The 1,153,433-nt window shown below is 42.8% G+C and overlaps 4 protein-coding genes, 1 long non-coding RNA gene and 1 pseudogene across 6 annotated transcripts in view; all 6 read right to left on the bottom strand.

The window, feature by feature from the left end:
• Positions 1 to 149,135: 149,135 nt before the first annotated feature.
• On the bottom strand, positions 149,136 to 150,073 carry LOC149871616 (uncharacterized; annotated as a pseudogene).
• A 179,419-nt stretch (positions 150,074 to 329,492) lies between these two features.
• NELL1 (neural EGFL like 1) lies at positions 329,493 to 854,327 on the bottom strand. Of its 2 annotated transcripts, XM_090032859.1 has the most exons (20): positions 854,173 to 854,327; positions 848,046 to 848,174; positions 808,582 to 808,732; positions 782,802 to 782,972; positions 754,607 to 754,703; positions 743,703 to 743,775; positions 743,376 to 743,458; positions 733,898 to 734,032; positions 732,974 to 733,076; positions 725,255 to 725,328; positions 712,858 to 712,957; positions 703,019 to 703,147; positions 593,303 to 593,428; positions 532,860 to 532,982; positions 437,572 to 437,667; positions 364,795 to 364,935; positions 348,346 to 348,539; positions 337,701 to 337,877; positions 334,685 to 334,909; positions 329,493 to 329,924 (listed from the first exon to the last, which is right to left on the bottom strand). In XM_090032859.1, exons 1-20 carry the CDS (start codon positions 854,222 to 854,224, stop codon positions 329,874 to 329,876), a joined length of 2,430 nt encoding a protein of 809 aa, XP_089888985.1. In that variant the 5' UTR covers positions 854,225 to 854,327; the 3' UTR covers positions 329,493 to 329,873. The 2 variants fall into 2 exon arrangements, with proteins under 2 accessions (XP_089888985.1, XP_089888986.1); XM_090032860.1 differs by lacking the exon at positions 364,795 to 364,935.
• Positions 854,328 to 866,358: 12,031 nt separating this feature from the next.
• SLC6A5 (solute carrier family 6 member 5) lies at positions 866,359 to 921,234 on the bottom strand. The gene is made up of 16 exons (XM_090034629.1): positions 921,229 to 921,234; positions 918,863 to 919,381; positions 917,636 to 917,774; positions 914,831 to 914,962; positions 914,152 to 914,325; positions 907,682 to 907,823; positions 907,137 to 907,269; positions 902,479 to 902,613; positions 899,209 to 899,312; positions 895,197 to 895,321; positions 886,321 to 886,433; positions 885,904 to 886,035; positions 883,255 to 883,354; positions 873,447 to 873,547; positions 869,128 to 869,295; positions 866,359 to 866,514 (listed from the first exon to the last, which is right to left on the bottom strand). The coding sequence occupies exons 1-16, from the start codon at positions 921,232 to 921,234 to the stop codon at positions 866,359 to 866,361; spliced, it is 2,379 nt and encodes a 792-aa protein (XP_089890755.1).
• A 33,675-nt stretch (positions 921,235 to 954,909) lies between these two features.
• Positions 954,910 to 1,074,670, bottom strand: PRMT3 (protein arginine methyltransferase 3). Its single transcript, XM_090032862.1, has 15 exons — positions 1,074,466 to 1,074,670; positions 1,073,164 to 1,073,246; positions 1,068,694 to 1,068,743; positions 1,065,346 to 1,065,448; positions 1,063,024 to 1,063,177; positions 1,053,585 to 1,053,726; positions 1,050,032 to 1,050,097; positions 1,039,030 to 1,039,151; positions 1,033,693 to 1,033,792; positions 1,006,877 to 1,006,955; positions 997,859 to 998,046; positions 994,647 to 994,733; positions 973,654 to 973,704; positions 973,372 to 973,459; positions 954,910 to 955,572 (listed from the first exon to the last, which is right to left on the bottom strand). The coding sequence occupies exons 1-15, from the start codon at positions 1,074,594 to 1,074,596 to the stop codon at positions 955,463 to 955,465; spliced, it is 1,554 nt and encodes a 517-aa protein (XP_089888988.1). The 5' UTR covers positions 1,074,597 to 1,074,670; the 3' UTR covers positions 954,910 to 955,462.
• A 13,704-nt stretch (positions 1,074,671 to 1,088,374) lies between these two features.
• Positions 1,088,375 to 1,153,433, bottom strand: part of LOC149871620 (uncharacterized) — a 173,650-nt gene continuing 108,591 nt past the window's right edge. The window contains exon 3 of the long non-coding RNA XR_016440544.1: positions 1,088,375 to 1,088,748. This is a non-coding gene — a long non-coding RNA (uncharacterized LOC149871620). The remainder of the gene's footprint in view (positions 1,088,749 to 1,153,433) is intronic.
• On the bottom strand, positions 1,107,712 to 1,112,247 carry LOC149871621 (uncharacterized). The gene is given in 6 exon segments (XM_090034466.1): positions 1,107,712 to 1,107,796; positions 1,109,234 to 1,109,304; positions 1,109,910 to 1,109,957; positions 1,109,959 to 1,110,242; positions 1,110,245 to 1,111,386; positions 1,111,862 to 1,112,247. Coding segments are annotated over 6 exon segments (2,016 nt in total).

Genomic DNA, 1,153,433 nt, shown 5'->3' on the forward strand with positions numbered 1-1,153,433 from the left:
TATGAGTGGCCCTCCTCCAGACCCTCTTGAGTCTATCACCCTCTTTCTTGAAGTACAACGCCCAAAACTGGACACAGTACTCCAATCGCATCTGACCAATACCACATAGAGAGGAAGTATCACCTCCTTGGTTCAATTTGTCATGCATCCGCTGATGCATGATAAAATGCGGTTAGCTTTGTTGATGATCTTGTCACACTGAGGACTCATGTTCATCTTGAAGTCCACTATGACTCCAAGATCCCTTTCTGCTCCTGTGCTGCTGAGAGGGTCACTTCCCAGCCGGTAGGTGTGCTGGATATTTTTGCATCCTAGGTGCAGCACTCTGCACTTGTCCTTGTTGTACTGCAGCCTATTGTGTACTGCCCACTTTTCTAACCTGTCCAGGTCTGCCTGCAATCTTTCCCTACCCTCTGTAGTGTGCACTTCACCCCACAATTTAGTATCATCCACAAACTTGGACAGAGTACACTTCACAACCACATCCAAGTCACTGTATTGAAGAGTACAGGTCCAAGGACCAAACCCTGCGGGACCCTACTACACACATACCTTCAAGTCGATACCGACCCACCAACTCTGGGTGCAACTGCTAAGCCAATTTGCCACCTACTGGACCATGTAAACATCTATGTCACAGCCTCTTAATTTATTTATGAGAATAGGATGAGATACCATATCGAAGACCTTGTAAAGTCCGAGAAAATGACATCAACTTCTACTCCTGCATCCAAGCATTTTGTTACCCTGTCATAAAATGAAACTAGATTGGTCAGGCATGATCTACCTGCTACAAATCTATGCCTGTTTCCCTGCTGCATTATTCTTCCCCCTGTACTCCCACAAATATCATCCTTTGTCATCTTTTCAAAGACCTTTCCCTTTGTTATAGAAAGGGAACATTCATTTATGTTTATTATCTTCTATTGCTTCTCTGTTAATGGTTCTGTTACAATTTAGCTTCTTGGAAGTAATTTTGAGTGGCTTCTGGAGATCTTACTGTCAGGACTGTCCTCACACTAACACCTGAAACTGGTTTTAAGTACTCATTAGATGGCTCAAAGTTATGCTATTCCAGGACAGGATTGTTTCTGATCCAAGTTACACAGGTCATGTTGCACTAAGGTGTAGCCCAGGGCTGGGCAATTATTTTATCTGGAGGACAAATTAATAAGTTTTGGTGAGCTGCTGAGGGCCACAAGGGTAGTGCTGCCCCTTGGCTGGTGCCCTGCCTCCTGCTTGCCATCTTGGGACCGGAGGTCCTACCCCTAACCCCTGACCTTTGCCACCAAAAGTCCCTCCCTTTGCCCCAGAAGTTTCTGAAGGGAGGGGCTTACCATCTTGGAACTAGAAAAGAAACCAAATTATATACTGAAAACCAAACATCTACTATAACATATTTTAATTTTATTTAAAAAATATTTTTGTCTTGATTTATACGTGTTTGCATAGTGTATACAGAAGCAACTGCATTATAGTTCAAAATTAAGTCTTACTCTTGTATATTGTGTGTGGAAGATAGGGGGGTTGTATGTGGTGTGTGTGTAGGTTGTGTGTGTTTGGGGGTGTATGTGGTTGGGGTGTGTGTGTGTGTGTGTGGGATGTATGGTTGGGGTTGGGGGTGCAAGTGAAGGGGTGTATGGCAGGGTGTATGTGTGGATGTGTGTGGGATGTGGGTGGGGGGGTGGGTACAGCAGGCAGCAAGGGAAGCCCCAAGGAGAGGGGAGGGTGGAGGAACCAAGCATGGCACTGTCTTGGCCTCTTGGGGACAAGCGAGGGAGGGAGGATTCAGTTCTCTAGCTCCTGTTGGTCTCAAGTGTGACCACTCCAAACTCAAGCCAGCAGTAATACCCATCAACATCAGTGCTGCTCACAGTGTAAGGTATAACAAGGCTCTGGAAAGAAAATTTTTTCTATCAGCTTCAGCCTTTCACATTTGACAACCAGAGATTCCTCTCAGTTCCTGCCCCACATTTGTAGTAAGGTTACTTATAAAAAAAACCTTTTTTTCCTTCCTTTTTTTTTGTATTCTAGCATCATGTCAGCCTCAGCTCAAGGAATAGTATTTATTAGTTAACTGCTGCTGTTGAGTCAGCAGGGAAAGCACTCACAGATTTTAGAGGTTCTGCAGGATTTGTGACTCTTTGTATTTCTTTGATGACAGAATTAAAAAGAAATAAAAAAAGACACTGTCTGTTTAAAACACACAGGTTAGCAACCCACTTTGAAGACTAAGCTACTTGGATGTTGATTTGAGTGCCATAATTAATAATAACTTACATTTGGACACTTCACATCCTGAAGCACTTTACCATGTATATACATACAGGAATTGTGTGCCCCATCTAAAATGGAAAGATGACAGAGAGCCTTGCTGCAGTATGGTGAGGAGAAGATTTTTTAATGATAGGGGAAGATGTCAGCTCTTTTGAAAAGGGTTGTGAGACCTTGTGGGTCAAGATGAGTGTTTTCAAAGATCCCTCACTTAATGCCTGCTCAAACACCTATTCTGGAAGGGTGGGGAGAAATCTTATTCAAATGACTTCACACACAGTACCCTTTATTTGAAGTAATTTTAGCAACCTCAGTAGGACAAAGAGATGTGTAAATACTGCAGGAATCTGAACTTCTATTTCCATGAGAACTAAACAAGTATTTATACAACAAGGCCAGAGTAAATTGTGTGCGCACTTCTGCATTGTTCTGTGTATAGATGGCTTACTTTCTCATGACAGAGGAAGCAGCCACCTCATTGGAAAAACTGGAAGGAATACAGTGTATTGTGGTAACATTTATGTAGGGTCATTCTTTAAGTCATATCACGTACAAAGTGACTAGATTTGCTGAGCTGCTAGAAGACTTTGGAAGGATTTATGATCCAGTGATTAGTTTGTGGGCTCCAGGGTCTTAAAGACAGGAGTCCCTAAATTCTGTGCCTGCCTGTGCCACTCACTGTTTGAGTTCAGCCAAAGTCTCTAGATCTCCTCTGTACAATGGCTATAATTTTCCAAGGTTACTAGAGTGCTGAGGCACTATATTAATCAGTGGGACATTCTCAACTAAATAGCGTTACAGAAGCAGTAACTGATCTTATAGAAGCAGTAAGTTAGCTTCTGATGTTCTTTTCTGAAGGTTTTTCTTGTAATCCTAGGACTAGAGACTTGCTTTCCATTTGAAATACAAACTGATAGTCTCCTAAACATACTTGCGTACAAACTCCAAATATAAAAAGATTCACAATAAAATCACTGGAATAGGCAACAATTAATAAATACTATGTGTAGATGTTAGAAGATGGCAGCTTTGACTTGCATACCATATGCCCTTCAGCTCTCGTGGAAATTCTTCCTTGCCCTTCTCTCTCTGCCATGCTTTATCTACTGCTTCAGTGGCAATAGATACTGGTTGATTAACCCCTGGTTCTTTCTGTGCTTTTGGCAGATAATTTATCTTGATATATTTTCATACCGTTTGCCTATTTTGTCTGCCTTTTGCTTATAAATTCTCTATTGACTTTTGTAACACTGTTTCTAGCCTAATGATTTTGGCAATCTTGTCTCAAAATAACAATAAAAATAAAACAAAAAAACAAAAAAACTAAACAAATGAGTTTGCTCTTCAGGCAGTTTTCCCTAGTCCCTCCTGGGCCTTGTTTAATTACATTGCTCATCTCAGTACAAGTTATAACATATGATCTCTGATCTTTTAGGAGTAAACAATAACCAAAAGGCAAGAGTAGCTATGCATATGTAGATCAATGCACATGCTAATCTGGTACTAGTTATATTATCATTCATGAAAGCAGAATCACAGGCAAGTTAAGGCCTCTAATATCACTGTGTTTGAGTAAGAGAAGTTTTCCTTGCCACAGAAACCGTAACATATATACTGTATACCAGGATAGGTCCTTTAAATTGCCATAAATCCTATTACATTTCAGGGAAGATAATGACATCATGAAATTGGGTTAGATATAGTACGGAAGAGATGGCAATCTTATCACTGTAGCTTGAATGGGTTTATTTGAACCCATTTATCATCCTCATTACAATCACGGTAATGAGAAAGGAGCTCTGTTCTATTTATATCCTTTCTTGCCAGCATGCAATATACAGCATGGTTGAAAAGAAAGCAGCAAAGCCTAATACTGCATTTGTTTTCACAGTTACTTACCTACAGTTATACCCCCATTACAAGAATAGAAAAAGATACACAAAGGGAAGGAGAATGATTGGCTATTACAGTATTGGAAATTATGTTTCCAGTCTGAATATGCAATCTGTTTGCTAAATCTGAAGGGGATAACTGTGTCAAAGAGAAGGACACTACGTGTTTGTAAGAATGTGAACAAATAAGGGGATAAATATGATAATGTTGAAAGTCATGAGCCTTTTTCCCCCTAATTACTTTTCCTGTAAATGCTGTGCTGAAGGAAAGTGCCAGACAGATAGGATAGAGTCCATTTTTTATCCATGGAATATAAGCTATAGATTCCCACTGCAGAGGAAATGTAAGCCTTTAGATACTGTCCAACCAAGGACAAATCAGTTATACAGCATAATCTGGATCCCTTGGTGAGATGGGCCGCATGAATTTTAATATAGCCAAATGAAAGGTTACACAGTGAGGAACAAAAAATATAGGTCACATTTTCAGGATACAGCATTGCATTGCCTTTGGAAAGGACTTTAGGGTCATGGATAACCTGTTAAACATGGGTTCTCCATGCAAAGCTCTAGCTAAGAGAGCAAATAGAATTCTTGGATATATAAACAGGAGAACATTGGTAGGAGCAGGAATGTGATATTACCACTGTGTATGATACTAGTGACACTATTACTTGAATACTCTGTTTAGTTTTGCTGTTCACACCTCAGAAAAGATGCTGAAAAAAGTGGGAAGTGTTCAGAAAAGAGCTACAGGGATGATTCAAATGAAGTGCCTGATGCAATACTTTGCTTTCTCCTCCTTGCCATGTCTGCCACTAGGCTACCTGTTTCTTCCTCAAGCTGCCATGTGCCATATACAGGGCATGTCTGCATGTGCATTTACTCTGGCTTAAATTTACTGCTCAGTAAGTTACTAAATTTAGTCCCAGGTCAGAGAAGCCTACCATGTGACCCTGTGGCCACTTGGGGGAGCTTCAGCCTCCAGCTACATGGCTCCCAGCACTTCAGACTAACTTTAGTCGAAGCTGGGAGAGGCAGCCCTAGTGTCTGGACAGCCCCATTAGGGAGACCCCCTGGGTTACTGCACAGTAATGTGCTTACATGTGCATTACTGAGCAATAACTAATCTGGCATAAATTTGATACCTGCATGATGGAGGTATCAAATTTACACTGAAGTTGGCATAAGTTGCCATACTTACTGTGCTGTATGGGCATGAACGTGTAGACGCATGCCTGTACTGTGCAGTATTTTCAGTTCCTGCACAGTAAATGCACACATGTAGATGTGCCCACAAAGTCTGTCTACTTGCGGCATTTGTGCTGCAGTTTGGCCACCCCTGTTCTAGCACAGCACATACAGATAGCATGGGGTAAAATGCTATGGCCAGTATTATGCAGGAACTTAAAACACATGATGGCAATGTTCCTTTGTGGCCTTAAAATCTGTGCCTGTGAATTTACTGCAGGCCTGCCCTGGGCCACCAGCAGCTGTGGGAAGGTGTATTATCACCATGCTTTGTAAGTCATTGAATTGAAGACAATAGGTTGATACATATTAGCAATGGGGACATCTCCTTGTATGGAATTAGACTGAAACACACCAAACTAATTTCACACTGAAGCCCCTGAACAGCCACATGGAGGTAGCAACTTTTAATCAGTGCCTGCCTGGCTCAGAAGCACCATATAACATTCACATCTGTCAGGCAGTAATAATAGTTTTCCTGCTAAGAGCTTTCCAAATAACAATTAATCAAGTCTGAGCACACCCTTGTGAAATAAGCAAGTATTATTATATCCATTATAAAGATGAATAAAGTAGAACACAAGCAGGTTTAACAAGTTGCTCAAGGCAACAAAGTGAATTAGTAGCGAAATCAAGAACAAAGAACTCAGGGATTCTGATTTCCAGTCACTCTCTCATCACTAGGAAAAAATTTCAATCACTCGAATTTTTCCTCCTAATTAAGGAGCAATTTGACCAGGTGAAAAGTTTTTTTTGCATTCACTCTTCCAGAGAATAGCCCAAAAAGTACAAATGTCCCTCTCTGTCTCATTCTTAGTTGCACGAGCCATCTATTACCCTCTGAGGTTGTATGTTTCTATACTGTCCGTACAGTATTTTTGTTTTACATTAGCCCTTGCAAAAGCTTCCTGTCATGAAGGAGATGAAAAGGAAGATCTGTTGGGGTTATCTGTGTGTTAAATCTAAATGCTCATACAAACATTTCTAAAACATTTGAAAAGACTATGAAAAGTTTAAGTACAAATAATTTGCACTGAATGTTTATGAGGTGACTATTTTGTCAGTAAAGGTTCATGTGTGCATGTATCAGTGATGAAGAAATTCTGCTGATACCATGGTAACAATCTCTCCTTATTGTATGGAGTGAAATCTTGTAATATTCCCCACCCCCCACCTCCCCTCACCACTGTAACAAAATTAATCCATCTCTTTCATAGAAGCAAGTATTTTAGTTTGATTCCACTAACCCCATTTTCTCCTCCACCAATGGACAGCTCAGTTTTCTCTGTCTGTGTCATAGAGGCCCACGTAGCTTAAAAGGCTTGAGGAAAAAAAACAAAAAACTGAAATGATATGAAAACTCCTGTAAGCTGGAAGTGTGGTATTTCAGTTGCTCCATACACTACCCTTTCTATTTCAAATCATTCCTGAAGTATTGAGATGACCAGGTATATAGAATTTAGGTAGAGACTATATGAATGTCAAGCCTCATTTGCAAATCCTGGAAAGTGAGTGGTCAAGTGCTACAGGAGAGCACATTTCTATTGTCTGATATACCTGTCACATTTAAAATATGCTGTTTGTTAATGAAACCCTCTCCAGAAATACAGAGTAAGTGCTTACAAAGAGAGTCCTGGCGCCAGCCCGAAATAGGCTGGGATGTGCTAGAAATTTGGCAATAACATCAGTAGCTACCTAAATCCTTTGGCACAGAGACACTGGTAAGAGGATAGAGAGGAAGCATTGACTGCTGTTCCAGCATATGAAGTGTTGTCCTGAATCCTGATGGCCCATACACACAACTACAAAAATGTATGAATTTCCTCATAAAGGAAACTGTAAATTAGGACTCTATATTGGGGTTTCATAGCAAGAACAAATCTATTTTATCAGATGTAGCTACTCTTTTGCACAGAAGCAACTAGTGTGGCATTAATCACTCCTCAGCTTGAGAAACTTGGCTCTGTTAATTTAAAAATTATTTCCTGTTTTTGCTCCCCTCTGCACTTTTAGGTTCCAGAAATCTGGTGAGCATTCCTTTTCACACGAAGCTGCTAATTCAGCTTTGCAGACTGTCAAGACTCAGATCAAATTTGCCTATTTTGATGCTTCCTTGGCTTCCAAACCCATCTCTAATTTAAAATGTCTTTTGTTGTGTGCATCTTTGCAACACCCTGAGTGTTGAAGGTAGGTGGAGGGAAGGAAGGCTGTTGCAACTACCTCGAGAGAAGCTTCTACAAGAGTTTGAGAATGTGAGTGAAGATTACTCAGGTTTGGCCGGGGAACTGGTCACCAAGCCAACCAATGAATGTCAGATAGCCTCCAGAGCTTCTGTTGTTGTCCATGAAGTGCCAAGTAAAGCTTAGAATTTCTTAAAGTATCCCTTAGTTCCTGTGAGTTCTTTTGAAGAGAAAGAGAACGAACACAATGTAGAGATTAGCCTGAGAAGTGGACATAGAGACAAAAACACTGAGGACCAATATGATACAGAAACCAGATGTGGGAAGCTCAAGGCTTATATGGTTAATGGTGAAGCCCTCGCAAAGACTGGTCTAATAATGGCCTTTTTAAAATAAGACCATTTAAAATTAATATTTGCCCAGAACACAATAAATTACACTGATTTACTTTCTGAGTGAACTTTGAAAATGTACTGTGCTCTGTACTCCATTTCCATTCCAGGTGACATGCATATGTAGAACCGCTTCAGTTTTTCTGGGGAGGAAGAGGACATGTCACTAAGATGTCAGTGGGCTTTTCACTACAACTGGAATAGAACTGTGGTTTGCAAAAGAGAAATATAACCTTAGTTTTGAGCACCTTGTTCAGAAAAGGGATTGTTATTTAAGGTGAAATTCGCACATATACAAGGGCCCTTTATGTCCTGAAGTCCCACTGTGAGAGCTTAACTCTACATTAAATGTAGCATAGGTAGGGACTTATTTAAATCATGGTTTCAAGATCTTTGTGGAAACAGTGAAAAATGGCAGTCTCTGCAATCACCGCAAAAAATTGCATTGGCCACATTATCCCAGGAAATCAACCAGAAAAACCTGAAGTAAACTCAGATGCTGGCTTTCCAGTGAGAGCCAGCTGTCCTCACTGCCACTGTGGCCTGGCCTCACAGCCCGCCTAGAAGGAGAAGGCGCTGGCTCATGGGGCGGCACAAAGGGCAGCAGCCAAGATGGTGGCTGCTCCCTCATACCTCTCTGTCAATCAGGACAGAGAGGTGGGGCCATACAAAGGGAAGCCATCAGTTAAGATGGTGGCTGCCCCACAGGGCCTCTCCACCAATCATCACAATGGGGGGTGGGGGGCAGGGCCGCTGTGAAATGACTGAAAAATTGGCTCTTTGGGCTATGACCAAGATGCAAAAATTACTTTTTCTTGCAACAAGTTATATAGGTCCTGAAGCATAGGTCTTGGGAGGCAGAGGGTTTGGGCTTCACCGTCAGTGTTTTAAGAATACCACAGCCAAATGAAACACTGGAGACAGAAGCACAATGACAATACTCAATAAACGAACACATTCAGTGTCATTGTTTCTGATTTTCAAGTACATCCTTGTACAAATAAGATAACAGCAAAATATTGGCTTGAGGCCATTACCAATAATGTCTCTGTCAGAGGAAATATCTGGATCACATTATAATGAAAGACATTCATTTCAGTTTTGAAATATTAGTTTGTTCCAATACATCATTACATTTTGGAAATTATGCTGCAAGTCAGCATCAAAACGTGACTGGGCAAGTGATAATCCTGAATTTCCCCATTCGTAAATTAGTAAACTTAGATTAAGACCTTCACTTTCCAACTACCTGTGACAATAGTTTAATTAATAGATTGAAAACCTACTGCTTATTAAGGTATTTTAAAATGCAATGTTTACATGTATTTACTCACTCCTTCATCTGTGCCATGGCTTAGCTTCATTAAAATTAATTTGAGGGACAAAACTGAATGGGTTTTAATTATTTTGAATTGTGATTATCATCTAGGATAGCCTTTGGCACAACAATTCCTCAACAATGTCTCTATAAAGTCTGGAAAGAGAGGGCTATCGTGACTATTTTTTTTCTTACCAGTGGATCAGTTGTATGACTTGTGTACACAAATAGTGACCTTATGTTAATAAATAAAAGATATTTTGACTGAGTCTTCATGTATAGATGTAATCCTTCCTTTTCAATGGTGCTTTTGGAATATACAGTCTCTCTTTTTTTTTGTATCTGAAATCTACACTAAAATTCAATTTTTTACTACCTATGTATATGAAAGAAATGACTGTTCCAGGACTGAAATTAAGATATCTCTGGTACCCAGCTCTGACAGAGGTATTTAAGTCAAGTCATTGAGGCCCATATTTTCAGATGGCCATTAGTCACAGGTGCCATCTTTGAGAGATATAGAGCCAAATTCTATCCTACCTTCAGGTCCATTAGTGGACTTTGGTACCTAAGCACGGTTCTGTTCCCCCAAAAGAGTGTCTAAAAAACTGGAAGTACAAAAAGGTGGATGGATCCTCCTGCCCCTTGCAGCTGTATGTCAATTAAATCAAAACGGCAGGAAGCTAAGCTTTCCCAGTTTAGCTCTCACTTGTCACTGGGTCAGTAAGTATATGAAACTTTTTTTTTTGTTCATATTGTAATTATAATCCTCTGCTTCAGTATGTATAGGCCTTGCAGAATTTGATTTTTATTGTTGATGCCTAAAACTGATGTTCATTTTAAAGCATTTATTTCAATTTTATTGCTTTAAATTGTCAGGATTCTGCAAAATTAGGTGTGTGGGTATACTCTTGCATACACCACACACACATGCTGCATGCTTCATCCTCAAGCCCAGCAGGTGCAGGGGAAGTTGCTGTGCTGCTGGCACAGTCCTGCTGAGTTCAGTACACGCTTTCCTTTGCCCCAGTGTTTGCTGCCTCCTGCCCTCCAACCCACCTTTTGGCAAGGAAACCCCCAGCTGCTGCAGCAACAGCATGTGCCCCCCCGCAGCCTGCAGCTCACCTTTCCTGCCAGCTCCTACCCAGTTTGCAAAGGAGGGCCCAGCTGGCTGGCATCCTGCAGGCACCAAGCTCCGGAAATGGAGGCAGGGACACACACACACACATAGACACACACACACACCATGCCCAGCCCACCCCCTGCCTCCAACTGCCTGCTTATCAGGAGCCCACCTGGGCACTGAGGTAGCAGCCTATTCTTACATCCCCTTTCTATAAATTTCAGTTATTAGCAATGGAAATATTTTTTCATTGATCTGTGCATGTGACGTGAAATCACCATTTATTGACACTTACTGACAAAAATTGAATCCTACCAAACCTAAGTATGTAATACACATTTCTTTCTGCTGCTTGGTCTAGCTGCTACCAGTGCTAGCTAAATTAGGTTTCTGCTTAGCTAAGGTAGCATAGTGTCATATTTTAGTGCTGAAGGTTCAGAGGTCATTCCTTACTACAACCCATGGTGGTTGTCATAACACTTAGCGCTGAAGCAGACCTCAGTTAGATTTGTGAGTAATCAATATCTCTGAAAAGCTAACCATAAAGACTGGTTTTGATAGGTGTTTAGCACTCACAGTTCTTCTTGACTTTAATTAGAGGTGCAGCTATTTATATTTTTCCAAAATCCAACACTAGGCATTTCTAATTATACCCAAATAGTAATGAGGAACTCATATTTAGCATGCTGTTTTGAAAAGGTGGGCCTTAAACTATTCAGTGCTTCTGTTTTCCCAGTTGAAAAATGGAGACAAAATTGTTGCTGTGCCAAAGATGTTGGTGTTTTTAAAGCCCTTTTCTATCTTCAGATGGGATGTGCAGGAATGCTGCAAAATAGTATGTATTATTTATTAAGAAAGGATAATTGTATCATCTATTTAATGAATCACCACCTAGCCTGATAGATTCTTCACATTACATAAAACCTAAAATCCTTTTAATCAGTGAAATACTGTGTTTACTCTGGTATTCTAAATTGATGTTTACAGTAGGTCAACACACTGCACTAACTGATCAAACAAATGCAGTGTTGTATGTCAGAAGATTATTAGAAAGAGTACAACCCGTATTTCAAGTCACCCCATTCAAGAGAACATGTGGTAATTAATAAATATATGACAGATCTATGAATCAGAATTATGGCACCAAGTTCGTAGAAGACCAGGCAAAAAGTGGAGGGGAAATAGAAAATTCAGCAGTTATGAAAATGAGGCAAACTAAAGGAAGGTATTCTGATTTGCCAATTGTGTGTGCATAGTGTAGGGTACTTCTGCAGAAAATAAGTCAATAATTCAGCTAGATGGAAAGTTACAGAGAAATCCAAATTACTCTTTCAACCAGGCATTTAAATAAACCCAAATTAAAAAACTGGGTAATGCTTTAACTGCTGTAGTCTTACTTCAGACAAAGCAAAAAAGATCCTTTATTAATTAAATAAGCTGCCAGGAAAGGTGAGCAAAGCAAAAAGAGTATACTAAAGCACCAGGGTTAACTTCTAAATCAGAAGGTTATGGAGGGATGTAACAAAAAATGTGAGGTTAAGATAAGTTGGATGAATAGCCCTCTAAATCTTGTATGTGCTTTGTTGATAATATGTACTGCACTATCAGTGCTTTTATTTGAGATATCATCTCATGATAACATTCAAGATCACTGTGAAAGCTTCCACAAAGTTGAACAAATCCCTGTGATGTTCAAAAAAAGGAATCTGGATGAAATTTATGACCAAAAAAACTGGTCAGATGAAACCAATTTACATAAACTGAGACTCTAGCCCACTGCTCCTAATTTCTACAAATAAAAGAAGTGAATATGGTGTGACTAAGTGGTTGACCTCTAGGCTGCAGTTCTGGGGGGGAACACTTTAGGACAGCAGTGCTCAACTTGCATCCAGAAGGCCAAGTATGGCATCTTCCCAGGGGTCAGAAAAGTTGATGATGGGGGAGCCACCCTCCCCCCTGCCAAATTCCCAAACCCCAGCCCTGTGTGCCTCGTCAGAGCTTACCATGGGGCTGGGTTGGGGTAAGGTCATGCACCCTTCCTTCTGCAGGGCTGGGTAATGCCTCCTTTCCCCTCATGGGGTTGGTTTGGGGCCAAGCTATGCCCCGTTTTCCATGTGTGGCTGGGTTGGGATTGGGTTTGGGCCACATCCCCTTCCCCCCTATAGGGCCACGTCTCCTTTTCCCCCATGGGACTGGGTTGGAGCTGAGCCACGCCCCCGCCCCCTCCTGGCTGAGTCATGTCCCTCCCATCTTCCCCCCCACCCACAGGACTGGGTGTAAACCCCTTCCCTCCCTGTGGGTCTGTGTCCTGCCCACCTCTGTGTGTCCGGATGGTACCTGCCATCTGGTCCCAGACACTAGATCAGAATCACCATCTGGGCTGCAGTCGGATGAGGCACTGCCCATCTTGCCTACTGGGAAAACAGGTTGAGTGAGCATCACTGTTTTAGGGAGTTCAGTGTGATCGTATGATAATGTACATAGTTCCTGTAAATAGGTCCATAATCAGGACACCTTTAGGACTCCCAGAGGAAGATAGCAGTCTGGGCATGGCAGGAGGCCACAGAGACTCCTCCCTGAGGAGTTCCCCATGACATTATGTTTAATTATATTGGGTGATTGTGTCGAATACTATACTTTGAAATAAGTCTTGTTGAAAGGGTGGCTGACTGCCTGAGGAGAAAGAACAAGACTGAGAGAGCTGGAAAGGGAAAAGGTACCCCCAGGGAGGACCGGGCTGGCTTCAGGGTATCCTGAAGGAGGGAGATGAAATAAAGCTTCTTTTGGTGGGAGCAGAGCTTCCCCCCCAAAATGATACAATCTGTGGTACTTGGGCTCTGTATATTTCAGGTTTTGACAGTTTTTGTCTACTTTTGATAGAAAACTGGTAAGAACATTACCAATGCAGAGTTCAAGGTTTCCATATTTTTTAAGATTAGTGTATTATTAAAAAGAAAACTACCTCTGGCTTGATTTAAAATGAAGGCACTAGGTGGATGTGTGCCCTCCTTAGTAATTTCAATGGCCATTCAAATCATCAAATCATCTCAGCCTGCACCTAGTTTTAGATGTCACACCCAACTTTTGGGCTCCTGTCTCAGGAGGTTGATTCAAAATGACCAAGTCAGGTGCCTAGGATTCCTAGTAGTCAGTAGAGAAACTTTAGAGTTGACTAAGAGCAATTAATATTCAGGCTCCTATGTGTTGTATCCAGAGACTGGTGAGCAGTAGGTGTCTCCATATGGCAGCTCAGATAGCTGTGCACACAGGACCTAGCCTGGTGTGACATGCAGTCCCCACAAGTGGCGCTGGCCCCCAGGAGACAGCACAAGTGGCTCTGCATGGCTCAGTGCCAAACTGGGCTGCACCCACAAGGACTGGCACAGGCGGCATCAGCTCTGAGGCAATCGGGGCTGCACCACACGACAGGGGGGCTTCGACAGCAGAGGGCCCTGGGCGCCTCATGGTGACTGCTGCAGCGGGGGGAGGCTGCAGGGATCCCACATCCCCTTGACCAGCTCCCCCACCCACACACAACCCCCCACAGTGCCCCCACACTAGCACAGACCTCCCCCACACCCACAATCCCCGTCCCTGCAGTCCCTACTTACCCCGACAGCTCCCAGGTCCCGATCTTTGCCATGCTTCCGCTTGTCCCAGCATACCAAGGGTGCGTGCCCCACATGCTGGGGCAGCGGAAGCACATAGAGATCCTCTGGCCAGAAACCTCTGGAGAACCGGCTTCCCATGCCCTGACCCACTTTTTTCCCTCAGGGTATTTTTTGATACCTGGATATCCAGGTATCAAATTTTGAACATGTTTTCATTCACAGCGTGCCTCTTGCAGCATCTCGAACTGGTTTGGGATGCTGCAAGAGGCACATGTGCACTCATCTGGATGAGCCCTAAGGGAGCATTTTGAATTTGGTCCTGAAACTCACAAAATGACCAACTGACATCCACAGGATTATTTTAGCGTACAGTGTTTCTAATTGAAATTGTCATACTGTGTCTTGATGTGAGTATGTGTTAGAATTTACTGTGCATACCCTAGAATATTACTCTTAATATGGAAAATATGAAGAATACAGACATTTCTACAGACATCAGCTTTTCATCAGTTTTCATTTGGAGCTATTATTATCTCCCCTGGAAAAAATATCTGGCTTCACTGAAAATATCTGGAATTTGCTGCTTGTTTGGGCTCAGTATGCTTTTAGTAAGAATATCTCAATTCGTATTATTTACTATATGGATACACCTTTAAAAGGCATTATTTGGCCTGAAAGCTTGTGGATTATGATTTATATTTATGTTCAATAAATGCTATTACATTATCAACCTTGAACATGCAATACCTTTTATTGCCATGAGATATTTAAAGTGCTCCAAAGCATGATGTATTGTGCCAATTTGTAGTGTTTTATTACAAAATGCAGGAAACATTACAATATCTATGCAAAATCTTAACTGTTTCTTTGACATTGCTTTACTATATTTACTTGAATGCAAAAGGAGGTTTTTTCCCCCAATCAGCATGGGGAAAAATCCTCTTGACTTATATTCACAAACCAGAAATCCCTCCCTTTCCATTAGTTATATTGGCTATCATTAAAAACTGCTACTAGAGGAAGTGTGCTCAGTCATGGAAACCAGTTATGAAGTTCATAGAGTCATAGATGTCTGGGCTGGAAGGGACTTTGGTAGATCATTGAGTTAGACCCCCTGTCCTGGGCAGAAAAGAGTGCTGAGGTTAGATGACCCAAGCCAGGTGCTTGTCCAGTCTCCTCTTAAAGACCCCCAAGGTAAGGGAGAGCACCACTTCCCTTGGAAGCCCATTCCAGGTTCTGGCAACCCTTACCATAAAGAAGTTATTCCTGATGTCCAACCTAAATCTGCTATCCATTAGTTTGTGGCCATTGTTTCTAATTACTCCAAGGGGTGCCCTGGTAAACAGAGCATCTCCTATTCCATGCTGTCACCTTGTCCCCACAATGAATTTTTAGGTAGCCACAAGATCACCTCTCACTCTTCTTTTGCAGAGGTTGAAGAGATCCAGGTCCCTCAGTCTCTCCTTGTAGGGCCTTGCCTGCAGGCCCCTAACCATACAAGTGGCCCTCCTCTGAACTCTATGAACCATATCCCCCTTGAAGTACAGTGCCCAAAACTGGATGCACTGGATTCCAACTGCCACCTGACCAGTGCTGCATAGAGGGGAAGTATCACCTCCCTGGACCCGTTTGTCATGCACCTGCTAATGCATGATAAAGTGTGGTTAGCTTTACTGATCATTTCATCACATTGACAACTCATGTTCATCTTGGTGTTAACAGTGACTTTGAGATCCCTTTCTGGTGCTGTACTGCTGAGAAGGTCCTCCCCCAGCCGCTAAGTGCATTGTGATTCCTTCTCCCTAGGTGCATCACTTTGCACTTGTCCTTGCTGAAATGCATCCTATTCTGTTTTCCCACTTTACCAACCTTTCCAGCATTATTTTTCCCACTGAACTCCCACAGATGTGATCCTTAATAATTTTTTCAAAGGTTTTCCCAAGGACAGAGGTAAGGCTAACTGCTCTAAAGTTACCCAGATCCTCCTTCCTCCTCCTCTTGACAATAGGGACCACATTGGCCCTTTTCCAGTCCCCTGGGACCTGACCTGAGCACCATGAGTGCTTAAACATCCATCCCTGTGGCTTTGTGAATTCCTTACGCATCCTTAGATGAAGATCATTTGGTCCTGCTGACTTAAACACATCCAGTCCTTCCAAGAGCCTCTTCACCAAATTGATGCTAACAGCTGGTGGGCTGGTGTCCCTTTTGTACCTGTCTGTGATCCAACTGGGAGATTTGTGTTGATCTATGTTCAGGAATACAGAAGCAAAAAACTCATTGAAGAGCTCAGCCTTGTTCCTCCTACCTGTCACTAATTGCCCTAGGTTGTCCTGTAGCGGTCCTATGCTATCCTGCACCTTCTTTTTACTCCCTATATACCTGGGCAGATACTATACACATATAAAACACATACAGAAAAATGTACATGAAAGTCAAGAATCTTCCAGATACAGTAATATATTAATGGTAATATACTCCAATACTGAGAGTAGGAATATAGTGCTAAGTACCGGAAAAGAGAAGTAGAGAAAATAGCATCGGGATGTAAGCTGGTGGGAGCTGATAGCATTTCCTATATTTAGATAACCTAACATGCTTTATCATAATGAATTTTTTGACCCTTTCTTAAGAAAGACCAATATGTCTATTTTTTGCAATGGGACTTCAAAAGTTATCAGGGATAAAGTTGTATGGCTAGAGTTCTTCTTTACACTCTTGCGCCCTGAAATTCTGCCAGGTCATGATGGCAGAAGGTCATGCTGAATTATTAGTTGTTATCTTTTTTCCCTTTTGCCTGTCTGTGTAGCAGTTGACCCAAATAATAACAGAACATTTAAAAAATTTGGGCACATGCACCTACCAGCAGCTCACATCGCACTGACAATTCCTAGGAGATGACAGAGCTGCTAGAGTGGGGTTTGAAGAAGGGAATCAAGGTTTAAACCAGGAAAAGTGAGAGAGAACCTAGGCTGGGCTGCCCTCAATCACCCCTCAGGTGATCAAGTATTGTAGAAGTTATAAAAGATATAAAAAAGACCCTGAGGGGAAGGTGAAAAGACCATGGCTTAACTTTCCATAAATACTCTGATGAATGAGCCCAGTTCTATGAATTATTATGGGAATGATTACATTCCTGTTAAAGTAAAGATTAATCATAGAAAAATACCAAAATTCACTCCAAGTATTCATATTGGGAACCTGAATTATATTTATCTAATTAGAGAATGGCAACCTACCACTTAGGTGAGTGGTGACACTGCTTAATGAAGTGTGTGTGTGTGTGTGTGTGTGTGTGTGTGTAGAATCCAGGCCAAGAATTAGTCACTGATATGCTCATGAATTGTGTCAAATACATAAAACAGAATAACAATCTTCATGATTCATTCAATCTTACAGCCACAAGTGGATAATTTATCAGCATATGACATTTTCCATTTTATGTACCACAACATTTTTCCCAAACCCTCTTGGTTTACATTCTGAGGGCCAAATCCAGCCTTGGTATACTCAAGTGCAAATCCCACTGATTTCAGTGGAAGATGTGCCATTTTATCCTAGATTCAATATATTCTGTTTGCATTTTCTTTTACTGGTATTCATTGCTGTGCCAAGCATATTTAATGTTTTATCCATCACTATCCCTGGATCCTACTCCTGCTCGATGTTCAGGAGCATATGGCCATTAAGGATATATTTTGTATCCTTCTTTTTATCCTGAGGCTCATTACCTTACATTTCTCCATACAGAATTGCTTAGTCTGCCTGTGCTTCAAGTTGATTCAAGTCATTCCAAATTTTATTGCCCTCCTGCTTTGTATTGACTACTCCTCCCTACATTAGACTCATTAGCAAATTTAATCACCTTCCCTGTCTGTGCCTTCCTTCAGGCTGCTGATGTTTAAAATTTAAAGTATTTATACAAATACTAATGCAAAGGCCATTTCACTGGTCCCCATCTCTTCACCTCATACTACTTTGATACCTTCTCTTTTCTATTTGAAAACAAATATTCTATTTAATTAACTTAACTCTAGTAATGTATTTACTAACCTTTTGTGTAATTCTTTGTGGGCAACATTTACATTATTGGCTTCCCCCGTTTTATTTTTGTTAATTAATATTATATGTGTTTCTAGTCAACCATATTGTAATAGCTTTAAGTGTAACCTCATTTTTATGGCTTCATGCTGCTTCTCCCTAATTAAATCATAATTTCATAATCATTCAACTAATATACTCATGCTTAATGTCTTTAAAAGTCTGATTTCAGATACAAAGTTACACATCTAATGTCTCTGTTTGGATATCCACTTACTGTAGATACTGAAGGGACAATGTAAATGTAGATTATCTGAGGAAAATACTCCTTTACGATCTGCTGCTTGTCTTCTTGCCATGTACGATGCATTTGTGCCACACACAATCTTCACTGACACCCATAGCCCTGAATTACTGAGAGAAGCTTGTTCTACAAAATTGAGAGAAGACATTTTTCCTACATTTTCAGTCAATTAAGTGCATATGTGTATTTTTCTCCTTTCAGAATTGTTAGATCTGTTGCATTGAAAATATTCCTGCCTGTGCCTAATAAATTCAACTGAGAATTCAGGGAAATACTATTTAGTGCATACTGTAGGGGCATGTGTAGACAAAACGGGGGCCCTTAATTGAAGCAGTGGGTTTTTAAAAACACCACTTCACTTTAGGGCGAAGTAAACTCCTGTGTCTTGTACACCCATGTCTTACCTGCCTCTCCAGTGGCAGGGAGGAGAGGATGAGCTGCTGGCAGATGGAGCAGTCCCTGGGCTGGCGGTGGGGGAGTGGCTGCTGCTTCCACAGCAGCAGCAGCCCACACCCTGCCCAGGCAGCACCCGACTGGAGGCACCCGGCTTGGGTGGTCTGGGGGCACACTGCAGCTGCGGAGGGAAGGACTGGGTTCCCACACAGCTCATGCAGGCATGTAGGCTCCAGGAGGAGGAAAAAAAAAAGGTCAGGCTCGCTGCTCTTTTTTTTTTCCCCCGTAGGTGAAGCCTGCCTTGCCAGGCTGCTGCCAGGCTGCCTGCACAGTCTGTGAGCTGCACGAATCCCACTTCTTTGCTCTGCAGCTGTAGGGCAGCAAACTAAAATTCCTTGGAGGTGTTTTGGTTTGCTGCACCCCAAAGTCATTTAAGGCGCATTATGCCGCCGAATGTGCTACAGCGGCTGGAATTGACACACAATACATCGCCAATACACGCAAACACCAACACCATTAAAGCAGTGCAAAAGCATTTAACCCACTTTAAAGTGTTGTGCACACCTGCCCATTGTTTCATCTATACACACCGTAGGACACAGATTCTACATAACTCTGGGAGCTAGACTTTTAGAGAGAACAAAAGGATCTGTCTGTATCCCAAAATCTCAACACAAATAAAAACTTTCATAGACATGGCCATTGAGTCTACTATGCACAATATTCCAGCCCTTTAAAAATCCAAGTGTGCAGTCTCTCTACTGCTGTTTCTCTGTCGTGACCATCTGTTCTTCATTGACGCTGAGTTCCTATGACATTTCACATTCTTACTTAGTAAATGTGGACTTGGGTGAATTGCAGGTGATACTTTGAATACAGTTCAGTATTGAAAATCTACCAGAGTTGGGGGCGTACCCCTTATTTGGGGTTGTTGATTGTAGCCATGTTGGTCTAAAGACATAGCAGCTAGGGACAGACATTACATGTAAACCAGTTTAAGCAATCTGAAACTCGTTTAAACCTGTAACAGAACAGATGTTCAGTGCACATAAACCAGCTTGAAAATGGCTGAAACTGGTCTGAAATATGTCGGGGAAAACCGAAGGATCGGGCCCCAAGGTCACGGTGGGCCGGGGTGGCAATTAGATACGGACAGGTGGGATTAGCGGCGTAGAGTCTGGAGTTAGGGACTCGGAGCGGGTTGAGGAAAACAGGTGAATTTATTTGACTTACGCTTCAGGCGTAGGCAGAAAGGTCTTCAGTTACAGTTGGAACACAAACAAACAATTAACAACAAAGGGGTCTGTTGGCCCACGAGGTTCAGTCCGAAGACCTAGTCCCAGGGCTGGTCAACAGCTCATAAATGGGGATCACAAACAACAAAAACGAACTGTAACACGGTGATAATGAACCGCGTGACGCCAGTCCACAGCAATGGACAAATCGGGTGGTCGAATGAGAAAGCCGAGGTCAGGAGCCAGAAAGTGAAGCAGCGGAGACGTCAGTTGGAGGGGTGAGCAGAGTCGTAGTTGGTGAAGGAAGCCGAGGTCAGTGGTCCGGAACCGGGTTAAACAAAGTCCATAGGGTGATCCGAAATCGTAAGCCAAAAGTCAATACCGAGGTAAATCAGAAGCCGAGAATACAAAATCGCAATACAATCGCCGTAAGCAGCACGAAAGCCGAGTGAGGGAAGAGATCAATAGGCCTAAGAGCCTGACTCAGAAAACAGTCCCTGCAGCAGCCTCTGTCTCTGGTCCACGCGATCTCCCCCCCGAGGGAGGGGCTCACAGAACTTTTATATCAATTTAGTAGCCAATCAGCGTGCTCTCCGCAGAGAAATTTCTAGTCCGATTACCTCATGTCAGGTTCTGACTGAGCATGCTCTCAGTCAGGAGCTGACACAGTCTGAGCATGCGTCTGTGGGGAAAGTAGGTCAGCAATGATTGACAGCTCTGCAGGTCACCCAGGGGGCAAGGACTGGGTGAGCCTTGGAAATTTCCACTCACAGCTTCAAACCGCACATGTCAGTTTAACCTCTTCTGTACTGGCAGCACATACTCAAAAATTTCCATGACAAAATAAACCTGGTTGAATGTAGGATCAGAATTAACTGATTTGGCTCAAACCAGTTTATACAGTGTCTGTCCCAGACTCCTTGCTGCAGACTCCCCCAGCATGCCATCATGCTCTCTGGGCTGGGTGGGGCTCTCTGCCTCACAGCAGGGCTAGCCCCTCCTCTCTGCTCTCTGGTTGCAGCTCCAGCAGTCTCTGCAGGTATCTGCCTGGCTTCTGCTCCCCTCCTCACTTGCTGCTAAGCATGCACTCTCTGTCCCTTATGGACACCTCTCAGCATTAGCTAGCAGACCGCAGGCTGGCTACCTCCAAGCTGTGACACATGGGACAAATGCAGAATCAACAAATAGCTGGTAATGTTCTGTTGTTTTCTTAATGGGGTGATAAACACTGAGTTAGGGGCGATAAACATTCCCTACTGGGAGGGGAGAACCCCTCCCTAATCATAGCATCCTGATAGGGCCTGGCCACACCCCTCCTCAGCTCAGATCTGTGCAAGGGAAGGGAGGGCTTCTCTAGCCCTCCACCCCCACCCCCCTAGCTTCTAGCCTGAGCCACTGCAGGCATGTGCCTGAATTTCCTCAGTCCAGAGAGAATGTCTGTCCACTTACAAACCAGTTCAGCCTAGAGAGGTTAGACTAACCTGCAAAGATTGAATCAATTCAGACTCAGGCTTTTTGAATGTCTGTCCCCAGCCAGGTAGACAAGGTTCTTTGGGTTGATGTGATATTCTTTACTAGACCAGCTAAATAGTTGTAAAAAATGTTCCTTATATGTGCCTTTGAATTTTTTTCTCAGAATGCAATTAGCTATCTTTACCTATTCAGACTCCTTTTAAATTTCTTATTACTTCTAAATTTTTAATAAGCATATTTCCATGATCTGTTGTAGACAGAACACTTGCGTTAAGTGCATATTGCTTAACTACTTAATCCATATCTCCACATAAGAAGCATTTAATTTTGCTTTAGCCTCATTAGATTCCAATGGCTGGCATCCCAGTTGATTGGATAATTTGGCAAACTGAGATCCCCAGGCTGCTCTTTACACTGCGATAATTCTAGATGAGAGAATAGACAAAAAAAACTCATGAGGGTTTGTCTTTTCATCAGACTTTTATTTTCCAGCTATTAATAAATACCACAAAGCATAATATAGAAGCTAAAACAGAGATTTACTAAAAATTGATTAGGCCAGGTATTCTGAGAAAAACAAAAGGCATCATGTTTATACCAGAAAGCCCATGAGGATTTCTAAAGGAAACTCTATTTCTATTTTTGTCCATATTTATGGGTTCATACCACTGCTGTACACGTATGTGGGGCACAGTGTAACATATTATATATATCATGCCATTCAAGTGTCCCACATTTAAAAGCATTGTGTCAGGTAATGTATGTTAGATTATGAAAACCATTTGCTTGAAATATCTTATTCATGTTAATCCACATCATTAAAATATTACATGGTATATTTAATTTGTATATAAAGACTTATAAAATGTAATGCTTATTACAAGGAGGAATGGAAATAAAGGGACACCCTGTAAAATAATGTGGTATAAGTCCTTCTGAAACAGCACTAGCTTGTGCTGGTAAATACCTCCAAAAGCAAGCACCATTATGTGAAATATGGACTTTTTTCAAGCTCACTAGAAACATTTAATGCCATTAGGTCTTATTTTCCAATCACTTACACTTGTGTAACTCCAGTGATTTGAATTGACATCAAGGGATAAGAGAGATGAATCAGACATATATTCTGCCTTTTCACCAAAAGAATGTGTTGTCAAAGCAAGTGTGGGTCTTCCTTGACACATTTATAGTCTCAAGATGCATCTCCAGGCCATGTATTCATGCCAATAATATTTCACTCAATGCAAGCTAAGTGTAGCTGTGTTACTCTGAAATATGATTAAAGACTTTGAGTGTTTTCTCCAACTCTTCAATTTTCACTGAAACACTGGGAAAGGACCAAGAGCAAGGATTGATACGGAGCTGACTGAAACTAATGAACTATCATCTCTGCCTCTATCCAGTTCCAAGAATGTTCATTTGATATCACAGTTACAGAGAAAATACAATTTGAGAATGACTCTGAGGCAGAATCAAATGCAAGAGAAGAGGCTTTTGTTTGAGTAAATCTGTTACGTAGGAGTGGACATGAGGACATGCAAAACTTTCCTTCTGTGTAACAGCCTGAAAAATGTCAGAATGCATGCTGGCAGAAACCAGCTGACAGAGCTGTATGAGCCCATGTAATTCTTATAGTACAGCCAGTAACTGCATATGTACTAATATGTCTGCAGAATATGTCAAATGCCATTGACTTGATTTAAGATGACTGGTTGTAAATAGCAAGAGTTTGAGGTTATATTATGATCAGTTGCAAACACAGAAGTACTGTACATTCAATTCAAGCCCCAGATGCACTTGACCTTCACCTGGGTTCACATTTACCTAGCAAGCAGCAAGTAGTTTGTAGTAGTTAGACAATGTAGTAATGTTTTCATTAAAACTACATAAACATTTTTGCTTTGGCTAATTATCCATGAACATTTTAAAGTTGTTCTTTACTGGTGCCTCCAAGTTCAGACACTGTTATGCAGTGTGTCCTTCGTAGGAGCAAAACCCAAAGACATCAAAAATGGCTATACACTTACCTAGAGTATGCACTTACAGGAAATCAATGTTCATGCTCTTCAGGAGCAGGCTGAGATGAGGTTTTTGCACCTCATTAAGGCTTGCTACCTTGTTTTTGAGAGAACCTTGCTTTTCAGAGAGCTTCTAATAGCAGATTTGAAAGGAATTAGTCAATTCTGAGCTGTTTTGGAAGCCTCAGAATTGATGGTGCCTACTAATTTTCAGCAGTTCTCCAGTTGAATGGAGTACAATTAGGTCATGAAATAGATAGTGAATCTGGAAAATGCTATGCAATTAATTGACTTATGCACTTAAGTAATAGGCAGGTAACCAAAGCTCTTCACAATGTAAGCAGCAAATAACACTTTGGGACAGGCAGTGTGTTACTCAGATGAATTAGACCCATATTTAGTGTACATGCAAGTGGAGTACCCTGTACCAATATTAGTCTCTAAGATTCCTTATATTCATTTACCTGTAAACCAATCAACCTGAGCCACAATATACCTCTTTTCCTCAAGAGCATACCCGCCAAGATTTTTGGTCTTATATTGCATACTTACACTGAGGGCCTGGTTTAAATTGTGATTTTGTATTTTTTGTGATTAAGTGATTTTTCACAAAAAAATGCAATTTACAATGTAATGCCATGTTGTAGTTGATTGCTGGGGAGTTCCAGTGTTTCCCCAGCAAGCACAGTGTTTCATTGCAACAAGATGACTGCGGCAGGCTGGGGAAAGCATGACCCAGCCAGCAGCAAAAGCCTAGCAGTGCAGGGGAGAGGGGAATGGATTGAAAAAGGGACAGGGGGAGGAGACAGCTTGGGGATGGGTAGGCGAGGAGCTGTTTGCTCCCCTGGGTGGGAAAATGCAGGTACAGGGGTGGAGGGCACCTGAGGGCTGCCTTGGCAGGTGGCCCTGGCACCAGGTAGGGGAGGAGCTCTTTGGTCCTCCACAGCACCTTAACTAGACTTCTGGTGGCCCCAGGTGAACTTTTAGTATCAGGTCCCTCTGCCAGACAGAATGATAATAATAATTATTATTTTCATTGTTTTTGGGCCCCCTTTCTGTCCGGGCCGTGGGGGCTCACCCATGCCTGTGTCCAGCCCTGCTCCTCCAGGGTGGAAAACTGGGGTGCCAGGGATTGGGGAGAGAACACATACACAGAAGAGCAAGCAGCCTGCCAGTGTATGTGTGCATGTGTGGCAGGACAGGGTGGGGGTGGCTGTCAGCATGCACTGGGGATCACAGTGCCTTTGGAGCCAGGGCTAGGGCTGGAGCTATGGGCTAGGGACAGGGCAGGGCAGGCCACAGCCTGGCTCCCCACTTGAAGCTGCAATGGGGCTGGCTTGGCTTGGGAGCACACAGCCAAGGGCCAGGTTTAATTACAGGCAGAGACCTTGCTCCCAAGGCATCTGAATGCTGATGAAAAGCACCCCGCTCCTGCCTCACTGGAAGAGCTAGGAACAGCAGTAGTGGCCATCTGCCCCACATTGTTTCTGGCAGGCAGGCAGGGAATTCCCTTTTCAAAAATGCCGCTCTGCTCTGCCAGGCCCGCAGCCAATTAGCAGTGATGACAATGAGTTCAGCACTGAAAATTAAAAGTGCAGAAAAATGAGTCAGCCCCATCCTCTGAATTCCCTTAATTTCAGTGGAAATATTTAAACAGATTATTTACTTTATACATGCAGAACTAAGATTATTTTATAATTCCTTGTTCCTTCTATGTTCTTTTGTCTAACCACATCCCACGTTTAATATAAAAAGCTCTGCTAACATTGCCCACCCAGAACTAACCACTTATGAAAACTTAGAAGTTTTATTATAATAATTATAAGCTTTTGACAAGTAGAGGTCCCTGAGAAGAGATTTGTACAGATTTGTAGAAATTAATTTCCAACTCCTCGCCCAGGGCCTGAGATCAGTTCTAGGTTTTAAGCTGTATACCTGACAGAAATATTTTAGGCATCTTGTTAGGGTTCTGTGGATGCTCAAGCAGTACAGACATGATATGACCCATGGCTGGGTACAGAATGTTAGAGCTTTGAATAAGATTGTCATCTTTCTGGTAAACAGAGAAATCTTGCACACTGCAATATATGCCTTTGTCTTAACTGACACATGTAAATAATTAAATGGGATCATACAGCCATTAAAAGCAACATTCACAGTCTGAAAAAAATGTATAGAAAGACTACTTTCTTTAAATCTATTCTGGTGTAAATCAGGAATGACTCCATTGAAGTCTATGATGAAAATCCAGTCTAGAAGTGATCAAAATATGGTTGCAATGGGCCTTTCCTTAAATATTTTTATTAATAAGAATCAGAATCTTCATCATATCTGATGGATCAAAATAACCAAGGACAGAATCTGTCCACTAGCCTGTTTAACATTCAACAGGCTGCATATGGTTGTATGTAGAACTGAAACAATGCCAGAAACTGGGTAGGCATGTGTGACTGGTCCCTCCTGAGTCTGGGGGGGCACCTACAGAAGCTGGCGGTGGTGTTGGTGGCAGGGATGGAGCTGGCGAGCACCTGCAGATGCTGCCAGCGGTGTCAGCAGTGGGAATGGCCCTGTCATAAGGGACATGTCCCCCCCACCCGCCTGTTTCCTCCTACCAGTCACCTATGTGGGTAGGCCAACCATACTGACATCCGTGATGGAGTCTACCTGGACATATTTGGGGATTTCTCAGGGTAGGATCACATCACACCATATAGGTACTATAAACTGCTCTGTTTTATGCTAGGGTTATACTGGTCTTCAGAGCAGCACAAATCCTGAGAGTCCAAAAATGACCTGAAGCTACTTTCGTCTCACTCCCTGACTTGTTAGAAGTTTCCATGCTGCACCTTCACTTTTCCTAAACTTTTCCTTGTTCAGGTTCTGTGTTCATACAAAATTCCATTATCTTATTTTTAATGGGAAGCGGATGCTTGGAAAGCATCTGTAAAATCAGGCTTCCCACTAGGTGGCAGGGAGACAATGATTTGCAATGTCTTTCTATGGGGAAAAATGAGGATGAAAGCTGCCAGCAGTAGAACCTAGCTTACAAAAGTATATTGTGTTCTACAGATTTAGCCTTTGGGAGTGAAACTGACTTTTAATAACCACAATTTTGAAAGCCTGGAAAGAACAGATTGATTGAGGCAACCTAGATTAGGAAATAACAAAAAAATATTACATTTCAAAGCAATCCGCATAAAGGAAAAAATGAGATAATTCCAACTTGTCCATCTTAGTGCACTCTTTGACAGATATTTGTTTCTCCAGATCACTTCCTACTTCCTGTATTATCAGTGTGGAGCGCTATATAGTTCTATGCAGCACAGCTGAAGTGCTGAAGTAATATGCTTTCAATAAAATGAACAGCATTTATGAGAAAATGCCATAGAACAGGCTATTATAAATGTAGTTTAACTCTAGTTCCATTATTGGAGTAACCATAGTTATGCATTGCTGTAGTTAAAATCAGATAAAAACATGTGCATTTAAAGTTCAAGTTTATGAAATATCTCCTGAGAAGAAACTTCCTTATGGGAGCAAATTCCAAAAATTTTGAACAGAACTCTCATAACAAGCTACAAGTCAGGTTTTTTTTGTCTGGTTTTGGCTTTCAGTGCCAACCCAAAACTTAGCTCAGATTCTGTTTTGAATGTAAACTAAATTGCTATATATTGACATTTTTATAAAAAAAAGAATAAATTCAGTTATATTAGGAATATCAAATTTGCTGTCAGCATCTTCTTTTGTGCTATATAAATACCTTCCCATTCTGTTCAGGTTTGTAAAGAATTATAACTTTCCTGGGCACCTGTATATAAAAGCTTTGCTTGTGGAATGTAAATACAAAAAGCTATTGTAGGAACTGTTAAAAACATTCTTGTAACATTCATTGCTGCTGTTGTTGTTGTTATTATTTACCCAGAGCCACTGATGTACATGACACTTTATTATAGGGTGTACTAGCAACCATTATATTTAGTTTCCTCAAACTTTTCATTATAATTCTTCCAGCTTATTTTGAAGAGTCCTTGCACCTTGATGTCAGTGACACAACAACTTGAAATTTGGCTGGGTGATAATGCTGGAGACAAAAAACAGCTTTTTGTTTGCTCATGAAAATCTATTTATATTTGGATAGGTCAGGGGTGGACAAAAATATGGCCTATCTGGCCTCCAATGGGTCTCTCAGCCCTGCCCAGCCAAGGTGTGGGGAGGGGGCCGCTTGGGCCATGGAATATGCAACTGGTTCTGCTGCCCTCAGGCACCTCAGGCACACTGGGAGCTGCAGTGTGTGGGGCCAGGTGGCACAATGGTGGGGTACAGGTGTCACTGTGGCTGGTCAGCTTCCCGGCAGTCCTACAGCAGTGGCTTACTCTCACCCTCACACTCTAGCTGTTGCTGCCAGTGTCTCTGCCATCCCACTGGACCAAGCCCTGCTGGCCGGGCACTCTGGCCAGTCCACTCCTTACCCACCGCTGGGAGTGCTGCATGGAGTGGGTGGGCAGGTAGGGTCTTCATGGAAATCATCCTGGGACTCCTGCAGGCTGGGTGCATTTGACTGGGTGGATGGGATAGGGCCATGGGTGAGCAGGAAGGAGCATCTGGGAGTGGAATTGTCAGGTGGGACCAGGGCTGTGATCACAGGGTGGTGTCAGCATGGGATGATCTACTCCACACACATCTCTGTGACAGTTCAATGGGCAGGAGTCACTCACCTGTGGCCCCACTCTCTCTGCCTGGATGAGTGGACCCTGCCTGTGGGGGTCCTGGGCTCATCTCCATGGAGACCCTGCCTGCCCATGCACCCACTCTGTCTGGTGCCCATGGCAGTGGGTGTTGGGGTGGAAGGGTCCAGGGGAAGATAGGATCAATTTGCATCTCCCGCCCTTCCCCCTCCCCCATTCCAGGTGGCATAAACAGCTGTGATGGAGGGCCAAAGCCAGGTCAACACCTCCGCCTCTCTGGCCCTCAATAGCTCACCAAAATTCCTTAAGTGGCCTCTAGTCCAAATAATTGTCCACCCCAGCATAGATTATGAAGCATTGAACATTTCTGTATCATGTGTCTGTGTATATATGTGTGTGTTGTTGCTCCATGTGGACAAAAAAAAGACAAGGTTCATAGTTGTGACTTAAATTGGTCAGAGAATGAATAGGGCAATAGACTGTGGTGCTGGGAGGAAATGAGGCAAGACAACAGATTTCAAAGAAAAAGGAAAAATAACTTATAGAAGAAAAGAGACAAAACAAATTACTTTAAGTTTCTTTTATTATTATCAAACAAGAAGAAGTAGTGTACTCTTCAGTGGATTTTTGAAGTTGGGAGAGAGAAATTCTATTCAAGGATGGATTCAATAGAAAGAGTGAAAGATACTTTCTTCAAGACAAATGTTTCTTTAAGCATAGGGAGAGATAGTCACAAGGGACATTGTACATGCCACTTTTTTTGTCCTTTCTTGCACTGATGTGGAATGACTGTTTGCATGAGTGGGTTTTCCAGATACTTTAAAAGTGTTTTTGGTGCATTAAACTAAAATCCCTCAGACATATTTTAGTTCGGCTCATCACAAATTAAAGTGTCGCATCCATGGATCCATTGTGTACAAACACAAAGACACTCAAAGATGTGTAACGAGCCTCCTTGTTCACCAGACTGTGCTGCAACTTTTTTGTAATTTACCCCTTTGAATTGCTGCCGCTTTCAAATTGCTTCCATTTTTTTTTCTTCTGCCATGTGCCAGCTCCCTGCTCCTACAGCTGTATGGCAGGGCACCAGCTGGGGGGCCCCAAGCCAGAGGGCCAGCATGGGACCATTCCATTCTCTTGCAGCACAAGCTGAGGGCTGGGTTTAATTTGTTCAAAAACCTAGTGTGTGCAAACACTGATGTGATGCTCCAAAATAAACAAGTTTAAATTTTATAAACCTATTTAATTTAATGAGGATTAAACCCTGTGATGTATACAGGTGCTCAAGTATGGGAGAGAAGGTGATAAAAAATAATTTAAAAAAGGAATGACCAGAGGTGTAACTGACTATTACTGTACCCTGGATGGTGGTGCACATGGAAGGATGGAGGCCAGAAGTTTACAGAGGGGATATCACCTTTTTTCTTTTGCCATCAACATATGCATTGAGCAGCCATTTAAGGACTGATTTTGGGCAGTAAAAAAAGGAGGAGATATCTTTCTGCCTGCAGCAGCAAACTTCTGGCCTTCCCACTGCCAGACTTGGAGTCAGGGTAGGAAAGGTCCAGAGTGTGGGAAGGATAGGGGCATGGCAGTATGATGCATGCTCCTGCCCTTCCTTTGAACTTAGGCTCATTTCCTGCTCATCCACCCATCTTTACACTACTGGGTGACCTTAAGGACTGTAGTAAGAAATGAGAGAAGAAGAGAGGTAAAGTGGGTAGAGCTATGTAGAACGTTCAAGGTATTATATGAGGTGACACTAATGTGAGAAAAATCTCAAAGTCACCGAAGGCCCTGATGACAAGAATGGGTAACATGGAGCGTTTATACCAGTGCTATGGGGGGGGGGGGGTTGGGGAGAGGTAGGGGGAGGCACACTTTAATTAGAGCAGCTCTGAGATCCTCTCTAATTAAAGCATCCAGAGCATCTCATGTATCAGTGTGCCCACACAGAAAAATGGTGGTGGGAGGCACTTTCAGTAAAGCATATTGAACAAGCTTCAGTTAAAATACGCCCGCCGCCATTTTTAAATATGGGAACACTGATACATGAGACACTGGAGTCTTTTGGAGCATAGTAATTACGACGCTCCAGCAGTCTCAGCTGATTATCTGCTCTGACATGTTGCAGAGTAAAGGTCTAGTAATTGATTGAGTCTGCTTCGACACATTGTAATTTCAGTGCTTTGGAGCAGCCTCACTGCATGTGTATAGACACCCATGGTAACCTGATATGAACTGAATAAACTGTCTCTTGAATAGAATGAAGGAATGAATAGTAGCGACCAAAAAGGGATTTCAGCAGTTAATCCATGAGATAACCAAAGCATGATTTAAAAATAGAAAAAGAAGTGAAGACATAGCCTTTAGAAATGTAGAAGCAGCAGCAAATGAATTTGGTGTGAAGCAGCATAAAACTAGAAGCCTGGGGACACATGTTCCATTGGATGTAGAAGTAATCAGCTGATTAGAATCACCTTGAAAAACTGGATATTATGTAATAATTTAGTCTCATGATGACAGAGAAGGTATGGTTTATTGTAGCTAGACCTGTTTCAGCAAGAAACATTCACACTTCTCTTACCTAGTACACAGGAATAAATATGCTCTTTGGGTACTTGTATAGGTGACAGGGGCTTAGTCCCCTAAATTGAAATGATGCGATTTTAATTGTGACAATTAAAAACCCACTGTTTCAATTTAGGGGCTTCCATCACTGCTATGGCAAGGGGCCTAATCCCTTTTTTTTTTCTTGTGGAGCCTGTCCTCATCACCCTCAGCCAGGGAGTGAGCTACTGGTGGACTGAGTGGCCCCTTAGCTGGGAGGGGGCAGTCATTCCCTCCACTATGGTAGTGCCCCCCAGAGCTACTCAGGCAGGCTGCTAGCAGGCTGAATGCTTCCCCAGCCCAGGCTTGGGAAAGAATTAGATTGGGCTGGGTGCTGCCCCAGAGCTGGACAGCACCTGCCTGCTAGCTGGCCACCCTGGTGACCCTGGGGGGTGCCACTTCTGCAAAGGGAAGAACCAGAACCAACAGCTCAGAGCTTGCTGGCAGCTTGCCCCCCAGCTGCAGGAGAGGTGGGCAGGCTCTGCCAAAAAAAAAAAAAGAAAAGAAAAAAAGGATTGGGCTCATCGCTGCTTTTTTTTTTCTGGCAGAGCCTGCCCACACAAGCTGCCATGGGCTGTGCAGCCCCTGAGCTGTGGGAGGGAGGGTCTTTCCCCCCATGGTGGCAACACCCTTTGAGGCCACCCAGGCAGATTGCTAATGAGCTGGAGGCTGCCCCAGCTTTGAGATAGCACCCCACTGGATCCAACTCTTTTCCAAGGCCACTTGCTGGAAGCCTGCTGGGCACTACTCCCCAGGCATCCTCAGGAAAGAGTTGGATCTAGCAGGGCACTGTCTCTGAGCTGGGACAGCCTCCAGCCCACTAGCATCCTACCCGGGGAGCCCTGGGGGGGCACCGCCACCATGGAGGGAAAGGTCAGGCACACTCACAGGTCTGGGGTTATGTGGCCCAGTGGCAGCTCATGTGGGCAGGCTCTGCTGGGGGTAAAAAAAAGTGGTAAGGGGCCTGATCCTTTTTTTTTTTTTTTTTTTTTGGAGCCTGCCTTCCTCTCCCACACCTGGGGGGAGAGGGGAGAACTGCCAGTGGGCTCTGAGCCTTGGGGGACCCTGGTCCTTCCCTCCATGGTGATGGTGTCTCCCAGGGCCACCCAGGTGGTGGCTAGCAGATGGGTGCTGCCCCACCTTGGAGGCAGCACCCAGTCCAATCCAACTCTTCCCCAAACCTGAGCTGGGGTAGCATCCAGCCTGCTAGCAGCCCACCTGGGTGGCCCCAGGGAGCACTCCTGCCATGGAGGGAAGGACCAAGGCCCCTCCACAGCTCAGAGGCCACTTGGCTTGCCAACAGCTTTCCCCCCACCTGTGGGAGATGCAGGCAGGCTCCACAAAAAACCCCAAACAATTGGGCCCCTCATCACTTGTTCATTCATCCCACCTCTCCTGTGGCAGTGGCGGGGAGGGCGCGCTGTCAAAAGGCTGCAACTTTACAAATAGCTACATGCAGTTGTGGTTTACTTTGCAACTTAACAAACTCATTTAAATTGTAAAAACAAACCCTCACGTGTAGAGGGTGAGGCAATTAAGCTGCAAAAACAGGCAATTTGTATCATGTGTACAAGCACCCTGGGTTTACAGCTGCCATCTAAGCATCCCAAGGAAGCCTAGAGCTAACTAAATTTATTAATTACATATCTATAATAGTCACATAATAGATGTATGTGTAACTATTTGTCTCTGCATGTGTGCATGTATATTGTGTATAGATGTATGCAGATACATATACACTTATAGAGAGAGATGGAAAGATTATATTAAAATGTTCCATTTATACAACATTCATATAGAATTTAATAGAAAATTATGTATGAACTATAGGATTTTAGAGGTTTCTTTAAAAAAATATTAAAATATGTATTTAAATGTATAGAGTCCTATTAATTTACTCATGATTAAATTCTATAGACAATTTCATAAGGGCAACTTAAAATGTGTTACCTTTTAGTTTTTACTTATTGTGGGGTAAGAGCACGCAGAAGGGCAGTTACTGATTATCAGTTGCTCCACAGTAAGTCCTATCCTCCTTTTAACTTGTTGTGATTTGATTACTTACATGAATGAATAAATCAGTTTTTTATGTTCAGTTTTCTTCCTTGTCTTTGTCCCTTCATTGCTGGCCTTGTTTAATGTATGCTTGATCAAAGCTCTTGAATATATACTTGATCCAAGTTAGGTATTTACTCAGAAAAATAATTTTGATTTGTTGCTTGTGAGAAAAAGTTGCCATATATTTAACCTATGGAAAAAACCCCCCTCAAATTGTGTGCTGCAGGTATAGAAGAGAAACTATTTCTTGTACAAAAATGGTGCCCAAACTTCCTAAAATTAGGCATTTTTTTTCAATCAATAGGTCCAACTAGCTTGCATAAATGAGTTTTAAAGGACCTGGCAAACACAAACTACCATCAGCCCACAGAGAACCATACAAACTTCTAACTGAAAATATTAGAAGATACATTAAGCCTGGGGCAAACTGATGACTTCTCACCATGTCCTCATGGATTACAAGCAGTTTGTGGATAACAGTTTGAGAACCACTGTTTTAAAATGTGATTTTTTTTTTCAAACAAAGAAATGTCAGTCATATGGCCCATTGTCTCAGTTTTGGCTAAAGGGGCATAATCTGGGGAAGTCCTGAAGGATAGAAAGCTAAACTCCACTATTTTAGAATCCTGGCTGTGAGACTGTACATTGCATTCTGCTGTTAATAACAGTCTTCTCTCAGTACCAGTATGCTGGGGAATTAAAAAATATAGCTTGATATTGATCAATACAAAAAATTCTAGTGGTAAGTTACATGCTAGTTGAGAGGACACTAGTTGCTAGTAATTGAAGCCCAAGTTCTGTGATGATATACACCTTGTATAAGCTCAGTGAAGTCCCACAGTGAAAATCAAAAAAGAATTTGGTCTCCAAATAAGTTAACTGACCAGTGATTAAAAGTCAGTAGGAGAGGGCTGCTTCCAAAAACTAAATATATTACCAGTAGGTATTAAGAAAGTCTAAGTGTGCCAACATTTGCTGAAGTTAATTACCTGTAGACATCTGAGACCTTCCTCAGATTTCATTGTGGCAGGTAATCTGCTGTCTAGACCATTTTAGAAGCTATTGAATTGTTTTAAAACTTTTCTTCTGAAATAGTCAGCTAATAGAATCCACTGACTTAGCTCAAAGTGACATACCACAGCATTACACATACGCTGATAAATGCCCACAAATATTGAATATGACATTCTGGAAAACCCAAATAAAATAATTTAGCAGAGTTCCAAGAAAAGCATTGTTTCCAGATAGGTGTTTTGTTTTTCTTTGATTGCTTACTACCTCAGGACAAGATTCTTATGCAAGAGGAATAGAACTTATGCTACAAGAATCCTATTAACATCAATGGTGCAAACTGCAGAGTAAAGGTCTAGTAATATGATGTATTCCCCATACAATGATGAATTACTTTCCACTCCAGTAACTAAAGATGCTTTTCAACAGCAGCTGCTAATGGTAGACATTTTTTAAATCAGTAGGTCCAGCTAACTTGCAGAAATGAGTTTTAAAGGACCTGGCAAACATTTATTGAACATACAGCTCATACAAACTAATTTGATATCTCTATCTGATGAAATGACAAGTCGGGTTGATAAAGGTAATAGTGTTGATGTAATATGTGACATTTGACTTGGCACCTCATGACATCTTGATTAATAAACTAGAATGATACAAAATCAACATGGCACACATTAAATGAATTAAACATCGGCATTTAGATAGGTCTCTAAATGTAATTATAAATGGGGAATCTGGTGTTTCAAAAGGGGTCCTGCAAAGATTAGTTCCTGGCCTTTATGCTATTTGATATTTTTGTATCAGTGACTTGGAGAAAAAAAATCAAAGTAATTACTGACAAAGTATACAGCGGTAAATAAATGAACACAGCAGGTTATTGATACAAGGCAATCTCGTCTCTTGCCAAGCTGGGAGCAAGCAAACACTCAGCATTTCAATGTGGTCAAGTGTAAAGGCATCCAGAGGAAAAAAATGTAAGTCATAGATTTCCCTGTGTTAATTCCCTTTTTACAGGAAGTAGATTGTATCTTGGGACGAATAACTCTGAGGCCCTTAGGACATGTCATTTAAAAGGGCCATGGGATCTGATACCTGATCCCAAGAATCACACCTCTTGCAATGCCACACATGATTTTGGGATCAGATGTTGTTGGCACTGGATTTACAACCCAGATATCTTGTTCTGGACAGACCCAAACTTTCAGACCAAACCATGACTTCTTCTTTTCAATAATAGGCAGATTTTACTGATACACAGTGATAGACAAAGCAACCAAAATACCACTCCACCCCACCGCAATTTTACTTATGAACCAGTCCTAGGGGTGTCACAGAAAAACAGTATGCTTGGCCAGTACATGAAAGATATCCTGTGGTCCTTGCTTGAATGTCAGATGTCAGCAGCCTGGAGGTTGAGGGCCAAGGCCCTCCTCCCCCACCCCAGTGGGGTGAGTGAAGCAGGCTGGTGGTGTGAAGCAGGCTGTCCATAGTGGCCTCAGGATCCCCCTCTTGGGGACCAACTGTTGCTCTGAAATACCTTCTTTTGTATTCTTTTTCCTCCTGATGACTCTTTATTTCTGGGCTTCATTGATTGGTCTCCCTGTGGTCATCATACTGTCCACGTTCTGTTCTGTCAGTGTAATCCTTTGTTCCAACAAACCCATCACCTGCATACATCTTAATTTGGTCATTTACTGGTGTCTTAATTTGAGCATTCCTGGGCTCTTAATTTGGTTCATCCAACAAGACTAGAAATCCCAGGGGTCTTGCAGATGGGCACTGTGACCTGGCTCCAGCACAACAAGCCTATCTTTGTTATAGGTTTGTAGGGAACACTGTACAAATTTCCCACCCTGTTTGACCGTTGGCCTCAGACACAGCATCGGCCTTGAAGGCTGTAAAACTTCCATAGAATCATAGAATTAGGGTGGGAAGGGACCTTGTAGATCTTCAAGTCCAATCTCCTGCCTGGGCAGGAGAAAAACTGGGCTCAAATGACTCCAGCCAGGTAGGCATCAAGCCTCTTTTTAAAGACCCCCAGGGTAGGAGCCAGCACAACTTCCCTTGGAAGTTGGTTCCAGATCCTAGCTGCCCTGATGGTGAAGTAGTCTTATGGATGTCTAATCTAAACCTACTCTCCAATAACTTATGGCCATTATTCCTTGTTATGCCAGGGGGTGCTAGGGGAAACAAGGTCTCTCCCAAACTCTTCTGGTCCCCCCTAGTGAGTTTATAGACAGTCACCAGGTCTCCCCTCAGCCTTCTCTTGTAAAGCATGAACAGGTTCAGGTTCCGCAGTTTCTGTGGCTTCTTAAAGCCCGTGGTTTGAAATTTCCGTGTTGACCCCTCCACCAATCAAGCCTTCTGGGTAGGCCGGAAGTGCATGCCAGCAGCCCCGCCCCCTACTGACTCTCCCACTGGGATCCTGGGATGGCAGGGACTACCACCCCAAGGGACTAGCCCGAGCTGCCCCCCCACTTGGGGGAAAGGCCCCCGGAGCTGCTCCCCCACTTGGGGGAAAGGACCCCACTAGATCCCCTCCCCCTCTGTGGTCTGCCTGCCCACGCGCGGCGCAGGAGCACGGCTCCCTGTCGGGCGAGCTAAAAGGGTTCTGAAGGGTTTCCCCTTCAGATCCGCCTCAGCTACTCTGTATCCTCTGCCCCACTTACCTTAGGGGGGAAACAGGTGTTGCTGCCCCCACCGCTGTCTCCTCCTCAGCTGCTGCCTTCACCACCAAGGTAAGGGGGTACACGTGTGGCACACGTGCGCCCTGCTCCCTCTGCTCCTGCTTCCCAACTTTGTGTTTTAGAAACCAATTAATCCTTGCTGTTCCTCTGGACCATTGTTCTAATGCAATATCTATTTTACCTACAAGCCAGTTCCTAAAAGCAAATCTCTAAATATAATTTTCTATCCATCAGGTGTAAGATCCCAAATTTTCCCACCCTTCCTCCTTGCCAGTACAAGGGGATCCTGGAATCATGATTGTATACTGGCAAATTGAAAGCCAGGTGCCCATGGATCCAGGACCAGGAACAACAATCAACTAGCTTCAGCTATGAGACTGCACTAGGGTCTTGAACTGGCACTGGTTTGGTCCATGCCTGCAGCAGATAGTCGGCTGGTTAGTAGCTCTAGCCCCCAGGCCTGCCATGCATACAGACCAGGCATAAAAATGTTCTATAATATATTTCAAACATTTTTATGGCTAAGGTTTGCTATTTTATAGTACCTTAAATGGATTGCTTGTGTAGCACCCATGCCTTTTATGCCATGATTAACACATTAATCATAGTATAAATGTAATACGTAGAAGAAGCCTGAAAAAGATTCATGAATTCTGATGGACAATTAGCTGAACTTGAGCTTCTAGTCTGATGGGTTGGCCAAACAAGTTACTGTGATCCTTGGATTTGTAATTTGGAGGCCATCAAATAGAACTAACAAGTAGCAGGGAAATGTTATTACCTCTGTTTCACAGTTTCATAGTTGTTAGGGTTGAAAGATACCTCAATAGATCACCGAGTCTGACCCCCTGCCCTAGACAGGAAAGAGCACTAGGGTTAAATGGCCCAAGCCAGATGCTTGTCCAGTCTTCTCTTAAAGACCTCCAAGGTAGGGGAGAGCACCACTCCAGATTCTAGCAACCCTTACCATAAAGAAGTTTTTCCTGATGTCCAACCTAAATCTGCTGTCCGTCAATCTGTGGCTGTTGTTTCTGGTTATTCCAAGGGGTGCCCTGGTAAACAGAGCATCTCCTATTTCTTGCTGCTTTCCCTTCCCTCCCCCCCCCCCCCAATGAATTTGTGAACAGCCACAAGATCCCCACTCAGCCTTCTCTTGTGGGGACTGAAGAGATCCAGGTCCCTCAATCTCTCCTCATAGGACCTTACCTGCAGGCCCCTAACCATAAGAGTGGCTCTCCTCTGGACCCTCTCAAAGTTATCCACATCTCTCTTGAAGTGTGGCACCCAGAACCAGACACAGTACTCCAACTTGGGCCTGACCAATGCCACATAGAGGGGAGGTATCACCTCCCTGGACCTATTTGTCATGCATCTGCTAATGCATGATAGAGTGCAGTTAGCTTTACTGATTACTAGGGCTGTGCAAAACAGCAACATTTCAATTCAACTTCTGTTTGATGTTTCAACAGGACAGTTTTTTGATCTGAGTTTCATTTCCTTTTGAAACTACTGTTCCCTTTCATTTCATCGAAACTTTCTCTTTTTTGATGTTTTGCCCATAGGCTATAATAGGGAAGCATGAAACTGCCTATAACATTGCCATTTGTTGCCTGATTAAGATGAAGCTTGCAGGGATGGTAGCCCCTTCTGAAGCCAAGACACCTGCCAAGTATCAAGGAGATAGGTGCAGGGTTTTCTGGAAAACTGCACCTCAGGCTGCTGACAAGCAAAACTCATGACCTGGGTGATGGAAAGAAGTTCAAACAATGCTGCCTTTTATGCTGTTTTTTCATTCCTCCCCCAGAGCACTGGGATTGGAAGGGACCTCAGGGATAGATGACAGTCACTGGCCAGCTACACACAGTCAATATGACAGCAGACCTTCCCCCTTCTTCCCACTTTCCGTTTCCATGCAGGCAAGCACAGCCTTAAAGTGAAACGTTCTTAAACTTGAAAGATTTGTCACATCAAGTAAAATGAATTGCAATATGCAATACTACACCAGCGTGGCAGATATATAGATGGTTATGATTCTGCCTCTCTTGTTGATCTAAAGGTCCATATGAAATCAATGCGAGTTTAGATTAAGAAAGAATGCAGTATTTGAGCCCACACTGTAACCTGGTTTAAAAAAAGTAACCTTTTGTTTTCTAGTCATTTACTCTGAATTTACTCATGGAAATGATTGTTTCTCTACCATTAAAAATGTAAAGCTAATATAGTTATGTAGACTTCAGCTAAATTCTGGTCTGTCAGATTTGACTACAATTATTGGTGACAATGTTAGAGGGAGAAAGAACAATACTTTAGTTACAGATCCAACAGATCAAGTATTTCAGAACTGGTATTAGAAAAATAATCTTTTGTTTTGAAGCCCAACAAAAGCTGATTTTGTCTGTAGTCACAGAGAAAGCATCAATAGGGAACCTCAGAAAGCCATTTCTACAAGCATTACTTTTTCTGACTACAAATAGATTTTTCTGACTAAATCTTTGTTTCACTGTGGTATTGAAATACTGCTGCTGCAGACATGATACCAAGTTGTTTTAAGAACACAAGCATCAGCTGCTGTCAAGGCAACAATGGGAAGGAATCTCAGGGTATTGTTACATGCCCTGAAGCACCAGTCTTGAAAGTGCTGAGCAGCTCGTTGCCCAAATCATTCCTAAGCTTTAAGATTCTTAAACTAGGTATTTTCATCTTAGAGAGTCCATTAAAGAACCATTCTCAGACCATGTCTCTATAAAACACACCTGGCAAAGAAGGTGTGTAGAGTGCTCACAGAGATTGTGTTAGACCTGAGTTCAGTTTACTGTCTTCCCCAAAAGATTTGAACCCATATCTTCTACCTCCAAGTTCATGACATTATATGGCATTATAGGGTGGGAATGAACTCTTTTGTTGAAGCTATTCCATTTTCATTAAATAACTGAATACTCGTTGGGCCACAGAAAGAGTTCTCTATGTTACTGGATATGGGATAAAGAGGAGCAGCAGCATCAGACATTAAAAAATAATACTAACCCATTTCCAGGTTTTGAAAGAAGAGGCTTCAGTGTCCAGCCCCAAGATAGTGTTCAGGGCTATGAATACTACATTCATGAAGGTAGATGCCTGTCTGCAAGCCAGAGTTAGGATCAAAGCCTTTTAGAAGTGAGATGCTTAATACACAATTTGTTCTCATCGTTCTCTATTAACTAGCTTTTGTGACTCTCAGCATGCTGGCTATTGGGACACTCCTGGTGCTTAACTGTTCCCATGGGTTGCATGGGGAGTCTTGGCACTTAACTCTGAGCTGCAGATTAGTCAGCATGATGCCTAGAAATCAGTTTCTGCAACTTACAGCATTGCAGAACATAAGTCCTTTTGTTGAGCTAGCCTTTTATCCCATGTGTATTATTCACCTGATTGCCTGTAACAGTTACAAACTGTCACAGAAACAAAATAGACCAATTTGGTATAAGCATCAGAGGGACTTCTCAAAATGCACATTATAACCTGATGGACCATGACAACTGCATATAAAACATTATGGTATATCATGAAAACGTTTATAATTAATTAGTATTATGGCAGTGAGTAACATAATTATTGCCTAGTAAATAATTACTATTAATTACTTAGAAGATTAATTAGTTTGTGAAACACTTTGAAGTTGCAAAGCAATGAATAAATGCCAGGTATTATTATTTATGGTCTTTTAAAGAAGTTTATTATTTATCCCTTAGAACACAGTTCCTCATACATATCTATATTCCCCTGGTATTACGCTAGTGTATTTTTTTGCAATATTAATAAATGGATCTTAATATGATTCACTGTAATGAAGTCCACTTAAAGGGGAACTCCTCTTCCCTATCTGCATAGATGATCAGGGCTCCAATAGAATATTCCTATGGGTAGACACAGATTTAAAGGAGTGTGAAATTAAGATTCACCATGCATAGAAAGTAAAAGTTATCCCAGTGCTCTGTTCCATAATACCTTTTCATATGCATACTAGTATGAACAAGATAATCACTGGCTACCAAAGGCAAATATCAACTCTTTTTTCCATGTTAAATATGTCCCAGTTTACAGGTTCTACTCAAGGCCTTCCATAACATTTATGCATACTATTACAGCACCCTGTTCAAATTTGCTGATGATACTAAGATGTGGGGGGATGTGGGCATGTTAGAAGGGAGGAATAGGCTGCAATCAGACCTAGACAGGTTACAGGGGTGGGCGGACGATAACAGGATGGGATTCAACACTGACAAATGCAAGGTGCTGCACCTCAGGAGGAACAACCGGCACCATACCTACAGGTTAGGTAACTCCCCTGTTGTCAGCACGGAGGCGGAAAAGGATCTTGGAGTCATTATTGATGCCAAGACGAACATGGGCTGACAGTGTGGGGAAGCAGTGAGGAAGGCTAACCGCACCTTGTCATGCATCCACAGATGCATCTCAAGCAGGTCCAAAGAGGTGATCCTCCCCCTCTATGCGACACTGGTCAGGCTGCAGCTGGAGTACTGCATCCAGTTCTGGGAGCTGCACTTCAGGAGGGATGTGGACAACATGGAGAGGGTCCAGAGGAGGGCCACTCGCATGATCAGGGGGCAACAGGGCAGGCCCTACGAGGAAAGGCTATGCGACCTGAACCTGTTGAGCCCCCAAAAGAGAAGGCTGAGGGGGGATCTAGTGGCCTGTTACAAACTAGTCAGAGGGGACCAGCAGGCACTGGGGGAGTCCCTGTTCCCCCGAGCAGTAGTTCTAGTTCCAGGAGTGACTAGAAATAACAGTCACAAGCTGTCAGAGGGTAAATTCAGATTAGACATCAGGAAGCGTTACTTCATGGCCAGGGCAGCTAGGATCTGGAACCAACTTCCAAGAGAAGTAGTGCTGGCTCCTACCCTGGGGGTCTTTAAGACAAGGCTTGACAATCATCTTGCTAGGGTTGTTTGACCCCAGTACTCTTTCCTGCCATGACAGGGTGTTGGACTTGATGATCTGCTCAGGTCCCTTCCAAACCTACCAACTATGAAACTATAAGTTTTGATGGATCCTTAGTGATAGCAGCACTGGCAGGAATCACTGTATTATTCTGGAACTGTTACAGATCTGATCAGTCTGCTGTCAAAAGGTAGATGCCATCCTCAATATATTCATAGACATGAAGGGTCAGCAAGCAGCTCCATCAGCTCTTTTAAATATTTTTAGAGCAATTATGCTAATATTCTTTCTTAAGCACTAGAAATCTTGATGACAGTTTCATTTACCCTTTCTAAAACAGTGTCAGAGTGCACCTTTTGTATATTAATGGTAGACAAATGATGAACCATTCAGCAGGAACTTAAAACTCAGTGAGCAAGAGGTTTATTAATTTTGAAATGATGTCAGCATTCTAATGGCTTCCATCCTTCAACTTTCTCATTTCCTCCCATTTTTGGCTAGTGATCTTAAAAGCATCATGTGTGATACATTGAACATGGCAGGATATATTATTACCAAATCATCCATAGTGTAAATCTTCAGATTTTAGTGGAGTTATACTTGAGTTGAAAACATCTTTGCAAATCAGATCACTGCGTTTGTTCCCCATGCCTTACATAACTTTTGAGAATTCTTAAAAATGTTTGTGACTTGAAAGTTGCAAACATTTTAGCATGAATGATTATTTATCTGAAAGACTGCTTGCTCATTCACCACTCTTCTCTTTAAAGATGAATGGTTATCTGAACAGGGAGCAGAAAAAAAGCCATGTGATTTTGGCCATATCAATATGGTAAATTTACCTTGGCTGTCAGTGGTGCCCTCAAGCATGCTTCACTCCTCCCCATGTGGGTTGCTTCCTAAGCCAAAAACGGTTGCTGTGTCCACATTAATCAACTTTGTCCACCAAAAGTACCTCACAGATGTATCATCATGCTTGATGGTACTGCTGCTGAGCCCAGTAAGTTTACAGTGATACATATTTAATATTCAATGTAAAGAGTCTTCAGGCAACCACAAATGTAAAATATATTTGGTTAATCTGTTGCTCAGATGATGACTGATGAATAATAACTGTATCATGAGAAACCAAGTTGGTTTAAAAATAGTTCATTCATTAATAAACATGCTAAATCCAAAAGAAAGAAAAGCACAGTCATCTTGCTGATAGTGCCACACACTTAAGCTACTAATTTCAGAATACTTTGTACACTGTTTGGTTCTTGCACAGTTGTTCTCATAGTGCTTCCACCATTTTTGTTTCACATTCTAGATCTGAACTGCAAATTAGATCTTTGTCAAGGTTTAATGAAAATTTGATTCTTCTCTTCCAACTCGATGTACTTCATCAAAAGGAACCAAGGCCTATGTGGGTCTAGAGACACCATTTACAAAGTGGATGTTTCTGGACAAGGTTGATTCATGCTAACGGGGTGGTATGGGGAAACTGGTATGCATACTTCTTTGTTGTACCTGTACTCTCAGTAAATAAATAAATGTTCTCTATCTTTGGATCCATCAGTTTTACGTTATTCAAAAGCACTTAATTTGCTTCTTAAGAAGAAATATTGAAGAGTGAATTTATTGTTAACAAATTCCTCAGGATCATAAACAGTGCAGGTTTCTAAGTGAGAGTGATAACTAGGAAACCTGGCAGACAATGGCTTTCAAATAGAGCTTGCTGCTTCTGCTGAGGAGGAAGAGATATTGTACATCATCTCTCTGAATCACATAACCACTAAATGTAAATCAGTATCACTGCCCCATTCATCAGCATGATGCCTTTAATTGTGGAGCTGGAAGTTTAATTTGCAATGCCTGGATAATGGCCCAATTTTCAGGAAAAGCATTTATACTCAATGATAAATGCAGCAATGAAACAATAATTGTAAGTAATCCTTGAATCTTATTTTCATCTGATCATAAAGCAGAGCTCTGAGCCTATACAGCTATGATTATATTTGAGCTATATTTTATTCCTCCAGATTCCTATGCATCTAGCAAGATTATCCTGGATTCAACTTTTAAATTATGTCTTATTCACTGTGCTTGATGTCTAGCTATTCATATTACTAGGCTTTCATTGACTAAATAAACAAAAGATGCAGCATGCATTGTTTGAGTGATAGATTAAATATTAGAGCAGATAGAATATTAGAGCTATATGCAGTTGTATGCTGCTTTGTCCAGAGTCTGACAAACTTGGATACCAGAGTAAATTACCATTTACCATTATTTCCTTAGATTGTGATCAGAACAAAGGAGAACATTTAAGGAAGGGAAAAGCAATGAAAAACATTAATGTTTGATTCTCTGGCTGCATAATGTATTCCCATCATAAATCTGACATAATCTGCAGTTGGATCAACACTCATAGAAGTATGATTTGCATATATAAATTAGAGCTGTATGATTTAATTCTACCAAACAGTTGCTCCTCTAGAGTGGGCACAGGGAAAAGTTACTAGTTTTGTTAACTTTTCCTTTTAAAAAGACAGAAATAGAACTGTTCACCACTGCAATGTGCCTCATTTGAAATCCTGTGTGATTGGTGTATTTCCTATATGCTACTATTCCTCCTACAGGTTGTTCTACTTTGAAACCCTGGAAGTGGGGAGTAAGCCCATCCTATCAAACTGGGACACAAAGCCGGGGAACATACTTTCCTATTAGATGAACAACACTGTTCTTTGTGCACCTCCTTTATCAGATATTCCATGCTATCTGCAGTAGGCAGTGTGAGTCTATTTGCTACCCAAGCACCTGTGACTGTAAAGATACAGGCACAATGTTTACAGGATAGTTTAGATAGTTTCTGATACATATGTTGTTCCCTATGTCAGCTTTTCTTATTCCCCAGCATTGAAGAATGTGGATCCAAGCTTTGAGTGAATTCACACAGGCTGGGACTCTCTACGCAGTTGTCAACTTGTTGCTTTTGTGGCTATATGGATAAAAGGAGTGTGCAAGACTACTACTAGCAACAATGCTAACTTCCACAAGCAGGATAGGAATATGAGTGCAGGCATCTGAATTTTTCACTGGGGAATAGGTGCACTTGTGGGGCTCCAGTATATCCTGATGGACTTTGTGCCTTATGTTCCACCCCCAGGTTGGTTCTGTTCCTCAGAAGTAATACAGAGCCCTTTTTGTTATGGAAATGTTTTCTTGTACTGTTTGGTTTTGCCCAGTATATCCTGGCTGTACTTGAGTTAATGAGAAAATTCTCAAACTATCCATATATTTTCTTGCTTTGGTGCAGTGGGTGTAGGTGCAGTGGTTTGGCTTTTGTTCAGCCAGGCCTCCTGAGAAAATATTTTATCATGATGACTTCATGTCAGATGATGATGGCTCTGCATCAAAAATAAAACGAGCTCTTTCCAACTTTGAGATAATTTAATACTGTGAGAATGTTGCTGAATCCCTGTGCATTTAAGTGAAACCTTCTCTATGCATCCATTGAGGACCACTAATAAAGAAGGAAACTTGCAAAGCAAGCAAAGAGAGAAGCCCTTTTGACTAGGAGCTCATTGCCAGAACTCTGAGTATTCCTTAATTTATCTCTGCAGACTTATGCAATATATTACATTACTGCCACCTTCCTTTATGCTAAGGCAATCTGGATATGACTGTCTTCCAAACTCAAGAATACTGTTGTTCAGCATTTGTCATAAACATCTCCCCCTAATCAATGTGGGGTTTTGTAGCATTGCAGCCAAGCTAACAAGCCGCTATCTGGGATCAACAACTACGACCTGAATCTTCAACATTTTAATAAAGACAAGTGTCAACTACTACCCAGGATTTTTAACTTCATTAAGAGCTGGAGTCAGTCTTTTCTTTGACCTCAATGGGAAAGTCCAGAAGAAGACTCTTCATTATGTTACATGCTCAAAGCAGAACAAGATGATGGTACCTCCTACATAGAAAATATAAATGAATAAAAGCTTTGGAATAGGCATTGCATTTAATTCTCTACTCGTCCAACATAAATATCTTTGCAGGCAGCAGCAACAGCTTTTATTTATTGAATTTGGAGTTTGTTACACTGAAAATTAATACATTGTTTGCACTTGGTCCTTAGCACATCAAAGTGGCTGTTAATGTATCATTAGGATACTAGGTATATTGTTGCAAAATGTATGTGCCTTACTGAAGCAGCAGGAAAAGAGCAGTATCTATTTTATGAGTCCACCTTTTCTATGATCTGTTGGTGTAAGCATCAAATGGTAACATGGTGTGAAATCTTCCCCTTGATGCAGTGACAAAGCAATATTGAATTATGCATACCTTACTCTCCAGCCTTTCACTGATTGTGAGGCTCTTGAGGACAGCTAGAAGTTTATTTCCTTGCATTGACACAATATTGCTTTTGGTAGTTTCACCACCTAGTGAACACATGGCAGCAGAAAGAACATAGCTGTATTAAGACTGTCACTTTCAAACTGCCGTTTCAAATGGATGGAGGATGTTAACTATACTGACAACATGATTCTAGTGGGTGGCGAAGAGGACAACATCTGTCTTTTGATCTGTTGCTTGCCAGCATGCTATAAGCACATATGGGGTGGTTTGATTTTTTTGTTTTGTTTGTCATAAAGCCTCTGTAAGCTCATAGGACATGACGTTCCAGCAGATTTAACATCCTACTTATATTTTAGCTTCTTGATTTTTCTTTCAAACTGTGTGAGACTTTTTCTAGTTTCTATGGGGGGCAAAAAGTGTTCCATTAACACTGGCAGACAAGGTTCTTTGGGTAAATGTGATATATTTTGTTAGAAATAGTTGGAAAGATTGTTCTTTCCATGAACATTTGCATTTAACACATCAGTTCTCAATAATTATTATGATCAGCATGTATGATGTGGATGTTGTTTATATACAGCTATAAATGCATGTTGCTTACAAGATATTGCACTGTTGCCTGATGAATTCAAAGTTCATGTTGGAAGAGACACTTTCCAAACTAGTACAGATTAAGGTCTTAACACTACATTTTTAAATAAAATTTGGAATGATGAAACCAAGGAACAGAAAAGTGGAAGTCAGGAGCATTGCCTAATATTGTCTGGTTGATTTGTTACATACTGGCTGACTGCTATTTGCCTTCTATTGTTCCATACATTGCTTTGTGCCATACAGGCTTTGCGAACCCTGTCTTCTTTTATTTCTTCTCTCTTTGACTCCTGGTTCTGGTATTTCCTCTAGGTCTCCCTGATTCTGCTCTGCTCTGTCGGGGAAAACCGAAGGATCGGGCCCCAAGGTCACGGTGGGCCGGGGTGGCAATCAGATACGGACAGGTGGGATTAGCGGCGTAGAGTCTGGAGATAGGGACTCGGAGCGGATTGAGGAAAACAGGTGAATTTATTTGACTTACGCTTCAGGCGTAGGCAGAAAGGTCTTCAGTTACAGTTGGAACACAAACAAACAATTAACAACAAAGGGGTCTGTTGGCCCACGAGGTTCAGTCCGAAGACCTAGTCCCAGGGCTGGTCAACAGCTCATAAATGGGGATTACAAACAACGAAACAAACAATAAAACGAACTGTAACACGGTGATGTCGAACCGCGTGACGCCAGTCCACAGCAATGGACGAATCGGGTGGTCGTATGAGAAAAGCCGAGGTCAGTAGCCAGAAGGTGATGCAGCGGAGACGTCAGTTGGAGGGATGAGCAGAGTCGTAGTTGGTGAAGAAAAGCCGAGGTCGATGGTCCGGAACCGGGTTAAACAAAGTCCATAGGGTGATCCGAAATCGTAAGCCGTTAATCAGTTCGAAAGGTAAGTCAGGAAGCCAGATGAACGTAGTCAAAACCGTAGTACAATAAGCAATAAGCCACCGAAGGAGGAGATCAATAGGCCCTGAAGCCTGACTCAGAGAGCAGTCCCTGCAGCAGCAGCCTCTGTCTCTGGTCCCTGCGATCTCCCCCCACACACCACCACACACCACCCCGAGGGAGGGGCTCACAGAACTTTTATATCAATTTAGTAGCCAATCAACGTGCTCTCCGCAGAGAAATTTCTAGTCCGATTACCTCATGTCAGGTTCTGACTGAGCATGCTCTCAGTCAGGAGCTGACACAATCTGAGCATGCGTCTGTGGGGAAAGTAGGTCAACAATGATTGACAGCTCCGCAGGTCACCCAGGGGGCAAGGACTGGGTGAGCCTTGGAAATTTCCACTCACAGCTTCAAACTGCGCATGTCAGTTTAACCTCTTCTGTGCTGGCAGCACATACTCAAAAATTTCCATGACATGCTCCACTAATGTCAAATAAATTACAGACTCATAGGGCCCTCTTCTATTTTCTTTTATATGGAGGAGAATTTAGAAGAGATTACGATGTACAAAGCCCCCCAAACCATAGATGGCTAGGCTATTTGCTGTGTCTGAAACCTAGACGAATCTGTTCTTTGGTGTGTTTCAAAGCTGAACTGGGGCAGAGGCAAGCAAGAGTGAGAAAAAGAGATGGCCAGTTTTTGAAACTGTGGGAAACATGCAGGTTATGCAATGCTGAAATATTCAGCATCATCTGAACAGTTTATATCACCCTGTGTTACATTTCTTCTGCCTCTTATTCTGGAGAGGGGATTTCTGGGACAGATGTTAGCCGGGATTGGAGAGAAATGGATTCTGAGTGAGCTATGGTGCCCTAGAAGGTTTTGGGGTGTGGCTTTTATCCAAAGCTCATGGGCCATTTGGGAATGTCTGCGCTCCTGTGGATATTTTGGCATTATCTGAGAGCATCAGCAGCTTAAGAAGCTTAAACATACTTAAAGAGATGGAACCCCTTCATGCTCCCTGGGATAACCCCGCCATTGGAGAAAAAGCTATAGATCTATAGATATATAGAAAATCTATAGAAAACATGGTGTAGGCATTCAGCAGTCTCCCAGTCCTGCAGTGTAGAGCAAAGTGTTAGGATAGGGGCAGGAATATCCTCTGAAACCCACAGTGCATTCTCAAGTGCTTTCTCCAATCTATGTTTAATTGGCTCAAGTTTATCCAGACTAATAGATCTCACAGGTGTGACACTTTTATTTTTCACCCTCAAACTACTTTTTGTTCTATTCCACTGCCTGAATTTATACTTCCTCAAATTGCCTTAATCAACTCATACTCATCAAATTATTTTACACCCCTTTGTCATCATTTAGCCAACCTTTTATACATTCTTCTTAATTCTTCTTTATAAATCAATCTCCCTAGCTCCTAAGTATTTTTATTATTGTACTGTGAATGTCTCCAACCCCACCTTAATTCACCAGTGTTTTTACTGTAGCAAAGGCCACTTAACTACTATTTTTCCTCCTTGAGCTCATTTCTGATGTCTCTCTGATCACTCTCCACAAGGTTCACTCTACTGTCTGGTTCAATGGAGCCTTTTCATCCACAGTCATCTCCTGCATTTCCCAAGTGCTTTTCTGAATTACTACACAACGTTTTCAGGCAAGGCCTGTTGATTGGATTCCCCAAGCTCCTATATTACACATCTTACCAGCTTGGACTTTATTTCTGGTTACTTTACTTCTTAACATTTAGATTCAGCACATCTTCAGGAATAATTCACTGAGAAATTAAACTGCATACATCTTCTGGGTCACATTCGATTTTGCACAGTACACATTTTCCCAGTAATATTGCCTAATAATTGTGCCACAGATGTGGGTACATTCATTAGTGAATGTCATAAGATACTTGCCTGGAATACATTTATAAACATTGGACATTGACCTTTGTTCTAGTCCTCTGCCATATATAATAGTCACACTTTGACTATGAATTTATATTTACAATTTAGTTCACCTAGGGCCCAGAAGTATTCAGGTACAAGTAATATAGTTGGCAGTATGATCCTGGATTGTACATAAGGACTAACTAGAATATGAATCCATGCCTATTTTGCTTCATATCATGGACATATCGTGCTCTGCAAATATTTCTGGTTGTTTTTTTTTAACATAAAGTAAATATATGCCTATGGTAACACTCAGGAACAATACAAGCTTTACTGTAAGCAGCATGTACTAATCTTTTACCTGTGTCTTTAGCAGTTAAGAAGTTGTTTTAGGGGAAGTATTTCAAAAGAAACTAATTTGCATTAACAACTATTGGAACTTGTGGTCCTAAGTCCACTGGCACTTTTAAAAATCCACTTCTCTCTCCCTGCTGTATGACTGTTAAACCTTGCTAAGGTAGAATTCATGTGTACCTACAGGAAGACTTCCCCATGCTGCTGAGCAATGCATACTTTATACCTACATTTCAAAACAGCAACTGGTCCATCCCACAAAACGTGTATATAGGTAAGCAGTAGCTCACAGGCAGGAGAATACCACTAAAAGTTTAAAAAAATCCAGGAAGCAGCATGTTATTGTGGGCACAGCACTAAACTGGGAGTTAATAGACCTAGTTTCTATTCCCCACTCTAGTACTAATATACTATGTGACCCTGGGGGAGTCACTTCAAAGTATGGGCCTATTTCCCTGTTTACATTTTGTAGCTCATTTATTCCAATGATAAGTTTTGCTGGACAAGGGCTCCTTCACACTATGTGTTTGTATAGGGGCCCTGATCTATAGTACAAATAAGGAGATAAAACTAGCTTTTACAGGTACATACAGACATCTGGTGAGGTTAGATCAAATTAGAAATGGCCACCCAATCTAAGGTAAATTGGAATGGGAAGGGTTGAGGCGGGGCTACAGGGTATCAGGGGGACAAGTAGGGTTTGCAAGTCAGGTCGGGGTGGGGGGGCAAGCAGGATCTGTGAGTGGGTTTCGGGAGACTAGGAGTTAGTGGAGTCCACAGGGCTGTTTAGAGGGATCAGGAGCAAGGGGGATCTGTGAAAGTCTTTAGGGGATCAGAGGGTCTGTGGGGGAGATTGGTGGGGCAAGCAGGGTCTGTAGAGGGACTGAGGGTATCAGGTGGGCAACTGGGATTTGTAGGGAGACTTGGGAGGATTGGCAGGGACTACACCTGGGTGAACTAAGTTAAATTGGGTGGCCGTTTTTAATGTGAGCTAACTTCCCCCATACCTCCTGGAGTGTCTGTATGTACCCTAGACGTCCATAAAAACATAAAGTGCCGTTATTTCTGATTTATAGCTGTTTGCTGTACACACTGTCATTGTCATTAAAAAGCCAACACCTAGATACTACTCAGCAGTCTGATATAACAGTTATTTTCTTTCCAAAGGGCGGATACACTAATCAATGTCTCTATGTTCCTTCTCTGAAACTTGGCTCCTTTATCAAAGTTAGGCAGTAGACAGGTGATGAGACAGAGATTCTTTTCTCCATCACCAAAACTCTAATCATAAAATAATTTTAAAATAATAGCTATATAAAAATAAAGGTTTTCTCTGACTCTTTAAAATGATTCTAAATGTTCTGAGATTTTCTCCCACCTGAGAACATAAGCAAGGTTTTTATGAGTCATAATCTGTATCACAGGGAGAGAAACTGAAGTGGATGCTGACAGTGTAGCCAGAATACCATATGAAGTAATGAGGTTTCCTTCTCACCCTCATTAATTTTCCAGGAGTGATTCAGACACACTGTCCAGATTCTCCCCTCCTCCCAGAGAGCAAGATAATATACAGGATGCAAAATATCCAATTACTCACCAGATAGTCACATCTTTATATGTTGGTCGGCAACTTTCATTAAAAAGCTATCTAATCATATATTTTTTTATCATGGCCTGCTGATAATACATATATTCTTTCAACTGAATAGGTATTACTATTTAAAGTGTTCTGAATATGAATAGAACTAGCAGCTTCTGAACAGCAGAAGCATCAGGGAAAATATGGCAGCAATTTACAACAGGAAGCCTAACCTTTTTTAATTCCTTTGCTGTTCACTGTAATAAAATGAATCATGATGGACTCTGACAGTCAAGAGAATGTAATAAGTTATTAAGGATTCTACCGTTGTTCTGCAATTATGGGACCCACTTCTCCCATTGCAGGATATGAATAAAACTCCCAGGCTTTCATTGGGAGCTACTTATATGCTGCAGTGAGAGAATAAGACATATAATGTCCACTTTTGAAGCAATATTGTGCCTAAACTATAATGGAGGTATAAAATCTTGCATAGTGGTATAAAATCTGATATACAAAGACTCCTCTGGACTCTTGAAAAAATAGATATCCAGGCTCTAGACAGTAAGGAGAAGCTATGAAATCCACCTGATGCCCAAAGTACATTTTGTCTAAAGCCAAACTAACTTTTCATTTCCCTATCACAGTCAATCATTTTGTGACCTTTTTACAGACTCACAATACACTGAGACTACAGGAATCAAGAGTCTACAATTTACTTCAAATGGTGATTAACTGTTAGTGAGAAGGGGAGCTGGGAGAGTAGTAAGTAAACCTCATAGATTTGTCTATTGCATACTTTTGTGATTTAACCCCACTGTGTCCCTATCTACATGTACGCACTGAATCTCCATATTTTACTTTGACAAAATTCCTCCTTAATAATGGCACCACCTGCTCTACCATACATGATCCATATCCTACATTGACATATTCCCTGTACATGTCATTTAAGTCTCTGGGATTGTACAAGTGTACAAATCAGAGCAGAATGTGGTGATACCTTTACTTTCCCTACCTAATTATGAACTCCATTGTAGTTCTTATCCTCCAGAGTTCCTCTGATATTACCCTTTATTAGGCTTATATAAAAATGTACTTGACCACTGCCTCCTGAACAGTACTTTAGTTGTGTGATTTCTTTCATCAAGCCACCAGGAGGGAGCACTGGTTTCTCTTTAATCTGAGTCTCTCCACATGGTATTCCATTATGCTGATAGGGGAAAATGCTGAGAATTAACTGCTTATTTAATCATTTCTAATAATTGTACTGAAGATGAGGCAATATAGTGGAGCTGATTTTCATTAATTCCATAATGCAAACTTTTTATATTTAATTATAGTTGATATATTCAGTTCAGAATTCTTTTAATGTGTTGTTGTTGCAGTAGTGTGACTAGGTTGAGGTAACGGGTCAGGAGTCCTGGGCAGGGGTGGATCTAGAGAGGATGCAGTGGCATGAATGCACCTCCCATTTGAGTTGACAGAACTGCAGGAGCAGCAGCTAGGGACTTTTTTGAGTTCTTGAATTGTGTAAGGATTCCCTCCTCCCCCCATGCTCAGCCACACCTCCCTTCTCCTCCCCTTGCCTCCCTCACTTCTCCATCCACTGCTGCCGCTGTCTCTGGCTGCCTCGGGGGCGAGGGCCGGGGGAGACTCCAGAGCTACTCCTGTCTGTTTCAGCCACAGGGAGCCAGGCTCAGCCAGGGAAAACCACATTTCCTCTTCCCTGCCCAGTGCCTCCTGGGTGCTCCTTGTCAGGCCAAAAGTATGCTCAGGGAAGGGAACCTGCCCACTGCCACTGCTGTCTCTGCCCAGCCTGGCTCCATGTGACACATGGCAGGAGTGGCTCTGAAGCCTTTCCCCACCCCCAGGTTAGATAGGGGCACCAGTGGGAAGGGAAGCAGGGGAAGGTGGAGGGAAGGGACATGCTGCTGAGCATGGAGGAAAGGGAGTGGAAAGGAAGGTTATTAATGTTATTAAAGGACTTACAAAAAGACCCTGGGCTCCTGCTCCCGCAGCATGGTCTGCCTGCCCTGGGGTGGGTCGGGGAGGCTGGGAATAGGGAGTGCAGCCACCCCTGCAGTGCTGATCATTGCTCCCCCCTCCCACCCACCCCCTTTAAAAAATCCAGGATCTACCCCTGATGCCAGGTGCTGAGTTGGGGGCAGAAGCAGAAAAATAGCAGTCAGCACCACAGCTGCCCGAATGTGCTGTCAGAACAGTATCTGTCTTGTTACACTTCTGTGTTGTTCCACAATTTTCGTTTAGTTCAGTTTTGTCACTTGCAGCCTTTGTGATATGGGCTGTGAAGTTCTCAGCTACCCCGAGTCAAGCCAGACTGGCATGTGGGTGGACAAAGATAACTTGGATAGTGACAAAGATGGTTCAAAAGGTAGCACCCTGCGGTCTCAATCAATAGCAAATGATTACTAAACTCCTGAAGTTGTGGAAGCACTGGATTATTGGGGATACCATCTTTTGGATGAAGAATAAAACAGAAGTCTAAGGATATTTTTTTTTACATGATTAGAAATGTTAGTCCAAGAATACCAGACAAATTCTGTTCTGAGTAAGCGCACACACAAAAAAAAACAAACCCAAAAATGCCATTTTGTGTGGATATGATTTCTTGTCTGGAAACATTCAGCATCCTGTGTGCTGCTTCATAGAATATTCACTGGAGTAATTACACTTTACTTGCAAGGGAAGTGATTCTTGTGCAAAGCTCGTAGAATACCTTGGTATTTGTGGGAAAAAAGATATTCTGTATTTTAATGAAATGCATACATTTGCATGTTTACCACCCTTTGTAATAGGGCCTCTTATAATATCCCTAAATGGAGATTTTCCTTTAACTTGAATGGGAGACTTCTGTGCTCTTAAAGTACGCAGGCCTGATTTTTATTTCTGCTACAGCTGTGAAGATCTAAGGGTGGTACAGCTCTATGAAAACTACATGAACATGGATTTCTTAAGATAGTCTCTCAAGTGCTGCAGAGAGGTAACATAAACACACTACTCTGCAGTTAAGTTTTCTTATGTGGTAACTGTCATAAGCAACAATAATAAAATTGTTAACATTGTCTACCATTGAATAGTGATATATAATGTTCTATAAGGCTTCCTAGAGGAACTGCTTGGGATGCATGAACAATTCTTTTTAGCTTGACAGTTATGGATTTGGAACAAGAATAGTACATTTTTACAGGTATGCAAGTAGCTGTTCTAAATTCATGCTGAAAAGTGCAAGGGACAGGATATATTCTATGGACAAACTATACTGCAGCTCAGGGCTGTTACCCTGATGAAATATTTTCAGTAAATCACAATCTTTATCCTGTCCTTGGGTCTGCTGTAACCTCAGCTGCCACTGTTGTATAATGTACATTGATTTCTACTAGGTATTCAAAGATCAAGAAAACTGTTTAATCATTTGGCTTCTGACTTGTTAATAAAGAATCTGTCTCATTTAATAAGTTTATTTTTTATAAAACTACAAAGTCTGCCACAATTTGACATATTTTTTCACTTTTTTAAAGGAAACAATGCTGAGGAAGGGACAAAGCAAGTGTAATTTCTTCCTATTACTACCCACAGAATGCCTTCATGATTTGTAGTACCATTCAACAGCCAGAGAATGAAAGCTATTTAATCAGTCACCATATGAATTGTAAATAAAGTCTTAACAGTGGTCCTACATGGTAGGTAAAGAGAGAAAGAGGGAAAGACCACTACTCATTACAAGGAAACCTTTAACAACTGTGCAAAGCGAGTTGCCTTTTCTAAAACACAAACATCTTTTATATTGCTAACAATTTTCCACTCCATCACATCTCATTAATATTCTGCTTCACTAAAGGCTCATGACAGAAAAGTCACTAATACAGAGGGGGGGTCTTTATATTGTATTGAGAAAAAAATGAAATCTGGTAAGACAGTTCTAATGTTATATGATGGGAAATCACTAATATAATTATATGAACCTGAAAGGACATGGAAAGCCATCTGAAAAAGTCAACCTGGATTTTTGGTAGAATTAACTGATGTAAGCCAGCTTATGTGGGGAGCTGGAAGGAGGCAAAATGGAAAATCAAATTTTATTTGGATTCCCTAATTCATTGATGTTAATAGGACTGCTGTAGCTCTTCAGCTCTGTATATGGATCCTTGCCTATTTTCAAGGTATAGTTTCAGTTCAGCAGGTGATTTAGTTTCACTGTTGCTGACCCATAAATAGGTTAGAACAAAAAATTATATAGAGTTAATTAGGTTTAACCACCGTTCCTTCGTTGGAGGCTTTCCCGAGTTACAAAAAATGCACAGGTAAGATCTGTGCAATGCTGGGGAGACCCCAGTAGAGTGAATGGTGGAATGCCAGTGTAAAATTAATTCAAATGTCAGGCAGTTAAGCCTATAGTATTCAATAGATACAGTCTAAGATATACATTGCTTCACATATTCACTGTGGTCCAACACAGCTATGCTTAATTCCTTAAGCTCTTATAAAATATATAATTTAAGGACAAAGCAGCTCAGAAGATATGGTCTAATAGCTCCCCAAAGGTACCTTATGTTCAGCTGCTTCTTTGTGTCTTGCATGGCATATGATGGCTTGATTGAAAACTCAACTTTGAAGATTTTGTGTTGTCTCATGGGAAGCACATTTCTGTTGCCAATTTCCTGTAGGAAACAAAATGTTTGCTTAGGAATGTCCTAACACTTTCTATATTTATAGCTTAGGTAAGATGCTATCTGACATCCTATAAACTTGTTTTGTGTTTCTCATCTGGAAATTTATAACACAATATGCTTGGTACTCTGGAAAATTTGTCAGATATATGTAAAGAAGTTATGAAAGAGACCAATTAAAGAAGAACTGGCTTACATTGTATTCCTGAATAGTAAATCAGAGAGATACAAATTTACAGGAGAAAAAAAAAAAGAGACAAAATTGAAGGTCAGAATAACAGAGTGAGAGAAAAAAATATGAAATTATTTTCTAAAGGACTGGAGAGGCAAAACTGAATTCTCTGAAATCTTGGTTCTCGTTCTCTTACCATCAAGTAACTCCAGAGCAGCTCTGTTGCAATTAATATAGTAAGATGACTATGAATGATTTCTGCATAAGACTTTGGAATCTGTGTACTATGGAAATTAGCAGTTTTACTTGAAAATAGTTATCAGCCATTGTATAATAAGGCATACCAAATAATTAATATAATAACAAAACCTATCCATGGACATATGGGACATATATTTAAGACCGTTTTCAGTAAAACTCCTCTTATTGACTCGTTAAGACCCACTGAAATAGAGCTGTACACAGAACACAGTCAGGGAGATCGGCGGTTCTGGTGGGACGTGTCTTACTTGCGCCCCTCTGCTCCTGCTGCAAGTGGTCCCTGAGTTGGTGGATTGTTTTGAGTGGAGGGAGTTTCCTTCTTTGGTTTGGTGAGGAGCATGGTAAGGCCCAGCCTAGGCCATGTTGGGGCCCAGCCTGTCCTCTCTTGGAGCCGTGCAGAGCAGTGACTTGACTTCACTTTTACTGTTTGATAAGATGGTGGGTACGCTAAAAAAAAACCACATTTGTTTTGAGATATGAATAAAACCCTCCCAGCCTAGTGATGTGTTATGCCATTGTAGCATCACTGCTTCAGTTTCTTAGGATAAAACAGCTTCTTTCATCTAAAGGGTTGTAAAAATTGAACGGCACATGTATTGCTGTTTGCTTAAATCTGATTGAGCTCTGTTGCCCAGAAATACTGCAGAAATTCAGTAAATATCACTAAAACTATTTGCAGTTTATATCCTTCTCTGTCTTTGACCCTCCTTCTGCTGGCTAACACATAAGAAGATTATTAATTTGTTAAAGTCCCCAAATCTGTAAACATTCTGTGTTTTCCTTCTGCCTTTTGTGACCCCACTGTCCTGATCTCAGTTAAGAGATTTTTCAGATGTAGATAGCACAATTCAGATGTAACAGGTAAACAAACTGAAACCCACATTTTTCTTACCAACATTTAAGACCAAGTACAGACAGTCAAAAAGCTTGAGGTTGAATTGATTCCCTCTTTGTAGATTAGTCTAATCTGCATAGATTGAACTGATAAGAAAGTGAACAGACATTCACTTTTGATTCCATAAATGCAGCCACATGCTTGCAGTGGCCCAAGCCAAAAGCCAGGGAGCACTAGATCACACCTCACTGCTTGACTAGAGCAGACAGCTTGGGCCAGGGCTAGCCCACCTATCCTGCAAGGGGTGGTTTGTGGGAGAGGCGCAAAGTATCTTGGGATACTGGGGGACTGTGAGTTGAGTCTGGAGGGGATCTGGGACAGAAGTTCAATAAACTGATTTTACCTAAATCAGTTAAATCTGCTATATCCATCCAGGTTTATCCTACACCCAGTTTCAACCATTTTGAAAGATGTTTATGTGCATTGAACTTCTGTTGTGTTACTTATTTGAACTGGTTTCTGACCACTTATACCAGTATGTATAATCTATGACATGAGGGTCCAAACTTTTAGAGAACAGCTTGCTACACCTCTATTAGAGTCCCCTCTGCATTAAAAGAATTGCACCTTTTTTTTCTAAAAGGTTACACCTCACTCCCTTTGTCAACCTCATCTTTTAAAATAATTTCAGAGAAAGAGAAAGTAGTGATTTTTTAAAACAGGAAATAACTAAATAAATATAAATTAGAAATAATATTTTTCATCTTCATCTGAGACCTCAGAGGGCCACTGATGAAAGGCGCTATTGGGTTTTCATGAGAGATTTAGAAAGCAAACTAAATAACTCCCTACTGAGGAATTTTGTTGCGGGGAGGAGACAGGAGCCAAAAGGTACAGCTACCAACAATATTTATTTTGACTTTTTAAATCTTTAAAAACAAATGGTGAAAGTGCAGAGATGTTTAGCCCCTCCAGGGATGGAGCATGAAACACTTGTCAGTGACCAAAAAAACCACCGTGTCACAAAGTTACACATGTAGCACCAGCTATCTCTCTTCTACCTTTCATAGTGACCTAGGACAACACCAATTAGTCCACATTTTGTTGCAGAATGAAGTGTCTAAATTCAAATGTTATGTGCCTGAACCAGAAAGTGGAAAAGTTGGGGGGTATCATTGGAACTAGCCCCTATGAGCCGGTTTCTTCAGGTTTGCAGAGCCACCATCTTGGCCTGGGTCAAATTGGCCAGCCAGATCACACTATCATGTATCCACTTAGCATGATATAGAGAAAATGTACACAGTCTGAGTCTTCAAAAAACACTCACCTTGCTCGGGACATGTGACCCAAGCAGTCTTTCCTGCCCAAACACAGAGGGTCTGGACCTGATGATCTCAAGAGGTCTTTCTGGCTCCTAACATCTATGAATCAGAGAAGTCCAAGTCTAGCATGCCAAATAGGGTCTTCATAGCAGCAAAGAGCAGCTACAACTGGAGGCAGTTCAGGAAAGCATGGAAGAGTCTTCTCCACCTTTTCCTCACACAAAGGGCATGCTGCCAACACCACCAGGGCTAAGTGGTGGACAAAAGTGCTCACAACCAGGGCATCTTGCAGAGCTGTCACTAGAAGTTTCCAGGTCTCTTGGTGATGGGTAGGCCTTCACCAAGAGAGTAGCCTGAGTAGCCTTCCTCTGGTATTGTTGTCACTAAATGATAGCTCCAAGTTGTGTCAGGAAGGGCAGCATGGTTACTGGCTTCATGTACTTTGCCTACTCATATGTACAGTGCCTTCCCAGATGGGATCCAGCTACTGTTCCCTTTGGGAACAGGGAGGAACAACAGAATTCCAGGCCCACCACTCATCATTGTCCACAGCTAGAGAAACAGGGAGTGATAGAAGGGAGTCTGTCTAAAGAGCTGCCAATGCAGAGGTCTTGTGGTCTTCTAGGGTGCCAAGTGCATCCAAGAGGAGGGCAACTTTCACTTCAGCCAAGAGGTATGAAGCAAAGTCCACAGAGTGCAGGCTTAGGCTAGGGCTTTGGCCAAGAGCCAGGTGGGTCAAGCTGAGTTGAAGAGGTGGGTCAGCTTGATGGTGAGCAACCAGACAATGAGGTTTCTGGAGGTGAGGCTTGGTGCCCCTTGCTGCAAGGCCAACTTATGGACCAGGACCTGCAGCAACTTTGGGAATCACAGGCACCTGTCCTGAAGTCTCAGTCACCAGGTCTGGGCAGGCTGTGGTAGATGGGTGGCAATATGTCCTAACTGAGGTAATTGGGATCCACCAGGAAAAGTTCCTGATCAAGGCTGAGGTATCCCACATGATGCAGGAAAGCAAAAGACAGCTTTGTCAAGGAAGGTGTTCACCAGCAGAGAGGTGAGGCTTCCAGATGGAAGGCAGCCAGCCTGCTCACCAGGTCAATTAAGCCCTGATCTTCCTTTCTGGTGGGCAAGTAAAGAATAGCTGACTGGAGCCAGTGGTGCCATTCCAGAAGTCCATGAAGAGCTTCTAGAGTCTTTTGAGCAGTGTTCTCTCAGTGTGTGGAGTATGTGGCCTCTCAGATGTGATCATACCATACTACCAGGCATGTCTGCACAGCTACACACACTGTACAGAGAATGCTGTTTTTGAGTAAGGTCATTGGTGAGCCCAGGATAGCATACATGTGCCACCAAGGAACAGCTGCCAGGTTCTTGATGACTAGAACCCAGCCAAGGTAGGAGAAGTCAGGTAGGTGCCAGCACCACTTCTGTAGTTATGACTGAGACTCCTAACTGAGGCCTTCCCAGTTCTTGAATAGATCGGTTGGCAGGCCTAGAAAAATGCCCAAAGCTTTGAAAGTATTGTGGCACCAGGATTTGCCTTCAGGAGCTAAGCATTGGCCCAGGTGCCCAGCAGAAATGTGTCACTTTTAGCCCAGTTGAAATAAGCTAAGGAAGTAGCTTAGTCCTGCTAACATTCAATTCAGGACTGGACATCACCTTTGCTGCACACAGAAAATGTTATGGAATCAGCATACGCCATCACCTCAACCAGGAGGCCAGTGGTTGGGTCTGTGGCTGATGGGAGGAGTAGGCCCATCAGGTGATACCACAAAGTATGAAGCAATGGTTAGGGTATGAAGCATTTAAGAGAGGGGGCAGCCCTGCCAGATGCCCCTGCATGCTGGGAATGGGGCACATAGCTCTCAGTTCACCTTCAGGAGGCTATAGATATCTGCTATAGGAGCGGGATGGTTGAAGACAAGGGAGGCTCAAACCCAAAGGCTTCCAGAGTCCAGAATAAGAAGCCATGATTGATCTGATCAAAGGCTTTTTTCTTGATTGATGACAATCAAGTCAAAGAGTTCCACTGCTGCCAGCAGGTCATGCAGTAGAAACAGGTTGTCCTGGATGGTTCTGTCAGGTACAAAGTAGCTCTGCTTGGGACCTACAGAGGAGGCCATGACCATTTTGAGCCTGCTAAGATTGTGTAACTGATACACTGGAGTGACACCAATTGCCAGTTCCTATTCTTTCCAAGATCCCCTTTCTTGGGCAGCAGCAAAGGACTGCTCTCCAGCAGCTAACTGGTTGGATCCCACTTTAAGGTTCTCCTGAAAACTGTGCAGGAAGTCTGAACTGAGGAGAGGCCAATAGGTTTTGTAGAATATGATGAATAATCTATCAAGGCCTGGTGCCTCCCTCATAGTGAGACCCTTAGTGGCAGTAATCATTTCTGCCAAAGATGGACACAGATAGTTGTGGGAGGCCATCATGTACATGTTGAATGGCTTCTGGGCAGGCAGGCTGAGCTGCACATGGCTCCATGTAAAAGCTAATGGCATGCTCTTGGATCCTGGTAGGTCCATAAGCACCTGACACAATGAACTTGTAAGGTGGCCAATGATCTTTTGTTCTTCACACTTTTTCTCTAGGCTGAAAAAGATACAGGTCAGGGCATCAACTTCTGTGAGTTCTTGGAAGCAGATTAGATTTCTTGCATCCCAGGTCACACCCTCTACCAGCTCTCTTAATTTCTTTTTCTGAAGCTTGAGGCTCTCAGACAGCCCATGGTCATTACCAGCATCCATCAGGGCATATAATGTCTTACTTGAGTTCTTGAACACTGCAGTGGCAGTCCTGGGTTTCCTATTGTTGACCAAGCTAGGTTGCTTACTGTCTGTATTGTTGACAGAAAATATTCAGTTGTGCTTTCCCTGTTTCTCATCACTGTTTCCAGAAGGGGAAGTCACTTCTTGATGCTACACAGGTCTGCCACATGTAGGTAAAGCAATCTCAAAAGTGGGCATACTGAAGGAGGCTAACATTGAGACACCCATAGGGTGCTTAGCTGTGAGTTAAGTCAGGAAAACCCAGTTGATGCCAGACCAGGCTGTGGTCTGATAGTCCTGATGGTACAATATGGCTGGACTGCCACAGAGGCATGTAGTGTTTAATGATGTAGAATTGATCCAGGTGAGCCATGGAGAGCTCATAGGTGTTTGCCTTCACCCAAGTATACCACCACATGCTAGCATGGAAGTTCCATCACATACTAGGTAGGTTTTCTGTCTGTAGGGTGATCTGCAGCTGTCAAGCAGGGGGTGGATAAGGCTCTGGGCCATTCCTTTCAAGCCTTTCTGGGAAAGTTCAGTTAATATTACCCCCCAGGATTAGGAGATCTGTCTCATTGTCTACAGTCTGTAAGGGGTCACCTAGTGTTCTGAAAAAGCATGTCCTCTCTTATCCTTTGTTTGGGTGCATAGATGTTAATTAGGATGAGGCTACACTGCTCCAAAGTGGCTAGGACCCTTAGCAAGCACCTGGGGATGACTGGTGAACAGTTACATGTCATGTTACTGAAAGACAATTTTTTATGCTGTTACAGAGCATTCAATCCAATCTGAAATGTAAACCCAATGGATCAGATATCCACTTACAATCAAAATCAGTATGGTCCATTAGGGGAAGTGAGAGAAAAGCTGTCTCTAAATCACCTTGTGGCTGGGGCCCTGCCAAATTGGTACCTGGGGACACTACCCCTTGTGCCAGCTAGACTGCTGAAACAGCCCTAAGAGTCCCCTGCACCCTCTACCCACTGCAGCAGTCTGGCAGTGGGGGCTGCTACCTGGCTGTGACCCACTGCACACCAGCCAGACCTGGATGCAGATGGCACAGCTACTAGAGGCATCTGGCCCTCTGGGCCAGCTGCCAGTGGGCTGTGGCTGCAGAGTTTGCCTTTGTGCAGCACTACTGCCATGTGTGCCCCCTGCCCGGCCATTTGGGCAGCTATTGCCCAGAAGATTTTCTGGGTGTGGTGGCCTGCTTTGAACAGTCAAAGCATATCCTCTTGGCCCCAACTGGCTAGGAGGTCAGCCACAGCCAGCCGGGTCCAAGGTGCCAGCTCTGAACAGGCAGGGTCCTTTCACTGGCCTCCCCAGCAGGAATTCTGGTGTTCCCTATTTGAAAACTGAAAAATCCCTGATAAAAAAATCCCAAAGTCAGTCTGTAAAATACCCTGAAATCCATGTTCCTCCACAAGTAAAAAAAAAGAGATTAGAGAGTGAGAGACAGAGACAGTGATCAGTTGGGCAAAGTTTTATTGATATATCTACAGTGTTAAAGCAATTTGGAAGCCTACCAGTGTCTCTATCATCATCATAAAATGAATTCTAAATACCTATAGGTTTTTCTGCCCTCCACAGGGGCCACAGTCCCCCCATTGATTACTACCCTTTGAGCCTGACAATCCAATCAGTTTTCTGTCCACCTTACAGTCCAGTCATCTAATCCATACTTCCTTCACTTGCTTGTGAGAATGTTATGGGAGACTGTATCAGAAGCCTCGCTAAAGTCAAGGTATATCACATCCGCTGCTCTCCCTACATCCACAGAGCCAGTCATCTCATCATAGAAGGCAGTCAGGTTGGTCAGGCATGACTGGCTCTTGGTGAACTCATGCTGACTGTTCCTAAATCTACCTCTTTTCCAAGGGTACAGAAGGAAGAGCAACTCTGCTGTAATTCATGATACTTTGCAGGAAGCTTTCTGAGCTACAGCAGTCCCCCCAGACAAAACAGAATTTCACTGTTGGGTCCATGGAGGAGGAGGTTGGGGAATCCAGCTGCTAGCTGTGAGGCTGCAGCCCATTTCCCATAGCAGTGGTCTGTCCTCTCTCCCAACCCAGGCACTGTTTTCAGAATAGGAGGGAGGAAGGAGGAGGTAACTCATTCTAGGAGTTTCCCAGCCAGCGCTGGAGGATGGGGTGGGTGGATTGGATCCAGCTGAAAAAAACCCAGACTGAACTTCCTCTGATCCCTTTCTCCTCTCCCATTCTGAAAACAGCTCCAAGGCTGGGAGGCAGGCAGAAACAAGTTACAGAAAATACTGTGTTTTGAAACTTCTTCATCTGAACCCTTATGCAATGAGTGTTCAGATTTTCATGCCTTTTTCATGCCCTTTTAAAGTGCTCTGAAGCCATGCCCTTCTGTTTGTTCACAGCTGTAGACCACTTTCAGGGATCAGATGGGGTGAAAATCATAATTTATGTCTGAACTTCAAGTACAGAAATGAATTCCTTGAGGACCTTCTCCACGATTTTTTCCAGGGGCTGAGGTGAGGCTGTCTGGTCTGTAGTTTCCCAGATCCTCCTTCCTTTTCTTACCTATGGGTACTATATTTGTCTTTTTCCAATCATCCAGGACCTCTCCCGACTGCCCAAGTTTTCAAAGAGAATGGCCAACAGCTCTGTAAGCACATCAGCCAACTCCCTCAGCACCCTTGGGTGCATTGTATCTGGCACCATGGACTTGTACATGTCCAGCTTCTCTACATAGTTCCTAATGTGTTCTTTTGCCACTGTTGGCTGCTCATCTTCTCCATAAACTGTGCTGCCTGGTGCAGTAGTCTAGCAGCTGACCTTGCCTGTGAAGACTGAAGTGAAAAAGGCATTGAGTACTTCAACCTTTTCCTCATCATGTCACTATGTTGCATCCCCCCATCAGTAAGGGACCTACACTTTCCTTGATGCTGATATACTTGTAGAAACCTTTCTTGTTATCTTTCATGTCCCTTGTTAACTGTAACTCCAGTTGTGCTTTGGCCTTCCTTATTTCATCCCTGCATCCCCAAACAATACTCTTATACTCCTCCCTAGTAGGTTGTCCAAGGTGCCACATCTTGTAAGCTTCCTTTTTATATTTTATCTCACTGAAGAGTTCCCTGTTAAGCCAAACTGGTTTTCTGCCATACTTGCTAGTTTTCCTTAGCATTGGGATGGTTTGTTCCTGGACCTTCAGTATGGTTTCCTTAAAATACAACCATCTCTCCTGGACTTCTTTCCCCTCAGACAGATCTGTCTGTGACAATGCTCTTTCCTCTATTCATTAGGCAGATCCCATCTCCTTCTAGCAATCCTTCTTCTTGGAACAACATCCTGTGATCTTAGAAGCCAATGCCCTGCTGGTGACCTCATCTGCACAGCCATGCATTGATCTGCAGGATATGTCCATTCCTGCCTGGACTTTTCCTCTTGACTGAAAGCACCAAGCTCCATGGCTGCAGCCAAGACTGGGCTCCAGGCAGCCACCCCTCATCCTAAGCAACCTCAGTTCAAATCCAAGTCATGGCACCAGTTGTAAACTGCTGCACCACCTCAGCCCCTGTCCTCTTCACCCTTGCACCCATAACCCTGTAGTCACTTCTAATGTGCTCAGGGTCACCCCTGGCAGTATCACTGGTGCTTATATGGCTGTCACAGGAAGAAACCTGCAAACTGCAGTTACCACAGACCCAAACCAGGACTTGGGTGGAAGCCTCAACAGTGAGCAGCCCTGCCTGGACAGAGTCCTCAAAGGTGCAAGCAAAGGTAGAGCTGGCAGTGGTAGTGGGCCTGACATTGCAACATCCTCCAGGCAATTCTCCGATCTCTTAAGTCCCCTGCCTACCCTCCCTACTCCTCTCTCCAAGCAGACGTTCCCTAGCAAACTCCCCTGTAAGCTGCAGTGCAAGATTTAGGCTTAAGCTACTTAAGTTACAAATTAGGGCCTCACAATATGAGGGATCCCTAACTAAGAAAAAAAACCCTGGATATTGTCATTCTAATATGACAAGAATATCCTGGCTCCACAGTTATTATTCATATTAAATTCATACATTTGTGCAGAAATTACTATAATTCATCTTAAAATGTAATTAAATCCTTTTTCATATATTTCAAGGATTATTTTTATCATATGGGGCCTCTTAAATTGGACATAGTTTAGGGCCTCAGCATGTCATAATCCGGCAGTGGTAAACTGGCCTGTTCACTTCTTGGTCCTGGAAGTTTCCCTTTTCCCTGCTAATATGCTTCCCCTCACCAAGCTTACAGTGAAGGAAGGTGAGAGAAAGCGTGTGATTCCTCACAATGCAAGGGTTGATCTTGATGCTGAAACCATTATTTATTAGTAAATAGTAGACAAAGATAGGCTCAGAGAGGAGTTTCTGAGCAGGTCTGTTGAAGCACAGAACCACTGGAATCTGCAGCTTCAGGAAGTGGAACAGGAGGTTTGTGAGTCTTCTTTCCCAAGCCCCCTAGAGACTGTAGGCCACAGAGGAAACATGTAAAGAGGTGGACAGCAGATGTTTCCTTCTTGTACCAGCCTTTCTGACTGTCTTGCTGAGTGACATGTAACATGTGGAGGGAGGCATACATGTCATTGCCCATTCCATTAAGGTGAGGACAGCAGCTGCCAGTAGGGAAAGAAGGAGACTCAGGGGTCACCAAGGCAGAAAGAAAGTCTTGCTCACGGAAGAAAATATATAAAGCAAAATAGTCTTCCACACTTTCTGTACCTATAGGGCTTAGCTGGCAACTTTCTCTTATGGAAGAAAGGAAGTTGATTCCACCCTAACTGACTGCAAGAAACTAATTCTTGGGGATTTTTTTGTTTTGTTTTGCTTTTTCTTTTCTTTTCTTTTCTTCCCTGAAAACTACAGTTAATTCTCTAAGGAGAATTAGGTTTTTTCCCAGGGGAAAAAAATGAGCCGCATAACACTCCCTGCATTTATTTGGCTCCTTTTCTCCATTTCCATACTCTTAAACTACATCACCAACTTGGATTTTTTCTCATAACATCTCTGTATCCTTTTGTTTTTATACAATGGAAAACTAAGGCACAAAGAAATTATGAATCCAACTCATGCCTTCTGTACAAGATCCAGTCCTATGCTTCCACCACAAGTTCATCTTTACTCCATCATAAACACTAGTGGAATTGCTCTCCTGAAATTTGGGACCATATTTGATTCAATAAGAAGTATAATGGCTCAGTGCAATAATAGCTGCCCAAACTGCTTATTGTTTCTTAAATACTCTAATAAAAATGTCTTTTTTCACAGTACCAATCTCCAGTACTGCAACTTGTTACTAGGGTATTTGGGGCTTTGCTGTATCACAATGCTGTATAGTATAGTATTTTTCTAGGTGAGAGTAAAGTCAGTATGTGGCAGAAGGAAGATAACTTATCCAAAGGCAACCGACAGAAGATAATGAAAAGGGAGAATTGTGACATAGCACTCTAATAAATTAATAAAGAGGTTGGTTTCTTGTCAACTGCACATATCCTTAAACAGAATTCTGGATTCCCTAAATGCATGTCTAATAGCTGATAGATCAGATTTGATTCTCAGCTACAACTTTGACTCTTGGCTGTTTTTAGACTTTAGTGGAATTATTCCAAATTTAAATGGGTGCACCTGACAGGAAAATTTGGCTTGCTTATTCTGTATATTCACATCTCACAAGACTACTTCTAGCTAATAAAAGCACATTATCATGACATCGTTTAAACTAGAAATGCAACTATACTACTATTAGTTAAAAACCATCTTAATAGCAAGTAGCGTTAGCAATGGAAGACAGAGCTTTTCACTCTAGCTCACTTTTTGCCACTGATTCTGAATCTACTCTAACATGGTAGAGAATGAACACTTGCACCATCTCACGATTGCAGCCTGGTAAAATGAGGGTTTTGTAGTTTTGTTTTCACTGCTAGAAATAGGGGTGCTTCTATCCTAATCTAACTAATGTGCATAATAATGAGTAAATAAGCCAGCTATATTTTTACAATGAGAGCAACAATAAGGTGGGCAGTATAGCAGTGACTTTACATAGCACTATTTGTATGGAGGTTTTTTTTCACAAGGTTTTTATGTCAAGATCGCTATTACCTTTTGGCAAGGAAGCCCAATCAATTTACCTGTACTTGGGAGGTTATATAAACCAATACCAACACTGTCATTGACATGTATTGTCACTATTGTCAGGTTCTCTTGTTTTTTATTCAAGATGTATCTGAATTGATGACTTTAGAAAGGTGTGGGTTGTATGGTGGTGTAGTCATATGGGTGGGCTTTTACTTTTAGAAATGTCCAGGTGTTGAGGGATCAGTGTGGTGTTGCAGCTATGATGAATGAGGGACTATACCAGAAGCATTTTTCTTTGTTTGTTTTTGACAATATCTTTTATTGGATCCAACTTGTAGTTTGGAGATACGTTAGACAATCTTTCAGGCACAAAACGTCATTCTTCAGGACTGGGAGAGAAGCAGATACAGCTTAAGTTAAATACCAGGCAAAACAATTCCTTTTGTTAAACTCCATTATGAAAAAGTCACTTGAAGAAGAAGAGGCAGAAAACCTGTGGACTAAAGAGAAGGTGTCAGAAGTAGCTATCAGTAGCTATCAGCAGCAGTAGCTATCAGTAGCAGTATCAGAACTAAGGAAAGGGCTGTTGAAATAAATAAGCTTAGTTATGTAGAAGAATAAGACCATTCAAAAAGGATAAAGGTTGTTATTCCCTGTAGAGTAGAGAGAGGCAAGCAGAGGGAACAGGTCAATTGTAATCAGCCATAAAACTATTTTCTGTATTCAGTCCATGATTTTTACTGTCCAGACACTATAAAATTTTGATTCCAGATCTGGCTTCTGAAAACATTGTATAAGTTTCCCTGGAGTACAATGACTGAGAGGTCAGAGATGCAGTGCTTGTTCTGAAAAAAGTGTTCTCCCACTGGTGATGGCATGTTTCTATCCTTTAGCATTTTTGTGAGAGTTCATTCTGGAGCACAGTGGTTGCTTTTCTATGAGGGCATTTGGTGAACTGGATGAGATGTATCTTATTCTGTGATATATGTGTAGGATCCATGGATTGTGATGGTTTCATTGTGGACTGTGTTGACTGTGCTATTAAGACCATTTCATGCCTAAAAGCTTATCTAACATCTATCTCAGCTGTATAGTTGGTCCAATAAAAGACAAACCATGCTTCAGATGCTGAAGGGCAGAGAGTATTCTTTTATTTGATGTATTCCAACTGTTCCATCCCTTCAGTGGCTCCGCTAAGACACCTGAGAATATGCACACATGCCACATGCTGAGAACATGCACACATGGAGCAGGAAGCATTTGGTTAGATTGCCTTGCATCTTCATTGTCCCTAGCAGTTCACAGGAGGAAAGAGTGGAAGGGAATGTATTTTTTTTTCACAGAAACCCCAAAGAGCCATTTAACCATTCAATGCAGCGAGTGCTGGATAGATGTCTCCAGAGTATGCAAGATTTTTTTTCCTGCCTACATCCCTATCTCACGGGAGTCATTTGTGTTTTACAATCTTGTAACTTGTGAAGCTCCTCTCCATGGTTAATGACTCACGTTAATGCTCACATACTGTAAATCAAACACATCCTTCACTCCAGTTCACACCACAGGTTGAGCACTTCCTCTTACTATTGCATAGTTTCATAGTAGGCTGGGTCGGAAGGGACCCGAGCAGATCATCAGGTCCAACCTCCTGCTGTAAAGGCATATAAAATTGTTTAGAAAGTGTGAGTTTATTAGTAAGGGGAAATTCACTGTAGTTGTAGTTATGAAAAAGGAGATCAGGAAATAGCATTGGAAAGAATAAGTTTAATTGCATATGATTACTTGATGTATATTTCAATCAGAAAAATGGGAAGGAGCATACTAAATAGCGCTGGCATGGCAAGATGATTTTCCTAAACAAAAGTTTGAACTTTGTCTGTTGTGCTTGAATAAAAAAAAATTATGGATTTATTCTAGCTATCTGTATGGCAGTTATGATCAACCTAAGATTTCTCCCCTCTATTTCTGTCCTAAGCAAACCTGAATTTTCATGCCATGAGTCTCCAAATATGCACAGAATGGACTTTCTTATCTGGTAGCAACTGCTAATCATTTTGCCCAGATTGAATGCCTACAAGGAATGTAAGGCTGAGGAGAATCACAGCCATTACTATTCAGCAAATAATGACACTCTCCACAATTATTAGCTGCTGCATACTTGCTATGCCTGCAAGTAGATTCATTGTGTAAATGGAACTGTTCATTTGACTAAAGGTTTGCAGGATTGTGTTCATTACCAGTTAACAAATAAAAATGTATTGATAAAATAAGTATGTTGTTGGCAGGGGGAAAGCAGGAGAGTTTTGAAACTTAGGTTGCCTGGCCATGATTCAAACATATGTCTGCAGATAAGTGATCAGACCCTGGTACCCCATTTTAAAAAAAAGTTCTGATCTTCTTGGTTTTTTAAGTATGTCATAAGGATTGTGATAACAGAACAATTCACATGGTTTCTTCCCATTCCTGACTGAATGTTGGTAATTTTCAATCCAAGGGAGAATATTATATAGAAGTGGTTGGACATTCTGGGATGTGCATATTCAGAGTGATAAAGCAAATGTGTAACACTGCTGCATAGGGCAGAAGGAAGCCAGGCATAGCTGGCTAAGTGACTATCTCTATACCACTTTCAACATGTGTGCAACTGAGACACTTGATTGGGGCTGTAGTTAGCCATATTGATTTTTAGCACATTTGTAATTTACAAGTTTTCTTTTTCCTGGTGTTTTCTAATTGCTCTTAATACAGAGGAAAACGTCTCTGGGGGCTCAATTTTCAAGCCTAAACACTGAACTAAGGGTATGTCTATGTGGTAGTCAAAGGTGTGCCTGCAGCTCATGTAGACATAGTAGTGCTAGCATGGATACTAGTAGAAATGCAGCCCCAGCTGTACAGGCAGCAAAAAGCAGTGCAAGCTGCTGAGTTAGTTTGTATGTGAGTACTTGCTCCAGGAGCTAGCTCCCCTGCTACCTGTATGCAGGCTCAGGCATATTTAGACAGTCTGCAATAACATCTTAGTCTAACATACAGACCCACCCTAACCTCCCTATTTGGTTCTTTAAACAGGTATTTTAAATTTCAAGTGCCTGACACTACATTTAAGCATCTTACTGCAAAATCAAGTGTCCACATGCCAGATTTTGATGCATAATTTGTTGCATCTACATGTGCTATTAGCATGCAGCAATAAACTCTGGCACATATCACCAACAATATTGTTTATTGTTCCTGGGCCTGCCATTTGAACGTGTACCTGGGACTGCTGCATGTTGAGCTGGGTCAGCGCAGCCTCATCTGGCAGAGGACCCAGCTCAATGTGCTGCAGAGGGGCTGGCTGGGGCACAAGGGTGCTCCAGTGAGGGGCTAGCTGGCAGCCAGCTGTGTCAGCATCTACATATGCACTTCTGTGAACTAAAATACTCTGCAGGTGGGTAGTATTCGTACTTAAAAATGCTACCCTGCTGAAGAGTTTATTAATTTCCTGTGAAGTAATAGAACGGCATGTGTAGACACAAAACATTTACTGCTGAGCTAATTAGTCTACTCCACAGTAAACATCTCATGTAGAAATGCCCAGTGAGTCAGATTCTGCACTAACCTACCTAAAACTTAAAGGTGTCTCCACCACAACAGAAAGGGTTGCTATGAGAAGCCTTTACCCAAAGACAAGTAACAACTGAACAGTGTTGGATAAACACTCCTCAGATTCTTCAAAGGGGGTTCAGAGAGGACTAGAGCACTGGTTTTCAACCTTTTTTCATTTGTGAACCCCTAAAACATTTTGAATGGAGGTGCAGACCCCTTTGAATTGTAAGTGCGAGTATTCACATACTTTTGATTAATCATAGATTCATAGTCATCTTTTGTGGATCCTTTAGATACAGTCTGCAGACCCCCAGGGATCTGCAGATCACAGATTGAAACCACTGGATTAGAGCCTTCCCCCCTGCAGCAACAGATACATGGTACTTTTCAAAGAGTCAAGAAGAGCTCCCATACAACGCTGTTTCTCAAGGAGTCCTAGAGGAATTTCCAAAAACATCCTGGGACTTCAACTGCAACATAGCTCTCTTCACCCACCACTGACTCTAGGGCTCTGTGTCTAAAGCCCAAGATGATAGCAGAGATGCAAGCACGTTACATTTGTAAAAAAGGCAGAATTTGGCCCACTTTTAAAAATTGTATGTACATCTCTTTGTTATCATTTATTTAAGAAAGGATGCCCTCTAAATATTAAAGTGTTAATGTTTCTGGGACAGTAAATGAAACTTTATTACATTATTTACTAAAATATTGACCAAGTCAGCAAAATCAAATATTTAAAAACCAGCAAATAGCTGTTCAGTTCAGGGGCTGATATATGTGATTGATTCCTTTGCATTTACCATCTCATTTTCCAGGGAAACTGTATTTCATCTGAATATGGCACTCCAAAAAAATGCCTAATCGTAGACATGATAGTCAAATCTGTACCTGTGAAGTACCTGCTGTTCAGGTAAGTGCTCAAAAAAATAACTCTCTCATCTTCTAAGAGGTACATCTGAAGGAATACAGAAAATAGCAAACTGTTCTCTTTCTCAGAAAGAATCTTAACCTCTTTAAAGCTGAAACACCTCAAAACGATATGATTACAGTGCAACTTAACTGATGAATAGGCCTCATGCTGGACCTTTTTACAGCTCTTTAATAGGATACTGTAAACTCTCATTGTGACATTCAGCTGTCGCTCTTCAGCAGTGTTACTCATAGCATGTTATTCTCAGACCTTTGGTCTGGGCAAGATTTCCCTTAATGTCCATAGTCCCACTGAAGCCATGGATGCATTGTGAAGGAGAAAGGTTTGACTGCAGAAACAGAACCATGTTTCTGTCTTACCTCAGCTAAATTACATTTGCTCTCAGGGTAATCTTGTAAGTTATGGAAACAAACCATTCTGGATGCTTTTTTATGGATTTGAGTAAAAGAATTATACAAGCATTTCATAGAGACTAATTCCACTGGACTAATTGGGAACAGAATAACATAATGATTAAATAAAGGTCACAATTAATATTGAATCTGTAGTATAGTTGTTTCAAATAAATACTGCAAGTTTCTTCAAAAAAATAATTTCTCTTTATTAATCCAACACCTATGACTCCATCTGGAACAGGACAGGCCATCAGCCTGGGAGGTCACCTAAGACTGACAGTGAAATTGTGTTAGCTGGTCTTAGCAATTTATTTAAAGCTTTCAACTTTCTTACTAACTTACATAGTCTCGCTGCCCTTAAAGTATCTATTGTTTAATTCTCATGCTTCTTTCCCTTCACACAATAGCAGACAAAATTACAACGATTTAATACGAGTGGGTTGACTGAACCATACAATAGCAGCTTTTAAATAACACTTTTTTTAACCCCAGAGGCATTCACTACTATAGACAGACTTGGAGAACTAGGCTTTCCTTTCAAAAAACATTGAACAGTGCTGTTTTGCTACAAACATTCTCCTTATACACTTATGGACCAAGGAATTATTTTCCAATAAGACAAAAATAAAAGAAGAAATAGCTTGTTTTTCTTTCTTGACTCTAGGGGTGCATCCAAATTAGCTTGCACAGGCAGTTTGAGGCCCTGCAAACTGCATGCGGCACACCTGCAATCGTGCACTATCAGAGCAGCACTAGAATTTAATACCAGGAACTCCTGGTTTCAAAAAAATGCAGCAAAAAAGGGTGGTACGGTGCACACTCCAGAAGCATGCACCAAAGCAATTGGAGGCTGGGTCCTATGGGGAGACACTCTAGCTGCTGGCCAGAACGTCTCTCCTCCTCTAAGTCTGCTCCAACTCTTCCAGCATGTCAGAAACTGGAAGAAGTGGGGAACAGGCATTTTGCCCAAAGCAGGGCATTTTGCTGCACACCAGAGTGCACATGGTGGGGCATGTGGTGTAGCAAAAAGTAGTGGCACAAATTTGTGCCAGTACTTCTTGTGCCATTGCAAGTTCAAGCCCCTGCATGTGGGGACGCAGCCTTACTGGAACCAACCAATGAAAATTTGGTTAGATCTTGATCCCAGCAAGAGTCTCTTGGTCACCCAATGGTTAGAGTCCTCCATTTCTTTTTTGGGCTATTCAGGTAGAAGATAAGCATTTTTTTTGCTTAAGATGTTATTGGTAGCCTGTACAAGAATGCTATTTCTCTGCATGGCCTTAACCTTAACAGAGGACATTTTCTTCTTTTTCATCAAGCCTCAAAGTCACTTGAGTTGTTCATGTATTCTGGACCCAGTAAGTGTGGCCTGATTTTCATAGTATCTTCAGCTCTTTGGTTATTATGGAAAGTCTCCTCATAAATGATTGTTCTTCTTCAAAATTTGCTATTAACATTGCGTGGCAGATGCTCTCCAAAAATACTAGGACAAATTCTGGAAAAACTGAAACCAGCCTTCTTTCTGAATTATAAAACAGTGGTTACATTTCTGGTATGTTTAAAAATAACAAATGGCTTATCAGGATGTCCATTTTCACTTATATGGTATCTACTTCTTTGCATCAGGCAATAAAATTAGGAAAGAAGTCATAGGTAGTTATTCGAGAAAAAAGTTTATTACCAACTACAGTAATTTTTATCTTAAAGGCACACATTGCTTTTCAGTTCTCTCTTTCTCTTTTACACACACATTTTTATCAGAATATATTTCATTTGCTATAAAATGATTATGCTGTCCCAGTTCCAGTTCAGTAATGAGCCAGTGTTTCTCACACTATGACTTAGTCCATCAGGCATAGCTCTCCTTAGGTCTCCATAGGTCAGTTATGCTTCCTGCTACATCAGTGTTAATTAAGAATAAGACCATTGATTGGGTGTGGCTTTGTGGATCTGATTTTAAAAAAGCTCTTCTGAAAGCCAGATTCTCCCCTCAGTTTTACCTACGTAGCCAACTGAGTTTGGCTTTACCAGGGTGACAGTTGGTGTAACTAGAAACACTGGACACAAGTTAAAAGAGAGCAAATTCAGGCTGGATATCAGGAAAAGGTTCTTTACAGTGACGGTCGCCAAAATATGGAATCGGCTTCCAAGGGAGGTGGTGTCATCCCCTTCCTTGAAAATATTCAAAAGGAGATTGGACAGACACCTGGCTGGGGTCATCTGACCCCAACACTCTTTCCTGCCCTGGGCAGGGGGGCAGACTCAATGATATAATAGGTCCCTTCCGACTAACTACTAACTATGAAACTATGAATTATTGGTTGCAAATGTGTTTCTATTTACCAGGCCATGTTGGTCTAAGGACATAGGCAAGGTTCTTTGGGTGAATCTGATAACTTTTATTAAACCAACTTAAACAGTGGAAAAAATTTTCTTAGCAAGCTTTTGGGTTTAAAAACCCTTTGTCAGACTGAGGAAGCCTCTGCAGTTAGTGTGTGCTCTTCCTGGATGGAATGAATAGTAAAGAGGCCAGAAGCTGGTTTGCATGCAAGAAAGGCAGTCAGTGAAGATGTAAATTGATGAGTCAGTGGGTGAGAGACAGGTTGGGGGTGGGAGGGAGAAGGGGGATGTAGCAGGTAAATAGTGAAGAGATACCTGGGGAGTTAGATGTCAGGCAGGTTATAATGTATCATAAATCCAATGTCTATGTTTAGTCCATGATTTTTTGTATCCAGGAGGTTGCTGAAATGAAGTTCATAGGCTTGTCTGTGAAAAGTGTTTTGTAAAATCCCTTTGAGGATTAGAACTGAGAGATTGGAGAGAGAGTGGTTTTCTTTTGAGAAATGTGCCCCCACAGGTAATTGGGTATTCTCCTATGTATTTTCCATCAGGGCATTTGGTGCCTTGGATGAGATATATTACATTACATTACATTTCTGGAGGTGCAGCTGTAAGATCCAGGAATGCTGATGGTTCTGTTGTAGGGTATAGTAATTGTGGGGGTGGTGGAGATGTGTTGCCAGGTTTTGCATTTCTTGTCATGGCATGATCTGGATCCATTTGATGTGTTCTGGGCCTGAGGCAGTTTGCTTCTGGTGATGAGGTTAGTGAGGTTCGGTGCTTTTTTGAAGGATAGAATGGGTGGTTCTGGGAAGATTTCTTTAAGAATTCTTTAATTTCTTTAAGAACCTTCTAGTATGGTTTGCAATTGTTTGAGGATTTCCTCTTTGGGTTTGAGGGAAGGGTTTCTATTTACCATGACTTTACACCAATAGAATTCTTTGTGGCTCAGTGGCATATCTTAGATTGATACTGAGTACATCTACATGAGACCCTAACAGAGCAGTTATTACTGTGCAGTCATTTAGTACTTTCATAACCAAGTAATAAATGGCTGCAGTAACCAGCATTACGGCGCAGTAGCATCCCCGTGCAGTTGCCTGGTGGCACTTATTACACACTAGTAATGAGCTACTGTGCAATAAGTGTCTCATGTAGACATGGCCACTGAGACCAGAATTTGGTCCCCTTGGTTTGCATACATAGAAAAGTATACATGAAGGAATTCCATGAATCAATAGGTGTTATTATTCCACAAGAGAACAAAACCTGTGTTCAGGTATTGAAGTGTCGGTGCTGCAAAATCTATTTTTGTGACATTTCCAGCCCGATTTTGCATACTCAAGTTTAGGTATTCTGGCTACGATTCAGATCAGCAGAGCCTCCCTAACACAAGGTTTGCTCCTCTTGTGGCATTTAGTTTTATGATGATGTTTTACAGCACAAAACAGATTACCATCTATCAGAAACTTTAACAACTTTGTTTTACCAGTCATTTTCCAAAGGGAGGAACATCATGTCATTTTATGTTTTCATGGGTCACTGAGTACAGCAAAATAGTTCAGTGCCCACACACAAAATGAAGTTCTATCATCAAACAAATTGTAAGCTGTCAGCATGAAAACTAAACCAATTTAGGAAAAACTAACATTCCATGCCACAACCTTTTTTTTCATTTCCTTTTTTAAGTACCTTAAGGGTTCAGCATTTGAAATAGATGGGCACTGAGGACAGCACTACTAGTGGTGAAAGTTCAGTGGCTACCTTTATTATGAGACCTAAAGATGATCTTTTGTGGTGGTGATCTAGGGAAGCGTTATGTTCCTACTCACAGACTTCTGAGGGGGGTATCTAACAATGCCAAAAAATTTGCAGCTTAATGTCACGTGACTAGATTTTAAAGCAGATAACTCTCTAGAGTTGCATTTCCTTTTGGCTATAATCGGCAGAATGAATTGCTCATAGCATTTATTTCCCACTATTTAAGGTCAGAAGACAGTCCTGCAAAGATATTGTTTTTTCTTCTTTACTTTGCTAGAGATCCAGGACTCATGCATCAGAGAGTAGTTAATGAGGGAGCAGCCTGAAAAACATTTCACCCAAAATTAACCTTGTTATGAGTATCAGCCAAGTCAGCATTTTAACCAGTTCATGTTCCAGTGAGTCGTGTCCTTCAGTCTGGAATCAAAGGTCACAATGATGTGATTACTTCAAGAATAAGTGTGCAAGGGGTGCCCACTCAATTGTTAGTAAAAGAAACAGAGCAGCACCTAGCATCCCACAGCTAGTTGCTAAGTCAGAGAACAGGAGCAAGAACCAAGTCTTGTATGTGCTTTGGCATAGAATTTGAAAATGTTTTCAATAATGAGCCAGGTATCCAGGTTGTAGCCCTATTGGTCCTGAGGCAAAAACAATCAGGACTCATGGTAGAGGTGATATCTTTTATTAGACCAACTAGATTTTTGCCAAAAAAATTCTATATGATTTCTGCCATTGTAGTTAGCAAGGGAGGTAGGATTGATTCCTGAACATCATTCCTGAAAGGGAAAGAAAAAAAATGCATGTAATAGGATTGACTTCCAACTGAGAGAATTTTGTAAACCTACTACTATGTCTGTGGCAGGATGTGTGGGGGAAACTGGAAGAGTTCACACCTCATCACTGGACTGAAAGGAAGTTAACCTTTAATGGCTGCTAAATGCAAAGAAAAGATCTAGTGGCTGTGGCTCATTAGGCTGCTGAGTGGTGGAATTGATAGCTGTGACTCCAAAATGGGGCAAAGTCTACAAAAAAAAAAAAAGGTGCAGAGCCTCTTGGGGGAGGTGAATAAAGTCGCTAGTGGTTCTTTCTAGCGGGCTATTGATTCCAGAGATGACTGGTATATAGATTCAAGTTTGGAAAGGCGTATCTTGTGGCCAGGGGCAGATGGAGGGCTGTTAACTGCTTTCTCTGAATTAAGGATGGCTATGTTACTCCCAGGAATATTTCCTGTTTCATGATCTAAGGAGCTTCCCTGAAACATGTTATTTTCCCAAAGCTGAGACTGGAATCTGGCTGGCTGATTTGTGCTTAATTTTTTTCTGTCTTCCCTTTTAGGATCTGCCTTAAAATACTCCAGTTCTGTTCTCTCCCCCTTAGGGTGACTTGTGGTCCTATTACACAGACAAAATCAATCTCTCAGCATGATGTTCCCTTACACAAATGTCTCCTGATGTGATCAGCTCTATTTGGCATTTTGTTTGATCCTCAGTTGGCATAGCTTTGTTGAAGTAAATGGATCTGTGATGATTTGCACAATGTGAGGAACCTTAACCTGATTTTTTGTGCTAAACTCAATTTAATCTTATTCATCTTTTAGTGATCTCTTTACAATTATAGGGACTAATTTTATAACACTCCTCCCCTCTCCAGAGACCTACATCAAATGGGAATTATAGTAAAGCAGTGAGGCAAAAATGAGTATGGGGCTTAGAGCATTAGAAAGCAAAAATTACCAAGAACAAGGAATTATGCTGTAAGTTTCCATGAACTCTAATAACAGAATAGAGAGTTCATATAAGAATGGCAAAATCTAATGGTGATCACAAACTTGCAACAAACTTGGTATCATTTGGATGCATTTCTGTGGTAAAGACTGGAAATTCCAAGAAACTTATCACTCATCTTCATGATACGCTTCTGCTTCTGAATACTCCAATTAATACTACACAAGAGAAAAAATACTACAGGAACAACCTGTAGATAATACCACTTGGGAATAAATCACATCTCTTCCACACAAAAGTGAGGCTCGATGAACTCCAAACAAAGGCCAATCTACTTACCTTGGTTCTTGGAATTATGCATGCAGACATAAAAGCAAGGGTAATGGGATGACTTGGGGAACTATTGGTACCAGAAGACTGCACAGTGTTTCTTTCCTCCTATCCATGAGGCCAACAACAAAGACATTAGGTAACTTTAGGGAATATGCAAGGAGTATTTGCAAACTTTTGATAGTATAATCAGGGAAAATGTGTTTGTTTACCTAAAGTGCCCCAGACCAATTTTTTCTGCAAAAAAGAGACAATCAGCGTGTAAGCTAAGAGCAATGTTAGGTGAATGCTCCGAAGTGGGTTGCACAAAAATTAATTCCCAGCCAAGTGGCCATACCCTCATTGTTTTCCCAAACTTTAACTTTGTCCTTATATACACATATACCCACATACATACATGGATAAGGATAAATGACAAGTTTAAATGACTCCTTCTCAATCAATTTTCTATTTCTTTCCTGTAAGATTAAATATAAATATTACCCATAGCACTGTTTAGGTCTCAAAGGTTGTTCTCAGAACAACAAAGGCCAATCAACTGAAAAAGATGACAGGATACAAATGCCTATTCCATAAGGACTGAAAAAAATAGTATGGTAGGAAAAGAGTTTAATAATTATATGTTTCTTTTACCAGATGATGCGCTGGGGATTAATCTGAAGTCATTCTATAGAATATTCTGTATGCCATGTAGCTAAATAACCTACAAATCCGGTGTGTTGTTCCTTAGGTTATTTATCTAGTGAGCTTAACAAAAGTTCTTACACAAGCTTATAAAGTCAGTTTCAAATACTCATAACTCAGTCAGATCAAAAACAATTTCTGTCTTAAAAGGGACCTGATCTGTCCTTCAGTACTATTTATCACTGTGCAAATTACCGCTTTCAAATCTTTGACTAAAGTATCATCCAAAAAAGTAATTTTTTCATCCTCCTCACATGAAAAAAATCGGTCAATTTTCCAAATAAACACATATAAATTAATAAATAAAAATTATCCTTGGGTAGTGATTATGCTGTTTCAGCTCTGATACTGACTGTTTCACAAAGGCATGTCCTTTTGAAAACAGGGCTTTATAGTGGAAACAGTTTTGCAAATTTACCTACTGGAGTCAAAGCCATTCTTACTGTAAGAAAATGAAGGGAACATATATCTATTGATGCACAAACATAACTCTATACATAATAGTAGTGCCATTGGCTGAAATGAGCCTACTCACACAAGTAAATCTCCACAGCTGTGCTTGCAAAATCAGCTCTGCTTTTCAGAATTTATTAAATTCCCAATATATATTTTTATATCCCCAAATTGTTTTGTTAAAAAAATGACATTACAACATGATTACCAGTGGCACGTCCTTATCATTTTTGCTCACATTGAACAGAGTTACACATAAATATTCATGGGAAAATCTTTCTCCTGCTCATTCTGAATACTTGCTTGATGGTCTGGAGTTTGATTTCCAGCACTGTTCAATGTCAAGGGCAATGCAGTTGTCTCTGAACAAACCTTCCTGTCTATCTGCAGAAATGCAGCTGTTGTCTTGTTCTTAGTTTTTATTCAAAGATACATAGTCCTATATATATTTATATATAGAAAGAGCAAATGCATATCATCTAGGTATAGTAATATATATAAACACATATTTATAAACATAAATATTTACAAAATACTCATAAAAAGAAATTTTAAAATTGAGCTAAATATGTAGATATATAGATGCAGCATATTAACACACAAATACTTATATTAGCATATGTAATGTGTATACATATATGTAGATAACTCCATTTTAAAAGCAGGTGAAATAATTTCAGAAGCAAAAAAGTACCAAGTCACACTTCTATTATACTGATTGACATTTCATTATCTAAATGTCTAACATGCGTTTTGCTTTGGATAATTAGTTGTCACTTTCCAAAACCAATTACGTTTTAAATGTTACCACAGTTGCTCAGAGGGTGTCTTAGGCTTTTTATCTTGTGGCTGAATTGGTATTCCAGTCTAAGAAAAGACTTGAAGGAAATGCATGCACTGGCAAACAAAGACAATGCATGGGCAGCGTTCATGTCGCTTGGACAAAGGAAAGATAAATAAGGTTTTAGAATCAAGTTAGCACATGCTACCATGCTGAGTACAAAGTGATTCTTCAAATGAGATTTCTTTGCCTAACCTTGTGCTACAGCAACATACTGTTGGTTTATTATATATGCTGGTGACTTCAATACTTCATAGATGGATGCAGCTGTTTTTGCTCCAGTTCCACAGTAAAGTAGTACTTAATACCTGTCCTGAATATTAAGGGGAATAAATCACTTTTATTTAGGTCATTTTGTTTCATCTTTGTCTCTGGGATTATAATTCTAAATCTCTTCCCATTTCATCACCATTTACTCCTTTTTCAGTGAATATTTTTCACTTTTTAACTGAGAATCATATAAGTCCCCACAAGATAAGACCTGGCATACACCAGGAAGAAAGTTAAAATCTATTATATTAATATTTCTTTAAAAACCCAAACATGTTATTACAAATAATGTTTTATAGGAATATTTAGCACATAGTATGTGGACCCGAATCAAAACACAGTTTAGGAATAGTTCAATTTGCAAATGGCAGGAATGTCCCTGAGAAATTACTCATAACAGCTTTTGGAAAGACATGAAGATGAATCAGCACAACACATTGCCTATTCATGTACATTCCTTCTACATGGAAGGCTATACCTACAGGATAAACTTCCTACTTCTGGCAGCAGAGTTAGTCCATGCAGGCTGCCTTTTAAACCTAGGGAAGAGCATTTTGAGCTCAAAAGCTTGTCTGACATCTTCAATAAAAATATTATGTCAGCTCTCAAATATTGCTTCTCCCAAACAGGAAGCATCTACCTAATGCTGTGGGTAGTAATTAGCACTGTTGAATGACAGTGCCAGTTAACACCCCTGCCTCATGCTGATGCGCCCACCTATGGAACTATAAAGGAGTGGCCATACTGTTTCCAGTTTAGGAGGCAGCATATGCAGAGCAGTATGGTATGCCTGAGGGTGGCACTGATGAGTATGGTAAGTTCACTGTGTAGATGGACCAAATCACTATTCTCCCTAAGGACCATTCTGTCTACCAGCAGTCTGCTAGTAAAGAAAGGTTTCTTAGGGCAATATCTTTTATTGGACCAACTATGTAGTTGGATTAAAGTTAGACAAGCTTTTGAATGCAAGACATTTTTCAGCTACAACATCACACTTACATTACTAGTAAAGTAAAGAAGGATTGATTCATCAAAGAAGCAGCACTGGTTGGAACAGGAAAACACTGAGCAGTCAAAGCTGTTTGATATGACTTTCAATGTAATCTCTTTCCTACAGCTTGCAGGAAAGGTTTTTCATATTGAACAAAACTTTCAAGATCTCAAATATTCTCCTCTTCCACAAATTTCCAAGATTTTTCATAAGAAAAATAAATTAATTCCAAAATATGCAATAGCCTGGAGCTTGGGGCACTTACCTGGGATGTCAGAGATTCAAGGTCAAGTTCCTCCTTTGTCTCAATCAATCAGTTGCTTGAAGTCATCTATTATGGTTTAGGTCTTTCTCCATCTCTCTGTTGGAGCTGTTCCAATTCCTATAAGCAATTAAATATCCATTGGGCCAGAGAGAACTGAGAGCACTGACCATAGGTCAGTGGTCAGAGTGCTTACGCTGGATGTATAAATGGACATACTTCTAAGTCCTGTATCCCTGACAAGGTAAAGTGAATTTCAAGGTAATCCTAAGAAGCATGTGAGTTTTAGACTACTTAAAGGAAACACTGTTCAAACAGGAAGAACAACTCAGTCTTAGCTATAGCAGAACTAGTCCTCTGTTAAAGTACAGGGCTCATAGCAATAATTACTGGATTGCAGCCACCACTGGGACTAAAGACATCAGCTTTGAAATAACATATAGCACCACTACAGGTCAGAATAAAGGTGGTATTGAACTGAAACGATTTCCTTTTAGGTGAAAGGATTACTCAATAGATTTGCAGGCAGGTTATGCAGTCTAACTTTCATATTTCTAGGAAAAATGCTGTGAAATTTTTAATGACCAGAGTTTTCAGAACCTTGCATTTATTCTAAAGACAGCAACTCCAGCATCACTGTACTTCCTAATCCTACTGAGTGACCATGCATGTCCTTTCACTTCATTTAATGAAGTGAGCTTCAACCCACAAAAGCTTCTGATATGTAGATGTATATGTACATACATTAGGGCTGTGCAAAATTTCACCAGCTGTTTCATTTTGATACTGCTTCGACTTGTTTCGAGCTCAAAACAGTGAAATCAAAGTGAAATAAAACAAAGTGCTTTGAAACAGCCTCGAAACGAAATTAGGGCAGTTGAAAAGTTTTGAAAGTTTTAAAACATTTTGAGTTTCGAAGCTATAGCTGGGTTTGCCTGCAGGGAAACAGAAAGTAAGGAGAGGGAGGGAAAAGACAAGGGAAAGGACTGCTCTGATATTGATTGACTGCTTTGCTGCCTGGGATGCTGCTGGTGCTACTGTGCTGCTTACTAAGTTATTACCTGCTGTTATGTAAAGTGGTAGATTGCGATGAGACTGTAGGGGAAGAGGAGGCCTGATTGGGGCACACTACCATGTTGTGTAGATGCCCCAGTGCCAGTGAGGGCACACCTTAACACACACACAGTCACATCATGAGTTTTGTGTGTAGTTTCCCAGAAACCCCTGCACCTATCTCCTTGAAAGCTGGCAGACTTCATAGCCTCAGCAGGGGCTACCATCTCTGCAAATTTCATCCACATCAGGCAAGAAATGACCAAGTTATAGGCAGTTTCATGATTCCCCACTATAGCCTATGGGTGAAACCTCAAAAAAGCATTGAAACAGCGAAACAGTTTGGATGAAACAAAATAGAACAGTGGTTTCCAAATGAAACAAAACTCAGAATGAAATGCTGCCCTGTCAACACAGCAAAACAGACGTTGAAACAAAATGATGCTGTTTCACACAGCCCTATGCATACACTTTGGTTAGCCTATAAGGCGCAAACCTACATTGCCTTCTACAGGAATAACAAGAACCATTTTCTGTTAAACATATACTTTCCAATAAGTTCTTTTCTCTAAGTCTGGCTAGGTACAGACGTTAAACCTATCACATTTTAAGTGCTCAAAAAACACTTTAAACCCATAACTGAACAGACATTCACAGCTCTTAGAGTGCTTAAAATATGGGGGATCATGGTGGATGAGGTATTAGATTAAAATGCTTTCTGTTAGAGCACTTTACTGAATATCTGTGCCAGATCTGACCCCAAGTCAATGAGAGCCTCTGATCCCAGCCTCACCTCCTCCCTCCACCCAGCTGTAAGCCACAGCCAGCTGGTGGGAGGAAGTGGGGTCTCTCTCTCCACAGCCACCCTGGCCCCAGCCCTACAGTATCATTGACTGGCCAGTGCTCCTGCAGGGATACAGAGACTTCCCCTGCAGCTCCCCACTGCCCCAACCTCGCACCAGCCGGTGGTGCACTGTGGGGCCAGGGCTGATGCAGACTCTTAAGCTCACTCAGAACTTCATTGTCTTCATTAAAACAGCATGCATTAATCTGAGTGAGATATGCGCTTTCTTATGAATATCAGACAAAAAAGGAGAAGGTATGGAAGCAGGCACATATTTTAATCATTCTTAATTCATAGTTCCTCACAGCAAATGATGTCTGTAGCCATATTCCTACTTTATAAATGACTTATGTAATTGGGTTAAACAGAGTTACATGCGACATTTGTTGGTCAATTACCTCTTAAATTATGTGTGCTTTCTTGATTAGAAAACATTATTTCTCTTCCTATACATAAAGCCCTATTCCTAAATATGTACTTAATATATTTGAAATGACTGATAGTATTTGTAAACAGAAGCTAAGTAGAATGAAGTTTTCCTTATTAAGCATGTATGTTTCTATATCCAAAAGCACTTTTATTTCTTCATTTGGGGCTTCCTTAAATTATGGATAGATGAATCAGTGAGTGCATAATTCTCAGACAAGAAGAGTCTGAGAGGCGAATGTGCTCATGCCATTAACACAAAAATCTGCATATTTATTAAAAGAGCAACAACAACATTGAATGGATGTTATAAGCTTAATGTTTTCCTCAGGCTCAATTATTGGTGATTTTACTAGAGTTAACTATTAAACTTTCCAAGAAAAATGTGTAATTGCCTAAACAATCTTATTCTTACATGAACCCAGTGGTTATATATCCCAAATAAAAACTTATATTTAAAAGAAAGAAAATAGAAGCATAGAAACATAAAAAAAAATTGCCAATTTTAAAAAATTGATTCCACACCCAAAACAGAACTGAGGACAGAAACATAGCAAGCCCCTTTGGTGCCCAGGAAAGAGGGAAAAGGAGGACTGTGCTACCCACTGCAGTGCAGGGGATGGGGGAGGGGGGCAGAGTCTTAGCTGCCCTGGTTCTCTGCACCCCAGTCAGCCTCATGGCACAGGCTCCCCAGGGGCCACCTCGGTGGTCTGTTCTCTCCTCCTGCCTTTAATATGGTACTGAACATCAGGATGCATTTGCCTGGCTCCTATGGCCAGGCAGCACAGAGCAGAACCTCTCATGGCAAGGACTCCTGGGCTAGGATGGGGAGAAGGGGCACGATTCCACTTTGCTCACTCACCACACATTGCACTACTGGGTATCACGTTGTGCCTGCCCAGCTCCTATGACAGGGTGAAGCAGGGCTATACCTCCCTTGACAAAGACTCCACGGGGGCATTCTGGCACTCGTTTGAAGTCACCAACCAGGGCTAATGCCCAGCTTGCCCCTCCTAACTAGGGTCAATATTTAAGCACATGGTAAACCTTAAGCACATGTTTAAATTTTGTCCTGAATGGGGACATTTCTCTGGAACAAGGAGGAAAATCATCCAAAGGGAAGCTGCCCATCCTTTTAGAGTTTTCATCATTTTCCTTTGTACTTATACTTTTGAATTGGGTAAGCAAGCCATTTCCAAGCCACTAGAAGAAAAAAATCATTTATATTACTTTTGTTTTTCACCTTTTCACCAAAACATTTCAGTTGTCCAGAATCATAACTATTATATGCTGCTAAGTAGCAGCAACAATAGGGAAGCTTGAAAACTGTGTTGTACAAGTAAGGTTCTTGAAATGAAATAAAATGTCACTTATGATTACATGTTGACTGTGTCTTAGTTGCAAAGAATGGCTTTATGCCATAAAAATGATTATAATCAAAACTCTAATGGTCTCATATAAAATGGTGAAAAAGACATAAGCTAGAACTAGTGACAGATTATATTGCCTTTATTTTTCCAGGAAAGAGAGAACATATTAAGGAAGCATGCAATAATATCTAATTGTCTACCCTACTCCCCTAATCTTATCGTAAACACTTTTAAAAACTGTTCTTAGCCTTTCAATCATACCTTAGGCTCACATAGACTTTACACTACCCAGTTTACGTTTGAATCTATCAACATGCTATTTAACGCATGCTGTTGTTCAGGGTCACCCAAAATTATCTCTTCTTCACTCTATCAACCATCACTTGCATCAGCATACATACCTGGACAAACCTTTACTCACAAGAAGCTTTCTTAGAAACACTTGCATTATATCTTATTTATCCTTTACTTCCCATTCTTTCTCTCTCTGAGAACTGAGGCCCCTCAATGTGGGGAGTCCAGATTAAGAGAGCACTTTTTCATAAGCATTCTAATGATAATATCCAAATAAATGCTGTAATTCTGTAGGACTTAATACATTATACGGTGATTTTCACTTAGCCCTCATCTGGGTTATGTTGCATTGTAAGGTTTTATGTAATGCAAACAAGCAAATATCAGCTGTTCTTACTATGTTAGTACATACATTGCCATGTAATCCTACGATGAAATGAAGCCCGTTGCAGTCAGTGAGAGTTTTGCCACTGTTTTCAATTGGACAAGGATTTCATGGTAAACATCCCAACTCTCTTGTTAGTTTTACTATGGGATAAATTAAATGAAGTCCATTGATGTCAAAGAAGATGCTCTTTAATATCAATACTTTCTGATATAAAAAAGATACTAAATTCATAACATATGGATTACTTTCTTTACTCTCCTCTTTTACACTGACTTGCAGCTACATCACTGTTTCCTATTTCACACTTGTTGAGTTGGTGATTAGCTCATTCTAGTGAGGCTACACTTCCCCCTAGGGACTAAGCTATGTTCTCAGCTCTACTGACCTGTGGCTGCAATGTTAAATCCATGCTTGAGTTTACTCATTCCCTGATGGCTGTTATATCTTCAGATTAGATCTCTATCTTTTTCCTTTCTTTCTAGATATAAAATCACAAAGACAGCTTTCAAGTTACTATATCAGCCAGTAAGCTTAGTAAACTATGACAGAATACATATATTTACTAGGTGGTACACTGTTAAAAGTGCAGGCAGATGCCTGACCTAGACACCCCTGTTCTTGATAGAGAAAAGAATGAGGATGAACTTTTGTTGGTTCTTTAAAATTTTAGTGAAGCTGTAACAAAAATGATCATACACTTGAACTCCACAGAATCTGGAAAGTACTGGCTATCACATGGTAGCCTTAGGTAACTACATAAGTATAATCTGCTGTTAGATTGATCTCTTTTCATGCTAAACAGATCACAATTTTTCAGACAAGAGCATTTTTAACCATAATCCCCTTTTGTTCAAAAGTGTTTATGGGGAAGGCATCAATAGGAGGGTAAATATGAATGGAATGTTACTTAAAATCTATTGTTTTTCCACATATTTTTAACTGTGGGTCTAAGAATAAACATTTGGCAGAAACCTTTTTTGGTAGTGACTTCATAGTGACTTTTTAAACAAACACTCTTACCTCTTCTAACCACTGTATCTCATTCTGTCACCTTCCCCTGTTCCTCAAATTCTACAGACCTCTACTGGGACTGGAGCATAGGCCTGGCCTAATGGTTAGACCACCAGGAGGAAGCAGGGCCTGGAGCTGGGTCACAGGTCAGGAACCATATGCCAAAGCCAGAGAGAAACCCAGAAGCCAGAGTCCATAACAGTCCAGGGTCAGGATCCAGAGCTCAGATACCAAGTACCAATGCAGAGGGCAATCCACAGGGTGAAGTCCAAACACAGAGTTGAACCAGGGTCAGGAGCCAGGAAACAGAACTGAAGGGAAATCCAAAGCCAAAGTCCAGAAGTAAGCCAAAAATAAGAATGCAGGGACCAGGAGGCCTGCCACAGTAGAACTGCTGTCCGGCTTACAGTAGGGATGTGCGAAGCTTCAGTAGCTGATTCGATTCAGAGGAGATTCAGCCCAATTCGGGGACCGAATCTCTGAATCTGAAGACCAAGTAAAAACTTTGGATTGATTCGAAGCAACTGAATTGATTCAGAAAAGTTTCACAAAAGATTCATCCATAGACTAAACAGGCAGCTGACAGCTGCCTCCAGGTGATAAGTCTGTTGGGGTTGGAAGAGTGGGAAGGGAAGGGCCATGGGGGAGGGAAGGATTGAGGTTGGGGCTGGAACAAGCTGCCCAGCCGAGGCAAGAGGCTGCATTACTTGGGGAGGGGGGCAGGGGGGTGTGGGATGCAGGTACAATAGCACTGGGAGCGGATCACATCCTGCCCCTCCCCCCCGCTTGGCACCCATGCAACAGCTCCCCCATGACGCAGGTGCAGCACAGCTCAGCAGGACACCACACACTGTCTGGGAGCTGGGGTGGCTCCACGTGGCAGACAGAGCCCAGCAGCACTCAGCCCCAGTTGCCCCAGCTCCCAGGGAGTGCATGACACCCTGCAGAGCCATACTGAACTCACCCCATGGGGCAGCTGCCATGTGGGCATCAAGTGGGAGGGCAATCCCCTTAGTCTATAAATAAACTCTATGCCCTCAAAGTTCTTGCACAGATTCTCAGATTATTTTCTATCTCCACCTATACAAAAACTGCCAAATGGTAAGTCTGTACATTGCAAATGTCATGAATGTTTTTGTTAGAGAATAAGTCATATGATATGTTAGGTTTAGTATACAGGATAGTTGCACACAGCATCAGTCATTAGAGTGCAGTGAATAGTACACACACATTTTTGGGGATGCTCATTCAAAGGCAAAATTTGATTGAACTATGCTTAACCATTCTTAGCCCTTCAAATATTAAATAATATGATTTACATACAAGCAAATGTAAAAAGCAGAATGAATTTTAAATGATGCAGTTAAATGTGATATTTACTAATAGCAATTTGGTTTCTGCTGAATGGTAATATCAGGGAAGAGAAAAAAATACCAACTGATGTATGTGACTACCTAATGGAACATTTGTTGAGAAGGGCTGAAAATCACAAATGGTTTGAGAACCAGTCATTCATTATTGAACAAACTTCCAATCTGTTCTCAAAAAATCACATGCAGAAGAAGTGGAAAATATGTTTACAGAACACTGAATAATGGGTAGACTTGTGCCAACCTAAGATTTCTGATACCAATCTATCTGTTTGTTTCCATTAATAAATAATAAAATATTCTAACTATATATTGTGAACACAACTTACAAACAACTCAAGCATAACATTGCTATCCCATTTGCTCTCTCTCTCTGGCTTGCTCTCTCTTAAATCTACTTGATTTGTTTTTTTCACCCATTTACTGGGCATATCTACATGTACATTAATGTGCTTTTCCTAATTAGTACCTTCAATGTGAGGTACTAAATAAATGTTCAGTAGGCTGTCCTAATGCATAGTAGTAAAAACACATGTTTTTTTAAATGGTATTGGTTGTAGCCATGTTGGCACAGAACAACTGCAGATGCTTCCTCAGTCTATAGAAGGGTGTTTAGACCCAAAAGCTTGCAAATAAGAATTCCAACTGTTTTAGTCATTCTAATAAAAGATATTGGATTTACCCAAAGATCCACGTCTGGTTTTTTTAGTGACAGTTGCCTATTTTACTGCACATTAATGAATTTGCACGGTTTTCTACCCAGTGTTTTAATGCACAGTAAAATAGGCTACTGTGCATTAAAGTGCATGTGTAGATGCACCCACTGTGTCTTTTCCTGAAGTAAGAGTCTCAAAAGTTATCTTTTGTCTGAAAGGGTATCTAAGCACCTCACTCCCAGTTATACACCTAAACTTCCATTTTGAACTTGACCTCAGCAGGAGTTTAGCAACTTAAATGAGGTTATGGCACCTACTCTGGATCTGTCTCAATGTTTCTTAGGACAGGGGAGGTCTCTTTTTATGGCCCAAATCCTCATGATGTCAGCACACCAAATGGTGGGCAGTAATTGAAAATATGACTCAAGTATAGCTGATACAATGGTCCCTTGAAGATTTAGAGAGCCTAAAACAACAGATCTGAGATGTGTGATCTTCTTTGTGTCTATTAATAAACTGTTAATCTGTTATGGGAGCTATTATCACCACCCAATAAAGGAAATTTGTGAGAGACTTGTTATAATGTGACTAAGCCCTGGACTGCCCTCATTCACACTCTGCTATATCACCAGTATAAAGGGCCTCTTTGCAATATTGTATGCAAGAATGCTATTGATCAATCCAAGAAATAATTTATGTATTATGCAGCCTTCTATATCCATAATAGAAAAATTCTACTGGATAATGAATTTAGGGAATGTTATTTTTTCCTTATTGCTTTAATTTCTTATTCTCCTTTTATTCTGGATTTATATCCTTCATTCCTAAACGGAGAGGCAATCCTTGCATAATCTAACTCCCTAACCAACCTCCACTTTACTCACCCCATTTTAAATAAATTTAATTATATTCCTTTAAGTATAATTACCCTTGTCTTAAGTTCACTGCTTACCAAAATTAAAATATAAAAGACAGCTTTCTCAGAATGTTAGTTTCCTCCAAGCTTTCATTTGGCTTTACAAATAAAACAGTGGGAAAAATGACATTAAATTACATATATCAAACTTTGCAGATTTACCAGGTGTTCCACACCCTGTTGCCAGTTGCTATTTAGATGGTTTCCGTTATGTATTTCTAATGATGAAAACCTGGATATCACTCTACAGATCACTCCACATTTTCCTACCTGACAAATCCAAGATGCACGTTGGTATTCATAATTCCATGTGTTGGCATTAAAGCACAAAATTCCCGTGGAGCTATTGCAAGAGTACAGAATACCTCCCAGCTAACAAATAAAGTTAAGTCATTTATAACAGAAAATAGAAGAAAAGCAAAGAAAATCACAGCCCCTTCCCTTGATTTTATAGAGTAAATTAAATGCCATGCAATGTTAAATGAAGCACTAGACAGTTCCACCTTCTTTCCATTTCTCTATTATACCATCTGCAGATGTAGCAATAAATACAAATAGCTTTAGGGTATGGTTTATCAAGAAAAATCAGATATAACAAAGGTTAGTGTTTCCCTAACAATTTTACCGAAGTTTGTGAAACTGTTAAAGATGTTCACGAAAATAAAACCAGCCCTCTAGAAGCAGTTGGGAGCTGATTATTTTTGTTTTATGTTTTATCATATTGCCATGTCCCACATCAACCAGGGATGAGGGCTAACACAACCCAAGTTTAACCTTCAACTGGTCCATGTTGTGCTTTTTACAATACTAGGAATAGACTCCTACCAGCTCAAAATGTTTTCCTGTTAAGTCACTTCCCCACCACCAAGTTTTGGAGAATAGCTTTCCATGAAATGCCAAGTGCTCCACACCTTAGAAAGCTATTGTAGTTCCTTTATTGACAATTCAGAGCTTCATTCATGAAGGTAGTATTGCTCCAATGTAATGAAAGCAGATAAGTCAAAGGCTGTTAAGTGTAACATGACAGACAGATAGACAGACAAGCTTCTATGTGCGATTTGCTTTTGGGATTTTGACTTAATCGACTCCGAGAAAAAAATGAGAGATTACTACAGGATTTGGCCCCATAGAGGCACTACTCTCTTTCTCAGGTACTCATTCATTAAGCCCTTGAAGCCTTGTTCATTTTTCTGCTCTTAGGCAGAATGACATAAATGCGTCCTGCTTTGTTCAAAATTGACACCTATATACCTAACTGTACATTACTGCTTAGAGTGACCTTTGCTGCCCATTTCAGAAAGTCCCCCATCCAAGGATTTCCCATTTAAATTGTAAGAGTTCTATACAAAGAGGAGTTGCTGGATCTTTTAACTCTGACGGCTCACTTGCGATTGCAGTCTCTTGAACCACATGAGGCATTAGTGGCTGAAGAGCTTTTGAAAAGGAAAAAGGTGGCAGAAAGCTTTTACCGCATTTTTCTCTTACAGACTAAAACAGAAAATGTCTCATTTACACAGGCTGAGTCCATTGCACAACATAGATAATAATGTTTGCTCTTTCTTGGATTACCAGAGTAATGAGACCATCATTTAAAATAGTATAATACATTGACAGTCACATAAATAACTGCTAAAAGAACCTACCTGTTACAAGAATTTTTCTTTTCAATTTGAATCAGTCTTATGTGTGTGGATGTATACACACACATGCATAAGACAGATATAATTTTCATATACGGTATTAATATTAATTACTAACCTCTGGGCTTTCAAGCTGAACATATAAATAAGCATACATAGGTAATATGTTAATCTGCTACATATTTATCCATGACAATCTTCTATTGTTAAACATATACTGATATTCTCCATACATATAAATTGTATCCAATTTAAGAGCCTCCCCTACACACCTTGCCCTTCCAAAGATTTATTATATTTTTCATTCCTATGTAATGAATTACATTAAAAGAGAGAAGCAAGTTATGTGCCTGTGTTGTAAAAATTTAGCAGTGTTTCCAAAATACATTTTTAGAAGAATGTAGTTGCCTCCCTGAAAAGATACTGAGATTGACCAGTGGAGCACTCAAAGGCTTTGTCTATGTTAATAATTACAGTGTAAATGAGTCATACTATCAAGATAATGTCTTGGACAATGGTCATGTAAATTAGTTACTATATGGCCTTTTTCTCCACAACCATGTTCTAGTCACAGAACAGAAATGTTGTAACTGCCCATTAACAAACTAGTTGTTCTGACCTATGCATATTCCCTTCAAGAATAATTATATATTCCCCCAAATAACTATATGTCCCAATCGTAAAAGATTCTGAGCATGAGGGAAAGGGATACAAGTGCTTTAAATTGCTATTGAAATCATCATATAGTATACTGTTATTCAACACCAGTTGGACTCCACTGAAATGTTCATCCAACCTCAACTCATTTAATTCCATAAATTATCCAGTATTCTCTAACCTATTCTGAGGAAGTATCTTTATTCACAGCCTCTTATCTTCCATAAGACAGATCGTGGGGTGATTCTTCAGGCTTGTCTCTTATTGTGTTTCATTATACCTGCTTCGTTGGATGTTGGCTAGTAATAACATAAACTCAATAAGCAAGTTTCAGATAATCCTTAGCAGGCCAATCTAGTATTTTGGCAGCGTATAAAATATATGTATCATATGACAGTATCCCTCTTTGTGCATAGTGGATTTTTGCTGGCTAAGCAGACATGAAAACTGCAAACAGAAATAAAAAGCACAAAATTACTGCCAGGCTGATATAACAATATAAGCTCAGAACTTCGAATTTATTTCTGAAATCATTGTCTAAGGGTTACAGCCATTCCTTATGAGTTATGAAGTGCTGGATAATGCAGGAACCATCTGCCTGCAGATGAAAAATATTAATTTTGAGTTATAAAAAGTTGTAAGATCCCCTGCAGGGAATATATATACAAATTTTGCATTAGAATTTGAAAAAAAGATCTACTCTGTTGTCATGTGCTAAAATTCCCTAGGAAAACTAGGTTAAGTAAAGAAAACAAGATTCTCTAAATTTCTTTAGCAAAGTAGTAATAAAGCTAAAGTCTAGCTGGCTTTGTCTGTATTAATAGGCACTGCCCTCTCTGTGCTATACTGATGAAAAAGTCACTGAATATAAAACAGCATCAATTTAATTTGAATGGCCAAGATTTAAGCTTGGATTGGAAAAAATTATTGTGCATCGGTTTTTTTTATCCTTTTCTAAAAGGAAATTAATTACATTGTGTATTGTTATAGAAGAAACATTGAAAATTACAGCTAGCAAGAATAAGTAGTGCATTTTCAGAGCTTTGAGTGTAAAGGTGTTTAGCTTCTAGTTTACACATAAAGGCTTAACATTAGGAAAATAAATTGCTTTTCTCACTTTTTTTTGCAAGGTGCCAGTATTGTAACAATTCAGTCAAAACAAGGCACTTAATTACTGTACATATGCAATGATATGTTATTAATACTCTTGATTTTTTGACAGATCAGAAAAGAAATTCAATAGAATGAAGAGTTTAATCATCACTGAAATGTGAATGAAATGAATTCCAAATCTGTTGGACTTGTCACAAGCAAAGGTTATTAACTTGATTTTATAGCTTATGCTTGTCCTTATGTTCTTACTCCATTAATGACAAATGGATCCACGAGAAAAACTACCATTCTATAAAAATACAAAGACTACATACACTAGTTTAAAACCTGGTTTAATTTATAACAGTACGAATCCAGAATAACTTCATTGACCTGCAAGTAGATGAAAGTTGCTTATTAAATATTACTGTTATTATTCCAGTTGACATATAAGTGACTTCTATGACATTTTGCTATGTTGTGCCCTGCACCTTTAGGATGAATAACATGAGGTCAAATGCAAAATGAAAACTTCCTTAGATGAATTGTGCTCCTTGTTCATTTAATAAAAAATTGTCATCCCATTAACTTCATGGTACAAACCTATTATATTTTCATCATATGGAATCATTAAATCTATAAACAATTCTTAAGCTTTATTTGCAGAGTCTTTTGTGAGTTCTCAATATTGAAGCTGTTTTCTTTATTCATGTATGTCATATGACATTTTTTTCCATGACTGGATGAGCATTGGATTTCACTGTGAATACCAATGTTTACACTTCTTAATTCATTACCTGTGAATATACTGCTATGAAGAACTTCATTCCCACTCATCCTATTGTCATGTTATACAAGGAGAAACACGAAGGAGAAACAAATATGGATTAAGCAGTCATTTACAAATTTTGAAGAATTTTTTAAATATTTCTTTTCTAGCAGCATTCACTCAGATCTCATGCTAAGCCAGGAATCACTTTGGTTGCCTACTTACTATAAGGCAGGATTCAACCCTTGTAGATTGCTGAAGTCAGTGGAAATCTTCCTGTTGACTTCAGTAGGCTTTGAATCTTATATACTGAAAAAAATAAAGTTACATTTAGAAGCTTAGAAATGAATTGGAGTTATGTCCCTAAGTCACTTCGGATGTGCTTATATTAAAGCCTACAATATAAATACATCTAAAGTGGGATGGTTTTACCCATGCCAAATCAAATGAAGAAAGTCTGCTTTTTTCACTACCATTCTTGCACTCATGAATGCTGTGTGCCCGTGGAGGTCGGGGGGTGGGGGGGCCCAGCAACCACCCACAGGTGGGGGCAGGGGCAGCTGTGGTGGAGGCATGGTAGCCATGACCAGGGAGCTCCCACAGGCAGCCACGGCAGTGTTGGCAGTGGAGGCAGGGACACTAGGAAATAGCAGGTTTCCTAGTGCTATATAAAATGGAGCTTTATAAGAACTGATGTGTGGCACAATATGGGACAACTTATCTTTCCTTCATGGCCTCAAGCACAAGAGTGATTTTACCTCTTTCAGTTCTGCATACTTCTTACTGCTTTCCATTTGTATTCACTGGAGCAAGTCATACATCCTTCACATGAGATCCTCTAGTTCTGGCCCACCAGTTTATGATGTGCAATAGGTCTTTTATGCTACCAGGGGTGCTAACCCTTCAGGACAAAGACAGTTCATTCACAGCAGACTGTATTGGCAAGGTAGCTATTGGGTTGGTGATTGTGGAAGTTTGTGACATAATTCTTGAAATGTTTTGCTTATGGCTGACTTCCTTGAGGACTGAGGAAATATTAAATAACCAAGTTTCAGTGTAGCACTTAATTGTGTGCAGAACAATAAAAATGTATTAAATAAACAAGTATCTCAAGGGGTATCAAAACAACAGTAAGGACAGACCAGCTGCCTGGTACCATTTTCAAAATGGTAACACAATGTTAAAACAAGCAATCCTAAACTAATTAAAAGAAACAAAGAATATAAAAATAAACCTAGAAAACCTGTAAGCAGCCTCAATGACAGTGCTATTTGTTGCACACTGAAACTTTCTTGTTTTCCTTCCCTTGGTACCACATCTAACATGAATTGGACATGGCTTCTGCAAACATTGTTTCCAGTCCTGCACAGTCTATAGAGTGGGAAAGTTTACTGAAAGGTTGAAAGAAATGGGCCAGGTAAAGACATTATACTTTTACTGGTATAAGTGATTGGAAACCAGTTTATACCCATAACAGAACAGAAGTTTGGCACACACAGACTGGGTTAAAAATGGTGGAACTCAGTCTAAGATTTGCCCCCTCCACCCAAAGACCAATGATTGTTCTTTACACTACCAATCTAAACAACGCTGCTCACAGAAAACCAAGTAAATTAGATCAATTCCACCTTGGGCTTTTTGAATGTCCATACCTAACCAAGGTGTCTGCACTGGCACTTTTTAATGCTGTGTCCTATTCAGAACAATGGTAAAGAATTGTTCCATGAGTACACAGTCCTGCTTCCATTAATTCTTCTCCTGTTCAAGGAATCTCTCTATGAGTCTCTATTGCTAACCCTAATGTATTTGATGGATAATCTTTTCCCCCCATCATACCTCTTTGCATTTTTGAAAGCATATCATCTATATTGTTTATTTGTTTATCTTGCAGCTGTATTATCCACTTACTCAGCTTCCTCAGTAGGTGGCTAGTAGGGCTGTGCCAAGCTTCAGGTGCTGATTTGTTTAGGAAGAGATTCTAGCTGATTCGGTAGCCTCAAATTGAACCAGGGGATCAATTAAAAGGCCCAAATTGATTCAAAGCTCTCTGAATCAATTCAGAAAAGATTCATGGTGTGGAGTAGCAGGGGGCTGTGGGGATCACCTCCCCCCCAGCTGGCAGCAGCCAGTGAACGCAGGCTTTTGTTTTTCAAGGAAATGAGGAGGGTGGGGAAATGATTGAGAGCAGGCTGGGGATGGAGCCTGTGTTATTTGGAGATTTTACTGATTTGGCAGCAGGCGAATCTCTTAATCAGATTTGGCCTAATCGATTCAGAACAGTGATTCAAATCACTGAATTGAATCACCGTCTCCTGAATCGGCCAAATCTGAATCCAAAGTGAATACTAGCCGCTGCACAAAGGCCTAGTGGCTAGTTATTCTGATGAGAAAATGCCTGCTAAGGCAATGGAACAGACAGCTTTCTTTAATTGTTTTTGCAGCATGGAGAAATATCAAAATCCCTCACATCTAGAGATGCCCAGATACATCGGATCAACACCAATATAAAGAAAATTTACTGTATCAGAAATTGGCCACATCAGGCTGATAATCTGGCCAATAAATGGGTCATGCATGCAGTCAGCCACAGTGCAGCACAGGTGGTGAGATGCACAGCTCGGCAGCATGGAGAGTTGCCTCCAACTGGAAAGTCTGTTGTGGGGGAAGAGAGAGTGGGGAGGGAAATGATGTGGCAGGGGGCAGGTCAAGACCCCATGGTGAGGGAGGGTATGGGGCTGGGGCAAGCACTGCCCAGCCGAGGTGAGGCGGGCATAGCACAGAGCAGCGGCTTATCCAGGGGGGTGGCTCCCATTGCTGCATGCCACTTGACTGGGAGCTGCTCACCTGGTAGCTCACTTGGCACTTGCCTGCTGGTCCAGGGTTCCCACCACTGCTGCTGCCACTCATCTGGGAGGGTGGGGAAGGTTGTGCATGGGGCAGGGTGAGGTGGCCTGGGGCTGGGGCCAGGGCTGCACGAAGCTCTTCCCAGCAGGGAAACAGGTATGGGGGAGGGGCTGCAGCCTCAAATTTGCCATAGCCCCTTCCCAGCCCAGCCCACTCCATCAGGAAGAGCTTGGTACAGCCCCAGCCCCAGCTTCAGCCCATATCACCCCACCTTCCCCTGGTCCATGCAGATCCAGAGGCAAACACCCCCCCCCACCCTCCCAGATGAGTGGCAAGAACTGCCAGACAAACAGGCAAATGCCGGACAAGCTGCTGGACCCGCAGCTCCCAGCTGAACATCATGCAGCAGTGGGAACCTCCCCCCATTCCTGCCCCCCCGGACAAGCCATGGCTCTGTGCTGCACCAGCCCCACCCTAGCTGGGAAGCATTTGCCCCAGCCCCAGCCCCAAATCCAGCCCCACACCCTCCCTCACCGCAGGGGCCTTGATCTGCCCCACCATGCCCCTTTCCTTTCCCCTCCCTTTCCACCAAACCAGACTTACCAGCTAGAGGCATCTCTCCACACTGCCAGGCTGGATATAAGAAATTGGATCAATATTGGCCGATATGCCTCCTTAAAAATTGGCTATTGATATCAGCCACAAAAATCTCTGTCGGTGCACCCCTACTCACATTATTTTCTGCACCAGCACAAAGCCATAATTTTTATCTTTCGTCATTTTAGTATGCCTCTGTTTCTCAACAATTTAACATTTCATGATAAGAGCACTTTACTGTCCTTTATAAAATAATATATTTTTGAAAATGCTCGCTTATGTCACATTTTGAGGAGTATGAATCACACACAGGCCCTCTCTTTGGGCTCTGTCTCTTATTTAAGCTGTTTTCTAGCAGGCTAACTGATCAAAAGCATATCATCATTGGAAGTTTTCAAATGGAAAACAGTTGGAATTTCAATCTGGTATGACGTTCCACCAGTACATGTGAGGGAGACTTTTAGGAACCAGTTAAAAGCCAGGATTATCAGTGACTAAAAGGATCTGGTATGTTACAGAGTTGAACTAACAAAGTCTGCCCTATGCACTGACTTGATTGATTGACTGGAATTCTTGCTGCATGAAAAATTCACAAGCAGCACATTCCAGGAGTGGAGAAAAATCAGGAGGAACATTGATAAAATGCTGAACTAAGCAGTGGATGATTGACAGGTGCAAACCACCCACCCCGTAACCTCTCTTCCTTCACTCACCGAACACCACAATTTTCACTTACAAGGATAGAAAGGGGACCAGAACTAATTCAGGGGCCTTTACCCACAAGGGCTTCATCAGTTTATGTCCTCAGGAACTTTTGACCTTGAATATCTAGGACACATAGGGTTTCTTTGCAATCTCCCTCTCTCTGTAACACTGAATTGAACAGATGGAGCAAAGAGAACACTAATATTTGGTGTCTGTGGCACCAAGAATTGTATTGCATTGAACAGACCCACAGAACCCGCTATTTTTCTTTGACAAAGATACAAATGAACCACAAGTACATCAGTGCAAACTATTTACCAAAAGCAGTTTTTTTTCCAAATAAACCATGCAACTCTGTAATTGTATTTAGAATTAAGAGAATTATTAATAGAGTTACCACTGCTTGTGTATTTAATTATTTTCCCCCGCTTGTCAGCCATCTTTGAACATGTAAACAGTATGAGGGAAGTTGGCAGGGAGATGTGAGAGAAGGAAATTTCATTTTCAAAGCTATGAAAATTCATAATATATTTTTCCATCCTAATCTGAAGCTGAACACATCCTCAGAAACACAAAAATTCTCCATAACACTGACTGCACTGGCCATATATCAGAAGTTCCCAAATACAGGAATAACAAACATGGCAGGTAGAGGTCACCAAGCTAAATTGCAGTTGCTTGATTTCTGCTTATTATTGACACAATCAAACTGATGTGTAATGAGAGAAAGTGAAATAGGGATGAAATCGAGGCCCTACACAAATCATTCAATGATTCTTATAAAGCACTAACAAGTACAGGCCAAATTCAGCTCATTTTATTCACATGGCTAATCCCACTGGTTTGAGTAGGCCTATTCATATGAGCAGGACTTAATCTTTATCTCCTCTTCTCAGCAGGGATATTGTTCAGGTATTGTCTGAGTAAAAATCACTGGATTACTTGCTGATATTTTGGTGGTTCCCACAGGTATACCTATCTCAGATGTTACAAAGCATTCCAGATTTTATGCTTCTTCCTGGCCTCTTCAATCGTATTTTTTCCCCTTTTTTCTCCATTTCTATGTTGCTACTTATGTTTGTCTCTAGCTTGTGACTTTTTATCTAAAGTTCATCCAACAAAAATATTACAGCATTTTAAGGTGTTGGCTCTGAAAATAGTTATTGACCAGCAAAAGTAGTAAGATTTCTAAAGATAATTTTACTGCAAATTTCCAGGCCGTCCAGCAAAGTTTAATAAGTATCTCAGCATATAAAATGTCAAAGGTGTTTATATTTATGTTTCAAGTACCGAATCCTTGGGCTATCTCATTAAAACTGTTGTGCTTACCTCATTAACGATCATATTCCATTTTTAAGTGCTATATTCTCCTTTTAAATTATTGGCTAACTTTAATTAATATAGTCACAGCATAGAGCATTATAATGGTATTTCAATAATCAACAGAAAGCCTTAGTGCAGTGGGTAAATAAACAATAGTTGGTGAATTTAAACTAGAACTCAGTGGGCACATCTACATATACAATTAATACAACTGACTATACTCCTGCTCAATCTGAGCTGGTGTAAACTAATCCCAATTCACTGTCTATACATGCATTTAAGGGCAGTAGTTTACTGAGCTGCCAAATACCATTTGTATCTGATAGGACTATCTGACAGTGCAGTAAATTAGTCTACTGTACCCTAATTGCTATGCATGGGCAGACAGTGGTGCTGTACTGCACAGAAAACTAGTTTAATACACAAAGTGTCTCATGTAGATGAATTCAATGTGGCTTAGTTCCCAATTCTGAGCTCTTACAGCTAGATCACATTTTTTTTTCTCTTTCCCAGGTCTATTATCTGTATAGGAAATGTTTATTTAATCTAGAACTGATTTCAATCTATATAGATTCGCAGTTGTTGTTGCTCCATTCTAATGCTACAAACATTACTATTCTGATGCTACATTACTGCCCAAGGGCCTTGCTAAATGGTAATTTTGGGCAGGTCCTGAAGCTCTTAACACCTGGATTGTCTACAGTTTAACATCTGAAACTAGATTTAAGCACTCATTAAGCATCTCAAAATTCTGCCACTCCAGGACAGGATTATTATCTCTCATTCATGTTACCCATCTTATGTAGCCACTCTAAATTGCACCTTAATGTAAACATCCTACCAGCCCCCTCTCTGCCACTGGCCTGGATCAGGCCCCCTAGCCTCCCCAGCACCCCAGATCCTCACTCACTGTTCCTCCCTTCTCCTCCCCGCACTTACTTGTGGCTGCCCACACTGCCTGTTCTGGAGGAGCATGCAGAGAAGGGTTAACTTGCCTGCCTGGCCACCACCACTCCTTTCAGAGTTGGGCTCAACTCATAGAAAAGCAGCATCCTGGCAATGGTGGGACCTGGGCAGGCAAGTTAATCTTTCTCTGCCTGCTCCCCTGAGACAGACAGCACAGGCAGCCAGAAGTAAAAGGGAAGATGGGAGCCCCAAGGGGCAGAGGCAGAAAGCCCTGGGTTTGGGGAGAGGGGGTGGAAACTGGAGAAATCCTGGGTACAGAGACAGGGAGGAAGCCCAGAAGTGTGTGTGGGGGGGTGGGGAATTATTACCTTTCAGTCTTCTAGGATCCTGCTGGCCCGAAGTGCGACCGCTCCAAACTTGAGCAAGTACTAACACCCATCAATATTACCCATCAATAGTGTAACATGTAACAGGGCCCTGAGTGTGAAGTGCAAGCTTGAGATTAGTATTTCATATACCTGTTTCTTCAAAGAATATGGGAACATGAATCATTTTCCATTCATTAGAAATAGACAACTTCCACAATTCATTTCACATTGGCCAGGTGAGGAAATTGAGAGGAAAATGTACAAAAGGATCTGGTAAATCAGTACTTCCTCATAAATCATTTTTCTCTAATGTTTGAGTTCCCATACATGGGCAGGGAGGCTACTCCAACATGCTACAATTACAGAGTATCGGAGCGGACTTGATTAGTCAAATCTGCTGGTGTATGGTAATTACCGTGTTTCAGCAGACTCCAGTGTCACGTGTATCACCATCCCCACACTGAAAAATGGCATTGGGGGAGCTTTAACTAAAGCTCATTTGATAAGTTTGATACATGACTCTCCAGATACTTTAATGACAGTGGTTCTGGAGCTATTCTAATGAATGCGCCTCCCCCCACTCCTGCCCCACACTCCCAGAGCCTGTTTATAGTTCCTAATGAACAAGCTCTTGGGTTTTCTGGCTCTTTTCCATTGATTGAAGTCACAACTTCTACCAGAAGAATCTAAACGTTTATTTCTTCTTTTTCCTTTTTTCCCCCCTCAAAGATATCACTAAAATTAAGTAGACTCAGCTCAGTTGAAACTAGTGGAATTATTATCACAACTCTTCTTAATGGGTTGTGTCTGTTCCATGTACCTCATTCCACAGATTCACCTTTTCTGAGCAATTCCATGCTCTGCAATACATCACTGCTGTTTCAAACTAGCAGTTTCTTATTAGCATCCAATTTAAGAAAGATCCACCCTTGGAGAACTTATCTTTTCCTTTATGACATAATTATACATAAACTGCTCAGGGCAGTAAAAGAACACATTTTCCTCATCTGGTACTGAGAAGATGACACTACTCTGGTATTTTTCATGATAAAATGGTAAATTCCAAAAAAGTTGGGGCAATCTACAAATTTGTTCCACCTCAGATTGAAATAAGTAGTACCTTAAGTAGGACAGTTGCTTTAGTATTTTATTTTTGATTCAATTAATTGCAGAGTTCTATCTATATCTTACATATGCAGATCTTTGGTATGCCCAGATTTTCTAGTGGATGGACTTCATTGTCTTCAGTGAAGTTACACTTCCAGAAATTTTGGATAGTTGTATTTTAAGGCAAGAATATTAAAAGAAGCCTAAGGAAAATAAGCACTCGTCCTACATTTGGGTGCCTAGTTTGTGTCAATTCCTTTGAAAATCCCATTATAAGCAACTGATTGTACCCTTAATGTACAGACTCTATTGCTTTAAATTATTATACACAAAATTAAAAATAAAATGTATATATTCAATTGGTTCATTTATCAACAGTTTCACTATGCAGGCCACAAGTGTTAATTTTCCAGAACATTGTTATCAAACGTCTGGCATCAGTGCACCACATATTATTAACTGTTATAATAATGACCTTGTAGTGGAAAAACAGAGGTTCCAGTGGCCTTCGGCTGTGATTTGGATTGATTTGGGAACTTTCATTCAGGAATGTAGGGTGGAAAGAGACTTTCTGGGTCCCCTGCTAACACAGGCACCCATGCCATATCCATTTTACAAACTGATCAAGCTCAATCTGAAAAAAATACAGACAGTCCTGTTGGAAGCTGTTTTGGAAGTTTACTGCTGTTCTACTGTGATGGTTAGAAACTTTTGTCTAATTTCCAAGCTAAGTATATTCATGGCTAGTTTATACCCACTTGTACTTGTGCCAACATTGTCTGTTAGCATAATTAGATCTTTTTTTCTCTGTGGTGTTTATTCTCCCACCTCAGTGTATTTAGTGAGAACAATCTCATTTCCTCTCAGCCTTCGTTTTTCTAGGCTAAACAAGCCAAACTCATTTAGCCTTCTGTCGTAAGATGGGCTGCTGCTCCTTTGATCATCCTAGTAGCCTTTTCTTGACCTTGTTCCAATTTAAATTGACCTTTCTTGAACTTGAATGACCAGGATTGTACACAATATTCCACAAGTGCTTTGTACAACATTGCACCTTCCTTAGCATTAAGATTTCCTTAGCTCTGAAAATACTTCTGATGATGATACACCCCAGGATTTCATTTGTCTTTTTCCTGACTGCATCATGCCATCTTTGCCTCAGAGTCTTCCTTTGATCTGTTCCCCCAGGGCCTTTGAGTTGTTTCCAGTTTATAGGAACTTTACTTATTTCTGTTAATATTATTTCTTCTTACTTTTGTCCCTAAATGTATGAACTTGTATATTGTCCTGTTGAATTTCATCCCATTTCTATTACTTCATTCCTCAAGGTCATCCAATTCTTTCCATATGATCAACCAATATTTCTCTCTGTCCCCCAACTTCGAGTCATTGGCACTTTCTATTGGCACTCTTATAATGTAGCAGAGTCATTAATAAAAATATTGTTTGATGTCAATCCCAAATGAATACTTATAACCAATACAAATAACTTCCATCTGTTCCCCTTTCAGCAAATCAATTATAATTTCTCCCTATTAGGCACTTCTTTACCCATCTGAATGTTTTTCCATCCATCCCCACTTTCTATAGATGAATTAATACTTTCTCATGTTACATCATATTAAATGCTTTACTGAAATCCATAGAAGAATCTACATTTTCTACATCTAGAACAGGGTCTGGCAAACTTGTAGCAACAACGGGCTGAACTAATGCCAGTCAGTCTAAAGGAGGGCCATGGCCTATGACCCAGCTGCCTCCGCTTCTCCAGTTGCTGAATGCTACTGACTGCCATTGATTATTCCCATCACCAGTTACTGCCAACTTCCTGGTTTGGCAAGCCAGATAAAAACTGTTTGTGGGCTGGATGGAGGCCACAAGCCATAGAAAATCTGTTACTCTTGTGATCTCCCTTCGTTAAGCCATGCTGCATTTTATCCCATTGTCTTTTTACCTCCCAGTCTTTACTTATGGTTTCCTTTAATTTGTTGTAATTTGCATGCTATTGAAGTTGGCCTAACAGACCTATCCCTCAATCACAACGATTACTTTTCCCTTCTTAAGAAAAAAAAAGGGAGAAAGAAGAGGTTCTTTAGCTGTCTTACCCTTTAGGAATCCCTACTGGTTACGTTTAGGCATATCTAGATTTTCAAATCTCTGTCTGAGAAGCCTGTCACTCTTCAGTCTCTGCAGAAATATGGATAAACCTAATCATTCTCCCAGGGTATCTTCAAAATTTCAACTTGAAGGCCTAACTGGGTCATTTTGAGTTGCCTCAAAAGTTAGGTGGGGCAACGGTTATACCTGCACTGCAGGTAGATTTGAGGTGGTTGAGGCAGCAACAATAAGTGGGAGCTCAGACCCTTCCAGTCATATAGGATACTTTGATTTATTGACAGATTAAACAAAGCAAAATTAAATGATCAGATACATTACATATAGGATGTGTAGTCTTCCTGGCTGGCCAGGCTAAGCTGTCAGGCAAAGGGGCTTCTGTGCACATGCATGGTGGTGTTTTTGGTGTTACATATCTAAGTTGCTTTCCACGTAACCTCTTCTTTTATACCTCACAGTTCCTTTGTTTGCTGTTGTCCAATCAAATTCTACCACTTCTTCAGTGGTTGATCCTTGCTCATGTCCAATTGTCATGTGTCTTGCAGTTGTCACCTTTTATTTCCTCTTTTTCTCTCTTGCCCACATCTTATGCACAGTCAACAAATTAGCAAGCTTGTAACAGTTGTATGCAGGTTATTTCCAGATCAAGGAGGGCCCACTGTAGTCAGTATATTTTTGTTCAATTTCAAATATAGATATTTCTTTCTTTGGTATCCAGCTTTGACCTCCACATAATGCCTATCATGACCTTAACTTATGCTATTTCAAACATCATGTTAGTCTATGATAAATCTTAATTGTGGTATCATAATTTGTTCTGTATAGGCATCTTTACATGTGCTCCAGGGTAGGGGAGGGGGGCTTTAATTAGAGTGGCTCTCAGGAGCTGCTGTAATTAAAGCACCTGCAGTGTCTCTTGTGTTCAGTGTCCTGTACTTAAAAATGGTGGGGGGAGGGCACTTTAACTAAAGCTCATCCAACAAGCTTTAATTAAAGCACCCCCACCAACATTTTGAAGCATGGGGGTGCTGAATGCATGTAATGCTGAAGCTGCTGGAACGTGCTAATTAGCTCAACTAATTGATTCTGCTCCAACAGATGTTTTCGTGTTCCTCCCTTAGACCCAGATACGTCCTGTCTGTGTTGGTACTCAGTGCTGACTTAAATCCCATTGGTATCATATAGCTGTTTTTAATATACTAGGATCTAAATGTCCGGTACCCCATAGTTAACAATAGTTTTTGTGATACATGGTTATTCTTATATTGTATCACAATCTTAAAGGGTTTTTTGACAGTTATTGGTTTTGCAGAAACAACAGCAAAGAGAAAAACAGGCTCTTTTAAATACCCTCTAGAGTCCTTTACATATCCTTCAGGAGCTTAGAGTTACTTTGCAAAATGAGGGGCATAGGTTACACAACTTCCAAACCAACAGGCCTACTGAGGCACTTTGAATCCTGGCCTACATTTTTTATGTTGTGCTTATAGTTTGGATGTGGTAATTTCCAGTTACATATCCATATTCATAGCCATCCTGTATCTGCCCCCTGCCCCTGCCCTCACCCCTCATTCAGAATTTTGAAATGTGAGGCAATGTATTTTTTTAATTTTTGCCATACACATATGTTATTTTATATCTCTTCCCCAGATCATTGCATAATGGCCACACTTCCTCTTTCCAGATTCTCTTTTAATTCATATAGCTGAACAGACTTTTGCTATCAATTTTAATTTCCTTTGCAAGCTCTGAGTTTGACTTCTGGCAAATCTCACTTTATCCCTAGACATCGTGGTCTCTAAGATATAACTTTATTTTCTGATCATCTTCCAATTCTTTGTAAGCCCTGATTATTCGTAATATCATTTCTGAGATGACTGCGATGTTCACTCAGTTAGTTCAGGAAGATTTCCACACAAGTTTTTGTCCTTGCTTGGGATACAAGTTCCAGATAGATTTTATATGTTTTACTTGAAAAAATTCCAAACTTTCCTATGGCACTTCATTCCACTGACTAGTTCCCAAAGTTTATCCAAATTTGCCCTTTGAAAATCAAGAATTATAAAGACTTGTCAACTTGTGACCACTAAGTCAAGGTCATTTTTTACAACCTGCATTTCTATAATACTGTCATTGCTTATCCAAGTGTAATACTATATCCCCTTTTGATGGTTCCATGACTATTTGGTAAATAAATCTGTCAGCTTTCAAGTCCAGGAATAAGTGGCCCCTACAGTTATTAGTAGCATTTATTGTCCAAGTCTTCCACAATCATACAATTCCCAAAAGATTTTTTTTCTCTATCAGTACCTTTATCCAACTTGAAATCTGACCTAGGCAGTCTATAGCAGACTAGAAACTGCAAGAGGTAGAGCCTCTTTGTTCTTCTCCTCCGAAGCGATTGTTACCTAGATTACTTCCATGGTCTCCCTTCTTATTCCTTCACATCAGTAACATAGCATGGCAATTTTCCACATCTACTTTAGTGCATTCTCTTCAATACCTGTACTCAGTCATCACTGAAATTCAATTGTGTTTCTGTTATCTGTAATATTCTGTTTTATATCCTGAGCAAGTAGCTCAAGTTGCTTCATTTTTTTGTTCAGGTTCTTCGTCAGCTTACAAATATTTCAGTTGCTTCATGCTGACCACACAAGTTTTCTTGCACAGTCACTTTATCAACTGTATCTATCATCTAACTACTATCCTTATCAATATTAACACTTTCTTTCTCCTTGCTATCCATTCTCCCACCCTCTGATATTTTTTTATCCATTGTCATATCCTTGTGCCACAAACCCATCTGTTGGGGGCCTCTGGAGTCCCAAGTTTCTCCCCACTGTGCTGCCACTTGCCCCAAGGAACAAATTGAGATTGCCGCAAGATAGCTCCCTATCTCAGCACCTTCGATTCTCTTTACTGGACTCTTCAGCTTCAGTGAGGGATCTCTCACTGAAGAGGCCCCCACTTTTGAATTATGAAAGAAGTTTATAGGTTTCCCTCTCTGTGTAGAGGGTCAGCCTGGCTATCACCTTCCCAGAAGTCACTCTTTTCACTGATCACCAGTAAGGAGACAAAGAAGAAAAGGATTTATTATAAAAGCAAAACAAACATAAGAAATCAGTAACCATATGTTGATACAGAGATAGAAGAGTAAACCTTTCTTCCTTTCCTGTGTTCTGACTCTGAGAGGCTGCACCCTGAGAGCTTCTGCTATAACCTCAAATTGCAGCCTCTGGGGTGTCAACCATGCACCTTTCCCTGCACCACCCCTACCTCCAAAACACTGATCTCTTCTTACACTGCACCTTAAAACCAAAGATGCAATCCTTAGCTATCTTCATGGGTCTAAATGCAGCTTCTGGCTCTGACCCTGCCTATCAGGGCCTCTTGTATTCCCCTCTCAGCTTGGCTTTACCCAGCTTTCCTGGCTGGGAGAATCAGCTACTTGTAGAAGACTGAAGACAAAAGCCATGCCCTCTATGCAGGCATAAGTACCTTTCACAGTCTGGATATTACCATATATCACCCCTTCATTTCTAGGGTACTCATACTATGCCAGCAACTTCCTGACCGCTCCCCAAAAGGAGCATATTTACCAGACTACGTTCTTGCATCCTTTCTAGACATGCAGATTTTTAAGTCTAATATGTTGTCTCTCTGTTGTGATGGTTTGATCAGCTAGGTGTTAGGCTTTTTTTAAAAAGGTAAATATATCATTTTCTGGCCAGGCCCAAGCCAGCACATCTACATGGAGGACCTAAACACAAACTCTCCCTCCCTGCCACCCTCCCAACCAAGAAAACTCTCCTCCCTCTCCAAGAATCACTCCAATGAAGTTCCCAATGTGGGAAATATAAATGAAAGATTTTTCTGTCATGATTCACCTGAATAGATAAAAAAATATCAGAACATCCAGGAATATAAGAGGCAACTTCATGTTTCCCACCCCAACCCCTGCCAAGCACATGCTCTTCTGGTGATCTTGAGCCTCATCTTGCCTATCTAATCAACTACAGTAGGAATCAAGCACAATCAGCACCCCAAAGGAGGCATTCAGTAGCTTGTAAGGGTGAAAGACATACTTATGTCATGAGAAATTTTAAAAAAAAAGCTTGCTGGAGAGGAAATTGCCCATGTAGCTGAATGATCACCACAAAATAGTAACCACTAAGCTGAATTCTTCTGCCATTATATAAGTGTTTCTGGAAGCATCGTTTCAGTGGATTACTACTCTAGTTGCCCTTCTGCAATGTAAGCATCTTAGATAACAGACTTCCCCTCTGTCAGACTCTCTTTGTCTGTGTTACTTTTCTCCTGCAGGCCTAGACTAATACTATGCGGCACTTAACTGTGTTAATTAAAGATGCCAGCCAAGCAAGATGCTTAAGAATGATGCTGCCAATGGCATTCTCTATTTTAAAGAGACAGATTGATTTAAGGCTTTTAACCAACTGCTCTGTAAATTACATGGCCGATTGCTAGATACAGCAGACTAGAAGATGCAGGCTTCATTTGGCGTGCCTGGACTATAGCCATGCAGAGGAGATATACAGAAAGAGTGAGATTACTTGGGCGCTCTTGCTTCACTGGTTAGCAAAGAAAATACTTACCTATGTTTCAGTCTTCTCCTGCCCCAATTATTGCCTCTATATCAGGGGTGGGCAGTTATTTGGACTAGAGGGCCACTGAGGGAATTTTGGTGAGCTCTTGTGGGCAGGGTCAGCAGAACCGAAAACAGCTCACCAAACATGCCTAAGTGGCCCTGCTCCAGGCCCAAGCCTCATGCTGCCATTGGCCGGCAATCCCAGCCCTGGTCCTCCATGGAGACTGGCTCAGGACCCCTGCAGGCAGGGTGTGTTCAGCCAGGTGGAAGGGATGGGGCTGCAGGAAGGCAGAAAATGGTGTCTGGGAGACCCTTCCCACCCACTCTGTTCAGCACCCTGGCTGTGGGAGAGAAGGGCTGGGTGCCTGGCCACCAGGACTGGGTCTACTGGTGGTGATAACACTAGCAGTGGTAGCTGGAAGGAGCCACGAGGGCTCCTGGGAAGTGGAGCCCGGCTGATGTGCCTCCCCAGCCCTGCTACGCACCCTGGGAATGGTGAGACTGCTCACACGTGCCATGGCCTAGCCTGTCCTCAGACCTGGTCCAAGTGGGATCAAGGGACCTGCTGCAGACCAGATAAAATCCCTTGGCAGGCCAAATTTGGCCTGCAGGCTGTGGTGCAGTCCAAAGGTATTGCAGTCACCTACCTGGTGGTTGTCAAGAGGGGACTAGACAGTCACCTTGCTGGGGTCGCTTGACTCCAGTTGTCTTCCTGCCTAGAGTGGGCGGGTTGGATCCAATGATCTGCAAGGTCCCTTCCAGCCCCTAACATCTATGAATCTATGAATTTTGCCACCCCTGCTCTATATGGTCCTCTTGATATCCATGTCACTCCAAATATTGAAAATCCAGTTGCTATAATGGATCTTTAACATAGTATCACTTTTCTCTTTGAATGCTCTCATTATTTTCTTCTTACTATATAACATTTCAATTCTTCATGCACCTTCAAGCCCTTGAACAAGTTGTAACCTTATCTTCTGCTCCACCCTTAAGTCTGTCCTTGAAACTTCCTTCACCTATTTCTCTTACCTACCTCACAGTCTGCCTTCAAGATGTCCATATAACTACATGGAACAACCTCCCACTTTGATTGCACCAGACCCTGACACCCTCCAAGGGTCAATTTTTCCAGGATACACAGAAACTATCCCACCTTTATGTGCAGATATGTCAGTTCTTTATGACTCTAAAGTCAATATCTTCCAGGGGTCAAAGTCTTCCAGGGTCAGAAGCAAGTGCTAGACTGTTCACACTTTTCTTAGGGCAAGGCCTATCTTACATTATATGTTTCTATAACTCCAAGCAAAATGGGGGTCTGTCCCTCATTTTCATCTCTGGACACAATAGGAATAAAAATAATAAATAATGATTAGTGGGGAAATTTGGGCATTTTCTCTTCCTTGTAGTATACATTTCAGACATCTAACTCAGCACTCTCACAAGATATGAGTAATAAGTAGATAAATTCCAAAACTGATTTTTTTCAGCCAAAAAGGGACACATTTTTCACAAAAGCTTTAAAATGACCCTTAAAAACTTAACACTGTTAACTGTATTGAATAGCTGTCATTAGCTCAGGGCTGAATCTCTCTCTTTATATACACAAAATATAGGTATGATGAAAGAGCTCATTCTGTATAGCTAAGAATGGGCATTTTATTACAAACTGTTCCTTGATGCTTTGAGGATGAACTGAAAGGACTATGATTCTGTTTTAAAGTATAGCTTGCTCCTAAGAATCTTTTCTGTGCAAAAGTAAGCTAATGTTGCTGCAAGATATATAATATATTCTTTTGCAAAAATGATCAGCTCTAGCGATCTCTAATTATGTAACCACAGAATCTGATAGCCCAAAAAATGTAGGAGCCCTTTTTATAAAAAGGTCTTTAAAAAATATCATGTTCACCTATTTTTATTCTTCTCTTACCTTTATACAACAACCAACACTCCAGTGTTTCCATATACTGACACTGGCTAGCTACTGTCTATAAATGACACGACAGAGGAGGATGCTGAGTCATCGTGGGAGTAGCAGGTGAGTTGTGATGAAAAGCCATGTGATGAAATGAAGAGAGAAGCATTTAGCTGTATTAGTCTGGAATCAACAGAAGGCAGAGTAGATAAAATGAAAGCCATGTGATAAATGAATTTATTACACCTCTTTCACTGCCTCTCATGCTCTCTGATCACTAATGCATCTCTGCTGAGAGCTACTGATGTGCTCAAAAACTCTGAGACACTGAACAGTTGGAATTTATGGAATCAAGTTCCTAGAGTAATATTTCCTCCTTCTCCCTACAGATTCCATGAATTTTTATTTTGGGGAAGATAAGAGGTTTTAAACCCTTTGGAAAAAATATCCTTTAAAGAGGAGGAGACTTCTGCACTGAACATATGTCCATACATGCACCTGCACAAACAGCCACACACACATACACAAACGCAGAAAGAACTAGCACCACCAATGCAATCAGTCAGTATTCATGAATGTAGTGAATGACACACTCAGCAAGAGAGCCTAGATTTCCCTTTCAAATCTTCTGATACATCCCAGGTTTGAGAAAAAGGGCCTCCTGAGAGCATCTCTTGAGAGCAAGTTCTCAAACATGCTGCAGGAAGTGATCTCAATTCAGAAGGATCACAACATATCTGAAAGTTGGGTTAGAGCTAAAAGCATGAAGTTCAATGCAGACAAATGCAAGATGCTGCACCTTGGGAAAAATAATCAAAAACATAAATATAAAGTGGGTAACACCTGGATGAATGATGTCACTATAGAAAGGGAAGTAGGTTGTAGCCATGTTGGTGTAAAGGCAAAAGCAGTCAGAACTCTTGTGATAGAGGTGATATTTTTTATTAGACCAACTAGATAGTTGCAAAAAGATTGTATCTGCAAGCTTTTCGGCTCCATTCCATCAACCAATTCTCCTATGCAATATGAAACAAGAAAGAAGCAAAATTCAACATCCTGCTTGCCATCGGACACCTTTGAGGTAAATAGACTGTTCTGTTTTTATATTAGTCTAATTTACATAAAATAAACTTTCCCAGCCCTACCATCCTCCATTTCTCTTGTGTAAGATGAAGCTTTATTTCTGCCTGCGATAAATTTTACAATCTTTGCATTCTCCTTTGCCTGAGAAAGAGCACTTGAGCCTGAAAGCTGGCAAATAAAAAAAATTTTTGCAACTGTCTAGTTGATCTAATAAAAAATATCACCTCTACCACAAGAGCTCTGAGTACTATAGAAAAGGATTTTGGAGTCTTGGTAGATCACAGACTCAATATGAGTCTGCAGTGTGATGCAGCTGCACAAAAGGCAAATGCAGTTTTGAACTGTATCAATAGAAGCCATTAGGTGCAAGCCATGGGAGGTGATAGTGCCTCTCTATTCAGTACTACTAGAGCCTCATTTGGAGTATTCTGTGTAGTTCTGGGCTCCACATTTTTAAACCGATGTGGAGAAGTTACAGAGATCCAGAGGTAGGCAACAAAAATTATAAAGGGCTAAGCAAGCAAGTCATATAAGGAGAGGCCACAGCAGCTAGGCATATTCAGCTTGAGGAAAAGGTGCTTAAGAGGGGAAATTATAGCAATCTTCAGATACTTGAAGGACTGCCATAAAGAAAAGAGAAAGCGCCTTTCCTTTCTTGCTGCAGACAGGAGAATGTGTGACAAGGGCTTACAGTTGAAGCAAAGCAAGTTTAGGTGGATGTGACAGAGCAGCTGGTGCACCTGTCCCTTTAAGGGGGAAGCACCCTGAGAGGCAGCTTGCCAGCGGTGAAGGGGATTGGTTAGGGCCCAGGGGTAGGCAACGTTTTTTGGCCAGAGTGCCGAAAAACACCACAATGTCTACCTCAGAAGGCGCCGGAGTGCCGGCATGGCAGAAAAACAAAATGAGGGCAAGGGGTACATGGCAGGATGCCCTGCTTGTGCCACTTGCCCTTACCCAAAGCCCCTGCCCCCCAACCCTACTGCCCCTTGCCCCCACCCAAAGCCCCTGCCCCACAACCCTACTGCCCCTTGCCCCCACCCAAAGCCCCTGCCCCCCAACCCTACTGCCCCTTGCCCCCACCCAAAGCCCCTGCCCCACAACCCTACTGCCCCTTGCCCCCACCCAAAGCCCCTGCCCCCAAGCCCAGGCTCTGGGTAGCTGCCGGAGCCCAAGCTGCTCCCAGAAGGGCTTACAGCATTCCAGCTGCCTGCTGGGAGCAGCCCAGGATCCCAGCTGGCAGCAGCTCCCCAGAGCTGGGGCCGGCTGCAGCCGGGAGGCTCCAAACAGCTGTGCTGGGCTCCAGCATCAGCTCTACTGTTTGCACCCTGCCCGCTGCTTCCTGCAGCTGCCCAGAGCCTGGGCTGGCTACAGAAAGCTGCACCAGACTCATCACCTGTGTGCCGTGAACGAAGGAGAGACCAGGGCTGCGCTGCCTCAGGCCCCTTCCCACCCCACCCGCTCTGAGGCACGCCTGCATGCGCTGGTGCGGAGCTGATGCCAGAGCCCAGCACAGCTGTTTGGAGCCTTCCAACTGCAGCCGGCCCTGGCTCTGGGGAGCTGCTGCCAGCTGGGATCCCGGGCTGCTCCCAGCAGTTAGCTGGGATGCTGCAAGCTCTGCTGGGAGCAACCTGGGCTCTGTTGCTGGCAGCAGCTACCTAGAGCCAGGGCTGGCCACAGCATGCCAAGCAAAATGGCTTTGCATGCCACACTTGGCATGTGTGCCAGGGGTTGCCAACCCCTGGGTTAGGGACTCACCTGACTAGCAGAAGGCTGGGCTTCAGCCATAAAGCCCTGGGCCTGAACCCAGCCAGGCAGTCTAGCCCCAAGAGTCATGAAGTAAGGAGTTCTTAGCTGCAGGGCTCCTGAATAGTCTGGAAGGAAGCAACTCTAAAGGCCTGAGAACAAGGGAAAGGTACCTAGGGTAGAGGGACTTGTTGATACAGGCAGGTGGCTTTGGTTTTATGTTAAAACCAGAGGAGAGATTTGGGTGCCTGCCGGAAAGCACAGGACGAAAATAGTGCCTGGGAACAGGATCAGAGGATCCAGGAGCCCAGAACAGGGCTAAGAGAGACCAAGGGTCAAGTGAGTCTGAGCATGTCTGAGGAGGTCCAAGAGCTAGAGAGGGGCTAAGAGTTGGACTAGAGGATCTGTGGATGCAGAGAGGGGCTGAGAACCCAGCTAGAGGGTCCAGCATGTGATGAGAGTTGGACTGGAGGCCCATGAGTCCGTGGGGGGCTGTGAATGAGGCCACGAGTTACGAGAATCCAGATTGGATGTGGGACCAAGAGGTCTGAGAGCCCAGGGAGTAGACTGAGTGTGGGACCAGAGAGTCCAAAACCCCAGAGCGGGGGCTGAACAGGGGACCAGGGTTCAAGAGGCCAGACAGAGGGGCTGAGAGAGCTCCTGAGGATCCAGGAGCCCAGAGAGGGGCTGTGTAGGTGACCACAGGGCCTGAGAGCCCAGAGAAATGGGCTGATAATATTGAGGAGCCCAGAAAGGAGGTGAGTGGGATGAATCTCAGGTAACATCAATGAGTGATAACACCTCTCTGATGTGGAGCATGGTGTAAAGCCATGCAATAAACCCTTAAGACTACAGGTATCCTGCAGAGGCATGGGCAGGCTGATGGGGGTCTACTAAGTCTGAGGGCTGAATTGAGACTAGTGGAGTCCTAAAGAGACCCAGTGGGGATCTGCATGGACTAAGGTTCACTCTAAGGCCTGTGGGCAGCCTCCCTTACTCAGCCTTTAATAAGAACAAGGCATGGTGAGCAAGCGATCAAGATAGGACTACATTAGAGTCAGAGCCAGGCAGAAGCTGCACAGCTACCAGGGGGGCATCATGGCAGCCCATAGGGCTCAGACCTGCTAGAGTTGGATATCTGGAAACATTTCTTCACTGTTCTTCACTGGAGGTCTTCAAGAAGAAGCTGGACAGCCACTGGTCAGGTATGATCTAGGCAGAGCTATGCCTATGGACTACTATTGGTATTTCCCATGTTTCTGGACTTTGCTGGTTACCCCCACCCTACCTTTCTGGTATGTGTTTGGATGTTGTTAAGCCTTCCTCAGAAGCATTGAATGTTGGCTACAGGGAAGATGAGGATTTTGACTGGTGTGTGCCAGTGCTCATCCTCAGACCATAGCTAGGTTTCTGGCTAAAGGGTCTTGTCCCTCAGGGTCACACCAACTATCATATTTTGAGTTGGGAAGGAATTTTACCCTATGGTCAGACTAGTATGGACTGTGGGGGATCTTGTCTTCCTCTGTAGCAGGGGGTGTGGCCCTCTACCCCAGATCTCTTGAGCATATATTGATAATGATTCATAGAAGCAGGACATTGGCTTCTGTGGTTCCCCTGCTTTACCTGTGGCATGTAAGGTTGTTAGGTCTGTGTTGTATCAATGCTGATGGTAGTACTTTATGTGGAGTTTACGTTACACATTGTATAGGAGGACTTGGATAGAGATGATCCTGCCTCAGGCAGAGGATTGGACTAGATGACTTCTGCAGATTCTTTCCAGCCTTACTTCTCTATGATTCTGTGATCTTGACTACAAAAAATAAGCATCCCAGGTACAGCTTTTCACCAAAAGTTTTGGGAATCTTCCTGTAAGATTTCCTTTAATGTATGTCATATTGCTAACTTCTAATCCTTCCTGAGTCTGTAAACCCAGTCCCCAAATTTACTAATGCTTTTCAATTGATACCAGAAATTACTCCCTTATTACAGCTAATGTTCATGCTACTTTAACAAGTTGACTATACCATGTCAAGAGATGGAAGGTGTTGGAAGCAGCTGTGCAGCTCTGAGATAAGAAGAGAAAAAACACTTCTTTGGTCCAGAAAATATCAGTGACAGGAAGGAATTGGCCTACAATGCCCTTCTTTTCCCCACAAAAGACTTCTAATGTATGTGAATTAGAGGAGGGTTATTGGGGCCTGCGAGATAACTAAAGAGGGAACTATTTCCTGGGGACATGAGGAGGACTGATAAAGTTATGCCATTGATCAAGGTCCACAATGAACTTAGGTTAACCTGAATCCTTCCTAAATTCCTTACAATACCAGAAAACCCTGAAAGGTAGCAGGATATTTTCCCATTTAGATGAAACTTTAGCATATGCCTTGCATCAACAGGTAATTTAAACATCAGCAATACGATTGCACATACTAGTAAACCCTGATAAAGCAATCAGTGATGCGAATGATGATGATGTTTCCCTCAGTGCAGCCTAGGTGGTTGTTTGTTTTTTCATTCAGTACTTCCCAAAGTTCCTTTTATTTACCAATATCTAATTGGAATAAGTATAGGCAGTACCAATTAAACATGTTGGGATGGGGCGGGGTGATCAAAGAAGAATGAATTATCATATTTTTGCACCATTGTATGATTTGTGTATACTACCCGACGTCAGCCATGTATTCTTTCACAGTTACCATAGGACTAAAGCTATATTCGATGTGTCACACAGGCATAGTCCCACTAACGTTTGCCGGCAGCACATTTAATGAAAAATAATACCTTTTAAACAAAGAACTCACAACAGTTTGTTTCCTAAAAGAATCCAGTTGCAGAAGAGAGAGTACAGCTCATGCCATTGCCAACTTCCTCTGCAATACCTTGAATAACTATTACACCTCCCTTTGCAAGAATGCATGAAACAAAAATTTGTATGAATACCCCTTTTTCCCAATCCTAAAATCTCTAAGGATCTAAGCAATGCATTTGATATGGTTGATTATAATGTTCTATTGGATAAATTAGCCTCCTAAGGTTTGATGGTTCAACTCTGGAATGGATTATTACAGATGCAGATCTAATAGGCTGGAGAAAGAATAGTATTTTTGGAGAATTTCCCATTACTTTTTCTACGTTATCACAACTGGCAAGGTTATCATATGTTCTACCCCAATTTTTTTTGTATTAAAATAACTTCAGATATCTCATCTGGATTCTATACTATGATGTGTCTGGGCATGTTAACCATGTAAAATCTTTTCCTCCTGGTGATTCTGTGATACTGAAGATGGAGAAGATGCAAAGACATTTGAACACCTCATACTGGAATTTAATTTTCTTCAGTTCTAAGATATCTATTTATTTTCAGCATGAAACAATTTGCTGTGCTGGAAAATGCTGGGACCTAAGGTTTGGTGACTGAAATCCTCTCTTCACAGAATAAATATAGTTAAATCAGAAGTGGTGCAAACTTTCTTTTATAATGTCTGCAAATGTACTTCAGTCTTGAACTGAGGAAACTAAAGCCAGCAGCTGAATTACATTCTCTCCCTGTAGCAGCAGCAGCCAGAAGGGTTTCAACAACTATAACTGGTGTATTGCTGTTGTCCTAATGAGGATACTTGCCCCACAAACAATATAATATGCTTACAAGTCAATGTTTTTAAACATAGCCACAAACATCTATTATTGTGGAATCTCTATCCTTACAAGTATTTAACAAAGAAACACTTGGCTGAGATTTGGTTTAGACAGGGATGATCCTGCCTTGAGTAGGAGGTTGGACTAAGGCCCCTGGCAGACATGACACTTCAGACGTGATCAGTCAGTTAATTGCATCTTAAATAGCAACCCAGCAACACGTTATAACAATTAATGGCACCACTAAATGAGAAACTAGAACACAAAAATATTACACAAAAATGTGAAACACTTTTCTGTCTGGTTTCCAGTGTGCCTTAAATTGAATAAGTGGCAGGGCTAGGACTACATTGGGGTCTCGATCCAGCCCTGGTGTAGCCCCACCAGACAACACTCAGCTGATTGCCAGCTGGATCTGGGATTGCACCAGGGCTTGACCTGGCCCTGATGTGGTCCCTACTGGCCAAATATCTGCAGATTGTCAGACAGATCCTGGTCTATACTGGGGCTTAAACTGGGCCTAGCATTGTCCCCAGAGCTGGTTGCTGAATACCCAGCTTTCAGCTTCCCAGGGTAGAGGGAGCCTGGAATCATGATCACAAACCCAGGCAAGTGGGGCTTAATTGAGATCCGATCCCCAATCCCAAAACCATAGGTCCTGCCATGCACATGTGGCATATCAGAGGTTCAGTTAGTGGAATTAGGAATTGGATCCCACTGCGCCTTTCAGTGAATACTCGTCAGCAGCCCTATCCACCTATCAAAAAAAAAATCCTTCTTGAGCCCAAGTCATTATGAGCAGAAAAGTAACATCTTCTAGCCAGGAACTCATGAGTTTTCTCAGAGACAAGAGCACCAGTACATGCCTGTAAAAAAAAGAAGAAGAAAGCAAGCAACTTTAGTTATGTCCAGTGATCAGTTCAGAAAGGTCCAGTGCTTTAGCTAATTTCAACTGCATAGACCACACTGAGCTATGTCGATTTGTACTAGCTGAAGATCTGGCTTATATATTCCAGTTTTAGAAATTATCAGCCAAAACAAAACATAGTAAATTTTCCCCCTAGAAAGAAAAGACAAAACACCAAGAGAATCATGGTGTTCCTTGAATCATGGTCATGTTCCTTTCCCTTGTGAAATGGGTCCTTGAATGATATAGAGCCACTGTGTCAACCCCTTTCATGATCAATACTTTAATGGGTAGGGTGCCATTAGCCTCCAGTAAGTCCAGTCTGCTCGAGTGGCCCTTGGAAGTTGTGGGCAGCAGATACAACTTTGAGCATCCTTGAGGCAACTCATTTTAAGACTGACACCACGTAGCTATAGATTAAAGCAACTTTTGTATAACGCAGGCACATAACTCAAGCTGTGCAATGTACCGTCATATGAATTTTAATATTCTTAGTATGAAAGGTTTTATATATAACTTTAGATAAGCTCAATGAAAAAAAAATTGGAACCAGATCTTACAGAATCTGCAATGGTATTTTATTATAAGGATGAATTTATTTGTTCTTTCTGTAGATATTTATTTGTTCTGTAGTATTAAGAATGTGCTAGGCAGTTTACATGGGGGGCGGGAAGTCAGACAAGATTCTTTGCTTTGAAAATTTACAGTCTAAATAAAGGACTAATCAGGAGACAGGATATGAACCGAAGTCATACAACTGACGAAAGGCATTTTTTGAACTCATCTGAAAATGATTTGCTTCTGGGTTTTGGGCAGGTAGGGAAGGGGGTTCCTCATGAAGAAAAAGTAAGAATTTGTAGCTCTTCTGGGAGAAGTTAATTTTCCGAAAGAACTTTAAGAAGGAAAAGGTAACCCATGGCAAAATGAGTTCCAGGAAATAAAGACCCATGGTAGAAACTGAAACTTGGAAGCAAAAGGAAGTTTCTGAGTGGGAAAGTTCATTGTAAGTTTTGGTGATGGGCAGCAAAGCAGAGAATCTGTTTGGATTGATTGGTGTGAAATAATTTACAGACCCTGTTCCCCTACTGTGGCATAATTAATACAATTTTTTTGCAAATTGCTGCTTTTTAGTATGCATATCATTTTAACAGATATGAAATTACTTGGCAAGTTTGGGTCTCTAATAGTTTCTAAGATTCACAGCAATTAGAATTAATTTGCCTTTCAAGATATCTCTCTATCTCCCTAACCACACTATATAAAGCAATTGACATATGGCTTGTGCAACAGATGGACGAACTGTAGCACATAGACAGCTGTATATATTTGGCACACGGGTGCCAATTGATTTTTGGGTCTGATAGCTAGGCAACAAAAACTAATTGATACATTTTTTGGGTGCAGGGACTTGGGTCATGTCTTTTGAACATGCAAGTGAATTGCTTTCTGATTCTCCTTCATGGGGGTCAATGCGTGAGCCTCAAGTCATTGTGTCTTTGTTTTCATGACTGTGAGTAAGTCCAGCTTCTGTCTGTTTCTGATGCTTTTATCTGGAGTACAAGGACATGTATACATGAAATGAAATTTCACATTTATGCCAATGCAACTGCGTTTGTGTTTGCACAACCCAGGATTTCCTGCTGCTTTAAAGTCCATTTTAGCACCAAACGCTAACACTGCTCAGAGAGGCTTTAGCGTGTGTCACTTTCATGCTATGGTGCTCCATGTGTTGATTTTGTTCATACAAATAGGCAGTAAAATGTCATGCCTGGAAAAGATGGTTTGTGGAGGTTAAGTAACGCTTTGTTCTGAAGCATTGCTTCACAGGGATTGGTTCTTCATTTTCAGTAAGAGGTTTGATTTTTCTCTGAAACCTCTCAGAGAAGGGGATGCTAAATGGACCCATTTTGGTTCCTCCTAGATCTTTGTATGCTGACTTGTAGCCTTGTAATTTCATTTCACTACCGGGAGTTGGGAACTGATGAGTTTTATTACCAGCTCTGACAGTGATCCTGAATCATAGGGTAAATCACTTTGCCTCTTCACACGTGTGCACTGTGACGAGGTAGGCCATGAGTAAGTGTGTATGAGAAAGATCTAGGTGTTAGCCGGTGACTTGCTAGCCACAGCTCATCATGAGTACTCACTGGTTGCCTAGCAACTTGTGTCTGCCCCGAGGTCCAGAGCTGTTGCTGGGCAGTTGCACTAAGTTGGAGGAAAAGAAAGGGGATGCTTGCTAGAGCTTTTTTCCTTTTGTGTGTGTACTGTATTGCCAGTCTGCGATTCTCTTTTTCATATCCTGTGGGAGTAGCCTGTACAGCAAGTCTTTCTTTAAACACTGCTGGATTTCTGAGCAGACCTATCAGCATTTTCAGACCTTTCCTTTTTCCCAGATTCCCTCCCAACACTTATCCACTTTAGGATGTGCAGGCTCCTCAAATCTTTCTCACCACTGAGTGTCTGGGGCTATAGGCTACAAAGTGTCTCTGTGCTGTATTGCCCATGACTGGTCCTGTGAGTGCTTTGCGTTGCAGCCTGTCTATACGTGTGCAGACCCTGGCATGTGGAGCTAGGAAGTGGTTTGTAAGCTAGAAAGAGTGGAGAAGACGAGAATATGGGCAGGCAGGGTTCTGTGGAGGAAATGGTTGCTAACTTTGTATCTCTGCCTCTGTGCCAAGCAGATGTCTATGTCATAGTATAAAACTCTTGTTATGGTTGATATAACTCACCTCCAGTGGTGTTTGGGCACTAATCAGCTTATGTTTGTTCAGAGTATCTTGAATGGCCTCTGATAACACAACTGGCTGAGCTGCTCAGTGTCATCTTCTATGAGACTTTTCCCTTCCATGCTCAGAGGTGCTATGGGGAGACAAGTTGCTTAAATAGCTCTAAGGATTCATCTCAGCATTGTCACCTTATCTTCAGGTGAAAGGCATTTTATGCTCTCTAGCATAGTGTCCCGCACACACATGTGCCCCCTTACCTGACCCAAAGTGGAGGTGGACACAGCAGCAGCGGAGTCAGCAGCAGAGGCAGCAGCAGCTGATCCCCCTAAGATAAGTGGGCAGAGGGACCAGACACAGCTGAGCCGGATCTAGAGGGGAAGCCCCCTGGATCCCTCTCAGCTGAGCCGGTAGGGAGCCGCGCTGTGTGAACAGAGCATGCTGGCGTTTGTGTCAGCGTTCACACTGCTGGGCAAGCAGGAAGGGCCAGGAGGGAGACTCCTGCTAGGGCATGGCGAAGGCACTACACTAAGCCATAAACAAGCAGCAACTCCTACAATGATGTTGACACGGAGTGCTGCCAGGGCCCCTGCCCGGGACCAGCAGCCTACCCAGGGCTTGTCTGAGGCCTCCACCCAGACAGAGCCCATGGAGGGGCTGGTGTCCCCCTACCCCCTGGCCTGTGGGAATTGCCCAGCAAGGCCTGGGGGGGCAGGGATTGGGGACCCCCACACCTGTCCTGCAGGCACCCACCTTAGGGCCCTGGAGGCACAGGTGAAGGAGCTCCAAGAAGACATTATCAGGCTGAGGGGAATCAGGGAGGTGGAGGATGAAATTGATGGCTATTTCCTTTCCCTGTGAGGCCATACACCTGAGGAAGAAGCACCTTGGGAAGTGCCCTCCACTGCAGTTGCCCTGGCAACTCTGGAGGAGAAGGAAGAAGAGGAGGCAACCAGAGAGGAGGCAACTCCACACTCTCCATGATCTGAGCAGGCTGAAGCTAAGCAGTCCCAGAGGGAAAATCGTTGAGTGATGGTCATAGGTGACTCCATCCTGAGAGGTACAGAGGGCCCCATCTGTTGCCAGAATCCCTTGACACGCAAGGTCTACTGCCTACCCAGAGCAAAGATTTAGGACATGAAGGGGATGATCCAGGCCGTGATCCAGCCCACCAATTACTACCCCATGCTCCTAATCCATGTGGGTACTAAAGATGCAGCCAGGTGAAACCCTGATCACTTGATGGCGGACTACCATGCTCTGGGGGGCATGTTGAAGGAGGTAGATGCACAGGTGGTTTTCTCTTCTGTCCTACCAGTGAGCAGACGTGGAGACAGCATGCGACGTGCATTGCAGAGACCAACTGGTGGCTTCGGGAATGGTGTCTCAAGGCAGGCTTTGGCTTCCTCGACAACGACCCGCACATCACGAGAGACATGCTTGGATGGGATGGGCTCCACCTTTCCCCTAAAGGTAAGTGTATGTTTTCTTCTAGGTTGGCAGATCTCCTCCAGCAAGCTTTAAACTAGGCTCGTTGGGGGAAAGGGAAGACGAGGGCAGAGGAAGCCTTGAACTGCCAAACCAAGCAACACCCACAAGTAAAGCCCAGCCTAGACCAATGAGCGGAACATATACACAGGTAAGCAACAGGGGCCAGGGCAATGCGGAAAGTAGGGGGCCAGTGCACACATCCACAGGAGGCCTCAAATGCCTCTACACAAACACTTATAGTATGGGAAACAAGCAAGAGGTACTTACCCTCCTGATAGCTGACACTAACCCAGACATAGTGGGGCTCACTGAAACATGGTGGGGTCCAACGCATGACTGGGCGGTGAATATCAAGAGCTATAGGCTGTACAGGAGGGATCTGACAGGGAGGAAAGGTGTGGCGCTCTACATTAGAGGAATACACAGCCTCATCAATTAGCAAAGAGTCAGAGGAGGGGCACTCTGAAGTGCTCTGGGTTAGAATACAAGGCAGTTGAGGGGAAACAGACTTAATGGTGGGGGTCCACTACAGACCACCCAACCAAGGGGAAGAGCTAGACCAGGAATTCTTAAGTCAGCTCACGGAGGTAGTTAGGTCAAAGGATGTGGTCATCATGGGTGACCTGAGCTTTCCAGACATCTGCTGGGAAGAGCAGTCAGCGAGGTCTGACCACTCACGTAGGTTCCTAGCCAAAATGCAGGACCTCCATCTAACCCAGGAGGTGCACAGCCCCACCAGGGGAGACGCCTAGTTGGACCCGGTGCTGGCCACCAGCGATGACCTGGTGAGGGGGCTGCAGGTGCTCGACCACCTGGGTGACAGCGATCATCGCCTGCTGGAATTCACCATCCAGCGCAAGGTGACAAAGGCCTACATCAAGGCAGCAGCCCTAGATTTCAGGAGGATGGACTTCAATGAGCTAAGGAGAATAATCGGGGAAGCACTGAGGTCCCAGAGGGGAGGGGAGCCAGGTGTCCAAGAAGAGTGGTCGCTCCTTAAGGAGACGATCCTCCAAGCCCAAAGGGAAGTAATCCCAACTTGGATCAAAGGGAGCAGGAGGGCGCAAAAGCCCCCATGGCTCACCAAAAGCATCCAGGAATGTCTTCTAGCTAAAAGTGAGGTGCACACCCAATGGAAGGGAGGGGCCATCACCAGGGAGGATTATATTGCGGTTACTCAGGGATGCAGGGGGGCAGTCAGGAAGGCCAAGGCAGAGATGAAACTGGGACTAGCTTCCTGGATCAAGAACAACAAGAAGTCCTTTTTTAAATACATAGGGGGCAAAAAGAAGGTTCCAGGTAATGTGTGGCCCCTGCAAGACATGCTAGGAAATTTGGTCATCACACCAGATGACAAAGATAACCTATTTAATGACTTCTTTGCCTCCATTTTCCTGAGCAGGAACTGGAACAGCCACACCCCCCACCGGGCCCCCCTCAGACCCCAGGGGAGGTGCACTTAGGCCAAGGGTTAGTGAGGAACTAGTTAGGGAACTTCTGGAGGGACTCAGCTGGTATTCAAATCAGCTGGTCTGGACAATCTCCACCCCAGAATACTGAAGGAATTATCTGAGGTCATTGTGGGGACCCCTGGCATGGCTATACGAGCACTCGTGGTGCTCTGGTGTGGTACCAGAGGACTGGAAGAGAGCCAATGTGGTTCCCATCTTCAAAAAGGGGAGGAAGGAGGACCCAGGAAACTATAGGCCAGTTAGTCTTACCTCAATCTGGGTAAGCTTTTTGAGAGAATTATCCTGGCTTATGTCCATGAGGGGCCAGCGGGGGAGATTATGCTTAGGGGCAACCAACACGGGTTCGTGAGAGGCAGGTCCTGTCAGACAAACCTGGTGGCCTTCTACGACCAGGTTACCAAATCCTTAGATGCAGGGGTAGCAGTGGACATAGTCTTTCTGGACTTTCTGAAGGACTTCGACACTGTCTCTCACCCCTTTCTCATTAAGAAACTGGGGGACTGTGGTGTTGACACCTGCACAGTCAAATGGGTCACCAACTGGCTGGAGGGCCGCACCCAGAGAGTGGTGGTGGATGGGTCATTTTCAACCTGGAGGGATGTGGGCAATGGAGTTCTGCAGGGCTCGGTCCTCAGGCCCGCACTGTTCAACATATTCATCACTGACTTGGATGAGGGAATAAAAAGCACCCTGTTCAAATTTGCTGATGACACTAAGATCTGGGGGGATGTGGGCATGCTAGAAGGAAAGAATCGGCTACAATCAGACCTAGACGGGTTACAGGGGTGGGCGGATGAGAATAGGATGGGATTCAACACTGACAAGTGCAAGGTGATGCACCTGGGGAGGAAGAACCAGCACCATACTTACAGGCTGGGGAACTCCCTTCTCATCAGTGCAGAGGCAGAAAAGGATCTTGGAGTCATCACTGATGCCAAGATGAACATGGGCTGGCAGTGTAGGGATGCAGTCAGGAAGGCCAACCACACCTTGTCATGCATCCACAGATGCATCTCAAGAAGAACCAAGCAGGTGATCCTCCCCCTCTCTGCGGCACTGGTCAGGCCGCAGCTGGAGTAATGCATCCAGTTCTGGGTGCCGCACTTCAAGAGGGATGTGGACAACATGGAGCGGGTCCAGAGGAGGCCACTCGTATGATCAGGGGACAGCAGGGCAGGCCCTATGGGGAGAGGCTACGGGACCTGAACCTATTCAGCCTCCATAAGAGAAGGCTGAGGGGGGATCTAGTGGCCTGTTACAGACTAGTCAGAGGGGACCAGCAGGCATTGGGGGAGTCCCTGTTCCCCCAAGCACCGCCAGGAGTGACTAGAAATAATGGTCACAAGCTAGCAGAGGGTAGATTCAGACTAGACATCAGAAGGCGCTACTTCACCGTCAAGGCGGCTAGGATCTGGAACCAACTTCCAGGAGAAGTGGTACTGGCTCCTACCCTGGGGGTCTTTAAGAGGAGGCTAGATGTACACCTTGCTGGGGTCGTTTGACCCCGGTACTCATTCCTGCCATGGCAGGGGGTCTGATTCGATGATCTGCTCAGGTCCCTTCTGACTCTACTAAGTATGAAACTATGTGTTTGAAAACGATAACTGGAAGAATGTCCAATGGTCAGGGCCTGGGTGCTCACTGAACCCAAAGAAAGGTAAAAGAACCATGCAAGAGTGTTGTGTGCATTGCTGCAGTTCCTTCTGTTCCTGTCTGATATCACATGTCTCTATGGTAAGTCTGATGGTATTTCAACTTACCACCTGAAGTGTGCACTCCCCATGTGAAGAGCCATCTTCAGGGCCTTCAAAATCCTTGGGTTTTCCCTGCATTTAATCCCCTGGAAGATACTGCAATGCCTGTGCTCAAGCAAGCATGCAGACGCTTTCTGCATAACTTGAATGTGAATCATACCATGGGTCACTTCATTTTATGTCCCTAATGCTTAGATGGGCCAGGGCCTGGGTTCCATAGGTCTATACCTTAAGACAGCACTGCCTGTGTGCCTGGAATCTGGCACATCTGTAATGCAAATGCCCTGTCTGTAGAGACTGTGCAACAAGACTGATATGATGTCTCCCAGAGAGGGAAGAGTGTTCCTCTTTGTCCATGTTTGGCATTTCAGTAAACAGAGCAAGCGTCTTCACACTTTCTTCAGAGGCTCCCTTCAGCTTCTCAGGGCTGCTTCCATATTTCAGTTCTGAATTATTGTAAGTTGCCATTCTGCATTACTGCTTCCCTATATATAGTGCATTTCCCATTACACAAATAGATTTCTGCTTTCTCCTAGGCCCTGTAAACAATGTATTAGCATGCTAGGGAAACCTTTCCATGTGTGTGTCAGCAAAGACTATCCGCGTACTGGTCTGACAGTACTACGATACCCCTCGGTTTCTTAATACAATTCCTGTTGAAGCAAACAAAACAGTGAAAGTCAAGGTGGGAAAACATAGGAAATACTGATGCAAATAAACAATCATAAAGTCAGATCAAGCTAAAAGGAGAGGTGAGGGAAGAAAAGCAAAGACAGAGGTAATACAGATCAGATGGAAAGAAAAGGCAGAGATGTGTACATCTGTCACTTTAGTAGCTGGAAGTTCCCATAAACTTCCCTTGAGATCCGATTAGCTCTGCAGAAAGCAATCCAAGTGGGAATGCTTTACAAGTAACTGAACCTGTGATAAATCCTTTTGCAGTCAAGTGATAGTCAGTTTATTCAAGATCCTTTGACGTATGTTAAGAAATATACTGAACTAATAAAAAGTCATGATTATGATTTAATCCTGACTGGTACATTCAGAATTACAGATAAAATGGATCATTTACTGTTGATTTTTACAGTTCCCCATGTGACAGTGTGGGGTTCTAATTAACTAACAGAATTATTCAATTTGGGACTGAAGTCATATATAAACTGTGTGCCTTTTACAGGACCAGGATTATTAGTATTATAGTAGAGGACACTGTGAAATATAGCAAACCAAGTACTAGTGACAGCTAGTCTTAGTACTGCAGTGCTTACACTCTTTCTTTAAAACACAGACACCAATTACTTTACCTGGATTTTATATACTATAGTATTAAGTTGAAAACTTCAAACAGGTCAGGCCCAGTGCTAAGAACATTTTAATCCCAGTAGACTCCTTTCTGTAGCAAAGTTAAACATTTCCAAAGTGCTTGACATTATTCAGTGGCTCCATTTCCTTGGATTCTGAAAATAAAGAAATGTCACCAAAGTAGTTTTTGGGTCAAAATCAAGTAGCATAAGTACTTCCAATTTACTTGAATCTAAGATGACCCTGAATTTAAGATGACCCCCCAATAATTAGATTCTATACAGGGAAAATGTATTTTTAAAATAATTGTACATTTATAGAATCTAATTTATTGGAGAGTCATCTTTAATTCATGCCCCCATTGCTTCAGGGGTAGGCAATGGGGGGAGCAGGTGGTATGGGGAGGCCAAGTAGCTTTTCCCCCTACTTGTGCCTGCACCCTGCCACCTCCGATCTGTGCTTGCTCCCCACCCTGCAGACTTGGGTCCCCTCTCCCTCTCCACCTCTGTTCCCCCTCCTGCTCCTCCACTCCCCAGTCTCTGCTTGCCCCTCTGCTCACTGCTTTACCTCCGCTTACCTTTGCTCTGTGCCAGCAGGCTAAGTCCATGCTTCAGCCTGGAACACAGAGCACAGCCCCAGCCCAGATCCGTAACAGCTGTGCAGGATGTATGATGATGCTATAGGGCTGCACTAGGGCCATGCTTAGGCCCCAGGCTACAGCAGGGATGGAGCTTGCCAGTGTGGAGCAAGGTTAAGTTGGGGGAGGGAGAAAGGCAGGTTGGGGAGTAGAGGCTGTGTGGAGGGGGAGGAGATGGGGGAAGGGAGTGCAGTAGAGAAATGGTGGCATGCAGAGGTGGCAGGTAGGAGGGAAGGCAGCAGCTGCGGCTACTGTCCTGACCCTGGGTAGGGGCTAGAACTCAAGCCACAGCAGGTGCCTGCCACCCCAATACCCTCATTCAATTCTAAGACAAGCTCCCCCCATCTTAAAATCAAATAAATATGATAATAAGTGCTCTGGGGAACTCTGGTTTGCTGTAATTGATAAGCTGACAGTGAGCTGAAAAAAAGTTACAACTCATTTGAACACTCTGCTGAATTCTACCCTTAAACTGCCGCCCCCCCACCAAAAAAAAAGTGCACGCTTAAAATAAGAATACTGCATATTTAAAAAAGAAAAAAACCCAAAGAACATTCATTGAAATGAGCCAGATCCTTTACTTTGATAGATTGGCATGGTTTCTTGGTATAGAGCTATGCTGCATGTTTACCTCATGACAATCTTCAACACAAAATCCTGAAGAAAAAATGTTTGGGTTGATTAAACATTTAGTCTGACTTTAACCTTCTTTATATATATATATATATATATATATATATATATATATATAATTTTGAAATCATATGCTCAATTCCAAAAATGTTGCAATTGTGTGTTTTGAAAATGTTAAAACATACTTTTTATTTTCCTCCTAAATGAAATTGAATTGAAATAGACACCATTTTTTTCAATATTTTTCACCTTTGATGATATGAAAATGGCACTTTTTGTTGCTTAAATGAAAAATTTACCAGAAGCTCTGGTGCACTCAATAGTTTTTTCCCCCACTTTTTCTCAAGAAGTGTACTTGTTTTTTAAACATAGTTTGCTAAATGAAGACTAATCAAAGGATTAAATTGCAGCTGTTTTACTCACAAAATAAGATCTTCACTCACTCTCGGAGCACACTGCTACAGCTAAGATTATTATAAACCATTTTTTTTCACAAAGTCAATAATGTTGTCTTGTACCACCGCAATAATGACTGATAAATTCTTAATGAGTTTTTAATCAGCTACAACTCTCACTGAAAATCAGTGGAAATTTTGCCCATGCATATTTTGAGTAGAAAATAACTGGGAGTTTTTGGACCTGGCCTACAGTTAAAGTTGATACAAGACAAAAACATATTTAAAAGCTAAACACTACATTCTTTTAATGGAGAAAACCTTTTATTAATAACTTCTGATAGGGTTTTTTTTCTCCTTAGGGCAAAAATGCCACCTCCTTTTGCTCAAATGCATCTAAGATTTTAAGTGGATATGGACACCTCACATGAGATGATATTTCATAGATTTCATAGACATCAGGGCTGGAAGGGACCTCGAGAGATCATGGAGTCCAGCTCCCTGCCCAAAGGGCAGGAGGTCAGCTGGGGTCATAGGATCCCAGCAAGATAAGCATCCAATTTACTCGTGAAGGTGTTCAATGTAGGTGCTTGAACCACCTCCGATGGCAGACTGTTCCAGACCTTGGGGGCTCGGACAGTAAAGAAATTCTTCCTTATGTCCAGCCTGAAACGGTCTTGCAGGAGATTGTGACCGTTCGACCTCGTCATCCCTTGGGGCGCTCTGGTGAACAAGCGTTCCCCCAGATCCTGGTGGTCACCCCGATAAACTTATAGGTGGCCATCAGATCACTCCTGAGCCTGCGCTTTTCCAGGCTAAAGAGTCCCATGGCTCTCAGCCTGTCATCGTAAGATCTGTTTTCCTGACCTCTGATCATGTGCGTGGCTCTCCTCTGGACTCTCTCAAGCTTCTCCACATCCTTTTTGAATTGTGGAGCCCAAAACTGGACGCAGTACTCCAGCTGCAGCCTCACCAAGGCCGAGTACAATGGGAGAATGACGTCCCGGGATTTGCTCGAGAAGCATCTATGGATGCAAGCCAGCAATTTGGTCGCTTTATTAGCCGCAGCATCGCATTGGAGGCTCATGTTCATCTTGTGGTCAATGATGACCCCCAAGTCTCTTTCTTCTGTAGTGCTATCCAACGTAGCACTGCCGAGCCTATAAGGATGCTGCAGGTTTTTCCTCCCAAGGTGGAGAACCTTGCATTTTTCGGTGTTAAACACCATGAGGTTCTCGTCTGCCCATTTGCTGAGCTTGTCCAGGTCAGCCTGGATCACCCGCCTATCTTCTGGCGTGGATGCTTAGCCCCAAAGTTTGGTGTCATCTGCTAACTTGGCCAGTCCACTCCTGACTCCAATGTCCACATCATTAATGAAGATGTTGAACAGTATGGGTCCCAGGACAGAGCCTTGAGGGACCCCACTGGTCACAGGGCACCCCGATGAGTGACTGCCATCAATTACAACCCTCTGGGTCCGACCACAAAGCCAATTTCCTAGCCAGCGGATCGTGGTGGAGCCAAGGCCACAACTGGCCAGTTTTGCCAAGAAGTGATCATGGGATACCAGATCAAAAGCTTTTTTGAAGTCAAGATATATGACATCAATCTCATCTCCCTTGTCCAGGTGATAGGTCACCTGGTCATAGAAGGAAATGAGATTGGTCAAACAAGACCACAACAAACCTGTGCTAGCCATCCCTTAGGATGTTAGCCTGGGCCAGTCCATCAAGGATGGCCTCCTTAATAAACTTTTCTAAGATCTTCGCCAGGATAGAAGTCAGGCTAATGGGCCTGTAGTTAGCCAGATCCACTCTCCACCCTTTCTTGAAGATCGGCACCACATTGGCCTTCTTCCAGTCTTCGGGCACTACACCAGAGCGCCAGGAGTTTTCAAAGATCCGTGCCAGGGGCTGGGCTATGACGCTCGCCAGCTCCTTGAGTACCCTGGGGTGCAGATTGTCATGGCCGGCTGACTTGAAGGTATCCAGCTTCTCAAGATGTTCCTTCACGAGGTCAGCATTTATGGAGGGTAGGGGATCCCCATCACCTGGATCTCCCTGTCCCATAGCAGGCATGGGCATCCCATGTGACTGATGAAAGACTGACGCAAAGTACCTATTTAATAGGTTGGCTTTTTCCTGGCGTCAGTTGTCAGTTGCCCCATCTGGTTTAGCAGGGGTCCAATGTTGCCCTTGCTTTTCCTCCAGCTCCCCACATATCTGAAAAAGGACTTTTTGTTGTCCTTGATGCTTGAAGCTAGTTGGAGTTGAGTTGCAGCCTTGGCTTTCCTGGTTTGCTCCCTGCAGGACCAGACCAGCACAGAATAATCCTTCTTGGAGATGAATCCCATCCTCTATCCTTTGTAGGCTTTCCTTTTTAGCCGCAGGAGGTCCACTAGGTCCCTGGAGAGCCAGGAGCGCTGCTGTGCCTTCTTGCTGCCTTTCCTCCATGTTGGAATAGATTTGGCTTGTGCATTGAGGATCGCTTCCTTGAGAAGCAACCACTCTTCTTGAACTCCCATCTCCCTGGGGTCATGGTCCCTGAGGGCCTGACTGACAAGCCTCTTGAGCTTGTCAAAGTCGGCTTTTCTGAAGTCAAGGACTTCTGTGTTGCTGACTGACTTGCCAGCTTTACGGTGGATGGTGAAGGTGATCAGCTCGTGGTCGCTGTCACCTAGCTTCCCATCGATCACTAGGTCGCCGATTAGGTCGTCCCCCGTAGCCAGTACCAGGTCGAGCAGCGCTTTGCCTCTCGTTGGCCCATAGACTTCTTGAGTCAGGTAGAGGTCATCCACGCATGAGAGAAAGCTTTGCGACCTCTCAGATTTAGCTGAGTGATCTTCCCACGAGATGTCCAGGTAATTGAAATCACCCATGACAACCAAGGTCCTGGAGCAAGCGGCCTCAGTCAGTTCCTGGGCGAACTCCTGGTCAAGCTCAGGACTCTGAGTGACTGACTGTTGTGTCCCCTGTGCTGTATTCCCCACAAATTTTTACCCAGAGGGTCTCTAGCTGTCCATGCCGGTCGCCAACATCAGCTTGCAGGGACATGTAGCTTTCCTCCACAAAGAGAGCTACACCCCCGCCCCTTTTGTCAACATGATCCCTCCTGTACAGGGTATAGCCCTCTATACCCGTGGTCCAGTCAGGGGTGGAGTCCCACCAGGTCTCCATTATCCCAATGACGTCATAATTCTTTGCACTGAGCAGGAGGATGAGCTCCTCCTGCTTGTTGCCCAGGCTCCTGGCATTAGTGTACAGGCACGCAAGTGTCCCCTTGGGGGCTCTTGCCTTGCCCACAGAGTGTGCCAGGGCTGGGGCAGGGGTGGGATCCCTTAAGTGCCTTGGTCTGCTGGCTTTGCAAGGGTTGCTCAGCGGGCCAGCAGTGGCAGTAGTCCCCCCCAGCGGGCTTAGTTTAAAGCCCGGTGGAGCAGGTCAGCCAGCCTGGCTGAGAAGAGCCTCCTCCCCAGGGGGGAGAGGTGGAGGCCATCTCTTCCCAGCAGCTCGCTGCCTCTCTCACCAAAGAGCGGGCTGTGGTTTCATAGATTTCATAGACATTAGGGCTGGAAGGGACCTCGGGAGATCATCGAGTCCAGCCCCCTGGCCAAAGGGCAGGAAGTCAGCTGGGGTCATAGGATCCCAGCAAGATAAGCATCCAATTTACTCTTGAAAGCCAAAGCCTTCGTGATGACACCAGCTCCGCAGTCTTTGGTTCACTGCGTGGATCCTCTTCAGCCCATAGCCCGAGACTGGGAGGATTGACGAAAACACCACCTGAGCTCCCAGACCCCTAAGCCCCGCTCCCAGTTCCCTGTAGTGCCTCATGACCTGGCTGGGGGTGCTCCGAGCCGTGTCATTGGTGCCCACGTGAATAAGGAGCATGGGGTAGTGGTCTGTGGGCCGGAGGAGCTGTGGGATCCTCTCCGCAATGTCTCAGATGCGGGCCCCCGGGAAGCAGCAGACTTCCCGGGCTAAGGGGTCAGGGCGGCAGATTGCCCCCTCAGTACCCCGCAGGATGGAGTCTCCCACAACCAACACCTTTTGTTTTGTCTTGGGGAGAGTGGGGGCAGTAGCTGTGGTTGAGCCTGGGTTGCCTGCGGGAGCTGGCAACTGAGCAGGCTCTGCTGGGGCTGCAAGAGGTGCAAACCTGTTGCTAAGCTCCGGCGAGGGAGGGGCCTTGGTGCGGCGGGCCTTAGGGCCCTTGACCACCTTGGTCCATGCCCCTGACTGGGCAGAGCAGGAGGTCCCAGAGTCCTCCTTAGTCCTGGTGGGAGACGGTGCTCTACCCTGTGGCTCCCGGGGGAGAAGGGCCTGGCAGTAGGAGTCTAATTATCGTAATTAATGCTTATGACTTCAGAGATTCCCAAAGGAATAAATAATCTTCATAATGGGTTTCTAATATACTTCAGGGATCTTCAATAAACTGACAATCAGTTGTCTGCAAAAGAATTTATCATGAGGCCAGTTACTTCTAGTGCGTTCCCACTTGGATATCTTTCTTCTGAGCTAATCGGATTGCAATGGAAGTTTATGGGAAATCCCAGCCACTAAATATAGTAATCCAGCAATCAGCTGAAATAGTACTAGGAGATCATGCAGGAGGTCAGACAGGAGAAGCTGAAGTTAAAGGAATGTGTCCAGGAGAAGAGACCAATAAACCTGATTTGATTTATGGGTGGTATGGAAAGCAGAGAAAAAGGAGACCTCCCTAGATAACCTGAACAATTAGGACTTAATTCAATATTTGATTAAACATTTTTTTCTATAAAAAATACTAATATATGCACTTTCATAGCTCTGACAACCGAGTCATTCAATAACGGTTGTCACTATAGGCAAACACTCATGTTTTTTAGTTACTATCCTATAAAAAATGTGTAGATGGGGAAAACTTTCCGGCAAGGCTACTGTGAATCATGTATTTATAAAATAATTCTACCTGAGGTGTCCCACATAACTAGCCATGCACAGAGGAAAAATGCCTGAGACTGAGATTTCTTGACAATTTTTGCAAATGGTAGAATTATACCTGTTTAATTTAATTAGCCCAAATTTTATCCTTCATCAAATCTCCTTTCCAAACTTTGACTTATAATCACTGGAAAAATTAAAGGAATAATATTATTACTCAATTCTAGCAAGAATAAAAGTCTACAACAAAAAGCAATATAGAGATTGTTTTCTCTCTCTCTTTCTCTCTCTCTCCATAAACATATGTGGGTGAATACACATTATTGTTAGTCTAAAAACTAATTGTATATGTATGTTTTATATGTATATTTTATATATATGTATATTTTATACATATAATATACATATAAAAATGTCAGAAAATGAAAACAAATTGTGGGGAGGGTAATAATAATAATCTTAGGCAGAAACAAACTCAACTATTCCTTGATCAAATGAACATTTTCTTTTATGCCAACTAAATAGTACAAGTAGCCTGGGCTAAATGCTGCTAAAGCAAGTTACATATTGCGATTTAGTTAAAAATTTCCATTGTCTCAGTATTGCTTTCTTAATTACTATACCAAACCTACTTTAAGATCATCCATTAAACATACTCATACTTCTAAAAAAAATGAGTATTTCATTGTGGATCTGATCTGAAGACCTCAGTCTAACTCCTATTGCCCTTCAGTAGGTTCAATGGGTTCCATTAGGCATACATCAGTCTAAGGATGCTTATACATATGCTCTTGGAGTGTGTGTGGGGGGGGCGGGGGGGAGGGAGCTGTAATTTACTCTAAAGCTTCCAGAGCGTCCTGTGTATCAGCACCTTCATGTTTCAAAGTTGAGGTGGGGGCACTTTATCTAAAGCTCATGTGATAAGCTTTAGATAAAGTGCCCCCATTGCCATTTTGAAGTACAGGGATGCTGATACATGAGACATGGGAGGCTACTGGAGTGTGGTAGCTGCCATGTTCCAGCAGACTCAATTAATTGAGTTTGCTCTGATATGCTGGAATTGCAGCATGTTAATGCATCCTCCCCTCCTTGCTCATGTATAGGCACCCTGACTGATTGGATATAGATCTAAACCCACAAGTGTACAGAAGTTTGGTACACACAGACCATCTAAAAACAGCAGGCCCAAGTCTAAGTAGACCTGGTTCAATGTGCACTCAATCCTAATTGATTTAAGTTAGACAAATGAATTGTACTTCTGTACCAGATTCCCTATTAATTCAAGTTAGATTGCTGTCCTCCAGCATCCCAGACTCCTTTGTGGCCACCTGTAACCCCCTCCCCCACCTTGTATGGAGGTGCACTAGCACTCATTCCACGCTCAGCTGCTTTGGTCAAGCACACACAGGGCCCTGCCCTTGAGCTCTCCCAGAGCTAAGTCAGCACTGTCCATCTTCCCAGCCCTGCCTCTTGCTCCCAGGCAGGCAGCAGATGGGAAAGGAGGCTTATGTGTCCCTTGCACAAACCTCAGGACCTGGGCACCCATGTCCTCAGGCTGTGCTCCCACACCCTATCATGAAGCATCACATGATGTACACACACACCTTACACTGAGCCCAGGAGAACCCGTGCGCTCAGACACAACCCCAAGGATCCTGGCCCTGGCTCCCACGTACCTAGCAAGAAACCCCCATGCTCTGGCACAGCACCATGGAGCCTGACCCTGGTCTCTGGCCTCTGAGATGTGGCCTGGAAGATCAAGTGCCATGGACCCCCTTCCACTCAAGCAGAAGTCAGTGCAGGCAAATTGCTTCTGGTGGGTTAGGATGGCAGAACATTGGAAGTGGGCCTGCACAGAGGCACCTCTGTGACCTCCGCAGCACAACTACTGTCAGCAGGTACCCTGTGCAGTGCTGCAACTCAGTTTTGGACCACAGCTACAGGGTCCAGAGTACTAGGGCAGGGGAGGGGGGAGTTGAGCTTCCCCGTGCCTGGTGGCCAGTTAGGTGGCATAGGTGTTCAGCTGCCCATGGTGGTCTCTAGCATCCCAGGGAGTCCATGGGGCATGCTGGGAGGCATGCAGAAGCACCCTGAAACTGCGGGCCTCAGCCAGGGCAGGCAGCCCCCACCAAAGATCATATATGTATACTCTTTACTACCATTCTAACCTGAGCCATGCCACTTACAGAAAACAGCATAATTTAGATTGATTCTGCCTCAGGCTTTTTTAATATCTGTAATTAGCCTATGTTAAATATTTAAGGCAACTGAAAATGAATTTACAGCAATCTTACCCATCCCTTTATTATTTGTATCTGCTTATCCTTCCCTATCTTGCTTTTTGCTTCAGTGCATGTTGCATTCATCCATGAAAAGTAGCAGTGTAACTATCTGACTCTGCGATTCTTGTACTCTAATCAATCCTTCCACTGGGAGATTTGTACCACATTCCTCACCATGGTCCTCAAGTGCCCAAGCATTCAAAATCAAAATGCCAGAAGCTTTCCTTTCACTTTACAATAGTTTTATATCAGGATAGAAATACACTGACTTTAATAGAGTTAGTAGTCTTAGTTTATACTGGCTTAGGTGAGAAGAGAAACATGCCACTGATCCTGATCAGGTGAATGAGAACTTTTACTACAAATCTGTTAGATTAAATGCGTTACTTAAAATGTAATCTTTCATTTGTTTGACCAAGTGATAATAGGATTCCTTCTGTATCTAAAGCTAGTGTGCTTACAAAAAAGCTAGTATTTTAAAAATGCATATTTAAAATGAGAGCAGGCGAAGGTCAACATTATGTATTTATGCTTTTTGGCCTTGACTAATGCTAACAATGAATCATTGCTTAATATATACGTGGCTAAGATTCAACTTGTTGTATAGTAGATGAATAAGTAGAAAACAAAAATACTGATTTTGGGGATAAAATAGGAATAAAACAATAAGAAAATGGTAGAAGGAAATAGGAATGAAACAGCAGGAAAATCTGAGCCTTCTGTGTATTATTCACGTATTTACATTAGGACACATTTTGTAACTTTCAGGTGACATTACCCAGCTCTATTTTAAGAATGATTTCCTATCTTTTTCTTTTAAAGCTGCAGCAGCTTACAAAGAAGAAAAACAATCATAATGAATGCTGGGAATCATAATGTCTCAGCCTTAAAGAGATTTCCTGGTGCTGAGCACAATTAAATCTCTCTCTCTCATTTGCTCTTTCTCTCTCTTTAGAATAGAATATCTTGGAGACCTATCTTTGTATGGTGGTGGTTTTAGATTTTGTAATGATGGGATAAATTGCAAGACAACTGCAGTAAAGGAAACAAATAGTTGCAATGACAAATCTATAAAAAGATTTGATTTAAAAGAAAGGCCAAAAGCAAGCAAAGAAACAAATCTTGTTTTTCCTGTGTATAGGGAGACTCAGTGCAACATACCAAATATGAAGATACAAGCATCTAGATAAACTACAGCTGAATATTCCACCCTGTGTTCCAAGAAGTTCAGGCACTCAATTAAACAGCAAAAGATTATACCATATCTCAAGAAAGCCAGTAGCATTACTCCAAGAAACCCATTTAAGTGTGAAGGAATCACAGACATTACCCTGAGACTTGCCTTCTAATGATATAATCTCTTCTTATAGCTCTAGTAACCAAAGGGTGATCTTTCTCATAAGGAAAAAAAATTGATGTCAGTCATCTCCTTTAGCAATCAAAGTAAATGTTAATGATTAATTTCTATAAGAATTTCACCCCCCTCCCATACCCAATCTTCCCATTCCCACCAGCTCACTCTCTATCTTTTACTTATATACCGTCAACACTATGGAAAAGAATATTTCAATAAGAGGCAATTTTGGTAGAAACAGAATTATTGTTGGATAATAAAAATAAGGCTCATCACCTTCAAGGCAGAGAAGAAACTAGCAGTAAAATTATTGATCTATAAATATATATACTTAAATTAATTTCCTAGTCAATCCGTATTTTAAAATGCTAATAATTATTTCTGAGAACCCCTGATTATCAGTGTTTTCCCATAATTAAAAGCAGAGAGAAGTCAACTTGTCCTTATGTCACTTATTGCAGAAGCTGTAGAAGCTGAAGATCTGTCAATATTTATTTTATAAGCCTTTTTCACTACTGACTTTCCACTCTGCTCACAAAAACAATTACTTTGTTTAAAAAAAAAATCTTTAAAGCCTTTCCATGCTATTATAATGATTTTAACAGGGCTAGGCATGAGCCCGAAGTGAGCAAAGATATGAGTCAAGGTTTGAATTTGTCAGCCAAAGGAATTCATTGTTTTTCAGCCTGCCAGTGTTTCATGTGCTGCATAATAAAATGATTGGTCCCCAGGTTTCTAAATCTCTACTAGTTCTTTATTCAGGGAACTATTTACATGGATGCAGCCACCATAACTAGCATTCTAGCCATGTGCACAGTGGTGTCTTCCTTGTGTCTCTACAAATGTGTTTTTCCCAACAAATTCCAAGAAGATTGTTAGATTTTTACCTTTAATTTCAGTTGTGTAAGAATTTTCTGACTCGCTGGGCCAAGGCCTTCCTAGTATGTAGCCTGCAATGGGAACATGGCCATTTTCTGCTACCCATTGTGGCCTGTTAAATCTCATAGCCCAGGGGCTCTCAAACTTCGTGATGCCACGACCCTGAATGCTAGATGGCTGCAGCGGGGGGACGGGGATCTTGTGCGTGGCAGCCACCGCCACCAACCACCACTCCATGCTGCTGCTGCGCGCTGCTCCCCTGCGCTGCCGCACATACCCCCTGGGAAGTTTATGGCCTCCTTTTAAGTTGCTCACAACCCCCGGGGGGGGGGGGGTGTCGCAACCCACATTTTGAGAACCCTTGTCATAGCCTACTTTATCTTCAAACTGATTTCCCACTTCTTGTTTTTATTATTGTTGTGGCTGGGAAATCTTACTTACATCCACCACGTTGCTGCTTTCATTCTATTGGGTATGACTGTACTGATCTTATGGGATATTTTTACATGTGCTCTGGGACCCTGGGAGGGGTGCTTAAATTAGAGTGGTGTTGAGAGCTGCTCTAAGTAAAGTTTCTGGAGCATCTCATATATCAGCATCCCTGCACTTCACAATGGCAGCAGGGGTGCTTTATCTAAAGCTTGTTGAACAAGCTTTAGTTAAAGCACCCCCACCTCCATTTTGATATGTGGGGATGCTGATGCATGAGACATGGAGGCTGGCTGGAGTGTGGTAATTACCATGCTCCAGTAGACTCCATTAATTGAGTCGGCTCTGACGCGCTGTAAATACAGTGTGGCAAAACAGCCTCCTGGCTCATGTACAGGCGCCCTACAGTGGTTACCTCATTTGTTCACTCTCCTATGTTAAGCCAGCTGATGACTGAAGCTGGCTTGCTCCTTGGTCTTTGTGATGGTTTGTTTCTGTCCAGCTTCCTGGGGTCCTTTAGCTTGGCCTGGATACTTATTCAGCACCTAGCGACTGTAATAATTTTGATCCATTTTAAAACAATGGAACTGTCTTTGGTTCTCTATAACCTTTCTTGTAATCTGGACTCATGTCCTGCATACTCTCCTGTCTCTAATGAAGGAATCTTTTGTCTCCAGTGTTACAGAAGGATGGCAGAATTCCCAGCTCTATAGTGTGTCTGTTCGTCTTTCTGTTTCTGGGGTTCAAACAGAAGACAATATCCTTGTACAGTCTCATTCTGCCTGGCATCATCATATTTTTCAAATGCTTTCTTAAGTTGTTTCAGTGTTTTGGACATTAATCCTGGCAACTCTAGCTTCTCATCCTTTTCCCCAAATGATTTAAAACAAAGGCTTTCCTTTCATTTTCTCATCTTTATCCCCAAGGGTCAGTTATGTATAGAGACTCATTTCTTGCTGCCGCTGTTTTTATTCTTGTTGAAAGTACACTGTACAGAATCTATGATTTCTGGTGGTCTGAATTCCTCTATGATGCCTGTTTGCTCTCTTTCCAAGGGTTGCTTTATTTATTTGTTAATTTAATTCTCTTTCTTGCTGAGGCTCCCACTAGAGAGACTGCTGCCACCATACTTCTAATATTTCACAGAAGATAACAACATGAGAAGAATCCATGTTTCTAAAGCTAAACTGGCCCTTTAGTAATAGAACAGACATGCAGTAATTGTATTTGGCATATCAGCCATATGCACGTAAAGTCAATTCCTGGTGTCTCTTGGAATTTATATTCATGTCTCCCAAGTTTTATACAGGGCACTACTCTCAGCATGCCAGTCTCTATTTAGCCCTGTGTAAAGTTCATCTTTCCATTAACTCTATTTTTCATCTGCTAAGTTAGTGCAGGTTGAGATTGCTCTAATTTCTACCAGACACAAAATACTCCAGGGACCAAAGACAGACTTTCCGGAGACACTGCTAGTCACCTAATGAAACAGAGTTGATGACACTTGGTATATACACTCACAAACACTCTCACAGGCTTTTTGTTTTGGTTCTTTCTTTATGCTTTTTTAATCTAAAATCAAAGTCTTTCAAGCATAAAAGAACAAAATATACTTCCCCCCCCTTTATTTATGGAAACAACAGCCTATCTTAATGCAGATTATTTTAATAATTCCTTTTATAACTTTATAGAAGAAATCCCGTTAAGAGACATATAAAGGCAATGTTTCAAAATCCATCCTTACTTTTTATGCCTACAGCATAAACAAATGGAAGATTATTTCAACCATACGCTCATCTTTGTGTCTATGTGAGCAAACTGGCTGAACTGTATTGGGTTCCTAACTCCCTCAGGCTCCATCAGAAATCCTAGCACTAATACATAGATGACTGCATCTGTGAAACAGAGGGCTTTAGTAACCTAGACTGAAAATTATTTCTACAAACATAGCATTTCACTGGCACACAAAAATATTCTAAAAATAACAACAAAAACGTGTGAATATTTTAACCATAGGTGACTGGTGCCTCCTGAGTCTGGAGGTGGGGGACAGGCACCCCCAGAAGCCACCGATGGTGTTGGTGGCAGGGGACAGCCTGTCGTGGTGGTTATGTGCCCCCTGTACACCCCTACCAGTCGCCTATGTTTTTAACGGAGCTTGGTGCTCACTTAAATCTTCTGATTCTTAGTTGTTCTTCCTCACCAAGTACAGAAGCTCCATTCAGTAGTTCCCAAAGCACAAACAATAAAGTCAGGTGTCTTAGGTCATCTTATTAAGTCATACTAGGTGCATCTACACTTGCATTAATGTGCCTTTGCTACTGGACATTTAGTACCTCTAAAATGAGGTACTACATAAATATATAGTAGCCAGCACTACTGTGCAGTAGCAAAGGTGCACAGTCTTTTTGTGACACTTAATGAACAGTAGACTACTTCTACTGTAGTCTAATACTGTTTTTAGACTACTTCTACTGTTCATTAAGCATCTTGTATAGACCTGCCCACATAAGTTAACTGGGTGCCTGTCATAGAAGCTGGCAAAAGTGAATAAGCTTAGGAAGCCAGAAAGGGAATATGAGAGCATAACTTTCAAAGTGCCTATGTCACTGCATGTGAAGCTATTCATATGATGAACTCCAAAATGATAGAGACACTGCAGGGAAAATGTGAAAGTTCATGTATTCTGCAGATTATTTAAAATGGGAATGAATCTAAAATGTTCATTGGAATATTTCTGGAATATCCAATATTCTACATGTCTAATGAACCACTAAAAGAAAATAGTTCCTCTTTCTAACATATCCATCCATCAGGTGTTATTATCTAAGTTATTCTTAGATGCATTCATTAAAATTCTTTTAAAATGAACGCCTTGGACCAGATTCTTTTTTACCTATCAGACACATAAGGGCCTTAAGTGACTATGTGTGACTATTTTACTCTGTTCAGTCCCTGAAAAACAGTTACTGCAAAAGGTGGGTGGGTCCTTCTCTTCCTCACTGTCTTTTTTGTAACCCATCTTTAAGGGAAAGATGACAGAATCCCATACCACCTTCTGTTGGTGGCTGATACAGTTGTGGCCTGGATTATTATTGCCTGCAGTGGTTGTGTAGGCTCCCTGTGGCTGTCATTCTGCAATCCCTGATGAATCAGTGTGTAAAGTTGGTGCTCTGCTTGCCACCGTCCCTAACCCCACCACCTTTCACTACTGGATGACAGTGTGTTGCAAAAATAAGTACATTAATGAATTTTTAAGGACCTGAGCTGGGTGAAAAAGAACTGCTCTTAGGTGCTTAAGTTCGCTTAGACATCCCATAGATGGGACAGAATCCGGTACCTATTCTTTAACACAGGCAGATGTAAAACATGTTGCTGCTTTTGAGCAGATTGATACTCTTTTCTTAATACCTTGCATACAACAGCATATATAATATTTATTAGGCTTGTGTGAAGCAGCTAGTATTCACTTTGGATTTGGCAGATTCAGGAACCAGTGATTGGATTAGGTGACTTGAATCACTGTTCCAAGTCGATTTGGCAGAATCTGATTTGGAGATCCAGCTGCTGCCGAATCTCTGAATTGCACAGATTCTCCCAGCCCAGTCTCCCAGCCTTGCCCGGCCACAGGTCCTGGCTTTTTGAAAAAAAAAAAGCCCTGACTCACTGGATACTGCCAAGCAGGGGGCGCCAATCCCTGCTGCCCCCTGTTGCCCCACGCTATGTGGTGCGTTCTGTCACGAGCCCTCTAATTCCTGCCTGCTCTCCCACCCACCCCAGCTCCCAGCCCTTAAAAAAAAAAAAAAAAGCCCTGACTCACCAACTGCTGCCAGGTGAGGGATGATCCCCGCTGCCCCCCACTACCCCGTGCTGCTTGGGGGCCTCTGTCATGAGCCACAGAAGCCCCAAGACTGGTGCAGCAGCCAGTGAGCATGGGTTTGTTTGGGGTTTTTTTTAAAGGGCCGGGAGCTGGGGCAGGTGGGGCAGCCATGAGGGGGGCTAGGAGAATGGGCAGAGGTCAGGGTCTCATGGCAGAACCCCCATGAAGCATGGGGAAGTGGGAAGCAGTGGGGATCAGTCCTCCCCACCTGGCAGCAGCCAGTGAGTGGGGGCTTTTTTAAAAAAACCAGGAGCTAGGTTCGGGCAGGGCAGCCATGGGGACTGCTGGGAGAGTGGGTGGGTGTCGGGGGCACAAAGAGGGGCTGGGGGAGCAGGCAGGGGATGGGGCCTGGCAGGGCTCTCCCCATGGTCCCCACACCCCTCCTCCAGCCTCCCCTCCCCCGCCCCCTGCTTACCACCATGGAGTCCAGGTGCAGCTGGTGGGCAGGGACTGCCCGAATCATCAAAGCTCTCTGATTTGGGGAGATTCAAATTGATTCAGACCTTTTAATTGGTCCCCTGATTTGATTTGGATTTGGAGATTTGGCCACCAAATCTCCTCCAAATCAAATCAACACCCAAAGCTTCGCACAGTCCTAATATTTATGTCTGTGTACTTGTACACTAATTGCTCGCAAGTGACTTAACCCAGCATTTATATTCCTGACCTTAAGATCACAGTATTCTTCAGATAGCATTGGTTTACAAAAGGAAAAATTATTAGCAGGTAGATGTCATTGATTTACAAAAGGAAAATACCTCAGCAACTGTAAAGCGTGCTTTTTCAGTCTTAAATATTCAGAATAATAGAATTGCTGCTCTAACTTAAGCCATGATCTGTATGTGGAATAACTACTCACTTCTAGGGTTACCAGAATGTAAAAGAATACAACATTTGGATCAAAATTACTGCATGAATATCAACTAAACTTCCTCTTAGAGCTCAGCTACTTTACAGTTTCCCTCTAACTCTTCTGCTGTCCTCATTAGGATTTTGATAAGGGGGTGCAGATGGTTTGGCACATTGTCACATATAATAGAACCCTTTATTTTCCTCCAGCTAAAGAGAAACTACAGCCTTTTTCATTATGGTAGGGGGCTAGCACTATATTATTCAGTTTAAGATCAAAGCAAAAACAAATATAATTATTGGAACACGTACTGCTTTGCTAGATTATATATATAAAGTTAAACACAACAAACTAGGAAAAAATAGTCGAAAGTTATTGTGTCATTAGTCCTGTAGGCTTTATAATTAAATGTTTGTCCACTATTCAGATTAATAAAACAAAAATCTAGCCTTCTTGAGCATGTCTCAAGTGCATCCAATAATTTAATCAGTCATTTCTACACCTGAGTTAGTATTACCACACCTAAGTTAAGGTTTTTAGCTAAGAACAGTCTTCAGACCTGTGAAATAAAAGAGAGGCATTACTAGGAATCGCTAACAGACAAAATTGCAGAAGAAAGGATAGTTTGAATAGCAGTACATCATAGCCATTAAAAAATATAGTGTTATTAACATCCGAGGAGTAGAGAGAGATTAGCAAGAATAAGGGAAATGATAATGAGCCATGAAGTCAATTGATTTTTTCAGTGCTATCTGAATGGGCACTAAGGGCATTTATACATGAGTCGGGGAGGGGGGTGGGGGAGGGGATGCTTTAATTACAGCATCTCTGAGAGCTGCTCTAATTAAAGTGCCCAGAACATCTTGTGTATCAGCATCCCCATGCTTCAAATGGTGGCAGGGGTGCTATATCTAAAGTTTGTCAAATGAGCTTTCGATAAAGTGCCCCACTGCCATTTTTAAGCATTAAGATGTTGATGCATGAAGTGTGGGAGGCTGCTGGAGCGAGGTAATCGCTATGCGGAAGCAGGATTGATTAAGCTTCCCCACAAGCCCCTCCCCCATGCCCCCCTCTCTGGTAGTGCACACAGCAGCGGGGAGCCACCCCCCTGCTCCCACCCCCTGGATGAGCTGCCCATGGCTCTGTCCCACTCCCCACTCCAGCCCCAGACCCCATGTACCACCTTGGCTGGGCAGTGCCCTCAGATCCAACCCCTGCCCCATTTGTTCCCTCACCATGGAGGCCTTGATCTGCCCTGCCCCTCCCCACACTAGAATTCTGCCAACCTGCAAAGGGAAACCTGTCATTTCCCACATTTTTCCAGGGTGAATGAAAAATGCAGATCCTTGCATGATACTGGGAATCTGGGACAAATGCGGTCACCCTATCCTCTTCCTGAGGGTACTCAGTGCCCATGCTCACTGGTTGATGTCAGATACACCTCTATCTTCATATGATAAGCACATATCCATCTCATGATGTCTATGCTAGCTAAAAGTTAGATAATAGGAGCTCCAGTATTAGTTGATAAGGCCAATGCTAGAATACAAATATTTTTACTGAGCAACATACCCCATTGCATTGGTGAAGCATCAGGGGAGCATGGTGGGTCATGTGCTCCCCCATATTTCTGCACTGACAGTGGGGCATGGGGTATGTGGCTTCGGCTTGGCTGAAGCCAGGGCTCAGTAGCAGTGGGGATGGCAGTGGCAATGCAATTTCTGTGCCAAAGGTAGGGCAAGGGGCTGCAGCTCAGCTGGACCCAGTACCCAGCAGCAACAAAGGTGGCAGTGACAGCGTGGAGTTGTACACCGCCCCCCCCCCCCAACTGGCAGCACTTATGTGTTCCCTATGCCCCGTTGTATTCCATGTTTTGTTGACTTGTCTGGGGTCTTTCTTCAGAGACATAAAGATGCTGGTTAAAACTTGTCTCTTGTTCCATGGAGCCACTCATGTTGCACACTTGAAAGGTATGCTAGACTCTAGGTGTACCGCAAATTAGCCCCACACTCTCCTAAAAATGTCACTGTGATCCTCTTCCCCTGCCCAGATTGCTGCTCTACTTTCTATTCTCTGCCTGATCTTCTGCTTTGCATTCTGCTTCCTGTCCTATCTGCCACTGTACTGCCTGTTCTTCCTCCTCTACTCTTCTGCATGCTACACAGAGATGCTGTCTGTGCCACTTGTGAAACCCATGGCACAGGTTGGCCATTCCTATTCAATGAATTGGTCTCCATCTGAGACTTTCCTGAAAAGTACACTTTCCTCACCAAATAGTTTTGGAACCCTTTAATACATGTTACCATTAGGGGCTATAGGCTTTACAGGCGGGATAGAGAAGGAAGGAAAGGTCGGGGTGTGGCGCTCTATGTCAAGATTGACAATGTCAAAGGCCTTGCTGAAGTCCAGAAAGACTACATCCACAGCAACACCTGCATCCAATGCTTTTGTGACCTGATCCTAAAAGGCAATCAGGTTGGTCTGACATGATCTGCCCCTAATGAACCTGTTCTCTGGGGAGAGGGATCTAACGGTGGGGGTCTACTACAGACCCCCCAACCAAGGGGAGGAGCTAGACTGGGAATTTTCGGGCCAGCTTGCATAGGCACTTAAGGTAAGGGATGTAGTTGTCATGGGTGACTTAAATTACCCAGACATCTGCTGGGAGGAACAGTCAGCCAGGTCGAACTGTTCCAGGAGGTTCCTGGATGAGATACAGGACCTCCACTTAATTCAGGAGGTGCACAGTCCCACCAGAGGAAATGCCCTGTTGGACCTGGTCCTGGCCACAGGATGACCTGGTAAGGGGCCTCCAGGTCCTTGACCACCTGGGTGATAGCGATCATCGCTGGCTGGAATTCACCATCCAGTGCAGGGTGTCAAGGGCCTGCAGCAAGGCAGTAGCCCTAGACTTCAGGAGGGCAAGCTTCAATGAGTTGAGATTAGTGGGAGAGGCGCTGGCATTCTCAAGAGCAGGGGAGCTCAGTGCCCAAGATGAGTGGTCGTTCCTTAAGGAGACGATACTCAGGGCCCAAGGGGTGACCATCCTAACAAGAAGCAAGAGGGGCAGGAGTGCCCAAAAGCCCCCCTGGCTCACCAAGGGTGTACGGGAATGCCTGATTGCCAAAAAGATGGCATACAACTGGTGGAAGGGGGGTTGCTATCTCCAAAGAGGAGTATACCCCCTCTGCTCGGGCCTATAGGGGGGCTGTCAGGAGAGCTAAGGCAGACATAGAGCTAGGACTTGCCTCCAAAATCAAAGATAATAAAAAGTCCTTTTTCAAATATATAGGGAGGATGAAGAAAGCACCAGGAAGTGGGGCCCCTGCAAAATTCTCTGGGCAATCTGGTGGTTGCGCCAGAGGAGAAAGCAGACCTCTTTAACCAATTCTTCACCTCTGTTTCCTTGGGCAGGGTCTGGGACTTCCCTACTGTGCTGCAAGACGGACTCGCGCAGAATGCCTCCAGACCTCATATTGGGGAGGACCGGGTTACAGAGCTTCTGGAGGGGCTGGACGTGTTCAAATCAGCGGGTCCAGATGCTCTCCACCCCAGGGTGTTGTGGGAGCTAGCAGGGGTTATTGCAGGGCCCTTGACATGGCTTTACGAGTGCTAGTGGTGCTTGGGCCAGGTGCCAGATGATTGGAGGATAGCCAATGTGGGAGGGAGGGCCCGGGCAACTATAGGCCCGTCAATCTTACCTCTATCCTAGGGAAACTCTTTGAGAAGATCATCATGGAGCACATCTGCGATGGGCCGGCCTCAGAGATGATGTTCATGGGCAACGAGAACAGGTTCATTAGGGGCAGATCATGTCAGACCAACCTGATTGCCTTTTAGGATCAGGTCACAAAAGCATTGGATGCAGGTGTTGCTGTGGATGTAGTCTTTCTGGACTTCAGCAAGGCCTTTGACATTGTCTCCCACCCCATCCTCATTAAAAAATTGGGCGACTGTGGCATTGATGCTTACACAGTCAGATGGATTGCAGATTGGCTGAAGGGTCGCACTCAGAGGGTGGTGGTGGACGGGTCATAGTCAAGTGGGTAGTGGACCCGCACTGTTCAATTTCTTTATCAGCTATTTGGACGACGGAGTGAAAAGCAACCTGTTTAAATTCGCTGATGATACCAAACTTTGGGGTGAGGTGAACACACTAGTAGGGAGGGAAAGACTGCAGCAAGACCTGGATAGGTTACAGGAGTGGGCTAGCGAAAACAGGATGCGCTTCAATACTGACAAGTGCAGGGTGCTGCACTTGGGCAGTAGTAACCAGCAGCACACTTATAAGATGGGAAACTGCCTTCGTGAGAGTACGGAGGCAGAAAGGGATCTTGGAGTCATTAGTGGATTTGGGAGAGACCTTGTTTCCCCTAGCGTCCCCTGGCGTAACAGGGAATAACGGCCACAAGTTGTTGGAGAGTAGGTTTAGATTAGACATCCGTAAGAACTACTTCACAGTCAGGGCGGCTAGGATCTGGAACCCACTTCCAAGGGAAGTGGTGCTGGCTCCTACCCTGGGGGTCTTTAAGAGGAGGCTTGATGCCTACCTAGCTGGGATCATTTGGGCCCCGTTTTTTCTCCTGCCCAGGCAGGGGGTCAGACTTAAAGATTTACAAGGTCCCTTCCGACCCTCCTTCTATGATTCTATGATTCTGTGTTTAACAAAGATGTTTAGGGGCACACAGTAGTAACTTCTCCGTGATCCATTCCAGTGATTTGTGATGAGACCGAATGTCCATCTTATGCCCAAAGGTGAAATAATAGAATACTTGCATTCCAAAGAATATAGTCTATAGCGCCTTTGCTTTCTGCAAATATTCCTTCTCTACCCCTCTCAAGTCTAGACCCACAAAGAAAAGGGCTTCTGGCTTATTCTAGGCTTCCTTCCAGTTCCTATCAAAATAGTTCTGCTGCTCCACAGGGCTCTAGTAGATGAAAACTGGTGCCCCACTTACGATTTCTTTACTCTTTTTTTTTTTTAACTTTCTTATGTATCTGACCATTCTTCTGCTGCATCGTGTTAAATGTCTCAGGGGTTTACAGACAAGGTTCTTTGGGTGAATCTGATATCTTTTATTAGGCCAACTCAATAGTTGGAAAACAATTATTAAGCAAGCTTTCCAGTTCAAAAATCCTTCGTCAAGCTAAGGAAGTTTCAGCAGCTGGCGTGTGCTCTTCCTGGATGGAATGAAAAGTAAGGAAGCCAGAGGCTGGGCTGGTATGCATACAAGACAGACAGTCAGTGAAAATTTAGATTGAGGAGTCAGTGGGTGAGAGACAGGCTGGGGGTGGGGGATTGGAGAGAAGGGGGATGAATAGTGGAGAGATACCTGGGGAGTCAGCTGTCAGGCAGGTTATAATGTGTCATAAATCCAATGTCTATATTTAGTCCATGATTTTCAGTATCCAGGAGGTTGATGAAGTGGAGTTCATAGGCTCGTCTCTGGGAAGTGTTTTGTAAGTTTCCTTTGAGGATCAGGACTGGGAGATTAGAGAGAGAGTGGTTTTCTTGTGAGAAATGTGCCCCCACAGGTAATTGGGTATTCCTATCTTTGAAAGATTCTGGTGTGCGTTCATTCTGGTGTGCAGTTGTTGTATGGTCTCTCCTACGTATTTTCCATCAGGACATTTGGTGCATTGGATGAGATATATTACATTTCTGGAGGTGCAGCTGTAAGATCCAGGAATGCTGATGGCTCTGTTGTGGGCTGTAGTAATTGTGGGGGTAGTGGAGATGTGTTGGCAGGTTTTGCATTTCTTGTCATGGCATGGTCTGGATCCATTTGGTGTGTTCTGGGTCTGAGGAAGTTTGCTTCTGGTGATGAGGTTAGCAAGGTTTGGTGCTTGTTTGAAGGCTAGGATGGGTGGCTCTGGGAAGATCTCTTTAAAAATAGGGTCTCTTTCTAGTATGAGTTGCAATTGTTTGACGATTTTCCACACAAGTTCAGGAGAGGGGTGATATGTCACAACCAGTGGTGTTCGATTTGTGGGAGTTTTCTTCTGTACTGCAGGAGTTCTTCACATGGTATCCAGATCACACTTTCAAACGTGTGATCTATCTCTCTGGAGGAGTGTCCTTGTTGGATGAAAGCCTTTTTAAGATTGGTGAGGTGGCAATCACGGGTGTTCTCTTCAGTGCAAATTCAGTGGTATCTGAGGGCTTGGCTGTATATCACAGTTTTTTTGGTGTGTTTTGGGTGATTGCTGGTTCTGTGCAGATATGTATGTTGGTTTGTGGGTTTCTTGTATAATGTGGTCTGTAATTTATCATTCTGGATACTGATCATCATGTCTAAAAAGGAGATATTGGTGCTGGAGTAGTCTAGAGAAAGTTGGATGGAGGGATGGTGATTGTTGAATTTCTGGTGGAACTCAATTACAGATTGTAGGTTTTCAGTCCAAATGATGAAGATGTCATCGATATATCTTAAGGATAGCAAGGGTTTGATGGTGCAGTTCTTGAGGAAGTCTTTTTCCAGGTGGCTCATAAAAAGGTTGGCATACTGTGGGGCCATTTTGGTGCCCATCGTCTGGAGGAAGTGTGGGTCATTAAAAGTGAAATTGTTGTGTGTGAGGATGAAGTGTAAAAGGTCAATGATATCTTTGGGGCTGTACTCTGAGTTGTAATCTTGCTCCTGTAGAAATGTAAGGCAGGCTTGGATGCCATCCTAGTGTGGGATGTTGGTATATAGGCTGGTAACATCCATGGTGGCTAGGAGGATGTTGCTGGGAAGGTGGTCTGTGTTTTTAAGTTTCTGTAGAAAGTCTTGGACAACACTTGCTCTGTGGCTGATGAGTGGTTTTAGGATTGATTCAATGAAACCTGATATTTCCTCAGGGTCCCATGGTTGGATATGATAGGTCTGCCAGGTTTCCCTTGTTTGTGGATTTTAGGGAGCATGTAAAAAGTCCCCAGGTTAGGTAGTGGGGGGATCAAGGTCTGCAGTTTTTCTTGTAGTCCTGATGGAAATAATTTGATGGTATTGTTGAGTTTCTTGTTGAAATGGGGAGTAGGATCTTCTTGTAGTTCTTTGTAGTAGGTGATGTCAGAGAGTTGTCTGTTGGCTTCCTTTATGTAGTCTTCACAGTTTAGGATGACTATGGCTCTTCCTTTATCTGCTAGTTTTATTACTATTTGGTGGTTAGATCTTAGAGATTCTATGGCCTTTTTCTCTGGTAGAGAGAGGTTTTATGGTGACATGTGTTGCTGATTATTTCATTGTTCATTCTTTCCCTGAAGCAGTCAATGTAGCAGTCAAGGTTAGGGTTTCATCCACTGTGAGGTGTCCAATCTGTTGGGTTTTGGGGGGTTTGGGGGTTAATCTTTTCCTGAATATTGTCAGAGGATGAGTAGTTGTTGGGACTGGATTCAGTTTTGTCATGGAAATATTTCTTGAGGTGGAGGCATCAGAAGAATTCCTCTAGTTCTCCACATTGAAGTATTTTAGTAGGGTATTTTTCTGCACAGAAATTTAGGCCTTTAGAAAGAACAGATTTTTCAGTTTTGGTAAGCATGTGTGTGGAGAGATTGATAATTTGTGGGTTGGTTGTTGCTTTCAGTTTTATCAAGTCTGAGGTTAGAATGTTATAAGGTGTTGGTGTTGTTCCTCTGATGGCTGTTTTGTGGCTGGGGAACTTGTTCAGGGGTTTATAGGATTTTCATAGTTGTGCACAGTTTCTGGAACAGTACATGGACACTTCTACTACTCTTCCTCATGCCTCTCCTCTCCCTTCCCCTTCCCCTTCCCCTTCTCCTCCTGCTCCTGCTCCTCCTCCTTCTCATGTCCTATTACCAGATTCAAATTTGAGTAAAAAAATGGCCACATACTATTACCTTGATGAGGTCCTCTTTGGTGCATGGCTCTCATACACATGGGCAGGCCAGTAGGTGTTCTATAGCCTAAAAGTTTTCTCCACATTTGCACATGGTATTTACATCATTGCAGTAGCCATGTACCCTTAAAAATAAGGAATCTTTAAAGTCTCTGAAGTCATATATGGGTACCATGTTCCTCAGGTCTGTAATGTAGGAATTTATTCCCACTTCTTACGTGTGTTGAATAGAAACCCTAAATATCTCTACAGTCTCATTCAGAGTGCAGTCACAACACTGTTCAATGCTTTTGTGAGTGTCTGCATTTTTACAGGCATTAAAATTGGCAAGAGCCCCTTATTCATGTAGCAACCTTTTTCCCAGTAAGATAATGGAAAAGAAAAGAAGCTTTATTTTCTCATTTTTATCCCCAGGGTCAATTCTATATACAAATGAAATTCTTGCTTCTGCTGCTACTATGCTTGTTCAAGGGTTTGGGTCCAAAAATTTAGCATTTGTTACAAATGGCCTCTAAGCTAGAAGACTAGTGGCTTGCCAACATTATATCCATTTTCAAAAAGGATTCCAGAGGTGGACTTGGGAGCTATAGACCAATGGGTCTCATTTCTATCCATGGAAAATTAGTAGAATAAAATTATATAATGAAGAATAACGGGATGTTGTGGATCTTGTAAAAGATATAGAGAAGAGCAACAAAGATGATGGAGCAGATGCCAGAGCTACAGGAAGTGAGAAGGCTAGGACTCCTCAGTTAGAAAAGAAGACAGTTGTGGGAGAATAGAATAGAGGTCTATAAAATCATGAAGGTTATGAATAAATTGAATAGAGAACTGTTATTCACCAAGTCCTAGCTCTGATTCACCAATACAAGGCCTAGTGGGGCACCTACTAAAATTATGAGGAGGCAGATTTGAAACAAACAAGAAATACTTTTTACACAGCTCATAGTTAACTTGTAGAACTCATTGCCACAGACGAGTGCAGAGACAGATAGTAAAGCCAGGTTAAAAAGAAAGATTACACCAATTCATGAACAGGTCAATTGAGAGCTATTAAACAGAACAGTCATCCTAAACCAATGACAGTTAATGCCAAGGAGGGTATGACAGGTAATGAGTAACTACTTGCCATTGTCAGACAGAATAATGGGCTAGATGAACCACTGGTCTGTCCCATTATGGCATTTCTTACGTTTATTCCTGGGAGTCTGAGTCCCTTCGTGCTGCCTATTTGCTCTTTTTAAGTGTTGCTTTATTTTCTCCTTCACTGTATTTCCTTTTACTTTGGCACTGTTTCATGTACCCTGTGTTGCGTAATAAGAACACCATGTTTTAAAAACTAAAATAGCTCTTTATTAACATAACTATATACATAGATGCTGCAGTTGTAGTTAACATACTAATAGTTATGCACATAGAGACTGACTTCCTGGTTCTTTCGCCAAACTCTTTCCCTCCTAAAATCTATACTTCTTCTAAGTCACGTGTGGGCAAGTGCCTTAAGGAACAGATGAATTCTTCCAGAATATCATTTGAAGACATTTGTGGAGTGTTGTAGTTTTCTCTAGTACTATGAACCTGGAGGCATGTACCCTTAAGTGCTATGCATGAACATGACAACCTCTTTCCAGCACTTGATTGTTATTCCATTAACCTGTGACTGGTTTGAGGCTGGTCTAACTTGTGGCAGACTAATGAGGGAAGTAACTTGAGAATCGTGCATATATACCCAAAGTGGACAGAGACTGGACAGAGAGAAGGAGTACTATTCATTTAGTACAGCAATACATTTTGGAAAGCATTGAAGTGATTGAAGAATAGTAAAATTGGTTTTATAACACCAAAAATCACACACAGTATTATCACATAATTGATTTTGCTAAAATAAATCAAAGTGGAAGAGAATTTAGATAGGATTAAACATGAAAAAGAACTATGCAATTTTAAAATGCTTTGCTGCAACAGAGAAGAAATGAACATTGAAGATATGTGCATGGTTCTCTTAAAAAAAAAGCAAAAAAAAAAAAAAAAGCAGATTTACTTCTATGAACACCAGGCTTGAAACATTCCAACATTATCTGATGCAATCAAAGTGGTGGGAATGAATTACTGGGGTCTGTGAAGAGATACTGAGCTCTCATTTACAAAATCTCTTTAGATGTAATACTTCAAAACCCTCTCTGGAAATTTGCTTCTTTGGATTGCTGCTAAATATTCTGATTGGATCCCGCTACTCTGCCTTCACTTAAAGGAATGCAGTCAGAATGGGTTAGTGCACAAGATGGGGGTTTAATTCTTCCTAAAATAAAGCAGTGTTTTTTTAAAAACACCCCTTCAATTTAGGGTGACGTAAACTCCCGTGTCATGTACACCTGTGTTGGAGCCCAATCCTTACCTGCCTCTCCAGCAGTGGGGAGGGGAGAGAGAGCTGCTGGTGGGCAGAGCAGGGAGGAGGGGAAGGGCTGGTGCTTCCCTCCATGGCAGCGTCAGCCCCCCCACCCAGGTGGCACCTGCCCACAGGCATCCAGCTCAGGCCATCCTGGGGAGCTCCTCAGCCATGGAGGGAAGCACCAGCAAGGAGCCAGGGGAGGGGCACTCTGAAGTGCTTTGGGTTAGAGTACAAGGCAGTCGAGGGGAAAGGGACTTAACGGTGGGAGTCTACTACAGACCTCCCAACCAGGGAGAAGAGCTTGACCAGCAATTCTTGGGTCAGCTCACAGAGGTAGTGAAGGCTAAGGATGTGGTTGTCATGGGGGACGTGAATTTCCCGGACATCTGCTGGGAAGAACAGTCAGCCAGGTCTGAACGCTCACGTAGGTTCTTGGCCAGAGTGCAGGACCTTCATCTAACCCAGGAGGTGCACAGCCCCACCAGGGGGGACACCTTGTTGGACCTAGTGCTGGCCACGGGTGATGACCTGGTGAGGGGGCTGCGGGTGCTTGACCACCTGGGCGACAGCGATCATCGCCTGCTGGAATTCACCATCCAGCGCAAGGTGGCAAAGGCATGCAGTAAGGCAGAAGCCCTAGACTTTAGGAGGGCAGACTTCAATGAGCTAAGGAGGATAGTTGGAGAAGCGCTGAGGTCCCGGGGGGGTGGGGAGCCAGGTGTCCAAGGACAGTGGTCGCTCTTTAAGGAGACGATCCTCCAAGCCCAAAGGAAGGTAATCCCAACGAGGATCAAAGGGAGCAGGAGAGCACACAAGTCTCCGTGGCTCAGCAAAAGCATCTGAGAATGTCTCCTTGCTAAAAAGGAGGCTTATACCCAGTGGAAAGAAGGGGTCATCACCAGGGAGGGCTATTCTGTAGTTGCTTAGGGATGTAGGGGGGCAGTTAGAAAGGCCAAGGCAGAGATGGAACTGGGGCTAGCTTCCCAGATTAAGGACAATAAGAAGTCTTTTTTTAAATATGTAGGGGGTAAAAAGAAGTTCCCGGGTAATGTGGGGCCCCTGCAGGACGACATGGGTAACTTGGTCGTCACACCAGATGGCAAAGCTAACATGTTTAATGATTTCTTTGCCTCCATCTTCCTAAGTAGGGATCAGAACAGCCACCTCCCTGCTGGGCCCCCCTCAGGCCCAGGGGGAGGCACACCTGGGCCACGGGTTAGCGAGGATTTAGTTAGGGAGCTTCTGGAGGGCTTGGTCGTATTCAAGTCAGCCGGTCCGGATGATCTCCACCCTAGAGTTCTAAAGGAACTGGCCGAGGTCATTGCAAGTCCCTTGGCACAACTTTATGAGCACTCGTGGTGCTCTGGTGAGGTACCGGAGGACTGGAAGAGGGCCAACGTGGTCCCCATCTTCAAAAAAGGCAGGAAGGAGGACCCGGGAAACTATAGGTCGGTTAGTCTCACCTCGATCCTAGGCAAGCTGTTCGAGAAAATTATGCTGGCACACATCCAGGAGGGGCCAGCAGGGGACTGCATGCTTAGGGGCAACCAACACGGGTTCATCAGTGGCAGGTCCTGTCAGACCAACCTGGTGGCCTTTTACGATCAGATCACCAGATCATTAGACGCAGGGGTAGCAGTGGATATAGTCTTCCTGGACTTCCAGAAGGCTTTTGACACTGTCTCTCACTCTGTTCTCATTAAGAAACTCGGGGGCTGTGGTGTAGACACCCACACAGTCAAATGGGTCGCCAACTGGCTGGAGGGCCGCACCCAGAGGGTGGTAGTAAATGGGTCCTTCTCAGCCTGGAAGGATGTGGGCAGGGGGGTTCTGCAGGGCTCAGTCCTCGGGCCCGCACTGTTCAACATCTTCATCAGTGATTTGGATGAGAGGGTAAAAAGCACCCTGTTCAAATTTGCTGATGACACTAAGATGTGGGGGGACGTGGGTACATTGGAAGGAAGCAACAGGCTACAATCAGACCTAGACAGGTTACAAGGGTGGGTGGACGAGAATAGGATGGGTTTCAACACAGACAAGTGCAAGGTGATGCACCTCGGGAGGAACAACCGGCACCATACCTACAGGTTGGGGAACTCCCCTCTTATCAGCACGGAGACGGAAAGGGATCTGGGGGTCATCACTGACTCTAAGATGAACATGGGCCGGCAGTGTGGAGAGGCAGTAAGGAAGGCCAACCACACCTTGTCATGCATCCACAGATGCATCTCGAGCCGGTCCAAGGAGGTGATCCTCCCCCTCTATGCGGCACTGGTCAGGCCGCAGTTGGAGTACTGTGTCCAGTTCTGGGCGCCACACTTCAAGAGGGATGTTGACAGCATGGAGAAGGTCCAGAGGAGGGCCACTCGTATTATCAGGGGACAGCAGGGCAGGCCCTATGAGGAGAGGCTGCAGGACCTGAACCTGTTCAGCCTCCACAAGAGAAGGCTGAGGGGGGATCTTGTGGCCTGTTATAAACTAGTCAGGGGGGATCAGCAGGCATTGGGGAAGTCACTGTTTCCCCGAGCACCACGAGGAGTGACCAGGAATAACGGTCACAAGCTGGCAGAGGGTAGGTTTAGGTTAGATATCAGGAGCCGCTACTTCACTGTCAGGGCGGCTAGGGTCTGGAACCAAATTCCAAGAGAAGTGGTGCTGGCCCCTACCCTGGGGGTGTTTAAGAGGAGGTTAGATGAACATTTCGCTGGGGTCATTTGACCCCAGTATTCTTTCCTGCCATGGCAGGGGGTCGGACTAGATGATCTGCTCAGGTCCCTTCCGACCCTTGAAACTATGAAACTATGAAACCAGGCCCCCACACAAGTCAAGTAGGCAAGCAGACTTCAGCAGAGAGGGGAAAGATCAGGCTTGCTGCTATTTTCCCTTTTTTTCATTCTGTGGAGCCTGCCTTCCCAGGCTGCTGCAGAGCTGCCTGCAGGGGCTGCCTGCACAGCCTGTGAGCTGCACAGGGCCTGGTGCTTCCCTCTGCAGCTGTAGGGTTTAGAAACTAAAGTTCCTGAGAGGTGGTTTACTTTGCAATGCCCCAATGTCATTTGCTGCATCTCAAAGTCATTTAAGGTGCATTACACCACTGAACGTGCTACAGCAGCTGGAATTAACACGCCTTATGCCACCAAATATAGAAACGGCAATGCCATTAAAGCTGTGCAAGAGGCATTTAACCCACTTTAAACCTGCTTTAAGGTGTCATCTACAAATACCCAGAGTCTCTGTGAATTTGAGCTGTATTGAATTGGAAGAAGGTGATAGATCTTCTGAGCAGCAGTGGTTTGGAGGCCAAATCAAGGATAATGCTTCTTGCGTATGATGTAGGAAGTGCCCTCAACTCCAGCAACCTCTGTATTTGTCAAACAAGTACAGAGTGCCTGGGGTGTCTTCAGCATAGTCTCATATCCAGCCTCTTAAGGTTAATAAACACTTCTTCCTTCTTGCACTCAAACTGCACATGAGCCACTTTACTTAGCTATTCATGCCATTCGGTGGCCTTTAGCTAGGAAGAAGGCAGGGTGGATTTGTACCTTATAGACTAAACTAAATCAGAGATGCATAAGCTTCTGTAGGCAGACGCTGGCTTCATTAGACACTGTAATAATATACTTTTTCAGATGAAGTCAGCCTATGGTTACAAAAGCTAATGCATTTCTGATTTTTTTGGTCTTTACAGTGCAAACTTACCTTGACTTGTCCCTGACTTCAGACTAACATTACTAATTACCTGTTTTTAGCTAGGAAGTCATTCCCGATAAGTACTCTTTTTCTACTGCCTTCACATCAATACCTTATTTTCTTTAACTAATTAGTGGTTCTAGTAGAAGAATGAGAGAGTTTTTTTAGTCGTTCATTTTTCCTATGTTTTAAAAGCAATGATGTACTTTGTAGCCCATGCTTTGTGAAACTCAAGAGTTGAGCATGTATACCAAAGAGCATTATCTGGCCCAGACGGCTGGCTTGGAAGAAGTGTTAATGCAGAGTGAGCTTGAAGTCAGTGAAAGATCCAGTGACTTTAGTAAGCCTTTAAGTAGGCCTTATATCAGACTTCTAAATGGCAGTTTACTTGCCTAGAAATAAATCTGCATATGCATTTAACTATAATATGGTAACAATAAGAAAACCATCACAGTAATACTTAATTTCCCTTCTTTTCTTTATAAAATTATTTGGTCCCGGTGAAAAGGTAACTAGAATTTTGCAATATTACTTGTATAGAAGACCTTATTTCAAATGTAACAGAAGGAAGGATTTTTCAATGATATCTTTTATTGGACTAAAGGTGTAGCTGGAAGAGATGTATAGATGGTAGACACGTCCCACAAATATACAGTTGGGGTAATAAAGGATATTGCCAAAAAACCATTGCTTCTTGCTTATTTCCTCAACTACCAGAGCTATACCAATTTTACAGCCATGGTCAGTTGTCCAATCACTGATCAATGGCATAGGATCATAGAAATCATGGGAAAGTAGGGCTGGAAAGACCTCACAAGGTTATCTAGTCCAGCCCCCTACCCAAGGCAGGATCATTCTTGATTAAACTGTCCCAGCCCAGGATCTGTCAGCATTTTCCGAATTCTACGGGAACCCTAATTCAACCAAACCGCTTGATGCTGCAGTAGAATCAATTGGAATCATTTGTATAGAGCTGATATGCACAAAAAGATCTTTGTAAAGGCAGCTGTTTGATTCAGGGCCTTCTTACATTAATTTTAGGTGGCTCTTGGATTTAACCCCTGGATTAAAAACTCATTAACATCTGAAAGTAGTGTTAAGCACACTTTAAGTGGTTTAAAGTTGCATCGCTCCAGGGCAGGTTTATTTCTGATCCATGTTACCCAGCTCATGTTCCATTAAGGTGGGGCCACACCCCACAAATGAGCTGCCCAAGTTTAAGTCCTCAAGACACAGAACAGGAGAGTGGGGGAGGGGACACTGCATCCTGTGATGCAGGAGATGAGACACCCAAGTTGCACTCCTCCAGCATCCCAGTATGTATGTTCACTCTCCCACCCTTCTGTTCTGCATGGACAAACATTACATCCCCTGAACTCTACTACACGGGTGGTATTTCTGTCCCTAAGCCAACTCCTCTTCCCACCCCTGAGGGTGGGACCTTCCCACCCCCAGGTGTGCAACCCCATGCTGATAGTCTGCAGGGCACATGCCAACTAGCCAGGTCACAGGGCAGAGATGGGTCCAGGTGTGGGGTCTAGTGGGGCAGGGGGGAACAAGGTAGGGGATGAGATTGGGTCCTCATTAGCTAAGGGTTCCTTCCCAAGGCATTGGCAGTAGCTCGCCAAAAAGACCTTGCCTCATCATTCCCACCTTCCAGCCACCCCAGGAAGCAGGACCACCACCCTCACACCCCATTCCAAAGCCACAATTTATAGGCAGCCACAAGACCTTCTTTAATTTAATTCCTCTTTATTTCTTTTTCAATTCTTTTTTTTGACTTATTTTTAGTTTACCCTTCAGTAGCTGACTGCCTTCATTTCCCCACCCTTCACCAACCTCCATTTCCTTTCTACCTCCCATTTCATTACCCTCCTATCCCATTAACTCTCTGTCCCATCCCCCCCCACACACACCTAGAGCAGTGATAGAAGCTATCCTGGTTCACCATACTCATAGTAGCAACTTGCAACTGTAGCTCCTAATGGGGCCCCTGCTTGCCAGCCCTCTAGTGGCAAGTCACAGCTACACAAATGATGGTAGGGAGCAGTCAAAATGGTTTATAGCCTCGTGGCAGGGGCAGGCAATTGTTTTGGGCGGAGGGTCACTTACTGAGTTTTGGCAAGCCATTGAAGGCCACATGACAGGCAGCCAGGGGCAGATAAATATTAATTTTCTAAATTTCTGAGGGGCCCCGCGGGCTGGACAGAATGGCCTGGTGGGCTGCATCTAGCCCACAGGCCACATTTTGCCCACCCCTGCCTTATGGTGTGACTGCTCCAAAGTCAAGCTAGCACTAACACCAATCAACATTTGTGCAGCTCAAAGTGCAACATGTAACAAGGCCCTCAGAGAGCTAGCTGTTGCTCTCAAAATGTTATGGTAATAGCTAATTGGTAGGACTGTGCAAAGCTTTGGATCATGATTCAGATTCAGAGAAGATCTGAATGATTCAGGGGCCAAATCTAGAAATCCAAATAAAATTGCTAGAGGCTTTTAGGCTTTCTGAATCAATTCAGAGCTTCCAAATCAATTCAGAAAAGATTTGGCAGTTCAGAGATTCAGCCATAGGGTATAAGGGGGAATCAATGAAATATCTATAACTTTGGGTTTTTTTGGCTGATTCAGATGAAACTTCCATGGGTGGTAGCTACTGCTGAGAGCAGGATGTCTGCCAAGTTTAAAGGTGATAGCTGTAGGTGTTTCTGGGAAACTACACCTCAAAATCCTGAAAGCAAAACTCATGTCGTGTGTGTTAAGCCACAGTGTGATCAAAAGTTCAGGCATGCTAGCATCTGCTGAGGTCACAAAGTCCACCAACTTTCAAGGAGATAGGTGCAGGGGTTTTGGGGAAATTGCACCTGAAACTCATGACATAGGTGACACTGTGTGTGTATTAAGAGACAGGGGGGTGAAAACTGCAGGCCTGCTAGGCTCTTCTGTGGCCACAAAGCCTGCCAGCTGTCAAGGAGATAGGTGCAGGGGGAGTCTGGGTTCTGGGGCCCTGCACCTCTGGCTGCAGGCAGGCAAAACTTGTGACATGGGAGCTTGTGGGACAGTGCGTGTGTTCAGGTGCATCCTTTTTGGCGCTGCAGCCTCTGCACAACACGGCACTGGGCCCCCATGAGGCCTCCTCCCCCCTACAGCTCCGGTCCAGTCCACCACTCTAAATGACAGCATGTCAAAATAACTTAGCTGGCTCAACACCAAAGCACCAGCAGCATCAAAGGTACGCAGATGGAACTGTCACAGAGCCTTTCTTTTATAAAGGAATTGACAGCAAGAAGTAAAGATGTTGTGTTGGATACATGTTACTCATGGTGTGTGATGGCTTATCTTGTTCTTTTATGTTTATATGTATATTATTAAAAAAAACCCAAAATAGTTAGAAAAATATATCTTAGGAAGCTTTTGGGTTGAAAAACCCTTTGTCAGTCTGAGGAAGTACCTGCAGTTTGTATGTCTCCTGGTCCTGGATGGAAGGAACAGTAATGAAGCCAAAGGACAGTCTGGCAGAAAGCCAGGCAGTGAAAATGGAAATGGAGTCATCAGGGAGTGAGGGACAGGCTAGGGGCAGGGGGGAAGGGGAATGTAGCAGCGCAGGTAAAGGTACCTAAATGTCCCTTTACTTAATCAAAAACATTTCTAATCATAGCAGAAATGTTTATGTTTAAGTTTACATGTTGGCAACATTTTCAGAAACAAGTTATAAATTCATCAATTCATAGATGTTAGGGTCAGAAGGGACCTCACTAGATCATCTAGTCTGACCCCCTGCATAGGCAGGAAAGTGTGCTGGGTTCAGATGACCCCAGCCAGATACCTACCGAACCTCCTCTTGTAGACCCCAGGGTAGGGGAGAGCACCACCTCCCTTGGGAGCCCATTCCAGACCTTGGCCACTCTAACTGTGAAGAAGTTCTTCCTAATGTCCAGTCTAAATCTGGTCTTTGGTAGCTTATGGCCATTATTTCTTGTAACCCCCAGGGGTACCTTGGTGAGAAGAGCCTCACCAATTCCCTTCTGCGCCCCCATGAATTTATAGGTAGCCACAAGGTCACCTCTCAACCTTCTCTTGTGGAGGCTGAAGAGATCCAGGTGCCCTAGTCTCACCTTGTAGGGCTTGGCCTGCAAGCCCTTAACCATACGAGTGATCCTTCTTTGGACCCTCTCCAGGTTATCCGCATCCCTCTTAAAGTGTGGCGCCCAAAACTGGATGCAGTACTCCAACTGCGCTCTGACCAGCACCCAATAGAGGGAAAGTATCACCTCCTTGGTTCTGTTTGTCCTGCATCTGCTGATGCATGATAAAGTGGCATTAGCTTTGCTGATGACTTTGTCACACTGACGACTCATGTTCATCTTGGAGTCCATTAGGACTCTGAGATCCCTTTCCAATTCCATGCTGCTGAGCAGGTCATTTCCTAGGCAGTAGGTGTGTTGGATATTTTTCCGCTCTAGGTGCAGCACTTTGCATTTCTCCTTATTTAATCACATTCTATTGTTTTCTACCCATTTGTCCGACTGGTCCAGGTCTGCCTGTAGTTGTTCCCTGCCCACCACTTCTCCCCACAGTTTTGTATCATCCGCAAACTTGGACAGAGTACACTTCACTCCCTCGTACAAGTCACCGATGAATACATTGAAGAGTATCGGTCCAAATAATCTTTTGAAAACAGTACTTACAATGGAAATGATGAGAGATTCTAAACTCCTTGATCCTCAGGGCATCTGCGTGTGCACTTTACTGTGGACTTGCCTAATTAGCTCCACAGTAAAGTGTCACTGTCTACACATGTGGTGCTATTAGCGCAGAGTAAACTAATTAACTTTGCCATAGACAAGAACTGCCTGACACACTGCCTCCTATGGTGGAATTATTTAGTCCAGCATATATAGATGGTATAGACACAGTGACCAGGGCTGGCTGGGACATGAGGGTGCTACAATGTAGGGGCTGCCTGCCAGCTAGCCCTATACAGTAGTACTGTCATGCCCCAGCCAGCCCCTCCATAGCACATTGAGTCAGGTCAGAGCAACTCCAAGCTGGCAGACTGACTGCCTGGGTGCCCTGCCAGCTGGAGCTGCATCACTGCAGCCCAGCATGGTGTGGTTCTGGGTGCACGTGTAAACTCTGAACTGCACCAGAGTTTATTGCATCACATTAATAGCACATGTAGATGCACCCACTGTCAACAGTCACAAAACTGCAACAGTAATTATACAATGGTCATAATACTTAAAACCAGCTTTTATTATCAACCCATTCTGTACCTTTTTCCATGACCCATTACCTGAGAGACTTGCTAATCTCTTAATTAGCCGAAATATTTGCTAAGTAGATACTCATTTGCAGATTAATTTTACATTGTTAAAAGTATAATTAATATTTAAATCAATAAAATGAAACCATGGCTGCTTATTTTATTGCTTTTAAAAGCAGACTAATCACAACTGAGTAGAAGCAGTAATTTTTAAATGCATTTTGTATTAGTGCAAAGGTTGTCTCTTTTTCAGGGAGGGCATATTAATTTCCACATTAAAGATGGGCTGTTGGATAAAATATTTATGTTATAATTTAATGTTTTTTATCAAAATGTGTGCAAGGCATTTAAAAGATAATACTTCTACAATTATTGCTGAGTTCTCAATATAACTTCTCATCAGGTTTCCACATGGGGTAACTGTAGGTGGAAATCTTCTATTGGTTGCTATTACAACTGACTGAAAAAGGTGAAATTAGCTTCATGAAAACATTGTTGACTCTTTTCCCCATTTTTTTGGTTGTAATTTGAAATTCTTGTTCAAAAATTGAAAAAAATATACCTGGCTTAGTTACCAAGCTGAATTTATGGGCAGATTATTGAAATTAATGCAGTTCTATAAATGTGCAGCATTTCGCTGATGTGTGTTAACTGACAGGATTAGGACACTTGCCTTTAATTATGATGGTAGAAAAAAATACTACTATAAACAGCACTGCTGGGGCCAATTAAAGTGACTATGTAAAATGTCACCCTCATTTGGCCTCAATAAATTCTCCGTTAAAGCTACTCAACGTACAACTCAGCCCAGATATACTACAGCATTATTTTGCTGGACTTAGAAGCCTAAAGCTACAATTTTTAAAGGCATTCAATATTAACCTGCCTATGGGGACCTCATATCCATAGCAACATGTAGTTCAGCTTTTTTCATTTTATTGCCTTAGGCTATTTACTTCATGAATAATCTCTATTTCAGACATATCCTTCTGCTTAATGACCAGTTGGGTTATGGTCCCATGCTTTTACTATGAGTCCTTTACTTGGTCATTTATTGCCAGAAAAGGCATGAAATAGAGACCATTGTTGTTGTTTACCTTTCAGTATGCATGTTTTATCTTTAACTATCTTCTTCTGCATAATGGTTGTTGCTAGATACAATCTAAAAGTTTCTTTTTAAGTGGATTTTTTTTAAATTGTTAAAAGGTTGTCGCTCATGATGTGCTCATCTTTGTTACCCATAAATACCTCTCTGAAAAAATTAAAATAAAGGTGCAACGCTGACCAATGTACTCACAAGGCAGCTACTGAATATCTTCTCTGCAGTCTGACCATCTTCACTGAAAAGTTATTTTAGGTCTTACTACTTGTGCCTCATATTCTAATAGCACCAACAGGTCTCAAGAAATGGTCTAATTGTGCTAGGTAACATACAAACAAAAGCCAAGACAATCTATGGCCCCAAATCTTAAGTCTAAACAGGCAAGACAATTAAAGAGTGTGAGACAGGAAATGTTAGTATAACATTTTATAAAATAGAAGGAAATAGAGATACAAGGAAACTAATGGTCAAATACAGTTTGGCATCAGAGATGCCCACATTTACATGTTCCAGTGCCTAAAAACTAGGGGTGCCTGTGTGGGATGCCTGCTCTGAGAGGCTGTAATTACAGCATGTTGGAGTGGACTCAATTAATTAGCATGCTTCAGCATGCCATTTTGAAGCTCAGGATGTTAAATACACAAGATGCTGTAGGCACTTCAATTAAAGCATCCCCCACCCCCTGGAGCACATGTAAAGATGCCCTAGGTGCCTTGATGCAAGAAAACATTCCAACTGGACCAAATTTCGGCATGTAGTTGTTCTATACAGCAAATGGGGAGATGGATTGCTTCCAAAGGGCAATCCATAAATCCTAAACATAGCCAACAGGAAGTACTAAGCTCAAGGGTGTATCTGAAACTGTCTCCCATCTCAGTGTCATAGGTACCTGACTCAGGCTAAGGATCCTTTGTCCACTTGCAATAAAAAAAACCCTAATTCTACTTCTGAGGGTAGGCCTGGTCACACTTACCTTTTACCAAGTAGCATAGAGCACTGCCAGATTCCTCAGAGGTGATCTTGCTTGGAACCCCCTCACCAGCCTTGACACCATCCCTTTGAGTACCCCTTAAAAACAGCTACAGGTATAATAGCTTCTAGACTAAGCATGTCCCTGCCTCCTCAGACTCTTGAGTCCAGGCCTTCTGACCCCTGAACCGTCTGCATATCTCTGTCTCTAGTAAGCACCTTCTTCCACAGCTACTAAAGAGGGCACCTAAACTCACATGCAGCAAAGTAGGCAGCTGTTCTGATACAAGACATTATTTATTAGATGGAGAACACCAGGTGGAAGCCTGATATTAGATTGCCTTTCCAAACCTCAGGTAGACTGCCAATCAGTTGTAGGCCTGTCTTTTCCTGAGATTTTAAGTCTCTCTCTGCCATGTTTTATATCTCTGAGAGTCTCTTTTTAAAGCTAATCTCTCAGACTGAGGCTTCATTAACAACCCTCTTGAGCATTAGAAACAGCAGGAAATCTCCAGGAGCTGGAGCCTGAATTCAGTGGTGTTCCAGCGTGTCTTCGCATGGAAATTAGCCCACTGCATGCTTGATGGTCCATGTCTTAATAGCTGAGATTTACGTTCAGAGATCCACCATCACTCTCAGGTCTATTTCAGAGCACCATTAACCCATTCTTTCCCAAGGCATAACAGTGAACAAGAAAGGGAAACTGAGGTATGCAACATAATTATAGAGAGTAAAAAAAACCCCCACACCTTTGCACCACAAACATTTACAAAACACAGCATACTATGTCATGTCACAAGATTTCATGCACAAAACAGGAGACCTAGTTTCAAGGTCTTCCTCATCCTGTAAGAATTTGAAATCACATGTCCCTTTTCAGAGAGGCCTATCTTAGCCACCAGTCTTTAAAGTAAGCTGGGCAGGAGTACTCGTCTCAACACTTCCTGAAGCTGGACCACCAGGTAGCCAGGAATACAAGAGTTGTGAGATCAGAAGGAAAACAAGTCTGGTGGGCTTACTGATAGCTGCCCAGTATATCTGGGCTTGAAGAATCTTCATTGTGATTTGTGGAGCCCTTCCACCAATTGGGCGATTGCTGGGAAGGAGCTTACCCTGCCCCTACCAAGGGTGAGGCAGAGAACCTGGACCTGGTTGAAGCCTGCACCTTCCTCCAACCTGATCAGTCTGTTTGCTCTCTGGGGACAGAGCCCTCAGAGGCTATAAAAGAGCAGCATGCCTGGCACACAGGTGGCTGCGTTGAAGGACAGAGAAGAGGACGGACAAGAAATAAGTTAATGTGAGCTGTCCAGCAGGGCAGAGTCATTGCCCTGAAGAGCCCCAAAGCCCTCCTCACCAAACGGGAGAGGCGAGCAGTTGCATCCCCAGCCCCACTGTGAAGGAGTGCAGTGAACAGTGCATGGCTCGGTGCATGGAGCCAGACCCTGGGAGCTGCATGAGGCAGCTCAGGTCTGCAACCCCTGGCAGGCAGCCAGGAACATGGTGCACAGGCCAGTGCACGGAGCAGGACGCTGGGAACCACTCAAGGTGGCTCAAGTCTGCAACCCTTGGCTCAGTGCCATGCAGCTGGTGCTGACGGCACAGTACAGAGTGGTTTGGGAAGGATCAGGACCCTGGGAGCTGCTTGCAGTAGCTTGGGTCTGGGTCCCCTAGCTCAGAGCCAGCAAGCCAGTATAGACAGTGCTGCATGGAGAGTGTGGGAGTAGACCAAGCCCCCATGTTGCACGAGGTGACCCGGGCCTCCAACCCTAAGCAGAAGGCAAAGCCTCCAGGAGCACGTGACAGTGCTCAGGGCTCCAAGTGGGCAAGCGGCTCACAAGGAATCAAAGGCCCAGAAAGCTCCTGCAAGCAGGGAGCAACACACCTGAGGGGCCAAGGACCACTCACTCTGGACACCAGAGTCATGATTTCCTGGGGAAAAGGATTTCCACAGGGGCGGGAAAATTCCTCTTGGCTAGCAAGAGGCTCCTGGAGGGGAGGTCTCACTGGAAGAGGGGCCCTCTGAGTTTATAGGCTTCATTGAGGTTTGTGGAAGGCCCAAGAGCATCCGGGTTTTCCCCTCCCACTAGTCACTGGAATGCAGCCAAGGCCTTAGGAACAGCCTGGGCTTTGGGGACTTACGAAGAGTCAAGTTTATTTTTGGTATTCATGTGCCTTATATTTTGTGAGAGAGCACCTCATATTTTTGCAATACTGCATCTTATATTTTGTGTATTTTTATAATTGCATATTGGTAGTTTAATAGAATGTAGAGTATACTTAGCTCGAGCTCTACTGGGACCCCTTCCTTGATATTTACCTATGCTTACCTGTTGCTTACCTGTTTCAGATCAACTGCTTACCCATGCTTTGTTTGCTGCTTCTTGAGGTGGTGTAATCTTTCAGCCTTCATTTGTGGGATATACCGTTAAATGACAATTTTTTATATCTGTTTCTCAATATCAATTTCTTTAGATTTTGTATATATTAATAGATCTGTACATAGTTAACCATTCCTTGTCCTGGCCTGACTCTATAGGGAATAGAGGGAACTGGATTGCATTTGCAGATCCCTCTCACAGCACTCCTGCCTAGCCACCCATCCCTTCTATTTGGAGAGGGGAGCACATACGTGGGTGCATCCAGATTACACAAGGAAGATAATATCTAACTGTGTGGATATAGCATTTTCCAAAGAGGGAGCCTTCTGGGCACTCGTTTTATGCATTTTACATTATGTTAGTGTATAAATGATTTTCTTTGGGGAGCCAGATGACATGGATTCAGCTCACGGGTTGAGTATCCCTGTACTATACCAACAACAAGCTCCTTGTAAATATAATTTATATTGACAAAGCCATACTTTTGCTTCTGTGACTTATTCCAGATCTTGCTTCCTATCCCTCTCAAAGAATGCACACATTTTTGCAGTTTTTGCTGTGTCTCACTCTGTCACTCCTAGCTTCAATATTCAGAACTTTGGAAAACTAGGGTGTGACTATACATTCTATTAGCATGCAGAAACATACTCTGGCACATGCCACACTGGAGTGTATAGCCCCTGGGTATGCCATCTGAATGTGCACCCAGGACCACAGCACATTGAGCTGGGTTGGAGCAGCCCGAGCTGGCAGAAGGCCAGGGGCATCTGCCTGCCAGCTTGGGACTGCTTTGACACAGCCCAATGCGCTGTGAAGGGGCTGGCTGAGGCACAAGGATGCTTCAATGTAGGGCTAGCTAGTAGACAGCCCCCTCACTGAAGTACCTTCATGCTCCAGGCAGCCCCGTCAGTGTGTACACATGTGCTGTTGCGGAGTAAAAAACTGCAACAGGATAGTACTTGTATTTACAAGTACTACCCTGCTGCAGAGTTAACTAGTTTTGTGTTGCCTAATAAGGCTGCACATGTAGACAGAAGACATTTACTGAAGAGCTAATTAGTCTACTCCTCAGTAAACATCTCACGTAGATGTGCCCTAGAATATATCCTACATCGTTTCAGTGTGGGCCCAGTTTTAGCATGATCCCAAATATTTATATTGGACAATATATCCACCACTCTATTTAATAACATCAAGACATTTCCTGAGACCCTGAGAAACCTAAAACCCTGTTCATTTTCACTGATATAATTGTTCTTTCCAGTGAAGTCTTTGGAATTCCAAATAATATTGATATATTGGCTCACTTAGAAAAGCACTGTTAGCAGTGGATTACTTATATAATCTCCCTAGCAAATTGTTACATTTAGGTTGTCCTGATTTTATTATAAGAAAGGAATATAGAGTTTTTTTCTTTAATTTGGGCCATTAGTTTCCATAGCTCTTTTGGACAGTGAGGTACTTACCCAGCCTCCTAAGCAGCTTGAATGAGACAGTATTTCTCAAGAACTTGAATTGAGCATTTCTTATTTTAAGGTTTAAGGCTTTCATTAGAAAGGAACTACAGTGCCCATAAAAGATTTATTCCAATATGAACAGTAAGGGGGTAATGTAAGCAGAAATATAGCCAGGCTTATAGTAGCATAAAGGAAGGGGCCAACCAAAAATTATGGTTGAAAACATGAAACTTTCACACTAACCATAATTGCTATTAACAACAAAAATTAAAACTAATTCCTTCCTAATCACAGAAGAGTAAGGTTTGATGTTCCATTCTATAACAGTTATAAGGGGATATAGGGCACAGAGAATGTTTTTCTAATGTGCACAAGAGATATAAATGACTGGTGATAGTTCACAATGTTGTGTTGTTTACATTTCCTTTTGGTTTTCCAGTCTGTAAGCAAAGGGGAGAAATTAAACTAATTTCTCCATCTTTATTAAAAGGAACTCTGCTCAGAGAAGTGCATATGGGAGATTTATGGAAACAACAGAATTTCAGCTGAGCTGTTTAAAGAAGTTATCAAGCAAGGCATATTTCCTTGAAATGCTAGCAACTATAATAATACAGGAAGAAAGCAGTGACTCCAAAAATGTCTTGAGTCCAGACAGATTAATTTCTTGTCACAGTTGCTAATGATATATATATATAAAAAAAAAGATGCATTTGAAATAACACAAAAGCAAAACCCAAATCAAAACCTTGATTACTGTTTGTTGCAATATCTCTTCCCAATCAATGTGGTTTTCATTCTCTGTTACACAGTGTATAATATTTTGCAGTGAATTTTCAATCAATTTTACTTCTCAGTATAAAGTATTTCCTCTGTCACATTTGTTTCTTGGAACCTAATTCTCACTCATGTAAGCAATCACACTGGATTCAGTTTTATTTAGGTTTTCTTCCCGCAACACTATTTGGGCAAGTAAGGGTTTGCCAGTTTTGGCATATACGGCCAGGTGCTTAGGTGAGACATAGGTAGAATTTAGGCAAGGTCACAGAAAGTGATCCAGACTATCCCCTTTCCAAATGGCCACAAAACTCATTATCACTCAGTTCCATCCAACACCTACATTTTGGACCTGAGAGGTACTTCAGTGCCTGTACATACCAAGAAGCACTTTGAGTCTGAGCACTTAAGCATCTACCTCCCGTCAAAGTTCTATTAAGATCCAGATACAAGGACGAATGCAATGTAAACTCCTTCTAAGTCTCTGCAGTGCCAGATCGAAAACAGCATGCTATACCTTATGCACACCAACACTGAGTCCAGAATAAAGCATAGCTGCCACAGCCACTTCTATATAGAAACACACCCATCTTTTTACATAGTTAATGGTAAGAAGACTCCTCCACAAAATGGATTATTGGTGCCTGAAGGGATTAAGACCCATATTCCCCAATACCCAGGAGAGTGCCTAAACCTGTGATTTGCAGTCCTGGAGTGCCATGTCCTTTTAAGGGTGATGCAGAATATTAACTCAAGAATTCATGCATACACACTATGCCATCCATCCTTAGCTTGTGGTAAAAAAAGAAGAGAGGGAGAGAGAGTTCTCCAGGAAGATATGCTACAGACAGAATCCTCTCTCTCAGGTGTGATTTCCTCAACAGACCAGTGAACTCTCAGCTGCTTCTGCTGTTTGCTCTTCCTAACTGAGAACAAGCCAAAACCTCCCAGGATCACAAACTTAAATGGGATACTTTAAGTATCCCATATTCTTGTTTCAATCTATGCCTTTAGAATCTTAGAGTTATTTTCGAATCCTCAACAAATGCCATGTAACACAAATGCCAATATAGCTTTTTTTAAAACAAACAATTACGCCTGGCTGTTCATTTTGTAAGTGTCTGGTACAGATAAAAAGGAAACACAATCATGATTGGGATTAGTTATCAAGCAATTATGTATTTAAGTAATTAAAACTATTATCCATTACACTGAGTGCTCTAAAAATTCACACAATTGATGTTACACTTGTCCAGAGAGTGGGCTTTTGTGTTCAGTGCGAAACAAGATTGTTTCCAAATTTGAAAATTAAGTGCCTGCCTTTAACCACAACCCCCCATTCCCCAGCCTTAAAAAAGCAGATATGTAAATCCTAAGTGGTCAGAAAATGGACTATTTTAAACAAATACAGCCTGCAATATAGTAATTTAGTAAAGCATTGTCAGAATGCATTTCCCCAAACCCATTCCAATGTGGCACTAAAAGGCTATAGCTGAAACAGCCAGATAGCATTCTTTGGGGAGGGGGAAGCAATAAGGAAGAAGAATCTGCATGAACAAATGAAGGATGATAGTTGGCATGTCAGAATATAAAAACAACTTTTTAAGGAGAAATCCATTTTCTCCTTGGTTGGTTTTCACTTGGAACATATCACAAACTTGAAGGTGCTTGGTACTAGCCACAAACATGAAGAGACTGATTATAAAAACAAGGTTTGTGAATACAATGCAGTTGATAAATAAGAAGGATATGCATTTTGATATGGTCCACTGATGATTTACAAGTTGCCATTTCTGGACTGGAATCCTGAATGTCTCTTCTGTGTTGCAGGGAAACAACCTGGAAAAGAGTTTGTTAATAGAAATATAGGGTACGTACAGGAGTTTACCAAGCCTGGTCTACAATCACACAGCTTGCTCTAAGCTGCCTGAATGTAAATGGGGACATGCAAGGAAACCAGTGTAAGTAACAGGGTGGGGAGAGGAGTAAGTGGGATCAAGATGAGAGGTGTGGATGCAGGTTTGAGGGGTAGTAGGCAGGTACAGGACTAGTTTGGTGCAAGTGGGGTGGGATGGAGGGACTGGTAGGTGTGAGTAAGGGGTTGGTGAGTCTGTGGGAAAGAGGAAGAAATAGCCTGGTCAAATATGGAGGGAGTGGGAATAGCACAGCCCCAGGTCTGTGGCAAGCAGCAGGGCTTTCCCAGCCCTCGGGCTGCTTTGCAGTCTCGATCTAAATTAGTACACCTCTTTAGATGTACTCTAAAAGCCTACACAATTGGGCTTTTAGATCCACCTAACCTCATATGTACCCAAAATGTCTGCTCTGCTGTGTCAATATGTCTTCTAACACTTTCCTGGAAAAGTTCACTACTCTTTGACTGTCCTCATATGAATTAGCAGTGCTGTCATACCATCCTAGTTGTAACTTACATGATGTAATTCCCAAACAAATGTAAAAAAGCAAACTAATCCTCAGCATTTTCTTCAAATAGTGTGTATGACCAAACACTGAGGTCTCTAATTTGTGTTTAGTGCTACTTTATTCTGACAAGCTCCAAATGACTGAAGGCCTTGGCATTCAAGTTTACAATGGTATAACTCCCCATTGGAAACAAGGGGTTTGGTACATGATGTATAGCCAATGAGTAATCTATAACTAACTAAAATCCAGTGTAAACCTACCTCAGGAAAAATCAGGGGTAATGTTGCACTTCCATAAGATATGAGGGTAGCTGCTTGCTTAATGCTCACTTTATTATCTGTAAGGGCAAATACTATAAGAGTGCCTGCTGTCACAGCTAATCCAGGGAAGTGGCCATCTGTCCATTCTGGACATCAGTGTAATTTACGTCTGTGTACAAACCAATAAAAATTACATGGTGTTAACATGTCTTTTGTCAAGTCCCTGAGAAAGCATGGAAGGAAAGATATCTATCTACAGCCTGCAGAAGAACAAAAAAAGTCAGAGACATCCTTCACCCCATTCCACCCAACAGATGTCAATGACTTAATACTACCATGTTTCCCTTCCCCATCTAAAGATCTGTAGCTATTTTTAAAAAGGGTAGTGAAGCCAGTAGCAAACCATGGCTCCCTTTAGCCAAATGTCAGTCCTCCAGGACATTATCATGGTACCTCTTTAGGTATGGCAATAGTATAGATTTATGATAGGCAATGTAAGTGGGGCTCTTGAAACAGACTTTTCCTTGTGTGGTTCATGTGGCACTAGGGAGAAGTCTACTGTGCCTAGTGATTATCCCAGTCTGCCTTGAAGCCAAAGGCCTTATGTGCTTAATTTTAAGTAGATGTTAATACATTTACCATCCACTATCAGTTTTTGTTTGCTCTATGTTATTTCTTTGTTTTAAAAATGTACAAATGAAACATTTTCAAAAGTCCAGGAGCTATTGACTAATGACAAAATGGATGTAAAAAATAAAAATGTAATTATGAAAGATTCCTGCAGCTTTTGATTCTGTAAAAAACAAGAAAGCATTAATATTTTTGGAATTTCACATACTAGTACATATTACAAGATGGAGGGATTTTGTTTCCACATGGCTTCATTTAATAGTTTGAGAGATACATCCATCTAAAAATTAGGACTTTATATTAAAAGAGAAGGAAAGTGTATTGCTGCCTTACCACTAGGCACTGGCCATCATTAAAGTTTAATCAATTTTCAATTAATTTTCCATGAGCTAGTTTAACTTTGCTATTCACAACTTTGTTGAAATAAACATTAAGTGTCTGTCCTTCTTTCTAAATTCTTCAGCATTCAGTTAGCTGGCTTTTCAATCTCTCCTTTTAAATAAACATTAGGGGTAAAATAAGCTTGTCATGGTGAGCTAAACATATAGTCTATTAATAACCATATATGTGTGCTTGTATTTTGTATATATGTATGTATGCATACACGTATACATCTATGTTTGCATTCTAATAGCTATCATTGTTATCATTATGGCTAATGTGCTTGAACATTTTCCTTCTTATTTCTCATCGTAATTTATAAAAGTTCCAGTGATCACCCTATCAAATGGCTGCATTGCACCCATAGAAAAAAAGTATGTAAGTTAACATTTAATCTTATGCTTTCCAGTACTTTATCTTCAAGGTGCTGGCTGAAATTACCCACCCTGAATTCGTTAGAAACCACAAGCAAACCTTCTACCTCAGTAGTGTGAATGCTTGAACAAGCTAAATGGACAGTTATTGATTACCTCTCTAAACTGATTGATGTTAATTTTAATCAGCTTGGACCTTTTCCTCCTCCTTGTTTCGTTGAATACTTAGGAGGATCATCTCTTTACTCTTCCATTAGAAATAATACTTCACACCTACAGACCCACAATGAGTAGGACTCTAGATTTATGATGGAATCATAAACATATAAAAGGTTATTTCATAGAAGTATTTTATTTTTAGCATACCATAACAAACCAGTAATCCATTAGTTATTTTAATAATGAATCAAAGTGTTAGCCAGACTTCTTAAGATAAATTTATCAGTCACTGACAAACGCAGCTTGGTATAAAGAACAAATTGTGAAATGTCTGGCATTGAAGCTAATGTTACTGAAATGGACTGCATGACAAAGAAGTAAATCATTCTGCAGAATCTGAACTACAGGGCATGCCTACACATGATGCTATGTCACCATAGTGATGTACGGTGATGTAGTGTCAGTGGGCACAAACCATAACACCAATGCTATGTCACTTTAGTGATGAGCTACCTCACTATAGTGCATCACTTAAGTAGCTGCTAAAAATAACCATGCGTGGCCAGGACAGTGCAATAACAGCTGTTACTATGCCATCGTTTAGTACTTCCTAAAGCAAATCCTAAATGATGATGTAGTAACAACTGCACTGTGGGGGGCACATGTAGATGTGCCCACAGTCTCTCTTTTAAGAATCTCCTTTGTGGCATCCATACATCTATATTCATCTGTTTAAAAAAGGAACAATGCTTCTCTATTGCCTATATAACTCAAAAGTTGAATACATCTGGTAGCATAAATTAAGTATCAAATTGCTGTTCCTAAAGATAATTAATATGGAGTTCAGTTCTTTAGGTACCAGAAAAAGGCCAAACAAGAATCCTTCATCTAAATATCCCTAAACTCTGGGGAAGTTTGATTCCAAATCCAAGCATTGTAGCTGAAGTTTACCTCTATTTAACACTAACAGATGCCTGCTAAGACCTGTTTTTCAAACAATACGGGTGCTGAGTATACATGCAATTGCTCACTTAAACTTGCAAGCAGTTATTATGATTATCTGTTTAATTACAGAATACTGTTCATGACAATTTAATGTGCAAATTAAGTGCAGAAATATTTATGCATATTTTATGGAAGTTAATTTCATGTGTATCTTGCCCTAAAATGCAACCATGATTAAAAAAGAGGACATGCAGAAAGGATATCTTGTTAACAAAATATGTTCTCAGAGTCATGAGCTCACTCCTGACTCATTCAGAATCATACTTGACTAGTTTACAGGAAAACAAATTGATACAATTTTCCCCATCCTGTTAGTGCAGTGGAGCCAATTCATTCTTCTATTGTTATTCCATCAGGCACCCACCTTTCAACTAGTTGAGCAATGCACATTCACTTTGGCCCCAAACCTTCAATATGATTCATGCAAATAAACTCCCCACATCTACAAAGAAGTCACAGCCAAACCTCTTCTGAGGGATTCCACATCCTGTCAAAGGAGCAGGAGGCGTTGATAGTGCAGACAGACTTATGGCACTACAAACAAAATTCTTGCCAATTAGCTAAATCCTAATCTCAGCATTATGGCTAAGTGCAGAAATTTGCAGGGGGGGCGTTATGGGGAGATTATATCAAGTTTAAAATGGCCACTTGATCTAAGGCAAAACAGGGAACCTAGTGGTGGGGGTTGGAAGGATGGGAGGGCAAACAGACTCAAGGGAGATCAGGAGTCCTTGGAGGAATCAAAGGGGCAGGCAGGGGACACAAGAGTGATCAGGGATGGAGAGTGTGAGAGCGATCAGTGGGATTGGGGATTCAGGAGGCAGCTGTGGGAAAATGAGGGGAGCAGTTGAGATCTGTGGGAGGGATTGAGGGGATCAGGAGTGCAGGCAGCATTTGCAGGAGGAATGGAGGGAGCAGGCAGCTGAGTATTCCCAGCCCTGGGGCTGGCAGGTAACTGTACAGAAGTTTCATGCCATGGTTTAACCTAGATCAAATAAGTCTGACTGACTTTTATTAGTAGATGTTTCGGATTGTGAATCCAAAAAAAGATGACAAAGCCAGTAGGGAAATACATATCGCCTGAGCGAGGGGCTAACATTAGAGGGATGGGGGTGAGGAGGGGAATGCAACTAGGTTACAGGAGATACAATGTTAGCCAACTAAGCCCGGGGGGTGAGGGGAGGGGGGAAGGGGATGGGGGAGGGGGGAAGGAAAGTGAGGGGGTTCGCAACACAGAGAGAAAGAAGATAGATATACACAAACCCAGTACAATGGTCCACAATGGTGGAGGAAGTAGTTCCAAGAAAGTGTCTCAGTCCATATAGAGTCTCATCATGGGGGGCCTCTTCAGGTGGAGCAAGGTCATCCATTGCTGAAGAATCTTCTCAGAAGTGAAGGTCCATCTGGTGCCGGGGGGGGGGCGGTGTTCAGGCAGTCCCCTCTGGGTCCAGCCTGGTGGCGGTCTGTCTGGTGGGGTCAGAGTACTGGCGGTGGCCGAACATTAATCCAGGTCTATCTTAGACCAGGTTCCACAATTTTAGTCCAGTATGTGTGTGGAGAACTTCTGTACTGTTGCAGGTTTATATTGATTTCTGACCACTGAGATGGGGTCTGAGTGCAAGGTCCACACCCAGGGTGACCTAAATTAGATTGGGTGATGATTTTGAACCCAATCTAACATCTGCCAACCCCTTCCCCCTGTCCCCCAGCCCCACAAACGTCTGCACTTAGCCTAAGAGATTAGAAAGAAGAATAGGCATCACATTGTTTCAGCTTCATAACTCTTTCAGACCCATCACTGAAATAAGACAATTTCATATCAATTTGTTCTACTACAAATGGAACTAATTTGATTGTATTTTTATTTACTTTATTTTGAAAGGAGATTATGGTCTCTAATCACATAAGGTAAAAAAAAACAAAACTCATTAGCTATGAAACAATCTGTTTTCATTTCATCACTGGGAAGGAACATGCTCTTGGTACCCTCTCACACTTGTAATCACTGGGAAGGAACATGCTCTTGGTACCTCTCACACCTGTAAGTGTATTTTCTAACTCCTCATTTCTTCCCTAATTACTTCTTGATTGTGGGGTAAATTCTCTAAGCTGTAGTAGAAAGAAAATCATTGTCTTTTTATCCTCTCTGTGGGGAATTCATTCCACTTGTTTACTGATGTGTGTGGCAGACTGAATAAAATGATTCCTAATTAGCATATATGAAATAATCATTGGTCTATCTGGAGTCATAATTAATGCATTAGGAAGAATTTACTGAGTGTCAAGGAGAAATACATTAGCATAAATGAGCTTATTTTAGATAGGCTGCAATTGAGAGAATACTTTTCAGTAAGAATGTTTACCAAAATTAAACAATAATAACTATCAATTTACTAAGAACAATTAGCACGCATGATTTGAACTGTTAACTTCCTCAAGTAAGCTCCATCTCTTCCCTTTAAACACCTTGCTAGCCAAAGTATGTTGCTGACATCTTCCTATAGTTAGGTAAATGGCAAAAAAAAGGGAAAAGTTTTTCAGTTCTACAGTTGTTAACACCCTTGTTTAACATATTAATGGACATTGACAGAAGCAGATAGTACAGGAGTCTTCTCATTGTATGAGATTTATTGTTTAAAACATGTTTCTGGTGAGAATAAAACCTTTACACAAAGCAAAAAGAAAGATTATTTTAATCCAGATTAATGTATTTAAATAATTTGAGTTCCATACTGTAGCTATCAGAGAGAAAAAAGCAACAAACAATGATATGAGCTTTAAGTATTATTTTTCCCTTTTCCTTAGTCGATTTCCAATAAATCAGGGCTCTAACCTGATGAGAACTGGTATTTCGAAACTAGATTTTAATTTCTAGATAAAATTGGATACGAGTGCTATACTCCAAGGAGTCTAAAATACTAAATGCTGGAAGGTGCTGTTAATATCTAACACATGCAACAAACAGGACAGCATTTCAGGTTTAGTTGTTAAAGAGGTAAGCTACACAAAAAAGCATACACACGCATACACGCACATCATGCATATATCTGGCTACCCTTTTGGGTGATTTTTTAAAACACAGCAATTGGCTCAAATTCAGATATGATAAAGTAATTGCAAATGGCAGGCCTAATTCTGAACTCGGTTACTCTACCATATGTCATGTCAAATTATTTTAAGAGGATCAGAATCGGATCCAGTCTGTGGTATTTCCTTGCAATGTCACAAACCTGATTCTTGTTTATGTACTTGTAAGCAGCATTTTAAATTCATAGTAATGCCACTGATGTCCTATAAAACCGTGCAAGAGGGATCATGACCAATGCAGCAGACTTGCATCTGACATTCCCATCACTGTTCCCTTTAACTGTCCTCATACTGTTACAATTTATATGATCTGCATAGCATAGAGTTGCCTTATGTATCGTGTTTGCTGAGCTTGGGGTTCTTTGCTAGTAATAGAATATTAGGACAGAAAAAAATATTAATCTTTCTGAGCTGTACATGAGTGATGTGAGTAGTGATGACAAACCAAAAGGATCACATTTGAAGGTATGTGTGGGAAATATAGTTTTTCTCAAGCTAAATTTAGAAGTGATCATTGTTTAGCTTGTTGTTATAATATTCATGTTTTGTTAAGTGCTATGCAAGATTTGTGATTTTGTGGGAAGGTATATATATTGAAGAACAAAACCTTTGTTATTATAACTAAAAAATCCCATGTATTGCTTTTAAAAAATAACCACTCTCAGATGATGTAGCATTTGGTGGGGGCGGGGAAAGTAAGGTCATCATGTCGAGCACTGTAATATGTAGTTGCACAAATGAACATAGTGATTCAACTTATTGTATGGGTGGGTGTATTGGTTAAAGATGAGCAAAAGGCAAAGAAAAACTGATAGCTACTTAGATTCATTTTTCCAGCAATATGATTGTATTTTAGTCTTTCCTGCTGTTGCTTTTACTGCATTGATAGACATAATATATTTAGCAATAAAATTCTTTTCTGACCTTTTCTAATCAAGTGGGGACTCTTTACACTGGGGAAAATGTTTCTAATATCCCATAACCACCTATTTTATTTGTCTATCTCCTGGAGGAACACAGTATGGTTACAAATGCATAACTGGAAGCTATATACCCAGAATTACATGCAAACCATTGTAAGTGCTGTTAAAAAATACCATTTACACTACTGACATTTTGGCCTAGTGATAAATGTTATAGCGAAATAAGGCTATTTCCTCCAGAAAGGTCAATGCCCAGAGAACCGATTAGTATAGCAGCTACTTATGGAGGCATGTTAGTATGATGGAATAAAGAATTTGCTTCATTTTTCTTTTGTCCTTCCATGCAGTAAAATAACAAGAATCAGAAACAGGAAGAAATCCACTGGTCTAATCCAGTGTAAAAAGTCACCTCTGTAGCTGCTGAACCTTGGCAATTCCATGGAATATATTCTCCCATGTCAGTGGGAGTTTTCATTTACCTTGCACATACTGCAACTTCTGAAGTCCAGGAGCCACATAAGGTGCTCTCTAGTCTGGAGAGTTTCTGGTTTCAGGAGAAGGTTAACACCAGAAGTCAGAGGCCTTGCCAAAAATATGACAATGAGGCTTGAGGAATGAATCTGGGTTATAGAATACGCTAATGTGCCCCTCTAATGTGCAGGATAAGGCTGTTTCCTGGCAGTATGAATGTCACAAGGGAAGAAACTTAGTGAAGCAATGCACTCTGTTGCATTCTTTGGATGAACACAGGAACAGAGCTGTCAGCCTGTGAAAAAAAGTTTCCAGAGTTTGTGACATTAATAGTCACTCTTCCTATAATACTGGTAGTTAGAGTGAACATCCTGAAGGAAAGGGAATTCTCACTGGCTACCTGAGTTAGTAAAACTCAGGTAGAATTTGGGATTCATTCTCTCACCACTACAGCTGCAACAGGAGGGTTCTTAGTTAAGCAAAGAGATTCTTTCATGAATCTTTAGGCAAGAAACAGAGAGATACCTGCCTCCTCACCAGAACTGAGTCCAATTCAGCCCTAAATCTACAGATTTACTGTAGAATTACTACAGGTCACATGGCTCACAGCACCAAGAAAGGGTCAAGGAGCTGCAAAGTGCTAGAGGCACAAAAAATGATTTCTTTGCAATAGAACCAGCACCCCTTGTCTCCCACACTGAAAACTGTCTTGCAAGACCTTTAGGAAGAAGTAGGTCCACATGTTTCCTACATTCTCCTGCTCTCCCACCCATCTGAAAAGGAAGCATACTTCCTATTCTATTGGCTAGCGAGGAAGGATGAGGTCAGAATCCTGCTTCTTTCTGCATGCCTGCAGAGCAAAGAAATATCTTTTCCAAACCCTCTGACATTAAGAAGACACCCTGGAATTATACCTACTTGCTGTTTTAGGCCTACTGATGGGCAGTGATATCCCAAGTAGAAATGTATGTATCTATTTCTGCTAATCTGTCTTTGAACCTCAACATTCTTGTTTGATTTCACATTCACTATATAATTGCAATATAAGAATGAGAATGCTTTTTATAATGTAATTCATAAAGCAGCTTATGGCCTTACATAATTAAAATGGCTAAATGGAAACAGCTCACTGCACTTTGAAATGCATACTAAGCTCAGCAGACATTCATCAGCAAATGAGCTTTATGAGAGGCAGTGGAAGCTTCAGACATGTTTGATATTGGTGCAACCTCAATTATTCTAAGAGGTGCATAAATTAACAGTCATTTTTAAATGAGAGTTATATCCCTGCGTCATCATAAATGGCATTTTTTGATTTGGCAACAGAGCCTTTTAGTGGCAGATTGGACTGAAACAGCACTTTACTCTTTGGCTCACAGCTGTCTTTCAGATATGTGTTTTTGTATCCTGCAAAATCATTTATTTTACAAGGTACGTGGTACATTTCTCTCCTGTATCAATTGGATCCAGCCATCTGACTTCAGAAAGCACAGCACACTTTATTTTTTACATTAAATCTTATTGATTTTCAACTGCATGCCTGCACTTTATATAAATGATTAATAAAATAGTTTTCACATGACCTGCCAGAGCTTTCCTTAACCCAACAATTTTTGCCTCCAAGGAAGGGAAACAAAAAGGAACATAAATATATGCATAAGAACATATGTGCCTTACAAAGCATGATACAGCAATGATTAAAGGGTTAATTATCTCAGCATGTGAATGCCTACCCAGGGGTCACCCTAAGAATTATATTTATTACTGTGTTCTGAACAGCTAAAAATACACAGAAGGTGTAAAAGCTTTGATGTTACAGCTTATGTTCTGGTGTGTTCATGTGTTTAATTAATTAGTCAGAAGACAAGGTTGCATGAGAGCTGACACTATTCTCTGCACTGGGCTCAAATAAAGGAGTTCCATAGATTTCTCAATCTTTGGAAGTTTTTCCCCCCTGTTATATTTAATAGAACATTGATTCATCCTATCAACTGTCATTTCAGGTCATCAGCTATATTATCCCAATTTTTCAGGTGGGGATATTGAGGCACAGACATGATTACGTTATCTAAGGAATATGTTGGGCTATAAATAAGGAGTTCCTGGCTCCCAGCCCTGTGTCCTGATCATACTACTATTGATTTCTCCCTTTCCCACTGCCTAATGGCATACTGCTTCATTTATAATGAGGTAATCTTACAAAATACATGGTGACATTTAGTCTTCCATGGTCTAAAACCTCCAAAGGACTCCCCTTTCAGATCAGCCATCCCATTCAGGAGAGATAAACAACATATTTCACACAGAGAGTCAGGTTCATCTGTGCATTGCCATTCCAGTTTTTACAGGCAACTGCGTTAGCCTTTCCAGAATATGAAGATTCACTGAGCAGCTGTACTATTGAATCTCTGGTAATAGTGTGATTCTGAACTCAAAGATAAAAACGGTGAAGTCCATTTTCATGCAAATTCTAAGTTTTATTCTTGAAAACAAATAAATTGTGTGTCTTCTCCTCCCTTGCCCCCTCCCCTCATAATGTGCTGTCAGAATGCATAAAACCCATTTTTCTTGTCCCCTGCTTGTTAATAGAATCTAATTATCATGCACATGGAATTATGAACTTGCATCAAAAAGAGTGGGTACTGCCAATAAAAAGCCTACACTGCTTTCAATGAATGCAATTCGTGTTTCACCGCCCTCCACCATTAATTTTCAAGCCCTGGGATTGTAGTAATTTATGCATATAAGTGGCATTTTGATACGTTTATTGCTTCACAGTTGAGAGTTGAATTCATCCCTGTATCTCACATTCCAACTCTATCTCAATAGCTATGGATTAGTGAAACTAGGGGGCCTCATCCAACACCCAATAAAGTCCATGCCTAGAGCACTGCTTGCCTCATTTTGCTTTTAAGGCAACTTTTTTTTTGTCCCTAGTTTTTCCAGAAAGCCGTAAGAGTTTCATATTAAGACCAATATAATGACATTCAAACATCTTATTAAATGTCAGGAAAGATAATTTTGTTTCATATTGTGATCCTAGGTGATGTGTTAGATCATAAACTCTTTGGGATTGTTATTTATTATATTTTGTACAGCTCTTAGCACAACAGGACTGAATCCAGCTGGAAGCCTAGAGGTTCTCCAATAAATGTTACATAAGGTTCTGCTACATGCTCAAAGTAAAGCTGGATAGAAACCAGCTATAGAGTTAGTACACATTTAAAGTACTAACTTTATAGCTGGTTGGTTCTTTTTTTAGTTAGTAATTTTTTTCAAGTGATAATTATTTTGAACATCTTGCTGGTCTCAATTTATTGCACAATTAACCAATTATGTGATAATTTCTTTGCACTTGTGGCCAGTCTTACTCTGTGGGCACTTGTACATTGTGATGACCATCAGATGCACATGTGACAAAACTGTAGTTTGTGTGGCTTAATAGTGTCACACATTACACGTGCGGAAGTTTTGGGGGTTTTAAATGACTTTGCATAATTGAAAAATAAACTACATCTGGATGTAGTTTAGTTTGCAATGTTGCAGCTGTCAGCTCATCCCCCAGTGGCAGGAGAGTTGGGCAATCTCCACAGGAAAAAAGGATTGGGCCTCTTGCTGCTTCTGCCTTCAGCAGGTGCCTGACTGTCACAGGCACCCAAAGAAGGCAGCAGGCACAGTGCACAAGATGCTGGAAGCCCACCAAGCCAATGGTCTCTGAGTCTACCTGGGCTACCTGTCCCTGCTGCCAGCACACCCAGCACCAGCACACCCAGCCACCCTCCTGCTGCCCCCCTCTGCTGCCCTAGGGGCAAGCCAGCCCATTCCTGGGCAGTCCCAGGTAGCAGGAAAGGTACACAAGATGCTGGAAGCCCCAGTGGGCTTGGGGAACTGTTAGATTGGGGCAGCACACAGCCCACAAGCAGCATGCCTGGGTGGCCCTGGGTGGCACTGCCACCATGGATGGATTGGGGACCATGGGGTCCCCCATAGCTCAAGTGCCTCTTGACTCACCAGCAGCTCACCCCTCTTCCCTCCCCCCCCCCACCCCCCAGCCACAGAAGAAACAGAGAGGCTCCATGGGAGAGGGGAGTGGGCCCCTCACAGCTTCGGCCTTCACCACAGAATTGTAGATAGAATCACAGAACCGGAAAGGACCTGTACGATCATCAAGTCCAGTCCCCTGCCATGGGCAGGAAGTACTGGGCTTAGACGAGCTTGACAGAGTGCCTGTCCAGCCTCATCTTGAACACTTCCAGAGGGCAACTGCACCACCTCTGCTGGGAGTGTGTTCCAAATTCTGGTGACCCTTACAGAAAATAAGTTTTTCCTTATATCCAACCTGAGTTTACCCTCTATTAGTTTATGCCCATTTGTTCTCACCCTCCTTTGAGGTGCCCTCCTGAATAGATGCTCTCTTAGTTCTTGATGCTACCCCCCAATGTACTTGTAGACAGCTATCAAGTTACCTCTCAGCCTTCTCTTCCTCAGGCTGAACAGACTCAGTTCCCAGAGTCTCTTCTCATAGGACCTACCCTCCATGCCCTTGATCAAATGGGTGGCCCTTCTTTGTACCCTCTCAAGCTTATCCATGTCCTTCTTGAAATGTGGTGCCCAGAACTGGGCACAGTACTCCAGCTGAGACCTCACCAATGCTGAATAGAAGGGGAGGAGTACCTCCCTGGATGTATTGGCCACACAGCAGCTGATGCACACCAGAGTTTTATCGGCCCTTTTGGCAGCTGTGTCACACTGTTGGGTCATATTCATCTTCCAGCCGATTGTGACCCCCCAGGTCTTATTCAGATGTTGTGCCAGCCAGTAGGCCACCACCCATTGTGCCTCCAAGCTGGGGCAACTCCCAGCCCCCTAACAGCCTTCCCAGGCAGCCCTGAGGGGGCACTGCTGCCATGGAAGGAAGGACCAGGCACCCCCGCAGCTAAGGGGCCACTCAGCCCCCTCCCCACCCCCAGGCCCTAGCTATGACCAAAAAAAAAAAGAATCAGGCCCTTCACTGTACTGTGACGTAAAAATTGAAATGGTGAGTTTCAGTTAAAAAAAATGTAGGGGGCATAAAATAAAACCTTGAGGATTCAACCCCAACCATGCATACAAAGACCCTGTGTGTCTGGCCAGTTTAAATTTATTGCATGATTAACCCATTAATTGCATACTATATGTAATGTGTAGCAGGGACCATAGTAATAGAAATGATAAATAATTCACTGCATTGTTAAGAAGAGGATTTATAAATTCTACTTCTACTGTCATTTCATTGATGTTAGTGCTCCAACTTTATCCCCTCTTTTGCTAGTTTTGAGACAGTACTGCTAGTGTGATGGGTTCAAATGGATATGAATTTGTAAAGACACCAAATTGCCATAGTGTCTCTCTAAAAAGGCCATCACAATATAGTCTCTCTTCTGGTATTAGCAGAACCTGGCTTGTCTCCCTGTTGTCTCTTTGCCACACAAGGGCTGTGGTCTTATGTTGACCAACAAGCTTAGCAAATGTTGGAAACCTGTATAAAAATGCTCCCTTACTCTGTCTAACCTGTTTCTGGAAGGTCAGTGAATTGAATAAAGAGAGCTCCTCAGAGATGCCTAAGAGAAAAAATGGAAGAGTACTTTGGGAGGGAAAGCTTAGGTTGTGACTGACATTCTTCCTATATGATTTTTTCAACTCATAATAAAAGAAGAACCACAGGAAGCTAGGGGAGCTTGAGCACTATCCTAGAATGTGTGTTTTTTGCTGGATAGTCTTTACAAATTAATTTTAGCATACAACATTCAGGTAGGTCTTTCACTCACATGAAATGTATTAGAGGATCTTTGCCATTCAAAGATTGCTGACAACATCTTAGTTTTATGAACTAACTGAAAACAAATGACCTAAGTTTAAATTCCATTTATCAACTCTGGAAGGATGACACCTGAAACAATTCTACTAAAAGATCGACCTGAATTTTCGATTGCTTGTTCAAGCCTTAGGTTTGATCCAATAAACCAGACCAACCAATAAAAGGTTTGTATACCTTGTGCGAATGCTGCTGATTTGGTGCTTTTAGAGTGACAACTCTGTTTCAGTGCTAAAGAATAAGCTGGGTGCTTACTGGCTTATTTTGCTCATACCTTTTTGCAGCTTAATGATGATTACATTTCAGAATGTTATGAAATCACAAAGTGATATTTCAGTACAATATCACAATGCCTCCAGTGAACTGAAGAGTCCTGAAGGCTGTCTTAGTGGTGCTCCAGTGAATGTGAAAATTAATATCAACAGTTAACACTGGATGCATAATGTCTGATTTCCATAGGTGCCAAGCACCAATACTATGGGAGTTCAGCATCTGACCAGTCCAATATGTACAATCCATTTTGAAAACTAGCATATAATACAGTTAGCATGAATAAATACAGAAATGTCTCCAGAATTAGAATTACCAGGCCAGAGAGCAGATAATGCCTTGAGGGTAAAGGCTAAATATCTTTTATCTCTCAGGCTCATCTACATATATGCAAAATTTATGTCATATAATGTCTGAATTAACATTTTATAGCATACATTTTGTGTGTCATTATTTCTTGGCATGTTAAAGTGACTTATGGTTCCCAAAGTGGCTTTTGCTTGTAAAAGTGAACTGGTAGGAGTTTGAAAGTAGAAATAACAGGGTTCTAATAGAACAGCTGTCTCCGTCCACATTTTTGTGTATCCACCATGTCGAAGACACTTCTAAAAATTACTTTCAGGATTTGGTAAGTTGCAAATGTCAGAGCTCCTTTACCCTTGCCTTTCTGTGCAGAACACTTCATCCAAACCAAATCCTTGATTGATGAGCTTTTGAAAAGTTGATGTAAATGTTTCTAGCTTTTAGCTTGTAAGAACCAAGAATGATAAAATACAAAATTATTTCCTCTTCTCTAAAACACTGCTTCTCACAGTCCCATAAATCTTTGGGAGAGCATGAATTTTAGAACCTCATGCCATACCATCAAGTACCTTATATCCAAGGTGCATTAGCTATCAATTGCATTAAAGAAGGAGAAATAAGAGACCACAAGAGAAATAAGCTTGTCTCTGTCCCAGTGACGCTGGGAAAAAGGACTGTTTGGGAGGGAAGTGTACCTACTTCCCACACACTCGCTCTTCCCAAATAATCCAGAAGAGTTGACTACTTGACTAATGAAGATGCAGAATGAGGGAGAAAGGAAATGATTATTAAACCTCCATTTCATAAGAAACAATGAGGAAAGGAGGGAGCCTGATTCTGCTTGAGAGGGAGACATCTTGCATTGTTCTGAACAAGGACATTATTTTAGGGAAAGAGTGACAATATACGACAAGCTTTGGGAGGTAAGCCCCCTAAAAAAAAGTGCTGATATGCTCTCTGTAGGTGTGAATATTTATCTGAAGCCAAGCTAAATTTGGAAAATATCTGAAGTCTACCCATCCTTAGTATTAATGACTTCTGTATTTCAATCCAAAGTGTTCACCCCCAGTCCTTCTAAATTCAGTGATCTGAATCAAATGAAACCCAGAGCCAAACTGCTCTTCATTTTAACTTTGCAAAGGGTGGCTATAGCACAGGACTGAGAATCAGGAAACCTGAATGTTATTTGAAGGGCCTTGTCAGGGCTTTGTTACAGCTTACGCAGTACATTGCACAAATGTTGTTCAGATTAGTGGAGCAGTCACACCTTAAAATGAAAAACCATCTCTGACTGTCCTTTACCAGACCAGCTGTGACTTGCCACTAGAGGCTTAGTGAGCTGGGGCAGGACTAGGAGCCTATGTAAAATCTTTTTTAGGTGGCTTTCACCCTGGGTCTCCTTAACTGTGGTCCTGTTCTCTAAATATTAAGAACACCCTGCCTACTCCAGATTTGTTTTGGGATAAATACAAAAGTCCAGAGGATCTTTTCTATTTCAAATTTTTACAACCTTCAAAATCCTAACTATAATTGGTTGTTTGGGGAAGGGGTTTTGGGGGGGTGTTATTTCTTTTTTGTTTCTATCAGAACATTTGTTTAAGAAAGAACAATCAAATGCACAAATCCAAAATGGGAATAACAGCAACTAAGGGTGTGTAAGGTTAAGTAAGCCACACATTGAATTAGGAGTCAAAGAATTGGGTTCCCTGAGCTTAGGCAGTCCCCAGTCAACTGGTAAAAACAATCAGGCCCCTTGGAGCTCTGGCCTGATCCTTTTTTTTCCTCCAGAGCCATCCCTGTGCACTGCCACTGTCCAAGCTACCAGCTGTCTGGGTGCTGTCTGGGCACCGAGGGGACAAATCCTTTGTTTTCTAGAGCTCACTGCTGGCAGCGACAGTGGTGAGCCAGTTCAGGCAGCAGTGGGAGGCACTGCAGCTGCCAGACGTGCCCCGGGAGCAAGATGCCTTGCTCACCCTGCTGTGCCCCAGTGTCCCCACTTGCTCGGACTCAGGAGGGACCACTGCATCCTGACGGAGGACTTCAAGTTGTGCAGAATAGTTAGAGAGAGTGGTCAGACCTCAATGGAACAGAAGCAAAATAGACAGATTAGAGATAATACTGGCCTGGAGTGGTGTAACTTTAAAATGAATAACAAGTGTTTTAAGCCATTTAAAGGTGTCAACATACAGCCATTTAAGGACTAAGAGCTCCAGAACAAGGCCTTTACATAGTACCTTTAGGTGACTTCTGGAGCTCCCAACCCCTGGACTGGTGCAATTAATGTATTTTAAGTGGATTAAAGCACTCTGTATTTGCCTTAACGTTACCCCACTCCAGGGCAGGATTATCTCCCATCTGCCTAATTTTGCTCTTGTTTAATTAATTTGTGGCCACTCTCTTCAGCTTTTCCACCCAAGTTGAAGTCTTCCAGACTCCCAGGAGTTAGTGGGCCTGTTGTGCCTCCAGCACTATCTGCTCCAAGTGGCTCCATTCCCACCAGGACTGGAGCCAGTCGGGTCTGAGCAAGAAAGGGAACTGTGTCACGTAGGCTTAGTTTTAGCTCCCCACTGGGAGCAGAGCCATCTGGGTCCAAGTAGGCCCCCTGCATGGGCCAGGATGACTCTGCTACCAGAGTGCAGCAAAGTTGGCTCCAAGCAATGCAGTTCCTTCTCCTGCTCAGAACCCCCTGGCTCTGCTCCCACTGGGAGCAGAGCTGGATTCAGGTGACATCGACTGCTCAGACCCACCTGGCTTTGCTCCCGGTAAGAAAGTAGAGCTGGGTCCGAGCAGCAGCTGGCTTCTAGGAGCTTGCAGCACTTGCTCTGGCCTCAAGGAGGGCAACACTTGCTCTGCCTGCAAGGAGCAGGGAGTCTGTCCTTCACCTATCTCCTTGTCCTGGCCCTGCTCACCAGGCCTCTTGTGCCAAGTCACAGCTGTGCAGGGAAGGCAGGGTTGACGTGTAGGGGGTGCACGCGGGTGCACGTGAACCCCCTGCAAAAAGATGCTGCTGACAGTGTCAGCATGCCAGCAGTGTCTGCAGTAGCTCCCCGCTGCCACCACCATGCTGCCACTGCTGCTGGCGCAGCTATGCCCCCTTAGCCACCGGGGGCACGCGCTGGTCATGAGGGGAGAGGTATCAGAGCAGGTTTTCTGTCTCAATGTGTGACTGCTCCACTAAGCTGAACTGCACTAAGCCAATTAGTATTTGTTCAGTTTATAGCATAAGGCACGGCAAGACCCTAAATTGTGCCACAGGCTTATTTTACTTCCCTGGGAAAGCTGCTGCTTACCTCTTGTTATGTCTCCATTTCCCCATTGATAAAGGGGGGATAACAATACTTCTCTTTTTTACACTGTGTGTGTTGAGAATTAGCTGATCAATGCTTAAGAACACTTTTGATTCCCAGCTGGAAAAACCCCATTAAAATGCAAATCTGACTATTATATCATTATTATTTTGCAAAACAAAACCCCTACTAGGAAGGTTCACTAAACCAGAACAGCATCCCTGGCCCATTTTCAGCTAATGCTGCCTGTCCTTGTGAAGTAAAATTACATTTCTTTTTCTTCTTCCTACAGAACCTCTGATAAACATTTCAAATGGCAATGATGTAATTATCTTTAATTAGTGACTGTGCTAACTTAAAAAAAAGCAAAGTAGATGTTGATTACCAAGTACTAATGTAATACTTTCATGCATTGCTATAATTCCACTCATGAATATACATTAATCTTATGCATCAGTTGTTATTCTTATCTGCGATAAAAAACACTAACCAAGGCCACTTCATTTCAAATTAGCAAACATAAGGAAGCATAGAGATGGCCAGCATGGAGGAAATTCGGGATTGTAGCAAATTCATCCAGATTTCATTCACCTCCCTGTATGAAGCAATCCCTTTTTATTTTACCTACTCGTAATGTAGGGGAATAGGCAAGCAGAGAGAAGAGAGACAGTAACAGCCAGAGGTAATGCAGAAAGATGGTATCAGGTGCAAGTGAATGGGAACAGGAGCTAAGTGCAGTCTTTTGGAGGGATAGGAATGCAGCAACTGTACTGCTATAGTTTTGTGTGAGGACTTAGGGAACAAAGAGTGAAAAAGAACTACATGAATGAGATTGACCTGCCCCCAGGGGGATTGGGTGAGAGGCAGATGTCTTTCAAAGCCCTGTTTTGATACTGAAGCTAAACAGTATCAAAGCCCACTAATGCCAGTGAAAATTCAGTGAGGTGTGAACTCAGCCCTCACTACAAACAGTGATTCTAATGCAAATGTGCTATTTCAAGGAGTCTGTTACGAATTCCCAGCGCTTCACCTCTCAGGGCCAAATTCTGATTTTGGAACCATGTGGGTAGTTCTTGTTGATTTCCAAAGCAGGTGTAATTATCACGGCGTTGGGTGCTGGAACTCCCAAGAGACACGAGTGCTTTTAGTGCTGAAAAACAAGTCTCAGTTCTGGTTGCTATAGCAGCCTCCCATGGAACATTTGTTCCCTTGGTTGACTTTATGGTATGTCTCAGTCTTGTGCTGTTTCAAACTTAGTTTATATTTTTTAGTAGGCTGTTGTATATCGGATTGAATGCATCAGATATCCATAATCAACTTCTCACATTTCAATTTTCTCCTGTGATGTATAAGTGCAACCTTAAGATTTGTGCTTCATTGGACGGGTGCTTCTATTATTTTTTGTATTCATTTGTTTCCTTTTCAAATCAAAAGAGAAGCTAAAAACAAATGCTTAGAGAAAAGCAATTTGAGAGAAAGCGACTGTCAGCAAAGCTGGGGCCCAATTCTGAATCTTTCTTCTACGTTATCCAACTGAACGTCAGCAAAGAGAACAGGTATATTCCCTGCCCTTCCAAATGAAACTTCTGTCCACAGTCATGCGGCAGAAGCTTGGATGGGAGTACTGCTATGAGACTATTGCATACAACATGTGGAGAACAAAAAATAGCTACACACTTGTCCCATGCAGTTTTATAGAATGCATCGAGAAATCTCTGTGTCCTGGAATGGAGTTAAACAGGACAAACACCATGTTTTTTATGATACCTGTGCCATTAATGCACATCACTGTGGTTCAGGTAAAGACTGGGATTCTCCTTTTTTAATTGGGCAAGAAAGAGTGCAAAAACAAGTATGCCCTTTTCAGTCTATTGCGCTATTCACTGTCATCAGCATATAGTGCTCAAGAAGTGACTGGTTTTACAGTGCTGACTGGGAAACACCAGCTGTACAGTCCTTTCCTATGCTCCCAACGCCTTACGTTCTGATGTGAAAAGATTCCTTCACAAAAGATAAGGGAGTGCAAAATTTAAGGTCATGAGTAGGGTGCAGAAGTAAGCCTTATTACTAGCTTCATAGTACTACTTGAATATGTATTTAAAAGGAAACAGGTGGTATGTATATACAACAAGACTTCCTATTGCTGTCATGCTAGGGTGTCACAAATGTAAGGACAGATCCTCGGATTCTCAGCTGGTGTAATCCAGTGTAGTTCCTCAGCTTTTATAGCTCTGCTCCTGAGGAGAAACTGACTTTCTATGTATTCATCTGAAAAACAAAAGTTGCGCTAGAAAACTCACTGATTGACTATTACAGATTTTTACCTTGTGAAAGTGGAAGTGTGCAGGGTGGGGAGTCATGGCTTGAAAATGATATTTAAAAGGTTTCCTTTTTGGAAATTGCCCTTCTCCCCACCAACCCAGAACAAGGCATCTGGGTCCAAAATCCAGTGCCAACAGGGAGGACAGTATGTCTTTGTGCTGGTTTCTGATCTTTCTCCAGCTGTTTTCATATATATTCAGTTATTCTGACTGAAGCAAAACTCCCGTTTGAGCAGATGAGGCCGCAGCTACACAAGATGTTAACTGTGCAGTTGTTACTATGCAGTCATTTAGTACTTGCATACCCACGTACTAGATGACTGCAGTAACCAGCGTTACTGCACAGCAGCATCCCCACACAGCTTTGTGGTGAAGCTGACTGCATAGTAGCTTCTTACTACTGCGCAGTATTGTTGCATCTAGGGTGGCCATTTGTCCAGGTTTATAGAGGTCAGTCCATTTTTCTGGTCTTCTTCCCTCTACCAGATGCCTTTATGTCCTCTATTTTTCAGCGCTTGGCACCCCCCTCCCCTGCCACCAATACCATCGTGGCTGCCTGTGGGAGCTCCCCGCTTGGCACACCCCCACTGCTGATACTGCCATGGCTGCCTGTGGGAGATCCCTACTTGCCGCTACGATGCCTCCACCACCACCTGTGGGAGCTTTCTGTGCCCCTCCAGACTCAGGAGGCTGGAGAGGGGCACTGTCCTCTATTCTTCTGGTACCTCGATGGCCACCCTGGTTGCAGCACAGTTCATACACTGTGACACTACTGTGTAGTAGTAATAAGCTACTGCTCAGTAAGCAGGTGGGGGGTCTGAACTCGATGTTCTTCCGAGGTCCCGTCCAGCCTTAATGTCTATGAAATCTATAAAGTGTTTCATGTAGACACAGCTAGGGAGATGAAATCTGGCTTTGAATAACTCATATCCAACTCTCTGAAAAGCAGAAGAAATATATATAAATGATTTGTCTCTAAAAAGGATGCCTAGTAATGAAACCATCCACTTTTTGTTCTGAATATAATTATCAATTTTTTATCTTGAGAATACCCATCTGCTTATTTGGGTGCAGACTTCATTTCATTTTACTGTAGATTTACACCTGTGCAACTCTATTAGGAGTTCAGCCTTATTTCCACTTCTGTCCACATCCCTCTTGGACTTCTGCATTCTTCCCAGGTTTTCAGTTTTTGCCAAGCAGTCAAATGCCAGCTTTGCAGAAATGCCAGCGTTCTCCCTTTTCATTATCCCTACATTCCAAATTAAATTTACATTATATTTACAGTCCAAATGAAACCTTTGACTGGTTTAGACTTTCTAGAATTTCCTTGGCCCAGAAAGGAAAGATACTTTGTAATTCAGTATATCATATATGTAAAAGGAATATGATACAGGTGCTTTATGGGTACTACTGTTCCTGAGAACATACTGTTAAACAACTTTAATTTAATATTTGGAAAGTTAGAAGACACATTTCGCTAGTCTGCAAAGGAAAAAAAAATCCATTTATTTCTGTGGAACTAATTTAATTTTTGTATATATCTAGAAAACCAAACAGCATTTTTCTTTTTAATTCTCACTAACTGATTTTTTTTAACTTTAATTGTCTACATTTTCTAATTGTGGCAACATGTTTGTGATGATGAGGTTATGACAGTAGCTCAAATGGACTACATGCAGTGTATTGAAGTACGCAATTTTGAAATCAGAAACACTACTCAGCACATAGATAATAAATAAGGCAGCTATCGCAAGAACTCTTTTTTTTTCTTTGTGATTAGCACAATAAAGACTAACACAATAAAACCATGAATTTATAATCACTAACCAAGGCTCAATATTCAGTGTGGCAAAAAACTTGAACTTTGCCCATCCCTATGGCCACAGCAGAATGGATCTAATTCCATGGTGCAAGTGGCAATGAATCCCAAAGTCCTATGTATAGATGACTCTACATCCCTTGCATACAGCAGAATGTAGTACTGAAGGTACTCAAGAAAAACGGTCTTCCTGAGCATAAAAGCCCACAGACATGGTTAAGCTATTAGTGGGTACCCGGGCAGTCAGCCACCAGGTCCCCCCTGAGCCTGAAAAAAACGCAGGCTCAGGGGAGACCTGGTGGCTGCTTATAAGTATATAAGGGGCATACATCAGGATGTGGGAGAAAATCTGTTCACCAGAGCGCCCCAAGGAAAAACAAGGACCAATGAATGGTCATAAATTCCTCCAAGACCGTTCTAGGCTGGGCATCAGGAAAAATTTCTTTACTGTCCGAGCCCCCAAGACCTGGAATAGGCTCCCTCCAGAAGTGGTGCAGGCACCTACTCTGGACTCATTGAAGAAACATTTGGATGCTTATCTTGCTGGGATCCTTTGACCCCAGCTGACTTCCTGTCCCAGGCAGGGGGCTGGACTTGATGATCTTTGAAGTCCCGTCCAGCCCTAACATCTAACATCTAATGTCTATGAAGCATGGTTAAGTTTTTTCAGTCAACAGCACACAAGAAAGACTGAGGGTGGGGATACAGGAGTGCTCAGAGCCCTTTCAAAAGGAGAAAGGACAGCAGCTGTTTTCTCTAATTGTTACGTATGAATGATTCAAAGGCAGCACACTGCTCCAACATTAATCTGGGATAAAGTGTGTTAAAATTGGAGTGCATTTGCTGCATTTGAATCTTTCTCAGCTTGTTCACACATAATAATTTTAGTGTACCAGATGCTACCCTTTTGAAATGTTCCCCCTTTGAAAGGGCAATGTCTACATTCCTCTGTCCACACCCTAATAAATTTAACATCACATCTAGCAGACTCTGATTTCTCACTCTGACTTCCCAGGTGCCCACTAATAGCTGCGTCAATTGGGAGTAGCCTTTGGCACAACATGGAATTGGGCTCTCTCTCACACCTCTGGACACACCTTAACCACTCTGCCAGCATGACGCCAATGAAGATGTATTTTCTGCCCTACTCAAAAGGAGTTCTAGCAAAGGGACCAGTCAGATTCTATCATGCAACCATCTATACAAACAGAGAGCTATACATATAAAAATGGAAGTGTGCCAGTTCACTATATCATACAGCATTTTCTTAACCATTACACATAATGACGTATTTACCCAGACTACTAAAGCAGTAATGTGTATGCGTGATATTTGACTTGCAACATTTAATGTAACAATATGTGTGTTTATGATTCAGATTGGCAAAATCTTTAGTTACACAACTGCACATGCAAAATAACTGTGCAGTTCCTGATATACAATTACTTACAATTTCTTCTTGCACAAGAAAACTGGATAATTATGTATGCAAATGTCCACATCTGATTATTTGTGTGCAATTAGCCCAATTTTTACATGCATCTGCAATAATTACTTAAGCATATTAGGCCTGCAAATCCATGTCTTCCTCAAAAACATTACATTATATATTTCTAAATTAATTACCTTGTGCTTTAGTAGACCAATCCTTCTGTCCATATTTAGGCAAAATTATGCCAGGTTTGTTCTAAATGATGTGGCAGAATCAAAGCCTTCACAAGTGATAGATGTGTCATGGGTGGCAGTCCCTTGATACGAGGATGACAGTCTTCCGGTAGATAGGGAAGTCATTGGTGAGTCCAGAAATGAGTGAGAAGGTCAATCCTTATAACATATCCCTTCCAATGCAGTTCATGCCATATAAATATGGCTTTGATGTTTGTGGGGTTTGCATGTATTTCTTTAAAAACAGAATGGTCAGGGACCTCTTCCTATAGTATAACATGAGAAAATTTATCAGAGGGAAGTAAGTTTGGAAGGGGCTTTGTTAAGAAAAGATTTTCAAAGAATCATGGCAAAGGGGCATAATTTAGAGGTACAAATTCTACCTACTAGTTTTGGTTTTTCTTTTATTTGAAGCTAATCATCTGGAATTTATCTTGTGTCCTTTGAGATTTTACAATACTTAAGCTCTGAACTGCAGATGATCCTGTGCCACAAGACACAGATGTATGAGCAGACCTTTTGTGACAATGTTTTTTTTCTACGTAACATTTATGTATTCTCTTTTTCTAACCAACATGGGGCTGTAGCTAGTACATAACGAATCTGCAAGGCAATGATATTATCTTCTATTCCTCAGTGAATGAAGAGTTAGCCTCTGATTTAAACATGTTATTTTAAAGTTATAGTCCAATAACTGTCAAGAAATAGAAACACAAAAACTGAAATGTTACCTGATAAGATAGGGAGCTCATTTAAAAAAGTAAAATGCTTTCAGTCGAGTTAAGTTACTTTTCATTGTTAAGAATATAGTTTAATTCTAGTGGTTTAAAATGTAATCAAATCTGTAATTTAGAAATACAGCTGTAGATAACCGATTTGTAATCTGAAAACACTGCAAAGTTGTTGGCAACAGAAAGAGGACATAGTAATTCTAAACTAAAAACGAGCTATTAAAATTTGGAATGCTCAGGCAATGAGCAGGCCAAGAGAATAAATGAAAACTCTTTGTGCCAAGTAAGAATGGAAGAGAAAAGATGCACCCTAACAATCTTCAGATATTTTTTCTTTTGTATTTTTCTTGTTCATACTCCTCCCCACCTCCACACGCGCGCACACACACACACACACATATTAAATTATATATATAATATCATAGAATCAGAGACATATAGGACTGGAAGGCATCTCACCTGGTCATCTAATCCAGTCCTGTGCTCACGGCAGGATCATCCCTAACTAAACCATATGTAACAGGCAGCTAGGGGCTCCCTCTTACTTTGAGGGGAAAGCAGCAACAAAGAGGTCCCCTGGTGGGGAAAACATTTCACATGATGAGCTGGCTATAGGCAAACAGGCAGCCCGAAGTCAGAGGCTATGAGGGCCTATTGCAGATCTAGTACAATAGGGCACAGCCCTGCGTGGGCAGCAAGGGCATAGATAAAGCAACCAGGGCAGCAGAAGTAAACTTCTCTGTGAGCTAGCCATTAGGGCCTGATTAGAAACTGCTGTGGATGGATGGGGAGCCACCTGCCTGGAAGAGGCAGGGCTTGGGAGGCATATAAGCTCAGGGCTTGAGCCAGGGCAGACAGTCTGACACTGCAGGAGGAACAAGGTGGCTGTTGCTGCTTGACTGGCTGTGATCCTGCTATGCAAGGATCTGAAGGCTGGCAAGGGACTAGGACCCAGGATGGGCAGAGATTTTGGTATACAGCCAGTGAGCTAAGTGGTATTTTTTTAGCCAGAGTGCTTATGTTTTTTGTCTGATTCACACTGGTGATTTGGATTGTGCCTATCAGGGGTGGAGGAGGCCCCAGCAGTGCTCAGAGCAGAGGAGATAGGGCCAATGGGCCCATGCCCATTACAGAGCAGAGATGCAGTCAAGGGGCCTAGCAGGGTGGAGACAGGGCCAGGAAGCCCAGTGCCAAAGACGGGTGAAAAGCCAAGGGCCCAAAACCCAAGAGGGTGAGAAGCCCCAGGGGGTGAAACCAGAGCTTGAGGGGAAGGAACCAGGGCCAGGTCCCGGTTGCCGGTACAAGGTGCCCGAGGGAGGCAACAATTGGGTTCGTTGCCCGGTGTGCGTCGTGCCAATAAACACACTGGGGGGAGAAGTAGACAGAGTTTATTTGAGCTCAAGTAAAAGGCGGAGGGAGACTGTATGGTCTCAAATCCTGCACCCCTAGCCCTGCCCTGTATTTTTATACCCTGGTCACTTCCAGCAGTAGTTTTCCACTAGTTGGCTTCCACTCCCCCCACCCCTTCCACCGCCTCACCCCCTACCCGCCTCCCTTCTCTCTCTGAGCGGTATCCTTGCATTCCACAGATAACAGTTTTAGGGAGTTTCAGCTTGCCTGCTACTCATCCTGTTTTTCCAGTATTACAGGAGGTTACAAAAAGTTCAAGGAAAGGGTTACAAAGGCTCAGGAGCGGGGAGGCCCTGGCTCGCCCGGGCCTAGAGCAGAGGGGCTTCATCGACACTCTTGGTCTTCCATCCCTCTGAGTTACCTAGGGTTATGCCCAGTGACACCAACAACTCCCCGCTTTGAGAATACTCAACAAAGTTTTGGCTGAGTTTTCTCATATTCTGAAGATAAAAGGCGATTAAGTGTTTGGGAACTGGGATCTTTAATGCAGGGGTACAGTGAAGCACTCGGGGAGGGGGATACACAGACTTTGCGCAGGAGGGCATTACAACACACAAATAAGAGGAGGGTAATTAAACACAACACAACACCTGTGACCAGGAGGTGAAGGATGCCCGTTCCTAGGCCTCTGAGGTTGGGCAACCAGCTCCAGAGAGAATCAAAAACAGTGGGTTCACATTCCTGACTTTTCCACTGCTCAAAAGCCTGTTCGGCCAACAAAATGTGTTTGTTAATATCTTGGGAATTTTCTGGAATATAAGTACAACATTCGTTACCGATTAAGGCACATACTCCACCTTGAGAAGCTAAGACATAGTCTAGCGCTTGTCTATTCTGAAGGGATAACAACCGAAGTTGGTAAATCTCAGAATTAAGGCTCTTTTCAGTAGCTAAGCTGTCATTAGCAAATTTTGTAAGAAACACAGAAAGTTGACGGTACAGCTTGGCTAACCGGCCCACCCCATATGACGGGAGAAGGATCATGCCAAATCTGTCTCCCTCACTAATAGGTGGCAGAGTTGCATAGAGGGATCTTTGTCATCTTGGGCAGCCAGGTGGGAGGTGGGTTAGAACTCGAAGGGGAGGGGCAAGAAACCCTATGTAGCAACTTCCGTACCAGCCATCAGGTAGCCATTTGTAGGCCGAGGTACCACAAATCCAAAAAGTTTCTCCATTTCCTGCCATCCCATTGCCTCTTTTTTGCATATCTTTTGATTGGTTTTTGTACAAGAAGAAAAATCCTTCTCCAGTATCATGCCCAGAGCTATTATAAAGTGGAATAGACACATTTTGCATGGTAGTTAAATAATATTGACAAGAGCTATTTCCAGCACACCACGTATGATTGGCCATCCGGTTTTGGGCAATACATAATAGTCCAGATGGAAATGAATGTAACCGGATAGGTGGTGGGGTATGGGAACTATTCCAAATAGGATACCAGGAAGAGTTTGAAAGACTAAAAGGGGCTTCTTTTGTACAATTATCGGCTAAATGAGGCCAACCAGGATTGCCAGTGATATTATCAGCGGGAGAATAAGGAGAAAAATTGGAACCATTGAATTGGGTGTAATTTAAGGCTATCTCTTCTTGACAAATATCTGACCAGTTACTAGGAATGGCTCGCCATGGGAGCCCTGCAGCGTGATAAGGGATTTGAGAACATATCCAACAGTTAGATAGGTTAAACTCACGGGCAAAGGTAACCTTCAATGCTTCATAGGTGTTTGTAACAAGGTTTGCTGGGTTCCCTCCCCACCCTGCATGTAAGGAGAATGTAGTAAAAGGTAACAGGAAAAGAAAGCCTACAGTAAAAAAGAAAAACGTTACAGTAGTTTTGAAACTTAAACTAGAATTCATACTGTTAAACTGTCTAAACTTTTCCCCTTTTAAACAGCAACTTTAGTCCAAGGTTGTCGGTGGGCTGGATGGTCCACTGTTCCATGGGTGGAGTAGGCACCGGTTTTAGACGAGAGTGATGAATCCAGTTCTTGTGTCCGTCGACCTTTGCTGCTGTGTGGGAAACTAGTAGGACAGTGTGAGGTCCTTTCCACTTCTCTTGGAGGGGCTCATCCTTCCAGGTACGAACGAGCATGGAATCCCCCGGCTGTAACGAGTGGACTGGAGCATCCAGCGGAAGAGGCTGCAAGTCTTTAGTGTACCTATGCAGAGAAGAAAGAACAGCAGACAGAGAACACATATACCGTGACAAAATATTACATCCTATTTCCCACTCCCCTGCCAGAACCGGCATCCCATTCATAGGCCATGCCCTTCCAAACATAATCTCAAAGGGGCTAAGCCCTAATCTTCCCTTTGGGAGGGCATGGATGCGAAGCAGAGCAAGGGGCAAAGCATTGGGCCATCGCAGAGAGGCCTCCTGGCAGAACTTTGATAGATGACGCTTGAGGGTCTGATTTGTACGTTCTACTACAACACTAGCCTGTGGTTGCCATGGAGTATGGAGTTTCCAGGGGATCTGTAAGGCATCTGAGATGTTTTGGATGATCTTTGAAGTGAAATGTGTTCCATTGTCAGATTCCATCCACTGGGGAAGTCCGAAGCAGGGAATAATCTCCCGGACGAATTTTAGAGCAACAGTTCTGGCTGTACAATTGCAACACAGAAAGGCTTCAGGCCATCCACTGAATCAATCTACTATAACGAGGAGATACTTGAACCCTTGAGTTCGGGGGAACTCAGTAAAGTCTATTTGCCAAACCAGTCCTGGGCCTGGGGTAGGTTCCAAAGTGGCTGGAGGTACTGAGAGACCGGGTCGAGGGTTATTCTTTTGACAAATTGAACAGCTGGCCTGCATCTGGGAGGCCAGAGGTCGAAGTTCAGAGGTTAAAAAAATATTTGTTCATTAACTGAGTGAGAGCTTCTCTTCCAGCGTGAGTAGTTTGATGTAGCCGTTGCAGCACCGGCCAGGTCAGGTTCTTTGGTAGGAGGATTTTCCCGTCAGTGGAGCAGAGCCATCCCTCCTTTTCTTGGAGACCAAACTTATTGGCTAGCTCTTTTTCTTCATACGAGTACTGGGGATCCAGGAGCTCCCCCACTGATGGAATGAGGGCATGGGTGTCAGCAGGTCTCGGCGTCCTCAGGGTGGCAGCATTTTTAGCTTCTCTGTCTGCCCGGGCGTTACCCCTGGCTACATCTTGATCCTCTTTCTGATGCGCCTTACAATGAGTTACTGCCACTGCCGAGGGAAGTTGAACAGCTTCCAGGAGTCGGAGAATTTGGGGTCCATACTTTACTGGGGAGCCTTGGGCTGTCAGCAGTCCCCTTTGTTTCCATAGGCCAGCATGGGCATGCAGTACTCCAAAAGCATACCTAGAGTTGGTATAGATGTTGACCTGTTTCCCTTTTGACAGTTCTAGCACCCGGGTCAGGGCTACCAGTTTAGCAAGTTGAGCAGATGTTCCGGCGGGCAAACCTTTGGCTTCAACAACATCATAGAGGGTCACAACAGCATAACCTGCCCTCCTTTGCCCTTCTACAACAATGCTACTGCCATCAGTGTACCACTCACAATCAGCATTCAGAAGTGGCTGATCCTGTAGGTCTGGACGGCTGGAGTACTGCGCATCTATGATGTCTAGACAATCATGCCCTTGTTCTTCCGTTTCAGGTAAGAGAGTAGCCGGGTTGAGGGAGGGACAGGTTTGCACAGTCACTTCAGGGTTCTCCAACAGCTTAGCTTGGTACCGAGCTACCCGTGCCTGGGTGAGCCAGAGACTCCCCTTCGCGTCTAGCAGAGCCTGGACCATATGAAGGGTATACACCTGCACGACTCCTCCCAGCGTTAACTTTTCAGCTTCCTCAAGTACTAGGGCAGTTGCCGCAACTGCTCGTAAACATGCTGGCCATCCCTTGGCAACTGGATCAAGCTGTTTGGAGAAATAAGCAACGGGACGTTTCCACACCCCCAACAATTGAGTAAGCACTCCCAGAGCCATCCTTTTTTGTTTATGCACATACAATTGGAAAGGTTTAGAAAGGTCCGGTAAACCCAGGGTGGGGGCTTCCATTAGTTTCCTTTTTAGTATTTTAAATGCCTTGTCGGCTTCTGGAGTCCAATAAAAGGGGTCATGGTCTGTCCCTTTTACACAGTCATATAATGGTTTTGCCCATAGTCCAAATTCAGGGATCCATATTCTGCAAAAATCTGCCATGCCGAGAAACGCCCTGAGCTGCTTACGGTTGCTTGGGGTGGGAACCTGACATATAGCCTCCTTTCGCTCACTTGAAAGGTGGCGCTCCCCCTGTCTTATGTGAAATCCCAGGTATTGTACTTCGGGGAGAGCGATTTGAGCTTTATTTCGAGCCACCCAATATCCTCGAAGTCCAATAAAGTTCAGGAGGTTTACAGTGGCGTTAAGGCAAGAGATTAAATCTACAGCAGCAATTAATAAATCATCCACATATTGTAACAAGAGAACTTCACGCTCATTATTCCACTCCTTCAAGTCTTTAGCTAAGGACTGGCTGAAAAGGGTGGGAGAGTTCTTAAATCCCTGGGCTAATACTGTCAAACAAAGTTGTTTTTTAACCCTTTTTCTGTCCTCCCATTCAAAAGAGAATATCTCCTGAGAGGGGGGGTCAACTGGAATAGTAAAGAAAGCATCTTTCAAATCAAGAACTGAGAAATGAGTATACTGCCCCCCTATAGAGGCCAGCAAGGTATATGGGTTTGGGACGAGGGGATGAATAGTTTTAACCTGCTCATTAACCGCCCTTAGGTCCTGCACCAGTCGATATGTGGCATCAGGCTTTAGTACAGGCAAGATAGGAGTGTTCCAGGCTGACTGACACTCTCGCAGTATGCTGTACTTTAGGAAACAGTCTGTAGTCTCTTGAAGTCCCTCTCTGGCTTCCTTTTTGATTGGGTACTGCTTGATTTGTACCGGACCTTTTCCCGGCAGTAGTTGGATATTAATGGGGGTTTGATGTGTAGCCTTTCCAGGGACCCCCTCTGCCCACACCAAAGGGTATACCTGGTCTTCCCACTGGTTCCACTCTGGGGGAGCGTTCATGGCCGAGGGTTCAACCGCGAGGGTCATTATCCATGCATTTTCAGGGGGCAATGTGAGGGTTATTTCATCCTGGGTAAAATGCAGTGATGCACCTAATGGACAAAGCAGGTCTCGTCCTAGCAGGGGTGTTGGGCAATCTGGAAGGTAGACCAATTTGTGAGAAAGAGCCCGGTCTCCCAGAGCACATTCTGCAGGAGCATACACTGGGCACTGAGTCTTTTTTCCCGTGGTACTCACCACGGTGAGAGAGTCCGCTACGGGAAGTTGAAGAGGTTGATTTACAGCGGTCTGTGCTGCCCCGGAGTCTATCAAAAAATCAATTTCTGAATTCCCCACCCGCATTTTTACTCGGGGTTCCGGGGGTGGGGTGGTCCGTTTCCCCGACATCCCTACTCCTGTCCTTCCACTGCCATTACAGGAGTGCAGTCTCTCCCTTTCTCTGGGCATTCATTCTTCCAGTGTCCCTCTCACCGGCATAAGGCACACTGGTTCCGTCCCAGGTATCTTTCTTGTGGGCCAGGGAGCCTGTGCCCATGACCCCTTATACCTCTGCCTCTCCCACCTTCTTGTGGCCTTTCTCTGACTCCAGCCTGTACTGCTGCTACTAGCATTCTAACTTGTCTCTTGTCCTTTTCTCCTTCTCTGAGGGTATACGCCCTGTTTGCAGTTTCCAGGATTTGTGCTACAGACATATCCATTAAGTCTTCCTTCTTTTGTAACTTCCTCTTTATATCAGGGGCTGCACGGCTGGTAAAAATACCCTTTATAATTGCCTCCATCGCCTGATCATCAGGGTCTGCATTGGTATTTTGCCGAATGGCGTCTCGGATGCGCTGTAGGAATGCAACGGGACTTTCCTTCAGCTCCTATACTATTTCATATGGCTTTGCCCAATTATTACATCAGACAGCCGAGTGCCTGAGCCCATGAATAAGCAGTTCTTTGTAAGAGGTAAGACAGGTATGATTCACAGGATTGTTAGGGTCCCATCTAGGGTCTGCTAGGGGAACCACATCTGCTGGAACAGGAACATTGACAGGATCCCTTTCATGCCTCCGCTGTGCTTCCTCCCTTGCTTTGGAAATAACTTGATTCCGCTTTACTTCAGATAATAAGGTTCGCATAAGGATATTACAATCGTCCCAATTAGGCTTGTGACTAGCTAAACATCCCTCAAAGACAGAAATAAACTTATTCAGGTTACTTGAAAATTCTCCAGCCTGTGCCTTAAAAGCCACCAGGTCCACTGGAATAAAAGGTACATGGGTGTATACTTGCATGGTCTGGGCTGCACGCCCTTCTGCCCCAGGCCGGGCTATTACAGTTTCAGTAAGTAAAGGGTAAAATCCCACTGAGGGAGGAATCTCTGGAACCGGGGGCATTTGATCTTTATATGGTGGAGGTGTTAAAGCTGAAGGGGACGCCGACTCTGGCATTACAGTGGTTGGGGGGAATGCTGAGACTCAACACTGACAACTACTGATCCTGTCGGAGTCAAATTACACTTCTGCAAAATATCTGTCTTATTTCGTAAAGCCATAAACAATTGTGCATACAAATGTTCATTCCACTTACCCGTCTGCTGACAAAACAGGAGTAATTGGAGGATTGTATTATAGTTAATTGACCCTTCCGGAGGCCACCTTTCCTGATCCTCCAGTTGATAGTGAGGCCATTCCACTGTACAGAACCTTTTAAGATTATTTTTAGTCATTAGATTTGACTTAAACAGTTTCCAATTTGTCAGAATGCATTCTAAGGGTGTACACCGTGCCCTGCCAACCATACTCTATCCCTGCCCCATACTCCAGGGAGACACTGGGCGTCCCCAGGTCCTACAGGGAGACACTGGGCATCCCCAGGTCTTAACGGGCAATGCTCAGACTGCTGAGCTTATCCTACCTTGTCCAAGGGACCGGTTCCACACCGTCGCCCACGATCGCTTCTCCACTATTTGAGTGCGTTGCACCGTTGTGCCCTCCGGGGTCGATCAAACCACGTCTCTGCCGAGGCCCCTGATGAAACCACCGGTGTGCGCTGGGCATCGGTTGTTGCCGCAAGTCGTCGACCCCAGGAGGGATCCGGGCAAGGTGAAATGTTAGCCTCGAGCCCCATGTTGGGTGCCAAAAACTGTTGCCGGCACAAGGTGCCCGAGGAAGGCAACAATTGGGTTCGTTGCCCAGTGTGCGTCATGCCAATAAACACACTGGGGGAGAAGTAGACAGAGTTTATTTGAGCTCAAGTAAAAGGCGGAGGGAGACTGTATGGTCTCAAATCCTGCGCCCCTAGCCCTGCAACAGTGTATTTTTATACCCTGGTCACTTCCAGCAGTAGTTTTCCACTAGTTGGCTTCCACTCCCCCCACCCCTTCCACCCCCTCACCACCTTCCCTCCTCCCTTCTCTCTCTGAGCGGTATCCTTGCATTCCACAGATAACAGTTTTAGGGAGTTTCAGCTTGCCTGCTACTCATCCTGTTTTTCCAGTATTACAGGAGGTTACAAAAAGTTCAAGGAAAGGGTTACAAAGGTTCAGGAGCGGGGAGGCCCTGGCTCGCCCGGGCCTAGAGCAGAGGGGCTTCATCGACACTCTTGGTCTTCCATCCCTCTGAGTTACCTAGGGTTATGCCCAGTGACACCAACATCCCCACAGCCTGAGAGGGTGAGCTCTCAGGAGGGTTAGACCAGAGCCCAAGAAAAACAAGACCAGGGTCAGGGGCCTAAAGCCCAAGAGAGAGGAAGCCTGAGATGGTGAAACCAGGGCCCAAAAGGGTGAGACAAGGACGAGAGTTCAGAATCCAGGTCCATGGGCCTAGGCTAAAAGGACCAGCAAGAGAAAAGGGGCAGAAGCTGAGAAGGCCAAAGCCCCAACATAGAAGTAGAGGCTTCAGGGACCCTGATATTGGCTAGGTGGCAAAATGTCCCGTCTGAGAGATGACCAGTAACATCTGTGAGGCATGGACATGGCTACAGGGGAGGTTGGCAGCCACACAATTATCCCATAAGGTGATTAGTGCCCCAGGGGCATGGATAGGCTGGAAGGGCCTAGCTTAGTGTTGGGGGCAGGATGAGGATCAGCAGAGTCAGGAAGGAATCACTGACTGATAATAGCCAAATCTGGGACCCTTGGCAGCCTCACTTTCTCCCAGTTAAATAATATCAACAAGGCATGGCAGGTGAAAGGGAAAAGAGGGAGGGTACAAGAGAGCCAGAGCAGGCCAGGAGCTGCATGGCCACCGGGGGGTATCACAGCCACCCATGGTGCTTGATCCTTCTACACTATCCCAACCAAGTGTCTTTCTAACTTGCTTTTGAAAATTTTGAAGGATAGAGATTTCACAGCTTCTCTGTGGTTTCCAATGCTTAACCACCCTCATGACAAATTCTTCCTAATCTCCACCCTGAAGTTCCTCTGATCCAATTTGAGACCTTTGCTTCTAGTCTGGTCCCCTGTAGCTACCAGAATAGTCTAGTTCCATCCTCTTTAAAACCAGCCTTAACCTTTAAAGCTATTCCATCACCATCTTCTTTGTAATCACCGTTCAGGTGTTATCAAATCCCTTTCAGTCATATCTTCTCCAAGGTAAATAACCCTAGTTCTTTCAGCTTTCCTCATAAGTCTTGCCTGCCAGGCCCCCAATCATTTTTGTTGCTTTGCACTGGATTTGTTCCAAACTGGCCACATCCTTATTGAAAAGACCACACTGATGGCTGTATTCAGCTTATAGAATGTAATCTCCAGGTCCTTCTCTGCAGTACTACAACCAAGCGGCCATGTCTACATTAGCACATAAATTTGGTTCTCTGGAGACAACTAGCAGCAGGACACCTTGTGTTGCTACTAGTTGTCCCTGGGGAATGTCTGTGCCATGTGCCCTCTGGCATGCAACAGGTTACCCCAGGGTAGAAGAGCACTGGACTGACCCCAGCAGCCTTACCTGGGGGCCTGCTGGGGCTGCAGGAGCAGTGATCCTGCCACTCGGAGCCTGGCCAGCAGCTGGAGCATGGCTCTGGCTGGCCAGGATCTGATTTTAAGTGGTGTGTGCTGCCCCTGCATGTGCCACTCTACTTTTATTTTCTTGTCTTTTTGTCCCCTGGATATCTGGATATCTAGAAGTAAAAAAAAAACACAAAACCCTGCACTGCTCCCTTGCAGCACAGAGAACAGCTGAATATGTGGTATGTGGCACCACAGATGTATCTGTGGCACCACATACCACACGGCCATGCTCACCTGGACATGGCCTAGCCACTCATTTCACCCATCTGTATTTGTGCATGCAGTTATTCTATCCCAAGAGCAGCTCTTTGTACTTGCCTGTTGCTGCCTGGGACAGGCCTAGAAGCAATAGCTTCAAGCTGCAGCAGGGGAAATTTAGGAGAAAGGGGACCTTTGGAAATGAGGAGGAATAGTTTGGAAACTATTAGAATAGTCAACAGTTAGAACAGGCTACCTAGAAAAATTATGGAATCTCTATCCTGGGAAGTTTTCAAGGGTAGGTTGGACAGAAAATTTGGTGAGTTAGTTTAATCAAGGAAGATCCTACTTTGAGTAGGGGGCTGATCTAGATCACTTTATGAGGTCCCTTTCAGCCCTACTTTCCTGTGATGCTATGATCTTGTCTACATGACACATTTTTTAGATACTAAGGCACTTATAATAATCTAAGGAAGGAAGTCATTACTTATTCCACAAGTTTCACAATAGCTAACATTGGTGTCTGGCTCCCAAGCGCTGTTGGAGCTGATATCCAGATTTCTACTTGGCTGTCAATTTAGCATTTTGATTTAGATTTAAATTAAATTTTTGAATGAGCCTCTATTTTAACAAAGCCATTTGTTACAGAGACTTCCTTCTTCCTCATTTATTTGTAATAGTTCTTCGGAGTTTCACGACCAAGAGATAAAATTATTGCCATGGGGTCATGAGCAGCTAGCATGCCACTGTCCTGATGGATAGCTGCTTTAAATCAGATAGTATATTCACAAATGAGTTGGGGATTAACTTTCACCACCCAAGGAAGATTTTTATTGTTTGTTATATCAGCGTTAGCTGTGATCCAGAGAGTATGCTTAAACACCCATCAAAAATACAAGAGAAAGATAATAAAATCTATATCTCATCCAGCTTTTACAAGTATGCCTGATTCAACACTTTAATTGGGGTTAAGCAGTCTGGCTATGTAGGTATGCTTCAAGTCATTCATACAACATTTTTCATTATAAACCATAACACTCTTTGAAAGTTTTATTTAAGCTTTTTTTATTTTGTTTGTTTACAAGTCTGACCATGCTGCAGATGTCCTGCTTGACTTATACCAGTCACTTTGGCTGAAGTTTTCAAAAGTAGCCTCTAGTGTTATGTGTCTCAATTTCAAAGCATTAAGCTTCAGGCACTTGTGTTTTTCAGATGCAAACCCTTGTAACTCTCAAATGACCCCAATGAGAATTATGAGTACTCATTACCTCTTCAAATCAGGCTCTAGATATTCAAATACTGGGTATTCTAAAACTGAGGCTGGTGCTTGTGACACCTTAGTCTAATTTCCCCTTTTGTTAGGTGGTTTCTGGACCCTGTTAGAGCGGAGTGAATCATGCTGGAGGTACTAGATAATTTCCATTATGTAGGTCTCATCCTTACCATGAGACATTATGTGAGATACTACAGGGTCCTTTTTCTGTTATCCTTCCCACCCACCACACACAGGGGGACTCTGAAAGTGTCTGGGCTCAGAATTCTACACAAATGACACTTGTGGCTCTATTTTTTATCAAATCCAGACAACACTACTTGTCATGTATATTGGGGCCAGGTTCATAATGCTATTTAAACCTTTCAGTTACCTTGAAATCATGTATGATCTTCCTGCACAGGAAGCAGTATGGAACTGGTAAGAATATTCTCTCTGTGGCTTTCTGTCTCATGAACTGTTCCTTGCGCATGGGTTTGGCAAGCAAAACCACCTCCATTTATTATGGCAGCTAGAGCAAGTTGCTTTCTTTTTGCTTGGCCCTTTTTATCAGCCTGCCCCCTCCTTATCCCCTTTCAGTGTTCTGCATCACACAAGGTTGGAAGGGAATGTTTTTTTTTCCTTATTCTTCCATCAGTCACAAGGCAGGCATACACAGAACTCAACATTTGTGCTCAAAACAGTAGGGAAGGATTATCATGCCATAATGAGGGTTGAATTACAGTTATTTAGCGTAGGTGAATTATCCAAGAATTTTTATGCTTGATGGTTTCTAGCTATATCCTGTTCAAATATTCAGCAAGGGAAGGAAACTTACCCTCGACTAAACGTGATATTTTAAATACAACAGCAGCAGATTATTACTTATCCAATAACTTGAAGATCAAGTCTCCTTTCAAACACTTAATGGGAATACCAGAACCCCAAATTGACATATAACCTGTGCCAATTACTACTCGAAGAATGCCCCTGTTCTATACTTTTCCTCTGTAAATGGGCTGAAGCGATTCATGTTCCTTGCCCCTGCTACTTCTCTTTGGAAAACTACTCCAAAAATTTAATTCCTCTGATGTTATAAATTTATCTTCTAATTTAAATTCCGAATTTGTTCATTTGATCTCATGTCAATATTGTTCTTAAAGTGAAAGAGTTCTTCTCTATCTGTCATACTTAGGGCATGAATTAGTTTTATTCTTTTACTTTCAACCTTCATTTTGCTAATAAAAACAAGTCAAGTTCTTTCCATTACATCTCATAAAATAGGTTCTCTGTTTCCCTGAATATCCTAGTAGCCCTTCTTTGCAGCTTTTTCAACTTAAATTCAACTTTTATGAACATAGGAAACCAAAACTGTATCCAGTATTCTAAACTGAGTCTTGCCAGCTACCAATACTTCCATGTGCCTGCTAAAAATGCCCTGCCTTATGTACCCTAGAATTGCATTTGCCTTTTTCAGAGCTACATTATACTGACAACTCACAGTCATCTGACAATGAACCAATGTACTCAGGTCCCATTCTGCTTCATTCTCTGTGTCCCTTTAGAGCAAAAGTTCTTGTTATTAGTCCCTAAATGCATGACTTTGTATTTATGCTATTAAACTTCACACCAATTCTATTGCTCTTCTCTACAGGTAAGACAAAGGAAAGTGTCAGTCCTTTACTGAATGGGGAAATATTCATTTAATGACTTTTTTACTTTACACTTCACAAAAAAAAAAGTCAGCTACCAGGTAACAAACACAGTTAGCAGCAAGGATAGGGAACTAGATAGGCAGCCTAAGGTAGGAGAGAACAGGTTAAGAATAACTTAGACAAGCTGAATGGCTTTAAATCAGTAAAGCAGGAAGAGACTCCTCAAAGAGTACTCAAGTACAGAGAGCCAAGGTAAATGCAGAGCTATTGGTTGTTATGTTTGAGAACTCACAGAGGCTGTATGAAGTACCAAAAGACTACAAAAAAGCAAATAGAGTGCCCATCTTTAAAAAAATAATAATAAGGAAGGACTCAGGGACTACAGATAGATCAGCTTAGCTTCATTCTTTGAAAAGATACTAAAGTATTTCATGAAAAAAGTCTATTTCTAAATACCCGGAGGATAATACGGTACTAAGAAACTATTAATAATTAATAATAATGATGTGTCAAGAACACGTAATGTTTAACCAAACTGATTTCCTTGCATGAAAACGTAATGGACTTCAGGAATAAGGGGAGAGCAGTGGATGTGATATACCTTATCTTTGGCACACTGTCTCTTCTATGACAGTCTCCAAGTTAAGAGAATATGGTCTAGATAAAACTAATGTGAGTTGAGTTCATAAGTGGTAAGATATTGATAACTGTATGAAAAAAATAGACACTAGTGGCTTAATGTTTAACTGAGAAGTGATATCAGGAGAGGTTCTCCGGGAGTCTAAGTGCAGTACAGTTCAGTATCATTATTAAAGACTAGGTAAATAGAACACAGTGCACATTTATTAGATTTGCAGATGAGCCCAAGAACAGGTAGACACATTACAGGATAGGATTAAGATTCAATATTACCTTGATAAATTGAAGAGATGGTTTTCAGTAAACTGAATGAAAGGAAAAGTGCAGTAAGGAAAACTGGAAAGTTTTGCATTTAGGATTAGAACAATTTACAACTGTTTGACTGAGCAAACCATACAAACTGCACACCTGAATGCAAACAAAATGGGGAATTGCTCTCTAGGTTGCAATACAGAAGAAAAGGACTTGAGGACAGTAGTGGACCAAAAGCTAAATATGAGCCAACAATGCTTTTGCAAAAAGCCAACTGCATACAAGTATTTATTAACAGGAATGTCTAATGCACATCACAGGAAAGGATTCTTATAATAATGATGGTTGTCCTGTTGCTCTCCATGTGATCTCACTGGGACAAACAAACCTTTGTCATACACAAAATAACCTCTATTCGGTTGTGGTGATGGCTCACCTCAGGCATTATTTGGGCATCACACATGTTGCATGTTTTTAGCCTTAACAGCATGCAAAAGGTGGGAGCTGAAGCCACCCCATGCCCTGGGCTGGATCTGGCCTGCAAGGCGCCCTGCCATCCAGATCCAGCCCTGGACAGGAGGTGCATTTGATACCTAGGGTCTGTCTCATAGGATGGTGGCTAAGGCCCTTTTCTGCAAAATGGGAGTTGTAGATTCAAACTGCCCTTTGGTTGTTGGGGAAGGGATGACAACATGTGTCTCCCACTCTCTGAGCAAACACCTCAATGCTAGTCTATTGGTCTAAGCAGTCTCAAACACTTATATAAACCTGAGATTGTACTGAGTATAAAATATACATGTTATGTTATGCCAGTAGCTTGTACTCATCTATATCATATTTACCTCCTGTTGCAGCCTGCTGTTATGCCTGAAACGCATTCAGTAAAGCCCTTTTTGTTTGTATGATAATGATGGTTGCCCTGTTGCTCCCTGTGTGACCCCACTGGGACAAACAAACCCTTGCAATAAACAAAACAGAGAAGTCGTGTTTTATTTCTGCTACTGCTATTTCATGGACTTAGGGTAGATTTCTATTTTCCCTCACCTCTAAGTGGCAAAATGATACTTAATGCACAGGTAATAATTCTATTTTCTTAGCATTGTGATCATGTAAGTAGTGCATGTAGACCAAGCACGTATGGTAGGCTATGCACCACCTGGACAGGTATACAGCTATGTAGCCATGGATATATGCTAGAGGCTAGGGCCCAAAATGCAGGGCATTTCCATGTTTTATCTTTCCTGCTTCAACAGCTGAGTAGCTGAGAATTCCCCCAAGAGCTTGAGACTGACATTCTAGGCTGCTTTCATCCAAAAAGTTTAAATCTGCATCACTTTGACCTGTCAACACAGTGCTATAACCACTGTGCTTCAGTTCAGAAATCTAATAGACCTTTCTCTGGTGCTCCTTTAGAATGTGCCTGTAACAGAGGCTCCTGTTACTTTAGGGGAAAGTGCAGCAGGCTAACTTTTTTCTGTAGGCAGACAGCTGAGCTAAAGCTGACTGCATTTCAATAAGCTTGTTCAGGCAGCCTGAGAGTAAAGGCTGCAAACAAATGGATTAGGCTGGAGAAAGGAAGGGCAGGAAGGCCATTGGGAAAAGAAATGGTGCTTGACCCAGCCAAAAGAGGTAGTGGTTCAGGGCATATAAGACCAGTGCCTGAAGCAAGGCAGGCACTCTACCCTTGCCTGCTCCAGGGAGTGGATCTCCTGGGAGAGAGGGGTTTCAGGAGACAGCCTGGCAGGCACTCAAGCCACACTTGAGAGCTGGGAGGTGAGAGCTCAAAGGGAAGTGTGGCTTGAAGAGTGACATTGACCCAGATCAAGAGAGACTTTTTAGTTTGGAAGTGGGTGCTTGTGTTTGTGTTGCATTTAAGTTTGATACAGGTGGTGGCTATAGGGAAGGATTGGAAGCCACATATCAGGGTACCTGGGGGCACTCAGGATTTCAAACCCTTGGAAGGGTGAGGGAGATGGGAAGGCTAGAACTGCAAGGGACAGAGCCTGTGCCCTGAGACATTGAGGCAGAACGGAGGAGAGGCTGAGCCTCAGAAGCCAGGGTAGAGCCGGTGGGCCTGGACTAGAAGCCTACAGCATGAGTAACCAGGGGTAAGGCCAAGAGGACTGAAGCCTCTACAGGCTGATACTTGAATTGAAAGCAATATCTGCAAGGCATGGGTAAGACTCCAAGGGAAGATGGAAGCCATGATTATTGCCCCGAAGGCAGCTTGTGCTCTAAGACGTGAATAGGGCCAGGGGCTCATGACTTAAAGGAGCAAGGCAAGTGCAAGCTGGGCATGTGAAACAATAGATAGCAGAAGGACTGAGGCTCATTTTGGGTCCCTGGAGCAGCATCCTTACATATTATTAGTTACATCAAAGTGTGGCAGGCAAGGTAAAATGGGAGGGTACTGCAAGGAGCCAAAGTGGGGCGCACCGAGGAGGCGCTTGGCCACCTAGGGCTGTTCCAGCCACCCCTCATACCTTAGTCCTGCTATAGTGACCCCCTGGGAACTAAGGGAGATATGTGGAATCAGGGGAAGGTGGCAAGCCAGAGGGGATGTGACTCAATGAGATAGATGCAGGACCAGGGTTCTAGTCTGAACCCTTCTTCCTAATGTCTCCATTACTGTGACTTCCATCCAAGGACTAGCAAATGCAAGGAGCAGTGACTCAGCCCCATGAGGAACATTAGAGACCCAGCTAGACAATTCATGACCTGTGGTATAGTGCTTAGAACACTATGATGGGAAGTCAGAGAAATTCAGTTTCAAACCCCGTGTGCATAGGGGGAAAAGCTAGAACCTGGTCTCTGGCTTTCTGGAGCTAGTACCTTTACTGTTTCATATATGTTATGCAGTCCTGCCGGTAGGTGGCACTGTTCTATATTATGTTATCCTCTTGTTGCTGCCTGCTTTTAAGTTTAGAAAATATTCAGTTTAGCCCTTTTGGTTGCATCTACATATGCACTTTACTGTCCCCTGACAGCCAGCACTCCCCAGTTAGGATATGGGCAGAGAGAGCAGGTGGGAGCACTGGTGCCCTTGCGAGCACCAGCCAGGGAGTGGGAGCACCACTCATGCTTCTGGGTCAGCGAGATTGGCCTTGGCCCCTCCCCCCCAGTCAGTGTGTCATGGGGGGACAGCCACTGGCCACTGATGGGAAATGTGCCCCCCCAACTCATGAGGCACCAGTTGCCCATGCAAACTAGTAGGGGTTGTGAAGTTTTAGTCGCTGATTTGATTCAGAGAAAATTCGGCCCAATTTGGAGGCCGGATCACTAAATTTGAATCAAATCAGGAGACAAAAAAAACCCTCCAAATTGATTTGGGAAAAGATTCAGAGATTTGGAAGACAGTCTTGCAGAGGAACAGAAACTGAGAAGAGGGAGGGGGAGCAGGGGGGAAAGACTGACATCTGTAGCTGGCCAGTGACTGTGATCTTTCCCTAAGTCTCCTTCCAATCACAGTGCTCTGGGGAGGGGCATAGAAACAGTATGTAAGCCTTTGTCTGCAGTCTTTCTGTCCCTTGTGTGAGCTGTTTGTGCCTGAGCAACAGCATCTGAAAGGTCTATTGGACTGGCTTGGCTTCCTAGTCAGTTTCCTGCTAGTCTCCCTTCCTCGAAAGGATCGGGTACAGCTTACTAATAACCCTTGCCTAGAATCCCTCTACTTATCCCTATCTAATCCATTTCTTTCAACTTATTCTTCCCCCCAAAACCTCTTATTTGTTCTTGTTAATATTTTCCCCTTTTTTCAAAAAGAAAGTTGTGTTTTCCCTGGCAGTATGTTCCATCGCTGTGCGGAAAGTACATGTTACACACACACACAAGTGGCACACATTATATAGTAAACAGAGAGAAGATGAGATATTAGTTACACACACATACAGTAAACAGAGAGAAGAATAGATATTAATTACAGACACATACAGTAAACAGCAAAGAAAAAGATATATTCGTTACAGACCCATTCAGTAAACAGAGAGAAGAGATATTAATTACACACACATACAGTAAACAGAGAGAAAAAGAGATATTACAGTGGCAGACAAATACGCCTTTTCCAGCACAGCAAAGATTATGACGCCCGCTGGAAAGGCAGGTGCCAGGTCTTCTGGCAGGGGAGGTAAAGGGGCTAGAGGGAGTAGGGGGAGAGATGCAGGTTCTGCCCCCGACCCCCAAACAGATGCATCCTCTTTCCTAGCAGTGATGAGTCTTCTGCTGCCAGTGGGAGCAAGAAGGGAGCAGTACCTGTCCCTGCACCATCTCCCCTAACTCTAGAAATAGCCACTAGCACCAGCATGACAGTCTCCTCCACCCCAATTTCATCTCCCTGTGTGAGCCTCCCAGTGCCAGAGGAGGAGCTGGGTCTGGAAGCAGGAGACTTGAGTGCCTTAGAAAAATAAATTCTGGGGAATGAAGGGGAATCTGAGTTTGTGATCCACACTTCTCAAAGTTCCCCTAGACCCAGGTCTCCTTCTCTGGAAGGCACCTTGGAGGAGGTTGTTGGGGCAGGTGGCTCAGCTTCCTGTGTTGTTGTGTCTTTGCCTGCTTAAGGAGCAGGATAGGGCAGGATCCCCACCCTCAACCCAGAAGCGGGCAGGGGGGAGGAGTGCTGTATTGTGGGATCATTTTGAGATGGCAGATGATCCCAAGTATGGTATCTGCCTTCACTGCCAAAGGCAGATCAGTTGGGGCAAGGAGGTGAGACACTTCACTGCCATGGCGATGCTGCTGCATCTCAGAAGGCAGCACCCCTTTGTGCTTGCTCCTCCTCAGCCTGGCACCAGTGGGAGCATGCCCAAACAGAAGTCCCTCTCTTGCTTCAAAGTCCCTGTGCCCACATAGCAGAGGCAAGCCACCCTGAAGCAATGGGGGAAAGCTGCAGACAAAGGGGGAGTACATTGCAAGGGCAAGCAAGATCACCCAGACCATAGGGGAGATGCTTGCTATGGATGGCCAGCCCTTCTCTTTAGTTGAGTGGCCAGGGTTCAGGCAACTCCTGGCACTCATGGCCCCATCCTAGCAAGTGCCTGCATGCACCACCTTTAGCAAGACAGTGGTTCCCTCCCTGGCATGCAGGGAGTACTTGAGGGAGGAGGTGTGCAAGGCAGGTCCACAGGTAGCTTTGCACTTCACCTCAGACATCTGGAGTAGCCGGGGTGGAGATCATGCCTATCTCTCCCTCACAGAGCGCTGATGCAAGCAGTCAGGGCAGCGGTGGGCTTTTCTTCAAGCAGAGGTGATGGATGAGTCCCACACAGCAAGGAAGAACATGGGGGCCATGAACCACATGGTGCAGGGGTGGCTCATTGGGCACACCGAGCTCACCCATGGGTTCGTGATCACTGACAATGGGGCCAATATGGTTAAGGCAGTCCGTGATGTCAACTTTGTTGTCATCTGCTGTGTGGCACACAAGTTTCACCTCATAGTCAGGGATGCCTTGGAGGGGAACAGGGCTGCTGGTGATGGCACTGTCACTACCACCCAGCTGATTTCAAAATGCAGGAAGGTGGTGGGCTACTTCCACCACGGCATCAAGGAGGGCAAGATGCTGCAGGACAGACAGGTAGAGCTGAGCATCCCACAGCACAAAATCAGGCAGGATGTGGAGACTTGGTGGAACTCCACATACCTGATGCTGGAAAGTCTGGTGGAGGAACAGAAGGCCATTCATGAGATGGCTTTGCTTGGGGTGATTGGGATAAGTGGCTCTCTTAACAAAGTGAAGTGGGATACCATCTCCCAGATTTTGATGGTCCTCAAGCCATTCCTTGAGACTGCCAAGACCCTCAGCACTGGTGCTGCTCTCCTTAGCCAGGTGATCCCTGTAGTCAAGGATCTTGAGAACCAAATGGAGAAGTTCCAGGGAATCAATGTTCCTGGCTGGGGCGAGCTGATTTCACCAAAGGTGCAGGCACTGGTAAAGTGGCTGAAGGAGGCCATCAAAAAACAGCTGCATCCACTGTGGTCTGGTACAGTCCATGTACAGGTCTCATCTGTGACCCGAGGGTGAAGGGGAGCATGCGCAACACCAAAACCCTCGATCACTGGATGCAGGTGGTGGTGAACTGAGTCAGGGAGGCAGAAAAGTAGCGATGAGGGGACGTGGAAGAGAGGGATCCACTTTCCTGTGTCAGCACTCCCAGCACCAGCCAGTCTCCTCCGCACCAGCCACTGCCAATATGGGCCAAAGGTATGTATGGCTTGCGGGATCATTTTGAGGTGGCAGATGATCCCAAGTATGGTATCTGCTTTCACTGCCAAAGGCAGATCAGTTGGGGCAAGGAGGTGAGACACTTCACTACCGTGGCGATGCTTGGGCAGGTAGCTCTGAGGCTTTGGTGGCTACCTATCTTGCTGAGGGCATGGAGCCGCCAGACTACAACCCCTTGGCCTATGGGGCAGCCCACAGCCAGATGTGGCAGGATCTGGCAACAGTTTCCTGGAAACACCTGTCTCGTCCACCACCCAGTGTTCCAAGCAAGCAAGTGTTCAGCGTTGCTGGGGATAGTTTCATAGTTTCTAGGGTCGGAAGGGACCTGAGCAGATCATCTAGTCCGACCCCCTGCCATGGCAGGAAAGAGTACTGGGGTCAAATGACCCCACCAAGATATTTCATCTAACCTCTTCGTAAACACCCCCAGGGTAGGAGCCTGCACCACTTCTCTTGGAAGCTGGTTCCAGACCCTAGCCGTCCTGACTGTGAAGTAGCGCCTCCTGATATCTAACCTAAACCTACCCTCTGCCAGCTTGTGACCGTTATTCCTGGTCACTCCTCGTGGTGCTCGGGGGAAGGGGAACAGTGACTCCCCCAATGCCTGCTGATCCCCCCTGACTAGTTTATAACAGGCCACAAGATCCCCCCTCAGCCTTCTCTTGTGGAGGCTGAACAGGTTCAGGTCCCACAGCCTGTCCTAGTTTCATAGTTTCATAGTTTCATAGTAGCTAGAGTCGGAAGGGACCTAGGTAGATCATCTAGTCCGACCCCCTGCCTTAGCAGGAAAGAGCACCGGGGTCAGATGACCCCGGCAAGGTGCTCATCTAACTTCCTTTTAAAAATCCCCAGGCTAGGAGCCTGCACCACTTCCCCTGGAAGCTGGTTCCAGGCCCTAGCCACCCTGACTGTGAAGTAGCGCTTCCTAATATCTAATCTAAACTTACCCTCCGCCAGTTTGTGACCGTTATTCCTGGTCACTCCTGGCAGCGCACGGGGGAACAGGGACTCCCCCAATACCTGCTGATCCCCCCTGACCAGTTTGTAGCAGGCCACAAGGTCCCCTCTTATCCTTCTCTTGTGGAGGCTAAACAGGTTCAGGTCCCGTAGCCTATCCTCATAAGGCCTGCCCTGCTGACCCCTGATCATACGAGTGGCCCTCCTCTGAACTCTTTCCATATTGTCCACGTCCCTCTTGAAGTGTGGCGCCCAGAACTGGACGCAGTACTCCAGCTGCGGCCTGACCAGTGCCGCATAGAGGGGGAGGATCACCTCCCTGGACCTGCTCGAGATGCATCTGTGGATGCATGACAGGGTACGATTGGCCTTCTTGACTGCCTCCCCACACTGCCGGCCCATGTTCATCGTGGAGTCAATGACGACTCCAAGATCCTTTTCCGTCTCCGTGCTGGCAAGAGGGGAGTTCCCCAACCTGTAAGTGTGGTGCCGGTTCTTCCTCCCCATGTGCAACACCTTGCACTTATCAGTGTTAAACCCCATCCTATTCTCATCCGCCCACCGTTGCAACCTGTCAAGGTCAGCTTGTAGCCTATTGCACCCTTCTAGTGCACCCACATCCCCCCACATCTTAGTATCATCAGCAAACTTGAACAGGGTGCTTTCTACCCCCTCATCCAAGCCACTGATGAAGATGTTGAACAGTGCGGGCCCGAGGACCGAGCCCTGCGGAACCCCACTGCCCACATCCTTCCAGGTCGAGAAGAACCCATCCACTACCACCCTCTGGGTGCGGCCCTCCAACCAGTTGGCGACCCATTTGACCGTGTGGGCATCGACACCACAGTCTCCCAGCTTTTTGATGAGGACAGGGTGAGAGACAGTGTCGAAAGCCTTCCGGAAGTCCAAAAAGACTACATCCACAGCAACCCCTGCGTCTAATGATTTGGTGACCTGATCGTAAAAGGCCACCAGGTTGGTCTGACAAGACCTGCCACTGATAAACCCATGTTGGTTGCCCCTGAGCATGCATTCCCCCGCAAGGCCCTCCTGGATGTGTGCCAGGATAATTTTTTCAAAGAGCTTACCCGGGATTGAGGTCAGACTAACTGGCCTGTAATTTCCCGGGTCCTCTTTTTTTCCCTTTTTGAAGATAGGGACCACATTGGCCCTCTTCCAGTCCTCCGGCACCTCGCCAGAGCACCACGAGTGCTCATAGAGCCGTGCCAGGGGTCCCGCAATGACCTCAGCCAGTTCCTGTAGAACCCTAGGGTGAAGATCGTCCGGACCAGCGGACTTGAACACGTCCAGCCTCTCCAGAAGTACCCTAACTAACTCCTCGCTAACCCTTGGCCCAGGCGTGTCTCTCTCGGGGCCCGAGGGGGGCCCAGCAGGGAGGTGGCTGAACTGGTCCCTACTTAGGAAGACAGAGGCAAAGAAATCGTTAAATATGTTAGCTTTGTCATCTGGCGTGATGACTAAGTTGCCCATCGTGTCCTGCAGGGGCCCCACATTACCCGGGACCCTCTTTTTACCCCCTATGTATTTGAAGAAGGACTTCTTATTGTCCTTAATCCGGGAAGCTAGTCCTATCTCCAACTCTGCCTTGGCCCTCCTGACTGCCCCCCTACATCCTCGGGCGACTATAACATAGTCCTTCTTGGCGATGACCCCATCTCTCCATTGGGTATATGCCTCCCTTTTAGCAAGGAGACATTCCCGGATGCTCTTAGTGAGCCATGGGGGTTTATGTGCCCTCCTGCTCCCTTTGACCCTTGTTGGGATTACCTCCCTTTGGGCATGGAGGATCGTCTCCTTAAGGAGCAACCACTCACCTTCGACATCTGATTCCCTTCCCCTCTGGGTCCTCAGCGCTTCCCCAACTATCCTCCTTAGCTTGTTGAAGTCAGCCCTCCTAAAGTCTAGGGCTGTTGCCTTGCTGCAGCCCTTTGCCACCTTACGCTGGATGGTGAATTCCAGCAAGCGATGATCACTGTCTCCCAGGTGGCCCATCACCCGCAGCCCCCTCACCAGGTCATCACCCGTGGCCAGCACTAGGTCCAACAAGGCGTCTCCCCTGGTGGGACTGTGCACCTCCTGGGTTAGATGGAGGTCCTGCAGTCTGGCTAAGAACCGACGTGAGCGATCAGACTTGGCTGACTGCTCCTCCCAGCAGATGTCTGGGAAGTTCAGGTCCCCCATGATGACCACATCCTTAGCCCTCACTGCCTCTGTAAGCTGACCTAAGAATTCCAGGGCGAGCTCTTCTCCCTGGTTGGGAGGTCTATAGTAGACTCCCACCGTTAAGTCTCTCTCCCCTGGACTGCCTTTTACTCTAACCCAGAGCACCTCAGAGTGCCCCCCCTCTACCCCCATGCTAATTAACGAGGAAGTATATTCCTCCTTGATGTAGAGTGCTACTCCTCCACCTTTCCTTCCTATCCTGTCCTTCCTGTATAGCCTATAGCCCTTGACACTCACCGCCCAGTCATGCGATGAGTCCCACCACGTTTCTGTGATCCCTACTATGTCAGGGCTGGTGACAGCTAGGAGGAGGGCGAGTTCCTCCTGCTTCTTCCCCATACTTCGAGCATTCGTGTAGAGGCATTTGAGGCCTTCAGCGGTTGTGCCCACTGACCCCCTAGTCTCAGCAATGCCCCGTCCCCCATCGCTTACCTGTTTCTCCCTTTTGACCATTGGTCTGGGCTCGCTGGCTGTTGCTGGGCCTGGTATCTCATCGTCTCCTCCGCCCTCATCTTCCCCCTCCCCCGACGAGCCTAGTTTAAAGCCCGCCGAAGGAGGTTCACCAACCTGGAAGAGAACACACGCTTACCTTTAGGGGAAAGGTGGAGCCCATCCCATCCCAGCATGTCTCTCATCACGATGTGCCGGTCATGGCTGAGGAAGCCAAAGCCCGCCTCGAAGCACCATTCCTGTAGCCTCCAGTTGGTCTCCGCAATGCACATCTCGTGACGTCTGCCGCGTCCGCTCACTGGCAGGATGGAAGAGAAGACCGCCTGTGCGCCCATCTCCCTCAGCACGCCTCCCAGAGCATGGTAGTCCTCCATCAGGCGATCAGGGGCTCTCCTGGCCGCATCGTTAGTACCCACATGGACAAGGACCATGGGGTAATAATCGGAGGGCTGGATGATGGACTGGAGCATCCCCTTCACATCCTGAATCTTCGCTCCGGGCAGGCAGTAGACCTCACGTGCTGAGGGATCCTGGCGACAGATGGGGCCCTCCGTACCTCTCAGGATGGAGTCACCAATCACGATGACGCGACGCTTCCTCCTCTTAGGCCTCTTGACTCCCGCCGCCCGCACAGGACATTGTGTGCACAAAGTCTCCTCCCTGGAATCTTCCACTGCTCCCTCCTCCTCCAGGGCTGCCAGGACCTCATATCTGTTCTCCAGATGGACAGGAGGAACTGGTGCCGCAACATGGTTAATAGCCCTGGCGCGGGAGACTGTCTGCCACTCAGCAGTGGAGGGCTCATCCCGGGCTGCCCTCTCCTCTGTTGTATCACCCTGCAGAGAAAGAAAATACCTATCAATTTCCTCCTCTGCCTCACGGATTCCCCTCAGCCTGCTAACCTCCTCCAGGAGCTCCTGCACCCGCTCCTCCAGGGTCCTAAGGCGGATACCTACAGGACAGGTGCAGGAGTCCCCAGTCCCTGCCCCCCCAGACCTTGCCAGGCAGTTCCCGCAGGCCAGGGGGTTGGAGGACGGCAGCCCCCCCGAGGGCTCTGTCTGGGTGGAGGCCTCGGACAAGCCCCGGGAAGGCCGCGCCCCCCGGGCAGGGGCCCTGGCAGAACTCCGTGTCGACACCATCGCAGGAGTTGCTGCCCTTACTAGCAGAGCAGGGGTCAGCCTCTGGGCCCCGCCTGCTCGCCCGCCGGCGCGAACGCCGCCGCAAACGCCGGCGCGCTCTTACAGACCGCGCCTGTTTGCGCGCTCTGTTCGCGCGGCTCGGGAGCGCGGCTCCCTACCGGCTCAGCTAAGAGGGACCCGGGGGGCTTCCCCTCCGGATCCGGCTCAGCTGCGCCGGCCCCTCAGTCCCTCAGCCCCACTTACCTTAGGGGGATCATCTGCTGCTGCCCCCTCAGCTGCTCCGCTCGCCGCCGCCGCTGCTACTGCTGCACTCTCCTCCGCTCCGGGTCCAGAAAGGAGGCACACGTGTGGGAAGGACACACGTGCGCCTGAGTCCCTCTTCTCCCCGCTGCTCCTGACCTCCAAGTGGCGGAAGCTACGTCAAACCGCCGTTTATAAAGGAGGCGGTTTGAATTACCCGCCGCTGCCTTACCCACCAATCAGGCGCTCCGGTGTCACCGGAAGTGCCTGTCAATGATCCCGCCCCCTGAGCACCCCCACTGGGGGGGATCTGGTGAGACTGGAGCCTGCTCCCCTAGGCTAGTCCCGGGGGCACTCCCTGGCTTGGGGGACAACCCCCTAGCCCTCACCTGTTTGCGCGCTCTGTTCGCGCGGCTCGGGAGCGCGGCTCCCTACCGGCTCAGCTAAGAGGGACCCGGGGGGCTTCCCCTCCGGATCCGGCTCAGCTGCGCCAGCCCCTCAGTCCCTCAGCCCCACTTACCTTAGGGGGATCAGCTGCTGCTGCCCCCTCAGCTGCTTCGCTCGCCGCCGCCGCTGCTACTGCTGCACTCTCCTCCGCTCCGGGTCCAGAAAGGAGGCACACGTGTGGGAAGGACACACGTGCGCCTGAGTCCCTCTTCTCCCCGCTGCTCCTGACCTCCATAGAGCCTGCCCTGCTGTCCCCTGATCATGCGAGTGGCCCTCCTCTGGACCCTCTCCATGCTGTCGACATCCCTTTTGAAGTGTGGCGCCCAGAACTGGACGCAATACTCCATCTGCAGCCTGACTAGTACCGCATAGAGGGGGAGGATCACCTCTTTGGACCTGCTTGAGATGCATCTGTGGATGCATGCCAAGGTGCGGTTGGCCTTCCTAACTGCCTCTCCACACTGCCGGCCCATGTTCATCTTGGAGTCAATGATGACCCCCAAATCCCTTTCCGCCTCTGTGGTGACAAGAGGGGAGTTCCCTAACCTGTAGGTGTGGTGCCGGTTGTTCCTCCCGAGGTGCATCACTTTGCACTTGTCTGTGTTGAAACCCATCCTATTCTCGTCCGCCCACCCTTGTAACCTGTCTAGGTCTGATTGTAGCCTGTTGCTTCCTTCCAATGTGCCCACATCCCCCCACATCTTAGTGTCATCAGCAAATTTGAACAGGGTGCTTTTTACCCCCTCATCCAAATCACTGATGAAGATGTTGAACTGTGCGGGCCTGAGGACCGAGCCCTGCGGAACCCCCCTGCCCACGTCTTTCCAGGTTGAGAAGGACCCATCCACTACCACCCTCTGGGTGCGGCCCTCCAGCCAGTTGGTGACCCATTTGACTGTGTGGGTGTCTACACCACAGCCCCCCAGTTTCTTAATGAGAACGGGGTGAGAGACAGTGTCAAAAGCCTTCCGGAAGTCCAGGAAGACTATATCCACTGCTACCCCTGCATCTGGTGATCTGATCATAAAAGGCCACCAGGTTGGTCTGACAGGACCTGCCACTGATGAACCCGTGTTGGTTGCCCCTAAGCATGCAATCCCCTGCTGGCCCCTCCTGGATGTGTGCCAGCATAATTTTCTCGAACAGCTTGCCTAGGATCGAGGTAAGACTAACCGGCCTACAGTTCTCCGGGTCCTCCTTCCTGCCTTTTTTGAAGATGGGGACCACGTTGGCCCTCTTCCAGTCCTCCGGTACCTCACCAGAGCACCACGAGTGCTCGTAAAGTTGTGCCAGGGGACTTGCAATGACCTTGGCCAGTTCCTTTAGAACTCTAGGGTGGAGATCATCCGGGCCAGCTGACTTGAATACGTCCAACCCCTCCAGAAGCTCCCTAACTAAATCCTCGCTAACCCGTGGCCCAGGTGTGCCTCCCCCTGGGCCCGAGGGGGGCCCAGCAGGGAGGTGGCTGTTCTGGTCCCTACTTAGGAAGACAGAGGCAAAGAAATTGTTAAACATGTTAGCTTTGCCATCTGGTGTGACGACCAAGTTACCCATGTCGTCCTGCAAGGGCCCCACGTTACCCGGGACCTTCTTTTTACCCCCTACATATTTAAAAAAAGACTTCTTATTGTCCTTAACCTGGGAAGCTAGCCCCAGTTCCATCTCTGCCTTGGCCTTCCTAACTACCCCCTACATCCTCGAGCAACTACAGAATAGTCCTGCCTGGTGATGACCCCTTCTTTCCATTGGGTGTAAGCCTCCTTTTTAGCAAGGAGACATTCCCGGATGCTTTTGGTGAAGGGGAGCATGAGCACAAGGAGGCTTGTGTGCTCTCCTGCTCCCTTTGATCTTCGTTGGGATTACCTTCCTTTGGGCTTGGAGGATTGTCTCCTTAAGGAGCGACCACTCTCCTTGGACACCTGGCTCCCCTCCCCTCCGGGACCTCAGCGCTTCTCCAACTATCCTCCTTAGCTCGCTGAAGTTTGCCCTCCTAAAATCTAGGGCCGCTGCCTTACTGCATGCCTTTGCCACCTTGCGCTGGATGGTGAATTCCAGCAGACAATGATCACTGTCGCCCAGGTGGTCGAGCACCCGCAGCCCCTTCACCAGGTCATCACCCATGGCCAGCACTAGGTCCAACAAGGCGTCCCCCCTGGTGAGGCTGTGCACCTCCTGGGTTAGATGGAGGTTCTGCACTCTGGCCAAGAACCTACGTGAGCGTTCAGACCTGGCTGACTGTTCTTCCCAGCAGATGTCCGGGAAATTCAGGTCCCCCATGACTACCACATCCTTAGCTTTCACTACCTCTGTGAGCTGACCCAAGAATTCCTGGTCAAGCTCTTCTCCCTGGTTGGGAGGTCTGTAGTAGACTCCCACCATTAAGTCCCTTTCCCCTCGACTGCCTTGTACTCTAACCCAAAGCACTTCAGAGTGCCCCTCCCCTGATTCCTTGCTAATTAACGAGGATGTGTATTCCTCCTTAATATAGAGCGCCACACCCCCACCTCTCTTTCCTATCCTGTCCCTCCTGTACAGCCTATAGCCCTTGACATTGACCACCCAATCATGCGTTTCGTCCCACCACGTTTCCGTAATCCCCACTATGTCCGGGCTGGTGTCAGCCAGCAGGAGGGTGAGTTCCTCCTGCTTGTTGCCCATACTATGAGCATTTGTGTAGAGGCATTTGAGGCCTCCTGTGGGTGTGTGTACTGACCCTCTAGTCCCAGCGTTACCCTGGCCCCTCTCTCTTACCTGTTTATTCACTTCGCTCGTTGGGCTGGGCTGGGCTGTAGTTGTGGGTGCTGTTTGGTCTGGCAGTCTGATGTTTCCTCCGCCCTCATCTTCCCCTTCCCCCGACGAGCCTAGTGTAAAGCCCACCGGAGGAGTTCCGCCAACCTAGAAGAGAACACACGCTTACCTTTAGGGGAAAGGTGGAGCCCGTCCCATCCCAGCATGTCTCTAGTCGTGATGTGCCGGTCATGGCTGAGGAAGCCAAAGCCCTCCTTGAAGCTCCATTCCTGTAGCCGCCAGTTGGTCTCCGTGATGCACGTTTCATGCCGTCTGCCTCGTCCACTCACTGGCAGGATAGAAGAGACACTCCACTGCACCTCCTTGGATGCTGGTTTGGTGGAGCAACTGGGGTTCCCCAAGCTTCACCTGCAGATGGAGTGAGTGCCACCCCCCTCACTCTGTCCACACCTATTTCCTTTTTTTTTTTAAACCATGTAATGCCCCACTCTCAGAACTGGAGGCAGCACTCACTGCATCACCATCCAGCAGGGCATGAACATGTCTCTGCTGAGCTCCCATGTCAGGGCAAACTTGGAGGTCTGGACTGGGGCTGTGGGGAAGGAGGAGGTCCCAGGTCCTGGGCATGACCTAAAACTGCACCCTGCTAGGGTCAGGAGGCCTGGTGGGACTGCCAGTGGTGCGACAGCCTCCAAGAAATGTCAGGACCACAAACCTCCCTGGTGAAAGGCAGGTAGGTGGTGCCTTATAATCTCCAGCCACCATATGCACACACAGTCCTGGCTAGGTAAAGCCCAGACATGTAAGATCTTTGATAGGCCTGAGGCTTGCTTGTTGGAATGGAGTTGTGAGGCTCCAGGTGAGCTCAGCTTAACTGCATGGGATACCATCTGCGAGGCTGGGCCACAGTGTTAGGAGAGGTACAGAGCTGCAGAACAGATGCATGTCACCCCTAAACATCAGGGGCCTAAATGGGAATCTTCCCACTTGGAAAACATCTGAATCAGTTTTCCATCAAGGTGTGACAGGAGAAAGAGGGACAGGCAGCTGGCCCAGAAATAGGTGGGCAGACCAAGATCTCACCCTCACTAGGAAGGCCCCCTGCTCTTCCTGGATGGAATGAATAGTGAAAAAGCCAGCCTCTGGCTTCTTCACTGATTCCATCCAGGAAGAGCACACACACACACCAACTAGATGCTTCCTAATCCTGATGGAAGAGTTTAAACCTGAAAGCTTGCTAAGATATATTTCTCCAACTATTCATTTGGTCTAATAAAAGATATCAGAGGTACCCGCAATTGCTCCATGCTGGAGCCAGGACCCAAAGTGGGGTCAAAGGGCCAGGGGCCCACCATGAAGGGGCCCAGAGGAAGAGGCCAGGAATTCTGACAAGCCTGAAGGCGGGCCAGGGCCTAAGGGGGAGCCAAAGGTCCCAGAGAGGGGACCACAGCTGGAGGGGGTGAAGGATGCAATCTGCAAGGCATGGGCCACAGTGTAAGGGGAGGTACAAAGCTGTGGAATGGATGTCATCCCAAGACACCTAAATGGGCAGCCTTCCTTCTGGGAAACATCTGAATCAGTTTTCCATCAAGGCGTGGGAGGAAAAAAAAGGGACGGACAGCTGACCCACAAACAGGTGAGTGGGCAGAGCAGCACCAAGAAGGCCCCCTGTTACAGGCTACCATCCCTGCTGGCTTCATCCCACTGTGCCTTAACACACACACAGTCACACATGTCATGAGTTTTACTTTCTGAAGCTTGAGGTGCAGTTTCTCAAAAACCCCAGCACCTATCTCCTTGAAACCTGGCATGCTTCATGGCCTCTGAAGCAGCTACCATCCCTACTGTTTTAATCCAAATCTGCCTTAACACACACACACACGACATGAGTTTTGCTTTCAGCAGTTTGAGGTCCTGTTTATCAGAAACCCCTATACTTCTCCCCTTGAAACTTGGCTGACCTCATACACTCAAAAGGGGCTACTAGTCTTGCTGATTTCATTCAAATCTACCAAAAAATGACAAAGTTATAGGTATTTCAGTGAGTCCCCATTATAGTTTATGTACAAATAACCGAATCGCTCCAAATCAGCACCGAATCTTTCAAAGCCAATTCAGCCAAATCGATTTGGGACAGTGATCTGAATCTCCATATCAAGTCACTGTCCTCTGAATGAGCCAAATCCAAATCCAAATTGAATACTTCCCTATTTGCACAGGCTTACTAACTAGCTCCACAGTCAAGCATTACCATCTACACATATGAGGACACAGTAACTTAATTAACTCTCACACACAGATGGCTATTGCCCCCAGGTTAGCACATTTGTTCAGTTCTGTTCTCTGCTTGAAGGCAATGCAAACCTACAACTTTGATTTTTCAGGAATGGGCCATTATAACCACATCACAGGCCACTAGATGAGTGGGCACTAGATACCACTCCTGCTTTCCCACTCTGGAAAAAAAATCAAGGTCACTTGAGCTTAAGAAGAAGACAGCAAGAGTTATCACCACTCTATAGCCTAGTAAACAGTACCTTCATCTGGGAAAAAGAGCCCTAAGTTCCAGTTTCTTCTTTAAGAACTAATTTCCATATTTTATCCCATGATAACCTGGGATGTGCTATGATTTTCCTCTTTCTGGTCAGATGACTCTCTAATTATTTCATGCAAAGTACAACAACTTGAACAAAGGACTCTCTTGAAATCCTCTGTACATAAGTGTTTAGAACACTAAGGAGATTGAGAGTGGGTTTAAATAGATTTGAACAGATGAGGAAATTCAGTCTAGGTCTTTCACAACACTGGCTCTTACCAGTAGGTTTTTGGAGCTATTGGAGGATTCTGTTCACTTACATTCAATTATTCTTTAATCAGTTCTATCATAGTTTGCATGATAACCATTGCAACTTCTGGAAGCATTTTACCAGTAACGCTGACTTCATAGAAGTATATCATACCAAGGTACCATATTATGTAAGGATTGATAGTGGCTGACTTTGAGAGCCAAGAATTGGCCATTATCTTGAGCTTTGGTTCCTGCAGGCAGGTTTGATGCACTGGGAAACAGAAATTAAAGCATCAGACTTCTGGAACTTAGGTGCATTTACACATGTGATTAATGTACATGAATAAACTCTGGAGCTTATTGCTCTGAAGTTAATTCATGCAAAGCACATGCAGCTGGATAAGAGCAGCCTAGGCTGGCAAGGGATGCAGGGGGTCAGCCTGCTAGCCCAGGGCTGCTCCGACTGGGCTCCACCTGCTGTGGAGGGGCTGGTTGGGGCACCATGGTGCTTCAACGTTAGCAGTGTCTGCTGGCACTGCCAGCTGGGGCAGTGTACACTATCCTGCTGCAGTTTATTAACAGGGATCCTCGTTTGCTCTGTTTAAAAATTGCAAATTCTCTGATTAAAAAACTAAAATCCATGATTAAAATGAAATGTCACTATATATATGATGAACACAATGTTTTATTAATATATTTACAATTTTAAAGCAATTTGGAAGCCTACTATGCCTCAATCACTATAATAAAAAACATTCTAAATACCTATACACTTTGGCAGTTGATTTTGGATTTTTTATCATGGAAAATCAGAGCTTTCCTGGCCCCCTTTGCTCACCAGGATGTGGTCCCAGCTGTGGCTATCCCCCACCACTGCTTTGTGGTGCTGAGCAGCCTTGACATGCTGGTAGACTGCCCATGCCATTGCCCCTCACTCCCAAGCCACAGATCCCTGGTGCTGCTGGTGCTCCTCACCCTGGGGCCCCCCAGCTGCCAGGGCTATGGGGCCAGGGACCCAGGTCTGCAGCTCCCTGCACTCCCACAGCAGTGCCCAAGTTCCAGCTGCTGCCTGTGGGAGGTGGTGTCTGCTGCAGTGGAGAGGAGCACAGAGCCCAGCTCCCCCTCCCCTACAGGTGGCACAGCCAGAGTGAAGCCCCTTGGAGGGGACAGGTGTGAGCTGCCCACTGCAGGCTCATGGCTCCCCACCCTGCTGCCCTCCTCCTGGGGCCTCCACAGCCAGCAGGTGGGACCCAGCACAGTGGGGCCAGGTGGGGAAGCTCATGCTGCTGGGAGCTCCGTGCTGCCATGGCAAGGTCCTCCCTGCCAGCTCAGAAGCAGCAAGTGACACAACTCTGTGCCATTGCTCCTGCTGCTGCTGGGCAAGCAGGAGGCACTTCTCCAGGGTGACATGGAGCTCCCAGTGGCAACACAAGACTCCCCGCCTCACTCTGCCCTGCTGCGCTGGGTCTTACCCACCAGACCATGAAAGTCCTGGGAGAGGGCAGCAGGACGGGGTGCCCAAGCCCACAGTGGGTAGCCCATCCCCCCCCCGCCGCAAGCACAAATTGGGGGGTGCACGTGCTCCCCCAACCCCACTAGGGGTGAGCAGTGGTGGGGAGCTAGTCCCCCCCAACTTCCAGACAAGCTACCTGCAGCCCTGTCCCACACCCCACCTGGGCCCTGTGGCTGTGCATGGCCCCAAGGCCCATGTCCCATACCAGCTGGGCAGCAGCCCCAGCCCTACCCACCTTCCTCCTTCCCTTCCTCACAACGGGGGCATCAATCCCCCTCTCCCCCTACCAGACTTACCTGCAGAGAGCTGCTCTCCAGGCTGACTGGTGGCCATGTACATGTGTACATGCACATATACATATGGTGCCCCCTCCCTGAATGTCCTCCTCCTGCTCCCCCCAACCCCCTTCCAGCTGGAACTCTTCCACGCTGCATAGGGAAACCAAACCAGTTCCCATGTTCTCCTCCTTTAAGGAAGAAAATCTATGTTTTACTCCTTTAAAATGAGAAAATATGAATTTTACCATGGCAAATGGAAACCTGGATCCCTGTTTATTAATTTTGTGCACCCTAGTAGAGGCACACATGTAGATATCAAGACGTTTACTGTACAGTTAATTAGTCAACTGCTCAGTAAACATCTTGTGTAGATGCACCCCTCGATTCTAAAACACATGGATCATATTAACTTGGTTTTCCTGTATCATTTGCCTCAAAGTTTTAGGAAATTAGTAGGTCACATGTTGGTGCATTATATCCCATTGCAATTTTAAAGCACACTGAAAACCATCCCCAGCTTTAATATAACAATTTACAGCATCAATGAGTACAAAACTCAAAGGCCATGTGTTGCATAAGACAACAGAAGTGCCTTCTGTTTAGGTCCCAAAGTCTTTTCTGAACTCTGCTGTGTTTGCTTTCCATATTTACCCCACTGCTATACTCTTGGCTCCTCAAATCACCAAGTGATTTACATTTCCGTCAGCTGTTCAAAGACAGCATCTGTCATTCAAGAAACAACAGAGTCTGTCAAAGTCCCCCCAAATGTTCTTTGATTGAAATGCTGCCTTCTTCTTCCTCCATTGCTTCTGCAGAAACAAATATAACAGTGATTGAATTGTCATGTTCTCATTTTCTGACGTCTTGTGTGCAATTAAGTATAATAGAAGAATAGTTGACAGCCTTCAGGAAAGGCTTTTTCTTCTTGTTCGTGATCCCACAAATTTTAATAATTGCATTTTGAATATGTTTGTCCAGGTAATAATCACGAATTTCCATTTAGGTAAATCATCAGAGATTTCCTTTCATCACAAGGCTGTGTTTCTCAAGAAAAGCTATCCTTTTTTTAAAAAAATCCCATGGAAGGGTGGGTAGAGCTTGTCCACTGAAGCTTAATAAGGAATGGTTCCATGAAGCCTGACCAATCAGAAAGGCCTTTCCAAAACACCTTGCCAATGTTCTGGGAGAAAATTAATTTGGTGCTGGTTTTCTCTATCAGTCCTACAGTCTTGCTGGAGTCTCATTTCTATGTCCCTGCATACATGTTAGCTGTTCATATGATCTGCTTTCTCACTAGGATACTTACTGTGTCTTTCCAGTCAGATAGCATTCCTGGCTAAAACAGTCCCCAAAGTTTAACAGCTAATGACAGAAGCAAAGAGAATCAATTGAGATGTTCCCCACTTGACAGCTGGCCTGAAACATAGAAAACTGAACATTTTTCCTTTACTGTCCAAAATAAAATCCTTTCAGTTTGTTTACACTGGCCCAGAACTCCCAAGAAAAAAGACAAACTCTGTCATTGATTCCTGGCTATTTGGCAGGATCTTTCAGAGCAGTAATGCTCAGAGTTGCTTCCTCTGTATATTTCCCGTGTTCCTTGAATAATGCTACAATTGCACAAAGTTATTATCCCTCAAAGGTGTAACCACATCCACAGATGGAGCTGCTGCGTCTGTGGCAATGTTTTCTTCCTGTTCTTTTCTGACAGACTTATTGAAAGTATCAAAAAAAAAGCAACGCTCTCTCAGTGAAGGAAGTTTTGTTTCCAGAAGTAGAACACTGACATTTTGATTGGAGGAAAATTCACAACTAGCAGATTCAGATGCATTCAGTTGGAAGGGAAACCATTCATTTTAGAAATCTTTCAAGTGCCCGACTGTTTCCCATTGTGGGTTTCTCTCTCATCTTTTCTTTTACAATAGTCAGTTCTGGAAGACATTTCAAAATACTGCTTGTTATCTGCTATTGTCCAACAGCAAGTTGCACAACACTGACAATTTGCCAATTTTAATTGAAAACAATGATTGCCAGCAAATAATACATTTTCCACAATAGCAAATTTGCTTTTTTGACTTCTAACTAGGTTAGACAGCTGCTATTTTTGCCTTCCCTGAAAGCCAGCTCAGTCTTCCTCTCATGCAGATTATATTACACCTGCACACAATAGCCTGTTTTGCCTTCCCATTGGGATTCACACTCAATTCATAATACTATAGTTAATCTATAAGCATTTGTGTGAGATTAGGCCTTGAATGTTTTAAATACTACTTCTCTGTCATGCTGCAATTTAGCAACTGATGCTTTCAGTGTCAGTCCCTATCAGTATTCAAAATGTGGCAAGAAAGGGCCCTCAGAGCTAGAATTTGCTTCCCTTCTCAGATGGCAGAATGAAGATTTGTTAACTTACAAGATATACCACAAAATACAGTTCTCAGGCAAGAAGAGAGGATTTGAACAGCGTTAAATTTCATTGTGGGAACATACATAGGTTGTAACGAAAAAGGCATGTCACTTTATTATAAAGACATAAACTTAGGGGCAGTGAGGGTTACATTTTTATTAATTAGATTTCATAGACATTTGGGCTGGAAGGGACCTCGGAGGATCATTGAGTCCAGCCCCCTGCCCCAGGGACAGGAAGTCAGCAGGGATCATAGGATCCCAGCAAGATAAGCATCCAAATGTGTTTTGAAGGTGTTCAAAGTGGGTGCTTGAACCACCCCCGGTGGCAGGCTGTTCCAGACCTTGTGGGCTCGGACAGTGAAGTTCTTTCTTATGTCCAGCCTGAACTGGCCACAGTGGAGTTTGTGACCGTTCGATCTTGTCATCCCTTGGGGGGGTCTGGTGAACAGTCATTTCCCCAGATCCTGATGAGTACCCCCAATAAACTTATAGGTGGCCATCAGATCACCCCTGAGCCTGTGCTTTTCCAGGCTGAATAGCCCCATTGCTCTCAGCCTCTCATCATAAGGTGTGTTTTCCTGACCTCTGATCATGTGCATGGCTTTCCTCTGCACTCTCTCAACTAAAATGAATAAATATAAATGTTTGAAAATTTCCAAAGATAAAATGCATTTGAAAGGTCAAAGTGTTATCATTAAAGTTGATCAGGGACCAGAATTTCCATTACTTGAGAATTTCTGCAGTTGTGATGCATTCTAAATAAGAACAAAAACCTGAAGTTTCAAAATTTCCTGTGAAACAAAAAATTCTGGAAAGGAATTTTAATTTAGGACAATGAAAATATCTCATTTTGATGTTATTTTGATTAATGTTGATTTTGGATTTTAAATATTAAATATTTTATATGCACACAATAATATTTAATGTCACACAATCCATTTAAAATATTATTATTATATGCCAAAATGAACTGGAATGAAATGTTTCCATTTTTATGTCTGCAAAAATCATGTTGCGGTCAACGTGGGGCCACAAAATATTTCCATTTGAGTGACCATGTATTTTGATGGAATACTTTTGTATTGCGGGGAAAAAAGCCATCTCTAAGACCTAGACTTTCAAGACCTTCAAAGTCATAATAAAGGTAGACAAGGTTCTTTGGGTAAATGTAATATCTTCTATTAGACCAACTAATTCCACCCAGGAGAGCACACAAAGAAACAGCAAACTTGCTCTGTGCCTAAAGAAGGGTGTTTGTACCCAAAAGCTTGCAAAGAACAATTTTCTAAATCTTTAGTTGGTCTAATAAGATATCGCATTTACCCAAAGAACCTTTTTTGCCTATGTCCTTAGACCAATGCGGCGACAACCAACAACCTCATAATAAAGGTGTCACACAAATATGTTTTCAGCCTCACCTGAATAGATGTGCTGCAATAGCAAAAGGGTAAGTCAGATCCCAAAGTCTAATTCTGCCCTAGGCATCTTCTTTCAAATCATCAGCTATGTCAGTGCTGTTTAGTGTGATGTGAACAAAAAACACTAGACTCCAGATTTGTAGATATATTATATACAAACAAATACCCAACCACGGTACATTAACGATTTTGGGTCAGCACCATGCTGAGCTGAATTCAATGTGGAATATTAAAGAGAAGCATCTCTACTAGGCTATCCCAAAGGAAGGCTGAGAGGAGAAAAATACAGAAGCAGTAACATACTTCATTGCTTTGGTTTTAATCTGTCAAAGCTGGCAAGAATATAGAAACAGTAGACATGCCTTTGCTGACATATTGTAAGGCAGCCAAACTGTACCATTAGCTGACAAATTAGTATTTGAGTACTGACAACTCAGTAAAAGCAATTACTGTGCATCTTAACTGGGAATTCTGTCTTTAGCAAACCCAGTGGGCTAGAAATGGATATTATATATTAGCAGTGAAGTTAAAAACAAAACATGGGAACTTATCCCAAGTTTATAAGAAGTTCTGGAATGAGAGGAGTCTAATGATGATTCTGTTCAAGCAGTTTCCTTAGCAAGAATGGGCCGAGTTCAGCTTGGACTTCTGCTTGGAAATTAATTCTCCATAAAAAGCAAACCCCAAAATGTGTAAGAATTATCCTGATTTTTTAGCAAGGTGCACTGGACATTTTTTGATTTATATTTTTAGGGTAATTTCATAACATGAGATCAGGCTACGTGAATTGGAGGTTGCATTAGGCCTGTTTTTCACACTTGTAGGCTTTATGATTTAATAATGATACAATCAGATTATGGAAAATGAAACATAAAAGGAGAGGGGATTTGCACTCTTAAATGCGGCTTATACAGTGCAACCCCCAAATATCAGATTCTTTCCTTCAAATTACAATTACCTTACCAAGGAATTTGCTGTGTTGAGAGCGCAGTTTTTTTCCCAATTTGGGACCCAAGTCCTAAGAAACATTTTTAAAATGTGTGCCATGTGGCACAGGGAATGTGTCTGGGGTTTCTGATTAAATTGTTAATGTTTTTTTGTTTGCATTTGTATTTGAAACGTGGAACAGATGGTGACAACTTATTGAATGTGATGAGTCCATTGAAATAGTCTAAACTGTTGAGCTATTCTTTAATAGAAAGGAATATGTACTTCATTGAAATAAATTGAAAGTAGCTTCCACTATATTGACTCAGTTGGAATTAGATAGTAGTGTTATGCTGGGTTTACTGGTTTCTGGAGAATATAAATTCTTCTTTCGGTAGCTATGAATGCTACAATGATGATGAACAATTTTAAACAAAAAGGGAAACAAAACCCCCTCTGCTATCTTCTGGCTAATTTTGCTGATGAAAAATGTCTGCATGTGTATTGTGCTGCTTTTTAGATGATGGATAACATTTTTTAAAGCATTCAAGCCCTGTGTTTTAAAAACAAATGTAAGCACTGATAGATTCACAAGGCTACACCTTAGTATTGCAATGCTTATTTAGGCTTCCTGGTGCCTCATGAAATATACAGCTCTGGGTTAGGTCCCTCGCACAAAGGAAAATGAAAGTTATGCCCCTGAGACTGGCATGGACAAAAGCCAGGGAATTGGGCAAAAGAAAAAATGCCCTACTTTTTATGGAGTTAATTGCTTATCAGAGTTTGGGATTCGCAGCCACTAAGTCTGCCTCAGGGGAAGTTAGGCACCAAAGCCAGAACAGCCTTTCTAATCCAACAAGAGGGATGGTAGTGCCAGTTTTACCCATTAGTTGAAGGACTCGTTAAGAGAAGGAACTTGAACCCCATGGCCTTCTACATTTCAGGTGAATGTTGTAACTAGTGAGAAAGAGAGAATTTGGAGTTGAGGCACTCAATCTGTCCTATTAAAGCTGCTCTTTTTAGATACATAATTAAACATTCACAGGAACACAGCCTGGAAGCCCACAGCCCAGGTGTTCTACCCACCGAACTAGAGAGTCTTTCTTGCACAGTTTTCTCTCCCTCTGGCTCAGTGAGTATTTAAGTATGTAAAGTGGAATACCTCCAACAAGAGAGATTATGATAAACCTCCCTTAGAATAGCACCAGTTACTACACTCTCCTGAACGTTAAGAATGTCAATTAAAGTCTTTGGCAGAGAGAGGATTTCCACATGGCTTTAAAAGCTTTACTCTAATGTAGAGGTGTCAAACATATCCAGCCCCAGAGATCAGATGAGGGTCACTGGGCCACTCTGCAAGCCAAACTGGACCCCTGGACCTCATAATTGCTCTGCTCAAAGCCAATGCGCAGCCTCAGAGTGCTGCATGCAGCATATACCTTGTGCACTACATGCAGTGTGTGCAGCCTGCACAGTCTTATGGCTCTAGGGCTCTTCTGGATCAGGACCCAGGGTGTCTGTGCCCAGTGGAGCCAGCACACAGGGCCAGCCCAATGAGGCACCAAATACAGCATGTGCCTCATGGTGGCCCCAGGCACCATATGCAGAGCAAGCCCCAGAGTGGGGCCAGCATGTGCTGCCAGACTGGACACATATACACTGCATGCAGCACAGGGGACTGGCATGGGACATGTGGTGCATGCAGTGCCCACTGGACCAGTCTTGCTTGCTGGCTCTGGCCTGGCCTGATTTAGACCAGCTTTGGGGCCAGCATGCAGAGCTAGGATGGTCATTCATCCGGTTTTATAGAGAACAGTCTGGTGTTCTGGTCCTTTGTCCTCTGTCCTCTATTGATATGAAACCAGATGCTTTATGTCGTCTATTTTTCACCGCTCAGCACCCGCCCCCCTGCCCCCCTCACTGACACTGCTGTGGCTGCCTGCGGGAGCTCCCCACTCGCCACTGCTGCCACCACCTGTGGGAGCTTGCCATGCCCCCTCCCCCCCAGCCCTGGGAGGCACGCAACATTGATGGCGTTGGGGACAGTTGCTCTAAATGCAACTGTCCTCTGCTCTTGAGTTACCTTAATGGCCACCCTATGCAGAGCTAATGCAACCAGCGCATGCTCCAGACTGACCTCCTGTGCTGTGTTGCAGCGCCTGTGGCACTGGGCCCAGCCCATAAACCAAACACTCATAAAGCCCACTGCACAGGCCAGATTATAGGGCTATGCCGGGCAGATCTGGCTCGTGGGTGGTATGTTTGACAACCCTGCTCTAGAGTAAAACATGAAATAAGCCACCTGGGAATTAATCCACTAAAAGTGAAAGCATGCCATGAAAAATGCATGTTATGCGTGCATTTACACATGCCATTAAAGCAACATAATAAACTCCAGTGCCGTTCATGCTGGAGTCAGCTGCTTCTGGGTGCATACTCTTCATGTGTGCCTGGGACCACAGCAATTTGTGCTAAGGCAGAGCAACCCTGGAAGAGGGTTTGCAGGGGGTCATCCCTGGGCAACGGGTGATGGAGTCAGGAGGGGAGGGGTTGGCGGGAGTCATGGGTCTGGCCCCAGGCTGGCTGGGCTAACTGAGCATGATTAACGTGCCTGGTCAGTGTCTACATGTGCATTTTGGTGTGGTAATGTACTCTGCTAAAGTATAGTTAATTGGTCTACTGAGGCTTATATCAGCACACATGTAGACTGTGATGTTTTACTGAGGGGCTAATTAGTCAGCTCCATAGTAAGGCACGTGTTTAGATGCACCCCATCAGTAGCAGATGTTGCCTGCAGAGCCATGTGAGCCAACTCATGGGACTCCCCACCGTTCCAGAAATTTGGTGGAGGGGAAGCAGTGGCAATTAACACTGTCACTGCTCTCCCACCACCAAATTTGTAAGCTCTGCTTAGCAGGATTGGGTGCCATTCACACCCACACCACACTCCTGCCCCATGCACAGGTTTGGGCCCACAACCAGATCTGGTCTATGCAATGACCCAGCACAACTCATCCAGCCTGCAGGGCCAAAAGTTTCAATACCACTTCATAAGTCACACACACACACACACACACACACACACACACACACACACACACCTTTTTGAGTATAAGAATGAAGTGTGCCACAAATTTTAATCCAGAAAGAAATGTGTCCCATACATCAAAAGTCTGGGAAACAGTGTCTGAAGTGGACAGACTAGGAAGACTTCAAACCGGTCACAAATACATAAATATGGATATATTTTGTAAAAGACTCAGTAACAGTATCTTACTTTAACTTGGCCCAAATTCTTTAGGAGCTACTATCCAAATATTTTTTTAAAGTATAACTGTTATGTATGAAAATGACTAAAGACAGGAACTTTACTTGACTGGACAATTGAGGTATCTTAGAGCTCTGTTCACAGGTATTTTGGGACTGTAGCCAGCTGAGTATAGTTTAGAGCAGCCCTATAGCTGCTCTGTAATATACTGGAAATTGAAATGGCCCTTAGCTAACCTCAATTTCAAAGCACCCTAACAGTTCCTTTATATCACTACTCCGCATCTGCCTGAGCATCTTTGCATCTCATAGGAGCAAGTTCCTTTATATCATATCCTTTCATCTCATTTGTACCCTGTGCTAACTAGGCACAACTGAAAAATGAGGCTACTATGACAGACATCAGTAAAAGCAGAATTAGACTCTGAGACTATGATGCTGATCGGTTATAAGTCTGGCATGCATTATACTGTAGAATAACATAAGGGTGCCATTATTTAGACTTCCATGCTGATTCATATGTAAGACATGAATTGCAGTCACATTTGAGAATGCAAAATTGTGCCAACTTATTTCTACTTGAAAATGCAGGGACTAAAAGGGAAGCCAGACTTAAATACATAAAAGGTTGTTTGCCTAGCAATTGTACACCTCTTCCTTTGTAAGTAAAACTGATAATTTTTGAGCTACAAAAATAGAGGGGAAAATGGGGGTGGAGAGAGAACTGTCTAATTTTCTTATGAGACCATTTATTCTATTCAAGCTTTCCTCTCTCTTGTGTTTCTATGAGTGTTTAGAATCAGAGAATTATGGAAAATTAGAGTTGGAAAGGACCTCAGGAGGTCATCTAGTCCACCTCCCTGCTCAAAGCAGGACCATCCCAGCTAGATCATTCTAGCCAGAGCCTTGTCAAGCCAGGCCTTAAAAACTTCCAAAGATGGAGATTCCCCCACCTCTCTAGGTAACTAGCTCCAGTGTTTCATCACTATCCTAGTGAGAAAGTTTTTCCTAATATCCAACCTAAACCTCCCTTGCTGAAACGTGAAACCACTGCTCCTTGATCTGTCATCTGTCACTATGAAGAACAGTCTAGCTCCATCCTCTTGGAAACCACTCTTCAGGCAGTTAAAGGCTGCCATCAAATCCTCTCTCAGTCTTCTCTTCAGTAGACTAAATAAACCCAGTCCCCTCAGCCTCTACTCATAAGTCACATGCCCCAGCCCCCAAATCATTTTTATTTCTGGACTCCCTCCAACCTTTCCACATCTTTTCTATAGTGGGGGCCCAAAACTAGACACAGTACTCCAGATGTGGCCTCACCAGTGCAGAATAGAGCAGAATAATAATTTCCCATGATCTGCTGGCATTACTCCTACTAATGCAGCCCAGTACACTGTTAGCCTTTGTGGAAACAAGGGCACACTGCTGATTCATATTCATCTTACTGTCCACTGTAACCCCCAGGACTTTTTCTGCAGAGCTGCTATTTAGCTAGTCAGTCCCCAGGCTGCAGCGGTGCATGGGATTGTTCCATCTTAAGTGCAGGACTTTGCACTTTTCCTTCTTGAACCTCATGGATTTCTTTGGCCCAATCCTCTAATTTGCCTAGGTCACTCTGAATCCTAGCCCTACCTCCTATGTATCTACTACACCCCCAGCTTGGTGTCATCTGTGAACTTGCTAAGGGTGCAATCCATCCCATCTTCCAGATTGCTAATGAAGATATTGAACAAAACCAGCCCCAGGGCTGACCCCTGGGGCACTCCACTTGATACCAGCTGCCAGCTACAGATTGAGCCATTTACTACTACCCATAGAGCCTGACAATCCAGCCAGCTTTCTGTCCACCTTATAGTCCATTCATCCACCCCATACTTCCTCAGGTTGTTTGCAGGAATGCTGTGGGAGATGATATCAAAAGCCTTGCTAAACTCAAGGAAAATTACATCTGCTTTCCCCACATCCACAGAGACAATTATCTCATCATAGAAGACAATCAGGTTGGTCAGGCATGACTTGTCCTTGGTGAATCCATGCTGACTATTCCTAATCACTGTCTTCTCCTCCAAGTCCTTAAATCCTTAGAAATGGATTCTTTGAGGACCTTTTCCATGATTTTTCAGGGACTGAGGTGAGGATGACTGGTCTGTAGTTCTCAGGATCCTCTTCCTTCTCTTTCTTAAACATGGACACTATATTTGCCCTTTTCCAATCATCCAGGACCTCCCTCAATTGCTACAAGTTTTCAAAGATAATGGCCAGCATCTCTGCAATCACATTAGCCAATTTCCTCAGCCCCTTCAGAAGAACTGCATCCAGCCCCATGGACTTGTACACATCCAACTTTTCTAAAATGTCCCTAACCTGTTCTTTCACCATTAAAGGATGCTCAACTTCTCCTCAAACTGTGCTGCCCAGAGCAGTAGTCTGGCAGCTGGTCTTGCCTGTGAAGACCAAGGAAAAAATACATTGTTTATTTCAGCCTTTTCCTCATCATCTGTCACTAGGTTGCATTCCCCATTCAGTAAGGGACCCACATTTTCCCTGACCTTCCTCTTGTTGCTAACATACTTATAGAAAAATCTTCTTGTTACCTTTCATGTCCCTTACTAGCTGCAACTCCAATTGCGCTTTGGCCTTCCTGACTTCATCCTTGCATGCCCAAGCAATAGTCTTATATTCCTCCCAAGTTGCTTGTCCAAGCATCCACTTCTTGTAAGCTTCCTTTTTGTTTTTAAGATCACCAAAGAGTTCTCTGCTAAGCCAAGAATGGTTGGGATGGTTTGGGATGGTTTGTTTCTGCATCCTCATTAAGGTTTCTTTAAAATATAACCAGCTTTCCTGGACTACTCTCCCCTTCAGATTGGTCTCCCAGGGGATCTTACCCATCAGTTTCCTGACAGAGTCAAAGTTTGCTTTTCTGAAGCCCAGGGTCCATACTTTGCTGCTCTCCTTTCTTCCTTTTGTCAGGATCCTGAACTCAGTCATCTTGTGGTCACTGCTGCCCAACTTGCCATCCACTTCTACATCCCCCACCAATTTTCCCTGTTTGTGAGCTATAGGTCAAGAAAAGTACGGGACCCTAGCTGGCATCTCCAACATTTGCACCAGTAAGTTGCCTCTAATATTCACCAAAACCTTTTTGCAGTGGCATACCAATGGGTGAGGGGGCTGCCATGCCCCTAGGCACTGGCCTGGGAGTGGGGGAGGGGTGTGCTGACCGGGCCCTCCACACAGTACATGGTCCCCATGGGCACTTCCAGTTTTGCCACCAGCTTTTCCAGGCTCGGCAGTCGGCTGCCAGGGTACCCCCCATCCCAATCTTGCTTAGTGAATAGCCACTAGAGGACATCGCCCGACCGCCACTCCACAATTGGCCACAAGCGGTGGGCCAGGGTGCAAATACAAGTATTGGCACTTGGGCACTGGAGACCCATGGTACACCACTGCCTTCCTGACTTGCTTATGCACTTCTGTATTAGTCTCCCAGCAGATGTCAGGGTGATTGAAGATCCCCATGAGAACCAGAGCTTGTGATCTGGAAACTTCTGGTAGTTTCCCCATCTGGTAGAAACTAACCACAATATTACTCTTGTTGCTTTCCCCTCTAACCTTAACCCAGAGACTTTCAAAAGGCCTATCTTCAGTTTCATACAGGAGCTCTGAACAATCATACAGCTCTTTTATATACAGTGCACCTCCTCCTCCGCTTCTCCCCTGCCTGTCCTTCATGAACAATTTGTACCCATCCACGACAGTGCTCCAGTCATGTGAGCTATCCCACCATGTCTCTGTTATTTCAATCGTGTCATAGTTTTTTGACTGTAGAAGGACTTCCAATTCTTTCTGCATGTTTCCCAGGTTCCACGTGTTCATGTACAGACACCTGAGGTGACTAGCTGATAGCCCTAGTTTCTTAGGAAGAATGAGGCCTTCCCTGTTTCCCCCTCCTGCTTCTGCTTCTTATAGGTCCCCCGCTTCCCCACTTACCTCAAGACTTTAGGTCCTAATAAAGGAATTTACTATGTTTTCAAAACTAAATGTACAAGACATTCCTTTTTCAAAAAGTAAACAAACTATCTTCAGATAGGCCAGCAGTGCTCTACACCCACAGCACTGTGTTATCTTATCTGCAGGAGTCCACCTGGGTCAGAAAATTTGGTGGCGGGGGAGTGGTTGTACCAATGGCTGTTGCCCTGTTGACTGGATAACATGGCCCTGCATGCTATAACGGGTGCACAGGGCCCAATCCCTGGCGGAGGTGGCATACCCTGGGCCAGGCAGAGGCAGTATGGGAGCAATTGGGGCATGCCAGGATGCATTTAGGTAGAGCAGGACTGATCTGGGTTCACAGAGCTGGGTGGAGGTGGTGCAAGGCCAGCCAGGGTGCACCAATCCTAAGCCCATAGACCCAATCCAGCCCATGGACATTTATCTGGCCTGCAGGGCAAAAAGAGTACTACTGGCATAGCCTATTTTCTTTTCTCAAAAAGTTCACAATAAAAGATGTCCATTATTAATTAAAAATCATGTACTGTCAAATTCTTAGAGAGGCATAAAAATCTAAGTTTTGCCTCAATACATCCATTGTGACCATTTGGATGTCTTCAGCAGTAGACAGAAGCTGAAGCATAAAACCTAAAGCACTTAATGATTTTTTAAGACTATAAGGAGAACAATCTTATATATTTTGGCGTCAGTGGCAGTTTTTTCCAGTGAGTTAAACTGAACATATTGGCCATGTCTACCCAAGATGCTGACTGCTTAGTAGCTCATTACAGTAATATGAGCTACTGTGCAGTCAGCATCACCTAAAAGCTGTTCAATGACATTACTGCGCACTAACTCTGGTTATTGCACAGTCATTTAGTACTTGTGTATACAAGTACTAAATATCTACACAATAACAACAGCACAGTCAGAGTGTAGTATAGATTTGGCTATTAAGTATTAAGTTGTATCGTGCTATATTTTTAAGACAGAGGAAAGGGGACCTGCTTTCCAGTGTTTAAATCTACAACTATTCAACATAACTAATTTATATAACTATAAATGTAATTTATTATCATAAAGTTATGCTATTTTTTCAAATGCTGATTTATTTCATTCTCCATTAAAAATATACAAGTTATGCACATAAGAAAACAAAATCCATGAAAAGCAATATATGAAAAATTCATTTACAAAACAAAATCTGCTGAAATGAAGGCCACAGGTCAAATCCTGCTGTTCTTATTCAGTTCTTGATCAAAAATCTTTATATTGGTAAAATACCAGGCATATTTAAAAAAATAAATCTAGTGACAATTAAAGGATTTATTCCACTGAGTGCAAAGCAAGCAGTGGCTATACTAAAGATCAAGGCATTATTATGTGTGTGCATTTAATATATAAATATTATATAATATATAGAAAATACTGCTGAAATATTGAACTAAATTTTGTTTTCCACTCTTACTCACTCCAATGTAAATCCAGTGTAAATGAAGAAATGCTAGCACTGGAAACAAGAGGCTTTCAAGTGCCTTTTGCTTCAACATTGTTACATAAACAGCTACATGTGTAACAGTAGGAGAAGATTGTTAACATGAATGGAAACAGAGAGCAAAAATGCAATAAAAATGGAAATTAAATAAAAACAAGATTAGATCTATTTAATAAATGCAAAGCTTGGGTCCCTTCAATCCCAGAGCCAATGCAAGGCTAGAGAAAGGCAAGTCCCTTCAATTATTCATGGATACACATCAGCAGTAAGCAATTACTGCCTTTGGTTATAGAAATGCAGTTGGCATTGAACACTGAAACCAGATGTCTTTTTCAAAAATAATCCATATAACTTTGACAAGACATTAACACCTATACCTAATTATCTCCCCATTGTATTCAAGCTGTCAGCCAAAAGAACATTTTTATTATAGTTGTGATCAAAATAAAATATACTGAGTTATACTTCAGTTTTTATGAAACTTTGGTCCTATACATGTATCTAGCCTTTTTCTGGAGTTCAATCTCAATTTCATTCCAATAACATTCAACAAGGAACCGTTTTAGGAGAAAACTCTATTTGTTCATTCCCTACCGTGGAGGACTTACTCAATCTCTTTTTTCTCCTATAAACTGGATAATCATAAAAGGCCAGTGATTCAGGCAGCTCAGAAAAGAATATAAGTATCTTAAAATTGCCACAAAGTACATTTCAGAAACTCATGAGGGAGAGAAACACAAAAATACTCCCTGCTTACAAAGTATGATAACAAAAGAAATTAAGTACTGTTAGTCATCTGAACACTCCAGTTTTGTCTTTTCTTCCTGTGTATTCATAGGAGATTTACACTCATTCCTATCTATTTAATAGATTATGTTGCTTATCTATCTCCCTAAGCTTTGTTTTCACCCCCTGTTTTCTTTGTATTCAATTTTAGTGTGCTCAGACACCCTTTTTAATATAAAAATGTAAAACATTAAAATAATGAATTAGATACAGTCTTCAGTTTGCTATCTGTATCTCTTTGGTCCAAATGTAAAACTTTACCAGGCAAGTCAATTTGAATGGAGAACAAAGTTAAATTGATACAGAACCATTTTTATTAACTTGCAGAAGCTGCAGTATTAAGTCCTAAGGGCCAACTCTACCCACCTGACATAGGCAGGAGTTATCTTTAGATTTCTAAAAGCAGATTTTGTTAGTCTCCTATGATGCGGGATATAAACATTCCAATATAAATTGTTGTGTCTCAGAATCTCTGAAACCAAGATAAGCAGCTGTTCTCATTAACAAACTCATGCCCAAGTGAAACTCCTATTTTCAGTCTTAAGAGACTTAAGAATATACCCTTAGCTGGTTCAAATTCCCGTAACTCCACCAAATGTATCTCAAACGACTGACCAGGCATAGAAATGACCTTCTGCCACAGGGAGGTAAAATGCTGATTGGACAATATGAGGAAGCTTCTGTAGCTCCTATGTATATTGCCCATTTTATGCGTAAAGAGAATTTTGAGAATGAATTCATAGAATCACAGAATCATAGAAAATTAGGGTTGGGAGGGACCTCAGGAGGTCATCTAATCCAACCCCCTGTTCAAAGCACAGCCATCCCCAACTAGATCATACCAGCCAAAGCTTTGTCTAGCTGGACCTTAAAAACCTCCAAGGATGGAGATTTCACAATTTCTCTGGGTAGCCTATTCCAGTTCTTTACTACCATCCTAGTGAAGAAGTTTTTCCTAATATCTCACCTAAACTTCCTGTGCAGCAACTTGAGACCATTGCTCCTTGTTCTGTTATCTGCCACCACTGAGAATAGTCTAGCTCCATCCTCTTTGTAGCCACCCTTCAAGTTGAAGGCTGCTATTAAATTCCACCCCCCCCCCAGTCTTCTCTTCTCCACACTAAATATTCCCACTTCCTTCTCCTTATAGCTCATTTCACAGCCCTCTAACCCTTTTTGTTGCCCTCCACTGAACTCTCTCTGCACTTGTCCACATGCTTTCTATAGTAGTGGGCTCAAAACTGGACACAGTACTCCAGATGTGGCCTCACCAGTGCCAAATAGAGAGAAAGAATCACTTTCCTTGAACTGCTGGCTACACTCCTGCTAATGCATCCCAGTATGCTGTTATCCTTCTTCACAGTAAGGGCACACTATTGGCTCATATTCAGCTTATAGTCCACCCTAACCCCCAGGTCCTTTTCTGCAGTGCTGCTACTTAGCCAGCCAGTACCTGTGCATAGGATTGTATCATCCTAAGTACAAGACTTCGCACTTGTCCTTATTGAACTTTATAAGATTTCTTTTGGTCCAATTTTCCAGCTTGTCTAGAATCTCTCTGAATCCTATCACTACCTTCAAGCATATTTACTACTCCACCCAGCATGGCATCATCCACAAACTTGCTATGGGCACTCTCCAGCCTATCTTTCAGATCATTAATGAATATATTGAACAAAACCAGCCCCAGGACTGGCCCCAGGGACATTCCCGTTGTTACTGGCTGCCAACTAGACATAAAGCCATTGATTAGTATATTCTGACCCTGACAGTCTAGCCATTTTTCTATCCACCTTATAGTCCATTCATCCAACCCAGACTTCCTTAGCTCACTTACAAGAATATTGTAGGAAACCGTATCAAAAATCTTCATAGAATCATAGAATTGTAGAACCAGAAGGGGCTTGTAAGATCATCAAGTCCAGTCCCCTGCCATGGGCAGGAAGTTATTGGGCTCAGACAAGCTGAACAAGATGCCTGTCCAGCCAGCCTTCTCTTGAACACCTCCAAGGATGGTGACTACACCACCTCTGCTGGGAGTGTTTCAGATTCTGGATAACCTGACAGAGAAGAAGTTCTTCCTTCTATCTAGCCTGAATTTACCCTCTATAAGCTTATGTCCATTGGTCCTTGTCCTCCCTTGACATGCCTTCCTGAAGAGTTGCTCACCTAAATCTTGGTGTTCACCCCTGATATACTTGTAGATGGCTATCAAGTCACCTCTCAGCCTTCTCTTATTCAGACTGAATGGGCCCAGTTCCCCAAGTCTCTCCTCTTAGGGCCTATACTCCATGCCCTTGACCATGCAGGTGGCACTTCTTTGTACCCTCTTGAGCTTATCCATGTCCTTCTTGTAGTGCAGTGCCCAGAACTGGACACAGAACTCCAACTGAGTCTTCACCAATACCAAATAGAGAGGGAGGAGCACTTCCTTGGATCTATTGGACACACATTGGCCAATGCACACCAGAGTTCTAGTTGCTTTCCCAGTGACCTTATCACACTGCTGGCTCATATTCATCTTTTGGTCAATCATAACCCCTAGGTCTCACTCAGATGCTGTGCCAGCCAGTGGGCCACCACCCATTATGTAGTTGCGGTGAAGGTTCTTCCTACCCAGATGAAGGATTTTGCATTTAACCCTGTTAAACCTTATCTGATTCCATTTCACCCATGAGTCCAGACTGTCAAGGTTATCCTGGATCCTTACCCTATCCTCCAGTGTGCCCACATTTCCCCTCAAACTTAATAATTGAGCTTTCTACCCCCCATCCAAGTCATTAATGAATATTTAAAGAGCACAGGTCCAAGCACCAATCCATGGGGGACACCATTGGAGATGGCATTCTAGGATGAGGCCATCTCATCAGTTACCACCCTCTGGGAGCAGCCTCTAAGCCAGCTGTCCACCCACCACACTGTAGACTAGTGAAGTCCAGCACCCTCAAGCTTGTTTGAGAGAATCCTGTGGAAAACGGAATGAAAGGCTTTACTGAAGTCTAAGTAAATCACATTTACCACATGTCCCTCATCCACATGGCTAGTCACCTGGTCACAGATTTCATAAACATTTGAGCTGGAAGGGACCCCGGAGGGTCATCGAGTCCTGTCCCCTGCCCAGAGGCAGGAAGTCAGCAAGGATCATAGGATCCCAGCAAGATAAACATCCAAAAGTGTCTTGAAGGCATTCAAAGTGGGTGCTTGAACTACCTCTGGCGGCAGTCTGTTCCAAACCTTGGGGACAGTAAAGAAATTCTTCCTTATGTCCAGCCTGAAATGGTCACAGAGGATCTTGTCATCCCTTGGAGCACTCTGGTGAACAGACATTCCCCCAGATCCTGGTGGTCACCCCTGATAAACTTATAGGTGGCCACCAGATCGCCCCTGAGCCTGTGCTTTTCCAAGCTGAAGAGTCCCATGGCTCAGCCTATCGTCATAAGGTCTGTTATCATGACCTCTGATCTTGCACGTGGCTCTTCTCTGCACTCTCTCAAGCTTCTCTGCATCCTTTTTTAATTGCAGAATCCAAAACTGGATGCAGTACTCCAGCTGTAGCCTCACCAAGGCTGAGTACAATGGGCGAATGATATCCTGGGATTTGCCTGAGAAGCATCTACGGATGCAAGCCAGCATTTTGCTCGCTTTACTAGCCTCAGCATCACATTGAAGGCTCATGTTCATCTTGTAGTCAATCATGACCCCCATGTCCCTTTCATCTGTAGAGCTAGCCAGAGTAGCAGCGCCAAGCCTATAAGCATGCTGCAGGTTTTTCTTCCCAAAGTGAAGAACCTTGCATTTTTCAGTGTTAAACACCATCAGGTTCTCATCCACCCATTTCATGAACCTGTCAAGATCTGCCTGGATCACCCTCCTGTCCTCAGGTGTGGATGCTTTACCCCAGAGTTTGGTGTCATCAGCCACCACCCTCTGGGTCCTACCATGGAGCCAGTTCCCCAGCTAGCGGATCGTAGTGAGGTTGAGGCCGCAGTTAGCCAGTTTTGCCAAGAGGTGGGATACCAGATCGAAGGCTTTTTTAGAGTCAAGATATATGATATCAATCTCTTCCCCCTTGTCCAAGTGATAGGTCACCTGATCGTAAAAGGAAATGAGATTGGTCAAGCAAGACCTACCCACAACAAGCCCGTACTGAGTATCCCTCAGGATACTGCCGTCAGCTAGCCTGTATAGGATGGCCTCTTTGATAATCTTTTCCAAGACCTTCCCCAGGATAGAGGTCAGGCTGATGGGCCTGTAGTTTTCCAGGTCCACTTTCCTCCCTTTTTTGAAGATAGGCACCACATTGGCCTTCTTCCAATCATCAGGCACTTTACCACAGCACCAGGAATTCTCAAAGATCCATGCCAGAGGCTGAGCTATGGTGTCTGCCAGCTCCTTGAGCACCCTTGGGAGTAAACCATCAGGGCCGTCTCACTTGAAGGTATCCTTCCTGTCAAGGTGTTCCTTCACAAGGTCAGCTTTGATGGATGGTAAGGAATCTTCTTCACCCAGGCTTCCCTGTCCCACAGTGGGAAGGGTTCTCCCATGGGACTGGTGAAAAACTGATGCAAAGTACCCATTTAGCAAGTTTGCTTTTTCCTGGTCATTTGTTGTCAGTTGTCCCATCTGGTTTAGCAGGGGTCCAATGTTGCCCTTGCTGTGTCCTTTTGCTGCCTTTCCTCTGAGATGGGATAGACTTTGCTTATGCACCTAGGATCGTTCCCTTGAGAAGCAACCACTCATCCTGAACTCCCCTCCCCTTTGGGTTGTGGCCCTTTAGGGCCTCACCGACAAGTCTCCTGAGCTTGTCAAAGTCAGCTTTCCTGAAGTTGAGGACTTTAGTATTGCTGACTGACTTGCCAGCTTTATGGTGGATGGTGAAAGTGATCAGCTCGTGGACATCATAGTTATTTGCTTTTAGCAAGAGGACAAGTTCCTCCTGTTTGTTTCCCAAACTCAAGGCATTTGTGTATAGGCACACAAGTGCCCCCTTGTGAGCCCTTGCCTTGCCTACAATTCATTCCAGGGCTGGGGCAGGGTCGGGCTCCCTTAAGTGCCTTGGTCTGCTGGCTTAGCAAGGGTTACTCAGCAGGCTAGCAGTGGCAGTAGTCCCCACATCCCCCGGCGGGCTTAGTTTAAAGCCCGGTGGAGCAGGTCAGTCAGTCTGGCTGAGAAGAGCCTCCTCCCCAGCGGAAAGAGGTGAAGACTGTCCCTTCCCAGCAGCCTCTCTGACCAAAGAGTGGGCTGTGGTCATGGAAGCCAAAGCCTTCCCAATGACACTAGCTTTGATTAACTACCTGGATCCTCCTCTCCCTCCTCAGCCCATTGCCCGAGACTGGGAGGATCAAAGAAAACACCACCTGCACCACAAGACCCTTTAGGCCTGCTCCCAAATCTCTGTAGCACCTCATGACCCGGCTGGGAGCACTCCGAGCCATGTCTTTGGTGCCCACATGGATGAGGAGCATGGGGTAATGGTCAGTGGGCTGGAGGAGCTTAGGGATCTTCTCTGCAATGTCCCGGATATGGGCTCCCAGGAAGCAGCAAACTTCCCGGGCTATGGGGTTGGAGCAGCAGATTACTCCCCGCCTCAGTCCCCCTCAGGATGGAGTCTCCCAAAACAAACACTTTGCCTTTTGTCTTGGGGAGAGCGAGGGCGGTAGCTACAGTTGAGCCTGTGTTGCCTGTGGGAGCTGGCAACTCAGCAGGCTCTGCTGGGGCTGCAAGAGGTTCATACCTGTTGCAAAGCTTCAGTGGGGCAGGGGCCTTGGTGCAGCAGGCCTTGGGACCCTTGACCACCTTGGTACACCCCCTGGGCTGGACAGAATGGGAGGTCCCCGAGTCCTCCTTTGTCCTGGAAGGAGACCATGGTCTACCCTCCACCTCCCAGGGGAGAAGGGCCTGGCAGTAGGAGTCTATCTCCTGCTCACAGTCTCTAACGGAACGAAGTCACTGGACTGCAACCTGGAGCTCCTCCAGCTGGCACACCAGAGACCCCAGTAGGAAGCAGACCTCACAAGGGGAGGTGGCCATGCTCCCGAGTCCCAGAGCCTGAAAAAGCAACAGGCAGCCCCTGCAGCCAAGAGCCAGAGGCTCCATCTGCATGGAGCCTGGAACCATGGACTCCATTTGGGTGGAGGCCACTAGGCACCAGGGTGGAGGCTGCAGGCTCCGAGGGGACACTTGGGGTGCGGCACATGCCTATCCATGTCATGTCACTGGTGGGCTGGCTACAGCTGGGACTGTCTACTCTGGGGTGGCTGACAGGCAGAGCCAGGACACTAATGTCTACTCTGGAGAACTCATAGGCAGGGCCTCAGGCCCTCCCGTGCACTCCTAACTTGCATGCCAGGCCCAGAAGCATGCCTGTTTGCGCAGCCTGTTCAAGAGGCTCTGGTCACGTGGCTCCCTGGGGGGCTGGGCCCCCTCCTCGGCCCTCTTAGCCCACTCCCAGCTGATTAGATCCCTCCCTCCATGGGCCTCTGCTTACTTGCAGGCAGGCCGGGGCTTGTTGGTGGCTCTGGGGTCTCTGCTGGAGTCCCTAGGCTCATGGGGGCGCAGCAGGTTTACACCCGCACATCATGCCCTGGAGCCGGGAAAATAATAGAAGGACACAAGGCTTGTCAGGCATGATCTACCCTTGACAAAGTTGTGCTGATTGCTTCTTAACACCCCATCCATCTCCAGCTTGCAAATGATAGCCTACCTTAATACATTTTTCAAAGATTTTACCCAGGACTGAGGTCAGACAGAACGGTCTATAGTTTGCAGAGTCATCCCTCCTCCCTTTCTTGAAGATGGGCACCACATTGGCTCTCTTCCAGTCAACTGGATCCACTCCTGAATTCCACGACTCTTCAAACAACTTGGCCAGTGGTGCTGCTATTAGCGTAGCTAGTTCTCTCAGGACTCTTGGGTGCAGGTTGTCAGGCCCAGCAGACTTGAATACAGCCAAGTGTTGCAGGAGGATCCCTCACCTGTTTAGGACTAATTTTGTGTAGTTTGTTGTCTCCTCATGTTCCCTGGGCCCCTGGTCAGGTGAACAGCACACATTTGATTTCAGGAACACTGACATGAAGTATACAGGTGTACCTCATTTTATTGAGCTTCACTTTATTGCGCTTCGCAGATATTGCATTTTTTATAAATTGAAGTTTTGTGGCAACCCTGCGTCGAGCAAGTGTATCGGCACCATTTTTCCATTGGTGACATTTTTCTAACAGCATTTGCTCACTTCATGTCTCATGGGAGGAGGTCAAAATATCAACATTAACAGGAGTTTGGAAGAAGTTGATTCCAACCCTCATGGATGACTTTGAGGGGTTCAAGACTTCAGTGGAGGAAGTAACTGCAGATGTGGTGGAAATAGCAAGAGAACTAGAATTAGAAGTGGAGCCTGAAGATGTGGCTGAATTGCTGCAATCTCATGATAAAACTTTAACGGATGAGGAGTTGCTTCTTATGGATGAGCAAAGAAAGTGGTTTCTTGAGATGGAATCTACTCCTGGTGAAGATGCTGTGAACATTGTTGAAATGACAACAAAGGATTTAGAATATTACATAAACTTAGTTGATGAAGCAGTGGCAGGGTTTGAGAGGATTGACTCCAATTTTGAAAGAAGTTCTACTCTGGGTAAAATGCTATCAAACAGCATCGCATGCTACAGAGAAATCTTTCATGAAAGGAAGAGTCAATCAATGCGGCAAACTTCATTGTTGTCTTATTTTAAGAAATTGCCACAGCCACCCCAACCTTCAGCAACCACCACCCTGATCAGTCAGCAGCCATCAACATCGAGGCAAGACCCTCCACTAGCAAAAAGATTACGACTCGCTGAAGGCTCAGATGATGGTTAGCATTTTTTAGCAATAAAGTATTTTTTAATTAAGGTATGTACATTTTTTTTAGACATAATGCTATTGCACACTTAATAGACTACAGTATAGTGTAAACATAACTTTTATATGCACTGGGAAACCAAAAAATTCATGTCACTCGCTTTATTGCAATATTCGCTTTATTGCGGTGGTCTGGAACCAAACCCGCAATATCTCCGAGGTATGCCTGTACATTTAGGAGCTTGGCTTTTTCACAGGCATTGACTGTTGGCTGCCCCTGAGCATTCAGTAGGGGCCCCACAATGGAGACAGACTTTTTCTTGCTCCTTATGTATCTGTAGAAGGACTTTCTGCTGTCTTTTATTCTGGTTGCCAGCTTGATGTCCATGCCTGCCTTGACTTTCCTCATCTTGTATCTGCAGGTCCTGGCAATACAGGTTGCAGAGTCATTCTTCCATTGTTTATATGATTCTTGTTTCTTTTTCAGAAGCTCTCTAATATTCCTGTTGAAGCAAGTGGGTCTATTGGCTCCTTTCCTGTTTTTTGCCCGCATGGAAATGGCCTGTTTTTGGGCCATGAGAATTGCCTCCTTATGGAAGCTTCACCGTTCCTGAACTCCCAAGTCATCCGGTTGCTGATTGCAGAGGGCCTCTCCATCTAGCCTCTTGAGTTTGGCAAAATCTGCATTCTTGATGTCCAGGACTTCTGTTCTGCTGTCTGATTTCCCAGTCTTATGGTGGATGGTGAACATAACCAGGTCATGATTGCTGTCTCCCTGAGTACCACCAATCCTTAGGTCACCTATTATGTCATCACCTTTGGCCAGCGCTAGATCCAGACTGCCCTTACCTCTGGTAGGCCCTTCCACAACCTGCATCAGAAACAGGGCATCTACTATTGCCAAGAAGTTGGCTGATTTGCCGGAGGTGGCCGAGTGATCCTCCCAACAGATGTCAGAGTAGTTAAAGTCATCCATGATGATTATGTCTCTAGTGTTAAGCTGCCTTGGTCAGTTTTCTGGGGAATGCCTGATCACTCTCCTCTTCTTGGGCAGGAGGCCTGTAGTAGACTCCCACCATCAGATCTCCCTCTCCTGATCTCCCATGTATCCTGATCCCGGGGGTCTCAAGGGACCCTTCCCTGTTGTCAAATGTGACCTGCAGGGAGGAGTACTGCTCTTTCACATAGAAGGCCACACCTCCTCCCTTCTTCCCAACCTGATCCTTCCTGTAAAGCCTATAGCCCTCAATATTCACTGCCCAATTGTGTGTGTGATCCTACCAGGTCTCCATTAACCCAATCAGATCAAAATCCTCATCAACAAGAAGGAGTGCCGTTCCTCCTGTTTGTTTCCCATGCTTCTAGCATTCCCATAAAGACATGTGAGCTCACCCTAGTTGCCTCAGGTTTTCTGACGTGCTGCCTGTGTTGCAAGATGTCGTTACCAATCTGGTTGTCCATTTCTTGAATGTCTTCCCAGGCATTGTTGTGGCTTGTGGCTTCATGTACCTCAGTGGAACATTTTCCCCATCCCCCAGACTTAACTAGTTTAAAGCTCTCCTTAACAAGTTAGTGACTCTCATAGCAAATAGCTTTTCCCCTTTGCTCATGAGATGAATACTATCCCTTGCATGTAGACCATCCCTGTCATAGAACTGTGTGTCATGTTTGGGTGGTACCCAAAGCCCACATGGTGACACCGTCTTCTAAGCCTTTGGTTGACCTCCTCAATACACTCCTCCCACCAATGGCCACAGTCGCTGAGTGGGAGGATTGAGGAGAAGACTACTTGTGCTCCTAGGACCTTGAGTTTCACCCCCATGTTCTTGTAGTCTCTCATGATACTCCCAGGGCACTTCTTGCTGTGTTGTTAGTACCCACATGAACAAGGAGCATGCTTAGGGATCCTCTCCATAACATATCTGATCCTGGCTCCCGGGAGGCAGCAGACCTCTCATGCAAGGGGGTCTGGATGGCAGGTGGCTCCTTCCATGCTCTGTAGCAGGGAGTCTCCCACGACTATCACCCTACATTGCTTCCCTGCTTGGGACAGCTGATCCCACACAGATGCAACATTGGTCGAAGGTGAAAGGGCTGCATAACTGTTGTGGAAGGTTATTGGTGGGGCAGCTGATGCACATTGTGGTTTCAGTCCTGATGTGACATTTTCTACCCACCAGCGATGGGGGCATTTTACCTTGTTAAAGTCAAGGTATCCACTGCTTTCCCTGCATCCACAGAGGTAGTCATATTGTCATAGAAGTCAATCAGGTTGGGCAGGCATGACGTGCCTTTGGTGAATCCAGTCTGACTGTTCCTAATTACCTTCTTCTCCTCCAAGTACTTAAAAATGGATTTCTTGAGGACCTGCTCCATGATTTTTCCAGGGACTGAGGTGAGGCTGACCAGTCTGTAGTCCCAATAGCAGGGGTGGGCAAAATATAGCCCATGGGCCAGATGCAGCCTGCAAGGCCATTCTATCAGGCCCACAAGGCCCCTAAAAAATGTAGAAAATTAATATTTCTCTCAAAAATGACAGGAACCAAGGGCTGTAGAACCCAGGGGAAGCCCAGCAGGCTCCCAGAACAGCAGGGCCTGCCTGGCCCTGCCCCCCACCCGGAAGCCCAAGCCAGGGCTTCTGGCCTGGGAGCACATGGCTGACCTGGCACAGGAAGCTCAGGTAAGGGGAGGGAGCAGCCCTGGGCAGGGAAGAAGCATGGGGAGAAGCAGCCCCTCCCTGCCCCATACCTGGTGTCCGGTGCAGCTGCTTGCACCCCACCTGGGGCTGCCTGTGCCCACGCCAGACAGCCCCATGTGGGCTGCAAGTGTCTGCAGCATGGGGTGGGGGAGGTGCTGCTTTCCCCCTGCACTCGGCTTTTCCCTGGGCTCCTTCCCTGCACAAAGAAAAACAGCCCCTCCCCCACCCCATGGCTGGTGCTCCCTGCTGCAGGCACTCACAGCCCATGCAGGGCTGTCTGAAGCAGGCACAGGAAACCGCAGGCAGGCTGCGAGTGTCTACAGCACAGGGCCTTGGGCATGAGGTGGGGAGGGGCTGCTTTCTCCCCTCCCCCCATGCTCAGCACCACTTGTAACTCGGCCAGGCTGGCAGTGGGGTGGGTTACCAGCTGGTGCCGAGCACAGGAAAAAGTGGCCCCTCACCTGCCCCATGGCCAGCGCCCTGTATGAGGCTGCCTGCTCTGGACAGCCCTGCATGGGCTGCAAGCACCTGCAGCAGGGCGCGCAGGCAAGCAGCCACTTTTCCCCATGCTCAGCACCAGCTTCTTCTCTGCTGATGAGCGGGGGCTCAGGGCTGTGTGCTGGCACTTGGTGTGAGTGAGTGGGGAGCCAGCAGGAGTACAGGGCCTGCATCAGTGTCCCGGGGCCAGTGCTGTTGAGGCCCAGAGCAGGGTGGTAGGAGCACAGGGGTCCCAGCTGGCAGGGGCTTTATGGAGCCGAGCCATCTTCCCCCTCCCTACTGGTGCAGCCCAGGCTAGCTCCGCAGATCCCTTCCAGCCTGCACCCCAATCTGGGCCCCACCCATGTTGACCCTGCGACATTGGTCCCAAGATGGTGACCAGGGGGTGGGGCACCCTTCAAGGGGTGGGGCTACCCATATGGCCCTTGACAGCCTGCCAAAACTGGGTAAGACTCCCACCCAAAATAATTGCCTGCCCCTGCCCAATAGCCATGAGTTAGCAAAGATAATGGCCAGTGGCTCTGCACTCACATCAGCCAGTTCCCTCAGCACCCTTGCGTGCATCACATCCTACCCCATGGACTTCTACAAACGTAGCTTTCCTAAATAAGCCCTAACCTCTTCTTTCACCACTGTCAGCTATTCACCTCCTCCACAAACTGTTGCCAGGTACAATAGTGTGGTCACTAACCTTGCCTATGAAAACCGAGGTAAAAAAGGCAGCTCTTCCACATCATCAGTCACTAAGTTCTTTCCCATTCAGTAACGGACCCACACGTCCCTTGACTTCCCTTTTGATGTTGAGATACTTGTACAAATCCTCATAGTTACCCTTCATGTCCTTTGCTAGCTGCAACTCCAATTGCACTTTGGTCTTCCTGATTTCATCTCTGCATGCCCAAGCAATGTTCTTATACTCCTCCCTAGGTGGTGTTCTCATATATCTCTAGATTATGTTCCACTACACTTAATATAAGTTTTCTTACTTTGTTTTTTCCAAATGTTTCTGTGAAGCCCAGAAATATGTATGTATACACATTTGCATTAAATACTGAGAAACTAAAGATGCTCAGTTGCCACTGTTTGTATACTGCTAATTATATAGTCATAAGTAATCCTTGTGAAATGAGTTCCACAGATAAAAGGCATAGTTATAACTCACCAAATAACTGAACAGAAATATAGGTTAATTATTTGTGGGATAAAAGAATATTGTTATTAGAGTTGAAAGGCTCACTTGTTTGAAGACATTTTTATAGAAACTACCTAGGTAATCTAAAATTATGATTATACATAAATACTAAAGATCACACTTACGCAGCTTCTTATGTTGAAGGTAACATTGTTGCTTCTATCAACATGGTTGATAGATAATCCCATAAAGCCCATTTGGGACAAGTGATTTTTCTTTTAATCTTGATCAGGAGTCTGTAGAGTGACTAGTGAGAAGTTTAAGATGAAAAAAAATCCTTAACAATCACTTTTCTCAAATAGATCCATACAGCCAAGACAAGGAATGTGATATTAAACAGCAAAACACAACCACCTAAATGGCTTCAGTAAATTCAGTGATTTTCCAGGTACTGAGTCAAATGGAAAACTGCTATTGCTGAAGTGGAGAAATTCAAGCTCTCTGTAGAAATTAAAAATAGGAATTCAGAGTTCCTAGGTGAAGAAGACAGCCTCCCTCTCCATTTCAATGAACTGGCACCAAAGCTAGCCAGTTATGTCACAAAAGTTACTTGAAATATTTATTTCTGTAGCAACAATATTGCAAAGTATAAATGTTCAATAAATACTTCTTGAGCTATTTTAGAAAAATGTCATTTGGAGTTCAGGGGTAAAGAACTGCTTCATTAAGGCCAACTAAGAGAGAAGGCTCAATTCTTCTGGCGATTGAAGTGGATGGGGATTTGCTTTTCCTTCCTTTCTAAAATAGCCAACTTTTAAAGCATGGTAAGGTTGAACCTGTTATATTAACAGGCAGATTCTGATTAATAAAATCTACTGTAATAATACATGACAAATTAACACTGATTCAAATAGTAACATAGGTCTGACCTCAGTGATAAAATATCCACTGACTTCACAGGGAATACTACTGGGACTGTAATCAAGCGTAACTGGATGATACTATAATAATGAGAGCATATCTAACAAACCCATTAGAAGGGCCTCTAAGTGAATCTAAGATGACTGAGTATATGGAACACAGAAGATTAAGTTTTGGAGCTCTAAGCAAAGCCAGAGTCAATGGGTTTTGCACAGAAGATATGCAAAGGGTTTGGGAAAGCAAACAGATTCCTCCTGTGAAGAGAATGGTAGATTAGTACAGCTGCAGTGATGTTGTGTGCACTCTATGGAGTTTGCAGACCAGAGTATCCATAGAGCCAAGCACTGGCAAACCATGGCTCAGCCTTTTCCTAGTCTCCTTCTACCTCAGTGCCCTTCTGAAGTGTCTTAAAGAGAAGCATTGCAAACACTGTTTCACATCATAGTTCATCTGCATGTCCCCTGTGCAGCTTGCTCCCATATCTGTACTGTGAAAAAGCAAAAAGGAAGGCATGTTTTGGTCCTCAGCTTTTCTTTGATAGCATGTGCTTTTCCAGAACAACTGGGAATCCAGAAAAGCAATAGTTAGCATTTGAAATATTAAACCCAACAAATTAAGTCTTCTTCTCCAGCAAAGAATGCTCCTTTTGTCTTTAGCAAACATCCTTTATCATTCAGATGTGTCGCTATAGCATTCAGCCATGAAAAACATCTATTCAAAGGGAATTCCTTTTGATTTTTTTCCTTTTCATCCTATACCTCATAAAATCCTTCAAGACAGGAATCATTATCTAAACGATTATTCAGCTGGATAGTCCAACCATTATCTGAATTGTTCATCCAACCCTGCTGCAATCCTTGCGACCAGCACTGCTTATTTCACAACCCTATTTTTCAGAGACTGGATGGAAATAAAAAGCTTTTAACCTTGGTAGATTGAAAGGAGAAAATAAGTCCTTATATAAAGCATTCTAATACATGTTAAAAGGTGGGGGCAGGGGAATGAAAGCAAATGAGGTGAGTATTAGTAACTCATTTTAATCTGCTTTGGAGTTAAGCAATCAGTATGAACATGCTTCTGCAGAAGTATGTTGTCAAAATGAAGGTCTGCAATTTTTTAATTTAAATTTTCATCTTTGGTTTTGTAAAAGGGGATCCTTTTGGGAGGGATGGAAGAATAGGATTGCTGATGATTTATAAATATATCTTTTAAGGAAGGATTTGTTTAATAGTGCTCCTCCTGACAGCTTCTCAGCAGCACATACTATACAAATATCCTCCTAAAAGCACACTTACCCTCCTAACTCAAAGAGAACAAAAGTAAAAGTAATGGAAAGCTGCATTCCCTATTATGGGGAAGATGGAACTAGTGGGATCACTTGAATGATTATAATTATAGTTGTGATATATGTCTAATCAGTAGGTTAAACTTGCTGTAAGCCATTAAGTCAGACAGCATCTCTCAAACTGGAATGTCTCTAAAATTACTTCTTATGGGCTAAATTGTAGATTACCTCTTTACTGGTATGCAAACCAAGGAGTGATATCAAGAAGCTTCCTTTTTTGGTCTTCTCCCACAAGGCATTAGTCTCTCTGTCCCCTGCCTACTTGTGTCCAATAACAGTAGTAACTTTGATACTTTGTTCCACTTTGGCTACCTTTGCAGGATGGCAAAAATGCAGTAGAACCAGTCCATTGGTAGATTCCCCTGGCACTGGGAAATGCCCGAGTGGTGTAGCTTCAGAACACAGATATAGTGGGCATTCCCAGCAAAAAAAAAAAGAACAGAACATTGCTGCACTTGGGATATTCTTATATACAACTGGCTCCTTAAAGCCCCAGTCAACTGAACACCAGTTCAGACATCTCTCACACTGTTTATTAGGGTTGTGCAAGGCTTCGAATCACACTTCAGATCCAGGGCCATTTCAGACGCTTCAGCATCTGAAGCAGCATGCCCAGAGTGAAGAATGGGCTCAGTTAAGAGGTCCAAGGTGGTTCAGAGCTTCCAAAATGCTTCAGAAATGCTTCAGCTGCTTCAGATGTTGAAAGTGAAAGTTAGAAAAGGGAGGGGGAGTGGGGGAGGGAGGGAGAGTGGGGGGGAAGACTGACAGGTGTAGGTGGCCAGCGAGAAGGATTTCTCTCTGGCTGCCTTTCCAATGACAGCGTCTGGGGGGAGGGACCTAGAAACAGCATAAAAGCCTCTGTGTGCTGTGCCTTTTCCTAGCTTGTTCTCTCTCAGGAACTGCATGAGACAGGAACCCTCAGACTTGAGCATTTCAGCTTGCTTGCTTTACTCAGTAGTTGAACTTGCCTGATCCTTTTTGTTGTTAGAAAGGATTGTGTAGGATTTAGCTTAGCTATTCAATTACTATTACTATTCAATTCATTTCTCTGAATTTATATTTGTTCTTTTTTTTTTTTGGAAACTTTGAAAAAAAAAAGCTATGTTTTGTTTTCCCTGCCAATGTGATCCATCACTGTGCAGGGAGGCACACAGATTGCATGCATGCATGCATGCATGCACACACACACACAGATACACACACACACAGACACACAACATAAAGAAGAAAAATCAGATATTCATAGGAGAAGAAGACAGACAGGCAGCACACAATTTTTACATAACTCTTAACACTGAAGCAAACAATCAAAGAAGAGTCCAGTGCATGCATGCAACAGAGGGAATAAAACATGCAATACAAAAGGATTGACACAGACACACACAGACCTTTTGCAGCACAGGAAAGATCAATATGAAGCATGCTGGAAAGGCAGATGCCAGGTCTTCTGGTGGTGGAGGGAGAGGGGACAGGGGGAGAGCTAGAGCTGCAAGCTCCCCTACCCTCAAACATAGATGCATTTCTTACCAAGCAGCCATGACATCATTGCTGCCACTGGAAGCCAAGATGTGGGCATAGTGTCTGCACCTGATGTCCCTGTACCTGCACCACCTCCGCTCAGTCCAGAAGTGGGCACCAGCAGTGGAATCACTGTCTCCTCCACCCCAATTTCACCTCCCAGCATGAGCCTCCCACTGCCAGAGGTGGAGCTCGAGCTGGAGCTGGAACCAGGGATACTGAGCACACTGGTTCAAGCAATTCTGGGAACTGAGAAGGAATCAAAGTTTGTGCTCCACACCCCTCAAATTTCCCCTAGACCCAGGTTTATGTTGGCAGATCATCCCAGGTTTGCCATCTGCCAGCACTGCTGAAGGCACATGAGTCATGGCAAGGATGTGAGACACTTTTCCACCACAGCGATGCTGTTGCATCTGAGGAGGCACCACCCCCTTGCCATTCTTCCTGCTCAGCCTGGCATCAGTGCATGTGCACTGAAAGGGAAGTCCTCCACTTGCTCCAAAGCAGAGGCAGGCCACCCTGGATCAGTGGGGGAAAGGTGAACAAAAAGTGGGGCACGTTCAAGAGGCAAATGAGATCATCCAGAGCATTGGGGAAATGCTTGCTCTAGATAGCCAGCCCTTCTCCCTAGTTGAGCAGCCAGGGTCTTTGTCCTTGAATCTGTATTGTTCAACATCTTCATTAATGATGTAGATAGTGGAGTCAGAAGTCTACTGGCCAAGTTCGCCAATGATGCCAAACTTTGGGGTAAAGCTTTCACACCTGAGGACAGGAGGGTGATCCAGGCTGACCTCAACCAGCTCAGGAAATGGGCAGATGAGAACCTGTTGGTGTTTGGCACCGAAAAATGCAAGGTTCTCCACCTTGGGAGGAAAAACCTGCAGCATCCTTATAGGCTCAGCAGTGCTACGCTGGCTAGCTCTATGGATGAAAGGGACTTGGGGGCCTTGATTGACCACAAGATGAACATAAACCTTCAATGTGATGCTGTGGCTAGTAAAACGAGCAAAATGCTGGCTAGCATCCATAGATGCTTCTCCAGCAAATCCCAGGAGGTCATTCTCCCATTATAGTTGGCCTTGGTTAGGCCACAGCTGGAGTACTGTGTCCAGTTTTGGGCTCCACAATTCAAAAAGGATGTGGAGAAGCTTAAGATAGTCCAGAGAAGAGCCACGCACATGATCAGAGGTCAGGAAAACAGACCTTATGACGACAGCCTGAGAGCTATGGGACTCCTCTGCCTGGAAAAATGCAGGCTCAGGGGTGATCTGGTGGCCAACTATAAGTTTATCAGGGGTCTCCATCAGGATCTGGGGAAATGTTTGTTCACCAGAACGCCCCAAGAGACTACAAGGTTGAATGGTTATAAACTCCTGCAAGACCATTTCAGGCTGGAAATAAGGAAGAATTTTTTTACTGTCCGAGCCCCCAAGGTCTGGAACAGCCAGCCATTGGAGGTGGTTCAAGCAGCTACTTTGAATGCCTTCAAGAGAAAATTGGATGCCTATCTTGCTGGGATCCTACAACCCCAGCTGACTTCCTGCGGGGCAGGGGGCTGGACTCGATGATCTTCCGAGGTACCTTCCAGCCCTAATGTCTATGAAATCTATGAAGGGTTCAGGTTATTTGTAGAACTTCTTGCCCCATTTTACAAAGTGCCCACACACACCACCTTTAGCAGATCTGTGGTACCCTCCCTATATGAGGCATGCATGGAGTACTCTATGGAGGAGCAGCGCAAAGGCAGGCGCCTTTCATCTCTGACATCTGGAGCAGCCGGGGTGGTGATCATGCCTACTTTTCCCTCACAGGAAACTGTTGCAATCAGTCAAGCCATTGGTGGGCTCTACTGCAAGCCAAAGTGCTGGATGAGTTCCACACAGCAAGGGACATCATGGGGGCCATGAACCGCATGGTGCAGGGGTGACTCATTGGGCAGACTAAGCTCACCCATGGGTTCATGGTCACCGACAATGGGGCCAATATGGTGATGCCAACTTTGTTGCTATCTGCTGTATGACACATAGGCTGCACCTAATAGTGAGGGATGCCTTGAAGAGGGACAGGGCTGCTGGTGATGGCATCACCACCACTACTGCTACAAGGCAGCTGCTTTTGAAATGCAGGAAGGTGGCGGGCTACTTCCACTGCAGCATCAAGGGGGGCAAGATGCGGTGGGAGAAAAAGGTAGAGCTGAGCATCCCGCAGCACAAAATAATGCAGGATGTGGAGACTCAGTGGAACTCCACATACCTGATGCTTGAAAGGCTGGTGGAGCAACAGAAGGCCAACCCTGAACAGTGCTGAGTGGGGTACCATCTCTCAGATCTTGGTGGTCCACAAGCCTTTCCTCAAGGCCACCAAGACCTTTAGTGCTGGTGATGCCTTCCTCAGCCAGGTGATCTCCCTAACGATGGAACTGGAGAATGAAATGGAGAAGTTCCAGGGGATCAATGTTCTTGGCTGGGGCAGGCCACTGTCACCAGACATGCAGGCACTGGTGAGGTGGCTAAAGGAAGGCATCAGGAGATGGCTGGGTCCCTTGGGATCCAGTACGATCCACATAATGGCAGGCATATGCAACCCATGGGTAAGGGGAGCATGTGCACTGGCAGCCCCAAAACCCTTGATCAGTGGATGCAGGTGCTGGTCAACAAAGTCAGGGAGGCTGAAGTGCAGAGGTGAGGGGATGTGGGAGAGGGGGCTCCACTTTCCTGTGCGAGTACTCCCAGCACCAGCACCAGCCAGTCTCCTCCAAGCCAGCCACTGCCAATGTGGGCTATGGGCATGGCTTCAATGCTGGGGTCCAAACGCACCAGGCCCCAGCCTTGGGTAAGTAGTGCCGAGGCTTCGGTGGCTACCTATCTTGCTGAAGATGTGGAGACACTAGACTGTGAACTCTTGGCCTACTGGGCAAACTGCAGCCAGATATGGCAGGATCTTACCACAGTTGCCCAGCAACACCTGTCCTGTCCACCAACCAGTGTTCCAAGTGAGAGGGTGTCCAGCACCCCACTGCACCTGCTTGGATCCTGCTTTGGTGGAGCAGCTGGAGAAACCCACCTTTGAAAATTGGTTTGTATTGTAATTTGTTTCCTCTCAGGATCAGGCCTGAGAGACTGGAGGCAGAGTATTTTTTTGGTGTGGAATGTGCCCCCACAGATATTTGGGTTTGTTGTCTTTGATAGATTCTGGTGTGCACTTTGTGGGGGTACTGGAGATAATTGGCAGGTTTTGTGTTTTGAGCTGTAGGAAGTTGTCTTTAGTTCTGGTGATGAGGTTAGGTGCTTGTTTGGATGTACAAACCACTTTTCAAAGCTGGGACTATGAACTGCACTTCAACAGCCTCTAGGTAGTAGGTACAGAAACTCATGGACTCAATATACACAGTGGTCACACTGTGACCTGCCGGACATCTGACACCCCAGGCACCTCTGCACTTTTACTTGTGGTGCTACATCCCCCTTTCCCCCCTAGCCCCCACCCCGGCCTGTCCTTCACCCCCAACACCTCAATTTCCATTTTCACTGACTGGCTTTCTTGCCTGCATTGCAGGCCAGGCCAGCCTCTGGCTTCTTTACTATTCCTTCCATCCAGGACCAACTGCAGGTACTTCCTCAGCCTGACAAAGGGGTTTTCAGCCCTAAAGCTTCCAAAGATACATTTTTTTAAGTACTCCTTTTTTTTTCATTGTAGCAGGGTCCCTGTTAGGAACCCTGTTACTTGGGGAAAATCCCCGACAGCTGGGGGAAGACTCCCCACCCCCGCATGGGCAGCCAATGGGAAACAAGCTTTAGGAAAAAAAGAAATGGAAAGTACTGAAGAAAATGCCTTCGGGCACCAGATGAAGCAGTCAAGAATGATGGAATTCTGAAGAAGAGGAGAGGACTTATGAGAGACCTGGATGGACCCCAGGAAGGGATGAAGCGCGAAGGTATTCAGCACGCTCGGAACAGAAACACTGTGCAGCAGATTCCTGAGGGAAGTGGCTGGGCAACGCCTGGAAGAAATTGTCTTACTGGTAAATTTCGCGGCACTGGAGAAGGTGGGGAGAGGCATAAGGTGGTGGATTCCCAAGGGAAGTGGCAGGCAATGGCTGAAGAACCACCTTGCCAGCAAACCCCGCAGTGCTAAGGAGTGTGCGGAAGGCAGAGGCGTCAGGTGGTGGATCCACCGTAACGTGCAAGTATTATGGATCAGTTCCCACAGTGAGGGAGAAGGTCATTACCCGGCTGGAACCCAGTGAAATGGGAAATTTGGGGACACTAGAAACTAATCCTGAGGGAGAGTAACCCCAGGCTCTCCCCAGGTTTATGCATCTGCATAGAGCAAAGAACGCGGAGAGTGCCTGCTGCTAATGAGGCAAGTAGTGGCGGCATACAAAGGCTTGGGCAGGAGGCCCCTTATTGTCATTTCCCTTTGAAGATTCATGAGTAAATGAATGAGGATCGTGTTCGATTACTCAGTGCAGAGGGAGTAAGCCAGAGACTCCCTACATTATTAGGCGGTGTATAATCAAAGCCGCCCAACGCCTAGACCACTAACTAGGCAATTAATCCCGGGAACCACCTGCCGATACTTACCTGGAAGATTCTGCAGCTGGAGGTCACTTCTTGAGTACCAGGGTGATCCAGGGAGGGGCTTGAGCTTGTTGCCACCTCCAACCTGGGCCACTGTAAGGGAAAAGATAAGAAAAGAAATAAAGTGCCTTGATCAATGTAATGGGTCAGGAGTAGTAATTCCACAGATACCAATTAACATTACATTAATCTCTTTCCTCCTCTCATAAGATCCAAGTCATGGCAGACGAGAACCAGAGGGATGGATGGTACCCCACTAACCCGATAGCATTCATAATACACATATAGACATAAAAACTCAAGATAAGCCATCATACACCATGAATAACATCATATGTCCAACACAACATCTTTAATTCTGGATGTCAATTCCTTTATAAAAAGAAAGGCTCTGTGACAGTTCCATTTGGGTACCGTTGATGCTGCTGCTGCTGCTACTGGTGTTGAGCCAGCTGTTATTTTACCTGTTGTCACATAAAGTGGTGGACCAGAAGTGAGACGGTAGGGGAGGAGGAGACCTCACTGGGGCACGCTGCCATGTTGTACAGAGGCCCCACCGTCAGGAAGGGCACATCTTAACACACACAGTGTCACCCGCCCACATTACAAGTTTTGCCTGTCAGCAGCTTGAGGTGTAGGGCCCAGGACAACAGACTCCCCCAGTGAGACACACACACGGGTGGCATGTTTTGTGGCCTGAGCAGGGGCCACCACTACTCCAGTTTTCAGCCTACTGCGCCTTAACACACACAGAGTCATCTGTGTCACGAGTTTTGCCTGTCAGCAGCTTGAGGTGCAGTTCCCCCCAAATCCCTACACCTATCTGCTTGAAACTTGGCATGGTTTGTGGCCTCACAAGGGGCCACCAGCCCTGCAGTTATCACCCCCTGTCATGTAACACATAGACATGACATGAGTTTTGCTTTCAAGAATTTGGGTGCAGTTCCCCCCAGACCCCTGCACCTATCTTCTTGAACCTTGGCAGGCTTCATGCTCTCAGGAGAGGCTACCATCCCAGCATGTTTTACCCAAATCAGAGACAAAACAAAAAAGTTATAGATATTTCATTGATCCCCCAATATACCCTATGGCCGGATCTCCAATGTGGCTCTGAAGCTTCAGAGCCATGTCAGCCGGATCGGAGCGGCAAATGGATCCAGAGCTCTTGATTGGATTGCTGACATCTGAAGTGGCCAGATCCGAAGCTAGATTGAATACCTGCCTACTCGCACAGGCCTACTGTTTATCTTATGTCAGGGGATGTTTTACAATCTATAAAAGGGAACAAAGTCACCACCTGTGAAGCTGTTTATGTGCTGAGCAAAGCTCAGCCAGAATTAGCTCCCAAGCAGCCTAAGAGAGCAGCTCGCACAGGTAAGTCTGGTAGCAGGGCGAGGGAGGGGGGCATTGATAATGCCATAATGAAAGAGGGAGAGAGTTAGGCACGGTTGGGGCTGGGGCTGCTGCCCACCTGGGTGGTGCATGGGTCTTGGGGCCCGGGGCCAGAATGTGGGGCCACAGGGCCCTGATGAGGAGCAGGACAGGGTCATGGGCAGCTCGTCCAAGGGGTGGGAGGGTTGGGGCTGGCTCCTCACTGCTGCATGCACTACCAGGGTGCAAGAAGTCATGTGCCTCCCAAATCTGTCCACAGGGCAGGCATGGGCAGCCCTCTGTGGGCTTGGACTCCCCTCCCTGCTGCCATCCCCCAGGGCCTCTGCATCCTGGCAGGCAGGACCTGGTGCAGCAAGGCAGACAGAAGTGGGCAGGGAAGTTTCTTGCCACTGTGAGCCCCACGCCACCCTGACAAGGTGACCCTTGCAGCAGCAGGGATGGTAGTGCAGAGTTGGGCTCCTCATTGCTCCCAGGCAGGCAGGGTGTGACTTGCAGCAGCAAGGAGCTTCCCCACCACACTTCACTCTGCCCTGCAGAGGTGTGGTGAGTCCTGTCCACAGAGCCACAGAGGCCCCAGGGGGACGGCAGGAAGCTCAAGCCCACAGAGGTCACCCCCCACGCCCATGGGCTCTTCTCCAGCCATGCCACCTGTGAGGGAGGGGGAGCCAGGATCCAAACTCCACTCCAGCCGCAGCAGCCGCCTCTTGTTGCAGATGGTAGCCGAGGCATGGGTAGTAATGCGAGGGGTTTGGGCATGAGTAGTGGACCTGGATCCCTCACCCCATTGCCCTGGCAGCTGGGGGCCTCCTCCAGCAGGGCTAATGGGGAGGGGGAGGTGCAGGAGGGGGCTGTGGGTGGGGAGTGAAGGGCACCAGCACGGCTGGAGGGCTGCGGCTTGGGAATGAGCGGCCTGAACCTGCTTCCTGGTAAGTGAAGGGGGCAGGAGGAGCTCTGATTTTCTGATAAAAACCCCCAAATCAAATATCAACATTTATAGGTATTTAAAATTTATTTTATTATAGTGATTGAGGCACTGGTAGGCTTCCAAATTGCTTTCAAATTATAAACCTATCAATAAAACTTTGTGTTCGATTGACACCTATGTTTATAGTGACATTTCATTTTAATCACAGATTTGGGGGGGTTTAATCAGAGAATTTGCAATTTTAAAACAGAGAGAATCAGGCATGAAGTTAAATCCTGTAGATTGCACTCTTAAAAATTGGAATGATGAATCTCCCCCTGCTTCCTCCAAGGAGAATTGCATGTGTAATGAGCCAATCTTTTTCATTTCTCCACCCCAAACACCTACCATTCCTTTTTCCAAATCACATGCTATTTCCTACATCATTCCTAAAATACTACTGATTAAAACAAAATGACGGCTGGCATCTGGGCATAATATTTTGTCATCATCTCTAATTTTTTCTCTCTTCCTCATTTCTGATTCCCGCCAACACTGTCTTTAGGTCCCGGCTTGTGTCTCTGTTACTTAAGTCTACACAGACTAATTCTACTGCCTTCTATTCGTTCTTTCCATGATTTCGTTGCTAAAACTTTCTAATTATTATGTCTCTAATTAAATGCTTTTGCTGGTTGAAACTTACCCTAGAAAACGTCATTATTTTCTTTTCAGCTCTCTACTCACCATGTCAGTTACTTGATTGTTGTGGATATGTTGATATCAGTTAAATGACTCCAGTTTCATAATTTAATGACAACAGAATATGGCCCATTATGTATTTTACTTGGTATAGAGTTCAACATAAATTGAAAATTCATTTGTATTTTTAACTGCCTGAGACTAAAGTGATCTTTCATTAGCTCAGGGAATTAACAAGTGAGTGACTGCGTCTTTGAAAATGTTGACCTTACTTTGAATTGTGAAGGAAATATTCATTGAGTATAACTGCCTGATTTTTCTTGATAAAGGTACCTATCTATTGGCATTTATAAAGCACATATCAACATACAACTGAACAGCAGACATTTGGTATACTGGGCTTTAGATAAATATCACTCCACACAAGGAGAATAATATTGAGCCAGCACTCTGAACTGTTTAATGGATCACAAAGTGCTTTTTTAAATAAATACCAAAATCATTCATTATTACTAGATTCAGCCCTTAACTACAAAATCACAGATTCAGACATTTGGGAGTATTATAAAATATGTTTGAATCAATATTTTTCAGCTTGTAACTATCTCATTAGCAGGATAAACCAAAATGACCATTCTGACTCCTTGCAAACTCTGAAAATTTTTGGATTTGATTCAATAGCCCAGACAGGACCTTGAGATCCTTCCTAGTAACCACTTTAATTCCACCCCTGGGGTTTTCTTTCATAGATGCTCCCATATATTTGTCTGTACCAGTATGCTCTAAGGTTGTTGACTTATGGTGGTTAGTGAGATGGCACAGAAGACCTTCTTTCTAAAGGAATAGAAATCTTGGAGAACTTGGGAATAGAAACTTGTTTTATTTCTGATCCCCTGCATTGTGAAGCTTTCTTAGAAAGAGATAGGCAGAGCCACATCAGTGCTGGATGATGTGACTCTTGTATATGCGTGTACAATTTGTAAAGCACTTGGGAGGTCCAAAGAAATGCAAATCTATACTGGTTATAAATGTACATCATTATTATAACTTTGCTTTTGTAGGAATTCATGTCTTTTTAACCAGAAAATGTTTCCTTATTTCCAGTGTCAAGAGCTCTGCACTTTCTATATAAAATATAAATTGTTCCTTCTTCCTTTGCAAGGCACAGTATTATCTGCATTTAAGATAATGTCACCGCTGTGACCCTGAGTTGTTTTTCATTTTGATTCAGAAACCCAAATCAGAATAAAACTAGTGGTCTTGAGCTGTGCTGGTGAGGGGTCATCTCCCACAGGGAATTCTAAAAGAGTGGAAGACAAAAGAATTGCATTTCAGTTCTCATGACCTTGTTGTGTTGATAAATGTCTTAAACTTGAGAAGTATGGCCTTCAGTTTTCCTTGATGGTTCAAGCAAGGCTGACAATACCTATTCCTCTCTGTCAGATATTTCATAGGCTGCTAATACTACAAGAAGCTTGTCTTCAGTCAAAAAATACTACAGGGGGACCCTCATTTCAAGCTCTTCTGTGTTTAGATTTCTCCTCGAAATACAAATAGATTTATGTCCTTTGGTAACATGTACATAGCTGGAATGTGCATCATCTCCACCTACAATACCTACTATAAATTTGTCTCAGATATTTGGAAAATAACAACCAATTTATTAGTTAAATTTCAATGAGAGATAGGTCAACCTATGTGTCTTGCTTATCTTGCACTTACATATTCTGAAATAGTTTTATGTAAAGTGATATGGTTTAGAAGCATACATCACCAGTCAAAGTAGAATTGAATTTCTATCGAATTTCCTGCCAAAGTTGATAGAGGGAGAAGAGGGAGAGATAAGGGAGGGATGCTTCATTATTTTTCTCTTGGTAATTTAATCATTCTCTGTAACCCACAGTACTGTAATATTTTTGGTTGTTTTGCACTGCCTACACATTCACTGATATTCATTGATATAGTAGAGGCTCCACATGAGATTGAGATCACATTCTATTTTGCAAACACACAATGAGGGAGAAAGCACTCACCCTATTATCACCATTGCAATTTAAATAGATAATGTGAGGTACTGATATTATTGTAATGTCTGTGGAATGAAAAAACTTCAGAAGTGTAGGAATTACGCTACAAGATGGGTTAAATCCATCACTACTTATACACTACTTATACACACTTTAAGCCAAGCAGCTAACTTAGTCTGGGGTACAGTAGCTCGTTCCATTTGTGAAAAGAAATGGGTAACTGAGTCAGGTGTCTTTGATACAGATCTTTTTATTTAAAGAATGTATACAGTCCTGCTTTCTTAGCACAGCAAGAAGCAAACAATTGGAGACAGTTTCCCAAGCCACAGCTCCAAACCTCTTTCAGTTAGCACCTCAGCCCAAGAGCCCACTCTTTCTACTAGGGCCACATACTGGTGTTTTTCAGGCTCTGTTGATGATTCCTTCTCTGTCTGCTTCAGTGTATCTCTCACCTACTCACATACAGCCCTTCTTAATACACTACCCAAATTAACACTCTTCCTGTGCCATCTTGTACTTGCCTTTGTGTTGGACAGGTATATATACTGACAAGGGTTAAACCAAGAAATTTCAAGATGGGTTTAACCCATCTTGTAGCATAATTATATTAATAAATCTAATCCATAATGATTAGAAGTTGATAAATAGCCTGCGCTGGAGGAAAGTGACATTGAGAAAAAAAGGAAAATTTCATCGTTAAAAATAAAAAATTTCCCCTTTCATTCTTAAACGAGAGTTTGCATTGATTAGATAATGCCAATTAAAAATGCTGTTGCTGCTAGCTGAGTTATGAACAATGTCTGCAGAGTGCACCGCTCATTTCATAGTTCCTCCTCTCAAACTTTCAGACTCCCAAAGCACCAAAAACTCAGAAATCCCTTTCACTGTAGAATTTTGTGCTGGATTATATTTTCTAATGTTTTCACAAGTCTGCTTTTCAGTGTCTTAAGCAATGGGGACTGTCGTCATTTCCCTTGGGAGGCAACTCCACAGTCTAATATATCTCCCAGTCAGAAAGATTTTTCCTGGTATTAAACTTCTCTTTCTTAATATGATTCCAGTGTTTCTATTATACCCTGTGTTCCATCTCTGATGTTTGCATCTTTCAATTATTGGCATAATGTTTAGTCTTTGGTCAGCCAAGCATTTCCTACCTAATGATTTATAAACACTCCAGCCCTCCACCACAATTATTTTTGTTACACTTCTCCAATCTTTTATTTCTCTCTCTCTCTCTCTCTCTCTCTCTCTCTGTTAACTTGAAGAGAGAGGACTGGACTGGCAGATTTGATGGCCTCCAGCTGCATGGAAGGGAAGGGCAGGAAGAGAAAGAGAAGATGCCAGAAGACACAATGCTCCAGCTGTCCTCACTGGGCGCATCTAAGCGAGACGCTACAGCGGGTGCAAACCACAACACGGCTGCTACTGCACAGTAGCGTCAAAAATGACCCATGTGGCACCAGGACTGCACAGTACCAGTGGTTACTGCACAACTGGGAGCACGTGTAGATACACACACTGACAGACATTTTCAGTTAAAAAATTGCAGCTTCTAGACCCAGCCTTATGCTTTCATGAAATACCTCAGATCTGTGGCTAATATGAAATGAGCTACAGAATCAAGAAGGTTTTTGATCTCTTAGAATCATAGAAAAATATGATTGGTAAAGAACTCGAGATGTCATCTCATACAACCAATTACTCAAAGCAGGATCATTGTGGACAACTGTTTGTCTAACCTGCATTGAAAAATTTCCAGTAACAGAAGTACCAGTCTTAACTACCCACATAATTAGAACGTTTTCCATAATACCTGCCCTTATAAATCTCCCTAGTTGCAATTTTTGTGGTCCAATCCCAAACTTTCTCTGAGGAACCCCATTGGTAACTATGCCTGTAGAAAATCTGGACTACTATTTCAGTTGCTGTCATACCATAGGTTGGTAATGCTCAACCAGGGTTCCTTGTCATCCTGGGGTGCCATGAGATCCTCTTAAAGGTGCCGTGACATGCCATGGAATACTAGCACTATTAATTGAATAGGCACCTATGAAATTCACAAAATTAACCCAGAGATATCAAATATGAATCCACTGAGTCAAAAATATTCTGGCTTGTTTTGGGCTTTCTGAGTTCTTTACAATAGAAACTTGCTCTGTTGTTTTTCTGTAGTGAAAAAAAGAGTGAAATCAAAGAGCTGGCATTTCTTGAGGATTGCCTTGAGTCTAACAAGGGGCCCCTTGAGTCTTTTATGGTTGAGAATGACTGCTATAGGTATACACAGAAAAGTCAGTTACAGCCTGCTCCCCAGTGTGATTTCTCTCCATTTGCAACCCAAACTACTATTGGCTTTTATGTTGTCATATAACATTGCAAACACAAAGGTAATTTGCTCTCCAACATCTCTTTCATCATTACTTGTTTTAAAATATCTGTGTTTCAAATTATTCTTTCCCCAATATGTAATAGCTTATTTTTCCTTATTCTACTGCATTATTTGAGGAAGCAAATTGGACCCTTCTCCTACAAACCAATCCATATAGACAAAGTCCCATCCTACAAACAGCGATTTGTACTATCAGGAGAATTCCTTTCATAGCATCTGATAAAATGAGCTCCAGTTCACAAAAGCTTATGCTCTATATACATCTTAATTAGCTAGTTTATTAGGTGCATATGTATCCCGACTTCTGCCTGACTTCAGACTAACACAGGTAACTACCTCTCTCAAAGTATGTAGGTCACATTCTCTCCTTACTGAGATAGATATACACCAGAGCAGTGTTTCTCAACCCATTGGTGCAAAAGTAGGTCACAAGAGTATATGAAAGGGTTGAGAACAAAATTTTAAAATGCTTGGGGCTGGGGGAATGGGAGGAAGCCGGCAGAAGTGGAGAACAGATCCCACAGCTCTCCACAGGTAAGTTGTGGGGGGGTGCATAAGCGATGAGTCAGGGGAGTGCACGTGGCACCCCCAATTTCTGCCCTCACAGTGGGCATGGGACTGAAGCCTGGCCGAACCAGCATGGACAGGAGCTGCCTCCACAGCCAAGTGGCAGGAGCCAGTATGTGAGGGCAGAATGGGGCAGCATGACTCATTGCTGCTGCTGCCGCTGGGACCCCCAACCCACCACACCACCAGCAGCAGCCTGGCCACTGCCACTGCTCCCCTCAGGCCACGACTCTATCCCGGAAGGGAGGTGTGCTGGGAGGCAGTGTGGGCGGCCTGAGGGGAGTTTCAGCTATAGCTGGAGGAGGTGAGGGTAGTGAGCCCCACCTCCCATCTGTTACTCCTTGCACTGCTGGCAGTATGGCTGGCATGGGGGGGTCCCAGCAGCAGCAATGAGTCTCCACCCTGATCCTTACTCCTGCACCAGGTCCTTCCCACTGGGCTGCAGATGCAGCTCCTGCCTATGCTGGTCTAGCCACGCTGCAGTCCTGTGCCCATTGTGGATGCACAGATATGGAGGGGGCCATGCCCCCCTTTCCCTTCTCCTCCACTCTTTTCCCATATACCCACGCCTTGCCCACATATTGTGGGGCTAAGGCCTGGGGGTGGGAGGCAGTGGGTTGGAAGGGAGAGACACTAGCAAAGCCAGGGGGCTGTGGATCAGGAGTGAGGGGGGCCTTGAACCCCAAAAGTTTGAGGACCACTGTGCCAGAGGGTTGAACCCTTTCAGTCCAAGGGTTCTGGTTCTACTGAACTTAACTAGAACAGCAGCTCTATAACTATGGGCAAAATTTATCTTAGAAATACATAAGCCTGTACAAATCTACTTACTTGTAGAGTATGTCTATATGGGTTTCATGCTGCTCTCATATCTGCTACCAAACCTTAAACCCACTCTCCCATTCCCAGCCTGTACATTCCAATCCTAGGTCAATGATTTAAAAAAAATTAAAAATCAGAATTTTTTTTATTTAAATAAGATTTTTTTATTTATTTAATCATATTTTTTATTTTTGTTAAGATGCTTTTAAAAATAAATAAATAAATAGACCTATACAAAGATAGTTTTAAATTTAAGATATGTTAGAGCTCAAAGATATCATCATGGAATAGGGATTATAACTTCTAATTATATGCTATTTGAGAAAATATATCCATGTGACTGTTAGACACTGGCTCCATGAGACACCTAATGACTGGGGAGACAATGGGTCAGTGCACCCATTGCTTCTTCCAACAGCTTTATTCAAAATGGAGCCAGCTTCGAGCCAGCTCCAACAATCCAGGGAGATGCTGCAAACATTAGTTCTTTCCATATTTATACACCTTGGTTTATGCTTATTAACATTTACCCCACCTTTGTCCTTCCTTTGTTCCACCCTTATTCCTTCCCACCTTAAGCTCTGCCTATGTTTACTGTTTATTTCATTAGCATGGAATTACCTATGCATTTCACTTAGTTACATGTTTTTTCGCTATGAGTGCATGCCTTAGACCCTTACCTCTGCTTCTCTGGGTCACTTGCAGTCTCTCGCTGATTTCCTCACCATCTCCAAGGTCTTACTTCTGCTTTATCTCCTAACAATAGCCGGTGATCTGCATCCTGTTTTTCTTACACAATGAGCTATACAGCTTACAACAATACTATATTGCTAGGAAAATGCTTGCCTAAGCATCTTGCAGTGTTCCTTTTAACATACCATTCTGCCTTGTGGTTAGCAGCTTGTTAGGCCACAGGTTATAGCCTTTTACTCAGCTGCAAATCCAATGCTCCTCAAGATCCAAATACTGGCATCCTAACAGTGACCTTTTTAGAAAAGTTTTATAAATAAGTCACAACAGTCCCTAGACTATATTAGGACCCCAATCTTATGGGGTTCCCAGAGGCTTCTCTCTAGATTAGTAAAGATTAAAGAAAACCACTCTACCCAATGGGACTCAGTGCTCAGCCTATAAGATCCCATTAAGCACCTCTGTAATGCTTAGTTTCAGTCCCCAAACAGTGGATTTGAGTCTCCAGAGAGAACACCCTTGTTAACAGCAGCATATGGAGATGAGAGATAACAGGCTTGATTACCTACCCATCAGCCCTATTGTCTCTCTGCAAGTTTCTGTACACAGATTCAAGTCCTTATCTCTTGTCTAGAAATGCAAAGTTTCAAGAAATTAAATTAATAAAGGGGCAGAGTAGAGTTGCATAAGGAGAAGGAGTTGAGATAAATGCAAGAAGGGAGGGACAGTAGAAACAAAAGAGAAACATTTTTTAGCATAATATTTCAGAAGTCTTGAGGGATAAGTTTCTGAGTATAGTTTCTCCACTGATTTAGGATCAAGTGAGGGAATGGTTCGATAGAAGGGAAAACCTATTATGGCAGCAGGTTTGCCAGGCCATAAAAGAGACCCTGTTTGGGAATTTTTCAATGAAGTTACTCTATCTGTGGTTAAGACAGATATGCATCCAAACAATGCAACAAAGAAATTCAAGGCCTGGTTGCCCCAGTGAAACAACATCTTAAGAAGTGCACCTTCTCAGGAGGAAGCTGCTTTGAAAATGATGAATGGAATGTGTCTGAACATTCAGGATCTCCAGGTTAGTAAACTTTCTTATTTCATACTTCTTCCTTAAGGACTGCCTGTTGTCCCTGTCCAAATCTTTTGGGTAGACTTCTGGACTACATGCAGTCCTCGACTTACAATGTATCGAGTTACAATGTTTTGCACTTACAGCACTTATAAATTGACACCCTGTTTTAACTTTCTGACGTCCATTTCAACTTTACAATGCCTGATCCGATGTGATGACACAGCAAACTTGTTCGCTGGCATGGCACCCATCTCCCTGGAGAACATCTGTCCAAACTTCCTTGGACACTTTCGTTAAGAAAGCAGACAAGACTCCAAAAAAACCTGCAGCCAAGACTCCTGAGAAGACTCCAGCCAAGAATCCTTCAAAAAGTCCAACCAAGAGCCCCTCAAAAAGTTCAGCAAAGTCACCTCAAAGAAGTCCTTCCAAATCAATGTGATTGCTCTTCACAATATAAATACATTAACATAGCTATATTACTTATCTATAATTGATTGAGTACAAAATTCTGGGGTATTTTTGGTGAAAACAGAGTATCGGGCCTTGGTTCAGGAACCAATCCCCCATTTATAACAGTGTTTCTTATGAGAAAATTGGTTCAAAGTTACAATGTCTTGACTTAAGACACAGTTTTCAGGAACCAGTTGTGTCGTGGACTACCTGTACTTAAATTCTCATAAAAATGTTTGAGCAAAACTATAGTTCTTACGTTATAGAACTATCATATTTTTAATGCAGTTGTGATATAAAATAATGGCTGAAATAGGCAGATCATCCTTTTACAGTTTCACTTCTAAAGTAGTACGGACTGCAATGAGTAATACTAAATGAGCTGTACGGTAGTGACTGCATTGACTTGTTTTGTTCAGATGGATCCATCCTCAACATACAGGATTCTGATGATCCATCTTCAACATCATCATCACTGTCTACAGTTTCAGAGTTATCTGCCAATGATACCAGTGTTTCAGTCAAATGCATGTCACAGTATATCACTTGTAGCAAAAAGAAAAAAAAAGTCTCCATCATCCAAAAACAACCATAGATAAGTCTGTAATAAGAGCCAGCAGATTACAGCAAGAGAAATTGATGAAAAAATTGCTTGGGTTATTTGGTTATAAGCAACAAACTCTCCTTTCCATACGTTTGAGAAAATATACACTTTATTGACATGATTCAGTCATTAAATCCAGAATACAGAGCAGATAAAGCTCTGGATAAAGTATATGAGAAAGAAATTGAACAGTGTGTAAAAAGTCTTGATGAGTGGAGGAATGTCCACAATGATCCAATAATATGTGCTTGTGTCACAACAGAAGACATTTTATTCCTTCCAGAAATAATTGATGCATCATGAAATGCACACACAGCAGATTACTTATAAGAAGTAGCAGTAAAAGCTATAACAAACTGAAAAAATGCAAATGTCTAGTACACATTGTCACAGACAATGCTGCACGTGTATCAAAGATGAGAAGAAATCTAGAATACAGTGAAGAAAGCCCCTAGCTAACAACATATGGCTGCAGCACTCATTTGAGTCTCTTAGCCAAAGACTTCCATGCTCCAGAAATTGCAAAATACTTCCATAACAACCACTTTGCAGCAGCTGCTCTGAAGAAAGCAGGAGGAACCAAACTAACTCTTCTTCAAGACATGTGATGGAACTCAGTACTGGACTGTTTTGAGCGACATGTTGAGAACTGGCCTAATCTGATGATAAATTGTGACAAAATAGAAGGAACTGTCCCAGCTAAAGTTCTCAACTTTGGGCTAAAGAGAAATGTAGAATGTACATTGACTATCCCGAAGTCTATTTCTATAGCCTTGAACAAACTGCAGGGAAATTCCTGTTTTATTGCTGAAGCTGTTGAAATTTGGAAGGAACTGAGTGAGACCTTGAAAAGAGAAATACACAATGACAGAGTTAAATTACAGGCATTAAAAAAAGAATGGATCAAGCACTATCTCCAGCTCATTTTTTGTCAGTGTTCTCAATACTCACTACCAGGGTCAATCTTTAACTGTTGAAGAAGAGTTAGCTATGACATGGGCATCCAGCAATCATCCCTCCTTAATACTGACTATAATAAATTTCAGGGCTAAAGGTGAACCTTTCAAGAAATATGTATTTTCTGATGAGGTTTTAAAGAAAGTCACACCAGTAAACTGGTGGAAGTCACGTAAGCGCTTAGAACCATCAGAGACTATTGAAGCGATAATCCAGTTTTTAACAGCAGTAGCTTCTTCTGCAGGTGTAGAAAGAGTATTTTCTTCCTTTGGAATACTTCATTCTAAATTGAGAAATTGCTTGGGAACTGAAAAATCAGAAAAGCTTTCCTTTCTTTTTCAGTCTATTAATAAACAGAAAGAGGAAGGTGAAGACTGAGTTTGCTGTATAATCCAGAATTTTAAATTTCTCTTCTGGATCTGGCTAAAATAATCTATTTAATTTTTGTTACTAACACATTTCACATGTCTAACTAAAATAGTTAAAAATTCAAAATTACATATATGCTTGTTTTATTAAAATATTTATACATGATCGTTGTTGAAGAAAAATGTCCAAAATACATAAACTTGTTCTTTTAGTTATATAAAACAATATATGTAAATGTCTGTTCTTTTTGGTGACAGATGTTGTTGTCCTCCTTATACAGCTTGGCAAAAATAACCCCCAAATATCCATGATCAATCTAGTGAATTGGAGATAGTGCACATCCCAATGACTTCACAAGTATCTTCTTCAATTAGCTTTGGTAAATAAAATAACCAAATCATAATTCAGTTTTCTGATGTAGCTACAAAATTAATCTAAAAAAAAAAAATCAAAATAAATCACTGTTTTATAATGTATACTGTGTACCTTCTAAAAATGAAATCTACAACTATCTCTGAGTTGCGAATAATGTGTACTAAGGTTATATCAAAAAGCAAGAATGCACTTTTTGTAGAAAACAAGGATTAAATCAAGACTTCCTGACCAGTGATTTAAATCATGATTTAAATCAATTTAAATCATGATTTACATTGATTTGATTAAAATTAAATCCACTATGGGTGATGATGAGGATCCAAGGATACCTGCCAGTCACTGATCTCAAGATCTGGTTTTGGAGTCTTTGAGAGAGGCTACAGACAATGTTCCCAGAGTGTCTTTACAGTCTCAATATGTAGAGCAGGAGCAGGTAGACTTAGTTTTTGGTAACAGTCTAGAGAACCCTGTGAACCAGCATAGCCATACCCCATGTTGTCGTTGTGAAATCACTGAGCTACTCACGTGAATGCAGGTAAATATCAGTACTGGAGTTATAGTTGGTTCACCCCTAAATACATCTCGCTTAGGACAGAATTTTACATTTCCAGAATTTAAAGCAAAAATGCAATCATTCTTGAGTCAGCTAATATAAGAAGGCACAGTCTGCTCCAAATTACACCAACGTTAATCCAGAGTAATTGTATTGATTTCAGTGGAGATAATCCAGATTATGCCACCAAGAGGAGGATATTATCTAGTATTTTCAGTCATCTAAGCAGTGGTTCAACTCCATTGCTCATTTCCTATTATGCTTAGGTGCATTTCTTGATTATTCTAAGATCAAGTTCTAGAAAATGATAACTATGAATATGAAGCCTGAAAAAATATAAAATATTTATAATTTAGGTATAAAAATTATGTTGTTTGAGAGGCAAAAGAACATGAATGTTATTAACTGCAGCAGTAATGTCTGATTAGAATGGTAATGAAAAATAGTCTGCACTGTAACTAAGCCATTAAATGACAGGCCAGACAATGTTCTCATTTAACCTAATGTGAAGTAACTCTATTGCCATCAGTGAAGTTACCCTAGCTTTATACCTATAAAGGTATAAGGCCCCTGGCACTATGTTCAAATAAATTTGTCTGACAAACTCAAAATTACACGGGCATGATTCACCAGTCTGTTCCACTATTCTGACTCCACTGATTTTTAGTGGAATCCCAGTGACATTAAATTAATATAATAGAGTTCTCCAGTCACATTATATCCTACCATTGTCCCCATCTGATCAAGTCAGAGAGGGAGCCCTAGAGCCACTCCCACCCCAAGCCAGCTGTGCAGAGCACCAGACTTGGCTGGGGACAGTGGTTACAACATGCAGGTTCCTTCTTCCAGTGCCTGCTTCCTTCCTGTCTCTCTTGCAGGTGTCTGCCACAGGCCAGGAGTAAGTGCTAGAAGAAGGAGCTTGTTCACTACCACCACAGTTCCCAGCTGATGCAGGCAGGGGGGAGCCCGAGAGCTGCTCTTGCCACTACGGGGAGCCACTATGTAGGGAGCTGGATTTAGCCAGGGAGAGCAGCAGTGCTCACAAGTTCCTCCTTCCAGGATCTGCTACCAACTATCAGGGGACACCTGCAGGAGGTGGAAAAGGGAATAAGGTGGGCGTGAAAAGAAAGACTTATCTCAGCTGAGCAAGGAGAGAAGCCGGCGGGATGCCGTGCCAGGACCAGAATGCAATGAAAGTGAAACCACAGAAGACCGGGATGCCATGGGAAAAGGAAAAGAGAGAAAAAGATGGCAAAGTCAGGAGGAGCCTGGACTGACTCCCACGTCAATGTGGGCATGTTTTATACCAGTATGCTGGGGCTGATTTGCTGGTCAGCCCCCTGAAGCCAGGATAAAAAGCCCAGCAGGAGAACAACAGGGGGAACCAGAAGTAAGGTTCCTGACTGGCCTGGAGGGGTCAGACTGAGATCAGAGTCCCACTGCAAGGACATGTTGCCTGCCTTAGGAAGGGGCTTTCTCAAATGACCAGAGCCAGACAAGGATCAACAACTTACCTGAAGAGACACCATGGATGTCAGACATCTACAACTTGGACTGGATCTCGGCAGGATCATATAGGACGAGGACCAATGTACGTCTGACCCATGGCAAGTATAAAACCAGAAGAGGGAGTGGGATGCTGGGGGACAAGACAGCCTGGGACCTGGAAGATGCATAGACAAAGCAAAATGCAGTAGGGAACATTTGGGCAAAACAACGTCCTGATCCCACCCTCATAAGTTTAGAAGGCCAAAACACCAAAGTACATGTGAAACCAACTCTAGTGGTCCAGGAAATGACATCTTTGGTTGGTCTTAGGCAGGGTATAGGGGAGGCAGAGCCCCAAGCAGGAAGGACAATTAGGACAACTGAAGGAAGCCACCAGGAGGGGCAGGATAGACCATCTTACTCCCAATTAAAATAATTGCCAGCAAAGGTGAGGCAGGAGAAACCCCCTGGGAGACTGACCAAAGTCCAGCCCATTAACAAGCCTGTTTCTTCCCTAAGAAATGGCAAAACCAGAAAAGACCCTACAGACTTGATGCACAGGTGAATGGCACAGGAGACTACAGTGGGGAAGGGACAAGCAGAAAGCAGGGCCTGGGAGGAGAAAACTCCACTGCTGCTGCTGCTGTCCCCAGCTGAGCTTGGCTTCCCATGAGACCACTTCCTGCAACCCTCAGAGTAGGGCAGGATCAGCTCTTCCCTGCCACTTGGCCCCTGGTCAATCAGGGACAGTGACAGCCATGTTGGCGGGGGGGCAGGTTTCCCTCACTTTGTGCCCCCCCCCTCCCTGCTTGTCTCTCAGTGTCTGCCCCCACCAACTGACCTGGCAGCCATGTCTCAGTCCCATGCCCTCCAGTGTTGTGTCACCCTTCATTAGTAAATCCTGGATCCCCCGTGTTCAAAACTGAGACTGAACCTGCATCCAAAATGTTAACAGCATGTTATAAAAGGCCACAAATAAAGGACACCTCTACATGAGTTCTTCCATTTACTTGAACAGGAGCAGGATTCTGCTTATAGTACTTTCCAGTCTGAGAGATTCTAACACAAAAAATATAGACAATCTAGTTGTATTAACACATTTTTTTATCACAAAAAAATCAGTATTACACAATTGTCCTCAGTGAAATTACTCCTTTAAATAATGCATACAAGCATCCCTTTCCTGTCACTGGAGCCACCATCTGTGAAGTGCAACACAGCAACACTAACCTGAGTCAGCAATAATAAGTGAAGAAAACTACGTCACTGCAACTGTATAGGTATGAGCATAGTAATTGCACCACACAGGAGCACTAACAGCTTCCATTTAGGCTCCTGAAGAAGTGAGCATTTACACCTAAGGCCACATTTACAAATATGCTCATCTGCCAATAATTCCCAGTTATGGCCAAATACAATGGCCAGGTTCTCAACAATGTTGGTACCTAATTAGAAGCTGCATCATTGAAAGCTCTCTCTCGATGTGTCCATGTTTTGATTACAGTTCCTACCAGAACTGTAAACCCCAAAAAAAATGCTGGACATTAAAGTCACTCTATGAGACTTTGCAACTGATGTTTTAAAAAACACAACTTGTTGAAGAGCTATGATTCCATGTTTTATAACTGCTTCTGCCTCCATTGGGTCCTGGGAGATACAGATGGTTGATGCCATATCTCAGCATGCCCTTGACCATTTGAATGAAGTTCCACAAAAAAAGTCCTTGTGGCACTTTCCTCTCTTTCAAAGCTCTGTAATACTTTTTAGTAAGGAACAGGCCTTTTATGCCCATTGGTAAACCCATCTTTAAGGAGGAACAGGATCTGCCCCATGGCCTTGGGTACTCACACAAGGACAGAGGGTTTCTATCCTAATATGCTGTGTCTCCAGCAATGTACACTAAACCCAGAAAAGTCCACCCCTGAATAACTTTCTTTTAAATGGCAACCTATAGGTGCTTTGCCAAGTCATCTAGCTAGTCCTATAAAGAACACACATCACTATAATGTTCTATTTCTTATCATGTTACAACACTAAAGCCCAACAAAGAGGTGCCATGCAGTTTCATTCTGGGTTTAGTTAAAAAGAAATACCACTTGTTTAGTAATATACAGTGTCTCACCGCAATAATTATAAAGCAAATAGCTTACTTCTTGGGTTAAGGTCAATAAACATTACATGTTATTAAGTGAAAAGAAAGCTGAATGTTGATAGAAGGAAAATTTAATGAAATACTTACCTTAAGAAATACTGAATTATAGGGTGCATGTAAAACAAGATACACTGCAAAGCTTTGCACTGAGTCTTGCTTACAAGACAATGGTAGAATGATTTCTTGATGGATAATATGCAAATATTTAATAGAAATCTGTTTGACAAGGTTCAATGTGAAGGTCATGCAGATGGAAAATGCTTCATCGTTAGCTTATAATATTTTTCTTACACAGCAAAACAAATGCCTTGTTACATATATTTTCATTCAGAACAAAGGCTATTCTTTGCATTTGCTCTTGTGGTCTTTAGCATTATCTCCTTGTTGAATTACAATTTCTGTAATCTAAATTTTTTGTGGAGACAGGAGAAGCACCAGTTGAGTTCACCTCATTTTTCCTTGCTTTTGCTCCCTCTCAAGGAAATACTCCACAAATGTGTTATCCTCAACAACTGAGCCTGGCTAAGGCCATTAAGCTAAAAGCTCTGAATGTACCATTCAGTCCAATTCTATTTACCAGGAGTTGGATCAAACCTTATACAGGAGATTATTAGTGAAAATCTACTCCCTGGAAAACCCTCACTGCACTAATCTGAAAACTAGAGATTATCAATGTCCACCTATTAACAGAGGCTTATACCAGAATTGCAAATGTTTCTGCATTGTCAGGTTTCTGGTCCTCAGCTGATGTGAGGTCACATAGTGCTGCAATAATGCCATGTGTTTCTGTAATTAATTTTCCAATGCTTTGAGTACCTGATCATATGCTAAGAGCAAATCTGCTGCATACTCAAAATGATCTTTCACTGGGAAACAAAAGACAGTGGTGTCATGAAGAATATTAGCCACCGCACACTTTATTTATAAACCAGATGAAGTCATTCCCGAGCACATGACAACACCAGCAAACCTCAGAGGCTTCTTCTTTTAAGAAGTGAATTCCTTGAAGTACTTAGGACTAGACTGTAAAATAGGGTGCTGTCCTAATCAGAAGCTGGCAAGTTGCACCACCTCATGAGGTGCTATGCTTTGAAGATACTTCTCAGACAAAGATTCCTCTCTGTTTTATCCTGGTTCCCAGGACTAAGTAATTTACTGGTAACTTATATTAGAAATAAATATTAGTTGGCCTTGGAAAACTTTCTCCAGCAAGAGGAGGAAAAGTAGAGACACATTTTTCTGTTTTAAGTTGTTCACAAATGAGTAAACTCATTTCATCTGTGCAAATCCAGGAGGTAGACTTAGTTCAGAGGTGGCCAACCTGTGACATAGGTGCAACAAGTGGCACAGGAATATTGGGGAGGAGACAGGCCACATGGCAGTAGATAAGCAGGAAGCAGAAAACAGCAGCAGATCAAGTAGTGGAAGGAGATCAGTATAGCACTTGGGGAGAGCATGCAGCTAATAGTGGCATGGCTATCAAAAAGGTTGTCTCCCACTAGTCCAGGGGTTTTCAACCTTTTTGGGTCAGTGTACCCCTGATGGCTGCTTGAGAAGGCAGGAGTCCCCCAGGGACCAGATGAGCAGGGGATCCCCCAGGGGTCGATTGGCGACTGGAGGGGTAGGGGCCGCAGCTGATCGATGAGCTTGTCGGTAGCACAGCAGTGGCAGAAGTACCAGCAGCAGCACCCACTGCTGAGTACCCCCTGAGGCCATCCCATGTACTCCCATGGGTACGCATACTTTTCTTTACTGGTAACTATGGAGAACTAAGGGGCAGGCAGTACCTGAGTGTAGAGGTGATTTGTAGGTGATCAGCTTGTGTAATCATGCTGTATTTCAGATTCTCCCTAGCCTCTTGTTAAGCAGTCAATGTGGAAAAAACACAAGTCGCTTCAGCCAACTATCATTTAGTTTTGTATATTCCCTTTAAAGGTTTCCACATGTGTACCAGCCACTCTAATATCCTTCCCTCTAATCAATACAGTCTTGAAATTATCTTACATCTTTACAGTTCCTCGGGGGGTTTAGTTAATCTTTTGTTTTTGCCAGTTCATATTACATTTACAAGTCAGTTTGCTTCTGCCTCTTACCTTTCATTCAAATCTATTATCTGACTGATTAATTAAAATGCAATGATATTAGTGCCAGACCTGGTAAAAATGCAAAATGTAATCATGAACTGGCAATTGATGGCTTCTGCAGAAACCTAATGGAAAGTAAATCTGAAAATAGCTTTTACAGTCTATAGGCTGCATAGCTATAATGAAATTAAGAAATGAATCCCACTGGTAATAGACCAACTGAAGCTTTTCCTCTGGTAATCTCAGGTGAAGCTACCTGAAAAGTATTATTAACATTTCTTCTCACAATCCTGACTAATCATAAAAAATACAAGGAACTAAACCCTGAATTAATTTATGAGAATGAGATTTTCTGTTGCCTAGTGCATGATGACAAAGGGTAGTCTCAGATCAGTTCTGAAGCACCTTCAAAAACACGTAAGTATAAAGCTGCTAATATAATTTGTTTCATGAAACATGGTTTATACCTAGTATCTCCATATAGGCTCAAATTGTTCATGATGTTAATGTGTCCCATTCACCCCAGTTCTTTGAAAAATGCTTTTAGAGCTGTGCTAAAGGATGAAAGCAAATGCCATGTGTTTTCTTAACAAAAAGACAGAGACAGAGAAAGAAAGCTTGAGATCAATCCTAACAATATTTTGAAAAGGAGGAATTTTTTTTTTCCAACCATTTTGATTTATTCATTGGGGCAAAAAAGCTTTCCTTTATGCCAGTGAGCTACGTCTGTCCATGAAATCCATTATACTGTTAGAGAAACTGCACATAAGCATACAAATGCCTGTAAAAATGGTATAAATTCCATGGAGAGTGTTTTTTCTAGGCAATTCGAATCCCACATGGTATTACAAATATTTGTGGTCTATGCTGTAATAGTGCAGCAGAACCTTGGGAGTCAGAGTCTATTCAGTCTGGGAAAGAGCACTGGGCACCTATGGTACACATGCAAACAAGCAAGGATGTGAAGGTGCCTCAACTTATAACATACCTAGCAGAAGCAAAAATATGAATACTTAAAGTATCTACTGCAACAAACCTTTCAGCCATACCCACACAAACACACCTCACTATTGGCACCCACACATTTCTTAGAAAGCATTATTTGCAATTGGTAGGCTATCTAAGGGTGCAGACAGAAGTGACAATTTTTGCTCAGTCTGGCCACAGAAACTGGTCTATAGCTATGAACACAAGTGCACGGCTGCAAACAGCTTCAAAAATGGCCAATCAAGTGAAAATCTGACCCCTCATTGGGGTCAAAACAGAGCGACTTCTGTCTGCGCTGTACCCTACCCTAGAGCTGTTTTCAGATTGGGAGAGGCGATAGGGAGAACAGGGAGTTCACTCTAGGACATTTTCAGTCCCCTGCGGTGGGGGAGGCCTCCAATTCACTCACTCCATGCTCCAGTGCTGAGTGGGGAGCCCCTAAATCAAGCTCCCTCTCCTCCCTTTTCTTCCTTTCCCACTTCCCATTCTGAACCAGGGATAGGGTGGAAGAGAAGTGGGGCCATTGCTAGCAAGATTACCCTCTCCCTCCCCACACCCTGGGAACCAACAGTGAACTTCTGTTTGGTCCCAGGGATCATTGTAACTCAAAATGCTTCCTGCAAAGCATTTTGAGTTACAGTGGGGATCTCCACTTCTGTCTATGCCCTAAAAACCAATCTCTGCACATACAAGAACACTCCACTCCTGACCTCTAAACAATTTTGTGGAGTGCTTGTCTTTCATCAGCAAGCAGGTACTTCAGAGAAGACCACTACTTCTATGAAACTAATCAATCAGTTCAGGAGCACAGAGATTTTGAACTGGTAAAACAAGTCTGGAAACAGGTTGAGAAACAACAAGATCTGCTGGGCCCTTCAACTATTACAAGTATTTGAGTGGTCCAAAACCCTCTTCCATTAAGCCTAAAGGCTCAGAACCCAGGAAGCAAAACAAACAGAGCTCAACACTTATTAAAAAAATAAATATACTAACTTTCTGACACATGCATTTTTAATATTTGGTGTTGTCAATACTGAATCACGAGTACAAGAAAAATTATTTTGATTCTGTTGCATTTGAGGTGGTAGCAGAACTTCCATTGACTTCAATTGTAGCAGGCCTTAGCCTTTGATAAATTATGGTTTTCCTTGGGAAGGTTATTTGTCTTTCAGTTTGTTGAATGCTGTGCATCTTGACTGTAATCAATAATTAGCTAACAAAGATGTGTGCTTATGTATAAGATAGAAAACCATGGTAAGTATGCCATCATGTCCTGTACAGAACAAACCATGGAATAATCAGTGAATGATTTCTCTGTAAGATGACTTTACTGTAATCATTAGACTTTTTAGTGCTCACAACTTGGCTTTTAAATACCCCTTCTAACAAAAACAAAATGTAATTGCTTCTGACTTCCAGTATTTCCCTTTCTCTCCTGTTCATTTCAAACAGGCCTTGTACACTGTTCCTTGCCCCATCCTTCCCTGACATGTCATGTAATCCCCTTTTCCACCTCAAGATACAGACCTTATCTACCGCCTCCTGGAAATTATACATTGGCCAGTTCATTAATCCATCTCCCTCTCCTTTTCCAGACTGAATTCCTAGAGCAGCGCCAAACCCTCTCACAAACCTCCCACACACCCCCACACCCCACCATACACATACCCCCCATGCACCTCCACACTCCACAATACACACACTCTGACACCCCACCACACACACCCACACACCACCATACACCCCCGATAATATACAAGACTAAGAATATATTTTTGAGTTATTATGCAATCCCCTTTCTATACAGTACACAAATACAAATCATGACAAAAATATTTTTCATAGTAAAATTAAAATATGTTCTAGTAGGTGTTTGACTAGGGATACGTCTGAGCCCTTGTTCTTTTGGGCAGCCATCATTCTTTCCCAAAAATATGGGGGGAGAAAACCCCAGCTTGTACAAAGGATCTCTCGTAGCAACTAAAAGTCCTTACCTGGACTGTCTTCCAGCTTTCCTTCCTCACACCACACTGTGTGGCATGGGTCAGCAACCTTCTGCAAACACAAGCCACAGCTTTCAACCTGGACAGTACCAAAGGGCTGCCATTCCCATCTTCCACTCCAGCAAGAGTGAGCAGAGGCTGCAACAAGGAAGAGCAGACCTCCACGTGGGCCAGACATAGCAGCTGGCTAGAGCTGGAGCACCTGGAGGAAATTAGCAAAAGGCAGATTGAATCAAACAGAAGGGGAATCAGCACACCCTTAGTAAAATGTGAACCAAATCAGACATGTGCATGTTGGATCTAATCCCTTTGTGGGCAAGATCCAGCCTGTGTTCCACAGTTTGCCAACCCCTATGGTATGGTTTTGATTTATGTGACATCAGGCCCATGGCTGTTCTTTCCATTGTGCTGCTGGGGAGGAGGGGAGCTAAAAAAAAAGGTACTGATAATCCTTTGTCACGGGAGATTTTTTTCTCTAGAGAAAGCGAGAGGGGCTTTAATAAGACAGACTTAGTGGTGGCTGATAATGAAGAACTATTACTAAGGGCATTTCTCCTACCCCTTGGCAATAGCATCTTGGTTTTCATAGCAAATAATGCATTTCAAAGGGCCAAGAGCAAAGGGAAACTAAAAATAGTTTAATGCCTGGAACTAAACAGGTGCTGTTCCATTAGCAGAAAAAGATGCAGCAGGCAGGCAGAGTTGAGGGAGAGAGATTTTTATTAGGTAGGCTGAGTGTCATGCTGGTCCATTCTCTTGGTATAGGCTCTTATGGCACACTCAGCATCATAATATTTGAGCGCCTTCCAGAAGCACAACATGCAGTATAACTTAACATGTGCTTAAACTATTTGTTCTCATTTTCGCCCCAGGAGGAAAGAAAAAAGTATGCAATAAACTATTTTGTTTTGGAAGGTTCTCCTGCCCCCCTCCACACACACATACACACACACACAAGAAGTACAGATATGACTATATAACAAGGTAAAGGATAAGGAAATTAAGCTCTCATTTAAATAGGAAAGTGGTAAGCTTTGTGATGGACTTCAATTTCTAAAGTAATTAACTAGACAGTTTTGGGCTGGCCTCAGAGAAAGTTCTGTCTTCTTTATTTAACCTTTAATATGGAGTATTCTATAGAGCTAGAGGAGTGAAGTTATCTTCCACCTTCTTCATTTCAAAGCTATATGTGATCTTTTACACCTATACTTGTGCCAGACGTCTGCCACAACGCATGCTAATTAGCATATGTCGGAGCAGACTTAATTGAGTCTGCTGGAACGTGCTAATTATCACACTCCAGCAGCTTTTGCATCGCATATATTTAGTGTCCCCCGCACTTCAAAATGTTGGGGGGCAGGGGTGCTTTAACTAAAACTTGTCAGATGAGCTTTAATTAAAGTGCACCTGCTGCCATTTGAAATGCAGGAACTAAATACATGTGACACTGCAGGCGCTTTAATTAGAGCAGCTCTTGGAGCTGCTCTAATTAAAGCATCCCCACCACCCCACCCTGAAACAGACATAAAGACACTTTAGATCGGGGCAGACAAAATATGGCCCACAGGCCAGATCCAGCCCACCAAGCACTTCAATCTGGCCTGTGGCACCCACCAACAAATTGTGCCCTACCCAGCCCTTCCACCCACAAAGATGGGAGTGAGGCACCCATGTGTACACACAGCCCGAAACATACCTTATTGTCCCTCGCTTCTACCATCATGAGGGGAAGGGTGCAACCTCCACCAGCACACAGCTTCCAGGCAGGGCTTCTGCTGCCACTGCCTGCATCCCCTGGAGACCTGCTCCATTTCCCCGGTCTCATTCTGGCTCCAGGCAGCAAGTAGGGAAGCAGCAAGGGTGGGAGTGAGACTGCAGCTGGGTGGGAGTGTGACGTGGGGCTGGAGCTGGTGGCAGTGTGCATCTCGCACCCAGCTGGGCAGCGTGAGGGTGTAATGGAGGGTAGGAAGTGTGGGGACCCCTCCACAATCCCCCCATGGTGTGCAGCCCTGGCAGGCAGTAGCAACAGCAGCAGGTAGGGCACTCGGGGCATAGGTGCTCAGTGGGGCATGGCTCCAGCCAGTGCTACACATCACAGTGAGGAATGCAGCCTTCATTGGGCCATCAGTATTCCCAGCACTCTCTGACACTTACCTGCAGCCATGCACCAGGCATGGGAGGGAAGCCCCGGGCACTGGAGCCTGGCTGCCTTCCCTGCCAGGACTGTGAGGCAGGGGAGAGAAGCCCCAGGCATCTTCCCTTGGGGCATAGGAAGACAACTGGCTCCAGCACCTAGGTCTTCCCTCCTGTGCCTGGCAATTGCAAGAGTTGCACATGAGTGGCAGGGAGCGCTGGTGATACAGGTGGCCCAGTGGAGGCTGAGGCCCTTGCTGCAGTGTGCAGTGCTGGCCAGAGCTGCATCCCAGCAGGCACCTGTGCCCTGAGAGACCTGCCTGTTGCAACACAGAGGGAGTGTGGGGATTCCCATGCCCCCCACCCTCCCTTATACCCCACAAACCCCACGTCTACACCCTACCCCCACAACCCACAACATACCCTATGCCCCCCCACACAGCCAAACCCTCTCACAAACCTCCCACACACCCCCACACCCCACCATACACATACCCCCACGCACCTCCATACTCCACAATACACTCACACTGACACCCCACCACACACACCCACACACCACCATACACCCCCCGATAATATACAAGACTAAGAATATATCTTTGAGTTATTATGCAATCCCCTCTCTATACAGTACACAAATACAAATCATGACAAAAATATTTTTTATAGTAAAATTAAAATATGTTCTAGTAGGTGTTTGACTTTTAGTATATGATTTGTTTTTGTTTTTTCTGGTACTATGATTCCACCCCCCTTGCAAAAGGACTATTGGGGGGGGACAAGGGGAGGGACCAAAGCCTTCCATTTGGCACTTCTCATTATGGATCCAGAAGTAAAACCAAGGGAAGTGTAGGTCCCTTACTAATGCAAAAGTCAAACTTGCTATGGATAATGCAGAGAAGCCTGAAGTATTAATTGGCTTTTTACCTCAGTCTTCACAAACAGGGTCGACTACCAGGTCATGCGTGCAATTACTAGCAAACATAGGGAAGGAGACAAACAGACTAGAGAATTGAAAGAACAGAATAAGGCTCAGAGAAACTAAGACTTAGAAACAGCAGGGCTAAATAGGATACACTCTAGAGCAGTGATTCTCAACCAGAGTTCTGGGGAAACCTGGGGTCCCATGAATTTCTTTTAATGGTATTGAGAATTACTGCACAATATTAGCATGACACAAGGAATGAGTTATTTGCTATGATAAACCTAGATATTTACAATACAAATCCATAGCATCAAAAACTTTCTGACCTTGGTGGTCTTTTTGAGGTCTTTGCAAAAGAAGAATTGCTCTATTGTTTATCTATCATCAAATATGAGTAAGAGCTGCCATTTTCTAAGGGGTGCATTGAGTCTAAAACATTTGAGAATCACTGTCCTAGAGTACTGAAGTAGTTGGTTATTTTAGAGCCATTGGCTGTCTTCTTTGAGACATCATGGAAGACAAGTGAAGTCCCAAAATCAATCAGATGAAATTTAACAAGGACAAATGCAAAGTCCTATACTTGGAACAAAATAACTGCACACACAAATACAGACTTGGGAACAACAGGTTAGGCTGAAGAACTGTAGGGGATGACCTGCAAGTTAAAGTGAGCAATAAGCTATATGTAAGTCAATAATGTGTTCTAGCAGGGGAAAAAACCCAACAGCATACTGCTGTGCTGTCTTACCAGGAGTCTTTGCAAATAAGGGAAGTGATCCCAGTTTCTTGCAAATAAGGGAAGTGACCCTATTCAGCACTGGTGAGGGCTCACATGGATTACTATGTCTAGTTTTCAGCCCTGTACTTCAAGAAAAATGTGGTCAGATTACAGAGTCCAGCAGAGAGTGACAAAAATGATTAGTGGTCTGGCAAGCATGACTTATGAGGAAAGGCTGAAAGAACTATGGTTAGTTAGTCTGGAGAAGAGAAGACAGGGAGGGTGGTGGGGGGAGGAGATTTGATTTCAGGTCTTCAAAAACCTGAAAGGTGATTATAGAGAGAATGGGGGTAGGTTTTTGTGGCTGTAGGAGACAGGTCTAAGAGTAATGATATCAAACTGCAGCAAAATAAATTTAGGTTGGAGATTAGGAAGACTTTTGACCCTGAGGGTGGTCACACATTGGAACAGGTCTAGAGAAGTTGTGTAATCTCCCTCCCTGGAAATTTTCACAAGCAGGTTAGAAAAATACTTGGCTGGGATCAAGGGTGGATTCAGAGGGGTGTGGTGGTGTGGTCACACTTGCCATCCACCAATGTCCCTGCTGTGCCCAGCTGATCTGGGCTCAAGGAGAACCCCAGCGCCTCTTCTGCCCCTCTCAAGCCCTGGGCTCTGGCTGTGTGGGGTGCCAGGTTTGCCATGGGGAAAATGGAAGCAGCACTTCTTTTAATGCCTACTCCTTTCCTGCCTCACCTTCCCTGCAGGTGTTCCCTTGGTGGCCGGGAGCAAGTGTAGGAAGGAAGAGTCTGCATTCTGCCATGGCTGTCCCCTGCTAATCCTGATGCAATCCTTCTCTGCTCTGCAGGGTGCAGCTTTGTGGGAAGCTGGCCTTGGCCAGGGAGAGTAATGATAGCACATAGGTTCCTGCTTCCAGTGCCTGCCCCCAGCCAGTGGGGGATACCTACAAGTGAGTGGGGCTAGTCAGAGGGCAGGGGCTGGAAGAAGAAAACCACATGCCACTGCCATTGTTCCTGATTGAGCCCAGTATCCCATGCAGCCCCAGGTAGGAGTGGCTCTTGGTCCCTCCAACTCCTGGTAGTCAGCTGAGGACAATGGCACTGGTATCAGTGGGAGATGCATTCTCCTTTCCCCACCCACATGCACCTGTTCCTTGCCTGGCTCCACAGTGTCCTCTGCCAACCCCGTAGGTTCAATCCATGTCTTGATCCCATCCCCCATAGTCTGAGAGGCAGTGTGTTGCACCCTCCATTAATAAATCCTGGATAGACCCATGGCAGGAGTGGTTTATTCAGAGAAGATCCTGCTGAGCAGGAGCTGGATTAGATGACCTCATATATTCCCTTTCAACTTGCCTATCCTATGATCCTAAGTATGAACTCAAGAGTCACTCCAGATTTATGCCGAAGTCACAACAACTGTAAAGAGGTACCTGGTCATCTGGGCTACTCACATCACTCCTTTGTGGGTCTTTGGCTGCAGAAATTAGTGTGCCTTAAACATGCTAGCCCAATGGGTTTTGGATGGATCTTTGACCTAGACCCTTTTGTCTGCTTTCTGACAGAGGAATTTGCACCATGGATGAAACTTCAAAATTCCCACTAGGGTAGCCCTTGCTGTGCCTAGTTTCAGCTCCTACCAGTAGTTTTTCATGTATGGGCTGATTTTTGTTCAAGCAGAGGGCCTTGTTGATGCTAATGGTGTAGTTATATGTGGTAGATAACCTAAGCTAAGTATCATCTACATACTGCTAGCACTTAGGTCCATAAAACCTGACCATTTCACAAACAGGTGACTGTAGATACTGTGTTTTCTTTCATACAACATACCTTTTCCCCCAAAATAATTCCCCCCAAAATTAGGGTGCATATATTAAGCAGGCAAGCTATTTTTTGTGTGGCTTAGAAGCATTGTGCTTTGAGTCCTGCTGCACAGTGAAGATGCTGTGGTATTGCTATTCAGATAACTAAGGAAGTCAATTGACTTGATGGCTTATTATTCTTCACTCCCGCAGTGTTAATGAGCAACTCTTCTTTTAATTGTCTTGATCCTCCACTAGACAAACCTTTCTCAGCCCTGGGCCACAAAACCATTTAAGGCCCCTTAGAGGCTTAATTTTGATGACCTATAAGCAAGTCAGACATTTTCTATTTCAATTTCACTTTACCCGATCCTTGAAAGTGCAATGAAAATATCTTAATACAAAATTGATAATACAAAGAAAATGTTTTTTTAACATTGAGCAATATTCTAGGTTCATTCTAGGTTCAAAATTTTGGGGCCCTCTAAAGTGTGGGGTCCCAGGTGGTCTCCTGGTTTGCCCTCCCCTAAGGCTGCTACTAATTTAATAGAAAAGTGATCCATGTGGAACTCCACAAGTTAGGAGTTTAAAGGTACAGGTGCAGTCTTCTACCATTATTCTTTTTGTGTGCACCTCCAGAGAAGACTCAAACTATTGTGTTGGAACCTTCCACACTTCTCAGGAGAAAGAACTAGAAGGCAGAATCGCACTGCTGATAATGAATTATGTGACCGAAAGGTCTACTATGATGAACATAGATACTGCTCTTTATTAGGTGGCAGGTTCTCTGTGAGCTTACCCAAGAATGGATTGGCATAGTAGTTGACTAGAATCTATGCATTTAGGCTGGGTATTGTCAGTGTTAGTCAAACTATTGCTTGGTTAATGGCAGAAAGGAATGAAAAAGTCACAGGTTCTTTCAGTCAAATGTGGAACCAATTGCTCAAAACCCTCTTTTACAAATCAGAAATGATATGGGTCAGATTCACAACTTATGGCTTAAGATTCCTTTTGGTAAGGAATCTTCTTGGTAAGTAAACTCTAAAGTGGCAGATGGGTTGTTGACTGGTGGGTGCAGGAAGGGCAGGACCAGGTTGTCTAGAAAAGCTTTCTCCTGCTTTCAGTGAAGTAGTCTGACTGTTTTTCACGGTCTGTGGACATTGTCCTGAGGCAAATTGCTGTCTAGCTCCATAGGGTGGGATTTGGTATCTCCAGTAGATGTTGATAGACTGGTTCTCTTGGTCTTTAATCAATATAGGCTTGGAAGAGTTTATGTTTAAGCCTATGCATTTGTCTCTGTTACCTGGATGTTTGGATGTTTATCTTTCTGGGATCCTTTGACCCTAGCTGACTTCCTGCCCCTTGGGCAGGGGGCTGGACCCAATGATCTTACAAGGTCCCTTCCAGTCCTAATGTCTCTGAAATATATGCACCTTATGCCAGCCCTAATGTTTTCATCTTTTCCCCCATTCCTTTCTCTTTCTGTGTCTCAGAGCAATAAGATGTTAGAGTTTAAGCAGAAGTAGCTTAGACACGGGTTGTCCTTCTGAGCTCTACCCTCACAGTTCCAGTCAACATTCTATAGGAGTATCAGTGCATTAGTATGTTCAAGGTTTACCTAAATAAATCCAGGGAAGAGCCCCTCAAACAACCAGCTCCAAATACTTCTACATTTTGGGAAAATTCTAATGTTGATCTGGTTCAGTGGCATCATGTAGGAGGTGCACAGGGATGCAAATACACCCCCTGATAGCGCTGGTGCACCCACCATCAGGCTGCACTCCCTGTTTAGTCAGCAGGCAGGGGGGCAGGCAGGAGTGCCACTGCCCCCCCTGCGAGCACCAGCAGGGGAGCGGGACTGCCAGCAAAAATGGAAGTAACCACGGGGACTTCTGGAAGTGGCACAGCCACTTTGTGGTGAGTGCAATCAGCCTCCTCCCCAGTCAGTGGGATTGGCCACTGCCCCCCCGCCCAGTCACTGATTGGTGTTGGGGGGGCATGTGCCCCCCGTGACTCAAGAGGCACCAGTCAGCCTGGGAAGGAGTGAGATAAAACTCACAACATGGAGGGCCAGCAGGGTTGCAGCTGGAGACTGGAAAGGAAGAAAAATACCCACCCAACTTCTGGAGCAGCCTCTCACTCAGGATTGGAGAATGGAGGCCGCCCAAAGGTATTTGCAGCCCGAGAGAGGGGTAGAGAGGGGTCAGTTCTCTGCGGGCTGCAGGGAGAGAGGAGCAGCTGAGTGTCTTGCCAGGCAAAGACTGTGGAAGGTGCCTGAGGAACACTGCAGGAGTGACCCTGAGGCAGGCAGAGGCCTGCACACACGCGGCCGGTGGTAATCTCCAGAGTGGAGCTTCAGCTGAGAATCTGGAGCGAGGGAGTCCACAAGGCCTGAGAGAATCTCTGGAGTACAGTTTTTCAACAGAGGATCTGGAGGAGGGCCCGAGGGGGGAAAAAAACCTACAGCCACAAGTACAGCCTTCCTGCATCTGGGGGAGACCCCAAAGAGACTGTGAACTTTCAATGGGGGTGCAGAGTAGACTAGCACATAGCAAAGAATGGACTAAGGGATTTTTTGTCTTATTTATGGTGATTGGGATGTTGCATACATGATCACAAGTAAAAGGGACATTGCCAGAGCCTAACAAGAAGGCTGAGAAGCAGCCAGCGTTTTCTCCGGGGTTTTTTTTGCTGTTTCTTTTTATTTTCTTGAGCACAGGCCACGACTGGCCCCTGGAAGGATGTACCCAAAAGAGGCCAAGTACATGGCCAAAATAAGACCACAACAGGCATCACTGAGACTTGGCTGTGGAAGAATATAGTGAACACCATCTGGAGAGGCTAGGCTGGGGTAGGGGAGGTTTTGGAGCCCCGCAAATGGCTCCCTTTTGCACATACACAATGCACTCACATTTTTTGCACCCCTAGTTTAACTGAGGGCACAAATCCAGGTGTTTACATTGCTAAATCCATGACTGTGGGTGCAACTAAAGCTCCAGTTCATTTTGAAAGTGGAAAAATATCAGTGAAAAAATATATCTTTGAAAAAATGGATGCCAGGTCTCACGGCTTCTCATAATCTATTCACTACTATGTTTCTTCCTTCTAATTAGACCCACAAATTCCATCATTAAACTTACTATACTATAAAGGAAATGTATAACTGAACATACTAGTGTTAGCAATGATCTGCTTTTACTGATTGCCTTCATGAAGATATTTTTATAACACCTTTGGCACTATTGGGACCTTGTATAATTAAATCTGATTTTACTTTCACTCTAAGCATAACTGGAGGATTTCTAATTAGTTCAAATTATTCTTCCCAGAAATGTGGTCTATTTAGAGCAATCTTTTATCCATCTTACCAAATGATATATGTATTTACAATTATTATTCTCCTACTGACATATTTTTAATTGAGATATATTGACCATGATGAATATCTGCATGCCCCCAAACTGCAACTCTCTGTGTAACATCTGCCTGGGGTGGTAAAATCATTCACTTTATGGAAAACAGTAATTTTTCTAGAGACAAGGCTTTCCCATGCTATAGCTATAACTCATAAGCTACAAGCTGATTGCCTTCTGAATCTAATGGTCTCCAAATAAAGCTTTCAGGGAAATAGACTAGTGATGCCTTCATCGTTCTTTGTGATTAGATGGGCTTAATCATACTCCACATTTTGAGGGAGCTCTATAGGAGGGAGCCACACTATTGCCTTACCTTCATTGCTGGTTTATTTGGCTAAATTATGGAATGTTTTCCATCTGAAGGGATGGATTTCCATCTCTCTCTCTGAAAATTGGCAGCATTGCAAGGGTTTTGCATTTCCTGCCCAAATAACTGCAGGGAGTAAAAGACAGCACTAGTAGAGGAGTATATAATACACACTGTAAATGCTCAGCATGCTTCCTTGAACACAGCCTGAAGCCGTATGTTATCTAGCTATCTATTGCAGGTATGGGGTGCCAGTCACTAGGAGTGTACAAAATAAGCCGTATTTGATTTAAATTCAGATTTGGCCCGACACTGATTTGATTTGTTGATCCAGATCACTGTTCCCAATTCAATTCAGCCAAATCCAAAGATCTGATGCTGAGTCAGTGAATCAGTAATTTGGCCATAGACACAACTTTAAATGTTTTTTCTACATACTTTGAGGTACCAGGTATGGCTCATGAATGCTTTGATGCTGGGGCAGATGGAGTGTCCCACAGGAGCACAGGGGGCACCCTGCATGCTCGGTGGTGAACCTGGAAGTGGACCGGAAGTACTTCTCAGGGCCACTGTTGAGCATGCTGAGGTATGTAGAAAAAACTTTTAAAGCTGTGTCTATAGCTGAATCACTGAATCTCTCCAAGTCAATTCATAGGATTCTAATTTGAGTCAGAGAAATTAAAGGGTCTCCTGATTTGATTCAGACTTGGAGATTTGGCCACTGAATCAGGCCAAATCTCTGCCAGATCAAATCAGGGACCAAAGCTTTGCACAGCCCTACCAGTCACCATAGCATCTAAGCAAAGAATAGCTCTGGTTCTTAGTCCAGCATGCCCTGACTAGGAAAGCTCATCAATTGGCCTTCAAAAGATGTTATTGAAGGAAAGGACAGTATCATGGCAAGGAAGTTTGGCACCCAGGGCAAAGCCTGTAGTGACAGCTCATGCTCGCTTGGTGCACATATCTGGGGGGGCACATACCCCTCCATGATTGCCCGGGACTGCACACAGCGGCAGGAGCCTCCCTCTGCCCATCCCTTACCCCACAAAATGATTCACTCATGGCTCCATCCCACACTCCACTCCAACTGGGCAACACCTGTTGGTGCCCCTTCGCTTTGGCACCTGGGGAGGTTCCCTGTTTGCCTCCCCCCTGACCCTTGCTACAGCACTGGGAAAGGAAGTAATAAAATTCATATATGTTTTAAATAATTATGTGCTTATAGCTTGCAAAGCCAAATAAATATATCAAGTCCTGTTTTAAGAGCTGAAGAATTAGAGTAAGTTCAATTTATTTTGCGCTGGCTTCCCTTTACTCAATATGGGTAATAATTGTATTTAATGCCTTAAATAAGCAAGCCAGCTATAAAGATGAAACAGTGAAGACAACCTGTTTACTGAGGTAGCTCTAGAATTAAAACAAGAGGCCAGATCCTTTCATATGAGTCAGAGAATACATAGAGCCTACAGGCCTTCCAGAGACTGCTCTGCTACTGATACTTCAACGTGCATTCTTTCTTACAGTCAGTCTTACAACTTGAATAAGAAATTCACAGTCCTATTTTATTGCTTAAGGGACTCGAGAACACATGGGTGATTAATGAATTCAGTCTACAATTTTTAATGTGCCAACTACAAATACATGAAATTAAACAAAAAAGTTTCATGTTCAGTGTATAAAGTTCCCTATTCCAGATCACTAACAGTAACCCTCCATTGTGAACTGGTAATTAGCCTTATAGCGTGTTATTAAAATATTACTTCTTCTTTTGTGCATTAAGAATATTTCATATCCTATTCTCTTTGTCTGTTCATATTCTGAGCAGCTGCTTCATTATTAAAGTAAGGAAGTAATTCACAATTTAATGATTAATTTTAATATAGATCATTCTTGGCTGAATAATTATGCGAAAGGTGATAATTCATACACATTTAGTTAGTCTGCTGTTTTCCCTTCTGTCTCCCGTTACCTTTACTGCTGTACTCCTTGCCAAAGCCTCTAGACCACAAGTGTTTTGTTGGGAGATGTTTTGAGTTTCCCTGCCTTTTTTCTTTCTAGGGCTAGTCTGATCTGTTTGTAAATTTCTACTCTGGTTTCTACAATCTATAAATTCATCCTGTTTTGTATACAAAAATAACCTTATCTTGCATGAACTCAACTTTCCAAACTATGAAAGACTCAAAAAGCCATAGCTAACTGATTCTGTGATAGGCCCATTTGTCTTCAGTGATTCAGAAAGACAAAACCATACCTGCATAAGAAACTGTAGAATTATCTGAGTGAGACCAATTCATTGTTTGGGGCTTCTATACACATATGCAGAGCCTGCTCCGATGCACTGGAAATCCAGTGTATCGGAGCACAAAAATTGGGAGCCTTCTGCATCATGTGTATCAGCATTGTTGCACGTCTCCATGCTGAAATAATGGCAGAGATGGGGTGCTTCTGAAATAAAACACCTGTTTGAAATAAAATACATTCAATAAGCTTTAGTTCAAAGTGCCCCGCCGCCCTTTTTTCAGCTCAGGGATGTGTGGTGACACTGATACACGTGACACACGGGCACTTTTAATTAGCTTAGCTCACTATTTAAAAGTACCCAGTGCCATGTCCCAGCACATGTAAAATGACCTTAGTGCCCTGAAAAAGTCAGAGATTGAGTTCAGCTGTGGCTCTGCTGCTTGAGGAAGAGACACTTCCTGGCATTAGGTATACCAAGGCTGTTGATGGAGATCCTTAAAATAAGGTCAGCTGCCTTTAGGATCCTTTTTTCCCCTGAAGTTCAGATGGGTGATTGAGGAGTATTAACTGTGAAGAGTTATTTCTGAACTACGCACCAAAACCACATTGCCTTTTTAAAACCAATTTGAAAGGCATTAAAACCTAACATAATGTCATAGACTCATAGAATTAGAGAATATTTGGTTTGGAAAGGACCTCAGGAGGTCACCTAGTCCACACCCCTCTGACCAAAGCATGACCATCTCCAGCTAGATCATTCCAGCCAGAGCTTTAAGGCAGGTCAGGCTTTAAAAATATCTAAGGATGGAGACTCCACCACTTCTCTAGGTAACTTGTTCCAATGCTTCACCACCCTCCTAGTGATATTTTTTTCCTAATATCTCATCTAAACCTCCCTTGTTGTAACTTGAGATCACTGATCCTTGTTCTGTTATTTGCCATCACTGAGAACAGTCTAGCTCCATCCTCTTTGGAACCCTACTTCAGGGAGTTAAAGGCTGCTATCAAATCCCCTCTCAGTCTACTCTTTGGCAAACTAAATAAGCTCAGTTCCTTTAGCCTCTCCTTATAAGTCATGTGCCCCAGAACCATTTTTGTTGCTCCCTGCTGGATGTTCTCCAACTGTCCACATCCTTTCTACAGTGGGGGCCCAAAACTGGACACAGTACTCCAGATGTGCCCTCACCACTGCAGAATAGAGAGGAATAATTACTTCCATTGCACCTATTAATGCAGCTCAGTATGCTGGTAGCCTTCTTGGCAACAAGGGCACACTGTTGACTCATATGCAGCTTATTGTCCACTGTAAACCCCAGGTTCTTTGCTGCAGAGCAGCTGCTTAGCCAGTCAGTCCCAAGGCAGTAACAATGCATGGGGTTCTTCTGTCCTAAGTGCAGGACTTTGAACTTGCCCTTATTGAACCTCATGATATTTCTTTTGGCCCAATCCTCCAATTTGTCTATGACACACTGAATCCTAGCCCTACCCTGGAGCATGTCTACTACACTCAGCAGCTTGGTGTCATCTGTGAACTTGCTAAGGGTGCAATACATCCCATCTTCCAGATCACTAATGAAGATATTGAACAAAACCAGCCCTAAGACCAACCCCTGGGGCACTCTACTTAACACTAGCTGCCAAGTAGACATTGAGCCATTGATTACTACCAGTTGAACCTAACAATCCAGCCAACTTTCTATCCAACTTAGTCCATTCATCCAACCCATATTTCCTCAGCTTTCTTGCAAGAATCCTGTCGGAGACAGTATCAAAAGCCTTGCTAAAGTTAAGGTATGTTATGTCCACTGATTTCCCTGCATCCACAGAGCCAGTTTTCTCATCATAGAAGGCACTCAAGTTGGGCATGCATGACTTGTCCTTAGTTAATCCATGCTGACTGTTCCTAATCACCTTCTTCTCTTCCAAGTGCTTAGAAATGGATTATTTGAGGACCTGCTCCATGATTTTTCCATGGACTGATGCAAGGCTGACTGGTCTGTAATTCCTTGCATCCTCCTTCTTCCCTTTCTTAAAGATGGGCGCTATATCTGACCTTTTCTAATCAGTCAGGACCTCCCTCCCGCACAACTGACAGGAGTTTGCAAAAATAATAGCCAGATGCTCTGCAATCATATCAGCCCATTCCTCAGCACCTTTGGATGCATTGCATTCAACCCCATGGGCATCTCAAGTTCTTCTAAATAGTCCATAACTTGTTCTTTCACCACTGAGGGCTGCTCACCTTCTCCCCAAACTGTCTTGCCCAGTGCAGTAGTCTGGGAGCTGACCTTGCCTATGAAGACTGAGGTAAAGGCATTGATTACTTCAGCCTTTTTCTCATCATATGTCACTAGGTTGCTTCCCCCATTCAGTGAGGGACCCACACTTTCCCTGATCTTCCTCTTGTTGCTAACATACTTGTAAAAAACCTTGTTACCTTTCACATCCCACACTAGCTGCAACTCCAATTGCACTTTGGACTTCCTGATTTCATCCTTGCATGCTTGAGCAATATTTTTATATTTCTCCTAAGTTGCTTAAGCTTCCACTTCTTGTAAGCTTCCTTTTTGTTTTTAAGATCACCAAAGAATTCTCTACTAAGCCAAGCTGGTGGCTTGCTACATTTGCTATTCTTCCTGACATTGGGATGGTTTGTTTCTGTATCCTCATAAAATATAACCAGTTCTCCTGGACTACTTTCCCCTTCAGATTGGCCTCTCAGGGGATCTTACCCATTAGTTTGCTGTCAGAGTCAAAGTTTGCTTGTCTGAAGTCCAGGGTCCTTACGATACTGCTCTCCTTTCTTTCTTTTGTCAAGATCCTGAACTCAATCATCTTGTGGTCACTACTGCCCAAATTGCCATCCACTTCTACATCCCCCAACGATTTCCCCTGTTTGTGGTCAGTAGTTCAGAAAGAGCATGGCCCCTAGTTGGTCTCTCCAACACTTACACCAGGAAATTGTCTCCGATGCTCTCCAAAACCTTCCTGGACTGCCTGTGCACTTCTATATTGTGTTCCCAGCAGAATTCAGGATGATTGAAATCCCCAATGAGAACCAGGGCCTGTGATCTGGAAACTACCGCTAGGTGTCTGAAAAAAGCCTCACATACTTCATCCTCCTGGTCTGGTCTATAGCAGACACCCACCACAGCATCACACTTGTTGCTTTCCCCTTTAACCTTAACCCAGAGGCTTTCAACAGATGTATCTCCAGTTTCATACTGGAGCTCTGAGCAATCATACAGCTCTTTTACATAAAGTGAAACCACTCTTCCTCATCCCTGCCTGTCCTTCCTGAACAGTTTGTACTCATCCATGATAGTGCTATCACACCATGCCTCTGTTATTCCAATCATATCATAGTTTTTTTACTGTGCAAGGACTTCCAATTCTTCCTATTTGTTTCCCAGGCTCCACGTGTTCATGTACAGACACCTAAGGTGACTAGCCAATTGCCCTACTTCCTCAAGAAGAATGAGGCCTCCCCTCTTTCCCCCTCCTGATTCTGCTTCTTCCAGGTCCCTCACTTACCTCAGGGCTTTGTTCTCCATCCCCCTGCAACCCTAGTTGAAAGCCCGCCTCACCAGGTTAGCAGGCCTGTCTGCACAGATGATCTTCCCTCATTTCATCAGATGGGTCCCATCTCTTCCTAGCAATCTTTCTTCTTGGAACAATATCCTACTGTGCCCCCATCTCCTTCACCCTTGCACCCAGAGCCCTGTAGTTATTCTTGATCTGCTCAGGGTCACCCCTGGCAGCATCATTGGTGCCCACATGGATGAGTAGGAAGGGGTAGTCCTCAGAGGGTCAGGTGAGTTTCAGTAATCCTTCTGTGACATCTCAGATCCGGGCTCCAGGCAAGCAGCAGACCTCTCAGAACAATAGGTCAGGCTGACAGATGGATCCCTCCATCCCCTGCAGAAGGGAGTCTCCAACCATCACCACCTGTCACTTGCTCTTTGTGGTGCCCTGCTGCCAGGTCTCGATCCTCTACACTTTGGGGATTCCTGGCCTGGCCTCTTCCACCAATGGAATGTGCTCCTCCTCCTCTGTTGCTAGCACTCCATATCTGCTCTCCAGGCAAACCACTGCACATGGGGATGACAACTTCTTGATGCCAGAAGATACTAGCTTCCATCTTCCACCTTCCTCGAGTCCATGCTGTCTTCCTTTTCTCGCACCAGCCCTGGCAGTCCTTCCTCCACAATCCTATTGGTTTCCTCCAGTATAGAATCAATGAACCCCTCCTCGTGGAGGATGGTTTGGAGCCTTGCTACCTCCTCCTGTAGTTCTCTTGCCTTCTCCCTAAGAGACGCCACCAGCAAGGACTGCTTACATTGCAGGCACTCTCCCAACTGGCTAACACTGGAAAGAATCTGCAAACTGCATCTACACAGCACCAAACCAGGACCTGGGTGGAAGCCTAAGTGGTGTGTGGTCCTGCCTGGACAAATATCTCACAAGTGGAAGCAAAATAACAGATGGAAGTAGCAGTGGCTCTGGGACTGAATTAAATCAATTTATTGATTTATGATTTTTGTTTAGCATACACGTTCTGGAGTCTGATTGGGGTTTTCTTTTTACAAATGTGTCAGGAATTACAGTAAAAGCCATGTTATCCGGCACCTTACAAACCAGCATGCAGGCTTGTAAGGTAAAAATGAAACCGGACGTGCCCACTGTGGCACTTCCTGTTTTGCCGAGCCCCTATGGCCCAGGGCAAAGGAGCCTGTGCTGCTGAGCCCCCATGGTCTAGGGCATAGCAGCCTGCACAGGGCTCCCCTCCCTGTCCCCCGGCAAACTGATGCAGCAGGAGATCCAGCGACACAGCAGGAGGGGTGACAGCGCACCAGATGCAGTGGGAGAGGCCCTAGCAGGCAGAGATACCTGTTCAGGGCTCTTGGGTAACCGGTATATTTGGTTAGCCAGCACCCGCCATTCCCCATGGGTGCCAGATAACAAAGCTTTTGCTGTATCTTCAATGTATCATCATCCAGAGGTGACTGAAAAAAGGAATACCAACTTCTATGCCCAAGTTTTGAGAAAGTGTGAAACTGATTCCAGATCCTATCCTAACAGTTGCAGAATATTGCTCCAGTCCTCCAGCTGGAGCCACTTCAGACATCACTGGCAATAATAGGGACAGCCTTTGATTTCTTCCTTCCCAAAATCTGTATCCTTATTGGCACTTCTTCAGACAGAAATCCAATATAGAAATGGGACCCTTGATGCTACATTTAATCATGCACATGTACATTTAATCATGCACATTACATTATTTCATCTTGGAGAATGTCCTCTGGTAAATCTGGTAGAGTAACCCATTTTCATATAACATAGGCTTAAAATGCCATTACAAATGAAAGAAAAAATACTTGATTACATAATAGTTTGCTCTAAAGCAATGATATAATATATTTCTCTGTTTTCAGGCCTTTCAAGATACAAGTATTTTTCTCTAATGATTAAGTAGAACTGAGAGTTGTGGCAGGGAATTAATATCATAATGATAGAAATCTCCAATTCCATTTAAGTGATCATTTAAAAAAAATAACTACCCATCTCTTCCTGCTTGGGGGCATTTTTTTTCCTCAGAAGTCACTTCTAAATCTGATTTAAGCCCACTTAAGGCTGAACAACTGAAATGAAGACCAACTCTTTGAATTTATATATAACTAATAACTGGTTTGCATTAAAGCTTGTAAGCAAATAAAGTATGAAAAATTAATGTGAAAAATAGACCTAAATTAGAGAGAGCTTTGATTTTATTATATTAAGAAATCAATAATCAGTTTGCATAAAGCATAGTTCTTTTTTTCCTAAAAAGATAGTCAAGGTTTCATTTATCAATGCTATTCTTCACTAAGCTAATTTTCTACTTCACTAAGGTCCATGTAGTTTGCACATATATATTGCAGATACAGAACACTGGAAATCTTGGTGGGCCAGGGGGGTGGGGGGATCAACATCAAGTAAAGTCTAATTTATATCATTTAGTCTGCTAATTTATATCATTTAGGTTCCCTTCACTTCAACTGAACCACCACATTTACTGCCATATCACACATCCCCAGATAATACAGGTATCTTGTATTGGGAAAGAAAAAGGAAGAAAAAAGATTTTGCTGAATCTTACCTGCCCCAGCATGGGCTCAATATGGATGAATGCTCTTGGCCCTTGGAGGAGAGGTGGAACCCACTCATCAGCATCACTGGGTCTCTAGCTTCAACTCCAGAACTATGATTCTACCGCTCAGACCTATGACAGGGTTAAAACTAGTTGAAGGATGCACTCTGCTCCTCCCCCCTGGGTTGGAAGAGAAGCACAGCACACATCCACCATTACAGGGAGCTATTGCATGGCAGCCATTACATTCCTTAACTACAGTGCAGAATATCAGAGCCCCCTGCTTAAGACACCCAGCGAATTTTAGAAGGCTGATTTTTGGGAGAAAGCTACATATAGTATATGAGTGAATACAGTATGCTGGTTTCATAGATTTCATAGATTTCATAGACATTAGGGCTGGAAGGGACCCTCGGGGTGCGGCGCATGCCCATCCGTGCCATGCCTCTGGTAGGCTGGCTACGGCTGGGGCTGACTACTCTGGGGGGGTTGCACGCAGGGTCTAGTGCCCTCCCGCGCCCTCCCCTGCGCGACCTCCGCGCTAACTCGAGCACCTGTTTACGCAGCCTGCTCGTGCGGCTCCGGTCGTGTGGCTCCCTGGGGGGGCTGGGCCAAGTAGGGGCCTGGGCGGGGGCTTGACCCGGCCCGGCTCCAGGCAGCTGCCTCCTCCCAGGGAGCGAGGAGTTAACCCCTTCCCACCACAAGCCCGCTTACCTCCGGCTGTGCTGGGGGTCGGCAGGGGGCTCTGCGGCTGCTGAGGGGGTGTCTGGGGGGCTTCGGGGGAGCGGGGGGCGCAGCGGGCTTCACCAGCTGAGGACAGCATTCAGTCTATTTCCCATTAAACTGTCCATAGCACTAGTTCAAGCAGACTGCACACTTTGTCTTCCACTCTTTATTCAGTTAACTACCAGTTAACTCCTTTAAATTAAACTGTTAAACTACCAGTTGCTCCTTTAAATCATTGCAGAATAATGTCTCCTTGCTAGAACTGCAGATTTGTCCATTAATACCTTTGAGGAGTGAGGATCTGTTTTTGTGAAGACAGTAGGCTGTATGATCAGCTCACTAACAGATACAGACTTCAGCCTACCATGACTAATATGAACAAACTATAATTACTGAGCCATCTCCTGCACACCCATGCTTTAAATAAAGTGGATTAGAAAGGGGATTCATTAGAGAAAAGGAGTCCAAAGAGCAGGTAGGGAAGCACATGGTCTCCTATCATATTTCTTTCACCTCCTGCACTGCTCCTGTGTCTGTTGGTGTCTATTCTTTATTTTTTTTCTTTGTACTGCACTGAATGCTAATCAGATTGGGCTGGATCCAATGTCATGTGGGATCCTTGTCCAGGTGATCAGTTTAGGAATCCAATACTCAACTCTGACTTTTTCTACATGAAAGGAGTTTGGTAATCTATGGATATTTAGGAATACCTCTGAGCACTGGATAGCTCAGATCAAATTAGGATGTTTAAGAAAGTGTAAATTGCAGTAATCACAACTGCATCATGTTGTATGAAGCAGAATATCATAATAATTTTATAACTGAAAAATGAATGTGGGACTAGATTTTTAAATTCCTTGCCATAAAATGCTTTCTATTAGAAAGGCTCCAAATCTCACATGAAGAGACTGCTATCTACCTAACAAAATAAATATATATTCAAGTAAATACAACATGGTCCAATCCTTGACACTTCCATAGAGTATTTTCATGGTACAACTAAACTCCATAGCTGTAGGTAGAACTCTTCCTGGGTTGGCCAAGTGGAAAAGATATGATTTGCCATCTTTCTATAAGATATCGGTGACCTTTCTCCTTCCCTGCATACACGTTGTCATACACAGCGATAACACTGAGACAAGCTCTGTGAACAAGCAGTCCATCCATGATGTCCCTGATTTGTTGTGGGTTCCTCCATGGTGGAAGACAAAACTAGTCTGGGAGATCATTTAAAATGGCCTGAGGCCATTTCCATAGCTGGAACCATGTTTGACCACGCAGCCATGGAAATGAGGATGAAGGTACACAAATCCATAGCAACTGGAGAGATGAAAGCATTGATGTCACTCTCCCTGTTGCTTTCATGTGCTCTGTTTTATTGTAAATAAAGATTAAAAGTCATGGCCAGTTTCTTTTCTCCCCCTCTGCAGTTATATGAGAGAGAAAAACATCCTCTCTGACCTTGATGGGAGGGAGAAATATGAACCAATCTCTGTGTGTCAAGCTGCTGTAGGGTATGAATTCATTCAGATGAATGTCCTTCACAATGGAGCAGATACTGAGGCTACAAGCAGGCATCCTGGCATTTTTCTGGTGTTATTTTAAGGGATTATGCTTAAGGACCAGGTAGTAAGTGCCCTACAGTTGGGCACTTTTCTAACTTTTCATAGGATTTTTTTTATTTGTTCTTTCTGACAACCAGAATTATCGCCCCTCAAAAACACAAATCATTTTACAGTCACATTTAACAGGTTTCCCTGAAGGTCTATGTTAGGTTTTTTTTAATGCTTTATAATGTCTAATTTACTTTGTCGCCTTGCTTACCAAATGACCCTCACCACTGCAGAGGATTAAGCACAATAATGATTTCTGTAAGTCATATGGTGCTTCCAGAGTATTAGCTGAATGTCATCAAAAGCCCATGGATTTGGGTAAAAAAAAAAGAACAGTTATCCATCGAGTTACATAAGCACACAAAAAAGTGCCCAAAAGCAGTAAACACAAAATTCAAAAGGATTATATTCAAAGGAACCCTGGGTTAGCTTCCAAGTGCTTTCAGAGCTGTTTTTCAGCCTGCAACCTTTCCATCACAGCAACCAACCAGCCATATGAAGTGGCTTCATAAATTGATATTGTGCACAATAACCAGCTCCAGTACCAATTTTATGACCATTTTACCTGACATCTTTATGTATATTATACTCCCGCCAGTCCAGATCTTATGAGTGAACACTTTTGTATATTTTCTTTACACTGGACATTTTCAGAGATATCTCTTAGTAGGATCCCACATGGCATTGGATCCAGCCCAATCCACCATGTATTATTGTAAGTATATACATATAATCATGCTGGATTCCAACTTCCTTCCTAGCTCTGAAAAAGGATAAATTGGATAATGAGGAAGGAAAGACTTGGAGGGATGAAGGAAAGCATAAGATATTTCTAACCATTTTTAATACTGTTATAAAAAACAAAAATCACATATGCTTCAAAATGAAGTCCCAGCACGCTTTAAAGAAATTATGTTAACTGATGACCACTTTAAAACATGAATCCCTGTTTTTTTGTGTTTGGGTTGTTTTTTTTAAATTGTATTGGGATTTATTGAAGTGTTATCAGTACACCCTAAATCTTTGCAGGACTATGATAATTAGCACCACTTGCTCTTCTACAAACACGTACACTCCAGATTAATAACACTGGGGAGACATGGCGCTTTTACAGTGTTTACACGTGGGCTCCTTTCCCCCCCTACTTCAGCCAGTGTGAGAGAAACACAGAGACAGGAAAACAGAATGGACACTGCCGTTGGCGATCCATCCTCCTGAGGAGGTGGCATGTGTTGTTTTCACCTGCACACTTGTATTTAGCCGTGTCACTGTTGTGAAATACAGCATTTATAGTCTATTTCAATTAAGTCATATTTCCCACTTGGAAGCCCATAAGCAGTGTAAGAAGGGCCATTTTTAAGGAGAGGTAGATACAATTTAGAAACGGCTCATCATGACTGTTTGATTTAAAATAAGATAAAAGAATAGACAAAAATGCGCTCCTATTATTCAAGGCACAGCAAATCTCCCACAGGAGAATTTAATGACCACAATATAGCATGACCAGATGAAGTCCCTTTTTAAAAAAATTCTCAAGCCTCCTGAACTTTAATCCACTGCTACTTAAATTCCTCATAAAATCTTTTATTTGTCGTGCTATGTTAGTACCTAATCAGTAAGTATATTATGTCCTAATAACTTGTATGAGTTCAGACAAATATATGAGTAGGGTACAGGCTACTGTGCCTTTCTGAACCAGTTGTAATAAAAAAAAAAATTGCTTTGGGTTTTTTTTTAAACCAGAGAAGAAATTATACAGTACCTTTATTTAATGAGATAAAAAGATGCTGGGTCCTCATTCTAGATTAGCATCATGAGAACACAGAGCCTTTTTTCTTTTGCAAATACACATTTTTCTTCCCTCCCCAGGGTCCACTCAGTGCCACATTAATGCTTTGAAAGGCACGTACTAAAAAGAACAAACCATTAACCTCTTGGAACTGTAGGTCATGGCCCAGATAGCAATCAAAGGTGTTCTATGAATTCTTAACAGTGTGAGTCAATGGTTTAATTAAACTAATGTAGCTTGCTATCTGTAGACCATACACCAGGAAATATCTTGAGGCTGGGTCCTTAGCCTGCTGTTTCAGAGGACTTAGCACGTCTTTTGGCTGCCAGTGCTAGAAAACAGAAGTGATGAGTCAGAACATAGGTTGCATAATACGGGCACCTTCAAATGCTGCAAGGTGTTTTCTTCTTCCTAGAGAACCTTAGCACAGGAATAGACCACTCACTAAACAGGTTGTGCACTTCAAAGGGGTCTCAGCAGATCAAAGCAGTCTGGCAAGCATTATAGCATATCTTCGCTGGAGTTTGGGTTGTCCCTGTGGTAGGGAAGGAATGATGCATCTGAGTTAGGAATTAAACTCAGCTTTCTTTCATATGTTTATGAAGCCTACCATCGCAAGAACAATGGGCCACAGTATCAGCTGATTTAAACTGGTGTCACTGCACTGATAGCAACGGGCTCATTATATACTAGTTAAGATTCTAGCCCTATACTTGTTCTATACTTCTAGCCCAAAATTGTTCTACAGATCAATCCATAGCTTCATGGTTGGTGGACTAACCAGCTAAGAGACAATGACAGAGAGCTAAATAAGTTCTGTAATGAAAAAACACGTGTAAACATTCCTTCATCACAAGCATAAGTTTGGTTATAATCCACAGCAAGATTAGTCATAGATTGTAGAGTCAGAAGGGACCCCGAAGGATAATCATGTCCGACCCCCTGCCCCTGGCAGGAAAAAGGACCAAGGTAGATAGCCAGGTGCCTATCTAGCCTCCTGCTGAAGACCTCCAAGTTAGGTAATAGCACCACCTCTCTGGGCAGCCCATTCCAGATTCTGGCCACCCTTACTGTGAAAAATTTCTTCCTAATGTCTAACCTGAATCTACTCTCCACTACTTTGTACCCATTACTCCTAGTTACTCCCAGGGGTGTCGTGGTAAATAGCGGATCTCCAACTCTCTGTTGTCCTCCCTTGATAAACCTAAAGGCTGCTACAAGGTCTCCCCTCAGATGTCTCTTGTGAAGGCTGAAGAGATCCAGATCCCTCAACCTCCCCTTGTAGGGTGTTGCATGGAGGCCACTCATCATACGAGTGGGCCTCCTCTGGACCAGCTCCAGATTCTCTGCATCCCTCTTGAAGTGCAGCGCCCAGAACTGGACACAGTACTCCAACTGCAGTCTGACCAATGCCGCACAAAGTGGGAACATCACCTCCCTTGATCTGTTGGTCATGCATCTGCTAATGCACGATAAGGTGCGATTGGCTTTGTTGATTATATTGCAATTATATTGTGTTATATTGTGTCTGTAAATTTTTAAGGAAATTACTTGAGTGGAAATAATGTACCCCCAAAGAAAAGCCAAATAATGTACCCCCAAAGCTGGAAAAACGTGAAGAAATGTTTACAGCAGAAACTTTCTTTTTAAACATACCGTGTAAACACTTTGTATTTAAACATCATCCTCTTCTTATAGTTAGGCCTTTTAACCTTCTAGATTTTTTTTCTGTAGGTAAAAAGAATAAATCAGTCAATAAAAGAATTCTAAGCACAGTAGATCACTGTGGGTTATGTTGCTGATAAGAACACTGGGGTTGTCCTCCTGAGTTCTGTTAAAATATAACATCCTGCTAAAACAATTGTACGTGTTGAAAATAAATGAGAAAACAGCAGGGTATGGATTTGGCCATGTAGAAGGAGAATGGTGAACTTTTTGATTTGGAGATTTTCAAGAGAGCCAGAGTTATAAATATCAGCAAATGTTCTGCTGTGCTTCACTGATGTTTCCCCAGTGCAATTTGTATACTGCTTCAAGATACTAGACTGCCATATATTTTACTTTCCCTGCTAGTAGTCAATTTGCAAGAAAGAAAGTAATATAAAAATGGCTATTTAGTCCATAACAAGTGGTACAGTACATTATCACTCGCCACTGATGTTAGGAGGATAGCAAATCAATGATCAGTTTTCATTCACTAACTTTGTAAACCATCTGCTCCTATCTCTGTAAAACATGCTCTGATGCAGAAGAGCCTTTACTGCTATACTAAGACCAGAGTTGTTATTTTATGAAGTCTAAGACAATAGTAAATCAAAATAACTTTAATTGCCTTTTTCAAGGATGTGAAACGGGGAAGGCATGAAGAAGCTCTACATAAAGGGTCAAATTACAATCACATGGAAAAGTTCATCGCTAAAAGACATTTTTGGGGTTTGCTTCTAACTTCAAGTTAGGATTCAGTACTCTTTGGAGGTCATTCTTTGTTGGATGCCATGAACTGCATATAAATAAACATTATTATTCATGGAATAGTATTACAGTAAACGATTTGTTATCCAGCATGAGTGAAGTAAGGGGAGCGGGGTGCCAGTTATCTGGGCTTTCATGCAGTGGCACGGGCAGCAGCAGAGGGTGGTAGATGGTGGCCACCACTGCTGCCAGGTGCAAACTTCTCCCCGCTCCCCCTCTGCATCCCCCCCCCACCACATCTGGCCAGCTGGGGGGCACCTGTGCAGCCTGCAGAGGGGAGCCACTGCCCTTGTCATCCCCCCCTGCCCTGCTCAAGAAATCCCTGATGCACATGCTGGAAATTCTGGTTAACAGAGATAATGCTAGTTAACACAGCTTTTACTTTATCATTTATTACTAGCCCTTGTAGGCCTGTGGAGCCTACAAGTCCTGAGATCAGAGTCCTATGTACTGTAGCAGCACATAACAAGAAGCCACCCTGACTCCAAACAGCATCTAGCCTAAATAAGATAGACAACAGGTGGGGAAGAAAAATATATATTGTTTACAGATGGGGAACTATGGCATACTGAGCTTAAATTGATTTCTGCAGGGTTATACAGGCAATCTGTGTCAAAGCCAAGATTTCAATCCAAATCTCCTGAGTCCCACTCCCTTGCATTAACCACAAAAATATCTTTCCTTTCAGACTCTACAACTTCTCTGAATTCCTTATCAGAGTATCTCATTACAATTAGAACATATGTGAATTCTTAATCAGTTGCTAAACACAAGTTCTCAAGTGCCCTACAGCATATGTAAGGGATGTTGTAACAGCCAGCACTTAATTTGCAGGTTTACAAAGCTTTAAGTTTCCAGTAATCACAATAATGTATTTAAACTCCCAAGTTGTCAATGTAGAGACAGAGGGTGATGGCAGTGTTTTTCAGTGTGCTGATTCCTTCTCAGTAGAGAAGTGAGTGATGCTGAGAGTGAAGCTACTTTTCCTCTTCTATTTTATTCACAGTACATGTGCAACACCTGCTTGTCTTGAGCAAAAAAATCTCATTTTCAGAACTCAAACTTGATATTGGTGAATAATAGCAGCCATTCTCATTCTTTATTCTGCTTTTCTAGCACCATCTTAAAATCTCATTCTTGGGGTCACTTTTGTTATGCCAGATAAACAGACAGTAGGGCCCATTTATTTGTAGACAGCTAGCAGCTGGGAATCTATCTTCCTCATCTCCAGAAAGAAATTTTATCCACATGTAGATTAAGGCAATATAGAGTTCAAAGCCCATCAAGACATGGGTCTCTTGCCCCAATGCCAAGCCTCAAAACCTCACTTGGAGTAGTAGCTGTTCCAAATAAAAGAAGAGGGAACAGCTGCCACCATGCTATTGCTGTCCATACAAGAGAATATTATTAACTGTGGGTATATCCACACATGCAATCAATGTGCCTGAATGTTACTATGCAGTAAATTCAGGTGCATTAAACTTTGGCCAGGAAAGTGTCTACATATGTGCCCTATTGGGTGCAGATTTCCACCGAACAGGAGCAGTCGGATCCAGGGCTACACTTGCCCTCTTCTGCCACCCTGCAGCAGTCAGAGGCAGCTTCACAAACATCTGCACCAGCTGGGCTGGCAGTGCTCCCGACACCCAGATTTTCTGGAACTCTACTCTGCTAGCCGTGGTGGAGAGCGGCTGCTTTGCATTGGGTGTCCTGGACCTACAGTGAAGCAGCATGACCATCCCGCCCCTCCACATCAGGCCTATAAATTGCTGCAATGGCTCATGAACCTTTACAACAGCCAACATCCCCTACAACACCCCTACCCACACCAGCCACACATCAACAGGTGGCATTGCCAGAGCCGTGTACTGGTGGAGTGCACCTTCGGTCACCTCAAGGGATGCTGGCATGTGCTTATCATCTGCCTCAAGTTCACTGAGCCCAACATCCCCTGGGTCAACACTGCAGCCTGCATGCTGCGCATCTTTGAGGCTCAGGGGCACCTCTTCCATGAGGCCTGGATGGAGGAGGCATGGTGGCCAGAGGAACTCCCAAGAGTGCCAGCTGCAGTGACAGCACCAACGATAGGCCCCTCCCCCATTAAACCCTGGGTGAGCCACACACCCAGCAGGAGGGGCCAGGGAACCAAGTGTGCAAGTGGTGGACCATCCCCTCCTCCACCCCTGACTTGGCCAGTTGCCCACAGATCCTTGGCCCACAAGGTTACACACACTACGAACAGTTTCCAAACACAGATCTTTATTTCCCTCCACAACACAGCAACAGACTCACCCTCCCTCCTCGACAACATACTCTCTCTCTCCCTCCCTCCCGAACAATAGACCCCATCCCTAACCCCAACACCCACCATGAATAATGCACTTTCATCCCCATGAACTTATTTACACTGGTGCATTGACAACTATTGCGGGCGGGGGGCAGGGAAGATGCCTACAGTGTAGATTGCAGGGAGCGGTGCCCAGCACTCCAGTCTCTGGCCACACCACTGTATGTGCAGATGCCTCAGAGAGACTAGCAGGCTGGGAGCTGGTGTGATGGCAAGGGCAGGTGCTATCCAGCTTGCTCATCATGTTCCCCCTCCTTCTCCATGGGGCCAGGGTCAACAGGGCCTGCATGCAGAACTGGGCCAGCTGTGGCTAGCTCCCTCTCAGGGGCCTCATGGAAGTGAGGTGAGTGGTGGGCGGTGGCCCAGGCAGAAGGCCAGTCTGCTGAGGGACCAGGCTTAAGGGCAGGGGGAGGGTGTCATGGCAGGTGCAGGCGGCACTGCACCTCGTCCCAAGCCGACTGTGGGGCTTGGTACTGGGCCATGGGTGGCTGCCAGAGGCCAGATGAGGCTAGGGCTGGGGGCTTGTCATCGGGCAGCACAAAGACAAACACCAGGGCCAGGACCTCCTCTGGCATCCTGTCACCCTGGCATCCTGTCAGTCCTGAGCCTTGACCAGCCTCTCCTGGAGGGTGATATGCTTCTTCTCAAGGAGGAAGTATGTCTGGTCCTTCTCCTGCTCCCTTGTTAGGTCCTGGGCTTGCCAGGCCAAAGAGCTATTCCTCCACTGCCATGACCAGCTGGTCTAGTAGTAGCAGGGTCTGGTGCTGGATCTGATGCTGGCAGAGGTGGCACATGTGGAGGGTGCCGGCTGATGGTGGTAGCTTACTTGAGGCCATGTCTCCATCAGCTGTTGTTGTTTTTCCTCCCATGTGCAGCTGCTGGACCTGCAGAACAAGGGCAGAAAGGCTCTTTATAAGACTTTGCAACATTTCAGTTGCACTATACCAAGGGGCTATTTGCCACCACCTCTCATGCATGCGCAGGTGACCAGGGACCATAGAAAGTTGGCCACATTGGCTCTTCCAAAGTTGGCCGCTGGCCAAGCCCTCCCTCCCTGATCACACTGTGGGGGCAGGCAGGCTGCTTGCCACTTGCTGCAGGCAGCCTGCCTTCTCTGTCCTCTATCCAGGTTGGGCCAGGGCTGGCAGCCAACTCCCCCATTTCTCCTTCCTACATGCCAGGCACTTTGCTTCCATGCTGCTGAGCCCACAGTGCCTAGGTTCTGGGGGGTGAGGGGTTCCCACCTTGATGGGATGCAGAGCTGGTGACACTCTTCTCTCACCCCCAGTGGGCCTTTCCAGAGAGGTGCCTTGGGCTAGGGCCCCCACCACAAGTGGCCTGCGGCTCAAGTGTGCCCCTGGTTAGAGTCACACAGGCACGCTACAATAAGTTGTTTGAGTGCACTGAGGGGTGTTCCACCCACTATGCCCTGCTGATGATGATCACCATGATACCCTAGACATGCAACCTAAGAGTGGGCAAGTGAGCTGGCACAGGCACAGGTGGCCAGAGTGCACCCTCCCCCACATTCCTTTTCCCCATGTGGGGCTTACCAGACAGGTGTGGCAGGAACTCCCAGTAGTTGGACTCGGTCCCTGGCTGCAGTGACCTAGTGCAACTGCCTGTGGTGTCCTGGGGCATGGATGCACAGCAGTGACTCCCTGCAGGGAAGAGCTGGAGGTGCTCATTGCTGGGCCCATTCCCAGCCCATCCTCTTCACTTGGGGCCTGCTGCTGGAGTAGCTAGGGTAGATGGTGGCCCAGGATGCCTGAGCTGCCAAGTGAGGCCGTGGCCAGGGACCACACTGGTGCCCTGAGGGCCCTCACTCACTGAGTTCTCTTCCTCACTGGCCTGTGTCACAGGCTCTGGAAGCCCGCCCATGCTGGAATACACATGGCGGGTCTTGTCAGGTTTCCTCAGAGCCAGGATCTGGTCCAGCATGAAGGGCATGAACCTGTAAGCAGCACCAGACCGACGATTGTGGTCTATGACTCTCAGCCACTGGGCCTGCAGGGCCTTGACCGTCACATGGCACTGGTGGCTAGAGTGCTGGTGACTGTGCTCCTGCATGGCCACATAGGTTCAGGCATTTGTCCTGGTGGCCAGGCCAAGCTGCTGTTGGACCTCTGCGACACCCCAGATGACGATGAGTTCTGTGGTCTCCTGCTCCATCTAGTTGGGGCCCCCAGACACTGTCCTGGCATCAGGGAGGCCACCAGGGGTGCTGCTACCAGGGGCCTCAGGGGTATGGCCAAGGCTGTGGGTGCAAGCATTGTCTGGCATATACCTGAAGGGGTGGTGCACGGTGCCTAGGAGGCAGGCTCTGTGCATGTGGAGTCCTGGAGGGGTAGGGGCAGAGCCAAAGTTAACATTTCAGCCCTCAGATTTTGACTTGCTATTCTATCTGTAATTGTCCTGGTACCAGTATGCTTCTACTATTATATCATTTTAATTTGGCTTTACTTGATTGCCATTTCACTTTCTTCTTATGCAGAGGGCTGAGGCTTTGTACCTTGGAACATTCACTGATGTCCCACTGTATATTTAGCATTTGATTTCTGGTTTTGTGAGCTGCTGCTTTTTTGCTATCCAATACTCCTCTGAGCTATACAAACCATTTATTTTTGCTGTTTGCACTACATTGATGTTATATATATGCAAAATCTCATCCTTAGAGTCATTCCCTGTTTCTTTTTTCCCTTGTTTTTTCTTTTCTCCTTTTTTCCCCTTGACTGCTAGCTTTGGCATAATGATTTTTCTTTCCCTCAGTTATGGTGTGTGACCCCCATTTGTAGAGCATTCACTGTCCTGCCTTTGCATTTTCTGAAATCTGTATTGCATTTATGCATTTCCTCTTGCCCAATTTAGTGTAGTTTCCTTATTTTCACACTGTCCCTATACAACTCAGTGAATTTTCTGTGTATCTGCTCCACTTATTCTGTTTGCTTGTGATGTTGGTCATTCACTTTGCACCTATCCCTACCTCTTGAGTGTATCTCATGCTCCCTTTTTGAGCACTTTCTTTCAAACTCCTGCACCTTTTGTCCCTATTACTAATCCACTGAGATTAATTCATCTTCTTTAAAATATGATAACTGAAGGAATCATAATTTATCAGCTATCAATAGGCAGAGCAGTATCTCCAGAGTTTTGGCTGTACTTGTAGAAAAGATACCCTTCATACAAAGTATATTTGGTTATTAGCAAATATTTCTGGAACATTTCTAAATTCTAAAATTAGATATGAATCTTCACAAACTGCCTCTGATTTATCCAGGTGCTGCTGAAGTATGTGGCAATCTCTGCCTATAACAAATTACTGCGAACCCTCTCCTGAAGTTAGGCATCTAAGTAGGATGGTAATTTCTCATGATAAAAGAAAATGAGCATTTGCATAATAGTCAAGTAGGTATAGGAAGTGGAAGTCCAAACTAATCATGTGGATTTTCTTATTATGCTTTAATTTTTATCCAGCCCCAATAATCTATCCAGTGTGATCTACAGAATATCCAGTTGCTCAGCACATTCCCCTTTCTAGTCTACCTGCTCAGGGGCAGGAATCCCATTTTCCACCAGAATTATTGTTTTCTTTCCAGGTTTTTTTGTTTGTTTTTATTTTTGTTTTGTCTGCAGTTTCATCATTTTTTATGTATGAACTTAGAGAAGCCAATGCACTTCTAGCATCATATTCAAAATAAGGAATAAAAAAAGAGTACAACATTTAGGCCTTTTTCTGTGGTACACACAGGCCGCATCCAGATGAGCACAGCTGTAGAGAGAAGTGCATGCACGGGCAGCAAGAAGAACACCTGACTAAGGGGTATGTGGCACAGCAGACATGTTTGCGGTGCCATATACAGCATGGCCACACTTGTCTGGACGCGGCCATATAGACTCCTTTCTCATCAAGCACTACCTGAAACAGTTCTCTAAGGACTAAATCCACAAACTGCAATCATCAGCATCAGAGGAGCAAGACCCACATTTAATCATTCAGAGGTACCTCTTCCCAGCCATTTTCAGCCAGGAACCCTCTTCCTTCTGGAGTTAGGCACCTCTGCAGTTGATGAATTCTCATGATAAAAGAACACAATTATTTGTGTAATAGTCAAGTGTTTCTGGTAAGCAAGAGACTAAGTTCATTTTCCTGCTCTGATTCAGACTACAGAGTTGAACTTCTGCCTTCCCCATCACTACTGGACTGCTAACAACCTTAGAGTAGGTCTCTCGCAACATTTCCAGCTTTGTTATAATAATTAAGTATTCGCAAGGCAGAACTTCATTTCGATTCTCCCTCATTATAGGTGACTGCCCTTACTGCCAGACAAGAGAATCCATCTCTAGCTTCTTTTCTCTATGGCTCATTTCATATTTAATTATTTATACAGAGTAGAACATTTAAAAATATGTTTCTCTGCCGTTATAAGTTGTGGAGAAAAATCTTGCAAATCTCAGCTGTGTGAGCCCTGCAAACCCAGAAATCAGAAGGCTAAGAAGGAACCCAACATTTATATTCCCAAATTATATTTATGTCATGTTCAATAAAGCTAATTTTATTTGGGAGCCGGGGCTGAGTCATTATTTTTGAAAATGTGAGGTTGCCAATACTAGCCACTAGCATCTTAGTGGGCCAGATCCTCAGCTGATATAAACAGATCTTGTCCCATAAATTTCTCTTGAGATTAGGATGTTTCATCTACACATATATTAATGCAACATAATTACAGGGCATTAAGTTTACTACCTGTAATATCAGGTACTAACAATGCACTGTAATTGGTGCTACTGCACAGTAGCGCTGGCATATGTCTTTTAAATGATGCTAATGCACAGAAGACTAATTCTGCTGTGTATTAGCACCTTAAACCAGCTTTCACTGTGACGTGCTAATGCGCTGTAGAATTAGTCTACTGTCTCATATAGACATGCTCACTAGCTAGGAACCTGGTGCCACATCTGTAAGAGCCTCCTATGTTGCTGCATCATTTATTTTCCATTAAACAACTACAAGCCAATTTAATATAATTTGTTAGATATTAGGGAAGGTTGAATGGCCAGATAAAGGTGAAAGACCCACTGGTGATAAATCCCTTTTTCATGATTTGGGGGTAGATGGGAAGTTAGTGGTACAATATAATGCTATATGTCTTATATTTATATAGCTCTTTTATTTTGAAAGATAGCTTTGAAATTTCCAGCCAGTTAATGCTTTTATAATGAAAACCCTGCGGTTGAATTTTGGAGGAATTTGGAAATGGAAGCAAACTTTACAGATTGAATCCATCTTTAGTTTTTTACTCAAAGACTTTCTTTGTCCCTGAACCATTATATATTTGGGTTAGAGAGCAGAGAGAGGGACCAGCACAGTGTGTGCTGAACAAAATAAGTAGTAGCTACAGTTTTAGGAATCCAACCTGAAGCTGAGTGAAGTCAGTGGAATAACTCAAATTGACTTCAATAGGCTTTAGATTTGGGCCCAAGAACACTAGCCCGTGGTTTTCTATAGCAGGTATGAATGTAACCTAAAAGAGAAAAATCTGGTTGTATTTTTCCGTTGCTTCTTTAGGAAGAAGGGAAAGCATTTTTTCTCAATAATTACAGCAGTTACTTGCTTCCTGTCCAACCCAAAAGACTGTATAGTGACTGGTAAACTAGTGAAATTATGACATTAAAAGAATCAAGAATGGCAGTTTAGCTTTTCCAAAGAAGAGAGAGAGAGTTGAAGCAGGCTGCTTAAAACACTCTTTTTTTCTGTAATATTTAATACCATTTTTATTTCAAGGTCTTACTACTTTTTTGAGAAAGAAACATTTAACACCTCTTACTGTTGCACTGAAGTGTTGATAGTACGCAACCTTTGAGACTTCACTTCATCCTACCAAGGGCTACCCAAGTAAGGTAAACTATATGTTACCACCCTGACATTTCCAAGACACTAGCAAAAGAAAGTAACCATTTGTACTGCATTGGATAAAGCCAAATTAAAGATAAATGTCTTGTTTATGTATGAAGGGCAGAAACATCCCTATTAAAAATAATCTTTGCATGTTATTTCTATAATCTGTAAAGTGCCTTCCAACAGAGGTAAACCTAGCCAGAACCAGCCCTCACCTAAAGCAAGACAGCTGAGCTGTCCTAGGCTTATACAAAGTTTAGTCAGCCTCTCTCTCTTCCTGCCCCCTACCCCATACAAACACATGCACGCACACATGCATGCACACACACACACACACACTACTTAAGTAGACATTTCACTTTGCTTACACCCCAGTTTGATACAATTCATTTTTTAGTGAGTTGCCTGGTTGCTCTTGAAAGGAGAATTCCCATCCGATAACCTTTTATGGCTGCTCAGGTGCTGGAACATAATGAAACATACAGAGAGAATCTGTGTCATATTCTGAAATGTTTTTTACTTTAACTCTAGTTTCCTTCTTTTTAAAGAGTTGGATATAAACTCACCTGCGTTGCTTGGTAGCACATACCAGTGTATTAAAGATTTGTAATATGGGAACTCTTACAGTTTCAGATTATTCTTGTTCAAGTCATGTTGTCCTGTTGCTTAAAACTATTTGTCAACACCTACACAGTCAAATGGGTCGCCAACTGGCTGGAGAGCTGCACTAGTGGTGGTGGATGGGTCATTTTCGACCTGAAGGGATGTGGGTGGTGGGGTCCCCCAGGGCTCGGTCCTCGGGCCTGCACTGTTCAACATCTTCATCAGTGACTTGGACAAGGGGGTAAATAGCACCCTGTTCAAATTTGCTGATGACACTAAGATGTGGGGGGGATGTGGGCATGCTAGAAGGGAGGAATAGGCTACAATCAGACCTAGACAGGTTACAGGGGTGGGCGGATGAGAATAGGATGGGATTCAACAATGGCAAGTGCAAGGTAATGCACCCGGGGAAAAAGAACCAGCACCATACTTACAGGCTGGGGAACTCCCTTCTTGTCAGTGCAGAGGCAGAAAAGGATCTTGGAGTCATCATTGATGCCAAGATGAACATGGGCCGGCAGTGTGAGGACGCAGTCAGGAAGACCAACCGCACCTTGGCATGCATCCACAGAAGCATCTCGAGCAGATCCAAGGAGGTGATCCTCCCCCTGTATGCGGTACTGGTCAGGTCGCAGCTGGAGTACTGCATCCAGTTCTGGGCGCCACACTTCAAGAGGGATGTGGACAACATGGAGAGGGTCCGGAGGAGGACCACTCGCATGATCAGGGGGCAGCAGGGCAACCCTACAATGAGAGACTGCAGGACCTGAACCTGTTCAGCCTTCACAAGAGAAAGCTGAGGGCAGGCCCTACGAGGAGAGGCTACGGGACCTGAACCTATTCAGCTACCATAAGAGAAGGCTGAGGGGGGATCTTAGCGACCTGTTACAAACTAGTCAGGGGGGACCAGCAGGCACTGGGGGAGTCTCTGTTCCCCCAAGCACTATCAGGAGTAACTAGAAATAATGGTCACAAGGTGGCAGAGGGTAAATTCAGCTTAGACATCAGAAGGCGCTACTTCACTGTCAGGGCAGCTAGGATCTGGAACCAACTTCCAGGTGAAGTGGTGCTGGCTCCTACCCTGGGGGTCTTTAAGACAAGGCTTGTCAATCACCTTGCTGGAGTCGTTTGACCTCAGTACTCTTTCCTGCCATGGCAGGGGGTCGGACTTGATGATCTGCTCAGGTCCCTTCCGACCCTACTATGAAACTATTTGGAACGTCTCCCATCTCTACATCAGTCTTGAATTATGGTAGGAATTTCAAGTGCTAAATTTTAGGGTTTATTTCTCTTGGGATAATTGACCTGAGCTATATGTGAGTGCATACTGTCTGCCTAATGTTTTTTTCAGGTAATATTGACTTCATTCATTTCCTCATGGAGGATATTATATGTATTCTGTTCTAGTAAACGTCCCCGATTCCAAATATTTGTTTTTGGTTTTTTTAAAAGAATTACCCTGAAGAATTGAACAGAAAAGTATCCTTAAAATAAGTTGTATATGTAAGTAAAGTATTTGAGCCCAGGGCTGCAGAGACTTTGAAGGCATATTGAGACCATTCTCTTACCAGGGAAATGAAGGGCATCAAATTAAATGGGGTCGCAGAGCTGTAATTGAAAGCCAAGTTTAGCCCCATATTTTTATTATTTGAAAATTCAAATGCTGTGTTTAGAGGAGTATAAAATTTATTATTTCCAGATCTAAGGATCTCAAAACTCATTTCAAATACCATGTTTCAGATACACAATGTGAGGTAAACAAGCATTTATCATCTGTATTTTTCAGGTGAAAAATTCAGGCACAGAGGGAGCATCCAGACAAGCATGCATGTGCAGTATGTGGTGCTGCCAACCAGTCCACAGCACTGCAAACTGCATGCACCACACATGCAGGCATTTGCCACACTGGAGATTCCCATAACAAAAAAACCCATGCCTGAAAAAAGTGGGGCAGTGCATGTGGTGGCAAGATATGCTGCCCAAAACCAGAGCCTGGCTGGTTAGAGCCACACTCCAGCTGCCAGCTAGGCTCCATGAGCTGGATTGCTGTTGCTGGAGCTCTGGGAGGCTCCTGGGACTCCTGGTAAGGCTGCTGGGACCAGCTGAGGTGCTGGCCCCAACCCCCCCTGCCCTACCCAGGGCAACTTGCCACATGCCAAAGCACATGTGTACAGGTGTTCACCAGGGCCAAGTAGCAGCAGCACAAATGTGTGCCACCGCTATACGTCCCCAGGGAAACACACACACGTGCATGCTCATCTGGATATGCCCATGGTGGACTTGCCTTAGGTCACAAAAGACATGCTATTTGCATTTTACTTCTGGTTTCCAGGGTTGGTGTTACTGTCATTCGGATGAGAATTACCAAACACCAATTTTATAGAAATATGAATGTGCGTGATCCACATTCACTAGGACAGCTTCACTGACCTATTGTTCTCACCATATAGTTTCCTGTTGAAAATCCAAACCACAGGGGAAATCTGTAAAACTAAAGACTGAAGTTAACCAGCTAAACTTTAATAACAATAGGAACAGACTGTTAAAGCTGTGGCTAGTCTAGCAATATCTTCCCTGAAGAGTGAGTGAGTGTGAGAGAGCAAGTAGGGCTGAGGAACTTTTGAAGCAAACTGGACAGTTGCCCAGGGCAGTGGAATTTAAGGGATGACATTTTAAGAGCTGATTAGCTATCAGTGACTGCTAATCAGTTAGTCTTGGGAATGGGGAGAAGAGAGCAGCAACATTGGTTTCCATAGAAATAGTTAGGAATGGCCCTGCGAGAGAGAGAATACCTTCTTGGTTCCATTCAAACAGCTACAACTCAATGGCAGTACCTGGGTATTGGAAGGAATACATCATAGGTCTAATTTACTCTAAAAGAAATACAAAAGTTTTCTAAGAGCAGCAAGAATCTTTTGGGGTGACATCTTTTATTTGACCAACTGTATAAAATTAGACAGACTTTCAAATGCAAAGTGTTCTTCTTTAAGTCCCTTCAGGTCCCTGAAGAAGAATGCTTTGCATTCAAAGTTTGTCTAATTCTATCCCAACTGTACAATTGGTTCAATAAAAGAGATCAACCCAAAAGGTCCTTTACTCTTGTGTAATCACTGGATAATCCCAACTACAGCATGTTTTTTAACACTAAGATAATTTTTGTAGCTAATTCTTCCCCTTCAGTTGCAAAAAACCCGTTAGGCTAGGGATAGACGTTACACATACACCAACATAAGTGATCAGAAAGAGATTTAAATCTGTAACAAAACAGAAGCTCAGTGTGCATAAACCAGTTTTAAAATGGCCTCCCCCCCTCCAGGCAAACCCCAGCTGGGATCTGGGGCCAAGAAACAGGGTTAAACACCCCTTCCCCCACTCAAACTTACTGCTGGCTGCAACTGTGGACTACAAATCCTAGCAATACCTGGAAGCAGGAAGAGGAAGTGATGACCAACCATGCAGAGTCCTGCAGCACTGATTTTGGACTACAAATTCCAGAGACCTTGGGGGCAGCAGGAAGAGGAAGCAAACACACAGCCGATGCTATCTGCTTGCCAGAGAGCCGTGCTCTAATGCACCCTGGCTTCTGGTCTGAGCCATTGCAGGCACATAGCTGCATTTCCTGAATGTCTGCGCACTTCTGTTTCAATTTAATCTCTGCAGTTTAGACTAACCTGCAAAGGCTGAATCAATTCAGCCTTGGGCTTTTTGACTGTCTGTACTTAGCCTTAATGCCTGGATTGTCTAGTTCTAGCCAAACCAATATATTCAAAATATTCTGAGTAGCTTCCCAAAGTGACTCCGAATACATGTCAATAGTAAAAACCCTCATGCTTTCCAGCATTCAGATTTTGAACAGATATAATAAACCTAGAGCAGTGCAAAGAGAAATGAAAAAAATCAGCATATGTCACACCAAAGGGTGTGAAAAAGAAATCTGTCAAAAGCCAGTGCAAAGAAGCACTACATGAAATTGGAGGTGTTTGATTATTAATGTCGGATGAATTGTAAACATAGCGGAATGGCAAATAATTTGTTATTAGAAGGCAGATTGGATCTCCCAACTGTTTCTAACTTTCTGGTAAATTTTCCAAGGGTGGCTTCAGGTGCCTCTGCTTAGTTTTGAATGATGCTGCCATGTATTGTTAGACATCTGCCACCCTCCAAATGCTACTATATTGCAGTGGTTAGCAATGTGGTCTCTGTGTGCACATGTATGGCATGTGGGTCAAATCCAGCTCATACAGCCATGTTTCCTGGCCTGCTGGGCTCCTAGACAGGCCAGAAATTCAGAGGTGGACGGGCAAGGTTGGGACCTGTCACTGAAATCTAGCACACTGGGGATGCATGTTGAGGGGAGGAGTAGGGGAAGGGAGGGAAAGCAACAGATTAGTTAATAACCCCTACAGTCACTACTACTGCTTGCCCAGCATCAGCTGTTACATCCATATGGCTGGCAAGAAGTCCTGCAGTCTGGATCCAGTCTGCAGGGCTAGGTGAATTGGACACCTCTACTTCTAGATAATTAGGCTAGTTCTTGATAGACAGCATGTTCACATAATAAAATATTATCACCAGAGATCCATCCAACTAGTAGTAGGAGCAGATATTCACATACTGAATGAGCCTGCAGCATAACTTACATTCTTTTTCAGAGAACCAGTTCCTCTGGGCACAGGACACAGCAAAGATGTAGAGTGGGAGAAGCTTTTAATGCTGTGATCACGCTGTAGTTGCTTTGTTGATAATGAGAATTTGAGACTCTAGGGCTCTCTTTCAAGCCCTTTTCAGAATTGAATTTTAAAAATCTCATATACCAATTTATGATAAAAAATAATCCAAATTTGTGGTACAGCCAGAGCAGAACCCCCTGGCCACTAGTCAGAATGCCACTCATTAAAATTCCAGGCATTCATGATGTAGTGCATTTGAAGCAGCACTAAAGAATTTTAATGGCATACGGATTTATATGTGATTGCATTATTAGGGCCAAATCCTGCCCTCACATACGTCGGTGCATCTTCACTGACTTCCAGGGTGGTGCTCACATGAAACTGGGAGTAGAATTTGGCTCTTATTGTTAATTTATTCAGAAAAAGTCCTAAAATACATCACCACCAGTTCCATTTATGTGGTATTCCCTGCAAGACCAGGTGGGAAGGAATATGATTCCTCTTTGTTCTGTGCTCCAAATGGATTCCTCCTCATTTCATGGGAAGGAAAAAAAACAAACCCCAAAACACTTAACTATCAATATCTGAAATGCTTCCTTGATACTTTAGGTGAGTTCTGTAGGTACCTTCCTGCCTATTGCATCGTGCTAAAGCACACAGAGTGCAAGAGACTAACGTATACTACTGTTGTTCAGGTCTTGGAATTCACTCATACTTCAATTCACAAAAGTTTTACTATTTCTTAACCCATTTTCTTCCTCTTTTCAACACAGGTCAGCAGTTCACTAGTAAATAGCAATTGAAATATAGTCCTTCCTGTTACTGAAGTACCTGAGAGTAGCTTTATACTGCTTCTTTGGCACTCTTGAAAGTACAGCCTTACTCACCAGATCTCATACTACACTTGCCAAACCTAGAAATGAGGAATGATGCCATGCTGCCGTCCTTTCCCCCACCCACATATTGAACAAGACAGGTGGGCGGCTCATATTCCCTCTAAGGTGTCAAGGAAGTGGTATAGACACACTCTGAGTCACCTCTCAGTTGTACTGCTTTTTCCATGAGGTAACTCTATTAACTTAAATTGATTTACTGCCGACTTGTACCTGGATGACAGGAAAACCAGGCATAAAGTCTTCTGACAGCTAAGACTATTTTTTTCCAGCCTGCACCAATGAAACCTTATTGATTTTGGTAGCTGTATCTTGGATTCATGTTGGCATACTTGGAAGAAGAATGCGGACCTAGTTCTGAGCTCCATTACATCAGAATAAATTGGATTAACTCCAAAGCTATATTATGGGTGTGTCTACATATGAATATTAATGTAACGAACTCCAGCACAGTTTGTACCAGATTTTATTGTTCCCGGGTGTCGCATTTACACGTGCACCTTGGACTGCAACATGTCGTAGCCCCAGCTGGTAGGAAGCCTGGGGGATCAGCCTGCCAGCTCAGGCCTGCTCCTACCTAATTCCATGTGCTGCTGAGGGACTGGCTGGAGCATGAATATGCTACAGTGCAGGGCTAGCTGGCAGGCAGCCCCGCTGTAGCACCCTCATGCATCAACCAACACCCGGTCTACAAGTGCATCACGGCGCAGTAAATAACTCTGCCATAGAATAGTACTTGTGTTGGGTAGTACTAACTTATGATGCAGTGAATTATTTTACTCCGGCCAAATAGCACTGCTCATGTAGATGGTGATGCTTTATTGCGGAGCTAATTAGGTATCTCTGCAGTAAACTTCTCATGTAGATGCATCCAGAGAGGAACATTAGGACCTTGGCAGGTATATTCTTTGGCAAAAGGAAGACATTCTTGAAACAATGATGTCTTATACAACACTTACTTAAAAATGTTATCTCAAATTGTATCATGGGACCTTTTTTAAATCCCTTCATTAATGATGATTATGTAAGCATCATTACAGATGCTAGACACTTCTACATTCCTAACAGGAGTTGTGATTTATTTCTGTTAAAATTTACTCTGCCATTTGTTTAATCATTCCTGACATTTTACCTATCGTTTTGTGAAATATGGCTGTGCGCCACGCTGAAAACCAGATGTAATTTATTTTTTAAGCCATCAAAATATGATTGCAAAGTTAATGTTAATTAAGCTAAATGTTTTACGTGGATAAGCATGAAAAAATCACTGACAGCTTATGAACGAAATTACTGAAAAAAAAATTTTTATTTAGAGACAACTGAATTTCAGCGCTTCCTTTCTGAAGCACTTTACAACTAGTAACTAATCAATCTTCCTGTTCCTGTGAAGTAGATGAATATTGTTATTCTCTTTTTAAGGCAGCACCATCCCTTCATTGGGTATGGAGGGCCCTGATTGTAGTTGGGGTAGGTACACAGTGCATGGGCCATGTTTCCTGGAGCTATCATAAGGACTGAGGAGCATGCTTGCTTCAAGCCACCAGGCACCTTGGTGGGTAGGAGGAGAAAAGATTCAACTAGTCACATTTCCTTTCCGAAGGGGAGATGGGCTACTGTTTTAATATTTGGACTGAGTGTTCCTGACAGCAGAATTTGAACTAGATGAGGGCTACTGACAGAGGGGCTAGCATCTCACAGCCCTGCTTCTCATTCCTTATTTATTTCTTGTGGACATCAGAAGCTGTCATCACACTAACTTCCATAGAAATCATCATATTCATCACATAGCTGCACACTCAGGAAATGTGCCTTCAAATGACAAAGAAGTCATAGAAGGAGATAAACTCTTACAGCTGTCTTTAGTGAGAACTTTGCCTGAGCAAATTAAAACAAAAGAACTGATCTCTTAAACAGCAAAGATTCCTTCATGCAAATAATCCCTATTAAAATGAATGTTCCTGATTCTGCCCATATTGAAGGCAGTGTTAAATCTCTTAATTCCAGCAAGAAGAGGACTACTGTTTCTCTCCCTCCCCCCAGCCGTCATCCCCGCCCCCAGTGAAGAAGTTAATTTGGAAACTATAGATAAAGAATGGTTTTTAAAATGCCACATTTTTCATATTGTCATTGTGGTGTCAGTGGGTTCTTAAATAAATAAAGGATCTTACCAGTCTCTGTCAAACAATGTCTAAGGTTTGGAAAGCTTTAACTTTCAAGATGCATGCAATCTATTCTAGCATAATTTTGGTGTCTAATTACCATTGTTCCATAAAGAAATGTTCATCTTTGTCAAGCTAATTGGTCAAATGCAGCATAAATAACAAAGTCTAAGTCTACTTAGCTTCTACATCAAATATTCAAAGCTTTACAGGCAGAAAAATAATGTTTAGTAAGTGAGGATGCATAAAGCCTGCAGGACTTGTTACACAAAGGACTTTGTTATCTGAGTCCTGGAGCTTGGTTTCCAGAGGTAAATCAATCTCTGCAGATTCAAATATTTCTCAGGGGGTACGTCTACATGAGACATTAGCTCCTCAGTAAAACACTGCTGTCTACATGCGTGGTGCTATTAGAACAGAGTAAACCAATTAAGTGTGCCACAGGACAGTATTTGTAAATGCAACTACCATCTTTCGGCAGAGCAATGCATGTGTAGATGCTGACAGGGCTGGCTGGGGCACAAGGGTGTTTCAGTACGAGGATGCTTCAGTGCCCCAGCCAGCCCCTCCGCAGAAAGCTGAGCCAGGTCAGAGTAGCTCCGGTCTGTCAGGCTGACCCCCAGGTCTCCAGCCTGCTGAGGCTGCTCTGACCTGACTCAATGTGCTGCAGTCCTGGGCGCATGTGTAAACATGGCACCCAAGAGCAATACATTCCAGCATGATAAGCACCAGATCTTATTGCTTCACTGTAACAGCACATGTAGACATGCCCAGGGTCAAGTTTCCTTACCTGGCTCTGCCAAATAGCCCACACGTAGCAAATCCTCTGACTCTCAAAAGACCTCTAAAGTAGATGCTTTTTCACTGGGACTTATTTGAGGCTGTTTGATTTAAGGCTGGGTGGAAGAAGAATGACCCATTTTGCTTTCAAACACTTCACACAATCTTAATGCACATTCAGGGAATTTCAGAGGTTTACCTATGGCCTGGACCTAAAACCTACCATTGGTCTTGAATGGTGTAGGTAAATGGAAATATTTCTTACAGCTCTGATGCTAACACTCCCTGTGAAGAATCAATCTCCTTCTATGTAGCAATAACAGTAACTTACTATGCTAATGCATATTAAATTGGGAAATAAAGAAAATGTTTGTTATAAACACTGCATTTAAAACAATGATTGGTGCTTCATGGTACTGCTAATAAGATTATGGAAAGGCAATCTGTACATAGGAGTTTATTTCGATGCCCACAAGTTTTAAATCATTACTTTTTATATCCCAGCCCACTGGATGTCTCCTCCAATTGAATTACCATTGGGTTTTACAATGTGATTTACAAAATGAGCTGACAGTATGATTTACAAAGTATCATATAAAACACAACTGTTTCCCTTATAATACAATCATTAAAACAATGCATGGAAAGCTGAAAATGACCAGACATTAGAAAAGAACAAATCTATGTTTAGGCTGGAACCCAGTTATGAACAAGTCTTTTAAGCAAAATTATCAATACTAACAATGAATGCAGGACAAACTTGCCTAAATGATCGCAAGTCTTTTTTTACAGTGTTTTGCAACTCCTCTTTAGGAGAAACATGAAAGTACATTATTTAAGAGAAAAATCTAATATTCTTCCATTTCATACAGTCACACATCATTCTTAAAATAAATTTCACATTTTCTGGAAGAAGCTATGAAAAACCACAAATGTATACTTTTCCAAAGTGTGGCCACTATACTTATAACTGCAATCTTTTTCCAAACACCCATTATGTCTTTAATTAAGAAAAAAAGAACAAAAAGGGCAGAAAACACTACACAAATGAACAGAACAGAGTACAACAGCACATTAAAAATGTGGTATTTGAGCCATAGATGCCATCATCCTGGGAACAGATGTTTTGTTCCAGTGCTACAAACTTTCTAGCCTCATGAAAAAAGTAGTTGCATCTACCTTGGAGAGAATCCAAAATCTAACCTTTTGTGTAGGGTTAGAAGTTTTAATTAGGATTTTTGCCTAGGTTTGGGGGTTTTAGACAACATTATGTTCATGGCTAACTTAATAAATTAGGTCCTTTTGAATGTCAGAACAGTACAAAGAGGGGACAAATTGTCTTGAATGTCTTACATATAATCAAAATGATAGAACAGAATGTCAGTAACCTGTAAGGGCTAAGGCAGTGTATGCTGTCATCTCTACAATAGTACAGATGGTTCTGAACTTTTTTATTATGGAAAAAGTAATTGTGAATGGCAGTTTTATTATTAAAATAACTACACCAGGAAAGATTTTGAGCTCACCTACATTAATGTAACTGAGTGCAAAATCTGGCCCACTCAGGTCAAAATATACAAGCTTAAAGCTGTTTGACTGCTTTATTTTCTATCACGCAATCCAGATGAATTACACCCACATCCAGTATATGTAGTTTCACTTGCAAATTAGAACACCGATGTCAATAAGTGGCATTGTTTCCTTGATATGTATTGAAAGGGTGCTGAATATGTGTCTCAATTCAAATCTGCTGCTAGTTCATATGATTGGAAAAGAAAGTGCTTTTTGCCACTTCATTTAGCTTGTGGCATTCATTTTTTTCAAAGACAGACTTAGGTTTGATTACTTCCAGCCTGTACAAGTCAAATGTACCTTGGAATGTTTTAAAAGGTTTGACAGCTCTGAAATATACTTTGACTGTACATACATACATATTTTCATAAATACATCTGACAGGGACCTCAGAACTAAGTATGCGGTGTTATGGGACAGAATCACAATAGGCAGCTTTATTTGTGGAATCTAGATCCAAAGTAAAATGAACTGAGTTTTGATCATATTGTCAGTACACAAATTAAACAAAAAAAAATACACAATTAGTTTACTCAAGAAATAAACATATTTGCAAATAATCTGACAGGAAGAAGTCTGTTATTTACAACACTGAAAGCTTTTAACAACCATAGACTTATTAATGTGTTGTACTGTAAAGTCACCCAGACAAGGCTAGCAAGAATGAGCATAGTGGTAGGTCCCAAAGGCAACTCCCAAACATCTTCCTCTTGCGGAGACTTTGGTAATTGTCTGTTGTATAAAACACCAACTCATATAACTTCATTTCAGATGTTAACTGTTTTCCTTACATAGAAGAGTTCGACTGTATTACTTCAGTTATTGTGAAGACATTCTAAATCCACAGAACAGCAGACATTCCCGTTCTGTACAAACAAACAAACGAATATTAGTGCTCATCAAAGAACGAGTGAAAAACAGAGAGAACAAAGGGCCGTAAGACTTGGATACAGAAATCCTTTTTGTTGCTACGGGAAATGAATAAACCTGTGAGATTTTGGTAGAGGTAGGGTGTTGTTGATCCCTACTACTGAATTTCTCTTGTCTGTTAGCTACCTGATAATGTACAAGCCTTTGTTATATCTTCTATACAGCTCATGCAGCGTCTTCTTTTTTCTCAGGTGTGAGGAAGGGTACTTTATATCCACGAGCTTGTTTATATCCTTCCCAGCTACACAGCTGGTCAAATAAAAGAGGTCATCCACAAAAATCATTGCCTCTCTTGTGATTTTGGCTATTCTACTTTGGAAGAATTAGGTTTAAATAGAAGCTAGTTCAGGTTCCAGGCCTATATGGTTCTTGCTGTGATTTTCAAACACGTTGATTGTGGTGCAAAACTCTAGAACTCTTGGTTCAAAGATGGTACCTTTTATTAGACCAACTAAAAAATTGCAAAAAAAAAATCTTTTTGCATTGCTTTTTGTCTCAGACCAACATGGCTACCAAATACATTGATTGTGATGGTGTTTTTATGATCTGACCATTCCTTTAACAGGTAAGAATTAAAATCACTGACTCATTTATCATGGTGTCAACTGCTGTGAGTCACAAATCACCTGAATTGAATTTAAATCAGAAACTTGAGTGTGAAATCTCATTACAGAACTGTACCATTTTATTAATATAAAATGTAAAAAATAGTGAAGCTACTACATTTAACTTTGCAGTGATATTCTGTACAGAGGCTTTTAGTCTGTTTGAACATATGCAGGTGTGCATACTCTCAGATCACAGGTAAGAACTGTGATAGCAGTTCCAACTCTGTTGTCAATAGGTAAGTCTGTGACGGTCAAATGCACGGGAATCTTACAAATTAAAAAAAAAAAGAAATCTAGCTCTTAAGGGAAATTCCACAAAAAAGGCCAGCAAAGAAAATCAAAAGGTGATCTGATGGCCACTTATAAGTTTATCAGGGGTGACCACCAGGATCTGGGGGAACGTTTGTTCACCAGAGCGCCCCAAGGGATGACGAGGTCGAACGGTCACAAACTCCTGCAAGACCGTTTCAGGCTGGACATAAGGAAGAATTTCTTTACTGTCCGAGCACCCAGAGTCTGGAATAGCCTGCCATCGGAGGTGGTTCAAGCACCTACATTGAACACCTTCAAGAGTAAATTGGATGCTTATCTTGCTGGGATCCTATGGCCCCAGCTGACTTCCTGCCCTTTGGGCAGGGGGCTGGACTCGATGATCTCCCGAGGTCCCTTCCAGCCCTGATGTCTATGAAATCTATGAAATCTATGAAAATGAATTAAAGCCCAGAATCAGACCATAATGCAGTAAAAGCTGTGTTAACCAGCATTTTACCAACCGGAATACTCTGTTAACTGGATTTCCAATATTCCTCAATACAAATCTTCACTTTAGCAGCCAGAATCTTTGCTGAGTCTGCCTGGCCTGTGCATCAAGTATTTCTGTTGGTTACCTTGATTAGTGATGCTGCAGGGGAAAGGATGGAGGGAGGGGAAAGGGATCTGCGCGGGGCAGGGCGGGCTGCCGCTGCAGGGTGGGGCAAGTATAACCCTCAGATAACCAGAATTTTCAGATAACTGGCACCCCCATTACCTCACTCATGCCAGATAACAAAGCTTTTACTCCACCTTTTCTCTAGTATTACACAGGAGACAAAAAAACTTCATACAGCATTTTATATGATACAGACACAGTTTCATAAGACTATATTTAGTTCTTTCACTGAGCAAGGAATGAATAAAATGGAACAGTTCTCTATCTATGAATGATACAAAGGACAGGCAACCAGAATTTGAATTCAACACTGGGTGCATCTACACGTTCATTAATATGCTTTTACCACTGCACATTAAATTTAGAACCTCTAAGATGAGGTACTAAATAAATCTGTATTAGGCTACCCTAATGCACAGTAGCAAAAGTGCATGCTTTTTAGTGACACGTAATGTGCTATATAGCCTTATTTTACTGCACATTAGAATACTAGTACGGTTTTTGATGTGACACTCTAATGTGATATAAAATAGGCTACTACACATTCAAGCACATGTGTAGAAGTGCCCAGTGTTAAGAAGTTATATTTTAATAGTAGTAAAATGACTTTATTTAGGGTTTGTTTAGTCCTCATTTTTATTTTAAAAAAAGGGTTTCTTAGGTAGCACTGGACAAAAATAAATCTTTTTGTAAGAAATGTAAATTTGCTTCAAGTCTAAGGTTATGCCTATATTTTTAAAAAGTGAGACAAGTATTTGACCTCTGTGTTTATATACGCCTGTGTGATGCTGTCATTTTGTGAACTGTCCATCTATACAGAATTCCAAAATTCCACTATAAAACTTAAGGTGGGATTTTGGAATTGAAGAACTCTGGTTTTCATTTCAGTCCATCAGATAGGTGAAATTTATTTATCAATTATGACATGTCTGTTATTTGCAACACATTAATTATGAATGTAGTTTATTCAGTCATGTTCTTCCTCATACAGGGCTCATTCCAAACTACACTGAAATCAATGAAAAGACTCACATGAGCTTTGATGAGCCCAGATCAAATCTGTATTGCTTAGAAATAGTATCATTCTACATTGATTTTTCAAATATGATGGTTGCACTTACAGCATTATGTGCGAAATCAGGCTGGAAATCTTAAAAAGGACACACTTCTGCTTTACTTTCCAATATTTCCTGTTTTACTGAACACACTGGCAAAAGCCAGGAAGTGCAAAGAAAGGAAGAAGCACAAAGGACTATAAACTTATGGCACATGAATGGAGCTGCCACAAGCGAAGAAATTAACAGAGTGTTCCTGGAAGAAATCACCATATATTTAAAATTATCCTCTAATTACTAAAATACCATAAGCTGGGGCAGGTTTATTTCAGCTCAAGGGGTTGTCATGGAGCGGCACTGTTTTGGGGTGAAGTTTTCCTGGAATGTCTCTTTCATGCATTCAGGGTTAAGTTAATATATCTGATGCATCACTGGCATGATTTCCTACTGGTTTACTTTTTGTGTCATCATTTACCCCTGCAAACCCAAGTTATAAGTTGTGGGGCTGTGTAAAACAGCACCATTTCGTTTCAACTTCCATTTCACCATTTTGATGGGACAGTGTTTTGTTTCGAGTTTCATTTCATTTTGAAACCACTGTTCCATTTTCTTTCATAGAAACTGCTTCTCTGTTTCAACACTGTTTCAATGTGTCACCTATAGGCTATAATGGGGAAGCCCAAAACTGCCTATAACATGTCATTTCCTGCCTGATTCAGATGAAACTTGCTGCGTTGGTAGCCCCTTTTGAGGCCACAAAGCCTGCCAAGTTTTAAGGAAATAGGTGCAGGGATTTCTGGGAAACTGCACCTCAAATTCTTGAAAGCAAAACTTATGCTGTGTGTGTGTTAAGCCAGCGGGGTGAAAACTACAGGCATGCTAGCCCCTGCTGAAGCCACGAAGCCTGCCAAGTTTCAAGGAGATAGGTGTAGGGGGGTTGGGCTTCTGGGACCCTGCACCTTACGCTGCTGACGGGCAAAACCCATGACATGGGTGACTGTGTGACTGACTGTGTCTGTGTTAGGGCACAGGGGGGTGAAAACTGCAGGGATAGTAGCCCCTGCTGAGGCCATGAAGCCTGCTAGCTTTCAGGGAGATAGATGCAGGGGTTTCTGGGAAAGTGCACCTCAAGCTGCTAACAAGCAAAACTCATGACATGTGTGACTGTGTGTGTGTTAAGGCATGCCCTCACCGGAACTGGGGCCTCTACATGACATGGTAGCTTGCCTCAATGAGGTCTACTCCTCCCCTACAGCCTCAGCCCGGTCCACCACTTTAAATGATGACAGGTAATAACTTAGTAAGCAGCACAGTAGCACCACCAGCATTTCAGGGAGCCAAACAGTCACAGTCAATATCAGAGCAGTCTTTCCTGCATCTTCCCCCTCCCTCTCCTTACTTTGTTTCCCTGCAGGCAAGCCCAGCTTCCGCCTTGAAACATCTCAAAACTTTTGAAGCATTTTGACTGACCTCATTTTGTTTTGAGGCTGTTTCAAAGCCCTTTGTTTCATTTCAATTTCACTGTTCTGAGCATGAAATGAGTCGAAACAGCGTTGACATGAGACAGCTGGGGAACTTTGCCCAGCCCTAATAAACTGCACTCCTCCACGTCATCTCTGAATTTGGCTCACAGTGATTCTGTTTCTAGTGCTCCTCTCAAACATTTGTTTTGGAGAACGAACAAGCCTAATTTTCAAACCCTCATGTATCATGCAATTTTTGTTGTTGTATTTGTCTCTACTAGACAGTTATTATTGCTTTAAAAGTACATTTTAATAAACTTCTGGAACATTTAGCCATTATTAAAATGCTATCCTAGTTCCATATAAAGAATTCCTCCAGGGCTTTCAAACAGAATAGTTTAAAGTTGCAGAAGTATGTTAAATATCTGTACTCATATTTCCAAGAAAATAATTATAGAATTACCATGTTTTGTTTCCACTCTGCAAACCATAAATTGTACATCTGTTATACCATAGGCTACATTATCTGCCCTTGGATCTATTTATTTCAATGCAAGTTGCATGAGAACTTCCAGAGCTAAAATATTACCCTGCATTTATAATATAGTCCAGATTTCCATCACCATAATATGGTCACAGTACCTTGCATTTGCAGGTGGTACAAGGAGATCCAACCATAGTCCACACAGAGCCACTGAGCCTTGTGATCCCATAGCCATCTAAACAGGTTTTTTGGATGTCGTAAGTGATGTTATCAGCTAGACAAGGGTCACTGACACAGTGGGGGCAACATTCTCCTTCTGAAATAGCTGTGTATTCACAGTTTGGATTTGGGCATAAAAGGGGCCAACAATCCACTTCCCCCTCCTGTAGAAAGAGAAATAAGGTGCATGGATATTCCTTACAAATCACTTGACAATGAGAAACAATAAAAAACTATAGCCTGTGAGAGCATATTTGTGCAGCAAGCTGCAATTATTCTAACATGTTAGCACTGTACATATATTCAGCTAGTCAGAGCACAACATCATTAGGCACTGTTTCCTACAGAGCACAATATCATTTTGTTTTTTCTTGATGTAACAAACAATTCTGTTCTTTATCATGATAGGAATGCCTACATTAAAAAATAAATAAATTGGTGAGTTGTGGCTTCATACAGACATTTGAATAATCTGGGAGAACTGTCCTAAGTATGTTTTCCTGGTAGAAAAATTTACCCAGAACTGTGTGTACAGACCTGTGAGTGCTAAGGTGCTAAAGAATGGAGAGCTTAAAATGCTGACACTGTGCAGCTGGATGGGGTCTTATGTACACATCTCAGCATGCTCTGCAGGCTCCATTGGACTGTCTGGCAAAGGATAGCTGCAGTGCATATGGCTGATCCTGGGAATGGGGCAGAGGGAAAGTTGGGGCATAGAGCCTGAGATCACCCCGTGCCTGACCTCCATACCCAGCAGAAGGTTTGGACTGGATAAGGAGTAGCCCTGGGTCTAGAACACAAGCCACATGCTCAATTTAAGGCATGAATCAAATCAGCCACAACAATGTTTTACATTAAATGTGAAGCATCTTTATGGCTGGTTTGCTGTTATATAATTTATTGACTATGACACATTACAGTTTATGGCACAATTAACATGTTAAAAGCTTTAAGTTGCATTACGGGTTAAAGAAAGCATTTACATATCTCCATAAATACACTATTTAAGACATACTAAGAAAGCAGGAAGTACTTATCACCTGATGGCTGGCTCCATGTAAAAGGGGTAGGGATCATACACCTGTTCCTAAATCTGGCAGTCTCTGCAACTCAAGGGCCATGATACTTCAGCAGGCATCAGCTGAAGTGCAGCTTATTCCACCATGTCTTATAATACCTGACATGCTTTAACCTGTATATGCTCCCTACTGAAAGCAGCTGGAAAATATCCACATATATAGACTTTATACCACTCAGGGAATGCTCTTACTGGCCTCTTAGGGCATTTTTCCTTTGTGTTGCTTCAGACTGATAAGTATTGGGGTCCAAATGCTAATGGGCCGTGCACAATTTTTTAAAAAGGTTCTTATTTTTTAAATTAAAATCAATTTTTCACCCCAAGCAAAAATAGGCACTTGCTAAAGCTGTGTCCATAACAAATATCAATTTTGGTCATAGTCAAGTACCTAGAAAATATATTTCTTCCTATCCCATAATGCTAAATAACCAAAATAAAAACAAATTAAGTAAAACATACTTTAGGCTTGATCCTCTCTTAAACAGATAGTGAATCATAATGTGTTTAATTCCATTAAGGCTGTGCATACCCTATACAGAATGAAGAAAAAAATTAGGAAGTAGGGTAAAAACTCAGGCTGTATTTGTGCAGTTCTTAGCACTAAAAAAATGGAAGTGAAACGGATTCTGAGTCCAAATCCCAGAAACATCATTGACCTAGCTTATCACCGTAAATCACCTAGCCCATTCATGTCTCAGTTAGCTGAGCTATGAACTCAGGTGAGACACAAAATATCTTTTGGAAATATACTGAACTTGACTACTCCTGTGAATATTCCATTTAAGTATATGTGAATAACTTACAATTTAACTGAAAATCTTTGCCCCTTTTATTTCTTATGCAATTATATAAGAACCAGAAAAAGTAAACTCAAAACTACATTAAATTGAAGAGTCATATGCATACTTACAAAGTACAGGATAATGTTATGTATTCTGTGAGACCCCAGGCCTCAGGGAAGTCAGTATCAATATTATATATGTGCCAATTAGGGCTTTTTTTGAGGCGGGAACTCCTGTTTTCCTTGATTTGCTTTTAATTAAAATTGCTGTTTTACTAATTAGGATCTCTCCCCATAAAAGAAAACTGAGGAAAAATGGAGAATATAATAATAAATAGATCATGACCCCAGGTTCCCCCTGCGCTGGCAATAAGGTGTAATGGGCTCTGATCCTTGAACTCACAACCATGCCTCCTGCCATGCATGTATGGCATGGAAGGCAGCACAGTTGTGGGGGTCATATATCAGATTCCATGACACCTTTACTTGCACATCTGCCAGGGTAATAATAATAATAATAAACAACAAGAACTAGCAACTGAGATTAAAAACGCTACTTGTTTTTTTTGTTATTCCTTCTGTTTGTTTGGTATTTTAGATTTTCTTTATCATGTTGGCCTTTGGTTTCCTAGTTGTTTGCTTTTTCAAGGCGTATTGGACTTTGTTTTTGATTCCTAAATTTCCAGTTTTGATAGGAAAGATTAGTCATATTGTGGGATTTGTATTTTAAAGAAAAAAAGTGGTTTTTATAAGTTAATATTTTGAAAATAACATAATTGATAAAAACTCTGCAAGGAATGTTGATAAATAAAATATCAATGCAATGAACAAAATTAAAATTGTTTCAAAGGTTTCAAAATAACTATGAAATTTTGTTGGCCTGCTCTACTTAAACAGAGCTGACAAGACAGTTGTAAAATAATCTATTACCTTGCTTCTGTCTCATGATTCTAGGGCCTTTAACATCTTTTAAATAATAATCTAAGTAAAAGGGTGTTGAAGAAAGAATTAGCAACCTCCTATTTTAAAACATGCCTTGCTATAAATCCAAATCTTTATCATGTTGGCTTCTCTTGAAAACAGTTTATTTTCATACCAGACAACGACATTGCTGACAGCTGTATGTCCAGTTGTCCCCACTATGATACAGCTTATGTCCATTTTGGTCTAAACATTGACTGGTCACTCTGGTGTCACATTCTGGGCAGCAAAAGAGATCAACGCTGGGGTTCTGGCAATCACAAGCTGTTCGCCGGCAGAAAATCTTCCCATCCTGTTGAGAAAAAATTTTCATTGGTACTAAGCATATGCTACTAAATAGCAAGTTACTTCAGCTGAACAGACACAGTGATGAAGGTGTACAAAAAGCACACAGGTAGCCCAGGGAAGACCAGGGACAAACTCTATAAGATATAAACTTCCTTGGTGCCTGGCAAAATGGCCAGGGAGCTATGTTACTATGCCTTTGTCATGTCATTATAAAAATCACCTTTCAATGCTAGTGAACATTTATCTTCTACCTGTTTTCTGTTGAAATGGCACTGTGTCCCTCTTTTTCCATGCCCCTAGATATAAAATAACCAGTGTCTCTAGTTTAAATGGAGTAAGGCAATTTCACATCTCATCAATTATATGACCAAAAATCTCCAAGTAGTCACCTCTTTCTTTAGTATGTATCAGAACAATAATTTTCTGCACACTTTATTTTCAATAACTGTGTGATTATCAAGAAAATCACTTTCAATAAATCAAAACTGAGCATGTAGTGCCATTAATTTAATAGGAAGCTATAACATTAAAAACAGAGAAAGTCACTGCTATCTAAGGAACCTCATATAACAACATCTAGGTAGCATTTATCTCTTGTTATAGTCTACATTTGGAATTTGAGTTCATCAGATAAAAACTACTTAGTCACAATGTATCATCATGAAAAATAATCTTGAATTAATGATATATTTTTATTCACAGATTCCTTGAGCTTTAGTTTTCTCACCACAAGTGTTAAATATTTACCAACAGTGGCTACGTACAGACAGTCAAAAAGCCCAAGGCTCAGTCAGTTCAATCTTCACAGGTTAGTCTAAGTTACACAGACTGAACTGATAAGCAAGTGAAAAGACATTCACTTTTGATACTGGAAATGCAGCCACATGACTGCAGTGACTCAAGCCAGAAGCGGGGGGAGACACGGACAGACGGACGGACTAGAGCACTTAGGGAACTAGGGTTCCTAACTCTTTTGAATCTATTCTGGGGGTTTCCAGAATGCCAACATGCCCATGATACACAATGTGAATGTGCCCATGTGCTTGCGTACATCAGTTATGGATTACGGTGTGTAGACTTTACATCCGGAAGGCAAATGCACACTACTATTATATTTTAAAAACCCACTGGACTACTGTATAAAGTAGATTCATCATTTAATATGTATTTTAATGAATGCCGTATCATTGATCTCCCGGGTGACTCTCAGGAGTCTCCTGGAGATTTATATCTAAATCCTGGAGACTCCAGGGCAATCCTGAAGGGTTGACAACCCTAGCTGGAACAGACAGCTTGGGCCAAGGGTGGCCCACTCACCCTGGATGGTGGTGGGGGAGGTTCCGGGGAGGTACAAAGCATCCTGGGATGCTGAAGTTAACTTGAATCTGGAGGGAATCTGGGACAGAAGTTCAATAAACCAATTTAACCTAAATCAGTTAAGTCTGATACTCCATCCATCCAGGTTTATCTTAAACCAGTTTTGGCCATTTAGAAAGCAGTTTATATGCACTGAACTTCTGTTGTGTTCAGATTTAAACTGGTTTCCTATCCCTTATACTGGTTTATGTGTAATTTCTGTTCCTAGCCAGTACAGAACTAGGTACTCAGTTAGAACAGTTAATCAGAATGGTCATGGCTAAACATAGAAATTGCATCTGTACGTAAAAAAGAAAGGATATATTCAGCTGGTACAAAAGGAATAAGTGACTTTATTCCAAATCTTGATGAAAATTATGGAGATTATTGTGTTATAAATTATATCCTTTCTTATAGGTCAGGCAACCCACTGCTATTGCACATGCAGACTAAGCAACCAAAATCACAGTTTATAATGAGTTACTGAAAAGGTTTTTTATTATTATTTTGGCTTAAGTTTTTAGATGTTATCATCATTTACTGGTTTCACACTTACTCAGGTATGAACAAGAGGCTTAGCAGAGAAAGGAACAAGGGACAGATTCTTTTAGAGTTTATTCCTGAATCATTCCACTAACTTTAATGGGGTTGCTTTACATTTCAATCAGTGCCAGGACTGAAACAAAAACAGAGGCTTTAGGGCTATAAATGAGGTAAGGCACAATATCAAAATTCTTCAATACCGCCACAGTAACCTATCGCTCTTGCGAGAAAAGGGACAATACAACTTGTTATTATAACCATAACTAATTAGATGTTTTTACATGAACCCTGATAATGTGTTTAAAGGACAATTCAAAATGAGAATTATCTGTCCATATGCTGACAAAATACGTTATAGATCCAAAATAATAATAAGTTGTGTCATGAGTTGCTTAGATCAGAATTATTAACATAAAATAAAATAGAATAAAACATCACACACAAAACAGGAACATGCAGAGGACCAGCAGCATGAAATTACAATGCTCATATTTGCTAATGACACTACAGGTGTTTCATAATATTCCTGAATTGATTTGCTTATTACAGATGATTGTGGTAATACTTAAAATTGCTCATTGTTTCTTGCAACAAAAAATAAACAGGAAACAAAACATGGAAAGCTAGTGAGCACAAAATCCCTAAGAAAGACTCAACCAACTTTCTTCAAGGCAAATGGCTAGATGGAAGAATTTAAGTTTATCCTTACTTGCTGATCTCAACTTGTGAGTCCAACTATGTAGAAGAGAACAGGGTCTCTTTGCATCATGCTCTATTGAGCAGTGGTAGGGAGAGAAGAATGAGAAACTCTGGGTCCACTAGCTACCCAGGGTAGCATGGATGGTAGAGAATAAAATGCTGCCTTAAAATAGCATATGGACAGCAGAATAAGAACTATTAAACTCCAAGGACGCAGAATTATGACTTTCTAAAGGAAAATTAACTTTCAGGGTAGAGTGGTATTACTATATCCAGTCCATTAATCAGGGAAAATTTTAAAGTTACAACCCAGCCCAAATGTTCATACCAAATGACTAGTACCACAAACTTAGGAGACCCTTGTGCTCTCTAGGTGCCTTGGCGTCACTCAGTCAAAAACTGCCACCTGAGCACTAGAGGTCTAGTTAATAACTGCTAGCAATAACCTATCCATTCTGTTTAGATTTGCATCCTCTGCTTGAAGATAATTTTAAAAATTCCCCTTTTCACTTGGTGACAGCAGTGGTGCTTTTGTGCTACTCACTGCTCCTGCACTGTTTACCTCTGGAGAGTAACTAACCTTTTACATTACCTTCACTCTATATATTTCAGAACAATGACAGTGCCTGATATTTCTGCTGGAGACCTTTTGATAATCATAATGTACTGCTTCTCTCTATATTCTTTAAGCATCTGTGATTTGTCTACAACCTTGCTAGTTCCACATCTTGCAAAAATTATTTTGATCCATATGCTATAGCGAGACAGAGCCTCTTACACTGCATCTTCTTACTTGCTTCTCTGGAATACTATCCCTATGTGAATGTTGGCTGTTTTAAAAAACAAACAAACAAAAAACTTGCTTTATATGAACAAAGAAAGGGAAAACTTATTTTCCTTTCAATGAAATAGTATCTTGTTTTCTCACATACTACCCCGCCATAACTCCCAATAAAGGCATGCACTTTGATAAGGCAGAATGAAGAAAAAGAAGTCGTGGCTGCACAGAACAGGGACAACGCCTAATGTTCAGCTTGCTTATACTCCCCTTCCTGCTTAACCAAATGCTGAAACCCTAGTGTCTGTGGATTGGTCTCCATGTGTGGATCTATGATTTTGAAGACAGCTAAAAAGTTTGCAAACAGAAATAAGAGCAGAGAGACCAGGATCAGCTAGCAAACTGAAAAGCTTCCAGAAAAGCTTGATTTGTGGACCATCAAGACCATTAAAAGAAGTGATCATTTACATCTATGGAATGAAGAACAATGAGCCATTAAATCAATTGACTCCCTCACCTGTCTGAATAGAAATGCCACCTCTGGAATCAAAGCAAGGTGATTCTATTTGGTAGAAAAATCAGCTTCCCTGCTTAAGACATGCACCACAATTTTTTGGGAGGGTTATTTTTGAGAAAAAGTGGGTATGCAAAATATACACTAATAAACACTTAGAGATACACATACAGATGCATATCCAGATTGAAGTGCCTGCAACACATGTACCTTACATGGCTCACAAACTTAGTTAACTGAGTTTTCAAACTTAGTTAACTGAGTTTTACACTTTGCTTCTGTGAGTTTGGGAAACACTATTAAATGCTGAAATGTAACACAAGACTGGTTTGCAGGCCCCACAAAATTAATGGGAGAACCGTGAATGGCATTCAGATCCTTCTGGAATCTATCTACCACACTGCAATTCTGCCAGGGATGTCCTTTTGCTCCTCATTTGTGAGAACTGCATATTCTCTCTCTTTAAAGGGAATGCAGGATGATCTGATTTGAAGAATGTTTTCGAAACTATATGTTCAGCTAGGCCTGCTTTATGCACAATAGGTGGAATAAGAAAAACTAAGATTAAAAATGCAATTCTCTGTCAGTCCTGTATACCAATTGTCATGAGAATTTAGAAGCATTCTTAAAGAATGCAGAGCAAATCTACTTTAGGCTAGATTCTTAATTAATGCACTCCCATACTTAAGATTTAGGAATTTTAATATTACTGTAAATTTTGTTGGGATCAGATACCACTACGGCTAGAGATTATCCAATATAATATATGTCTGCTGAAGTGTTACAACAATCCCTTGATTTTTACTTAAAAACTGCTATGTTACTGTATGGCCCAATCTTGCTGACACTAATATTGTTACTTACGTTGGATAATAGCTTACTCCATAAATAACTCCTCCTAAATCAGTGGAACCACTTGAGGAGTAAAATCCTACAACATGTGAGTAAGGTTATCTGTTTCACTGAAATCAATGTCATAATTCTCACAGCTATATATAATTTTCACAGTTCTTTACTGACAACATGTTCAAATCATTAACAGATAGGTGCCAACAGGTGCAAAACAGCACACAGTTCATAGTGACACATCCCCATAAAAATGGGGATAAGAAACAGGGTGGAGACAAGCACAAGCAAATACCTTTAATGAGTAAAAGGTCACACAGAAGTAACCAATTAGTCAACAACAAACAGTACACATGCTTTCATACTAACACTAGAAGTCTAAGATCGAAGGTGGAGGGGAACTTGAATGCTTAGCAGTAAATAATGATACTGATGCAATAGGTAACTAAGAAACATGGTGAAATGAGGATAAATGATGGGATTCTGTAATATCAGGATACAAATTATACAGGAATGACAGAGTAGGTCATATTGTGGGGTGGGAATGGCACTCTATATCAAAGGCTGCATCAAATCAAATAGGGCAGATTTTTCAACTGATGAGAGTGGTATCATAGAGTCTTTGTGGACAGAAATCTTGGGTTTCAATAGAAAAAGTACATCTAGGGATATACTACTGACCTCCAGGCCGGGATGGCAGCAATGAGCTAGAAATGCTAAAGGAGTTCAGAAGCGGTGACAGCAAAAAACACAGTAATAATGGGGGACTTCAACTATCCACAAATAAGACTGGGTCAATGTAACATCATGCTGGGATGCTGAGACCAAATTTCTAAATGATATAAAAGATTGCTTCCTGGAGCAGTTAGTTCTGGAACTTACAAGAAGACAGGCCATTCTTGACCTGGTCTTAAACAGTTCACAGGATTTGGTGAAAAGGGTCAGTGTCACTGAGTCATTTGGCAACAGTAACCACAATGCAACTGGGTTTGACATCCGTGTAGGAGGGGAGACACATATCTACACAGTGGCTGCATCTATAAGAGACGCTAACCGCACAGTAGCTCATTACTAGTGTTGCATTGCATGAAGCAACACTACTGTGCAGTAGTAACAAGCTACTGCATAGTCAGCATCACCTGAAAGCTATTTGGTGATGCTACTGCACAGTTATATGCACAGTCATTTAGTACTTGTTTATACTAGTACTAAGTGCTTGGGCAATAACAAGTGCTCAGTCAGCATTTCATATAGACATGGCTCACATCCTTTAACTTTAAAAAGGAAGATTACATCAAAATGAGGAAGCTAGTTAGAAGTTAAAAGAGGTGAGGAACTTGCAGGAAGCATGGGAACTGCTTAAGAACACCTTATTGGAGGCACAGAGCAAATGGATACTGCAAATAAAAAAAGAAAAGAAAATGTAGAAGTCAAATCCTAATGTAAAAAATAAAAAGAGCATAAACATAGCAAAGCAAGCGTAAAACTGTAATAAGACAAGCTAAGAAAGAATTTGAGGAGAAACTTGCTAGACACACAAAAGATGACAATAAAAAAATATTTCAGTACATTAGGAATCAATTGGGCCTTCAGATGATCAGGGTGTAAAAGAGGTGCTCAAGGATGTCAGAGCCATTGCTGAGAAACTAAATGTATACTTTGCATCCGTTTTCTTACTTGATCCACTCCTCTCCAGGGACAAGTCAGTGGAACTGACCCAAACTGAGGTTTCAATACAGGAGGTCGTAGAGGAAATTGAGAAACTAAACAGTAGCAAATCACTAGGACCTGATGGCATTCACCTTAGGATCCTTAAGGAGCTCAGATTGTAAATTGCTGAACTCCTAACTGTAGTATGCAACCTATCATAAAAACAGTGTCAGTACCAGAGGGCTGGAGGGCTGCCAATGTGACTCCCATATTTAAAAAAGGCTCTAGAGGGGATGCAAGGAACTACAGGCCAGCAAGCCTAATTTCTGTTCCAGGAAAACTGGCAGAAACAATGATAAAAAAAGCATTGTTCAGCACGTGAGTGAAAATGACTTGCTGAGGAGGAATCCACATGGCTTTGTCAAAGGGAGTCTTACCAAATCAACAGAATTCTTTGAGGTTGTCAACAAGGGTGGATCGGGGGGGATTCAGTTGACACAGTATATTTGAACTTCCAAAAGGCCTTTGACAAGGTCCCCCATCAGAGGCTCTAAACTAAATTAGGTAGTCATGGGATTACAGGGAAAGCCCACTCATGGACTAAAAATTGCTGTAAAAATAGAAAGCAGAGTGAGTATTCATAGTCAATTTTCAGGATGGAAAGAGGTAAACAACAGGTCCCCCAGGGATCTGTGCTGGAACCAGTGCTGTTTAACTGATGAATAAATAAATGATCTGGACAGGGGGGTAAGTAGCATGCTGGCTACTTTTGCCAATGACACAAAATTATTCAAAGTGGTAAAGACCAAGGCCGACTGTGAGGAACTACAGAAGGATCTGGCATGACTGAGCAAATGGGCAACTAAATGGCAGATATAATTCAATGTAGATAAGTATAAAGTGAGGCACCTGGGCAAAAATAACCCCAGGTATATCTACACTATGATGGGTGCTACATTAGGTGTGACCACACAGAAAGAGGTATGGGAGTCATTGTGGACAGTTCATTAAAAAACATTAGCTCCATGCTCAGCAGCTGTCAAAAAGGCCAACCAAATGTTAGAGATTATTAAGAAGGGAATTGTAAACAAAACAGAAAGTACCATTATGGCTCCTTATAAATCCATGGGGCATTCACACCTTGACTACTGTGCCCAATTCTGGTCTCCACACCTCAAAAAGTATATAGAAGAACTACAGAAGGCACAGAGAAGGGCACCAAGAATGACTGGTTGTATAGAGGTGCTTCCATATGAAGAGAGACAAAAGAGGCTAGGCCTATTCAGTTTAGAAATGTGATGTTGGGGGTGGGGGGATGTTATAAAGGGTTTATAAAATAGGAAATGGTGAAAAGAATATACATTAGGATTTATTATTTACTGTCTCTCACAGTACAAGAATTAAGCATCACAAAATGAAGCTAGTAGGTTTAAAATGAACAAAAGGAAGTTCTTTTTCAGACAGTGTGTAATTAAAGTGTGGAACTCATTGCCACCAGATATGGAAACTGAAAGTTTAGCCAGATTCAAAACAGGATTGGATAGAAGGGGCATTATTAGCTACTGAGCATGAGTTAGGTGTATAGACTCTGAATCTGAGAACTTAAATCCTGGAGGTTGCAAGTGAGAGAGGAGGACGCAAGGGGGGTGCAGGAGAAGAACCCCTAGTCATACCCATTTCATTCTCCCTTTCAGCATCTACTCTCTTCCACTGTGACACAGGATACTGAGCAAGCTGGATCTATGGTCTGACCCAGTAAATGTCAATTCTTATGTTTTTATATATCTTTTCTTAAAAAAAGAATGATGGTATATTATATCTCATACAAATTATAAGCCAATGCCTATTTACCCACTCTCTCCACAATGATAAGGAGAAGGAAAAAAACTTAATATTCACACACAGAAAACATTCATTTATTTGCTCTGGATAAGACAAGCAAGTAGAAATTTTCAAAGCTTGTATAAGCGCAAGTAAAAGGACTGGCAGATGGCTCTATTCTACTTTTCCCCACACTGGAAGTGTGGAAAGCCCCAACTGCATCAGCTGCAGTGCAACTTCACTGAAAACACAGTAGGCCAAGAAAATGAAATGCAGAGGCAGCTGTTTCTGTAAAATAATCAAATATGATCAAAGACAGTGTAAAGTCACAGCTGGCAGGTTTGAGATTTTAAAGATCTAGTCAGATGCAGTAGTTTCTATTGCAACCAGTAGGCTGAAATAGCTGTTATGCTGTTCATCCCCTGGTAGGTAGATGAACAGGGATCTTCTTGTATAAGGCCTCTGTAAGACAGCTTTGAGTAGGAGGCCAGAACTCAGGCCTTCAAGCATACACTATTCTCAAATAAAATGAAAAGCAAATAGTAAATTAGTATGAGGAACTGAGGATAAAACAAGGATATAAAGAAACAAAATAAGAGATGGGGAAGGCTACAAAATGAGACAGACATTTAAAAATATCTACAGTAGTAAATGAGCACACTGTGTATTTTCACGTACTAATAAGAGGCATTCAGCATAAGAAATAGCTACAAGGAGAAAATGGCAAAGACGATATAAATTACAAGGCTAAGATGAGCATACTAATCTTTAGACCAGATGTCTTCACATATATTAAGCTGTATTATATTAAGCTGTTTATTCTTTTCACAGTAAAATATTCTCATTCTTTCATAAGCCAACCAGCATATTATATATTTAACAGGGTATCAAACTTACAAGGGGAAAAGGTTTAGGATGCTTGGAGGCTGCTTGAAGTAATGGTTTTGGTCTGACAAGGTTTCTATTTGAACCGAAAATAGAGCAAGGCACTTGAATTTCTACTGGTTCTGAAACCTAGTTGACAACTGTGCTGTAAGGATAACAAGCCTCTTATTTTTTATATTAGTGTCAACACAGAGGCCTTACCTGGTTTCTTCCTATTTGCTGCTACCCACAATGTCCAAAAATTGTTAGTGATCCAAAATCTCATCTTGCATACACCAAGAAAAAGTCTTTCTACCATTGTTATTGCAAATAATGGGAGTCTCATCACTGACTTGAATGGAGCAGGACTGGAGCTACATTACAGGTGTAACTAAGACACAAACGTGGCCCAAGGGGACTGATTCTCTTAATCGAAAAAGTTTTACACCAGTGTAACTCTACTGGCTTCAGCGTTGCTCCTACTTTAATATAATTTAAGAGGATAAGGCCCAATGCCCTTTAAACTAGGCTTCCACACCATAGTTGGGGACTGTTAACATAGAACAGGATTCCTTACTGAATCAGTGTAAGCTTTAGCACTAAGTAGATACACGTCTGCTATGATGGCTCCCTAAAAGGTTTATGAGAATGAGAGCTCAATTTATTCACAGATGGCTCATTAGAGAAAATATTAACAGGCTCAAATCACAAGGGAGACTGAGGCACTGAAACACTCAGTCTGTCAAACTCAACTTTTAGACATCCTGCTGCTTAGTAGAATCAATAGCCCCAAGCAACATGCCCTTTCTCTTTATACAATGCATGGGAAGAGTTGGGCCCTAAGCACAGGATTCACAGAAACCAACATGTTAAGCACAGTGCTGTCTGAACTGCTGTATAGGAAATGGTGATGAGAGGGGTCATGCTTAAACCCCACTCTTCTGAATCTATATTCCAAGCAAAGCAGAACACCTTCAACAGGTAGGTTGTCTGAAACGACTCTTCCTGACACAATACTACAGAGGCTGGTGGTTAGAACGCACGACTGGGGATACAACAGGTGGGTCTGAGACGCTTCAGCTGATATCTATTTGGTAGGGATGCCACCACACCTTCTTTTAGCTGTCTTTTAATCATGCTCTGGTGAGCTGCACAAAGGAATGTCCATCTTGTAAATTTTGATGAGTCTTAGGCATGAACTGGACCCTAGATGCTCAGCTTTGTTGACAGTTAGGTAATTGTGCATATATATGCCCAACAGCTGCAGCATAGTCTCTACAGGATTGTATCAGTGAAAATGTAAGTGCTGAGGGACTTAGGTAAGGCTTTGTGACTGTCCATGATGCCCTAATATTGGACTAGACCAGGTAATCTAAAGAAAACACATGACACACAACTCACCTTACAGGAACAAACAGAGCACCTATCATCCTTCAGTGTCCACACCTGACCATTTCGCTTCAAGCCACCTTCATGTGGGCAATCCCCAGTGCAAGATGGTCCTGATGGACACAGACAATCGAAACCACCTGCCAAGTTCACACAGGCTGAATCATTCCAACAGGTGTGGATCCTTAGGGCACATTCATCGATATCTGCAAAACACAGCCAATTTATAGTGTCTTGGAGGTTTGTTTCCAGTGACAAATTGTTCATTCATTATTAAACAGTTATTGCTTGTCTCCCTGGGTTGTTGGAGGGTGTCTGCCTCCTGGTATATTCTGTATTTGTTGGAAGCAAAACAGAATTACTATGTTCTGTTATGATTCCACTAGTGACTCTTGAAACCACTTACAGTATGCTCATTTGTAAATGCCGACATTCCTAGTAAAGCTATACAGCAATGATGAACTTGAACTGCCAGGGAAGGTGCTTCTAGTTAGTAGGAACTGGCAGACAGTTAAAATGACTCTCTGCCAATTAGGCCACCTTCTGTTCTGGGTTTTAGACTGAAATAGAAAAGCACCATTCTTCATAAGCTCCTAGCATGATCAAAGCTTCCCTGGACTAATGACAAGCAATCACTACCCTTTCCATTAGCTGGAAAGAAGAAGAGAATAAAAGGAAAGGCATCAGAATGGTTTCTATAGACAAGAAATCCTCAAGCTCTGAAAGTATACAAAATCATGTAGTAAAAGTGAGATTCGGCAAGGCAACAAAGATTTCAGCACCAACCATTGAAAAAGTGAATATTTTTCCTAGGTGATTTTAGGAACTACTTAACTACTAAATAATATGATGCATTACTACACAGAGTTGAAATTGCTGACAGGTGATTATTGCAGGTGGGAATTTTCTTGGGACCCCAAGGATAACACCCTTGCTTTTATTAAAAAAAAATGCCATGAAATCATTTTGCTAAGACAATCTGGAAAATAGCTATGTTTCTCTAGAAAATCTTTATTAGAGCTCTGTTTAAGAAAATGTTTACAATTATAGTGCAAATGAATATATAGCTCTTGTTTCCATAATGTACATTAACAACGAAAAGCCTAATCAAGGGGGGGAAAGAAGTTTACTTGGATGAGATGAAGCATATTATATAAATGGATGAATACATAAAAATGATTTTTAATGTGTGTGTGTATATTTACATATAACTATGAAAATATAAATTGGAACAGATAGTAAAATCTCGTATAATACTTTTCATTCTGAAGAACACATTTATACAAATGTTACAAATTATGCAGAAGAATCACAAAATGTACCACTTAAAATGCAGTGACTTCTAGGTTGAAATATGCAACTATTTAATAGGCAATAGTTAAGTATCACATACCAATAGTACCTAAGGTTTAAGAAAAGCAGTGGAGAATATAATATACATTATTACATGGAAATTATGGTGTCAAATTTCCCAAAGATGACATGGCTAGCAACCATGCTACTTCTGTGGCAAATGCCATAACCTCTGAAAGCGGTCAGAAGTTTGGATTAACTTTTCTCAGGGGTAAAGCATGCCTTCCGAACAAGTGATACAGATGGAGCTCTAACTGCATCACAAATGGTACTTCTTAGAGCAGGGTGTTAAAGACACCAACCTGCAGAGTCCCATCATCTGGCCCCCTATGTCACCCTTAGGTCTTGCACTGGATCCACACGCTGCACGCGGTTTGTGCTGGACCAGTAGCCTATGCTCAATGTCAGTTCTTGCAGAGGGCTGGTCTGGGGTACCTGGTACTACTCTGGACCAGCCCTGCACACTAGGTCCAATATGTGAGACTGGTCTGTGGGCCTAATGAATAAATTATTCCAGTGGGTCATATGATCTTAGTGCAGGGGTCAGTAACATTATTGGGCAGACTGCCAAAAACACCTGCAACCTCGACTTGTAAGATGTTGGTATGCTGGGGCAGACAGTGGGGAAGCTCTGAGAAGCCTGATCCTTGTTGTGGCAGTGCAGCCCTGGCCCCTTCCCTGCCGCCCACCCCAATGTCTTTGCATGCCTACCCCTTAGTAGTTTGAATTCCAAAGTCACTTTTTGTATTTTACTCACATAAGAAGTTTTACATGCATAAGGTCTGAGTAAACAATCAGAAATATGTTCAGAATTTGGACTGATGAGAAAAAAGTTTCCATCATGCAGGTCAAGCTAGCTAGTTATCATAGCCAGGATAGCAAACCTCTCAAACTGGCTATTATTTCACATTTAAATTTACAGGTGGTGGGGATGGACTGGAAATGCCAAGCAACCTGCTGGCCAGCGCAGCGGAATCAAAAATATAGGCCAGCAGCAAATCGCTAATCCTCCCTTCCCTTTACTTCTCCTACCCCAGAGCGAAGATGAAGCGAAGAGGGAACTGTGCCTTTGAGTGTCTGGTGAGCACAGAGTCTGCTGGGCTTACTTCTAGGTTGATGCAATTTACATATCACATCTTATTCAACGTTATTTGACCCTTAGACTTCCTACACACTACTGTATTTTTCTGCCGTATTTCAAATACGTGAAAAAATATATCTCCATGTGCACACTTTGCCCCCATTAGTTTTCTTCCCATCATTTCTTTAATAAATAGGTTATCTAGAAGGGGCCATTCTATGTGGTATAAAAGGCACTTTATGATTTGAAATCAAAGCTCGCGGTCTATTGTTTATCAGGTGCCGGCGTATTTAAAAAAGAAGAAAAGCCTCAAACAATGACATAAACAGAGCCATGGATATGGAATTAGTTGTTTCAATGGAAGATGATAACCAATTAGCCATTATGGAACTAAGAGTATTCTTTAAAAAAACATGTGCTATTTATCCTTTCACTAGACCTTGACTTGTATTTTATGTTGAAAACAAATATACAAATGCAACATACACTTTGCCGTTGGTGATTTCACATTTAATAGATCCAAGCATTGTCAATATTTTCTACCCCACAACAATAAGGCCTCCCTAAATAGCATATGTATAATATGCAGCAGGATTAGAGTTCAGATTAGAAGAGTAGGTTTAACAGTTCAAAACTAAAAGGATTTCACAGATGAATATAGAGCCATATTGCCTACACAGTTCCATGTAATTGCTTTACTTATGACATAGAAAACTAATTCTGCTTCCATGCAATTTAACAGATTTATGGAAAGCCAGATGTTAGCAATTATGGAAACTGACATTATTCATAGTCTCAGTACTACAGACCTGTTTGCACTGCACAAAACCAACTTAATCTATTATATGTAACCAAAAGGGAAGAAACACCCTATTTACTTATAGCAACTGCTGCTCTCTGCTGAGTGAACATAAAGAAGAAGCCCCACTGAGAACTGCCCAACCTAGCAAGCAGGCCATTCATGAGGAACAAGCCAATCAAACAAAAGCCAAGTAACATGTACTGTTTGCAAATTTTTGGGCCTTGTTATACATTAATTTTAGGTGCATGCTGGAGATCTTAACCCCCCATTTTCCAGACATTAACACCTGGAATTAGTTTTAAGCACACTTTAGGGTGCTTAAAGTTACGCCACTCCGGGGAAGGTTAATTTCTGATTCGTGTTACCAAGTTCATGTTCCATTAATACATGGCCACTCCCCACAGATGGGCCACCCAAGTTGCAGTCATCCAGCATCCTAGGACATAGTTTCCTCTCCCCCACCCTCCTGTTGTCTGTGGAGGCTCTTTCTACCCTGTGAACTGTACTGCTAAGGGGGCAGTTCTGGCACCACACCAACTCTCCCTCCTACTCCTGGGGGAGTGACCTTCCCATCCACAGGGGTGCAACCCCATGCAAACAGCCTGCAGAGCACATGCCAGCTAGCCAGGTCACAGAGCATGGATGAATCCAGGAGTAGGATCTAGAGGGGTTCAGGAGGGAACAAGCTAAGGGGACAGATCAGGTCCCCATAAGCTGGGGTTTCTTTCCTGTGCCAGGGGCAGTAGCTCTCCCAAAAGTGCCTTTTCATAGCTCTCACCTCCCAGCCACCCTGGGAAGCATGACCAGCACCTCCCACCCCAATCCCAAATTATTAAAATTTTTAAAATGTTTTTTATTAATTTTTAGTTTATCCTTCAGAGGCTGACTTCCTTCATTTCACCATCCTTCCCCCATCCCCATTTCCTCTCCACCTCCCATTTCCTGTCCCATCCCATTAATTCTTTGCCTCATAGCTTCTTCATGTTCCCAACCCCAACAACCCATCTCTGACACACCCCCTCTCCCCACCTAGACCAGCTATATAAATTTATCTTGGCTTACCAGTTCTATGGTGGCAACTCACACCTGTAGCTTCTAGTCAGACCCCTGTTTACCAGCCCCCTAGTGACAAGTCACAGCTGGGCAGATGGGGGACAGTCAGAGGCAGTTTTTAGCCTTAAGATATGACTGGTCCAAACTCAAGCCAGCATTAACACCAATCAACATTTGATCAGCTCAAACTGCAACACGTAACAAGGCCCTTTAATCCTAGACCATTTGTCTTCTTCCCCTTCCTTAATACAAATGAGGGCTCCCTATTATTTTACTGCATTTATTATTTACATGTTTTAATAATTAATCAAATGTTAAAGGGTTGGGCATTGCACCCATTCCATAACTAAACTTTTAATGGACATAATTTTCTTGAAACAGTCCTTGGGCACATTTCTGCTATTACTGGCTTTAGTTCTCAGCATCAGAACCAATCATGCACACTGACAGTAGCAAAGTAATATTTTCCCTTTTTCGCCCTTTGGACCTGAGATTGAGGGTATTTTTAAAAAACTTGAATGCTTGGTTTTACTTTCAATTAGCTCACAAAGCTATTCCACTGTAAGTGAATTCTAATGTAATTATACAAGTATATACAAGATGAGATTATAAAACACAAATTTAAAATATAAATGAAAATAGTCCTATTTATGACTAAACCTCTTTCAAAGACTGGTCTTGCTATGTAAGCCACAGCAAACTGCCCTGATTTCTCTGCTGCTATGAATTGGCAATACCTTGGATTTGGGGTTTTGTATCAAAGTAATTTAAGCTATCCTATAGGTACTTCACTCAAATAATTCACAAACCCAAATGTCATGGTATACAATTTCTAATAAAGAAAATATTTAAAGAGAATTTGAAATCAAATAAATATAAAAATCACATTATGAGGTCCGTCTATATATTTAAATCCTCTTCATAATTTTTTCAGAAATTATGGCTTGACTCAAACTGTGAATGGGTGGGAAGGGCATTACACTAGTGGTCACTTGGTGAAACCTAGCTGCTATGTTTTTTCTATTGTCATCAGCCATAAACATTCAGGGAAGGAGATCAGTATATAGTTGTTCCTGATGGATGAGACAAAACAATTCATAAGCAGCTCATTTCCTGTTCTACCACCACGTCACTGGTTCTGAAGTAAAAACTTATTTGCTTCACAACTAGGCAAGATTTGACTTAAAAAGCAGATAAAGTATGAGAGATAATACAGCTGTCTTAGCTCCTTTCTGATTATAACAACACAAGCAGGTTTCTTTCTTTACTTCTTATGGCGAAATAACTGAGGATTTTCTGAACACAATGAAATTCATTTAGTCCTTATTTTGAATTATTTTAATTCATTTACTAAAAACACTTGGGGCCTGATGGCACCATGGCATGCAGGCTGTGTAATATCTTGAACAAATTTGAATGACACAACTTGGAAAGTAAGGTGGCATGATACAACCTTTTGAGAGAATCATTGCCTTTAACACATGTACATACTTCCTTTTAATGCAAAATGGAAGGTGACTAGGAACAGGCCATTTGCACTAGTAATTACCACCAGGACACATCCCAGGGTAAGTGAAGATACATTTATGTGCAATGCCACCTCAAGAACAATGCAGGGAACTCAAGGGTTCTAGCAAAACCCCAAGTGCAAATTGCATTTCTTCTATCTTTCCTTCACTAAGGATTCATTGCAATGAGTGCCCTTAACAAAAATCCTAACACTCTACTAATAAAACTGCTTGGTTTTCCCTACAGGGGAAAGGATGAAAGACAATGAACTACATGTGACATGACAGGAACACTTTTTAAAGTATTCTTGGAAGATACTTTGGTGATTTGGCCATCTCAGAACCCGAACAGAATAGAATGGGGGGAAATCATCTGAGAGAAACCATTTTGTATTTCTTCCCTCCCTGGCCCACAATGACCTTAGTTTACATGTATTAAAAGGATTCCTATGGACACTATTTAAATGCACAAGCATGTGAGAATGGATTTGTGCACAAACACAGGTTCATTTACCTGATTTCATATACTGATTTGATCCCTTGCCTCCATACTTAATTCCTGAATTCAATACATATTAGTGTGTCTCATTCAGTATTTAATAGTACACTTTTCTATAGCACCTTAATGAAAATGTGTGCATATGAGAGGTATGTATTCTGATATGATGAATTATTACAGATGAAAAACCTACTGGTGTGCTAATTTCAACTTCCATGGTATATTAAACCATTACAATATAAACCTATGTGAAAAATGTATGCTGGGCTCCCAAGCAACATAAGTATGTGTTAACTGGACATTGTTTTGACAAATCATTTTTCACAAGCAATTTGTCACTTCAGAGGTAATTTATTTGCTCTTCTTTTAAATGAAACTTAGTGGTATGTGCACATGTTTTAAACTGAAATCTTTAAGGAGATTCATCTTTATTCAGAAAATCTTTGATCATAGCACTCAAATACTGTAGAGATGGAAGTCTACCAAAAGACTAAAAAAAAGTCTACTAAAAGGACACTATCAAGTAGGTTAGGTTGGATTGAAAATGCAGGTTTTGATGAAACATACTTTATATAAACTTTAATATGGCTCAAAATGCTTAAGAGTATGCAATTAAGTTCAGGGGAGCCAGCAAACCTAAAGAAAGGCTAAATAGAAAGTAAGCAATTTTCTTACCAGCAACAAAGCTGATAAAATATCTTGCAGAGCTTCAAAATTATTTCAGTTTTAACAATCAAAGGTGTTATTACTAACACAAACAACAGTCACAGGTGAGCTACAGCTGCTCTGTGTCATTCTGGGTATATAAAGCAGCTGTAAACCCAACTGAACTACCCCCACACTATACCACACTACACAACTGAGGATTTCTCTAGTTGATCAAGCTGCTAATGCACTCTTTTCCCTGGGCATTAGCAATGGACTGTCTAAGAGGGAAGAAGATGTGACCAAGGCAACCTTATTCAATAGAGTATATATCCTTTGGTACTAAACATTTTTTATTTAGTCTTTTAAGAGTATATCTTTTCTATAACACATAAAGGCAGACAAATCAGCTAACAGGACTGAAATTTTGGACTTCAAAAATGTGAATTTCAACAAACTCAGGTCACTAGTAGGGAAAGGGCTGTGGGACCAGGGCCGAAGGTGAAAGGAGTGCATGCAGAGTGGTCGTTTCTTAAAGACATGATCCTCAAAGCACAAAGGAAATCTAGTCCCACATGAAGGAAAGGTAACAAAAGGGCTGGGAAGCCCTTTTGGATAAACAATGATATCATAGTCCTCTTAAGAAAGAAGAAATTGGTATACAAACAATGGAAGCTTGAGGCATGCCCCAAGGAGGACTATACAACAATGGCCCGGACCTGTAGGCAACAGATTCAAAAGGCAAAGATGGAGACTGAACTAAAATTAGCAACAGGAGTCAAGAACAACAAGAAGTCTTTCTTTAGGTATATAGGGAACAGGAGGAAAACAAATGGGAGTGTGGGACTCACCAATTTAGGACAGCTGCTTACCAACACTCAGGAGAAAATTGAACTCCTGAATTACTATTTTGCCTCCATATTTCACCAAGCCAAGGGCAAAATCATGCCAGACTGGATACAGATGGAGCAGGGTAGGAATTACTGCCTTCCTACTATTACTGTAGAACTGGCATATGAACATTTGAAAAAATTAGACACGTATAAGTCAGCAGGACCAGATTAACTTCATCCAAGGGTGCTGAAGGAGCTGGCTGAAGCCATTGAAGGGCTTCTGGTGAAGCTTTTCCAAAACTCGTGGTGTTCTGGAGAAGTTCCCAAGGACTGCAAAAGGTCAAAGTTATGCCCAGCTTCAAGAAATGGAGGAAGGAGGCAGTGGTGACATGTAAGGAGGCCTTCGATTTAGTATCCCACAATGTTCTCGTGAGAAAATTGGAGGACTGTGGGCTTAACCATGAAGCCGTTAGATGGGTAAGGAGCTGGTTGCGGGGTAAGACCCAGAGAGTTCTAATGAACTGATTTGTGTCGTCTTGGTGAGAAGTGGCCAGTGGTGTCCCTCAGGGGCTGGTGCTTGGTTTAGTGCTTTTCAACATCTTTATCAGTGATTTGGATGTGGGGTAAAGAACTCACTGGCCAAGTCCACAGATGACACCAAGCTATGCGGAAGCGTGGTCACACTTGAAGACAGGCTGCAGATACAGGTGGACCTACACAGACTGGCAAGTTGGGCGGAGCAGAATCAGATGAAGTTCAACGTCGAGAAATGTAAAGTGAACATTTTACAAACCTTGGGACAAAAACCCCCTACATACCTACAGGCTTGGCAATGCCAAAAAGACAAGCACCATGAATGAAAGGCATCTGGGGGTAATAATAAACCACAGTATGAATATGAGCCAGCAGGGCGATGCTGTAGCCAACAGGGCAAATAATACCCTAGCATGCATCAGTTGATGCATCTCCAGCAAAACTAGGGAAGTGATTTTTCCACTCTGCTCAGTATTGGTGAGACCACAGCTTGAGTACTGCACTCATTACTGGGTGCTGCACTTCAACAAGGACATGGTAAAGCTCGAGGGAGTCTAGAGAAAGGCCGCCCGTATGATCAGAGATTTGCACGGCAAGCCATATGAGGAAAGACTGAGGGATCTGGGACTTTTCAGCCTAAAAAAGAGAAGGCTGAGAGGGGACTTAATAGTGATTTACCACTACATCAGGGGTGTACATCAAGGACTCGGTAAACAACTGTTTACCAGGGCACCCTTAGGGAAAACCAGGAGTAATAATCTGAAACTCCTGGAAGACTGTTTCAGGGTCAACATTAGGAAAGTCTTCTTCACAGCTGGTATAATATGCTATAATAGCAACACATTTTGGTAGTAAGGAAAAAGAAATGATAGATGAAGCCCAGTCCTGATAGTTTTTTGAGTTCAAGTGGCAACCCTGTGGAAGCATCAGGAATACTAGCTCTTAAATTAGCCGCTAGCTCATAAGCACTGCAGCTATATCTTAGTGTTTATGAAGTGAAAAACAATTTATCCCGAGTTCACTGGTGACTGAAATAGACTCTGATATTTCAAGTTTTAATCAATTAAATAGATGACAATATAGGAGGGTCTATGTAGTGCCTCTTTCTACCTACCACTGGTGAAGCAACAAAAGAAAAATTCTACAGCATAAAGGGGAGATGGGAAGACTTCAAAGGAAATATCCAGCCTTCTGTTTTGCAAATTAATTTTTTGATTGATTTCAATTCTATACACCAGATAATGGACAATGCTATAGCACACTATACATTATGGCTACTTCCAGAAGTTTAAAAAAAAGTGGCGCTTTACTTTAAATTCAGCATGCTCCCGCGCTGAGCCCAGCATGTGCCCAGAATAGGTAGTGCATTAGTTGGACCCAGCTCACCTCATGTCTATATAGATCAGGCATTTTAGTGGGGCTGTTTTGGCACTTTTATCTAGTAGCTGATTGAATCAGCTTTAGTTACAAGCACAAAAAAAGCCCTGCTAAAGAACCTGATCTATATAGATACTGCAGAGCCGGGATGAAGTAAAGCACTGCTTCCAGTAAAGCATGATTTGTTGTTTTTTTTTTAATGCCTGCAAGCAGCCTAAAGCAGCATGAATGAAATTTAAAATCTCTTCAAACTTAAGCCCAGGTTTGAGGCTTGGAGGATTGTTGCATCTGGCATGTATGACAGGATGTCAAGCATGAGTTGAGCTTTTCACAGCTTGGAAACCAGTGAATTTTCCTGGTCATAGAAAATTAGGGTTGGAAGGGACCTCAGAAGGTCATCTAGTCCAATCCCCTGCTCAAAGCAGGACCATTCACAACTAGATCATCCCAGCCAAGGCTTTGTCTACTCAGGTCTTAAAAACCTCCAAGGATGGAGAGTCCACCACGTCTCTGGGCAACCTGTTTCAGTGTTTTACTACCCTCCTAGTAAGGAAGTTTTTCCTAACATCTAACCTAAACTTCCCTTGCTGTGATTTGAAACCACTGCTCCTTGATCTGCCATCTGCCCCCACTGAGAACAGTCTACCCTCTTTGGAACTACCCTTCAGCAGTTTTTCATTCTCTGTAGCAGCTGTCCTTATCCATACAATACCTGTGTCATACTGTACTTCAGGGGTCAGCAAAGTTTTTGGGCAGAGTGCCCAAAACACCAGCAACAACTACTTTTAAGTTGCCAGGGGCTGATGGTGGGGGATTTGTGAGAGGCCTGATCCTTATTGTCTCAGTGTAGTCCCAGACACCTGCTCAGAGATGCACAAGCACCTACTGGTGGCAAGAAGCCAGGCCAGGGCTCCATGGATCTCAGTGCAGCCACTTACATCCTCCCTGCCTCCTGCTGTGAGCAGCCCAGGCTCCATGGTAGATAGCAGAGGCCTGCCCAGAGCCTGGGCCAGCTGTGGTGGGCAGTTGGGAGGCTGCAAGTGGCTATACTGGGGTTTGTGGAGCATCAGCCTGCCTTGTGAGCAGGAGGTTCATGCACACCAGAGGGCAAGCAGTGGGGAAGGGTCGAGAGCTGCACTGCCATGACAAGGATTGGGCCCTTCATGAATCCCTTGCCATCCACCCCAAGGTGCATGTGCACCTGCCACCAGCAACAAGCTATGTCAGGGCTCCATGGTAGGGCTGTGCAAAATTTTGGCAGCTGTTTTGTTTCAGTGGTGTTTCAGCTCATTTTGGCACCCAAAACACTGAATCCAGAATGAAGCAGAAGGCTCCAAAACATCTCCAAAACTAGATGAAACCATCCAAAATGTTTCAGAAATGTTTTGGAGCTGGGCTTGCAGGGAAAAAGAAACTAAGAAGAGGAGGAGGAAGAGGGGTGAAAGGACTGATCTGATATTGACATCTGTAGCTGGCCAGTGTCTGCAAGATGTCCTGAGGTCCCTTCCAATTCCAGGGGTCTGGGGGAGGGACAGCTTCCTGCTGTCAACTTGCACGCAGATTATGGGGCCCATGCCCCCCGGGACAAGTCTAGCACAGCCCTGCAACCCTCCAGATCTGCATGTAAGATCACAGCATGCTGCCACTGCTGGCTGGGGTCAGCACCAGCACCCGATTTTGCTTGGTGCAACCAACATCGAGCACAGGCAGGGGGAGCCACAGGAAAAGCCCCCATGGCTGCCCTGCCCAGCCCCAGGCCCTGTCTGGCCCTGACTCCCGGCACTTAAAAAAATTAAAAAAAAGCCCTGCACTCACCACCTGTAGCAGCCCCTGCACTCCAACTGCACCTGCTGCCCAGCCCCATCCCTGATGGCCCCTCCGCCTGGCCTCAGCATCCCACCACTTTAAAAAAAAAAGAAAAAAAAGCTCCACACTCACTGGCTGTAGGAGTGGTGACTGGGGCCTCTGGGCACTCATGGCAGAGTCCCCCCATGCAGGATGGGGCAGTGGGGGGGCAGCAGGGATTGCCCTGCTCCGCCTGGCACCTACACAGCACCTGCTCCATGGCACACATGCAGCATAGCTCAGCAGAGTGCTATGCGCTGTCTGGGAGCTGAGGCCACTGAGGCTGAGTGATGCTGGGCTACAGCTCAGTGCAGGAGCCACCCCAACTCCCAGAGGCCCCAAATTGCAACTGCTGCAGCCAGTGAGTATGAGGCTTTTGAGTGTGAGACTTTTTTTGTTGTTGCCAGGATGGCTAGAGCTGTGCAGGGGATGGGGCCGGGTCGGGGATGGGGCCGGGAGAAACCCCCATGGCTCCCCCCACCGGGGGAGAGGCAGGCACAGCTAGAGGAGCCGTGGGAGAACCTGCAGCCGCCTGGCTTTGCCTGCCTCTCCCCGGCCAATCCAAATCTCCAAAACAGCATCAAAACTCCACAACAGATTCAGCCAAATCAAAACGGAGCAGTGATCCAAAACACCAAAATGAGTCACTGTCCTCCAAAACGGCTGAATCTGAAATCAAAACGAGACATAGCTGTTTTGCACAGCCCTATTCCATGGACCCTGATGCAGCTGCTTGCAGCTTCCTGGTTGCCTGCCACAACTGGCTCAGGCTCTGAGCAGGCCCCTGCTACTCAGCCTATGGAGTGGGGGCTGCTCACAGCAAGTGGCAGGGAGGCTGCAAGCAGCTGCACTGGGGTCTGCATAGCTCTGGCCGAGCTCATTGCTGACAGCAGGTGCACATGCACCTCAAGGCGGACAACAGGGGAGCTGTGAGGGGCCCACTCCTTGTGGCAGCACAGTCCTGGGCCCTTCCCCACCATCCGTTCTGAGGCATACATGCCCTCAGGCAGCACTGCCAGCCAGTCTTTATTGGCCAGATCCAGCCCACAGACCATATCTTTAACACCACTTAGCTATACCATAATGCCCAAAGAACAGAAGCTGCACATTTTTTCTATGTTTCTCATGCAAAAATTGGTTGAGACATACATACCAGTATTGGGACATTGTGACCTGACCAGGGGGTCCGCATATAGTACAGATGTGTAAGGTCAAAATCCAAAAAGGAGGTTAGGCATCAATATATCATCCTCCACCTCCTCTCTGTATTTAACATTAGTGGAAGCAGCTGTCCAGCAATGAATGATACTGCAATTTATTCAAGAAGAGTTCTCTAGGATTTGCCCTTGAGTCATGAAGAAAAGGTGTCTAGCAACAAACCAAACAGAAAATACTTCAACAGAGTGGGTTAAATTCTCTCCTGGTGTATTACCACTCTGATTTCAGGCCTATAATCTCTTACATTCCCAAACAAATGCTGTTGCTATGCAGACAAACCCTCTGTTGTGCAAAATAAAAAGATGAATGACTCTGGCCCTGACTCTGAATACTGTACTCACTTGAATAAGCTCTATAAAGTGATTCGAATAAATGTTCAGCTAACATGTATTAGTTTATGTTTGTAGCTGAAATGTACTTGTAATATCCATATTTCATTTCTCTGCATAATCGTTATTTTTAGTTACATTTTTAAAAGGAATTGTACTGTTTAAGTGATCTGTTTCAACACAACAGAATTCTGTATTTTTTTTATTATTAAATCAGTATAGAGGAAGAAAGGAAACTAAATCTAGTCCTTTCAGCATTGATGCCCAGTAGCAGATGGCTCAGAAAAGCTATCTAAATTAAAATAACCCCATTAATTTCACATTCCATTTACCACTTACACATGGTGAGACAAGCATCTCACCTTTCTGAACTTCCAACATACTCTGCAGGTCAAAATGAGAGCAGTTTGCTTTGAAGAAAACACATTGCTGTTTAATCTACATAGACTGTGACATAGATCACAGAATGTAACATTATGGGCTCAGTTTTGTTCTTAGATACATAGGCAAGGTTACCATCAACTTCAACATTTACAGTACTGACTTTCCCAGGTGCTATACTTATACATAAAAGGGAAACATTGGTCCACTGAAAAAACATATTGCTTTGGGTGTGCATATCAGCTGTGACTATGGTGAGCAAAATACAGTTCCAGCATAGCTCAACTTATTTCAGTGAAATTGTACACTAGTTTGGCCCAACACAGTTATTACATTTGTGTCCAGGCACACACAGAGGAGTGATAAGCACCTTAGAAATACCTGAGACAGAAAGGCATGAAGAAATGTTATGGATACCCTTTATCACTAGTACCCTTAAGACTTTTAGAGCACTTATACACATACCTTTTCATCCTGTGATGTGCACTGAGCTGTGTTGTGTGCAGTTAGCTCCAGAGGTCAGCCTGCCAGCCCAGGGTCTGCTCTCCCCTGGCTCAACAAGCAGTGGACAGGTCGACAGGGGCACAAGGGTGCTCCAGTGCAGGGCTATCCAACAGGCAGCCCTCACATTGAAGCACCCTCATACCTCCTCCAGCCAGGGTTGCATCAATACGTGCACTGCTGAGGAGTAAAAAGTGCCGTAGCAGGACAGTACTTGTATTTACAAGTACTATCCTACTACAGAGTTAATTAGTTTACTCCAGCCTAATATGGCTGCACGTGTAGGTGCACAATATTTACTGTGGAGCAAATTAATCTACTCTGCTGCAAACGACTTGTGTAGATGTGCCTACTGGGACTTAATTGGGTAGCTTTGTCTCAATTAACAATTGAAATTTAAGACTCCAAGATATTACGTTCTAAGATATTATTCTTGAATTTTACAGTTTCTTAGTGTTTTCAATAAGCAGAAATCCTTTTCACTTACAAGTATACTAGCCAAAATATGAACAATTTACAATGTTAAGTAAAGTTTTTCAAAAAAATCAAAAGCATAGTCAGGATACCCAGAAACATATTTTTTTTATGGAAAACTCATAAACATTAATTAGGGATTAAACAACTAGAATTCTAAAGAAATCCAAGTTCTAAGAAGCTGATCTAAGTATCTATAGAAGTTAATAGAGAATGAGATCCTTTTCAAAGATATTTAAAACATAAAATAAAATTGAATACAGAGAAGTATATCCCTCCTTGGTAATTATAAAGATCAGTTTAAAAAGAAAACTCTAGAAAAGTTACAATTCTCTAGGAAATCCATAGGGTTATTCCAAAGGGCAAATCCTTTATAATAACTTTAGTTAAGGGTTCAAACTAACAACACTCAAGGCCAGACTCTGATCTCTTACAGTGGTATAAATGATAAACGTGAAGAGCTGGACAGGGAAATTATATACTGCCTGACCTATGGGAAGTCAGAATCTGTAGGTTCAAAACCTCTCTGCATGAGGCAGGCCTAGAACACATCTCCTGCTTCCTGGGTGAATGCCCCAACCCATGGAAGTCAAACCCTGTGGGCCTGATGAGTGGTGCTGCGCCAGTCCCTCTGATGAACTGGGCCTGCAGACTGGCCCTGCATGTTGGATGAGACATGTGGGGCCACCTCATCATGGTGCTGTGGGCAGTGTGTGCTCTTTACTGGTCTCAGGTCCAGTGGCAGCATGGCACTGCTGGTAGTGTGAGCCCTGAATGGGCCCCAAGAGCAGGACTGGCCCCAAACATGGCCTGTGTATTTGCCCAAGCTTAAACACAGCCACCAATATGTGATCTGGACCAGTTCCAAATACAATGGCAGCATATGCCCCAGACAGGTCCTACAATGTACACCAGACTGGCCCCACACTTCCTATGCAGCACATGGGACTGACTTGACGGGTGCCTCACACAGTGCATGGCTACAGTCCAATACCCTCGGGCAACACCAGGGCCTGGATGATATGGTTCCACCAGTCTGATACGGATCTCTTTCACAAGCATGCTCTAAGCATTATAAAAACTGAGAGAACCCCCTGCCTGTTTTAACACCTGTGGATTCAGAATTTTTGCTCATCCAGGTACTCCAATTCAGAGCCATGTACTTGCCCTGGCAGAATGCAGCCTACTGAGGATGCGTAGGAGCTGTAAGGGCACTCATGTATCCACACTGCAAATGGTATAGGATTGCTAACTGTATGAAAGTGCTGGGTAAGTGCTGGTTGGGTGCGTAAAGAACAGTACAATTCTACCACAATACCTAGTGCAAAGTCTAAAGGCAAAGCAACCCAATCAAGGTCACACAGCACAGGGAAGCAGCAGAAACAGCAGTACATACCTAGAGGTCTTGTTCTGTTTTCACTTTAAGTCTTAGCAGCAAAGCCTAACAAATGTGATCCTACACACTTTGGAAAATACTCTCAGATCCATATTCTTATGACTTTAGCCTATAAATATGGTATGTGCAAAACAAAAAATGTGTTGCAGTATATTTTGTATAGCCCTAAAAATAAAACAGGATAAAAGCAGACAACAATACAAAATAAACAAAAGAATGCTTGACTTATGATTAAATACCCTGTATCTTTTTGCTGTAATTTGAAAGCAGCAAGTTGAAAAGCAGTGCCTGCCTTCTGTAGCTTATTATATATGGCAAAAAAGGCTAGATACGGATGCATTATTTCAGTTTTTCCAAGTGGCATATGGTGATAAATGGCTAAGGATGGCAAGTCACAGTTTTGACCTCTGATTGTCCCCTTTCCATATGACTATTCAGAAATGTGATGGTTCATGTCTTTTATACTAATATCTACATTGCATTCCTAAGGGTAATGATGAGCTTAACAAATGGTTGGTTACATCTTAATTTTAGTTTTAAATACAGTAACTGTTCATGACATGCCATCCTAAATAGTGAGTGTATGACACCATGCAGAAGAAAAAAAAAGTTCTGTGCTGAGCATCGCTTACCAATACAGGACTCTCCGGAAGGAGAATAGGTTCCATTGTCATGGAAACCGCTTCTGCACTCACAGTGGTACCACCCTGGGAGGTTAACACAGCGTGAATGGTTGTGACACTCAATGATCCCCTCTGCACACTCATCAATATCTGCCTCAGAGAAAAACACAAGCCAGCCAGGAAATTAATTTCCTTTGACACCAACATTTTAGATGCTTTTTTAAAAAAGTCTTCTTTTAAAAATATGGATCATGTTTTGTAATGGCTCCAAAGAACAAACACTTAACATGCAGTTGATACAACAACAACAAGAACAATAATAAGTTATGGACCTTGAAGCATAAAATGCAACTGAAGATTTTTACTATGAATTTAAAATGTAAAATACAAATAAGCTGTCTTTATTTAGAGGCAAGGAACTAACTCTTTCTGTCTAAAATGTTTTGGCATAGATCTACTCAGAGATTATGACCCTATCTTCTCATATTTCTAAAATAAAGATAATTTCTTTTTCTTTGTAAAACAACTGGATTACTCAGGTGTTCTAGTATAAATAGGATTCTGGGGGCCCAACTTTGCCACTATTCTACAATATTACCTTTGTTACACAAATAGGTCTAGTGGACATGATTCTCAAGTTCATTACATCTGTTTTGCACTTGTCTTTCAAAATAATGCAAATTTAAATTCAAGAGATTAATCTTCCTAGGGGTTTTCCTAGATAGGAGTACTGAAGGTGATGCTGTCATCTACAGAGTAAAAAAGTATGGCGTCTGTCACTGGCTGATATCATGTTGCATAAATGGTCCCTACTAAGGCTGTGCAAAGCTTTGGTCCCTGATTCGATTTGGTGGAGATTCAGCACAATTCAGTTGCTGAATCTCCAAATCCGAATCGAATCAAAGGACCCTTTAATGTCTCTCAATTGAATTGGAACCTTCCAAATCGATTTGGAAAGATCTGGCGATTTGGACACAGAGACAGCATTAATGTTTTTTCTGTATACCTCTAGGTAGCAGGGGGCTCGTGAATGCTGCAATGCTGGAGCACACGGAGAGTCCCACAGAAGCTCCCCAGAGTGCTCAGCAGCGAACCGGAAGTGGACCACTTCCGGGTCCGCCATGGAGCACACTGCCCCCGCCACACTGTGTCTTCCTGGCTCAGTGACAGGTGCCTCCTGGGTCTGCAGGGGACACCCAGGGTCCCCCCACAGCTGACTGCTGAGCCGGAAGGGGCATGGGGGGGGTGCAGTCCCCAGCAGACCCAGAAGTAGATCAGAAGTACTTTGCACTGGTACCTCAAGGTATGTAGAAAAAACTTTTAAAGCTGTGCCTATGCCCAAATTGCTGATTCTCTGAATCAGCATCAAATCTTCAGATTTGGATTCGGCCGAATCGAATCAGGGACAGCGATCCAAATCAACAAATCAAATCACTGTCCCTGATTCGGGCCAAATCCGAATCCGAACCAATAGGCCCGGTTTGCACACTCCTTGTCCCTACTATTTTGCCTGTCTTTGAAAAAAGAGACTAGGCTCCTGGCCAGCTCTAGGACTGAGAAAGTTCCTTTGGTCCAAATAAATTGGTTAGACTACAGAATCTTAACCAACATGAACAAAGGTAATATTAGCACTAATCAAAATATGCTTACACCCAAAATGGTCATTCCAGTACAGAGCTGGCATCGAAAGACACATTTTCACCAACTGGATTTCTGTTCTAGAGTTTACTAAGCTACCCAGCAGAAACACAAAACTTTACATGTTCATACTACTTTGTAAACATTGACTAATATCTTGTTGTAATTAAATTTTTCATGCAGTTTATATGATGAAAGTCAATACATAGTACAAAGATAATAGCATGTGGCAGAAAGAAAAGGCAATCATATGTTTCAACTGCAATTATACGCTAAGCCAGGAAAGAGTGAAGCAAGTGGCAATACCCATAATTTTGCAGAAGCAGAAGTAGACAGCAAGTGTTATTCCCTGCAGAGTTTCAATAAACATGTGTTGCTTTTACAAAGGTTTTTTAAAAATCTTCCTTAACATGGTTGCTACAGACCTTCTAATCTGTAATAACCTTGGCTGATTACTGTTGGCACCTGGCTGTTGTTCTCCTCTGAGCATTTATGCAGTATATTTTGGAGGGTTGTAATTAAAATTAGCAAATTAATTATACGTTAACCTTGCAGTAATTGAGAAGCTGTTATATTTTCATGGTGTTCATAAAAATGGTAAATTCTGTTTAGCTAGAACTGTTTAAAAAACATCTTGGACAGTTTTTCAGCAGCACTACAGAGTACTTTACCAATTATAAATGGCCATCTTTCTTCAGTGCATATGAGCAGTTTTCATCCACTGATAATCATACCTAGTCTACAGCAAACAAAGCAAGATTAGAAGTGTGTGTAATGAACACACTGGAAGCCTGTGGACTTGGGTCCCAATTCAGCATTTAGATCTGTCAATACATGGTCTCACTCTTGAATTCAGATGCAAGACTGAGATTAATCTATAAGTCTGATTATTATTTCCACTTTTAAAGTTTACATATGAATGTGGTTCCATTGGTTGTAGGGGAGTTGGTGCTGATTTATACCCAAGTAGATGAGAAGAAAGTATTTCCTAAACACAACCTTTTCTTATTTCTGATATGCGGTGTGTCAGGAAAGGATTCATCCACTTTTCTTTGTTTAAATCTCACTAGAGACTCTTTTCAGTTTTGTGTTCAGATTCGCTTAAAATGAAGCAAGTTTATTTAAAGAGCAGGCATGGAATCATTGTTTGCTTCTACCACTATTCAATCCTCAATAACAAATAAATTGTTTATGCTTTAAACTCTGGCACTGCTGCCACTCCTTCTATACTTTACATTTTGTGGAAGCTAATTTTAGTGTAAAAATGATGCACAAATCTAACTGTCCATCAATGATGAGTGCCACTTGCAAACTCAGACACTTTCAATTCATTACGGCAAATGGAATTTATAACCATGATCTTTTCAGTTGTCATGGCTGATGGAACAAGTTTAATCCTATTTGGGAAGTGAATGACTTTGCAATTGCAGGTCATTTGCAAATGAATCCCTTTTCCTGCCTTCTTTTTGCCTCCCCTGTGTTGAATCCAAGGCAGCTCTCATTTAAAGATTGCTTCCTTGGGTCAGTCCTTTGCTTGACCTCCTTTCATTCAATTTTACATTTTTAATTTACAAAATCAATACAGTTTTCCTACAGTTCATTTCTAAAGCAGAGACCTTCTGAAAGTATATTTGATTTAGGTTTATAGTACAGGATACTAATTGGTTGGTAGATTACTTTTTAGAGAGCTTCGAAACCAAAGCTAAGGAGAATGTAAATTATGTCACAAAATAAAATACAAATGATTGTTTCTAGACTAGGTAACTTTCTCAGTCTAGTCCCATACTTGTCTGTAGTCTAACGTGTAAACTGAAAGGAGTTAGAAAATTACATTTGAACCATCTGGAGCAGGAATGTTAAATACCTAGCTCATAGGCCAGACAACCCATGGATCCATTTCCTGTGGCTCATGGGACTCCTGAAGGGCCCAGAAATTCAGGGTAGAGAGCGTGGGGTTGGGCGGTGGAATGGATCCTGCCACAGAATTCAGAGCTCTGTTGGGGATGGACTTCAGTAGCAAGAGGGTGAGCAACAACTGTGAAAAAACAGTTTCCCCCGCCACTATTTATGCCATTGCTGCTCATCCCACTGCTACCATCGGTTGGATTTGGCCCACAAGGAGCCCTCAAGTCCAGTCCAGGCTCAGAGATGATGGTAAATGAGATGCATTTGACACCCCTGATATAAGCACACTCCATCTGCAAGGAAAACTATGAGCATTGAAAACTATGAGAACATTTCTATTTGTTTAATACAATAGAGTTGCTCTGTCCCCACACTTAAAATTATGCGTACCAAGACGAAGTGGTGAGGGGCGGAAATCAATGAAAAAGCCTATTCATTCACCCTATTATCTCTTACATTATTTTTAGCAAGTAACATATGGACAATATACCATTGCTGATACCTAAAGAAAAATATACACAGATTTGTTTTCCAATTTGAAGTGATTTAAGTTAATCCACGGTCATATACAGATGTAGCAAAACCTCCAGGTTTTTTTTTTTTTGCATACTTAAAAATACATTCCCTACCCTTCCCCAACCATTTCTGACTCTTTCTCTGCCCCCTCTATCCCTTATAAGTAGTTATAGGTAGTCATAGGTAAGCTAAGCTAAGTTCTTGAATGCCATTACTGTAATAAGCCCCTTTTTATATTGTAAATATATTGATTTTTACTGTTTTATATTATATTCCTATTATGCCTGTATTCAATTTTACTGTTTTATATTGATATTGTATGATTTGGGCCTGTTTCTGTAAAGTTAGCCAAAGTAATGTCAAGTCTCCATCTTGTAATGTCAAGTGTGCATTTTGTGTGCCCTGCCCTACTTCGACAAATTTAGGAGAACTTCAGCGAGTTGACATTAGTGGAAGAGGCACTGGGGTTCTCAAGAGCAGGGGAACTTAGTGCCTAAGATGAGTGGTCGTTCCTTAAGGAGACGATACTCAGGGCCCAAGGGTTGACCATCCCAACAAAAAGCAAGGGGGGCAGGAGTGCCTGAAAGCCCCCCTGGCTCACCAATGCCTGATTGCCAAAAAAGTGGCGTACACCCGGTGGAAGGGGGGTGCTATCTCCAAAGAGAAGTATACCTCCTCTGCTTGGGCCTGTAGGGGGGCTGTCAGGAAAGCTAAGGCAGATATAGAGCTAGGACTTGCATCCAAAATCAAAGATAACGAAAAGTCCTTTTTTAAATATACAGGGAGAATGAAGAAAGCACTGGGAAATGTGAGGCCCCTGCAAGATCCTCTGGGCAATCTGGTGGATGCACCAGAGGAGAAAGCAGACCTCTTTAACCAATTCTTCACCTCTGTTTTCTTGTGCAGGGACCAGGACTTCTCCACCGCGATGCAAGATGGACTCGAGGGGAATGCCTCCAGACCTCAGGTTGGGGAGGACCGGGTTAGAGAGCTTCTGGAGGGGCTGGATGTGTTCAGATCAGTGGGTCCAGATGCTCTCCACCCCAGGGTGTTGAAGGAGCTAGCAGGGGTTATTGCAGGGCCCTTGGCATGGCTTTACGCGTGCCCGTGGTGCTCGGGCCAGATGTCAGATGATTGGAAGATAGCCAACATGGTCCCTATCTTTAAAAAATGGAGGAGGGAGGACCCGGGCAACTATAGGCCCGTCAGTCTTACCTCAATCCTAGGGAAACTCTTTGAGAAGATCATCATGGAGCACATCTGCGATGGGCCAGCTTCAGGGATGATGCTCAAGGGCAATCAGCACAGTTTCATTAGGTGGGGTCATGTCAGACCAACCTGATTGCCTTTTATGATCAGGTCACAAAAGCCTTGGATGCAGGTGTTGCCATGGATGTAGTCTTTCTGGACTTCAGCAAGGCCTTTGACACCATCTCTCACCCCATCCTCATTAAAAAATTGGGCAACTGAGGCATTGATGCCTACACAGTCAGAGGGACTGCAGATTGGCTGAAGGGTCGCACTCAGAGGGTGGTGGTGGATGGGTCATATTCGACCTGGGGAGAAGTGGGCAGTGGAGTCCCCCAGGGCTCGGTCCTTGGGCCTGCGCTGTTCAATCTCTTTATCAGCAATTTGGACGATGGGGTGAAATGCAACCTGTTTAAATTCACTGATGATACCAAAATTTGGGGTGAGATGAGCACACTAGTGGGGAGGGAAAGACTGCAGCAAGACTTAGATAGGTTACAGGGGTGGGCTAGCAAAAACAGGATGTGCTTCAACACTGACAAATGCAGGGTGCTGCACTTGGGCAGTAGTAACCAGCAGAACACTTATAAGATGGGAAACTCCCTTCTTGAGAGCATGGAGGCAGAAAGGGAACTTGGAGTCATTACTGACTCCAGGATGAACATAAGCTGACAATGTGAGGTCATGGTTGGAAGGCTAACTGCACCTTGTCGTGCATCCACAGGTGCATCTCTAGCAGGGACAAGGAGGTGATCCTCCCCCTCTATGCAACACTGGTCAGGCCACAGCTGGAGCACGGTGTCCAGTTCTGTGAGCCCCACTTCAGGAGGGATGTGGACAACATTGAGAGGGTCCAGAGGAGGGCCACCCGCATGATCCGGGGACAACAGGGCAAACCCTACAGTAAGAGACTGCGGGACCTGAACCTTTTCAGCCTTCACAAGAGAAGGCTGAGGGGGGACCCAGTGACAGTCTATAAATTCATTAGGGGGGACCAGAAGGGTTTGGAAGAGACCTTGTTTCCCCTAGCGCCCCCTGGCATAACAAGGAATAACAGCCACAAGTTGTTGGAGAGTAGGTTTAGATTAGACATCCATAAGAACTACTTCACAGTTAGGGCAGCTAGGATCTGGAACCAACTTCCAAGGGAAGTGGTGCTGGCTCCTACCCTGAGGGTCTTTAAGAGGAGGCTGGATGCCTACGTAGTTGGGATCATTTGAGCCCAGTTTTTTTCTCCTGCCCTGGCAGGGGGTCGGACCTGAAGATCTGTAAGGTCCCTTCCAACCTTACTTCTATGATTCTATACCCTATTGTAATTGTGTTGTAACTGTGACTAGAAGCTACCCCTCCTATGTAAATTGGTTCCTCGATGAATGAGGATGCATGAGACTGGACCCATCACCTTAATGACCAGGCCATCAACTTAACGACCGGACCATCGCCTTGCATTGACTCTCCCTGAAACCACAGACCTACTCCCAGGACCAGAGACAAAACCCAATATTTAAAAGATAAAGACCCTCCAAGAAACCAGCAACATGGGAATAAAGAGCAGAACAGAAACCAGCAACTCTACCATTGTATCCTACCGGACACTGAGGACACCTGAAATGGCATGACCTCATCTGAGCAGGACTGGCCCTTGCTTGGGCATGTCCTCCCCAATGGAATCACAGGTAGCCCACCCCTATTAAAGGGGTGATAGAATATGACCTCCTTGAGACTCCCTCTCCATCTGGACCAGCACTATGCCACACCACTTACCCACCTAGAGGCCCTGCCGGCGACCCACTCTGGACAACACCTCACTGGAGAAGACTTTGACTGGCCATCGAGGATCAATTCACAGCCTGGATAGGTAGCTATCATCCACCTTCCCCCAAGCAAGGGACCTGAGCTCTGTCTCTGCACACCTTGACCTCAATCCCTCCATTAAGCCTTTCCCCTCCTGCTACCACTGTATGAGTGTGCAGGAGAGTTTGTGTGTGTTTGGGGAACCAATACCTTTGTGGGCTGTATAGTGTGTAGCCTGTTTAATAAAATTGTTATTTTGGAAGCCCAAGCTGGATTTTGTCTTACTGATTTCCTGCCCCTCTTCAATCTCTCCTCTCTGCCCCTCTAATCTTCCTCCCATCTCTCTCTCTCTCTCTCTCTCTCCCCAGCTCTCTGCTCTTTTAACCCCCACCATCTCCCAGCTCCACCTGGTTCTGCCCTCTGCCACCCAGCCCTCTGCAACCCTGACCTGCCTCTGGGCTTCAGCCCCAGTTCTGCCCTGTGCCTCCAAGCTCCAGCCCTTGCTGTCTCCTGGCTTCTCCCTCTGCCTCTTGCAGCCTCCAGCTTATCCGTCTCCTGGCTCTGTCCCCTGCAGCTTCCCGGCTTCTCTGTCTCTGCCTCCTGGCTCCAACCCTCACCACCTCCTGGCTTCTCTCTCTGCCCCCTGAAGCCTCCAGCTTCTCCATCTCCCAGCTCCTTAACTCTCAGCCTTTTCTGACTTTTACCTCTCAGCTCTCGGCTTTTTCCTCCACCTCCCCTCACCTCACTCTCTCTGCTGTTCCAGCTTGATCCCCTGGCTCTGCTCCTTCACCTCATCTGTCTCCCAGATTTTCCTTCAGTAAACCCAGGGCATCAAGTGACCCCGAGTAACCTCAGGCACCAAGTGACCCCAGGTACCCACTAGTGTTAACACACAGACACCACCGAAGTGCATGTTTGTACGTATGTGCATGTGCATGTGGACTCATAGTGTCATATGTATAGCATGTGTATGTGTATAATTTTGTGTCATGCCTTCCTGCCTAACAGCACGATATTGAGATCCAAGCCTTGATCTGACACATGTCAAGTCAACACAGACATCCAATTTCTCCTGGGGGAGTTGCTGCCCCTCTGTCAGACTATCTCTTGAAACTCCAGCAGTAACATTTTCTTTTTAGACACCACAATCAACATCTAGAATGGTAAAATACAATCCACCATATACAAAAAACCCATGGACCAACACATATATCTTCACAGAACCAGCAATCACCCTGAACACACCAAAAAACCTGTAATCTACAACCAAGCTTTCTGATACCACCAAATTTACACTGAGGAGAATACCTGAAATTGTCACCTCACTAATCAAAAAAAGGCATTCACCCAATAGGGACACTCCTCCAGAGAGACAGATCACACTTTTGAAAGAGTCACCCGGATACCATGCGAAGAACTGCTGCAGTACAAAAAGAAAATACCCACGAAATACACACCATTAGTTATGACATACCATCCTTCCCTGGAACCTATATGGAAAATCCTAAAACAATTGCAAAGAAGACCCAATTCTTAAAGAGATCTTTCTAGAACCACCCATCCTAACCTTTAAACAAGCACTGAACCTTGCCAACCCCATCACCAGAGGCAAGCTTCCTATGGTCCAAACCACACAAAATCGATCCAGACCATGCCATGACAAGAAATGTAAAACCTGCCAACACATATCCATCAGTCCCACAATAACTATACCCCACAACAGAACCATCACCATTCCTGGATCTTACACCTGCACCTCCAGAAATGTAACATCTCATCCACAGCACCTGATGGAGAATATGCAGGAGAAACTAAACAACAACTGCATACCAGAAAGAACACACACTGAAAATCTATCGAAGACAAACATATCCAATTAATGGCAGGTATCCACTTCTCACACGACAATCACTCCCTTTCTGATCTCTCAGTTTTAATCCTCAAAGGGAATTTACAAAACCTTTCATAGATGAGCCTACAAACTTCACTTTATAAATCTACTGGATACAATAAATTATGGACTAAATATAGACATTGGATTCATGATACATTACAACCTGCCCAACATCTGATACCCCAGGTAACCTGCCTCCAGCTGACCACTTGCATTCCTTCACGCATTTCCCTCCCTTCCACTCCTCTCCTCCCCTCCTGTCTCTACCTATTATCGTCCTAACTTCCACTTATCTGCATTTCCACAGACATGCTTGTTGTAAATTAGCTTTTTTACCTTGGAGTACATATAACACCAGCAGAGTCTCCCTATACCTTGAGTGTTTGTGCTCAAAATCTTGCAAATATCTTTTTTCCAACTATTTAGTTAGTCTAATAAAAGGTATCACATCTACCCAAAGAACCTTGCCTGCCTATGCACTTAGACCAACATGGCTAAAACCAACAACCTTCCTTTCACTACCATATTTTATATGATGTTATAGGATTAAGTATCTATATAGATGGCTATATTTCCAGATAAAAATTGAATTAAGGGATGAAAATCAGTATGTATTGGTAACTTAAGAATAAAAACACTACAACAGCATTGTAACTTTTCCCCTAAATCAAGCTGTAATAAAACTGATCTACTGCAGAGAAAGTAGCATGTTTTCTGTAGCATATGAAGTCACATATCTTTGGACTTTTGACATGTTTTTATTGTTAAAGTACAAAAGTTTTGTACCATTAGGACGCATCCACCCATGCAAGTATATGCACTTGCAGAAGCTCAAATAGAAGCGATGCAAATTTGATCTGAGGCTTTTTGCCTCAGTGCATGTGCTCAGACATGTACTTTGTTACAGAGCAAATTGTGCCACCTGGAGCAAAATAAGCCTGCCTGGCTCCTCCTGGATCTGCAGCCAAGGGGATTTGCAGCACAGGTGCTGACCCCAGCAGTATAAAAACCTGTCCTGGTCAACAGCTCAGGGCTACTTGCCCTCAGGAGTTTCTGAGGCCCAGCCACTTGGTATCTGGGGACACTAGCACTTTGTGTCAGCTAGACTGCTGAAGCAGCACTCCAAATTCACTTTTTAAAATACCCCAAAATCCACATTCTTCCACAATTAGAAGAAAAGAAAGACAGAAAGTGGGACTGATCAGATGGGCAATGTTTTATTGTTATATTTATGATTTTAAAGAAACTTGGAAGCCTACCAGTGTCTCTAGCATCATAATAAAATAAATCCTAAATACCTATATGTTTTAATGTTTGCTTTTGGTTTCCTTATCATATTGTGGTTGCGTGGGGGGGGGGGGGGGATGTGGGGTTTTCAGAAGGTTATAGGAAGGGGGTGTGGAGATGTGGGTGGGTGTGTGGGTGGTTGTGGAGGGATGTGGGGGGACATGTGAGTCAGTGTGTGGTTAGGTGTGGGAGGACTGTGGATGTGGGGGCTGTTTAGGAGGAGTGGGTCCCCTGCATGAATGCTGTGTGCCCCCAGCAGCTGACGGGGCATGGTGATGCTGATGGCAGGGGGAGCGTGGTGACAGTGGTAACCAGGGAGCTCCTGCAGATACGGCAGGTGCTGTCGTTAGCGGGGGGAGGGGTAGTGATCGTTGACCAGCGGTTGGCAAACATCCGCAGACACCGCCAGCAGTGACAGTGGGGGCCAGCGATGATCGCTGACTGTCCACGGATGCCGCTGGTGGCAGGGGGAGGAGGGGTGTGGTGGCAAGCGATGACTGCCCATAGGCACGGCCAACAGTGTCAGTGGCATCTTTTCTGAGGCGAGAGTAGGAGAATGAGTAGGAGGCTTGTTCCCCCCACCCCCACCTCTGTTGGTTCCTCCAGCTTCCCTTTTGTTCCTCTGATCCCCATTCATTCCTTCTGCCCCCCATTTGTTCTCCCCATCCCCGTTCATTCCCCCATCCCCTATTCATTCCCTCCACTCCTCGTCCCCTATTCATTTCCCCAGCTCCCCATTCATTCCCCCTGCCCCCTGTTCATTTCCATATCCCGTTCATTCCCCCTGCCCTCCATTCATTCCTTCAGCTCCCCACTTGCTCTCCCAACCCCCCCCCCCCCCACACACTCATTGGCAGTAGCAGAAAATGAGCAGGAGGCTGGAGAGAGCAGGAGAAGTCTCTAGCTTATCTCCAGGGCTTGTCTCCAGCCTCCTGCTCTCTCTAGCCCCCTGCTCCTTCTCTTGCTTGTCTCCCACCTCCTGAGGCTGGAGACAGCAGGGGAAGGAGCAGGAGACTAGAGATAAGTCCCTGGAAATGAGCTGGAGACATTCCCCTGCTCTCTCCAGCCTCCTGCTCATTCTCTGCTACTGCCAGTGAGTGTGGGAGGGCTGGGAGATCGAGCAGGGAGCTGGGAGAACGAGCTGGGGGAACTAATGGGGAGCAGGGAGAATGAACAGGGAGTGAGGAGAACTAATGGGGAGTGGGGAACAAGCAGGGAGTGGGGAGAATGAACAGGGGTGGGGGGAACAAATGGGGAGTTGGGCAGGGTCACCTCTCCCCTCCTCCAGCTCCCCAACTGCCTACTGACCTGGCAGAAGCTGGGCTCAGGTCCTTGCAGCTTGCACCACTGCCTGTCTCACATGGGCAGGCAGCATTCTTCAGGACCAGGGAAAGGACTAACCACAGAGACACTCTGGCAGGCTACCAAAGCATCTTTGTGGAGGACTGAGCCTCCAGTTGCCTCAGGACCCATTTTTTTCCCCCTGGGGTATTATTTGACTCCTGGATATCCAGGGGTCTAATTTTGCTCCCCCACTAAAAATTTGCAGCCCTGGAAACATTTTTTTGTTTCCATACGTGCCTCTTGCAGCGTCTCAAAGAGGTTTGAGATGCTGCAAGAGGCACTTGCGGGCTAATCTGGATGTGCCCTTAGTATCATTTCCACCCATTCTGGCGGAGGCGAGGAATAGAAAAGAGTGTATCTTGGAATGTATAACTAAATGTTATTATGTTTCTAGGGCTGATCGGAGCCATCTGAAATCAACGAAAAAAATTCTCCAACCTTTACAGACTCTGGGCTAAACTCTGTGTTATTAAATTACAATAGTTTACAAGGCTGTATGGAAAAGACAGCTATATTTTTTAAAGTTTCTGTAGGACTTTTAACTTTCTAGGTACCCCAATTTGTCTCTTTCAACCATATAGTACATTTATGTCTGCATTCATGTAATTTTTTTTCCATTTTCTTTCTCCAATTACCAAGGGGTACTGCTGCTGTTACCCAGTGTGAGTAGATCCTCAAAAGCCCTTCTTAATTCAAGCCTCCTCACAATGTCCATCTGGAAGGACTTACTGTACCGAGGGTTCTACTGAATTAATGGATCTGACAGCACCCCATTATGGTGGTTTTGCATAATCTCTGATGTAGTACATTTTCCCATTGTACAATAGGGACACCAGTTAGTTTTGAATAAGCTATTACAGGACAGTAACCCAGTCCTTTGAGGACAGGTCTGTAATTTTTACCTTTAATATTCCAGCTTCCTGCATTGTTCAAAAAGTCTTATATCCTTTACAAGTAGGATAATTTACCTCAAAATAAAACACATTAGTTTCAGAATCTATTTAAAAAATGGAGACTTAAAATAAGTTGGTTTTAAAATGCTTCACTTCAGTTATTATATGATTATTCTGAAAGAAAACTCTTATGTTGTATAATAGCAGACAGTCTACACTCTTAATAAGACACAAGAGGTTTTTTAAAATAAAAAGCTTTTGCTCATCAAGTTCTTAGGATAGCATTCCTCATGCAAAAGTATTAGCATTCCTCATGCAAAAGTATACGATATTATTTGCTTTAGTTCTATGCTGAGATATGTAAGAGAAAAATATATTATTTCCAGGATAATATAACTGCATGTTCCAAAGAAACATCATGTTACATAGTCTCATTTTCATAAAGCCATCTAAAAAACACCTGTCTGGCCAAGTCTGCACCTGCTTAACCTCATGGTTGTTTTTTTTTTATTAATTACCTTTTATAGTCACTTTGATGTCCCTTTTCCAAAGAATGATGCTTACTCTGAAATATTTTTGATGAAAATTGGAAATCCATCATCAGTAGCCACTCTTAAAACCTGTCAATTTTTCCCTTGTGGGGGAAAAATTAGGATTTGCAGAACTATCTACATTTCGACATCCCTACTATATTGAATACCTTAGCATGAAGTAAAGATATTTAGTATCCAGTCCAATGGACAGTGTTAAGTGTCACCGCTGTATAAGGAGTAATGATTGTCTCAGCCTTTTGCACCAATCAATCTATTTGCACCAATTTGCACCAATCAATCCATAATTGAATAATAGATATTAGAAATGGAAAATGGCTACCAGGTCATCCACCCCAGCCCCTGCCCCTTGTATTATTGTTCCATTTAGTTCAATTATTTTCACTGCTGTCTGATGGAAGTCGGTAGCAGATTTTAGGAACAGTGACTCAAGGGAAATGTCCCTGAAATGTAACCTTATTTTTACCTCTCTTTGTTTCATCCATTTCGGAGATATTGAGCAAAGTTGGCACCAAATGGCATAAACATCTTCACGTTATTTTATTTTTTATTCCCCTCTCATCCATGGTCTCTACTCTATTTTAAATGGCAATTTTACTTATATTGTATTTACATTTGGCTTCCTCTTATATTCCTTACTCTGGCAATTTTAATATTGTGTGGGTAAAGCGTGTAGGATCAATTCTGTCTATATATTTTGGGCACGGGAAAGCAAATTACAAAACCACACTTTGAAAATACAATGAACACAGTTCAGTTTCATGAAGTAGCCACATGGTACTTAGTACTTTTAAGAGATAGAGGATATGTCTAAGTGTTTATTGCAGTCAAAGAACAGCTGTAACACAGTTATCGTGCAATTGTGGATTAGTGTTATCAGGATATTTAATCAGCTGAAATGTGTGTGTAAATTTAAAATCATTAGCTTAACAAAAACACAGATTAATTGAAGTTGCTACCAGAATAATAACATAGCCTGTTGGATGCCAGCAAATTTTAAGATTAATTTTTTTAATACATCACAATTAATTTACTGAAATACATCTGTAATAAACACTTCAAGCTGATTTCTTTATCAGCTTAGTGCATGTCTCTTCATATTAGTGTATGCTAAATCTACACTTGAAGGCTGCAATTTAAAGTCTCTGAACTAACCAGATGGTTGTCAATTCACAATGTACTAGCCGAAACAAAATCTTGGATTCTCAAATAGCAAACAGAAACTGGTGTAAGAAGTATAAACTGCAGCAACAGTACAATCTTAGCAGCAAATTAAAGCAGTTAAAGGAATCACTACAGTTAATGCACATTTGAGTTTCTACCATCAGCTGGATTTAGCTATCCCTCTACAAGCTACAAAACAAAGAAATATTTGTTTCAAAACTGATAGGGTAAGCCTTAAGCTGAGTTAAAGATTTTCTGTCAAATTTGAAGCAGGTGGACAGAGAGTTAGTGAATTATGACACCCTAAAAACAGAAGGGCTGCCAGTCAATACTGGCTGTATTTTTCTCCCTGAATGCCTGGAAAACCTATTATGGATCTTGTGGGATGAGGGATTTTGACTAGCCCTTACAGAACATATGAAGAAAAGTTCAGGTTCCTTGATTATGAACTTCTATGTTTCCAATGTTTGTTTTTTATCTTTAACAATTGGAAAACAATCCACAGATCAGCTGAAATCATAATGGCATAAATCAGTTGGGTGGTGAACACGGAAAGCAATTTAGCTATTAAGTGCCTTTAACTCAAACCTTGCCCATGTGGACTCTCAATCTTAAATCAAGTTTCTGTGTGTGGCAACCTATCCAAAGGCCAAAACTTGGGTAGTGCTCATTCAATTTATTTATGGGATTTCCTCACCAGTGTAGGTAGGGAGATGTTATTATTCACATTTTCACATGGGATAACTGAGATGCATATAAAGTGAACTGCTCAAGATACACATAAGAACTGTAGCAAAGCTCAGAAAGAACCCCAATCCCTTGTCACAGTCTAAGGCGTCCTAACAGCTAAAACACTTCTCAACATACTGCAAGTGGGATTCTTCACACAACAGACCCAACACAATGTAGTATTATCCAGAATGATAAATCATCGGAAAAAAATAATTTAATTTTGGAAGACATATAGCAGAGAACTTCACACTTGACAGTTAATTCAATAAGACTATATTACTGGTAACACAGAATAACAGAAAATGGGGCTGGAAGGGACTCAGCAGGTCATTTTGTCCAACCTTCTGATCAAGGCAGAATCATCCCTATTTCAACCATCCTAGATCAGTGTTAAAAAGTTCCAAGGAGGGAGATTCTACAGCCTCCCTAGTTGGCCAGTTCAATTCTTAACTGCCCTCATAATGAGAAAGTTCCTCCTCATATATAACCTAAATTTCTCTTGTCCTGTCCCCTCTAGTTATCTAGAAGTTTATCACCATCTACTTTATAACCACCTTTCAGGTATTTGAAGACTTATCAAATCTCCCTTCAGTCTTTTCTTTTCCAGACTAAATATTCCGTTATTTTAGCTTTTCCTCTTCAATCACATTTCCTAGATGTCTAACCATTTTTCTTCCTTTTTTTTTTTTGCAGCAAGAATACACAGTCAAATCATACTCAAGTTATGGTCCACTATAACCTCCAGGGTTTTTTTCTTCATCCTGTAGCCTAATTAGTCATTCTCCCCTCTATCTGCATATGAAATTGTTCTATACCGAATGGAGAGATTTTAATCGAATAAAATTCAATAAGGATGAGTGAATTTTGAACCACTCTTTCTTTTTTTCAAGGTCATCCTATATCTTAACCCTACCTTCTGGAGTGTCTGAATTCTACCCAACTTGTTGTCATTTGCAAATATGCTAAATCTGTGCTCCTCTTCTAATCATTAGTTAAGATATTAAAGCAATAGTGGACCCAGCACAGGCCCTTGGGGAATTCTTCTGGAGAACCCTCCCCATTTAGATATCCATTATGTATCCATCTTACCGTAATCTCATTTAGACTGCATTTCCTTGTCTTACTAATGTGAATGTCATGAGAAACAGTGTAGAGAGCCTTGCTAAAACAGCCCCTGGTCTACCCAGACCTACAAAATCCATCACCTTATCACAGAAGGAGACCAAGTTGGTCAGGCACAATTTATGCTTCGTGAGCAAACCATAATGGCTCTTCCTGATTAACTTGTTCTGCTCAAAGTGCATCTATATTCACTGATGACCTGGTCCATGATCTTTCCTGGTATTTAGGGTATCATTTGTGCCTAAAGACAGGCACTGTATATTTGCCCTTTTCTAGTTATCTGGAACCTCATTTGACTTTCACAAGTTCTCAGTGATAATAGCCAACAGTAATTACTTCAGCCAATTCCTTCAGGATTTGTACTTTAGGACGCATTTCATCTGGCCTTACCAGCTTGAAAACATCCCACTTTTCTAAGGGTAGAAACAAACATTGCCTGACATGCATTTGTGCCACCATAAACATTTTGATGGAAGCACAGATGGCAAGCAAATAGACATTTATATGGTACAACAAAAAGTAGTGTGAAATAGTGCTGCTTTATTGCAATAGATATCTATTTGCTTTGTGGTGGGAGACTGCAGGCAGCACAGAGCTGCCTGCACTCTCCAGCTGCCCTGGGAATATACTTTGAGAGCTTCAGGAGCCTGATTGTACACACCTTGGCTTTTCCCACTTACAGAGATGTGTCACAAGAAATTTCTGGGTCCCTCTATGTGAACAGGGAAAGTTGAGGTTTCCCGTTTATAAAGACCCATTCCAGAATTTCCAGAAGCATGTCTTCAAAATGGAAGAAATCCTACATGGGTCCCAGTTTGAAGGTACAGGACATAATGGCTCCCAGCACAGAGGCATAGGGCACCAGAAATTCCCTGGGCCCTGTGCTGCCCTGTCCTGTACCTCTTTACTGGGACCCATGCTAACCAATAATTCACACAAAGGCATGAGCTAGTGCAGTTCTTCGGATGGATGGAAGCTGCTCCAGGGATTCTCTGGATCCCAGACCACACCATGCTGACCTGTGCTTCTACATATGGCATGGGTTGGCATGGGACCTGGTACAGGTTCCCAGCCAGGAGGCATGGGAAAGTGAGGGATACAAGGAAACTTTGGGCAAGGAGAACACATTGCCTGTTATCCCACATCAGGCCCTTGCCTGATGCAGGGCAATGGGTGACATCTTTCTCCTAGTAAAGCAGATCAGCTGTGGAGGGATACATCCTGCCAAAGCGTGATCCACTGCCATTGGCAATATCCATTTTTACTCTACATAATCCCTAAACCTGTTCTTACACTAAGCTGCTTGTCTCCTTCTCTATCTTTGCTGTCAATTGCAGTCATTAACTTGTATCTGACCTTATTCCTGAAAACTGAAGTAATAAAAGCATAAAATTCTTCTCTTCAGCATCTTTTATTAGATTGCCTTCTACATTCAGTAAGGGACATGCACTTTCCTTTATCTTCCTCTTACTTCTGGCATCCTTGCAGAACCCTTTTTTATTGCCTTTTATATCCCTTGCTAGTTGCATCTCAATTCATGCCTTGGCCTTCCTGTTTTTCTCCTTGCATGTCTGTATGGTACTCTTGCACTTTCCAACTTGTAACATGGCCAAGTTTCCATTTTTTGTAGAAAATAATTAAGCAGAAATCTAGTAGGTTAGATATGTCACACTAGCTTGGGAATGAAAGAACAAGATTTATGGGAGAGATCTACTGTATCAATAGACTCTAACACATTAAGCTGAAAGCACACACTTTTAACATCCATCTCATCAACCAACTTGGGACCACAATTAAAAATATAGATATATTTTGCTTTTAGGAACAAAAAAATCACTATTGACCATATCACCACATCAAATGTCATTGATATTGTGTATAAAATGAGAATACAGAACAAAAAGGTACATTTTATACTTTGAGTCAAAAACAATATAAAAATTGGCTTGAAAAGTTGAGAAACAAAAATTTCTCACTAATGAAGACATATATTTCAAATACAACAGGTAAATAATGGAGGGAGAGAGGAGCTGAGCTATTAAATTCACAGCTGGGAACTTTCCCAAAGTTCTGGAATCCTGCATCTGGACGAACCTGTTCCCCAGGAACTAACTCCAGAGTTCATTAAATGTCATTGATCAGCCTAAACTTCAAGTTCTGCATTGTTTGGGATTTTCCCAGATCTAGAATTGCTTCAGGCCTATTCTTAATACTGTAGTGCTCTTTCATGTACAGTGTGAAATTTTGAAGACTGCCAACAGTAAATTCTAATTTAATTTAAATTGACTTATAAAATACAGGCAACTCAAAGTAGCATTACACACAGCAGAATTATGCCTGTGTTAAAAATGTGTAAATTATATACCTGATGAGACAAAATAGTGAATAAAGTAGGCTACAAATGTTTCACGTTTTCTTATAACACAAACTGGAGCTATGCAGATTCCTCCCCAAAATCTTAAGTGTTAACAGAAATTCTCTAGCAGGCATATTCAAAAGATGATACATAATGGAACCAGAAGAAATGACCCCAAAAGAATAGTTTGTTTCAAAGAGTGTTGCTAAAGTAACATAGATTTAGCTATTTTTAGTGAAATACAACCAAACTAAAGTAGCTAAATTTGGCTATTTAACTCGTAAAAATGGAAATCACACAATGGATGAATTTGGCCGCATGGATTTGCCTGCTGACAAACACTATTCTATGCCAATTTCCTAACAATGAAGTACTCCACAAAAACCTTCAAGTGATGCTAGCTCTCAACTAGTAATGACTTTTTTGATGAGCCTTAGCACTATTATCTGCTGACAGGAGACTACTCTATGGACAATCTTTAGCCAATATACAGCCAACATATCACTCTATCAAGCATTTGAAATGCTAAAGTTCAACATCAGGGAGTCATGAAAATAGTTCATTATCTCATCTAGTCTATCCTGTGACAGTACAAAAATGTTCCCTTCAGTATATTCCTCAGTGACTTGCCTACTTCAGTTTTAAAATGACTCATGTGATGGGGCATCCTCCATTTCACTGGGAAGATTATGTTACAATCCAACAGTCCCCACTGTTAGCAAGTTCACTTGATTAGTTTGAGCTCTTCCATAATAGGATGTGGATGAGACAAAATAACACTTGTCAAAACAACTGTACTGCTAACAGGAGGGAGCAGCTGATGAGAAAACGATAAAAGGCAAATTATCTCAACTATGAAAAAAATGCCAGCTACCCTCTTCAAGACTCTCGTATCTCTAACTGTACTAAAACATATAAGAAGAAAAGCTAAGTTGCTAATTTAGAACAGTGCCTATGCCCCAAAGACTGCTTCGAGTCAGTTTAATAATAAAAAATAAAATGTTTTTTTCCTAAAAAAACATGATTTATTAAAAGTTTCAGAACAGTATTTTCAGTAGTCTTGACTCTTCCTATGCTAAAAAACCTTCCAGATTTCATATACAGAACATTACTAAGTTTTCTGGCCATACATTTTAATAATCTAATTGAACTGTTCAAGAAAGGGCTCATTGTGCAAATAACCACGATGTATACCTATGAGAACACAGGAGCATAATGAGAGGGAAGACGACGAGTATTGGAGTGCACACTCCAGTAGCTCAAAGCATAGGGTGTTTTGTGTCTTGAAATATACATGCCCACTTATGATAAAGGCTTCAGTGAAGAGGATTTTTTGAAGTGTCAGCTCATGAAAAACTGAAGAAAGTTACATGGTAGGTAGGCACCCATGTAAGTTGAAGTCAAGGAGAAGTCAGGGTAGATTTGCACTTTATAGACTAAATTACAAATATACATAGTAGCTTTCATAAGCTTCAGCTCGCTTCATCAGATGCTGTGAAAGAAGGTGCACAGAAGTGCAACCTTTGATGCTATAATCTGTTACTTGGTCCAGCGATGATGTAAATGAACACTGATCTAATACCAGTTCCAGAAAGACACAAAGGCCTGCTGTGGAACACTTTAACTGCCCTGGACATTGCATCACTGCTCTTAGGCAGTAAACCTTTAAAAAGCAACTTGTATGGGAACTTGTAGAAGAAGAAATCACCCACAGACTAGATCATGTTAAATATAGTTTAAATAGGAACTATGGATGCTTATCTTATTACCTGGACTATATTTTGTGACCCCTTTCTTCTTTGCTTGTTTTCCTTCCCTACCTAGGACGGTACTTCTTGTCTACCCCATCCCTTCTCCCTCCCTGCCTTTTGTATTCAAATCACTCTCTCCATTCTATATACACTGCTCTACATACACAGCATCTAATGAAATATGCTCCAGCTCATGGAAGCTTATGCCAGGGTTTCTCAACATTTTTAGACTCAGGGCACCCCTGGAAAGTGTCAAGGTACCCCTTTGAACATGTCAGCTCCTAGTTTTATCTTTTTTTTGCCGACAGGAAAATAATAGTGCAGTTTTTCTATGCAAAGAACTCAGAAAGAAAACAACTATGGATTTGTACTTGAAATCTCTCGGCTTATCTTGTAAACCCAATAGTGATAATATTGGGTGGCACTCAGCAGCACCCTTGAAAAGATCTCAAGGCATCTCAGGGTGCCATAACACCCTAGTTAAGAATCACTGGCTTATTTTATATACAGGAAACCTTCACTATTCGCGGCTTTGGCATTTGCAGTTTCAAATATTCGCGAATGCCATACCCACAACTTAAATACACATTTCCTTCTCCAACTAGCACAAATATCTTAAATGCACTTACAGGAGCTCTTGGGAGCTCCACACTCGCCACTGCCAGGCTCCCACCACCTCAGCCATACCCCAGCCGCCGGGGGCACTGTGTTCATAATGTTCATGAATGCAGTGCCATATTCGTGGATTTCGCCAATAATTTAGCTGGTCTGCAGGAATGGCCAACACGAGGCACATCACATCAGCAGACAGGGCAGGAAGCAGAAGGCAAAGCAGCAGATTAGGAGATTGTGCAGGGAACACAGAGTGGTCTAACATGCAGTATATTTTTCTACTATGCACACTGGCAGTAAAATCACATTCAATTTGTGCTGGAAGGGACCTCAGGAGGTCACTCAGACAACCCCCTGTGCAGGCAGGTTTACCCCCATCCTAAATATCAACCAAGTCATAAAAACTTAAAAACTAAGGATGGAGATTGAATATAAAGGTTGCAGTGTTTAGCAGCCCTCATTAAGAAGTTCTTCCTAATATACATCTTAAATTTTCCTTGAAGTTTAAAGACTGTTACTTTTTGTTCTGTCCCTGGTGGACACAGAATATAGTCACAGTCACCATTCTCTTTATAACTAACCTTTATGTACTTAAAAGATTATTCACCAAATCCTCCCTTAGTCTTCTCTTCTTCAGTCTAAATAATCCTAGCTGTTCCAACCTTTCTGTTTTGCCCTGCTTTGCCTTACTGCTACTTTAACCTCATAACAGTGCTGTTAAAACTTTCCTGTGTATCTAACTGCTTTGCTGATTGTTCACAATCATGAAAGCACTTTGTTCCAGTGCATCTCTCTCAAACGATCCAGTAAATACATTCGATCCCCCATACATTCTTCTTGTTCAGGAAATCTGAAAAGTTGAAAAGACAGGAGGTAAGAGAGAGAGGGGGTATATTCCATCCAAATACAGTTTTGTCAAAAGTTAAATGCTCAACAAAGCAGATTGGTTTTGCCACAAGGCCATTTAAGAAGGAAGTCAGACATAATGTTGCAGGAATGATAAATAATTCCATGCTGAAATTTTCAGAAGAATTTTCTTTTGCTTTTTTATTATTTATTTTATACAACAGAAAATTAAAATAATCAAAATCAAAATGAAAAATTTTCAATCAACTGAAAATTCTAATTTTGACTTTTCTTCTGCAAACGAAGTAAACATGTTTGGTTTTTAATCTGATTTGGAATGAAAGCAAATATGAGTATTTTGAATTATATTTTTTATTCTCCATGTATATCTAGTTGAAAATAAAGACTAGATTAAGCCAGCTGAGGAATGAATTGATTGCTGCTATCCCATTAAACAATTCAGATAAAAACCAAGGAAGACTGCTTACTGGACCTTAGCAAATATTCAAGATCAAAAACTCGAGATCGCTGTTTCTATGTTACAAGTACTGAATGTGATTCTATTTTTCAAAAAAATTAATTTATTTCTTGAAAAGAAAATATGCATTTGGATGCTGTTCTCCCTCTTTCGTTTATTTTTTAATTAGAGGCTGAATTTTTAACCTAACTGAACTAGTCTGCATTGGAAGACTTTGATCAGAATTCAGTTCCCCCAGACTGGATGCTCCTTCAGACATCAATAATTCCAATTACACCAACAATGCAATATGACTAAACCATTTCTCTAAGCAATTAAAAATGCAACAGTGAAGTAAATGGAAAATATTGTATGAAAAACCAAGAGACTCATCAAATTTAAAAAACAATAATAATTTACACTTGTACAACACTGTTGATTCAAAGATCGCAGAGAATATTATAAGCATTAATGCCCACTTCTGACCCTCAACATCCTTATGAGGAAGGTAAGATGGTACAGTGAAGCCCTATTTGTTCATTTTCCCATAGAACATCCTAGCCCAAAATGCAATTACAGTTCCCAATACTTATTAAATTAATTGTTTATTAATGCCCTTCATTCGTTAAAAATCTCATTTATCCAAATTAGTTTAGTGTCCTTTATTTCTGTTTTTGTAGCCAAAGTTCTAGTACATAAAAACTGATTTTATTCTTCATTAATATTCAGGCATTCTGGAGTTGAACATGGCTGTTAACAGCATTAAATATAGTTAAGTTAAACAAAATTCAGATGAACATATAATTTCTCAGAGTACACAGTTTTCTTCTTTGTAGTACACTGCAGCAGAAAAACTCACTCTGAAAAGACTTCCCAAATTTTCTCTTTGCCTATAACTACTTTTCTGAATGAGAGAGAACATATTCAAGGTGTTAAGTATCTTCTGGGGGAGCTGATAAACTAAAATATTTTTTCTTAGAAAAGGAGAACTTGGCAGAACTTAAGTGGTTTCAGAATGAAAATACCTTTAGCCTGCAAATTTTGTTCCAAGAATAGCTAAATTTCAGTGAACTGAGAAGACTAGAAACAACAAGCACCTAGTTCTATCACTAGTTCTGCCTTGGGTAACTCATTTAACTTCTCTGTTTGCTTCTTCAGATATAAAACAGACTTATTATGCCTGTTAAGGATTATGAAACATACTATCAGGCATGCATATATTCCTTTAGGTGGAAAAATATACTAGCCTTGAGTAAAGCATTTTTCTAAAAGCGAAGCAAATGTCTACACAAATGTTTCATGGAACATCCAAAATGTCTCCTGAAGGTTTATTCCTAATTACCCTGAATAATTCCACTTTTAAACTAAGCCTATATGAACCTTTTATGACAACTACATATCCCATCATGCATCATAAAACCTTGACCTCCAATTACATTTTTAACACTGAGCTAGATAATATCTAGATTGTGTCTCATGTCACAATAAAAATAAATGAGAATCATAAAGTTATAATGATATTGTATAGCTATGAACCCTGAAGAGGCAATAATAAATGTTGCCAAAGGGAAGTATAAATTTTGTGACAAGACTGAACTATTTCACCTGAAATTATGAACCAAGACAATGATTAACTGAGGGGCAATCAAATGCTAGCCACGAAAAAATAAGAATCTCGTTATCAGTGTAAGAATGTTGAGGTGGCAAGTGACCTGAGCCAGCAAATGTAAATGGACATGGGATTTACCCAAATCCAAGATAAACCTGAATTTAAGGTTACTCCTCAATAATTAGATTCTATACAAGATAAATTTATAAATTTGTTATACTTTGCCAACCATAGACTCAAATTATTGGAGGGATGTCTTTAATTTGTCCCCACCACCATTTCAGTGAAGAAAGCAGTGGTAGTAGGGCAGATGGTGGTGGTGGGCAGTTAGGAGGCAGGCAGCAGGGGGAAAAATGGGGTGAAAACAATAAGGGGCAAGTGGTATGGAGGTGGTGGGGGCAAGAAGGCACGCAGTTGGAGGGAGGAGGTGGTGGCAGGTACAGGCTTGTGCCTTCCCCCCACAGCCTTGGGCTCCCACACAGCCTTGGCCTCCTTGCCTCCCTCCTCCATCTGTCCCCTGCATCACTTATGTCCTGCTGCAACCTCAGCTCCCCCATCTCACAGCCACTGCCCCTGCATCCCCTTGACCCCGCTGCTTACCCTTGCTTCACACTGACAAACTCCACAGACACAGTTCCAGCCTGGCACCGTAGCAGTGCAATGGAGCTGTAAGGAGCCTGAGGCTGCAGAGAGAAGAGACAGGGAGTGCAGCAGCAGAGGAGATGCCCGTATTCAATTCCAAGATGAGGCGCTCCTCCCCTGCTCTCCCCACCATGCTAAATGGGCAGGGGGATAACTTTGTCTTGGAACTGAGTAAATGCAATAATTTGAAACGAATGTGCTGATGTAGTCTGGCATGGTTTTGTGCAGCTTAGGATGCTTGGAAGTCATCAGGAAATGAACATCCTTTTACTACATGAATCTGGCATCAGTGCAAAAGTCAACCCTGAACTTGAGCTTAGGTGAACTCTTATCATTATGAAAATATCTGATTTTATTTTTTAAGATTGTAAACTTTAATTCTCAAGAGGGTTTTTTTGTGGGGGGGGAGGTGAATGAGTTTGAATGTAAAAGGCACAGGACACAAATCTATTTAATTCACCAACTGCAACAAATCAATCTATTATACAGAAAAGTGTGGAAAGTATTCTGCTCACTGCAACAAGGCCTTCACACATATACTAATTGTGAAATAAATATGGGGACATGAGAGAATGGATAATTTTTGTTTCGTTTGGTACTTGCTAGCTGAAATTCACAAATCCTAACAAGCTCCAAATTTATTAAATATAGCAAGCAAATGTCTTCAGTACTTTCACACAGACTACATCCTTCACAAGAAAATTAGCCTACTTCTACATAGAGTTTTTCTCTCTATACTGCTGCAGAGTAAATTGCTTCCTCCCTGAAGCTACCCCAATTTATGACATTCTTGGACTCCATTGCTTCCAAGATTTCAACCACTAAGACTGCTTTAGTTTAAAGACTATATATAATCTTAAGCACAATAGTTTGGCACTGTACACAAATGGACATCTTAATTATAAGTATGCCATATTCCCACTGATTCACAGCTTCTGAGAAAAGGTCAAGAACATTAAGATGTTGTCTTCAGTAAGTTCAAGCCAGTATGTATTATTTGCTGATATATTAAGAAGGGACTCCCAAAAAAGCATCCCTCCTATGTGACAACCCTTGTATACTGGAAGACGTAGCAGAATATTGCTGGCAGTCAGAATACCGAATACACGTTTAAATTCTCTTTTTTTTTTAAACTTAGTCCAAATCCCCCTCTTACAACCATAGTCAAAGAAGGGAGCAGAATTGCTGGACACACAGATTTGTATTATGCATATTAGCCAGAAATGAGTCTTTAATTTCCAAAAAAGAAAATGTGTAAATTGACTGTGTAATACAATACTCATCCTGCAAAATGATAAATGAAAGATCTGAGGATAAAGTCCCCCAGAGATATTTTGGAAACACTAGTATTTCTTGCAATTTGACCCATTCCAAAGTACAGATATTTGCAGCTCAGGACCAGCCCCAGGATAAATCACTTCTGGTAGGCAGGATTTAGTTATATTCAGACTGGGGGCTGAATGCCACTTGAGTCTGAGATGTCACTGCAGCCTTATTTCAGTAACCTTAATTAAACTTTTTGTGTGGGATATAACCTGATGAACTAAATGTTCCTTTTGTTACTCTGAGATAGAGGGAAGCAAGCAGCTGGCTGACAGTGCTGGAGGAATTCAGCAGCTTCCTCTTGCTGGAGATTGGCTTTACTGAGGACTGTTTCTTCTTTTATTTGCTGTGGTTGACTGTGTAGCTGGTTGTGTCCTTTTGATTGATTTCCTCCAGGAAGCTGCCTACTCCCTGACCACTGCTGGTGCTTTAAAGGCCTGTTTCATGCTTCTTTTGTTTTTGCCTCTGTCTGTTACACTGTAGACACCACGCTCTTTTGGGATGCTCCGATGAGGTCCTTTGAGCCACTGTGTTGTGAGCTGTCAGCTGACAGACTTCCGCTGTGCTGGCAGCAATAATAATCTTAATAGGCTGCATGAGGAAGAACTCTGTAGTACTGACGCAAAGTCATTTGCTTGGCAAGCTGAAGATGAATGAGGAGAGATCTTCTTCAGGGAGGCATTGTTTGGCTGGTTTATTTGCAAGTAAGCTACTGGGGCTGTTTTGGCCTCTTTAATGTACCAGTGGGATATATTGGATCAAGGAAGCAGTAGGAAAGATATGAACAATAGTGCCTCTAACAATGCTTTAAGGGAGATATATTTTACAATAAGCCTTTGCCTGTTTTTTATTGCTCACTTATCTATTTTTATACTTTACTTTTTTTTCCACCTATACAAGTTCTGAAGAAAGTACAAAGAAAAGTGAATAAAGCAGCTATACATAGAGGAGGTGTGTACTTGTGCAGAAGGGATTTCAGAGATAATGTCCGGTACATTTTGTTGGGCTTGCCCTGTTGCCCTGAAAATTCAGGAAGAATACATACAGAGACCTACAAGCCAAAGATCATTGTAATCTCTGTCTGCAAATGTTAGAACAAATTGTCCTTTCATGCACCAATGAATACTCTTTCTTTATTTAAAGCCTTCATTTAAAAAAAAAGAAACAGCAACAAAATTCTATGTAAAACTTTTAGATGCAGGCAATCCTAGAATTCAATCTGATTTTAAAATGAAATGCTCCTTTTCTCTGCTTATACTATTATTCAGTCAACTAATGCAATATTATTTCTCTGTATTTTCTGATCTATGTCGTTTAAGTCTTAAATTTGATTTCATGAATACTTGCATAAATTAAGGCTCAGTACAGTCAGCAAAATAACACCAAGTATGTAAAGTGACATAAAGATCAAGCCTTCTGAGCAGAAGTGATTTGTTTAGGTTACCTCTAACTTCTATCTTATAAATTAGGTGTTTTACTTAATAACACTAACAATATTCAGTTCATTTTAAAGAATTCCAAAGCAATGACAAATTTTACACACTCTAAGGAGAAAGCATGTTACCAACCCTGGTAATGTGGCCAGCTTTGAAGTGGAATAAAGTGACTATTTCATAGTACATAGGTATGCAGCATAGCATAGAAAACAAAGACAGTCATGCCATCCAAATAAATGGCAGGTAAAATTTATGGAGACAGAGGGATCTACACATCCCATGATAAACATGGCAACGTGATAAACTCCAATGTAGTTTGCACTGGAGTCAGCTGCTCCTGGGCACAGACTCTACATATGCACCTGGGACTGCAGCATTTTGAGCTGGGGTGAAGCTCTGGGCTGGCAGAGAGCCTGGGGGGTCAGCCCCAGGCCCTAGGTGGTGGGTGAGGGGTTGACTAAGGCACGAGCGTGCTAAAGTATGGGGCTAGGAGGAAGGCAGCCTCTGCACTTTAGCACCCTTGTGCAACAGCCAGCCCCGTCACCATCTACACATGCGTTTCAGAGCACGTAATTACTCCACCATAGGATAGTATTTTCCAGGACAGTACTATCTTATAGGGGCATGCAAACCAGGCAGCGTTCAATTTGGATTCTGATTCGGTGGACAGTGATTTGATTCATTGATTCAGATTACTGTCCTGATTTAATTGGGCCAAAACTGAATCTGAAGATTCGATTTTGATTCATATTTGATTGGCCATGGGAGGACCCCAGGCAGTCTCCCAGCCCAGGAGACACCAGTCACCAAGCCAGGGGTGCTCCACAGTGGACCTGGAAGTGGACCAGAAGTATTTCTGGTCCACTTCCAGGTCTGCCACCAAGCATGCGGGGGACTCCCTGTGCTCCCGTGGGACATTTCTTCCACCCTACCATCTCAGTGTTCACAAGCCATGTCTGGTACCTTGAAGTACATTGAAAAAACATATAAAGCTGTGTCTATGGCCGAATTGTTGAATCTCTGTAAACTGAATCAGAGGCTTCCAATTCAATTCAGAGAGATTAGTGGGTCTCCTGATTTGATTTGATTTGGATTTGGAGATTTGGCTTCCGAATTGGGCCAAATCTCCTCTGAATCAAATCAGCAACCGAAGCTTTGCACAGCCCTGCTTTCCTATGGTGGAGTTAATTAATTTACTGCTTTCTGATATTAGAGCATGTGCAGACAGTGATGCTTTAACAGGGAGATAATTAAACAACTCTGCAGTAAGTTTACTTACCTACTGCAGTCAACTCTCCAGTAAAGCACACATGTAGATGCACCCAGAATGTAATTCCCTCAAGTGGACTTTTTAGATTCACATTTCATCATAAGCAACGTTAAAGGTAAAGTGTGTACTAATGTAATAATCGTCATTTCAGGACTGTGGTGAAGACACTGGAATAGCCCTGAATTTCCCAAGCGTACTTTAGGAACGGGGAAGTTTTGGAATGATATATTTCATTTCATTTTATTTTTAATGAATTAAAATAAAACTTCTACTTAGCTTTGGTTGGAACTTCTGATCTTTTCTAGTTAAAAATGCCTCCTGTTTGTTGTAAAAGAACAGTTTGACACTTAGATCAAGGTGTCTTCTGTTTGTGTTGTAATGAAACCAAGGTGTCAAACTGTTTCTCTACAGCACAAATAGGAGATACTTTGATCTAGAAAGCAAGATGTTTCAATAATTACTAAGTAGCAGCTGCCCTTATTATTTTGAAAATAATATAAAAATAGGACTGTGTCAAGTTATAACACATCACTGGAAGTAACACATATAGCTGCACTAACACTGGAATGGCATACAGTAACATTAAAGTAAGTAAAGAAAAATGTATTATTGATTTAGAAATGTAATTGTGGATTTCATTCCATAATTATGAAATAAACATTTTGAAATATAAAAATTTCCAATGAAATAGAAATTCCTAATTTCAACCAGGTTTAACATAGACAACTCCTAACACTGGAATAATAATATAGCTAGATCCTAATGTAAAAAATGCACCTAAATAGCAGTTATGCAGTCATGTACATGCCAAAACTGAACTTAAAACACATTCTGCATGCCTGGAGCCATACCTACGGGGATGGGGTGAGGAGGATGAGGGAAGCCCTCCCATGTATTAATCCAGTGGTACTGAGCCTTCCAGCCCCATGCACTGGATGAATTGCAGGGGGATGTTCCATGGGTCTGATCCAATGCAGAGTCAGGCTGTGGGTGTGATCCCGTGTACCAAACCTGGCCATGTATAGCAGCCCAAGCTCACGTGCTGGATCCAGCCATGGAGTGACTCCATGCATTAGGCCATGCCATCTGGCCTACATGGCCTGCTGCCAAATTTCTGGACCTGTGGGAAGACCCACCAACAGAATGACCTGTCCTTGAGGTCTAGAGGTTGAGCACCACTATTTTAGTCCAAGAGTTTAGTGGTTAGTGCACTCACACAGAAGACCTGGGCTCTCTAGCCACCCCCCAACACAGTATGAACTTGCATCTCCTGCTTCTCATAACATTGCTCTGATCACCACACCACAGGTTAGGTATTACCCAGTCCTCTTCTCCAGCCCCGCTCTTGAAGCTGAGCTACTGAACCTTGCAATAACTAGTTATTGGATAAAATAGAGAGCACTGCGAAAGTTTCTGCCCCATTGAGACAAAGGGCCCAGGATAGAACCTAGCATTCCATCTCATCCAGAACAGCCACCATCTCACTGAGCCACATACCATCAGGCTTGCTTTCTTCCTCCTGGCCCCGCATATGTCCCTCCCTTGGCTGCCCAGATGGCAAACTTCAAGAGGGGAGCTGGAAAAGGACAATGCCTCCTCTGTGGCCTTGTGTGTAGATGCAGGAGATATAGGTTCAAATTCCTTCTGTGTGAAGGGGACCTAGAACCTGCGTGTAGGGCCCTAACTAATAAGCTACTGGGATAAAATATAGCAAGTACTTGCATTAAAGCTAACCATAGTTTTGGCCTAGTTCTCACATTGTCAGCAGCCTTTTATTATTTTAGGACTTAACAAGGATATAGTATACTACATGCTTTCCTGGCCATAGCACATGCCTTCTGAGATAGTTTAGTAGCCATGGGGATGACTGTACATCCACACTGCACCTGGACTAGAATCACATGTTGTATACAAGTGCCAAAAATGGTACCTAGGAAGTTGTCAAAATGCTATTTGAGTGGATAAAGCAAAATAAGATGTATCCCAGGCAACGAGTGTTCAGGCAAGTGGCTATTAAGCCCTAAGTGCTTTGGATGATAAAATTAAAGTAAAAGGCACAGTCTCACCAGGCTCAGTTCAATGTATACAAAAAAGTATTCAAATAATTAAGCCTAGGGTCTATCCACATGCTATATGATATATCCATATGAACAACTCCCAACTGATGTCACTCAGCGCTGTGTTCTGTGTGTAACAGTTTCAGATAAATACTTCTCTCAGCACTTGTTGAAATAAGGGATCTTCTGGAGTTATTTCAAGGTATGACAATAAAACAAACTTGGAACCAGCCCAGTCTTTGTATTCAGAAGTTTGTTAATAAAAAGTGAGGAGCTCAATTTTAATACGGGATGGTGGAGCTGCTCCTCCTTGGACAGTAGGCAAAATTCAACCTGCACATGGCAGCTGGAGTGGGGGGAATGGGACAGGGGAGAATGCATATTCTTGGACTCAGAAAAGGTAGAAGTTTACTAACCTCACTGCTCCTTTGCTTTGTTGGCCTTATTCCTTCCCCATCACTAGAGAGGCATCTGAGAAGACACGCATACAAGGAGAAAGAAATCCCTTGTGTTTACATGAGAAGAAGGACTTGGTTTTATCAGACCGAGGGATTGCCACCACCACTGAAGAAAGGGACAAGAGGCTTCTTGAACCTGCCACATACTTTTTCCCCCCACATATAAATCAGCTACACTAGCTGATAAGTGTTTAAGTCAGCCACACTAGCTCTAGGAGGATCAGTTACTGGATATGCTCAGTGAGTAATATTCAAAGAGCAATAGTACACAATCTTAACGTCTTCTTTTACAAAATATCAAAAGGGTATTTGCAGGTGATATCTTAGCACCGTTGGTAATTTATAAAATAAGTCTAATCATCATTTTAAAAATGTTCCTTTATAGCTATAATGCAATTAATAGCTGAAGCAGAATATAATACAGACATGGCCTACTATAAAGGAGGGCAAGCCTCTGGTGCTCATTCCAATGGATCAAGTTACCAGTTGTTGCTTTTACATTGAAACCATTTTGGGGATTTCCAAAAAGACTGCACACTTTCTATATAAAATTTACCAGTTGGATTTTCTAGTCTTGGAAATATTTCTGACTGTCTTGCTAATTAATTATCTTTGTCTAATTTGGTCTTATTTTGTGATATAGTTCAGGCACAGGAAGCCTATGCACATTTTGTTTTATGTTAAAAGTGCGCTTCACCTGCATAAATTCACAAATTGTGCATTCTGAAATGCCAGAAGAGCATTTTATCTGTTTCTCTTGCTCCACTACAGTAAAATGGAGAAGTAATTATCAAGCATGTTTAGCCAAATCTTTATTTTTATTGATTTAATATTGCCTACAAATTATTGTACAGATAGATGTGGAATTATTTGACACAGGAAACACTTATTGATTTCAATAAATGATGGAACACCAGAAAGTGTAAAGTATATATTTTTGTCTGAATTAGAACAGGTTGAATATTTCTGCTGAATACTGTTTTCAACAAAAATGTTGTTTTCATCAAAATCAAAATAGTTTAGAAAATGCATAAATTTCAAAAGGTCATTTAAAAAAATTGTAACATTTTGGTTGTATACAGACATTAAAAACAAAACAAAACAAAACAAAATGGCACTTTACTTTAAACTCAGTGCACCCATGCGCCAAGCACAGTGCATGCCCAGAAGAGGAATCACATTAGTTTGACCCAGCTCACCCAGCGTCTATATACGTTGAGCACTTCAGTGGGACTTTTTGGCACTTTTATCTAATAGCTGATTGAATCAGCTTTAGAGAGCTGGGCTGAATTAACATGCCGCCTCTTCCAGTAAAGCATGATTTTTTTCTCACATTGTCAGCAGCCTTTATGATTTTTTGTTCTTGTGACATTATGGACTTTTGACACTGACATGTACTACTATAATATAGATAATAGAATAACCTGTTATTTTAATTTCGTTTTAATTTTAAAATAATTGAGATTAGCTTGTATCTACTGCTGCTAGAAACATCTAATCTTTTTTTCTAGATCAAAATGTTTCCTATTCATGTTGTAATTAAACAGTTAGACATTCAACTATTTGCTACTGCTTACACGTAATAAAATAATAGAAAATAGTAACAGTAATCTAAAAATAGGAGTATGAATTCAGTAACATTCCAGATGAAAACCCAAAAATATTTTCAAGAGTTTCTACTTCGTGGGAAATCTTTAAAATATCTTTTACTCCAAATAAGACCAAAAATAAATCCTGATATAACCTTAAAAATCACAATTTTTGAGCTGTATTAGCATAACTAAGTCTTGTAGCTATATATTGTGATACTAATTTTACAAATGGATAACCTAAGGTACAAGCTAATGTTGACTAAGCTTGGCAATGGCCTAGTCAGGAATAAAAATTATAGTCCCTGATTCCTAACTCCAGGCAACAGCCACTGAACTATATACTTTACCCTCCTCTATTAAACTTTGTAAATGTATAGATTACGCTTGCATAGTACTTAATATAAAAATCCAAACTAAAAAAGAATGGCCTGAACAAAAATCTCTACACTGACAAAATGATGAGGTGTCCTTGACTGAAGAGTAATCAAATTATTTTCATTCCTATTGTTTCTTTAAATTTTCTTTATAAAATAATACAGAAACAAGAACACACAGATAACTCACAGAAAAAATACATGAAATAAAATCATGATGTACTGATTCATGGCCGAATAACCTGTGATCCAAAGAAACCCTAATGTCAGCTATTTTGAAATGGATCTAGTTCAGAAGCTTAGAACACTATCACATAGGTGAGGGCAAATCTACCTCTTTTTTGTCACCAAGAAGTCTCACAGTCCTCAATTCTAGTCAAGTTTGCCTTAAATTAGCACATGAAGATAATATCTAAAATATTCCTACATAATTATTCTAAATTTTTCCTTGTAGCCCTGGAAAATAAAGGGGTTTTGTTCATCCTTAGCATAAGCCCAGTATTACATTTGTGGTCCAAATATAGAAATGGCAGCCTACATACAACCTCACCCTGTTGGCTCATTCTGTGACCCTCTAAGCCTTTCCTACTTATGAGAGAATGTTTTTTTAAAAACTGGTTTAATAAATGGTACATCTGTTCTCCCTTTCTACTGCTTTATCTATGGTCTTCAGTAGAAAAAAGTGGAAGGAATACTGTCTAGTGGCCAAGAGACTTGAAAGGCACTCATAGTTCAGTGTGTGCTGAGTGACCATGGACTTGGCCTTGATCCACAAAGTTTCACTGGGTCAGGAAAGAGTGAGCAAGAAGAGCAGTGGTTAGGTCATAAGTAGAATGGAAACCAGGGCTCCTGTATAAATTGTACATGAAACACTTACCAGATACAGGTGTTAGGAGCAGGGATTAGAACCAGGACTCTCCCACATCAGGTGTGTGCCTTAAGCACTAAGCTAAAGAGCCATGCCTCCACTTCTTTTGCTGCCCCTTTTGACACATCATTTGTGAATTCCTTTCTACAGAGTAAAATACCTTCAACAAATAGCCTATCACCTGATGATTAGGTTGCTCTGTGAGTTTAAAAACATAAATTTGAACTTCCTATGTTAGAAGAGGGTCTCTATTCTACTCTACTTAGAGTAGTCTCTACTCTTCTCATCAGAATCTGGGTCTCTATTCACAAGGATATTGTATAAAGATCATTGCGACCTTTCCCCTCGCTGTGATTCTGAATGAAAGAAGGGGATGACACTTTATTTTGTGCATGACTCAACCCTGATAGAGAGCTCCGAGAGTGCATTCTGGATCAAGTGTGCCATGAGAGCCAGTGGAGGGACTTTTACTTTGTGGATCTTAAAGGAGCATAAATATGTCAGTTTTGTTCAGCTTGGTGCCTGATGTACTTCTGATGCCCAGAGAACTTTTTATTGGGAACATAAGTCTTTTTTTGTAAAATTACCATTAACTTTTAGGGCCCTCAGTTTTCCTATTTGTAAAAAATTGGCTTAATGACACTTACATAAGTGTGTTGGGACCTATAGAAAAAAAGGGCAAATGGGGAGGGGTTACTTGTAGAGTTCTTTAAATATCTTCCTTGGGATCAGTCTTTTAACATTTTTATTAAGGACCTGGGCACAAGAAAAAGCAGGAGAATGCTACTGAAACTGATTAGTGACATGAACTTGAAGGGGGACGGGGAGCACTGGACTGTCATATAGGGAGAACTGTATGATCTTGAGAACTGATACAGACATAAGATGAAACTTCACAGTATAAAGTGCAAGATGACATCCTGGGTGAATCTACACATGAAATTAAGGTGAAGCAATAAACTCCAGAGCTGTTTGAGCTGGAATAAACTGCTCCCGGGTGCAGCGTCTTCACATGTGCATGGCACAACAGCAATCTGAGCTGGGGCAGAGCAGGCCCAGAGTGGTAGGGAACACGAGGGGTCAGCCCTGGGCTGTGGGTGGTGGCATCGGGGCTGGCTTGGGCACAAGGGTGTAGAACCTGCAGAGCCCTGTGGCTAGGAAGTTGCAAGAGAAGATAGACAAGTCTTTTGGGCACAATATGCCCTTCTTTAGGTCTGGGACAAAACCAGAGACAGCTTAGGATTTGTGTCTTTCCCAGACATCAGGAAGAGAATGGTTTGCAAAAGCATAGCTCCTTCCAAGATCCTGTGCAGGTCTGGCTAGATATGAATAATGAATAAATGAAATAAATCTGGATATAGAATAATGGTAAATCTTGTGTCTGACCATGGAACATCTCTTAGCACTCCCTGGAGTACTGCAAAGTATGAGACAAAGACAAATATGAAACAAAGGGAAATGGAGAAACAAGATAGGGGAATAAGAAACACAGCGACAAAGACAAATTAGCTCTTTTTTGAGTATATTTCTCATTAAAACAGGAGAAAAATTATCTAGATTTCATTTATATTTTGAAGATACAATTCAAGTTCATTTTTCAACCATCAGGCTCCTCTAAACAGTGTACCAATCTCTCATATTTGTAAATAGACACAAAAGGAGAAAAAATGGGCACGTACATGTCCCACTGGTAGGTCTGTGCATGAGATCTGGAATTGCTGTTAAAATCCCCGTGTTTGAAAACTCATCTGTTTGTAACATATGTGTCTGCTCAAGTGTATGGGGACAATAACTAAAGTTCTCCTGGCAAATCTAAATATTTCATTGAATCTAAATGTGGCCCACCTGTTTAAGGGAATATATAGAACCTAAGGGCTCATAATTATATATGATGATTAGAAGTCAATTTAAGATGCTAGCTGAGTGCACAGCTCAGCAGCAATGTCACAAAAGAACTTTCTGGCTTATTTAACAGCAATATGACTAACGGTGAGGACAATTTTTAGCAAGCCAGTGTAGAAGGCCTACTGTGGAATTATGGCTAAAATTTTCAGACTTCGGTGCCCCAATTTGTTATGTGTATATTCTTCTTGTCGCTGTACTCTTAGAGGAAAAACAATAGTTCTGTTTTTTAACATGCACTCTACATTCTAGGTAGGTCATTACTATCCTGCATTCAGTGGGCTTTGGAGCAGGCCCCTGAAACGGGAGGAGGGTCATATACTTTTTGCACTCTCTTATATTTTTATGATGTTTCTCACTGTTATGAAGGAACCAGAATCTTGAATTCAGATCCTGGCAGGGAAGTGGAAAAGAAATGACTATTTCTCAGATACTGGACTGAAAGATCTATTTATCTGAGGACTTCATAAAGATGGTATAATGAACTTAAACACTGTTTCTTCCCACCATTCTTTAGCACAATGATTACGACTTAGTGTGTTTAGTTTGTTGATCCATATGACCTATGCAAGACCTTATGCTGCTCTGCACTAGCTTTTCTGATGCATGTGTCCTCATGGTATCTGATCAGAGTGTCTAGATATTGGCAGTACTTTCCCATTTTTGGTCCCCACCTGTGGAATTTAGTTTCCTCTCACTGTTTGCTAGAGCCAAAGTATATAGACCTTCGCAGCAGAGGATAAGACAAAGTTGTCCAGCCAGGTTTACAGCTACAGTACTTTATGCTGTGCTAAGGAAAGACATTAGTACAAATCTACAAACACAGGAGGGATGTATTATGATCTAATTCTACAGGATTGTAGATTAGGAATGCCTCCACTGAAGTTACAGTGGTATAAAACCATTGTAAAGCAAGAAGAAATTTAGGCTCCTTGTCTTGAGGGTAGCAATATATTGGATCAGTTTTAGGGGCAGTTATCTACATTCTTTATTTGTTAACTGCTGATTTTAAGACTTCTGGATGCCCAGCTGCCATAAATAAACAAAATACTGTAATAAATTAAGTTTATAATACTTGAAAATCAGCACTACACTATTTTCAGTGAAGCTGCTGCCTGCAAAAGATCTCTCTAGAATGGTGTTTGGTAGGCACTATACATGCAGGTTTTCTCATGAAAGAAAAACAAGCATCTTGCCTTTATATTCTGAAATAATCTGCAAAATGTGATGAGTCAATGTATAGCTTAGTTAGCATAACAGTGTAGATATGGAAAGGGATGTATAGTCTTCCACATAAGGGGGGAAGCCCTAAAAAGAAGCAGACTGCACATCTGCTGGTATCCCACCCCACATCCAGTCCTGGCAGAGATATGCAAGAGGGAGTAGAACAGAGTAGAGAAATGACAAAGCCAATGGTTCACATCCCCAATCCCCATAAGCACTTGGTAGTGTACTTGTAGCTGTTTAATTAAGTCCCCCATGGTTCATTTTCTCCCACAGTAAGGGATCCAGAAATAGACTCTGACTGGGTGAGTCAGAGTCTACCTCTTGGGCTGCTCCTGAGGACAATGCAGCTTCACTTTACAATCTATTCCATTGTTTAAAAATGCAAAAACATTTGAACAAATTTTCAGGGGAGCTAAGAATATACAGTTATTCTCCTTCTTTACCGGGGAGAAAAACTCTCAGTGTTTCAACTAAAAAATAGTAAAATATACTTTACAAACTTGTATTTAAAAAGTGCTCCCAGGCACAGCCTTGAATGTCAAGTGAATTTTTATGGCCATGTAATAGACCCCTGAAAATAGAGGTTTGTAATAGAAGTGGCTGTCAGAGCTCTTAACTACTTCCAAGTGAAATTACAACATTAGCACTTTGTGAGATTTTTCAGGCCAAATATACAATACTAGGCAGCTGATCTGTAGGTTACTGAGGCCAAGACAATTCATTCAGGAACTCTGTGTACTGCCTGTATTCGTGCCTCCTAGTGCTCCTGAGGTCAGGTGAAAGTATTACAGGCTTGACTCTCATTCGGACTTATTTTAATCATTTTACAATTGGACATAATGCCTTTCCCCACCCCACAGTCTCTTATAAACTGTGATGGATCACCTGTGAAGGGTAGTCATTATGGTTCTTTCAGGAATAAGAAAGACTAATAATTCATAAACCCCATAAAAATGAATACATTATTGAAGTTTTTTTTTTCTGTTTTGAGCAAAAGGAGGATAATGATTGGCTTTCAATTGCAATTCATGCTATCAGAAAGTTGTTTATGTGAAAGGTTTATGCTTTTGCATGAATAAATGGTCAGATCTGGAACTTATTCATGTGAATAGTCCAGTTGCATTTCCCTACTTGTTAATTTGCAGCAGTTTATGAATTTTAGCTGCTCTAACTCAGCACAAGGGAACTGGATCTCTACAAAGATCTAGCTCTAGACCAGGAGACTACAAAGGTGACCTTTTAAATTCATTTTGCAAACCAGCTCCCACCAATATCAAGCCTTTTTGTACTTTGGTTATAGCTGAAGATCTTACCTACTATCCTCATCCCAGAAAAATCCAGAGGAACAATATGTGGGTGGAAATTCTGCCATACCTCTACTAAAAACTCAGTTTTCACTAACAGTTACCAGATAGTTGTATACCCCTGCATACTATGAACAGACAAGAACAGTGATACCTCTACATTCATTTGAATTCTTAAATGCACCAATGCAGAATTCAATGAATATAATTTCACTCACTCACACATGCACTTTGAACAATAAATAAGCAATAAAAAATCTATCCCAGACTATCAAAACAGTATTTTGCTCTTAATCCTTTCACGCCTACTCAACAAATTCCCTTAGAGAATGCCTGGGGCAATGGAAGAGCCTTGCAACATACCCAGAAAATCAAGCCAAACTTGGACCCTCCACATAGAATATTTTGTCCCTAGAGTTCGAACAAACTAATCTGAGGACTGTCAGCTTCAGGGGTATAGATCAAACTCAACAGTTTGAACTCCAATCTGAAATGAACTGGAAACAGTTCAGGTTTGAGAACACAGGCTAGGTACAGACATTCAAAAAGCCTGAGGCAGAATCAATCTAAGTTGCATGGTTTTCTGTAAGCAGCATAGTGTAGACTGGTAGTGAACAGAACACACATTCGCCCTGTGATGGGAGGGGCAAATCTTAGACCGGGTTCCACCATTTTTAAACCAGTCTATGTGTGCCGAACTTCTATTCTGTTACAGGTATACACCAGTTTCCAATTGCTTATGCTGGTAAAAATGTAATGTCTGTACCTGGTCACAGTGTGCTACATGTGAGAAGTTTTGATGAGTAAGCAACAAATACATCTACATTAGCTGAAGTTTCAGAATGGTTTTCCTTTGGAGAGCACATTGCACCAATCCAAGTGATAGGACAGTGATTCCTAACCAGGGTTCCTCAAGATCCTTTTAACGGTGCATGGAGTACCACACAAATATTAGCATTTTTAGGTCTGTAAATACCTACAGACAGTTCATAAATAAACCAAGAGGTTTCAAATAGGAATCCTGCTTCTAGACATTTGGTTACCTAGAAGCTAAAAATCTAACTAGATTTAGCTAGGTTGTGGACATTGGCTGAACATGATGGGTGAATAACCTCAAAAAGACACACAAGCAATTTCCACTGACAGTTTCAATGCTTCTCTCAGTTCACATCATAATAAAATTGATTCTCTTTTTATGATCAAGTTTCAGGTATGCGGTTCTCTTCTTTGCTTCAGCCTTATCTGTATTTTGAGGTAGACACCAAAATAAAGACTCTTCCAGTTGGATGAAGCAGAAATATGTGATATTATAACAACAGAGTTTTGACCAGGGTTCTTCTCAAAGCCTTGTATGTGAACTGAATAACAGCAAATCACAGTAGAGAACAGTGATTTTGTGTCATAATACAGGGCACCAAAAGTGGCTGACTGATCTAATATCAGTCAGGGTACAGCAGGATGCTGTTGTGTGATAGCTTTAGTAAATGTTTGCTATTTATTGATGGCCTCTAAATTCACCATTACATGAAAGGGTTTCTGGTGTCCTTCTGCCAATAGTTTGGGTGCCCTGTTTTATTAATTATAAGTGAAAACTCGCTCTCTTGAAACATGCATAATATTTTTGAAAAGCCAAGCTTAAACCTCAGGCTCTTTTCTTTCCTCAAAATAACTAATTAGTAATACTGCAGTAACTTTGCAGTCATGTACCTAGATTTTAGTCCTTGGGAAGAAAGAAGCTAATGTACAGATCTAATTAACGAAAAGTTACACTTATCTGAACATTAGTGGTACTCAAGTCTTACATTAAAGATTTTAGTCATATCTCCTTGACTCATCGGTCTTGCTCTCATCATTTCTCTGCAACATACTTTCTAGTTATCTGAAGAACAACAAATGATGTGGGGTGGGCAAGAAAATGGACAAAAATCTTGTTTTCAGTCAAGGATCAAAACAGGCTTTCAGAAAACTAACTTTGGGTTTTATTTTCTTACAGGAGAAATGCATTTATTTCCCAGTGAGGTTAAGCAGCAGGAGATCTATGAGAGACCAAAACAATGTATACTTCAAACCCAAAAGAGCATAATTCTTTTTTAGTCACAAAACACCAGGAGCTGCCTTTACAAAACAGCCTCACTGTACCCTCCCAGAGACAGAATACTTACTGAATTTTAAGGAGCAGAGAGACACAAATACATGGTAGGTCATACCTAATTAGTAACTACTGAAGTGCACACAGCACTCCCTGAACATTATACAGATTTGAAAGAATCATAATCCTCTAGTTCAGTCTCTTGTTTAATGTTTCAAAATCGAAGGTCACTCGAAAGCTAAGGTCACTCTCTTTTTCCCCCTTCTCTGCTACTTTCAGTCTCTACGGTGAGTACAGATGCCAAAAGAGTCTTCTATTTGACTACACTGATTAAGAATACTAGTATAGACCACAGGAAATGACAGAGGATGAGAACAGCTGGACTACCCTACAAAGAAATGTGTTTGCACATGAGAATGCACATGAGTGCACACATGAACTCATGCATGCGCGCGCACACAAGCCACAGATCAATTTTAAAGTGAGACCTGTACAGGCTTTACTAGAGTAGAAAGTTGTCAATCATAAAGGGCTTAGAGCTTAGCAAACTGCCTCTTCTTATTAGCTGCATGCCGACAAATTCAATCCTCTTTTCTAAACCTGGAGAAAGAATTTCTCTTCTTCCTGCACTGGGTAAGTCATTCCTTTCACACCAGGACAACGGTTTGCAGCAGGGTAAGCCAGGCAAAAGATTATGTGCTCTTCAGTTCTGTAAAGAGTCACATTCCAACTTCACTGACAATTTTTGTCCTCTTTTCCGTTAAACAAATCACTTCAAACAACAACAATAGCAAAGGAACTCTCAGAATCTGAAGTGGCAGGTTGAACACACCCTCTAAAAGAAAGTGATTGCCATGGGATTTCTGAGATGCCCTACTTCAAGATATGCTTTGAATAATCTAACATTCAACCAGCCTGCAGTAAGCATAAATAGGAGTACAAGTTAGAGACCTTTATCAAAAAGGCAAATCATAAAGGTTGTAGGACTGCTTACCATTTGACATCCAAGGAAAAATGAAGGTAGTAAAGAACAAACTATAATACATTGCACATACCTCAGAACAGAGTTTTGTACAGGCCGTGTTAAAACTCCTGAACTCTGAATCCTGTTCCCTCTTCCTACCCGTCCACCCCCTCAAAAAAAAAAATTAATAAAACCACTAAATGGTTATGTATTAATGTGGCCAAGTTTAATTGGAAACCAAAACCAGGTATGACAGACAAGATAAGACATTTCTTCATTTTGCTTTTTTTTTTTTTGGAGTAGATGCAAATGAAGTTTTTAGAGCAGCTCCCATAATGTTCATGGAAATAAACAATGCCTTCCAGCATTCATTCTTTTTGTTACCATTGCCATGTTGCTTGCTTCTTCCAATATGAATGTATCTAGCAAAATAGTTTAGCTTTCTCCATTTTCCATGCTGCCTTGGAAGATCAATGATTCTAATTTTGTTGCCACAAAATATCATTAAGATCCAGAGACAAGCATGTTTCTAAAAAGAACTGGATATTTCATATGAATAAGGAGAATGTTCAAAGTTAAGAGATGGATGCAACAAAGGACTCAGTGGGTGTGTCTACACATTCATTAATGCACAGTAGTTGTTGTACATTTGTTTAGTACTTGCTTAATGAAGTACTAACTAAATGTGCAGTATCTTGCACTATTGTGCAGTAATGCCAGTGCACATTTTTTTGTGACACTTACTGTACGGTACTTACTGTACAGTAGTCTGATAACACTAAGCAGTAGCATATTAGCATGGTTTTTGACCGGCACACTGGGTAAGTCATTCCTTTCACACCAGGACAATGGTTTGCAGCAGGGTAAGCCAGGCAAAAGATTACGTTCACTTCAGTTCTGTAAAGAGTCACATTCGAACTTCACTGACAATCTTTGTCCTCTTTTCTGTGAAACAAATCAGGCTAGTGTGCAGTAGGGCTACACGAAGCGTTGGTTCAATTTGGTGGAGGTTCGGCCTGATTTGGTAGCCGAATTTCTGAATTCAAATCCAATCAGGAGACCTTTAAATCTCTCCAAATTGAATCAGAGACCTCCAAATCAATTCGGAAAGAGATGATGATTTGGACAAAGACACAGCTTTAAATGTTTTTCTACATACCTCCGCGGGACGTTCTATCTGCTCCACCATCTCAATAGTCACATGCTGTGCCTGGTACCTCGAGGTATGTAGAAAAAACATACCAAGCTGTATCTATGACGGAATCAGCATTGAACCTTCAGATTTGGATTTGGCCAATCAAATCGGGAAATGATCAGAATCAATGAATCAAATCACTGACCCCTGAATTGGGCCAAATGCAAATCCAATACGGCCCACTTTGCACACCCTACTGTGCAGTAAGTGTCTCATGTAGATGGGCCCAGTGAACAGGGAAATTACTAGCACTGAGCAACAGAAAACACTGAAAAGCCTGTATATGAATGAAATCCTGTTCTTCTTCACTGCTTTAGTGTGTGACATAGGCACAGTGACATACCTGTATACAGTAAAAGCTGCACTACCTGGAACTTTACTAATTGGCATGCTGATTGACACGGCAAAAACAAAACCGGAAGTCCTATCGTGGCATTTCCAGTTTCGCCGAGTCCTATGACCCAGGGCAAATCAGCCTGCGCAGGGCCCCCCTCCCTGTCCCATAGCACACTGACAGCCCTGGGAGTGGGAGTGAAAGCCCTGGTGCACCACACGTGGTGAGAGGGGCAGTGGCCCAAGCAGCCGGCAGCCCAAACAGACGCCTCTCACATAACCGGCATATTTGATTAACCAGCACTCCCCCTGGATGCCAGATAACACAGCTTTTGCTGTACTTGGGATCCAAAACCTGGAATTCTCACCTGACAGCAGGCACCTACAATCGTGCCCTCAAAGAATGAAACTGGGCCACTTTAATGTTTAAAAGATCAAAGAGGAAGGAGAAATAAGTTGTGGTGACAGTGCTTATCTTATAATGTAACAGCCTAGTTGTTACGGCATGCATCCATTTTTATTCCTAGGTTTGAAGCAGTTTAAATCTACACCTCCTACCTTCCCAAGAAAGACAAGACAAGCTGAGAGGCTATCCTGTTTGAGGGATGAGTTCAGGGTTCCAGGTCATGCTCCAATGCAACTGAATATTAATAAATGACTGTTTAAATAGTCTTTTAGATGGGGATAAAAACCCAAGACTTTACCTCTCTCAGATGAGTACTCTAGATTCATACTCCCTCTTGTCACTTCTTTTCCCACTGAACACCATTAATTTTGAATTCTTAGCTGTATGATGACATACTTCCAAAGGAAAGGTAGCAGTATTCTCACTCAGAATAGCATATACAATAATTAGGGCACTCTTTTGAAACGTAGATGATGTGGATTCCCTGAGTATGTACTCAAACAAACTATTATAGAAAAAGACACCATTTCCTTCTCCAGTTCAGTACCTGCAGCTGTATTTTATAAGGACCCTGGCTCTGCCAGTACTCCTAAGTATTAGGAGTGCTCTGACACTGTGGGTGCATCTACATGAGATGTTGACTGTGCAGTAGCTGAAAAATACTGCACAGCGGTGCGTCACAGCATGGACAGTGCTAACACATTACTGTGCAGTATTATTAGGCTACTGCACAGTAGCATCACCTAAAAGGCATTCACTGGCGCTACTGCCCAGTAACTCTGGTTGCTGCATTTATTTAGTACTTGCAGTAGTGTCTCATGTAGATGCGCCCTATTGTGCTGGATCAAGCTCCTCAGGGGATGTAGACAGCTTCTGGATTCTTGGCACTGTAGCAGGCACCAAGCTGCTCAGCCTATTTCAAATACCTAGTCTTAGGCAACTACTGAGTAAGGGCTTTTAGGCTGTAATTTTGGGCTTAGGCAGGTATCTAATGTTGGATATAACCCTAATATCCAACAGGAGTTAGAATGATTTAAACCACATGCTTCAGAGTATAACCTCACATCTGAGTTTTAGGAACAAAATTTCTGTGGAGAGATTATTTCATCGTTGGTTATGGTGGGTTTCTTCAATCTCTAATTATCTGATACTGGCTAGAATAGAAGAGCAGATTTGAAGGGCATCTGATCTGATTCAATAAAATCCTTCATATATTCTTACATTACATTTTATTCTTTACCCTGTTCTCTATTCCAGTATAATTAGAAAACAATAAACTTTTTACCATAATGAACACACCTCTGTTGTATTGTACTCAGGCAACTATTACGCATATAGCTCTTCTGTCACGCTACTTCAACTGTCAATGAAGAATTTCACCTAAAATTAAATTGAAAACGTGCACCCTTTTATACCCACAGATTTTTATAGGTCTGAGTACTTCTAAATGTGCTTACTTTTTGGCACAATCAAGGGATTAAAATAAATAAATAAATGTTGTGTTCGTGCACCAAAAGGCTCCACTCTGTCCCAGCTCCCTAAAGGCCCTTTCCTATCTAAATTGCTAATCAAGTTCCATCTAAATTCCAGATAGGCCACAATGGGAAGCGTATAGGCAAATTCAACTTAGTCCACAGTGGAGAAAAATAATCAGGGGACAAATTCAGTACAAATGAAAGTCAGGATAATTTTAGGACTGAAACAACAGTAATGCTGCACGTGAGCTTATATAAATGTGTGTGGTATGTTTGCCTGGCACTTGTCTAATCCCACTCATGTGGACTGGTACCTTACTGTCCAAAACATCACATTCAAAATGGTAAAGAAGAGAAGTCTGCAAGAAACTGAGGGAAGAGGATAATGTTCCTAAACAATTTTTTATATCCTGTGAAATTACAGAAATGAAGCATGAAGATTTTGGATTTTAATTATATGAATACATGTTATACCACTGGTTTTTATGTAAGCTATTTCATTCATTTCAAAACTCTTTAAAGCCAAGATATAGAATAATATTTGGTAGGGTAAATATATATGCATTTTCCAGGCCATAATTTAAAGTCAACAGCACAAACAGCAGACTACATTAAATATATGAACCTGGCACTTAGCTTATCCCAGCAAAGAAACATTTGACTTATATGTATATTTTTAATTTCTAAAACCTGGCCTTCAGTTTTAAATTATCTACAAGAAGATACCTCCCAATTTTCCAAAGCCTATATATGGGATAAGTCACTCAACCCAAAATTACGGATACACAGAAGACATGCATGCCAGAAACAGAAAATGCGATTAAGTTCTTTCATTTTAATGTTTTCTATAACTATGATTTCATTAGCCTTTATTTCTGATGCAAATAGTTTTCAAGTTTAAAATGAGAGGAAGTCAGATTTGTAGTTTGGTGTGTAATTAAAGTGTGGATTGTTCTCAAATCATAGGCATGTTCACTAACATGCGCTCACGGAAAAGTAAACATAACATTTGTTAAAGGTGCAATGATTAATGTAGAAAACTATTACTGCGTGAAGACAACATGATGGAAAAGTTTTATAGATATATTAATAGTCAATGACAGTAGAACGGCTCCCCTCCAGCAGCCAATTTTTCATTTTTAAACCTCCCTGTTAAGACAAATAATTACCCCAGTCAAAAGATGCTAGCAAACAGGCTGGTCATCATTTTAAAATATGAATGATCATGATTCTTTTTTATACTGTGTTCTGAATTGTAATAAAAAAAATTTCAATTCTTTTAATCCACTTGAAAGATTTATATAGCAGAACTCACTTGTTATTTCTGATATACATGAACAGTATGTGGGTGTTCCAATATGTGAATACAGTCTGAAACCAAATTCACAATTTTTTTTAGAAATGCTAAAACCTAAATGCTTGCTATCACAGCTTAAAGCAAACAAATAAAAAAAATCTTCAAAAGCCTGAGCTGTGAAATACCACAAGGATAAAATTCCTTTTGCAACATCATCATATAACTGTATGTCCATATAATTCATTCATCAGAAAAAGATATAAATAAGAAATCTGAATACAATAACAGCTGAATTCTTTTCAGCATTAAATTACTATTTATGAAGCATTGCAGGGGAAAATATACGTATTTTGCCACAATCTTGTATGTACAGTATTTATATTTAGTCATGCACACACTGCTACCAAAGACATTTCATATCATCATAACCTTGTTGGAACAATCCAACACTGGCAGAGGACAAAACAGGTAATGAGAATTACATGCATCTGCTTGAACTACAAGTACATTTTGCTTGTACAGACAGCTCAGCCAGCTTTGGGAACAGTGTATATCAGAAGGGAATCTCAAATAGCACAGAAGAAGCAGTAAGGGGTGTGTGCCAGCCTCCTCACTCCATGATGCTGGTTCAGAGATAGGTCATGTTGAAGGTTTCCCATCACTCATCTAATTTGGCCTACTGTTTCAATGTTCAAAGGCGGTATAAGGTAACATAAGTCCAAACATGTTTCAGGCTCCTCTAAATGTATGTATGGGAACTAATCCAACACAGAAACCACCCAGAACTGAAGGCTTGCAAACATGATCTTTATGACACTTCTACCCTCTTGTGCATAAATTATGTTGCATACAGTTCAGCTAGCTAGCTTCATTTGCATGTGACTAGAAATTTATGAAATGTACTTTCCAGTGGCACATATTATTTTTGTGAGCAATGAGAGAAATAAATTGGCAGAGACAGCATATTTTGCCTGTTATTTTTAATCATCTCTATAAAGATTCAACAAGGCAGATGCGTGCAGAGTTTACATCACACTTAACAATTAAAAATATGCAAATTACAAATAAAAATTACTTAGTCATCTGAAAGCTTTAGTTCAAACATAACCAAATGACATACAACCCTTGTTTCAACCCTAAGAGATGTGGAAGACTATTTTAACCAAGTTCACATATTCAAATAGAATTTAAAATGATATTGTCTGTTTTTTAAAATTCATTTGGGAAAGTAATGGAATATTAATTACAACACTGGATGCAGTTTAAACACAAAGGATAAGAAAAAATAGTTATGGAAGTAAGGAATGCAGGGAACACGTCAATATTAAGAACCAAGTCTTGCTGCCTTTAGTCAAACTGTGAAACTTTGCCACCCACAAATACAGACTATATATGCACAAAATACAAGGGAGAATAATAAATCTCTAATTGTGATTTTTGTCTTAGGATATACGAAAACGTTCCTAATGTTATATAGACCCTGCTAGCACTGCAATACCTTGGATTTCTACTATCAACTTCTCCTTTCTGGCATTTTTACTGTGTTTGTAAAAAAACTATGTGTTACATCAGGGGTGGGCAAAATACAGCCCATGGGCTGGATCTGGCCCACCAGGCACTTTCATCCAGCCTGCAGACACCCACCAATGAAGTGTACCCCGCCCAGCCTTTCCACCCACAAGGGTGGGAGTGAGGCGCCCATGTGTACACATACCCCACAACATATCCTTTTGCACCTCACTCCCACCCACGTGGGCAGAAGGGCCCAGCCTAGCTAGCAGTTCCCGGGCAGAGCTGCTGCTGCTACAGCCACCCCAGGGGAACCTGCTTGGATACCCTGGCATCCTGCTTGCTCCAGGCAGCAGGCAGGGAAGCAGTGGGGGCAGGGGAGAGCTGCACCTGGGTGGGGGCAGGGATTGTGGATCTGGAGCTGGGCACAATAGGGCCATGGAGCTCAGCTGGGCAGGTTGTGGGTGTGAGGGAGGGTGGAAGGGTATGGGGACCCCCCACAACCTCTCCCATATGGCTCACAGCCCCCACTGCCAGCAGCAGCCAGGAGTACTTGTTCCCCACACAGGTGCTGGCGCCCAGTGGTCAGTGTCTCTGGTCAGTGCTGCATGTGGGGGCGAGGACAGCAGCATGCTCAACCCACCTCTATCACGGGGACTCCACACGGTGTGCCTGCAAGCAGCTCCTGCATTTGCATGGTACCGGGGGAAGCCCCAGGCTGCAGCTGGATGCTTTCCCTGCCCCCTGCCGCACAGGTCCTGGGACTCCATGGGGAAGCAGGTACCGCGGTTCCCCACAACTTCTAGCAGAGTCCTGGGACCTGAACAGCAGGGGGTGGGGAAAGCAACCAGCTCCAGCATTGGGTTTCTACTGGTGCTGCACAAGTGTAGCAGCTACATGTGCACCGCACAGAGCCCCCACAATACAGGCAGGCTGTGCTCTTAGGCCCCACATGCAGCACTGGCCAGACCTACATGCCACCAGCACCTGCCCAGAGTACGAGTGACCAGAGCACCTCTGCCTGCTGTTAGCAGTGGGAGCTGCATGCCATGTGTGGGAGTGTGTGGGGGGTCCCCACATCACCCCCTTGCACCCCACAAGCCTCACACACCCAACTGTGCTCCCATAAGCCCCCCACGTATACACATCCCCAGCATCTACTAGGCCCCCCACAGCCACATACCCTTGCAAAACCCCACACCCTACCATATACACACAAACACTCCCCACATCCCACCATACACACCCCACTCCTCACCATAACCCCCACGCCTCTCCATACATCCCCCCACACACAGTATACAAGAGTAAGATTTTATTTTTGAGTTATTATGCAAATTACCTCTATGCAAATTACCTCTATGTACAGTATGCAAACACAAATCATGACAAATATTTTTTTGTAATACAATTAAAATAGATTATAGTAAGTGTATGATTTGGGTTTTTTTCTGGTTCCAAGATGGCAACCCTCTGTTCCCAAAAAGGAGTATTTCTGGGAGATGAGGGGAGAGACTTCTGGTGGCAAAGGCCAGAGGTTAGGGCATGAGACTTCTGGTCCCAGTATACCAACCAGGGGGCATGGGAGCTGTCAAGGAGTCGGGCTACCCATGTGGCCCTCAACAGCTCACCAAAACTCATTAAGCATCCCTCCAACCGAAATAATTGCCTGCCCTGTGCTAAATCCTGGGTAGCTGCTTAAGAGAGCTGTGGAACGCCCTCCTCTACAGCCAACTTCACTGGCTACTTCAGGATTTCCACTTACACTGTTATCTGTGAAAGCACTTTAGCAGCTTCAATGGCACCTCATTACCATGCAGCCAGATCACTGGGAAGACAGACCTTTTGGCTGAAGCATTCAGCAGCTGGGGCCATAAACAGCTGAAATAATTTGAGTATCCCTTATGCTGAGTTTTGTTTGTCTTTAAAGGCCCATGCTCACCTATGAAGTTGCAGAACTAGTGCAGTCAGCAATGGTGCTGTCCTTTTGATCAGTACAGGTAACAAATTATCCTGTCTAAGAGTTAAGGTACAGTCCACTTCAAAATTTTAAAAAAAAAACAACGCTTTTAAAAATGTTTAGCTTACCCTTAAAATCTGCTGGGGTAAATAAAATCTGTTTTTACAAACCCTGTTTATAGTTGCTAAATAGGTTTCTAAGACTATACAGCTATAAAGGATGCCCAAAGCTATATAAAGCCATCTTCTACACAAATTCTATATCAACCTTCAGGAACTTCCAATTTTCTTTTCATTTTCCCAGTCTCTTTTTCTAATGTGAAAACAAAGTAAACAAAGTAAAATGAATTAACTTCAAAAACTGCTTAAAGATGCTTTTTGACAACTAAATTTCTCAGCTAAATGTTTGACTAGATGCCCAAGGAACCACAACCACAAGGGACTCCCCTTTTCCCTGCTCATTCCCTACCACCCTTCTCTGATTTCTGAGCCACAACACATCCATTCAGTTTCTTCTGCCAAAAAGGTATCAATTTCAGTTCTAGCCTGCAATGGATCCCTGTTATTCGTGCACTCTGCTGGACATGATCCAGCAGAACTTGGAGGTCCAGTGCATGCTATACTCCTGTTGGCAGTGTCAAGGCCTGCAATGACTTCTTTAGAGACCTGTGCAAATTGGAGCACAGTGGCACGTATGACATGGAGACATGACCAAGGGCTTGGCTATGTGGCCTCTGGGTCACTAACCAATTCAGAGTAGGCAAGTTCCCAGTTGGAGAGACAGTGTGAAAAGTGGTATTGGCTATCCAGCAGGTGCTGGCACCATGATTCACCTGCCACATCAACCAATGGGAATTTGCTGGCAGAGGGATGGGTCTGATGCTGGCTGTGCTTCAGAAAAGGCACTGAAGAGGCTCAACTTGGTCCCAGTCATGGCCTTTGCGAATTACAGCAGCCTGTCACTGCACTTGGTGTCTCCTTATCACATCACTGGCGGTACAACCCCACTTATTCCTCTACTTCAAGAGAGGTGCCAAGAAGTCTCCCCTTCAACCAGACCATGGCATATTTTCCACCTGTATAAACCAAAGCTGCATGTTTTTGAAGTACCTGGACATGAGCTCTACCACCATGAGCTCCTGGTCATTATCCTATGTTGAATTACAGATAACACCAGAGATGCTGATAGAACAGGAATAAATATTTTTGTCACGGTAGGAGAGTTTGGGAGGTAGACTTCTGTAGTATTTTGGAGGCAGGAAGGATTTTACCCTGTTCACAAGGAAAGAAATGTGAGGCAGAAAATGCTGCCCTCACATTTGCAAACGTGAGCCCAGCTCTGCTACCCTGGGCAAAGAGAGTTTAACATGACAGAGAGACTCCCTGAAGTTGAGGGTCTGGATGACTGAGATATGCCGTGTGGTACTATCCATAATTGTACAAGCTTTATATGTGGCACTAGAAATTGTCACACTGGGTGTATCTACACATGCTATTAATTCAAAGTAGGCTTATCAAACAGCAAAAATATTGTGCTGTAAGTCTACTGTGGGAGCATGTCAACACATGCTCCCTTTTGGGAGCAGATCTGCAATCAGAACGGGGATGGGAGATTGCTCCCTACCCCTGGGAGCTGCCTGCTGCTGGGGCAGGGGGTTACTGTCCTAGCTCAGGATCCATGCTTGGAGCCTGCCCCAGCAGCAGGCAGCTTTCGGGGGCAGGGAACAATCTCCCAGCCCCTGCTCCACTTGCAGAACCAGGGCTGAGTTGCCTTCTGCCAGGCCAGGGGGACATTGTCCCAGGCTGGGCTCCACAACCAGAGTCTGCCTCAACAGCAGGCAGCTCCTGGGGGAGGGAATTATTCTCCTGCCCCCTGCTGTCCAGGCTGACTGGGAGTAAATTTGCTCATGTGGGTTACTGCGTAGTTACTACAGCATGGTAAATGTGCTACTAGCATTTGCAGGTAGCACATTAACCACACAGTTGACTAACTGACTGCACAGTAGACAGTGCTACTTTACCATTCAACCAATGAGTTAACTATGCGGTAAAGCGTCTCATGTGGATGTACCTACAGTCAATAAGTTGCTGCTGGAAAGAGCTACCATTTTATCACAGAAATAGCATGTTTTTCCTCCCCATGACAAATTGCTTGAACAGCTACATACCTGCTTTTTGCAGCACTGAAGGGAATATTTATTATTTATTATTATACATGTAATCCCTGTCCATGTCCTTTTCTTCCCTAATCTTAGTAGCTTAATTGTCCTGGGAACCCTTCATATCAGTTTCTGTTAAGTACCATTACACCTTCTGAAGATGGAAAAACTCCTGGAATCCAAGCCTTTAAAGCCCAAATTAAGCCATGCAGTGCTTCATAATTCCAATGAATGGTTAAGACTATTTTAGATGAATTTAAACTTAAGGATCAAATAACAACACCGTGGGGAATACTGAAACTTGGAATAAAATTGCTGACTTAGGTAAAACTGAAAAATAATCTTTAGACAGCAGAATTACAGAAAGATAATTTAATCTGGCCTTAATTTTGCAAGGTAAAGAATTTAGCTTTCAGATATTCTGAATAAATTCTGCTTTTTAAAGCAGAGTTTTTGAGCAAAAATGTTCACTCTATGTCTTTTGTTTAGTATTCCTTTTATACTGAAGTATCCTGGACTAATATTTTTAGACTGTATTCTGTCACTCCTGCCATCATTAATAAGACCAGCACTCCTAGAATAAAATACAACTCAGTGGGTGCGCCTACACATCGCCCTAGAGCAACGTAGCAACCACGCAGGTCTATACATGATCGCCAGCTACAACACCGTAGTGGCGCACTCCCCCAGTATAGCGCACCACTATGGCGATGTAGTGGCGAACTCTAACCATACACCGTGCACAGTAACCACCCATACTGAGCTGTACTTTAGTACTTCCTTTTAGAAAGGAGCTGGATTCCTCCAAGAGGAAGTACTAAAGCATGGTGTCATAACAACATTGCCATATGGCAATGTGTAGACACACCCACCATGTCCTTTTATGATTAAATCAGCTCAATAAGTGTTCTTTAATACTGCCTTTCCCCAAACTTAATAGATCAAGGTTCTTAATGTCTCTCTATCTACCCAAGGTCAGTATGAATGAAGACATTATAGAAACCACAACACCTATAAAATGTTATGTTTTCATAGATAAGATCCTTTACAAGTTACCTTAAGTCACAGAATTTCAGCTCAGGTAGCCTACATGATTTGTGCTTAAGAGGAAAAAAGGTTGTTAGGGACTATTTGCCTTGTTTTGTTGGTCTGTTTTGTCAATGTTTCAAAAACATCATTCTTTCTTCCATGGCAAACTGAAATTTACTTTTGCAGCTGTAGCCACCTTATGAAATCTGTCATTTTTAGGTTTGATTGAAACAAACCTCTACTCATAATTATTTTTATCTCTCAGGCTTCTATACCCTCTAAGTGTGGCACTGAATGTTTAACAATCTGATAAGCAGAAAACTTTAAGAAAGCGAGTATATTCTCTCTATATTTTGGTCTAAATTGAAATTAGTATTCATGAAAAATAACATGCCAAAAATACTGGTGTCTTCTACTTTAGCACACGGCAGAGAGATAGTAGCAGTGCGTGCCACTTTTATTATACAGCTCAGTCAGTGGGCCATAGTTCTGTCCTGAAGGAACCCTTTTCTGCTGGGGAGACAGCAATTTATTTTTTACGGCCATTCAGGCTCACTGCTGAGACTGCTCAACAAGGGTTCTAATTAGTGGCAATTTTCATGGTGGATGTTGAAACATGGAGGTATAAAAGTGGACTAAGCCCACCAATTAATTCATTTCACACACAGCTAGCTAAGTGTTAGTAATATAATGCCTAAGGCCTAAACAGATCCAAATGTTCTTTTGTAGTGGCAGGGGTGATTGTTTATTGGACTACCTCTTTTTTGTGTCATTTTGTATGAGAATGATCAAATGTTTATAAGTTATCTATCATGGAGGGAGCTGGAAAAATAAATCAGTCTAATAGGGCATCAAATGGGTACAAGTTTTGGTCATGACTGACCTGGATCTGTTTCCTCCGTGACCTCTCATTATTTAGCTACATTGTTAATTTTCCTACATCTGCTGTGAAGAGGAATATATCTAGTGAAGCCTGCTAAGAAAAGATGGAAGAGAAGTAGCATAAAATAAGATCACTTATAAAAGAGACAAATGTCAGATCTGCACCACTACACTGAATCTGACTCACTAGCTTAGGAAAGATTAATGCAGGGGTGGGCAATTATTTTGGTTGGCAGGGCACTTAATGAGTTTTAGTGAGCTGTGAAGGACCGTGAGCATAAAATATTCAGAAGATACCATTTCAATAAATTATAGATCAACAACAAATCATTTGCTGAAAATCAAACATCTACTATAACATTTTAATTTTATTTAAAGTTTTTTTTGTCATGAGCATGGTTTTTGAGTAGTATTTATAGAGATGATTGCATAACAACTCAAAATAAAGTCTTACTCTTGTATGGTGTGTATGGGGGAGGGGTGTGCATTGGGTGGCTGGGTGTGCACATGTGTGAGGAGGGGTTGCCTGCACTTTAGATCCTGGGAGTCAGCCAGGGACAAGGGGATGGAGGAATGGGAAGAGGGCAGGGAGTGTGTGCAGCAAAGCTTGCCCGTGTGGTGCAGTGCAGGTGTGTTCCACCCTCCCCAATCTGGCGCACATCTGCCCTGCAGCACTCCACATGGGGATGAGATGTGCCTGCTCCCACCCAGGGTAGCCAGTGCCATGCTCTTGCCCACACCCACCAAGGGCACCACCCCAGGCCTGGCTCCAGCCAGAATGCACACACAGCTTCCCGGTTGGGCTGCTCCTGCTGCTTCTGCAGCCGCCCAGGTATTGCTCGACTCTTCCTGCCTCCAGCGACTCCTCCTCCTCCCGCTGCTGCATCACTCCAGGTAGCGGGGAAGCTGTAGCCAGACGCCTCCTGCCTCAGGTTGCAGAGCTCCAGCACCCACCAGCCTTCCACCTACTGAGCTGCCAGCGGGTGATGGCTCATCATTCTGGGTGGACACTGTGTGTGGAAGACAGCTGGGACCTGGAGCCCCACGCAGTGGGCTGCAGTTTCCTCCCTGCCTGGAGCAGCACAGCAGGGGCAGAAGAAGAAGGAACTGCTGGAGGTGGGGGGAGCTGAGCAGTACCTTGGAGGCTGCAGCAGGAACAGCACTGCCAGGAAGCTGTGCACACTGGAGCCAGGGCGATGCCATTGGTAGGCGTGGGGTGGGTGTGGGGCTGCCCAGGGCAGGAGCAGGCAGGGCTCAGCCCCATGTGGAGTGCCTCAGGGGCAGCTACAGGCCTGATATAATCAACTGGGTGGCCAGATCTGGCCTGTGGGCCGTATTTGCGTACTACTGGATTAATGGAATCACTGAACGAGTCGCTGCTGCCATAACATGCAAATATCACAAACTGCATCTGCTTTGAACTCCCTAACCAAAAGGTGGAGGAGAATAGTCAACCTGAGAAGATGGAAGACAGTTCTCAAGCATGGATTATGTTTCTGCATTTCCCTAATAGACTTAACTAATGCAGGTGAGTGATATTAAGTGGGAATTATGAGTAGGAAGCAAAACATTTGAAATGGAAAAGGAACAAGAAAAAAGTGTATTTGGACAATGGAGAAAGAAACAGCTACCTAAGTCTTTATTTGTTTTCTCAATAGAGTTTAGAGAGCCAGGAGAGTTACATTCCATAAGAAATGGCTGCTGTAAACTGTGGGCTTACAACCAGTTTGAATTGTAACAGACTGAGCACAAAGAACTACAGTAAGAGATTTTTTTTTTTGGACAGACTAGTAATCTCTCTACTTACAGTTGCAAAAAGCACACAGGGCAGCTGTTTTAAGCAGCAACAAAGGAAGCAGCTTTGCAAGAAGCTGCATCTGTCTTGTGGAGCTCCTAAATTTAGTTCTTATGGCAGTTGGACCCAAACTCCAGGAATCACAGTATAGTTTATTTTTAGTAAGGCAAAAGGAAAAAAAAAAAAAAAGCATCCAGTCGTCTTTCTTCAGGAAACGTGAACATTGCACTGCCCAAATAACTGTCAATTATTTTTATTACCAATATTTGTAAATCTGTTTTTAGCTTTTTTGTATTCACAGAGAACAAACAAGTCCATTATTTGCTATCTGAAAAGACTCAACAAATGTTACAAGGAAGCAAACAGCAGCTCACAGAATCTTTGTAAAACATTTCATCTGGAATTTGAGATTCAGAACCAGTCATTTATGCCACAACTGGATTTGAAACTGAATATGTCTATTTCACTGAATCCCAGCATAGACTATAATTCATGAATACATAAGAGCTCAACTTTTGTTGAATTGAACCAAACTCTCATTTTTTGTGAACTATTGATAAATTTGTCCTTGGCACAGAACTAGCTTTGCCTTTAGATTTAGATCTGGAACGATCACAAACATTTTTATGTGGGTTTCGGCAACGCTATTCACATTTAAACCATTGTAACTGAGATTAGAATATGAACAGATATCCAACCCATCACTTAAGTGAATCTATTTCAGAAGTGAAACCATAGCTGCTATTCTTTGCTAGCCAAAGGACAACGTAATTTCAAGAAGGCAGGTGAATTTCACTTCTAACTATAACTGCTAAGGAAAGTAGACCATAATTATCCAAGCTGGACTAGGATCTAGGTTCCACTAGATCTTTACTGACTCCAACTGTTTAGCATTTTTGCTTTATGTTTAATTCAAAAGATGGATGAATATCATTCTCAAAGATGAGGCTGCCAGCATATAAAGAATAGATTTTCAGAAAGACCAAATAAAAGGGGGTTTCATGCTTTCATATAAACCTCCTTCCCCCGCTAATATTTAAGTCTGAAATGTCTGATCTACTTAGTAGATATTTCATGTTGAAAGGAAATTTTCAGATGATATGCCACTTGAATAGTAGAAAACTCCAGATATTGGATTGCTTAGGATGCTAAATTAGATGTTCCTTTTCAAAGGGAAAAATGATTGCTATACTTGGAGAGTTCTCTTTCCAGCAAAACTCAGGGACTGGACAGATTTTCATCAGAACATTATAAAAAGCTGTGAAATATCTTTGATGCTTAGTTCCTTGAGGTAAAGTATTACTATTTGTTACTTTTAAGCTATATCAAATATGGGAAACTGGCTGAGATAACACTCAACCATGAAGACCTCAACTGCTTTTATGCTTTTTACTTGGCTAATAACAAGCACAGTATCAGTTTAATATCTTCTAGTTCCACTCTCTAAGGACTACGGGTCTGGCTCAAAGCTGACTAAAATCAGTGGGAATCCCTGCAAGGACTTAAATGATTTTTTTAATTCAAATTTAGTCATGTGACCCACTTCTAGGGAGATGGTCTTTCCCGTAACTAAGAACTGTGATATTATGGAGCCTTTACATATTGCTGATAATCTAACAGACTTTCTATGCCATATTTATCCATGACGACTTTACTGGAACTTTATACACTTTGCAGCAGCACAGGTATCTTGCCGTCAAAGAGCATTTTTACACATGCTTGGTGGGCGGAGGGCATGCTTTCATTAAAGCGCCTGCAGTGTCTCAGGTATCAGCATCCCCACACATCAAAATGGCAGCAGGCGCACTTTAAGTAAAGCTCATTGAATGAACTTTAGTTAAAGTGCCCCCACTGCCATTTTGAAGCACAGGAATGCTGATACATGAGATGCAGAGGCCGCTGAGGCTGCTGAAGTGTGCTAATTAGTACACTCGATTAATCAATCCTGCTCCAGTGTGTTGGAGCAGACTCCCCACATATCTATAGACACCCAAATCTACTAAGATGAAAAAGAATGGCTTTACTGATGCTTAAAAACTAGAAAAGTGTAATGTAAGTTTGCGTGTTTTCACATGACCATACTTTCTAATTGTACTTTTCTTCTTTTTCTACTGTGGTGATATAACCTTGAACACGAAGGAGCTGTGCATCTGCTTTGCACTTATTTTTGCATCCTCCAAATGATATGCACCATGCTCGATCAGTTCTCAGAGGAACAGTAGACAGTCTGGATCATACATAGACAGCGGTGCCTGATATTCAGCATTGGCTCCAGTACCAAGCACAGATAAGAGGCAGGAATTTGGAAATGCCCCTGGGTTTAACGTTTCATATTGGTGAGCTGTAGATATCTCCATGCACTCTGAATTGCCCTTTAGAATTTCTTACCTTTTTTGCATCTCCTGCATAAACAGCTTAACCCTGAAACACATTTTGGAGGTACATCTCTCTCTCTTAACACTACATGGAGTCCGGGCCCCAACTGTCTGGATCAACCTCTTAAGGTCCAGTTTTTAAGCACTGCAGCATCTAATTGAAAGAGCACAGGTGACCGATTTTGAAACTCCTATTCTTATGGATACAGACTACTTATATTTCAAAGAGCTGAAAAGTCAGGACTTCAATTGTAGGGAGACTTCCTGACAGCCACTAAAGAAGAGAATTATGGAGCCAGTTCTCACCATACATGAACAAACTACTATAGATCCAATTCATGTAGGGAGAGAATGATTTCTGCCTTCTTATACTCCAGCCTGACATCATAAGGGCAGTCTAGCTTTCTAACTGTCCCACTGAAAGCATGGCAAGTAAAACTAGCAGAATCTACTCCCTATTTTACTTTTGTGTTACTTAACTCTTCATTGTAGGAAATAACCTTAGTGGCTGCCTGTGCAGGTTTTTTCTGCTTAATCACTTTACCCACTTATATCATCTTGTCCAAAGTTTATGGGATGGGGAAGTGAAAAGGGGGAAGCAGGTTGCCGGGGTTGTGTCTTCTTGGCTTACCAAGGAGACACAAATGTGCCCTGTTACTATGTAATAATTAAACATAAAATTGTTCTGAAGTATCTTCGTGCTCCTTTGCCCCATCCTCTTTACTTGGAACAAGTTATATGTTTATTGACACCTTACTGATATTGAATAATACTTATTCAAGGAGTAGAGATAGCATCAGCCTCTTAAATGATTTAACTTGAAGTATCTTACTCTATAAAAAAACCCTGTTGTTTCTCATGCTTCTGACATTTCTTAGTTTTTTGGACTAAGTACTTATTTTAAATCACCTACTTCAATCGACCAGATTTTGAGGCTCTTAGGCAAAAGTCTCCCTGAGTGTGTTTACACATGCACATTTAATGTGCATTAGCCCAATTTAAGTCACATTAAGGGCATGTGCCTACATGGGCACCCTTAATACGCTTTAAAAATAGTGATATGGGGCTATTTGAGCCTAAATTTGATACCTGCAAAAAGCAAGTATCAACTTTCTGTGTGATTAGTTAAATTGCATTAGTGAACGTGTAGATGCACTAAGGCAAATTAACACAGTGTATGTCCATTGACTTGGGACTAACTTTAGTCCCAAGATGATCCACACACCTGCATTAGTGCATGCACATGTAGATGCATGTCTAATTTGCCTTAATGAGCATTAAGCTAATGCACATTAAGTTTAGCGTGCATAAAAGCACGTGTAGATACATCCACTGAGATCTACAGCTCTTTAACCTGAACAAAACTAAGTATGGGCATTTCTAAGTTTACCTTTATATGTTTACAGCTAACTCTAGCTTATTAGCAAGTTTAATATTAATGATTAGTTCCTTCACATATAGAGGGTCATTAATAAGAATAATTAAGAGTATTTAAGCTCCCTATAGAACCTATGTGAAGTCCATTAAATACTGTCATTAGTTGGGCATATTGAGGATCCCATGGTACTTCTGGCTTGTTATTCAGCTAGTACTTTCTCTCTTCTGATCTCTCTCCTACTTTTTACTTATACAAGTACCTGCTATGAAGAACCTAGACACTGGCTTTCTCTAAGTCTCAATAAACTATGCTATAAAATTTACATTTGTCTATTTGTTGCATCTTAAATGGAAATGAAAGCACAGTAAGCAAAGATTTTGCGGTTTGATTTGTCATGCTATAGGAGACAGGGAGTATTTTCCTGGAACGGACTTCCTTTCACATTAAAAGACGCTTCAAAGATGGAACTTTCTTAATTGTCAAATGATCAAATGCGAATGTAAACATATTTGCAAAATTAGATAATATTTATCAGGTGCTTCACAACCCTGTTTTCTCTGATATATCGAAGTAGTGAGTGTGCTTAAAATATATCTATCAGGGTCTCAGTGACACAAAGCAGAATCAGATAGAGGGTCTGTGGAAGAAATGGTTACATTAGGAAGCTTGGAAGTGGATTATGATGACAGGGGTGGGCAAAATACGGCTTGTGGGCTGGATCCGGCTCATGGAAATATTTTGTCCAGCTTGTGGCAGGTCCTTTGGATTTGCCTGGTCCATGAAACATCTCGCTGCTCCTGGATATGCAGCAGGGCTGGGGTGGCTCTGTGGCTAGATGCCATTTCCCAGCAGCTCTGGTGACTCATTCCAGCTGCCGCCAGCACCACGGAGACCAGCTAGGACCATGAGGGCAGGGGCTGGGCCCTGGGATGAGTGCACAGCCCCTGCCCACCCTGCAGGAGGAGTTGAGGTCCCTGCAGCACCTACTCTGGACCCACTTGCTCCAGCCACCACAAGCAGAGGCAGTGGCTGGGCATAAGATGAAGTTGTGCCAAAAAAAAGCAGGACCTGGCAGCGGGCACAGCTGCTCCCCCTTGCCACTACCAGGCTTTTCTTGCCACAGCCACTCAGAGCCCACAATGGGGCTGCCCTGCAGCTCCTCCCCACTGCTACTGCTTTTGTCACCAGTGCCACCTCCAAGTCACCCTGGGCCTCCACACCCATTAGGGCAGCAGCAGTGAGGAGGAACCACAAGAGAGCCCTGGTGCAGGCTCCAGGTGGTTCCAGCAAGAACAGCTCAGCAGCAAGGGGGAGGTGGCCTCGCTTGCCTCCAAGTCCTGCTTTTTTCCAGTGCCCAGCAGCAGCTTCTGCCTGGGCACAACTGCTCATCAGGGCTGGGGTGGGTGGGTCTGGAGCAGGTGCTGCAGGGGCCCCAAGCCCCCATGTGGGGCAGGTCAGGGCTGGGGCTGGGGCTGTGCACTCAGTTCAGGGTTGGGTAGAAGCTGCTGGGTGGTGGGAAAAAGTGGAACTTGGTGGTCCTGTGGATATCTCCCCATCACTGCTGCCAGGCCCTTCTCACTGTGGCTGCTCAAAGCCCATGCTAAGGGTGTCCTGTGGTACCTCCCCACAGCCTTACTGGGTGTGGGGGCCTGGGGTGGCCCAGAGGTAGCACTCATGGCAGCAGTGGTGGTAGGAAGAATCAGCAGGAGTAATTCCGGTGCAGGCTTCAGATGGCCACAGCAAGAAGGTCCCAACAGCGTTAAGGGGGAGGCAGCCATACCTGCTGCTGGGTCCTACTTTTTTTTCCTAGTGCCCAGCAGCACCACAGCTGCCACTGCCACCTCTGTCTCCATGTCTGGTCCACCAAGGCCAAAGCGGGGCAGCAGTTCCAGCCCTTCCTCAGGGTAGAAGGGTGGCCTGCAGGTGGCTGGGACACCAGTGGAGCAGTCCCTTCTGAAGTTACTGCCTATCTGCACCCACATCAGCTCTCCACCCACCCACAGCCCTGTCCCACACAGGAAGTTTTGATGAGCTTTTGTGAGGTGGTGCTGACCTGGCTTGTAACAGTTCCCCAAAACTCCCGATGTGGCCCATGGACCCAAATAGTTGCCCACCCATGACCCAAATAATTGCCCATCCCTATGCTTAAGAAAAGTATAGTTTACTTAAGGTAAACTATAAAATAGTGACATTCCAGTGACTAAGAAACCCAGAGAAAGGGAAACAAGGAGCTAGGTCTGCAATAGGGAGTACCATTTCCTCAATTACCGAAAAGTTACTTGCACGAAGACCACATGTTGAAAAGCCACTCAGAGAGATATAGGCCTCATATTTAAATTCAAACATTATACTGCAACATTTTCCTGGTGTCTCTCTCACTTTCCATTTCTCTTTCTCCAATGCTTTCTAGTCTTCCAGCCCTATAACAGATGCCCGTTGTATGGGTATATCTTTCATGTGTAGTAGCACATTAAAACTCAGGAGACTTAATTTAACTCATTAGCATTAAAATTCAAATTATACTGAATCCTCACAAAGTTCGGCAGTTCACTGCCGGGGAAAAGGCTTTGGAAGTCTTATTCACTGTTGCACAGCTTTGACATACTCTGCTTCCTTATAGGTGTACAGGAAAGGGAAGGAGAAATGGGAGCCATGGCTCCCAGTGGTAGCTACCACAGTTAGTCAGAAGTGAACTGCTATACTGTACAAATGAACTCAGTCTTAGGCATACCAACGCTGTACATATAGGAGTTCAGGAAACTTATTGAAGCAGAATGCTTCCAGATGCCCTATCTGACATGGCATAGTTCAATGCTAACCCCAACACGTGGCATTTCTAAATGGCACACTATCATCCTTTGCTTGATGGCTATGGACTTTGTTCAATTTTCTTTAAGAGGCCTTTTCAAAGGCTTTCTGAAAATGCTGATAAGTTACAGAAACTGACATCCAATATCTTGTTGGTACAGTCAACTAACTCGAATTAGTTAGAGCAGTAGGAACTAGTCTTTTTGATAGGCCTGCCACAAATTAAGCAATGCATCCTTCCTGAGTGCCACTCCAATCGCCATCCCCTGCCTGATTTGCTTTCTGCTCCTTGCCCTGTGCTCCCTGCCTGATCTGATGCCCTGCTTTTTGCTCCCTCCTTGCCCTACTCTGCCTCTGTGCACAGGCTCCCTGTCCATTCCCCCGATCTATTGTGTGCCACCCACATAAGCTGTCCACACCATTTGTTGAACGTGTCAAAGGTTGGCCAATCCTGAATTAGAGAATCACAATTTTTTCTTTGCAGAAACATGTTGGTTAGCCATCCCTGTCACCTCATGATTGCTTTATGTTTTCTAAGTCAATTTTCATTGCTTCAATCATTTCACTCTATCCTTATATAAGGCTTACTCATCTGTAATCCTAAGGATCACTCCTAGTACCTTTGTAAAAGATTTGATACCCTCTGGTAGAAGACATGCAGCATATTAGCAGCATGCAATTTAGGAGCTACACTGCAACTATATGGGGTTGCTGGGGTCACCTGACCCCTGGTTATCTTTCCTGCTTGGCACAGGGGGCTGGACCCGATGATCTTCTGAGGTCCCTTCCAGCCTTACAATCTATGAAAACAGCACCTGGTTATGATAATATCTTGCTGTTTCAGTTAATTTCATCTTTAGTACTTGTAATAAGTAATTCTCGGTAGTTATTTTCTCAGCATCTTATGTTGTAAAGTTAGCTTCATTGGTATGCCCTTAGTCTGGAAATTGTTCCTTTATCTCATCAGAGTTTTGGATTACCCAGTAATTTTTCCACAAGTATATTCTGCTTCTGATGTACTTAAACTATTTCTTCTTATTTATTTTAAGAACTTTTTCTATTTACTCTTTGATGAATATTAAATATTCAAGGACCCAAATTGAAGCTGTGCTGGCAATATAAAGACATACCTCTAAATACTAGTTTAAAAAGTCTACTTGAGCATACCCTAAAATACCTAAAGAATAAAAAGCAGCAATTTCTGTAAAACCTACACTAATTGTTTTACATCCTCTGTGTTACCTGTCAGCTCCATGTTCTTGGGGAACACTGACACAGGACACAGACTGTCTGACTCACAAAGAATCACCCCGCCCCAAACAGAAGCTGATTAAGATGCAGTGCGAGACACACCTAAATCCCTCCAGATAAGGGTGACAAAAGTGAAACAACTGCCCTAGGTCTCATTTGCATCTGAGATGGGAACAGATGACCATTCATTTACATGAGAGATGGAGAACAGAAAACCTGAAGCAGAGACTGCAGTGAATTCTGGGATCAGCAAAGCAGGGAAGCACTGCATGATGGGGAATCTGTGCTCCAAATGCTCATCAACCCCCACACCCAGCTCAGCACTTATCAGACCAGTTCTAATCTGGATTTACAAAGGACTTTTCCTTCCCCACCCCCACACCTCTAAGCAAAAGTAAGTTTATTAGGCGTCTCGGGCTGTACATTCCCCGGTCCCACTATGGGAGGCCTATGTAAACTTAATTGGCTACAACTCGGTTGCCGGGTTAGGAAATGCTGAGGCAATAGACCGAGTCAGAGGGGGTATGGGCAACATTTGAACAATGGTACAGGGTTCATCACAGCGTCCAGCCCGTTGGAGCCCTGTCCACAAGTGTTGTCATACTTTTCCCAAGACGACTGGTGGAAGTCCTCTCCACAACAGGTTATGAACACTCCAATAATTGCCTTAAGTCTGTTAAAAGACTATAGTAAGATCTGGAAAAGTCATGCTAAGCTGAGGCTTGTTCACAGCAAGTAAAAATCCAAAAACCCTGATGCTGCAATCTATTGTTTCTGAAGACACCAGGAGATATCCCATCAAGTATATCTGCTTTTCATAGGAATGTCAAGCTGGCTCCTAAGTAGGCGTTTCCTGAGTATCAATTAAGTTCCTGAGAAGTTCCACCCAGATAACCCCTTGTCAATAGAGAGGACAATTTGATTTACACTATTGAGAATGCCTGAAAGAAGCTGAACTGGGGGTATAAAAATCTGTAAAAGAAGCAGCAGTGTGTGTGCTGACACCACTCGCTTTCTTCTGGAGAGGCTGCAGGAGGAAGATCATCTCCCTTCAAGGATCGTGCTGAGAACTTTGACCTGTCAGCTTTGCAGACCTAGTGCCTTGGACTGGTGAGATCCCAGCTCTCTCTCTCTTTTCTCTTCTCTCTCTCTAAGCATAGATTTCTGAACTTGAACTGTATTAGTTAAGTTTGAGCTAAGTTTCCCCAAATACTTAGTGAAACCAGGGTATACTGTGACTGTTTGTGTTTGTTTTTCCTTTGCATGTCTATCACTACTAGTGTCAATATATATTTCATCTACTTAGCAATAAATAACTTTTATAGTCAAACTGGTGGTAACTGGGTATATTTTGCCTTCTTTACTTCTCTCTCCCCACTTGCTCTGTAGCAATGCCCCTCTTACCTAAGCTAAAGATCCCTGTGTAGCCCAGAAATACTGTGGGGTCTGCTCATCAAGAGACTAAAAGATTGGGACGTGCTGAGTTTGAAACACATAAGGGGATCAGCTTGTACAGGCTGATTGACCCAGTTTGGCTCAGATGTGCCCTAACGAACTGAATGCTGGCCCATGAGGGTGTCATCTGGACACCCAGCCAGATTCAGAGGTATTCTGTTTAACTGTGTGCTTGTGTCTGACTGTAGTTTATTGTTGCTCTGATGAACTGATTCTTGGCATATGAGGGTGTCAGCCTGTCCATGCTGATCAACCCGGCCAGGTCAGGCATGTCACATTAATCTGTGTGTGTTTGTGTGTATGACTGATTTGGGGACTGGAGGAACCCAGCCCCCCGGAACTGAGTCCTGCAAGATAGCTCCATTGCGGGGTGAGGGCTTGCAGAAGGGAGAGATACAGCTCCATATAGAAACACAAGTAACACAAGCAGCACATTGATAGAATTACCAAGACCCGAGCCCTAATAAATGAGCACACCCCAAAGTAGCGAGCAAATCTGGTAACATCTGCTTCTTCACTTCTTGGAGTTTCTTCATAGACAAAGATGTTAGAAGGTAACTGCCCACGCCAGCTGCAGGTCAGCTAGTGACTAATCAGTTCAAATGCAGAGAGGTAAATCCTGCTGCAATGGTTACACATGTATGGCTGATTGCTGCTAGATAAGGGTGTATCTTTTCTTCTACTCTTCTTCTCCTGGATGCTGGCTCTGTGACGATATTGAAAGAAGGCTGTTGTCTTTTGGATTTGGAGCTTCCAGGCACCCTGATATGCAGCCGTGTTTCCCACAGTCTGTGGTCAATACCACAGGCAGAAAAGGCCCTCTTCAGAGTGTCCTTGAAGCACCTCCATGGAACCCCTCTGTCATGTTATTTTCCCATCACCAATTTCCCGTACAGCATGGCTTTTTGTAGGAGGTTGTCATCCATCAAACAAGATGACACTCCATAGGTAGGTGAACTGCTTGACAGCATTTAGCTCAGTTCCTTCAATAGTCATCTTTGGTGGCACATATGCTTGGTGCGGAGCTGGCTGATAAAGAACTTCTATCTTCCTCAGGCTAATGGTAAGTCCCAAGAGTTCTGCTATAGTAACAAAGCAAGTGGTCATGTGCTACAGATCATGTTGGGTGTGGGCCAGCAGGGCACAATCATCTGTTTGCAAGCTGTTTGTGTGAGCCTGTAGCTGTCTGAGGTTGAAGAGATTTCCATCTCCCTGGAAGAGACGTAAACACCTTCCTCAAGATTGTCCAATGCTTGCTGCAGCATCACGGCAAAGAAAATGGTGAACGAAGTAGGGGAGAATACAGAGCCTTGCTTAACTCTTTTAGAGATCAGGAAGGGACCCAAGAGGTTGCTGTTGTACTTGACTTGTCCACACTGACTGTTACGGAGTTGTCTGACCATGGCAATGAGCTTAGGTGAGTATCCAAGCTTCTCAAGAATCTTCAAGAGGCCAATTCAGCTTATGGTGTCCAATGCTTTAGTAAGCTTAATAGAAGTGCTGTACAGCCCCTTGTTCTCCTCCCAGCACTTTTCCTGTATTGGTCTGAGCACAAATACCATATATATTGTGCCACACTGGCTCTCTGGGAGGACCTCTTCTGCTATGGAAGCCAACAGGCTGTTGAGGAGGATTCAAGCTAGAATCTTCCTGGCAATGGACAAAAGGGTGATGCCTCAGTAGTTGGAACAATCCGACTTGTAATATTTATTCTTCTACAGGGTGATGATTACAGTGTCATGCAGATCTTTTGGAATGTTCACCTCCTCGCAGCAGGCTATAAAGAGTTCATGGTGTTTGGAGTGCAGGGCAGGACCAACATATTTCAGGGCTTCAGGTGGAATTCCATCAGTTCCTTTGTTGATTTTTATCTGGTTGATAGTGGTGAAGGTTTCTTCCAATGTAGGATGCTCACCTAGTTTCTTATTAACAGACAGTTGCTTGACTCAGTTGATAGCAGACTCATGTACTGTGCATTCAGTGCTAAAGAGAGTTTGAAAGTGCTCAGACCATTGGCCCATGACAGAGTCTTTGCTCCCAGTGCTGTAGGACTTGAGGGGCTTGCTTCCTTCCTGCCTACACATGAAGCTTTAAAGTGGAGTGCAGTTTGTGCTAACTGCATTCCACTGCACTAGCTATTAAATAAAAGACATCAACCGAGTGAGATAGGCTCTGTAGTTGCCTCCTATGAACCAGATGAACACATAAAAATACAGAAATATTTTGGTAGCAGGAGCTGCAAATCAGGACTCCTTCTCTATGGAGAGTACCTTCATTGTGCTGCAGAGTCATATTCCCCTTTTTTGTCCTTCTGGCCCCATCAATTTTGCATTCCTCTTTGCCCAGTAGCTCAACTTCAAACAGAAGAGGTGGAGGGTCCTCATTTCCCTATAGCTCTAAAGTTCCACAAATACAGAAGAATTGGGCAGCTTTCCAATAAAACAGAAATCTGCTGATCTATGCAGGATATGTGATTGTGGAGGAAAAATGGGCACAAGGAACTGTGGGATTTTAAAAAAAGTACAACAATTAGGGAATGCACAAAATATTGTTGCATGGAATCACATACAGATTCACATACATACACACTGCACCAGCATCCCAGAATACACAGCAAAATAATCCTACAAGGCTTTGTGTCATCAGATTTTATAAGTGATAATAGGATCCATTTTGCATTGGTTGCCTATGCACATGCTCTGATGTGCAGAGGTGGGAGGCGTGTTTTAATTACAGCAATTCCAGGACAGTTACTCTAATTAAAATGGCTCACCATCACTTGTATTAAGTCTGCGCATTTCAAAATGGATGTGGGATACTTTATCTAAAGCAATGCCCAGGCAGCCACTTTGAAATGCACAGGGGCTTAACACACCTGACAGTGAGGCAATGCTAGAGCATTTTAATTAGAATAGGAACGAGCACATCTATAGGCATCCAATGTGACACAGGCCAACACAAGCACACACTCTGGTTGAAGAAGCCAAGTGTATACGTGGAATGGCAGGACAGCAATGTCAGCAACGGTACGCCAACAAAAGTTTTGTTGGCAAACCTTTCTGCTGCAGACACAGCTTAAGCATTCTGTATGATCATAAATACTAATCACCATGTAGATCATCTACTGTAACCTTTGATAGAAGACAAAAATAACCGTTACATTTAATTTCTGCTAGGGCTGAGCAAAACAGCTGTGTTTTGATTTGGTTTAGGATTTGGCCATTTTGGAGGACAGTGATTCATATTGGTGTTTCGGATCACTGACCTGTTTCTTTTCTGCTGAATCTCCTCTGAATCTGTTTCGAATGGGCTACAAGCTTCGCACAGTCCTACCTAGCTGGGCAGGGCTTGGGGCCAGGGGCTGTAGGGCCCCAGCGGGTAGCAGGATGGGCAATGGGTGGCTTGTCTGGGGGAGAGGAAGGGCTGGTGCCCTCTGTGCAGGTGAGGAGACCCCCATGTGGATCTCTGATCCCTGTCATGCCGGGTCACGGGGCAGGTAAGCAGGGCAGAGTGGCGAGCAAGCCTGCTGGTCCCTGCTGCATGACTTGGCTCTGCAGGGTGCAGAGATCTGTGCTGGGGGTCTCCTTGCCACTGCTGCCTCCCCTGCACTGCCCTGGTGATGTGGGGCTGCATGGGGTGGGCAGTGGTGGCAAGGAGACCCCAGCGCAGAACTCTACTCCCTGCAGAGCCAGGTCGTATGGCAGGGACCTGCCCTGCTGCACGACCTGGCTCCACAGGGAGTAGAGATCCATGCTAGGGTCTCCTCACCGCTAGTGCCCACCCCATGCAGCCCCAGATCTCTTTTCTCTGCGAAGCCAGGCAGGGACCAGCACTGTTCTGCCACACAACATGGCTCCACAGGGAACAGAGATCCACGCTGGGAGTCTCCTCGCCACTGCCGCTGCCCGCTCCCCACTGCCCCGGCTACGTGGGGCTACGTGGGGTGAGCAGTGGCATCAAGGAGACCCTGGTGTGGATCTCTGCTCCCTGTGAAGCCAGGTCGCATGGCATGGACCAGCACTGCCCTGCTGTGCGACCTGGCTCTGCAGGGAGCAGAGATCTGTGCCAGGGGTCTCCTCAACACTGCTGTCCACCCTGCGCTGCCCCAGATCTCTGCTCCCTGTGGAGCCAAGTTGCATGGCAGGGCAGCAGCGTACAGCTGTTTCCCTGCAAGCCCAGCTCTGAAACTCCAAAATTTTCTGAACATTGCCAAAACCTTTCAGATGCCTCTTTTCCTTTCGGAGATGTTTCTGAGCATTCTGTTTTGATTCAGTTTAGGTATTTTGGGTTCCAGAACAGCCCAAAACACCGCTGAAATGAAACAGCTGCCGAAATTTCTCACAGCCCTACTCTCTCCCCTAAATACAAAAAGATGCAGTAGCTGCTAAACATAAAAAGGGGAAAACAGATTTCATTAGTTTTTATTATGACTTTTAAGGGAGCATTATAAACAATCAGCTGTCCTACACCAAAAAAAACCCAAACACAAGCACTAGGGAAAAAATACCTGGCAATATTCTTCCATATTAATCTGCACGTTAATTTTAGCTGCAAGGTAGGAAGCAGTCCCACAACTGGATTTTAATGTTTCTTTAATTCAGGCAAAAGCTCCAAACAATAAGGGTTTTTTTCTTTTTACCGGCAAGCTGAATTATGCATTTGCCTTAAATGCCCATATTAATTTCACTTTTAAACCTAAGTAAATTATCAACATAAATCCTAGCATTTGAGCATCACTGGGAAACCTATATGGATATATTAGACTATTCATGTTAAAAAACAGACACCTGCTACTCAGGGGGAATTGTAATTGCTAGTTCATTTTACATTTTTCTCAATGTTGAAGCCAATTTGGGTTACAATAATTGTAACCAATGTAAAGTTTTCTTAGCTCACGAATAATGTATAAGGGACTGCTGTGTTGTCAGTTTGAAGGACATCTTCAAATACAGGAGAATAGAATACATTACTTAAACACTTCATTTTACTTCAGATATGCATCAGTTTGCAATGAGCTTCCGTAGAACGAGATTTCACTGTGAACATTTAAGCTCTGATTTAAAGTAACATCCCATCATTTTATTCTCTTTGGACAATATGACATAGGCAGTCATGGAGACAATACTACCATATGTTAAAGTCTAAAGAGATGTCTATTTTTAGCAAAACTGACAACTGAAAAGAACTATGTTATTTGAATCCCTTAATTTTCCTCTACGTCATGAAGCAACAAACTGCAGGGAGGGTAAAAAAACCATGCATATTAAACTAACACTTTTCCCTTTAACTGTCTTGTAAGTAAATACATTACTTTCTCTAGGTTTAGGGATTGAGCATTGAGGGCCTATTTAATAAAAGGACCTCAACACAGCTTTCCATTGTGTATTTGTAATGTTTCTAGTCACACATTTTGGAGTGAAGTTATTATTCCTTATACCTAGCGTTCTTGCTGTCAGCTAGTGATATGTAAGTGATATTAAGTGTATCCAGAATGCAGTTGTTGCAATGTAGGAAGCTGTTTCTAAAATCAGGCCCTATACACCGCAGGTGCATGCTATCATTTCCCACATACAGAGCTCCAGTTCATTCTTCAATTTAAGCTTATATCTAAGGTTTATAAACTTTTGCCATTATTTAGTCAACTTTACTCAGAAGCCCAATGACACATCGTATATATATCCAAAGCAAAGAACTTCTCTTTCCTACCTCACAGTCAGATAGACAGTGCCCACAAAAAGCTAACTTCCATCTGACAGTTACCTTACTTTAAAATAACCATGCTCAAATTATGCAACAGGGATCTTGTCATTGCCATGCTTTCTCTGCTTTTTCTTATTTTATATAGGTAAACACAAAAGAGCTGAAAAGTACAGGTTTCAAGAGTGGTGGCTACAGCCCTTTCTAGCTGTGCCAAGAAACCACACCTTTGTAAAATCTGAGGACCCAGTGCTAAAGTCACTGAAGTCCCATTGGAGCCATCTACAAAGGAAAAAAATCCTAAGACCTTCTAGTGACAGAAAAGGACTTAAGAGTAACCTAAAAGCCAACCCAGAACCATTGCTTTCCTATGAACCCTGTGACATGTCCTGTATTGTCCATTAGCACAGGTGCAGAACTATATCAACAAATACTAACTTACAATTGATTCCTAAATCAATGGAAATCTCAAATAAAAAAGTATAAATAATAACTATAAGTAGGAGCTGTTGTCATCTTTACTTACAGAACTGCAGACACGACATAAGGAACTAATAACTAAAGGAATTCATAATGGTCCAACAGAAAGTGGCTTGAATATATGCTTCAAAAATATAATTTACCCATTATGACAGCTAACTCCCAACATCAGATAAATAATTACTTAGCAATGGAACTTAAACTATTTGGTGTTAAAGCAATACAACCATTTTTTAGACAGAACCAGCATGCTAATTATCAGAAGTTGCTTGTACAATAAATATTTCCATCAAGTGTACATCCTGGGTTGGTTGGTTTTTTTAACAAAACGTAGCCAATTACATCCCAAAAGAACTGCATGCAGCCTGCATCAACTATTAGGTTTCCTTCAACTGAGAAGACCAAGTAAGAAGAGTTTGTTACTGAGTGTACAACTAGCAGTGACTTAGTTTAAGTAACAAACAGCTATAATAAATGCACAGCAAAATAAAATACAAAGCCTTGATTTAGTAGTCTGGACAAAGCATTTTACATATCCCTATGGCTTCTCCTTCCTTTCATTATTAATAGGATAAATGAAACAGGTTCTCAGCTGTGACAAATGACTCAGGGACCATCATATCAAGGAGACAGATACAGTTTTCTTGATTCTCTGCCTGACCTGAGCTGAGATACAAATCAAAGCTGCTTGGGGATTGCTCACATATGCCCTGCTGACAGCAGTCCCAAAAAGATTGTCTGCTGGCTGAGCACAGTGCACAGCTCAACAGACTGCATTACAGCTCCTTTTCTACTAACCTCCTCTGTCATGTGGTGTGGGAGAACAATGTAGCACCTGGCCATACCAGCTATAAAGCCATTTGGGAACCTCTTTATAGTGAACAAATCCATAGCTTTTTGGATAAAACAAATTTATACTCTATATGTGGCACATGAACTGGCCAAAAAGAAACAGAAGGGTCACAAAATCTGGTTCATCTCATCTCATTCAGAGTACAAAGCATTTTACTTAGCTAAATCAATGTAGCCTACATTGCAAACCTCTGGATTACTGCTTTTTTCCTTCTCTTATTATAATTAAAAATATCTCTTTAACAAAAAGAGGTAAATACTGTCAACTTTGTTCCGTGTATAGGTACTTTAGTTTGCAATCTACACTTTTAGGAACAATTATGGATATTGCACAAAAAACTTTGATGAGTATAGTGTAGAACCACAAAATCCTTTAGCCGGGTGTAAACTCAGTCAGTTTTGGCTGGTGTGGGTGCTCTATTTTGGGTGGCCTGCATGAGTCAAGCCAGTAGGAGGCAATAGAAGCACCAGTCCCTGCAATACTGAAATTGCTACCTACCATTTGACTGGGATATAAAACAATGGCATGTGTGTTGGCACTGAGCAATGGCCTGGCATAAAGATTAGGGACATTATAGTCCTTCCCTGACATTTAGGGTCACTTGATGTTATCACAGACACCAAGTGCTGATTGTATGCTTCCAAATCTATGTCTCCTTGAAAGATATTTTCAAAGAGATGGTCTCACCGAACTGCAGCAAATACAACAGGTGCCAAATAGCTTTGAAAAAAAAACATTAGGGAAAATGTTAAAATTAACTGAACCAGCTTCATTTCAGATACCCTCATATAGTTTAAAATCTGATGGTGACTTCAGTGAAGTTCGCAGCAAAGCCTAAGAGCACAACAGGTTAAACAGAGAGTGAAATTAATGACAATTTAACCAAGAAACACACATTCTAAATTTAGATCTTATCTGTGGAACAGACTGTGGAAAATCAGAAGGTCACCTTCAAGTGACACCAGAAATGACAGGTGGGGGCAATTTCATTCAGCTGCCTTTATGTCTAATTAGCACTAAAGATGTCCACTAGAAACAGTGGCAGGCAGTGCACTGATTTTTTTTTTTAATTATCCATGGGAAATGGAAAATATTTTTCTGGTAGGAAAGATCAGTTACCTAAATAATAAAGGTATACACAATTCACTGAGGAGTAAAACATCCAGAATGTAAACCAATGGGAAGCAGCAATTGCCTCTTCAAGGCATCGTATTTCTTACTTTACCTTTCTCGCAATGACTTCCTGTGAATCCAGAAGGGCAGGAACACTTGTTTGGTGCCACACATGTCCCACCATATCTGCATCCCTCTTCACAGAATGCTGAAAAAGAAAAAGTAATGATAAAGTACAATTCAATTTCGCTATTTATTATACATTTGTGAGATACCAAAGACAGGCAATCAAATACTGTTTTATTTGCTAAGGGAATTCAAAACACTAAACTCTAACCTGCCTGCAAACAAAAGTGGCTGGAATTCAGGAAAATGATACAGGAGTAAAACTAATTGCTCTCAAGGCAAACAACCCCAAAAATAAAAAGTTAGTATTCATTCGATGATAAAAGAATCCAAACCATTTTAATGTGGTTGATCATTTTTCTGTTGAACTCAGTGGAAGTTCTGGAACACTAGTACTTTGGTGACCCACAGGGCACATATTGATAGCTCCTATGGAACTGACTGGTCACAGTTTGCTGACTGCCAGCTGACAAATGTCATTAAAAGATTTTTAAAATATAACTTTGTCTTAATATTATTGTTGTATGTAAATCTTTGTCATAAGGATGCTATAGTCAGAAAAAGGAAGGCCATTTGGCCTTGTAAGAAACATGGAAAACAGAAGAGGAAGTAGATCAGGTGCAATCTCTCCACTGCATGAGGCTCATACTTTAAAAAAAGGATTAGAGTCTTAGGCTAGGGACAGGCATTCAAACAGCATAAATTCTTTGCAGGTTAGTCTAACCTGGCGAGGCTAAATTGTTTTTATAATCAGATAGACATTCCAGAACTTCTAGCCTGCAGTGGCTTAGGCTAGAAGCCGGGGGGGGGGGGGGAGGGGGCACTAGAGCAGCCCTCCCTTCCCTTGCAAAGGGCTGATGTGAGGGGTGTGTGGCCAGGTCCTGGCAGTACACTCTGATTAGGGAGGGATCCCCTCCCTCCCTCCACTTGATAACAGAGCATTTATCAGCTCTTGTTATCAGCATTTAACACCCCATCAGAAAACAAAGCCTCGTTCATTGCAAGCTCCTCTTAAACAGATTTTTCCAAAGGAAAATGCATATCAGCCTCTGGCTTCTTTACTGTTCATTCCATCCAGGAAGAGCACACACCAACTGCAAATGCTTCCTCAGCCTGATGAAGGGATTTTAAACTCAAAAGCTTGCTATGAATTTTTTTCCAACTACTTAGTTGGTCTAATAAAAGATATCAGATTTACCCAAAGAACCTTGTCTGTCTTTTCTTAAGAAGGGATGCAGGGATATTACTATCTGAGTTGTTGATTGCCTCCAAAAAAGCCCTAAGCAGAAACTGTCCTATCTGCCTTACACAGCATAAGCTAGCATACAGTCTGTGCTGTGAGAGAGAGAAGGAAGAGATCTCTGTTTAAGCAGGGGGGCGGGGCACAGGGAAACCAGGCAGGCCCTGCTGTGCCTACAAGTCTCTACCAGAGCTGCAGCCAGGGAGCAAAGGAGAGGGGACACCCCTGGTGTGGAGCAGAGGCCTGCCCAGCCCAGAGAGCATGCCAGGATGCTGGGGGGGCCTGGTTTAGCTTAAACCACCAAAGGCTCTGGGATGGACATTGCATAAACTGGTTTGATTCAAATCAGTTAAGTCTGATACTACATTCAACCAGGCATTGGCGACATGTAGGGGGAGCATGCAGGTACAAGTGTATCCCCTGAGCTTGGTCGTGCACTCCCTGCAAAAAGCACCGCTGATGCTGTTGGAGATGCCTGTGGACGGTCACCGCTTAACACTCCACCCCCCCCGCCCCCGCCCCCGCCAACACTGCCGGTGGTATGTGCAGGCTGTCCCCGATCACCACTGGCTGCCACCAATGCTGCCAGTGGCATTTGCAGGTGGTTGCCAACTGCTGGTTAGCACTAGCTACCCACCCTGCTGCCAACACCACCTCAACTGCCTGCAGAAACTCCCTGCTCGCTGCCACAACACCTTTGCCACCACCACCGCTGCTGCCACCTGTGGGCAGTCACCGTGCCTCACCAGCCTCTGGGGGCACACAGCATTCATTCAACCAGGTATAACTCAAACCAGTTTCAGCCATTTTCACACTGATTTATGTGCACTGAACATCTGTTCTGTTACAGGTTTAAACCAGTTTCCGATCAGTTATACTGGTTTATGCATAATGTCTGTCACTAGCATTATAGCCGTGATGGTCCAGGAAAAGTCCGAGAGGCAAGGACTTTTTTGATAATTTTTATGGGACCACCTATATAGTTGGGAGAGCTGTTGGACCAGCTTTCAGGCATGGAGTTCCCTTCTTCAGGGGCATGAGTAATTATGATTTTAAAAAGTACCCTAGAATTTTTCTAGTAATATATGTAGCTCAGCTCTTTCAAGACAGAACTAGGAATAACTGCAGTCACACTGAGATAAGTGAGAAGAAAATTAGATCTTGAAGTTTAAAGCTATTTACATTTTTTTTTTTAAGGGAGGAGGTCAAAATGAGCCTGATTTGATCTCACCAAACAGATTTATCAAGGATCTTCTTAGGAGCCACACTATGCCCAACATATAGCACATCCAAAAAGGAAAATTCCATGTCTTTATTACAGCTTGAGGTACCTACCGGGCTTAACCACACAAGTGAGTGAAGCTACAATTAATATTTAAACAGCAGCTCTCTGCATCTGAGTTAATAAAAGAACTGCAAAGTGTTTCTGCAAGCTAAAATCACAGATGGAGTGTTGGCAAAGAGATGTCATAAATGGTATGAAAAGACTTGAAGTGCCATATAACAGAAGAGATGTTTTAGATTTATTTTGCAATGTACTAACAAGAATACCAAAGTGAATAAAACACCAAACGTTAGGAAAATTCTGTAATTTTAACTGTCTGAAGGTGATTGAAGCAAATTATCTGTCTTCTGACTGAATCAATATACTGATCAGAGATTCTAATAATATGCATTGTAGTATTTTATCTAACTTCTGGAAAAATGTGGAAGTAATGGAATTCTAAAATGATTTATAGAAGACGGTAATGGAAGAACATAAAAAATCCCATGACAGTGGGAAGAAAGCACTATAATATCCAATATTCATTGCTGCACACATTCAACCTAGTAGGGGTTTTTATTTTTATTTTTTTAAGTTTATCTATGCTACTCCAGTTACCAATCATTTTTTTACTCATGAGGACAAAACATAAATGCTTAAAGACAAATATTTTAATTGTGGTTTTTCACTTTTTTTCCACAACATAGTTTCATAGGCAACTGCAAGGAATATTATGGCATACAACTCAACGAATATTAAATAAATCTAGGAAAAAACAGGATGTGATCACAGATGTTCTTTCTAGAATACTGGTAGAAGTCAGGGCAGACTAATCAGCCCAGAAAAACATAAACTTTCATAGCTGACAGCCTACTTCATGAGATTCTATTTTATCAAAATACTGGATTCACTTCTGACCTCAGTGGGTGAGTCGACACATGCAATTAATGCTATTTAGCTTTACTGAGCAGTAGACTAATTTACTGCACAGTAAGCTTCCTTCATGTGTAGACAGTGATGCTTTATTACACAGTAGATTAGTCTACTGTGCAGTAAAGCATCTCATGTAGACCAGGCCAGCATTCTCAGAAAAAATAAAGCCTTAGCACTTAGCAAGGTAAGAGATAAAATACCTAAATCTTTATTGGCCTTAAAATGATAGCTAATCAACAATTTTACTAAAGAAACATTAAAATCCCATGTGTCACGAAGATAATAGGTATTTTCAGCAAAACAGTTCTAAAAGGAAAAATGGATGTAAAAAAGGGAAAAATACTTTCTATTGTGTCAATAATTTTCATCGTAAATAGTAAACAGAATTTATCATCAACAGCAAATACAACACTGGGGTCGTTCAAATAATAGGAAAGGCATAATGAGGGGAAGAAAATGCAAACAGATTTATTGCTCATAACTCATGCATGCCCTCCAGTTTTTATCGGAGCCAAGGAGATACACACACATATAGTACAGTAAAATACAATTTAAACCTAAGCAAAAGTCTGTCACACGCTTCCTCTGTGCTGCTATGATTAATTCTGATTATTTTTTTTTAAGTCAGGCAATTGTGACATTAGACAGACACTCATTTTAAGTATCTGCTATTGGCAAAGACCATGCCTAACATGAAACAAGACTCTGCCTCACATCACAGAGATGCTTACATCAAAATGTGATTACCTTGCACTAACATCGTGTAATCCCTCATATCATGAAGCCATGTCATTGTTCTGGACAGCAACAGCATCAAAATGTGACAGTGTCAATACACTGATGTTCTGAGGGATCTATATGTTATTTCAAGATCTGGTGACAAGACTAAAAAAGCAAGCTGAAGCACATGGAGGGCTAACCCAGACTTTTGCCTATGGTGTTGTTGAGAGAGGACAGTAGCTATGGAAGGGGCTACAGAGGAAGAGAGTATTCCTTTTCTATCAGACTGACTGAGAAATGGAAAAGGTCTCTAGATATTTGGACCAGCTGCTGTGAATGGCTTATTTCTGTTGGTTATCCTTTGTTTTTGGCTCAGTAAAACAAAGTGCCAAGAAAAAGAATTGAAACTATATGCTATTCAACTTCTACAGCTAGCAGTTCTACAGACCTAATCCTTACAATCTGGGTTTACAGGAAATTGAATGTCCTGCCAAAATCAAAAATCCCAGCAAACAATATCTAGGAAAACAAAGATGTTCCTTAACTGCTAGGTGTGCGTGGGAGGGATGGGGGTGGAGTGGGGTATCTGAACTATTATAAATGAGACAATAGCATCACTAGAGCTAAAATTGTTCTACATGCCTTGCTGTAAGAACCAGTTTTAAGTTACTTATACCTTTGTCAGACTTTGACCATTTTATGAGACAGGCCTGTGAAAATAATCAAAAAAATGCACACTTTGGAGCAGGAATTTGAAACTGGGCAAGAGAGATGATGATGTTATCAGAGATATATGTTTTATCAGAGATATAAGTTTTGCTATCCTCATGAAAATTTATCCGAACATAGGAAGCTTATGAGACTGAAAACTCTTTTGACGCGCTGAATACACACTTGTTAGAGTTTGGAAATGTAAAACTTCTTTAGATTCTATCTGAACTGGGCATGCTCCATCCTCGGAGCTGACCAGAACTTTCCCTATATTTCCCCCACCCCCGCCCCCAGCACCAAGGGTTGGGAAGAGACTGGTATCAGGTGCAGGCAACTGAGAGGGGAAAGACTAGCACACTTCTGTTCTTGATGCTCTTCCCAGTGCCCACACTGCAATTAAGAGGAAGGAGTAAGCTGCCTGATATAAATGCTGAGGAACTGCAGACTACGGATAAAATGGAGATAGGCAGATGATATGAATAGGCAGGGAGGGAGAAAGGCTGTAGAGCCAAAATTTGAGGGGAAAAAGGGAAGAGGCTTGCACTATGCAGACATAAACTTGAAGCCACAGCCACTATGCAAGGAGGTTTGTAGGAACAGGGAGGTTGTGCAATCTCCATCCTTGGAGGTTTGTAAGACCTGGCTAGACAAAGCTTTGGTTGGGATGATATAGCTGCAAATGGTCCTGCTTTGAGCAGGGGAGTGGACCAGATGACCTCCGGGGCTAGAGACAGAAATTGCACATAAACCATTATAAATGATTGGAAACTGGTTCAAATCTGTAACACAGCAGAAGTTTAGTGCACATAAACCGCTTTCAAAATGGCTGAAAACAGTTTAAGATAAACCTGGATGGATGTAATATCAAACTTAACTGATTTAAGTTAAATCGGTTTATTAAACTTCCGTCCCAGATACCCTCTAGATTCAAGTTAACTCACAGTCCCTCAGAATCCCAGGATGCTTTGCACCTCCCCTGCAAACCCTTGCCCCGCCCCCCTCTCCCCACCCTCACAGGGTGGGTGGGCTAGCTTTGGCCCAATCTGTCTGTTCCAACTAATAAGGAGGCATGCCCTAGCACCCCCTGGCTTTTGGCCTGGGCCACTGCAGGCGTATAGCAAAAGCGAATGCCTGTTCACTTGCTTATGGGTTCAATCTATGCAGCTCAGACTAACCTATGAAGAGTGAAATAATTCAGTCTTGGGCTTTCTGACTTTCTGTACTTAGAACTGAGGTAATTTCTAACCCTAATATTCTACGATTTTTTCTAAGGGGATAAGCCATCACAGCTGCCTATGAAAATCAATGACAATTGTGTTTTTAACAATCAAGTTAAATTACAAAGAAGGACACACATACACACACGATTGTGGCTGCCTTAAGTGTCCACCCAAATTAGTGGACACTTTCAATCGTTATAGTCTTAATCTCTGAAGGTCCAGTTCCCCAAACTGGAAAATTGGAATTAGAAAACCACACATCAGATTAGTGTTGTGTGTGTTGTTAGAATAATTTCATTGATATTTGTGAAGCAGTTTGACAATATTGTTAGAGAACCAGCAAAATGTCAAGGAGGAAATTAATAGGTTTGTATTCATTGCAGAACTTTGATTGCATGTTTTCACTAAGGCCTGAGTCATATACTGAATGAATAGTACAAAAGGTAATACTGAATAACTACTTATTCACTGAACTGGTCACAGGGTCCTGAAGTAAAAAATAGTATACGATATTGTAATTAAAGACATAATGAATCTATGCTGCTCAGGCAAGTTTAATTCCAAGTGTTTGATTTAGGAATATTAACGTTTTAATGTAAACTGGGTTTTCCCCTCCCCTCCCCTCCTCCTTTTTTTTGGATGTATATTTATAGGAAGATTAACTTAGGGCCTGTTCTTGCTTCATTTATGTCAGGGGCAAACTTCTGATTTTTCTAGAAGCGTGACTAGAAACTGAGCTGGAGACAAGAAAGAATTTTGAAGAGATCAGTTAATTGTTTCCTTAACAATTCCAGTAGAATCAAGAATATAAGCTAAATCCTTACATTTAACCTTGCACTTATGACAGACACAAGGAACAAATGGAAGGCAGTTCAATGATTGCATAGTAAATCAACTGAAGCTCAGGTGGTCTTATGAAGCTGCCTCCCTTAGTATTTAAATTTCTTATTAAGTCTTACAGATTGTTGTGTCTGTGGCTTCCAGTGTGTTTCATACCCTTCAGCATCATAATTCTGTTATGGAAAACCTGTCATGAGCCCATGTTGCAGGTCTTCTACTAATCCAAGAAATTTAACATTAGTATGATAAATTTCTATAGGGTCTTATATAGCTAATCCCAGTCTATGAATACATAGTGTCCCTGAAAATATTTTCCAGAAACAAACTTGTTAAAATTGTGAATGGTTATTGCATATGCAATAAAATGTTTTAATGGGAGAATTAAATGAAGAACTTACTAGGTTGAATTTCTACGAGGAAACCCAAAGTGATTGTTGTAAGAATTCTCCTATTCGGTAGTATTGAAGTCAGATAAATTAACGGTACTGAATGGACTTCAGTGAAAGTTCAGTTTGACTCAGGACTACTAAATAAAGTCCTATATTTTCAACATATTTCTCTATTTAAAGTAAATATTTTCCTCAATATGTGCATGGACTGAATGCGAGGAGGTCCTACCTCTCCTAGAAGGTAGTTCTGTAGAGAATCACTCTAGCAAAGGGCAATTTTGCTAGCACTGCCAATTTTGTGGTAAGATCTTTGGGAAATGTTATCTAGGCTCCAGTGATTGAGACTTTTGCAGCACCCGTCATTTATAAGCTGAGTTGGGTAGAAAAATGTCAACCCTTCCTATATGCTGTTAGGCGCCAATCAAATAAAGATCACAAAAACAAAATGTACTGCCATTCATGTACGTTCATATGAACCAAAACAGGAGCATATTAACTTTTGTATATAAAAGGCAAGTTCTACTTTAATCTGAAGCCATGTTTGAATAGGGAGTTCCAAAATGATCACTCTTACTCACCAACAAGCAGCAGCAGAGCTGGCATACTCTGAAGTGAAATACTTTGTGAACCCTACTGCCTGAGGGAAGGTTATGGAATTGCAGAGCTCTTGCATCTCAAAGGACCTCACCTGTTTCCTGCAACCTACATTCTGAAAAATGTTTAGCAGAAAGAAATTTGGCATCTCCTCTACCCTACTGTCACTTGTTTCCACTTGTAATCTCTAAAGTTCAACTGGTCCTATATGACGGAAGGCTTTGTTGGAGTTGGCTTTCTCTCACTTTATCAGTGAACTTTCCCAGGAAGAAGAGATTAGGGACTAGGCTGGCTTTTAACATCAATTTATTGAGAAGGTACAAACCTATTGCAGGTATTGAGGCTTCTAAGGTTATGATTGAACTGAAGGCTCGACTGTTCCTTATGGGAACAAATGTAAGCTGAGAGCATGAGAAGGTAGAGGGTTTTTTCCCCTTTAAATTCAAACATAAAAACCTGGTAGGATATGAAGAAATATAGAATCGATACACATACAAAAGTTTCACTCACTAAACATGTAGGCTAGGTACAGACATTCAAAAAGCATGAGGCAGAATCAATATAAGTTATGTGGTTTTCTGTAAGCTGCTTTTTGGGGGGAGATGGGAGGACAGGATGACAAGTCTTAGATTGGGTTCCACCATTCTTAAACCAATCTATATGTGCTGAATTTCTGTTCTTTTATGGGTATATATATTGAAATTGTGCACCGGACTTCTGTTCTGTTATTGGTATAGCCCAGTTTCTGATCACTTATACGAGTAAAAGTACAATATCTGTACATGGCCACTATGCCTAGCTGCTAGTAAAGTTCTGGTGTAGATGACCAGAATCAGGATGGCATTCTGTGTCACTTATATGGGTATATAGTTATTCCACATTTTCAATAGGCAAAAAGAAAGCAAAAGTATATCGTTCTTGAGCCTCCAGAGGCTGATTTTACTTTGCCTTGCAGGGGAACATGCCTTTCCCATTTATTTTAATGGAAGCACTTTGAAATCTCCAAAGGAAATGCTCGGCTATTCAGAAAGCACAAGGATCTTCAATGCCGATGCGTACGGGGGTGCGAGGGTGCACATGCACCCCCTGAGAGCACAGGTGCACCTCCAGTCAGGCCACGCTCCTGTTTAGCCGGCAGGAAGGGGGGCAGGTGGGAGCACAGTGCTCCCCCTGTAAGCACTGGCTGGGGAGCGGGGCTGTCAGCAAAAGTGGCTGTACCGCTTCCAGAAGTGGCTGCAGGACTTCCGGAAGCAGCACGGACAGACGCTTTTTGGTGAGTGGGCTCAGCAGCCGGAGGGCCCCCCTGACTCAAGAGTCACCAGTCACCCATGAGGATCTTTATTCATTCCAGTGCAGACTTTTAACTACTGCATCTCGCTGCTTGGAATTCCTCTGACTGCAAAAGGTACATGCATCTTATCAGACTTATTTTATTGGGGGTGGGCAGCATGGACTTCCTTCTCTATCCTAAATAGCCTACTGTTTAAAGCACTTGCCTAGCATGCAGCAGACCTGGATTATAGCCCTACTTTGTTTGCAGGGATTTTGAATTAACATCTGTATTTCAACAAAGTGCTGTAACCTCTAAGCCATGAGGCAGACATAGCAATAAAAACCTTCCACCCCACCCAGATCTTGAAGCTTGCTCAGCAAAGAAGGAAAAAGTTATAGGGCTTAAAGGAAAGCAAGCCAGAGGCTGCCTAATACTGGGACACTGCTTTGGAGAGGAAGGAACCTTGGATTTTGGCTTTTATACCCAATGCATTTTACTCATTGATTCCTTAAAGTTAAATGTGTCATGGACAGTGAAGTATACTTGGGGCTATAACACTTGGTCGTGGTTCTATTCTAGATTCCACTCTAGAAATGGTGGCAGGATCTTTCCCTTTGAACTTGTTTCAATGCAAATGCAAGGGACTCTGGCCTACACTGTATTGTGTAATCTGAAAACAAACAAACTGCCAACCTTACATGCCCATTCCACCCTCCCATGAAAGCTAGATGTATGGTAAGAGGTGTCACAGATCTGCAATTTCAGGAGAGATTTGACAGTGGAGTGTGTTAGCTTGTGTCCCCATGAGGCAGAGTAGGTAACAACAGAGGGATGGAGAAGGCTGAGTATTGTACACATATGAGCTGGCTTTCCTTTTTTTTTTAAAGGAAAAGTCAGAGACCCAGAGATGACCTGAGCAGGGTGCAGGGCCAAGGGCAAATCAGCCTGTGTGGGGCTCTGCCCCCAGATATGAGAAAGCTGGCAGCAGATTTGGCAGTGGGGGGCTGGGGGGTGCCAAGTGGCTGGAGGTGCCGGATTCAGCATCAGGGGAGTGCTGAGCAGCCAGATGTAATGCCAGCGGCAGTGTGGCATCGCCTTGCCCACTCCACCTGGACCCCCAAAGCATGGGGCCCAGGGTGGTTGCCTCGATTTGCTGCCCCCCCGCCCCCAGGATGGCCCTGCAGAGACCTCAAGGTTTGCTGTTACCAATCCACCAGTTTTACTTTTCCTGTCTTCAAACACACAGACACAATCTTCTTTCTGTAGAGATTTTGAATCACATCTTCCAATAGACCTGGCCGAGGCCATTGCAAGTCCCCTGGCACGGCTTTACGAGCACTTGTGGTGCTCTGGTGAGGTACCGGAGGACTGGAAGAGGGCCAACATGGTTCCCTTCTTCAAAAAAGGCAGGAAGGAGGACCTGGGAAGCTATAGGCTGCTCAGTCTTACCTCGATCCTAGGCAAGCTGTTTGAGAAAATTATGCTGGCACACATCCAGGAGGGGCCAGCAGGGGACTGCACGCTTAGGGGCAACCAACACGGGTTCATCAGTGGCAGGTCCTGTCAGACCAACCTGGTGGCCTTTTATGATCAGAACACCAGATCATTAGATGCAGGGGTAGCAGTGGACATAGTCTTCCTGGACTTCTGGAAGGCTTTTGACACTGTCTCTCACCCCATTCTCATTAAGAAACTGGGGGGCTGTGGTGTAGACACCCACACAGTCAAATGGGTCACCAAATGACTGGAGGGCTGCACCCGGAGGGTGGTAGTGGATGGGTCCTTCTCAACCTGGAAGGATGTGGGCAGTGGGGTTCCGCAGGGCTCGGTCCTCAGGCCCGCACAGTTCAACATCTTCATCAGTGATTTGGACAAGGGGGTAAAAAGCACCCTGTTCAAATTTGCTGATGACACTAAGACGTGGGCACATTGGAAGGATGCAACAGGCTACAATCAGACCTAGACAGGTTACAAGGGTGGGCGGATGAGAATAGGATGGGTTTCAACACAGACAAGTGCAAGGTGATGCACCTCGGGAGGAACAACCGGCACCATACCTACAGGTTAGGGAACTCCCCTCTTGTCAGCACGGAGGCGGAAAAGGATCTTGGGGTCATCATTGACTTCAAGATGAACATGGGCCGGCAGTGTGGAGAGGCAGTTAGGAAGGCCAACTGCACCTTGTCATGCATCCACAGATGCATCTCGAGCAGGTCCAAGGAGGTGATCCTCCCCCTCTATGCGGCACTGGTCAGGCCGCAGTTGGAGTACTGTGTCCAGTTCTGGGCGCCACACTTCAAGAGGGATGTCGACAGCATGGAGAGGGTCCAGAGGAGGGCCACTCGTATGATCAGGGGACAACAGGGCAGGCCCTATGAGGAGAGGCTATGAGACCTGAACCTGTTCAGCCTCCAAAAGAGAAGGCTGAGGGGGGATCTCGTGGCCTGTTATAAACTAGTCAGGGGGGATCAGCAGGCATTGGGGAAGTCACTGTTCCCCTGAGCACAACCAGGAGTGACCAGGAATAATGGTCACAAGCTGGCAGAAGGTAGGTTTAGATGCAGTATCATAATGTCTTGCATATAATACACCCCAGAATATTTTATATCTATTGCTTTTGAAAGGAAACATGAAGAGAAAAAGATCCTTCCAGGTAAGTACTTTTGTAACAGCAGCTGGGGAGCTGAGCCTGCTTCTGAGCCTACTACCAGTCCTGCAAGCTAGATGGGATCTGCAGACCAACCCTTTATGCCAGGTTTGAACCTGCAAGCTGGATCTGGAAATTTGGCAGTGGGGGCTTGGCGGCTGCCCAAATTGAGGCTGTCACTGCTCCCCTGCCACCAAATTTCTACACCCATAGGGAGTCCTGCGGACTGGATGACTCAGCTCCATGGGCTGGATTCATATTGCTCATAATGCGCACCCTAATTCCCACCAGATGTTCTTAGGAAAAAGGTTCAAAAGGTTCATTTTGTATATGAGAAAATGTGATTTGCCTGTGGAGGCAAGTTAGTTGTTGGTTTATGTCCTGAGGTATGCAAAATGACATCCCTGATAAATATTAGCTAATATAATGATGGACATTTTTCTGCTCCCCATGTACATGTATATTGTTCAGTATACCCCATTAAGCAAACTTTTGTTTTCTTGATTTAGTTAAAAGCTTTCCCTCTCCTGAGGTCTGTGTCACTGTGTTATTTCCTAACTCTGAGTAAGCTGAATACATATTAGTTTTCTGGAGTGCTTCTCCTTTCACTGCTCATGGAACCTATTCCAACATCCTAATTTTTTTTAACTCACCGAAAAGAAAAAAATTAAAAGGGCAGGGAAGGGAGAAGAAGAAAACCAGAGTGGAAGCAGCCATGAATACCCAGAGCTAAAAGTATGTATGTCTGTCTCACTTCTATTTCTCTCTGCTGTCAAATTAAGGAGGTCATCTGCTTAGTGAACCAATTGTACAGATGCTTTTAAAGCATTTCTGCAGATAGACTCTTTCCTGCAGAAGATGCTTTTTTTTTTCACTGGCTGTGGTTTTTTAAGGTGACTTCCGTAGGGGAGAGAGAAAGGTCTGTCCACTTGCAATAATTCTAGTTAGATGTTTGTCTTTAAATGTTTTCTGGTTTCCAAATGTTGAAGATAAATGGATATACTTGATTATTTAAGATTTAAGTTTGCTTAAAAGTAAGAGGCAGATAAGATGAAGGAGAAGGGGACATATGAATGATACTGTTACTATAGATACGTTACAGTGAGTTATAACACAGTCAGAAAAACAAAAGGTGCATTCTACTATTTCACAGGTACACAAAGCAGTAAAAAGAGAGGTAACAAATTATACTGGTCATTATTCAGGCACATCAAGGAATGAGCTGCCTACAATTTGACACTTTGGGTAGAATTCTATTCCCTGCTATGATGCTTGCTAAGTGATGCACAGTTTTTAGGTGCCTAAGTCATCTCATGGCATTTTCTTTCACTATGCATAATGGTTCACATGTACATATCTAAATATACTATGCCCCACACTGTATCCTTAGAAGTAATTCAGTGTTGGGCCAGAAGTAACTAAGTCCATTTATTGGGTGAGTTGGTGACCATGTTGGTCTAAGGATATAAGGACTAGTAACACAAGTTACAAATAAACAGGTTTAAGTGATCAAAAACTGGTTTAAAGCACATAAACCAGTTTCAGAATGGCTGAAACTGGTTCAAGAGAAATCTGGTTGAATGTAGTATCAGACTTAACTGATTTGGGTCAAACCAGTTCATGTAATTTCTGTCCCAGACCCCTTCCTGGTGCAAATTAAATCAGTGTACCCCAGTGTCCCAGTATGCTTTGCAGCCCTGGGCTGGGCTGTGCTGTCTGTCCAACAGAGACGGTTGGTGGGAAGGGGAGGCAGGGACTTCCCCCCCCCGCCAAGAAAACCCCAGCTGGGGTCTGGGGCCAGGGAGAGGGGTTAAACTTACATCCCCCTGAGGACAGAGCTACCCTGCCCTGCTAAAAACTTACTGTTGGCTGCGACTGCAGACTACGTAGACTACAAATCCCAGAGGCACCTGGAAGCAGGAAGAAGAAACGATGAGCAACCCTTCAGAGTTCAGCTGTTGTGAATCTGGACTCCAAGTCTCAGAGACCTCAGGAGCAGCAGAAAAAGGAAGCAAACACACAGCCCATGCTGGCTATGTGCCAGAGAGCTGTGCTCAAGCACCCCTCAGCTTCTGGCCTGATTTACTGCAGGCATGTGGCTGCATTTCCTGAGTCAAAAGTGAATGTCTGTCCAATTGCTTCTCAGTTTAATCTGTGCAGTTTAGACTAACCTGCAAAGACTGAATTGATTCAGCCTTGGGCTTTTTGACTGTCTGTACTTAGCCAAGCAGACAAGGGTCTTTGGGTAGATGTGATATCTTTTATTAGACCAACCAAATAGTTGGAAAAAAAATTCGTTTCAAGCTTTCAGGCACAAACACCCAATTTTTCCAACTATTTAGTCGGTCTAATAAAAGATATCACAGCTACCCAAAGAACCTTGACTGCCTAAGTCCGTTTATACAGAGCTGTGATTCAGCTCTGCCATGGACACAGAAGTACTACACAGAAGTATAGTGTAAACCTGTGAAACTGGAGGTGAACAAAACTTGTGACCAACAACTGCTTGATGATGAGTGATTTTGCAAAAGCTTTTTGCCCAGAGACCCAGTGATTAGACCCCCTGCTCAGGACAGAGGTGGCCTGAGGGACAGCCTCCTTCCAAGAGGATTTAATCGCTGATTTCCTTTATGAGAGGACAGTAACCTACCCACTAGGCCACAGGCCAGGCAGAACTGAGAGCACCTTTCTGTTTAGGCTATGGCACTGGGCAGCCAAGAGGGATAGCATTCTGGGAACCCCAGGAGAACAGGCAAGCAATACGGATCCTAACTGTGCCTCAGGAAAGTAGATGCCACCCAGCCAGCATGGAATAAGGTGTAGGAGAAGTAAGTCTTTGCTTCCACTGTTTGTGTCCTTTGCACAACAGGGTCAAACTTGCATATGTAGTACTGGTGGCAAAGAGCAGGCTTTTTTACATGACCTTCCCCATGCCTGTTGAAACTCCCTCTCTATGCTAGAAGTGATGCCTAGACTGCAGTATGTGGAGTTTTTTTGCAGTAGACCTCATTACAGTACTTCATGCCCTTATTACAATACTTAGAACAGTGTAACTATATTTCCAACTTGACAAATGGGATGCCCTACTTCCCTCAACCATCACCACCTGCCCCTATACTCTCTGGCATGTTCAGTTGTTGCCAGGCTCCAATTTCAAATGAGGATGCCGGAAAGTGAGGCAGCGGAGGGTTTATAGAGCCTGGGGTAGAAGGAGGAAGTGGGGACCAGTGTCATTTTCATCAGAACATTCCCGTTAAAAAAATTCCTTCTGGACATCCTGCTGAAACTGAAACAGAAACAAAGGTTTGATCAAGTTAGCAGGAGGCCTGGGACAGGAGTTTAAAACAGGACTGTTTTGACAAAAATGGGATTCATGATCACCCTAAACAGGAGAGGTTTCATAGTTTCATAGTTTCTAGGGTCGGAAGGGACCTGAGTAGATCATTGAGTCCGACCCCCCGCCATGGCAGGAAAGAACACTGGGGTCAAACGACCCCAGCAAGATGTTCCTCTAACCTCCTGTTAAAAACCTCCAGGGTAGGAGCCTGCACCACTTCTCTTGGAAGGACATCAAGAGAGATGAGTTATTGATGTGATCCAGAGATGAGAGCATGGCCATTTATGTACAATAATGGGATGGCAGATTTTAGTTTGCAGCAGGCATTAATTAAATCATGGCCCTTCTGCATCTCTATTCAAACCACCCAGCCCTCTCATTTGTACAGAACCAGGTTATATCTGGCCCTTTTTGGGCTTTGGCTTGTAGGCTTAGGGCATATGCATTAAGGAGAATACAATGTCTCCCATGAAAGAATATAATAGCAGGTATGCCTACGATGCAGGATTATGCCCTATACTCACAATTGGTCCTAGAGAACCTCAACTAGAAACAATAAATTAAAGAGGACATCATTGTGCTCCCTTTATGTGTAGTGAATAATATATTATGTAGAGACCAGTCTCATTGAAGTTGGCACTACACTACATGAGCAAGGGTAGGAGAATTTTTGTAGCCACGTGAGTTGCTCAGTAAGGACTCTTTATACAGATGCTTTGAGCTCAGTACTGCACCGTTATGTGAGGCACAGATTACCGCCCACACTTCAGTCTGGAGTGGGGGAGGAAGGGTGGAGTCCTGATTTTGCCTCCTCTCTACTGACTTTCAGTCGCTCCTTCCCTGAGGAAATATAGACAAAGCAGTTCCTGCGACCACTGAAAAAGTAGGACTGCCATCATGCCAGCTTTTACACGGGCAATGGAGACAGTGTAGAGATCAAAAGAAACTTTGTATCTTTTTAGAGAACTCTGCACTCCTACATCAGTACCAAGCATATGCCAACTATGTATAGTATTACTGATCATGAACTACAGAAGCAGAAGCAGACCCTAAATTAGATACATTTTGGCTGCTATCAAGTTATGACCATAATGCACAGCTTGGAGATTCCAGAGATGAAAATAGGAAGCAAGTCTCAATTACTATTTGCTCCACATTTAACAGACTTTAATTCTCTTTCTCCCTTTCTTAAACAAGCTGCCAAATATAGTAACCACAAAATGACATTTGGTCACATAAGAGTAAATGTGCTCAAAAGACACACCTAGTGTGAGATAGACATAAAGAAAGGGCATAATAGGGGACTGCACGCACTTCATCTGAGTTGATGAAGATGAGTTGAGCTTAGGGATGAGAGAAATGTTTTAGGTGAACTACCCAAGTAAACTGATAGTCATATGAGGAAAAGATCATGATTTCATTAGCAGATTTGTCTTAAGCAGCCATATATATGTGAGATGGCAGCTGGTAATAATCCAACAATTTCTGACAGAATAATCAGATTATAGCAACCTCTGAGACTGGTTTAGGGGAGGATTGAAAAACTGAGGATAAGGCAGACAAACAAAATAAGGGAGCAGTAGAGGTTCTGTTTTCTCTTTCAGTATTGAAGTGTGACATAATCATTTATAAAAGTGCAAGACTCTCTTTGGTTCAGTGAACTGATACAGGGTTCGCCTTCTTAACAAAAAGCCTACAAAATGCCACTGAAGTTTGTTTTCTTTTTTCAAACAGCTGGCTGGAGTCAGAGAAGGACAAATATGGCAGTAACATGTCACCGGGTAAGTTAACACTCACTCCTGGAAAAAAAAAATCATTCTACTTGTTGGAATGGAAAAAGTAATCAGCATGGATCATAGTTTTCTCCGTTTAAAAATGGCAAATTCTCTGATTAACTCCCCCCCATCTGTTTTTTCCATGATTAAAATGAAACACCACTATACCTATAGGTATCAGTTGAACACAATATTTTATTGATATGTTTACAATGTTAAAGCAATTTGGAAGCTTACCAGTGCCTCAATCACTATAAAAAAATTAATTCCAATTACTTATAAATTTTGGCATTTGATTTTGGGTTTTTTTATCATGGAAAATCAGAGCTCCCCCTGCCCCTTTGCTCACCAGGATGCAGGTCCAACTGTAGCTGTCCTCCCCTGCCACTCCCCACACTGCTCTGTGGGGCTGAGCAGTCCTGATATGCCAGTGTCCTGCCCATGCCATTGCCCCTCACTTACAAGGCACAGTCCCCCAGCCCTGCTGGTGCCCTTACTCCCCATCCACAGCCCCCTGGGCCCTGCCAATACCCCTCACTCCCTGCCTCCACAGCTCCCTGCCCCACCCCAGCCATGCTGGAGGGGACCCCCAGCTGCCAGGGCTATGGGGCCAGGTACCTGGGTCCCCAATCCCCTTGCTGCCAAGCAACACCCAAGGCCCAAGGGAGGCATGGCTGGAGCAGAACCTGTGGGAGGGGGGATGCAGGCTGCCCACCATGGGCTCGGGGCTCCTCACCCTGCTGACCACCCTTAGGAGCCTCCGTGGCTCAGCAGGCCGGACCCCATGTAGCAGGGTCAAGCAGGGTAGGGAGGCTTGGTGCTGCCATTGGGAGTGACACGTTGTCATGGCAAGGCACCCCCTGCCGTCCCAGCAGCAGTGGGGTGACAGCACAGAGTTGTGCCTCCTGCTACTGGCAGGTGGGCAGGGGGAAGCTCACCATGGTGGCGCAGGGCTTCCAGTGGTGTCACCAAGCTTCCCCACCCTGCTCTACCCTGCCGGGTCCCACCTGCTGGGCCACAGAGGCCCAGGGGGAGGGAAGCAGTGCAGGGATCCCTGAGCCCACAGTGGGCAGCCCACAGCTGCCCCCACCTGGTGCACAAATCTGGTGGGGCATGTAGCCTCCATTTCCTTCCCAGGAGTGCATGCAGCACCAGGGAACCAGGACCTCCCATTTCCACCCACTGCCTGCAGCTCCCTCCCTCTCTGCCCAGGCCCTGCACCACCCATTCCATTCCCAGACTCCAAGCCCCATGTACCACCCCAGCAGGGCAGCAACCCCAACCTCAGACCTGCACAACTTCCACCCTCCACCCCGACTTACCTGCATGGAGCTGCTCTCATGCTGCCCTGCAGCCATGGGCATGTGTACATGCGTACATGCACATGGTGACCCCTGCCTTACCACCCTCCTCCTGCTCACCCCAGCCCTTTGCAGGCTGGAACTCTGCCTGCCTCCACAGGGAAACCCACCAATTCCTATGTCTTTCTCCTTAAAAAGAGAAAATCTGGGTCTTTCTCCTTAAAATGAGAAAAATCTGCATTTGACCATGTTTTCCATGGCGAACAGAAAACCCGGATCCCTGGTAATCGGTTATTAAAAGCCAATGAATCAGACAATATATGGAATGAGAAGATACCTTAGTCATTTCAGCCCTTCCACAGTAACCTTATACAGGTAACTCCCAATCTAATTTATGTTTCATATTTTGTGTATGGTATATTTTTATGTGTGAAGCAGAGGCATAATGGGACAGCTGCACGCATGGGACAAGGTTGATTTCCACACTGCTGGCTACACCAGTGCAGCCAGCTGTGGCTGTAACTATTTTTGTGACCCCAAAAGTTAACAACAAGTGCTGCTGCTCTGGTCATCCCCTCTCAAGTTATGCTACTAAAGTGGGGCAGCAATATTATGCTGTCTGCTTTATCCTGACTGGTTATTAAAGTACAAGATACTTGATAAAACATAATTAGCAAATAGTGTCTGTGCAGCTGGTTTTGTATCAGTCAAAATATAAAAGCAGGCAAAAACTCAGATATTGGTTGGCAGAAGAGATCAGTAAGGAAATATCTGGAAATCAGGGTTTGGAATAAGACTTTCTGAAGGCACTAAACTTTTCAAATTCAATGGAACAGCAGGACAGAATAGGGCAGTGTGACCTTAGATTGAATGAAGGAGCTGAAGGAAATAGAAATGAGGAACAGAGGCTGGAAATAGATGTTTTCAAATGAAGCGGATGAACTGTGTTGTGTTGTGCCATTGATGGTGCAATGTAATCCTGGAGGTGGTTCTAGCTTAGTGGGGAAAGCCCTGCTTTCCTCTGCTCAGTCAGACTTACTCTTTTGACTGTGGGGGCCAGACTGGCTGATCAGGGAGCCCCAACCTCACTACTTATGAAAAGACACCCCGAGATTTGCCAGGGTTCCTCTCTGTAAGCAGGAAGGTAGACAGGTGCTCTGGGACAGAGGGGCCCTCAAGCCATCAAAATACCTGCCCACGGCAGCTGAAGCATACGACCAGCTCAGACTCCCTGTACTCTCCTGCCCCAGAGCTAATAGAAGCCCATCACAATGAAGTGGCAAGGTCTATTACTACCTTTTATCGTGCCAGTGCATTTCTTCTGATGTGGTGCAATGTTGATTTGCTCTCAATTTGTGCCATCATAATGATTTTTATGGTGGCACAAATGAGAAGTCAGGTGACATTTGTTTCCACCCATAGCTAGCAAGGCACGATGACAGAGAACAATGAGATAAAATTATGTAGAGTCTTGTGAATTTATTTTATGGAATATTTTGACAATTATAGAGGCTTTACAACCCAATCCTATGAAAGGTTCAGCTCCTATAACACAAAAGACAGAGGGAATTGAGGGTACTGACCATCTCAAAGGCATTAATCACATCACAGGATCAGGGCCTTACTTTATTTGTTGTAGAAGGTTAAATGTTCTTCATACAAGGGTTCTGCTTGAGTGACATGTAATTAGGTAGTGGTCATTATACTCTACGGGCAACCCTCCACCTAGAGGACTCCTTTACACTATCACAGAATCATAGAATCATATAAGTAGGGTCGGAAAGGACCTTGTAGATCTTCAAGTCCAACCCCCCAGCTAAGCAGGAGAAAAACTGGGCTCAGATGACTCCAGCCAGGTAGGCATCAAGCCTCTTCTTAAAGATCCCCAGGGTAGGAGCCAGCACCACTTCCCTTGGAAGTTGGTTCCAGCTCCTAGCCGCCCTAACTGTGAAGTAGTTCTTATGGATGTCTAATCTAAACCTACTCTCCAACAACTTGTGGCCATTATTCCTTGTTATGCCAGGGGGTGCTAGGGGAAACAAGGTCTCTCCCAAACCCTTCTGGTCCCCCCTAGTGAGTTTATAGACGGTCACCAGGTCCCCCCTCAACCTTCTCCTGTGAAGGCTGAACAGGTTCAGGTCCTGCAGTCTCTTATTGCAGGGTCTGCCCGGTTGATCCCGGATCATGTGGGTGGCCCCCCTCTGGACCCTCTCAATGTTGTCCACATCCCTCCTGAAGTGGGGCTCACAGAACTGGACTCCAGCTGTGACCTGACCAGTGTTGCATAGAGGGGGAGGATCACCTCCTTGGCCCTACTTGAGATGCACCTGTGGATGCACAACAAGGTCTGGTTAGCCCTGCCAACCGTGACCTCACATTGTCGGCCCATGTTCATCTTGGAGTCAAAAATGATTCCAAGATCCCTTTCTGCCTCTGTCCTCTCAAGAAGCGAGTTTCCCATCTTATAAGTGTGCTGCTGGTTACTACTGCCGAAGTGCAGCACCCTGTACTTGTCAGTATCGAAACGCATCCTGTTTTTGTTAGCCCACCCCTGTAACCTATCCAGGTCTTGCTGCAGTCATTCCCTCCCTACTAGTGTGCTCACCTCACCCCAAATTTTGGTATCATCAGCAAATTTAAACAGGTTGCTTTTCACCCCATCATCTAAATCGCTTATAAAGAAATTGAACAGCGCAGGCCCAAGGACCGAGCCCTGGGGGACTCTGCTGCCCACTTCCCCCCAGGTCGAATATGACCCGTCCACCACCACCCTCTGAGTACGACCCTTCAGCCAATCTGCAATCCATCTGACTGTGTAGGGATCAATGCCTAGTTTTTTAATGAGGATGGGGTGGGAGATGGTGTCAAAGGCCTTGCTGAAGTCCAGAAAGACTACATCCATGGCAACACCTGCATCCAAGGCTTTTGTGACCTGATCCTAAAAGGCAATCAGGTTGGTTTGACATGACCTGCCCCTAATGAAACCATGTTAGTTGCCCTTGAGCATCATCCCTGAGGCCAGCCCACTGCAGACGTGCTCCTTGATGATCTTCTCAAAGAGTTTCCCTAGGATTGAAGTAAGACTGATGGGCCTATTGTTGCCCGGGTCCTCCCTCTTCCCTTTTTTAAAAATGGGGACCACGTTGGCTATCTTCCAATCATCTGGCATCTGGCCCGAGCACCACAAGTGCTCGTAAAGCCGTGCCAAGGGCCTTGCAATAACCCCTGCTAGCTCCCTCAACACCCTGGGGTGGAGAGTATCTGGAACCACTGATTTGAACACGTCCAGTCCTCCAGCTCTCTAACCCTCCCCAACCTGAGGTCTGGAGGCATTCCCCTCAAGTCTGTCTTGCATCGCGGTGGGGAAGTCCTGGTCCCTGCACAAAAAACGGAGGTGAAGAATTGGTTAAAGAGGTCTGCTTTCTCCTCTGGCGCAACCACCAGATTGCCCAGTGTATCTTGCAGGGACCCCACGTTTCCCAGTGCTTTCTTCATCCTCCCTATATATTTGAAAAAGGACTTTTTATTATCTTTGATCTTGACTATGGTCAAGTGCATTTTGTTGAGTGAACACTAAAACATCAGCTCTTATGATCAAATTAATAAAATGATTCACAGACACACTAGCCTTCTACAGCACTAAACAATGAGTATTTTTCTTGGATTAGCAACAGGGCATTTTATTTTCAAATACACAAGTTACCCACTTTAATTAATACTTTCCCCTTCCAGAAAAACTTTTTTCTAATGAACAAACAAACAATATGTAAATTGTGTTTTACTGCATAAATTCACAAAGACCATGGAATGTATAAAATACGTAAATATCAGGGATCTTTCATATTACTTGCTCCTGGGTAAAACACTTAGATGAAATGTACTTGTCAATACCTAGGTTATTTTATTGGTCACACAAAGGACATAACACATCATTTTTCCAAAATATATGTGAATATAAATGTAATTAACTGAAACAATAAAAGGGAAAAAAGTACTGATATATTTTTATACATTTTCAAAACTCTCTCTCTTCACAGACTCATAGTAGAGTCCTAAACAACTTGTGTTTTTTCCATTTTATTGCCATCTTCCACTGTCTTCCACTATCAACTATAAACTATAATCAAGGAAAACTTCTATAATGATTCTGGTGCATGGTTGTAGGTAAGTAGGGGCATTATGCCAGAAATTTGGAACTAAACCACCAAAACATAATGCAGTACAGTATTTCCTAGATAGTAGACATCCATTATTTTCCAAAATGACACTTCTAGTTATAGTCATTATATTTTGTAAGGACTATTTGAAAGGCCCTATATGCTTTGGTAGTCCTGTTGCACTTTTTGGACTTATGGTTAAATATTTTTTTCTGATTATTAAAGAAAGTACAGTATACAGTTTTATATCATCCTACTTTATAGTTACCTATCCATATTTTTTCCTTTCTAGATGAATACCATATGTGTGTTTGTATTTTGAACATAAACAATAAACTTTAAATTAGAATTTCCATGGACTGTTGGGACTGATCCAATCAGGAATAAGGATTCCTTACTAATAAATACAACTGTTACAAAGGTAAGGTCTCTACTTGAGCAAAACTGAATGGAGGAACTAGAATAAATTACCACATTTCCCTTTAATACTACTCAATGCAGCACAGCATTTTTGATTTCATACCTATTATTTATGGGTATGAATAATAATTACAACTAGGACTTGATATGAATCTATTGGCCTTTTTCTGTCTGCTGCTTGTAAAGCTGCAATCTCAAAAGAAACTTCAGGTTTAAAGGTAAAGATGGCATATTCTGGCAACATAACAGGAGTGTTTTATTTTAGCATGCATAGGAGCAGACTCAATTGATCGAGTCTGCCAGAGCATACTAAGTAACGCGCTCCAGCATCCCCAACATCACATCTATTCAGCATCCCTACACTTCAAAATGGTGGCAGGGGTGCTTGAACTACAGCAAGTCAAATGTTACCTGAAGCACCCCCGGCGCCATTTTGAAATGCAGCATGCTGGAAACATGCGACTCCCAGAGCCACTCTAAGACCATTAAAATATAAACCAGAGTCAGATGTTGTGGAAACACAAATAAATATTGACTTCCAGTTCGCGTGCAGCTTGAAGCGTGTGTACAAACACCGAAGATGTCACTGATCTATTAATTGCATCTTAAATAGTAACCTGGCCATGTACTCAGGCACCACAATAAGGAAAACCAGACACAAAAATACCACACAAAAAACGGTTTCCTTTATGCCTTAAACTGAACAAGGATTAGAATCAAGCCAGGGTCTCCAACTGGCCCTGGTGCAACCTCCACTAGCCAACAATCAGCTGATCTGGATATACACCAGGACACAATGGGCGCATCCACACAAGCGCGCACATGCCTCTTGCCCCACCTCAAACCCCTTTGAGGTGGGGCAACCAGTACGTGGGGAACAAAAAAATGTTCCCTGTATTACAAACTTGCAGCGCAGGGAGAAAATTATACCCCTGGATATCCAGGGGTCTAAAAAAAACCCTGACATTTAAAAAAACGGCCATGTGTTTCAGCACCAGGGCTCCAGTGCTGGTGAGTAAGGGGTTGGGGGGGCTGGAGGAGGGGGGAGGGGACCTTGGGTGGGACCCCCGATGGCCCCGCCCACTCCTACAGCCCCTCCTCCCCCTGCCAGCCCCCCCAACGCCCCCAATCCCTGCTGGGGCTGGCCTCTCCCCCCACCAGCCCTCCTGAGGCCCTCGACCTCTGCCAGGGCTGAACCCTCCCCTGCCAGTCCCCCCTGAGCTCCCTGACCCCTGCTAGGGCTGGTCCCTGCCCTCGCTAGCCCCCCTGAGGCCCCCAACCCCTGCCCTTGCCAGCCCCTCCTGCTACCAGCCCTTCCAAGGCCCCCGACCCCTTCCAGGGCTTGCCCCTCCCCCTGCCACGCCTCTCCCGAGGCCCCCTCCCCCTGCCCTGTCTGGGCCTATCCCCCCAAGCCCCTCCACCCCATATTTAAAAAAAAAACAAAACAAAGAAACCCTGGCACTTACCTCCAGTCTGGCTGCGTCTGGCTGACTGGGGCCCCACCTGCACAGCATGTGGCAAGGTAACAGCTTCAGCGGCCCCAGCCTGGGCCCTGCTGCCCCACCGCTGCCCTGTGCTGCCTGGGGGGTGCTCTCCCAGGAGCCCCTGGAGCTCCCTCACCCCTGCTTCTAAGGTAAGCAGAAGCTTTTTTTCCTCTGGTTTTTGTCTGTTTTTTTTTTTTTTTTTAAGTGATGGTGCCTGGGGTTGGGGGGGTTGCCATGGGATTCTGGGGGTGCAAGTTGGGGGGTGAGGCTGGGGGGCAGCCATTGGGGGTCTGAAGGAGCGGGGGGGTGGGGTTGGGTGGGAAAGCCATTGGGGGGGCTGCAGCAACTGGTGGGGGATGGGATGGGGTGTGTGGGCCTTGCAAGGGGAGGTGGCTCCTGTGGAGGCCATTTGGCCCCCCGTACCCCCTGTTGGGGTGGCATACTGACTCTGGGGACTGCACTGAAGCAATTGTTGGGACCATGGATCAGGTTCCATCACATCTTTAAATGAATGTCTGTCTGTGGCCCTAGACTTTGTGGGTGCATTCTATGAGCATTTCTAGGTATCTTCCAGAGGCCACTGAAGTGATTGGAAAAACTGAGTTTACTGAACTTTGCATCAGATCCCAGGTGCATTCTACATGTGGTAGGTAGCAAATCCAAACAGGAAAGTTGCTGTGTATTAGCTAGATGTGTTAGAATGTAAATTCCAGGAACGCCAGAATTTCTGGAATGTAGATACAAGAAAACAGGCATGGTCCTCCCAGGCATGACTGTATTAAAAAAAAGGATCATATATATTTTAACTAAAAGTAATAGCAGCACTCAGGAGCAGTCATACTCTAAAATCATTCTCTGTAACTACTGCAGAATTGAAGGGAAACTTTACTAACAAACTATAAGGCTACTTACACAGAAGATACACTCTCTTGCAGTTTGAGATATTTACTGTATATTGCCTAATGAAAGCTTCATGGAATTCTCAAATAATCATGTTTTATTAAAACAGCCTGAGTGCTCAATAGGCTCAACACTTGCAAAATATACCAAGTATTTCAATAAAACACTGGGAAACTGGTAATTGTCTATATGAGAAACATTACTGTTTCCACACTGAAAGGAAACTTTGAAGAAATCCTCTTTTATTTGTTGTTAGTTGGAAATGAACGTGTTACTTTTACAATAATGCTGGGATATAATCATAATTTCTACAGTACTAAACTCAACAGCCTATGTTTTGTGGGTTTTTTAAAGGTCTGATGGAGTCTTACAGTTTATAATGGAAACTGGAAGCCAGTATTTATTTGTGTTTCCACAACATCTGACTCTGATTCATGTTTTAATGGTCTACCGCTGCATACTTTTTACACAACTAACGGCAGTTGACAATTCAGAAAGGTAAAAATAAAACAGAAATTAAATGCCAATGAAATACTAGGTCTGGGACAAGGGACAAATAAGTCATTAAGAAACCTTATGTCACATATTTTCAAAGCATCCCTCTAATGTCATGCACCATCTCTCATTTATTTTACATGGAATTTATGGTGGGCTTACAATTTAGTCTCTTCTTGAAGCTCTGAAGTGTCCTCAAATGTATTTTAGATTTTCTAACTCTCCAATAAATGTTTTATTCTGAAATACATGTTTTGTTCTAATGGAATAAAAAGATTACAGATAGAGCAAAAAGATTTGTTCCATCTCAGAAACTAAATATTTCTGTTCACACAACAGCAGCATCCATACAGTGCTTAGGTAATCTGTCTCAGGAATGACTTGGATCAGCCATATCCGTTCTCCATACTCATAGAATCCCTATATGAAACAAGCAAGGATGCCAAATTAGACAGTCCAGTTTCTGTCTAGGAAATGGGTCAGATACTGGCAATTCATTTGATCTAAGTTATCCTAGCAGCTTTTAGCAGCTAATGGCTTGCAGTCAAGAGAAACACGACCAGCATTAGCAATGTAGAAAAGAAGAGCTTTCTAGTGCTCTAAAAATGCACCTACCTCAATCAAATCAAATTTTATTTTAAAAAAGGGGGAACGAGAGGCAGTAAGTTAAGAGAAGTTGCAAGATTTGATTATACTGAGTAAGCATATAACAACTAGTTATGTACCATTTCCCTTTTGGGTCTTAATTACATTCTATAATTACTTGTGAAACTATTATTTTTTTTATCTGTTGGGTTATATAAAAAGAGAATGTAAACTTTAACCCTAGAGCTGCTCTTGAATTTTACATCAAAATGTCATTCTCACAACAAATGTGTGTTTTAACAAAATTACCATTTTATATAAAAATGTTGATTTTGCCAAAATGTTCCATACAAATACCTGTGTCTGTCTGAGCTGCTGTGGTATGTGACTGAAGTTATAATTTGCCTAATTCCTCTTGTGGACTAGCCTTACCAGATATACTATATCCCCCAAGAAGTACCATAGTAACAGCCACACAGAGATAGAAGCAGTGAAATACTTTGATGTTTCAGAATCAGACATTTTCAGAACATTTTTTCCTATAAAAAGTCTAAATATCTTTACTTTTTATTCCAATTAAGGTTTTGTGATTATTATTTTTCAAAGAACATTATTTCTATAAAGGACCAATTCTGAAGTCCTTCAAATGGGAAGTGTACTTCATTTTGTTGACTATATATGATTTTGAAACCAATATTTCATCAAGGCAAATAATTCCTTTTTAAAGCACTGTGTGTAAAAGACTAAGACAAAAGGAATCTGGGAGAATTAACTAGATGATTTATTATTTAAATTATCTAAAGATGTAGAGCACTGGTTCTGAACCTTTTCAGACTGAAGGCAGCCCTCAGAAAATGCCAGTTCTTAGTTTTCACTTGTTTTCTGACCATAGAAAAATAATGGAGCAGCTTTTCTATTGTAAAGAATTCAGAAAGATCACGACACATCAAAATGTTTTTGACACAATAGATTCCAATTTGAAATCCCTGGTTTTATCTTATGAATCATGTACAGATGTTGGCACACCTTTTTCAGTCTCTCCTGTGGCATCCTGGTTGAAAATCACTGGTATAAAGCTACATCCAAACCCTACTGATTTTGAAAATACTGATAAACTTTTTATGATACAGGTGTTATGTTTGAATGATTCAACAGTGATACAAGTACAGCAAGACTGCTCAACCTTTAAACTAGCTTCGTTCAGAGCCAAAGTTGGACAACTGAGCTAACTTGTACTCCTACAGGATTATGCAGATGTAATAGATCCTAAGAGAATGATGTTTGTTCATCAACAGCAGCCCTTCTCTCCCTTTAAACGAACTAGGAGAACTAAGCAGTACATTTGTTCATATCCTACCAAGCCAGTGGGACTTAAGTTCTATATTACTTTTGGAAAGTTTAAGTGTTGTGCTTCTTAGATAATTTAACTAAGGAGGTATAACAAGGGCTGTTGTATTTAGTTTTGTGTGGGTTCACCCTATAAACAGTGATCTTTTTGATAGATGACAGATGGACAGACAGACAGATACCCCACTTTGATTCTGTAAAATACAATATTCTTTCATTCAACATCACTCAGACAGAAGTATGCACCCAAGACGACTGCCAGAGTTACTTACAGGAGAACAGAAAATATGCTCTTTCATGAGCATATTAAAAAACACCTTAATACATGATGGCTAATTCTACCAAATGCTGAATATCCTTCATGGAGTGCCAAGTTCCTTTATCTATTGAGGAAGTCTGTATTGCACACCCTACATTATGTGAAACTAGCTTAAAAGCCAAATTCGCATGAATTATTTTGAAAATGAGTTTTGAAAAGTTGACTTTTGGGGTCCAACCAGTGATCAGCATCCAATCATCCTTATGTCATGAATTTGTAAAAGATTCTAAATGTTCTTGGTTACTCAGGTGCCAGATAGTGACTATAATTCCAAAAAAAACCCTTAAATAGGGCATAGATCCTCTTCTCTCTCAAAGTAGGTATATTTTCCTCTTTTGTTTTGTATGTGACTACTTACAAAGGCCTGTGGTTAAGGCCCTTCTTTGAATATTCTGAATATAACACAAGTGTTTCCAATACAATACACTGTTGCACCAAGAAACCACAACTGCCATATTTACTCAAATCTAAGGCAAAGATTCCCCACCTCCCATTTGATATGGGGGGCGGGAAAAAAGGTTTCATGCTGGATTTGAGTACTGACCTGGGGCAAGTGGCAACTGCAGCTCTGGCTCTGGCCTGGGTCAGAGGCTGAAGCCACAGTCACTGGCTAACCAGGCCAGGCCTGGAGCTGTCACCACCATGGACTGGCTGCCTGGCTCAAAGTGGCTTGTGTAGTGGGGTAGGGAGTACATGGCAGGCAGCAGGCAAGGGAGACTGCACAGTGGGAGGGGAGCTGCTGTGACTGAGGCTGTGGCTGTGGCTGCAGCTGTGGCTCCAGCCCTGACCCAGGCCTGGGGCTGGAGATGCTGCCACTGCCTACTTGGGGCTGGGGCCAGAGCCACTGTGTGCCCTGAACCAAAGCTGGAGCCAGAGCCACTACATAGGGTAAGCAGCAGCAGGAGGGGAAGTGGCTGGAGAAGGAGACACTAAGGGAAGGGATAAGGAGCAAGGGTCAGGTGACTTGTTTTCACTGCTACTTCCCCCACTGCTTGCTTTGGCCACATCAGTGCTGGGGAGAGGGAGTGGAGTGAACTTAAAATGATCTTCCAACAATTAGATTTTATACATGGAAAAATATCATACAATTATAATTTTCCATGTATACAATCAAAATATTGGGAGTGGGGTTGTCTTAAATTCAAAGTTGTCTTGGATTGGGTAAATACAATAATAGTATTATTAAGCTCAGAGGTCTTGGTACTAGGGTGTGTGGAGAAGGGAAGCTGAGAAAATAAGGTTATGATTCATGGTCTACAGTAGCAGAGGTGAAAAGAAGTTGTATGCAGGTTTCCCTCACCAACCATGGTTTTGAGTATCCACACTTAATATTCTATATACCATTTTGGCTACCATGGTATACAGTTCTGAGTAACCACGGTTTTCCATGGCCATGCATCAGCCCACCACCTGCCATTTTCCCCATAAGCCCCTTGTCTTGCCAACCACGTTTTTGTTGACCGCAGGAACTTTCAGGAACCTAACCCCAGCAGTTGCGGAGGGAAACCTGTAGAAAGAGGGAAGTGGCTAAATATATTAGTTCTGACACTAAGCTTTTATTGTCTTCATTTTGTGGGTAGAGTCAGGCACATTAAGGGTAACAAAGCAGGACGCAACTTACAGCCCAGGGGCCAGACCTGCCTGTAAAGCCATGACATCCAGCCTGTAGGTTTTACCACAGGTCTGAAAAACTGGCAGCAAGGAGTGGGGACAGCATTAATTCCCACACCCTTGCCACCAAATTTCCAGACCTTGCAGAGCACCACAAGCTGGATGACATGGTCAGTCCTAGATTGTGCTGGCATGCAATAGAGCCAGCATACAGGGTCATTCCATGGATGGACATGACTTTCAGGGTCAGGCAAGCAAACCCTGCATGCAAGGCTGTACCACAAGCAGGACCAGGTCATGGGGCTAAAAGGTTGAGCACCACTGATGTAATATATTAACATATTAATTCCCAATTACCATAAACTGTAACCTAACTCACATTTGGATTTATCTAGTATGTATCACTATTACTACTAATACTTACAGCTCTTAAGTTAAAAAAACCCCAGATGTCATATAATACTTCTAAAGAAATAATAATAAACCAAAAGGAAAAATCTGCAGCTGCCCTAGAAAAACAAGTGAAAAGGGATTTTAATGTAAGCTTATACATAAAAAAAGAACTAGGCTCCAATACCTCTTTCACTATATAGAGGCATACAAATGAATAATTAAAATGGTAAATAAATTGGGATCACTCAGTGGATCTCTCTGGGAAGGCACTTAGCTAATTCATCCCATGTTTCTTTTCATATATACAAACTGCTAAATAATTCTCTGGATTCTATTCAAGGCCTTACTATAATGAAAAAAATGGAGTCAAGTGAGGTAACATTCTTAAAATCATATGATAGTTGCTCAGATCTTTCAAAATAAATAGGGCTTAATTTATTGAACTAAATACATGTACAAAATCATAGGACAAGACCTGCTACAGTCTGGAGTTTATGCAAAACGTTCCCAATTATGTAGATATGCCATGGGAGTGCCCTTACGTTGGAACAGAGTCATTCAACAAGTAATACCATTTTAACATGGATCTTCTTGCTAGCCAATACCTCAAATCCTCCAGAATCACAGAAAATTAGGGTTGGAAGGGACCTCAGGAGGTCGCCTAGTCCAACCCCCTGCTCAAAGCAGGACCGTCCCCAACTAGATCATCCTAGTCAGTCGAAGCACGACCATCTGCAGCTAGATCATCCCAGCCAAGGCTTTGTCAATAAACAGCAAAGTAGCATAAGAAGGCAGATACTAAAAAAATGCAAGGCAAATTTTCCTTGGCAGGAGCAAGTGCCAACTGCAACCACTAAGAATGTTAAGTGACTTACTACAGACAACTTCAGAAGGAGGATGGATCCATATTTTAGGGTAGAAGGAGGAATCTACAATGTTTAATGTACATTGTTGACACTTATTCCAGAGATTTCAATGTTGTTGAGCAAGTGAGAACATGCAAAAATCAAAATACAAGGCCATAGGGATGTTTATTCCCCTTAAAACTTTTGGGAGTAAAAGTATAGTAAAACTGGCTGGATCACTGGGCTCAGAGGGGAGCAGACCGAAAACTGACTGGATTCTCAAGCTCAAAGAGTAGTAATCAATGGGTCGAAGTCTAATTGGTGTTTGGTATCAATCAAGTAGAGAGTCCCAGAGGTTGTTGGTCCTGGGGTCAATTTTGTTCATTATCTTCATCAACGACCTGGAAGATGAGATGGAGTGCATCCTCAGCAAGTTTGCAGTTGACACCTATCTGGGCGAGGCAGCTATGTTGGAGGGTAGGCTTAGGATTCAGAGAGACCTTGAAAAGATGGAATATTGGACCAAAAGAAATGTCATGAGATTTAATAAGGATAAGTGCAAAGTTCTGCACTTAGGATAGAAGAATTCCATGCACCATTATAGGCTGGGTACTAACTGGATAACAATGACTCTGCAGACAATAACTTAGGGGTTACAGTGGACAATAAGCTGAATATGAGCCAACAGTGTGCCCTTGTTGCCAAGAAGGCTAACAGCATACTGGGCTGCATTAGTAAGAGTGTTGCCAGCAGATCATGGGAACTGATTATTCCCCTCTATTCAGCACGGGTAAGGCCACATCTGGAGTAGTGTGTCCACTTTTGGGCCCCACACTACAGAAAAGATGTAGACAAATTGGAGAGAGTCCAGCAGAGGGAAACAAAAATGGTTCATGGGCTGGGGCACATGACTTATGAGGAGAGGCTGAAAGAACTGGCCTCATTTAGCCTGGAGAAGAGAAGACTGAGGTGGGGAATTAATAGCAGTCTTCAACAACCTGAAGAATTGTTCCAAAGAGGATGGAGCTAGACAAGGGGTGAGCAATTATTTTGGCTGGAGGGCTGCTTAATGTGTTTTGGGGAGCTGTAGAGGGCCACAATTACCATAAACTGTAACCTAACTCACATTTGGATTTATCTAGTATGTATCACTATTACTACTAATACTTACAGCTCTTAAGTTAAAAAAACCCCAGATGTCATATAATACTTCAGGAGCCCTGCCCCCTGATGACCATCTTGGGATTGGAAGTCCAGCCCCTAACCCCAGCTCTCTGCCACCAGAAGTCCCTCCCCCGCCCCCAAGAAATACTCCTTTTGGGAGGTGAGGGTTGTCATCTTGGAACGAGAAAAAAACAAATCATTTACTAAAAGTCCAACACCCACTCTAACATATTTTATTTTATTATAAAAAATATTTTTTCAAGATTTGTGCTTACATACTGTATATGGAGGTAATTGCATAATAACTCAGAAATAAAGTCTTACTTTTGTACAGTGTGTGTGTGGATGTGGTTGGGTGAGGGTGTGTGAATATGATGGGGTGTGGGGGGTTGTGTATGGGTATGTTTGTGTGGGGGGGCAAGAGGGCATGTTGGAGGGGTGTATGTGTGGGGGAGGGTTGAGTACAGGGTGTGGGTGTGGGATCCCCCACACACTCACCACCATGGCCATAGCCCTTGCTGCCAGCAGCAGCAGCCTGTGATGGGCATTCAGGGCCTGCGCAGGTACTGCCACCCAGTGGCGCATGGATTTGGCCAACACTGCACTTGGTGTTGAGGAGCTCAGCCAGGCCAGTCCACCTCTGTCATGTGGGGCTCTGCTTGGTGCATGTGCAGCTCCTGGCACTCTCACACCACCGGGGAAAGCCCCACGCTATGGAGCTGGCTGTCTTTGCCACTCCCTGCCCTGCAGGTCCTGGGACTACTGTCAACAGCAGGGGCTGTGACCATAAGGGGGGTCACCATATCCCCCCCAACCTCCCTCACACCCTGCCTGCCCAAGTTCTGCGCTCCCTCCTTTCCATGGGCATGGGCTTCACACCCCAGCCCCGTGCTCCCACCCAGCTGCAGCTCCTTTCCCTTTCTCCCCACGCACTTCCCGCCCTGGTGCCTGGAGTGGGCAGGACACTGGGGAAGCTGAGCAGGTCCCCTGGCAGCTGCAGCAGTGGCAGCAGCAGTCCTATCCAGAAGCTGCAGCCTGGCTGGGCCAGGGCATTCTGCCCACAAGGGTGAGAGCAGGACACGTGGGCTGAGCAGGATACAACTAGTTGGTGGGTGTCCATGGGCTGGGTGAAATTGCCTGGTGGGCCATATTTTGATCATCCCTGAGCTAGACTTTTCTCAGTGATGGTAGATGACAAAACAAGGAGCAATGGTCTCAAGTTACCGCAAGGGAAGTTTAGATTTGCTATTAGGAAAAATCTCTCACAAAGAGGGTAGTAAAGCACTGGAACAGGTTACCAAGAGAAGTTATAGAATCTCCATCTTTGGAGATTTTTAAGACCTGGTTAGACATAGCCTTTGCTGGGATGATACAGTTGAAAATCTTTTTACAGTTGAAAATGGTCCTGCTTTGAGCAAGGCGTTGGATTAGATGACTGCCTGAGGTCCCTTCAAACCCTAATTTTCTATGATTCTAAAACAATAAAACCATGGTTTTATTCAAACTCTTCAAATAGGCTCATTCTAGTTCACAGTATGCAGGAGTAGATTATGAATAAAATATTGCTTTTTCCTCAAGAGCGTCAGACATTTCCAAAAGGAAAAACCTCTGATTAACACCCAATCTCAAGGTAACTGTAAATGATAGGTCTGTATGCTGCTTACTGCTTTACTCAAGTTACTTAATACTTCAGGCAAATCATAAAATGTCACTAACAGATGTACCAGTGCCTTCATTCTGTCTCTCCAATTTAGACATTCCTTACTTATACTGGCTACTGACTACTACTGTGCATTGCTCTATTTCTGGTTTGTACAACTCTTGACTACAGAGAGTATATCACAACTAGAATGCAATTTTGATGAATTATTCACATTTTTATTTCAAAGTTAGATCATAGGTACCAAGACTCAGCTGATAAAGTATTGATTTATTTTGAATGTTTCTCTCAACATGAGACTGGCATAATAAGCAATTCTTAAACTTTAAACCATTTCTCTTTCTCATATGTAAGGTTAATCATACCAATATCTAGTGATCACACTATGGTTTCCATAATGCTAAACACTGAAGCATGAACTCATAACAGTAACTTTAAAATCTTGTGGGAAAGAACATCATCACACATGACAGTATTCATATGCAAGTTCCACATGAGCTTGTGACTATATGAAGATGTGTGAGACAACTTTATGAAAGCCTTTATATGCCTGTGAATTATTTATATGCCTTAGCATATTCCATATTGCAAGTGTGTGTTAAATTCCTATTTTCCTCATCTATAGTCCCAAACTTAGTATGAAACTCTAAAGCAATGTGTCAAAATCACTGGACTGAGTTTCAGAAGATCCAGGTTTTATCATTGGTTTGTGAATTGACAAGGTCACTTGGCCTTTCTGTATCTCAGCTTCTCTACGTCTAAAAGTAGGGTAATAATTCAGCCCTCCCTTGTAAAGTACTTTGAGAGCTACTGATAAGATTGATATTCCATAAAAGCTAGGCATTATTACCTATTTCAAAGAAATATAGTTAAGTCCATTATTATCAACAGAAAAAACCCACATAACAGTTAAAACAGCGGCATTGCTTCTATGCAGAAATTTCAAAGTTAGAAGGCAGACACTGCTTTGCTCAATCTGGTGTGACAGCAGGTATGCAGGTATCAACATCATCATTATAATCATCATAATACTTTGTTCTTATAGAACTCCTTTCATCTGAGACTCTCTGCATATAATAAACAATTAAGCCTTACAGCTCCCCTGTGAAGTTGGTACGTATTAAAAATCTGAACTGGCTAGGTAGTACTGTGGCACTGAGTTAACTATACAAATAGAATTATATTAAGCTAATTGTTTAACAAGAAAAAAGGAATATAAAAGGAACATCGTGGGATGATCCTACTTTTTCAGAAATGTAAATTAGGGATTTTGATGAAGCTACAGCAATTTACACATTTACTGAGAATATGACTCCTTTTTTGTTTCAAGATTTCACTTTAAGTGTTTGTGTGGCAATTTATACCAGCATCAATGTCATTTCTTGGCTAAAGCATCCATGAATAAACATACACACACTAGCTAATAACCATAAAATGATTCCCAACCATGAGTCACATGGCCGCTATCTATCTTTACTCTTCTCCTTTGCAGTTAGCTCTTTGGACAATTCATATAGTGATGAGATTATGATACCACAGGTAAATAGAGGCAGATAAACATGGAACCATAAACTTGCTTGGTCTTTTCATGACCATGTTGTGATAAATTGGTCTCAAAGGGCACATCCCAACAAGCGTGCCTGTGCAGAGGCACACATTTTCTGCGTGAAAAATAGCAGCGGCACATATTTGTGCTGCTCCTATTTGTCCCTGGGCACACCCCTGCAAGCATGCTCCAGTGCACAGCAAATTGACCTGTGTGCAGTAGGGGAGGCTGGGACCAGCAACTGTGCTGGCCCCAGCAGCCTTACCTGGGGTCCTCACAAGGCAGCAGCAGTGCTGAGCCACCTGCCCAGAGCCTGGCCAGCAGGCAGTGTGGCTCTGGCTGGACAGGCTCCCTTTCTGGAGGTGGATGCTGCTGCTGTGTGTACCATGCCACTTTTTTTTTAGTGGTAGTTTTTTTTGACACCGGGATCTCCTGGTGTCAAAAAACCTCCACAGGGCTACAAATTAGCAGTGTGGCAAATTGGTGCATATGTGCCATGTGCAGTTTGCAGCACCTCAAACAGGTTTGTGACACCACAAGCCACGCGTGAGCGCTCATCGGGACACCCCCAAGGAACTCTATGCCAACTTTTTTAAGCCTTTTGCCAAAGGTAGGGGTGTGCATGGTAAAATAATACTATGCTTCAGCAATCTCGAATCAGAATAGCCCTTGGAATAAAGATCTCCTGAGGCTGTTCTAAATAATGCCATGATGCTGAATCCATCCATAATTGATAGAAGTATCTTTGTGCAGCATTAGCCGTGCAATTACGTAGAGCTACCTTTCTCTCTCTCCTCAGGTCCTCTGGTAAGTGGAGGTCAGTTGGGCTAAAGAATCTGACTCACACATGCAAAGAAGGATCATGAGTCCTGCTTCTTTCCATTAAAAATAAAAAAAATGAGATGCATGGAACAAGAAAATGACTAGTTTGCATGGAAAAATCTGGATGTTGAAAGGGTGGCTTCCATTTTTACATTAATACTTTGTACCCACAGTCCAATTCTAGGTAGGTATTCACACCCACAGAATGAACTGACAGTGTGGGTAAAATAGTTTCATCTCTACTGTCTTAATTCACACACAAAATCAGGTAGTCAAAAGGGCAACTGGAAAAAAAAATCCCTGGTGATGCCCAGTTCACTCTCCCTTTCAGCACTCACACTCTTGCCACTGGGTGACACTGGAGACTGGGCAAGACAGACCTATAGTCTAACCTAGTAAATAGCGATTCTGATGTTCTTATAGTCTTAAGTACCATAACTTGTATCTGCAATTAATTATATAGCTGCAAAATAGTGAGATCAGTATGAGTCCACAAAGAAAAATTAGTGCCATCTGTTTCTGAGAATATATACCTTTATACATATACTCAATCTACTGCTCCAGTGATCACAATTTTTTGTATATTAATAGACATTGGGTTCTTATCAAAAGTACTATAAAGGCAAAGGAATGATCTTTATTGACCTGAAAGTTTGAGAACAAGGTATAAGTGGTGAGCATTCAAGAATTACTGTTTTATCCTCGTGTTTCCAAGTTCCCATTTATCCACAGTTGCAAAGCTTGCTGAAGGCTAGTTGTTTGCTCCATTGCCTATCTTCCTTTGCATTTCAGTGTTCCCATGTAGTGTACATTACATAAAAATTCAAAGTAGTTTTAATTCATTGAAATGGGATATATAAGTATAAAATATTATTATTATAGTTAGCCCTTCTAATATTTTTGGTGCAAAAAAACCATACTTTAACAGGCAACTATAATCATCCCAGTGAAATACAGTGCATGGTACATGCATATATTTCCTTATGGACTATATTTTTCAACCCAGATCTGCATTGCCTCTTTGCTACAATATAATTTTACAATGTTTGGTTTGCAAAAATTGACTAAAGAGATATGTAGTATATTGCTTTGCAATGGAACATTTAATTTTATGGTGAGGATAATACATTTCTTTTAACAAATGTATCAGTTCCCTGATAACATCAATAAACTGCTTCATAGCTGTTAAACACTGTGTGGGGAAACTAGTAAAGCTATGGTATTTATTTTTGTTACTGAAACATGCAGCTTAATCTACAACTCAGAACACTATACAGCCCATGAACTGAATAGCAATTCATGGTTTACCCACTTCCAGCAGGCCAGATCACTTATATAGCATAGTTTATTTAAATAAATACTCCATGGTAGTTACCCCTCAAAATATCCTGGTTTTGGTTTTGCAGTATTCTATTTACAAGTGGAGAAATTCTGAAAAAAATATTCAAGCCCTAGTATCCACAGTTCTCCACAGAAGGCAACCTTGGGTTTAAGTGTCTAGCCTAAAGTCTGAACACTATTTAAGTCTAATATAAGGCTTTTTTTTTAGGATTTCCTCACTTTATAAGAGAGTATTATAGATATTGGGATAACATTATTTAGTTACAGAGGAGACTGAAATATTTTAAAGAATGATCACTCTATAATCTTTAACAAAAGCACTCATCTATGCTTCACACCACATTGATGTGACAGGCTAAGAGAATCATCACACAGGTCCCACAGATAGCCATTGTCATTGTATTCTTCATCACAAATATCACAATAAAAGTAATGCTAAAAGAGGCATCTGGAAGAAACTAACCAAATTAAATGATGTTGAGAAGACATGCAATATATAATGAGTAACATGGAAGAAGGTAGGATTTGGGTGGGGAGCGGGGAGGGTCACTCAAAATATTTGCAGCAATTTGTTGTAACCTGCCATGGATTCTAAGAGAGCTTTAATGATTATTCTTCTAAATGGGTGTATGTGCTCTAAAACAGTTGTGCTAACTATTCCACCAGAATGTGTGATGGGCTTCTGATTTTGCCAACCTCAAGGAGGATTCAACACCTTACATTTAATTGTGATGGACAGTAACTGGCTGGCAAAGCCTGCAAAACAGAAGTAATATCATTGTTCCAAAAAATGTATCTTCAATATGCTAACCACAGCAAGTCATCTTTAAACTGCACTCACAGTGTGAGTGTATCTATGCCAACAACTAGAGTTAAATTTAAGATCATCCTTGAAGCCAAACCATCCATAAGGCTGCCATAAGGTGTCACACAATATTAGCAGTGTTATGTGCATGAAGACCCAGACATAGTTCACAAGATAAACCCAGAGTTTTCTAAAAGGAATACATACTGTCAAAATCAATCTGGCCTGTCAAGGACTTTTTGAGTTCTCTACCACAAAAAAAATTGCTCTATTATTTCTGTGTAGTCAAAACAAGAGAAAAATCTAAGAGTTGGCATTTCCTGAGGAGTGCCTTGAGTTTAACAGGGGGAGCTTTGAGTTTAAAATGTTGAGAACCACTGATATATACTATAAGCCTCATTAGCTCAACGCAGGGGAACAGTCTAGCCCTCTCCTCCTCAAGGCTCTACACTCCTGATGCACATATGGTCAACACTATTCCTCCTTCACCCACTAGCCATCCTCTCTGTGCAATCAAATAGGAATTTACCCATGTGCTGCTACTGCCCTTTAGCATAGGAAGTCCACAAGCACAATCCTACAACCACCTGTCATTCTCTTCTTTCTACAGCCTGTAAGCCGAGATGCCCAGAGGGATATGAATAGCTCATAGACCAATTCCTAGAAGGACACTGATTTGCAAACAAGAAGCACATTATAAATGGCTGTGCCAAGCATGACAAGATAGAGCAAATACAAGACAAGGTTTTTTTCCCCACCTGGCATGAGGAAAAAAGCCCCTTGCCTCATAATTGCATACAACAAAATCTCACTAAATACATTGTCTATCATTAAACTGCGGCCAATAGCAGAATGTGCTCAGTAATGGAAACTAACTATGAAGTTGATCAAATGCAGCCAACACTTAGCATGATTATAAAACATATGGCCCATATTGGGAAAACATGCACATGGGAAACTTTTTTGTGGTCTTTAAAAAAAATAATCTGGCAGTTCTTCTTACAGGAGGGGATGACTATGAGGTCTGGAAGTACTGCAATTCTAGGCCAGCACTCCGAGGGGCTGAAACAAACCCCAACACCGTCTCCTGGTGCCAAACAAGCTGATGGGAACCTACCAAAAGGATAGATTAGTGCCACCAATCTGAATAAGATATATGGTAGTGCCTGTTAAATGCAGTCCCTCTCACTGTCAACTCTTTTTTCAAGTCATGGTGAGCCATGACATCTCAGACAGTTCACCCAGTTCCTCTGCTGCCCCTCTCTCAGGCTGGCACATATGATTAGTGTGGCCCAACCCTCCATGCAGTTAAGTCAGACCAGGTTGCTCTGCACCTCATCTGCATATAAGTTGTTGAAGCATCCCAGGACTCATGACAAGAACATCTGGTTGCAGTCAAGAGTGGGAGACTAATTAGCACATGGATCCTTTGTGGGGGTACCTGGACTACACACATGTACTTCATTGTTGGTTTCCATTGATGAAAACATGCTGCTTTTAGCAGTAGTATAAGATAGATAATGTATTTAGTGAGATGAACTAAGTGTATGGGTATTATATGCAAATTGCTACAGCCATGTTTAGTTTCAAGGTTACTGTTTTCAAATGTGTTCCTCACTTCAATGAACTCAGGGAGAGGAGGGTCTGACAGTAAGGAGAGGGGGGAAGGGGCTGCCAAGGGAAAAATTTGGGAGGAAGCAGAGCAAAGGGCTACCTGACCCTCCAAATTGATTTTCCCTGCTGTAGCAGTGGGAGGGAGGCAATTCAAGGCAAACCTCCAATAATTAGATTCTATACCTGGAAAATAATAAAAAATAATACATTTTCCATATATAGAATCTAATTATTGTGGGGGCAAGGGGTCATCTTATAATCAGGGTCATCTTCTATTTGAGTAAATACAGTATAAATGCCCACATACTCTGACTACCATGGATCATGGTCTCCCATGAAGGAGGCCATTAACAATAGTAATTTCTGCCATACAAGCTAGTTTAAAATACTGGAAATTCAAGGACATGTATGCATAATACATACCAAATGACAAATACAGAAAACACATATCTGTGCAAAGAAAAAGCAAACTCATATTTACCTAATGATGCAGACTAGTACCCCTTGATATTCCAGGATTGACAACCTAAAATTTAAAACTTCAATATTTCTGAAACCTTAAAATTAGAATTGGGCCTGGAAATATTACAGGAAGCCAAATTTTTAACCCATTACAACTAACTGAAAAAAAAGGAAAACATACTTACTATGAAATCCTAACTTATTCATATTACTCATTATGTACAGCGCTCTGTTACCCATACCATATTAGTGCAGTATTTGCATACCACTCACTGTGCTTGAGGAATGAAGCAATGTCAACTCATAGCTAATAAAAATCATTGCAGCACACTACAATATCACATAAACTCCATCTTACTATGAATCACTTTACTCTATGTGCGTCTAAAAACCAGGAATCTCTCTCAGTTCTAATTGAACTCTTCTGTCAAGAATGAAAAACATCTGCAGACAAACAGTACCAGTCTGGTGGTTGAATTTCTTTTTAATCAAATAGGATTCACATAGCCTATTACCCCTTTACCAAACCAAAGACATATCTAATAATGCATAATGGAAAATATAATTGGAGTGGTAGTAAAGCAATTTTTTTAAATATTCTGTACTCCCATTAGTTTATTTTAGCAGAGTGATGATAACTCTTCAAATGAATTGCTTCAGCTCCATTCAGAGCAAAACTTCAAAACATCCCAGATTGACTTCTGAGCACCTAGGAACAAAAACCATGGGTGTTTGAAGTCATTTTGAGTCAAATCAGGTTTGATCTTTTGAAAAAGGTAAGATTTCACTGAGGAAAAAAATGTCAACAAAACATCTATAATACATACTGACAAGATTTAGTCAGATCATGGGGAGGGTGTGGGGAAAATCTTTTAAAAGCTTTCTGAAACCTAAAACCTAAATTTATGTTGTTTTTCTATTCTTTTCAACTCCCAACAGAGCTTTTTTAGCTTTACTTTTAGTATTTTTATGCTACATTGATACATTATTATTGTGTTTGTTTCGAAATTCCTGCAATCTATTGTTACCCATATGAAATAGCTAGAGAGCTGTATTCTGCACTGTGCATAATAGGTAAAACAAGAAGAAATTAAAGTGCTTACAATGTACATAAGCAGAAGTAAATAGCAAGATAAAAAGAACAGTACCAAAGGATAATGTCATAGGATAATGGTTGCCTACTGTTAGATAAATAACAAGGCAAAGCTTTTAACAAAAATAAATGTTAAGAGGAATGCAAACTTCAGTTAAACTTAGCTTCATTCTAATATGCAATATGAATGAGTACATACGGTCCACCCTAGTAAAGCTTGGGGAGGTTGTATATTCATTGCTTTTGAAAAGGCTCAGGGAATTTTTTTTAACATCAAACTAAAATGTTTAAAGGAAAAATGTACTATTCATGGATGTACCTCTGATTGGGTGCTCTTTTCTCTTAAGTGACTGAAGTGCACAGAATGGCACCCCTGGAGCCTTAAGTACTCTATTCATCCTCATCATAGGTAGTCAGCAGCAGTGAAAGATTATTCCCACGCCCATGCTAGCATGCCCCAGTACTGATCCAGGCTACTATATTTATCTGAAATAAAGCTTTTAAACTGTGCTATATATGCCACATTAGCCAACACAGTAATGCTCAAGCTCTGGGGAGTTGGCAGCACATCAAAACAACCAAAGGGTAAGATAAGAATTTAACATACTTAGTGGAGTACTGTACACAAATAATATTGGCTTTGGAGATTTTCATTAAATCATTAGGTTTTTTTCAGTTTGCATAAATACACTGTATTCAGTTGTTGTAGATCCTAGCAGTTAAACTGACAATTTAAAATGAAGAAACTAGGCATTTACACTTAAGAAGTAACTGGTTGTTTCCCATGATGCATACAGAAATTATGTTTCCCAAAAGGGACATATGAAAATACAGAATCTAGGTATCAGTTAGAACATTTAATGGGACACGGCCAGTACCCATTTCTTTGAGTTCTTTTATTGGTGATTAAGATGACAGACTACTACACTTCAGATTTGAGGTTGACCTGTATTGGTCTTCTATATTTTGCTGCTGAAGAGGTACTTCAGTGAATCAGAAATATTTTTCAGCTGCATAACAAGCCTGCTAAGGTAAATAGGATTATAAAATTCAACATGTGGAAACTGTGTTTGGTATCAAACTAAAGTGGCAGTACATGGAACAAAAGCAACACCCAGGAACTATATCTGCCAAGGGAACAACACATACATCTGCAGTCTAGGCAAGTATTTGTACACTATTTACCTGATGGGAAATCAAAAGTACAAGAACGCAGAGGTAAATATTTGCAGTTTAGAACTGCAGAGTGCCTTCTAAGTCAGTACTTTACCATGGTAAATAAATGCCATGGTAAATAGATAGTAAATACAGCACCATCTATCGATCAACATTTTAAAGCTAGGTAAACTGAGGCACAGCAAGGTTAAGTTGTGTGTCCATAATTGCAGGGAGTTATTCATAGAACTGGAAACAGAATCTAAGAGTCTTGTCAATCACTCTCCAACTCACCATGGTATTCTAACACTACCATGCACTAGAGAGAATGTCCCAAATAATACCTTAGCAAACACTTCTATATCTTTGAACAATGACAGTAACTTTAGTGTAGGAACTGCTCTCTTAAAATGCACTAGTTATAGCTGGTTATATCAGAAATTGTTTTAATGTGTAATGTGTTATGCTTGTCCTTTACGGTAGTCATTTTTAAAGCAAAAGCAAAACATGAACACAAAGCTAGTTTTGCAATACCCAACCACTTATGAAAATGTGATGAAGCTCAAAATCAGTATCTTGATGACGGACTTCACCATACATAGTCCCAATAAGGTAACAAGGTGCACATTCATGTAAGGCTGAGATGCTTATGTTCAGTCCAAACTTCCTGCTTTCCTAAAGCAATGGTAGTTTAGCAATGGAGTTTCCAAATAGGAAATGTAATTCTCTTAATAAAAAGACAGCCTGTTGCATGTAACCTCAACCGCTTTTAATGGGATTGTAGCAATGCGACAAAGAGGATTTAACCCAAAGTCTTTGGCACTTTCGTTTTTAAAGCAGTCTTCTTTCTTTTAGTGTCTATAGCTCTACTCATGTTGTGATTAACTTGTTTTTTGCTCCTATTTTCTGCCATCCCTAGACTATGCTTAAATCAGATTAAAGCAAACAATAGAGGAGTGAACCCATAATTCAGAAGACATTGGGGACAGACAAGTCCTGTCATCAGATACCTTACATAGAATTTGTTTCCACTAAGCTAGCCTGCAACATTTAGTATTTCTAGTAAACAGAGTCCTTGGAAGAAATCCAGATTCTTTAATCCAATCAAAATCTATCATGTTGTTCCTCTTGTTCTAAATAGGCAGCGAGGCAAATACTGCATTATCATGAAGTGCACTAATTGATCCAAATGCAGTGTAAACTAAATTAATGGGACTGAAAATGTTGGCAAAATTAAACATAGCATTCTTAATAAAATTGAAAAAAGCTTACTAAAGCTGAAAATAGGATCCAAGAATCCCAAGGCATGTTTATTTCCGTTTAAATAGATGTCTTCCTGTAGAATGTTATTAGCTCAGCAGGAGCCCCGATAAGAGAAGGATTTTTCTCCTTCTCTGTATTTTATGTTATGTTTCTATGAAGTTCAGCATGCCTGTAAAAGCTTCTGCCAGTCTGTGTAAAAACCATAATTGTGGTAAAGTAATATTAATATCCTGAGAGAACATGCATTGGAGTTCTGTGCTGCAAATTCAAACTAAATAGCCTGTATCAAAAATGGAAGGTTTACTTTCCCATCTTCCAGACAGTGAGTTACTAGACACAAAAGGAAGAAAATACCTAAAGGAACACGGAGGAATCAATCCTCATTAGAAAGATTTTGCTTTACAAAAAAAGTATGGAAAGTCCTTGGCTGCAAGAGAGGTACAGATTCCATCTTTCTCCTCTATCACTGAAAGGAACCAATCAGTACTGGCAAAAAATACAATGGAAGGTACTGAATTGAACTCTCCTCTGTATGTACATTCTAAATTAGATGCGAGAGGAGGACAAAATATCTTGCAACCAAGAGAGAAATGACTGAGATGCCTCTACAGCAAACATTTCAAATACAATCTTCCCAAGCTATATCTGAGGATAGGAAAGGCCAAGCTGTCATAAAAAAATTACAGGGACTTCCTACAAGTACTTTGGGGTCTTCAGAGAACTCTGGACTGGGAAAATAGGAAAGTGTGCTCTATTTCTTTTTTCAGGATGTTTTGAGAATTAGAGCCTGCAGCAAGACAGATCTTGACAGGGATGAATAAAAGGCTGGCTTTTTAAATGCCAGATCAATAGCTAGGGATTTTGGGAATCTTGAGAATCAAACCCGGTGGGCCAGGTCTATACTGTGCTAGCCACTGAGAAACTTTTCCATCCAATAGACGCTTTCCTGCTTTGAACCACGATTTCCTGGATTTGCTTGGAGCAGTCCCTGCCTGTTGGACTTAAACAGTCAACGGATTTGGGTAAAGAGTCACAGTCTGGGTATAGTATATGACCTTGATGCTGTGAAATCAGAACAAGTACAGAAGGTCCTGAAGCTGGACTGAAGGCTAATTCTGTACAAGGTCTATCACCTTGTAACTGTGGTCTGTTCCTTTAAGAGGGGGCAGCCAGCTCCATTTAGGAGCTGAGGCTGTGAGTAAGCTCCTGCAAAGAGAATGATCCATTGGGAGCTTAAAAACCCAGACAGGCAGGAACAGTTTGGAAGGAAGGAGCCAACTGTGAATGGGACAGCTTGGTGCAGTGAGAAATCAGACTTTTGTGCTGGGGGTCAGGGTTCCCCTCTGAATGCCCATGACAGGCCAGTAGAGTTTGGTTTTTGTTTGCTTATTTGCCTATTTCAGTCGTTCTCAACCTTTTTGGACTTGAGGCACCGCTCCGTAGCTTTGGAAATTGAGCAACACCCAACTTCAAAGACTAATTTGTATATTACTGTGCTTTCCCCTTTGTAGAAAGGCTGGGCAGTGGGGGTGGGGGATTGGCCTGCTCTTACCTGCTTATCACCTCACGCCTCATGACCATTTATGGCACCCCAGTTGAGGATCACTGGCCTGTTTGAATTTTAAAGACTGTGTCTGAGTTGGGAGGAGGGCCTGAAGAGCTACCCATGGAACAAAGTCACCTGCCAAAGCCAGCAGGCTAAGCAACCTGCTTACACACCCAGAATGCCTAAGCCAGTACAGAGCTACAGTGGTCACTACAATGATCACTTTTGATCTTGCTGACTGCCCTGGGAATCAGGGGAATTAATAGAAAGGTATAGTGCAGAGCTCTGTACTTGGTAGCCAGCAAACCTATAATAATGGAACACAGGTCCTATGATGGTCTAAATCAGGCTGCTTGATCAGAAAGTCCATTAAATAGTGATATGCAGTTAGTGAGAAGTCATCAGGTTCATTCCATTCAGAGGGCATCAAGCCAGAACGTCACCATCCTGAAGCAGATCAAAGAGGGAGAACCTTCTTGTTACATATGTATAACTTAATAAAGGAGTTCTGTAAAAATCTGAACCATCACAGTTTGAAATACAGGTGTTAATGTTAGATGGGTCAGTTTGATAGCTCTGAGTTCTAGGTCATTCACGTGTAATTCATATTGTTTGGGGAACACTTTTATTTAATCTGCACATGATCCAATTCAGCTCTTACATCGCCAGTGAATCTGTGACTGATATATTTGTCTGGAAGGGACTGAGAAAAGCAAAGTTTTCTGTATGTTCATGGGCTAGAACCACTAAGTTAATTATGAAATACTATGATATTGCAGTGCAAGTATATCTGCAAAGAAAAAAAAGAAGGTAAGATCATGTTATGCGTATTTAAAGCTTTAATTCCAAGCATTAGATTACAGCTGGGTAGCTATACCTGTGAAGACACCTTGTCAGATTCCACCAGTTCAAGAAAGTGACTAGGGTCCCTGGTGGGCTTGTACTGCCATGCTAACATATATATTATCTATATTCACTACTACCAGGTACTTTACTAGCTAGAGTACAGCTACTGTTGGTAAAGCTATCTCTACCATGGTCACATATTCATTTTGTTGTGTATCTGAAGAGGTCTAGCTTCTTCCAGTCCTGGTTGTTGGGCATGTCTTTTGATTTCTCCAGACTTGCAGAAACTACCAACAATCTTGATTTAGCTGGGAGTGGAAGTTGTTTCGGAGTCACCTGAGAGAACTTTTCCACCCATTTCAATGTGGGTTGACTGGTAGCTGATATGCCAGAGCCCTTTAGTTGATACTAGCATGCCTTTATTGATGAGAACAATCACAGAAAAGGCTAATGCAGTAAAAATGCCACGAGCTTACAAATGTGACAAAAAATATTGTTTCAATATCTAGGGTCTCTACAATATGAACTAGGACATTCTGAAAGGATTCAAAGTCATCAGATGCTGGGGCAGGAATGAATGTGACTGCTTTATTGAGTAGTGATGATGACTCTCAGCAGGGACTTGGGATATTGTTTTGCCATTTGTCCTTACAGTTATTAGGAACTAATATTGGGCTCCAGTGGCCTAGGCAGTGATACTTCCAGAGAGCCTGCTTTCTTTCCTTCCTAAAAGATTTTCTGTGGGACACTCATTCTTCAATAGAATGGCCACGGTGGTATGTTATATGGGTACTGGCTCAACTCATCTCCTTTCTACTGTTGCCTGTGAGGGATCCCCATCTCAGCCAAAGAATGAAGAATGAGTGCTCAGCACTGGGGAAAGGATGCATTCTGATGGTGAAGAACGGTAATACTCTTTGAATAGAGCTACTGGGTGTGTCTACATGAGATGCAATACTGTCCAGTAGACTAAACTACTGCACAGTAAAACATCACTAAATAACCATGTTAATAAACTACTGTGCAGTAAATTAGGCTACTATGGAGTTAGTTAGTGACTGCATAGCAGATAATAGTAAAAACATGTAGTAACTAACTTCACAGTAGATAATGTACAGTAGGGCTCATGTAGATACTGACACATTTGCTCCCAGTCAGCCATGCCATCAGAAGCAGGTCTGTCTCACCCCCCTCTCCCCTCCATCCCAGCATTGTGGGGCTCCTGCCTCCCCATGGGAGAGGGGAGCTAAGCTGCACCGAGACTGGGGAGCTACCTGTCAGGCAGTTAGCAGCAAGCCCTCGGCTGGAACGGGAATCCCCACCAAGCTGGGGGATGGCTGGAAGCTGTCCCACCAGTGGGGAATCTAGCAGCAAGCCCCTGCCTGAGCAAGCTGGTGGCTCAGTGCTACCTACCCCACCAGTAGGACAGCTCCTGGATGCCTCTGGCTAAGCAGGGAATCCCCACCTAGTTGAAGGCTCGCTGCTAGCTGACTCACTGGTGGATTAAGGCTGGGATCTGCCCCTCCACTGCAGGTGTTTCCCACCCCTGTGCCCCAATTGCCCAATTGGGGGCATGGGGCTGGGAAAGAGCTGCAGGGAAGGGGACTCTTCCCAGTCCTCTGCCCTGACCACTCAATCAGGGCAAGGGGCTGAGAAACAGTTGTGGGGGAGAAGCAGGACCTGGCCAGCCACAGGCTATGTGGAGAACCCCTGCTAGGCACAGGGCTTGTCCCCATATGCATGCGGTGGAAGAGCTCTGCAGCAGCAGGTCTCCCATGCCATGCATATCAGGACCCCTTCTGATGTGTACAGGGCCAGGAGACAGCTGTCTCTTGGCCCTGTGTGCATAGGGACCGGCCCCATGCTCACTGGCATCCCCTGAGCTACCACCCAATGCTGCAGGGGGGCAGAGCAGGGTGGGAGCAGCCTTCTCCAGGCTGCTCCCATTGGGAGCAAATCTGTTCCCAAGAGGAAGTACATGTAGACATGCTTCCCAGTAGGCTTACTGTGCAGTACTTTTAGCAGTATTTCTGCTGCTGCAGAGCTCTCCCACCCCATGCACATGAGGACAAGCCATGTGCCCAGTGGGGCTTCGCCATACAGCCTGGGGCTGGCTGGGACCTGCTCCTCCCCTGCAGCTCTTTCCCAGCCCCATGCCCCAAATGGAGGCATTTTTTTTTACTGCGCAATAAGCCAACTTTGAATTAACAGCATATGTAAACATGGCCACTGCCAAGTACTCTCTCAGCACCAGTCATATTCCCAAGCATCATGATACTAATGAATGATCTGTGAGGTCATATCTCTATTATTTAATTGACTCAATTGCTGGCATCAGAGCTGGCTTACCTAGCACTGCTCCCTTGGACATCTTATTCTTGGAAAAAGGATGTTTCCTTTTGTTCCACTTGAAAAAAATCTTTTCAGAGGTTGGAGCTGGGCCTAAACTTCAACTGGTCCTACCTTAAAGTCTAGGTTTTGTGTTCAGGTACACATGCTAATGAAAATATTGTTGATTCAAGAGGTGCTAGTGCTGAAGAGTTTGTTGGCAACAGTATTTGGTGTAGTGGAGGCTGGTTCACAGGCAGTCTGGCTTAGTGGTCAAGCCAACAGGGGACAGCTAGAAACAGGAGCTGGGAGGCCAAGAGCCACAAAGGAAGGGCAGGAGCTAAAGTCCAAGTTACAAAATCCGCAGAGAAATTCCAGAGGTGGAATTAAAGGCACAGACTGAGGCAGGGTTCTAGAGTCAGGGACCAAGGTACCAAGGTAAAATGGAGTTCCCCAAAGTCAGAGTCCAGAAACAGAGCTGAGCAGAGGCAGAAGCCAGAAAACCAAAGAGCACAAGATCCAGAGAGGCTTACCACTGCAGACCTTTAGACAGATGTGTTACCTGGCCTGCAGTCTGCTTCCACAGCTGGACTTTAATGGGGAGGCTGCTATCCCCAACAGCTAATCAGGGGGCTCTAACAGTAGTCAGCTGGTTCATTGGTTGGACTGGAGCTACCAGTCAGGGCTACTGATTGAAGCCAGCATCAAAGTAAACTCTGTTATTTCTGTTGTGGTTTCTTCCTGTCTTCCTTCCACTCTGCAAACATGGGACTTCCTCTCTGGTCTAAGGAACATTCACTGGTGGTAATCTTTTTAATTCTTTGGAGGGGAAAGACACCCACATCCAAGATGATTTATATTGACTGCTCAAGTGTGTGTACTTTCAGCTACATATTCCACAAGTGACAAGTCCTGAGGACTTATATAACAAATATTTATGGGGAATAGACAAAAAAAGGGCATGCGTTATGGTAGGGAGTTGGGAGGATGAGATCTCACAAATCAGGCAAGGCTGAAATACTAGGAGTTTTGAGTTTGCCATGGCAGTTGGCATAAGGCACTTTATCCCGGTACTCTGAAAGTTTTACCCTCGCTCTGGACAAGGAAAGAGGCAATCATCCAAGTTCAATAATTTTGAAAAATTAAGTACTAAGTTTTCTTCACCTAACCTGTCAAATGCATATGAAATGCAGAAAAAATAGGAGCAAAGCAAACCTTCAGCTCTATCTCAATGCTGCAGGCAGTAAGAAGGAATGTCAAGAGCATCACTGCCACTCCATTCTTTATGGTTTTGCCAGAGAGCTTAAAGAGGTAGAGGGCATATGTGTGGCCCCCTCTGGACCTACTGATCTTGTGTCCATTAAGCATATGTGCACTTACAGGGATATTCACTCTGACACACACTCAAAGAAGTTTTTGCTTGGTAACAGGAACAGCTTTGAATTACAGGACCAGCTGTTAAAAATCTGGTGTGAGGAAGGGTAGGATTTTGCATAACTTTGCCTCCCTGATGCATTTGTGGTAAGGTACATTCTAGGATCATCAAGTCATTTTTTTCTCTAATATTAGAAGTAGAAACTAGACCTGGTTCAGAACTGTTAGGCAGTTAAGTTTCCCTCACCACATCCTGTCCTCTCTGGGTATTTATATTCATTTATACCCAGTTTACATATAAAAAAGGCAACCCACATTCCATTACCTCACCTTATACAACATCTCAATGTGAAGTAAAAGCAGACTCCCTGTATTCAACAGGTGTAAATCCAACCCAGAACTCCAGTGTGCGGTCAGGTTTTGTGCTCACAGAGTACCACTCAAGCCCTGAAACAGTTCTCCTTATGCACTGATTGAGTTACCAGTGATAATCCCCAAGCAACCTATACATTATTGGAGTTGCATGGAGACAGACTCTGAAGAAGATTCATTATTTCCCTAATGTCACTGCCTGAGAAGCCTTTAACCTGGTCTCAGATGGACCAGCCAAAAAAGTGAAAGGGGGTTGTCCAGGCAGTATTGTAATAAAGATTTCACTCAGGACTGCTGGTGAAAGATCAATCTATTATCTAGTTATATTGCTTGGATTAGTTACAAAAGGTTACATAGTTCAGTCACACAGTGGGAAGCAAAATCAAAATACTCTAGTGGCTTCTGTTATAAGCCATTTTCTTTTATTTCCAAGTGTAAAAAGTTTCAATTAATTACATTTTAATCATAAATTCTATTTCAGTCATAAATTTTAATATCTTTCAAAGGGGCTACCAGGAAGATTTTTTCTTTCTCCACTGAGAATAAGCCTAATATCTGAGGATTTGATTTAGCTTCCCCTTATTATCCTGAATATAAGACAGGGCTAGCCAAGGAGAAACTACAGGGAGGAATTGTGCCTCAGACTCCATACAAAACTTGGTCCTGATAGGGATATTTTTGCTGCAGTCTTTATCAGGAGAGGCAAACTCCCCACAGTGTGTTGGCTTAACTCTTCTTGTTTTTTTTCCTGCCCACCTGCTTGAGAGGACGTAGCAGGTGCTGAGCTCTTTTCTCTCTTGTGCCCAGATCCAAGCCCTAATAAGACTGAGTGGAGAGGAGAGGAGAGGAGTCCAATGTGAAGTTGATCATTAGGTTTTCTCCTGCTGCAACTCAAGACAAAAATGATATATTATGAACATTGATAAAAGCTCTGTAAAGTACACTAGGTGAGACTAGTTAGTGTCCTAAATAATATATATATTTTTTCATGAGATATCAGATGAATTTCTCTACCAATGCATCCTGCAATCCTGTTTGCTATTCTCACTGCAGCTGCATAAACTGCTGCTGGCTTTTGGGATTTCTGTACAATAACTCTGAAATCTCTTTTCTTGTCACATTGCCGCAGCACCATTCTATTTAGCAGCTATTCACTTTTTAGTCTCTTTTTGAAACACATTCATTTACATCTATTTTACATGAACTAAATTTGGCATTAACTGTAGTAGACCAGATGCTTAAATGATATACGCTCAGACTGCAGTGCTTTTCTTTATTTACTGTTCTAGCTTGTGTTGTATCAATTTTTAAATATTTGCAAGTGTGATTGTAAGAACTGAATTTTTCAACAATTTTATCTCTGTAAATTTTAATTTCTTTCATCCAGGTAATTATTTCTTTGTGTTTCTGCTTATCTTCATACCAGGAGATAAGTAGGTTAGGAAGCAGATATATAGCACAGGGCACAATTTTTAAATTGCATCATTTCTTTTGATTTGGACAGCATGGGAGGGAGAAAGAACACAGGAGGGAAGGGGGGTAGTTTGCTTTTTGTCCTTTAGTTTCAGTTGGATACGACAGACTTCTGTACTTCTTGTTATAAAATACTGTGTGTGCTGTTCCTCATAGCTGTTATATTTTACCAAAGAAGTGGATGCATTCCAGTAGTGATGAAGTGAGATTTCCGGAATACCATCTAAAGAGAACTGTAAGTCTTCAAAATGAAAGTGTGGGATAGAAGTTTTCATTACACTCCGATTTCACCATCACAGAAACCCTAGTGAAGAAAGCTTAATAAAACCTAGGGCCAGGTACAGACATTATACTTTTACCAGTATAAATGGTCAGAAACCAGTGTATACCCCTATCAGACAAGATGCTCGGCACACAAAACTCATCTATACCCAAAACAGAACAGAATTTCGACATCATTGACTGGTTTAAAAATGATGGAACCCAGTCTAAGATTTGCCTGCCCCCATGAAAGGGCGAAGGTATGTTCTGTTCACTGCCAATGTAAATGGTGCTGCTTACAGAAAACCTCATAACTTAGGTTGATTCTACCTTGGGCTTTTTGACTGTCCATACCTAGCCTAGATAAAAGAACATTTTCAATCATTAGTGATCAAATTATGCTTTATGTTCAACAGCATTTTTTGAACAGAGAGCCAATATACCCTAGCACAGGGGTAGGCAATGTGTTTTTAGCTGGAGAGCTGAAAAAACCACAATGTCTACCTTGGAAGGTGCCAGAGTGCTGGCATGTCAGAAAAACAAAAGGGGGTGGGGGGCAAAGCAGGACACACTGCATATTAGTACATTTAATGATCATAAATGTTGCCTTTGTTGTTGTGTATTCCCTTTTTGTTGAGCATGTTGCAATGAGAGAGAGAGAGAATGGAGAGCAGAGACACAACCAGATACACACATATGCACACAGAGAACCAGAACACACCCAGAACAGACACATGCACACACACGTCCAGAACCAGACACATGAGGGCACACAAAGACACACAGAACCAGACACGTGTGTACACAGACACACAGAACCACATGCGCAGGCGCATGGAGCTGGGCTCCAGGGCCACTGGATAAAGTCCAACCCAACAATGCCCTGGTCCCACCAGAGCCCCTGTGCTTCCCCGGGGAGCCAGCCCCCAGGCTGCAGCACAGTTGGCCAAGGACCCGGCCTGGAGCCTGCCCATCAGCCCAACCACCCCGCACAGCTAAGCCTGCAAAAAGTGCAGTGCTCCTGGCAAGGAGCAGCGCCAGCCTCATCCTGGTGGGGGGCTGGGCTGGGGCTGGGCTCAGAGTGAGTCAGAGTCAGGCAGGCTCAGCTGCAAGCCCTGCTGCAAGCAGTCTGGGCTCCGTGGTTGGCAGCAGCTTCCAAAGCCTGGGCCAGCTGAAGCCAGGAGGCTGCAAACAAATGCTCCGGGCTCTGGCATCAGCTCCATACTGGTGGGTGCACGTGCAGAGCAGATGGTCGGGATAGGGTCTCCTGCTGTCCACTCTGAGGTGCATGTGCAGTTGCTGCCAGTATTGAGCTGATGCTGGGGCTGTGGAGCCCGGCGCAGCTGTTTGCATCCTGCCCGCTGCCTGCTGCAGCTGCCCAGAGCCCAGGCTGGCTACAAAAAGCTACGTCAGGCTCCACATCCCAGTCATCAGCTCTGTGCTGGCAGTGGGGGAGAAGCCGGGGTTGTGCTGCCTCAAGCCACTCCCCCACTGTCTGCTCCAAGGTGCGCATGCACCCACCAGTATGGAGCTAACGCTGGAGCCTGGAGCAGATGTTTGCAGTCTTCTGGCTGCAGCTGGCCCAGGCTCTGGGTAACTGCTGCCAACGATGGTTTCTGCTGTCCTTACAGCAGGGCTTGCAACTGCCCAGCTGCCTGCTGGGAGCAGCCCAGGCTTCATGGCTGGCAGCAGCTACCTAGAAGCCAGGCTGGCAGTGGTGTGCTGAGCAAAATGACCTTGCGTGCCATGCTCGACACACATGCTGGGGGTTGCTAACCCCTGCCCTAGCCATTTCAAATGGCTAGTTATGCTTCTCTGCAAATCTAACCACAATTGAGGAAACAACAGTTTTTAAAGGGACAAATCCTAAGGTCATTTGTACTGTAAAGGCAAAATGCATATTTCTTAACTTTATCTGAAATAAAAACAAATGTTTCTTTCTTTCCCCATGTGCTGCTTCCCCCCTTGTACTTTCATTCACAGTTCTGGTTCAACAGCACTTAATCTTTAGTCTAGTTTTTTCTCATCCATTAGTTTATTAAATTATTAAAGTGTATGTAATACTCAAGGATAATTTGTCTGATCTTTTCCCTTTGAAATGTAATCCATAGCTCTAGTCTCCTACCTATTCTTTTTAACCCTTTACAATCATAGAATCACAAAAAATTAGAGCTGCATGGGACCTCAGCAGGTCATCTAGTTCAACCCCCTGCTCAAAGCAGGACCATCCCCAACTAGCTCAACTCCAGTCAGGGCTTTGTTGAATTGAGCCATAAAAACCTCGAAGAACGGAGATTCCCCCAGCTCTCTAGGTAACCTGTTCCAGTGCTTCACCACTTTCCTAGTGAGAAAGTTGTCCCTTATATCAAACCTAAACCTCCTTTGCTGCAACTTGAGACCATTGTGGGCCCCAAAACTGGACAGAGTACTCCAGATGTGGCATTACCACTGCAGAATAGAGTGGAATAATTACTTCCCGCAATCTGCTGGCATTGCTCCTACTAATGCAGCCCAGCATGCTGTTAGCCATCTTGGCTACAAGGACACAGTGCTGACTCATATCCAGCTTATTGTTCATTGTAACCCCAGGTCCTTTTCTGCAGAAAATAGCCCAATTTATCTGCAAAACTAACATTTCTATTTGTCACCATATAAATACCCAATGATTCTGATACATTACCCAGCACCATTACCTCTGGCTGCTAGCAAACTCTGTTGTTTTTAAGGATTATATATTTTGCCCCAGAAATATTTCCTTGGTCCCACAGAGACCTCTGTTGCCTCTACCCAAGTCTTCAAAGCAGAAAATAGATAAATATTAGGTACATATACAGAGTAAACACTACTCAACCAGGGCTATGTTTCTTTAAATAAGTATGATGTCTTTATAATGCATTACCTTGGTGATGGATTTTAATAATCAACAGAATCTCTCTCTCTATCTCTCTCATGCACACACACATACACACAAACACAGAACAAAGAACAACATTTAACACAAGTGTCGTGAAATATAAAGTGCTTTCAACTACCCCAAAATTTTTCTCATGGGATATAGTGAGAAAAATTCAAGGAATATAACTTTATTTGTCCCTAGCAAAGATATTTCGAAGTCATTGGGGTCTCTCCAGGAGTTTTACATAAAGGAAGTTATGTGTTCCCTTCCCAAATCAATTCAGTAACATATGCATTTCAAGCACGTACCAAAAGGTGCTTATGCAGACCATTCACAAATAATATGAAGATACTAATCAGCCGCAACAGCACATATGACATTTTGTATTCCAATCATTTTCACCTGAAGAATATTAAAAGTAACTTACAGAATCAACATGTACTGGGAGAGTCTTGGATAGTGGCAACATATTAAGCAGTTTCAAAAGATGCTGTATAACTTACTTTCCGACTGTGTACATGTATGTAAATGCAGTACTGAACAATGTTCAGATTGTATTATTTAAAATGGAACTAACGGCATTAAAATCATCCCAGGCAATTGTGTGGGGCTGGAATACCATCAGTTTACATCTAGCATGTATCGTGCTAAAATCCTCAAGGAAAATACTGAAAATGTATTAACTTTGATGATAAACAAAAGGTTTAATAGGCAATATGTTATCCAACCTTCCTGAAAAATATAACCTTAAGGATAAGAGGCAAAAAGGAAACTTTTAATCTATAAACTGATTATTTTCTTTTGTCCTTTAGAACAGTAGCGAGATTTCAGATTTTAGTCTTCATAAATAATCTCTCTGCTTAAAGATCGCCTTAAGTAGCATTAACATTAGAGGGTGTATGTCAACTTGAACATCAAAGAATAAAACAAATACAACTTCAAGTAATAGCTGGTTTTTAATACATTAAAATTAGTGACAATTATTTTTAACATAATTGGCTTCAACAGGATTGAAAACAATATTTATTAACAACACTTAGTCCCCATCTCTATGGTACCTATCAAAACAATCTAAGATATATGGATAGTATAGACCAAAAAATTATAATTTGTCTACCAAAAACTCCATGTCTTTTCAGTTGTATTGAGTGTTTACTTCAGTTGTCAATGCAAAAATCCACCCAATTTTTGAGTAATGGATTTGCCTTTATAAATAAGTATTTAAGTAGTTAGGATTATTCAAGATGAAAATTTTTCCTAAAATGAAGTTGTTTGTATATATTGCATATGTTGTTGAAAACAATAAAAGAAGTTAGGCTCTTTTGAAAAATGACTTCAATTGATATCAAATGGCTTTTGTACTACAAATTCAGTATTATATTCTAGTTGCATTGGACTTTATTATGGCAGCGTGTGATCAGTCTCACTAACTCAAAAAAGAGACTTATATGTTTGTTCCGTGGAGTTGTTCCATCAGCCCAAGTGTGTCTGGAACAGCTAATGCTGTTGCTACAAACAATACCCCCAAATCTTATATTTCATGGCTAACAAGTAAACTTCCATAAAGCCTAGCAAGAATTATCCATTAAGCTCCTTAAGTACAGAGCCCACTGAAGTCAACAGAAAGACTCTCAGTTTTTCATTGAAGACTAGATAGTGATATCACTCATGGAGGATTATGGAGATGCCCTGGATATTTCAGTGTCTGAGACTATACCACGTGGTTATCTAGGAGACTCACTGACCAAGAAACCTATTAAGCAAGATGTTCTCTTTTTTACAGAATAAAACTTCTCTGTAAGTATTGCTCTTTAATAGTATTGTCACATAGATGATGATGAATGAAATGTCTGTCATTTTTTTTCAGTCCTATACATGATTTACCACCGACAAAATAATGCTGTAATTTTTCATACATCAATGTCTCCCCTTTCCTGCAAGCCAGTATGTGGCAATAATAAAGTAACTTATTGAGCTAGAGCTCTTACATAAACAAATACAAGAAATGTTCATAATATGGATTTTCTAATCTCCAATGAGATCACCTAACAAAATGTAAAATCTCTGTAATAGATTCTTAAACAAAATTTACATTGTAGAGGCTGGTGAGATAATATGAGTTGAGCTGAAAGAACTGATTTCCACTGGAATCAACACTACTCCTAATCAAAGCTAAAGTATAATTGTAACTCAGACATGTAGCAATTTCATGGTACCTCACTTATAATTACGGCCACAATATCTACCTCTTAGTTTACGTGTATTGTACTAATTAACTCATTAACAATGTCTTCAGGTAAGCCTTTTCTTTATCTGCAGCCTGGCTTTCTGATATCCTTAATGGAAGAGATAAAGAGGAGAGCAGTGAGCATGTCCAAGAGTCCTGTGCTACAAATGAGAATGATTTATTTAATGATACCATATTATCTTGGGAAAGCTGTGAATTATGGATAATACAGAGGACAGAGCTTCAACCTTGACTTAACCCATTTAAATCACTGCAGGATGCAATGATCCAGCTTCAAAAAAGAAACATCTGTGATGCTACAGCAGGTGGTACTGTCACAAACATTTGCGATCTTTCTTGGTCATTCTTTTTCCTGCCATACAATGTGATTACATAATGCCCACAACAGTAAAATAGATCAAAGTAACAGATGCCAAACTATATTGCAGAGAATACTTACAGTCCTGCACTGGGAGGCAGAGAGTACGGATCTAAATTGTAGCCTATTGAAATCAATGAAAGTTTTTCCGTAAATTTCAGTAAGCTTTGCATCAGGCCCTAGATGATCTTAAAAGTTGTCTTTGGCTGTAATTTATATGATTTATGGAATTTAGGACAAAGGCACACATATAATGAGCAGCAAGATGAAGAAGCTGTTAAGTTAAGTGCAAATACCAAGGAAGCAATCAGTAGTACAAATAGGGTTAAAAGTCCTTCTTTCAATCAAGCCAGGGCTTTTCACTCAAAAAATTCAGGAGCTGGCACTGAATACCTTTTCAATAATGACCTAGTGGTGAACGCATTTGTCCATTAATTGGAAGACAGAAACTGTAGCCCCTGCTCTGTTGAAGAGATTCAAACCCACACTTCTGAAAGTGGTATGGTCTAAGCACCAGCATACACAATGATTCGTGGTGGCATAATCCAACCCGTCTGCTGCATTCTTGGCTTCCCAGAATCCAAATTTCAAGATTTATGGCAATAGAAAGTGAGCATGCAAAAAGGAGCATTATTTTGTAGCCTATTGCTAAGCATATTTGGATGGGAGGAAGAAATTCATTTTTTCCAGTCCCAGTTCCCAACATTATTTCTGCTTTTTATCCAATGACTGTCTAATTTAAAATGTATAAGCAGTCAAGGAGCGGGGATCATAACCTAAGACTGCACCCATGGCAGGGTCCTCATCAGTGGGTACAGAGTCATATTCCCTCTTTCTTGTTATGCTTGCCTTCTACTCACATGATTCTGGTGTTCTTGGCTTATAAATAAAAGATATGTCAAGTCTCAAATTTACAATTTATGTAATTGTCACTAATGCAGTAAACTCCATTACTTATCAATCTTAGCCCTTATTTGATTTCAAATGATCTATAAAAAAAATCTCATTTCCAAAAATGATGATGTAGGACCTCAAAGCACCTTTTACTTCTGTCACTGATCTAGATGCAGCCCGTTTTCAGTAGATTTCCTATTCTATTACCTACAGCAGTCTATTTGCTTACCCACAAAGTACATTTCTTTGTTTTCTGTTATGTTGTTCTGGATGTTCCAACAGCAAGTACTGCATCATACATGATGCCATGCAAATGTCTTCAATCATCATGTCTTTAATTTCCAAAGACACATTCCACCACCAGGTCATTTCTGCTCAATTCACAAAACTTCTTCTGCAGTGCTCACAAAACAGAAAAGGACTTCCAGACCAGGGCGGAAGAAGAAGGTAATCCAAACTTGCCAAAGTAACAGTGAGGACACATACATAATTAATATCTACAGTAGGGGTAGGCAACATTTTTTTGGCTGGAGTGCCGAAAAAAACACAATGTCTACCTTGGAAGGTGCCGGCGTGCTGGGAAGGAGCCCAGTCTGCTTGCAGAGGAGCAGCTTGGGCTCTGTGGTTACAGCAGCTGCTTAGAGCCTGGGCTGGCGGTGGTGTGCCAAGCAAAATGGCCTTGCATGCCATGATCAGCACGTGTGCAGGGGGTTACTGACCCCCGATTCACAGTATGGGATTTTTTAATATAAAGGATTTCTAGGATAACCTGGAACAGTGCACTTCGCCATTGTCTTCCCCATAAGAATCCTCACATTTCTCTCTACAGACCAACATGGACTACACTAGGGGTGCTCAATCCCCAGATCGTAGGTGTCAAGCTGCAGCTTCAGACATGGGACCTTGGTCTGCACTGCCCAGCTGCTTAACCAGCCTCCTACTCTCCAGCTGACTATTCAGGATGGGCAAAGCAGGCTGGAAACCTCCTTCAGGATCTAGCCATCTGCCCACTCCCTGGCTGGTTGAAGTCAGATGATCCTTCACTTGCCTCCATATAAATGCCTCCACAGGAACAGGAAGTGTCTGGGCAACAGGACTCAACCTGAACCCAGAATGCCTTGCTGTTCTTTCTGGTCTTTGCCTGTATTCTCTGATTACCAGACTTCTTGACTCAGCTTGCCCTCTGACCCTCCCTGATCCACCAACTTCCTGATTCAGCTTGTCCCCAGACCCAGTTCATCCCTGGAATCTGCTTGCTCCTCTCAACCCCAATCAGCTCCTCAAACCCTGAGTAAACCCCACACCTGACCACCCACAACCCAGCATGACAGCAAGCCAGATCCATCCCATGCAGCAGTCTCACTCAACCCATAGGGCTCCCCAAAGGTCCAGAAATTTGGTGACAGATGAGGAGTGGCACTATTGTGTCTGTGTCCTCATCCCTGCTGCCAAATTCCAGAGCCATGGAGCGCCCCGCAGGCCCCGTGTGCCATATCATGCCTGTGCATGGCTGGATCTGGGTGCATTAGGCCAAGTCTGTGCATGGCTGGATGTGGACACGCAGGGCTGGGCCAGCATCTGGTTGGATCTGGGCACGTAGGGTCACGCCCGTGGACCAGCACCATATGCTGACCCCATACAGGATACAGCCTGCGAACAGGCCCCACAGCATTCATCCATCCTGTGGGACAGGAAGGCTGGGTGCTGTTAAACTACACAAAAAAGCAGAGCTGCTATCAGACTACACAAACAAGTAGATACATCAGTCTGGTATCGGATCGGCACTGATATAAAGAAAATGTACTGTATTGGAAGTCGGCCACATTAGTCCGATAATTTGGGCAATAAATGGCCTGTGCATGTGTGCAGCTACAGTGCAGCATGCAGGCAGCAAGGAGCACAGACCGGCAGCTTGGAGAGTTGCCTCCAGCTTGTAAACTGGTGTGATGGAAGGGGAGGGAGGAGGGAAGGGGCCAGGGGATGCAAATCAAGGTCCCTGTGGTGAGGGAAGGTGCGGGGCTGGGGCAAGCGCTGCCCAGCCAGGGTAGGGCAGGTGTGGTACAGTGCCGTCGCTTGTCCAGGGGATGCGGAGGGTGCAGGTCCCACCGCTGTGTGCTGCTCAGCCAGGAGCCCCTGGTCCACCTGCTCATCTGGCACTGGCCTGTTCATGCAGCAGCTCCTACCACTTATCTGGGAGGGCGGGGGGAGGTGTGGCCCTGGATCTGCACAGGGCAGGCTGAAGACAGGACTGCACCAAGGTCTTCTTGGCAGTGCAGGGTGGCACTGGGAAAGGGTTACGGGGGAAGGGGGGAGGAAGCTGCAGTCACAAATTCACCGGAGCCCCTTCCCAGTGCAGCCCCACCCTGCCAGGAAGAGTATGGCACAGCCCCAGCCCACACCGCACAGATCTGGGGGCATGTGCTCTCCCCTGCCCTCCCAAATGAGCAGCGGGAGCAGTAGCAGGAGCCACTAGATGAGCAGGTAAGCGCTGGTGAGCTGCCGAACCAGCAGCTCCGGACCGAGTGGCACACAGCAGCAGTAGCTGCCCCTTCTTCCCTGTGCCCCCCAGACAAGCCTTGGCACCGTCCCATTCCACCCTGGCTGGGCAGTGCTTGCCCCATCCCTGACCCAGCCCAATACCCTCCCTCACTGTGGGGGCCCTGATCTGCCCCCTCAGCTCCTTACCTCCCACCTCTGCTTCCGCCACACTAGACTTACCAGTTGGAGGCAGCTCTCCATGCTGCTGGGCAGGGCATCAGAAATTGGACTGATATCAGCTGATATGCCTCCTTATAAATCGGCTGAAAAATCTCTATCAGTGCACCCTTAACAAACAAATGGTGTCTTTTCTTTTTTCTATATTCACTGGCACCTTGAGCAAGGAGCACCTGGATACCCTTGATGGCCTTACCTTTGTTCAAAAAGAAACAACTAAAAAAATCTTTATTTTGCATACATATCTCACATGTTTGATTAACAAAAGCATCTTGGGGAGGCAAATAATCCCAATATAAGATGCAGCAGCTGATTAACAGTGTAGATTAGCCACAAATCTATACTAATTTGTGGCATTCAGCTACCAGGAGGCAGTAGCTTTCCACTTCAAATTGATATGAGGTCACTCACTGCATCTCCTGGAGTGAAGTGACATCACTGAAGAGACAGAGTAAGGTTCATGTGCAGCTCCATAAAAGTAGCCTTCTTCTTACAGGGTTTCTAACTGCTGGTCATTAGAGCTATCTGAAGCTTCGGTTGCTGATTCAATTCAGGGGAGATTCAGCCTGATTTGGAAGCTGAATCTCTGAATCAAACCAGGAGACCCATTAATCTCTCCAAATTGAATCAGAAGCCTCCAATTCTATTCAGAGAGATTTGATAATATGGCCACAGACACAACTTTATGGTTTTTCTATGTACCTTGAGATACCAGGAATGGCTCATGAACACCGAGATGGGTCAGATGGAGTGTCCTATGGGAGCGTGGGGGGATGCCCCACATGTTTGGCAGTGGACCCCCCCCCCCCCAATAAAACAGAAAACAAAAGGAATCAGAAAAACATTAAAGAAATATGCATAGGCGAGAAGGAAAAGTAACAGGAATACACACAAAGAAAAAGAGGCAGGTAAATCAAGAGGAGATCAGGCAAAGCTGCCTTTACTCCCACCCTGCCTCAAAGCCTGTGTCTGCTGGCATCCCTCAATGCTATTCTGCTCTCAGTTTTCCCTGAGGGCTTCCTTCTATCCCTCTCCCAGTCAACTCCTTTCCAGTGCTCTGGGGTTGAGAGTTTCTGGTGGGGAGAGTTTCTGTCATTCTCTGCAGCTCTGTCACACTTCTTGGAGCAGAATCTTGTCTTGCACATGGTGCTGTCCATGAGCGGCGTGGAGGTGAGTTATAATTGTTGCCACCTCAGGGGTTTCTCCCTAGGCAGGGTCTTCCTTCGCATGCCGGCGCTGCCTGCCACTGGTGTGGAAAGCTCCTACAGCCTCTGCTGCTTCTCCTGCTCCACTTGGCCTTGCTGGCCAGTGTCCACTTTTATTCCTGCTGGTTGGTGATTGCTCGTGATGTCACCCACCGATCGCAGCTGTAGATAAGCACAGCTGATGAACCTCATGGGCTTCTCTCTTTGGCGGCATTCATCTTGCACTTGGATTCCTACCGCAGGTGAATAATTCTTGATTTTGCAGTCTTTCTTCTGTGGGTGTGTAGCCCCCATCCCAGGTCCACCAGAGGGAGGGTTTCTTGAACCCCCATGATTGTACCCCTGGGACACCCTGTGGTGGGGAAACATTCCTTCATGAATGCTGCCTGCTAAACCACACTTCTTACAAAACAGAGGTGATGCTTGGAATTCTCCCATCTCCAGTGTAGCCTAATTGTATGCGCTTTTATAATCTATTTAATTTCCTATAAATCATATAGTCAATAACCAATTCTGTTATCAAAATACACTGTCTTTCTATGCCTCTCAGTTTGTCCCTTTTCAACTTTTTGTTGTCTTTGGCATAATATACACAATATTTTTCCTTCTTCCTCTTGCTCAGCTCAGATCTCAAGCTTTAAATTATTGTTTCTTTAATTCAGTACATTTTAATTAACAGGGGGGGAAAAAGCAAAATACCAGTTTCAGACATAATTAATTATAATATCCAATTCCAGATCAGAAGCTATAATTAAGTCTCAATACCTTCTATTGCTAATAATCACCCAGTCAGCAATTGCAACTAGTGAATCCCCCCTGCAAGGCATCACAGTTCTGCTCCTTAATTAGAAATTAAACATTTTCCCTGAATGTAAATTGGCCATGTTTCTACTCTTATTTAAAGTTCACATTTACGGAAGCTTTATATATTGGGGGAAATTTTCATTGAAGAAAAAAGAATTTGGCTTTTAACGTGCAAAACTAACATTCTATGAGCAGCCATCTTAGGGACTCATTTGAAAGAAATACTTATTCCATTTAAAACTTGGAGATAGAGAATCCAGGCCAAAGAAGAATTAGGATTACAAAATTACTAGGTTTCATTGGGCTGAAGGAATGGGGATACAGATTCTAGGGAGAGCTAAGACAATATCAATTACTGAAAATGATGCAACTCTTGCTGTACTGGGGTCATATGACAGTGGAAAAATATCCACTAAAAATAGAAGACATTATTTTGCAATTTACCTGCTACTCTCGCCCAAAATACTGGTTATGGAATGCACCAGAGACACTATATAGGCCTCCAGGAGGCTGTTACATAGGCTGGTATAGAAAACCTTTCCCTTTACCTGAGGGTGTACTGTCACTGTTCCGTATATACACTGAATTGAGACCTCAGTCTTTAGGGCTAAGTACAGACAGTCAAAAAGCCTGAGGCTGAATAGATTCAGTCTTTGTAGGTTAGTCTCAGCTGCACAGATTCAATTGAAACAGAAGTGAACAAGACGCTCAGAATCATAAATCATAGAAAATGAGGGTTGGAAGGGACCTCAGGAGGTCATCTAGTCCAACCCCCTGCTCAAAGCATGACCATCTCCAGCTACATCATCCCAGCCAAGGCTTTGTCTAGTCAAGGCTTTAAAACCTCCAAGTATGCAGATGACATTTACCTTTGATTCAGGAAATGCAGTCACATGCCTGTAGTGGATAAGGCCAGAAGCCAGGGGACACTAAAGCATGCTATCTGACTGTATGTTCACTTTTTCTTCCTGCTGCCCTGGAGTTTCTGGGATCTGCAGTCCAGGATTACAGCAGCAAGACTCTACAGGGTTGCTCATCACTTCCTCTTTCTGCTTCCAGGTGCCCCTGGGATTTATAGTGCACAGTTGCAGCCAGAAGTAAGTTTGAGTGGGGGAAGGTGTTTAACCCCCTCTCCTGGCTCCAGAACCCAGCCAGGGTTTGCCTGGGCAGAAGGCAGACCCCCCCCCCAACCCCCCCAGTAGATTGGGCTGTATCCCCAGCCGGGTTTGCCACCCCCACCATCATGTCAGCCAGCCTTCATTGCTTCATCTAGGGAACAAAGGGGTGGGGCCAAACCTGCTCTCTGGAGCAGATAGCACAGCATAGCCCAGGGCTGGAAAACATGCTGGGATGTAGGGGGATTGTAATTTAACTTGAACCAGGAAGTGATCTGGGACAGAAGTTTCATAAACTGGTCTGACCCAAACCACTTAATTCTGATACTACATTCAACCAGGTTTATCTTAAACCAGTTTCAGTCATTTTGAAACCGGTTTATGTGCACTGAGCTTCTGTTCTGTTACAGGTTAAAACCAGTTTCTGATCACTTAAACCAGTCAGTCTAACTTCTGTCCCTAGGCTAGGAGACTCAATTAGGATTTCATCATTAACTACATAACCTAATAACAAAAAATATATTTCAAGATAAACATTTAAGCATACATACTTGCTCTAAGGGGTTTTTTGGATTTAAAACATGACATCTTTCTCTAGATAAATGCTAGCCTAAATGGCACTGAGGGATATCCCTTACTATCCACTTAATCTTTGCCTATCCAGTTAATTTCACAGCATGTATTTTTAAATCAATAAGCCCAATGCACAGAGGTATCTTTCCATCCAGACTGATAAAAAGCAATGTTACCTTTAGAATCACGATTATGAAAAAAAATGCTACTTGAATGACGCAGCAACAGCAACAGTCTATATTGCCCACTGACAGACCCAGGTTAAGAAGCTCCTCTAAAATACCTGTTTACCAGGTTTAGTAAAAAATCAAATCATTGAAACAGTTAACATGCTCTGTCTTGAAGGGAGAGTGAAACCAGAGACCCTGCTCTACAGCTCAATTAGCTGATTATTTTATAAAGCGGTACAGAGGACACACTTGGGATCATTCACAGGTCCCATACTTTCAGCAGAAGCTGTAGGGTCATGATGGTAGCAATTTAGTAGTTAGAGAGACATAGAAGAAAACACCAAAGACAGACTAAGCAGTAATGTGGGCTAGTTTCTAACCTCTATGCCATGCCATTAATATCAGAAAGGAAGATGTGAACTGAACAGGAAAAGAAACCAACCATCACTTACTTGGATTATTGTATGTTCTGTTCTCAAAGTCACTCATTTCCTTTAGCATAGACAAACCACATACAGTCAATGACAGGTGCTGTAACAAGCATGGTTTCAATGTCCTTATTAACTGGTTTTCTGAGACAATGACAATAATGCTAACAAACTGAGGGCCTAGTTCTGATCTCTGCACAAAAGAGAATGAATAGCTGGACAAATTAGGTGCAGCATCAGAACAATGATGATAAGTTCCACCATATTCTGATCTGTTTGACTCAACTGGCATATGCATTATCTGACTTAAGTATGAGCAAGATTTCCAGACCTATGCTTTTGCCTAATACAGACAATGTTCACCCTATCCTTATACACCTCTATTGATCTTATATTTCCCACTTCTTCATTATACATAATGTTCCACTTGTCCAGAAGAGTAACAGACAATCACATTATATGACTGTTTATACAATATTTTGCTGGAATGTTGTTCACTCAAAAGCATGCTACACAGGCAAAAATCCACATGTTCTATATATAAGGTTGTCACAATGTAAAAGACTGGCATTCGAGAAATCTTCAGATCCAAAGACCCAACTTGAATACGTAGTCACATAAAGCCACATAAAGATCTAGAAATATAAGCCATCTAGCCACATAAAGATCTAGAGATATAAAAGCATGAATGCCAGTGACAGGTTCAGAAGGTAAGGACTCACAACCACAAACCCACAGTACCTACTGCATATATATTTATAAAATATGAAGCATGTCATTATCAAAAATTGATATATAATAAACTTTACATGTATGAAACTTGTTCCCACATCACACTTGTTGCTGTTGCAGCTACAAATTAGACTTAGTTTAGTATAATACTGAACTAAAATACTTTAATATTAAAATATACAGTCTTGCAGTTGCGTCATTTTTAATTGTTTCCATATGTCTAGCCAAAATAAAAATCATGACAGATTAGCTCCATCTTTGAAATAAGCTGCCTAGGCAGTCGCAGTTTTCACTCAAGAAATGGAGCACAACCTGTTTTTCACCACAGGTTGAAAGCCAATGGCATGTTAAAATATGCTAAAGTTTCCTCTCTTTTTGACTTCTGATCTAGCCTTCCTCATACATGGTCTGAAATAATTAAACAATGTATAAATATTAGTTATGTTTATTGAGTGATACTTTGATTATCTGATTGAAATAGAGACTTTGTTACATGTATTTGGCAAACGAAATGCATTGAAAGGTATATTTTAGAAGACAGTGCATTCCTAAAAAATATTTTTTCAATACAGCTGTTAGAAATTTAAAACACTGAATGGATCATTAAAGGTTTTTGAAAAAGAAGGTTCTACATGGCCTTCAGATGAATAAATGCACTATTATATTCACATCTGACATAACTTTTGGGGGTTAGAACAAAAACTTTAGAATTACTTATGGCTTAGAAAATGAACTTTTTTGGTACTTGTTCAGAGCTAAGTTTCATATATTTGGAAGCTCTTTCATATCCCCCTTCCCTACAGTCTTAAGGAAAAGCAGCATGCTGTACTGCAATTTTATAGAAGCCAACTGCAAAAAAACAAGTGAAATGCAAATAAGCTGTTATTTGAGTACATTTATCACCCAATACATCATCAGCATAGTCACCAGAGATTCATGAGAAATGTTCAATAGAAACACTAGCAGATGTTCCAAAATGCATAATCACTGAAGTTTAACAAAGAATGCCTTTATGGCTGAGTGAAGTTCACTCTATACAGGACTGTGGACTGTACAGAACTGACAGTTATACTGGACTCACCAGTAAGGCCTCTGATACTGCAGAACCTCTAATTAGGTTTAAATAAAATGTTTTAGAAACTCCAAGGGAAAATATTGATATCACTCCTAGTAAAAAAAATTAGCATATTTAGTCTTTTCTCTTTTCAACTGATAAAGGAAAGCAATGGCAATCTCTTCTCAGCCACAGAAGCCTATTTTTTAAAACAAATTCCACAGTCATTTGATTCATCAATAGATGTGCTAAAGAGCTGTGCAGAAAATGGAAAGCATGTGTTCAATAGCCCTCAAGAACAAATAGCATTCTCCACATAAATATGACTAACTACTTGCATAGCCACAAAGTCTAGAATCCTCAATCTCCTGCATATTTAATAAACTGCTGTGTTACCAGCTGTAGGGTTAAGATAATTTCCCTTAAATTAGGAGTATTTTCAACTCATGCAGCAGTTGTGAAGCAGTGTATGGATGAGACAAAGTGCATAAATGACTCAACTAAGTGGAGAAAAATGTTGCCTTTGCAATACGTTAAAGTCACCAGTGTGAAAGACATGAACACAAATCTGCTTCACTTCAAGGCAATCAGTTCTATAAAGCATTTCAGCATTTGAATACGTTACAAATAAACAGCGGAAATGTCAGGAAAATACATGTATTCCTTACACTGCATGAAGAAATCCTTAATGAAGATGCTTTTTCTGATGATACACATACAATCTCATGAGAAGTAATATTTCAGGTTTTTGAGACAGCTTAAAATACTGTCTGTCAAAATTAATTTTCAAGAGAAGCCTATCTATCCACTTACATATTATCTTATTAACATGTGCCCAACAAGCCTATCTAAATTGAACGCAATCATGACTGGATCTGTCTGATATAACCTAGGCGACATGGTTTATAGTGCTCATCAGGTCAGGATGCCAGGAAGAATATTAAGTGGAAAAAATTAAATAACTATATTCAGATGCAAATATAATATGCCAGGTTTGCTTAAATTAAGTTCAGTCACATTCTATGACATACTTTATCATTTAAGGCCTACATATTTCTCAGTGGCTGCCCGGAAAGAGTAATATAGAAGATCTTGAAGCCCATATAAAAATCACAATCCAGAGCTTAGAAACACATTGTAAAAACATCCAAAATTATATTTCTGCATGCATATCATGTTTCTATTTAATGTGCCAATTTTATTTTCCACTTGAAGCACCCAACACAACAAAATACTGCTCACAAATTTGTAACATCTAACTTCAGCAGTGACAGTTAATTAGATTCCCTATGATGCAGATTACACGTAGTAGCTGTAATTTACAATAGCTATTGATGTAACTTTCAGTGACAAGAGTAACCATTCAAGCCAGTGTTCAACAACAATCACTACCTAAAACCATATGTAATGGGAAAACATTAAACATCTGAACTTCACAATTTAGATTATTATATCATGAAAAAAAATGAAGCATTCAAAATCACTTGGCCCAACTGACTAAGATCAAGCATTGAGTACGACATCTTTTTGGATTCCCATGAATTTTTATTCTGATTCCAGCTGCCATCCTGTAAATTCACCAAATATTAGTTTTTGAATGGTCTCGTATTACAAGCTAATGCTCCCTAAATTAGGTCATTGCTTACAGTTCATCACAGTTGTATCTGCAGAGAAAAGTAGCAGTTGTATGCAGTGTTTCACAACAGACCAATAGATAGAATATAAAAGGATCCAGAGACAAAAAACTGATGGAGTGTAGGACTTGGCTATTCAGTTATTCTGTTACAGCTATGAGAAATCCAGTGCCCTTTGTCATCCAAAGGCATAGGTGAATGCCTACTGGTTGTGCATATCCAAAGCTGTGTGACACGTTCAAATTAAGGGTCTGATTTAGCAAAAATTTAAGAATGTACCCAACTTTAAGTATGAGTAGTCTCACTGGAGTCAATCACTCGCTTAAAGTTAAACACATACTTAAGCACCTTTCTGTCAGGGCTCAAATTGCAAAGTTAAGGGTTTTCTTACTGCCTCACTGCAAATGCTGAGGGAATAATGCAGTGTGTGTATAAGGCTGATTTGATTACTACAAGCCTTAGTGGCATATAACATATGTAAAGTCAAAGTCAGGCAACTATAGTTTCTTTTGTTCTCTTCAGAGTGAGGAAATAACAGACATTAGTAAAGCAGCATAATCATATGCCTCAGTAATAAAACCTGCATATTAATGAGCATGAGTAAACCATTATAATTAATGTAAGAGAATGGATAGCTTACTTAAGCACTGCAAGAAATCTAGTAGCTTCACACACAACTGCCATTTTATTCCATCCTGTAGCTTTCCAAACACAGCAGGATCTTTTGCAAAACCATCATATGCTGTGAAATCATACACACAGCAGGATGAATGGATATATTTAACAATACAAGTGACTACTTAGAATAATCATCTGGTGTTTTCATCACTGTTGGCAAATGCATTCTGTTATCTATGTAATACATGCACAAGAAAAATGTGTCATGTGTTTGAAACTACAACAGGGTAAGAGGCAAAGATAGATGTCTAATGTGCCCTGATGAATTTAATTTGGGTTTGTAATTTTTGGAGAAAAGTGTGCACATGCATGTGTGATGTTTAAATATACAAGATACACGAATATTTGAAAACTGCTGATAATTTTGATTGTCATTCATGCTACATCTGCCCACGTAGAACATATTCCACTGGAAAATGTATATGTTTTGCTCCATCTGTGTCCTACTGTAATTCCCTGATGATTTCAAAAAATGTATATAAAAAAAATTCTGCTTGAAATAAGATGCATGAGAAAAGTTTTAAGAACCAAACAAATATTGTGCAATAATGGAAGAAGGATGGGTTTGTGACTAAGCTGATTCACTAAGTGTCAGTAGATCTGAGTTCTATTCATAAGTATTGCTCCCTGGTAAATAAGACTTTCAATACACGCTAGATTTTAGATGTTAAGCTTTTACAAGTCTCATCTGAGAACAGGGACTTTGAGATAAACAGCAAGACAGTTGTTTAGTTCTAAAAACCCAGCCTAACAAACTCCGTCTTTATGGACACAAGTGAATGAATAAAGCTGCAAATAACATTCAAGGTGATGTACCTCATTGCTCAAGTTTTTAGTAGTTGGATGATGAACGTAGGACATGGTAAGTCACCATGCAGCTTAGTTTGCTGTACTAATTTAAGGATATCTAAAGGCAGGACCATTCAGTTTTATGACATGTAACATTCAGCTTTACTTTTGGTAAATGATGTTGAATGTGGGTCCCTTATAACCTCTCTATCTCCTTGATTTATCTCAACTTTCATTCTCTTTACACTGAATGTGTTCTAAGCTCTTTTAACTTGCATGCTTATTGTAGTTTCTGTATTGAACTCATCCAATAACTCATTCTGATGATATAATCTTCATAACTTCATTTCGTTTTTTAGCAGACTCTGGAATGGATTTTTTCACCATTATATTTCTTTCAGGTACTATTATGAGTATACTATTTAGGATTGCAATTAGCCTTGTACTTAGCATATGTTCACTTAGCATAGTTACATTTATTATTTTTATTGTAAAACACTATATATAAGAACTCTATGCACACACAAGGGTGCCTAAACTTTTCAGTATGTTCCAGGGCCTAAGACACCAATATCACTGTGAAACAGCTGTGAACCAGAAAAGTATTAGCATGCAAATTACTCTTTCAGCCATTCCACATGGCACCCAGCATTCCCATATCTAATGCTTAACAAATAAGTATGATCTCGACTGCAAACTTTCTCCAAAACCAATAAAACAGTGGATATAAACCAAGTAAACATGTGGCAAGGGATCACAGCTGTGCCTTTTTGTCACATGTGTGATAATCTGATCAAATCTGGCAAAATTGTAAACCTTAGAAAAAAATCTCTTTGCAGAAATTCAGCAGAGGCTCTACGTATTTACTCAAATCTAAGTCAACTCTGAATTTCAGACGACCTCCCCAATAATTAGGTTCTAATATGGAAAATATATAAATGTGTTCTAGGTTTCCAGGTATAGAATCTAATTATCAGACGGTTGTCTTAAACTCATCCCTCTCCCACTGCTACAGCAGGGAAAACAGCTGCTGGGGTAGGGGTAGGTTTCCCCCTTGCCCTCTGCACCCCCCCCACTTCTTCCTGGTGCAGCCTTCCTGCCCTACCCCCCTGCTATTGGAAAAAGCCTCTGCCCTTCTCCTCCCACGACCTACAATCTCTCCCCCTTCCCCCACTGCTCCCTGAAGTCTCTGACTCTTCCCCCCCCACCACTTCCCTGCTTTACTGTCAGATGCTTCTCAGACTGCATTTTCTCCCAGAGCACAGCATAGATTTCTTAGATTTTTAGGGTCGGAAGGGACCTCAGTAGATTGAATCTGACTCCCTGGCCTAAGCAGGAAAGAGCACAGGGGTCAGATGTCCCCAGCTAGGTGCTTGTCTAAACACGGTGCATGTGAAATCTCAGCCCCTGATGGACCATGCAGCTGTGTTGGCGCTGGGACAGTTTCCATGTGCTTCATGCCCAGGAGGGACCCTAGTCTGAGTCCAGCTATGCCTGACACAGGGATAAAGGGGAAGGAGCAGAAGCTGAAGAGGGCAAGTGGGAGGGGCAGGAAGCTGTTGTGCATCTGACTCTGGCCCTTACCTGGGCTAATGGCCAGTCAGGGTCACAGCAGCCATGCCCTCCCTTTGTATGTGAATCTAAAAATAAGGGCTTTTTTCACATGCTGGTTTTGGGGGGCGGGGGGGGACTTGTCTTAGCTTTGAGTAAATATGGTATTAGGAGTTTGACTGCTAAATTCCTTGAAGAATTCCTTGAGCCTCAGTTTCTGGTTACCGAACTTGGGGAAACCTAGTGCCCGACTTGTAGAAGTACTGAGCACTCAGAACAGCCACGATGATCGAAAAGAGAATCATTCTGAACACATGGAATGCCATAAAATGCTAAGTAATCTGAAAAATCAGGTTCTAGGCACTTCATATCCGCACTGAAAATTAGTCTGACACTTCAACAATTTTGGCTTTAACCTCCGTACATCAGTTCCTCATGTGCAAAATGAAGATAATAATACCCCATCACCTCAAAATGGTGTTGTGAAAATTCATTAATGTTTGCAGAGAACTAAAAGTGTGGATTCTGTGCTCAGGTACTTGCAGAATTTAGCAGTGGCAGCACGGAGCTCAGCACAGGCTAAGAAAACTCACCAGAGAAGCTGCATAAGTACTTACTGGTAGTTAACTCATGCTGAACTCCATGAGTGCCACTGCTAGATTATAACCAGTAACTCAGTTAGCTAGCTCAAGTACATCTCCATTATAGTGCAGTCACTTGATGAGAATAACATAGAAAAAAGACTGTAAGGAACTTAACACAGTCTGTTCAGTGCAGGGTTTGGATAATGTTTAGAAAACATACATAGGGCCTCACTGAATGCTGAAAAGAAAAAAGATATTTGACTAACTCTTTACAGGGCTTCCGCCTCATCCTCTGAGGGTTGCCCATCCTATGTAGTGAATGAGGCAGAGGTCAGGCAGAAAAATGCTGTGTGAGAGCACAGTGAAAGACATACTACACGTTATGTACTGTACATATGTTATGTTATTATACATAAACAAAAATGAGCTAAATTACAGTTGAAAGTACAGCCTTAATTCTAATGTTTCCAAGCATCCATGCATTCATTTTGCAACCTTAATTTTTTTTATTTAATTAATAGAAAGGAATGTGGTTTAGAAACACTCCTGTGAATCAGGGAATTCCAAGTTCTTATCATGGCTCCAAAATCTGACTACCTTCATAAAATCAGTGAGGTTGGAGTACTGTTGTAGCCATTGTGGTTCAGAACACATGAGAGAAGCAATATTTTGGTAAGATCTTTTATTCTTAGTTTTACAGAATCATAGAAGTAGAGTCAGAAGGCACCTTGTAGATCTTCAAGTCTGACCCCCTGCTCGGATGATCCCAGCCAGGTAGGCATCAAGCCTCTTCTTAAAGACCCCCAGGGTAGGAGCCAGCACCACTTCGCTTGGAAGCTGGTTCCAGATCCTAGCCGCCCTGACCGTGAAGTAGTCTTACGGATATCTAATCTAAACCTACTCTCCAACAATTTATGGCTGTTATTCCTTGTTATGCCAGGGGGTGCTAGGGGAAACAAGGTCTCTCCCAAACCCTTCTGGTCCCCCCAGTGAGTTTATAGACGGTCACCAGGTCCCCCCTCAGCCTTCTCTTGTGAAGGCTAAACAGGTTCAGGTCTCGCAGTTTCTGTTGTCATAGTTTCATATTTAGTAGGATTGGAAGGGACCTGAGCAGATCATCAAGTCTGACCTCCTGCCATGGCAGGAAAGAGTACTGGGGTCAAACAACCCCAGCAAGGCGATTGTCAAGCCTTGTCTTAAAACCCCCCAGGGTAGGAGCCAGCACCACTTCGCTTGGAAGTTGGTTCCAGATCCTAGCCACCCTGACAGTGAAGTAGCGCCTCCTGATATCTAGTCTGAATCTACCCTCTGCCAGCTTGTGACCATTATTTCTAGTCACTCCTGGTAGTGCTTGGGGAAACTGGGACTCCCCCAATGCCTGCTGGTCCCCTCTGACTAGTTTGTAACAGGCCACTAGATCCCCCCTCAACCTTCTCTTGTGGAGGCTCAACAGGTTCAGGTCCTGTAGCCTCTCCTCATAGGGCCTGCCCTGCTGCCCCCTGATCATGCGGGTGGCCCTCCTCTGGACCCTCTCCATATTGTCCACATCCTTCCTGAAGTGCGGCGCCCAGAACTGGATGCAGTACTCCAGCTGCGGCCTGACCAGTACTGCATAGAGGGGGAATATCACCTCCCTGGACCTGCCTGAGATGCATCTGTGGATGCATGACAAGGTGTGGTTGGCCTTCCTGACTGCATCCCCACACTGCCGACCCATGTTCATCGTGGAGTCAATGATGACTCCAAGATCCTTTTCTGCCTCTGCACTGACAAGAAGGGAGTTCCCCAACCTGTTATGGTGCTGGTTCTTCCTCCCCAGGTGCAGCACCATGCACTTGTCAGTGTTGAATCCCATCCTATTCTCATCCGCCAACCCCTGTAACATGTCTACGTCCAACTGCAGCCTATTCCTTCCTTCTAATGTGCCCACATCCCCCCACATCTTAGTGTCATCTGCAAATTTGAACAGGGTGCTTTTTACCCTCTCATCCAAGTCACTGATGAAGATATTGAACAGTGCGGGCCCAAGGACTGAGCCCTGCAGAACCCCACTGCCCATATCTCTCCAGGTCGAAAATGACCCATCCAACACCACTGTCTGGGTGCGGCCCTCCAGCCAGTTGGTGACCCATTTGACTGTGTAGGTGTCAACACCACAGTCCTCCCAGTTTCTTAATGAGAATGGAGTGAGAGACAGTGTCAAAGGCCTTCCAAAAGTCCAGAAAGACTATGTCCACTGCTACCCCTGCATCTAAGGATTTGGTGACCTGGTCATTGAAGGCCACCAGGTTGGTCTGACAGGACCTGCCGCTAATGAACCCGTGTTGGTTTCCCCTAAGCATAATCTCCCCTGCTGGCCCCTCATGGACATGTGCCAGAATAATCCTCTCAAAACGCTTACCCAGGATCAAGGTAAGACTAACTGGCTTATAGTTCCCCAGGTCCTCCTTCCTCCCTTTTCTGAAGATGGGAACCACACTGGCCCTCTTCCAGTCCTCTGGCACCACACCAGAGCATCACAAGTGCTCATACAGCCATGCCAGGGGTTCCACAATGACCTCAGCTAATTTCCTCAGCACTCCTGGGTGAAGATCATCTGGACCAGCTGATTCACCTGTATAGGTGGGAGAGATTTTAGACAAGCTTTTGGGCACAGAGTGCCCTTCTTCAGGTCACTTTAAGAACTTGGAGGAAGTGACTTAAATTCTCTTTCAGTTTATGAACCAAAGGAGAGCAATAGGGCCCCAGATGCCAACTTGGGAAGAAGGGAAGGCACAAAGATAACAGCTGCCACTGCTATCTTTCGGACGCCAGTGAGAGCAGTGACGCAGCCACTGATGCTACCCTGTGCACTTGGGTACTACCACTCAGGAACTGCCCAGTACATCTCTGAGAATGGGGAAAATAAAATGTATCTGCATATCACAGAAATGTCATAGGGGTTAACTAGATGACCAAACTAGCTCATATATTAATTGCAATGATTTTGAAGTATAGTATCTGGGGCATCTTTGGTCACACATATGGGGGCTGGGGTGTTATGGGTGCTAAAGCACACAATTAACAGCCCAGAGGTCACAAGTTTGAGGCCATAGCAGAAATGCTTATGGCACAGCCTATCAGATTCCAACAACTCTACAAGTTCTGCTAAATACCTTGTCACAAGGACTTGATAAAGGAAAGGCTGCATATTTGAAAGGCCCTTTTATTTTAAACATGCTAAGTGCTATGCATTTTGTTCCAAGCCAGATGCTAATCTCAGTTATATGACTGCACAGATAGAAGAAAAAAACCCAACTGTCTAAAAAGAAATGCACTAATAATAAAATGGAGTCTCACATAATAATCGTAGCATCTGGCCCTACATTAAATAATAATAACAAGCATTATAATTAACATTGCAATTATTATTGTTGTTGTTATATGTTTCGCTGTGCTATTCATAACCAAACAATATCTAAAGCTGAATATCCTATATTTCCTTTCCAAGGGAATTCATGCTTTGATACATGGCATCATTTTGCATCTAGTATGTACTTTTAGTTTCACATACATTAGCGCCAAATTGTTTGCATAACTGAAACTGGATGCACAGAACTGAGTTCTGTCACGCCGGAGAAGGACTGAGCCCACATTATAGCACATTCTGTGACAAAAATATTTCAGGATGCCCCTGCTAAATTCATTTTCCACCTCCTCTCCATGAAAAAGAATGAAGTATGCTGTTCCAAATGACTGTAGACAGACTCCTGGGATCCAAACTAGTTAGATCCGTAAATACAAGGTAGAGCAAACTTAATATATTTAAAGAGCTAAAGGCAGCTAAATTGTGTCAGCTGAGTAAGCTAACTCCAGTGTTTCAGAGACAGCAAATCAGTCTTTCAAGAGAACAGTATATTTAGGAATCTGAGCTGCTCTTGGTTTTTTTGAAATTCAAGACCTTAATAATGAGGGAAGAAAGGAAATATTTAGGTAAATGGTTTTTGTATACATGAATCATTTCTAAAGCGTTTAGATTGGCATTGACTTCAGTGGGCTTTGGATCAAGCTCCTCACAAGGTGCTACAACAGAGGGATACTTGGAGGGCTTCTATATTTGCTGATAATGGAAGAAGGTATCGAGAAAACTGTCCTGTAACAGACCAGAGCAGAAGTCTTTGAAACTAGGTTTGAAACAATCCTTACATGTCTGCTTTTAAGAAACACTTAAAAATAGGAGGGGGCTGGGCATGGAGGTTATGGACAACAAAGAATAGGTTTTACATTGAAAGGTTTTACGTTACCAGCAGTTATTATGCAGCGTATACTGTCTGCAAAAATACACATGTATAAAGTTGAGGTTTTTTGTTTGCTTGCTTTGACTTTAAGCTTCTTGTGTATTGATATGGGCTGCATATTTGTTTATGAAACTGTCATTCCTCTGAATTAAACAAACTGGCAATTTATTTCCTGTGAATTATTCACTACAAAAAACTGCTTGATGGAATTAAAGATCTTCCCAGAATTATTTCCCCACCCTCACAATTACTGGATCAATAGAGTTCAATGCGTGGATGATGGGATCAAGTGCATGCTTGGCGGATTTAAGGATAACACCAAGTTGGGTGGAGTTACAAATATTCCAGAGAGTAAAATGATTTAGACAGACTAGAGAAATGGTCTGCAATCAACCAAAATAAATTCAATAAGGACAAGAGTAAAGTCCTGCATTTGGGACAGAATTACCACGTGCACTTAAATGATTAAAGACCTGGGAGGCAAGGCTTATGAGGAAATACTGAAAGAACTAGAGTTATTTAGTCTGGAGAAGGTGTAGGGGTTTACGTATAAGGAAACAGTCCTTATATACCTGAAGGACGATTATCGAGAGGATGGAGATGGGCTTTTCTCTGTGGCTGTAAAGAACAGGACTAGAAGCAATAATCTCAAGCTTCAACAAGGGCAACTTGGGTTGGAGATTAGAAGGAACTCTATGACTATGAGGGTAGTCAAGCACTGGAACAGGCTACCTAGAGAGGTTTTGGATTCTCCCTCCCTGGAAATTTTCAAGAGCAGGTTAAACAGAAATTTGGCTGGGATAGTTTAGTCAGGGATGAACCTGCCTTGAGCAAGAGGCTGCACTAGATGACCTTGTAAGGTCCCTTACAGCTCTACCTTCCTATGACCCTAGGATTCTATTCTTTGCTTTCTAAAAAGCAATCACTGCTTTGACCATCAACATTTTTAACTGGGTTTTTAATCTAATGACAGGAAACTATCAGTATGGAAAAGACTGGTGTTTTTACACCTTTTAAAGTCCTTCCTTTATGAAGGAAGGAAAGGGAAAGGGAAGGAGTAAAAAAGTATTCATTTCCAAGCCACTTAAAGAAGTTCAGCCTAAAAAGGGGGTTGTTTTTGTTTTTTTGGGGGGGTGGGTAAGAAGGAGGAAAATCTAGTTTGATCATGTATGTATCTAAAACTTAGACATCCTGTCAATTTAATTTGGCTGGATTTATGTGCCTGGGATCCTTATACTACATGAAGGAGACACAGGTGCCTCTGAAGAATGATCCAAAAATATCAGTGGCACTTAGTGCTAGCTAACAGGAAGCACTAATCAAGGTGTGTGGCTGAACTCTCGTCTCTTTCAGGGACTTGCTCTTAGTGCCTCCCTTTTCCTTAACAGTCTAAGAGCACATGCCCAGAAAGGACTCTAAGTTTAAGAGAATTCATGCCCACACTTCACACCTTCAAGGAGAGTACCAGTCAGGCTACAGGACAGCCTCATGCTGAAGCTGGGCCACTAGCAACCAAAAATATTAGTCATGAAGTTAGAAAGACAGCAAGCAAAGGGGGACACTGCATCTCTACATGATGGCTGATGGACTCTGCTTGGGGAATGCGGGGATGTGGTTCTGGCCCACGCTGCCTCGGCTATTTCTAAGCTTTAACTAATAACTATCTTACATTAAATGCTTAGAGTCCTGACAACAGGGACCAGAATCAGATCAATCAGTCTTCATGGTCAGGGGCTATGTATAATTTATCACTGAGTGTAAAAATATTTCTACAGATTTTCAACATCCAAATTATCTGTTCTCTTGCATTTTGTTGACCTCTGGGCAAGAAAAACTATCTTAAATAATTTAATTATACTCTGAAAGGACAGCAGGCAACACTGAACTAGTTTAGTCTGTATTGTATATATTTCTTTAGAATTGCATGAAATTCACAGGATGCTGCTTAAAAGAAATCTAAGATTCCCTTAATTAGCATGGCATATAGGGGAAAATAATATACTGAAAGAAGCCTTATCTATGACTTCTTCAAAGCTCAGTTATAATGATTTTTTTCTGCATGTGGAAGTACATAATCATGAATCTAAAATACAGAGCTTTCAATTTTTTAATTTAATTTAGGCAGCAGATTAAAAAGTGAGGAAAAGAATCTGGTGTTTAGATTATACTTTCTTCATCCCAACTGTGATTATGCTGGGGTTATATTGGTGTAACTCTGCATACCTCATTCTAGTTACTATAGCCTTATAGAAGTGTGAGCGAAAGAAACATCAGGTAAAAGCCTCAAGAATATAGAGCATGCTTCATCAAAAAGCCTGATAACCTATTGCATTACACCTGCCATGGTCATTACAACTGTGCAAAGTGACAGTAAAATGGATGTAAAAGCAGTTTTTCTGACTTTGTAGAGCTTTATAGGCACTATTCACAGGTATAAGTGAACATACATAGTACAAGATGATCAAGGGTGAAGTCTGGAATCTCAGCAGGACTCACAAATCTGAGCCCTGAAAATATATTTATGAGGTACAGAAGTATTATTACAAAAAGCAAGGACTACATTTAGAAAAAAAAGGTTAAGTCTGAGGGCTTGTTACACACTGCCCTTTGAGCTGCTCAAAAGTTTCTCCATATTGCTAGCTCAAGTTTGGAGCACTCACAAATTGAAGCTAGGAGGGACCTTGAGGACTCATAAGTAAGAATTCCCTGCCCTGCCCCTCCCTCCCACTTCCATTCCAGGCTTGGGGCTTCTCCTAGTCCCAGCTCCTACCCCACACCGCTGTGGCTCACCCTCTTCCCTCCCTACACCCCCAGTGTCACCTGGCTTACTTGTGGCTCTCTGCCCAGTCCAGGGAGTGGCAACAGGCATGGCAGCCAGGTGGGCAGGTTCCCCTTTCCTACCTGCTTGTCTGGGACAGTATCAAGTAAGCCAGGACAGTGGGGGTGGTCAGCAGAGATCTGGCAGTGGGGGGGGGGGGGAGAGGACGCGGCAGCCCACCGACAGATGGTGGGCCCAATTTGAGGGCATTCGGGGCAGCAGCTGCTGTCCTGCAACATTGATCTTAAGATGTACATACATCCAACCCCAGAGAAAGAGTGGGTGGCAGAAACTGAATAAAAAAGTGAGTGACCTATTTTTCTTTCAATGCAGAACACGATTAATTTCAGCTGCATCACAACACTCAGACTAATGTAAAACAGATGTACCCAAGAAAAGAATAAGCTTCAAGGAATCCATGCTCTAACAACTAGGATTGTATGTAGATGAAACGAGGGCCTTAAACTGAGGTGGGGTGGTTTAAAAAACACTGCTTCAATTTAGGGTTGATTAAACCCCCATGTCGTGCACGCACCCTGCTGACTTACCTGCTTCTATGGCAGGGAGGAGAGAGCAAGCTGCTGGCAGCTGGAGCAGCTCCTGGGCTGTGGTGGGGTGGTGGGGCTGATATTTCCCTCCACAGCAGCAGCAGCCCCCTCCCCCCAGTCAGTCCCCAGGCACAGGCACCTAGGTCGGGCAGTCCTGGGGGGGCACCACAGCCACAGAGGGAAGCACTGGGTCCCAGCGCAGCTCATGCATGCAGGCAGGCTCACGGTTGGGGGGCCAGGGAGGTGGAAATCAGGCTCGCCGCTTTTCTTGGGCAGAGCCTGCATTACCAGGCTGGCATCTGGCTGCCTGCAGAGCTTCCTGCAGAGCAGTATGGAGCCTGGTGCTTTGCTCCATGGCTGTAGAGACAGTAAACTAAAACTCCTTCAAGGAGTTTTAGTTTACTGCACCCTAAGTCATTTAAGGCACATTACACTAACGAATTTCCTACAGCGGCTGGAATTAATGTGCAATACACTGCCGAGGTGTGCAAACACTGACAACTTTAAAGCGTGTGCAAAAGTATTTAGTCCACTTTAAAGTGTTGTGCACACATGCCTCTCATTTCATCTACACACGGCCTACGTGCACAATGTTTCACTGTATGTGTGTACTTATACTGGTGTGACTTGCCAAATTTTGGTAATGCTTTTCACTTAGCATTCTGCAGTCAGTCCACTATCACCAGGATTATTGATCAGAGCCACATCAACTAATTATAATTATTTATTACTGGACAGGAAAGAGTGAGGCTTTGAATTAATCGGATGGCATTTTTTTTCTTTTTAACTTACAAACAGTTGATCAGCTGCCAGATAATATGGACTCTGATGCAGCTGAACTTACAACCAAACCTTTCTAGTCACAATCTAACAGGGGCGGATTGAAAGGGCTTTCAGTGACCTGACTGCACCCCCCTTTCAGACTGGACCATGCTGCTGGAGCATCGAGGAACCTTAGAAAAGGCTCCAAACAGAAGAGGATCTCCCCTTCCACTCCATGGCTCAAAGTTCCTCCATCCCCACTTGCCATAGCTGCTTTATCCGCTGTCCTGGAACAAGAGTATTGTCAGAGCTGCTCCTACCTGCTCCAGCTGGATGGCACAAGGGCTGGGTTCACCTAGGGCAGTTTCCTGCACCTGCTCCCAGGGGGACCAGATATTGTGGGGGAACCCACCCCCTCTCCATTGTTGCTGCAGCTGTTCCCAGCTAAGCCTAGTCCTTCATGCAGCCAGGCTCTAGTGGGTAGTAGCAACTCTGAAGCTTTCCCCATGCTTGAGACAGCAGGGAAAGCAGTAGCAGCTGGAGGAGGAGAGAACAGAATAGGAGGGGAGGGGACCTGCCTCTGAGCATGGGGAAGAAAGCAGGGATGCTTACCTGCTTTGGGAACTTTACAAAGTCCCTGGAGGCTCCTGCACTGTCGTCTGCCCAAGCTGGTGGGTTGGACAAGAGAAGGCTGGGAATTAGGGTCCTGCACCCCCTTTTGCCAAATCATGGATCCACCTGTCACCTGCCTTTTTTCTCACTCTTTCCCTCAGTCACCACTCCTTTTCCTATGTTTATTTTTCTTCCCTACTCCTCTCTTTTGTTTTAGTTTTCTACAGGTACAGATTTTTTTTTGTATTAAAATTAACGTAAGTTACCATTCTCAAATTATACTTCTGTGTGATAACTTTCCACTTTCCTCATGAAAACCTTTTCAATATTATTAAACATAGTCATTCTGCAAATTACCAAGGGTCGGATGATTAAAAATACTCTACTTAATTATTTGTCTAAACAACTTTTCTTGTCACTTACCTAAAATGTCATTCAAACAATGTAAAAAAGAATTACTTTATTGATTTAAGGTAGAAAAAGCCATTTACAATCACCATCTAAACTGTCAATAGGAACCTTGAAAGTATTAAGACTGAAATCTCCATACTTCAGGCTCTCTTTACCCTAGCAAAGGTACATCCCACTGCCTGCAATGTGTTGGAAACCAGGTTGCTCTGCCATAACAAGCTCCAAATCCAAACAACTTGGTGAGGAAATGGAATTACAACTAGTGACACCCACACAATAAGTATGCAACTTTTCTCACAAAAAGCAGTGAGAACAGAACTGCACCAAAGGCTAGTCCAGAACTGCTGTGCTCTACCACATGAATTCCCTAGCCCTCCTCCATTTAAAAAAATAAATTCTTATTTTTTAGAATTCAAAAGAAACCCAATAACTTCTGCATCAATTACAACAATATTTCTAAGATGTTGCTACATGCAGTGGACATGTTTCTGAAATATCTTAGAGCAGGGGTTTTCAACTTTTTTGGATCAGTGTAACCCCAGCAGCCAGCTACAGAGCTGGGGGGGGTGGGGCATGGCCAAACGCAGACCACCAGCAGCTGTCACGTGCAAGTTTCCCCTGCCCCCCACGTCCAGCTGGGTGGGCAGCACCTGTGCAGTAGCATGGGATGGTATATGGTGGTGCTCCACCGCACCCACCCATGCATACCCCCTAGGGCCTTCTCGTGTACCCCCAGTTAACAACCTCTGTCTTAGGGAAACAAAATTGCCAGGTAGCCATTGCTGAATTGGGCAACTGGAAAAAGTGATAATGCCATAAATCAGTAGCATAACTAAATGGGGACAAGTGGGGCACCAGTCCTAGGCACTGCCATAGGAGAAGTGCAAATAGCAGCCGCTATCTTTGTTGGTCCAGCAGTGACACCACCAGCAGTGACAACCCAGTTGCTGCCACTGCTCCATGTGCCACTGTTGCCCAGGGCATAGAATTGCCTACTACAAAGCCTCTACCATGGATTTGGTGAATTCCTCTGGAGAAAGTGACAGACTATAAAACACAAAACACAACAAATGTCAGACTTGATGGCTAGAAGATGATATTTAGAGGTTTGCTTTGAGGAACTCGTTTGTAGGTAGAGTAGATATACATTATAACAATGGTTTAGGGGAACCACAAGGGTTAACTGGTTTCTAAAAGCTTGTTTGTGACAAAGTTTCAAGCCCCTGGGATTTCTGGTTTTAATTAAATGGCCAAATTAGGAGGCCAGACGTGCCCAAAATAAGAAACCAGGAAATGACCAAATTAAGATGTGTGCATATGTTGGGTTTGTGGAAACAAAGAAATATGCTGACAGAACAGAACATGGACAGTACGACAACCCCAGGGAAACCAATCTACGGCACCCAGAAAGGAAGAGTCATTAGAGGAGAATGAATACAAAAGGAGGCGACCATGAGAGGAGGGCACACCATCAGCCCCACTGATAGAGGAAAGAACCCAAAGCCTCCATGGCAGAATGTACACCACTGGCCCATCTCATCCACCCCATTGGGAGGGGTGGGCCTCCACTCTCGACCTCCATGGCCATGACATCTGACATCTAAGAAAGAACCATAGGATGAAGCTTGCTTACTGGCCAGGGGTAGTGTTCTTGTAAAGCCTTAGGAACTTGTAAATAAGTAAAATGGTGGGCGGGGGGGGGCGGTATTTTGTTTGCTTTATCTGCATTACTGTTACCTCCGAACACTGTATTTCAATACATTTTTCCTACTGTCTAATGGAAGAAGTCATGGTTGGTCTGAGGCTTTGGAGCCACCCAGAACAAGGTATCAGATCTGGATCATAAATCCAGCACCAACAAGACTCTCCTAGGAACCTCCAAAATAAGGCTGATTCTAATAACTTGGACCAAAATGTCTCTGACTAGTCATCAGAAATTCTAGGATTGATCTAATTATATAATCTAAATTTATCCACAAAAAGTTGAATATTCCATTAGTGAATAAATAACCAAAGTCTAGAGCAAAAACTGCTGCCTTCCTGATTTAATAGGGAGATGTTGTCAGTGTGTCTATAATTCTGTTTAAATAAGTTCATCCCTCAATTTCTATCATTTCCTAAGTTTACACCTCAATTGAAAACCCTAACTGAGAGATTAAGAACATGCTAAATATAACGTTTGTATAGACACAATACAAACATTCAACCTTGAAGTGCAATGAAAAGTACCGGCACTTGTCTATGTGACAGACTTCAGCTCACTCTGCAGTAGTAGGAACAACAAGAAGAATTAACACTTTTCTTTCATCACTGGGGGGAATGGTTATTGCCTGAAAGTATTTAAAGCTATGGAATTATTTTGTTTAAGAAGCTTATCAACCCACTGTAAGGCACTGATTCTCAAGCAGGGTGCCAGGGCAACCTGGGATGTCTTGATATCTTTTCAAGGGTGCTGCAGGGTGTGAAGAAATGTTAGCATTGTTAGGTGTACAAACTGCCAAAATGGCCATAGCAGAAACATTTATGTCACAGCCCCTGTCAAATTCTAATGAATCTGGAAATTCTGCTAAATACCTTGTCATCAAGAATCACAGGCATATACGAGGGGTGATCAAAAAGTTCTAAGACTTAACCTTTATTTTACAGAATAGTGTACAAACAACATATTTATCAGCTGTCCCCTTCAAAGTAATTTCCCCCAGATGATATGCACTTGTCCCAACGTTCCTGCCACTTTTGGAAGCAATGCTGGAAATCTTCAACTGTGAGCTTGAGTTCTGCTTTCACATTCTTATGGATGGTTGGAACATCATCAAATCTCCCTCCTTTCAGCTTCATTTTGATTTTTGGGAACAGAAAAAAAAAATCACATGGGGCAAAGTCAGGTAAATACAGAGGGTGTGGTATCACACAATTTTTTTTCCAGCCAAAAATTCTTGAATGGAGACAGCGTTGTCATGGTGCAGAAACCATCCACCATTTTCACACAGCTCGCGGCGGTTTCTTCTAACTTGATCCCTCAGTCGAACCAAAACCTCTTTATAAAAGACCTGATTGATTGTTTGACCACTCGGTACAAATTCCTGATTAACAATACCCCAAACATCAAGTCTTTGAACTTTTTGATCAAACCAGTATAACACAAACCTCTCTCAACAGGCTGACCTGCTGTGTCACAACGATGGGCCTTTTTCAGGACCAGCACTGAGTCATCTCTGGTAACACTGAAGGACTCACAGAAGACAAACAGGACATATTTTCCAGGATTTGTATTAACTACAATGTCATGTTCTCTGTCTTCAAGAGATGCACAGAAGGCCAAACAGAGATAGGGCACTGATCCCCGAGATGAAATTAGCTATCAAAAGGCAGCACTAGCTCTGTAAAACCAGAGCTCCTGATGACAGGAGAAAATAACATTGACATCTTGACCATCGATATGGACAACATCTGAATAAGATCTGTTTATAGGTTTGTAGAGAAGCATTTTGCCTTTGTGAGCCCAGGAAACCTAGAGCACAAAAAAGCACACATGATCATCAGTGACTTTAGTAGCCACAGTGTCACATGGGCTAAGTACAGACCGTCAAAAAGCCCAAGGCCGAATCATAGAAGTAGGGTCAGAAGGGACCTTGTAGATCTTCAAGTCCAACCCCCCGCCTGGGCGGGAGAAAAACTGGACTCAAATGAGTCCAGCCAGGTAGGCATCAAGCCTCTTCTTAAAGACCCCCAGGGTAAGAGCCAGCACCACTTCCCTTGGAAGTTGGTTCCAGCTCCTAGCCACCCTAACTGTGAAGTAGTTCTTGTGGATGTCTAATCTAAACCTACTCTCCAATAATTTGTGTCCATTATTCCTTGTTATGCCAGTGGGCGCTAGGGGAAACAGTGTCTCCCCCAAACCCTTCTGGTCCCCCCTAGTGAGTTTATAGACAGTCACCAGGTCCCCCCTCAGGCTTCTCTTGTGAAGGCTGAACAGGTTTAGGTCCCACAGTCTTTCAATGTAGGGTCTCTGCCCTGTTGTCCCCGATTCATGCGGGTGGCCCTCCTCTGGACCCTTTCAATGTTGTCCACATCCCTCCTGAAATGGGGCGCACAGAACTGGATGCAGTACTCCAGCTGTGGCCTGACCAGCATTGCACAGAGGAGGAGGATCACCTCCTTGGCTCTACTTGAGATGCACGACAAGGTCCGGTCAGCCCTGCCAACCGTGACCTCGCATTGTTGGCCCATGTTCATCTTGGTGATCAATAATAACTCCAAGATCCCTTTCTGCCTCCGTGCTCTCAAGAAGGGAGTTTCCCATTCTATAAGTGTGCTGCTGGTTTCTACTGCCTAAGTGCAGCACCCTGCACTTGAAATGCATCCTGTTTATGTTAGCCCACTCCTGTAACCTATCCAGATCTTGCTGCAATCGATTCAGTCTTCACAGGTTAATCTAAACTGTGTAGATTGAACTGATAAGCAACTGAACAGACATTCACTTTTGATTCTGGAAATGCAGCTGCATGCCTGCAGTGGTCCAGGCCAGAAGCCAAGGGGGGCATGGCCTCCCTGCTCAGCTGGAGCAGTCAGATTGGGCCAAGGCTAGCCTGCCCACTCTGTGGTGTAGGATTTGCAGGGGAGGTGCAAATCATCCTGGGATGCTGGGGGACTGCGAGTTAACTTGAATCTGGAGGGGATCAGGGACAGAAGTTCAACAAATTGATTAACCTAAATCAGTTAAATCTGATACTACATCCATCCAAGTTTATCTACAATTGTTTTTGGACATTTTGAAAGTTGTTTATTTGCATTTAATATCTGTTGCATTACAGATTTGAACTGGTTTCCAATCACTTATAATGGTTTGTGTAACCCTAGCCAAGGGGTTACAGTGAAAACTAAGAAAACAGCGGTTTGGTTGAGATGTAGGCTGAGGCCTATCACATAAGTTGGATCCACTACTTAAAGCTACTTGGGTGTTTCAGTAGCTCCTCATGGAGGCAAAGTTATATTCCAGACCTCACTTCTGTTGAAAGCCATATAGAATTTATGTGCAAAAAAAGATGTATTAGATCCCATTCCCCACACACAGCACAGACCAATCACTCTCAATATCACAGCAGCCATAACTCCAAATATGATACCAAAGCATAAAACACTTCAATTTTAAGAAAGCAGACCAGAGAAGTTTTTCTGAAGACCTTGACAAAGAAGTGGCACACATTGAACGTCTTGGAAAACTACAACCTCTTCGTGAATGCACTGTGCAAAGCCTCCAAGAGGTAAATACTTCGAGGATGCAAAACTGAGTATATATCAAGGTTTACTCACATGCTAGGAAAAGCATGGTTAACTATTCACAAGCTGAGTAATAACCTGAAGAAAGTACAATACCACAATATCACAGCCAAGTAAGTGGTTTGCCAACTACTGCTCAACAGTAAAGCTTTAATTAAACAGTCAAAAATATGGATTAGACAACAAACTGATCTGTTAAAAAATCATGTTAGCACACTATACACAATGGATGATCTTGATGCTGGAATAAGTCACTTGGAGAATGGCAAAGCATCTGGACTTGATGACATGCACTTTTGGTCCCACAACTAAGTTATGGATATACATGTTTTGCTCATCAACCCTTAGAACACCTAAACTATGGCAACAAGCCTGTGTAATAGCTGTATTAAAACCAGGGAAGCATGCCTCTGGCACAGAGAACTTTAGGCCAGTGACACTTCTGTACCATTTGTATAAGCTTTATAAATGCCTTATTCCCAAGCACCTTTCACCTCATATTGAACAACACCTAATATCAGAACAAGCTGGATTTAGAACAGGGAAGTCCTGCACTGGTTAAATACTAACCATCACCCAGCATACAGAAGATGGGTTTGAGAAAGGGATGATAACAGGTGCTGTGGTTGCAGACCTATCAGAGACATATGACAATCAACTGCTGAAACCTACTTGATAAAATCTGTGATACGATGAGGAACTATCACCTAGTAAAGCTCATCTGTTCTGTTTTGGAGAACAAATGTTTTTACATAGAACTGTGCGAGGAGCGGAGCCGCTGCAGACACCAATGAAATGGCCTCCCACAGGGTAGCATGCTGGCACCATTCCTTTTTAACATATATACCAAAGAGCAACCTATACAGAGTAATACAAGGAGCTTCATATGTGCTGATGATCTATGCATCACATTGCAAGAGAAGGACTTTGCCAATGCTGAGGTGTTACAGTGTGGGGTCCCCAGGGATGGCCATGATACCCCTTAGGGCTCCTTGACCATACCAATCCTGCCCCACGGGCACCCTCTCTCACCTGCCATGTCTTGCTGGTAATTCTAATAAATCGGGAAGCTGCCCTCAAGCTTGTATTCTAGACACAGTCTCAATGGACCCCACTGAACCCTGTGGGTTCTTAGACCCCTTTTGAGTCCCGCTTCAAAATGGATGCCTCACAGAACACCCTCAGCCTTATGGGCTAGATGCATGGCTCCAAAACCACCCCTCTACCACCCCCCAAGCTTCACAGATGGCATTTAAACATTGTCTCTCCTCTTGCTATAGGCCTCTTGTCCTCACCCGGTTCTCCACAGCCCTGTCTCTGTGCCCCACACTGGCACTGGGGTCTGTTCACCCACTTTGGCAGTGCACTCCCTGGTGCTGGGGTTCCCACACTGTAGCAGGCCCCAGTGAGGCCTCCTCCTTCCCCAGTAGCCTCAATCCAATCCACCGGTGTATAAACAGCAACTAAAATATGAGCCCCTGGGCTAGAACATAAAACAAGGAGTTCAGGGTGTGCTCCGTCCCTTCAAAAAAAATAAATAAATAATCGAACTTCCCCCAGCACTAAGTGCCTTGTCGGCCAGGGTATCGGGTAAGTTCCTGGAGCCCCTTCATCCTACCCAGAGTAGAACAGGCAGTCAAGCCTCTCTGGTGAGCTTCTCCCCTGAGAGCTCCTTCCCCCTTGGCTGCTGACAGAGAACTAAACCTCTAGTCCCAGCCCTGGGGTTTATATATGCCCAGGGCCTTGCCTATTCTGGTCAGTTGACCGGGTGCAGGTGCAGGCTAATTTACTTGTTAGCCCGTTGCCTTAGTAACCTGCACCTGTGGGCTTCTGTCTGACTCTTAGGGCCCTCTCCCTAGGCAGTTTCTGCTCTTAAAGGAGCAGGAACCTTAGTGCCCTGCAATGTAAGGACAGACTGATACATGCAATGAGCAACCTCTCAGATTACTGTAATAAAGAACCAGCTTCAACCCAACCCAATCAAGATGGAACCCCACTGAGTTTTCACTTACACCATGGAGAAGCTAACCAGAAATTAAACATCACCTGGGATGGAGCCCCTCTAACGAATCACTGGAACCCTGTGTACATGAGGGTTACATTGGACTGAACACCTATTTTCAAAGCATATGTAGAGAAGACAAAAGAAAAAGTCAGTGCTGACATCAACATACTTCAGAAGCTGATCACCTCAAACACAGAGGAGTGAATCTAGTTTTATTCTGAACCACAGCTATTACCTTGTGTTACTCCATTGTACAGCATGCATGTCCAGTATGAGAACAATCAGTTCATGCCAAGAAATTATACCCAGTCCTAAACTACAGCTCTTGTGAAATACCAGGACGTCTAAAGCCAACACCAAAGGCTAGCCTGTACTAACTGACTGGCATTCACCGCCTGATAGCAAAAGAAAGGTAATGAGCCAAAAAGAAGATCATAGCAGATGGAAGATCCCAGGCATCTACTCTATGGTTACAAAGTAACTAAACTGCAAGAAGCAACTAAAGTGGCACAGAGGTTTGTAACCAGTCTTGTGCTGTTGGACATGGAGGCTGAGATGGTGCAACTGAGGTTATGGAAAGAAAGATTATGTGCAATCAAGTGTTCTGAGATGGACCTGGAACCCCAGGAGGACCTTCACAGAGGGGCTGATCTAGACTGGCCAACATAGCAATGCCTGAATTGCCTGCACATCCAAATTGGAAGATCAAAACCAAACATAATCAAATGGCTACTCTAATGACATGAATACATTCAATGGTGGTGACCTGCTCATTTGCTAACCCCCTGGTAAGACCTGTATGAAGGAGGACCTCTCTGCAGTGATAGAAAGAGCCATTGCTTTATGTAATTCTGGAAAAACAAGGAAGGAGGAGGAGCAAGAGGAGAACGAAAAGGAGCAGGAGGAGGAAGGGAAGGGGAGTAGTAGTAGAAGGGGCAGAGGGGAGGGGAGGGGGAAAAGGAGAAGGAGGAAGCAACAGCAGCAGCAGCAGGATTCACAGGATAAACCAGGAGATTTCAAATAGGAATTCAGAGTATTAAAATTGTTCTGACTGCCTGTGGTGTTTTGGAGTTCTTTGCAATGGAAAAATGACTCTATTATTTTTTGTGTAGTCAAAAAACAGGTGAAAATTAAAAGCTGACATTTTCCAAGGGTTGCCTCAAACAAACTAACAAAGTTGAGAACCACTATTCTAAGGGCATCCACTGGCATAGTTTAGCTCTACAAAGCAAACATTTAGAATTGGAATATTAAGAGCGAGGAAGCAGCAGCATATCATATGAAGTTCTCTCCTTGTAAAACAAGAAGAGAGAAAACGTTTGACTGCTTTTGTTTCATCTCAACCCAAACAAAATCTTGGCAGTGGCCTTTACTCTATCCTTTTTACAATTCTGTTTTGTACAAATGTTCATAAAATACTGTTTGTTAGGCAATCAGTCCCCAATTTCATTCACTGTCTTGCAGAATGTTACAACTGTAAACAGGCTCATCTCCCTCTTTGACCTCAGCCTATGGCCTCCTGTCACCACTTCAAACATCTTTAGAATCACATATAGTACAGTGACCATTCTCTACCCCTATCTTTCTCTACATTAAATATATGTAAATCTCGGTGTTTTCTTTACAAATTGTATCTGCAAAGGGGTAGCAAGCTCCCTTACCATAAAATGGTGTCCTCTTGGATTGCCTGTACACGTTGTAATTATAGCATGTCAGAGCAGACTTGATTAATCAAGTCCGCTAAAGCCTGGTAATCACCACACTCCAGCAGACTCCAGGGTCACATATATCAGTGTCCCCATGCTGAAAAATGGTGGTGGGGGCACTTTAACTAAAACTTGCTCAACAAGCTTCAGTTAAAGCATCCCTGCTGCCATTTTTCACCATGGGATGCTGATACCTATGACACTGTGAGCACTTTAATTAGAGCAGTGCTCAGAGCCACTCTAACTAAAGACCCCTGCCCTCACTCCTGGGGTACACGTATAAACAGTCTTTGGTGTCCTTAATGCTGCTTGGGCAGCATGCCTGACCTTGAGCAAGAATCAAGGCTGCTCCTTTACTCTTGTACAGTTTGGCAAACAGATAAGGGTAAGGATGTTTATGTCATCTCTTCCATCCATGCATACAGGCAAAACTAGACATACTGTAAACCCCATACATTTTATCTGTTTGGCTCTATTATTTGCCACACCCTTTGCCTATTAACCTGTTCTTCTTAAATCACTTTCATAATTGTTTGATCTGTTCCATGCTATTGAAAAGAAGAGTGACCTTGTGCAGCAAACTGAACAATGCTTTGTCCTCTGCCAAGAAATTTCCTCTTCTACTAATAATCTCAATTGCTAACCCAATTGTAATCTACTTTCCCTTCTTTGTAAATTAACTGGCTTTGTTCAACATTACAAAATCCTATCCTGAAGCCTAGTTAAACTGCTCTATAGCTGTCATTTTTTCCTTATCTACCAATTCCATAATGTTTTCAAGAAATTCAAGCAAACTTTTTTGGCATGGATTTCCTTTTATCAATCTCTGACAGCTTCTATTGACTACATTATGTTATGTTATACACTTTTCTTGCTCATTATCAAATTTTCCCAAAATAGTCTCAAGAGGTAAAAACAACTTTGCAGCAGGTCTGTAATTTCCAGAATCCTTCTATATTAAATAACTACATTCCAGTCCTCTGTCCTTAGTACCTTAAATATGTTCGCCGTTCATTTTCCCATTTCCGTTTTTGCTTCCTGAAAAAATTCTGGGGTACAATTTATTTCACCATGAATTGAGGCCATAGTTGAGTTTATCATCTGTTTATTATGGTATCACATTGTCTTGCCATTTCACTTCCCCTAAACTGTATTATTTTCCCATCTCTCCCCAAAAAAGATCTGTTTGCTGCTTGAATGCTAATCACTTGCACTGGGCTATATCAAGGAGCTATATATGTTTAGTCCCAGAATAAACATAAACTTCATTTTTTTATTTGCTTCATTTGTTTTACACTTTTCCATACTCTCTTCACTGTATATTTGCTATTTATCTATTTATAACAGTTTATTTTTTATAAACTGTTTATTTTTGTTCATCTTTACTTCTGTTACTATTTTATACCAGTTAATTTGCAGGCAACCTTTTCCTTAAGACACACATGCATTTGATTTTGTCCTGCATCCTTTTCCATTACACTGCTTATGAAAATTTCCATGCCCACCTTGACAGCATTTTGTCCTTAACACAGGCTACATTTCTCCAGTACTGTATTGTGATGAAGTACGCATAATCCTTTGTGCATGAAATTAATTTTCCTATTCAGAAAATTTTATGGCCTGTCACTGCATACTTTTCTTAATATTTTTTTCTTTCTTCTTTATAATATTTATTTTATTATTAAATCATGAAAGACTTATCTTTACTTACAGATTCTCTCTTTGCAAAAGTGTCAGGAAAAGAGGGGTGAAAAAACACACAAACATAGTCATTCAAATGTATTGGCCAACTTACTAACAGTTTAATTTCACTGCATCTTGCAAAAATACCCTATGCAGAGCCTTTTGGTTACACTGTTTCCACACACTTCCTGTCCTAAAATGAAAATAATATTCTGCATTCTACAGAGCAGGGACATCCAGCTCACCCATACCTCTGGTCAAGATCCAGACCACAATGTTCCCTGTTGGAAAGACTGGATGCAGACAGTAAAGAGCCTCCTGGGCTGGATCTGGACCCAGCAGCAACAGTGGCAGAGCACACGGTGAGACAAGCAGTAGTGCAAAGATTAACACAGCCATTGCTCACCTCCCTCTTCCTCCCCACCATTGCTGACATATGAACCATAGAAAGGACTATGGTGGCAGGCTCCATCCCTGCTCACCTTACCCCCAAATTCCTGTCCCCTTTCGGAGCCTCATGGGTTGGGTGAAATAGCTCTGCAGGCCCTGCTATACAGCCATCAGATTTGTTATTAAGCCCCACTATATCATTAATACCATAGAAAATGAGGTAGTGAGGGTAATATATTTGCCCAAGGTAAACTGGGGATTATGTAGTAGAACTAGGAACAGTCTTGCTGTTTGGTCACAAAATCATCTATTTCCTATTGGCAAATAATGCTGCTAGGCAATGTTATTAAGTTTTCAATTCCACCACAAAGCTGTATCAGTAGAGTGGCAGCTGAAGTGTTTTCTGTGTTTATATGCATATATTATATTTTTAGCTATACCGTGTTCTCAGTGAGAGTCTGTATGTGGATGCGGAAGTTAATAAAGCATATTTAGATGCTTCAGGTTGAGAAATAGTATGTGTCTGATCCAGCAGGGGTATTATTTTAGGTCAAGGCATAAGTCCAATTTATACCCACTGAGCAATCCCACCCATTATTTTGCATCTTGTATATTTCCTATCAAACCTATTTGCCCCTACTTTATCAGCTCTACCTATGACAGTCCCTTCTGTGCTGAGACAGCTATCATCCATTAAGGACTTTCTACCCATCATGAATATTAGACAACATATGCCATTCTTATACAGGCTCCAGAGTTTCCACTCTGGGTTATATTTCTCAACCAAAATTACACCAACCAGGAAATTCCAAATTTTCAGCTTTCAGTATTTCAATTTTTCTTACATTTCTTACATAACCAGTTGATGACAGACAGGTATATTTTTACTCCATTATTTAACCCTGGCTATGTCAGAAACAAAGCTTGGAGAAATGTTTGCAACAGAAACATTTATCTGCTTTGGGATTTCATTTTAAACTCTACCCTTAGTTCAGGTTTGTTAAAGACAATGGTGCTGAATGGATTTTGCTTCAATTTTGTTGGGTCTCTTTAAACAAGGATTTCAAAGCAAAAGTCTGGATTTCTCAACTAAGAGAAACAAAACCAAAGCAGTAGCATGTTTGAATCAATCAACACCTCTTTGTTTAAGACAAATATATTCAGCATTTTGTCTTGAGCTCTATAATTTGCAGAAAATAAAGAGCCAGTCTTGAACTTAATCTATTCATTCAATCATGTCTGAAACTTTGTGTGCACCTTACACTCTCTGCAAACAAGAATTAGGAAATATCTGGAGGAAATTTATCCTTTGGTGTAACATCTGTCACTTCAACACCCACATACCCACACCAGTGATGAATTTGTCTCATTTGTTCATTTCATTCACATTGTTTATAGCCCCAGCTACAATCATTTGGAAACTACTTTATACTTGTAAACAACATGACCATTTCACATATAGATCCTCCAGATAGTAAATCAGATTGAGATACTGTCACAGGACTTGTGCATTTTGACACCTTATAAATCATGGGAACTTTTTGGAAGAACATAAATTTGAAGTGAGGATTTGCTAACCATTCCTGCAAATAAACATTTTGCCAACTCATAATACTTCAAGTAAGCTTATTCTTTCCCCAAGCATCTGAGTACATATGAACAAAAATTTCAGTAGGAGGAACATAGGAAAGCAGGAATTATACAACCATGGTGGGGCAATCAATAGCTGTTGAGCAAACAGGTAGTTTAAAAATGCACAACAGCAAAAAGCAGTACAGACACAATTCAATTACATTTCCATATTGAAGTTATTAGTGGAACTGTGGGTTTACAAGTATTTTCTCTTCTCCTTTTACAAAACAGCTTCATCTTACTCCTTTAAACAATTGTGTCATTTTATAGAGAGACTATCTAAATCCAGAATCTCATCATCTAAACTCCCATGAAATCTACCAATTGCAGATTTTCAGTTTACTGTTGAACTACAAATTTTAAAGCATATCATACATGGAATTCATCCCTATCTCTAACTGCTACAACTTCTGCACCATGTGGCATACCCACGTGATGCTGGTTTAAAAGTAATGATCCCACAATTCCACTTTAAAAAGAAAGACGTTAGCTTAAAGAGGATATTAGTAACACAAACACAGTTTAAAAAGTCTATAAACCCAGCTTAAATGGCAGTGTTCACTGGCAATAAATTAAGAATAATTTTTAACAATCTAAAAATATTCTCCTCCTGATAAGGATTATGTCCAAATCAATGTTCATCATTTCCATGTATGTTACAATTGCCAAACAATAAATCTGACAGTGAATCCTTGACAGAGTCCAGCCATCACAAGTTACCAGAACTTAGATAACTGTCAAAAAGATTATTAATAGAGCCTGTAGCTTTTACCAAGCTCCTAGAGTAATAGACCTACCTCGACAGATGGTCCCATTCCCCACATATCCAGGCTTGCAGGTGCAGCTATGTCCCCTGATAGTGTTAGTACAGATTGCATTCACATCACAGTTGTGCTGTCCACTGCCACATTCATCATGCTCTACAAGGAAAAAAATACAAGACAGAAAATGATCTTTTCAATTTGCTGATCTGACATTTGAAAACTGAGTTAGAACTAATAATGAGCTTGCCACAATGGCTGAACACAGCAGGGAGTTAGACATAGGAGCTTACCACAGATCGCTTCAATTCCAGGACACAATGACATATTCATAGCAGAAGTAGATTGTTTATTTTAGATTGAAGAGAAGAAAACTACCTGGGGAGGCTACACAGAACAGCTACCATACAAGGTACTGGAGGAAGATTATCACTGAAGCATATCTGCTCTGAAGACAAGCCCCAATATCACTGCCTATCATCAAGAGCACTAAGTGTAAATGTGAGATAAGTAGTTACAGGGTAGGAGGGGATATACACTGACAGCATGGTCCTTTAAAGGACTGACAGCACTTCCATTACAGCCATTCACATGCACAAATGCATGCTGCGCTTAAGCTTCATATATAATATAAAGCAGTATTTTACATTTATGGTGCACCACTCACACTGAGGGTTCTTGAAGATCCTTCCACAAAAAAAGGGAGGCCAAATGTTGCTCCCATTGCTCAAGCAGCTCCCACTGGTCCTCCATTCCTGAAGCTGCTCCCTTTCCCATCTTTTCCAGAACCCGGGTGTTATAATTTGCTCCATCAGGGCACCAGCTACAGAGTGAAGAGCCTGCTACCTTTATTCTGAAACTTCCTACTTCTCACAGTGTTCAGCAGTACCTTCCAGGAGAAAGAGGGAAGGGAAAGAAGGACAGGAGCGCAAGCTTTATTCCACAAGCACTAAGGAAGTGGAAGAGATAGAAACGGGGATGTTGTGTTTTCCTCTCTCAGAAATCAAAGCTATTTGTTTAGAAGGAGGATAACTCAACAATAACTGATGTTAACTCTCACTTTTAATGGAGCAATCCGGATGCTGTAAGTCTTTTTTGAAACCTTACCTAGAGCTGAAGACAACTGAGTACAACAGCAAATCATTTCTTGGTGGTGTTTGCAGGGTGTAGTGATGTGGCTGGGTGCCCAGGGCACAGGCAGCAGCAACGTCCGTTTGCTGCTGTGCTGTTGGCATGGCTGGGTGGCTGTCAGCAGCGGCCAGTTCCCCTTACATGGTGGCACCTGGGGCGGTTGCCCTGGTCACCCTAGTTATGCCACTAAGGGTTTGTCTTCTTTTATGTTAATGCAATATTCAGATTTGTGATCTGTTCATAATAGACACATACTTTGGAAAGCTATCCTCTGCTGGGTAAAAGGAGCATACCTTCTAGAGAGACTTAACCATATTAAAGACTGACATTGTATTTCAAGATGATCAAAGCCACTTGTAAATTTGTAGAATGGACTGCAAGAACTTCTTCAGAATAAATGAATTTTACAGAATAAATGAATTTTAAACTCCTTTAATATGTAATAATACAAAATGTACTGAACAGATTATGTTTTCTAGTCTCCTAATATATTTGATAGGAAAGTGATATGAATTTATATAATCTTTCAAAAGAGCATCACAGGGATCTCTCTTTCCATCTCTCTCCTTTTTTTTTTTTAAACAGGAAATTTATATACACACACAAAAATGTACCTGGCTTCAGCTAATAAATTCAGGCTTATATTTACAATCTTTAGTTTATGCTGGCTCCTTTCTCAGTTTAATAATTCACTTTAACCCATCCCAGGTTTCAGGCCATTAGACATTGTGTGGTTCAGGCTTCTTGAGCAGCTGCAACTCAAGACCTTGTCATCAGCCAGGAATGTAGTTCTCTTTTTCATTTCACCTGGACAAGTTGGGATGTTCTTTTGTTTCTTTGGTTTGGATTTTCTGTGAGGAGGTTGTTTTTTTTAAATTTTAACAAAAATTCTTAAGCTCTCGCTTCAATGCCATTTCTCACATATACCAGCAAAATGTACTTCCTATTTATAGCTAGAAGTCCCAGACAGAATTTTTGTAGGAGAAATTGAGGACAGAATTTTAGAAGGTGAAATCTGCTTTCAAGAACATCCTGAGATGTTTAATTATTAAGTGAGTTTTGCAATAACGAGTCTTTGCTTCCAGTACCACAGGGACATCAGGCTGAATCAGAGAATTCAGACACAGAAGAAAAAATTACCATATTTTCTCATATATGACATGCCCCTAAATAAGACATCCACCTTGGTTTGGGATGGCAGAATGCAACAAAAGCAAAAAAAGGAGCTGGCTTTTTCATGTTGCAAAATGGCTGCCAGCTTCAGCCAGCAAGCTCAGAGTACTTGTGAGAGGGTAACCACTAAACTCTACTCTTTCTGTCCACTTCTGAAAGAGTAACTGGCATCCATCTTACAACACAACACCTACATGCTTATATTCCAGCAAAGAGAATCAGCTTTCCCACTTAAAGACACACAGCCCAATTTTGGAGGGCTGATTTGGGGGTAGCTATGGGACAGGAAAAGATAGCTTGATTAGTAGAAGATCAAGACCTTTAAAAAGGAAAGAGGGTCACCTTCACCTGTGCTGTGAAGAAAGATTAGGAGGAATCAGGTAGATTAAAGTGACCCATGAAGTCAATTATCTGAGTTCAGTCCTTGGTTCTTAGTATCTAGCCAGTTTATGAAGTTTTGTTCCTAGGCTCACCTTTTGAAGGTTTTTTGTACCATGTGGATAGCGAGATCAGAAAGCAAGAGTCTGTTCTGTGGAAAGTGTTCTCTTACATGTGTTTGCATGTCTCTCTCCTTAAAATTTTTCCCATGATGATTCATTCTGGTCCATAGTTTTAATCTACTTTCACCCACATAGTTTCCAGGAAGGCATCTACTACACTGGATGAGATGTACCTCACTTTGGGATTGGCATGTGTGGACTTCTTATGGGGAGCGTTGATTGATGGGGCAGTGGAGAAATGTTGACAGGTTTTGCACCTATTAAAGTAAGGCTGCATTTCATTTGATCTCGGTTGATTAGGAAGGATTTTGCTTCTGATGAGTTGGGCAAAGTTAAGAGGTGGTTTGAAAGCCAGGAATAACGGATATCACCCCTAAACATCTTTATTTCTTGCAGATTGTGTTTGGTACGATTTACTGATTACCTAAGCTGAAATCATTCCTCTAGAAACGACAAGCATTCAAGGACAATACTAACAATCATAGCAATGCATTACTGACAAGTTAATTTCTTTGTGAGATCATGGATTTCACATCCTGACTATCTTGTGTTTCTGTACTATACATGAATAAACAGCAGAAGAGTGGCCTTGTATTCCTCAATGACAGGAGACCTAATTATTCCAACCAATGCCAGATGCTTACTGTATGAACCTGGGGAAGTTTCTGGTTTATGCCTCAGTTTTCTCTTCTATAAAATAAAAATAGTACTTCTTCACTGGGTTGTTCCTTTGTAAAATTTTTGACCTCTTCAAAGGCAATGTGCTCTAGCATGTGTACTTAAGAGTCCCAGCTGTTTTCTGGTGGCTTTACTGCTTTTTCAATTCCACCTTGCCGTAGCGTTAAACAGAGAGTCAGTGAAAATATGTATTCTCTTAGTTCAGATCACCTCTCTTCCTAGTCCACCAAACCACAACCAGAAACTGCTAAAACTAAGCTTTCCTTTTCAGTGAAAGTCTCCGTTCAAAGGCCTTCACGAACTGTTAAAAAAAAATCCTCTTGATTTGAGAAAAGTGTGAGTTCAGATTTGAAGGAGGACAGTTTGGAAGGCAACAACAAAAAAAACAGTCATCCCTCAGACTGTGTCTGGGAATGTCTTTCTGCCTCCATATGTGCTTGAAAAAAATACCTCCAAAATTAGTTTTTTATCAAAAAATCTCTTTGTTCTTCCCAAATTAAAATCTCTCTGTATATCCACGATGTGCATCAAACACACACACACACACACACAAAACTAAAATCTCGTGCCTGCAAAGTGAAATATATGACAGAAGTCTTTAAAACAAAATCTCCACAGAAAACTTGTGTTTGAAAAGGCTGTCATTGGAAAGTCATTCCTGGTTAACTACTTGCCTTAGGCACCCGAAATAGCATGAACTTGAACTGAAAAATAACACTATGGGTTTTGTGAAACTGAAGTTGTTTATGTATGTTTAGTTATGTAATGCTTTACATAGTCATTAAAGATCGCTGTTGTAGATACTCACAGAGAACCAAATGAAAATTGTATCTTATCTTAATGATTAGAATACTTGTGGGGATTCTGACAGAAAGCGCTTGAAGGCCCAACCTTATTTTTCAACACTTGTCTACCCTCATATAAATAACAATCTTATAAGAAGCACCAGTAATACACCAAGAATCAACTTCAAGCAGGTAGTAAAAGTTGCATATGACATTTAGACTGCTCAGGAAACAGCACTGCATCTTGCTTAGTGGATCAAAGCAGTTTATATTAAGAACATGAGTAAGATAAGTTATTTCTGCCTGGTTGTAATATGCATCTGAGGAGGATTTGGGTCATGTGGAATCATTCCAGATAGGTAGTAGCCACAATGTGGTGGGAGAGTATCAACCCTGATTCCTGTATTAATCCCTGTAGCACTGGGTACCTGGCAAGGTATAGAGCAGCTACAGTAAATGTTTGGCTACAGTATATAGTTGGCTATACTAGAATATACTGTATCCTCTCTAAAGTAATGCAGACATAAAAGGTGGCACCTTAGCATGCTTGTACACACAATGTGGGTTTAGTTCCTTAAATTGAAATGGTGGGTTTTTAATTGTGGAGATTAAAAACCCACCATTTTAATTTAGGGGATTCTGTCACTGTTACAGCAAGGGGCCCGATACTTTTTTTTTTTGCAGAGCCTGCCATATCTCCCGTGGCTGGGGGGCAAGTTGCCAGTGGGCCAAGCAGCTTTTGAGCTGGTTTGGGGGAGGGGACCTTGTCCTTCCCTCTATGTTGGTGGTGACCTCTGGGGCCACCTGGACAGGATGCTAGTGAGCTAGGGGCTGCCTCCACTCAGAGGCAGCACCCACCAGAATCAACTCTTCCCCAAGCCCACCTGAGGAGCTGTGCCCAGCACGCTTCCAGTGGGTGGGCTCAAGGAACAGTTGAATTCAGCAGGGTGTTGCCTCCAAACTGGGGCAGCCCCCAGCTCACTTCCGGAAGGCTTTCGACACTGTCTCTCAACCCGTTCTCATTAAGAAACTGGAAAGCTGTGGCGTAGACACCCACACAGTCAAATGGGTCGCCAACTGGCTGGAGGGCCGCACCCAGAGAGTGGTAGTGGACGGGTCCTTCTCAACCTGGAAGGACATGGGCAGTGGGGTTCCGCAGGGCTCGGTCCTAGGGCCCGCACTGTTCAACATCTTCATCAGCAATTTGGATGAGGGGGTAAAAGGCACCCTGTTCAAATTTGCTGATGACACTAAGATGTGGGGGGACGTGGGCACACTGGAAGGATGCAACAGGCTACAATCAGACCTAGACAGGTTACAGGGTGGGCGGACGACAATAGGATGGGCTTCAACACAGACAAGTGCAAGATGATGCACCTCGGGAGGAGCAACCGGCACCATACCTACAGGTTGGGGAACTCCCCTCTTGTCAACATGAAGGCAGAAAGGGATCTGGGGGTCATCATTGACTTCAAGATGAGAGACGCGCGGGTGAAGCCCGCTGCACCCCCACTCCCCCGAAGCCCCCCAGACACCCCCTCAGCAGCCACCGAGCCCCCTGCCGACCCCCAGCACAGCCGGAGGTAAGCGGGCTTGTGGTGGGAAGGGGTTAACTCCTCGCTTGCTCGGAGGAGGCCACTGCCTGGTGCCGGGCCGGGTCAAGCCCCTGCCCAGGACCCTACTTGGCCCAGCCCCCCAGGGAGCCCCGCGACTGGAGCCGCGCGAACAGGCTGCGTAAACAGGCGCTTGAGTTAGCGCTGAGTTCGCGCAGGGGAGGGCGTGGGAGGGCACGAGACCCTGCCTGTGACCCCCCCAGAGTAGTCAGCCCCAGCCGTAGCCAGCCTACGAGAGGCATGACACGGATGGGCATGCGCCGCACCCCGAGGGTCCCCTTGGGCTCTGCGGCCCCTCCACTGGGCACCTCAGAGACGGCCACCCAGACGGAGCCCATGGTTCCGGGCTCCACGCAGACGGAGCCTCTGGCTCTTGGCTGCGGGGGCTGCCTGTCCCTTTTTCAGGCTCTGGGGCCCGGGAGCATGGCCCCCTCCCCTTGCGGGGTCTGCTCCCTGCTGGGGTCTCTGGCGCACCAGCTGGAGGAGCTCCAGGCCACAGTCCAGAGACTGCGTGCCATCAGGGACTGCGAGCAGGAGATAGACTCCTACTGCCAGGCCCTTCTCCCCCGGGAGCCGCAGGGGAGAGCTCCGTCTCCCTCCACGACTAAGGAGGACTCTGGGACCTCCCGCTCTGCCCAGTCAGGGGCATGGACCAAGGTGGTCAAGGGCCCCAAGGCCCGCCGCACCAAGGCCCCTGCCCCACCGGAGCTTAGCAACAGGTTCGCACCTCTTGCAGCCCCAGCAGAGCCCACGCAGTTGCCGGCTCCCACAGGCAACCCAGGCTCGACCGCAGCTACTGGCCCCACTCTCCCCAAGACAAAGCGTAAAGTGTTTGTTGTCGGAGACTCCATCCTGCAGGGCACTGAGGAGGCAATCTGCCGCCCCTGACCCCTTAGCCCGGGAAGTCTGCTGCTTCCCGGGGGCCCGCATCCGAGACATTGCGGAGAGGATCCCGCAGCTCCTCCGGCCTACAGACCACTACCCCATGCTCCTGATTCATGTGGGCACCAATGACACGGCTCGGAGCACCCCCAGCCAGGTCATGAGGCACTACAGGGAGTTGGGAGCGGGGCTTAGGGGTCTGGGAGCTCAGGTGGTGTTTTCATTGATCCTCCCAGTCTCGGGCTATGGGCTGAGGAGGGAGAGGAGGATCCACGCGGTGAACCAAAGACTGCGGCGCTGGTGTTATCGGGAAGGCTTTGGCTTCCATGACCACAGCCCGCTCTTTGGAGAGAGAGTCAGCGAGCTGCTGGGAAGAGATGGCCTCCACCTCTCTCCCCTGGGGAGGAGGCTCTTCTCAGCCAGGCTGGCTGACCTGCTCCACCGGGCTTTAAACTAAGCCCGCTGGGGGATAGGGGGACTACTGCCCCTACTGGCCCGCTGAACGGCCCTTGCAAAGCCAGCGGACCAAGGCACTTAAAGGGGCACTTCAGGGAACCCACCCCTGCCCCAGCCCTGGCACAATCTGTGGGCAAGGCAAGAGCCCCCAAGGGTACACTAATGCCAGGAGCCTGGGCAACAAGCAGGACAAGCTTGTCCTCCTGCTCAGTGCAAAGAAATATGATGTCATTGGGATAACGGAGACCTGGTGGGACTCCACCCATGACTGGACCATGGGTATAGAGGGCTATACCCTGTACAGGAGGGATTGTGTTGACAAAAGGGGCGGGGGTGTAGCTCTCTATGTGAAGCAAAGCTACATGTCCCTGCAAGCTGATGTTGGCGACTGGCATGGACAGCTAGAGACCCTCTGGGTAAAAATTCGTGGGGAATTCAGCACAGGGGACACAACGGTGGGAGTCGACTACAGACCTCCCACTCAAAGTCCCGAGCTTGACCAGGAGTTCGCCCGGGAACTGACTGAGGCCGCTTGCTCCAGGACCTTGGTTGTCATGGGTGACTTCAATTACCCGGACATCTCGTGGGAAGATCACTCAGCTAAATCTGAGCGGGCGCAAAGCTTTTTCTCATGCGTGGATGACCTCTACCTGACTCAAGAAGTCTATGGGCCAACGAGAGGCACAGCACTGCTTGACCTGATACTGGCTACGGGGGACGACCTAATCGGCGACCTAGTGATTGATGGGAAGTTGGGTGACAGCGACCACGAGCTGATCACCTTCACCATTCGCCGTAAAGCTGGCAAGTCAGTCAGCAACACAGAAGTCCTTGACTTCAGAAAAGCCGACTTTGACAAGCTCAAGAGGCTAGTCAGTCAGGCCCTCAGGAACCATGAACACAGGGAGTTGGGAGTTCAAGAAGAGTGGTTGCTTCTCAAGGAAGCGATCCTCAGTGCACAAGCTAAATCTATTCCAAGACGGAGGAAAGGCAGCAAGAAGGCACAGCAGCCCCCCTGGCTCTCCAGAGACCTAGCGGACCTACTGTGGCTAAAAAGGATGGCCTACAAAGGATGGAGGACGGGATTCACCTCCAAGGAGGATTACTCCGCGCTGGTCCGGTCCTGCAGGGAGCAAACCAGGAAAGCCAAGGCTGCAACTGAACTCCAACTAGCTTCAGGCATCAAGGACAACAAAAAGTCCTTTTTCATATATGTGGGGAGCCGGAGGAAAAGCAAGGGCAATGTTGGACCCCTGCTAAACCAGATGGGGCAACTGACAACTGACACCCAGGAAAAAGCCAACCTATTAAATAGGTACTTTGCGTCAGTCTTTCATCAGTCACACGGGATGCCCATGCCTGCTATGGGACAGGGAAATCTGGGTGAGGGGGATCCCCTACCCTCCATCAATGCTGACCTCGTGAAGGAACACCTTGAGAAGCTGGATACCTTCAAGTCAGCTGGCCCTGACAACCTGCACCCCAGGGTACTCAAGGAGCTGGCAAGCGTCATAGCCCAGCCCCTGGCACGGATCTTTGAAAACTCCTGGCGCTCTGGTGTAGTGCCCGAAGACTGGAAGAAGGCCAATGTGGTGCCGATCTTCAAGAAAGGGAGGAGAGTGGATCCGGCTAACTACAGGCCCATTAACCTGACTTCTATCCTGGGGAAGATCTTAGAAAAGTTTATTAAGGAGGCCATCCTTGAGGGACTGGCCCAGGCTAACATTCTAAGGGACAGCCAGCATGGGTTTGTTGCGGGTAGGTCTTGTTTGACCAATCTCATTTCCTTCTATGACCAGGTGACCTATCACCTGGACAAGGGAGAAGAGGTTGATGTCATATATCTTGACTTCAAAAAAGCTTTTGATCTGGTATCCCATGATCACCTCTTGGCCAAACTGCCCAGTTGTGGCCTTGGCTCCACCACGATCTGCTGGCTGGGAAATTGGCTTTGTGGTCAGACCCAGAGGGTTGTGATTGATGGCAGTCACTCATCGTGGTGCCCTGTGACCAGTGGGGTCCCTCAAGGCTCTGTCCTGGGACCCATACTGTTCAACATCTTCATTAACGATGTGGACATTGGAGTCAGGAGTGGACTGGCCAAGTTCGCCGATGACACCAAACTTTGGGGCAAAGCATCCACGCCAGAAGATAGGCGGGTGATCCAGGCTGACCTGGACAAGCTCAGCAAATGGGCAGACGAGAACCTCATGGTGTTTAACACCGAAAAATGCAAGGTTCTCCACCTTGGGAGGAAAAACCTGCAGCACCCTTATAGGCTCGGCAGTGCTACATTGGTTAGCACTACAGAAGAAAAAGACTTGGGGGTCATCATTGACCACAAGATGAACATGAGCTTCCAATGCGATGCTGCGGCTAGTAAAGCGACCAAAATGCTGGCGTGCATCCATAAATGCTTCTCGAGCAAATCCCGGGACGTCATTCTCCCCATGTACTCGGCCTTAGTGAGGCCGCAGCTGGAGTACTGCGTCCAGTTTTGGGCTCCACAATTCAAAAAGGATGTGGAGAAGCTTGAGAGAGTCCAGAGGAGAGCCACGCGCATGATCAGAGGTCAGGAAAACAGATCTTACGATGACAGGCTGAGAGCCATGGGACTCTTTAGCCTGGAAAAGCGCAGGCTCAGGGGTGATCTGATGGCCACCTACAAGTTTATCAGGGGTGACCACCAGGATCTGGGGGAACATCTGTTCACCAGAGCGCCCCATGGGATGACGAGGTCGAACGGTCACAAACTCCTGCAAGACCATTTCAGGCTGGACATAAGGAAGAATTTCTTTACTGTCCAAGCCCCCAAGGTCTGGAACAGTCTGCCAGTGGAGGTGGTTCAAGCGCCTACATTGAACACCTTCAAGAGTAAATTGGATGCTTATCTTGCTGGGATCCTATGACGCCAGCTGACTTCCTGCCCTTTGGGCAGGGGGCTGGACTCGATGATCTCCCGAGGTCCCTTCCAGCCCTAATGTCTATGAAATCTATGGGCCGGCAGTGTGGAGAGGCAGTAAGGAAGGCCAACCGCACCTTGGCATGCATCCACAGAAGCATCTCGAGCAGGTCCAAAGAGGTGATCCTCCCCCTCTATGCGGCACTGGTCAGGCTGCAGATGGAGCATTGCATCCAGTTCTGGGCGCCACACTTCAAGAGGGATGTCAACAGCATGGAGAGGGTCCAGAGGAGGGCCACTCGTATGATCAGGGGACAGCAGGGCAGGCCCTATGAGGACAGGCTGCAGGACCTGAACCTGTTCAGCCTCCAAAAGAGAAGGCTGAGGGAGGATCTTGTGGCCTGTTATAAACTAGTCGGGGGGGATCAGCAGGCATTGGGGAAGTCACTGTTTCCCCGAGCACCACCAGGAGTGACCAGGAATAACGGTCACAAGCTGGCAGAGGGTAGGTTTAGGTTAGATATCAGGAGGCGCTACTTCACAGTCAGGGTGGCTAGGGTCTGGAACCAGCTTCCAAGAGAAGTGGTGCAAGCTCCTACCCTGGGGGTGTTTAAGAGGAGGTTGGATGGACATCTTGCTGGGGTCATTTGACCCCAGTATTCTTTCCTGCCATGGCAGGGGGTCGGACTAGATGAACTGCTCAGGTCCCTTCCGACCCTAGAAACTATGAAACTATGAAACTAGCACCCTGCTTAGGCAGCCCAAGAGGGCACTGCCATTGTAGAGGGAAAGACTGGGGCCCCTGCAGCTCACGGGCTGTGTGGACTGGTGGAAATTCACACAGGCAAGCTCTGCCAGAAAAGAAAAAAAAGTGGCAAGGGACCCTATCCTTTTTTTTTTTTGTTTTGGGTGCAGCCTGCCTGTCTGTCCCACAGCTGAAGGGAAGCTGTCAGCAGGCCCTGAGTTGCAGGGGGTCCTGGTCCTTCCCTCCGCAATGGGATTTAATCACAATTAAATCACAATTAAAAATCTACCGTTTCAATTTAGGGGACTAAACCTCTGTCACTTGTACAAGCACCCTAGGTAACTATTTATGCAAATGCAGGTATGGTGTGTATATGTGACAACAATATCTTATTTTGCATAAAGCAAACAGTATCTGCACCAACCGAGTTTTCTTTATCACTAATATGTAACACCGTTGAAGGCCGATCACAACAGTATAGAGTGCAAATTGGATTATTTCAACAAAGATGACCAAATAGTCAACAATGTTATACATGCAAAAAACTAGGACTCTCATTTCCTTAATTATTCCAGCTTCATTTTATTGTGGAGCCACATAGATTCTTTCTATGAAGGTGGTATTCTGCAATTTGAATGATGTCTTTTATCTTAGGCTGCATTTAACTGGGGTATGTGGTAAAGAAAGAACAAGAGGTCAGGGTCAGCAAGAGAAGTGGCTTGCCAAAGGTAGCACTTTAGCACATTTTACCAAAAGGCACTTTTAAGTATAGAGACAGGTTACTAGACCGGGAATTCTCAGGTCAGCTCGCAGAGGCAGTTAAGTCAAAGGACATGGTCATCACCAGTGACCTAAACTATCCGGACATTTGCTGGGAAGAGCAGTCAGCCAGATCTGATGACTCACGTAGGTTCCTAGCCGTGTTACAGGACCTCCATCTAACCCAGGAGGGCACAGTTCCACCAGGGGAAATGCCTTGTTAGACCTGGTCCTGGCCACAATCAATGACCTGGTGAGGGGACTGCGGGTGCTCAATCACCCAGGTGACAGCGATCATCGCCTGCTGCAATTCACCATCCAGTGCAAGGTGGCAAAGGCCTGCAGCAAGACAGCAACCCTGGACTTCAGGAGGGCGGATTTCATTGAGCTAAGTAGACTAGTCAGGGAGACACTGAGGTCCCAGAGGGGTGGGGAGTTTGGAGTCCAAGAAGAGTGGTCATTCCTGAAGATGAATCTCCAAGCCCAAAGAGTGGCAATCCCAACACGGATCAAAGGGGGCAAGAGTGCTCAAAAGCCCCCATGACTCACCAAAAGTATCCAGGGACACCTCAAAGCTATAGAGGAGGCATACACCCAATGGAAGGGAGGGACCATCACCAGGGAGGACTATACCTCCATTGCTCAGGATTGTAGGGGGAGTGGTGTTAAGAAGGCCAAGATGGAGATGGAACTGAGACTAGCGACCCATATCAAGGATAACAAGAAATCCTTTTTTAAATACATTGGGGGTAAAAACAAGGTTCTGGGTAACGTGGGGCCTCTGCAGGACACTCTTGGAAATCTGGTGGTCTCACCAGATGACAAAGCTAACCTATTTAACAACTGCTTTGCCTCCATTTTTCTGAGCAGGGACCAGGTCATCCCCCACACCGGGATCTCCGATGGTACCAGGGGAGGTGCAGCCAGGCCCAGGGTCAGAGAGGACCTAGTTAGGGAACTTCTGGTGGGACTGGATGTATTCAAATCATCAGGTCCTGATGATCTCCACCCCAGAGCACTGAGGGAATTAGCAGAGGTCATTGCGGGACCCCTGGCACAGCTTTACAAGCACTCATGGTGCTCTGGCAAGGTGCCAGAGGTCTGGAAAAGGGCTAGTGGTCCCCATTTTCAAAAAAGGGAGGAAGAAGGACCCAGGAAACTATAGGCCAGTCAGTCTTACCTCAGTCCTGGGTAAGCTTTTTGAGAGAGTTATCCTGGAGCATGTCCACGAGGGGCCAGCAGGGGAGATTATGCTTAGAAGCAACCAACACGGGTTCATTAGAGGCAGGTCCTGTCAGACCAACCTGGTGGCCTTCTATAACCAGGTCACAAAATCCTTGGACACAGGTGTCACAGTGGACGTACTCTTTCTGGACTTCAGGAAGGCCTTCGACACTGTCTCTCACCCCATTCTCGTTAAAAAATTAGGAGATTGTGGTGTCAATGCCTACACAGTCAGATGAGTCGCCAATTGGCTGGAGGGCCAGTGGTGGTGGATGGGTCATTTTCGGAGAGATGTGGGCAAGTGGGGTCCCCCCAGTGCTCGGTCCTCCGGCCTGCACTGTTCAACATCTTCATCAGCGACTTGGATGAGGGGGTGAAAAGCACCTTGATCAAATTCATGGATGACACCAAGATGTGGGGAGAAGTGGGCATGCTAGAAGGGAGGGACAGGCTGCAACTAGATCTGGACAGGTTACAGGGGTGGGCGGATGAGAATAAAATGGAATTCAATACTGACAAGTGCAGGGTACTGCACCTAGGGAGAAAGAGCCAGCAGCATACCTACAGGCTGGGGAACTCCCTTCTCATCCGCACAGAGGCAGAAAAAGATCTTGGAGTCATTGTAGACTCCACGATGAACACAGGCCGCCAATGTGGGGATGCAGTCAGGAAGGCTAACCACACCTTCTCATGCATCCACATATGCATCTCAAGCAGGTCCAAGGAGGTGATCCTCCCACTCCATATGACATTGGTCAGGCTGCACTTGAAGTACTGCATCCAGTTCTGGGTGCCACACTTCAAAAGGGATGTGGACAACATCGAGAGAGTCCAGAGGAGAGCCACTCACATAATCGGGGCAGCAGGGCAGGCCCTACAAGGAAAGGCTACAGGACCTGAACCTGTGCAGCCTCCACAAGAGATAGCTGAGAGGGGATCTGGTGGCCATCTATAAACTGGCCAAGGGAGACCAGCAGGCAATGGGAGAGTTCCTGTTCCCTCAAGCACTACTGGGAGTAACAAGGAATAACGGCCGTAAGTTGACAGAGAGTAGATTCAGGCTAGATACCAGGAGGCACTACTTGACAGTCAGGGCAGCTAGTATCTGGAACCAACTTCCAAGGGAAGTGGTGCTCACTCCAACCCTGGGGAGTCTTCAAAAGGAGGCCTGAGAGGCTCAAAAGGAGGTCGTTTGACCCCAGCATTCTTTCATTCCCATGGCACGGGGTCAGACTTGATGATCTGCTCAGATCCCTTCCAACCCTATTGACTATGAAACTAGCACAAGAAGCCATATGAGTATAAAATATTTCTATTAAATTTGAGAATTTGTTATCTAGCAATGCTTTGATAATTTTACTACCTGAAAAAAGAACACCATATCCAAGAAACTATTAAAAAGAGGGAATGCCTTTCCCAGTGGCTATGTTTGAAAATGGGGCTGCTCTTTGAAAGTGGGACCTGAGGAAGAATGCATTACACCCTCAAAGCTTGTTCTGTATCCCTTTCAGCTATATAGGTTTAATAGATTTTAGGGTTGGAAGGGACCGATTAGATCATCAAGTCTGACACCCTGCCCTACACAAGAAAGAGCACTGGGATCAGATGACCCCAGCCAGATGTTTGTCCAATCTCCTCTTGAATACATCCAAGAAGGGGACAGCACCGCCTCCCTTGGAAGCATATTCCATATTTTGGCAACTCTCACTGTAAAGAATTTTCCCTTAATGTCCAGTCTAAATCTGCTTTCCATCAGTTTGTGGCCATTGTTTCTAGCTGCCCCTTGCTTTTTCTCCCAGGGCCATGCAAAATAAAGTGCTTCTGATAGCCAAACAGTAATCCTGTCTGAATTTCCACTTCATCTTGGGGGCTCTCCCGGGAGGTGTCCTCACACAGACCACCTCGAGTAGGACCTCTGTCTTGGCTCTTTGACTCCGTCGCTCCAAGAAGGCTATCCTAGACTCGGTTCTTCAGCCTCGACACCCGGGACCCTGATCTACCATCTGTTTGTTTGGCTCTGGAAAAATCCCTGGCCAGGGTGAGTACCTGCCTGTTTCGGTGTCAGTAAGTCCTAGGCGTGACAATGGGTAGTGGGACCTCTAAGGTCCTGCCGTGGGATCCCGCCTGGTTTATGTACCTGAAATATGGGTCCTGGTCAATGCAGTACTTAATTAAATGGATCCAGTATACCGATGGTGACCCCAAATTGCGCTGGCCCCTAGATGGGTTGTGGGATCATCATATCCTCAAACATCTCCGAGAAAATTTGTAAAGCAAGCACCCTGTTCAAATGCAAGTCTGGTACCTATGGGAAGACAAGTCCAAAAAGTGCCATAAGCACTCCCTTGTAGCTTCCTATAAGGATAATGAAGAAAAATTTAAAAAGTAAAAGCCAGAAGAATATCCTAAATATTCGGAAATAAATCTATCTTCTAGTTGAACCACTTAAACTTTTTTGAGAGCCCTATAGTTTTTTTTAATCAATAAACCTTCACTAAATAGCTTTAAAAATTAGGAGTAAAAAAAGCTCTGCAGCAAAATCCGCAAAGTTTAAATCACATATATACTACCTTCCCTACAATACCAGTTAAGGTAAGCATATGACTTAAACAGAGAAATTTATCATTTGTATTGCACATTTTACCGTAGGCCTGTTTTCTTACTAAGAACCCGTTCCAGAATTTGATGAAACGCATCAGTACAGTTACTGTACAAGCCACTGGTACACCTTTCCCACACATAAAGGCTGGGGACAAAATGTCTGAAGGAAACTGATGCTGCAAATGTTAACACCAATAATACGAAAACCGGTCTTTTATATATTAATACAATGGTTGGAACAGATTTCTGGCACAAATTGGTAAAGGATAAAAAAAAGTCAATTTAATATATTTTAAGAAGGAAGGGAAATAAGGGAAACCATCTAAATGAGAGAAAAATTCAGCTCCCATTTTTTGTTTATAGACTTGAAAATGTTCAGTTACGGCTAAATCTGAAACCCATTTTGTCAATAGACATCTTTCCATTGATTTCAGGGGACTTTGGATCAGGCCACATTTTCAAGAATGAAAAGATATTCATCTTCTTTCTTGTAATTATTTTCTAAATGCAATAACCAAAAAACCTCTGCCTTTCTTTATCCCTGCTTCTCCTCCTAACATCTGCATCTAGTAGAACCACTTTCATGTTTTATGACCTAAAAAGTGCAAGCTTGTGGCTTCTATCCTCAAAAAACCATTTGGGTCTCTGAATCTCAAGTTGAGAGAGGAACATGATGTGCAGGTCTACATAAAGTACTTAAGCAACCTTGGGGTTGGGGTTCAGAGACACCCTGGAGCTAGGTGTTTCCTGTTGGCTAGCTCTGGTTGGCTCTGTGCTCAGTGTGTAGGTTTTTGTAGATCATTCCCAGGAGGTGCCTAATTTTCCCCACTGTCTATGTAGAGAATTTAGGAGCCTAAGTCTATTTTATTGAATCGCACACATTTTTATGCTTTGCAGCACCTACGTTGCAGTCCTGTAAATTTTGTGTTGGATCCAGCTCACAATCCTAAACCCATGCTGTTCTGAAGGAAATAACAGTAATCAAAACAACAGGACTAAGATCTTACTTTCTTTAAATTGCACAGAATCTCCTACATAATGTCTTCCCACCACACCCCTGAGTACCTAAGCAGCAAGAAAAAAACTCGAAAGAAAGATTCTGATGAAATCATATCAGACATACTGGAGATTTAAACATTAAGAAACATCACACACTTCAGTCAATTATTAAACACTAAGTAATAACAACCCAGAAAAGGGAGAATATGAATATGTTCCAAAATTTCCGCTACCTAATTTACAGATTGCAGTCACTTGCCTGTTACTATTACCTCTAAAGGAGCAGTTTCTTGCCATTGTGTGGCAAAACTATAGAACTGGATATGGTCTAAATACTTCATTCTGTGCTAGCAAAGCAAAGTAAATGGCAAAACCATACTAGTATTTATATAGTTATATATGACAACTAAATAAAATTATCAGTTATATATGACAATTGAATTGACAACAATACAATAGTATTTCTTCAGAAGTATCTGAAAACTTCATGTAAATTAGGGGGTGGCTGGTTGGGACTTCAACTCAAGATACAACAAGGCAGAAGAATTTAATAGAAACTTTAACATTTTGTAAAACTGCAATAAAATAATTATAGTAATAAGATAGCTATAGCAATAAAAACCCACAGAAAGTAAACTCTGGATAATTTAACATTTTTCTTCATAATTTAAAGAAAACTGAATAAATCTATTTGAAAACTGAATAAATCCAATCTAGTTGATAATAAGAATTCTAAAGTGTCTTTTTTTTTTTTAGACTTTTTCACTGGATTTTTTTTCACCACAGCACTCCAAAAGGCATTTACTTCCACACACAACAAAAATAAAGTAGCAATGCATGGCACCACTTTAAAGTTACTCTCTAATGCAAAAATATATTGAGCTTCAACAGTGTTAAGGCAAAATATTTCCCCAAATAAATGGAATATGTTAAAGATGTGCCTATCTATTATCAGAAGAATAAATCACTTAAATATATTCACCTAATAGGAGAATAGAGATCACTTAAGGTTTTGCATTAGAATATCAGTTTGAAGATCCTTAGGTATTTACTACTTATTGATATGATGGGTGTTGACAGACACGCAGGCCCCCACTCTAACTCATACACTTTACATAAAGCACCATGAGTTAGAGCATTCCATCTGACCCAACTGATTTTGTCTGCTGGCTCGGGGATGGGGGGAGGGGAGGGGTAGGGGGAGGAAAGCGAACATGGCTGCGGGAGCCCAAGGAGACTGCCTACAGCCAAGGAGCCTCCTCTCCCCGTCCCCCCCCAAGTGCTGGAACTGCCTGCAGGAAAGGAGAGGGAAGGGGATGGAGCAGCTGGCTGGGATTTGCCTGCCCTGAACTGGAGAGGGTGTTGGCTGTGGGCAGGCTGCAAGGTGGCAGGGACTCCAATCCACCCACCCCTCTCCAGCTTAGGCTGGGCAAACCTCAGCCAGCAGCTCTGCCCCCTCCCTCTTCCCTTCCTGCAGACAGCCCCAAGGGTGGGACTGGGATGCATCAGCCCAGCCTTGATCATGCCACAAATTAATCCTAGTAAGCGCAAGTTCCCTAAGCGCTCCAAAGTGCGGTGCCTTCATCTCATCCTTCTTTTGATGAGGGTTAATTTGTCACAGGGTTAGACATTTTAAAAGCACTTTGCAGCTATACATGTGTCATAGCACAGCTATAGAGCACTTTCAGGGGGCCACTCACACAACAAACAACTTCTGTCTGCACCCAGGATGTCTATTATAGGTAGAACTGGAAGGCTTGTGGCATGTGGGAGTGACAGTGTTGTGGGCAATGTGAAAATGGCAAAAAGGTTAATACTTGTCCTTTATCTCTTACATCCATGTTGCTTAGGTTTTGTGTTGGTAGGAAGTGTCCTAATGCAAGCTTAACTGTAACTAAACAAAAGATTAGCCAGTTAAGAAAGTTTAAAAGTACTTTGCTGAGTACAGTGTTCTTGCAAATGCCTCCTATTGAAGCTATAGATGGAGTTAAAGATATTTTTTCTAACTGAACTGTGGTTACTAATCTAGAGTTGACTGGCCAAGATTAAAGAAAAAAAGCCTGCCTAAAGTTAGGGCCCCTCTACAGGTAAAGGCATAATGAGATCTAATGCGTGATCCACACAATTACACCTCCTGCCATGCCACAAGTGCATGACAGGAGATGTGATTATGAGCTTGTAAATCAGATCCCATCACACCTTACTGCTGGTGCAAGGAGACACTGATCCTGGGCTGAGGCATAACTGAGGTAGTGTCCCAACCACAAGGATGCCCCAGAGCTCCCTGCAGCTGGGAGACTGCAAATAAAGCAGTGTCCTATCCATGGTGGTCCTCCATGCACCCCAGTGACTGGGAGACCACAGCTAAGGCCGCTCCAGGAAGCCCCATTACTATGAAACTGTAACTAAGACAGTGTCTCAGCTGTGATCTGCCAGCTACTGGGGTGCATGGAGAAGCCTGCATGTGAGACCAGCCTCCTATAAGATAATCATAGCACAACTTTATTCCATAAACTTATCACTTAAGTAAAAAAAAAAAAAAAAAGATCTAAATATCCAAACATAAGATGCATTAGATTGAAGAATACATGGTTGGTTGATGTTAATCCAAATGGAGAATTCATTTCTAAAGGATTTATACCTTGAATGCTTGAAAAATTCACAAGCAGTCATAGGGAAGTGATAACAACCCATATTACTATCCAAGAAAAATAAGAATTTAAGCACAGGATTATGCAAAAAGGCTACAGCTGTAAGAGAAGTGTCTTTTCTCTAAGAAAATTTAGCACAGGAGCTTAGGAAGGATAGAGGCAATAACCTGAAATATCAAGTGAAGAAATCTAAAACCACCAACAACAATGTAAGAGCACTAAAGAAGTGCATTTGGGATTCAAGGTAGGGGCCTTGAAGGAGAAAGAAACTAGCAAGTCAACCTGCTGCCTCTCTTTCCAGCACTAAACAGTAGCTATAGGTAAAATTATACAAAATACAGTCCTTGATAAAGAAGTTGATAATTAAAAAGGAAAACAAAACACAAGTTGTGATGAATACCTTGTGAGGAATAGCCAGGAAAAAAAATCAACTGACAAAACAAGGTACAATAAAAAAAATTGCAAAGCTTATATTTTATATACTGATTCTAGGCATCAGTGAATACAGCTGAGACAAGTCCCCATACAAAAACATCATATGAGGTGAAGAGAGGTCCTATGATCAAGCCTGAAAGACACTGACTAAGCCAGGAAGCTTAAAGAGTGGGGATTAAAGTATTTTATTAGAGAAAGAGAGCAGGAAGTCACAGGCCAATAGAGGAAATGAGACTGGATTTGAGCAATCAAATGACAGAGAGAGAATTGCCTGCCTGCTCCCTGAAAACTGAAAACAGGATCCATGGCTATAACAAAAGAAGCTGGCTAAAACAGCAACCCTCAATAAACAGAATTCCCAATACAAAAACAAAAAAAGATTGCAAAAATACCAGCTGTGAGTAATAATTTTTTCTTGTAATGCTATTTGCAATTTTCATAGCTCTTTATATCCCAACATAACTCAGTGATCTTCTGACCCTAGCCAATCTTCTTCTGCATGGAAGGCAACTAACAACGTACAGCTTGCCCCATAATATTAATAAGGTCTCTAAAACAAACTAGCTGGAGAAGTAGGAGGTTTCTGAGAATGACCTTTACTACTTTCCTGAAATATATGCTTAAACCCAAGGCAAAACAACATCAGAAGAAAATGAACTGCATGTACTACATCACGGTGACTTCTCTGTCCTGTTCAGTACCAATTTGACAACTTTTTTTCCTGATTCAAATTCAGAACGAGAAAATCCAAGTATGGCAACAGAAGTACAAATGACCTAGGTTTTGTATGTTTCAAATGGCTCTCTTAACAAAAAATGTCACTTCACACTTTTGGGTGAACAGAAAAAAAAGACAAAAATACATAAACACACAGTAAGACAAATAACCTGGCATTGATAACCAAAAGAAAACTTAATTGTCAGCACTGCCAGAAATATTGGTTGTGAACAGAAGTAGCAACTGAAATTTTTCCAACACCTCTGAAATGTGTCAAGGGCCAGCTGGACAAATGTGCAAGCCATTTAAAATGTTTCAGAAGCAGCTGAAGCACTTCCAGAATTCCACAGAGCTTTGTTCCCTGCCTCCCCACCCACCTACTACATGCATGTGCACATGCACACGCGCACACACACACACTCACTCACTCACTCACTCTATGGGGAAGGAGGGAGAGTGAGAAGGACTGCCAGCCTACCAGCTGTCCAGCCACCAGGTGCTGCTCGGTCCCCACTCTACGGCATGGAGCCCCCACTGCTTTTATAGACCCAAACAAACCCTTTGCCAGACCCCTGTCTTCACTCACGGTCCTCCACCACTGCTCCAACCCCAGTTCCCTCTACCTCTTTGTTCCAGAGGATATAGGGCTGGAGAACCAGAGTCCTAGACATGTACACAATTATTTGAAAGTGCATGGAAAAGCAGGAAAGGCGGCACCTGCAGAGCTTGCCAGCTCGGGCCCCACTGCCAAATTCAAGAGCTCCACCCCCACCACCAACACTGACAGTGGCGCCTGCGGGTGCCCCCCCAAACTCAAGAGGAACCAGTCACCCATGGGTGGTACTGAAGGAAGACATCCTCCAAACAGGAAACAAAAACATTTGGGGCCAGTGTATGTTATTTTGCATCTAAAAAGTTAATTCCAACATAGCTGCTGGCACCAAAGGGGAATTTTAAGTAAGTTCTCCTCAAAGGGCCCTTTCTACACATGCAGGTAAAGGCATGATGGGATTCAAACAATCACACCTCCTGCCATGCCACAGGTGCATGGCAGAAGACACAACTGTGGGATTACATATTAGCAAGCTCTCATTGCTGGAAGCTCCACGCACCCCAGTTGAGGGGCTCCTAGCTGCAGGGGTGCCACATGCACCCCCAGAGCCTGAGGATCACAACAGGGCAATCCTCCTGCCCAAGGGTGTGGGAAACCCCTGGAGCTGGAAGCCCCAGGGGTTTCCCACACCCCAGGGCCTTTGGAATTGAGACAGCCATGATCCCCAAGGTCTAGGGTTTTCACACACCCACAAGGCCTAGGGATGAAAGGAACTGTGATCCCCTCGGTCCAGGGATTTTCCACACTCCCAGACCATGATGATCACAGCTGTCATGAACCCTAGGGCTCAGGGTGTGTCCGTTAATCCCTAGGGCTTGGATTCTACCCTAGGCACAGTGCACTTCTGTGGCTGGGAGACCCATCAGCAGAAAGGGCTCCCAGCCACAGGGGAGACCCTTCTACAGGTGCAAATTAAAACTCAATAAAAAACAGCTATAAAGTTATTACGCATTTTCAAGGTCTAAATGTATGGCTGATTGGTACTTCTTATGGTGTGGCAGCTACTTTGCAAATGTCCCTGATCTCCAGGTAATTGTGGAATGTACCTATTTCCTAAGACATGTGATGGGAAATCAGGGTTCCCTTCCTGTCCACCGTAACCAGCCATGTCATATGGGGATAATGATAGTTTCCTTCCTCATCTATAAAATATTTGAAAGATACAGTTTTTAAAAGAAGTCTTGTATCTTATTGTAACCAAAGTATGACCGACACCCAACAACAGGAAGGAGACTGGTTCTGGAACATAAGAGCATTTGAAACAAAAAGATTAGAATCCAGAATATTTATAATCAAGGTAAGTAGGAGTACATGTAAAGATCACTCCAAAGAGGAACAGAACTGATGAATCAAATACAGAAGCCAGCATATAACCTAATGACAATCTAGTGAAGGTTGCTTGCAATCATTTAGTAGTACAGAGCTGACTGAAACAGAATCAAACACAAGCCCACTGGGAACACAGGGTAAGCATCATATAAACAGAACGCAGTGTACTGCAGCAACTCAATGGAGGTAACAGGCATTAAACAGAATTATAGCCACATTAATCCAGACATCCCAAAGAAAACCTATAAAGCACTTACTGTATCTGTCAACTGTACCTAAGCTAATCCACAGGCTTTCCTGCTGCATTGTGCACTTATTTTTACTTTGTTATGTGTGAAGATGCTTACCCTGCCAAACAAAATTTCATCTGCTTTTCTCTGACACAATTTACCTAAAATTGGCAAGCTAGCCAACTGTGTATATTGTAGGAAAGGAAGACCATGCTATCACAAGAGCCACAGACCGTGCTTCCTTTTTGCTCACTTTTCTCCTGTTTCAGCATCCATGAAACTTAATATCTATTATCTCTCCTAAGAAATTAGCAATTCCCATACATGCGTAATGGAGGACTGTTATGATGGTCAGTATTTGGACCTCAAACACTGATGAAGAACAAGTACACAAACAAGTCAGGAGACTTCATCTGCATATGAAAACTATATGGAGACATGAGAGAGAAAATAAATTTCAACACACTTCCAAGTTTCAGGGGGAACTGGAGAACAAAAATGGTGACTTCCTCAAATGCATGCATAGAAGGGATCAAATTTAGCTTCAGGAAAATACACACTTCATAAATAGTATAATTAGTGGCAAATCTACTAACAGAATTCAGATCTAACATCTTCTCATGTGCTTTCCTCTCTAGGAAACATGGCCTACCTTCTTCCTTGCCCCCTCCCTGACACCATCTACATATTGCATTTACCAGAGTGTTTCTAATCACATGAGCAGCTTAGTAATAAATCTAAATTTCCATAATGTTAATTTAGTAATTCTTATTCAATGAAGTTTATGAGTCACATAGCTTACTCCTTCCCTCACAAAATCTGCACCCCTCAGAAAATCTGCAATAGGGCTAGCAGTACTTCTGATGATAAATTCACCACAGAGATTCTCCTGCTACTGGTTCGTATAAATACCAGTCTAGGGACTATCAGACTGAGCATCCTGGCTAGCCTCAACTATGTCAGTCACAGCATGATTTTGATATACAACACTAGGAAACTGTTATAGGCTGCAGACAGAAACTACTTTACAGAGATGTTAAAAATTAATAGTCACTTAGATATTTAAATATTAATAGTTTAATTTAGAAGGAGACAAAAAAGACCCTTCCTTCTGACACAGACCCGACCCTGTATTCTGGATGACCAAAAGATGAGTATGACAGGTGGAACAAATTAGTGCAACTCAAAATAATTATCCGGGACCACAGAGAATTTTAACATGACACCAAGGGCCTTCGTAAGCCTAAGACGGTCATCTTGTGCAGTACACCTCACTCGGTTCAAATGAAGTTCAGAAAATTAACAACATAGAAACATGTTCTGAATATTTAATCAGAGGCAAGATAAGGTTAACCAGTGACCAATCTTTCAGTGAAAAAAATAATATATGTACTGTATTGATTCTTTAGCAATCCTGTAATGAAAGGAAAGCAAATATCTTCCATAAGAAAAGTTTGCCTAATTGATGCATGTTTGGCATCCTAAACAACATTCATATTGAGAAAGACAAATGACATGTCACTACCTTTGTCACTAATGGCCATGACAAAAGTAGTAACCTTGATATATTTTCTAAAGAATTTACAAGCGGCAACTTTGCAAAGTAGGCCTGGGGAAACGTTCACAAACAATTTAAGGTCACTGGAATTAGAGACCTGAAAGTGACAGCTTGTGGGCTTGCAAAGCCTCTCCCAAGGTGCTTGCTTCCAACTGGAACTATAGGTTAAGGCCATGTATGGAATGAGCCCAATACTGGAATAAAGAGAAGAAAACCCAGGAATATCAGGATACATGAGAAAATACACGAGAATAAGTTCATAGATTACATAGACATTTGGGCCGGAAGGGACCTCGGAAGATCATCAAGTCCAGCCCCACACCTGAAGGGCAGGAAGTCAGCTGGGGTCATAGGATCCCAGCAAGATAACCATCCAATTTGCTCTTGAAGTTGTTCAATGTAGGTGCCTGAACCACCTCCGATGGCAGGCTGTTCCAGACCTTCGGGGCTCAGACAGTAAAGAAATTCTTCCTTATGTCCAGTCTTGTAGCAGTTTATGACCGTTTGACCTTGTCATCCCTTGGGGCACTCTGGTGAACAAACGTTCCCCCAGATACTGGTGGTCACCCTTGATAAACTTATAGGTGGCCATCAGATCACCCCTGAGCCTACGCTTTTCCAGGCTAAAGAGCCCCAAGGCTCTCACCCTGTCATCGTAAGGTCTGTTTTCCTGACCTCTGATCATGCGCGTGGCTCTCCTCTGGACTCTCTCAAGCTTCTCCACATCCTTTTTGAATTGTGGAGCCCAAAACTGGACGCAGTACTCCAGCTGCAGCCTCACCAAGGCTGAGTACAAGGGGAGAACGACGTCCCACGATTTGCATGAGAAGCATCTATGGACGCAAGCCAGCATTTTGGTCGCTTTAGTAGCCACAGCATCACAATGCAGGCTCATGTTCATCTTGTGGTCAAAGATGACCCCCAAGTCTCTTTCTTCCATAGTGTTAGCCACCGTAGCACTGTCGAGCCTATAAAGATGCTGCAGGTTTTTACTCCCAAGGTGGAGAACCTTGAATTTTTTGGTGTTAAACACCATCAGGTTCTCATCTGCCCATTTGCTGAGCCTGTCCAGGTCAGCCTGGATCACCCACCTGTCTTCTGGCATGGATGCTTTGCCCCTAAGTTTGGTGTCATTGGCAAACTTGGCCAGTCCGCTCCTGACTCCAATGTCCAGTTCATTAATGAAGATGTTGAACAATATGGGTCCAAGGACAGAGCCTTGGGGGACCCCACTGGTCACAGGTCACCATGATGAGTGACTGCCATCAATTACTACTCTCTGGGTCCAACCACGGAGCCAATTTCCCAGCCAGCTGATCATGGTGGACCCAAGGCCACAACTGGCCAGTTTTGCCAAGAGGTGATCATGGGATACCAGATCAAAGGCTTTTTTGAAGTCAAGATATATGACATCAATCTCTTCTCCCTTGTCCAGGTGATAAGTCACCTAGTCGTAGAAGGAAATGAGATTGCTAAAGCAAAACCTACCCGCAACAAACTCGTGCTGGCTATCCCTTAGGATGTTGGTGTTGGCCAGTCCATTGAGGATGGCCTCTTTAATAAACTTTTCTAAGACCTTCCCGGGGACAGAAGTCAGGCTGATGGGCCTATAGATTAGCCGGATCCACTTTCCTCCCTTTCTTGAAGATAGGCAGCACGTTGGCCTTATTCCAGTCTTTGGGCACTACACCAGAGCGCCAGGAGTTTTCAAAGATCCGTGCCAGGGGCTGGGCTATGATGCTTGCCAGCTCCTTGATTACCCTGGGGTGTAGATTGTCAGAGCCAGCTGACTTGAAGGTATCCAGCTTCTCAACTTCATGAGGTCAGTATTTATGGAGGGCAGGGGATCTCCCTTACCCGGACCACCCTGTCCCCTAGTGGGCATGGGCATCCCATGGGACTGATGAAAGACCAGTGCAAAGTACCCATTTAATAGGTTGGCTTTTTCCTGGACGTCAGTTGCCCCATCTGGTTCAGCAGGGGTCCAACGTTGCCCTTGCTTTTCCTCCAACTCCCCACATATCTGAAAAAGGACTTTTTATTGTCTTTGATGCTCGAAGCTAGTTGGAGTTGAGTTGCAGCCTTGGCTTTCCTGGTTTGTTCCCTGCAGGACAAGACCAGTGCAGACTAATCCTCCTTGGAGGTGAATCCCATCCTCCAGCCTTTGTAGGCTTTTCTTTTTAGCCTCAGGAAGTCTGCTAGGTCCCTGGAGAGTCAGGGGGGCTGCTGTGCCCTCTTGCTGCCTTTCCCTTGAGATGGAATAGCTTATGCACTGAGGATCACTCCCTTCAGGAGCAACCACTCTTCTTGAACTCCCCACTCCCTGGATTCATGGTCCCTTAGGGTCCCACTGACAACCCTCCTGAGCTTGTCAAAGTCACTTTTCTGAAGTCTCATAGTTTCATAGTTTCTAGGGTCGGAAGGGACCTGAGCAGATCATCTAGTCTGACCCCCTGCCATGGCAGGAAAGAGTACTGGGGTCAAACGACCCCAGCAACATGTTCATCTAACCTCCACTTAAAAACCCCCAGGGTAGGAGCCTGCACCACTTCTCTTGGAAGTTGGTTCCAGACCCTAGCCGCCCTGACCGTGAAGTAGCGCCTCCTGATATCTAACCTAAACCTACCCTCTGCCAGCTTGTGACTGTTATTCCTGGTCACTCCTGGCGGTGCTCGGGAGAACAGTGACTCCCCCAGTGCCTGCTGATCCCCCCTGACTAGTTTGTAACAGTCCACAAGATCCCCCCTCAGCCTTCTCTTTTGAATACGTCCAACACCTCCAGAAGCTCCCTAACTAAATCCTTGCTAACCTGGGGCCCAGGTGTGCCTCCCCTGGGGCCCAAGGGGGGCCCAGCAGGGAGGTGGCTGTTCTGGTCCCTACTTAGGAAGACGGAGGCAAAGAAATCGTTAAACACGTTAGCTTTGCCATCTAGTGTGACGACCAAATTTTCCAACGCGTCCTGCAAGGGACCCACATTACCCGGGACCTTCTTTTTACCCCCTACGTATTTAAAAAAGGACTTCTTATTGTCCTTAATCTGGGAAGCTAGTCCCAGTTCCATCTCTGCCTCGGCCTTCCTAACTACCCCCCTACATCCCCAAGCAACTACAGAATAGTACTCCCTGGTGATGACCCCTTCTTTCCATTGGGTGTAAGCCTCCTTTTTAGCATGGAGACATTCCCAGATGCTTTTGGTGAGCCACGGAGGCTTGTGTGCTCTCCTGCTCCCTTTGATCCTCGTTGGGATTACCTTTCTTCGGGCTTGGAGGATCGTCTCCTTAAGGAGCAACCACTCTCCTTGGACACCTGGCTCCCCTCCCCTCCCCTCTGGGACCTCAGCGCTTCTCCAACTATCCTCCTTAGCTCGTTGAAGTTTGCCCTCCTAAAATCTAGGGCCGCTGCCTTACTGCATGCCTTTGCCACCTTGAGCTGGATGGTGAATTCCAGCAGGTAATGATCGCTGTTGCCCAGGTGGTCGAGCACCTGCAGCCCCCTCACCAGGTCATCACCCATGGCCAGCACTAGGTCCAACAAGGCGTCTCCCCTGGTGGGGCTGTGCACCTCCTGGGTTAGATGGAGGTCCTGCACTCTGGCCAAGAACCTACATGAGCATTCAGACCTGGCTGACTGTTCTTCCCAGCAGATGTCCGGAAAGTTCTGGTCCCCCATGACTACCACATCCTTAGCTTTCACTACCTCTGTGAGCTGACCCAAGAATTCCTGGTCAAGCTCTTCTCCCTGGTTGGGAGGTTTGTAGTAGACTCCCACCATTAAGTCTCTTTCCTCTCGACTGCCTTGTACTCTAACCCAAAGCACTTCAGAGTGCCCCTCTCCTGACTCCTTGCTAATTGACAAGGATGTGTATTCCTCCTTAACATAGAGTGCCACGCCCCCACCTCTCTGTCCTATCCTGTCCCTGTACAGGAGTACACCCTATAGCCCTTGACATTTACCGCCCAATCATGCGCTGCGTCCCATCATGTTTCCGTAATCCCCACTATGTCCGGGACTTCCGTGTTGCTGACTGACTTGCCAGCTTTACAGCGGATGGTGAAGGTGATCAGCTCATGGTCACTGTCACCCGACTTCCCATTGATCACTAGGTCGCCAATTAGGTCATCCCCTGTAGTCAGTACCAGGTTGGCAGAGCTTTGCCTCTCATTGGCCATAGACTTCTTGAGTCAGGTAGAGGTCATCCACACACGAGAGGAAGCTTTGCGACTGCTCAGATTTTGCTGAGTGATCCTCCCACGAGATGTCCGGGTAATTGAAGTCACCCATGACAACCATGGTCCTGGAGCATGCGACCTCAGCCAGTTCCCGGGCGAACTCCTGGTCAAGCTCAGGACTTTGGGTGGGAGATCTGTAGTAGACTCCCACCATTGTGTCCCCTGTGCCGTGTTCCCCATAGATTTTAACCCAGAGGGTCTCCACTCATCCACCCTGGTTGCCAATATCAGCTTGCAGGGACATGTAGCTTTCCTTAAGATAGAGAGCTACACCCCCACCCCGTTTATCTACATGATCCCTCCTATACAGTGTATAGCCACCTATACCTGAGGTCCAGTCATGGGTGGAGTCCCACCAGGTCTCCATTATCCCTATGATGTCATAGGTATTTGCATTGAGCAGGAGGACAAGCTCCTCCTGCTTATTCCCCAAGCTCCTGGCATTTGTGTACAGGCAGGCAAGTGTCCCCTTGAGGGCTCTTGCCTTGCCCACAGATTGTGCCAGGGCTGGGGCAATGGTGGGCTCCCTTAAGTGCCTTGGCCTGCTGGTTTTGCAAGGGTTGCTCAGCGGGTCAGCAGTGGCGGTAGTCCCCCCATCCCCCAATCAGCTTTGTTTAAAGCCCAATGGAGCAGGCCGGCCAGTCTGGCTGAGAATACCCTCCTCCCCAGGGGAGAGAGGTGGAAGCCATCTCTTCCCAGCAGCTCGCTGCCTCTCTTGCCAAAGAGTGGGCTGTGGTCATGGAAGCCAAAGCCTTCCTGATGACACCAGAGTCGCAGTCTTTGGTTGACTATGTGGATCCTCCTCTCCCTCCTCAGCCCATAGCCTGAGACTGGAAGGATTGACAAGAACACCACCTGTGCCCCCAGACTCTTTAGCCCCGCTCCCAAATCCCTGTAGCGCCTCATGACCCAGCTAGGAGTGCTCCGAGTCATGTCATTGGTGCCCACATGAATAAGAAGCATAGGATAGTGGTCTGTGGGCTGGAGGAGCTTTGGGATCTTCTCTGCAATGTTCCAGATGCGGGCCCCCCGGAAAGCAGCAGACTTCCCGGACTAAGGGGTCGGGGCGGCAGATTGCCCCCTCAGGATGGAGTCTCCCACAACAAACAGCTTATGTTTTGTCTTGGGGAGAGCGGGGATGGTAGCTGCAGTTGAGTGTGTGTTGCCTGTGGGAGCTGGCAACTCAGCAGGCTCTGGCGGAGCAGAAAGAGGTGTGTACCTGTTGCTAAGCTTCGGTGGGGCAGGAGCCTTGGTGCGGCGGGCCTTAGGGCCCTTGACCACCTTGGTCCATGCCCCTGACTGGACAGACTGGACAGAATGGGAGATCCTGGAGTCCTCCTTTGTCCTGATGGGAGATGGTGGTCTACCCTCCGGCTCCCGGGGGAGAAGGGCCTGGCAGTAGGAGTCAATCTCCTGCTCACAGTCCTTGACTATAGTGCGCAGTCTCTGGACTATGGCCTGAAGCTCCTCCAGCTGGCATGCCAGAGACCCCAAAAGGGAGCAGACCCCACACGGGGAAGTGGCCATGCTCCCAGGCCCCAGAGCCTGAAAATGGGACAGGCAGCCCACGCAGCCGAGAGCCAGAGGCTCCGTCTGCACGGAGCCCTGAACCATGGGCTCCGTCTGGGTGGCGGTCTCTGAGGTGCCCAAGGTGCCCAAGGGGGGGGGCACAGAGCCCGAGGGGACCTGAGGGGTGCGGCGCGTGCCCATCCATGTCATGCCTTTGGTAGGGTGCTACAGCTGGAACTGTCTACCCTGGGGGGTTCGCAGGCAGGGTCTTGGGCCCTCCCATGCCCCCTCGTGCACAAACTCCATGCTAACTCACGCACCAGCAGACAAGCATGCCTGTTTGCGCAGCCTGTTTAGTGCAGGTCTGGTTGCATGGCTCCCTGGGGGGCTGGGCAAAGTAGGGGCATGGGCGGGCCTTGACCCAGCCCGGCTCCATGCAGTCACCTCCTCCTCACTCAGAGAAGGGTTAACCCCTTCCCACCATGGGCCCCACATGCCTCCGGCTGTGCTGGGGATCAGTGGGGGGCTCTGCGGCTGCTGGGGGGTGCCTAGGGGACTTCAGGGGAGCAGGGGCATGGTGGGCTTTCACCCGCGTGTCTCTCACTGCTCCAGAGCCTAACTGAGGATTTTTTGCTGTTGGCGGAACCTTTTAACTTGCACATATGCGCAGTGGGCCCACCGTCGGGGAAAGCTGCTCTTGGGCAAGGGGGGGCCCTGCCTGGGATTTGGGGGGCCCTGCTCTACTGGAGGGGGACTGGTGAGTACCCCCTCCTACCTTTCTCTCTCCCTGGGGGGCTGGGCAAAGTAGGGGCCTGGGCGGGGCTTGACCCGGCCCGGCTCCACACAGCCGCCTCCTCCCCACTCAGAGAGGGGTTAACCCCTTCCCACCATGGGCCCCACTTTCCTCCTGCTGTGCTGAGGGTTGGCAGGGGGCTCTGCGGCTGCTGGGGGGTGTCTAGGGGGCTTCAGGGGAGCGAGGCCGCGGCGGGCTTTCCCCCACGCGTCTCTTGCCACTCCAGAGCGTAACTGATGAGCTATAGGGATTCATAAAAAAAGATGTACTTTAAAGAATTTAAAATGCTTATCATGGCTAAGTGATGGCTGAAGTAGATCAAAATCTACAAAAATTTGGAGGATATAAAAACACCAAGGAGGCAGACAATTTAACTTGTGTGGGGAGAAGGAAGAGAACTAGAAATAACATCATAAAATAGAGGAAGCTATTGGGATAAATTCCTGATATTCAGGTCTTTCTTCATTGCAGGAGTGTAAGAACTACCTCTCAGAACAAATGGTGGGATACACATTGCTTTGAGTGCTTTAAAGTTGACAAGATATGGCATAAAAAACATACTACAGGAAACAGATCCCACTGAGATGAGGATAAACTAGTTAACCCAGCAAGACATTTCAATTCCTATTTTCTAGGATCACCTGTGATACCTGAACCAATGAACAGCTTATAATTAGGTTTAATGTGAGTTCAGATTTGGATTGGCTGAATGGTGGTTATATCTGGACCCAAGATTCTTTGGATCCCCTGCCCCGCCCCACTATTGAAAAGAAATGAGATAAAGCATTGCTTTACAGCTTTCTTCCCATTCTCCTTCTTATCTAAGCAGGCAAGGGAAGATTTTGTTTTGTGCCTTGTCACCCTCTAGAAAAATTACTTGGCATATTATAGCCCATATATTGTAATGAAGTTTTCAACAGTTCTTTCATATTGCAATAGTCATTTAACTGTGAATATTCTCTCCTGTCCACTGAATATTACTTCTTGCCTGACAAGACACGGTGTAGATTCTGTAATGACAATATAACTATCAAGAAAGGATTCCTCTACCACAGCATGCTCAATACCACATCTGCTTGAGCCATACTTGACTCACTTTCTAGGTTGGCAGGAACCTCTTATCTCAGGAACCTCAGGTATCTCTTATGAGCCCTCATAGTAGGGGGACCATAGGATAAGGTATAGGATCAAAGTATGATTGATTAGGTTCTGCTCATTAAGAATGAATTAAGCAAACAAGCAACTCTCCCCCCTACCTCTGACCTTTCCCACCACAAAAGAGTCCTTCCATGTTACATGTACAACAGAGGACACCACGTGTCTCAGATGGGTTTCTGTATCTCAGAGGGAGAAGACTGAGGCAGAAAAGGATAGGAATAAGTTATAAACTACCTAAATATGCCACTAACACAAGATACAAAACATCCAAACAAAAACAGTGTAATAAAATGTAAATATGTATGGATCCACCTTAAAATGGGCTGAGAGATAAGTAGAATTTGATATTAACTAATTTAAGATAATATAGTAGAAGCTCAAAAAGAATAAATATCAGTGAAGAATAAATTGAGATGAACAATGAAGGATTTTTTTTAAAAGTAATGTAGGTGTTTTGTTCAAAAATTTTGTTTAGAGAATGTGGTTACAGAACTGATATGTCCTACAGAATGCATTACCATGACAGTGGTTGTAAGTAATTCTTAAAAAGGCGAGGAAGAACTTGAAAAGGCAGAGAATTATTATCTATGCCTAGTAATGAATGTCAAGAGGAATGAGAAGTTAGAAACACTAATTATACATTTATGAGATGTATGTTTTCTTGAGGCTAAATTTGACCCCTTATATGCATGCATGCATATAAGGAACTTACTACAGTAAAATAAAAGGGCTGACAAGAAAACCATGTGTTTAAGGAAGAGGGTTATCCCATCTCTAACAGAGTTGCTGTTTGACCTGTACTTTATTTGTAATATTATTATTGGTATAATTATAATTGCCTGCTTCATAAATGTATTGGGATATTCAACCCACAATTTTTTGATCAGATGAAAGCACCATAGAATTGCAAACAGTTATTATTAAAGCACCTCCAAGCTGTTATTCTCCCCCCACTTTGTCGGTTCTAACAGATTGATTTAAATCACATTAAATGCACCTAATCTAATCAATTTCATATTTCATAATGACCTGACTGCCTCTTCTGGATAATTTATTTTTAAGATTTCAGTGATCACATTTTTTATGTTAGAGATTAAAATCCAAAACACATTTGAAATAATGTATTATGGCCAATTGAAATTATATTAACAAATAGAACTGGAAGGATTTAAACAGATAGCAGCAATTATCCTTTCCTCTGTTGAGTGGAACTGTAATGATAAAAATGGTTATTGCTCCAAGATCACTATAATATTCATGTACCTACTTAACTTGCTTCCTCTGAAGGTCTCATTTGTTTTCTTTAAACAAATGAACATAGAGATTTAAAAAGTTATTATTCCATACTCTACAAGAAACTGAATAAAAGATATGAAAATAGTATGTAAAATGCTGAATAATATAAAGTAGGTCCCCCTCTTCCAATGTCATAACAACTTTATACTAGCTGTAATTAAAAAGCAAAAAAATAAATATATAAAAGGTAGACAGGAGGTAATCTTTACCATAAAACAACATACTTAGCTTATAAAACTCTCTGGGATGATAATATTATGGCAATAAATTTCAAAGCATTTTTACTTTCTATGAATGTGAAAAACATCTACAGTTACATTAGCAAGGATTTAAATAAGGCATCTATCACTTTTTATGGTGCCAAGCACAGGTTGATCCAGAAAGACTCTGCTCGCGATACATTGCAGCTGAACAGGGTCTTACACAGTCTTAGAAACAATCATCTTAGACCGTCAGAGAGAAGATATTAGATGGACTATTCTCCAGGATGGTAGTTCCTAATAAGACACCAATTAATTTTAATCTGAGCAGTGGCATAAACTTTCCTCAGCACTGACTTCATGGGGAAGGGTGGAGAAAAAGCATCTATTGCCGGCAGCCACTTATTTGTGTTTGCAATCATGAACTGAAAGTCCCTACCTCCTCTCTGCCCTGCGCAATTGGCTGCATTCCTTCACTGCTGTATTTGAGAAAAGAAACAATATGAACTTAGATGACTGTATGTAGAGATCTTAGCTGTCACACAGATTTGATTTTTCTGGATTCAAGTCTGAAACACCCAGCCTTCCAACTCAGACCCATTCCCAGGTGGTCTCAATTCTCAGCATTCAATCTTCAACAAAAAACAGCTTTACAGTCAGTCTAACTGTGAAAAGGGAGGAGGAAGATTTCGCTAAGCCACCTTTCCACTGTATTCCGCTAGCTGCAGACTGAAATAAATGGGGACTGTTCTATATTACAACCGCTGCAGCCGGGTGCTGTAATATTAAGAGAACTTTAACAGGCTGTGTGTGCTGCTTGCCTTCTCCAATTGTAGGATACTCCCTAATGGGTAGGGAGCTACCTCAATCATGGCGAGACAAAAGGATTTTCACAGGCTGCTCCTGGAATGCAAAGCCAATTTCACAGTCTTTTCGCAGCAAGCCTGCCCCCGCCCCCAACCCCAATTGGGCTAAGGCCCCACTAGCCCCGCCCTTCACTATTGACTGGGCAAAAGGCAAGAACCATGGCATAATTAAATAGCAAAGTCTGTGTAAATATCAAATAAATGACTGCATTATTATAAATGTAAGTGATACATTTAAATCTAAGTTGAAATATAATTGTTAATCAACCAGTCCAATATTGTCAATTGACTCAATATTTTTGACTAGTCAAAAATTATAGCAATTTTACAAAAAAACTATTTTTTTGTAGTTTTTTTGACATATGATTCTTTATTGTTTGTTCACACATTTCTTGATAAAAATTTTGTGTTTTATCTGTGTATTATTGGCAATTTTTATACTGATATTTGACCAGCCAATAGACCAAATTTTATTTGACTGGTCAAATACCTAACCCTAAAATTATTAATCAAAATTTATACACATTGTGAATTGTAACTAATATCATAATTAATTATTAGAGTTCTACAAAAAGTTTAGTAATACTAAATAATGCTAACCTTGATAGAAACAATTCATAGCAGTTAAATGCTAGTATGCAGTATCCACCACCAATTGCGAGTGACATCCTCCGTCTCTGTAGTCTGAATACTTGTCTATACACTGAGATAAGTCTATACACTTGTCTATACATGTTCTACATCCACTGAACGGGTTGGAATGGTACGGTAGCATTTTGCCACATTGTAGAGTTGGGGAAACTGATCAGAAACAGACTCCCAAAACACAGTCAGTCAAAAGCAACTAGCACTCTTTGACAAAGTTCATGTAAGCAGCATGCTCCTTGTCACATTCTTTTTCCCATCCAAACTTGATTTCAGTAGCCGAGGGTCAAAAATCAGAAAAGGCACCTGTTTGGAGTAAAAATGTAAACAGTACTAAAGGACGCAGCCAATTGGTTAAACCATGGTCGTAGTGACTGATTGTATTTGCAGTACTGATTCAACTCCGCAGCAATTGCCTAGAACAGTTCTCATCTCTGCTGATTTTCACACTGACAGTTTGAAAGTTGTTGTGATGCCATGTCTTTGACCTAACTTAGCAAATCCATCAGCTTGTTGGGTGCCTTCAAAACCTGCTGACTTTCAAACCACATTAGAAGCTCCATGAACCAGATCGTACTTTCACCCAGAAACATAATATGATCTTCAATATCACCCAGTCTTAAGAGATTGCATAGTTAAAGCATGCACTGTGTGCCTGCTGTGATTTTAGGTTTCTCATACACAAACTGTTGATAGTACTTCATATTCTTTGTATGGTAACAAAGTGCACTGAACCACATATTCCACCTTGTAAGCACTGGCTCTGGTGGAAGTGACACAGCCAAATGTCAATCCCTACTTTCATTGGCAATGGATTCCCTGTATTGAAGCATACAGCCTGGAAAACATTTGAATGCTTTTTTTAAAGAGAAAACCACATCAGGAAGATGTGTTTGCCAGATGTCACTTAGTAAAGAAAAAATGGACGCATTGCAAGTGACATGAATTGCATTGGGCATCATTCCATAGAGCACATCAAAGAAAGTTTGGACATGTACATTGCATTATCAGATAGAAATGCTGAGATCTTGTTAAATTCTAAGTCATAGTTTACAACAGCCTTCACTATGGCTTGTGCCATGGTAGAAAAATTGACAGACATGAGGTGAACCAGCTGTTTGAAAAACAGGTCATGGTCTTCACTGGTTCCAGGTACAAATAAAATTTGCAGAACAGTTATCTTGGGCATCAGCTGCCTCTTCTGTTACATCAAGATTTACTCATATTCTGCCACTGCAGATTTTGTAAACTGAACATGTTAAGCAATTACTCCTGATAGATAATCTTGGCAAAGCCTGTTCATACATGAGAAACTGCCAGCACTTAGCACATGTTTGTTCAAGTAGCCCCTTAATTTAGGGTTATCAATTTTCTCCAGAGGAAAGTTGGAGCCTATGGATGCTTCCACTAGCATGAATATAGCCTCTCTTCTTTTAAAGATCAAGGACATAGTTGCTTGTTTCTTGCTCTGACCTTCAGCCTCCACAGCAGCCTTTTGCTTTATATATAATTTGGATTCTAAATGCTGATCAAAGCTGTTTTTCCGATACATCCAGAGTCACATTGCACGATGAACAAAACAATTTACCACCATCTACATGCAAGGTTCCTACACAGAACTGCATTACATGATCCAGACCTGAAACATATTTAGCTTTTTTGGATTTCTTTTCATACATCATCTTCAGACGGCAACACTGCTGCAGCATTGCATCTGGCTTCTTAAAACATGGTGCCTTTCTCTTTCCTGACTGATGCCTTCAACTGAATCTACATCACTAGTTCAGCCTCTCAGTAGCGCTCTCCCAAACCATATGCTCTATGGCTGCAAGAATTGCTGCACTTTTATGGTATTCTGGTAAGCTTTTTTTTCCTTCAGGAGATTGTGTGCAAAATTGTGTGAAATGCCATTTTCAGAGTGATTGCAGAAACCGCTGTTTTTCACGGTTTCCATGAAAATCATGAGATTGTGATTTAAGTATGTCCCTATTAATGAGGTTAGGAGCACAAGAGATGCAAAAAATGCTCTACACAATTTGAAAGAATTCTCTGCTGCTGCCCTGTTCACAGAGCTTTCTGGCTGTTTAGTCCTATTTTGAAAGGGGCTGATATTATAATTGTATATATCCAGTCAAGAGCCATGCTGATATAACATCTGCAGTAAGCCCTGCCTGCTGTCTTTAGTTCTGAGGTCAGAGGACAACCTCTAAGTATAAGAAAAAAAGTTCAAAGACATTAACTATTTGAAAGAAAAATATACAGTTTTTGAGCAGAACAAGCTCAATAAAATTATCATAATCTAGAATTGCTCATAAATGGCATCATAATAACAGGGATATAAATTACATCAACAGTGATAATCTTTAACTTCTCGTATAGTGTTTTTGTATCTCCATTTTAGATATAGATCAAGCTAATGCACAAAAGATTAAGTATTTGCTCAAGATCACACATCAAGATAATGGCAGATTCAATACCTACCCCAGGCTAGTCCTTTCCACACTATATATGCACTTTTCTGCATTACAGAATCTCAGGAAAGCAGGGCTGGAAGGGACCCAGAAAGTCCAGTTTCCTGCTCAAGGCAGGTTCATCCCTGACTAAACCATCCCAGATAAGTATCTGTCTAACCTGCTCTTGAAAACAGTCCATCATTTCTTTCTTTAAGTAGCCTGCTTCAATGCTTGTCCACCACCATAGTCAGAAAGCACCTTCTAATCTCCAAGCTAAACTTCCCCTGTTGCGGGTTTCAGCCCCTGCTCCTAGTCCAGTTCTCTGCAATCAGAGAAAAGCCCATCTCCACCCTCTCTCTGTATAACTGTCCTTGAAGTATTCATAGACTCTTATCAAATTCTCCCTCAGGCATCCCTTCTCCAGAATAAATAACCTTAGTGCTTTCAGCTTTTCCTCATAAGTCTTGCCTCCAGGGCCCCTAATCAGTTTTGTTGCTCTGCAGTGGTTTCTTTCCGATCTGTCTGCACCCTCCTTGAAGTGCGGGGCCCAGACTGAACATCGTACTGCAGGTGACACCCCCAGCTTTGAATCTTCTAGATACCTCCTTCATTCAGAGTCAATATCAGGGTGGTTTAGCTAAATCACGTAGGTAAACCACCCTTACTTATACTGACTCTGAATGAAGCAGGATAAAGTTGGAGTCATTTTCCTACACCTGCGCTGCTATAGAAATGTGTAGCATTAACAAATGATATTGGTATTCTTTGACATCAATACAGTTGCTACATATGTCAATACCCATAGTTTGTTTTTGATAGAGGCGAGCAACTGAAGAAGGAAGGGATCATCTGAGACTTAGATGCATCTGTGGCACAAAAGCTGAATCACACCTTGCTAAGATCGGCATCTAAAAGCAGATCATGGTGTTCTAAAATAAGAGTCTTAATATACTTCCTATCTCCTATATTCTTATTCATATATTTTATATATGTACCTATTGTAATAGCAAATAGAAAGGTACAGAAATCTCATTTAAAAAAAGCCATTGATCTAAAATTCAGGAGTCTATTTCAAAACAGTGACTGTAGCCTTATATTGCCAAGTGGAAATTTAATTGACAGATATAAAATAAATGGTTTAGATAAGTTCTGCCCAAGGTACTATTTTTGTTAGAATCCAAGATGACAAAATGGAATTAAAGAAAAAAATTCAGGCAGATATAAGTAAGACTTTTTCATGTAGAAAATTACTGTGTGTGCAAAGCTGTCTCCCACAAGAATGCACATAAACAGGAACAAGCAGGAATCATTCAAGAAACGTTTAGACAACACCCACAAGCACCAGAGTTTTTAACTGTTTTCACTAAAAGTGCAGTTTTCTTGTGCCAATGCAGTCAAGATTATTGCTTATTCTCAGGGTGGAAATTTATTTCTTCTACCTCTTCTGGCTTATTAAAGATTGTCTCAATTTCAATGGTTTCTATGAGAAAAGCTATTTGCGCTTTTCATTACAATCCATTAAAAGAAGAAAACTGTTTGGTATGTTAAAAGATTAAAACATAAGGTTCAAGGGCTGATGGAGTTAATGCCTGTAATCGCAGTTTAAGATGGGTTTCTTTTTTTTTGGCCTATATAACATGCAGAAAACACAGATGGGCACACAAAGGTCCTAAAGTTAGGGAGCATTCAAATTCAGCATAATGCAAAGGCCTATTATAGAGAAAGTCTCTTAAATCTGATTATGGTTCTTAACTTCTCACACAATTCATGAGGTATGATAGATCTGGCACAGGAATTAATATGGTGCAGAGGAGACAATGGTATATTTTGATAAATTCTGCCACAGGCAACTGGTGGGGGAGGCATGCACCCCCCCCCCCCAAGGTTGGCCCCCAATTTGGCATTGCTCATGATGGGGCAGTTTTTTTTGCCAGCATGGGGGTGGGGAAGCACTAAGCCACAGCACAGAAGTATAGGAATGGATATGGGTCTTTTGGCCCACCCCTGGGCCCACCCACAAATTGTGCCTTCGCAGACTCAGGAGGTACCAGTCACCCCTGAATTGTGCTTTAATCTCTTTCTTCTATTCCCCAAACTATTGTATTCTACCTACACTGATGTTCCATTAATTGATTCAGTCTATGCTGATGTTGCCTTAACAGTTCCATTTACCCATGTACTTGAGAAATCAGTTACATTACCTTTAGATGAAAACCATACTTTACTAACAATTATTGGCCTGATTCTACAAGATATCAAGTACTGCAGGAGAGGAATTGACAGCCTTAATTTGATCATTAATATCCAGGAAGGGGAAGGTTTTTAGAGTTTTGAAAAAGAACTCAGCATCTCAAAGGTTCATGTCCAGTCTGTATGTGTGGGTGTACAAAGAATCAGCACCGTGTGCCTCTGAAGTCCTGCATCTTCACTACGTCAATCTGAGCAAGGGAATTGCATTCCACAGAATCCTTCCCTTGACATGTGTGGTACATGTGATTTCTGCTAGTTCTTTGCAGAGATATAAATTGTAACTTTTGGCCTGATGTGTATGCTAAAATTGTGACTATTACTGTACCATTCTGATTTGACAGAAGAGCCAATAATACAAGTATATTAGCATTAAGCCACATGTTGCATGAAAACTTTTATAACTGTGACAAGTTATAGCTGAATACTCAAAACAAATTCTCCAGTGTCCTTCAAGAGCTGTCTGAATATGCTGATGTGCCAAGCACATTAAATCAAGTACTTAACCTTCACGCAGCATTAATTTCTATACCTTGTTGTACTTTGCTAATCTGTCCTAAATTCAAGATCTCTGGTAAAATTCATTTGGACACTAAATTTTCCATCCAAACAGGAAATTCAGAATATAATGTAGCAAACCACTTGCAATAATTTAAGTAAATTAAATAAAGAAAAAATCCTTAAAAATATAAATATAATTGGTAAAGGCTTCATGTTTCAAGCTGAACACAAAATAATTTGGTCAGTAATCAATCCTTTGCCTCCAGTGCAAAAACCAAAACCACTATAGTAACTGCACTTGGTCCCGAACCCAATATATAGATCATAACAGACAAGTTAATGGTACAGATTACTTTAATACACCAATTAGCCTCACTGGAACAAATCAAATGTAACCCCTCATTTAGGAAAGGCTTATTCCCTGAAAGTAATTTGAAAGAGCAGCAAAATAACCAGCTACAGTTTGGTTTCTAGCAGAATATCATTCCAGCCCCTGATTTTGCAGATGTGACCTTAATATTCACTATTAACCTGGTGACTATTAGCTCAAACTTTCTCATCTGAACCCATGTGTCAATGCAGAGAAATTTACCTGCTAATTCTATCTCCTGTAGCTCAACAGAGGGGGAAAATGTACATTAATATATTTTGCAAAACTTGCAAAAAGGACGGCATCTCTGAACGTCAGGCCCTGTGTATTCTTGTGAGAATATTATAGACTTTTTCTCTCACTCTTCTCACTTTTTGTTTCTAAATTTCAGTAAGTAGGGTTTTTTTCCAACCTTCATTAAACCTTGGATTAAGGTCTTTCCAAAGGACTCTATCTGATCATTCCACTTTATTCAAGTACTGCACCTCATTTATTATGAGCAATATGAGTATTTTCTTCAATCAGTCACCGACTATGTTTTAACTACAGAAGTTAAATTCTTAAAATCAGATATATTTTGTGGACCTTACCAGGCAGAACTGAACCACTGTTACTTTTATAAAACTACAGTCATTCTTACAACCATAGGAAAGCAGGAAGGGCTGTTACATGGTTATCTAGTCCACCCTGCTGCTCAAGGCAGGTTGATCCCTGACTAAACCATCCCCAGACAAGTATCTGTCTAACTTGCTCTTGAAAACCATCAAAGATGGAGAATCCACAGTCCTTTCTTTAGGTAGCCTGCTCTAATGCTTGACCACCAGCATAGTCAGAAATCACCTCCTAATCCCCGACCTAAACTTTCCCCTGCTGCAGCCTGCAGCCACTGCTCCTAGTCTTGTCCCCTTGCAGACACAGAGAAAAGCCCATCTCCACCCGCTCTATAATTGCCCTTGAGGTATTCGTAGACTGTTATCAAACCCTTCCTCAGGCTTCTCTTCCCCAGAATACATAGCCTTAGTACTTTCAGTTTTTCCTCATAAGTTTTGCCTCCAGGGCTCCTAAGCAGTTTTCTTGTTCTGTGCTGGATTCTTTCCAATCTGTTTGTATTCCCCTTCAAGTGTGGGGTCGAAACTGGTCACTGGGTGACACCTCCCCAGTGCTGAAAAGACTGGAAGAATCACTTCCTTTGATTTGCGAATGACAATCCTGTTAATACAACTTAGTATAATATTGACTTCTTTACAACAGGAGTACACTCTTGGCTCACATTCAGCTTATGGTCTATTGTAACCCTCAGGTTCTTCTCTGCGGTACTGAAACCTAACAATCATTCCCAAGTCTATATCTGTGCATGAAAGTATTCAGTCCCAAGTGAAGGATTTTGCATTTGCCCTTGCTAAATCTCCTCCTCTGGTATTTTTCTTAGTTTTGACATACTTGTAGAATCCCTTTGTATTGCCTTTTATGTCTTTTTCCAGCTACATCTCAAATTATGCTTTGGCCACCTTATCCTTTTCCTGCATGCCCATGCAGTACTCTTATACTCTTCACTAGCATAGTGACCAAGTTTCTAAACAAAAGAAACCCACTCACTGGCTCCTGCCAGGTGGGGTGGTGATCCCCGTTGCCCCCTACTGCCCCATGCTGTGGGGGGGGGGGGTTCTCCCACGACCCTCCAGAAGCCCCAAAAGCCACTGCAGCAGCTGGTGAGTGTGGGGCTTTTTTTTTTCAAAGAGCCAGGATGCTGGGGCGAGGCAGGGCAGCCATTGACAGGGCTGGGAGAGTGAGTGGGGGTCAAGGGGCACTCAGGGGAGCTGGGGGAGCAGGCAGGGGATGGAGCCTGGTGGGAGGCCCCCATGGTTCCCTTCCCCCCATTTAGTACCCCCAATCTCCCACCCTCTACTTACCAGCATGGAGTCTAGGTCTAGTTCCCTGTGGTGGGGAGTGGGGACTGCCTGAATCTCCACATCTCTCTGAACCTTTTCTGAATTGATTCAGAGAGCTTTGAATCAATTTGGACAGTTTTATTGGTCTCCTCATTTAATTCAAATTTGGAGATTCAGCCACTGAATTGGGCTGAGTCTCCTCCAAATCGAATCAGCACCCAAAACTTCACACAAAAATTTGCTGGAATGCTTCTGAAGTGCTATGTTTCCCTACCAGAAGATGCCCTGATAATTAAAGTCTTCCATTAGGACTGCGGCCTGTGATTTGGAAGTTTTATCAGTTAAAGAAGGACTTGTCCACCTCCTCTTGGTTTGAAGACCTGTAGCAGATACCCACTATAAGATTGTGTGTGTGTGCGCGCGCATGCACGTGTACACACACATGCATGCACATCCCTCCTCCTTTTTTTCCTTCTGCCTATCCTTCCTGAACAAGCAATAGCCATCCACGACCATCTTCTGAAAGTGTCAATAACCAAAAGAAAAAACATAATCTAGGATAACTTGTTTATCGATTGAGATCAAACAATGCTGCCTAAAAGTCATTATCTATATTTGTTTAAGACTTTGGATTCACATAAAAGCAAAACCTTTACTATGCAAATCCAGGAAAGCAATGACTGAAATGCACATGGCAACAAATTTGTATTTTTTGCCTTAGAAAATAAAATTTGAAGAAAAGTGTAAGTATCCATATAAAGTGTGGTAACAGGAAATGGAGCCTTTCTTATTTCTTTATCAAATTAACAACAGCAATGACCAAAAGCTGCTATAATTTGCATCATAGTCCCACAATTAGATCTACAGTATGCAGGCATGTGCCACTATGTATTGTCTCATTCAGGCTGCAAAAAAGGCTGTTTCCCCCACACATGGAATTATCAGATGGATTCGTAAAAATCACATCATATTTGAAGAACTAGTAAAGAACATTTATTAACTCTGTGCTTAGCAATTCTCCTTGTTATGTGTAGTAAATGCTATGGTGTTTTGCATTGTGTTAGGTTTGCCACAGTTATTTATTACAAATGTGACTTCACTTTGAACATCTTTGCAGTCATGTTTATAGCATTAGTAAAATCCTGTGATTTATCTGAAAATTGGATTATAGCTCTACGAAAAAGCATTAACCAAAGGCTGAAGGTTGTTACAATTACAGAATTTTTTCCCCTGTTCTTGATATGAAAGTGAGTATGTGTGTGCACGTGCATGTAATGGTAATAGAGGGTTTAAAGATTAATGTAATATGTTCAATATTCCAAAAATGATTAAACTTAATTTTTGTGATATTTTTAAAGGGGGAATTAAGCATGTATTTTTAAATCATGGTCCTAGACCTTTTAAAGATACAGCATAAATGAACAAGATAAAGGTTGATAACCCATTGTCATTTTTATAATTCACTGTTAAGTACATGAACCCTGTAATTATTGCAAAATTGGCAATCATATTTTCAAGAAACACATGGCATATACTCAACTTTCTGCTTAGGTGTGAAAGTTTTGTCCAGACTATTCTTTACTAGGTTTTATCCCACTGCATAATACCCATCAAGTCATTTGACTCTCAATGTTAGCCTATGACCCTGTTTTCCAGATGTTACCCAGTTCTGCTGTTGTCTCTAATAAAAAGAGAGGTTTTATATCCCTCTGAAATTAGTGATGACCCCACCCTAACAGCATCAACAACCCAATTCCACTTGCCTTTCAGTTGCACTTGCCTTGTCAGTAAAGTGGTCTTTACTGACAAATCATAGAGATAGAAATAAATACATTAAAGTTAAATGGAAACATTGTTCTAATTAAATACAGGAGGATAGAGAATTTGTGTGACTAGATCAGGAGTTCTCAATATCTGGGCTACAACCCGATGCCAGGACGTGAGGTTTGGCTGCCGGTCCGCAGCGCAGTCAGCTGCCGGCCCGGAAGTATAAAAAGAATGAAAGTTGAGAAAAAGCAAGGAGATAGAGAGGTTATAAGGAACCCACATTTAACATCATTTGATGTTCAGTTATGCCAAAAGTAAAGCTGAATGTTACATGTTGTAAAACTGAATGGTCCTACCTTAGATATCCTTAAATTGGTAGAGAAATCTAAGCTGCATGGTGACCTACCATGACCTGCATTCATCACCCAGCTACTGAAAACTTGAGCAATGAGGTGCATCACCTTGAAGGTTATTTGAAGCTTTATGCATTCACTTGTGTCCATAAAGATGGGGTTTCTTAGACTGAGTTACTGGAACTAAACATCCTTCTTGCTATTTATCTCAAAGTCCCTGTTCTTGGGTGAGACTTGTAAAAGCTTGACATCTGAAATCTAGTGTGTATTGAACGTCTTATTTACCAGAGAACAGTACTTATGAATGGAACTCAGAACTACTGACACTCAGCACATCATCTTAGTCACAAGCCCATCCTTCTTTCATTATTGCACAATATTTGTTTGGTTCTTAAAACTTTTCTCATGCATCTTATTTCAAGCTGAATTTTTTTATATGTTTTTTGAAATCATCAGGGAATTACAGTAGGACAAGATGAAGCAAAACATATACACTTTCCAGTAGGATACATTCTGTGTGAGCAAATGAAGCATGGAAGACAATCAAAATTATCAGCAATTTTCAAATATTCTTGTATTATATTTAAACATTACACATGCATGTGCGCACATTTTTCCAAAAATTACAAACCCGAATGAAACTGGTCAGGGCACATTAGAAATCTATCTTTGCCTCTTACCATGAGTGGCCACAGAACAGCAAACTGTGACCCCCCACAGCCAGGAGAGAGGCCGTGACTCCTTCCACAGGGCCCACAGCAGCGCAGGATTTGGCCCACCTCCCCTCATCCGGGGGGGAGGGGTTGTATCCTTACCTGTCTTCCAGCCAGAAATTCTGGCCACAGTCAGCTGTGACTGCTGGGCCATGGTTTGCCTGGCTACAACCACTTCTGGGCCATGGTTTGCCAGGCTACGGCATAAAAATTTTCAGTAAGAGCTGCTGAAAGAAAGTTTTAGCCTTCCATTAAAAACAATTATATGTAGGGACCTACTCAAATCACAATTTCACGGATTTTGTGGAAATCCCAAAACCAGGCTATGTTCACAAAATCTGCAGGAGAGGGGAAGGGTAGGAAAACAATGTACTAAACATAAAATGTTGACTCCCCAGTGGGATGCAGCAGTTCTCATAGCTGCGGCCCTGCTGTGTGGCCCACCAGTGGTGGGGGGAGGAGGAGGGGTCTGCCAGCACAATGCGGAGCAGGCAAGATGGCTGCTGCCCGCACCCCTCACCACTGATTGGCTGAGAGGGTTGCCTGTCATGCAGCCCCACTCTCTCCACCAATCAGCAGTGAGGGGCAGGGTTGTATGATGGACAGCTCTCTCTTAACCAATCAGTAGCAGGAGGCAGGGCCACCAGGGCCCTGTGACTAATCAGAGGCATATGGGGCTTTGCTGTGATAAACACACGAAAATGACAGTCTGTCCCATAATCTGCCCACAAAATTGTCTGCCTGCCTCCACAGTTTAGGGAGACTCCTAACTATCTGCGATAATACTCCTATGCAAAAGTTTAGTAGTAAGATTTTTACCTTCGAGTGTTTTAAAGTGGCAAACAGCTCATGTACAAAGCATAGAAATTTTACCAGCAACATGGCAGACCAAAGATTCTCTTTTAGCTCAAAGGCTGCCTGTCATTGTTCCAAGCAAGCTTGCCTCTCATCAAAGCCCCACTGAATAAGGGTACTTGTGCCTGAGAGGTTGTCTAACATCTCTCCCAACTATACAGTTTTTCCAATAAAAAACATTATCCCCTCAAACCTTGCTTCTCATATATTTCCTAAACCATCAACGCTATAACAATTGTCTAACCCTAGTACAGCAAATGCCTCAAAAATGTAAAAAGGAGGGACCAAAATTCCACCATTTCCACCATTTGGCTGTTTAACTAGTCTGAGTCTTATTCCTCCCTGTCCAAGACCCTGAAAATCCATTAATGAATCTAATTTTATAACAGTACCATTAAAATGGAGTCACAGGAAAGCTGCAATGAGGAACAGAACTAGCCCACCTTTCCCATTAACAGTTTTTTAGGGACTCCAGCAGAGTGGAATAGGATCAGACTTTTGTACCTTAATCCATTTACATACCTAACAGGTGAAACAGAATGTGGCACAATGTGTTTTTCCTTATTTTGCTAAAAGTGTCACTTGAGCCCTTCCCTACCTAAAAAAAGATAAATGCCACTAGTATATAGATCAGTGGTTCTCAACACTTATGGACTTCAGGCACCCTCACTGGACTACAGTCTCCCCTCCATAACTTTTTTGAAGTGAGTGTCACCTAGTTCCAAAAGTGTGTGTGTGTGTGTGTGTGTGTGTGTGTACACACATGTATTAGTTTTTGAAACTGGGTGCTACAGTGCTTATCTCCTTTCAGAGGGTTCTGGCCGGGCAGTTGCGGTGGCATACTGGCCAGGCACAGCAACCCTGAGGCTGTGCTTTTGTGATTGCCTTATCTGTTTATCTCCTCAAACCTCACAGCACCATTCAAAGGATCTGGCAGAACTTCAAGGTGCCCTGGCAGCACCCTGATTGTGAATTCCTGACACAGATCAGTGTCCCCTATGATACTTACAGATTTGAAAACAAAAAAACAAAATAATCAGAAGGGACAAAGCTACTGGCATAGATCCAAAACTATTTTTTGCTATAAAATCCCTTTCAAGAGTTTACAGAGCACAACATGGGACACACTGGATTGTTAAAAAAAGAGTGAGAAGATTCACCAACAAGCTACTCCATGCTCCTTAGCAATGAGAAAAATCCTGCTCCAATTTATGTCTATTAAAAAGCATTTTTAATGCCATTTAGGAAACTGAAATGTTAGTTTTGCTCATCAGCAGTGTGAAAAAGAATGGGACAATTTGAAGCAGGTGGCCAAATAGTGCATGCACAAAACCCTAACCACAGAACTTCAAACACAGAACAGATGCCCAGTGTTGAACTAGTGTCTCAAGTTCTTTTCAATATCAATCTAGGCATGTTCAAAAGGAGATTCTTTGATCACTTGTACAGTAATTGATACTCAAGAGTCAATAGCCATTAATAAAACATTATTTTGTCTCAGTCAATATGCAGAAATCCATGAAATAGTTAGCATGAGTATAAAAATAAAATGAGATCATAGTAAAGTACTCAGTGTTAAAATGCCATTTCCATGTGTGTAAAAGACTATAAAACACAAATTTTGATTAAAAACACAGGATTAAAACTTGCAAAAATTTACTGCTGTATAATACTTACTTACAATACACATATTCAGATCCAGAATCCAATGAATCTGATGGATAGATTCCCACAGAGCTTAAACAGACTTTGGATGAAGCTTATAATCATTTGTCTTCAAAAACAAGAGTTTGCAAAAGATGACACAAAGTCCATGGAACAAACACAAATTTTCAAATGCAAACTTGCTAAGCATCACAAATTTTACAGGCCTGTCATGTCCTTCACTTTGCTACATTGCCTTTCACGGAAAAAAAGCCTAAATCTTGAGCTTGTTTAGCTACATTAACACATCATGAATTGTCACCTTCTCTTGCAGCACAGATAAAATTTACAAATCCTATTACTGACCAACCACTTGATAGTTTGCACTGTTGTTTAGTAAAGTGATAAAAATTCTCTATTTGAAATCTCAGTTAGATGACTTTCATGCAGACATCACTGCACCCTAAGCTGTCCCTAACCATTAAACATATATTTTGCTCCTGAAGGCAAGGCTCCCAATAACCAATGTGTTATTACTAGTTTATGACTATCTGTGTAATCCAGTGATAAGGAACGTCATCGCCTTCTATAAGCCAATCCTTGCAAAAGATAAAAACATTGCCATCCCTCAAAACCTTAAATGGTAAAGGTTGAAAAACATTGTGGATACAAGCCTAGATAATGTAGTTCAGAAAAAGTTAAAATTTAACACTATCTAAATTATTTTATATTATGAAATGTTCCAGGTGGACCTACATTTAGGTTTTGTATTAATCTTGGATACATTTGCAGAAGAGGGTAAAATAATTTTTGCTCCAAAGAAATCAAATGCATGTGAGATGTATGACAAGTGGCTTGTTTGGGTACAAAGGAAAAGGCAGCCCCTGCTACTGCAAACTCCCAAAAGATCAAAACCCTATTTAATAAGTTTCTTTGACTAAATAAGCTTTCCTTTTAAGATGTAACAGTTGCACTTACTAAAGACTGGATACATCAAGGTATACCAAGGGAACCTCAGAGCATTTAGTAAATCTCTCAGGTCCTCTTGTCTGATATGTTTTTTTACCTAATAATAACAGCCTTTTTACTGTAAAGCCATGCCAAGCAGGGATACTCTCAAACACACTGCACTGCTCTGTACAGACTGCCTCCTAAGCCAGAAACAGTATAGTTGTACACGTAAGCTAATTGACATTATCATCTCTGCACACTACTTGTCCACAGTGTTGTGCAAACATGGCCGTATTGCTTCCTTTTTACATTTCTTACCCCAGGAAGATGCCCCAAGTCAGAGCTAAGGTATGCTACCAGGATAGCATATGTGCATACCAGAAGACTGCCCTGTAGCTTCCACTAAATAATAAGCCCATCAGTATGAATAGTTACTTTAAAAACAGAGTTTATATTCATACGCAGAGTACTCTGCAATATGCAAATTACTTCAATAAGTAATTTGAATGAACATTGTACATGGAGCAGCACAAAACTTGGCAGCTATTAAGATCTGACAAACGCTAATTATCCCTAGATTGTACCATACACGTTTATCTAAATTTCTTGTCTTAATATTTGGAGGACTACACAGTTGTAAGAAGTATAAATATTTACATTATTTGAGTTTGGCTGTTGTATAATTATTTGTTATTATTATTAAGTAAAAAACCAAACATACCAGACAAGAGGACCTGAGAAATTTACTGGGCTGCACTAGCTGATGCGGCGCAAGCAGGGCTAAGGAAGTGATACTTCCTCTCCACTTGGCACTGGCAAGACCCCAGCTGAAGTACTGTGTCCAGTTCTGGGCACCGCATTTCAAAAAAGATGTGGAGAATCTTGAAAGGGTCCAGAAAAGGACCGCAAGAATGATTAAGGGCCTGGAAGACAAACCTTACAAGGAAAGACTAAGGGATCTGGAACTGTTCAGCCAGGGGAAGAAAAGACTGGGGGAGGGGGGACACTTCGTGGCCATCTGTAAGTATGCAAGAAGTGAATAACAGGAGTTGGGAGAAAAACTGTTCACTAGGGCACCCCAGGGGAGGACAAGGAGCAATAGCCATAAACTGTTACAGGAAGGTTTCAGGTTGGATGTAAGGAAGAACTTATTTGCAGTTAAGGGTGACCAGAATCAGGAATAGACTCCCTAAGGAGGTGATGAAGCCTCCAACCTTGAAAGTCTTCAAAAGGAGGCTGAACAGGTACTTTTCTGAGATCATTTGCTCTCAGCAGTATTCTTGCCCAGAGCAGGGGGGTTGGACTCAATCTTTTGAGGTCCTTTCCAGTCCTTAATTTCTATTAAATGCTCTGAACAGTCTAGCACTATGTTCATGCACAAATGATATGAAAATGTTTTGATTCTAGTAAATTTCTAAGAGGCAGATATGTAACTGAAAATGTATTTATTTGGTATAGGTTTTCTTCTATAGCAAAAAGTTTCAAGAATAAAAAAGAAGCCACTCTCTTCTGAGCCACATAGTGGGTAGGGTTGAGGGTGGAAACTAACACGTATGCAGGCTCAGATCAGGGTACAATAAGATGCAAAAAAGGAGAACGTTTACAACAGGATCATGTGGTTAGTCAGTTACGGCTTATGCACACTACACTTGAATGTATTTTTTATGGTTGCTCTCCTATGTAGTATATACAGAAGTATAAAATAAATCACACCATTGACTTGTTTCTTCTGGGCAACCTTCTAGGTCTTTCTGTATTCTAATTTTTTTTAGAATTCTCTTAGCTGACTTTTTCAGAGCTATCCCCATCTCAGAATGAATTTAGGCAAGTTAGTCAATTTCTCTGCATCTTGACTTCCTCTTTTCCAAAGCAGTATTAACATACACAATGGCCTCATACAGGTTTTGAGAAACTACATTAATGAATGGTAGTACCACATCTTCCAGTCTTTAGAAAAAAGGGAAAAATACTCTACAAGCACTATTTTTAGTATTATTATAAATAAAACTTTGCCCATGGTATGTGCGCACTAGATATCCCGTCCATAGGATTTATCCAAAGCCAAATTATTTCAAGTGAAAAACTTCCACTGAGTTAACAGTGTCTGGATCAGGCCCTATATAATCATTAATCATCTAATATGATTTTGCCTATGCTACCCACTTTTTCGATTTGCTAGTATTACACATCATCATCTTCTCTGTTGACTTAACCTGCAGAGCAGATATATGCTGTCTGATGAAGGCTGTGCCCTTCAGTGGGCGCATCTACACATGCCCCTACAGTGCCGTTGTTACTGTGGTGACACAGCGTCACGTATAGGCACACCCAGTATATACACTATCCGCTACTGAGCTTAGTCAACAGCCTACTTGAATTCTCAAACAACTGTTTCTGCATTTTAAGGCATCAGCAGCTAAGTAGCAATTCTCTTCACAGTTGTAAGATCAAGTACCAAGTTACCACTTAACACCAGGAAAACAGTACTGTCCTGCCCTCTGATACCTGATGCAGAAATCTCTGGAAAGAAAAGTATCAAGAGACGAGCATAAATATATTTTACAAGGAAATGTAATCACTATATAGTTTAATTGTTTGAAAACAGGAAAAGCAAAGTACTGCATTCACCTGACTCCAACTTTGAATTTAAGATATCCTCCCTACGCATTAGATTTTATATATGGAAAATGTATGCATTTGTTACAATTTTCCAAGTATGGAATGTTATTATTGCAGGGTATTCTTAAATCTGGATTCCCCCCCTGCTACAGAGGAGAAGCCAGTGGCAGGCAGGCACAAAACATACAACAGCTCTGGCCCCATGATGTCACCGACACCAATGGAGCTACCATGTGCTCTGTGTCCTAGGCCAGAATGGGGGTGGGTCAGTGACTGACAGTAAGCAGCAGGGGGCATGCAGAGGGGTCGGCAATGGCTGTTGTTGCAACTGTGAGCCCAGGTCAGGGCTGGAGTTCAAACTAGAGCAGCCACCTGTTCCCTCCCACCCCCATTGGTACTCAAATCCAAGACAAGGGGCTTCCTCCCACCCCACCCCCATTTTGAAAGGGGAAAAGAACCTCATCTTGGGTTTAAGTAAATATGGTATTTCAATAGAGGCTGCTCAGAGCCGTTTGTTTCTCCAAATTTAAACATTCTCCATGTGACATTGAATGTTTCCATTCATTAAGGGCCAGGCTGTTCAACATGAAATTTCAGGCATGGTGAATTAACAGTATGCCTCATACATGTAGAGCAAAATGTTTTTGAACTCTTATTCTGTTTGAAGAAGGGAAGGTCACTTGAGACAGCTTCCAGATGCATTCAGGGGTAAATATTATCTTTGAGACAATATAGAAATGGGAGATGCAGAGTTTCAAAGGAAACTCAGGGATGCAAATTGTCCAATGAGTAGTACATGTTATCCTTTTGGAGACCTCATCCCTCCTAGACCTAATCTATGGATTTTTCCATGTAAGAGAAAAGCTATAAGATCTGTGAAGCTGGTGTGGTTCTCCTCAGTTTGTGAGCAAAAAATATAGCACAGTGGGGCCCTAATGTGTTCAACAGCTCTACTGGCTATTGCATTATAATAAATAAGCTAGCACCGGGCCAAGGGGGGACGGTGAGAGGGAGGGGCTGAGTATTCATTCCCCAATCTGTGCATGGAGACAATACTTACGTAAAAGCTTCCCTATACAATCCTGACCATATTTGTATATTATGTGTTTGGAAATTGAAATACACTAAAAAACCTTCTTATCCAAAAACAGTACATTTCAATACAACACCAAAGACAATATCAAGGGCAAACCCTCTTAAAAGGTTTCCAGTCTAATATTTTTTTGCTGCTTACTGACCCAGATTTTAGGTGTTATTTAGTTCATGTTGTTCTATTACTTTCAATCCATCTTAGTCAACTGCATATTTAATAAAAAAACCCCTCAAACACTCAAAATGTTCCCATGGACTTAAGTGACCCATTTGGTTGGTGTGATTAAGGCATGCCTGTTCCTGCAGCCAACAGCACACACAAGAGCAACACCTGGCCACCTCTGACCCTCCAGGCTGAATGACCAGGTACCAATTACAGCTGGTACCTCTGGGCTCATAGTTAGACACCTTTACTGCCCTGCCAGCACACTGTGTCCATAGTGATAGAATTTGTTTATTGAGATTTATGAACATGCATCACACATTTTGCAGATCTTTAAAAAGCTCTACCTTTAGCTTTAATGTTCACTGCTTCCTTCTCTAATGGTTATTTAAATCACCAAAAGAAACAAGGAGAAGAGAATGGGGTTAGCAGAATAGATTTCAGTCACAGTGTTTTCGTTGCAAGAGTGACTGTATTATCAATCAGCTGCCTAGATTTAAAACCTTCCATTCGAGTCCTGTTTGTCCAGGATCCTGGATAAGAAGCCAGTTGTCTGTCCTTTCAGATTGCCACTTCACCTATGTGAAAAGCTGCTATATTATTATTACTATTACCGGGTCAAACCTGCCCAATTTCTGACAGGTAAAGTACAGCTACAATGATCTAAAGACATCAATTATTAGCAAGACCAAACAATTTCATGAAAAATTCCATCGAACTGTATGATCAAATCCTTTCAATTTTGAGCTTGTATTCTAGGTGTTTCTTCCATTGAATCACAGCTTTTTCCAAACTTCAGCTATTTCTGCACCTTACTCCCATTCTTTTTATTGAAGGAAGCATGTAATGCAAGGGTAACAGGGATTGGTTTGGAAAAAAAAATATGATTCAAAATTGAATACTATGCCAAACACCACACAAGGACCAAGAGTGAAAGGGCTCAAGGGATAACCTTATTTATGACACAATTAACACATTAAGCACGGCATAAATACAGAATGTAGAGGAAGTCTCATCAAAGGCATTAGTTTCTGTTATCTCCTTTTGTCTATTTATGCTACACAGCATACAAAAAAGATACAAACTATAAGGCTATTTTTAAAACAATATATTTCTATGAAAAGTCCCTTTTATCACAAATTAAAAATAAAGGATTTATTTTGAAAAATCACTTACTGTAGTTATAGTAGGCGAAACTATGCTCTTTGGAAGTACTATGTAATTTATTTAGTGATTCATCACTTCTATAAAGCTAAAGGAAAAAAATATAAGCACAATAACCCAAAATGAAGACTGACAGGTAATTTGGGGATAAGTACTGTAGTAATATTATAAACTGCAATGATATCAGGTAAATGTTACAATTACACAAACTTCACTTAGCAGTAATAAAATGCGAACAACGGTTCTTTCTATCTAAACAATCAACATGTCTATTGCACCCATCACAATCGTGGTGAGATAGTAAGGAGGCCAAAGTACAAATACAGAAAATTGCTTTACAATTTTCTTTAATCTCTCTTCAGGTTTTTCACTGTTTGTTATAGGTGTTTCCTACATTTATAGGGGGAAATCAATGATCATTTGCATCCCTTATTGAGGCACAATTGCCATTGGCTGCTTTAGGATTTTTGTGTCCAAAGGCTCTAGGATTCATCCTAGAATCAGCTTTACTGCTCCTCGAGCATATTTTCATGCAATACATCTGAGAAAAATTATGCAGTGCTGAATTTACCAGGGCAAGATTGGTCATATAAGAATAATCTACTTGGAAAAAATGGAAGAGAGGGCAGAAAACAGAAGCAGAAACTAAACAAAGAACTCACTGATTTAGGAATGAAAAACTCTGCCTAAAGGGATGACTCTCCCCTTTCAACTCAATTCTATTACTCAGCATGGTAATAGAAGAGAAAGGGTGAAATTAGACCATTTAGGCACAGCTCATCAGTTGCAGTAAATGCAGTGTCACGTGACTTTAGAGGAAACTTGGGAAGGACCTGAGGTTCACAGAGGCACAACTTCTCCCCGGCATCTTTTGTGTATAGGTGCTCCATCTTTTTGCATGGGTCCAATGCTACCCTTATTTCTCCCAATGTTTCAGCATCAGTCAACTGCTGCCACTGGTTTAGAATCATACTGCCCTCCCTTCCCTTTTTCAGAAATATGTCTTTCCCAGAAGCTAATCAAGAGACCGGATTTCCATGCTCCCCTATGGGCACTCTTTAGTGGAAACCTGCCCTTCAGGGAGGCATGCAATCAAGGGAAGGAAGAACCTACTTGACATGCTCACTTTCCATATATCCTTTTAAGGGATTTTGCTCTCAGCAATGCATCTTTAGTGAAAACACAGTGGAAATTTAAAGTCACTGAGGCTGCTGCAACCCTATTAGACTGGGACAGTGCTAAGTATCAAAACATCTTTAAGAAAAAATGGATTTATGAAGATTTCAAATTTCTCCTTCCTCACCGCGGTAAAAATTCTGCCAATCAAGCATTAGCACATTAATTATACTCAGAGTCTGCAGAACCACAAAGACCATTATGATCATCTCGCCTGACCGCCTGCACAGGACATGCAAGTACTATGTTAAAATTCAACAGGCCAGAGTCTGTCTGTTCAAGATAACAATATTGTATGTTTAGATATTAAAATTTGGAGATGTATTTATGGTTTGATAAACTGAGAGCACACCATATAGCATCTCTGCTACCACTTATGGAATAAACTAGGGCATGATTTAACCGACAGAAATTAACCAACCAATGAAGGAAGACTGCAGGAAACTTCCTAGTCAAGTATAACTTTCTTCAATAAAACTGTTTTTCATTGAAAGGCTTAATTAACATTCAGAAATCAGAGCTCCAGGAATAGGAGACTACAAAAATATTAACATACCTTTGTTAATGTATGTAGGTCAAGGGTACTGAGAAACAGAATAGATTGATGAGAAAATATCCAGGGGGGAACCCCATCATACTGGCTCATTAAGAGATCTAATGCTGTTTAGTCATGCTTATATATTACTTCATTTTAAAATGGAACTTCAGGATTTAAAATAATTATGATTTGTATTCAACTTATTGTTTTAAATATATAGCTTCATGCCTTAACCCTATGGGGTGTGTCCAGACAAGCATGCACATGCCTCTTGCCCCGCCTCAAACCCCTTTGAGGCGGACCAAGAGGCATGTGCGGGAAAGAACAAATGGATATCCAGGGGTCTAAAAAAACCACTCCATAATAGAGCGGAGCAAGGCATGGTTCCATACCATGCCCAGAGCCAGTCCTCCAAAAAGAAGCTCTGGTTTTGGCCAGATCATCTCTTTGGTGTCCCTGCTGCCCCTGGTGCTGTCCCAAGGTAAGTGTGCGCGCATGTGTGTGTGGGGGGGTTTCATGGGTCTTGGCGGGTGAGGGGTTGCAGGGGGATGGTTCGGCTCCATGCGGTTCCCATGACAAGCAATCTGCTGCCTGGCCTGGCCCGGTGCATGGAAACTGCGCAGAGCCAAACTGGGTCCTGCAGGCCCTGGGGTTGCTCATGCTGCCTGGCCCACATCCCTCCCACATCCCTCCATATACACCCACCCACCTTCCCCCACATCCCTTCTCACCCCCTTCCTGCAAACACCACATCCCCCCATCACACACCCATCATGTGTGAAGAAAACCAAAAGCACACATCAACACATACAGGTATTTAGAATTTATTTTTTCATAATGATAGAGACATTGGTAGGCTTCCAAATTGCTTTAACATTGTAAATATACCAATACAGCATTACCCAACTGACTGCTGTCTCTCTGCCTCTCTCTCTATAGGGGTGTGTGTGTGTGTGTGTGTGTGTGTGTGTGTGTGTGTGTAGGTAGAGTGGTTTTTTGTTTTAACTGTGGAAGAACATGGATTTTGCGGTATTTTTAAAAATGGATTTGGGATGGTGCTGCAGCAGTCCAGCTGGTACAAAAGGTAGTGTCCCCAGGTGCCAATTGGCTGGGCCCCAGAAGCTCCTAAGAGTGAGTAGCCCTGAGTTGCCTGCCAGGGCAGGTTTTGGTACTGCTGGAGCCAGCACAGGTGCTAGCCCCAGACTCCAGCTCCCCCTGGCTGCAGATCCGGGAGGAGCCAGGCAGGGTTATTTTACCCCAAGTGGCACAATTTGCTCCACAACAAAGTGCATTCCCGAGCATGTGTGTGGAGGCAAAAAGGCCCGGCTCAAATTTGCACTGCTTCTATTTGAGCTCCTGCAAGCACACGTGCTTGCATGTGTGGATGTGCCCATGGAGTACAATTTGTGATGTATCAAAGACCTTTTCCAAGTCTTGAAATATAACATGTAAAAAACTCATATACATCTCTATGTCCAAAGAGAGTCTCATTTCACAAATAAGTGCAAGCACTGAAGCGATTTGATAAGTAAGATTTTCAGGGGTTTGCCCCAAACAACACAACTCACTAAAACCACTTCATATTTTTCCACTTGCTTTGACCCAATAACTAGGAATACTAATGGACAAATTGGTAACTGATTAATTTAATGATGTTTATAAGGAGATGGATAGTAACAGATGAAGGATAAGCTATGGATTTGCTACAGAAATATTCTAAGTTACAGGCACATATTTTTTTCCCTTTTTAAATGCAAAGTAATAAGAAAAAGTTGTTTCCTCTATTGTGCAATACTTAATTTAAATGCATTTATTATAATGACATTATTTCTAGTTATAAATGGCCAATGCACCCAAGCTCAAATATGTTTAATATGGACCTTTTTATACACCTAATGCCAGAAGAGAACGTGTTTCAGTAAGTTAATGAAAACTGCAAAAACTATTTGTTATCTGACTCATTTCCATTCTTTCCCATTTTTACAGGTTTTTTAATTTTGTGTGCATTTCTGTCTGCGTGTGACTCATTATTGTCAAGCACTTTGTCTTATTGTTTCACACTTTTGTTGTACATCACAACTACCCTGCTTTCTAACCTGTTAACATGCCTAATGACACTGTCTTGCTGGAAGGAAAGGAACATTAAGGAATTAGTAGTGACTATCTGGAAAGCAAGTGTCAGATGATCAAAGATATTTTACTATCATTATAAAAAGTGACTACCACACTCAGTGTGTGAGGTTAAAGAAACACCTCCCATGAAATTCAGCATTTCAGATGTTTTCTTCGTAGAGGTTTAAAAGAGATCAAATAAAACTTGGTGCAGTTGCAAGGTACAAAAAGTGATTTAGATGCACAATTGGAGGTCAATTGTTCACTATCATCCTCTCTCAAAACGTGCGCAGGATTCCTCTGAAGCATTTCATAAGCTACATGTAGTCAGGTATAACAGTAAGATACACTGTCATCAGAAGAATACATATTCCCCATGACTTCTCCTATGATAATACACACATTACAACATGATTTCCAGCATGGAATAATGCCTCTAACATTTACGCTTCTTAACTATCTTTCCACTTGAGAAAATAGACAGCCCAAAACAATCCTAAATCTGGGGTTGTGTTAAGCTTACATATTTCCATTTCAAAAAACCTGTCCAAAGCTAGTCTTCTTCTATTAGACTGGAGCATACCAAAAGGGGTCTGAAAACAGCCTTGAACAAGGGCTCACTGAAGGAGGCTATCAATTTAGTTGGGGATAAAATGAAGCATTTTAGGAGCTTCTCTCACATTCCAAATGTATTATTTTAAAGACTGCTAACAAAACTTCCTTAAGACTTATAAACAGAAATAAGACCCGTCTAAACTTCCCTAAGACTTGAGGATTGATTTTGCTGACAAGTATTAAAAATTAGTAATTTTAGACATCAAAGCCATTGTATTTGTTCTCTGTTCTTAAATAATCTGCATCATAGTCCCAGAAACTCCACAATTTAGGAAGGACATGGAGAAGTTTGAGAGAGTCCAGAGGAGAGCCATGTGCATGGTCAGAGGGAAAGAGAATAGGCCTTAGGATGAGAGTCTAAGAGCTGTGGGACTTCTCAGCTTGAAGAAGTGCAGACTCAGGGGTGACTTGGTGGCAGCCTAAAAGTACATCAGGATTGGGAAGAACACTTGTTTACCAGAGTGCCCCAAGGGATGACAAGGTCCGCTATCACAAACTCTTCCAAGACCATTTTAGGCTGGAGATAAGGAAAAACATCTTAAGTGTCTGAGCCCCCAAGGCCTGGAATAGACTCCCCTCAGAGGTGGTGCAAGCACCTACTCTGGACACTTTCAAGATACATTTGGATGTTTATCTTGCTGGGATCCTTCAATGCTATCTGACTTCCTGCCCTTTGGGTGGATGGGTCATGGGGGTGTCCTTCTCCCCCAGCTCCCAGGATGCACCATGGTGAAGACAAGCCTTAGGGGTCTAAATTCCATTGAAAAGGATCTTGGAGTCATCACTGACTCCAAGATGAACATGGGATGGCAGTGTGGGGACGTGGTCAGGAAGGCCAATCATACCTTGTCATGCATCCACAGATGCATCTCAAGCAGGTCCGAAGAGGTGATCCTCCCCCTCTATGCAGCACTGGTCAGGCTGCAGTTGGAGTACTGTGTCCAGTTCTGGGCGCTGCACTTCAAGAGGGATGTGGACAACATGGAGAGGGTCCAGAGGAGGGCCACTCACATGATCAGCGGACAGCAGGGCAGGCCCTATGAGGAGAGGCTATGGGACCTGAACCTGTTCAGCCTCCAAAAGAGAAGGCTGAGGGGGGATCTAGTGGCCTGTTATAAACTAGTCGGGGGGATCAGCAGGCATTGGGGGAGTCTCTGTTCCCCCGAGCACCGCCAGGAGTGACCAGGAATAATGGTCACAGGCTGGCAGAGGGTAGGTTTAGGTTAGATATCAGGAGGCACTACTTCATGGTCAGGGTGGCTAGGATCTGGAACCAACTTCCAAGAGAAGTGGTGCAGGCTCCTACCCTGGGGGTTTTTAAGAGGAGGTTAGATGAACATCTTGCTGGGGTCGTTTGACCCCAGTACTATTTCCTGCGTTGGCAGGGGGTCGGACTAGATGATCTGCTCAGGTCCCTTCGGACCCTAAAAACTATGAAACTATGAAACTGTGAAACACTACAAACATGAAGTCTCATCATTAACCTTGTTATTTTTCAGGCTGTCAAACAAGCAAATGCTTAAGAAAATCATATGTAAATACACATCCACATACACTATGTCTACATCTATATCTGTGTTATATATTGTTATAAAAATCTTTTTTCTATCCTAGAATGTTCAGAAACATCAACTGGAAAGATTTTTTTACATAGTATTTTTATATTTATGACATTGTTTTGGGTCATTTTATAGGTACTGCTTAAAGTGAGTTAATTTGCTAATAACTTCCTGCTTTTTGAAGACATGTAGAGAAGGACTAAAGAGGACTAAAGGCCACTTATTTTACAAAGGAAAGGATACAAAAATACTCTCAATAAAATTATCAAATTCTCAAAATAATTTTGATCAATATATCGGTGGCATATATACCCTCCAAAGCATGCAGGACAGTGAGATAAAGTTTTAATCAGTGTTTTATATGAGCTACATAATCAGTCTGCAGTTCTGCATCCTTGGCAATCTCACCTCAACTTTGTTCATTAAGCCACGCCTCTAGGAGTAATTCAAACCACTGAGCATCCTCTTACTCACCCAAAAATGTGTCAACCCCTCTTCTGCCCATCTGGATCAAAATTACACAAGTCCAAAGCAAAGAGTGAGTCATGTTCACATGTATTAAGTGACAGGTGTGTTGCAGGAAATCCTGGCCATTATAGGAGACCCCACAGAAAACAGATGAAGTACAAGCTCTGCCTACACTCAGTCATTATTGTGGACAAAAGAAGACTGAAAGGAGATTTGAAAACAACCTTCAAATACCTTATGGGTACAGAGATAAACTATCAGTTGTAGCCATGGGAGATGGGGGTAGAAGCAATGGCTTTAAGCTGCAGCAGGGGAAATTTAGGTTTGAGATTAGGGGGAACTTCCTAAGTATGAGAGTGATCAATATATAAAAAGCTATTCAGACACAGCACCAGAGTTAACTAGGCTATTCTTCACACCTTATCACTGATTTGCACAGACAGCACCAACTATAACTGGGCCTTTGTTTCAGAGAGGAGAACATTTACAAGCTCAGTCAGTACAAAAGAAATATCATATCATAAGTGCAATTACTATGATTCCAAATACTCACCTGTGCATGAGAAATCATCCACACGGACATATCCTGGAACACAGTCACAACGATATGATCCCGGCAGGTTAACACACACTGTATTGGCATGACAGTAATGCATCTTAGCAGCACACTCATCAATATCTGAAGGCAAAAAAGAATTAGCAGGAATAAGAGTCAGAGTTGAATGCCTTAGAATGACACAACATTGAAATAAGATAAGAGAAATTCCAATTACAAGCCTAAGAAGAACGTCAAAAGACAACACATTTTAAATTCACATATTAAACTAGTGAGTTTGTAGTAGAAAACTCTCAAGGAAGCATTAAGACTCCTGCAGCACAATAATGTACAGTTCACAGACATTTCCAAAAATGTGAAGTCTTGGGAAATGGAGAAATATTCAAGCCCCCCCACACCCTAATATTTCCCATTTAAAGCATTAAAACAACAAAAAGTAATCACATAAACAAACCAAGTGATGCATGCTTCAGGTACTGGTCTTTCCAGTATCACTGGAACACTTTAAGTGCAGACAGAAGTGACAATTTGGCCACAGAAAGCAGTTTATAGCTGTGACCAAACAAGTGCATGGCTGCAAACTGCTTAAAAATGGTCAATTAGTTGAAAATCTGACCTGTCATTGCATGAGATATCAGAAAAAGATGTTACAAAATGTAGTGTCTTCTGTAATTTGTGTCTGCTGAGCTCCCAGCCTACCCGTTTTCAGCATGGAAGGGAGAAAGGGTGCAGAGGGAGTTCAGTCTTGGGGGTTTTCAGCCCTGCCTACAAGTTGGGGCAAGTGTATAGCAGCCCCCCTCCCAATTCACCCACTCCACCCTCCAGCAACTTCTGTTCTGTCTGGAGTAACACTGTAACTCAGAACACTTTCCAAAAATCTTTCTGAGTTACAGCTTGGAGCTACACTTCTGTCTGCACCCTTTTTTCATGCCTCCTTCCTCTAGCTAAGTGAGATGCACCTTAATCCCAGGCATGCTCCCAAGGCCATACCTTCAGGGGTGCTCTTCAGCCCCAAACCTCTTTTATCATCTGTTGCTTCACCACTGAGAAAAGACTGAGATGCTTCAAAGGTCACCTCTCTAATCAAAGTCACCTCAAATGATTCAACTCAATCAGGTTTTGCCAGCTCTTAGCAGATTTTGCCAACTAGAAAAATCACACCCCAGAAATGATAGATTCCCCTCTTCCTCAGAGGAAGCCTGCCTGTATGTTCAAATGTTCTGAAATCACACCTAGCATTAACAACAATGATTGTAAGAGACAACAAAAGGATTTATTGTGAAAAGAAGGTCAAACACAAGAAATCAGTAACCATATGCTGAGATAGAGATCTAAGCGTAAACCAACAAAAGAAAATGTCAAAACAGTACTATAGTCTTATCTTGCATCTGACACCTAATATAGCTTCAATTCAGCTCAACAGGTTAGAATGTAGCTCCCCCCCTCTGACCTTTCTGACAGGACTCCATGAAACTTCCCCTGTCTTCCTGTTTCACTGCCTTGTTGCATGATAATTTTAGGTGGCTTCTAGAGCTCTTAACCCTGGGGCTGACTGCATGGTACCACCTTAAACGGCTTAAGGCATTCATTATATGGATTAAAATTATGCCACTCCAGCGCAGGATTATTTTTAATTCACCTAATTTTGTTCCTGTTCCATTAAGGTATGGCCACTTTCCACAGCTATTCCACCCAAGCTGAAGTCCTCCAGCATCCCAGGATGTAGTGGGCCCTCCTGAGACAGGGCTAGCAGGTCTATACTCTTATTTACATCCTTTCAGACATAAAGGGCATTTATACACGTGATCTGGGAGATGGGGAGAGAGGCACTTTATTTTGAGTGGTTTCAAGGGTTACTCAGATTAAGACGTCTGGAGCATCATGTGTATCAGCATCCCCACAGTGAAAAATTGCAGTGGGGGAGCTTCAACTAAAGTTCATCAAACAGGGTTTAGTTAAAGCACCCCTGCTGCCACTTTAGAGCATGGGAACGTTGATACATGTGATGCTGGAGTCTGCTGGAGCACAGTAATTACCACGTTGCAGCTATAATTACAGTGCATCACAATAGCTTTGATGCATGTGTATAGGTGCCCAAAGATTACTAATCCAATATCTGAAAGAGACACTTTCTCACTTCATTTCCCTACTGTGAAGAATGTCTTCTCCTAAATAGCCTGTTCTTGGGTGTTATTCTTATAGGTGTCTTCTCTCAAGATCTTGGGTAACTGGTGCCACCTTAGTCAGGGGGGGCACGTGCCCCCCCAGCAACCAATCAGCAACTGCAAGGGGGAGGGGGTTCACCTGACAACAAAACATACCAACCAGTGAATGGCCGTGCTGCTCCTGAAAGCAACCACGACACTCTCAGAAGTGGTTGTGCCCTACATCCAGTGCTCCCACTCCCCGGCTGGTCAGGGGGTGCACTAGCTCTCTCAGGGGGTGCACCTCTTATGCGTTGCCACTGCGCAAGATGTGAATTCACAGACAACATCTACACAAATCTATTAGACTGGCCATTAAGCCTACCTATGTCAGATGCTAATTCTCACTGATTACTTCTCTCAGCTATTTAGGCTTCTCCCAGCTACTAAACTCATTGTTTAGGGAGCAACATCTGAAGATCACTATCATGTTAATCAATCCTAGTCCTTTTATACCACATGAGATACAGTTATATCAAATATATCATAATATATATAAGGACAATAAGGCTAAATGCAGCTTGATGCTACCTACACAGACTACACATGCCATTATCAGTAAAACAGGCTCAAGAAAACATGCATGGTATTCCACAAATACCTCAAAATATAGGTTTGTGACACCAAATCTCTGAAACAACCCTGTGTTCAGGACTAGAAGGAAGGTAAGTGGAATTTTACTAGCTACATTGGCTCTGTGACACCAAGATAATGTCTGACACAAAGGAAACCTCAACTGCCCAAAGACAGCAGACTTAAGTTTGCTTTCCATTTTTTCCAATGAAATGAAACAAACAAAAAAGCTGAAGACTCAGCCCAGTGCCTCCACTTGTTATTAGCAGATTATTGCAGCTAATGTGAGGCCAGCACTCAATTTTTGTTGTTTGATTAAGGGAACTGAAACTGCCATTTGCTAAACTGTTTAAATGCCATGAAACTCAGCTAAAGAAGATACTTCAGGAGCAAACAATTACCTTTACTGATTGGAACTGATTTTTTACTCATTTTAGGAAGAAGAGACTCTACTGACTTCCCAAGAATTATTCTAGAGTGACTGCATGCCAGTGTAACATAATGGACAACTGGGCCTATTTTTTACTGCATTCTCTTTACAAGTTATTTTTTTATTGAACGTTATGCTCAATATAGACACTGAATTGACAGCATAACTGAAAATAAAAGTCTCCTGTTTCCTCTGTAAAAACGGCGCAGAACAGGCAGGTTCTCAAACCCTTCTTATCACACACGCCTCAATCTGGCCTGGAAGAATGTCCATAAATGTGAAAAATACTTCCGTTTTCTTTCTGACAACAGGCCTTTCCTATTCATAGCAGCTCACGTAGACATATACAACCTAGCTTTGAGCTCCCTGGTTTGGGTGTTACTAAGCCTAGTCATGGCAGCAAGGAGCCCAACACAAGCTAGAAAACCTACCTGAGATGCTCTGCTGAGGTTATCCATTGGTGCTGCTTCCATAGCAACACTGCTAGCAGTACCAAAACTAGTTACATTAAAGCTAGTTCAGAAATGTCTATCCATGTTTTGCAATGTAGACAGACCTTCCACAACCTCTGTACTGAAATTACAACAAACACGCCAACAAACATTCTGGTTTCTGCACTATGGACATCCATTCCATCGGGAACTAGAAGGACCACTAATTAAATCTTTTCACATTGGCCATGAAACAGCTGTCTGTTGGCACCAACTTTTGATCACTACCAATACAGGCTGAATTTGAAATGATAGCCTAAAGGCAAAAGATTCTATATTCCATTACAAATACCTTGAGCTATCCACTTCCTTCATTCTGGTTATTTCTGATGCTGAACCTCTTGATAAAATGTATAAAAATGTCAAAAGCATCAGTATATGAAAGAAAAATGCCCCAAAAAATTTCCCATGTCTTCTTATTACACCACTGCGCCGTGGGGCCACCTGGGACATGCTCAGGTGTTGATATGTTCACACTACTCTGCTTGCCGCCTCTTTTTAATAGGCTTTTGGTTCATAGCTTTGAGGGGTTTTGTTCTTGCATATCTAATAATTTCTGGCATAAAAGGAAAGGGAAAGATGCCTGAAAAGAATGCCTAGATCTCAAATCAGCAACTAATTCACCTGAAAATTAATCTGACATGGTGCCATCTTTGTCTTTAGCCATCTCTGTCTTTAGCCATCTCTATGTATTCACTGGACAATGACCAAGAAAATAAAAATGGAGGTACTGAAAAGTCTTGAACAGGAAGAAATTAATTAGCATTTTGATTTGCTGTAAGGGAAAGCACTATCAAAAGAATACCACCCCCTTTGCTCCTCCTCAAACCACCAGAAGTGAAAATGAAATTCACAATCCTGAGTGGCACCTCTCTGCAGCACAATGATCCTGCTGAATCTCATAAGGAATACTAACAACGTCAAGCATTGTTTTGATTATAGATGAGTAAACTGACAGCTACCGGCACTAGCTTGCAGCACTAGTCCTCATGTTCAAGAGATTAAAGGACTAAATTTGGCACTGGCAAAAAAGGTGAGGATGAAGTGAGGGTGCCTTCCTTCTTTGCTCACCCACTGAAGCCCATCCTCAGGCTTTCCCTGTGCCTCTTCTTGTTTCTCATATGTTCACCTTCACTTCTTTATATTTTCCACTGCCCCTATAAAAGTCTTAAGCCTAATCTACATACATCTCTTTTACAGGGGACAGTTATGGGAGGTCACAAACTGGTAAGAGTATTTTTCCAGACAAGTTCTGTAGATAAGTGGTCCAAAACTGTTAGTCCACAACTCTCTACAAAACCTTAGGTAAGATTAGGTGTCCATGACAAAAAGCTTTGGGTTTTTACTTAACATTAAAGTAACATCCATAAACCATACCATAGTATATATCAGCTTGAATGTAATGGAACTCAAATTGTGATTCATGCGTATAGATTGCTTGTCGCATTTGAAATATTAGAGCTCATCTTCTGGTGGTCTTTTGAGGTGATAAAAATATATGATTTATGTTTCTCTCTGGCCTGGTGAAGTAGTTTGTTTTTCTTTTTAAAAGGTATACTTATGGCCTTTAAAATTAAACTTGACATGGCATAATGATCCTTCACATATCAGCAACTTCCATCTGCATAATCTTGTTCTCTTCAATGACAAAGACACATTTGGGCTACAGCTTTTCAGTGAGGATTATTGCATTAAAGTATAGTTTGGTTTGGTAAAAAGAACAAGACCATTCTTTAACTAAATTTAAAGTATTGCCTTAATAGGTATTTAAGAAGACTTAATTGCCTGTATAGAGGACTCCTAAGGTAAAATGCTCCCAATATAGCTGTCAGGTAAAGGCCATATTTCCTCTATTTCTAATATAATTCATGAAATTTCAAGGATGAAGGTAATGACAAAAAGGAAAGAGAACAATATTTTGGGCCAAATTCCCAGCAGGTGAAAATTAGCATAGATGCACTGACCCTAACCTCCACTGATATAATTTGGTATAGCTCAAATCAGGATGCCTGATAATGAATAGTAAATGATTTGTACATAAAAATAAAAATATACTAGACAATTAACTGCCTTATCATTGTACCATCCTCTTCGTCCATAATAGAGTCAGACTAAATTATAGTGTCAAAGAAAAGGAACTCCTATTAAAAAGTCAATTAATTACAATTATTATACTATTTATTTATTTATATTATTTGAGTGTATTTGATTGAAATAAAACTGGAGGAAAACCATTTTATGCAAGTCCGCAAGTAATGAAGAAAAATAAACAACGTCTGAACTAAGCCCCTAAGAAACCATGCCTGCTCCAAGAGAAAGGCAAGAAAGATACATTAGCACATTAAATACCCATGCTAAGTATATTTGTAGACCCAAAATGAGAAAGTATGCATGGCCAAAACAGAAGGGATTTTCTTTTGTGCAACTCAGTGGGACTAGGGAAACAAGTCCTCAGCCAACTCCATCAGTTGTCTAGTCACTAACATGAGTCTGTCACATGCTTGGTCTTTGTTCATTATTAATCACCTCCACTATACTGTAAAAAAGTTACTACTTCCAAAAGGTCATCAAACTCTCTAGATGCTCTTTTTAAGTGCCTGCTTTCCCTCATGAAATGATGGGACTTTTCATACCTATCATCAGGTCTGCTGGGGTCATAAAAATATGCAGCCTGTGAGAATAACCTTGACAGCAAAACAATTTAAATGACTACCAGAAACTGTATGCGTTTTAAAATAACTTTCTTGGACAGGGTTAACATCATTACTAGTTATTTGCAATTCTAGCACAAATCTAATGGGAGGCAATAACACAAATGTATAAAAATAAATATTCCAGCATCTATGTAGGATCTTTCTATGTGCTGGCTTCAATTTTAGAATAAAATACCATCATTAAAAACAAATCCTCCAAACCTACTGGATGTTTCATTTGAGATCATATGCTACCATTTCTCATCTTAAATTGCAGCCATTTTGTACAACCCAATTCTCTCATGAAAAAAAAATGTTTTGGTTGTTTAAGCCAAGATTATGTATGGTTTGTCCAATCATGTTTACTGGCAGATATTGGTCTCGGAGATTGTGCCTTTGGTGGGTTACTGGGTACCACCACAGCTTCTTGAGTGGCTGAGGCGTCCAATGCATAACAAGCAGACCCTCCAGCAAGTTGACATACAAACTCAGTTGAGCTTGCGCCAGCATACTGCCATCTTGCCTTGCCTGCCTTTGATGCCTTTTCTCTATCTTATTATTGACCCTCTCTATCTTGAAGTGATGTAGGCCCTGCTTCATGGCAGTATTCCACTTGCAGAGATCTGAAGCGAATGATTCCCAGTGTTGGCAATCGATGCATAGCTTACACAAGTTTTTCTTGCACACGTCAACAAAACGAAGTTTGGCCATCCACGTTGATGTTTCAGTTCACAATAGAGTATATCCTTGGGGATTCAGCCATCACTCATATGATTCACAAGTCCTAATCAACAGAGGCATCTCTGTCTTAGGAGCATGAACATACTGGGTATCTAGGCTTATTCCAGAACAGCAAAGTTGGAGATTTTGTTATGCCATGTTATGCCCATGATATGACAGACAGATCAAAGATGGAAACTGTTCAAGTTTCTTTCTTCCTTGGCATAAAGAGTCCATGTTTCACTGTCGTACATTAAAGAGCTAAGTACACAAAGGCTGTAGAAGGACATCTTTGTTGAAAATGCAAGTGCTCTGTTTTTTTCAAACTCTCTTTTGAAATATAGCCACGGCATGGCTTGCCTTTCAAATGCAAGTGTTAAGTTCGGCTTCCAAGCCAAGATTTTCCGAGACAGCAGAGCCCAAGTAAATGAACTTTTCAACCACTTCCAGGCTTTCATCATGAGGATGGTCAACTTGTTGACCCAAGACTATGGTCTTCTTTAGACTAATGGTCAGAGAAAAATCATCACAAACACAAGAAAAGCGATCCATAAGAATTTGCAGCCCTGCTTCTTTATGATTAACAACTGCTATGTCATTGGCAAAGAGCATTTCACAGACAAGAACTCTCTCAGGTTTTAGGTTTTGCTTTGAGATGAGTGAGGTTAAAGAGTTTTTGCATCAGATCTTGTCCAAAGACATACTCCTTCTGAAGAGTAACTGAATGCATATTTGAGTAGGACAGAGAAGAAAATCCCAAAAATTGTCAGAGCTAGGACATAACCCTGTTGGATACCACTCTTGATTTCAAATTCTTCCAAATGTGACCCATCAAACTGCACTGTTCCATGCAGACCAATGTGGAAGGACTTCATGATGCTCAGAAGCACAGGAGGGTAGCCAATCTTTTTCAGGATTCAGAACAAACCATCTCTGCTGATAAGATCAAAAGCTTTGATGAAATTGACAAATGTTATGTACAGAGATTTCCTTTGTTTATGGTACCTTTCTAGAAATATGGTATTTCTCACAAGGAAAATACCATATCCATTGTGGATCTACCAGATCTGAAACCACATTGAGACCCAGGGTAGTTTCTGTCTGCAAGGGTCTGCAGTCTTAGCAGGACAGCTTTGATGAACAGCTTCCCAGAGGTCCAAAGTAGGGCTATACTGTGATAGTTTCTGAAGTCACTCATATCACCTTTGTTTTTGTACAGAGTGACTATGCTTGCATCCAGAGACAGCCCTAACAGGGTACTGGGTCTGGAAGTGAAGAAGCCAGCAGCAAAGAGGTGGGGGGGGAGGTGTGGTGAGCGGCTGGATGAGAAGCCAGCGGTGGCAGCGCAGAGTCGCCAGCACTAGGCAGGCCCTGCAGGAGGGACCGGGGCTGGAGCCAGGGCCACGACCACTCCACTCAGCTTCATGAGGGCCCCAAAGCATGGGGCCCTAGGCAGTCACCTTGATTGCCCCCCCCCCCAGGTATGGCCCTGCTTGCATCCTTCATATCTTGAAAAGCTTCATCTTCTCTCCAATACATACATATTAATTCATGAAGATGGAGGAGGAAGGATTTCCCACACTTAACAATGTCAGCCAGTATGCAATCCACACCTGGGGCTTTATCACAAGCAAGCTGATCAATGGCTTTTTCTGCTTTGTCTATAGTAGGTTCATGGTCAAGTGCCGTCAGGGTTCAGAGATCTTCAAGTGCATCAAGAGCAGAGTCATGGACTACATTTTCACAAAAGTAGAGTTCTAAGTAATGGTCAACCGATTGAGCCATCTGCTTATTGTGATGATTGATGACTTCACCTGTGGAGGATTTTAAAAGGGCAGTCTTCCTTGGAACAGGCCCAAGAGTTTTCCTGATGCCCCCATACATTGCTTGCATGTCGCCTAGGTCATCAGCTTTTCAGATACTTTCACACAGTTGTAGCCAATAATCATTTGCATACTGTCTCACTGTAAATTTGACCTTTAGCTGGATCTCTCAAAGAGCCTGCAAGTTGGAGTGACTAGGGTTACACTTATATTCAAGGAGAGCTGACCATTTCTTTTCTAGAAGCAGGATCATTTCAGATGAATTCTCATCAAACTAATCATTTGAGCGGTGATGCAAAGTACCACAAGGGTCCAAGGCAGTTGACAGATGGCTCCTTTGAGCTGAACCCATTTCTCCACAGCAGTATTACATGACCTAAGAAAGGACAGAACCCCAGAGACAGTCTTGATTAATTGAGACTATGTGTCTTTGGCTTTCAGTCACATGGCATTTATTTGAAGTAAGGAGAGTTTCTTGCTATTCTATAATTTCCTGGGATGCAATCTGACTTTAGTGCACAACAGTGAATGATCTGTATCACAGCCAACAATCTGACAGGATCACATGATGATTAAAAACTAAAGATTGGCAAAACTAGCAAGTTTTCAGGTTTAAATACTCTTCCTCAGGCTGAGGGCACATCTACAGTTGGTCTGTGCTCTTCCTGATTGGGCTGCATAGTAAAGAGGCCAAAGGGTGGTATGCATGTGCAAGAAAGCCAGTCAGTGAAGATGTTAATTGAAGAGTCAGTGGGTGAGAGACCGGGGTGGGCAGGGAGGCAGAAAGGGGAATGAATGCAACTGGTGAATAGAAGAGAGATACCTGGGGGGAGTCAGATGTTAGGCAAGTTATAACATGTCATAAAGTCAATGCTTATATTTCGTTCATGATTTTTTTGTATCCAGAAGTTCATAGGCTCAGCTGTAAAAAAGTGTTTTGTAAATTCCCTTTGCAGATGCAACTGTGAGATTGGAGAGAGAGTGGTTTTCTTGTAAGAAATGTGCCCACACAGGTAATGGGTATTCTTGTCTTTCATAGATTTCTGGTGTGTGTTCATTCTGGTACACAGTTGTTTGGTTTCTCCTACATGTTTTCCATATGGGCATTTAGTGCGCTGGATGAGATATATTACATTTCTGGAGGGGCAGATGTCAGAACCAGGAATGGTGATAGTTCTGTTGTGGGGTGTAGTAATTGTGGGGGTGATAGAGATGTCCTGGCAGGTTTTACATTTCTTGTCATGGCATGGTCTGGATCCATTCAGATCTATTTGGGCCACAGGAAGTTTGCTTCTGGTGATGAGGCTAACAACATTCCGTGCTTGTTTGAAGGCTGGGCTGGGCAGTTCTGGAAAGATGTTTTTAAGAATTGGGTCTTTTTCTATATGGGTCGCAACTGTTTAAGGAATTTCTAAATAGGTTTGAGGGAGGGGTGATATGTCATAACCAGTGGTGTGTGATTCGTGGTGGGTTTCCTTTCTTCCTTCTGTACTACAGTAATTCTTCACATAGTATCCAGGTGGCTCTTTCAAATGTGCAAGCTCTCTCTCTAGAGGAGGGTCCTTGTTGAGTGAAAGCCTTTCTGAGCTTTGTGAGGTGCCAATCCCGGGTGTTCTCCTCAGTGCAAATTTGGTGGTATCTGAGGGCTTGGCTGTATATTACAGTTTTCTTTGTGTGTTTAGGATGATTGCTGGATGTGTGCAGATACGTATGTTGGTCTGTGGCTTTCTTGTATAACGTGTCTGCATTTTACCATTATGGATATTGATCATCATGTCTAAAAAGGAGATGCTGGTGCTGGAGTATTCAAGAAAGTCATAGTTTCATAGTTTCATAGTAGCTAGAGTCGGAAGGGACCTAGGTAGATCATCTAGTCCGACCCCCTGCCTTGGCAGGAAAGAGCACCAGGGTCAGATGACCCCAGCAAGGTGCTCATCTAACTTCCTTTTAAAAATCCCCAGGCTAGGAGCCTGCACCACTTCCCCTGGAAGCCGGTTCCAGGCCCTAGCCGCCCTGACTGTGAAGTAGCGCCTCCTAATATCTAATCTAAACCTACTCTCCGCCAGCTTGTGACTTATTCCTGGTCACTCCTGGCAGCACACGGGGGAACAGGGACTCCCCCAATACCTGCTGATCCCCCCTGACCAGTTTGTAGCAGGCCACAAGGTCCCCCCTTAACCTTCTCTTGTGGAGGCTAAACAGGTTCAGGTCCCGTAGCCTCTCCTCATAAGGCCTGCCCTGCTGACCCCTCATCATACGAGTGGCCCTCCTCTGGACTCTTTCCATATCGTCCATGTCCCTCTTGAAGTGTGGTGCCCAGAACTGGACGCAGTACTCCAGCTGCGGCCTGACCAGTGCCGCATACAGGGGGAGGATCACCTCCCTGGACCTGCTCGAGATGCATCTGTGGATGCATGACAGGGTACGGTTGGCCTTCTTGACTGCCTCCCCACACTGCTGGCCCATGTTCATCGTGGAGTCAATGACGACTCCAAGATCCTTTTCCGTCTCCGTGCTGGCAAGAGGGGAGTTCCCCAACCTGTAAGTGTGGTGCCGGTTCTTCCTCCCCATGTGCAACACCTTGCACTTATCAGTGTTAAACCCCATCCTATTCTCATCTGCCCACCGTTGCAACCTGTCAAGGTCAGCTTGTAGCCTATTGCACCCTTCTAGTGCACCCACATCCCCCCACATCTTAGTGTCATCAGCAAACTTGAACAGGGTGCTTTCTACTCCCTCATCCAAGTCACTGATGAAGATGTTGAACAGTGCGGGCCCGAGGACCGAGCCCTGCGGAACCCCACTGCCCACGTCCTTCCAGGTCGAGAAGAACCCATCCACTACCACCCTCTGGGTGCGGCCCTTCAACCAGTTGGCGACCCATTTGACTGTGTGGTCATCGACACCACAGTCTCCCTGCTTTTTGATGAGGACAGGGTGAGAGACAGTGTCGAAAGCCTTCCGGAAGTCCAGAAAGACTACATCCACAGCAACCCCTGCATCTAATGATTTGGTGACCTGATCGTAAAAGGCCACCAGGTTGGTCTGACAAGACCTGCCACTGATGAACCCATGTTGGTTGCCCCTGAGCATGCATTCCCCTGCAAGGCCCTCCTGGATGTGTGCCAGGATAATTTTTTCAAAGAGCTTACCCGGGATTGAGGTAAGACTAACTGGCCTGTAATTTCCCGGGTCCTCTTTTTTTCCCTTTTTGAAGATAGGGACCACATTGGCCCTCTTCCAGTCCTCCAGCACCTCACCAGAGCACCACGAGTGCTCATAGAGCCGCACCAGGGGTCCCGCAATGACCTCGGCCAGTTCCTGTAGAACCCTAGGGTGAAGATCGTCCGGACCAGCAGACTTGAACACGTCCAGCCTCTCCAGAAGTACCCTAACTCCTCGCTAACCCCTGGCCCAGGCGTGTCTCTCCCGGGGCCCGAGGGGGGCCCAGCAGGGAGGTGGCTGAACTGGTCCCTACTTAGGAAGACAGAGGCAAAGAAATCGTTAAATATGTTAGCTTTGTCATCTGGCATGACGACTAAGTTGCCCATTGTGTCCTGCAGGGGCCCCACATTACCCGGGACCCTCTTTTTACCCCCTATGTATTTGAAGAAGGACTTCTTATTGTCCTTAATCTGGGAAGCTAGTCCTATCTCCATCTCTGCCTTGGCCTTCCTGACTGCCCCCCTACATCCTCGGGCGACTGTAACATAGTCCTTCTTGGTGATGACCCCATCCCTCCATTGGGTGTATGCCTCCCTTTTAGCAAGGAGACATTCCCGGATGCTCCTAGTGAGCCATGGGGGTTTATGTGCCCTCCTGCTCCCTTTGACCCTTGTTGGGATTACCTCCCTTTGGGCATGGAGGATCATCTCCTTAAGGAGCAACCACTCACCCTGGACATCTGGCTCCCTTCCCCTCTAGGTCCTCAGCGCTTCCCCAACGATCCTCCTTAGCTTGTTGAAGTCAGCCCTCCTAAAGTCTAGGGCTGTTGCCTTGCTGCAGCCCTTTGCCACCTTACGCTGGATGGTGAATTCCAGCAAGCGATGATCACTGTCTTCCAGGTGGCCCATCACCCGCAGCCCCCTCACCAGGTCGTCACCCGTGGCCAGCACCAGGTCCAACAAGGCGTCTCCCCTGGTGGGACTGTGCACCTCCTGGGTTAGATGGAGGTCCTGCACTCTGGCTAAGAACCAACGTGAGCGGTCAGACTTGGCTGACTGCTCTTCCCAGCAGATGTCTGGGAAGTTCAGGTCCCCCATGATGACCACATCCTTAGCCCTCACTGCCTCTGTGAGCTGACCTAAGAATTCCTGGTCGAGTTCTTCTCCCTGGTTGGGAGGTCTATAGTAGACTCCCACCGTTAAGTCTCTATCCCCTGGACTGCCTTTTACTCTAACCCAGAGCACCTCAGAGTGCCCCCCCTCTACCCCCTTGCTAATTGATGAGGAAGTATATTCCTCCTTGATGTAGAGTGCTACTCCTCCACCTTTCCTTCCTATCCTGTCCCTCCTGTATAGCCTATAGCCCTTGACACTCACCGCCCAGTCATGCGATGAGTCCCACCACGTTTCTGTGATACCCACTATGTCAGATGGATGTATGATGATTATTGAATTTCTGATGGAACTCAATCAGAGATTGCAGGTTCAGTCCAAAATGATGTCATTGATGTATCTTAAGTATAAAAAAGGTTTGATGGTGCAGTCCTTGAGGAATTCTGATTGTAGATGCACAGATCAACTGGATCTGCTAATCTTTCTAATTCCAGTTCCTGTTAAAATTCAACCGATGGTCAAAGTCCCCCAGACCTGAGCCAGGAAAAGTTCTAACATCTCCAATATTTCAGGCTGGCACTGTGTTATATTTAATCCCAGCTAGAGGATCCTATTTATACCCAATGAAAATACATAATTCCAAAATATCTTTGTGTCAAGAACAGAAATGGAAGGTTTATTATGGAAGACCCGCTCCTTCCTATTTTCTACTGTTCTACTTTTCAGGTACATAAACAAAAACATTCTTTACCTACTGGTACAAAGGGTCCTTTATGACAGCAATTTCCAAAGTATAAAGGATCATTTTTTAGCTGCTGGAGCTGAAATCTTTTACCTCTTGGTTATATTTAGTGCAGGAGCTCACTCTTGTAGCCAATCAGTTGCCATTCAGACCGATAGAAGTCTTCTGATATTCCATAAACTATTTGCTCCCTCGGTTACAGTTAGGAGCACCCCAAAAACAGCCATTTCAGAAGGTTAGTTCTGTATAACCGTTATAATGACACGAAGAATTCAACTATATACTACCTTAGGAACTAGGGTGCAATATCTGTTCACCTTTCCACCTTCCCTGCTCTTGATAATGTTTGAGCTGAGATACACCAACTGTCTAAGTGTCATTATTCTGTGGGTTTTAATTGTTAAAGATGTTCACAACTGAAGCCTCAGTTGATCTAATTGCCCCTTTTTACCTATTTTGTGCTAGTTGAGACCCTCTCACCATTTCCCCAGAATGCTATCATCCTGGAATAGAAGCACATTATCCCTTTTAAAACTCTCTCTGCCAAAAAATATAACTCATAATTCCACTCTTTAAACCAGCCTGAATACTCCTTAGATTTTTTTATTTCTATCATTAGCTTGGCAATGTAGGATCTATTATTAAATGTCTGTGTATATTTTTGAAGTGCCCTAAAATCTCTTAGCATAATAAGGGGTTATAAATTGAACTTGTTGTGGTAAAAAATAATTAAAATTACTTGGAATGCTGCCTTTTCTGTATTAGCACTTTTTAAAATCAAGTAATATGTTTTCTTTTTCTCTTTTTTTAATGAAAAGGGGCTATTTTCTTAACCTCAAGTGAATAGTTCCAATCATTTGATAAACACATTAATGGACAATATTCATAGTCTTATAAATATTATTTTGTTAAAAAGACTTTACTGCTATAGCTCTCAGGGATGGCTGATAACTTATTCATAAGACATCTCTGACTGTTACAAATAAATTATTTTTAAAAATATGCACTCAAAATTCACATATGATAATACAGCTTTGAGAATGCAGATTAAAAATAACCATCGAAGGCAAAATGGAAGAGTTTGAGGGAACAGGTTGTGGCTAATGGCAGCGGCTCAGTCATTTGCTCAAACATGCCATAGCAAGTGTTTTGAAGAAATCCAAACAATTTCTTATAAACTGAAAATATCACCACTCTCTCTGATGATTAGAAGAAAACTGAAATTCCAATTGTTTCTAGCCAGGGTTACTCAGACTTTTATTTATTTATTTTAAATTATTCTTTGAAAGTATGCTTGGTGTATTTGCTTAGAAGGCAGGAGAGCACAGCGAGTTATTAAGCCAGGGGTATTTGTGGAAGTATATATATCTCCCCAAAGCCAGTGTTTAATTGTATCTACACTAATATTAAGAAGGGCATGTAGTAAGAGAACTACTCCCTCATCAGTTTGGATCTGTAAGGTAATGAGCATTATAAACTCCTACTCCAGTTAATGGCTCCTACCATCAGACATGCTCTTGCTGCTCAACACTGGCCAACCAGAGCATGTCAGCCTGAACCCCAGAAGACCACACTCCTAGTGAAGCACTTTTGCAATGGCAGACTCTTGGGCTATATACACATGCTCAAATAATCTGGAAAATTCTTCCAGTTTGTTCTCATGATAGAAAAAAAATACCTTCAGGTGCCTAGATGGGCATTTGAATGTCAAATCCTTGCACAGCAGAGAGCTTGCAGCCAGAAGCTCCATCTGCATACATCTCAGCATGTTCTGCAGGCTCCTTCAACAGGATAGCAGCAGTGCACAGGGCAGCCCTGATTAGTTGATCCAGACCACTCAGAGTATGAACATGAAACTGATTTAACCCTGATTGTTCCCTGAGTTGTAGGCTCTCAGCACCTTATAGAACCAAGGCTCATTCCTGGCAGAAAAAGCTGTCTTTTCTGATAACACTCAAAAGGTGACTTAGTGGAATGCCTAATTGTCACGGTTTCAGTCAAAGCAAAACTATTTAACTAAGTGGTGGGAACTGTACTACGTGCACTGCCTCCATCTGTAGGCAAAGTAACATTTTTAACATCATTGCCAAGGAGAGGGTAATAAGAAAAAGGGATGGATTTATAAGAAAAAAATAACTCAAAGAATGAAAGATCAACTCAGACAACAGATCCATTTAAAAATATATATTTTAATAAGAATACAAACATGCTTGTGTGGCACCTGTTCCATACTGCCATTAGTTGCTAGCCTGTCTTAAAAAAAGTGACCCAAAATGGTTGCTTTCCAAAAGTGGAGACATTGCTTCTGCAGAATATGCTAATGCTCCTTATACATTTGTTCCAAAATTAGGAAATACCTACAATTGTATATGTCAGTCACAGTTTAAAACAGACCATGGTTATCTAAATCTCAGCCTTCCCAATACTAATAAAATTTCCTATATAAATATTTAATGACAGCAAAGAGCTCCAAGGTGAGTCTTAGAAACATGGCAAATTCTGGGCCATGGATTGTGGCATGCTTCCTGTGCAAGTTCAATAAAGACATTCTGACATTTCATCAGAAGTGGTATAATTCTCAATAACGGGAAAATGGCTGGTTCTTTTCACCTTGCAGAAGGAGCAGAGCATTCTGCAAAACTCCTTTCAAGGTATCTTGGAGATCCTACTCAAATATGTAAAAAGTTTGGAAATCTGCCAACTGTGAAGGAAGGAAAGTCAAGTCACGTTAGCAGCATTGGATATCCACCTACCACGGTTCCTAAAGGCAAAAAGTTTAGGGCTCATTTGATCTCTAGTGCTAGGAAGCCAAATGTCTTCTACTAAGCATGATTTGATAAGCAGAGTCCTGTAAATTGTTAGCTGAAATGTACCAATCATCTGTAGCTGCTGCTGCAGGGTAAGCAGAAGGAAGGCATTGATCTGGCCAACTGAGTGCTCTAAAGAATACAAACAACATATTGAAACTATTCTTTTTTATTCCCTTGATGAAACCTTGAAATGGATTAAATGTTTCTGACCTGTGCCATCCTCCTACAACTAATTAATACATGAAGGTCAACAAAAATGTGAAGAGTCTATAAAGACTTTTTCAATTACGTAAATGGTGTTCATCAGTGCAGTGCAGTTTGCCAATCCTGAACACAGAGGGAGTTAACTGCCTTTCCTTGGCTAGAACTTTGGATATAAACTACAACAAATTACCACAGGAATAGAAGTAGTAAGAGTTATATCTAATAAATCTAACTGGACTACTCTCCCTTAGCATTTTATTATCACTCTTTCTGCCCTTTCTCTTCTTCACAGGGTCTTTAGGTTTCAGATATTCTAAATCTAGCTACTTCATGCTTGGCTACAAGAGTTTCCATTATATAAGTCTACCTTAGATAAAAAATAACCATGTTACTGCTCTTAAATATATTGTAACCTATTAGAAAACAAACCTACATACTCACCTCTCTTACAAATCTAGCTGCATTCTCCAGAAGGACTGCCTCTGATTTTCTAATTATGCACAGGACCTTTCCAGCCTTGCCTGCTTCAGCCTTTTGATGCTTTTTATGGAACTTCCTTTTTATATCTCAATAAGCAGTTACTAAATAAATACTGGAGATGGTTAAACCCCTTACAATACTTATCTAATAGTTTTACATCCTAATTTGTCATTTTGTGTTAAACCTTGTAAACATTTCTCATAGATTTCAAAGGATTGTTATTCAAAGTTTTAAGCTCTTTCATTCACCTACATTAGCTAGGCAAGTAACATATTAAAATAACTACATCAATTTTCATTTAGCTGATACTTTACCTTCTGCATCCTTTATGTGCTTTTACTAATGGCTCAGGATGAACAATGTATTACTGTATTCAAAATGAATAATTCTTTCCTTGAACCACTATACCCAGAGCAATTACACTGAAATACCTGGCACCATCAGCATTTATCTTGTACCATCCCCCACGATTTTTGTTTTGCTGATCTATTTTTATCTCTAATACTCTTACCCAGTCTGTGTCCTTCTATCTGTGTCCTGTGATATTGACTAGCTTACTCTTTCAAATCCACATAGATGCTATCTTCAAATGATATATTGTAGCAGGCTACCCATATAATTGATCTAGAATTTCTGTGCCCTCAGCAACCTTTTACTCTGGCATTTTGAAGGACTCTATCTCTGAAAAATTAAATGCTGATGAAAGCTGTGATTTTTTTTGTCTTGACCATACCTAAGAGTATCTACACTCCCTGAAGAATCAGACACTGCACCTTGTAATCACATCTAATGTAACCTTTGTAACAAATGAGAAATGAGATACATTAATAGCCCAAACAAAATTAATGCCCCACCACTTTGCTACTGAAATAATTCATTCATTGAATGACCAACCTGTGTGGTACAAAGCAGTATGTTATTAATGAAAAAATAACATCCTACTTTTGTACCCATTTATTGTGCCCTATCTTTCCTATTTATGACTTTCACCAAGACCATTTAGAGTTCCCGGATTCTCTGCATCTGTTCAAGCTCTTACCACAAACCATCACTCACATCTTTCAGGTTGGTTATTTGTCAAAGTGTCTGTCCAATCATACAGCTCTGCTGCAAAATCCAGAATGTACTAGCAAATGTTATTTATTAATTACATGGTAGAAATCTAACCACTAGTATAAGTGAACCTTGTACCAGCTTCCCTGGGAAACAGGCAAAAATCATAGCAATTAACTTAAGATGCCAGCTGATTTACTAATTTTCACCTGACAGGTCCCATTAAATAAGTGTTAATATTCCTCGTTAACTAGGCCCCATGGCAGTTTTGAGGGGCAAGCATGCCCTCTGTCAGTGAGGGCTGATGTACTCAGAGATCCCTAACAGCTATTCACATAAATAAACATAATTAAAACATTATTATTTCCCCCCCAGTCTTCTTCCGCAGATCCTATTTTGGTATTTTGTGGAGACCACTGTACTGCTAGGGAAAAGGTAGCATTCTTCAGTTACTACTGACCAGGAACATAAGGCATTGTAAATCTTCAGAATAGTAACTTAGGTACAGTTAGCGCTCAACCTACTTGGGGATTTGTGGATCTAATTTTCTTCCTCACATACAAAGAACTACCTATTACCTCCATCAAGCAAGAATTGTGCCTCAGTCTGTGCACTCATTCCCTCAACCTGCATGCCAAGGGTACTGTTAAATAGTGATAGAGAAGTCAAAGGTAAGCCAAGTTTAGATGATGGGGAAGCAATGAATGAGTGGAGCTTTGCTACCCACTATGGACATAATAGCCACCAACATTACTTTTCCAAAAATGTGGGGTATGAGACACATATGTAATAGAATTAGAGATCAATGAGCTACAACATCTTTCTTGTGATGTCTGAAATTGCAAAGCAGCATGCTATATGTCTTACTCTGGCCTCTGCTCCTGTGGCACAATCTAGTGCTTATTGTTTATGTCAGCGGTGTTCATTCTTTTGGCCCTGTGGGCCAGATGGGTGGCATGAGGCCAACGCATGGGCCAAACTGGACCCTGTGCCACTGTGGCAAGTACTGGGACAGCACCATGCCACCCCTGCCTGGCCCTCCACAATGGGATCAGGCCCTGACTCTCCATGCCGTCACTGCATGCTGGGATCATTGCCCATGCAACCCCACATGTCAGAATTGGGCTCTGATACCCCATGCTGTCCTTGCTCAGCCCTGTGTTCCAGGATCAGGCGCTGGTGCCCCATGCTGCTTCCACCTAGCCTTGCATACCAGGATTGGGCCCTGCACTTCCCCCATAAGCTGGGTCTGGGCCCAGTAAAGTCCCAAACACCCAATCAGTGCCCAGCTATCCAGCCCACACGGCTCCACACAGATTTGGAAATTTGGCAGCAGGGGAGAGGGGAGCAGCAATTAAAGCTACCACCACTCCCATGTCACCAAATTTTCAGACCAGTAGATGACAGCCACGCAGGAAAGATCTAATCCACAGGCCAGAGCTTGAAACCCTGTTTTATGAATTTCTAAATCCATGCACACTGTTCATTTAGTCTGTAATGTATAAAAACAACCACTTTAGCAAAATAAAATCCTGTTTTTATATTTTTTTAAAAAATCGTCTCTTGTACCAATTAAGGTTATGGTTATTACTAAGAATATAGGAGACAGATTTCTCATCCTTGCAAATTTGGTAATGGAGTGTGATTTATAACTTTAGTCACCAGAAAAGCATTTTTGTTTTCCAGATCACATCAACACTAAATTCTTTTGGCATAACCTAAGGTGAGTTCAACTAGAAAAGTTGTAAAACACAAAAGAAAAAAAACCACATCCAACAGATGAACATAAAACACTCTCTTCCCACCCCCACCACCCTCATTTTTGCTTCAATGCTTAGTCAGAAATTTTATTTAATTGCTTTGCTTTTGGCTATGAAACTGAACTAGCAATTTAATTCCTCTGTCTATGATAACACAGTCAAAGTTCTGCTGTAGTTAAAAAACATTAACATGAGATACTCTCAACTCTTTGCTATTTCTTTTCTAATAACAGTGAGAGTCCAAGTGATTCTATCCAGTATCACCATAACCTGTCAGTGCAACATGTCTTCCCTTGTATTAGATATATTAGAATCATGTTTTGATCCATTTATTCATATCACTTTCTTCTTAAGCAGACTCCATGAACTCAGCAGAACCACTCAGGGAGTCTCAGTTTCCCTTGAAAATATGCCTGCCTGAGAAGATAAAATCTAGAATCTACAGGATTACAACTTTCGCATCTTCTGACTTCTGGGAAAGTACTAGGTGTAGATATAACAAGACAAACCAAGCAAAAGACTGCTGCTCTACAGAGAAATGGCTTTTTACTCCCTGAGGATGAGGGCTAACTGAAACTAAGCCTGCTATTTGAGGAGAGGGAGAGAAGAAATATCACAGGGGTAGTTGAGCATTTTGCCTACGCTGTCCAAAAGAGCTAAGCATCCATCTGAAAAGACTGTTTTGAGGTATGAATGCCTTGAGAGTCTCCCAAAGGAAAAAAATTTATTCACCCAAATACAGTATAACCTGATTTGTAACAGACCTGTGTGAAGAAGCAAGCATTTGCTTCGGATTTGGCTGATTCAGAGGGACAGTGATTCAATTTGGAGATTCATATCATTGTCCTGATGCAATTCGGCTGAATCAGATCCAAGATTTGGCGCCGCTTCAGAGATTTGACCATAGACTAAACAGGCAGCTGACACAGCTGCCTCTAGCTGATAAGTCTGCTGAGGTTAGGAGAGTGGGGAAGGAAGGGGCATGGAGGAGGGAGAGACCAGAGTCAGGGCTGGGACAAGCTGCCCAGAGAGGGTGGGGGTGCACGTTACTCGGGGAGTGGGGCGTGGGATACGGGTCCAGCAGCATTCAGAGCGGGGGCTCTGCCCTACTGCCGCTTGCCCAGCCAGGGGGGAGCAGGGTGTGGATGCAGGCATGGCTCATTCCAGGCAAAAGGGGGCAAGCAGCAGCAAGGCATAGCCCCTGCACCCTCTCACGCCAGCTGGATAAGTGGCATCACAGCAGAGGCCTCCTCCCAATGCCGATGCAGGCACAGCAGTGCTGGGAGCAGGGACTATATCCTGCTGTCATTTGCACCTTTCCACCCAGAGCAAGCCACACCTGTATTGTGCCCACCCCCCATGCTGGCTGGGCAAACGGCAGCAGGGCAGAGCCCCTGCTCCCAGCGCTGCCACACCAACATCAATGCTGGGAGCAGGGGCTCTGCCCTGCCACTGCTTGCCAGCCAGGGCAAGGTGGCGGGTGCTACCGTCACATGCCAACCCATGCAGCAGAATGCAGGATGCGCTGGGAGTGGGGGCTATGCCCTATTGCAAATTGCTAACTTTAACAGGTCTCTACATTCCAGTGATTTGCAACTGCTGCAGGTGAATGTGTAACAATGCCCGAAAGACCTTTAAAAGACCACACAATGAATGAGCAGAAAGAATGGAACTAAAACTCAGCAATTCTCCAGCTCTAAGCCCCACACTCAGTTCAGCATGCCAGTGCTGCCTCTCACATTCTAAAGTTACAATACGTTTAATTTAAGGGTGAAATTGTGATACTGAAATGGACATTGATGGAAGACTGGTATTTTCGGTTTCTGGGAAAACTTGTTATGGAAGTGCTGTAAGCCTCTATAATGCAGCATGGAGTAGAACGCTTCCATATATACCTACACATTCCTGACCTCTACTAAGAAGTAAAATTATAGTCAGACTTCACTGGTAATTTTACAGTTTATAGACTGTAAATAGCCTATAACCATTTCAAGAAAAATCTGGAAAAATTAAACATTATGTGGGTATAAAAAAATCTAGAAATTGAAGTTAAAAAACTTCTTTATCTCCCACAATCCTAAATGTTCACCTATCTCTGCATACAAGACATTTCAAGCTATCTTAAGAGGCTCTACTATACTACTTTAGACTAACTGCATTGTCCTGAACAGCGTACGGTCACCAACAAGATACTATTATGTGGGATGCGATTTCTTTTCCCAAAATGTGTGATCATGGGCAGAGCCGTATAAAAATATAAGAACATGGTGTTTCCTGAATAAAAGCTCTGGATGTCCAGTCCCAAAACCAAGTAAACCTAAAACGTTTAAGTACCCCTCATTCCATTTCTAAACTAAGTTTCTGGATCTTATAATTGAAAACATAACTTTGAAAACAAAGTCTATAATTACCCTGTGTTCCTTTATGATACAGTCCATCATGCTACATAAAGACAGCACAGGGTACAATATATTACTACACCAGGGGTTGTCAAGCAGAGGTACACATACCCCAGCCATCAGAGTGTACTGCTCCACGTCCAGCCGCAGGGGATACACTGATCCAAAAAGGTTTACTAACCTATTCCACAAGCATCCCAAGAAGGAAGAGTGGCTCTGAGAACAATAATTATATCCAAGTTCCTCCTTTGTATATTATATACCATTACACTCTACAAGGCGTAAAGAATTAAAAAGTTTTTTGAAAGTCCAAATATAGTATGTCACCTGGATCCCCCTTGTCCGCATGCTCGTTAACTCCCTCACGGAACTCCAACAGATTGGTATGGCAAGATTTCCTTTAAAAAAACCCTATGCTGACTGGTCTCCAAGAGATCATATTTGTCTATGTGACTTGATTTTATTCTTTATTATAGATTCTACAAACTTACCAGGAATGGAAGAATAGACAGGAATCCTTCCAGTGTCACCTTTGGAACCCTTTTAAAAGATAGGCACTATATTGGCAACCTGCCAGTCTCATCCTCTGTCTTGTGGTTTCCCTGATTTCATTTTTCCCCATCACTGAGATTCTGTTTCATCTCCAGTGTCTTCAAGTACTGAACAATTTTGTTACTTCTACTCCCTGTCACATAAAGTAGCCCCTACTTTCTCCTTTTAGTCCAGTCGTTTCAAGTGTAGCAAAACCCCCAGTTTTTCTTCTTTTTTTTGATTTATTTTAAAATGCATTCCCTCCCCTTCCCCAACTATTTATGACTTTTTCTCTCCCTCTCTATTCCCTATAGATAAGTATAAGTAAGCTAAGATGTAGGATAAGCTTTAAGATTTTTATTTTGGTAGCAACTTTTTGGTTTTGGATATCCACTGTTTTATATGTTATTATTATTAGGTTTGTATTGATTCTTACTGTTGTATATTGTATTATTATCATTTTCGTATAGATTTTTATTGTTTCATAGGGATATTGTATGGTTTAGGCCTGTGTTTGTAAGTGAACCAACGTCATGTCAAGTTTCCATTTTATATGTCAAGTCTCCATCTTATGTCCTCTGCCTGGGCATCCCCTGTATGAGTCACGTATCCATCCCATGTAAATTGGTTCCCGGATGAATGTGATTGGGAATGGTTGAAATACAAAGATAGCAGGCCTCTACTGAATGGCCTGTAATGACTGGGCCATCACCTCACACTGATTCATCCAGGAACCACGGACCTCACCCAGGAACAGAGACAAGAACCCGGCATTTGAAAGACAAAAGACCCTGCAGAACCAGCAATTCTCACCATTACAGACACCCGAAACTGCACATCCATGAATGGAGCACACATGCTCAGTACATCGGGGCTGACCCTTGCCTAGGCATGCCTCGTGTCACTAGGATCACACAAGGTCTGCCCCTATAAAAAGGGGCAGTGAAGACAGACGCAGTGGGACGCTTTCTCCATCTGGACCAGCACCATGCCACACCACCTATCCACCCAGAGGCCCTGCCAGCAACCCTGCTCTGGACAACATCTACTGGACAAGGACCCCTTTCCAGCCTGGATAAGTAGATATTACCTGCATACCTCCTCCTACAATTTGGACACTCTCTCTCTCTCTCTCCTCCTGGACTTCAATGGACTTCAGCCCCTGCACCAAGCTTCTCTAACCCCTGCTGCCATTGTGTGTGTGTGTGTGTGTGGGTGCAAGGGAACCAATAAGACATTGTTTCACCATCTACCCTGTTCAATAAAACCACTGTCATTTGCAACCCGAGTTGGCTCATGTTTTACTAAATCCCAGTCCCTTCTTTATCTCAAATTCCAACCTCATTCTCTCTCAGCTCTAGCCTCCACTCATTTCCCAATCTCCTCTCAATTCCTACTGCCTTTTCCCTGTGACTTTCTGCTTCCTTTCTCTGCTTTCCTGTCGTCCCTGCTACCTTTGAGTCTCTCCTGCTGCTTTTCCCATGATTCTCTGCTGTCCCCCTGCTTCCCACACTCCTACTGCCTTTTTCCTGTGACTTTCTGCTGCCTTTCTCTGCTCTCCCACTGCCCCTGCTGCCTTTCAGGCTCTCCTGCTGCTTTTCCTGTGATTTTCTGCTGTCTGTCTCTCTGTTTTCAGGCTTCCCCTGCACCTTCTATAGTCCTCCCTCCTCCCCTTGCAGTTTCCAGCTCCTCTTGGCTGTCCTGCAATTTTCTCCAGCAGCTGGAGCCTTTCTCCAGCTCCCAGCACCTACTGCCACTCCCTGCAACTTCTCTAGCTGCCCCAGAGCCATCCTCTGGCTCCCCACATCCAGAGCCCCTCTTTAACACCCACACTTTCCTTTAGTCCCAATTTCCCTCTCCCCACCTACCATTTCAGCTCCCCTGTAGGTCTGGCTCCAGTCCCAGCCTCAGCCTCTGTGCTGGCATCGTTTCCCTGTTCTGCAGGCTTTGAGTGTTGCCTTTTAATCAATTAAAATCAATTAACTTAAAGTTACGCCCCCCCCCCCCCGAGCCTCTGTTCTACAGCCCAGGCCCCTGTTCTACTGGTTCTAATCCCGGTCCTGGTAACTTTAACTCGGTATACTTCTACTTTCTTGCCTTAACCTTTCCCCAGGTATCCCAAGTACACCAAGCGCATACATACATACATACACACACATCACAACACCCAACTTAGGAACTCACCTGTGTGTATGTGTAGGTGGGTGGTATGTGTGTAAATTGGTGTAAACACACATATATATACACACATATATAGATATCTGTGTGTGTGTGTGGGGGGGGGGGTTGTCGCAGAGCACTCAGGTGCCCTGAGCCTGAGAGCAGAAAACAGCTCGGGAGAGACCCCTAGTGGCAAGAAGAGGGAGGCCCAGCTGCCAGTCACCAGGGCAGCTGGAGTAACAGGTGCTGGTTGCCAGGACAACCACTGGGGAACCAGCTGACAGGAAGGGGCAGGGCCTGGCCCATATAAGCCCAGGCAGGAGGCCAGGAGGGCAGTTCCTCTCTGGTGGCCAAGGAAGGAGGAGCTCGGCCAGTGCAGATGGACAGGAGAACTCTGACTGCATGAACAGCCCCTGGTTGCTGCTGGGGTTGGAGTGTTTTCCTAGTAGGAATTGAATGTTGTTTGGCCAGACAGTCTAGCTTTTTATGTTATAGCCCAGGAGCTTGTGTTATTGTTTTTTTTGTTGTTGTTACACCGGAGGACCGGGTGAGGCTATTAGGGGTTGGAGGAAGCCTCATAGGGGCTCCACGATAGCATGGGCATCCTGGTGCCAGAGAGGGTGCAGCATTTGGGGTGCACTGACCCCAGCCCCAGGGCAAGGGGGGCAGTGAGGAGCCTGGAGAGAGGGCCGTGAGGAGCCCCAGAGCAAGGGGGCAGTGTGAAGCCCCTGAACAAGGGGGGGGCAGCAAGAAGCCCCAAGGAGGTAAAGGAGAGGGCCAAGTCACAACAGGGCCCAGGTTAAAACCATGTCAGTACCATTTGCGAGGTTTGGGCTGCGGTGTAGGGGAGGAAAAGGAGCCGCAGATAGTGCCCCCTGGCACCGGGGCATATAAAGTGGGCAGCCTCCTGCTAATTGCATCAATCAATTAAGATCAAGGTGTGGCAATCGAGTAAGCAGGCAGTTGGCCCATAACAGGAGGGCGGAGTCACCAACAGAAAGGCACCAGTAGCGATACTCCTGTCACAGTGGTATATAAATTAGTAATCCACGTATGTGTACTGAATATGCAGGTGTTGGTAAATGATTCTGTCTAAATTTGGTGTGTGTAGTGTGTGAGGGCTTAAACTGGTGATAGGTGTGCATGAACCTAGACTAGTTATTTTGAACGTGTGTGTGTGTGTGTGTGTGTGTGTGTGTGTGTGTGTGTGTGTGTGTGTGTGTGTGTGTGTGTGTGTGTGTGTGTGTGTGTGTGTGTGTGTGGCATTGCGTACATGATATATGAATTAGTGATCTGTGTCTAACTTTTGAGGTGTACAGTATGTGCTTGAATTGGTAATAGGTATGCCTGTGCCTAAGCTGGTTTAAATGTGTATGTGCCTGAGCTGGTAGTATGTGTGTATATGCACCTAATTGATTTGTGTGTTTGTATATGTGCAACTGTACACCATGCCCATGTCTAACAGTGCAATATTGAGATCCAGGGTGTTGGCCTGACCCCTCAGGGCAACACAAGCTGTAAAATCTTGTGCCTCTCTGTAAAAAGCCCTGAAGATAAACCTTCAGTTTTATACAACCTATACATAAGGCTAAGTCATGTCTTCAAATCCCTTTGTAGCTACTTCTTACTGGAGGCAATACATCAGGGTCCAAGTAAATCATCATGACTTAGCTATTAGTCCACATCAGGGGTATCATACTCATTTGACCCTGCAGGCCAATTGAGTGGCCTGGAAGCTGTCTATGGGCCACAAACCTCCTTCCCACCCTTCTTCCCTCCCCTAGCATATCAGATCCAGCATCCAGTCCAGCTGGCCTGGTTCCTGCAGTGGTTGAAATGGGAACTGGGTGTAGTTGTGTTCCTGGAGTGACAGGAATGGGTGCTGTGTGCAGCACAGTCCAGCTGGAGTCATACACGATTTAACACAGACTGGCTGCAGTAGGCACCATGCTGCATGCTGTGCCTGCCTCAGCCGGATTGCACCACAGTGCCTGCTCTGGGAACCATGGTGCACATGGCGCCTCCAGCTAGCCCAGGACCTGCTAACAAGCACCACGTACAACACAATTTCTGGACTGGCTGGAGCAAGCTCCACATTAGGCAGGTGCCATGTACAGAACAAGTCTTGAAGTGAGTGCTGTATATGGCTCAGTTCACTCAGGACAGATACTGCATGTGGCAACTGAAGTATACTGGTTTCCTGCTTACATCCACCTAATAATGGCTTATAGAACCATAGCCAATCTGTGTCATACAAAGCAGCTCCCATGCTATTCTAATTTATGAAGGTCCAGGAGTGGCATAAAACAGTCCCAAGATAAAAGTGCTATAACCAAGCAGAAACTAAGAGTCTGGTAGCGTGAATATAAATTAAATTCATGCTCATGATGCATTTCATACCACACCAAACCCTAGTAAGTCAGGGTGCAGGCAGAAAGAAAACTGCTACACATGTCAACATTTTTGTTACAATCTACTTGAAATTCAGTTTGTCCAAGAGGAAGTTGTGGTTAATAGTCATATAGATATCAGACTGCATCAATATAACCTGAATACCACAAATGCAAAGGGGAAATGAGGCACGCACAATCATTACACTGACCACTTTCTAAAACATTGGTATTAAAAGATATAAAGCCACCACATCTTCTTACTAAAAAGGCAGGAAGGAGGACCTGGGAAACTATAGGCCGGTTAGTCTTACCTCGATCCTAGGCAAGCTGTTCGAGAAAATTATGCTGGCACACATCCAGGAGAGGCCAGCAGGGGACTGCATGCTTAGGGGCAACCAACACGGGTTCATCAGTGGCAGGTCCTGTCAGACCAACCTGGTGGCCTTTTACGATCAGATCATTAGATGCAGGGGTAGCAGTGGATATAGTCTTCCTGGACTTCCGGAAGGCTTTTGACACTGTCTCTCACCCCGTTCTCATTAAGAAACTGGGGGGCTGTGGTGTAGACACCCACACAGTCAAATGGGTCGCCACGCAGGGGGTGGTAGTGGATGGGTCCTTCTCAGCCTGGAAGGACGTGGGCAGTGGGGTTCCGCAGGGCTCAGTCCTCGGGCCCACACTGTTCAACATCTTCATCAGTGATTTGGACGAGGAGGTAAAAAGCACCCTGTTCAAATTTGCTGATGACACTAAGATGTGGGGGGACGTGGGCACACTGGAAGGATGCAACAGGCTACAAGCAGACCTAGACAGGTTACAAGGGTGGGCAGACGAGAATAGGATGGGTTTCAACACAGCCAAGTGCAAGGTGATGCACCTCGGGAGGAACAACCGGCACCATACCTACAGGTTAGGGAACTCCCCTCTTGTTAGCACGGAGGCAGAAAAGGATCTTGGGGTCATCACTGACTCCAAGATGAACATGGGCCGGCAGTGTGGAGAGGCAGTCAGGAAGGCCAACCGCACCTTGTCATGCATCCACAGATGCATCTCGAGCAGGTCCAAAGAGGTGATCCTCCCCCTCTATGCAGCACTGGTCAGGCCGCAGTTGGAGTACTGTGTCCAGTTCTGGGTGCCACACTTCAAGAGGGATGTCGACAGCCTGGAGAGGGTCCAGAGGAGGGCCACTCGTATGATCAGGGGACAACAGGGCAGGCCCTATGAGAGGCTATGGGACCTCAACCTGTTCAGCCTTCAAAAGAGAAGGCTGAGGGGGGATCTTGTGGCCTGTTATAAACTAGTCGGGGGGATCAGCGGGCATTGGGGGAGTCACTGTTCCCCCGAGCACCACCAGGAGTGACCAGGAATAATGGTCACAAGCTGGCAGAGGGTAGGTTTAGGTTAGATATCAGGAGGCGCTACTTCACAGTCAGGGTGGCTAGGGTCTGGAACCAGCTTCCAAGAGAAGTGGTGCAGGCTCCTACCCTGGGGGTGTTTAAGAGGAGGTTAGGTGCACATCTTGCTGGGGTCGTTTGACCCCAGTATTCTTTCCTGCCATGGCAGGGGGTCAGACTAGATGATCTGCTCAGGTCCCTTCTGACCCTAGAAACTATGAAACTACACACTGCTAAGAAGTTTTCTGCCACTCTCCTCAAATAGTTTCCCTACTCTAGACTTAAATGGACTGAGTGATGTAGTGTACATCCCTTCCTTGCTTGGCTACTTCATGATCTAACTGACCTGACCTAAAAATATATTCTTTCTAACATTTAACCTGAAGGTAATTTTTGCTGTTTTCTTGTATATTTCTTGGTCTCATCTTTCATATTTCCATGGGAGGGAACTACTATAAAACATTTCCATTTAAGCAAATTTTGAAATCCGGAATTCATGCAGGAATTTCTGTGTACAAGGACAGCAGGATCAGGTCCTGGGCATTTACACCCTTCAAATACTTCAAGATATCCCCTTTATCCTTTCAGTCAAGCTACCCAGATTTCACTTTTAGTCTTTCCCCCTATATCAGTCCCATCCACCCTTAATCATTTTTACAGTTCTTTGCTGAATACCTCTCATTTATGAATATCAGATCAGCTGATTACGCGTGACATTTGCCTCAACTTCTCTGAATTCTACTCCACAAAGCTGAATAAAGATTAAATGTACATGGCTGGCCTGACCTTGGAAAACAGGTTCTGCTTAACAGAATACACCAACAGCATATATACTGATTTTGAGGTACTGCAAAGAAAATATAGGCATCAGAGTCTTTGAATTCTTTTTAGTTTTCTAACACAGATCTTCTAATCATAGAAAGCTGATGTGATGCTCTGATCATCACAATTATATAGCATGCAATTTGTGACCACCTGCAGATTCTAGGCTACATAAATCCTTTTGCTGTTTATCTGTAATATATTAATTTAATCACAGCAACCCTCCTTAAAGCTGACACTACTAGAAACATAAGGGAAACACCGCAAGAAACTGCTGTGTTTGACTCAGCTTGTCTGATGTCCGTGGACCAACCTGTAGACCAATCTTATTCTAGCTGCAGTACTGTCAATGGAGCTACATGGACTTATTCCTTGCAAGAGCTAGCAAACCTCCAATCAGCCTCCAAACCTCCGTGTGGATCTGTGCCTGCAAAGAGACAGTGGGTCCTCAGCACAGGTGTAACAATCTACCTCAACACATCTGATCAACTTATTTCACCAACAAAAATTTCCTTATCTTGCTATCCTAGGCAAAAGCAAGTACTTAAAGGAGACAACACTTGTAATTATGCAGAAATTAGGATTAAAAGATAAAACACAAAAGTTCATGTCTTCCCAACTTTATTTAGACAATCAGAATACTACGGGGATATTTAGCTGGTAAAGAACAATATTAGGAGTGTATAAAATAGAGTATCACTCATACCCTGGACTCTTCCCTCAGTTCTGAATTAGTAAACTAAGTTTGCGTCACTATCCTACACTATCACTGATATGGCTAAAGAATGATATTAAAAAAAGATGAAGATTGTCTTGAATATTCAACGACTGAGAAATATTTTGCTTTTAAGGTGATAAAAGTAGAACATGTAATTCCTTACTGAGTTTCCTTTATGCATAGTCACCTCAGTACAGCCTTGAAACATAAATTCTTCCCTTCCCTCTAACATCCCCCACCCTCCCTCCTTAAAACAATTCCTATTTTTCAGGATAAATCTCAGCAATTTATATTTTTGTGTTACTGCAATTTTGCACTATAACTTTAACATGTAAGTTTTATCTCCTGTCTATACAAATAGATAGTAATTGTCCATGCATTACGTTTTGTGTAGAACTATCCCAACATCTTGAAAGCATAAAAGAATTTGCTGGACAGCGAACTGTTGATATGAGCCGATGTACAATACAAAGATGCATGCAGAGCACTGTTGGTTAAAACAATAGTGTCTGATTACCAGGGCTTATGAACTAGCAATAAAACTCAGGAAGGGTCAAGATTCTTATATCAAAGACACTGTTTCACACTGATTTATTTCATTTGGTTATATACAAATAGCGCTTATTTACATCGCAGAGTGAAAGGTGGAAATACCTTAATTTCTCGTATCCGCACACACGTATACATTGCTATTCTGTTATTTCAGGTAAAAATTACTGCAAGTTAAAAAATAGTTTCCAACCATCTCATCATCATCTGTTCACCCTGTGCACCTTGCTAATGAAAAACCAAACTCCAAAATAGATTGAGGGAGACCGATAGCACACTTTAAATGCCATCTGAAACACATTCTCCTCTGTATACAGTAGTGACAACGTCCATGTTATCAAGCAGTAACACAATTGTATTCTCCTGATACGGGATACAATATGGGATCTGTTGCTTCCGACTGTCATTGCTTTTTATGGAGTTTCTACCAGCCAGCATGACCCAGAAATATAAAAATCACATGCCAGATGAATGCATTTGAATGCTGTGAAATATGACATAGGCATTAGTAGAAGATAGTACTACAACACCTGACAAAGGATAGATGCCTTGATGTGGATTACTTCACACTGTATAAACACAGCCTATAAAGATTCCCGTTCATAAAGAAGAACCAAATTCTGCACTTAGAGCTCTCCGTTAGGGTCTGAAATTTTGCTCTGCCTATAGGCACAGTTTTCCCACTGAGCTCAAGTAAAGTAATAAATAGTTCTGTTACCACAGGCCAATAAGTATATTAAGGCAATTAAAAAAATCTTACAATTGTTCTGGGATGGGGGGGAGAAAAGAAGAGAGGGGTTCACAGCTCAGAAGCATAGGATAAAAATTTTACGTCTGTGTGGGGTAGGTAAAGCATTTTCTGTGCAGAAGTATGCTCAGGAGATTTTGTTCCACCTATTTAGGGTGAATCCCATAGTCTCCCCAGTACTAGCTTGCAACCACTCCCAGATGCAAGGGATGACAGGGGAAGTCCCAGACACCCTTCCTTGCTCCCAGTCAAGTTCCTATTTTCCTGGACATTTAAGCAGCAGCAGCATTTTGTCTGTTCTATATGTACCTGTGACAAGGAGTTCCCAGCATGCTGCATCCCCTTATGAGAAACTACCAGGAACAGCCCAATTGAATTTAGTCAGACATTACAATTCAGCAAAAAAAAGTATGCTGGCTTTCCTTTCTCCCTCTCTCTCTCATTGTTGGAAACTTTACTAAAGATTGGCTCTGGAAATCTGTTCATAAGCCTTCACTTATATCTGAAAACATCCTGATCTATCGAAATTGCTGATAAAAAGCAGCTTTAAACCGGCTTGTCATCTTCCCAGTGTCTCAAAACTAGAGCTCAAAGAGATATACTTCCTGTGATCTCTCAAAAGAAGTGACAGCTTCTGAAAAAACATCAACAAGTGGAATTTACTCTATATAACAATCTTATGTGCAATGAACAATCCATAGGTGAAAGATATTTGCTTCAGAATTCACAGGCCTTTTTTCTTGTGCTAAGACCTGAGGTTCTACACAAAAGAGAAAACATTTCATTTTACACAGAAAAAGAAAGAAGCCATCATTAAATAGTCAACATTTGGCATTTTCTATCACTTAGTTACGCAGTTACTACAGCTATTGTATGTGGTGTAGTACTATAAATGAAAAGAGGGGCGTTAACAGTTAGCAAAATGTTGCCATTTTAAAACTGCTAAATGTGTAAAATTCATATTTTTATGGACCCTTAATAAGGCTGTAATCCTACTGAATTGTTACTAATGTAGTGTCTGGTATGCCTGAGAGACTATATTCTCCAGTCACACCAAACTGTATTCTTCATCAATACAGACCTCTAAATGCTTTACAGCAGTTTTCAACCTTTTTTTTTCCCATTTGCAGACTCCTAAAATTTCAAATGGAATTTTAATTTTAAGTGTGGGTATTCACATACTTTTGATTGATCATAGTCATCTTTTACGGATCCCTTAAACATAGTCTTCGGACTCCCAGAGGTCTGTGGACCACAGGTTGAAAACCACTGTTTTATAAAATGCTTTACAAGGGCCTGAATGTCCCATAGATAATACCTCCCCTCACAACTACATAGCCTAAAAACATACATAGGTAAAATCCAGTATAATACAGTACAGACCAAACAGTGAGTAGACTGGCATTTCTATATCTGGGATTAAGCATTAACAAATTAAACAAGAGGTGCCCAGTTGAATAATAAAATGAATAAACACACTGGAAATGTCAAATACTTCCAATTCATTTCAGTATTTCCAGGTCGGAGCATTCTGATTTTTCAAACTAGATGCACAAGGGACTCTAGAGTTCACAAAACCAAAAAGGAAGAGGTAGTAGTACACCCCATGCACACAGAATACATACACCCAGGGGCATATTCAGGATTTGGCAAGGGGTAGCCAGCCATACTGCAGGGGTGGCTGCACCCCACTTCCAACCTCCTCTGTCCCCTCCCCTCCACCACTGGTGTGCACAGACCACAACACTTGAGCCTCTGAAGACTTCTTTAAATCCCCTACTTCCCCTCCATGCTCCTTCTACTTCTCCACACACCCACTTCCTGCTACTGTTTTCCCTGCTGCCCCAAGCCAGGGAAGCTTCAAAGCCCTTCCTACCCACTCTACCCAGGCAATGAGAAAGCTGGGCTCAGCTAAAATAGGGACAGGAGTAGCAGTGGAGATAGGCAGGGGTTTATTCCCCCACGCCGCTCAGTCCCCCCAGGAGCAAGCACCGGAAGGGGAACCCACCCTCACCCATTGTCTCAGTTGCTGTTACTGTTCCCAGCTGAGCCCACCCCCGGGAAGCCTGGCTGAAGCAGGCAGGAACAGCTTTGAAGCTTCTCCAGCTCCCAATATAGCAGGAAAAAAACAGTAGCAGCAGATGAGGGTCATGGGGAAGGAAAGGGGAGGAGAGGGACCTGCCTCTGAGCATGAAAGCTAAGGGGTGGGAAGGTTCTTATATGCTTTAGGGCTCCCAGGATATGACCCAATCTGAAATGTGGGGTGCAGCTGCACCACTGCTCCCCCTCTAGATTCGCCCCTGCCTACAGGTATACATCCCCATGTTTCTGTATGACTTAGAACAGGAATTTTAGACAATGGCCTCTTGATTCCCAGAAGACCACCGCTGCTTTCTCCTCCTGGGCTTTGTAAAATCTAGCTCTTGGCTTTTATTTAAAAGTAGCCTAAAATGAAACAATTCATTTTGACAGAGCAAAATGTTTTTATTTAAGCCTGACATGATTTTTTTTCTTCATTTCAGAGAAAATGCAATTGTTTTGGAACCAGTTTTGGCCACCAGATCAATAATTTACACAGCCCTAGGGCTGAGTATCATCACCTCCTATTGACTACCTCTTGATTTCAATTGAAGGAATTAAGCACCTTCCAGGAGTGAGCTTCCATTCCTCCAGTAATAAATGTGATTACTTCCGCTGGCTTAACCCAGGTTCAGTACCTCCAGGAACTATGACCAGTAATTATAAAATTGATTCTGATTTCTGCAGATGTTTTTTTATTTGCAATTACTGAATTCTCTTTGGTTTCTGTGTATGTGGAATCTTTGGGGTTTTTTGCTTTAACTCTTTGGGATTGAATAATCATGTATAAATCTACATGATCTAAATCATACAGTTTGCATTCTACTCAATGGCCTAACTTTGAGACCAGGCTTTCATTTCAAGCATTTAAAGAAACTAATGTTTATATCAATTTAAGCATCTATAGATATTTTCACAAATACATGCAAATAATCCAAATGCTCATAAATAAAATATATAACATAGCAGTATTAGAAGAATCAGGTTTGGGGACAAATCCCCCTATACATTAATCTCATAAGTTACGTTCCATTTTCCCCATTTTAGTCTTTTCTTTTTGTCTACCAATAAAGTAGCTCCAGTATTCTATTCCATAATTGCTTCTTTTTTTTTTCCACTCTGGCCACCATGATGCTTTCTTTGTGATTAATTTTTACTAATTTTGACAACGATTTTTCTTTAAGCCGTTCATCTGAATTCTGAATCATTTCTTTCTTTCCATCATACTGAGCTTGTCAACTGTCTTATCCAAATTAAACAGAGATATTTTTTACATTCAAGTCTGATGAAGGATATATGGACTTCTTAAAAATGCAAGATATACTATAAGTCTCGGGCCTAAAAGTATGAATGTTTAAACTCCCTTGTGGCGGCAGAATCTAGGACACCTGAGTAACTTCTATGCCCCCACATTCCTCTCTTTCACTCACATTTCTGTTGTACATTACTAATTGGCTCTTGAAAAATATTACGTTAAAAGAAACATTATGTTAATAATATGCAAGTTTAATTAGGAAGAGTCTTATACTCTGAACTTCTAAGGCTCTGAACTTCTCAAAATGAATAAGCTACACAGAGAAGTGCTAAGTCAGCATTTACACGGAACACTTCCCAGGAATGCCAGGGTGTATTGGATATAAGCAATGCAATATATATAGCACTGTTTTCCTGGATTCATTACTGATCCAGCGCTCCTATAAAGTGAGGAAGCACTGCTGGTCATCTTTTGAATAAAACATAAAACAGCAAGGTTAAGCAAAGATCCTACCATTCTTTTTTTCCAAATGTCTGATAGATTTTTTTTGTTCTTTACTATTTCCTAATATTAATTTCCAGGCCTCAGTAGGACATTTTGTTTCCTTTTCTAAAATGTAATCTAGCAAAACTGTAGTTTCCATACAATTACGCAGCTACATCTCAGAACTGGTATTTATGCCATGATATCCAAAATGATTACTAAGTGTGAATATGATTCTTTCTAGAGAAAGGCCTTATATAAATATAAATTATTTGATGCAGAAAATAAGTTTATATATTGTTTACCCTCACTTCATTTGTTACCTGGTCATGAACCTGGTTTTAATGAGAAGTTACAGTAGTAAAAAATTTTTTAAGCTACATATTCAGCAGGACTCTTCTGTGTCCTCCTTTAAAATTACTAGGATGGGCAAAAAGTGATACAATTTATCTTCCAAATGTCCAGATTAAAAAATCCATTATCTTATTACTGGAGAAGATTCCAAAGCAAATAGGCAAAAGGGAGCAATAACATTTGATGAATTACATTCACAGAACTACACACTTCGTAAAGATGTATCAATAGAAGTTCAATTCTTGGAATTTTAATAATGTTTGAATATATGATGCATACTTAAAACAAGAGCTATTTAAAAATCTGATACTGAAGATGCCCAGAATGGTTATGAGAGAAACAAAGAGAAAAAGGAAAATAGAGCTAGAAATATAATCTTATATTATTCCCCAGAGTGTAAACATAGTTCAAGTGGACTCAACAAGTTACCCCAGTTTTACACCAGTCTTAGAGATAATTTTCCTAGAGTATCTGAAGAACATTCTCTGGAAAAAAGACTTTTCTCTTGAGAGACAAAAGCTAAAGTTGCATTGTTCTCAGTGGAAACTGCAATGTACTATACTGTTTTCTTTAAAATGTTATCTCGATTATTAGTAACGCCTCAGATCATAAAATCTGAAAGCATTTTTAAAATCCTGTGGCTTGTATACTTTTTCCCTTTACACACTCAAGGAAAAATTACAAGAGACCCAAATAAAATGCTTCCAATGGTTTCATATTTGTCTTCCTTAGAGGGTCAGCAGCCTTACAAAAACATACACCAATATATTTCTTGCCAAGGAGGTTTTGGAGCATGGCTGGCTGGGGCCAGAAATTAGAAAAAATAAGAGAGAGTGAGAATTGAGAATTAAATTATTACAGGTAATCTTTTTCCCTCAAGTTTTTAGCCACTCTGGACTCTGAATGGGAATAGAAATATCACTCAAACACTCTTGTATTGATAAGGTCTTGCACAGGTGGGAGTGACTACAGCAAAAAGTGGTATTAAAATTCCCCACACACATAATTAGGACATATTACTACAGGTAATATGATTATTAGAATCAAAATTAAGCAACATAAAACATTTTTCATCATGGCAGATAAAACTGATATATTGTTTGTCAACAAACATCACTATTTTTATCTACTGGGTAGCATCCACGGACTGTGATAGATTAGGGTCTCAGAGTTCATTTCAATAAAGAATACGGAAAAGTAACTAAGGCTAAGCATTTAAATCAGTTTTTCTAGAATATGTCATGGAATGTTGATTATGTAAAGAAAAAAAGTTGAATGCTTATTCAGACATGTATTTAAAGCATTTGAAAATGCACCGTGACTTTGAGCTTCCATCTACTGACCTTTCCTATGGGATATCTGGGATATTAAGTATCTTCCAAGTTAAAAAAAGTATAGGAGTTTACTAGAACTGTACAAAAATACATTAAATACCAGAAAAAAAGTACAAGTAATTTTGTGACCATCATTTTGCAGTAGGAACTGAAGGCTTATTACTTGCACACTCTGTGTATTAGGCATTGTGTTAAACAACACAATACCGGACCCAGAGAACTCAGGATTTTGAAAAAAGTTAATAGAGAGAGAAACCACGAAATAGCAGTAATAAGGTAACAGTAGTGCCAAGTGCATTTGCACATTTTTGTAATCAGTGTAGCCTTAGCAGCCATAGCTTAATCAGGTTAAGAAAAGGGCCCCTAATCTTTATTGTCTCCATTTTATGCATTAATTTTAACAATCATGTGAGACTAGCTGGGATTGTATTTTGTAACAGTATGTGGTATATATACTTTCCTTTAAGAGAGGCGTAAAATTTGCTATAACAGTCAATGGACCAAAAGGCAGGGAACAGAGTCTCTGGCAAGTGTTTTAGATCACAGGAAGTAAGATGCATGTTGTGTAATGCTACAGAAGAGAAAAGTATCTTTCTTCATCCACTGCAGTGATTACCTTATTCCCTGAAGCATGACAACTGATTATATTTATCTGATCTTTCATAACTATAAATGCTATTATTGACCATAAAATTATCCAAGCCTTTAAAAAAAAAAAAATCAGTCACTATATTTGATTTGATGACCTCCTACAATGGTGACAAGCAAAAGTACACTCTGTATTTTACATTTGGTTGATAATTTGTTTTAAATTACCCTTGTGTTGTCATATTCTGGAACAGGGTTAAAAGAAGCATCTGTACAGTTCTATCATCTAATTTATTATTCTGCACATCTTAACCAGATCTTCCCTAGGGTTTATTTTGTGACTCCATGTCCAGGCAGAGCTCTCAGGGATAACAACCCCAGATTCTCACAGGCTACAAAAACTTAATCAAGGGAACATGGAAAGCCAAACCTCCATTTGCCTATGCCTCATGTATCAGCCATCACAGGAGTCCTGCCAGTATAGACTGGCAAGAAATTGCTCCTCTCCAAATTCCTGACTTCTTGGAACCCAGCAGTAGCAGAAGGTTTTTGTGAGCCACCATATTTTCTGGGGAACTCCTATGGATGTACAACTAAAGGACTGCTTCTTACTCAGATAGGTTAAAAAACATAGCCACAGTCCTTACTGAGCTTTGCAGGAAAAGAACCCAATATTTAAGCTGACAGAATACAGAGTACTTTTTCTTCTACAACAACTTTCATTTCTACGAAGTGATGTCAGTAACTAACATATTAAAATTTTGCTCCTCCTCCTCACACATGTATGTATTCCCTTTCACACAATCAGTGATTCCACCAGATAGATCTCAGAGATAAGCAAGAAAAAACAAAAACAAATAAAATGATAATTAAAGCAAAATAAAATTAAGTTCTCAGACAAACAAATTGCAAAACAAACTGATTTGCAATTTGCAAGTTCTGCCTGAAACTCACTTAAATTTCTGTTGTTTTTATCAAGGGACGGAAAAAAGAAAAAGAAGTAGAAATACTATTTATTCCACTTTTCAATGAAAACATGAAGGGAACCAAACTGAAAAGCATACTTGTCAAAAGTAATTATCTCACTGGAAGACTCGAGGATCTTTTTCTACATTAAGCCATAATGCAAAGCATAAAAGTGCAGTTCTGTAAAATGAATATCTACTAAAAGAGTAAACCTAGTTAGAAACAACGTTTTCTATGCTGTGGGTCCCATGTTTAACAGGCTGCTTGCTTGCTTGCTAGTGAACCAACACAGCAACCACAACACCATTTGGTATATATTCTGCCCTCAGGAAACAAAGTACTTCCTTGAAGAAATAACAACTATACAATAAAAGGCATTTTAAACAAGGTAGGTGAGCTCCTGGATTGGGTTCCCTTCCTTGCTGTTTCTTTACCAAGTCATTATCCATGTAAATCTCAACATGATTATGTGACTCAGTAAAATAATACAACATGTGTAGGAACCTACTTAACCTGTAGCAAGACAAAGCCATTTTTGTGGCTTTGTCCCAGCACAAAGAGCTCATTTCATAGGTATTTTGCAGCAGTTTTGCCCCTTGGCACCGATTGGTAGATAGGCCCTGCCCTTCAGCATTGATGGGTGGAAAGGCCCAAGTGGGAGGAGAGAAGAGGAATGGCCACCATCTTGTCTGCTGGCTACCCTTCATCTAGCCCTGCCCATCAGCACTAATTGGCAGACAGGCCCAGGAACATGGTGGGGAAGGGGAGTTGGGGAGGCAGGAGGTGGGAGTAGGGGCAGCCATCATCTTCTCCACTGCCTGCTTCAAGCTGCTTTGGAGGGGAAGACTTAATAAATACTTATTTTTATGATAGGGATTTCTTTTCACTGATTTTGCAGGCTACCCCAGATTTTGTGGGCAACCCCAGATTTTGCAGTTCCGTGTCATCTGCAAAACCATGATTTAGCTAGGTCCCTAAATATGTTCAGACCACCCTCCTGCTCCACATACAAATTCCACTTTAAAAGCCAGACAACAGCAGCTGTTACAGTGCAAAGGTGCACCATGGGATTGGAAAGGAACTGAAGAATACCAGCAATAGCTGAAATTTCAAGAGTGGACTTATTAAATCAGTAATTTAGCCACAATACCAAGGGTAACACTCAGCTCTTCAGAACACTGCTCCAAAATCTGTAATAATGAAAACTAGTCCTGACAACAGATTTACTGTTTTTACTCATATATAAGATAACTCCCCAATTATTAGATTCTATTTATGGAAAATTTATACATTTGTTATAAGTTTTTCAGGTATAGGATCTAATTATTGGAGGTTTGCCTTGAATTTGTCTCCCTCCTACTGCTAGGAAGCAAAATAAATTTGGGAGAGTCAGATAGCTCCCTTTCCCTCCAACACCCTCAATTTCTTCTCCTTGCAGCCTCTTCTGCCCCCCCTTCCTCCTCCCCCCAGCCGTTACTGTCAGACCCTCCTCTCCCAGAGCATATACGAGTGAGAGGCAAATCTGAAAACACTGACTTTGAAATAAACATGCCTGTAGTAAATTACTATGGTTACCTATAGAGTTAGTTCATCCAGAATTGATGAATTATACTTTTTTTGAAACTGCTGCAAGTTTTAGCACAAGGACTCTATAAACATACTTCTAAGCAGCACTTTTGTACCCACTTCTATATAGTACAAACTATGCATGATATAATTAACCTAAAGTCAAAATGCTCATGATTTATCATATAGTCCATTCAGCTGGGCCCCAGAAGAGTCAACCGTGTTTCCAGCCATTGTGGCCCCACCACTCAGCACTGCTCAGTATATGCGTATACTCCAGATACCCCCTACAAAGGGTTCATGTGTTAATTAGCACCCCCTACTCATGACTGGAAATGTGTGTTTTTGTCACAAGTCCTGGGATCCTCCAAAATTTATATGAAGATGAGGCACAGGGCAACTTAGTCAGGTTCCACCTCGTGGAGAGCAGGGCCATACTAATCATATGAGACAGGCTGAAAGAGGGGGTGACAGACAGATTCTGGGTGAACTGTTTGGGCCTGTGTGGTGGTATTTGCCAGACATTTAAGACTGGTAAAGAAACATGAATCACTGGAAATGGAAAAGAAAGGCATCTTCTTCATGAGCGTGAACAAGAAGTTGAAATGTATTCAGTGTAGTAACTTACCATTACTTGAAAAAGAATCAGCAGTGAGTGGACTCCCCCCGCAATGGGTTAAACTATATTTCTTATTCAGATGGGCTGCACTAACTTAACCTTGTGTAGGGTACCTGGTAGGGGAAATACCCTAACCGAGGTAATGCAATTAAAATGGCACTGTATAGCAGAGGGCTGCACCCTTGCCTGCTTGCCAACAGGACTCCCTATGAGAGCCTCACAGTTAGCTTCCCACTGGCCAGCTTCCAGTGGGAGGATCTTGGCTACACGCCAACTTTATGGAAATGGAAGACTTTTCCCATATGGCTGAGGACAAGCCAAACTCGGGGGCTTCTGAACTCCAAGCTTCTGGGCATGGGCCTGCACATAGGATGCCTGCCAAAGGTTTGCAAGCATCTGAAGCCCCAGGAGGGGGTACAAGATGTTTGCCAGTAGTAGGGCCACATTTGGTTCTTGAATGGCCCATGGATTTGGAATTGATTTGGCTGATTTGACTTGGAACAAAAAACACTTTCCTAAAAAAAAAAAAAAAAAAAGAAAAAAAGAAAAGGTATGTCCCCCTCGCTTTATGCTGTACAGGTTTCCCTCACTTTATGCTGCACATGCATTCCTGGAAAATGGTGCATAAAGGGAAACCAATTTACAATGTCACAAATAGGGATACATTCCAAGACCTCAACTGTACTGACCCCCAGACCCATTTCTACCACTTTTACAAGACAATTTTGGTACTCGTCAACAGCAGACAGAACACACAAGCACAGGGCACTATCATAATGGGGATAGCAACTACAGAAACATGTATCACTGACAACAAGTGAGGAGCAGATCTGCACAGGAAACTATATTCTGGTGTGCATCACTCCCACAATACACCCACCGCACTAAGCAGCTGACTGAGGGCTTCCACCATGCTGATCACATAAGTGTGAATTTACCTCTCACATAACAATTTTTTGGTATAAAAAGGGTCATTGCATAAGAGCAAGTGCGCACATATAGAACCTGCATAAAGCAAGAGAACCTGTATGTTTGCCCAATATGGACCATGTGTTTTATAGTCATCTTCAGTGTTGACTGCATTTGATCAACTTCATAGACAGTTTCCATTACTGAGCACATGCTGCTTCTGGCAGCAGTTTAATGATAGATGATGTATCAAATGATGCATTCCTTATATGAGAATTAAGATGAGGAGCTTTTTTCCCCTATGTTAAAACACAGTGCCACAATCACTTGTGCACCTATACCCTGCTGAAACTATTGTCCAAATGGAAAGTAGTTATCTGGAACTCTTTCATTCACATTCTAACGCACCTCAACCTTACTTGGTTAGCTCAGTGTCTTTCAAGGTCAGAGATTATCATGGTATTACTCCCAGATGAGTTCACTGATCTCCTGGTGTTATTCTACATATAATCAGTGTCAAAAGAGGAGGGAGGGAGAGAGAGAAAGAGACAGGGAGAGATCACAAGGTAAATGAAGTCCTGTATATATTATGCAATCATACCATACATGGAAACACAAGTTTTAGTTTCATACTTGATCTGAGTCTACTATATAAATTTTAATGTACATAGTAGTTAGACTTCTGAAAAAGACCAATTTAGACTTACACCATCTTGAGCGTTATATTTATACAATTATGGTTTTTAAAATTCTCATTGCTGACTTTCAGTTTTCAAAAACATTACATGACTATCTTACAGGAAAAAATAGTCCAAGCAAGCTCCCTGCCACTCTCTTTTTGTAGCTTTTCTTCTTCACACCTTTACTAATGGTATCTCAAGGCTAAAAAAAGTTATATATCAACTCATGCAACAAAGAAGAAAAAAGCCAAGATAAATAATAGTGCTGACAATGGCAGACTGCAATTATTTCCTCTTTTTGATATAAGAAAAACTTCCATTCCTTTTAACTCACAGGCTATGAATGTCAATGACTGATTTCCGTGTTTCTAGCAGTCTCATCAATTGTCACGCTAACAGTTTATTAAGATTCCCTCATTTTTAAATTTAACTTTAAGGTCTTGCATGGAGTTACACAGCAGGCTCCTGCAATTAATTACTAAGATGTATTTGCTTTCAAAAGACTTTACATTTATGCCATAAGTGATTCCTAGATTATACTTCATTTTATATTTTGGAGTTTTTCCCCTTTTTTTTCTTGAAGTGAGATGTGATAATCAGTTTTGAATGGGCACTTGGAGCCAAGCACACCTTTAATGGAGATAACGTTAATTGTTTAATAGCATTGTTAGTAGAGAGAATGTTAATATATGTATGGGATTTAAGTAGATGATATTATATATATACATATATAATCTATCTAAATCCCAATATATCTACCTAATTCCCATGCATTTCCATTATTGACTCATTTCACAAGGCCCTGAATTTATGTTAAATACACTTTCTTCTCAAAATCTGACACACTGTCATGGGCTGCTTATTAACTGCTATGGTGCTTTAGAGAAAACCAAGAAAGACAATTACTGTACTTACTGATTCTCTGATACTGGTGTCAAAATATTATAAAAATCGAGCCACATATTCTCTTGCAGGTAGACTTTAATGTGCGATTCTCCCATCAGAAATATAACAATACTCTGAGAGGTTCTTTTAAAACATAGTTGGGAAGAGATTTCGACAAGCTGCGTGCTGAGAGTGATTCTGGTGCCAAGCTTTACAGTGTTTAAATGTAAAAGTGCTCCATCTGGGGATGAACAATTCCCAACATACTTACAGGCTGAATGGTGCCAAACTGACCAGCACTGTGACTGAAAGGGAACTGGGGGTAATAACAGACCATAGTATGAACGTGAGCTGTCAGTGTGATGCTGTAGCCAGCAGGGCAAATAATACTGTGGTATGGATCAACCAATACATCTCAAGCAAAACCAAGGAAGTGATTCTTCCACTTTACTCAGCATCAGTGAGACCACAGCTAGAGTACTGAATCCAGTTCTGGGCACCACGCTTCAAAGATGTGATAAAGCTTGAGAGAGTCCAGAGAAGTGCTACCCATATGATCAGAGACTTGCACAGCAAGCCATACAAGAAAGAACTGAGGGACTTGGGTCTCTTCAGCTTAAAAAAGAGAAGGCCGAGAGGGGATTTGGTAACAGCTTACCAATATATCAGGGGAATACATCAAGGGCTCAGCAAACAAATGTTCACCAGGGAACCCTTGAAGAAAACTAGGAGTAATGGCCACAAACTCCTGGAAGACCATTTCAGGCTTAGCACTAAGAAAAACTTCTTCACAGTTAGAGTGTCCAGACTGTGCAATAAGCTACCTCTGGAGGTGGTGTAATCACCTACCCTGGAACTCTTCAAGAGGAGACTGGACAGTCACCTGACCCCAGTTGTCTTTCCTACCTAGTGTAGAGGGGCTGGACCTAATGCAAGGTCCATTCCAGCCCCTTACAAACTATAAATTTATGAAAAGTTATAAAACATTTTTTCAATCACTCTAAATATAAATAATCATTCGTATACAATCCAATCTCAGGATATATATTCTTTCAGCCTCTGGTTGTAATTCTGGTATTCTCTCTCTTACACAATACTACCAAACCAAAGACTATGGGACAATAAACGGTAATGAACAGTAATTGCTACAAAAGACAGAATGTTTCTTATTCTTAACCACCTATATCTACAACAGTGAGACTCCAAATACAAACCAGTTGCTCCAGAGATTTATACTTAAACTGACATCAGTGATTCACAATACAGTAGACAGCACAATAATCTTCAATAATCTCAATCCACATTGTGAGGGAGTGGCGTCTAGGGGCGGCCGTGAACCCCCTAGCGCCGCCTACCGTCACTTTAGGGTGACGTAGCACCCTCAGAACCTCGCCCGCCACGACTTTGATGGTAAGATATATGATGTGGAGGCTGCCAGTTTCCCTAATGGACGGTCTAGTTGTTCGTCCCTATTCCAGACTGGGGATTTTAATAAGCGTCCTGCCTTAAGGGCAATGCGTGCCTCCAAGCCTCCCCCTTAGCACGCCCCAAGCCTCGCAGCTATTCCGGGGGACGCTTGTATGGTCCCTCGCCCCTCGGGTGCCCTTGTTCGCACTCTCGGGCACCGGGGCTCTCCTTGGGTCGGGCCCCAATCTCTGGCCCGTTCCCCACGCCCTGGGCCTATAACGCTGGCGCCCAGCCACTTGCTGGCGCCTCCTGTGTCGGCTCCACCAGCGCCGCTCACTACCGGCCCCCCCTGGGCCAGGTTCTAGCCGGCGCCTGGCTAATCGCCGGCTCGGTCTGAGTCTGGAGCACTCTCGCCGCCCTAGCCTCAGCGCCCTTGGGCCGGCACGCTCCCTCTCCCAGATCTCGGCTCTCTCGCCGCCCTAGCCTCGGCGCCTTCGGGCCGGGTTCTAGCCTTAGCTCTATCGCCGCCCTAGCCTCGGCGCCCTCGGGCCGGCTCTCTCTCGCCGCCCTAGCCTCGGCACCCTCGGGCCGGCGCTCTCTCGCCTGGCGCCCTCGCCTTAGCGCCATCGCCGCCCTAGCCTCGGCGCCCTCGCCTCAGCGCCCTCGCCGCCCTAGCCTCGGCGCCCTCGCCTCGGCGCCCTCGCCGCCCTCGCCTCGCCGCCCTCGCCTCGGCGCCCTCGCCGCCCTCGCCTCGGCGCCCTCGCCGCCCTCGCCTCGGCGCCCTCGCCGCCCTCGCCTCGGCGCCCTCGCCGCCCTCGCCTCGGCGCCCTCGCCGCCCTCGCCTCGGCGCCCTCGCCGCCCTCGCCTCGGCGCCCTCGCCGCCCTCGCCTCGGCGCCCTCGCCGCCCTCGCCTCGGCGCCCTCGCCGCCCTCGCCTCGGCGCCCTCGCCGCCCTCGCCTCGGCGCCCTCGCCGCCCTCGCCTCGGCGCCCTCGCCGCCCTCGCCTCGGCGCCCTCGCCGCCCTCGCCTCGGCGCCCTCGGGCCGGCGCCCTCGGGCCGGCGCCCTCGGGCCGGCGCCCTCGGGCCGGCGCCCTCGCCGCCCTCGGGCCGGCGCCCTCGGGCCGGCGCCCTCGCCGCCCTCGCCTCGGCGCCCTCGGGCCGGCGCCCTCGCCGCCCTCGCCTCGGCGCCCTCGGGCCGGCGCCCTCGGGCCGGCGCCCTCGGGCCGGCGCCCTCGGGCCGGCGCCCTCGGGCCGGCGCCCTCGGGCCGGCGCCCTCGCCTCGGCGCCCTCGGGCCGGCGCCCTCGGGCCGGCGCCCTCGGGCCGGCGCCCTCGGGCCGGCGCCCTCGGGCCGGCGCCCTCGGGCCGGCGCCCTCGGGCCGGCGCCCTCGCCTCGGCGCCCTCGGGCCGGCGCCCTCGGGCCGGCGCCCTCGGGCCGGCGCCCTCGGGCCGGCGCCCTCGGGCCGGCGCCCTCGGGCCGGCGCCCTCGCCTCGGCGCCCTCGGGCCGGCGCCCTCGGGCCGGCGCCCTCGCCTCGGCGCCCTCGGGCCGGCGCCCTCGGGCCGGCGCCCTCGGGCCGGCGCCCTCGGGCCGGCGCCCTCGGGCCGGCGCCCTCGGGCCGGCGCCCTCGGGCCGGCGCCCTCGGGCCGGCGCCCTCGCCTCGGCGCCCTCGGGCCGGCGCCCTCGCCTCGGCGCCCTCGGGCCGGCGCCCTCGCCTCGGCGCCCTCGGGCCGGCGCCCTCGCCTCGGCGCCCTCGGGCCGGCGCCCTCGCCTCGGCGCCCTCGGGCCGGCGCCCTCGGGCCGGCGCCCTCGGGCCGGCGCCCTCGCCTCGGCGCCCTCGGGCCGGCGCCCTCGCCGCCCTAGCCTCGGCGCCCTCGGGCCGGCGCCTTCGCCTCGGCGCCCTCGGGCCGGCGCCCTCGCCTCGGCGCCCTCGGGCCGGCGCCCTCGCCGCCCTCGCCGCCCTAGCCTCGGCGCCCTCGGGCCGGCGCCCTCGCCGCCCTCGCCGCCCTAGCCTCGGCGCCCTCGGGCCGGCGCCCTCGCCGCCCTCGCCGCCCTAGCCTCGGCGCCCTCGGGCCGGCGCCCTCGGCGCCCTAGCCTCGGCGCCCTCGGGCCGGCGCCCTCGGCGCCCTAGCCTCGGCGCCCTCGGGCCGGCGCCCTCGGCGCCCTAGCCTCGGCGCCCTCGGGCCGGCGCCCTCGGCGCCCTAGCCTCGGCGCCCTCGGGCCGGCGCCCTCGGCGCCCTAGCCTCGGCGCCCTCGGGCCGGCGCCCTCGGCGCCCTAGCCTCGGCGCCCTCGGGCCGGCGCCCTCGGCGCCCTAGCCTCGGCGCCCTCGGGCCGGCGCCCTCGGCGCCCTAGCCTCGGCGCCCTCGGGCCGGCGCCCTCGGCGCCCTAGCCTCGGCGCCCTCGGGCCGGCGCCCTCGGCGCCCTAGCCTCGGCGCCCTCGGGCCGGCGCCCTCGGCGCCCTAGCCTCGGCGCCCTCGGGCCGGCGCCCTCGGCGCCCTAGCCTCGGCGCCCTCGGGCCGGCGCCCTCGGCGCCCTCGCCGCCCTAGCCTCGGCGCCCTCGGGCCGGCGCCCTCGCCGCCCTAGCCTCGGCGCCCTCGCCGCCCTAGCCTCGGCGCCCTCGGGCCGGCGCCCTCGCCGCCCTAGCCTCGGCGCCCTCGCCGCCCTAGCCTCGGCGCCCTCGGGCCGGCGCCCTCGCCGCCCTAGCCTCGGCGCCCTCGCCGCCCTAGCCTCGGCGCCCTCGCCGCCCTAGCCTCGGCGCCCTCGGGCCGGCGCCCTCGCCGCCCTAGCCTCGGCGCCCTCGCCGCCCTAGCCTCGGCGCCCTCGCCGCCCTAGCCTCGGCGCCCTCGCCGCCCTAGCCTCGGCGCCCTCGCCGCCCTAGCCTCGGCGCCCTCGGGCCGGCGCCCTCGCCGCCCTAGCCTCGGCGCCCTAGCCTCGGCGCCCTCGCCTCGGCGCCCTCGCCGCCCTAGCCTCGGCGCCCTAGCCTCGGCGCCCTCGCCTCGGCGCCCTCGCCGCCCTAGCCTCGGCGCCCTAGCCTCGGCGCCCTCGGGCCGGCGCCCTCGCCGCCCTAGCCTCGGCGCCCTCGCCGCCCTAGCCGCCCTAGCCTCGGCGCCCTCGCCGCCCTAGCCTCGGCGCCCTCGGGCCGGCGCCATCGCCGCCCTAGCCTCGGCGCCCTCGCCGCCCTAGCCTCGGCGCCCTCGGGCCGGCGCCATCGCCGCCCTCGGGTGGCTAGCTAGGCCTGGCTATTCGGCCCCTCTCTGGGGCCACACCCCTCAGGGCCGCTACCGCGCTCCCTGCGCGTTGCCCCTTTGGGCTTCCCCCCTCCGGGGCCGACACGCCACGCGCCACGCGCCCTGTCTCTGCCCCGCTCCGGGGCCTTGCCCTCTCGGGGCTGACTTCCGCGCCTCTGGCGCCCTAGCCCTGCCCCGCTCCGGGGCTAAACACCGCCCTTATGGGCTGGGGTCTATAACCCCGCACACTGCACCTCCCTGGCGCAATGTAATGCCCAGCCGCACCGACACTAGTGCCCCTGGCACTGTGCCTCAACTGGGCATTGGGAACCCCCAAGCTGTGGGGGAGCTCCCGTGAGGCCTCCTCGCTCCCCTACAGCCTCACCCGGTCCTCCGGATAAACTGTAACTTAATACTCCAGCCATCTGGCTATAACATAAATACAGAGGCTCCACACGCCTAACAACTCCAAGCCCTACCCGGGCTCGCAATCCTACCTCCAGTCAGGGCGAAGCTGTTCCCTGCATCATTGCAGCCGGATAGCGGGATGAAATAGCAGCCACTAACCCAGGCCGCTCAGCTCAGCCGCAGAGCTCCTGCTCCTGCGGCAGCCAGAAGGGAACTGTGTCTCAGGCTCTGGCCTGAGCTGGTTATAAAGGCCTGGCCCTGCCCCCTTCCGGTCATGTGACCACCTGGTTGCCCTGGCAACCAGGCACCTGAGCTGCCTGGGTGATTGGCAGGTCTGCCAATCACCCTCTCAATCACGGAGCACCTCTGTGACTCCGTGACATACCCCCCCCCCTTAAGTTCCCAACTCACCGGGGAGGGGCTCTTCAGCCTCTCACGAGCTATCCCACCGTTGGGAATGTTCTCCTGGGGTCACCAGCAGCGTCTAATTTGGGTGGCGGAGGTTTTGAGGCGCCCCCAACTCGCCTTTTACCCGGGGGTGCACCATGCGGGATTTCCTGGGGTTTACCCGCCACAGGTAGCCCCCCCACATTAGCAGCCCTCGGTAGATTCCCTACCTCGTTTGCTGCTCTTCGGGTCGCCTTCCGGGACTTCCATTCGGTGGTCCCCTTTCGGGTTTCTTCCGGCCTCATGTTTCGCCGGGCCGCTCGGCTCTCCTGCTGTTCCTGGGCATCCTGGAGTGCTCCCCAAATCTCCCACTGGCACCTTAGTGCCCTCTGGGCTTCCTCTTTGCTCCAGAATTCCACCTTACCTCGGCCTGCGGATCTTCCTCCTGGGCCCTTAAAAATTTGGACCCAGGCCACTTTCCCCACCTTCCTTTCTATGAGGTACTTAAGTGTCCTCCACGTGACCTGTCGGGGTATCCTGGCCATATACAGACACGGCCTCTTCCCCATCGCTAGGTTCCCCTTCCCTGGGTGCGCTGCGGTGCTCTTCGCGCCGCCCTGGGTTCTCTGCTCTTGCTGGGATGGGGCAACTCCCCTGGCCCTACCTCTGGCCTGACGCCCGCGCAGTTCATTACAGGAGTCCCCTTGGGCAGATAGCCTGTCTGGCCTTCTCACCAGGTCTCCTAAACGTCGCTCTAACTGAGCTAGGCCCTGCAGGTGAAGTTCTTGCCACCGGGCCCACTTCGCCTCCCAACATTCAAAGAGGTCTACCTGGACCTCCTTATGCGCAGCGTAACGTCCCCTGTCTAAGGGATCCTTATCCTGGTCCGGCCCTCCTGCCTGTTCTGGGTCACTGTTCCCCCCAGACTGGTCCGGATTTTTCCTTCTGGGAGATCTCCCTTTTACTGGCCCCTGGGTCTGTGCTAACTGGGGCTCTTTACCTTGGGCTCTACTCCAATTCGAGACTTCACTGAGGGTTTCTTTTTTCTGCAAACGCCCTTCCACAGCCTCAAGCTCTCTCTCGCAGGTGCCTGATCTCCTGGTGGTCTGCACTCCCCGATCCATCAGATCTTTCCCTTTTGTCTCTTTGCCTTGCTGCACCCGTATCATTTCCTCAGTAGTTTGGCTGCCTACCTCGAAGGACTGCGGCTGGTCACCCTGGCATGGCTGTAACCCTAGCAGCCCTTTCTTCAGGGTTTGCAACTCGTGTAGCAGCTGCCCCTGTCCTGCTAGTAGCTCTGCTTCTCTGTTCCGACTCTCCGCAAGGAGGGCCTCCCATGTTTTATTCTGGTCCCTCCATTGCCCTAGATCGCCCGGGCTTCTTAGGGTTTGTACCTCCTGGTCTCTCAGGTCCTTCCCCATCGTCTGGCTACCTGCCTCACAAACCTCCTGAGTGGCCTTATCCAGCCTCTGTAGCTCTTCCCCCAGGGCAAGTAGTTGCTGTTGCAGCTGCCCTCTTTCTGCCATATAAGATGTTACCTTAACCTGGCTCTCCGCCAGGAGAGTTTCGAGTGCTACTGTCTGCTCCTTGAGCTGGTCTCTATCTGCAGACCCTGCACTTGTTCTCTTAGCTCCTCCGCGTGCTGGACCCTCTGAGCTTCTAGAGCCCGCTGGTCTTTAGCCTCCCTCAGCCACCGTTCTTGTTGGAGCTGAAGGTTTTCTAATTGAGGCCCGGTTTACCTCAGGGTCTCGATAAGTGTTTCCCTCTCTTGGAGTTCCTCTTGGACACCCCCTAGGTAACCCTGTAGCCGCTCCTCTACAGCCTCCAGCTCTTTTTGCAGGCTGCCTGTGCTCTCCCAGGTTTGCACTCCTTGTTCTACCAGGCTCTTTTCCTCACTCTTTTCCACCAGAGCCTTCACTTTGTCATACTGCGCCTCCCAAAGCTTCCTAGACTCCTCGAGTTGACTACGGTCCTGAGCGAGCTCGCCTTGGTACTCGTCTATCACCTCCTCGGCTTTCAGGCCCCTCACCCGCCAAGCCTCCAAGTCCTCCTGAAGGATTTGGATCTGTTCCTCACGGGCCTGGATCTCTCCCCGTAAGGTCTTAATCAGGTCCCTAGACACCTCTAACCTCTGCTGTAACTTTGCCGGGGTTTCGCTGGCCTCGAGCGCCTGATTCCTCCAGCGCCCCACTTCTGCCTGCATAACACCGAACTGGTATTCCCGCTCTTGGCTCTTCTCCCTTTCGAGCGCCATCCGTCGCTCTACCTCCCGCACTCTCTCCGCCTCCTCCGTTAGGAAGCGTCGGAGTTCCTTAGCAACCCCACTCTTTTTGCCCGGCGACCATTGTCGCTCCAAGGCGGCTGCTCTAGCCTCTGCACTTTCCCGCCAGATGTTGGCTACCTCTAGTTTCTGTCCGAGCTGGAGCAATCGTTCCTCCAGCTCCTCACACCTTAACTGACTCATGAGGTCGTCCATATTCTCCTCCAGCCCCTCTAGGGCTGTTACTTTCTCGGTCTCCCGTATGTGCCCTCCTGTCTCGGCACCATACGCTTCGGAACGGGCATCCATGCCCCAACAATGTCCAAGCCCCTCTAGGGCCGTTACTTTCTCTATCTTACGTATGTGCCCTACTCTCTCGGCACCACACGCTGAGTACTGGGCTTCCATGTCCCAACAATGTCCACTGCCCTAATTGGCTGGGTTCGCTTTTTCTCCGTCTGGCTCACGGGTTCTACCCCGTGCACGGCCGGTGTTTCCCGGCCAATGCACCACTTGTGAGGGAGTGGCTTCTAGGGGCGGCCGTGAACCCCCTAGCGCCGCCTACCGTCACTTTAGGGTGACGTAGCACCCTCAGAACCTCGCCCGCCACGACTTTGATGGTAAGATATATGATGTGGAGGCTGCCAGTTTCCCTAATGGACGGTCTAGTTGTTCGTCCCTATTCCAGACTGGGGATTTTAATAAGCGTCCTGCCTTAAGGGCAATGCGTGCCTCCAAGCCTCCCCCTTAGCACGCCCCAAGCCTCACAGCTATTCCGGGGGACGCTTGTATGGTCCCTCGCCCCTCGGGTGCCCTTGTTCGCACTCTCGGGCACCGGGGCTCTTCGCCCACCTGGCGCCTCCTTGGGTCGGGCCCCAATCTCTGGCCCGTTCCCCACGCCCTGGGCCTATAACGCTGGCGCCCAGCCACTTGCTGGCGCCTCCTGTGTCGGCTCCACCAGCGCCGCTCACTACCGGCCCCCCCTGGGCCGGGTTCTAGCCGGCGCCTGGCTAATCGCCGGCTCGGTCTGAGTCTGGAGCACTCTCGCCGCCCTAGCCTCGGCGCCCTTGGGCCGGCACGCTCCCTCTCCCGGATCTCGGCTCTATCGCCGCCCTAGTCTCGGCGCTCTCGGGCCGGCTCTCTCTCGCCGCCCTAGTCTCGGCGCTCTCGGGCCGGCTCTCTCTCGCCGCCCTAGTCTCGGCGCTCTCGGGCCGGCTCTCTCTCGCCGCCCTAGTCTCGGCGCTCTCGGGCCGGCTCTCTCTCGCCGCCCTAGTCTCGGCGCTCTCGGGCCGGCTCTCTCTCGCCTGGCGCGCTTGCCTTAGCTCTATCGCCGCCCTAGCCTCGGCGCCCTTGGGCCGGCGCTATCGCCGCCCTAGCCTCGGCGCCCTCGGGTGGCTAGCTAGGCCTGGCTATTCGGCCCCTCTCTGGGGCCGCGCCCCTCAGGGCCGCTACCGCGCTCCCTGCGCGTTGCCCCTTTGGGCTTCCCCCCTCCGGGGCCGACACGCCACGCGCCACGCGCCCTGTCTCTGCCCCGCTCTCGGGCCTTGCCCTCTCGGGCTGACTCCGCGCCCCCGGCGCCCTGTCTCTGCCCTGCTCCGGGGCCTTGCCCTCTCGGGGCTGACTTCCGCGCCTCTGGCGCCCTAGCCCTGCCCCGCTCCGGGGCTAAACACCGCCCTTATGGGCTGGGGTCTATAACCCCGCACACTGCACCTCCCTGGCGCAATGTAATGCCCAGCCGCACCGACACTAGTGCCCCTGGCACTGTGCCTCAACTGGGCATTGGGAACCCCCAAGCTGTGGGGGAGCTCCCGTGAGGCCTCCTCGCTCCCCTACAGCCTCACCCGGTCCTCCGGATAAACTGTAACTTAATACTCCAGCCATCTGGCTATAACATAAATACAGAGGCTCCACACGCCTAACAACTCCAAGCCCTACCCGGGCTCGCAATCCTACCTCCAGTCAGGGCGAAGCTGTTCCCTGCATCATTGCAGCCGGATAGCGGGATGAAATAGCAGCCACTAACCCAGGCCGCTCAGCTCAGCCGCAGAGCTCCTGCTCCTGCGGCAGCCAGAAGGGAACTGTGTCTCAGGCTCTGGCCTGAGCTGGTTATAAAGGCCTGGCCCTGCCCCCTTCCGGTCATGTGACCACCTGGTTGCCCTGGCAACCAGGCACCTGAGCTGCCTGGGTGATTGGCAGGTCTGCCAATCACCCTCTCAATCACGGAGCACCTCTGTGACTCCGTGACACACATGTATAACGTAACTAGATACATGAATTCTTCTAGGTTGTGGTGTTCCAAAATTTGGTTTCAGGTGGGAGACCTGCTTAATCTAAACAGCAACTAATGCTGATGACAAGTGCGTCACAGCTAAGCAAATAGTACGGCAGGATGGTAGGACATAAAGAAGTAACTTCTCCACAGTAAAGATACAGGTGGCTTGCACAGCATTACCATACAACAGTAAAGACTAACTCTGGAGAATATAGAGTTTGAGAGTCATTTAAAATAACTTTATCTGCAAAATTCAGTCTGATGTATTTTTTTCTAATGCACCATGATTTGAGAAGTTATGATCCACCAAAAACAATATACAGCACTTCGAAAAGATTTCTTTTATCAGACAAGGCACAGAAATAACTTCTAAGGGTATAATAAATAGAGAGTACCAAACTGCAATCTGCGAAAGTATTTTAGCATTTCCCAGCTTTAAGCATCTGAGTAATTCCAGGGAATTTAATGGGACTTGTCACGTGCCTAAAGCTAAACATGCTGAAAGGTCTCCTGCATCGGGCCCTACCAATGTACACCAGCTGAGTATGTGATCCTGAAATTCCCACAGGGCATGAAGCCCACCATAAGCATTCTTACTGCAATGGGTATAATCAATCAAAAATGTTTTGCAGAAAGACTGAACAACACATCTTGAAGCCTCCGGGTAGTAATAACTTTAGTCCTGACAATGTACAAGGTATTTTACATGCTTATTTAGTGTGCCTGCCATTTATTCTTCCCGCAGTCATTCAGATCAAGTAATAGTTCAGAAAGGACTAGTATTACTTCTCAAAAGTGACAAATAAAAAGAAACAACTCGCATGAAATCTACTGTTTTAAGAGAGCATCTAAGCTTATAATAAACACTAATTTTACTAATTAACCTACAATGATTTGCAATTAGACATCACTGAATATCACTGTGGATCTACAAAGTTAATGCCAGCAAAATCAAACAGTTTTGCTTGTTCTAACTAGCTTCATTTGTGCCTCATGGACTTCCCTTTTAAGTTCCCCTGTAGGACAGTAGCGAGTCACAGCAGCCTTCCAAAAGCTGTTCAGGAACTACATTTTTTTTTCTTTTTTGTGAGAATTATTGTTTGAGAAAACTGTTTTGAGCCTTTCCTGATAGAGAAGGAAACAAATCTAAATAATTATAGCAGAAATTTAAAAGATTTAATGGTCTGCCCTCTCAAAAAAAATTATCTGATAGTGCTTCAATAACAAAAGAATAAATGCTGGGTGGGTAAAATTTCTTGTGCCAGCTTTACAAATCTCCTCTCTCACACTTTATGATGGTAAGCCACAATTTAGCTATAGCTCTAGTGGAATAAGTTATTCATAAGATTTGGTATGGAGTCCAGCCTGCTCATAAGATACTTAGATTTAGAATCTGATTCCATTCAGATATCCTGACACTCAGATATTCAAGTGACATGTGACATATAATAGCATAGCCAAACTCTGAACTGAGATTATTATCCCAGTGTCTCTCTTAGAGTTATGAATAACTAGGATGACTTCTAAAAGACCTTGGATCTTTCTGAAAGATGACTAATAGCTCTTTTAAAGACAAATCATAAAACTTGTCATTTTAAGAAAAGTGAATAATCTCAGAGGGTAGGGGAGTGGGGAGACAGAATTCTGTCTGACAAGTTGAGTAGAATTCCAAAAACTTTCTTTGAAAAATATTTCAAATGAGGGCATTAACTACTTTATCCATGATGAGGATTGTAAATGAAGGATGAGCCAAAAGAAGTGTAAGCATCATAGAAACTAGACAAACCTGGGGGGGGGGGGTGTTAATTTTCTGCCATAATATCACATTGAAAAATATTTCAATTCAGTGTAATATTCCTAACAGATTTTTTGCTGAATTCTAATAATATCAGTTTAATTTCTTCAGAGAAACTTCTGACATTACCCACAATCATGTATCCATAATCCAAGCACCACATACTGACATGTATCCTCCCCCTGCAACAAGATTCTAGAGACTCCAGCAGACTCATACCTACCTATTTCTACATGTTTTTATACCGATTATTGCTATTCATGGTGGGCAGCTTCACTGTTATACAAAGGGGATTGCAATAATCAATCCTACTGGTTATAAATGTGATCTAATCTGTGCCCATGGCCAGCTAGAACAATCTTCTGGATGGCCGGAATTAGAAGTAGGGAGTTATCTAAGCACGTAGGCAATGTGGATGAATTATACATGAGTGACTGGTGAAACATGCATGCATCTCAGCATCATCTGAAATCCTTTTCAACATGTCCCTCCAATACCATCCTAATTTTTTATGAAAGGTATTCCAGGAAGCTATTGTGCATCTGGAAAATAAATCAGAGTTTCTTCTTTCCTGTGTTTGGTATAAGATGCATGATTTCAGATCACTGAGGTAGAACAGTTGTAAATTTACTAGTATATCTTTACTTCATTCATAAAGGCAAAGGAAAAACTTGTTTACTGTATAAAATGTATGCAAAGCCAAGCCTTAAAGAGCCTCAGGGCCAGAGGGAAGAAAAGAAAATTAATATGGCTTTTTTACTCTGGTGGTCAAAGCATTAGACTTGGAGGGGAAAGATCTGGATTTTAGATTTGTGCAGGTGAATTATATAGGTCTGTTAATCCAGCAACTCAATCAGATGGCACTTCTGAGAATGATACAACATTCCCCAACTCATGATCCTTGTCCCCCTCCAGAATGCATAAGCTCTATAGGTACAGACAATATTTCCCAAGTTATTACCCAGTCCTTGATCTCTGCACTGAGGATGTCAGCCATGATCTTATTATTGACACTTTAGATAATTGTCACAGTTCTTCCTCAGGATAGTAATTAAGATCCACAACTTTTCACATGTGCACACAATAAGAATGGTAAAATCTTTTAGCCAGCATGCCCTGGAGCTAGACTTCAAACTATGGTCTTAAAGGCACAATTTCCATTTATTTTATTAACAATTATTTGTAGCTTTTCTTCAGAATGGAATTTACAGTTCTGAATTTGATGCCACAGCTTCCTGTGTAGGTAGAGATGTAGGTACCTTAGAACATAGTTTCTCAACCTGTGGTACGCGTACCCCTGGGGGTATGCAGGTACCCCAACACTTTCTCTCTCGACCTCTTTTTCTCTCTCTCGCCCTCTTTTCCCTTTCTGTCTTGCCCCTTCCTCCTCTCAAAACTATGGTAAAAAAATTGATGTGCTTTAAATTCCCCAATAATAATTTGGTGTGCCATGCTTTGCACAGCACTGGGATCAGCCCTCCTAGCTTTGGCCAACATCACCTCTAGTCCAGGTACATACTTGAGTTGTGCACCCTTGGTGTAAAAGATGGCAACCTTATCCACACCAGATCAGACATCTGTCATATCAGGGCCTTATATACACAGCCCTTCTTCCAACATATGGCAGACATTAGTCTGTAAATATAAAATCCCCTGGAAAATTGAGTGTTGGGGTACTTATTAAAATGTTCAGAAGTTAGGGGGTACTTGCTACTTAAAAGGTTGAGAAACACTGCCTTAGAATACAATACACAAAACCAGGTTGTGGAGCGAAGAGCCACCTAAACTGATAAAGGGAGAGTGTCTTAAATTTCAGTTACGTCCAGGTCTTACGCACCTAACCGAAGACTGGACGGAGAAACCTACCTCCCACTGGGATTAACAGAGAAGACCCTTTCTCTTAGGTTTGGATCCTTAAGTCTTACTTTTGAAAACCAGGGAATTGCAGCAGGTTCTTCTCTATAAACATGCTCATTAGTTAAATTACCTATTGTGGACATAGAAAACCCAATTCTACTTTCTTCACCTGCCTAAATGGGTTCAAACTCAAATTTCTAACCTTCGACAAGAGTGCCCAAACCATCAGGTTAAAATAAATTCTGCTAGCAGTCTCTCTTATCTCCCCTTCTTGCAGTTGTTCCACTTTACAGAAAAGTATTAAAGAACCATAGGGCCAGAGAGAGAGAAAGAAGAAAATGAGCATGAGTGTACTTTACTGTCTAGAGAACTTATCTTGGAGGGCACAAACTTCAATTTTGGCCACTGCTCCATTTTTCCTTAGTCCCTAGGTGGAATTCTTAAGCAGGTCCTTGGAATGCTCCTCTGCCAGTGTTTTAGAATGAAAGAAGCAGCTACAAATGTGCACAGATCTATTTTTTGCCTACTGAGTCAGACTCCTCATGAAACATAGCTAGGGGATTCCAGAATTTGTCCCAACAGGACTTAAGTATGAAATAAGTGTTGAGCTACTTACTGATGGCAAGACTAAGATGCTCTTGGTCATATACAGAAGCCATATTTGAGGTACTGAGGTATCTCTGTGGCAGAAAAACTTACATGCCTACATTAGGCACTTATGAGTTTAGACCAGGGTGCTTGAGGAATGCCATTCTGGGCCTATGTGCCAAATTCTATTTCAGTGTCTCAAAAAGTTAAAAATTAATGTATCGGGAGGGGGATGGGGGGAGGCATTACAAAACTTAGGAACACTCAGTTCAAGCTACAAATGAGGAAATAATCAGAGCACTTAATTTATGCACATGAAAAGATGTATAGACATGGAAGGGTGGGTAAAATTTGTTTTTATAATAGTCTCCTATATATCATATTTCCATGAAGGACTTGCTTGCTGACCCTAAAAGAAATATCTAATATAATTTTAAAGTTCAATTCACAAGCTAACATTCAGTGACCCAGACTGTCACCTCTCCCAGATGCGCAGAGTCCTGTCACTTAAAGTATCATAATAAGTCTTAAATAACTTGATTTAACTAAGCCCCAGTGACTCTCTATACCATGCTGAGCTTTTCAAATCATGCCAATTAGATTGTGAAGATTCCACTTTTTTTTTTTTTTATGAAGAAAAATGTTCTGGAGTGGCCAATTATGCTCCTAAGTATAGCTTTTCTTTTGTTAAAATATGTCACTTATTCTGCATGTATTGCATTTTTTTTCATCTCCATTGCAAACAGCCAGGACAATTCTAATTTTCTAGTTGCCAGCAGTGCCCCAAGCTCTGACTGGCAAGTTACTGCATCATTACCGTTCTGTGAAGTTAACTTCAGGTACCTAGGGGAGATATTCTTGGAATCCAGCACACGGAGGACTCCAGCAATAGAACAATAGCAAGCCTCTACAATAATTCTTCTCTTTGCTGGACCCCTTCAAATTCTGGTTCCACTAAAAGCAGATTTTAAGGATCACAAGCCTTTTTTGTATATTAGAATAGTATTTTATATGCACTGACAAAGAGTGGAATGATAGTAGAAAGCTTGGGAAAGTATTTGTTTTTATTTATATTGCATGTTAAGTTAGCCTTTCAATACCATCACAAGCCCAGCAATGATGAGCAATAAGGTAAATGCTGTTGCAAGCACATGATAAATTCAAGGATAAGTCATCAATGGCCAGAACTGGGACTGCGCTTTTAGACTAAATGCACTTTGATCTGTTTTGGTAGAATGCATCGAATCAACCAGAAATTTCAGCTAATAGAAAGAAATCTATTAAAAAGTAAAAATGACAGGATGGTTATGCAAGCAATCTCATCAAAGGGGAACTTGGGGCTTGTAGCAAATTTGAAATGTACTTTAAAATAACTATTGCCAGAGTTTAGAGAGAAAATGCACAATTTACAGTAAGAGAATTTATGTAAACCATGAAAAGCAATATCAAGAATTCTGTGAGTCACTGAGCTTTGTTCAAAGGTGTCAAATGCATCCTTTTCCTACATCTCCTGTAAGATTCGTGCAGATTAAAAAAGGAAGGAGAGAGACAAAGAAAGGCAGAGCAGCAAGTTCAATTCCTTTCCAAACAGTGTCTTTCTTTAAAGGGCAAAGGTGACAGGCAAATAAGTTAAACCTTAGCAAAGGAGTTTCCAGGTTCAAAGCTCACAGAGACGGCCAAAAAATGTTTTTGTTTTGTTTTGTTTTTCCTCCCCAGCAGCATGGATAGGATTAAATTCATGAAAAGCATAACATTTGTGGAAAACTGATCAAATACCAAATTTTGATTAAATTTGAGAGATGTAATCATCAGTTACAAATACATACATTAGGTTAATGTAAAGAAAGAAAAGGAGCTTTTAGGCTGAACAACACCTTCAGCACATGGATAAATAGTTACAGACTGGTATGATACCAAATCCAAAACAAGTATAGATAAATAGATACCCTGCCTCTAAAAAGAAAAAAAGAAGTGAGAACCAGTACTTTATAGCATTGGGTATGGTGATTTTCCTCAGATCCTCTGAGTCTGTTTCAAACAATTACTTCTCTGGCACTGCAGCTGCAAGACACTGGCAGCACCTTTTCCTTCCCTGCTTTGTTCCCTAGCATGCTATAGGGAAGGGGATGGCAACTTATGGCCCATGGCTTGGAATGGCCTACATACAGCTTGGATTCAGCCTGAGAAGGTCTGATTTAAAGGGCCCATGTTGAAGTGGCTACTTACAGCTGCCTGCTCAATATCCTTGCTGCCAAATCTGTCATTTCCCATTGATGATCACTGTGGCTTTTGGCAGCACTCAGTAAAAAGAGGGGTATATAGGAGGGAAGGGAGCAGAGCAACAGGGGAATGGGTGGTAGAGGCAACAGCCCACCACTCCAAGAGGTCGCCAATCTCTGCTATAGGGTATGTTTGGTGCTTCAAGTATTACACTTTGTGCACAGGGATTCCTTGTGTAAGTGACTGCATTTGAATGCTGTGGACTGGACTCAGTAGCCCAGGAGGCTCCTTCCAGCCCAATGCAACTATTTTTCCTTTAAACCTTCCACCTGAGTTTATTGGTTATGAATGAGGCATCAGTCAGATAGTATAATAAAGCCCCCACTGGTTAAGCACATCTTACTTGTTCAGTAGGATTTGGAAGTCCATTGGGTACCACTGCTTAACAGAGAGGGCTGCAATTTATGAAGTCTTTGACCCTATATCAGCAGTTCCCAAACTCTGACAGACTGAGTACCACAATTCAAAACAACACAAACCTAAATACCACCAGCAAATTTTTCATACATATAGGTATATAATAGACTATGTATTAAAACATCAAAACCTTTAATAATCATAAAATATTGTTTTATCAGTTACAGTAGCCATATAAAACAGTTAAAATTTTTTAACAATGGATTATTAATTGCACAATTAAAAAAATTAGTCGTAATTGTGATTTTAATCATACAGCTTAAAAATACAAAATTATGTGCAGAAAAACTCAAAGTTATGCAGGTACTTTGTCTGGTTGGGGGGTGTTGTGTGTGTGTGGAAGGGAATTTGTAAAGGTATGGGGAGCTGTGGGTCTGTATGTGGCGTTTGGAGCCTGGGGGTTCCCACATGCCCTGGCAGCACACAGGGTACTATGGGTCAGAAATGAGGGGCACCAGCAGGGCTGACTTGAGAATGATAGATGCACACAGACAGACATGCACACAGACAGACACACAGCCAGCAGGTAAGTCTGTGGAGGGGGAGGGCCGAGGGGAGAGGGGCAGATCAAGGCCCCCAACATGAGGGGTGAAGTGGAGCAGGGGCAGGAGTTAATGGGATCCTGGGGCCAGAACAGATCGTGGGACAGAGCCATGGGCAGCCCATCCAGGGGCAATGGGGAAGGCATGGCTCTCCACTATCGCACACACCCCTGGGGCAGGCATGTGGCGCACATGCCCCCAGGATCTGTGTGTGGGGCAGAGGCAGGCTGCCCACTGAAAACTGGGCTCTGCATCACCCTGCCCCTGCCCCAGGAGCCTCGCATGATGCCATGTGCCTTCCATGCACCAGCTGCACTGCATCCCCTACCTGCCTGGCAGCAGCAGGCACATGTGGAGCAGTGTGACTCCAGAGGCAGCTGTAGTGCCGTGCAGAGCACAATGCAAGCCCACTGCTCCCCAGGGCTTTTCTCTCCTCAGGCCAGCTCTCCCCATCCCCATGGCAGGGCCTGTCCAAAAGCAGCCTGTGCCTTTCCAGGGACATGGGGGCCTCCCCCTACTGTGCACACCCTGGGGTAGGCACAGAGGGCACATGCCTCCCATTCTGTGCACAGGCGGATGTGGGCTGCGTGCTGGCCACTGCACCCTGTGGTGTTGCTTCCACACCAGGTGGGCAGGGGCACTAAACTAGAGCACATGGTGTCCCCTACAGGTCTGGAGGCAGCAACAGCTGCAGCACACAGCCCATCTCTGCCCATTGCATGGATCTGGGGGGCACATGCCCCCCATGCCTGCCCCAGGTGCATACAGCAGCAGGAGCCCCCACACACCTCACTCCCTCCGGAGTCCCGCAAGATACCATGTGCATCCTGCATGCTGGCCGAGTGCCTCTGCCCACTTGGCAATGGCAGGCAGATGGCATCCCACGCAGGTCCAGAGGCAGCACCACGTGGTGCAGAGCCTAGCACACAGCCCACCTCCACCTGCACACAGAACAGGGGGCATCTGCCCCCTATGCACACCCCAGGGTGTGCACAGCGGGGGGAGCCCCCCTGCATCCCTAGAAAGGCCCAGATAACCTTTGTGCCACCCCTGCTGCAGAGATGGAAAGAGCAGGCCCGAGGGGTGAAAACCCCCAGGAAGCAACGGGCTGCTGCTGCACTCTGCTACAGCTGCCTTTGGAGCTGCGCAACATGCCATATACCTGCCGCCACTGGGTGGACAGAGGAGGCAGTGCAGCCAGTGCATGGGAGGCACATGGCATCCCACGATACTCCCAGGCCAGTGGCAGCGTGGTGCAGAGCCAAGTGGCAGCCAGCCTCTGCCCCGTATACAGATCCAGGGGGTGATGCCTCACACGCCTGCCTCAGGGTGCACACAATGGCAGAGAGCTCCCCCATGTCCCTGGATGAGCCGCCTGGGCTCTGATCACCCCACCACCCACTCTGGAGCCCCATTTTTTGAACCCCTACCTCCCTCACTGTGGGGGCCTTGATCAGTCGCCCCCCGTTCCCCTGAACACACTTACCGGCTGGGTCTGCTCCACATCTGGTGCTGTGTTCCAGGCTATGTGCAGCAGGCTGTCTGCAGCAGGCTGCTGCTGTGCTCTTGGTGTATGCAGCCCCTCCCCTGACCTTCTGCATACCACTGGTGATATGCATACCACAGTCTGGGATCTGCTGCTCTGTATTGTTTTTGGGGGGGAGGAAGATGGCTCATACAAATTACACTTCTCCTGAATTCTAACAAAATTCTAGCAAACACCAATGGTTACTTTAGAAAATGGAAGGTTACAGTTTATTATTTCTCCTGTGAGCATTATTTTACTTTTATCTGGCACAAATCATGCCCATAAATTCTATCACATTAAAATGTATGTATTTGTTTCTCTGATGTATTAATTATTGTAACAAGATTACAACAGGCAAAACAAGAGCCTAAAGGTACAAATGTTCCTAACATCTAAAATATACTAATATATAAATATGTATAAGCATGCATGTAACTATGGACTGCATTTATTTTCAAGAATCTCACATAATCAAAGCTCTTTTTAAACACCTGATACCTTCAAGTTTCAAAAACAAAACCCTTCAAGCTCTTTTCCCCAAAACCCAATAAGATCTTTTTTTTGTAATATATTCTAATGGTTAAACACCACCCACCGTTAAACCCCACTCACTACAAGAGTTGCACCGGCAAAAAATAAATGATATCAACAAGGAAACATATATTATATGGTGCAGTAGTTAGATAAAGTCAAAGAATTATGAGATCTGAAGCACTTTAAAGGAAAATGTGCAATTAGACAAACTAGTACAGCACATAATTATTTGATCACATTCCAGCATTTCTCCTGCACTCAGATAAACATTAAGGCAAAATTCAAGTTCTAAAATCACACGCATATCCCTCTGTTCCCACACTGCCATTCAAGCCAGCCACAGTGTTTAAATATTAAAAGGAATGGAATGAGAATGCAGAGGAACATGAAAACTGTGCTGGATATTAAAGCCACAATTAATTTAAATTCTTTACGCAAGTTTAGCGTATCATTATACGGTTACAACCAGAGGAAGTATGATCCCCACTTCATCACACATGTGCATGAAGTGGGAATCACACAGAACTTTGTACTGTAGTTCACTCGTGTTTTTGAAGTGCTGAACAGTCTATGGCAAGCATATCTCCATTCTCAGATCGTAATGTTAGTCACTGTTTCATAAATAAGTTCATAAGGCAAGAATAGCTAACTCTATGTTGACTAGAGCTGTGCTAGAGCTCAAGAGCCTTGAACTTCCTTGGGCTTCCAAGACCATCTTGATGCTTGTTGTGGCACTAGACTTCCCAAAAAAGAAGTGAAGCAGTACTATGTCCTCAGGTTTGACCCTTCCGAACTAGCCAAAAAGTTTGGTGATAACATCTTACAGTCCACTGAAAGGTATGTGCTGTGTGATCTTGCTCTGCTCACTCTGGTTGTTACACCTGTACAAGTCAATGGAGCTGCTCCAGACTTGCACCAGATTCAGAACAAAAACAAGTCACTTGAATGTGCGTTAACCCTCTCTTGTTAAAATTTCAAACAAGCATGTTCACTTTTTCTCCTACTCAGGAGTAGGGCCCTGTGAACATCCTCACAACTGATGTATGTACAAAAAATGGGTACCTGTTACCTATTGCTATGCTGAGGCCACTACAACATGCTTGTTTCCTTGTACTCTCCCTCCTGTCTGCTTTTTCCATCCTCCATCTCTTGCCTTATATTTGGATTGTAAGCTCTTTGAGGCAGCAACTATCTTTTTTATTCTCTGCTGCTACAACACCTAGAATTTTGAAATCCAGAACTAAAACTAGGACTGCTACATACTGCATTACTAGAAATACCAATTACAATAATAGTATTCCACTATTTTGTCTTTAGAACTCACTATGCAATAGCTTCTCTATTCATGTGCTGGTGTAACTATCCATGAATAAAGAAGTAGTACAGCTAGCATCTCCTTATGAGGCCCACCTGGAAAAAATGTGTGCACAACACAAATCAAACAAATTAACCAAGATCAGAGCAATAAATTACAACTCATCATAAGAGAGAGAGAGAGAGAGAGAGTGGTGTACATATATATCATAATCTGCAAAAAACTGACCCAAGTATATCTGACCCAAGAATATATCCATTAAATCCTGCCTGAAAAACAAAATAGCATGTTTTTTTTTTTCCGCCTGGTTGGTTGCTGGCTAAACTGAAAGGGTAATATTTTCTTCTGAATTTTGCAAGAACTGAAGATTCGTTTTTATATATACCGTGCAATCATAATCTAATATGCCCCACCACACAGAAACAGCCTGTGTTGAGACACATAACTGACACACAGTAAAACAAAATTCCCCTAAGGTTTAAATGTACCCCTAATCAGGAATATCAAACACTAGCATCTGACACTTCTGTGGTTATAACAGCATTAACACAGTTTGTCCCCTGGAGCTCCAAACAGTTTAACAGATGATAGGCTTTCTGTCTACTAGCCAAAATATCTCCTACTACTGTGTATGTATTTCTGGGAATGACAATGCCAGCTTCCATGCTAGCTCTTGAGTGATTTTTTTCCCTCTCCTCAAACACAGCAACACATCTTTGAGGGTGGGGGGGAATTTGGCAGACAAAAATTTGCACCAATAATCAAAGTAGCAAGCACCCAAACAAGACACCTAACCAGCAGTTTTGTTAATATTAAACCATTTTAAATAAGTTTAACAACCTTCAAATGGTGAAGAAAATGATCACTACTTGCTAAAGGAAATTCTACCTGTTAAACCACAAGTAGACCATTATGTCACATAATGTCATATAGATCCTTAATGAGAAATGGAAAGGCCCCAAGCCTTGATTTTCTTCCCCCAGAAATTATGAAGGATTTCACTGATTGATGGTGTTCAGTTTTGTCTGACATTTTAATATAATTATTAGAAGGCACATATCCAAAGTACTGCAATACAAACACAGTCCCAATTTTTCAAAATGGTGATAAGAGAGATCTGCACTGTACTGCCCTCTTAAATATTATGTGTATTCCAGTCAAAATATTTGGGAGGCATTTCCTTTTTCTTCTTCAGACATGGTTTCATTAAAATAATGTTTTGGGAGAAGAGCAGGATAGTTTGAAAGGAGGCTATTCTCATATGAATAACTGCTTAATCTTGTACTACAGGCAGTCCTCAGACTTATGACACAACTGGTTCCTGAAAACCGCATCTTAAGTCGAAACATTGCAACTCGGAACCAATTTTCTCATAAGAAACAACGTTATAAATGGGGGAATAGTTCTTGAACCAAGGCCCGATACCTTATACAAAAAATACCCCAGAATTTTATACTCAATCAATTGTAGATGAGCAATATAGCTACATTAAGAGCTACAACACAGCTCCAACCTACACCCCTGTAACAAGAAAGATACTGAAGTCAGCCGGTTGAAATGCAAACTGTACAACATGAAAAAGAAAGAAGCCAAACGCACCAGCAACATATATTTTCTAAGCCTATGTAAAAAAAACAACTCATCCCCCTTCTCTCCCCCCGGACCCAGCCTCTCTCTCACCCATTGACTCCTCAATCTACATTTTCACTGACTGCCTGTCTTTAGTGCAGAACAGCGCAGCCTCTGGCTTCTTTACTCTTCATTCCATGCAAGAAGAGCACACACCAACTGCTGAAACTTCCTCAGCCTGACGAAGGGTTTTTGAACCCGAAAGCCTGCTTAAAATTTTTTTTTCCAACTATTTAAGTTGGTCTAATAAAAGATATCAGATTCACCCAAAGAACCTCGTCTGCCTATGTCCTTGGACCAACAAGGCTACAACCTATACCCCAATAGCTACATTAATGTATTTATATTGTAAATAGCAATCATATTGATTTGGAAGGACTTCTTTGAGGTGACTTTGCTGGACTTTTTGAAAGGCTCTTGGTTGGACTTTTTGAAGGGTTCTTGGCTGGAATCTTCTCAGGAGTCTTGGCTGCAGCTTTTTCTGGAGTCTCGTCTTTCTTAAAGAAAGTGTACAACAAAGTTTGGACAAATGTTCTCCAGGGAGATGAGCAACACAGCGAACTTGTTCGCTGATGTGCCATCACATTGCATCAAGCATTGTAAAGTCAAAACTGATGTCATAAAGTTGAAACAGGGTGTCAATTTATAAATGATGTAAGTGCGAAACATTGCAAGTCAATATGTAGATAAACAAACTCATACATATATAGACTTCACAGACCTAAAGGGAGCTTTTGACTCCATAGAGAGATTAAAAATTATGGGAGAGATTGGCAATAACATCAATGGATAAAGCTCTCTTACAATTAATTATTACCTACTATTCAAATACAGCATCTACAGTGTGTTATGGGATCAATGGTGCCAAGTCCAAAGGTTTCCCAACTAAGACAGGGGTTCAACAAGGATGTTTGCTGACTTCTCTACTTTTTAATTTATTCTTGGGTGATTTAAAACAGGTGGTAACAAGGCAACAATTCCATACACCCTGAATATTGAATGACTCTATCCTTGTCTTGCTTTATGATGTGCAGGTGATATGTTACTAATGTCATAATCCCAGCTAGGTCTCCAAAGGTTATTAGATGCTTTTCAGCAGTAATGCACCTCAGCTGGAAATAAGCAAGCTAAATCCAAGGTATTGTTTTTCGGGAATGAAAGCAGGAAATGAGCTTGGTTTTTACAGGAAACGAGAGGTGATATCTTATTTTAAATTAGCATGCTCCAGCAGCCTCGGCCACACTTCAGCAGGGGTGCTTTAACTAAAGCTTGTTGAATGAGCTTTAGTTAAAGTGCCCCTGCTGCCATTTTCAAGCATAGGACACTGAATACCTGAGATGCAGCGGGTGCTTTAATTAGTGAGACTCCCAAGAACCACTCTAATTATAGCACCCTTCACCCTGGAGCACGTGTGAATATGCCCTATTTTAACGAAATTCTAAGCTGAAAAGCACACTGGAAATGTAAGCTCTAGAGCAAAAAAACCGAAAAAAACCTTAGGTGGAGTTTTATCCTGTTACAATAAGAGGGCAGAAGAGCAGTTCTGGCAGCATGAAAGGTCTATAGACCTTAAGTCAAATCAATTTTATTGTATGAAGCAGAACTGTGGGGAGCTGACCCTAAGATCCACTCAAAAATAGAAAAGATCTCTAGTTCCTTTTTTCAGATCACTTTTATCCTTTTTAATTCTATGATGAGGAGTGGGGGCACATGCACTCTGAAACAGGACTGAGAAATGTGAGCAACTTACCTGAATAAAGAATTCTAAAATATTGGATAAACATTAGATCTTTTATGCCTACCAGATAACCTGGGAATTGAATATTAGAAGCCTCTGCTTTTCCGAATAAACCTTTGCTTGAGTGGTTAAATAATGTCTATATTCTCCTCCAGACAAATTGCCTGGGAAGTGTACCGAGGGGTCACTGACTTAATATTTCTCCTATATCTAAAATAAGACAAAAATTTATGAATTACAGGTGCCAGCATAAGACAGACATGCAAAACAGTGAGACTTTCTCAAGCTTACCCTTTTTTTTAGGTTAATAAAGCACACTCCTTTGGCCTAGAAACCAACCTATCTGCAGTACAACACTGTAAGTAACGAGAAGCCATTACTAGTCTGTAAATTCACTCTAATGAGATCTGCAGTTGTCATGAACAGGTGGTATCGGACCTCATATTCAGGCAGAATATGTTCTGTTATGGAGAATGGGATAAATAATTTGAATAACTATATGTGGTTTTGTATTTTCTTTCAAGAAATAAGTGGAAAATGGATCTCTCTATTAACAGAAAATGTTCAATATTAGGGTAATGAAGAAAAAACAATTTGGCTTCTCACTAACAACTGAAGCCTATTGTAGACTCCTTTGGTGTATTTGTATTATTTGTACAAAGAATAAGGACCAAAAACGAATAGAATTCCCCTGTTTCATTTTATGGTCCACTGCTCCATTTTATCCTTTTTTGTTATGCTAAAGCCACTACAGTATGCTACGTTGCTGTGGTGCAGCATGCACTACAACATATACTATTTTCTAATTTTGTGTAAACTGATAACATGGATAATATTACTGTATGTTTTTAGAAAAAAATAAAATTATACAACTGTTATGGCATTACATATAATATGTATTGTTCATGTTATTGTATTGTTTCAGTGAAAGCTGTAAATAAAGCACTACTATTAGTACTAAATATTGGGAATATAAGGAAAATGTGAGTTTGACTATACAGCATGATCTCCAGCATTATTTATTTTTGATTCCACAATGCCTTTAGAGAAACAGGCTGTGTAAACTGAGGAAAGGTAGAAAACATCTGCCGCATTGTGCAACAGTGTTTACAGTAGTTATTTACTGAAACTTAAAAGAAAAAACTTAATTACAGTTTTCCTCACTAGGATACCCACATGAGATGAGCCTCACTTCATCAAGCTCTGTAGACCAACATTTCTCATATTATTCTTCAATATAATATAAACAGGGACCTACTCAAATTGCAATTTTGCAGATTTCACAGAAATCAGGAAATTGGGAAATGTCTGTGAAATCCACAGCCAGGGTGGGAGGGGGGAAACTTACTAAAAATAAAATGCTGGCTCCCCAGTAGAAGCCAGAAGTCCTCATGGTCAATGTGGCCTGGCTACACAGCTCACTGAGGAGGAAGTGGGGCAGGCAAGATAGCTCTCGCCCCTACCCTCTGCCACAGATTGGTGTAGGCACTGGATTTATGACCCAGATACCTTGTTCCAGGTGGACCCAAACCCTCAGACTGACCACAACCTTTCCATTCAATAATAGGCAAATTTTATCGATACATTGATAGCAGATAAGAATACTGCAAGAGCTGGAGCTGTCATCCGAGGGAAGGTATTTTCCTCCCTCCCCAGTCCCACAGTGGGATGGGTAATACTGTCCATGGTGGTGTGCCCAGTGTTGGTGTGACCTCTGTCCATGGTGGCCTGCTCTGAAATCCCTTTTCTATTCTTTTCCCCTCCTGATGACTTTTTATATCTGGCCATAGCTGATCGGTCTCTCTGCAGTCATCATACTGTCCATGTTCTGTTCTGTCAGCATATTCCTTTGTTTCATAAGCCCATCACATGCATACATCCTAATCTGAGCTTTAACCAGTCTTCTCCTAATTTGATCTGTTCCCCAAAACCAGAAATCCCAAGAGCTCTGCAGTTGGGCACTGTGACCTGGTGCCACCTTATCTCATGTTATGGAACAGTGTAGTACATGGCTTCAATTTCTCAGCCTGTGTGTCTGCTCACTGCTTGCCTGTAAAATACAGCAGGCCTTGAAGAAATTCTCTCAAGACAGGCTTCTTAGAAATCAATTAACCCTTGTCGTTGCCCTGGACCATTATTCTAATACATATCTACTTTACCTATAAGCCAATTCCCAAAAACAAACCTCTAAATAGCATTTTCTAGCCATCAATTGGCTGAGAGGGATGCCTGTCATGTGGCCCTGCTCCTATCCACCAATTAATGATGAGGGATGGAGACAGGCCACATGATGGACAACCTTCTCAATCACACAGTGACAACGGGTAGGGCACTATGACCGAGAGCCCTCTTAACCAATCAGTGGCAGGAGGAAGTACCACCAGGGCCCCTTAGGCAAAGGTGTGTGGGACCCTTCTGAATTAAGCACAAGAAAATGGTAGCCAGCCATAGGACCTGCCCATGAAATCAGCTACCTGCCTCCTCAATTTGAGTAGGTGCCTAAACACCAGCTATGGTCCTGATCCTTCTTCTTTCTTCCTTACCTACTACCCCCAAGGTCAAGGATATCCAGGGAACACAGACTCAAACACAACATGGTATAGGACAGGGCGGGCAAAGTCTAGGCAGTAGGCTGGATTGGGCCTGCAGTGAACTATTTCCCAGGAGCCCTTGCCCACCTTATTGTGGCCGGAGACCCCAGGAGAGGCAGGGACATGACAGCACAGGACCAGGTTGTCCATGGAAACCAACCTGAGGAGCGCTGGCAGGACATGCAGCTGAGCAGGGAGGTGCTCCGGGGTTAGGGCTGGAGCCAGGATTTTGTGGTGGTGGCAGCATGACCCAGAGCTGAGGCAAAGCCACAATCCGTTGCCCACATGCCCCTGCCCAAAGCATGTCAGCAGTGGATCATGGCTCTGCCACAGCTGCGGCCCACACTCTCACCACCACAAGATATGTGGGAAGCCAAAGGAAAAGCAAGGGCAACACTGGACCCCTGCTAAACCAGATGGGACGACTGACAACCAACGCCCAGGAAAAAGCCAACTTGCTAAATGGGTACTTTGCGTCAGTTTTTCACCAGTCCCATAGGATGCCCCTGTCCAATATGGGACAGGGAGGCCTGGGTGAGGAAGACTCCTTACCCTCCATCAATGCTGACCTCATGAAGGAACACCTTGAGAGGCAGGATACCTTCAAGACCGCCAGCCCTGACAGTTTATACCCCAGGGTACTCAAGGAGCTGGCTAGCATCATAGCTCAGCCCCTGGCACACATCTTTGAGAACTCCTGGTACTCTGGTGAAGTGCCCAAAGATTGGAAGAAGGCCAATGTGGTGCCTATCTTCAAGAAAGGGAGGAAAGTGGATCCGGCAAACTACAGGCCCATCAGCCTGACCTCTATCCCGGAGAAGGTCTTGGAAAAGATTATTAAAGAGGCCATTCTTAACAGACTGGCTGATGGCAACATCCTGAGGGATAGTCAGCACTGGTTTGTTGTGGGTAGGTCTTGCTTGACCAATCTCATTTCCTTTGAAGACCAGGTGACCTATCACCTGGACAAGGGAGAAGAGATTGATGTCAAATATCTTGACTTTAAAAAAGCATTCGATCTGGTGTCCCATAATCACCTCTTGGAAAAACTGGCTAACTGCGGCCTAGGCCTCACCACGATCCACTGGCTGGGGAATTGGCTATGAGGTGACCAGAGGGTGGTGGTTGATGGAAGTCAATCGTCATGGTGCTCTGTGACAAGTGGGGTCCCTCAAGGCTCTCTCCTAGGGCCTATACTATTTAACATCTTCATTAATGATGTAGACATTAATGTCAGAAATGGACAGGCCAAGTTCACTGACAACACCAAACTCTCAGGTAAAGCAACCACACCTGAGGACTGGAGGGTGATCCAGGCAAATCTTGACAGGCTCAGAAATGGGCGGACAAGAACCTGATGGTGTTTAACACTGAAAAATGCAAGGAACTCCACCTTGGGAAGAAAAACCTATAGTATGCTTATAGGCTCGGCAGTGCTATACTGGCTAGCACTACAGATGAAAGGGACTTGGGGGTCATGACTGACCACAAGATGAACATGAGCTTTCAGTGTGATGCTGTGGCTAGCAAAGCAAGCAAAACGCTGGCTTGCATCCATAGATGCTTCTCAAGCAAATCCCAGGAGGTCATTCTCCCCTTGTACTCAGCCTTGGTGAGGCCGCAGCTGAAGTACTGTGTCCAGTTTTGGGCTCCACAATTCAAAAAGGATGTGGAGAAGCTTGAGAGAGTCCAGAGGAGAGCCAGGCGCATGATCAGAGGTCAGGAAAACAGACCTTATGATGACAGGCTGAGAGCCATGGAACTCTTCAGCATGGCAAAGTTCAGGGGGACCTGATCGCCACCGATAAGTTTATCGGGGTACTTACCAGGATCTGGGGGAACGTCTGTTCACCAGAGTGCCCCAGGGGAAGACAACAAACTCCTCCACAACCGTTTCAGGCTGGACACAAGGAAGAACTTCTTTACTGTCCGAGCCCCCAATATCTGGAATAGACTGCCACCAGATGTGGTTCAAGCACCTATTTTGAACACCTTCAAGAGACATTTGGATGTTTATCTTGCTGGGATCCCATGATCCCTGCTGACTTCTTGCCCCTGGGACAGGGGGCTGGACTCGATGGTCTTCCAAGGTCCCTGCTGGCTCTAGTGTCTATGAATCTATGAAAAGATGCCAGCACCAGCCCTGGAACAGCTCCCTGCCAGCCGGTGTCCATAGAAACCCTGGCTTTGCACTGTCATGGCCCCACTGCTCCTGGGGTCTCCATGGAAACCAACCAGTGAGACGGGCAAGGGCTGCTAGAGAATGGAATCCAGATCTGCCATTTTGCCTACCCCGATATAGGATATGCCCATCAATAACTGTAGGTAAAAGTGAGGAATCAGCTCATCATGAGACAGAATAAGGAATGGAGAGTTTTGTAACCTGAAATTAGTACGGAATGAATCAGGTGAAATAATGTAATCTAAATGCTTAACTCTATTTAGAAAGAAAAGAATAATACTAATGGATCCTGAACATTAATATTAAAAGACAGTGAATACCTGTGGCTAACTCACAGGCTCAGGAAAGACCAACATCACACTATTTTGGGGACTTGACTCAAGGAAAAAGACATTTATTAAACAAAGAATTAAGCAAAATAAAGCACCACCTGGGATTCAGTTCCCTGAGGCCTCTCCCTCATTTTCTCTAACCCAAGCACTCCATTTATTCTTACAGTTTCCAGCTCAGCTGATCTCTGGCTGGCCATGACTTTCTTACCACTATCTCTTGACTGCTAATCCAACAGCTTCATTTTATAATTAGTCACAGGTAGAGTTAGGCCTCCATCTCCACGTAAAAGGATCAGTCACCCTGTGGTAACATACCAGTTAAGCAACAGTTCATGTGTCACCATATCAAAATAAGGTTCATGACATTCACCTTAATATACACGCACACACACACTGGAAGAACAAAAAAGGCCAAAGTTCCCTGAAGTTACTGTAAATAGTCTCACCGACTTTGCTGAGATCTGGCTTAGACCTATGGAGAGATGTGAAGATACTAGGACTGAAATTCCCATACTTGCATTGATAACAATACAGCCACATTTTCAAAATAAGTTATTTTATAATGAATTATAATGTAGAAGGCCTTACAAAGGAAAATACTAAATTGCATGATTATAAGCAATTATGATTAAAGCTGGAAGCTTTTCAAAATCAATTGGAATACAACAACACGACTGACAAAATATCACTTCATGGCAATTTATATTGATTCAAGTTCTATGTAATTCAAGAGACAACTTTCTTTTCTCATTGCCTGGTTGGTTCATTTCAAGATTCTATGAACTGCAAAATGGATCAAATTTGGCTCAACAGTTATTTTCTGTTAATCAGGGAAAAGATAATTCCACTCACTTTGCAATAAAATCGTTTGTTCCCAAACACTTAATATAAGAGGATAGTTCATTCTACCTCCACATTCATCATCTGCTGCCCATTAATGAATATCCAATAATGCCAATACCAGCTAAAATCAACTGACAGAAACTCTTACCACCCAAACTGAGGTGAGTTCTTGCTTTAGCATTGTACTCCCCAAGCAAAAGCAGATGCTTCATCTAACCCACACAAAACATGGAGCATTCTGTACAGACAGAAGGAGTACATATTCACATAAACCAATGTTCAGTGGCCTTTTTCTAGTATAACACTGACAGTAAAAACAAATATAGCAAGGTACTAATTACCAAACAACATGCTAGTATGTTGTACCTATAGTGCTGTCAAGCAAAAAATACCCCAATGAAAAAGCAAATGTGCCATGTTTTACTCAAATTTGATATGATACCTATACAGAAAAATTATTACATGAAAACTACATGTAGTGGCAGCACCAGGCTCTGAATTCTTTCTTGTGAGAAAGAAAGACCAGAAACTGTGCCATACAATCTGTTGCAAACTGAAGGCACTTCAAAATCCTGCTGACCTTTTCACAATAGCATTGATTCTGCTAGCAAGACTCAGAAACTAAAATCCAATGAAGTCACCAAAGGGGTAAGAGGTTAAAAATAAGCAGCAGAACAGAGTAGAAAGCTTGACGTTCAAAAGTTCAAATGTCACCTGCCCCCAAACCAAATGGAGGAAAGTTTTCATCCCCAGTGCAGCTTCCTTAATAGGAATCATAATCACAAAATAACAAAGTGTATTCTGCTGAAAACAATCCATATGAATAAGAGTGATGCCTGTACTCTCTGGCTCAGCTATAAGTTTCGACAGTCAAATGCATAAGGGTCAAAAGCCATTTAAAAGTGGTGGCCCCGATTCTCCTTTAAGAAGGTCTTCAAGCTAGGCCTGGTTCTCAACTACTTCCCATTTATTGCAACCCTATAAGCACAGGATGAGTGCCATTCCTCAGGGCTAAAAAAGAAGCAAACACAGGTTGAGGTAAATATCAAAGGATATCCTCCATGCAAATACAAGTGGTCTTCTTGGAGGGATGGAAGAAGGCTGTGGACTAGGAGTGAAAAGGTATAATAAGAAGCTGTCAGGCTGGGCAGACCCCGCTGTGGTGTCAATGGCCAGTGGCTGGATAAGCCCCCTCCTGCCAGGACACGGCTTGCCCAGAGCACATAGAGGCCAGTGCCCAGCAGCTGGAGCAGTGAGCAGTGAATGACTGTAATGGGCAGTAGTCCATCACAACTTCCGGAACATGAGCCCCTTCTCAGCAGGGGTGCTCTGCAAAGTGCAGCAGTGCTGTGGGGGGCTTGCAGGCCTCTGGCCTGCTTGGACCCCAGTGCTGCTGCACACAGCCCACCGCAGCTCTGCCAGCCCCACAGCACAACGCTCCCACTGGGAAGGGGCTCATCTCCCCCACATTATGACAGGGGCTACTGCCCCCATAAAGGGCCCTGCCCACTTCTGCTGCAGCTGTGGGCAGGGGGCATGGCCAGGCAGGGCCCCTAAGGTGCGGCAGGGAGCACAGTGGTGAGGGTAGGCAGACCTAGCTGCCAGTGGACATAGAGAGGGACCCACTCCCTGCCCCTCTCTGTGTCAAGGGCCATGGTGCCCCACTGTTGCAGCAGTGAGGGGAGAGCATCCAACAGACGTGGCTTGGGTTCCTGTCACTGGGATAGAAAGGGGGGAATTAACACAGACACCCCTGGCCAGACCCCTGCCCCTGCCTGTCCTTGTTCTGGCTGGGGAGCAGAGAGCCCAGCCCAGAGAGCATGTCAGGATGCTGGGGGTCTCCGGTTTAACTTAAACCAGCAAGGAACCTGGGGCAGACATTGCATAAACCAGTTTGAGCCAAATCAGTTAACTCTGATATTACATCCAACCAGATTTATCTCAAGCCAGTTTCAGCCATTTTGAAACTGGTTTATGTGCACTGAATGTCTGTTCTGTTACAGATTTAAACCAGTTTCTGATTACTTGAACCGGTTTATGTGTAATGTCTGTCCCTAGCTCTGGAGCCCTGATTACTTAACTCAGCGGCTAAAGCCCATATTGCTCTCTTTGCTACTGGCATTAACATTAGCTAAGGTGCAGCTACATGTGCCACAATCACATTTTTGCACATCTTTAATTGTAGTACAGATATCTGCTCAGTATAAACTGCTTATAAAACCACAAATGTGAATGTCTTTCCTCTTACAAAATATACATTTCAGAGCTAAGACTAAATTCATTTTTATATCTCAAAAGACTTGTGCGTGTCACTGAAATTGTGATATAAAATATGAATAAGTCCCACCAATTCATCCAGCTACCATCTCTGGTTTAAAGTTTGAAAAGCAAATCTGCCTCATATGTATTAAGAAAATAAAATAATCAAAAAGAGAATGGAAGAAAAACTGGTAAAAAATGTTTGTTTTCTAAATACCATATTTAACCAAAACCAAGGTTCCTCTAAAGTTAAGATGGTCCTCCAATAATTAGATTCTGAAAATACACAGATAATGTATAAAGTTCCATATGTAGAATCTAATTATTTAAGGGTCATCTTAAATACACTCCACAGCCCCCACTGCTGCAGCAGAGAAAGCAGTGGCAGGAGGACACATGTTGGGGAGGCTGTAAAAGAGAAGACAGTAGAGGAATTTAGGGAAGCAGGTACTATGGGGGAGTAGTGGGGCACACAGTATGGGTGCAGGTAATGAGAGAGACAGTAGGAAGGCATGTGGTCTGGGGGTGGTGGAGGAGGCAGTGGGGGTGCAGGTGCGGGCCAGCTGTGGGGAGGCAGTAGGGTTGAGGGTGGTCAAGTAACTTGACTCCTGCCCTTTGCTCCCCACCTACTTCCCCCTACTACAGGGGTGCCTGGTGCCTCCTGAGTCTGGAGGGGATACAATTTGTGGGTGGGCCCAGGGGCAGGCCAAAAGCCCCATATCCACTCCTATACTTCTGTGTCCCCCCTCCTCCCCACATGCTTCTGTGTCCTAAGGGGTGCTGAGTCAGGGGCCAATCCTGGGGGGGGGGAGGCATGTGCCCCCCTACCAGTTGCCTGTGCCCTGCTGCCTATTCCCCCAACTCTCTACCAGATCCTCCCTGCAGCCTCAGGCCTCCCACCCTCTGTTTCCCCTCATCATTCCCCCCACCCAATATTAATTCACTTACCATCACTGAAATACAACTCTCTGTGTAATGATAAATGACATCTATATAACACACACTGCTACAAGTGAAGGGCAGCGAGGAAGAAAACTATCATACCCAATAGAAAATTCAAGTGGGAATTTAGATTGACAGGATATAATGAAAAAAATAGAATTTGATCAGAATCTCAAGGAGTAACATCATTTCAAACACTGAAGCAGTAGATGATGAGAATTAATATCTTAAGAAAAAATGAAAGGGAAAATGCAAAGAAAAATAAATCAAAGACAACAACAAAATTAAGCATAGTTAGGGGAATATAGAAGAAAAAAAGAAATAAAACAAGGCTAACCTGTATATTAAATGTTATATAGACAGGGATCCTTGCTAGTAATTGGAGCAGTTATAAGGTGGAGTAATACCCTAACAGACACATTTTTCTTTATTAATATTTTTAGCAAATTTGCTAACTCCATAAAAAATATAATTCTAATAACTATGTTACCTTTCTGGGTCCTGTACATGCTTTTGATAATTGAAACAATTCAAACCTTTATATAATTTTTTCTTCCTTTCAAATGGTTCAGAAATGAGAAGCCTGATTTTTTAAATCTATTTAGGTACCTTAAGAAAAAGCTGCCTGTTGGGATTTTCAAAGTAGATAGGTGTATAAAGTACTAAAGTACTTCTAAAGTACTTTCTTCTAATGGACTTGGATAGATTTCCTGTATAAAAATCATATTATATACATTCTGTATAAAAATCATGCTTTATATATGGCATGATTTTATTTATATAGATATCTCTATATAGATATATTTATATAGATATCTATATCTATATATATATATATATAAAATATCCCTTACTGGTTTTTAACAACTTAAGTAAAAACAAAACAGAATTTATTTCTCATTAATTTTACTGTTTTCTTTTCCACACTTCCTGATTTATTCCTAGGCATCTCTGTGGTGCTCATCGTAAGTATCTGATTACAAAAAGTCTCACACCACCACAGGAAAGAATATTATAAATATGCCTATTTTGCAGATAGGAAACAAAGGCACAGCAATTTGCTCAACTTCATAGAGGAAATCTAAAAGACCTAGCAATGCACTTAAGACTTCCAGAGGCACAATTCAGTGCTTTTCTTCCTTACTTGGACAATGGAAGTCTACCAGTCTTGCTTTTACTTTAAAGGCAGTTTCCCTATTTGTGTCTTATGCAACAGCATGCACAAAATCTGTATGAGACTGTGCTTTCCTTTTTTTCTTTTTTTCTTTTTTTGCTTAAACTTCTAAATTATTTTTTGAAAAAATATTAAAGAATTTAAAAATTAGGAAATTAATTGATTATCCGAAAAGGGATGAGTTTAAAATACTAGATATAAACCTGGTCTTTTACAAAACCCAACTACAAAAATGATAAAACTAATTTATGAAGCTGCTGTTGTATACCAACATAACCCCATTGATTTCAGTGACACTACTCCTTGTTAGCATCATAATCAGACTCAGTGTACCTTTACATGAATACAGGGCAGAAAATGCAAGCTCTGAGCTTTCAATTGTTTTTTGACTATGGAAAAAATAAAATAATAGCTCTTCTGGTGCAAAAAACTCAGAAAGATCACAAAAGGTCAGAGTGTTTTTGACAGTGGATTTCTATTTGAAATCTCTGGGTTTATCTTGTGAAGCATGTGTAGGTATTTATACACCGAACACTGCTAATACTGTACACCACTCAGCAGCAACCTTGAAAGGATCTAAGGGCACCCCAAGATACTGCATAAGCCTGGTTGAGAATCACTAACTTAAAACCTCCAGGTACTCCTGCATGAAATATATGCTGTTCAAAAGAAAAAAGATGCCAGGAGTGCAAAATACGCAAAGTAAGCCCAAGAGGAGGGATGGCTATAGAAACCACTGTTTAGTGCAGCCCTAGGCTGACAATAACTTCCATTCAATAATTTCTTCAGTTTTATACATTAAGCCTGTTACATGCACAGTAGCTTTGAGAACCCTGAACCATATCAATGTGTTGCATATTATGTCTCATGGGGAATATATGTCACTATAAATTGATATTTGTTAAAGGTTTAAAAGCTCTTGTATTTCTAGCTGTTTTTGTTTTTCATCTTTTCATATAAATAAAAAAGCAAAGAGTTTGTTTATTGTGATAAATTCTACTCTCAATTAGACTAGTATAAATGTTGTTACCAACAGCAATGTTTGGTTTTAGTTTCTGAAACAGAATCTATATTCCATTTAGAAATGATATGCATTTGTTATGTTTTTTCATTAAAAAAAAAGTAATGTCTCTCCAATTTTTCACAAAAAAGGGGGAGAGGGGGGATTTTTCCAGCCAGTTCCATACTAAAACACACTTGATTTTGGGCATAGACATAGTAATAAACCTGCCATCACAAACCTGTGCACCAGTATTTGGGACCATGTACTTAATTTCCTTGCTTCAGCTGGATCATCCTTTCTAGCTCCAGCACAATTATTTAGTAAAAATGATTTGTTTTCTAATTTTCAATGGAAATAGAACCACAAGGTTCAATAATGAACCTCCAGATACACTGGTATGGGGATCACAGAACACCATACTGAATTATGGTTAGTGAAAAGCGAGTTGTTTTGAGAACTGGGGCCTGAATCTTATAGTAGGGAGATTAAAAATGCAAATTCCCGAAGTCCTATTTCCTAAGCAAGCCAGATACGTGTCATCTTTTCAGCAACATGTACACATGCATGTTTTACTTTAGCTAGCACAAGAAACACACATATACATAGGTTCAGGCAAAATAAGAACCATGTTACACACACTTCCTTCCTCAGTTTCCTTGGCATTCTTGAGCAGTCTTTAGGGTTGTCAGAGTCTTCGAAGCAGCCCATGACTTGCTTTCCTGTTTGTGGTTTCTCCTCAAATTACGGAGCATCTTTCTTTCCTTTCTTTCCCAGCTTGTTTCAAAATTAAACCAGAGATCACTGATAAAACAAACAACTTCTTCTAAGCTTCTCAAAATTTCATCTCTAGGAGTCCTCCCCTTCACAAGTCTCTCAGACTCTATCATTTTTAAGCTTCAGTATTAACTCACAGTTGTTTTTCTCTTCTCTTGTTTGAGGATTTGCACTGAACCATCCCAGAAGGTAATCACAGTTTAATAATTATCCATAGCCCTTGATTTGGGACACTCACAACACAGCTCTAACAGCATACAGCTGACTCTACATGCATTAATCCAAAGATACAACCATTTCATACTTCAACCAGATTCTCAAAACAATAACCATACCACAAATAATCTCAGAACTTTTCAGCCAGAAAAGAAAAACAAAAAAAATGGTATTACCCAAACTGATTTGTTTTTGCATGTGTTTTATGCAATGCATTTTCTTGTCAACTTAAGCAGTCACAAAACAGTAGCATTTATATGAAATGACCTTTCAAACAGAGAAATACAATTAGCAAAGCACTCTTGGGTAATGATGTCCTTTACAAAACAAGTGGAAGACTCCCTGCTAAACCTTTGATACCATAATGAAAGAAGGGAACAGCTAAAAAACTCTCTCGTGCATTGACTGACATTTCCATTCACTAGTTTTAAAACTACACTTCTCAAAATACACGTTCTTTCTGCCTATTGCCATTGAGACTGGCTGCATATTGCTGTAAAACATCCCCTATATACAGGGATGAATTTTTTTGTGATGGGTTGGGCCACCTCTCTGAAAAATTTCTAAACCAGCTTCTATTGAAAACTGATCTATGGGACTAAAGTAGAAAATGACATAAAGGCTAAGAGTCTCACACAGTCTGATGAGTGAGTAGCAGTCTGGGTATTTGCCCCATACTTCATGTTTCCAAAACTTTACTCAAAACCTAAGACAAATTCCTTTCCAAACTGGTGGAGATAGTGGTGAGGACATACTAGTTTCTTAGATTCATAGACATAGAGTCAGAAGGGACCTAAGGAGATCATCAAGTCCGACCCCCTGCCCTGGGCAGGAGAGAATACTGGGCTCATATAACCCCATCTAGGTAATTATCTAGCCTCCTCTTAAAGACCCCCAGGGGAGGAGCGAGCACCACTTCCCTTGGAAGTTGGTTCCAGGTCCTAGCCGCCCTGATCCACACATACAAAGGTAGTAGTCTCCTAAATATTCAGTTTCAAGGGGGGGGGGAGTGTTTCTTAAGCACCTCTGTAAATACCACAAGGCATCTAAATGTTCTTAAAAACGTGGCTGTGGGAGTCATTACTTGGTTCAAGCCTGTGTGAACTTGTTACTCTCTAGTAGTTAGGTTTCTTTATTCTTCTGGTCAAACTGACACATTCACACCACATGTGGGAGCCTTTTATCACACTGCAGTCCATCTTACACATGGTAATGTTTGCTGACCCTTTACAAATCCAGGTAGGACTACTCTCATCTTCATTGTAAATTTACTGGGGTAAATCCTCAGCTGGGGTACAACTCTCACAGCTCCACTGAAGGTTCATATGAATTGCCACAGCTCCATTGAGGATCTCCCCACTATCATTTTAAGAAAGGGAAAAGATTGCAGTAGCAGGTTCAGAGATAACGTAAGCACAGCAAGGGCTCCTTCTGCTCACAATGGCTAAGACATATGTCATTTAATAATTTCTGGCATTAATTTTCTCTCTTCTGATACTGAACTATATAAGGGGATCAATTTTCTACTAGGCTACTTCTACCGTAGAGTTAATGATGCTGACCAGCGGGAAGATATAATAATGAAGCTTTTCCTCCACTGGTCAACATTATTGACCAGGCTGATGCTTTTAAATGAAGTCTGCTACTATTCAGTAGCTAACAAGAAATTGCTATGTCTTTGTCCCATCCCTCATAAACCTAGAGAAGGAAGATTAATTTTTGTAATAATAGGAATGAAGGCACTGAAAATAAATGAAAGGGCACATGAAGAGCTTGATTAGAAAAAAAACATCTAAGAGTGTAAAAGAAAACCTTGATTACAGTAAACTCCCAAGGTTACTGCACATAATATAAGGTTTAACACAAGTACGATGTAATGGGAAAGGAAGATGCATCAGAAACTAAACCACCAATGACTTCTGCAACTGATAATCCATCTATTGAATCAGCCCACATGATGTTCTTCAGGATGCTCCATCTCTGGCCTATTTCTAAGATGAACACACATATCTAATAAATAATCCCTACACAGACAGCTAAGAACAAAGAGAAACCATAAATAGGCAAGCTATGGATTCCTCAAAGTTTCTGTTTCTGAAAATGAAGATTTTATAGGGTCACAACAACGACCAGTCTACTTTGACTCAGCTCAATTGTCTCAGTACATGCGGAATTTAGAAGTAAAATGGGTAAATCTGTACGTGGATTGAAAAGCCCATAGCAAGTTCCTTGGATGTCTGCTCACACTTACCATTTGTGTCAATAATAAGGGCCGAAATTTACTTGTGCATCATGCAAAGAATAGGAGAGACAAAGTCTGAAGTTAAAGAGAGCATTAGATCATTTATAAAACCATCCCATCCCAACTGTTGGATCTAACTAAGGAATGGCAATGACTGGAGAATCATATTTATTGTATGATACAATACGATATGATATTATATGACCCAACCTAACACAAGAGAAGAATACATAAAGCTTCGGGACTAAATGTCCTTTTGTTTTAGAAATCAAAGGAAATACTATATTTACTTATATATACCACACCCTGTCTTCCCAAAACCAGCCCTCCAAAACTGAACCGCATGTCTTAAGTGGGGAAGCAAATTTTTTTTGTTGTAACAGAAACAAGGAGGAATATCCAAGCACAGTGAGTACATATATACATTCTAACTTTCTGACAGTTAAGTCAACTTAACTTTTTTAAGTCGACTTAACTATGACCATACACACATATGCAGAGCAGAACTGATTTAAATGTAGTGCAAGATAATGCATCTCCAAGGTGTATTATGTTGAGTTGCATTAGTTACTCTGCAGGAAAAGACTCCATAAGATGGCTGCCACCATGTCAAGGAGCTGTATACGTGTATGCTGACGTGGCTTAACTGAAGTAGACTTAGTTAAGTCGACTTACTTAAATTCCCTACTTAGACGTGTGTACGCACTCAGTGTCTGCCTGCTTCCAGCTACCAAGATGGTTGCCAGTTGTCTTGGGTCCCAGAGAACAGAAGGGGCAGAGTCCTCCATTAACCCTCTCCCAGACATAGCTATTGGCTGAGCACTGTAGATTTTGCATGAAGGAGCAATTGAGCTGATTCAAGGCAAGTAAGCTGCTGCATGCAGTCTGTAGTCTCTTGATAAGGCTGTAGTGTACAAACAACACCATTATTTACATGCGCTTATATAAAGTAACAGTCTAGTCTTATACGCCCTCACAAGGGTCTGGGCCATGTTCTGGAATGCCATACTTCCTAGACACTGCGAGCCCAGATGGACTGACTCTGAGTCACACAGTTTGTTATGACACTGGAAAAATATTTTTCTACATTCCTGCTTCCAAAAACAAGATGCAAGTCTTACTTCATGGGGGCAGGTGGTTTTGCCAGAAAATATTGTAAAAAGGCAGGTGGTTATATAAGAAAATATGATAAATAGACTATTTAAAATACAGTTAAGACAAAACCATGAATAGTTAACTAATAGTTTATTTCCTTTTCTTCTTTTCTAACCTAGTCAAGCTTCATTTATAAAAGAATTGCACTTTTCAAATCACCATAATGGGTTACTACCTTCAGCACAAAACAGAGCTTAAAAAGCTGTCTGCTAAAAGTTACAATTATATAACATTTATGTTATGATACTGCTCCTCATTTTGTTAAGAGATAATGTGCAAACACAAAGCTTTTGAGTTCTAAGTCTAAGGCCCCTGTCAGACATACAGACAGAGGCACAATGGGATCTGATGCATGATCCACTCAATCACACATGGCAGGAGCATGATTGTGAGACCACGCATCAGGTGCAGGAGAAGCCCAACATCACCGACCCCCTGCACAAGCAAGTAGCATGCTCCTGCAGCAGGCCAAACATTCAATTAATGACATGATAAGAACCAGCCACAAAATTGTTACACATTTCTTGTGGAATAACTCTATGCTTATTCTTTGTTTTATTACACCATTAATTGATTGAACATGTGATGGGGTCACAACTTAAGACTTAATAAACTGGTTAACTGTATCTTAAGTATAACATGTGGCAGGGGCCTAAAGGAAGTAAACTATGAAAGGTACCTAAAACTAGAAAAAATGCAGTTTGTTTTTAAAGTTTTTGAAGTGATGTCTTAACACTAAAAAATGTATGGCTCCTAATGGATTGAAGTTAATGGATGAAAGCAACAAAAAGTCATTCATTCTGTAGAAAAAAAAATTCTGTTGCTTCTTGGTAATTCATAAAATATAGACAGTAACATAAGAGTGTTATGGCATGCAAATATCTTCCATGGAAGATGCAATATTAAAAATAAGAACATTTGTGGATTTATGGAAGGAAAAATATATTAAAAAACAACGGCAGAGATACAAAATGATTTTTATTGCACACTAAGGTGGACTTCCTTGCTTTTGTTTTTGGTTCTGTTTTTAAATATCCATGGCAATAGTTGTAATTTGTTTCAAATGTGAGGAGTTAAACATAAGAACTGACAGTAGCAAGGCTGACTTTATTCAGAACCATAATTATTCACGGCACTTTATTACAACAACTCCAAAACACATGGTTACCTTATTAGAAATTAGAATTCATTTTCATATAAATCTCAGCACGATATTACACTAAAATAACTGAAGTAACTCCAGGGGACAGCAAATAATTTCAGTTCAACTGTTCCAGTGTTTGACAGTTGCAATATGAAATTTAAACTAATTCATTTGTAAATACAAAAGCAGTTTTGATAACACAAATAATCCATCTAGAGGCAAGCATAGGCATACGTGCTTTTCTTTCCCTACAAGATACTGAGCCTGCAATATATACAGCTTAGTTTACAAAATTTGTTTCACATTTTCCTTTCCAAAATTTTTTTGGCTATAACCACATGTACTTGCAACACAAGCAAAAAATCTGACTAGAAGTTTCATAACCAACCTCAAGATGGCTAAAGTCCCCCGGTAGTAAAAGCAGATTATGTGCAATTGTGTGAGATTTACTGATTATTTCCCAGAAATGTTCTTGATATGATATAATAAGATGCATTTGAATTCATGCAGTTGTTCAGGTGGCCACATAGGATGAAATTTATTCCCACACAGAAGATCTGCACAGGGCCTATGTATTACTTACATTCCTCATAGTTCCAAAATACCAAATTTCCTTCATAAAGAATGCAACCGCACTTCAAGAGATATTAAAATCGAACCTCTCAATAGTTGAGGATAACAATGCAGATTTAACAGTTAAAAATGAGAAAATACACACACACACAAAACTTGCACATTATATTTATATAACACCTGCAAGTTTCTTTTTCTAAAATCTCAGTGCGGAGAGTAAGAGGAAATGGGATTTTAAAATCTATTTTAGTTTTCAAATTTTAATTTCCTCATCAGTAAGGAATTTTATTCAATATGATTTAATTTGCTACGTGTCATCTTAAGTACACTTTGGAAGAGGAGAAATCTTTAGCATCCTTACTATGGAAAAACTGGCTGCAGAAAATGTTGATATCTTGTGTGGAATATTTTTGTGAAGAGAAGACGACAAACAGAAGGATAATCATTAAAAATTGATCCAGAAGTCAAGTCAATGGACAGCAGCCAAAAGTACAGTCGTACATCACTGCCATGCAGAAGATTTAAATGATGCCAGATAACTTTAATGTTAGCTCTAGAGCCACAACGTAATGAAACTGTATCAGTTACAATGAAAACATTATTGGGGAGAAAAAAGCAGCAATAGATTGTGCTTATTTATTTTATGCAGCAGGAAATGTGTCAGCTGCGGAAACTCAGTGTGTTTTAATTGACTTCTACCCTTAGGCCCTTAGTTAGTACTCCTTACTTTGCTGGTTCTCAAGCTTTTTGAACACAAGGCACCCCTCACTGGACTCGAGGCACCCCTGCATAACTTTTGTGAACTGAGTGGCACCCAATTTCAAAAAGTAATTCATATATTACAGTGCTTACTTCCTCAAAGAGGGGTTCAGCAGTGAAATGGGGCTCACCCTGGCAGAGACAAGCTTGAGCCTGCACTTATCTGCTTATTTCCTAACACCTCATTATCTCCTCCCAACCCTTCAAAAGATCTGGCAGCACTCCAGGGTGCCTGGGCACCCTGCTTGAGAATCACTGCCATACTCATTTCTTATTCAACTAAAACTGTTAGTGATATCAACGGGAACTGTATACACTAAACATAATAGTTGTTCATATGTAGCAAGTGTTTAATCAAAGGATTAAAAAATAGACCTAAAGACAACAGGAAAGAATTCTGATTTTGACAGTACCAGAAGCTATCGAGCATCACAAACAGCTGTTTGTTGTTATCATATTCAACGCAAGATAGCTTAAGAGGAAAATAAAATACAGCATTTAAAAATACAGACTACACCAAATACATTTTCAATATTATTCTTCTCCATATCTTACCTGCTCTCCACTGACAGTAGAAACTGCCTACTTGGAAAACTAGCCAATTGCCCATCAAGAATGATGGGAGGAGGCACCAGGGATGGAGCCCCACATGAATGGCTCGTGCCCCTGGCAGCTGCGGGTGGTTGCCAGGGGTTGGCAACCACCCACAGGTGCCGTCGGCAGCATCCAACAGGGATTGCTGACCACCCACAGACGCCACCAGCGGTGTCAGTGGCAGGGTGGTGAGTAGTGACCGCCCGCAGGCACCTGTGTCCACCCCCTTTTTCCAGGGGGTGCCTTTTTCCAGGGGGTGCACCGCCACACTCAGGGTACGTGTGCACCCATGTGCACACCCTATGCGTCACCCCTGGAGGCCCGTGTGTCGTCCCCCCCCACCCCAGGCCCACTCCCCCCTTCACCCTGCTGCTTGGGGTCTGGGCCTGTTTCCCCGCTCCCACCACAGTTGTGTGGGGAGGAGAGAAGTGGGTCCAGGCCGATTCAGGGGATGACTGGACCCAAGGGTGGGGAGAAGCTGGACCGCCACAGCAGGGGGAGCACAGGGCCCAAGTCAACCCAGCAGCAGTGGGGGGAAGGGACAAGCGGGTTCAGGGCCAACATGGGGAGGAGTAGGCCTGGGCCCAACTGGGGGGAGGAAGCCCGCTCCTCCCCTCCCCAGGCTGCTGCTGTGTCGGGCTGGGACCGTTCTTCCCCTGCATCAGACCCTCTCCCCTCCAACGCTGGGCCTGGGCCCACTCCTCACCTTCCCCCACTACTACCACCACCGCCGCAGCATGCCTGCTACCTCCCCCACCACCACTGGGTCGGCCCTGCAGGCAGCAATGATGGAAGGGGGAAGGGCAGGCCAAGACTAGTGTCGGTGGCCTCACCCCTTTGCAGCATCCAGACTCCGCTCCCTCCCCCCTGCACTGCCGCTGTCACCTCCAAGGAGCAAGGCGGGGGGAGGGCACGAAGCCAGCTCCAGTGGCCTTGCCCCCCCCTTCCTTCCACTCCATCATCACCACCTGCAGGGAGCAGGGCAGGGGAGGTGAGGCCAGCTCTATTCGCCTCCCTCCCCCATTCCATCTGTGCTCTGCTGCTGTCACCTCCAGGGATCAAGGTGGGGGATGAGGCCAGCTGTGCTGGCCTCACCCCCCCCGCTCTGTCCCTTGTGTCCCCACCATCATGACGGCGCACTGCCACCTGTCCAAATGCTTCTTCACATTCTGATTGGCTATCTGTCAGCCAATCTGAGCATAAATAAAGTATTACAGACAGACAGACTAAGGCTTTTATAATATTAGGACATTCTCTCTTTCTCATACAGTTGTTTATTTTCATATATACATTTAAAATTGAAAGCAGAGGATTCCGAGTATGGGCTTCTTGACTTTTGAACTGACTTTCTGATCTGAAACTTAATTACAAGTTGCAAAGCCCATATGGGTAATTCAAGAAAATCTTCAATTTTCCAAAAGCTTTAGCCATTATACCATTACTACTGATTTGAGGGAAATCAAGATATAGCAATGGGATTTCTCTTTATGGTATCTTTTGTGTTTTTTTAAAGACAAGGTAAGGGAGCCCTGAACCTAAAATATGCTCTGATTTGTTATTACAAATTAAGATGCTATAAAGTTGTGAGAGAGTGCTTATGCTAAGCAAGGCCTAGCATTAGAACAATGCACTAAAACTCCCAGAATGCTTCAAGGAGGTTGAGAAGTCAGCGACTGACATTCTGGTAATCACTTTCTGACCCTTAGATGAAAATGCTGAACTTCTGACCTTTGAACAATGATAAAAATAGAAGACATGCTGCTTACATTGTTAAAAATAGGAAACTGCATGGCTAAACCGCAATGACGAAAAACAACCGCATATTATGTCAGTTTTAACATTTTAACCCTGCAAAAACCAGCAAAACATATAGATGAATAATATATTTAGGTTATAGAAAATTAGCATAAGAAATATAAAGGTCATTAAGGATTAACATAAGAAGCGTAATGATTATAATACAAAGCGTATCACCTGATGTTATAATATAGATAAGTGAACTATATAACCAATAGAAGTAAGAATTAGAAATGCATATGTATAAGTGTTATCATATATAACTAATAGTAAAGTTATGTTAGATGCCTCACTTCCACCATGGGGACAGTTTTGTATCTTTTGCCTAAAAAAAGATAAGGGACTCCTTTTAAATGAGCTGTCGACCAGTTCTGAGACTACTGAATCAGGCAGCCGCACCTAGCCTCCGGGTTAGAGAGCAAGGGCTTGATTTGGGAACCTCGTGAACCAACAGACCTCCTTTAGTTTATGACTTTGTAAAACAATAAAAGTTTTAAATTGAACAGGTCTGAGCCTGTGCTTAATTCAGTCCTATATAATTCGGCATCGAGCTCACACAAAAGTATGGCTCTAATCTCTAAAGTGATTAACAAGGGCATCCCCAGGTTCTATATTTCCCATCTTAATTCTGATACATATACTCATACAGGGCACATCTGCAAGAGATACTTAGGTGCAGAGTAGCAGAGTTTACTGTGCAGCAAGCACATGCATCTACATGTGAATGCTTACTAAACAGGAAAAAACCCTTCTCGTGAGTAAACCTGATACCTACAAATGCAGGTATCAAATTTACTCGTGATTAGTTACTGCTTAGTAACACACATGTAGACGCAACCCAAAACAAATTTTCTCCCAGGTCAGCCCTGGCACTAAGGTGCCAGCCTCAAGCTGGCTCCAGGGCTCTGGGCTGGAAGCTTCTCCTTCCCCAGGGCTGGATTGCCTCTATGGCAGCCCCTGCTTCAGGCGCTTAAAAGCCTGCAGGCATTTTGAGCCCTGGGGCACATCAGCAGGGAGACTGAGGCCACTCCAGGACCCTGTGTCCCCCTAGGCAGGCTGTAGGCCAAATGCCCTAGCCTACATGCACCCCCATGCTGCTGCCAGCACTATAATTCCGCATGGCTGCCAGGCCCGCACTGTCTAGGCCTTCAGGGTGCTCCAGACTTCTGCTGGCTCCAACCAGGTCAGTCAACCCCAGGCACAGATGCAGGCAGCTTCTGGATGCCAAGTCCAGCACCACCTGCCTGCAGTCCACCCCCAGCATCTTCTGTAGCCTGCCCTAAGCCTGCAGGTGCTACAAGGCATTACGTCAGCTGTATGGCTACCTGTCTTGTGCCATGTCCCTGCACTGGGTGCTGCAGGCCTGGCAGCACAGGGACAGCCATGCAGAGGCCCAGAGAGCTGGTGCAGGACCCAAGATGGCATCATTGCCAACGCTCATGCCCACGGCTATGCCTGCCACCCAGAGCCCCAGCTGGTTGCAAAAACAGACTAGTAACTTTGTGGTGCTGTGGGGTGAGGCAGAAGTGAAGCTCCTGTTCAAACAGGGCACGTCTATCCCAATGCCCACGTCTATCAGGGGCTGTCAGCCCAGATGCAGGTGCACAGGCACAACTAGTTAACACAGCAGTGCTGCATCAAGGTCAAGCCCTTGTGGGCAGAGTAGATTGCCATCACCAGCAACAACTGTCTGCCACAGAGTGCACATAAATCCATGCCCTTTATGCGGCAACTGATGGACATCCCTCATGTCCCAGGACCCAGGCCACAGCCATAGTGTCTACAGCAGCATGGGCAGCCTGCCTGAGCACCTCCTCCAGCTTGACACCTACAGTGACATGTCATCCGGTGGGGGGGGCAGGCCCTCAGGCAACCAGCAGCACATCCCACCGTGCTCCCCAGCTGCAGTCTTCACCAGAAGCTTGAGGAGCCCTGGCCTATGCCTGCCACTCCAGCTCCCCAGTCTCAACCTCAGTCCCCACCACAAGGCATGGGCCAAGAGTTCTAGGCGCAGATCCTGGCCCTGGAGCACAAGTGGGTAGAGGTGCTGAGGGAGCAGAATGCCATCCTGACCCAGACAGTGCAGGCCATGGATGACAACCGCTGGATGCTGGACAGCGTTCTGGCCCTGGTGGTAACCTTTGTGCTGGTGGCTGCCCAGCCCCCAACCCTAGCCCCGCCTGCCCCATGATAGCCACCCAGCATCAAGCAGCAGGCCCCCACCTGGGCCTGGAAGGAGGTCCTGCACTGCCTACAGCAACCAGAAGCCCCTGCCCAGGATCCTGCCCCAGGTCCAGCACCACCCAGCCATCCCTCTGGGCCCAGCTCCACCATTCACTCCAGTTCCATGAAAGCATGGAGCCAAAGTTGTCTGCAACAGGGCCAGGACCACAAGCCAGCCCTGCTGGCCCTGGACACCACCTACTGGAGGAGGAGCCACCTGCACCAGGGGAAAACCAACTGCCATCACCCCTGGGTGAGCCCCCAGCCTGCCACACTTGCCGTGGTGTGCATACCTATGGAGGAGCGGCCAGAGACTGGGGTGCTAGTTGCCTGACCCCAGGCTCTGACCCTTAGGTGCCCCCACCCCACAACAGCACACAAAGGACATTGCACATACTTTTCATGGGGAAGAAGGTTTTTTTATTGTGATGGGTGTTGTGGGTGGTGAAGGTGCTCTGTTTGTTGAGGAGGGAGGGAGAGAGGGGGCTCTGACTGACGCAACAGGAGTAAAAACTTTTTCTTGTGAGACATGGGGGGCCTGTGTGTGGCAGTGCAGGCACCCTTGAGTGTGGAGTGCTGGAGACAGAGGTCAGCCAGCACCGCCTGCACCCGGTGCCCTGCCCCAGTGGTGGGTGCAGAGCTCTCCTGGGGCCTTGAGGGGGGAAAGGGGAGGGCCACCGCTGCCAGTGCCACCGCAGGTGGTGCTCCTAATGCCAGGTATCCTCTGCGCACCATGGCTCCTCCACCCAGGCCTCACCAAAGAGCTCCTCACAGATGTTATGCAGCACAGGCAGTGACAATGACCAGTACATTGACCCACATGAGCCAGGGCAGGACTGGGTAGGCAGGATCCCTGATGAGGAGATGTGGATCCACCAAGCATCTGGCTGCAGGTCCAGCACTCCCAGCACAAAGAGCCCATTCTCCACCAGCCCCAGCAGGCTGGAGTTCCTGAAGATGCGGACGTCATGGGCACTGCCCACCCAGCAGACACTCACATGCGTCAAGCACTTCAGTGGTCCAAAACAGCCTGCAGCACCATGGAGGGAAAGCCCCTCTGGCTGTAATAGGAGCAGTCTCCAGGACAGCCTCCCTGGTGGTGCCTTTGCTCATGCCAGACAGGTGGCTAACTTACAGCAGCCTGGCAGGAATGGTCAGCTTAAGCAGGGCGAGGGCCAGCCAGGTGTCTGTGGGGAGGGGTGGCTGCATGGTGGTGTCCTGCTGCTCCAAATGTGGCCAGAGCTGCTCCAGGAGATAACGGAAGGTGGCTCAAGTCATGTGGAACACCTCCAGCCACTGGTTGTAGTCCCAGGTATGCTGGACCACATGCAGCCCCCAGTCCTGGCTGGGCCAGCTGGCCCAAAGGTGGCAGGGCCAGAGGCCCAGGAGGATGACAGCAGCCCTGGCAGTGACATCCTGGAACCCGCTGGTGGCGACCATGCCTCAATCTGGCCTGGTGGATAGGGTCGAGGCAGCAGGAGCGCAGCGGCAGCTCTGGGACAGCACACAGCAGCCTGGCAGTCAGCCACTGCATATGGGAGAGCCAGAAGGGTCAAGATGGATGTGGGCCAGCCAGCAGTCAGTGCAGCACAACAGCAGGACCATGGAGCACTAGTTTCAAAGTACTGAGATCCTTGCAACAAATCTTCCTCCATTTGGGACGGTCTCAGACAATTGTCTCCCACAGGTTTATGTCAATATTGCATATTTTCAAGTTGACCCTGAAGACATCCTTGAAGCACTTTCTCTGCCCTCCTCTTGAGCGTATAACTTGACTGAACTGGAAGAATAAAAATTTGCTTCGGAAGTCTGGAGTCAGACATCTGGATGGGATGGCTGGCCCAGCAAAGCTGATACTGAATGATCATCACCTCGAAAATTGTCACTATCATGGCATCCCTGAGGCTATCTGGGATTTTCTCATTATTCCAGATCCTTGAGATGGAGCTGAGATGTAAACTCCTCTCCCCCACTACTAGAAGATTTCAGGAGGGATTCCATCTGCTCCAGATGCCTTGTCATTCTTCAGCCAGCGGTATCAACACAGCTTTCTTCACTTCATCAAGAGCTGGAAGGATTCCAAGATAATCTCTGACTGGGTGTTGCAAGATAGATTTGAGAACACTCTCACTTCTGTTTCCCACGGAAAAAATGAAGTAAATTAGAATTTTACCTTTAACTGCAGGCAAACATGATTTTCGCATTTTACCAGAGAAATCCACAGATTTTGCCATTTTGCAATGACCTCCCTGTAGGCTGGCAGAGTTCCAGCCTGCAGGGAGCTGGGAGGAAGGTGGTAAGACAGCGGGCCACGTGCATGGACATGCATGTGACCCTAGGCATCTTGCAGAGCAGCTCCAGCAGGTAAGTTGGGGGGGAGAGGAGATTGAGGCCCCTGTAGGGAGGAATGGAAGAAGGGAGGGAGGAAGGGAGCTGGGCAGGGCTGAGGCAGGGGGGACCCACACCCCCAAATCGGTGTGTCGGACAAGTGCAGGCTGAAGGTGCGGGCTCCTGCCCTGCTATCCTCCCCCAGCCCAGTGGGCATTACCTGGCATGGCAAGGAAAACTGAAGCCACGCAGAGAAGCTCCTCACCGCTGAGAGCTTCCTGCTGCCCTGGTGACATGTCCTCTACACATGCCGCTGCTTTGAGGGGCACAACCCCACATCCCTAACCTCACTGTGCCAGGTCATGCCCACTGGGCTGCAGAGGCCCCAGGGGAGGGAAGCAGGGAGGCAGGGTACAGCAGAGCCACGTGAAGAAGCTGCACACCACTGCGAACTCCCCAGTGCTTCCATCCCCCAGGGCCTCCACAGCCTGGTGGGGGTGCAACCCAGCATAGCGGGGAGCTAGTTTTCCCCTGGGACTCTTTGGTGAATAGTTGTTTGCCTAGCCCCTGAAGCTCTCCCTTAATATATTTGTAAGTTGCCATCAAATCCCCCCAAAGTCTTCTCTTTTCTAGGCTCAACAGTCCCATATCTGTCATCCTTTCCTTGTATGGCTTGCTCTTCAGGCCTCTAATCATATGAGTGGCTCTTCTCTGGACTCTCTCAAGCTCCTCCACATCCATCTTCAAGTGTGGTGCCCAAAACTGGACACAGACTTCCAGCTGCGGCCTCACTAATGCCAAGTACAGTGGGAGAATAATTTCCTTAGTTTTGCTTGAGATGTATCAGTTGATGCATGCCAGTGTATTGTTTGCCCTGCTAACCATATCATCACACTCGTAGAGTGGGGGACAGGCAATAGGGGGGCATGCAACTTGACCCCTGCAGCCTGCCCCCCACGACTTACCCACTGTTATGCCTGCCCTCTCACAGGCTCAGGCCCTTTCCCCTTCTCTTCCCATCCTGCCACTTACTCTTGCTCTGGCACTACCAGGCTCTACCCTGCTGCAGCCTGGGGCATGGAACATGGCCCCAGCCCAGCCCCAAATCAGTGGTGCTAGCTCCCCACTGGTGTTACAGGACCAAGCTTGGGCCGTGTTCCATGCCCTGGGCTGTAGTGGGGGTGGAGCCTGCTGGTGCTGGAGCAAGGGTAAGCAGTCAGGGAAAGGGAAGGGGTGGCAGTTGTGCAGAGGCTTTTGGGAGGGGAGTGGCAGGGTAAAGAGGGGATGGAGAGGCTGATGGTGCACAGGCCATGGAGGGGCAGGCAGCAGCTGTGGCTCTGGCTTCATCCCAACCCAGGGTTGGGGCTAGAGCTGAAACCAGTGCTGGAGCTGCAGCAGCTGCCTATCATGTTAAATGGGAAAAAACCCTTGTCTTGGAATTGAGTAAATCCCACCCCCATTTCCTTACCCCCATCTCAATCTCCATCCCCACTTCTGTGTTACATGCTTTGAATAAACAAACACAGCAAACCCTTGGTTCTACTTCCAAATCCACAATTTGGGATTGCCATTACCAAACACCATAAACATTGGAGTACTATATCTATGTTAGGAGAGCTCTAAGAGAAATGCTTATTAGCTTTTAGTGTAGATCAGAGGAAACATTTTCTTCAGTCAGTCTCTTGAGCAAGACAGACACTTTTTCAAAGAACTTTTTTACTCTTTATTACATAAATATTAAAAATAAGAGGTGAAAGTGCAAAGTTATGTGGCCCACCATGTCTCTAGAGACTAAAACCGCCCTCTCCCCTACCCTCATGGAGTTACTTACACATGTAGGACCAGCTGAAGGGCTGGAGGCAGACAGGGAGAGGAAGAGTGATTTTATATATAGAGACAGACAGACACACACACGCGCGCACCATGTTTTTTCCCCATTTAACATGGATAAAAAAGCCCCTCTTCCTGGATTTGAGTACAAATGGGAAACAGACAGCTGCTGTAGCTCCAACTCTAGCCAAAAACCAGGGCTTGGAATCAGAGCTGCAGCTGCTCCCTCTCCACTTCCCCTCTTCCCACTGGCCACCCTCCCACTGCCTGTTCCCCCTTTCCTGACCTGCCACTTACCCACAGGCCCTGGCCTCAACCCCAAACAAGGAGCACATACTGTCTCTGGCCCCCACCTGGCCACACAGCAGCAGTAGTGCTAGCAGCAGCTCTAGTCTGGTTCCAGCTTTGGCCCACGGCCAGGCCAGGGATGGAGCTGTCACTGCTGCTATGTGATAGCAAATTCAAAGTCATCTTGGATTCAGGAAAATAATGTATACAAAGACAGACAGTGATTGGATGCATCTACACATGCTATTAACATAAAGCAATAAGCTCCAGTGCATATCACACCAGAGTTTATTGCTACCAGGTCCCGCATTTACATGTCCGCCTGGGACCACAGCACATTACGTGGGGTCAGAGTAGACCCAGCTGGCATGGGACCTGAGGGGGGGTGTCAGCCTGAGGCTGCTCCAAGCTGGATCAACATACTGCAGAGGGGCTGGCTGGAGCACAAGCATGCTCCAGTGTGGGGCTAACTGTCAGGCAGCTCCTGCACTGAAGCACCTTCATGTCCTAGTCAGCCCCATCAGCATCTGCACATGCATTGCTGCGCACTGAAGAACTCCACCATAGGACAGTAGTTAGTTTCCTGTGGCCTGATAGGGCTGCATGTGTAGACATTGAGACTTTACTGTGGAGCTAATCAGACAGCTCCACAGTAAATATCTCATGTAGATGTACTTAGTGAATACTGAAATGTGCTCCAAACAACAGAATGCTTTCATCTGATTACCTGTTATGAATGTACAGCACTAAAAAATGAGTAAAAGTAAAGAGCTAATTGTTAAAATATGGAAAAATAAAGTAATATTAGACCATCCAATACCATTTGATAATTGAGATCTCATTTAACCTGAATATTTCCACTGCTCTGGAAGAACAATAACCCTAGAGACCGTATCTGAATTTCACTAGAGTTGCTTCAGGAAATATTATTACTTATATATGCAGCAGCTTGTAACTCTGAATTAATGATCTAATATGTAAATTTCTTTGTCTCCCCAAAAAATCACAATAAATTAAACATCTTCAGCACTTTAGCAATTCTAAACATATTTGGAACAAAGTAAAACAAGAAATGATGCTGTGTCATTTGTATCCCAAACCTGTCACCTCAGGTTTGTGAATTTTCTCAAATGCAACACTTGTCGGGGAATGAAAATAAAAGGCAAGCCCAATTCCTTATGCAAAAATGCACATCTTTGCTGATGAAAGTATAATACACAATGAAAAAAGACTCCTGTAATGAATGACACTACAGGTCTTAATGACAGTTATACTTTATCATTAGTTACTTATGGCCAGATACTGTCACTCTAATGCTCAGTAAATGATATCTTACTCTATAAGCAATCCAGTTTTTTTTCAATGGAATTTCAGTTTGCAACATAAATAAGAGGGGCAGAACCTAGTCCTTACTGGATATGCTATACAAGAAGGCCTGCAATGTTTCACTAACATCAAACTGAAAGTATTCAAAACCTGGTCATGAATTTACCCATACAAGCATAGTATAATACAAGTGACAGCCATCCTGATTTATACTCTTGCAACTGAGAGTGGACAAACCTTGAAGTCTTTTACCTAACTACAAAACAGATAGAGGCAAAAATGCAGTCTTATCTCACAAATCCAAATAAGGTATAGATGGATCATTTGAAGGCATGGGGGCACTTTGATTTTCATACCACTCAGTCCTTGGCCTCTCAGATTGGGTTGTCAAGTATGTTGTGATTTAACATCCACGGTTATAGTGGTTTCTAGGATGCCCACACACCAGGAAGCAGGACCGACACCAGCAGTTTCCTTCTAGTGTTGGGATGATGTAGCTATGATGGTCTAGGAAATACGAGAAACGAGAAGATTTTTGTACATAATATCTTTTATTGGACCAACTGCATGACTGGGACAGACTATAATAGACTAAGTCTATCCCAACCATGCAATTGGTCCAATAAAAGATATCACTCACAAAAACCCTTGCCTCTCACAATTTCTTTCCATGTTGTCAGATGAACTAACATCAGATTATGTTTTGCAGCTGCAATGGGCCAGAATCAGACTGAAATGAATAACTTAGAATTAAAGACCACAATTCTTCCTACCAATTCACCAAGTCATCCAATTCCCAAGAAGTAATATAAATTAGAATAATGAACATTAAATGTTGAGAATAAAGTTTAAAGAATATTTAATCCCACAAAAGTATATCAAAATGGCTCCCTAGACGGTTAGAAATTATAGAAAATTAGCTATTTTCTATTGAAGCTTCTCCAAACAGTTTTAAAAGTTTATATTCCCTCATAACTTTATGTACTCATAATTACATATACCCTCAATTCTGAGCTGTGATTCTTAAAAGGTTTAAAAAGGCAAACAAACAGGAAGAGTTGCATTTTCTTTTTCATGAAGAAGTACTGAGTAACTCATTGACCTTTCATGAAAAGAGCATCAGTTCAGTTAACCAGAAGCCAAGAGCACCTACGAGATTTTCAATTAATCCTTTAATTTACAGCCTCTCTCTTTCCCCAAAATTAAAAAAGGAGGGGAACAAGGATGAGGATGAGGATGATGAAAAATCAATTTCAATAAAATACTTATATCTGCAATGAATGAAAATGACCAGCCACCCTAATGGGAACTAAAGGTCAATAACATAATTGCCTCTCCTTAATATTCATCTTTTATTTACCACTAGCTTTTTTTTCGATATACCACATATGCATAGAGATATACTAATTCAAGTAATAGGTAATATTGGGATGAAAATACTGTACTGAAACATTGGCAACCATTGCCTTTGGGATTAAATACTCAGCCCCTCAGACTGAAGCCATATAAACAGGTCGAAAAGATATTAATGGCTTGAAAATCAGCATCATGAAACAACATTTTCTCACTTTAAGACTGTTTTCTCTTTAATGAATACCAACCAATAATATGCAACTTCCTCCCCAACTTTTCTGTCTCTCTCAGTTGTTTTTCCTAGCTTTAGAAGCAACCTCTGGGAAAATATTAAGATCCAGACTCATACAGAGCACTAGTTTGGATTAAAACAAATCTATAAAAACTGCTTACTCTTCACATACTCTGTTTTGACTTAACTCAATGGTTACAGGCTTGGCTGAATCTTACAAACCTGAATTTCTAAGTAAAATATTGTGTCATTCTCCAGTGAATCAACCACCAGCAACTGTTGGGCACTAACCAAGTAACGGTTGGGTAGATGAGTAGAAAAAAAGAAATGGATTAGAATAGAGAGAGTTAAAGAAAGAGTACAAGAGGCAAGGATTTCTAAGGGTGATATATTTTACTGGACCAACTATGTCGTTGGCTTAAAATTAGACACATATTTGAATGCAAGACATTCTTCATCAGAAAGAAATTATACAAGGAGAAGCATCTGAAGGATCTGAAAAATCATAATCAGTTAAGAAGGGTTCTTCAAACCTTGTTGCCACTGGGCTAGAGACTTGAAGGAAGACATTTAAGGACTTAACAACACGCTTCTTTTATATCATAATTTTGCGTTTTTCATCAAAATAACAAAATTAAGTAGTTTTCATGAAAAATGTGATTTGCAACAAAATGCCATGATATGGCCACTTGCTGGAGCCATATCGTTGCAACAAGATGGCTCCTGCAGGGTAGGGAAAGGATTCCAAAGGAAGCAGCAAAAGCCTAGCAGCCCAGAAAAGAAAGGAAGGGGTTGCAAAAGGGAAGGGGGAGGAGAGAGCTTGGAGATAGGTAAGAGAGGGGCTGTTGGATCCTCCAGGTAGGAAAACTGAGGTGGCAGGGGTTGGGAACACAGGGCCAGGGTGACAGGACAGAACACACATACAGGGCTGTAAACAGCCCCTCACCTACTCAGTGCCAGGGCCATTTGCCAAGGCAGCTCCCAATCCCCCATGCCCCAGTTTTCCCACCCAGAGGAACAAACAGGGTCTCCCCTACCTGTCTCCAAGCTCTCTCCTCCTCTGTCCCTTTTGCAACCCCTTCGTGCCTCCCCTGGGCTGGAAGGCTTTTGCTGCTGGAGCAATTATTGAAGCAAACAGCCCTGCCATCTAGGCATGAAAATGGCGGCCCTGCCACGATCAGACCATGATATTAGTGAACTGAGCCCACAATTTAAACCAGAACCTACTTATGGGGTAAGGCACTTAATTCACCTACTTCTCAAGCTGAGGTAACTACAGGGAAGATAACCCTGAAGATAGGGTCATAAAAGAAAATAGTTACAGCCACTGAATTATATTGACACAAAAGCCCACAGAATGACTAGCTCCACATCAAACTCAAATTTGCTACTGAAAAGCAGCACAAACCACATCCAGCTCCCCATTTACCCTGGACACCCCTTCAAACTGTTAAAGGCTTTGGCTGGAATGTCCAGTCTGAATCATAGACTAATCAACACAGTTAGATGCAAAACACTTTTGTTTTTTACTCTTTTAAGACACTCTTGTTTTGTTCTTTGATTCTATGAAGTCAATTCAGATTCACAAAGCTTGTGCTTTATGTTCTTTAAATGACCTGCTGGGACAAAATTTAGAAAGCATGTCAGCCAACTTTGTTAATGGGAAAAGAAGCTTGCAAAATTCTAATAGAATAAGAATATGAATCATACTGGCCCCCTTCATTCTGGTCAATAGATGACTCTTTATATTACATCTATTATCAGGGGTGACATTATTATCATCTGGCTAACCAGCAGTGAAAAGGATGTTGTGCAGCATGGCAAGGTATCTGGTGATAGATTACTTTATCATTTTTACTTGGTGTTTTCTTGAGAAGACTTGGGTGTTTGAGGAGGAGGTTAGCACAACTGATTTTATTTTTTAATATGCATGTTTACAACTAAACTGCCAGTATAGAACCAGGCAAAATAAGCTCTTAAATACAAATTACTTATTTCTAATACATTAAAAATGTTGAGAGTATAAAAGATGAAGAAACAAGCTGGAACCCAAACTTACACTTCACTAAGGGCCTCTCTACAGCGAATCATAGAAAATATGGGTTGGAAGGAACTTCAGGAGGTCTAGCCCAACCCCTTCCTCAGGACTGTCCCCAACTACATCATCCTAACTAAGGCTTTGTCTAGCTTGGTCCAAAAAACCTCTAAAGATGGAGAATCCACAGTTTCCCTGGGTAACCTGTTCCAGTGCTTTACTACCCTCCTCATGAGAAAGTGTTTCCTAATATCTAACCTAAGCTTCCTGTGCTGCAACTTGAGACCATTGTTCCTTGTTCTGTCACCTGCTATCACTAAGAACAGTCTAGCTCAATCCTCTTTGAAACCACTTTTCAGGCAATCCTACCCATTAGTTCCCTGAGCGAGACAAAGTCTGCTTTTCTGAAGTTCAGGGTCCATACTCTGCTGCTCTCCTTTGTTCATTCCTTTCCTCAGGATCATGAACTCAATCATCTTGTGGTCACTGCTGCCCAAGTTGCAATCCATTACTACATTCCCCACCAATTCTTCCCTGCTTGTGAGCAGTAGGTTAAAAGAAGCACAGCCCCAAGATGGCCTCTCCAATACTTGCTCCACAGACTTGTCCCCAACACTCTCCAATAACTTCTTGAACTGTCCATGCAATGCTGTCTTCTCCTCCCATCCAACGTCAGGGTGACTGAAGTCCCCCGTAAGAACCAGGGCCTGTGATTGGGAAGCTTCCATTAGCTGTTTGAAGAAAGCTTCATCCACCTTATCCTCCTGGTCTGATGCATGTAAAGGCACAATGGAATCTAATGCATGGTCCACACAACCAGTGAGATCTAATGAATGATCCACAAAAGCCATACATGCATAAAAGGAGGCATAAGTGTGAAATCATGCATTAGATCGTATCACCCCATATTGCCAATCAGGCTCCCTCTGCAACAGCAAGAAGCAAACTTCCATGGGTGGGAGATCCTTTTGCTCAGGGGCTCTCAGCCCTGGTAGTTTCACATATCCCTGGAGATGGGAGAACATGACAGTCATGATCTCCTAGCCCTCTAGGCACCATGCACCCCCAGGGATGGGAGATTGCAGCTGCAACCTACAGCTGACAAGACCCAGCTGGGTCCTGGTGCTGGGAGGCTGACTGCCAGGATCCAGCATCCACAGCTGTGAGACTGCCAGGATCCAGCATCCACAGCTGCTGGGACCCAGAGTTGGTAGCTGCTAGGACTGAAAATCCCCTTAGTTATGGGACTTTCAGGCTTGACTGGGAATGGTACACTTCTGCAGCTGGGTGCCCTGTCAGCTGACAGGGCTCCCATCTGCAGGCAAGATCCTGCTACACATGCAAATTAAAGCTGGATTACCAACCAGCTATGCAGTACAAATATATATTTTCAAGGTCTAATTTTATAGCTGGTTGGAGCTTTTTATAGCATGATCAGAGCCGACCCGAGCAGGGTGCAGGGCCCAGGGCAAATCAGCCTGTGCTGGGTCCTGCCCCTGGATACAAAGAAGCCAGCGGCAGATTCACCAGCTGGGAGGGGGGAGTTTGCTGAGCAGCCAGACACCTGGATTTGGCAGGGGTGGAGGAGAGGGGGTGCAGAGCAGCTGGACATGAAGCTACTGGCACGCAGAGTCGCCACAGCTGCTCCGCCCAGCTCCACAGTGCCCCCCAAAGCGCAGGGCCCAAGGCGGTCACCCCAATCCACACCCCCCTAGGGACAGCCCTGGGCATAATAGGTACTTCGCTCGTGTAGCTGGTTTCAGTTAATTGTGCAATTAAATCAGTTAACTGCACAATACCAGTAAAGCATAGAGGAGGCCTAAGAAATCTATGGCAAAACATCCTCTGGCTAGAAGGGAAACAGGAGTGTCTTTTTGCTCCCCAGTATCTAGAAGAGAGCCTTGTGGCTAAAGAAAAAGAGCTGGCTGTCAGGTGTTTTAGCTTCTTTTTTCTGCCATTTATTTCTTGTACGAGCGAAGGCGAGTCACTTCACCTCTCTCTGCCTCAGATTCTCTCACTGTAAAATGAAACATGACAATTTCTTCTCTCATATGTAGCATTGTGATTATCTAATTGATACTTGTAAAATGCTTTGAGATGCTTGGACAGAAGGCAACAAAGAAGTGCAAAGTATTAAAATTGCTATTTTTCCAGTCTTGCGAAATGAAAAGTGTGCTAAGATTGATGAATTCCTTCTTTCTGATTCTACCACTAGCTTTCTGGGCCATCTTGGGCAAATGCAAAGAAAAAAAAGCATGTGTGCATCTAAAATGCAACTTGTAATTTACCAAAATCCATCTAACCTCTTAAGAGGCCATAGGAACCTGAGTATGGGCTAGTAAAGTTCCAGAGACACCTGGAGTTCAGCTGTTGCATATGTCCAGAAATGCTACATCTTACCTGGATCCAGGTACCAGGATCCAGGATTTTCCTCTTCCCAGGGGATATAAGTGGGATACAGAATTGTAATCCCTTTTATTTACTCTCTTCTGTGAATGTTTTATTTTTGGCTTGAACAGAAGGTGTGGAGGTGCCTCTAACCTAGCCTACAGTTTGAAGTAAGAGATGTGAATTGAACCCCCCTCGGGCTGGCATAAAACCTAGAACCTCCTGTACGTGTTATATTTATTTCCACAAATAAAAAGAGTGCTACATGTGCACCCAATTTAAGGCACCACAAAATGAGGAATGAGCCATAAAAATGTTCTTATGCTTCACCTATATGGCACCTTAAATTTAGCTTGTGGCCAGTGGCCAATGAATCAGCTGATTTTTGTCCCCAACAGAGATGGGTTGGGGGAAGCCAACAGGCTTCCCTCATCTGGGACTTTAAACACTCCTCTGAGCAGCCCTGGTTGGGCTGCCCAGCACAGGGAAACAAAGGCTCATGGTGGGGGGAAGTCTTTGGCTTTAAACTCCACACAGAACAGCAGTCCCCAGGCACAGGGAAGAAAAGGTTTCTCTGCACCAGGCTGGCCAGCCAGAACTGCTCAGTATATGCCTTAAAATCCTGGCAGAGGGGAGCCTCTGCTCCCCTATACCAGGACTTTCAACCCTGTGCCATGCAGCTCTGACTGGGCTAGGCTGCCCAGCACAGTGAAACACAGGCACCCAGCATGGAGGTTGGGGGAAGTGTGGCACCCAGTGTGGGGGTTTGGCTTACCCTATCTGTGGGGCTTTAAACTCCACACAAACCAACACTCGCTAGGCAGCCCAGCAGAAGGACTATCTATCTTCTAGATAGGACTTTAAACTAAGATTGCTGGGAAAGCATGGGCTGGATCATACCCAGGGACCAGTATACAAGACAGGTCTGTAGATGGGGTCACTAGGAAAGCCACTCTTCCAGGAACTGAGGGAACAGTTCTCCTTCAGTGTGACAGGAAATCTAGGGTCTCACCTGGAGGACTCAGGTGCCTATACACTGATGACTGAAACTCATGCTAAGCTTGGGCCTACTCACAAAAGATAAAATGCAGAATAATAATGCTAACTGCATCTTGCAAGAGGATGCAAGTTCATGGCCAGGCCATCTAAGAAGGAATAATGAAGTATATCTTCCAGCTTATCTTGCTATATTCAGAACGATTTCAAGCAAACATCTAGGTGTCTGGTGTATAACCATATGAAATGTCTATCCTTGATTAATTAGTATGGTTAATATTTCTTTTGTGACTAACTCGTGTTTATGTGCAGGAAGAGACATTCTCCATATGTAATAGATCTCTCCTCCCAATTTAGTATGTTTTTTTCTAGCTGTTAATCAGTTTCTTGATATGTTTCAAGCCAGATAACCTCTTGTTACCTAAGAAGGAAACTCATTCAAATTAAAAATGTCTGATAACCAGTAATGAGCAGGTTTTTTCTGTCAATTACTGCTTGGGACTCTTTCTTGATTTACACAACTAAAAGAATGCTTTCAAGATGCTAAACTAAGGGTATAAAAAAGACAGTAAAACAGAAAACAGCATGTGCATTTCAAGAGTGAGAAATCTTTCTGACACCAGTTGCTGATGCACCCAACTTACTCGAGAAGTTGAAGGGAAACAGACCGCCTCTTAGTGAGAAATCATCACCTTATAGCTAACTACTGGACTTTGATTTGGTTTGGGCTCACTTGACTTGATTTTAAATAAAGCCTTTCTGTCACTCATCAAACAAGGTGCTGTGTCAATCCCTGGTCTAGTCTAGAATCCTAAGTTTTTATTGCTAACAACACTAATGACAAGAGTATGGGGAACAAGGAGGAAGAGCTAGCCCTCCTACTCTCCAATAGACCTTACAATCAAGTAGGGATTAGAGACCTGGTGGGACGCCTCACATGACTGGAGCATAGCCAGAGGGCTATACCTTGCACAGAAAGCACCAAGCAGGGAAGAAAGGTGAAGGTGTAGCTCTCTACGTGAGGGAGCAGTACAGCTCCTTGGAGGCCAACATCAGCTCCAAAGAAGAATGGCTTGAAACCCTCTGGGTCAAACTATGGGGAGGAGGGGACATGGTGAGAGAGACCTAGCTGTAGATGTATATAGGAAACCCTTGCTATTCGCGGGTTTGGCATTCGCAGTTTCAGACATTCGCGGTATGCCAAATATTCCCCACACACAGAGAACATTCATCTTGTTACAGCGTGAATGTCGAACCCGCATCTTAAATACATTTACAGAAAACCCTTGGGAGCGCTGTGCTTGCTGCTGCTGGGCTCCCACCGTCGCCATCGCCCTCTCGACATCACCAGCACAGCCGCACCCTCCCTCTCCCCCCCCGCAAGGGCACACGCCATTCATGAACACCGACAGTGTTCACAAACGCAGTGCTGTATTCACGGGTTTCGCCATTGGCTGCAATATCCAGAACATATCCCCCACGAATGGTGAGGGTCTCCTGTACTACAGACCACCAAACCAGGAGGAGGAGCCCCGCACTACCCACTGGGGACTTTAAGATCCATATTGAGCAGCTCTGGCTAGGTAGCCCAGAAAGGGGAGCAGAGTCTCCTGATGGAGGAGACAGACTCCCAGTACAGTGCTGCCCAGCCAGAATTATTCAGCTTGGGGATTAAAGTCCCCAGTGGGGGAAAGCCTCTGCTCACCCCAGCCAGAACTTAAACCATGTGCTGGGCAGCTCTGGCTGAGCTGACTGAACAGGGAAACAGAGGCTCCCAGTGGATGGAGCCTTCAGCGTCCTCCACAGGGGACTTTAAACCCCATGCTCAGCAGCTCTAGCCAGCTGGGCATCAGACTGCACCAGGGCTGGTTCCAGACCCCTATGTGGTCCCCAAACTGAGCTGACAACAAGCCAATCATGATCCTGAGTTCCCCCTCCACATTCAGCATGGCATGAGGGATTGTTGGAATCATGTATCAAATCCCATCATGCCTTTAAATAAATGTCCACCAGAGACCTAAGTCTCCTATTTCCTCAGCAAGTACTTTAACAAGTACAATACTATACAAAAGACAGCTATCTTGTCATCACCATCACCTTCTGGACTTAGGCACCTCTTTAAAAAATTAATGGTTACATTTGCCCATATACAAAGCAATGATTTAGGTGCCTAAGTCCAGGTCACAGTTTTGAGTTATGAAACACAATCTCAAATAGACACCTAACTCAGAGGTGCAGGGAGACAACTAAATCTGGAGAAGAAGTGGGCTCTCTCTCTCACTCTTCTTCAGTGTTTTCCATGGCCTCACTGCTGCCCCATTGCTCAGCTCCTAGATGTTGTCAATCCCATCCCTCACTCTGCTCATTCACTGTACATGGAAATTAAACTCCTAAGTTTGTGAACTCTATTCTCAGAATCAGGTACCTAAAAGTTAGGCATTGCAACACTCATCCCCTTTGGCTACAGAAAGACAGTCAGAAAGCCTGAGACTGAATCAATTCAATCTTTGCAGGTTAGTCTAAGCTGCACAGATTGAACTGATAAGCAAATGAACAGATATTCACTTTTGACTCCAGAAATGCAGCCGTATGCGTGCACTGGCCATGGCCAGAAGCTGGGGGACATTAGAGCACACCTCACTGCTGGGGTGGAGCAGACAGTTTGGGCCAAAGCTGCCCCTACACCCTATGAATGGGGGTGTGGAGAAGAGGTGTAAAGCATCCTGGGATGCTGGGCTACTGAGTTAACTTGAATCTGGAGGGAATCTGGGACAGAAGTTCAATAAACCAATTTAACCTAAATCAGTCAAGTCTGATATTACATCCATCCAGGTTTATCTTAAACCAGTTTCAGTCATTTTGAAAGTGGTTTATGTGCACTGAACTTCTGTTGCGTTACAGATTTGAACCAGTTTCCAATCACTTACATTAATTTATGTGTAATTTCTGTTCCTAGCCCTTGTGATCTGGTCCTAAGTACCTGATATCTAGCCTCCATCCTAAAGTTACATGTGCTGGCACTCTATAGCTGCAAATAGACACACATGCATACACAGATGAACAGTTTCACATCTGCAGATATCAAACTGTCTTGTATCCACATGCAAGTCTGTCAACAGTCTTGTGTACATACAAACTTTCCCAATTGCTCTTGAAAGGTGAAGAGATGCCTGGTTCTACAAGAGTCATTAACTTGTTTCAGTAGCCTCATATATACAAAGCAAAGATGATACTAATTGTCACAGGGTAATGAAAATCTTCACAGAATAAAGATTACACATTTAATACTTCCACTGAACTCTCAAAACAAATACTCTAAATGGCACAAAGTACATAAGGGCCAGAGAAGCAACTATTGTTTTTAGGGAGTAAAAGCTTAGCCTTTTTATCAGCTTTAAGAAAATATGAAGGATCGCCAATGACATTCTTTAATCATTCTGGGTGGTTTTTAAAACTATTTTAACTAAAATCACCTTTATATTAATTATATTCATTTTTCCAAATTCATGTTTGAACAGAGATTAAGACCACCGGGGGAGGGAAAAAACAGCTGTTGGCAATGAACAGCAAATGCTCTTCTGATTTTCTTTCTTCCTTTTTTTTTGATTTGGTGATGTTTTTTTAATACCATAGCACCATAGCAAACTTTTCCTGTAACAATGAAAATGTAAAGATATAATGTTAAAAGTAACAAAAATACATAAGAAAACAAAATACAAATAGACGAGTCAATGCAAGTTTTTCTAGGAGATGCTACGATGTCAAAACAATGCTGAAACAGGTAAGGGGTGACAAGACAATGGGATGAAGAAAGGCAAAATGACATCAGTGTAAGTCAGCATAAATGACAGTACAATACGGAGAATGAAAAACAATACCATGCATTAAAACACATTAAAAAAAAAAAATCAAATGCTCTTGAAGGGTATTTGAAACCTGAAAGTTAATGATCCACAGTGTTCTCAGTTAAGGTGCCACTTACTAAATATGTCAGAATATGAGATATTTTAACTGCAGTGTCTCAGAAGAACTTATTGTAGATGCCATTTATGTTTCTATGCTTAAGAACAAAAGAACTGAATTCAGAACACTGTCAGAAACTCATACAACAATTTCCTTGCTTCTACAGGTTGTGTCTCATTCTATTAAGAAGACTGACGCATTTAATATGAACCTGATATACTCACATATGAATACAAATCTGCAGGAAATCTGATACTGGGTCCAGATACTACACCAAATTCTCTCCTTGGGTGCACATGTATGGCCACCATTGATTTCAGTGGCATCTGTGTATGCACCTAAGGGCAAAATTTAGTCAACTGACTATGAATTGAGTATTATTCGACAGATAAAGCAGAAAGATGACAGCAGTTAAATAAGATAGAACCTGATCATATACAAGATGATCAGGCCTTGTGTAGGGCTCTTTTATTTCAGGGGGGTGTAGCAGGACTAAGCATTCCTTATCACCATGAACAAGAGATGTCACTGATGGATTTGACAAGCTATAGATCACTCAGCCACAGTACCTTCTCTTCCCCATACCATCCCAAATCACAAGCATTTCACAAAGCTAAATATCAACAGTTCTTTTTGGCACACTATTGTTCAAACCCCACTTTTTCTCTTCCTGACATCAAGCAACAGAATCATGCTTGATTTCCTCCCTTTGGTTCCACACAGATCCATATAAGACAAAGCTTTGATATGTTCCGTAAAGTCAGCTAAATACTCTTAAACCAGGGATAGTTACTTTGTTCAGAGAGCTTTCCCCCCTCCAGCACTGCTAATTTATAGCCAGAATCTCAAATACTACCATATTTTGAGTCAAGATGTTTAAACTGTTATCATACAGAAAAAAGAACTATACAAGATGCAAGAAAAATCACTGAAATCTGATTAAAGGAGTTTTCAGGATGAAAAAATGTTTTGGTTTTATTTAGGATAGCTAGAAGAGGAGAGAGAACCCACACTGGGTGCTATATTGGAGCTAATAAAGAATCTTTTTAGATTTGAATTGATTTGTAAGAAGCTCTTGTAGCATCTATATAGAAGTTCTTTCCACTATCTCTACAACCTCTTAAAATACTGAATCTCTACCATTACCCTGTGAAGTAAATTTTTGAAATTATTTTGTAGACTCTAAAATCATGTTTTAATTTAATTTTATTTTTTTAGAAGAGAGACTGTTTTGCTTCTAAAACATGAACTGACAACTCTGTACGATTTATCATTTTTGTTTTAATTTGAAGAATGCCTTTATCCATCATGGCTAGAGGAGTCTTGGTCATTTATATATGATTTTAAAAATCTTCTCTACATATATTTTCATTTTAATTGCAAATGATACCAATGTAAATGTGTCTGTTTCATATTCTTCACTCGTCTCCCACTCCTACCATATAATTCAGCAGTTTGTCAAAAATGTCATATCTTTTCCATCACCAGCACTGACAAAAGAAGAAAACTGGGAAATATTTCTAAAGATAGTATAGAAAAAGATGCAGGAAGGTTAAAATCATAAAGAGTACTCCCCCAGCATACAAAGTCCTTATATTTAAAAAAAAATACCAAACTAAAGGAATGCTGTTTATGTCAAGTTATCACATTAAAGAATATACAGCAAGTAGTAGCTACCAAATTGCTCCCATCAAAAACATAAGAGCAGGCTGTAGGAAATAGAACTCCACCAAAGAGAAAAGAACGAGCGTAATGCCATGCTGCATTCTTTCCCGAGGTGGAATAATACATCATAGCAATAGAAAGTAGCTCAACAGCATAAAGGAGTGCCTCCTGGGAAATATGTTTATTCTGTACAATAGTAAGACCATTCCCGAAAATTATCTTACCCAAAGAAAGTACTGTAGGTTAATGTTTCTAGGTACAACTGCAATATACCCAGTCAGGAAAGGCATTGTAAATTTCTTTGCTGGTGATGCTAAATAGCATCACTACCAAAGCTACTATCTCCATCAGTGGGAAAATGTATCCATCCTCAATACATTCCCAAAAGCAAAAAAAGCTGCTATTAAGAAGATCAGAGCTTGGCACTACAGCTGCCAATGGACAGTCAGGCATCTGAATAGTCTCACTGACTTCCCAACTACCTTGTTTGTAAGCACGTTTGCAAATATAACACTAAAACGGACAACGATCATAAAAAAGAATCTAATGATGTAATTCATTTTTCAGCAATTTCCTTAACAGTACATTTCTCAGTGGACTGCCAAAAAGATATTCACTGAATATCTTGTTTACCTTCACAATATGCTGAGTCCCCCTGGATAGAGACATAACCACTCTTGCATTCACAAGTAGCTTTTGTGTTCCAGTTTTTGCACTCTGAATTTTCACCACACCTGTGTCCTCCTGCACAAAAGTTATGACCTGAAATACAAAGTGGACACAATTTTGTATTATAGCATGCTAAATTCAAATAACCAGATTTCATATTTATATCTCACTATGCCACAAAAATGTGTGATGGTATGTTTTGTGATGGTATATCTCAAACATTTTAGTATGGAGGCACAATGGAGGGAAAATGCATGCTAGAGGTTCAAATGAGCATGAATGGAGGTTCAAATGAGTTCAAGGAAGTATATACCACTTCATTTTTAGCTACCATCAAGTCAGGATAACAGAAGAGTGTTAATTAAACTAAAATTTTTTTTAATGTCACATTATAAAAGATAAACTATAATCAAAGTTTTACGAGTGGCACAGAAACTGCACTGCTTCTCCAGCCTGGCCCCAAAGCATCAGGGCCCACTCCACACCACAGCTGCAGAGCTAGCCTGGAGCTATGCTCCGTGCTCTGGGTTGCAGCACGGATGGAGTCTGCTGGCATGGAGCAGAAGTAGGGGAGGAAGTAGGCAAGGGGGAGAGACTTCAGTGGGGGAGATGGGAGAAAGGGGGAGCTGGGACCTGAGGCTGTCCACAGCAGAAGCAATATGGAAAGGGGAGGAGGGGAAGGGAATCAAGACAGCTTGAGACTGGGGACAGGCAGCAGGCACAACTGGGGGAAAGTGGAGGGGGGAACACCAGGCAGCAGGGGTCAAGCTACCCATCCTTCCCACTGCCTGCCTTACAACCTCCACATTCCCTGCCCCTACTGTGTCTCCCACCACCCCACACTGCCTGTCCCATTACTGCCCCCCCACTGTCCCCACAGTCTACCATTTCCTGCCTCATCCTCATCTCTCCCCCTCCACCCACCTGCAGTAGTGTGCGTGTGGGGGTGGGGGTGAATTGAAGATGATCCTCCAATAATTAGATTCCATACATGGAAAATTATAATAAATTTTAAAGTTTCCATGTGTAGAATCTAATTACTGGTGTCAGCTTACATTTAGGTTCATCATGTATTTAGGTAAATACAGTAAAGAAAATGTCAGAATATCTTGTTTTGCTTCCCCTGTTGAGACAGGAGATAGAAATCATTTCCTCACTTACAAAATTGGCTCTGAAGTCACTCTACTGGTGTTATACATATTTAATTACTGGGAAAGCTTGGAAATTATATCATACATAGAAATTAAGGGCTGGAAGGGACCTTGAAAGATCACCAAGTCCAACCTCCCTGCTCTGGGCAGGTATACTGTTGAGATCAAATGATCTCAGCAAGGTGTCTGTCCAGTCTCCTCTTAAAGACTTCCAAGATTGGAGACTACAAGGTTGGTGGCGGTAGTTAACTTTCTTTTGATAGTGGTAGTTAATTTTCTTACTGAATTCCATTTGCCCTGGTAGTATGAAACAGGATTTTGGCTGCTTCTTTTTTTTGGAAAATATATTTGTTATTTGTTAAATCTGTTATATACTCTAACAGAGTCTAATAAAATGGAATTATATTAACTTATACCCACAAATTTTGAATTCTACATCTCAGTCTCAACTGTTTATTCTGAATTCTGATGCTAAGTATACCTTTGAGGATTTTCTATAAAAATCCCAATTGTATTTATCATAATTACAAATAATTCTAGAAATTATTGTGATATTAAATCTAAATAACTTATTTTGCAAGCACAGTCTCATTCTTTACTCTTCAGAAATACATCATACTTTGGGTTTGTCTGAACTCTAGTTCTGCTATTTTTGATTACAGAAGGGATAGAGAAAAGTTTCCTTTCTGTAAAAGTTCTAGTTCATTGATTTGAAAGTTTTCTAAATTCCCAGAAGAATGTCTATGAAACAGAAGACCTAAAGTTCTAAGATTTAAATGGCAATCTAAGACCTTAGGTGCTTTTTTTCCACACCCTTTGCTCTAACACTGCTTAACTGTACTTTGGGGAACTTTTGAAATCCTCGGTAAATCAAGTTTTTACCTGGTGTAAGCAGGTTTTTTGGTGTTATCCTGAGGGTAACAATGTTCATTGTTACAAAAAATATCAGCTTCATTAATAATCAAGTAATAATCTAAAGCATTACACAGGAGGGATTCTGTGCAGTAAAAGGCTGAAAGGTACCAGTCTACAACTGGAATATCAGGTTATTTGGCAAAAGAAACACTTGTGTTAGTGGAGGGTACAATCACTCAATGTCAATGTCCAACTCAATTCTTGAAGTTTAGATTAATCTTATTAATAGCTGCTAGACAGGTATATATTACTTGTGCTCTGTTCACTTGCTCCTTCAATAAGATCTTGCTTTCAATAAAATACACTTTTTTTTCTTTCTGTTTTAAGCTCTCTTAATAAAATTTCAAATACTTTTCAATTCTATAGTAATTTCACAGTCCAGTAAAAAATACTCAAGTACTGTAAGTAAAGCCTTAGGAACCCTGGCTAAACTCTCTACCAGTATAAAAGGACACAGTTCCATTGACCGCACTCATAAATTTATGCCGTCAGAGAACTGAACTCCTTACTTCTGCCCTGAAGCATGTGCCTAACTTTAATCAATGCTGAATAGAGGAACCCATCTTTGAAAACTGACCCACTTAACACCAAATTTCTACCCTAATTTCTAATCCACTGTCAGCCATTTGGTCAACATACCAAGACTAAGAATACTGTAACATTTGCTTTATCACATACAATCCTTAAGTATACTATAGCCCAATCTTTTTGCTGCTCCTCTAAAACTCTACCACCCTTTTGTAGTCATATATAGTATTATCATTACTTTCATATGAGTTGATACAATTATGCTAGGATTTGTCATTATACATATTAATTTTCTCATCTAAAACCTGTATACCTGATGCATCCTATTTTTCTCAGCATGTTATTCTAGTTAGAACGTTCCTACTGTTACCTAGTTTTCTGCCCTGGAAGACAAAGATTCCATCTGCTTTTCATCCTTACTTTTCATTATTAGAGTAATGCTCACAAAAGAGATATTTCTCCTTTCTAGTCAGTCAGAGGTTAGCAAATGCAGGTTGATTTGTTTATCTTCACTTCAGCTGTCCATATCTAACTCAAACTTCTCTCCAAACTGTGGAGTCCTTCATTAGTTCTCAGTGCCACAGGATATTTCTACGGACTTTGTCTTGCTTATCATTTATGATAATTATTCTTGTTATCCTTCTTGTGCCATTACAATTGCTGCCTTTTTAAAAGTCCTCCAGGCAAATCCTTGATTCTTTTGTTCCCCTGCTGGTAATCAACACTATCCGAATGCAACTCTTCTCAAAATCAGTTTCTTTCTTATATTAAGTTTTTCAAGGCTGCAGACTGTGACAAGATGGCAGAACAAAAAATGTTCCAGCGCTCTAACTTAACTATATTTAATTAGAGACTTTAGAGAATTCTTTATTGTTCTCCTATAATTAGGGAGTTACACTGATAGAATGCCCTGCTCCACACATGGACTGGCTTGGTGTTTATTATTACAAGACACTTATGAAGCACTATTATCAGCCCTGGATTTTAAAGTATATTGCCTGCTGTTAAATTCAACCTCATTGTTTCTCATAGCACTTCAGAAAACATGTTAAATACCACCAGAAACGGAAAGCTGAAAAACATCTCTGTAGAAGCATATATGCTATTTCCATACCATATATCACTGAGCTTTTACAAAGCAAATTACATTTACTGCTAGCTATTCAAGTAATGTATGCTATGGTACAAAATATTATGGGCGGCAGCACTTGACCAGAGGCCCTTTAAAGGCATTATTCCTGAGAGGTAAAAAAGCAGGTATAGTGTTTCGGGAAAGCTATGGACAACACAGCTTGGCAAGACAGTTGTTACCTCTTTTCTAGATCTACATCTCTGTAAGTGTAGGTTTTTACAGGGGAATCAAACCATATATATTTCCTGATTCACTCTCTGGATCTAGAATACTGTAGGCTATATTGGCCTGATAACTTCCCAGGGCCTCCTGAACTGTCAGCAATAAAACTATGGCCATCTACTGAGGGGATAGAACACAATTCCTGTTCTACTCGCACGCAAGTAGCCTATATTCGGCCCATTAAGCATGAGCTAAGGCAATCCCTATTCAGCACAGTACTTAGGCATGTGCCCAGCTTTAAATATATACTCAAGACCCATTGATTAATTGGTTTAAGCACAAGCTCCGATGCTTTACTAAACAGAAATGGACTTAAACCCAAGTGAAAATGCTTAGACGAATTGGGCCAACTGAAAATTTATTCATGACAGCAAGTATTAAGCCATTAGAAAATAAATAATTAGTAGAAGAGTAATAGCAGATTTTTATTAGGGTCTTGCATGATGAAAGAACCTTTAAAATAACGTGATATGTAGAAACCACAAGCTGAAGCCATATTGTGGTCTTGAAATTCCCAGTTAGTAACAGGGGCTACCAAGTAGCAGAGTTCACACACCCATATTGGCCAAGCAAAAATAAATGAACTGTCAAGGCTTCATTAATATGCTGTAATGTCTGATCAGAGACTTTCAGACCTGCACTAGATATAGGAAAAGGCTTTAAAAAATAACCATATCCCAGCAAAAAGGCATTTGGAAAGAACTTAATGGAAGCACATAAAATCTTAAATAGTACTGATAATCTCAACTAATTTCAGGCCAACACAGATGACAAGGCAAGTGAGCATGAATTAAAATTACAGATAAACACATTCAGAACAGATGTTGGGAACCAATTTTTCCCCCACACATGAAAAGATAAATGTGCAGAACAGCCCTCCAAAGTCATTCAAGACATTCAAGATACAATTAGGTACTACCATAAGGGAATTAACTACAGAAGAGAGTGTCTAGATTTTTGATGGGTTAGATAACCTCTGTTCTGTCTCCAAATATCTCTGATTATGTTACTGCCTATTTTGCTAAGGTTGTTAGATTGTTTGCTTTAATTATTTCCGAATGAGATCATAATCGCATCTATTCCTACTATCTATAATAAATAGGGGTACTTCCTAATGTTACCTGACTGCACAATACATGTTAATAATTTATGCTAAGATAATTATACAAGTAACCAAATCCCATGCTTCAGAACATGAACTGATCACCTGCATGGCCTCAGGAAAAAGTATACAACTGATGAGGCCTACAACTTTCAAAGTAGATTACCTAAAATTAGACGCTACAAATCTTACTGGCTTTCCTTTCTAAGCCTCTGGGTACACATAGCTCCCAGTGACCGGGCACTTGTAAAGTAAATCTGGGTGCCTAATGAACCTGATAAAGAATGGTGTTACTGTTAACTAGCACACCACAATCTCTTATATGAACAAATTTTACTAAGATATGAGCACTGATGCTCTTCTGATTTCCTTCATGTCTTCGGAGATTGTGCACCTGGAGATTTGACCTCAAACAATGTGTTTAATAATTCTTTTCAACTTATATATGTATTGAGACACCATTTCAATAAATGTGCACTGTGCAGTAGCGCTACAGTAACACAAGGGCATCACAAGGTTTAATTAGATAATCTGTAAAGCATACTTTGAGGATATACAGCTTTTTTTAAATCCTAAGCATTATTATGATTATGCGTAGAAAGTACCTAATTCATACTTTTTAACCACCGCCAGAACCTTAATAAAACTAAAACCTTGAAATAGCTCAAATTCCCACCACAATGCATGAGAAACATTTGATTTCTGCTTCTGATAAAGCAAAATTCACTCCGTTTTTCTTTTAGTCAGAAAAATCTTGAGTCTCACAGTTAGACAGAGAGATGAGAAATATGCTAATTGAAGTGCCTTCCCCAGCTGCAGTTGAAAGACTCAGAAACCCTTTTTTTGTAACCGATAATGTAAGAATGACAGAAGCCATATTTTTATATTATACCACTGTTTACTGCAATAAAATGCACACTGGATCTCATCAAGAAGACTCTACACTTGCTGCTAACCACCATCAGTACCAGTCTACCAGCCAAACCATATTACTAGATATCAAATAAAAATTACTTTCCATAGAAACTAAACATTTCTCACTAGCTCATTATTTTCTCTCTTTTAAGGATGAGAGGAAGATATCATGAAGAGCAGCAACCCAAAGTACTCCTTCGCAACTTTATTTGAATCGTTTATTTGAAAGGGAAAGAAGATGGCAACTTCACCCCTCAGAATTAATCACTGACTCTTAAAGGAGGAGGCAGTTAAAGGGAACAATTTTTTGCCTATGCTATTGGCACTACTACTGAAAAAACCCCAAATATAATTATTAAGTTGATTGTCATAAAAATGATAAAGGTTTGCAAAAAATACAATTCAAATTTATTCCCTGCTTCTAAATATATTTTTATTTAGATTTTTCAACAACCTTGTTACATACATTGGGACACCTACTACTGATGAACTTTCCTACTGAAGATTTTTAAAAACTATATACTGTAGTATAAGCAGACATTTACATTAATGTTTTCTGTTCTGGTGCACTAAATGGGTAGAAGAGTCCCATTGCCATATTTCTAAGTGATCATTCATGGATACACCTCTTCCACGAGTTCTGATCAGGTGCACTGCTTACATAGGTAGATCCATTTGTAAGTTAAAGCCCTCATATTTTATGCTAGAGGGTAGGGGTCATTGCACTGCAAAGCTCTTTACTCATTACATCTGATGGATGTAGTGCTTCCTCTCTACTGCATTTACACAGATCCTTTCAATAGAACATAGGAATCATGTTCCATCAATGTACTGGATGCCACTGTATTATAAATGAGTGTGGTGAGGCAGAAACAGCAAGGGTATCATTCACAGTATTTACTCTTCCAACCATTTACAACAATAATAAGAGAGCAGCAAGTCTACCAGCTGTGTATATTATAGTATTTGACTGTTATTCTGCTGACTCACAATTTGAAGCACTGTAAACAGTTTTCTTCTTTGATGGAATATCCTATTTTATTCTAAGCTGTTGTGACTAATACAATAGAAAACCCTGAGGTAGAGAGGTAGACTTATGCTACACCTTTCACTGTGCTATCATTCTCTTACTTCGATATTCAGTCTTATATTCTTTCCCATGGCCCTATATTTATTCTTACAATTGAGTACATACATTTCCTTGCTGTAGTTTATCAACCAGAAATTCATAGCAAGGTTATACACAAGTCTTAAAAAGTTATGGATGGAGGGAAAATAGTTGAATTTATTAGGCACCTCCAACTTACATGGCATAATACCTAAAAAAACAGATACATGATGCCCACCAGATGATTTGAAAAAAGGTTAGTTTCCTAAGTTTCCAATAGTCAATGGGGAAAAGTAGGTATCTCTGAAGGGCAATTCCATTGACTGGAGTTGACACTGGGGCATAAGGCCCATGGATGAGAGATTGGCCTGACTGGACAATCAGGCTTCACACCCAATGATCTGCAAGGCTCAGGCATGGCTAAAATGCAAGATGAGGAGGCCACAGCCTCCGTTTTTTCTAAAGGTATAATTACGTCAAGGCATGGCAAGTGAGTGGAAGGGGAAATTGTCCAGCGAAAATAAACATGACAAGGGCTGGGGGGCTCCAGGGGCACCACAGCCACCCCTGGGGCAGGACCTTGTTACAGTATCCATTTGGTAACTGGAAGTATCTTAGCTGTGACAGTGTGATGCTGCATGCACAATGATACATTCTGCTGTATTCTGTTGCACCTGTACTACTGCTAATGTGGTTAGGGCAGTTGCAGTGTGCCTCAATACTGTATTGTTTTATAGACCTCCCTCTCTTCAGCCTGGAAAATCACAGGTTTAGGGGGGACCTGGTGGCTGCTTATAAATACATAAGGGGGGTGCATCAGGATCTGGGAAAATGTCTGTTCACCAGAGCGCCCCAAGGGAAAACAAAGTCCAATGGTCATAACTCCTCCAAGACTGTTTTAGGTTGGATATAAGAAAAAATTTCTTTACTGTCTGAGCCCCCAAGACCTGGAATGGACTCCCTCCAGAAGCAGTGCAGGCACCTACCCTGGACTCATTCAAGAAACGTTTGGATGCATATCTTGCTGGGATCCTCTGACCCTGACTGACTTCCTGCCCCAGAGGCAGGGGGTTGGACTTGATCTTTAAGGTCTCTTCCAACCCTAACAGCTAGGAAATCTATGAACTCCATGCTATAATACTAATAAAAATATAAACTGATGAAGATTTGCAAAAGTGAAGACCTGGCTCTACAGGTTAACAACTATATGCTGACGGATTTGGCATTACATTATGGGTGATACTCAATGACTTCCTTGGTTACCAAGAAATGTTCACAGGAAAACTCAATTGATCATTATTTATTTCAGAAGTATCCCAGACAAATGCCTTTTCCTAAAAGACAAAGGTGAATTACTGTGTGTAGGTCTTCATCCTTCATTATTTGCTACAATATTCCATTTAGGTTTTCAATTAATATACCAACTACGAATGACTGCACTATAGTATTTCATTTCTTCAAATTTACTTATAATCTTTCTATTAAAAAATGAAAGCAGAATTCAGTCGCATAAAAAATGCTACAGGATCCTAAGCAATCACCCACTCTCTCACTCACTCAATCTCTCTCTGGCAGGAGAGTAAAGGCAGCCTGAGCTGCTCATACTCTCCAAACACCGTTGGCAGCTGCTCTGGGGGCTTGAGGGGCTTGTACGACTACAGAACTTTTACCTTTCTAACTTTCATGAACTTTGAAGCTCTCCAATTTCAAATGCTTTTAGGTAATGAAGCTAATTTTCCCCGGTTACGCCACATCACCAAACTAAGCCATCTGCTAAGAAGTATCAATAAGAGAGCTGCCCCTCTGAGGGAGGAAGCAGTAACGTTCACTGCTAGCTTAAATAGTTACAGATGTTTCTAGAAACTGCTTAAAATTAACATCTATATTCTTAGGCTCCGATCCAGTAATCTACTTCAAATATGAGCACATGGAGATTGCCTAGTAAATGTTTAATTACACACATACACTAATTAAATATTTACTAAGCCCTTGATCTTGCAAGATATAGCTATATAGAAAGAAAATACAGATGACAGATAGGTATAGTTATACATAATATGAAGTTTTCTATTAACTAAGTAACATAGAGGTTTCCCTTAAACAAATAATCTGACAAAACAAACCCATATCCAAGCATCCTCAAAATGTGAATCTGGACTAAAATCTTAGCTCACATTAACTCTTACCCCCTATAATGAACCACCTCCAAATTCTGTACACAAACTGCCTAGAACCCTAGGTGTTCACATCCTAACTTTGTAGCTCAGGACACCCTTATTTTAAATATAACTCTCTCACAACTAGGCCTTGTAGGTAACAAGATAGACTGTCTGGTACCCTCTTTCTCCTTCATCCAAAAGAATAATTACTGCCTTGTTTCTGGTAATCTTTCCTTCCGACGAAATAGTACAGACTGGTTTATTCAGAAGACTAATTACAGCTGCAGGTTATGTCGGTACCTAATATCTAATTCATTAAATGGTACCATCAGAGTGATGTTATAGCTGTGATCATTCCAGAATTATGGAAGAGGCAAGAATTTCTTCAGCGGTATCTTTTAGTGAATCAAGTGTATGGTTGGGATTGAGTGAGACAAGCTTTCAAATCCAAGACATTCTTCTTCAGGTCTTGTAACCTTGCTATTATTCTCTCATAATTAAAGATATTACAGCATACCCCAAAACTGTACTGAGGACATACGTTCCCAAGAGCATAAAATCCCCTGCTTACCTTTACAGACGCTACAGCACTGGCCCTCTGGAAAAACATGGTCTTTTTCTGAACAGTTCAATGGCGGACAGGTCTCTGTTACTTTTACTAAAACTCCATTCTGGAAAAAGATGGACACCAATGAAAATGTATGTGATGGCAAGGATCACGCAATTTTTAATCTACAACTCAGGCAATCTTTAATAACAACAGTAGTAAGCTGACAGGGAGCAAGATAAATTCATTTTTACACCATAATATCAAATCTAAACTTAATCTAGTTGGACATTTCTATTCCTGCAGTGTAAGAAGAAACACACTGCACAAACTCAAAATTGCAATACTACATTTCCCTCCTTATAACTTGCCTGAACATTTGCAAAATCAGCATGTTTTATTCCAGATTTTTTACTACCAATTGTCACCCTGCTTTATACAAGCCTTGTTTTTCATTGTTAATTTTTATTTTACATATACCACAGTCATACGCAAATTACAAATGAGGCAGATACTGTAGCTCAGTATTCACAAGGGCATGAGGTAAACATAGGCCAACTGTATTTAATTATCTAGTTGACCCTCCTTAAGTCAGACACTCCATAAGTCAGAAACCGCACAACATTCCAACCTCAAACTCAATGCAACTGAAAGAAGCAACCAACCCTCAAATACCATCCCTCTCTCCAAATAACTTACAAAAGCTGAAAAATCTAGCCTCTCTTACGGGTCCAGAAAAACACCCTAATAAAAACACTTCGATGTGGAGAACTAGAAGAATTTTTTCCAATGACTTCGCCTCAAAGAATATTTCCACAACCAAAATGAATCTACTTCCAACAGCACTTCAACCTTTGACAACCCCCGAGGAAAAGATCAACCCCCCCAAAAAACATCAGACTGGACACTTCACAGTGGACAAAATTAAAACCTTGACTGCTGCTTCAGAGAAAGAATGAACAATAAAATAATCAACAACACACACCACCGTAACAACCTCTCTCTCAGAGAGAAGGGCCATAGAATGCCTAAGATCTAACCACCAAGTAGTAATAAAACCAGAGGATAAAAGAAGAGCTATAGTTATCCTTACCCATGAAGGCTACATAAAAGAAGCCAACAGACAACTCGCTGACACTACCTACTACAAAAATTAGAGGATGATCCTACTCTCCTTTTCACCTTGAAACTCAAAACTACCATCAAATCATTTCCATCAGAAATGAAAGAAAAACTACAAAATTTGATCCTCTCACTATCCAACCCAGGGACTTTTTACATGCTCCCTAAAATCCACAAAGAAGGGAACCCTGACAAACCTATCATATCCAGCCATGGAACCATCACTGAGGAAATATCAGGTTTCATCAAAGCAATCCTAAAACCTATCAGCCAAAAAGTGAGTTTTGTCCAAGATGCAACAGACTTTCTACAAAAACTTAAAAACACAGACCACCTTCCTGCAATTCCCTCCTAGACACCATAGACATTACTAGCCTATATGCCAACATGCTACAGCAGGATGGCATTCAAGCCTGCCTTACATATCTACAAGGGCAAAATTACAACTCAAAGTACAGACTCAAAGATATTACTGAACTTATACACTTCATCCTCACATACAACAACTTCACTTTCAATAATCAACACTTCCTACAGACCATGGGCACAGCTATAGGTACCAAAATGGCTCCACAGTATGCCAACCTTTTCATGAGCCACCTGGAAGAAAAATTCCTCAAGGGCTACACCATCAAACCCTTGCTATACTTAAGCTATATTGATAACATCATCATTTGGACTGAAAACCTTCCATCAGAAATTCAACATGCATCATCACCCCTCCATCAGACTATCTCTGGAATACTCCAATACCAACATTCACTTTTTAGACATGATGGTCGCTATCCAGAATGGTAAAATACAGACCACATTATACAAAAAACCCACAGACCAACACACATATCTACATTGAACCAGCGATCACCCTAGACACGCTAAGAAAGCTGTAGTATATAGCCAAGCCCTCCAGTACCACCAAATTTGCAGTGAGGCGGACACTCATGAGCATCACCTTTACAGTTAGGACTGCCAGGCTCTGGAATGAGCTCTCTCCTATCTTGGGGGTCTTTAATATAAGGCTGGACAGATACCTGGCTGGGGTGATATGATCCCGGCACCCGTTTCTGCCTGGGGCTGGGGGTCGGACCTGATGATCTGTTTAGGTCCCTTCCAACCCTGAGTACTATGATACTGTGAAGTCTCAAAAGGTACTTCACTCAACAAGAACACTCCTCTAGAGAGACAGATCACACTTTTGAAAGAGCCCCACAGATGCCACATGAAGAACTGCTGCAGTACAGAAGAAAAAAACCCCATGAATCGCACACCACTGGTTATGACATTTCTCTCCCTGGAACCTATGAGGAAAATCCTCCAACAACTGCAACCCATACTAGAAGGAGACCTAATTCTTAAAGAGATTTCCCAGAATCACCCATCCTCACCTTTAAACAAGCACTGAACCTCACCAACCTCATCACCAGAAGCAAAATTCCTATGGCACAAATGGATCCAAATGGATCTAGACCATGCCATGACAAGAAACGTAAAACCTGCCAGCATATCTCCACTACCCACACAATTACTATACCCCAGAAGAAAAACATCACCATTCCTGCATTTTACATCTGCCCCTCCAGAAATGTAACATCTCATCCAGTGTTCTCAATGCCCTGATGAAAAATATGTAGGAGAAACCAAAAAACAACTGCATACCAGAATGAGCACACACCAAAAATCTAACAAGAATATGTCTATCTATCAAGACAAGAATACCCAATTACCTGTGACGGCACATTCCTCACTCTCCCTCCAATCTCTCAGTTCTAATCCTCAAAGGGAATTTACAAAACACCTTTCACAGACGAGCCTATGAACTTCAGTTCATGAATATACTGGGTACAAAAAATCATGGACTAAACAGAGACTTTGGATTTATGACACATTATAACCTGCCTAACATCTGACTCCCCAAGTAAACTCTCCATTTTTTATCAGCTATTCTCATTCCCTTCCCCATTTCTCCTCTCCCACCCTCATCCACTGACTACAGCTACATTCATTCCTCTTCCCTCACATCTGCCTCTCACCGAGCGACAACCTCAATTTACATTTTAACTGGATGGCTTTCTTGCATATGTACTGGCCTGTGGCTGCTTTACCATTTTTTCCAGGAAGATCACACACCATCTGCAGATGCTTCCTCAGCCTAATGAAGGGTATTTGTACTCAAAAGCAAAGATGAATTTTTCCAACTATTTGAGTTGGTCTAATAAAATCTATCAGATTTACCCAAATAACCTTATCTACCCCAGAAGTGAAATATTGCAAATATTTATTAATTTCTGAAAAATGCCTTCCAACTTATCTACATTACCTGCTTTATTTACAATTCACTTATCACCCTGCTATGCATTCTGGATTCATATTCTGCACATAAGATATGTAAAATAAAACTAAAACAAAACCAAGGCTAGCGCAAAGAAGGATGATAGTCTGGCCCTAGTAGTATGGAAGAAATAGGGTCCAGACCTCAATTTCCACACTATCAAAACAACACACATATCACATCATCTTCCCATTCCAGGACCTTTAAAAATTAGACAGTCCCCTGAGCAATGAGAAGACATGTGGAATCCTTGCCACTTAAGCCCTTAGGATTGAGGGATGTGTTAGGAGCCAGAGACATCTTGAGAATAACCTAATCCGTGACAGTCTGAAAGAGATACACTTGCTGGTCCAGGAAGTTGCTGGAGAGAATGTATGCAGGGAAACGCTGGTGGTAATCCACAGTGTGGCATAAACTCTATTCAATGCATACATGCAGCTTTGAGACCACCTCAAATACAGATCCCTCATTGGATTCCTGACCTAATAGCAACTCATTCAAGCTCATCTTTTAGATCCTGTCTCCCCCTGTAGACCTCTTTATCCCCCTGTATTTCCTCACAGCACTTCCTCCATTCCTTCACTAGCTCCTCACCTCCCCTAACTACAAGGCTGTAGCCTCACAACCTGATTCCCTTTCTATGGCCCTCTGCAGGCTGAGAAGTGTGAAGGAGGATAGAGAAGCCAAAGAGGAAGGGAGAGGAGACCTGGCAGCTTGGTAAAACAGGTGTCACCACAGTCCAAAGGGCTGCAGCTGAGTTCTGAGCCAAGTAATCCAGGTTCCCAGAGTCAAGTTGACTTTATGCAGTCTGGGGCATGATATGTTATCAAGGGACGAGTTTGTCTATAATGTTGCCAACTCTTAAAGGTCTATTGTGAACCTTTTGCTATTTATTTTCCTTAATGCCACAGAAGTTTGAATGCTTAAATGAAGAGATTACGTGAGAATGTTAGCTTTCGTTTTAAAGAAAAATAATCTTCTACCACGATTGCAGGGGGAAACTTGAAAATGTGATCAAAGTGTACTAAATGCTAAGCAAGCAGAAGACAATTATTATTATTGTTCCAAAGATTTTCACATCAGTCACATGATTTTAGGGAACTGACTGATGATGTAAGTGGCTCACAAGGCGTGTGACAGCTAGCAGGGCTTATAAATGAATAAGTAAACTTACTCTATCAGATGCAGGGAATACAAAATTCTGGGCAACTCAGCCCTTCACCCCAAACACTGCTCGTCATTATCTTTGGATCTGCAACCCAAAGGTTGAGAACAGCTTATCTATTACTCTCTGGTACCCAGTTACACTTTATTGGCACAGAGGTGCGCTGCCCAGTGACCTTGTTAAATGTCAGGAGACAAATGTTTCAGTGGAAACAAGAAGGAAGGGCTTTCTGCCAGAGGATGCTCCCTGTAGGAGAACATGCCATCTTATTGTCCAGGTGTCCACATGAGAACAAGTCAGGCTAACGGACACTAGGACTGATTCTAATCTCACTTTCAGTGGTGCAAAGTAGGAGTCCCACACAGGAAACAATTAGTTAAAACAGTGAATGGGAGAAGAGAACCAAGCACACTGAATCATCATAGTTTCATAGTTACTAGGGTTGGAAGGGACCTGAGCAGATCATCAAGTCCGACCCCCTGCCATGGCAGGAAAGAGTACTGGGGTCAAACAACCCCAGCAAGGTGATTGTCTAGCCTTGTCTTAAAGACCCCCAGGGAAGGAGCCAGGACCACTTCTCTTGGAAGCTGGTTCCAGATCCTAGCCGCCCTGACCATGAAGTATCACCTCCTGATGTCTAACCTGAATTTACCCTCTGCCAGCTTGTGACCATTATTCCTAGTCAGTCCTGGTAGTGCTTGGGGAAACTGGGACTCCCCCAATGCCTGCTGGTGCCCTCTAACTAGTTTGTAACAGGCCACTAGATCCCCCCTCAGCCTTCTCTTGTGGAGGCTCAACAGGTTCACATCCCGTAGCCTCTCCTCGTAGGGCCTGCCCTGCTGTCCCCTGATCATGCGAGTGACCCTCCTCTGGACCCTCTCCATGTTGTCCACATCCCTTTTGAAGTACAGCACCCAGAACTGGACGCAGTACTCCAGCTGCGGCCTGACCAATGCCGCATAGAGGGGGAGAATCTGGACCTGCTTGAGATACATCTGTGGATGCATGACAAGATGTGGTTGGCCTTCCTCACTGCATCCCCACACTGCCTGCCCATATTCATCTTGGCATCAATGATGACTCCAAGATCCTTTTCTGCCTCTGCATTGACAAGAAGGGAGTTCCCCAGCCTGTACGTATGCTGCTAGTTCTTCCTCCCCAGGTGTGGCACCTTGCACTTGTCAGTGTTGAATCCCGTCCTATTCTTGTCTGCCCACCCCTGTAACCTGTCTAGGTCCAACTGCAGCCTATTTCTTCCTTCTAACGTGCCCACATCCCCCCCACATCTTAGTGTCATCAGCAGATTTGAACAGGGTGCATTTTACCCCCTTATCCAAGTCACTGATGAAGATGTTGAACAGTGTGGGCCCAAGGACCGAGCCCTGCAGAACTCCACTGCCCACATCCCTCCAGGTTGAAAATGACCCGTCCACCACCACTCTCTGGGTGTGACCCTCCAGCCAGTTGGTGACCCATTTGACTGTGTGGATGTCAACACCACAGTCCCTCAGTTTCTTAATGAGAACGGTGTGAGAGACAGTGTCAAAGGCCTTCCGAAAGTCCAGAAAGACTATGTCCACTGCTACCCCTGCATCTAAGGATTTGGTGACCTGGTCATAGAAGGCCACCAGGTTGGTATGACAGGACCTGCCACTAACGAACCCACGTTGGTTGCCCCTAAGCATGATCTCCCCTGCTGGCCCCTCATGGACATGTGCCAGGATAATTCTCTCAAAAAGCTTACTCAGGATCGAGGTAAAACTAACTAGCCTATAGTTCCCCAGGTCCTCCTTCCTCCCTTTTTTGAAGATGGGAACCACATTTGACCCTCTTCCAGTCCTCTGGCACCACACCAGAGCACCACGAGTGCTCGTAAAGCCGTGCCAGGGGTCCCACAATGACCTCAGCTAATTCCCTCACCACTCTGGGGTGGAGATCGTCTGGATCAGCTGATTTAAATATATCCAGTCCCTCCAGAAGTTCCCTGACTAGATCCTGCCTGACCCTTGGCCTAGGTGTGCCTTCCCTGGGGCCTGAGGGGGGCCTGGTGGAGGGGTTGATTCAGTCCCTGCTCAGGAAAATGGAGGCAAAGAAATCATTAAATAGGTTAGCTTTGTCATCTGGTGTGACGACCAAATTTCCTAGCGTGTCTTGCAGGGGCCCCACGTTTCCTGGAACCTTCTTTTTGCCCCCTGTGTATTTAAAAAAGGACTTCTTGTTGTCCTTGATCCGGGAAGCTGGTCCCAGTTCCATCTCCGCCTTGACCTTCCTGACTGCCCCCCTGCATCCCTGAGCAACTGCAGTATAAACCTCCCTGGTGATGGCCCCTCCCTTCCATTGGGTGTATGCTTCCCTTTTAGCTAGAAGACATTCCCGGATGCTTTTGCTGAGCCAACGGGGCTTTTGTGCTCTCCTGCTCCCAGGTCATCCTTTTGTATCATTATCAAACTACCCAGATAGAAGAGCATGAGCTGCAACTCTCCACTTTTTCAGGCCAGGACAAAATAATTACAGCAGAAAGGCTACAGTATATCACTGTATCAAACAGTAAGTGTTGACAGTAATAAGACAGGTCAAAATGATAGCAAGAAAAATCAAGAAACTATGAAACTCTAATCAGTTAGTCAGTCAAGACAGAAAAAAAAACTCAAACCCAATTACAACCAAGCTCCTGCCTTCTTTAGTGAGTTATGGAAAAAGAGACATGGTTAAATGTAAACTCAGTTGCTTTATGTCAGGAAAATTGTAGTTCTCTAATTTTCCTAATATTTCATGACTTTGCACCTTTAAAAAAAAGAATGTAGTATATCCAGTAGTTAATTTGTTAGGTAAAAAATATCTTTCAAAGCATTCTGCTGAAGCACTCTGTGGGTTAAAATCCCCACTGCTGTACACTGATGTAGCTCCATTGATACAAATTATTTTCATTAGGTTTCAGATTTAATCCACTGAGATAAATAGGAGCAGTTCACACTTCTCAGAACTACTGCTTCAGGCTGTGTTACAAAGATACCACTGCATTTGTTATACTCAATTCAGAGAAGTCACAGAGTCCATGATTTCTCATACAGAAATCAGAGTCAAAAGGCTAAATTCTTTGCTAGAATAAATTGGTAAGCTTCAACTGCTACATAAATCCACCTTCTTTTGCATAATTTAAATCTGGAATCTAAGCTTTAACCTTGAATAAAATTAAATTCCTTATGGTTGCAAAAGTCATTCTCCAAGCTACAGACCAGTTCAGTACCATCATCTGAAAACAGCCTGAAATGTCTGTTTAAAGAAAGGTGTAAACTGTTCCTGTTCATCTCAGGAGGTTAGCACATGCTATCATGCTTGATAACATAATAAAAATTATGGCACACATGTCTGGTTCTCTTCTCATCTTTGCTGCTGTAACTTTGATTCCTGTTTGATTCCATACGATTCACATGATTCCAATGTGGGGTTTACACCTTATATCAGCAAAAAAGAGATCAGATATATAATGATAAGATTTTGAATACTACCACTTTTAATTTTTCAACTGATAATTATTTCAGCAGAAAGTTCAGGTACAGTATTTATCTTAGCCCATAATATAAAGCTAAACTACTTCCACATCTATATCGGTGCAAAAGACACAACTTCTCTTGTCACAAAATGTAGAGCCACCTGTCTGTCTATCTACAGTCTGTCTATACATGTATTTATAGTACAATCACCAACTTGGATGCTTACTCCTAAAGGTTATGTAAGGATTTGTCCTCAGATCCATTCTTGCCAATTGTTAAACCATTTTGGGAATAGACCTGACAACACCTAGTGGTGATGGAAAAGGACATGTTGCCAGGAAACAACAGGCCTCAGGAGTAAATTCTTGGATCCACTGAAGTCAAGGAAATTTTTTCCTTTGACTCCAAAAGGACCAGGCTGTCTCATAAGTGAAATGTAAGAGGCTACAGATCTCCTCCAGTGAATGCAGAAAGGTGAAGGTCTTTAAGCTGCACCAGTACATTTATATTTTTGTGGAGGCACACAAGTGCTAATTTTGTCAGTCTGGCTTTGGAAATTAAATCTGGAGTGTTTGAGAGTGAGATTCCAGCTGGTAGTATGTGAACAGTTGTCCATCAATAACTTAAGTGCTTATGGTTAAGAAGATGTGCCATCATAAATCCCATTTTAGTCTGGATTAATTTTCAGAAATAAAAAAATCTGCTCATTGCCTGATAAACAGAAGCTTTGATCTATCTGAATCTGGCGTTATTATTATATTAATTTCATCCAATGCAAAAATTTAAATTAAAAATCTGTTAAACTTGCTTAAGGACATACACAAGCCATGCACATAACTAGATCCACGTACAACCTTGCAAACTATTTTCACTTGCTTTAAACCGCCATGCCCACATCGAACTTTGACATGAAAAATGTTGTCACCTTATCCTGGTACCTTAAACTCCCTAACTGGATTTTACCAAAGGATTGTGGGGGAGAACAGCTGACCTAGGCTTCTTATTTATTTATTTAGAAGTCTGTAACAACACTGATAGTTAATGACATAGGTAGTTCTCACCCCACACTCCCATACCTGCCTTAGAGGTATAACATCCTCCATGCTTTTCACACTGTCCTTTCACCTGCCCTAGCCACATCTCTATACTGCACAGCATGGATGATTCAAGGAAGCAGTGGATGAAGTGTAGCAATGTGAGGAAACAGAACCAGCTGACAAGTCTCAGCAACAGCATCAGGTAACCCAGGCAGAGTTCAATCAGATATCCTGAGGTAGTACATACTAATTATGTATTGAATTTAAAATTTCCAGCACTGTCTGCCTATATTGAAGATGTTTTCAGAGCATGTGCATATGCAGTTTGCAGTTTGTTTTCTAACTGTAACTGTAGAAGGGGTAATGTTGGGGGAGAAGAAGATGCACAAATGTTCCCCCTGTAACAGTAAGCGTTTATGGTGAAAAATGCTTGGATAGAACTTGGCACATGCTTAGAACCCCATGAAGGCACCTGAATGGTGGGATTACCTTATCCTGATGCAGAAATCAGACCCACACAGCCATACTTGCTTTTTAAACAATATAGTACAAAGAAGGTGGGTTTAATTTGTCCACCTGCTTTTTGAAGTGAACACTAGAACTCTAATCAAACTTCAAAAAACAGTTACTAAGGCCACAATTAAAAAATGTTACAAACAGCTACAGCAACCTTTCCATTTACGGGGAAAATATAAACTGTGACATCATTAGAATTAGTATTGCCATATCAACTTCCCTCCACAAAAAGTGAAATACAAAAGCTCTTTTCACTTTATATTTAAGACACATTTCAAATAGAAACAGTTAACGGCTGATATTTGGGTATTTTTAATCTTCTTCAATGCATTATTCTAGTCATAAATTATAAATATGATGTTTTGTATAGGATATCTTGCATTGCTACCCATGTCCACCTAAAGAAAATAGACCTCTTCTGTATATTCAATTTAAAATAAATTATCTTCCTATTCTCCCCCATCCACAGTATGCCATTGTCGACTCCTAGGACACTTTGAATCTCTGCAGTACATGTTTTATATGATATCCAAAATTGACCCAAACCCAAAAACTATAAATTCTTCAAGGGAAGGACCTTGCCTTCATATCAGCTTGTACAGTGCCTAGCATCCTGCTGTAGATTTCTAGGCATCATCATAATAATAACGTAATTTTCATTCTACATAGTAGACTGTTTTCACAGCATGACTGTATTAAGTTATTGTCCATTTCCATTCACGAATTCACAACTGATGCTATTTTGTGAATCATGGTCACAAATACATACAATAGTGATATGAAGATAGTCTCTTCCAAATGCTGCATTTTCCACAATTGTTCTAGCTTACAGATCCATCAATAGTTTATGCAACCCCCGCTTTCTTTGGCAAGTTTATCAGAAGTATAATGTAGTTACCACATTCTGACAACTGAACTGAAAGTAATTTAGCCTGTTGTCTATATATTCAAAGGGATGCTAAAGAACAACAAAATTATTTAAAAACTCAGTCTATGGGGAAAATGGATTTGAAATAACTTTTTGTCCACTGATTCATGCTAAAATTATGCACATAATCTATTTCACAAAATATATGCCGGAGTTAGCTGAGCCATCAGCCTTTCATGAACTACTCCCTCTCCTCCTCTAGGACTAAACTGGTTAAGGACAGTTTTTTTCCAACATTTATCTACTTTCTGCAGCATGTTGGAAAACAACAACATGTAAATGAAACCATTCCTATATTTACTCAAATCCAAGACAACTTCAAATTTAAGATGACCCCCTCCCCCAATAATTAGATTCTACACATGGAACTTTAACAATGTGTTGTAATTTTCTATGTATAAAATCTAATTACTAGAGGGACATCTTAAATTTGTCCCCCCCCTCCACTGTTGTGGCAGGGAAACCAGTGGTGAGAGGAGGAGAGCCCTGCAGTCCACTCCCTTGATCCTTGCCCTCTCTGCCTGCCCCCCTGGCCCCTATCACCTCATACCTACCTCTTGAGATGTTCTCCCTGTCACATGCCCCTCAGTACTTGTGCCTGTGCCTGCTCCTGCTCCTTGTCTCCTTGCATGTGCCTACCTACCCACACCCTGCCTCCCCCACAACTGGTTCCCCCCACAGCCTCCACCCCTTACCCCCCATGCCTGTGCTTGTTCCCCCCACACTCTGCCTTTCTCACCTCCTGCTACCAAATACCTGTGTCTGCCCTTCTATCCCCTGCCCTGTGTCTGTGTCTGACCCTGCCACCAGTCTCACTCCATGCTCGCACCCCATGTCTACTCCCTACCCTCCCTTCCTCTTACCTTCTGCTGCAGCTCTGCTCTTCCAGGGCAGTCAGAAGCAGTGTAACCCTGCCCTGGCCCCATCCCAGTCAAGCCAGGGAGAAGCAGCAGCAGCTCCCAGCTGAGCCAGGTTGGGGGTATAGGGACCAGAGCCTGAGCAAAACGTAAGAGGAGAAAGGGGCAGCTGTAGGAGGGGAGAAGGGAGTGGGGGGGCAGGCTGTATGGGATAACAGAGAGAAAAGGCAGGCACAGGCAGGCAAGGGGTGGGGAGTAGGAGGCAGGTTCCCCCCACCACATTCCAAGGTCTCCTTCCAAAAGCAAGCCCACTCTTCTGCCGAACAAGCCACTCTGGCCTGGGGCAGGCTGCAGCTGAGCTCCAAACCCAGAGTTAAATTCAGAGCTGAGCTGCCACCTGTTGAATCCAAAACGAGGTCCCCCCACCACCCCTCTCCCCCCTCCCATGCTGTTTGACAGGAAAAATCCTCATCTTAGATTCAAGAAAACACATACATACATAGATAGGTAAAGATCAGCTGCCTGAAACTGGATTACTCACATGAAGTTGCTCTTCTGTTAACAGGAGCAAAGGACATTCCAGCAAAGCACTCAAGCACATATTTAACTATAAAAATATAGGAGGGGGCAGATACTTTCAGTTGGTCTAGTATAAATCTACAGCCATTTCAGTTTTAATTCAATGTGCTGGGATCTGTGTCTGACCCTAAGAGTAATCCTCTTGTACAGTGACCCAAAGGAGCAGACAAAATGGAAAGTTACTGTGTAAGACATTTCACACGCATTTTTGTATTCTTAAATATGTCATGTTTGGCTTCATCTATGTGCTTTCAGTGAGATCAAGGTCACCTTTGGAAGACAATGGACGCCGCATATGCAATGTATGCCTAAAGCAGTATACCAGCTTAACGCTGTCATCTGAGCTACATAATTCATTTAAACAAAATCAGAAGTTTGTAAGTTTCACACTTACTCGGCATTCCCTGCAGCTCTTGGTTAAAACTCGCTGACCTTCTGCTAACACTTTGCCTCCATAGATACATTTAGCTACAATTAAAAAAAAATTCCAACATAAATGTTTTAGCAGTAAATGGATGCAAGGCATAAAACAAATAAAATCAATATGTACATAATGAGAAAGAGATGATGTAGTCAGTGTTAATTGCTTTAATGCATTTTGCATTTAGTAGTAAATTCATTTTAAAAAACGGTTACCTCAAAGCACTGCACCACTCAAAATAACAAACAGAGTATTTAATGACCCAAAGTGGTAACAAGAATAGATCATTATACTCTAGCCAATTCATTAACAGAATCATTCACAACATTGATATTTTGTAGATTAGCAACAGCATTTTCTTTTTATTATATGTCTGCATATAGTATAGATTCTGAAAGCACTTCAGAATCAGAAGCAAACATCAATGCTTGTGTGTCAAGAAAATGGTATTCACATGGGCTTCAGTTAAGACATCAGACTATACTTACGGCCATATAAGGACAGAACCCTCAACTCTGTCCTGCTGGAATTGCCTCCTCAAAAATCAGCAACTACTGCAGTCTGTTGAGCCCAGGAACTGAAGAGACTGTTGGGCAGACAGTCTCAACAGATGCACAAAAACAAGGATAGCTCATGCAAAATTTCAAAGGGGGATTCACAAAGCCTAAAAAATCCCACTAAACTTCATTTCCAGGAGAATATAATGGGTGTAACTGTTGACTCGATTACTTGGATTGCTATTTGAAGGTGAAGTATATATTGTGCTTTGATCCACTCCAACTTGCAGGGGTTCAACAAACATCTTTTGGTCACAGGTATCATTCTGGCTCATTATGGTGGCTGTTGCACTTATAGATTCATGGAAGATGTACATACTAGCCCTCATTCCCAGCTTCTAGGAAAGGCATCTCTTGCCCAATTCGTCTTTCCTTAAAATGGACTGCATAGAAAATTTTCAATTCTGCTTCATAGCAAACAAAACTGGGAGCAGCATGCTATGGAGCCTGAGGTTCCATATATTTTCCATGTACATTTTCACAGGTGCAACTGATTCAGTCTTAGTCAACTGGCTCACTTATGCAACCAGCTGCTAAACACTTGATTGTTAACTTCAAGAGATGACTCAGGCCAGATTTTTATTGCTGATGCTAAAAGACATATTGCTTTCATTATCCACCCACTTCCCATGTCACTATCATTCTTTAAGAATACATCTATGGCCACAGTGCTGCAGAATGCATGCAGATTTGTTACTCAGTCCCTTGGTAAAATTACAGGAGCCCAACAATGGTTTCCAGCCCGTAAGTCTGCTATCCATGGAATACCCTGCATATCTGATGGATCTAAAGTTCCTTCTCCTATGGCAGGGGTTTTCAACCTTTTTGGGTTAGTGTTCCCCTGGTGGCCAGACATGGGGGGGGGGGGGTGTGGCACACAGCCAGGTGTCAAGTGGGAGGGGTGGCGTGCACTTGAATGTGAAGTGGCAACAGCCGCTGTGTACAACCTTCCCCCAACCCCCACATCCATCCAGACACGCAGCTCCTGTGCGGGATGGTCAGCGCTTCATCTCTGCCCACCCATGCATATCCCCTAGGACCTGCTCAAGTACCCCCAGTTGACAACCCTTGCTCTATGGTGACATTTCCCTTAGATTTCTCAAACTAGAAATGAATTTACACTCTACCAAATATTCATTTGGTATGCACCTTGGTCCTGTACACTTTTTTTCTAGCTGCCTGAAATAAATGTATGTGCAATTTGGTTAATAGGATAAAGTATACACATACAATGCAGAAAGTCCCGCTGCTAGGACCCAGACTCCTTGGACTACCTGGTGAAGTCTATAATTCTTTCCATTATATGAAACAGTGCTGCTAAGTTAAGTTATCTCTTCTCTTGATTGATTATTACCACAATGTGATGTGAATCAGCTCAACTGCATGGAAGGAGCTAAAAATATGTGTCCTGTAATGATACTAAAACTTTAGAAAATCCCCAAGTTGAAACAGCTGTACAATGAACATGCAAATCTTCTAAATGTTGCTTTTCAAGGAGGCGATTTAATGCATGTCCAATAATAGTCCTCTCTTAACATGTTCAAGAAAAGTACTGAGAACTGCACATGCTTCGCTTGCTTCAGGTATGAAAGTAGTACTAAATTATTTAACTTTTGATTTCTGTAGCACCTTCCAACCCAAAATCTTACACATTACTAAAAGAATCCCCCAAATCTCTCAGATGCTGTCCAGCTTCTCAAAGTTCCTTTCTATGTTCATATACTTAAAAATAATGCTCACTAAACACAACTAAGCCAGCTTTTCAAAAGAACTCAGCTCCCTTTATGAGCATTATTAAAACCTGGCCTTTCCAAAATGCATTCCTAGTTCCTTCAAAAAGTTAACACTGATTGGTGCTCCGCTCTCACTAATGAGAAAGAGTTGGCTGGGGTTCTCTCTCTAGATTGCAACCACAGGACTGTTTTGGGAAAGAGGAGCTAAGGTAATGTGTTTTTATTCTTTTCCTGCCAACTAGCACATCTGCAACACACTGGTGGATTTACCTGGGACAGAAGAGAAAATTTGCAACTGAGAAGAAAGGCAAAGTTTCAAATTCTAATGTGTTCTTTTGTCAGATATTGTTGGGAGGGACCACAACAAGTTACAAAGGTGCAAAACAGAACCACCCTAATTTTTAAGCCTCTGTGCACTTTAGATATTAGACCTGATCGGTGTGTTAACCTGTGGATAAGAAAAGAAACTGTTCAATAATCCAGCTGTTCAACAATACTTTGGGACAGAAAATTAGAATTGATGATTCTGTTCAAATCTAAATGGGGAAATTACAGAGAAATCAACACCTGCAATGTAATACTATTGAAAGCCTCACCTACTGCCACTGCTTACCCAAAAATGACTGAATGTGGCCTTAGCTTATCATTCTGTCAAGGAGCTGGCATTCACAATCAATTTCAATCAACTTTTATACATCTTTTTTCATTGACTGACATGCTGAGTCCTTGTCAGAATAATGAGTTGAATTTGGTGCCAATCACTGACTAAAGGTGAATTTGATTGTTCAACTTTCCATTACAGAAGCAAAAATACAGTCTACACACAGGGACTGTATTGAGGATTGAATCTACAATGTAGTGCTACAAAATTCCTATGGGACAAATGTTGGCTGATGTTTGCACTTAAATGCACATTAGAAAAGGATACCTAGAGTGATGCTTGATCCCTTGGAACCACGAAGAGAATCTTCCACAGATGTTCAGACTTGTGTAACAGGGAACCCCTGCCTCTGTTACTAGGAAGGTGGGGCAGGGCAAGAAACTCAGGGCTGGAAAGGGCAGCAAGTAGTAGCTGCGCAGGTGAACTGAGCCCTGGAATAAGAGGGCGCAGTGATTAATGATGTTATTATCTGCAGCTGGCCCCTGGGTGCAGAAGATCCCATCACATGACTGGAAGAAGGCTGGTTTGGGGCATACACACCTAGCCTCTGACCACATGAGGGGCAGTCTACCCTGGCTGCAGGAGAAAAGAGCTCCAAGGAGAGAGCTGGCTGCAGCAAGAAACCAAGTCAGCACAAGAGAAGTACTCAGGGTCTGGCAGGATGGAAGCAGGCCAACCTGCAAAGCAGGGTTTGAGCTCGAGGGGTTTATGTTGAAGTTAGGACCAGTTAGGTTGCTGTTTTATGTTCCAGCTTTTCTATCAGAGGATCAGGTTTGGCTATAGGGGATGAGAAGGCCACAAGTGAGGAGGCCTGGGTGGCATACCCCACTATGGGTGACAGAAGCTAGCCCCAAGCCAGAGAAGCTGAGACTGCTGGGGTGATACAGGACCCCCAGAAGGGGCTGCTGCCAAGTCAGCACCCATGACTGGGAGCTGAGGTCTTAGAGAACAGACCAAGACTGAGGGTGTGGCCAGAGAAAAATCAGGCCACAGTAGTGACAGCTGAAGCTCCAGCAGGTGCTTGGAAGCCTGAGAGAGCACTCCCCTAAATGGGAAGCAATCAAGAATGGGAAAGTACAGACCCCAGGTAAAGCAGACTTAGCCACCAAGGCAGAACTGCCCACTGAGGGAACCAGTGAGAACCCCATACCCAGGGACCACCTCCCGAACAAACCAACATCAAAGTTGTAGCGGATAAAAGACTGGAGGCGAGGTGGGGCTAGGAAAGAGCCAGCAGGTGGGTTGGAGCATAGAGGGGCACCAGGTGCCAGGATGGCACCCCCCACCCCCAAGGCCTGCTATGACTCGTCATTCTCCTGGTTTTGATCCTTCTCAGTCTTTTCCAGGCTCTCCAGCAGGGAATTTACTTAGTTTAAACTGGGACAGCTCCTTCTTTATGATCATCACCCTTCAATTTCCCAGACTTGAAAGATGACTACTAATAATTATTGGCCACTCTTGGAGTTGCAAGCTACTCTTCCCATGGTAGAGGGTAACTGCCTACCAGACACGATGATGTTTTGAGGACACCATCACTTGGGCAATGGGGAGAGGAGTATCACAAATACTCATGGTCCTGACTGAAAATTAGAATTAGAGAGGCTGACTCACAAGTTTTACAGCATGAACACCCTGTCCCCACCTACCTTTTAGTACCCCAATTATTCAAGTGCCAGTATTCAGTAGCGAATGGGGTAACATACAAGATGCAAATTAGGCTAGACAGGTTCAATTTTTGACAGGATTAATGGCTGCCTATTTAGGGGGTAAAGAAGGGGATGAGAGAGTATCTGAGTGATTTCATCCTAGGATAAGAAAATGTTTTTTCCTGTTTCTAATTATTCTTAAATCAGTCAAGAGTTCCACTGATAAGTTTTAATTTTAAAAGCTGTGCCTAGAATTAAAAGGAAGGAAAATGGTTGAGAAGGAGGAAGTAAAGTCTGGGGTTTTCAAGCTAGACTCTCCATGTATAAAATGTCCTGGTTCCCTTGGAGCTCACTCACCCTAAGGGACCATGACCCAAAGGGGAGGGGAGTTCAGGATGGGTGGTTGCTCCTCAAGGGAGCAATCCTGGAAGCACAAGCAATGTTTATCCCATCTCGGAGGAAAGGCAGCAAAAGGACACATGAGCCCCCTTGGCTCTGCAAGGAACTATTGGACCTCCTTCGACTAAAAAGAAAGGCATATGAAGGATGGAAGGCTGGATCCACCCCAAAGGAGGAGTACTCTGCACTGGTCCAGACCTGTAGGGAGTGAACCAGGAAAGCCAAGGCTGTGACTGAACTCCAACTGGCTACACATATCAAGGACAATAAAAAGTCCTTTTTTAGATGTGTGGGGAGCTGGAGGAAAAGCAAGGGTAACACTGAACCCCTGCTAAACCATATGGGTCAACTGACAACTGACACCCAGGAAAAAGCCAGCCTGCTCAATGGGTATTTTTCATCCGTTTTTCACCAGCCCCAGGGGACAGCCCTGCTCAATACTATATGGGTGAGTTAGAATTGTTACCCTCTATCAGTATTGACCATGTGAAGGAATACCTGGAGAGGCTGGACACCTTCAAGTTAGCTGGCCCAGACAGCTTACACCCCAGGGTACTTAAGGAGCTGGCAAGCATCATAGCTCAGCCACTGGCACAGATCTTTGAGAACTCGTGGTGCTCAGGCAAAGTGCCTGAGGATTGGAAGAAGGCCAATGTGGTGCCTATCTTCAAGAATGGAAAGAAAGTGGATCTGGGGAACTACAGGCCCATCAGCCTGACCTCCATCTCCAGGAAGATCTTGGAGAAAATCATCAAAGAGACCATTCTTGATAAACTGGCTGAAGGCAACTTCTTGAGGGATAGCCAGCACAGGTTTGTTGCAGGTGGGTCTTGCCTGACCAATCTCATCTCCTTCTATGACCAGGTGACATATCACCTGGACAAGGGAGAGGAGATTGACATCATATATCTTGACTTCAAAAAAGTTTTTGATCTGGTATCCCAGGATTGTCTTACAGAAAAACTGGCCAACTGAGGCCTCGGCTACATCCGTCTGCTGGCTGGGGAATTGGCTTCAAGGTCAGACCCAGAGAGTGGTAGTTGATGGAAGTCAATCACTGTGGTGCATCATGACCAGTGGGGTCCCCCACGGATCCATCCCTGGGCCTATTGGGCCTATCCTTTTCAATATCTTTATTAATGATGTGAACATTGCTGTCAGAATCAGACTGGCCAAGTTCACTGATGACACTAAACTTTGGGGAAAAGCGTCCACATCTGAGGACAGGGTGGTGATGCAGGCCAACTTTGACAGGCTCAGAAAATGGACAGATGAAAACCTGATGGCCTTCAATGCTGAAAAAAGCAAGGTACTCCACCTTGGGAAGAAAAACCCGCAGCATGCTTATAGGCTCAGCAGTGCTATGCTTGCTAGCACCACGGCCAAAACGGACTTGGGGGTCGTGATTGACCACAAGTTGAATTTGAGGCACCAATGTGATGTTGCATCCAGCAAAGCAAGCAAAACTCTGGCTTGCATCCATAGATGCTTCTCTAGCAAATCCCAACATGTCATCATCCTGCTGTACTTGGCCTTGGTGAAGATGCAGCTGGAGTACTATATCCAATTCTGGGCTCCACAATCTGAAAAGGATCTGGAGAAGCTTGAGAGAGTCCAGAGGAGAGCCAGGCGCATGATCAGAGGGCATGAAAATAGGCCTTATGATGAGAGGCTGAGAGCTACAGGACTCCTCAGCCTGGAAAAGCACAGGCTCGGGAGGGGATCTGGTGGCTGCCTATAAGTATATAAGGGGTGTACATCAGGATCTGGGGGAACAACTGTTCACCAGAGCACCCTGTGGGATGACAAGGTCAAACAGTCTCAAATTTCTCCAAGACTATTTCAGGCTGGACATAAGGAAGAACTTCTTTACAGTCCAAGGTCCCAAGGCCTGGAACAGACTGGCACCAGAGTTGGTGCAAACACCTACTCTAGATTCCTTTAAAAGTCAACTGGATGTTTGTCTTGCTGGCATCCTGTGACCCCAACTGACTTCCTGCCCCTGGAACTTGATCTTCCAAGGTTCCTTCCAGCCCTAATGTCTATGACATCTATGAAAGTACTGAATGTTGAATATTCTCTTCACATACAGTTTCTATCTGCAGGGGTAGTGAGGGAATGTCTCAACAAGGCCAACTGCAAAACATACTTATCTTCCTGTTTTCCATGAATTTATTCTGAAATAATTTTTCACTAAATATAATAACTATGATTCCAGGCCTAATCAAGCTCTTATATTTTGTTCTCATTTTGAAAAAGAGCAACCTTCCGTCCTTAAATAAAGGGTCAACAAAAAATAAAAACCTGAGTCACTGCACTTCATTATGAAAAGTACAGACTAACTGCTTTGCTCTAATTAATATCAACAGGGTTTAACAGATAAATAGAAATCAGCCTCTTCTTCCTTTGCATAGGCACAAATGGAAGCATGGTTTTCTTCATGCCAACAGAATGGAGCAATATAATCTCAGAAATACAAAATGTTTCATTTTATGACCTAGCTAACTCTCTTTCAGCAAATAGCTACCACTATTTATTCAGGTTTTTTTATCCAAAGCCAATACTTTGACCGATGTTTCCTGTATTCATTTAACAGAAGCTGTGAAATTCATAGAAAAAAGTGTCCCTACTTTCAAAGCAAGTATAACTCCAGTTAAATAGGGGATGGGAGGAAAAGATCAAGGCAATGTACTTACACCTGCATATTTTGCAGCACTGGCCTCCCACATGTACTGGCAGAGCATCAGGAGAACAGTTGAGAGAGGGACAGGACATCCTTCGACACTCCACTACTCCACTCTAAGCAAAAGTTAGAAAGATTAAGTTTAGCCAGATGCATTTGCATTCATTTATATTTTGTATAAAATATAAAACACTGCCAGAAAAAGAAGTCTAAATTTTAGAGCCAACCTTCAGCAACAAGTATATTCTTATCTGACTCTTACTTACGTGAGCCCATACCATTCCTATTACCATTTTGATATACTCCGTTTGTCTTATCCCACTTACCCACGCAAAGCAGAGTTGGCAAAAAACCATAACCCCATCTTTACAAGAACATAAATAACACTTTTTCCAGGCTTTGCCAATCATCTTCAAGATCTTAACAACCAGTTTTCTATTTTCTTGAGCAAACGAAGGCTCTCTTCAGATATTTATCAAATAATTTCAACCAGACAAGATTTACATACTAATTCTCTTCTGTTCCTGTTTTTCAAAATGATAAACACCCAAAACAGAATTTGCATGTTGTTACCATGCAAGATGCAATTGAGCATCTATGAATAAAATTAAGATAATGCTTCCTTTTTAAAAAACTACTGCAGTGAAACAATTCTGAACTGAACATAGACAACACTGTCATTTCCCCCCCAAACGGTGAACTTCTCACAGATATAATTAGAACAAATATGAAAGTGTTGTCAAGGGAAAGCACATTTTATTTACTAAGTATTCACATAAGAAATGTCAGCTCTTTACTATTTCCCTCCCAATTGTTCACTTTGCATCTAGTTGCATACTAAAAAGGTAATAATTCTCTGAGTTAGCATTATGTATTCAAGCATCAGTTTCACACTTTAATTAGGTCCTACCCCTTAAATCTGTTAGAAGATTCTTACTTTGCATGTGCAATTCCTGCAGTGATCATCTTCTACCCATGAGTCTTTGTCTCGGTAGATCACTCCATTTACTTGACAAGTCTTCTCACAGTGACAGTTTTCCAATTGACTAAGCCTTGTTTCTGCATAATTTAGCTATAAATGAAAGTAACTTGATGTAATTCTGCAATTCATACACATGGTATTAACAAAGTAAAAGAGAGGAGAAGAGTAGCTTGATTATTTTTAGGAGAATCAAGTTTTATTACACCAGTTGAAATTACACTAAATGATGAGTCCATTGACTTCAGTGGAGCTACACCAACATTGATAAAAATGATGATCCAACTGATGGGGATCTGATGTACTGGCTCTTCTTGTCTAATGTACCCTAACTGCTAGAGACAGAAGTTACACGAAAAGGATAAGTACAAATGGTCAAAAAACCCAAGGCTGAACTGATTCAGTCTTTGCTGGTTAGTCTAAACTGCAGAGATTAAACTAACAAATGAACAGACATTCACTTTTTGCAGCTACATGCCTGCAGTGACTCAGGCCAGAAGCCAAAGAGCGCTAAAGCACAGCTCCCTGGTACACAGCCAGCATGGGCTGTGTTTGCCTCCTCTTTCTGCTGCTGTCAAGGTCTCTGGGATTTGCCGTCCAAAATCACAACAGGAGGACTCTGCAGGGTTGCTCATCACTTCCTCTTCATGCTTCCAGGCCCCTCTGGGATTTGCAGTCCACAGTTGCAGCCAGCAGTAAGTTTAGCAGGGCAGGGCAGCTCTGTACTCAGGGGATGGGGAGTTTAACCACCCCTCAAGCCCCAGGCCCCAGCCAGGGTTTCCCTGGGGGGGCATAGTCCCTGCCTCCCCACATCAAATCCTTCTCGGCTGCAGCAGACAGCACAGCCCAGCCCAGGCTGGAAAGCATGCTGGGAAGTTGGAGGACTGTGATTTAACTTGAACCAGGAAGAGTTCTGGGACAGAAGCTGCATAAACTGGTTTGACCCAAATCAGTTAAGTCTGATACTACATTCAACAAAGGTTTATCTTAAACCAGTTTTGGCCATTTTGAAACTGGCTTATGTGCACTAAACTTCTGTTCTGTTACAGGCTTAGTTTCTGATGATTTAAACCAGCTTATGTGTAACACCTGTTCTAAGCCAAACTGCAGCTCCCAAACACCTTCCACCCAGATACCTTGGAAAACAGAAGGCACCGGGGTTGAAGACATCCAGGGGCTGCAGCCAGAGCTCCATGTGCTGGGCAGAAGCCATGAGGCTGAAGCTTCTCCCCGCCCCACCCAGAGCAGCATGGTGAAGGGGGCAGAACAGCCCCAACAGCCAGCCCACGGCTGGTTGTGTGCTTGTAGCCCTGGGTGCTGCACAGGACAGGGGGTGCAATGGCTGGACATGGGGTCCACCAGTATCTCCAAACTGGCCTGGGAATCCCACTCCCCAGCCAATCCCCACCCATGCTGCCAGCCCGAGCTCTCAAGCAGCCTCAGCAGGCTGGGAAGGACCCTTCCTGCACAGGGTCCTTCCCAGCCATCTGGGGCTCCATGACAGCCCCCTCAGCTTGGGCACAGGAAGCCAGAAGCAATCTGGCCATGCAGCCCCTGCAGCCCCTGCCCAGGCTACCCCTCTGCCTCTGCCCTCAGCAATACCTGCAAGCTGGCTGGGCTCTGCCCCACAGCCCCAGCTGCAGCTGCAGCTGCAGCCCTGGATGGATAGCAGAGCCATCCCAGCTGGCTCTGGCCAGGCTCCCCACCACCCAAACAAGAGCAGGAGGGAAAGCTGGGCAGACCCCAACTGGATTGCCATGCCTCCCCAGAGACAGGGGAGTTTAATCCCTGCCCCCTATGCCTGAGGTACTGTCCCGGCCAGTGTCTGACCTTGGCTACAAGCCTGGCAAGGGCTGCTTCTCCCTACCCCCCCAGGCACAGGCTGGCTGGGGTCCCTACAGGCCAGGGTGGGAATTTAAAGCCCTTCACAAGCATACTTAGCCCCTGCAGGCATCTGGCCACACTCCGCTACGTCAGCTTCTCTCCAGAACTATGGCTGCTGCAAAGGAAAAGGAAGGCTGCTCTAGTGCCCCCCAGGTTCCAGCCTGAGCCACTACAGGCATGTGCCTGCATTTCCAGAATTAAACATGAATGTCTGTGCACTTGCAAATCAGTTCAATCTCCCTGACACCTTCCACCTGCCAAGACTGAATCAATTCAGGCTCCAGGTTTTTGAATGTCTGTCCCTAGCCAACAAGATCTTCTTGGGAGCCTTCTGATTGTTATTTGTACATTTTCAGTTCAAACCACAAAACTGTATGTACAGGAAACCCTCACTATTCACCGGTTCGGCATTCGTGGGTTCAAATATTCGCGAATGCCGAACCCACTTCTTAAATACACTTAAAGGAGCTCCTCAGGCACTCTGCACTTGCTGCTGCTGCCGCCATGCTCCCACTGCCGCCACCGCGCTCCTGCCGTCGCCAAAACAGCTGTGCCCCACCCCACAACCACCGGGAGCACTGAGTTCATGAACGCAGATGGCATTCATAAACATAGTGCCTTATTCGTGAATTTCGCCATTCACGAGGGATACAAGAATGTATCCCCCACGAATGGTGAGGGTTGCCCATAATATATATTTCTGTATTACTGATTAGCTTGCTTATAGGTAAAAGAGAATGAAAGTAGCAGGCCCAGACACCTTTCTTACATCCTAACTACACTGGTTAAGCCTTAACTAGACTTGAATTTGCAGGTAATTTTAGGAAGACCTTACCTTGCACTAAGCAAATAGTATTTATAATGAAAAGAAGATATCTAAATATGTTGTATGGCAGATGTTTCCAAACCCTCATTTATAGATCTCTGGTGGCACAGAAATTACAGAGAGCTGGCTGACGCCATCATCTCAGTCTCCTTTCCAGCTACTAAACTGCATTAAAAAGTTGAAAGCATCTAATTTTTTTTCCTCTTCCAGGGAAGCAACACTTTCTAGAAGAAGAGCTATATAAGAGTGAACACGGGAGACAGACAGTGGTTCATGCAAAGACAAACATCAGAGAAAGAAATCAAGAGGATAAATTGTTGTCCACACTAAATAAATCAGTTCCTGCTTTCTTTTTGCTACTTCCAATCAGCACAGTGTGTCCAAATAATTTCTCAGTGCCATGTTCATATAGATAATTCTTATCCTTTCCCAACAAAGAATACCTGATAAAAATGAAGATCTCCCAGAGAATAATATCCCTTACTGCAGGCAAACTTCTTGGCAGGACCCAAGTTCTTCAAATGCAGTCCTTTCCTAGAAATCCATGCATCTCAGATCAGGTAGAAATTGCATAATGGCCAAGTTCTAAGATATTTACTCATACTACATGGAGTAGTCCCACTGAAGTCTATGAAACCATCTTAGTAGCCGGGGTTTAATTCAGTATGAAGGTATCAGAATCCAGCATAACGTGGAATTGGCACCAGTCATGACTGTCCACCCTTCTATATGGCATACTGTAGTCATCTATACTATGTAATAATACCATATCTTACAATTCCAAACTTACACTATTTGGGGACATGGCTGTAGAATAATATAGTATTTTTATACGGGCAAATACCTGCATTTTATCCATTTACATCTCCATACCTTTCACTCTTTCAAATGGAAATATTCTTATATACACATGAATCCCCATTACTCTTTCTGCCAGGTAACCTCTAACACCAGCAGAATTAGCAAAAAGGAGAATAGAAAATACCAGATAAATTTATTTTCCCCTTCTTTAAATCATCTGGAGTGAAAGCTCCGAGTAACAGCTCTTGATTTCTTCAAGTCATGATTCTAAGATATTATCGGAATTATTATCCCAAACCCAGCATGATGTAGTGACTTCAAAAACACCCTCAGCACTTAAAACGCAAAAATCATCCGCTTTTATTGTGTTCCTAGTCCTCCCAGTTTTCCACAGTAGCCTGAAAAGTTTCTCTATTTCTAACACATAAATTATATTTATTAAAATTGTTGAATCTATGTTTTTTCTACTGCATCTTTCCTTAATCATTGTACACAGAAAATAAAAATAATCATTTTTGTTCCTTCTAATGATTCTGTGTAAACTGCTTATAGAGAAAAAGGATATTTAAAAAAACAATTCTAGAAAAGCACTTAATACATGATACTTCTGTTTTGTGTTGATTACTGTAAAAGCAATAAAGAGAAACAAATGCTAATCAACTAAAATTGGCTCTGTCATTTGCACTGTTGTAGAGAATTTATATCAAGTCATTCATAAAGATACCAACTACCTCTAACCTCTTGCTCTGAAAAAATGTCTTCAAATGCAAAATGAAACTATTTGCAAATCACAGAAATGTAGGTTTTAATAACAACTGAATATTTACTCTTTCCTAGATCTGAATTTAATTTCAAAGCTATTTGAAAATTTCAGCAGTATTTGGTTAACTACCCCTCCATCATTTTTTTGTCATCTTGTCTTTTCTCTCCCTCTTTTCCTAACAAAAGCTGAAGGCCTAAGACCCCAGGCTATTCTTTATGTTCAATATTTCTGCCCAATCATAAGCAAGAAGCATCAGAAATTTGACAAAGAACACTTGCTCTCGTCAGTGTTCCAAATCAATTTTGAAGTCCTATAGGTTCCTGTAGTTCAGGTAAGTACTTGTGATGAAATAATCAATGCTGTTACCCAGGCAGTATGTTTACCTGGGTAACAGGTAATATTCAGTATATTTACCATTTTTTTTGCAATTTCTTAGTTGGATTAATAAAAGGTATCATCTCTGAACCAACTGTTCTAGAGTTTTCCATTTCTATTTAGCATGAGTGAATTCAGGCCTCAAATAATTCCATATTTAGCCCAGCCAGACCCAAGCTCTGATCCATTTGATCTTCACATAGGTACAATTCAGCAAGGAGTAAAAGTAATTTAAAACTTTGAGGACTGTAGGTCTCTAGTGACTATTTCCAATAAAATGAACACCTTGGATTATTAATGTGTGATCTCCAAAGTTTATTGGAAAGCAAATGCAATCCGTTTTCAAAGAAATGTGCCCAATTCTCAGACCCGTGACAGCAACTAAATCTGTCTGAGGATACGACTTGTTATATTTAAGAAGCTGTCATCAAAACCTAACTTTCCATATCCAAAACATCAGTTGAGCCTGATGAAAAATGACCTGCCCCTACCGTGCCAGGGTAATTTATGTTTTAATTAGTTTTTTAACAATTTGATTCTTTTCGGGGTAACAAGATTAAAGAGATGAAACAAAGGAATCTAGAAGACTTCTGGGTGATGGGGAAAGTTCAGATAATACCCTTCCCACCATGAAAAATCACCTAAGGCTCAGAAAAACTATCACTTATGCACCTTTACAAGTTATACCTTTAGGATCCTGTCAGGAAGTTTGCTTGTGGCAGGGGGTATTATTCCCTGGAGATCTTCATTTTCATTAGGTACACTTTGTTGGGGAAGGATAAGAATGATGTATATGAACATGGCACTGAGAAGTTATTACATTGACTCCATATCCCTAAGAAATGCAAGGAAGGAAAAGCTAATAACATCTAGTATCTGTGGCCAAATGAACCCTGTAGGTGCATGAACTGGTGGCTTAGGCAGAGTTTAAGTCACAAAATTGGACCCAAACTAATCTCAGCAGCTTCAAAACCAAATAAGCACCTAGAGTCACAAAAGACCTCAATTTTGCCCTTAAAACATCCTTAAATCCATCAGCTTGGACTACTGGACACACTCAAGAGCAATCCACATAGGTCATATATTTGCCTAAATTCTGCCTTAACTCTGTTGCAATCCAAGTTAGTGTGAAAAATGCCTAAGTCTGTCCAAGTCCCTGACTGCCTATCTAATACTGATGATGACAGCATGCATGCATTCAAATTGTTACAACCCTCATCCCCCACTTCCCAGGACAGCGCCCTAAACATCAAGCTATTAGTAGACAGGGCCCTGTCACCCTTGCTATTCAAATTGGGCTACTGGATCAAAAAAAAATTCAAAATTCAGGGGGCCAGAAGAAAAGCAAGCTGGATGAAATATGTCATGGCTCACTGATTCTAACAGTTCCCTAGGAAAAGGAAGCCCCAGGTTCCAGTCTCTGCTACCAGGACTGTTTAAGCATTTTATATTAGATAATCACTGGATTAAAAACAGGAACACACCAGGAACAGGGACCAAAGCCTCTAGGCGAAAGTATATGAAGTGAGCCGTGTCATCACCACCATTATGCACATTCAAGATTCAGTGATGCATGCTCTTCTGAACTCAATGCTGCCATTGGTTAGGTAGGCATTTTCTCAGTTGTCAGCCCAAGAGTTCACAAAGATGCCTCCCTTGCAGCTCTGAGTCAGATGCTGAAGGCTTGGAGAGGGGCAGAAATTCAGACACATACATTCCCTATCATCTAGCTGCAGGTGTCTTCTTGTTCAACACCCTGACGCTTCTGATCATCATTGGAAGGCACTAATGATCTGTATAGGGAATTTAGATAGCTAAGCCTGACTACCTGTATTTTACTCCTGGGGAAGTAGCCCAAGTACTGCCTTGTAGTGCCTAAGTGGCAATTAAAGGTTGAGTTAGACTTGGCCCATAGCATCTTGCTTTTCATATTTTGTATTCTCCAGGAATATGCATTCACATCTGCACTGCAAACAACCTTCACTGATGTATACAAGCCTGTAATTCAACTGTAATCAAATCCAGGGATAATTTAAGTCTCAGATACAGTAGAGCCTAAAACCAACAGCTGGACGTTGAACCATGCGGCACAATTATTACACACTGTCAAGTTCATACTCTGCTTCTGCTGGCATAGTGCCAGGAGTTAAGGGTCACTGCTCATGTATTTTAGCAAAGAGTTCTCTAACCACCTGCCCTGGCAGAAGAAATCTCCATGGGCAGCTGTGCAGTGGTTCTAAGCCAATGGTGGGCCCTGACATATATTAATACCATGTTGCGTACTTATATCTACACAAATATCAGTTAGGGCTATTTGCCCCCCTGGGGCTGCAATGTCAAAAACAACCATTAAAACGCCCTTTTTCAAGTTCTCTCATCCTTAATTTGCATTTGTCTCACAATTAAAAACTTCCCCTACTGCTTTGTATGGCTTTCTTTTTTTTCCTGGACAACAGTGTCACTAAAATAAGTGTTTCATTGAGTTAGTTAAATACATTACTACGAAGGGCACAAAAGTATCATCATTGGAAAAGGGACCAGCAACAAAAAGGCATTCCAGCACTTTGGAATAGGAGCACATAAATCTTTAGAATATGAACAGCATGTCATTTGGCCCCAGAAAGTGTATTAGCAAGCAACAATATAATTAACAGTAGAGAGAACATGTTAGTTTGCCTCATACATAATTCTCATACCACCAGCAGGGCTCAAAATAATTACCTCTTTTTCACAGTTCCAGCAGTAAACTGATCTAAAAGCTTAACATTTCTCCTTCCCTGAGCAAACCTGTCCAAAGCATGTCAGCTGGTTAAGTAGAGTGTCAATATAATGCAGACATGCTTAAAAATAAATCCTTTTCTTTTAAGAAGGACAAATTCCTAGAGGCAGGCATTGAAAATCATTTTACATGATAAAAAATATCATGCACATGCTACTTTTACATAGATGGGGTTACCATTAGGTGAATACTAGGTTCATTAACTACATTATAACTAATTGCACCTAAAGGCTACTCTGCAGTTACTCTTTCATCAGCATATATGTGGCACTCCAGAGAAAACTAATTCCTGATGGTGAAATTAATCATAAGTCAGCTGGTTTAAAATATTACCAACAGAATGTTCCCTCGGCATAAATAGTCCCTGCAGATACACCAGAGGTTCATTGACTTCAACAGCATTATACCCTTCCCAGTCCTAGACTCAACAAGGGTCCAGGCGGGTGGATGGGGTTACAGGGCAGATCCGGAAGACTATACATCCACCCTTCCCTCTTGAAAAAAACAAAAACAAAAATTTAAAAAAAAGGCAAAATCTAGTAGAGGCAAGGGGTTTTTGTGATATATTTTATTGGACCAACTGTATAGATGGGAGAGATGTTAGTCTAAAAATGTTGGTCCAATAAAAAGATATTACACAAATCACCTTGCCTTCCATACATTTCCTGGATCATGATGACTACAACACTCCAACCCTACAAAAATAGTTTAGGCTAGAAATACATTAACTCTTCCATTAATCTCCCTTCACTGTAGAAATTCCATAGAAGAGGATACTGAAGAAAAATGGATGCAGTGGCTCCTTGGGAACTGCCTGGGTATTCTGGTGAGTCATAAGAGGTCACAGATCTGGCAAAAAAACACATAAATCTTCTTCATGAAGTGACATGTCCCCCCTCTCCTCCCTTTCCTTTCAATCTTTTGGAGATGTCAAGGGACCTACAGGTATGACACACCCTAGCCCCTTTAATGCACTTCTCTCACCTGATTTCCCCACTGTGAGAAATACCCTTATTTGAAAAGCCTGGCTAGCCAGGTGTCATTCTTGCTGGTCTCTCCTTCTAAAATGTAAATTCATCATGGTCTGAAAGGGCCTAGTTCATGTGCTTCAGACTACATTTGTAAGGTCTATTTGGCTGGATACTCAGTGGGCACATCTACATAAGATGTTTACTGCGTAGCTGTCTAATTGGCTCCACAATAAAATGCCAGTGCCTACACTGCACCAGAGTTTATTCAGTCAAATTAATTTCACATGTAGACACACCCAGTCATTACTTCTCTTAGCATATAGGCTTTGATCCTCTCCCCGGGAACTCACTTTCAAGGAGTAACACCAAAATCATTAGCATATTATGCAATCCCAGCCCAACTATAACTTAAAAAATACATTTATAACAAATAGCACAATGCAGATAAACATAAGGATGATGTACTAAATACAACTTGAAACCTCCTATAGAGATCACACATGCCATATCAGTAAAATAAATCCAAGAAAACATGCATGACATTTTATGAACACCTCAATATATTGTTTGTGACAAGAAAGATTTTGGGTGGAAAAGATTTTGGGTAGAACCACCGTAGGCAAACATATACACACTCACAAAACAGTTTGGGAAAGCCTGAATGAAGAAATCCTTCTGGGATTTACCTTTTTCGGGGCTGAACTTAAACACCAACCTGAAAAGTAAAACCTTGCTATATCTTCCTTAGAAGTTAGGCCCCTTACTATTATGCACATTATTACAGCACAAGCTTTTTTGTTTAAAAGCGTAAGAGTTCTTTGCAAACCAAAAGAAGTTAGATTAGCTTTAGTAATTTAACAATTGTGAAGCTATCTGTTTAAATCTATGATACAGTAGCCCTAAGAGACGTAAGAATAAAAATCTATTACGATAATGTAAAGCAACTGCAAAAAAGTGAAAGTACCCATAGAGTGGTCTGAGCACATGAAGGGATGAGGAACATAATGAAGACTTGACAATGACGTTTAGGTACCTACTTTTGCAGTCATTTTTGCCAAGAGTTCTTGCAAATCCATGATTCCTTGAACCAGACTTAAGAAATCACTGCAGGTTGGGCATGCTCAATAAAGAAAAAAAAAACCTATAAATGAATGAAGTCTAGTAGACTGATAAACTGTTTAAACATGTGTTGCTTATCAGAACATAAAACGCAATTGCTTAAACGAAGTTGCTGCTTCCTTGGACTGATTGTATTGAAAGTATTCAATGATGATACAGAACAGAGTTAAGACTATCGCATTTAAACTACCGTAATCATTAACATTTAAATTGGCAACTGCTGAAGTAAATAAATTGCTACTTACTGCGATTCAGATTAGGACACTGTGTTATAAATCCATTAGGAATAAAGATGACTTTCACATCTTGAATGATACCCTTTGTAAAAGAAGAGATAGCTGGTAATAGAGATTATATTCATACAGTAGAAACTGTACAAGCTTATTCACAAGGTATCTGCTGAAAAGTCATGAATAACATCACCTTATTTTTACTCAGACAGAGCAATCCTAAACTAACAGTTTCAATGAAGTGGGACAAAAAATAAATAAAACCTTCCTCTTCTCCATGAAAAAAGTTTATTAGGTGTTGACTTCGATTAAATATGGGCAAGTGTTATTGCCCAGCTCAATCTGTTCTTCTCTTTTCTCAATCAATAACTAGTCTGCTAAGCTGTCTCAAAATGACAGAGACTGGTGAAAAAGTTAGGTAATGCTCATTGCTTAAGAACATCAGATTCTGCTTTGCAGCAGCAAAAAAAGTATGCTAGCTAGAAATGTTCGTATTGATTTAGCCAAATTACCATAGGATATCAAACTGAATTTAGAGAACATTCCATACTGATCTTTCTGTTGCTCAGTTAGGAATAAAACCTGGCCCAAACCTGCAGGTAGGAAAGGCCTCCTGTGCATAAGGAGAGGGGGGAGGATAAGGGTTACAACTTTGTAAGTTTCCTTAGCAGCAGCACATGTAAGATTGTGGGAGCTAGACACCGGTAGATAGAAGGTAGGAAGCTCAACAACTGACAGAATCCAGTGTCCTTCTCCAATATTCAGTGCCTTGCATAGAGTAGCCAATTTTCATGTCACACCATTGTAGAGAGGAATCCAGCTCTTTACTGATTTTCCCAGAGCTCAGCTAAGATGGTGGATGCTGAAGACTGAGTTTGCTTCTTAGAGCTAAATCCTGAATTTCTTACTCAGACTTGAGCCTGAAAGGGAGAAAGCTTCCATAATATTCACTAATGGGAGGTTATTCAGCACCATGCATGATCCTTTGGTCCTTAACAAACTTGAAGAAGACTGGGAAATTTCCTGATGGACCCCTGGATTTACATAAGATCTCACTATTAATGAAAAACTGTGTATGGCTCTGTCTCCAACTTAACTGGAAAAAGTGCCCTAACTGAAGAGGAAATTTATCATCAGGATTGCTATTTTTTAATGAAAAGATTGATTTTGGTGGCTATGTTTTTATTTTCAGTGAAATCCTAGTAGAATGGATTCTACAGATGTAAAATGTAGCTGCTGGGTTGGAATACTGCTCTTTTCTATAAATAAAATATAGACCTCAGATAGTGCTCAAAGCCTTTGAAATGTTATGAATAACACTTAACATTTATGTGTTCTGTGTGTTCATTTTCTAAAGCACCAGAAGGCAATCAGCACTGCTTCCTGCTTGTTAGTGCAAGATCAAATATTAACTGAAAATACTAATAGACATAACCAGATCAGACCACTGCTCCTGCAAAAGTATATACACTTATTAACGTTTCCATCTATGAGAATAATGATGCCATGAAATTAATGAGAAATGATCTTGTCACTGAGTAAGGAAAGTCCTATAAAACAATCCTAAATGTTATTTTATATACCTTTAGCCAAGGACCACCAATGAAAAATTACCAGCTGTGGCACAAAAATGCATCTTTAAAGCTCAGTTCTTCCCAGTAAAAAGCTTAAACAAGCATAGGGAAAATTATAGATATTTACCACACTGTATTACATTTCTCATAGTAATCAATCCGGAAAAATATATGGTCCAGTTTCTGGAAAATATCCCTATTCAGAAGTAGCATGTGCATGAAGTTATTCATTTAAGTATTTAATTGGGCCAGAGCCCCTACCTTCAACCATAATTTGGGGATGCTTATAATTAAATATTATAATGCGTATGTTTTATTTATTTGGATTTAAACAATACTTAAAAAGCAGACTTTAGGTACTTTTACACATCATAAATCATGCAATCTTACATATATACATATACATATATATACATACATATACATACACACACACACACATAAATATATATACCTATATATCTATACACACACACATATTTTTCTCAGAGCAGCCCAGTACAGCTCCAATTAAAGCCCCACCCCCTTGCCAAACAACATGTAAAAATATCCCTTAAGACTAGGGTGGCTAAACTAAAGAAGTTAGGGGAGGTACAGAACTCCACAAATAGGGCTTTCAGGGACATTGTAGAGTAGTCCCATCTCCAGTACAGCAGCCCCCATAGAAGGATGACAGTATCAAGGTGCTGGGGGGTGGAGGGCATCAAGATGGCAAGAAGGGAAACTATTCATTAGACAGGATCCATAGTGTGCTCTTACATCAACCCTACAGGATAGGAAGAAGCAGGTGGTGGTAGTGGAGGTTTTGATTATAAGCCACATGGACAGCTGGGTTTGTGACATCTGGAAGGACTGTATGGTGAATTGCCTGCCAGGTGCAAAGGTAGCAGACCTCAAAAAATGTGAAGATAGGCTGATAACAGGTGCTAAGAAGAAGCCTGTAGCTGTGGTCAATGTGGGTACCAACAAAATAGGAAAACGTAGGACAGAGGTCCAGGAAATTAAATTTAGGCTGCTAGGCAGGTTAAAGTCCAGGACCTCTACAGTAGCATTCTCTGAAGTGCTTCCAGCAGCATGTACCGGGCTCAAGAGATAGCCAGAACTCCAATGTCTTAATTTGTGAATGAGAAGGTGGTACATGGTGCCTGTACAGATAAGATGGCCTCCACGTGAACAAGAATGAAACCTAAAAATTAAAAAAGTTGTAGAGTAGCTTTTAAACTAAAAGTTGGGGAAAGCTGACAAGTGAGCAAAAGCACAGAGGTCTCATTATCACAACTCAACTAGCGTCAAGCATCAGGGACAATAAAAGTCCTTTTTCAGATATGTGGGGAGCCGGAGAAAAAGCAAGGGCAACATTGGACCCCTGCTGAACCAGATGGGGCAACTGATGCCGAGGAAAAAGCCAACCTATTAAGTGGGTACTTTGCATTGGTCTTTCATCAGTCCGATGGGACGCCTGTGCCTGCTATGGGACAGGGAGGTCCGGGTGAGAGAGATCCCCTACCCTCCATCAATGCCAGAGAAGAGCCATGCGCATGATCAGAGGTCAGGAAAACAGACCTTACGACGACAGGCTGAGAGCCATGGGGCTCTTTAGCCTGGAAAAGCGCAGGCTCAAGGGTGATCTGATGGCCACCTACAAGTTTATCAGGGGTGACCACCAGGATCTGGGGGAACGTTTGTTCACCAGAGCATCCCAAGGGATGACGAGGTCAAACGGTTATAAACTACTGCAAAACCGTTTCAGGCTGGACATAAGGAAGAATTTCTTTACTGTCCGAGCCCCCAGAGTCTGGAATAGCCTGCCATCGGAGGTGGTTCAAGCACCTACACTGAACACCTTCAAGAACAAATTGGATGCTTATCTTGCTGGGATCCTATGACCCTAGCTGACTTTTTCCCCTTTGGGCAGGGGGTTGGACTCGATGATCTTCTGAGGTCCCATCCAGCCCTAATGTCTGTGAATCTGTAAAAACCCCAAAAGGTGGCATCATTCAGACTCTATACTGTCTTGAAGAACACAGTAAGGGAGTAATAAGTATAACACATAATAGTAAGAATAAGTCAAAACATCTAATCAAATGCCTAGTCCTAATCAAATGCCATGAGTAAAAACAGGTGCCTGAACAAGGATAACATTTATAAGTGCTTCTATCCAAATACTAGAAGCCTAAAAAATAAGTTAGTGAGCAAAAATGCCTGGTATTAAATAGTGACTTTGAATAATAGGTGTCTCAGGCCTGGTATGAGGTAAGGATGATAATCAATGGAATACAGGCAGGCAGCAGCATGCAGACATCCCCACCACCCCACACTGTGCTGCTGCTGCCTGCCGCACAGCTCTGAGCACGGCTCCGCAGTGGCAGCAGGAGGTTGTGGAGGCAGCAGCCGTCACCACCATCACAACCCTCCAAGTAAGTGACAGCGGCCGCTGCGTTCTAGCCCAAGCCCCAGCCACAGCCCCCATCCCTCGCTGTGGCTGCAGCGTCGGCCATGGAGCTGTGCTGTGGCCACATGCCAGCCTCCCTCTCCCCCTCCACCGGGCAGCTGGCCAGCGGCACGTGTGTGGCCCACACATGGCGGGCACCACCACACTGCCCCCTGTATCACTTGCCCGCAAAACCCACTACAAAAAAGCACCCCTGCCCTCACCCCCTGGCCCTGCTCCCAGCTGCAATGTGCTGCCTGGGGCCAGCAGCACTCCCTGCTCCCTCAGCCCCCAACCGTCTTCCCCAGCCCTGCCCCATAGCCCCCAAGCCCAGGGGATGGAGAGAAGGAGGCTGGCATGTGGCCAGAGCCTTTAGGAGCCTCTAGGATCCAGGAGCGAAGGGCATGGCTCCACAGTGGCAGCACTTGCCCACAAAGCCCCCCCACCCTGCATGCAGCCGCCACCACCCCACACCGCCACGGAGCCATGCAGGCAGTTGCGGGGCATGCCGCTGCATGCAAGCCTCCCACTTCACCCCTCAGCCAGGCGGCACATATACGGCCCACACACGGTGGTTGCCACCGCACTGCTGCTGCCACGCCCTGCGCTACTTGCCCACAAAGCCATCAGGTGGCCATGGGATGGTAGGGCAGGGCACAGTGGCAGAGTTGTAGTGGCAGCCTCTGTGTGCGAACCTCCTGTCAGGCTGGCCGGCATGCGTGTGGCCCACAGAGTGGCACCCCTGGCCCTCCTCCTGGGAGTGGGTACAGGGGCACACTCCCCGCTTCTTGATCTACCTACCCCCCAGCACCTTCCCTTTTCCCCGCCCTGCTCCGCCTCTTCCCCCCACACACACTTTACCTGCTGGGGTGGGTGCCAGTGTCTGTGGGGGGTCTGGTCTGTGGGGGGTTGCAAGGGGCATCAGGAGGGCTGTTGAGACTTTGTGGGGGGAGTGCAGAACACCAGCAGCACTGGGAGGGGCTGTGGGGGGCTTTTAATTTTTTATCATGGATTTTGGGTTTTTAACCAAAGAATTTGCAATTTTTAATCAGAGAAAACCAGGATCCCTGCAAATGAGGAAAACAGAAAAGCTCACAAACTCTGGCAGTTCGAGTGTAAAAGAGAAATAATGCCAGGAAAGAATTTAAGGGGTGTCCCACAAAATACATCAGAATCCAGCCAGAGAATTAGGTGGGGCCAAGGTGTAAAAGGTAGACAGGTCAGAAGAGTTGGACCACATTTAAGTGACAACAGAAGAAGTTTCAGAAAAACACTGGAAAATGAAATACTGAGAAGTCACCAAAACTGGATGGCATTAACCCAAGAATTCTGAAGAAAGTCAAAGGTGAAACTGAAGAACTGCTAGCAATAATATGTAACCTACCATTACAAATAGCCTCTGTGCCAGAGACTGGCAGGTTGCCAATGTAACACCCATTTTCAAAAAGGACCCCAGAGGTGATCCTGGGAACTACAGACCAGTGATTCTCTCTTCCATCCCTGATAAGTAGGTAGATTCTATAACAAGGGTGCTCAGCCTGTGGGCCAGATGTGATCTGCAGAGCCATTGCATCTGGCCTGCCAGGCATCCCACAAGTGGTAGCAGGGCCACCCACCTCCACTGCCAAATTCCCATGCCTTCTCCCCAGCACAGCTGGATCCAAGCCAGGTTAGGGCCAGGCCACATCCCCTTTCCCCCTGCCCAGCTGAATCAGGTCTGGCCATGCCCCTTCCCCTCTGCCAGCTGAAGTAGCCTTTCCCACATAGAGCTAAATCAAGGCTGCCCCTCCACCTGCAGGGCTGGATTGGGCTGGACTACCCCTTGCCCCCTCCATGAAGCTGGATGGGACCCTGCCATGCCCACCCCAAGAGCCAGATTTGGGCCACCATCCACATTTGGTTTGTAAATGGAAGGGGCATGACCCATGTAGCCCACCTAGGAAAAAGGTTGAGTACCACCAATCTATAACAAGGAATCAAGCAGTCACATAGACAAATATAAGCTGCTGGGGAAGTCAACCTACTTTTTGAAAATGGAAATCCTGCCAGACAAAGGAAAGTCCTGACATATAAATCTGCTGGAGTTCTTTGAGGGAGTTAACAAGTATGTCGACAAGGAGGGTACAGCTAACCTAATACATTTGGACTTGACAAGCTCCCTCAACAAAGCCTTATTAAAAAAAAACTGAGTTGTCACCAGATAGGAGGGAAGGGTATTTCAAGGACTAGGAACTGGTGAAAAAATAGGAAACAAAGTGTAGAGTTAAAGGTCATTTTTCAGAATGGAGGGAGGTCTAATAAGGATCCTGGAGAGATCTAGGATGGGCCCAATTTTATTCAACATTCTCATCGATGATCTAGAAATAGGGGTGCACAGTGAAGTTTCCAAGTGTGCAGATGATACTAAATTATTCCAGGTAGTCAAGTCCTGAACTGATGGAAAAATGAAGCCAAAAGATCTCACCCAGCTAAATGATTGATCCAAAAATAGCAGATCAACTTCAATGTCAGTAAGTGTGAGGTAATGCACATGGGTAAAAAATAGCAATGAGTTCTGAACTAACAGTTACAACTCAGGAAAGAGACCTTGGAGTCATTATAGATCTCTAAAAATGTAAGCTCAGTGAGCAGTGATGACCAAGAAAGCCAATAAAATGCTGGGCATCATTAAGAAGGAAATTAAAAACGAAACAGAGAACATCATTATGACACTATACAAATCCATGCTGTACCCACAGCTTGAACACCGTGTGTAATTCTGGTCTCTTCATTTCCAAAATAATGTAGTAGTACTGGAAAAGGTCCAGAGACAGGCAACCAAAATGAGCAGCTGCCATACCAAGAGAGACAAAAAAGGCTAGGATTCTTCCATTTGGGAAGGAGAAGGCTGAGGGGTCATATGAGAGAAGTCTATATGGAGGGAGTGGTCCAAATGCACAGGGGACTGTTATTCACTAACTCCCAGAGTACTAGAACTAGAAGTATCCACTCAAATTTGTATGAAACAAGTTTAAGGAGAGAATGTATTTTTCTATGTACTGCATAGTTAATTTGTTGAATTCACTGCCACAGGAGGTGGTAGAAGCAGATAGCAAAGACAGGTTCAGAAAGGGACTGGACAAATTCAGGGATGACAGATCTGTTGAACAGAATGGTTGGAGATGTTTCTTCTGCCATCTCTAAACCAATGATGGTGGATGGCAGGAAGGGTAATAAATAGGGTATAGATCACTCTAGATCTATCTGGCTCAGTGCTCTCCCTCTGGTCCACACCTGTCCCTGTTGGACAGCGTATACTGGCCTATATGGACCATTGGTCTGACCCAGTATGGCACCTCTTATGGAGCTTATGTATATTTGTGGTGCTATATAAATTAATAGAACATACTTGTCAATATATATTTTCAAAGCTCCTATCACATAGCATCTAGACACTAATAAAGGTTATTATAAGCAGTGAGATCTATGCATAAGGGAAATAATCTCTATTCTTTTTTGAGTTTAGTCATTGGATTCTCTTGCAAAATATGCTGCTGAGTTATTTTTTTATTTGGTTCTTTTGAAAATATCTTACTGAAGACTAAGGATAGCAGGGTAAGATAATTTGTAATCAACTTTTGGGAGGGTGTTTTGGAGGTTTGAGACTATTGAAAAGGCTCTTTCCTCCTGCTCCCTAAAAGTTTCTTTACTTTTTTTCCCTAACCCTCCTCCAACAAGCCTCAATAGCAAAGAAGCCTGAAGGGTTCACAAACATTAGCTCAGTCTTTCAAAAGGAATAATTTATGTGATTTTTGTTTGGGTTCACTAAATTTCATGCAATTTTGCTAAGGAAATTTTCTTAGCCTTACAAGGTAGCCATATCTTGCTTATGTTTGATCTCTCTGCTGTCAGCGCACTCCACTGTCCACCTCAAGTCTGATCATGCAAGGGGCAAGTAACTGTTATGCAAAGCAGTGAAGGCTGTCAATTCCCAGTTATTTGAATGGGAGTTTAATTTACTCAACACATTATAGGACAGGGGTGCTCAAATGGCAGTGTAGTATACTAATACTGTGAAATATTTATTTTATATTTTAGCTCTCTAAATATAAAGGGTCAAATTCTAATCCCCTTACTTATGCCATATATCTCTGTCCTCCAGTATTCCCACAGACCCAATGGGATTAATCAGGGAATAAACAAGTCAGAATCTGTCTTCCATTACTTAGCTTCATAATCTCTTCTTGATCCTAACAGGATGTGTCCAGTGTGTGAGAGGTAAACAGATAAATATAGCTCAAAATGCATATTTATGCTATTATTACTCATATTTAAAAAGAGGAGAGAAGAAGAAAGCAGGAAACAATTAGTTAATTACATCGCTATAATCCTAACTTGTTAGGAATTATTATGATTAGACTGAAAATGCAGAACAAAACCCATAGCTTTTAGACAAAAATGCTAACACAGCTCTGCCACACATACCCATTCTTTTTTAACGCTCTTATTTCCCTGCAGATCTCTGTTTACATTGAGGAAAATAGTTCTATTTTTTATATGCTAAAACACTGAAACAAATTGCTTTGAAAAGAGAAGGGAGGTCCTGCTGAGCATGTAAATATATGGACGGATATGTGTACTGTTTATAAACTGGCAAAATCCCAAGTTTTTGCAATGGGTATCCAAAAAAAAAAAAAAGACTTTTGAAACAAGCAGGATTAAAAAATGCAACCAATTATGTATTTCTGCCCTGCAGACAGTTAGTAAAATATTCAAGCCTACATAAAGCAAAGAAAGGCACTTGTCGACTTTCATTATGATCAATAAAATCTGGCAGCTCATTAGCATATCATTAACTTCCCTGCTGTTTCCAAAGTGTTAATGCGTAGAAATATTAATTTACAAACGTATAATATCCCAGAGTTCTTAGACTCTGGCTGTCTGCACAAAATAAGAATTAAAAATGGGTGAATCCAATAGAACTTCTTTTTTTCTATGTGGCTATAAACATATGTTTACCATCTGTGGAATTATGGGAAGCAGCTGAGGTAAAAAACAACAGCTGTAGAATAAAATAATACTATCAATTTCACTTCACAGAGACAGCTCAGCTGTTGCAACAAGAAATAAAGTCCAAGTAAAGTGCAATTCATGGCCTCTTATGTAAATTTATGTATTTATTTATTTATTTTTTACAGTCATGGAAGTAGAACCCCAAATGATTTCACCTGGTACAGCTGAGACATTGTTTAGATATACCAATATGCTATTATGAATTTAATGCTTTATCTAGATTTTGAAATGTGAGTGGGATCCTCAAACACCAGTAACCTGTATAATAAGTTTAAATACCAAGTGCAGCTAAACTGGTAATCAACTGTTTTGCTAACGGAAAAACATCTCAAGCAGGGATGCAGAAAAACAGATCACTAATCTATGGATCCATTAAAGGGTGTTTCTTTAATCTGAATGAATCCATAGATTGCCCTGTGGGCCATGAGCTGAGGAACTTATCAGAAAAACTGCTGTACATTGCCCAACAACTGATTATACTCCATGCTCATTAGTCAGCAACAGATTCATTACTGTATCTATTGGACATGAAATTAGACATGACAGTTGGGCAGCTTTCGCTATAACTTTGCCTATGAAGCAGAGTATTAATTTTTAAATTTTACAATAATTCAGCTTAGGCTTTAAAGCCATCCAAGCTTACCGGAGGATAAAGAGGAGTAGAAGGAGAAATAAAAAAATGGAAAGGAGGTTCCCAGGTTTTAAGGTATTTATCTGCAGTGGCACATTAATTTTGCCCATCTCCATCATCTTTACACTGGTCTGGTTCATCATGTTGTCTTGGGGCATCCCACAAATGGAAAAAAGCTAAGAAAGCCATTATAGCCAGCAGGCGTGCTCCCTGTCAGCTACATCAGTGAGAATGAGCCACTGGACACCTAGGCTGCCTTCACGTGTACTCGTGGGCGTTCTCACTAGAACATGTCAGAGCAGACTCAATTAATCGAGTTTGCTCTATGGTCTAATGAGAACGCTGCAGCGTCACCACAGCATCACACGTATTAAGCCCCCACATTTTAAAATGGCCGCAGAGCACTTTAAACCTTGTCGAGTGAGGTTTAGATAAAGCATCCTACAGCCATTTTTAAATGTACAGTGGCTTAATACACATGACAGCGAGGCATTTTAATTAAAGTGGCTGCCCAGGAACCATTCTCATTAAAATGCCCCCCACTCCCCACCCCCGAGCATGTGTAAAGGCGCTACTTATGCCTGGTTGGTTACCAAGAGAAAACATGAAGTCAGCAGGTTTCAATGTTTTCTCACTTCTGTGCCACCTCAGCTTTCAGGATATCAAAATGTAGTTCATGGTTCAACGTATTTCCCAGCGAATGACTAAGAGATGCAATTTCTCTCATAAGTGAAAGCAGGACTAAAAGACAGGAAGCGTTCTAAGGTAGAGTCTCAACTCTACCAGGCCTTTCAACAAGGCACAAGCAATTCTGTATGATTACAAATAGCTGTGCAGGTGTGAGGATGGGGAGACCAGCAAGGATCTTCTCTTTGACAGAAGTCAAAACAAGCTTCAGTAATGAATAATGGAAACTCTAGAAGCAAACAGTATTAAGAGATGCATTGTTACCCACCCATAGTCTATGCCCCAGCATCTCATTTTACCCCTTCGTGATCCAGGACAAAATATAGCAGGAGGTGGAGGCTAGCTCTTTCCACTCTCTGGGAAATAACAATGTTAATGGCTGATGAATGTTGACGGCTATACTGTGCAATATCCCTTTTGTTAGAAGTTGCATTTCTCAGAAACCCAGATTCCCACTAAAATTCCAGCAGAGATTTGGAGTATTCAAGGTCATAAGGCAGGATATGCTGTTATCTACCATATCCTACTGTATATATATGCTTACCTTAAAGAAACCATGTTTCCTATTTCTCTGTCCAAGCCATAAGCTGCTTCCTGGGGTCAAATTTGTTTCTGGAGGATCTATGACACGTTCGTAAATCCTGTGGAGGGAAATATCACCATTTGATACAGTTCTCTTTTTCTCTCTGAAGTTTTTTAATTAAAAAAAGATCAATGATGAAAGAAAAAAGATATAAAGTTGAACCCAAAGAAAAAAATGTCTCCAGAATAAAACATTAATATGCAGCCATTTGCTTAAAACATATTTAATTTCATTTTGTAAAAAGTTTATTAAAAACAAAAAGCACAAAAAAATTTGTATTCTCTTAAAATCTGCATTTAAAAAAAGAGTGAAATGCACCCCTGTGCAGCAACGCAATACAAGGTCTTAGCACTCCTTAAGGGAAGAGCTGCATTAGCAAGCAATGAAGTCACTGCCCCATTGAAGAAGATAAAACTGTAGCCACCCTAGACCACCCTCTGACCATCAGGCCCCAAAGGTGTTCACAGGCAAACCTCACCACCACTTCACAAATATTAGGATCCAGATGGTACCTCCCCTAACACAAACCATGTATCTTGAAAAATTACAGGGATATATAAGTTTGAGTTTTCAACCAGTATGAAGAACCACTGGAGAAGAAGCCAAAACAGGTTTCTGGACATTAAGGGCACTTTCTGGAATTATGTCTAGACTCCCTCTGTCCTTGTTGCTTGGTGCCAGCCCTGTTTATTCCAATCCTCTCCCTTCCCCGTTTCCCACATTTCCTCACAGCCACTTCAGATTCACTCCATACATGGTTTTTCTCCCCTGCCCTGTTCCACTCCACTCACTTTCCCCACAAAGCCCCCTTTCCCTTCTCTTTATTTTCCATTTCATTTATCTTCTCCTAGCCATCAGTTAAAAAAGGGGGTGGGGGACATTAATATACTGCCTATTGCTATCGCATAATTCCCTCTGCTTTTACATTACACCTCTTTCTTACCGTGTCTTGCCTATTTAGACTGTAAACACTTTGGGATGGGGTGTGTTTGTGCTTGTGTTGTATCTAGCACAACAGGGCATCATTCTTAGTTGGCCCTTAGGCACTATAGTAATAACAAAAAATACTGAATGTTTAATCAGGATTACAGTACTGCATAAATGCTGCACAGGCCACCTAAAGGGGGTAATTTTCATCCCACATACTTAAAAGGAAAGATTAGCATAGATTAGCATTAGCTCATGATAAATTGATTCAATGTGGAATTTTCAAAAGTAAGTATTTGGAGTTTGACAGGTTTTCTTTTTTTTTTTTTGGATAAATTATAATAAGTAATATTAACAATAACATTTGAAAGCTTAACTAGCCCCTTTTATTCTGGATCACAAAGCACTTTACAGTGGCAAATAAGTATTATTATCATCTTACATATAGGAAATTTCAAGTACTGGAAGGTTAAGTGACAGTGGTAGAAGCAGGAATGTAATACAAGACTCTGGATTACCATATCCTTTCCCCTGCCCTATACATATGCTGCTATTTTGTTTGTTTTGGAACCACAGATGCACTGCCTTGTATCAGAAAAGGCGTGTTATAACTGAAGCCTGGGAAAGATGATGAAATAAATTTCCATTACACTAACTTGCAGAGGAGTACTATTGTTCTGTATCATACCAGTAAGACAGTCAACTGAATAGATTCTGAACATGTCAAGTCTTGTAATGTATCTGTATGTTTAATAAGAAATGGATGAAGGTTTTCTTCCTCTCTCCCACGTTACAGCTGTAGTTTTAGAATGAATGCTAGAAGGAGGCTTTAAAGAAAAATACAAGTCAATCAGCATAACTCAGTACACAGTTATCCTTCCATTTACACTTAGACTAGTTTTCCCGTCTACTTAAGCACACACTCACCTAACGTGAGCACTGATTTTTGTGTTATAAGTTGCCATGTTATTTAGAAGTTTACGCATTTTCTGAGACCTAAAATGACCACTGAGTTTTAAGGAACTTTTAAAAAAGCATTGCTAAATTTTAATGTCAAAGTACAAAGAGCCAAGAATGAAAGCATGTATTCTTCCCATATTTATTTACAACCAGGAAGAGGAAGAAACAGTTTGTCAGGTTAATGGGGGAACAATCTGTCCAAAAAGCCACAGGCAGGAAAACTTTGTATTTTTCTGAAATAATAAGAAAAACAAAACAGTTATGCTAAACTCTACTGCTAAGAACAGTAGCAAAGAGTTTAAAATAGTTCTTTACATATTTGTGGACATGTCTACACAAGACACTATGTCACTAGAGTGATGCACTACAGCAATGTAGCTCATCACTACAGCAATGAAGTGTGGGTGGGCTACAGCGACATAGCTGCTAAAAATAACCAGGCACCATCATTTACTACTTCCTAAAGCAAATAATAAATGATGGTGCAGTAACAACTGCACTGTGGGGGCCATGTGTTGACGTGCCCAGTTTGTGTTAATTACTTAAGTTTACCTTAATTATAAGCAGGCCTAATTCACATTTCCTAACATGCTGCAGTATAAAAATACATTTCTCCAATGTAAAAATACTTTGCAATCATCAAAACCCTATGTTATTTTTGCTTCTGCTAGATAAATACCTATCCCACCAGTAAAATTATCACGCTGAGTTATTTTATTTGCTTGAGCATCAAAACAAGGTGGTATTCTTCCAAATCATGTTTTAAGAATTATGGGAATTTTGCATGTATTATCTATATCAATATTTTAAAAAGTAAGCATTTCCTTTCTGCTTAACACATGCAAAATTAAACATCTACTCAAATGCAAAAAGTGCTTTAAAAGGCTGAACAAGTAACAGAGTAATTGACATGCTCCTTGAGAAAGCTAGTTGCTGAATTACATGATCATATTAGGAATTTCTCTTCAGATATATAGCGCATCTTTATTCATGAGTCGGGTTAATAATGTCCGCTCTGGAAAGCGTGTAGTCTTCTAAAAGACTAGTCAATATTCTATGAAGAACTCTATTTTCTGTTAAGAGATAAAGCCCTGATACTTAAAACTAAGCTATACAGTGAGTTCAACAACACTACTTGTGAGGGAATACTGGAGTTTTATTTACTTGTTCTAGTAAAAGGCTGTAAAGAGACTCCACAATATCTGTCTTCAATTATAGAAGAACTATTTTTTCATTGTAAACATACAAATCAACACAACAGCGGCTAGTAAAGCAAGCAAAACATTGGCTTGCATCCATAGATGCTTCTCAAGCAAATCCCAGGATGTCATTCTCCCCTTGTACTCGGCCTTGGTGAGGCCACAGCTGGAGTACTGCGTCCAGTTTTGGGCTCCACATTCAAAAAGGATGTGGAGAAGCTTGAGAGAGTCCAGAGGAGAGCCACGCGCATGTTCAGGGGTCAGGAAAACAGACCTTACGACAACAGGCTGAGAGCCATGGGGCTCTTTAGCCTGGAAAAGCGCAGGCTCAGGGGTGATCTGATGGCCACCTACAAGTTTATCAGGGGTGACCACCAGTATCTGGGGGACCGTTTGTTCACCAGAGCACTCCAAGGGATGACGAGGTCAAATGGTTATAAACTACTAAAAGACCGTTTCAGGCTGGACATAAGGAAGAATTTCTTTACTGTCCGAGCCCCCAAGGTCTGGAACAGTCTGCCAGCGGAGGTGGTTCAAGCACCTACATTGAACACCTTCAAGAGTAAATTGGATGCTTATCTTGCTGGGATCCTATGACCCCAGCTGACTTCCTGCCCCTTGGGCAGGGGGCTGAACTCGATGATCTTCCAAGGTCCCTTCCAGCCCTAATGTCTATGAAATCTATGAAACAGTTCAATAATAGCATATAAAGAAGACAAATGAAACAAGCGAGTGGTTTATCTTTGATTTGCCTGAAGATTTAACACAGGGTTTTTTGTTTGTTTGTTTGGGGGGGGGGGTTGCTTTTTGTTTTTTATAGGAGACGATTGTATTGACCTTTTTTGCAGTGTCCTTTCAGAAGCCCTTATTCATAAGGTATGTTCTGCGGACTCTTCATTTTTTCTCTGGCTGTTGTTCTATTCTAATCACATTTCTGAAGCTCTATCTAGCTTATCCTTCAGGCACCATTCAGATTAAAAATAAATGGTTTCTGTACCTTATTCTATGTATATCCTGATGTTTAGGAGGTTGGGGACAGGGTATTTATTTTCTATTAAATATATTTTCTGTGGATCTTTCAATTAAATGTGTTTATGATTGAAGAGTATATGCCAACTGTGGAAAGTGATCAGGATTCACTTAATTTCTACGTTACAGATGTTGGATTATGTTATTTGGCTCATTGCTGACGTGAATCTACCTTATTACTATATATCACTGAAATCAGTAAAACGTGAAAAGGCCCTTGCAAGCAACAGCAACATTGTGGCCTATCACTACATTAAATCTTTGATGAATGAAAAATTAAAATTCACATCTGGATTCATAAAGAAAAAAATACAGACTTTAAAGACCATCAGGAATGTAACACTATACCCAATTGTGAGCAGTTATATATTGAATCCAAGACTGACAAGCAGAGCTGACCACAGGGATGTGTGGGGGCCTGTGTAGGAGGGAAAAGGGGGGCAAGCAGCCACAGCATGAAGCCAGAGGCATGAGGCAAACAACTGGAGTGGTGGTGCCCTCAGCACATGCCAATGGCGCTGTCCACTGGACCTTTACGACACTGTTCGCTGGGCCCCACAAAGTGCAGGGCCCGGGGCGTTCACCCTGATTCGCTCCCCCACACAAGGAACAGCTCTGCTGACAGGATAGATATATGTGCAAAAAGATATTTCATATCAATAAATACAAAGGTATCACTGATTCATAATAATACTTTGCACTGCATTACACTCACAGTCATAAGATATAACAAAAATTAAATCAATGGGCTTTAAAATAGTATGGAATGAATTCTTACATGAACACAGATAGGTAACTGAGGCATACCAAGTTTAACTGATGTAAGTTTGTGACAGAAAGGAATAGAAACCAGACCTTCAGGCTTCCATCTCATGCCTTAACCAGAAGGGTAACTGTAAAATTACCAAGCACTAAGAGAATGGCTTTCAGAAAAAAGAGATTTCACTGATAATGAAGGCTTCTGCCTCTAAGGGAGGTTCATGGTGGTACTTACTGATGTGGAAGCCATCATGCAGGGAACAGACTATGGAAAAGAGGGCCTGCAAGCAATGCAAAGATATAAAGCTAAGTACAACTACCCCTATGCTTCTTGCAAATCCATCAAGATCTGTACAACACCTAAGTGATCATCAGGGTTTTTCTATATTTGGGGAACCTATAAAATGCACATGATAATGGTAGAAATCACAGAATCAGAGAAAAGTATGGCTGGAAGGGACTTCTGGAGGTCACCTACTCTAACTCCTGCCTGAAGTAGTATGATCCCTATCCAAACTACGGTGTGTAAATTCTTGTCTAAACTCTTGCTAAAACTACATAAACAACCCTGTTGCACAATTAAAAGGCATAGCACCTTAATCTGCCACAGATAAAACGAGGAGACTGTGGTGGCTAAAGTCCTACTGCAGTAAGAAATGTTAAAATATGTTCAAGAGATTCAAGAAGAGGACCACAACCCCCATAGTCCATACCAATCTGACCATGTAGTAAAATGCCTTTCCAACACCTAATGTGTTGATCGGTCTGACCCTAAGCATTAGGACAGGATCCTTTAGCCAGGACCTTCTGGGTTTGAGTCCCAGGAGGAGAACTGGCACACCCCAGTGAAAATCCTCAGCTTTGGCTGCAGCCAACACCCAATGCTTCTGAGGAAAGTAAAAAATAAACCATGACACATGTAACACCAGGAGGGAGGGGAAATCCTTTCTAGCTCCATGTGGCAACCATAAAAGGCCAGAACTCCTAAGCCCATGAAGTTTAACTTCCTTTGTAAAGCACAACAAGATCTACTGGTGAAAGACACCATACAAGAGCATATTGCAACTACTTTTAAAAAGTTACACGTATTATGTGGGTTCTCTCACAGAAGGGATATTTGCCCATGAAAAACTGTATGTTGTGTCTAACTATATCCAAAAGACCCCTTCTTGCTTGGAGACTATATAGTAATTCCCCACCCCTTTCTCTTCCCACGCTTTAAGGTAGATTCATATCACCAGGGGATTTCCTCTATACCTTTCTCTAATTTCCTCTTTTTGTGTTGGACTGTCTCACTTACTACCTGTGGTGCTTTCCTTCACACCAACCATTGTTATATGTTGTGTACTGAATAGCAAAATTATACCTACCACACTCCTGATTTCTGAAGTGCTGACAGACAGTTCTTCAGAGACTGGGTTTCAAATACATTTGACACTGATGCCCACATGGAGCATTTTGCAAGAGAGGGAATGCTCAGAATGAGGACTCCTGAGTACCACACACACTAAAATTATTGTGTTCTGTGTTGTCCCTCCAACATCAAGAGATCCAGGTCTTCAGGTTAATGGAAGCTCTGTTCTGTGCTTCAGCATTTTCAGATTTATGACTACTAGCATTTACTGTCCAAGTGATGCACTATTACATTGTTGTAGTTATACTTGTATATTTCAAAATTGTTACAACAGCCCCAAAACAGTGGCAAATAATGCCCTTCTCTGAAATACTCATTGAAGAAAATAGTCCAGATTTATCAAACCACTTCCCAATTTACTTACATTTACTTTAAAATCAACTGATGAAAGCATATAACATCTCTACGGAATCTCTCTACAGAACACATACTTATATTGCCTGTGCCTTCCAGCTTACCAAAGAATGGCATCAATTCAAGGAATATCTTTTTCAAGCAAGCATCTAAAATTATCACCTGTGCAAACAGGCAATATGACACAAGTAATACAGCAATACAAGAAATGCTGTATAATAATGCTCTTAGGCAGCATCCAGACAAACGTGGCCATGCAGTTATATGGCGTCACAGACGTGTTTGCAGCACCACATACTGCACATTCAGCTTTCCTCTGTGCTGCAAGGTAGCAGCATGGCTGATTTTTTTGACCACCTGGATATGCAGAGGTCAAAAAAAACACCAAAAAGAAAAGTGGAGAGGTGCATGCAGGGATAACATGTGTCACTCAAAACCAGAGCCTGGCCGGCCCAAGCCACACTGTGGCTGCCAGCCAGACTCCAAACGGCAGAATTGCCACTGCTGCAGCCCCAGGAAGCCCCCAGGACTCCAGGTAAGGCTTCGGTGGTCAGTCCAGCGCTGGCCCCAGCCTCCCCTACCCAACCTAGGGTAACCTGCCAAGCAGCAAAGGGTGCATGGCACAGGCATTTCCCAGGGACAAACATATGGAACCAAATGTCCATACTTGTATGGACATAGCCTTAGAGCCAATCAATGAAAGTATATGAGAAGATATACACACATACACTGTTTCATATATGAACATATTCCATTGCCTTAGGTATTATACGTGGCCCCAGTTATGTAAGCACGGTATTATTTTTTCTGTATTTATTAAATCCACCTCCAAGATAAGGAACTGTTATGAATCCCATTTTACAGATGGAGAACTGAGGCACAGAACAGTGAGGCGATTTATCCAAGTTCACAAAAGAAATCTATGGCCCAGCAATGACTTCATCCCAGATCTCTGAAGGGTTATGCTAGCACTCTAACCAATGAACTATCCTTCCTAACAAATATCATATATAGCATAGTGTGACTTCAAAATAGTGTTGAGAAAACTAAGCTGGGTTTGAACCACTTAGTTCAGTAGTGGTAGTTTAGTCCAGCAGCACAGAGTTCACCATAGGCTGCAGGAAAGAAGGCAAAATTACCCTGTGCTGAACTTTTTGCTAACCCAGACTGCTACAAGCACTGTGGTAGCTTACATAAAGCTAGTTTGGGTACCTCTACACTGTACTGTATTCACAGTGCTGTAATAAGCTTCCCTCCTCTAACGCAGACTGCATATACAGAATGGCAAGTTAAACCTGGAAAGTCTTAGAAGATATATCCATTTTTGCAGAGAGGTGACTTTACTTCGTGCACATCAGAAGCATGTATGAGACGCATTTGGGGGTCATTTGAAATCCTCTGTTATGACAGAAAAAAAACAATGTGTTATTAACATTAACAGGAGATTCAAGCAAATATGGATTACCCAGGAATTGTGATTAATCAGGCTTCTAAATGAATGGAATTATATATTAAAAATAAAATATTACTGAGTACAGTAACACTTAAAATCACTACCCCCCCAAATCATGGAAATTCATTTGAATCTAAAACATAGTGAATAATTAAAAAGATGTAGTTTCCACATCCAGGTTCTTCTCAAAACAGTATAGTTATGCTTTACATGCACCAGATTTATTCCACACCTCTGCTTTCCTTTATCATAATGTAACTAACAGATTTCAGCCTGAATATCACTTTGCCTAGGGTAGATCAGTGCAGAACTTTCATGTTCCAGTCCCTATGTCCTTTTTTTTAAAAATTCTCAGATCTTGAATATTGCTGAATTGTAAATTACTGGACCTCCTTAGTCTAGGGGATTGGGCAGAAGTTCCAGGTCCCAGCAGCAAGGTGAGTTACAAAAAAGAATTTCTGCTTCTCTAAGCCCGATCCTAAAGCTTGATATTCTATCACAGGCCTTTCCTCCCTGAAATATACATTTTACCTGTCCTGTCCATATCAAACTACTTCAGATTCTTTATATCAGTGTGTCAAACATACAGCCTGTGGGCTGCATCCAGCCCATGGACATGGGTTACCTGGCCCACAGAGCTTCTTACCATAGCTGCCAGCAGCAAAGGATTTAATATTCCCACCACTTAAAATCAAGCCTAAAACCTCTCGTGTTGGCCACCAAAAAAGGCAACGTACCCTAAATAAAAGCACTCTACTCGAAGTTTGCTCTGTATGTTTTTTGGCTCCCCCTGGTATGAGGAAAGTGTTGATTAGATAAGGTAATTAAATAGGTCTCAAGCTGTAAGATTCCAATATTGGCATCAATCTTTATTTCTTTCCTCTGAAAGGCTTAAGAATTATTTTTAGTAAGGCATGATGCCATGTTGTCCTTACATACTTCTTCAAGGCGCTATTTCTTCCCAACAAAAATGTGTGAATACCAACATGGTTTTTCAATAGTATTTTTGAATTAGGACGTGTTATTTGACAAACCTTCAGTTTTGTAGCAAATTTAACTGAATTATTCATCCAGTTTTTAGCTCTGTTTTTGAAAAAAAATTATCTTCTTGGGAAAAATGCTGATGTTTCATGCTCTCTTCCTGTCATGCTATAAAATTTCATAATCGCTGAACAAGAGGAAAGCAATTTAGATAAAATTTTAGGTTTTGAAGGAAGACTTTCGTTATTAAATTTGGAGCATACAATAGTAACTGCCAACTATTTAATCAAAAAGTTACTGTTCAGCTCTAGGGGAAAAATAGAAGGTGTCAAATAATACCATTTGTGTTAAATAAAAGCCTAGAAAGTGCTTCCTTAAATTTAAAGTTCTTTTCAAACTCAAGTGCAATAATTTAAAATGTAATGGTACATTTCATTGATTTTCTTTATAATCACCAAGATAAGTTGAGGTTTCGCTACTTATCAGATTAATTATCCTTTCTATTGCTGACCTCTCTGAGCTACAAAATTTAAATTTAAAAATAAGTGTGTTCACAAAAAATTCTTAAAGCAGCCCGTTTTTCTAACTAAGAGCGTGATAAGGGATAAGAAAAAGAAATTACAAAAGAAAACATGTTTTGAGCACAGAATGTGTTCTTTTACAAAAAAAATCATGTAAGTCGGGCAAATTCAGAGAGATGCTACAGGTCCTGCTTGAGCTATCTTTTGTCAGATTTTTACCTGAGAAATATTTTCGTTAAATATTACATAAATCAAGCATTACATTGTAAACAACTATACTATTTTTCATGACCTCTTACAAAGTTATGGGTGATTATCTGATTATGTTTTTTTGGCTATCAACAAAGAAATTCAAGTATCAACAAGAAATTTTAGGCTATGATTCTTTATTTCTTTTTTTTTGTTTAAGATCAGCAAACAGTCTCAGAAAAGGAGTTGTTCCTGATCACAGGATACGGAAGGACTTCCCAAATAACAATTTGTCTTAAACTGTTATATAATGCGTTTCATTAATGGCTCTCAAACCACTTTATAAAAGAAGTCAATATTCTCATGCTCATTTTCCAGATGGGAAAACTGAGGTCATGGACAGAGGTGCATTTGAGCACTCTGGGTGTGTCTACATGAGATGCTTTACTGTGAAGTAGCATAACTTACTGTGCAGTACGCAAGTGCATCTACACGTGCACATGCTTACTGCATAGTAAACCTCACTAATCACAATAAATTTGCTACCTACAAATACAAGTAGCAAATTTACTTGCAATTGCAAGTGCATGGTAGTGCTCATGTAGATGCCTGACCAGGAGCTAATATGCTCCTGGTCAGCCAGCCAGAAGGGGGCAGGAGATTGCTCCCTGAGCCCATGAGCTGCCTAAAATTGGGCAACCAAGGCACAGGACTTGGAAAGAGCTGCAGGGCTGGGGCAGGTCCCAGGCCCCTGCCCCAATCTGCCAGTGGGGCAGCTAGCAGCAAGTCCCCAGTGGATCAGGGCAGGGGGCTGGGACCTCCCCACCCCTGCAGCTCTGTCCATGTCCCCTGCACCAACCAGAGAACCAGGAAGGGGAGAGGAACATTGTCCCTGCCCAGCAGTAGGCAGCCCCCTGGGAGCAGGGAGCAATGTCTCAGCCCTGGCCAAAAGACAGCTGTCTCCTGGCCTGATGCTCCCTGCCAGCCCCTGAGCTAGCACCCAAAGGGAAATTAGACCTCCCCCCTGGTGGCAGCAGGGGCCAACTGTAGATCCCCAGGAATCAAGAACAGTTTGCTGCCATTAGCAGCAAATCTTCTCCCACTTCCCTACACACGTAAACACCTGCCTGGGAGCATTTACTCGCAAGTGAACTGCTCCCAGATCTAAGGCACGTGTAGACACATCCTCTGTTTTCTGATTCAAACTTGGAGCACTTCCATGCCATACAGAAACATGGCAATCCTCCATGCCCTCTTTCTGAAGCACTTCAAAATTACCACATCAGCATGCAGTGGGAATACTCTCCAGCCAGGAGGCATAATAGAGGGCTGCTCAGTTTTCCAGCATCCAACAGTGCTCCTCATCCCACATGGAGGATTTAGAGAGAGTAGGATGGACAGCCAAGAAATGCTATTCTGTGTGCTCAGCTGCCCTAAGGAAGCTTTGGGTTGCAGGGGACAAGGCAGGCAACCCATCAGAGAGAGAAGGCTAGGGGGATGAAGCAGGATAGGCCACTGTGGGATGCTGGACAACTGAGCAACATCTGTCACACTTTGCTGGAGCGTACAAACATTTCCTCATTTTTTTAGAATAATTTTTAAAGTACTTTTTGAAGCATTTCTTCAGCCATGCATATCTGTAGGCTCACTGTCTGAAGAGCCTCACAGGTGTCAGGAGTGCCACAAGCAGTGAATATGTCTAGGACCTCACCAAGGTCATCCAGCCAAAACTAAACCCCTAAGCTGGCATTCTATGCTGCTTACCCAGGCTCATATGAGCAGCAGAGGTTTCATGAAAGTGAGAGGCCCTGGTACACCAGATATACTGGGTGTATCTATACATGCATTTTACTGCAGAGTAGACTAATTAGCTGCACAGTAAAGCTTCACTATCTACACATGCGGCAGTCTTAGGCTGCAGTAAACTAACTGACTCCACAGTGAGATACTACAGTTGGGGATAGTAGTATCTTATGGCAGAGGAATTAATTGCAATTAAACCACAGCATAAATTGCACCTGGTCAGCTCAGGCAGCTGGGGATCACATTCCTGCCTGCTGCCTAGCCACAAGGCTATGCGCTTTTGGTACCCTCATGCCCCTGCCAGCTTCTCTGCTGCCCAAAATCACTACCTGGAACACAGGGCTGACCCTCCCCCCCCACCCCCCGCTCCCTGCCAGCCCAGACCTGCTCTCCCTTTACTCATATTGTTGCTGTCCCAGGTGCACATGTAGACGCTGCGCCTGAGAATAGTTTACTTCAGCTCAAACTGCTCCAGAGCTTATTGATTCCCATTAATTGCATGTGTAGATATACCCACTGTAGGAAAATACAGAGGATGAAATGTGCCTGGACTCGATCCAGAAATGGATTCCAGGCCCTTCTGATTCTGAGTGTTACAGCATGAAAGTTTTAGCTGTCTATGGGCATGTCCATACCATGATGGCAGCATCTGCCATTAGTACAGTCCTGACTATATCCCTACCACCTGCCATTGCTTATATACTCAAATCCAGTACACAAGTCAAGCTATGTGTCATAGTCATTCCCAGTAACTATTCTCAAGCATGCCAGAGACCACAATTTTAAGAGTGGCTACAGAGAGACACCTAGAATCAGCCTGATTTGCTTATTCCCAAGTTTGGAGGGAGACGGGGTATGCTGGGCACACCCTGGCTGCAGCATGCTACCGCCTCATTTTAAGCATGCCCTCAATGCCTAATAGAATTCACAACTTCCAAGCTGAGCAATTAGGTTCCTTCATATAATGCATGAAGAGACTTACATGCCCAATAATGGGACCCAAAAAAGTCATACTGCATGAGAAGCCACTTAAAATACCCAATTGGAAACACAGAAGTGAATAATGTGTTGTAAGTGCTGCCTCTATCAGGGATTCTGAAATTGCGGGGAAGTGCCTGCTTCCATTCAAGATTCAGAGCCTTGTACCACAAGCTCCATCTAGGTCTCCTTACTGATTTTGGCCCAAGTGCTCCAACTGTCAGATAAACTGAGCACCTACTATTCTGTTTCAACTTAATATAGTGTTAAGTGTCTAACTAAAATTGTGATCCATATGGCTCAAGCATCTTTCACCAACCTTTGCAAACACATCTCCACCTTAATAGCAACATTTCTGCTATTGTAGTCATTGACCCCAGGTAAGCAAAAATACAAACTGGTCTTCATGTACCTAACACAACACAGCAATGTTTTCTTTTTGTTCTTTTTACAGTTTGTGCAGATTCACCTGGAAATGGGGAGATAAAGCTCAAATTCACTTCTATTTATAACCTAAAACTGGACTAAAATTTACAGAAAAAAGGATTATGTACTAAAGTGCAGTGAAAAGCTTCCTTTGACATTAATAGGTTTTAAATCACCTGATCACTTCTGCTACATATTATCATCAAGCAAATTAAAAATTGTCACTGTATTGCTGACCTTAGCAGCATCCCCTCTTCAGAAGCTCTCTCAGTAACAGCATAGATGTTGACTTTCATAATACATTCCAGATGCCAAATATCATAAATCTGAAACTGAGCAGATGGGGGACATTCTAGAAATAAAAGAGGATACACATACAAGAATCCTCTAAAAAGGGAAACGAGAAAATCCAAAATCTCTAGGTAGAAAAGGATGGACAGAAAAAAAGACCGCATAAATGTCTACGAAACAAAAAGCAGCCATATAATACCCTGGAAAGTACTAAAGTAATGGGGTCAGGGAGCATGAAACATGTGAATGGGATGAAGCACTGTGCCTCAGATGATGTACCAAAAACAATACTGGAACAAAAATATCCAAACACTATTAGAGTCACCTTTTATCAACATGACAGAAAAATATAAAACTATGCTTTGTGTTTGCAATAAAACACATGAAAGTGAGTACTGTCAAGTTTGAAACTGACTTTCCACAATGTTTAAATGCACATCTTGCCCTCTGGCATGTGGCTGTGGTATATAGGATTTGGTTGTCTTGTACCTAGTACCTATAGGTATATCTTAGAAAAGGAGTAGTCGGTTTCTAAGTGGCTGGGGGTCCAATGCCTTGTGGGCCACATCAGGCAGAACTGCACACCTATGGGCCACATCAGGGCTGCACACTGCATGGGCACTCTCCCCACCCCCACTCACCATGTACCCAAGGTTCACTCTCAGCTTCCCCACTGATGCCATGCTACATGGCCCCACATCTGGGGATGAGGGGCAGGCAGTGAAAGCTGGAGGAGGAAGGGGAGCCCAGAGACTCCAACTGCAGTCACGACCAGAACAATGGGAAGAGCAGCAGCTCAGCAGGAGCCTGGGGGACCACAACTTAACCCCTTGCAGACTGGCAGTTGGACAGTCCTGTTTTGGGAATCTGATTAACCACAAAATAAACTGGGTCGGACTCTCCTCCCTTTATGCTAGTGTAAATAAGAAGTTATTGCAAATATGCCAAGTACCTGTATGCATATTTTAGAACAGAGCTGTCCAGCTTTTAAAGTACCTAGGAGCCAAATGCTCCACACATCACAGCAGCAGTGACCACACCTAGGCTAGGGACAGAAGTTACACATAAACCAGTTTAAGTGAACAGAAACTGTTCTAAACTTGTAACAGAACAGAAATTCAGTGCATGTAAACCAGTTTCAAAATGGCCGAAACTGGTTTAAAATAGATTTGAATTGAATGTAGTATCGGACTTAGCTGATCTGGATCAAACCAGTTTATGAAACTTCTGTCCCAGACCCCTTCCTGGTTCAAGTTAAATCATAGTCCCCCAGCATCCCAGCATGCTTTGCAGCCCTGGCCTGGGCTGTGCTGTCTGCTCCAGAAAGTAGGGCTGGCCCCGCCCCTCTGCTCCCTAGCTGGAGCAGTGAGGGCTGGCTGACAAGAGGGTGGGAGGGGCAAGCCCAGCTTAGGATGCAGCCCAGTCTATGGGGAGAACTGCCCCTCACCAGGCAAACCCTGGCTGGGGTTCTAGGGCCAGGGACGGGGCTTAAACAGCCCTTCCCCTGCTCATATTTACTGCTGGCTGCAACTCTGGATTACAAATCCCAGAGGCACCTGGAAGCAAGAAGAGGAAGTGATAAGCAACCCTGCAGAGTCCTGCTGCTCTGATTTTGGAATGCAAATCTCAGAGACTTTGGGGCGGCAGGAAAACTAAATGAACACACAGCTAGAGAACTGTGCTCTAGTGACCCCCAACTTCTGGCCCAAGCCACTGCAGGCATGTGGTGGCATTTCTTGAGTCGGAGTCTGTCTGTTCACTTCTATTTCAATTTACTATGTGCAGTTTAGACTAATCTGCAAAGACTGAATTGATTCAGCCTCGGGCTTTTTGACTGTCTGTACTTAGCCCCAGCATCTACACCAGAGCAAACAAAAGGCCTCCCAGGCCATACAACACATAGCCACACTCCCTATCACCCTGTCTCCCCACTACCCACCCCAACTGCACTAGATGCTTGCCCACCTGGGAAGAACTCAGGGAAGAATCAGGACCAATTTCTTCAACACCTAGCCACAATGCCATGAAAAAATACATTTAACATAAAACAAGCCAGGCCAGTGACAATCAAATCCTCAGTAAGTAACTCTATTTTGCTTCAAAAGATCACCTTCTGAGAAGCTAACCCCTTGTCACAGAATCATCTTATGAACAATGTAATGTCATCACTTAATGTACTGTAATCAAAGGATACTCTCATTGATATTACAGTCTAATTCTTTTCACACAATGATGGCAAATACAAGGTGACGATCCAGTCTGCTTCATAGCATGATGCATTTTCTCCCATGTTCCTGTCAGTCTTCTTATTAGCTTTGTTGAGGCACCGTGTAGTGACACAGAACTCTCTCCAGAGACAGAACTGAGCGTTCCCATTAACCAATTATTCTCTCTATAGACACTTCTTTAATACTTGTCTAGTTCTGAATTCCTAGGGTATATACTCCCTGGATGGAAATGTGCATTTCCCTGGGGAAAAACAGCAATGGCACAATATGTGCCACTGCTACTTGTCCCTAGTGAACGTCTATGCATGCACACTCTGGAGCGCAGCATGTTGCCCTGATTGGGATAGGGGAGGCTGGGGCCAGCACCTGGGCTGGACCCAGCAACCTTACCTGGGGTCCTGGGGGCTGCCAGGGGCTACAGCCATGACTATCCTGCAGCAGGGAGCCCATCTGACAGCTGGACCATGGCTCAGGCTAGCCAGGTACTGGTTTCGGCTGGCTGCCACCACATGTTCCACCCTAGTTTTTTGTTTGTTTCATTGTTTTTTTAAGGTAAAACCCCCTGCACTGCAAATTAGCAGTGCAGGGAGGGGATCACCTACATGTGTGGTATCTGTGATGGACAGCACTACAGATGGGTCTGCAGCACCACACATGCACAGTTGTCTGAATGCACCCACTGGGCACGTCCAGACGAGCATGCACGTGCCTCTTGCCCCGCCTCAAACCCCTGAAGCAGGGCAAGAGGCACATGCGGGAACAAAAAAATGTTCCCCACGCTGCAAGTTTGCACCATGGGGAGAAAAGCAGGCCCCTGGATATCCAGGGGTCTAAAAAAATTAAAGTTTAAAAAAGTGGAGCAGGGCACAATCCCGAACCGTGCCCTGAGGCAACCGGAGGCTGGGTCCTCCACGGAGATGCTCTAGCTGCCAGAGTGTTTCTGTGGTTGGCTCCTCGCCCTGGTGCTGAAGCATGCAGCCGTTCAGGCCACATGTTCAGTACCAGGGCTCCAGTGCCGGTGAGTAAGGGGTCGGGGGGGCTGGAGGAGGGGGGAGAGGACAATGGGGGGGAACCCCACCAGCTCCACCCACTCCCCCAGCCCCCTGACCCCTGCCCTGCCCAGATCCCCCCCAAGGCCTTCGACCCCTGCCCTGCCCAACCCCACCCCCAACCCCCCTGAGGGCCCCGACCCCTACCCTGCACAGCCCCTTCCACCATCTCCCCAAACTCCCCCAATCCCTGCCCCATAGTTTAAAAAAAAAAAAAAAACTCAGCACTTACCAACAGCTCCAACTGCCATCTGGCTGACTGGGGCCACTCCCGCACAGTACAGGGCACAGGGACAGCCCCAGCGATCCCAGCCCAGGCCCTCCTGGCCCCCTACTGCCCTGTGCTGCCTGGGGGGGTCTCTGCCAGGAGGCCCTGGATCCCCCCCACTCCTGCTTCTAAGGTAAGCAGAGGCTTTTTTTCCTGGTTTTTTTCTGGGTTTTTTTTTTTTTAAGTGACGGTGCCTGCAGCAGCTGGTGGGGGATGGGGCCAGGTGGGTCAGCAATAAGGGAGCTGGGGTGGGGCATGTGGGCCTTGTAGCGGGAGTGGTCCTTGTTGGGGGGCCATAGCCCTTGTGTGGGGGCCAAACCCCTGTTGAGGGGCTTAACCCCCTGTGTGGGGTGCCATATTCCCTGTGGGAGGGCAACAAACTATATATTCATGAATTCATGAAACATGTATTTAGAGTTCACTTTATTATTATAAGAGACTTGCTTTAACACTGTAGATATATCAATAAAACATTGTCCAACTGATAGCTCGCTCGTGCTCTCTCTCTTTCTCTCTCTCTCTCTCTTTATAGTGGTCTTTTCTTTTACTTGGGAAGGAACATGGATTTGAGGGTATTTTACAGAGTGGCGTTGGGATTTTTTTTTTATCAGGGATTTTTCAGTTTTCCAACAGGGAACACCAGAATTCCTGCTAGGGAGGCCAGTGATAGGACCCTGCTTGCTCAGAGCTGGCACCTTGGACCCAGCTGGCTGTGGCTGACCTCCTGGACAAATGAAGCAAGGAGGACATGATTTGACAGTTGAAAGCAGGCCACCACACCCGGAACATCTTCCGGGCAATACCTGCCCAGATGACCGAGCAGGGCGTACACAGACAGTAGTGCCACACAGAGGCCAACCCTACAACCACAGCCCACTGGCAGCTGGCCCAGAGGGGCTGATGCCTCTACTGGCTGTGTAGTCCCCATCTGGGTCTGGCAGGTGCACAGCAGGTCACAGCCAGACAGCAGCCTCCCACTGCCAGACTGCTGCAATGGGTAGAGGGTGCAGGGAACTCTCAGGGCTGCTTCAGCAGTCCAGCTGGCACAAGGGGTAGTGTCCCCAGGTACCAACTGGCTGGGCCTCAGAAGCTCCTGAGAGTTAGTAGCCCTGAGCTACTTGCCAGGGTGGCCTTTTATACTGCTGGGGTCAAGACAGGGCAGCTTTTTATACTGCTGGGGACAGCACAGGTTCTGGCCCCAGGCTCTAGGTCCCCCTGGCTGCAGATCTGGGAGGAGCTAGGCAGTGTTTCACAGATTTCATAGACATTAGGGCTGGAAGGGACCTCGGGAGATCATCGAGTCCAGCCCCCTGCCCAAGGGGCAGGAAGTCAGCTGGGGTCATAAGATCCCAGCAAGATAAGCATCCAATTTGCTCTTGAAGGTGTTCAATGTAGGTGCTTGAACCACCTCCGCTGGCAGACTGTTCCAGACCTTGGGGGCTCGGACAGTAAAGAAATTCTTCCTTATGTCCAGCCTGAAACGGTCTTGTTATTTTGCTCCAAGCGGCACAATTTACTCCACAACAAAGTACATGTCCGAGCCATGTGCTGAGGCAAAAAGCCCTGGCTCAAATTTGCATAACTTCTATTTGAGCTGCTGTAAGCATGCATGCTTGCATGTGTGGACGCACCCACCATGTGTAAAATAATCCTCAACAAATTTTTCCCAGGGTATTTTGTGTGCTCTCCCTAAAGGCTCATTGGTCATGACTACGTTATATAGAATTATTTATACATACATATTCACAAACACCCCACACAAAAAGCTGGTTCATTGGTTTCAGAATTAAGTGTTAGTAAAGACAAACATGCAGAGAGACAAAAAGAATGGACCCTCAGAACTGGAATTCATTTCTTTCTCCATCTGAAAGACTCCAGAAGTGAAATCCTGACTTCACTGAAGTCAATGAGTGTTCTTCCATTGACCTCACTGGGGTCAAGATTTCTCCCCAGAGCTAGTGCAACACATATCTAGCCACTCAAGCTACATATAAATGCATGAGTTGACAGGAAAAGGTTTTGACAGAACAGAAAATGTCTTTTTATTAACACTTTTCTACATTATGTTAATTTTATTATTTGTTATATATTTTTAAATCCTTTCATTTTGTGTACTGAAAGACACTAAACATTGCAAAGCAAACCCATTAATAGCTATATATTTTCCTTGATTCCTCCTTCCCTGACTGATTTCAACTATAAAAACAATTTATAGAAATAGAAATGCCATTTTACTTTGCTTTTGCACTCATATTCAAGCTACTACTTTTCTCTCCCTGCTTGCACAAAGGAACATTAGATTGGCAATACCAGATCAGACCAATGTTTCATAAAATCTAGGATTCTTACCTACAGCAGCGGCCAATACCTGATGCTTCATTAAAAAAAAATAGCATAATGAACTGAGCAACGTGTCCATGGAGAATAAGATTTCTTTCCTGACCCCTGTGGCAATCATCTCATTACTTGAAGCGTGAGATTAGGTTACCCTTATCATTTCCTCAACTGGCATCTTTAGCTGAAATAAAAGTTGAGCTCAAGTTACAAAATTTGGATCTGGATTTCCCTAGACTTGATACTGATCTCATTGTCCCCAGTTTTATGAATGTACAACTCCACTGAATACCAGAGTTCAACTCCCTACCCTCTCAAAAAACTACCTGTCTGACCCCAGGCAATATATAGTTCTCTCTGTGCCTCGGTTCCCTAATCATAATGTAGGGGATAATGATATTTCCCTGACTCAGATGGGTATGGGGAGAGTGAATTCATTAATATTTTCTAGGTGCTTATGTACTGTAGTGATGGTCCCCCATTACACTTAGATGCATAATTTTTAGTTTTCAAAAGCATAACCAGCATTTTAACTAGTGATTTTGGGTGCCTCAATTTCGCTGTGCTCAACCTGGAGGTATGCCAAGGCATCCTGATTTCTAGAAAGCACCAAATATCACCCTCTTAAAAATTACCCCCCTTTTCAGGCATCCAGAACTTGAACCATTTAAAATCACTTTTTCCTCTTGAACATCAGGAAAGGAAGGAACAGGGGGAGGTTGGACACACTAAGTAGACGTATTCCTTCTTTACACCTGTGTCAAAAGAGAAACAGCTTTACCACATGTCCCAATGTGTAGGGGGCCTCAGATACACAAGACAGATACGGAAGTGTTTGCAAATGGAAAATTAGATCTAGAGTCAAGTTTTGAACAGTTCAGAGGTATTTATATCTACTGTTTGGGCTCAAGTCCAACCTTTTTATGAACAGGACCAAACACAAAATTATTTTATTTTAAATTGGACTATATGATCTTTTATAACTAAATTCCACAGCCTAGCAAATACTCTACAAAGAGAGTAGTAGTTAGCCATGTCAGCCTGAAGTCACACTGAGGCAAAGTCTGGTGGCAACAGCCTACTACCATCTGACAAGGAAGTAGACTTTTGCCTATGGAAGCTTATGCCTCTCTATACCAGTTATTGTGTCACCCTGCCCTGCCTTCGGCCCATCTACAAAAACCCCCTTTTTTTAGACCCACATTCATATTTCTGCCTTATCTGAGATAATTGTTCTTACAATCTTAAAATAAAAAACTAAGCTTTTCTGTGGTCTGCATTGATTATCAAAGTTTCCCAAACTCCTTCCTATCTCACAGATGCCCTTAGCTCTTCACACAAATGAATGGAAAATGGAAACAGGAAACAGCAGATTTCCCACAAAAAATTCCCACAACCACTATATTTCACCATCTATGTTAAATTTGCACTAAAATCCTAAACTAACTAAACACCTCTGCTATAAGGGTTTATCTTTTTGCTATAACTACATCTAAATACCTATTGCAACAATGTAAACAGTGAATTCATAATATTAAGAATGGGGTAATACATCTACTTCCACACTTTAAAAAAATGACTGAATAACTCATGTGAGACTTGCCACTCTTGATTTAAGGTTATTTCCTCTACCACTATGCATCTTCTCTCTGGCATACCAGTGGCATACAAACAGGATGAATACACGAAGTTATACTAAAGCATAACACAATATTATTCCTATCCTACTGAAGTCATGAATCTGTCTATCAATGTTTTCAATTCCCTGAAAAGCACAGCAAATCTCTAAGTCTAAAAATAAATGGCTAAATCTTTATTCAGCAAAAGTTAGGCTCTGAAGCTACCAAACTCTGGAACTCTTCAGACCCTTTTCCCTACAAGTAGGCAGACAAAGAGCCAAGTTTTTATTTAAGACTTATTAAAAGTTTTAAGACCTACTCTTGTTCCCACTGATGACATTCCAACTGACTTCAGTGGGAACAGACTCAATCTCAGAAAGCAATTGGCCCAAAATTCTGCTGCACTCTGACACCCAGAGAGATGGGAAATATCTTTCCTCTCCATCCCAGTGCCTTATGTATGCTAACCAATTTCTATGAGGAAGCAGATTCAGTTTCCTTGATGTCCCTATGCAGTTACCTACTTTAAAAAGAATAATAGGGGCTGCCAATATTTGCTGGGAAAAAGCAGCTATTTATGGATTATTTTATGGTTTTCCTGTAATGTTTACTCTGAAGTACAATACCCCAGCATCTCAATAGATTCCTGCTCTTCCCATCCCATTTGTGAAGCAAATTTTATAGACCTTATTTTTGAAAGGAACACGGAAAAACAAAGCTATTAACTTATTGCCCAGAATCACACAGCAAGACTCTGGCAGAAACAAGGACAGAACTAAGATTTACAGTCTTCCACTCTTCTGTCTTAACCATAAGATCATTCTTTCTTTATCAAGGTGTTAGCCAGTGCTGTGTATGTATAGGTTAAAAAATAAAAACCACTCTCAAGGTAATGGAGCCGCATTGGATGCAATCTGAACATCCTCCTGTTGCCTGACTACAATTACTATAATTTCACAGATGCAACAACAACTGACATGATATGTTATCTGGAGATTTTTTTTATTCTGAAGTTTAGAGTCTTCATGACACATTCAAGGGACATTCACTGGCTGTGGGAAAAAATATGGCTTTCCACTACAAATACTTTAGGCCAGAAATCAAGTATGACCAGTCTGCACAATATGAAGCATTCTACTCCAGTAACCTCCTCCTGAACAGCTCCTATCGCACATCTGAGGAGAGTCTTCAAGGACAAGACACCCCACCCCACATTCCTCTAAAACATAATTTTCTACAGCAGGCAATGGATCTGATCTTTTAAACAAATCCCATACCCTTATTAAAATATTAGTTAAAAATGTAAATATATAAGTAGCCAAAAAAGAATTTTTTTTCCAGAAAAGTAGATGGTCTTGAATGATAGCCAGTATACTAAAGATCTTACTTCAAAGAACCCAGAGCATTTGGATTCCTGTATGTGGATGATGGGGTTTTTTCCCCATTAAAATTGTCTCATTGCTCATGCATATTTTATTCCCCGATTCTCTGCTCCAGTAAGAGAAGCATAAAAAAGCAGCCAACATTTTATCAATGGAACTCACTTCTTAGTCAGCTCAAGATATATTTTCTTCTGTTCTCCTGCTCTCCTACAAAATTAAAGTCAGCAGCCAAGAATACCCCTCAAAACCCCAGGCTGCATTTCTAATAAAAATGCACTCTGGCATTTTTTTAAAACAAGAAAGCATTAAATTTCCCAGTACACTGTCTCCTCCCCATTGTGGCTGCTGACAGAAATCCTCAAGGAAAGGAATATAATTCAGGCAAGTGTGAACTTGTACAGTTATGGGACTGGTGAACAGACCTACTTTGCCTTCCTGGATGGGCTGGTTACATTGTTCACAGTTTGTAATTTATATTACTCTATTTATATTAACTATCAGTAAATATCTCTTAATACAATTTCTAGCCGCTCCAAAGCCGTAACTTTGAAGAAAGATGATACATCAGGCTCATTCTAATTCTTCTTTCCATCAGACCCTTTTTCCAGATAAATTGTACTTAGTAAGCTTGCTCATGTTAAGGGAACGCCTGTACAAGTACAATTTAAGTGCAATTTAATGTGGCACAGGACAGTGCAGTCCAGGCTACGACCCCTTTGCACCACCAAGGTAAACTGGTCATAAACACCCAGCAGAATGCAGGTGGAGAGCTTTCTAATAGTTCAACTGTGTCACAACTCTTGTGCCTCTGGCCATAATCTACTGCAGGATGTTAAAGATAAGAGAGGTCCTAGTGGAATTGTTTCACTATATCTATCAATCCTTTGGCACTGAAGGCCCACTGGGGATCCTCTGGGAATGACTTTAGAAACTCTATAGTCAAGGCTGGTCTCCAAGGGAGGAGGAGGGAAAGAATGAGTCCTTGCAATTAATCATTTCCCTAACTCCTTAAATTAATTATGCAGATTACATAACTAAAAAGATTTCAGAAATACCAAGCAGGCAGAAAACAGTTTTAAAAAATCAAGATACAATTGAAACAAAAACAAATACCATAAACTGGAGGCAATATACTGCTAATCAAGCAAACGCCTCAGAATAAGTGGTATGATGTGGAGAGAGAGATCAAAAGGCTCTGTCAGAATTTACTGCAATAACAATACTGAAAAGTGAGGAAGGGTACAGTAATGCCCAAAAGCACGTCTATGTCACCAATAAAAATCCTTGCCTCACTAGTAAAAATGTCATTTTCATGCCACAATGTACACAATATTATCAATGAAGAATGTGGAAAAGGGATAATGCTGTAAGAAGCTTACACTTTTTGCATTGGTTATATATTTATAATTTATGCAGCTTTTTCATCTTTTAAAACGCTTTTAAAACTTTATTAAAATGTTAAAGGCATATCAGCAGGTACCTTTCTTCCATTCTGTGTCTCTACCTGTCACAGCACCTCAGAACTCCACCGTAAAGCTCCACCCTGCTTCTGATCCCCAGTCTCAAAAGAGCATCAAAAAGAGCAATTAGAATATGGGAAGATCAGCTGTTCAAATGACACGTTTGGGAAGCTGTATCTCTTTTAATGTGTTAGCCTTACCCACCATGCTATATTCACCTCATTAGTGGAATCAAACTATAACACGTTTAAGGAGACTCTTAAAAGGAAGGAAAGCCTTCACTAATTTTCAAGTACCCTTCACCTGTTTTTTGAAAGAGTTCAGAGTAGGTGCTTGTACCACCTCTGGGGGAAGTTTGTTCCAGACTCTGGACACCTGCACCATAAAGAACTTTTTTCTTATGCCTAATCTAAATCAGCTTTCCTGGAGTTCATGGCCATTAGACCCTGTTATCCCTTGGGGAGCTCTGGTGAACAGCTGTTCTCCCAGGTCCTGATGTACCCCTCATGTGATTGTAGGCTGCCACCAAGTCCCCACTAAGCCTTCTCTTCTCCAGACTGAAGAGTCCCAAGTCCTTCAGCCTCTCCTTGTACAGCCTTCCCTCCAAGTCTTGGATCATACAAGTGGCTCTCCTCTGGAGTCTCTCAAGCTTCTCCACATCCTTCCTGATGCTATGAGTCAGTGTGAGGATGAAAGAGTTGTAGAAGACATAAACATGTATTGGAAGCTGTTACTTTCTGGTCTCTTCTCTAGCTTTCCCAGGAACTAACTGTGGATATGCAGCCAAATCTTGGAGCAAATTAGGAAGCTGATTTTCAGACCCTGACTGCACATGAACTCATAACACACAATTGTACGGAGCTCTTCTCATGTACTTTTAATGAACTAACACCTACATGAACAAGCGAGATGTTTAAGATCTGCATGTTCAAACGATGATACATTTGTACATTTAAATACTATCAGCCCTCCATGTGGATTTTCAAGATATGCAAAGCTATCAGTGCACCAAAAGAGCATGTATAGGAGAGTAATGGGGGATGCTTGTACAAAATTGCACGCACAAAATGGATCAAGTGTTGCAGGCCCATTGAAAATTAGGTTATGAATTGATCAGAATAGTTAATTTTGGCTCTCTTGACTGGAATATATTTCATTTAATATACATCTTGAGTGTGTTGTTAGGCAGAACTGAATGACTGAAGCAGGGAGAGCAGCACAAAAATCCAGAGGAAGCAGAAAGCATGAATCTATTGACTAAAATAGCTTTCTCTTCTCCTGTGACTTAATTTGTTCAATTAAGTCTGTAGAGGCACTGCTTCTCATTAAGCATTCTGAACTCAGCTGAAAGCCTGTGACACTAAGCTATCCTAAAACGGTGAAAATTATATGTAAAAACTACCCTCCCTAATATTGGATTCTGTGTGTACTTTCAACTGCAGTTTTCCTCCCACTGAAGATTAGGAGGGCTCAGATTATTTGGCAGTTCTTGACAGTACCCTTTTCTGACATGCCCTTTCTTTAGGCACAACAGATCACTTTCACATCTTTAAGAAATTTACTGAAGTGTCAGCAGGAGACACTGGTGCAATAAGAAAGATGATGATTCTTTCTTTGAATGCAAAGGTGTAGGAGGTTAATATATAAAGCAAACTGTACATGCCAACACTTGGAGAAAACTCTAATTAACTGAATTGACATGCTGCAGCTGAGTCAGGGACTTAAAATCTTCTGATTTTTTTTCATTTAAACCCCTACAATGATCTGCCCTCAAGTCATGCTTTAAAAGTTACTCCTATTACTTTCCATTGGAGATAAACTAAGTACAGGAGTATGTATAAGTATAGAGCCAGAGCTGTTTAGCTCTGGCTCTATGCTGCAAGCAGCCCTGGGCTGCACAACCCCAGGGGATGCTCTAAAAAGCATAATCCTTTCTACTGACACCTGCTATTGGGTGTTTCTAAGCTACATCATTTTCTAGCTTTCCCTCCTGTCTATCTTTTCAGCTATGCCTGCTAATTTAGAAAGGGTAAGTTCCTGGCCACAATTCCCAGTTCCTCTCTGCCCCTACTGGGACAGGTTGTATGCCTAGAGGGATATTCCTTATATCCTCTTCCCCAAGTGTCTTCCCATGTACAAGGGCCAGGGGAAGTCTTCCCCAAGTGTCTTCCTACTACCACTTGCTATTCCTTATGTCACAGAATAAACAAATCACCACAGGGGCTAATAAGTCTCTAGTTCCAAAAGTCTTCATGAAGCTCAGGAAATAGAAATGTATGTTATTTGCTTATCAATGGTGTCTATTTCCATGGTTACCACAAATCAGCAAAACAAACCAGGAAGACTAAAATAAAATATGTTATAATTCCTATTTGATTGTTAGAATGAGATTAAAAGCAAGAGCAAGAGAAATATTGCAGACACCTCCAATTTTGACACTGACACACAAAAATTAACTGCCTGATACCTGCAGGGTAAACCAAGGACACAGAGTTGGAGACCTAGGTGTCCCATACTGTGAAGGGGGAAGAGCTACATGCCTCCGAAGGGCAATTCAAAGAGTGCAGAATACCTAGAGCTAGCCAATACAAAACAGTAAGCAGTGAACTCTCACCACATTATGTGCCTCCATCCACTTCTGGTCCATATTAAGGCTCTCCTTACCTGAGGAGAGCAGGACCTAAAAAGCACATGCCATATCTCCTTCCAGCTGAGTATCATAACCCCCGTTTACAGAAATATGCTCCTTCCTGTTTCCTCTCTTTTTATTCCCCTGGTTCTTATACCTCTTCCCAAAACAGCAAGCATTTTTCAACAAAAGAGATGACTGTGGTGGTCAGGGCACTCTCTAAGAAGCGAGACGTGAGTTTGAATCTTCTGAGACTGAAGAGGTCCCAGACTCTAGACCTTCCTCTTCTTGGTTGAGATGTGTAGACACTGAGGTCCACCTGAGATTGAAAGAGGTGAGTTTGACTCCAGACTTAGACATCATGAATGACCCAAAAGTCTGAAGCCTTTTGTTGGAGGTCAGGAACAAGGAGGCAAGGCATCAGCCACACTCAGTAATGCAAAAGCTGAGTAGTCTGTGTTCAGCTCCCACAGGTTGGCTTAAGTATTGGACCTGCTACTACTCCCTAGCCAATCAGATAATGCATAGGTGTAACCTGACTAATCTAACCTAGCTGGCCAATCAGAGTTTACCATTAAGATTCCTGGCACTGGGTAATTGCTCTAACTACTAAGCTACTACAGAAAATATAGGCAATAACAATACCACCTTCTCAGTTCTCCTCTCCCATGTTTTTCCATGAAAGTGAGAGTAGCTACCTCACTTTGTCCTGCTGGTATGTGTTGAATGAGCTCCAAGAACACCAAACAGATCAGGCCTCTCTAGAAACTTCTTAGAGCTTAAGCACCACTGCCTCACATCTGGATCACAATGGAGTTAGGCATCTAGCTCCTCAGACAAGGATGCTCTTGCACTTGTGTGGGAGTCTAATTTCAGGGGCCTAGGTAACCCGTCAGGCCAGAACCTACATATTAAATGAATTAAGTGCCTCTAGGATTTGGGATTGTTGAGTAGAGAGAATCCTAGATTAATTTTTGCATTTAAGTGCCTAAAGTGTAGCCTTTTAAGTGTGTATAGTGCCTATCCAGATCTTACCCTAAACCACTCTAAGCATCCTGTATTTTCTGAAGTCCAAGATTTCGGGCCAGTTTTGCCTTAATGAATGGTTTTTCACTTCCTGAATTTAACAGTTTTCATTAAATTCCTCTAATATCCTTTTGGAAAAAATGACGTTTTACAATTCTGCCAGTACCCCATAATGAAGTTCTCATTCCTCATGTGAAATGAAAAATGTAAAGGAAATAATAGATCTATAAATTGCCCTATACTACATAAATGCCACAATAGTAAAAAAAAAAAAAAATGCTTTCAGAGATTGATTCTGCCCCTAGTAAAGTCAAAGTGTGTCTCGATGTAAGCAGGATGGGCTCTAATAGTTTTTCTTTCACTCAGAATCCTTTTCAAGGGTCAGAACCTGTGTTGTGCTTAGCTTCCCAGCTCTCCACAGACTGAAATGAGAACTGAGAGATTCAGTATACTGCATGATCAAATTCCATGTGTACGCAGGTCTTGAATTAGTAGTTTTTGTTTTGTTTTATTTAATGCTGGCAATCTGCAATCTCTCCCACCTCAGAGTTTTTAAAAGAAAGGATCAAGACAACAAGTTTCAGGGCAGGCTAAGTGATGCACTGTACAGACAGAACAGACTGCCCAACAATATATCACACAAACATAATCATAGGTGAATATAATATCCCGCAGCATCTACAGTACACCAAGGTATATTTAATACTCCCCAATCAGCAATCAACCTTTTGTAGACTGGTTCCTAATCAGAGTGTACTGTTTCATTTTAAAGCTTTGTTTTCTTTCTTACTCTAAGAAGGAGTAAGGGTTGCATTTGGTCACTTCCAGACTTCTACCAACATTTTTCTTCTTTTCTAGAATCTTGTTTTTTTCTTACCTGTTGCAATCCACATGAAGCAGGAGGTGGGATGCACTAAGTGAGAGTGCAATCTTGTGCCACTGTCCATCTGCCATCCGGTATGGGAACACCTCTGTCCGTGACTTCCCATTAAATCTGTAGTGATATCTGATCTCATCCCTCAGGCCACTGCTTTCCAATTCAAAGTAGCTGCATTTAAAATAGGAAAAATTCCATTCTTTAGTCAGTGCACTGCTGCTACCACCATTTCCCATTTTCTGTTCTAAAGCTTATTAAAAAATCTGAATTAAACACATGAGGTTGCAAATCTAAAGTAGTTTATACAGGGTGTGTCAACATGTGCGCATTTAATGCATATTAACCTGATTTAGTCTACACATGCACACCCTTAACGCACGTTAAAAATAACGATTTATGGCTAGTTAAACCTAAATTTGATACCTGCATAAATCAGATATTTATGCATGAATAGTTAAATCACTTTAACAAACATATAGCCGCACTAACTTTAGACCCAAGTCAGTCCCCACACCTGTGTTAAGGCACATTAGCAAGTTCACATGTGGACACGCACCTAAATTGCTTTAATGCTCATTAGGCTAATGAGCATTAAGTTTAGGCACACATAAAAACATATGTAGACATGCCCAGAGTATACTCAATAGGTTTCTATTTTATTTTAAGATGGAAAGACAGATAGGTATTATATATCCAGTGCATTCAAAAATTAAACAATGCTATTTATGTGAAAACAGTGTAAATGCTTGTATCCCTGGAGACAGAAGTTCTCTTTTTATTCACAGGACAGATATAGCTACAGTAAAAGTACCCTCACACCTGTCTACAAACATGTTTTTTTCTTGGCTTGATTTGTATAGAAAATCTAGAAATGATGAGCTCTACATGTCAGCAGCAATGGGGGTGAGTGGCGAGGCAGAGATTAGGGAGAAAAGAAAAGTACTAAAATGAAAGTACACCAGGTAATTAAGCAAATTTGGGTATACTTTACATAAATTTTATTTCAAAATGTTTATTTTTAAATGTCTCTAGGAAATGTCTGTGCTCAATCAGTTTATTGACTTCTATTTTTAGAGCTATAATTTTTTAGCTTTACAAGGAAATAAAAATCGCTAGATAGACTAGGTCTCTCAAAACCTGGCATAATCAAGCAGAACTCTTGGACATTTGTGACAATAGAAGAGTTGCAAGATAGCAGTCTTGCTAGTAACATTATTATTTGGATGGTATTTCCATCAATAGTTAGAAGTAAAGACCAATTTGTTCCCTGCAGGAAGTACCCAACCGACAGCCTAGAAATGGAAGTCTTCTCTTTATCCACAGAACACTTACAGCATTGTAGTTTTCTAAAAAAAAATGTAGAATGAAGAGGAAAATAATATACAAATTTTCGTAAATGGTATAAATGCCACAACAACTAAAACGGAATTCCTACCTAGGCCGTAATACTACATCTCTTTCACAGTGATATGTCTTCTCACAAATGGCTATTAGATTCTGAGTGCTAGCTAAGAATAAAGCAAGAATACTAAAATGATAAAATCAATTTTTCAAAAAGGTGCTCATCCATTCTCCTTACCCCTTTCTGTCACTGGCATGCCTCTTCTGTCACAAGACACTTGTGTACCACTGACATAGGAAAAAAAAAATCCCAGGGCCTAGAATGATTGTCATTAACACAGAGAGCTCTGCACCACTTTGTATTCTGAGAAACCTTCAACTTGCTGCAAGGGAGCACTACACTAGTCTTATGTAATGTAGCAGTAACATTTTCTCCCACCGAAACGGTATAGTGGGCTATGCAAAACATAAAACAGAGAAACTGAAAGCCCTTGGACTGGGACTTGCCTTTATGATAAAATACTGGCTAAGAATCTGTGCAAAAATATGTATGGGGAAAAGGGAAAAAACACAAGCAGTTAGCTCCTAATAAACTGCCAGGGTCTCACTGTTCAGACAAACAGTAAATTACCCATGTTATAATTTAGCATTATAATATATCTTGAATTATGGATTGTACTGAAAGGCATAAAACAGAAGCATAGAAAAGCAAAGACAAAAATGAAGGAACACAGGCAGGCAGACACACACAGGTATACAAAATAAAAGCAAAAACTAGTAGAGAATGGTTTCATGAAGGTTCGAACCCTTTGCCAAAAATATAACAAGGGCTGAGGGAACTCATTTCTCTAACAGGAGAACACAAATTTGATATACAGCTTTAAATGTTCACATGAACAATCATGGGACAAATCTAAAGAGATTATTTTAGGAGTGGGGGTTGGTACTCAATAAGAGCACTGTCAATAGCAAGGATCTCCTTGCTGCTTCTGCTGACACTTTGCAAGCAGCACAAGCACTAGGACAAGTATTGTCAATGAAGTCGCATTTAGGAAGTTAAATGTTTCATAATTGCCATCTGCTGTCAAAGCACAAAAAGAAGTCATTAAAGTGGATTTCTTCCCTCTCTTCTTCAGATAAGCAGCAGAGAGGCAGCTATGGTTTCAAAGCAGGAGGTGGGGAAGAACCATATACAATAATAGGGTGATAGAATAAAATATATATTCAGAAGGGCTTATCGAAGAAGCTTAAGGGGCCAAGTACAAGAAAAGCTGCCATAATGATTTTGCATTATGCAATGCTTTCTGCAATGATTCTTCATAATCCCTCATAGCTGCAGAACTAATCACCTACAGTACTACACGGCATTTTGTTTGTTAATAAAGGACAATGTCCCAGCTATGGAAAAGGCAATCAGACACAAAACAATCAAATGTAAACTGTGTTACAGAATAGTACAATATGTTCCAAGACAAAGTGGGTTTTTTTACTTGGCGGGCTTTCATGGTAATAGCTACTTCAAGGATTGAAAAAAGGTGTTCCTACTGGCTTCAGAGACAGTCCACCTAATTTGGTATCGGTCTGCTGGCTACCTCATCCTCCAAAACTGCCCAATAAAAATTCAAATCTCAAGAGATTCACTGTACCAGAAAGTAAAACCATTTTCTTATAATGAAGATTTGCTATACTGTTTGACTGCTGATGGACTGACTGCATGTAGTTTTACATACTTGGTTATACAGGAGGGCAGCAGTACACAAATTCAGGGGCTGGCTCTTACTTCATTGATACTGCTGCAAACTAGAAACAATTCCACTGTAGTCAGTGGAGTTCTACCAGTGAAAAACTGGCTGAACTAGTTCAGATTATATAGAAGGTGTTTAAACAACATGGATCAGTATAAATCAATGCTGTCCCATCAACTTCAGTAAATCTGCACCAGTTCAAAAATACATAGAAGTTGGCTACATGTACAAACATATGTAGATTTGCATCCCCCACACTTTTACACACATATCTACCATATATACATTTTATATATATGGTAATTTATAGATTATTTAGAGAGAGAGAGAGACAGACAGACAGACAGACAGACACACAAGTTTTCCCCATGATCCTGGGTATCTGAGGATATTACTCATCTACATTATAAAGTAATATACAAATGTACTTGAAATAGATCCTTCAGTGAGGGTTATCATTTAGTGTGGGGCAGGGAACAGTCTAGCAGGGAAGCAGGGGAAGAGAAGTAGTGCAGTGCCCCTGAAGGAGGGAAGGCAGGCAGGAGGGAAGGAGGAGCAAGGAAGACGGGGAGGGGGCTAATACCTAGTATGGCAGGGAAGCAGCAGGGGAGTTACAAGGGACCCTATCCTTCTTATGGCATCACAGGCCAAGCCCCTTCCTCACCATCTGTCCCGAGGAATGAGTGAATCCACCACTGACAACAAGCTGAGCCAGAGCTCCACAGACCCTGCTGCAGTCACCTGCAGCCCTGATCTCGGGGCAGTAGCACACCAGCAGTCAAGGGGCTTTCCAAGCATAGTATTTACCTTCGTGTCTACTCTCTGCTACACTCCTACACAAGGTTCTGGGATGTGGAGACATTTGAAAAAGAAAATGTAAAATTAGGAAAGAAACAGTCAAACTGTGAGAAAGCTGTTGGTGGGGAGGTCAAAGAAAACAAATGAAGGAGACTTTTGACATCTCGCATTGGATTTAAAATGTAAAGAGTCAACGGAGCTACACAAGGGATGAAAGCTGACAATCATTTTGGAGGCTTTACTATATATCCTGTGATCATTTTCTTTTTTGAGCTAAGGGAATATCAGAGTGATAATTTGCTGAACTAATGCTCTTGAATCGTCTGAAGAACTATGAAATGCCTATAAACATTACACACATTTTATTCACTAAGCATGAGACTGTTCCAAAATATAGCATGAAGACTCAGGGAACCATTAATAGAAATACGCATCTTCATAGCAAGAAAGAGAGAAGTTTATAAAGTACATTCCCTTTTTGAAAAAACAGGATATGGATTCAGTAACAGTCACTACTTCTTACTTTAAGTACAAGTCAACAGACACATGCAAGAAAAACACTAAGAGTTACTAGAAAAAAATTCTTTTTTCCTCTCTTCTATTTCTTTCAGTTAACTAATTATTTTAAAATGAAAATAACAACATACATTACATCCAAGTATCCTGGAGGGATTGGTACACATGGAAAAAACAAGTTAGGACTCCATACTCCATGCCTCCAGAAACAACTAATAGCAAATAAGCAAAGTCTAAAATACTGGCATTTGACCTATCTCCACAGATCTAAGCAAAGTGTCCATTATTGCAAGCAGCCCCATCTCTGCATCGTATCAGTATGGAACTGGACTAGAAAGTATTCATTATTTGTCACTTCTTGTACTTGTTAACTAATTACCTACCTGTTAGCCAAATTTGGAGAACTGTTTGTCAAACTTGCTAACACTGAGTGATGGTTGCTTGTTCTTTGTCAGGAATGAAAATGTATATATTTTAAAGATTGTGATCACAGGGAGCGTGTGCTTTGACAGATGGAATGCTCAAATATGTACATTAAGGGAACATACTGCTTACAGAATAGCGGAATAAACTCTTGTATAACCTCAGCTGAAGTTATTATTTGTTGTAGCATTACTTTTATTTATCAGCATGTCAAATACTGCGGGCCTTTTGCATAATTCCAATATCTGAACATTAACTCATTTTAGAGCTATGACATCAGTCTCCCATTCAAATTCTGTACACTAATGCCAGGAGCTTGGGCAACAAGCAGGAGGAGCTCGTCCTCCTGCTCAGTGCAAAGAAATATGATGTCATTGGGATAACGGAGACCTGGTGGGACTCCACCCATGACTGGACCACGGGTATAGAGGGCTATACCCTGTACGGGAGGGATTGTGTTGACAAAAGGGGCAGGGGTGTAGCTCTCTATGTCAAGGAAAGCTACATGTCCCTGCAAGCTGATGTTGGCGACCGGCATGGACAGCTAGAGACCATCTGGGTAAAAATTCGTGGGGAATACGGCACAGGGGACACAACGGTGGGAGTCTACTACAGACCTCCCACTCAAAGTCCTGAGCTTGACCAGGAGTTCGCCTGGGAACTGACTGAGGCCGCTTGCTCCAGGACCTTGGTTGTCATGGGTGACTTCAATTACCCAGACATCTCCTGGGAAGATCATTCAGCAAAATCCGAGCAGTCGCAAAGCTTTCTCTTGTGCATGGTTGACCTCTACCTGACTCAAGAAGTCTGTGGGCCAACGAGAGGCAAAGCACTGCTCGACCTGGTACTGGCTACAGGGGACGACCTAATCGGCGACCTAGTGATGGATGGGAAGCTGGGTGACAGTGACCACAAGCTGATCACCTTCACCATCCGCCATAAAGCTGGCAAGTCAGTCAGCAACACAGAAGTCCTTGACTTCAGAAAAGCCGACTTTGACAAGCTCAAGAGGCTAGTCAGTCAGGCCCTCAGGGATCATGACCCCAGGGAGATGGAAGTTCAAGAAGAGTGGTTGCTTCTCAAAGAAGCGATCCTCAATGCACAAGCTAAATCTATCCCAACATGGAGGAAAGGCAGCAGAAGGCACAGCAGCCCCCCTGGCTCTCCAGGGACCTAGCGGACCTCCTGTGGCTAAAAAGGAAAGCCTACAAAGGATGGAAGACGGGATTCACCTCCAAGGAGGATTACTCTGCGCTGGTCCGGTCTTGCAGGGAGAAAACCAGGAAAGCCAAGGCTGCAACTGAACTCCAACTAGCTTCAGGCATCAAGCAACAAAATGTCCTTTTTCAGATATGTGGGGAGGCGGAGGAAAAGCAAGGGCAATGTTGGACCCCTGCTAAACCAGATGGGGCAACTGACAACTGACGCCCAGGAAAAAGCCAACCTATTAAATAGGTACTTTGCATCAGTCTTTCATCAGTCACACGGGATGCCCATGCCTGCTATGGGACAGGGAGATCCAGGTGATGGGGATCCCCTACCCTCCATAAATGCTGACCTCATGAAGGAACACCTTGAGAAGCTGGATACCTTCAAGTCAGCTGGCCCTGACAATCTGCACCCCAGGGTACTCAAGGAGCTGGTGAGCGTCATAGCCCAGCCCCTGGCACGGATCTTTGAAATCTCCTGGCGCTCTGGTGTAGTGCCTGAAGACTGGAAGAAGGCCAATGTGGTGCCGATCTTCAAAAAAAGGGAGGAGAGTGGATCCGGCTAACTACAGGCCCATTAGCCTGACTTCTATCCTGGGGAAGATCTTAGAAAAGTTTATTAAGGAGGCCATCCTTAAGGGACTGGCCCAGGCTAACATTCTAAGGGATAGCCAGCATGGGTTTGTTGCAGGTAGGTCTTGTTTGACCAATCTCATTTCGTTCTATGACCAGGTGACCTATCACCTGGACAAGGGAGAAGAGGTTGATGTCATATATCTTGACTTCAAAAAAGCTTTTGATCTGGTATCCCATGATCACCTCTTGGCCAAACTGCCCAGTTGTGGCCTTGGCTCCACCACGAACCACTGGCCGGGAAATTGGCTCCGTGGTCGGACCCAGAGGGTTGTGATTGATGGCAGTCACTCATTGTGGTGCCCTGTGACCAGTGGGGTCCCTCAAGGCTCTGTCCTGGGACCCATACTGTTCAACATCTTCATTAATGATGTGGACATTGGAGTCAGGAGTGGACTGGCCAAGTTCGCCGATGACACCAAACTTTGGGGCAAAGCATCCACGCCAGAGGACAGGCAGGTGATCCAGGCTGACCTGGACAAGCTCAGCAAATGGGCAGACGAGAACCTGATGGTATTTAACACCGAAAAATGCAAGGTTCTCCACCTTGGGGAGAAAAACCTGCAGCACCCTTATAGGCTCGGCAGTGCTACGTTGGTTAGCACTACAGAAGAAAGAGACTTGGGGGTCATCATTGACCACAAGATGAACATGAGCCTGCAATGCAATGCTGCGGCTAGTAAAGCGACCAAAACGCTGGCTTGCATCCATAGATGCTTCTTGAGCAAATCCCGGGACGTCATTCTCCCCTTGTACTCGGTCTTGGTGAGGCTGCAGCTGGAGTACTGCATCCAGTTTTGGGCTCCACAATTCAAAAAGGATGTGGAGAAGCTTGACAGAGTCCAGAGGAGAGCCATGCGCATGATCAGAGGTCAGGAAAACAGATCTTACGATGACAGGCTGAGAGCCATGGGACTCTTTAGTCTGGAAAAGCGTAGGCTCAGGGGTGATCTGATGGCCACCTATAAATTTATCAAGGGTGACCACCAGGATCTGGGGGAACGTTTGTTCACCAGAGCGCCCCAAGGGATGACGAGGTCAAACGGTCACAAACTCCTACAAGACCGTTTCAGGCTGGACATAAGGAAGAATTTCTTTACTGTCCGAGCCCCCAAGGTCTGGAACAGTCTGCCAGTGGAGGTGGTTCAAGCACCTACATTGAACACCTTCAAGAGTGAATTGGATGCTTATCTTGCTGGGATCCTATGACCCCAGCTGACTTCCTGCCCTTTGGGCAGGGGGCTGGACTCGATGATCTCCCGAGGTCCCTTCCAGCCCTAATGTCTATGAAATCTATGAAATTCCAACATGTAGGGGGGAGGGGGAGAGAGAGAGAGAGAGAGAGAGAGAGAGAGAGAGAGAGAGAGAAAGAGAGAAGCAAAACTATCCTATTAAATTTAGTCTGGGTTATACACACATCAAAATAGTTGGACATTTAAAAATCACCACATGTCCTTTAGAGATGGACATTATTATCCTACAATCAACTCAAGATGCTTTACAATCTCTCTGTCAGCATTTAGAACCCTTGCGTACCTCACACAAGGGTCTTGTTATGAGAGGATAATTCCTGCCTTATTGAAGTTTACTGCACAAACATTATCCTTTTTTTCATCATAATCATGCTTAAGCTTCATCCAAGCACTTAACACAACTCATTTCCCTTCAAGATCATGGGAATAAGATGCTCAGTCATATACTGTAACCTAGAAACAGCTGCTATGCAGTGGCCAATGGAAATGCAACAGATGTAACCAAAGTAAAAGGATATCTACATGCAAAATACATGCATTTAAAATGAATGTGAGGAAGATTTATGTAAGATTGGCTGGTTCAATGCATCAACTGTCATGGAGAATCAGCTTTGTCTAAGCATCGTATCTACCAGTAGAGTGATCCAAGCCCCTAGGGTGCCTATAAACATGCAGCAAGGCTGCTCCAATGCACTGTAATTACAGTGCATCAGAGCAGACGTGATTAATCGAGTCTGCTGGACCGTGGTAATAACCACACTTCAGCAGACTCCAGCGTCATGTGTATCTACATCCCCACACAGAAAATTGACAGCAGGGGCGCTTTAACTAAAGCTCATTTGACACACTTTAGTTAAAGTGCCCCCACCACCATTTTTCAGTGCAGGGATGCTGATGCATGTGATACTCCAGGCACTTTAATTAAAGTAGCTCTCAGAGCTGCTCTAATTAAAGCATATCCCCCTGCCATACACACACACACACATACACAGACTCCCAGAGCACATGTATAAATGCCCCTAATTTTCACATTAAAGCAAGTTTCATTCAGAAATGCTACTGCACTCAGAAAGAATTCAAATCAGTGGTACAAAAAGACCGCTGACGTTTCTATTAAGAGCGGACTACAGTAGATCAGAAGATAAAGATTCTTCTGAAGAGCCTTGCAAAAACAGCACTGCTTTTAATTCTGCTTTCTATGGTGGTACCATCTGAGACTGGACATTAATATTGTCTTAAATGAAGACAGAATTCTGCCTACCTATAGGGCCCATTACTGATCTTTGGGAAAGAAATGTTTAGCTGGTGCTCAGGAAATCAAGGTGGGTAACTTTTTTAACCTCCTATATTAGACAACTCCGAAAATTCATATAATGCTCGTAATTTTTTTTTAGATTTAAACACACTAACTTTTATAAATTAGTGTGTTAAATTTATAATTTTATTTATAAATTTGAAAAAAATTGCCTTCCTTGAGTTGGGTATTACTATACTCTGCATCTGATTACTTGAAACTGAGAATGAATGCTGTTCTTTCATAGCTGTATCCTCTACTCTTAAAATAAAGGGAATAGAATGAAGTCAGTTAAATAACTTTAATCATCCCTCTTTTCCATTTGGAGTGCTCTGGGAGCTTTGGGAATCACTTTATTGTTAAACATTTCAGGCTACATTAGTATAACACCTCCATAATGACAATTTTTACATTAAGCATGTGCATGTCTTTTGTCCTAGGGTTCTTCTACTTGCCACAAGAAGCGTTTCAAACGGCATGGCATTAAGCCCTTATGACACTCAAAGGATCCATCTGTGTATCTGCCACTGGGCAAAGATTATCTGTATAGAATGCTACTTTCCTGTTTGATCATATAAAAGAAACTGGCAATCCAAAAGTCTGCCTAACACTATGCCCCCATTTTGCAAGTAACTCTAGGCTCCTAAAAGACATCTCAACCCTAAAAGGATTCTGGGAGAGCAGAGCCTGATTTTTGCTGCTGCCCTTCCAAAAGCAGTAACCTTCAAAAAACCCTTTTTGGATGTGAAATGAGACTGTTAACTATAGGGTAACAGACTTCAGACTACAGTATATTAAAAATAGCTATATGATACCAACAGAACTTAAGTCAGCATTGAGCATGTCTACAAGAAACACTGACTGCGCAGTAGCCAAAAAATACTGTGCAGTAGTGTGTCACAGTGCAGACGGTGCTAATACATTACTTCCTAATACAAGTACTAAATAAATGTGCAGCAACAACTGCTCAGTAGCATCTGGTGTAGATGAGCCCATTGAGTACTAACACAGATAGGATGCGTCTGGATTTAACCACAATAACAAAGAAAGAGGAAAACAAATTATAATACACAGTTAATATTGATCACAGACTAACATGACGTCCGAAGTAGCTTAAGTTAAGGTCATAATAGGGATTGTGTGGAAGTCTAGAAGGCCACCAAAGAAGGAAGTATCAATATTTAAAATAAAACAGGTCTAAGCTGACAACAGTGGGCCCCTTTGTGGTCTGCAAATAAGTTGCATGTGACTGTTATAAGCTTGCTGACTTGTTGACTATGCATAAGAACAGGTGGGCAAGAGGGAAAGGGAGGAAATGAAAGGAGACAACTGCAAGACGCATGGAAATTGGACATGAACAAGGATCAACAACTGAAGAGGTGGTGGAATTTGATTGTATAACAGCAAACAAAGGAACTGTGAGGTATAACAGAAGCATATGTGATATGCAAGTTGGGTACAAGACACCAAAGACACCACTGTGCAGGTATGCAGAAGCCGACTTGCCTGAAAACTTAGCCTAGCAAGTGACATTGCCAAGCAAGACTACACATCCTATATGTAATGTATCTGATCATTTCATTTTGCTTTGTTTAATCTGTCAATAAATCAATGCATCTTGTATGACTGGAATGGTCTGAGGTCTCACTTACTGCTGCTGCCCCAGCCACCTCAAACCTACCAGCTGTTCAGGTGTTACAACACAACAAAACACCTTCCTTCTGATTCACAGCAAAATAATCAGTCATTTCAGGTATGCGGTAAAAGGACTAACTTCAGTAGGAGTCATCTGTTTCATAAATCTGTGGATGTTACTTTCTACTAGCTGTCAAGGAGACATAGGCCTTCTCCACTTCATACTGAACCAATTAAACCTCACATTTGACCACCTGGTTAATATGGCTGTACAGAGCATCAGTTGCTGATTCAATGCAGAGGAGATTCAGCCCAATTCAGTGGCCAAATCTCCGAATCTGAATTGAATCAGAAGACCCATTAATCTCTCTGAATCAAATTGGAAGCCTCCGATTCAATTCAGAGACATTTGGTGATTCAGACATAGAACAGCTTCATATGTTTTCTCTATGTACCTCAAGGTACCAGGTGGCTTATGAATGCTGAGATGGTGGGGGCAGATGGAGCATCCCATGGGAGCAGACCAGTCCACTTCTGGGTCCACCACTGAGCACATGGAGGACCTCCACACGCTCCTGTGGGACGCTCCATCTGCCCCAGCATCGAAGCATTCACGAGCCACAGCTGGTACCTCAAAGTATGTAGAAAAAACATATAAAGCTGTGTCTATGGCTGAATCGCTGATTCTCCAAATCAGAATCAAATCCTCAGATTCAGCCAAATCTAATCAGAACAGTGATCCAAATCAGCAAATCGAATCACTGTCCCCCAAATCGGGCCATATCCAAATAGAATATGGCCTGCTTCGCACACCCCTATGATTAAACTGGGTTTAACCGCACTGCCTGTTGGTTAAACGTTGCCATACTGGGTGCATCTATACATGCTCTTATGACGCCGTTGTTACTGCGCCTTCATTTAGTACTTCCTTTAGTGCAGGCGTTACTGTGCCATACAGGGGCACAGTTATTTTTATCTGCTACATCACCGGAGCAACACGCTATAGTGAGGGTGCACATCACTGCAGCAACATATCTGTGGTGTCACATTTTGTGCCTACCGATACTATGTCGTCATAGTGTGCTGCTACAGTAATGCAGTGTCTCACGTAGACGCGCTCATTAAGGCCCACACTAAGAAAGATGAGGATAGATTGGAAAGTGTCCATCAGAAAGCAACAAAAATGATCAGCAGTTTGGAAACACAACTTACGAGGAAAAGCTGAAAGAACTAGGACTTTAGTCTGGAAAAAGAAGACAGACAGTTCCCATCTGCAGGGGTGCATCATGACCAGCAAAAAAACCTCTGAGCCCTAGGGATCATGGCAGCCACGATCCCCAGGGTCTGAGGGTTACACACAGTCCCAAGTACTAGGACTGCAGCACCTGCAATCCCCAGTCTACATGTGAAACTCCCACACCTTGGGGATTACTGCTGCTACATCCCTAGGGCTCTGGGGTACCCAAACACTCCTAGGGCCGAAGGACTGCTGCCAAGGCAATCACACTGCCTCAGGGGTGCAGGAAGCCCCTGGGGCCGGAAGACTGCAGTGATCCTTCAGCCACAGGGGTTTCCCATCTCCCTAGAGCAGGGAGGTTACCACAGTGGGAATCCTCCAGCCCCAGGCATTTCCTGCACCCTGGAGCGGGGAGATCGCTGCAGCAGGGATCCTCCAAACACAGCAGTGCATGAGTGGCTGGGAGCCCCTCAGCTGGGGTGCATGGGGCTCCCAGCCATGGGACCCTGCTTCTTGCCAGTGTAGGAGAAGCCTAGGAACGAGCTCCTCCTGCACCAGCAATAAGGTGCGATGGGATACAATATGCAATCCCACAATCATGCCTCCTACTATACACATGTAGCATGGCAGGAGGCACAGCTGGGTGAATCAACATTAGATCCCATTGTGCCTTTATTTGCACCTGTAGGAGGTACCTTCATTTTCAAACCAGGTCTTTTATTAAAAATCCTCCTTGGCCCACAGAAGATAAAATAAACAGAAAAGCAATGCCATCAGTATTTTTTCCATCAGTCTCTGAAAAGTCACAAGCACCCTATGTAGACCAAACGTAAGTTTCAAAATTGACACAGTCCACAGAGGGTGGCAAACATTGTCAACTCTCACAACTCTGGAGCTAGCAGAATTTGCCAATATCCTTTCATGTGATCTAAGACTACACAGCAGGCCTCCTTATCAGGCAGAAGCCTCACACCTGGGGCCTTAACCTGTTGGCACGGTTGCTCATCTCAGTGGGCCACCCCACAGCTAGTCACCCAGACTAATTAGGGCTTGCTTGAATCCTGCAGCAGGGCCTAACCTGCTCCTGTCAATGGAGTGGCCAGATGACCCTCCTCTTCCCCATATAAACCCCTGACCAAGAATAGAAAGTTCCTGGGCAACATCATTCAACTTGATTCCAGACTACTTTGCTGTTTGCTTTGGCTTGCTCTCAAACTCTACTTTCTGTCAAATACCTCCCAGCTTCTTGACTCAGATTGTTCATAGACACTGCTCTTGGATTGATCCCCATACTTCCTAGACCAGCCTGTCCATGGATTCTGCTCACTCCTACTGACCCTGGTCAATACCTCAATCCCTAAGTAACCCCAGACCTACCTTCCTGCAGCCCAACATGACACTTCCTAAGGCTTTCTATTATCTCATCTATCCAGGCTTTGGGGAATATGTCAAATCTGAAGACTGTATTTAGCTTGAGAAGTCAGTACAGAATTCATCACACTGGTCAGGATTAGAATTAATACAACTGAGATATACCATTCACTGCTCAACTCTTCATGACACCCAGAATCTTTTGAAGTTCCTCCTTTACTGTGTTTGGAAACCTCTCTGGTATCTGGAAGTGGATCTTCTGGACAGCACTTCCGTGTTTCAAGTGAATACAGTGTTCAGTTCAAGGAGCTCTCCCAGAGGTTACTATAAACACATCTAAAAATTTCTCAATCCGTTGCCTAGCTTTCTCTTCTTGTGCTGGAGACAGGATACCCCAAAGTTATCTGAGAGGTCCCACCACCATTACCCTTCTAAGAACGCTGTTCCAGAAGAATCAGGATCCCTTGGCTGCTGTACACATCACAAGCCTTCCAAGGCATCAGCAAATTGACACAGTCAATTCCATAGTCCACCTGTCTCAGCACCTCAGAGGTCACCTGGCATTTGAGTAGCAACTTGCTCTAAGATCAGGGAGTAACAGTAAGACTCTATCCCTGGATTATAACCCCAGAGATGTGCATTCCTATCATAACATCATTCCTCATGACACTGAGCTGACTGCAAGTTCTCTTTCACAAGTCAGTTAAGTCCAAGTTTCTCCGTCAATTTTACAACATACTGGATCACAGTAGGGTTTGAAGAGCTTGAAGTCCCTTGTTCTCACCAGGATTCTTGCAAGAGATTCCCCAGGGTTATCTTCCATAGAGCAGTTCAAAACAGAAAAAACTGGTGAGACATCACAGACTGCAAACAAGAGGTAAAATGGCTTCTTGTCCCAATTTTGGGATTCCATAGTGACAAATTTATTCAACATCACTTTCCATGTTCATTTAAATTGTTCTACCAACCCATCAGTCTGGGGATGGTAGCCAGATGTTTCTCCATATCGACTTTTAACAGATCACATACCTCCTGTATCAGCCAGGATGGAGCCCTAGCTTTTGACTCACCAACTAGTATGCCAGACAGAGGTACAAAAAGTCCTTGTTGCGCCATTAGATGGCCAAAAGAATCAGACCAGTATCCACTTGTGATTTTTCTCTATCCCTAGGTGCCCTGACCATGGTATGTCATGGGTCAGACTTAAGATCAAGCACAGGCGCTCCCACACTCCTGAGCCTATCTAGTATCCTTGTTTCTCTCAGTCTAGCAAGCCCTTCTAACTTTGCTGCTGATCTTCCTGTATCTCTTATTGCCAGGCCAAGAACCACTGATTCATCTCTTCCAGCCATCTCATTTCAGTCTCAGGGTCCATGTCTTTTTTACTATAATATTTATGCCTACATTCTCTACCACAGGTGGGTTGATAGGGCCTACTACCAGCTAATCTTGCTGGATTTACAGCCAAACTTGTCTTCAGTTTCAAACCAAGTCTTTTATTCAAAGTCCTCCTGGCCCAGGAATGACAATGTAAACAGTGACTTCTTCCAGGGTTAAAAAAAGCCAACAGTACATGGGCCTGGGCTTTGAAAGCAAACCATGCCTTTCCCCCAGACTGCAAGGCTTTCCAGACTTACACAAGATGCTGCTGCACCCTCCTGCAGCTAGGATCCTCTATAATACTCCCAGCTGGGAATCTGCCCAGTAGTTGAATTCCCTACACCTGTACCTAGCTGCATCTTCTGGGTTTCTTAAAGGGGCTCTATACCCTCTCACAATCACAAGGCAGGATAACATCTTTATTCAATATGACTATCTTAACCTCTGTTAAGTGACTGTTTCAGCAGTTAGGAAGTTTTTCCAGAGATTTGATCTATATTTTTTTACGTTCAAATCCCACTGGGCAAAGAGGAACAATGCTTCTCCACCTTCAGGTCTTTCAAATACCTGAATACTGTCATCATCCTTGCCCCTTAATCTACTTTTCTCTAAACTAAACATACCTAGTTTCTTTCATTCTTTTCTCACACAGCTTGCTTTTCAGTATCATTATCTTTAGTGTGTGCCTTTAGAACATCTGTAAATTCTCTACATCCTTTTTCAGCAGTGTCCCAAAATGGGCATGGTACTCCACTGAGGCCTAACTAGTGCCAAGTAGTGCTATTACCTTCTATGTCTTACATACAGAGCTACTCTTAATGCAACCCAAAATTGCATTTGCCTTTTTGTGACGGCATCACATCGCTGATTCATACTGAGTTTGTGATCTACCACAATCCCCACCTGTTCTTTCTGTGAGGTGCTACAGCCAAGCCACTTATCTCCCACTTGATGTTTGTGTATTTTTGTTTTCTCCCCAGCACTCAGCACCTTACATTTCTCTTTGCTGAATTTAATTTTGTTGTCTATTGCCTGATTCGCCAATTTATCAGAGTCCCTTTCCCATCTTCCAAGTGTTTATAATCCTCTTGGTTTTGCATTATCTGCAAATTTGATCTCTTATAGGGAATAATCAAATGTGTGCATCAAGACATTCTCCCCCTAAGGTGAGACTGCTGCTCTCTTCTGAAAAGCTGTTGCCTTCTCATTTTTGTAACACTGACCTTGCACATGCACACTTATGCATGCACATACACATATATGTGCAGACACAGATGCAAGAAGACTAAAGGTACAATAAGTTACCCAGGCCCTTAGTGCAAAGTGCTTGTTTGAAATGGCTACTCTACCTCTAGTTCAACCAAGCAGTGGATGAAATCTGAATTAGCAGGCCAGGTATCAGTTTGGTACCCTAATTGCTGTCTGGTGACTCCTGTAGCCTCCAATTTGTAACCTATGCATAGTACATAGAAGAGTTATGTTCCTAATGCAGATCCAAAATTCTACTGAAATGGATACAGAATTCCCATAAATTCTTTGAGAAGCTGCCTTTAGTTTAAACAACAAGGAAGTCCAAATTTAGGCAAAACACAGAGTGCCATAAAATAAACAAGCACAATAAACTGGCATTCCTGCAGGACCTGCTCACCCTGTTCTTGGCCAGCCATGACATTTCAGCACTATCCAATTTCAGTGTTAAAGAGTTTAAAGCTGTCCTCCATCCTGTTCCAACTACCAGAAAGGTCCATCAATTATGTTTCAGCAGCTCTAGTTACTGCAAGTGATTTAATGCTCCAGACAGACAACAATGGTCAACCCATTGTACAGGAAGCATCTACTCTAAGTTGGACATCTTAAGATGGCAGTTTGTTCCTCCAGCAGTGGTCTCTTCTTTCATTGTGCTTGGATCACTGGAAGTTATATAGACTGTAAAATGTCTAATTCTTTTCCTTTTCATATTAGAATCTAGAGACTAAAGGCTACTCGAGTTTCCTGTAAAGTCAAAATGAGTTTGAATCATGCCCTTAGTACAGAAAAACAATTTCCATGAGCAGCAATCACTATTTCTTCTTCCTGCTGTTCACAGACAAAATGTGTGCCCACCTTGCACGGGTTTTCTGAAACCTAATCCACAGCAAAGTGGAATGAGGCAGGCTCTTCAAATTCTCTGTCCTGCGTACAGCTTAACTATTTCAATACATAAATATTAATAAAGGTATGACTTTTGCCCTAAAATGTAAAGGTTAATGGCTACATTTGTCATTTTTTGAATACTGTACAATCCAGAATCTATTATAAATATATATAAGTCAAAATGAGTCATCAAAAACAATGCACAGAGTAACTGTGATCCTTTAGTTTTGTAATCAGGTAAAAAGTCGCTTGCATAGTTTCACTTTTCCTAAGTAGGTTTCAGTTTTTATTTAATTAGGTTGTTACTTGTAAAATCTGATAGATATCCTTACACTGGGTCTCTCTCAGCTGCTTCAAACTGCAGCCTGGAGACCAAAAATGACTTGTGGTAATGTTGCTTCTATTGTAATGGTGGGAATTATGCAACAGATAATACATTAGGGTGCACATACAAGACCCAATCAGTATAAAGCAATTTAGAACGAGAGAGCACCTGACCAAATCTCCCTATTTTCTGCCTACTGTAGGCAGCACTATTTTTGCTCCTGGCCACTAGGTAGCAGGGAATTGGTTTGCATTGAGCACTTAACCCAGAATTAAATCAACTAGTGGAGCACACACATGACAAGCAAAGGGGTATATAATTATTCCCCACTTTCTTCTAAGATGTAACTTTTACCCTGACGTGGAATGACAATGATACTGCATCTATCCAGGTTTATCTTAAACCAGTTTTGGCCATTTTGAAAGCAGTTTGTGTGCACTAAACTTCTGTTGTGTTACCAATTTGAACTTGTTTCTGATCACTTATGGTTCATGTGTAATTTCTGTCCCTAGCCTTTCAAGTGTCACAATTTTTTTTTGTTTTCAACCTATACCCTCAGTTCCTCAAATCATATGGTAACTTGAGCCTCTCATGACTGATTAAAAAAAAATGAGCGTGTAGCTGTGAAGACAAGCTGGGAAGGCCTTTAAGGCCCAAACCAAATCCCAAAATATTTTTTTGAGATTTCTGAATAATTTGCCTGGGCAAAACTGGTTTAACTACACTGATTTCAAAGAATTTGCCCCTGAATTTACTACTTACTGGAAGGAGGTAAGATCACATTTGTCATCAAACCCCCTTTTGTCAGCTATAAGTGCAATCATCAATAACTTGATGATGGGCTTGCCCCATTTTTGCACTCTCTGCATGTAATTACACCCAGTTGCCATTTGACAGTTGGTATACCCAAGTTATCCCCTATAATTGCTAATCTATGTTGTGCAGAAGTCTTTTTTACAAACTTTCCTCCCATTTCACTACTAAAAATGAAAAAAGCATTAGTCTGCACTTAGTGCTCTTCCCACTAGTCCCTCCTCCTATTCACTTCCTTCCTTTCTCTTAGATTCAGCCTAACTTTAGATGTCTAAAGCAATGGAGCTTTCATCTGTGCCACTGAAAAATAATTCCACAGCCTAACAGCTGTCAATACTAGAAAGTTTTTCCAAGACAGTTAGATTTTTTTTCCAAGTTTTTCTATTCAAACTTACTGAAGTCCCACCTTACCAGGCTCCTTTAAGAAAAGGGAAGCAACACCAAAAATGAGAAGTTGCTGTATACTAGATCAAGGCAAAGTGAATGAAACAGCAGACATGATCAGCTCTCTTCATTTAACCATACACACCTGAATTTCCAACATCACTACTTTTTATAACTGAAAAAAACAACATTAAGTTAACGAAATCCCTGGCTTGTTTAGGAAAACTCACTACAGATGTAGGTGCCAAGTCAGGTAAGCAGAAAAGGGTTTAATTCTGAAAAGCTTCTTTGGAATTTTGTTTGAACCACAGAATTTGGCCCATGTCAGTATTCCCCCATGAGATGGTCAGAGATGGCCTAATTACTAAGTGGTGCTGCTTTCTTATATATAATTCTAATGGGAAGGCTGCAGTTCAAGAGCAGAATATTAAAAACCTCCATTTAAAAAAAAACAAACCTAAACATATTTGTTTCTCACTGGGGAAAGCATTTTTCTTGAATCTCACTTTATTGGGAATAATTCTGAACAAGGAATATAGATCTTAATTTGTCCGTGGAAAAATCATCCTTGAGGAATCTGTTTCTAAGCACTTGGAGGAGAAGGAGGTGATTAGGGACAGTCAGCCTGGATTCAGCAAGAGCAAGTCATGCCTTATCAAACTGACTGCCTTCTATGATGAGATGAGTGGTTCTTGTGGATGTGTGGAGAGCAGTGGACGTGATATATGTTGATTTTAAGGCTTATGATACAGTCTCCCACAACATTCTCACAAGCAAGCTAAGGAAGTATGGGTTGGATGAATGGTCTGTAAAATGGATAACAACTGGCTGGATCATCAGACTCAGAGGGTAGTAGTCAAGGATGCAATGTCAGGTTGGCAGCCGGTGGAGTACCCCGGGGTCAATCCCAGGGCTAGTTTTGTTTAATATCTTCATTAACAACCTGGAAGATGGGAGATAGTGCACCCTCAGCAAGATGACACCAAGCTGGAGGGGTGTAGTGGATACACTGAAGGGTAGGGTTAGGATTCAGAGAGAGAAATTGGAGGATTGGACCAAAAGAAATCTCACGAGGTTCAATAGGGACAAATGCAAAGTTCTGCACTTAGAACCAAACAATCCCATGCACTGTTACATGCTCAGGACCAAATGGCCAAGCAGCAGCTCTGAAGAAAAGGACCTGGAGGTTATAGTAGACAATAACCTGAATATGAGCTAATAGTGTGTCTTTGTTGCCAAAAAGGCTAACAGCATACTAGGCTGCATTGGTAGGCATGTTGCCAGCAGGTCAAACGAAATGATTATTCCCCTCTGTTCAGCACTGGTGAGGCCACATCTGGAGTAATGTGTTCTGTTTTGCGGCCCCTTCCCCACTACTTAAAGGATGTAGACAAAACTGGAAAATCCAGCAGAGGGCAACAAAAATGGTAATGGAACTGGGGCACATGACTTATGAGCAGAGACTGAGGGAACTGAGCTTATGTTGTCAACTGAAGGGGTATTTAATAGCAGCCTCCAACTACCTGAAGGGGGGTTCGAAAGAGGATGGAGCTAGACTGTTCTCAGTGGGGGCAGATAACAGAACAAGGAGCAACAGTTTCAAGTTGCAGCAAGGGAAGTTGAGGTTAGATAGTAGGAAAAACTCTCTCAAGGAGGGTAGTAAAGCACTAGAACAGGTTATCCAGAAAGGCTGTGGAATCTCCAACCTTCGAGGTTTTTAAGATCAGAATAGACAAAGCTTTTGCTGGAATGATCTAGCTGGGGACTAGAAATCCCCTGTGCATGTGACAAGCACGTACTTGTCACATGAATCAGCAGTACAGCACATCTCTGTATTGAGAAAATGGCATTGGCGCTCTTTGAAATAAAACACGTCCAATATGTTTTAATTGAAAGTGCAACACCACCATTTTCTCCGTGTAGCAACACATTGAGCTGCTGATACACGTGACCTGCACAAAGCACATCCTGCTTTGAGTAGGGGTTTGGACTAGATGACCTCCTGAAGTCTCTTCCAACCCTAATTTTCTATGATCCTTTGATTTCCTCTCATTTCCTTTCAGTTAATGTGCTAACTCACAGATGGCATATGTTGGTGCTACCAACTGAAACCTACCTCAGCAGAGAAACTTCTGATCAATACATTTAAGGTTAATCTTAAAATCCAGTCCTGAACAGATTCACTCATATACTTAATTTGACTTGACTTTTCCATTTACTTAAAATCAGATTAAAAATATCTAACTTAAGGCATTGAAAATAATGGCATTCAAAATTAAGACATTTTTGAAAGTGCAGGTACTAAGTGACTTGACCAACATTACACAAATCAGTGACAGATCTGAAACTGAATTTGGCTCCAATTACAATCTACTGTCAAATATATTAGATTATACTGGTTCCCCAGACTGAGACACTTACTTGCTAAATAAATGGACTCTTTTTCACAAGCTCTCTCCCCCGCCCCCAAAAATATTCAAACAATGCACTTGCAGGCCCAGAAAGATATTTAGTTTGTATAGCTATATTTCCTTAGGAATTTGGTGCCAAAATATTGATAATAATAAGAGCTTGTACACTACTAGCTGCCAAGAAGTCATAATAATCTCCGATGTTGGCAGCCAAGAGTCAGAGTGGATATTATGGCAGGTCAATGGAAAACCTTGAGAAATAATTTTTCATTATCCTCTGCTTATGTAGGAATTGGTGCTACACAAACAAATGCTGAATTGATCTAATTTTGTACATGGGTTCCAGACCACACAAGTCCTTAACAGGATTGGAATCAGCAAACCTAGCTTTAGATTAGAATATTTATAAGATCTCTGATGGACCATAAGTATTTTTGATGAAACTTCAAATACCCTGCAAGATGGGTATTTGAAATCCCTCGTAACAATCCTGGACGTTAACCAAGACGAAGGTTGTAATTAAATAGGCCCAAAAACGCCTTTCATAGCATACTATAGGAAGAAAGGCCATTTTATGTTAGGCAAAGCTCATAATCAAATTTATTTCATCCATAACTTACAAAGAAGACTGAAAACCCTCAGATTTACTGTTATATGCAGATACCTATCTGTGAACTAGCAGACTGTTCAATTAGACTTAAATTGCATTAATTAAACTTTGGATTTTCTGATCTCCATATTAATACACTTGGATCATGAAAAACAAACATAAAATCTGCACTGCCATTAAGATAAGTCAACAAGATAAATTCCTCTTTGTTATCGTTTTCTTGTGTCTTCCAAATATTAGAAAACCTGTCCATCAAATGACATCACAGATTAATACTATTAACTGTTATATCCATTTGGTGCAACTAAATAACATATTTCAATCTCTGCCTCTAGTAAGTGGTATTAATCTTCTTCAATACTTTCTATATTAGCCATTTCATTTTTGCTTAATTTTCTTATGTTGTTATTCACAAATCCTTAAGCACTATCATCTACCTACGTATTTCTAAAATACGCATCATATTTTGGCACCAAAACACCAAGATTTTAAACATAAAATAGGTTTGTGCTTATATATACTGGGGAAATGTGATGCAAGCAAAATAGTATCTAGGGGGTTTCAAGGTAATGTCCGTGGCAATTATTTCAGTTGTTGCATAAGAAAACCCAGCCTTTTAAACTGTTGGCTCACTGTGTACCATATATATAAGATCACAGAAAAGCACAACTGAAAGGGACCTCAAAAGGTCATCTACTTCAACCCCAAGCAGGATCACTTGAACCATCCCAGACAAATGCTCGTCTAACCTGCACTGAAAAAAACATTCAGTGATGGAAATTCCACAGCCTATGAAGGTGATCTGCTTCAGGGCTTAACCACCCTCAGAGATGGCAATTTCTTCCTAATATCTAATCTAGCCACCCTTACTGAAATTTAAGCACAGTACTCGTGACTTATTTAATCCAACCAGAATCTTCAACACTCCAGGCAATGGAGAAATTCCTTTAACTATCAGTAAGAACTTATATCTTCTCTTGAGACTAGGAGGCCTGTAACCATGACAAACTGGTACACTACATAGCTATGCTTGTTATACCACTGATTTAAATTGAATGAAATCAAAAGCCATTTATACACATACTTTTCTGGTCCGCAACGCACCAGAGATCCACCGCTTCGGACTAATCGAGTCTGCTCTGCATGCGAGCTAACACAAACTGCACTATGCCGCATGCAGTCACAAAAGCGGCAAAAACACATCAGCATGCAGAAAATGGTAGTAGTAGGTTTTTGAACTAAAGCACCTCCAATGTGTTTTAGTTCAAAAGTGCACCACCACCATATTGTCAGCGCTGATGCTCATTTCGCCGCTTAGACAACTGCAAGCATCGCAGCACCAGGAGCTTTTCAAAGTGCTTGTTACTGCAATGCTTGCATATGTAAAAATCCCCAACGCTACTTAACTGTGTATCAATTTGCCATAGGTATTCACCTTCCAGTATTTGGAGGTCAAGAGTTAGAGGCCTGCATTTTGGGACCTAGAGATTCCGGTTACATTTAAAAAGTGAAAAGATAACACGTAGTAACAAGAGGTATTTCCTGTTCTTTGCATAAAGGAATTCTCAACTTTAGCTGCGTAGCAACTGCTGGATAAATGTTGACTTCCTCGGGACTAACAGCTGTATGTAGTTAGTTAATCCCAGTAACAAAAATGCATGTTGCCATAGGCCTTATGTTGCTGGCCATATCATGTAAAAATCCAGTGCAGTGGTTTTGCACTCTAAACTGCTATACACTGAAGTCTGAGATCAGGCAATGCATTTTATATAGTTTTTCAACTGCTTTCTCTGTTTTGAAAATTTCTTTATAAACTACCTATCACTGAGGCATCTACACACTGAATTAATTTTAAAAGTGTGGTACTGATGGATCAGAAAAACAGCCAAACAGTTCTCCATCCCATTCTATTTGTAATCTTGACCCCTAATTACAGAAGAAATACCACCTACAATGACAGAATTATAGTGCTCCATATAACTTCTCCCACCCAAACGGCAGCATTCCTCCGGCACTGGCTATTTTCTTACAAATCTAGAGCAGCTGCAAAGGGCTAAAAAAATCTATGGGTAATCAAAAGAGAAGCATAACTGTAATAATCTAAATCTTGGCAAAAGCAGCATTAAAAACAAACAGTCTTCCAAAACGTCAAGGGCCTGTATCCACCTCAGTAACCTTATATCTAATCAGTTCACCAGCAAAGCTAAGGAGTGGAATGACCTGACCAATTACAGACCAACATCAAAAATGTCAAGCTGAAAATGCTGCTACTGCATTGATCAGAAATATGACCAATGGACTCTTCAGCAGCTTGTTCTAAAAACTTTGTGCCCTTAATCTTTGTTTTCTACCTCTTGCTCACCCGTGTTAAAAGGTATATGTTTCCTTTTTACTTCATGTAAGAATTCCTAATGTCCTCACAGTGTTAAGGATTCACTACCATTTTAAACAGCAAGAGATTCATTGGTATCATCCTTCGTGTTAAACAAGAAGCCTAGCAAATTCACAGGAAAAGAATTTGAGAGAGATCAAAATTCATCTAACATCAATTTGAACCAGGATCTAGCCCTTTATTTTTTTTACAAAATGTGTGTTCTCTTGGAATATAAAGGATAACTTCAACCCCAAGAACCTGCATCAGAGTAACCACCCAGCTAAGCACAGAGGAATTGCTAAAGTACCTTCTGAGAGTCATCAACACTTCTGTGTTCAACCAGAGTACTTCTGCTGTGCAATGTACCCCTCTGACACACTTCCCATCTGGCACAGAAACAGTAATTGACTCAAGCTGTCTTCAAGTGGCTAAATGCAGTACTGACCATTTCTACAAAAAACCTTGTGCTTTGCACTAAGCAATCATACTGCCTTTCTGGGTTGACCTTCATATTAGGGGCAGATTTCATACTGTACATCCACATGTCTTCCATGAGAGACAGTACTTCTCCATCAATATCTATTCTCACCATTCAACAGTAAACCAGTAGCCCTGATTCCTGGTCCCATGGTCTGACAATTTGACACACAAACTCACTTGACACCAGGCACCAACAGAATAGTACATGACTGGGCCTGTAATTTATAAGTTGTACCTCCCTTTTGGAGCAAACTTAATGTCTGCCCATACAGACACGACAACTAATGATTTTATTTTTCCATTGACAGTAAAGAAAATGTAAGTCTTCTTTTAGTTTCTACTATATTTATGTCCCAGAAGAAAATATTAAAAATATCATCATGTATAAACCATCCAAAACACAGATTTGGGGATCTTATTGATGCAGCTCAAAAAAGAGCAGAAACTATTTTTAAAAAGTACTAAGTCAGAAAACAGGAAGTAGAAGATTGTTTCATTATATAAATTTATCATTCATGAAAAAGTAAAGCACAAAACACATATGGTATTCTAATAGAGATTGTGTTACAAGAGGCTGTAATTTCTGAGGTGAGATAAGTGCATACATCTTTATGTTAAATAACAAAACAATCAAAATTAACACAGGCAGACAAGGTTCTTTGGGTGAATCTGAAACCACTCTCTCTCCCATCTCCCAGTCCTGATCATCAAAGGAAACTTACAAAACACTTCCCAGAGATGAACCTATGAACTCCACTTCATCAACCTCCTGGACACTAAAAATCATGGACTAAATATAGACATTGGATTTATGACACATTATAACCTACCTAACATCCAACACCCCAGGTATCTCTCCACTATTCATTCCCCTTCTCTCCCCCACCTCCCCATCCCCAGCCTGTCTCTCAACCATTGACTCCGCAATCTACATTTTCACTGACGGCCTGTCTTGTATGCATACCAGCCCAGCCTCTGGCTTCCTTACTTTTCATTCCATCCAGGAAGAGCACACACCAAGTGCAGAAACTTCCTTAGCCTGACAAAGGGTTTTTGAATGCAAAAGCTTGCTTAATAATTGTTTTCCAACTATTTAAGTTGGTCTAATAAAAGATATCAAATTCACCCAAAGAACTTTGTCTGCCTATGTCCTTAGACCAACACGGCTACAACTTACTTCCCTATCAAAATTAACATGATATCTTTTATAGACCAGGACACATAAATAAAGCATTCTTGCTTCATTTTAGTTTAACAACAAAATTAGGACCTGTAATCTATGAACAGAAGCTTTACACTGCATTGAAACAGATGTCCCACTGCACTCTTAAATGCAGAGTGACTTAACTTTATGTTATTACAGTACTACTAGCAAAAAGAAGCAGAGCTTCCAATTAAAAAGAGGTTTCCCCTTACCTGTGTTCCAGCTCTCGAATGGATAGTATAACTCCAGAAGTTGATGCCTTCTGCTGCAAGGTGGCTAGAAATGTGAACTCGCTTTTATTCCGAAAAAGCTGAATTAACTTCTCGTTCAGGTGGGGTGCAGCATGGATTTCTCTTTCTACATCTGAGTTTTATTGAAAAGAAGAGGGAAAGGGGGGTGACTCAACAGCAAGTAAAAATGGTAAGTCAGAAGGATTCAGATTACATTTTTCATTTTCTCTTGCCCATCGATATTTTTCATTTTTGAGTTGTCTACCACATGTTACAGCTGCATTCATTCAATGCAAAAGCCCAAAATACCATCTCTGTCAATGTGCCCACTTGTCACTTTGACAAGCTCACAATTGGCCAGTCACCGATTTTCTAACAGAATTTTTGACAAGATGCTGAGCCATTCAGGTCTGCTGTGAGCAGATTAAGCGGCTGTTAATAAGATTTGCTGCAGTCAGATAAATAGAATCCTAAATTCTGAGACATTTCAGGGACTCACTCAGCACCACTTACCAAGTTCTGATTTCAATTTGCTCATTGACTCAGTCACCATCTCCCCATACTACATCTAAAGAAACTTGTCCTTGCACTGTGTAAGGCAGAGGTGTGTTATTGCTAATAATGCTATATGGCCATGCCTCTGCCTGAAAAAAATAAATACAAGACGTGCTTGCTGCTGTTCTAGGATTTCTCAATTGAAACAAACGAAGTGTGATAGCTCATGCAATATTTATTAAACTACAGCCTGATCAGGTAGGGCCAGAAGTGTTTCAGTCTTGCTAACCCTGATGTTATCCAAGCAGCAGCATGCCTCCCCACAGCTGATCTTCCGAGACCCAAATTCACTTCCATTCCAACACGCCTGCTTTTATCTCACGTATTATTATACTACATCATCACCACCAAAGATGGGGAATAATGAAAAGGAGACTACAAAACATAGTAAAGAAATGAATCACACATCATTTCACTCTCCTCTGCTATTTTGTTTTCTCATGTCTCTCATTCTGAGGCATGTCACACATTCTCAAGGCATGTGTCACTTTCTGGTCTCAAATGCCATTACCAATTTAAAGCTTGATGCCATTTTTTTTAGAAGGGCTGACTCTAAAGTCAAATATTCAAGGCTGAGATCCTCAGCTGGTGGAAATTAATATGGCACTACTTCACTCTGGGGATCTGGTCCAGTGCGAGTACTGTAACAGACTTTACCATTCAGGGTGCAGTTCCATAACACAGTCATACCAGTAAAACGTGCTTTTGCCCTAAAGTAAAAGTGGAGCAGACTTAGAAGTATAAGCCACTTCACTTCTGCATCAAGTAACTCCAAACGAAATTCTACCCAACATGAAACACCTTCATGTGGCCTGATTTTGAGAACATATGGTAAATTCTTCCTTTGAAAATCCCGTATCCCCTTCTCACCCCCCTGCTGCTTTGTGTTGCTGAGCAGCCCTGATATGCTGGTGCTCTGTCCCTGTCCATGCCATTGCCCTTCATTCCCAAGACATAGCCCTGGGAAGGAAGAGGGTAGGCACAGGCGATGCACTAGGGGATCCACTGGGCTGCGGAGGCAGCCAGAGCAGGTCCAGCCCAGCTGTATCCTCACGCCCTACCGTGGGCACAGAAATCTGGGTGGGCACATGCCTCCCCCCATGCCCCAACATGTTGCCTGTGCCCCCCACCCCTTTGCCTGTGCTCCCCTGACACTCCAACACATTGCCTATGAGCCCCGCTGCATTGTCTGTGCCCCCCGCCACAACACCTGTGCCCCCCTGCCCCACCTCTGATAGCCTTACCTGGAGGGAGATGTAGGAGTTGCTCTTCACCAAGCTGCCTAGCTGCCACATGCATGTGTGCATGCGCACATGTACATGGTGCCTTCTGCCCCTTGTTCCCCCCAGCCCATTGCAGCCTGTGTTTCCCAGGCTTTTCTACTTGAAAGCAGCAAGTCTGTGATTTTCTCTTTTAAAGGAGAAAACCTACACTTTTCCTTAACAAATGGAAAACCCAAATCCCTGGTTATCAAACATTGGTGAAAAATGGATGTAAATCAGGGGCAGCAGAGTTATTTCAGGGATAAATTTAAAGCACAGAAGCATGAAAAATTCAATTGTTTTCATTTTTATTTGATATCTCAATATATTATCAAAATCCTCGTTCTTCTGTTAAAGTAGGGGTTGGGAAACTATGGTCCGTGGGCCAAATCAGAACCAGGGAACCCTTGAATCCAGCCTGCCTATGTGGGGCCATGGCACCCTTCAACAGCAGGGAGCTACTGCTGCAGATTGTCTCTGTGTGCTGCTATGGGGACAGGCACAGGCTGCAGGAGCTCTCCCCAAGACAAGCAGCAGCGGCAGTGGCAGCTGGATCCCAGTACCCGTATGCTTGCCTGCCTCTGACCCACCTGAGTCCTTCCAGCCTGCAGTGGAAAAGGTTGCCCATCCCTGTCCCAAAGGCATGATAGCTTTGGTCAGAGATGAAGATGTGATGTATTCAAAATATTTTTGAAATTCTGTCGAACAATAGTCCATTCATACTGAAACATAAACCACTTTACAGATGGCATACTTGAGTATTTCAAGGAAACTGCAAAATCCAACATTGCCTAGTGACAAGTGACTCTGAATTAAATGACTTTTTTGACAAAAACCTTATCCAAAATACAGTGGGTTTCTTGGTTATAATTATGTGGCTTAATTTTAGTACAGTAATCTTTCTCTTGGAAAAACACTTTGAAATTTGATATTGTGTTGCCATGTCTTTTAAATGTGTATGAATTTTGTTACTGAAGCAGGACCCTGGCCAACCAGCCCTGCATGGGTACAGCCCAAGTACTGCTTACTCCACAGGTGTACTCTTCCCTTTTTCATAACTCGCCTGACTCAAGTTGGTGTTGCTAAAGGAAATTAACAGGAGGTGGTACCTGCTGCCTTTGGGGTTTACAGAGAGGGTGTGGGTCCTGATAGGTGTGTGTCTTCTGTGGGGCTCTACCTTTCCTACACCCCACCCCTTTCCTCTCCGGTGTTGTCGGTGATCCGCCCGGGAGCCTAGTCCTGTCGCGCATCCACTGTCGCTTATGCAGTACCCATGATCACAACAGAGAAAATAACGATACAGTTATAACTTAGGCAATGTCAGCTTGTCAGTGCACTCCAGTTTCTGTTCCTGGGGTGAGGGAGCTTGTCAGGGCTTACCCTTCCCCCCTCTATGACTCCAGTATGATTGGGCTGATCCGTCCGGGACTGGGCCCTTTGAATACTCAGGGGCCCCTGGCATGATGAACAGCCGTGTGGTCCCCACGTGTACCTGGCTTCTGTCGGGTTGATGACTGTCAGTGTTCCTCCTGTGGAGATGGTGGGCTGTTGGTCCCAGCTCGGGGTCCGGCATTCCAGTGGGGAGACTTGGCTTGAGCCAGTGCCAACAGCAGCATTCCCCCTTCCTCTGGGACTGGCGTTCTTTTATCCCAGAAGTTCTGGACCAGCTTGCGCCAACCTGGATCCCTGCCTGCCCCATTTGCCTTGTCCCCACCACCAAGAGTTACAAGCTGCAGCTGTGCTTGACATCCCCCGCACCTGAGGTTCAGGGGCTCTCAGTGGTGCTGTGCCCCAGTGTTTCCTGCCTGCTTGGCTGGCTGGGCTCCAGAGTCATGTGGGACCTGGGCTCCTGCTCTCATTCTACCCTGGGCAAGAGGCCAGCAACGCATCCACTCCCTGCCAGCTGCCTGTCCCACCCTTGGGAATGTACTGGTGGTGGAGTGTGCTGGCATCCCTCAGGCTCGTGTTTCCCTGCCTGGCCAGCTGCCAACTTGCTACCTGCAGAGCACGACGGCCATCCTCACCCTGGTAGGTACTGGGCTCAGCTGGGTCCTGCTATAGTTATAGTCTTATATTCCTATTTTAATAGATGCATTCAAGAGAAAAAATGCTCTACTGTGCTATACTACTGATTCAAAGTACTGGATCTTACAGAATATTAATGTAGTGCTTTGATCATAGTTATAGAACACTCTCTATAATGGAGATAACTTATAATGGATCAATCATGTAAATACACCACTGACCAACACCATCAATAATTAAATTTTATAAGCCAAGATGTCCATTTGCAAAGTGACCTACACTTCCTAACATGGAAAAAAGTTATGGACACTCTTTCTGTAGTTGAAAAACAGTCGACTGGAAATAGAGACTATTTGCAGAATGGTAAAATGGCAAATATCACCCTTGATTTTGCAGTCTGACAGGTACTGGCGAACTCCAAAGCAATGTGGAATTCCATCAAGTTCAAGGCTACACCATATGGATTCAGGGATCCACTTTTATGGAGCAAACAACAGAATCTGACCCCATTTTGCTAAAAGAAGTGGCTGTTCCTTAGACGAGTGCTTCTCAAGCCATGGATTATAACCCAGGAGTGGTTCGCAAAAATATATGAAAAGGTTGTGAGCAAGTCCCAGAAAAATAAGAGAAAGCATGGTTTTCCCCTTGTAGGCTGGCAACATTCCAGCGTGCAAGGGGCTGCTTGTGATGATTAGAGGCAGCAGGTGCCACATGCATCTGTGCACACACATGCATATGTCCAGCATGCAGCCAGGCAGGGGCATTGGAGCAGCCCCAGCAGCTGGATGCATGTAAGTGTATAGAGAGTGGGAGTTGGAGGTCCAGGGCTTGAGGACTGTCCGGGGGGGTGTGGGTGTCAGTGTGGAGGGGATAAGTATGTGAGAGGGGATGGGTGCCTACCCGCACTGGGGAAAGGGGGCTGGGCGCTGAGTCTGTGTTAGGGCAGGAGGGGCTGGTGGGGCAGTGTGGGAAAGACCCTTGCCCCTCTAGTGGGCAGGTCATTTGAGGGCAGTGGGGAGCTGTGTGGCTGGGCCAGCAGCACTAGGGCCAGTGCCTGTACTCCCAGGAGCAGGTATATGCTGCTTGGAGGGTAGGTAGGGCCGTGACCAGACTGCCTGGTGCAGCGTGGGTGCCCCAACCCAGGGTAGGGGGGGTGCCAAAGGCCTCCCCTCCTCCTCCCCCTAGCCCATGCCAAGGCCAGACTCACTCCACTGCTGCCCTCATGAGCCGGAGCTCCTGCAGCCACTATGCTCCAGCCCAAGTGGGACAGGGGCAGCTAGGGGCCCCCTCTGGCAGAGCTGGTGGTGGGGAAGGGGCAGGGGGCTGTGGGCTGGGACTGGCCAATATTTACAAGTGGGACCCAGTGTACAAAAAAGGTTGAGAACAACTGCCTTAGGCGATACAACTGTCATGAATATCAATGGATGGCAAACACTCTTCTGTGTTTTACTGGATCTGTAGAGAAAGATCCATTCAAATGAATTGTATATATGGTATATTCATCATTATAAAACTGTATTTTTAGTCAATTTTAACTCTTTACAAAAAGAGACAGTAGCCTTTTGGGGAAAAATAGTTTTCTATATCTATAAAAATGACTTGCTCCATGTAATAAAATGTATATTATAATATATATGGAATATAGGTTTATACTGTCACCTTCAGTGAAATATTACTTCATGCTTGAATGATAATGCAACCTCAGCAAAAAACCAAATAAAGACATTGTTTTTATATGCCCTGCTACATGGCTGCATTTTCTTAATGTGAAATATCAGGTGTTTGGGGTTTCTTTAAACTTATCAGTTTATAACCAGGGGAATAAGCAGCTCTATATATTTATTTGGAAGTCTATATTATATTATGAGCCCTCTCTGAGGATCCATTAAGAAAGGTAGGATTTCTACCTTGAATGAAGCAAAGAAACAGAAGATTTTTCTATTTAGAAGAAATTTGTTTTGTAGTATTATAACACCAAAAAGGCAATGTCAGAGGCATTGAGCATCATTATTTTGTAATAGAAGAGATCACCATTTACAGTCTGAACTAGCAATGTGCATTAACTGTAATTACTCACAGCAGTTAATTTAAGCACCTCCAAATAAGCTCCAAATCATGTTTTTCAGTATGGGTTTCTCCTGTTTGGCTGAATTCCAATTAAGTCCTTTGAGTTGATGGCCAACTCCATTAGATTTTTTTTAATGACACTGAGAATGTACTAATTACAAAATTTATTAAGCATAGGGAAATTCACCAATATATATTCCTCAGCAGTTAAATTCTATAGGACATTTAACAATTTTTATTAATCACTGTGTTGACATACAGCATGACCAGCTTGAGGCCTCTACTGTTCGATTAGTGTCTAATAAATAAACCGGAAGCATTCACCTGTATATTTCACCAAATCATTCATAATTATTAGTCTTAATCCAAAGGCAGATGTCCGAACTTCCATCATTTACCAATTAAAAGGACAGTGGCAAGTCATTTAAGCCAAAAATACAGCTACCTGAAAACCATTATAAACCTAGTAAAGACAATTATCCATTACTAATGGCTGAAACAATAAAACAAAAACCATAATACAGAGCCAAATGTAATGTTCATGTTGAACTTATCTTAAAAGTTGCATAAGAGAAAACTGCTACATGCACATTATATTTTTTCTATACTAAAGTTTATAATGTTCATATTCCAAAGGTCTTCCATGACCAGAGCCACAGAGGATGATTTCAAAGGGACATGGTACATAGGATACATAACCTTACAGCTCAAGATGTTCCTCCACTAGGACCAGTCATGTTGCTTCTTTTGAGACACTTGTGTGTGAAGCCTCTGCACCACTTCCCAGGAGAGCCACAAACAGACATGCATTAATTATGTTTCCTTAGTGGTCAGGGGTCAGTCCTGCACTAATGAAGTTAATTGGAAATTTGCCTTGTATATGAAGTATTCAAACACCATGGTGATCACATCAGCTTAAGAAGGTGCAAATGGAAGAGCAGGCTGCATGTGGAGCAAAGAAGCTAATCCTGGGAAGAACTATGAGTCCCCAGTCTTTTAAGTTAACTGGAATTTAAGGAGCATAACATCTGAGAGAATCAGGCCCAAAAAGCCTGAAGTTAGACTTACTATCTCCTCATGGTATGCCAAAAACCCCAACAAGGAAACAAATCAAGAGAAGACATGCTAGTTTTTGCTCCAGTAGAATTAGGAAAGGAAATGATCATCAGATAAATCAGGAGAAAATTAGTAGAAAAATGTTAATCCAAATGCTCATGACATCATGTCAATTCTCTGTTACAGCATCACACGTATGGAATACTTAAACTGCAAATGTTTGCAATTCCACTCCCTTATGTTCACAACAGAACTGGATAAGCCAAGTAGAGAACTGTGTCCAGTTTTGGACACCACATTTCATGAAGGATGTGGACAGATTGCAGAGAGCTCAGCGCAGAATGTCAAAAATGATTAGGAGCCTGGGAAGCAAGATTTAGGAGGAAAGGCTGAAAGAATGGTTACTTAATCTGGAGAAAAGAAGACTGGGTGGAGGATTTGATAACAGCCTTCAAATATCTCAAGGATGATTATAGAGGACAGAGGTGGGTTCTTCTCTGTGGCTGTAGGGGACCAAACTAAAAGAAACAGCCTCAAACTACAGCAGAGGAAATTTAGGCTGGAGATTAAGAAGAACTTTCTATTGGGGTGGTCTATCATGGGAACAGACTACATAGAGAACTTATGGACTCTTCAGCCTTGGAAGTTTTTAAAAGCACTTGACTAGGGTAGGGGACTAGGGTAGTTTAGTCTGGGAGAATCCTACTCTAAGTAGCAGACTGGACTAGATGACCTAGTGAGGTCCTTTCCAGCCCTACATTTCTATGATCCTATGAAATTAGCAGAGCAACATCACTTGCAATGAAGGCAGGAAAATTAATTAATCAAAAATCACCACATATTGGCTTTTACTTGCTATGGGCTACATCCAGTAAGAAAACTTAAGACACTGGGCCATCCAGATGAGAACTGAGATCCCTGAATTAAGCCGCTAGGCTCCCTATAAAATAATTGGGAAGAACTAGATGCCTCAGAATGGAATCCCAAACCATTAGCACTCTGAGAAAGAAATCACTGCAGCTGGTGGCAGTGGCCTTCCAGTTCTACTTCTCCACAGGAATAAATGTTTTTTTTTAGAAAATGCATTAGTCACAAACAGCCTGAAAAAGCTATGCAATGATGCAAATACCAACAGCAGGAATTTTCATCAGCAATGATTCATTTCCCTGCCAAGGGAAACTGCCTCAGGAAACTATCATAAAATTATCAGAAAACTTGCATAAAATTAAGTAGTTATGGGATAGGCAAGAGTGGATGCATTTGCATGGGGAATGCCAGTCTTTCAGAAAGATTACCTTAAGCAGCAGTTCCCAGTCTGTGCTACGGGCACCACCAGTGGTACAAGGGCAACCTGTCAGTGGTACACATTAACAAATTTATTAGAATGACTTTATATGACAAAAATTTGCTGGTGGTACTTCAGGTTGAACCGAAAAAATTTGCTGGTGGTACTTAAGGTTGTATCATTTTAAAATGGTGGTGTGCAATCTATCAGTGTTTGTGAACCGCTGCCCTTGAGGGTACTGTATGCATGTTTCTGAGGGAATGAGTAAGAAGGAATATGAAAGGGGCTGCAACTGGAGTAGTGGTGAATGGGCATGGGACCATTCCAATTACCTAGGGAATTTGGAAGACTATTCCCACATTACTCTAAAACAACAAAAAAACAACTCATCTTCTATATTACAGACCATAAAAAACATGAGCAATACACATCACCTTAGACCAAGGATTGGCAACCTATTTTGGAATGGCAAGCCAAATGAATGGAGCTTGGTCTGAAGCTTGGACTGCTGATTCTGACCTGATCCCCCTTCCCTACTGCACCGCCAACCTCCTGCTGATTACTACCAATAACCCCTGCCACTGAATGGCTGCCAGCATGTCCTGGCTTTGCAAGCCAGATGTGATTGCTTGATGGGCTCATAGCAACCCACAGGCCATAGGCTGCTGATGCCTTCCTTAGACTTACTGTGGCACTTGTGATCCAAGGCCAGGGCTGCCAACTGTCCCTATATTAATGGATAGTCTTTAACAAAGAGGTATGTGGCAGGGAAGAAGACCTAAAAAGGTTTGTCCATAGAAAAGAGCTGCCCATAAAAAAAAAAATGCGGGTTTGACTGAATATCCACTGCCAGAATGAGGCTGGGCACAAGAAGTTTTGATGGACAGGCAGAGCAAAACAGAGCCAACTTGTGTCTGAGTAGAAGTGCAGCACCCTACAGGAAGCTCTTTGTCAGGACTACGTAGCCCATGGAAGCCTCCATAGCAGCCCCTCTCCTGCCCCTCCCCTCCAAGCCATGTGGTTGCATAAGGGATGCTTTCCTTGGAGGTAGGCAGTGGTCTGAAGCACTGGTCAGGGCAAAGAGGGGCAATGCACCTAGGACAGAGTTGCAGAGCCAGGAGGGGGGGGATTATTACTACAAATTACCAGGGATCCAGGTTTTCTGTTTCTGGGGAAATGGAAAATAAATATGAATTTTCCTTTTTAACTGAGAAAAACACAGATTTCTCATTTTAATGGAGAAGCATGCAGATTTCCCATGTTTTCAAACAGCTTGCTGAAGGCTGGAAGAGTTCCGGCCAACAAAGGGTCTCGGGCGAGCAGGAGGAAGACAGGCAGGCAGGCAAGCAGGGTGCACCATGTGCATGTGTGTACTCACACATGCGCATGCCTGCCAGACAACCTGGAGAGCAGCTCCTGCAGGTAAGTCTGGCAAAAGGGAAGGGTGAGGTATGTGGGGGATTGAGCTAGGTGGTGCATGGGACTTGTGGCCCGGGGTCACAATACGCAGCCAAAGGAGCCCTGGAGGTTGGGAAGGGCGGTTCTCTGCCACTGCACACACTCCAGAGGGACAGGGGGGTAAAGGGCATGTGTCCCCCAGATTTGTGTGCAGAGCAGGGGGAGGCAGGCTGCCCAGTGTGGGTTTGGGCTCCCCACCCTGCTGCCCTCCCCACAGGGCCTCCACAGTCCAACAGGTGGGACCTGGTATGGCAAGGGCCAAGCTGTAGGTAATTGGAATGGTCCCATGCCCATTCACCACTACACCTCCATGGCAGAGCACACCCTGCCTGCCTGGCACCAGCAGTGATGGAAGTGCAAAGTTGTGCCCCTTGCTGCTGATGGGAAGGCAGGGGGTGCCTCACCATGGAGGCACAGGGCTCCAACCAGCAAGGAGTTTCCCCGTCCAGGAGAGCAGCAGGATGGGGAGCTTTTACTCGGATGGGATGGGCTAAACCTTTCCCCTAAAGGTAAGCGTGTGTTCTCTTCTAGGTTGGCGGATCTCCTCCAGCGGGCTTTAAACTAGGCTCGTCTGGGGAAGGGAAAGACGAGGGCAGAGGAAGCCTTGGACCGCTAAACCAAGCAGCACCGACAAGTACAGTCCAGCCTAGACTGACAAGCAGAACATATACCCAGGTAAGCAACAAGAGCCAGGGCAATGCTGAAATTAGGGGGCCAGTGCACACACCCTCAGGAGGCCTCAAGTGCCTCTACACAAATGCTCGTAGTATAGGAAACAAGCAGGAGGAACTTACCCTCCTGCTGGTTGACACCAACCCAGACACAGTGGGGCTCACTGAAACGTGGTGGGACCCAACACACAACTGGGCAGTGAATATCAAGGGCTATAGGCTGTACAGGAGGGACAGGACAGGGAGGAAAGGTGGGAGTGTGGCGCTCTACATTAAGGAGGAATACACATCCTCATCAAGTAGCACAGGGTCAGAGGAGGGGCACACTGAAGTTCTCTGGGTTAGAATACACAGCAGTTGAGGGGAAAGAGACTTAATGGTGGGGGTCTACTACAGACCACCCAACGAAGGGGAAGAGCTAGACCAGGAATTCTTAAGTCAGCTCATGGAGGTAGTTAGGTCAAAGGACGTGGTCATCATGGGTGACCTGACCTTTCCAGACATCTGCTGGGAAAAGCAATCAGCCAGGTATGACTGCTCATGTTGGTTCCTAGCCAAAATGCAGGACCTCCATCTAACCCAGGAGGTGCACAGCCCCACCAGGGGAGACACCTTGTTGGACCTGGTGCTGGCCATGGGCGACGACCTGGTGAGGGGGCTGCGGCTGCTTGACCACCTGGGCAAAAGCGATCATCGCCTGCTGGAACTGACCATTCAGCGCAACCAAGCAAAGGCTTGCAACAAGGCAGAAGCCCTAGATTTCAGGAGGGCAGACTTCAATGAGCTAAGGAGAATAGTCGGGGAGGCACTGAGGTCCCAGAGGGGAGGGGGGTCAGGTGTCCAAGAGGAGTGGTCGCTCCTTAAGGAGATGATGGACACAGATCAAAGGGAGCAGGAAGGCATAAAAGCCCCCATGGCTCACCAAAAACATCCAGGAATGTCTTCTAGCTAAAAGGGGGGTATACACCCAATGGAAGGGAGGGGCTATCACCAGGGAGGACTATACTGCAGTTGCTTGAGGGTGCAGGGGGACAATCAGGAAGGCCAAGGCGGAGATGGAACTGGGACCAGCTTCCCAGATCAAGGACAACAAGAAGTCCTTTTTTAAATACATAGGGGGCAAAAAGAAGTTTCCGGGTAACATGGGGCCCATGCAAGACATGCTAGGAAATTTGGTCGTCACACCAGATGACAAAGCTAACCTATTTAACAACTTCTTTGCCTCCATTTTCCTGAGCAGGGACTGGATCACCCCCCCCCCCACTGGGCCCCCCTCAGGTCCCAGGGAAGGCGCACCTAGGCCAAGGGTCAGGGAGGATCTAGTCAGGGAACTTCTGGAGGGACTGGATGTATTTGAATCAGCTGGTCTGGACGATCTCCACCCCAGGTGGTGAGGGAATTAGCTGAGGTCATTGCGGGACCCCTGGCATGGCTTTACGAGAACTCGTGGTGCTCTGGTGTGGTGCCAGAGGACTGAAAGAGGGCCAGTGTGGTTCCCATCTCCACAAAAGGGAGGAAGGAGGACCTGGGGAACTATAGGCTAGTTAGTTTTACCTCGATCCTGGGTAAGCTTTTTGAGAGAATTATCCTGGCACATGTCCACGAGGGGCCAGCAGGGGAGATCATGCTTAGGGGCAACCAATACGGGTTCGTTAGTGGCAGGTCCTGTCATACCAACCTGGTGGCCTTCTATGACCAGGTCACCAAATGCTTAAATGCAGGGGTCTTTCTGGACTTTCGGAAGGCCTTCAACACTGTCTCTCACCCCATTCTCGTTAAAAAACTGGGGGACTGTGGTGTCGACACCTACACAGTCAATTGGATCACCAACTGGCTGGAGGCCTGCACGCAGAAAGTGGTGGTGGATGGGTCATTTTCGACCTGGAGGGATGTGGGCAGTGGGGTTCTGCAGGGCTCGGTCCTCGGGCCCGCACTGTTCAACATCTTCATCAGTGACTTGGACACGGAGGTAAAAAGCACCCTGTTCAAACTTGCCGATGACTCTAAGCTGTGGGGGGATGTGGGCATGTTAGAAGAAAGAAATAGGCTGCAATTGGACCTAGACAGGTTACAGCGGTGGGCAGACGAGAATAGGATGGGATTCAACACTGACAAGTGCAAGGTGCTGCACCTGGGGAGGAAGAACTTCCAAGCGAAGTGGTGCTGGCTCCTACCTTGGGGGTCTTTAAGACGAGGCTAGACAAACACCTTGCTGGGATCATTTAACCCCAGTGCTCTTTCCTGCCATGGCAGGGGGTCGGACTTGATGATCTGCTCAGGTCCCTTCCGACCCTACAAACTATGAAACTATACTGTACACACACACACACACACACACACACACACACACACACACACACACACACACACAGAGTAAATGCTCTGTTATCTGGCATCCCCAGGGTAAGGGGATTGCCGGTTATGTAAGAACTCTGGTTACCTGAAATAACCCGGCACGGTTTTCAGATAACATGGAGCCGGGGGTGGAAGTGTAAGATGGGGGAGGGATGGAAGGGCTACAGCAGCTGCAGGGTGCAGTGCAGAGCAATGGCAGCACAGTGGAGCAGCGCTCAGCACAGGGCAGTACATGCAGTGGCAGCAGCGTAGCAGAGCAATGGCAGTATGAGCCACCATGCGAGAGCTTTCTGTTGGCAGAGCGTGTGGGGGGATGGGGAGGGGCCAGTAGCCGCATGTGGAGCAGCAGCAGCACAGGGTGGTGGGTGCTTTCCCGCATGTGAGCTTTCCCCCACCCCCTCACCGCATCCAGCTGGCCGGCCAGAAATTCCAGTTAGTAATGTATTCCAGTTATTTAAATTCTGGATAGCGGAGATTAGAGAGAGAGAGAGAGAGAGAGAGAGAGAGAGAGAGAGAGAGAGAGAGAGAACGTACATAATTGTGGGTTTTTAAACAGAGAAAACCAGGATCTATGCAAATTACTACTGCAATTGTTGACAGTGTTGATATTTCAATGTACAATCACAAACAGAAAAAGGATTTTAAGGACGGTTAAAATAATTCTTAGTTGTATTTTTGTACTTTGATTTCCTTGATGTAACCCTCCTTACATTATTTTAGGTTCAGTTATGGTTATGGTATACTAACATAACTGTGTATTCCTTCCATGCATACCCCGATTAGTAAGCAACTTTAGAGGGGGCTACTTGTGCCTCTTGTCCTGTTTGTTTATGTTCCCCATGGACTTAGCTAGGTGGTAGCTCCCCTGGACTGGTTTACTAGTGACTGAGACTATTAATTGTTTTGGTTTCTCCTAATGTTTAATGGTTAAAGTTTACTCTAAGGTTGTGTGGTTATCCCTTTTTCCTCTGTAACAAAACCTGCTTCAGCTGAACATTGCTTGTGCCTGGGGAAGCTTATTCTCTTTAGAACATCCAGTTAAAATTTATTTCCCCAGGTTTCCACATGGGCACTCAAGCCAGATTTGGAAAGTAGGTGTTAAACCCCTAAATTTGAACCTGATACTTGTTATTGCTGTCCACAAAATGGCAGAAGGGTTACAGTTACATTTATGTAATGTAAAACACGTGTCCATAAAGAGTTTGCATTTTGACCGTTTAAAAAAAATTCTTGGACTGGCAACCCTGCCCTGGGTTCACAGTCTGCTAGCACTGCCAGAGCCAGTGCTAATGGTAATGAACATACACAGACACACACACACCCCTATCCATTTCTAAAGAAGCTTAATCAGGATGTTACATGTCTTGTCACGTGCATGCCCATACTTCTTGGTTCAGGGAGTACTCACTAGTGAGGGAAGACTTTTTGAATGCTTTACTGGCTTCTATGTTGCTAAGTCCACTCAGATTCAATAATAAACAGTAGGGCTTCATGTTCAACAACACAACTTCCTAAATTATGATTATTCATTATAAATCATTTCTTACATGTTGCTTCAAACACTGTTTCTCAAGAATAAGATCTGTCTGTACTGAAATGCTCAGCGATTTTAATATGCAAACCTCCTACAGAGATGATGTCTCATTTTAATTATTGCTTCGGTTTAATGGGTTTTCATTAAATTAGAGGATGGAGCAATTACCAGGGTGAGCAGCTAATGTTTCAAAGGTAAGTTCCCATGACTATACAGAAAGGCAGTTCCAGAAGAGAGGGTGGAAACAAGCATATTCAAAGATAAAATTTCCTTTGGTGTGATTAAAAAAAAAATCCTGACAATTCCCTTTACCATGCTTAAGTAATCAGGTGTTGATGGCATTCTGATGACATTATGATATTTGTAAACCAGTTTCTGACTACACATTGCTAAATAAAATGGACCTAAAATCTGAAATTAAAAGAAAAAACTATTCTTTTAAGGGCAGCTTATTACATACCCATTTTTTAAATGCCAGAATTCAAAGACACCAGTATTTTGAGCTACTAAGAAATCAAAGAGAGACCACTCACCAAGCCAGTCTCTCCCTAACCAATAATTTAGTTGATTTAGTGGATTAATGTCTGACTCTTCACCTATGGGAAATTGCTCCAACTTGAGCACTGGCCAGAATGAGCAAAAGTCATATTAATTAAGTAGCTGTCAGAGAGTCTAAGAGGAAGGTTTTTTGGTTGCCTCGGCAATATTTCAAAACTGAACTACATAAATTTGGTGTACACAGAGCATCTTTTGTTCAAATAAGGCTTGAAAATTAATACTAAATTGAGAGGGGAGGGGAGAATGCCCTACTTTTTCTGGCCCCCACCAGTTTTGAAGTCCTTGTACATCAAAGTTGAGTTACACATGTAGAGAATGTAGACTATGGAGAAGTCTGTATAGTGGTGGTAGGATTTGTATGGGTACACAGAGGCAAACCTCTAGAAACTCAAACTTCTTTTTTCTCCTATCAACCAGTAAAGCAATAACCCAACAATAAAAAATTTTTCCGCAGTAACTGGACATGTACATTCTGTCAGCTGGAGGACACAAACAATTTGTAATACCACAGCTGATATTCTTCTCAAATTTATTTGGCCAAAAATGACAAGAGAATTCACAAAGAAGTTGGGTATCATTCCAGATCAATCACAAGCAATTACCTAATGTCTTGTTTCTGTTATTTTCCTTGCATAGGTCTGATTTACTTACCACTTGTTACCAGACCCAGATACAGGCATGGGCAAACCAGACAGCTGCCCAGGGCCCAGATAGAAAGGGGGCCCTAAAATGGGTTTTTTTTTTCCCGTTGTCTGATTAATTATTATTATCATTATCTCTGGCAAAGGGGGACCCAATACTAAAAGTTTGCCTGGGGCTACTGGGAGTCTAGGTATGTCACTGTTTGTTACTTATGCCCCTTCTTTGTTTCAGAGACTTTAGGTGGTTATTGGGCTTGTTTTTTGAAGCAGGAGTTGTTAGCTCATTTCCTCAAGGTATGAACAGCGAAGACTATTTAGGACAGATGCACCTGTTTGATACCCTCAATTAAATGCTTACTCCTTAGCTTGCAGAAACACTCCAGAAGTCACAGTACCACTAAAAGTATGTCGCCTTCCCTTAAATGTTGTGAGTTAATCAAATTACATGCCTTGTTAGCTAATTAGTCAGGAGTCGCTGATCATATGGTCTTTCCCACTGTTTATCTGCATTACACACAAGGTGCCACTGCATTATTTCTGAAAAAGCTAAATGTTGCAAGTATTGTTTTCTGACTTTGCGCATGACTGCTTAAAGCATTAAAGAAAGCAGACTGTTGCCAATACAATATCTTCAAAGAACTGTCAACAGAGCTGGTGGCGATGTATGCAACATTGGGAGGAGACAGTGATTAGTAAGGCTTGTTACGGATTTACTATCCTTTTTGCAGAAGAACTGTCCATTTTAGAGGTCTAATTTAGAATACGATAAACATTAATGTCACACTCAGTATGGAACTACTGAAAATTTTGCCCATTTTTCTTCTGGCTTTATGCCAAGGACAGCCTTGAAACATTTTTTTCATCTTTAAAGAACATTTTCAGATAGACTTGAAGTTATGGTCCTATAAAAATAAAATATTTTAGGAGATTTAAAAAATGATAAAACATATTGAATTTGAAAAAAAAAGTTTATTCTTCAGCCACATTTATTAGGAGGAGCTTAGGACTCAGGGACGATGAACCGAGATGCTCTACATTTAGTTTTGAGAAAGGTTCAGAATCAAAACCCAGATCCAGAACTCAATTTTACAAATGTTCTTTTATTTATAACGGGCAGAATCAAAAACTGAATTTTAGGATATTTGGGATGTCTGAAATCTAGAACCAAACTCTTACGCTGTAAACTCTTATGGTATGGATATAATATTAACAAAGTCAAGGACTTCTGTGTCATTTAAAATTATACAACATTTGGAAATTATGACTTGGAAATTATCCGGCTGAACTATGGATGTTAAAGGTTGAAATGCTTAAATGTTTAAATGATAATGCTGGTAATGCATTGCTGGTTAACATTTAGCATGGGGCACAGTCCGGTGGGGAAGAGAAGTTGTGCGGTGCCTCCGGACAGGCAAGGTGGAAGCCAGGCAGGAGTGAAGAGGAGAGAAGGAGAGGGCAAGGGGGAGCTAGCACCCACAGCTAGTCTGCTCCCTTCTCCCAAGGTGCCAGCAGCTGCAACAAGCTAGGCAAGCCCCTCACCTGCTGTTGCCACCTGTGGCTTCATGTGGGCTGTGTTGTCTGGAGGGACTTGCTGCTGCCTCCTCCCCCACCAAAGGCCCTGGGGAGCACCTCCAAGCAGCAGCTGTGGCCAAGTAAGACTGTGTGCAGCCCCTGGCTCCCCACACTGCTCCAGGCAGGAGGTTTCAGCCTGTCCCCCAAGGCAGGGCAGGGCAGGCGCTGGCCCAGGGCTCCACCCCTGAGTCAGGACCAGGTATGTGTTATCAATCAATAAAATGAAAGGAGGTTAAATGGATTACATTTCCATCCCTAGACTGAACTGTCCTTGCTTACAAGGAAATAAAATAAGTATTGCTCTCTCTAATGATGTACGCATTATTAATAGGATGGCAAGTCCATAATTAATAGTAATATTAATGCTAATATGATTTTTTTTTTTTTTACCCCTAATGTTCAATGTAAACATCACGAGATGAATTCTGGTTCCCGTCTTCATGCGAGCCAAGGATTTTCAAAGAAAACCCTGATGCTCAAAACCCACTGAAACTGAAACTAACTCAGACAGGCTCCTTGGGAAAATTCAAGGAGGACCACATTCAACAGGACATCATGAAATGCAAAAATTGTATGATCGATAGGAAGTTCAGTTCTCCATTCTGTGAATAATAGGCTCCGTCTCATCCTTAACCTTGAAACAGGTGATCTGCAAATAGTGACTCATGTCTTCCTATAAAAGATGTATCACACTATTTAATGCTGCTTGACACTTTTGATTATATGGCTAAGTCTACACATGTGCTTTTAAGATCCAAAACCCTTAACAACACAAGCAGTACCACTGAAAATAATAGTAATATTCCTATGTTTAAAGTGAAACGTGTTCAAGTCCTTTGCTGGATTAAAAGTTTTTAAAAAGCATTTTGGTTCATAAAACACATTTACGTTTTTTCTGTGCTACATGCTATTTGCATATTCATTGTAGAATATACTGCATTAAAATAATTCTCCCCTATGGCTATGTTACATCAAAAAAACACATCTACATTATTCTTAAAGAAAATGTAATCCTAAATTGTTTTTATTTATTAACTGCATTATAATAGCATGGCACATAGTATTTTTGCCAAAACCCTTTTCTGTTGATGTAGAATTTCTGCTGTCAGCCTTTTAAACAATTTCTTTTTTTTATTCAATATCCTGTGTGTCTTTCTTTCTTTATATACCCACACATTTATATATTCTTTTAGGAATGTATAAACTGTACCTTTGTACAATGTTCCACATAGAAACAAAAAGAATCATAAATACAGCCAACATACTTAGTCATTCTCTGCAAGTTTTTATATGAATTATTTGAGAGATTTAAGAATTTTCAAAAATGTCACAATAATAACTGTTTTATCTTTTTACACCATAATTATGATTTGGAGCATTGCTTTTCTTATTTCATCCAAGCACACCACAACTCATGAATAAAATATGACAAGTTTGATAGCATCCATTGCTGTGGGTTCATCCGTAACAGCAAACGTGCTCAGGGTACTAACAGCTCACTTTTGCTCCATAAGCCTTTGTTTCTGAAAATAGGCTTTTATTTAAATAGGAGTACCACGTGTCCCCCTTTTTGCATTTCCTGCTTTCAACAATAACACCAGCAATAATGTTTACTACTTTTTTTTTTAAATGACTACATTTAGAAACAATTAGGGCAGTATAAAACTAGTATAAAATGTGCTATCCCACCTGAAAGCTAGTGCTCACAAGACATCAAAAAACCATTAAAGCACTGTCACTATCAAAAAAAACAAGAGGCTAGCACACAGAAGAGCACGACTTCTAAATCCGCAGCAATGCTGAATAAAAATGTTCATTTCATACCAGCTTCATAATTAATTAAGAAAGTGACCCTTTAAGGACTCCCTCCCCCCTTCAACACCTATCCAAAGTCCGGCTTCCATGGCTACTCCTGAGCTCTCTTCCAAAGTAAAAGTTCCAGATAAACTGAAGTACATGAAGTTTGCAAATCAGCATTTACAAGTATTCCAGAAATGTCATGTTTTAAGGTTGTGATGCTTCTTTTTCCAAGCAGTATAATGAACATCCACATAGATCTCCACAGAATAAGAAAAATCATGACAAAAAATATATATAAAATTCTCCTCTCGGAAACCTTGGCATGCCTGGTTCTCCTCACCCACAAGTGTAGTCCACAAGTTGTTAAATACTTGTGATGAACCACAGGTGAAAGACAGATGTTGCTGCATTTAAATTGCAAAGGATGTTTTTCTTGCAACAGGACTGATAATTATTTGACATCTCATATGGAGTCCTCCATTCACTGCACACACAAAGTGTATTTGACTGCACAGGGAAGAGGGGTATTTGAAAAATGAAAGGTCAGGCCCCTGAAAAGCAAAAGAAGCAAGCTGAATAAATGTAAACCTCCAAGACTTGCCTACAGGAGGACTATGCACCTACTCACACTGAAGTCAATGGAAAAAAATCCTGTTCTCAATGGGAGGACTTCCCTGTACCTGCAGGGGGGATGGACTTGACAGACTACTAGATCAGCAAGCACTGTGATTCTGGGTTATTTCTTTTTTAATCTATATAGCTCAAAGGACCAGTGGGAGGCTCAACTGGAACTAAAGAAAAGATCTGGTACCACACAGGAAAAAAATAAATGTAATGATACATATTGTATTACTACATCATATTGAAGCTAGAAAGAAAAGTCTCCACTACAGTTTCAGTTGCTTCAGTATCCGGTGATGTGAACCTCCCTGGAATTATAGTACAAACGTTGACACTTAGGCAGTAGCTCATCCTGCATCCTTGCTATTTTAAATGATTAGCCGGTGGAAAGCTGGTGCCAAACACTCTTATATTTTTGTAATTTCTGAGACATTACATTTTGTCACACTGCCTTACCCATATGGCCTGCTCTATGACATTACACCATAAACTGACACAACATGACATGATCATCTCACATCATTTGTATTGCAGAAATGAAAAATACACACACACACACACACACACACAGTTACTTTGGACGGCAAGATTAATCTGGATTTTGGCATATAAAAATCAGGTTGAGGCCTCACAAGTAGCATACAATTTGTATTCTGTGTAGGTAGTTCAAGACAGCAGGTTTTTCCAGTGCAGGAAATTACCCCATATCTGGCTACTCCATTTTGCTTAATGCTGTGCATCATATGCATCTTGTAAAAACACATAATGGCTCTTGGCTACTCTTACCCATGTGATAGTCATCATAAGGAGTACAACCCACTGTACTCAGCACTGGTGAGACTGCAGCTGGAGTACTGCGTCCAGTTCTGGGCACCGCACTTTAATAAGGATGTGGAAAAACTTGAGAGGGTCCAGAAAAGAGCCACCCATATGATCAAGGACTTGCAAGACAAGCCATACGAGGAAAGGCTGAGGGATTTGGGCCTCTTTAGCCTAAAGAAGAGAAGGTTGAGAGGAGACTTGATAGCAGCTTATCGCTATATCAGAGGAGTACAGCAGGAGCTCAGTGAACAACTGTTCACTAGGGAACCCCCAGAGAAGACCAGGACCAGTGGATACAAACTCCTGGAAGGCTACCTCAGGCATAATACCAAGAAAAACTCCTTCACAGTCAGGGTGTCCAGACTGTGGAATAAACTCCCTCCTGAGGTGGTACATTCACCTACCCTGGAGGCTTTCAAGAGGAGACTGGACAGTCATCTAGCTGGGGTCACCTAACCCCAGTTGTCTTCCTGCCTAGAGCGGGGGGGCTGGACCTGATGATCTGCAAGGTCCCTGCCAGCCCCTAACAATCTATGAATCGAATTTATGAATAAATGGACACTGTCGATTTATTTTATGCCAAAGATACAGCTATTGTTTAGAAGCGATTTAACAAAATGGGATATGAGGACAATGTTTTCATCAACTTCATTTTCATTCATTTTGATTAAAATGGGACTTAAATAGTAACAATCCTCTGCAACCTTTTGAGATTCAATACACCTCTATCGAGTTAATGCACAAGAACCATGAACTGAAATTGGCCACCTCATTCCATTGAACAAGGTAAGGTTCCTCACTCTTCAAACCTCTCGGATGGAGTAGTCTTTATTTACAAAGCAGTCCCATTTAAGAGCTCTGATTCCATTCTCGTTTGAACCAGTCAAGCAATGTCATGCACTTAACACCATATTAACATGCTTACAGTAGAACTAAGGCATAAAGGAGTATTATTTCACCCCTCTGTCAGACTGCCCAAGGCTTACGACCCCCTCGAATACCATTAATCTTCTGTCTAAACTTAAGTAGGACTTGAATAGTATACAACATAAAGATTTTTTTTTAGCAAGAAGGGGAAAAGGTAAACAAGCAGCCTATATGGAAAGAAGAAAATTAAGTTTGAATATAATAGCATTACATGATTAACAGTTAGTTAACTTATTTCCTTGCCTATAACAACCCTAAATATAATGTATACCTTGTTTTTGAAAGGTAGAATAAAGAAAACAAGATTTTTCAAGAGTTATAGTTATATAGAGCAGGGACAGAGACTAATCTTCAGCTGACTCTAATTCCCTTGCATGCTTAACTAAGACTCAAACCCCAACTTCTGCTGAAAACTGGTCTCTCTGTATGGCTCCATGATTCTGAAAAGCACTGAAGTCTCCAAGGCTGTAATATAGGAAGAGAGAGACCAGGAACAGTTAGCAGACAGCAAAATTGCCATAAGCAAGGTTAGATTGATAAGTGGACATGAGAACCATGAAAAAAGGGGGACAATCATTAACATGTCTGGAGCTAAGAACAATGAGGCATTAAGTCAACTGCCTAAGTAGTAAGCAGCTGCACTGTGGAGCAGGACTCAAAGAAGGGTGCGTCTATCCCAGGCAGAAAAATCAGCTTCCTCACTTAATATAGACACCCTAATTTTTATTTTATTTTGGGGGGGGGGGGGGAGGTATGTATTGTATGTGAAAAAATAGGGTACTATGGACCACATCCTGTTATCCTTACTCCAGATCAGTAGCACATTCCTTAACAAATAGTTTCTGGTGTAATATCTAAGGAAGAAGAGCTTAGTACAATTTAGCCATGTTCAGTTTTTATTTTTTATTCAGATTAAACCTTAAGACATTTTAAAACTCTTACTGTTACCTGGAGAGGTCTGAAGTCAGGTGAGAGGCAAGGTAGAGATGCACCCTACAGACTAACTGAATCAAAGATGTGCAAGTTTTCATGAGCAAGGGCTCACTCCATCAGATGTTATTACTGTTAACTAAGCTGAGTATTTTTTCCTTAAAGATCTGGGTGTTTATGCTGCCATTTGTTCAGTAAGGACAGAAGCACAACAGTCTTAACAGGAATATCAGGAGTATCCCATGAAGTATCAACTAGAGAGCAGATACCTGCTGTTGTCACTCTGGCTGTCTTCACTGGAGGACTGTATTTTAGAACCACAGAATTTATCCTTGTCAGAATCACAGGTTTGGAATAGACCTGAGAGTCACCTGGCCCATCAATGCAGAAATTCTATTATTAAACCATCCCTGACCAGATCTTTTCCTCCTAAAATCTTCTAGTGAAGGAGATTTCACAACTTCCCTGGGCAGTCTCTTCCAATGACTTACTGTTCCAACAGCAGGGCATTTTTTCCCAAGATCTAATCTAAATCTACTTAATGCAATTTAAAGTCATTGCTTTGTGTTCTGTCCTCTGCAGCAAGGCAAACAGATGTCAACAGGTTGTGAGAAATGTTCAGGACTTTTAGCATGCCATAGAAACAATGTAATGATTCTCTTTTCTTTCTACCCATACAATAGCATCAATGAAGAAACAAACTGCACAATTACTGTTTTCCAGGAAAGCAAAAATAACTGTCAAGGACAGAGGCAATGTAGGATCAGAATTCTCTCCTAATTACTATGCATGTCTTGCACAATCCAAAATAATTCAAGTAGCAGGAGACAACATGCACATTTTCACCCGTCCTGCACACTGAAGCAGGGCAGAAACTGGTCGTGTTACCATTGCTAAACTTGCTATTTTTGTTTTGTTTTTACTTTAATCTGAAATATGAAATCCTATGACCATTTCCAAACTTCTTTCACACCAGTTCCCAATTTCGAAGACCCACTGAAAAACCAATGTCACATAGCAACCTAAGGCACAGAGAAAATTAACTCATCCAAAGTGATATACTAAAATGGCTACTTCTTCCAAAACCCAATCTATCTCAAATATCTCTATATGGCACTGTACTGTACAGTGCAGGCACATCCTGAAGAGATTGAAAGTTCAACATCTTACAAAATAATAAATAACCTCTTTTCAAAAGGTCAGACAATGCCAGCCAAAGGCAGCCGCAACCCACAGCCTGAGCAGCTAGAGCAGCATTTGGCAATGTTTTTGGCTGGAGTGCCAAAAACACCCCAACCTCTCCACCCATGCCTCAGCTTCAAGTGCCAGAGCCAGAGGAGCTGTGAGGGGCCCAATCCACACTGCCAGCAGTGGCTGCACCCATGCTTCTGGGCAGACAACAGGGGACAGGCCAGGGTTCTGCTGTCCCAGCCCCTTCCTCACCATGTGCTGTGGGGCATGCATGTACCTACCACTGCAATGGAGCTGGTGCCAGGGCGCCAGAGACTGGCAAAGCTGTTGGCAGCCTGCCCACCACCTGCTGCAACTGTCCAGAGCCTAGGCCAGCTGTGGCCGGCAGCAAGGAGGCTGCAAACAGCTGTGCCAGGCTCCACAGCCCCAGTACCAACTCCATAGTGGCAGCTGCACACATGCCACTGGGCACACAGCCAGGAAGGGGTATGGGGCAGCACAATGCTGATCCCTCCACTGCTGTCCATCCCAAAATGCATGTGCAGCTACAACCACCATGAAGCCAGGTTGCACAGCACAGCAGTTTGCAGGCTCCCAGCTGCCTGCCACAGTCAGACCAGGCTCTGAGGCAGCAGCAGCTGCACGCATGCTTCTGAGCCAAAAGCAAGAACGGGGCCAGGCAGTGCTCAAATTACCGAGAAGCTCAGGGGAAGTTCAGGCCCCCGTAAGAGACAAGAGTCCCCTGTAAGATTTGAAAATCATAACCTGGAGGGCCTCCAATTTTATTAGGGCATCATGATGGGCAGCCCAATTATTTTTGCAGACCCTCCCCCACCCCCGCCAAGATTTAAAGTGTAATTTGAACCAGGGGGCCAGGGTTCCACTCCCTGCAGGTCCCTTCCCAGCCATGTGCTGAAGCCACGCGCACAGCTGGCACAGCCACAGAGTTGGTGCCGGGCCCCTGGAGCACAGCACAGCACAACACATCTGTGTGTACCCTCCCAGCTACAGTCAGCCCAGGCTCTGGGCAGCTGCTGCCTACCACAGAGCCTAGGCTCTTTGCAGCCTCCCAGCCACCTTCTGTGAACAGCCTTGGCTCCGTGGCTGGTAACAGCTGCCCAGAGCCCAGGCTGGCTGTGGCATTCTGAGGAAAATAGCCTTGCGTGCTATGCTTTGGCATGCATGCCAGAGGTTGCCAATCCCTGAGACAGAGTAGGCAGTGGGATGTCCTTCAAAAGCTTGCATATCCTTTCTGTTTCTTGGGCTCCTACCCAGACAGTCTCCATTGTTCATCCTACAGCCTGCCTCTCAGTGCTGTAAAGCGTACATTTCCTTAATAGGCTTCAAGATGCTGCCTTGCCAATCCATAGTGCTTAACTACACTGGGGACAAATAAATCCAACCATGTTAGTATTCAGCCACAAGAACTAAGCAAACAATAAGGTACAGGCAGCATTCTCATTGGCCTACCATAAGGAGATGGGGATCCATCTTAACCTACAGAGGCTCTTTTTTCAGATGGACCCAAAGTTTTCTGAAGAGCAGCTGAGCTCAGTTCTCACATAACCTACCATAATTCAAACACTGAACAGGCCCAATTCTGTTTACTGGCTAATACTATGCATTGGCGGGGGGGGGGGTGTTCCAACATGGCATCGTTCATTGGACACTGCCATGGTTAAGTATTAAATGATTAAGGCTACTCTTCTCCAGAGCTTTGTTGAGTAATTGTCTCGAGAGACTTTTAAATTTGTTCCACTGCAAGATAATGTATCTTATTTATCTCCTCCTAGCAGTTTCTAAACTGAATCTATATCACTTTACTCACCTGAAGTAGGCTGAAGCTGTATCCTTTCAAAGATTTTGCTAGATGACTTCATCACCATATAGACATAATCAATATGTGCACATATATATAATATATACATGTGCACATATATCTTTGTGTGTGTGTATACACATGTACTTTATATTTTATATATAAATATATATAATATATATACACACACACACACATACACACACATTTATTGTGTGTGTGTGTGTATAGATATATAAAAATAAAATACTATACACACACACACACACACACACACACAATGCATAATATACATATATATGTATACTATATATAGTATGTATAATTAAATGCAAAAAACACACTGAAAAAACAAAAATGCATTAAAAGAATGCAAGTTGGGAAACGCCAGACTTAAGCAGTCCACACAACCCTAATTCAAACCCTTTAATTACATGATCACATATTATTTTATTTTTCAGGACCTCTTGCCTCATGCACTTCACAGAATGAATGGTATTCATTCAATGAACAGCTTTTTAATATGCTGTTTTATCCCATTGTCTAATGCATGGCCTTATATGTTATTTACCAAACACTACTCAAACCCTTCTCTAAAGATGAAATAATTCATTTCCTCATGGATTTTTCTATGCAACTCATCAATACAGCATCCAAATGCTTCACAAACATAAATGAATGCATTTGCACAAGACTCCTGCCAGACGAGGGGTATCCCTATCCCCATTTTACAGCTGAAAAAATAAGACACAAGTAGACTGAGTTCAAAAGTCTCCACTAAGTTTGAACGCTCAATTTTAAACACCACGGCCTGATTTTTTAAGCAGTTAGCATTATAATAGCATCTCATATATTCAAAGCTCAGTTTCCGTTGACTTCAGCTGTGGTCATCAGCATTTCTGTAAATTAGACCCCAGAGTCTCATGCCAGAAAATGAGACGCACACAATAATGACCACCTGTAAAAATTCAGGTTCCAAAGATCGGCACTATATTGGAACTTTTGTAGGCAGTATTCTACCACCTTAAACATGAGACCATCACCTTTCTTTCTGCAATCCTCTCACTCACGTTCAAGACATTTTATAACAATCAGGACAAATGAGGCAGAAATCCAACAAATTGAGTCCTTTACTACACAACCTTAGTCCATCTCCAGAATGAGAGAGAGAGGCATTACATTACATGTAATTAAAGACTGCATAATAATTAGAGATAAGAGACAAGGGGAGTTTATTCAGCAATTGCAGAAAAAGTGATTCTAGCTTGGACTGATAGAATTTTTTTTAATGTTTTGGTGTATCAAAGTATGCCAAAAAATGTCTAATCAATCAAAATGCATTTTAAAAAATTCATAGCTTTGTCAATTTCAAACTTTCAAAAAATATGTTTTTAAAATAAAAGATTTAACCAAAAAAAGGCCAGATTACTTTTAATATTAAACTGAAAAAAAATAAAAATAGTTCCAAATTTTCTTTTAAATATAATCTTTTTCTAAGCAATAAATTTGGCAAAAATCAACATATATTCTAAAGATGTTAAGTATTGCCAAATCTGTATTTTTTACTAACGTTTTCTGGAAGAAAATCATCCCACTTCTAATAATACTATATGCATAAAAGAGGGCAGAATTATGGTTACACTAGCAATTTTGAATGTGGTATTTCCTAAATTTTTTAAGTGTTCAGCACTGCAATCTTAATAATGTGTTTTAATATAAGGTTGCAAGTTTGTAATTTCTTGGGCTTTTAAAAAAGCAAATTAAAAAAAAGATATCTATATCTATTGATTGATTAATTGATCAATAGATATGCCATTATATGGATACATACAAGGTTCAATGGTAGAGCTGGAACCTTTAGATCTGCTATATAGATCACTGAGCTTTGCATTAATTGATAACCGATAGCAGTAGGATATTATCATATGCTCTGTGGACCAAATAGTAAAGGAGGACAGCATACAGTGGACACATCCAGACAAGCGCACATGTGCGTTCCCACAGGAACAAGTAGCAGCAGCATATATTTGTATCTTTGCTAGTTTTCCCCCAGGGAATGCCCCTGCACGCACACTGTGGAGTGGGGCAAATTGCCCCGGGTTGGGTAGGGGAAGCTGGGGCCAGCACCTGAGCTGGCCCCACACCAGCCTTACCCGGGGTCCTAGTGGCCTCCCAGGGCTTCAGGGTCAGCGATCCAAGGGCATGGAACCTGGTCTGCAACTGGAGCACAGTCGTGGCTGGTTTCAGGTGGTGCACAGTGCTGCCACATGGGCAGTACTGCTTTTTAAGGCACTTTTTTTTGGATACTGGGATTTGCCAGTGGCTAAATTTGGCTCCATGCTACAAATATGCAGCACAGAGAACAGAATCATGTGCATGGGGTGCACTTTGCAGCGCCTCAAAAGCCTCTGAGACACCACAATGGGCCCATAAAGTTTCACAAATTTTTGAAGAGAGCAGAAAGGGTGAGACTCAGATCTTGGGTTCCATTGCAACTAGCACACACTTGTCTGCCCAAATGATCCTTTCTACCTGTTCCAGTCTTGTCTCTACCCCACAAATTTTTCTTCATCAGTCTCATTCTCCTTACTTACCAAGTCCCAGTCTCAAATCCTCAAAATTTTAATAGCATCCTAGACTTCCACCACACGCTCATTTCTGCACTTCAGACTCCCCAATCCATTCTCCCCAAATCTGAGTCTTCCCTCTTGTTCCCACTCCCAGTGTCCTTATCTAGCAAGTCCCAGTACCTTCCCAGGTCTATTATTTTCCTCCACCCAGTCTTCATCCAGATTATGCACCCTAACTAGTGTAATACTTGGATTAGTGCTTAGTCACACTGGGCACATCTACATGTGACCCTATGGCAATGTAGCATCCACAAACAGAAACCATGATGCCAAAGCTACGTAGCCAAAGCTGTAGCAACGCGCTTCTGCGGTATAGCACATCGCTAAAACAATGTAGCAGCTAAAAATAACTGTGCACGGTGCACACAGCACAGTATGGGCTTCCAAGAGGAAGTACTAAATGATGGCGTAGTAACAATGGTGCCATAGGAGCACATGTAGACATGCCCACTGTCCCTTTCAAAGATTATTAAATCAGTGATCCTGTTTTCTTTGTTTCTCTGACATTATGGTCTCCCTCTCTACTCTGACTTCTCATCATATTCTTCCCACCCCCTTCTTTTCCCCAACTCACTAGCTGCAAACCCTATTCCCATTGTCTTGTCTCCCCTGCACACCAAATTTAATATCAAACTCCCCCAAACACTGAAAATGCAAGTTCCTCCTCCATACTGTAAAAGCACTAAAATTCTTCCAACTTCCAAAGCAATATATTTTTCCATAGCCATTTCTCAGATACAGCTAAACCATCTGGTTTAGCAGGAAGCAGATAACTGAGATACAAAACTGCAGCCTGAATAGTTATATTTTGGAAAAGTTATGAAGAACTGATAATAGGGTCTTATAATTGAAACAGTCAGGCAATCTTCCTATAAAACAGGCAGTGCTACCAGTCCTGCCTGTAATATAAAAGGGCCAAATTATGCTTATGAACAAGCCAGAACGTTGCAGCACAGCCAAAATACCTCTAACTTTTCAATGGTGGTGATCCCTCTTGATAGTGATATCTATACAAGACTAACAATGTGTTCATGGTCTGAGCCAAGGGGCAGCAAGTATGTATAGTGAGCAACAAGGTATCAGTAACTATTATCACGGACGTCAGGAGGGCTATGTCATTCTATTCATTATGAAACATAAATCAATTAGTATTACTGTTCCGAAGAAAGGTGCTTCAAAATCCACTTCAGTTCACAGGAGACACAGCAGTCGAGAGGAATCTGTTGAAATTCCACGTTGGGAAGGCAGAGAAATAAGCATTGTGGACCATGCATGGATCTACTGAAACCCATGGAGGGTTTTTTTGTTTAGTTTTTTGGGTTTTGGGGGCTTTTTTAAGTATAGCTCCATTCTGAATGGCAAGGCTACACTTTGCCTTGAAGAAGTGTCAGTGCTTCAAGGTTTACTTACTGTATGAATGGCCTCACTGGGACCACAAGTAGAAGCATAACGCCATTATTCACATGACATCCATTTGTGCCTGTTTCCACATTGTAGTTCCCTCCTTTTACCCTTGTTTAAGGGTAATACTCACCTAATGCATACTGGAACTATATATTAATTCCATTAACTATTAATTTTAATTGCCTTACCTGCACTCTTCCCGTTTATCCATCTGCTTTAGAACAAACAAACATTCCACAGCTCTGAGCAGGTTTCATAGTTGCAATTAAATCTCATAAAAGGTAACTGAATATCTTACAAATTGTTACTTTGATTCACCACAAACTATATTGGTCTGTATACATTACCCAGTTCTAGACCAAAGATAAAATTAAGTTTCAGACTCTTATAGGGACAGAACAAGAAAAGAGGAAACTGGGAATCTTGTGTTTCACCAAGGTTGGGGGGGGAGGATTGTGTTGGCTTTTTCTTTGGCTGATTTAGAGGATTGTTGGGGGGAGATGAGACATGAGGTCCCAAGCCTTAGTAAATCAAGATGCATCAGATCTTAAGCCCTAATGTTAACAGGTATGAAAAAGCTGTTATTTTCCATTAAGATACTCTAATTTACAATAGCAGAGCATAACTAGCCCAAAACCTTTATAGTTCTCCACATCACTTTTTGTATATGTATAAATAAACACATGCCACAACTGCAGATTAAAATATATCAGGGAACTGCATACAGCAGGAATGTTATCTCCTTAATGGAGGTTTTCTTTGAATTTGTCCATCTCCCACTGCTACAGCAGAAAAAATAAAGGCAGGGGAGGAAGTGAACGATCAGACAGCCTGCTTGCTCTCTGCCGCAACTTCTTCCCCTTGAAGCCCCTTCCGCCTCTCCTTGCTGGCAGGCCCTTGTCTCCCTGACCACATGGAAGGGATGAGCAAATCTGAAAACACTGACTTCAATATAAACATGCCCATAGTAATATGGCTCATCCAGAATTGATGTATTTTACCTCTTCTTAAACTGCTTCAAGTTTTAGCACCTTTCCCCTACAGTGAAACCCAACACCATGAATCCTGACTGTACAAGGTATAAGAAGAATTAAGAACTGGATCCAAGACAGCCAGGAAGGAGTCATCTAAAGGCAACATACCCAACAGGCAGCTGCCTAAAGTTAGCCAAGAGGAAATATAAAGAACAGAGCTGCCCCTTTTTGGAGTTAGGTGACCGGGTGCGAGAAGGAATCTCTGTTCACTTGGGATCCTCCTCGCAGGATTCTCTCCTGAAGGAAGGTGCTACAACCGCTCTTTCAAAGAACTAAGACACTCTCTTTTCATGTAAAGCATAGCAGGAAAGGAAAAAAGAAAAGGAGAAGACACTTGTGACGGTGCTTCCCACCATAGCTTATTGGTTTTGGTGTTCATATGTCAGGGCAGGAGAGAAAAGCCCCAAATTCCAGTAAAAAATTCTGCATTTTAACCAATGCGTGTTTCATGTAAAATAGAGCAGTCATGCATGTAAGGACCAGAACCCAGAACCTAATCACAAGGCTACAAAGTCCAGCTCCTCCCCCTTTTTGCTGCTTGCTGTCCTACTGAATTCTTTTCTCCACAGTGGACCAGTTTCAGGACTCGTGGAGCATGCCCCTAAACCAGAAAAGCCTACAGTCTGGCAATTAGGGCACACTCCTGCACGATGAGAGATTGTAGGCTAGGGCAGGGGACTGAACCTGAGGCTTCTATTTCCTGTCTGAGTGCTCTAACCCAGTAGTTTTCAACATTTTTTTATTTGTGGACTCCTAAAAATCTTTTAATAGAGGTGCAACATTTAGCCCTTTAAATGGTCAGTGTTGATATTCACATACTTTTGATTGATCGTTATCCCCTTAGACTTAGCCCCAAGCTTTTTTCCTCTCCATTTACAAAAGCAGAAAATGAAACAGAGTGAAGGACCTAATTTCTATAGGTGCTAATCACTCACTTATCAACTGAAATCCTCTACTAACCAGTTTAAAGGGCATGTTCAATGGGACTTCCCACATGACTAATGTTAAGAACATGTTTAAATGATTTGATAAATTAGGTTTGTCCAATGGCTCACATTAAGGCTATTGTAGGCTGCCTGACACATACTTACCCTTGAAAGCACACCAATGATAGCAAGGTTGAATTTGTCCTTAAATTTGTAAAACTGTATTACAATGAAGTCCCAAACCCAGGACTAAGTCTTACAACATGATGGTAAAAACAAAGTACACTGATTTAATTCCAGTTACTCTAGATTGGCATCACTCTACCTAACTACAATTAAGGCCTGAGGGTTACTCTGAACTAACTACAGTTTAAGTTAGGACTGTCAATCTTCAGTTAATTTTTTTTAATGCGTTAATTGTGCACATGGTTTTGGAGCCTGAGCCCGTGCTCCCCTCTGCTGCCTCTGAGCCAGGCAGCGGTGGCAGCACAGAGGACTGCAGGGCAGCCTGGGTTTGGACTTCAGGGAGCTGCAGCTAGGGATGGATAGGGGAACACAGACACATACAAGCAGCCACAGCCTGCACACTATACAAAGAGCAGCACCGCGCTAGTAAGCCTGTGGAGGGGGAGCAAGGGGCAGATCGAGGCCCTCACAGTGGGGGAGAGACAGGTGCTGGGTTGAAAAGGACCCTGGGACAGCTCAGGGAAGAACATGGGCCAGAGCTGTGGGAGGCGTAGGAAGCGTAGGAAGGGACACGGCTCCCATGCCCCTGGAGGAGGCATGGGGGGCATGTGCCCCCTGGATTTGTGCGTAGGGCAGAGACAGGCTGCCCGCTACAGGCTGGGGCTCTGAGCCCTGCTGCCTTTGTCCTGAGAGCCACATGCTGGCCATGCTGCACATCCCCTGCCTGCCCGGCAGCAAGAGGCACAACATGACATCACGCAGCTCCCAGGGCAAAGGCAGCAGGGTGCAGAGCCACAGGCCACAGCAGGCAGCCTGCGTCTGCCCCACACACAAATCCGGGAAGGGAAGGTGCCCCTTAAGCCTCCCTCAGGGTGTGGGGAGCCACCACACCCATACCCCTGCACAAGCTGCTCACGACTCCATCCCATAACCCACCCCCCCAGCCCCAATCATCCCAAGGACTATCCTTGCCCCGGCCCACCCCCTCCGTCACCATGGGGGGCTTGATCTCCCCCACTTTGCCCCTTCCCCTCCACAGACTTATTGGCACAGCACTGCCTGTCCATCTGACTCTGTGTTTGCCCCTCACTCCCAAGCCACAGCCCCCCACCTCACCCCTGCTGCTGCCCTTCACTCCTTACCCACAGTACCCCCACATTCTGCCACAGTATGCAGGGACCCCTCCCTCCCAAGGCTCCAAACCCCACACACACAGCCCCCCATACCTTCACAAATACTCCCCCCAACATACACACACACACTCCACTCCCACCCCTGAACCATACAAAGTACCTGCACAATTTTGCATAATTTTGAGTGTTTCTGTGCATAATTTTGAGTAGTTAAATGTTTGATTGAAATGATGATTAATTGCAACTAATATTTTTAATCGTGCAACTAATCATGATCAATGTTTTTGTTTGACAACTCTAGTTTAACTATGGTGCTTCCATCCCAAACAAGAGGAGAGAAATGGCAAGAAAGGATTACAGACCTATGTAGATGAACAAACACCTTAAAAGTAGCAAAAAATCTACACAGAATGAAAAACAGGATTGATCAGTAACATCAGAAAGTGCAGAAATAGAGTAAGAACATCCAAAAGTTCAGATGTGATGGACTTTTCGAAGAAAATTAAAAGCAAACAGCAAAAGACTCTTTGATGATCTACTTAAGAGACCCAAAGAAGGAAGAAGTGGGACCACTGTAAACCAAAGATCAGGTGGGGATGAAAAATAATCTAGGAGTGACCCATGAAGTGACTGCTTTAACCTTCAGTAGGGATGCAAATGTGAATATCATGATACCAAATGGGAGCAAGGATAAAGTAATGGAAATTACCACATCTAAGGTGAAAGCAAATCTTACATTGCTTATGGTGGCAAAACTGGGGGCGGGGCTCCATATCTAGATTCAAAAAAGGAAAGAGTAACACCAGCACTTACAGGCCTGTCAGTGTGACTTCAGTTCTATGCAAGGTCCTAAAACAACTATTATTAGAAGAAAGAAAAATCAAGGATATGGAAGTATAGAGAAAATGGGAAAAATGAAACAAGAATTTAGCCAAGAAGATTATGTCAGAACAATCTAATATCCTTCTATGAAACAATGACTGACTTTTTAGATAAAGGTAATATATTGGACTTAATTTATCTAGATTTAAACAAAGCATTTGATACTATGCCTCACAAGATTTTTTTAGCTAAACTGGATAAGATAATTGTAAGGTAGATAAGGAACTGGCTAACAGACTGTATGGAAAGGAGCGTTATCAGATTGAGGTGAGGTTACTACTGTTGTTTCTCAGTAATCAGTCTTGGGACTCATTCTGTTTCTATATTCATTAGTGATCTTGGTAGAATTAAATTTGTTCTTATGAAATTTGCCAATGACAAAAACTGTAGAACATTTCCAACATGGAGTGGGATTAGATTATTAAACAAAAAGAAGAAAATAACCTTGTAGACTAGAAAAACAGAATGGTATGAAGTGAAAAATCATGCATTTAGGAAGTAATCTAAAGATTTTGTTAAAAGAGTGGGGGTCACAGACTGAAGGCAACTAAGAAAGCAAGGAACCCAGTTATACTGGTCGATCACAGGATAACCATGTGCTGTCAGTATCATGTGACTCTAAAACACTAAAGCAATTCCAGGGTGTACTATCTGGAGTACTTTTAGTAACTATAGGGAAGTCTACTGAGATAATTGTGTACAGTTCTAGATATCCACATTAAAGAAAGCTTAATTTAAACAGCAGCAGGTACAAGGAAGGGTGATTAGGATGGCTAGGGGAATGGAGAACCTATCCTATAAGAGAAGATTAAAAGGCTTGGCTTATTTAGCCTTGCAAAACAAAAATTCAGATAAATGTATAAAAATAAGCAAATGAAAGTAACCACTTTTATCACCAAACAAAACCAGACACTAAATAAAGCATACATGGAAGAATTAATTGAAGAAAACTGAAGGACTGAAGGAAATTCTTCCTGGCCCCTGAACATTTGTTCTTGCTAGACTACATAAGCCAAATCTTTTCATGTTATGTTGTTATAGTCCCAATCAGAGGAGGAGAACTATTCAATTTAAAGGACACTAACAGCATAAGGTAGCTGATAGACTAGAAATTATTAGAAATTTTAAGAAAGGTTTTTAACAATCAGTGGAGTAACATTTTGGAATGGTCTCTCAAACAAAGTAGGGGATGCAAGGTACCTGAAGGGCTCTGAAATGAAGTTCAACAAGAGTATGGAAGGGATAGCACAATGGGAAAGGGGTATTCTTCCAGCACTAATCAGTGCATCTGACAAATGGATTCAAGTATTTGATATGCCTTTGACGGTGCTGAAATACAACTCCATCTCTGTGCAAGAGGGTTCTAGTAATCCCATGGTCCAGGGTTTTTGCTGGTTTCCTGCAGGGCCCAGAAAGAATTTCCCTCAACCTTCCATGAATGTATTATTTGGTGGTAGAAGTTGTTGCTTTCATTTGTTTCGGTTTTTTTTCTTTCCTGCCTTCCTCTGAAGCACTGGACATTTGCAACGGTTAATGGATCAGCCAAAATGTGCTGATGTTCCTATCAGGTATCAGAAGGTCTCCAGTGCCTGGCTGGAGGGTCTTGCTCATGCCCTCAGGATCAAACCAATCACTGAATTTGAGATAAGAAAGATATTTCCTGGTCATAATGGTTGCACTTTTTGGTGGGGGGCCTTCCTCTGCTGTACAGAACTATTTTTTTCCAAAATCACAAGAACACATATTAACATAACAAATTCTGCACTGCAGTTGGCACCACCCTAGTTTTCCCTGGTATTTATCCCTGGCAATTCTTGCAGGGAGGATTAGTGTGCTTTGTGGCTCTGGTGTGCTAGCCAAACAATCTTGTGGATTCTTACCCGCAGAAAGGACTGGGTTCAGTGGTCTGGGAGGTTCCTTTTAGAGCTAAATTCTAAACTTTCTTAAGGTGAGATTTTAAGAACATAAATTTTTAGTATCTATTGTTACTGCATGTAACCACACAACATGGCAGTCTGTCTCATAATACACTGAAGGTCAGAACTGAATAAAGAGTAACAGTTTCTCTGTTGATTTCTTTCTTTGGTGTCCTTTCTAAGATTGAAAGTAGTTGCATTTTTGAAGGGTGAGAAAAACCGAATGACTGAAATCAGTTGACAGTGGGCACTGGCCTTCCATGTAGTCCTGGTTCCCAACTGGGCCCAGGGCTGCCCTGGTGGAGGGAAAGAGAAGAGCCTCTAGATAAGGTAGCCAAAAGGCTTCCCTCAGTGGGAAATTTAAACCCCATGCCCAGCTGCTCTGGCAGGGCTTCTGGGCATGGGGGATCAAAGGCTTCCAGCAGGGGGAGATAAAGGACTTCCTGCACAGAGACTTTAAACCCCACACATTTGGCAGCTTTTCAGCTCCCCCAGCTGGGAGCCTCTGACCCAAGCTCAGCAGTCCCACCGAAGATGCAAGGTATGGGGACTAAAGACCTCAGTGGGGAAAGCCCTTGAACCCACCAGGGCTGACAATCAGCTGTCTGCCTGAACAGCCTCAGGTGAACCAGAAACAAAATTGTCTGAGGATGGGTCCAACAATCAGCCAGTGGTTGAACCTGGACCCTAGAGAGCTCACAGTCTTGGACCAGACCCAGACCTAGTCAGGCTGGGGCCGACAACCAGCTGACTGTCAGCCTTGCAGACAGTGTTGCAGGCACCAAGCTTTCAACTCATAGGTGAAATCCTTGGTGAAGTCATAACCCCTGGTTCCCCGTGCACTGGCACACAGTAATGATACACATGCTCCATGGCTGTGTGCTGGGGGGAGGGCTTTAATTAGAGGCTCTGAGAGCCGCTCTAATTAAAACACCCAGAGCAACATGTGTATCAGCGCCCCTGCTGCCATTTTTCAGCACGGATACGCTGATACATGTGACACTGGAGTCTGCTGAAGCACAGTAATTACCATGCTTCAGCAGACTCAATTAGTCAAGTCTACTCCAATGCACTGTAATTACAGTGCATGGGAGCAGCCTTGCTGCACATGTATAGGTGCCCAAAGTGACTGGGATCTGACCCCTGATCCCAAAATTGCAATTCTTTACCGTGTACATGCGGAATCAGTTTCCATCATGCCATTAAATAAATGTTTGCCAGAACCCTGAGAAACAGATACTAGATATTACAGCAATGTGTAACAAGTAAGTAAAGCAAAGAAAAGAAAAGCAGGCATTAAATAGTACAGCACAACAATAAATGATCAAAGCCTTTCTGAAAGAAGGGATCACTTCTTAGAGAACATAGAAAAGGAGGTACATCTTGCAGTGGATTAGTGATACGCGTCATAGAACACTGCAATTTTTAAAACTTAGGTGCTACTTTCCTAGCATTTTCTGAGAGAGTCATTTTGGGGATGCTCCAACATGTACAAGGTTTGTGAGGCTGAAGAACTACTGTAAAATTAAGGAAATCAAATACAAAGATCAGTGATTCTAATGGTTCAGTATTCCAATCTAGTGTAGCCAAATTCAAGCTTTTGTAAATTGTCTCCGGAGTTTCAACTGCAGAAAAAAAAGCTCTATTATTATTTAACACAATGGTTGGTCAGCTACTGATAAACATCGAAGCACCAGCAAAGAAAGATGAGCATCAAACAAAGAACAAATTAGCCTGAACCAAAAGGTCTAAAGCAAGGTCAAGTCATCGTCCTAAGGCAAGGGTGTCAAAGATAGAGCTGCTCCGGATTGCAGGCTATATCACCTGATCCACGGTGCTGCCTGTGGGTCTCAGACAAGTCCCATGCACTGCACATGAGATTAGTTCAAAGTGTGCACTGCATGGGGCACCCACACCGGAGCAGCCCTGTAGGCTGTGTCTAGGACCAGCACAGATCAGGCCCACAGACCAGCCCACTGCTCCATATCCAGTGCACAGAGCTGGTCCAGAGCAGGTGCTTTGCAACACACACCTGGACTGGGCCTACACTCCACACCAGTCATGAATCCCACATGCAGTGGGCCGGGGCAGGGCCAGCACATGTGCATGCAGCACAAGGGCTGGAGTTGCATGCCGCATGCAACACACGGGTCCAGTCCAGGGCATACTCTGGCTTCAGTACATGGCTGATCCGTGTACACCATCTGGACTGCAAATGGCTTCATGGCCCAGATGAAAAGCTCCTGTACAAGGAAGTATATACTATGTGTACAGATAATATATCCCGTAATTACTTGGAAGACAGTAACTACCCTACAGGTTAAAAAAAAAATTATGTTCTTTTCCATTTCCTACAATTAAGCTATTACCTTTTCTTTCCACTGATTTTACTACACATGAAATAGAACACAATAAAGATACTAGATTTAATATATCAGCAGAAGATGGCAAGAGAGCCATTACATTTAAATAAAACTTAGCCAACTAGAAGAAAAAGGGGAAAAAAAGCAAGGAAGTAGAAGGATGAGCTTGATATCCTTTGTCCTAAAGAAAGCTTCTTTGTCTAATGAAGGGGGATGTTTCTATCTTATTCAGCCTCAAGCATACTACTGACAATTAACAAAAAAATAATATGTACAACCAGGGAAGTCACCCCAAAACAATCAGGGTAATCTGGGATCTGCACTCTGTCTCACGGCATCAGGGAGGGGGTCTCCCTTACAGCTCTTCCAGGAAGGAGGAAGAACTGGGAATGCTTGGTCAAGAGTCCCATCCCAGACCCATTCCTGACTAAAACTATACACAGACACCTAAATACAGACAGCAGTTCTACCCTGGCCTCTTGGTGAAAAAGGATTTACAGGAGGTGACTGCTCAAGCACAGGAGCTTTACGCATGAAGAGATTTGTTCCTGGGGATCTAGGTTTCAAAGAGTTTTGCATACCAACTCCAAACCCTAAACTTTATTCTTCACTTCCTGTCCAAGCACGTTTTTCCCTAGAGCTGTCTGCATTTCAGAGGCAGATAAACTTTGTGTAAAGTTTTTATCTTAGAAACCTAAAGAAAATTACAAGTACTTTGGGGTTCTCTAGTACAAAAGGAACTAAAGAACTGTACATCCATTATCACTATCCTTTCAAATTTTATTTCAGTCTCAATAGTTTCAAACACTCCTGGATTACCTCTTCACTTTTCCATGAAGATTGACTACCACACTGAAGACCCACAGTAACAGTCTGTCAATGTGATTTCAGTTAACACCACAAAACCTCAACTGAAAAATTTAAAATATTTTAAACTAATTAAGACTGTAGTCTGCAGAGACCTGCTTTTAACACAGGTCACCTCAGCTACCTAAATAGTACTCCAGCACAAAATGCAAAACTGAATTCTTAGGAAGGAAATCAAAAGCTAAATATCTCATAGTTGTAATGAGCTAAATATCTCATAGTTGTAATGATGCCTACATTTCAGATGTTAATGATTCTGGCATCTAGGAATTAGCACAAACCATGTGATTTAAAATATCATGAAGTATGGGTAAAAGCTGCATAATTTTCCTAAAGGGTTCTTCCAATACAATTTTCTGATAGGTATCTTATTTATTCATATTAAACTAGCTAGGCTGGAGATAAATGACCTGTAGTTACTTAACAAAGCAGTTACTTTTTCCCCAGGAATGTCCTCAACTTACTTTGTGCCAGTTTCAACTTGGACAGTCAAAAATATGGTATTATGTACTGTTTTCATGCAAGGAGTCCCACTGAAATAGTCTGGAGTCTGATATAGTACTAACCAATATCAATATACTGACAAAGGACTCTAGGACTACCCTCTTCTTTTCACACAACTCCTATGGTGTATGGGTACATGGGCAAAAATGTCAAGGTAGGACTGGGTCCAGGCCAGGAAACTGCTGCAAAGGATTTGGTTGAAAACAACTTAGGAAAAGGTTTGCACCTACCTAAAAATGTTTCCCTTGAAATTTGTGCTTACTGATGTAAGCTACCCGATAGAACTCTTTTAAAAACATCACATTAATCACAATAAGACATACAATATCTTCAAGATAAGCATAAGCCATAGTGAAATGCAAACACATTATAGAGTTTAAGTTAAACATCCAGACTCTCAGTAATTCATAAAGACAGGGGCTGTCCTAGTGAAACGAAGCTGTTTGATTTACCTTGAAATAAAAATGCTTTGCTGGCATTGTGTAGCCCTGACACCTGCGTAATTCCAGTGGTCGTATTCACAAGGTCCAGTTCTGTGATGATATCAATTTGTAAGTCAGGATCCATTCCAAATCCAGCAACTGCAAAAAGAAATTGAGGCAAATCAATTTTTATTTTAAATCAAGGAATTAAAATAATGAAGGTAAACTAGGAAAGAAAAGGAAATGCATCGGGAGGGCATGTTCCCCCTCCTCCCCAATTTATGCACCCATGGTGGGTTTGGGGCTCTAGCTTGGCTGGACCGACAAGGATAGGAGCGGCCTCCACAGCCCAGTGGGCAGGACCCACCAGGCAAGGGCAGAGCAGGGCAGCGAGACTCATTGCTGCCACTGCCAGGACCCCCGTGACAGCCACATCACCAGCAGCACAAGGAATAATGGATGGGGGGGCCACACTGGCCTCACCTTCTCCCATTGCCAGCTGCTCATGCGTCAGGCTCCAGCTCTACCTTGCCACCATGGCCCAGCTACCGCTCTCTCCTCAGGCTGTGACTGTACCCTGGGGAACGGTGATGTGGGAGGCAGTCTGGGCAGCTTGAGGGGAGCAGTGGCAGCCAGACCATTGCATTAGGGTAGAGCTGCTGCCCAGCACACAAGCAGTTGGCACCAGGAAGAAGTGAGGGCAGTATGGCCCCCCAGCCATTACTCCTCACGCTGTTATGGTACAGCTGGTGTGGGGGTCCCAGCAGTAGCAGCAGTGAGTCTCACCACCCTGCTTACCCCTCCCACGTTGGGTCCCACCTGCCTGTGTCTGTGCAGCCAGACTGCAGCCCCGTGCCTCCTGTAAGTGCACAAATCTGGGGGGTCACATGCCCCCCCCCTTCCCCACATACCTACTCTCTGCCCCACACATTGAGGGGTTGAGGCCTAGTGGGGGGGTGAAGCAGGTCAGGGGTGAGGGGCACCAGGAGGGCTGAGGGGGTGGGGAACTGTGGGTTGAGAGTGAGGGACACCAGCAGGGCTAGGAGGCTGTGGGTCAGGAGTGAGGGGGGACCTCAAGTCCAAAAAGGCCGAGAACCACCATCCTACACCACCTCAATGAAAATGGATGATTTTCATACCTTCGATACAGATGAGAGTGGCTATTAATGTCCAAATGCAATTTAAAGTTGTTGTACATATCAAGGATCAGAAGTTAAGGACAGTTATATGTTTATCAAACACTTTAGATGGTTAAATATACCACATTTATCCAGCCAGAAATAGGAAGAGACTGTCCTGGGGCCATCTGTCAACATGGTGATTGATGTACTATCAGATATGTGCTTGGGATGTAGATTGAGAACCTCTTGTAGAATCCAATCATGTCCCTAATGAGTTTTGCAACTAACTTAATTAGGAGCAGGAGGAATAAGCTCATAGAATAAAACCCCGACCCCACTGAAATCAATGGGTAAAACTTCCACTGGCTTCAAGGGGCCCAGCATTCTTGGCAAAGTATACCCAATTCCACTGAGCGTTGTCCTATGTTATATTTAAATCACTTCCTTTCGTTTCTTTCAGGGCTGGTATATCTGAAAGAGTTAGACAGCATGTGTCCTGTTCTCAGTTTTTGAAAGACTCTCTCAAAAACTATTGGGGTTGATAATGAACAAGAAGAAATCATAAATTCTGTTCATAAATCAATTAGACCACAGAACTCTCTCCTTTTCCATTACTCAAGTATTAAAATACCTTGGGTAATATATTGTGCTAATGCAGATGACACTATTTCATAAAATGCATGAAGTATTAAAAGTGATTGAAAAGGAAACTTTAAACTCTCCCTTTCACCTCAGTCCTTAAGCACAAATTGAGAATGCTGTGTACCTAGCAGGACTGGCCCCTATGACGGAAGACTTCACTTCATAAGAACAGTTCTGGCTTCCACAGAAATTCTATTAGAGTGTATTGACTTTATGCTGTCATGTGAATATAAGGCTAGACACATTTTTGTAGAAAATTCAGACAGCCTGCAATGAACTTGGGGTAAACTGCTCCTACATTATAATTTTCTTAAACTCTCAACAGTGTCACTGGGCTTAACATACTCTTCAATCCATTCCAGGCGCTCAGAACCCACAGCGCTTGTATTCCAATGCGATTTTAATTCTTCTCCTTCAGCTGGGTGCTGCCACATTCGGTAATAGCATCCAAAGTCTCAAGTGAGAAACTATGCAGCCCGCTGTCTCAATATCAAACCAGCTCTTCCCAGCGAAAATCATCCTAACCAAATATAAACCCACAACTATAAAAACGTATTCATAAAAAATACATTCCTTTGACCAAAGCAAAGAATGATCAAGTTAGTGAATAGTAACAATAAACCTGGTGTTTATAAAGACCCCACACTGCATCACAGCATGGAGCAGCACTGCTAACAAGGCATCCAAGTCTACAGAGAAGGGAGTAGCATTCTGCTCTTTAAACAGCACACACAACAATCAGAAAGGAAATATTTTGGCTAAGAACATCAAAGCCAAATGGTACCTTCTTTTTTTAAGGTCTCATTCAAAAGAAGAATGCACAAACTTTGATAGTAAGGGTAACATTTTAGGAAGAAGGAAAGGCTGGGCTGACTCAGCTGAGATTGGAACGTTTGGTTCCAAAGAGTAACGGGCCAACCAGAAGCCCAGCGCAATCAGACCACTCTTCTACTGATATCAATCCCAACATGTTGTATACTGGAAGGATGAACCACTAAGCCATGTTTAATGGGGTACATTCACATGAGCGCACCAGTGCACTTTGCAGTGTCTCAGAAGCTTTTGAGGTACCGCAAAACACACACTGCACACATGATTTGATTCCCTGCACTTCATGTTTGCAGCAAAGAGCCAAATTCAGATACCAGGAAATCCCAGTAGCAAAAAAAAAAACCACACAAAAAAAAACAAAAAAAACCCCCCACACACTTGGCAGCAGTGTGCTTTGCTCAAAACTGGAGCCTGGCCAGCCAGAGCCACGCTTCAGCTGCCAGCCAGGCTCTGTGTGCCCAGATCACCTCCACTGCAGCTCCAAGATGCCCCAAGGACCTCAGGTAGGAAGCTCATTGACTTCAGCGAGAGTACAGTTGTGTCCTAACACAGCAAACAGAGGTGACCCCATTAAGTACAGTAGTTTCACTCTATTTTAAAACTGCTTATTTGAGACGCAGAGACCAGACAATCAACTGGCATAAATCAGCATGGCTCCACTGACTTATTTTACATCAGCTGACACTTTGGTCACCCCAGGTTCAAACATTCTTAGTAAGAATATACTTTGTCGCTTGAAATACCTGTTCATTTTCTTGTACCGGCTCTTGAGATTGCATGCAGACACTCAAAATCCTGGTCATTTAATAATTAATACACGACAAATGAGTAGTTTCTGTTTTATAACCAGGTTTCCTTTCCCTCTGTGGTCTCCAGGCTCAGAGATCTTAACTAGGAGAGTTACGTAAAGAGAACTATGGGCACATCAACTGCATTGGCATCCAATATTGTATGCTGTCTCTTAGTAACAGAACAAAAACCTAGAAATTCCTTAAACGTTACTGTTTTCAAGTTGTGCAAATTATGGATCTTGTGAGGGGCTGACTGTCTTCAACCCCTGTACAAGCCGACAGGCCAAATCTTTAGCTCAGTTTCTTACTCAGGGGGGAAAAAAAACTCCAGTTGCTTCAGAAGTTTGCCTGAGCAAAGATAGAAAAATTCAGGAGTCTGGGGATTTGGACCTATGAGACTTGAAGGCACTGTAGTACATGAGAGACTTAAGCCATGTAATTAAGAATGATGTCAACAGGAAATCCCTCAAAGAAATGAATGCAGCCTCACAGCCCTTGCAATTTGCATTGTCTGCCTGCACCTTTCTCAAGGATACCCAAGTCCTAGTGATCAATGAAAATTCTCTATAGTTTAATTATACTTTCAGTGCACCTGCTTATATTATGTGATAATGTCTATACATGGATGATGTGTAGAGAGACGATGTGTAGATACATACGGTTGTGCTAGAGAAGGAACTTAAGTAAAAACATACTTAGCACAATCCAGTCATTGTCTAGCACATATTTTCCATTTGAACAGCAGCATCAAGTAAACTCTAAAACGTATATTCCATTTTTTGACAATTAACAGCACTGATGCCTATCAGTGCACAAAAATAACTTTCCAAGGAGCTCCACCATTCCAAATAATTTAGCGTCAAATTAGTCTTAGCAACCATTTTGAGTGTCAATATGCAATATCAATGTTACAGTGGCTAAGAAAACAAGAGAAATTTTCTCCCCAGGCATCTTTACTGTCACACTCTACAAGTTCGAGTGACAGTCACTGATGGGGCAATACTCCAATACTTTATTATGTTAACTGCCATCTTAAACTTTGATTTCTAGGGAAAATATAAATTTGTGCCTATAGTAATTTTACCAGGTCATTTTCCTGAAAACATGATTTGCACATCATCCTGAAAATGATCCCCTCATGTACCCTAAATCCAAGCTTACTAAGAGTAGTACACTACATGAGAGTAAAGAGAACAAAGACTCCACAAGAAAAAGATGTGTTTCTGCTATATTATTTCTAGTAACTCTTTGCATCAGGGATTTGTAGTCTGTATCTTGCCTGTTACAAGTATTCCCCAGGTCTTTAAACCTTCCTAAATGCCCAGGGAGGCTACATTTCAGTTCTCACTAAAGCATGCACTTTAATAAAAATGGCCCCCATTGCAGCCAATATAGCAATACTTGTGGATGAAAGATATCGAGATATCAGCTCATGCGTGTGATCTGCATATGCATGCCTTCAAGCCGATAATGAGACTCTCTCTTACAGATAAAGCCCCTCCTAGAAAGCGTTTGCACTAAATAGCCAGAATTAAAAATGTGCCAGTCTTCTAATCAGCCCAAAAGGAATACTGATCAGCAACCTCAAATTTACAAAGGGAAGCTTTCTGATCAGGCTACGGTATCAGGCGTGCATCTGGCAATGGACCATGTTTAATGCCAGCATCCTGAAGGACCACGTTTAATACCAGCATCCTGAAGGACGCTCCCAACGTTATTAAATGGGAAGCTTCGTGGCAAAACTCTGCCTTGCCCTGTGGTCCCAGAGCCCTCTGGAAAGCAGAAAAATCCAAAGGGACCTGCTCTTTCTTTCCTTCTCAGGCTAATGTCTGCTTCCCTGCAGCTTTCACCTGTTCTCACTCCAAATCCTCTCCTTTCATGAACAAACAGCAGGGAGTGAGAGAGGCAGCCTGGGCTTCCTGAAACTTTTCATTATTGAATCTCGCCTCACACATGCCCCTCCTGAGAGACCGCTTCTTAAGCGCCGCAAAAATGAACAGAGGGCAGGAGGGCTCACCTGGAGGAGCCGGGCAAAATGAGAAAGGTCCCCAAAGAGGAGCCTGTCAAAAAAAAACTCAGTGCGGAGGATTCCTCCCCAGTCCCCTGCAACCCAGCAAGACAAGCAGCAGCTCCACTGGGCAGAGGTGACTCTGCCAGCTGGGCATGCCGAAGCTACCGGCCTGCCCAAGAGGTCCCTGCCCCCGCTGCGTGCCCAGTCGCCTGCCTGGCAAGGAGGGCTCTGCTTGGGCAGGGGAGGCGTGCCCGCACCTGTGGCCCCCAGAGTCAAGCCTGCTCTCCTGCTGGCCCTGGCACCTGTGCTGCATGGCAAGGGGGGCAAAAAATGCCCCCTCCGGCAGGTGCCTGCCCTGTTGAGCCGGGAAGGGCAGCGGGGGATGAGACCCTGATGGGGGGGGGGAGGGGAGGGGAGGGGGGATCCGAGACCCCGGAGGAGAAGCAGGGGGAGGAGGGTCTGAGACTCCGAGAAGAGGCAGGCAGAGGTGGGGGTCTGAGACCCTGCTGGGAGAGCAGGGGCGGCGGTCCGAGACCCCGAGGGGAGGCAAGGGAATCTGAGAGCCTGGAGGGAGGGAAGGAGAGAGGCAGGAAGAGGTCTGACACCCCCGAGGGGAGGGGAGGTGCGGGTCCGAGCTCCTTGTTTCTGCTCTCCCGCCTGCAGGACGGGCAGGGTGCGCCGGGAGCCCGCGGCAGCGGCTCGCTTTCCCCGGCGGGGCAAAGTTTCCCCGCCGCTCGCCCAGCCCCGTGCCGGGGTCCTACCTGCCCCGGCCGCAGCCAGCACGCCCGCCGCCAGCACCACGAGGCGCTCCATCTGCGCGGGCCCCGCGCGCCGCTCGGCAGCTGCCGGGCTCGAACTCGCGGCGCTCAGCCAGGCTGGGCAGAGACGCGGCGGCGCCGGCTCCACCCGCGGCCAGTCCCGCTCCCCAGGAAGAGTCCATGTGCCTCGCTCGGGGATGCTCGCCCAGCCCGGGCCCCCCCCTCCGCTCCCCCTGACGCGGCAGCCCCGGGCCCACGCCCCTGCTCCCCCCCCCGGCCGGGCTCGTTGGGCTGCGCCGAGTGCCGGCTGCAGGCGGCCCCCCCTCCCCCCCGCTGCCAGTGGATCAGCCCCCCCACCCCGCGCCAGGCGCCTGCACTGAGGCGGGGGGGCGCTTTGCTCATGCCCCTGCCGCCAGGGGTCCGCAGCGTGGAGCCCAGGGGCGGGGGAATCACCTCACCCCTTTGCTGGAGGCAGCAGCCCCCCTGGGAATGCCCCTGCCCTCCTCTAGGCTGGGCTCCTACGGGGGTGGCATTGCACCTTGCCCTGCTCACTGAGTGCCGCTGATCACCTCGGTGGGTTCAGGCTGCACCTGTTACCCACTGAGACCTCAGGACACGACCGGGCGTGCTCCCAGCGTGGCTAGGGGTTTGCCCTCCTCCTCCTCCCAGCCTCTGGAAGGATCTGATAGATTTGCTTCCAGCTCAAGATTAATGGGAAAGAGTGCCCTTTCTCCTTCTGCTGAGCAGGCCTGTGAGGGGGAGGCACAGCTAGCAGGGGGTGCGTCAGCCTCGCTTCCATCTGCTAACCTCTTGTGTTCGTGCTTTTTACTTACCCAGCTTTTTACATTTTTTTAAACCACCCACCCCACCTCGGAGTGCTGCACAAGGGCTAGGAGCAACACGCCACTCACAAAATTACAAGCCACCCCCGACAAAATGGCAATCACCCACCCTTCAGCTGGCCCAGCCGGTGAAGCCAGCTTGAGGAGCCTGCTCTGTCTTTACTGCAGCTGCTTTTTTCTTTCTTATTTTCTCTTATTCTTGTCATTTAAGCATTATCTGGATATCAACGTGAGGACCCACCCTGAATTACACAGAGCAGTGAGATTCCTACACTACTCTTGTATTGTGCCCCTCGTTCCAAGCGTTTGTCCTCTGTTTATGGGTCAGCAGGTTGAGAGCCTGCAGCCACCCCATTCTGTAGAGAACTTAATACTTGGTAACCTAAACAAGGTTCATTTTGGGAAACCTTCCTCACTGGTGATGTGAGTCTACTTCTGTTTTTGTAAAGAATGATCTTTACTTACCATTCTCTCTGTACCTGCTTTACATCAGAAATGTTTGGGAAACTTGGGATAAATTAGCTGATCTGACTTTTGTTAATGGTACAGCAATGGAAAAGCAAGGGGTGGGGGATAAAAGAATCAAAAGACTCCTCCGCTGGCTCTCTGCATTCCTATGGTCGAGTCACTTGGCTGCTGGTTCTCATGTTTTCAATCCAAACAGGTGGGAAGATTCTTTAAAGCTTTGGAAAGTCTGCAGGGAAAAAGCACCACCCAGAACAATTACCAAAACAAACCTCTGTCCCCTCTCTCAACCCCATCCAGCATGTCAAAAAATACATTATACCACATAAAATAATGTCACCTACTGCTTCTCACTAATAAAATATGGCTTTAAATTTAGCCCAGAAAACTTGGGACCCAGATCTTGCTCCTGTTTAAATCAGTAGAAATAGGGTCAGACACTGAGAAACAAAATGATTTCTATTTTGGGGGAAAATAAAACTATACTAATTCTCTTTCCACCTCCCGTGAGAGATTAGTCTAGCTTTACAGAACTTCAAGTTGAATCACCATTTCATTGTAAAGCCAGAGGATTTTTTTCTCCCTAGTGGTCTGATTCTGGGCAATGTCAGTTCAGATGGATATTTGGTACTTATATGCCACGTAAGAAAAGGCTCTGTTTGTTCAGACTTAAATATATAATAAAATTCTGTACAACTATGTTCAAGTTACAACACCACGGAAATATACGACTACTTTAAGGGTTATTTATATTCATGTACTCTTATTTTGGCAAACAATAAAAGCCTACAAGGGTTGCTTAGTTATTTAGTAAATGATATCAAGTGCAGAACACAGGTGTTCCTGGCTGGAGGCAATGGATACGCTTAGTGGAATCTATGAGGTCAATGTCCCCAAAATTCTCGGTCATTAATCACCAATGTACTCTGGTGATTTTTAGCCATTTCCATTTTTAAAGTCTTAAGTATATTTCTTTTTTTTTCCTTAGAGTTTAATTTTGCAGGTGCCATTCTTATCCCAATGGAATGAATAGAGCCAATTGTAGAGCAGCACCTTCTGCGGTACTCTGACAACATGGACTAATAGAAATGGGCCTCTTAGATGAAAGGGCAATGCTGTGCTCTGAAGCACGCCTCTATGTTATGCCGTTCACATTTGCTCAGTCACAGAATGACCTGGTGCTCTTACACTAAGGTCTCATATACCTACACACACAGTTGCACTGGGTTTAACTAAAGATGCAGACACGAGTAGCTTTTGAAAAGCTGGAAATGTTTCACAAAGGTATCTTTTCATACCTGGGATAAAGATACAGCCCCTGTGGCACTCCCAGGCTGGAATGATTAAAAATTGCTGCAGCTGCATGCAGCCACAACTGTCCAGACATGGGGTGCTACAGGGGACTGTAGAGACCTTCAGTTTGGCTCTCCCACCCCACTCCCACCTGAAATCCTCTTCTGACTTAGGAGAGGTAGAGGCGATTGGGGCTAGAGAGCCCAGCACCAGCAGGGGGCTCTGAGTATCAAACTGGCCAGGACCAGTGAGTTGGACCCCACAGCTGCACAGTCTGTTAAGTCAGACTGCCCACCCTCCCCTCCCAATGAAGGAGCAGGAGAAAAGCAGAGCACTGTGTGATTCTGAAGGACTGAGCGGTTCCCTGTTCCCATACTCATGTAATAAGAAAGGAAATGCTGCAAAATAGCACCTCATTTGAAGCGGTAATATTCTGTAGCACTTCAGCTGCTTTTGTCACAGTGCAAAAGCAAGTACTCTTGTACAGGTAGCTCTCTGAAGTGTTTCAAAGACATTTTAATTGTTCCTTCTTGCTGCACCATGAAGGTTTTCTTTTAAACTGATTAAATTAAACCAGTGCAAACCCAGAGTGGTCCCACATAAATCAACTAAGCTTCCCTTATCCTGAGTTATCAAAAATTGATTCCTTGTCAGCTTAAGCTAAATTAAAAATAACCAAAGATTAAAAAAAATACATAAGATAATGAATGCAGCAGTTTGTACTGACTTAGGGAAATCAATTTAAAAGCATGCCTTTACCTAAATCCTGTGCAACTTTGGGGGTAGACCAGCTTGAAATAATTCTGGGGCCATGTGGCTATTTAGAGTAGAAACCTCAAAGGAAAACATAGACCCTGCAGGATGTAATGGAGGTATTTCAGTAAGTAACATTCTAACCAAGGAATAACAGGCCACAAATTGATTGAGATTAGGTTCTGGCTTGATATCAGGAGGCATCACTTTATGGTTAGGGCTGCCAGACTCTGGAATGGGCTCCCAAGGGAGGTGGTGCTATCCCCTACCTTGTGGGTCTTCAAGAGGTTGAATAGATATCTGGCTGGGGTATTATGATCCCAGCACCCATTCCTGCCCAGGGCAGGGGGTCGGGCTTAATGATCTGTTCAGGTCCCTTCCGACCCTAGAAACTACAAAACCAGAGTCAATCCTACAGATAAGGGTACTAACAATATAGTCATACATGTTAAAAGCCCTTTTCTGGTAATTCACAGAGGCAGCACATTGTAGGGGGGGGAAAAAAGATTTCTGTATTTTTTGCTAGGAACCAAATAGAAGAAGTGAATAGAGGGTTAGAGAAATTGGCACCTCCTAAGGCCATTCTCACACTTTCTCTAATATTATATGACTGGTAACAAATGCTTTCCCTGTATTAGTACTGAACTTAGTCCCAACATGATTATGGTAGAAATACATGTTGCCAGAGGGTGTAAGGTTCAGATGACTTAAAGCTGAAGTCCTGAACATTTGTAGCAATTAGAAGTTTGACAGCACTTTTGTAAGAGTAGCGCGTTAATAATTCCAGCCAGCTTAGCTGGATTTCAGCTCTCATAATATTTTACTTTGCAAAAATTCCCCCTGAAGTTCTAGTTGAAGCTGTGTATTTCTTCACTTCCTGACCTAAATTATTGTGATGTTGCTGACCATGTGTTGTTAAATTGCTAATCCTTTCTGCCACAGAATTTGTGGCATTTGAAAGGCTGATAAAGCATTTCCTTTATACTCCTTAATACTTCAGGGAGGTGTATGAAGCAATTTGTGTTCCCTGGATGGCAGATGATTAAATGTCCAAAGCACTATTGTTAGTATCATGAGAAAAAATGCACATCTCAATTTTTACCTAAGCTACTTGCTTGCAGCATTCAGGATTGGCTACATGAGCTCCAGTCTGAAAACAGAGGGTGTGTACTACTTGATAGCATGCGAAGTTTTTTGGTTGCAGCAGTGTCAAGGTTTATACCCTTTGTAGCCAAGCCACAGTCTGGAAAGTTTGAGTCAGGATCATATGAGCAAATGTGACTTTGCATCCAGTAGAGGGCAGCAGTGTACAAAACACCTGTCCATAGTAGCAGGAGAGGTATTGATGCAGGGGCAGGCAAAATGCAACCCACAGGCCAGATGCCGCCCGCTAAGCCATTCTATCTGGCCCGTGGGGCCCCTAAAAATTTTAGAAAATTAATATTTATCTGCCCCTGGCTGCCTGTCATGCAGCCCTTGATGGCTTACCAAAACTCAGTAAGTGGCCCTCTACCCGAAATAATTGCCTACCCCTGTATTGATGAATTAATAAAGTAGTGGATGTAAACCTGCAACCTGAATGTTAAAATGGTGGGGCATTAGTCTCACAGGTTAAGACCCGGTATTGAGTTTTACATAATAGACCATAGGGGATGTGAAAGAACTGTGATGATTATGGTACAAAGTATTTACTACATACTAAAATAAGCGTAAGCTGACATCCGTTTTTAAGTACGTGGCTAGATGATGTTCAAGATATTTCCTCAATTAGACCTTACAGTTGATTTTGGTCCATGGGCATCAACATGTAGGCAATGCAGCACTGTAATATCGATCCAGTTTATTTTCTCCATTTTCGTGTCAACAGAGCAGAAACCAAAGACCTTTACTGATGCAGGGGACAACTGTACTCAGCACCCTGAGATTGTTTCTGCTGATTCATTCTAGAGTCAAGTTATATTTTAATCTTGTTTTGGGAAGCTGGTAGACACTTGGGGTCAGAAAGATTGGGTAGATCTAAATTTTGACCATGGGAAACTTAGCAATATCACCACTTACCCAGAAGATTGGAATGTTTACAATTTAAAATACTTTAAAATGATTCACAATGTGCACATGTATGATCCTTTGTATATACATGTGTAAATAGATATTGCTTTAAGATCACTTAAAGAATTCAGAATTAAAAATCCCTGTGTAAATAAGAACCACAGCGGTTACACTGTCTTCTAAAAACAGAAGAGAATGGGCCCTAATAATGAGAGCAGAGCACTGCCTCCTATTTGCAAAACTAACTTTGTTCCATCACCAACTCACTCATGAGACTTTGGGCAAACTACTTAACTCTCCATACCTCAATCTTTCCATCTGAAAAGGGGGATAATGATGCTTATCCCCTGTATACCTGCCTTTCAGGAGGATTTTGATGTTTAATGATAATTGCAGAATTCTCCAAGATGAAATTTACTTCATAAATGCAAAGCATTTTTTTAGTATTTGATCATCAGCTTCTATTGTCTCTTTCCCCTGCACACACAAATCCTCCATCAGTGCGGTTTACAGCTAGAACAAAGCATCTTTTCTATCTTCGTGTGGTCCTTGAAAAAAATAGCAAGCACTCAGCGATCCTCAGGACTGGGCCCTAGATTTCTATCACAATCACAGGCTTAACATAAAGCAAATGTATGTTTCAGCTGTATTTTGTTACCATGTTTATCTCAGGCTCATGCAGCAGTATTGTTATTAGATGCCATATGTACTTGGGGACAGCTTGTCAAAAATACTTATCTTCTACCATTTTTGAAACAGGTTGGATCAGTATCATTTTAATACTCCAGTCCTGGTAAATAAGAGTCCATTACAGTATGCTTGTTGCAGTATGTTCACCTCTCTGCATTGCAATCAGTGAACTCCTTGAGCTTTTTAAATGGAAGGCACAAATGGCATAGAAACCTGTCCAATGCTTTCACTTTAATTGCACATCTCTCTCTCTCTCAATCTCTCTCTCTTTCTCCCCACCACATCTTCCGCCCCCTCTCTTTTTCTCTTTCACACATACTTTCCTTTCTATCACTCAGTATCAATTGTTTTCCATGCAGAATTTTTAGTGGTTCAAAATTAATTGGATACAATAAAATATTTGATTTAATACAATAAAAAGATTTAAGCAAATCCAGTTGGCCCTTTGATAAGTAATTAATTATTCAACAAGCTACAGAGTTTTCTAAGAGTTAAGAATCTAACCATTTAATTGATATGTGTTTCTGCAGCTGTGCAATATCTCCTTTTCCCCAAGAGAGCTGTTTTCAGTTGCTGCTCAAGGTTTCTAACAATCAAATGGATCAATTCTGCAGCTACCTTAGGCTCTGAGTTAAGTAAGAATGATGTTTGTGGCTGGGGGAAGGGATATTTTCAATAGACAATGCCAACACCATAATTTGTTTTAAACACTGGACATTTATTTAGTGTTTTAGAACTCATACGTTATAGGATAAATTCTAATTTATCACATCAGAATATAATAGGCAAATATATAATACAGTAAATTGCATTTATACACATAAATACAAAATCTGAGGTAGGGCCTCAAGAATAATGACTCCTTAAATGAATAATGTATAGCATATAATATGTGCTATATATACAATGCATCCTTTGTAACATAATATATTTTCTCCATGTATAGCTAATGAAAAAAATATAATGACCTGATTAGGGTACATATCTTTATCCATAGGCAGCAGTACCCCATAGAATGCCTGTAAATATATATATGACATTACGCAAGTAATTAAGAATTAACCTATTCAGTGATAGGTCCACAATAAAGTGCCAAAAGGACACGGGTGGAAATCTTCAACTGGTGTAAACTGTCACAGCTCATTTTGGAGCTGCAGCAATGTATACCAGCTAAGGATTTACCTCACAAAGTACATGACATATCAGAGATGACGGACAATGATATAGTCTTGTCAAACATTAATATATTACTAACAATGAAATACACCTATAAGGCAAATGGTTACCTGAAGATGTATTTAAAACATGATGGGCAAATCATAATATTGCAAGCAATAAGGTCCAGCCCAGCTCTCACATTTTAAATTAAACCCATCAAAAAAACACTCCCTCTTTGGTTACAGGCTGCCTGAGGATGATATACAGGCAGAAACCGTAAGTACCATAAATGTTTTCCCCACTTTGTGTCTGTGGTACCAGTTCCCTGGAACAGTAAGTTCTGGCCTTTTCACAGATACAATATATTATGTGCAGGAAGTTTTAACTACAAGCTAAGAAACAAGTGTCTAATACACCCACCAGACCGCCTGGCAACTCTTAGAAAGCCTAGCTAACATACATCCTATTTGGGAGCAACACTTGGCATAGCCATACAGCTTTCAGCTGAAAGCATCAGCAGTCCATAATAGTCTTTCTAAAATTGAGATTGCAAAATAAAAGGGATACAACATAAGAGAAAAATCAATGACTGCATGAAATAAGCAATGGCTATATCACGTCCAGCATGAAATCATTATAAGCCACAAGGAACATAGAACTGGAAGGGAACTCCTGCGCAAGTGTCCAAAAGGAGGCCAATAATATATAAAAGGACTTGGAAATGGAATTCCATAGCAAGAGGAAACCACAGTAAACTGGAAATGATGATCTTCAGTGCTGAAGCACATTTATACAAACAATGGAGCAGAACCTAATAAAAGGATAACTTGACCCAAATGAAACATTAGCATAAAGACATTCCAAGTCTTTTTCAATTAAAGGTCATTTTGTTAAACCTTTCTTTTCGAAACAAAGTGCTGCTGTGTCTAACTGAAACACAGGTTTTGTACATTGCTTGCATATTAAAAACACTAGGAAGACCCCAAAGAATTTTAAAATGGCAAGGATTTGCATTAAATGTAATTTTAATGCGTACAATAGTGCATCACAGCTTGTCCAAAAATTCAATCTCATTTCAAACAAAAAAATATGCCATAAAGACAATCCTCACCAGATTTGATTTTTTTTTTTTTACTTGCAAGACCGATGGACCATATATAGGCCACCTTTTTTGCAAATATGGCTTTTCTTCCCTGCTCTTTTAAACATATTTTCTGGTATTTACTCAGTGTTACTCAATACTTTCTTTTTTTTTAGAAAATGCACAAAAAGTTTCTGCAAACAATACTAGCCTGAGAAATTAAATGCTTTCTCCAACTATAACACCACTTTTCATTGGAAAGGATGCTGCTGGGTAATTTCAGCTCAACATTTTGTTTTGGTAAATTGTGTAGAAAACATTTTAGGACTATAACAGAAACATTTCCACTCTTTTCATATTTTTGATTCTCTGTTTTTGCATTTATTTAAATTTGCCCCTGACATCTCTGATAGCCAAACCCTGGCACAGAAGAACCTGGAAGCAAAACTAGCTAGAAACAAAATGAGACAGACTAGCCCATTTTCAAAGAGCAGGACCAAAGCCTGAGAAATAAAAACTAGTCTGACCAAAAGCATCAGGAAAACTAATTTAGATATTTCATGGTCACTCCTTTTAATAACTTAAGCCAAAGGTGGCCAACTAGTGGCATGCATGCCACAACTGGCACAGGCAGCCTGTGTGTGGAGCACTGTACAGATTGGGGAGGGGACAAGCAGCACAGTAGCAGAGAGGACAGCAAGCAGAAAACAGAGCAGCAGATGAAGCAGGGAACACAGGGCAGGGATCTGAGCAGGCAGAGGAATGGTACTTGGGAAGGGTGTTGGGCTAATTTGTGGCACACCTGCCAAAAAAAGGTTAGCCCCCAATGACTTAAACTATTAGTAGTGACATAAGTGGGGATATATTGTAACTAAACAGTGTCCATTCAAATGACAGATCTTTTATGCAAGCAAGGACTGTCCTTGTACTTTGGCAGTAACCAGTTTATACTGATAGTTACTCTCAGTTCAAACAAATGCCTCTTCTCAAAGAATAACCCAGCCAGTGAAAAGTATTCACAGCTATTAAGCAAACTCACAGTCCCTAGAAAATAAAAACCTGACAATATTAACAATATATATTTTTAAAAGTCACAACAGCAGTAATTAGTAGAAAATAGGTTGGGCTCCAAAATGAAACTTAGGTTTTATCCAATAAAGATGAATCCAAAATCTATTCATCCTGATGAAAACGCATGATTCCCACTAGGTGGTGCTAATTAATTTAGGTTCTTTTCTTCACCCTTCCAGTTGGAAAGACTGCTTGCTGGTAATTCATTTTAATATATTACAGATTTCTTTCCCTCAGCCATGGGTGTTTGGAGAGGCTAATTTTCAGATTGTATTTATTAAATTTCATTATGTCAAGCCAGGGGTAGCTTCTCAAACACAGTTCACTCAGGGAAACAAAACCCAGAAGGAGTTGGAATAGCAGCTCTCTATTAAAACAGCTGGCAAAGGCAAATCAATTTGGCACAGCTTTAAGGCAGAGATGCTTGTGGAAGGGTCACAGTCTTCATGCTCTACACAACATAGGGTCTGACAAGGACCCCAAACTGAAGGGAGCATGCTGCAGAGTAAAGGGGTGGTAACAGACTATTTTTAAATCTATTTTGACTTCATTTAATGACAAATCATTTGATTGTGCTTCATATGTACTGCCTGAGGATTGAGTATCTCCAGCAGTGTCAATAACTGGCAACACTATTTGCCCCGTGAAAGATAAAGTTCAGCAAAATGATTAATATTTTTAATACACTTTTGTATATACACACACATGCACTCACACACACATACTAAATGAGTATTTTGAAAATGTTACATTAAGGTCTAGTTTGTTTTTTGTTTTTTTCTTCGATGGGATGAAAACATCACATCTATAGATCTACTGACACATTAACTGAAGATTTACCTGAGACCCTGTAATGTAAAGACTAACAGACAAAATAAGAGCGTGACATAAACAGTCCCCTAAAAGGAAAGTACATTTAGATTGGCTACTACAGCAGTGGGGAAAAAAACAGGCTAAGCTAATCTAAACTCACCATCTCTACACTGATTGATAAGATATTTATAGGGACATAAAACATCACTAGTACACACTACATGAACACTGATCACTCTTAAAAAAAATCTCATATATGTATGTATAGGCTACAACAGGATAATAAAGGTTACGGTTTTGCCAATTATTGAAGACCTATTTTTCTCCCTCGTTCTAGTGCATTTACAATAAATGGGGGTAATTTCTAGTCAGGTAATTAAATGTACCCGTAAAAGCTCGATTTTTACTCTGCCCCCTAGGTAACAGAACTATTTAAAACTAATACTCATATATAGTTCTTCATATATCTTGGATTTCTAAAATGGGGTGGTTTAGAAGGTAGTGCAGTAATGTAAGTTGTTATAATGGCAATCTACTAAGCTCTTCCTTCTCCTCTTTATTGTTTTGTCTATCTAAGGTTGCAACTGTGTTAGTGACTTCAGTGTTATATTGTTCATTTTTTAATGAGGGGGTTGACAGCAAAAAAAAGGCAGGCAGGCTATATACATTCAGATTGTTATGAGAGAATAGTGCTTTGAAAAATTTATGAGCTATATATATAATATATAGACAATTTGGGGTCTTACTATTTCCCCATTGGTTGAAAGAGAAGAATACATCTATGAGTTATATAAAGAAGTTTATAAGAGAACAAATAGGGGAATCACATAGTTAAACAGCACGGCTAAGTTCTAATAACTGTTCTCATGTGGAAACTCGAATATACCTACTACTGTAAGAATATAAAATTAGGCACAAATTATATGATGGCTTCTTGAGGAGAGATTGTAAACAAAAGCAGAGAAAGCATGGAAAACACATTCAGAGTATTTGTATGGCACGAATAAAACTGCATTTGCACTTATCGTATATTCAGTTTGCCAATGAAATGAAGATTTAGATACTCCGTATAACTGAGACATTTGCTAATGAAAAAGACAAATACCAAATTATTAATGGAAATGCATGAAATTAATTAAAAGAGTGGTGCCCATCTGCCTGTACTTGTCATAATTTCAAATCAGTATTCAGACTCAAATACTGCTTTAGTCCTAATCTCAAATATTCAGTTTTTACATTTGCTGTTATATTTTTGCTCAAAAATATTGAATGGCTCATTAAGTCCTTTCTATTCTGATGCCATGTATCACATACCAGTACACTGTTTAAATGTTGTCTCAAGGCCCAGAAGTCAGTATAATCAGTACTTATAGAAGACATTTTTGCAGACAGAGTGGGTCAAATTTAGAGCCTGGCATAAATCTAAGTGACTCCACTCAGGTCAAAGTGACTCTAGTTTTACATCAACATTAAGGAGGTCAGAATATGGCCATACAAACCACATTCTGTTCTCATTCCCTTGGTCTCTGGTTACCCTGATAACATATTATCAGTCCCATTATGGTTACATGTTACAATGGGGGACCCTGGGTGCAAAAGAGCAGAATTAGTCCTATGTTGGTTGAAGCCATATCCCTACCTAAATGCTTAAATCGCAGTGCCCAGGCCTGTTAGGTTAGGCCTGACCTGGAAAAAGTCAGTGTGCTCTACTATATCATGCCACATTGCCCTGTCATGGTGAAAATAAAAAGCTGTGGGCACCACTAGGAAAAAAAAGAACACACACACTCACACACGTTACACAGTACTCAAAGTGGTCTGTCTAGATCTTTACTATGGCATGCGACAATAAGTCCTACTTTCTAAGCAACCACTTTCAGGCACTGTGAAAAATTACAAAAGACACATCAGGAAACTAGTAAAAGAAAAATAAAATAAAGGCTGTATATATTATTGCCACCAATATAATAATTACTAGAATTGGGTCCCCAGTTCTAAATCTTTCACTGGCAGTTTAAGTCCCAGGGAGGAAGTTCCCAATGGATCAATCATATTCTTGTAACGTTCACCACGATGTTTAGCCAAAAATGGGCCCCAGTCAGGTTGTGGAGAGCAGACCAACTTGAGCCTCTGCAAAATGATGGTAGGTTAGGGGGTGGAAGAGAAGGAAAAAGTAAATCTCATTTAAAATACCAAGTGGAATTACAGTTCAGGAAAGGAAACTAAGCCGGGTTCATTTGAAATTATAGACAACATCATGCAATGCTCTGCTGCTCAGTGTTTGTTTTGCACAAGTTTGCAAGATTAACAGAGGATAAAGTGCACAGATTTTAATTATACATCCTCTCCCCACACCATATGAAGGGAACTTGTAACCACTGCCACAGATTGCCAGGCTCATTCACCAAAGGACATGTGCTCAATTACTTAGCCCAATCATCTAAACAGTGGGTAGCTGCATTAAAATAATTGGATTTTTGTTTAGCATATTTCCCCAAAGCATACATACGACCAAAAAGCAGTGCATTGCAATGAATGAGCAAAGATTTTAATTATCAGATGACAAAATATTTCATTTCTATCTAAAAAGGAAAAAGAAAAATGTAGTGACTTAACATAGCAAAGTTAAAAAATGAAAATCTCGCTAATCTTTCCATGGATGTCTCTATTGAAAATATAATTTTATTGGAGCATTTATATATAGAAAGGAAGGAAAACATATTTTCAATGGGTTAAGAGGGAACAATTATATGTTTATTACCTATTAAAGTGGATCAAGCCTCTATATCAGTTATTTCAATCTCTGCTTAATTACCAGTTTGCAACCTTTACCTCCCAAATCAACCATAATAAATTTATGCAGCAGACTCAGTAGTTCAGGAAATATTGTGTTAAAGCTTGAATAGCGGCAGCTAAACTGTATCCCCACTTCAAAACAAATATGACTTTTCTGTATTTCTTTGGGTACTCTAGTTAAGAGAATGCACAGAGAGCGCCCTGGATTATGAACCATATATAATCCAATCCCAGGTGAATAAACGGAGGCCAGAAGCAGAGTAGGATGTATCAGTGAGGGAAACTAGTTTATTGCCTTATGAAAAGGAATGCCAGTCCTGGTATTGCTCACTTCCAAGGAAGCCCAACAGCCTGATGCTAGAACTGAGCTAGAAAAAGGTAAATAAATAAATCAAATTTCATTCTGCTTCACTGTTTCATATAGGATGGTCTTTCTACTGGCTAACGCATTCCAGTATCCTCTATACAAGGTCACAGAGCCCTCTGGACAAGCTATACAATTGACCACTGCCATATGCATTCTGTGTTGGGCTATCAAGATGTGGCCTGAGGGCCAGATCCAGGCCACAGAGCTATCTGGCCCATACAGTTCTTCATGGGGATAGAAATTTGGCAGTGATGGAGCAGTAGCCATGTTAATTACCTTGGTACCTGAAACCACAGCAATTAATACTGACACCACTCAACCTACCGCCATATTTCTGGACCCAGGGGAAGCTCTGCAGGCTAGTTGATGTGATTTCCTTCACCAGACTGGGTCCACAGACCAGCCCTGCACACTGGATGCAGCCCACAGACTGGCTCCATGGCACCCATCTGGACCACAGGGCTAGATTGGTTGGGCACCACTGCCCTAGACTATTTCATCACTTTAATATTAAACACTATCAACTTAAATATTAGCCAAGTCCTAAATGGCATATAGTGTGATCAAGAAAATGTTTCTTTTTCAATATATTTCTTCTCAGTTCCTGTGGGAGTGTAACAACCTCTGCAGGGTTTCCAGCAGGAGTGAATTGGAAAGAGGGATTTGAAAGCACAAGCAGGTACATTCCTGTTTAACAAGAACAGGAAAAGAGAACCAGGAAACTGGGTGCAGAATGAAAGAAGATACAAAGATGAGAATGTGAGGAAACACATGGAATAGGGAGATATATGAAATGAGCAGATACATAGGCACTTATTGTACCCAGCTTCCTATAATCAGAGACTTGAAGAAGAATGTATCATATTCAAAAGATTGTCTAATTTTATCCCAGTTACCTACTTGGTCCAATAAAAGATATTGCCCTAAGAAATGCTTGTCTCTAGCAGATACATACACAAAATTGTGATAAGCCACAAGGCGAGAACAGGAACACTGAATTTAACCAGACAGTAAAGGGAAGATGGTAAATGTATTTAAGGATAATGAATGATATGGTATGAGTTGCTAGCATGAGAGATGGTTTTAGCATGTGAAAGGGGAGCAAGATACAATGGGTTCATTGGAGTTGCATGATATCTGATGGTCTTTAGCATTTTACAGGACCTGAAGACTTCTATTGACTGGCATGTACTAGTGTTTTACTCTGCAGAGTTCACTAATGCCTGATGCTTTCATGTTTCACATGGTTTCAGCAAAACGTCACCAGCCAAGCAAAGGAAAGAACTCTGATTAAATCATCTGCATGTGACACCATTTTGAAGCCTATGAAGGTCAGAGTTTATTCATTCCTCACAGAACCAAGACATTAGTGAGTTAGTTGCATTTTATTGAGGCACAGGAGAGTATTCGGTCTGCATTTTGACAAGCTAAGCATCTCTACTTTGTAGCATTATAAAAGCAAGTTTGCTAGTAAACAGTCCTCTCATTGTCAACAGTTCCCATCACACAAATCAGTGTAAAATAAAAGGAAACAATCTCCTGTTACCATATTTTTAAGAGGGAGAAGATACCAGAATTACCTCAATAAATTTGCCAGGGGCTAGATGCATTTTTATTACAAACATAACTGGAATCCAAATAACAGAGCAGGCCAGCATCAACCATCCAAGTACCATGGACCAGCCAGGATAGTGGTAAGCTCCATATGTCATTGGTTCCCACTGGTAAAAACTGAAGGAGAGAATAAACTGAAAGGAAAGAAAATATCTTTTAATACTCAATATACAATTCATGACAGGTGGTAACACACACATTTTGTTCTAATATTGTAGACCTAAAATTAGGAGCGTATACAACTGCACACAAGCTACAATATGCAACTATGATACCTATGCAATAATCGCTACAACTGGAAATCTGGGTTCAGAATCTGAGCTCAGTTTCATCCATGTAAACCTTACATAAAAACCACTGAAATTATTAGATTTACAATACTAGACAAACAAAGATTAAAGCTTTTTCCGTAGAGTATAAGCTTTATTACACAGTCTATTACCAGCATTACCCAGTGTAATTAAGTTAATACATTTCACTTTATAAATAACAGTACACATGTACATAATTCAATAACTTTTGTGAACTACCCAATTGCATGCAGAAGACATATAGTAATATAATTCTGAAAAGGCAAATATAAAAAGATCAATTTTATTTTTTGGACCATGAAGTAATTTAAAACTCTGATCTTAAACTACTCAGATCCATCAAATATTAGTTTTACAGAAGACCACAATGGAAAAAGATGCTGTTTCACTTTTCTCCACTTTTTTTTTCATTTCATAAAAATTTCATCATGCCTGATCAATATAAAATCATTTTTCATTAAAAAGTTGAATCTAAACACTTTATCCTGGCTGATCGACAGGAACAGTAAAACATGGGGCTTGAGATGGACTCATGGTTTGTTTGCAATGTGCTACAAGAAACCATACAGGAGTCCAAGATCCAGCTATTGCTCCTTGGCTCTCACTGCTGGCAGCAGCCAAATACATCTATGGCTGTAAAAAATAAGTATTTTTTCAACAATCACGCTGGTCAATTACAAAAATAATTATTTTTGCAGAAGGATAATGGTGGTACAGGTTTTCAAATATGGAGAAAGCAAAGCAAAGAGAACAAGGAAGACAAATAGTGTTTTATCTAAACACTAAGGTTGCTAAATCTGAAGAGGAAGATCAGTTTTCTGTATGTAATTCAGACCGTATGTTAAATTAAGCAGGGCCACATATTGAATCTGAAACTATATAGCAGAACCACACAAACAAAATGAAGCCACCAACTGACATGGAAATCTGTCGTTTTTTCCGTATATAGGAACCCAACGCATAGCTTAAAGACAGAAAAGTAAGAATGGACAGCTAAAGAGAGAGAGAGAATGGTATTACATAGAATTGCCTGGAAATCAATGTGTTTCCATAAACACAAACACATCGCTGTGACAAGATTTTCAAGTTAGTCAAGTAATCAACAATCAATGCTGAAAATTTCCCAAATTTCAGCAAATAAATATGGCAATATTAACTCCCATTTCTTTCACTAGCATTGGAACTATTTTTTGTGAAACTCTGTCTGTTTAGTCAAAATTATCATTTTTTCCTTCCTAAAAAAGATATTTTTGACTGAGGTTATTCAATCAGCTCTAGAATGACACAATTTTATTTTTTTTTTAGGAAAGAAGCTTTGAAGAGTGCTAGAATACCTTGTAATGATCTCAGCTGGTCAGGACCTTACAAGAGCTGGACATGAGAGCTATTCCTTCTTGGATAATACATGTGTTTTATTCCTCCAGAAATTCTAGTAATAATTTTTCATTTGCATTACCAGACCACAATCCTTGACACTTCTGTAGTATATTATGTTTTAAAAAACAGTACGAACATTGATAAATAGCCTCACAATGTTGTAGTATAGGTCAATAGCCATTCAGTATGACAGACAATTGTGTGATGGATGTATATACTGGCCTCAAACTGTTAACCATCCTGTTTTCACTCAGTAGTAAACCAGAATATTTAGAATCAAAGACAGATTCCTTCTTTTCTGTGCCAATACACAGCAAACATAAAGAAAATGGACTGAAAAGGAAATGAAGTATGTGCTAAGGTCCTAGCTGAGGGACCATGCTATGAAGGTGTGAGGCTCTCCTATTTTTAAGACAGCAGATGGAAAATATTCCTTTACCCATTTTAAAATGTGCTCTTTTTTAAAAAATAAATGCAGATCTAAAATTATACAGAGGCATGAAAGAAAATTCCTTTGGCTATGCAGTTACAAAAATAAGGTATGTAATTTTATTATATACCCCTATTTAGAAAAAAAAATGAAGGCCATGCAGGTAATCTAGTTTCCACACTGACCTTGACACTAGGGGAAAAATTATATGATTTCTTCTTGCAAGATAAATGAACCTAAGGTTCATTACAAATATAAGCAAACTACTAGCATACAGTGACACCTACTGGCACTGTGAAACCTTACTTTCAATAACTATAAGTAGAGGCTTGTTTGCTCAAGTACTAGAAAAAGAAAGATACTAAATCTAATATTGGTATACTGCATTTTGTAGTTCCCAAGTGTAATTCATACAGAAGAGCAGGCAGAAGTGGAAAACTACTCACTAGAACTGAATTTTTTGGGCACAGATGTGTATCTTCAAGTGAAGCAGAGCAATTGTCACCGATTTACTATGAGCCAAAGAAAACAAACCTAATAGTAGATAAAAAATAGAAATGCTGCCCCATCAGTCATCAGAAAGCTGGATACACTCACATTACCCATCAATAAGTCTGGGTTTCATATTGAGACTTCAGTATAGTAAATATAGGTGTAAGCTTTTTTTTGTTCAGCAGAGCATTAGTTCGGTTATGGATCTATTTTAAGATTTTGAGATATAAAAATAAAGCATTTAAATACATACATAACATTAACATAATTAGCATTGATTTCCAAAGGAATTAAGTCCATTATAAGTGCTTTTCTAATTCCAAGTCCACGTTTTTAGTTCTTTAGTCATAGAGAAGGCAATGGGTGTTGCCCTAGTGAATAGGACTGTAAAAACTGAATTTAAAATTGTGTGCGAGCGTGTATGTGTATGCATATATATATGGGCTGTGCGAAGCTTCAGTAGTCAATTCGATTCAGAGGAGATTTGACCCAATTCAGCAGCCAAATCTCTGAACCCAAATCAAAATCGGGAGACCCATTAATCTCCTCAAATTGAATCAGAAGCCTCTGAATCATTTCAGAGAGATTCAGAGATTTGGCCGTAGGACTGTACAAGCAGACACTAGGCAGTGCCAGCAGGAGCAGCCGGACAAGCCCTGGCTTGAGCCGGCAGCCCCAGAAGAAGCTGTGGCTCCCCCAGCTGCTCCCTCACTGGGGCGAGGCAGGCAGTGCTGGCAGCCCCTGGAGAAGCTGTGAGGCCTGGGGGAAATGATTGGGGGTGGGGGAAATGAACAGGGGCTTCTTCCCAGTTCCCGGTTCAATTCTCCCGTTCCTGGTTTGATCCCCCACCTCCCTGATCATTCCCTCCAACCCCAGCTTCTTCCACGGCTGCCAGTACTGCCTGCTTTGCTCTGGGGGGGCAGCTGGGGGAACAGTCACAGCTTCTCCTGGGACTGCCAGCTCAAGCCAGGGCTCATCTGGCTGTTCCCCCAGCTGCTCCCACCGACACTGCCTGCCTGTATAGTCTATGGATTCGGATTCAGCCGAATCAAATTGGAACAGTGATTTGAATCACCGAATCAAATTACTGTTCCGCTGAATCCGAATCCGAAGCGAATACTTGCCGCTTCGCACAGGCCATGCATATGCATATGCATATGCATTTTTCAGGTCAAACAACCTGCAACTGATTTTTTTCAGTTTTGTCTTTCAACACCTGAAACTAACCTTCTTTATATTTAAGTCAATTTTGAAACAAAAAACACTGTTTGAAAAAGAAATTTCACAACACTTCATTTAGAAAAATTTAAAACAAAATGTCTGTACTTCTCCAAAATTTTTTCACCATTTTTGCAGCCAACTTCATCAAATCCAACACAAATCAGCCAATCATTTCTGTCCCTGACCAACATTTATGGTGAATTTACTACCTCCTCAAAAGAATTACCCAAATTTACCTGAGATCATTCTGTAGAATCATATAAATTATATATGCACAGTTTGTATAAATCTGTACCAATACACCCATATGTGATTGATGGGTATATATTTTTAATAATTATTTCTTTTTGGGAAACAATTTTCAATCATCAAACACTAACTTTTAGTACATGACGTGCAAAATTTAAATAAATTCAATGAAGACTGGAAGCATTCAAAAACATTTTTCACTTACAGTTAAAATGGTTGGGGTTACAAACGCCCAACAGACTCTCCAAAATTTGTTTGGCTGGAATCCAATCATCATCTCTATATCTTCACAAAATCTTTGCAAGCCTGTAAATAACAAATAAAAATATTATTAGCGGTGAAAGAAACTGGCTAGAGTTTGCAAAATAGCTTCCCTAATCCCCCTTATGTCCAGTTATGGTCTGACTTGTCAGTTCAAAACTTCTCTTCATTTAGATGCATTTTTACAGTTCTTTAGTTAACTGCAAACCTGAATGAACAAGCTGTTTCTTCTGCAGAGTTTAGGATTCAGAACTTGTGCATATCTGAGGTAGGTAAAATAGACAACTCTATGACCTACCTATTAGTCCTTCAACTTCCGCTACAGTCCCAGAGGGACTATAGTCCTTTAAAGGAAGTTGAGTGGAATTGATCATTTCTTTCAATACACAACATGGATTCCAGGAATTTTGAAGGCTACCACCTCGTCAACTGAAAGTCTGACCGGTTCTTAAATCTATTCTCTTTGTACGCTTACAGTAATCTGGAGATGTGATGGCTTATGATGTCAAAAGAGAGAACAGATGTAGACTGACTATATTTTAAAATATGGCATGAATCATCATAAATATATTAACTTTAATCAATGAGAATCTGCCCCAACATTTTTTGATATTACATATTTTCATTAACGTTTTAGGTAAATATGTGGAAACACAGGGAAGGATGAAGGCGATAATGATGAAAGAGAGAAAAAGGTGCTTGTTTCACTAAAGAATGCAGAGAAGTGACATAAGAACTTGAGTTCTCTCTTATCAAGATAATGCACTACATCTCATTTAATATAGATTAGTAAATAAGTCAATCAACAGTAGAAAAAGGTATGAGCCATAGTCATTTAAGCTCTGGTCCCTTGATATTGACAGAGTTGTGGCCACTTAGAAATTTATCCCTCTGTTTTCTCAAATTATGTAGGACTCAAGTCTTTTATATGACAGACTGCTATGCCAGCTAGCTTTTCTCATTTGTTACTGAAATTCTCTATGCTTAGTAAGGACCTTCTGTCCGATTTGTACTGGTCTAGCTCACCAGCTAGCATAAACCAGCTGAGTAGTTCCCACTTCAAGCCATCTGCTCAGTGGTGTTACTTTGCTTTGCATCAGCTAAGGATCTGGCTCAGTGACTTTTCACTACCATTCAGCATGCCCATTTATCACTAAGTAAACTGTCCATGCTCAGTAACAGATGTTTCCTAACAGAGAACCACACTGCCATAAAACAAGGACATATCTATTAACTATTAATCCAAAAGGAACAAGAATATCCACCTCAGAACTCAATAAAATAAGTCACTTCTGTGCTTCTGAGTCTGGTAGGAAGTGAGAGAACTGGGACTTACACCTCCTATTTTAACTGCATTCCTCCTTCCTTACATCCCTTTGATAAACAAAGCATTCCTTCTCTTGGCCCTAGTTGCTAACAGTTAAACCCCTCTCCTCATATAGGACATTTCTAGAACCCATTTCTATGACTAGAAGCATTTACCTCTGCATTTCAGTCTGACTACCTATACTTGCTGAATCACAGGACTAAAGCACATGCTTAATTTTGTCTTTATTGCAGTCAATGAGATAATTGAAGCCCTGGCTAAAATGGGCTGAAGTTATCAATTTGACCCTAAGTATTTTATATTCCTGTCTTGTTACCTGCCTACTAAAGCTTTGTGAAATATTTGCAGGGCACAATTTAAGTTTATCTACAGCCATGGGCAGATGTAGAATTTTGAAAGGGGGCGGGGGTACAGATGCTGTGGTACATCACATATAACACAACACATTTTTCTCCAGGTAAAAAGGAACTAGAAGCTTTACTAATATGGTAGAGACCTAGGGCTATATTACGGAGTTCAAGATTGAAGTAAAAAAAATATAATTTTATTGGAATGTGCATTCATTTACTATTTCATACATTATGTAAAAATACAACAAAGCAAGCAAAAATAAAATAAGTTGCTTCTTTAGGCCTCTTGTCATTAGAATTAAATGTACATCTCTTTCAGATTCACAAAACAAAATTTAGCCTTTCTGAGCATCTAATCAGTGCATCCAATGCTTCACTGGAAGTTATTTCCACACCAAAATTGATGCTCGCCTAAGTTAGTATTTCCACGCCTGAAATAATGCTTTTAGAGTTAACAGTCTGCAGGGCTGTGGAAACAGGAACTACATTAAGACAAGTAGCTAACAGACTACAGAAATGCAAAAAGAAAGGATAGTTTAGTTAGGGGAAGACTGAGACCATTAAAAAAGAGAGAGGGTCATTAACAACTGTGGAATGAAGAGTTTAGAAGGAATGAGGTAGATTAAAATGAGCAGTGAAATTAAGTGACGCCCTCACTGCTGCCTGAATAGAAATGCTGCTGCCACAGTTAGGTTTGAACTTTGGGTGGACCAGGAATTATAGGAATTGTACCACAGCACCCCCCAGGATCCATTCCCATCTATAGCATAGTAGCACAAGCATTGACCTGCTGCATAGACACAGATGACGGAGTAATAGACTAAAAAATTAGTCACTTAATAGTAAATTCACTTTATTCATTTTCTGTCTTCAAAACCACCTGTGAACGAAATCTATACAAATCCATCTGAAAATCTTCATCAAAGGTTTTCTGTTATCTCTGGAGTGCTCACAAACACTCCTTACTTCAAGTATAGCTACAAGCAATAACAGCTCAGAAATCAAGCACACTAGAGTGGACAGAGGAGTCATATGCTACTTGTCTGTTTTCTTTTTACGTTCGTTTCCAGTAAAAATAGAAAAGATTTTCTAATGAATTTAACACTGGACTTGGACTCAGGAGAACTGGATTTGATTCTGAGCTCTTTCAAGGATTTCATATGTGACTCTGGGCAGTTCTCTTAATCTACCCACCTGTCTCAAATCCCTATCACTAAAAATGACAGGAAGTCTGTATGTGCACAAAAGTGTTGTGATGGTAAAAATCTATTAAAGTGTGGGAAGTACAGTGTGGTAAAGAAATCCATGGAAGTATCTACAAACAAAAGTGCTCACAATGAGAAATTCAAAATTTACTGTCTGAATATATACTGCAGGAGTCACAGTTCATCATGTTGCTGAGCATTCCTGACAATACACTTCTTTGCCACATTTCTGACAGGAAAACATATTTAAGGAGAAGAAATTAAATTGAAGAGACTTCATTTCAAACTTCAGACAGCATTTTGCAGTATTTCACTCAACTCTAGCAGTGTTGTATTTGGCCTCAGGTTACAAAACAGGCCAATGGGAATTATGTAGATGATTAAATTAATGCGCGAAGCCCTAAACCACTATTTATTAATTGCGCATCCATAATCTAAAGAAGTGGAGAATAAATGTCTGTGCAGGGCTCGTAGAACACAAGATGGTGTTTGACTGGATTATGTAGCACTAGCTCTAATGAAAAAAATAAGTGATTGTAAGACAATAACTAAGTCTTTTTTTTTTTAATTTAAAAATCTCGATGAGCTCAGCAAGCAGAACATGTAACAAGAGCTACAGACAGATTTATTCCATCATAAAAGCTCCTGTCTGGTACAGTGCCTATCTGCTTGTTTCAAAGAGTACAATAGAGAAAGGTGTCAGTGGAGTGTAAAACAAGCAATTGTCTGAGCTCAAAAAATATATTGCATCAATTTAAAGCACTGTTTGAAGAAATACACAAATGAAATAAGAATGCAGAGATAGATCCACCTCTCTGAGTGCTAATCATGAACACTGCACCACTTACTCCTGAAGAACTCTTTGCAAAAGTGGCCCTCTTTCAGCCTAGATAGCTATTCAAGTGAGTTAGGGTTGCAAGACAAGGGTCCTTTATTTCTAGTGCTACCAAAAGTGAGACTCCAATCGTTCTGGTATGAGGTTAATTCTAGGTGCTAATATTCGCTACATTCTATAACTTATAGTCTATTATTTTTACTTTATTAACTTATCATCTGCTAATGCTCTAAGCAGGTAAATCAATGGTGATTTTACCCAATAGATCTTTTCAATGTCCAGTTATGTTTTGCTAAAATCCTATATAAAATCTAGATCTCTCATGTGGAACTGCCTACCTGTATTATATAACCATGTTTGTATACCTCTGTTTTGCACAAAAAATAAACATTTTAAAATATACTGTGTTGAATCAACAGGTGTCATTTGCAGATCAAAGAAAGTAATTCTTCTACTCCACTACTGAGCACTGGTAAGGCCCCACCTGAAGTAGCGTGTCCAGCTTTGAGCCCCACACTTCAAGATAAATGTAGACAGATTGGAAAGAGTCTAGCAGAGAACAACAAAAATGATTACAGATCTTGGAGGCATGACTTATGAGGAAAAGCTGAAAGAACTAGGTTTATGTTGTCCAGAGAAGAGAAGATGGATGGGGAATTTGACAGCAGTCTTCAAAGACCTGAAGGGCAATTATAGAGAGGATGGAGTTGGGTAGTCCTCTACAGCTGTAAGGAAGTGGTTTTCAAACAGTGTTTTGCAGAATCCTGGGATTCTGTGACAGGTCATTAGGGCTAGGGACAGACATTACCCATAAATCAGTTAAGTGATCAGAAACCGGTTTAAAACCTGTAACAGAATGGAGGTTCAATGCACATAAACCAGTTTGAAAATGGCTGAAAACAGTTTGAAATAAACCTGGTTGAATGTAGTAATCAGACTTAACTGATCTGACTTAAACCAGTTTATGCAATGTCTGCCCCAGACCCCTTGCTGGTTTAAGATAAACCAGACTCCCCCAACATCCCAGCATGCTCTCTGGGCTGGGTGGGGCTCTCAGCTCCACAGCAGGGCTGACCCTTCTCTTCTGCTCCCTGGCTGCAGTTTCAGCAGGGACTTGCACGCTGCTCCCCACCTCCCCCTCACAAATGTTAAGCAGGAATTCCCCCCTCCTCTCTGCCTTGCTGAGAGGTGCCTGTGTATTAACTAGCAGACCACATGCTGGCTCTTGTCTGTGCTGTGACCAAGGCAGAATCAACAGGTAGCTAGTAATGTCCCTCTGTTGTTTTCTTAATGAGGCAATAAACACTGAGTTAGGGGTGATAAACACTGTTATCAGTTCCCTGCTGGGCTGATCAAAGTGTCCTGCTGGAGCCTGGCCACACACCCCACCCCCTCAGCTGAGTCCTGTGGAAGGGAAGAGAGGGCTGCACTAGCACCCCCCTGGCTTCTAGCCTGAGCCACTGCAGGCATGTGCCTGAATTTCTGGAATGAAAAGGGAATGTCTATCCACCTCCTCATTGGTTCAATCTTCGCAGGTTAAACTAACCTGCAAAGATTGAATCAATTCAGGTTCAGGCTTTTTGAATGTCTGTCCCTAGCCTAGGGGTTCTACAAAGAGTTTAGGGGTAATGACAGTGGGGGCCTGGAGGCCATGCGCCTCCATTGCCAAGCCAAGTCTCCTGGTTCCATATCAGTCTTTAGGAGAGGGTTAGGGGCTCCTTGGCAGACAAAGTGATATTGAAGGTTTGTGTGACTAGGGATTCTGAAAACCACTGCCATAGGAAACAGGGCTAGGAGCCATGAACTCAAGCTGTAGTAGAGAAAATGTAGCTTGGAACAGGCTACCTAGAGAAGCTGTGGACTCTCCATCCCTTAAAATGTTCAAGATCAGGTTTACAGACATTTGGCTGAGATGGTTTAGTCAGGGACAAACCTGCCTTGAGCAGGAGGCTGGCCTGGATGAACTCATAAGGTCCCTTCCAGCCCTACTTCCCTATAACCCCATGATCCTGTTTAAGCATCAGAAATGCTTGAAACCTGTATAATTTTATTTGCAACTTCAGGTCTGCAAAACAATTCTGCAAGTAGTTTCAGACCACTGCTGGATACAATGTTTACCTCCTGAGTGGGAAGGGGAAATTCCTTTCCATGGCTAAATGAAACTGAGTTTAACAAAGCAGTGAACCGTGTGTAGTGCTCAAGGAATGGAAGGCAAATAAGGAACAAATATTCCACTGACAAACACCAATGTATCCTTGTCTTCCACAGACACCAGAAATTTATATTTTACAGGTCTTCAAAATATCATTGGTAATGGCAAAAAATAGATTTCTTCCCTAATAAAAGACTGCTTAATTAAAAAAAAAAAAGGTTAATGAGTAGAAATAAATATACATTAGCTACTCAAAGTGCTGCACAAAATGGCTTTTAGAAAAAATGCCTTTTCTTTAAAATGAAAAACAAAGCCTGTGAGTGGGCACACTTACAATGCTTCTGCCACTCAGTGGTCAAAGCAGGAATAACTATACTTTTTATCTTTATTCAGTGAATGTGCTTGTTATTTGGTTTATTTAAAAATATTGTTTCTGCACTGGCATATATGGATGAGAGACAGTAAAATTCTTCACAGTTAAAATTGGAAAGAGTCCAAAAGAAAGTGACAGAAATTATTACAGGTTTGCAAGACATGCCATACAAGATACTACTAGAACTGGAAGTCTTTGGTCTATATTTGTGTCTGGAATATGGAGTTAGACTAGATGATCTCCTGAACTCCTTCCAGCCCCATTTTTCAATGATTCTCTGCTTCTACTTCATTTGAACCACCTAAAATATCTAGTTTCAGGGGAAGTCACTTGTGACGAGCTCAAAAGGTAGATTATAAAAGGATTCGCACAAAAAAACAGGAGGAAAATAATGATCCTAAACATGTCTAGCTTTTCTATTTGAAGGTTTCAGATTGAGCCAGTAATCACTAGCACCCCACATCTGATAACCCCAACCATTTTTGTAAAAATGCACATGGGTTTCAGCCTAGCAAATGATTCCAGACAAGCAAAAGCCTGTACCTCTATAGAGACACCCATTATGTGTCTGTGAGGGCACGCAGTATACAACCAAAGGCTGGATTGCAGCTAGGACTGATAATGGAAAAAGGCATCTAAAACCATTGAAACTCATAATGGATTGGCAATGTCAATGCAGTAGTGTAACTAAGGATGAGCCAGCGTGGTACCAACTCCAGATGCCAGCTTGGAGGGGGTGAAAGATTGGCAGCTGATGCTGTTGTCAGCTTGGCCATTACCACTGTCCAGTCCACAAAATATGCTTGTTATGCCTCTGTTCTCATAGATGCTAGTCTCTGCAAAGCATCAGGTGTTTAAAATCTTAGGAGGATAAGATTTAAAGACTACTATTGAGAACCTGGGCACACCAGTTTAAAGGCCACTATTGAGAGCCTGAGCCTAAATAACTTCTTTGTGATCACACTGGAGCTTTGAATACATATACACCACATTCACTGTCCCTAGCACTGGCACTGAAAGAGTGCTGGCACAGATGAAGTGCCAGAGCCCACTGCTGCCCAGTGTGCGCCAAACTTGCCCTGCTCTGGATAAGACAGGACTCCTCAGCCTGATTTCACCAGTATTCCCATTTGTTGTCTCTGGTGCAGCTGAACTAATACTAGCAATACTGACAAATGAGTTTGACAAATGGCCAAATGCAGCCAGGAAGTCTACAGTAGGAGCTAGCAAACAAGCTCAGGCCCTGCTTCCTAATTCTGATCTTTTAAACCACAATGCCCTGAGAAGAGGATGTTTTATTTTGTTTTGTTTTTGAATTCTTTGATAGTTTCCATTAAAATAAACTTCAGCCCAAAGTAGCAATACACGTTATAAACATATCTTATTGTTGAGCTTCCCACAAATCCTTTGGGTTTTCAATTCATCTACAGTTAGTCCAATGGGTATATAAAAAGAATAGCCTGCCATTGTAATACTTTGTTTTGACTTAGAGCAATATGCCATCATCCCACTACATAAACAACTGCTTTCACTATGACAGGTAATGTTTAACACTACTGGCCTACAGGCTTATCCAGAAAAAGTGTTCAAACATACTCCTTTCTTACCATAACTTTAACTAGCAAGCTAGTGGACAATGTAGTGGGTAAAAGCTACTAAAACCCACTATTTTGCTCCATATTCTAATTTTCAATTATACTGTATTTACTCAAATCTAAGATAAGGTTGGGGGGCAGGGAATCCATTTAGCATAAGGAGGCTCATCTTAGATTTGAGTACCAGCTGGCCAAGCTGGTGCTACAGCTCTGGCCAGGTCAGTTCTTGCTGGAGACTGGAGCCAGAGCTCCCGCTATTGCCTGGCTGGGCTCGGTGCTTCATGACCCTGATGGAGAAAGAGCTGGTACTTTTTCTCAACCAAGTCTAGACTAAGCTTTAATTAAAATCTGATCTGTTTGAAGTGCTGGCTCATTTTGCATTTTATGACATTTTACATTCTGCAGGTGAGCCAAATTTCCCAGTCACAAAGAAAAGTTTTGTTCTAGGTCACTGTTGCTCAAAGTATGGCCCACAAGCTGGATCTAACTTGCAGAGCTGAGTCATCCAGCCCATTGGGGTCTCCAAACATCTGAACATCTGGCAGTGAGGGAGTGGTCGTAGCATTAACTACTGAGACTCTGGCAGCCCCATAGCAATTAGTGATGCCACTGTTCCTCTGATGCTAAATTTTTGGACCCGTGGGGAGCCCCTGCTGTATATGGACCCATGTGCCAGATTGAAGCCAGACCCAGTGTGCAGTATCAGACATGGTGCACAATCTTTTACCCACTGCATGGGTGCAGTTCACAGCCCTGGACCTGGCTCCCCACTCATCTGGTCCACATGCTAGAAAGGTTGAGCACCACTGCCCTTGGTTATACTCAGTGCAACTCCTTTCATTCGGTGAGTGTCCATGCAAGTAAAATACAGCTCTAGACCTTCCAATAAGTTTACAGAATAAAACAGAAGATAAAACATACTCAGTGGCCCAAGTTATACTCCTTTTGCCTGAATCCCTTCTTGTCATCCCTTTTCTAATGATGTGTATTGCTCAAGCCACAAGCACCACAATTACCATAAAGTCAATGTGCCTTAATGTCTTTGTACTGTAAAGACCTGATCTTACAATGCAGGTAAACTCAGGTGACAGATGAAATAATTTTGCAGGATCGTGACCTGAGAACATCAAGTTGTGTGTGTGCACCTTAGAGGTTCTTTTCAATAAAAAATGAGAGGATTATTTGTGATCAATTGATATAACATTAGCACAATTAAGCCCTGATATGCAAAGCTCTGCTATCATATTCATTATTCTGAGTTTGAATGGTCATTTGCTAAAGCAACCTATCTATATAATTTCAAAAAGTCCCCAAGTGTCTCCAGAGAAGAAATGTTAAGAGTTTAAGACGAGCATTTTCTTTTGGGGAGGGACAGTTAAATATTCCTTTGTACCATTGTGTGACCCTGCCAGTGTCCAGGAATCAAAACGCTGAAAATATTGCCATTAAATAATTTTCAAGACCAGATTCTCAGCTAGTGCAAACCAAAGTATGGACATCGAGGGAGCTCAGTTGCTTTTTACCAGCTAAGGATATGCTACATACTTCTTAAATTTGGACTGTATTAAATGTCTTATTAGAATGTCTGTAGGCCCGTGATAACACTTATCATAATAAACCACTATGGTATGGTAACCAGCTCACTGTTCATTTTATAGAAGTATAGTTAATTTGATGAGATGCTTCTAGAGGAATGCTAAAGCAATGAAGCATACCTGAATTGCCCTTTCATTTTAAACAGTGTTCCTAAACTAACTTTTCCTGTCTTAGTTTGCTGAATTTTTACTTTTTTTTTCTGGAGAATTTGAAAGGAAATGGTCTTCCAGACTCCATTTACTAATTTGTCATAGACCATCAATACCCCTTTTATACATACAGCCCTAAATGCTATTCATTAACATTGCTCATTTCTTACCATATATGTATGAAACCCCAACAAGTTCAAATATGGCAATGATGACAAGAGAGTAAGAGGCTGCATAAGTATCCACAAGCTGGAGCATGTACATTCCGCCCTAAAGTTAAAAAAGAAGGGGAAAAACAATGACATATGGTACATAACTGCTATATATGTACTGCAGCTCTCTTCACATATATCAAGTTGTTGTGTTCCTGTCCTCAATATAACATAAAGGATGAGAAATGGACTAAATAACTTTTCATCTCTCATTTGGTTTAAATCTATCCTACAACTGGTAAAGCCAGTAGTCGCTGCAGCTGTTCAGGAGCCAATGTGTAATGACCGTGTGTAGCATCAAAATGAATAAGGATCCAGGACAAAAAAATATATAACACAACTGCCACCCCTTCTTCACAATCTCAGCAAAAAGGGCACATATTGAGTGGGAATGAATATCCTACTCTGTTTCCCAGAAAGCCCACAATGGTCCATGCCAAACCACACTGCATATAGGCCATGGGGAAGCTTCCACAACCACTGTCCAATGTTCTCTCTGTTCTGTTTCCTAATGCCACAAGTAGAGCATCTCTCACCAGTGCCAAATTCATATTAAATACATCCATTTACTTTATACAATATAAACACATGGAATATCTGTGTCTAGGATATACCATAGTAGACCACTGCATGCACTACAGAAAAACTATTAGACTTTTACCCAAATTTTACTGAGTATTTTTTTTTCTCCTTCTACCTGTAATGATACATAGTTTAGTGTTTATGAGTTCTGGCTTGCAGGGCACTGTGAGCCCAAAAAATCCCTCAAATTGATCTAAAACGGCTAAAATAGTACAGATTTTTAAAGCTGATTATCTCTGGTTAGACCCCCTAGGGAAAGTCTCTTCTTCCATGGGTTAAAGCTCCTGTCTCAGAATCTGCAGGCGCTGTAACAATGATCTGTACCAAAAAACTGTTCCTGGGTTGAAAACCTTTCTTCAACCATTGTCTACCACCCAGAATTGTCCCCCAACCACACAACTATGATGCTTGTCTGGGTGAGTGCACTCTCTAATATCTTCCACTGAAGCTCTGCCTCTCTATAGAAAAGAACTCAGTATTCATTGAACCAGCAAGTGAACAAGAGGGAGCAAGACCATGTAAGCCTAATGGTTAGGGCACTCACCTGCAGCTGTCTGGGGCAGCAGGCTACAACCTGCAGTACTATTTTAGCATTTTATCCAATGACTATTCAATGTAAACTACATCAAAGGAGGTGAGCTCTTACCCAGAATTATCCTCAGGGTTGCCAACTGTCTGTAATATTATGAACAGACCATAAAAAACAAAGATAAAAATCCCTGTTCATGAAATCCTTAAAAAAACCCCAACAACTTAGCAGTCTATAAAAAAAACAAAACCAAAAAACCCCCAATTTGAAGCTCCATTTCTGGAAAGAAACTAGAGCCATTGTGGAAGAGCAGACAGAGCAGAGTAGCAGCACCAGGTGTCTGAGCAGGAGCCCAGCACCCTGTTGTCAGGGCTTTGTGGCTCATGGGAATCTTCGTACCTCCCTCTCCTGCCCCCAGCCACGTACTACTGCTGCTGCCTCCCCTCTCCTGCCTGTAACTGCTCACCCCCTGGGTAGGCAGACAGTATTCCTCCTTCAGTGGTCCATTCCAGCATGGTGTAGGGTGTGGTTGGAGCATCAGGGTGTGGGGGTGAGTAGAGGACCCACTGCTCCATTCAAGCAGGTTTGCCAACTCAATATTTTTTTTTTTTACTGATAAACTCCACATTTTTTGATAGCCAAACATTTTTACTATGGATGGTGTTGAACCCCAAAGGGTTATATTTACATTATGTAAAACATGGAGAAAAGTTTTGTTGTCAGAAAAAGTTTGCTGATTGTCAGTAAAAACATTGTCTTGGGTTGGCAATCTTATAGATAACCACCCCTGACCGATGAAAGATGTGGGTTTGAACCCTTCAGGCAGAGGTTGGAATTAAATACAGGTGTTCTGTTTCCTGAGTTTAACAGTAAGCCCTGCCTAGTTCTTTGAAAGAAAGGAGACAGGCACTTTTGCAACTAGGAGAGAACCCAGGGCTGCAGATCCAAATGCATGGAGGATTTGGAAGTTACTATTTTCTTAAATTGTGGTACTACTTGAAGTTCCTCAGAGATTTGCAGCGTTAGAGTATCTGTCAAAGAGAAAGGGCAGAGAATGGACCAAATGTTCACAGGTGAATGACGGGGTGGGGTTGATGCAGCTGCATACTATTTTATACTTGTTGACTCGAAATGTTTGATATTTGGGCATGAGTGTACCCACATGACCAACTTATTAAAAAATATTTGTTATTTTAGGTGCCCAAACTAAGAAACTTTAAAAGGGGCTAATTTTCAGAAAGTTTCTTAGTTTGGGCCCCTTAAACATACCTCATTTTGAGCATCTGAAAGAAAAAGAAAAACACACATCAAAATCAATGGCCATAAAATGAATGCCATGTATTTCATTTAGTCAGCATGAGATATACTTAAATAGAAACTGAAATGTAATTTTCTTTCACTTTCAGAACATCAGACCTTATCCCATTAGGAGAGTAAACAGCATGATGATTATCCAAAGACAAATCATAGAGATGATCAAAGACAATATTTTTTACCTGAGTGATCATAGGAAATCCCATGATGAAAAAGGAAATACAACAACCAAGAGTGAAGAGTGGTTTGTGAGTACGTAAGTATTTGGGAAACTCATCTGAAACAGAGGTCACTATGGTCTCAATAGTAGCAAACTGGGAACATCAGAGAAAACAAAATGTTAGCCACATTAATTCAATGTATATGTAAAAGAGAGAGACAGATCATTTGAAAAATTAATGGCATTGGATTATATTTGACATCTGTCATCTTAAATATTAACTTTGAAACTTCAAAGCACCCAGGTGAATTATGTATTGGTGTTCTCATTCTCTTTGGAAAGAGACTCAATGACTACATGAGAAACAACATATGGTATGGTAATCTTGAAGACAGAGGACCAGGTGAGCCAACAGGAAAAAGGTAGATAAAAAGTTTACCATAGTGTCCAATCCAAGGGTCAGAAGCATCAAAAAGAATATTATAGCCCAAAATGGAGAGAGAGGAAGCCTTGTTAAGGCTTCAGGGTAAACCACAAAAGCAATACCTGGACCTAGAAATAAAGAGAAAAAGGAAATGGTTGTGATATCTTAATCTTATTGTTATGGAGGAAATTTGCAGGCTACTGCAAAGAGCTAAATGTCTGAAGATACTGAAGTATAACTTTATTCCAAAATGTAATAAAAGGGACAAATTCTGTATCTCTTGCATGGAGTGAGGCCTCATGCCACTGCAAGGCAAGGACGACAGAATTTGGCATTCATGGTTTTCAGCACTCATGATTTCCAAGCTGCAGGATAGATGCTTGACCTGGACACTAAAGCAGTGACCCAAATCAGACAAATGTAGCAAGCTTTAATTTTTTTTCTTGCTTTGGAGTCAATTTCCCACTACATCCCCAGAGAACTAGAGGCCTAACCTTAGATTATCCACACATTAATTCCACATGGATCAATGACCAAAAAGGGGCTTCTTTTTAAATCAGCAACATGTAATACAACTGTCCCTAGATAGAAGGTTTGTGCATATATCACAGAGCATATTCTGCTTTCAGATGCATGCCACACAGCAATGTATATCTAAAAGGAAAATCTTAAAACAGAAAGAAAAAAAAAGTAATACACAGCAGCATGAAGAAGGACCAGAGTTCAACCTCAGCTATGAAATTCCACAATTTTGGAAGGTTTTATCCTTTTTTCATTGTTATTTTGGATAACCTGGACTATAATTTCTGTTAGGCAAGAAATAAAGTATGATCAGAACTGGCTAATAAGGGCTGGGGAAAGCACTAAGAAAAACAAAAGTTACAGGAACTTTGTGATTGTAATTCATCAGTCAGCACTCCTTTACATTCCTGCCCTAATTGTCCACAGTGAATCCTAGCCTATTTGTAATGTTATGAAAGGTGAAGCCTTTCCAGTGAGAAAGAAATCTGAGATTCTCATCATTTAATATCCTGGAGTATAGGGTGTTAGCCCCACTCTCAGTCAAATTCCAGTTGGGAGCATAACTGCCCCATATTGTCCTAGTTACTCTAAGGGAGCTGGTTCCCCATCGTTTTCTCAGCAAAGTTGTAGAGAATTGTTGGTCCATTTCAGAACTAATCTGTAGTCTGTAAAGTTTTGGAGGATCGTTTCGAAGACAACAAGTATAATGAGTTTTCTTTTTTTTATCATTAAAAAGGATTTTTTTGTAAGCAATTTAATACAAGCTGAATTCTTTAAACTTGCTTGTAAATAGACATTTTTTTTGTATGGGAAAACATATGTGAAGACATATTCATAAACACATTCTTTCATCTCTTATTTAAAGATTTGTTCTGGACAATTAGTAATAGGGGGCCTGTTTGCCCTAGTTTACTGCTTTTGGAAATTAAAACAAAAAGTTCAAAATAATGAATTCCCATTAATCACACTCTTTAGGAAAAGTTTAATTCCAGACTATGAAATTGCAGGTGTCTTTTGATATAGACTCCTTTGCTTTCCAAAGCAACGGTCCCCAAACTCTGACTCATGGGCAACATGTTGCCTGTGAGACCCTGTTTGCTTGCAGTCACAAGACATTAACAAGTAAAAGCAGAGATTGAGAGGGACCCCAAATTGTTGCCTACAGGAACATGACTTGCTGGGTATTGTTGCCCCTAGGTCAGCAATAGTGAGAATCACTGATTTTGGACCTCAGAACAGTTGGCAGGGTAGGTGATCAGTATCCAAGCATAAATCACCAATCACAAGAGAACTAACCACAGGCATATTTTCTCCATCAGTCAGAAAAAAAACATGTACAAACCAATGGGAAAATGTGCTTGGAAAAAAAACCTAACAATTTAACATTTTCAAATATGAGGAATATACAGAGACATTCATAAGCAAAGAAAGCTGGAAAGAATTCTGTTGGGACTTCACACACAATTTTGCAGTGGAAAAGGTAAAAGGTCCTGAACTTGGATTTTAAATGGCTATTATGGAGAGAGAGTTAAAAATGTCAAAGAGAAACATATTCCCACATCAGAAAGAGCAGTTTCATGGAAATTGAACTTTCCACAGGAAAAAATGTCAATTTTGGCAGGATTTTAATCAATGCAACAATTCTAAAGGAAAATAATATTTAGAAAATACTGACAGAGGCCTGTTTTCTTGTGGGGGGGGTTGCTTCAAATTAATCAATGACCTTTTTGCAAGCCATTTCAACAGATTCCAAATGAATCTCTAAAGGCATAAAGGTTACAGGAATCTTCTAGGTTTTCTTCAGGAAAATAGTTAAAATATCAGTAGCATGGGCTCAGGAATATTTGCCATAACTCCTGGGTTTTGTAGAAGCAAATGGCTCCCTCTGGCTGCTCTTTCATCAGTTCTGTGGAATGGAATGAGGAATTCCATAGTGGTTCCTTCCAGTGCCAATTTTGCAGTTTTTTGAAGCAACAAAGGATACTTTTGAAATTGTTTCAGCTTAAAAAAATTACAGCTGTTAGATATGTTTTAAGAAACTTTGCTTCACTTTGTAAAGATATTTTGTGAACCAGATATTTTTTTTCCTCCCTGTTCACAGGATGGAAGACAATGAACAGATTTACCTTTGAGGACCAAGATTTCAATGCCATTGGTTTCTGTTGGAAAAGCTTACATTTTAGATAGTAAGATGGATATATATCAGCTAAGTTCTTTCATTATAGCTGTAGACTGTACTTCATTTGCTCTTCAGTACAAACCATCTAAGCTGCTTACCAACATCAATAATTGCTTAGATGAGCACTGTGCAACTGAAAGTCTAGTACACAGGCTGCATGGAGGATGAGTGAAGAATTTGTTCTTGTAAGTTCTTCAGGAACAAGATGTTCTCTTGTGTTCCTTTATGGCATGTAAGAAACCTAGCATTAGTTTATGCTGCCTATAGACATCGCTGTGTTTCTTTCAACATTGCCTTTGAGAAACACTTGTCATTTGTAACCTTCAAACCTTTCAAGTACAAAATGGGTTTTCCTAACATGCTCTGCCACTTGGTTGATTGGGTGTTCACTGCTCTGTCAGGTGCAGAAGAGATTTCCCCCAGAATATCACTCATATGAGCATAACCCATGACAAATCCAGTTGTTTGCAATGCTACTTTGCCAGGAAACAAAACAATTGCTTTCAGCTGTCATTGTACAAGGACTGTCAGAAACAGAAGTACGGCATGGGAAACACGTAGGACAGTGAATGATAATAATACTGTTATTACTGTCCTGTGACAGACAGACCTTAGCACAGCTAAGTTCTTAGTACAGCTTCCAGGCCAGGAAGATTAAATTACTGCTGAAGGTTAATGAGATATATTTTTAACATCCCCCATGGGTAGATGCAAAAAGTTGTGTACACGCACGTGGATTTTTCATTTGGCTCATGCAGTAGAGTTTCTACACAGAAATTGCAAGTATCCAAGTTGGGGTCTAAGTTATAACAGGGAAGATACAATGACTCCAACTGGAAGATGGGATCTTTAAATACTGTTTTATCTTCTCCTTCCAGCAGATGAGACATGTAAAACTGAATTACTATTAATTGATGACATGTATGCTGCATCATCCAGTTCTTGCTGGGAAGAGGTAGAGTTTACAAGCTGAGGCAGAACTCTATTTCAGTTTATACACCCAAATTAAAGTTGTCAAGGCCCATAACTGCTCTTTTTGGCACTCAGACACAGCCCGTGATCCTGCTCCATGCTCTGTTTGGATGAATATGTATCCACATAGCTACTGAGCTCGGGCAGTTGGCTACACCCTGGCCAAGCAGGTACTCAGCTCTGTACACACATGCCAAAGCATATCCTAAATTTTTGGCCTGACAAAAAACAGGAGGTGGGAGGACTTCCCATATTGTAGCCCAATAGCCTAGTGCCTACACTCTAAAAACAAGGAGACCTCGGCTCTAGACCTGCCTTACCCAGGAAGGTTTTAAAAATGTGCATCTCTGAATTCCCCAGCACAGTGCTCTAATTGTAGACCACTGGTCAGGCATCATCAAGGCTCCTGTCTAGGCCTCTTCTTGAAGGTAAGCCACTGCACAGTACATTTAATATTCATTGGAGAAAAGGGATGGCGAAAAGTGGGGAAGTTTCTGCCCCATTGGAGCATGGGTCCAGGGTAGAAGCCAGGGCTTCTCCTTTGCAGAACAGCAGCCATCTCACTAAGCCACACATTCGTCAGCTTATTATCTTCCTTGTACCTCTTTCTTTTGGCTGCCCAGGGACCCAACTTCAAGAGGAAGACTGGGAAGGAGATTAAATAATGGCTAGCCTGCCATCTGGTGCTAGATAAAGGGGGCCGAAACCTAGATCTTCCACTCCCTAAGCCATAAACACTAAGTTTTGGGCTAAAATATGAGAGGGGCCACCTCCTCTTCTTTTGTCATCTAAAATTCGCTAGTCATGGGGTTTCACTGGAAATATGGTCTCCAATAATGCTGGGTTTTTGGTTGTAGCGGTGTCGATCTAAGGACATAGGCAGGGAAGGTTCTTTGAGTAGACATGATATCTTTTATTAGACCAACTGAGTAGTTGGAAAAAAGTTCTTAGCAAGTTTTCCGGTACAGTGACCCTTCTTCAGGCATAGGAAGTCTCTGCTAGTCTGAGACTCCAAGGAATGAGAGAAGCTGAAAGTGTGACGTCAGCGAGAATGTAAATAGATAGAAATTAGAAAAACAAAAGGTAAAGCTGGGAAGGGAGGGTGGAAAAAAGCCAACGGTGAGCTTTTACATTATCAACTCCCAAACCACACAATTCACTGAATGGAAATTAATTCTCACTAACACTGATTCAGTACAAAAAAGAAGATGCTGTAACTACAAAGACTACCACACTCAAGGGAGAACTTGATTTCTGTTTTCTGTCATCAATTCACTCATGTGGTCTTTGAACTGAGATGCTTATCAGGTACATTCAAGCCACATTCAGCATTTTGTGCTACTGAATTTATCTACACAATAAACCTGTCCACAAAATAATTTAATGTCTATGTTTCAATGCAGCCAATCAAACAACTTCATGCCCAGAAGCAGGAGCCTGTGACATTCACTTTCTGAACACTCCAATCCTCTTTATATATTCTTTGCTGTTCCCTTTTCTCCCCTGAGAGACTGTTATTCATTTCTTCCAGGGCTTGGAAAATATTATATTACTGCTGAAGGTTAATGAGATATATTTTTAACATTCCCATGGGTAGATGCAAGAAGTTGTATACGCACATATGGATTTTTTGACAAAATTATTTCAAATTCATCTTATTGCATGGTGTAGGATGGTTCAAAGGACGTGGAGCTTTAGTCTCAAAGGGTTCTGTCTTCCTATTATTTAAGATGGGGCATCAAACATACGGCCCACAGGCTGGATCTGGACTGTGGAACCATATGATCTAGCCCATGGGTCTTGGACTGACCCGGCACATCATAGGTGGCATATGGAGCTGGTCTCACATGTGGGCTGACCTGGAGCCGTGGCCACTACATGCAGCACAGGAGGCCTATACAGAGCATATGCTGTATGCAACACCTGAGGGAGATGGACCCTGTATCCTGATTCTGGAGCTGGTCTGGACTGGGCTGTACCAGAGCCAGTATGCAGGACCAGTCTAGCAGGGCATGCCAGCTTTCTGTGCCACATGCAGTATGCATAATCAGCTCAGTCCATGTGACATGTATAGCATGCACAGGCCCTGCTCCAGGGCCTGGCACCATAGGTACTTCTTACAGCACAGTAAGCATACTATATAATGCACTCCATTGTATCAGTCCTGTGTAGTGGCATGATCTGACACTCAGACCAGACCAAAGATGCTCTTCTGGCTCACATGGGTGGATGAGTTTGCCACTCCTGATTTAAGAGCTCTCTTTCCCTCTGAATGGATGTTTTTGTTCTTTTCCTCAGACCTTAATTCAATGCTAGTGGATCATAAAGTAGTACGGCAGACAATTAAAAAAAAAGATATTTCCAGTGCAGTGTTATACTCAAAGCACAATGATGACATCAAAGTCTTAAGTGTGGCAAGCAAATAGAAATATATACATCCACAGTTATACAGTTATACACACACACACACACACACATATACACATGCATATACACATACAAATATACATGCACACATACATAGATATAGATATATATACACACACACATTTTTTCCATACTCTGAGTGGAAAGTGTGTGCATGTGTGTATGTGCATATACATACATACATCTATACACACACACACACACACACATATAGATATATGTATGTATGTATGTGTGTATGTACACATGCATGCACGACACACACACACATGCGCGCATACATTTTCTACTCATAGAGTATGGAAATTAGTTAATATAACAAATAGATAAGAAATCTTGCTGAATAGAAAAAATATGCTGGGGTAAAAAACAGATACTTAGCCCACAGCCAAAGAACATAAAATAGCACATCCCATCCAAATATTACTGGAATGAAAAAAAGACCTTTAAGATTTACTGTATGCCAAGGATGCCACACATATTCCATTATGTTCTGGGTGGAGAAAACATACCAAAGCTGTGGAGCCTGGATGCAATTATAACAAAAGGGTGGTCAGTCACGTGCTATAACCCTTCAGGTTGAAGCTACATTCATGAAATGTAAAGGCAGCACTCTATTCCTCAGATGTTACTGTTATTAGTTATTTGTATAGTAACACTCAGCAGCTCTCATCAGATCAAACTAAGGGTTATTCTGAGGGAGCCAGACACAACTCATATGCTGGTGTAATTTATGCAGATATCTAGTTACTACATTTTTCCCCGGGTAACTATATCTCAGAGTATGACTTGTTTGGTGTAGGCCCGTCATACTGTGTCCATTCTCTTTATATGCTTACGAAAAGACAGACTCTCCAAGGGTGAATATATTGCGCCTGCATCCCAAATTATTTTTACTCTGAGGTAAAGCTCCCCCTAAAAAAAATCTCCTGTAACTAGGGACCAGTATAAGATATACCAGCATGTGTGTCATGATCCATAGAAACAAGGCAGTCATATCTGTTTTTGTGCAATTTACATCCATGAACAAATTAAAGATAAATTACACTGACATCAACACATCGTGTGTCAGTACAATACGTTAATAGAACTGAATCAGGAATTGCTCAGTCATTCAAAATTCAGCCACAAACAGGAAAAAATCTGGAAAGCTTATCCAAATGTCTGTGTTTTTTAAGGAGTTCTACCATTTGGTATTCTTTAGTGAAAAGGGAGTTGCTGGGTTTTGAAATATATACAGGCTAAGTGCACACATTTGGGGAGGCTTGGGGGAGGTTAGATAGGGTTAAAAATAGCCACCCAATCTAACACAGTTCGCCCAGGCACAGACCTTCCACTTACACCAATCTCAGCAATTGCAAATCAAATCTAAACCTGTAACAGTACAGAAGTTCTGTACACACAGACCTCTCTAAAAATGGCAGAACCCAGACTAAGATAGACCTGGATGAATGTACGCTCAAATTTAATCAATCTAGGTAAGACTGGTGAATGGAACTTCTGTACACTTACCTGCACGGCCCCTGGGTGGGAAAGCCCAGCTGCTGGCCCATCCCGGGGCTGTGCTTTTCCTGCCTGTCCCCTGGCACCAAGCTATATTTAGCACCCCACCCCCCATGCCACTTGCAGCCACACCTGTAGACCAGCCAGCACCCTCCCTCCCCTTACCCTTCATCTCAAGCCACTTCAGGTGCCAGTTTTATTAGCACTCACCAATGCTGGGAACTGCGGAAGTAAGCATCAGTGTGGGGAAGAGGCAAGAGAGATGTAGGGGTAGGTTTACAAGGGAGTCTCAGGGGGCTAAAAATAGCCCCTGGTTCTGCTAAGCTTCCCCTGAAGACCTTGCAAGCCCGCCTGATCCCACCATCTCTCCCAGACCCCGGTAACTCCTTGCAGTTGCTGCCTACCCCCAATCCCGTCTGCAGACACCACATGCCTCCCCTGCACCCCCAAGCCTTCCAGCAGATGTCACCTGCCCTCCTGATCTCTCCCATGGATCCTGCCTGCCCCTCCATCCCCTCCACAGATGCCACCTGCACCCTCAAACACTCCTGTGGATCCCACCTGCCTCCCAATCCCCCTGCAGATCCCACTCCCCCATCTCCCTGTAGACTCCTGACCCCCCACAAGCCTACTCCCCCCCATCCACCCAACACCCGCGATCCAAACTTACCTTACATTGGGTGGCCATTTTTAACATGATCGAACCTGCTGCTAACCTCCCCAATGTCAGCACTTAGCTGTACTGTCTTTCCTATTCTAACTTCTCCCCAGTTCCTTTTTTTCATCCAACAAATCTTTACTTTCCTATCTCTCTCTCCCAGGACTTAATTACCTATTCACACTCCCAAGTCATGCACATTCATCTCTATCAACCATATCCACAGTACCCTCACATCAAATCTCAAGTCAAGAACCCTTTTTACCTGTTACTGGACTTCAGGAAGTAGAAACAGAAGCAGCAAGGAGGGTTAGTGGTTGCTTAGAGAGACTGTGGGTTAACCTGAATTAACCTTGCAGGGGTCTAAAATCATCAGTCATTTATTTAGGTTTCTTTTTTCTTCTACCCATAGACAGCAAGATAGCTTACTGTAGTATTTTGAAAACTTCACAGGCACCAGGTGGTACTGGACAGTTCAGCACAGCAACTGTACTAAAGGCCCATATAGATGGCTTAGTAGTTCCCTGTCCAAATAATACATGTTTGCAGTGCAACATCTATATCATTAAAGATATTTATACTATGCACTTCAGAATCCAATCTAAGTTATGCAACAGTAGTGTACAGTACCTTGATCTGCCACATCTTCAATATCTACTTTGAGTTCATTTGCCATGAAGCCAATAACTGAAAAGATGACAAAGCCAGCAAATATACTTGTGGCACTGTTGGTACATGTTACTATCAGCGTGTCCCTGAGGAGAAAAAGCATATGCCAGCTTGATATAATAAGTAAGAGAGAGATCCAAATGCAGTACATTCTCATACACAAGCTATAAGAATAAGGATTATTTTCTATGCAAACACTTGCATATCCCTTCTCCGGTGAATTTAGTGCGATTAAAATGTGAGAAAGACTCAGAGATGGAAGTTTTCAGATAAGAAACAAGAGGCAGGCAGGAATACAAGTTTCCTTTCATTGACCCACCAGTAATCTAGCAGGAACTTCAAAAGTACATTCAGTCTGCATGCCTTTTCAGTTCTTTGAAAAAGGGTTATTAAGTTGAAGAAACCATCAAGAATTGAAGTAAAAATCAGGGATTTTCTCCTGTTTAATGCATTTCATGAAGGCTGCCAAACAGGCATTGGACTTTCAACTGCTGTCCGTCTTTGCTGGATTTAAATCAGACAACTCAAGTCAAAGCTTTCAAATCCAGGTACATTCCCCCAAGTACACTCCCTTCCATGCAATCCTTCTAAAGTACTTTTTGATACTGTGTTTATTATTTTTCAGTGCTGCAAGGAGCACTCTCAAGAGGCTTGAGTGCTTGAGCAATATGCCTTATTCTGTAAGCAGATGTGACTTTACAAGAAAAAAGAATATGTAATGATCTCTCTTCATAGATCTTACCTTGTGGCTACACTGTCTATCCTGCCATCAAAACAAGCGTGTCTGAGGGATTCTGACTTAAACTGCTATGATTTAAGAATAAGCAAACTATTTGTCAAAAATTCAAACTTGGGGGAAAAATAGTTTTCTCCAAGTTGGTACTGAACTGCTTACCATCTTGCTTACTCAGTAGGCCCAAAATGAAAAGCAATCTAGAAAGCTGTCAAGAACCATGCTGAGCTGACAACACCTTGAGTCCCTCCTGGAACATTCCTTAAGCAAGAGTATTAAATAGATTATCATTCGTCAAGTCTGCTGAAAGTAGATAATGTTCTGCTTGGAAGGAGATCACTGTATGCTAATCATATTCCAAAGGAAGGCTTTTGGCTGTGGATAATCCTCAGAATTAGAAAGGAGTGGGAAATAGCATTGGCGCTGTTTCAGAAACAGGGAGGCTATAAAGGAGTTTATAAAATATAGAGTCTGTTACAAAGTAGGTTTAAAAAAACCTTGTGCAATTATAGATAGGTTTGTAAAGTTTACAAAAAAAAAAGGTCAATGGAGACAACTCTAAAAGAAAAAAATTAAATTTGCATTTGCAATGCTAGAATGAACTGGCCAGAAAGTAAAACAGAATACATCTACACTTCACTGGCTACTTCGAGAGACTGCCACTGTGAAAGCATGCACTACCTACTTCTTCTTGCTCCACAGGCAACAAATGCCCCACCCTCTCCTGTACAGAGAAAGAAAAAAAAATGCTGTTTTTGGGTGCATGCCCAGAGGATTCCCTATGATTGTGACAGAATCAAAAAAAATAGCTCTATAAGGGATACCAGGAAGCCATCAAGTCCAGTCCCCTGCTCAATGAACATCCCTGTCTAAATCATCCTAGTAAAATGTTTGTCTGACCTGCCCATAAAAATTCCAGTGGTGGTGAGTCTCAACTCATCTACATAACCTGTTCCATTTAATCGATCTAATGGTTAAGCAGTTCTTTTTAAAATCGAACCTAAATAATTTTGCAACTTAAACTCATTACTTCTGGTCCTGTCCCCTGTGGGTGCAGGGAACAGTTGATCACCTTCCTCTGGGCAACAATCCTTTTTGTATTTGAGCATGATCAGAACCACGAACAGCACTGGGCTTGCCCTGGAAGTGTAACAAAAAGCAGCTATTTGACATTTTGGGGGGAATTCTAAATGCATGGAAAGTGAGGGGGGTGAGGCACATCTGCATGCTACCACAGCAATACAAGTGAGTTACATGGCTGTTAACTTACTAGGGTTTTGCACAGTTGGATAGCCACTGGAGCATACAGGCACAAATACAACCTAACAGTGAACAGCAATATCATTCTGCATCAATACACAGTTATATCTAGTTAATTCACTACTCCAGGGGGGTTGGTAACAATGACTTCTTATCCATGAGTGACTAAGGCTCCTGCTACATGTTATATATATTACTCAATTAGCTGGTAAATCGCATAATGAATTTAAACCAACTACATGTGCGAAGTAATTATCACACCATAAAAATGACTATGCAGCTATAAAGAGAGCCAAGCAGCTACAAAGTTAGTGCTTCAAAACATGTAACACCCCTATAGCTGGTTTAATTTGAACATGTCTCAGGGCACAAAGAATCAGCAGTTTGCCATTTTCAGATTTTCTTGAGATGTATTTTGCCTGCCATATCAAGACATAATAAAGAATAATTTTTGACATTTATAATGAAGAAAAAAAATCTTACAAAACTTTTAAGTGTAGACTGCATACCCTCTGGCTCATATGTAAGAATGTTATAATTACACAGAAAAATGCTTAATGTTCAATTTCTTCTTATAAAAATGTACAGTGCTCACTATGTAAGAATTACATGACTACGATATAGTAAAATAAATAAATAAATGTGCTTTGCACCCCTACGTACACTCAGAATAGAAGATTATACTGCAAAATAGAATGGTTAACCATCTATATCTTGTTAAGCCAAGAAAAGTGAAGAACGCCCACTGATTTGAAAGCATCAGATGGCTTGAATGGTGTAATGCAAGGTATAGGTCAGTCTCTTTGAAATTGACTGTTGAGCAGGGTCAAACCCCATTGTGATTTAATATGTGTATATATCTGGATATGACTAATAATGTTTTAATGAATAACTAATCAGCTAAAGTGTCTTAAATATACAAAAACAACAAAAATAGACTCTGTTGGTGATTCAGTATACAAACTTATAGTATCATAGCAGTTAGTTATCTTAATGATGCATTCACCAGATTTCACTGCAATTGTTAGGTCGGCCTATATCCTAAACTTATAACAATAAGAAATACAAAGCTTCTCAATTTTACTTCCTTAAATTCTTTACCAATAATGTAGGCAAGGATTTTTTTTTATATATCACAATATGTTTTAATCTTAATAGTTTACATTTAATTTGAAACTTCAAGTAAACATTTTCCATACTCCATAACTCACCACTCAGATATTTTACTGAGCTGCCAGAAGTGAAAGACTAGAGTTTTCTCATCTGCTTTTCTCCTGAAATTCTGTTTTAAATAGAAGTGCTTCCCCAAATAGGCACCTTTTCTCTCCTAACGAAATCAGTGGAAGTTATGCTCTTGTGGAAGCATGACTGGCTCTCAAAATAACACTGTTAATTAAGAAAGAGGGCCAGAGCACTGTACTAGTTTGTGAATTACCAATTCTGATCGATACTATATAAATGTTAATAAATACTTTTCTTTAAAAAGAAAGAAACAAATAATTTATTCAGTAGATTTCCTGAAAGGGAATAGTATATAACATGTTTTTCTGGCAAAAATCTTCTGATGTCAAGGAAACATGCCCTAGCTTAGTGGCTCAACAAGTTTTGCTGTGTTGTTTTTTTTAAAGAAAGGCACCCCCTACAATAGAAATTATACACACATCTCACAACCTTCACTTAATTTTAATCATGGTTTACTCTTCAGCAGAGATGAAAAACATGATGTGGAATAGTGCCTATGTTCCTAGGCAGTTTCCCAGATGAGTGGCTGCTCAAGATGAAAATATATTGTGAAAAGAGACAAAGATAAGCCTAGTGCACATCATGGAAGAAGTGGATTTTGAAATTAAACCTCCCTCCCCCTCAATAATAAAATAGTAGACCTTTCCAACCAGATTTCAATGCACGCAATGTGTATTTTGGAACTAGCTACATGCTGGCATGTCTTTAATAATATTAAGTGACTTTATCCTTACATACCTGTAACAATTATTATGGAATTTGTTATAGGAAGAGAGAGTAATTAGACCTCCCCATGCGGCAGATAAGGAGAAGAAAATCTGAGTGGCAGCATCTTTCCACACCTAGGAAAGCACAGAAGATAAAACAGTTTCTGCCTCGGTAAAGGGTTGTGGAAAGTCATAAAAATCAGTAACAGTACTTAACATTACCGTTGAGAGCTTAACATGCAAAATATTTTAAACAATACTGGTGCAACTAATGTCAGTAGGAAAACAATTATGGACAAAATCTGCCTTCAGTTAGATGATATCCATTTGATTTAATTGAACTTTAGCTCAGATAAGAACAAGCCACTTAGCTGAGAACAAAATATAAACTTTGACAGGGAGAGAAGGCATACATATTCGGTGAATAATGTTCTGTATGAGATGGAATGGATTTGCCATGTTCAAAGAAAATAGTGTAATTCAATACCACTAGGTCATCTTTCAGGTACCCAGTCTAAGTGGAATATTCTCCTCTTGATGTAAGTAATTAGCTGTACTTTATGTTAAAATATACAGTACAAACCAAATTTAGTACAGTAAAAGCCGTGTTAACTGGCATGAGTGGGGTAAGGGAGATGCCAAGTATCTAAAAATTCCAGTTATCTGAGGCAGGGGTTTTCAACCTTTTCAAAAAACCCTGCAGTGCAGGGGGGGCAAAGGAGGAAGGTGGTGGTGGTCGCCACATGCAAGCTTCCCCGCCTCCCCCTCCCTGCATCTGGCTGGAAATTCCAGTTAATAGAGTATTTCAGATAGTAGAAGCCGGTTAACACAGCTTTTAAATGTACAAGTTTCAGTGGAAATTGTGACCACTTGCAAGCCAATTTAGTAAAATAAAAATATATACCCCTTGCCCTACCCCCCACACATCCTGGGTCCAAGAATTCTAAAAAAGTTAAAATCCCAGATACTGTCTGTACTACAGAATATTAGTGATTTTCTACACAACTTGAGCAAGCCTCAAAAGCATTTAGGGCAAGAGTTTTTTTAGAAGTGCTTTCCAGAATAGTTCTTCATCTTTCCTAGAGCTAGTCAAAGTTTGCCAATATTGAGTCACTTTATGAAAAATGTTTCAAAGAATACGTGGTGGGGGGAGGTGTTCCAACCAACTATAAAGATGATTATACTTCTTAATATTGAGAAATGTTTTTGATTTTTTAATTTTTTTAACAAAAAATATGAAAAAACACTTTAAAAAAAACCTAGTTGTCCCATTTAGGCTAATAAGTGGGGCCAGGTTTCCAAAATTGTTCAACTCTCAGCATGTTTCATTCTACTTCAGAAAGATTTTCATAAGCTACTTCAGGAATCTCTCTGCTGATTTAGCTCATTGGGAAATGAGTCTTCTGAAAGCTCTAATCACTAAAACTAATTAAAAGATGTTTTCCCAGGTTTGGTTTCATGGCAATTGGCTTGGAAGAGGTACAAAAAATAAAATCACAATTATTACATCACCAAAAGGCTGATAGCATATTTCCCTTTGGAACTTGCAATACTCACCTGAGGTCTGATATCTCAACAGAGTCATTCCCAGAGAATACCAAAAGGTTACGGTAGTTTCTATAAAAACAAATCTCCCCATCTCTTCTCCATTCACACACACATTCCTCCCCTTCCCCTGTTTATCCTTGAAGTCCAACCCTTCAATAGCTAAGGGAAAAAATCAGAGGTGTGTCTGAAGCCAAAACTCAGATTCAAACAACACCCATCTTTTGAGAGGATCGCATAAGTAAACTGCGTGTTGTGTCATCTCATTAAATGACATGGCAAAGATGACAGGGAGATTTCTATTTCTTAATCAGGTCTATCAGGTAGAAGCAATGCTGGGTTTTACAGGGTTAGACACATACTTACATGTTTGGAGATCCTCAGCTTGCTAACAAAATAAAACTTCTCACCCTCTTTACTTCCTACTGTTGGGTCCCAATATTCTGCTCATACTTACAATGTAAAATGTTTGCACATTGTTTGAAAGTATTATTGCTCACAACAACACAGGATTTAAAAAACAAAACCAAAAGCCAAACACAGAGAAGCTACTAATTAACAAATAATTGTTAGTATGCAACCACAAGGGAACTATTTTCCGGCTCTGATCTAGATGCAACTAACGTCGCACCTAATTTCTATTGGGAAAGATTATTAAAATGTTGGAAAAATCAGCTGATTCCCTGACTTGTTAACACTTCTTAACAGATTTCACTAATCCTAGTCTTCAAATTTATATGGCTAACTATCTCTCCCTAAGACTTGAATTTAATATCTGAAGTTCACCCTACACTATTATGCTTCTATTGTTGAGCACCCTCTCCAGGCCCTATCTGTTGTCAGCATCAAATTACTAAATAGTGATGAGCAGGACATTAATAATAACAATGATGATGATGATAAGCAATAAGCTATTAGTTATTAAACATAATTTGTAACTGTATGGGGAAAATAAGGCATTTTGAAAGAGGAGAAATGACTTCTTTGCTAGGACATGCTGTTGATTTTTCCAGTACTAGGATTCAGGTGCCAAATCCATCAACCTTAACCTTCATAAGACAGTTAGTAGACCTGTTCACCCATAAAATATAGCTGTAATGTCAGGAATGCAGGTGTTCTATATCAGCACAGTTTTATACAGAAATAATTGAGCAGAGAATGTTATATGACTTTATCTGAACGCGATTGAAGCAGGATATCCCTTTTCATAATAATCTTAATTTTTAGTGAATAAAATGCATTTGCTTTCAGGAAATGTGGAATCATTTATAGAAATAAAACTATACTTCATGTAAGTAGGTTGTACTATTTATGAAAGCATAATGCATTCTGCATACAATAAAATAACAAAGGACAATTCAGAAACTAACTTTTCTAACCCTGTCCTACCTCTCTGTTTTCTGAGTATTTATCATACATCTACTCTGAAACATTCTGTTTTTGGGGATTCGGGTAAAATATTCATAATATAATGCAACAAAATATAAAATAATGTACATATATATGACTTTGCATGTACTTTATACACACACATCGATACAAGCACAGCTGATAAATATCCACTATATCAAGTTATATGGTAGCATAATTAAAAATACAACAGATTAGTGAGATGTGAATAAGGCTCCGCAGATAATATGACACGATAAAAATCCCAGTATTGCACACCTCATATATGTTTGTAATATACAGTAAGAAAAAATCTGTATGAATTATTCACCCAATCTGAGTGTTATAACTGGAATAATAAGCCCACCATTGCATCCACTAGTTTCTCCCATTTAGGCGTGATGAAGTACCAAATTCCAGCCCCGGCTCCTGGCAACGTTACTCCTCTGACAAGTAGGATGATAAGCACTACGTAAGGAAATGTAGCAGTAAAATACACCACCTAGAAACAACACAAAAGATTATTGGTTTGGATTATTATCTGAAGCCATATAAAAAGACCAAGTATACTCTTCCCTGAAAAAATAAATTATTCAGCATCAGAAACACTGGCCACAGGCTACAAAGACAATAGGATTATTTCCCAAGAAATCTGACAAGGCTGTCATTTTTACAGCTCTCCTTGCTAGTGGCAATAGCAATGATATTAAAGGCTGAGTCACAGGATACTGAGGTACTAGACAGTTAAGGGATAGAGTCAGGAGAAAATGGGAATAAAAGTTGGATTTTTCACCCAATTTCAAATATCCAGTCAGGTCCCCAGCAGAGGGAAACTGACCTAGCTCTGTGGGAGTCAAATGAGCAACTTATACTAGGTGAGTATTTGCTCCATTCTCTAACTTCTTCTACATTATTTTCCAGTAAATGACTAGCCCTGAAAGATTTTTGTGATGGTGTTTGTTTACATTTCTTAATAAATATGTATCACTATTTAAATAATTATGGGGCCCTTAATAAAAATGCATCGCTATTTAAATAAGTATTGGTCCAATGCGATGTTCATTTGAAAATGTATGGGGGGAAATAAATGAATTCATGTAGAGAACGAAATTCTTTCATGCAGAGAAAAGAAATAAATTCATTCATGTATGAGGAAAAGAAAGTTCATTTGAAATTAGCAGTGACAGAAGTGACACTGACTTTAGTGACATTGGGATCAGACACCATGCATCTAATCACTTGGATTAGTTATAAAATATTCCAGAGATTCAGAGTATCATGTGAATTTGTTCCCACTGGTCATATAAAAAACTAAATCAAGATCTCAAGTCTGATTTGAAGTGCTTCCCACCTTGGAACTCAGACCTTATACTTCTACCCACTGAACTGAAGTGATTTGTGAACCTATTTTCCTAGATTTCCCCTTATTTGAAACCTCTCTGGGATTAGCATTTGCCCCTACCCTCAACTCTTGCTGTATAGGTAGTCTTCTCTTCCCCATTATCTCACCAGCTTTTGTTTAGGAAACCTTTTCTGAAAAATTGCAGAGGAATGAAGCATTGAGGGACCACAATAATATTTTTGTCCCAGTGGAAGTGATAATGTAAAATTGTGACTGTTCCAAAGTACAATAGGTTGATTACGAGGTATATAAATAATTGACATCAAAGACACCTTATATGACTAAAACATTTAATTGACTAGAACTCTCTAGGTGCGCATGATAATTGGATTGCTTATCAAACTCCTAGATACAAACTCCTGGAAGGCTGCTTCAGGCTTAATACCAGGAAAAACTCTTTCACAGTCAGGGTGTCCAGACTGTGCAATAAACTCCCTCCAGCAGTGGTGCAATCACCTACCCTGGAAATCTTTAGAAGGAGACTGGACAGTCACCTCACTGGGGTCACTTGACCCCAGTTGTCTTTTCCTGCCTAGTGCAGGAGGACTGGACCTGATGATCTACAAGGTCCCTGCCAGCCCCGAACAACCTATGAATCTATGAATCAGTTTAATCCCTTCCTTTCAGCGAACTGCCCACAAACAGGTCACAACTTCCTTGTTTATATTAGTTCCTCAAAACAATACCTTTAATCAAAAATGTTGCCCTGTATCATTTGGGATATGTCTGCACCATGGTGGCAGAGTACCCAGCAATGCCACCACAGAAATAAACCCCAGTCCTTGCTCCCACTCTGCATGTGTAAACCCTGAAATGAGGTGGTAAGGACATCCTGAGGGGTGTCCCAACACTTAAAGGAAAATCTGAAGCTCAGGCTCTCTCAAGAGCAGCAGTCTGGACCATTATCACCTGACTTTCAGGGTTGAAGCATATAAAGTGGGAGGGAGCAGACCAGGATTATTTCTGTGGCATCATCACTGAACTGTTATACTGTGTACATGCTATTGATTGCAGAGATTTAAAATGTGTGGTAAAATAGTTAGTTCTATCACGTATCAATGGTATGTCAACATTAGCTCAACACCAATTCTGAAACCATTGCTGTAAAATAGAAGCTCTGTCTCTAGCCTGCTTGACAGTGTTATTCAGGGCTGGGGGCAGGGGAATGTCCAGGCTCCTCACCACCAGTTTAGGGTGTGCAGAGTGCAAATGCATGGGTAGGATATATATATATATATTTGGCAGCAGTCTCAAGACCAGTGGGACCAGTGCAAACCTACCCACTGAGAGGTAGACACCTGTCCACCTAAGTCACTTTTGAAAACAGGGCCTAAAACACTTGAGACATTTTTTTAAATCTTACCCTATATACATAATAGATTTGCTCTGAAGACAGAGTGTACAGAAAGATCTTTTGAAAACACAGGAGTATAATCTTAAAATCTGAATAGACTTTAATGATACCAGAGGCATATTTCATGAAACCATAGTCACTGAACACACAATCATCAATGCAGTTGCAGATGGCATGCACGTTAATGCTGGATGAATGAATCATAATTAATATTGCTATAACACGTGCATGGCTAATGAATAAACAGTGGTGAGCTGCTTGTTAAAAACAAATTGTTTACAATAGGTTCCTTGATAGTCATTTCTTTAAAAAATATTTTAAAAACAAGCAGATTGTGAGATGGCAGGAGAGAGAAAAGACATTGTTGAATTATCCCCCAAATCTGTACGTGTGTGATCTGAAAGTGCAATGAGGAATATTTTCAATTGATACTAATTATTTATCAAAAAGGAGCAATCAGCTGCAAAGCTTACAATCAGAGCCTATTGATTATTGTAATTAGAAGAAAATATGATGCTGCATTTTTTACCTAGAATTTTCTATTTCCTTACTTAATTCTCATTTTTGTTTAGGAAAAGTGAATAGTGGCTGCTGTCATCTGAGATGACTGCTGTTCCCAGTTTAATTAGCTGTTTCCCAATAAAACCAATCAATTGTACTGGTACTAATGGGAACCAATGATGTCAGAAACACAGGATGTCTAAGAAGCAAGAAAATGAGTTTTCTATCTCCCATGTCTTGTCTATGTATTCCTGTTTAACTGATTCAGTTAATCTAGTATAAAAAAAGTGTAAAAGCTCTTTGTCTAGTTTATTTTAATTTAATCAGGAATCCATTTAAGATAAACTGAAATAGGATCTTATAACCCCAACTAGGGAGTGTCCATGCACTTAACCAATCTAAGTTAAATCGTTACTACTTTCCATATAAAGGAGCCACAATAAACTGAGCATTCACTCCTTTTAGATTAGTTTACAGTCTTGGTCCAGTTCCTAGGGGACAGATTATGCAGGTGACAGAACCATATAGCTAACATTAACAGAACTGGCACCCTTTCTAGCCAAGTTAATAGGGAACTCAAGAACCTATGTGACTTGGAAACTGAACAACCTTTTTTTCCACCAAGGAGGTGAACCTACAGAGTAGGCTTGAGGCACATAGCAATGCCCCAAAGCTTCCTTATTCTTTCCCAGATAAACCTCCTCTGTGATGAAAGGATTTCAGTCCCCAGTGCTGTGGGGCCAGCATTTTTCACTAGCATTAGGTTCACTTAAAGAAATGGTATTGCTTACCATCTGCAAACCCCAAATTATTCTCTCGAGCCTCTTGCACTTTGCCCATGCATTTTGAGAGCAAATTTCCTCACTTTGTTAAGACATTTAAAGAATCAGATTTTCCCTGGGCCACTTGTTTTCTGCTTATTTTCTATTCTATCCTGTTATTAGCAGCTAAAATATAATCAGGAAGTGATTACTATATGCTGCTACCCAAATCCATTTCAAAAGGGATGCCCTGAGGTGTTAGGTCCTGAAAGCAATCCTCAAAAGTACACAACAATGTCTGTAATTCCCATTGTACTTCCTAGGTGGAATGGAGTTCTGGGCTGAGATTTAAACTTTCTTCCTTCAGTATTGTTAGAGATACAGTTTAATTTTAATATCTGAAGATGTTTTTACTGTAATTACTAGTATGGTTTTAACAATGTGTACTGTGCAGAAAGATGTAAAGATGTCATTTTTGCTTGTTTGAAGCACAGCTGATAAACACATTAAAATAGATCATTTAAAGTCTGTGAAAGCCTCTGTAGATTTCTAAGAAGCTGTGAACTTCTGACTAAAATAATTTACTGATTCCATTAGTTTCTGGTTAATTAGAAATTTAGGAGAAAATCCTAGTAAAACAATTTAATTGGCAGTTACTTAAATCAGCCATCTGCTGCCTAGTCCTGCACCAAGTATTCCTACTGAAGTTAACAGGAGTCTTTAATATACAAGGAATATATTTGGATCCAATGCGTTCCACTCTACAATGTTCCCGCAATGTGGAAGAAGAATGTCCCACCTGTTATACCAATGGCTATAAGTATCACTTCTATCCTGCAGCTTGTCCTTGTTCCCACTTACAGTTCTTAATAGGCTCAGTTTCCTATCAGTTCCCATATAGCTTATGCTGACAGTGCCTTTGAGAGATTCATCACCTTTAGCACTACCAATTTAAAAACAGCCTAGTGCACTGTTGCTGATCTATGTTTATAAAGAAAGATTCTTACTTTTCCTGATGTCTTGATTCCTTTAGCAAGGGATAGGTACACAATTACCCAAGCCAGAAAGAGAGACAGCACCAAGGGCCACCTGATTTCACCAGGATATTCAATCCCTGCAGAAATCTTCAACACAAAATACCTACGAGCCAAAAAGTTAGTGATACTGATAGTAGGCAGTAGTCCATCCTAGCATTTATACTAGCTTGACATTGCTTATAGAACTGAAAGGTTCCCCCCACCCATCTACTTCAAGGGCTCCAGTAAATTTTACTTCATTATTATTATTTGCATTGAAGTGGGATTGAGGAGTGCTAGTCATGGACCAGGGCTCTATTGCACTAGGCATCCTACAAACAGAAAAATTAAAATATTTTTCTCTCTTAAAACTTGGTTCTGTCATTCTCCACATCTAAATGTCCATAGTATTGTCTGTGTGTACTTATAGTTTTATTATTACTCCCCTGATCAATTATTTATTGCATACATGACCCACTTCATGGGATCACCAAACTCTAGCAGGAAAGGAACTGGACATTTTCCAGGGATCTTACTTGAAATATTCTTCACTTCCACTGACAAATGTTTTATTTCCTTGGCTGGTGAAGTTAACCATTGTCAAGTTTGGATAGGCACTCATACAAAAAGTAGAGTTCTTGATTTGTATTTTAGGGTGGTCACCAATGATGCAGGAATCTATCAGGAAAACATACAAATAAAGGGAGAAAAGAACAGGGTTAAATTATTTTCTAGTGCAAATGTGTAGTTTAGGCAAATTTTGCTTTAGGCAGGCCTATTTAATAATATATATCTTCCTTCTCTATAACACCTTCTGTTCGAGGATCTCATTGCATTTTATAAACAGCATTTTACAAAAGGAAAAGACGCACAATGTATTTACTATAAAATCTCTGGTAGAAGTGGAGCAGACATACAATGCGAATACATGCCACACAGTGTTATGCCAGTACAAAAGGAATTAGGGCTCAAGGTAGAGATGATATCTTTTATTAAACCGACTAGATTTTTGCAAAAGAAAAATCTTTAATTGCAAGCTTTCAGGCACAAGCACCCTTTATCAGGCATAGGAGAAAAGATTGTAAAAGTTCTTCTAAGCAGAAATGAAGGTTCATATTTTATAGGAGAATTAAAGATGTGTTAAAATCTCCTGTTTGGAAAGTTCATTTTAGGCTCAGAGAAAAGTTGGAACAGTGTACCTTGAAGTTGTTTGGTGGCAGGCAGGATGCAGTCGTATTTCCTTCCTTCTCCTTGCAAAAATCAAGTTGGTCTAATAAAAAATATCACCTCTACCATGAGTTCTGATTCCTTTTGCCTCTAGGGCAATACAGCCTGGATACCAGTAGAAGTCACTCCACCTCTGGGCCAAACTTACCCCCTCAAAGTTAAGAAAAACCAATACCAGGGTAAGTTGTACCCATATATAAGTCATATATCTGTTCCACTAATAGATTGCATCCCAAGATGACACTCTGCTCACTGCAGACTGGTTCCCCTACTATCTCCTGGCTAGACACTCTAATAGGTCTATTATGGGCAGTCAGCTTAGGAGACCTGACCGTGTGTCTTTTCTTTCGCATTTACAAGAGCAAAATCCACTGTAAATTATTCCCTTATAATTAAACTGTGCTTCTGAAGGGGCAATTTAGCTGGTGGTGTTATCATTTTTTTTCACAGACACATAATATAAGATATAAAAAGATTTGGGTATTTGATTCAACAGCTATTACGACTGAGCAAAGGATGCAGATTCAGTTCCCAAGTGACTCATTCAGGCATATAGATAAGCAAGGGCAAAGAACGCATGACTCTCCTCTTCAACTCTTCTGTTCTGTCTACTAAAATAGATGACAATCCACCTGCACATAAAGAAATTACACAATCTCACTTCCAACAAGAGGCTAACTATGAAGGACAACTGGGTTCAAAGTACACCGCCATAAATGTTAAAGAAAGTAATAGGGATGTATTTTAGCCACAGAATTATCAAACTAAAATCCTAGAGATCAATTTTGCAGGAATTTGGATCCAGATCTAGATGTCACTCAGTAGATATTCCCATAACATGCAGTTAAATTCAAGATCTGAAAACCACCAACTGGAGAAATCTTAGTCATTCTGGATCCAAATTATGTGACCTGAAGTAATTATAGCCTGACTCAAAACCTTCTATAATTGCATTTATGACTGGCTTTGCCAAACATTGCAAAGGTCACCAATATGTTAAAAAAACAAGTTAATCCACAGTTCTTTAATTTGAGTAAGAAAAGCAGATTTTCTAAATGGATTTGCTGTGAGATATCTGACATACTGTGTATGTGTCCCTATACAGTGTGTATGCAAGAGAGACTGGAAGTGTCATTCACATTTGCTTTAATGAGCAGTAGCTTATTTTTCTGCATATTAAAGCATCACATAGAAAACTGCAATTATGTTAATGGACAGTAAGATAGGCTACTATACATTGTGTCATGTAAAAACCATGCAAATCCATTACTCCACATTAAGGAAGCCTAATGTGTATTTCTTTAGTACCTCACAATGGAGGTACTAAATTTAATGTGCATTAGAAAAAGCACCTTAATGCACACGTAGACACACCCATTGGGTGTGTCTACATGTGCATTTAATGTGCATTAAATTTACTATACAGTAATTTACTGTTCAGTAAGTGGGTTTAGGCCATTATCTACGCATGCAGACATTAAAGTGCAGTAATGCTGTGTGTGGACTGACATGGGACTAAAATTAGTCCCAAGTCAGTCCATACACAACACAGTGTTACTGAGCAGTAAGACATCATGCATCACTGTGCAGTAAGTAATTAGATGTGAGTTTGATACCTGCATGATGCAAGTATCAACTTTATGCCCAAGTCGATGTAAGTCACCATATTTACGTATGTGCAGTATGGGCATGCACATATAGCCTGTACTGCACAGTAATTTTTGCTTACTGTGCAGTAAACGTGCACATATAGATATGCCTATTATGTATCTGTGTAATCCACTGAGGCTCAACAACTTCCTAACTCAGAACTTCCATAATTATAAATTAGTGCTTTCAGTTACCCTGGATGGAATTATTGCATTGGGTCACCTGTGAGTTGTCCAATGCTACAGGATATTTGTGGTAAAATAAAAAAATAAAATAAAAAAAGCATAAAACGAAGAAGGTTTCCAGCCACAGCAGGAAGCCCGTACTACCCCGTGGCATTGACAAATATAGCTGCCACTGGAGGGCTCAGGTTGTTGTTCAAAAGCAAACTCAGACTGCCCAGAAATGTGTATTGTCACAATGCAAAGCAACCAGCAGAGGGAGTCATATAGGCTGTCATTGCCTCTCTCCCCTGATGCTTTCCTATCTCATTTCTACCTGCTTGTGGATGTGGAGGCCTTTATACCTGGAACTCCCATGAGAAAATATATGGTAATTTGTCAGATTATACCCCAAATTTGTTTCCTCTGCCTATAATCATAGGGCAGGGGGTTGGACAGGACTTCAAGTGTCATCTACTCCGATCCTCTGTGCAGAAGGCAGGATTTGCTATTCCAAAATCATTCCAGACAGATGCTTATCCAGACTCTTCTGGAAAAACTATGAAGGAGATTCTATAACTTTTATAGGCAGCTTGTTCCATTGTCTTACTATTCCTATGGTTAGAAAGTTCTTCCTGAGATTCAATTGAAATATGCATTGCTGTAATTTAAGCCTAATTACTTGTGTCCTGTCCTCTGTGGCAAAAGAAAAGAGTTTCTTGATCTCCTTTAAGGCAGCCTTTCAAATAATGGAAACCTGCTACCATATTCCGTTTTCATCCAACTAAACAATACCTATTCCTTCCAGTCTTGTGCAGCTTGCATTCAAAACCCTTTATCGTCTTCGAAGTGTGCCTCTAGATCCTCTCCAGTTACTCTCTCTCAAACTACAGTGGAAAAACTGGACAAGGTAGTCCAGTACTATACATAGTCATGCAACACTATGCAGTGATAATAAATAATATCCTTCACATTTAAGGAAAACCTATCAATACAACGTCCGCCTCAGTGTGTGTGTGTGTGTGTGTGTGTGAGTGCATGTGTATACCCTCTCTCCCTGTCAACATTCATTCATAGTCTCAGAAAATGAATCATACATGAACACTAGAATTGTTTCTCCCCTTTCCTGATACAAATACACTTTACTGAGCAATATGACCACATTACAAACAAGTAGTAACTTTCCAGTCTATGCTACAACAGAAATCCTTAGGTTACATATCTATTTGCAAATCATCCTCTTTTTATTGAATCACAGTAGGCGTTGGGAGTGATTGACACATTAGGTCACTTCTGCTGCACTGCAGCAATTCTATACAGCATTAAAATTTTATAGCTTAGCTCTCTTAAGCCTTTGGTTTTCTTGCACTATTCACTTGATAGCAGCAGAGGGCACAATTGTACTTTCAATGTTAATCCGCTGCAACCATGCTCAAAGAAGTCTACATTTGTTTGTATGCAGTGTTATTCATCAGAGCCAAACACTCATACAAGAGAAATAATTATTAGACTAAATTGGAAGATGTTAGCATAAAATTACATTTACTTGAGCAATTATTAATAAATAAAAGCAGACATTTTTAGATCAGAAGAGCACTTTAATTACATTCCAGAAGTAACTGTGCTTGTTTTTTCATATAAGAACATTGATACGAATTTTGTATGCTTCCAACACCTGTCAGGACTAATATTTTAAGACATCCCAAATCTCTCCATTGTTCAGGGCAAGCTAAAATATAACCTCTTCAGAGAAGTTGGTTTCACCAATAAAATATTAGCTATGAGAAAGGTAGGAAGGTATTAGCTGTAAGGTAGGAAAAAATCATGTTTGTGGTATATTGTTAAAAGGTAAAGCCTTTGGATTCAGCAAAGCACTAAGCCCATGTTTGACTCAAAACACCAGGAGCAGATGCTTGTCTTCAGCTTGCTTGCTTGTGCCTAAAGTTAAGCTCATGCTCAAGTGTTTTGCTAAATGGGGACATAGTACTGTGTTCAGGTTATGCTTTCTTAGCATTTGTCAGTAGAGGATATTAGATGATTTAAGCAGAGAAGGGGTTATACTTTAGGTATTCAGTTTTGAAAGGGGCAGTTCTTGAGGTTTTTAAGGTGCATACATGAAACCCCTTCATTCAGTTTATACAACTAACTCCTGGTTCATCACCTATCTTTGCAAGGTGAAGAATGAAGAGAGACAATGAAGAAACAGAGGAGTTTTCAATCTAGAGGTCATAGATAGATGTGAAAGGCAGACTTCAGAACAGTAGAGCTAAGACTCAGATTGTTCTTTGGATCAATTCAACTGCAGTGTAAGCATTCACAAGCTCCACTGAACCAAGTCTGACTACATCAGGTTGGAATTTGGCCTGTAATCCCAATCAGAATTAAGCACGGATATATGTACCACTTTTCACTGACTTAATAGCAGAGAGTCAAATGCGAAATTACTTAGCCTGACTCCTCATTTAAATCCTTTATATCCATTTTAAATGAATGGGGAGTGGCAGGGGGTTAAATCTTAAAAGCAAACAGCTTTATGTCTTATTATGTTCCCACTGCGTCTTGTACATTTGTAAAGCTGAGCAAATAAACTCATAAGGAATAATACACTCAGTCATTTTTCATCTCTGTTGAATTGGTGAATCATACAATAGTTGATGGTTTGTTGAATTTACTGTTATTTGATGAGACTTGCCATCTCTTTTCTACCAGGTATTCAGAACGAAAAGTCATTATTATTCATTTAAAAGTAGCTTGCTACTTCCTAAAAACCACTATTGAGAACTGAACAAGTGAGCATTCACACCTGCAGTCCCATTAATGAAACTATTTTCAGTAAGCGTATTCGACAGATAAGCAAACAGAATAAGCGAGTTTCTTTGAAAACACGAAATATTCATTCTGCGGTATTTCACGGTGCAATCCAAGTCAATGACATTTGGATCAGGCTTCTACAACATGCAGAGTCATAAAATGAAAGATCTGACTCAGCCCTGCAGGCCAAATGAAAAACTTGTGCAGTGACTGCATACTTTGGGCAAGATTTATTGCTGATATAACGGAAATGTAATCAATGGGGTTACACTATATATAAATTTGGTTCACCTGGGTTCTTTCATACTGCGTCAATGACTAAAATATTCACCCATCATCAGGCTTCCCTGTTCCACCCCCAAAATGGCTTTGTTAACCAATGAAGATTATATATCAGTGATTAATAAGGTGTAATCAGTAATTGGTCATTTTAATGATCCATTGCATAAGGAAGTGTCTTCTGTAGCCTTATCAATCTAAATGCACTGAATTGCATTTAATCTTGAAGCTTAAGATGACCTTGCAAGTGCTACAATATTATAGTACAGACTTGGTTGGTTAAAAAAAAAAAATACCAATTTATTTTGTGAGAATTTTTTGGTTAATTTTTTATAATTTTTTCAGGCTTTTTCAGCTTTTAAACAAGATTTCCATTTTCAAAAACTATATTAAGTAAAAAGAATTAGAGTTAAACATTATATTTTTATCAAAACCCAGAAGAATTGGACTTAAACATTATATTTTTATCAAAAACCAAAACTGCTGAAAATTAGATTTTTTTGCGAAAAAGAAACTTTCTGGTGTCTGTCTTTTTTTAATTGAAAAACCAGGGCATTTTAGTCAATGTGAAAAGTTGGAATTTTTCTTGTGGTGAAAAAAAAAACTTTCATTTTTCTACTTCAGTCTTGAAAAAAAGAAACATCGGTGGGGAAAAGATGAGCCTACAGGTCTCAAAGAAAACTTCACATATGGCTGACTAGGCCAATTTACCAAACGATACCTCCTCTGAGATACAGAACTTGATGTCACCCAAATAAAAACCACAGTATTCCTCCCTCATGACCTCTTAGATCCACGACATAAGCCTTCCTCATCTAAACAGTATGGAAAAGTCCCCCAAACACTATGCAGAGATAGGAGTGCACACCCCAACTTACCTAGTAAAAGTTTGTTTTTATCTTTACAGTCTGGTGTGTTCCAAGGATTGTTACAGGAAGCCCAAGGTAATACAGGTACAAAGGATGCAAAAAGGTAGAAAAGTGTGTAGCACAGAATAATATTATAATATATGGCTATTAGAACAGAGATGATCAGCATAGCAATGCCACAGCCTGCAAAAAAAAAAAAAAGAGAGAGAGAGAGAGAGAGCAGGAAAGGAGTATAATGGCACTGATAAATGTATGGTATCAATTAACTACAATACATAACACCCTTGTCTGTGTAAAGAAACATTCTCATTTGGTGCAGATGTAAAATGTATCTCCAAGAAGGAGGGTGGATATATAATATAACATATAATAGTTGCCCTGTACCCCCCTCCCAGCACTGGATATGCAAGTCAATGACTGATCCCTCTGTTTTCTTTTTAAATAGTCTGAAACAGAAGTAAAAAAGAGGGTGCAGTGTGGAAGAGCCGGGTGTGAAGCGCTGCGTGGCAATGCTGAGAGCAGCGGAGAGCCTCGGCACCAGGGGCTCTTGGAAGAGCGTTTCAAGGTCAGAGCAGGACCGCATTGCACAACCCGGGGGAGGCAGCAGCGCCATCCCAACCACGTCCCTGGAGCTTCTCAAAGGAAGATGTTTCCAAGCTATAGAGGGCTTTTTGTTTGCTCGGCTCACCTTGTAAGGCAGGAATGGCTTTCCAGACAGACACGGGTCCCTGACTAGCAAACTGCCCCAGTGACACTTCCAAGAGGAAAATGGGAATCCCGGCTAGAGCCAGCATCATCAGGTAGGGGATGAGAAACGCACCTTGAGGGGAAGACAAGACAGATCTGAGCTCGTGGCGGGGAAAGGTGGGACCACACAGTTCTCAGGGCACCCAGGACCCGTGCACTGAGCAAGCCCTGAGCAAACCCACTCCATTGGAGCCGTCTAGGCAAACTGAGGCTGTGCACCCATCCTGCTTTGGCTGAGTGTCCATCTGACTCGGGCGCCTCCCAGATCCCATGCTCTCCAGGGTGTCTGACTAGCTCAAATGGGGTACCAGGGGGTTTCCTCGCCTTCCCTATTGATGTGGCCCACTTCTAGGCATCCCTTGCTGTCCAGAGCAGCGCTCCAGGCTCTAGTCTTTGGGATGGAAAGGAAAGCCAGGCTTGCTGCAGGTGGTGACGCTAATTAATTAAATCAGAGTTAATTTCCCTCATCAGCTCCAACTGCGCCCTGCTTGGTTTGTCGACGGGAACGGGGCTCAGGGTAGCGCGATGGTCAGGCGAGGAGGAGGAAACCAGGCAGCGCCAGCCCCGGGCTGTGTTGTGGGAAAGGTGTCTACCCCCAAGCGAGCGGGTTCCCGGGTATCTCGGCTCTCTAGGATCAGATGGCATTCAGCGGTGCTTAGCCAACGCCAGGGACCTTCGAGGCAGGAGCTGTGCGTCTACATGAGGACTGCCACGTACTGCGGGTCGGGCCATGGAGCCAGCCAGGGGGTTATTCCCCTCCCTGCTCCTCTCTCACTTGCAGCCTCCAGGACGTAAGGTCTGGGAAGCTCTGATTCAGAGACTGTGCCCCTCACTCCCAAGCCCAAGAGGTACTGGTGCCCCTTTCCTCCACAAACTTGCCCAATCCCTTGGGTTGTTCAGTTTCTCTCTGCTGTAGATTTTTGCTGTTGTGTTATGAGGGCAAAAGCTTGCTAATTAGGAACAATCCCCGGGGTATCTTTCCAAAGCAGTGGTGCAGCTCTGAACAGCTCCTGATCTCCTTAGTCTCAGCTACCGCGGCAGAACTGCCCTTGGAGGGGGCGAGGGGGCAGCGCCAGCGCAGCCCGGGACATTACACAGCGGATCCTATAACCCACCCGCACCCGCACCCGCACCATCCGACCTGGAGCTCAGTGCCCACTGCGGCACTGAGCACAGCAGGAGAAAATGCGGACCCAGGCTTTATTATACCTGCCCAGATCCCTGCGCTTTAAAGAAAAGACGCAGTTCTGTGAGATCTTTGATGCCCCGTAGTTGCAGGATACCCTAATACGTGGGGGGAAATTTGGTAATTTAAAGGGGTGTTGGAAATCCCCGTCAAATTTCCCATGCACACTTATTTGTGTTCCGCAGGGAGGATCAGCCCAGTGCTCATTTAAAGAGTTCACAACGAAATTCCCTCGAAGTGGATTTTGTTCTTCCTCAAACGGAAGGAGCTTTATATTAGGCTTTAAACAATTACAGTGTCCGGACATAGACAATATAAATATAACACAGGCAGCAGTTTCACGATTACCACAATTGTGTGGATAGATAGATAGATAGATAGATAGATAGATAGATTCTTAAAAACCTCCAAGGACTCTCCATCCTTGGAGGTTTTTAAGACCCTGCTAGACAAAGCTTTGGTTGGGATGATCTGGTTGAGGATGGTCCTGCTTTGAGCAGGAGGTTGGACTAGATGACCTCCTGAAGTCCTTTCCAACCTTCATTTTCTATGATTTTATAAATAGAGATTTCTATCGTTATAGAAATTTCTATATAGCTATTTCTATATAGCTATCTCTATAGAGATTTCAATATATAGATAGATATAAATATGTATATATACTTAATTGGATTGTGTTATGCATTTAATTGGATGATACATATTTATGGATTATGTATAGATTTAATTGGATATCAAGAAAACTAGAGGTAATCGAAAATTCAACTTGTGCCGCCCTCACTGAACGGAGTAAAAAAAAAAAAAAAATCCCTTCGTTTTAGCCCAGCCAGATCCCACCTCCCCCCCACCCACAAATGAACTGTGATAAAAAAAAAAAAAAGCGAGTTGAATTTTAACAAATGGGATTTACGCCTCCGTTCTCCCCCGCATTGATTTTATGTCCGTGTTACTGGGCTGATCATTATTCGGACTGTTGAAAATGACTCTTTTTTTTTTTTCAGTTGGGTTTCGAAAAGGCATTACAGCACAACTGGAAACCCTCCCATGCCTGGGTTGCGACTACAATCTTGCAGAGCTTTCCTCTCTGATTCCTACGTGCTTCTCCATCTGTTTTCACTTTGCTTTCCAACCCCACGGGTTTAGATCAAACGGATTTAGATTAAACCCTCTGCACACAATTGACGTGAAACCTGAGTGTTTGTTTGGGGGAAAGAGGGGTGGGAGTTGTTTTCTTTTTCTCTTTGCCCGGAAAGATGCTTTGCGCGGGTCTGATCCACTCGTTTTGTCCATTCTCCTCCCTGCCTGGGCAGCATTAGGTGCGCATGTGAAGGGGCAACACCGAGTGCAGCTCACCACCATTCAGACAGGAAGATACTGTTATTAGTGAGCAGCTTCAACACAACCCCCACCCCCCAACCATGTGCCTGAGGATTTGAGCTTAAAACCTTGCGGGTCCGCTGGATGCATGTTACATGCCTCCCCCTTCTCCCTCCCCCGCTATGTGCCAGCGCAGTATCACTTGCAGGGCTGCAGGGTGTAGAAAGACAGGAAAAGCCATACCTCCCCCATTCTTAAAGGCCAGGTACGGGAACCTCCAGACATTGCCCAGCCCCACTGCATAACCCACCATGGAGAGGATGAAGTCCAGCTTGCTAGACCAGTTCCCTCGGGCTTTATTTTCATCCCCTTCTTCGTCATCCTGAAGAGGGGAAGCGGGGAAAAACAGTCACACGAGAGACGGCCGCCCTCACATCCACCCATCGCGGCTGGGTCCAGTAGCAAGAGGTGGTTAGAAAGCAGTGGGAAGAGACCCCCAACCCCAGGGCAAGGATTGCTCAGCAGATCTCAGGTGCCCCCCCCCTCTGTCACCCTACCCCCAACCATCAGATGGGTCCTGGTGCTTTTGCGGGGGGGGACTACCACACACGCCTGGCTGACCCCTGAGCCAGGAGAGGGACCACTGGCCCCTGAGAGGGAGATCATTGGCCCCTGGGACAGGGGAAGGATCACTGAGCTTCTGTGACTGCAAAAGATCTTGGGAGCCCAATCCCATGTCCCTTCTAGCCCCAGGGCCTGGGAGTGAAGCACCAATTGGCTTCCCCAGCTCCAGGCCCAGCAGGAGGTCCCAGGGGCCTCCTTGCTCCCCAGTGCCCACCCATGGCCACTCATGTATATGGGCAGGGGCGAGCCCCGAACCCGCGGCCAGGGGGAGGCTGGCACCGGCTAGAGAAGAGGTCCAGCTCCGGGCGGGGGAGCCAGGGCAGGGGATCAGGTGCCTGCCCAGCGATCCTAAATAAGGCTTGATCTGCCCACCAGGCAGCGATTGCTTTGGAAGCCCTTGGGGGTCGCGGGGCCGGGGGTTGCTTTGGTGGGTCGATGGCTTGGTTGCAGGAAGCAACACCCCCAGGGCCGGGGGCACTGATACCAGAACGGGGGGGGGGGGGGAGATCGCCCCGGAGCTCCCGGATCCTTCGTGTGTCCGTTTGATCCCAGGTCTCTAGAGGGACCGGACTCCCGCCAGACACTTGGTGCAAATTCGCGTCAGGATTATTCGTCCCCAATTTAGGACCGCCCCCCCCCCGCACTCTCCTGTGTGACAGGGACAGCCACGGCTCAGCGAGCGCCTCGGAATTAGCTTGGCACTATCGATCTCCCATTTTCTTCTGGCTAATAAATAAGCAGCGGCAGGAAAAGCGAGCTGGGGCCCGTGGCACGTCCTGCCGAGCCCCGCAGTGCGTGGTCCACCCGAGCGGGGCTAAGGGGAGGAACTACGGGGGAGCCACTCACCCCATTGACGCTGCCAGGAAGAACAGAAGTGTTCCCATCTGTGCCCAGTACCACGGTGCTCTGGCTCATGGGCATCCAGCCGCCTTTGGCATTGTTTTGCTCCAGCGTGCTCTTCCCAAGGCTCTGATTAGCTTCCCCATCTAGGCTTTGCAAAGCGGGGATTTTGCAGTGTGGGATTGGGGCCGAGGCCGTGGGCCCCGCACTGATGATGCTCTTGAGCGGACAGGTCTCGATAGCATCCTTGAGGAGGGTGGTGTTGGCTTGCCCAGAGCTGCTGCTGCTGAGTCTGCAGATCCCAACTTTGGTCCTCTCCAAATCGTTTGCCTTGGCTTCTTCAGGGGAAACAGGTCTGCTGCCAGTGGAGGCCTTAGCCAAGGGGCACAGGGCCTGCGGAGGGAGGCTCTGCTGCTCATTTTCAGGGCTGAGGCTTGTAATTCCTGCGCCTTCAATCTGTCCAGGAACAACTGTTTCGGAGCCGTCCGCAGTCAGCTTGTTCATATCCTTTTGACAGGCGTAATCCTACAAGGACAACGTCACATACTTTACCCAAAAAACCCCAAACAAACCCAAACCTTCAATATTTCACAAAAAACACTTTGCGGACAGGGGCACGGGAGACAATTTTGCTGGGTCTGAAGGCTTCGCGGGGTCTGCCATGTGCCTGGCCCTCTCCAGTCCTTATTCAAAACGCTACGGCTCGGGAAAGATCATAGAGAAGGCCCCAAAGCCATGTATTAAAAAATAGCCGAGACTGCAAACCTGGAAAGGGATTTTTAGATAAATGTTCCTGCAGCCCTGAGCCTCCAGCCCTTGTTAGATTTCACATCACGGCTCCCGGATGCTCCCTTCCCCTAGCCCTATTGTAGAAAGATTCTTTAATTTTACGCCCCATTTCCTTTCTGTCATTCAACAATGCACATTGGCTTCTTTTTTTTTTTCTCCATAGGCAATAGACAAGCTGCCCTGTAGGCAGCCGGAGAAGCTAGCGCCAAAGCGAATAGCATGGGTTAGCATTGCCGGTGTCCCCAGTAAAGTTACAAGGAGCGATCCAAACACTGACAGCAATGGGACCAAACAATCCACAATGGGACAAGGCAACCTTCTCCAGCAACGCACAGCACAGGCTGCAGTGTAGCATTATGCTAAAAGTAGTCTGAGTTTCTCCGTTTCTGCCCTTCTAAAAGACCTAAGTTTCTTCCTTTAAAAAAAAGAGTAGCCAACAGGCTGCTGCGTTAAATATGCCTGGTTCCGAAAATGCAAGCTCACACATTTAAACAGTCCTGGGGAAAAGGCGAAATCCTTTCTGACCCAGTGTCATTTCAAAGGGAGAAACCTACCCGATGCGGTTTCCCATGTATGCTCCCCTCTTATCTTTACCAGCCCACAGTATCGGCAAATGCATATCTGCACAGGACTCGATAGCGATTTTACTCCACCCCTGAAGCACAATACTTGCCCCAGTGCCTTCTCTTCCTGCCTCAAGAAAGCTAGATCTTACTGGAGAGACCTTTCGCGTACAGGCGACGAGAGCGTCTTTGCAGCACCCTGGACAGCAGCTCCCACCTGAAACCAGAAACCCCCCAACCCGGATCCAAAGGACCTGAAGTCCTGTGTAAACCTAACGCCACAAACCGCGCAAAGTCCGGTCTAAAGATAAACTTTCCCCTTCCCCAATACCTCCACCTCCCAAAGACCGAAAAGCAAACACTTACCATGCCTGAAACAGCAACAGATTGAAGCGGTTAGAGGTAAAAACAGAAACAAAAAACCAGCCGGAGAGGCAATGGATAGACTGGATTTTGCTCAGCCAAGAGCAAAGCTTTCTATACCTCCTTGGGAAAGACTGGGTTTGCGTCAGTGCATAGCAAGGTGCCCTTCCTTTGACATTTTCTTGATAATAAGAGTTTGATAAATCATTACCCTTGGATTCCGATTTTAAAGGGACAACAAGAAGCCAGAGCGCCGGCTAGCTGTCACTCAGGCGGGAGTGGGCTTGCGTGTTCCGTGTGACTCATATGGGGCTGATTACTAAACCAAACCCAGCAAGAGCGGAGCACAACTTTCTTGCTGGTAATTAGGAGGAACATGTGAGAAACACGTCCTACTGCACCCACAGCCCAGGAGCCAGGACAAGAAGGCTTTCATCTCCCGCTCTCAGTTACGATGCCTGGGTTTGATACAGCACGCGGTATTTCCTGGTGCCTGGACCTCTGCAACTGGCTACGATCCCAATGATAAAACCCCATCATTTCATATACACAATGCACCGGTATGTTATGTGTGCGTGCATTTATACACACCAGGATGCTTATTCAAGGACTAAGCCATATATATACAGGAATGTTGGTGGTTTCTCTTCCACCTACCTCCATTTCAGCCACAAGGCAACATTTTCACCTGCTTATTACGATTAGCCTCGGGGGTGGGGGGGGCGCTAAATAAGCTAATCAAAGCGACAGCTAACACAAAGCAAACCCTCGATAAGAAATATTCCTTTCAATCAAATCCAGATGCCGTGCAACTGGGAAGGGGGGGGGAGCAGTTTCCAATACAGTGTTAGGTGTTCCTTTCTAAAACCAGAAGAAAACTCTTTCCAAACCAGGGGATCACGTTGGTGACTGGATTGATTTTGCAACGAAGCAATCCGCCAAGGCACTGCGTGATCAGTTCGTTGCTATGGGGGAGTTTCATACATGTATTGAGCACCAAATAATATGGTTGGGAACTTTAGGAATAAAAGATGGAGCTGCTCTCCATCACGGCCCTTGATGATACCTTCGCTTTAAAGCTGCGTATTTCTCCCTCACTCCTCCAGGTGTTATTTTAGATTTCAGTGTCACATCAGTCTACTACGGTATATGCCTGTTAGTATATCCTGGGACAAAGACCCACCTAGCGTGTCCTTTCTTTTACACGGTACTAGTGCGGATTTCAATGAAGAGGCTTAATCTGCCCATGTTCATTAGCCTGAGCCATAAACACCCCAGCCAGGTGATTTAAGAGCTCATCTGCTCTGCCCAAGAGCTCCAGGCAGCAACCCAAGGCTTTTCCGTGTGGCTGCAGGGACTGCCCACTACAGTTATAACTCAACTCGGGTCCGTGAATTAGCCCTTGTCACTGCTGCTGGAGGCAGAAGTTCATCTTCAGGATTCATCCGTTCAAAGCAAAAGGAGCGTGGGGCCAGCGGAAAAGAAAGAACAGATCGTCTTGTTTTTCTCCCCCCGTGGAAAATGTTATCGCGTCCAGACCCTGAAAAACGCAGCTGCCTTGCAGCAGTGTCTCAAAGAATTTGCACAGAAAAGAAAAGAAAAGATCCCCCAAAGCTCTTGCTTGCTTTTTTTTGTATTTTATTTGTTTGGTTTTTTGTTTTGGTGCTATTTCCTAAAAAAAAATACATGAAAACTGATATCATAGACACACACGTAACATAGCCACACGCACACACATCTATTATCCGCACGTGCACACTTGTAGATGCACTGGTTATTTATTTAAATGCCATGTTTTGGTTTGGTTTGGTTTCCCCCCTAATTAGAGAAAGCAGAGCTATTGGGAAGCTGCTCCGATTTTATTTAAAAAGAGATCCGCTTCGCTGTGAGATTTTTTCCCCAGTATTTTTAAACATATATTTTCAGCGTAAAATTGTCCGTTCAGAGGCAGGGAGCCGAGGATGGTTCTTAGTTCACTTACATTTCCCCTAAGATTATAGTAATACCTTTAAAAACAAGGTCCATATTAACAGGCATCAAGCCAAGGAGTACTTTGGTTAGAGAGGGTCTTTTTCGACAGCTTCCCAGGTAGATCCGGGTTTTTTTCCCCCAGGGGCTAGAATTCATCACTGAAATCCTACTGAAGACCCATCCTCTTCTGTTTGAGCAGCAAAGTACCCGAGAGAAAACTGACCTCAGCCTAGAGAAGAAGGGGCAGGCAGGAAGCTTGGAGTGGAAGAGGAGAATATTTCGGACTGGAAATTTGTTTCTTGCCAAAATGATGCTGCGGGTGGAAGACGCTGAAAAAGGAAGAAACTTTCCCAGCAGGAGGGTGGAAAAAAAGGGATCCCACCACGGGTGCAAGATACACGCACAATTAAGGCTACCAGGGAAAGCCGGGTAGAAATGCACCTTAGGGGTTTCCCGCATTGTCCAGATACACCAGTGCCCAGCTCTCATGGCGCGGCCAAGCCACACCAACATCATCACCACACTGACTGCTCTGCCCCACGACCAAAAGCTAATTCACGGGCGCTTTGGCTTTCTTTGTAACAGCGTTTCTCAACCCGTGGGTTGCAAGAATATGAAAGGGTCGAGAACAAGCTTTATAAATGGGTCAACAAACTTTAAAAACGGATTTTCCTTTAAAGGGAAAAAAAAGTGGGAAGCCGTAGGCTTTCCCTTGGAGGCTGGCACAGGACCAGTCTGCTCGGCGTTGCCTACCCCTGCCCCACACACTGAGGAGCTGAGGCCTGGGGGCAGTGGGTCAGAAGTGAGGGGTGGGGCGGGCTGTTTTCTATTTAGACTATTTCCTGGGTCGGGACTGGCCATGGGTGTTTGCAAATGGGTTCCGGCACAAAAACAAGATTGAGAACCACGGCCAGGGTGACAATTCCCGTGGCACTGCCGTGGCTCTGCTCCCGTGGGCTCCGGGTTGTGATCCCTAACATCAGCCGGCAGACGGGAGGCAGGCGCAGGTGTGTGCAGACGTCTTAGGAAAGGGCAGCGCCACAGCCCGGTGGCCAGCTCGCTCCCTGTTCACGCATCTCTGCCCTTGGCAAGTGCCAGGATCTGGCAGCCGAGTGCCTGACGCCGGGCCGCCTGCTGAGCGCCGGGGCGAGGATGGCATGACGGGCGGAGGCATCCACCTCCGGAGCAGGCAGGAGCGCGCTCGGAGTGCCGGGGCTCCTCCCCGCCGCGCGGCCCCGCCCCCGCCTCCAGCGCGGCCCCGGGGCGGGGCGGGGCGAGGGGGCGGGGCGAGGGGGCGCCTGCAGCAGCGGCCCCGCCCCGCCCCGCCCCGGGGCTGCGAACGGCCCGCGGTGTGAGGGTGCGTGTGCAGCGCCTAGGCTGTGCAAGGGTGAGTGCGTGCCTGCGCGCGCATCTGTGCGTGGTGCCTAGTGTGTACGGGGGAGGTGTGCCTGTGCATGCACTTGTGGTACCTAGTCTGTAAAGGGAGGTGTGTGTGCAGTGCTTAGTCTGTACAAGGGTGTGTGTGTGGGTGCATGTGCGTGCAGTGCCTAGGCTGTACAAGGGTGTGTGTGCGTGCGCATGTGTGCGTGGTGCCTCGACTGTACAGGGGTGTGTGCGCCGGTGCACACACGTGTAGTACCTAGTCTGTATAAGGGGGGTGTGCATACATGCATGTTGCCGTGTGTGTGTGTGTGTGTGTGTGTGTGTGTGTGTGTGCACGCGTGCGTGGTGCCTAATCTGTATAGATCTGTCAGTCAGGGGGCAGGTGCATAGTGTGCACAGATCTGTAGGCATGTATGTGTGCGGTATCTACTCTGTGGGGGGGTGTTTGTGTGTGTGTAGGGGGGATCTAGTCTGCACCTGTGCGTGCATGTGTAGGTGCTGTCTTGCTTGCAGATCTGTGTGTTTCGGGGCAGGGGTCTGGTTTGCCGGGGTCTTAGCTTGTGGGGTGGTATGCAGTGCTCTCCCCCCCCCCCCCCCCCCCGCGAGCAGGGGTGGCCACAGCCACTGTGAGGAAAGCCCATGCCTGCGCATCCATCCAGGCAGCAGCCACACAGAGGGAATCCACAGGCATGGTGCTCCTTGTGGCTTTGTCAGAGATGAAAAATAGGCAGGCCGCTCTGCCAAATGTGAACCTGGGAGGGAGGCACTCCCCTGGGCAGGGCAGGGCTGGCTCCACGGTAGCAAGAGCTGCCTGCTCCCAGCCTGGGAAAGCAAAGAGAGCAGATCTGGAGTGGGCTACAATGGGGCAGGACAGGTGTGCATGTGCGCTGAAGGCTGAACCCATTCTGTGGCTAGTGCACAAGCGTGTGCACTTGTAATCAATAGTAATTACACACGTATGCTTGCATGTATGTAGGCACACGTGTATACACACCGTCTGTGTATAAACATATACATTCATACATATACAGCCATGTATGTCTACATACACACACACGTTTATATTCACACACATGTATGGGTATGTATATGGGCACACACATACACATATGCGTATTGTGTGTGTATCACACATGCACACACACTTCTAGACAACATACACTTGAGATCAGGCTCTCCAGACATTGGCATACCTAATCCTTCCATAGGGGAAAAAAACCCCTTTATTTCACTTCTTTAAACAGGCTCATGCATTTCAATCCATCAATAACCCCATCAAATAGATGCAACACATCTATGAGAAGAAAGCCTGCATTTTAGTTTCCATGCTGAAATTTCTCTCCCAGTTCTAACTTCCTGCTTTTGAATGTTCCCATTACCGATCTCTAGCCAAATCTTCAATCCTTTTCTGGAAGGTCTGAGGAAACCTGATTTGGGTAATCATTTATTCCAGGAGAAAAAGGCACCCAACACAGGTGTTCCTACACACTTCCCTTCCCTTTTACACCTGAGTTCCAGCTGACATTTTTGCAATCCATGTAACTAAAAGAATGACTGCAGTTGGACACTAACCATAGCTTCTTTTATAGTCCTCAAAGCTGGAGAACAGCACACTGGTCCACTCCCATGAAGTCTGCAGTTGCAGAGTCATTTTCTCTATCCCTCCATGCCTTTCCTGTAGACCCAAGTAAGTAGCTTTGGTTTAGAAAGCTACTGCCAAAGATTCCACACTCATCTAAATTGCTCCCTCTTTTCCTCCTTTGCAATTCAGAAACCAAAGCTGACTTTAACATACCGCTCAGGATCAGCACTCATGTGAAAAATTCAAGGACTTCCAGCAGTAACTAGTTCTTAAGTTAATACAGAATGCATATTTTATTATTTCCTTAGTTAAAATTAGAACTCAAACAATCTTTGGCTATTACATGCAATGAATGTAACATAGTATCGGATACATCACATACTAAAGGTGGTTTAGTAATTTATTGACTAACAAGCACTTAGTAATTCTATCTTTTTGCATTAACATGAGTTTCGTGAACTTTAAGATTTAAAAGTGTTTACTTTCATATTGTTCAGGCATAATACTACATGTAGTATAAATAAATAATAAATATAAATATCCACGTGTTCCTGCATACAAAGGAACATCCATAGAGTAGGAGACAGCGTGAGATAAAATATTTTGACTCGACATTGGAGTGACCATAATTACTTACATGCTGAAGCCCTAAGTGAATTACATGGGTCAACTCAAAAAAGCAAGCCTAGAAATTCCTCTTTCCAGCTCTCCAAAACTCCTGTTTCAAGCTTTGCAGTATAGCAAGATATTGGCCTGTCAGTTGTCCAAGAGCAAATGCTGTCCTTCCTGGGCATTCCTCCAAGGAAATTTTGTAAGGAAATGCCACATTTGGAAAGCATGCAAATGTACATAAGGCTGATTTTTCTATAAAAGGAAGAAAAAAATGGTAAACACAAATGTATAAAAGTCAAATTCAGAAGATATACTACTGCTTGTTGTATTTAGAAGGACCAGCAAGTTAAGCATGGAATGCAAAACTCTACAGTGATAAGCATCAAAAGATTCAGCAAGCAGAATTTTTCTTAACCAAAAAAAAAAAAGATTTAATAAATGTTTATAGGCTGAATCATGTAAGGTGCTGCCTACTCTCTCCACTCTTGTAACCTCTTTAGATTCAAATTACTTGAACAAAATGATCACATATCAATTCTGGGCCCTTTCAAACCAGAAGCCTCACCTTATCAGTGATATTTTGCCTTTCTCATTTCAGCTAATTATACCCAGATAATGAAGAGTCTGTTAAATCTTTAAAGTGTTAATTACCTGTGCCTTCTCTGTGAAATAAATCACTCTCATCATGCTACTTATTAGCTAGACTGTACATTTTCTGATGTGCCTGTCTTCATTTGCTTTAATCTAGGTAACTCAGAGGCAGGTCCTGGAAACATTCAGATTTTGTAGATTCAGGAGTCCTCCCTGATCTTGTTCAGGATGGTTGGGGTGGGGAGGGGGGGGAGCTGGGCATTGGAAATTACAAAATGCTGGAGATGAGGGATCAGGTGGGGAAAAAAAAGAAGCATCTGGGGGAAATTTCTGCACCACTGGTCAGATGCTTATGGAGCTAACAGCTATTTAACCTAGACATACATGTTTCTTCATTTGGCTAGACAATCCCTCTAACCACAGGGAATGATATCTATAGTAGGCAGAACAAACTGGGACAGGAATCCCTGGATTAATAGGGGAGAGAGTTACAAAAGAAGAAATCTAACAGCAAGGACAGATTTAGTAAAGAGTCTACCATTAAGATGGTCTAGCCAGTGCTTTAACTGTGCACATGCTTACTCATGCCTTGTAGATGCTTACCCATACCAAATGAAGCAATGGGAAGTTTTTGCAATAATTTCAGCAGGCATTAGATTGGACACTGCCTCTAGTCCAATCACTGTAAGAAAACCCTCTCTCTCTCCATTTCAGACAATCGCACTCAGACCTGGAAGTAATATTAGTCAGGAATTCAGAAAGAGGTGTCCGCATCTGAAAGTAGAACAAAGTGAATTTTCTCATTCAGATGTGCTGTCAGGATGTCATGTATAAATTCTAGAATAACATGGCACTGCCATTCCTGAAGACTGCAGCATGTTATCAGCCTATTTCAATGCCCTGATTTAACGTCAAAGTACTTTTTGATTGTGAATGCATGCATCGATACCAATGAAAAATAACGGCATATTGATCATTCAAGTCACTATGGGGCTGGGCTGCTCCAGTTTTCACTGAAGGTAATGGCAACAGTCTGCCATTTTTATCTTTAACAAAACTGATATTATGTTTAAGGCACATCATAGAAAGGTATCTTCACCTTTTAAATTCAGATCCACACAACAAAATATCTTTTTTATCCTGTATACCTCCTCCTAGGAAGAAAGTAAAAGATTCCACACACAGCTTTTCATTTCCATGATAAGTTAATGGATTGGTCGACAATTATCATGTAGTGATAATGACTAAACTGTGTAAATCTAAGTTACAGATGCTTGTTTGTATAATTCCCAATGCCTTGGATACTGAGACCAAGTATCACTAGATTTCTCCCTTCTTCCTCCCCCAGTGAGGCACTTGAAAAGGATCAGACTTGAAGAAGGTGCTCAGCACTTGCTTAAAATATGCCCCTGTAAGGTGTGTCAACTAAGACATCAAGACACACAGATTATAAAAGACCTTTGAAAAGTTTAGCCTGGGTGTCAGGACTCCCTAGATTCTCATTTCTGGTTATACTGCTGGCTTTACCAAGCTCATCCAGTCACTTTTGAGGACTGTTGCACCAAAGCCTACAGTCTAGGTAACAATAATCCAACTTGGACTATTACACAGAAGAATTCGGCAAAGGTTTAAAATCATCCTCACAGTTACCACCACTTCCACCTCCTGACCACATGGCTAGGGTTCACCATTCTGTTACTAGACTAGAGAGAGGGACACAAGAGACATCAGCACTACAACTTCATCTAAATCCTAAATGCCACCAGGAAGATGAGATGGGCTCCAGCTTTCAACCCCTCCTTTATGAATCTTTATCATTTTTCTTTCCCATCCCACTCTCCTTTTGCTTTTTTAAAATAAAAGTCCATCTACCCAGTCAACACTGTCTCTTGCAGCACTGCTTGGTACCTATAAACCTAAAGCAGCTAAAAGTAGTGCACTGAAACAACCGAATGCTTGCCAGGGCTCAGAGAGGCTGATAAGATGGTGTGCTGATCTGTTTTCCTCCAGCCTCAGACTAGTAAGTCATAAACAGCATTGGAAACAGAAGCTACATTTTTTGTCTTTGCTGTTCTTCTTCCCTTTGTGAGTGCATAAGTCTTATTTTGCCTTCAAAGTAGCAGAATTGGGGTTTAACTGTAGCAGCAACACAAACCCAAATAACGTTAATTCAATTTATTTATTTCTTCCTCTAAAAAGAAAATAATTTCCTGTAACATTATCTAGAAAATCATTTTGCTCTAATACCATCTGAAAGGTTCTTTTAAAAGCTTGCTACATCTAGAGGGAAAAAGGACCAAGAGCACAGTTAAGTGGAAGGTTTACTTTATACTGTACGTTTCAAATGCTTTTTACTCCTCCTCCTGCTTTTTGTATCTTTTATAAAGAGTTAAAAGTTGGTTGTTGCTATACAATTCAGGAAGCCAAGGCCTCTGTAATCAAATCTTGAGCCTGTTCAACAGTTAAATGTGTTCAGTACGGAAGTCCAGTTTACCTCTCTGATCCTCTGTAGATTTTTGATTCCATCATAATTATACTACCTGGCCACTCCTTCAAAGCAATGTTTCACATTTCAGGTGCATAGTTTGAGACAAGAAGCAGGAGTGCTGCGTAGGTGTTCAGCTTCTCCAAAAACACAGGCCTTGTATGCTTCTACCTGCTATCAAAACAGAGTGAAACTTAGAGGATTTTTTGGGGGGATAAATCTGGTGTCATTTTCCACACCGCCCCCTCCTGTATACATTGGAAACACTTACCCCAAAGAAGAATTAAAAAGATGATTCTTTGCAAATGTTGAGAGATATATACATACCAGGCCCTTTATACATATTTTTACTTAGCTGGTTTTAGTTCAGCATCTGGCCTCTTAATCATTTATGGTGAAATCCCACCCCCAAAAGGCATTAAGGTACTTACCTACCTTTATTGGGTCTAGTCATTAACAGCAATTTTGTTATTCCTTTGACCATTACATACAAATCACTATTTGGGGTGCTTCTGTTTACATAATTTGATATTTCATCTTTTGGATTTAAACCCGCATTAAATTATTATCAACATCTTTTAAGCTCCTCTTCAGTCCCATTAACTATTGTGAATGAACCACAGATGGGCAGAATCTTTATGGGGAGAATATATTTTGTACTTTCGCCTTTCTTACACCAAAAAAAAGTGCAGCTCACACAGCAAACCAGTCTAAACTGGAACTTCCAGGGTCGCTCCAAGTAATGTATCACTGCCCTTTTGATTAAGTGTACTTTCACACCGTGGCTCCAATTTCAGCTCAAACCATCACTATTGCTATATAGTGTTTCACTGCCCAATATATTATCCAGGATTTTTAACACTGCAAAAGATGCATAGTTCTCTAGTGTACAAAAGCTCACAGGAATTGTACACGCTCACAGATCAAGCTGCTATAGATGGACAATTTGAGAATGTCTCATGCACACTCCACTACCTTCTCGCCCCCAACTATTCACATGTGGCTACCATAGAGATTAAGGGGAAGAATCAGAAACAGAACCACTTCATCCCAGATTACTTTTGATTGGGCAATGCTCAGACTGCTAAATGTTAGTAAGGGAAAAATCAGAGTAGAGCATTGCCTTGCTCAAGCCTAGCTGCAGTTCTTTGTCTTTTCAGGATCTGCAGTCTAGAGAGCATGAAATCCAATGAAAAAAGCTGTCATACGGAATCAGTGCCTACCAATTAGAGGGTTACAAGTTATCCTGATTTACTTTGAGAAGCTGATGTCTTCTTGGTAGCAAGTCATTCCCCCTGTCAGACCAGCAAATTTAGTAGCATAGACCATTTGGAAAAACACAGCACTTTTTCAGACACAGTTGAACAATATGGCTTTGTCCTGGTTCTTTTGCTTCACTCGTCCTCTTTAGCCTGGCATTTTTTTACTACAGCTCTCTTCTCTAAGATAACAGTAACTTCTCTAGCATTAATTTTTCCTGTTCTGAACAGTAGCTTAACATACTGATAATTTCTTAAGGGAGTGGATGGCTCAGGAGATGGGGGCGGAAAAAAGCAGTGAAAGATTAAAAAACCCTTCCCACCTCTTCAGTAGCTAAGAAGTCTCTGTTGTCAGACATAAGGTGAAGGGATTTTTTTTTATTGAAAGAAAAGAACATACCCTTCCTCCTTCCAGGTTACTGGAACAGGTGTTTCATGGGGAGGGGTGTACTTTAAGATACACGCCTCTCTGAGGAATTTCCTCCTGTTCAGCTTGGCTTTTGTAGCCCTGTTCTGAGGCACCTAACTTCCTGTGTATTTTATAGGAGTTTACATATCTAAATTTACAGTTCTGGAATACCAAAATATTCATAATGCTTTAAAGGCACTACTTTAAGGATATTCCAGTTATTCTGTTTTTCATTTTTACCATACTTGCATACTTGCTCTGCAGTGGACATGGATGCCAAAAGAAGATGTCTTCAACAAAATTAGTGATTTGCTGGTATACAATGCACTCCTTGGTTGTGTGTGTAATCTAATTTTTCCTTCAAAACCTGTCAAAAGGAAGCAGAAAACAACCACCATTATGTATCGTTGTTCTTTTTTTGGAAATATGGATGACATTTTTATCCAACTTTTCAAGGCAGATTTTGGATTTAGCTTAATATCTCTAATTAATTTTAAAGGAAGATACAGCTAGACTGCTTTAAGCATCTCAGTCAAAAAACATATTCCAATAGCATCCCTGACCCGTTATATTAGTGGTAGCTATTGTCAAGTCTCCTCTGAAGAAGCCTGTTTTCAAATTTTGTTGATGATTGCTCATTCTAACCACTACTGAAATGTATAATTTGGCTCTATGTCTTTATACAGGCAGTCCTTGACTTAAGATGTTTCGAGTTACAAGAAATGGCACTTACAGCATTTATAAATTGACACCCTGTTTTGACTTTCTGACAGTGTTTTGACTTTCTGACGCTTGATCTGACATGACACCACACCAGCGAACAAGTTCACTGCATCACCCAGCTCCCTGGAGAACATCTGCCCAAACTTCCTTGGACACTTTCTTTAAGAAAGCAGACAAGATGCCAGAATGACCTGCTGCCAAGACTCCTGAGAAGACTCCAGCCAAGAGCCTTTCAAAGAGTCCAGCAAAGTTACCTCAGACAAATACTTCCAAATCAATGATTGCTAATTACAATATAAATACATTAATGTAGCTATATAACTCATCTATAATTGATGGAGGACAAAATTCTGGGTTATTTTAGGTGAAATATTAGGCCTTGGTTCAGGAACCAATCCCCCATTTATAATATTGTTCCTATGAGAAAATTGGTTCAGAGTTATGACATTTTGACTTAAGACGCAGCTTTCAGGAATGAATTGTGTCGTAAGGACTGTCTGTATTCCCTTACTGCAAAACCATAGCTGCTTCAATTGCACACGTTAAACATCATGGCTGCGTCCAGATGAGCATGGCTATGAGGTATGTGGCCCTGCAGACACATCTGTGGTGCCATATAGCACATATTCAGTTATTCTTTGTGCGGTGGGGGGGTGACCCCAGGCAATCCTGGAGTCAAAAAAAACCTGTGCAAAAAAGCAGAGGGGTGCATGTGGGGGCAGCACACACCACCCAGAATCAGAGCTTGGCCAGCTAGAGCTACATTCCAGCCGCCAGCCAGGCTGCAAGCGGCAGGGTTGACACTGTTGCAGCCTCAGGAGGCCCCCAGGAGCCCAGGTAAGGCTGCTGGAGCCAGCCTAGTACCGACCCCAGCCTCCCCTACCCCACCCAGGGTTACCCACTGGGTGCTTAAGGGCGCATTGCACAGGCATTCTCCAGGGACAAGTAGCAGCAGAACAAGGTGTGCTGCTGCTTCTTGTCCTTGGGGAAACAAACCTCCACACTCGTGTGGATGCAGCCCATAGTGGTAAATATATTAACATTATGAAATATTTTGCCCCACTGGTGATCTTTAGCACTGGGACATTTTTTACTTAATATACTCTACTTCAATACACCAACTTGGGGCTTGTTCTTTTGTCTCTTTATGTATCAGCAAAACATAGTTATAATTTAATACTTGTTTACATCACCTGCATCATGGCAACAATTTCTATGAAAGAATATGAATATATAAAATCAGAGACCTCACAAGTTTTAGGCCAGCTGAACTAGATTTCAGGTGTACTTGGAAGAAGCTTATAAGGAGAAAATGTCATTTTTTCTTGAGCCAGAGGCTATTTCTCTGAGCAGTATTATATATTTTGTTGCCTATAAGACTTGTTAGAAGGCAATCCCTAGATATCTTATTTGATGGCTCATCATCTCTTTACCTGAATTTTACAACTTGAAAACATGATGTTAGAATTCTATTTTGGTACCTCAGTTTTCCGGAATCAAATTTAGGGCAATGGTATGTTTCCTTCCCAGTTGCGTTTAACCTGGTGAAGTTCAAAGAATTTGACAGTGAATTTACTGCAAGATTCCTTACTGCAGTTTTGATATATAATCACTGTTCCCAATCCTCAGACAGAGAAACAGAGATGCAGTTAATTCACATAGAGGTCTCTAGCAGAACTAGGAACAAACCCCAGATCTTGTGAGACAAATGTTTTAATCACAAGACCACTTGGTAACTTTGAACATGCAGAAGCAAACAATGCAGTTAGATGCTGATGCATACAGAATATAACGTGGAAGTATATTTATCAGACACTGAAATGATGGAAATGCCTAGAGTGAGAAAAATTCCTAAGCCTACACAAACCTCAGAAATGATCAGGAGTTAGTTCTGCTCACCCATGCCCGTCACATTGTCCAAGACGATCTGAAAATAACTTCTATTCAGACAATCTCCTGAATAAGAGAGATGGATATCTGCGTACCTAGTATTCTTTCCTTGCATTATTGTAGTAGACGCTGAGCCTCACATACTGATATCTATAGCTAAATTGTTATCAGCATCTATGGTAAGTGTTTATATCAGTTTGAGAGGCCCTAAACTGCAGATTGCTGAGACCATGCAGATAGCAGTCGAGAGGATTAGGATACTATGCAGAAAGATAAAGTGGCATCTGCACATTCTGCATATGATGTTTCATCAGACCCCAGTGTAACATTCTGACAAAAATCCTCCAGGTGGTACCTTATGCTCCTACTTCTGTTCCCTTGCTGCTGTTCAAGAAAAATAACTTCTTAACCCCAAATCTGTCTTTATGCAAGGACACAGAGAAATAGACCATATCTTTGAAAGAGGCATACCCCACAGTAACCTGCTACAATACAAAAAAGAAACTTCACTGTGACTTACCACCTTATACTTGACCTGATAAGAATCATCATGACACAATTACAGTCCATACTCGATAAAGATCAGACCTTGAGAGAAATATTGCTGCTGCTCTCCCACACTTACCTGTAACTCCTGGCTTTCAAGCAATCCCCTAATCATGCTCAACTTATAATCAGAAGCAAACTCCTGGATGCTCAACAGACATCAAATGGGATACAGCTTTGCAACAATGCAAAACCCATCAACATTCACCACAACTTGTCAACACTCCTCATCAAAATTCACAGAATCTACATATGGCTATCCTCAAAATGTGGCATATCTTATCTAGTGCACCAAATGCCCTCATGGAAACTATGCAAGTGAAACTAAACTAAAACCACACACTGGAATAAGCAAACACAGGAAAAAGATTATAATCAGAGATGTCATCTGGGCTTATGAGTGTTGTTGTTGCTGTTGCCCTCATTGGATGTTATTGATGTGTTGTCTGTGAAGTCTTAGGAACCATGGTATCGACAAGTCACAATCAGGATATTTCAACACCAATCTTGTCTTACAGAATGACCACAGGTTTGATTTGGTGGTAAAGATTCGGCCAGGTTTATTATCTACTAGCACAACCCTAACATGTTTCGGCCTAACAAGTACATCAGAGCAGGAGTTAAGGCATTTGTCCCTGTGACAAGATAGTTGGCACAACACCATGCAGGCTCCCCCAGGCTGCTACAAAATTCCCCTGCTTTCCAATTCTCCTTTTATGCAGGGCTCAAAACAAATTACATCTGTATCTTGAACATCTCAGACCAACCTGTACCATGGGCGTCTTTCATATTCTGATTTGTGTGTTCCTGTTCCAGCCCTATCATCCTGGTACTGGACTAATCTACCATGTACCATCATCTCCCATGCTCACCTCTTGGTAGGATTACACGTATGGGCTACATGCCAAATTCTGTTTATGCAAGGAATTCATGTATCGGTCAGGTTTGCTGGCATGGCCTACTCAAGTCAGTGGTTTAACAAAGCTTTTGTGTGAGCAGCATATATTGATTAATGCTCCAGCGAGGCCTACAAGAGACATGAACATGTGTAGGAGAACTCTTTTAATAGAGCAGCTACTCACTTTCTGAATTCAGTATCCTTGTGCTCAAGGGAAATTTACCAAACACCTTCAAAAGGTGATCCTGGGAACAAAAGTTCATGAACTGGCTGGATACTAAGAACCAAGAAATAAGAACCACTGCACAGTATGTCATGGCATATTATAATTGACCTGACTCCTGATAATTTTTCTTACACTGCAGGTGATAATGACCCACTTCCCTTTTGAAAGGTCTTGATGTTCCACTGATCAAAACCATCTGCTCTGCTGTGACTTCCTTGCTTGGGAATTTCTTCTCAAATTTCACAACCCTTTTAATCTTTGCTATGTCTGCTTTTTCCTTAGACTGGAAGAAGAATGCATTGAATACTAATGCTTGTCTAAGTCTATCCTAATCACGCAGGTGGTCCAATAAAAGATATTACAGACAAAAAACCTTGCATTTTCTCAATATAGAGATGCCCATGGGGAAGGGAGAAGGGTTGCAAGAGGAAAAAAACTCACTGGTAGAGACATGCTTAAAATATAGGCAAAAAGAATAGGAATCTGGGTTGCTGGGTTTTTTTTTAATCAAAATGTTGTTGCATCCTTAGATAATTACTCCATCTTATGTATAGTCAATGTATTGTCTTCAATTAATTTTCTATACTGCATAAGGGTTATATCATCACCTAGTCATAGGAGCCCATTGATCCCATTTCATCCTTAGTCCTTTAGCCAAGGTGAGCTGCCCTTCTGGCTACAATCTGCCTAAGTTTGCATTATGTTTTGGCAGGAAGGGAAAAAAAAAGCAGAACTAAGCAAGGTGGGAAGAAGGAACAAGGATTTTAAACATTTTATATGCAATCATGGTATCCATATGTGAGCCATCTTGACTGACTGGTATGATGGTGGCGAAGCACATGGATAAGCAGGTTGTGTGCAGTTTCTAGGTAATTTCTGGCATCTGTTTGGACTTAGAAGTTCCTTTCTTACTCAGAATATGATCTTGCAAGTTCAAATATTGATACTGACTCCCTCTGTGCCATTAGGCAGGTAATTTTATCTGTTTCCATTTTCCCCATATCAGCTCCTTGCCTCCTCTCACTAGAGTGAGGAACATCTACTGCCTTCAAAATACTCTGCAAGTGAAACACACAGTTTCAATAATTCTTGTCTGCAGAAAACTCATGTCAACTGATTGAGAAATGGATGCCCAAAATTCAGTCAGAACTTGAAAGAATGTCACTGAAAATCAAAACTGAAGCTGTACTGAAATAACATAGTTCTGTCTCCCACATAAATGACAATTGAGAAGAGCAAGAAAGTGGGCATCTGTTCTTGCAAAAAAAGTTTATTTTCTAATGTTTTAAAAGAGACTGATAATTACAGCAGTTGCTGTGAAACCAAGCAACTAACCCATGGCCTGCTGAAAAACAAGGTCTACAATAACAGCAATACATTAATCGGACATATTGACTAGTGGGCACCATTTCCATTTCACTTACTATAAAAGAACTTACAGAATATTTGATGAAGTTGTCTTATGTACTCAAGTAGAGAATGATCCCCAGAGTAGCTAAAGCAGAATACAAGAACGAGCAGCCATGCTCCAGCAGACTTCTGAAAATGTAATATTTTATCAAAACACCACTAAACTCTCAGCACTTTCCTGTATTTCCTGTCCTGTCCATGTTGATTATTCAAACTTTTCTTGAGGTGAGTAAATCCAGATGCATGCAGAGGAACAGGGCCAAGACTTTTACTGGCAAAGCCTTATCTAACAACCTGGCCCTAAAGAGCATGGGCCCTACTGACTGTCATTTTACCTGCACCGCAGACAGTTTCAGATGACAGGCCCTAAAGGAAAGAAACGCAAGAATTCAACTTAATGTGAGATTCAAGCACAACTGTTTTCAGTGACACCAGAATTACTTGAAATCGGGAAAAAAACCCCATAACAACAAGAACTGAAACCTATGGCAGATCACAAGCCGAACGAGTCAACCATTCGATATTTTTGTAAAAGCCTAACACCATCCTGGGTTGTATTTATGATATTATCATGGGTGAATCATAGAATGTCATGAGATTCTGCTACTTTATTCAGAGCTGGTGAAGCCACACCTGGAGTTGTATGTCCTGTTTTGGGTAGTGCACTTTAAGAAACATGGGGATACATGGTAAAAAAGAGTTCAGAGAAAAGCAACAGAAATTATTAGAGCTCTATCAAACATGATGTACAAACAGTTGGAAGATGTAGAATTATTTCGTTTGGAGAAGAAAAGATCAGGTGGATTTGATAAGAGTCTTCAGGTACAAAAAGGGGTTCTCGAAGATGATGCCCAACTGGTTTTCTGGAGTGACTAAGCTTAAAGAAATAATAGGCTTAAATAGTAACAAGGAAAATTTAGGTTAGATATTAGAAGCAACTATATAACCATGAAGATGGTTAAACACTGGGACAGATTACCTAGACAGACTGTGGAATCTGTCACTGAAAGTTAATGTTCAGGTTAGAAAAATGTTTTCTGGGATGGCTTAAACAGGGATGTTTCTGCCTTAGGGTAGGACAAGATATCCCTAATCAAAACTATGCTCCATAGTATAATTTGAATCCAGACTTTGTGTCTGAGGCAGACGCAAAACTTGAAATCAAGACAGTCTGAAGTACTTTGGAGACAGCCAGATTCAGATCTGATTTCTTGTATTACCTGTATCTGTGGAGGGAAAAATAGCCATGAGGGAAGGGGCAGAGAAAAATAACAAATTATTCTAAATATTAAAACATTATCACTTGCCTATGAAAGTTTGGAGGGGAAGGTAACAAAAACCTTTTTTTGTGTTATACAATCAGAACTTTCCTTATTTAAGAAAAAAATCATCCATGTTTCTAAAGACTTTTACCTGTTATTTTTGCTTATTCCTTCTGAAGCTATAACTGTATGTTTCAAGCTTCATAATCCACAAGAAACAGCTGGATTATCAAAGATGGTGACTTGGGGTGGGGGACTAAAGAGTGGAAACACAAAAACTTAAAAGGAAGAGAAGATGAATTTCCCAGATCCTCAAAAGTAACTAATGGATTTCACAGTTTGAGAAACTTAAGTTTTAAACACTTTCTGAAAATCAGGCTGTAACAGAGAGCCAAAGGCTCCTATCACTTAAAGTGCCAAGGAGCAGCAGGGCCCTAGGGTTGCCAGCTCTGTTTGAACCTATTCCGGGAGGTTTCATTACGTGACAATGACATTAGTGATTTTACATCAGGAAGGCAAATGCACATTACTATTACATATACAAACCCCACTGGACTACTGTATAAATCGGGTTCAACATTTCGTATTTATTTTAATGAACACCCTATCATTTAACTCCTGGGTGACTCTCAGCAGTCTCCTGGAGCTTTGTATCTAATTCCTGCAGACTCCAGGGCAATCCTGAAGGGCTGACAACCCTAAGTGAGCTCCAGACAGGGAAAGCTGCCTAATATGAGCTGCCAGGGAAACAGGTACTGGAAGAGTTATCTGAGGGAAGCACTTGCCATAGAACTAGCTGTGTTGCAGTAGTACCATGGACTACAGTCTTGCATAAGAGCATGGCAGAGTCCAGCAGCAGTAAGTTAGCTTGAGGCCAAGCCAGAAGCTGAATCGGGAAGCACTTGTGGTAGCTCAGGGAGGCATGGGACCAGTAGGGGAGTATATAAACCTGGCCCTGAACCAGTGTTTATATACTCTGGCTCAGTCTGGCTCTGGAGGCTACTGAGGCAAGAGCTCCAGAGCAAGGGGACTGTAGGAACTCTTCTAGCTGGCACCAGCTACCTGGAGGAAGGTGAACAGAGTGCTGATGCCCTGCAGGGAAACATACCCTGGGGTAAGGGGAAGCCTGGTTATGCAGGCAAGTAGCCATTCCTAGTATCATAGTACTTAGGGTTGGAAGGGACCTAAACAGATCATCAGGTCCAACCCCTTGCTCCAGGCAGGAACAGGTGCTGGGATCATATCACGCCAGCCAAACATCTGTCCAGCCTCCTCTTGAAGACCCCAAGGCAGGAGAGAGTACCACCTCACTTGGGAGCCCACTTGGGATTCTGTCCCTCCCCTCCAGCATGCCCACCTCGCCCCACAACTTGGTGTTGTCAGTGAATTTGGACAGCGTGCTTTCCACACCCACATCCAGATTGCTGATAAACATGTTGAACCACATTGGCCCTTTTCCAATCCTCTGGTACCTGGCCAGTGCCCCATGAGTGCTCATAGAGCCATGCCAGGGGCCCCGCTATGACCCCCGCCAATTCCCTCAGCACCCTCAGGTAAAGAGCATCTTGACCTACTGATATAAACACATCCAGGCCCTCCAAAAGTTCCCTAACTAGGCCATCCCTGACCCTAGGCATGGTGGTGCCTCCCCTGGGTCCGTCCACAGTTCTAATGGGGGAGATGTCTCTGTCCTCGTTGAGAAATACGGAGGCAAAACATTTGTTAAAGAGGTCAGCTTTTTCATTTGCTGCAATCACCATATTGCCAAGCCTATCCCGTAGGGGTCCTACATTAGCTGGTGCCTCCTTCTTACTCCCTATATATTTGAAAAAAGGACTTTTTATTATCCTTAATTCTGGTCGCTAGCCCTAGCTCCATCTCTCCTTTGGCCTTCCTAATTGCCTCCCTGCAATACTGAGCAACAGAGGTGTAATCCTCCTTGGTGATAGCCCCTTGCTTCCACTGTTTGTATGCCTCCTTTTTTGCCCTCAGGCATCCCTGGATGCCTTCGCCAAGCCATGGGGGCTTCTTAGTACTCCTGCCCCCCTTGGTGTGCATTGGGACTGACTCCCTTTGAGCTCAGAGGATTGTCTCCTTGAGGAACAACCACCTGTCTTGAACTCCCATCTCATTGAAGCTCCAAGACCCCAGTGCCTCTCCTACTAGCCTTCTTAGCTTACAGAAGATAGCCCTCCTGAAGTTGAGGACCTCTGCCTTGCTGCTTGCTTTCACTACCCTGTGCTGGATTGTAAATTCCAGCAGGTGATGATCACTGTCACCCAGGTGGTTGAGTTTATTCTTTATGTTTGGACCCAGAGGGGGTTTAGCTGCATTTGCCAGAAGGCTTACTGCTGGGTTACAGATTCTACTGGTGGTTTGCAAGTGGCTGAAAGGTGTGTGTGCAGAGGCCATGGCAGTGTGCCTGAGGAATGCCTAGGGGTTTAACCCACAGTGGAGTGCCAGGGGGCCCCAGTGTTTAGGAGCCTTGATTTGGATCTCAGACCTGTGGGGACAATCCAAGCCTGGAGTGAGAGAGAGAAAGCCTAGCTTGGATAGGAGCTGCACAAGAGCCAGGGGGCTCAGTGCCCAGGGAGGGTAGAGCCAGGGCCAGGGGCCCAGTGCCCAAGAGGGACAGAGACAAGGGGTCAGGGGCCTAGCATGAAGAACCCTGGGGCTAGGAGCCCAGGTTGAGCCAGAGTAAGTACAGTGCCTGAGGCTGGGCAGAGATAGCCTTAGATGGGTGAGACCAAGGCTAGAGGCCCAGATGGAGCCAGAGTAGGCTCAGTGCCTGAAGCAGGGTGGAGACAGTCCTAGATGGGCAAGATCAGGGCTAGTGGCCTATAGCCCAAGCAGGGCACAATCTGAGGGGGCAAGATTTGAGCTGGGACCCAAAAGTCTCGCTCGGCACAGTGGGCCTAGGGCTAAAGGAACCAGCAAGAGAAAAGGGGCTGAGACCCCAACAAAAGTAGAAAGGCCTGAGGTGGCCTGGTATTGGGTTGGGGCCAAATGCCTACCAAAGTCATCAAGGCTAACAGGTACATTGGGAAAACTAGCTGGCACCTAGAAGAACTAGGGCTCACTCTACAACTTACTAGGCATCCTTCCTTTCAATCGAATAATTACTCAATGGCATGGTGGGTGAGTGATAAGGAGGGCGCCTCAGAGCAAAGTGGGGTAAGGGTTGCGTGGCCGCCAGGGTGCGTTTCAGCCACCCTTGGAGTATGAACCTGGTTACACAGACCCATTTTAAAAAGAGCTTGAACTCTTGCATGCCAAAATTGTGGCATGCAAAAAATCACTCGGTGCTTTTGAAAAATGTTGACCCTCGTGTTGAAGGGATTGGTGCCTGAATAAGAAACCTCCCTTTTCTACCCAACCTTCTTATTCTTTTTAAAAACAAAATAATCCTTTCCCTACCTACCCCCACTTGCCTTCAACATGAGAGAAATCCATGCCTTTAGCTCTTCTGGGAAGCCCTGCGTTGTGAAGGACCGGTGGGGGGGGGACCTGTCAGAGGAAAGGTGATACACATACTGACATGAGACGAAATCTATTGGAGCTTCCTGACACCTTCTTTTCTCTTCTTAAAGCTTTGTGTCAATCTAATGATGCAGGCAAGCGTAGCATAGTGACAGCATCTGAGTCACAGCATCGTCCTGCTCCACTCCCACACCCCACTCAATTTTCCAGCTGAGTGGATTTTGGTTCTAGGATGTCCTGTGTTGTGGCAGAGGTCAATGTTATTAGGAGACTCCCTCCGTACTCATTCTCTTTGCATAATTCATCAAAAGGTTTAATCAACGTTCAATCCCAACTTAGAGGCTTTTTTAGTTGCGCAGTTACCCAGTAGTTCTTTATTTTTATCTAAGGTACTTATAGAGTTAGAACTCCTGAGTCCCAGGACAACACTAACCACTGGATCATCCTTCTTATATATCCAGTGAAAATATCTCTGTCACTCTAGTGTAACATTCAAATAATATTTGTTGGTAAAGGCATACCCAATTCAAAAACACTGCCAAAAGCTTTAGAACCAGGTGTATGAACTAAAAAAAAGATGTCTGCCTTGCATAAACCACCAAGTATATGTAAAGTCCTCATTTTAGAGCTCTAATGAAATAGTAACTTTTGCATTTGGTTAGATTAAATACCAGTCTGCATCAAGGACATGTCTGGTGCAGATATACTGAACCGGTATGAAGAACAGCATCTGTCATCATGGATTACACTAGTAATATTACACTGCAGGTTGTCTACATAAGGGAAATTAGCACTACTGGAAATCCCCAGTGCAGACAAACTAGTATTTCAGTCCCCACATTTTCATATCCAGTTTACATATCACGCCTCCAAATCAACACACTTGATTTTAGAAACCTCCACCATCTATTTTGACAGGAGAATAACGTAACACAGGAAAGAGGAAACAAGATAAGAACATAGGCAGTGCACAGTGGATACCCAACTCCCTCAAATTTCTCCTACAGATCACAAAGGCCCTTCAATCTTCAAGTATGAAGAAGACATTTACATAGCAACTCTGCCAATCAAATCAGAGGAAAGTAATTTTTTTTTTCATTGGGAGGGAGTTTATTCCAACCCCTGCCACCTCACAGAAGCACTTACTTTTTACTCCAGACACAAATTTCCATAGGAGCTTCTGAGTAGTACCCAAGTGGAAAATAGAATTAACTTGTTGACTAAGTTTTATTAGTCTTTAATTTGCTATTGCTCTCACTTAGAGGCTTTTGTTTTGCTTTGACTAATCATTGTGGGAGCAGCAATGGAAATGTTATCAAGATGCATCTCGATTGCTGCATGGCACTTTTTCCCCTGTGGTTAAGGCCCAGTGTCCACCATTTAGTTTGCCATGGTTTGTTCAGGGAAATATGACCGCTGGAATTACTAGCAATAAGTCAAGGAAAGCAGAAACCTTCACTCCCCAAAAGTTCTTGGATTGCCTTTCAAAAGGCTCATTTTAATTTAAAGAGCAAGAATGAGACTTGTTAGCTCAGAATTCAATAGCAATTAAAATACAGCCAACACTAGAGAGGGCAGTCAGTCATACACAGAATAGCAGGTGGACCGTACACACAAGCTTCCTTGCATGTCTTGCAGCAGCTCTAGACCAATAATCTCAGTAAGATGGCACATGATTCTTTTCATCCCTTTATTCCTTAACTGCTAACAATAGCATCTATTACAGCCAACTCTAAGATCTATATTTTATCCACTGATCTTATGTTAGTCCAAATATTCATTTAAACATAACCATTTTAAGTTACTTGGATTTTCATCTAACCAGTGGCTGAAATGAAACATTCTCTCATGTACAGTCTCCTACACAATCAAAATAGCTTTGACCTGTTATCTTCTAGTGTACATGAGCTTCTTTATACTATGGTTTCCTCATGGTGCCCACTATGCACTCCGCATTATACAAAGGAAACTCAACTGGATAATTATCTACACTCATTTAACCTCTCAATCCTCTCTGTACCATTCTGTACTGTCCTCATGACACCAGTTTAGTTGCTCTCCATGCTTTATCCTTGCCACATCACACATTATACACCATGTGTTTAACTGGATGTCATTTTTTTCCACCACTAGCGAGGTATTAGTTAATGCCTATTCAATGTTCTGTATTTTGAATGGTGTAAACCATCTTCAGTTACTCTTTAAAGATCCTTACACAACCGGCCCACATACTCAATCATCAAACTAATCTTAAGTGAACTTACAATACTCCAGGAGAGGAAGAAAGCATTGCTTCCATTCTATAGACTGAGACCTGAGGCAGAGGTCATTTTTTGTTTTTAGGAAAGAGAGAAATATTTGTTCCCAAAGAACTGTGTATGGAGACATAATAAACAGAAGGGTTTTCCCCAACTTAAAATATTTTAAAATACGAAGTAAGAGTATTTCTTTTTTTTCACTCTGAAGTCAGGTTAGAGGCTTGGATAAATTTAAAGTCAAGTTAGAGGCCTGGATAAATCTAAATTTCCTCCCTTTTGGGTTTTTTTGGCTTAACATACTGGATATTTATAGACATTAATTTTTCAATTTTTAACTCTTTTTTTTTTTTAATGTTAGCTATTTTAACATACATGTTATGCATTTCAGTTTTTTGCATAAAGGTTGACAAGCTATCTTGCAATTGCTTAGTAGCACAATTGAAGTAGCAATCTATGAGTATAAGCACTAGGCATATTTAATATAAATAACAAATAATATTAACAAACCATGAATGATAGTTGAAGAAAAATATTTTGATGAATCTGCCAGGGAGGGAGTGATCTTTTTAACCTGTTTTGAAGCATAGTCTGATTTATAAAGTTCTTTTTAGCTGGTGAGTTTTTAAGTTCATACAAGATGATCCAACTGGAAATAAAAGCATTTTTTTCTTCACTCAGAAGTCAGGTTAGAGGCTTAAATAAATTTATAGTCAAGTTAAAAGCCTGGATAAATCTACTTCTACACTTGCCTGACTTGGATGGCAATTGCAGGGATGGTAGCCCTTTCTGAGAGTATGAAGCCTGCCAAGTTTCAAGGAGATAGGTGCAGAGGTTTCTGAGAAACAGCACCTCAAACTTCAAAAACCCAAACTTGTGATACTTGCCGGCAGCCTCCTGTCATCCGGCGCACAGATCCGGAGGGCTGCGGGGCTGTGCCGGACTCCTCCTGGGGGTGCGGGCCCCCGGATCTGTGCCAGGTGACAGGAGGCTGTCCCTGATGCCTGGGATTGGCGCTGGGAAGATGGATGCTGTTGCTGGCCCCAGGCAGCAGCGGCAGCCTCCTATCATCCAGCCTGGTGGCGGGAGGCAAGGGAGAGCCAGGGCTGTGCTCAGAGCGGCTCCGCAGCCCCATGAAACTCAGCCTGGCAGTAGGAAGTGGAGCACAGCCCTGGCTCTCCCCAGCCTCTTGCCACTGGGCTGCTTCAAAACTTGAAACATGTCGAGTGCCCTCATTTAATTTCAAAGCTGTTTCAAAGTTTTTCGTTTCATTTTGATTTTGCTGTTTCGCGCTCAAAACTCAGCGAAACAGCTTCGAAATGAAACACTTGGTGACATTTTGCACAGCCCTATTAAGGACATTTCCATTTTTCCTCTTCTAGGCATTATTAATGGTGGGATTGTTAATATTCTATTAAGCATGCTAACCATAGCATTCAGAAACTAATTGTGAAGAAAAAGGGAAAAAACACCTCAACCCCCTGTGCAAAGTTAGGAGGAATAAAAACAAGTAAAGTAATTAAGAACAGAGCCAAGCAAATAATCATTAAGAAAATCTCTTGCAGAGATTTTTCAATTGTAAAAATAAATCAAATGTATACATGTATAGTCTAGAAAAGTCCCTCAGCTTTGGAGTTACTTTACTTGCACATGTTCCTGCTGGCAACTCAGAAGCAACTTGCCTAACTTTTGTATTATACATTGACCAAACCATCCCAGTCAAGTGTTTGTCCAAACTGCTGCTAAAAACTTTCAAGGATGAAGAGCCCACAATTTGTGTACATCCAGTGTTCGATCACCCTCACGATCAGGAAGTTTCTCCTCATCTCCAACCTACACTTCCTCTGATGCAGCTTGAGGTCATTGCTCCTAGTTCTGTCCCCTATGGCCACAAAGAAAATCCACCTTCAACTTTTCTACAACCACTTTTTCAGAAATTTGAAGACTGTTATATCAAATCCCTCCTCAGTTTTGTCTTCTCCAGACTCAATTATCCAAGTTCTTTCAGCCTGTCCTCATAAGGCTTGCTTCCCAGGCCCCTAATCGTTTTTGTTGCACTCTTCCAAACTTTTTCCAATATGTCCACAACCTTTGTCAAGTGTGGGACCCCAAACTGAGCAAATACTTCAGGTGAGGCCTTTCCAGTTCTTAATAGAATGGAAGAATCACTTCCCCTAATTTGCAAATGACACTCCTGCAGATACCACCAGTATGCTGTGAACTTTTTTTTCTTGGCAACAGGAGCATGACTGTGCCTTCATATTCAGTTTAGGGTCTTGGTATAACTCCCCGGTCCTGCAGTATACTGCACCCTAGTCTGTATCATTCCCCAGTTTGTAACTGTGCATGCAATTATTGTCCCAAGTGCAGCACTTTGCACTTGCCTTTGCCGAATCTAGTCCAATTGATTCTGAACTGTTTTTACAATCAATCTGAGTCATTCTCAATTTAGCCCTAGCCTCCAGAGTGTCTGCAACTCCACTCAATTTGGTGTCTGCAGCTTTTGTAATTGTGCACTCCATCCCATTGTCCAAATCATTAATGAACATACTGACAGTCCCAGACCCAGGACAGACCCCTGGGGAACCCCACTTGGTACTTCCTCCCAACTGGACATCAAGCCACTGATGACTACTTGCTGAAAATGATAATCCAGTGATGTACCCACTTTACAGTACTTTCTATTAATCTGTTCTCCCTTAGCTTGTTAAGGGAGAATGTCCTGAGACAGTTTCAAAAGCCTCACTAAAGTCAAAGTTTATCATATCCACTGCCCTCCCACTATTCACAGAGCCTATCACTTTATCATAGAAAGAAATCGGGGCGGTCAGGCAAGACTTGCTTTTGGCAAATCCATGGCGGCTGTTCCTGATCACCTTGTTCCCCTGTAGGTGCTTCATAATAGATTCCTTGAGGACCTACTCTATGATCTTTCCAGGTACTGAGGTCATGCTGAGTACTGTGTAGTAGTTTTCCAGATCCTCCCCCTTCCCATTGTTAAGAATGCACACTATATTTGCCCTTTTCCAATCATCCAGGACCTCACCTGCTCTCCATGAGTTCTCAAGTGGCACCTATACATGTGCTGGAGCTCTGCTCTGACATGTGCCAATTAGCGCACGCTGGAGCGGACTCTGTTAATAGTCTGCTGTGAGTCTGCTGGCGCATGCTAATTAAGAGCAAGCTAATTAGCATGCTCCAGCAGCCTCCACATCCCGTGTATTCAGTGTCCCTGCATTTCAAAATGGCTGCAGGGCTGCTTTAATTAAAGCTTGCCACATGAGCTTAGTGTAGGGCTCTGCCTGCTGCGGGCCATGAGCACCCTAAGGGCCCACCACTTGCTGCTGCTGCCACCAATGGCAGGGGCTGTGTGCTATGGAGGGGGCATGTGGCAGGGTGTCCAGACCCCCCTCAAAGCCCATCCAACCCCCAAGCCCCCCACCCCTTCACAAAATACACCCCCCCACACACAATACACAAAGGTTAAGTCCTTTTTTAAATATATAGGGAGGATGAAGAAAGCACCAAGAAATGTAAGAACCTCTGGGTAATCTACTGGTTACACCAGAGGAGAAAGCAGACCTCTTTAAACAATTCTTCACCTCCATTTTCTTGTGCAGGCACCGGGACTTCCCCACTGTGATGCAAGACGGACTCGAGGGGAACACCTCCAAACCTCAGGTTGGGGAGGACTGGGTTAGGGAGCTTCTGGAGGGGCTGGATGTGTTCAAATCAGTGGGTCCAGATGCTCTCCACCCCAGGGTGTTGAGGGAGCTAGCAGGGGTTATTGCAAGGCCCTTGGCACGGCTTTACGAGTGCTCGTGGTGCTTGGGCCAGGTGGCCAGATGATTGGAAGATAGCCAACGTGGTCCCCATCTTTAAAAAAGGGAGGAGGGAGGACCCGGGCAACTATAGGCCTGTCAGTCTTACCTCAATCCTAGGAAAACTCTTTGAGAAGATCCTCAAGGAGCACATCTGCGATGGACCGGCCTCAGGAATGATGCTCAAGGACAACCAGCACAGTTTCATTAGGGGCAGGTCATGTCAGACCAACCTGATTGCCTTTTAGGATCAGGTCACAAAAGCCTTTGATGCAGGTGTTGCTGCAGATGTAGTCTTTCTGGACTTCAGCAAGGCCTTTGACACCGTCTCCCACCCCACCCTCATTAAGAAATTGGGTGACTGTGGCATTGATGCCTACACAGTCAGATGGATTGCAGATTGGCTGAAGGGTCGCACTCAGAGGGTGGTGGTGGACGGGTCATATTCAACCTGGGGAGAAGTGGGCAGCGGGAGTCCCCCAGGGCTTGGTCCTTGGGCCCGCGCTGTTCAATCTCTTTATCAACAATTTGGACGATGGGGTGAAAAGCACCGTTTAAATTCGCTGATGATACCAAAATTTGGGGTGAGGTGAGCACGCTAGTAGGGAGGGAAAGACTGCAGCAAGACTTGGATAGGTTACAGTGATGGGCTAGCAAAAACAGGATGCACTTCAACACTGACAAGTGCAGGGTGCTGCACTTGGGTGGTAGTAACCAGCAGCACATTTATAAAATGGCAGAAAGGGATCTTGGAGTCATTACTGACTCCAGGATGAACATGGGCCGACAATGCGAGGTCACGGTTGGCAGGGCTAACCGGACCTTGTTGTGCATCCACAGGTGCATCTCTAGCAGGGACGAGGAGGTGATCCTCCCCCTCTATGCAACACTGGAGTACTGCCACAGCTGGAGTACTGCGTCCAGTTCTGGGCGCTGCACTTCAGGAGGGATGTGGACAACATTGAAAGGGTCCAGAAGAGGGCCACCCGACTGATCCGGGGACTACAGTGCAGACCCTACGAGAGACTACGGGACCTGAACCTGTTCAGCCTTCACAAGAGAAGGCTGAGGGGCAACCTGGTGACAGTCTATAAACTCACTAGGGGGGACCAGAAGGGTTTGGGAGAGACCTTTTTTCCCCTAGCACCCCGTGGCATAAGGAATAATGGCCACAAGTTGTTGGAGAGTAGGTTTAGATTAGACATCCGCAAGAACTACTTCACAGTTAGGGCGGCTAGGATCTGGAACCAACTTCCAAGGTTAGTGGTGCTGGCTCCTACCCTGGGGGTCTTTAAGAGGAGGCTTGATGCCTACCTTGCTGGGATCATTTGAGCTCAGTTTTTTTTTTTCCTGCCCAGGCAGGGGGTTGGACTTGAAGATCTATAAGGTCCCTTCTGACCCTGATTCTATGATTCTGTGAAGGTTGAATCAACTCGGGCTTCAGCTTTTTGAATGCCTGTCCCTAGCCATAAAGTGCTGTGCTTTTTAACAGCCTGAGAAAAACTAAATGTTCAGACATATGCAGGCAGGGAGTGCACGTGCAGGCAGGGAGTGCGTGTGTTCATAGGCAGAGTCCCACATGTACACTCGACCATTTGCATGAACCCACACTCCCTCATACTGCCATACATGCGGACCCCCACATCCCAGGCACCCAGCCCTCCATAAAGCCCATACCCACCCACACCCCACGTATCCACACACAACTACCCACGCACATGCTCTTACCCCACATACCTACAGCCCCCCCCAAACCTATACCCACTCCCACAACATACAAGAGTAAGGCTACATTTTAAGCTATTGTGCAATCATTTCTATGTACACTACACAAATATATGTAAATCAGGACAAAAATATTTTTTGAAATCAAATTAATGAATGCTGTAGATGTTCGTTTAGAGTATAACTTCATATTTTTCTGGTTCCAAGATGGCAAAAACTTTTGCTGAAAGGTGTACTTCTAGGGGCAAGTGGAGGGGGGGGACTTCTGGTGGCAAAGGTCAGGGGTTAGGGGGTGGGACTTCTGATCACAAGATGGTGACTGGAGGTGGGGCTACCAATGTGACCCTCAACAGCTTGACGAAACTCGGTAAGTGGCCCTCCGCCTGCCCACCCCTGGTTTGTATAATGTTAAGAGCCCAAAGCAAATAATGGAAGAAAGGTTCACTTGCCTTTAAAAAAAAAATCATCAGCTTTTATTTGTACACACAATTATTCATACATACTTTTTTTAATAGGCACTAACACCTGTACACACAGTGCACAGTCATTCACATATGCATATTTACCATTTGCTTGTGCAGGAATTAAAATCCGTCACTTGGGCACGTATTTGTTCATATGTAGCTTTCACTCTGAGAACTTGACTGTATGCATAAAGATAGAATCATAGGTTTTGATACTCTTAGAAAATAAAATGCAGGGATATCTACATGTCAAGATCACAATACGATATTCCACACAATTGTAAGCAACTGACTGCGCTGTTTTAAGTGAATGAAAGGTGACAACCTTCCAATAGGTATCGGGACTTTAGCAGTAACTGGAGAAGGGACTATTCAAACAGTTTTCTTCACTTCAATTCATCTACATTTATATTACTCTGGTATATGGATTTCATTTTTTAAAGGCACAAACTCTCTCTCAAATTTACTGGAAATCTATTTTACCCAGAACTTTTGCTTATGCTCATAAAAGGCAGGTACCATCTGAAAAGGAAGATATTGGATTATTTCTGTGTTGGGGGAAAATCTAAAATGCAGCAAACCATATTATATTCTATAACCAATAGTAGACAAGCTGCTGTAAACTGGATACTTCTCCTTCATATTTTTCAAGATCAAATGTTTTTGAACACAAACTGTTTTCCAACAGGCAATTAGTGAAGTGGCTTAAGCATCAGACCTTTCCCAAGCCTTCAGCTGTACCCCTTCCTTTGCATTTTTTACTCTTCTGAATTTAATCCTTGGAATTTAGGCTCATCAGATTTCCTCCAGAGATGAAGTCATAACCAGGTGCTTGTGAGGCTGCAGTGGCACCCCACAAATCCCACTGGATACAGTGGCAGATATTCTTCCTCCAAGTAAAATTTAACCAAGCACATAAAATGTTTAGAATCATAACTGCAGGGAGCTTCATGTATTACTAAACTAGATGTTACTGAAGATAATGGCAACTCTCAAACAAGTTATACATTTTAAAATGTACTTCTCCTGAAAGCAAAATAAACTGTATCTTGCAATCCTACTAGCAAGTCTATGTGAATGTCTGCTAGGGAATATATCCTGTAACAAGTCAGGTAACAGATTTACCACCTTTCCAAATTCCTCTCAGAACTTTGTCTATTTGAAGATAAAAAGGTCTCTTTCTTGATCACAGGAGATGCATCTCATTAGAGCAAGCACCATACAAGGGCAAACTGAGGCATACATGAAAAAAAAATCCTATTAGGGACCCCAGCATGATGCTCATTGAAGAGACATTTGCTTATGAAGGACCTGGAGCTGCATCCACATTAATGTCTTGCTTTCATTCTCTCCGAAGAGAAACTAGGAAATTTGTTTTGCAGCTTGGCTGGGCGAACACTCGGAAGCCACAGATCAAGAACTTTATTGCTAAGAGACAGGTCAACATGTTCAGATTGGGTTGCTGTACTTTAGCACCTGAACAAGAGGTAGGATCACTGAGGCCCCAGTGCTGCTGTATGTCAGGCAACTTAGGTGTGCAGACTTAGGCACAAAAGTCAAACTAAACATAAGCAAGCTCTAGTGTTTATCCAAGGAGTGATCTTATGACTAGGTGACCACAGTCATACACTGGAGAGTTTTTAATTTTTCATTTGTGAGTCAAGTATTCACATCTCCCATGGTTTGTGAGGATATGATTTAGACTTGCCTATGAACATCACAGGAGATCAAAGCCAGGGACCTTCTGCGTTGACTCTATCATGAGATGCGTATTTGGGACCATTCAGTTTTCAAAGCTTCATCAGGGTTGAAGTCACATTGTTGAAGGTTATGCATGTGGATCCAGAAGGGCCTGCATGACTTTAGGGGATGGTGAGGGGCATGGTTGAGGTCCTGGTGGATGGGGAGATGTTTGTTCTCCTTAATTTAACCACCGTGTGTAACAAAAGTATGGTGATAGTGGTCTTGGATCCTACATGCTACACATTATTTACACACACAGAAACATTAGTAACTGCCATAGTTAACTACATTTTTATTGGCAGCATACTTGGCCACTGGATTAGAGATCCCTCAACAGTCTTGTGCTCAAACAGCTCTACATGGTTCCAGGACAGAGTATTTATAAACAGAGCAAATTGTACTTTATTGCAAAGAATGTTAACAGGTAATAAATGATTTTATCAAACTATTTATTATTCTGGGGGCTGTGAAGGCCATAAAATAATTATAGGCCACTAAAAAGATAATTAAACATGGCAACTTTATCCTCAAAATGTGTAGTTACTATACCACATGACCGATCTGTTAGCCTACATTGTCTTTGAACCATTAAATAACAAATTACTCATTAACCACAACTGAAAATGGTATTCTTGGGGATCCTAGTTTTAATTCTCTCATAAAAATGTTAACTTTTCAAGTAATGGTTTAAGGTTAGGGACTGAATAAAATACTTATCACACCTCAACTGAAGATATGATTATGTATTTATTTAATAGTTTTTGGTTGGGAAAGTTAACCAAGTCCATCACTACCTCCCAAATTTCATTTTCTATTGGAAATCTTCAATAGAAAAATTTAAAACAAGCCACATAATATTGTGAGAACATTTTTCTCTCTCATATACATATACACACACATACATATACACACACAGGCATGCTATACATGAGAGAGAATCCTTGTTACTACTAAAAACTATGGACCTTAATAGTCAACACTTAAGTTAATTTGAAATCTCATGCATTTAAGTCTTTAATACCTTTATACTGAATTGAGGTATATACATAAAAGTTTACAGTAGCTTTCTATTAGAATTACATTTAGTTACAATACATATTGTGAAGGTAATCGTCTAAAAATCTCATCTTTTTTAGAAGCAAAGATTTTTTTAAAATTAAAATAAAGCTGTGTGTGTGTTAAACAAACTGCATTTCATTTAATTTAAACTGACTTTCATTCAGCTTGGCCTATTAAAGTAGGCAAGTCAGCCTCCTGGGGGCCTATGAACTAATGGAACATTGAGGATTCGATTCCCAAGGCTTACAGATGTTCTAAAATTGCATTTGGAAACAGAAATCAGAACATTTATTTAGGAGGGATGAACTTAAACTCAAACCCACATATTGCTAACAACCAGGAGTCAACACAACCTGGCCCACTCAAAAGATAAATGAGCACAACAAAGAAAGGTTAATACATTAGTAAAAGTATCTGGAAGGATCTTGCAGTAGTTACTACTTCAGTCTCTTCTGAATAAGCTCAAATTTGCTTATACAGGCAACCCCCACTTAGTGCTCTTAGTTGGTTCCTGAAAAACCAAGCTTTACACAGAATAGCATTAAGCAAAACCAATGTACGATTGCTCATGAGTGTTATAACGAAACTCGCTGAGGGCTAAGTAGAATCGGGTATCAATGTAAAATGAGGGTTATAGTGAAATAGCGCTAAGTAAAACAGTGTTAAGCAAGGGTTGCCTGTACTTGTATCTCACTTGTTGGATCAGCTGTAAACATATCATTGCATCTACTTACCTTCCTTCTGCCTTTATTCCTTTTATCCAGATGCTAGCAGACTGTAAAGATAGTTCCACCAACCATATGCTGGCATAAACTTCATACTTGTGAAGCATTATCAAGAACATAAGTCCTGACTCTTTTGTACTGTCTCTGCTTATAGATTACCACAGATGAAGAACTAAGTAAATTTCCATAGTAGAGGGTCATTTTCATTAAACTTGATCAACACAAACAAATTTCACTGAGGCCAGTTACATGCTGGGTTATAGAAGTTCAGTGCACATAAACCACTTTCAAAAGGTCCCAAACTGGCTTAAGATAAACCTGGATGGATATAATATCAGACTTAACTTAAATCTGGAAGGAATCTGAACAGAAGTTCAATGAACTGATTTCACCAAAATCAGTTAACTCAGTCCCCAGCTTTGCACTTCCCCTACAGCCCTCCCCTTCACAGGGTGGGTGGGCTAGGCTGGCCCAAGCTGTCTGCTCCAGCTGGGCAAGAAGGCATGCTCCAGTGCCCCCAGGCATGTGGCTCCATTTTCAGAATCAAAAGCAAATGTCTGTTCACTTGCTTATCAGTTCAAATCTACATAGCTTAGATTAACTTGCAAAGATTGAACTGATTCAGCCTCAGGCTTTTTAACTGTCTGTATTTGGCCCACCTAGTAACTGTGTTGTGACTGCCTATAAACTGGTCTGATTGATACCAGCAACTACCCTCAGATTTGGGGTACCATTTTTTGTCAACTACAGGGGAACAGCAGTTTCTAATGAAAAATAAAATCAGCACAATACAGGAAAAAGTGAACACATTTCCTATCTAGAGAAGAGCCTTTAGTCTTTTCCGAATTTTAAGATCAGATTTGCTTTGGTTGTCTCATTTACAATACATTCCACTGCATTACTTCAGTTACAAACTATCTTCTTAACTTGTAGCTGGACTTCAAGAAATGTTCAGCATTAACTGCTCTTAGCTACCTAAATGAATTAATAATAAGTGTTGGATGATATTGCAACTGTGATTGTCCAGGAAATACATGAGAGTGAAATTCTTGCCTCCAGTTCAAATGAGTCAACTCTTTTGAAAAATTTGGCCTGAAAACTTTGGAGTTTCCCATGTATAAGAATGTATGCCAATAAGTAATGAAAATGATGCTTATAGTAGTTTTCACACAGGATAAAATGTTCATCTTGTGTACAAACCCCATATAAAACAAACAAACCAACAAACAAACAGAGTACTGCTCATCTTGCTGGGATCCTGTGATCCCTGCTGATTTCCTGCCCCTGGGGCAGGGGGCTGGACTCGATGATCCTCCAGGGTCCCTTCCAGCCCAAATGTCTATGAAATCTATATGATTATGTAAATATTTATATATTTTCCCCTTGCTGTTGAAAAACATAAGTATGCAAAAGGAGAGCAAAGGGGGAAATAGGAATGTATGTCTACAACACTGATCTTGTTACAAGTTCAGCCAGGAAGACCCCAGTAGCAATTTTGGTTCCGTAATCAATGCTTGTTTGTAAGAAGCCTATCAGCGCTGCCTTGAGATGAACCTATTCAGATTCAGCCCACGTTCATAAGGGCTGGAATTCCAAGCTTTTGGCCTCTGGGCTTTGTGGTAGGTAGAACTTTAATGCTAACTGCATGAGATCCTGTTGGCTAGGATATGACAACTGTCTGCTTTTTCGTGCAACAGAGGAGGAGAAGACAAAAAAAAATACTGGACCCCAGGGGAAAAAATCTTAGTAATGACTAGAGGGAACCATTGAAGACATCAGAATTCTGAATCAGCTAATAAATGAACCGTACAAATTAAGACAACAGTACTTTGATGGTTTATTTTTGACAAATACAACTTAATATTGCTAATACTTCATAGAGTAAAAAAAATGCTGTAAAAACAAAGTCTTTACTAACACACAAATGTGGCCAAATCCTGAAGTACTTTTGTCCACCAAGGTTTTCCAAATGAAAAGTATGCAGAATCTGGACACTATTTGACTTCTCGTTTCACCTATGCTAAGAAACTGTACAAGACTTCCTTTTTGTCGCAAGGGTTGTAAGCTGGCACAGCAAGAATAAACCATGTTCTAAATAAAACTGAGTGTTTATTATTTGTCACTCCTTGTCAGAATATTGTCAAACTTGCATCTGACATTTTCTAACAATTTGCTTAATTAGAGATACTTTCCTTCCCCCGCTCCCAGATATGGCAGGGGCTCAGAACTGGCGTATGAATGTTTCACTCTATAATGTATGTCAATCAATTCCTACTAAAACTCACTCTGATCTAGAATCAAATATGCATCATTTTTGTTTGTCCAGAATACAGATTACAGCAGTTACATGAGATGCCTGTATAACTCACTTTTCACTGCAGACTGTATGTCTGCTTTATATTGTTCACTGAAAGAGTTATAATGAGGGACCGTGGATCCTTCCTGTTTTTCTGGACTGTTATCTTTCCTTCCAAGGCTTCACCTGCAAGAGTTAAAAAAAAAATAAGAAAGGAAAGATTGAATTTACATCTCAAGTCACACAATGAATGGCTAGAATAGACCTGCTACATTTTTCTCTGCAGGTTGCATACTAAAAGCTTTGTTTAAGGGAAGAGAAAAAAATTTGGTGTCAGTCTTGACAATAAACTGAGCCAAAACAGACCGTCTCTAAAACTGATCTAAGTGCATAATACTCGTTAATTTCTCATCGACTCAGTCTAAGAACTGTTACTGCCAACCAAAATTTCTGTACAGTTTATTTTATATATTTTTACAGGATTATTTTATCCACTTTTAAAAAAGGATTCATTGCATCTAGGATGGATCTCCCTGCACCACCTCCCCCCGCCTTTTTGAGCTAACAGTATTTCCATATCAACTGATCAGCAAACCACTGTCAATAACTTCTGGGAGCATCACAATTTTTCAGTAACATAGTTGAAGTCACCTTTTATAAAAACATTTTTTTTCCTTCTCTTTCACGTATAAACAACATGAAAACTAAAAAGCCTATTATGTAAAAACTTTAACTACAAATTAAATTATTTCTTCATGAAGTAAACATCGTGGCAAGAGTATGTTAAAAGCATAAAGGAAGTCGTAGTCCCCAAAGTGTTTTTTGTGTTATTCCTTCATTACATTCTGTATTCCAACCTATTACTATAATCACCTTAGATGACTAAAACTGAGCGAACTGTTTAAATCTGGTTACTCATCACTGAGTATATTGTGTTTACTACTTGGCACTGCACTTAGCTTGGGCTTTGATTGTAGATAGTTTTGTTTTTGGCTAGAGCTTGCAGGGGAGCATCTGCATAAGTACGTTCACGACACTGAAAATATACTCATAAAATGTATCCTAAGTTGAACAGAACAAAACTGCCATTTTACTTCACAGTGTCATTTAGCAATAGCTGTTTTGACTCACAGAGGAAGCAAAGGTAATCATGGAGGTGTATGGAGAAAGGGGAGAGGGTCAAAAGTGGATCTTCTGTCATTTGAATACAAAACACCTTATCTTGCTTAGTTAAATTCCACCTCTTGATGTTTCAATTAAATATCGTGCATGCCCTAATCTATGGTGGTATATTTAATTTGCTACTAAGTAGCTGCTGTGGCCCACCCGCACATGTTGGCACAGAACGTGCTTCAGTAGTAGGTAAAATTTTCCCTATATATTCTTTATCTTAAAAGTTTGTTTGTAAAAACATTTTCAGGTCCTTCAACAAAAGGCACCATTATAAAGGTGTATTGAACAGTTTTTTACCTGCATATGCATTGCTGAGCATTTTTTAAATAAATAGCTGTTATATTGATATAAATTGCTGCTACAGCATATACAAAAGATCTGTGGAACTCTACCTCTAAGCAAGATCCAGACTTTAATTGTCAAACTATATAAACCCCCCTTGGACATGCATTTCAAATCTTACTTGTGAAAGATAATTTGCTTTTTTTAAAGTTAGTAACAGACTTATTAAGGGATAATAGCTATTTCCCTACAGCATGAATTCAAGTGGGTTTAAAAACAATCTAGTTTCTCTCCTCAGAAGATATCAAGACCAAACAGACAGCACATTTAGTTTAGTTATGAACATTAAACGACGACACAAAGACAACCCACGCCACGTAGATCTGAGAAAAGACAGGATCTATAAAGATTACCGTATATCTGGGGCAGGTGGGGGCCCATGGCAGACTTCATTTCCCAGTAACGCCTGCCCGTGTTGCTATGGCCAGTTTCCACTGGAGACTGCAGCAGCAGCAGCAGCAGCACCACGACAGCATGGGGCCAGGGTTTCCATGGAGACCAGCCCAAGCAGCACTGGCAGGTCATGCATCTGGGCAGAGATCTTGTGGCAGTGACAGCACAGGCTGGAGCCACAGTAGAGCTGAGATCTGCTGCCCACACACCCCAAGCAAGGGGGTACAGGCAGCAGATTGTAGCTCTGCTCTGGTGGGGTGTTCAGGCAACGAATCGCAGCTCTGCCCCAGCCCTGGACCATACTGTTACAGCTGCAAAACCCTGGCCCCAGCCCCAGAGCATCCCCCTGCCCAGCCAACATTGCTTGGGCCAGTCTCCAAGGAAACCCTGGCCATGAGTTGTCACGGCTTTACTGCTCCATGGAAACCACCCGTGATGTGGGCAGGGCTGCTGGGAAATGGAGTCTGGCTTCTGGCTGGATCCACCATTTTGCCCACCCCTGCCATATACACTCAAATCCAAGACAAGGATTTCCCCCCTCAAAAAAAACATGGTAGGGAGGGAGCAAAAGCCTCATCTTGGATTTGAGTACAGGCCTGAGGCAGGGCCACTACTGCTGTTTCCCCTGAAGCCAGAGCCTTCTCAGGGGTGAGCAGCAGGGGTAGAGGGGACATGCAGCAAGGAAGCAGACATAGGCATGGCGGGGCAAGAGGTCAGGCAGCAGGGAGTGGGAGGCAAGTGCAAGGGAGCCAACACAGATGAGCAAGGGGCAGGGGTCAAGGGGCCTGGCATTTCAGCCTCTGTTTTCCCTGCCACAGCCCTGGGGGGAGACAAATACAAGATGACCCTTCAATAATTAGCTTCTGTACATGGAAAACTATAATACTTGTATAAATTTTCTAGGTGCAGAATCTATGTATTGGGGGGTGGGTCAACTTTAAAGTAGTCTTGGATTCAGATAAATACAGTATATTCAGATTATGCAGAAGAGAGAAAGAACAAACTTGTGAAATACTTGAACATTTCTAACTCTCAGATTATTTTGCCAATTTTTTTCAATTACTTGGAAGTGCTAATAGAAAAGCAAAATAGGTATACAGCAATAAAAGTTTGCAATCCTCAGTTAAAAGACCCATAATTGGGAAAATGACTCGTAACACTTATTACTAACCAAAACATGCGGAAAAAAAGCCTACAATTTTATTTTAATAATCAGCGAATACTTTTGAGAGGCCAAATTTTTAAGAATTCAGCATAAGCAAGCAGTGCCCATATTGAGTGTTGTTAATTAGCATAGCTAACTGGTACTGACAGCAAAACATAAACATCGTCAATAATACTATTCAAATAAGCTCTTTTCACCCATAGATCATAAATGCTTTAACAAATAAAGGTATATTTTAAAATCTGTACTTTAGGGATGGGGAAATGGGAGCAGAGCAAGATAAACTGGCTCACAGGTTGTCCACACAGACCAGGGCAGCCTACTGGCCCGGTAATTAGTAGGGAGTGACACTACAGAAAAATCACAAAATTTGTGGATTCCATGCATGTTCTATACATGTATGAGGACAGGACTGCACATGCAAATTCTACACATGTACATTTGAAAACAGGAAGTGTATGCAAAACATCTGCATTTTGAAAGCCTAGCAGTCCAAGACACAATGTTCAAGCTTTTCCTGCCAACTACATAGTAGGCATTTCACCTGATTAACTGTTCATCCTGCCAACTACTGATTGTGGAAAAAAAAGATGTACCAAAACCAGCACATTTAGAGACTTAGTAAAGAGTGCATGCTGCTATACAAAGAGATTACCTGTCAAAGGATGTACGTGACCAGGGCTCTCTTATCATTCGTTTACTAATACATGCTACTAAATTTGCTTGGATTTTTATTATTACCGTTTGAATACATGGATGGATGCAGCACAAGCAACATACTGCATCTCTTGGTTGATTACTTTGGAGCCTGTTTCAAACTCATGTGCAACAAATGTATTATCTTCAGTTCATCACAAAGAAATAGATATTCCATATTTTTACAATGGTAGTATGATGGAATGGCTACAAACTGATACAATGCATCTGAATGAAAAATAAAACCAATATTGTGACTAGAAGGTAGGCACAATATTTTTGGCCTGCCTTTATGCAGCTTGTCAGAATAAGCCCTGAATTGCTCATGGTAATAAAAGCATGAACATGGTTAAAGCTTTTAATATGAACAACTTTATGCCAGAATATATTAAAAATAAATGATGATGCCACAAGCCCTGTTTTTTTTTCAAATTAAAACCACCACCTAATCTTTAAAGCAAGAAACCTGTATTGCCACTGAAATTCACTGGAGATGCAAGGAGGAGAGAAGATGCTTCAGCTATTTGTATTTGGATGCCTGATGCACTCAAAGAAACACTAATATTTAAACAGGCTTTATCAAGGTGTTAAAAACAATAAGGTGGCAGATTATGGTCTTATCACAATATTTATGTTTTAACTGTGCTCACATTGTAATAATGCTGTGTGCCACTGCTGTTCTCTCACTAGCTTGTACATAGGAAAAAAAAGGTAGCCCTTGCTAGGTTCCAGAGCCATCCGCATGGAGCCAAAGACAAGATGGAGCTCCAGCCTCAATAGGGAATTGAATAACCTTGCAGATGCTTCAGGTGGGTTTGGTACTTATCTTTTGGAGGAGATTCCAAAAGGAAGCAGATTGAGACAGGCATCAAAATGGACAGAATAGCCACCTCTGGCTGGGTGGGCTTTGGCTCAGTAAATGTCTTCAGTGAACAGGAGCTGTCTGTTTTGCTCCTTGGATCTTGGGATACACTTCTCCCTATAAGAAGGTTAACTCCCTTCATCAGGAACTGAACTGGAAGGTAGCTCTTCACAGATTCACAGAAGTGGCGTCAGAGGGGACATGAGCAGAGCATCTAGTCCTACCCTCTGGCCTGGGCAGGAATGAATACAGGGCTCATATGATTCCTAGGGCTGTGACCACAGATAGCCAAGGGAGATCATGTAGGGATCTACTACCTAAATGGTGCTGGATGTGGGCTGCACAGCGGTTCCTTTAATCTTGTTCTTTTCACCATGTTGCTAGGCAGAGGGGCCCCAGCAGTGCTATTGCTTACCACCTGGCAGGCAAAACCTGTGACATATTTAAAACCCCAGTTTTTGCCTCCCAGCCGATCAGGAGCAACAGTGGGGCCACTAGGGCCCCTCAGCCAATCAGTGGCAGGGAGGGAGACCAGGGAAGGCATAGCAAAAACCAACCAAACAAAAAGAACAGCATAAAGGAGACAGGATTTAGGTAGATCCCAAGAGACTGGGGATGAAGAATGTGGGGTCTCTGAGTCAGAAGCAGCTGGGGTTCTCCCCCGCCAACAACTCTAAGAGATATGCCTGGTTGGGCAGGGAACTCATAGAAATAAGACAGGGCCAGAGGTTTTGGGCAAGCACTCCCGTGGGACTCTATGACTAGTATTAAAAATGATGTACTTTATCCCAGACAAATGGAGACTGCATGGTTAACTAAGTGATTAAGACTGCTTTATCATCCCACAACCATGTACTCATGTGGCTATCATGAATCCCTTTTCTCTGATGCTCTACCATGCCATGTAACGATTTTTAAACTTTTTCTTAATGAAGCTTTTAAATCTATCCATTACAATCTGGTTTTGGTACACGTACAATATAACAGCACTGCCTCCACCCTTGATATTCTTGGTTTAAGGAAGCAGGAATTTTGTTGTGCATAATATCCTACCAGCTCTGAAGTAGAAATGTGCATGCATGCTGCACGCTTTCTACAAAGTGTGAAGAAATCTGATCTCTTAATAGGAAGCTTGCCTAGCAAAGGGATCACAAATGATTTGACTTTCTTCACTTTACAAGACTGGATATGAAAACCAAATGCATAAAACCAATACTGTATAATGTAACTTCAGACAAAGTTATAAACTGTTCAACCCTAGAAGAGCTTGATTACAAATTTCAAAAACATTTTTAAAAGATTAAGATTTCCACACAGACACCATGATAACCAATCTTCAAAGCAAAAAGCAATCTGCCTAAACATATGGGGATCTATTGGGTATATAAAGAAAATAGAAACAACTGGGCAGGAACATGATGTATTCTGCTGCTCCTCTGGCAGGCCTTGCTTCTTTCCTGCTCTTCAGACCTCTGCACCCAAATCTATCACTAAATTCTCATTTCTTCTCTGTCTCATTGACCACACCTTATCTTTTTCCATCTTCTTTTGGTTTAACTAAGCATCTGAAACAGCCGTTACTTCATGTTATTTCTAAAAGGGACTGCTAACATCTGCAATAATTTTCCTTCATTTTTTTTTCCATTTTGTTGAAAAAATGCTGAAATATTTCAATGATCTCCTTGGATAAGTAGAAACTACAAGCCAACCAGGCAGCATATCAGCATCTTTAAAACTAAGCTGGTAGCCAGTTCAAAACATATGTGGTTTTAAAAAGCACTCTACAATTCTCTTATATTCCATAAATACAAATCAGACACTAGATCTGTATTTAAAGTAATGGCCTGCAGGAAAACATGTTTCATGACACTATATAAAGTTATGTTTAAGAAAGTTTTCCAACAACATTTTAAAATACAATACAGGCCTACCGTTAAGAATACAGTAACAAATCTTGTCCTATTGCAATTTTACTGCTAATTAACAAATGCCCTTAATTTCCAGGAAAACTTATTAATTGTCTATACTTTGTTCAGCCAGATTTTTTTGAAAAAGTACACAAACCTAAATGGAATCACAGGTTACATGAAATGAAGAAATCTTGTGAAGCAAAACACAGGAAAAATATATTAATGTAAATCGTTTCTTAAAATGATCAGTCAATGTCAGTTTCCAAGAACAAGGTCCAGATTAACCTGAATGAACATGTGAACTCGGGTCTAAATAGGCAGATCTCAAAAGTAAAGGGATTTTTAAACAACTTCTCATCTTCACAAGGACATCTAACATACTATAATGCAAAATTAGGAGGTTTCTATCAACTGCTAGGCAATTTTAACTGGTTTGAAAAAGCCTTAAAGTTCAGAGTGTTTTTCAATAGATACTAATTACATACTAATATCTATTGAAAAAGACTTTAAATTTAAGATCTTTTAATATAAAAATCCTTTAAAGGCATCATACCAGCATTTTTTTAAATATCAGAACTAACAATTAAAACCCTAAAACAAACTGTACCGGGAAAGAATGTTTCCCTCATGACTTCCTGAGTATTTCATGAGAGCCCTCAGTTATTTATGAAGGCAGCTAATTGCATTAAGGGACCAAGACAATCAATGTATTAATTCACAGTCAAGAGGCACACAGCTACACCCCCTGCTCTGGTGCCCCACATTAAATCTACCATTATGGAGTCTTTTCTGTAGGCAAGGGCTATGTAACAGTAAGGTACCATGCAACAATTAATCAATGTGATGTAGATATAAGACGACTGATTTTGCTTAAATAGTTCTGTTGTCCAGAAAGCATCATAGGAAGCACTTTCCAGGACTGAGCTGCATCACCTTGCTTTTATCATGCTTAAGCTGGATGCAAGTAAACCATATAGTAACACTGCAGTATGAGTAGGACAAAATTGAATCAATTATAATCCTGTTCCAGCATTTTTATTCATCTCTTGGACAGCCCTGAATTTTTTTTTCAACTACAACAAAAATATATACTGCAGAAGAGTCAAACAGCAAGAACTTGTTACCACAGCATAAGTGTCCCCACTTCTATAATGACGCACCTTAACAGGTAAAATGACATATATGGAGCTGCATATAGTCACTGGTAACACTCCTGGTCTTGATCTAATTATATGCAAAGCAATCTACTCATGTAAAGAACCATGATTTCCCTTTATATCTGTATAATGCTGTCATGAATACACAGGACAAATTTGCTTCTGACCACACCTCTTTTAGTGCTGGGCCCTCAGCCTCAACTCTTTCGTTTGGTGTAACCCATCTCACTGATCTGACTGACACGGATATACTTCCTCTCTTCTCCAGAGCATTTAAGATTCAATCCCCACTGTGTCATATAGCAGGGGACTCCTATCAGTCTTCACACACAGTTTTTTGTCTTCAATTGCCATCATACAGTCATCACATGTTCTGCTTTCCCTGGCCATAAGTCATTAAAAATAGAGTCTGATTATTGGTCTTCCACCGTCTCCCCAAATAAATCCATATGTTGATTGCTCTTTCTATTCATAATTGTATACCTATGTGACTCATTGTCAGCTTTTATCCCCCTATTTGAAGCAAGAAATCAACTCCTCCCATACAAACTGGCAAGTTATATTTGTATGTAATGCAAGCTACTAATGAAAAATCAACACAAAATGCAAAAGCAAGCAGGGAAAATGAAGTTGTACTTTTCCCCATAAAATTAAAGAAGCTTTCACCAAGAGAAGAAACATCCTTTTGGATCAAAGCACTGATCCATCCTGCCAAATCACATCTCTGTGGGGTCCTAGGATCAGCTGATTCAGGGGAATGTAAAGGAAAAGCTGCAATAAGAAGTTAAGGGAAAACCTATGCAAAAAGGAAACTTTTTACTAACTCCCATAAATCAGAAGTTTATTCCCTCATGCAAAAGAAGCAAGAGTACTTTTTAAAGCAACTGTTACTGCAACTAAGGATTAGGAGAATAGACATTCACTTGGAAAACTGAAAGTACAAGACGGCACTATCAATACACAAGAACTGGAGATGATTTTGAGGACTGAATGAATGAATGGGATTAAATTCAACAGCACAAAAATGTGAAGTCATGTGGCTGGGAACTAACAATAAATTCTATTATAAGCTGGTAGCTCTTTAGTTAGAAGTGATTAAAGAGCCAAAATCCAGATGTAGTAATACAGCATGGGATGACTATGAATCAGTGTAATGGGTTTTTAAGAGCAAATAGCATCCAAGGATAATTGAGTAGTAATGGTGTGGTACCAAAAATTGATGCAAACTCATGTAGAGGACCGCATACAGTTCTGGTCAGCTACTGTAAAAAAGGATTAATTCAAAGTGAAACAGGTGCAGCGAAATAGAGCCTGGCTTAAACGAAAAAGGCCAAAAGTAACTTATCTTATTTACCCAACAGAATGAAGCTTGGGATGAAATAGGACTGCTCTCTATAAATACCTCAGGCAGTAACACTCAAAAGGAACAGTTCTTTAAGGTAAAGGACAATGCTGATATGGAAACCAATGGGTATTAACTGGCTACGAATAAACTAGAGGCTGGAAATTAGGTTTTAACAATCGGAGCTGTGAGGTTTTGAAGCAGTCTTCCTTCCACCTAGTAAAGTCGAGGCAAAAAACCTAGCTACTTTTAAGACAGATGGCAGCCATATTAAAAAATGGACTGCATAATAGGAAACCTGCAATAACAGAGACTGAGTAGGACCTACAATGTGAGATGTTTCTATATAAAAACTACTTGGGACCTAACAATGTCTTGTGGCCCTGAGCTCCACAACCTAGTCATACAGCATACAAAGTCTTCCCAACCCTGAATTTTAAATATTCTGTCTGTATATTATGACAAACAGGCATTACTGTAAACTTTATTAGGCTTTCTCTTTCATTTAAACTGCAAATAGTCTTTGACATACTTTATTCATATCAAAATGTTTCTGCAATTCATTTTTGTAACCATTTCTGACTCCTTATCAGCCCGTCTTTTAGGACTGGGATGACCAAAAACTAACATTATTTCTGGCCAAACTTTATATTCTCCCTCATTCTTTGCACACGCTAACCTTGCCTAACTTTTTGTCACTGGCTGTACACTGAGCAGAGGTCTGCACTAAGTGTTTACAACGTCCTGGTCGCTATTTTATTGAGGGTATCATTTCAGTGAACCCCCTGAACGTGTGCCATAACTAAATTATTCCTCCTTGCATATATGGAGCATTGACTTTTTACCCATATGATGGATACTAAAAAATGTGATTATTTAATCTAATCAATTATTTCTTGTGTGTATTTAAAGCTAAAAAGCCACAGAAACAGATGCACATTCCAATAACTAGTACATAAAACAACAGCAGAACATACGAAATCTATGGGCAGGTGCTTAGAAAATCTGCCAGAAAATGTAAAATCAAATTAGGTATTAAATAAATGAAAATATTTGTTAAAAGTGCATATGAACCTTTGTGACCGTCAAAAATGCAATTTAAGTGAACCTAAGAGGAATGGTCTAGACTGCTATTTCCCTGAAGCTTTCAAGTTAGTTCAGTTAACCAGAAGAAGAACAGTTATAATGATGGGAAGCTTCTTGATAACTAATTTTACCTTGCTTCTCAAAGCAAGAATGCTTCTGGAACCCCTGCCAGTTCTTTAGAGGTGGCTTGGGTATCCTGACATTGTGTAGTATGAACAGCCCATTAGTTACACTACCCTTTCCCTAGCTGCCAAAGTCAGCATTGCTGCCTGGAATCCCTGCCGTGCTACACGCTACAGCTTTACCACCCACCTGGATCCTACAAAACAGGCCACACAGAAGAGTGTAACTTGGTCATGAAGAGAGCCTGGGCAACAGTGAACTCCTTCTGTTTGAATCGAAGGCTCCTTTCATGTTGTAGCAGCATGAATTAGCTATGAGAAGAGCTCTTCCCTAATGCTTAAACTTGTGGGCTCAAGGTTTCCAAAAAGCCTAAATAAAAATTTGAATGCCAGATCCTGAAACAAGTGCTATAAAATATGGCAGATGTGGCAACACAGTAGGGGGGTGTTCCTAAACCAAGAAACCTACCTCACTGCGTCCGACAAAAAAATAAGCTTTGAGTGCCTCCCTGGGGGTACGTACATCTGGCTGACCCCCTTCCTGGAGCACATCTGCAAGCCTGGGATAACTGATGCCACCACCCGGGGTCTGGACTTTATCAGGACTCAGACCCCTTGGGGTACAGAGGCCTCATAGACCTTGTGGGTGCTTAACTCACTGTGGGATTCTGGAGTGCTTCTTATAGCCTGGTTGATTAGCAATAGCTTCCCTTAGTCAGCTGGGCAAAACAAAGCTAAAAGGCTTCCCTAATTCCTCTCAAGCAGGTACAGCAAGGCTTGGTAACAGATAGCTTTACTGATTGGAGAGGGTACGCATGGGGAGGGGTACAGGTCAGAGAAGTACCAAAAGAAAAACGCTGAGCAAACTAAAGAGGCTTGATAGCCTTTTGACATGCTTCTAGATCACTTCATCCTAAGATTCAGGTAAGTTACTCACAAGTTCATTCAGAGACTGACTGAGCTTGCTCTGGAGGCTGCATGGCTTGCTGGCTGTGGCCTAAAACATCTCTCTCCCTCCCAAGATGGAGGGACCCTCTTTATAACCTTTCTGACCTCACCACCTGGACCCAACAAACATCAGGTATTTTCTGAGCCTCACTGATGCTGGACAGCGCGTTAAAAAAAATGTCAACCTGTCAACACCCCCCCCCCGCCCCGAGGAGGGACTGCTGTCTTAGGACCGTCCTCCCAGGCCAAAGGCAGGAATTTTAACAATAGACCTGGCCATGGGGAGAGGGAACTTCCCACTTACCAGGTGATCCCCTAGGCAACCAGGTGGTTCCCAACAACCGGGCTGACAGACACATGGGCAGGGAGAGGGAGACAGACAACCCAAAAGAGGGGGCTGGGATGGAGTTCTTTCACACCAGATACCTGCTTTGCAAAAGATTCCAGCATTCTACTGCTTAATTCTTAATGAATGGGAAGACCGAATATAAATAAAAGGTCCAGGTATCAGTAACCTCATGGGTGTGGTTACCTTAATGTCTAAATTTTAAGGAATATTAGCTTTAAAAAGGTTAAATTACAGTATTTCACTTGCCAGCAGACAAGTCCTATGGTAAGAGAACATTTAGTTACAACTGAAGGCAGGAAGAATCAAAATCAAAATCTCAGTTAGGAACTTAAATCCTCCAGGGATTATAAATGGAATGCAGAAATATTTCAGTTTAAAAATCAAAACATCCAGGAAGATTGACTGGGCCAATGCCACTTTTCTATTCCTTATTTAATAAATCTTTGAGTAAATAAATTAACATGTTAAAGTGTGTTAGTTTGCAAACAGCTACATACTAATGATACATGCTACGGAGTCGAAATGGTAATCAGAGATTTTAGTGGGGTTTAGTCCTAAGAGTTCTACTTCAGATTTGCTTTGCTCAGCCTTTTTTAGCATTTGTGGAAAACAATAACATTAAGGTTTTATTTCCTTTGCAAGGCAATATCAGGAACATAAAATGACGACAATGTGCTGTTTTATCGCTAATAGAATTTGGTGGTAAAGTTTCTCCCTCCCCCTGCCCCTCCCCCCCCAGTTTGGTCTACCTTAATGCATAGTTACTGGGGTGGGGGGCAGAGGGAAAGAACACAAATGTAGAGACTTTAAGATTATTTTTAGAATAGTTAGATTTATTTAGCAAATGTCCATGCTTGAATCAAATGAGGGAAGCCAGGATATTTTATATTGAATGTAATGTTTGTGGAGATGCAGAATAGCAGATGGATATTTTACTTTTTTGGTTGGATCGTTAACGAGGGGAAATACAAATTCCTATTTATTTATGGAAACATGAGAGAGAAATGTGTAAGCTTTTTAGGGGGTGGCTATGGGAAGTTTGCCTGGCAGCGGCAGGGGATCCAACATATGGCATCCTTAATACTGGATGAAATATTTTTCTTCTCAGTAAAGTCAGTTGACCTCTTCCTGTAGTTTCTTCCATTTTTCTACATTTTTTAGTATTAAAAACAAAACCAGCAGACTGATGCTTTGCTTAGCTTCATTACACATCAGATTCAGATCCTGAATCATGCCTAGTAAGAGAAGTTACAGTGCCTGCCTATCAGATGAAAGTAATTTAAAGAGCCTGCCTTACTACTGCTGCATTTCCTGGCCTCAAGATCTTTCAAGCCAGAACAAAAAACTTACATGTGTCCCATTTTCCTAAAGACAACGTTTTCCAGTCTTCCATATACAGAAAGGGGTGGGTTTTTCCCTACTTCTACCTGATTAAGCAGTCTAGTCACGGTTAGTATTACTGGTCAAGAACTAATGTTCCTTTAGGACCAAAAACATATGTCTAATTTGAGACTATAAAAACAGGCACGAGAATCCAGGGAAGGATTTAACTACTCTATAGTGCAGAGCAATGTAATGATCTTGCAATGGCATAATGCAGATCATTTCATGTTAAATGATCAACATACTTAAATATCTCATAGCAGTCAATATATTTTAGCCAGTAAACATAATAATGCAACCAGAGCCTTATACTGATGCCAGACAACTTAAAAAAAGAGCTGCTACTTATTTCTGATAGAGGATTGGGATCTCATTTTATGATAATTTTATTTAGAAACAAAAGGTCTACAAGGAACATGGAGTTCTGCCAAGCTTGTAAACTGATTATTTTTAAAAGTCCCAGTATAGAATAGGGAATTGATTTACTTGACCTCTGTCACAAGCTTCTAGATCCTTATAAAACACAGACAGCAAAATGTCACCAAGGGAACTTTGCACATCATTTAAACCAGGGCTCTCCAACTTTTAAGTGGTTGGGGCCAACGTGTCCATTTGCCTCAGGGTCCACATACTACATGTCTCCCTGTTGACTTGCACCCCCCTCACAGCTGCACCATGTGTGCATCTCCCTGCTGTACTGAGCTCCCCTTCAGCTGCTGTGCACCTGGACACCCTACCTCACCCTAAGCTCCCCAACCAAAGGCTACATCACGTTTCTCAGGCACCTCAGGCTGTGTTGCACTGCACAGCACCAGTCTCTGGGGCAGGAAAGAGGAAGCTGGAGGGAGAGGGGGTCCAGAGACCCTGGCTGCCTCTGAAACCGAAACAATTGCTAGGGAGTGGCAGCTAGATGGAAGCCTGTGAACCAGTATCTTGCAGCCCATGGGCCCTGAGCACAGAGAGTGGGGTTCACTTCTTCATACCATGAAAATGGCACTACTGGTGCTAGAATTGGTGAACTACAAGGAATAAAAGCACTGGGAAGGAAAGCAAAGAAACAAGAGTTGGGAAAGACCAGGATAAAGTTTTGCAGATACTGGAAGATAAGCATGGGAAACAGAGCTGGCAAAGGGAGAGTGGCAGAAGGAAGGGCAAGATGCTACCTAAGAGACAAACTCATTCAGAGAGGCACAAGCTTTCACAGACAAGAGTCCATTTCCTGTACTCTCCAACAGTGTCAAAATAGCATGAAAAAAGATTTGAGAGAGAACATCTTTTAGAGGTTGAGGCCATGTACACATGTTTAAGTGATTTGGAGAATTTCCCAGGTTAGTTTTCTTGGTAGAAAAAGCTTACCCAGAGACACCTGAGCAGACACTTGGAGGCTGAGCCCCAGAAAGGAAGAGAGCTTGCAAGGGGGCCTCTGTGCACAGATCTCAGTGTTCTGTAGGCTCCCTCAGTCTGCCTGGAGAGACAGGGCAGCAATTCATAGGGCAGTCCTGATTGGCTGACCCAGACTGCTCAGGGCCAACCTTCATTTCCCTACAGCATAATCTGAGGATTGTGAAGGGGGCATATTCTGCTCCCTACTCAGCTACAGCAGCAGAGTCCAGCCCAAATGACAGACCATCTCCCAGAGGGAAGTAGGGTAGTGGCTAGAGGGGGGTGAAGGGAGAAGCCATACTGCCATGCTTGAGGACTGTGCTGCAGCTTCTTTCAGAAGGAAAAGTGTACAGATATTTGCTGTCCCAGGAATGATTTAACCCTGGTTGTTCCCAGGTTATTTTTCTCAAGGAGTAGCAATTTTTGCTCTGAAAGAAAAATCCTGAGCATCTGTACACTTGTGGCTTCTACAGGGAAAACTGTGACTCCTAGTTGAAATAGAAAGTCTTATGTGGACTGAGTAAGAGATATGAAAAGGAAGTGCTGATAAATTAGCTGACAAAGAAACCTCAGCTTCAAGTGATTAGGTATAGAGGGGAATAGATTTTTGGAACTCTAAGGAAAGAACCAACAGACTTTGACAATAACCACAGAAAGGGGGAAAAGATTGAACTGTACTATGAACTAGCTCAATAAATTTATAAGCCAAATTAAAAACCGTGACCCTGAACTGGAGGAAGGAAAGGTGCAGTATTACCTGGAGGAAAAGGAGGTGGGATTACTCAGAGCTAAACATTGAGGAGGAACCTAAAAAGGTATGAAACAGACCGAGGAAAGAGGGCTAAAGGGAGCAATATAAAGGGAAGGAAGCCAACATAGAAAACAGAAGCAGAAAGGAAGATGAGGAAGAGAGTGAAATGAGAAGAAAATGAAAAGCTAGGAAAGAACTGATATAAGATTAGTCTTGTGACCACTGTGTCAGAATATGCCAAATCCTGTAAACTGATTTTAGAAAGTCACTGCACCTATTAAATGAGGTGGGTTAGGCAAATCTTTTAGTAATTGCAGGAGGTTAGTAAGTGTGAACTGATCTATGTAACAATAAACAATGTGCATATTTTGACAAATGTCACTGGACTTTACAAAACAATTTCCCTGCATGTTCAATGCTGTTCAACCTTATGTAGTTTAGCGGATCTCAACTTGGACTACCTCAGGAAACAAATCAAATCAGTTGTGTTAAAGCAAATATAAACACATGCAAAGACACGATAAGGATGAGTGCCAGTCAAAAACCCAGGGCACCTCAATTGAAATGTAATTTTAAGAGGAAATAACTAACAAACCACACAAAAGTACTGTGCCTCTGAAGATCTCATGTGTCCCTACACAGCTATAAAAACAACAGCTGTACATCTCAACTGCCTTAAAAATCCTGCAGAGGGTGAGTGTGGCAATGAAATTAGTCTGATGGTTCTGTGGGTCATTAATGACATCCTTGCAACTGACTTCTAAAGCAAGTTGTTTGCTGTGAATAAATTATTACAACTTGCTCAGTGAGAACCTGGAGCCTGACATTCAAAGCAAGGGCTTCAGAAAACTGATAAAAGGAGTATTACCATATACAACCATACTCTCACACAGAGAAACAACTGAAAACCACACATTAGGTTCTTCTCCATTCTCCTAACAATCCTAGCTTTGCTCCAAGTAACTTTTACTTCTTTGGTCCTCTAAAAGGAAGAGGGAGGAAGACCTTTTTTTTTTTAATTACAATGACAATGTATGGAAGGGTAAGTGGCTTTGGAACCAGCCCAAAACTATCTAAGAGTCTTGGGATATCTGTAGATGTGCAGTGGCAAGGAGGGGTTACACAGAAATGGAACATGATAATCCGCATCAGCAAGCCATCACAAGATGTACTTTGGCATGACATCCTGTGATTTTTCTTTCTTTTTTTTTAAATTCAGATTGCAAATAATGCAATGATTTCAGGAAATCTGAACCCTTGCAAAAAAAACCCTGCAGGAAGCAGCCAGCCAGAGACTATACCTGCTGGGAACAGAAAAAGCAGCAGTTTTAACAGGGACCAGTTTTAACAAGGAACTTAAAACGTGGTGATATTTTCTATACTTTTGACTAGGCATTCACAGCCTCGGCTTTGTCCACCTGCTCTAACCCACTCCTTGTAGGACTTTCCCATCTCTTCTCCTCAGCCTCTTTTTATAACTACTCTCACAACCCTCCCTCCTTCCCCCACTATTTTTTTTAATGTGAGGAGCAGCAGCTTTTAACCTATCCTTAGCCTCATTACTCCGTTTGTTTTACCTACTCTCCCCCTAACTGAAACCATACCTACAAGGGAAAAATGTGAAACCCACGTTTGTAACCACCGCAATATTTACTTTACTTGTTCATTGTACCCCCAACCGTGTTCATCTATTCTTTTAATTATAAGTTCTTCTGAGTGAGGGTCAAGAAGTTTTTACAATTAGAAAAAGGTTTCAAAAAAGGGTTTCAAGGTAAGCATATGGGCTGGGGTGAGCAGAAAGGGAGCAGAAAAGTAACTAGTCTTCCTTCACATATTAGTTGAGACCAAATTCTAGCAGTAACAAAACAAGCAAAAGAGAAAACATTTAGACATCTGTTTATGTAAAAGTATAAAGGAGATAAGATTTTTTTTCCTCATTATATAAAATTTAATAATTTCTATTTTGATATTAAATGCCACTTTAAAAGGAAAAAGAAAAGAAGTTACCCTCAGCAGACCAAGCATGGCAATAAATATCAAGACTTTCTTAATCATAAGCCAAGGTCTAGCACAAACGCACTGTACTCCATGGCAATTCTGTTTATTGTCTCTATTTCTCCATCTGTAGAGTTGGACAATTTTTAACCACCAATTCAGGGATGCATCCTGAAGATTGATTTTATTTGAACAATACTTCAAACATGTATAGTAGAATTGAGTAGTGTTTTTATTAGCACTATTTAAACTTTCAACTCTCTACTATAATAGTTCACCTGAGTTTTGGTTCATCTTTACTGATAACAAATTTGCTCATTTTGAAATTCAAGATCAATCTCATTTTATGATGGAATTGCTACAGCTTAGTGTATTCAGACAAGGCACAAGTGAAGAGCATCCAATGGAAAGTGTTGATTGCAAGTTCTTTGGAATTGTTTTCTATTAAATTAAACACAATGGTAATACTTCAGTAACAACAAAATGTAGTCATGGGCTGGATCAAGATCAATGTAAGCATACTTTGGAGGTACATTCCAGAAAACTATATAATAAACTAATAATAATTTAAATATACATACTATTGTCATGTGCAAGATTGCAATATTTAACCAAAAGAAGACCACTCCAATGTCAGCTACTATAACATTATATTTCCACAGAAAAAAAGAAAAATCCATACTTGTAGAAATATGAACATTTTTCTAATAAAAACAAGTAATGGTTATATAGTATAAAAATACAACACACACATTTTCTGGTTCCTACACGCATTAAAATGGAAATTATGTAAAGTATAGCTTCAAGAACTCATTCTATAGCCACTTTCAACTTTTAACAGTTATTTTGATATAAATTCAACAGTAACAAAACAAAACACACAGTCAATGCTGTATTAAAAAAAAATCTTGCTTTAAATAGTACATACCTATTTTTACAGAAATTGGATTCTCAAGAAGAAAAACAGTTTGTTTCCAGTGTGTTTTGGTACTCCTGGGACCAGTCGAAAACAAGACCTGCATTGACAGAGTTCAAAATCCTCTGATGAAGTACATTTTTAATATCACGCTACATAAATCTATTACATAAAACACGCACTTTAAATGCTTGCAACAGCAAAATAGCCCAGTTTTCAAACACCTTGGGGCAACAAAATGAAAAATATACATCTTATATAATTAATTTTGAATGTACAACCTCAAGTACTTACCCTGTTGTGACAGTTCTTCTCAAAAAATATATCGAAGTAACCTGCAACTGCCTATAATAAAAGGAAAATACAAACCATGAACAAAGAACAAGTACAACAACAGTGACAATCATTCTGGACATAGTCTATCGTAAAATGATAGACCTTTTAGTCTTTTATGTTAAAAAAAAAAGAGAGTAACTTTCCCTTTTCCATTTCTCTAGAGAAGTATTGAAACTAATAGATGAAATTCCAACAAGTAAGTATCAGAGGAGGAATAAAAAGCATGGGGTTGAGACAATTCTTGAATTCATTTCTAGATTTATATTTCTACTGCTTCCTTAGAGCTGTATTTAATTAATTTTGGTTTATCTATTCAGTTGATGCTTTAAAAAAAAATACATATAACCACTTAATGGTATTAATGACATGCTCTTTTTTTGTAGGACCCCATTTAAAAGCAAAAAACTCTTCACTCTTCTACACTAGTGGTTTTCAACCTTTTTGGACTCAAGGCACCCTCCCCCACCAAACTTTTGCGTAACTGAGTTGCACTCAATTTAAAAACTAATTTATATACAAGTGGTTACCACCTTGCAGAGATACTGAGCAGCAAAGGTGTGGAATTGTCCGGGCAGAGACCAGCGTGAACCTGGGCTCATCTGATTACTGTATTTACTCAACTAGAAGATGACCCTGACTACAAGATGATCCCCATTAATTAGATTTTATATATAGAAAATTTATAAACCTGTTATAATTTTCAACGTATAGAATCTAATTATTGGAGGTTTGCCTTGAATGTGTCCCCTTCCCACTGCTACAGCAGGAAAAATAAGTCTTGCAGGAGTCAGGTAGCCCCCCTTATCCTCTGCCTCTCCCTAACTTCTTCCCCTTGAAACTCTTTCTACTTCTTACTGTCAGATCCCACTCTCACTGAGGACATGGAAGCAAGGAGAAAATTTGAAAACAGTGACCTTGAAATGAAACATGGCTGTAGCAATTTGCATCTAGTACCCATGAGCTTAGTTCATGCAGAATAGATGCATGCTACCTTTTTTGAAACTCTTGCAAGTTTAACACATACTTTTGAGCAACATTTTTATATCCACTTATATAGAGTACAAACTATGCATGATATTAGTTCAAAGCAAAAAGGCTCATGTTTTACCACTGTGCTGGGCCCCATCAGAGTCAATAGCATTTCAAGCCATGGTAACTCCGTAGCTCAGCATGCGTGTGTACTTCAAATACCTGCCACAAAGGATCCCTGTGCTAATTAGTACCCCGACTCATGACTGGAGCTGGGTGTTCTTGTCATGAGTCCTGGGATCCTCCAGACGTGTATGTGGATAAGGCACAGGGCACCCTGGTCTGGCACTACCTCATGAAGGGCAGGGCCCCACTAATCATATATAACAAGGTGAGAGAAGGGACAACCAAGGGATTCTTGGTGAACTGTTTGGGGTCCTGCTTGGTGATGTTTTCCGGACATTTAAGGCTGGTGAAGAAACAGGAATCACTGGAAATGGGAAAGAAAGGTACCACTCAGATTTGGGAGTGAAGAGGAAATTACACCACATTGTGGGTCACCACGATTTGAAAATGAGTTGGCACCGAGGGGGACTGCATACAATGGGCACTACTACATGTTTTATTTGGGTGGGCTGCACTAACCTATCTATGGGGTCGGCTCCCATCAGCCCAACATGGGCCATGTGTTTTATAGACATGCTCAGTGTTGGCTTCATTTAATGACCTTCATAGTTGGTTTCCATTGCTGAGTATGTGCTACTTTTGGCAGCAGTTCAATAACAAGCAATATATTTAATGACATTTCCTTATACACATTTATAAGACAAGGGGCTTGCTTCCCCCCACCCCTCCCCGGTCTTAAAAATTCGAGTCAATATAGCAATTTATCTGGTCATCTTCTCATACCTCACAGCACCCTTCAAAGTATTTGAAGATACCCTGGTTTCATAGTTGGTAGGGTCAGAAAGGACCTAAGCAGGTCATCAAGTCCGACCCCCTGCCGTGGCAGGAAAGAGTACTGGGATCAAATGACCCCGGCAAGGTGTTCATCCAGCCTCCTCTTAAAGACCCCCAGGGTAGGAGCCTGCACCACTTCTCTTGGAAGTTGGTTCCAGACCCTAGCCGCCCTGACTGTGAAGTAGCGCCTCCTGATATCTAACCTAAACCTACCCTCTGCCAGCCTGTGACCGTTATTCCTGGTCACTCCTGGTAGTGCTCGGGGGAACAGTGACTTCCCCAATGCCTCCTGATCCCCCCCCGACTAGTTTATAACAGGTCACAAGATCCTCCCTCAGCCTTCTCTTGTGGAGGCTGAACAGGTTCAGGTCCCGTAGCCTCTCAGTGACCTGGTCATAGAAGGCTACAAGGTTGGTCTGACAGGACCTGCCTCTAATGAACCCATGTTGGTTACCCCTAAGCATAGTCTCCCCTGCTGACCCCTCGTGGATGTGCACCAGAATAATTTTCTCAAACAGCCTGCCCACGATTGAGGTAAGACTAATGGACCTATAGTTTCCCAGGTCCTCCTTCCTCCTTTTTTTGAAAGTGGGAACCACACTGGCCCTTTTCTAGTCCTCTGGCACATCACCAGAGCATCACGAGTGCTCGTAAAGCTGTGCCAGAGGTCTCGCAATAACCTCTGCTAGTTCCCTTAGCACTCTGGGGTGGAGATTGTGTGGTTAAGAATCACTCCTCTATACTGCAGCTTTTAGTCATGACTTCCCTTTAAAGAAAAGAAAAGAAAATGGAAAAACTAATGCAACTTTAAAACAGTAATTCTTTCAGGTGCATCCTCACTGATGGGTTAATTCAGCCAGCCCTCTTTGGTAGTTATCATGATTGGCACCTTTAGTGCTCATGAACACAGAAAATGAGAGGTAGTACATTAAAAGTCTGCCTGGTGCCAAACCTCTACTCAAGAAGCTCCCTGTATATAAATGGTAAGGCATAGTCAGGAGATATATATTTCACTACCCTTAGGCTAAGGAAAGGGAGTCTCAAGACTCCCCACTAGTGATTTCAGAAATCAGCAGTATATAAGCAAGGGAACCATGGCTGCTCCCTGCTACCTAATATTTCCAAGTGCCCTTCTCAAACCCCATCAAACATAAGAGCCTAGTCTCACCACATATGTTAATCCCCTAACTCAAGAGAAAGTAGAAATTGACTTCAAGTCAGTTTAACGCATTAGTCAAATGTCTCCTTTTAAACATAACTTTTTCAAAGCGAACAGAGTCTGATATGCCTCAGGGCTTCCAAAGGACAAGTAATAAAAATCCTCACTGCAGTGAAGTGGAGACTGCTAAAAATAGAACTGAACAACGCAATTTCATCTCTCCAAAGTCATCTCCTCATATATGTATTTGTTTTCTATTGTTTTCTATTAAAGATGCAACATAAAAATGCTTGAGAAATGTGGTCTCAAGACAGGCTATGATTTTTCTAATGCAAAATTTCAGCCTTAGAAACACAGCATATTGATCACCAGTCTGCACACCCTGTTAAAAAACTGCCACTCAACAGCTGGGGAATCCCCATACTTTGCAATACAAAAAGGGAGTCTCTCATTACCAAGGATCCTAGTTTTCTCTGTTTAAAAACTGCAAAATCTCCAATAAAAATTCCAAATTTTCTGATTAAAACCCCCCAAATCCATGTTTTTCCACTATTAAAATCAAGCACCACTCTTTATTTCTCTCTCTAGGTATCAGTCGAACACAATGTTTTATTGATATATTTACAATTTTAAAGCAGGTTGGAAACCTATCGTGCCTCATTCAGTATAATAAAAATAAATTCTAAATACCTATATGTTTTGGCGTTTGATTTTGGATTTTTTCATAGAAAATCAGAGCTCTCCTGCCCCCTTTACTCACCAGGACATGGGTCCAGCTGCTGCTATCCTGCCCCACTGCTTTGTGGCACTGAGCAACCCTGATATGCTAGTGCCCTGCCTCTGCCCTTCATTCCCAACCCACAGTCTCCTGCCCCTGCTGGTGACCCTCACTCCTGACCCATGGCCCCCCATCCCTGCCAGTGCCCCCGACTCCTGACCTGCAGGCCTCTGGCCCTGCTAATGCCCCTCATTCCTGACCCACAGCCCACCACTACCCCACCAGCCTTGCTGGTGCTCCTTGCTCCTAACCTGCAACATCCTGCCAAGGCCGGCCCCCCCCCCCCCCCCCCCGAGTCACAGGACTCCAGAGACGGGGAAGGGGGTGGGAGGTCCTTCAGGAGCAGTGGGGAACTGTATGGCAAGGCCATGGGAGACCAGTGCCCATGCTCTGATGCAGCTGGGAGATGCTGCCCAGGAAGTCACAGACGCACCTGAAGTGGGGGAGGTGCGGAAGCCCCAGCCTGGGGCAGCACCATACTCCAGCCCATGCCAAGGCTGGATTCGTTCCTTAACCCTTCTCCAGCTGCCCACAGCATGGTCCAGGCCCAGGCCATATTTGGATTAATAGCTGGGACCACAGCAGACTGCTGCAAACAATTGTCACCTCCTAAAACAAAGGCATGTGAAAAAGAAAGAAGTGTTTCACTGGTGATTTTCTGTAAAGCTTTTATTTGTAGGAAAGAGACAGAAAAAAAAGCCATCTGGAGAAAACCTAGCCATCTAGATTAAAAAAAGAAGCAATAATGAAGCTCCTCATATCTACAAACAAGCACAGAGATTATGACCTCAAAAAGTTAAACTAGTGTCTGCTTTGTGGTCTGAACAGTGGCTAAAATGGGTTCCAGGCTATGAGCAAAGAAACTATTTCCTTTTTGCTGTTTCTAGGATTTTTCTCTTTTGTAAGTAGAAAAGGCTACATATAAATCACCTATCCATAGCCAATTTCTCCTAAAGGAAAAATTAACATTCCAAATTTGACTAGTTACTCAAGTCAAAAAGTAACAGGAATAGTAATAATGGTACTTATCCATCCTGAAGCCTCTTACATAAAGCTGACATTCTATCATCAATCTAGTGAAACACCCTCCTGTTAATTATTATACACAAATTACTTTTGCTAGATTAAAAGTATGCTTAGGCTTTTCACATCTCATCTGTAGCCAAATTGACAAGGGAAAACTCCAGAAGAAAAAAAAGTTGCGTCACAAAAATGAATTCCCCCAGTCCAATTTCTAGACAGACGATAAGATTTCTAAAGGAAAATACCTCCTGCTTTGGCTCCTTTGAAAATCCCAGCCTGAGTGAATACAATGGCCGTGTGACGTGCCCTGAAGTTCCCCAATTCATGTCCTGATGGAAGACAGAGAAAAACTAGCACCCTTATAAAAGACTCCCTCTTGGGAATGCGATTTCCAAGCCAATCAGAGTGTAAAAAAACATGAACTGTTAGGCAGTCTCCTATGCTCCCTTCTCAAGGGCCAAGATGAGCCTTTACTAAGGTCTCATTCCTATACATGTAAATAATCAGCATGCATAAAGTTAAGCACATGCCTAAGAACTCGCAGGAAAGTCTTTATGCTCTTCTCTGAGATGAAGTTTAGAACGTTAAGTTTGAAAAATCCAATGGGCTTGTCATATAAGCAGTTTATTCTTTTAATTTTGTTTCAGCTTGGATGATTAATGTCAATTGTCAATACAGTTAGGTTTTTAGTACAGCAAATCTTTATGCTGAAAAATAGTAATTGCATCAGTTCCTAACAATAGCACACACAGCCAACAGAGTTTTGAATACTCTTGCACTCTGCTGAAAACTATTTTTCCCTAAAGAAGCAAAACACTCAAATTCTTCTCTTTCATGCTACACACACTTTTAATACTGTATTAAATATTAAAGTTGCATATAGCAACTATAAGATTAATGAAGGGATCCAAGCTATACAAGTCTAGTATTTATGCAATACATCATGTTTTGTCAATTTAAAAAAAAAATAAATGCTTAAGACAGTAACGAACTAAACGTTTGAGTGAAAGGAACAATTTAAATTACAAATACGTCATCATAACACAATGGCTTGCATTTTGAAAAGTGCCTACTGATTATGGATGTGCAGTCTGAGACCCTTTGACAGGTCTTGAGTTAAAGAGTGTTAAACACCCATTCCCGGCTCAGGGGTTCAAAAACCTTTGAAGGACCCATACTATTGCCACCTTTGAAAGTCTTGGCCAGTGACTGTATGAAACACTTTAAGAATATCAATTTTATCACAAAGTGAGACTCGTCTTATTGTTATGAACTAACAGAATTTTAACAAATTTTAATAAAGCATAACAGTCCAAAATAGGCTAACTTGTTAAATTTTCCAAGAGAAAATACATGATTCACGAAGCTAGTTTTCACACCATATTTCTGTCGAGGCTACAAAGCCATTGATCTAGGAAGCGTATGTAACTGCCATGAAACAAGACTCAGCTTATGACTTACAACATAACTAAATCTTCATGCTCAACACCAGTCACCTATTTTGGCAAGCAGAAATGAGGGATATCAGAGTTGCTTAACAGACCTCATAAACTGAGGTCAATGGCAAGTGGTTAGGTACTCCATATGCCACATATTTAGCTATTTCCCTACTGAAGATTCCTGCTTCATGCTCTTGTTTACCAGTGAGCCACAAACACATAGGAACATTCATAATCATGTTTTCCCCCCTTCATTGCTCATGCAATATCCTTGCACTACCCCCAACTTCTTAATGGCAATTAATAAAATGTTGATTAATAAAAGAAGCATGCATCCTGCATGAGGTCTGAATACAGCCTTAGTATAGATTGGCACAGGCATTTCTCAAAAGAATACTGTTAAGTCTTAATTTCACGCTTGAAAAATAATCTTGGTTTCTCTGATCTCAGGTTGAGTTTTAGGGCACTAGTTCACTTGACACCGAACAGATTTCATGTAAAAACTACCTATGCCCAAGTCTCTGTTCACTGAAAAGCACAAGCAACTGAACAACGGCTAGATGATAAAAGAGAAGAGCAATGGAATCATCTTTGTGCAAATTCAGCAGTGTCACTTTGACTGTTGGACTGAGAGCATCTGTGAAGAGCTTGAGTATAATGGGAAGCTACCCTACGCTGTTTTTCCGCCAGAAGACAAGCCCTAGGGGAAAACAACTTGCATCATACAGAGGTGGACATTGCTGGAAGGATGGAATCTTTTTCATTCCCACCTACCATTTAGATTAGATGTCTTAGACCAAGGAATGTCAATAGTCCCTATATGCTTGCCAGAACTGCACCACCAGACATCAAGAGTAAGCAAAATAAATCACACCTGGCAGACTGAAGATAAATGGCACCCACTACATGGCTACATTGCAGCTCCCAGTAGACTAAAATCACAGGAAAGTTTCCCCTTTCCTATGCAGCCACTAGAAGAAACACTGAATAAAAATGGGGCAATCATGACCAAGGGGGGAGTTAGGATCAATATCAAAACTACCAAACATCTTCCTAAAGGTTCAGGTTGGCCAACACAGAAAAGCTTGAATTGCCTCTGAACAAAATTAATATGCAACTGTGGCGATACTGTAATGATGCAAACACCGCATCCAATGTGGAAGACACCTTCAGATTACAAAACACCTACTGGCCTGCCCACCAATGAGGACCTTGCTAAGGCTACAGATTGAGCAATTGTATGTACTCATTTTTGGACTCAAATCTGAATATAGTGACAAGATACAAGAAGATGACAACAACAACCCACCATTCAGATTCTACAGGGATGTGTTAAGGTGACCACATGTCCCGGTTTAGCCATGACATGATTTCAGAGGCCAGTCCCGGCTGGCAGTTGACAAATATAATGGGCATCCCAGAAACTCAGGGGTTTGGCTGGGAGTCAGAGTTATGCAGAGCGCCTTGCACACTGCCTGAGAATGCAGGGGGAGGCAGTCCTGGATGAACATCCCAGATTTCCTTATGGTCAGCCTAGGATTAGTGTATCTTTATCGTTTCCACAAAGTTGCTGCCTGAAGTGCTTCTGGGAAGCAGAATTTGTGCAAAACCAACAATCATTCTTCACTGTCCATTTTCTACTCATCTTAAGTGAACAGCGATCAAAACTACTCCTGAACTATGGGAGGGGGGAGCCAAAGGAAACAGACAGTAACAGTTCTCTATACTTTTAACAATACTTCCATATAACTTTAATATCAATATGTACAATATGAAAGTGTGTTCTTCCCTCATTCGGGTCTCACACATATGGTTTGTATTTTAAATCCAATAGTAAAAACTATACTTTGGTCTTAATCTCAAAACACAGCAGGTACTGAATATCCTGCAGTCAATTTTGGTTTGTGCTTATTTTTACCTATTGTATAAGCAAGTCACAGCTGAAACTATCCACAAAACAAAAAAATGTGTAAAATGCAAATACAGTAATTAGCTTCTGAAATTATATCTGAACTTCCAAGATGGTAATATAGCAGACAAGGTTGTTTGGCCTATGTTCTTAGACCAACACAGCTACAACCTACACCCCTGTAATATATGGTAGCATGACAGATTTGCACAAATTCTATTCCAAAAATGGCAATGCCACTTGCAACCTTTCAGGTTACCTTGGCCAGTTAAGTAGGTACGTCCTCTTTCCTTCACCTTAACATTTTTTAAATATAAAATGAATAAATTTAACTAATTTTACAATTATTGCTAATATGATGACATCTTGAAAGGCTCCCATCTCTTTAAATCAGGGGAAGGTCAAGGTAAGAAAATGTTTGCAGGGAATTTTGTCAATTCTTCTTGTTAAAAGAAACTATGTTTTAGTACTACTGCAAATTTAGATTCTGATCTACCAAAAATTAAACATATGCTTTATTAAAATCAGCAATGTTAAGAATTTCACTGTATGGATAGCTGGCATGCCTGAATGCTATGTTGTTTTAGTCTTAGTGTGATTTCCTATTTCCAAACTAGGCTGAACATGTATGGTCAGTTATTTCAAAACAACTTACTATATGGGTAGGAAACTGACGAAAATAATACTATTTTTAAACAGGTCTCATCTGTCATGTACTATAACAGTTGCATACTTTTATCCTAAGTTTTTTCTACTACAAATTATTTAAAACCTAGGCTACTAGAGTATATCTTAGGTTTAAAGCACTGATCCATGCTTATAAAGCATCTACACTCATGTATTGTCTGATGATACAGCATTCTGAAGTTATGAAATAACTAACTTTGCTCATACCAGTTGAGATGCAGTTTATAGCTGTCACTTCACTTACAGACCTAGTAGGCACATACATATTAATACAAGTCTGTTTTTATGTAACCCAGCATGACAATTCAAAACTGAATTCAAAGCTGAAATGGGCCCCATACAGACTTCAACTGCTAATTCTCACCTGATTTTGTAAAGTTTTTAAACAAGTTAAAGGATTTTTTTAGATTCAACATGAAAGGTAAGCAAGGTTTTGTAAGAGTTGGGGAAAACAAATACCATTGTTGAATTTAAATGTAAAAAAAACCAACATGAGCCAGGTCCTACAGGAATCGTGGCCAACCAAAAGTGGAGCCTTCATAAAAATGTAGTATTAGATTATTTGCTCTTAGTTTATTTATTTATTTTTGAGACTTAAGCGTGAACTCTGCTTAGTTTTTCGTATTTTCAAAATACAATCATTAATATGAGAGACTTTAAAAACAAATGAAAGCCAAGTGTTTCATACCACGTAAATCAAAAATTAAGGGCTTAAACAATCTGTCACTAGACTCAATGTAGAATCAAGAATTAGCAACATGACCTCTAATTAACACCTCTCTAATAACCTAATTTTATATCTTGTACCTGTATTCCAATACAACATTCCTGCAATTTTTTTAAAGAAACAGCTCAGAAAGGCTGAAAATTAAATTATTTTGTTTTCATTTAATATTGACTCAATTCTATGCAAAATTCACTACAAATTGTGGGAATAGGGCTTCACAAATTGTGAAGGCTTAAACATCCTTCTGAAGAAGGTGCTTGATAATATAGTTGTTACTATTATGAAAATAACAGTAACAGCTATATTATGAAACACCTTGTTCAGAAGAATGTTTAAGCTTTCACCATTTGTATACTCTTCAGGTTAGAAATTAAGATTTCCCTTCACCTTTGGCAACATGTAAAGTATATAATTAAACAGAAAAAATAATGCAAGGGAAACCTCAATAGTTTATAAAAGTGAAGACACTGGTAATATAAACTTGAATCTAATATAGTAAAATGAAATGCCAAACTAGTGAAGCACTTCCCACTAAACATTTCAGATTTCTTCCGAAAAGAAAATACTAAATGGATGGGGGAAAACAAGCAAGCCAAAAAAACCCCACACCCCAAAAAGTAACCTAACACAATTTGTTATTTAAAACAAAGTATGGTCCTTTCTCCCTCTCTCTCTCTTTTTCTGGGTTAGTTTCACCATCTCCTTACTTCAGCTTTGACAGCTTATCCATAGTTCCACCGAGGACTAATCACAATGAACTTTAGCATCTCCCTGCAAGTCATTTATGTGCTGGTCTCTGAACCACAGGCACAAGGAAAATGAAAATGATGACTTTTAGAATGGTAATAAATAACTGAAGCTATAGCCTGACATGCTTTGACAGGATGTTATATGTTAGGAAATACTACAGCAAGGGAATTATTCTGCCTTTTGTTCTCAATAGATATGTTGTCAGGAAAAAAAAATATTACTGTAAAGAACTCAAATAAATTCAAGGCACCTTGAAGCTAAAGCTAAAGGTTAATCAAGTAAGGTAGCAATTAGAATGAGCTTCTATTGCTTAGACTGCAAAAGCAGCATTCCACAGCTATCAGCAAAATTTCAATATGCCTATAGGAGAGGAAGTGAAAGCTCCTTGAACTAGAAAAGGTAGGCCATTAATCTGCAAGTAAAATGGTAAATCCTATGCAAATAGTAACTAGGATAGTTTGATCAATCTCTACTTACTGAATCTATACAATGTGTAAATAACCTGAATCTATAGAATCATGTTGACCTCCAAAGAACGCAGCTTTAGAAAAGGATCTCTCTGTATGCTTCAAGCAAATATTACAAGAGCAAATGCTTATCACAAGCAGAAGCTATTTTACTTAATTGCTACAGGGAGAGTAGTAATTTTCATTCAATGTCCTTTTTTTACATACATTAAGATACTAAAAAGCTAACACATGACGTGCAGCAGTAAAATGCCTAATGCATAATTCTTTCATTTATCCAACAATCTTAAGTAACTGAAATGAAAGGAAACAAAATAAAAATATTTTGTTTTAAGCATTTTACATAATGTGCCTTTTCCGTTAAAGAAAATTAATCTCAGCTGATTCTTACACACACACACACAACTGCTTCAGACCCTATCAGAACTGGTAAAGACAACCTTACAAATTCACTTAGGAAAAAGGAAATTAAAAATTATCATCATCACTATCACCTGCAGTGAGTAATTTATCATTTTTTGCTCTTTGCTGGTATCATGTTCCAACAGCGTGTGGCTATAGCAGATACAATTAGGCAGCTGGCCACAGAAGTGGGAGTATAATGTGCTTTTGATGGAGTTTACCCAAGCATGGAGATAGAATGCTTGTAATCAATCCATGCAGCAGAGTTACTAGGTTCTTGTCACAGAAATACAGCCGCTACGCTAAAAACTATTTTTAAAAAATACCGAACCTTGAGAATTTTTATTGGCCAGTATTCTCTGCAGTTAATAGTTTAGGGCCATTGTTTAAAAACAAACAAAACAAATGTGCACAATAATACGCTATAGCAATTCAATCAAAAAGATCTTCCAATGTAAAACAAAGAAGCAATGTATTTAAGACTGGTACATGCAACACCAAGACCTAGGTTTCCAATTTGTGTCTAAACACATTCAATTTCACATGCTGAGGTTCAAATTAAGATACGCATTATAGTACCTGCACTAGGCTTTTACTGCAACTGACAACTGAATTTCCAACCACAAGGCTCACAACTTCTGCCTGAAAGTGTCCAAAAGTTTAACGTTGTTCAAAAAACAAAACTCCAAGCTATCCCTTCAACAAAAGCCACTTCCTCCATAATTAAAGTGAATTTGTTTTCTCATCCTGAAGATGATAGCATATAAATTATGTCCTCCAGTTTATCTCCTTTCTTCATCCATTTACCCACTTTTTTTTTTTTTTTTTTTTGAAATATATCCCTTGCTCTTTGACAATGTCTCCAGGGAGCAATGAACAGATACTGCTATTTTCTGCCCAAGAAATATTATTCAGGACAGAAACTAGATCTTTAACCAAATCATGGGGAAAGCTCACATAAACAAAGAAAGTTTGTCAATTGATTTCTAGTGTGGGCAGAACACCATTATATTTTATATTCCACATACAACTAACAGCCAATAGTGATAAACTTAGGATGCAATTAATGACTTTTTTCCTTAACGGCACCTATCAACTGATATTAGCCAGATGTCTCATTAAAGTCTGCAATGACAAAAATCTTAGTTCTCTAGCAGGAAAGATGCAGTTTTAAAGCCTTTTTTTAAACCAACCAAGAAACAAAAATAATTAGCTTGGCAAGGTTGAACTTAGGTCAAACCATACTGCGTATTTCCTCACAATATCAGTATCTTATGACTGCTTTGTGCTCTGAATTTAGACTTTTTGAAAGTTAGAGCGGCTAACAGAAGAGTGAATTTAATCCTAGAATGCACTAGCAGGTAATAACAGGAGATGACAGAAAGAATACAGGAACTATGTGACTGCTGATTTCAAAATTTACATTTTCAAAGTTTTGAGAATGCAGAACCATATACAACAGACACAGTTTACAGTCTTTTTATTTTGGAAAAGAACAAAGGCACTTAACTTCTGCATATTTCTTGCATTAAGCAGGAAAACACACCCAAAAAGTCTCTCTGCAACTGAACTTAATTATTAGGAAACCTGGAACAAACAAACCACACCCCTTTAAACCATCATACAGCTTTTAAGTGAATACAAATTAAGGAATAAAGCATATTGAAGAATGGAGTGATGGTGTAGTATCCATGCCCACCTCAGGTGCACGTGAGTAACATTAAGGATGTGTATTACAAGCATTATATAACAATATGAAATATCTTCTTTATCATAATGTAAACAATTCTGTTGGGGGAGTTGTATGTTTACAAGCCAAATAAATGAAGTTTGCCTGAAAATTTATGATGTTACAAACTAAAGGTTCCATTCAGTGATGCTTAGTACATACTCCTTTTCAGTTTAGGCCTCAAGGCCCACATTATGAATATTTTCTGACTTTTTCACACCAGCATACTAATCCAGAAAAAAACGATTTAACAACTGGAACACAGTGTGTACAGACCATCTGCAGACAGCATTTTCCAACAATGTGCCTGTCTGTCTATGCTGGGGGGAAAAAAACAAAAAGAAAATGACTGACACATTGGCTGACCCACAGTACAGCTTATAACAATGCTAACATTAACTATGCCAGTGCAGCTGACAAAGGTAGACGATATACAGTTTTGAACAAAAGACTTCCCTAGTGCAGACAGCTTAAGTCAGGGTTAGGCAACAAGTTTTGGTGAGCTGTTGAGGGCTGCTAGGGCAGTCTGCCCCTTGATAGGCACCCTGCCGCCCTGGTCACCATTGGAACTGGAAGGCCCACCCGCTAACCCCTGACCTTTGCCACTGGAAGTCTCTGCCACAGAAGTACAGGCAGTCCTCGACTTACAATTTTGAGTTATGAAGAATGGCACTTATGATGTTTATAAATTGACGCCCTGTTTTGACTTTACAATGCTTGGTACAGCTGCATACAGCTGGTAAGTCTGGTGTGGTGGAAGGAGGAGGGGAAGGGGCGTGGGGGGAGCAGATCAATGTCCCCGTGGTGAAGCAGGAGTGGGGCTAGGGCAACAGCTGCCCAGCCGGGGCGGGATGGGCACGGGACAGAGCTGCAGCTCATTTGGGGGATGCCGATGTGGACATACAGCCCAGCACTGAGATCCAGGCTACCACTTTTGTACTCTGTAATTTTTTAATCAGATTAAGTGCTTTGTATTTTTTTTTTGTTAGAGAAGCCAAAAATAGGAACAAACATATCTTCCTTTCCCTTTTCAGTGTTAAAACTTTGGCATATACAAAAGATAGCTTTTAGTGTAAAAAATAATATAGCATCTAAACTATAGTGAGAGACATTCAAGGAAGAACTTCAAAAGCTATTTTCCAAGCACACGGCTGCACTCTTCATGCACCACCTCAAAAATTCTCAATACAAATAATGGACTTTTATTGTTCATTTACTGCAAGGTTAGGCAGCCTGATATGATGGATTGACTGTCAGTGTCTAACTAAACCTCTATACTCCATCATAAAAGGAGCAGACATTTTAGTCATAAAATGTCAGCAATCCTATATGACAAAGTACAAAATACTTGACAGTTCTACTTATATTTTAAAACCTGTGATCATGGGAAAGTTTCATAAACAACCTTAAAAGCTCACAAGCAGACATACAAGCTAAATGCTGATTTGAACTATTACTGTAAGTGGGTTTTGTCATGGTCCTATGTTGAGAGAAATAATACTTTAACCAATATTCTACTTTTCTCTATAAAGAAATAATGAATGAAAGACTGAGATTTTCATTAACTGACCTCAATTATCCAGAGGATGCCAAATAAACTAACCATACTGTTGCTACCCAGCATGAGTCACTCCAATGCTATAGGAAGGATTCACATTTTATAGTGCTACAGAAATTATTGTACTCCAAGTTCTTATAATAAATAACTACACGATATTTAAAACCTATTATGAAATGATTATGTATATGGAGGAATTGCAAAGATTTGCATGTTTTATTTTTGTGTGCACACCTGAAGCACAGGCAAAAACAAAAAAGTTAACTATAACATTCCACTTTACAGAAAAAACATGCAACAGCATTCGTTGAAAACAAAGTGCATTTTTTTTAAACCACTCGAGGTATATGGCCATCAGCATTAATAAAGGATATATAAAGAAACCTCCCAAAGTGGCTAGATTGTAAACCTGAAAAATTAGGTATGCAAGCTGAATATACTACTGATTGTTTTTTTAAGTTTTAATTTTATAAGCTATAGCTAGCTAGCTAGATCTAAATCTATATATAGAGGGGCTTTTTTATGCTGCCTGTCAGAAAAAAAAAAGATCACATAATTCTTTTACCTTATACAGTCAAAGCAATAGAATTTTAACAAGCTTTCATCACTTCATATCACTGTTTATACTCGTGGTCATTTTGCCACTCCAGACTGCATTATGTGATGTTCTGAACACTTGCTTTAAGATGCCAAGTTCCTAACACAAGAAGTTGAAATTAAAGATGCAGAGTAGATTGAAAAACTAGGATTTCAGCAACTGGGTAGCAAAAATTGCTTCCTCGTTTCAAAATCTCTCAGTTAAATTTGGTACCTATGTCCATCAAATGATACAAGGAGTTTTACAGTAAGTGGCCAGGCAGCAGCAGAAAAAATAGCTGTGGGCTGAGCCAGGGCAAGAGCTAGAGTTAAAGCAGCTGCCCTGCCACTGCATCCCTACCATCCTACCATTTTCCCCCACACTGTTTGCTCACAACCACTCCCCCCACAACGTGCCCCTTACCCATCACACAAGCCACCTCAGGCTGGGGTAGGTGGTAGCTCCAGTTCCAGGCCTAGAACTGGTACTACAACAGGTGCCTGCTCTGGGCCAGTACTCAAATCCAAGATGGGGCTGCCACCAAACTCACTGAATGGGGGGGAGGGAGTGGGGAGGGGGACGGACTTCGTTTTGGATTAGAGTTAATATGGTAAATGGACTGGCAACCAAAATAGTGCAAATCACCACATACATATCTAAGGGTTGCACTGCATGATTATATTTTCTAACCATTCCAGTACCTGAGTGAGACCAGCATACCGTTAAACCTGAATCTGAACAAAACCAAAGGTGATATACAGGAAGCACCAAACATTTCAGAGCAAACTTGCACCTTAACTACCAGTTCTTGAGGCAAGTAGGCCCCCTTCTACTTTTATGAATCCTTTGTGACACTGTATCACAAAGGACCCAGGACTGTCGATCTATTGCATTTTCATTTGTCCAGAAATTTACTTAAAGGGATAATTAGTTTGATTACATCTACCTTTAATAAACCAATGTCGCCTACTAAACCATTTCCTATTTATGTCCCTGTAATTATTGTTTCCTTAAAAAAAAAAGAAGTTAAAAGCCTTGCATGCTATTAAGGTCAGACTAATGAGCCTCTACTTGCTCTGATCACTCCCTTCCTTGCCCCTCCTTAGAAAAAAATGGGTTCACTGTATTTGCTATTCTCTATTTAGATGATACCAAACCCCAATTTAACAAACATTGCTGAATGAATATGTCATCAGACCTTTGATTGCAAGTGTCAACTTTCAGATATCTAGGACAGAGATTACTCAGTCCCTGAACTCCAGGGCATTAGGCTTAGTGTTCTCCTTTATTCTTGGATGTCATTAATTTCCATTCCCATTAGACATCCTATCTTTGCACTTGGTCCCAATTAGGGGCTTGCTCAGTACCAATTATTCTACAGCCAAATTAAAGAAAAATAGGAATAATGCATCTCCTCACATTCATTCCATGCTGATGTCATAGCAGAGATTTTTCTTTCTATTCATGCTGTTTCCTAAATTGCAAACACAGTTGTACCATGCAAATAAATTTAAATTCATCAAGAACACCGAATGTTTTCACTGCAGCCCATAGAATCTCTCGGATTAGTCCTTTTAAAAAGTGTAAACACTATATTTTAATCAAACACTTTCCTTTCCTTAAATACCTGATGAATTGAACTGAAAGCATTTGATCCACAATGGACTCACTTTTCTGGATATATTGGTTTGTGTCCTCTCTCAGGATCACCCCCCCCCCCATTTATTTATTTATTTATTAAGCAAAGTCAGCTTGTCATATCTGACTTAACCCATCTCCTCCAATTCATTAATGATCACATGGAACACCGTTTATACCTGGTCTTTTGCCATTCATTTCTCTTTGTTCAGACACCTTTTCAATCTATTCAAAACACAGTTGTTTTTCACGTGGCTTAACTGCCTGAAAAAATGGCTGGTTTGCTTGCCTTTATCAGTCTCATTATTAAATAATTAAAGGACTTCCCCCTCTTTTTATAATTACATTCTAATTAAGATTCCTTGAAAAAATTAAGAGTAATAAAAATGCAACAAAACTCTATAATGGTCCATTCCTTCTGGAGTAAGGAAGAAAGAGAAAAAAAAGAAGAAACTGGCATATCATCACCACAGGCAACTCGTGGGGAGGTGGCACATGACCTCCCTGGGATTGTGGCCGCTCATGGCTGCTGGCTTCTGCGGGTGGTCGCAGCTCACCACCCCTCTCTCCACCTCCCCCCCCACGTTGGTGTTTGTGGACGATCCCCACACACCACCAATGCTGCCACCTACAAATGGTGATCCCCAGGCTCGGGAGGCATTAGTCATTCATGATCAGCAGTGAGATGCCCCTATCAACTTGACTTCAGGCTCACTCACCATAGTTACCACTGGGAGCATAAAATTATTACCATACTTAATAAAAAAAATAAGACAGCCTACCATGAATTAGACTCTATATATGCAAAACTGATAAATCTGTTATAATTTTTCAGGTATAGAATCTAATTATTCGAGGTCTGCCTTGAATTTGTCTCCCTCCCACTGCTACAGCAGGGACAATATATCTGGGCATTTGACAACCCCCTTACTTTCTGCCTCTCCCCCACCCTTTTTCTTCTGCAATCCTTCCCTCTTTTACTGTCAGATCCTGTTCTCTGTGAGCACATGGAGCAAGGAGCAAATTTAAAAACATTGGTCTTGAAATAAACACAGCTGTAGTAATTTGCATACAGTACCCATAAACTTAGTTCATCCAGAACTGATGCATTTTACTTTTGAAACTGCTGCAAGTTTTAGCATTGGTACTCCATAAACACACTTTTAAGCAATGCTTTGGTACCTAATTATATACAGTACAAACTAGGCATGGTAACAGTCCAAAGCCAAAAGGCTCACGATTTACCACATAGCTCACTGGGCTGGGCCCCAGCAGAGTTAACAGCATTTCAAGCCATGGTGACCCCACAGCTCAGCATTGCTTAGTATGTGTGCGCACCCCCGCCAAAGGATCCACATACTAAGTAGCTGCCCACTCATGACTGGAACCAGGTGTGCTTGTCACAAGTCCTGGGATCCTCCAAAAATTTATATGCAGATGAGGTGTAAGGCAATGTGCTCTGGCTTCACTTAATGGAGGGTGGGGCCACACTAAGCATGTGACAGGCTGAGAGAAGCAGAGACAGAGGGATTTTGGGAGAACTGTTTTGGAGCCCATTTAGTGATGTCTGCCAGATATTTAAGGCTGGTGAAGAAACAAGAATTATTGGAAATGGGAAAGAAAGGTACAGCTCACCTGTGAAGTGAAGCAGAAGTCAAAATTTATGCAATTCAGTGGCTCACAATGACTTGAAAAAGAGCTGGCGCAGAAGAGGACTGAGTGCAATGGGCACTGTCATATATGTTATTCAGATAGGTTACACTAACGTATCCTTGTTTTATAGGCATGCTCAGCATTGGCTGCATTTGATCAACTTCATAGCTCGTTTCCATTACTGAGCACATACTGCTTTTATCAGCAGTTTTATGGTAGACAACGTACCTAATGAGGTTTCTTTGTATGTGAATGTAAGACTAGGGGACTTTTTGGCTCTGTCCTGACTGGGGAAAAAACTTTGTGTTGTATTTGGGTAAACCTGCTACTATTATTATTATTAGTTTGAAAAAACAAAACCCCACAAGTTTCAGGTATATTTTAGGCTAAAATTGATCGTCTTGGTTTCTGAGGTTTGTTAAACCAAACAAACAACAGATCTATACAAGTTCTTTGATTTAAGATCCGGAAGGCAATAAGAATTATCGTCTGAACAGGAAAGTTATAGAATTTTGAGTGTTGGGATTAAGAGATGAAAAGGATACTTTCTATTGGTTTAGAATCAATTTCTCCCAATCCTCAAATCATGAACAACAGATAGTAAGGTACAGGGAAAAAACCCTTTGGGTGTACTGCCCTTACTTCAGCTTTAATTACAAGAAGCATTTTTAAATTCAATAAATATCAAAAGCTTCTCAAATATCACATACCATGGTTTACATATTTATCATCTACACACAAAGTATGGGGTGAAATTGCCTAATGCATGCAAAAGTATAGGCAAAGTTTAATAATTACTTATACCAGTGTTAATAAGATTAAATTAATCTCTTCCAGACCAGTTTTAACAAACTTTCCATATGAAAAGAAATCTGTTCCATAGGCAAATTAAGTAACTACAGGAAAGTAAGGATGGAAGAGACCTCACAAGGTCATCTAGCCCAGTCCCCTGTTCAAGTGTCTAGCCAATCTGCTCTTGAAAACTTCTAAGGATGAAAAAAGTCCTCATCTCCAACTTAAATTTCTTCTGCTGTACCTTCAGACCACAACTCCTATTCCTGTCCTCTACGGCCATAAAGAAAAGACCATATCCACCCTTTCTATAAATTGCCTTCAGGTATTTGGACACTTTTATCAACCTGCCCCCCTCCCCCAGTATTCTCTTCTTCAGACTAAACAAACCTAGTTCTTTCAGCCTTTCCTCGTAAGTCTTGCTTCTCAAGCCATCAGGGAACAACATTTCTGTTGCTCCCCAACGGACTGAAAAGAATCCAGCCCTTCCACATCCTTCTTGGTGTAGGGCCCAAAACTGGGTACAATACTACAGGTGGGGCCTCACCAGTGTTTAACAGAGGAGAACAATCAGCTTCCCTGATTTGCAAGTGACACTCCTGTAGATACCAACCCAGGCTATGCCGTTGGCTTATTCTGGAACAACAGCATGCTGTTGCCTCATTCGATTTATGATCTACTGTCACCCCCAGGTCCTTCTCTGCAATATGGTAGCCTAATTTGTAATCATTCCCCAGTCTGTATTTGTCTGTATTTGTGCATGCCATTGTTCTATCACAAGTGCATGACTTTGCACTTGAATCTCATCTGTTTGACTGCAGACCATTTTCCCAGACATTCTGGATCCTAGCGCTGTCTTTGGAGTGTCTGAAACTCCACCCAACTTGATACCGCCACAAATTTGCTAAGTGTGCAAAATTAATGGTGTTGGATAATACTGGACCTAGACAGATTCCTGATACTTCCTCCAAGCTAAATATATGGTTCTGTACTGCTTTCAATCCAGAACTACCAAAAAGTGCTATAATTTTTAGTTTAGACTATTATCAGTAATATTAGTGGAATAAGGGAATGTTTCATGTAAGATTAACCTAAAAAGCTGTGTATGCTTTCAGACTTATTAGAGATACTGTCCTGAAAACCAGCTGCCTATCCAATAGTGTAAAAGTCTAGATTTAGTGCCAGTTTCAGATCGCAGGGATAAATCAATTGTGTCAGGTCACTTCTATGATGTACTTCTGGAGTATATGACAAGCATAGTGGCATCTATAAAGCATCATTAGTGTCTAAAACCGGGAAGTAACTGCTACATATAACTGAGACTATTACTATAAAGGGCAATACTGTTTTATCAAATATAAACGCTCTAATATATGTAGCTCAGCTATGCCAAAACACTTCCTGTTATTCCATTCTACCTTTCCCCTTCACTCATGTAATTTTGTGGCCAGGTACAGAAAATTCTCTCAAGGTTGGAATGCGAGTCAGGGGATGATGTGACATAAAAAACAAAAATGATCATATCTGGTATTTTTTTTCTCTTTGCTGAACCAGACTCTTATTAGGCTATCAGATAAGCCATTTAAAAAGGGCCCATTTTACAACTCAGTAAATGCAAACATGAACTGGCCAAGGCAACAGTTACTTTCATTTATCATCAGTCCTTTAATTAGTGTATGGCCTGCCAATCAAAGACAAATGTTACCTGAATGCAGAAAGGATAAACTGTCTTACCGTACACAGAGTATCCTTTGTAATTATCAGGGTAAAATCTGATGAAAATTCCAGATCTTTAATGGATGCTGTGTGACAATCTATATGCTAACAAAAAAAAAAAAAGGATAAACATCAATTCTGGCAACACAGAGCTTAACTGTAATAGAGAAACATACTTTGGACAACTTAATAGTACTATTTTTGTTTTTCTAAAAACTAGAAGTAATGCAGTATGGTATTAATTCAGGTCCTTAAAACAGTAAAGAGAAAACAATCCTACATATTCGAATTTAAGAAAGGCTAAAAACTGTTTTATTATGTTATTTGTTATGAATCAAAGAAATCTATAACCACTTACCCCAAATATGAACACACCACAAATAAAAGACACTGGGCACCTTTTATATTTCATATTGATAGTGAACTAAAAATTGGGTGCCTCAATTTTACTGGTAAGTAAAATTAGGAGCCAATAGCTTCAACCAGTTCCTAGAAGACCACTGGCTGTATGCGCTGCAAATCTTAAGAGGCATTAACTGGCATCTTCAATGGAAACGAATGGTTAGGCACAGAGACTATTACTCTCCAAGCCTTAAAAATAAGGTCCTCCTGGGTGACTGTTGAGGAATACAGGCAACCCCCACTTAGCGCTCTTAATTGGTTCCTGAAAAACTGAACGTTAAGTGAAACCAAAACTCTCTGATAATCCAAGATGGCGACCACAAGTTTTCAATGACCCAAGATATCGACTGCGAGCGTTATAATGAAACTGGCTGAGCACTAAGTGAAACCAGGTATCAATTTAAAATGAGCATTATAGCAAAATAGTACTAAGTGAAACAGCATTAAGCGGGGGTTGCCTGTACTGTTAAAGCCAAATGCAAGAATGTGTAACAGCTCTCTTCCATATTGGTATGTCTCTGTAAACTAAAGGGGTTGATAGTGGTAAGACAACTCAACTACTCTGTCCTGTCAGTTTCTTAGGAAGCACTTCCAAGATACAGTATAAAAATGTATGCAGTTTAGCCTTGTGTGCTTACTGCATAAATCCATCATTTGGCGAAGTACGAAGTATTAAAACAATATCCAGGGACAAAAGAACATGTGACTAAGAAGATTTTGATTTACTTTTTTGTTAAAGACTGTATTTCTAATTCTTCCTCTTCTCCAATTTAGCATTATTTAACAGTCATATATAAGTACTGGTGCTGCACCACCTTCTTTAAAGGCTTTTCCTTAACAATTCTAATGTATTTCCTCAAATTAATGAGCAGGTAATTTAAGATAGTGTACCAAACCATCTCCTGAACTCACCATATGATGAATAGGAACATTTTTATTCTTTCCAACTATTCGGAAGTAATTTGTTATGTAGAACAGGTATTGATTAAAATTGTTTACCTATAATGTCATCCTTGCTCAACTCATTAATTCTACAACAGCTTTTGCAGGGATATTAGTAAAAAAAAATCTTAAATACATGCTTCTATTACAATATTCTAGTTTATAGATAATATAGAAGTCACAGAAGTGTTGCTTAATGACAGGGATATTTTTAATATTTTTCTCAAAATATAGCTTAGACAATGATTACCCTTACAAATACTTAGAAGGGGCATTACTAACTGCATTAGTTGATACAATCAATGAGGTATTTTTGTGGCAAAATGTCAGCTTCTGTTTAAGTGACAAAGATGCATACACCTTCATGTAACACTACCTGACACTTCCTATTAAAAGATGTGGTTTTCAATTGTTCAAAACTCTACCAAACAAACTTCTCAGGCTGAAAGTTTCCAAATCAGATGTCCATTAAAAAAACCCCAACAAACAAACCCTAAGTTTAAGCTGAAATGGTTCTCTCATTTCTGAGACTATTGTTGAGAAACACACCTTCAGTTCTTACAACCACTGCACTGAAAAGTTCAAGGTCTTCTACTGTGTGGAGCAGGGTTTGAAGTTTGGTACCAGAATGGAATGTTTCTCTAACTAACCCCATAAACACTCAACCAAATTTAATTAAGTAATGACCTTTTGAATAATTCTGCTTTACATATACTAGTAGAGGCTAGCTGGAGAAGCTAGATGCCAAGCTGCAGAAGCAAAATAGTACTGCATGCCCTCACAATTTAGAGTGCTGAATGAACTGCACAGGCAGTATTTTTTTCCAGGACTGAGCATGCTCTATTCTCAGGTTACAGAGTTGAATTATGTCATCGACAGATGTGGCTAATCACATACCTGTAACAAGGAGGCCAAATTAGAGTTGCCTGAGCAACCTTAATTTCACCATTTCCTACGTCTGAGTGCTTAGATCTTGCAACCTTTTAATGCAAGGGTTAGAGAGGGTTAATAAATGACTGAAAAAAAAATCAGCACATTGTTGGGGTACAAACATGTACAAAACAGGCTTGTACAAGGTATTTTTGGCATCTGTAGATACTTAAAGCTCCTCAGTTGCCAACATGTCTTGAAGTTGTTCCTAACTCATGAGAAGATTGCAACTCAGAAAGCCCAGCACTAATAATCATGCCAAAAGTTTCTCAGCTGTATTTTCTTTCAATCTCCAGAAAAGACTTAATAGGCTAGCTGTTCTTGTATTTGACAAGGCACACAAAAAGTTAGGGGAGGTTTTGGGAAATAATTTAGGCAAATCACCACGCTTCAAAATTCACACAAGTTCATGCTTTAGAATTTAACCTAAGCTACTAACGTGTTGTTTGGAAGGACCAGTATGACATAAGAATGATTACCCATTTACATGGAATGCCATTTACTTTGAACTCACTCATGTCAACAGTTACTATGAGAAGATAACAGTCTGACTCATGAGGGAAAAAAAAAGATGTAAGCAGACTAGTCCAATTTATCAAATCATAGCTATAAAGTTATTTATTTTTGCACAGAATCTGTCTGAGGGCAGAAAATAAAATGGAGTACGAAGATGGTCTTGCTGGAGGAAACAAACTGCCAGCAAAATCTTATTTATATAATTGGATCTAAAAAGTTACTAAACAAAGTAGCAAATGCAAGGTGCATATTCTGAAGTCAATGCTGTGGACCTTTATTGAGTTTCTTTTCTGCTACAACATTTCTGTAAGGTAAACCATTTTTCTACATTAAATCCAGTTACATTGGAGACTATGAAAGAAAATAAGAATTTAGCGATACATCTCTGAATAACAACAACAATAAACAACAATTTTAAATGAAGTATTTGGTAAAAGTACCTTAACGACACTGGCCTCAGATATAAGCGTGTCTGGATCTAAGAGCTCCACGACAGCTTCGGGTAGGACAGCCTTCTTCATGCAGGACATGTTGAAGCCATATACATTATCCCAGAAAGTTAGTTTATCTGCATGCTTCTTCATATCACTCACAGCCACTAGACTAATTGTGCAGATGTCCGGGTAGACTGCAACACAAAGAGATTAGTAAAGTTTTGTTTTGGACATAAAATAAAACCAAAGCATTTGAAGATGTGTTAAACTCTTAGTCATTTTAAGAATAACAAATAAAAGAAACTTAATTTAGTACTTATACAAGGTCCCCCTGCCTTGCATACTGTAGCCATATTTATTCACATAGATACAAGGTTGTGGCAGCAAAGCTTTTCTTCCCATGCTACATGAATGATGTGCCTCAATCCCTGTTAGGGAAAGGTGCTACTAGCTTTGAATTCAATTTTCAGAATATGGTACAGAAAGTTAGGGTCTGTGGAAAATGACTTGGGCCATCACATTTAGTTTGGTTCTATGCTAGAAATGCCCACAAGCGAGTATATCAAAGCCTGAAAATTCACTGGAATGCCATTAGAGAGAGGCCAATCAAAGAAACCCAACAACTTGAAAGACCTAAACCCTCCAAATGTGCACAACCATCAAGAACACTCTTCAGCAAAATCAAAGTGCAAAACAGTTGCAAAAAGACCTTCTCACAGAAGTCAGAATGCCAAGGTTCTAATTATGGGTCCTGTATTTATCTTCCGCCTTAGTTTCTGCCTGGTAGATGCCTAACGATACATTTTTTTAAAATCCTTTTAGCTACTGGAAAAAAGAAGAATCTCCCTTTCATCCCTCAAGAGTGCCTTCTGTTTGCTGGGCCTCCACCTTACACATACTTCATTACTTCTCGCTCAGTCGTCAGCTGGTGGGCACAGCTCTAGAGCCTGTCAGCATCCATTAGTGGTTTCCTCCTTTTCCAGTAACAGCTTGTGGACATGTCTCTGCTTACAACTTTCCCAAACAAAAATGGGAAGCATCAGTGTGGGAGTGGCCAGCTTGTGGTATGTGCGCCTTAAGTGACACAGGTAGCCTCTATGCGTGGCGCACAGCAAATCAGGGAAAGGACAGGCATCATAGCAGCAGACAGGACAGACAGCAGAGAACCAGACTGGACAGGAAGCAGAAAGCAGGGCAGGAGATCAGACAGCAGGCACAGGGCACAAGCAGCACAGCAAATGAGGCAGGGGAAGGGGGATCTTAGTGGCACGTGGGGAGAGTCTGGGGCTAATTTTCATCACGCCTGACAAAAAGGTTGCCTCTCACTGGATTAGCCAGTTTAACAGCTGCCTAGGCCTTTCTTGGTCTCTTGTCAAATTTAATTTAGCTACTAGAAAAGTAGGAAAAAACAATACTGGAGCTGGCTGTGTGCAAGCTAAAGGAGGACTGTACATCAATTTAACTCTTCACATAGTTCAAGCAGAAGCACTCCAAAGACTTACACATCTACCAGAAGAGACGTTTACAGCTCCCTCCACGGAGAAGTTCCTTACCTTGTTTTTTAGGTTTTGAGCTTTTACAGGAGGATTCACATGAGCAAAAAAATGCAGATACTTTAATGCAGATTTTAAGTAACAAGTATACTGCTCTTCATAGAGCACTGCAATATACAGATAGGCACCTACTCAATTCATGATTTTGTGGAAATTGCAAAATCAAGTATTGTCCGTGAAATCTACAAAGAAGCTTAGTAAAATAAAATGCTGGCTCCCCAGTGGGAGTCAGTGGTCCTCATGGCCACTACAGCTCGGCTATGCAGACCAGCCACCCCCATCCCTCGCCTTTGAGAGGGCTACCTGTTGTGTAGCCCCAGCTCTCTGCCAATCAGCAGCAGGGCCACATGATGGACAGCCCTCTTGGCTAACCAGTGGCAAGGGGGCCAGGCTACCAGACCCCCTTGGCCAGAGGCATGGGGGACCACCCCCTGCAGCAATAACTCTGCAAAAATGGTGGCCAGCCCTGTGATAGGCCCCCTCGATTTTGATAGATCACTATTTATAAAAGGCTGAAGGTGATGAAAATCTAGACAGTTATTTCTCTTTTCTTCACTAATAATCTGTAAAACTGATTCTGCCGCCAATTTTTTGTTAAAAGTGGCACTTCATAAAAATGAACCTCACAGAATCATTGGCACACTGATTGACAAACACCCCAATACACATTTTTCCTTTTAATACTCTGAAAAGAGAAAATAGCGAAGTGTTAGATACATCTTAGGTAAAGAACAGGAAGTGACGCTCATATGAACTGGCAGCAGATGCTTCTTGTAAAGAAACTACTCCCTTTCAAGACAGTTTAAAAAAATCAATCTTAAAATTTGGGAAGATAAATCTATACAGACAACCAAACATATTGTAACAGAGACACAGTAGCTTTCTGGACAACATTTTAAATGGTCTTATTTTAACACGACTTATAAAAAGCTATGTATTATATATTCCAACACCTTAGTGAATAAATCTCATCCCAGATGAGGAACACAAGGCCAAGCAAGAAAGTTTTCCCAGAGCAGATTCTGATTAACAAAAGACAAACACAAAATCAAAAGAAAAGAAAAAAAAAGAGCACACTAAAAGGACAGCAGCTCAACATGGATTGTTTGAAGCACATTATTTAATTTTGGCATGCTTGAAAAGTGTCACACAAAATCAGCATCTAGTGTTATGACAGTCTGAGAAATTTCTGCGACCAGTAACAAGGGATGTTCACTTCTCAAAATTTCTTAATTGCTGCTCTGGGTCTGCTAAGTTTACCAGCTACATTTCATTAGATTCTGCCACGATGGAATTCTACATGTCCTCTTGCAGCACAGGGGGCACCCTAATCTGGATGCAGACTATGAAATAAATGACAAAGGCAAGTACATCCTGAATTCTCTGGGGAGTGCCTAACACAGTCTGTAGAAAGAGTTCCAAAGCAGCTTTAGGAATTTTTTATTAGGGCCAGCAGAGGAAGGGGAAGTCGGGATGATGATATGCATATATGCAGCTATATTGGGTAAGTGCAGGGAAAAGAGGACAGAGGAGACAGATTCTATACCTCAGCACTAGAAAAAAGACGTGTGAGCAAACAAGTGTCACTGAGGCTGCAAGAGGGAAAAAATAAACAAACAGAAAATCAATGTAAAAACAGTTTACTACTTTGTAACACCCCTAGGTTGAATGGGCCCATAGTTCTGGGCTGCAATGGCAAAACAGACATTGTTTGTTATGTATGTTAATTAAACTATAGGTTTGGATATCCAACTGCTAGTAAATCACTTCCTCCGAGTGCCAAACTCCTAGGTCAGTTGCAAAAATTATTATTAAATCGATGAGAATAAGCTCTAAAGAGCAGCTGGAAGGTCAACACTAAGGACTCCTACACACTTGCACGGAGCTGGCTCCAAAGTGCTGGAAATCGAGCACGTCAGAGCAGACTTGATATAATTGAGTCTGCTGAAGCACAGAAATTTACTGGTTCTAGCAGCCTTCCACGTCATGTGCATCAGTGTCCCCATGTCTCTCTGCGCTGAAAAAATGGTGGCAGGGTGCTTTGATATAAAGCGCATCCAATGAGCTTTAGTTCAAAGCGCTCCACTGCCATTTTTGTTTTAGTGTGAAGACGCTGGTATACGTGATGCCCAGGCGCTTTTAATTAGTGCAGCTCGCTAATTAAAGTGCCTGGAGTCATGTCCCAAAGCATGTGTAAAAATGCACTAAAAGATGAAAATTAAATTTGCCCATTTAGTCTGAAGCAAAAATGAATGAAAAAATCCCTGTACAGAGACTTAGGCAAGAAACAATGAATTTCACAACTAGGGGACATGGACAAAGGACTATAAACATACATTGCCTTAATTCTAATGGAATGCTTTTAACCCTTCTGTAATATTCGTGAAAACCTTAAAAATTCTGCAGAATCCCTTCAATTAAGTAATTTTGTAAATAATGTTGCAAGGAAAAAGGAAGTCAAGTCTTCCCACTCTCCTACCTCTCCCCCAAGCTAAAATAGCAGGGAACTGTTTGGTTACCATTAAATTGCCCTTACTTGTATTTGGCAAGAGAGATTTAACTTTATTTCATAGAATTGCTAAACTTTTCATTTCTGAGAAGTCACACTATTTTTAATAAATATAAGAATTTAATTTGCTCTAGATGTTTAACTTCTAAATTATCTGGAATGATAACAGAATCAGTATCACCTAGGGATGTGTACCATGTTCATCACCAAGTTATCCAAGTTCTATATAAAATTATGACATGTTACTAGAAGTGTAAGCAATGATCAAGCTATAAAGTTGACATGCCAAAAGCTCCCATGAGCTCAGGTTTCTACTTTCACCCCATTTTTTGCATGCTTTAAGGAATAGTGTCTTGGAAATATTCTAGATTAAAACTACTCTAAAGATAATGATGTTTCACTCACCATTCCTGTTGCTCAAAAATTAAGCTCTCTTCCCTGCAACTCTGTCTGAACCACTCATAATCTTTCCTTGTCTAATCCTAACAGGCTTATCATTTAATTTTTTTCTGATTAAAGCTATCATCAAATAATTATTCCTTCTCATTGGTGAAATTAACAAAATGCTGATTGGACAGAAGCACACATTCAGCAGCCAGCTCACAAATCCATGGCTTTGACATCTGTGTCCTTCTCGACTCAGTGCCCAGAAATCATCTGTCAATGGTAACAGCTCACGTGGTGAATGGAATAAGATGGGAAATCCTTTATCCGTTAGTAATGTCTCACAAGCTTCAGGGTAACAAGGTTAAGACTGTTAAGACTATTAAAAGGGTAAGACTATAATCCCACAATATGTTAAAATAATTAAGTGAACACCAACATCATCTGGACATGAACAAATAATCAAAAGACTTTAAAGACAAAGATACTATTTTTTGTTTTAAAGACAAAGAATCTAAAGATTTTAAATTCTAAATTAAGGCTTTGTTTCCCTATCTTACTCCTAATCACTGTGCATTTCACTCAAGTACATGGGGAAATGCATACTAGATCAAGGGAATAGTTATACATAATGAATAGATGAGCATGCAGTAAAAAGAACTCTTTGCACACAGTGTGTGCTGTACACCTCACCTTAGATAAGCGGTTCTCAAATTTCTTAGACTCAAGTCAACACCTGGAAATTGTCAGCTCTTAGTTTTCATTTGATTTTTTACTTCAGAAAAATACAAAAGCAATTCTCCTGTTGCAGAGAACTCAGAAGACCACAAGCTAGAATGCTTTTAACACCAGGGACTCCTATTTGAAATCTCTGGGCACACCCAGATGAGCACGCAAGTGCATTTTGCAGTGAAGCACGTAGTGCATGTGAAAAGGTTCTCTGAGCTGCATATTTGTAGTGCAGAGCCAAAATTAGATACTGAGAAATTCCAGTATCTAAAAAAAAAAAAAAAAGTCTTAAAAGAAAAAAAAATCCAACAGGGTGGCACACATGCCTGGCAGCATGTGCTACCCAAAACTGGAGCCTGGCAGGCCAGAGACACACTCTGGCTGATGGCAAGGCTCTTTACGCCCAACTTGTCGCTGCTGCAGCCGCGGAATGTCTAGGTAAGGCTGCTGGGGCCACCCCAGGTGCTGGCCCCAGCCTCCCCTACCACACCTGGGGCAATCTGCTGCACACCAGAGCACATGAACAGAGGCATTCCCCAGGCACAAACAGCAGCAGTACAACTGTGTGCTGCTGCTATTTGATCCCACGGAAACACACGTGCACACTTGTCTGGACATGCCCTCTGGGCTTATCTTGTGAATCATGTCTGCACAGCTGACAGTGTTAACACTGCATGGCACTATGAGGCACCCCGAAAGGATCTCAAAGCAACCAAGCATTCTGTGGCACCCTGGTTAAGAATCACTGCCCTAGATAGTCTCACATCAAATGCTGCAGGATGCTGATAAGCTAATTAACAGGTGTGACTCAGCCAATTAAGCAGAAGTCTGGAAAACTGGGTTCTACTTCTTGTTCAGTCACTGATCTATTGAAAGATCTGGACAAGTGACAGGCTCTTTCATTAGCTTTTCCAGACTTCAAAAGAGCCAAAAATACTTTTGCACCTTGGAAAGCTGCTTGATATACTAGAATGACACTTTTAAAATTCAAGAGTTTAAAGATGTACCTTTGTCCTAAAGCTGGTCTGACGGTTTCATTCCAGAATGGGTTCTTATTTTTGCCACTCAGGTTTTGGAATTGTCATCAGTCCTATTGATACTCATATATACTGAAGAAGTGACCTCCTGGAGCCATGGAGATCACAACTGTCTTGGTGCCTGAACTCTACCCGCTGGCTGATTTATAGAGTGACACTGAGAAGTGTCCTACAGACAGTCACTTGCCCTCCATACCAGCTGCCAGAAGTACAGGGATTATAAACGCCTTAAGGAAAAAGTGTTCTATTTAAAATCCAAGCAAAATTAGCTGGGAACAGACCGTGATTGTGTAAAATGGTATTCTTTTGTGGAAAAACAAAGAGGGGGAGATAATCCCCTAGGCCAACAAAAGGTGAGGCATTCTACAGAAAAAAAAAAAACACTTAGGAAGCAGAGAAGGATCAAGTTACTGCAAACTCTTCTAGCACTGTCTAGGTCCCGAAAGAACAATATACGGCCCTTTTTAAATATCAAGATTCAAGAGGAAGGAAAAAATGTCCGGGTATCTTGAGAAGGGTTTGGAGGAATCAGTTATAGAGGAAAAAGGTGTATTGCTAAACATCACTATTCTACTGTATGTTGAAATCTTTAATGAACTACATTAGTCCATGCAAATCAAGACACTCTACTATGAAACATGTTCAGAGTCCAACACAGTCAGGCTCTAAATACGATTGTGGTTTTGTACTACAACAATATAAAATAAAATAATATTAATTTAAAATAAAAAACAATAAAATAAATTAAAATAAACAATATAAGCAATGAAATAAAATAAAATAAATTAAAATGATGTGAGCTACACTATATAAATATTTCTCTTCTAACACATGAAAATCTCTGGTTCATGTAACACTAAGCTTTATAACAGACTGCCTTTTCTCTGCTGCACCCCAAGCATAGACAGAGACTTCAATTAAACTAGCGCACTGCAGTGAGCACTACGTTACACAGTCATTAATGCAATCATTAAGTCAGTGTAGTGAAACTGAATATGGACACAGTTAACACAACATGGAAAAACCAAACTGGGTGACTGCAAAGGAAGAGGCCAAAACAAAACAAAAAAAAAACAAAGCACCACACTGTCAAACTAAAAAAAAAAAAGAGGAGTTAAATGTACACAAACTATAATAGGAAACTGGGTATGGACAGTTCTATTTCAGAGAAATATGCAGTACTAGAAAACCTGGCGAGATAGGAAGTGTACAAATATCCCAGCCCTCTGGCTGGAGAACAACAAAGTTAACTGCGTTGCAAATTTTCCAGCCAGGGCTGATAGGGAGCTGCTCCTTCACTTTCCTCTATCCCCATGGCAGGCAGCTTGTCTCCAGCCTGCTTCTGGCTTCCTCCTAGTGCTTTGAGTCTCCCAAAGCTGTACAGGGGTCCAGGAGGCAGCACAGCATTTCTACATTAGATTTAAACTCTTTCGCAGTTGAGAGTCATACAATACAATGCCCTTGCTTTTATCTCCAGACCAAATCTCTCACATCCTAACTTTTGCCACTAACTACTCTGTCCACCTAGATAGGAAATTCCTTCTCTTTTCCCACTGCCTGCTACAGGCCTAACTTTGGAAATGAAATCACTTCCTACATCAGTCTGATAAGTCACCACCCAGGATACCACCCAAGTACTGACTCCTGCATTTAAAAAATTAAAAGTTATTTCTCTTCTGAAATTCTACAGCATCTGGTCTCGCCTCATCCAAAGACCAAATACAACGTGCACCAACAGTATCATCCAAATGCTGAAGTAAGAAATGTTGCACAGAAGTTGAAGTTCTTTCCAAATGGGTGTAGCTAGTAAAAATACCATAAACGTATTAACTTCATGGCATTGCTGAATCAATGCTTTAAATTTAAGAAATTACACGAAAGTATAATCAAACAGTAAGATATAAAAGTATTCTGATTAAATAAGGCTGCTGTATATCATATCTATAATCAAAACGAAGAGCGTATTAACCCTTACTCTACTGAATATGTACTAATATGGCACTGGACAAGCTACTATTTTATAGACAGCAGTTTTGCATTGTCCAGCCAGATCACTGCTAGAATCTCTCTGAATATTTATAATACATTTCTTCCACCTTGATAGTCACTACATGAGGGGTAAGCAAGTATTTGGGCTGGAGGACCACATACAGGAGTTTTTAGTGAGCGTTATTTTTCTTTTCTGATCGATTTTTTTTTTAAGTTAGATCCAGCCAAAAACGGTCAAACCTGTATTTTTTTTCAAATGAATCAAGCACTTCAAGGCAATTCAGAAATGCAATGAGAGAGAACAATACATATTTTTGGATATTACTTTGATTTATGGATATAAACTGGTTTGGCTTAGCATACATTAATGTGCCTAAATTTCATTAAAACTATTTCAGGTAAGCGGCACCTATGCTCTTAGCAAAGTCAATATGTTCTTTAAACTTAAAACAGGCTATAGGAAGGGCACATACAAAATAGAGATTTACCATTTCACTTTTTTTAAACCTCTGAATCATTTCTGATTATAATTTCACCCTACTACTAAAAATGCAAGAACACCCAAGGTTTATTCTTTAGATTTTTTTTTTTTTTTTAAAGTCTAAGATGTTTTTAGAAAACACCATTAACTATGAAGCCTGAATACCCCATTTAGTATTTTTCTATTACCCATATGGTAAATGAATGCCTTGAAGCTTCCACTAATGGAAACATTTTTCATCTCGAGTGGGAACTTCCTCATTCATGCATAGCTTATTCCAAGTCTCTGGGTTCATTTGGTTTCCCCCAAGAGCTGAATTTATTAAAAGAATTCTGAACCAACCTGAGCCACCTTCTGCCAAGTACTTGTCCTTGGCATAAATGACAGAATCCAGCATAGATTCAAAAAGAAGAAAATAGCCCTGTGAAAGGAAAGGAAAAAAAAAGTAGTTAAAATCAAACGTCTTCTTTATCCATAAGACAACTCAGAAATTAGTTTTCATACCTCATATTATGCTATGGGTATATTTTTGAGATTCTCAGGCTTGAGGATACTTTGACCATAATAAGCAACTAAAGAGAACATTTTGGAATAAGAGAGCTATAGGGGTTTCTTATATGGCTCCATAACCACAGATAAGAGATTCTTGCAAGAATTTAATGAATTTCTCAACATTAACTATAGTATATACTGCAAGGTTCTAGCTCCATGTAATTGTACCTTAAGTATCCCAAACTACCAGTACTGAAATCATTATAAGTGCTTTGTAAGGACAACTTAGTTAGACTATTCAGTATTGCATTCTCTCTTTTTTGGTAAATGCTATGGTTTGGTTTTTTAATAAAAACAAATTGCTAAACTATAATTGTGTAAAGAAATATATACACTTCTTCAAATCAAGTCAACTACTTTTGAACATACATCACAGTTCCAAAATGGTTTGTACCAGAGGAGCCAAAGAATAGAACAGCTTTTAAATAATGATGGTGTATTTCATAGTACTCTTCATCCCATAGGCTGTATGACACGGGTAATATAACTTAGCTTCCCAGATGACAACTGTACACTTTACCTGTATAAATATTTTTATACCACTAAAGCAAATGAGATTAAAGAGCGCTACCACTTATTTTGCATTTTCATTCGATGTCTACATTCCTTTATTTAACAAGCAGTAAGTATGATCTCATTTATGCCAGTATTTTCCACTTACGTATAGAAAAAAAATCAACTTTAAGAACACAAGGCAGGTCAGCAACAACCAAGTCAAGAACAGGCATAAAGATATTCTGCATGAAAATTGCACAACCTCAATTATTTTTGAAAGGTACAAAATTCTACTTTTGTAACAGTATAGAAATATAATCTAAATTATAAACTCATCAATTAATGCTGGAAACATGCCTCCACCAAACCGTAATTCCAATGATAGCTTTCTAAAGCAGAAGGATTTTTGTCTGCTATTACAGCCATTCCATCCATCAATACAGAAAAAAACAGAAAGCCTATAAAAACATTTTCCTTTTTCATTTCTAGTTCCAAACACAACAAAATATGTTAACTCAGTTGGTTAGTGTGTGGTGCTAATGCCAAGGTTGCAGGTTCAATCCTAGGACACAAGATATTTCCTGCGTCATACAAGGGACTGGACTAGGTGACCTCTATGATTATTCTGCCTGTCAGACAAAAAGTTTTACCATTTCCTGAATAAAGAAAGGAAATACCACCAGGCTCTTTTGGTATGTATTTTCTAAAAAAACTTGTATAATTCTAAAATAAATGAGAGAAATAGTTATTTCAGTCTGAAGTTAGGCAGAAGTTATTTTGGTCTGAAGTTAGACAGCAACTCATTCAGCGGCATAAACTTTTGTAGGCTATACCCTACTTAGTTATATCTGTTGCCTATGAAAGCTCATGCCTCTGAATGAATAGTCCATAAGGATGCTACACTGCTATCAAAAGAAGATAGCACTGAAAAGATGGGTCCCTACTTCTGATGCTGCTCTAGTTCTTACTAGCAACTGAGATTCCCTTAGCCAACAGCATACAACATGCTACATACAAGCCAAAATAACTGTTCTTACAGCTGCTATTTATCTGGACTATTCTACCTGTATTCTTACTGCATTATTTCTGTTGCTGTTGATTTTGCAGTATTCACACCCTTATATGTTTTCACACGAGCAATATAATGACAGAAAACTCAGAGTTAGGGCATGGCAGACAAACAATTTACTGTTAAAAAGCCCTGGATGAGATTTACTAGGAGTCAATTTCCTGGATCAACTATTCTGTAGTAACTATTTCTTGTGTATGCTCTATCCCACACTAAGTGGAAACTGAAGAGAGGCAGTTTGATGCTGAACAAAATAATAGCTTAGATTACCACAGGTTCCTCTTACCAAGGGACAGAAAGAGACATCTGAAAAGTTACCACAGATTAGTGGGAAGTGTAATAAAGTCCTTAATTCCCTTTTAATTCTGTATAGTTTTTTCATCTATATACACTCTTAAATGTTATGGTACCGTAAGAGTGATATTGTAGCCATGATGATCCAGAAATTATGTCAGAGGCAAGGATTTATTAGTATATTTTTTATTGGACCAATTATGTTCTTGACACCCTTAAAGGCAAGGATCCTGTCATGGATTCACCCCAAAGCCAAGTTACCCTTTGGAGTTTCACTGTGTGGCATGCATAGGTATTCTCCAAAAACAGATTTACTCTTGTGATGTTTTGTCTCCAGGGCTAGGGACAGAAGTTGCACATAAACTGGAACAAGTGATTGGAAACTGATTCAAATCTGTAACACAACAGAAGTTCAGAGCACATAAACTACTTTCAAAATGGCCAAAACCTGTTTAAGATAAACCTGGACAGATTCAGTGTCAGACTCAACTGATTTAGGTTGAAACTGTTTACTGAACTTCTGTCCTAGATGCCCTCCAGATTCAAGTTAAGTCACAGTTCCCTAGCATCCCCAGATGCTTCGCAACTCCCCTGCAAAATCGGGCAGGCTAGCTGTGGCCCAAGCTGTCTACTCCAGCCAAGCACGGAGCTGTGCTGTAGCACCCCCCGGCTTCTGACCTGAGCCACTGCAGGCATGTCGCTACATTTCCAGAATCAAGAGGATGTCTGTTCACTTGCTTATTGGTTCAATCTCCACAGCTTAGACTAACCTGCAAAGATTGAATCAATTCAGCCTTGGGCTTTTTGACTGTTTGTATCTACTTAGCCCACTTGTAACTAGTGCAAAGCTGTGTTCAGTTTTGTTCTCATAATCATACATGTTAGTATTTGGTACAAATATAAAGTTGCTGTATCTTTATTTCAGCCAAGGTTGTGTCAGAAAAGCCATGATAACTTGAGCAGCCCTCAGATTTTCACACTTAGGGCTTTGTCACAGGGTACTTTAAAACTGACATACATAAAGGCACTTAAAACCAGAATATTCTCCCATTAAACTGTCCTAAGTACCCTCTAAACATTTTAAAGGTAAGCCACTCAAAAGGAGGTTTATCTTGGAAACGTCTAACCCATCCTGTATTGTTTAAATGGTCAGGGAAGAGAAAACGCTTTACTTTCGTTTCTGACTCCCAGCCACTCTTCTCATTCCCACGCTCCAAAACTCTAGTGGTACCCCCCACTCCACCTTCCTGCTGAGGGCAACTGCTCTGAGAGGCTTAATTGCAGAGTGCCCATGGAGCCGGGGAAGCTGCTTCCCCCAACCGCATGGTCTCACTGCTGGGAGGCTCAAATTTGGTGAGACCAGAGAGACCGTGCTAACATTTGACGGTCTGGTCTAGCCAAGTTGCAGCTTCGTACTGAGACCAGGAATGTCACCCTGTGAATTTCAGAAAATGCACAGAACCCGGGGAAAGCAACTTCTGGTTTCACTGAGCTATGGCAGATCCATACTGAGAGCTGGGCTGTCAGGGGTTAATCTCTCAGCACGGAGCTGAGAGGGCGCCAGGGAATGAGTTTCCCATGGGCTCTCTGCTCTCACTGAGCTGCGGCAGCACTGTGCTGAGAGCAGATCCACCAACTCAGTTTCAGGGAATCCAGAGAGCTCCAGCTTCCCCAGGGCGATCCTCTCACTGAAACACTGAAACCGATATGGAGGCTCAATTTCAATACAGAGCCACTGCTGCTCAGCAAGAAAACAGAGCCCCAGGGAAGCTGCTCCTCACTGAAACTGTCATGGTCACTCCACGCTGAGTGGGGAGCAGCCGCGGCTTAGTAAAACAACAGACCAAGCAGCTTCTGGCCTCGCTGAGCTGCAGCTGCTCTGTGCTAAGAATGGGGTCCCTGGGGTTTAAATCCCCACGCTCAGCATGGAGCTTGTATCTCAGAGCCCTGGGGAAGCTGCTTCTGAGCTACAAGCCTCATCATGAGCTTCTGAGCTACCCTCTCATCTTTCTACCTGACTCACCAGGCCCTCTAGTCACAGGTCAGTCATGCAGATCTCAACTAACCTGAAGCTTCCACCTGTGATTGCTCTAATATTGCCTTGACTTCACGACATCCCTATATTCCTCAGATTTCTGGCATTATACAGGTAACCTCTGACAAAGCCCTTAGAAGAGTTAACGATTAAGAATTTGCATTTGACTTAGACTGTTTACTGGTCCCAGATGTAGACAGGCTAAGAGGCGCAGGAACCCTGTACTTGGCCAATAATAAATATACAGTCAAAAAGAAGAGCCAGGAACTTGTCACCTGGCTGGTCATACTTTTCTGGGGGAGAGCTGGATATTGGATTAGCAAATCCATATGTCTAAGAACATTCAAGTTTGTAGTCTGGCAAATATGCACCTTCAGGGGCTAGGATGTTACTGACATTGTATATGAGCCCCCCAGAAATGAAAGGGTGACATATGTTAACAGCCAGATTGACAAAGGTACTTAAAGCCTGCCTCAAAATCATGGCCTGGTTTTCAGTCTTCCTGAATAAAAAGGAGGATGAGGTCCCTCAGCCAAGCAAGCTGGCAAAGCAAACTGACAAGTAGATGCAGAAGGCTTTGGCATGTGGTCAGAGACAGAAACTGCTCTCTATCTTGGGAAGGTGGCTATAGACTGTATCTTTAGATTTAAGATGCAGAGTAAGAACATGTCAGTGTTATGGTTTCTTCTTTTTGTCTACTGTCGTAACTCCGTGTGCATCTCAACCTATGGTTACTGATTTCTTATGCTTGTTCCACTTCTATTAAAAAAAAAAAGTTTTGTTGCTTGTCTTCTTACTGTGCCCATGGAAGCAGTGATTTCTTGCCAGGTGATACTCTAGGCTGACCCTCTCTGTGGAAAGGGGGACCCTATAGTTCAAGGATGGGTAATTATTTGGGCCCACAGGCCACATGGGAAGTTGTGGGGAGCTGCTGCGGGCCAGTCAGCATACTCCTTCCCCCCTGCCAGTGCTGGTGGCTCCTTCCAGCTGCTGCAACTGCTGCCCCAGTCCCATGGTACTGGCGGGAACTCATGCATACAGCCCCAACCCCAGCCCACTCTGGACTTGGCCTGGCAGGGCAGACCAGCTATGGATGAGTCAGAATCTGGGTGCACAGCCCCAACCCGGCCTGCCCCGCACTTGCTCCAGACTTGCCCAAGCGCCAACCTTTCCCCTCCCCGCCACCACTACCAGACCCTTCTTGCTGCAGCTGCCTGGAGCCCATGCCCAGCCTGCCCTGCTGCTCCTCTCTACCACCATTGCCACTGCCTCCGGCCCACCCAACAGGGCAGCAGCAGCAGTGCAGAGAAGCTGCAGGGCAGCCCAGGCGTGGGTTCCACATAACTGCAGCAAGGGCCTGCTTTTCTTTTGTGCTGAGCAGCAGCTTCTGTCCAGATGCCCACTGCTCAGCATGGGCAGGTGAGTCCAGAGCAGGCACAGGGTGGGCCAGGTTGCAGCTGTGTGCACAGGTTCCAGCTGGTTTGGAGCTGACTTGCTCTGTCACCCTGAGTACAGAGCAGGCACGGGGTCGGTGGGGATCAGGGCTGTGCACGCAAGTCCTCATCAGTACAATGGAGCTGGGGCCTGTGGTGGTGGCAGCCAGAAGGAGCTGCAGCCGCCTAGGATGCCTAGAAAGGCAATCCAGCTGTGGAGCCGCCCCAAACCTGCTGTGTGCCGGGGGAGCAGCAGAAAGTGCCACAGGCCATTCAGTACCTGGGCCGCCTCTGGGCCATATTTTGCCAACCCCTGCTATAGTTTCTTCCATAATCCTGGGGCTGGCAGAGACTCCTCCACTACAGCTACAAAGACAGAGGAACTGAGGCTTACTGGGATAGACAGCTAGCCCAGGGCAACTCTGGTCTTTTCCTTGAGGCAAGTGGTAGTAGTGGGGAGAAACTCAGGGCTCTAAGGGATCTCCCACAGATACGCTTGTAATAAGCCCCTTCTTAAACTCAGCCTATGGGGTACTGGAACTACCAATACAAGGGTGACAGCAATTCAGCATCCCTAAAAAACAACCACCACCTTCAAACTTGAAGTATTTTGTGCAAGTGGAACCAATGCCTGCCAAATATATATTTCAAACAACATACAGGCAAAGGTTTGTTTTGGTTTCTTAATTTTTTACACTCATCTCTGTGGCAGTGCAGAGATTAACAAAAAAACCCCCTTATAATAATAATCCAAATAGTTAAATACCAGCTCACTTTTATTCTGGCTAGCTTGTAACAGTAGCCAATTCAAAACAGAGCCATTGCCTACAAGCCCAGGAGGCAGAGAAGTGTTCAAAAGCAGGCTTTTATCAGTACAGGCTATAAAGGCATCACTGGATGTGACAGACAGGGCAAGACCAATCGCTCAGAGAACCACATTTCAGAACTTTCATGGTCCTAAACTTTCAACTATACCAAAAACCCTTGGGCAGGCACTAGAGGCATTTTTACACTAGCCTGCATCACTGATAGGCTGGACACTTTCATTCTGTGTTAACTGGCACTCCAGATACAACCTAAGTACTGGAGATGGCAACCGTGGGCAGACTGCTGTTAAGGTACAACCAAGTGGAACAGCAGCCAATATCATGTCATTGCTTTAACTACGGGGCCAACGTGATCTAGTCTTCAAACAGCTAAAGTGGTGGGCCTGGAAGTTATTCCAAATTTAATTACTTGAACACAATCAAGGATGACTAGATTGTGAATCTCTCTCATGCTCCAGCAGAGAAGTTTAAAAGATAGCTTTTACTATCCAGGAGCATATCTCTATTACATTTCCACTTAACTGGATGTTAAGATCAGAATCTTCCATACTATTAAAAGACATCCAGACAAGGTAAAAATATTTTGCAGTCTGAATACAGAAGACAGGGGATTGAAAACCCCAGAACATTCCAGAAGAAAGCTCCTTAATTCAGGAGTAACCCACAGCGTTTCCAATAAAGATGCCAAGATTAAGGAGTTCTGCATGAATTAAAAAAAAATGGGAATGCAGAGAGGGAAAAAGATACCCATTTGACAGATGCTGACTAATCAAGTCCCAAAACAAATAGGTACCGCCTTCTCCAATGGTCCAAATCATACCCACAGCCAAAAAAAAACCATCCCACCAAATCGTTACAATGGACAGAAACAGAGAAATTCTTTAGCTAAGAAAAAAATTATTTGTATTAAAAAAAGAAAATGCACTTCAAAAAGGTAGAAGTGTTACACTATTATAAAAATGAGGACAACCAGCGCTGACAGTGTTTATTTCACTTGGACAAATTTCAATTGCTATATGGATTTATTTTTTTATAAGGTCACTTAGAAATGCCACCCTAGAAAGCTGGAAGGATATTAAAAGGATGGCTATTAAGTGATGTACAGCTTTTTCTTGAAAGTGCTTCTAATGGCACTTAAAAATTTACCTCAAAAATGGAATTACCCTATAAACTTTGTATTCTACCTGTATTTGCTTTTCTATATGAAACATTTTGGCCTTATTCATGTACTAAGCTATATTTCAGCATAAGTTACACTTAACTCATCAATCCTTCCCCTTCAGTTTGCCATGTCCTTAAAACTGTGGTCTTGCAATGCTGAGTTTACCCACTGCAAGCTTTTACAGATTAAAAAGGCAAAATTATGTGAAGGTGAATAGATTCTTTGGAGGTTAAAGACCACGTTGAAATTATTTTTGCTTCTCCAACGAAAGTTGAAAGTCAATGGTGAAAAAATCATAATCGTTCTGAGTTTTCTACCTAAGCTATATTTCTAAATTTTAGCATGCCTCATTTTCCTAGGTACATTTAGTACTTCACATACCGTATGTTTCCATTCCCTCAAAACCATAGAAAAGATTTTTCATTATACTTTGCCACTGTAGATGGATGGCATTATCCAGAAACTGCATTAAGGATACCTAATTTATTTTCAGCTTATACAATGTCTGAACATTTAGTTTCTCTCAGGCTGTTAAAAAGCACAGCACTTTATGGCTAGGGACAGACATTCAAAAAGCTGGAGCCTGAGTTGATTCAACCTTTGCAGGTTAGTCTAACTTGCCTAGGTTGAACCAATTTGTAACAGTGCAGACATTCCCTCTGGACTGAGGCAATGCAGACACATGCCTGGAGTTGCTCAAGCTAGGAGCTGGGAGGTGCTAGAGCCCACCCTTGACTGCAAAGAAGCTGTGCTGGGGCAGGGGGAGAATGGCCAGCCCTGAATAAACTGGCCAGAGAGGGTTTTACTTCCCCTTCTCTGTCCCACTGGCAGGGACCCAAGTTGGGTCTGCCAGGTGCTCCCTCCCAGCTCCTGCAGTGGTGGGCTAGCATGGCCCCTGAGACAGAGGCAGCAGGGAGGTAGGTTATTCCCCTTTCTACCCCACTGATCCTGGGGGACCGCAGTCAGATTTGTCCACCCCAACTTCTACCACTGTGCTTGCTCCCTGCTTGGGGCAAGCAGCAAAATAAGCCTCTGATCCCCTCCACTGGACACTGGAAGTAAAAGGAATAATGCTCCCCATTCTTGGCCCTACCCCACTAAAGAACCATGCTGGTTGGCATCTGGCTGTGCCCCCACCCAGGTCTGGCAGTGGGTGGGGGAACCAGCCCCTGTCACAGTGTCGGGGAATGTGAGCCCCTTCCCAGTAGAGGGCCCCACTGCAGGGCAGGCAGAGCTGCAGTGGACTACATGCAGCAGCACCAGGGCATGGAGGGGGCCAAAGCCCTCCAAGCCCCCATCCCAGAGCCATGGACCATAGCAGCTTTCCATGACCCACAGCATGGCCCCCACCGCCAGGTAGGGGCTTGTGCTCTGGGAAGCTGACAGGGGCTGCTGCACCATCACGGTTGCTCCCCCCTCACTGTTCCAGCAGCTGGGCAGGGGAGAAGCCAGATGCCACCAGAAGGGCCCTTTGGGGGAGCAGGGAATGGGGTTATTTCCCACTCTGTCCCTGACACACCACAACAGGGTGTACCCACCCCAGCTGCTGCTGCCACTTGCTTTGTGCCCGGTGCAAGCTGTGGAATAAGCCCTTTCCGTTGGACGCCTAAGGAAGGGGAGAAGGAGGGGGCTTATTTCACTGCTTGCCCCAGGCACAGAGCGAGCAACAGCAGCCAGGGCAGGAAAACCCTGCTGTAGTGCCCCAGGGACAGAGGGGGGAATAAACTTCACTCCCTGGCCCCCTCAAAGGGGCCCTGCTGGCCAGCATCTGGCCCTGCCCCCATCCAGCCACTGTAGCAGTGAGGGGAGAGCAGCAGACACTGTCATGCTTTCTAGGAGTGAAAGCCCCTTCCTGGCAGGAAAGAAAGGCATGCTGTGGGGCAGCGAAAGCTGCTACAGACCACAGCACTGGGGGGGTGGGAGGGGGCAGGGCTGGGAAGGCTCTGGCCCCCTCTGAGCCCACGTGCTGCCACATGCAGTCCTCCACAACTATGCTGTCCCTGCAACAGGGCCCACCTCCCTGCCCCCTTGCCTTAGGGGCCATGCGGGCCCACTGCTGCAACAGAGCGGGGAAGCGCTCAGCAGATCTGGCTCAGGTCCCTGCCAGTGGGACAGGCAAGGGGGAATTAAACCCCCTCTGGCCAGACTTTGGCCCCTGCTTGTCCCTGCTCCAGCTGGGAAGCAGAGGGGCAGAGCCGGTCTTGCTGGGCTGGAGCAGGGAGCCCAATCCAGACAGCATGTTTACTGAATGTCTGTTCTATTACACGTTTAAACCTGTTTCTGATCATTTAAACCAGTTTGTGCGCAATGTCTGTCCCTACCCTGTAGGTGCTTGTAAATGCTACCCTTTGAAAATGCTGCCTTTTTATAAAACATCTTACGTCATTCATTATTATAGAGAACAAAAACTTAACTTTATTTGTGCAATGTGAAATTATCAAATAGGACTAGAAAAGGAAATTCTTGCTGTTTCCTCTCCTAACTTTGTTGATTCACCCACAGGGAATCTGCAGAAGCAAACAAAGTCCTGAAAAGTATGCCACTAGGAATGCATTTCCCATAGTTGGAGCCAAGCAAAACTTGGCTGACATTCTTGCCTTGCTAACAAAATAATTCAATACAGCTCTTACATTTGATGTACTGACCATTCCTTCCTGAACTTGACACAGACTGAAATAGGAAAAGGAGTTTCCACAGAACTAAATCAGCCAGGTGTTACTCTGGTACTGAGCCAAAGGGTGGGGAGAAGCTCTCCACCTCAGAAGCAAGCAGGGAGCTGTACTTTGATTTCTTTACCTCTGCATTTACAGATATAGATAAATTATTATTAGCTTACTAAGAGACTTTCCCATTTCCTTTTGATGGAAGAACATGGCTTGTTCCCTAATTAACATTTAATCCTATCTTTTAGAACATATGTTGAGTCTAGCTCATCTTTTTAATGAATGATCATCATTCGCATTTCTGATTTAATTCAGAATATTGAAGATTAATTTCCCAACATGTAATACGCACTACGGTTGGTGAGGTTGTACTGACATGCATTGACAATGCTCATAGTTACAGAATATTTAAAAAAAAACAGATGTTAGCAGCTAGCCCCACAGCTTAAGGAATTCTCTGTGAACTGTCTTCTAAAATGCTGAGAATCTACTGCCTATTTGATCTAAATAGTCAAGTTAGAAGATAAACATCCCCATCTCTAGATCTGACTGGACTTTGGTAAAAACACTGCCCTCTTCCTGACCTTTCCACTTTGGCACTGCAAACTACTCCTCAGCCCTGTGCCCTCCCCAGTACGATACAGCACTCCTGTAAGTTACTGGGAACTGTCTGTGGTACTGATTCAAGTCATTTATTACCAATATCCAAATGCTTAGCTCTATGTGCCGTGCTCATCTGCAGTGTAATTTAGAATGTAATTTCACAGGCTACTGCCTCACCTGTAGGGGTGCCATCTGGAAAGAGAATTATACCTGACATTTTCTCCCATGATGCTGTGGGGCATTCTTGCTTGCACACTGATAATGTTAAATTAAAAAAAAATCTTACATTAGCACTTTCAAATTAATTATGGCAAAAGGATCTGTACTGAACAAATCTGTGAACAGAATATTAATGATTCAGTCTTTTGTGTGTCTTAGATCAGTGACTAGGAAGATTACATGTTCCCTGTAAGAGAGAAACTGAATACATGGAAGACTTTAAATGTTATGCTGTGGAATGAAGCATTTCTCCTGTTACCAAGCTTACCCTAACAATCAATAGTTAAAATAAATAACTTGGGATCCTTTGCTTCCTCTTTCTAAATGATATGCCCATTCTCTAGCTGCCAAAAGGCAATAAAATATAGTTCTAGAGTATGAAATTAATGGAAGGCAGTCTGCCTCAAGTGAGGAACAAAACTTGTGTCTTATAAATGAGAGACTTTCATTTTAAAACAGAAGTTACATAAGGTCAGTTCCATGAAAATATAGTGTTACAGAAGATAATCCAGATTGAGGGCAACTTCACAAAGAACTATTTCCTTTTATCATATTTCTATATTTTACATTATGATCAGATTAACAAAATAAACATCTTGCCAGTTTAATAGCATCTAAATATTAGTTTGAAGTTGAAGTTATAGATCCCAATATAATCACTGATTTTATTAAAAGCCTTCAGAACTTACTGTAAAAGGTTAAACCCCATACTTGACACATTTAAGAAAAATAGTATCTGGGTTAATCTTGCATGCAACAAGAAATTTGGAATTTTCAATAAAAAAGCAAGCCTGTTATTTATTTATAAAGGCCTAACGGGCAAAGGATTTAATAGTTTTGCCACATATATTTCTATGATTTTATGTTAAAACTGATCCCATGGGAAATTTTCCCTAATGTATAAGCAGTTTTAATATCTAATTTAACTTGTTTTGGCTTTTCTACTCCAAGTAAAAGCCTCACATACACAACAGCCCTAGTTCTCTACCCCTTCTAACAAGTTAACATATAGCAAATACTTAAAATAAGTCAGTTTAACTATTATTTAATCATTCTAAAATACAGATTTGGAGCCAACATGGAAGGAATCAGAACTAGAAGGGGCCCACATTACTGTCTACTTGACTGCATTTTATTACAGTTATAGACATCGGTATTAATAACAAGGGAGAACAGAACAGCTGCTGTGTCTGTGCATGTGTAAGACCAGTAGTCCTTATATTAACCTATATCCAATAGATTTCTATGTACAGGACACTTCCAAGGTGACAAGAAATCCCAAAGGCAGCAACTATGAAATAATGTCTCCAGAGAGTGTTTTCTTAACCCTTATTTATTTAGTAGAAGTTGGTTTATTTCCTTAAGCACTGAGCTTGCTAATTATCAGGATAAATTCCTATCTATGAGGTCAGCTAGGCTGCAGAGTAAAAAAGCAAGGAAGACAAAAAGATACACTGGACACAGGATACTAGCTGAAAACCTGGAAAACTATTTTGTATTTTGCAGGGACACAAGCAAGACAAAGTTTCTCAATTTGATAACACAGAAATAGACTTTCTAGGGTTGTTTTTATGACTTTACTTTCTGTACTTTAAAAAACAAAGCACAAATAAAAAAAGAAACTGCAGCACATTTAACATAGAATATATTTATATATGAACTTTTCTGCATGGTCTGCTCCATCTACTGTTTTTCTCTCATATGTTATGTTGGCCTTCACACTGCTTGAAAATTAATGGCTATCATGTGTACATTAATTCAAAAATATACCAGGGAAACAATTTATTAATCTCAGATCAGCCATACAGGAAAGAGAGACCAGCCCACAAAGCCTGATATTGGTATTCAACATCCTGCTGTGTCCTTAAACAAGTGTAATATTGTATGCAAAGCCAAAGGGAAGATTTAAAACAACAGGAATGTTATGCACTACTGAATGCAGGCAGAACTCAAATATTTCTATGAAGCCTCAGTATGCATGATGTGATTAAATTAACACATTCATATCTCTACAAGCTATACGGTGTACAATATTGTATAAAAAGAACAGACACTTAGGTATATATTATTACTAGACATATAACTAGCCTTTAAAGATAAGCAAAATTATTAGAAAAATTTATGTCTGGGGTAAATTTCACAAAGACTACAATAAGAAGGAGTATTTTTAGCAAACAGTGTTTACAGAAACTGTAACTGCTCATTCTCTAGCTCTCCCCCCAGTAATGGATAAAGAGTGCAAAACAGCATCTAATTCTATACATTCCTACTGCAATAGAACACTGAATGCAAGATTGGCTACAATACCTTACTGTATGGAAAACATTTGGACCAGATATTTTGGAAACATCAGCTACTCCAGCAGCAGAAATGTTAAGAGATAGGAATGTCGTGTTCCTTACCTAGTTTGGTTTTTAACTTAGGTTAGAACTTTTCCATATATCCATTTACCAATGTGAGGAGCGGGCATATAGCAGTTTTATAGATGTATTAGAAATGTTACATTAAAAGGAACAGAAGACTAGAAGAGGACCTCATGGACCAAAGTCCAGTCTACTGCTAATAAAGACCACTGTGTCATGAAAACTTTTTCATGACGATAAAGGTTCTCAAAAAGACACATGCAAATTTTTTAAAGTGCTGCTTAAATTCTAGGCTCCGTCTCAAGTTCAAAAATGAAATCTAAACACTAGATGAGGAAAGAAATAGTTGCAAAATAAAAACAAAACAATGGAAAAGTAAATGGCTGCATCTAAGTTTAAGACATCACAAAATTTAGTGGCAGAAATTTTTTTAATACAACATACTATTTTCTTTTGTTTTGCTACATATTTTCAGTAAATGCTTCTTCTACCTTCTCAAACATTCAATTTAGCTGTAAACTAGCATCAGTACTTTGCACAGCAACTCTCATTTCACAGTTAAGTACTGTATGTAGAATTACTCTAATTACTGTAAAACATCATTACCTCTTAAAATTCCTTACCTCCAGGGAAGAGGACAAATGTGATCCTACCCATGAACAAGTCTATTTTGTACACAATACCTGCTCCTGTATGTACATCTCCCTCTTCCCTGTCACTACACTTTGGCAACAATGAAGCATTCAGAGAAAAGGAGCTAATCAAACTTCAAGTTAGGAAACTTGGTATAATAAATAATTATCAAATGATACTCAAGTCATCCTTTTTTAGATTCAAACATAAATGCATACTTACACAAAAAAGCCTTGGTAGATGGTAGGCCTTTGCATCAGACTGGCAGTACAAATAAAAGAATATTTGTCTGTATTTTGACTTATAATACAACAATAAGTGGCTATAATTCATTCCAAGATCCACACTTTGAATTTAAAAAGGTGTTTAATTGGTCTGTAGCTTTCCCATGATCCAGACAGAGTCAAATGCAGATGTCAAATATTTAAGTGACTGCAGCAATTAACAACAGTAGTAATTCTGTAAATTAAATTTTTAGTTATATGCTTCAAAGCACAAGGCAGTGAAGCAGCATGGTATCAGAGGAAGATAACCCTTCAAAAAAATTTTACATGTTCAGCTCTGTATACTATGACTGTTGGAATACAAGACTGAGAATTAAGTGCTAATGATAAACCCTAGAATTCAACACATACACCAACTATGCACCTACTGAACAGAGTAGGTCTTCAAAGGAAAAGTATTTATGCTACCATTCTATGGTACTTCTGTAAGAGTGCTCCACCTTTAATCTCCACCTTTAATAGCAGGATTATTAAAGCTCTTAGTCTGTGACAGAAGAAACAAATATCCTTCCCTTATATAAAAGTACTGCGCCAGTTTGTCTGCATAGGAGACAGCAACTAAGTGATAAACTACACCCCTCCTTTGACCCAGACTCAAGTGGCTCTTTGGTTCAACTGCTCTGCACAGTTCTGTCATAAAAATCATTGTTTCTAAGCTACAAGTGTGGCCTCTCTCTTCAGAAAATTATAGCAAAGGATGGGCCTCAAAAGGTAACTTGTAGGCTTCTGTGAAGCTTCGGTCCCCGATTCAGTTCAGCGGAGATTCGGCCCAATTCAGTGACTGAATCTCCAAATCCAAACAGAATCAGAGGACCCTTTTATCTCTCCAAATCGAATCGGAACCCTCCAAACCAATTGGGAGAGATTCAGAAAGGTTTGGCGATCTGGACATAGAGACAGCTTTAAATGTTTTTTCTACGCACCTCTAGGTAGCAGGCAGCTTGTGAATGCTGCAATGCTGGGGCACATGGAGTGTCCCACAGAAGCAAGGAGGGCTCCCCAGCATACTCCCTGGTGAACCCGGAAGTGGACCAGAAACACTTCCGGTCCACTTCTGGGTCCGCTAGGGAGTGTGCTGGGGACCACCCCCACAGCTCCTGGCTCACTGACTGGTGCCTCCTGGATCTGGGGGGGGGGCACCCAGGATCCTCCCTGTGGCTGATCACTGAGCCAGAGGAGTTCAGGGAAGGGAGGGCCCCATGTGCTCCCCAGTGGACCCAGAGTGGACTGGAAGTACTTCTGGTCCACTTCTGGGTTTGCCGCCAGGCACATGGAGGGCCCTGCCGCACTCCTGTGGGACACTCCATGCACCCCAGCATCACAGCGATCACAAGCTGCACTGGGTACCTTGAGGTACGTAGGAAAAAAACATTTAAAGCTGTGTCTATGTTCAAATCACTGATTCACCGAATTGGCATCAAATCTTCAGATTCGGATTCGGCAGAATCGAAATCAGGGACAGTGATCCGAATCACCTAAATTGAATCACTGTCCCCGATTCAGGCCAAACCCGAATCAAATAGGCCTGCTTTGGCACACCCCTAGTAAGTTGCTCCTTTGTGAAAGTCATGCTCATTGCCTATAAAGCAAAAAGAGGAATCATATAGTAACAAAAGATTTTCACATCTCACTATAACAACGTCTCACAATGAGGGCCTTCTCTGGCTGCAGAGTTGGCTGTAAGCTAGAAACAGACATTACCAAATGAAACAGATCAGCTGTGTTGGGATGTGCCCTGGCAAAGCTGATTGATCCACTTCACTGGGTGAACACACGTCACCTGTTGTCCTGCAAGATCAATGGGCAGGACAAGGACAACAAGTTTCCTGCTTGCAGATGCACCTGCAACAATTTTTGCAAACTCCAGGGACTGCTGGGCCATGTCTCTAGAAACAGAGACAGCTGAACTCTCTGGTATGATACCAGGGCTAAGACCACCAATCAGCTGATTGGATGCCCCAGCCCCAGCACTGCACCAGAGTGTCTGGACTTCCAAAGACACATTGCCAGAGGCCCATCTCTGGAAACAAGGAAAGCCAGTCAGGCGCTACCTGAACTTGAGGGCCCAATCCTGTGCAGGAATTCCCAGGGAGCAAAAGACCTGGCCCCTCAAGTCCACGGAGTGCCTGCCCAGAGCAGCAGGAGAGACTGCCTGTATTCTCCAATCATAAAGCAAATATCCACAACAAAGCAGCACAACTGGAGAAGAGATTGACATCATATATTTTGATTTTAAAAAAGCTTTCGATCTGGTATCCCACGATCATCTCATAGAAAAACTGGCCAACTGGGGCCTCAGCTACATTACAGTCTGCTGGCTGGGGAACTGGCTCCATGGTCGGACCCAGAGAGTGGTAGTTGATGGAAGTCAATCTTCGTAGTGCCCTGTGACCAGTGGAGTTCCCCAAGGCTCTGTCCTTGGGCCTATTCTTTTCAACATTTTCATCAATGAGTGGACATTGGTGTCAGAAGCAGAATGGCCCAGTTCACTGATGACACCAAACTTTGGAGTAAACCATCCACACCCAAAGACAGGATGGTGATCCAGGCCGACCCTGACAGGCTCGGAAAATGGGCAAATGAAAACCTGATGGGCCTTCAACACTGAAAAATGCAAGGTACTCCACCTTGGGGAGAAAAACCCGCAGCATGCCTATAGGCTCAGCAGTGCTATGCTTGCTATCGCCATGGCCGAAAGGGACTTGGGGGTCATGACTGACCACAAAATAAATATGAACCATCAATGTGATGTTGCAGCTGGGAAAGCAAGCAAAACTCTGGCATGCATCCATAGATGCCTTCTCTAGCAAAGCCCAGGATGTCATCCTCCCACTGTATTTGTCCTTGGTGAGGCCACAGCTGGAGTACTGCATCCAATTCTGGGTTCCACAATTTAAAAAGGATGTGGAGAAGCTTGAGAGTCCAGAGGAGAGCCACATACATTATCAGAGGTCAAGAAAACAGGTCTTACAATGAGTGGCTGAGAGCTATGGAACTCTTCAGCTTGGAAAAGCACAGGCTCGGGAGGGGATCTGGTGGCTGCCTGTAAGTATATAAGGGGTGTAGATCAGGATCTGAGGGAATGCCTGTTCACCAGAGCACCCCATGGGATGACAAAGTCAAACAGTCACAAACTCCTCCAAGACAGTTTTAGGCTGGACATAAGGAAGAACTTTTTTACTGTCCGAGCCCCCAAGGCCTGGAACAGACTGCCACCACAGGTGGTGCAAGCACCTTCTCTGGATTCCTTTAAGAGTCAATTGGATGCTTATCTTGCTGGGATCCTGGGGCAGGGGTCTGGACTCGATCTCCCAAGGTCCCTTCCAGCCGTTAGGTCTATGAAATCTATTAAACTTCTTACTACCTTTTGTCATGACATTTTGGAGTGAAAAAATGGTATGAATATCTATCTGCTGCTGCTTTATGCAGCCATAACATTTTTATGGAGAAACAAATGCAACAAAAGGCAATGTCTGTTCCTACCCTTAGCATTTGGCATTATGTCCCTCAAACACTCTGTGAAATAACAGCTCTGAAATCCCTGCATCTTTCTGTATCTTCTCACACAGTCTACATACTAGTTTTAATGAGGAACAAAAAAGCAAACTAATCTTCTGATAAAGATGTAAAAGTAGTAGAAAATTAACATTTTAAAACTTCACTGACACATTTTTTTCAGGCAATTCATTCAAGACAAGGACTCCCTTTCTGTCTGTCCCCCCAGGTAAACCAGTTAAGAACAAGGCTAAAGTTCAGCAGAGAAACTCAAATTTACCTAACCTTTCAGCTTGGTAACAAGTAGAAGCAAGCTAGCAAATTTCAGAAATGTGAAATTAGATACCCACAAAAATATTCTGTATAAGAGTATTGCTCGGGCATGCAGGGATGAAGTTAGGAACGCCAAAGCACCAAAGGTGTTGCCCAGAGAGGTTGTGGACTCTCCATCCTAGGAGGTTTTTAAGACCCGGCTAGACAAAGCTTTGGCTGGGATGATTTAGCTGGGGATGGTCCTTCTTTGCGCAGGGGGTTGGACTAGATGACCTCCTGGGGTCCCTTCCAACCCTAATTTTCTATGATTCTATATTTATGACAAAAACAATTCCATCATCACCTCATTGTTCCTTAAAGGGAAGTGTAATCAAATGCCTGGTCTGCTTACAAGGTATAGACTAAATGAACAGTGAAAGCAACCAAAGAAGAGAACAATGCCAGACTTCCAGAGATGCTGATCTAAATCACAGCTGATCTAATAATGCATCAAGCTGCTGAATTCATACAATTTTCAGTATTTCCATCGCCTCACTAGTATTACTGTTAACACATGAATTGTTACTTACACAGCTAAAAGTACTATTTTAAAATTCTTGGTGGACAGTCATCCCATTCTCCCCACTACCCAATCCCATCTCAACCCCTCCAATATCTTCTCTCACACAGGGGTTTTTTTTGTTTGTTTTTTTTAAAGGAGAACCTATTTGAAAGGAGAAAGGCTCCCAGCTTTTTAATTGGGAAATACAACACCTTATTGCTTTTAGAAGGTCACAAGATATCCAGATCCAGTATATACATTAAGTCAAGTCAGTCCCCACTATGTTAGCTACAGTTTTCATTTTTCTCAATCCTGGACATTCGGTGGTAACATTTTTATAGACAAAAAAAAAAAAAAAGAATTATACATCACTAAACTCAAATAGCAAACTCCAAGTCATGCAACACATGCAGACTGCAGGAGGGAAAGGACGGCATAACTCGCACAGTTTAGCATCTTGTAATGCAACACTAAATTACGCACCACACAATGCAACATTGTAAATTATGCACCACACTTAATTCTGTATATGCCATGTTGAAACACTATTAGAAGGATGTCAGAAAAAATTAATTTGTTACTATTGCCTTTCATTTTCCCTCCTACTGTTTCACGTTCACTTCTTGTTTTTCCTGAAATAAATTATATTTTGCTGTGAGAAGCTTGTACCTTGCTCTGCAGCACATAATAGACCAGTGCCACAACCCAAACAAAGGCCTTGGAGGCTCTTGCAGTATAAATAAATTATAAAACTACAACAAGATGAGATTTTTTTCGTATTTTGGTAAAGAAGAAGGCATCACAAAAAAATCTGTTTTAAGTTTTTTGAAACAGTAAGGCTATTATTAGACTAGTTATATTTTTAATATGTTTATACTTTGCAGGGTTTCATTAGAGAACTGGCAAGTGGGCAAAGTTCAGCTCTCTTTTGCCTTCATAATGGGCACTGGGAAAATTATTTTATCAATTCAGGAGGCAGTCAGCATTTTCAGGCACTTGCTACACTATCACACAAGCAAAGGTTTCACAGTGGTTAGTACCAAATGAAGGACAGAACAAAAGAAGTAAGTGCAGAAACCATTCAATAGCATTAAAAGACAGAAAGGGTACACACAAGGAAAAAAGCCAAATGCATTAGGTGAGACACTGAACATGAGGAAATCTGACAATAGGGAATCTTCATTTGCATCTACCCAGCACACTGTTCCTCTCTTTTGTGTAGTGCTAGAACATTTTGTTCGTTATCCAGCTATTAATCTTAACTCCACAGCATATTGTGCTTTATCTCTGCGTTGCAGCATCCTACAGAAATACTGATACCCTTAAATATTTAGAATAAAAGATACTGTAATTAACTGCAGGGTGTATGTTGCATGACACCGAAAGGTAGATTAGCTCAGAAATGGGAGAACACAAATGATTTCTCTCATTTTATACTACAAACCTCTTGTTTAATTTAATCTTTAAACCTGCTGCAGCTTTTTATTGTGTTGCGTCTGGCTCCTTGTGATCAGACCTGAGGAAGAATATCTTGCATCTGAAAGCTTGTCTAACTTTACCCCAGCTGCATAGTTGGTCCAATAAAAGGTATCAACCTAAGAAATCTTTGCCTCACATCTTTAAACCTAGATATTAACAGTTACATTTACTTCCTCAAAAACTTTAATCCTTAACAAGAACAAAATATGCTAAACTGCTGATCATCTCAACTTTACACTGATACTGATAGCTCACACGTCTTACTCATTTTAAATGAGGATTGCCTCTGGTGGCTTGCATCATGCTTTGCATGATGTTCAGATCTGGAACCTGGCACTGATTTTTTCTACTCACAGTATCTCTCTGGACCAGCCAATTTATTTTACACTTATTTTTCTAAATTAAACCTCTACAATTTCAGCCCAATTCACTTGATTCAGTTCTTCCAAGCATGGGGATAGTTTAGATATAATGCAATTTCAAACTTCTGTGAATATAGTTTGATTGGAAATGAGAACCAGATAGATCATTTTAAGAGTATAAGCTCCATTTGCAAACAGAATTCACCAGCCTTGATGATCTTCACTGAAACCTGGGCTCAAGTGCCCAAACTATTTTTGAAAAGTGAAGTCACTCAAAAGTAACTGGTGGCTTTTCAGAGTGATGTCGCTGGCATTCAACAATAGATTGCTGTAAAGTTTCATTTAAAAGGATCGGATTGTAATCAACGTAACAACATCATAACACTAACGAAAACAATACTTTAAAAATAGTTACAATACCAGCAATTGGAAGCTGACTTGAGATCCACTACTTTAATAGGTGATTAAACAAGTGCTTTATGCTAACATGGAACTATATGAAATATCTAACTTGGGCAAGACAACAGCTCCATGAATCCAGAACATTTGTAGATTTCTAAGGCTCTACGTAATTTAAAAAGGTCAACACAGTTAGATTTCCAAATGAAGGAAAACAACAAGATAATTTATATCATGAAATGCTGACAGGGTAGGAAAACACACAAACTTTATCCTAAAGATCACAGAGTGCAAAATAAAGCCAAAATTAAACAAGACACATACACAGAATCATAAAAAATTAGGGCTGGAAGGGCCATCAGAAGGTCATCAAGTCCACTGATTCTCAACCCATGGGTCACAACCCAAAAGTGGGTTTCAAGAATATATGAAAGGGTTGCAAGCAAGTCCCAGAAGAATGCAGGAAAGCATGGATTTCCCCTTGTAAGCTGGCAGCACTCCAGCCTGCAGGGAGATGCTTGGGGCAACTGGAGGCAGTGGGCACACGTGTGTCTGCATGCACCCATGCATGATGCCGGCATGCAGCCAGACAGGCTTGTGGGAGCATTTGATGACCAAGGATCCTGGTTTTCCCTGATAAAAAAAATCCCAAATTCTCTGATAAAACCCCGAAATCTATAATTACAATGAAAGGACCCTCACTGCCCCCCCCCACAGCCTCCCCTGGCACCCCTCACTTCCCACTCAGTCCTGCTGGTGCCCGTCACCCCCCACGCTCAGCCCCCTAGCCCTGCTGGTGTCCCCCACCCCTGACAGTCCCCCCAGATTTGCTGGTGGACCTTGCCCCCTACCCACAGCCCCCTGCCACCCCCAGCCCTGCCAGATGGAGCCCCCAGATGCTAGAGTTATGGGGCCAGGGACCCAGGTCCACAGTCCTCTGCCCCTGGCAGGTGGTGGTATCCGCTGTTGCAGAGCAGAGCCCAGCTCCCTATACTTGCTGTTTGCTGGATGCCTGCTGCAGGCTTGGGTGCGGGGGGGGGGGGCTCCCTGTCATTTCATGCACTCCCAGTGAGGTGGGGCAGGGGCAACTCATGTCCCCCAGATCTATGCCTGAGGCAGGGGAGAATGCAGGCTGCTGCTGCAGGCTCGGGCTCCCTGCCCTGTTCTGGGGCCACCGCAGCCCAGTGGGTGTGACCCAGCGCTGCAGAAAATAGCGGCTGCACGCAGATCTCCTTCCACTGCAAACACCGTGCTGTCCTGGCAAGGCGTTCCCTGTGCACCCGGCAACAGTGAGGCACAACCTCACGCTGCTGCCATGTACAAAGGGGACATGTCGCCAGGGTAGCACAGAGCATGCAGCACCAAGGAGATCCGCATGCAGCTCTGCTGTTCTCTGCAGCGTCAAGTCGCACCTGCCAGGCTGCAGGTGCCCCAGGGGAGACACCCACCCCCACCTCGCGTACAGATCTGGAGGGCATAAGTCCTCCCTGCTCCCTCGGGAGTGCACACAGAAGCAGAGAGCCAGCCTCTCCCCCCACTCTCTGGACAAGCCACCTGTGGCCCCATCTCACTCCCAACTGCCTCGCGACCATGCATTGCAGCCCTGGGCCCCAGACCCCATGCACTGCCCAGCTGAGCAGCAGCCCAAGCCCCACCCTTGCCTAAACTCCCGCCCTCCCTATGGGGGACTGAATCCCCTTCCCCTGCAACTTACCTGCAGGAGCTGCTCTCCAGGCTGCCTGGCATCCATGTACATATATGAGCACGTGGCTCCCCCTGCCTCACTGCTCTCTTCTGGCTCCCTCACAGCCCCTTACAGGCTGGAGCTCTGCCAGCCTGCAGAGAGTTCTTTACAAAACCGCAAAATCTGCAGGTTTTTCTGGTAAAATAAGAAATCTGCGTTTTCCTCCAGTAAAGGATAAAATCCATGTTTTTCTCCATTTTTCTATGGGAAACAAACAGAAAACCCAGATCCCTGGTGATAGGTCTCTCCTCCTGATTTACTTTAGTTTTGCTGTAGTGGTTCCCTTGATCTTTCAGGATGACTCCTCAAAAACCTTGCTGGTTGTTAATCAGTTTCTTGATACATCCCAAACTCAGTCAACTCATTCAAATTGGAACTTTCTGATAACCAGTAATGAGCAGTTTGATTAACAGGATTTTCCTGCCGACTACTGTTTGGAACCCTCTCTTGATTTACACAACTACAACAATGCTTTAAAGATGCTGAGCTAAAGAGTGTAAGAGGAGGAACAAAACAGCTAACAGCACACACTTCAAAAATGAAAGATCCTTCTGACAAGAACTGCTGCTGCACCCAGCCTTCTTCTTAGTGAGAGGATCCACACCTGGAGAAGCTGCCAAGAAAACAGATCGCCCCTCTGTTGCCTGTTTGGTGAGCAATTATCAACTTAAAGCTAAATACCAGACTTGGCTTTGGGCTCATTTAACCCTAAATACTTGTAGTAAAAATAAAGCCTCACTGTCACTTCTCAAATGAGGTGTCATGTCAATCCTTTAATACTAGTCCAGAATCCCATTTTATTACTTCACAGCAGCCCCAGCAGCTGAATGCAGATAAGTCAATGAGAAGTGGGGGTTGGAGGTCCAGGGCTTAGGGACTGTTCAGGGGTGGGGGTGTTGTAGGGGATGGGTGGGTGTGGGAAGGGTTGGGGGCAAGTGCCTGCTGGCACTGGGGGAAAGTGGCCAGGCACCAAAGCTGTGTCAGGGCAGGAGGGGTGGAAAGATGCCAGCATGAGAGTACCAGCCCAGGCCAAGAGGGGTGCCACAGGCCTCCCCTCCTCCTCCTGCAGCCACTCCACTCTGGCCCAAGAAAGACAGGGGCAGCTGGGAGGGCAGAGGGATGAGAGTTGGGAGGGGCATCAGCAGGGCCAGGGGGCTGTGGGTCAGAACTGGCCACTGATGCTTACACCCAAGTCCTGGTACAAAAAAAGCTGAGAACCACTGATATAGTTCAAGCCCCCTGCTCAAAGCAGGACCACCCCAAATATATCATGCCAGCCAAGGCTTTATCTAGCCAGGTCTTAAAGACCTCTAAGGATAGAGATTCCACAATCTCTCTGGGCAGCTCATTCCAATGCTTTACTACCCTCCTAGTAGAAATGTTTTTTCTAATATACAACCTAAACTTCCCTTGCTGCAACTTCAGACCATTGCTCCTTTGTGCTGTCATCTGCCACCACTGTGAGATAACAGGGAGATCCAGATAACAGCAGTTACTTAGAATGCAGGTTTAAGTTCTGTTCTTAAATCTGAATGGTGAATTAATTTCATTACTGAAGAGAATCTGGACAGGTGAACTTGAGGGAAAAAGCGCTTATAAGATAAATGTTGTTGCATCATCCTTATAAAAAGAAGGGATTTATATTAAGGAAGAATACTGAGAGGTGGAACAGGTTTTAAGGAGGAAACAGAATTGAAGATGGCATGAAAATAAGAGGAGGAAGGGTATATAGGAATTGCTGAGACAGTAATGAATGGTGCAAACAGAGTAAATAGAAATGTCATCAAGCATTGTTACTCAACTTCTGTGCTTGAGCAATCAAAGGCTAGCTCAAACCCTTAGTATCTTATTTACAAAACTCACCAAGTAAATGAAGAAAAGTAAAATTTTTGGAACTAAAGCTCCTCTTTACTACTGGTATTTATGCATGTATGAAACTGTCTTATGAACACTCCATATTACCTAATTTGAATTAGGCAATTATTCACATCTGACATCTGAACACCAATTATATTAAATATTGTTTCAATTAAAGAAGTATCAAGGATTGTACAGCTATTTAAATCACATTAACACTATATAAATGCAAACAATGGAAAAAGTTCCCCAATTTAAAAGCAATCTTTGTCTTCCAGGAATGCAGATTTCATAGACATTAGGGCTGGAAGGGACCTCAGAAGATCATCGAGTCCAGCCCCTCACCCAAAGGGCAGGAAGTCACCTGGGGTCACAGGATCCCAGCAAGATAAGCATCCAATTTGCTCTTGAAGGTGTTCAATGTAGGTGCCTGAACCACCTCCAATGGCAGGCTGTTCCAGACCTTGGGGGCTCAGACAGTAAAGAAATTCTTCCCTATGTCCAGCCTGAAACAGTGTCGCAGTAGTTTATGACCGTTCGACCTCGTCATCCCTTGGGGCGCTCTGGTGAACAAACGTTCCCCCAGATCCTGGTGGTCACCCCTGGTAAATTTATAGGTGGCCCTTAGATCACCCCTGAGCCTGCGCTTTTCCAGGCTAAAGAGCCCCATGGCTCTCAGCCTGTCATCATAAAGTCTGTTTTCCTGACCTCTAATCATGCATGTGGCTCTTCTCTGGACTCTTTCAAGCTTCTCCACATCCTTTTTGAATTGTGGAGCCCAAAACTGGACACAGTACTCCAGCCGCGGCCTCACCAAGGCTGAGTACAAGGGGAGAACGACGTCCCGGGATTTGCTTGAGAAGCATCTATGGATGCAAGCCAGCGTTTTGGTTGCTTTACTAGCTGCAGCATCACATTGCAGGCTCATGTTCATCTTGTGGTCAATGATGATTCCCAAGTCTCTTTCTTCTGTGTGCTAGCCAGCGTAGCACTGCCGAGCCAATAGGGATGTTGCAGGTTTTTCCTCCCAAGGTGGAGAACCTTGCATTTTTCAGTGTTAAACTCCATCAGGTTCTTGTCCGCCCATTTGCTGCGCCTGTCCAGGTCAGCCTGGATCACTCGCCTGTCTTCAGGTGTGGATGCTTTGCCCCAAAGTTTGGTGTCATTGGTGACCTCGGCCAGTCTGCTCCTGATTTCAACGTCCACATCATTAATGAAGATAAGGACAGAGCCTAGGGGGACCCCACTGGTCACAGGACACCATGATGAGTGACTGCCATCAATTACTACCCTCTGAGTCTGACCACAGAGCCAATTTCCCAGCCAGCAGATTGTGGTGGACCCAAGGCCACAATTGGCCAGTTTCGCCAAGAGGTGATCATGGGATACCAGATCAAAGGCTTTTTTGAAGTCAAGATATATGACATGAATCTCTTCTCCCTTGTCCAGGTGATAGGTCACCTGGTCGTAGAAGGAAATGAGATTGGTCAAGCAAGACCTACCCACCCGCAACAAACCCGTGGTGGCTATCCCTTAGGATGTTGGCGTCGGCCAGTCCAATAAGGATGGCCTCTTTAATAAACTTTTCTAAGATCTTCCCTGGGATAGAAGTCAGGGTGATGGGCCTATAGTTAGCCGGATCCACTTTCCTCCTTTTCTTGAAGATAGGCACCACATTGGCCTTCTTCCAGTCTTTGGGCACTACACCAGAGTCCCAGGAGTTTTCAAAGATCTGTGCAAGAGGCTGGGCTATGATGCTCACCAGCTCCTTGAGTACCCTGGGGCGTACATTGTCAGCGCTGGCTGACTTGAATATATCCAGCTTCTCAAGGTATTCCTGATGTTCTCAGGAAGGTGTTCCTGATGTTCTCAAAGTGTTCCACATGTCTTCCTGATGTTTCTCCCTTGGTCCTGTCCATCAACTTATTCTCTTTTGGTATAATAATTAACATTTAAGTCATTTTGGAGAAGGAAAAAAAATGCATTTCAACTAGCTATATGCACATCTCTGTAAAAGCAACTAAGATAATTTTTTCAAGATGTAGGGCATTGTTTAACACTTTTCAGACACTTGCTACATTAAACTCAGGACAAGAACATATCCGTAAGTTTTTTTGGGACAGCATGCCACACAATATGCAACACAATTTTAAAATCTTGACTGATGCAACATGTGTTTTCAGGAGGCATGTAATCAGGACTATTTTCCCTACTTCCCATCACGGGAAGAGTTTTCCTGCAGATGAGACAGATTTTGAAAAAATTCAATGAAGAAAATCTTCATATTACATTAAAAACTGAGATTCTTTTTATGACTAAAAATGATGCATTTCTGGTGAAACTAACTGCACTGTAAAGGATGCTTGTGTATCTTACCATCCATTCAGATATAATAATGTCCACTTTTTCAATTGGTAGGTCTACTTCTTCAATTCTTCCTTTGATTAGGGTAACAGTATCTTCAAGTTTATTCAACCTATAATTTAAATTTACAAGTTGAAGTTACAGTTTAACAAGTTATAATTCCATACCTTTTGCTTACAAGTAAATGTCCTTTAAAAAAAAGGCAACACATTTGACTGAGAAAAAGAAAATTATGCTAAATGTTTGCATTTTGCTGTTTCCTTTCCAAATATTGAATCATTGTTCTCTACTGCAGTAAAAAGACTATCTCTAGGTAAAATATTTTCAGAAAAAAAAACTCATATTACAGTTAATGGTGGGAAAGGAATAGTCTTCCTCTTAGGTTATATTTTAACAGAGAGTATACAACAAATTCCACAAGCTAAATCAAGACAAGTGACAAGTGAACATGCTGGTCAGTGGAAGACAAACAAAGCATCCCTCCTCCCTCCCCACCCCCAACTTCCGCCAGTACTGTGCATGCAGTCTTTAGCGTCTCCCCCTCTCTTGGAGTTGCTTGTTTGCAACTCTCCTTCTTGGACCCCCGTGAATAAACCTACAGTTATAGTGTAGCATGCGTATTCCAATAAAAGTGATGAAAACCAACTCTTTTGCAAAGCTACTTTGCACACAATTTGTGTTGTTAAACAAAATCAACTGCAGAGTCGCAGAGAACAAATGCTCCTGAAAGATCAATAATACAGTTATTCTACAATAAAAAGCATTTTCCTCATTACACTTCTAGGCAATGTTATGTGCAATGTTTAATACTGCAGCATTCCAATATTACCTTCTATATAAGGGAAGTTATACTAGAAACATATAGTCTGCAAGAGGTACATTCTGCCATGTCACTGTAGTTTCTGGAATAGTGCTACATTGCAATTTAATGGCTAAACAACTTGAGTTCTTGAATTTTAATATTTCTATTCTCTGTAGTGCACCATATCAATCTTGCTTGCATATGCCATTATCATGACAGCTAATGTTAGAGAGGACAGAATAATTATTCACATCAGTGAAATTTATTTCTCTACTGAAATTCTTATCTCTGCCCCTTTCTGATATCTTACTCCCACAATCTCTCTCTGCCTGACTTTCAACACAACTCAGTAATCTCTTTACAAATTTAATCTAGAAGACAACAACAGACACAATAGGATGGAGGGAAGATAAAAGAGCTACATTAAAATTTGAACTGGTACATATTTAAATAAGGGATCAATTAAATATTCTCTAAAATGTGTGAATCTTTTATTGAAGAGGTTATATACATCCTCAAGGGTGTGACTTGTAACAAACAGAATTATTTCTGATACTAAGAATCAAAATTCAAGTTTGGTTCTTAGGTCTAATCCAGTTAATATTAGGAACTAATTATTTAGATAACTGAAGGGCCAAAAATAAAATTCATTATACAGGCTGTATAACTGACATAGAAAAAAAGAATAATGATGTTTCACCGCTGTACAGAAAAAAATCCAAGTTAGAATCTCATTGTGGTACACTTTAAGCCTCTATTCTGTGAATCACATGAGAAACTAACTGGGCAGCTACTGAGTGCTAGGAAAATGGGTGTGTCACAGGAGCACTTGGGTGCCCTGTTCCTATGAAGGAATAAGGGCTGCTGAAGCTCCTTGAGACAGGCGTTGGTTGCTGGAGCAGCCAGGCTGGTCACATGACTAGAAGCGAGCAGGGCCGGGCCTTTATAAACAGCCCAGGCCAAAGCCTAGCCCCAGTGGGGCAGGACCCAGAGAAAGGGGCCAAGGGGGCCAGGTAAGGCTAAGGCCACCTGAGCCCCACTTGCAAGGAGCACCCGTGAGAAGCCCGAGGGGCTCGTGTTAGGCCCAAAGGGGGGCACACAGGAAGAGAAGCCCAAGGTAGGGTGCTACTATAGAGACGAGCCCAGAAAGGGCGAGTCCGCGATTATAGAGAGCCTGGAGAGGGTGAGTCTGCGGAGGGACAGGCCCCAGTGAGGGGCACCATCTGTACGTGGGCGAGTATACTGAGGGGTGAGTATACTCAGCAGACCCCAGGAGGGGGGCGGATATAATTGGTAGGCCCAAGAGGGCTAGTGGATAGAGGGGTGCCGGCTGCGTGACAAGCCCAGGGGCGCCAGTGAAGGGGCGTCGGTTGCGTGACAAGCCCGGGGCGCCAGTGAAGGGCACATACAGGAAACTGACCAGATAACGTCTGGTACATCTGCGAGGCTTGGGGCGTGCTAAAGGGGAGGTTGGAGGCACACATAGCCCATAAGGCTGGGGTGCACCAGGTCACTCCATATGGAACGGGGGGACAGTATAAGCATAGCACGGTGTCCAGGGCGACAAGAGGCAGCCTCCCTTCTAGAACCATATAACAACAAGACGTGGCAGTCAAGTAAGAGGGTGCTGGACCGCCTACTTGGCACGGCAGGGGGCGCTAGCGAGAGATCACGGCCGCTCCTGCATCCCGCTCCGTGACAGGGTAGGTATCAGTTAATTAAGAAACCTTCTCTGTGACTAGCAGGAATCATGGGACTCTTAATTTTCATCCTCACACTCAGTCAGTCATGCCCCTGCCATTTCTCAGTTCCACTGGCTAAATATGGAACTGCCTGCACTTCATGACATTTCAAAGGCACTTAAGAGTTGCATTTAGTGGGGGGGGGGGGAAAAATCACTTGCTTTCCTCTCTATTATTCATTTGATATTCCAATACATAGATTTGTCATATTATGAGCTTCTCAGTTATGCCTCTTTATGGGAAGTTTTAACAAGTCTGTTATAAATGATCTGAATGTGAACAGGAGACAAACAAAACAGTTTTACAGTAAAGGTAACCTCCAAATATGTAGCTTTAGTGATGGTTCATTGTGTGCTGCAAGGGATCATTCATCACTGTCGTAAGAACAGCTCTCCTTTTAATCCTCTTCTGCCCCCAGTAAAGCGTGCAAATCAGCAAACTTGAAATGAAATGCAGATGGGTATTTCCATCATTTGCTAAACTGCAAATATAACGAGTACATTCTGTATTTTACTAAGGAATGAAAGCGGTGAACGATCCCAAATGAGTCATTTAAAGCAGCAGCAAGACAAGCTATTTCACACAGATGACAGTCTGAAAGCAGTCAAAGACTGAGAAAAAATTTTCTCTTTGAAAAGCATTGGTTATGATGTCAAAAACATCCCAGTCAAAGTGCTGAGCAATAGTTGATCAAAGATTAGAACACTGCAGCTACAGTGTAAAGGCATTCACTTATAAAAGAAACATGCTAGATTATCAAAGTATCTCCTGCAGTGTGACTAGGAAAGACTATTTTGAGGAGCCACTCAGCATTCACCAAGTGTCCTTTCAACCTCCCTTTTAAGTTGGCCATAACTTAAAATTCCCCAATATGCACCCTAAACAACCTCTGGGATCTAACCTCATTCTTCTGACAATACATCCCAAAACCCAGCTCTACATTCCAATAGCTCTAGGTCTTTCATACTCATCCTTCTTTCTTTCTTTATAGCTTGAATTTTTCCTTTTCAGCTGTAGAGACAGCCACCATTTCATCATCACATTGTAGTGAACAGTGTTCCCAGTGACTTTGCAGTAGTTTTTCTTTTTTATTAAATAAATGCTTTGCTGACACCATAGAATATTAATGTTAGCAAAGCAACAACGTTCTCTTCCAGCAAGCAAGAAAACAGAGGTCAATTAGTCTTCCACTGCATCTTTAAGATAGATAAAACACAGCAGGTTGAAAACAGATATAATGCAGCATGCCCTGTAACAGGAAACTCCATTAAAGTACACTACTGTCATGCACTCCGACATACGATGGTTCTCTAGCAGCACACCTGCAAACCTAAGGTACACTTTAAATATGAAGTTAAGAAAGTATTAAATTTACTGATATACAAGGCATATAAATAACGCTCTTTATTAAAGCCTTCATTAAAAAAATAGCAAAAATTAGCTAGGATTTGACAAATTTTCATTTCAAAGGGCATAAAGAGAATTTAACCAACGAAGGCCATAAAAATGAATGATATTTGTCGAGTTACAGAATCTGAATAGTACCAATAGGGAGAAGGAACTGGCAACATACCTATAGGGTGGGGTACACCCTTTTCATCAACACACTGACTGAAAAGGATCTTGGAGTCATTGTTGACTCCAGGATGGATATGAGCTGCCAGTGTGAGAAAGCGGTCAGTAAGGCTAACCGCACCTTGTCGTACATCTACAGATGCATCACAAGCAGGTCCAGGGAGGTGATCCTTCCCCTCTATGCAGCACTGGTCAGGCCGCAGTTGGAGTACTGTGCCTGGTTCTGGGCGCCGCACTTCAAAAGGGACGTGGCTAACCTTGAGAGGGTCCAAAGGAGGGCCACTTGCGTGGTCAGAGGGCAGCAGGCCAGGGCCTACGAAGATAGAGTAAAGGGCCTGAATCTATTCAGCCGTCACAAGAGAAGACTGAGAGGGGATCTGGTGGCCGTCTATAAAAACTCACCAGGGGGACCAGCAGAAAATAGGTAAGGCTCTGTTCCCCCGGGCACCACCTGGGATAACAAGGAATAACAGCCATACATTGATTGAGATTAGGTTCAAGCTTAATATCAGGAGGCATCACTTTATGGTTAGGGCTGCTAGGTTCTGGAATGGGCTCCCAAGGGAGGTGGTGCGCTCCCCTACCTTGGGGGGCTCAAGAAGAGGTTGGATAGATATCTGGTTGGGGTATTATGATCCCAGCACTCGTTCCTGCCCAGGGCAGGGGGTCGGACTTGATGATCTGTTCAGGTCCCTTCTGACCCTAGAAACTATAACAATTCAGTACAGTGCAGCCCTGCAAAATTGTACTTATCTTGTAGGATCCCATCTACACACTAGGATTTGTTTCCTAAACACTACCCAGTATTCTATAGCTCCACCTGTAACAGAGTTGGACCTTGTAACAAAGAATATACTGACCCAGCCTAGCAACTGGCCAAGCAAGGCTACGTAATGACGCCTAAAATGTTGGTATCCACAGGGAGCCCCAGCCTGCATAAGTGCTTATGCCACAGCTAGCACCAGTGGGAAATTTTATGGAAATATTAACCTAAATACAGTCTTGCTTTGGGCGCAATCAAAATTGCAGGTGACAGGATTGTATCAAAAATCCATTTGTCAAGGATGAGGATGATATACTGCCTTGGATTGTGTCATCTTCCCTTCATCACTGAAGACTAGCACTCAATACCAACCAAAAGAGAAGATTCTGCAGGTGTGAGAAGAACTGATGCTGAACTTAAAACAGCTATTGTAAGTCACTTCAGTTCTAGTACTAAACTTTCCTTACCTAATGATGTCCATGGCCTGATAAACAATTTCTGACTGGTCAACTCCAATCACTTTCTTCGCACCTGCTTTGGCAGCAAACATGGAGAGTATCCCAGTGCCACACCCAACATCCAAAACCACCTAAAATAAATAAAGTAATATTAGCTTATTTTCTTTCCTGCAAAAAGAGTTGTTCAATTTCCATAGTGGGGAAAACATACCGCAAATTCAGAGAAAAAAGGTAAAAATGCTACCACCTCTAGCACAAGCTTGACACAAAAGCTCAGATAAGAATTCTTTACAATCATTGATTCACCAAAATTAATGGTTCTAGTCTATATACTTGACCTGGAGAGAGGAGAAAATGTTATTTAAGTATGTAAAGTTCAAACTGCAAATAAAAATGTTAAAATGTTAATTTACAAACAATGCAGCTTAAACATCTGAATGGCATTTAAACAGCATTTTAAGTAACATGATTACTTATAATTATCTACTTGCCACAGTGATTGTTCATAGTTGGAAATGCAGTTATGACAAGAACTTCCTTGCAAGTACCTGTTTAAATTTATTGATGGGTTTGTTGCAGTGGGAGGAGGGTGGGATTGCCAATGTTGACTGATCTTTTAATCAGGTGTCAGCAAACTATGGCTCACAGGCCATATCTGGCCTGCGAAGAGACTTGATGTGGACCATGTTTTTGGCAGACCTATCTCCTGCTACAGCCCTGTTATCTTATCTGACCCACGTTCTGCATTTTACTAATGGTGGGACCTAGTTTTCCCTGCTCTGTGCAAAGGATTGTTCTCTCACTCCCCAGCTGCAGCCTCAATTCACTGCTGCCACTGATTTATCTGCTCCAAATTGTTGCCTGCCATGCTTTTCAGTGGAGGCTGTCTTAGAGGGAGAGAGGTGAGAGAACAGCCCTCTGTACAGAGAAGAGAAAGCTGCGGCAGCAGCAAAGGATCACAAGCTGCTGCAGGCTATCAAAGGCTGTTGACTCCTGCTTTTATTGGTCCTATGTAAATCTACAGAAATAGCACCGTCTTCCCTGTTTCCTCAGTTTATGAAACTATTCCTCAAGTTATGAAACTACCACTTTAACTCCTTCTCCATGAATTCATGGTGTATCTTCCCTACTATGGGAAATGTTTCCTGCAGATGCTTCTATACTGCAAGACTACGGAAGAAAAGGAGTTCCTTCATTATTGAGGATGGAAGAAGGAAACCCATTCCACCTAAACTCCTCTGTGCTAAAGTTGGAGAGGTGAGTAGAGACCAATAAATTAACAAAATTGTGACAACTTCCCCACCTTTGAGCTTCAACAGAAAGATCATCTCAGAGCAGAGTATTATGGCTTCACTAAAGGAAGAAAGGAGCTGCATGTTTAATAAAAGAACAGTTATGGCAAGGAAATCCTCACTCAAAAGATATTTTTGATGCCTCAGCTGTCAGTTGTTATTTTTTCATAACACTGGCCACTTTGCTTCTATCCCATTCTGCTTTGTACAAGCCATATTGCTTCCTTTCCTCTCTTTTGGCACAGCATTCATCATAGACCCATGGTTTACATCAGGGATAGGCAACCCCCTGGCACACATGCCAGAGCATGGCACATGAAAGTATTTTGCTTACGTGTGCCATGAGGTGAATAGCGGAGGGAGCTGTGAGGACCTGGTCCTTGTTGTGGCAGTACAGATCCAGCCCCTTCCCCACTATCCCCTTGAGGTGTGTGTGCAACCACCACTAGTAATGAGTAAGGCAGGGGCTCTGTGGACCCCAGTGCAGCTGCCCATAGCCTCCCCAACACCTGCATCAAAAAGCCTGGACTCTGTGGCAGGCAGCAGGGGCTGGCCCAGAGCCCACGCTGTGGACCCCAGGCAGCTGAGAGGCTGAAAATCGCTGCACTAGGGTCCACGGAGCCCCAGTGTTGGGGCAGACGACAGGGAAGGGGCTAGGGCTGTACTGCCACAACAAGGATCAGGCCCCCTCGTGGCTCCCTCACTGCCTGCCCCAGCATGCCAACATCTTACAAATCGAGGTTATGGGTGTTTTTAGCACTTTGCCCAAAAACACTGCCAATCCTTGGTTTACATAATTTTGGGCATATTATCTTTTGAAAGGATAAGAGGACAGGTCTTCATTCTTTTCTGATTTGCCAGCAGCCTTTAACATCACTGGCTACAAACTTGCCCAGTTGTGACAACTGTTTTTAGCTAACCCTCTATTATTTGATGTATTTAACATTTTGCTGTTAGAATTTCTGTCCAACCTCACAACATTTAAAGATGAGGAAAATTTTAAAATATATTAATACCTCAAAACTTTTTGACTGTTCAATGCTCCAGGAGCCTATGTGTATTCCAAACGGGAAACACTCATTTATTCAAATTCATTGGTGGCACTTGTGAATTATTATGTTCAGAACTGTGTGCAACAGAAATAAGAGCAAGTCTCAGATAACTCCCCAAAAGTTGCCCAATAAAAAACAGTGACAACTGTATAGAGGTGCACTGATAAATATTTTCTTGGCTGATACCAATAGCTGATTTACAGAAATGCAGCCAAGCAGTGTGGCTCCCTGCAGGGAAGTCTGTGGAGGGAAGGGTGGTGGTGGGAGGGACAGATGGAGGCTCCTATGGTGGGGGAGGGAGTGGGGCAGGGGCTTGGAGCGCTGCCCAGTCAGGATAGTGAATTGGACCTGGGGCCAGGGTGGGGAGCAGGCAGAGTTGCAGGCGGCTTGTCCAGGAGATCAGCATCCAGGCACTTAAAAAATGGTGGCAGTGGCACTTGAATTGAAGCATGTCAAATGAGCTTCAGTTTAAGTGCAATGAACAACATTAAGCACCAGGACGCTTTTAAGCAGAGCAGAGCTGAGCGGGGGTAGATGTAGGCTGTCTGCTGTGCGTGCGGTGCTCTCTGCTCTGCAGCCTTTCCCTTGGGAATCCCATGCTAGCCATGTGCCCCCTGCCCACTTAGTGAGAGGCACAACTCACTGCCCCCACCACTGCTAGGTGGGCAGGGGGACACATGGCCAGCATGGGGCTCATGAGGGAAAGACAGCAGAGCGGACAGCCTCAAGCCCACAGCAAGCAGCCTGCATCCAGCCCTGCGCACAAGCCTGGAGAGCCACATGCCCCTCCATGCCCCCTCTGGGGGGGTGCACACAGCAGAGGGGAGCCACCCCCCCACCCCTCTGGCAACCTGCCCACTGTTCTGTCCTGCTCCTGGCCCTGGATCCCATTCACTGCCCTGGCTGGGCAGCACCCACAGCACCTGCCCCACTCCGTCCCTTCACCACAGGGATCTCAATCTGCACCCCCCAACACACCCTTTCTCCTCCACAGACTTACCTGCAGGGCACTGCTTTTCACGCTACCCAGCTGCATTCCTGGCCTCATGCACGCATGTGGGATGCACATGGCATCTGGAGGCTCCAGATGACACTATTGGCTACACTAGCCAAAAAAAAAGGCCAATAGCCAATAATGCTAATTTTCCTTTCATCGGTGCTGATACGATATGTAACCGATATATCAGTGACCTCTAAATTGTACTGTGATAACACGTAGCAAATTAAGGTAACTATGATTATAAAAATGAACTGAAATAAAGTGACCTAAAAAAAAAAGTGTCTTAAGAATCACATTCTATTTCTGGAACAGAAGACCTCCCTTGGGAAACATTAGTGCGAAAGAGAGACGGTGAAAACTACCCATTCTTGTCACTCTTCCAGCCATTCCAGTAAGTCAGTGCTGTAGCCAAATCGTATGCTACTACCTTTTGCCACTGAAGTTCTAACAACTAAAAGCTACAACAGCCTCAAGCTAAAGTCTTCTGAAGAAGTCTTTCGGATACAGAAATGGACAGTAAAAGAGATGTTCTTACAATTGCTGAATCCCTTGTTTTCCAGAATCATCCTGAAACATTTTACCTGTGGTAGTTAGCAAAATTACTGAACCATGACAGCTGGAAATGGGTACCAAATATAAACCTTTGCAAACCAATGACCATGCTGTAGAGTTGCACAGAAGAGAGCAATCGCCATAAATGGGAAAAATCAAAACAGACAACATTTTGGACAGTTGCCCTGGTCAGTTAAAAAACAAATGGAATAGCCACAGGGGTTGGGAAAGAGTAGTCAAGCTGCAGCCCATTTCAGAAACTGAAACACATGAAGAATAATCACCACTTAGCCTGAGGACAGAGGTCTACAGTTAAAGTATTCTTGCAGCGATCACATATGGCCACTCACCAGAGATCCAGAGCAGCTGGGCTGGCAGTTTGGCAACACTGCAACATATTACAGCATTGTAGACCCCAAATTCTGTACATGCTCTACAGTCAGTTTCAAATAAATACAAATTTCCCCACTAACAGGAATTAATTAGCCTGGCTTCAGAAAAGGAAAAAAGAAGTCAGCTTTCTACCCAAATAAATCTATTCTCTCAATGGGCCTGTTTAATATTTAGTAAGAACAAACTTCTGAGTACAAAAAAGGAGAACAGATGTCTCATAAAATGTCACTGATATGTCACAGACCATAACACATCTACACAAAGCAATCTCTCTGGTACACGAGATTTTGACTTCAAAGGTAGAGCCGTAGTTATATAAATGGATCATTTTCTTTTCTGAGTGGGACATACTAACTAAATGGAAGTCTCCCATTCTTCCTGCCAAATGCGGATGACAAATTTATGTTGAGAGGCAATGGACGATAATTTAAGCCACCTTGTGACAAAACCACTGTTTCTTATGACACCAGGCATAGCAGAACAACCTGCTCAGTATCTCACATAATTCAGACTGCCCCCTCCTTACTTACAAGTTATACCATTCCTTTTCTTTTTGAACACTTAGTCTAGTCTTTGATTAAATGAGATTCTTTATGGCTGACCTATCAGACAAAAGGTGGTTCAGTCTTGTGGACCACATCTATTGTGATAGAACACACAAAACTAAACTTGGCTACTCATACTACTTATGAATAAGACAGCCAAGAGATTGACAAACAGAAGATCAAAGGGAGGTGTAATTAAGTTCTCAATGTGAACCTTCACAACCCCAAGAGTTTGGTAAGAACTGCTGCCTTCAGGAATCGTGTTGTAGGTAGAGGAAGGGGGAAAATATAAAGAACATTTGAGGTGATCATGCTGAGAAACTTTATCTAGGAGTTTAACAGGGTAGCCAGACATAGGACCTCTTGAAAAAATTTCTCAGGTATTCACCATTATGGCTTTCACTTGATCAGTACCGTATCACAGAACGAGCATTTGGACTTGTGCTTGGACCAGGGTATAAGCAGATATGGTACCCTTCTCCTGGACACTAGGTGTATGAGACACTGAACTTATTTGTATGAGGCTTAAGCATTGGGATAGACAGGGAGGGAGAAATTTCACATGCAGTCACTAATCTGAGTGAAACGAAAAGATGTATTTTAGCATTCTTTTCAACTTAATAGTGTAAAGCAGGAGAAAAAGAAAAGAATTTTTCTTGTCATTTTTAAGCAAAGACATCATGGCTTGGCCTGATTGACCTGATTCTGGAGTAGCTTGCCTTTACTTTTTTGTTTATCTTGGATAAAAAGCAAGTCTATCATACTGCTGTGCAGTGGAAACGCAACACATCAGTTTTTCAATGCTACTTCTTGGTCTTGAGAAATAAGTGAACAGCCTATTACATACGTGCTAATTTAATGCCATAATGAAATTAGACTCCACTTCATGAAAATGTATGTAGACAACAGATATTAAGAATGAGCTTATCAAGAGCTAAGCCTAGATTCTGTTAACACAGCTGAAATCAAGCCCAACTGCACCTACTAAAGATGGCTGATACCACTAAACAACAGGAAAGGAAACAACATGTATGAAGGAAGGTGCCGAAAAAGGGGGAAAACAGATTATGTGGCTGAATAGCACACCAATAGAAGCACATAGCAGGTAAGAAGAAAAGGAAGAAGGGGCAGGTAAGCAACTGAAGATTGGTTAGTTGGTTTGATTTGGCTTCCCAAGGAAACAAATTAGGTGGCAGAGTGCTTTGGAAACAGAATAATAGAACAGAAGTCCTCAGAAGTCAGCTAGTCCAACCTCCAGCTCAAGGCAGGATCTTCCCTGCCTAAACCATTCCAGACAAATGTTTGTCTAATCTTCCCTTAAATACTTCTAAGGATAGTGATTCCACATCTTTCCAAGGTAACCTATTTCAATGCTTAACCACCCTTATGGTTGAGGACTAGAAAATGATATTTAGTAGAGGTGCACCAATACATCGGTCCCATATCAGATTGGCACCAATACAGGGAAAATAGAAAGTATCAGAAATCGGCTTTTTTTTTTTGGTGACTGTTGCAGCCAATAAAGTGGCTCATAAATGCCCCGTGCACACGCACAGCCGCAGCGCACATGGGTCTAAGAGTACAGCCTGCCAGCTTAGAGACCAACATCTGGCTGCTAAGTCTGGTGTGGGGGAAGGGGTGGTGGAAGGGAAGAGGTGTTGGGGGTAGATCTAGGCCCCTGGGGTGAGGGAGGGAGTCAGGCTGGGGCAGATGTTGCTCAGTCAAGGCAGGGCAGGGTGCAGGATGGAGCCACGGCTTGTCCGGAGTGGTGGGACACAGGGGTGGGAAGCTGCTCCTGCCATTGCATGCACCCCAGGAGGACATGGGAGGTGTGTGCCCGGAACCACACGCAGGGTGGGGTGGGCTGCCACCAGGGCCAGGCTCTTCACAGTGGGAGCTGGGAGGGGGCGTTGTGGGGGCCTATGGCTAATTTTGCTGCCCCCCCCACCACACCTGCTCTCCCAGCACTGTCCCTGCCCACCCCAAGTGCAGCCTGGCTCAGCCCTCCCCCCACCCCATGAAGAGCTCAGTGCAGCCCCAACCCTAGCCGCCAGCAGCATCTTGCCCTGTCCCATGCAAATCCAGTGGCACACACTCCCCATGTCCTCCTGGGGCGCCTGCAGTGGTAGGAACCACCCACCCCGCATGAGCCATGGTTCCGTTCTGCACTCCGCCTCATCTTGGCTGAGCAGTGCCTGCCCCAGCCCCACTCCTTCCCTCACCTTGAGGCCTTGATCTGCTTCACCCCCCGCTTCCCCCACACTGGACTTACCAGCCCAATGCTGGTCTCCAAGCTGCCTGGCTGCATATCAGAATTGGATCGGTATTGGCCAATATGGCTCCTGAAAAATTGGCCATTGGTATCGGCCCAAAAAAACTATCAATGCAACCCTAATGTTTAGAGGCTTGTTTTTGAGAATCTGCTTGTAGGTAAAGTAGATAGCGTATTAGAACAATGGTTCAGGGCAATGACAAGGGTTACTTAATTTCTAAAAGCCTGTTTGTGACAAAGTTTCCTTCACGGTCCAGTGTGTCTGAAGCCAGGAGACACACAGGCTGGGAAAATGAAGACCTGTACCACACTGTTTCATAACGTGAACAGTGTACCCAAACAGAGACAGAGGAGTCTGCAGCACTGGCACCAGGTCACAGTGCTCAACTGCGGGGCCCTTGGGAGTTCCAGTTTTGGTAGACAGACCAAATTAGGAGGCCCAATAAATAACCACATTGAGATTCATGCATATGATGGATTTGTGGGAAACAAAGGAATATGCTGACAGGACAGAATGTGAACAGTATAATGAACACAGAGAGATCAATCAATGATGGCCAGAGTTGAAGTCATCAGGGGGGAGAAAATACAAAAAGGAGGGATTTCAGAGCAGCAAAAGGGTTCCTGAGAGGGGAACCTAAGGCCACCACAGACAGAGGGCACACAACCAGTTTTGCCCGCCCACCCCACTTGAGAGGGTTGGGCCTCAGCCTTCCAATCTCCAGGCTGCTGACATCTGACATTCAAGAAAGAACCTCAGGGTGAAGCTCACGTACTGGTCAGATGTACCTTCCTGGTCAGATGGACTACCAAATAGGCCCAGTTCATTTAGGTCTTCCTCATATAAAACACATTTCCCAAATCTCTGATGCTACTTGTTTTGATGGACAACCAATTTGTCCATAGCTTTCTCGAAGTATGAGGACTAAAACTGGACACAGTACTGCAAGTGAAGCCTCATCAGTGCCAAACAGAATTAAAGGATCATTTTCTCAGTTTGGAAGTGACCCTCCTATTAATACATTCCAAAATGCTGCTGGATTCCTGTCCACCTCACCCCAAAAGAGCACACCTTTGGCTCCAATTCAGCTTCATATTCTACAACAACCCATAGCTTCTTTTCCGCAGTACTGAGCCTAGCTAGTAATTCCCCACTTTATATTTGTGCATACAAAGGTCATTCTAAAGCTTAATCATAGAATCATAGAAAATTAGGGTTGGAAGGGACCTCAGAAGATCACCTAGTCTAATCCCCTGCTCAAAGCATCCCCAGCTAGATCATCCCACCCAAAGCTTTGCGTAGCTGCATTTTGAGAACCTCCAAGGATGGAGCTTCTACCACCTCTCTGGGTAACCTGTTCCAGTGTTTTACTACTCTCCTAGTGAAAAAGCTCTTCCTAATTTTTAACCTAAACTTCCCTTGCTGCAACTTGAGCCCATTGCTCCTTATTCTATCATCTGCCACAACTCAGAACAGTCTAGCTCCATCCTGTTTCGAACCTTCTTTCAGGTAGTTGAAGGCTGCTATTAACTCCCCTCTCAGTCTCCATCCTCTAAACTAAATAAGCCTGGTCTCCTCAGTCTTTCCTTATAACCAAGTCATGTCTCCATCCCACTAACCATTTTTGTCACCCTCCGCTGGACTCACTCCAATTTTTCCACATCTTATCTGTAGTGGGGGGTCCAAAACTGAACACAGTACTCCGCATGTAGCCTACCCTCCAGACCAGGAGCAGGCAATTATTTCAGATGGAGGGCCACTTAATGAGCTTTGGCAAGCTATCGAGGGCCACATAGGTAGCCCTGTCCCTTGACAGGTGCCACACTCCCTGGTTGCCATCTTGGGACCAGAAGTCTTGCCTCCTAACCCCTGATATTTGCCATCAGAAGTCCCTCCCCTTGCCCCCAGAAGTACTTCTTTTGGCAAGAGGGGTTGCCATCTCAGAACCAGAAAAAAACAAACTATATTCTAAAAACGAAACATCTATTACAACATTCATTAACTTGGTTTCAAAAAATATTTTTGTCCTGATTTGCATGCATTTGTGTAGTGTACATGGAGGTGATTGTATAATAGCTTAAAATGAAGTCTTACTTTTGTATATTGTGGGAAGGTGGGGGGGGGTGTATGTGGATATGTGGGGTGTGGGGGGGTATGGGGTTTGTGGGAGCTGTAACTGTGCCAGGGGAGGGCGGCTGAGAAGGTTGTGGCATGTGTGAAGGGGGAGGATGGCTAAGGTGTGAGTGCATGTGTATACTGGTGCAAGGAGGGGGGTGTATGTGTATGGTGAGGTGTACATGTGGGACCCCACTACGAACACACCCCCCTCCACACCTCATCCCTCCTTGCCTACAGCTACTGCCACCAGTGGCAGCAGCAGACAGTGAGGCCTCAGGGCACACACGGCCTGTGGCAGGAGGAGTCCCTGCCAGCAAGAGCTCCATGCGCATGCTGCCCCTGGCCACGGGGTACTGGTCCCAGCTCTGCACTGCCACCCGGCCGCTCAACGTCACTTCCCCTCCCACTGTCCCCCACCCCTCCCATATCTGCCAACATGGCCCTTTTCCTGCCAATTCCCCACCTTCCTGCCCACCGCCCACCCGGCACTATGCCATTCCCGGCTGCATGGCCGGGACTGCTCGACACAGCAGAAGCCAGTCTCGCCTGGTCAAGTTTGTACTCCCAGATGGAGGGAGGGCAGAGAAACAGCTCCAGGGCTGCCAGGCCAGAAGCCTCTGCTAAGCAAAAGCTTCCAGTTGGGGGTGAGGTAGGGCTGGGCAGGCCTTGCTGCTGTGGCTGCTGGGTCCTGCTGCTGCTTTAGACAGGTAGCCATGGGCAGATAACAAGTTTCTAATTTTTTTTAGGGGCCCCATGGGCCAGAGTGAATGGCTTGGTGGGCCAAATTTGGCCCACAAGCCATATTTTGCCTGCCCCTGCTCCAAAGTGTTTGCAACTCAACCCCATTTGTAATATACCTGCAGTATCATTCCTTTTCACAGGGAAGTTACAAGATCCCAACATGAAATAAAACAAGATCCAACTTCAAAACCTTAGCTGATATCCACCTGAAGAACCGTTAAAGGAATATCATTATTCCATGCCCTGTGGTACCACTATAATTAAAAAACTTCATCCTGAAAATGGGTAAGAAGTTAAATTTAAAAAAGGGAAAATTAGGTACTTCTTGCCCAGTGGGAGTTTTTCCTTAAAACAGCCAAACATTAGGTATCTAGAGAAGTCAACTAAAAGGATGAGGATCTATCAGAAATGACCTCAAATTACATTTTTAAAATAGCCAAAATAACTGGTGGGGAAAAAAAATGTTTACCAGCAATAGGACAAAGAAAACCATAGTTGCAGTAGCAACTGGGAATAAGAGTATCTCAGCAGAAATAACAGACACCAAAAGCTATGAAACAGGAGTCTTGGCTCCATTTCAAATCACTTGATAATCTGGCAAAAAGCCCCTGATTCACAATATAAAATAATTATATCTGAATGTGGTCCCAACACTAATTTCATTAGGGCCCCTATAATGCTTTTATCCCGTTAGATATGGGTTAAAATGTACTGGGATTGCCATAAATAGAGCCTGCCCAAAATAGATTTAGTTTAAAATACTGGACAAGAAAGGTTTAACTTAAACATGTCATCATAATTAATGAACGCTCCGAGACAGCATACAGAACAATGACAACAATGATCAGCATTTCTGTTATCAGCTCTCTGCACCCTCCAGCAGTTGAATAACACTATCACATAATAAAGCTGGAGTACATTAAATCAAATCATTTGAATGATACTCTATTCCCAGAGCTAGGAGGTATCCAAAACCCAAGGGATAGCTACCAGAAGAAAATCAAGCACTGCAGAAATATTTCATCTGCTCAGCTGCTTCCTTTACCTTATCCTTGAAGATGTGGAGGTTTTGGTATATGAAGTCACGATAGCTTTCTGTACGCACTTTGTCCTATAAATTAAAAATAGAAACAGCATTTACATCATCCAGTTATGTAGAGAAAACAGGCTGAAAGAGGAGACACTTCTAGACAATTTTAGGACCTATCATATAACAAAGTCTTTCCCAAATTAAAAAGTTTATTTAGAAGCAAATCCTACTGACTTTTTATAAAACGAGCAGTCAGGCTGTAATAAAGACATCCAGGTATATACAAAATGTAATTTACAGTATCAAAGTCTCGCGTACTTAGCTCCTGAACAACAGCATGTTTTAAAGTTATTAAAAATCAACTTATACCCCAACAACACTGTCAACCGAAAGGTATGGAAGCTCAGTGTAAAACAATTATCTTACATGAAGACTGAGACATGAACTAACTTAAATATATTACAGATCAAAATGGAAAAAACAAGGTGTGTGACCCAAACTTCTTGCTTTGTTATAAACAAGAGCTACTGATCAGATTTGATACCAGGTTACTCTGCTTTACTTACGGAATCAGAGCCAGCCTTAGGGAAAATGGTGCTCTGGGATAATTTGTATTTTGGTGCCCCCACTAAAATGCTGGGTGCTGCTGCAAACAAAGGCAGAGGCAGAGACAGGCAGGTAGGAGTGTGGGGCACAGTCTGGAGGGGAAGCAGAGCAGCATGGCACGCCAGGCAGGGACCACTGCTGCTGGGCAAGAGCAAGGCTGGCAGACTGGAGCAGGTACCACCACTCTGCCCTGTTGGCACATGCCCAGCCCAGCTCCTCCCGAGCAGCTGCTGGAGGTGAGGGGCAGGCTGGGCTGGGCACTGCTCCTCCTGCCTGGGGCACAGATTGGCCAGGGCAGAGCCAAATGACAAGGACAGCACTGCTGTGAGCATGGGCACCCCCCAACTATGGCACCCTGTGCGGTTGCCCACTCCTAAGGCCAGCTCTGCATGGAATCATTCTTATTGGCCAGCCAACACTGACATACTTGTCTTAGCATCTGCAAGAGCGTAAGTCATTCAGGCTGTACAGCTCACAATGCAGAATGCTAAAGTAACAAAAAAAAGAACATTACCGAGCACTAACGCAACATGACCCAAGAAGCTGGCAGGCTTTCAAGCACGCATCTGAATATCCGTAGTACATTAGCGTATGTAAGCTGGCATATTAGCTCAGCTTACCAGTGAGCTAACATATTGATCCACATAATACGCATAGGCAGGCACTCAAGCTGACAGCAAGCTGTAAGTTTTAGAGTCCCAGTTGCAACTGCCAGAGGTTCAAGCGTCAGAATGAGGGAAAAGGAAATTAAAAAGCCATTTTATTTATCTATGACTCCAATTAAAGTGACCACAACATTACTTTAGATTAAGAAAAGACTTGGATGCCACTGCCTGAATTTAAAAGTTAGCACAGCACTACTGAGCAGTTAAGGATCAGGAATTCCTATTCAATGTAGGAAACTATATAGGGATAGCTTTTCTTGAACAATTGCCAAGAAGTTCATCTTATTAGAAAAGCAATTAGTTAATGACTGATTAAGAATAAAGCATATAATCCTGCAAGCTTTATCTTTACATCCTAATATGATAAGTCACTTTATGGATAAGGGAAATTAGTTCTTCACAAAATATATTTGAAAAAAAACAAAAGCAAAAGGTACAAAAAGCTTAAGCACTAAAAAATTTATATTTTTTTGATAAAACTGTAAATTATAAAGCCTTCTATTTGAGAGGATGGATTTTAAAGAACTCATATATTTAGCACTCTCTTTGCATCACTATATAACTGGATTTGTGGCCAAGAAAAAAATCAAAAGGTTCAGTATCAATCGGGAAAGCGGTGAGCTGGAAAGCTTTCAGCTTTACAACCTCACCACTCGCGTTACTCAGCACTGCCCCAACTTAATCAATAGAATACCAACTGCTGTCCTTACTATATGCACTGCTGCTCTAGTGAGCTATAGCCATTCATTTCAAGTCCCTCTATTCACCAGTTCCCTTCCAGCCTCTCATTAGAATGAAATCTGAAAAATAAGTAAGTTTATCTTAGACAGTCCTCAAGCAATGTTTAAATAAAGTGTACAACCATTTCTAAGGAGTGACCCATTAACTGTTCTATCAGTTTAAAACCACAACATTCTTCTCCTTGGAAATGCTGTGAAGCAGACACCATGAACACATGACCTTTCACACTTCCACTTCTCCTAAAAGGCTCTAAACTAATAGAGAGATTTTGGGATCACAAAAGTTTTTTTTTCAGCTTCAGAAAAATGTTATATTATAAACTATAAATAGTTCTAGAAACTACAGAACTACAAGTTCTTCAGATGTTCAGGCATTACCTGTAGCTCCAAATCAAGCTCTCTAAATTTTACATATATCAGCTACGTGGGTTTTCCTCCCTTTCACCCTAGTTAACAAATAAATTCCTCTACTCTCTAAATAAGAGTATCAGTCATTCAGACATACTACACTGGGGCAAATTTGTACCAGTATTAATCAGTTTCCAAGTCCTGGGAACATGTCTTGACCATTTATTTTTATTTTAGAAAATACATTATTTTCTATTTCCAGAATTTTTTTTCTATTAAGACAATTCTGCTGGATCGATGCATTAGCTCTATATACTGACAATGCTGTTCAAGGTTGCCTTAAAGCAGATTTAGGTCTAAAGGTGAGACAACCATTATATTTTTATTTTTATTTTTTTTTAGATATCAGGAAGCTAAATCTGTTACCAATGCTACACAAAAGTGAGCACATTTAAGGTCTTCATCTATTCTGTTTAACTTCATAATCAGTTAAAAAAAAATCTACTAGTCTCTAATAGCCAAAAAAAGTATCATGAAGGAGACAAGAATTTTCTGTTGCAGAATGAAAACATCACAACACAATTTTGCCACATCACAGCAAAGGTACCTTAATACTTCAAGTTTGTACAGAAATTTGTTTACAAGTGTTTGACCTCTTGAATTATATCAACAATCTTCCTAACTGTTCAGTGTATTGCTTTCAGTATGCTAAACTGAAATGATTAGCTAAGTCAACTGAAGAAGACAGCACTTAAGGGTTAAAGTACATTTTTGCCTCATCAATTTCAGTCTTATGGGAATATTAAAAATGATGGAGACCTTCATTATTTGTGCTATATTGTGTTATGCACTGTATTGGGAATATTACAGAATTCAGCTGAAATTTACTTCTACAACACACACGGCATGAAGTGCAAATGGAACAAGTCTTGATTGATTTCTAACACTCAACCATATCTGCAGTTTTACATTCCCAGTGCTTCTGCGACAAACAGGAAGAATTTATACAAAGATCTAGGCATGTTAAGAGATGAAAAAAGCAGCTATTTTTCCTGTGATTCTTTCACCTGACATTCACAGATAAAATACCATCAAGCACTGAAAGGGTTAAAAATGCAGCTGCTCTGCAGCATATTTATGGGCACAGCCTGTTTCATTCCTTCTTTCCTCTTTAGTACAAGCAAGACACATTTGTGCGCACTTTCTAACCTTTAGCATCTCTTCATGTATCCCATAATGCCCATAGGAGCTGAAGTAAACACCATCCTCATCCTCCTGCAGGTCCGCAATGGTGTTAGATGATGAGCTGCTTCTGACATCTGCGTTCATCACAAAATCCTGTGCAAATTGTCTGTAATCAATTTGAAACATACCCTTGAGACATGTTTATGGGACCATGAAAAAGAAAGGGAGGGGAGGGGGTTCGAGAGATAAGGAATGTGAATGCATATGGGCTTTTACAACAATGAAAGCAACATTACAGTTTAAGCGTGCTGAAACTCCCCCTGCTGGTTTGTAGAGCAAGCTACCGCATGATCATTTGCTATTCTCCCTGCATTTTAACAATCAGTAGTTCTACCGCATTTTAGACACTAAATTTCAGCTGTGTGAAGTCATCAGTGTTTTACTCTTGCTGTGTCTCCTTCCATCTACTGTATTTAGACATTAATGTTCTAGCTATTACTCATCCAAATCAAACTGCATTCATATTTTAACAAAAAAATTTCCCTTTTTGCCAGGTGTTTAAGGGAAAAATAGTATGTCAGAAGGTCAAAACAGAACATGATGGCATTCATAAACTCTAGAGATGGGGTGCAATGTGTGTCCTATATTAAGAGTTTCAAGTTGCTAATATGGATTTTAATTTTTTTTTTTTGCCTTGGTTCTTAAATAAAAAAAGCCCTTGATTTTCTTGGTTCACCTTTGTTTTAGAAAAAGAAATCATTTTGAGAATACCACAAATTTAAATGCAATACAAACAGATACCAGAGCTATATCTATAATCAACATCTTCAAATAATATAAACCTTTATAAATCCAAGCAGAAATGCTTTGATCAGGCAACCTTTTTATTATGAATTCTAATTGGAGGCAAGATGACAAGTGCTCCTAAGCAAATTAAGTGCGGGGTTTTTCAAAAGCACCTTGTAGCTTGACTTTATTTAAAAATGTTGGCTTGAATTTAACATGCTGGCAGTATAAATACATTTTCACTGTCAAAACCAGAACTGTTTTTGAACACAGGTTCATTTTTAACCCTAATGTTTCAAATACAAATAAATATCTAAAGGGTCATTATGAAGAGGGTAGAGTTAGACTTTTCTTTGTGGCCAGAATCAAGGAAGTTGGAGATTAAAAAAACCTCTCACTGTGAGGTTGATAAAGCATTAAAACAGGCTACCTAGAGAAGCGGAATCTCTACCCCCCTGGAAGTTCTCAAGAGCAGGTTAGAAAGACACACAGCTAGGGTGGTTTAAGCAGGGATCATCCTGCCCTCAGCAGCAGGCTGGACTAAATGACTTCCCATGGTCCTCTTCCAGCCCTACTTTCCTATGATCCGATAATTAACTTCATACTTAAACAAGACCCTAAGTTGGACTATTCATGCTTAAACAAATATACATCTTGAATGCATATGCAGTATCACGGCCTTCATTTTTAGCATTCTATACATTTCTTTTTTTTTTTTTTTTTTTTAACATAAAACATGTACCTACGGCACTTTCGTAAAATTCAAAAGAGCTACTAGAAGTTGCATCAAGACCAGGTCGGATTTGATTTAAGTCAAGGGCCAGAAAGCCTAGATTTAATAACTGTTTTCTACAAAAAATGTGCTTTTGTTGTTTAAGTATATTATTCACAACTCAGAGATAGATGTAGGTTTCATTTTTGGAAGGTTCACACTATACAATTTAATGCAGGGTTTTTTTGCTATTTTTCAGATTAATTTTGTAGCTACATCAGAAAATGGAATTATGACTCAGCTATCTTATTTACCAAAGGTGACTGAAGCAGATACTTGTGAAGTCACTGGGAAGTGAACTCTCTCTAATTCACTATATTAATCATGATATTGAGGGATATTCTTGTAATGCTGTATTAGGAGGACATCAGATGAGCACTGTTGCCATATGTTATTAGTTTGGTGCTTTCTTCAATTTCTTCTAGACTTCTTCTCATCTTTTATTTCTTCTCACTTTTACAGCTTGGCAAGCCTGCTGCCATGATAGGCTTTCCCTTCTACCACACCATCCCCTCATAGTTTCATAGTACCTAGAGTCGGAAGAGACCTAGGTAGATCATCTAGTCCGACCCCCTGCCTTGGCAGGAAAGAGCCCCGGGGTCAGATGACCCCGGCAAGGTGCTCATCTTACTTCCTTTTAAAAATCCCCAGGCTAGGAGCCTGCACCACTTCCCCTGGAAGCTGGTTCCAGGCCCTAGCTGCCCTCACTAGATCTCAAATCAAACAGAGAGGCTATTGTCAGAAACTTATCCCTCAACTTCCAGAATATTCTGCTCAAAATGTTTCTCTCTCATTTCTACTGCCCCTCTTCTTGCATGCATCTCGAGAGACCTCCCCCTTGCCCAGATCTACTCCAACCCCAACAATCTTCTATTCATTTAACTACTTGATACTTTGCACTTTTCTCATTAAGAAACTGGGAGGCTGTGGTGAAGACACCCACACAGTCAAATGGGTCGCCAACTGGCTGGAGGGCCGCACCCAGAGGGTGGTAGTGGATGGGTCCTTCTCAACCTGGAGGGATGTGGGCAGTGGGGTTCCGCAGGGCTCAGTGCTCGGGCCCGCACTGTTCAACATCTTCATCAGTGATTTGGATGAGGGGGCAAATTTGGATGAGGGGGCAATTTTGAGTGTCAAATTTGCTGATGACACTAAGATGTGGGGGGACGTGGGCACATTGGAAGGATGCAACAGGCTACAAGCAGACCTAGACAGGTTACAAGGGTGGGCGGACAAGAATAGGATGGGTTTCAACACAGACAAGTGCAAGGTGATGCACCTCGGGAGGAACAACTGGCACCATACCTACAGGTTGGGGAACTCCCTTCTTGTCAGCATGGAGGCGGAAAGGGATCTGGGGGTCATCACTGACTCCAAGATGAACATGGGCCGGCAGTGTGGGGAGGCAGTCAGGAAGGCCAACCGCACCTTGGCATGCATCCACAGATGCATCTCGAGCAGGTCCAAGGAGGTGATCCTCCCCCTCTATGCGGCACTGGTCAGGCCGCAGCTGGAGTACTGTGTCCAGTTCTGGGCACCACACTTCAAGAGGGATGTCGACAGCATGGAGAGAGGGTCCAGAGGAGGGCCACTCGTATGATCAGGGGACAGCAGGGCAAGCCCTATGAGGACAGGCTGCAGGACCTGAACCTGTTCAGCCTCCAAAAGAGAAGGCTGAGGGGGGATCTTGTGGCCTGTTATAAACTAGTCAGGGGGGATCAGCAGGCATTGGGGAAGTCACTGTTTCCCCGAGCACTGCCAGGAGTGACCAGGAATAATGGTCACAAGCTGGCAGAGGGTAGGTTTAGGTTAGATATCAGGAGGCGCTACTTCACAGTCATGGCGGCTAGGGTCTGGAACCAGCTTCCAAGAGAAGTGGTGCAGGCTCCTACCCTGGGGGTCTTTAAGAGGAGGTTGGATGGACATCTTGCTGGGGTCATTTGAGCCCAGTATTCTTTCCTGCCATGGCAGGGGGTCGGACTAGACGATCTGCTCAGGTCCCTTCCGACCCTAGAAACTATGACCGAGGTAAAGGCTTGACTGTGTACACCAGGGATGGGCACAATACAGCCCACAGGTTGGATTTGGCCCACTAAGCCATTCTATCTGGCCTGTGAGGCCCCTAGAAAATTGAGAAAATTCATATTTATCTGCTGCTGCTGCTCAGCCCCAATGGGCAAGCCTGGAGCCAGCTTGGGGCCCAGGCTGAGTAGCAGTGGTAGGGAACAAACTGCTGCTCACTGCAGACGAAAAGCAGCCGCTCCCCCTCCTGCACTGAGCAGCAGTTTGTTTCCCACTGCTGCTGCTCAGCCCAGATGGGCGAGCACTGGGCGTACAGGATCAGGGTGGCGTGCTTGTCCCCCACCTGTACTGTGCGGCTGGGTGGTGGGCTGGGGGTGAGCAGGCATGCAGGAACCAGCAGTAGCCAAGCAGGAGTCCAGGGCCTGCGTCTGTGTCCGGGGGCCAGTGCCAGTAGGGCTCACAGCAGGGCAGCAGGAGCATGGGGTCCCAGCTGGCTGAGGCTCTATGGAGCCGGGCCAGCTCCCCGCTCTCACTGCTGGCCCAGCTCAACTCCATAGACCCCTGCCAGCCCGTGTCTGGCACTCCTACCACCTTGCTCCGGTACTGGCTCTGGGACACGGGTGCAGGCTCCATGCTCCCGCATACTGCTCGCTTCCATTGCCCCCTGTAACCACCTTTCCCACTTTCCTGCCCACCCACCAGCCAGCCACTCTGCAGCTCATTGCTTCCATACCCACATTCATACACAAAATACCATACCCACCCACCTACTTACCCACAGCTCCCCGCACCCACCCATTCATGCCCAACATCCTTGTACACACCACACAATATACAAAAGTAAGATGCATTTTAAGCTATTATGCAATCACTTCTACATATACAGCACAAACGCACATAAATCAGGACAAAATATATATTTTAAATTCAATTAAAATATATTATTATGAGTGCTTGAGTTTTAGCATACAATTTGTTTCTTTCCCCTCTAAGATGGCAAACCCTCTTCCGCAAATTCATAGATTCATAGATGCTAGGGTCGGAAGGGACCTCAATAGATCATCGAGTCCGACCCCGCAAAGGAGTACTTCTATGTGCAAGGGGAGGGACTTCTGGTGGCAAAGGTCAAAGGTTATGGAGTGGGACTACTGGTCCCAAGATGGTCCCAAGGGGGCAGGGCTACCCATGCGGCCCTCGACAGGTTGCCAAAATTTGGTAAGTAGCCCTCTGCTCAAAATAATTGCCTGCCCCTGGTGTACACAAATTTCCAGGGAGACGATAGGGCCGAGGGGTAGGTAATCAGGTCTGTTATCTCTCATCTCCATATACGGCTGTTAACAAGGATATTATCTTTGGAGACACAAATCCACAGTTTGAGAACTGGAACACTGTATCACAGAGATAATTAATGGGATCTTCTAGGCAGAACACTGAGTCCCATTGTGTAGTGTGGTTTTCTTTAATCTTTACTAATCTAGAGAGGAGCCTCTGGGAACCCCATAAAATTGGGTCCCTAATATAGTCCATGGCCTGTTGTGACCTATGTATAAAATTTTTCTAAAAAGATTATATGAACATACCGTCTCAAATAGTTTTAATTTAAGATTTGTTAAAGCTCAAAGATAATAGGGATTACAACTTCTAATACTCTTTTTATAGATTTATCATTTTTTTAAAAGCATCTTAAAAAAGTAAAAAAAATCCAGTTAAATAAAAAATCTGATTTAAATAAAAAAATCTAATTAATTTTTTTTTTAATTGTTGATTTTTATCCACCCTGATTAAGATACATTTGGAAAATACATAACGATCTAAACTAAAATTGTCCCAGAACATATTTCAAATGGGTTTTACCAATCCTAAAACTACAGGCAACCCCTGCTTAACATGGTTTAGCTTGCCACGGATTCACTATACACATTTAAAATACCTACCTGGTTCCACTTAGTGCTCAGGGCATTTCATTATAATGCTAAGCATGGGGGTGGGGAGAAGAAGCGACAGTGGCATGGAGTGAAGTGGTGAGTGGCAGCTGGCGGGGGCCCAGGATGGGATGATAGGAATACAGGGTCTGCTTTGGCATGTGGGGCTGGAGCCAGTTGGGAGGAGCAGCAGTGGCGGTGAAAAGGGTCAGGTGGGAGGGTGAGCAGAGTGAGTGAGCACTGAGCCCGGGCCAGGGGGGTGGCAAGAGCACAGGGTCCACTCTGGCACTTGGCGCTAGAGTGGCTGGCCAGGGCGGAGCAGTAGAGAGAAGGGACAGGTGGGCTGGCGGGAGCTCAGGGTGGCGCCCAGAGCCAGGGCCACCAGGACGACAAGAGCACAGGGCCAGGGCTGGCAGGGCCCAAGGTGGGGCAGGAAGATCATGGGATTTGTTCTGGCACATAGTGCTGGAGCAGCTGGCAGGCAGGGAGGATTTGCAGCCATGGTGGTGAGAAGAGGCAGGGGGGAGACATGACTGCAGGGCCCGGGCCAATGGGGCAGCAGGAGCACAGAGCCAGGGGGAGGCGGCAGGAGTACAAGGTCTGGCCCACCAGGTGGTGCCGGAGCAGCTGGCAGGCAGTCGGGGAGGGGCAGTGATTTATTTACATTAATTTCTATAGGCAAATGGATTTTGCTTAGCACAGTTCCGTTTAACACTCAGTTTTTTTGGAGCTAATTAAGGCCACTAAACAGGGGTTGCCTGTACTTTAATATAAAGAAATGCACACACAATCACGATTTAAAATCTAGTCCCATGCTAGATTTAGCAAGCTACTGAATGATGAAGAAACTACATTTAAGAATTAATTCTGAAAGATTTCTAGGTAAGATTGTTAGGAGAGATGAAAAGAAACAGAAACAGAGAACAAGTACTGTCATTTAATCGTACTCTGACAATAAACCCTCGCATTTCCAAACTGTCAAATAAGCTCAGTCATAAGCTATAATAACATTCAGAAAACTGTTGCCATCAATTAACCAAAAAGAAAGCCACTATGCTTCAAAAAGACGTGCACTGTGACCCTGTCAACTCAAACAAAACATTAAAGCAGGTCAGTCTGAATGGTAGGCTTTAAAGCAGGGGTTTCCAAACTATGGTATGTATACCCCCCAGGGTACACAAGACATCCCTGGGTGTGTGTGGGGGGGGAAGGTGAACGGAAGAAATTGTGTAATGGTGGATTTAACTTTTATTATAACAATAATTGGCATTTAAAGGGTTAAAATATAAAGTGTATGCTGGTAAGGGTATGCAATAAGAAAAAGTTTGAGAACCTTTGCTTAAAAAAACAAAAACACAATTCAGATACTGCAGTAAATGTGTGATTCAACAGGTGACTATCCTAACACCAACACGGAAACAACACGGTTTTAGAAGGCACTGTGATCAGGCAAGATGTGCGGCTGACTTCCTGAGGACTGGGGCAATTGCCTGTGGTCCTCCCCTACCTCCCTTCCCCCCTCCTTCTTATATGAATTTCCTTCTTGTGCAGGAAGACAGGAACAGCCCCAGGATCCCAGGCCAGAAGCCTCTGCTTGGCATGGGCTTCTGGCTGGGGATGAGGGAGTTGGGGCTGAAGGTGAGGCGGAGCCAGGCCAGCCTTGCTGCTGTGGCTGATTAGTCCTGCCACCGGCTTCCCCAGGGTCCTACTGCCGCTGGCTCCTGTCATCTTTGACGGGCAGCCAAGGGGAGATAAATATTAAATTTTCTAAATTTTTTTAGGGGGCCTGCGGGCTGGGTAGAAAGGCCTGGCAGGCTGTATTTTGCCTACCCCTGTGATAGCAGCCCTCCTCACTCTTTACTGCGCAGTTCAGAGTACAGTCAGTTACAGAGACAATAGATACAGTGTGTTACTATGCAAATAGCCTTAATAGAGTTATAAAATTAGACAAGAGGGCTGAAAACACTATGTACTTTAGCAGTTTACACATTTATCAGGTATGCAGGTAACTGGAGTTTGTTACAATGTTGTTTGCTGGAGTATTGTAAGCGGTAGCCATCAAATTGGGACTGGTAATGTGTTAGGTAGTTAGGAAAATTATGCACGTATCCAGTACGCCTTTAAGTGGAGCATAGAGGGAAGTGACTTCAAATCTCACATAAACAAAGAATCTATTTTGGGAAGAAAGTTTGGCAAACATTAAGAGGCAACAAGGTGAAAAAAAAAAGTACCAGTTCAAGAAGATGTAAATGTTAATGCCTCTTACTTCAGTTAAAGTTAGGGTGAATGAGTTACTAGAAAAAGAAACAAAAAAACCCCATGTTACCTAGATTTAAGATGGTACTATTAAGAACACTGCCTGCTACAAGCGTGAGCTTTAGCAAACTGAAGCAGGATGCAAGAGGATACTTCCATTTGTAAAGATCACACTGATAGCCCATGGAAGTCCTGGCTTTTTACTATGGTACCTAAAACAGTGTTTAAGGGCCTCTCTAGAGGGTCAGGTAAAGGACCTAGGATCCAATATGCAATCCACACAATCACACTTCCTGCCATGCTACACATGCATAGCACAAGGCATGACTGTGGGATCCAGCATGAGATGCAATCACGCCTACCAGTGCAGGGGAAGCCTATCGCCATTGCAGGCTCCCCCTTCACCAGCAAGCTCCCATACCTGTGACAGGACTTGCAGCTCCAGCAGTACCCCACAGCTGCCACTGCCAAAAAAGTCCTGTCATGGCAGGACTCTCAGCCATGGTGAGCTGCCAAGGGTAAGAGTCTTGTCAGCTGTGAGATCCCAGCTGTAGCAGCATATGGTGCCCCCCCCATGGCTGGGAGCCCTTTTCAATTGACAGGGCTCCCAGAAGCAGTCACGCCTTGCTACACATGCAAATTAAAGGTGGATAGAAAACACCTATAAAGTTATTACACATTTTCCAGCTCTAACTTTATAACTACAGGGATCTTTTTATGGTGTGGCAGCTTGATTACACATGCGGCTTCTCCACGCCGCTGCCGCATACCCTGGTTGACAACCCCTGAACTAATTTACTGCATTACACGTATAACATGTAGAGGTAGCCTAAGTCACTCAAACTGTACAGTGGACTTATAAAGCTGAAACTAGCAACACAATAATTAATGCAACTACACTTGCCAACAGACAGCCCTCTTATATCAACCAATGTATATTAAATAAGGTTTTAGCTTCTCTGAATGCCCTGACTAGTGGCTGAGGTTGTCATCTTAAAAGAGCAGTTGGCAGGATTTCTTAAGTATTGTGAGACCCTGGGTACATCTACACAGATGCTACGTTGCCATAGCAATGTGCTATGGTGACGTAGCATCTGCTGGCAAAACCTGTGACACCACAGCTATGTCACTACAGCAGTGCACTGCCCTATTATAGTGCATTGCCACAGCAACACATTGCTTTAAAGTTAAGTGTGCATGGTGCACACAGCGCAATACCAGCTGTTACTGCATTGCCTTTTAGTACTTCCGAAAGGAAGTACTAAATGATGGCACAGTAACACCACCACCATAACAGCACAAGTAAACACGCTCCCTGAACCAATGACAAAAACAGCTTCAGATTTCAAGTTAACAGGTACAGCAAAAAATTTAAGATTAGCTTAATAATCTAAGCAGGAGTCCCTGAAGTAGTTGTAGGGGAGAGAGCAGCTGAAGAGAAGGGATTGCCAGTGAAAACTTCACTACACCAAAATTAGATTTCACTCAAGGGGACAAGAAATGAATGCAACAGGACACGTCCTATTTTGTCAATTTTGTTGCAACTTAATTTATAGTCTTCAAAAACCTACAGACAAATTGTAAATAGACCACTTTTTGGTTTTATTGTACATTAGAATTCTGTTGTTTCATTAAATTTCTATTTGCCTTTGATACTACTATTTGGAAACCGTATTAGAGAAAAATCTTCAATCAATACACTCACTTCATTTTTTGAAGATCTTCTTGTGCTGTTGCCAAACCAATTTCTGCAAGCTTTGCTCTCTGTTCAGCATGTCGTAAGCGTTCAAGGAGAGATTTGGTGTCACTTAACTCACTAGAGTATGAAACATTTGTTGGATCAGAAATATCCTCGATATCTGATGAAATGGAACAAAAAACACCTTCATAAACAAAACTGCAAGTTAACAGTGTTACCTAATAGTAAAAGAAAAATTTGAAAGCTAGGTAAGCATCAGATTGACAGTAATTACATGTTATTCCGTAGGTATTCTAACTGAATTTGATAGGACTACTTGCCAAAGGCAATGTATGGTCCCATGCTTAGCAACACCAATAAATCTGTAGTTAAAACTTGTCTGAATACTAGATTCTAGTTATAAGTACAAGTTAACTTTAACTAAAGCTAACAAAGGAGTTTTACACTGTTTCAGGAGGCCTGTTAACTTTAGGGGGGAAAACTATTTATAAATTTAAAATATTCTAACTAGAATATTCAGCAGCCAAATCTCTGTATCCGAATCAAATCAGGAGACCAATAAAAAGGTCCTAATCGAATCGGAAGCCTCCAAATCAATTCAGAAAAGATTTGGCCAAAGTCCACACAGGCAGCAGTCCTCAAAGATGCTGGACACAGTTGCTTCCAGCTGGTAAGTCTGCGGTGGTGGGTGGAGGGGGGAGGGAAGGGGTGTGTTGGGGGGTGCAGATCAATGCCCACACAGCGAGAGCAGGATTAGGGCTGGGACAAGCTGCCCAGCCAGGGTGCGGCAGGGGCTATGCCTTGCTACCGCTTGCCCAGCCAGGGCAGGGGGCAGCACAGGCATGTCTTGCTGCCAAGCAGCAGCACGGTATAGCTGCTAGTATCTCTGAATTGAATCACTGCCACTCCGAATCAGCCAAAATCAAATTGAATATTTGCTGCTTCGCACAGGTCCCTAGCCCCTTCAAACCTCCTTCTACAGCTTTTGTGATCCTTCAGAAATATGCTTCTAGATCCTTAGCCAAGTAAAATGAATTAATGATTAAAATAGTGCCTTGCCCTCAGAAATCGTAGGTCAAATCTTGTAGCCCTTAAAATCTGTAGCTTAACTCTCACTGTTGGACAATGGCACAAGGTCAGGCCCTACCATACTTGGAAGGTGTAATGAGAAATCATTGCAGTGGAGTTTCTTGCAAGGCAGAGCTTTTCATTTTACTCAATGGACAACAACAAGGCACAAGTATTTAGAACACAATTTTTCTGACATGCTGAGCTTCCACAACTTTGCTTCAGATGAAGCAAAAAGTACTTATCCCTCCTGAAAAGCTAGCGCTCAACAACTTACTCAGAAGTCAAGCCTGTACTTGTGCCAGAACAATTCACATGCACAAATACGGAGTGGGGAATGACTGGGCACGCTGCAGTACTGTCAAGAAGGACCCAGGGGTAACAGCAGACCAACAATACGCTTTGGCTGCAAAAGGCCAACTGCCTGCTGGGTTGCATTAACAGGCATATCAAATTCAAGTCAACAGACTCAATTCTTCAGCTACATTCAGCACTGGTGAGGCCTCATCTGTAGGACTGTATCCAGTTCTGGGCACGGTACTTCAAGATAGACATGGACAAATTAGACAAAGACAATTTATAATACGCAAAGTTTTCTTCCCCTGTGCCACAGATTACTTGCTGCCTTTTTCATATATTTATTTTGGGTATATTCTGATTTAAGAAACCCAACATTAATATTCAGCGAGGTCTAGAATATTTCCATTCTTACGAAGTAACAAAACGTATGCAATTAAATCACGGAATCTGGCAATTTATACCATGAGTGTCAAAGATAGAGCCCACAGAGCTCTTAGAAAGGTCAGGAATTCAAAGGTGGGGAGAGCATAGGCAGGGACCAATACTGAATTCCCAGCTACAGAATCTCATGAGGAATGAATGCCACTGGTGAGGGTGAGCAACACTGATCCAACCAATGAGAAGACCCAGTAAGTTTATCAGCCCTGGTTTACACCATACTGTTCTATGAAGTGTGTATCTGTTTTACAATACAGAACAGAAATATTGTCAAAACCTAGCACATGTAAAGTTACCACATCCAACTAAAGTAGCAGAAATCTCTTAAAAAGTCACTTAATTTTAGCATTTTGGATAGCACATTGTCTGGGGAGATGTACATCTAATCAGTTTAGGAGCAAATATAATACTTCACATGAGACAGGCTTCACATGAGATGAACCAAGTTAAATTACAGGATAAATGGTGTTTTACTAAAAATACCACACACAGCATTAAAATTAATAAATAAAAAGATCTTACCAAACTGAAGTAAGAGATCATCTTCAAGCACTGGTTTTAAGTATTCCTCCTCTTCCCAAGGCAGTGGGCTGCTGAGAGAATTCAAATATTCTGCAGTTGGTTTCTGGACAGAGACAGTTAAAGAAGCATATGACACAAGTTTCTTATAAGTACAGAAGCTTTATTTCACATGCACAGACTATGCTACTGACAGCAGTTTCGCATTTCTCCCATCACTGAAGTCATGGGAAACATTACCAAAAAACACACCACACATCCTTAGAGCAAAACTAAGAACAAAACATTACCTGACAGCCTAACAAAATAGTAGGGAAAGGAACCTCTGAATTCTCTCCCTGGCTCTGACGACACATTTTTCTCCAAATATTGCACTGTTTCAGTAAGCCAAACCTATGTGCAAGTTGACCCCATAGTTTCAGACAAATAGCAGCTATTGACATACCTAGGGGTGCACCAATAGAGATTTTCTGGGCTGATACTGATGGCCGATTTTTAACAAGCCATATCAGCTGATACAGATTTGATGGTGGATATGCAGCCCCGCAGCATGGAGTGGCGACTGGCTGGTAAGTCTGTTGTGAGGGAAGGAGTAGGAGGGCAAGATCAAGGCCCCTGTGGTTAGGGAGTGGGGCCGGGGTAGGTGCTGCACAGCCAGGATGGGGCACGGGACAGAGCCCTGAGCAGCTCGTTTGGGGGGAGGTGGGGGCATGGGGCAGCTCCTGTTGTTATACATACCCCAGGAAGGCATGGGGGGCATGTGCCCCTGGATCTGTGCAAGGAGCGAGAGTGGGCTGGGGCCTGGGCAGTGCCACTCTTCTCAGCAGGAGGTTGGAGCAGGCTGAGCTTGGAGTGGACAGTAGTGGCACTGGGATTGGGGCTACAGGATGGGAGGAGGGAGCTGCAGCCACTCCAAAATTCGCCATAGCCCCCACTCCCAGTGCCACCAACACCCACCCGGAGTGCAGCCTGGCTCAGTCCCCTGCCAGAAAGAGCCTGGCACTGCCCCAGCCCCAGCTTGTCCTTGCCCTGCATGCAGATCTGGGGATGCATGCCCCCCCCCCGGGGTGCATGCAGCAGCAGGAGCTGCCCCCTCTCCCCACGTCCCCCGGACAAGCCATGCATGGCTCTGTCCCATGCCCTACTCTGGATGTGCAGTGCCTGCTCCTGCCCTACACCCTCCCTCACTACAGGGGTCTTGATCTGCCCCTACACCCGTTCCCCCACAGACTTACCAGCTGGACCTAGCTGTTCTCCATGCTGCCCGGCTGTGCTTCTTGCCACCTGTGTACTGCACTGCAGCTGAGCACATGCACATGACATTTATCCTTCAATTTTCCTTATATCAATGCCTATCCAATATGGGATCAACATATCAGTGCATCTTTGGCATAATCAGGTAAAAAGCTACTTCCATTAAAGGCAATTTAAACAAGGAAAGAACCCAAAGGTTTAAATGAACTCAAATACTAAAACAAAAACAATACTGAAAACATTGGGCATGGTTTTATGGAATGAACATACAAGTCAAAACCAAAGGGAGGACAGTTATACATCAACACCACGTATAAGCTACATGGATTTTTTATGTTTCTACTTGAAGAAAGAAAAGGAGACATAATCTGAACAATACAATATATCATCACTGTTGTCATAACAATATAACAAAGGCAGACACTAGCTTGTTCAGGTACCGCTGGAGTCTGAACCATGGGACCTCAGCCACACAGCAAACCTTCCTATTCTGAGCTCCATGTTTCTGTAGTTAAACTGCCAACAGTACCTGAGATGGCAAATTAAAAGCTAACTCATGTATGTCTAAGCTATACTGAAGTCACTGCTACACTGGTATCTCGAAGGGACTTTGAAATAGTTAACACAAAGTCCTCCAAGGATCTTAGGAAGACTTGCATACCTCTGAGAACCTGTGCCTTCTGGCTCAGTATACCAGTTCTTAAGAAAGATCTGCATGTTCCACATTTCTTGGGGAACAAGAGAATTCAGTATAGACCTCATTTCTCCATTTGGAAATGGCTACCATAAAAGCACCTAGTTTAGATGAATGCTTTAAAGAGGAGGTAAGATGGGCACATGAGAGAGGTGAATGGAGAAGCCAGTAGGTTGGAGTTTGGAATGGGTGGATGTGCTTGAAACCTATGTATAGAGGTAGGTGCCAGCTGAATTGGAGACTACAAACAGTAGGTGCTGAAATGGATGGGTCCATCTGGTACATTGCAGGATGGTGTTCACTGAGGCCACCAATACTTCTATGCCCTAATATCTGTTTGATGAGAGAGACTCACCACCTCCCTCCCATTACAGGCTGTATATCAGTCCCCTCTTTGCCTGCCCAAAGCAGGAAGCCAGAACCCCTCAGAAGGAGCTGCAAGCAACTGACCTTGTGTAGGACTTCTCATTCTCCAATGTCTGGGCCCCCCTTGACCATTATGGAACAGCTTCAGCAGGATCCACCTGAGGGTCCAGCCCACCCACACTTGTCCCTAGGGGTGTCCCTGTCCCCTGGCCACACTGGGTCAGAGCTTGGAACACAAAGCTCACAAAGGTTCCTGGTCGTATTATGACATCAGAACCCCTTGTAGCCAATCCACTGGCTCTCTCTTCAGGGCATTTGCATTCTGCTACCTCAGCACAGGTCTCACACAGGGGAAGGAGAGAAGGATCAAAAAGTATCAAGTTATCTGAAGCCCATCTAGACTAAAACAAAACTGAATCAAGTGACAGGATGCCAATCTGGTTAAAAGCTGCAGTTATTCACATACAGTATTAGGGCTATTGTTAAACCTGACTTAAATATAACCAGAGAAAAGACAAAACTAAAATTTCAACTTAAAATTAAAGTTCCACTCTCTTTCTACTACTACTCCATGATTCTCTCTTTTTGTAGCTTCTATCTAGAGTTGGCCATTGTGGACAGAACTTCACCAACAACTGGGAACCAGGGGATAAGAAAGACCATTTAAATAAACAGCTTAATCAATTAGTACTCCACTCATTCCACCAAAATCCAGGATGGAGCAACCATACAGGAAACCCAATAATTTGAATTTTATGCAAGGCTGGAAATATTGCAATGGAAAAGAATAAGTCAGGTGCCTCAACTCAAATCAATTTGAAAGGAAATACAAGTTAAGCTGCCACTTCTAAAATACTCACATATCTGCAGAAGCCAACTGATAAATATTTTCAGCCAGTTTTCCCAAGCTTCCCATCTTAAGACTTTGTGCAGAATTACACAAAAAAGACCACACATGGAAATTTTATGGCTACTACCTATGTTTCTGTTGCATATGTATAAAAATAACAAACTGAAGTAATAAGTTGCCTACTTACCTTTATTCTAACAAAGTTTATTAGCTTAACATATCCATAAAATTCAAGTCCTGAAAAAAAGAATAAAACTAATGTAAAAGAAAATCTACATAATTTACAATAACATGAATGTTAATTGGTTGTTCAATTGGCCGATTTCCCCTTGGGGTTTACATCATTATCTAGCTCAGTGTTTGCATCTTAATTTGCCATTTACATTATTCTGAAATTTTTCTACAGGATAAAAATGACCAATTCTTTAATTCAGTTCAAATGTATATTTAACATGCTAAAAACTAAACATATGGAAACACAGTTTATCATCAGGGATTTTCTTCTCTTCCCAAACAGCTATTATTCTTACAAAGGTTCCTTAACTGTAAACCCCTTCTGTCTAAGAACTACATAGAACAGAATACTTATCCACATTTGTGCTTTCGGCCTACTGAAAATAAGTTAATCCTGGCCAACAATAATAGATGACAAACATTCCTTTAAAATGGCTATTTAACACAACAAAAGCAGTATACATACATGCATGGACAGCAGTTGCATTGAACAGCCATTACCTAAAGCCAAATCTTAGCCTCCACTGGTCTTATAGCTTGTACACGGTTCTCTAAATCCTTCAAATATTGGTCTCCTCCCAGCATATCTTCCAAAATTATGGCAACCTGAACTGCAGGCCAGGTAGGTCTGGTCCAGGGGTGCAGAGGGAAGCAGGGTATGTGGGCCCAGCCTTGCCACTGCTCCCCCACTGCCAAATTTTCCAACCCATGGAGAGGCCTGCAGCCCCAATGTCATGGCTCTACAGGCTGGATTTGACCCAAGAGGTTGACCACTCCTGACCTAGACAGACAATTTCTGAAACCAAATTCCTCCTAGCTTTTTTCCTTATTTCCAGACTCCCAAATTATTTTCAAAATGTTTTGGATGCAAAAACAAAAATAAAATTCCTCCCTAGGCTCCTCTACTCTAATTAAAAAGTATCTTCTTTCTTCAAGAACAATTTCTGTATATCCAAACTATGATTGCTCTAGTTTCCTCAGAAATAATTTTCCTCCATCTTAACACAAGCCTACCTACAAATTGCTGCCCTTTACACTACACCTATATTAGCTCTCTGCTACTGTTTTTAAAAGTATCCAAGCAATTTAGTCTCGTAAGTCACAGTGTCAAGTCTAAAGCTACATAGATATTTGGGACTTTCAATGAGACATTAGGCTAGGACGTAACATACTTATACTGGTATAATTTACATCAGTTGGTACAATAACGTAACCTATGCTGATAACCAAACCAGCTCTCTGAAGGTAACTGTTAGCAATAAGTCAGTGCTTCCCAAACTTTTCCTCAGCATGACTCCATTTATTAGAAGTGCACCGATACATCAGTCCAATATTAGATTGGCACCAATACAGAGAAAGCTGTCTATATTGGAAATCAGCCTGATGTGGCCAATAAATGGCCTATGCAGGTGTTTAGCTGCAGCATAGCATGTAGGCAGTGAGAAGCACAGCCAGCAGCACGGAGAGCTGTGTGTATCTGGTAAGTTGGGCAGCATGGAGCTTCGGTCACCAATTTGATTCGTAGGATATCTGGACCAAATCAGCAGCCGAATCTCCAAATCCGAATTGAATCAGGAGACCCATTAAAAGATCTGAATCAAATCCAATGCCTCTGAACCGATTCGGGCCCGATTCAGAGAGATTCGGATTGGGCGAACTGAGCAGGGGGCGGGCTCTGCCATGAGCCCTCAGAGGTCCTGATCGCTGCTGCCAAAGCCAGTGAGTGCAGGGGTTGTTTTTTTGGTTTTTTTGAAGTGCTGGGGGGCTGGAGCTGGGCAGGGCATGGGGCCAGGCAGGGCAGCCACAGGGGCTTTTCCCGCGGCTCCCCCTGCCCAGGGAGAGGCAGGCACAGCCAGGGGAGCCGCGGGAGGACCCGCAACCACCTGGGTGTGCTTGCTTCTCCTCAGCAGATCCAACCAATGCCAAATCTCCGATTCTGATTCAGCCAAATCGAATGGGCACAGCGATTCAAATCACCAAATCAGATCACTGTCCTCCAAATCGGCCGAATCCTAAGTGAATTCTACTTTATTCACACAGGCCTACTGGTAAGTCTGGTGTGGTGGAAGGGGAGGAGGAAGGAAAGGGCCATGGGGGGGGGCAGATCAAGGCCCCAGTGGTGAGGGAGGGAGTGGGGCTGGGAGGCAATGCTCAGCTGGTGGGATGGGTGGCATGGCACAGAAAGTCGGGGGGCAGCTCCTGCTGCTGCACACCACTCATCTAGAAGCCACTCGTCCAGCAGCTCCTGCTGTTGCTCCTCTGGGAAGATATGGAAGAGGCATGTGCCCCTGGATCTATGCAGGGTGGGGCCATACTGTGCTGCGCTGAGGGTGGGCGCTGGTGGTGCTGTGAGAAGGGGATTACAGCAAATTTTGGGGTGGCTATAGCCTTCCTACCCTGTAGCCCCCTCCAGCATCACCGTCGCTGCCTGCCCCAAGCGCAGCCCAGCCCAGCCCAGCCCAGCCCCTGCCAGGAAGAGCCCGGCACTGCCCCACCCCTGGCCCCAGCTCGCAGCTGCAGCCTGCCCCGCCCTACACCATGCAGATCTGGGGGGCATATGTCCCCCCTCCCCTCCCACGTCCTCCTGGGGTGCACATAGAGGCAGGAGTTTTCCCCTTTTTCCCCTTGATGAGCCACAGCTCCATCCTGCGCTGTTATACCCACGCTAGGCAGCGCCTGCCCCTGCCCCATTCCCACTCCCTCCTTCCCTCACTGCAGCGGTCTTGATCTGCCCCCCCACACCCTTTCCCTTCCTCCAAAACAGACTTACCAGCTGCATGCAGCTATCAGAAATCTGACTGGTATCGGTCGATATGCTTCCTTAAAAATTGGCTATAGGTATCAGCTCCAAAAATCTCTATCAGGGCACCCCTACCATTTATGACCCCATTTCCTCAGCATGGCCCCTCACTCCCAACCCACAGCACCCCACCCTGGTGACTGCATTCACTGATGTTGTGACCCTATTTGGGGTCATGACCCACAGTCTGGGAACTGAGGCAATAAGTGCTATTTCACAACCTAACCACTAGGTGGAAGGGGAATTGGTAATAGCTTGTTTTCACAGAACATAGGGTTGCACCTAGATTAAACTGACTAGTTTCACGTATGTGCCTCTTACACAACTAAAAACGTTTACTACTTGCTTAATCTGGAGGAACTATACCATGGCATCTTTACCCTGGAATTAAATGATTACATGACTACAAGGCTGCATGTTGTACATCCAGTCCACGTTTACATCCATTTAAGTGTGTAATATGTGCACATCCTACCTGGAAGTCCCAAATGTCTAAATCACATTTGAATAGAGCACTTAAAAAAATCCAGAATTCTAGATAACGTGTTCATATTTTAGTGAAGAATTATTGTGCTCTATTTGCCAGGCTAGTTGGTTATATTTGATGTACTATAGTCAAGCTTAGCAGTCATTTCACAGAAAAATTCTGGTCTGTTCAGGCAATTTCTTAACACATTTAGCGGTTTCAAATTCTTCTTTTTTATAATGAACTTGTAATATCTGCCTATGATTGATTCTATAAAAAATAACTAATGCACGGGCCAGCTCCTACTTTCCTTACTAGGTGCCTACGTATAATCCTATTCCAAGGATCAAGTCCCTGAAACACAGTCAACACAAAAGGTGACTGGATCCTCTTCTTCCTTGCTGCTTTTTTTACATGTTATCATAAGAGCTTTAGTAATGAAATTGGCACATGCCTGAATAACCTCTCTTAATTTGCTTGGTTTTACCATCCTCCCACTACCACTTCCTACTTTGTTATCTTCCCTCCTCCCCATCCTCTTCATATTTAATCCATGTTCTTGATCAACATTCACAAACATTTTGCCTACTATTAGTTTCCATGTGGCAGGCATTGAATGTCATTATTTTGTAGCACTGAGGAGTTCTAATTCAGGTCATCAGCACCCAAAATACAATTCTAAAAAGACCAGTCTTTTAGCCGGGTTCCCTAAAAAAACAGATGAATTACAAGTGCAGAATTACACTTAGATGAATTAGAAGAAAGAGAAGTGGGATAAGTGTACTGCAACGTATAACAACAAAACAAAAACAGAAGCAAAAAAATCAAGTTGTACTCTCATACAGCTGCTCAGATCTGAGAATGATAATAAATAGCCATAATAGAGCCTCTGCTATTCAGTGTGACAGGCCTAGAAAATGTAAACATAAACAAAGAAAACAGGTATAAGATACAAGAAGAGTCCATCATAAAAAAAGGGGGGTACAGATGTCTTATTTAGGAAAACATAAAAAGTATGTGTCCAGACTTCAATAGGCTTTGTTTCTGGACAGATGCACGCGTGCGAACTTTCTCTGATGGTCCACAACACCTGTTTATTTTTCTAATTAGGACACTGCTTCATGGCATATGCTTAAGAGTCACGAAAAGATACCTACCATGCTTTTGAATCATGTTGTCAATACTAAACTGATGCTCTGATTTACAGTGGGAAAATGTATCTTCAGCAGAATTGAACAGCCTACAATTAAGAAGAAACCAAACAGAAAGTGAAGAACATGGGACAAAGTTAACATTTAAATTCAGATTATGTGGGTTTTTCTGTGCTTTATCAAATTTCCTCAAGACTACAGTTCAGTAGTGCTGCTCATTTGTTTTGGAAGGATGAGGAATGGAAGATGAAATAATGCCTGCTCACCCACATCGCGAGTCCAAATTAAAATTTGCAAAATACTTTGTAACGAAGCTACATGAAGAGATTTCAGACATTTTTTAAAGGAGAATTTCAGCTGGTGCCCCTCCTTTGTTAGCTATGTCATGCTTTTACAACCAATACACAAAACCTACATATACAAAACTCTTGCCAGCTACCCATGTGGCATCACCTGACACAAAAGTTATTTGCGTTTTTTCCCAGACAGTGGAAGTCCCATGTTGCTTCATGGAACGCAATCAGTTTGTTGCCACTGAGCCATTTCTTCCCTTCTTAGCCTCAAACTGATGGATCCCGAATCTTGGTTATGACCACTCTAAGAAGAAAACTGTGCACCGTGCTGTCACAGGGCCTTACCACACATTCCACTTAAAGCCACTAGAAACCTGCTGTGCAGTTGCTATACATTTTCAAGCACTGACTTTATAGCTGGTTGGCCCTTTTTAAAGCTGACAGTCATTTTGATGGTGTAATAACTTGGCACATGCGGATGGTCTACACTGGTCTACACAAGACGCTACATCGCCATAGTGTGTCCCCACAGCTGAGGGTGGCAGCTGCGCACAATAGATCTCAGGGTGCTTAAAATGCTATAGGTGATCTCCTATTTAAAAGGCTGAAGACCACTGCTACTGTGCCTTGCTACCACCACATAACTGCTAAAAGTAACAGCACTAGTAACAGCTGTTACTCTGTCATCATGAAGCACTTCCAAAAACAAGCACTGAAAGACAGCACAGTAACAACTACACTGTGGGGGGTATGCAAACACATGCCCATTGATATTTACTTGCGCAGTACACCTCGCTGCGGATATTTACCCTGGCACGTACAGACACACCCATCAATATGTAACTGCGCAGTATATGTGACGTACAGCAGGCGCCACGTGCGTGGCAAGCTGAGGTCACAACAGGGCTGGGCGCACAGGACCTCCCGTGACAGCACAACCCGGCCCCAGCGTCTCAGGCACTCGCCGCTACCCGCGGGAGCCCCTAAAGGGTGACCCTCCCGCCCCGCCACGGACCTCTCGCAGAAGAGGCAGCGGCTCCGCGGCTCCTGGGCCGTTTCCTCCTCCTCGTCCTCCCACAGATCCTCATCGCCGCTATCCCACAGGGCGGGCAGGCCGCTCTGTCCCGCACTCGCTCGCGTGCACATGGCCCCAGTGAGCCCGGCACCGCCCACGTGCACCCAGCGCGTAGCCTGCCCCGCTTCCGGGTTCGCGGCCAGAACGCGGGGCGCATGCGCGGGGCGAGCCGGCATTCCTAGAGGGACCGCCGGGAGGGTGGGGCTGTGCCCTGGCCCCGCGCCCCCTGCCGGCCGGGCGGCCCAGCGCGCTCTGCGCCTGCGCGGGCTCAAGCAGTAGCCCATTGGCTGTCCCCCGTTTGGTACCTGCAAAGGACCGGAATGAATGCGTGGCCGCCACAGAAGCACAGCTAACTGGAGCGCATTGCCATTGGCCAGAGTTTGAGGGGGGGGCTGTAGCCCCCCGTCATAGCTACCCCTCCTAGCGCCACCTGTGTCCAAGCCCCTTTTTCTCCCTCAGGCCTGCTGCGGAGCCTGCCTGCAGCCTGCAAAGGCACCGTGCCTTAAGTCAGTGGTCTCCAAACTTTTTTGATCGTGCACCCCATCAGTAAAAACTTTTTGAGCACGCACCCCCAATATATGTATATTTATATACATATAAATAGAAGTTCTAATATTTTCTTCCCGCACCCCAATGGATCGTCTTGCGCACACCCCACTTTGGAGACCACTGCCTTAAATGGGTATTGTTAAAAAAAAAAAAAAGTATGTTTGGCCAGAAGATGTATAGCACAGCCCCCACACCCTTCCAATTTTCTGTGTAGCCCACTTCCGCCCCTCCCACCCTCCCTCCACCTGGACGAGGCTGCCACTGAAGCCTCGCGTGTCTACGGCTGTTTTGATGCTAGTCGTCTCCTACCCCAGTCACTGCCATGTTAAAGCGATCATCTGTTTTTAGCCTTAGCATAACTCCTCTGGTGAGGGGCTGTGGGTGCGTGGCCATGGTGACTCAGTTTCTCCCAAGAGCCCCTCGTTTTACCAAGAGAGAACAAACAAGTTGGATTTATTTATACCCACTGGCATTAGCACCGCAATCCATAATATACCCCACGACACCCAGCCTGGAAATCTGACAACAAAATGACCCCTCTCACCAGCTTAAAACGCCAACTGCAGCAGTCTCACAAGGACCCTTTAGGGTGAGATGCTTCACCTTGTGCTGTCTCACGTGGCACAAGGACTTTCATTAGTCACACTGGCTGCATGGACTTCTGCTGCTTTCTCTGTGCCCTCACTTGCCTGTCACAACAGTCAGGTCCTCTCTCTGCTGGGGTCTCCTCAGGGGAAGTTGATCCTTGTCCGAGTGGCACTCAGACCTGGCTCTTCCACAGTCTCTCTGGGGCCCATTTCAGTGGTGCATTTGGCCTATTTTGGATGAACCTGCCATGAAGAAGAGGCTTCTAGTTCACTGCTAGGCAGCTAGTTCACTGCTTTTGTGTCCCATCCCCAGGACTGGGTCAGGTAGCACAGGACTGGGGAGCAAATTGAAAGGGATGGCAAAAACAGGGTTCATAAACCTCACATGGGCTCATTACAGGCTGCCTCGGAAATCTGTGTATGTGGAGAAGCGAGCAGGGCAGCTCTGGCACTGCTGAGCCACTGCTCTGGGGCTCTGTCTGATGCCAACCATCACCAGGTACGTTACAAGAATGGTGGCAAATTTCATTTGCCTAGGATGGCAAAAATCTTTCCACAACTCCTGCCTATTCTTCCTCTGTTCCCCACAGCCCCACCAAACATATCTAGTTCTCTCAGCCTCATGTGGCTTACATTCCAACCTCTTTTTCATTGTTGTTGCTTGCTTCTGGATCCTCTCCAGTTTTTCTACTTTCTCCTTATAATGCAGTGCCCAGAACCACACACTTGTTAGGAATGCCCAGCATAAATATATTCATATCCTATTTATACCCATATGTTCATGTACTAACATTATCCTTTAGCTCAGTGGTGTCAAACATAAGGCCTGTGGGCTGGATCTGGGTCATAGAGATGTACAGTCTGGCTTGTGAGCTTCAGACCAACCCTGCATACCGCATGCAGTGTGCAGACACTTCTGGCATGCAGGCTGAACCTGATGCCACTGGAACACAGGGAGCCAGTCTGGGGCACTCACTGCACATGGCACTCCTGCTGGACGAACCTGTGGGCTGGCTCCGGGGTTCATCACGATCAGGCCATGACAGAGCCAGCAAGGAAAGCTGGTCTGGTGGGATGCAGACGCGGTTCACCCTGCCTGTGCTGGCCCCCTGGGCTATAGGCCGTGCCTGCAGCACCGATTCCATCCTGCCCACCACAAGCAACACAAGCCCTGAACTGGTACCAATGTGGGCTGCCTGTGGCAGAGGGGGGGCAGCATGAGAAGTGTGCTATACGTGGCACTCCTCTGGACTGGTCCTGTGTGCTGGCTTTTGCACAGCCTCATCTGGGCCACAGACTGGCCCAGAGACCCATGGGGCTAGATGAGTCTGATGCCCCTGATTTAGCTTAAGAAATTCTCCTTCTCCAATCTATTTATAGAGAGCAATTGTATCTCACTCTTTGTTTTGCTAGTCTAATTAGCCAAGCAGCAACAAGCCAAGAGGATCTTATAGGATCTTGACACACAGGATTTCCATTTCCCAAATCATCCTCATAGCCATTCTTTGCACCAGTGCCAGTTAGAATACACCTTCCATGCACATAGATGGCCACTATTGTACATAATATTCCAGATGAGTTCTCACTAGTGCCTTATTGAACAGAATTTGTTGCGCTCTCCCATTTAGCCTATTCCTTACTTATATGACTTCCTTACTTAATTCTTGTACTAATCTCTATTTTAACTAATAAAAAAAGAGTCTTTTGTTTTTAGTTTGGTTTGTTTTTAGTTTTTGTAAGGGAAAAAACTTTCAGGGTGGAACTCCTAACATATAAGGTACTATCTGAAGAATTTTCAAACTAAAGAAATTTCACTTTTTAGTCTTTCAGCTTTTCTCTTCAGCTAACTAGTTCTCTCAGTCTATCATTTCCTTTTTACAATTGAAAGCCTTGCTTACTTCATTCTTCCATTTGATTTAAATGGAGCCGTTTTTTAAATAATTTGATTCAATATTACTTTCTAATATTACTAGTTGTTCTAGATGGTCTTTGCTAGTTACTAAAACCAAATTTAAAATATCATCATCCCTTATTTATTCAGTGACTTCATGGTAAAGGAATTAGTTCAGGGGATAACCAAGACCATTATTAACAGCCCTTGTCCTGAAATTTATTTCAGGGAAACTAGTCTTCTCTTCTCACACAATGTATAGTGCAGTTTCTCTCTCAAAAATATTAAAAAACTGTAAATCCATGCCCAAATCAGATCCAAATCACATGTCTCTGACCCAGTCAGTCTGTGCTGAGTTCACACTAACACAGCAAATTACCACTCTTGAATCAGATCCAGATATCTTTAGCGGAACCCCAGCACTGTTTCAGCAGGTCCTCTTTTATGCTCCTTCCCCCAAATGATTTTGACTTAAAAAGATAGGTTTTTTCCAGTCTACTACGTCATTTATGTACAATAATCCACCACTTGTATTTCAGTCTTTCCTGAGCAGTATATAGCCTCCAATAATTATACTTTTCAGATAGGGTTATTATTCCATCATATTTTTTGTTATCCAGTTAATTTCAAATGCCATATCTTCCATGATTAGTTCAAGTTCCTCTATGCTGTTACCCAGGTTCCTTGCATTAGTGAACTGATATACCTATTGTTTCTTTTTGATTGCACCCAAATTCCTAGACAAATTAGCAACTGTTATTTTGTTCATTATAGTCCCAAGGTAGCTACGACTGTCATCAATGGTCTATCCTACTTCTCCTCATGGTCTATCCTACTTCTACTCTCTGGAGTTCCTTTATCTATTGCTGTTTTCTGACCTGATTTTCTTCTTCCTGTATATTGAAACCACATGCGGGGAATTAGACAAATCTCTCTCAATTTTTTTCTTTGATTTCTTAGCCCTTCTCTTTCAGTTGGCAAACCTTAGTTACATAAGGCTAGCATCTCCAGTATTCAGGCAGAGTCCATCATCTCTAAATGCTTGCCAGTGGTCAAACATCCCAAAACTTGATTAGACCAATCCTTGAGGTAGTTGCTGAGCTTCCTGATCTTCTACTGTGGTTCAGGTTAGACCCAGAGGACCTGGATTCAATCCAGTAAACAGTCTAACTAGGAGGCATCATTATCCGCATAAGAAGCAATGTCTTAGCAAAAAGTTTGCTAAGACACACACTTTTCAAATTGCTCTCAAAAATAGGAAGACAGCACTTCACAAAAAACAGGCTAATGTATAAAATGGGGTATTGCTATCCTCAGCTGTGTGGGTAATTGGAGGATTGCAGTTTTCACAGCTGTTACACTTGACACCTTTCACTAGCACATTTTACTCAGTATTGCCAAGCCTCACAGTTTCATCACCATGTAATTTTGGCTGCTGCTTGTGTTAGTCTTATAGTGACACAGAAACTCCAGCCATCACGCACATTTCTGCCATTTAACTGAGATCCCTTCAGATTGCTGACCTTCCCATTTTGCCCTACTTCTGGGAACGAACTATCAGAATCAGGGCTGCCATGGGAAACAGGTTGCTCCTTAGTAGCAGTAAGGTGTTTGGGAACAGAGGAGAGGGAGAAGGGGTCTTGTAGTTTAGGCCAATTTTGCTAAACCTACACATGACTTGCAAGATAAACCCTGAGGTTTCAAATAGGAATCCATGATGTCAAAACCATTTCTGAACTGTTGTGACTGTTGAGGTCTGTGCAACAGAAGAATTGCTCTATTATTTTTCCTTAGTCAAAAATGAGGTAAAGCTAAGAACTGGCATTTTATGAGTGGTGCCTTTAGTCTAAAAAGGGTGCCTGGAATCTAAAAAAGTTGAGAACCACTGAAGTAGATGAAGATTTCCTGAAGCTGCAGGAAGGGCAGAGATCTGTTTAGAGGCAAGGGCCAGATTGGAGTCTAGGAGGACAGAGTGGGTATGGGCACTGATGCATTATTAATTGATAGGCCAGGGAATGGTAGATGTAAGGCTTAGGAGTCACACAACTAACACATCAGAATTGTGTGGTTTGAGAAGAAGTAGGAACCTCTATACCATCAGCAGCATTTCATTTCAATCTTTCTCATTTCCTCTTATTTGGATTCAAGAGGAAGAGCTGCTTGGATCAAGCAGCAGGAGCCAAAGCCATTTAGCTGTATGCATTTGGAAAACTAGGAACTTTCCCATACACATTGGCCAACAGACTAAAATGTCAGATAAGAACCACATCTTTAAAAAGCAACCTGTGAGTTTGGGTACAACACTTTTTTTTTTCTTTTTGCGGTGGGGGGGCAAACTCATAATGTTTGAACAGTTGGGGCTGACAACAGAACATACAGCTCTTCTGCATTTACCAAATAGATTCCTCCGTAGTTTAACCAGGGCCAGAAAAGCTGATGATTCCATCTTGTGGGGAATGAGAGAAACAGCAAGTCCAGAAAAGCCAAAGCTCTGATACAGAAGAATCTCTGAGAGAAAAAAAATAATGCAAACCTTATTTTAGAGATTAATTCAGTTAAAATGGCAGAAAAACAACAATGTATAGTAATGTGCCATTAAAACGTTTTACTTAGCATTTTAGTAATATTCAATTACATTTTAACATGCATCTAATCAACAGAAAAACAAATGTTTTGATATCTCTGTTGCACTATCTCTGTGTCTATGACAGAGGAATAGAGGCAGATAAAGGTCCAGAGATGCTCTACTAGTGTAAACCATGGTATCACTGTTGAAGTTTATGGAGCTATGCAAATTTAAACAGGCCAGGGATCCAAATCAGACTAGTTTATATATGTTAATAAAATGTGATAATAAAACTGGTAAGAAAGAATTATAATGATAAGAATTCATAAAGAAAAAATAAGGAATTGAATATTTAGCATATGGCTATCAAATTTATTTTTAAATGATTTCTGAAAAGAAATTTAAGCAAAGTCCTAGTCCTTTTCTTATGAAGGGCCACTGTGACTCATTCACTAAAAAAATTAATGAAATAGGTGTTTTGTTAACTTTTTTTCAAAGTATACTCTGACTGAGAAGTTCCTTTTCATTCAGAAAATAAGTTTTCACAATTATTTAAATACTAATAAATATCATGAAGTTTGAGGGGCATCATCCAGAGACGACAGGATTTGTCATAGCATATTGGACCATGGGTTTATCATATCTGTGGTTCTGCTTGACTCTGTGCCTAAATTAAAGTATATTCATCCTCCCTTGAAGCCAGCTGGAGTCTTTCCATTGACCTGAAAGGGAATTGGATCAAGCTCCAGTTATGCAATGTAGCACATGGAGGAGTAGAGTAGCTGGAAACTTTCCTGCTCTCTGAGGTGATCAGTTTGTACCCTTAAGCATTCAATTTGATTGTTCCATTTAAGTTTGCATAATCACAACCAATAATATGGGTCATGGAAATACTTAGCTTCCCTTTAAATCCAGCTATACTACTTTATTCTCTGGCCTCTTCCTAACTGCAAAAATAAGTATGTGCTGAGCACCCCTCTGGCACTGGTAAAAATCAGTCAGCTAAACACTGTACCTAGTTAGTAAACTAGCACAGCTCTACAGGGATACACAGTTTTTTTGGTGGGACATATAAAAAGGTTCCAAAGCCCAGCATGAAGTAATGCAAATCTGCGGCCTAAGTTTTCATGTAGAAAATTAGTGATTTTTTTTAACCTTTCATTCTTATACAACTCTGGTGTTCAAGAAGACTATATCTAATTACTTTCTGCTAATTCTGTCCTTTCTTCCTATTATGTGGATGAATAAGGTTTCTTCCCTATGCAGCTGCCATTTCACCTTTCATATGAAGCTAGAATGCATCATGTTTGTTTCACTGATTAATTGCGATAACCCCAGACACTTTTGCTAATAACATTATTATGGAGGCAAATTGCTAGTCAGTGCTTGTTAGTTGCTGTTGCATAACCTGCAGACAGACACCAGCATTATTAGTTCTGTGATTCTAATGTAGGGCTACTGGCCCAATATCTAAGGCCATGTACAGGCTTTACATTTCTATTGGGAGAATCACTATTCTCCTGGTAGGAATGACAACTGTACAAGCCCTTATTCAATTTCTCCAAGGGAAACATGTCCTTCTGGAAGATCTATCAGGTGCCAGACCGGAAGATCTCTTTTGCACGATAGCTTCTCTCACAAGCATGAACATTTAGATGCTCCCCTCCTAGTCTGGGAGGGGAGCAGCAGCTGCTGCTCTGTGACTTTTCCCTAAACCAAACAGTCTCCAATTTGGGAAAGAGGCAGGGAGGTGCCCTGTTGTTTCCTCTGCTCCCAGGCACTGCAGGTGCCAGCTCTTAAAGTGCCCCCAACATGGCATGTTTGAAGCTGGCACCCACAGGCATTCTTTTGCACTCCTAGAAGGAGTGGGGACTTCAAATTCCCAGAAGCCAGGACTCAGTCTTGTAGAGGCTGTCCCCAAATCAAGTTCCCAATCCCACCAGCACCTGCTGTCCAGCTGAATGGCACAGGTGAGGATCTCAAAGTACATCACACCATGAATCGGGCCAGGGAGCCTACCCCTGCTCTGGTTCATGGCCCCATGGGTTTTAAATACACTGTGTGCCAGTCAGGTAGACAGCACATGCAGTGATTTAAAAGCCAGCTGTCATGCCAGGTTGTGGGTGACCAGGTCTGGGGCCCCTTGCAGATCAAGGTGCTGACCTGGGTCTGGAGGAACAAACAGATTTCACGAACCAGCCAGGTCAGGAAGCTAAGTCAATCTGAGAATATGGTCTAGAAACAAGCCAAGTCAGAAAGCCAGGGGATCAGACAGAGGGCAGAGACAGAGAGCAAACTGGATTGAGAAGCCAGAAAAATCAAGCAGAGAGTGGAGTCAGAGCACAAGCAGGAGGAAACAGTGAGATAGTCTGGAACTAGGTTGAACTCTGTTGCTCAGATGCTTCCTATTCTTGTGCAGAAGTTTATGTGGAGGAACTGGAGGATCAGCTAACCCTGGCTGGCCACTTCAGTGCCAGTGAATTGGCAGAAGGCTCGACCCCACTGGAGGATTCAGAACAGCCTTGACCAGCCTGGGTGACCAGCTGTACGATGGCAGGCTGGGTTGAGCAACTGTGCTGGTCAAGCCAAGGTCAGATTGAGGTCAGCCTGAAACCAGGGAGCAAGGATCCAGGGCCAGGGAGGCTGTCTCAGACCCTTCTTCCTGAGCCTCTGGTTTTAAATCACCCTGCGTGCAGCCTATCTGAGTTGCATGCAGTGCAATTTAAAACCTGGGAGGTTGCCAATGGACAGCCTGCCCAGGCAGGGAAGAGCACAGGCTGTCAAGTAATGGGCTCCCCTGCAGATGGGGTTGGCTCGGAGAACAGCCATTGAGTGTTCCGGATGGAGAGCTTGCCTATGGAGTTCCAGAGCCCAGGGGCTAGCACACATGTGCACTCCTACTCCTGGACTATCTTCCTAGCAGCGAGAAATTCTTACTAGTAGAAATGAATGCCTATCCATGGCCTAATTGTTAGAGTAAGGAGACTGTGAGGGAGAGAAGGAGCCTGCAGGCTCCGGGGCTCCACACCCAAGCAGGAGCCCACGAGTCACGCACTCACAGGCCCAAGACGCTGGGCGAGAACTCACCTTTCCCAGGTGTGAGGGAAAGGGAGGGGCCGGCACTCCCGGGGACGGCATAAAAGAGAGGCTGGGGACGGCCAGGGGGGAGGCGGAACTGGAAGAAGGTGGCGATGGAGCTGAAGCCGGCCGGAGCATGTTGCAGCGGATGCGAGCAGCTTTCAAACTCGGTAGGAGCCTTTGGAGAAAGGGAAAGCCCCAGCAGGGCTTTTGAGCCCAGGTGGCTGGCCTCGTGGGCCAGCAGACTGTTTTGTTACCAGCCGGGAGCGGCTGAGACCCGGCGGGAGCCGAGTACCATATAAACTCTAGTATAAGGGCACTCCTTGACTGGGGCACCGTAGCTCCGTTAATGCAGTGGAGCAGCCCCAGGGAGCCTTAATTATAAATAGAGGGATCGAATAAGTCCTCCAGAAAAGCTCGGTGAGAGCTAGAGAGGGGGTTGTGACCCCACGGCGTACAGGGGTATATTGGAGGTCGTCTGCAGAAGGCTGAAGCAGCCGCCTCGATCCAGGGAACTCCTGGCCAGTGCATTTGTGTTAATCTGTACATCTCTTTTCTGGACAATCTGAGGGATTTACGAACGCGTGGCTGGGCCAGATAGATGGCCACCACCCGGTGGAATGGGCGAGGGTGTAGGGGTGGTGGAGCCCTCATCAATGCGGGACCCGCGTGATGCCAAGGAGTCTCATATCTGTACGACATGTGCCGGACTATCTTAACCAACTCTATTAACATCAAAGTCATGGCAGGCGAGGTAAGCACGTGTAAAACGCCCAACTAAAGGTGAGCAGAGTCTCAGCGCCCGGTAAGCGGCCCCGATGTGGGGAGGTGGACGAGGCCTTACCCCGAGAGAGACCCCGAGCCAGGTTCCAATTTCAGCTACAAAAGTGTGAATTCAGAATAATTCCACTGATTCTAGGGGAGTTATTCCAGATTTACAGAGTAGTTGAGTCTACATTCTGGGAGTAGAAGGGCTTAGAGAAAAACCTATGTTTTTTAAGTTAAACAAAACCTACCTGATACAGATTCAGGTTTAAATGATGTTGGAATCAGTTGAGTCATTCTAAATTTATACTTTTGTAACCAAGATTAAAAATCTGACCCACAGACTAGGGACAGAAATAACATACAAAATGGTATAAGTGATCAGAAACGGGTTCAAATCCGTAACACAACAGTGCTAGTAACTGCACATAAACAAATTTAAGTGATCAGAAACTGTCTTAAATCTGTAACAGAACAAACATTCAGTGCACATAAACCAGTTTCTAAATGACCGAAACCAATTTGAGATAAACCTGGTTGAATGTAGTATCAGGCTTGATTTGGCTCAAACTGGTTTACACATTGTCTGTCCCAGGCCCTTTTCTGGTTTAAGTTAAATCAGACATCCCCAGCATCCCGGCATGCTCTCTTGGCTGGGCTCTCTGCTCCATCCCAGCTGGGATGGCCCCATCCCTATACTCCCCAGCCGGAGCAGGGACAAGCAGGGTGGGGGTCTGGCCAGGGAGGGGTTTAATTCCCCCTTTCCTGTCCCACCGGGAGAAACATGAGCTGGGTCAGGTCAGTTGCTCCCCCATCCTGTTACAGCAGTGGTCACCATGGCCCCAGAGGTAGAGGGGGCAGGGTTGTGGGTTAGTCTTCCCTCTACTGCCACAGGCAACCAGGTCTGTCCTCCCTCTGGAGGAGGTCTGGCCAGGGAGGGGTTTAATTCCCCACTACCTGAGGTGGAATAGGCCCCTGCTGTCCCCTCTGCAGGATGACGGAGGTAAGGGGAATAACCCCACCTCTGCCCTGCCCCTCCCCCAACGAGGGGTCCTATGGGCTGGCTGTGCCCCCACCCAGCCACTGCAGCAAAAGAAGGCAGGGCCCTTGGTGGGAGCAGTAGCCCATCATAATGTCCAGCAGCATGAGTCCCTTCCTGGTGGGGAGGCCCCACTGTGGGGTGGGCAGAGCTGAAGCGGGCTGCAAACAGCAGCACCAGGGTCTAGTGGGGGCCAGGACATCACCCAGCACTGCCACAGTGTCTGCTTTCCTCACCCTGCATCATGCCCATCCCCACCGGGAAGGGGTTCCTGTCCCATCATGGTAGTTTCATCCTAAACGCTCCAGTGGCCAGCCGGGTGCACAGCCAGATGCCATGGGCTAGGTGCATCTGGCCTTTGTCTACCCCCCAGTGAGTCCTTCACTCCCGTGGGGCCAAGGTGCCATTTCCTGGGCATGCAATGAGGCTGGGGCTGCTCCATGGCGAGTCTGCCTTTCTCATCAGGCCAGCTGCTGCAGCTCCTTTGCTGCTGCCACTGGCACCAGTCCCAGCCCCAGCCCCAGCCCTGCGGTACAGGCAGGGAACAGTGTGTGCAGCCCTGACCTCGCATGCCCTGCACTGGTTCCAGGCTCCTACATCTGGGCTGAGCAGTGACAACGGGGAAAGAAATGGCTGCTCAGAACAGGGAAAGCAGCCCCTCCCGCTGCCAGCATCTGCCTGGAGCTGATGCTGGACTGCGCCGTGGGACAGCCCAGAGGCAGTGGTGATGTGATAGGGACGCAAGACAGCCCAGTGCTGGCTCCAGGCAGCTACACCTGGAAGCACTGGCAGTGGGATAAGGAGGGGCTTTTCCCCTCATGTTAAGCAGCCATTTCTCCCCTGCTGCTGCTGCTGAGCCTGATTGGGGGAGCCTGGAGCTGGTGCTGGGCATGCAGGGTCAGGGCTGTGTGTGCTGGTCCCTGCCTGTACCATGTGGCTGGGGCCAGTGGCAGCAGCACAGAAGCTGCTGCAGCTGGGCTGCTGAGAAAGGCAGTCCTGATGTGGAGCAGTCCCAGCTCCTCTGCGTGCCCAGGGAGTGGTGCCTCAGCTCAGCAGGACTGAGGGACCCTCTGGGGGCTAGACAAAGCCCCTCCACAGTCCAGACCTGCCCAGCCTGCCACATCTGGCTGTGCCCACAGTGGCAGGCCGCTGGAGCAGTGAGGGAGAAACAACAGTGAGGGGGCAGAAGCCCCTTCCTGGTGAGGGAGGGGGTGCGCTGTGGGGTTAGGAAAGCATCTGCAGTGGCAATGCTGGGTGGGGGGGACCCTCCAGGCCCTGGTGCTCCCACATGCAGCCTGCTGCAGCTCTGCCTGGCCTGCAGTGGGGCCTCCCTGCCAGGAAGGGGCTTGCACTGCTAGACATTATGACAGGTTGCTGCTTCCACCAAGGGTCCTGTCCCCTCTTGCTGCAGTGGCTCAGTTGGGGCACAGAAAGCCTGTAGGGCCCCTTGGGGGGAGGGGGCAGGGACGGAGTTATTCCCCTTCCCTCTGTCATCCCGGGGATGAAACAGCAGGGGCCTATTTCACCACAGGAAGCAAACACAGCAGTGACGAGGGGAGGGCAGACCTGGCTGCTAGTGCGGGTAGAGGGGAAAACTAACTGCCCTCCCTGGCCCCTCTGCCTCAGGGGCCATAGTGCCCACTGCTGCAGCAGGAGTGGGGAGCAACCGGCAGACCCGGCTTGGGTATCTGCCGATGGGACAGGGAGGGAGGAATTAAACCCCTCCCTGGTTAGTGCAGCTCAGATCAGCCATGCTCCCCCGCAACATAGCTTCCCTGCAGCTGAGGGTACACTCTAGCACCTCTGGCTTCTAGCCTGGGCAACTGTAGGCATGGGCCCACATGTCTGTTTTGTTACAAACCAGTTCGCTCTCTGCAGCTTACATTAACCTGCAAAGGTTGAATCAATTAAGGCTCCAGCTTTTTGAATGTCTGTCCATAGCCCAGAAATTCAGCATACATAGACCACTTTCAAAATTCCTATAACGGTTTAAGATAAACGTGGATGGATCTAGTTTAAGGCTTACTGATATAGTTTAAATCGGTTTATTGAATTTCTGTCCCAGATCCCACCAGATTAAAGTTAACTCACAGTACCCCAGCATCCCAGCATGCTTTGTACCTCCACTACAAATCCCTCCTTGCAGGGTGGGTGGGCTAGCCTTGGCCCAAACAGTCTGCTCCAGTCCAACAGGGAAGCATGCTCTAGAGCCCTCCCCTTCCCACCTCCCACTCCACCTGATTTCTGGCATGAGCCACTGCAGGCATGTGGCTGCATTTCCAGAATCAAAAGTGAATGTCTGTTCACTTGCTTATCAGTTCAGTTTATGCAGCTTAGACTAACCTGTGAAGATTGAATCAATTCAGCCTCTGGCTTTTTGACTATCCTACTTAGCCATGGAGTTCTAATTTCTTCTCCAAAACCTAGTTTTCTCCCTGTTGTCTCCTACACCTTTCCCAGCAACAGAAGTGCTCAAATACAACAGCAATAGGAGCATGTTATACATGGATAAATTAAATGAGTAGCTGGATTTAAATCCAGGTGAGTTTCCAGTCCAAAATAGTAGGGATATCTTCACGTGTGCTATTTTGAGGAAAAAAATAACATGAACTCAAAATTCTGGCAATATCTGAACTAGAGCCAGAAAATTAGTCCCTCTTAAATTTACCAACAAAACCACAGGTTTCTCTCTGAGAATTAAAATTTAAAAACAAAATATATGGCTGAAAACCATAGCAATTTAAGTTAGTAGTTTGTCTTTGGGCCAATGTCAAATTCATACTCAGCTTTCAAACACTGTTTTCACTTGTTTCTGATAAGGGTTTATTTCTAGGTTTGTTTCAATATACTGTGTAATAATGAATTTCTGAGATTAACTGTCAGAGGGAATGCTTTGAAAACCTTTATCTTTTCTTGTTAATTGATCTATACATGAATCCTGAGCATTCTGCTTCACTCACCAAACAGTGCAAGACACAGAAGTGGCATAATGTATCCAATATATTACTTTTTCCCTACACTCAATAATATATAATCACAGCAACAGATTCAACAAGAACCATTCTCTAAACAGTTTCTTGGTGATACTAGCAGAACTAGAAACAGCAGTTTCTTTGTGTTATACTGAAATACTCTTCTCCAATGAAGGGGCAAGGGGTCATTGATTGCATAGTCTTTGCTCCATTGCACACCCTTTGCTATTGTTCTGTTCTCTCTGAGAATAATAGACTGAATGTGCCACACTGTCTTGTAACTGAATTTCCTTTTTTATTATTGCAAAAATTAAAACTTTTAATAGATGCAAAGCACTTTTTCAATTGGATGAGTGCATATAATAAATTGGATGACAATTCTATTAAATTCTGCCCCAAAAGTATATAATTTACATTCAGTACATCTCAAAAAACAATCATCTCTGTTACAATCTCATAATCCTTATAAATGGATTTGCATGGTACAGCAAGATTTACAATGTAATGGATTACTATTTCATAATCCTGGAGCATGGAGAAGAAACCTCAAATATTTAACAATTTTTTACTGCATTGAAAGCTTTTTCTAAAACCAAGCACATAAAATCATGGAGGCTGCTAGGAAGGAGCTAAAGTACATGGTATCAAAAGCATTGCATCGTTTTGTTGTGTAGTCTTTGTTTCATCTTGATTTCCAAGCATGCGTATATTCCTGCTTTTTACTAGCTCCACCTTCTTGTCACTTGGAATTACTGCACTGTTCACCGTAGCTCCTGCTATGATTGAAACAAGCAAAGATTAATGCTTTAGTAGAAATAATGCAAGAGGCAATCTAGATATTTTCAAGCAAGCCATTTAATAAGTGTAACTTCCCTTAATGAATAAAATAGTGGTAAGTCTTTTTTTTTAAAGAAACAAAAAAAAGAAAAGAGGGAGAAAATTAGATTAAAAAGACTTTAGTAACCTTTTTCTATTTACTCTTAAACAAGCACAAAGGCCTAAATGTAGTACAGCTCTGGGTGTGTTTGTGTGTCTGTGTGCACGTGTGCATGGATGTACTTGTGTAGACATACACACACATACACAACTGCATGTCTAACTAAAGTGCTGCAGTTAAACTTTTTAATTGTAAAAGAATTTAACTGCTCTTGTTTTATAAAAAAAAAAAATCCTCCCTTCCCAAACCAAAACAAACCATCTTAAATAAGGCCTGTAAATAAGCTCTTTGCATTCTTTCTTTCTTTAAGTACTAAGGCTACACATTTGCAATCCTGACAAAAGAATTTTCAACTTTGAAAGCAAAATATATCTGAGCCTTTGGTTTTAGTCCCTATTCCTTACCATTACTGATCTCCTTATCTGCCTCCTTTAACAATTTCCAAAAAATACAAATCATACAAGCCAACAAATCATACAAGCCAACAACCTCTGTACATCTTGAATCAAGACTGTAAACTTTCAGGGTCTGGGACTGTCCTTTATTACATCTTTACTGTTTTAGTATAATCAAATACTGACATATTTGACAGCAATACATTAATAGAATGATGACAGGAGCTGTGAATATAGATGCAACTCAGTGCAAAATCTTTAAAATATACCTGTTTTGGAAAAGTTTATCTATACAAATTAGAACTAATGAAGTTTTACAGCACTGAAATAGGAATTCAGAGTTGAGAATTGGTGAAAATAATTAACGACATGAGTTTTTCACTGTAATTCATTCCTATGTTGATCCCTTTCTAATTTTTAAACACTTCCTTGAATTGTAGACACCCCAAGTAGACATAGGCCATGGATCACCTTGCTCTTTAGCCACTTTATAAGGGGTATGGAAACTGCTGCTCTGGAGTGCATATCGGCTCTTGCAGTCTAACTCAGGGACTGGAAATCTTTTTGGAGTGGCAGGCCAAATTAAAAAAACTATCCAAAGGTAGGTTGCTTCCTCCAGCGTGACCCCACTGTTTCCCCTTTCTACACAGCTGAATTGCCACTAATTCCTGGAACACAGACTTGACACTGGTGTCCTAGCTTTGATAGTCAGACAAAATCACTTACAGAGTTGATACTAATCCATGGGCAGTATGCTGCCAACCCTTGATCTGTCACATCTGCATTATCCTCTAATGATACGAGTTAGCTAAACTGCCCTAAATTTGTCAAGGAATGAAGCAAAGTTGATGTTGGAGTAGTTTTGGGCTACTCATATTACCACAGTCATGTAGCTATAACACAGCTGCACCATCACAGCTTGGTATCACTTGAAAATTGTTAAATCTATTATGCCAAATAGGTAATATAGCATTCCTTCAAGATTATCCTGTTTATACATCCAATGATTCCATCTGTTCTTATGACCAGGATGCTGTGCTAAGAGCTCATTTTTGACTGATTAAACAACATTACCTTCAGATCTTTGTTAAAGTCAATGCTTCCCAAGATAGACCCCACCATAAAGTAAGCATAGTCTGCATTTATTAAGCCTACATGTGTGAGTTTACATATCTGGCTATATGGAAATATTTACATTTTGTTAGTACTTGGTTTACCAAGCTCCTTACAGCCATTTCCCATATTTACCACTCAGCCAGTCTTTTGTGTCATCTGAAGATTTAATCAAGCTCAGCACAAGACAAAGACGTCAGAACTACTTTCACGTGCGGAGAAGCAAGTAATTTTGGTGCTTGCCTTCTTCAAAACAATCTGGTAGTTAAATCACTTGTATAGCAAGTTAGAGACATTGGTTCATTTCTCTTACCTGAGAAAGTTCAAACCCACTTCTCTCAGCTTCTAGGAAAGTATGCTAAGAACCAGGCTATCATCTAGGTTATACCTAATATTAAACAAAAATATTCAGAGACTTTGAAATGTAACTCATCTTAAGCATCAGTTCCAAAATGATTACTATTTACCAAAGCAGATTCAGGCAAAATAGGGCATGTCTATACCTGTGCATTTAATGCACATTAGCCCAATGTAAGGCACATTAAAGATGAATATCTACATGTGCACACCCTTAATGCCCCTTAAAAATGGCAAATTTAGATTAATCGTGCCTAAATTTGATACCTGCATAAAGCAAGTATCAAATTTAGGTGAACAAAGGGACTTTAGTGCTGGGTCTGCCCAGCCACCTGGGAATGGCCAGAGCCCAGCCTCAGGGCTCCTGGCTGTCCGCCTCTCCTCCTTCAGAGCTGAGCTGTTCCCTAGCAGTCCCTAGCTGCAGGCTATAAAAGCCTCCAGCCATTTTGTGCTTTGGGGCACACAGCTCAGGGAGCCTGAATGAGCCAGTGCTGTTTGCAGGAGCCCACCACACCCCATTTGCCCACCTGGACAGGACCCAGGAAGCCTTTGCCTGTCCTGTCCCTTAGCTGCTCATTGGCCACAGGCGAATGTTGCAAAGGGCTGCAGCCTGCTGCATCCCTTGTCCAGCCCTGAGATTCCGCCCCAAAGGCTGCTGGCCCTGCTGTCTATGGCAGCCAGGCCAGCACCCTGTTGCTCCTCACCCCCAGCTCTGTCTCTTTACAGGCACTATGGTGAAGCACTTCTGTGGCACAGCTTACATGCCCCATGCCCCTGTCCAGGGTGCTGCTTGCAGCTGTCCAGGGCCAGCATCGCAGGGACAGCCGTGCGGGGGCCCAGACAGCTGCCATGGGGAGCATATTCAGTAGGGCTGTATGAAACTTTAAGTGCTGATTTGATTCAGAGGAGATTCAGCCTATTTCAGCAGCTGAATCTCCAAATCTGAAGTGAATCAGGAGACCAATAAAAAAGTCCAAATCAATTTGAAGCTCTCTGAATCAATTCGAAAAAGATTTGGAGAGCTTTGGAAAGATTCACAGATTCAAGCAGTCCCCACTCACCACTGCAAGAAGCTGGACCTGGACTCCATGCCGGTAAGTAGGGGATGGGGTGGGGGGGCTGGAGGAGGAGGGAGGGGACCATGGGTGATACCCAGCCAGGCCCCATTCCCTGACTACCCCCCCAGACCCACTGAGAGCCTCCCGACCCCTGCCCACTCTCCCAGCCCCATCAATGGCTGCCCTACCCAGCCCCAGCATCCTGGCTCTTTCAAAAAAAAAAAAAGCCCTGCACCCACCAGATGCTGCAGCAGCCATCAGGGATTCTGGGGGCTTGTGGCAGAGCCCACCATGCAGTGTGGGGCAGCAGGGAAGCCCCCCCCCCCCACCTGGAAGCAGCCAGTGAGTGTGGGGCTTTAAAAAAAAAAGTGCTGGGACTCTAGGGCTGAGCGGTGCAGCTATTGACAGGGCTGGGAGAGTGGGTGTGGGGTGGGGTCTGTTTGATTCAGAGATTCAGACGATTTGGCTGTTACCAGATTTGCCCATCACTTTGGGGTGCGCTCATTTATTAGGGATACTTTTCTAGGGTCTTTGTAATTCTATCAATGTGGTGCTTGTATTACTTTTGTTTCTATACGGAGCTGTATATCTCCCTTCTGCAAGTCCTCACCCCCCAGTGGAGCTATCTTGCAGGACTCAGTTTCACTGGGGCTGGGTTCCTCCAGTCACCAAATCAGTCATACACACAAACACACACAGATTAATGTGACATGCCTGACCCAGCTGGTTGATCAGAATGGACAGGCTGACACCCTCATATGCCAGGAATCAGTTCATTAAGGTAAAAATAAAATGCAGTCAGACACAAGCACACAGATCAACAGGATACCTCTGAATCCACCTGGGTGTCTAGCTGACACCCTCATGGGCCAGCATTCAGTTTATTAGGGCACATCTGAGCCAAACTAGGTCAATCGGCTTGTACAAGCTGATCCCCTTATGTGTTTCAAACTCAGCATGTTCCAATATTTTGCCCTAACCGTTCTGGTAGTGTTAGTCTCTTGATGAGCAGACCCCAGTGTATTTCTTGGCTTCACAGGGATCTTTGACTTAGGTAAAAGAAGCGTTGCTACAGAGCAAGTGGGGAAGGAGAAGTAGAGAAGGAAAAATATACCCAGTTACTACCAGTTTGGCTATAAAAGTTATTTATTGCTGAGTATATGACATGTATAATGGTACTAATAATAATAGAAATGCAAAGGAAAACAAAAAAAAAATTACAATACTACCCTAGTTTTACTAAGTATTTGGGGAAACTTAGCTCAAACTTAACTAATACAGTTCAGGTTCAGAAATCTATGCCTAGAGAGAAGAAGAGAAAGAGAGCGAGAGCTGGGATCTCAACAGTCCAAGGCACTCAGGGTCCAATGCTGATAGGTAAAGTTCTTAGCACAATCCTTGAAGGGAGATGATCTGTTTTGTCCAGATTCTTGAGAACAACAGCGGATGGTGTCAGAGAAATTCCTCTCTTGAAGCACACTGTTTGCTGCTTTTACAGCTTTTTTTATACCCTCAGTTTAGCTTCTTCAAAGCATTCTTTTAATTGTATAAATAATTGTCTTTTCCATTGAAAAGGGGTTATCTGGTTTGTAACATCTCAAGAAATGGATTAATAACCAGGAAAAACATAAGGTTAAGGAGTAACCAGACACTTAGAAGCCAGATTGAAATTCTTATGGATAGCAGATATATTGGATGGGATACCTTATTGTTTCTTCTCAGATGACTTAGATGTGCTTGCAGCATCAGGGTTTTGTATTTTTACCTGTTGTGAATAAGCCTCAGCTTAGCATGACTTTTCCAGATCTTACTGTAGTCTGTTAACAGACTTAATGAGATTATTGGAGTGTTCATAAACTTTGTGGGGAGGACTTCCACCAGTCATCCTGGGAAACGTATGACAGCATTTGTGGTCAGAGCTCCAATGGGCTGGATGCTGTGATGAACCCTTAACCATTGTTCAAATGTTGCCATACCCACTCTGACTCAGTCTCTTGCCTCAGCATTCCCTAACCTGGCAACCAAGTTTTAGTCAATCAAGTTTACATAGGCCTCCCATAGTGGGACTGAGGAATGTGCGGCCCGAGATGCCTAGTAAACTTTTCTTCTGCTTAGTTCTGGTCAGATGAGGTATGTGTGTTGGGGGTGGGGAAACAGAAAAAGTCCTTTGTAAGTCCAGCAAGCTGGGTACCAGGGCTCCATCAGGAACACAGAGCTGACAGGTGACACGGCAGTGGCCAAATCTCTGAATCAGATTCAGCTGAATTGATTTGGGACAGTAATTCGAATCACTGAATCAAATCACTGTCCCTTGAATTGGCCGAATACAAATCCGAAGCAAATACTAGCTGCTTCGCACAAGCCTAATATTCAGCATGTCATCTACATTGAGTCCTGGCCCCACCCATGTGCCCACACCTGGGAGGAGGTGCATGACCATGTGGCACTCTGGGGAAGAGCTGATGTCCAAAGGCCATTTACGTGGGGTAGGTGCTCGAACACCCATATTTATGAGGCCATATCATATGGGATGCATGTGTAAGGTCACTTCTGGTCATCATGGCAGTGCCGCATGAAGGTAAGGGTATTATGGGCACAGTGGGTGGCCATGACCGACTTTAATCATTGGTCTGGTCATGCCCAAAAGACCATGCCCTTCATGCAGGAGCTGACCCATATATTGACACCTCAGGGGACTGGCTGCACCCCTGTAAGTGCTACCAGCAGAGGCAGTCTGCCCTCACCCAGATGTGTCAGTGGAGGAGGGGACCTCAGGCCTTCAGCATCCTGTCCTACCCACCTCCCCAGCTGCTGCATCCACTAGCAGCTCAGGTAGCCCTGCCCAGCAGCTGCCTCACCTTCAGCCCTGCTCCACACTTTGCCATGAGGAGTGGCTGGCCACACCACCACTGGATGCTAGCTCCTTCCTAGGGGTGGGGCCATGGCCGGGCATTGGCCTGCTGCACCCCTCAGGCCATGGATACTGGGTGCAGCCAGTTGCCATCATTGACAGGGAGCCCTGCACCAAACTGCTGGCCTTGCCACCCCTAGACATGTGTTAAGTTCAGCTCTGGGACTCGGGGAGGGACTCCCAGTCCTTGGCCCTACTCCTGCCCCCACTTGGCCCATCCACACACCCCTGGCCCAAGTTTCCCCACCCCCTCCCACAGCATGCAGAGGGGTGGGACACAGTTCAAAATTTTATTGAGCATCCCATGTCCCCACAGATGGGTGGGCACAGGCCTCTCACACACTGAGGAAGGTGTCAATACCGGTGGCAATGTCCTCCTCAGCAACAGGGGGCAGGGATGTGTAGTGCTGCCATAGGTAGCCATCCAAGCAGTTGTGGATCTTGCAGGGCAGTCTGGGCTTGCCTCTGTTCCATTGTAGCTCAGGAGCACAGGTATGCCCAGGGCACCAGCAGGTTCAGCTGCAGAAGGTCATAGTGGCTTGGGAAGCCCTCCCCTGCACAAACAGCTTATTGCATGCTACCCAGGGCACACGCAGCAGGGGCACACTTAGGGAATAGTGATGGTGGTGTGTGGGGTGGGGGTTGGCCCTGGGATGCCTCCCTGTAGAGGCACCAAGCGGGGAGGGTGAGGGCATGGCCAGCTGCTCACCCAGTTATGTAGGAGCCCCATGCACCCTGAGCCCGGGAACCGTGGATTGGGCAGCAGTATGGTAGAGCAGCTGACCTGCAGGGAAAGGGTGTGGAGTGGGGTCTGGAGCTGTGGCAGCAGGTGTTGCCAGCAGCCTGGCCTAGCCCACCCTGGGAAGGGTACAGAGGATGCAGGCTGTCTGTGACCAACACTCAGCAGTCCCTGGGACAAGTCCTGCCTGGAAAGTTTACCGTGGTCTCTGGGTACCCATGCATGGCCGACCTCCAATCTGAGCTGGGGCAGTGCATCGTATCTCTACAATGCTGCAAACTCATACAGAGACTCTTGCCTCTACAGCAGCATATGGATGCGGGGGAGAGACTGCAGGGCTCTGCAGGAGTGCTGCAGCAGGGTCACCACCACCCACCACTGGAGTCACCTTGATGTGCTGGCTGCACCTGTGGCAAACCAGGGATTGGACCCTCCTGCTCCAGTGGCTGCTGGCAGTGGTGGAGAACTGGGCAGCATGGGAGCAGGCACAGCAGCAGATGAAGGAGGTATGGAATCTGGCCTGGTGGGAGGAAGACATTGCCTGGGACACCACCTGGGAGGAGGCATGGGACCAGGAGCAGTGCACTGGACCCAGGTGGAGGCCCTAGAGTAGGGCTGCATGGAGCTACTCCAGCAGCAACTGGCCAACCAGGGCCAGCCAGTGGAGGCCACATCCAGGCTCCCCAAACCTGGACTCCAGCCCTGACACTGCAGGGCCCCTGGGTCCCACCTGTTGCCCCGCAGCAGTCTCCTACCTGGACTTTGGAGGAGGGCCTCCACTGTCTCCCACCTGCAGGAGCCCCTGGTGTTCACCACACTCTTCAAACCCATGGGAGAACTGTCCACTAGGCTCTTTTCCCTGGGTTCCTCCACCGTACATTCCCCACTCTGGGACTCAGAGAAAAATTGAGATTCTTCTACATAGTTTTAATTTTGGGAGGAGGTTTTTTATTGTTGGTGGGGAGGGTAGTGGAGGGGGTCTGTTGGTTGAGGGGGAGATTGTGAGGGGAATAAAGGTTTCCATAGCAAATGTGCATGTCCTGGAGTGGTGCTGGGGGGTGGGCAGGGGGTAGGGGGAGTGTGGGTAGCAGGGCAGGCAGGTGTCAGTGGGAATGATGGGGCACAATTCCATGTCCTGGCACCCCAGCTGGGACTGGAGCTGGTGCAGTAGGTCTTCAAAGGTGACCTGGGTCATCTAGAACATTTGATCCACCGGTCATCATTCCATACCTGCAGCACAATTCACTGCCATCAGTCCTGGCTGGAGCAATGGACCCAGAGGCAGTGGGCTGGTGGGTCAGGAGGGCGATGGTGGTCCCGGTTGGGGCATCCTGGAGCCCATGGTTGTAGTGGTTGGCAGCAGCAGCTGTGCAGTGGTGGGGGCCCCAGCAGGCCATGTACCAGTCATCCAGCAGGCGGCCAGAGTAGGTGGGGAAGTCAGGTGGTGCAAGGTGGCCAAGCAGTCAGAACAGTGATGGGTGAGCAGAACAGATGTTGCAGGCCTGAGGGGCAAGGGGCTCTGTACCTTGACGCTAGGACCAGGAGCTGGGGCATCCAGGGCTGGAAACTGCAGCTGTAGCAGAAGTAGAGCAGGCACATGCTGCCAGTGGCTCTGACACAGGAAGAGTCAGTCCAGATGTCACAGTGCAGAGGGTGTGCTTTCAGGATGGCTGCCAAGTGCTGGCAGCCATGTGTCCAGAGGCTGGAGCTTCCCCCAGCACTTCCCCCAGTATCCAGAGGGGCGCATGGCAGGACTGGAGCAATTTGGGACTAAAGTTAGCCCCAAGTTCCAGCACATGTAGACAAAATGCTTAACATTAAATTTAAGTATGCTTAAATTCACATGTAGACACACCCACGTTGCAATAAACATGCTAGGGAATAAACTTGTATTGGCAGTGACGTGTTTATGTTTTTCATCTTCTATGACAAACTACTGTAAGGAGAACAGGAGGCAAGAAGAATGCTTTGTAGAGAACTTGGCCATGCTGAAGTCAGCAGGAGTTTTTCCATCGATTACACCAGGTTTTTACACCATTTGAGTTTATATTAGGTGTTGTTTTTACTATGAAAAAGGTATGTTTCTAACTCAAGCTAATTAATTAATGATAAAATTTTAGTGACGGGGCAATTTGTATTATTTATATGAGTTACAGGTCACACTCAATGGATAAAAAGTATTTTCAAAAGACCTCAACACCTACAGCTGAGATCACTTTTTTCAAAACTACAAAATCATAACTGTTGGTGCTAAACACTTTGGAAAATGTGGACATGATCTGCATGCCACAGTGAAGGCTGTTTAAAAAATTTGACCCTAGTTGTAGATGGCAAGCACACTAAAATTGGGCCCCATGGAACCAATTCTGTCTCCTATAACTTTTATTGAAGGCAATGGACTTTTACCTATGTAAAGAGAACTATTCATGTAAAACAGACCTACTTTCTTGGAAGCAGTAGATAGCAACACTATAGCTGGATAATAAAGAATGCAGACATCAGAAATAAGAGCCATTCAGCCATATTTTCTGGTATTTTAGGCACCTAACATTGCAGATAGATGCCTGTAGAATTTTTGAAAGCACTTAATAACAATTTTGATATCTAAATATTTTTTTAAATTTGGCCCTTTATCTAACTCATCCATCTGCCAGTGCAGCATTGTCCCTTGGAGTTCATTTCCTAGTGCTTTTTTCATTTTGTGGAATTTTTCAAGCACTGGAACTTGCTAAGAATTTATTTCAGATGTTCTTTGCTCAGTTTCAACCCATTTCTTCTACTTAATACCTCTAAGGACTGCATAAATCATTCACTGGTAAATTTTGACCTTCAAATTTAGAAATTTTTGCAAACTAAAATTATGAGAAAACTACATAGCTAAATTATAAGGCTTAGACGAATCCAAGCTTTACAAGAGATGAAGTGCTATCCTTATTAACTCTGAAACCAGGTATTAAAATAAAATATGTACATTCACTGATTTTTGCTGCTTTTTGCAAGTGTAACCTCCATTAATTTAAAAAAATTTTGATTTAGAATTAGTACTAACAGGGTGCAATTCATTTGACACAAGAAACTCTGGAGCAGTTTGAGCCAGAGTAAACTACTCCCAGGTACAGCATCTATACATGTACTCAGGACAGCAGCAATTTAATCAGGGCTGGGACAGTTTACACCAGGGCCGCTTCTGCCCTACCCTGTTTCTGGCTCCAGGTGAGAGTCAGGTGACATAGGGGTTGACTGGGGTATGAGGGTGCTGAAAGTGCAGAGAAGGAGGTGGTAGGCAGGAGTCTGGCCTCCCGCTGGCTGGGCTGGCACAATTTACGTCCATGGTCAGCATCTACACATATGTTTAATCACAGTTAATCACTCTGCCATAACATAGTACTGTCCCTGGTGGCAGCGTTAATTAGTTTACTATGACCTATTAGCATTGCATGTGTAGATGGTGATGCTTTACTCTGCAGTTAATTAGTCTACTCTGCAGTGAAGCACACATGCAGATGTGGCCACAGAAGCCCAATTTTGTGCATTTGAAAGGGTAGTCTTGATTCAAAGCAGAAGGACTCATATCATTGGATGACGGTGCATCAAAAAAAATGTTTTCAGTTAAAAACTCTAATTAGGTTAATTTTTGTGAGCAAAGCCAAGACTTATATAGGGAAAGGGAGCAACAAGCTATAGATTGTAGCACAAGAAAGGAGCAAAACAAAAGGTGTACTGGGGAAGGACTGCCCTTTAGTACAAGCAACATCAATGGCCTTGAACCTTATGCTTTAGTATGTGTTGCACATCATCAGAAAGTCCTTGCCCAGATTCTTCTGTTTAGTAGTAATAACAGAAAGATAAGCAGTTCATTGCTCCATCCCATCATCTTGTGGCCAGTCTCAGTTCTGGAAGCAAGGAACAAGGCTGATCACTATAAGACGAGAAAAACAGATAAGAGGAAGCCATACAAGGGGAAAAGGGGAAAGATCAGAATTAGGCCAGGGACTAAATTCAGTGACTCTCAGTTTATTTTTAAATCCCTTCCATTTTTCAAAAGGAATTTGAAGGAGAATTCAATCACACTTCAATCTTAGGCAGTTCACAATTAACTGGGATAAACTTAGGCAAATGGCTCTTTTGCTCGGCCCCAATGCAAAATTTATGAGAACTTGCAGTTTGGTAGGATAGTAATTTAAAGGCTGGTTGTCTTATGGATACCGTTTAGTAGAATCTTAAAACCACATTTCATAGACAACAGCTTCTTTCATTAAGGCCCTATTCTTGAAAGGTGATGACTGCCTCCTAAGAAAATAGTCTACCTATCCTGACTGTAAAGCTTAAGAAACATTCAAAGAGCAGAAAGTAGCTAATATTTATATTATTCAACCTATTCTTCAATGTCATGTTTTGTTTAATCAGAAAATGTAAAGATAAATAAGGCACCAGGTGGGAAAGAGAAAAAAATGGCCTCAAAAAGTTATCCAGCAGCATTAGGATAGTTTTTGTGTATGCTTCCCAAGGTGTTTAGCACTTCAGACTAAGTACAGATTTTTCACCTTATTTTTAGTCCATTTCACTAACAAGAAACAATTAAAAAAGGAAGTTTCCCTTGACAAAACTGCAAATTCTCCTGATAAATATTAATTCCAGCATTTTTAAAAGGTGTTCGTTTGAGGTATTATGACTGGTAGCTGTGTGTGTTAAATCTCCCATTCTTTGTATCCGCTTCTTTAAAAAAAATCAGCCAATCAAAAGTCCCTAGACCGACGCTGTCTCTCTCAGTTAATCCAAGGCCAGTGGAGGGATAATTTGATTAAACTGAGACCCTAATTTATTTAGCTTTAGTTCTGGATCAACCTCTTCTTAATAGAGTGCTGTCGTCTCCAATTGTTTGATGAAAATTAAAGTGACATAAATACCATGGGACTTTTTCAATCTGATTAGTCAGCTAACTTGCATCAATACTACCCCAGCCATCAGACGCTGGCGTCCTTCCTTTCACTAGCCTTACTAACAACTGACAAGTTCTCCTTGAAGAACGGGCACCCACGCTGCCACTCAGACCCCCACACTTAACCCATCATCCTTCCTCAATGGGTCCTGTTTGACAAGGTGCCCACACCTTTTTCCATTGCTGTTCCCCAGACAAAGCTAAATATTGTTTTATTAGCAATCAATAGCCTGTTAATCCCAAACGATTTCACAAATCCACTGAGCTCTCAAGCTGATTATAAACATTCGTTTTTCTAAGCTGCTAAATTTCAGATGGGTTTTCTTCTCTTTCCTCCTCTGATACATGGTATTTCAGTTGGTGAGTAAAGCCTCAGCGGCTAAGATGTCTGTTGTCCTTAAGGGTGCTTTTAACTGAGTCTTAACAAAAGATTTATAATTTAAACCTGATCAGTTGGATGACATGGAACACTCAAAAGATTTAGACTTTTTGGCTAAACACAATTTTTAAACCAAAATAATAACGAAGTTTCTGAACCTCTCCCTTGCCCCCTTTTCATACAGCAATATGAGGAATCTTGTTTACACTGCAGCTAGTAAAAATGAAGCAGCTATAACCAGAGACCAGGAAACTTCCATTTACAATATATTAAAAGCCAATACAGTTAATTATGGTTCTTCTGGACACTACGTGAGATAAGTCCAACAAATGGATAACAGCCCTGGGCATACCTCGTGCACTCAGATGTCTTATTGGCTTGTATAATGGTTCAGTGATATTTCTACTCTGGAGAAGGAATAACCCAGAGAAACATTTTAAGCAGGTTACCCATTGACTACTTCATCTTTATCCAACCATGACTATCACCTTAGCGTGGCAATGCTTGTAACCAATGAAGAATTTACTGGTAGTTTACTCATAACCAAAGTAAAAATTACTTAAGCCAGATGGACACTTGTAGGGTCTTCGAAGGACCAGGAAACTCTTGGAATGAGGTGTACTGTTTCAAGGGCTAGAGGTTGTTTTGCAAGTCTGGACTGTTCTATGTCTGAGATAGCAAACATTCATCACCAATACTCATAATAACAATGACTCATCAATATTTTCAACTTACCACATGATATAAACCTAGCTCACTATGGATATTTAAAATGAGAGCAAAGAGATCAACTCTAATGCAAAGCCACTCCTGCTTCTGTTAAAATTAAAGAAGTTTTGCCATCAACTAAAATGGAGATGGACCAGACCCATTTTATACATTCCCTCTGCAAGGAAGTAGCATACATATTTAAACTATATATCAGGTTCAAGAAGAAATGGGATTTCTACAGGATATAACCATCTAGGACAGTGTTGCTCAATCCCTGGTCCTCAGGCTAGTTCCAATTCTCAAACCAATATCATTTGACCATGGGTTTCCCCATGGAAATTTGGTAGTGGGGAAACAGCAACAGTATTGATTGCCACTTCCTGTTTCTAAATTTGTAGACCCATGGGGAGCCCTACGAGTCAGATGACATGGCCATGCTCTAGACTGCAAGAGCACATGGTGGGGCTAGTGTATTGGCTCTGAGCCAAATCTGGCATGCAGGGTTGGGACATTTGTGGGGACAGGCCAACACATGGGGATGGGCCACCATGACAAATCTGGTGCATGGGGACCAACCCCATGCACAGAATCTAGCTCATAGACTTGCCCTGTGCCACTCATCTAGCCCACCAGGTAGGAAAGTTGAGGAATACTGCTCTAAAATATTTATTAAATGCATATATAAAATACAGAACCTATACAGCCACCAGTGCTGGCCAGGAAGCACATATTGCAGACAATTTTGAAACACAAGTTGTAAATAAAATGTTACAAAGTTTCAAACAGGTGCTTTTATGAATGCTATTTCAGCTCACTGTTTAGGGTCAGTTAACAGTTGTAGAAAGTTCAGACATCTGCTTGGACAAAAATGTTTTAAATATCTCTAACTGATTTCTTTTAAAGGTTTCTTTTCCATATTATTGACAGATTTTCCATGTTTAGTTTGAATCATGCCTTTGATGGAATATTCTGTTTAGGAAAATAAATCTACTCAAAATGAAGATGATTCTAAAAAACATTACCAGAGAAACTTTACCATTATTCAGGCAGATTTCAGAAAGAACATGGCCATTATTTAGAGATATGCTTGCATAGCAAACATTTGGCCTGGTAGGGGTGTTAAACTCATCTGGCCTAGAGACCAGATGAGTGGTGTGGGGTTGGTCCATGGGCCAGATCCGGCCCATAGAAACCCCTGCCCCTACTACACTGGATCCATCACATATGGTGCCCACTCCAGCTGGTCCAGGATCTGCACTATGGATGACATCTGGGACTGTGCTATACAAGGCATGTCCCCACAGCTTTTTTGAGCCTGCACCACACATAGTGACCCTTCATGGCTGTTCTGAGACTGCACTGCACATGTTATCTATGTGCAGCATGGGTCCCCAGTTGGCTGGAGCAGAAGCCATACATGGCATGTGTCCTGGACCCATGGCTGGGTCGGGTGCTGCAAGCAGCATGAGTCCCAAAGCACAGCACATACCATGTGCAGCACAATCCCGGAGGGGGAGGCATGTGTAGCATGGACCCTAGACTGGCTGGAGTAGGTGCCACATTTTGTGCGTGTCCCAGACCCTGCGTGAAGTGCTGGTGCAGTAGTTTGTGGGTCAACTCAGACCCAGGGGCAACAGTGGGGGCTGGATGAAGTGGCAATAAGAGCCACATCTGGCCCCTGAGTCATACTCTGATACCCCTGGCTTTGACATTCAGCTGAACCCAAACTTTCTCAAAATCAGGGAGCATTAGTATCTGCAGCCTATGCCAGCAGGTCACAAAGCCAGGAGATCAGTTCATGAGTGAAGTCTGAGGGCAAAGCCAAGAAGTAAGCCAGTAGGAGCCACAGAGAAGTCTTGGATCAGGTTACCTTGTTTCCAAGACAGTTCCTGTTCTGGTTCAGGGGTTTATGTGTGGAAAGTGGAGGGTCACTGGTGACAGTGAGGCTAGGCCTTGCTGAAGACTTCCTCAATATTTATTCTGAGTGATTTACTTTGTGAACTTAACATACTCTTAATATCTTTGTGCAATACATAGGTAAGAAAGTTCATAATAAAGGTAAAATGTTATAATATTGATTTATAAGCAAGGTATCATTGATTATGGAGGGTTAATACTGTCACTATCATCTATCTTAAATATATCCTACCCCAGGTTTCTTTGTGTTGCTAGAACGGCAGACTTGTGCTCTAGAATCTTCACGAGTGGAATGACCCCTGAAGAACTATTATGGGGTGTCACAATTTCATGCAATCCTTTAGATGCTCTAACTTGCATTCAGTGTTGGGACTTGCTGTATTGCTGAATTTTTCTCCTGCTCATGGATGGGTTTAACTCAACATATGTGATTGTGACTCTCTGACTAGATAGTCTATATTATAGTCTATATTATGTTGCTAGAAATAATAATCTTGCCATTGATCTTCAACAACATTTCCTGTGAAATAATGAACTAGTGTCTTTTATAGTCCAGGATGGCCGCAATCTTGGATTGATTTGTGTCCAAAAAGAACTGGAATCCAAATCATTGCATGATATAGTGGAGTAATAAGTAAATCCATTGCTATCTTGCTCATTAAACTACCTTTTAGTTCTATGAAGAAGCAAATAAATATAGGAAAGATTACATAGATTTCTTAGATATTAGGGCTGGAAGGGACCTTGGGAGATCACTGAGTCCAGCCCCCTGCCTCAAGTGCAGGAAGTCAGCTAGAGTCAAAGGATCCCAGCAAGATAAGCATCCAAACCCTTCTTAAAAGAGTCCAAAGCAGATGCTTGCACCACCTCTGGAGGGAGCCTATTCCAGGCCTTGGGGGCTCGGACAGAAAAGAAGCTTTTCCTTAAGTCCAGACTAAAATGGTTTTGGAGGAGTTTGTGACTCTTGGTCCTTGTCATCCCTTGGGGTGCTCTGGTGAACAAACATTCCCCCAGATCCTGATGCACACCCCTGGTGTACTTATAGGCAGCCACCAGGTCCCCACTGAACCTACGCTCTTCCAGGCTGAAGAGTCCCATGGTTCTCAGCTTCTCTTCATAAGGCCTATTCTCCTGTCCTCTGATCATGTGTGTGGCTCTCCTCTGGACTCTCTCAAGCTTCTCCACAACCTTCCTGAATTGTGAAGCCCAGAATTGGATACATTACTCCACCTGCAGCCTTACCAAGGCCAAGTACATCAGGAGGATGACATCCTGAGATTTACTTGAGAAGCATCTATGGATGCAAGCCAGAGTTTGGTTTGCTTTACCGGCTGCGACATCACATTAGTGGTTCATGTTTCTCTTGTGGCCAATCATGACCCTCAAGTCTCTTTCAGCCTTGGTGCTAGCAAGCATAGTACTGCTGAGCCTATAAGCATGCTGCAGGGTGGAGTACCTTACATCTGTTGGTATTGAACGCCATCAGGTTTGTATCTGCCCACTTTTTCAGCCTATCCAAGTCAGCCTGGATCACCAACCTATCCTCAGGCGTGGATGCTCTGCCCCAAAGTTTGATGTCATTAGCAAACTTGGCCAGTCCACTTCTGACATCAGTATCCATGTTGTTCATAAAGACATTAAAGAGAACAGGTCCAAGGACGGAGCCTTGGGGGACACCACTGGTTAGGGAGCACCATCATTCATTTCCATCAACCAGCACTCTCTGAGACTGGCTTCAGAACCAATTCCCCAGCCATTGGACTGTGATGTAGCTGAGGTCATGGTTGGCCACTTTTTTCCAGGAGGAGATCATGGGACACCAGATCAAAGGCTTTTTTAAAGTCCAGATATATGACATCAATCTCTTCTCCCTTGTCCAGGTGATAGGTCAACTGGTCATAAATGGAGATGAGATTAGTCAGGCAAGACCTACCTGCAACAAACCCATGCTGGCCATCCTTCATAGTATCATAGTACTTAGGGTCGGAAGGGCCCTAAACAGATCATCAGGTCTTACCCCCTGCCCCAGGCAGGAACAGGTGCCAGGGTCCTATCACCCGAGCCAAATATCTGTCCAGCCTCCTCTTGAAGACCCCCAAGATAGGAGAGAGCACCACCTCACTTCGGATCCCATTCCAGAGCCTGGCAGCCCTAACTGTAGAATAATGTCTTCTGATGTCCAGCCTGAACTTTCTCTCTAACAGTTTGTCACCATTATTCCTAGTAACCCCGGGTGGTGCCTGGGGAAACAGAGCCCACCTAATTCTTGCTGATCCCTCCTGGTGAGTTTGTAAATGACCATCAGATCCCCTCTCAGCCTTCTCTTGTGGAGGCTGAATAGGTGCAGGCCCTTTAGCCCCACTGCCCTTTGACCATGTGAGTGGCCCTCCTCTGGACCCTCTCAATGCTAGTCACATCCCTCTTGAAGTGCAGCACCCAGAACTGGATGCAGTACTCCAACTGTGGCCTGACCAATGCCGCATGGAGGCGAAAGATCACTTCCCTGGAGCTGCTTGTAATACATCTGTAGATGCATGACAAGGTGCGGTTAGCTGTACTGACAACTTCCTTACATTGGCAGCTCATGTTCATCCTGGAGTCAACAATGACTCCAAGATCCCTTTCTGCCACTGTGTTGACAAGAAGGGTGTTCCCCAGCCTGTAGGTGTGTTGCTGATTCCTTCTCGCTAGATGCAGCACTCTGCATTTGTCTGTGTTGAATTCCATCCTATTTTCATCTGCCCACTTCTGTAATTTGTCTAGATCTAGCTGGATTCTGTCCCTCCCCTCCAGCATGCCCACCTCTCCCCACAACTTGGTGTTGTCAGTGAATTTGGACAGCGGGCATTCCACACCCATATCCAGATCACTGATAGCAACTCAGGAAGTTGCTATCAGCCAGCTTGTCAAGAATGGTCTCTGATGATTTTTTCTAGGATCTTTCCAGGGATTGAGGTCAAGTTGATTGGCCTCTAGTTCCCTGGGTCTACGTTCCTCCCTTCCTTGAATATGGGCACCACATTGGTCTTCTTCCAATCTTCAGGTACTTCACCTGAGTGGTAGGAGTTTTCAAAAATATTTGCCAGTGGCTGAGCTATGACTCCTGCCAGCTTCTTAAGTACTCTAGGGTGCAGTGTGTCAGGACCTGATGACTTGAAGGTGTCCAGCATCTTGGGGTGTTCCTTTACAAGGTCTACACTGATGCTGGGTATAAATTTACCCTCACCCTGGCCATCTCACATCTTACTAGGCAAGGTAGTCCCTTTGGGTTGATGAAAAACTGACACCAAGTACCCATTAAGCAAGTTAGCTTTTTTCCTGGGTGTCAGTTGTCAGTTGTCCCATTTGGTTTAGCCAGGGTCCAATGTTACCCTTGCTTTTCTTCCAACTCCCCACACATCTAAAAAAGGACTTTTTATTGTCCCTGATAGGTGTAGCCAGATGGAGTTTGGTTGCAGCTTTGGCTTTCCTGGTTCACTCTCTACAGGTACAGACCAGTGCAGAGTAATCCAGAGAAATAAAAAAATGTTTATCTGCCAAGAAACACGGCTTCTAGAATGATTATAGATCAGATTATGATCAATCCTCACATGTCATCTTCTGTAAGACTTGTATCACGGAATATTTCTGTAGCGTTGGATTGCTGTTCTAGCCAGGATGGTCTAGGAAATGCTTAACAGGCAAGGCTTTTTGTGATCTCTCTTATCGGACTCACTGTATAGTTAGGAGAGCTGTTGGACAAACTTGTGGGGACCAAGTTGGTTGCTCACAGTCTGGGCTGACACAATCAAGCAGGTGGGGGCTAGCAGGGGAGAGTCAGGCGGCTTGTATTGGTATGGTTGCGGAAAAGAGACGTTTTATTTTTACTTACGCTACCAGAGAACGGTGTAGCGCAGGTCGAGCTTGGTTACAAAACAACAGCTGCAAAACCAGTCGATAAGCTGTTAGGCAGACGAATCACTAGTTGGATCGAACTCGAGCATGCAAGGGTGGGGGTACGCTGGGAGACAACAGTGGCGGAGAGACCTTCACAAGTGGCCGGCTTGTGAGGTAGCCCAAGGTATGTTTTGGCGGATCTCTGAGCTGGTCTCTGCCTGGGCGGAAACTGTGTTTGACTTAAGTATATTGTGGGTAGCCAATCACAATGTGAGCTGTATGGAATATTCTGGGTGATCACGCATTGGCCATGTGCGCTGTGCATGACTGAGCATGCGTAACTTAGGTGGATTGACAGTTGGGAATTTCCACCTTGGGGTTTTTCCACTTGAGCTTCTAGCTCTGTGTCATCGGCAAACATGCCTATTTTGCTGAGACATGCCCTGTTGCTCAAGCTCTTCGTCCCCTTCAAGTACATCCTGGTTTGGCAATCTGGTATATACAAAGGCAGACAAACTCATAACTTTGCGCTTAAGCCATTCAAATATACAACATAAGCAGGTGATACTGATCACAAAACACAACAATATAAAATCAAACATTAGTAAGTATCGTTTTAACCCCCCAGACTTGAACCAATCGGTCCACCCAAAAGCCCAATCTAGCCAGCTTTCCTTTTTTCGGTTATCTCACGGAGTTTGGTAGTCAGGTCTTTGAGACCTCCTATAACTTGGGTTAGGTTACCCCTGTCTTGTGGGGTACACTTTAAACAGCAGTGGGTGTCATTTTTGAGCATAGTGCATAGTCCACCGTGTTCAACTAACAGATAATCTAGACCTAAACGATTAAAATATACCACTGCTTGAATTTTTTTAATTGACTTATCAACGTTTTAGAACCCTTCTATAATGAGTGTGGTGAGGTTAGCAATGGTTTCAGTCAAAAGGACAATTCTTTAGGAATTTCTTTGGGAGCCCCACATTGGGAACCAAAGGCCGTACACATTCCAACCATCCATGAGTGTGTAGGCATAATTCTCTTGTTCGTTGGCTAATGAGCATTTTGTTCTGGTGTTGTGCTGGTGTGTGGTATTTCGCCAGCCAATCGTCAAGCCCTGTAGACTCCACATGGAGGTTATGGGGGTAACGGTATTTTCTTTAAGGTCCGGAGCTAGGGCAGTGGTATTTTTATTTAAGGTAAACCAGAGCCAACTGGGGGGAAGCATTTTGTTTGGGGTGGGGGTGGCACACTGCGTTGTGCTATGAGGCAATTTGGTAAAATTTGTGCGTACTGTAGCGTTTGTTAAGAGGCACGCAAGGGGAAGTGATAGGTCAATCTTTCCCTTGGAGGTATTAGTGGAGTTTATGTAGGCTACTTTTGAAGCACCAGTGGAACAAGTGGTTCTGTTGTCACAGTGGGGTAGTAAGATATGGAATATGCTACACATTACACAGATGCCGTGTTGCATTTGAACATGTATGTGGCCCTGGGGTTTTCCGTACCCTATATTCTTTAGGCAAGCGGCGAGGTGTTGAAGCTCAATGAAATTATTACTTAAACTAATGTTTAGCATAATTGCTAAGTTGGTTAGGGTTGAGTCACAATTAATGGTGTTATTGGGACAAGTTTTCCCAATACACACATACAGCCAATTGGATGAAGTGGTATATGTGGTGACGTTAATAGTATAGGGTAACCCAGAGACTTCTACTATAGGGAGATTACAGCGGGTAAGATTGAGATAACTGGATATATCGGTGCTAGATTTTGGTCGGCCGAGATGAGTAATGATACCAGTCTCTTCCATCGCACTGAGCCGTGGGAAACACAGGTGGTAGGCCATTATCGTGTTCTCTCCAAGGTCAAAGCATTCAGTGGTGGAGAGGCCCAGCATAGTCAGGAACAAGTTGTCTCCGGTCCCTGACTTACATAATAGCAGACCAACGAAGCTCAATACAAGTAGCACTTCGAGCTTCATGGTTGGCATTAGCAGGAAGGGGCTGAAAGACAAAACAAGACACAGCACAGTTTTCACACATAATTTTGGAGGTTAGTTATTAGTCGGTAGGGACCGCCTCGCTAGCCAATTGTGGTGAGCCAGGATGTTTTGCGTGCTGTCTTCTAAAGACACTAGGTAGGTGTTGGGGTATCTTTCTGACTTTTCGACTATTCCCTTCAATACTCGTGGGTGGTGATTTCATGGATCCGGCACAGTAACCCAAACAGGTTCAGCTGGGTGGAACTTCAGTTCCCATGGTGTTGCGGCTTGCACGCTCCTTTTATTCCAAAGTTCTTTTCCTTCATTGAGAGTTATCAGGACCTCGTCGTTTAACTTTGTCCAGTTTTTATAACTTCCATGTCCTCTGAGACGGAGGGCTTCTTTGTATAATCCGACTGCTCTTTCGACGACTCCATTGGATTGTGGATGGTATGGAAGGTGGTGATGCCAAGTGATGCTGTGGAGTCTTGCTAACTTGTCTATGGCTGTGGAGGTGAAAGCTGGTCCACCATCAGATTGAATAGCTTCCAGAACTTGCCACACGGTGAAGGCAGTCGTTAACCCTCAGATAACAGCTGCGGTGTGCGTTTTCCTTAAGGGTACTACTGTAAGCTGGCAAGTACCGAGATCAACCATGATTAGTCCCTTATTAGGGAGTTTTTGCCCCGGGTAAGGGACCTAACAGGTCGACTTGCCATGTCCTTCCGGGAACAAAGTTTTGTGGGTCTAGTGCTCCCTGACGACTGGCTGTGGGGTGACACTTTTCTTTTGCACAAGCTTCACAGGCTTGTGCCACTCGTTCCCAGTCAGCACGAGATCCGTATGTTGACCTTTCTTCCGATTTTTGGTGCCATCGGAAGTGGCAAGCTTGGGGACCTGGGTGGCCCCAATTTTTGTGAAGCCAGGATAGGTAGGGGTCCGCTATGGTGCTTTTTCGACTGTTACCGGTAAGGCTGTGTCGGTGCAAAGAGGGTCCTGTAGGTATTTGTCAATCACTTCATGAACGGGGTCAGTCTCGGCGATGTGGGATCTTGTGTGTTCTATGAGGGGTAGCACTGTGAAGGTGGAGAGCATTTCCCAAATTTCTTCCCAGGTATCTTGATACTGCATAGGGTCAGCTGTTCCTGTGGCAGTCTTGTAAATGAACTGCGAGTCGACGGCTATGACAGGGACTTGCCGGACGCCATCGTGGCTCTGAAGGCAGTGCCACACCATATTTTGAAATCCAAGTAATTCATTCTTTTGTGCAGAGTTGCAGCCCACCCATAATTGGACATCGTGGCACGGTTTGCAGTAGTACCCAAATCTGCCGCCGTTCCTTGTAGTTCCGTCAGAGGCCATCCAGGCAGGTGAAGTGGTACCATACAAAGTAGGAGTTGTTGGTGGAGTTTCGGTTGGGGCAACGTTCATGTGCCGCCAGTAGTGCCAATGGTACAGGTGGTTAAGGACTAACGTACTCCATGTGTTTCCCTCCCCTTGGAAGTCGGGGTCTGGTTGGTCATGGCGCAGTTTCAGTAGCAGGGTTGCTCCTACTGCTTGAAGCTTCCCTGTTCTGACTGCGAGCTGTTCGGCTAGCTGGGCAGCTAGTAAGACCTTTCCAACTGGGCTGTAGCGATGTTGTGCAGCTTGGATGGTATGACGGGCGGTGTAGACTAAATTCCCTTCAGGGTTTCTGGCCATAGCAAATAGGTGCTCTTCAGTGTATCCAACTGTGATTGTTAATGCTGCTGACAGGTCGAAGGCATGTAAAGGAGTATTCTTTACGGCAACCAGGAGTTCATTTAGGGCTTTTGTAACTTTCAAAGTCCACGGGACTTGTCGCTGACTCTTATTTCGAATTTGCTGTTGCACACGGCCGAGGACAGGTAAATATCTTGGCTCAACGTGGTGACGGAGCCAACCCAGACGTCCAAGGAGGGATTGGAAGTCAGCTTTTGTTTTTGGCAGTTTGCTCTTCTCTGTAATGGTTTCTATCTCGTGTATGGTGCCATAGCAAGTGGATCCATCGAAGGTTATTCCTAGAAAAGTGATGGTGTTGGTAGGGCAAAGATGGGACTTCGTTAGGCTCACTGTCCAGCCGCCTCTTGTGAGGTGCTATACTAAGTTCTCTGTAACTGTCTTGACTGTTGTCTCTTCTCATCCCATGATGGCTATGTCGTCCATGTAGCTCCAAATCCTCACTTTCTTGCTTTCTAGATTGTCTTCATGAAATCTCTGGAGGCTGTCGTTTATAGCAGTGGTGGCTAGTGCGGGGGCATTATAATACCCTTGCGGGCAGATGTTCCATTTGAACATCTTTCCGTCTACACACATGTTGAGGACTCCATCTCTATCGTGGATCGAAAGTGAGAAAAACATATTCTTCAGATCAATAGTGGTGCCAACCCATTCTTTGGCTTGGAACTGTGCCATTTCTTGGATGCACTGGGGCAGCATACAGGGGGTTGCTTGGGATAGGGTGGTGCAGCGCTTGTTAGCCTCACGGTTGTCCATGACCAGATGTACCTCATGTTGTTTCCCAGGTTTTGGAATCCCCCATCCAGGCGACAGGCGCATACTTGCCCAGATTGGGGTGATAACAAGGTGCTAGCAAGGTGTCGAGGGAATTGCAAAGGTCTGCTTTTGTGGGGATGGGTGTATATCGCCATGTTGAGGTGTTTTGCAGCATCGGCTGGTGTCGGTCTTCTTCTATAATTGTGATTGGTAGAGCTTGCAAAACTTGATGCTTGAGGCTCAGAGTTCGAATGCTGGGCACACCCGACAGGTTGATGCCCCATAGCACTGTCTCGAGGTATTTGTTCTGGTCGCTGACCCAAACTCTTACTTTCTTTGTCGTGGTGATGGCCTTGAGGCCTTGAACCATGAGAGTCTTCCTGGTGTCTCGGTGGGGTACCGACAGCTTGATGACGTTAACTTTCGCTCCAGTGTCGAGGAGGAACTTCATCAGTACTGTGCCATGTGGTGGGTTGGGGTCCTGAATAGTGATGGTGACATAGAGACGGGGATCGGGTTTGGGGAGTTTTGAGGTGCTGCCGGTCGAGCTGACGGTGACTACCCATTTTTTGGCTTCTCGTTCACTCCAGTGAATCCGAGAGCTCGAGCTAGAGTTTTTTGTCCTTCATCCCCGAGTGCTCTGAGCTGGGCCTTGGTGAGACCGGAGTTGTTTAGTAGAAACCTGAACATCGCTCATTCTATTAGAGTGCATTGTGGTGGTGGTCCGCGGGTCTGGGCCGCTGGCTCACCCAACTACAGCAATCGGGGCCGAACCCAGCACGGTATGCTGACAAGTTGTCCATCCCTCTTTCAGTGATGGGGAACGCCGTTTTCTGGTGTTCGGGGTTCAATGCCCTTTGGAGGTGACCCACAAGGCCCAGTATGTGTGCTACGGGGCCGTTGACTGACCCGTTTAATAACAGTCAAGCAGTTAAACCTTGAGGTCCACCGTAGACTTCAGTGGCGGCCTCTACCACTTCCAGTAGGCATAGTACATTCCCTGAGTGCATGGCGTAATGATGGGGCCAGACCCCTTGCACTTGGGCTGGCGTGAGGTTTAAGGCCTGTTGAGCTGGATTCCAGCTGGCATAAGATGCTCCGACTATGGTGAATATGAGGGCGCTTGCATCCGGGTGAGGCGATGCACCTTCGTGCCAGGTGTGCATCTTCCGCACTAAGGATTCTGCCACTAATGCCGGGAGTGCTATGGGCCAGACAGTGTTGGCGAGTACTGGAATGGGGTCTGTAACTTTTCCTCTGCTCCAGGTGGTGCAGTGTACAAGCTTCATTGCTTCATCCGAGTCCAGTGTTTCACTTCCCGCTTCTACTACCAGACGCCCAAGCCAGACAATTGGGGTCTCTTCGGGTCTAATGCCAGTTTCTTTCCTTAGTTCACCTATCTCGGTCTGGTTGCGTGTACGCGATGTGGTGGTGACTTGTGTTCCTTGGCCTCCTGGGCCTGTCACTCGTTTCTGCACTGTGATGGGTAATGCCGTTGCTAAATCTGGATACAGCTGTGGTGGTGAAGTGTCTGGTGGCAGCATGGACGCAGCCTTTTCTGTGCCCACTTCTGTATCACTGTCAGTTTTGCTGGCCTCTTTGGCCTCCGCCCCCTCTGGGCGTGTCACGTATGGTGGCGGTGCTGTGGGTGGGGACGGATTCCAGGGCGGTGTTGGCGTGCTTTTTTCTTTGGGGTTTCCCGCCTCACTTAGGTTCCCCTTTCTTTCGGCGCCATCTTGGGGCGATGGCGCAGCTGCATTGTCTGCGGCAGCTTGGGCAGCAGTTTCTAGCTGCACCTCTAAATCTGTGTTCTCCCATAACAGCCCAACATAAGCACGAAACAGGACATTGAGCATTTTTCCCTTGTCCCATTTTGGGCCAGTCCACTTGGTGGTGGTCCACCCATCAGCCCCTAGGTTTTCGTGGAGCTGAGTTAGTAGCTTGTGTCCCCTAGACCCTTGTGAAAGGTTCGGACAGTTAAACTTGTCGGGGGGGGGTGTTTTCATCGCCTTCCCTGATGTGCCGGATGCATCGGGCAAACTCCTGGGTGGGGATTGGGTTCACCGTTCCCGCGGGCTTCACTCGGCTGAGGGACAGGGAACCGACCTCTTCCCAGGGCTGGTAGACAACCTCAGGATGGCTCGTCACACACCCGAAGGAGCTCAGGGCTAGTTGGATGGCCCATTCCTTCCCGCCGGCATTTTCCCCTCGGAGGGAAATGTACCCAGTTACCGAGGTCAAGCTCGGACCGGCTGCCTGATGGTAGGCAATATGTGCCCACAGATCGTCTGAGTTAGTCATGGGATGCTCCCCACTATGCCATGGACAGTGGCGGATCAGCTCTGACTCCATCTCGCCTCCCCTGGATCCTGTTCGTGACACCATATGGCAACCAAGTTGGTTGGTCACAGTCTGGGCCGACACAATCGAGCAGGTGGGAGCTAGTGGAGGGTCAGGCAGCTCGTATTCGTATGGTATGTTTTATTTTTACTTACGCTACCAGAGAACGGTGTAGCGCAGGTCGAGGTTGGTTACAAAACAACAGCTGCAAAACCAGTTGATAGCTGTTAGGCGGACGAATCACTAGTCGGATCGAACTCGAGCATGCAAGGGCAGGGGTATGCCAGGAGACAACAGTGGTGGAGAGACCTTCACAAGTGGCCGGCTTGTGAGGTAGCCCAAGGTACATTTTGGCGGATCTCTGAGCTGGTCTCTGCCTGGGCGGAAACTGTGTTTGACTTAAGTATATTGTGGGTAGCCAATCACAATGTGAGCTGTACGGAATATTCTGGGTGATCACGCACTGGCCATGTGCGCTGTGCATGATTGAGCATGCGTAACTTAGGTGAATTGACAGTTGGGAATTTCCGCCCTGGGGTTTTTCCACTTGAGCTTCTAGCTCTGTGTCATTGGCACACATGCCTATTTTGCTAGCATTGGATTGCTGTTCTAGCCAGGATGGTCTAGGAAATGCTTAACAGGCAAGGCTTTTTGTGATCTCTCTTATTGGACTCACTGTATAATTAGGAGAGCTGTTGGACAAACTTTCAGGCATCAAGTGCCCTCCTGATACCTGAAAGCTTGTCCAACAGCATGCAGGGTATTTCTGTGCATTTCCCTTCAGTTTAAAAAAGCTGCAGTAATTGTACTGGTGGGCTTAACTTCATAGACTACCTTTTCATCAGTGATTTCACTACAGTCCTTTATAACTTGTCTGCAATTAGAATTTATTTACAAGGGATATGGGTGACTATAATCACAATTCTACAAGTGAAGTTACATACTCTATTGCTCTGTACATCAGGTATATATACATTGGTGTACTTTCTTTGTCGCAAAAATAAAAACCAATAGTTCCTTCTCATACTGGACCAATTTTATTCAAGATATAATAATATCAGAACTCATTATACATATGAAACAAGGCTTCTGATTTGTAGTACAAACTCCTAAACCATTTTGGATGCACCTTGCTTGCGCACTGACTGGTTTATTGGGAACATATATTCTCAGTACTAATGAAGTACAAAACACTGTCTTCATTTGTTGCAATGCCTATCCTGCTCCCATGACCATTGCTATGTAGCATTTTCACATCAAATTTCAGTGGAACAAAGATGCTTTACTTGGGACATATTGTGCAAGGAGTCTAATTTGTCTCAGGATCCTCTGTAATACTTTTTTTTTTCCAGATGGATTTCATGTTAGCTATGGCTTCAGTTTTGTCACCTGGCTCTCTATTCCTTTGAAGATAGTTTGTATTGAATTTATTCTTCTTTGCTCATAAACTGAAACTTACCCATTATTTTTTGGCATTACATGTGGGTGCCTGACATGTTTCATTGTTCTTTTGTCGCAAAAATTCACGAGCTGACCTTATTCCAAAAGGTGGATGGAGAAACTTATTTTCACCCCAGGGTGAATTAAAGATACACAATTCAGATGATCCATTATCTGACTTGCCAACATCCATCTTTTTCATCTGGAACAGTAATTTTTTTTTAACCAAATAATCATCACTGAACATCTGTGGGAGTAGCAATAGAGTAATGTTGTGCCAGCATAGCCTTGCTAAGAGCTCTGGAATCTAGACAAATCATAACTCTGCTATTTATCTTTTGTAATTACAACCAAGCTCTTAACCCAGGTAGTAGGCATGCTTGTTGGCTATAATCCCTTTCTTGCTTTAGCTACTGGAGCCCAGGAGTCTGTATGTCTCTAGGAAGGGTGCATTGCCACATCTTTGCATACCACGAGTGACTGATGGACTTGCATTCATATGGTGCTTTCTCTGGAACTGTGAGACGTGGAAGACTTACAGGTATTAGACAATTACACTGGTATTAAACTCACAGATATTAGACAATTACACTGGCTTCGCATCTTACGCAGGGGTTAGGTTCTAAAGTCAGCGCGTAAGATGAAAATTGCGTATAGTCAATATTACCCTTGGGCTTGCCCGGTGGTACAGTCCGCTCCCTCCCCCATCCAGTGGCACAGTCCCTCCTTCCCGCCCAGGGCAGCCTGCACCAAACTCCTGCCCGACGGCATGCACAGCTTCCCAGTGGGGCTGCTCCCAATGTAGCTGCTTGACCCCGTGCACATTGCTATGGGGGGCAGCTGCAGGCTGAATCCACATAATCAGCACTCCAGGGCATATGCGTGTGTTGAACTCACCTAAGTTAAATGCGCATATGATGTGACTCCACTGTAGCAATTTTTCAGTGTTGAGTGCCATGGTGTGCTGCAAGCCTACTCTGGATACTAAAATCAGCTGTACAAATACTTCTCTGCTTAACAGAGCATTAGAGATGCATTACTGACAAAGAACTGAAGAGTGTATTTGTTGGCTGTCACCACCCACTAAGTGACTTTACTTTCAGGCTGGTCACTGTGGGTGCCTATACTTATGCTCATGGGTGGGTGGGGGAGGACATTTTAATTAAAGTGGTTCTTAAAGAGCCACTCTAATTAAAATGCCACAGCATTACATGTATTAAGCCCCCACACATTTAAAAATGGCTGCAGGATGCTTTAACGAAAGCTCATTCAACAAGCTTTAGCTAAAGCATCCAGCAACCATTTTTAAACCTGCAGGGGTTTATATGGCACTGGGTGGCGGAGAGGCTGGCTGGAGGGTGCTATGGTGCAGGGCTAGTCGCCTAAATGACTCTGCTGTAGGATACTACTTGTCCTGGACAGTACTATCCTACACCAGAGTTAATTAATTTATTGTGCCCCAATATGAGTGCTCGTGTAGACAGTGACACTTTACTGTGGAGCTAATTAATCAACTCGGCAGTAAAGCACATGTGTAGATGCATCAGTGGTGGATTACTCCAGAGGGCTGACTAGACCCTAGAAGAGCATATCTTGCCACAGTCCCACTTTCTTAATGGGAGACCTTAGTGCACCTATTTGGCTTTGGCTCTCTGGTGGCTGGATCATCCTCACAGAACCTTTTGGTGAAAGCTCATACAAACTTGCCAGTACAGTGTCTATATGTGATCTCTATATGCACCGTTATGGCTTATAAGATTCTGCAAATGTCTCAATAACTTTTTCAAGGTAAGATTTGGCTCCCCCTGCAACATTTATTTGAGCCCTTGATCAGTGATACTGAACAGCATCATCTCCAAGAATGTCATTCTCAACATTTCCAGATTCCAATGCCTGCTTTTTGCCCCAGCTCTGTCTATCTGCTCTCTACCACAGGCTTTGTGGAGTGTGATGCCTGATATGACATACAACTCAGGTTTCATAACCAAATAATTGGGTACTGTTAGACACACACACACCTCTGGATGCCCCAGTTTAAAATAAATGGTGAAGAATATAACATACTGTGTGAAAGCAAGGAGCCCCTTCCCAACTGTGTCAAGCTTACTTGTGGGAGAATCAGAGCTAAACTTGTCACATTTTCCAATGCAGAACCATGCTTACAAATGCACAGACTGCTCATTTGTACCTCCAGAGCAAAATTCCCGCAAGCCTCTCTGACCTATAGCCTGTGCTGCCTGTAACATGTATGCAACAGTAGAGGGTGCCAAATAGCAAGGAGTAACTCTAAGAACATACATGTGGAAGGAACCCACTGGGAAGGTTGCCTTGCTTTTCCAGAAAACCACTTTATACATCCCCTTTCAAAACCTGACTGTGCTTAAACTTAGAACAATTCAGATTTTGTATCCCACCTAAGTTTTGAAAGATTGTTCCAGACCTCATTCCTCTTAGAAACACTATTCTATTTTCCAACTTAATTTTATTTATGACTATTTGATATGCATTTATTCTAGTGCCAATATTGTCCTTTAACGTAGACAGTACTTCTCTTCTCCTAGTGTTTACCCCACTCTACTTGTAGAGAGTAATCCTGTCCCCTCTGATCCTTTGTTTTGGTAGGCTAAACATGATTAGCTCTGATGATCAGAGAAGGCTTTGATCATCATAGAATCCCTTTTCTGCACCTGTTTCACTCTGAATTCATCTTTCTTGTGCAGTTGTGCACTCTGTCCCAGATGGGCTCTTACAAGTGCCCTATCTAATGGCTTTAATACACCTTCTCTCTACAGGAAATTCTGCACCTTGATACATCCGAGAAGCACATTTGTTTTTTTCACCACAACATTTCACTGAAGGCCTATAGACATCTTATAGTTAACTAATATACTTATATCACCCCGCCCTTTCTGTTATTCCCAAATTATTACTCCAGTGATTTCTCTAAACATTTCAAATCATAACCTTAACCCCATTCCTCTAAAACTAATGTACAGCAAGAAAAAGAAACAGCAATAAGTTATTCCCTTTCTTAGAACACACCTCATCTGCTAAATTTTACAACCCCCTTATACCTTTTTTACAGTCCTTGCACAATGCCATCTAGCATCATGCTTTCACTTGCTCATCATTAAATCCATAGCCTGCTCTCCATCCCCCACCTAACCATTGACACTTCCCATGGTAAGTCCTGTTACTGACACAATCTATGTAGCACAATGCTGAAATGAGTTGTAGTTCTTGTTTTGATTTAAGAGTTGTATCTTGATCTACCCAAATAAGCTCAGAGCAGCTAAGAAACAACAGTAGACTTCCCAGAAGATACCTAAAGCTTGAAAACTCCAGTCCACACGTTCTTGATCTCCCATCACATCTATGCCAGTTAATACCTCCACTATTCAGTGAAACTCTAACTAACACACTGAGCACTGCTGAACTATGTACCAATTGCTTACATTGTCTGTTGCCAGTTCCAGGCACAAAAAACTTTAAAGATAAGTTTCTACTCCATATCTGAATTTCCAGATGTTTCATAAATTTTAGCAAGAAATGCATGAACCTTTCATGTGCTATTTTCTGAAAAGTAGTTTTGCTGAACTCAGAGGTACAAAACAAAGGAGGGCAAACAACTATGCATTTAAAAAGCGGTTTTTATTTGTTACTAAATCTATAGTGACAATTTAGAGAAGTGGAGATGTTTTAAAATTAATTTTAAGATTTTAAGATTTAATTTTACATTCTTTCAGTTTAGATTAATAGGAACAATCTACTTACTACTTGTAAATATATAATCACATCCCACAATTTTCAGAATTCTTCAGAAAAGCAAAGTATAATTAGAAAAAAGCAAAGCTACTTTTCACAAATGACAAAGTTTAAATTTATCTGAAATAATCTGATAATAATTTATTCCAGACTTCAGTTTCAGCCATCAATTATTTCTGTATTGCGTAGGTGTAGCAGTGGGACAATTTGCTCTGAACAGTTTAAATTCATTTGCTTCTGTTAAGCACTGGAATTATTTTTATGTTACTGCTAAGTGCATTAAATCTATCTGCAATTTACTTATGTGGCTTCTTCTCCAGTTTATGAAAATACTATTTTTTTTACAATTTTAATATTATTTGACATTCAGACTTCATTTTGAGAACACGAGGGGGCAGTGCTGTTCCAAATTGTGCACAAGTCTATAGCTTAAAAAAGCAGTTTACGGATTGTGTTAAATACAAACAAAGCTCAATCTAAGTTTAAGCAGCACAAACCTTAGATGATCAAAATCATCAGTTTCATGTATCTCAACATTACACTTTATGACCCATTAATATATTTTCTTTTATTTTAACCTCCCCAACCTCTGCATACAATGAGTCTTTGTAAGATTAGAAAAAGAATCTGTTTTCCTATGGGTAAAGAACTGAACTCCCACTTTCAGAATCACCCTGGGCCAGATCCTGAAAGCTGCTAATCTCCCACAATTCCCATTCATTTTAGTCTGACTTGCAAGTACTCAGCCCCTCTCAGGATTTGGCTCAATGCAAGTCAGACAGCTAGTACCACATTATGTTCTTCTTTGTTCAGCGTTCAAAAGCAGACCTGGTTTGTCTGAAATTGATCTTTTCAAAGCCACTGAGTAACAGCACTGCAAGCTAAAGCTGTTTAAACTTCTTTGGGACTTTAGTGATCTGCATTACCCATACATGCATCAAATAAGCTGAATGCTATTTTCAGCAATGCAGTAGGTTAGCACAGTAGCCTATTACCTCTGGAGATGTAAAGTAGAATCCTGGCTTTGGACTAAGGTAAAATAAATTAGGGGGTTTTTTTTCCAAATACTGCTCTCAATATTTTTCTACTTCCAAAATACAACTCTGTGATGCTTGATTGGCCGTGCCTGTTCATGAGAGATTGAAGACTGGACTAGTAGATGGTATAGGAGGCTTGAAGTACTTTGGAAAAGTTCTGAACAATATTTCATTTCACTGACTCTAGCTACTGCATTCAGTTTCTCACGTTACTGAAGAGTAAAATATACCCATGATTTTTTTTTTAAATAAAGGGGAAAAAACTGATTGTGCTAATAGTATTTTACAAACACACAACTGTGATGCATAAACCAGACATGAGGATGGTGATGAACAAAGCCTAGCAAATTCAGGGTCCATATATAGTTTGGAGCAATTTGTTCCTAACATTGGCATGTAAATTGTTGATTTTCACTGTTGTGCTGCCCAGCAGCATCGTTTTAGTAAAAAGACCTATCAGCCTTCATTATAATTTATGTGCTTCTTTTTAGAGGTGCTTAGAAAGAAAAGGTTCTTTCTTTGTACATTCAGGTTTCTGTGCTTTTTAAACCAAATACAACCATGGTCTGTTGTAAAATTGAGATTATTTAGGGCTTAATCTTAAAACAGCTGTTTTCCCATTGACTTCATTGAATTGGGACTCAGATTTCAAACACTCATCTACCTATCCACATATAAAATCTTCCCTTCAATTTTTGTGGAGATATTATGCCCATATTACCTTGAATATCTACATATTACTGTACAGTGCTTTATCAAGTGTGCATATTTAATGTGCACCACTGCTCTTGCTTTTCTGTGAACTTGAATCTATATACCTCTTTTGTATATTTGACTTATGTGTACTACACATATTCTAATAATTACTTTTCTACACACACAGCCCAGTGTGCCCATGGAAGCCATCAGAAGGACTCTCATTGCCTGCAATAGATGTTGGATTGCACACCATACATGCAACAAGTATAAATTCCTAAACATAGAATTTAAAGAACACTGAGGGTGCTGATTGTAGTTAGGAGCAGCATTTTGTAGTTTTATTCTTCTTCTATATTCACATGGAAAAATGTGGCTAAAACAAAGAAAAACACAAAGTTGAGTAACTCATTTGTCCTTGATAGCTCTTGAACCAAACTTTCTCTGTTCCACTCCGACAAGCCAACTTACTGTGTGAATAGCTTAACCTGTCAAAAGTATGTTAATTATCCTTTCTCTTTTCTATTTGTTTTACTTCTCTTACTCACTTAACAATATCTTTTTCAACAGATGACCTTGGCTAAAAGTAACCTGTAAAATATATTATCCATAATACTGATCTATATCCTATTCTATTTATTCCAGCAGTTCTTGAAGTGAACTGAAGTTTTGTTCAAGTAAAGATTCTAAAAGGTAGCCCATTATTTTTTTCCTTTCAGAAAAGCATCTTTATTTGTCTGTAATGCAAAGAAGGAAAGAAAATTATTTTGTATGACCAAGGTCTGTTTTTTAACTGGGTGCTGATTTCAATCAAGCTGTGTATGCAACATTGATTACCTTGTGCAGAGCCAAGGGAATATGCTGTTTTTGTGGTCCCCCCACAGGATTGCTAAAGGTTTCAGTTTTGTCACATACCACACTGATCAGAAATGTTTGGAGGCTAGAACAAATAGCTAAATGAGATAGATGATGCTTCATCACTTATACCATGTGTACACACTTCACCGCATGTTTGACATACCCTGTGGACATGTCTACACAAGATACTAAATGAACAGTAGACTAATTCTACCGTGTATTAGCACATCATGGTAAAAACTGTGCTAATGCACGGTAGAATTAGTCTACTGAGCACTAGTGTCACAAAGAAGTGTACCAGAGCTACCGGGCAGTAGCGCTCGATTACTGCACATTCAGTTAGTCAATAATGCTCAGTAACCATGGTGCGTTAGCTAACATGTAGATGTACTTTGTTACTTCTATATTAGTCCTGAAATATTTAATCCTCAGTCAGGGAAAAAAAGTCTCATTAGGCCTAATTTTGTAGGCAATCTATTTGCGATGCTTCTCCAATTTCGTTCTGTCTAGAATTTTTTTTGGATGGTGGGTTTTTTCTTTAAGGAGGTACACTGACACAAACACAAAACCACTAATAACATTTAGGTTCTTTATTTTGTGATTTATATGATATATATCATATTCCAATAGATTTTTTTATTGAGTATACTTATACTTAGTTAACCTTCACTGTATTTTAAATCCCTCTTAATGTTCAGTCAAGCATGAAATGATATCAAGGGAATACTCTTGACATAGGGTACTTTCGTACGGCACAGTTTACTGCTGCGTAGAAATACAAAGGAAGTTTCAGCACAGGTAACAGTATAGCCATGTTAGCTTCTGAGAGATTCTGTGAAGGTGTAAGTGCTTCTTGTAAGTGTGCTCACTTTCACATAAGACCAGGTCTGGAATTACCATGGTCTCTACAGGTCATGACTGCAGCTGGGAAGTTTATAGTTTTAGTGTATAAGTGGTATATGCTTTACAGATAAACGTAAGGCAGGCCAGATGCTCAGCTGGCACAACTCAGCATTGCTTTATTGTCTACTAAGGAGCTATTCCAGTTTATACAAGATGAAGAATATACAAGAAGCTTTATTCTCTCATTTCACAATATGAGTAACTCCCATTGAAGTCATGGGAGTTGCTTGTACTCTGTGGAGGGAGACTAGGGCCTCAGAGCTGTCAATCTCGCACCTTTCACAAGTACCAAATTCACGTAAAACATTACAATAGAAAACAAACCCAATAAAGAATTCATTTTAAAATACAAGTTAGTAACACAATGGAAGCAGCTCTTTGCTAAGAGTTTCAGTTTTTAAGCAGTCTAGGTATATGAAACACAAAAATCAGAAAAGAAATGGCAATAATCTGACAAGGAATGAGATGTTATATACGAGTTGTCAAAGAGTCAAAGGATTCATGACAAAACCAAGAGCTGCAAAAGGAATAAAAAAGGGAAGACATCAAGTGGAGATGACCTAATTCAAAAGGGGGAAAGAAAACCACTCACTACCATGCTTATGGAGAAAAAAATCCTTTAAAATGTACTGCAGTTCTCAATGGCACCAGCATAATTAGGAAGCAACCATGTCTTGCCTTTCATTAGTAACCAAGTTATTACAATGCACAGGGCTAACAAAATAAGCATTTCTGCTGCTAGAAAGTAATGAATAAATCACTACATGTAAAAAGTTAGGAGTTTGGAAAACTGACATCAAGTAAATTGGATGATAGGGCTGAACCCTCAAACTTCATGTCAGTGTGTATAAATCATGCACATATATGTATGTGTGTACATATATATATATATGTATATGTATGTACACACAAGCGCACATACACATGCACTCACACCCTTAGATATCTTTAATTGGTCTAAGAGACATTTTACATTATGTTTTGCATGCTGGAAAGCCTCTTAATTTTGAAGTGAATCAACAGATCCTAAACTTGTACATGAATGCAATAAACAGCCAGTTTACTTCAAGCACTTACTTCCTAATCTGATCTTTGAGCTATACAAGCTGCCAGAAACTTTAAAAAAAAAAAAAAAAGCAGCACTAAATTCTTAAGGATTATTGTAGCTATGAGTTAGTGTACATTTAACTCATAACCCATAATTCTGGTTTCTTATTACTGTGTCACAGTAATCTTAAACAGGATATTTCTTAAAGCTAGAGAGGGTTTTTTTGTTTTTTAAGAAATAATAAAAAAAAACCCTTTCACCCTTTCCCACTCAATATTGGCCTGATTCTGCTTACAGTGACATCGGGTGAGATATAATTTCAGAAACTTCAGTGGAGTTTACTGTAGCATATCAAGAAGCAGACACAGATAATTTTTAACGTATTCCAGGAACAGATCTTAAAATATCTTCACATTTTAAATTACTTATTTTTTATATCACACTAGGCAGAACATAGTTAAGAAGGGTTGTTTGTCCCCATCTTGTATAAAGCTGCCTGTTTCAATGTCCCAGTGATGACTACTAAATAACATATTTTCAAAATATTATAATAAGTTCATTGTCTGGTGGACAGTGTTTTACAAGCTAAGATCCAAAACACATACATTGTGCAATCAGAAGCAACAGCTGAGCTGAGGAGATGGTTATGTAGGGAAATACTCTGAAATCCATTTGTCCATAACTATTTCCAACACTAAGATTCAAGATCTAACGTACTAATCAATCTGACCTACAAGATAAGTTGAACTGCAAACAAATCTAAAAATTCCTCATCAGCATATTCAAAATGCTCTCTACAACCATAGTAAAGGAAGAGAAAGAACAGCCAGAAAACTAGCCCAGCAAAATCACTCCCCCTGTGACCAGAAATCTCATCATCAGGATAAAAGGTGCCATATCAATTTCATTTCCATTCATCATTGTTAAGGATGACTTTAAGAAAGTTTCATTGCCCATAAACGCTTAAATCATAAGCAGCTGCACACAATATCATTTAGAACATAGTTGCATAACATTTATTTCCCTGGAGCTTTGTCCTTAAGCTGCAGACTGACAGGCATCAATGAGATCCAGCCTTCTCTTTAAAGAAGCCTGGACAGAATTTTTTACATTTAGCAGCTGAACCAAACTTCACAAAAGCAGCCAAAAAAGAATTGGTAAAAGGTTAGGATAGATTGACTGTTTCCAAATTGGAATACTAATAATGATCTTTAATGAAGCCTGACAGTACAATCTGTTTCTTATTGTTCCATAAGTGCTGGCTACTGATCATATTCACTGGCTTTAGGTGATGGGGACAGACAGGGACAAATGGGCCCCGCTGGTGAGCAGGACTGTGCACAGCTGATCTTTCAACAAGGATTAAATTAATTAAAATGATTCTTGCATCAGAAGAATCAATCTTTTTATTTGCTATCATCATATTGTTTATTAATTTTGAATGATGGCTAATTGGTACCACTGCTGTTTGGGTCATCTGGCTTGGTAATCTTCTTAAGAAGGCAGTCAAGAATGCATAATTTTAGTAGCTTAAACAGTGAGTGGGGCTGCAGGGGAGTTGGAAGAGGAGAAAAAAAATCACCCAGTTCACTTAGTACATTTCTAACAAAAGTAAACTGTACATGTAGGAACTATGGGAAAATTTTCAAATGTTAATTGCCCTGGTCACAGCAAACTAAAATGGACCAGATGCTTGAAAGAGTGTAAAATGAAGTAGCTTCATTGACGTCACTGTTTTTAAAGTCACATTCCAAGAAGTCTATAAATAAACAAGTACATTCAACCTTCTTCATAAAATTGGCCTGTATTATCAGTTGTGATACTATTATCTTTTACTGAATAAGGACAATGTAGTCAGTGTTGCACAGAACACAGAGGACAGTACAGTCTGCTCAAGAAGTTTACTCTCAATAACCAAGGTTTGGCAAATTATTAGAGACAAAGCTCACATAGGAACCAGTGCTGAACCCCGCAGTCATATACCAGATAGAATATGGTGTTATGCCTGATGAAATATTTCAGGATTTGGCTCCAAATCAATAAACAATACAAAGCACAATAAGTAGATATGTGCAAATGGTCCTCTTAAAACCAATTATATTGATCTTGCAAGTACATTAAGGATGATTCAGTCCAAAAGGACAAGTTTTTAATGGTATTTAAGCACCTAAATATACAGCTACATGCCTAGTGGCATCTGAAGGAAGCTTAGTTGAATTAGGCACCTATTAAGCATTATCTACATTTTAGAACTTCAAAAATCTGTTCCAAAAGTGACTCTCATAGCAAGAAAATATGATTAGAAGGGAGTGGTGCAGAGATTTTTTATGTTTAAAATATATCAGTAACACAGACTGAAAACTCGTCTGTAGTTTTATTACAGATACCCAATGTCTTAATCTCAGACAGTCAAACAGTACAGGCACTGAATCCCAGATGATATTTGGCACATTTTTCACATGCTATTTTTTGTAAAACAAGGGTAACTGACTATGTGGGACTCAAAATAGGGACTTGCTAAAAATCTTAGATCGTTTTCACCTTCATTAAAGCAATTAAAGTAATTTTAATGGGTTCTGTGGTAAAAAAAAAGATTCTTATTAATTATAAGGGGGAAAACTTAGAGTTTAAGAACATAGCAATTAGGATTTAAAGCACTGAACACCCAATTACAGTTGAGTGCTGTGGATTTAAACCAGGGTAACTGATATGAGAATATGACTCATACTGAGCAGAACAGTGATGCCTCTTTCTTTTTTGCATAGTTATACTGTGTGTGTACACGTGTGCACGCAACTTGCAGGGAGAGAGAGAGAACACACACACATATACATATATATACACACACATATATGGTACAAACATGAAAAAAGAAAGAGGCATCACTGTTCTGCTCAGTCTGAGTCAGACTCATATCAATTACCCTGGCTTAAATCCCCAGGATTCAACTGTAACTGGGTACTCGGTGCTTAAATCCTAGCTGCTATGTGCTTAAACTCTAAATCGATATTTCATTTATATATACACACACACGTATATTGAACAAAAATGAATGAAGCATGAGCCACAAATTTTAATGCTTGCGGTCCAAGTACAACACCTTTTTCTATAGCTGGCAACAGGAGGCACTGCCCACACTATCTGACCACTTCTGGTTTTATCGAAAAAAAAGCTATGACTACATTCACTCTACTCTTTTTTCTCTAACTCACATGACGAGTGACACAGAACCCACTGCATTCCCTCAGGTGGGAACTCCCCCAGATATTGAAAAGTGAAGTTGAACCTCAGTCACTAAACCCAGTCTTTCTAATAGGATAAAACTACACCCTTCGTTTGATTGAAACTCTGCTTTTTCCCAGATTTTGGGTGTTAGGAAAGCCAGATACAGTCTTCGGACTGAGGCCAGCTATGTAGCACTTTGTAAATTTTAATCCAGCATGTTACATATACACTTTTTAAATTCAAAGTTATATGGGTATCTTCTTCTAGATGCAATAAGCAAGCAAACTAGTAGAGGGGGCATAGGACTAGGAGGAGCCAAATTTTGTTTCTTACTCTACTACTGCCCTCCTCTACAATGAGAGGTAAGTCATCACTCTCTTCCTCTCTTTCTCCCTCAGCTTAACCCCTCCTCCCCATATATTTTTCATCCTCAGTTTCCTCATCTGCAGGTGTCTACATTGCATTTCATGGAAGTCCCAGAAAAGATACCCCTGATAGCACCCTGCCCACTGCTCCAGCTTGCAAGTAACAAAAACAGATATGCAGCAGTCTCTCCTGTGCTTAGAAGCAGTCCCTAAGGATGCCTCTAGTGGAAATTAATTGCTGCATTTCCACATGTGGCCCTTGCAAACATAAGCAAGTGGCTTGATCATGCTTAAGGCTTTTTCCCTTTGGAGACATGCCAGGGACATGCTGTTGACATACCCTGTGTGTCTTATGTTTTCTTAATGTAAAACACTATGTTAAGTATCATTATTACTCTCACAAATGCACTTCTTCAAACAATTATGAAATGTTTAATTTTTTCTCAGCTTTCTTAGAACAGAGATTCTCACCGTCATGAGACTTGAGACAACCCTCGCAAAATGCCAGTTTTTAGCTTTCACTCATTTTTTGACTATAGAAAAGTAACAGATAAATTCTTATGTTACAAACAACTCAAGAAAACAACAGGTGAGAATGCTGTTGACACTATAGATTCCTATTTGCAATCTCTTGGTTGATTTTGTGACTCACATGTAGGTGCTTGTACACCAAATAGTGCTAATATTGTGAGGCACCTTGTGGCACCCTTAAAAGGATTTTACAGCACCCCAGGATGTTATTGGTTTAAGCCAGGCTGTCCAGCTTCTAAGCCCCCAAGGGCCACATACTCTAGATGCTACATCAGTGGGGAACGGTACTAGGCATACCACATGGACACTCCCCACTACCACCCAGCATGGGCATTCCCCCTCCCACTGTTGCACTACATGGGCACTTTTTCTGCTGCTCCGTATGCAGCCCCAGACTCACCTCCAGCTCCCTGAGCTACTGCACTCCCCTGCCCCTGGGCCAAAGGCAGGAAGTGGCAGCCAAAGGAGGGAAGGGGAACTTGGACAGTCCCACCACTATTGCAGCCAGAGCGATGGGGTGAGCCGTAGCTGGGTGAGATCTCAGGTACTGCACATTAAACCCTCATGGGCTACATGAGACCCATGGGCTGCTTGTTGGACAGCCCTGGCTTAGATAATCACTCTTATAAAAACTGTAAAACCTAAATGATATTAGGTCTTGCCCAGTTTGTTATATAAAGTATCAACTCATCCCCAGTGGGACAATCCCAACTCAGAGAGCCATCCCAACTCTAAACGTGGGAGTCTAGCCGTTTCCTTATGTTTGCAGTCATAAAAGATATGTTGGTTAGAGGAGTCTTACTGCAATGTGTTATTTAGAGCTTTATTCCCAGATGCAAAAGAGGACTAAATTATTTCAAAAGGTCACAATGGTTATCTCTGTTTGGTTAGCCTTGGAACCATGTTTGTACTTTAAAAATCTTCATATTGTCTTCTATTTAGAGTCATCGGTGGATCTTTGGGTTAGTGCTTCCAAACTAAGTACACAAATAGATGTGAAAGCAAGTGTTGCCTTGCATTAATTTAATAATAAGGGTTGTCTTTACCTGTAAATTCAGCCCTTGAAAATTTTGTACACTTCAGTGCATTGGCATGCTTTGTTTTTATTGCCAAGGATACTTTAACATACTTTCCACTTCAGTCTGAGGATTTCATTCCACTTTACAAGCAGTAGTGATGCGAGCCTCACAATATAGCAGTAGTTAAGAATGGTCATTCCCATTTTAAATATATGGACACTGAGGCATACGGAGGTTGTATGACTTACCTAAGATCAAAAGGAAAGGCCAACGTAAAGCCAGGAAGAGAACCCAGTACAGTGATATGAGGAGCTAAAATGGTGGCCAGCATTTTCCCCAAAGGACAATATTAACATTAGCATGAACACAAAATACTCTGAGAACCATTTCACATATGACTACAAACATCCTAGGTACTTACCCACATACTACATTTTGCCACAGAGGGAATCCCTGATTTGTCACGGGAAACCTAAGGACAAGAGTTTTGCATATCTAAACCTTCTCCAAGACTAGTGCATATATTAAAAAAAATGAATAGATAAAGAGCAAGAAATCTGCAGAATCAAGAAGAGGTAACCACTCGTCCACGCAAAGCATCCATTAAAGCAGGAAGACCTAGAACGCTGAGATCTAACCCATTACACAGAACAAGCAAAGCTTCTCTCTCTAACCAATATGAATATTTCCTGGACAACATTCATATATAATGATCTATCGTGGCACAAGAGGGTCAAAGGCATTTGAAACTTCTGGTGTTTCAAAGTACTGTATCACATTTTTTTCTCCAGAATTTGATAGGACTCTTAAATAATTTGAGACCAGATTCCCACAGCAGTCTTTTCCATTAATTCAGACATAATTATAAAATGAACATTTTCTTTCAGCCTTCAAGAAGGAGTAGTTAGTTAAACAGATTAGATGACTGATGGCTATATGGACTTTTAATGGCATGCAAGCAAAAAGGAAAATGACATGGGAAAAGAAAACCAAGTTGCAGGGAGCTGAGACTTTATTTAAACACTGCTTATTGTTAATGTTCTCATATCTTTCTGGCAATTATGCCTTTCCTAGAACACATTTGGGTATTGTCAGGGTTTATTAAAAGAAACTCAACTTTTAAAGATTGTTATCAGTTTATACAGTGACAAGAGACCATGACAAGCTTTCTGGAATTCTTTGTCTCCAAATTCTTTTTGTCCCTCTAAATACTTTCTCTGTTGGAGAATGCACTGATTCCAAACAACCCTAATAGCTAAGTCCTCTAGCAAATGTTTTAAGTACCTAATTTTGAATAATACCTTGTCCTAGGAATTGGTCGGTTGTTAACCTTTAACCTTTTATACCGTCATGTGGGAGGAATCCTCTTAAAATTCTCCTTGTGGAGGATGTACAATGACTAGCAGTTAAGGCTATTTGACCTCAGGATTTTCTACAGACAACTTCTGAACATCATCTTCTCATGTCTTTCTGATGCTTCAACTAACTCCTAAAATATTGGCTCATAGAAATATTTATTTTAGAATAGTTTCCAATTTTTATGTTCCTAGACAGGATGTAGGGGTCTAATTGTTCATTAAAAACCCCCTCCCAATTATTTAAGGGAAGATTAAAAAAAACACCTAAAGGAAATAGGCAAGATAGGCTCTAAATTCCCATTTACTTTCAATGGGCTTTTCAGTGGTCTAACTGCTTTTGAAAAATAGACCCATTATTTAGTAAAGCTTTCAGAAACAGAGGGTAGGGAAAGGGGATGACTTGTGTATAGAGATGCCTATCAAAACCTCCAATATATTCTATTCCATAATACAGAAACAAAAGGAAACAATTACAATTTAAAAAATTCTTTGTAATGCAGATAGAAGAAGTCACATATATAATTAATATATCTAGTTAAATTGTGGACATTGCCACAGAATATGAATGACAAAAAGAATAGGTAAACTTTATGAGGTTTAAGGATATATATGGAAAAAAATAGCACCTGCAGCTAACCTCCAATGGATAAGATAAAAGTTGTTTCTTATGCTTTTGGGTAGAGGTTAACCACTGCTTGCAGGTGTGTGAGAAAAGGAAGACAGCTTTTCCCCAAGGTGAGATTTCAGTGCATTACAGATCTGATTTGGTTTTGGTTTTTTTGCCTCCAGTATCTATCACTGAAAAATCTAAGCAACACTCAACAAGATGTGCAGAATCAGACTTAGTGTAGTTTTGTTGCACATCCCATCGACAATCATGACAGCACCGTGTAAAGCGATTTATCTGGCAATAGAATTGTGACCAAAACAAATGCCAAACTAAGGTTGGAGCTTCACGCTGTGTGTTTTTAATAGAGCTGGACAAAATTACACCTGGGAAAACTTTTCTTTAAAAAATTTATGGTTTTATTGAAACCAAAGTTTTTCATGCAAAAAATGTCAGTTCAGGAGGAAAACAGCAGTTTTCCTTCAGGAAGTTTTGAACAGACATTTTTGTGTAATTATGACTTAAAATATCTTTTTGTTTTGTTTTGTGGGTTGTTAGTTTAAAAAAATAACACTGAAAATTTAAATGTAAATGAAAACCAAAAGTTTAGTTGGCTTTGAAATGTTTCATTTTTGTTTTGGAACAGGAAACCGAAAACAAAGCAACAGTTTAAGTTAAAATAAAAATATATTTTTGCTTTCTTTAGGAATATCAATTTGAAACAAATGTTTCCATTTTGAGTGAGTCAGAAACTTTCCTTAGGAAAGCTGCATTTTTATTTAAAAAAATCAATTTCTTCTCAGGTCAAATTTAAGTTTCCTGACCATTTTACTTTTTAATGGGCAAATGTGAATAAATGCAAGCACCCCAAATTTTCAGAGAGGTCAAGTGTAAATTTAACATACCTAAAATTTAGATAATTCTTATCTTATGTTTTGGTCTTGCTTCTGATTGAAAGATGGTAAAAAGATATTTGGTCTCATCAAACCTAATTCATCCTGCTGTGACAAAATATGACAGGTAGATACCTGATTCTGTTAAAGTAAGGACGTTTTTCCATTGACTTCAACAGAATTCGAGTTTTATCCAGGAATGTAACACTGTCTTAAGCCATGAACAGAAAGTTCCATTGGTAAGGAAGAGTCCAATGTTTTTGGTTGAGCATAAGCAACAATTTAACCACACCTTTACTGTCTTGGGGGTAAGGAATATATTTTGTAGATTTTAAAGAGGAAGAGGAATGGACTTTTGGCAGATTTAGAAAGGAAGGCCAGGAAACCATAAAGGTTTTTGATTTTTTCCTAAACAAGTGTGGGCGAAACGTGAATAAATCCAAACATCTCAAACTTTCAGAGAGTTCAAATATAAATTTCAAATACCCACTGGCTAAGTACAGACAGTCAAAAAGCTTGAGGCTGAATTGATTCAATCTTCACAGGTTAGTCTAAGGTGTGTATAATGAACTGATAAGCCAGTGAACGGACATTCACTTTTGATATGGGAAATGTAGCCAACATGTCTGCAGTGGCCCAGGCCAGAAGTTGTGGGGTGCTAGAGCATGCTTCCCTGTTCAGTTGGAACAGACAGCTTGGGCCAAGGCTAGCCCATCCACCCTGCAAAGGGAGGTTTGCGGGGGAGGTACAAAGCATCCTGGGATGTTGGGGGACTGTGAGTTAACTTGAACCTGGAGGGGACCATAGACAGAAGTTCAATAAACTGATTTAACTTAAATCAGTTAAGTCTAATACTACATCCACCCACGTTTATCTTAACTGGTTTCAGCCATTTCTAAAGTGGTTTAAGTGTGCTGAATTTCTGTTGTGTTACAGATTTGAATCATTTTCAGATCACATACACAGGTTTATGTGAATTTTCTGTCCCTAGCCACTATCATCTTTGGGGCCTGTACAGAAGAGAGTCCAGGTTGGATTCCAAGTTTGGATCCAGAATTTTGATTTGAACCTGTTTCCAGATTAGGGAAAATCTTCCTTTCAAAAATCTTTCTTCTGCAAGGAAAAGTAAAATATATCTTGAAACATACAGTTAACTGTTTTGGTAGCCTGACAACAAAACACTCTTAGCCCATGCATTGGTGTAGTATGTTAAAAGTCAGTAAGTACAATGACTGCTTATCTTTCTATGAATATTTTTGTTTCCATGATCTAATTTAAAAAATGAACCCCATAGTAAATCCAGCAGCTGTAGATAGATATTGGCATCTGAAACCCACATTGAAAATCTCTCAAGGGGGCTGATTCATAAAAAAGCTATGTGTCCTGGTTTTTTTTCCTCCTCACTTGATATGGGAAAAATTGTAGAACACAGAGCTCTTAAGAACTAGTATATTTTTTATGATTCATTTGACCCCCCACAGCATTTGTGGACAAAAATTACCATCTCAATGAAAAGAAAGTAGGGACATACAATGTTAACCATGTATAAAAGACTACTAACAAAAGCTATTCAATAATCTAAAATCCATAAATTAAGGTTACTGAAACTATAGCTCCATTGAACTCAGGCAACATAATTATGACACTCAGTTTGTCTCTTAAGCCAAAGAATTAGCACTTGCAAAAAAGTACTGAACTAGCACTGCTTATAAAATAATAAAAGTATACAAATAAGCATCATATTCCCATGGATCAGGCATGAGATGCAGACCTCCAACTGGCATTCATTTCTACTGGTGGCAATTTTTCAGAAATATATATATCTATATATCATTCTGGGAGAAGAAATAGTACAGGTGTTCAGGTGGCAGCTGCCCCCTCTCCTCAGGTCTCCACAGAGAAAATTGACTCCCATTCTGAGGAAGGCATGGGGAGCAACCCCATCCCGGGGGGGACTGGAGCAGTGGGCCAAAGCCCCTAGTCATTTCCCAGACTGGAGACCCCAAGTCTGGGGAGCCAGCAGAAAATACCTATTCGTACAAAGTGGGTAAAGCAGCGGGACTGCTGGCACAGGATCTTGAAAGTGTCCATGTGGGATAGGGGACCTTTTCCCCTCTTTGGCATTTTCAAGACAGGCCCAGCAGCCTCCCTGCCCCCATCGTTGAATGAATGCTTTTATGATTCTCATTTCTACTAGAAGAGTGGTGATTCTCCCAGTAGAAATGTAACACCTGCACAAGGCCATAAATGTAATTTGGGAGTGCTTAGCATCTGTCTAAGAAGTAATACTGTTATTCTGGACAATATACTGTTGTTGTCTCCTTCATAGATGGCATTTACCCTCGGAGAAGTCGTAGCAAAGAGCAGTTAAGGTAGCATAGGGAACTGTGGTAAATTGTGACAAATACTCATGACTATTTGCACATTCATTTACACAACATTTCTTTTTTGGAATCCCATACAGGTATACTTTCCTAGAAAAATTAAGGCAGCTTCTCTCCTTACATACTACATACATTGTCTTCCAAGTACATCAAACACATATCTTGTATAAAAGTGATTCATTACTTCCATACCACTACACCCTAACAAGTGCAAAAACAGTTATTTTGTCTCTATGAACAGCTGCCATTTCCATTTTTACAGTGTCATCAAATATGATTGTTTTATGTTCACAACAGCTGATTTTTCTATCTCAGATCTGTTCTGCCAAAGATTCTCCCCCCCATATCTTGTGCATTCACATAACCAGAATAAATCAGACTCATGCACCCTTTATTCCTACATGCAGTAGATCAATAAACATTCATCATCACTGCCTGGTGCCCAGCATGATCCCACAACAATGTTTTATGGAAAATACATTTTAATTTGTTCTAATAAAGCTTCTCGTTAAGCATTTCTTGTTCCATTTTTCTGTAGGTCTATCCTGTGATAAAGTGCCTAGTATCTTACCAGATTAAGTATTTTGTGATTACAACTACTGCATAGATAAGATTGTTTCAAACTGGATACACTTTGTCATGAATCAATACTTCAGGTTAATTACAAAACCATAAAATAAAGAACAATTATAAAATATAGGGGGCTATGAGATGATGTTTTCTGCAGTAAAAGTTCTATGCATGATGCATGCAATGTAGACAAATTTTGTTATTATTTTAATACAGCTCCACTCTACTTACATTCCTCATTCAAATTTACTTCCTTCTGAAAGCCCCAGGGCCACTACTGGCCATGACCAGTGCAAGTCAAAACTATGAAAATAGAACAATAAACAAACAGAATGGTAATGTTCAATGAAATACCTTTCTCTCCTTCTTCCCAATGTGTCTGGTCTGATCCATGTCTACAAAAGATATTAGAACTGGGACAGTCTTTACAGTTTGCACAGCACTCAGTACACCCTCAAGAAATAATAAATAAATAAAATAAATATAAATAAAATATTGTGGTAAATAATGATGATGCTGTGTGAACACAACAGGAACAGAAAAACAACAGTCAGGCACATAGGCAATATTCAGAATGTGATGCTAACCTTCCCTATATTCAGCAGTGCTAATTTGCAAAGTGTTGGTCTGATCTATGTTTGAATTTCAAATGCATTAGAATTCAGAGACAACTTTGGGACCTCGTTTTAAAATATATGATTAGATTAGCTTCAAATCAGAACAGGTGGACAGTGTACATATGTGCACTGCAATCTAACTTCAGGCCTCTGGTTTTGGATACTTCTTGCCTTAATTTCTGTGCCTAAGTTTGTAATACGGGCATGATAAGCCTTTGTTTCAGTCCCTGCCTCAGAGACAGACAGACACACACACACACACACACACACAAAATATTCACTAGTTGGGGGGGTTTTCTAGAGTGTACTTGAGGTACTCAGTGTTTAGGGAGATCAAATAAAATGTGTATATATGCATATGCACACTTGGCAGTCATCTCTTTGCTCTAAACTGGCCTGTGTATACCTGGCTAAAATTTAGGCATCAAAATTTGGAAATTCTGACCTAAGTGATTTGTCCAAATGTTATAGAGCAAGTCAGTTAGTTCCTCTTTTTTAAGTGGCGGGGAGGAGGGACAGTGAGCTGCTTTGAAACCTTGGAGCATCCACAGTACAAGCTGAAACCTAAGTCAAATTATTTATTGAATAGTCCATTTTCTGCCAAATATTCCTTTTAAGCTGAATGATACTGCATATTTTGTTCCTACCACATACCCTGTTAAGCTATTGTCCCTTTGATAGAGAAGAGAGTTGGTTACTTGTGACCAGAAGAAAATAGAGGTTAAATGTATGACTGTGCTTTATGCTTTACTCAGCAAAGTATGTGAAAAGTCCATATAAATGGTAAATAACACTTAATTAAATTCATCCTTTAACCTCCCCATGGAAAGTTTCCCAGGCAAAGGGAGGAAAAAAGAAATCATCATTTCAGTCACGTGTCTTCATGTATGGCTAAATACCAAATCAACCGGATTTATTAACTTCATATCTAACAGCAAGGAGTTTGTGTCAGACCTACCACAGTACTAATAGATCTCCTACTGGGCCACAAACACTAGTACAAATGGCAGGGCTGAGAGCACAATCACAGCATGAATGGGCCTAAATTAGTCAGTGCCTAATAACCAGTTTACTAACACCTGTATTAGTACTGTATCACTGTGGGGAGGACTGCTGTTAGACAAGCCATAATCCCATAAGCTTGTCATTTGCATATCCTTCATTAACTGATTAAAACCTGAAGGAGGCAGGTTTTTGCAGCTGGTGGGTCCATTCCAACACTCAGTCTGCCTGGGTGGCTTGATAATGAAGTAATGTTGGTGAATGTGAGGTTTATATGTATGGAAGGGATTAAGAGTATTAGAATTTGTGTGAACCGATGTTGCCATATTCTCTCCACTGGATCACAGTAATTGGATGGGAGGAGCAAGAGTGGATCCATTAGTTTTGTCTGTTTGCTCAGGAGCTGGGTGCTAGAGATTCAATTTTGCTTCCTTTTGCTCCTTTGCTTTTGTGAAGGATGTCTGCTTTGTCTGGGCTAGCCCTTAGCACCTCTGTACACTACCCACACTAAGGCGATTCAGCTACAAAGAAGAAACCTCAGAGAATGTGAAGACAGCCAGTATAAAATGCATCCTAGCTTCAAGTACTACTTGAGGGCAGCACAATCCTGCCTAGTCCAATCCTGGGAGAGAAAGCAGGAGATAATTGAAATCTATAAACACCTCTGGAGTCTTTTTATTATTTTATTAGTTCTCCACATTTGGGCTTAACAAACCTTAGCATCAAAGAAGCCGAGAGCTCCTTACAAGGAAACTGAATGGTTTTAAATTTCGGCGACTTAAGAAGCAATTGTTGTGAGTATCTGTTGGGTTTGCATAACTTTAATACAAAAAAATCCATTTCCTATGTTATTTGTACAGCTGGAGTAATCACTGTGTGTGACTGATGATGTAAAAAAATGCAACATTATCTCTCCCATAGATCCAACAATGCACTTCCAATAATGTTGTTTAGAAAACCTACTAAGCAGTTCTGAAATCCTTGAAGCTAAAGATTTCTGCAAGCAATGTACATTTAACAGAAACACAGTGTTTTCCAAACTATGAGATGGTAGATATTTTAATATAGCAATATCACAAGTTTACTAAGCATAGCCCAGCTCTACCACCTGTAATTTAAAACTGAAAGATTATTTAAATTAAACTGTGATGAGCACAAAATATTGTTGCACTAGAAAACAAACACATTGAAACATCATTCAAAGAACACACTTTCTGTTATTTTTTCCCTTGTAATTGTGTCTACTGACTCCAAACTAAAAACAAAAACTCTCTACATTAAATATTGCTATGTTCACACCAGTAAAATGAATATTAATTTTACAACATGATCTTTATTTAGTGCTGTTCTAACCAATGAAAAACTGTTTGAGAAAGATTAGTAAAAACTTCCTAGTCCTTATAGATAAAACAAAAATTAACAATTATATTAAGATAAAAATCATTGTGTTACTCCATACTTAATCTGCTGTAACATAACATCAATAACAAAACCAATAGCTCTCTATGTGAAACAGTAGTAACATAGACTGCATATATTAAAACAAAGCCCTGATCTGTGCTAAAAACTACATTTAAAACAATAAAAAGATTCTTTGAAGTAGTTTGCTCATTTTTACTGAGACCATTTTATGCAACTAATGTAACTGAAGGATTTCCTTTAGATTCTGCTCAGTTTTACTTTCTGGTTCTTGTGCACATGCTCAGTATTGATCTTGTTGGTAACACTACGGCAATGTTTAAATCACCCTTCCAGTTCTGTTGGGGTGGTTTAAGAACAGTGAATCCTACATCTGGGCAGTTGGATTAGATCAGAGGTGTCAAACTCATCTAGCCCCCAGAGCTGGACTTCCTCCAGAGTGGTGTAGGGCTGGATCCATGGACTGGATGACTGGACTGTGGGTGGCCCTATGGATCAAAATGAGTCCACAGATCTGTACCTCCCACCTCTGCACCCTGCTCCATACCAGATCCCATGCACATGACACTTGTTCCAGTCAATCTGGGACACATGCTTCATGCAGCACCTGCTCTAGAGCAGATGAGGTGTGTGCTGGGTACAGTACAGGTCCCAGGCTGGACATGGCAGGCACATGCTGGAGTATGGGTCAAATCTGGACCCAGGGGCAGCACTGGAGGCTGTCAAACAGGGCTCTGCAGGCTGGATCCAACCCACAGGCTGTGTCTTTGACACTCCTGGATTAGATGACCTTTGAGATCCTTCCAACTGCTGTGACTGTGATTTTATGAGATATTCCTAAACCTAAGTTAAACTCCAGCTCCAAACTTTTTGAACCCAGTTATTCCTACATCTGAAATGACCTCTGCTTAGGGGTTTGGAAGTAGAAGAGGTACATCAGCTACCCTACTTCAGGCTATTAGGGGGATTCAGCAGCCCCAAGTACAGGCAAAAGCAGGGTGAAAGCTGCCCTATCTGTCTGGCAGCCTCACCCTTAAAAAGCTGTTGTGCCTCCAAGAATTGCAGTTTTCTAGCCACGCTCTTGAGAACACCTCCAATACATTTACTTTGCCATAGACTACTGTGGTAGGTACACAGAGCTGGGTATATTGGCACTATTCCATTCAATGATTTTTTCAATGTGCTTGTGAACAGATCTCTCAAGTTTTACCTTGCCTTGAAGTAGGGGCCAGTTTTGTGTCTTATTCTCATGCATTTTTTTTATATACACTGCTGGTGTGAGCTACACAATGGATTCTGTGGGGAGGGAAGAGAAGGGAGACCAGACAGACAGGAAGAACAAAGCTGATGCTGAAAGAAAGTTCTTTAAATATCCCTACATGTTTTTCGTTTTTCTGCTTACATTTTTTTAAAGCACAAAAGCTAGATTTGGGCAAACTACCTGACAAATATTTTGCATTACAATTCTATGCAACACAAGATGGATAAATCCATCAGCATAAACCCTTCTCCATAACTCCACTTCATTTAACAAAGCCTAGAAAACACTGAGAACAATCGGTTCCCCCTTTGGTTTCACCTGCTCTTCACAAAAATTTCTAGCCAGAATACACAAAACAGGTGAATGGCTTGGATCCTGCATCCAAAAATGGAGGAATTTCAGCAACAAGCTCGAGTAATCACTTCTATGGTGTGATGCCAATGCCTTTGCCTTTCTTTATTTTTCTGCAAGACTTAAGTACTACTAAGAGGAAGTCAGCTGTCATCCAGATATAACAGTGCAGCCGCTCTGACAATGCCAGACTTGGGTAAAACTTATCAGCCTTATCTCTGAGTAAACCTTGTAAATATTGGACTAGCCCTGTAAGTCACTCAAGCAATTATTACCTCATTGATTATTGTGGAACAATAAGGATAGCCAAACCATTGCCTAAAAGACAACACAAGTTTGTCTAAATATGGTACTTCTAAAAAATTACATTCAAAAGGGACATATGACAGGAAACACAGTTCGCATCCAGTAGTATTCTTGGTGCCCAACTCTGTTTTGAAATAGGCCACAAATCTCCTTTGCCATGTTTACCTTGTTCAAGATCTGAAAACTAGTTCATAGGGAAGATGGATCAAATTTCTGTTCCCACTAAGGTCCCAGTCCTCTGACAAATAGTCATACTCAAAACAGCTGTCCCATTAAGTTCAGGCCCATAGGGATAAATGCAGATAGGCAATTCAAATTGGTCAAACCACTGCCTTTTAAATATCCCTGTGTAAATATAAACTAGAAGCTTCTCACTTCATCAGCAATCCCATTCTGTTTACTTAGCTAATCCTTTCCCGTGCATTAATGTCAGAGACATCTTACACCTGCAGTGCATTCAGGAGGGGTTTACAGAAGTGGTTGTCTACAGAAGTAGGGGACTGAATCAATATCCCTTCCAATCCTAAATTCCTGTGAAAATGAAATAAATCTGAACACTGGATTCAAGCACCTGAAGTTTGGGAGAACAGATCAATATTGCATAATTAAAAACAGAGCAGTGTATACAGTACTTGGAGACTTTTTTAAATAGAAGGGTTTTCATAAAAATACACCTTAGGGGCATCTCTGTAAATTTCTCTCCCAGTCCCAAATTCACATTTGAAAAAATAACCATCACTCATTGCTCCCATTTGGGAGCACCGAAGACCAATGATTAGGTAGACTAGAAGGCTTAGGAGCAGCTGCAAGCAACTCAGCAGCAGATCTGACCACTCTTCCCCAGTACCTCTCTTAAACTCTTTGGAGACAATAAACCCGAACTTGGCCCTCTGAAGCAAATAATCCTTGCCCCTTCACTTCTGCTTGCATGTGCTAGTTTCAGGTACATGCACATGCAAGCAGAAGTGAAGGAGCAAGGATTATTTTACTGGTAGTGAATTCAAGGTCTGGAGGGAAGCTAGGTAGTCATGCCATGAGATTTTAAGAAGGGGAATGTTCAACAGAGCTGGATGCTGTAAACTCCATCCTAGGTTACAGTATGGTCAACTGTTATGACACCGAAAAAGGTCCAGCAACAGAAATATATTTATCCCTTTTAAAAGACAAAAAGGTTATTTCACTTGCATTGCATATCACTGAAACCCTAGTCATGTACCAGTCCAGGTTTCTTATAGGCACAAGTGCCAGAAATCTAGCTCCGCCTTCAGATAGTTTTAGCCATGTAAATAACACTTTAAGCCACTTACATGAAGTTTAGGTCTAGCTTTCCTTAGGAGTCAATTCCACCCTGTAAATCAGAGGTCCAAAAACCTAATTGTTGGGGCAGTTGCCTAAAGAGTGGGAATCAGGTTCTTGGTTTCAGTCAGCCAGAGGGGATTGAACCTTCATGTCCAGGTTCCCAGCAAAAGGTTCAAATATAAGTACCCAAGACAGATATTGCCCTGTGATGATCTGGAAAAAAAATCACTCTGTGAAATTTATGAATTCTGGTTGATTTTATGAAACTTCAGCATCATTGATGGCTTCTATTCAAATAGGAGCATACTATGATGACCACTTCTTAGATAAACCTATTCTTCTCCATCTTTCTTGCATGCTCATAGAAAACCCTAAGCAGAAGAACAAATCTGAATTTTAAACTGAGTCTTTAAAAAAGGGCAGGATTCAGTGGAAGAAGGATAACTCCAAGAGACCCATAGAGATATAGGAAGAAGTAGCAGGAAAGACAAAAAGGGGGTTCTGATAGCTACAGGACCAGGGAAACAAGGGAAGTAGCTACAGAAAGAGAAGTAGATCAACTCTGTGATTCAGGAGGAAGGATGCACAGCAGTGGAAGGCTGTGCACTCCATAGACTCTGACCCAAGCTGAAAGAATGCTCAAGTATGGTAAGAAAACTGAAGGAAAATGTTGTACGGGCGTTTTGTCTAGATCTTTACATTTCTTGCGCTGTTTAAAATAAAAAAGTGGTTGTTTTGGAACACTTAAAGCCCGGCTTTGTCTGTTTCTACTGCCACGTCCCCGAAGAGAAGAATTGTAACTTAGAATGCTTGCAAGACTCAAGTGCTTAAGCATCTGCCACGTCCTGAGGAATTTCAGGCATCCAGTCTGAGATTTCTATTCCACAAATAGATAGTTGACCAAGAGCCCAGAGAGGCAAAGGATAAGAGGCAATACCCACTGAACCAGTGAGTGAGACCCAAACCGATAAGCCTGGTGAATGGACTCTCTCTTTCCCCTGAGCTCAAAACATCCTAATCCCTGGACTATACTCCTTCTCCTTTGCCAGGAGAGTAAGTGGCCCATGACATGCTAAGCATTGTGGCCATTTGAATTCCACATGACAGTCCCATAAATACAATTTTTACAAATAACCTATAGATGTAAATTTGCCAACTACGGATCCAGCAGACCAAAGATCCTTGTGAGATTTGACATTTACCACCATGAGACATCAGGACTTTCAAAAAGTCCTGAAAGGTGTTGTTTACTTCTTAGCACTGAGGCAACTCAGTATCTCTCAGAATTAGGTCATTTGACAGTGAGATGACCAAGTAGTCTATAAGTAATCATTGTTATTCATAAATACATATTTATATTATTCATGGGATATTTCTCACAAGCAGTCTGACTATTCACCAAAAGATGCAGGTTCTGCTGACAAGAAAGAGTAAGAGAAAGATTCCAAATGAATCATGTTACGGTGTCACTGTGCTGGATTCCAGAACACGTGACAATGCTCCCTGTTTTTTGTCAGAATCATTTTATAATGCTGCATACACATTAAGCTGATGTACCAACACTAATGTACCATGCCCTTCTTGGAGCTAGAATTATAAAACCTCTCATAAAAATAAACAGCTTTGTTGCCGGACCCATGAATAAAAATCTCACAGATGCAAATCATTCATCACATAATTTATTGAAGTAATTACTAAACTGTTTTTTTTAATTTTATTGTGGTTATGTTATGCTCCTTTGTGCACAGATGGACAGCAGTTGCCTACTGTCAAACCCACTCAGCACCTCACAGGAGCAGGGCCTGATAAAACAAAAATCAGTCAATGTGCCATTGCTTCACCACAGTTAATAATTCTGTTGCTACTTAGAGCTGGCATGCATGTGTGTGCACACGCACAGACCTGCCTCCAACTAGTGGTTATTTGAGAGGCTGGATGGTCTCCATTGACTCATGCTTAAGCAGAACCTGATTCTGGAACCAGAAGAAAGGAAACATTCAACCTTATAAAAAAGTTCTATTTTCTTGCCCTCAGAGCAACAATGTGATTAAATTGCAATTGTTGGATAATGATAACAGAGTAAAATAAAGATTTATGGGGAAAACAATCATGCATTTTCTCATTCAGATTTAACTTACCAAACTGACGTAGGCTTGAAAGCAGAAGTAATTTTTCACAATTTTATTTTTGAATGTTTTGAATTTTACCAGGCTTGGTCAATTTCCCTTCTGTTTCTAGATAATTTTACTTTGCATTTCTCAAGCATATACAATAAGCTTGAGAAATGTTTTGAGGTTTTTAGCAGTATTAATATTTAGTTCCCTACCTCTCACCCACACATACACTCACTCATACACATACAATTACATTAAAAATAAGCATGGAAACATTTCTGTAACAAATCCTAACACAGCCAAAACTCCATAGCACAACTGAACCCTATGATTATAGACAGCTGGTGAATATCCTTATTATATGTAAGACTATTAGGGCTATAAATGCATACTTGGCTAACAAGACTGCAGAAGACATCACTACTATGAGAGAGCCTCTAATTACTCTTTTCTAAATTGGATGAATATATGTAGGCGAGGGAGTTACAGCGTAGTGAGAAACTCCTATCCTTCCTCTTTCCTTTGGCACAAGGCCTTTTGCTCCTTAGCGTAGCATTATATACAAAGGTGACCATTTAATTAAGGGCCATTTAATTATGTAGATGGCCCAACTGTGCTGATCTTCATAAAGCAGCAAATCTTTTAGCCAGGAGATATTTCTGTTTGAAAATTTAAGATTGCATACTCTGAAAGCTGCACAGCAGTTTAGCAAGTGATTCCTTTTGATTTTGATGACCAATGAGTGGCCAATACTCCTGTAAATGTTTAGACTATTTAGTGCAATATTTAGAATATTTAGAAAATTAATTACATTTTCTTTGATCTAAATGTGTCCTGTGTTAGAATGATGGAGGCTAGGGACCGACATTACAGATAAATTGATTTAAGTAATCAGAAACTGGTTTAAACTCATAACAGAACAGATATTCATGGGTGACTGGTGCCTCCTAATACTGGGGGAGGGGGGAGGGGGCACCAGCGACTGATCTCTGAGTGGGGAGCCTGAGGCAGAGGGCGAAAAAAAATTGGGGGGGTGAGAAAGTCTGCAGGGGAAGGGGCGAGGGGAGGGGAAAGGGCCATGGTGGGGAGGGAGCGAGGTTGGGGCAGGCAGGGATCAGGATCGGGGTCACGGTCTGCTGCAACCATGCAGCTGCCCCTTCCCCCACACCAGAGGTCATTGCCTGATACTGGCGTTCACTGCCCTGCAGCCCTGCACTGGCCCTCGCTGCCTCCCTGCACCGACCGTGGTCTGGCCCCCGCCCTGCCCCTCCCGGGGGTGCCCAGAGCTGGAGCAGGACCAGCCTCAGCTGCAGCACCATGCCAAAGGAGATGAAGCTCCCAGGACCTCTGCCTCACTCCACACTGCCTAAGTCATCCCCGGAGACTCCTGCAGAGTTGTGGTGCTGGTGAGCCAAGGGGGACACATAGCGCCCCCGCCCCATGCTCTCCAGATCTTTGCGTGGGGCAGCTACAGCTGTGAGGTGAGCTGGGCTCTGCCTGCTCCGTGCCTCACTGCAGCCTTTGAAAGCAGTGCATTGCCATGTATGCCCCACCGCTGGTGGGCCGGGCAGCAAGACACATGGCCTCACAGCTGCAGCTGCCCGTGCCCATGCAAAGATGCAGGGGGGACGTGTGCCCCCCTTGGTTCTCCATCACCATGACTCTGCAGGAGCTTCTGGGCTCCTCTTGTCCCATGACCTGACCCGGCCGGGGCTCCATTCACCGTGAATAGGGCCCTGACTGGGCTGTGTTGTGGGGTAATCAGAGCCCAGTGGCTTGTCTGGGGCCACAGCGTGTTGGAGCCAAGGGGTTGGGGGAACGTACCGCCCCCTACCACGGCTCCCCTGCAGTGCACGCAGTGGCAGGAGCCACCGGGCTCCAACTGCCTCACAACCAGGTCCGGCCAGGACTCCATTTATAAGCCAGGTTGTGGGACAGTCCCCACAGTGCAGCAGGGAGTGGAGCAGGGGTGGGGATGAATGATTTGCCCCTACCCCACCCCCTCCTGCATTGTGGGGGTCTTGATCTCTCCCCCACCCCTGCCACCCCAAGAAACCCTACTTACCTGCCTGTACCTGCTGTGCTGGGCCAGCTGCAAGCCAGGCATGCCCCTCCCCACTGCTGCAGCAGCCCGCAGCCAGGTTGCCTGATGGCAGCATCAGCGGCACTTCTCAGAAGGGAGCATAGCCAATCTCAGGGGGTGCAGGTGCACCCGTGTAAACCCCTTACACATCACCAATGCAGACATTCAGTGCACATAAACCAGTTTGAAAATGGCCAAAACCAGTTTGAGATAAACCTGGTTGAATGTAGTATCAGACACAACCGATTTAGCTCAAATCACCTTATGCAATGTCTGTCCCAGAGCTCTGCTGGTTTAAGAAAAGCATACATCCCCAGCAGCCCAGCATGCCCTCTGGGCAGGGCTCTGCTCCATGGCTGGGCTGGCTCCTCCCCTCTGCTCTCAAGCCAGAGCAGAGATGGGACATGGTGAGACACCGGGCAACATGGCCCTGTCAAGGCAAAGTGGGCAGGGAGGTGATTAATTCTTCCCTCCTTCCCCTCCTTGCCCACCACAACCAGGGTCTGCCAGTCAGCTGGGAAGCAGAGGAAAGGGAGCTGTGGTGGTGGCCCCTGGGACTGGCAGACCCTGGCTGCAGAGCAGAAGGGACCAGAAGGTACCGAGGGAGGAATTAAACCTTCTCCCTGCTCCCTTCACCTTAATGGGGCCATGTCAGGATGGTTGTCCCGTGGGGCGGGGGGGGGCTCTGTTCTATGCTCCCTTCCCTGCTCCCTTCCTGCAGGAGCCTCCCCTCCCCACCCCGTGGTGGTGGGTGGTAGGGGGAGGAGAAGGGGGAAGAGGGGGGGGAAATTTCCCCCCCACTGAACAAAGCCCCCCCAACCTGGGGGGGGGGAAGTGTACCCATCCAGTGCCGGGCAGCCTGCACAGAGTCCTCACCCCTGCCCTTTGGTGGTGGGGGTAGGGGGAGGAGGAGGAGGAGGAGGGGGAAGAGTACCTCCCAGCATGGAACAGAGCTCTCATCCCTGCCCTGTGGGGGGCAGGGGGGTGGGGAAGAGTCCCCATCTGGGGCCAGGCAGCATCACATGGAGCCCCTGCTCCCCACCCAACCCCTCAGTGGTGAGGGAGAAGCAGGGGGAAGAGCCCCCCTCCACGGCCAAACAGCTTTGCAGTGCCCCCCTCTACACCCCACAATGGTGGGTGGGGGGGAGGAGGACTAGGAGGGGGAAGAACTGCCCCAGCACCAAACAGAGCCTCCCTCCCCACGTCCCTGGGTGTGGGAGGTGAGGGAGGAGGGGGAAGTGCTCCCCTCTAGGGCGGGCAGCCCTGTGTGTGGGGATTGCTCCCACCTAACAGAGAGCCACTGGGGTGGACAGAACTCTCCCCTCCTTCTGCTCCTCCCCCTCCGCCCCCAACTCAGCAGATGCTCCCTCTTCCCCCACCCTCCAAACCCTGCAGGCTGATGCGGGGTTTAAACCCCTCTAACTCAGGCCGGCCAGGGCCTGGTCATACCCCCTTCAGCTCAGCTACTCTGTTGGAATGGAAGTGCTGCTCTAGTGCCCCTGGGCTTCTGGCCTGAGCCACTACAGGCATGTACCACATGTCTATCCACTTGCAAACCAGGTCACTCTCTGCTGGTTAGACTAACCTGCAAAGACTGAATCAATTCTTTTGGTCTTTTTGAATGTCTGTCCCTAGCCCAAGTGTTCTTTGCTAATGTACATACAACTCCAAAAGACTTGTATATAATAATATAATAAAAATTGTATATAATAAAAATTCCATGGCCTTAATCAAATACATATTTAAAAATGTTCTAAGTATGTATGAAATAATAGATTTCAGTAGCTCTTTAGCTAGGTTTTGTTGTATCAATATGCAAGGCTGTTATGAAAAGTCACCTCATTTTCATTCAAATCCCATCTTAAGCTTCTATCAAGAAGCCCCTTGATGAAAATCCACCAAAGTGAGAACTGCGTTGACCAAATCTCCAGATCTCTGGACTGTGACATTGGGTTGTCCATACTGTTGTCCATTTTGTCAGATTTTGAGCCAATCAGAGATCATTTCTTCTATTTACTGTACAACACTGAGAACACTGATGTTAGACAAAACAAATTAATTGCTGAGTTTCTAATCACCTTCATCAAAAAGTCCAAAGCTTTGTATAATACATGGGATCCCAATAGTAATTCCTCGACTGAGTTCCAGAGGAAGGCCTGAGATTTCTATCTGAGCAGGAACTATACCCAAACTCTCCAAATGTAATCGTTAGTCTACTGAGGAAAGGTAGGGCCCAGGGGCTGGCTCAGAGTTCAGGAGCCACACTGCCAAATCCAGAGGGAAATACAGGGGCAGAGTCCATAACACAGTCCAGGGTTAGGATTCAGGGATCAGATGCCAAGTTACCTAATCCAAGAGACAATCTGTCAAGCAAAGCTTAAGAGCATAGACAAACCAGAGTCAGAAGCCAGGAAATAGACCCACAGGAAAATCCAAAGTAAAGACCAAACTAAAACCAGGATCAGGAACCAGCAAAACCAGAGTGCTGGAACCAGGGGCTTACCACAGCATACTGGTTCAGCATCATTGGCTGGTCTATAACTACAGGTGGAAGTAAGTGGAGAGACTGGACTCTCAGCAGCCAGTCAGGAAGCCAGCCAGTTAACTAGCAGGGACAGAGCTCAACCTGAAACCCAGGGCAGGTGTGGTTGGCTAGGCAATTAACCCAGGCTAGGCTACCTGCTAGGGTCCCTGGCACCAACCATGTAATCTCCTAACATAGCCTAAATCAAGTATGTCAAACATATGGCCCCCAGAACCATTTCCTCTAGTCCTTGGGGCTCTCAGTAGGCGTAGGGATTTTGGTGCAGGGTGAGTGGAAGGCAGGGCCTACTACAGAATTCAGGGCTACATTCTGCCACCTGCAGAAATGTAGGTACATTCTGCAGTACTGTTTCACTCTCTGTCATGAGAAGGAGTTTTTTAGCTGGAGAACTTGGTTCCAGAGTGTTTTAGTTGCAGGGCTGGCTCCAGCCATTCTTTCCAGTATTAACCTAGACATCCTTTCAAAACAGCAGTGACTACTGCTGAGTATGCTCTACAGCAGATCCGGAGCAGCTGCAGGAATCCTGACCATCTCCTGTGCGGCGAGGCAGCTGTTAATACAGGATGACTCCTGTCAATGTGGACCTAGAAAAGCTCTTCCACAGGAATTTCCTGGAACCCTGGTGTGTTGAAGGGTAACACTAGCATTTCAGACCCCTCCCCTCTCTGTAAACTATTTCAACAAGAATTGGTGCGTCTAAGATAACTGCATGAGTTAGCTCAGAGCTTTCTGTCCTCTCAGCCCTACTAGCATTTCCTCACCCTGATTTAGGTTTCAAATCGGGGAGGGGAGCTTGTTTAAAAGCCCAACTGAGAAGATCTGAAAATGCATAGAATTCCCTTGTCCCTGCTGGACACAGGCTTGACTGCTCATTATGATGGCTGGGCATACATGCTATATGGCAAAGAAGCTGAATATTTAATTGTAGCAGAACAGCAACAAGAAAATAAGGTAACAGCAAAATAAACAAGTTAGCACAAAGAGAAATTATTTGCCAGCCCCACGCTGGGGTTCATTCTGCTAGCTAAGGTTATGGCCTTCCAGTTCCAGGAACTAACTTGGTATGATCATGTCTTCTCAAAACAGTTGCATTCCACTGGGACAAGGGAACTGTCAGCCCATAGAGCAAAGCTAGTTTGAATAAGATACTGAGACTTCCAGAAAGCAGCCTGTGAATCTAGAACTCAATCCCAGAAGAGACCTCAGGGCCTTCAGGAAGAAGTACAAAGCTCATGACTCCCACAAAAGCACTAACTGTTTGAGGGAAAAATAACATGTGAGGGTAAGGCCCTTGTTCTTATTTTTACAGTATTAGGAGCTACTCACAGCATTTGAGCTGCCAAGAGCAGGAGCTTAACGGCAGTTCTTAGACATAATCAACCACAATTCATAAAAGCTACATACATCACAGGAACCACTGTGCCTGAGAATAGGAGCCTACTTTGACTGCCTCTCTTTAGCAAAACACCTGGAAGAGCCATCCACAAGTGATTGTCAGATTATTAATTTTATTGTGATTATCGTCTAAATGTTATGCAGGCTTAGGAGGCCCACTCCCCCAGAAACATCCTCTGGGGTCACTTATCATTAAGCCACACGGCTTACCATTAGTTCTAATTCTTTGACTGACTGACATCAAGTCACTCAGGGATGAAAAAGTATCACATTAGGACATTGGGGAATACAGTACAAGCACAAAACTTAATGGTCCCTGCACTAAAGAACTTAATATGCAAAAAAAAAGGATGCATACCAGTCAACATCCAGTTAGCTGTCAAGGCCTATGCTTACCTACTCCCTTCCAGTAGCTCCACTGCTCTCTAATGGAAGGGATTATTTTTAAAATCATGTATATAGGAGGTGTGACTAGAACTGTTATCCAGCTTCAAACACACAGTTCCTTTCTTTTTTCCCTCAGCAGCAAAATACCAGCCAGCAGAAGATGCATATATTTCTGTGTGCATACACACACACTTGACCATTTCTATCTAAAACACAAATAACCAGTGAAAGGTGAAAAAAAAGGCTTTTTGGAACAATATACAGATTTGAAAAGTTTAAGTTTAGCTGAACGCACAATTGCATTATTTAACACACATTCACCCCTAGATCTGTCTGCTCTGTCCCCACCATTTACTGCTAAACAGGTTCCTTATCTTTATTGATCACTTAATTTATCTTTTCTTAACTCCCCTTGCTCCGTCTGGTGCCGTGTGTCCAAGGTATTGAGGCTAAACATCCGTCTGTTCATACTGTCATGACTGGTTTGCCTTTGAAATAATAGGGGGAGCAGGTGGTGTGACTAAGTAGACCCTCGACAGAATAGGGGCACCATTTCTGTATCCTGTCCCAACCTGTCAGTGATTCCCCACCCTCCCAACTGTTCCACATTAAAGCAGTCAACTGTGGCTTTACAGTCCAAGTTTTACACAACTGTTTTACAAACCAGGAAGAATTTCTTTGTTGAAAATCTTTTGTTAGGCAGCACAGAATGGGGGAAGCAGGGGGGCTAGTGGGAGATGGAGAAAGCCAGTTCCAAGACCGAGTGCATTTTAATATGTATGTAGACATACCCCGTGCAACATGCCAAGCTGTTGATTTCATACTGCCTATATTTCCACACTATTTTAAAGGTCTCATTCAAAACAGTTGCACAACATATCTCTAAACTTTTTTGTAAAATTAAAATTGTCTTCTTGGTTAGTTATAAATACTTTATTTCCATTGCTAAGGAAGGAAGGAAATCAATTATTATGGTACTATTGCATATACTTACAACAAATATGCTATTAAAAAGAAAAATAAACTAGCAAAACTAGCTAAGATTTGTTAAACATCACCTTTGGGATAAGAATAACAAATGTTAGACTAAAACCCTTGTGGTCTCTAAGGATAAGGCCAGATGATGTAAGGCTTCAACAAATGACCTAGATTCTAATCTCAGGTCATCAAAGTAAGTACATTGAGGACAGCGTGTTGTTTCCGGTCACATAGTACTTTTATACTACTGCAACTTCATTAATTAAAGAAAGCTGAGGTTTCACTTACACAAGTGTAACTGAGATCAGGATCTGACCTGTTACCTCCTTGCACCTTACCTCATCTACTATGCCACCTTTCTTGATGGGGTTCATAAAGAGACTGAGCATTCTAACCAATTCTGCTAAGCACTTTAACATGCAAGTTTTCTCCAGGTTAAGTACATGCATAAGCGATTTGTTCAGTTAAGGTGAGAATGTTGAGCCCAGAGAAAGCAAATAGTATTTGTTAATAGCTGTGAAACTCATCAGGTACCATAGCTTGAAATCTGCAAATATTTTCAAGCAAAAAGCTGAAGTCATCCATGTTTTTGCTTTCCTGCTTTTTCCATGAGAACTCACCAGCTGCGACCGGAGCAGAGTTTTCACTAGCACAGAGAAAGTTTCAATATTTTAAAAGCAGATTGCAATTTGCTGTCTAGTCACTATGCTGCAAGAACTCACCCGTATCCCTGTCAAATCTCCCATTATCCAAATGCAAAGCTTAGAGAAACCTACATTTTTCACAGGCAAAAACATAGGGAAATGGTGACAAACAGGAATTGAAATGAAAAAGCATTTTAGGCCAAGTTCTTATTTACATAAGGGTTCATCCATGCCACTTTGTTTAAGAGAGCTTTGATGTAAGTTAGATTTAGGCTTCTTGAGTTAAAGGACAAAACAGTAGAAGGAGGGTGGATTTTTTTGTGGGTAGATTGCATTTTTTTACATTCTGATAGCAAACCGAAGAGCAAGGATTCCCTACCGTTTTCAAATACGCATTATCACGATTAGGGGGTCTACTGAACTCAAGGTGACTGGCAGCCATTTTCTCAAGCAGATGCCCGGGTTGGCAGCTATTTTCACTGGCCAAGTGCAGCGGTTCCCCCCACCACCACCACCACACACACCTCTGATTGGCTGAGGGACTCCAGTGACCCCGCCCCTCACCACTGATTAGCTGCAAGGGCTGTTCTTCATATGGCCCACCCCTCACCGCCAATTGGTGGAAAGAGGCAGGGCTGTATGATGGACAGCCTTCACAGCCAATCAACAGTGAGGGGCAGGGGCAGCAACCATCTTGCTGTGTCAACAGCCCCCCTCCTTGTTCCCCCCCCCCCGAGAGCTTAATGGCTAGGCTGCAGCAGCCACAAGGACTGCTGGCTCCCCAGAGGTAGGCAGCATTTTATTTTTTGGTAAGTTTTTTTTTCCAGGGAGCCCACACTGTTTTGCAGATCCCATGCTTTCTCATCAAGCCCATTCAAAATCATGACATTTTGGTAGGCCCCTAATCAAGATCTGTTGTTGGAAAATCTAAAAGTTTTCTTTCATTGATAGCCTCCTCTATACCACCATTCCTCTCATCATTTGGTTGTAACCTAGAGACAAAGGATGAAAATCTGGCTCTACGGTAGCCAATAGAAAAACGCCCCTTGACTTCAGTGAAGCCAGGGTATTATTTCAAGGACTCAGTCCTGCAGCACCGATCCAAATCAGAGAGAGTCCTGTGAAGAACAACTCCATGCGACTTACTATTAGGAAAGGGCTGAACATTAACTTTCCTAGAAGTGTTGCTTTTTCCATAGGGCTGGATCCTGCAGGTGCTTGCCATAATGTAAAAGCTAGAGCTATACAAAAATAGTTTTTTCAATGTGGCTGATGAATCAAAAAATCCAAAATAATTTCTCAGTCTGACTCATACCAAAATGGATTTATTTTAGTTATTCTACAGAATGAAAACCCAGAAGCATCCCTTTAGTTTGACATAAAATATTCTATTTCGCTCAAATATAATATGACATTCAACCAAAATGTATGGGGCCTAGACTCTATCCTTCTTCTGGGTACAGTGATTTGCACTCCCATCTCTTATTCCGCCAAAGAGTGCTCTAACCACCATGCCGCAAGGGATTCTAGGGGAGCATTCAAACTTTCCTATGGATGATGTTCCACTTTATAGAAATAGCTACATGTTCACTGGAGCAGGGACTGGAGCCTAGGTGTCCCTGCTCTTAGATCAGTATCCTAACCAAGAATCTAGAGCAGGGGTAGCCAGAGTTACTCACCCTGGGAACCACATTCAATCCTCCACTGAAGCTGGAGAGCAGGGGTGGAGGGGTGCCGAGCAACTCAGAGTGGAAGTGACCACCCCCACCTGGCACCACCAAGCTGCTTTGACTTTCCCCACAGGGAGCATGCCCTGGGGTAAGTGGCATGGCTGCAGCCCCCACCCCCAGCAGCCTGGTGTCCCCAAGAGCTGCCTTGGGGAGAAGTGGGTGAGGCTTCAGTGGAGAAGCCCTGGACAACCGCAAGTACCATGCTGGTGAGCTACATGTGGCTTGCAAGCTGCAGTCTGGTCACCATGGTTCTAGAGCAGCGATCTCCAACCTTTTTAAGTAGATCACCTTTGTCATTTAAAAGCAATGTAAGTCTGTGGGGAGGGAAGGGGGGGCAGATTGAGGCAGAGGAAGAAAACATTTGGGGTCATACCTCCCCAGCAGGTAAGTCCCACCCGACCAGGGCCCCACTCAATTTACCCCTACTCCTGCCTCTGCAGCACTGTCCCTCACTGTGGTGGCCTTGA

Source organism: Crocodylus siamensis, chromosome 2 (genome assembly GCF_052110815.1).
Source record: "Crocodylus siamensis isolate JL-2025a chromosome 2, ASM5211081v1, whole genome shotgun sequence".
Lineage (NCBI taxonomy): Eukaryota > Metazoa > Chordata > Crocodylia > Crocodylidae > Crocodylus > Crocodylus siamensis.

What these genes read in the sequence shown, in the direction of transcription:
- NELL1 (XM_090032859.1), bottom strand. Translation starts at nt 854,224, where the DNA reads ATGGAGCGCCTCGTGGTGCTGGCGGCGGGCGTGCTGGCTGCGGCCGGG. An exon ending in CAAAGCATTTTTATTTCAAG is followed by an intron (nt 808,733 to 848,045) that starts GTAAATCAAACA and finishes AATAAAACTCAG; the next exon opens with ATGTAGAAAGAGAAATCCAT. An exon ending in AGAGCTGCAGGGAATGCCGA is followed by an intron (nt 712,958 to 725,254) that starts GTAAGTGTGAAA and finishes ATCTTTTTCCAG; the next exon opens with AATGGAGTTTTAGTAAAAGT.
- SLC6A5 (XM_090034629.1), bottom strand. An exon ending in AGCCATTCCTGCCTTACAAG is followed by an intron (nt 914,326 to 914,830) that starts GTGAGCCGAGCA and finishes TTTTTTTTGCAG; the next exon opens with GCTGTGGCATTGCTATGCTG. An exon ending in CCCCTGGCAAATTTATTGAG is followed by an intron (nt 866,515 to 869,127) that starts GTAATTCTGGTA and finishes ATCATTTTGCAG; the next exon opens with AGGCTCAAGTTGGTCTGCTC.
- PRMT3 (XM_090032862.1), bottom strand. Translation starts at nt 1,074,596, where the DNA reads ATGTGCACGCGAGCGAGTGCGGGACAGAGCGGCCTGCCCGCCCTGTGG. An exon ending in TTATTATATCTGAATGGATG is followed by an intron (nt 1,006,956 to 1,033,692) that starts GTAAGATACACA and finishes TTCCTTTCACAG; the next exon opens with GGCTATTTTCTTCTTTTTGA. An exon ending in CTGAGGCCAGTGTCGTTAAG is followed by an intron (nt 994,734 to 997,858) that starts GTACTTTTACCA and finishes TTTTTTTGTTAG; the next exon opens with CATATAGATTGTCACACAGC.